This window comes from Centruroides vittatus, unplaced genomic scaffold (genome assembly GCF_030686945.1).
Source record: "Centruroides vittatus isolate TY-2023 unplaced genomic scaffold, ASM3068694v2 contig_401, whole genome shotgun sequence".
NCBI lineage: Eukaryota > Metazoa > Arthropoda > Arachnida > Scorpiones > Buthidae > Centruroides > Centruroides vittatus.
This window is the reverse complement of record NW_027122216.1, coordinates 456,170-1,566,714: the sequence shown is the minus strand read 5'-3', so window position 1 is coordinate 1,566,714 and position 1,110,545 is coordinate 456,170. Positions and strand designations below refer to the sequence as shown.

Here is a 1,110,545-nt window from a genome sequence, read left to right as displayed (position 1 = left end):
CAACGATGATAGGTAAAAAAAACAAAAAACTAAAATCTTTTCACATGTATAGAAGCATTATTATTTCATAAAACTTAGGATATAAACTGCGAAACTATGAGAACATGTGACTTTAACGTCATTTCCGTTGATCGAAATGTATCACGTGACAATTTATGGTCACAGGATTGTGCCTTTCCAAACTGCTTTTGTAAGGATCATTGAAATTCGATAACTGAGTTTGCGGAATTTATACATCTCGATTAATAATGAGTCGTATCCGATGCCGGGCTGCAATTATTAATTTATTTAATTTAAAAAAAAAATAATACATATAGTACAATCTAACATAGTGATGTCACTTTTTCTAACTTCTCTCATGTTTTGCTAATTTCTCACTAATTATTTTTTAATATTAGTTCTCCAAAAATAATACTTCGATATTAACACTACATAATCGCTTAACCATAGGTTTCTGATCATGTGTCGCCATCTAGCGAACAGAGAGACAAACAGACAGATAAATACAGTTTATATTGATTATAATATAATTTTGAGATCCTATGTATGTGTAAATCTTCTCCCAAATCAAGATTCAAAATATGAAGCTTAGTTAAAATAGTTCAGGCGTTTTCTCGTAATGCGGTAACAAAGATCCAAACTAACAGACTGATCGTTACGTTACAGTTTTAATTATATAGATTGAACGAGAGAACTTTGATTTCTATCTTCATAGACACTACAACTACAGTCAATATTTTAAAATTATTATTAGACTAGATAAAACGAGACAGCTTCAACTTCGTAGTAACAGATACATCTACGCTGAATTAATATCACACAAAAAATAAAACATTTTCTTGGAAGTTTCTAATCAAAACAAAACAATAAATTAAATAAAACATTCTTATCTGTTGAATCACAGACACTGTGGTCATAGAATAATATCGTCCTATAAGTAATAACTATGAGAATTATTACTATTAAAGTTACCTTATTAAATAATTATTAGTGTTGTTATTTTTCAGTGCAAATAGTATTAAAAAAATTAAAAAATTAAGCACAAGGTTACATATTTTAGACAAATTAAAGATCGGTTAGATTTAAAGCTGACACGTTGAGAACTTACCCAATACCAGGAACTTTCTTCTTTGTTTACGGTTTCATATGGAGATTATAGCCTTTGCGGATCTTTCTCCGATAAGCGTCACCTGTCTGTCTGAAGAAATTTATATATTACGGAAACCAAAACCGAAACCGGAAGCGGTCTCGTGTCCTCTATCGATCGTTTGTAAACACGCTACACGCTAATCGATTCGTGTGTACTTCGCAGTAACCTGACAGTCGATTTAAATTTAACTGTTTACGGGTTTACAATTTCGATTAATAAATTTACAGATATATTTTAACTATATGTCATTCGTTAATCAAATATCTAAATTCTTGTTCATTAAGATTATTTTATAATAGAATTATCATTTATATGTTAGGGACCGTCCATAAATTACGTTCCTCCCCCTCCTCCATTGTCCCCGTTTGTCCAAGTTTCCGTAACCCCCTCTCCTCTTCGGACGTCCAACAAAACTCGACTCCTCCTGAAAGTCTCTATCACTGTATAAATAATAAAATGTATAAACTACAAAATTTAATGAAATAAAACGATCGTCCACTGAAGTTCAACCCCTCCTCTCTCTCTGGTTCGATTATCCCGACTTGTCATTAATGTTGGGCACGATCGGTTTTAAAAACCGATTATTAAATTCCATACTTTAAGTTTTTAAATAAAAAGTTGTAATAAAAATTTATAATAATTTTTATACTTTCAAGGAACTGGCGATCTCGATCTCAGCCACCTCGTGTACTTGACATTTCGAGCTTTTATACCATTTTCTCCCGAAATCCCGATTTTTGGTTGGTTCGAAACGGTGGTCTCTCGTAACTCTATTGGTCCCCGGCCTGTTGCTAGAAGTGTGATTCGGACCGCGGGGTTATCCAACACTCCCGTCCGGATCGCTCTCCCCGGGGTAGGGCCACACTCCTTCCCGAGCGATCGTCCCGTAAATTACCAATAATGTGTTTTTTCCTGTCTCGGAGAAGATTCGTACGGTCCCAGCCGCCGCCCCCCTCTGAGAAAGCGTTCGCGTTTTTTGAACTCTGTGTAAGGTGACCGCCGAAATTTCTCCTGCTCTCTCTTGCCATCTACGACCAGGAATGTTGCAATTAAATTGCATCACACCCCGTTTCTGCGCGGTCCTGATTCTGTTTACGAAAATAAGTCACCCGTTTATTGATTCTGGTTCGACAACCCATCTCCAGAGGCCCCGGCCTCACATAATATTTAAAATTGTTAACCACTTCCCTCTCTTCCAGTGTAAACATAATTTATGGACCGCTCCCCTAAATTATTCAAAATACTGTATATCATTTTTAAAAGACAATATACTACGTAAGCCTGAGCCTGTCGTTTATATTTTTCCCAATTATCACAAAATTTGCGGGAGGACGACTGCAGTATTATTACAACATTCCTCTTACATTTATTGTATATCCGTGTCCTTCGTATTCCGACGTTATTTCGACAATTATTGATATTTTCTAATGTGTCAGTCTTCAGTTTTCAAAATGAAGATCGCGGATTGTCAGCTTGTAGCTTCCGCAATAAATAAAAACAATATTATAAACAGATATGACTGTCTAAAATAATTCCTGTGTATTTGTAAGTGGTTTAAAATTTTAAATTAGGAGAGAGGGATCAAAAAAGGACAAAATTTTGCTGATATCATAGTTGAATGGCCCCTAAAAGGTTGATATTTATGAAGAAACAATGTATTATTTTATATCATTACTCATTTTAAATTGTTTTTTCAGTTTCAATTTATTTATATAATTTTGTTAATTTCAGGAAACTAAGGTTATGCATTTCAAAAGACCACCAACATCCAACTACAGCTGTGAAATCTGTTTCCTGCTTTTTGATAATGCACATTATGCCACAGTGAAAAATATAAATCGAGTCTATTTTTATAAATTTGAATTATATTTATCCTTATTTTTATTCCACAGAGTAATTCCAAACTCCATATTTAGATAAAGGTTTACCTTACAGTAGTACGTAGTAACCTATTATATGCAAATAACTGTGCATGTATGAATTCTTCCCTCCCAGTCATCATAAATGCATGTTAAAGTGTCTGATATGCGTACATAAAAATTCTCCATACAAAATTAACTTATCATCTAAAAGGAGCACAAATGTGTGCCTCTTTTAGATGGTGAATTTTGTATGGAGAATTTTTAATTGACCTTGTGGTATAATTAGTGTGTTTAAGATCTTGGAAACTGTAACGCCAATAATATAGGGGCTTTTCGAATGAAATGATTTTTCAATTACGATTATACAGAGTAATTTATTACTTCAATGGAGGTCGAGCAAGGGCTTAATACGCCTGTGTATATTAATAGAAATATTGAGAAACGAAACCAAGCGAATATGTTGTACTCTCTGTTTCTGGATAAAATAATAACTCTCTCTCTAAAAATTAAAAGTTAAAATTAGCAATAATAATAATAGATTAAAACGAATATGTAATCGTATTTTTTTCAAATTATTTTCTTTCTGAATATTTATTTAAAAATGCTCATTACATATTAAAGCTCACTGTTTGCTTACAGATTAAAATCGTTATCGCATGCTCGTCACTTTTATTATCAATAAAAGATATAAAAAAATTAAAATAAAACTTTTAATCAGTGAATCATTTTAACATTTCGTACAGCATTATTAACAGAAAATGCTGATGCAATGAAATTATTAAGTAGATCTAAATAGTCTTTTAATTAGACATTTCTAATTACGACAGTTTTTATGAGTGAGTGAAAAATGGGTCGGAAATGCTCAAATCAAGGCATGCAATCCCCTGCCGTTTTTCGGAGAATGTTACTCAATTACCTTACAATTAGTTAGTTACCTAATTTTACGTAACTGAAGTCATGTGATATGCTTTATTATATTTACTTTTATTTTAAAGTAACAAAACTGTTTGGTGTGGTATGTAAATATTATGTATTATGTAAAAATAGAGACTGATGTGCTCATTTAGAAAACGAAACCGAAACTAGCTACGTTATTGGTGAATGTTAACTCGGAACTCTGTAGGTGCTATCAGCTGTTCAGCTAAGTAAACGAGAACGTTTTATTGGTCAACACTATACACCGGATTACTATATGCGCTACAGTAGGAACAGTTATAGGTTTGCGTTGCATGAAGTTACTGATATTTAAGCGTATTGGATTTTGTGATAAACAAAATCCAATACGCGAATATAGGATTTTTTTTGAGATATTAAAAACAAACAAAATACAAGAGTTTGTGAAATATTTCGCCAGAAATTTATTTGCAAACTGAATTTTTAATACATCTGTTCTTCAGATGACATAAGTACGTTGAAAGGTAAGTTGGTTGATATTACTATTTTTATTCAATTATTACTTTGTTTTGATTTATTATCAACATCTTTACTTAATATTTTCAAAAATACTGATGAAATTTTCTTAATTACCGATAATATCTGTAAACTTATATAATAGGCATATAATAGTCTACATAAATTATCTATTATATTAATTTAAATAATACAGGAACTTCTCGTTAATTCGAACTGGGATAGTTCGAAATCCCGGAAGTTTGTAACTGTACTTTTGTCCCGGACAGGGATAAATAAAATTTACATGTTAAGGAATTCGGTTAGTTAGAAATACGGCTACTTCGAAATTCGAAGTAAAAATTCTGTTTTAACTGTGATACGTGTATGTTAACTCGTTCGTTTAGATCGAAATGCACCCATGCTGTAATAGAACAATACATCAAGAACAACTCTAATTTGGTCAATATTGCTTTGCTTTTACAGTAACACATTTTCGGGTGTCACCTTATACACGGAATACTCAATTTTATCTTAATATAAATAACGTGTATGTGTGTATCATATTTTGTTTATTAGGGTATTATGAATGTTCAACAAGAAATAAAACTGTATAATAATTATATGTAATTAATTTTGTATCTGTAGCCTTATAAAATAAAATGTAATATTAATATTTGCAAACGACTTATTGTTCGTATCGTTATAGTTTGAGTGTGCGTTGCAATGAACGATTACATGAATACTCAAGTGCCAAAACTTGCCATAGTTATACAGTTTTGTTACTTTCAAAATACTGTTATTTTACTGATCAAACTGTGGCCGCCAGCGCCAGAGATCCCGAACACTGCCTGGCAACACTTGCCAACGAAGTTGGCTGGCAACGTGAAAAAGAGGCGCGAAAGTTCGCGGGTTTTTGCCTGGATGTTGGCCGAGGATGTCGGTGACAGTTCTCACCTTTTTAATAAAGTTTTTTTGTTACTGTTCGTGTTTGTCTGCTTAGTTCTAAAGATCAGTAGGATCGAATGACAAAGTGGTGACCCGAACGTGATCCGATTAACGAACTACCTGGACTTTCGACTGAATTGGATAGTGAACAACTCTGTGTCTATGAAGGAACATTTTTAACAGGACATGCAGGTATGATCAGTTTCTGAATCGTAAATTCAATAAGACGACTAAGAGTGCGTGACTCGGGCTAAGCCTAATCAAAGACTATCCCGCTTTCCTTGTACCCGCATAGTTAGGCGCCCGAAATGGCGGAACAGAACGAGTTGGAAATCGGACGTGTACAGGCAAAAATGCCTATCTTCACTAAAACCAACATCAAATTATTTTTTGTGCAGCTAGACGCAGCTTTTGCCATTAATCGGATTACAAGTGAGAACACTAAGTACAACTATTTAATCAATTCCCTGGACGCGGAGATTCTATCTAACGTCAGTGACTTAGTATTTGACCGTCCAGCCGAGGCTCCGTTTACTAAACTCAAAGATCGACTCCTCGAAATTTTTCAGAACTCCGCTGCTAAAGAGGCTAAAATTCTGCTTGAAGATCTGGCGTTAGGGGATCAGAAACCCAGCGTTTTACTCCGTAAAATGAGGGAGCTTTCAGCGGGCAAGATTACCGAAGAATTTCTTAGAAACTTGTGGCTCCAACGTCTCCCCAAAAATATTCAGACAGTTCTGGCTGTTAGCGGTGATGAACTAGACAAGCTAGCCATCCTTGCTGACAAGGTTGCTGAACTTACAGAACCAACCCAACTGGCCAGCATCAACTTAGAAGCCGACAATCCCGTAATCAAAAATCTCGAAATGCAGATTTTAGAACTCACAACGAAGGTTGCAGAACTTAATGTATCGCGTACTGCTCGTCCCCGTTATCGTAGTAGAGAGAGAAACCGACATGACCCGAATTCGAGGTATCGCATTAGTTCACGCCCTCGAGGAAGAAGCCTCAATCGTCAGGGATATTGTTACTACCATGATAAGTTTGGATCAGCCGCTAGGAAATGTCGTTCGCCGTGTTCCTTCGACCGAACTGCTGATCAGGGAAACGAGCGCAGCCAGCCGCAGTAACGGCCTGTGGGTCCAGCCTGGCTCCTAAATATAGCCGTCTGTTTGTGTATGACAACAAAACTGGCCTAAATTTCTTAATTGATTCTGGAGCAGATTTATCGATCATTCCCAATCGCACTAAGAATCAGCCTACAAAGGTTGAATTGTATGCTGCCAACGACTCTAAAATCTCGACGTATGGAACAAAGGTGCTAGAACTTGACCTCAACTTAAGACGTTCTTTCAGATGGGAATTTACCATAGCTGATGTGCAGAAGCCTATAATCGGTGCAGACTTTTTGGCCAACTTTGGACTCATTCTCGACATCAGAAACAGATTACTGGTCGACCCCCTGACTTCCCTTACTACACGAGGAAGATATTATACAGGACCACCTACTTCAGTCAAAACTATAATCAGCAATTCCCCAATGCAGGATATCCTCAAGGACTTTCCACATCTCACTCGTCCTCGACCGTTTTCAGATAAAGTCAGGCACAACACAATGCATTATATCGAGACACACGGTCCACCCGTATTTGCCAAACCCCGTAGATTGCATCCGGCTCAGCTGCAAGTAGCAAAGCAAGAATTCCAGCACATGATGGAGTTAGGTATATGCAGACCATCAAAGTCCAACTGGGCTTCTCCCCTCCATATGGTGCCGAAGGGTCGTAACGATTGGAGACCTACTGGAGACTATCGTGCCCTGAATAGGATAACTGTTCCCGATCACTATCCAGTGCCACACATCCACGATTTTGGTCAAAGTCTACACGGAGCCCGAATATTTTCCAAGATCGATTTGGTTAGAGCCTTCCATCATATACCAGTTAACCCAGATGATGTGCCAAAGACAGCCATTACAACGCCATTTGGGCTATTTGAATTCGTTTTCCTCCCTTTTGGTCTCTGCAACGCAGCCCAATCATTCCAACGATTCATGCACGAAGTTCTGAAAGGCTTAAACTTTTGTTTTTCATACCTAGATGACATCCTCATTGCTAGCACTTCGTGGGAGGAACATAAGATGCACATGCGGCAAGTGTTTCAACGCCTTGACAAGTACGGTCTGCAAATCAATGCATCCAAGTGTACTTTTGCTGCTCCACATGTATCATTCTTAGGATACATGGTGTCTCCCCACGGCGTTATGCCACTTCCAGAACGTGTATCTGCCATAACTCAACAGAAGCGACCACAGACCCTCAAACAACTGAGAAGGTTCTTAGGCATCTTGAACTTCTATCGTAGGTTCCTACCCCATGCGGCCCATCACCAAGCTCCTTTACACGACCTACTTAAAGGAGCAAAGAAAAACGACCAGCGCGAGATTAAATGGACTGACAATTCGATTCAGGCATTTGAGTCATGTAAGTCACAATTAGCAGATGCCACCTTACTACATCATCCTTCACCAAGTGCTACCCTTGCACTTCACGTCGATGCATCCGATTCTGCTGTGGGCGCTGCCCTTCATCAAGTTACAGCACAAGGTCTCCAGCCACTGGCGTTCTTTTCCCGCAAACTGAGTAACTCTCAGCGTCAGTATTCTGCATACGACCGAGAACTTCTGGCTGTGTATTTGGCTGTGAAACATTTCCGGTTTATGCTGGAAGCACGACAGTTCACCATTTACACAGACCATAAACCATTAACGTTTGCCTTCCAGCAACGACACGATAAGTGTACACCCCGTCAGTTGAGACATCTTGATTTTATAGGACAATTCTCAACAGACATCAGACACATAAAAGGGATCGATAACGTTCCAGCTGATGCTCTTTCCCGTATTGAATCAATTAGTAGCCCATCTATAGATTATAGCAAAATTGCAAAAGACCAACAGCAAGATCCTGAGCTCCAGTCTCTCCTGACTTCAAGTGACTCATCACTTGTACTTAAGAAGTTTAAACTTCCTGATAGTGATGTCGAAATTTACTGTGATGTATCGACAGGTCGCATTCGTCCATACATTCCGCCTAGTTATCGTCGCACTGCTTTCAACACTGTCCATAACCTGTCCCATCCAGGTGTAAGGAGCTCAACAAGATTGGTAAAAGCAAAATTTGTTTGGCCATCCATCAGTAAAGACTGCCAGACATGGTCTCGCACCTGCATTTCTTGTCAACGGTCGAAGATCCAGAGACATGTCGCTAGCCCTTTGGGAACCTTTCCTATTCCAGACGCTAGATTTTTAAATATTCATATTGACATTGTTGGTCCATTGCCACCTTCCAACGGCTCAACATATTGCCTCACAATCATCGATAGATTTTCTCGTTGGCCTGAAGCAATCCCGTTGCCAGATATAGCAGCTGAAACAGTAGCTTCAGCCCTGTACTCAGGCTGGATATCTCGCTTTGGAGTGCCTGCCCAAATAACATCTGACCAAGGACGGCAATTCGAATCTGGCTTATTTAAATCTCTCACTCAACTTCTTGGTACCCAAAGAGTTAGGACAACAGCATACCATCCAATTGCAAATGGCATTGTTGAACGCTTTCATCGTTCACTTAAAACTGCCATCAAGTGTCACTCTACTGAAAGATGGACGGAAGTGCTACCTACAGTCTTGTTAGGATTGCGAACTGCGCTCCGTGAAGACACCAATACTACCGCGGCTGAGATGCTCTATGGCACCAGCCTCCGACTGCCTGGAGAGTTTTTCGTCCCAGGTTCTCAGGACGTCAATCCATGTTCTTTCGTCGAAAAACTCAGGACGATGATGGCAAACTTAAAACCAGTGCCTGTGGTGCACCACTCCTACCGCAACCCATTTATCCACAAAGAACTGCAGTCATGTTCCCACGTATTTCTTCGCAATGATGCTGTACGGAAGCCCTTGCAGCCTCCATACGATGGACCCTACGAAGTCGTGTCACGTGGTAGCAAGACATTCACTCTATGCATAAAGGAAAAGAAACTGTAGTTTCTATTGATCGACTGAAACCGGCTTTTATTCTCGCAGCGAGTGAGTCGGACCAGTTACCCCCAACGTCTCCAATGCCAAGACCAGCGCCAACTAAACGTACCACAGACAATCCAGCCCCAACGCGACAAACTACCACACGCTCTGGCCGACATGTATCCTTTCCCGCTCGTTTCGTGTCGCAGACACTGGTGGGGGAGTAGCTGTGGCCGCCAGCGCCAGAGATCCCGAACACTGCCTGGCAACACTTGCCAACGAAGTTGGCTGGCAACGTGAAAAAGAGGCGCGAAAGTTCGCGGGTCTTTGCCTGGATGTTGGCCGAGGATGTCGGTGACAGTTCTCACCTTTTTAATAAAGTTTTTTTGTTACTGTTCGTGTTTGTCTGCTTAGTTCTAAAGATCAGTAGGATCGAATGACAAAAAACATCTTCCATCAGTAGTTTCCAGTGTGTCAGTTGATAGTCATACACCAGATATAGACTATAATTTTTCTGGCACTATTGTATTTATATCATATCAAGAAAAAGCATTTACGCTGCATTTTGAAGGTGTAGGCTGTTATAAATTCTAACTAGACGCGTATTTCATCATACACTGTTTGAGAAGAACGATGAATGATGCAATATGAGAATGTCGCTATATGCAAGTGGTGTAATACTAAGTACTAACATTTATTCGGTAGTTATTATTCTGTTACACATCCTATTTACCTATCTAAGAGGATATTTTTCTGTATTCAATATTTTTAATTTTTCATAGAAAAGTAAAACACGAACTATTTGACAAGCGGGGTGAAAGTGTAAAGCTGATTAGCAGTGACGTTATTGCATTATGATGAAACGTGTTGATATCTTGAGCCAGTGGCGGGGCAAGACCTAATTTTGATGTGGGCAAGGTAGGGTGCGTTTTTTATGCAGCGCTCGAGTAGCGCTTTATAGCTAATCCTCTGAAATGTTTTTGAGATTCACGAATTAGCCTTTTGTTTTCTTGGTCTATTGTTTTTCCCTGATTTATTCCTTTCTCTAATGTTATCCATTGGAACATTAAGGTCATATGTTCTTTGGAATGCCTTGAAGACAAAAATATACAAAAACCTTATTTGTCAAGTGATAAAACTTGGAATACTTCTATAAACAAACCTAGTAAGAGAGAATTTGAACAGTTTTGGAACAAAATTTCTGTTCATAATCCAACTACTGAAATTTTGTCAGTGATGCCAGATTATGCTAATTCTTTTACAAACCTTGTCAATTCATCTTTTCATAAGAACTCACTTACAACTCTATTTGATGCCAAAAAGTTGCCTTACCCTAGGATCAGCTGTTAAATCACTGCAGGACAGTGTTTGAAAGTTTTCATCTGACAGATGAAGAAATTGATTTTATTAAAGAAACACAGAAGCACAGAGTAGAAGCAAGCTGTGGTTTGTGGTAGAATAACTGCTTCTGTGATCAGATAGAATAACTGCTTCTGTTATGAAAAGTGTGTATAGAGCAGATATAGAGACTCCACCAGTTTCATTAATTAAAAAAATTTGTTACCTTAAAGAATTCTCTTTTAGGAGTGCAGCAACTGCATGGGGTTGTGAACATGAACAAATGGCTTCTGATGAGTATAAAAGATTACAATGCAAAAAACATGAACATTTTAGTATGAAAGCTTGTGGACTTCACTTAAATTTGTCTTGGTCTTACATTGGTGCAACACTGAATGGAATTGTAAATTGCAATTGCTGTGGAGCAGGTTTGATGGAAATTAAGTGCCCATGGTGTAAAAGAGATGAAAATATAGAAGAAAACCCTCCAAATTTTCTAAATAAAGTGAGTAAATTCATACTAAGGAAAGATCATGTGTACTGTTATCAAATTCAAACTCAGCTGTTTATTTGCAATGCCAGTTACTATGATTTTGTTGTTTGGACAAAAAAAGTCAACTTACTTGAACACATTACATGTGATGAATTGTTGTGGGCAAGCATTGTGCAACAAAGTAAGGCCTTTTTTGTGCACTGTATTTTACCAGAGCTAATTGTAAAAAAAATTTTCTTCCCAGCCAGCTCTACTCCCACGAAAAGATTCAGAAACCATCCTCCTTTAGGGAGACAGTCCTTTTGTAAGTTCTGTCCTCCCCCGAAAAGTGTCCTCCTTTTAGATATTCGAAGAGCAATCTGTAAATCTCCATATTCGATTGATGCCGAGCCAATCCGTTGCCTGTGATGTGATGTGTTTGTATTTGACATGATGGTTCGTCAAGGCTTGGTACAGTGCAGCAAAACACAATTATGAAATGCATGTGCTCTGCACAGGAGACCTTGAGAGAGTGTGCTGCATACAAGTAGCTTTGTTTACTTCTTACTGAAACATAACACTGCACATATGCATGCAGTAGAAATTATTATAGTGTATTATTGTTGCAATGAATAAAATGTTTCTTTTATTTACAATATTTTTTCCTTCAATTTATTTGTGTCTTTCTTTTCATTGTAAAAAAGTTGGTCACCTTAGGAAAATGTATAAATTTTATAGAATAAAATACTTTACAGCAAATTGTTTTGTTTGATGTAAAAATTGCCACTTTTAAGCAAAAGAATAAAAACCCAGAATGTATTACAATATTGAACAAATATTGTAATTCATTTGACTAATAATCAAAATTTATTTATTTTACATATTGAAACTGTCAGTTGACAAAAGATTTCCACTCCCGAATAACAAATTAAAATTATTGATCAAATGGAACTACACTGTTTGATAAGTTTATTAGAGCACAATAAATTGTGACAATTTTTTCAATTGTTGTTACAGAATCTTTAGTTCTAACTGTAAGCAGTTTAATTGGTAATGTAGACTGCGAGATTCTGTATTGATTTCGGATGTGGCCAATTACTCCTTCTACATGTATCCTCAGATGTGAAAGTTTTCTGCTCTGAATCACATATGTAGCTGAAAGTTGTTTCTTTCCTCTTGTGTATGCTGGAAGTAGAAGCTTTGCACAATAGAAACCTACACTGTCAGCTATATTAAACCCTCTGTCAGCTAAAATAACATTGCCAGGATTGAGATAATTTAAAAAGCCAGATTGCTCAGTTAAATATTGGTCACTAACTCTACTTCCCCATGGTTCCGAAATAAATTATACTGTTCCTTGAGGTGCTCCTATTAAAAATTTTATGGTGTTGTGATGTTTATATTGTGACTAAGTCTGAGCTCTTGAGATTAATGATGAAGGTCTATCGATAAAAATTTCAATGTTTTTAAATACACTAGGCATTGTTTGCTGTGAAATGTTCCTATCTGGCCAGTGATTTAAATCAGACAAACAAACATACAAAACATTTGTCCATTTTTCCAGGATTCTTGAAACTTGATCGTGAAACATGAAACCTGTAAGCAAGATCCCGAAGACGTAAAGTCATTCTGAATCTCATCAAACACATCAAAAATTCCTGAAACTGCGATAATTTGCTTTGTTCTGAATGTTGAACAGCAGCAGAACATAAGTCAAATACAGCCAGAAGGACATTGAAGTTTACCACTCCTGTAAAAAAATCTTGTTTTTTATCATTTCCTTGAAATGACTGAAGTGAATAATAATCATTTATGGTGGCTGTTGCTTTTAATGTTGCCAGTTCTCTCCGAAGTGCATCACATTCCTGTTCCAAATTAGGGCAAGATTCTAGGACCGAATGACGCGGTGGAGGGGGGGGCAAATTGTCGACCCCCCTGGGGAGCAAAAAAGTCAGAGGAACCATACCTGTATATGTGCGCGTTCGCGAGATATAGCCCTCGAAAGTTGCGCCTACGTTATGCGGGTTCGCGAGCAAAAAAGCCGGGTCACGTGACCCAATATTTTTTTACGATTTTACAGGAGTCCCGTCGCTTGCCGTTAAAATTGCCTTTAGTAGACGTTTTCCCCATTTTTTTTTACTTTGTTCAAGAACTACCGTGAATCGATCACTAGTTTAGCACATGGCGGCTTGTGGTGGCGCCCGTACGAGAGGTCAGTCGGGCCGCCATGTTCGCTGCCATATAGTCATTTTGGGGGGCCTGTATCTCGCGAAGGCGCGCTCGTACACCCATGGTTCATTAGACTTTTTTTGTTCCTATCAGTATGTTATACAGTTCTGTTAAAGTCCCAACCGCGTCATTCGGACCTAGAATTGTGCCCATTAGGGTTCTATTTAACTAATTTTTTTCTTCTGTAACTTGGCTTTAAAACATTAAGTCCAGGTATGAAAGAGATATCAAGGTGTGATGATTCGTGACGAGGTGTAACGGTTTCCGCGAACAGACCGACACAAAATAATAATCGAAACACGTTACTTTTAACAAAGGTACGATTTTATTCTCGCCAGAAAGAACAGAAGCAGGTTCTTTATGGATCCCAACTTTACAAAGAAAGGCTTTTTTACAGTCTAAAAAGCGCGCTCAAAACGGAACCCGACAAATTATACACGTGCAGATCTTATAACTAAAGGGAACAAATATATACATGTAGATAAAAATAGTCGAAGATTGAAATACTTTGGTGGGATACCACTCTTGAGTCCTGTTTGATTATTTTATAGGCTTCCCGTGTTCTCGGTGAATCTCTCACTCCCCCGTCGTATCCTTTCCTTTTCTTCTGCTGCTCACTTATCCGCCTCGGTCGAGAGCTTCCTTTTCACACCTTCACTCTCCACAGTCCAGTCGAAAAGTGATTCACTTTCCATTCCTCGAGACCCACGGCGCCGTCCCTTCTATTGCTCTATACGTTGTCTCTTTCTTAGAAACGATAATCCCACCCAAAGGGTAAAAAGGAGTGGTGGGGAAAGTAAAGGAGGATAGATAATACAAAAGAAACAAAGGAATTGCTAACACTAACTTATATTACATATTAAAAACATATAAAATACGCGAATAACATGGCCGACGGCCACAAAGGAAAGAAATTTATCTTTTCATTGCACCTTTTACTTCAGTTTGTTTAAATATTAAGTAAAATCCTACATTTTATTTGTAACCTTTAAATTAGAAGTTAATTGTGTGTCACCATATTCATTCTGAAGGGAACAGAGGATTTAATGACCACGAAAAATTTTCTCAAAATTGGTTGGTCATAATATTTTACTGTCCCACCAATGTTTTCTACAGGGCATCCATTATTTTTCCCAGGATTAAAATAATCGTGAAACAACCGTTTAGTAGGATTAAAGCATGAATTAAGAAAAGCACTTCACAGTTTCCTACTCTCCCCTATACGAATTACAAGGTAACGCAATCTCAATTTATAAAAAACAAGACCAATCATGTACATCTACCTGAAATGAAATGTTTATTGCAAACACGTTTATTATCCGTCACAAAGGAATCTGTAAAGTTCTGCCTGTTAATTCTGGCAAGCCATTCCGTTCGCCTTTGCCTGGAAAGATCGTAAGTTTTTTTATCTTGATGGTGAATTACCGTCGGAATTCGGTAAAACGACCGATCTTTATGCTTTCCGCGGTTGGAATCGCAACCAAATACTACGCAATGAACCATAATAAATTAAAATTAAACTTTAAAAAATATGATTTAGATGGCGATTTCAATAGTTGACAACCAAACCAACAGCAACCAATATGGCGCGCGCTTCTTTGCGCAGTCTCTGTATACGTGAGTGGAGTCGTGTGACGTCACGTGACCCTCTCTATTACGTAGAACAGAAAGTTTTTGAATATTTTAAATAGCATAACATAAATACTTAACTTTGTGATTTGATTATAATAGTTGTGAAGTTTAACACATTATTGCTAATATGAGATTATATTCTTTGTTTAGAAACTTATTTAAACTTTTTACTTAACATTCTGTTTGAATAAAATCAACTTAAAATGTCTTCGGATAAAAAGAATATCAGGCAAATATGCGTTTTGAGTTTCTGAAAGGATACAACATTACCATCCTCTCTACTACTTATACAATGTGTATGAGGAAGATGCTCCTAAACTTCGAACATATGAAATATGGTTTATGAAAGTTCCGTCGGAAAATTTTGAAGTGAAGGATAGGCAACCCGTTACATAGGCAAAACATACGGGGCACCCAAAAGCTGTGAACAAAGAAGACTTACAGGAAGAAATTGTTAAAAATCAGCGGATACCCTATATATAACCAAACACCAAAAAGTGAAAAAAGCACTGAAAACAAGCGAGAGATGATGTGAAGCTTCGGAAGTGGGTCTACTAATTGTGCAAATAAGAAAAATTTTTTTTCTAATTTTTGTATAGAAGAAAATAATAATAATAATTATTATTATTATAAATTAATGTTGTATAAAGAAACCGTCAAACAAGAAAAAAATAGTGAAAACGAAAAATGAATATTACATGTCCATAAAAAGACATGTCTGTAGAAATTTCCGAGAAAGTCAGACTTCTCAGATTGAAACAATGGATGAATTTGAGTGCTTAAGTCGAACATCTTCGATAGGAATCGAATTGTCCGTCGATGTTGCTCATCCAACGACCTGGGTTCCGATCTCGTTACAATTCGTAACGAAGGGGGGGACCAATTGGAGAGAGGGAGTCAGTCGACATCGACCTATCGGAATGTTCGATCTGGGACTCAAAGAAAAGTTATAAAAACCGTCAAAAAGGGAAGTGACGCTCTCGGTTCTTGGTTCTCGGAGCTTTGGCTCGCGATCTCACGACTGTTTTTTTCGTGATCTTCGGCAGTTGGATTACATCTCTTTTGGAATGTCACCGCTCTTTTGGATTTGTAACCTGTAATCTGAATCGTCCCAGCTTCCGAAACTCTCCCCGAAGAAACGGAACAGTGCTCCCGGGGTCACCATATTCCTGCGAAAACATCTGAGAACTTTTCTTGTGGACATTTGATTTCGAGAAGGGGCCCAGAAGACTTGAACGCCGCCGTTGATAAAAGTGTATCGTAGTTTAAGCACCTTTTGCTATATAAACGGGTTACAAATGAAAACCTGTCTCTGAGAGTTTCTTTCACTCCCACACGTGGATCGTGACCGCGCGACATTCTGACTAACTCAGTCGTTCGGCAAACCTCACAATGACTTCGGCAGACTACAGATTACGTTTACGCACGCTTTTAGCGCATCTTTTCAGTTCGAACTTTGCGGCATCGTTTGAATTCGGAAGCAACTTTTGTTCAGTTTTGCTTTAAATACGAGGAACTGCTGTAAATGTTAGCACTTAGTATTTAACGACTTGCATATGTTGAAGGTATGTTAATGTAATGTTGAAAGTAAAGAAGGAAGGTACAATGTGTGGTTACCTACTCTTTGTTCTCTTAAAATCAATAAATGATTGCTTTTTCAATACAAAGAAATAGTCTTAGTTCCTTTGTGCAAAATACTTTTAACAGCATATAGTAATGTTTTCCTGACGGCCGGATGGCCGAGCGGTAAAGGTGGCAGCCTACCGCTCTGGGGGACCCGGGATCGAATCCGAACGGGTCGAATAATCCCCAGGAATTTTCGGGGGGGTGGTCCGTTCGGATATGTTGGGCCCCGTCCCTCACCACCCGGCCGCCCCATTGTGGGCCTGGCCGAACCCATAATGGGCCTACTAAAAGAGGCCCTCTTAGTGCCCACAGGGCGGAAAGAGTTACAAGGAAAACATTGCTTTTTTTTTTTTTTTTTTTTTTTTTTTAAGTATTGTCGATAGCATTTAAACGCGTTAGTTTTATATTATATCAGGATTAAAAACAATATGGCAGTACGTGCAATTAATAGCGAGGTTGTGGCCGTTTACATTTTCATCGTGAAAACGTGAACGAACGTCGGACGTTCAGCGCCGCCATCCTGTAAGCCTAAACTTTAACAAAGGCGTTTGGAACGTCGAACATGATCCGTCAGTGGAATCATTCCACTGACGTTCCAAACGCCATTGTCAAGCTTCTAGGCTTACAGGAAAGCGGCGCTGAACGTCCGACGTACACGTTTTCGCGTTTAAAACTTCGGCCTCAACTTCTCTAATATCATAAAAGAAAAGTCTTACTGTTGTTTTGAATGTAGATGGGTTAAAGCTTTTCGTTCCTAAAAGAAATCATTTCTGATCCAGAAAATGAAAATTCAGCATCTAAAGTGGATAGGAACATGTGAAATACTTTGAAGATTAATGGAATTAAATTATTTTTCAGTGAGTTAAAATTCAACCTTCATTATTCAGATCACCAGTAGTTTATGGGAAAAGATTATCCCAATTTTTTTATCCACAGTAAAATGCTTCAAAATCAAATCAAAATGGTCAGTCATTCATTTAGTACTAGAAAATCGTGTGATATTAGCGTGGCAATATGTTAGCAATTATCAAATTAACGGTGTCACATTATTCGTTTGGATGACTCGGTTTGACTATACGAACATCCGAAAGTAGATCGGTACGAGAAACTCAGAAATCAATTTACGGATTTCGATGGATTTTTGCATGGTTATTCCGAGGCACCAAAAAGTATCCCCTGTAAAGTCCTAGCTTTCACTTTTACGTTTTATTCGAGAAAATCACGAGTTTAGAACGATTACTGATCGCTTTTGGACTTAAGAAATCGGTAGATATTAAAATAACAAGTAACTTTCTTTCATCTGTATAAACTTCATTACGAAAATTAGCATTTTTTTCGACCGAAATCCGGAATCTCGAACGTTAATAGTCACCAGGCTGTAGTTGTAGTTGCGGGAGATATAGCCACAGATTCTATACTCGTCTGTTTGCGCTCACCGAAAGTTTTTGTGTTCTTTTTTTAATTTTGTTATTTTTTATTTCTCACCATAAACTACGATGATTTTTGACCTATATCATTTTTAGCCGAATAATTTTACCGCAAAGAAGGAATATAATTTTGCAAACTGTTGCCCTGTAGTAGATTCATAAAATGGCCAGATCTGAGAGGTACGACTTTACTGTCGTGGATGCTAATTAGACTATAGACCTAATTGGATTGTAAAAGTGTCTTCCAAGTGTCACCACTGTGTCAACTGGAGTTTCTCTGCGAAATTGAAAAATTTCGCAGCGAAACTCCAGAACAATCGGACAGCGCCGGATCCAATAGGTGGGAGGCCCGATTGAATACTTTTTTTGCGGGGCCCCTCAAACTTTATATAACAAAATTAATTAACTGTTAATTTACATATTGAAATATGTTGTTTTATTTTTAATAATAATATACCTAGATATTTATTTTTGTAACATGTACTGTTTTTAAATATATAAATTTTGACGTGATGCGGGGCCCCTTTAAGCGCGGGGCCCGATTGGCATCAATCGCTCCAATCGCCTAAAATCCGGCCCTGCAATCGGATGCCTTTCCAAGAAAATTGAGAGCTCCGCTATAAAAATTTATGCACTTTTTTTAAAAACTCTTTCCGTCCTGTGTCAGTAAGTGGCCTCTTTTTAGCAAGCTCATTATGGGTTCGGCCAGGCCCATAATGGGGCGGCCGGTGGTGAAATATGGGGGTCGAAATATTCGGACGGACCACCCCCCGAAAAATTTCTTGGGATTTTTCAACCCGCCCGAATTCGATTCCAGGTCCCCCCCCCAGAGCGGTAGGCCATCCGGCTGTCGAAATTCATGCACTGGTACACAATCAGTTATCGGATCAGTTAAAGATAGATATCAGTTATCAGATACCTATCTTTAACGATATGCAGCCATGTACCTAGTACCCCCTCACAATTAAAAACAAAAAAAAGCATTTTTCTAAATGTTAATGATGTGTGTTTAAATGGTATTTTAAACGAACAGCAAATGGAGTTGTCATGATTCCTACGTTTATTCGTTGCGCATGGTGTAGAAAGAATATTCTTCGCATGCTTTTATAACAGCTACCTCCATCAGTATGTGTAAAATTTTGCCAGAGAGCGTTGTGAAAAAGAATTATATATAGTAAAATAATTTACTACATTCCTAATTATATTCCTCGTTGCAAGCAAATTATTCGGCTGAAAGTAGTAGCTCCAATCGAAATCATCTTAATTTGTGATGAGAAATAAAAAGATCTGATTTTGGAATCTTTCGCCGGACACAGATGTAATTCTACACGGGTGTATAGTGATTTGGATATTTCGACACATTCAACGTAACGTTGAATGTGTCGAATTAGGCCTACATGATATTCATATCATGTAGGCCTAATTCGACACATTCAACGTTATCCTTTCGTTACATGTGTTTATCCCGTACTGTGTGAAAATAGCGGTCCCTCCAACTTGCTACCCGAATCGCCGTGAGACCGAATGTATTGAAAATATTTGTTTTTCCAATAATCTTCGAAAACTCGTGTTGTAGCAATTTTATATCTTGTACTTTTTAATTTTTTATTTATATATATATTTTTTAACTCTCCTCCTTGTGGGCACTAAGAGGGCCTCTTAGTTAGCAAGTCCATTATGGGTTCGCAACAGGTAGTGAGGGACGGGGCCTGACATTTCCTGATGGATCACCCTCAGAAAAATTCCTAAGGATTTATCGACCCGTCCAGATTCCTCCAGAGCGGTACGCCACCTTACCGCTCGGCCATCCTGCCGTCTTATATCTTGTACTGAACAAGTTAATGAAAGGAATTGCTTTGAATCATTAGAATGCTACAAAACATAAACATGCCAAATTTTCAGTAATTATAAAGTTTTCGCCAATTATGTAACTGTAGCGCGGAAATTCAGACGAAAAATAAGCGAGCAGAAGTACTGTATTTTAAACAAGTGATGATAACTAATATACAGTATATATGTTTTGTAAACTGGACTTCAGTTTTTAAAATTACCGGTAATTGCAATTTCGCAATAAAATACGATCATACTTAATTCCTAAATGGTAAATCTTAGATGTTATACATAAACCTAAGGTGACCAACCGTCCTCCTTTTGTAAGTTCTATCCTCCCTCGTAAAGTGTCCTCCTACATGTCCTCCTTTTTGATATTTGAAGACTAATCTGTAAATCTCCATATTCGATTGATGCCGAGCCGATCCGTTGCATGTAATATGATGTGATGTGTTTGTATTTGACATGACGGTTCATCAAGGCTCGGTACAGTGCAGCAAGACGCGATTATGAAACGCATGTGGTCTGCACAGGAGACCTTGAGAGAGTGCGCTGCATGCAAGTAGCTTTGTTTACTTCTTAACGAAATATAACACGGCACATACGCATGCAGCAGCGTCGTAACTAGTCTTTTATGCGCCCGGTGCGAGCTTCTGTAACTACGCCCCAAAACTATGATATAAAACTTGGTCTAGGTCATTTCTACGTTCCCCCAGGGTCTGCGCCCTATGTCTGGGCACCGCTGGCACCGCCCCTAGTTACGGCACTGGCATGCAGTAGAGATTATTATAGTGTATTATTGTTGCAATGAATAAAATGTTTCTTTTATTTACAATATTTTTTTCCTTCAATGTATTTGTGTCCTCCTTTTCATTGTAAAAAAGGTGGTCACCTTATTAAACCGGACATCGTCTACTTTATTCCAGTGGATCTCTGCGGTATTGTTGATGTGTTGATCAACAGCACGGCAAGAATATTCTATAAACATTTTTTTTTGCTATATTAATTGATCCCGTCGAGGAAATTTATATTAATTGTAATTAAAAACATTTTAAATATATGGACAACATAATAATTTCAGACAAACCAAAACCAGCGTAAAAAATTTCCTCGTACCACATTATAAAATATTCTTTTATAGTATTTAATACACTACCGTAGCACATAGTGATAATTATTTTCTTGAATATACAGTATTAAAACGAATGGAAAACTTTTAAATTTGATTTATTATATATATTTGTTATTTTTTTCTTACAGTACACACAATGAAATTAATTACATTAGGGAAGCGTGACGTCTTATCGTTATATTCGGATATGACGAAATCTTGACGAACACAAAATGAAATAGATTCTGTGTATAACACTAATAGAATTTATAGTAAAATCGGACAGTAACGTTAGATAAGTGGTTATCTTACATTTGGTAAGTATAAATTATGATATGGGAGTTAATTTCGTTTTCGGTTTTGTTATTGGAAATTAAAACTTTCATGTGTAACGTTGAATATATAACTGTATTGTTATATATTATATTAAATACTGGTGGTTAGGCCTAAGTATGGTCGTGTTATCACTTTGTTGTGTAAGTTAATTTAAGACAGACATCTTTTATATTGCGAAACTCTAAATATTCGTTGCTTTGTTTAGTCGTAACATTTACTTAAGTTCGAAATTATATATTTTTCCTGATGTTATGTAGTTAATATGATTATAACTATATATTTATTATTTATAGTTTATATACCAATCTCAACATTATTATTTATAGTTTGAATACATTTAATATTTATAATATAAATATTTTAGTTTTAAATTAATTAAGTGGTAAAAGGGTTAATGTAACCCTTGGTGCCAAGGTGGCGGCTCATCTCTGATTCCAGCAAGGAAACAGTGGGACGCACGTTCTAACCTAACCTAACCTATTCTAATAATTTGGTTGCTAATAATATACTCTCTTTGAGTGGTAAAGGGCCTTAAACCACAAATAAAAAAAAAAAAAAAAAAAAAAATAATTTGGTTGCTAATAATTATGGTAATTTATTAGAATAGGTTAGGTTGGGTTAAAACGTGCATCCCACTGTTTCCTTGCTGAAATCAGAGATGAGCCGCCATCTTGGCACCAAGGGTTACATTAACTGGTAAGGGTTTGAGTTTTTGTTTATAGCTCTTATTATAAGCATCACCCCCAAAAATTTCTATCTGTTTAGGACACATCTACTAGCAAGGTGTCTTAAGAAAGCAAAATTAGGAAAAAACATGCCACATATGGAAATTAAACTTTTACTAATTACCTAATTATTTATTGTTTTAAAAACACTTTTCAAAATAATGTTTATAAACTATAAAAATATTTGTTATAAAGTAGATACTTTCCTCCATATGTTGTCACATAATTCAATGCTTAATTTTTTCACACTACAATTGATAGGAATTTAACGGTTTGCTACAAAATGTAGAATTTATATTATTTATTTAATAAAGTAATTGTCGGATTTTATTGAGTACGATTGATTCTAATTATAATCGTTAACGTTTGTGAGCCGTGATGGTAGAATTGCACTTAGGTGGCCTCGTGATGCCGAGGTCGGTTTTTAACATGTATCGGTCTACCGCCTATTCTACGTGTTCTGCATGTAGATGTGCGCCTAAGTGGGGTGAGCTCCCCAAAACTATATAACACAGAGTACTCCGGATGGGTCGAGTGGGCTTCTCGAAGCCGGCATAGTCGGGTGGGCTAAGTAATTAAATGCCATAGTCTTTGAAGTACCGCCGTTGGGGCTACCTAGATACACTTTTACCGCCGTGATGAATAAACTAGTATAATTATATCATAATTTGAAAATAAATTTTGTTTATATATTATCTGCCAGTGAGTGTACTAATTTTTCTTTCCATAGGGAAAGAAAAATTAGCATACTCACTGGCTTTCTTTCCTTACAGAAAGAAAAATTAGCATGGTCTTTCTAATAATGTAATTATTATAACTAATATTTTTGGGATCAAACATTCCATCATCAGATCTTACAGATTTGGAACTAGAATGCTGAATTAGGTGTTTGAAAGCTTTTGAGTGTTTGGTAGATTTAAATAACATATTTAAATGAGTGGATACATAGCTGAAAATGAAAGAAAAATAAAAGATATAGCAGTATATAGTATAAACATAAAGTAGAATAAAAGAAAAAAATTAAAGTAATGATATATTACTATTCTGTTTTATTTTATCTTATTGTACTTTATTTTATGTTGTTTGTTTCTGCCTTCTTTTAATTTTTGTTTTTGTTTCATTTTCAGTTACATGTTTAAACATTTGAATAAGTTATTCAAGTTTTCAGAAAACAAAAGTACCTAATATTAGTTCTTTTTGTGTTTCTATTGGGAATTGTTGTAATTAACAACAGCATACACAGGAACTAAATTTTTTTTTAAATAATATCACATTAAACAGCTAAAATCCTCAATTATCTGTAAGTTGGAATAAGAATGCACAAATTGTATGTGTGATAGTGTTGTTGCTTCACATTGACATCATGTCAATTTGAGATTGTTTGACATATCAGTACCGTCTGTATTGTGACTCTAAGTACATGTTCTGTATTTTTAGGATTGCCAACCATTCTTTTATTGAGGACAGTCAGTTAATATAGTATTTATTTTCTTGTCCTTTATTGACTTTAGAAATAAATTTTGCCCTTTATTTTGAAATTTAAAATACAATCAATACAAGATTGATTTAAAAATGATAAAATATAAATTATCCACACTGTTTGAAACGGTATCACTTGATTGTAACTGCAGATTCTATGATGCAAATTAAGTAATAAAAAGTTTTATGAATCCCAGAGCAAATGCACTGTTATGGAGACACTAGAGATTGAAATGACTGCATATTTCTATGTTCACAGTATGAAAAACAAAAAAAAAAATTTGCAAGAACCTTTGTTTTATTTTTTACAGAAAATACAAACCAAAATAGTTTTTTTTAGTAAAAAACACAAACCAAAAACTACAAAAGGTGTTAAAAGTGGCACCTTCCTGCAATGCATGCCTTGCTTCTCAATAATTGACTGATGGACCCTTAAAAAAGTATTTAAGCATTTTGATGTAACTTTTGTGCTTATTTTGGCAATTAACTTATCTTGGGTATAGTTTCCATCAAATAATGAACAATTATTTATTGTGACATCATCACACTGCCATTTAATCATATTTTTAATTTAAAATATATGCTCTCCACCTCAAATTAGTACTATAGTGTCTTGCCACTGTACATCATACTTTTCCGTTAACAATAGAGTTGTGCCGATCATCTAATTCCTTTCAGGGGAAAATTTTTAATAGTGAAATAACATGACTTCTGGTTTGCATCAGAAGTTCATATATAGTTAACCAGGGCCTCCTTTCCCTAAGCTTTCCATATCTGATTTTGAATTTCATTTGTCTAACACCATTCTCAAGATTAAGGAAAGACAGATGGATGACTGGGAATTTACAGGTCTACAATTTTTTCAAATTTCAGCCCAGTCAACAGAGGGGAAAAAATCTCCAATATTTCTGAATTGGTGCATTTGTATTCCAGTAGTAATGAAGCATTTTTCTACATAATTTGCAACATAGAACTGACAGTTATTTTTCTAATAGCCTTTCCAAACACCTTATATTTTTCAATATATTTAGTTTTCAGAAAATATATAATAAAATGTAATAAACAATATAAGAAAATTTTAAAAGGTATACCTAGACACCAATAACCAGCAAAAAGGAATATAATTATTTTAAACAACCAATTTTCTTTAAAATATATTCATTTTTGATGGTTATTGGTGTCCAGGTTTACTCATTACTATTATATCAGTATTGTGGTAGTGACTGTAAGAAAATGTTTTTTAAATTCATCATATTTGTAAAAATAGAAATTTTTGCTGCTTTTACAGGTAGTTAAATATTTTATTATGTATAGAAGAATTTCTGTAACTGAAACTGGTCTAAAAGGCTGAATTGTTTTTATATGCAATAAAACTTTTCACTCCTTTAATAAATAGTGTGAATTTCTATTTTTATCAAAAAAGTTAGTACTTATTTGAAAGTTGATTCCTGCTGCATCAAAATAATAAAAGTATTTACTATTAAACATCTAATTTCAAGGATTCTGTCTTGGATTCAGCTAAGGGATATTATAGCAATTTCCTAAATCATTTTATCTTTGTGGTAGATGGTAGACATATTTTTTGATAACCACTCATAGGCCTTTGTTTCATGGAAAATGTTTAACAATGAACATTTTTACATTACTATTTAATTACATATGCTATTTATATGACTTTTTAAAAGTAGGCAGAATAGCTCTTCTACATCATTTTATAAGATAAAAACACTGTATCTAGATTATATTTTATTTAATTTAAAGTAATGCATTTATGATTGTTATATGATATATCATATAATTTGTAGTAGTGTTATAATTCATTATTTAAAAATTTGTCAAGTTGATTTATTAGGCTAAGAATCAAATCTTCCCTGAGCAATGTTTTTTAAATTAATACAAATGAATCAACTCTCTTAAATCACTTTGCTTGAAACTTGTTGTCAATTAGGTTAGATAATTCTATTGTAGATTGAGTTAAATTATTTTATGTTAGCTTTAATAATTCAATGTAACTGAATCCAAAGTATAATAACTTAATATGTCTGTTTAGATTAATAAAAGAACTCTCTTATCAATTTGACACTAATTTTTTCTGGCATAATTTCAGTTTTTCTGTTTTGCCATACCAATCTGCTGCTACTATTTTGGGATACTCAGTTGCCAGATGTATGGTAATTTGACAAGAATTTTCATTTAAAGTTTTTTTCTTCTTTATTAATCAACTTGTACTGATTTACAGGATACTTTAAAGCAGAGATGGGCAACCTGCGGCCCTCGGGCCGCCTGCGGCCCGCATTCATATATTTTGCGGCCCGCGACGCATAAAATGTGAATAAATATATCAATTTCCCAGCTTAAGGAAGTATGCAACAAAAATTCAAACGTTATTTTCTACAACTTATATATGGGAATAGTTTTTCCCACAAAGAATTTATTAAAAATTAAAACAAGAAACCAGCTAACAGACACATCGAAACTAATTTAAAACTAGCAGTGACGAATATTTAACCAAATATGTCCAATATATTACGTTTACATCAGTTCCAGAAGCTAAATTAAGTATACTTATGCTAGTTTATAATTATATATGAATAAATAATTCTGATTTACCAACATTTTATTTCTCTTTCTTTTGTATGCGGCCCGCATCAGTTCAAAAGTCTTAAAATGCAGCCCTTACATAGAAAAAGGTTGCCCATCCCTGCTTTAAAGGAAGGTTGAGATGATTAACTGTTAGATTAAGTGTATTCTAACCTAACCATCAGTAATCAGGCAATCACTTATCCAACACCCTATACATACTTGCCAACCTTTAGAATGGGAATAGCAGGGGTTAGTGTTGCCACCCATCTGGTTTAATCCATTGTCTGGGTTAACTATCAATTTTGTCCAGAATTTTGTAGAAATTGTGAAATTATGATGAAACAAAGTACTAACAAATATTTCAAATATTTTTATAAATTTACTTTATTCTAACAGCGAAAGATTTCACACTGACCAAAACCTAATCTGCCACCTTACGCCGACATATTCGCAACCTGTGGAATTTTTTTTTTTTTGCTTCTCAGCTCTTAAAGCTACATTACTTCATTTCTTAATTTAAGTTGCTCATACACATGTTCCTAACTGGTTTACAACTGGCACATTATTCTTCGTATGGTAAAATAACATTGCTCATGCATCAGAGACTTCTGTTCGAACAAACCTGACCTGCTGTCTGGGTCAGCAATTTTGGATAGGTGGCAACACTAGCTGAGACCTTGATAGAGAAATGCTGATTTTTGAATAAAAATGCTGACAGCATAAAAAGCAAAAAAAATTCTTTCTATAAAATTGATATTGCACAATGCTTATATTAAATAACATTAAATTTTGTTCATTAAAAGGTATCTGTGCATATGGTATCTTATAAAGCTATTGTCATAAACACTGTCAAGAGTATGGCAATAGTTTTATACTCTTTAACGTCACAATTTAAAAGTCAAGTATTTTATGGGATGAATCATAAATCTAGGTGTAGATTTATGATATGTCCATCTTGATGTCTCATAAACCTTGATATTTTGTGTTGAGTGCCTCCTGTTATATGCCTTTGTATGATGTTTTGCTTTGTTAATAATTGACAGACAATTTGCTCAAGACAGTTGCTATCAGTCAGTTTATTGACTTTCACTGCAATTATTAAGGACAGTAATTTTTCTGGTTATTTATTTCCTATCTCTGTCTTTTTCTTACCATACTGAATATCTTTTCCTTTTGCCATGCAGCAATGTAGGGAAGACCATGCAATGCTTTGTGATAAAACCATCATCAGCCTTACTATTTTACAAAGATTTAAAATTGTAAGGCTGATGATGAAAATCCCACAAATTTCAAAGAACCATCTAGTTTCTTTTCATGATAGAGTTTATACCATACAGCCTGTATATTCATAAACATCTGATTCATCACAGAATCAGATTTTTTTTTTTTTTTTTTTTTTTTTAGAGAAACTGTAATGCTGCTCAATAATTTGGTATAACTGTAAAAGCGACTCATTTTCGTCTGCTGATGAGTTGGCCATAATTGATTTAACTGCCAACAAGATTTTACTGCCATCTTGGCAGTAAAGTTGCCAGACTTGAAGATGCAATTTATCTTATCTACCATTTAAAATTATCACATTTGAGCTAAAATTCTCATATACAGGGTGGGCCAACGAAAACGAAACGGCAGAGTGTTCGTATTCATCCAAGCAAATCGCTTGGACAGGTCGATTTTATTCTCGAGGGACATCTTATGCAATAAAGTTTTTGCGAATCTGAATATTAACTAAACAAACATTTTTTTTCAAAATAAATGTTTGTTTAGTTAATACAAAATAAATGAGTTTTTAAAATTTTTTGTTGTCTGTTGTATTCAGAATCGCAAAAACTTTATTGCAAAAGATGTCCCCTTGAGAATAAAATCGACCTGTCCGAGCGATTTGCTTGGATGAACACGAACACTCTGCCATTTTGTTTTCGTTGGCCCACCCTGTATACATCAACATAATAAATAAAAATATTAATCTTGGTTCTTTCTCAATTGAAGGAATCTGAGAATGTTGTTCTTGTTTGCTTCAGTCATTTATAATAAAATACCATATTACTTGCATATAAGATGATCTCACACGAGGTGTGACTTTCTTTTCTAATTTTCTTTATTTTGATCTTTAAGATCAAAATAAAGAAAATTAGGTTTAGATTTATTAATACAATTCCAATTTTATTTTTAATCAGAAATAAAATATTATCAAATGCACTTATTAAGGCAAACAACCATGCTTTCTTGATGCTATCACCTTTTGTCTACTCGGACTCTCCCTCTGAAGCTTCATTACAACTCTCGTCTTTTTTTCACTCTCACTCCACAAAGTATTATCCTCTGATCCATTGAGTGAATTTGAAATGCAGCATTTTCTGAATGACTTTGCTATTAGCTCTTGAGGAATGTTCTTCCATGCAACCTATATCCACATAGCAGTCTGTGAAGCTTTAGCCCATTTAATGTGGCTAGTTGCTGTCACTTCGTGAGCTTTGGAGGTAAACCAGTCAGTGTACAGTTTCCTCATGTAATCTTTAAATGGCTTGTTGATGCATATGTCCAAGGGATGTAATTGTGATGTCATTCCCCAGATATTGTCAGTAGAGTGCTCTTGTTTTCCCCTAGAAGATTTTTAACGTCATCTGTGAGGTGTTCTTTGAATGCATCTATCACCAAAATTGACGGTAGTTTTAGCAATGCTCCTGGTCAACGTAGCCATACTGTTTTTAACCAGTCAGTCATAAGCTCATTGTTCATCCAGCCTTTTTCTTGACATCGAATAACATCATCTCTTGGAAAAGTTTCATCTTTAGGAATTATTTTTCTCTTCAGTGTGATGTATGGTGGCAACTTATGACTGTCTGTTGTCCATGCCAGCATGACCATGATTCTTTGCTTTTCATTCCTCCCTGACCTAATCAATACTTGCTCTTTTCCTTTTTGATGGACAGTTGTATTGCTTGGCATATCAAAGTAAATTGGCATTTCATATGCATTCCCAATTTGGCTTATTAGGAATTTAGTGTGTTTTTTGAAATTGATAACATGCCTCTGAAACTGGACCAACTTGGCTTTGTAATTGGCAGGTAATTTTTGAATAATGGAGGTCTGATGTCTTATGGAGAATCCTGCTCTTTTCATGAAGTGAGATGCCCAACTACACTTGCTTTAATTCTTGCCATGGAATTCCACATTCTCTTGCAAGACCTCTGGCTTTTGCTGAGAATTTCCACATCATGGGCATAAACCTATTGTGTGTGTTTTTCACAAAATTTTGAGTTGTTCTAACTTTGCATATTCACCAATTTTCGGTCCACAAAATGATTTTCTTGTACTTTCACAATTAAACAGTGAATCTTGCTGATTATGCCACTTCTGCACACACTCTTCTGATACACTGAACTCACGGCCTGTAGCACAGTTATTGCTCTTTTCTGCATACAAAGTTACTTTTCTCTTAAAAGAAGCTGTGTACTGTGTTCTCCATATTTTTTCCATTGTCAAAAACCAACATTATCTTTCCACTACACAACCTAACAGTAAAATACCATAACAATGAAGAGTGATCTGTCACTAGACCAGTATTTGACAAGTCAGAAATAGCAACCAATCATTCTTCTCCTCAAAGCTATTTTCAGACTGACTCTTTGAAAGTGACATTCACCTTTGATAGCACCCTGCTATAATGGCAGCATGAACTATACACAGTTCACAAAAATTATTGCAAAAATGCAAAGAACCCTTTACTCACATGTATAGGATGACCTAGGTTTTTGAAGCAGTGAAAAATGAAAAAAATCCTCATCTTATACATGAGTAGATACGGTACATACAATGTCTTTGCATATATATTGGTGTTAGACTTTTAAATGAAGTGTTTATGTGATAATATCAAATTCTTTAAAAACACTGACAAAAGGGAAAAGTGGCCTGTCCACTGATGGAATATACAAAATGCTGCTAGTCAATGCCAAACACTGATGGTTGGCAACTATGCCTGCATGTCCCAGTGATGCCAGATTTGTGTCAACCTGTGTTATTTATTCAAGTTTCATTAAATTGGCATCCTTACTTGTTACTCTATTATAATACTTCTATTATACATTGATTAAATAGCTGGCTAAAGATTGTAAATTAGTATTGAATTATGGATAACCTACCATAAAAATTATAATTTTTATGATATCTATAATCTATAATTACACGAATTACACATCAATTAAATATTTGGATATACAGTCAAGTTCGATTTAGCAGTACTATTTGTTTGCAAGTTGTTCTGTATGTGGTGCCAAATGGAAGTACAGTATCTCAAATAATACAAATATATATAATAATGAACATGAGTTTGAGAATTTGAAAATTGCATGATTTGGTAATGATAGTGCTGGTTTATTATTGCAGCAATTAAATAAAACAAATTATATAATAATTAGTCATTATTATTTTAGTTTTGTTATGTTATAGGCCTACTAGTGCAAATTTCTGTGATTGATTACGAAAAAAGTTTTATCTCATATTTAGAGTAAGTTTATTTTCAAGTAGCAGATCACAAATATCAGTATTAATAGCAAAAGGTTTTCTCAGTTAAAGATTTAAATTCTTTCCAGAAATCAGATAGCCTATATTTTTAAAAGTTTTTCATTAATCTTCATGAAATCTTAAATTTTTGCTGTATGCATTATGTTCATTTATTATTGAAAGTTCATTTTCTAGGATGTGATAATTGTACTAAAGATCTGAGTGACTGGTTAGATTTATTTTCCAAAACTAAGATTGGCTTTATCCCTTTATACTTCTATTTTTCTGTCTGATTACCATTGCATTAAGAATTGTTCTGATTTTTAATCCCATTGACCTTAGATTGTCCTATTAAAAATTGTACTTTGCCACTTTTGTGTAAAATCTTTATAATTTATGCAGATATCTCTAACAAATGATTAAACATGAAAAGCATACTTATTTTTTTCACTCAATCTCATAGAAGTGTAAAGTGTAATCCATCATGTTCAGGGCCTTTGTACAGGCAATATAAAGCAAAAGAAAAGTGGTAAGACCCATGGTTTTCCATGACTGACAAGGTGGAAAATCATGAGACATGGAAAAACAAAATATTTCTGTTTTGTCAATCAGAAACAGTGTCACTATACTTTTTGTTGTTTAAATACTATGAAGTGTAATTAATCGACTACTAGGCATCCTTTCATCCTTTTATTTTTTTATTTAGTTGAACAGAATAGCATAGTGATGGCAAGTCCATCACTATGCTATTCTGTTCAACTAAATAAAAAAATAAAAGGATGAAAGGATGCCTAGTAGTCGATTAATTACACTTCATAGTATTTAAACAACAAAAAATATTCCTATTGAGTTCTGGCATTTGCAAGTTTTGCTGTAGTATATATAATGCTATGTTTAATATAAAAATTTTATATGTACTAAGTTATGAAAGAACTTTTGTCATTCATATATGCAAGTTCAATGAATGCTGGTATCTCCAAGAACCTATCCTTAGTGTAAAATAAGGGTACTGTATATACAAATATTAAATTTCTTTCTATGATAAATTTATGTAGTTTTTTTTTTAAATAAAATATTTGTGATATTTTTCTTTGATTTTATTTATATTTATAGAAGCATTAGTTCATTCTAGAAGTTTAAATTATTGTTAAATTTAATCTGATTTTTAGTAACTTTAACATAATTGTTAATATTTTGTAATGTTTTGTTAATATTAACTGTACTACTTACCTATAACAGGATGAGTAGTACAGTTAATAAAGATTTGAATTGAATTATTATCATTAAATTATGTCTTATAATTAGCATTTTAAAATGTTTTTATGTAAAATTTTTCAGATATCCTAAATAATACGATATGAGTGATGATGTTTTAAAGTGTGACTTATGCAAGAAGTCATTTAGTGGTGTAGTACCATATTCTCAACATTTGAAAAGTGCAAAGCACTTGAAGAAGAAAAATCAAATTGAATTAGAAGCAACTATAAAATTACCAGTAACAGAAGAGGGAAAATTATTTTGCACTTTATGTAATATGAAATTTAGTGGTGTAATTCCTTTTCAACAACACATGAATGGTTCAACTCATATGAAAAATGTTCGACGACAAGATGTAATGAAAGACATATGTTATAATTTAAATCCAAATCCAAAACAAACTGGATTTAAACCATTGAAAGATAAAAAGAAAATGTTCGACGAGGGTTATTTTAGTTCTGTCAGTAGTAGTAGTAGTAGTAGTGGAAGTACATATAGTAGTATGAATTCTGGTAGATTCAGTTCTAGTAATTCCTTTAATTCTGCAAATTTACCAAACCAAAGCCAAAATGTAAGTTTAGATCCTGGTATTGAATTACAGAAACTGTATGAATTTAAAATGAAAGGATATGATGATGAACAATCTGGTTTATTTCAAAAACATAGTTTATTGAAAGAATTGGTACCAACTTCATCAAATAGTCATTTATGGGATAGTGGTTTTTATAATTCAGATTCATCAGTATCAAGGATGAGGATGATTCCAGAAGTGGAACCAAAATTGCAGGGCTGTGAAATCTGTAACATACCTTTCTTTAGCAATCAGGAAGAAATTATTAAACATCTTCAAAGTGATGAGCACTTTATACAAAAATTGAGGACTTTGAAATTAACAAGTTAAAAATTATTTTTATTTTTCACTAGGAAATAAATTTATGCTTGTAAATTCTTACAAGATATAATTATTATCATCAACATTTATTTTAAAATTGTTATGTTACTGTAAATTGTAATAGCAATGTCAAATTAAATTTTAAAATAGAAATCAAACTATGTTGTTTTTACTTTTAATGCAAATTGTAATTGTTCATAATTTAAATTAATATTCTTCATTAATTCTGAATTGTGCATAAAATGAATAATTATAATAAGCAATTAAAAGACGTAAGACATTATACGTTAAAAATAACAATAGATTTGTTTTCTAATTTTAAAATATTAAATTGACATTGCTAAAATATTAAGTGGCATTATTGAAATAGATTCAATCATATTTCTGTTATATGTCAGATAACAGAATGTTGATTAAAAACATTCTTTTAATTAAATACTTAAAATAAAACAATACTTTCGAGTAAAAGTGCTATATTGTCATTATTAACAAGTAATAATATCCTTAATTGTTTTATTGAAAAATAAAAATGTATTTATTATTATTATTGTTTATCTTTCCATTAAACATTTAGTCCAAGAGATCTTTACTTTTGACAGAACTAAATATCTCTTGGGCTACATGTTTAATGGAAAAAATAATGATTGTAGAAAATACTTTTATCTATGATATAATAATTACTGTATTGGTATAAAAGATTAGTTATATACATAAACATGATTTCACAAATTATATAGAAATGTATCTATATGATATCTGTGTAACTTTGAAATCATGTATTTGTATACAATCAGTTTTATGCTGCTGTTTTGTATGTAATACTGAGTGTAAAGTATTTATAGAAATTAAATGAAATATTTAGATATTGTTAACTCATTTAAGAAATAATTTACACATAAATGAAATATAAAATTATTTTTATAAAACATCTTTGCTTCAAATTATTTATTTAATTATCCATATTCCATGTGAAAAAAAATTATAGTCTCTTAAAGCCCAAATGATTGCCAAATTATATCAGGCTATATTACTTCTAGAATTATTAATTAAACATCAAGTAATTTGGTACTAGAGGCAGGTATTAGGTGCCATCTCTTTCTAAATTTAACAATTATAATTAAAATTAATATTTTAATAATTTAGAAGATTCTGAAAGAAAGAAACTGACCTAAAGCAGGATTCAAACCTGCAACTTTTGCTTCGGATCGATTCCTTTCTTCCAGAACCTCCTAAATTAATTATTAAAATTAAAATTTAATGAATATAATTAGGCATCATCCTTTGTTAAACTTAATAATGTCTGTCTCTAGTTCCAAATTACTTAGCATTTAATTAATAATACTAGTAGTTATTTAGCTTGATATAATTTGATAATCGTTTGGCTTTATAACTATTGGGTTTGGATATTTGTATTTATAAATTCTCTGTACCAAGAGGTGGAAATTTGAATTGTTTTGGATTTTAGAATCAAAAACTAATAAGAAAAGATTAAATAATTGTTTTGTTTGAATCACTTTTCACGGAAATAAGATTGCTGTTTCTTAAGTTCAACTATTTTACAATCGAGCTTGCTTGTAAAATTTTTAACTCTCCCAGAAGTGATAATCACTCATTAAAGGTGAGGCTAGGTACTCGGATGCTTTAAACTTTTAACTGTACTCCATAGATCTTATATTTTATTTTAACTTGCAAATAATAAAATTATCTTTCTAAATAATCTGATATTTCTAATAATTTGCATTAGGGTGTGCAAGATATTTCTAATCATTTAGAGTGATATACATAAATACGATATCTAAACATGCATATTTTATTTCAAAACATAAAATAATACATTTGGGATATAAATGATCATTAACTTATCTTTTATACACTAGATTTACTTCAGTATATTATATTATTTTACTTAAAACTGAAAATTATTAAACTTTAAGATTCAAATGACTTACTTTTTGAATCTTAAGTTCTTTAATATAATATTGCTTGACTTTCATTTTATCAGTGTCTATGGTAAAATTATTACCATATTCTTACAGTATTTTCAAATCATCATCAAATCATAAACTGTAATGGAAGGCAGATAGATGATGAAATTAATATTGTTCACTTTTGATGAGTGATAAGATAATGTTAGCCATGATAATATTGTATGATTGTTGGCTGTGGCTGGCAACCAAGTAGGTAAAATCATTAAGGGAGTTCTATGATACATTTAAATTTAATTGAGTACATGTAAAGTTACAAAATTGACAAGATGGACGAATAGTTGCTCTAAGTTGTGTGGGCACTGTAGGAGCCTTGTCAAGTCGAGCACTTCCAAGAGTAGTGTTACCACCCATCTGGGTTAACTATTAATTTTGTCCGGGATTTCGTAGAAATTGCGATATTATGATGAAACAAATTACTAGGCAAATATTTTTAGAAATTTCCTTCATTCAACAGTGAAATGCTTCACACTCATGGAAGGTTAATGGTTAATTTGCTGCCATCTGTATAACTCAAAAGATGTAATTTTGTTACTTTTGAAGCAAGGATGCAATATAAGTATGTATTTTCACAATGTGATACATATTGTGAAAATCAAAATGTATGGGACAAGTAATTTTTACTCCAAAATAAGGATGTCTGTAAATGAGGACAAGTAACCAACCCTGTATGTGAAGAGAGATCAAAGAATGAAGCAGTAATTTTTTTTGCAAATTTAATAACTGTAAAATATGAAATATGCACAAAGAAGTTACATGTCTTAGCTATTTTTCATCATAAGAATCAAGTCCCTTAAGACATTTCTATCATGGCAGCAATTTTAGTATATCTTGTTTACCTTACTATATCTTTATTGTATACTCCAGAACTATATCTTAGTAAAATTATAAATCATATGTTAAACATTTATACAGCGATACTATATGATATATAGTAACTAATATATGCAGGGTATCTGGAAAATCATCACTTTTATTTTTTTTATTCATATTACATGTCAAAACATACTGATGTTCTGGACAAGAATAAGGTATGAGTGCCATCTTGAATCATGGCAGAATCTGAAACAGAGCACCAAGATGCCCACAAAGCATCTTGGTGCTTTGTGGGCATCTTTCATTCTTTTTTTGGTCATGTGAATAAGCACCACAAATGCTTATTCACGTGACCAAAAAAAGAATAGTCCAAAACACATCAGATAGTTATGAAGAAATTCTCTGAAAGTGAATCTGTTCTTTGCTGTTAGAGGCAGAAGTAGCAAACACCATAATCTTCTAATGCAGCAATACTCCCACTCATTTTATGGTATCTTCTGGTGTTTAGGACAAACTTTTCCTAAACAAATGAAATTGTCTATGGATTTGAAGTATTCCAGCACCTCTCCCATGGTCACAAAGAGTTCATGGTCTTACAATGCAAGATAATGCCTTGTGGGACTTCATCAAGAAGAAAGTTGATCAAAACTATCAGACAACAGAAGAGTTGGAGATTGCAATGATAGGAGTATTTTCTCTTCTTACACAAGATTAGCTCTGCGAAACATCTTGGCAAACAAGGTGCCTATCAGATTGCTGTGATCACAATGGAGTTCATACTGAATATAAGCCTATTTTTTACTTGTCCAGATGTTCTTGTGTTTTGGTATCTGTATAAGAACAAAAACACAGTGAAAGCAACTTCCTGGAAGTTGCATTCACTGTGCTTCCTGTAGTATGTGTTAGTACATTACTGACATAAAATTACAAAATTGTTAAAATTAAACATAATTTTATGTCTATAATTATATATGGTATATATATATATTATCGTATAAGTTTGACAATGCTATTGTAAATGGAAAGAGAACAACTTTCCATTATTTCAATTTTCAATTTGCTACCTCTCAATAAGGATTCAAAAATGAAAATTACAAAATGCAATTTTTCAGCTTTAATTTTAAATAAATTTTTTTAAGTAAAAAAAATATTTAAATATATAATTACTGTATTTTAAGATTTAAAATAATAATATAGGATTTAAAAAGAATTTCCTATTTTTCATTTTTATTAAAACTTATATATATATATAAAACATATTTAACCAACGTATTTTATTTTGGTCTGCCCACGGTTATTCATTAATGAAAATATCCTCTGTTGGTGCATTTGATCTAGATAAGTTTAAAAAGAATTCTACTACTTGAGAAAGGTTTTCAAATGGAACATCCTTTTGAAATGTGTAAATATTACTACCCTTGTACTGTCAGCCTCAATTCTATTTACATTTCATTCTTTAACTTTTACTGATGTCAGAAAATTCCAGAATGGTGACTCATTGAGACGATGATAGATACAGTAGTGCCAAATATTCTGATGCAAAGTGTTGCTAGATCTTTAATAATTGCATAAATGCTAGATGCCTGGTTAGCCTATTTATAGCAGAAAACTAATATAGTATAACAAATTACTTTTAAAAAATGTATTGTAACAAAATAAAAAAAAAAGTTCATTTTTTGCAATAAATTATAACAATTTATACTGTTAAAATTTTTTTCTAAATATATAATAAAAAAAATTTATCTTTGTAGTATAGACAATCAAACAAAATTGTAAATACTTTAAATATAAAACTGATGGTAAATGTTTCCCTACACAAAATAATTCATGTTCATAATTTTGATAGAATATAAATGTGATAAAAATATAAAATTTATAATCTATGTTAATCATTTGTTATTATTTCAAAAGAATAGCCTTATTATGAGTTATTACTCTGTAATATGTTAATTTGAGTGAAAATTTTCATGTAAGTCCAAAATTTTTATTTTTTGATAAAATATTAAAATGAACAAAGTAAATTTTAGTACAGATAACATATAAAAATGTTACAAGCAATTACCTTGCTAAAACTGGATGAGGAATAAGAATACACTACCACAGTATCTTTATCTAGTATAGCACCAGGTTATACTTCTCTGAAAACACTGTTTTCAATGTTCTAAGACCATCTTCAGTCTAAAGAACAAGGTGTACTTCAAATTTGAAACTGATCTGATATGTGTATAGATGGTGTACATAATTAAATCAAAAATATTTATCAAAATGCAATTGCCAAGCATGAGAGATGCATTTTTCTTCTGAATAAATAATGCAGTATCCATGTTGGTCAGCTTTAAAGTTCTTGAGGGCATCAGTTCTTTAATTTGTTCAGTAGAGATAGCACATCTTATCATAGATGCCTTATCTAAGTTTGCTGTAATACCATTGTCTGATGCATATGTGGATAGGGCTGTGGATCTCTTCTTGTGAGCTGTGTCATATCTGTGTTCTGTCGTCCGTTTTTCAGTCATCTTGTAGATCTAGAACCTTTTATCCCATATTGGGATCATATATATACCACTCTCTCAATGTTCATTGGGTTTTTTCCATTATGTAATAGTTTATAGATGCTTTGATTGCACCTGTAGGCTACATGTGTGCCCTTATATCTTTCTATTTTCTTATATAATATATGCATATTGTGCTCAAAATTGTTACTTCCAGAGAAATAACACGATGCTGGACTAGATCAAGGTACTGTGTAGTGTATTCAAAAATGTTACATGATTCAAAAATTATTTTCATATAATCAGCAATACCCAAATTTAAAATGTTTAATTAAACACTTTCTCTTGTTACACTCAAGCTTCTTTAGAATATGTACAAAAAACAACAGGATTTGATTAGGCCTACATAGACTTTAAATTTCAAATTTAAAAACTGTTCTATGTAATCTAATTCCATAATTTGAAAATGCATTTAATTAGACATTTTATTTTGAATTTGGGTATGTTGGTTATGTGAAAATAATTTATAAAACATTTATTCCTGATGAGTGTCAACAGATTTTTTAAATTCAAGTTAATAGGAAAAAATTTAATGAATTTTTATATGAATGATTTCTGTATTAAAAGAACATAATCCATTTTTCTGAATGTGTAAAATTCAATTCTCGATAATTAAAACACTCAAATATTTTTAATAATGATTTATTAAATTTGCTTTCTAATATTAAAATAGAAATAATAGTCAGATTTACTTTATTCATATGATATACAGTAGAGCGTCGATAAGTGGAACGTCGGTAAGTGAAATGGCCGGAAAGTGGAACGATTTTCAGTCGGACTGTGTCGTGCTGAATCGAATGTTTTTGATACTAAATTTACTTCTAAAGTATAATTTTCATGTTTTTTATATTCTTTAATATATTTATTTTGTTTGTACAAAATGCAGAAATAATTTTTAACGATACGATAGCCTCGATGATTATTATAAAAATTTTCGTTAGGCTTAAAATCGACGAAAATTCAACACGAAGCGACACGCAACGGAGAAAAATTCAACAGGAAGCGATATGCAACGGAGAAAAATTTGAACATCGGACAGGTTAATGTATTTTTTCGTCAAAGTCGGAGTCTGAAACTCGGAAACTGGAACAAATCATTAACTGGAAGGACCCCAGTCCCCAATTGGTTCCACTTATCGACGCTCTACTGTACTGTATTTGAAACATTCAAAAGTAAAATAATGAAAAGTAGACCTGTATCTCTTATGTTGAAATGAAGAAAAAATGCCTAATTTTTAATTAGGGATTATTTTCTTCATTTTTTATACTTCTACGCATCGGTTCTGCAAATAAAGGCAGTTATGTAAAAAGAATTATTATTCTTTAGTTGCATAAACATAAATTTATTAGATAGTTTTCTTAAATCTTCAATTCTAAAAGATAAAGAAATATTCTTCATTATTGGAACAAACAAAATTTTTAAAAATTAGATCAATAAAATAGAATATTTATTGTGTAAATATATTTTCCATTACTTAAATATTTTAGATTAATGGCATCAATTAGTTCATGTAGATGAGAAATATTTCATATTAGTGAATGAAATATAAAATATCAAAAGGTGAAGTTTTTTTTTTTTTTTTTAATTTTTACAAAATGTTTAGAGATTTCTGTTTCTCATTAAAAAGTTTTCTCATGTTTGAAGTTATTTATTTTCAATGGTTGTCTTTATATATAAATAAATGCATCATTGAATTGAAAGATAACAAGATGAGAAATTTGAGTAAGACTGATGAAAAATCTGAATATCAATGTCAAATAGATTGCATTTTATTTTTCAATTGATCATTTAAATATGCAGCATGTAACATTCCTTCCTTATGTAGCCTGGGGTCCCTAATGGGAAAGACATCACACAAAAGTAAGTAGGGGTCGGTCATTAGTTAGCACCTGAATCGAATGCGAGACGACTGTGGTCGTGTCGTGAAAACAGGTAGTGTCTGGTGCCAAAAGATTTGGATTGATATGATGGAGAATCTAAACAAAAGCACAAGTTAGGTTTAACAACTCAAAACCACTTACATTCAGTAGTACTAATATACAAAACAAACTTGTACACAAGCAGTCCCCAAGACTCTGGTAATGGAATATCAGCTATCTCCACAACAGACAGACAAATTAATCATCTTACAAACAAAACCACCAGTACTGATCCTTTTCTGTCACTGGTCACTGCCAGTTGTAGCATCACCTCTCTGATGCTAGCTTTTACAGGGTTTATATCTCTCCTGGTGATGGCATCATTGTAGTCCCTCACTTCTAGTTTATTTACCTTTTGCAGTGCATCTTGTGTACATGTTTTGCTTGCAGTGAGTTGCAATGAGTGACAAACTTTAAGTTCCTTACAAACAAAATGATCATTTAGTTGAAATTATCTTAAATAATAAAGTTTAGTTAAAGATAAATGTTTACTTTTCATTATTATTCATTTTTTGAAATGCATAAATTAGTATATCATTTGATAAAAATGAAGTTGGTCATTATTTCTTTTATTTTCTAAATGGAAATTTTTAATGAAATCACATTTATTAGATTCAAAATAAAATACTAAACCATAAAACATTTATAATAAAACTATTTTCATAAACTGCTATCACATTTATTTCTTTAGTAACTGACTTTTATTTGCTTACCGCTATAGATACATTATTATTAGTGAAATTTTATATTTATGTAAATGGAATATTCTTTATAGGTATTAAAGATTTAAGAAAAACAAATATGAATATTTTTAGATAATGCTTTTTATGTTCTCATACTGATTGTTATTTTATGTTCAGTTAAGAAGGAATTAAGAATTTGATAAATTAATCAGGCAGAAACAGGCTCTAATGCATATTCTTGTTTTTAGTTTAATAAATGTAATGATATAATTTTTATTAACCAATGTTGTTATATTTGTTTTATTTTTAAAATTAATAAAATTATTTTCCTTAACATATTGTAGAGTTTTTATTATTTTGTGACATAATTTATAATATATGCTTTATTATTGTTATATACTGTACAGTACATACTAGTAATATAGAAAAGAGAGATATTATTTTATAAATTGAGTATGCTTCTAGTTAATCTTGTACTCAGTAACATTATACAAGACTACAATCTGTTTCAAGTTAATTTTTGTTCAGTAATATAATCATTACAAATAACCAAATATTAACAAATGATCTCTAGGAGTAACTTTATTTGATTAAATTTAAAATTATGAATCCAAAAGTTTTCTGCAGGACAACATACATTTCTGTATTTCAAAAAATGCATTTTGATTACAATTTATAAAATATATACTATTCTTTAGTCAATCTACAAAAACATACAGTACAACAGTACTCTTTTCTTTGTTTTTTGCTTTATATATAAAGTTTTTATGAAATTGTAATATACAAACATCACCAAATTGTAATGCAAAAAGTATTACAACTTCATAAAAACTTAAATCCATCCACAAACAACAAAAAAAGTTTATAAATATATAAAATTTTTAACAAATTATTTCACATTTCTATCATATAAAAAAGTGATTTTCTATTTTAACTCCCTCCTGTCTTGACTCTTTACGGTGGAGATATCTCTGGATCTGTTGTGTATATTCCCCAGTTTTTAGTAATTCTATTTAAATTCATTTTTCTGTTACCAGTAGTTTTTTAATAATAAGTACATAACAATAAACAAAACAAATAAAAAACATAGAGATATTTTTTGTTTATAAAAATAAAAATGTCTTATTTGTTTTTGTAATAATTTTGAGTTTTCTCTTATTGTTTTGCAACCACAGTTGTATTTGGCTATTATTGAGTTTCATTATTATGTAACATTGATAGTGTTTTTTTTTTAAATTTTCTTCCATTTTCTTAATGTAATACCACAGGAAGTTGCAACTGCATTGTAATTTATCAAATGTGTTGCTTTCTTCCATTTCAATATTTTAATCTTTTTATTTTTTATTGTTTCTGAATTGTAGTATTTTTTAATCTCATTATTTAATTTTGCAATCGTTAAAATATTATTTTTTATAAATATCTTTTTATAATATATTTGTAAAAAAGCCTGTGATATATGCTATGCTTACATATTTTATTTCATGTTTGTTTTGTTTTTTTTATAATTTTTAAACTATTTTTCTAATAGCTTAGGCAAAATAAGAAGGATAAAGTTATTCAGAAAAATAAAATTATTTTTATTTCTCTATATTGATGAATTGTAGGTGTATGTATTATATTATCTAAATACATTTTGAAAATATCTTGTTTTATACCTGTTGGCACGTTAGAATTATAGTTTAATATTTTATGAACATTACATATTTTTAAACCATTATTCCACCATTTTCATTTACTACAGTAAAATTAAATTTCCCCCCTTTTATAATTTGAATTTTATATTCTTAAGATATTATTTACTATCTTTAAAAATTGTTGCTCCTTGGTTATGCTTTGTATATGTAGTGAAACATACTGACCAGGAGTATAACTTTTATATACCTGGAAAAACATTTCATAAAGTACAAGAATGTGTAAGAAGCAGCTCTGTCCTGTGGTAAATGTTAGAATTGGAATATTTTGTCCATAATTTAAAATTTAACCAAATATTACTTTGCTTTTAGGGTTTTAAAAAATATTTTTGTTTCTTTAATTATGATTTATATTTCAAAACAATACTTGTAATTTTTAATTTTTTTACACACGAATTGGCAATATTGTTAAGCAGTTGATTGAATTATATTACTAAAACATACAATAAGTGCTAAATAAATTAATCTGATAATTTAGAATAAATCGTAATATTAAAACTTTGAATTTTTTTAGTTTCATAACTTGTTTTTCAGCTAAGTTATATACAGTATTTAAACTCTTCTACATCAGTTATTTTGAATAAGTGCTTGTAAGTCAAATTTGCTTGGTTTGCAACAAATAAGATTGATTTCCCCCCATTTTTCTATGATTTCAATTCAAATATATTGTTTCATTATCATCGTGTTATAGTGGTATTGTACCAATTGTAAAGACTTGTATGATATAAAATTAATTATTATTGTTTCAATGCAAAATTACATTTTTCACACAGAGAGGAGAAATAATCATTCTGTTAATAAACTAAGATCTGACAAAAAGCTAAGAAACTTTTTCTTGAAAAAGCATGCATAAAGTTACACTTAGTGACTTTTTAATTAAGTGGATTAATATTGATATAATTTTTGTTTTAAATAATTTTTTTATATGTTTATAGTCAATAACATTTTATCTAATAATTTAATTATTTGAGAGAATACAAAATAAATCTTTTAATAATTAACTTTTCCAGCCTCTTAAGATATCTCAAATAAATGACTAAGTTTGTGATGTGTATTGTTTAAAAGTGAATAAATAAAGCTATATGGATCACAGTTTGAATAAATTTAATATATGTGTATTTTTGATTTGACATAGTAAATGATGTCAAATTATATCAAAATGTTTCAAAATACTATTTGAAATAGTCTTTGTTTATACAATAAATATAAAATAATTCAAGTGTATTATACTAATACTGGTAATTTATTGTTATAAGTGTTGTTATAGTCTATTGATATTGAATTCTTTTTAAAAAGCATTGACATTGTAAGTTAAAATCTTTTTAAAAAGACAACAAAAAATTAAATATCAATATTATATAAATTCATATTGGAGTATGCATAAAAAAATTAAATCTTAAATTCCATAAACTTTTCTTATTTGAAATTATCTTAATTAGAAAAATATACTATAACAGCCTTCTTTTCTGTAATGAATATGATGATAATTGATGGATTATCACTTTGGTTATAGCTATTTTGATGATTGTCAAAATATATCAACAATTATACCTTTTTACGATTAGAATTTAAATGAAAAATATCCTTTTTTAACGAATTTATAATAAATATTTGTTTTAGCTTTCATTTTTATCAATATATATATATAAAAAAAAAACAATAAAAAATCTGTTAATAAAGTTTTATTTTCGTATTTATTGACTACAGTATTTTATAATAATTTCAAACACGTCACTTGAATAGTTTAAAGTTTCTAAAATATAAGATATATTCAGTATATAAAGCTAAATCTTATTTATTTTAGAAACAAAAGTAATCATTACATATATATACAAATAACAATAAGTGAATTTAAGTGTTACAGAGCATATAAAATTGAACTGTTTCTTATTGTCAAGCTATTGGGACCATTCAAGTCGAGAGGTGAAGAGGTAGATCGGATTCGTTTATATTTGACGATTACTGATGATGGAGGGAGGGTGTGTCTTTGTTGACGTAAGATTACACCCGTGTTTATTTTTCTCCCCACTCACCACAAAATTGTATTTATTTGCGAATGGTCTAAAATACTCGAATGGCCCGATTTAAGAAATTTAAATTTATTAGCCTTACACTTTAAGATATATCTTGGTATTTGTTCTTAGATCATTGTATCTGTTCAAAAACAAAATTTCTTAAAATTAAATAAACAAAAAGAATTAATTAAAACTATTACCATAAAAGTTAAAGAACTCCACGTGAAAGGTGCCTTTCATTTTCTTTCATAATTTCTTCATTTAATTCACACAATTGCCTTAAGAAACCACCATTGGGAATAATGTTTCTGTTTTCTTTAATTTTTCGTATTGCATCTTGTACTGACATCCTATGTTTTATCATTAAATAAGCAATTACAAGAGCTGCGGATCTGCTTATTCCTGCTCTGCAATGAACATAAACTTTTCCTGCAAAGGATTTTAAAATACTCAGTTTCAATTTTACCTGTGTAAACTTTTATTAAAGATATACAAATTGTTAAAATTAATTTTTGTGTAATCTTTAGTAATAATTAATGTACGAGTGTATTTTTCTTATCTTTACCTCCGGAGGAAAGAGCATTCTCAATGAAATTTGCAGCATCTTGAAAATATACATTCAGCCGAAATGAAATTGTGTCGAAAGCTTCGATTCCAAAATAATTGATTCCGCTATCACGATAGAATTCTTCTGATGTGTTAACCAAGCAAAGATCACGATTTTTACCTTGTGCTGCATTCAAAACGTGCGTTATTCCCAGTCTTCGTAACAATGAAGTGCACATCGCAGTTGCACTACAAAATAGTCGAAATTACTTTTTAATCAGTTCTTTAATTAAAAAAAAATATAACATTTTTTCCCCTCTTCAAAGACCATTAAAAAAATCGTTTAAAACTTTTTAAAAATTAATTTGGCGAGAAAATTAGTTCTTGTTGACAGAATCATTGTTTACATTCCATTCCGTTCCATCAACCTTAAAATAAAGCTTTAGTTTCTATTCGATTTTAGTTATAAAAATATGTGCTACGTATAATAAACATTGAAAGGTCTTTAAAAATAGATAATACTTACCCGTCTCCTATATAAATATTTGGAAAAACTTCGTTGTAAGGATCTGTAGGAAGTTCGAAATAACCTCTAGGCTCTACTATGATCTTTAATAAATCTAAACGCGAGCACGAAAGGTAATTTTCTTTCATCCATTTTGGAATTATTCTTGATTCCGGTATTGTACGATACAAAATATTAACTTTATTCTCCGTAGGTTTTCGTAAAGTTTTGTATAAAGCCTATAAAAGATAGCGATGTACTAATTCACATTTTTCTCATAAAATAATAAAAATTTGAATAATAATAATAATAATAAGAAAACTACTTACATCGTTGTGTACTCTTCTTCTATACATTTTGTAATTAAGAAAGCTACACGACACCCCAAATATAACTTTCTACCCTTGAATCACCAAGGTTTTGGCAAGTAGAAAACGTAGATTGCATAAGCTTTATCTTTCATTGGATAATGCTTTCTTGTTTTGTTTTTTTCTAGGCGCGAATGCGTAATTAGTTTCAAAACACATTCATTTACTAATTCGTCCTTTTTCTAATTTTAATTTTTTAAATGTCTCTTATGTAAATATTCGTATTTTCTTTATTCTATAATATATCTTTTAACGTGGTTTCGATTCTATATCGACTGTTAAACAGTTGATGTAGTAATTGTTTTTAATTTCAAAATGGACGTTAGATACGACTTTATCCTTCAAAATCAAAATATACTAAAAAATTATATGACTTAAAGATATTAATTTTGTTAAATTTTGATATAAAAGGAGTGTTTGAAAACAACAGACTCTTCTAGAATTCATTCTATGTTCTATAAGTGTTGATAGATAAACAAAACTAATAAATATATAATACCTGTCGAAAATTCTCGTATTTCTAGTTAAATCGCCACATGTTTAACTTAAAAAGTTTGTTTTCATATCATTATCAATCGCTATGTAATAATATTCTTGTGTTATTAAAACACACGAATGTTATTACATAGAAAATATATTTAGGCCATATAAACACTGAAAAAAGAGGCAAAAATTTATTTTTTTTTGTACTTGACCTTGTTCTTTATATAAATAGACGCATAGTTTAGAAAATGAATAACTAAAATCTTAAAATAAATTTTTAATTTTATTCTGTTTGAAAAAGCAAGGTTAATGCATAAAACGAAATATCGAATTATCAATAAATTCGTATAAAATTCGCATACAAAAATTGAAAATAAGTTATATTATTCTGCGACATTCGCATTTTTTCCTTTTAATGCTATTGTACTTAAAATGATACCAATTTCATTAATGGGCTGCAATTTGAAAAAAATTGTAGACCTATAAATTTCATTGTCGTCTGTGTGTCTGTTCTTAATCTCGAGAACGGTTAGATGAAAGTCGAGAGCAGATATGGAAAGCTTAAGAGTAAGAAATCCGATTAACTATGCCCGAACTTCCAGGCTAAGCCAGATTTCAATTCAAAAATTTTTCCCAGAATGGAGTTACATAGATGACCAGCATCATTCTGTTGTTATCAGGAAAAGTATGATGTACAGGGGCAAGACACTACTAATTTGAGATCGAGAAAGTATATTTTAAATAAGTTAAAAAATATGATTAAAAATTGCAGCCCGGCATTGTGAAGATGTCATTAATTATTAAAAATATTATTTATTATTTTTTCTTATAAAGGTTAAATTTACGGAAATTTTGAAAGTGGTAACAACCATATTCTGATGTTATCCCTACTTTCAAAGATTCATTTCATGATGAATCCGAGTTAATTTGACAGAATTAACTATACGACTTGTTTGCAAAATTAATTTATTCCGAAAGGTGGTTTTTGTCAGTTGATAACCGTCCTTGGTATCGTCCTTGTTTAGAAGGAAAGTTAACATAATATAAACAAACAGACGTGTACTGTAACGTGTCGTCAAAAGAAACGCGGCAAAAATCAAAGGCGAAAATGATTTAGTAACGTAATAGAAAATTAGCCACTAATTTTTCCACAATCAACACTCCGGACAGTGCTTCCCATTAAGTAACTTACATGATTACTCCATAAGACAAATAGCTTATAACTAAGGTTCGGATTTTTGGGTGCATTTTTAGAATGGATTGGGTGCTTTTTTCTCCGTTTTGGGTGCTAGTTTGGGTGCTTTTAAATGCTGTATTATTAAGACAAAATTAACAAGAAGTATTATATTTACAAACTACATAGTCGTTTATTGCAATTTACACACAAAGATGAGCATTGTAATTTACAACAGTAATCATTTCAATGTTCTTAAAAGTGAATATTTTTCGTTTGGAAGATAGAATGTCTTTATGTAAGGAAAAAAATGTTTTTACGTCGACCGAGACTAAGGGGACATGTTTCATTTTTACCCGGAATTCTTGTTCAGTGTAATCCAAAATATTGTTTAAATCGGGATTTTTTGATAAACTAGATCTGAGTTTGTCCAGGACAAAACCGTCCAGTATATCAAACGCCTGACTTCAACATTTCACTGATCCCGCATTTCAGTTTCATATCTTTCCAGCTCCGTGATTGTATCCACCAAAAACTTGTGCGAATGCACGGAGTAGAGCTCTGTCGTCACTACTGGATCAGCGACCAGTTTCTTGACACTGTCGACGGTAGCAGAAACGCTAGGAGGAAGTTTGAGAAAATCAATGCTTTTCAGCAGTCCTCGCAGTAGAATGAATACCACACTGTTTATTCAAGACTCCCAATGGGTGACCACTGGACTGGGTGGTAATGGCAGTCCAGTTACGTCTTGGTACAAGCGTTCCTGACTAGGGCACTTGAGAAGAACCATTTTCATTTCGAAATGAAGTCGTTGGCCTTGCTATATTTTACACGAATACGTTCACATACTCGGTGTAAGACAAGTCGCAAGCTTTAGGTTGTTGTAGATGCACTTCAAATTTGAGAATGCTGAAAACAAGTAAGATGCTTGATCTGTAACGACAAGCCAAACCTTTTCGTCCTGGATATCATTTAGCCACAACTTGACGTAAACATCATTGAAAGTTTGGGACACTGAGGTTGAGTTCGTATTTTCAAGTTGGTACATTTTGAACAACATCAGAATCTGGTCAGTGGTCCCGACATTTATGTAAATGGAATATTCTTTATAGGTATTAAAGATTTAAGAAAAACAAATATGAATATTTTTAGATAATGCTTTTTATGTTCTCATACTGATCGTTATTTTATGTCTAATCTGACTAATCTAATGGGCTTATTCTAAACGGTTCGTTATAGTAGATTAATTTAATATCGAACGTATACAATTGTGTGGTCTTACTTACCATAGTCAAGATAGCCCGTTTTATTACGTTAATATAGCACCAGCCGAGATTTTCGTCGTTTATAATCGTACCAGTCGTCAAAATATTTTTGCGTATAAATAAAACACAACTTTAATTATCGATATCAGTAGTTTAGTAGTTTTTTTACATTGTAGTAATTGTTTTAAAAAGCAACAAAAATTAAATTAGAGCACAAATTGAGTCGGAGCCTTGTTTTGTAATAGCCAATGTCAGGCTCTTTTATCTCGCTTTGTCTCTTAATGTGAGATAATTATGCACTACTGGCGTAATTTTTAGAATCATCTCGAGGCTAATTTTATTGTACTTTTTTGGTTTTTTTGTGAATTTTTGGCATTTTTGCAAATCTTCTTAATTCAAACTATCGTAAATTGGGCTTCTTGTATAAATCTATTAAATTGAGGGACAAGAATCCCAATTTATGATAGGAAATTACACGTAATTAAGAACCTCAATTGCCCGTAACTTCTTTATAATTCTGTGAAGTCGAAATATCAGCATTTTCGCTGCTGTTTAGTACATATTACAGAAAACGCAGTTAATATACAATTCCTAGAAGGAATAATTATACAATCAACAAACACAGGCCTATCCTTTAATGATTTTATTACTCTAAGTGTTTAGTTTAGAAACAAAGTAATTGGAGTTTGTAATGTTTAATTGGCAGGTATGGATTATTGCAGCGTTTTATTGTATTATCATTTGAGGAAATTTGTATCAATTTGAAAACGACTCGAATACCGCGTACTTTTCGCATTAGAAATAATGGAAAAAATTTCTCGGTATTCGAATCGTTTTCGGCAATGCATTATTCAGAATTATTCAGCAATTGTGGTTAACCAGATGTGGCTATATTTCGTTTTAATTAAAGCTGAATTTCCTTTAATAATAATAAAAATTCCTTTTTTAGTGTCTTAGAGCTGGATGAATCACTTCTTCAGGTTCTTGAAGATATTTATGTATTTATTTTTCCATAGCATTTTTTAAAGCTATGACTTGATTTTCTTCTATGCCACTTTTTCATCATTGCAGCCATCTTCCATACAATAATTTGGATATAATCTCGATAATATTTGTCCAGATAACTTAATGATATCAGATTTTGCAATTAGTGGCAAAAAAATACGCTAGACGACTTTATCCAAACGTTCTATGGCTTTTGTAAATAAAGGAGAAGTGTTACTAATCCCGTTTGTCTTCTCTCTTGAATTCGTACCTCTACAGCATGTAACTAACAACTTAGAATTAATTTTAGTTTTCAAATTTCTCAATTCACGTAACAGAAATTCAAATACGCCTTCACTCGTTAATAAATAGGACGACAAGATTTGCATCTTGTCGTTCTAAGGCATCAGCTGCTAAAAGTATTGGTCTTAAAACTTAAGGAGCTGTACAATTTTACAATACTCTGCTTCATTCCACGTCTCATTCAAAGCGAAAACAACACATTCTTTTAAGTGTACAAAACTTTCTATTGTTTTTCCGTTGTTGCAAGATTTCTCCCTATTGTAAGGAGAATTGGACGTTTTTTTAGGGGTAGGGAAATTTTTTAGTTAGTTTTATGAAACTTAGTATTTAACGATATTCCCGTTTTATGCCAGAGACGATTTTGTGTCAAAATGTTGATGTTTTTAATCAAATAATTAATGAATTTTTAAGTCAAGGCTCAAAAACAGGTCAATCGTCTTAATACGTCAACAGAGCGCAAGAGAGATTTTCATGTTTATAATTTTTATTTATTTCGAAGTAAAATCTTTTATGAAGCTTTTTAAACAGTTTCAATAGTCGTAAATTAATAAGTGGAAAAAATTAAGCGTATAAACTTACAGCAAAAACTTTGTTGCTTTAATTAAATACTTTTTCTTTCAAAGAATCTACATTTCTCATTTTCTTGGCTGAATATACAAATCAAATCATTTCACACTAATAAGCTTATTAAAATTTATCATTTAAATAAATATTTAAAACAACTCTTTAAAATAATATAAAATAATAAACGTTTTCCAACTTTTTTGCCTTGAAATTAAATGTTTTAATAAAATATTGTAAAATGAAGCTTTTTAAAATTTTAATCTTCATTAATAAATAATTAAACTGCGCAGCAGTTTACAATTTAAATGATAATAAATAAATGAATAATTAAACATTCCAATTTTTAAAAATTTTCAGAGTTTTGAATAGAGGATTGTCCAATATTATTTACAGATTAATGTAGAATACTGAATACTTTTTAAAAAATAATATTAAAGCTCGAAATGTATTTTCAATGAAATCTATAAAAGTTTAAAATTTTTTAAGCTTTTATTTCAGGGTATTCCACGCGAGGATCTGAAATTATTTCTTTCCATAGATAATTTTTCATTTAAGTCACAGATCTGTCTTAAAAATCCATCATTGGGAATTATCTTTCTGTGAGCTCTTACCCTTCTAACGGCTTCTTGAGCTGGCATGTTACGTTTTATCATCAAAAATGCTATGACTAAAGCCGCGGATCTACTTATTCCGGCTCTGCAATGAACGTATACCTTCCCTATAATTTATAAAATTTTAAAAATGAAATCATTGAAATATATAAAAAAATAATATTTAAAATGTTTATACTACCTCCGGATCCCAATGCTTCCTCTATAAAATCAGCTGCTCGTTGGAAATAGAGGTAGAGAGGAAAACTTGCACTGTCCATAGCTTCTACACCAAGAAACTTTATTCCAGAATCATAATAATAAGAGGAAGACGTATTGACGAAATATAAATTTCGATTCTTTCCTTGTGCCGCATTTAATACGTGAGTGACACCGAGTCTTCGTAATGTCGGTATAGACATGGCAGTTTGCCTAAGAATATATAAAGTATTCTCTATATGTTTTAGTTTTACAGAAATAAATAAATAAATAGGGACAATTTTAAAAAGTTTAAAAAGTAAATGTATTATTTGATAAATATTTTCTCTATTCGCGAACAAACTAAACGTTTACTCGCGAGAAGTAGAGGAGGAATCAGTGGCACGTTATAGCTTCATAGGGCCCAGACGAATTTGAATTAGGCAGTCCCGTATTGTCTGACTGATTAGTCACATGACATTAACTCCCAATTGTAATGCTACTTCATTATTCATATTTAAATTAAATGTTGCGATACTTAGAAATGCCTTCATTACAGAACAGAGCTTATTCATAATATAAACTGATATAAAAAAGAAAAATGACCGAAAATAAGACGAAGGTTTATGTCAAAGTATCTAGAATCATCTATATTTATGTCTGCAAAATGTTTTTGTTTTAAAACTTTTTAATAAACTGCGATCCACGGAGTCTGTGTCGTAACCAAAAGTTATGACTAAAGGCGAGTTCCAGGAAATCTTTGTTTGTTTTGGGACAATTAATAAAAGTTAGTATGTTTAATGAATGATTTTGTTCTCCTTTTCTTTCCTACTAGCAATCGCCACATAGTAATATACGGATTTATGCAGCAAAACAGATCATGTCACAAAGTTACCCCTAGTAACGGGGTAAAACTGTGAGAAATACTTTCCACAATATGGGTTAAAACAATAAATTAACAATAGAATTCTGTGTGTAAAGAAAGGAGAAAAACTCCTAAATTGACAACTAACGACACGTTTCGTCCAATAATTCAGTAATTGGGCTGCAATTTGAAAAAAATTATAATTTTTAGAAATTTTCTTCGAGTTGCATGTATTTTTTATGACAGAAATCGTTTGTAATCTCAAATCTTCCATAGAATTTCGAAATCTTTATATAACGTAGTTTATAAAATACAGTATACAACATAGAATATTATTCAAGCAATTGTAAGATATGAAAAACAATAAAATTTGTATATAGGCCTATTCCTAACTGATAATTGAAACAAAAGTAAAATAATAACTAAATAGATTAGCTTACTATTGTTGTTATTGATTAAAACATATTTGAAACTGTTAAATTTGATATAAAATAAATTACGATTAAAATTAGCCCATTATAAATTAAATTATTTCATATTTATATAATTAATCGAATTTAATATCGATGTGATCATTATTTGAGAAACTGGAGTGAATGTAAATAATTGTATTTTCTACGTACTTGGAAAAATTTCAAAAAGACCAAACAAAAAGAAAGATGTCTGGTTTCTCAATCTAGTAAAATTACATCATTTAACAAGAATAAGTACTTAGACTTAACTTCGATAACAGGAAAAGACAATGTTAAAGCTCCAAGGAGAAAATAAGGTAAGTATAGATTGTCTATATTTACATTAGTTTCTCTTTATTTCTATCTACACATTGAGGTCTCGGTCTCTCTGTTTTTAAATAATTAACCATAGCTAATTAACTTGTATTTATTTACCTTATTAGTAATAATTGAAAAACAATGGTAGAAGATTTTGAGAAATTTTTTCTCGATTTGATTCCTTTACTTTTTTTATTACTCTCATATATACAGTTTTTAAAATTTATGTAGGTGAATTATAATTTGAATTAGCTAAAATAATTCAGAATCCAACTTTGAAACTTGGCCATTACTCTTAGGAAAAGTTTGCAAAAAAGCCCAATCTAATTTAATTGTTTAAATTAGTTTTTAACTTATCTATTGATATAACAAAAATTTGTTTTCCGAATTTTAAACTTCTCATTTATAACTGTCAATGAGAATTTTAAAAATGCTTTATACCTGTTTTCATTACTTCGTATAAAGTAAAAATCCGAGTATTATTAGTAAATACGTTAATTAATTGTAATAACATCGGAAACATTAATGAGAGTAGATTTATTTTAATCAAACTCGGGAAATGTAAGCGTTGATGCAAACAGTGAGAAGTATAGGCTAATTACAATACTGTAACTTTGAATGATGCAGTTTTTATATTATTTTCTTTGTATATTATTGCATTTTTACATAAACATTTACAAATAGTAGTGATTCGATACACTTTGGGAAATTTTTTGTTTTTGTTATAATATTTTAAGATATTGAATTTTTTTGACCCGATTTTCACTAGCTCACAAGGGCTGAAAATCATTGGCTAACAATATTTATCATACAATAAAACAAAAATACTAATAAAATTTCGTGATTTTGCATAATTCGGGTATAGAAGAAACGAGAAATTGAAATCTCATTAATGATAACATTTGTTATTTCAAGGGGCAATATGAATTAAAACTGCAAAAGATAATAACATTTTATTTGAATGACAAAATTGATAATACAGAATATGAAAGATAAAAGTAAAAAATTTGGATTATTATTATTATTCCAATAGTATATGATTTTACTTAATCCACGAAAAACAGTCGAAAATTAATTAGTATTTGCTAAATTTGAGATTGGATTTTACTTTCTTATTGATTTGTGTTCTCCTTAAGGTTTTTAAAGTAATTTTTTAAAACTGTTTTTTCGAAATTTTGGAAATATCTAATAAGGATTAATTAGTTCAGAACAGTGCATGCCTTGTTTCACACCTTTATTTCACAAACTGTTGTTTAAATAACTTTTTAATACACAATTGAAAAATAATCTACCAGTGCATATATTTCATTTATTACCATTACTTAATAATTTATTTATAAACATATAATTTTATTACCATAATTTCCCCCCAAACATTTTATTACTTGTTTAAATTTTACTACTACTTTTAGGGACTTAAAGCTAAATGACATTACCCTCAATCGCTTCAACACTCGATTAGTCAGTAAAATTCTCTTTAACCTTTCATATTGTATGAACTAAAATCGCTCATAACTGAGTAATGAAAGAAATAGATCAGAAATTTACTTCACGACCTTGGAGTGATTTTAATGCTTTTCTTCTATGGTGCATCGTATTAAAATTTTTATCGGTTGTTGTATTCGTGTCACTACAATATGATAATATTGGCACTTTAAGTAACATTATTTTTTATCGACTTTATTATTGTTATGATTAAAGGTTAAAGACGGAAAAAAAGATTAGCTAAATTTGTGAAATTTTTGGAATGCCTCCAAGTTAAATTTTTGAAGAACTTGGCACAATTCTATCGATGTTGCAGTTCAGAATAACAACAATAACAAAAAAAAGTAGTAAAACACCTCATAAAATAGTTATTCACAGTGGGTCAGCTATAATTAGCTTTGAGTCAGACTATTGAAAATATCCGAGACCTTATTAACGGTCGTATTCTAAATTATCGAAAAATCCTAAATATACTCACTCGTCGCCCAAGATTATATTGGGATATACTTCATCGTAAGATGTATTTGGCATCTCGTAATGGCCACCCGAAGGTGCCACTAGGATCCTAGTTAATTCATCGGGAGTGCAGGACGGAGGCAAAGGATCACCTATCCATCTAGAAGATTTCAATGGCGATAAGGATCTAGGTGGTAGGAACGGAAAGTCGTCACAGATAGGAACTATTAATGGAGACAAATTTCTACGAGGCGCCTAGAAATAACATTTAAAAAAATTAGATCTTTTAAACATACATAATTTAAAATTTTATTGATGATAAATGGCATAAAATTGTATATCCCGAAAGTGTCCACATAAATGAGGTTTTATTGTATAATATTTTAAATAAATTTTAAGTTTATATTTGAATGATTTTACAATAAGAAATGTTGTATTTGATTTTAATTGTTAATATGATAAATTTAAAAACTTTTTAAGGATATTTATCGAAGCTCCGTATTGTGTCAATAGAACAGGCTATATTATTTGTTCTTTTCATTTAATTAGTATTGGAGAGTAATCTCTTAATATTTATCGCTAATCAATAGTTTTTCCCAATTTTATTTATTTATTTTTGACCACCGAGATTGATTATTAAGATTGTTAATTAGAGAAGGGTGGCTTTTAAACTTAAATGGCATTTAAGTATGATTTTGTTCATCCACTTTCAAGCTTAATAATGCTTGTGTGTTTTGTCGAAAGTTTCTGAAATTTGTCAAGGAGATTTGTGTATTAGGGGGATTGATACTATTAAATTTTCATGGTTAAAGGTCGAGGGAATGTAGAGACGAGGCCATGTGTCATATCTCGAGTAAGACCGGATTTAATGAAGATTCGTTAAATGCATGTACAATTTTTATAAAACTCATCTCTACCTTTAAGGGTAGAGGTTTAAGAGGTAGAGGTTAAAATTAGGCTTTTTGCAAATTTATAATAATTAATAAATATGATACTTTAAAAGACTTTTTATAACAGATGGCGCTACAAGTAATTTTAAGTGTTTTGTCAGGAAAGTTACACAACTCTGCTGGATTAAAAAATCCAGCAACGAGTTGCGTAACTTAGTAATGTACTTGTGTATAGTAATATTTTATTCTGTACATGTAAACAGTACGTTAGAATAATATATAAAAAGAACTTCAACGATTCACCACAGAAAAACAATCTTATAACAACACCCAAACAGCATTTCAATGCTAGAATTTTCCCCTGAAAGGTGTTAAATAGATGACCGACACGACTCTATTGCTTGCAGGAAAGTATGATGTATAGGGGCAAGCTACTAATTTGAGGTGGAGAGCATATGTTTTAAATTAAATAAATTAAAAATGTGATTAAAATTGCAGCCCGGCATTGTGACCGGGCTGCAATTTTCGGGCCGCAAACCCGAAAATTGCATATACAATAATCCTTTGTGACCGGGCATATACAATAATCCTTTAGATGTTTAACACTTTTCAGGTGTTAAACATCTAAAGGATTCTTGTATATATAAATTCACCGACCAATTGCATTTGTCACTCACTCAGATAAGAAAAATGCCTCCCGAAGAAGGTATTCTGAAAGAAACACTGGCAATAATTGATGTTATAATTCTTTTCTCATCCTCATATAGGCCCTACTATTAGATAAATGATTGTTATCGGCTATAATAAGACCAATATCCGACGCAAACTAATACAAAAAAAAAAAAAAAAAAAAATGAGCTTTGATATAAAATATTATTACATTGGTATTATACAAATAAATTACATAAAATATTGTATTTTTTTTTAAATTTGGCCCTAATGAAGTTAAAGTTCGAAGAAATGAATTTATCAATAGAAAATTAAACATAATAAATGTATAATAGAGATATAAGATTTCAGATTGGTAGTGTATGTAGATTATTACGGATATAAGCTTTGTTGCCATTCTTAAAGATAGTGCTTTTTTATATTTTATGAACACAGTGGAACCTTGTTAATTGGATTCAACTTGTAGAATAATTAATATAAATATTTAAAAAATAGTATTTGAAATACTTAAGTGTATCTTTCTAAGTGCTTTAATTAAAAATAGGTTAAAATTAATTTTAAATGCATAGGAAAAATTCATAATTATTCACCAATGTTTGCCAAATTAATGTAGAAATGAAAAAAAAAACTTAATAAAAATACAAAAATGCCAGAAAAAAAAACTGTTAAATCTGATATCCGCTCATTAAGATCCGGAAAATCGAGGGCATATTATTATATTTATTTAAAGCAACTATTAATGTTTAAGTATAAATGAAGAAACAGTTATCGTCGATTAATTCGTCCACCATCCGTGAATAATATTAATTTATTATAAGTCTATAATAAATCTTTAGTTACTTTATTATAATTCAAATGATATCATTACAGATTAACCTAATTTGTTTCGTGAAAAATGCTAAGTACGCTCGACTGTCGAGACAGTATATATCTTTACGTCAACTAAACGTCAATTTTTTAGGTCATTCGCTGTAAAAATTGAAATGACGTCAATCTATTCCAACCATTGCAGGCTTGCCGTTTTAGTAATATGATGATACACATACTTTAAAACCTGACGGAACTAGTTAAAAATATATAAAACTATTTACGGGACTGTATTAATTTTGCCATCCTCTCGCTTATTTCCAGAAAGAGCTTTGACCCGTGTTACGTTTGCCCTCCGTATTGTTGTTTCTATTGTAGTAATTTACAGTAAAAAAGTTAAATCGATACAATAAAGGCGTTTAATATACCGCTCTTCTATAGGATCACTATATTTATGCAATAGAGATTATTTTAATTTAAAAAAGTATTATTTTCTGGCGTGTCGTAACTATATAATGACGACAAAAATACAAAATAGCTGAACTAATCGAGAAAGTAAGTACGCGTACAAAATACACTACACTACATGAGTCATCGTATCTAATTCGTGTATAATTACCAATATAAAGTTAAAAAATAATTTATTACTTCAAACGTATAAGTTATTTCGAAATAAAAGATATAAACTAAAAGTGAAATATTAGAATTTCAAACATTAAAATATTCGTATCTTTACTCTTTTAGGTGATGTTTAGTTTTCGAAGTTCATACGTAAATAAACACAGAAAGTAAAAATAGAATTCGTTTTAAAAACTCAGGAATTACAAGTCAATATTAATTAATTAATTAATTAATAAGAAAATACGGTTAATAACTTACATATTTATTCGTTAATTATACTCACTATATTTATATGTTTATTCCTTATTATTAAGAGATAAAGTTAATAAGTTGTATATCATAAACTTTATTAAAGTATAAAATTAAAATTTTCATTTTAAGTAATAATTCAATCAACTTTTGGCAGGGATCCTTCGCTTAATCTAAGCTAAACGAGTTTCCTGACTATTAATTTATTATTATATAAATATTAATCAGTCTTTAATATAGAATTAAGATGAAAGAGACGTTATTAAATGCGTACAGATGGAAAATAAAGCATAAAAATGAAATATATTGAAAAACTCACACCACGGAAAGGCCTTCTTCTGAACATGTCTGCACTTTTCCTGGATTTGAATGCAGAAGGCGTTTGTCACAAATATAGCTTACCCTTGAACGGTTAGGATGCTGGCATACCAAAATGACGTTTCCTAAAAGCTGAGTGGAGTTACGTAATATCTACCTTTCTGACGCACGAAATATCTAAGCGCTATTATACCGTGAATGTAAATCTTTGTATCGCTACCCACCCGTTCTATCTATAAAAAAAAAGTCACAGTCTAAAAAAAGACGTCATAAATTATATCACAACTAAACGAGTAGGTTAAATGTTGTGTCTCGATACATTGAGCAATTCAAAATAATCGATCTACCATCCAAAATACTATCCAAAATAATCGATCTACAAAGTTTTAGTCAGTGTAATATCACGCAATTCGACAAGTTAGGAAGAAATTTAGCGTACAAAATTTCCATATAAAGTAAAATATATAAATATTTAATTAAAATATATAGTCTATATTTTATAGTTAAGCATTAGATTTTTTTTCTTTTTTTTGTAAAAGTTAGAAATAAGTAATTTAAAAGTGAAATTGTTCGTATATGAAGTGTGAAATAATAGTGTAAATAGGTCATTCAATAAGATTCGCATGATACCTGCTAAAGATAGAAAAACTTCCGTATTTCACGCATTAATAATTGTTATTAGACTATTTGTCTGTATCTGTCTACGAACCAATGGAAATTTTAACAAATATTTAATATATTATGATTCGAAGATAACCGCTGTTATTAAATAAATTTACATTATTAAATAATATTTATATTGTAAAATCACGTTTTAACTCTATTGAAATTCATATGTTTACTTTAAAAATCTGTATAAATTCTATATTGATTTATATATATATATATATAAATGTAGCTATGGGAATCGTGAAATTACGGCATCAATGCTGTAGTGCATCTGTTTATTTGTCTGGAAAAAGTTCAATTATTTGAATTTAATGAAGCTTATAATTAAGAAATGTTAATGAAAATTATAGATGTATTTTTTATTTGTTTATATCTATTAGAGCAGACTCAAATTTTCACGATGTAATTAGAAAAATAGTGGTAAAGAGAAGCCATATTTCTCTTAAGCTCAGTATAATAAATTATGATCATGTTCTAGAAAATAATAAAATATTAAGTACCAATAAAATATGAAAAATTAATTATTGCTGTAACAGTGTAAAGTTTTAAACTGTGTACTGTAAACGATCGTAAAGCGGGTTTACTGAAATTAATACTGCAAAATTCAAAATAAATCTCGGAAGAGTAAATTTATTAGCTGCTATTTATTTTAATGTTAAAAAGTATTTTAAACCTAATATACTATTAGATTAAGCAATTTCTTATTTAATATTTATATATATTAGTGTGAGAAAAGTTTAAATGATAAACTGTAAATAGGCTAAATATCGGAAATATAAATACTGTATTCGATTAAAAGTGTTTACGTGAACTATCTCAATTCGAAAATGGAGATTGACAGCTTCTAATTCTAATATATCTGTTAGGAAATTGATTTTTAATTATAATTTTATAAAATTTATAAGATAAAATTAAATATTTCTAATTAGAATTTGATTCCGTTTCTTACTGCTTTTGAATGAAACGCGAGTAGCTTCTTCCTGTACATTTTTTTTAACATCGTTATAAATATATTTAAGAGATGCTCTGGCTGTCCCTTTGAAAATTTTGTAGATCCGCTTCTGGATAGATGCCACGAATTATAAAGTTACGAAAAGAAATTTCATTTCAGAAAAATATGCGTACAGTAATCTATTACAATCAGCTGTGTACAGAACTTTTATTGAACTTTAGTAGGTTATAAGGCCGAATTTATTAATACAGAATAAACTTCTGTAAAAAATGATCTCAAAAAATTTTAAGACGGTACAATATACATCAATGTACAGTCTTTAGTGACGTACCGACTACAACAATATAGGCCTAATGCGCGGTATCGCGAAAACTTCCGGATTTCGAAAATACTCGTTAATTATAATTCAATTATAATTGTAATTTTTCTATTATCAAGAAAATTTAAATTACTCTACAATTTTTCGAAAGAATTTGTCCGAGTTATGGGAAATCTCACTTGTGAGTTAAAGATTTCCAGTTAGCTCAGGTTTACTGTACTTAGGTTTTTCAATAAAAACAACACTTCCATTTACCTAAAACACTAACAAGAAATGATTTCAAATCATAAATATGTCAAATTTTTCGATTTTCGTGTAGACCAGCGATTCCGAACTCGGGGTACGCGATAGGTTGTTTATGGGTACAGAAAAAAGTTAGTTATTACGGCAGGAAAAATAATATATTACGTATCACAAATTAATAGTATTAAAAAATTATTAGGTAAAAAACGTTCCTTGTAACAATCACAAACTTTATTATACATTTTAAAATGCAAAAATAAAAATAAAAACTTATACTGCCGATTGTACAATGCGACAGGTCAATAAATTTTGCGCAGTCGGTCAATGGTAGTGGGGATACCACTATGTGTGATTAGTGATTATGCTACGGACTTTTGACGGTGGGTGTGTTACCGTTATTATTATTATCTCTCAACAATATTCCCACTGAAAAAAGTATTATTTATCGTTAGGAAGGAAAAGGACATAGCTAGTTTCTCCAGATTTTCTCTACAAGAGGTAATTTTTTCATTGTTTATTCAGTATTTTTATTAATTTTTTATTGACAAGACTATGTCTTGTTTATAAAATCGTACTGTCTGCTATGTTACCAGCTTAGAGATATGAAGGAGTACGTGTCAGAAGTTGCAATTTGGCAAACAGTATTAGGTGCCCAAATCATGCGCGCATAAAAAAAACACTTGTAGGTACTCGGGAGACCGAGAACCGAGTCAAAATAAAATTCAAAATGGCGACACTCTCTACGAACGGGCAGTGCGAGATTTGCGCATGCGTTGCTCGTTGGGAAGTTGGAAATGCCACGGAGGTACGCTAATGAAACAAGGTTGGAAACCGCTGATGTAGACTAATTACTGTCATTTTATTTTAATAGCTGAAAATTACCGAGCTTCATTTTTCAGTTCACGCCAATTTTATAGTAATCATTAAAAAATCCAATTTATTTTATGGTATATGAAAATATATCAGTGGAATTTACAGTATAAGAAAAACATCTTTCTCTTAGACTGTTCCTTCAAAAAGGGCCTTGGCACGTGGGTGGCCACAGACAGTTAATATTGTAAAATTTTGACTAATAAGAAAAATAATCAAACAGAATATAGATGTAAAAGTGAACACTGCATTTCAAATTGTTAATTAAATAATATTAAATAATTAATGGCGGAGATATTGATTTTGTAGGTGAGTGGCCCCACGAAGACTGTATTTTAATTGTACAAATTAAATTTATGCCATTTTATGAAGTAGGAAAAAACAATATTGTGTAGAATTTTTTTTTATCTTTGTCATATCAAAGAATGACAATTTTTTTTTTTTTGAGATAAAATAAAATAGTTTTTAATTGTACAAGACAAAGCATCGTTAAGTCTTTAGATCAATTTTCACGATTATTTAAATTGGATCTCATTGATACAGAAAAACAAATCTATATTTTGCACAATTAAACTATTTACTCGATTATAATGTTAATTAATAATACAATTTACATAATTGTTGAAAATTTATTTGTTGATTCGACTTCGCTGCGAATATTTACAATGAAGAATTTCTTCGTTTTTATTATTTTATTCGCATTTTTTCATATTGGAGTTTCAAAAAGTCCTAGAAAACACCCTTTAATTAAAGATATTCAATCGAAAGATGATAAAATGGATATTTACAAGAAATTTTTAAATCGTCCACGGAAATTAGACTCGCCACAGGACGCCGCAAGAAGAAATAAACAGAAAGCAACGAATGAAAAACGTGTTAATGGCGATTTTCTTGTAATGAATAGTACTAAGAATTCAGAATCGAATAAGCCCCAAGACCAGTCCCAATTACAGGACTGGGGAAAGACCTATCTTCGCGTATTATTCTACGTCATTGCAATCGAGGGAGTGATTTTAACAACGTGCGCTCTCGTCTACGTAATAACAAAATGTATTGGATCCTGCCAACGGCGTCTGGAGACGTGGGTGCGCGACGTTACATCGGCACACATCAATCGAGAAAAATTGAAGAGGTTACAATCTGAAAATATCGACGTATACAAACTTCTGTCGATGAATGAAGACAAATTTCCCATTCACGATAAAGATGAAGCTCGAGTAATTTACTTAACACAACCAATGTTATCGCAAGACTACGAGACGAAAGAAAAATTGGAGAAACAAGTGGATACGAAAGATACTCCCACTTCGGACTATCCTATCAACTCAAACGTTTATTCAGATAATAGGAAGAAAGAGGAAGGAGCCAAATCGAAAATGCTCAATTTACTATCCTCTTTAAAGAAACTATCGATACCGGATTTGAAACAACAATCTGAACGTTTGTCTTTGTTCAAAAACAAGAAGAAATATGAACGTATTCCAACTTGTGATTACGAGAAGAACGAGTCCACAGATGAGTTACCATCCTCTTTCACCGATTACTTCGAAGAGAATCTTGTGGACAAGTCGAATATGACGGACTATTACCGGAATATGATGAAGATGAAGCAGTCGAGAAGAGCATGTGCTAAAGACTGCACGTCCTACATGAATGAACTTTACAAAGTTTTATCCGAGAAGAGCGTAGTAGGAATGCGTGTGGATGAAACTTTAGGGAACTCGAAGAGTAACAAAATTGACAAAAGTTCTGATAAAGTTAGACTGGATACATTTCGAATTCCCGTGCGTAGGTGTTTTCTTAAAGAGGAAGACGAAGCAATTGAATCATTGCTGAAATCAATCTCGGAAGATTCTGCAAAGCTAATCGATGAAGATGCATCTTCTGCCGAAGAAAATCTTTTATAAACGTTAATTTCTTCTGTATGAAATATTGTTTAAAAATAAACATTTAGATTTGAAATAAATTGTTTGGAGTAATTGTGTGATTTTGTTTTTTTTTTAATTCTCACACATACTATTAAAATATGCGCACTTATTTACATTAAAAATTTTTTAGTCACTGAATATATTCTATTATTGTTGTTGTTATTATTGTATCAATAGGAAAACATTGAAAATTAACAACATTCAGAAGGATAATAAATACAAATGCTTCATTACTTTTTTACTGTTTTACTTCTTGATTTAAGATTTTAGGATTTCCCGGATTTTTTTGGGCTTTAATTTCAAAAAATTGTAGACCTATAAATTCCCACTGTTCATCTGTCGTTTGTCTGCCCGCCTGTATTTTCTTAATACAGTAATACCTCGACTTACGCGATTTTCAAATCTCGTCGATTCGTCTTTTGTTTGAGCGCCACGCAACTCTTGATTACTCACTCCCCCCTCTATTGTCCAGCTTACATGTTCGGACACGTCGCGTGGAATCGACGCATAGCTACAATTTATTTTGCGTTCTTTATTTCTGTGTCTGTTATATCTACGGAGACTTGAGAGACTGTACTATGTCATGCAAACGAAGTAGAACCGATTCTTCTGCATCAAACAAGAAAAGAAACGCTTTATCTTTGGAATGTAAAGTTAACATTATTAAAGACTTCGATACAAAAATGAAAAGGGGTTACAAATTTTAGAAAATATAGACGCCAAAGAAGAGCGCATTTCTTCTACAAATGAGAAATAGAAAAATTATTAGTACGCTACGAAGAAATTTTGCGGGAGAAAAAAACAATCTTTCGTCAGACGAATTTGTTAGATTTTTATGAAGCCTTCTACATCAAAATAACTTCGGTATACGATTTTAATAATATAATTTGTTATACGTATGCAGGGCCGGATCATTGCATAGACAAATGAGACAAATGTCTAGGGCCCGGTATTTTGAAGGGCCCTGTCAAAATGTCTATTGTGAAAAGACTTGTAAATAAGACAGTTTACATTTCTGTTGGACAACTGTATATAATAAACAAATAAACAAAAATATATTGCTTTTTACATGGTTATTGTGAATTCTAAAATCTATAGAAAATGTGTTCTTATATTTCTTCTTGTGGGAGAGAGAGGGGCCCGGTAAGAAGAAAATGTCTTGGGTCCCAAAGTGGGTTAATCCGGCCCTGGTAAATATATATTACAATTTATATTTTTGCTGCATTTCAGCTGAAATGCAGCATCCACATTTAGCTAAAGAAATAAGTGCCAATAAAATAAACTTCAATGTATTTTAAATGTAAAATGCAGCTGAACAATGCTGAAATCATTAAACATTGGTTTGCCATTGGTCGCAGGTTTGCACTTCAACAACAGAATAACCACGGGATTTCAGAATAACACGGATTTCAGAAAACCACGGGAATTTTCCGGGATTTCAGTGTCTCACATCTAAATAGAGGCCAATTTCTCATAGAAGTCTTCCTGGGAGGCATTCCCCCAATAGATTCTTCATGTATTGAGTTTATTCCATCAATCCTTCCAACATACAGTTGGAAGTGAAACTACCAACATACAGTTGGTAGTTTCAAACTAGATTAAACCACTTTTAGGGAGAGACTGTTTTATTAGTTGTAAATTGCAGACCTGGAGCATTGAATACTCCATCCCAATAAATGGTTTAAAAATGGTTTAGTCTGGCTTGACAACTGCCAACTTATCTTGGAAAAACTACAATTTCCACTGCATAATGCTAGAATGCATTGTCGTCATTGAATCATATCGAATAAAATATCAACCTTTCACTTGTTTTATGATGGAAAATGCATTGAAGTTTATTTTATTGGCACTTATTTCTTTTGCCAAAAGTCTTGTGCTTCTTAACGTTAACATCGCGCTTTTTCTATAATAAAGACGGCCGGTTAAGGTGGCACACTACCTCTGAGGAACCCGGGATCGAAAAATCCCGGGAATGTATTGAAGTTGGTCACTCACCACATTGTGAGTCTGGCCGAATCCACGAGGGACTTCATAGAAAAGGCGCTGTTACTGCTCACAGGGCGGAAAGAAACTAAAATATCGCGTGATACGTCCTTTACATTGCATACATCCAGACGTATTTAATAATGGCCTCGCACATTCTAACACCTGTATCGTGCAGATTATTTGAAAAATGAGTAATTGTATACAGGTTTAATCGTATTTAAATTTACTTTTAATTTTTAAATGCAAAATTCGTGACAATTTCTTATGATTTTGAAATGATTTGATGCAAAATCGAATAAAAAAAAGTCTTTATTAATTAAAAGACCAAAATTTGTTTACAGAGATAATTCATTTGTTCTGATGATTCTTTGAAAATCATGTTATTCACTAAATTGTTTTTCACAAAGAATTTCAGAATAATTCTTCTTGTCTTTTCTCCTTTAACTCTTCTTTGTCTTTTCGTGTTCATCAAATATTCAATGGACTTGGATAACGTTGTAGATTTGATGTTGCTTATTATTGAGAAATTCACTTAGATGCAATTTTCAGCCGAATTCGACACGAATTGAGTGTAAACGTTGATCAACAATGGACAAAATCGGTGAATAATCGAGGATACGGGTTGGCGAAGAATGGACACGATTGGGAAGAGTCTAACTTCGAGAAGACACAATTGGAAGTAAAAAATTGTACGGTCACAATTGAGAAGTCAATTCGAGGAGTCACAATTAGGAAAAAAAGTCGAATTTGGAGAAGTCGCAAATAGGAAAAAACGTCCAGTTCGGTAGAGTCACAATTAGGAGAAATGTCCAATTCGGTATAGTCACAATTAGGAAAAATGTCCAATTTTGAGGAGTCGCAATCAGTAAAATTAGTCAAACTTGAACAAGTCACAATTGAGAAGTCAAAAAAAAAAAAAATCAATAAGGGAAATAGATATTTAAAAAAAACTCTTTGTACAGAGATGAAAATCTCAAACTTTCTTCAAAAATCTGCAAAAATAAAATGAAAATAATCAAGATTTTTATCCAAAATATTCAATTGCTTAAATAATTTTTAAATCAGTAAGTTTATTTTCTTCCAAAAACAATTGCACACGAATAAAACGGAAATTATTCAGTGCATAATTATTAATTCGATACTTCTGTGTCATTTATTATTGTTAATTTGATTACTTCAGAAATTTTCGTCTACTCATATTGATATAAATTTACTGAATATTTTAACTTCTATTTTAATATTTGCTAAAACACAGGGAACTGTGTTACGAGATTAGTACACCTCCAGAATATATTCTTGTCCATACTTGGACAAGGATATATATATATATATATATGAGAGCCTGATGTCCTAAAAGCCTATGCTGTCTGTATGTAAAATTTCAATCACACGAAGAACATAATGTATTTCCAGACTAATACATAGACGTTTTCTGCTCTGTTACCTGGCCACTAATATTCTGTTGGCGGTACATCGGGGAATAGAAATTGTGTTTAATTTCTAAACTGAGAGTGCAAAATCTCCTAAGTGTTGATACAAACTAAAAAAAAATGTTACGATAAACACTTACCCGATACGAACTCGGATTAAATCAAGCAAATCGATCTTATACTCGATTCAAAAATGCAAGAAAACGGAGCCTTATTCAAGCCGGAGATACTCTGTTTCATCACTTTTAACACCTTTCCACACTTTCTTAACGGATCTGAATGTAGAAAAAACAGTATAAGTACTTATTACAATTCTATCAAAACATATTGAAAGCGCTTTATCGAGATTCAGCTGTATAAAAATACAGCTGAACCTCGCTAATACGATATAGCACCACACTCGATTTAGTGAGAATTTTACAGGCAAACGAATGATGAACTAAATCAATTACCTCTTGACTGGTTTCCATACAGCCTTGAAGAACGATCCGACTGTTTTGAATGCCTTTGTATCTCCACGTGGATTTTCCACGCAATCCTCATACTCCGCGAGCCCTTTACTCACTTTGATGTTTGTTGGAGGGACCGTAATGTCATTATTAAGTTCGTGATCCTCCTTGTCTTCGACCAATCGCTCGCTAAACGTGGTAAAAAAGAATTTACAATACAATACATATACAATTTTGAAACCGAATATATGAAACTTCATCGATAAACATTTATAAAAGTTAAAGAAAAATTATAATACTTGAAAAACATGTTATTAAAGTTATTACTATTTAATAAAAATGTAGGACCTCCCCTAATTCTAACTCAAAGTTGTTTGTAGAACACATTACAATATGTAATTCTTATCGCCGAGATTCTTCGGTATAGTGCCAACTCGATTTAGTACCAATATCGAGCTTTGATTGTATATAATGATAGAATATGCCATACAAATAGATATAAACAGTAATATAGTTTACCTGTTAAAACGATGGCGCGAGTTCTCGTAAAATGGCCGAATCTTCTTCAAAGTCCGTTTATAAGCAGGATTAATACGATGTTCGAAGATGGACTTTCCAAATCCACTTTGTACGGGTTCCTCCTGCTCCAAGAAGCCTTTCTTCTTGCCACGAAATCTAAAATGATCCAAATTGTTTGGATTCACCAACCCCGTACATCCATCCACCCGCGCCCTGAATATGCAAAGAGAAAATTCATAAAACAATAAATATTTAATTAATTCCGAAACATTTCTCCTGATTTTAAAATGAAATGTACAAAAATATATCAATGAATATTTTCATAAGCTTTTATAAAATTATTATATAATCCCTGACAAAATTTCCTATCTAACTGTAAGCTAAACAAACCACCCCTTAGAGCCTCGTGCTTTTAAATTTATTTGAGAGAAGAAAAAGGCCTTTACAAATCACATCCTAAGCCCTCAAAAAGCCTTGGGATGTGATTTGTAAAGGCATTCGGGGAAAAACATTTGAATTGAAATAACGTGAATTCCGGTTTATACCGAAAGTTCGTATATAATTCGGGCCTCCTGCTCCTAAGCATTTTACTTGCGGGCTCGACTCTCCAGAAATATCGAAGATTCGAAATCTTTACATTAAATTGAATTAATTATAATTTGCAACGAGAAATTTCTCTTTAAATCCATTAATTTTTCGAATGAATCTCTTATTTGAATAAATGTCAATAAAATGTAAAATTTCTTACCCAAAAGGTTGAGGCAAGGGTTGATAATCACCAGAATTAAAGAACATTTTGCAATAACTCTCGAAAAATCGCACTCTAACAATAGAAAGAGCAACACCAACAACGATCAATTGTTGAGATTGTTTGTTACGCGTTAATCGGAGAGGATAGAATATTTTAATATTTTATTTTTAGTCTAATTTTTCTATGTGTATGTGGATATGTTTGGGAGGGCACTATTTTGTTCACCCTGTTTGAAGCTTAATAATTCCTGTCCTTTTCGGAAAATTTATGAAATTTTGTTCATTACGAGGCTTTTTTTCTAAACTCTTTCCGCCCTGTGGGCACTAAGAGGGCATCTTTTAGCAAGTCCATTATGGGTTCGTCAAGGCACACAATGGGGCGACCAAGTGGTGAGGGACGGGGCCCGACATGTCCAGATGGTAAAGGTGTCATTTTATCTGTCTGGGAGACAGAACTTGCAGGAGTATCTGACGCCTCGAGAAAATTTAGACGCCTTTATACATTATATACATGTTATCAGACTCACACTAGCACAAACGTTACACCCATACACGTGAATATCTAATTAATTAAGTTAATAGTGCGTGCGAACGGAATATGGGGAAACGGATGCGTCGGATCGTTGTTTGAACCATGTGTATTAGTGTGAAGAGTGTTGCATTTCGGTGATTGGATGTAAAGTGTTAGTATAACAAGGGGGAAAAATAAAACACCCCTTGCCATCTTATATCTAAGTTAGTAATAAATAAAATAAAGAAACCAATCGTCACCTCCTCCTCCCCTCCACAGTCGGTGGCATCGATACAAATTCCTAAACCACTAAAGAATAATAATACGCTAGTTACTTTCCAGTTACTATTACCATGAGCATCCGAAGGAAATTTTCCAGGGGGATAAGCTTGGAGACATAATTACATCAATACATTTTTATTTATTTAATTTTTGGGGTTTCTCACAGGTAGATTATAGAATAAAATATTACATCAATACAAAGTATCCTGCAGTTGAGGGTGTAAGATTGCAAGGCTCAATCACTTTTAGGATTATAATTTGTAGAATCTGATCCCAGAGAAGGTCAGTTGCCCCATTTGTTCCCTCTGCAGAGGTTATATGCAGGGTCGGATCATCGCATAGACAAATGAGACAAATGTCTAGGGTCCGGTTTTTTGAAGGGCCTTGTCAAACTGTCTATTTTGAAAAGACTTGTAAATAAGACAGTTTACTTTTCTGTTGGACAACTGTATATAATAAACAAATAAACAAAAATATATTCCTTTTTACATGGTTATTGTGAATTCTAAAATCTAAAGAAAATGTGTTCTTATATTTCTTCTTGTGGGAGAGAGAAAAGCCCGGTAAGAAGAAAATGTCTTTGGTCCCAAAGTGGGTTAATCCGGCCCTGTACGTATGTATTATCTATGATTTTATTAAACATTTTTTTCTAAATTATTGGTTTCTTTGGTCTCCGGCTCCAATTAAAAATAATTTGTATGTATTTATATGCGAAATTATACCCCGACGACAGGAATGTAAACTGTCTTATTTACAAGTCTTTTCACAATAGACATTTTGACAGGGCCCTTCAAAATACCGGGCCCTAGACATTTGTCTCATTTGTCTATGCAATGATCCGGCCCTGCATACGTATAACAAATTATATTATTAAAATCGTATACCGAAGTTATTTTGATGTAGAAGGCTTCATAAAAATCTAACAAATTCGTCTGACGAAAGATTGTTTTTTTCTCCCGCAAAATTTCTTCGTAGCGTACTAATAATTTTTCTATTTCTCATTTGTAGAAGAAATGCGCTCTTCTTTGGCGTCTATATTTTCTAAAATTTGTAACCCCTTTTCATTTTTGTATCGAAGTCTTTAATAATGTTAACTTTACATTCCAAAGATAAAGCGTTTCTTTTCTTGTTTGATGCAGAAGAATCGGTTCTACTTCGTTTGCATGACATAGTACAGTCTCTCAAGTCTCCGTAGATATAACAGACACAGAAATAAAGAACGCAAAATAAATTGTAGCTATGCGTCGATTCCACGCGACGTGTCCGAACATGTAAACTGGACAATAGAGGGGGGAGTGAGTAATCAAGAGTTGCGTGGCGCTCAAACAAAAGACGAATCGACGAGATTTGAAAATCGCGTAAGTCGAGGTATTACTGTATTAAGAAAATACAGGCGGGCAGACAAACGACAGATGAACAGTGGGAATTTATAGGTCTACAATTTTTTGAAATTAAAGCCCAAAAAAATCCGGGAAATCCTAAAATCTTAAATCAAGAAGTAAAACAGTAAAAAAGTAATGAAGCATTTGTATTTATTATCCTTCTGAATGTTGTTAATTTTCAATGTTTTCCTATTGATACAATAATAACAACAACAATAATAGAATATATTCAGTGACTAAAAAATTTTTAATGTAAATAAGTGCGCATATTTTAATAGTATGTGTGAGAATTAAAAAAAAAACAAAATCACACAATTACTCCAAACAATTTATTTCAAATCTAAATGTTTATTTTTAAACAATATTTCATACAGAAGAAATTAACGTTTATAAAAGATTTTCTTCGGCAGAAGATGCATCTTCATCGATTAGCTTTGCAGAATCTTCCGAGATTGATTTCAGCAATGATTCAATTGCTTCGTCTTCCTCTTTAAGAAAACACCTACGCACGGGAATTCGAAATGTATCCAGTCTAACTTTATCAGAACTTTTGTCAATTTTGTTACTCTTCGAGTTCCCTAAAGTTTCATCCACACGCATTCCTACTACGCTCTTCTCGGATAAAACTTTGTAAAGTTCATTCATGTAGGACGTGCAGTCTTTAGCACATGCTCTTCTCGACTGCTTCATCTTCATCATATTCCGGTAATAGTCCGTCATATTCGACTTGTCCACAAGATTCTCTTCGAAGTAATCGGTGAAAGAGGATGGTAACTCATCTGTGGACTCGTTCTTCTCGTAATCACAAGTTGGAATACGTTCATATTTCTTCTTGTTTTTGAACAAAGACAAACGTTCAGATTGTTGTTTCAAATCCGGTATCGATAGTTTCTTTAAAGAGGATAGTAAATTGAGCATTTTCGATTTGGCTCCTTCCTCTTTCTTCCTATTATCTGAATAAACGTTTGAGTTGATAGGATAGTCCGAAGTGGGAGTATCTTTCGTATCCACTTGTTTCTCCAATTTTTCTTTCGTCTCGTAGTCTTGCGATAACATTGGTTGTGTTAAGTAAATTACTCGAGCTTCATCTTTATCGTGAATGGGAAATTTGTCTTCATTCATCGACAGAAGTTTGTATACGTCGATATTTTCAGATTGTAACCTCTTCAATTTTTCTCGATTGATGTGTGCCGATGTAACGTCGCGCACCCACGTCTCCAGACGCCGTTGGCAGGATCCAATACATTTTGTTATTACGTAGACGAGAGCGCACGTTGTTAAAATCACTCCCTCGATTGCAATGACGTAGAATAATACGCGAAGATAGGTCTTTCCCCAGTCCTGTAATTGGGACTGGTCTTGGGGCTTATTCGATTCTGAATTCTTAGTACTATTCATTACAAGAAAATCGCCATTAACACGTTTTTCATTCGTTGCTTTCTGTTTATTTCTTCTTGCGGCGTCCTGTGGCGAGTCTAATTTCCGTGGACGATTTAAAAATTTCTTGTAAATATCCATTTTATCATCTTTCGATTGAATATCTTTAATTAAAGGGTGTTTTCTAGGACTTTTTGAAACTCCAATATGAAAAAATGCGAATAAAATAATAAAAACGAAGAAATTCTTCATTGTAAATATTCGCAGCGAAGTCGAATCAACAAATAAATTTTCAACAATTATGTAAATTGTATTATTAATTAACATTATAATCGAGTAAATAGTTTAATTGTGCAAAATATAGATTTGTTTTTCTGTATCAATGAGATCCAATTTAAATAATCGTGAAAATTGATCTAAAGACTTAACGATGCTTTGTCTTGTACAATTAAAAACTATTTTATTTTATCTCAAAAAAAAAAAAATTGTCATTCTTTGATATGACAAAGATAAAAAAAAATTCTACACAATATTGTTTTTTCCTACTTCATAAAATGGCATAAATTTAATTTGTACAATTAAAATACAGTCTTCGTGGGGCCACTCACCTACAAAATCAATATCTCCGCCATTAATTATTTAATATTATTTAATTAACAATTTGAAATGCAGTGTTCACTTTTACATCTATATTCTGTTTGATTATTTTTCTTATTAGTCAAAATTTTACAATATTAACTGTCTGTGGCCACCCACGTGCCAAGGCCCTTTTTGAAGGAACAGTCTAAGAGAAAGATGTTTTTCTTATACTGTAAATTCCACTGATATATTTTCATATACCATAAAATAAATTGGATTTTTTAATGATTACTATAAAATTGGCGTGAACTGAAAAATGAAGCTCGGTAATTTTCAGCTATTAAAATAAAATGACAGTAATTAGTCTACATCAGCGGTTTCCAACCTTGTTTCATTAGCGTACCTCCGTGGCATTTCCAACTTCCCAACGAGCAACGCATGCGCAAATCTCGCACTGCCCGTTCGTAGAGAGTGTCGCCATTTTGAATTTTATTTTGACTCGGTTCTCGGTCTCCCGAGTACCTACAAGTGTTTTTTTTATGCGCGCATGATTTGGGCACCTAATACTGTTTGCCAAATTGCAACTTCTGACACGTACTCCTTCATATCTCTAAGCTGGTAACATAGCAGACAGTACGATTTTATAAACAAGACATAGTCTTGTCAATAAAAAATTAATAAAAATACTGAATAAACAATGAAAAAATTACCTCTTGTAGAGAAAATCTGGAGAAACTAGCTATGTCCTTTTCCTTCCTAACGATAAATAATACTTTTTTCAGTGGGAATATTGTTGAGAGATAATAATAATAACGGTAACACACCCACCGTCAAAAGTCCATAGCATAATCACTAATCACACATAGTGGTATCCCCACTACCATTGACCGACTGCGCAAAATTTATTGACCTGTCGCATTGTACAATCGGCAGTATAAGTTTTTATTTTTATTTTTGCATTTTAAAATGTATAATAAAGTTTGTGATTGTTACAAGGAACGTTTTTTACCTAATAATTTTTTAATACTATTAATTTGTGATACGTAATATATTATTTTTCCTGCCGTAATAACTAACTTTTTTCTGTACCCATAAACAACCTATCGCGTACCCCGGGTTCGGAATCGCTGGTCTACACGAAAATCGAAAAATTTGACATATTTATGATTTGAAATCATTTCTTGTTAGTGTTTTAGGTAAATGGAAGTGTTGTTTTTATTGAAAAACCTAAGTACAGTAAACCTGAGCTAACTGGAAATCTTTAACTCACAAGTGAGATTTCCCATAACTCGGACAAATTCTTTCGAAAAATTGTAGAGTAATTTAAATTTTCTTGATAATAGAAAAATTACAATTATAATTGAATTATAATTAACGAGTATTTTCGAAATCCGGAAGTTTTCGCGATACCGCGCATTAGGCCTATATTGTTGTAGTCGGTACGTCACTAAAGACTGTACATTGATGTATATTGTACCGTCTTAAAATTTTTTGAGATCATTTTTTACAGAAGTTTATTCTGTATTAATAAATTCGGCCTTATAACCTACTAAAGTTCAATAAAAGTTCTGTACACAGCTGATTGTAATAGATTACTGTACGCATATTTTTCTGAAATGAAATTTCTTTTCGTAACTTTATAATTCGTGGCATCTATCCAGAAGCGGATCTACAAAATTTTCAAAGGGACAGCCAGAGCATCTCTTAAATATATTTATAACGATGTTAAAAAAAAATGTACAGGAAGAAGCTACTCGCGTTTCATTCAAAAGCAGTAAGAAACGGAATCAAATTGTAATCAGAAATATTTAATTTCGTTTTGTTTTTACGTTTTTACTTTTTAAAACTTTCTTTTACTTTTATGTTATTTTTATATTGAGATGATGTCAAAATCTCACTTTTACGTGTTTTTTGTGAGCGTGTAACAAGGTGCTTTTCAGGCGCATCAAATTGAGATGACAACTGTTTGAACAAATCAGTTGCGCTAGTTGAAGACAGCTAGTTCAGAAATTAGCTGCGTGACATGGCTGATTGATATTACTTTCCATCAAAGCTAGATCATGCTCAATATCGGTCATGAAAGCTGATAAAATGGCTAAATCTCCAAAAATCTTAAATCGAAAAATTTATCTAAATTAGAAGGATAAATTCCTGTGCACTTAAATCGGTTTTGGGCAATTTCTAGCATAGCTGTTTCGGCCAAGTGCCGCAATGTCAGAATCAATAATCCTAGCTCGAGAATTTCGTGTCATCCATACTGCACTTGCCGAAGCAAACGCGGATTTAAAAGGCTTCCCGTCGACAGGTTGCAGCTTCTGTGTAGTGTGTAGCGGTAACTCGGTATACGAATGTGATCCTAAGTGCATATTCTATTCCTGCCAACTCTTTGTGTCTAGCGTGCCCATCTAAGATTAAGGAAACGGGATTTTCGTTTTCAGAATGCTGATGCTGTTAGAAATGGCGTAGCCACTGCAAAAATATGTTATCATTCACCTATCCACTGTCAGGTTCTGGTTCGAGAGAGGAAACTTGACTCCTTTCATTTGAGTTTTCATTTTCCGAAAGCTTCTCGAATCGCTTGATTTTTCAATATAAATGAAATTCTATTTAAATAATAGTGAAATTTGATATAAAGACTAAACGAGACTTCATCTTGTACAATTGATACAGCAAAGATAAAAAATTCAGCGATATCATTTCTTCCTACTTCAGAAAATGGCTAAATTGCAGTAAAATGATAATAAACTTTATTGACTTAGCTTTCGTCTTTACAAGGAATAAGAAATGGAACATTAGAAGAAGTTTAAATAGGGTCTAAAGCATTTAAATTTATTATTATTATTATTTAAGAGGTAAAAAAAGCCTCGTATATTTGGGACTGTGTGCTTTCCGTGATGTATTAACAAGTCTAACTTTCTGTTAACTTAATATTTATCATGGTAAGCGACATTCTCCGTAATATAGACAATTTAAAAGAGTAAATTTAATAAAAATTTTATACATTTCGATAATTTGATCATACGAAATAAAATCGTTACTGTTTAAAAAGGATTTAAAAAAAACTAAGGGGACCGGAAGGAAGTCCGATAATTTTCAATTATACTTGGATATAAAATTTAAATAATAATAAAAGCTTAAAATGAGAAATATTCTTAGATTAAGATTAATTTCTTTATTTTTTTGAAAAAAAGTTTTAAAATATGTGTGGCTCCATCTGTTGCGAGATATTATATAAAAATAATTTTTATTTTATTAATTATTATAAAAATACAAAAGTTTTTATTTGGAGTGTAGGGGTGATTTTTAAAAGAAATTTAAATACTAATAACGAGTAAAATTTTCGTTAAGTGTGACCCCATTCGAGATATGACACCGCCCTGCATATCTTTCGCCTTTAACTTATAACCTTCAAAATAAAACTGTTATGTAGAGAATATATAGAAATAACTGTTTATCCTACCAAGTTTAAAAAGAGGAGGGTCAAAATTTGACCGATTATCATATTTTCCCTAAGTCTATGTTTCCCGAAAAATCCCCAGGAATTTTTCGGGGGTAGTCGGTCCGGATATGTCGGGCCCTATCCCTAAACACCCGGCCGTCCCATTGTGGGCTTGGTCGAACTTATAATAGGCTTGCTAAAATGAAGCCCTCTTAGTGCCCACAGGACGAAAAAGAGTTTTAAAAAAACCCCTTAAGTTCGGCCGCGTTACTTTATGCAGCCGGAGTTGTAGCGAAAATGCGTCACGAGCAGTTATGGCTAAATCAGCGAAATCTATCCTTTAATATAAATCGACTGACTTTTATCAGAGACAAGAACCAAGGAAACTCAGAAAAATATTCTTTTCATTTTTCAAAGCAAGCGAAACAAAAAGAATATAAAAGATGGTCGGAAGTAACAAACCGACAATTTTTAAGGTTTTAGTTCTTATTGTTTTTAAAAACTATTTCTGCCCCATTGTATATATTTTTAAAATTAATTATTAGTATTTATTATTCTGGGCGAAAAGAGGATTGCGCTGGCTACAGTTCATACACTTGCAAAATGTAAGAAAAACAAAGAACATCCGCAATATTCTTTAATGAAAAAGGTAATTATTGAAACGTCTAGTGCTGTATATCGAGAGTTTTGGAATAACAGTGCAGGTTTCTCATTGCATAGGAACAATCGAGTTTAGGACCGCTGTTTCGAATGATTTGTAAAAAATTACCGTGTTCTGTCATCACTTTATAGGGGTTTTTTTTTTTCATATTTTTCACGAAAATGGAGAGGCAGCTTTCGTTATGACGCTCCTCAAATGCACTTTTAATCTTCTGAGTGGTATTTATTTCGTCCACCAGTGACTGAGTGGATGAAACCGGTTGGTCGTGGGTTCGCGCCTGGCCAACAGGCTGGCCGCGTGGAGTTTTCCTGGTTTTCTTCGCATTTTGTAATACCTACAGTAAATGGAAGCCTATTTCTGTTAGAAAGTCCTCCCCTCGGCACATCGCCCGCGAGTTACGTTGCTGTATACAAACACAAAACTCGATGATATCTGCAATTCAGATCATAATTTGTTACAAAATAATTGGCGTTTTCAATTCAAATTCTAGTTATTAGTCAAAGAAGAGATTTTTTTTACTAAAAAATCTTTTGTTGTTGACATTATGAAATTTCATAATTAGAAACATTCTTCCAACAAATAAGTTTAACGTACTACCGACGATGCCAGTATCTACTCAATTTCCGTGTTGGCAAGAATTGCCGTTATCTGTTTATAGAAAGTTTAACTGCTTTTGGATGTACGAGTTCCGTGAATATTTTAAAATGATTACTTCAAGCGTGCGTATTTTGAAACGACCCTCCATTCGGATGTAGAGTAGCTCGATATATACAGTGGGGGCCATGCTACGTACAGTACTGCGGATTTCTGTCAATGACGTTGTAATGGAGTTTTTTTCGATTTTCAAAGTCAAAAATCGAATTCTTGTAACTATAAATCGCTATTAAATTTTGGTAGATAAAAGTCGAAGGAGTGGGGAGATAAAGGAGTCGTATGTCGTATCTCGAGTAGGGTCGGACTTAATTAATGACGACTTTACTCGTTATTAGCATTTACAATATATATATATATATATATATATATATATTATAAAACCCATCTCTATCCTCGAAATTAAGCTTTTTGCCATTTTAAAAATATAAAAAATTTTTAATATAAAAATATTGTAACAGATGGTGTCACACACGCAATTTTAAATGTTGCCGGGAAAGTTAAGCAACTCGTTGTTGGATTTTTTCACAGTAGTTAAATTTAAATAATTTACACCCATACAATTATATACGCTTCGTGCATTTCGAATGTCTGAAACCCGTAGGAATACCGCGTAACATGTATATATTACAGAATTAAGAAATACGCGTGGGACCACCGACGAACAGTTTTTGTTGTTTATATTTGGCCACCTTATTCTTTTAAAAAGTTTGATGCTTTTACAGAATACATACTATAAGAGTTGTCGTAACACTATAATCCTGTTAAATCTGTTTTTAGCAATAATTATGTTATTATAACCAACTGAAACGGGCCTTACGATCGAAATGCTTACTAGTAGTGGTATGTTTTTTTTTTTAACTCTTTCCGCCCTGTGGGCACTAAGAGGGTCTCCTATAGCAAGCCCATTATGGGTTCGGCCAGGCCCACAATGGGGCGGCCGGGTGGTGAGGGACGGGGACCGACATATCCGGATACACCACCCCCCGAAAAATCCCCAGGAATTTTTCGGCTCGTCCGGATTCGATCCCGGGTCCCCCAGGGCGGCAAGCTGCTAACCTTGACCGCTCGGGCATCCGGCCTAGTAGTGGTATGTGTCAGTAAATTAGTAACCAAAGTGCGATTGATCTGTTTTTATGGCTCTCGTAACCTGAGTATTAGTGTAATCAGAATACGAACAAGAAAGCTAAATATTATTATTATTATTATTAATCCCATTTAGAATTTTCCTAATTTATAAATAAAGAATACACTTTCCAAGATAAATTAAATTGCAGTTTCAATTACTGTTATTAATGCACAAAATGAGTTAGTGAGTGAATAATTTTCAACACACACAAGCGGGTAACAATACGAAAGTGAAAGGAATATGGCGTAGCCAACCAGAAACGGGGTAAGTCATGGCCACACTGTATACATCTAGCCATGTAGACAATAGGAAATACCGCGTTTTCCCAAACTCGGCGTTTTTAAAGCACTTTAATCAAATATTCCAAAAGCCAAGATATCGACGAAACTTTTGTCTTTATACAGGATTCGTGGCTATTAGTAGTGTAAAGGCCAGCCGATGGGAGAGAAAGAAAGTTACGGCGGTCGAGCGGTCAGACTGACTTGTGGGAATGGACTGACATCACTGAGACAGGTTACCATCTAAAACCGTTTAATAAACATAAAAATGGAGCTTACAAAAATGCTTTTAATTCGGCGTAACACCAATCCAACGGGCGGATCAGTCCGTGTAACAGTTCAATAGTCCCGTCGATCGTTTAAACTTCCGATGAAGGTGAGGAGGGTGGTGTCGGCCCCGGGGCACACTGCACGACTTGTTGTGACGCTTTCGGCGGCGGGATGTACCTGGTCGCAACTCGTCGGGAGCGGAGGTCGGAGACCAGGTCGAAGCGACGATCCAGACTTCGTTGTTAAACTTTATCCGGAACCCAGTAGCGGAGCACCCTGCACCGAAGACCAAGAACCCCGAATGTCCTTGAAACGACGATTTTATAATCTTTCTCCCCCAAATCGCCTCTTCATTGGTCTCTCATTGTCACCTGGTGACAATTCGAAACCCGATGGAGGGCGCGGGAGAGGTCATCGTCGCGACAGAACTTGATTCCTCTCTCGTCGCGTGTTTCTCGAATTCGTTCTTTTCCTTTGTTTTAAATACACAGAAAAAAAACTTCCATTAAACAATGGAAAGCTCCAATTTCGTCCCTTTTTAGTCGAACCCCGTTCGGGTCCTCACAGGGCACCCCCCTTTCGTTTAAAATGTCGCCACCGGATGCGACATTTTAACCACTGGCTTTTGGCCTCGCGAGCGGATACCGTTTTGAACTTCACTGGGCATCCGACATTGAACTGATAGCTCTCGCGTGGCTATCGAGTTGTAGGAGGTGTCGCGTAACATTGAATAAAAGTTCGGTTTCCTATTGAAACAGCATTTTTTTTTCTAACCGGAACTCCCGATTTTTTTTTAATTGTTTTTAAACATTTCTGTTTTTCTCTGTAGATTGAGCGATTTATATAAATCTTAAAATCCGATTCTAAATCTCCTAAAAAGCCAAAAAGAGGCAAATACCGACTGCATTCGTGTTCCTGTCCAATTCTGCCGTTTAAGACCACGAACAGTGATTCAATAGATGATTTGTCTCATCTGTCACAACAAGAAGCTGAGCGCAAAAGCTGTTACCTGTGCTTCCGGTATGCTTTCGTACCGGCGTACGTGCAAACCATGTTCGGAAGTCACAAACATCTCTCTGCAGCTACGTCTCTAGCTCCCCCTTTTTTTTATGTCCGTCTTCTGATTTCGGCGACATTGTCCTGTCATCGACTTTTTTTCGATGCAGAACATCACAATTCCAAATCACCGTCAGAGACAATTGTATTTTTCGTTGTTTCTGTCTAAAGGAGCTTCTGTAGATAACTATGAAGCAATGACGACAATTTCGGTTTTCCTCCTATTATCGTTCATCATCTCCCCTCGTTGTTTTCTGTGCGTCAGAATTTTTTTCTGTGGCAGATGTGATCATCAAGCACATGCATTTTGGGGGAAATTTTTTTTTCTTTAAATTGGATTATATGAACCACTCAATCTTTGACAAATTCATCAGTGTTCCGTTCGTGACAATTTTTTTTTTTTTTTTTTTTTTTTGACAATTCTTGGTTTTCCGACAATTTGGAATTTGAAAAACGCGTTTCGTCATTGAACTTTCAGGATCTACAATGAGTATTTTACACAGATGTAAATTCGTTCGCGACAATTCTGTTCACCAGGGCGATTGTTTTTCACATTTTTTTTTTTTTTGTTTTTGGTATGGTGGCCTCTTCCCTACGGAGAGCTCACCATTTACATCGCGTAAATAGGCCGATAGGCGTAGGCGGCGGCAGGCGCTCGCGACCCTGAATTTGTGACGTTGACGCGCCCCCTTCTCCTTCGCTTCTGCGGAGAGGTTCCACCGTTTGCCCGTGCCTATGGGTTCGTGGCAACACCCAAAGATACTCGTCCGCGGGTCCTTGACTCCGCAAAGCGTATCGGTGTGTCGGTTGTGCCACGGTGGTTGGCTGACTACTCTCTATCGCTGCCGCGGGCTCTGCCTGATCTGGCTGTATTGACGTTAGGATAAATTCATCCCAGGGGTCTACTGTTTCGGAAGCTTGTGGTTCCGAAGCCGAAGTCTCGCCTTGAATCGTTTCTGACCTTTGTTCGCTGGTGCATAAAGACGCAAATTCCATTCTCGCGATAGCAGGTTTCAGACGATTTGCGTGAACGTGTAACTTCTTACCCGTTTGGATATGTTGGACAACAAAGTCCACAGGACTAGTCTCCGCTATAATCCTATACGGTCCCTGCCATCTAGGTGCCAGTTTCTTTTTCAACCCAGTAGGGACTACTACTTCCGTCACAAAGACTCGGTCTCCAACTAAAAACTTATGGGGTTTATTTTTGCGCTGCTGGTATTCCTTCCTGTCCAGCGCGGCCTTTTCCGCGTGCTCTTGAGCTAATTGGTGAGCCAAAGCCAACCTCAACCTTAGCTCGCTCGCATAGTTCTCACTAACATCATAGCTTGGTCTGCTAGGTTCAGTGACCACGTCGAACGGATAAACCGGATCTCTCCCATATACTAAATAGAATGGGGTTTCATTCGTGCTGGAATGCACGGCGGTGTTGTATGCGAAAAGCGCAAACGGGACCATCTCGTCCCAGTTGCGTTGGTCTGTATCGGTGTAGTGTGTCAATATATCTACTAACGTTTTATTCAAACGCTCTACCATTCCATTGCATTGGGGGTGGTAGGCGGTAGTAAGCAATCTTTCTATTCGCAAAAGCTCACAAACCTCGCGCATCATTCTCGAGGTGAAATTTGCGCCTCTATCGGTTAGTAGCTGTTTCGGAACCGAATGTCTTAGGATTATGTGCGTAACAAACGCCTTAGCGACTGTCCTGGCTGTGACGTCGGGCAACGGCACTGCCTCGGCCCAACGTGAGAAATGATCCACGAAAACCAGTAGATATCTATTGCCGTTATGGGTAGTGGGAAAGGGACCTTGAATATCAAGAGCCGTCCTCTCGAATACCTTAGTAATACGGGGAAAAATTTGCAAGGGTGCCTGATGCCCGTGCTGCGGTCTCTTTCGCATACTACATTCCTGACATGATTGACAATAGTGAGCTATGTCCTTGTTCATGTCGGTCCAGTAGAATTGAGTGTGCAATTTTTTCTTTAGTTTCTTCGCCCCCAGGTGTCCTGAACTAGGGATGTCGTGGAACATCTTCAAGACATATTCGACCATGTTCCTGGGTATAACCAATCTGTCCCATATTTCATTTCTGTCAGGGTTAGACTTCCTATGATACAACGTCTGTTCCGTATCTAAGTAGAACTCACTACTCTCGGGACTCGGACTCTGTTCTGGTGACGTGGAAAGGTCGGTTAATTTCCGTCTAATCTCTATGCAAAAGGGATCTTTTTGCTGTTGTTCTCTGATCTGGGCCTTGCTGAATATTGGGAGTAACTCGTCAATGGAGGAAATCGGCACCCTACTCAATGCATCGGCATTGGTGTGCGCCTTTCCTGGACGATGAACTATTTCAAACTGGTACTCCTGCAGAGCCAGATTCCATCTGCTCAACCTTGAGCTCTCATCCTTCACGTTGATAAGCCATTTTAGAGGCCGGTGATCGGTTATAATTTTAAACTTCCGACCATACAAATATGGCCTAAAATACTTTATGGCCCAGATGACGGCTAGACATTCCTTCTCCGTCGTGCTGTAGTTTCGCTCGGCTTTCTTGAGCAAGCGGCTCGCGTAAGCCACTGGTAGGTCGCCGCTTTCGTCCTCCTGCGACAACACAGCGCCTATTGCTACATTGGATGCGTCTGTTGCTATAATGAAGGGTCGACTAAAGTCAGGCGATCGCAGAAGCGGAGCAGAGGTCAACGCTTTCTTCAATCTCTCAAAAGCTGACTCCTGTTCCTCTTGCCATTGGAATTTCGTTTCTTTCTTCAAAAGCTCGGAGAGAGGCCTTGACATTTTCGCGTATTGGGCTATATGTCTTCGATAGTATCCAGTCAATCCCAAAAATGCCCGGACATCTCGCTCATTTCTCGGCCGTGGGAAGTCTCGAACAGATTCTATTTTTCCCGAATCCGGTCGGATTCCCGCTTCGGAGACCTCATGTCCCAAAAATTTTATCTGTCTCTTTAAAAAGTGACATTTCCTAGGCTTAAGTTTTAATCCCGCTACGGCTAATCTTTGGAAGACTAGTTCTAACCTCTCTAGATGAGAGTGGAAGTCGGGACTAAACACAAGGATGTCATCCATATATACTAAGCATATTTTGTTCTTCAGCCCACTTAATATCAAATCGGCGCACCTTTGGAATGTGGCCGCTGCGTTGCATAAACCCATCGCGAGGCGATTAAAGTGGTAATGCCCCGATGGAGTACTGAACCCCGTTTTCTCTTTTGAATCCGGGCTCAGCGGCAGTTGCCAATAGCCACTCAACGTGTCCATAGTAGAATAATATTTGGTCTTGCCCAATAAGCTCAATGATTCCTGAATCAATGGCAAGGGGTATGGATCTACCTTCGTCACTTTATTTAATTGCCTATAATCTACCACAAATCGATAGCTCGAATCAGCTTTCTTGACTAATAAAGCTGGCGATGACCATGGGGAGCTGGAGGGTTCAACTACCCCACTCTCCATCATGTCTTCAATTAATTTGTCCATAACTTCTCGCTGCGCATAGGGAATGCGATATGGAGCCCGATAGAGTGGAGGACTATCGCCCGTATCTATCTTATGCTCGGCAAAATTGCAATAGCCCAAGTCAAAATCATCCCTCGCAAATACCTGTCTGTATTTATACAATAGGTCCAGCAGAGGGGTCAGTTTGTCCTTCCCTATTTCGCTTAAATCGAATAAATTTGCTACTTGAGCTCTAGTTAACTCCTTTCCCTTAGGACGTAATGCATTATTTCGTTCGCCCATTTCCTTTGTTTCTTCCTCCGCCTTAAAAAAGGTGCCTACTTTACTTCCTCTATTTAATTTAATAGGTTGAGTTGCAACATTCATAATTCTAATCGGTATTTTACCGCGGTGTTGTGTTTTCACTAAGATCCCTGCTATAAACGTTTCTTCTCGGTCTAAGGTGCAAGGTTCTACTACTCCTACCTGGTTAACGACTTCTCCTCTCACATTTCCTTCCACAATGACTTCCGATCGCGGAGGAATTACGCAATCGTTTAACAACACGACGTCTTTCGGAGCGTCATCTTCCCTTTTGTTTTTTCTAACCGCTGAACTTTGGTTTAGAGTTTCTAAATTGTTTCTCTGTTTGCTTATCCGCACGCGGCTACCTTTTCTTTGTCTTTTATATTTGTTACATTTATTAAACTTGTTCCTAACTTCGCCAACATAGTCTAATCGTGTCACATTTTCCTCGACCCTAACATGTGGCTTCTTCTCTTTCTGTCTATTATCCCTTGTTTCTAATCTTCGCGGATTACTAACTTTGTTGTGAAAACTCGCTAATCCCCAAAAGGTTATCTCATCTCCCGTTGGGAATATTAGCTTCGCATTTTTAATGGATATGGTTATATCATATTTCTCAATTATATCCCTTCCTAAAATTCCCTCATTTGGCTCGGTTATTTTAGGGTCTACCACGTAACAGTCGTGCGAAAACGCTAGGTTGCCAATTTTAAATTTTATGTTATATTTTCCCATTGTTTCTATTTCATGCCCTGTTACGCTTATTAACTCTACCGCGCTCGTTTCCGCTTTCTGCACTTTGCTCAAATCAGGAAAGAGAGTTTTAGATACTAATGTAACGGCTGCGCCCGTATCTATCGTTAGTCGCGTTCTTTTACTTTCTATTTCGCAGACCAAGGTACACGGCGGTAATTCCAGCGGAGAATCCTCACTCTTTGATCTCCCGACTCCCGCTAATGGGATTGTATTGCGCGCTTCCTCCTGTAACCGTTCCCAGTCGCGTGGTTGATCTCTAACTTTAACCGTGATAACTCTATCGCCGCGATTCCCTTTTGAACTATCTCGCCTTCCTTCCCTCTGATAATCGGCTTGTTCGCCGCTTCCTTCTGAACTTGGCAAGGCTAGGCATTTGCTGGCGGTCGCCCCAAACGGTGTTCGCGGCGTCGCGTAACTCCCTTCCGGCCAATCCTGATCGTACCGCGCCGGAAAATAAGGCGTTTGTTCCCAATTTTGCCCTTCATTTTGCCCAAACTGCCTATAATGGGCCTGATAAAAAGGAGCACGACCCGTATATTGTAAATACAATGGGTTTGGAAAGGGTGCTATCGGGGTTTGTTTCCTAGACACCGACTGATCGCACTGGTTAAATTCCGGCCATACCTGATATGAATGGACAAAAGGCAAGGGTTTTTCCCGGTCTACTTGTCCCGTTAGTGGAAAAGGGTTCGGTCCGCGGTATTGCCACAACGGCCTTGGATAGAAATTCGCGGGAGAGGGCCTAAATGATCGCCCACCCGGGGGTCTAGAAAAGTTCGGAGGCCGTGGTTGGCGTTGCCCGCTCGAATAATTCTGCGCTTTTCCCCTTCCAAAATTGGGTGTAGTAGCGGATTGGGGTGTTTGCCTAAATTGCGTGTACGCCTCCTTACGAGGATTATTTATTGGTTCTTTTGAAATGCGCTTCTCAAATTTTTTTCCTAAATCTTCGAGTTGCCTCGAAATTTGCTCGATTTTCGCATCCAGCGCGGGTTCTTGGGTTACGTTTTTGTTCTCCCTTTCTAGTGCGTGATCGTCCTGCGTTTCCTCTACGCCCGCAACCAAATTCCTATTTTTCCCCGTTAGCTGTTCGATCGTTTCCTCCCTAATCGCTATCCTTAATGCTTCTGCGAATGTGGGAGGGTCTTGTGCCATAACATTTCTTTTATGCTTCTCGTTTAGTCCGTACAAAAATTGGACGCGAAGCTTTTCATCTAGCTCCCGCTGCAGACATTGTCTTATGGTGGCGCGCTCCTGCTCTGTCGTTCCCGCGTGTTGGATGGTCGTCGCGCTGGCTAGAGTTTGCAACCTAACCGCAAATTCTTGCACCTTTTCTTCCCGTCTCTGGACGCAAGCGTGAAATTTTTGCACGCGAATCGAATACGGTTCTTGGTCAAACCTCTGCACCATTAATCGTCGAAACTCGTCGTACGCGATAACGCTTTTCATCTGCATGTCCCTCCATGCAAAATCTCTGGCTACGCCCGCTAGTTTGCATTTCGCGATACCTAATTTCTGTCTCGCGGTCCATCCCGCTAAGCTGGCTACCTCGTCCAACGTATCAAAAAAGTCGGAGATGCGCCCGCTTTCCCCGGAAAAGGTTGGGATCATCCCACCAAACGCCGCGATTGAGCCTCCGCCTACTTCCCGCGTTTGCGATGGGGCAGATGGAACACCTGTCTCAGTAGCCATGTTCTGACCCACGTTTCTCTCTCACCCCGAAAATTTTGTGTCGGCTTCCTCGGGATTCTGGCGGACGGTACTGCTACCTTTCCCCACCAGCGTGACTTGGGCCGAAAGATCCCACTTTACTGACACCAGTGTAAAGGCCAGCCGATGGGAGAGAAAGAAAGTTACGGCGGTCGAGCGGTCAGACTGACTTGTGGGAATGGACTGACATCACTGAGACAGGTTACCATCTTTTTTTTTTTTTTTTTTTTTTTTTTTTTTTTTTTTTTTTTTTTTTTTTTTTTTTAACTCTTTCCGCCCTGTGGGCACTAAGAGGGCCTCTTTTAGTAGGCCCATTATGGGTTCGGCCAGGCCCACAATGGGGCGACCGGGTGGTGAGGGACGGGGCCCGACATATCCGAACGGACCACCCCCCGAAAAATTCCTGGGATTATTCGACCCGTTCGGATTCGATCCCGGGTCCCCCAGAGCGGTAGGCTACCACCTTTACCGCTCGGCCATCCGGCCGTCACCTAAAACCGTTTAATAAACATAAAAATGGAGCTTACAAAAATGCTTTTAATTCGGCGTAACACCAATCCAACGGGTGGATCAGTCCGTGTAACAGTTCAATAGTCCCGTCGATCGTTTAAACTTCCGATGAAGGTGAGGAGGGTGGTGTCGGCCCCGGGACACACTGCACGACTTGTTGTGACGCTTTCGGCGGCGGGATGTACCTGGTCGCAACTCGTCGGGAGCGGAGGTCGGAGACCAGGTCGAAGCGACGATCCAGACTTCGTTGTTAAACTTTATCCGGAACCCAGTAGCGGAGCACCCTGCACCGAGGACCAAGAACCCCGAATGTCCTTGAAACGACGATTTTATAATCTTTCTCCCCCAAATCGCCTCTTCATTGGTCTCTCATTGTCACCTGGTGACAATTCGAAACCCGATGGAGGGCGCGGGAGAGGTCATCGTCGCGACAGAACTTGATTCCTCTCTCGTCGCGTGTTTCTCGAATTCGTTCTTTTCCTTTGTTTTAAATACACAGAAAAAAAACTTCCATAAAACAATGGAAAGCTCCAATTTCGTCCCTTTTTAGTCGAACCCCGTTCGGGTCCTCACAGTAGCGAGGATGAGGACGAAGTTTTAAACGCGAAAACGTGTACGTCGGACGTTCGGCGCCGCTTTCCTGTAAGCCTAGAAGTTTGACAATGGCGTTTGAAGTCAGTGGAATCATGCTCGACATTCCAAACGCCATTGTCAAGGAGGATGCACACATGCGGCGCGGCAAGGAAAAGCGGTGACGCAAACGCGTCTTCGCCGCGCGGCAGCACGACCACACAAGCGGCAATCCGTTTACATTTCGGCGCATGCGTTCAGTATTCAAGATGGCGAACGATATCGACACTCCGCTATCCACGTGTTTACAAATTTTGTTTTGTACGGCTCGTTTTATTTAGCTAGAAGATTTCGTCGAAGATTCGAATGAATATTTTGGATTAGAGATATCGTATTGGCAAGAATCTTGCCGAGATATTTTGTTGGATCGATAAAGAACTGATGTACAAAATAGGCTTATTCTTCGATTAAGATCTCTCGATAAAGAATACTATTTCGAGTAAGATTCGGTTGTTTTGTTCTTTGAATTAAATAATATATGATTACTGTATCTGTGTAGAATTTGTGTTAAATTTATTATTCTTTCCTCTTTATTCTGATGTTAGTTATCTCGGTTAACCACGTCGAACTTTCCGCTATTAAAACACCACGTGATTGTATTTTCTCACGTGACTGCCAGACGAAATGTTATTGGCTGATAGAAACGCGTCTTGGCGGCGGCCGCCGCGAAAGATAGAATTCGACCAACTTTCGCGGCATGAGAAAAGCGGCACGAAATAGACCTCTGCGGCGAGAAAAAGTGACGTCATTCTGCCGCTTTTCCTTGCCGCGCCGCATGTGTGCATCCGGCTTCAAACTTCTAGGCTTACAGGAAAGCGGCGCCGAACGTCCGACGTACACGTTTTCGTATTTAAAATTTCGGCCTCAACCTCGCTAGTATTTGCCAGCGACATACTGGTGACGTAACTGATGATTTGGACAGATATAAATACATTTACATTGCAAAAATTAGTGTGTAATTGTCATTAATTAATAATATAATATGCGTGTTTGTGAATTTCGTCTAACTCCAGTTTATTGCCCTATTCAAGTGAAATTGTGGTTATATTCTGGTTCGGATGGAAAGTATAGGCTACTTATATTTTTTATATATATTTCTATAATATATATTCGGTGCAACCAGAGTTGGCCCTCGGATCGGTTTATTTTTGCGTCTGTAAGGGGTGATAGAATCGTTTATGAATGCGCGTAAACTTCCTCGGGCTTCACTTTGTCTCGAAAAGCGCGTGGTTAATTTAGTTATTGTGATTAATTATATCGGCATTATCATCTATTAAATATTTATATTTATTACAAATTAACAAAAAGACGTATCGTCCAATCTCCCCTACAGTATATTAAAATGAGCCAACTCTACTTACGCTGACTATATACAGTATAATTTATAGAAATATTAGCTACTCTTTTCAATCTCTTTTTTTTTCATAGTGGTCCGTCAATTTCGAGTTATAACAACAGCAATGAATAGCCTACAGGATAATTTTTGCGGAATTTGAGTCAATTTTCGGAGGCTTTAATTCGTTGAATGTAACATTCAAGTATATAGAAGTCGTCTATGTCGAGGTTTCGACTCATAATCAATCATTCTTAAAACTTAACAATGAAGCTTATTTCGTTTAATGCACTTTACATGCATGGCGTGCCTTCCCAATATTCCTTACACAGCAGCCAAACGCGAAAAAAGATAATATAGTCAAGCCCAATTTAAAGGTTTGTTATAAAACATCAGTGTTTTTGTAATTTTCATTACTGGTGACATTTTATAATATTGTTACTATTCATTCTATTTTGCTCCGTATCTAAATAAACTTCAATAGCATCGTTTAGAACAGCGCTGTCCAACTTATCATAGCCCGCGGGCCATATTTTCTTCACCAAACATTTCGGGGGCCAAGAAGGTTGATAAATGAAAAGTCAGTTTATGTTAATTAAAAAAATATTTTATTTATACTAAAAAGAAAACTTTAAAATATTCGTAATATATTAATGAGAACATTGTGGCCGTAATTTTCACATAGTAAAATAATTTTAATATTAATAATAATAATTTAGTAACATAAATTTATTCATAGTAAAATGTACTCGCGGGCCGTAAAAATAATTTGGCGGGCCGTATACGGCCCGCGGGCCGCCAGTTGGACAGCCCTGGTTTAGAATCTAATAAATTTAATTAGAAAGACATTGTTTCAGCATTGTTATGTTTTAAATACTAAACATTCTACTTATGTCCAGTCCTAATGTACACTGGAATAACCTTTCTTACGATATTCATCGACAGCAAATAATGTATATTATGCTTACGATGCAAGATCCGTCATATTCTATTTATATAATTATAAAATTTATTAGAGTAATAATATTAGAATTTATTTTTCTTTAAACAAACGTAAAATTTTACAAAATACGATTGAAAATTTTGTGTCAAACCGATGAGATAATTCGCAAGTTCTTAAAAAAGATCAAATTAATGAATCAACGAAACTTTATCGTAAAAGAGTTACACTGCTATCCACGTCATCGGCCGTGTTAAAAAGGAACTCCAGTACATATTAATTATTTCGTCTGGTAAAACAATGCGCTTCAATACAAGACTAGTGTTGATTATTGCTTTTCCTCATTGAATTTATCTTACCACAGGACACTACTACTGTAATACGTTTCGTTAAAACGACTTTAAAACTGTCTTTAGGACTTGTGTCTTTAGTATTATCAAGATTTTCTCCTCCGGATGGTCTGATCATGTTCACTCTTGAAACAATCGACTTCCATTAGGATTCGGTAATACGGGCTGTCGGTAAATTACGTCAGCATTTTTCTTGAAATTTTTACTCCCCCTCTCGTCTTGTTTCCGTAACCCCTTCTCTCTTCGGACATCCGATAAAACTCAGCTCCTTTAAAACCTTTATCACCTTATGAATGATAGATACCATAAGTAGAAACGAAACATACAAGAATTTTGAAATACTGTATAAAATTTAATGACATAAACGAACGTCCACTGAAGCTCGACTCCCCTTGTCCGGGTGGTCGTAACTCTATTCCCCTTACAGGATGGACGTCATTTATGGAAAGCTCCTTGTAGGGAATTCGCTACATTCGTAAAATTGAATAATATATTGCCATCTATTGACTGATTATTTTTTATTTTATACGAATTGATGTAATTAATTTAATGGTTTGGTAACTAATTCTTGGCTATAATCCTTTCATGTTTTTGAATATTGTTGATTGGGAGTGGCTATTATTTACATCTAACTTTTCAAAAAATTATAATTATTTTTGAGTAGTTAATATTTACATTATTTTACATTTGAAGGATTTTAAATTTATGAAGCAAGAATTAATTAAGATCAACCACTGACGTTAAAGTTATTTACATTTTTATTGGTTTTTAAAAATTATTTGAGACATTTGATATATTCTGGTTTTATGAATAAAAAGAGGAAAATTTAGCCCGTTCTCGAAACAACAAATCTGCCGGAAAACTTATTTAAAAAGTAAATTTATAATTCCTCGACAAAACGATTGGTGATGACTAAACTTTAAAAAATCATTGTCTATTAATCAATAATTTACCTACTCAATTTCTCTTTACGCCCAATGCAGATTAACACTCGCATGCTAAAAGATAACCAATTAACTAAACCTTTCTTAAAATTTAAAAATTTTGATAAGAAAAGTAAATAAAAACGACGATTAACCTTTCGAATGAAGCATTTTTCGGAGAAGTGTATCGGCCCGGAAGGAATAAATCGATTCGCGTTCGATCTTACAAGTTAGTTTAGCGTTCTTCAAACCGCAAAACATCCCTATATGCGAAAAATAAAACATTCTGTAGTTATATATACACCGCTTCCCTAGTATTACGAAATCAATGATTTCAACTACGCGGGGAGATCTCTCCGAACGTCACACCTAACCTTGACCTAACATACAGCTAACCTTGAAGTTCAGGTACCTTCGTCTTTAATTAGATGCGTTAAAAATTGATTTTCTTCTGCTTATGTATATTTAAACGCACACATTAACTACAGGGTCGAATGAGCTTACGTAACCTATTATTAACTATTAATACGGAGCTAGATCACCCCCGATACAAAAATGGACGAGCACCTGGTGGATAGTCGTGTTGCATGACTGTGGAAATGTAACATTCAAGGGCAGTGGAAGGTCAAATCGGTGGAATATGGAACATTGGATGTGGGACAAGGTCTGTTGACAGTGGGAAGTAGAGCTAGATAGCTCCGATTCTAGGGGGTGAAGGTTGTTTCAACCTTGAAGCCGTGAATTGCACAAACGTCATTTATTGATACTGACACGCTTTTATTTTCATGTATTTACCGTTACAGCTTTTAACTATTAATTTATTTATTTACTTATCTCTCCATATTAAAAAAATTATTTCTTTATTTTGACTGATAAGACTTACACTCTACATTTTAATTAAAAAAATATACACTTTGGTTTATAATAATATCGCGATATTCGTTTGTGTAAAAGATTTAATAAGGTTAAATTATTATTTAACCTTTCAGCAATTGTAATTACTATTTTCTTAAGGCACAAGATAATAGGTCTTTTAAAAAAATTTTTTTAAGAATATTTAAAATTCTTATCATTTTAGTGCGTATGTCAGTCAAACCTCTATCTGCGCTACTATTTAGAATCTATCTAAATCACAGTTGTAAAACAGTAATGTGTCTCACAAGCCTGCTTGGCTTCAGTCTGGCCATATGTCAGAAAAAATACAGCAAAAATTATTGTTGAAGACGACTATACAATTCCAAAGAATCATAATTTGATCAATTAAAAAACAAAGGCGTTTGACTAATCTGTACATAATTCATGTCTCTTCAGATGCTGCTTCAAAAACCTAAACATATTTCGTAATTAATTTTATTTTACATAAGATTTTTGTTGTGAACAACATTCTACTTACGTTCATTAAATTTCTAGGTCCAATACTAAAATTTAAAACTTCTTCCTCGTCATTAAAAGAACTGTTCTCTCTGATTTTTTTTGCAGATCTTTCCATCATCTTTCTATAACTAGGACTAGTTAGAGAAAATTCATTCATTTTGTTCCTATATTTAAGAAGAATTATATATGTATTATATATATATATATATATAACATCTGCTTATTTTTCTATAGATATATCTATAAACTAACCTCCATTTATTGGGCGAAGGGGAAAAAGGAGTAGACACGTTACGAGCTGGCCTTTTAATCATGGCTGGAGTTGAATTTACAAGTCTGCCATGAAAACTAAAAATATATTTAAATCACAGAAAAATTTAATTTGACAATCTTTAAATACCTTCCATTAATTACAAAAAAATCAGATATGAATCACTGCCAATACACAATTGTATTTTTTATAATTTATTTTCCTGGTGTTAAGGCAATACAATATGACATTATTGTAAATATGAAACAAAATTATTTTATATCATTTTTGGCATAAATTATTATTCAAACCATTTTCTGTACCTTTTAAAAATCATGGTCACTGAGTCATTAACACTTGTACCCTTATTTAATCAAAGAACTTGTCAATAATTTTCTGAACAAAGCCAATTTTATAACATTGCATTATGAATATAGTATGAGTAAAACTTAATTCATTTTGTTATTTCTAACTATAACAATAATGGAAGAACTGTATATTATTTTTCAAATTTATTATAATATTCTTAAAGTATAATAATTCAACTTTAATTACATCTTTGCTTTTAATTAAATTATAATAAGGGACTTAAGTATTTTTTTAAAAAAGTAGGAAAATTGCATTTACTAACTATTACTTCACAATATCACATAAATCACATTATACTAAACACACGTCAGTGAAGAAATTCTGAAACAATGTATGTTTCAGAATTTCTTCACTGACATGTGTTTAGTATAATGTGATTTATGTGATATTGTGAAACACTAATGGCCCATGACTTGTGTAATGTAAGCATACATAACATGAATAGATATGGTGCCATTACCATTTCATATTCTCATGCCCAATTTTGACACCTTTTTTTTTTTTATAAACTTAGTTGTTGATTGATTATTATTTGCCCATCTGATCAATAGTTGCACTAACTTTATAAGATAAAATCTCAGCAGCAGTTAATTTAAAAATCATAAGTCATCTTTCTTATACAGATTCATGCAGAGTAGAAGTGAGATTAGATTTTCAGATTTTATGTATAAAATAATAGATGATGAAAGTAACAGTGTAAGTATTTTAACAGATTACTTGCACCATAAAATATTTTAATTCAAGTTCCTCCAAGAATTACTCATATCTTGTTTGATTTTATAAGTAAATAACTTCTTTTTTTATATTTTGTAAAATAATCTATAAAAACAAATTAACGAGAACACAAAAACTTTATGGTGTCAATCATTTTTAGGACTATTCTATTACTTTAAAAGTGTTCCAATGTTAAGAAATCCCTATGTGCAAACAGGAGTTTCTGCCATGAAGTTGACTTAAAACACTAACCACATTCAGATCTTGAATTTTTATTTTATGATTTTACTCCCAGTGCAAAAAGTTAGTATAAATACAAGTGCCCATTATAAATTTTTAATAACAAGTATTATAGTTGTTGTACTTTTATTGCATTCTGTCATATTACTATATAATATTTATATTATTCTAAGCTTTATAATTTTATTTGAATATATAATTTATGAATTTATTAGCATTCTATATAGGATAAGATTAAATAAGAGTATGCAACATCAGAGTACAAATTTTAATTTTTTTACTTGTAGCAATATTGTTTCATTTTATAAAGAATTTGTGAAAAAATATTGAGTTTTTGTAAACTCAATGTCCCTTCACTCAATTTTAAAATTGAATCTTGTGATTTTAATAGCTAAGTGAAATTTTCAACCTTCTGAAATATTTTACACTTTGTTATCTGGAATTACAATAAACTCCTTTATAAATTACACAATCAAATTTTATAGAAATTTTATTAAAAATGTGCTTGAGAATATTTCAACCTGAAACATGTTTGACTTTATGCCAGATAACTCTACAAACTAGAATTTCAAGCTATTTCATTACCATTTGTTTCCATATTAGTTCATCTCAAAAATTTTTTTTTAATGTACAGTGGTACCATGACTTGTGAGTGTCCCAGCTTAAGAGTTTTTCAAGATACGAGCTGTCTCTTGGCCAATTTTTTGCTTTGAGTTGAGAGTTAAAATTCGGGTTATGAGTCAGCTTCGGATACACTGTACCAACTAGTGGTGGAGTATGCCACAGTGAATCATAGATTAAGAAAAAGATGGAAAACTGCCAAAATTTTGCATTTTTGTTACTCTTCCAATGCATAACAGGCTAGCTTATAGATTGAACTGCAGCCTACTGTAGACCTGTTCCAAGACATACTGCCTAGAAACATCAGACATCTTCTGTCCACTCTCTACCTTTGCTATTATACTCTCACCTTTCAAAAATAAAAACCAATGCAGAACTTAATGAGTACCTGCCAGACAGTCTCGCGAATTCTATAAAAGAATTGTTTCTGTCAGAAAAATAAAAGGCTGGAAGAGTTTCAAAGTTCGGAGGAATACTATTCAATCAGTATATACCAGGTGGAGCGTCGAGTCGAAATCTCTTACGCTCTGAAAAGTTTCAAATTGTTGCCTGAAGACAAGGGAAGACCGATTGGTCTTCCCTTGTCTTCAGGCATTCATTATTTTATGTTGCTTCTTGTGTTTTGTTCTGTGAGGTGTTCGTTGTCCGAACATGAAAATCTTTCGCAAAAGTGTTCATTATCCAATCACCCACTATACTCAATAGTCTGATGAAGACTTAAGCTGAAACATTTAATGGATTTTGAATAAGTGTTTCTGATTCTGTTGTGATTAATAGAGACCCTATACAATATGGACCAATCATATGCTTTCTTATATACTATAAAATACTTCATGCATAACAAAATATACCAACATATAGAACAACACAACATTCTCACAGAGTAACAAAAAAGGCTGTCATAGAAATCACATGGTATGTGTAGAACAATTACTCATAAATTTAATCATATTATAACATGTCCAAAGTGTTATTGTGAAATGTAAAAGGCTTAAGTAAATATTTCCTGTGGTCAGTTCAAAGCATTTTTGGGTTAATGTATTGGTATTAATTATTATTCATTCTTTATGTATTAGTGTTAATAAAATTTTGTGTTATGTATTTGCATATACAGTAGAGCATCGATTATCCGACTCAATTGGGGACTGGGATTGGTCGGATAACCGAAAAGTATGAAAAAATACATTATTAGTATAGTGTATTAGGCCTGGTTTAAATACTAGCCTCCCTTTCATGGTCAAGCCAGTGCTGCCAGCTAAAACATGCAAAAATTTAACAAAAATAATATTAAAGTAGCCAAGACATAACCAAATATTGTAGCGCCACATCACTAGCGGACATTTGAATTTGCCGACTAGAATGCAGTCGGTTAACCGATAAGTCGGTTAATCGGGGGTCAGATAATCGATGCTCTACTGTATTTGTATTTAAATGTATGGTTACAGCAATACAAGTTATGGAAGAGGAGTCTTAAAATGAAAGTTGGCTCAAAATGCATTTAATAATCTATGCAACCAAAGTTATAATTCTATTTTGGATCATTGAATTGCAAGTGTATTTTCATATACATGCAAATATAAGATTGCAGAGTTTAAAGAATTATTTAATATGAGGTTTAAGTTCTAATAAAAGTGAAGTTTTACATAAGTTATTACAGTTTCTCCTACAAAAAATACTGGAACTGCCCCTAGCGATCCCAAAATCTGGAGTGAGATCCTGAGACCCAGAAGGCCAGATTCCTTGAGATACAATCAGCAGTCTTCTAAAAGCTGTAGTCCAAAACCAGAACATCTGATCAAGTAGTAACACCATCTACTGAAAAGCGGAGACATGGGACATACAACTTACAGGCCTTGTATGCAATGCTAAACATCTAAATTCACTGTTATTACAAATTTCTCATTGCACAGTATCTTTTCACAGACCCTGTACAATAAGCACATAAATCTACTCATAGCATAATTGATCACAGGAATGCATTTTACAGCATCTACATATTATTGCATACACTCCACCTACACAAAATACATCCAGCACTCATTAAGTTTCTAGAAAACATAGTGAAATACTAGAAAACACTAAACATGCACTAAACAAACCAAATACAGATAATGAGTCTGTTTAGCTGCTAGGTACCTAGCCTTAAGTCCACTTTGGGGTAAAATGTGCAATGGTAAGAATCTCTAGATACATACCATTATGCATTTTTAAATTTTTTTTCCAAAACACAGAATTTTTTGTTGCTGACCCATATAAAAAGTATCGTAAAGAAAAAATCCATAGGACTACTTACCAAGAGTAAACATACTACTATGTATGCAGTTGTAATAATTTTTGGTAGTTCAGAATCAATTAAACATGATTGCCAACATTTTTATCATGTTTTGTTTAACTGACAATATATTAACAGAAATATTTTGTCGAGAAATATTTTCTTATTTTTGCAGTATTATTTTTTTCTGTGCATCACACTTGCAAGATCATTTACAATCAATGGAGGGGTTTTGAAAAAACATGTTTAAAAGAAAATTTAAAATTTTTTGCTTTTAACCAAAATCTAAATTTAAAAAATACCATGTTCCATTTAAAAGTTCAACTTAGGTCTGCATAGCCCACTTCTGGCCAGTTTGGAAAATTGAATATCACCATTTGACAGTATACCTGATTTACTTATCAAAATTTTTAAATTTTTGATGAAACTCACTTATGTTTAAAATGGTGTTTATGGGTAGTCTGGATCACACTATGTATATGTAAGAGAGTCAATGGAAAAAGTTTTCTTAAAGGAATACATGAAAAATGGGACCATCTGGTCTAGAGACCAATGTTCCCAACATTTTTCAAATGCAAAACACTTAATAGAATAAAAAGGAATCCAGAAGAAAGGTTAAGTATTACCTCATGGGTTCCGGTTCCATATTATCATCTGTGTTAAATGTTTATTTCAAGTAAACTGTTTAAATATACCAAAAAGGAATATTTTTGTCCTATTTTAGGAAAGTTTCAGCTTCCTAACAAATCTAACTAGTCACTGTTCAAACCAAATTTGTAAAAACCAATTCCACATATGTGGAGTATTAACCTTGCTTCCAGATCAGCTAAAAATGTTAATTTTTCACTCTTTTCTCATATCAAATTTCCTCCTTCATTCTTTTGTCCTGTAAACAATTAATTAAATTCCCAATTTCTTGTTCCCAGTACTCCCATCTGGTGTCCAGTTCTATCAAGTCCTGTGCATTAATGATGTTTATATGCTTTTTTAATATTTAAATGAAACATTGCTCCAGAATTCTTATCTTCTTTGTGTTATACCAGCTAAGTATTATTTGTGGTTTCCAACAAACTTCTTTATCTAGGACCCCTTGATTAAAATTGTGCCGTTTGTGGGTCTCGGATAATGAATTTGAAATGCTCCGACCATGAGATTAACAGATCTGTAAATGTATCCTATGTAGAAAAATTTGTTACTCCCTTTACTTAATCTAATTGCATAGATTCCCAGATTTTTAACTTTTTCCACCACCTCTAACTATTCTAATTATCTGTAAAATTGAGGGTAATCTTTTAATCAATACTTGGATATTAATTTTTTACTAACAGTGTTATCATCCTGCTGTAGTTTTGCCCAACACCATGCAATGCTTTTTAACTTCTTTATTTTTTTATTTCACTCATAGATAGCCTTTTTGTCTATCTGTTTGATTTAGACAAGCTTTAACCAATCTCTATCGGTTTTTACAGGACCCATGCATGTACTGCATCAATTATCAACCTGATTTCTTGTTTGTGTACCCAGGATATGTTGTGTGTGTGACTGTTCTTTTCAGTAGTGCCCTATAACTGCCAGTTTGAGCCATCTAAACCTTTGGAGCAAGGGCATTGCCAGGGGGAGCAGAGGGGCAGTTGCCCTTCCCTACAAAATCAAAAAATTATTTAAATGCTAAGTTTAATTAAAATAATCTTCTTAGGCTTCTTGTAAGTTAAAAAAAAATGTTTTAATTAAGATATTTCTTTTCCGGTACATAGTAAATGCTTAAAACTTTATGAATCGTTTTTATTTTACCTACATACAATTCATATCCTCTATCAATTTACATCATCTTGCTCCCCTGGCCCTTTGGCTGGCATTGTCCTTGCCTTGGAGTACCAGTGACTATATGAACCAATGCTCTCTGACTTTCCATATACTTTTTGTAGCAAAAAGCAATATTGTATTAAACTGTTATGTCCAAAAAGTTTGTCTGATAAACTTCTTTGATCCATTTTGAGAATAGTGCCCACTTTATGGCTGTTAATTGTCTTTAAATGTCCTCTACTGAGCAATTGTTGTTCCAAATTGTGATCAAATTATCAATGTATGTAAAAATTAGCTTATTATTATTATTTATTTCTTTACCACTTGTGCTTTCACCCAATTTACCACTATTTCTGCTAGGTTGCCTGATACTGGTGATCCCATTGGCACTTCCACTTCTTGTTTATAAAACTGTTTATTCTGGGCTAACTTTTGGATAAAAACAATTAAAGATTAGAAAATAAATTTGGCTCTTGAGGATGGCGTTAGGTGCCATCTCTTATTAAAATTAATAATTATAATAATTAATATTATCGGGTTTAATATTAATATTAAACCCGATAACATTAAGCCAATATATCGCCATTTTAATAATTATTAATTATTATAATGGCGATATATTGGCTTAATGTTATCGGGTTTAGTACGATGTTTATTTGTATATTGTTTAATCCAACTAAAATATGAGTTGGATATTATAATGCCCAAGAAATCTGCCACTATTAAATTTATCAATGCATAGGTTTTTTTTAAATATCACCTCTCTAGTTAAAGCCACAGCTGCTTCTGTTTTAATGGATGAGAAAAGATCATCATAATCCTTGACTGTGATAGCATCTTACTGCTCTATTTCAATATGCAAGTGCTGAAATGAACAATATCTGACTTTTTATGGTATAATAGTGTGTATTTTACTTTCTATAGTAACAGTTGGTGCCTGCTTTTTCTTTGATATAGTTCTGAACAGCCAACATGGTTTGTGTACTTTCACTCTTCCATATAGTCTGGGTGATATGCCCTGTAAGTGGGTTTAAAGGTCAAGCTGGGAAGTTTGTCAAGGAAGCCAATACTAACACAGCTGAAAGCAAAACACATTTAAAGCTATCAATATATCATCCAGTACTGAAGTATTAATTTGGAGTTATAGATTGAATATATATAGAACTAGAATAATTCCAAATGAAAGCACAAACATTAACAAAATACAAATACCGCCCTAAGTCATCCAAAGAAAGAAGACTGACTTTTCCATGTAAAGAAGGCAAGGGATGAAGCCTCTCATATTTTAAACCTGCAGTACAAACACACAGACACTGCAAGAGTTTTTCTACAGAAAACATCTTTGTGTAATTAAATTGTGTGTAGAAAACAAGAAACGTCACAATTACAAAAAGCTGATCTCTTGCAGACAAACTACACCATTAAACTTAGACAAAATAACCTGGATCTAATACAATATACAAATGCTATCAGGCAGTCTTGGACTTCGAATTCCACAGTAAGTATCATAAAGATTTCAGCCAAGATCATATTAACAGAATTGTATCACACTGCTGGCTGATTCCTGGGTGCATCTTTAGAGATACACAGACAACACACACAATATACTATGACAAAGTCATAATCACAGACAAAACAACACAACATGACTAGACATCACACACATTAAACAAATTAGTACACTCAAAACTTTCCCATGAATTAAAGCACCTGTGGAGAATGGATAAAATACTTATTGTGAAAATAATCTTTCCTTTCTTGCACAAGCATTATACCATATGTATTAATCTTAAAACATAGAGCTTCACAAAAGCACCTACATTATACTACAGACTACCAGACCAAAGAAATCCTTAAACGTATACTATACTAATACTGTTTGTATCTCTCGATCTCCACATCAGAAATATCTAATCCCTACAGTGAACTATCTCTCCACATTAATTTTTTTAAATAAAAATAAAATATGCTTGCTGATTTCCCATTCAATGATATTTTAGATGAGATAGCTCATCAGTTTTGCTTGATTTGATGTATTTTTTTTATCAAAACTTTTTTGTATAAACAACATTTTAGGGAAAAAAATTAAGAAATTAAACAAAAAGTAAAGTCTAATGTGGAAACAATCTACTGTAGAGATTAGATTTTTCTCATGTTGAGACATACTTCACTAATAAACACACAAAAACAGCACATAAACAAAACTTTTTTCTGTAGTTATGACTTGATTTTAATCCAGCATAAGACTTGTTTCCTACTTGGCACCAGTATATATGCCATATAGGAAACACTCCAACAATAATAATAATCATACCAAAATATACTAGATTACTCTTATTGTAAATCATCTTGAAATTTGCAAATACTGATGATGCTAGCATACTTGATGATATCAGTTAGTTAAATATAGAAGGTTACAATTAAAAATTTGTTTTTATTGATTCTGATATTAAAAGAACATGCTAAATACAAAACAATTAATAAATCATCAAATAATACATTACAATCATTACTAGAAATATAGTAATTCAAACAGTCTTGTTTGTCTGTTGTTTTTTCTGCAACAGTTCATTAATAAAAAGCTCATATTCATAATGTTTGTGAAATTCAGTAGCTCTGTGTTGCACACCACGACGAAGTACTCGAAGAGCTGCTCGCATTTGAGCGTTTGTTGGAGGGTCCTCCACACTATCTTCTTGCCGAACAGTTTCGTTTTCGTCAGCTAATCCTTCAGAGTCTTTAGTAACAGCTTGGCATATTCCTGACGTTATCATTTGAATTTCCTCATCAATAGCCAACCAATATTCAAATTCTTCTTTCGACATACCCTGCAGAGGTTTATCTATGATTTCTTCTTCAACAGACTCTTCTTTTGATGCACGTTTTGGGAGTTTATCTACAATTTCTTGAGCAAAATCAGTTTTGTTTGCAGATGTTTCTGTACCCATTTTAAAAAATATAACCTTTTCAAAACATTTTTCAATGGTTTGCTTAGATACTTGCTTCCAAGACATCGCCAGAAGATGTAGGGCATCAAGAAAGGAAATTCTTTTAGCAATATCATTTACATTCATTTTACTTTCGGTATCATCTAATTCTTCTAAAATTCTCGTATGTAGTTCTCTTCTGTAGTAAGCCTTTAGATTACTTATAATTCCTTGACCACATGGCTGAATCAGCGATGCCGTGTTTGCAGGAAAGAAGATTATTTTAATGTTTTTTAGGGATGCATTTACAGACCTATGTGCTGTATAGTTATCTACTAACAAAACAATTTTTCGTTTCAGACACATATCCCATTTTACTAACCAGTTGTTAAAAATAGTAGTAGTCATCCAAGCATTTGCACTAGAGCGATAATCTACTGGCAAATGTTTTATACTCTTAAAACACAGAGATTTCGTTTTTTTTCCAATCACCAAAAGCCTTCGTTTCTGACCCCGCATATTAGTACAGCAGAGAACTGTAACGTGTTCCTTCAGCGAGTCCAATTCTCTGTCGTTTTCACGTTTAATCATGTAATCATAATCGGGCATTGCACGAAAATAAAGTAGCGTCTCGTCCGCATTGTAAATATTCTCTGGCGCGTATTTAACAATAATTTTCGGCCACTCCATCTTACTCCACGTCTCGGCAGCCTCGAAATCGGCGCTCTTTCTTCTGCCGGGAACGTGTCCGTACACAATATTCTCCCGTTTCTTCCACCGGCTGAACCAACCATCCGTGGCGACAAAATCGTCCTTTCCCATTTCCTTAGCTAGCTCTTCCGCCTTCTGACGCATCAGAGGCCCATTAATGGGCACGTCTTTTTCGCGAATGTTACTGAACCAATTCTTTAAAGCAGACTCGACCTGCCTATCTTTTCCGGTTCGATTTCTCTTACGAATTACATTTTCATTTTTCTGTGCCAACATTTCGATACTTGCTCTGTTTTTCAAAATCTTGCATAAAAGTGGCTGCGAGATTTGTAACTGTCCGGCAGCCTTTCGTTGACTCATTTCTGGCAACTTGTCGTAACGTTGTAAAATTTCCTGTTTTTCTTTGACAGACAAATCTTTGCGTTTGACAACTTGTTTAGCCATTATGCCGACGGACGTAGTACGTTTTAAACACTGATTATCGTCAACAATTTGAACAACGGCGAATAACTGAAGCAAAACAATTCCAAAAATTTGAACTGAACTAATGTTCAGCGAACAAATAGCGATTAGAATTCGAGGCAAGTCCGATAGCACTAATTGATAACTGATGAATTTGCGCATGCTGAGGCTGATAACACGAAGAGATACTTAAATGCCTATTTACCTGAAGATAAATCAGAATTCTGAATGAAGTCATTTTTATAGAATATACTAGTTTAGTCCCGATTGCCTTCGCTAGTTTAATCTAGTACCTCGGCGACTATTCACGTCCAAGTTGCGTTTTTATTACAATTTTCTACATAAACAATATTTCGTCCATATATATAAAAATAGTAATCGACGGTAAGTCGAAAAAAAATTAAACTTTCTTGCAAAATTGATAGTTATGTTTTTAAATAAAATAGAGATGGCGCTTGAATCGACTTCTCCCACGTTGCCAGATGTTTCTAGCTTCTGTAGCCAAAACGTTTATAAAAAGTAGCCCAAAGTAGCCAACTCAAAAAAATTTAATAATCTGAGATTTGACGATAAAATAATGAAACACATTTCGTACTTTTCCAGCAATAATTTAAATCACAGAACTAACGTTTTCTGCCCAATTTACAGGCATACAAATTGATCTGAACATAAGAATCGCAAGACTCAAAATACATGCATGCAATTCACTGCTATGTCTAGAACATAGTCATATGCAAAAAATGCAACAAACAATCTCGCCAAAATGGACTATAGAAATTAATTTTCCTATTTACTTTCTTAATATTCTTAATAGCTTCTAATTTTTTGCTATTCCATAGAACTTATCAAACCACAGTTATTTAATCTGAACGTTGACAAAGATTTCTTTATTAAACCAATATCTATAATATAATATAATTTCGAGTACAGTACATCAATACCCTTCATCAGTTTGTTTTGATTCTAAGAAAGAAAAAACAAACCAAGTGTTTTATCATCCAAAATACCGTATACAAGAACGGGTCGCTAAAATCATCCGTTGTTCCGAGAATCTGTAATATCGCAAACAATGGATTTTCTGCATAACCAGGACAATATCCGTGATTAAAAAATTTTAAGTTTTTTATTTTTAACTCTTCATATGTAAGAAGTACCAGTATTTTAAATTATTCAGTCTCTATCTTTATTCTATAGAAACACTTATGTTACAAGGTCTTATATTACGCCATACGTGTGGCACGACGAAGCTGACGGAAACTATATACTGTAAGCACAAAAAGAGGCAAATTACGTATGCACATTAGCACTTGCTTGATTTTACTAGTTTTTTAAAAAACTCGTCTATATTCGTTTTTTTACGCCGCTTTTCTGACTATTGAATACGACCGCCTGATATTCGCAATGTCAAGTACTGTACAGCATAGCCTATTCGTTTATGCTGAAATTCGTCAGGAAAGCCTTCACAAGAAAAACCCGATGGCCTCGCTAAATTTCGGCACCACACTTGGGCCAGCGTCAGAATGTACATTAGGTGACTCCTCCTCAATCGTATAGCCCGCTATCTATCTTCGTTCAATTCTTCGATTGTACCTATACGTAACGAGTGCATCGTCGAACTCTACAAATTCCCGAAAACACCCAAATATTAACTAAACGTTAAAAAAGCGCGAAGTTTACAATAAATGGGTTTAGAAACAAATCCGGTATTTCGAGAAATCGTGGTTCCGCGATCCGTTAAAGAGAGATTCTGCTGGTACTGCTTTTAATATTTTAATTTGTTCTAATCTACTTTGTACTGGGGTGTTTAGGCAATCTTATTCCTTATTTATTGTTATTATGTTTGTTTCTTGTCCCGTTTTATTATATAATATTGATAATGGCTACTAATTTGTTACTATTATAAAAGGACTTATCAAACCACAACTATTTAAGTTGAAAGTTGACTAAGAATTTCTTTATATCCGAGAATACTTTGCCCATTTCTAATAATAATAAATAAACTATGAAACTGTGAAAAATGTGACACCAGTAAATTTGCCGTTCTAGGATGAAATAAACGATGAAATAATTTAAGTAGCCAAAAAATAGCCAATGCGCCAATTTTTTGCGCCAAATTATAAAAACATAATATAGTAATAACCATATAAAATAACATGTTAATAAAACATTTGTATTTTTGAATCAAATAAATCCAAATTTAAATACATGAACATAACTAAAATTATATTAAATGAGAAATACAGCTGTTTTTCCTTTCAGGGCATTTTAATTATTAACAGAATAGTTTCCCCAGTCTTGTAATTCATAATAGATAACAGTATTAAAATAAATGGACATAATAATATTTTTTTAAATTTTATTTCCATTTTTTATTTTATATAATTATCTTATATATTTAATGCCAGAAATAATCTCTTTCCTTCATAAAATTTTATTATAATTTAAAATAATTATCTTACCTTTATCAAACTATATTAAAAAAAAATTTCAAAGTAATATGATTATAAAATAAAAGATTTTAAAACTACAATTACAATGTTCTTTAAACTTTAATTTTACAGAAAAAATTCAGACAGTTCTAATATATTTATATTGTTCAAATTATAGTAGAATCCACTCATTGTAATTTTAATATCATCAAAATTAACACACACCAAAACAAGTTAAAATATACTTATAGAACTTAATTTATCATCATCAGAATTTGGTTATAAATTTTTTTTTTCAAGTAAACAGACAAAAAGCCTATCAGCCTCAATGTGTGGTAGGGCAATGATAACCCAATACCAACTGTGCATTATCAATCTTTAATAGTGTATTAATTTGAGAATATTAATCATTTTAATCACTACTTGCCTACAATACAAAAGTTTAAATTTCTGGCATTTCAGTTATATAGTAGTGTTAAAAATCGTATTGGAAAACCAGCATGAAAACATTGGATAATTAATTAATTAATTAATTAATAATAATAATAATTATTATTAATTTATCAAGTCATACATTTTGTAATTATTTTTACATATCCCTTAGAAGTAATTGTCAATATGGAATAAACTATAATTATATTATTATTGGAATTATAATAATATTGGAATAAAACTATAATTAATGGGAATTTTGTTGACCAACAAAATTCCCATTAATTATAGAATTTTGTTGGTCAACAAAATTCCCATTAATTATAGTTTTATTTACTTACCCACTTAATGTTATTGTTATCAGTATAGACAAGAATAAAAATGAGTTCTATAATTGGCTTCTTGTCTAGTCTTGGATTAAATTTATAAGCTATATGTCGGCTTTTCTTTTCCGCTAGACTTAATACACCATTAGTGACATAGAGCTTATAAATTTAATTTAAGTATAAAAATGATTATAATATTTAATATAGTAGAATTTGCTTAAAGTCAAGTTTACTTAACATAACATTGAATAAAAAAGCTGTTCACTTAAAAGAGCACTTTTCCAATTTTTTCCATGTTTCACATGTAGTGCGACCTGTTAACAGAGCAGCTATGTCCAATTTAAGTGAGTACCATATTGGCAGCATTTTTAGAGCAGAAGTCCACATAAGGGAGCACTATTCTACAAAACATTTATATTTTTAATCTTAGTTTTCTATACTACAGTATTTCTTGAGATCTGTTGAAATATGCAATATGGTAAAAACAGGGCTCCCCAAAGTGGTTGATATGACATTGAGAGGGGGCAATCTGAACAAGTTAATTAAAAATCCCTAATATACAGTAATTAATAGCTAAATATAGTCCATATGTCATAATTGTGACCATTGATGCAAATGCGCATATGTTAACTGAATGAATCTAGTGGCAAAATAGGAGTAACAGATGTAAATATCCCCCCTAGCTTTTCAAGTTATGGGCAGTTTTTGAATCAGCTTAAAGCATTTAAAAATTTCAGCAAGGCAGATAATGTTTTGCATTAAAAAGAAATTAATATGCATTATACTTATAAAATATTTACAACATTGTATATAACATAACTTAAATTAATACATTATTATAAATGTATTTGATAGTACTATATAAATAATGTATAAATGATAATTGTATTATATTATTATTATTTTTAGTTATCGTCAAAAAAGAAATCAACAGAAACAAAGTAAACAGATTTTCAGCTTGCTCATCTTTCTATTTTCTTTCCCTTTCACATTTGGATTTGTCTTCAGCAGTCACACACAGCAACTTTCACAGCTGAACAATATCTAATATAGGCAAGTGAAGAATTGATCACTGCTGTGACTGAACTATTTAGTTTAGTCATTCAGTTTGATTATTCATTCATAAACTACATATCTCTGTGTTGAAGTGTTGAACACAGCTGTTCAGTTTTGTATATCATATAGGTATATAGAAATACATGAGTATATTATTGAGACATTACTTTGTACTTATTAACTTCAATTTTAATTATTTTGTTATGGCCCCAGTAACCACAATGGCAGCATCAGATTCTAAAAAGAAATGCATACAATATTCATTGGAATATATGAACCTTGGCTTTATTCCTTCATTAACAAACCAAACAAGGCCTATGTGTCTTCTCTGAAAAAACTTTTAGTATGGATGCAATGAAACCAGCAAAATGAAAGACCATCTTCCACAAGTCCATCCTGATAAGAAGGGCAAAGATCTGGACTTTTTTAAAGAACTGAAAGAAAAATGCACACAAAGACCAAATATAAAATCAATTATGAAAGAACCTGGCAAAGGATAAGGATTAACAGCCTTGTACAATGTTTCTCTTAATACATAAAAAAAGGGAAAAACCATATAAAATTGCAGAGAACATCGTTATTCCTGCAATTAAAGTAGTAATTGAAACTATAATGAAAAAAAAGCTCTGGTCCTGTTTTAAAATGCTTACCATTGAGTGTAAATACCATGAAAAGGCATATTGATGAAATGACTAAAGATGTAGACAAAATGTAGTATCAGAGCTCAGACAAATTAAGTTTTCCATCCAACTTGATTAGTCCACTTTTGGAAGTTCTTCCGTTCTTATAGCTTATATAAGATATTTTAGTAAAATCAAACATCAAATTATTGATGAACTTTTATTTGCAAAATATCTTGAAAATGATATAACAAGGTTGACAATTTTCAAGCGATTGGAGGAATATTTAAATAAGTACAATATTTCATTTACTAATATTACAGTAGCAGCAACAAATGGCACACCTGCAATGGTGGTTCATTACCTTTCTTAAAGAAAAAGTTTCCAGTATACGTACTATTCACTACGTGTTGCACGAAAACCATCTGTGACAAATATTCTCAGTGACAAGCTGCACGATACTCTAAAGATGTGTATTAAATCTATTAATCAAATTAGAACCCATCCTCTTAAATCACAATTGTTTGCCAAACTTTGTGAAAAAAAGCAATGACTTATCAAACAATTTCTCTTACATACTGAAGTAAGATGGTTGTCTACAGGTGAAAGTTTACAAAGACTTGTTCAGTTGTTTGACTCAACTGTAGAGTTTCTTACAGTTGTTAATTTGTTTTTGAGTGATGAACTGAAGAGAAATAAGGAGCCATATTTTCTACTTGGTGGACTTATTCTTGCAAGATTTAATGATACTCAGACTTGTTTACAAGGTAAAGGTGTCATGATTATTCAAGTTCAGACAATACTTTCATGCCTCCAAGTCAAATTAGGCTTGTTTAGATCTTTATTGTTACAAAGAGATTTTCAGTACTTTTTTGAATCTATAGCAATTGAAAATAAAAGATGATTTGGAAATATATGCAAAACATCTTCAAAAATTGAGCAATGATTTTAAATTGAGGATTTAGAAAACATGCACATCCCAGATTGGGTTATTGTCCCATTTTCTGCAAAGTTGAAAACATCAAATGTAACTTACAAGACGAACTAATTGAATTGTCAGTTGATCTTGAAACTATTGGGTTGTTCAGAAAGTAATTTGGTCTTTTCCATAGAAAAATAAATGCAATATTCTTATAATAAATAAATATTTTATTGAATTATATATTGACCATTTTGGTCAAATACCTGTTGTCATTGTTTCTGGTAGTAGAATGATTTCATTCATAAAAATTTTGATCATTGTTTACAAAAACTGATCCAAGTGATTTTTGACATTGCCATTTCAAGTAAATGTCTTACAGTTAAAAAAAATTTGTATAGACAGAAACAAGTAATAATCGGAGTGTCCCTGATCTGGCGAATATGGTTGGTATGATAACACATCCCGTCTAAGCTATAACAGTTTCTGATGAGTTACCAAACTTGTGTGAAATTTGGCATTATCATGGTAAAACACTACACTTTGTTGATCAATCCTGGCCTTTTCTGTTTGATGATATTACTCAATTTGTTTACTCGATGGCAGTACACTTTCAAATCAATTGTTAAATTGTCTGGTAAAAGCTCAAAAAAAAATTTCTTTAAAATCCAACCATAGAGAGCATCTCTCGTTAATAACATGTGGAACCCATATATCGAGCTTTGAAACGAAACCAATTCGTTTTAAGTACTAATAAATGGTTCAATTTAACAGATTTAATCTCTTAGTGATTTCACATGTTGTTATACGGCAGATTGCTTCAATCAGTACCTTTATTTTGTTTTCATTGGCTTCAAATGGCCATCCAGAATGTGGTGTATCTTTGATATTAAAATTACCAGAACGCAATTTTGTAAACCAGTTTTGGCACTGTCTTTCTCTCAAAACATCTTCTCTAAACATCTTTTTCTTGTTTGAACAACATTTTGATTTTTTAGTTATAAAAAAGCAATATAAAATACATCTAATTCCGCTAGCAATAAAAAAACGAAATTACTTTCTGAACAACCCAATAAAATGCTTTTTAAAAATGTGACTAAGTTACTTCTGGATGAATACAAATGTACAAAAATATCCCAAACTTTCTGAAGTGGTACTTCCCTTTTTTCTTGCATTTCCAAGCTCGCATATAATTAAAACTCATTTCAGCCATAACAATTCCATCTTAACAAAACAGAAAAACAGGTTAGATAGAAAATTTTGTGGAGATTTAAAGTTGAATCTTGAACCCAATATTGCCAAGTCATCAGGTACACCAGTCACATTGACAATGTCAGTTAATTTTACTAACTTAATAAAAGTCTTATTATAATGCATCTGATGAGATATATGTAATACAAATAATAAACACTGTAAAATAATTTTAAAAATCACAAAAGTGTCTTTTTGCTTGTCCTATTATAATTATGTAACAGTAAAGTAGAAAGTGTAGATAAAAAGTTGAGAAATTCTTGAAGGGGTTGACTGTCAAAAATCTTTGGGAACCTCTGGGTTAAAATAAAGCAAGTGGAGGAAGATTCAGAGGTTGAACAAGATTAAGACAAAATGGAAACTGTTCGTGAATCAACAAAACCCGCTTCTCATAAATGTGCACCATTTCACCCAAGCAGAGCAAGAAAATATTTATAAGAAAATTTTACTGACTAACACATTTTACAAAATTGAGGAAATGAGTAAAAAGAAAGCTGAGTAATTGTATCCAAAATAACATTATAGATTTCTTTATGTAAATTTGTTTAGGTTTTTTATTATATGAATAATTATGATATACAGAAGTGAACTATATGTACCATGTAAATTATCATGATAGGATTTAATAGAAAATAACTTTAGTCTTGCAGTATTGTACTTATTTATTTTATATTAAACATAAATTTCTTAATGCTCTCCTAATAGAGAACATTAAGAAATTTTGGAGCAAGTTTGTCATATCTTTTCAGTTAGGCTTCCTATTGTATTTCTGGGAAGACATAACAGAATGATTGGTAAATATCAATATTTACTGAATTTCTGAATTTTCAATAAAACGATAGAAATGATGAAATATAGTGTGTGATATATATATCCAAGTGTGATATATAGAGTTCATAACACACGAAGAAATGAAGAGATTTAACATTACGAATACCTCTCTAGGTGATGCCATTTTGGATAAGGAAGCATCACACTGTAATCTTAAGGATCCAGGAAGATTTAAAAACTAGTAGAAAATTATGCTTGATGAAGAAACATTTGCAAAAATTATCATAAAAGAATATTAAGAAAAATGAAGACTAAAAAAAACAACAAGAAACTACTGAAGAAACAAATATAATGAAAACAAAAATAATAAGAGTAAACTCTTTCCTTCCACTTATCATGTAAGTAAAAGAAAAATATGTAAATATTGTAAATATATGCAATGTCTTCACACACTTACTTGTGTGTGAATAAATTTTAAGGATTTTATTACTGTCCTGATATTAGTACTTTCATTTCCAAAGCCATTTCCATGGTATAAGTAATTTATTAGCATGAAAATAATTCTCAAATAAAGTTTTATAAATATTTTGGTATGAATCAATGTTTTTATAAATACAGTAGAGTCCTGCAAACTTGACTTAATGTAGACTGAGATGATGATGAGTTGCCAGAAATGATGAATTTTACAAACCCCAGAGGTAAATTATTCACAGTTCATAATACATTGCTACAAATTAATCGATTAAAAATTTTTTAACACAGTCAGAACGAAAGAAAAATCTATTGTAGATTTTCTTTTGCTTTTATATATATAGTATAATATATTTACTGTATTACAAAAAAGATATAAAAGTTTACCTCCAGACAATGTCTTACTATTACTACAAGATATTATATATGCAAATTATCAAGTCATTGAGAGTTGAGTTTCCAGAGTTCTACAGTATGAGTATTTATATCTTGAAAGCAATAAATAATTTATTATAATAAAACTAATTCCATTTAACTATATATTTACCTTGAATTTAAAAAGCTACCATTTTTACCATCACTAGATGAATCTGATAGAGGAATTGCCATAGAGTTTTGAGAAGCATTCATTATTTCTTCTTCAAATACTTCATCTATAAATTTAAAAATTACAACTGTAGATACTGTATAAAATTTCAGATAATTTAATGAAAACATTTTCATTTAAATTTTAAAATTATATTTACCATCAGAAAAGCTATGATCCCATTCCAAGGGATGAGGATTTCTATCGAATGGAGGAGTGGAGAACTTACGTTTCTTATGTAGAAGTTTTTTGAATGGATACATCATTACTGACAAGAATGACAACAGCAGTAGAAATAACCATTGAAATATTTTTGTAAAACTGCACAACTGAAAATTTATTCAATCAGACTAATAAAATTTCAAGTTTTTAAAATTACTTCATTAGAATACATACAATTTCCATTCCTTTTATATACATATGTCTCCTCCTCAAAACCTAAAAAATTTATGGTGTTTTATTTAAAGATTTTTTAAATAATCATTATTTTAGATATTGTAGTTATGTATTTTTGCGAATACTTTTCCTACCTTTTGAATAACTGGCATTGCTAAAATGTCATCAGCTGTCGGTCTCCTTTTGTAATCGGGCATCATCATTAAACAAATGATTTTTCTTAATTCTGGACTAAGATCTTTAAAAATTATATTAGATTAATATATTCTATAGAATATTTAAAGTGGGTAGTTTTCAACTAAATAATTCTTACAATTTAAAAAATCATTTGGTATATTTCCTTGTCTTAACTGATGCCATCCTGGTCCACCTTGAGGTAAATCCAAATCACAAGCTAGCTCTAAAATTGTTATTCCAAGACTATTAAATATAAAATTATTTAATTAAAAAACTAAATAATTTATTAAGAATCATTGAAAATGAGTCAACCAACCTGAAGATATCTGCTGCTTTTGAAAATTTTCCTTCCATTAATTCTAAGGCCAGATATTTAGGATCACCTTCTTGAGCTTCAGATAAATCATTCTAAAAAAAAATTTGAATAAAATATGCAAAATTATAATAAATAATAATAACAATAATAAAATTTAGTTTAATATGTTTGTTCTGACATTCTTCTTATTTTTGACTAAGTCAAACATAAAAATTATTGTTGGAAGAATGACAAGGAAAATTAATTTTTTTTTTATTTAAACTCTTATAAAAATTAATACTGAACGAAATTATTTAATTTCATAAACTGACACACTTTCTAAAACAATAAGTATTATTTCATGATTTCAATAACTGACTTTACGATCATCATTTCATCACAAAGCTCAAGATAAAATGAGTGCCATGTCTCATCTTAAATGTAAAACAATGACACTTTAAATAAAGCTGTAAATTTTTTTTCTTACATGTGTTTCTAGTTAAATAACAAAGTATAAAATTTTTTGTTACAGCATAATTATCTTATGAAACTACAGTATTTCAAAATTGTTATAAAATTACATTGCAGCACAAAGTACATATATACCAAAAAATTTTTTACTCGGTAGCATTTGCCATCTCTTTACAGATATTTATTTTAAATAATTATTAATTGATAAAGAATTTTTGGAAACAAATAAGTTACTTAAATCAATAGGACACACTGTAATTAAGCAAAATTAAATCTGTAATGAGAATAAAATAAATAAATATAGCAAAAAATTTATTAAGTAAACACATCTCTAATTAAAAACTGGTTTCAACCTTTATAAATAATGTTCAACTCCAAAGATTCCCATAATTTCCTGTATATAGCATGCAGTGGCATATATTCTGCACAAAATTGCTAAATTGATAATGTTACATAGCCTGTATTGCCATATATACCTCCAAAGTTGCAATTGAAAGTGTACAGTTTAACTATGTGCAATTTAGAAGACAATCTCAGACATAGAAATGAGAGGAAATAAAATACATTCATTTTATTTCCATTAACAATTCATTGTACATGTAATTTATAAAATAAAAACAGAAAAAATGGAATATTTGAGACAAAACCACCTAAAATGCATTAAATTTCAAAAATAACACAGTAAATCCTCACTAACTCAAGACTTTAAAGAATTTTTTTTCAAACTAATTTAAAATTTCTTTTCTTGACAATAGAAAAATTATAATTAACAAGTATTTTCAATGTCTTCAAGTCTTTGCAATGCCATGAAATACTTTACTGTAGTAAGTAAATTACTGATGACTGTACATTGTTGTATATTGTATTGTCATGAAATTTTCTGAGCTCACATCCTGTAAATAAATATAGTAGTACTCCCAGTTCACTAAAACTCGTATAGAGATGATCATAATAAATTACTGTATTGTATACTGTATATCCATGTCATCAGAGAAAACATCCCACTAACTGACTTTCACAAACTCAGACAACCTTCACCCTCTATTAGACTGAATTAGCTAGGATTTACTGTAATAATTATAGCAAAAATAAGCTTCTTATAAATAAAGACCTGATGGATTGTAATCATCAGACCATCAAAACAGAATATTGAAATTGTTTCATTTATCCTATTATTGTTTTGAAAACATTATGCAATAATTTATCATACAATTACACAAATATAATATTTTAAATTATAAACAAATGAGTTTAAATTTATCATTTTTATATATCAATCAATTTATAGAGCTTGAACATGTTTCTTTTTTGTTTAAACATAAAAATATCCTACAATGTAATCAGACTGAATTCTGTGCCATTAACTTATGTCATTCAACTTAAATTCTTGTAAAATAGTTTCAGCACTCCAGCTACATGCAAACTTATTAAGCACAAAAATTAAAAGAGTTACAAATAAGAAAATTGAATAAATGTTTATTTTATTATACCAAGTAATTTTATTTATTAAATGTTTATTTTATAAAACAATTACCAAGTAACTGATTTTTCAATAAAATAATTATTACAGAAACACAAACCTTTTTTAAATTCAATACTAGCCCAAAATCACCTAATTTACAAATGTTATCTTTTGAAATGAATATATTAGCTGGTTTAATATCTAGATGAATTAAATCATGATCATGAAGATGCTTCACTGCCTAAAAAAACAAATGAATATAAAAATACATTAATGTTATGAACTTTTAACAATAATTTTAAGAGTTTTAATAGAGTTCTTATTTTCAAACAATTGTATTATTTCTATATTAATCACATTTTAATACATACTTGAATGAGATCAACTAAATAATTCCACACTTCTGATTCAGGAATGTCATGATTCTGTTCAGTATAATTGCTGAGACTGTAACATAAATTTACTATTAACTGTAGCAAACTGATAATAAGTTTGACCATATTTTATATTAATTTAATTTGATATTAGTGAAATCTTTTTTAGTTTCATAATTTATTTTGATATCAAGATTTAAATAAATTTTCAAAAACTAATAAACATATTAGTATATATATATATATACACTAATATATATATTACTAATATGTTTATATGTTTAGAGAAATATATATATATTTCTCTAATTTTACAACTAAAATGAAATTATATAAATACAAATATTTTCCAGCTTGATTATAAAAAACTGAATGTTTAATTTATACTATTTTATTAAAAGTAATTTTTACACAAGTGTAAATTGTGTAAGAATTACTTTTAATAAAGAAGTAAGAATGAGTGTAATTTTAAAGTGAACTTTCAAAAATACTTTAAATTACAGTAAACTCTGAATTTCCAAATGAATGGGATAAATGAGACAGGTAAAACAAATACAGTAGAGTCTCTATAGACTGTCATTCGTCAGTCTAACATATCCAGTAATGCTACACTCTGCAGGGCAAAGCACATCAAATTTTGTAGTTTATATGGGTAATTTTTTTAACACTTGACAGTACCCTATATGGTGTGGTTAATACCACTTAACAAAACTACACAGAATGATTTGTTCTTGTATGCACTATAGTTCTATTTTTAAAATTCAAAATCCAGTAATCCAACACCACCAGTCTGACGCTATATGTTGAATTACAGACTCCACTGTATATATAATATTCAGATATTATGCAAAACATTAGTTGAATAAAAAATAATTTAAAAAAAACACATTTTAAAAGGAAAAAATAGCTTAATTTAAATATTAAAAAAAGTTTTTCTTTGTCTTTTGTTTTTGGTAAAACATGGCATTGAAATTATAATCATTCATTATAAACTTTAGCATTAATCTGTTTTCAATTTTGTTTACTATTTAAAAGTTTTTGTTCAATGGAAAGAACTAGTCTCTAGGGCTAGAACTAGTCTATATTAAATTTTAAAAGAAATGTAGAAATCACGTATACCATCAGATACCAAATGTTTTTTACACTGTGTGAAGTGACAGGAACTTACTTGCTAGGTTTGCTTAGGAAACCTGAAACTTTCTCACCAAAGCTATGCAATTTGAAAAAGATTGTTCCATTTTCTTGCAGTGAAGGAATGAGATGATTATCTAAACTAGAAGATATGATCTATAAACCTGATGTGTCAATTTTCTGCTGAAGCAACTTGGTTATTCATCTTTACACATAAACATGAAAAATGTGATATTGTATGATATGAGTGAGCCAAAATAGTAGTATGTACTAGGCCCCAAACCAATCTTTTATAAACTCATTACTGTAGTAAGACTATCAAAATTTAAATTTAGAGCCATATCTGAGGACAGTTTGCATCACACTGGCAAACTAGTTTGCCAGTGTGATGCAAACTGTCCTCAGATACGGCTCTACAAACTTTGCTGACTCCAACAAAGACCTTGTTTCTCGAATATTTTTTTTCTAACGCATAGGGCCTAGTTTTGTTTATTTTACCCTTAAATATCATTCTTAAAATACAGTTTGTTTTGCTCTACAATGACAATTATAAACAGAAGCAATTTTACTTATTTTTCAGCAAGTAGAATCTTAAATTTTTCACTTTATTCAGGTTAAATTACATTCTTTGTATATGTGTACAATTTGAAACAATAAAGAAAACAATCAATGCAAAAGTAAATGCATAAGCTTTGTGCAGTGATAAAATCCATAAATAGCAAGGAAAAATTATTTTAAAAATTGTATCTTCATAAATAATCATTAAAACACATAATTATTAAAAAACAAACTTTTAGTTTTTAATTTTATTGTTTGTAATTTAATAGATAAATTTGAGTCAACAATTTAATCTCTTTAATCTAAAAATATATTCTTCAAAACAATCTTATTTTAACAAAACATTCAAAAAAATATATATATAAACACAGCTAATAATAAATTATTTAAAATATGAACTTTATTTATTTATAATTATTATAGAGTGGAGCACCATTTATTTATCTACTCATCTTTCAAGAGACTGACCCAAAGAAGCATACAACCGAAAAAGATGTAGAATTGAAAATTAAGTCAAGATATAACCAAAGATTAGAGAACTAAGTTTTTGTTTACTTATAGTAAATTTATAGTATTATGACTTTTAACATATATTTTATCTTTTACTTTATGTTTTTATTATTAGAAACTGTAATACATTTTAATTGTGCATTTTCTTTTTGAAAAATCAGTGTCACATAGGAGTAGACATAATTATTGTTGCTAATTGTTTATAAAAAATTTCAAAAATATTTTTATCTACTCAAGACTTAAATGCCATTGCCAACAAATAAATATACCACTCTCTAAAGAATTTTTTTTTATAATTTTAAAATTTCCTTTAAGAAAACTATATGAAAATCATTAAGAATTATAACTGATAAAGTTTCTGAAATAAACTTGTTTATTTAATGGAACATAATTCATAACAATCTTTCTGTTAGAAGCTATTTACTATGAACATGTAAATTTCTCCTATATAATGATAGATTCCTGGCTAATGGGTGTGAAGCAATTTCTGATCCTTCTCTCAGAAACAATACATTTATTGGGATAAATTGCACACATTTAATTCCAGAAATGTGAAGAGGGGCTTCACCTTGAATAGAATAGAACAAAAAATATTATCTAGAAATTCTGAACATATTTTCTAAAAGAATATTGCAATATCCATTATCTTTACGAGAAAGGGAATGATGTACAAATAAAATATTGTATTTTAGACTGAAAAGAATAGGGATGTTATGGGACCAGCAAAAAAAATGATTTACAAATGTAAAATATATGAATGGTGCTCCACTGTATATATTTTAACAGGTGTCTAGAAAAACTCTGCACAAGTTTGTGTAAGATAGTTTTTACCTTGGTAAAAAATAGAAATCTCTATGAACTAAATAGTCATTTGAAAAGGTGATGAAAAACTATATATTATCATCTTTTATTTTTATAATTCTACAAGTCCATGTTGTTGAATATGGTTGATCCAACTTCAAGTGTGCAGTGCAAGTTATCTATAAGATTGATTTAAATTTTTCACACAGTACTTTACACAACTGATCAATTAATCCATGTTTATTTCCCTTCTATTCTTTTTGTAAACAGCTGCCTTGGGAATTGCCCAAAACTCCTCAATTGGCCTAATTTATGGCATATTTTTAGGGTTGTCCTCCTTGACACAATAATCAAGTATCGTTTTAGTTTATGGAAACTTGTTTGGTCTGGCCAGAAGACATTCTGCTTGAGAATAGTATAGTTTTTTCTTTATTTTAGGAATCAGATAACATCATATACAATCATTTAAATATCTCTGGGTACTGATAGCAAAACTTGATTTTCTGATTAGGGCTTGACTCAATCCTTTCAGTTCCATTGCAATCCAAACCAAAACTTTGCCCTCAGATTTCCTTTTCTTGGAAAACTAGATTGGCGGGTGTTAAGGAAATATCACTGGGATAAAATCCAATATTACCATTGAGTATAAAGTTGAAGAGAGCGGAAGATTCACATCCAAAATGAACTTTTCAGAGAACTTTTATAACAACCTTCCACAGTTCCTTTTTTCCAGTGATCATTGTGTCTCCATTCTATCCACAATTACCTGTTTCTTTAGATATTTAATGTGTATTTTTGTTTCCAAAGCCTCACGAAGCCAACTATTAATGTGTATGATTTAATTTCAAGGTTACAGATAAATTTAAAACTTTGTTGAAATCTTCAAAAGGGTTCTCTTCTATTTCCCAATTTGGCTTTTTGTTAGAATCTCTCTTTTCTACCAGATCCCTTTCTTCTCTATAGTAGTAATCCACTCTTGGAATAGTGGACAATGTTATTTATAACCCATTTTGAAATTCCCTCACTTGCAAAATGGTTTACAGTAAACTTTTCCTAATGTTTTATTTAACGTGTAACAGTTGTACACTCTTGGCAAAAAGGATCTTCTTTGATTACTATTTTGAAAGAAAAATTGAATGCAGAAAAAGATTCTAGAATGTTCTTCAGCATTCCATGCACTTCAAATTATAACATGTGCAACATATTTATAAATTATTGGCTATTAGTTAAAGCCTAAGATATTTTGTGCAGATTTTTTCTGGACACCCATTATATGTTAGTGGCTTTCATATTTTCAGCTTACCTTGTTTCACATAATTCAGTCTGAATATAAAGATGTTGTCTTTCTTCCCATGCTTTAATAAAATATATACAATTAGGATGCTTGGGAAGTTCTTCATGCTTTTTCACCTCTTCTAGCTTTCTTTGTCTTAAGTTATTTAATTTAATATTATAATTAAAGTATTTATAAGATTACATTAAAAAGTTATGATTTCATCCTAATATTTATTCAGATTAATTAAAAAAATATTCATTCTACATGAGATTTTGAAATGAATATATTATGAGTTCTTCATTTATTTTAGTTGTTTAAAAAAATTAGTCAAAATAGAAAAATTCTGTTATTTTTTTACATATTTATGAAATTGCAAAATAAATTTATTTCAATTTTTTTTAAAATTTATTTTTATTAAGCAAATTAAATTTTTATACGCTACAGAAAATTTATTAATAATTATGTTTGATTTTTACCTGTCAGATTCGCCTTTAAATCTTTCTCTTGATCTTTTTACTGCATAATATTTTCCATCATCTTTACTTCTGACTTTAAAAACCTAAATTTATAATATTATTTTATTTCATTAACCAATTGTCAATAAAACTAAGTATTAATTTCACAAAGTATTTAAGTAAAACATTTTTTTTAAATGTTTTTAATTAAATACATAACTACAATTGAATATATCATATTACAGTAAAAATTATTGATTATAATGTAATCATCACTAATTCAAGTACATTAAGAAAATAAGATAAGATATTATTTTCTTAAAGTACTTTCAAATACAAAGTCATTTAACAACACTCATAATTTCATTAAAATTATATCAAATAGTTAAATGCTTCATTCAAAAATTATAAAAGATTTATTACTCTGAGAGTTTTGAATATTAAAAATTGTTATATAATTATTGTTTAAATAATTAATATTACATATTTAAAGAAAAAACAACACTGTTCAGATCAAACAGAAAAAAAAAACACCAAAACTAAACTAAGACACTCACAAACACCAAGACCTGTTAAAATCCTCAGACTTTACTCATATGAATGTTTCCATTCATTTAAAACAAACATCACGTAAACTACATCAAATGCAGAACCAAACAAAACTTATTAAATAGATAATAAACAAATTTGATAAGTCTGTTTTTAAATGAATAAAAACAGTCATATGAGTAAAGCCTGTTGGAGATTTTAATTGGTCTTGGAATTTTGAGTGTCTTTATTACATATAACTAGTTAGTGAGATAGTGGATCTTAAAAACTAAAGCTTTTATTTTAAAAAATTGGATTTGAATTATTATACTTACTACACCAAAAGAACCAACTCCTAATTTACAAACTACTTCAAAACATTGATCAAAATATAATTCATTACTAGTTTCATTGTAATGTTTATTGGAAAGACCTTTTAGTAAAATTAAGGATTAATATATCATCAATATGAAATTAAATATTTAAAAAAAAAGAATCAAATTATAAGAATTTCGTAAGTATAACATTAAGAATTATCATGTCAGCAAAATTCTTCAAATTATTATTTCCAAATTGTTTGCAATTTAATTTTGCAAATCATTCTGGTACATTGATATCAAGACTGTAAATAAATTTCGGATTTACACAATATAGATTAGCTGCACCTTGCAATAAGACTTTAAAATGACTAATAAGTTGAACATTGTAATCTTTTAATAATATTTTTTGATGAAAATAATCTAAATTTTCTCATCTTTCATTCCACTTTTAGTTATTGTTCATTATCTTGAATTTTCATAGTTGACAAAAAGATCTCTTTTAGTAGAAAAATGTCATAATAAAATTTCAATTTAAAATATCAAATTTTATCACAAAGAAAAATATTTGTTATATGAAAATGTGTAAAATAAAAAGTGGAAAATAAGAAAAAAATGTTACACAAAAGAAAAAGCAAATTTTTTAGTTTACAGTTCAAAAATGAACATTCATGTTTATACAAATTGTTCTATTGGACTTGATATAAACATGAGTATTCATTTTTGATTCAATCATTAATATATAAAATTCATATTGATAGTCAAAATTTCATAGTTTAGTATAAATTTTCAAACTAATTATTATTCCAGATTTAAGTTTAAGTAATGAGTTTTTACATTAAAAAATTCCAAGATGTGACTTTTGCAAACTTTCTTTTTATATTATTTTAATGTAAATTAACATTAATTAAAATTTTGCAGAGTGCAGAGAGAAACAATTAAGCATAAGATGCTGTATGGAACAAATTTAAAACAACAGCAAGAAAAATAAATAGTAATATTTTAACTATGATTTTGAAAAGGGAAATAATTAAAACTTTGTTATTATTTATTTAAATTATTGTGATTCCACAATTAAACTACAGTAGAGCGTTGTTTATCTGAAAACCGGTTATCCGAAATGTTGGTTATCCGAAAGAGTTCCAGTCGGACTGTGTCATGCTGAATCGAACATTTTTGATACTAGATTAACTTCTAAAGTATAATTTTTTTGTTTTTATATTTTTTAATATATTTATTGTGTTTGTACAAAATAAAGAAATAATTTTTAACGACACAATAGCCTCGATTATTATTATAAAAATTTTCATTGGGCTTAAAATCAACAAAAATTCAACACGAAGCGACACACAACAGAGAAAAATTTCAACATCGGATAGGTTAATATATTTTTTCGTACATAATCGGTTATCCGAACAACCCCCAGTTCCCAATTGATTCGGATAAACGACGCTTTATTGTATGTAATTTGGAAACTATTTTTATTTCTTCTTATTAACAATAATTTGAAAAACTGCTTAATGATAAGTTTAATTTAACTATTGCATTATATAGATATATGTACTGCCTAAAGATAAATGGCTCTAGCTATAAAAAATTGAAAAATCAGGTTAGAAACTTATCATCATACCTAATTAGTATCCTGTCCCAAAGGATACTAATTAGGTATGATCATAAATTTGCAACTTGATTTTCAATTTTTTTTGGAGGTTTTGAGCACCACCCTTTGCATTTGGGTGGTGCTCATATCTTTGGAATTATAATTATTTTACTAACAATATTTATTAATTAAGAAAAAAGGATACATGAATCTGAACCCTTAAAGCTAACAGCATGTGCTCTCTGATCAAGATATTTATGAGGAAACACTCTACTTATTGGAGGAGCACTTTTTACAGGTGGACGTGGAGGTAACTGTTCTCTAGGTGTTGCTCTAGCCTGCAAAATTTGAAAGAAACAATATAGAATTAAAATACAAAATATTATAAATTAAATCACGATTACATTTGTGATCATTTTTTATATGATGATATATCTAAATATACACAAACATTACAAATTATGAAACTTTTAATATAATAATTAATTTTTAATTTTGAAAGTGATTTATATACATTAGAATTTAATTTGGATAATTATGATTACTATAAACTGTTATATATAAACACAATATTTTAAGGAAATAATATAATTGATTTTTTTAAAATTAATATTAAAAAATTTAATTTACTTAAGATTTAATCACTTTTTCTAATATTTCATAAATCATCATCATCATTCAATAGGAATTTACATTAAACATACAGTTCTTATTTACGTTCAATGTGTTTACATTACACATGACATCTTTAAATTAATTAAACTTATGTAAGTACATTGACTTACATATCTGATCAACATTTAAAAATTTGAATTATCTTAAAGTTCACACAAACTAGGGTTTCTCAACAGGATCCCTGGAAAATATCCTGGGAAATTCCACAAATTTCTTAAAAGTTTACTTTTTTCTTATTTTGTGTTAAGGTTGAGAAAATTTTGCAAATAGAAAGTATAATTAACTTATAAACTGTCAGAATTCATTTGTATTTATTGATTTTAAACCTACTTATTAGATTTTTAAATTTCTGCTCGTTATGTAATATCTGGAATAATTGTGCTTATGCTGTCTTAATTTTTAACCATGCCCAGTAGCTTCGATAACCGCATTATGCCGGGTTGTGCAAATTGGGCAAGGATACAAACGAGTACGAAGTATGCAAGTATGAAGTTTTTCTTCGTAAACCCGATTATTAAAGACAAATGAACTGCCAAATTATCAGGCTATAAGCTTGATGTTTCTATTAAAGCAGCCCAGGTAGACAAATCAAGAATACTAGAGAGCAAAAGAAGTATTACAATCCAGAAAACAAACTAGAAATCTTCCAGGCTACAGGTGAAAAAACAACACCTGTCTTCTCTTAAATGCATTAAAGACAGTTCCATGCACAAGAATTGAAATCGGATTCTTGGTAGCAGGCTTTTCATCAGTTAAATAAAAACCAGATTGAGCGATTGGAGTATTGACCATCTTTGCTTTTTAAAATCTTATTTTAAAAAATTTACAATAATATTTTGTATTATTTTTCATTTAAAAACGAAAATTACTTTTTATGTTAGAAGTTTGATCTAAGTTCATTGTTTTTAAATTTTCAACTCAATTCAAAGCATTTTTCTTTTGTTGTTGTTGTATGCAGTTTCCAGCAAACTTTAATAAATTTTTTCCATTTGTGAAAATTTCTATGTAATTCAAAGGTAATTTTTAATATATATCTTACACAGTATTATTAATATGATTTTGGATGTTGCAGAACGTATTAAATTACTTTAAAAAATGAAAAATAATTATATCATTTGATTTCAAGATATTTTGTATTTAAAAAGAATTAATTCTATCCTGGAAAACAGTTCACTTTTATCTCGGAATCCCGGGAAATGAGAAACACTAACACAAACAATTTAAACGAGAGATATTATTGGATAATTTTACACTTTTGTGGTTAATATTAATTTATGACAAAATTATATTAACTACATAAAATATATTAGAATTTGTAAATATATTAAATGCAAATATAATATATAATATTTACATTCCTATTTTAACAATTAAAATTCATCATAATTGCTAAATTTACTTTGAAAGTATAATGCTATTTGCTTTATAATTTTTATGATAACATTACTGATTTAGTAATTATTAAAAATTTATTCATCATGTTTAATCATTTATTAACTACTGAGAACTGTTGAGATAATTACAAAGAATCATGACCTCATAAAGAGAAGAAATTGACAAAATTTGTGAAATGCTTGAAAGAAACAAGGCCACACAGTGAATACATCAATACAAAGAATGCCGAACGCTGGATTAATTTCCAGCACATGGAAGTTTTCGTTAAAAAGGTACATGTCCTGCTTATTGCAGGACTTAAAGTGATGGACTCGGATGTTTGATTGGATGTTACTTTGTCAGTATAGCCATGCTGTCATGTATGGTTTTCTTATTTTTTTTTTTAAGTTCATTAGTTATGTTCTTATTTAAATTTATTTAATTACCTTGTATTAAACATTTCCTACACTGGCATTCCTTCACTGGATTTAAGTTTAAACCCAATGAAGAGCTAGAAACTAACTTGAAAATATTAGTTTGGCAAATATCTTATGCTGGATATTAAAAAGTTGTTTCATTCATTGATAATTACAAAACTAAACTTTCAACAGTTTTTTAAAAAAATCCAGCAACAAGTTGTGTAACTTTCCTGGCAAGAGTTAAAATTATATGTGGCACCATCTCATAGATTTTTATAACAAAATCTCATATGAAACTATGAGCTCTAAGTTTTGGCTCTATGGAGGACTGTGTGTAATAAGTCCTCCATAGAGCCAAATTTTCGAGCTCATAGTTTCATATTGTAATGTAAGGACAAAAAGCAATTCACCAAACAAAATCTCATATTATTAATTATTGTAAAATGGCAAAACATTTAATTTTAAGAGTAGAAATGAGTTTTATAAAAAAAATCGTAAATGTTAATAACGAGTAAAATCATTAAGTCCAACCCCACACAAGATATGACAAGTGATCCCACACCCTCAACTTGTAATCATTTGATTTAATAGCATCAATGCCCTAATACATAAATCTCCCTGAAAAATTTCAGAAATTTTCAACAAAAAGGAACAGGAGTTATTAAGCACAGAGTAAGTAAATAAAAAAATGCCCTCCCACACACACACACAAGAAAAAAATCTCCAAGATTTTTCGTATTTCTCAACAATTCAAGGTTGTAAGTCCAAAAATGTAAATTGAGTGATTTTACCTTGAGTAATTTTCTGGCCAATCACCATACTTTCCCTTTGTTATAAAGAAAAAAGCCAGGAAAGTAAAAACTCAAACTTTGCCAGAGTATAATATTTGCATTATTTATTAGAAAGCATTCCAAAACTTCATATCTGATAAATTTGATCATTTGTTTATCCTACAGATCAATATTCAGTCTTTATTTTTTATGTAATATATGCAATTTAAATTGGCAATTATTATTTATTAAAATACTCAAAGATTAAATTTTTTGGACTGAAATTTTGAGTAAAGTTTTTGAGGAGTAAGTTAATGGTTTATACACTTTCTTTTAAACTAAAATAACTCATAAGATCAATCCATTCATTTATTTGTAAAATTTATTGAATTCACTTTTTATAAAGTTTCTTTGAATTCTATAAACACTAAAATAATATAGATATTTCAATAATGATATCAACCATCAATTGCAATGAGTCAGATATACAAAAAATATTATACATATTACATACATACACATATTAATTAATTAACCATATATGAATTTCTGATGCAAACCGGAAGTCACATTGTTTCAATTAAAAAATTTTCCCCTGAAGAGAGTTAGCAATGGAGTCGTGCCAGTCATTTATCTAACAGAAAAGTATGATGTACAGGGGCACACAACTACTAATTTGAGATGGAGAGCATAAATATTAAATTAAAGATATTAAAAATTGCAGCCTAGCATTGTGATGATGTCACAATAAGTAATTGTTTGTTATTATTATTTATGGATTTTATTAAAATTTCCTTTACAAAATTTACTAGAAATATGTTTTAGAATAATAAATATAGATATTTGATCAATGACAAAGGAAAAACAATAATAATTGAAATAATTCTGTTTGAATGATATCTGCATATGCTTCTTTCTATAAAATTCTTCTTAGATAATTGATTTGAATCATATTTAGTCAGATAATCTGCACGTTATTTAAAAAAAATAATAATCAGCATTAAAAGTCAATTGCCACCAAAATTGTTTCAACAATTTTGATGGCAATCTGTGCAATCCATGAAATTCAACTTGTTTCCAGTTATCAGTTACTAAACATTTTGCTTATTTTGCTAGTGATAAATATAGTTGATAGTTACGAGCAATAATATTAAATGTTTATGTGCAGCTAATTTTGTGAAAATGAGGCTAAATAAAATAAATTAAATGTACACCTGAAACTGACAGTAAATAATCTTTACACCTATATCATCTCTTAGTTTAAGCTATTGCTGTATTAGCTATCAATCATCTTTAGTTCAAATTAATCATCATAAAGAAATCTTACTTTCATTAATTAATAAGTTAATTTATTATAAACTAACATTATCTGCAATTTGTAGTAATGCATCTTTATCTGATATATGAATAATATTTTTCTCTCTCAGTATTTTTATGTTTGAAATATAATTAAAAGCTGTCGTGTATTAAAACTGCTACATTCAATGATATAATATCAGTGACAATGACAATTTTATTTTCAGAAAGCATTCTTTTTTGTGTTTTTTTTATGTAGAATTACTTGGTTAACAAGTCCATGAGGTAATATACCTCATGGACTTGTTAACTGAGAGCCACAATATTGAATGCTACAAAACAGCAAGAGCAACCATGCTGTTGTATCATAACCATAAAATTATTTTTAGAAGTTTATTAAGGCAATTAAAACTTAAGAATGATTTAATTATTTACAACAATTTAATATATGCAACTGCATGAATATGATTTGTTAACTTACAGATAAAATCAATAAAGAAAAAAAAATTGATATGTTTCAGTTAACAGGAAGTCGGCCAATATGTACAGCAACAGGTAAGATTCAACCTCTAAATGGGGGTTTGACATCATCCTCAGAATTGTTAACCCTTTGTGAGATATTTGTCTCCAACAGTCAATTTTTAACACACATCAGTATATGCCTATTATAAATGCTTCAGATATAGACATGCGTTTTGGTGCTCACTATTGCTCACACCTTAGTACCCAAATGGGAGCATGCCCCCCACACTCCCTTAAAAAACTGTATAACATCCAAGTACTCCACAAACAGTCAAGTACGCTATTTGAAACTGGCACAGTCGCATAGGCTAAATTGGTAAATGCGATAGTCTTTTGCAATGGTCTTCTGACATCCCATTAACCAAAAAGTACCAAAAAATCTTAATTATGTACAGAGTTCACTTCCTCAATGCCATCATACAATGAAATTCAGGACTGAATGCCCATATTCAAATTTCACCAAAACTATCATTCTACATTAAAAAAACACAAAAAAAAATGCTTTCTGAAAATAAAATTGTCATTGTCACTGATATTATATCATTGAATGCAGCAGTTTTAATACACGACAGGTTTTAATTATATTTCAAACGAAAAAATAATTAAAAGTGAAAAATATAAATACATCTGGGGTATAGAATAAAATATTTGTTAAACTGGATGCTAAACATGTAAAACAAATCAAACATATAGACTAACAAGTAAACTAATTAATTTGAACTTGATATTTAAATATATTTATTATAATAGTGAAATAATGTATAGTTAATTTTTAGTTTGACAGTATTATTATATATTAAACTGTTTGAATTGTTTATGACTATTTCATATCATCATCCATGTTCTGTTTTGTAAAATGTGGAGAAGTACAGTTTTTGATATTTTCAATTCTGTTATTATACAAAAAACAATTTTCCAATAATTTTTAACAAATTCCGTAACAGCAGCAATATAAAAGAGGATAATAAAAGATATAAAAAAGAAATTTTCAACAGTGAAGCAACAATCAGAAAACAGATTATAGAGGTATCAACTGTAACAATCTACTTTGAATAAAATAATTATATCTGGTGTTTTCTCTTATACAAACCTCCTTTTGAAACTTACGAACTGTTTACTACAAACAATAACTTGTTTAAGAAATATTTGTGTTACATTTGGAAATAAATTTAAGAACATTCATTTTGATAATTTTCATTCACACGATAAGTCAGATTCCAGCAGACTGTCGAGCAATAAAATATTAATGTACACACACAAGAAAAATTTACAGCAAAAACCTTAAAAGTTGCAAGAAAGATTGCATCAATTAATCACACGATTTTTAAAATTGTTAGTGCGCCAGATATTCGGACACAGTACACGAATTGCCCGAAAAAATTTAACAGATTCACCGTAGAAATTTCATATTTTTAAGTAACAATATAACAGTTTATTTTGGAAGATAAATTATAGAAACTAGGAAAACCATGATATTTTGCCACTACAATTAAATTTTTGGGTTAATGTTATCCTAGGTATCGAGATGGAGGTTTGTCTCCAATCCAAGCAATCAGAAGAAAGAAAACAGTGGGGACGCACGTTCTAACCTAACCTAACCTAACCTATTCTAATAAATTACCATAATTATTAGACTAGGTTAGGTTAGGTTAAGTTAGAACATGCATCACCACTTTTCTTTCTTCTGATTGCTGGGATCAGAGATGAACCACCATCTCGATACCTAGGATAACATTAACCATTTTTTGTCATGTTTTCTTATTACGTCCAAATATCACAAAATAAAAAATATTACAATTATTAATTAATCATGATTCACCATTGTTAATAACTTGCAAATTTCAAAATTATGATTTAAATCATTTTAAAATTGTTTACAAATATTAATTTTCTAAAATTTAAAAAAAGTTTTATAAAGCTTAATAATCAAATCAAAGGGCAAAATATATGACTTTTCATCTAAAACACCAAAAATTAATAGAATAAAGTAACAAATCCTATTTGTCTTATTCTGTAATTGACACATTTTCTGAACACGTTTTCGTCAATTACAGACACAAATGAATAATTTAAATTTAAACGAAATAATTGTAAAAATGAATAATAATAAATTGACCTTTTTAGTTGAAAAAGTCTGGGGTTCGTTGAAAAAACGTGGAGTCGGTCGAGGAGACTTCAAAGTTGCCATTTGAAAAGAGATGTTTACTTGTCAATAACTAAAGGCTCTACCTGAAATTTTCATTTATATTTTATCCGATGCCGCATTTTAAAAGCGTTGACATTAAAAAAGATCAAGGTTTTTCGATTATATTACGTTCGAGAATTGTAGAGAACTTACCTTCGATCGTGGAAATTAATTGGTATAATTATAAAAACAATACCAACTTTCATTCGACTTCATAATTCGAATCAAAAGTTGACTTCGGCCGCCATTACGCTACATGTGACAGATCTTCTCATTGGTTCGAAAACTCGAAGCTCGTGTTACGTCATCGATATTTAATTTTAAATAAACACTTGCAAGTGTTACCGTATTATTTTGTCAAAATTTAAAGAATCTTCATTAATAATAATATTTCGAGTTTATATATTAACTTTGTTCAAAAAAATATTTTTATAAATTTGAATGGTCGAATCTAAACTATTCAAATTTACATTTATTTATAGATTGAGTGTCCGATTACTACTGTATTGTACCTGACATTCGAATTAGGTTAATAAATTAAACTCATATTAATAAATACTGTCATAATATAATAAATACACGAAAGAGGAACAATATACAACGAGGTATCGTTCTATTCGCGGAAGGCATTCGGATAACACTGAAAATAAAACCATTCTACGATAAAAGAAATTTTAAGTTAATCTTTGTGGATCTCGCTCTTTTTAATCGCCAAAAATAGTTTTATTAAATGAACTTCTATTTGCTTGCTGTGACAATTAAAATCACGACGGTATTGTAAGAGAAATGTTTAATTAACACATCAACGGCTGGATGTCTGCGACAGTATAGGCGCCACTCTGCTATTTTATTTAAAGATCCGGGTTCGAATCTCCACTTAAACGGTGAAAATCAGCCGGAATCGGCTTAAATTTCCACGATTCGTGTTGGTGACGGATTCCGTCATCCGGATGCTTCTAATTGCCTACTCAACTGAACTACGACAACACAGAAAAAGGCGAAAAGAGCAAGGTGTCTAAGATGGAATTTTAGAAGATATCGCAAAGCGTATTTCTATTTTCTGTATCTTGGGTATGCAATATTTTTAACTGTTAACTCCATTAAAACACATAGTAACAAATTAGAATTATAAAAATGAAAGTTTATTCAAATTAAATTTTTCTAAATAGATCTAATTTTGAAAGCGTATTGATTGTTTAAAGGTGAATTACACAGAAATACAGAATGGATAACGTTATAAAATTATAACACCAGATATGATTTGATGGAGAACTGCTATTTTTGATGTTAAAATAACGAAATTCGTTTCTTTCTTTTCTGTATCGGATATCGTTCTTATCTCTGTCTGATCTTATTTGGGCATATTTGTCTCCGTATTCGTATCCATCATTTTCGGAGTATTCCTCGGCCGAACCTGCGTCAATTTGATCAGTATCTGATGTATTATGAAAAAATGGTCTAATAAATTTGTTTTCGTATTTCATTTCTTGTGGTATTTCGTTTGTTTCAATATCAAAATCTTCCTTATCTAAATCTGAAAAAGTCACAGTACTTAAAGTTACTTTCTCATTAATCTTTACGCTGGTTGAAGATTTTATTTTTGTATTACCGTTTCTGTTAATTAATTTCAGGCAATTGTGTTTTACTAATTTTCCCGAAGGCCATGTTTTACCAATAATGTAAATATAATTTCTTTTAGTGGTGAACAGCAGTTCGGTTTCAGTTTGTTCTTTGGGACCAGGAATTGCAGAACAGTATGGAGGACACTGTTTATTTAATTTACTTATTTCTGATGGACCGTGCTCTGTCTTATTTTTGTATCTTGATGTCGTCACGTGTTCCATAGTTTTTTCATGAGGCCTTCTTGATTCAGTGAACGTAGTTTTTATGGTAGGAGTAGAAATGTAATATTAAATTGAGAACTTTTTGTATAAAATACGAATTATTTCAGTAGGAAGCTATATCAATCTATATCAACGGTTGCTTCGTCAAATCATTTTTACTTCATCAATTGCCATAGAAGACGATTTTTGGAAACTTTTTTCCCTCTTCAGTATGGCTCGTTGAAAAATGAGAAAAAAGTTCCCAAAACACGACTATGACAGTTGTTAAAATAAAGATAGTTTAATGTTGTGGACTTATGTTCTTCCTACAGAAATAATTCGTCACAATACAATGTGGCTCCAAAGCACGATAAAATGTAAATCTACCTTTTTGTGGTTGTTGGTATCAAAGTATTTCTGTAACCAATAGTACTAGATAAAGATTTTGTTGTTTCTGGTATTTTTTTCGTGACAAAATATTTCGAAGTTAATGCTTTAGTTGTAAAAAATTGCAATCGAGAGGATGTTTCTGTAGTAGGAATATATTTTTCTTTAGTTGCTTTACCCAATGGTGGTAAAGTACCTGAAAATATAATATAATTAAAATAATAATCTATAGCAATTTTAATGAGATAGATACTTTGTAACAAGAACAATGTATAGCATTTTCAGGCACTTTGCTACCGTTTACTAAAAATAGTAATAAAGTACCTGAAAATGCAATACATCGTTCTTGGTGCAGAGTCTTTAATTTTATTAAAAATAACAACACACGCATTATATATATGTATAACATTACCAGTGAATGGTCCTAAACCTCCTATGCCATCCGTTCCTTTATAACCTTCCATATTAATTTGATAATCTCGAAGATCATCTATAAATTAATTACAATAATTAAAATAATTTTTATCATTAATATCCTCAATTATATTTTATATTTTAACCACCCATTATTTCTGCTACAGTTTTCAAATGTTCGGGTAGAGGAGGATCTTCTTTATAATCAGGAGGAGCTGGTCTGTAAGCAGACTCTAATCCTTCATCGTACCAATATATACTGGCTAAATAATTTAAAAATTGTAATAATTTTAAATACTACATGTAATTCAATTTATTCAATTTTTGCAAGAATTTGATAATTAACACTTACTTTGCACGGGCTTCTTATAAAAATAACTATCACACAGACATATTAATGATGGTTTCTCTGCACACATCAACATACAATGAATTAACCAGCATTTTCTGTCAAAGGTATCACAATTTTTACCAGAAATATATTTAGGACACCTGCAAAACTGTGTTAAGATATTTATAGCAATAGTAAAATTAATTACGCCATATTGATTGAGAATGATAGAGAAATACCCCCATTATACTGCACACTCCTAACACACAGAACTTCCAAGAACGTTTATCAGTTGCGTTAAAATCAGGATAAACTTCGAAGTCAATGCAATTGTAAGCTGAAATGAAATGGTTAATCTATTACGTTTCATGCAAAATAGAAAGTATTATCCGCTACCCTTACCGTTTTGAATTCTTCTTAAAACAGCCACAGCTCTCATGAACATCAATGGAGAGAATGCTATCACTGGTTCAGTTAAATCATAACCGGCCTTACAGTCCATCACAATGCTAAGAGTATAAGCTAAATAATGTGACAATTCATCACTTTCGGATAAAGGTAAAAATATTGAAAAGAAGAGCAATGTATAACTCGTTATCAATGCCATGTATATCGTTTTTCACATTCAAAGCAAATGATCAACAATTGCGTTGTAACAATGAAGTATTAAATAATCACTAGGAAAACCAGCAGCAAGATAGCTGCTGGTTTTCCGTAAAATACATTGAATTTGCTGTTCTATTAGTTTTTTTAGATAAACGTGAGAGTTATTTTTATTGTCGGACCTACTATTAAAACTAGTTAAGTAACGCTGTATCAGCGTGTAGTCGGAACGACGCTGCTCGCACCTTTATTTTCTAGATTATGAGGGAAAAAAGAAACAAAGAATCATTCGTTCTCAACAATATATTTGGTTTCTATTAGATCATTTAAAGGTACAAATATAAGGTCAGAATAAGCCATTAATTAATTGCTATGCCAACGTCACGAAATTCTGTCTATCACTATGGGCCTTGAGCTTACAGATCGACTCGTAGCAATCTTCATTGTAACTCTTTCAAAATACTGAGTCAGTTATTATTTTCATTCGACTCAATGTAACATAGGTAAGACCGACAGATGTCTTTTTTTCCCCTATATCTATTTTAATTTTTGGAAGAATTAATCCCTGTGATTTACGTATAGTCATCGAGTATGCTAAGGTAACGGGAAACTACGAGATCGCAATATACTGCCATCGTTTGAAGAGCGTGTTATGGGGATTATTGGAAACAATTTACCATAGATGAAAGGTCCCCGATAGCTATCGAATTCCACTAAAATAAACAGAGGAAGAGCTGGAGGGCGAGCATTAGGAGCATATATAATGTAGCGTATAGTTCCTAATGAACTATTGACGAGACCTCCTTGCACCCATAAGTTGACTCTCGGCATGATTCTGGCATTAACTGAGAGATTCAAATACTTGGAGAGATCAAGAGCTGAGTCATCTTTGGACGAAAGCAGGGCAATATCTGGAGTGTTTTCAGATGCTATATAAGCAACAGGGTACCCAGTTGACTGCAAGTAGTCTTTGTTGCATTGTTTAACTTGCTCGTTTGTTGGATATAACCGTTTGCAACTGATCAAGCACATTTCTGGATAAATAGGCTTCATTTCTTGTCGTTAGAATGTTCAGATCTGTATCAGAGAAATCACCTGAAGCTAGATGTTGTAAGACATCTGTGAAGGAACTATCTGCGCTATTTTGTCTATGAGAATTACTAAGTTCAATGAACTTCTCAAAAGAATCAAATGCGAATGTAATGTAATGACCCAACAAGATAGGGACCTTGTTGGGACATTACGTTGTAAAAAACACTCGAGAAGAGAGGAGTATCTTTAACAGGAGGAAGCTGACGAAAATCATCAAACAAATAGACAAAGAATCCACCAAACGGCTCATCTTTCTCGAGGTATCTCCCTCAATCTTCTCTCGATCATGTAAAGCATTCTTGCACCAATCATTGACATTTCATCGATGATGATGAATTTGAGCGACTTCATCTCAGTCTGGAATCTCTGTGCAGCTTCTCCATTTAGAGATCGAAATTTCGTACTAACGATAGGAAGACGGAGAGAATGGATCGTAAGGCCATCAATATTGATCGCTGCTGCTCCACGTTTTAAAAAGAAAACTTTTTAAAACTTATTATTCTGTAAAGATTCTTTATATTTGTTGTTGTGTATCTAGTTGGCGATAACATTAACGTTTCAAAATTACTGTTTTAATGCTTGTCATATTTTCCGACCACTAGATGATACTTCTACACGTGTGTGCAGGAAGCGACTAACACTTGACTTCATGCATTCCTTGTGAACATTATAACTCTAGAATGAGTTGTCCGATCTTGATGAAATTTTCTAGGAGGACTCATCATCACTCAAGGATGAACTGATTAAAATTTCAACTCTCAAAAATGATCCATACTGAAAAAAAACGCTATCTCCAGTTCTACAAAAACGGATCATTTTTGAGAGTTGAAATTTTAATCATTTCATCCTTGAGTGACGATGAGTCGTCCTAGAAAATTTCATCAAGATCGGAAACTCATTCTAGAGTTATTTTGTTGACAAGGAATGCACGAAGTCAAGTATTAGTCGTCACTACGTTCCGACAATGAAGATATTTCTTTTCCAGTACATAGTAAATGATTAAAACTTTATAAATCGTTTTTATTTTACCTACATACAATTCATATCCTCCATCAATTTACATCATCTTGCCCCCGGGCCCATTGGCTGGCGATGCTCTTGTATACATGATATATTTGTGTTCAATGTGTTTTAAAAAGATTCGTGAGAATGAAAGTATCTCGGCGACGAATAAATTTCAGTATCTGCTCCACGTGGCCAGCACATTGATCGGGCAGGAACCCGCGATCCAAAAGCAACCCTCTGTTCGGTGGTTTTTCCTACTCGGCCGCAAATGACTCTCTTTAACTTGAACACTCATTTATAAAGTTGGTTTTGATGTTAGTATATGACTACTGAACATTTCCTTATCCGCAAAATCACTTAAGAAAGAAATAAATTCATTAAATTATTATAAATTATGATTGATTCGTACATAAACATGCAAACATTATGCCATCATACTGATATATTCAAATTTGAAAATTAATATTTCGATAATGAATTTCATCTTAAACTAATTAAATGAATTTAAGGAAATTTGTGATGATATAACTACGTATTATAAATGTTTCTGTAAAATAGATGCAAAATTGATATTCGAGTAATGCGGGTCGTAATGATTGCTTTCAATTTTTATATCAAAAGCAAGTGAATCTATAGGTATTTCGATCGATACATACTGTACAGTACATCTGTGGCAGTCTGCACGAGACAAGATGGAGGAAACTGCTTATATTGTCTTTTCAATCAGATATTTTCTTTGTCTTTATATTTTATGATATTGTCTTCGAAAGATGCGTATGCCGTCAACTGTCATCAGGCAAGAACCCTCGTCATCCAGCAAAATAAATTCGTATTTATTCATGCCAATTTTGTGCAATCAATGATAATAAACCATATTTTTACGCTTGCTATCGAATATTTTGGGACCGAAGATAACGTCATCCTCTGCAGCCCGATTATCAATACAGTAGAAAAAGATAATGCACATATTTTGACTGGAATCTTCTTTTGTATATCATTTGGTTCCTTCCTGATAATCCAAAACGGCAGAAAACAAAAATTGTCTCTTAATCTTAACCTATCCGAATACGAAGAACAGAAACAAAATCAAAGCTTCTATCGACGTTTCAGTCATTTCTTCATTGCGATCTTCTATTCCTTCGTGCTATTCTTGGTGACTTTCGTCACTTCTATTGTCATTTTGATGAGAGTAGAAATGGAATCAATTAATTTTACAGCTATCATTTTGTTCTGTCAATTCAAAATTAGCTCCATGTGTAAATCGACATTATTGATGTTGGTGGACCACAAACATATTTAGTATCCGTGTACTTCAGAGATTCAACGCTTTATCTGTACAACTACAACTACAAAATAAAATTCAAAATGGCGACACTCTCTACAAACAGGCAATGCGAGATTTGCGCATGCGTTGCTCGTTGGGAAGTTGGAAATGCCACGGGGGTACGCTAATGAAACAAGGTTGAAAACCGCTGATGTAGACTAATTACTGTCATTTTATTTTAATAGCTCAAAATTACCGAGCTTCATTTATCAGTTCACGCCTATTTTATAGTAATCATTAAAATATCCAATTTATTTTATGGTACATGAAAATATATCTGTGGAATTTACGGTATAAGAAGGTCATCTTTCTCTTAGAGTGTTCCTTCAAAAGGGGACTTGGCACGTGGGTGGCCACAGACTGTTAATATTGTAAAATTTTGACTAATAAGAAAAATAATCAAATAGAATATAGATGTAAAAGTAAACACTGCATTTCAAATTGTTAATTAAATAATATTAAATAATTAATGGCGGAGATATTGATTTTGTAGGTGAGTGGCACCACGAAGACTGTATTTTAATTGTACAAATTAAATTTATGCCATTTTATGAAGTAGGAAAAAACAACATTGTGTAGAATTTTTTATCTTTGTCATATCAAAGAATGACAATTTTTTTTTTAAATAAAATAAAATAGTTTTTAATTGTACAAGACAGAGCATCGTTAAGTCTTTAGATCAATTTTCACGATTATTTAAATTGGATCTCATTGATACAGAAAAACAAATCTATATTTTGCACAATTAAACTATTTACTCGATTATAATGTTAATTAATAATACAATTTACATAATTGTTGAGAATTTAATTGTTGATGCGATTTCGCTGCGAATAGTTACGATGAAGAATTTCTTCGTTTTTATTATTTTATTCGCATTTTTTCAAATTGGAGTTGATGCCAAAGGCATATTTTTAACCGGAAGAAGAAATAAACAGAAAGCAACGAATGAAAAACGTGTTAAAGGCGAGTTTCTTGTAATGAATAGTACTAAGAATTCAGAATCGAATAAGCCCCAAGACCAGTCCCAATTACAGGACTGGGGAAAGACCTATCTTCGCGTATTATACTACGTCATTGCAATCGAGGGAGTGATTTTAACAACGTGCGCTCTCGTCTACGTAATAACAAAATGTATTGGATCCTGCCAACGGCGTCTGGAGACGTGGGTGCGCGACGTTACATCGGCACACATCAATCGAGAAAAATTGAAGAGGTCACAATCTGAAAATATCGACGCATACAAACTTCTGTCGATGAATGAAGACAAATTTCCCATTCACGATAAAGATGACGCTCGAGTAATTTACTTAACACAACCAATGTTATCGCAAGATTACGAGACGAAAGAAAAATTGGAGAAACAAGTGGATACGAAAGATACTCCCACTTCGGACTATCCTATCAACTCAAACGTTTATTCAGATAATAGGAAGAAAGAGGAAGGAGCCAAATCGAAAATGCTCAATTTACTATCCTCTTTAAAGAAACTATCGATACCGGATTTGAAACAACAATCTGAACGTTTGTCTTTGTTCAGAAACAGGAAGAAATATGAACGTATTCCAACTTGTGATTACGAGAAGAACGAGTCCACAGATGAGTTACCATCGTCTTTCACGGATTACTTCGAAGAGAATCTTGTGGACAAGTCGAATATGTCGGACTATTACCGGAATATGATGAAGATGAAGCAGTCGAGAAGAGCATAGTGCTAAAGATTGCACGTCCTACATGAATGAACTTTACAAAGTTTTATCCGAGAAGAGCGTAGTAGGAATGCGTGTGGATGAAACTTTAGGGAACTCGAAGAGTAACAAAATTGACAAAAGTTCTGATAAAGTTAGACTGGATACACTTCGAATTCCCGTGCGTAGGTGTTTTCTTAAAGAGGAAGACGAAGCAATTGAATCATTTCTGAAATCAATCTCGGAAGATTCTGCAAAGCTAATTGATGAAGATGCTTCTTCTGCCGAAGAAAATATTTTATAAACGTTAATTTCTTCTGTATGAAATATCGTTTAAAAATAAACTATTTTAAAAGTTATCAAAAATTTTAGTATTTGCTTAATTCTGTTTTCCGTTAATAGGACTAATGCACATACACACTGCAGTAGGCTCCACGAAGAGGTCATGTCAAACCCCTACTATCAACGGTCTTAGGTCCGTTACTTCTTCTCTCGGTGGTGCGGTTGATCAGTCAGACGATCATAAAGTTTGATTCAAAATATATACATTTAATCTTCAAACACAATATATATGTTACCGGCAAAACCCGATTTTACGCCAAACTAGTTTAGAATTGTTATTCAAGTATATTAATGGTTAAAATAAAATTAAAAGGCAATGAATTAGATGAACAATATTTATTCAAACATAGTCTACTTAATGATTATAGTAATTTATTAGATAGGTTAGGTTAGGTTAGAACGCGCGTCCCCACTGTTTCCTGTCTTCCGATTGCTGGAATCGGAGACGAGCCGCCACCGGGGACGCACGTTCTAACCTAACCTATTCTAATAATTTGGTTGCTAATAATTATGGTAATTTATTACAATAGGTTTTTTTTAAAACTCTTTCCGCCCTGTGGGCACTAAGAGGGCCTCTTTTAGTAGGCCCATTATGTGTTCGGCCAGGCCCACGAATGGAGCTACCGGGTGGTGAGAGACGGGGCCCGACATATCCGAACGGACCCCCCCCAAAAATTCCTTGGGATTATTCGACCCGTTCGGATTCGATCCCGGGTCCCCCAGAGCGGTAGCCTCTGGGGGACCTTGACCGCTCGGCCATCCGGCTGTCTTGTATTACAATAGGTTAGGTTAGGTGAGAACGCACATCTCCACTGTTCCCTGTCCTCTGATTGCTGGAATAGGAGACGAGCCGCCAGTTTCGATACCTACGTAACATTAACCCCGTTTCTTTTATAATTATTTATTCAAACATAGTGTACTTATTGTTCTTCTAATTGATTGCCTTTTAATTTTATTTTAACCATTAATATACTTGAATATTAATTCTGAACTAGTTTGGCCTGACACGCTTACGCCAAACTAGTTTGGCGTAAAATCGGGTTTTGCCGGTAACATATACAACGGTACACAAAGAAATTTTCGCGACGTGTTGTAGATGCACGTGTTCACCAGGAGAATCAGTACAAAAAACACTTTCCCGCCAGAGTTCAGCGAATGTTGCCAGTCCTCGCGTTATTTCATTTATTTTATCGCTCAGTGTTCGCATTTTATCGCTTAGTATTGTCATGCTAACCACATCATAGGCAGGAGCACCTCCAATGGTGTGATCAATGACGGACCTGGATGCAGGAATGGCATCACATCGTCTTTTCAGACGAATCATGCTTCTGTTTAGAGCACCACGATGGCCGCGTCCATTTGGCGGCATCATGGAGAACGCACATTGCCAGCATGCATTCGACATCGTCATACTGACCCATCATCTGGAGTGATAGTATGGGGTGCCATTGGATACACCTCTCGATCACTTTTTGTTTGCATTCCCAGCACTTTGAACAGCAGCCGTTACATTTGTGACGTGGCTCTGACATTTCGAGGCCTCCGTAACGCTACGTTTCAGCAGGACAATGCACGACCACAGGCTGTGTTGTCTGTATTGTATTGTCTGCCTGTATTGTCCTGACCTTCCTTGATACTGAACACGTTCGACTGTTGCCCTGGCCAGCACGTTCTCCCGATCTCTCACCAATTGAAAACGTCTGGTCCATGACCTGTGGCATAGTGTTGAAGCTGCATGGACTGCTGTACCCGTACTTGCCATCCAATCTCTGTTCGACTCCATGCCCAGGCGGATAAGTGCTGTTATTGCTGCCAGAGGTGACTGCTCTGGTTATTTTCTCAAGATCTATACCTCCAAATTTCCTAAAAAAATTAATTACTTGTTCTTCCCACTGTAATGTACGTGTCTAATAAATATCATTCTGCTTTTTGCATTCCTTCCTGGTGTAGCAATTTTAATGGCCAGTAGTGTATATTATTTAATCCAATAAGTAAAATGTACAACTTTTAGATATGAGTATACAGTATACTCTATTTTGTTACCAATAGATGGGCAGTACTTAACAAATAATGTATTTAGTGTTTAATTACCGAACAGGCTGACAAGGCTATAGCCTAAGGCAGACCATTTTTTTTTATTTAACTTTTTTTTGTTGAAAAATATTTTGATGATAAAGTGTTGCAAAAACAACCTCTACAACTAATTCCACTAAAGTTGTGTAATTTCCCTTATTACAAAAATTACAATAGAAAAAAATTACATTAGGGCAATATTTTTGTAGATGGATGCACAAAAATGTCAGCAGCCAGCCTAACATTAAACGCTAAATTAGGCACTGAATGTAATTAAACTAATAGTTAACCACAATGTAGTTAATTAGCTAAACTAATAGTTAACTTTGTGCCAACATGTTTGTATGTTTATGCTACTATTCATTTTAATTTTTCGAAAATATTCAATAGTTGAGCTGAAGCGCAAACTTTTCGGCAATGTAATTTGAATGACAAGGATTGTCCAGATGTTTTTTCCCTTGCGGCGGGCACAAACTACTCATCCTTAGTGGGAAACTTAAAATACTTTTCAACATATTGCTCGTAAATGGTTCCTTTCACTTTTCTGGACTTGAAAATTTTGTTATTGAAAGTCACTGTAGAGGTTTCAGGGCATTTATTAACATTTTTGGTTTGCTTGTATACTGATATTTTGTTCTATTTATTCGTATTTTGATTAAAATTAAAAAGATTTTCTTAAAGAAATAAAAGTTAAATGATAAAGGTGAAGTGAAATCAAATCACTTCAGTTTAATACAAACTTATTTTAGCACCTATCATAAGAGAATATTCAATATATATTAAAAATTATGTATTTTTTTTTTACTTAAAAATGACAATTAGCAATATATTATGAAACAATTGTCAAAAGACAGTGACAGCTACATTATCCTTCTATATGTAGAACATATTCTACAATTATTGTCCTTATATTTCCACCCAGTGAAATGTTAAATTTCTTCATTTGAATTACTGGTCAAATCCAAATGATATAAATAATGAGCAAGGAAAAATTAAGATGTAGAGTTAATATACTTAAAGAAATTTATCGTTATTGTGAACAGAAATCTTAAATAATAAAGAATAAAATTATTTACATTAAATTCAAGACATTAATATATTCATACTGTTTTGCATTTTAAGTGTGACTGCTAGAAAAGTAGTTTCTTCCATGTATGATCTTGTCATGTCTTATGATTGAAATAATAAATTCTATCAGAAAATCTTATGGTTTACTATACCAATGAGAGAAACAAATGTTCTATAATTACAAATAGAATTGATGTTTTATATAAGAAATTCAGGAATGTTTCTATTATAGAAAAAAAATCTGTCATTGTTAATGTAAAATTGCAGTGATATAAATGACAGCAATTGCATTATTGAATCAACTCTTATCTAAACCAGTGGTTCTCAACCTTTCTGAAGCTGTGGAACATCATTTGTACGCTTTATTATGTGAAGCATTAGCATTGATATTCAAAAATTGATAAGCAATTCTATGTTTACTATTCCCAGGAAACAATGAAGTAATAAACTAATAAACTTTATTCTATAGAATGAATAAATTGGCAATAAAACTCAACCATTTTTTTGTGGAACACTCGAGGCAGCTTTGCAGATTACTAGTTAAGAACTGCCGATCTAAACATTAGAATTATGATGAAATATACTGTAGTCAATTTTTAGGAAGTCAGTTATGTTAAATTAAGAGTTATTTAGGCATGAAAAAAATAACCATATTCCTTCATAACTGTCCTAACAATGTTACATGGCAGAGTTATCTTTATTTAGAGGCTCTCTTCCGTCTCTACATGCAAACAGTGGTCTAAAAACCTCTCTGTTGTTGGTACAATTTAAAATTACATTTATTATAAATAAACCTGGATGATAAATTCTTACAAAATTAACATGGAAAAGAAACAAAGGTCTTCACAACTGCCTTTGTAATGTCAGAGGACTTTTTAGACATGTTTGGTAAGAAATGAGAGCTTCAAAGTGAAAGTCAACTCTAACATATAATATTATTGTTCCTGTGGTGTTAGAAAGATAATCGTGAAGATCCTCATGCTTTTTCCAAATTTGAATTTAATTGACATATTGCTTAAGCATAAAAAAAAAAAATATATCTCAATCTTGTTTCATTTCTTCCATGCTTAAGAATGGAAAAAGATTCTATAACAAATTATTTTAACAAGCAAGTCACACTTGTTTAACTATATCTCAAAAAAGCCCAATATTGAAGAATTTCCTTTTATTTCTTATCAAATTTGTAATCAGAAATATTGCAAGTTTTTTTAAAGTAAAAACATCAAGGTAATGCAAAAAGCATGTAGCTGAAATATCAGTCTATGTATGTATTTAATCATAATCAGAAAGTTTTAAAATACCTAGCATATTATCAAATCTTATTTTTACAAAGACTAATGCTGAAAAAGAGTACATGATTTTGTTGCCTTATTGATAGATCAACTTTCTACTATTAAATTCTCAGAAAATAAATTATTGCAATTTCTCAGCATATGAATTATAAGATGTAAAACTTGATAACATCATTTTTTATTAATTTCAAAAATATTTTGATTATAGGTAATAAAATGAGTATTCAGTCCTTACACAAGATCATCGTGTATTTTTTAATATTGAGTTGTAAAAATTTTTTAATTTTTTAACTTCTTGTACTGAAAATATGAAATTTATAAGAATATAACGACTGAAAATATAACATATTTTCTATTAATGCTATATTTTGCTTTTAAAAAGTATTAGTAATTAATTGCATTAATTTCAGGCTTTCTGTAAATTAAACTATTCTGAGGAAAAATATTAATACCAAATCATTTTATCATCATAAAAGAATTTACAGATTGTGTAATAGTTATGTTTATTATATAAAGTAAATTTTTTTTATAGTATGTAATTTCTCATTCTTTTTAAGTTTTATTTTCAAATTTTAGGTAAAATTATGATATTTTTCCCATAAGAAAATTTCTAACAAAGGTAAAATTTCAAAATTAATGTAATTATTCAAAGTAATTTAAATCCATATGAAGGGTCATATCACAATTTAGGTATCTGTATGAATAATAATAATATGGAATATTTTATGGAAGTTTTCTTGAAATTTTATAATTGATTTTATAAAAAACTATTTTCCATTTAAAAATTTTTTCATCTTTTAAAATTCACTTTATAAAATAATTTTTATTTAGAATATACTAAATTTTTGTTAAAGTCAATTTTTATTTATCTAGATAACTTTATAATGATGCTGCACAGCAGCACAAATAATTCTCATATTTACTAGCTACTGTTGCTAGCTGCCATATTCATATTCTAGTAATATGTATGCAAATTTTTCAAAATATGACAAACTGAATTTATTATTACTATTAAAGCTATTATTGACTGAGGTTCAAGAACTGTAAATAGTAAATACAAAACATCTTTTATAAATACAAGTAGATATTGCTGTGGCACATTTTGTATTAAATTTTCTAAAAAATTAAAATATTGTAATTCTAACAAATGTGACCAATATGGTTATTATATTATTTAAAACAACAAACTATATAGATGGTAGCCCAAATCTGTCACTGAGATAACTTATCAAATTTACAAAATTGTTGTTTCAAAAATTTGTTCTTTGCTGTTAAATGATGTGAATTTATATGTATGAGATTAGCAGTCAGCAAACATGAGAACTAAAATTTCACAACACTAGCATCTTGAAAAATGCAGAAATGACTTACTATTTTGAAAGAAAAAATATATAATAATATATATTTTCCCCCCTTAAGCTGTACACTCATACACACTTTTTGACACTGTACATTCTATGAGAAATTCACAATTTAACTTCAAAATATAAACTTGTAAAAGGAAGAAGCCATTCTGAGAGTTCATATATGCTCTTCTAAATAAGAAGAGTTTGCTATTTACATTCTTATGAGGCACACATTAATTAAATATCTCCACAACAAAGTTTTTATAGAGATACTGCACAAATGCCTTATTATATAATTCATTTGTTGGTGTTGGTGATTACCATGCTGTTGGCAAAAAATCTTGGAGTAAACTGCAGAAAAACCAACTGGAAAAGTTATGTGCCGACTACTTATTGGGTGGCCGCTTAATCGTTTTACTTATTTGTTCTTCTTCTACTAGTTGTTGTCTGAACGAAGTCACTTTTTCTACAATAATAATAATTATTATTGAAAAATCATTCTATAAATCAATAAATAAATTGAACTTACTTTCTACTAACCTTTAAATTTTGATAGTATTTCCAATTTTTCAGCTAAAACATCTTCCAGTTGTTGAGCATAAGCTTTAAAATTATTTTAAAAATTATAAAAACAATAATAATAATAATAGTAATAGTAAAATAGAAATAAATTAATATTTACCATCAACATCATAATCAACTTCATTAGACATTGCAAGAAGACTACTATCTATATCTAACCATTTCTGGGATGACTGAAACAGTAAAACAAATTTAAATTTAATCACAGTAGAAAATTTAATATGAACACAAAAAGAATTTATAGGTAACTGATAACTGAAAGTCATTAAATTATTTACATAATAAACCACCTAAAATAACATCAATAAATAATTTTTAATATTTCAAAATAAATTTATGTGAATAATTTCTATTCTCTTTTTATGCTAAAAACTTATTTTTTGCAGATAAGCCTGAAAATATTTGATCTATACAATGATAATCTTAAAAAATAATACAAATATGATGTGTTATGGTATGTTGACAAACCCTAAAAAAACAAATCAAACTTGAATAAAAATGGTTTGCATGTCATTTTTGTCTTTAGGATATAGAGCCAGAATTTCAATGTCATAAGAACAAGAGAAGATAAAACATTGTTCCAAAAACACCTGAAAGTAGTAAACATATGATCCTGTCCATCAAGTTCTAAATTTCATTTTAATAACTTTCGATGCATTATGCTTGCACCTTTCTTTTCTTTTTAATTATATTTCTGTATCTTGTTACTGTTCTCTAACTTGAAAAAAAATTACAGAAACACACATTAGATATTCTTAATTTAACATCAAATCATATGTATTATAAATCTTTCATTACTTTTGTAATTCATAGTAAATTAATCAAACCTGGAACAATTTATCATATACGAATTGATGAAATTAAACCTGTCTGGTGCCATGTTATGTGGTCCGGCACAGGGGGGGATGTCACATATGGTGTGATAAGCACACACCAGTGAACAAGCAGGGAAAAGTTCAGTCATCTCACATGTTTTATTTTTGGCATAGGGTAGTGAAAATATGGCCAGTTATTTGGAATCCGCCCAAGGTCAAAACATGGTGCCACCACTTTGAGCCGACCAGTAAACAAACGAGCATGCAATGGAAACATCCTGGCTCACCAACACAAAAAATTTTAAGTCACAGGCCTCTCTGCCTGTAAGGTTATGACGACTGCATTTTTTGACATTGCAGAGCCTTGGCTGGTATACTTTAAAGATCCTCACATGAGCATCAATGTCAACATTGGAAAGTTGCATAAAGCCATAAAGAATAAGTAACAAGACATACTATCACATAGTGTGATTTTGTTGCACAACAATGCTCAACCACATGTTGTAAACACTGATTTCTTGTTTGTGAACAAGTTGAATCATTTCAACTGTTTCTAATCCACTTTTCCCTAACAGAAAACAAAATTTTACAGCAGTGCATTGCTCTTTAAAAACTGACATCACATTTTCAACAAAAACAAAAAACAGTTCTCACAAAAAAATCACTGTAGGCCATAGGCCAACAAGTCTTCACATACCAATGCCGCTTTCCATACTGATTCTGGAGGATTCCGTCTACTGATATCTAGCAGCAGATATGCATACTACAAACCTCTTGCCCTCCACAAAATTATTCCCATTATTTTTGGGTTCCCCATGTATATGTCACAGGGATATGATAAAAGTGGGGATTTGGTCAAATCCCTAAGAACAATGATCAATTTACTGAAGATGTTAAAATGACAATTCTATAGTGTCATTTCCCTAAAAAAATAAGTGATTTGATCAAATACCTGTACTATTTTAGTGAAAAGATAAAATAAACATGCAATATGTGGAAATAATGTAAAAGAAGGATATGGATCGAAAATTTTATGCTACTTATGCCAAAAAGAAAAGAAAATTATAGATCAGAGGGAACATGCCACAAAATACCTAAAAATATCAGCTGAAAAAAATGGAAGATTTTTCATTGAAAAAATTTAAGGACATGTTAGTGAATTCCACAGTTTTTGGTTGATGTACCTAAGGTAGATAGAAGTCCATTAGATGGAAATAATATTACGGAGATAGTATTAGATAAAAAAATGGTTTATACCAAATTGGTAGTTCAGCTAGCATTATAAAAGATTGGCTTCCTAGGAACGCTCTTCAAATAGCTACAACCACATTTACCGAAACCGTCCCACCAATACAGCTAAGTTTGCGAGAAATTGCTAAAAAATTATCTTTATTCGGAGGTCAAGGGTTTAAGAAATGGTCTTGTGAAAAATCCAAGGTACAATGCAAAACAAATATATGTGCCTTTAAAAAAAATAACGTCCTCTGTAACTCCAGGTGCCACAAATCTACATCATGTTTCAATAAAAATAAATCTTGGCGTTATCTCTATCTTTTCATATAAGTACTTCTTACTTTGTTGATTCATTTTTTTGTCATTTCACGAAACCAGTTTAGAGATTTGATCAAATCACTTCATTTAATTAGGGAAATGTCAATATCAAACCTTTATTTTAACATCTTCAGTAAATTGATCATCTCCCTTAGGGATTTGACCAAATCCCCACTTGTATCATATCCCCGCAACATATACATACATAATTCAATTCATACAATTCCAATTGAATGTCATTTTGAAAAATCAGAAGAATGTAAAGGTATTTTGTCATTGAATGTATGCTTGAAATTAACATAAAAATTGTTTCATGCTAATTTCACTCACTTTCATGCAGTATTTGAAACAAATTTACTAGTTAACTAACTATAAAAACACTAGCTATTCCTGTTATGTGCAGAAAATTAAAAAATTTATTTAACTTAACAAAATGCAAGTTGATTTCTTTTACTGTATACTTTTAAAAATCTTATCGTTGATGTCAATTATAAATTAAAAGTTTAAAAAAATATATAAATGCTTCAATTATTGATTTATATGAAAAATTAATTTACCTCAATCACATTCTTATGCAAGTCTAAAAGTTCTTCTTCAACTTCCTGAAGGTGAGAAATTGCTTCATGGAATGTGTACATATCAGCAGATAATTCACCTTCCTAAAAGATATAAATTAATAATAATATATATTTAACTTTTAACCTAAATATTTTTAATAATAGCAGTAAAAAAAAACTATAAATTCTAATTCTAACAGTACTAATAAAAAATTACATTGGATGATCGCAGGAGAGCAAGATCGTCATTTTGAATATTCATGTCCTCTTCACCATTAGGAGAGGATTTCATTTCAGGATTCTCAGCACCAAGTTCTTTAACTCTAAAAAATTTAAAATTTATATCATTTAATATTTTATTATAGTGACTTAATTTAAAAAAAACCTAAAACCTCTTTTCAGTTATTGAGTTAAGATTTGATGTAACCTAGTAAATATGTTTGCATCTTGGAAATCACAATTTAATAAATACATTTCTAAATTAAATTACAAATGAGGTGACAAAGACTAATGTTTGACATTCCATTCTTCATTTAAAATTAATTTTGTTTAGTCAGTATCATTATTAAATTTTAAGACATATATGAAGAATATAGATTAATATGTAATTACAATGTAAGTTTCATGTCAGCACTAGAGCTAGGACATCTAGGCACTAGAAATCATCAATATACCGTATATATTTTTTTATAACTATTCATATGATTTTCAAATGCTAGATATCCTAGCTCTAGTAATCAAATGCTTCTCTCATCATATCAAGAATATAATTTACATCAAATCTTATAAATCTGTAGAACTGTAATGATTCTCTCAGTAGCAAAATTAAAAGAATTACATTTTTGATATCATCTTGTTAATGTTTCTGGCTAATTTTATACTTACACACACAGGAATCAATAAATAATATATCCTCAGTAGAAAAAATTATATTTAGTTGAAGTTATAAATTTTTCATTGCCTTTAAATTGACTAACATAGTATAATTCTAGGAATTTTTTAAAGCTACCTTGTATGTATATACATATATACATACAAGGTAGCTAAGCCTACCCTAAAATACAAGGTACAAGCCTAAAATATATATATATTTTAGGTTCAAAGATCAAAATTGCTCATTGAGCAGAAAAAACAACCACAATGTGTTGTGGCTAATTCAAAAACAGCTATGACACATTGTAATTGTTTTGAGTTAGCCACAAAATGAAATTCATGCCGTGGCTTTCATGATATTTGACCACGACGTGTTGTGGTGATTAAGAAAAGCCATGATGTGTTTAGCTGATGCAACCACGACAGAGGATCACGCACAGTGGTTTATAACTTTAAAATACGGATTCTAGCCTCAAAACATTTTTATTTACAATTTTTAAATGCCAAACAACATTAGTTCTATAAGTTTTCCTAGAAATTTAATTTTCATACTTAAAAAAATTTTTTTTAAAATGTATGGAGGAAAATAAATGTGTATTTTTTGCTAAAAAGTGCTAAAGGTTTAACTACTTGTAGGTGCTTGATATACTATACATGATAAAATAAAAATCAGCTGCTTAAAGTTAAAAACCACTGTGCGATGGATTTATTATGGTTAAAGCCACCACACGTTCTGGATGTTAACTAATAACGAGGTAATAAGAAAATAAAACTTCCTTTTTCATTATGATTTATTTATCTTCAATCATCTTATATAAGAAGGTAACAAAATTGTTCATCACACACAGAAATGTAACTTTGTGACTTTTCAACATTTAATCATTCAGGAAAATCTGTCGCGGTGCTTGACATATCAATGTTTTCTAAACTAATTTACTAAAGATAATTACTTTGTCAGGAACTTTTGTTAATAAATCAGTCATTTTTATGAGAACCGAGGATGTTGCCAATTTTTGCCAATTGTTTTCAAAGAGATTATTGACAAAAACTGAGGTATCACTGTACAGTGTACACCCATGTACCTAACATTAATCTGCATTATTTCTTTAACTTCTGTTGTCATATCCTAAAACCCTCCAGTTATAGGGAAAAACAAAATGGTTTCAGGCTAAAACTTTTTTCAGCAAAACTTGTGGTACAATGAGTAATAAGACCACAGAACACAGGGTAGTTTTACCCTAAATATAAGACTACTGAAACATTACTCTGAGAGGTTGAAATTACTCTAGAAAATGGTAATTACCCTAAAAACAGCACCATTGGTCAAGAATGAACACAATACAAACTCCGCAAGTGCTTGCAATGCACTCATTGACAAGTTACAACCTATCCTTTGTATCGTGGTGGCATCAGCTAACGTTCAGAATGCATTATGGCTTTTCTTAATCACCACAATGTGTCATGGTCAAATATCATAAAAGCCACGACATGAATTTTGCTTTGTGGTCGTTTTGAGTTAGCCACAACATGTTGTGGCCATTTTTACAAATGCTACGATGCGAAGTTCACTTTGTGGTTATTTTTACAGACAGCCACAAAGCAAAATTTGCGTCATGGCCGTTTTGAATTAACCATTAGCCACAATGCATTGTGGTCTTTTTTTCACTCAATGAGCAATTTCGGTCTTTGAGCCTAACACACACATATATAATATATATTACATAATTCTTACTTAAAAAAATTACCTGTCAGCATATCTTAAAGTATTCAAAGAATGTTCACAAGAGTTCATTCCAGGTGAAATCATAGCAATCTGAAAAATAATTTTAAAATAATGAATATCAATATTGTTTCAGATTAATTTCCATAAATTAAAAAATTATTTTTCAAATCTTTTTAATTTATGGAAAATAGTTATTAAGCATATATATTTTTATTAATAATATTTTTAGTAAATTCAGTTTTAAGTTATAAAATATAGTACAAGAATATTTGATTAATTAATAATCATTTTTAATAGATGTATGACAATATAATCAGACATCAATTAAAAACTTCCCTAACAAACTTACAATCTGATTTTTATTTCTAGTATGGGCATTGTAACTTCAATAGGAGTAGAACCATTATTTTCAAATTGCATTTTTGTCCTAATAAACAAAATTAATTTCTAAATAAAAAAGAAAGGTTAATTATTAACTAATTATATTTGAAACCATTCAAATTTTGCAGCAATACATTTTTCCTTAAGCCAATACAGAGATGAAATTAATCTTCTTAAAATATTGCAAAAGTTAGAAAGTTTTTAACTTTTTAAATTATAAAAATTTGCATATTATAATTTTAGGTAAGTATTCATAGGCAAAAAAAAGTTAAACTTCATAAGAAAAATCATATTAATAAAAGTTTGGTGCACTGTGAAAGTACTTCTTCACCTTTTATAAATTTTTCTTTCACACATTGCATCTTTCAAATGACCAAATTGAAATCAATCTGATAGTCAAACACCAATTTGTTCCTTGTTAAATTATAATCATTTTTATAATTAAAAATAATTTTTTACAAAAACCTAACTATTTGTATTACATGCAAATAAGATTGTAAATTTGGCTTTTCTCTTTTAGCACAGTGAAAGAAACAAAACAATTTGGATATAAATCTTTTTTCTTCAGATTCATATAAGGCCAAGCATTTGTGTGCAAGAATAATTTTCATGTGGTACAAGAACAAGTATCAATATGAAAAAATAAATTCAGCTTATTACGTATAGTGCAACCCAAATTTACAACCACATATTGTTACTAAAAACTTGTAAATAGCGATGAGCAGATCCATTATTTCTTATAGTCAAAATTTATGCCTTGTTGTTCTAGTATAATTCAATTATTCATCTTCCTCAAGTAGCATTAAAAATCATCTATTTACCAGTGGCGTGCCGTGACATTTGATGACAGGGAAGCTGTGTTTCTGTAAGAAGCCGACTTCCAGGGGCAATCAGTTAATTGCGCGTCAGTGATGGTCTAGGGCAGTGGTTCTTAACCTTTTTATACTTGCGGCTCACCAAATATTTCATAATTTTTTTGTGATCCCCATTTTTTAATAATAATTTATATTTGATAATTTGATAACTTATCTATAATAAATTGATTTTTTTATTATTGCTTTATTTTTTATATAATAAATGTAAATCATAAAACTCATTAATTTTTAACAGAAAATAAAATAAAAAACATGTCGATAAATCGATCCAATGTCGATGCTAAAACTAAACTAAAACTAAAACGCCCATTTGTCGTAAGGATTTTGCATATCTTTTGCAAAAATATTTAAATTTTCAAAGCCTACTATTTTTCCTAATTATTTTTAAAATTCCAAGCATTAATAGTTTCTTAAAATTGCTTTGGAATAAAAGAAGTAAATACTGCGGTGTAAGTAGCATATTTACATTTATTTCTTCTGTACTAACAAAGTTGTATGTAGGAAGAAATACAAAATAAATAAATAAAAACTAAATAGGAAAACTTTATCTTTCTTATTTCACTTTTCAATACGATATTCGGATTATACATCAATTTTCTTTTTATTATATTCTGAAGGAAATTTTGCATAATTTGGCGGCCCCCGGCAAACTTCTTATGGACCCCCAGGGGCCGCGGCCCCCTGTTAAGAATCACTGGTCTAGGGTCCATTCGTATTCATTTGTTCGATAAGCCAGTAAAAACTGTAGACTTCTCTAAATGTATTTTTAATATCACAATTACATTCTGAATCGCTAGCCACGATATAAAAGCTAAAATTAAAAATAAATTATAAAAACTTACTCGGTGAAATAAAATGTGCGGTGAATATACATACCTGGTACAATGTATTGTTTGATTGTATTAATATACTTTTAAAGAAAATTATAATTAAAATATAGCTTTGTAAAGAAATGTACATAAAAATAACATAAAATATTCTTTACTTTTTAAATTTTAAAACAATCCACTTAGTCAAATATCTTGATATGAGTAGCTAATGAATGGAACTAGTGACGGTCCAGGTAGGTGTGTAGTGAGTGTGTGCGTGCCGAATCCTGAGGGTGCCGATACCGGTCAATGTCAAATGCCTCTTTTGTCGCATCACTAGTATATCTCAAAGGACGCCACAGGGCTGTTGTAAATTTTAAACGTTTCTCACCGTAGCTGTAAAAATCTAACTATGTTAAACTTAATAGTCATTCGTTTTCTAACTAATTCGTTTTAATACCAGGTGTACACGGAAATCAGTTTCCCACTGTACTGAGCGAGTGATTGGTTCTGTTAAGCTTTTGTTGAAGTAAAATTCTGGCTCTTTCAACAGGGTTTTATTTATGTCCCCATTCCCTAATCTCTTAATTATTTAGTCACTTCTTAAGTAGAAATAAGTCGAAACCAGTTACTTTGTACCTGAATATCTGTAGTCTTGGGAAAACAGTGGAAAGACAAATTTTTATGACAATGGATATATAAATCGTAAATTTAAGGAAAATAAATTCTAGAGCTTTTTGTTTTGTACCATTGTATGTACTGTACATCTCATTCATTAAATTTGGTTGTAAATGATGCTGCCAAAGTAACAGTTAATTTTTAACACTGTACTAGAATTGTACACGTTTTTTCTGCATCTCCTTACAGATGGGACATACTAAATCGTAATATCACCGGTTTAACATTGAAATCCGTAAGTAATATAAGATGGGAGAGCGGAATAAATGCAGAATAAGTATATCAAATATTTTAATGGAATTTTTTTAAACTCCTGTCAACTATACAGAACTATCATAAAAACGTGCCAGTAAACTCCTATCGGTTGGGTTGTTATAAATCTAGTCTAGGATGGGCAACCCTTTTTATAACGTGGGCCAGAATAAATTTTACATTTTTTCCGCACCGTAGTAGTTAATTGACGCCTTCTTGTGACTCGTAATTTTTTTAGTCTGCAAATATGAAATAAATAAATAAAAAGTTAATTACTACATTTATTTCTCTTATCGTTTTCGAAAATTACAAAGAATTGGAAAAATAACTATTAATTAGTTATTTTTCCAATTTAATAATCTATTAAAGATCTTGCGGGCCAGATAGAAACTTTTCGCCAGCCGTAGCTGGCCCACGGATTGCCCGCCGTTGATCTAGTCTGCTCGTGATTCACATAATCGAGCGAGGGTGGCCGAATATCTAGCAGGCGGCTAACAGCCCACAACCGCTCCGGGATATAAAGTCGCGTACTCTTTACGCGTGTGTCGCTTCTACCAGCTAAACCGTGACGTTTGTGCTATGTAAAGCGCATGCGCCAATGCCTATAATCTGGCTGCTTGGAAGTTGACAGGCAGATGGCTAACAGCCCACAACCGCTCCGGGATATAAAGTCGCGTACTCTTTACGAGTGTGTCGCTTCTACCAGCTAAACCGGGTGAGGTTGGTGCACTGTAAACCGCATGTGCTAATGCCTATATAATCTGGCTGATTGGAGACTGACCCGGTTTCGACATTCCTTCCGCCACCGAATTATTCGAATATACAATAGCAATCTTATCGTTTTTTTTCACACGTAGTATAGAAATTTGTAAAAGATACATAATGCAGTTATAATAAAATATTAATTTTAATTAATTCAAAGTACGTTAAAATATGAAAATTTATATTTTATAAAATTCAAGGGAAGGTCATTGGAAGGTGGAATCGGCGCTTCCATCGCTTCCAATGACGGCACGCCACTGCTATTTACCTAATCACCTAATGAGTCTAAATGAAATAAAATAATAATAATAATAAAATGTTCATTAAATTATCCACTGAAATAAAAGGAACTAATACAAAATGAGAAAAGCAAATACATCTTATCACTTACTTGTTTACTTGATAATAAAAATCAAAAATTAAGACAATAAGAAGAAAACAAGTAAATTAGAATTAATAAAATTTTAGCTACTTAACTAAAAAGATATGTAATGTAGAGATAAGTTTACCACACTGCAAGCTACAAAGAATGAATGGCACAGGGCTTAAAGCAGTCATGGCAATAAAAAAAAGTGAGAAAAGAGAGTTCACACTGAAAAAAAGCTAAAAAAGCTAATAGTGTTAAAATGAACGAAAATAGGCGTTATTAAAAAACCACACAAACGCACACATATTTTGTATCAATAACATTGCATATGATATTAGATTGATTATTAAGTGGACTGATAAGATTAAATATGAAAATAGTTAGGCTGAATTTATACTCCAGAAAAGTGACCAGTAAGACTGCATTAAGCCAGAACAGGCCCGCATTAAGTTTTCATGTACCCCATACAGAATTCCCACCGTTGCACAGCAAAGCAAATGGAATAGTAACATAACTACAAGAATGTGTTTCCATATAACATGCCAAATTTCAAATGCCATTTATTTCAAGGTACATTTTTTGATTTCTTCATTAAAAAAATGTAATTAAAGAAAAAAAAAACAACTTCTGGCAGAATCAGTGGGTTGCATGTTCATTATATAGCAGGGGTGGGCAAGCAAAAGTTCAGTGGGAGCCAAAATGTAGGTTTTGCAAAATGCATGGGAGCCGCAGTTCTGTACTTTTTAATTCTGTACTGCAGTTCTGTACCTGGATTTTATTATATAATATAGAACAAGTATTGAATTTTTTTAATAAACATATTTTCACAAAATTGTGGAAATAAAACTGTAAAAATAATAATAAAAAGCAGAAATTAACACTTTCAGCAAGAGCCACATAAAATTCAAAAAGAGCCGCATGCGGCTCTCAGAGTCTCATTTGCCCATGTCTGTTATATAGCAATACCACTAGTAATTGTGACCAATCATTTATTTGGTAATTTTATCAATATTTTAAAAATAAAATTACAGAATTCATTACTGGTAATACTAGTCTCCAAATCTATTCCCCTGAATACAATAAAACAATTTGTTAGTCATTCGACCCACAACTGACAGAGAAGAGAGTTTATGAAAACAATGTAATTAAACATTTAGCAGTTTGTTGTCCTTCACAGTGGGGAACCGGCAGAGTCTATTACTTTCACGGGAGAAAATATACAAAGCTTTCTACTACCCTGAAGTTGAAAAATAATACAATCCCATGAAATTTAACAAATCTGATGTTAATAAGTAAATGATGAAATTATTTACAGAGAGTTGATATTTGATAAGTTTAGTTTTTTGCTCTTATAGATCAAATTACAAAAATTAAATAAAAATCTCATTTTTTAAAAATTAAAATCATAAAATTTCGCTTACAAAAGATCGAGATGGAATGCACGCTTTGTTTTATTAGACACAGATATTATTCCTATATAGATTTATTAATCATAATAAACATACATTATGTATAAAATTACATTAAAATAACACTGTAATTAACGTCTGAAATGAAAAAGTAATTGAATCAAGTCTCGCCTCCATATTAATTAACGTGCATTGGTGTAGCCAGTTTGTTATGGGGGGCCTAGTAGAAGCTGTAATTTTTTGGGAAGGGGCACCAAGTTAACTGCGTGGGGGCCAGGCTGTAATTTTCTGGGGAGGGGCACCAGGTTAACTGGGGGGCGTGCCCACCCATGCCCCTTCCTGGCTATGCCCATGTTAACACGCCACAGTAATTAATTGATCATGTTGCATCAAATTAAATAATTTATAAAAATTAAAATAATAAATACATTTATAAAATAATTGGCTGTATCTGTTTGCAATGATAATGTAAAACACACTGTACTTATAGTTTAGCATTTCCGATATTTAATTTATTTTTGAATTTTAAAATATAAGAAAAACAATTTTTTAAATAAAGTTTTACGCATTTATATCTGCAACTTTAGATAATACAAAGATATAAGAATCCATCCAAAAAGTTAATTAATAATAATTAAAATCGAGAAAAAATATAAGTTTCTTTCGAGGTAAGGAAACTTGTAAAAAGTCAGGTCCGCAATCACGTGACGCCCGTCTCCCCACTTTGCGTAACCAAATGGTTGAGGTTAAAATAAAACCCCAGCAGAAGTAAAAACGAACATCGGCGCATGTATAGGACAATAAACTTGAACGGGAGCAAAGATGAGACATGACACCATGTAATTTATGCTAATTACTTTCTAATATTAAAAAATTAAAATCTTCAATAAATTATAATTAAATTAATTTTTTGACTGAGTTTGACTAGAAGCATATCAAAAAGCTAGATTAAAGTGAAAATAGCAGTTTTTCGAAGCTAAATATTTACAAATTAATTTTTTAATTTGGTGCCGATTGACTGCAGCTGTTCGAATGCGCACGCGCGTGACGAGTTTTATAGTTTCTGTCAAAATGGAAAATAAAAGACACCGAATGCAGAAAACCATGGTGCATGCCAAATATATAAGCACCCACTTAAAACCAAACTTTTGTCTTTGTCTAAAGATTGTCTCTACAGAAGTTATTAATATTTAGGATATTAGTTTAAAATCTTGTATTTCCTGGCACGAGATTTGCTCGATCTTTAATTTTACAGAGTGCTAGAAAGATACAAGCTTTGAAACGAGTGCCCTACAACGTTTTATTTAATAATAACAGTAGAAATCAAATTTATTATCGCTCAACAATTATTATTTTCGGTTTTTCTACAGTAGTCAAAAACGAGTAATGTCATCGTTTAAGCTAAAAAATAGCAGGCGGTTGGGAAGAAGTTTGCTTAGCAACTTACTTCAGAAAGTATTGGGTTCTATACGATTTTCCGTTGTTAAAACAGGAGTTTCTACTGTTAGTATTAAATAAAATCTATTTCTTTCTTTTGTTCACTGCACTTAAATAAATACAAATGCTAAAAATAATGCTGTATAAAAATCACTCTTAACGCCGAACTAGAAGTGTACTTATGTCTTAATGCAGCGTGATTATATCGAAGTGCTGCGGAGATCGATATTTCACAAGGATACAAGCAAGGAGAACCCACGTGCAAATTCCTACAGCATGTGCAGAGTATCAAGCTTTGGGAAGCTCCTCGTTTTGTTCGTCTATATAAATGTAGTATACTACATGTGTGTATGACAGTGCCTTATCATGTCACGCACAGTCCATAAGGCATATGGGAACGTGCTGGTCACTATTTCGCTCCTGAGTGCATTTACGAAAAAAAAATTTCACGTGAGAAGTGAAAAGAGCTAAAAAAGTGCATTTTTCTCAGAAAAAGCTAAAAAAGAGAGGAGCTATGAAAAAAAGCTAAAAAAGAGAGTCACTTTAAGCCCTGATGGCATTACTCCTAGTAAACAAAAATATAACATGAATGAAACAAAGAAAAAGGAGACTGAACCACAATCCCAGAAATTTGCACACAATCTGCAGAAATTTGAAATCTTGTAGCACTCATGATTAGAATATTTTGTTCTCATAAATAAAGAAACTCAGTGAATTCTTGTATAGTAAGTATACAAAAAAAATATCTGAGATGTAAAAAGATTATGTCAAGTAAAAATTTATAACAATTTAGACAACAGTCAAAACATTTCTTAGCAATTTTTCTTTGGTAAAGATAAGCTTGGCACTTGGAGGCAAAATGTAGATAATAATACGGGTAAAAATTTTGTGGGTGGCACTTCCAAGCACCAAGCTGACAATTTAGATGATGGTCATCTTTACTTGGTGTAATTTTTTTATATCTCAGATGTTTTTGTTTGGATATCAATTGTTTTATTATGTCAAGACATAAGACAATGACATACAATTCAGTTGGCAGTTGGCATTTCAATACACTGTTTAGAAAAATTGTAATAAAAAGTTTTAATTCACATAAATTTGAGCTTTTATAATTCTGAGTAACACTGAATAAAATTCATTTGTTTCCAAAAAATTTTATGCTTATTAGCATAAAATTAAGCCATAAAACTGAATTAGCTCTATGGGAAACCCCCATAAACTTTGACCTATCGACCCAGAAATTTTGCAAGCACCTCATTGATAACAATAAAGGGTTAAGTTTAAAATTTGAAATTTTAAACTTAACCCTTTGTTGCAATTTCTCTACACAAGCATCTGCAGTGTCAGATGAAGAAAAAGGAGATGAAGATAACAGTTTTTATTTTTTTTTGAGATTTTTGCCCTTTTCAATTGCTTATATTTAGGCAGCCGCTCTATAGAAAATCTTGAAATTTTGCACACTAAGAAAACAATTTTCTTTCGAACAAGTTATTTGGAATTACTTCAGGTGTTTAGGAGGCAAAGAAATCAACCCCTGAAAACTGGCAACTCTGATTCCTGTGTGTGTGTGTCTATATATTTTAGGGTCATATGACAGATATCAATTCTTAGATCAGGTTTATATAGTTCTGGAAGATTCAAAGATTCATGTGCTACCAACTCAGTATTATTATACACTGCTTCACTAATATAAAAATATTTTTTAGATGGTATATCTTAACTACAGATTTTTTTCTATTATCAAAAATTCTAATCACAGATAACTGAAAACAATTATCTGTAATTGAAAATTGAATCACTGTTTTCACTCAGTGGATTGTTAAGAAATGCATAAAGCACAAATACTACTGAGCAGACTCATACATCATAGTGTGATAAAGAAACATGAGCAAGTATATGAAAATTAATTCTGATTGGAAAAATAAGCCTAAAATATAACCAAAATTGTATCTGACAAAAAAAAATATATCTAATGTATGTGTAAATGTTGATTAGTTTATACATTACAATTTAATTAAAAAACAATTAAAGTAAAGAAAGATAATTAAACAAAAGTTATTTCTTACCATACATGTTCTGGAATTTTCTCCAATAAAAGAATCCCTTAGCACTTGAGTTAATTTACTTGCACGAAATGGAAGATGTGCACCTTTGCGACCCAGAGCTCTTATACATTCCTTAAAAATAAAATAATTTATTGATGTACTTTATCTAGCACACTCAAACAGAATTTATATTTAAAGTTTATCAAAATAAAATTATTGTCTTAAATTTCAAAAAAATATAGCCAATTTTTTTAAAATATAAAAAAATTAAATATTTGTTATGGAGATATAAAAAGTAAAATAAATTTATTAATTACTAGAAACATTCCTACAGTTTCTCCATGATAAGTAACAGGAAAAAAAATTTACTGTGATTTTTTAATTATCTAAAAAGATATTTTTTCTTTAACATACAAACTTTTGCATGCTTTGTTATAAAATATACACACACAATGATAGAAAAAATATCAAAGTGAAAAAAGTTGCGCCAAAAAATTCCCCAAAATTTCTGTTGGTCGATAAAAACTCCCAATCTGGAAATGCTAGGCAGCATTGCACAAAACTACCTTTGGTTCTGAACATCACTGGTGGTTCCCCCAGAAAACATTTGAAATCCAAAACTAGTTATAAATAAACAAGGTGTCAAGTATCTAAAAAATGTCTGCAATGCCTCTAAAGCAAGTATATCAATCATAATTTGGAAAAATCACAATTTAATTTTGTATCTCTTTTATACATCTCTTAGATACTGTTAATAAATTACTGCACTAATTTCAAATAGTCTGCCTTTGTGAGTATGGTTTATAGTAACATTACCAAGTGAAAACATTGCTCCGTGTCAATTTCCTGCTTTTTTATCAATGTAATATTTAAAGTGGTGTAAAGTATCCTCCCCCTATGAGGATACTCTGTACCACATTTTTTGGTCTGAAAAAAAAGTAAAAAAGCTGCAATATTGAGATTTGGTTAGATGTTTCAAAGTACATGTGCAATAGAACACATTTATAACTCCAATATAAGAGAATACAAAAGTGTCTGAAAAATAGGTGCAAACATACTCCCACTTTATGGTATAAAACATCACACCCACACTATGTATGGCTCAATAGTCTGTAGAAACTAATTCAGTTGAATTATTGAATAATTCAAACTTGCTATCATTCCTCTTAAAATTTATATTTAAATTATTGCTACAAAAACAATCTATTCAAATTTTCATTTAGTATCATTATAGTGTTTAATAGCATACTATTAAGCAAACTTTTCAGGTTTATCTTACAGTAAAAACTACTTTCAATGAAATTTATTAATTACTAAGCTTCTTAATCTATAGCTAGTATCTCAAATTGCATAAAATTTGATAAAATTGATTTAAGCAAAGAAATAAAGGACAGTGGACCAACCTATTGTAATATATAATATAATCAGTTACTGTAGTAAGAAATACTTTAATATTAAGAATAATTAAATATCAAGATCACTTACTTTTAAAGCCAGAAGACTTTTATTAATTTCAGCACCTTCCATTCGTGTTTGACGATTGGCACTAGAAGTGTCTGCACCTCTTTCATTACCAGCTAAATCAATGAGGGAAAATTTGCCATGTAATCTTCCAGTAAGCCTAAAATTAAAATTGAAACAAATAAGTTTAAAATTTTATGATTTTAAAAATTCCGTTTAAGTCTTTTTAACCTTTTTTTCAAAATAATTTGAAAAACTGCATGGGATCTTGATGAATGCTGGTTTGCTGATGTTTGTCCCGAAGTCCTGAAAATCAAAATAATTATAATTTATATACATATATAATTTAATACATAATCTATTATCAAAAATATATTCAAAATTTTAAAGTACTGAAATTATATTGATAAAACCTATTGATAACATAAAACCTATTGATTCAGTCACCATAAACAATAAACTGAACAAGTAGTAAATTTTGTATTTATGTAATAATAGCACTTCAATGCACATTCATTTTGAATTTTAAAAATGAATCACTTACAATTTTTCAAAATCAAATTTACCACATATGGATATAATTGATTAGTAAAATAATACATTTCACTCTAAAAGTATAAAAGTTTGTCAAATTTTGATATACTATTTAGTTTGTAATTCAAATCTTAAATTAGTAATAATATAGTAAATAAACTGCTTATTTTAATTTAAAAATCTGTTTAAATATTTTTAAAAGTTTTTCAAAAATTATAAAATAATTAAAAATTGTAGAGTATGATCAATATAATTTTTGAAATATTTTTCTTCTATTACTTCAAGAGCTGCATTTACTTTAATAAATATCAGATCTGGTAATTAACATAATAAAGCTACATTTGCCTCACTGATAAAATATTTGAGTAGAAGCAGACTTCCTGTAGAAAAATGAAACAGTGCATTTGATAGGAAATATTGATTATATTATCAGAAAAATATGAAATCTCAAAAAGTCAAATATCTTATCTGAGCTGGATGTGACTCATGAACTGCATTTTGACACAACTGTTTTCTAACATTTATGTATTAACTACATCTCACAATAACAGTTTTTTGGTTCCAAGTACATGGACTTGTCAAGTTTCATTTATAATCAGACTTTATACTTCATCTAAAACTCAACAAGTCCAAGCCTAAAGTTTGTATATTTTAACAGTATTATATAGAAATAATTGGTTGTTGATTGCCATAGCCTTATTAGTAAAGATGTAAAAAAAAATCTTTACTAATTTGTAAAGATAAAATACAGCTAGCAGGTTCAATCTAAATACAACTAGATTAGTTTTGCTGTCATATCTACAATACCAACATTATAATAAAGCCAAATGATTAGGCAGATTATATCAAGCTGTATTATTTTAATAATTTAATTATAATTATTAAATTTAGCAAGAGATGGCACCTAACACCTATGTCTAGTGCCAAATTACTTAGCATTTAATTATTAATAATAGTTCAAAATATATAGATTTTTCATTGTTTGAAAGTATCATAGATACCAATGTTCAATAAATGAAAACCAATACATACTATTTAAATGTGGACTCTAAAACCTAGACTCGACTTTGTCTCAAAATAGTGTTGCTAAACCCTACACATAACACACACACACAAAATAGTTACAATAATTTACAAAGAAATTGGCTTTATTGCTAAACTCTGCCATGACCTTGGTGAAACATCACTTTGCAGTAATGATATTGCAAAATGATTTCCCAGCAAAGGCATATTAACCATGAAAGTTTCTTCTGTTTGTTTATCTATAATACAAAACAAATTCAAATTAAACACGATAATTACATTATTACAATATATAATTTAAATTAATTAATCAAATGCACTTTTCTAATTAGAAATAAAACAGGAAATAAAGTTCATTAAAAATTGCAAGAATATCCCATCCTATGCATAACAATATTAACACACTTGAACACACAAACAGTAATTTAAGAAATGAATAATTGGGGACAAGTATAATTGTGTTTCAATGATTTATATTCTTAAGTGAAAATAATTTATTTTTATAGAATTAAAAACCATGCTTCAGTAAGTTAAAATTTGTTTCCATATTTAAAAATATAATTCCATCATCTTCCCTACATATACCTAAAAAATAAGTTTCAATTTTAATCTTTTTGCATCAATTCTATATATATATATATTTATAACTTTACTATTTTTTTTAGAGGTTTCTGATCAATTAGAATTTTTTTACTTTATGGATAATTAGAAATCCTTGAAATTTCTAACAAATATAATTTACAAGTATTTATTATTTTTGAAATGCATTTATAGTTTTTTAAAAATTGCAATAAACAAATAAGATGACATTCATAAAAATATGCTGTAATTATTATATTTCAACATAGTTTGTTATTATTATGAGTGATTTTGTACATTACATTAATTCTAGGTATATTATATCATAAGTTGATAATCTTTTAAAACTGATTTTATGTATGTGAAAAATTGCTTAATTCCTATCAAGTGTATTTAATGATAAAACTATGTCTTACCTTACATTATTACCATGCTGAATAAGTTTCAAAACATCATCTACAGATTCTACAACTCTCTCTTGTAATCCAATCACTTGGACTTGCTGTTTTCCATCTTCCAAAACTCTTAATTTTGCTTTGTTATTTAACAGGTCAAATACCTTTTAATATAATATTAAGACAAGTTTATATGTAGTTAATCTTATTTATATATTAATTTAAATTAAAATTGAAACTAACTTTTCCACTATAAATCTCAAAGAAGCTGGATGTAATTATTAAATCTTCATTTCTATATTGAGGTGATTTTAGTAGCTTGAAGACATCTTTAGCTGTAAAATATTAAGATGGATTAAATATAATGATTCATCAAATGGTAAAATATTTTGATAATACTTACTTGCTAATGCATAAATTCCTTTACTGCAATCTTGAGATTTTCCCATAAAATCACCACCCATAGTCTAAAATCAAGTGTATAATTAATAAAAAACAATATAGTGTATTAGGTAAAACAAAATTATAAAAAGTTAGACATACATGGGTTTTACCACTTCCTGTTTGACCATATGCAAAGCATGTAGCCATACCTCCTTCAAATATTGTTTGCACTAATGGTTTTGCAGTAAATCTATTACAGAAATTGAGAGAGTTAAAAGTTTTTATAGTTTATTACATTAAGGTAAATTAGATTCTAAAAAATAATTTAGATTCTAATGTTATCATCATATCATATTTAATTTAATTAAAAATACAGAAGTTTATAGAAAATAAAGCTCAAATTGTAGTAATAAAATTATGGAGTTAGATTAACTATTATGTGAGAACATAGCTAATTTATTATACAGATGTTACATGCTTTGGACTAGAGCAGTATTTAAACTTTTTTCTCATTGCAGACCAGTGAAATTATTGGTCCACATAAAATTATCCATAATTTTACATGGACCAGTAATTATCTGTGACCATGAATTATACTTATTTATTATGTTTATAAATGTTTATCTAGAGTGACTAACAAAGTATATACAGTAACTTTAGATTACTATTTAAATGTTACCTGTTATCAACTGTGCCAGCATCAGTATAAATCAAATATTTTTCTGCAGACCAGTGGTTGAGAAACACTGGATAGAGATTTATAGTTATATCATAACTAAAATATTAATTAATTTAGACTATTCCAGAAGAAAAGATCAATTATAAATGGGACTCAAACCCACAAATTCTGCTTGTACAAACATCGTCAGAGTAAGAAGTAGGGAGTATGAATCTTGTTTCAGAAGACAATTTTTATCTTTTCTTCCAAAATAAATTTATTTTTAATTATTAAATTTAATACAATATGGAACATAACCACCTAGCTTTAATTGAAATGATGTAATATCCATGTAATTAATTAGCCATGCTCTAACCTGATAATTAATAATCAATTGCTAGAGAGAGCTGGATTAAAAACACTAACAGTACTTTTCAACAATAAATATGTGAAACCTCTTTCATAACAATTTATATAAAACAAACATTTTGTAACAAACTTTTTTAGTGCTTAAAAGCAATATTTTATAATCATCATTTTAAATATTAGAATAGTTAATACAGTAATTACAATTTCAAAACATAACTCAGCAGTATTTAAAAAAAATTTGAATTACTTTAAGGTTACCTTAACTGTACACAAAAGCACAAATATTTCTATTTGAGGAAAATAAATCATATAGGAGTAGTAATAAATCCTTAATAAAATACAAAAATTGTACATTTGAATAGCACAAAAGGAGGTAACACAAGACATTAATAAACTCTTCAGTTTGTTAGAATGCTGTGATGTCTAGTTTCATTGATAGTTGCCAGAACTGAAGATTGAAAAACATGAACAGAAAAGGCATTAACAGTTATACATACATACAGCTCAAGCTGATGTGCAGTTAAGAAGAGTATAAAATACAGTATATAGGGTAGATGTACCAGTTTTGGCCAGTGTAGTACCAGTTCTGGCCAGAAAACAAATTTAACTTAAAAATATAATCACAAATGAAAGTACAAAACAAAGTTTTGTACTTTCATTTGTGATTATATTTTTAACTGTGTGAACAGTTAACAACAAAACAAAGTTTTATTGTTAACTGTTCACACAGTTAACAATAAAACTTTGTTTCATTCGACAGATTTGAATATGTGGTGATTATATTTTTAAGTTAAATTTGTTTCCTGGCCAGAACTGGTACATTTACCCCTTGTATTTGTTAGCAAAACAAGACAAGTTTGAACACATCACAAAAAGATTAATGCCACAGCTTGATTATAACAATGATATCACCACTTAACAGTGCTATTAAATTCTGTCATATCTCATCTACAGTCATTGCAATCAGAAATTTGTCAAAATATTAGATTGGATATGTGGTGAAAATGGCAAGTGCTATATTGCTGGCCATTCCCAATCACCTGATCAATTATTCAAATTTTCTTATACAAATATGTCAATTCAGTCTTTGTACTATTCCTACCATAGGATCTGCCTAAAGTGAAAAGATGAATTATTGCTGCCATTTAAATTCATTTACAAAAATAATAAAATCAATCAACTAATAATTATAATTAAAGTTTAATTGAAATGATGCTAAGTGCTGTTGACAGGAATGAAAAATGAATAATCTTTTAAATGAAAATTTTGCAAGTTAAAAAGCATTGTGTTGCATTAATAAAAAAAATTTCCAATTATATATAGTAAATACTGAACCATTTAAATAATCTTGCATTTTATGGCTCTACAAATGAAATGTACTATACAACACACACACAAAAACTTTAAACTACATCAAAATGAATTATAAATATTCATTTTGATGTAGTTTAAAGTTTTTTGAACAAAATTTTTCCCCATAAATAATCAAATGAAATATTTCATTCATAAATCTAAAGAATTATTATTTATTGTAAATAAATAAATAAATAAATAAATAAAATAACTTACTTATATACTAATTCATTATCAGCATTATCATCAAATGCATAATCAAAACGAAATAACTGATTCTCTAAATATTTTGTTAGATCTACTTTTAATTTTGGTTCATGAACAATAATATGTTCTTTATTAGCAACTGTAATAACATCAACTTCTTTTCTTGTAAGCTCTAAAAAATAAAAATTTTATAAATCATAAAACATTTTTTATTTTAAAAATTTTCCACTTAGTTCTTAAATATATTTATAACTAATTGATATTACAATGCAATTAAAAACCTAACAGACCATGAACTTGATGGACTAAAAGATTTAAACATTAATTCAGCCAAAATTGGCTTAATCCATTCAAGACAAAATTGGCTGAAGGGAAAGTAGTTTGACTGGTTTTTCTATACAGATCCCCTTGCAGCCTGAGAAATAAAAACAATTTTGTCTCCAGGTATAGAGAAGAAAATATTTTCAGAGCTAAGAGTTAATGGAAGTTTTTAAATTATATACTGTATATCTATGTTTATGTTGTATGTACAATGTAATATATTACATAATACTGTACAATCTTTAATATAATACTGTATATCTACAATGTATAACATTCATTGAATATATATATATATACACACAACATATATCATTTAAAAAATGAACAAATAAAACAAGTTCACAAACATATCCAAGTTTAATTTTTAAAAAATAATCAGTAATTGATTTTTGTTTCAGTGCATTCATAGCCTTCACAGAATATTGCAAATTTTCCAAAAAGTTAACAGTTGTCTCTGCCTATTGCAGTTAAACCACTTGAAAAAGTTTGACAGTATAAATTTTGACTTCACTGTGAATTTGTATCTGATGTTAAATAAGAGTGAGAGGTGAAAAAAAGCATAAAAGATATAAGAAACAATGTACCATTTTAAACAAGAAAGTTCAGAGTTTATTTTATGACATGTTCAACACGACTACCACAGTTCTGTAAAATACTGAATGCAAATCAAAACATTGTTGTAAACCTTCTTGAGTACATGTTTGCAAAGCAGTCAGTGACATGATTTTGAACCTCTTCCATTATTCTGGGCACTTTTTAACATGTCCATGGTGTCAGTAGATAAACATTCAGGCAGCTGCTGGGCGTTATGAGTCATGGGTGACGTGTAGTCTATTTTAATACAGGGTGGCATGAGTCACCTGTGCTTTGTACTATTAAATTAATATATTTTATTGCATATAATAAAATAGTATCAATATATCAAGTATGATGTTTGTAGAATAATGTTATCAAAACATATGCGCTGCCCCACGGAAAAACAAGCAATTATATCTTCGGAATTATGGAAAAACAAGCAATTATGTCACGGAAAAACAAGCAAGGAAAAACAAGACATGTTCATACGAGTCACATGCAACGCCGTAAACATGTTAAACACATCTTGTTTAAGGTGGCCCCACCAGAAGAAGATATTACAAGGGCTTGTTGGTGACCAAAACACATCACAGTTTGGAGAGTACATTTGAAAATGATGTGCAAGAAACTGAAAATTTTAATTGTGAGGTCATGCACCATCATTGCAGTCACTCTGGAACTTGTTTCCTCTTTAGCATAGGAATGATTGGTTTTATTCATACATAGCAACATGATATATGTGCAATCTGCAAAGGGAAAATGTCTCTTAGGAGGACTTTTATGGGAAACTGGTCCTATTTAGGTATAACTAATGTGAAGAAAATCTGGAAAACACCAAGTGGCCAGCTCATTGGTGAGGTCTGAACCGACGACCAACTACCAATGTTCAGTGGTTTTATTCACTTTGCCACTGGTAGATACTTTAGTGTATGAATGAAGAATTCATGTAACATCTGATGTATGATACCTACCTGGATAATTCATATTACCAAATATGTTCCTATAATCCCACTTACATTGCTCACCACTATTGTTTACAAATAAAACCAGATCGAAACTTTTTGAATTCAATTCTGTCTGAATTATTCCATGAAGATTTTCTGTTGCCAAAAATCAAACATTTTGCTTTTTGATATCACAACTTAAATGAAGATAAACTTAATCCAAGTACCACAAGTTACCGTATTTACTCACATATAAGACGAGGTTTTTATTCATTTTTGATTGTTTCAAAAACCTAGGTTGTCTTATATGCACAAGCAAAGGATTCTTTGCGTTTTTGAAATAATTTTTGTAAACCGTGTGTTCGCATTTTTTACTGGATGCTCACCCTCTGGTGTTTAAAATCAAAAGTATTTTAGCTGGGTCGTTTCAATCGTTCTTGTGTATTGTCAGGAGAAAGTAATGTCGCAGTTCAGTTTCCATCCATCAAGTTCTATGGCACAGTGGTTAGCATCTCCACCTATGAATTGGAAGGTTACTGGTTCAAACATGTTCGATGGGGAAATTAGTTTTTTTATGTGTACGTTCAAAGGTTAGAGAACACATGTTAATTTACTATCGTTTACATATTTGGACAATGCCCCCGTACTATAAAACCACAAGCTCAGGTTAACCTGTCAGCTGCGCATTCGATAATCCGAAACAACACCGCTGTTGCGTACAGGTTTTGTGGTTTTTAAAGTGGTTTTTCAATTTGAAATATCTTGCTTAAAAATTGTAGTAGATATAATCTGTTTTCAGTTTTCTATCAGGTACATATTACACTTTACGATGGTTAACTTCAAAATATTACGTACGTTTAAAAAATTAATAAAATTTAAGATTTTACAATATTAAAAAAAATCGTTTTTTTATAAATATTCCATTAATTTGTTACATACGTTACTTAGACATGTCCATTTTCTGTCAAATAAAAAAACTGCAGCTTTCTAAATCAACGTAGAGAAATAATACAGCCTTTAGGTTATAATGCCAATCGGCGTGGGGGGTGGTGGTTTTTCTAAATCTAGGTTAATACACTTTTATTATTGATGATGTGTATTTGACTTTATTTATACGTTATTTAAACTATTGTACTAATAGTAGACTATAATAAGTGATTATTACTTTATTATATTAACGATTATACATGTATATCTTATGTATTATGGAAGTACCACAATAACCGGAAGTACTTTGTTTTTTGAAAGATTTATGGGTGAATGGTTTAAAAAACAAGCTTATTTGTTAAATAGGATAAATATACATAAAAATTTATTAAATTCATGCTAAAACTAGATAAGAATAACGATTTATAATTGTTTGTTTACGTTTGTAGCTGACAATGTAGCTCGAAGTTGGTATAACTTTTTCCAAGAAAGTTTCCACCCCACAAACCCAAGTCGATGCGTATTGGTCAAAGGATAGTCATTTAGCTATAATATACCAATTAGAACTTAACGGGCATGCTAACTAGGATTTTATTGTCAAATGAACAAAAGAAGGATCTCCCGTAGACTTAACATGGAATGGAGGAGTTTTGTGCCTAAATTTAAAAATATGGGGTGGTAACAAATATCTTATTCGTTGAAACAGACTTAGTCTATGTAGATAAAAGCCAATCAGTGCTTAAATCGCCACCAACTAGTTAATTACGAAAAAAATTGACACTTACTCCAACTGGAGTACTCCACAAAAGTTTAACAAAAACCGGTTACTCCAATAGCAGTACTCCGCAAACAACTGGTTAAGGAGAGTCGGTGTCTTGTACTGCAGGCTGCAGTGTGGGTGCTCTATGGGTGAATAAACATCCCTTTGTGGTTACTAAAGACTTGTTAATGCATTTCACCGTTCATCTACACGACAATAGGAATAGGAAAAACAAAGCTTTTGAATTGAGTTCCAATTTAAAATTCCCAAATCACACGGGAGCCCGATATAAGTTTTAATCCATTCCCAAATGAAAACAGATGATTATTCGGAAATCAGAATTCAGAGAAACTCTTAAGTGTAATCAATGAAGAGTGGTTTTGACTGTTAAGAACTGACAAAAAAGGTTCCCAATTGTCCAACTTTACATGAACAAATTATGTTGTCGATTTTACAAGATTTTTCTTAAAGCTTAAAATGCCAGTAATTTTTGCAGGACAATGTGTACATTTATGTGCATTTGACATTTTATTTGTGATTAAACAAAATAAAATTAAATTGTATAATAAATCTAATTTTCTTTATTTTGATCTTTAAAGTCACACCTCATCCTATATGTGAGATCGTCTTATAAGCGAGTAAATACAGTATTTAAGATCTCTGGTTATTCTTCAATGAGGTCAGAAATCATTACTGAATATAAATTTCAACTTTGTGATATGCATTAGTTTTGGCAAAATTTAAATTTTATAAAGAAATATATTTAAATCCTTTTGCAGTATTCTCCAATACAAGCTGTAAAAAATCCTGAACTCCATTAACAATTGCCAAACTGACTTTTTCTAAGGGCTTATGACAGTGTCATTTCAAACAGTATTTAGCATCTCAAAATGCACCATTGGTTATCATTTGCTTCTTGATCTATCTATAATATTGCTAATATCTTAAATTGCTGTGTTTAATGAACAATTTCCAATCAAGAGTACACTTGCACCTAAACTCCTTTTTAACCAGCATTGAATACTAGTACAGTGACATTCTGTTAACCTGGCATTGTTGGGACTGAAAAGGTGCTAAGTTATCAGATGGAAGTTTTTCTGGTTTTTTTGATCCCCTGGACACAATTTTGCACATCTTCATGTGTAAAACTGTACAAATCCACCTTTTATGATTGTTTAATATACCATTTCAATTCTTCCAGGCTATTCCTACACTTGGTTGGCTTGAAACAAGAACACTCTAAAGGTATCCCTTGATTAATACGATTAATTTTTGTCATCAATGAAAAAAGTTCTGTGATAAAAATGCGTAACTAATTTAAAAATGAAATTCAGTATCTAAAATGAAATTTTAGATACGGAATTTCATTTTTAAATAAACTGGATCAAGCATAAATAAACTATGATCCAGTTTGTGTTCTGTATGCATTGAGTGAAAAAAATTGTCATGTCAATGATAGAGATTTGTTGCAAGTTCACAAGTTGTTATTTTTCAATTTTAACAATTTCTTCCTGAAATTTCTTTTTGTCAACACCTTTTGGGCAGCCAGTGCATTTTGTATCCTTTAGTTAAAAATTTCCTGCACAAAATTTTCAAAATTACATTTGATACATCTGACATTTAGGAGCATCTTCCCCACACACATTGCAAGTATTTTTTCTGTTTTTACAGCATTATATCCTTTACAAAACTTAAATATATAGCATGCCCAATATGTATTTTATCTGCAGACATTCCAATTTGATTTGTAGTGCTTGATCACTAAATGTATTTTTTTTTTGTATTAGTGTCAATTATGTGATTGATTGTGTATTGTAGTTGGTGAAACAGAAATAAATTCCGTTCCGTTTATGTTGTTGCGTACCAACCCTTGACGGGTGAAGCTTGTAAGCGGTCATTGGTGTATTGACGGGTCACGTGGTACAGAAGTTCCCGGATGGCGGGAGCTTATAAAAACTGCGTGTGGAAACATTTGTTTTTACATTTTTTTTGGACATTGGTCTGGAGGCACCTCATCAGGGGCGATCGAGTGCGAAGGTCGTTTGCTAACGGATTGGAAGGCAAGAATCGGAGCGGTGAGACCGAGAAGAATAATCCAGATCCATCGGCGTGAGGAACCGGTATGTGCCTTTCGTAACAAGAGTAGCATGTAGCGAAGGAAGCGTTCATTCAGTCACCATAATTATTTCGTTGATACGAACTTTTTCCCAACACGTGTGGATGCCCCATTTTGGATCGACTGAAATCATCGTGACTCGAAACGTGTGTAATTATTGTCTGTAAAACTTTTCTTTTGTATCTTATTACGTTAAGTCCGCGTTTTTCCCACTCTTATTTTATATAGTTAATAAATTTCGTTATTGTGTAAAGTTATCCCTCGTCATTCTTACCGATCTTTATGTCTAGATCGTTTTGTTCATCTCAGACACTACAGATTGTAGGCAAACAAAATTATAAGTTTTAAAATAAGCTTCTAAAGGAAGAATACAATATCACATTAGCCATAATGTGTTAAATTTCACAACTATGTAATTAAACTAAATATTTATATTGGAAATCACTCTCTACACAAAAATAGCAAATTTACTAACACCTTATGTGCTGAGAGAAAGCATATCTAGGTTAAATAAAGACAGCTGTTAGAGCTAGATTAATTAAAACTCTGTCATGTTCATAAAGGAATTGTCGCAATTAATTTTGCACTTTAAGCAAGGGATAACTGTATTCTTATTTTATGCTTTGTACAATTTTATTGTGTATAAATACAGACATATTCTAATAATCAAAACACATGAATAGTAATACACTGTAACTGTTCCAGTGATAATTATTGATTCCAAGTATGCTAAATACAGTAGAGACTTGTGAATCGGAACCCCGGTAATCGGAATCGCCGATTTTCAGTCGGACTGTGTCGTGCTGAATCGAACGTTTTTGATACTAAATTTACTTCTAAAGTATAATTTTCATGTTTTTATATTCTTCAATATATTTATTTTGTTTGTACAAAATGCAAAAATAATTTTTAACGATACGATAGCCTCGATTATTATTATAAAAATTTTCATTAGGCTTAAAATCGACGAAAATTCAACACGAAGCAACACACAACAGAGAAAAATTTGAACATCGGACAGGTTAATATATTTATTCGTACATAATGGGTAATCGGAACAAATCCCTAATCTGAACAACCCCAGTCCCCAATTGATTCCGATTTTCGGTTCACTACTGTATTTCTGATTCTCATATCACACCTGTGCACAAATGTCTTTAGAAAAATTATGCACAAGCTAACTGGATTTACCTAGCACAGTATCATGTCACATTGGCATTTGTCATCTCTAAAGGAAAACCCATACCCCTTTCCAAGAACTGCATGTTTTGGACACTTACGTGAAAATCTTAACCGCATAACCAATAACGAACTTGACATGCTGGCTTATCAAATTTGTCAGCATACAAAGAGCCAGGTTAACAAAATTTCAGTGTAATTTTGTTTGAAAAAATTGAAAAACAACTTTTTTGTACAGTTGACAATTTATACTCTGCCATTTTTCTTGCCACATTGCACTAGATATGTGCAAATTTAATTTGTGCCAAGGTGGTAACAAAATTCTAAACTTTTCTCTACAAAATAAGTTACTGTTAATTATTACATCTTTTACTCTTTTAATAAATGAGACATTCAAAATCATGCAATTTACTTCAATAATGTGACAATTAACAATGAGAAATAGAAGATTTTACATAGATGTAATAATTAAAGTGTTATATATAATATATATTTAAAATATATAACTTTCAAATAGCAAATAAAGTTTTTTAAAGTTTCTTTTAAAAAGTTACAAAGTTTAACATCCTATCTATTTATTTATGATATTCATAATCATTAATATCAACAAAAATAAGTGTTATGCTTGAAAGTTTTACCATTATATTATGCATACATAATAATTTACCTTTTTTATTTAATGGTCTTTTTCTTACGGCTACACATATTTGCTGTACTTGAACTGGATCACTAAGAGTTAAAGGCCTGTGTTCAATCTGTGCACGATAATCTCTAAAATAGAAATACCATTATAGATTAAAAGAATTTATCAAATCATAAAACACATTATTTTGAAGTTAAATCTTTACAAAATTCTGACCTTATCATTCCAAGAAATTCCCAGTTTGGATTTCCAGGATCTAAATTCATTAATTCTAATTGTTCAGCCTTCTTTTCTGCTTGCCTTGCTCGTCTCTCTTCTCTCTGCTTCTTAATCCTATCAACCTCTTTAACTACATTGGAGCGTCTTCGAGCTAAAAATTTTATTACATTTACTAAAATTTATATCATACGCATAAAATTTACATTAAAATATTATTCATTTTGATTTTTTTTATAAAAGATTTTCACTCACAGTAAACATGTTAACAAGTGCATTTTAAATTATTATAATTACAAATTTGAAATTTAACATTTTTAAATTTAAATTTATTTTTGTTGTATATACATTTTTTACTGTTAGTAAAAATATTTGAGTGATATGAATATTTTGTGATTGACTTAATTTCAGAACAAAAATCAGTATTCAATTCATGAAATATTAAATATTAAACACTATTTCTTTGTGTACAACTCAAATAATTTCAATACTAATGCTATAACTGCTCTCTACTGGCAACCACTCCAGAAGTAGGAGTGGCAAAAATCAGTTTGCCTCAGGTGAAGTTACTGTCAAGCTGGCACTAGGCAGCTATATCATTTGTGCATAAATCTAATAGGATAGCATAGAGTGATTGCACGAGTGCTTCACACCTGTATCAAGGAATGAGGAAATCCTGCAAGGTACTAAAAGTTGCTTTAAATTGCATCATTGTTGAACAAGAAATCATCCCTTTACTAGGATAGTGTAATTATGATAATATTAATGTCATCATTATGTTTGCATTAATAAAGTTTCATTCAATTCTGTTTCCTTAAAGCATTACTTTTTGCTAATGAGTGTATTAATCAGATTTAAAACTTCAAGAACCTGTCTCTATTCAGTGTACTAAATTTTTATGTAGTAATACAAAAATTGAAAATAGCAGCATACTGTACACAACCAGCGGTATGTTTCATAAATTATTATTATTTCTATTAAGTTTTACATTAATTTCATTTTCTACTTAATATGCTAATTTATTTAATAAATTATTTAAAATATATAACAACATCCATACATGCAGGAACAGCAGTAAGCTTTTGAATTGGCTGTAATTGAGCAGGAGGGACTGGAGCTGGTGCTGGTGGTGGCACAGGTGGTGGCGGCATTGGTGCTTGATAATTATCAATATGGCCATTTTGAAGTTGTGAGCGAGCACATGTTTGACGTGAACGGACTGATCCTGTAAAAAACAAAAATATCAAATTTTAAGAATTTCTTATATTAAAAAAAATTCATATACAGAGTGATCCAGAAGTCTATTGTTGCAACCATTTGCAGAAAGCAGTCTACTTGAATTGATCACAAACTAATATCAACTTGACATCATCATCATCTAGGAATGCAATCTGGTATTCCTGAATTACTTCTTATATTTACTAAAAGATATATATCAGTGTATGCAATAGTTTATATGTGCAAAATTATATTAGATACGCAGTTTGAACATCTATTGTCACATGGATAAAACATTTACTAATATTACTATATGTTAAAAAAAAGAAAGCGTGTTTGCATTTAAATATTCTACAAAGTTAACTCATTTTTGTCTCAGGGAGTTTTTCATCCATTTTTTTAACAGCAAGAAAAACTATGATAACTGATTACTACTGCTTTCTTAATAAATTTCACAAAAATCACTATATCATCACTAATAAGTTCAAAAGAATTCTAAAGCTGGTAAGATTTGCTTTAATTCATCTAGTCACCTACAAGTGATTAGAGTAATTTCATTACCTTGGATTTGCTGTATTTTAAGTTATTGTGATGTTGATTAAGAGTTAATGCTCTGCTTTGTTCTTAATTAAATCTGATTAGAAGGAAAACTTGTAGACAAATTTTTTTCTTATGGACTTTTGTGCTTTGTACTTTTGACTTTTGTAAATTACATAATTCTATAATTCATAACTATAGAAACTCCAATAGTGGTAAACAGAAATAATTGGTTTTAACAAAAATGTTGCTTTTTTTATAAGCTATAGTGCAAGACTTCTCTTTTCTTTAATGTATAATCTAATGAAATCTTAAACCTTGTTAAAACTTAAAAATTTATAAACAATAATATGGCCAAACCTATGACAAATTACATTAATCACCTAAATAATTTTTAATTAAATTATTACTAGCATTAACTTAATATTTATTAATTTTTTTATTCTTAAAACTTGATAAGAGATGGTTTGTAAAATGATATACAGTAAAACCTCACTTATGTGGCTACCTTCAGGGTTTATAATTAATATAATTTATGAACACACAAATGTGAAGTGGTCACCTAGGTGGGGTTATAAAAATTGACATACAGAACTGTAATTAGAGTACTAAATCCTGTTAAAAGTTTAATACAAAAAAGTAAATAAATAATTCACAGAATACTTATACAGCAAATGTAAGCTGTTTACAATAAGGTTCATTCAAATGCTGCACAGTATAGTACTGAACAAATTGTTTAGAACCCATAGATGAAATCAATGTGTTTATGAAATGGTAATAAAGGTTATTTAAATACTGTATTTTAACAAGAAAATTCAGATAAAAATATTAAACAGAAGTTGCATGATGTGCAAAAGTTTTCAAGTATCTGAAAAAGTGTTAATAATAAACTGGCTTTTACATCAGGCTCATTGACTCAGGCTCATTTTTTTGCATTGTAATCAGTATCAGACCTATCATTATTTACAGTTATATTTTTACAAAACACGATCAAATTTTGTATAAAATTATTGAACAAACATATAATTGTCTTTCTTCTTACTAAGTTCTGGAAATAAATTTAATTTGTCCAGTGTAAATAAAGATTACTTTAACATCTGTGGGGAGGAAACTTGGCAAACTATTCTAAAACTGTAGCAACATGCTCAATTCCATTTACAGTGCCTTAGGTAATACATTGAGTTTAGAAACACTGATCTGCTGGCCACATAGATAAGGGTAGATACCACTTAAGTGACCAAGATAAGAGTGTCCTAAAGTGAGATGGCTAGATGAAGTTTGATTTATATTAAAAAAAACTTATCCAATTTTACAGAGGAATTTCAGGAGTAGCCATACAACTGAGATTTAACTGTAATTTAAAATGAAGCATCACTATATCAGAAGATTGTGGTCACTATAAAATCAGAGTTTGCAAGAACTATTTTTAAAATGCTAAAATCTGAAACTGCTTGAATATGAATATGTTAACTCTAAATATCTAAAAATTTCCATATATTTTTAACTTCTCTAATAAGTCATTTGTTTTAAAAAAGTTTTGAAAAACTTCTTTGTCTAAAAAAAAAATCTTGAATCTTGATTTTGTTACTTAGATATAAACTCAAAATGTGTATTAGAACAATGAATATGTTTTTTAAAGATTTTCATTAAACTTTTGCATAACCAGAAAAGTTACAAACATAAAAAAATTAATAGTAAAATAAGTGAACTGTACCTTTATTTGGAGCAGGAAGAGCTGATGGTCGATTTATTGCCTATCAAAAAAAATAGGAATTAAAATTGAAACAATACTTCAAAACTTTAATATTAAAATTACAATAAAATCATTATTATTGACTTTCTTAATAACTTATGTATTTTAAAACAATATCTATTTCAATTATGATATGTTTAGATTTTTATGAAGATAATTTAGTAAAGATCTCTTCAAAGAAACTCTGTACTGTTTCTATCAAAAACCAAGCATACTTAAATACATTTTTTCCTTTACTTAAATTCTTGATTCTCTTCATCAATGGCCTTTACTTCTTCATCCACCTGATCTAACAGCTGCTTCCTTTTGCTTTTCAATTCTTCAAGCTTTCTTGCTGTTTTTTCCTCTTATGAACTTCATCTTCCTCTCTTCTCTTACATGTTTCAACAGCTTTTTGTCAAAATGATGCATTCCTAGCTGCCAAAACCATTCTTTTAGTTACAAATATTTTTTCAACAGAACCTGCTTAGGCAAGTACTGAATGTACCAATTTCTGCACTACAAGAAAGTTGGTGCACATTCTCAACATGATATATTTTATTTATGGAGAATGCTCTTGCAGCATTTGTATGTGTTAGAATTTTTTTTACAAATTCCACTAGCACCATACTTGTTTGGGTTCTTTGAACATCTGCTTAACAAAGATTCTAAAACCAATCCATTTTTTCCATTGATTTCTGTCATTAACTTCTTCATAATGCTGGACTTGAAAAGTCTTGTCACTGCCAGAATTTTACTTTTCCAACAAGATCCTTCAAAGCACAATACATATATAATTTCATAATGTAGAACTTATCATAACTTTAAGAGGCAAGCAAAAATACCTTTCCTAATTTTCCCCGGACTGTGAACATTTTCCCTAATCTTTAAACAAAGTGTAATTGGAAACATTTTATATTATTTTCTTAACGGCAGGATTAGTGTTTTCTTCAATTCCTTGCAGGTGTGTCTAGCACCAAATCAATAGAAACATACTGAAACAGCATATGCAATCTACTGTCATTAATGTCAATGTTCAGCATATCATCCTGTCATCAATAACCTCTGTCCTGTCATTAATGTCAATGTTCAGTCATTAATGTCAATGTCCTGTCATTAATGTCAATGTTCAGCATATCAGCCTGTCATCAATAACATTTTTTCCTGATCACTTCCCTTGACCAACAAATAAGTTAATGTATGTTTCTTACTCATGACAACAAACTGGCATAGAAAATTGTCAGTTAATTTATGATTAGAAGCTTAAAATTATTTAAATTCATTAATTCCAACTAGTAGCTCTATATAATAAGACCTTTTTTTAGAGGCACAAATATGTAAAACAGTTTAAAATGTCTGCAGGTACAGTCCCAACACAATTAAAAATATTATATTTCTTAGAGAAATATATAATAAGAGTTTGGCATTCTCCAGTTTGGACACCAAGGAGGAAAAATCAAAAATTTCCAAAAAGAAGACTTGTGAAAATAATTTTTTAAAAGAAGCTATTTAGTCAGAAGTCATTTTCACAAAGTTTCTGAAAAAGGAGACTAATAGCTAAAATAGCTACTCACTCCAAGGCCTAATAATGTATACACTTCTAAGTGACAATTTTTCTTTTGTTGATTAGACTACAAAACATGTATCTAAGTATCTAACCCTTTAAGTATTTCTACTCAAAATTAAGTAATTTTTAAGTACATTCTAAGAATTTAAGAAATAAAAATATTTTAAGTATTGGTAGACATCCAGATATACATGTATGTCTATCTGTATGTCTATGTATAGTATATGTATGTATATGTATGTTAAGTTAATTCTATGAAAACTTCAATTGATGAGAAAAAATAATAATAATTATGATAACTTGAAATCATGTCGTGTTTCTATTGTTGTTTCTCACACACAATTCAGTGTAATTTAGCAATCACTTGGCTTCCCTTCATCTTTATTTTAGTTGGTACACGTATACATTTTGCATTTCGGGCCTAATACGCCTTTCTTCAGTCAACTTTTTTATCATGGCTTCCATAAACTGAGTTTCACATAATATGAGGTTTCACACATATGTAACTTACATATCTTGAATAATCCATTTTGTTGTCTTTCGGTTAAATCATAAAAAAGGGGGAGTATACTGTTTAGATGTATAATATGCAGTGCTAACAGTGTTAACAGTATACTCCCCCTTTTTTATGATTTAACCGAAAGACAACAAAATGGATTATTCAAAATATGCAAGCGTATGAATGTAAGTTACATACATGTTACATATGTGTGAAACCTCATACAGTTTATGGAATACATGATAAAAAAGTTGACTGAAGTATTAGGCCCGAAACGCGAAATGTATATGCATACCAACTAAAATAAAGATGAAGGGAAGCCAAGTGATCGCTAAATTACACTGCATTGTGTGTGAGAAACAATAATTATTATTATAGTTATACTGCAGAACAATTTTATTATTACGCTGAATTTAGTAGGCTATACTTGGTTGATACCAGTTGCTGTGTACTATGCTGGACCAGTCTAGGCATAACAACCAAAACAAGACAAAAATTCAATAAGTGTGTCAGTTTGTGTGTCTGTATTCAGTAATTTCCTAACAATATGACATGTATACAATATAGTGGCCTTCTGTAGTGTGATGTATGTGTTTCTATTCAATTGTAATGTGCCTAGACTTTTGTGCAGTGTGTGAGGTATAACAAATGTGGAGGAAAGGACAACAGGTACAATAAGCACCCTATCCATCCTCCACAGATGCCTTATTTCCTGGAGAATTCTGTGTACTTGCTGATTTTTTCAGTGCACGTGTTTTGTACATTGTGAGTGTTTGGAATGGATATGTCTATAATGTATGTGATTTTATTGTGTTTGTCAATGTGTGTGGTGTCTGGTCTGTTGTGGTAAATTTTTTTTATCTGATTATGGCTTTGTCGTAGTACATTTTGTGAACGTTGTTTTCCAATACTGTCTGCGGAATGTATTTGTAGTATGGTTTGTCTAATGGATGTCTAATAATTTGTTTCTCTTTGCAAGCTCTTGGTGTATTATATTTGGTACTTGATTATGTCTATGTAAATAATTGGTGTGTGCCAAGAGCTTGACTAGATGTGATGTGTTGCATAGTTTCTGGCATGATGTGACATTTGTGAGTGTTATATCTTTGAGTATGTATTTTTTATAGTTTTTAGTATTTATGACATGATCCTGTATGGCAATCATGAATCCTTCTATATCCCCAAAGAGGCATCTTCGAGCTAACTAGCTGTTTGAGACAGTTTTATCAACAAAATCCTGGGCCAGGTCGTAGGAATGCCTGCCACAGAGTGCCTTTTGAACCCACAATTGCTTAATGGTGTCTATGCTTTTTATATGTTGTAAGTGTAAATTTAATGGTGTGTTATTTGAGTCTGCTAGAGTTACTGCTTTATGTAACTGTGATGTTTCTTGTTTTTTGTAGAAAAACTCTCGCAATGTCCGTATTTGTTTGTAGCAAAGGTTTACTATGTCACTCAGGCCACATCTGCCATCTGATGTGGAAGGGTTAATCTTTCCATGTAGATTTAAGATGATGCTTAGTAAGTTTTGTTCTTGCTTTCCTTTAGAGTTGCTCAAGATCTGTGTGAGTCCAATGTATAACTCCAAAAGAATATGTGAATACTGGGATGACATATTTGTGTTTATTGCTTTAACTGTGTTCTAAGAACAGCATTTAGCTGTTTGGTATCAAACAAAACTTAAGCAATTGTATTTTATATAAATGTTTGTATTTACATAAAATACAATAAGCAATAGCATGTGAATCAGATAATATATTTTGTTTCAATTTCCAATTGAAGAGCCATCAATGCAAATAATATCAACATCTAATCAAAAAAAACTGCATTTATAAATACTATATTTATACAAATGAACAATTTTATTGATGTTATTCTAAATTAAAATGATCATCAGTTATGAATTTATGAAAAAATAATAATACAATTACAACTGAAAATATCACTTTTTGATTAAAATTGTATTTTACTTTTCTCAGATGTAAATACAATTCAACTCGTTTATAACGTCATCCATGGAACCGGCAATTTTTTGACGTTATAACCGAGTGTTGTTATCTGCGAAATCTAAATATCATAATAAATTTATTATCATATGTATAAAAATGCAAACTACATGATTAAATCAACTTTATTTACATTATTGTTTAAGTTTACATCGATGTAATTAAAAATTTCAAAAATTACTTTTTATAAGAAATTTCTATTTGTCATAAATTTCAATAATGGCGGAACTTCCAGTTTTGAGAATAATGTCAAATCAAAAGGCAAACAAAAGCTTAAACTAATGTATGCCAATTAAAAATAATTTAATTATTTCTTTATAAACTATTTAATGTAATATGTTATATTAAAAATAATAGAATATTTAACAATTTAGCATAAAATAATTTGAAAATGAGTACATAATAACGTCGTTAAAAGTGTAGCAAACCTCACCCCACCGAAGTCAGGTGGTGAGAGTACCACCCACAGTCGTTCTAGACCCTAGGACTAAACACATAGCATTTTCTTTGTGAAATAAAGTTTGTAATCTAATTTTGTAAATTTGGGAGTGCTTCAAATATGACGTTAAAACAGGGTTTTATGTCTTTACAAGCGGGTTTTTTAACATTATCTAGTATATTAAAGTCATGGGACGGATAAAAATTTGACGTTACATTAGGGTTGTCGTTACATCCGATGACGTTATAACCAAGTTAGACTGTATTATGCATTTTGTAATGCACCAAATTCCTAAAGAAAAATGAAACATATCATAATTCTTATTATATTTTTCAAATTTGGTCTCAATATACATCTTATTCATTCAAACTAAGTAATAAATCATAAAATATAATTATAAACATAAAATCTATTAATAATTCAAATTTTAAAAATACCTTTTTATTAGTATTTCGTGGCAAATCTGTTACTCCAGGATTTAAAGAAAAAATAGCATCAAATTCAATCTGAAAATAAAATATGTACAATAAGACATTAATTCATATTTTACATATTTATTCTTATGTGAAAAACAGAAAAATTATTTCTATCATATATAAACTAAAAGTTAATTATATATGTTTACATATTGTTAGGTGAGAACATCTCCCTTTTTGCATATTTTATATTAATACTATGCTGTTCTATTTTCTACCTTCATTTTCACTTATCTCTGCTATTTGAGAGAAGTCAAAACTTGTGTCAAAATGAAGACAAGCCATTATGGTGAACCAACATTAATCCACACACTGTTTTTGTAGAAAAGATCTACTTAAAGTGTGCAAATTTATATCCTGAATTGCCATATACATAATCCATTAGACTAATAATTTTTAATGAACCATTTTCAACTCTTCATAACCAACTCTTGGGTGAATATCAACCACTTTGAGGATCCCCTGCTTTAGGGCAACAATAAGTTGCCATATCTTATTATCATAATAGTTCCCTTAACTTTCAAACTTCATACATTCGACATTTCTAAAACCACCAGGGCTGTGGAGTCGGTAGATTTTTACACAACTCTGACTTTTTCTTATGATTCGACTCTGACCAGGGGTGGACATGTTAACAAAGTAAGCCCGAAAATTCTGATGTCATCACATGACCTCAGAATATTAGCATCAATAAATATAATTCTAATAAAGATAGAACGTTGAAACTTTTTTATTCCAAAGCTAAAATATTCCTCTATATTCCTCTAAGTAATGAGTCTATATGATAATTTTTACTTTTCTGGCTGTTATATATAACAGAGGAAAAGTCTAGCGATCGATCAAAAAATGATCCCACCCCAAATTTTTGCATTTTTGAACTCATGGTATCTCGAAATGACGAGATATGCAAAAGATTCAGGTTTTTTTTCTGTATGTACAAATGTTAGAATGTATGGGAGGCACAATTTTGAATCAAAATCGGATGGTTTAACACAGGACTTATTAAGCTTGAAATGGTTGAACTAAATCGGTTGGTACACATTCTAACATCCGTTTACACTTCTCTACATTTTCAGGCTTCCCGAGTCCAAAAGAGTAAAAATCTGAGAAAGTCATTTTTTGACTGATCGTCATTCTTTTCCTTTATTATAGGCCTATACTGTATAACAGCCGAGAAAGTAATAATGATGACAATTCTGATTATTTTTTTTTAAAAATACAAAATAAAACGATTTTAAAAATTTAATTTAAAAACATTAAAATTTGACACATCTACTGAATATATAAGTTCACATTTATTGACTTGTTTGATGATGGCATTGGTATTTGGTAAGTATGTATGAATAAAAATAGTAAATACATTTTTATACAAACAAATTAGTCTAATAAAAATGTTGTACAGTATATAATATACGAGTATATTGGATAACATATAAGTATACAGATACATTAAACTAAGTCAAGAATGAGAAATATAACATTTAGACTGGTAAGAAAAAGTTGCTTATTTTGCCATGTTGATTAATTTATTATTTTTCATCTTTGTTATAAACTGAATTACTCCTTACAAAAAAAAATCACTTCTATTAAGTCAACATTCACTGAAACTCTTAAATCATATTTAATAATTTTAAGAGTGGAAAATAAATGCTCGACTGAAACTTGGTTGATGGCAATGTTGTGACAATCAATGTTGTATTTTGGATAATGTCTGGATAGTGCAGTATTGCTGTTTTAACATCCAAACTTGAAGAGTGGCCAGAAATTTATTATTTACAGTGCATAGTAAACATCATCTTCAAATTTTGTAACATTTCCTTTTCTGTCTGTACTCATATTAGAACTCAAGCTTAATTTTGAGGGTAGAGACAAGTTTTATAAGAAAAACTAGCAAATGAGCCAGATATTGCTCACGCAAAAAGTAACGATAACGAAGATTAAGATATTTAGATTATAGCCGATTTTACCGATTTCGCTGAGTGCAAGAATTAGGTCCTCTCTCTTCCGAGACTAATTAGAGAATTTTTAAATGGGTCTAAAAGTATGTTCGATTTTTCATGAAAACGCAAAATACCCCATCTAAAATAGTATGGTAGAAACGAAGTTATTCGGGGTAATTCTTAACCCTCTCCCTCTCCCTCTTCCCCCCACGAGAAGAATTTCGAAAAATCCCTTCTTAGTGTACTGTACATTCTTATGATGTATCCTAACTGTGTACCAAATTTCAACTCAACCATTTGAACTCTGAGCTTATCATTATCATTATTACAGTATTATTACTATTAACCCATCTCAATTATATTATAAGATTGTGAATGCTAATAACGAGTAAAATATTCATTAAGTCTGGCCACACCGGAGATATGACACACGACCCCGTCTATGTCTCTACCCTGTCGACCTTTAATAAAGAACCAAAATTTAATAGCATTAATGCCCTTTACACACATTTTACTGTGTCAAATTTTGTTTCTTAAACTTTACTCATTCTGAGATATTTTTTAATAGGTCAGAACAGAATAAAGAAATTAAACAAATTAGTAAATGAGCACAAGTACTTGGTGAGTAGGAGTGTGGATAGCACTGTGCTGGCAGCGTTTGCCAAACAACAGGATGTCACCGTATTCTGGGACTGAGTGACAATTATTAGGGCAACGAGATCTATACAGGCAGTGAAACATCTCGAAAAAATAGATACACATAAGGCACATGTAACCACAGAATGCATCAATCACAGGGATGCGGATAATCCATCCGCATCCCTGTGATTGATGCATTCTGGAAGTCCTTTTATATTGATACAAGTTAATAGATGTACCTTGTGGACGGCACTATTGTTTATTATATTTATTTTCTTTTGTATTTATTTTTATAATTTTGATTAACCCATAAGTGCATTTCCGTTAATCTGTGCAACCACGGTTTGAATTTATTTTTGTTTTTCGTAAATTTGGAATGCTTTAGAATAACTGATGAAGACCGCTGAAATCGGTCGAAAACGTTCTTAATGAATTAAACATTTTGCTGGATTGTTAAAAAGGTGTTATTTATATCTTTTATAGTTTAAACAAATTAGATGCCAACATAGCACGTAGACATGTGAATTTTTCCCTTTATTTGACATTTCTTGGGTTTATAGAATCTCCAAACATGTAGATTTGCAAAAAACTTGGAGTCAAATGTGACATGATTCAAATACTTTTTCATTTTTTATATACATAAGTTGGAAAAGGAGTCAGAGTCAGGGAGATTTTTGACAACTTCAACTCTGACTAAAATACCAAAACTCCATGACTCTGACTCCACAGCCCTGAAAACCTCAATGAAATACTAAAGAACACTACACAAGACTTTACTACACATATATGAAAATGAAATACACATTAATGCAAGGCATGTTCCTTGGAGATTCTCCAAGTCTACTCTAGTTCTAACTGGCCTTAAATCCACTGTCCAATAGGTTAAATAACACTAAATATAGATATAAGTATTGTTTTATTGTGTTACTTGTTATCTCATCTCATATACATGCATGATATAAAACTATATACATCAACACAAGTACAGTTAAAATCATCTATTAGAAGTTACACATTTATTTCACTGATATTCAAATGCACTTTAGCCTATACAATTGCAAAACACTTCGTTCTTCAGGATTCATTTTTGCTGTGTAATGATTTTGTACTTGAAAATGGAGATTTCATTAGTCTGTGAATGCAGCCAAGATCTACAAATATTTAGGATTCCAACAAGCCAAACTCACAAAACATGCATGAATTAAAAAGACTACAACTGCAGATTAAACACAATACTAACAACATAATTGAATGCAACACATTTGGAATTATACATTGGACATACACACACAGCTGGAATAATTCTAAAAGAAAAACATGAACAACACTAATAGAACAATCATCATCCTAAGTCCTTTTCATAAAGGCTGACAATTCCTTGTAAAGAGAGAATACAAGGCCTCAGATATTGTAAATCTTCACTATAAACAAATGCAGACACTGCAAGAATTTTTCTACAGAAAACAAACATAAAAATTACATGGAGCTGCAATTCTTGCAGACAAAAAAGTACATCATTAAATTTATCTCAGCTCACTTAATACTTATTTACACCTTACTATACATCTCAGAAAATTACAGACAAACACAAAATACAGTATGACCAAGCTATTATCATAAACAAAACAATTCATCAACTGACCAGACATCACAGTCATTGACAGACAAAACAAAATCACATACATCATAGACACAGCTGTACCAAACATCCATAACATACAAAATACATGGACTGAAAAAAGTTAGTAAATACTCAGAACCTGACTCACCATGAAATAAACTGTAAAAAATGGATAGGATATTGTACCAGTAATCCTTTCTGCACAAGTGTCTTATCACATACAACAAGAGATTCTAGAAACATTAGGACATGATACAGAATAGTTGAGTAGTTTTCTGTGGGATGCATGTGAAACAAACACAAAATACAGTATGACCAAGCTATTATCATAAACAAAACAATTCATCACCTAGAAACATTAATGTCTCTAGGTGATGCTAATGTCCTACAGTTGCATGCTAATGTCTAGCAACACTATAAAACTATTCTGTATCAACAACACATGCATCCCACAGAAAACTATTATACTAAAAACATGTCATAGTCGGAAAACTTAAAAAACACATACCTACACAAATAACATGAAAATAAAATTTTTTATAGTTATGTTGGAGCAAAATCAAGACCTAACACTAAAAAACACTGATGTGTAAACCGAGGAAGATACCTTCCACCACCATATATTAATGATTATTTTTTAGGATCTAAATGTATACATTTATAATTTACTAATCACATACCTCTTTTCCTTTGGTTTCTCCTTTCTCAAACCATTCTACAGTTACACTTCTATTATCTGAATTAATACCACTAATGACAGCAGAATGAATTCGACCTAAAATGGAAACAAATATTTAAAACAATTAAATTTTTAACATTCAAATATTATAAAATAATCGTAACAAATTCAATATTACTTAGCATATTGAGATCAAGATTATACATTTAAATTTGATGCATGCTAAAATAAAACAGAAATCAATAAAGCAAATATCAATTTTAACATTGTCAAGTAGAAATAAATGATACAGAAAAAACAATCTTTATTTCATTAAACTAGATAAAATAGAATAGTTGTCATTCACTATAAAACACACACTAAATTCCAATTTCAAATGTTATTTTAAAATTATAAATTAAAAAATAAAAATGAGAATTATGCATTTGTATATATAAAGCAGTCTGTTGTTATTTTAAACATTAAGAAAATACAGTTTTCTAAAATAAAAAGTTATTACATCAAACACTTTACACAAACACAAAAGAAAATCACAAGTTGTAATTTTTGACTGTATTTTTACCTATAATTTTTTTTTATAATGACAATTCTTTAAGGATTTTTTTTATAACCAAACTTTTTTTAAAGAAATTAAACTGTCATAAAAAAAGAGTTTGCTATCTAAACATTATTTTTACAACTATACAAAAAGAAAAAATAAAAAAAAAAAACAATGTACGGTTTCTCATTTTCAAACATTATGTTCAGTTAATCATTATTTGTTTATGGTAGCATACTATTATTACAATAAATTGAAACAAGCAGAAATATTCTCAAAATTATTATGCCCATAAAAATAAACTATTTAAGCTTAATTATTTTTTTGCATTAATTTTCATTATTATTAAAAAAATATTTGGTTTAGCTTACTATAATAATAAATATTTATTTACAGTTTAAATGAATTTTCTTGGCTAATTAATCATCTGTATATTTAATTTAGTCATGTTAAAGCCTGATAATGAATCTGGCACTATCATTTGATTATTAATATAATTTGGGATTGGTTTTCAACATAATCATATTGATGTAAAAGAAAATCTTTTAGAGTCCATAAAAAATTAAAAGTTAAATTTGTTACAATTTTTTTAAAAAGATCAGACAAAATAATGCTAAAAAGTAAGCTAACAGAAAAAAATTCCAATACTCTAACAGTCACCTATTTAAATCAGGAACATAAATTTTACATGACAATAAACAACTTGAAATATTTCAGCAAGTTATAATTAAATTTAATAAATTAAACTAACTTTGGAAGAATTGATATTTAAAACTTTAATTTAATTTTCATCCAATAGTATTAGTTTGAAAACTAATCAATTTACATTAAAAATTTCTGTTTAATATAATATAAATAGATTTGGCAATAAAATTCAAAATTACTTATTAAAATAAATTAAGTGTAGGCTTATTTAATGAAGTCATTATAATAAATAATCCATTAATTTTTCTATTTTTTTAAATAATAAATAGATATTTTATCATTTGTTGTGGAACTACAATTATTAAAAGTTTAAATTCTAAATATACAGTATATTTGTAGAGAATTACTTGTATTATAATATGATTTTAAAAGTTTAATTTTTTTTTACATTTATGTACCAACTAATTTTCAAAACTTTGTGAACAGCTCTGTTGTAATTATAGAACTTTTTAATATAAAATATAAAAACAATCTTAAGAATATATTGACTCTTTCATTCAGACATATTTCAAATAAATCTATAATAACTATTGATTTTTATTCAAAATTGATTTAAAATCTGGGATATAAAAAAACTTCTCTATATTGAGTATAAAAAAAAATAGTCAAGACTTACATAAAGCTAATAATAATAATCAATTTTGAATTGGATGTTTAAAAATAAAACTATTTTACATACAATAAAAGTATATAAAAACAATGTTAAATACAATTAGAATTTTTAAATATCAAACTACTTTGTTCACAAATCAATTTCTTTATTTAAAAGTATAATCATCTCCATGAAGTAAAATAAATAATAATATTTTTTGTTCCAAGATGGTAGCAATAAGCTTATTTTTAAATGCTTTTCGTTTTTTTTTTCTGCTGTTTAGAATTTGAAAATCATGCGAACACTATATTCTCATTTATAAAAAGAAATTCTAAATTTGATAATTATAACAATATCAATTCCTAACTTGTAGCAATATTTTTATAATAGATGTCTTTCCAGTCACTAAACAATTCATTGAAAAATATTGAAAATTAAATTATTTTTGCACCTTTGAAATACAGATTGCATTATCATATACATCAAGATAATCTATCATTTAATTTATATTAAAATCTTTTTAAAAATACTTATATTATACACCAACAACTGCCGTAAATGATCGGGCTAAATTTTGAATAAATGATCCAAAATTTAGCCCGATCATTTACAGCAGTTGTTGATGTATTTACTAATGATATCAGGTTTCATTTGATGTATGTTTGTACTTATATTATACTTCAGAATCATAACATTTCAAAAAGAAATCAAGTCATATTAAGATTATATTTTGTAATACATTATTAAAACTTATTTATGCAATATTAATCAAAAATAATTTAAATAATTAGAAAATCCAGCCACTCAAGATCACTATAAAAATAAGCCATTATATATATACATTTCTAAAATCAACAAATCATATTGAGTATTTACAAATAAAATTTTCAATTAAGAATTTAAAATTACTGATAAAAAAATTATTATTGTTATTTTTCACTTATCATTTCCATTAAGACATTCTTAATAAAATTAAATAGTGTAAAAATTGATGTCAAGATGTCAATTCTTACTCTGTAAACATCCATACACTACACTATTATTTAAGATTTCAAGGAACAACATTAGATAGCATCCTTCAAAAGAAGATCCAAATAAAAAAAACTCCAGCAATGAGTTACTTAACTTTCCGGACAACATTTGGTGGCGCCATCTGTTATATTTTATAAAAAGTTTAAAAAATTTTTTTAACTATTATTAAATGGAAAAAAGCTTAAATTTGTGGGTAGGGTTGAGTTCTATAAAAAATTGTAAATGCTAATAACGAGTAAAATAATTATTAAATCTGACCATACAGGAGATGCACACGATCCCCTTTATCGCCCATCCCCTCACAACCTTTAATCACCAAAATTTAATATCATCAATCTCCATAATAAATAAACCTCCGTACAAAATTTCAGAAAAATTTTTGAAAGCACAGGAGTTATTAAGCTTCAAAAAGGGTAAACAAAATCGTGGCCCCCACACACACTAATAGCCATACATACAGAAAAAAAAATCTTCCGAATATTTTTGCATTTCTCAAACGTTTCAAAGTCCCGAGTCCAAAAATGTAAAAATCTGGGGAGGGGGACTCATTTTTGACAGATCGCCATACTTTCCTTCCGATATATATACAGTATATATATATATATATATATATATATATATATATATATATAAGAGAGCCGGGAAAGTAATTCAGTATTCATTGATTGTTACATAACACAAAAGGAAACTTTTTCACATTTGAAAATATGGAATGAAATGTATTATATCAATGATGTTATCACATTTTGAAATTCGAATTAATGAATGGTGATTAATATATAAATTATATATAGTCCGTAAATAATGCTTCAATTTTCTTTTAGAAAACTGATCTAGTAATAACGTTTACAGGAAGTGTAAAATGCTTCACTTGACTAATTAGTCTTAACTATAAAATAATATGGAAAAAAAGAAATCTAAATTGAAATAAATTTTCTAGTTTTTCGAATTGCTTATTTTATATTATATTATATTTATATTTTAAGTGTTGATGTATAAGTCAACATAATTGTTTAAATATGAAAAAATAATTTCATATCTTAATTTTTTCCTTCTATTTCATCGATTTTTCTATTCCTTCTGTGGGGACTTAAATGAATATTCACTATTTTAACTACATATCTAATAATACAGATGGGCATGTGAATCAGCCACATCTGGTGAAACCACCACAATAATGATCGTTCAGATTGTAATTAGCAATTCTAGAACGGAAATGCCTATTATTATGCTATTGGGGAACATTCGTCGGTTTCTTTTCAGCGATTTACAATTCATTCGTAATAAAATATCGGACACGTTTTGCAGCTGACAAATAGGAAGTGACGTCTAAAATGACGGTATTAGGCACCAATTTAAGTAACCCACGTGATAATTAATTTACTGAAATTGTGTAAACTGAAAATATTCATAATTAAATTCTAAAATATCGAAAAGAGTTTTAAAAATAATTTATTTGTTTTTGATCTTTTACCCATCAGAAATCTTTACTGAAACGAATGTTTAATCAGCACATGGTCATTTTTTCTTCTTTAATTCGATTAGCGTGATCTGAACTATTAATTAATTAAGCAATTATTCAAAATTAATGATGTTTGATAGCCACAACTGGATATTTATACTATCAGTTTTGCAATCATTGACTAAATAAATAAAAAACAGTTAAAAATTTCATTTCTCTTCAAAATATTTCGTACCTGGTATGTCTACAATTATTATTATTGTTGTTGTTATACAACATTGATGTGTTTAAAAAATGTTTTCTAAACAACATTAAAATGCGGAGTATAAATTTAACGATCAAATCATGCAAGAGTTGATTATTTGATTTAATATCTTTTACGTTAATAGTTAAACAGTGTCGCAAATTGACTAACATTCAGTTTAAGATTTCTATAAATTGACAACTAAAATATTTTCGTAAAATCTAGCATTAAATAATTAAAACTTATATAGTGATTTTTAATCAATAAATATCTAAATATTTTCAACGCTTCAAGAGCAAAATTTCCCAAACTGCTGCTATGTGCATTGCTGTTGGAAAAGTGTCAGTTGATGACTGACCACAGTTCACATGGTCGTTTGGGTGCACTGGAGGTTTACTGCCCAAATTACCGCTCTATCGCTTAAAAAGCGTATCGATTCATTATTAACCATTAAAGTGTAAAATTTTTATCTTTAAGATTTCAGTACACGTTCAAATTTGAAAATGTCTGGTTATCAATTACAAAAATTTTAAAATTGTGTGTAATCAAATTCAAAATACCAAATAAATTTATAATGCAAAACGAATTAGCGAAAGATTTGATTAATATCCCTTTTTGATCATTTTTTAACTTTTACACATAACAGTTGTATTTAGAAAAAATGGGATAAAATACAACCCGAAAGCATTGCATTTGAAAAAAAAATGACAATTTTCTACAAATACTATTACACAATTTCCAAATACATAATTCTCTTTTTATATCGTATATTTTCGGTCGATGGGACGACTACATTAAGTTCTCTTGCTATTAAAGATCGTCATGTGAATCGATTCTAATCTCGAGTTTCTTTATTAGTAATTGTAATTAGGACTTCGTGACAAAACAAACAATACAGCAATGAGCAAAACAAACATAACATAGAAGTAACAAATCAGTAAATGAAAGTCACAGACAAAATTTCAAATTCAAGTTATATATCTTTAAATGAGTACTCTCATTGAACATTTCTAAATAATTTAAAAATTATCAGTCTTCAAATTCATTTTGTTATCGTTGAATATTCGAAAGAGATTTTTTATGGTATGTTTTTGTTGTTAATTAATAACATTCGTCCTTAAATTCAACGAAATATCTATTGTCTACAAACGTGCCTCCCTCTTCACTTAGTTAACGATATTTTTGGATCGAATGATGTCATCCACATTAATGTTATCTGCAGTTTGGCAGAAAGCTCCATTGAATCAGAGAATTTGAACACAATTCAACTAATTTTTTCTAGTTATTTAAGTTTAGCTTGGTTAAAATTTATATATCCTTTAGTTTAGTTCTGCTTTTTCAATACGAATTTCAGGTGTATCCTCGTGCTTTGCTTATTCTTCATATAAATGTTAAAATCAGGCCAATCTGATTTATATTCATCTGTAACTACCACAGTTTCTATTATTCCTGTTGTAATTTTACTTCCCGATCAGTTTTATACAAAATCCTGTCAAAGTGAGATTTTTTGATCGATATATTTCTTATCAAATGAAATTATTACGTTTAAATTTTAATTTATTTCATTTGATTTATGAGTGCATTCAGAAATAGCAGTTAGATTAACATTATCTATCACAGTTAAATTACATACGTTCACAAAATGTATGGATCTGTATTGTATACTGTGTACGTGTTTAATCACGAAATATTTATATGTATTCCAAACAATTATTGTTTTCACTGTTTATGTGTAGAAAAAAACATACGAAATAATTTCAAACACAGGTATTTTGTTGGATTTATTCGTGGAATATGCGTACAGATGGTATACACAAGACAGAATTGCCGAATATGAAAATAAGTTATAGTTTAACAAGAACAAAAGATTAAAGTAATATATACACGACCACGGGTAGTTTCGTCTTGAAGGTACGCGATCTGCTAGCAACAAATTTATGGCTGTATGTTAGCCTATTGCTTGGCGAGAACCACTTATAGGGTAGGTACCAGTTTTGGCCAGTGTACCAGTTCTGGCCAGAAAACAAATTTAACTTAAAAATTTAATCACCACATATTCAAATCTGTCCAATGAAACAAACTTTTATTGTTAACTGTTCACACAGTTAACAATAAAGTTTGTTTCATTTGTGATTATATTTTTTAAGTTAAATTTGTTTTCTGCCAGAACTGGTACTACATTGGCCAAAACTGGTGCTGTACATCTACCCTACGTGCATAAAAAAAATATAGTATTTTTACAAGTAACGTATAAAATATTATATATAATCGAAAGTAAATCCCCTTCTAGCTTAATTATCTTTAAGGATAATTAAACTAATGCTAGATTTGTTCACTACACAATAAAGGATGATTATCCTTTATTACAGGAACAAATGATAATTATTTAAATTATTATTAATTTAAAATGTTGATAAAAATTATTTTGACAGTTTTTGGACATGGACAATTCCATATAAAAAAGTAATATCTAACATTTAATATTCATTTATATGAATATCACACGATGGCATTAACTGTTTAACATTGTATCAATATAAATACTGTACTACTATTGAGAATTTTTTTTTTTTTTTTGCGTGTATAGAAACACTACAATGTCTGGTATAAAACAACACACGATATACAATATATTGATTGAATCGATAATCATCGAACTTAAAGTATTCTTAACAATTACATTTAATTAAAAAACCTCTGTAAAAAACTTGCAAAATGTTTCCATAATATCTCCATACTTTAATAGATATTTTAAGTAATTTTTAAATATATTCTCTATTAAATATTCAAACTGATTAAAATAAATCTACTAGAAGTTTTTTAAGAATGTATATTTAAATAAAACAAGCACACAGACTAACACTGCGCTGAAACTGCAGAGGTCAATATTAACATTTCATGGTCCGTTTCTTCAATTTTGCTTTTTTATATATATAATAAATACTTGACCATCGTGAGAACGTAAACATCTGGTTCGAACATTTTTATTTTTTTAGCAGCCTCATATAAAAAGCATGTAGATTTATATGACCTGTAATGACCTTTTCGATCACAATTTAGAATACAGTACATGAATTTTCTTATAATGCGTACGTTGTTACTTAAAATACGTTATTAACTTATAAATTTTACACTTTGTATAATTTAAAAGTCTATATATAAAATTTCAACCTATAAGAGGGGGGAACTGTTCAGAATTTAAATTGCAAATATTACTAGATCAAGATTAAAATCTTAACCTCATGCAGTTTTTGCGCTTATACAATTGAAAACATAACACGAAAAATAATTCCGAAAATATCCTTAATACTTTAATTAGTTAAAAACGTTGGATTGGTGATATGCTTTTGATGTAAATAAAATGTGCGCTAAAACTATTACATTAACTACAAAATAATTTTGACTTAGTGACCTTATAGCTAACGATAAAAGGTTTAAGCTGATACCATAATTTATATTTATGAAAAGACATTAAAAATCGATCTATTTCGTGAGAAATGATTCTTAAATATAGGAGATTTTATTGATCTAAATCTAATTCAAGGTTACTCATTATTTAATGGAAATATACTCCAAAATTCATTCTATTTCACATCAGAAATTATATTAACAAATTTTTTGATAAACTGGAGAAAAATTTAATTAATTTATTTAGAAATTATAATTTCACCAAAAAACAAAGTAATTAAATATAAAAAAATACATATTAACAAGGCTAAAAAGGCCAACTCCACTCATCCCATCGCATATTTCCTAAAATGGATTGTCTAGACCTGATGTAACCTTAATAGGTGGAGTTAACTAAGAATGTGGGTGAACTGCAAAGGTGTAGAAAAATTAAGATGAAGCGGGTCAATGTCTGAATTTATCAACAAAGAGGAATAGTCTATTTTATCATCTATAATCACCAAACATTGGCAAAGGGAGAGTTGCCTGTAAAGTAACAAATCCAAACCTACAATATGACTCATGTGCTTGTCCTTGAGTGAAAACCTACAAACCTGAATTTTGATCCAGTTTGTTTAATGTTGAAAAACAACATCACAGGTATATTAAGAAATAAGAAAAACGAAAACGAATGAAACGTATATATTAATAAAAGGGAGTTATAAAAATTTCGGTCAAGTAACACGTGAATTTTAAAATTACATTCGACGTGTAATCGACAGTAATCTATTAAATTAAAATAAACCGATTAACTTCTGGAAACTGAATTTTTTTAATACAAACTAAAGAAATTTACTTATTTTTATTACGCACTTTTAATAATTAACCAATAAAGAAAAAACTATAACATTGAAGTTCATTAAATGTATACACATATTTAGCTCAATAGGTTAAAGATTTTACGCGATTCATTTTAATTAAAATTTTTAAAATATTTTAGTAAATTGCTTTTAATAATAAAATATTTTAATTCAGTAAATTAAAAAAAAAACACCATCATCATCATTAAAGCCAAAATTATTCTCTAAATTGAGAGATTAACTGCGCAGAAATTATTAACTCATTTTCTTACTCATACATTTTACAACAGATAAATTTATTAAACAATTAGTCATCAGATGTTAGTAAATTGATCAAATCTTGCCAATACAATAGAGTTCTTCCTATTCAATAGACAATGAAATTAGTGGATAATTCTTTTAATATAATTACATACAATTTGAAAAATGTAGTGTAGAATAACGCCCAGTATTTAATATTTAGTAACACACCTTACACTGCGATGAAATGAAGAATAAAAAAAATTCACGAAAAAATGGACTTTGATATTTAAAAAGAAGTTAATTATATTGTTTTGTATTTGTAACTACTGAAATTACTATATTTTTAGTTTTGTTTAACCAAATAATGCCAACAGCAAAATAAACGTATCAACTGGTTAAAAGTTCTGAAGTGTTTAAAACAATTGTTCGTAAATATTCCTACAGGAAATCTCAAAAACATAAATAAAATTTCTCATATAAAGAAAACCTGTTACTTTCTTAAACGGATAAAATTCAAGAAAGTTAAAGAGAAAAATATTCGTATTTTTAAATTAATATTGACATGATCTTGAAAAATTGTTCGAAAAACATTCGCAGGACGGCAATTAGTAACGATTTATCACAACTGTTATTTCTATGGCTATTAGAAATATTCATAAAAATTTCTGCTAATTAGTTACATTGCAAGTTTATTTTTGTTTTGTTAGCGAGATTCGGATATGAATGTAATTTGGATTCTCGAGTAGTTCATTTACTCATTACCACAGGCCTGACCTGCAGTATATAGAAAGATAAGGACAATTCATCCGTGATCTTTTATATATTGCAGATCAAACCAGTGTTAATGAATGGCATGAACCGATCATATAAATTATACACTAACGATTTGCAGAATCTAATCCATATTTGTTAAGTGAAATTAAATTATTTGTTATCAAAAAATATATTGTATTAGTAACAGAAATAACTTAAATATGAAATAATAAATAGCTCTAAAACGAAAAATAAGGGAAACATGGTATGCATGTAAAATGACAATTGTGATAACAATCGTGACACGTGATTAAAGTTTGCTGTACAGTTCAACAAAAACATTTTCTGATGAAAATAATATCAGAAATGTGAATACAGTAGTTCATTGTAAAATATGAAAAACAAAGTGGCAGTGATTCATGACAAACAATTCAATCGTTTTTGAAATGTAAGTTGGAAGATAATTTTTCTTACATAAAACATTCTCAATTTCGTAATGTAAAATAATAAGCAACTAAAATATAAATAAACTTGAATGTTATAATTAAAATGGACAATTTTTAATTTCTGACCAGCAACTACAAACTATTAAGCTTGTATTTTTTTAAAAATATTTTCTCTTTTTACTCTGAACGGAAGTTACTTCGAATCATGAATAAATTGCATAACATATGTACATTTTATTTTTTCATCTTTTATTCTATACTGGAATACATAACAAATGAAAGAATTTTCACATTATATACTCAAAGTTAGAATAATAGATCACATATAATCAGAAAAAATTATAATGTTATTTAAAATGTTAATATATTGAAATATCCTCAATAATGAAATTAACATTTAAAAAATATTCACAGATAGTAACACATATTATAAGTTTATAAAATATTATAAAAGTTATATTATAAAATTTATGATTACTCAGTAGACGACAAAATTCTCTAACAAGTTTATTTCTAATTAGAAAGTCCAATGTTAACAACATTCAGTAACAAGGTCAGTTATAATAACGAAAAAGATTATGTATGCAACATTGCAATATATTCTTTTGTTGTTAATATCGTATCTGTCAATTATACTTAAATTTGTGAAAAAAAATTTCATTCGTTAAAAATACATTTAGACTGCAAAGTAACACGCATATTTCTAAAACACTGACACTGGATTATTAAATTTAAACAGTGACGTTAACAGTTAATTGTTGTTAATTAAAAACAATTCATAGATGGACGTTTTAAATTATCTGACGATCGATAATATAAAAAAATATTTTAAAGTTCTTTTAAATCGATACTCTTACATCAGCGAAATACAAGTTTAACGATTAACTCCGGAAGAAATAAAATATCCTCAGAATATTTTATTTCAACTGACGACCTTAATCTGTTTTTTTGTTTGTGAAAAATATTCATTCTGATTCGATTATATTTTCTGTTTTGAAACCAAATAGTAAGAAAAGATGACATTTTTTCTTTGCAATGGAAGTACTATCTTTTAAATTATTAGTGGTAATGGTACGATTAATCGAAATTGGACATTTTCCGGGTATCTGAATCCGAATCGAGAAAAATCTCGTCACGATTTCAGATTCTTAAAAACGATTCTTTCACATCTTATAAGAAAATTATTTATTTATTTCAGTCGAAGCTTAAAAATTTTTAAATTACGATATTAACAATCAAATAGTTTATTGGAAACTTTAATGTCGACAAAGCAAAGAGTACGTGGCGAGGTGACGTCTGTGAGTCACAGTGGCCTTTCTTTCGTGTAGTCAGAGCGATGAGATTGCACAATATATATATATCTTAAAAGCAAAATGCTCCATCGCTGTACACAAATAACGTAAATTTAAAAATTAATTTTATTTACAATTTGAAAATTTCAAAACAAGTTTTAAACGGTTTTAAAAACACTGTTTTAATTTTAAATGGATTTAATTTTAATAATATTTATTTATTAATTTTGCATGCACTTTTTGAACTCTTAATTACGATTTTTTAAAAAATTAATTGCAACTGTTTTCTTTTGCGACATAACTACAGAAACTGTTAGTGTTGTTTTCCACAAAAGATAAATTTAAATTTATTTTTTAGTAATTTCATTAATTTTTGTTTCATAAACTTGTTTGCTTTTTAAAAATTTTAATTATGCATATCTACACATAAATGGAGAATTTTCGCGTTTCTTTTGAAAGATTAATTCTGGATTTCCCAATAATTTTCCATTTTTAAGCTTGATGTTTATTAATTAATGAATGTACAGTGCCCGTAATGTAAATTAGTTTAGTTTCGAAAAATTAATAAACTTTAGAAAGTATTCGAAAGAATCGGAAGTTTTCGGCAGAATCGGAATCGGGAGAAATTTTGGTATCGTCCCATCACTAATTATTAGAGTCGACAATCAAAAACAACAAATTTATACAATGATCTACAGAATTTAATTCCTTATACTCCGGTAAAAGAAATTAAATACGTAGTAGTTATATCCAAGCTAAAATTTGAAAAAAGGTATAAACAAAGATCTTAATTTAAGTATGATCTTAACATTCAATCCAGTTTCAGCTGCAAATTTACAAGGTGTTCTGAGTATGTTGTATTGACCAGTTTAAATATTTTTCAAATTATACTAACACTAATTTTATATTCGAACGTTCATAATTTTGTAAATTTTATATTTTATCAAGGCAAAACTACAAGTCTCAGAAATTATTAATGCTCGTAAAATTAAAATTCGTTTATCCGGTCATTTAAATGACAATAAAATAAATCACCTGATCCAGAGAAAAATTAAACAAAAACCTTATTTTTTCATTAAAAGTCTCTTAATAAAAGTTATTAAATTATCTTAAAACGTGATGGAATTCGAAATGAATTCTCCAAAAATAACGAACAATTAATTTTGCGTTACATACGAACAAGTTAAGATACAGTATTAAATGTGTTTATATTTATTGTACTCATTATCAAATTAGTTGCATTATTATAGTACTGTAACAACAACATTCATGAAAATTAAATATACTGTAAAGACTAGCAAATTATTAAAATAGTCGAGAGGATATTAATTAAAAACATCTCTCAAATGCTCTAAATATCATTAAAGAAATTAAATCGGAAAGATAAATTTATGCTGGTTTGGATGTTTTCACTTTTCGTGACAATGTATTCGTTATATACAGTGTGTTAGCTAGTATCAAAATCCATAATTTGCAAGTTATATTATGGTTTATCAGTTGTTAGTATACAAATTTTATCGTATATTCAATGTTAGGTGCGTGACTTAACATCATATAAAATGACAGAGAAACACATTTCGGGATGATTAAGGATTATGAAGTCCTTCCAATGACAAGCTTTTCAATGGTAATAAATATGTCGATTTGAACGATTTGGCCAATAAAGTAATGATGTATACAATAAATAATTATACAGTATAATTTGAGAATAAAACAAAATTTCGCTAATATGATATACAAAATTTTACTATATTTCTCAATTAGTACTACAATTAATTAAAAAAAAATAATAGATAATGATTCGTTTATCCGGTCCACATCCAATTTAATGCTCAATTTATGTAGCATTAGGACACTTGACATGATTTAGCTTTCATTCATATGTAATTTTGGACGATATTCTTTCGTTTGCGGTTCTAATCTATAGTGAGCGATTGATTAATCTGAATTACCGTCGGAATTAATTTCGATGGTCTTTTCCGTATTAGTTGAATATTTTATTCCCAACTAATACGGATGTGTAAGTAATATTTGGATTTGTCATTTTTTTTGGTAAGTGACGTAATTATTATTAAATATACAATAGAATCTCGATAAATAATTTGAAGTGGCAGAAAAATAAATAAATAAAAATCTGGCAAAATAGTTGGTAATTTTTTAAAATTTTCCAGAGCGACCCGTGTCCCTTTAACTTTAATAAAATGGCAAAGGCTTAAAAGTGATATATATGTCTTTTATACTCATAATATTTGATATATGTTGAAAAGACTTTGCTGTCTTATCTAAATTTTCAGTTATCTAAAGAAGAATCAGTACTTGGATGATCAGGGTTCTACTGTAAATACATACATAACATACTATATATGACTATTTTTACATATTTAGTAATGAAAATTTTAATTAAAGTAGTTAAAATATTTATAGCATGAAGGAAAAAAAAAAAATGCTAATTTAACTGACCCTTCAAAAATAATTTATACTAATCAAAAAGTTTGAAAATACACTCACTGCCATAAAAATTAACACACCAAGGAGGAGTTGTCATATTGCTGCATAAACTTGGCATGCAGATAAATCTCAAGCAGATATGGAAATGATTAGAGTAAAGTGTAATGGGTTTGCATAATGCCAGCAGAAAGCATTAAATTGCATCACCCTTGGCCTATAAAAAAATGTACATAGGCATCCTGTGTGTAGTTTACTTATTGCAGAGGGATGCTGTATCACTAGAGATATCTTTATGTTACAATCAAAGACCATATGAACAACTAACAGAATTTGAGAAGGGAGGATCATTGGGTTGAGAGAAGCTAGATGGTCATCTTGTCACCTACACTGTTCTGACAACATTGTGAAGACGTGATGGGACCAGTTGCACATATGGTGCCCAGGCCCAGAATGCCCTCAGCATACCACTAGCCAAGAGGACCATCTGGTTCTCCAACAAGCAGACACACACATAGCCAACCATATTGTTGTCTGCTATCCGTACACAGGTGGTGACATTGTTACAGGCTCCTAAGCCTGTCTGTCTACCATTTCAAGTTGCTTGGGTGAGGAACATTTGGTATCATGGCAGCCATTGACAACCATCTACCATCACCTCCATTTGGACTGCTGTTGCTTCTGACGGGTTTCGACTGCAACAGAATGGAACCAGGTTGGCTATAGTGACGAATCCAGATTCAATTTGAGCACTGATGACAGCTGTGTTCAAGTCTGGAGGCCCAATGGTAAATGCCTTAATCCTGCCTACACCTTTGAGTGACATACCACCCCCACATCTGGTATGATGTCTGGGTGCCATCACATATGACAGCTGGTCACCTCTAGTAGTGATCCAAGGGCCTGACAGCCTAGCATTATGTTAGTGACATCTTGCAGCCACATGTGTTACCTCTCATGGCAGAGTTCCCAAGAGCCATTTTCCAACAGGACAATGCTCGACCACACACAGCAAGGGTGTCACTGTCACAGGAATACCTCCACCACATTGCCACAGTTCCCTGGCCTGCCCTGTCCCTGATTTATCACTGATCGAACATGTCTGAGATCACCTGGTATACCAAGTTGGACAGCATAGGAGTTTGGCTGAACTAGAGGACTGCTTTCAGCAACTGTGTGGACTGAAATGCCACAGTTGGGAACCTGTACGCCTCCATGTGTATTTATGCTATATGTGGCCCAACAGAGTACTAGAACCTTCTTTCATTTGTAGTTTTTCCTGCAATAAATGATCTTTTTGCTTTCATTTCGTAATCACTTAATTACATCACTGTTACACTCACATGTGAACAATTTCATTTGATTTTGACAATGCCTTCTTGGCATGCTAATTTTTATGCAAATGAGTGCATTTCAATATTTCCCTATCACTTTTCTATAATCACAGTAGGTACTAAATATGTTTTTAAATTATTTTAGCAATTGGAATAATTGTCTAAATTCAAAAACTACTTTTGCTAATTGTACAATTTTAACTACAGAAAATAATTTTAATTTTATGTACATTGTATGTATATTATAGAATTTGTAGCCTAAATGTAGCTTTAAGGTAATTTCCATTACAAATGCACACAAAATAATCCTTAATGTATCATTATATACTGTATTACAAAAGAACTCCTTTCTTTGTAACAAATGGAAAAATCATTGATAAATTTTTTATATTCCCCAATTGTTTTAAACAATATATGACCAAATTCAAGTTTTTTTGGGCTATCTTAATGACATACTAAAATAACTTTGCTTTTTTTGACAATTCACCTTTCTGAATTAAAAGTTTTTATCATTACTTTTTAAATAAGTATTCATAAACTGTACTCAAATGCTTAGTAATATTATTTCATATGAATTCAATTCAATATTCAAAGTACAGTACATAAGAGAGCATAACAAATTGTTTTTAATATAACTAATATTAGTTATTAGTTATATTAAAAACAATAACTATATTTCAAGTTTAGTCTAAGGATTCAAACATCAAAGAGTTTGAATATTCAAAGTTTTAAATTTCATCCAAACTATTATGTTTTCCTGCAAACTTAACTTCATCACATCAAGTCATAAAGAAAATTATTCATTGTTTTTGCATCGGATGATCTCAATGGTGACATGACCTTAACCATTGCCTCAGCATTATTCCTTTTTTTCAACAAGGAACAAGGGCTTGAAATTCCAGTATTGACCAGTCAGTCAGTTGACTGAATGACTGTTCTGTATTGCAAACTTATGATTAAAAGAATGCAATCATGTAGTCCCAAAGTCTGATGATAAACCTAAACATTTTCTAGACAAAGGATATCACATTTTATTGATATCAATGACAATGTCTTCAAATGCCATCAAATAATGTAACAAAGTTTAAGCCTGAAGTTATCAGTTGCGTAAACTAACATATTCAGAAAAACATTGATATAATTTAAAATTATTGCATTAAATTGTTAATGCATCAAAGTGATAGCCTATAGCAACAATAAAGCTAAAAAAAATATGTGTTTGTAATTTAGTGCTATTTAAAACATATAATGACTTTTTGTTAATATTTGTTTATTTCAAAACACATGTTATTGAGAAATACCAAAAAGTTAAATAACAGATGTCTGGAAAAGAAATCTATGCAAAATATCACAGGTCCTAGCCAACAGCAAATAATTTATAATTATTCTGTACTTGCAACAATTTGAAAGCACATGAAATGCCATACAACATTTTAGAATCTTCTATATTAAATTTTCTACTTCTTTCAAAATGGCAATGAAAGAAAATACTTAATGCTTTATACCTAAAAGCATACATTTTTCATAATGTTTTATTATAATTTAATGTGCAAAAGTTTACCATAAACCTTTTTGCAAACAAAGGAATTTCAAAACAGACTATAGGGCCTATATTACATTATCCAACATTCCAACATAGTGGATTACACTACAGAAAAGAAAGGTCTCTGAAGAAAAAGAAAAATTCTAAAGCCAAGTTGAAAGAATTGAAGGAGACCTTTGAAGTTAGATAGACAAGGTTTCAAATTAATCTGTCACCCTATAACTGAAAAATTTTATATAATTGGCTCCATAAGGCTTTAAAAACAAGAACACACATTACATATCAAAAGAAGCATATAATTCCTGACAGAATGGACATACAAAGATCACTGAGCAAAGTATAGAAGATAATAGTGAAATTACTCTGAAAAGTTCATTGTTTTGAATGAAAAATCTTATTTTACTCTCTTGCAATCAAACAATCAATGGATATACCAGTGATATTTCATCCACACTTGCTAATGTATATTTTTCCAATAAAAAGAAATTTGAGGGCAAAGTTTTGATTTGGATTGCACTGGGAGAAATGACTGCTTCAAGCCCTAATCAGAAAATTAAGTTTAGCTATCAATGTCCAGCAATATTTAAATGAATGTATGATGTCACCTGATTCCTTACATTTGAAAAAACTATTCTACTCTCAAGCAGATATTTAAAAGAACTATTCTACTCTTGATCAGATGAAGCAAGTTCCATAATGCCAAAACTTTACTGCAATAAGAAATCATCATCATCATAAAGGACAACCCTTCAAAAGGTGCCAAAAATTGGATCGATTGAGGATTTTTTGGCAATTCTCAAGACATCTATTTACAAAAGGGGGGCATAAGGCAAAAACACATTAGCTGATCAATCACAAAATACTTCTGAAAACTAAACCAAAATCTTGTACTGAAACTTGGATTGCACACACAAAGTTGAATTGACAGTGTTGAATGACAGGGACTTACAGAACTACAAAAGTAAAAGCTAACCTACAGTTTTTCATCACCTTTCAAATGACTATTTCATTCATAGAGTCCTTTCTTCTAAGGTAAAAACAACATTATACAAACTTATACAGATACCTATTATTCTACACAATTTTTGAATCGGAATTAAACATTTCAGAAATTGAGCATTTAATTAGCAAGACAAGAACAATTTCATTACTATTTCAATCTATTCAGCTTCTAATTTATTTTATCTTGAATAATGTAGTATTAATACTATGAATTTTTACACAATTTTCTTTGATTTAAAAGATAATACAAACCTCAGGTTTCAAACTTAATTTGTTCCTAAAAGTGTTAATAAATATTAAATTAATTAATATAATATTATACATATTATAATACATTATATATATAAAGTTTTGTCATTTAATTTAACATAAGTATACTTAAACAAATTCTTGAATGCCATTTACATTACCTAAATGTCAATCAACACCATTTTTATTAATTAATTTAATTTAAATTCAACTCTGGCATGTACTGAAAAAAGAAAGTGCACATTGAAATTTAATTTAAATAGTATCATCATCAATGATTCGTATCATGACATGAGGTGATCTTGGTGCCACTAACTTCTGAATTCATAGTCCTGTCGTTAATTGGTCAGACTGTTGACTTTCTTTAACATAGATAGTATAGGATATTGACCATCTATGGCCGGCTGTACAAGTAGCCTGTTCGGCAACTGGGACAAAAATCAGTTCTAAATTTTGTTCATAAACCTGTTTGTAACAAAAAAAAAAAAAAAAAAAAAAAAGCACTTTTATTTCTCTAGGCACCTGTACACCCACCAAATTGTAACAAATACAGCTGAAGAGGGACAGACAACCTGTCCAAAATGCATACCATCATCATAATAAACCTGAGTCTACCTACTTCTGTGTGATTACTCTGACAACATCAATAGTGTATGTGGTAAGTCCTCCATAGAGCCAAAACTTAGTGCTCATAGTACCATAGTTTAAAATATATTTGAAGAATTCATTTAAATAAAACAAAAATTATTAATATCGCAGAGAAAAAGGAGGGCTATTCACAAACTGCAAAGTACACATTTAAAGAATATAAAATCTGAGTTTAATGTTGGGAAAATAAAATTATGTAGGTTATTTGATTATTTCCTGAATATTCAATTCTTTACATTTGACTACTAAAATATTCATTCCTGTTGGAGAAACTGCTGTTCAGGGATATTCAAACACTTGAGTGTTTATTTAGTGATTCATAAAAAGAATTGAATGCATTAAATTCTCCCACCACATCTGTAGACAAAATTATCTGCATAAATTAATCCTTCACATTAATTACTAGTTAGAATTAATAATACCACATTTACTAATTATTAATCCGCTTTTTATATTTTATAAATATTTTGTTTCCTTTATATTTGGTAAGAATTATCTGGGTATCAAAACTATCAAAGTGAGACAGGCTCCATAATTAAAATAAGTTGGAAACACAATGTACGTACACAAAAAATTTAAAATTTGTACGTAAAGTTATGTTTATTTAATACACAACGTTAGCTAATGTTCCAATGGCTGAAAATATAAAATATTTTTTTAACTGTGGTATTTCAATATAATTCAATAAATAATATTCAATAGTAGTTTGCTTTACAATTGGTATTTATTGTATTAAATACTTCTAAATTTTGAATATTTTACTACTTAGCTTAGTCTAATTATAATAAAAATTACTGAAATTACATGAAATACAATGCATCTAAAACATTAGATTTAACTTAGTTTAATTATAATTAGACTAAGCTAAGCTAAATTCAATGCTTAATCTAATTATAGTTAACTAAGTTAAGTAGTAAAATATTCAAAATTTAGAAGCATTTAATACATTAAATACCAATTGTAAAGCTAACTACTTTTAACTAACAAATTAAAATTGTTTAGAAAAAACAAAAAACAAAGTTTTGAATCAATAGAAGTGCATAATTACAAATTATAATCTTGTTAATTTCACAGAACACTATTTAATCTTGTGGACATCATTTTTATTTTTGTCAATTGAAACAAAGCATTGCATCTTTAATAGTCTCATTACAATAAGATTAATGGCAAAAGTTTAAAATAAACTTTACTATGCAATACTTGCTATTTCACATTATCTAATTTTCAATTACACAAATTAAATGAGCCAAAATTAAATAATTTATTAAAACGTAATTATAAATTAACATCGTATATCAATATGCGAGGGTTACTTTTTAAGTTGTAGAAACCAATTTTTTCAGACAAATGTAATACAGTGAAGAAATTTCAAAATATACATATATTAAAAAACTACTAAATAGCATTAGTCAAACCTTTCACATATAGTACCTTTCTCATATAAGGTAAGGAAAGCAAAAATTTCCCATATACTTCAAATGTATCTTTTTTTTTAATTCTTTCACCTTAATAGTAAAGTTGAACAAAGAATTTTACAAACACATTAAATCTAAAAGCCTTTTAAAGTATTCTCCAAGATTAATCAATTGATCACTCAGGACAATACTACAGCTTCACCATCTTTAAATCTTGCACCTCACTGCATTGAAATTGTTATTTCAAGTATAAAAGCATTTCCTCTTGTGATTATGATTTGATACCCAAAGTGCTTTCACTTTGGGTATCAAATCATAATCACAAGAGTGGTCCAGTGAATAGGGTGGCCCCACATCATAAAAAGGTTCTTGGCACTGTTTGCTATACAAATGGTAACTTTATCATGAGAAATGATGGCAGCGAAGCAGTTCAGAGCATTCCTAATCGCACAATATAGAGTACTCTGCAGTTAGACGTAAGTCTTGTAGTACACTGTAGTCAGTCTGACCAAGTGAACAACAAAACTCCAGCCATTAAATCAAAAATTACCATTACCAGAGGATGGGTTTTGTCAAAATTTGTGCTTTTATGGTAATTGTCAAATTCAAATTAAACAAGCAATTATTTATTGTGACATTGTCAAAATGCCAAGCTGCAATTTTTAATCATATTTTTAATTTATTTAAGTTAAAATATATGCTCTCCTCCTCAAATTAGCAGTAGCTTGCTTCTGTACATCATACTTTTCCTTTAACAATAAAGTTGTGCCAGTCATCTATTAATTGCTTTCAGGGGAAAAGTTTTGAATTGAAATAATGTGACCTCCAGTTTGCATCAGAAGTTTGTATAAAGTTAATTGGGACCTCCTGCCTCCAAGGTTTCCCTATTTGGTCTCAGATTTCATCTTCTTACTCCATTCTTGAGATTAAGGAAAGATAGATGAATGGCCAGACATATGGACAACAGTGTGTATTTATAGGTCTACAATTTTTTCAAATTGCAGCCCAATAACTTGACAAATAACAAATTTTCAAATTTTATTTTTTAATTTAAGGTAAGTTTTCATTCAAATTACCAAATTATTCAACTAGTCAAAAACTAAACTGTTAACTGGGGAGAAAAATAGTCCCATACTTATGTAAAGCCAAGTTATATGACTTCAGACTTAACCCAAAACAAAATTTAATGTAATTGTAAAAAAAAAATAACTTTGTAAATAATGAAATAATTTCTGATCTGATTAATGAGATTAATTTAGATCAGAAAACTAAAGAAATAAGCATGTATGAAGAAAATGATCAACCATTAACAATGTTTTTATATGCCACTCTGACTACTTCACTATCTCCAATAAAAATTCAAACGCTATGATATAGCCCAGGCATGGGCAAATGCGGCTTTTTCTGAGTTACATGCAGCTCTTGCTGAAAGTGTTAATTTCTGATTTTTATTATTATTTTTACAATTTTATTTTTATAATTTTGTGAAAATATGTTAATTAAAAAAATTCAATATTTGTTTTATATTATATTTATATCATGTAATAAAATCGCGCGCCTTACCATACTATCCACCACGACAGTACAGAACTGCAACTCCCATGCATTTTGCAAAACCTACATTTCGGCTCCCACTGAACTCTCGCTTGCCCACTCCTGATATAGCCTATAATTATTATATTCTTTCTTTTGAGGATATTGTGGTTTTGTAATTTTAGGCATATCAGATTTATCAGTCATTCTGAATTTGTGAAGTTCAACTTAAAACAGTAGTCCTGAAACATTTCTCTTGTATATGTTGGCGACAGTGTTTGAGAGTAATAAATGATCATGTAATCATACAATCTATTTCAACATTAATAACTTTACAAACATGTAAAATCAACTTTACTTAAACCAAATAACCGGAGCAAAAATGTTCTACTATTGCAAACATTTTCGACACCCCTTCGGGGCTCTTCTTCAGGCTTTATATTCACAAACATGTATTTGAAAATGAACAATATTGAATTACTTGAAATATATTTGTTTTATATCTTAGATTGTCTATAATCATATTATTCCAAATTTTAGATGAATAATAAAAAATATTTTACCTGTCAAAAAATTACAAAAATATTCAAAAAATATTAAAATATAAATGGTTTTATTTGAATCCAAACAAAATGAACAACACATTCTAAAAATCAAATTTTACAATATGAATTGCATAGAAAAATGTTTTTTTAATCCTCCATTTAATTTTATAACAGTAGCAAAATACAAGAAATCCTCATTAATCAAAATTCAAGTGACAAAATAATTGTCCTTAAATTATCATCAAGTTTCAAATTATCCAACATTTACATATTTCTGTACAATATTCCAAATGTCATGTAACTGATGTAGTTTATTTAGGCAAATGGAACACAGCTTTGTATACAGAATGCTACTTTATTTATATCATTACTAATAATAATAATTAAACTACAGGTAAACAGCACCTGTCCAGTGAGAACCTCACAGGTTGCCATATAGATTTTATAAAAATTTAAAAATAATTTTTGAGAATTCTGCTTTAAGTAGTCTGAAAAGTAGTAAGTCGCTCAAATCTAGTAACGTAAAGCCCTACATATATCTCAATCTTATACTTGTAGCCCAATTTTGCAATCCCAAGAACCAGCTGCGTTTTATGAAATAAGAGAAAATAAACCACCAACATTTAAAATTTTGGTGGCACCAACTGTTATAAAAAATTTTTTAATAAAATATATTTTTAATTATTATAAAATGGCAAAAAACTTAATTTTGAGAATAGGGATGAGTTATAAAAAATTGTAAATGCTAATAATGAGTAAAATCATCATTAAGTCTGACCCTACTAGAGATACACATGACCCCTATTATCTCTCCACCCCTCAACCTTTAAATCACTAAAATTTAATAGTATCAATCCCCCTAAACCTCCCTGCAAAATTTCAGAAATTTGACAAAAAGCACAGGAGTTATTAAGCTTCAAACAGAATGAAACAAAATCATGCCCTACACACACTAACATTCATATATGTAAAAAAATTTGGGGGTAATTTTTGTACTTCTTGACATTTCAAGGTGTCCTAAGTCTAAAAATGTAAAAATCTGGATCGTCGTTTTTTGCTGGATCACCATACTTTCCCTCTGTATAATAGCCAGAAAAGTAAAAAGGGTAGTCCATGGGTAAGGCAACACTTGAAAATGTGTTAGTATAAAAGCAAAGCTATGTTGAAGTTGTTTGTGATCTATTATTCTCTCATAGTATCCAGGCACATGAACTTTGATCTAAATATATGAGTTAATAAAGACATCACAATTTGGACAGACTTTTCACTTCAAATTTAAAAGTAACTGTATTCAGAATTTTTAACATGTCATGTTCCCAGCTGGAACAAACAGTACAGTTAAGTTACAAAGGCAGTGTGCATTTATTGTGACATCATCAAGATCAGGAAGGTGTTAATAAATGCTGTGATGGGGAGGGGGGTCATGTGAGTATTTGCAAATACAAAATATTTCATTTATTTTGAAACATTCTGTTGTTAATTGACATTTATTGTATTGTACATGATTACACAAATAGAGAGGGGAGATAGGAGTAAAAAATGAAGTAAAATCTGTCATTGCAATATGTGCATGCCACCAAACTAACAGGATTTTGATCTATATGAGTTTGAATTAACAAGGATTTCCTAATATGTTGTAACAACAAGAAATGCATATAATAAGGTCTACATAGAAGTTTGAGTTTGGAAGTTGGAAAGTCATGGAATTTAATGCTACCAATATCATTTGCAATGCAAAATTCATATATTTAGCAATTCATAACTACAGAAGAGTTTGCTATTTAATATAAAGAGAAAGATCCCCTCATGGGTATTCACTAACACTATAATAGTGGCTTTATTTAAGAAGACCTTGTATCAAGGGTTAACTATATATTAAAACATTCAATGATAAAAGGCATCTGTAAAATTAAGATAAAAATTACTTAAGATTTCATTATTATTTTTAGTCTAAGTAGGCAATTATTTATATTTTCATTGCAAATATTACTTCTGACAATTTTTTTAATTTATAAAATATTATTCCAATAATTATATTATAAAAAATTTGATTTCTATCCTGAAAGTATAACCAAATAAAATATTAAGCTATTTCAGTATATAATATTTAATATACAGATAAAATGATTTTCAAGTCTTATGTATTATTACTTGACTGAAGTGTCTTTATTCATACCACATTATTAGTTCATTTTGTTAAAATATGAATAAAATAATTCAATTTAAATTTAAAGTGCAGGCTATTCACATTTACAAGATAAAAATTAATTTTTATTACTGAAAAAAAGGGAAAAATTGAACAAAGCAATTATGATTTTGGCATTGATTTGGATAAACATGATATGATATACATAATATTAGATTATCATTAAGTATTAGCCTATTAGATATTATATTATTTCAAAAAAAATTCAATTGATTTTTATATATCATTGATTTATTTTCATTGAACAGTTGTCGTCACTTTTTTCTTATTCCATAATTATTTTATGAGAAGTATTAACTAAATTATCTTCTCTAAAATTTTTATATACATACAATCATCTGTTACTACAGTATATAACTGATATCTTAATAATAGAAAAATGATTATCACTTAATAAATTTTAATAAGTTAACTTTCAAAACTGATTTTTACCAACATTTTAAATGTAACATTAATTTTAAATTAATGAAAACTTTAAATTTTCACAAAATACCACAATAATATATAGTATATGGAAATCAAAACAAAACTAGGACATTGTGCAACTTTGCCATATTGTGATAGAACTGAAGTGGAGTCAGAAGGAAAGAAGTAATCACTACACCTGTTAGGCACAGAAGAGGCAATCCTTGTACAGTACCTGAAGGACATGGACAGGTAAACTTTGCACTTGTCACAAGAGGCTATCCTCATACCTGCAGGCCGCAAGAGACACAATCCTACACTGGCCAGACACAGAGTGGCAATTCACAAGTGCCATTAAGTGCACTCATTGCATCAGAGAGCATGGACATTGTCACTGTAATACTTTTGTATATCGAAAACAAAATCATAGACTCCTATTTTTACTTCCCTGGCTCTGTTATAGATAACAGAAGGAAAGTATGGTAATTGGTCAAAAAAATGACCCCCAAAAATTTTTACATTTTTGGACTAGGGACCTTGAAATGTCAAGAAATGAAAAAACATTCAGATTTTTTTTTCTGTATGTATATATGTTAATGTGTGTTTGTATGTATGGCACGATTTTGTTTACCCTCTTTGAAGCTTTCCTCCTGTGCTTTCAAAAATTTCTGAAATTTTGCAGGAAGGTTTGTGTATTAGAAAGATTCATACTATTAAATTTTGACAGTTTAAGGCCAACAGGGTAGGGAGATAAAGAATGATCATGTGCCATATTTCAAGTAGGGTCTGACTTAATGACAACTTTACTCATTATTAAAATTTACAAATTTTTATAAACCTTGTCCCTATTCTCAAAATTAAGCTTTTTGCCATTTTATAATAATTAGAAATATAAACAGTTTTTTAAAACGAAATATCGTAACAGATAGCACCACCAAAATTTTAAAATGTTGCCAGGAAAGTTAAGCAATTCATTGCTGGACTTTTTTCATTTAAATGGGCCCACATTATATTTCTGGATTCCTCATCTCAATTAATGGAAAGTGGCAAAGTTTTATTGAAATCGATCCATTAAATTTTGAGAACGAACTTGATTCTATATGCCCAAACAAGATGTGCTAGCAACCATGAAACATTGCACAATAAAGTTGTGTGAATCATGCGATATTGCTTTTTTGCATACATTCGTGAAATGTCCTTATATCTTGAAAATGAAGTCAAGGACCGCCATTTTTTATTGTATTTTTGGATTCCACATTACAATTAATGGAAAATGGCACAGTTTAATCAAAATCTATTGAACAGATTTTGAGAACAAACACAATTCTGTAAGCCTGAAAGAAGCTTTGCTAACACTCCACTTAAAATATTCTTAAAAGTATTAAAACTAGAAATATTTTTAGCAATTACATTTTTCTTGAAATAATAAAATATTGATTTTAGGCATTTCTTATTAACTTTTTTACTAAAGTAGAATGATTTTTGGAATGAAAACCAAAAATAGAAAACAAAGAAATATGAATTAAAACAATATTTTGCAAAATAAAAATAATCAAATTTAATTTTTCAAGAAAGATTTAAGTAAAAAATATTATACTGTATAACATATATAGTATGATTATATATATAGTTAACTTTAAAAGAATTAAAAACTTTGAAATTGTTTTTATTTATTTATTTTTGGATCTTTCTGCTAAGGACATTAAGAGAGCTTTTTCTCTCCATATCCCATTGTGGGTTCTGCCAGGCTCATAATGAAGTAGCCAACTGATAAGGGCAAAGACTGACATATCCAGGGCAGATTAACAAGGAAATATTCCTGGACATTACTTGTCCATATTTGATGAGTGTTGGGTAGATGCCTTAACTGCCTCAACCATCTACCAAAGTTTTCGAACCTTTGGTTCTTCTTCAGGTGAAACGAGAAGCTATTCGATGGCAAGAACTTTTTTAAAAAAACAAATTCCGAAAGTTCCACGTAACACGCGCAATCTTTGTCATACTGCGCGTGCGCAGTTGATGGAAGTATGGCTTTGCGTTATCCCGTATCATAGACCAGCGTTTGCCAGGCCACCGATAATGATACTTCTTCTTTGTTATTAATGCATTTTTTCCTCCTTTGCCATTTTATGTATCCATATCGCTTCCATCCATCTTAAATGGAGCGGCCACTGCATCGTTTGTATTATTTTCGCCTCGTTAAAAAATGGCTCTATCTCAGGATCCGTAGCGTACTGCGCTAAAGCGGTTGTGTATCTGTTATGCTCGATGTCCGCTTTATGCTCTTTAACCCTCACATTCAATGAACTTTTTGTGGCTCCTACGTATACCAGCTCCTTATCCCATCTATGATCTTTCATAGGGATTGCGTACACACCAGCCAATTTGCTCTGCTTCGGGGCATCTTTCCCGTTACTCAGCATGTTAAAAATAGTAGGACATCTTCTATACACGATAGTGACTTGCCTTCTTTTAGCGATCTCCTTGTATAAATTTTGTAAGTACGGATTGTAGGTAACTATTATCCTGTCCTTATCTACGCTATCCTGTTGCCTTTGCACCTCTGCTATCGTCACTCCTGGGGGGTGCACGGTTTTCTTGCATAACGCCGCCACCAGATTATACCCGTGTCGTTCAGCAATAGTATTAATCGTGTTGATCTCATTCGTAAGTGCCTGCGTTGTAGATGAGTGGGTGTACGCCCTTTTGACTAAACTATTAAATGCGGCTATCTTATAATTCGTTGGATCACATGACTGTGCCGGGATATACAATTGATCTACATGGGGTTTTCTATATACTTTGGTGCAGATGGCAGATCCTTTAACAGTGATGTTCACGTCGAGAAAATGGACCTGGGTGTAGCTCTCTTGTTCTAGACCCAGAGTTAAGCCATAAGAGTTATTATTAAACTGGGCCACAACAGTCAATATATCCGGTTTACATTTCCATAGTATGAGTATATCATCTACGTATCTCTTGTAGATAATGATGTTGTGGAGCTGGTCCGGAAGAACTTTTTGCTCAAGGAGTCTAACCATCATTTCACATAAATCTCCTGCTATAGGGCTCCCCATTGGTACACCTCTTCGTTGTTGGTATATGCACCCTTTAAACTGGAATAACGAGTTGTAACATAATAGATGTGCTAACTCCAATATTTGCTGATGATGGTTACTATCCTCTACTATTTTTAATAATAGATCTCTTAAAGCACAGAAGGTAGGTGGAAGGAGTACTGAAGGGTACATAGATTTAAAATCCAGCACTGTGAGGTATGCTGGTGTGGTGTGTATCTGTTTGAGGTTAGACATTAAGAATATTGTCTTGGACTCTCCAGACGCTTCTAGGCTATTTGGCTTCGCCAAAACACATAAGCAGGGCATACAAATTCGTCCAGTAGTAGATAAGACTCGCGCGCCAACCAGAAAACTGGAAGATGTTATGCACGCAGTAATAGCACCACATCTAGAAGATTGAGTTCAGTATATCTGACAGCTTAGAACTCATAGCTATCCTCAAACAGATACACACCACACCAGCGTACCTCACAGTGCTGGATTTTAAATCTATGTACCCTTCAGTACTCCTTCCACCTACCTTCTGTGCTTTAAGAGATCTATTATTAAAAATAGTAGAGGATAGTAACCATCATCAGCAAATATTGGAGTTAGCACATCTATTATGTTACAACTCGTTATTCCAGTTTAAAGGGTGCATATACCAACAACGAAGAGGTGTACCAATGGGGAGCCCTATAGCAGGAGATTTATGTGAAATGATGGTTAGACTCCTTGAGCAAAAAGTTCTTCCGGACCAGCTCCACAACATCATTATCTACAAGAGATACGTAGATGATATACTCATACTATGGAAATGTAAACCGGATATATTGACTGTTGTGGCCCAGTTTAATAATAACTCTTATGGCTTAACTCTGGGTCTAGAACAAGAGAGCTACACCCAGGTCCATTTTCTCGACGTGAACATCACTGTTAAAGGATCTGCCATCTGCACCAAAGTATATAGAAAACCCCATGTAGATCAATTGTATATCCCGGCACAGTCATGTGATCCAACGAATTATAAGATAGCCGCATTTAATAGTTTAGTCAAAAGGGCGTACACCCACTCATCTACAACGCAGGCACTTACGAATGAGATCAACACGATTAATACTATTGCTGAACGACACGGGTATAATCTGGTGGCGGCGTTATGCAAGAAAACCGTGCACCCCCCAGGAGTGACGATAGCAGAGGTGCAAAGGCAACAGGATAGCGTAGATAAGGACAGGATAATAGTTACCTACAATCCGTACTTACAAAATTTATACAAGGAGATCGCTAAAAGAAGGCAAGTCACTATCGTGTATAGAAGATGTCCTACTATTTTTAACATGCTGAGTAACGGGAAAGATGCCCCGAAGCAGGGCAAATTGGCTGGTGTGTACGCAATCCCTATGAAAGATCATAGATGGGATAAGGAGCTGGTATACGTAGGAGCCACAAAAAGTTCATTGAATGTGAGGGTTAAAGAGCATAAAGCGGACATCGAGCATAACAGATACACAACCGCTTTAGCGCAGTACGCTACGGATCCTGAGATAGAGCCATTTTTTAACGAGGCGAAAATAATACAAACGATGCAGTGGCCGCTCCATTTAAGATGGATGGAAGCGATATGGATACATAAAATGGCAAAGGAGGAAAAAATGCATTAATAACAAAGAAGAAGTATCATTATCGGTGGCCTGGCAAACGCTGGTCTATGATACGGGATAACGCAAAGCCATACTTCCATCAACTGCGCACGCGCAGTATGACAAAGATTGCGCGTGTTACGTGGAACTTTCGGAATTTGTTTTTTTAAAAAAGTTCTTGCCATCGAATAGCTTCTCGTTTCACCTGAAGAAGAACCAAAGGTTAGTGAGAAGGTTAGTGAGAAAGGTCGAAAATGTTAGTGAGGAGATTTTAAAGAAGAAATATTAGCATCTACCAAAGCTTTGAAATTTGTACTATTCTAAGTAATTGAAAGTTGTTGTTATATTATTTATAAATAACTTGTGAAAAATAAAGTTCAACTATTATAACAAACTAATTACTGAAATATCTTAAAGTTCACATAAAAGAATTAGGCAAAAAAGTTATTAACTGACAAATTATGTGATTCTCATAATTCTTTGAAAATAATTCTTCTATTTTATAAATTTTTAATTGGTTTCAGTAATTTTTGTTGGCAAAAAAAAAATATATATATATATATATATATATATATTATTCTTAATTAATTAATTACAAAATAGTTTAAAAACAGATAAGGAATAAATGGAATCATCATCAATTAGAACTCCTTGGAAAAAATTTGTAAATTATAAATCATTATTTATTAATATTAAACTCAATATTAAGTTTAAATTAAATGAAATTTAAATAAAGTCAATACTTTAAATTTTGAAATTAACAATTACTGAAGGAAACAAGTTATAAAATTAAGATAAAATATAAATATAGGAGACTAAATCTAAAAGTGAACAAACTGTCTTGATATAGTGATAAGATTATTTTTAGTACCTGCAAGAGTATTGAGTCAGCAAAAAAGTATGACAGCTTTTACAAGAAACTGACAGTACTATCTTATAAAGCAACAAACCTTTAACAATTATTAAAATATTCTATAAATTACAATAGTTTTAAAAAACAGCAAATTTTTGCATAATTTCAGATAATCATTTTAATGTTTTTAAAGATATTTTATACAAGATTTCGAGTCATATAGATAGACTAATTTGTTTCGTCGAATCTAGTCCTAAATATATCTATAATTTTTTTTAAATTTAATCTTTCAATGTACACATTTTTATAGCAATAATACAAAGTTAAGAAATTTTTTCCCAGAAAGAATGCTGTAACTACAAATTATTTTATTTGGAGGTTTAAACATAACATTTCTTAAATATTTGTGTTCATTATGGTCCATCTTTTATTCTTTAAATTCTAATTGAATTGTACAATATATGTTTACAAAAATTTCATTCAAATTTCTAATTACCACAAAACATTTTAAAATAATTTGCACTTTCAAACAGTACTGAAATAATACTTTAAAATATTCAATGCATCAGAAAAGTGAAAACAGTACCTTTAATTATTTTTATTATCTACATTTTATGATTTAAATCTTTAATCATCATAATGTAACAAATTAAAAATAACAAAATTAAATAATTTAGATTTTACTTAGAGATGTATTTATAAGAAATGTTGCAAAGATAATAGAACAAAAAAATTAATTGAATTTTAGCATAATCAATTACATTTCAAAATATTCATCAAGAAATTTGGACTGAAATAGTTTAAAACTTTATTTACAAATGATTGTTATAAAAATATTTTATAAAAGAAATATCAATGTTATCCAGAGGAGTTTTTTTTTTTTTTACTATTTTTCATTTAAATTACTGTTATCTGTTTAATATCCATTATTGAATTTCTATAACCTTCACATCATATTTTGAATTTATGAAATTTCAAAAGGATCAATGTAATTGGTAATTCTGAAAAAATATAATAATACAAGTCCAAATATGATAATTCAACTTTTTTTTTATTAAATTTCTGCATTTAGTTTTTCTGCAAGAGATACAAATACCGAAAATTTACCACTATACATACATATAGTGATAACTTCTGGTATATCTGAATAATGGATACTACTAAAAAATTGGTTTTTCTTCCATTTTAAAACAAGAATTTAATAAATATTGATTTAGAATATTTAGCATGTATATTACTCATAGAATAAACAAATGTCATGTATGACAAACTTTAATACTTTCTCTACTGCAATTAAGTAAAGTTTAATAAATAAAGAAAACTTTATTTTTCAATTCTGAATCATCTTTGTTTCAGCTTTAATAACTATTTTTAAAATTTGTTTAATAATAATAATTATTCTAATAATATCTAATAATTATTTTTATCTACTATATTTTATAAAGATAATAAAGACAAACATTTTCATTTTAAATGAAATATTTGCATCATCATAGCCACACACTACTGATTACTAATTTGTTAAAACTTGTCATTCCTGTTAATTTGAATTATATATCAATATAGTGAAAAATCCTAAATTATAGTTTAATCTTGATTACTATTAAGATGCCAATTAAATGTTGAACAATATTGTCCAAGAAATTATTTTAATTTTCTTTAATTGACAAAACAGAATACAAATAGAAAAATTAATATTTAAATAAAAAGTAAAATAAATAAATAAACATATATATACACAAATTGCAGTTTCAGTTTATTTATTTAAAAATTATATTTTCAAATATTTGTTGTATGATTTCAAATATATATTATAAAGATATTTAACTGAAGAACCAAATATATTAAAATATAAACTGATCTTAAAATTTCCAAAATTTGAATATAAATGTACAATTGCAGATAAATCCAATATTCATGTGACATTGAATTTACAAAACAGTATTAGGTTAGTGACATTTTTAAAACAGCTGGCAAAAAGTTGTAGTTTAACTAGAATGTCTAAACACGAAGAACTTTATCAGTATAGTAATCTTTGGTAATGTTTTTATTTAAAATTATATTGATAACTATATTACTATACAAAATGAAGGAAACTTCATTATGTATAGACTTTAAGCAAGTTGCTAATTAATTTTCATTGCACATAAATTATATGTACTTTTATTTAAAATAATTTTAAAATGAAGAAATTTTGGAATAATCTTGTATATAAGAAATATAGAGCATTCGTAACTCTCAAACATAAGAAATATAGGGCATTCATTTGAAGATCTGTAAGTAAACCATATAACATCAAAAGATCTACAAAAGAATAAAACTTAAATTTGATAATTTTTGACTAATAAATATCACAAATAACCTACCATTAATAACCTATCATAAAAATTTTATTTTTTTATATACTTATCAAATATTGATTATTAAAACATTTTATTTTAGGTTTGTTATGTTTTTGTAATAATAATAAAAATTATTTAAAAGTTTTGAAGTTTAGCTATTGTGTTATTAAATGCTTAAAATAGGCCCGTAACAAAAAAAAATATTCCTGGGAATAATAATCATTTAATAACATCATTAGTAGTCAATACTCCATAACTCATACAAAATTATATAAGAAGTTAGATATATATAACATGTTAAATATACACATTACTATAATAGAAAAAATTTATGTTTACAAAATGTTCTGTTTAAAATACATCAAAAGAAATACTAATTTATCATCATACGTAACATCATTCATCAAAGCATGCTTTCAATCTACTTTCGGAATATATATTTATATTAAACTCGAATTACATAAAATTCGGATTTATTTTGATAAGAAAATTTAAATATATGAAAAATTATGAATATTAAAAGTAAACACGCAAGATATTTATTACCAGAAAGGAGGCTTAAAGCTTACAACACTTTCTTATAAAAGAAATATTCTGAATGAAATATATTCACATTTAAACAATAAATGACAGTTTAAACCTAGTCTATATCTAAAACCATTGTTAAATTTTGAATTATGAAGTTTTTGTAAATATATATGCTATGCAAAATTGAACAGCTTGAAAAATACTTTTTAATTATAAAAATCTCAAATAATTTTACACTTTAAACTGAAAGATTTACCAGTTTAATCTATATTTAACGTTCCTTATACGTTTAACGGATTGTTCTCCTACACACAAATTTAAAATGCAATTATAATATGCAAAATAAATCTAAAATATTAACAGATCTAGACCTAGCTTAATTTGAATTTGAATTGGAAATGACTAACGTCGAGAACCGTTAGATTTCGTACATTGGCATATTCGAATCATAAAACGAATAAATTGAAGACAATTCGAAACATTTGATCAAAAGATGGGATAGAAATTTGAAAATGTTCATACATACCATCTGTCCTTTGTATATCAACATTTAAGCCTATTCGAAGACAACCGACATCCCCATCCATGTCGTTTTAAATTTTTATACTATATTAATCCGGCGACAATGCGAAATTCTTAGTCATAAACAAGTTCCAACTCCTTTTACAACCGTCGACCGCTTTTCAAATTTTGGTTTGTGGCAGTCGTTTGTGTTAGGAAGTGAACTAACTAGTCGATGAATTACGTCCTATCCAATTATATTAACTACGTGATAGAAACCTAAAAAAACTAACATTAATTAGTTTAGTAAAAATATTTTTAAATATACTTCTAAAATAAAGCTCCATCTAAAAATTATAATTACTTTTTATATATTACGGCAGATGGATTATATACGTCTAGTTCGGAACGGCGTTCATATCCATGAAACAAGATTGATAGAGATTTTCAAATATTTAGAATTTTAATATTTAAATATTTGAAAAATTTAATAATTATTATTAATTAATGCGTTATTTCATTAAATAATTTAAATTTAGTAAAATTAAAATTGAGTATTTCGTGTAAGTGACTATTAACATTTTTTTTTATACTGTGTAATTTAATGATCGAAATATCCTACTTTACTCAAGTACTTCCATCCAATTTTATTTGAATACTCTACAGTTTATTTAAAAATTGGATAAAATAATATGATCACTTTCATATTTTAGGAAAAAATAATTTTTTAAAATGTTTAAAGAAATATATTTATTTCGTGTAATATAGAAAATGAATTCTCACATTATCTAATGAATTCAAATACAAGATTGCCATAAGTTCAAAACTAAAAATCAAGACATTGTAAATGAAATCGTATTGTGATAAAATTTGATGGATATCCTTTATCTAATGTTGGGTTGGCCGAGCGGTCAAGGTGATAGCCAACCGCTTTTGAGGATCCAAGATCAAAATCCGGAGGACGGGTCAAAAAATCCCCAGGAATTTTTCGGGGTGGTCCGTCCGAATATCTCGGGCCCCGTCCCTCACCACCCGGACGTTTCATTGTGGGCCTGACCGAACCCATAATGGGCTTACTATAAGAAGGTCCCCTTAGTGCCCACAGAGCGGAAAGAGTTTTTAAAAAATCTAATGTTGATTATGTAGGCAGTACTCTCTAGAAAATAAATGAATTATTCTAATTAAATTAATCTTTGTTAAATTATCAATTATTGAACATTTTTTTCATTATTCGTTGAAGCAATCTTAAATGTTTGACTTATTTCAGTCAAGATTTTGTTAGAAAACTCGGTTGTTTCCGTTGTGGACATGCCAAATTCATGATAGATACGATTAAAAATAAAGATCCTCGTAGTGTTCACAGGGCGAAAACAGTAAAAATGATTAAATAAATAAAATTAAAGCTAGGCTATGGCCAGACGTAACCATACATTAATCCATCGTCGATGAGTGCTCAAAACTATCGATACTTTTTAAGTCACAGTGTATACAGAGCCAACAGAACACGACGTATGCGCCAGAGATCACCAAAGATACACGTGGGTGAGGACAGGTGATGCTTCCATGTACAGCACCTACAAACACATGCCGCCTCCATTTCTTATTCAATAGCTGATCCACAAATCTTTAGAGGGACGTACAGAAAGGAAAGAACATGATTTACAAAATTTTTCACTTGCTAAGGTATCTGGGTATCTGGTTTTACTTAGAAAAAATTCCCAGAAGAGGTAAAGTATTCCCAATGCACCCCCAAAATCCGGCCTTGTTTATATTTGACTATTTTTAATAAAAATCAGAATATTTTCGGGTAAAAATGGACAAATCAGAGAAATTTTCTGATCGAGACGAACCGTTTTAAATCGGACAAATCCTGAAAACTTGGGACCTATGGCAACCCTAGTCGGTAGCTGAAGAAAATAAAGAGCGTGTGGAGCCTAGAAGTGTCAAAATTTGAGTCTGGGTTCGGGTCGGTTGATTTGGATTGGATTAAAGGAATACGGTGGCACGATACTTGGGTGATCTGACAAGGTGGATACCTCTCAAGAGGACTTTCTATGGAAAACTGCACTTATTTACGAATTAGAGACGTGGAAAAATGCAGAAAACTCCAAGCGGCTAGACCGTTGGTCAAGCGCGAACCCACGACTAATTACTAGTTGTTCAATAATTTTATCTACTTGACCACTGATGGGCAAGTCCGGATCAGATCTTAAGAGATTTTTTATCTGAGTCTGACATATAAAATAGATCGATAATAGAGTTTAACCTATAATAGGCTTGCAATAAAGGTCGTCTATAGATTATACAAATTTTTATCATAAAGTTAATTAACTATCACCAAACTTTATAAACATTAAACTTCTTCTGGCACACGCTCATAAGCTTTAGTCGCATTATATTTCTTTTATATTCCAATCCAACAAATAGTCAGTCGAATAACCGAATTTGTAAAAAAGTGAGTTGCCGTTTTGAGGAACTCGTGTTTGAGGCCGGATCCGGTCAACATTCCTAGAAATTTTTTATGAGCGGTTTGTCCCGATATGTGTGACCCCGCTTTTCATCATCTGGCTTTTGAATTGGCGGCTTACTCGAACTCACAATGGACCTTTGACGACCGGAGGGCCGAGCGGTCAAGGTAACAGCCTACCACTCTGGAAACCCAAGATCGAATCCGGACGGTTCGGAAAAGCTCCAGAAATTTTCAGGTGGTGATCCGTCCCACACTACCCAGCCGGTCTATTGTGGGCCTGGTCAAACTCATAATAGGCTTGCTAAAAGAAGCTCTCTTAGTGTCCATAGGGAAGAAATAGTTTTAAAAAAGACCATAATAAACTTGGAAAAACAGCTTTCTTAAAGCTATAGAATGGAAAAACATTTTTTAAAAATTACAAATAAACTTTGCTATCAGAAAAATTATTCTTAAAGAATTCTTACATATTCACAATAACTGCTATTTGTTAAAAGAATAAAACACATTAAAAATTAATTTCATAATTTACGATTTTACGATTATATTATGTTTTGGGTTATATTATATGTAATATGTATAGTTATATGTTATATTTATAATAGTATGTATGTTATATGTATATGTATGTTATATGTTATATTATATGTATTTTATGTTTTGGGGTTTTACTTCAAAATGGAATAGTCCTAGTTATACTTTTTAAAATAATTTTAATATATAAAATAAATAATATTTCTGAAAATAATAATTTTAGGGTGGTAAAATACTGAAGTGAAACTTTATAAAAAATGAAAATACTTGTATATGCACTGTAATTATCAGTTTTACAGCGAGTAATTACCATTTTTTAATAGCGAGGTTGAAGCCGAAGTTTTAAACGTGAAAACGTGTACGTCGGACGTTCGCCGCCGCTTTCCTGTAAGCCTAGAAGTTTGACAATGGCGTTTGGAATGTCGAGCATGATTCCACTGACTTTCCAAATGCCATTGTCAAACTTCTAGGCTTACAGGAAAGCGGCGGCGAACGTCCGACGTACACGTTTTCACGTTTAAAACTTCGGCCTCAACCTCGCTAATGACAATTCCTATCGTATATATTGGAATTATTATATATTAGTGGGCCAAAATTCTTATTTTATTGTATTTTTTGTATCATTTGGATGTTGTTTTAGTCGCACTCAATGATAAATTTGTTTCTGCACTCTGCGCAAAAAAACTTGATTTAATTAATTTATAATCTTCCTTCAAAAATTTGTTAATTAATAAAAACTTGAATTTCGCTATTAATTTTTAATTAGTAATTACGGGCGATAACACTAGTAAGGCAAATATAAAATCACAGCTCAGAAACACACACTAATAAAAAGTGTTACACGTAATTAAATAAAAATCCTAAAATAAGAAAACAAAGCAAACATCCACGCATATTTAAATAAGATAAAAAGAATGATTTTTTGAATGCAAGTATTGGGCAAGAGCGGACATAATCACATAAATATTTTGCATGTTTTAGAGTCTGTTATCTTAAAATATGAAATTAGCTGAGATTCATAGCTGGTTGGCACTGGTGCCTTAAAAAGCGAAAAATGTGATAAAAAATTAAAAATAAACTTTCGTATATGAATTTAATGTAATATAAATACATATTTTTTATAAGATATGGGGGTTTTTCATACGGGAGTTTGTTTTTTTTATATTAACATATTAATTTACCTAGTTTCATAATAAAATACAACGCGGAACGAATACTCCACGTAAATTGAGGAATGAGAATATAATAATTATTCAATCACTTTTGCGTGAATTTAATTTTAAAATACCAAAGAAAGCGTTAATTGGAGACGACTCACGTCATCTTCAAAACATGAAAATTTCAATTCTCCGTTTGAGTTTATATTGTCTAATATAGTCAGAATTACAGTACTGTATAACTATTAGCTGTCTTTCAAAGAAAATATGTAAAAATATGTTTACTTGTAATCAGTGGTGATATTAACCGGGTTCGCACAGGTTCGGCCGAGCCCGTTGTTAAAATTTTCAGTTTTCCGAACCTTGTTAAACACACGGAACATTTCTCAGTTGTTTTGTTTCTTTAAAAAAATATATTAAAATATACGTATTATACTCTGTAATACTACTAAACTAGAGCCTTATACCCCGTTCGCCTCGAGCATTTCAATCTAGATTGTGAGCAAGGTCGGGGACTATATCTTGGTGTGATCTCTCTCGACCGTTTCAATCTCGACCGAAACGAGGTTTAATCGCGATCGATTCAAGAGAGTTCTCAGTGTTGCCGTTCCTAGTACATTTGTACTTTTCTGGTACATTTTGCGTTTTCGAGAGCATTGAAAGTACACTTAGATTTTTAGTACATTTTGAGTACATTATAATATTTTAGTACCATTTATGGTACAAAATAATATTTCATGCCTTAATTAACGAAAGAATCCGAAAAAATTAGTTCAATAAAGTCTCACTAGTGTCACTACTTGTTAATTTGAATTATCCAATCACAACATACACATGGCTTATGTCGGTGACGTCAACAACATAGATAGTGTCACGTGATCCAAACAATTCAAATCCGTCAAACAAAAATAATGGACAGGTAAGGAAATCAACGATTTTAAACTTTTGTCGTCAATAATATCAAAATAGCCGTTAAGTCAGAGTCGAATTATTATAGAAAATAGTTTTGAAATTGTACGAGTATAAATAATATAAATACTTTTATATTATTTTCTACCATTATAATTTAATTCTTAAATTATGAACTTCAGTTTTAGTAATTTTGGTAGAAGAAATAACGGTTAAATTTCAGATACGTATACTGTTATGGCTGCCCTTCCGGAATCTCGATAGTATTTGCGATTAGAAATGCAAATTTTTAATTTTCTCGGGCCCGAGGACCCACGTTCTAACCTAACCTAACCTATTCTAATAAATTACTAATAATTTGTTAATTTATTAGAATAGGTTAGGTTAGGTTTGAACGTAGGTCCCCACTGTGCGGCCATGACAGTATACATATCTGAAATTTAACCGAATTAACTTTTGTTAATTTGAATCTGTCCACGCATATTTAGTTTATAATTTTTTTATCCATCACTATTGTATTTTTAAAAAATTAGCTTTAATGCTTGTGTTAAAAAAACCATACAACATATTTTCATTAAAAAATTTTATGAAATATTTTATTTTATATTTAAATATTAGCCTTTTCAAGTCACACCTTGATTATATTTGTATTTCAATAACAGAGCATTTGATTTCGATCTCACGAAGATTTAAAGAATTTCGATCATTAAAAAACTGTTAAAAAAGCACTCATATTAATGCTTTTTAAATTTTTTTTAAAAATATTTGTGAGCAAATATATCGATTTGCTTTTTATTTATGTTTTCACGTACTGTACATTAAATAATTTCCGACTAAACATTATTACAATATAGTGCAATGTTTTGTCTAATTTCTAATTTAGATACATCAAGCGCAACCAAAAAATAGGCTACATTGGTGCAGCACAGAAGAACTTACATCCAATAACCGTTAAGCCTACTCAAATTCCCGTTAATCCTGCAGTGCTTTCTTCGAACAATGTTTCTGCAACTGCTGTTTCCGCCATTTCCACAAATATGAGGGATATAACTTCAGCTTCTAAAAGTACTAGTTCTCCAGTTAAGAAACGCAGGCACATTGAGAAATCAACATTATCTAAATCGTTAACTCAGGAAATGACTAATTTGTATTCTTCTGAATCGGAAGTTGAAGAAGCTGAATTAGACTCATCTTGTATTGAATCTGGTAGTGAAAACGAAGCAGGATCGAATGGTGGTGTTGTGAAAAAGGATGATAAATCTGAGAAGAAAGGAAAAAATTATCCTCAAAATTTTTGTGACAAGTGGCTACAAATGGGAGAATTTAAGACTTGGCTAAGACGATCTACAGTATACCCAAATAAAGCATTTTGTGCAGTATGCCAAAAAACCATATCTGGAAATGTTTGTCACCTTCGACGACATGCCACCAATACAAAACACAAACAAGCAATGAAGAGCCTTGAAACAGTAAAATCAGGAGGCCTACTAGAAGCTTTTCAAAGAAAATCAAACCAACAAGAAAAATTAGAAGCTGAGCTGAAATTAGCTATGTTTTGTGTAGAGCATAATCTTCCAATAAAGATTATGGATCACCTTCCTAAACTTATCCAGTCCGTATGCCATGATTCAAATATTGCCAAAGACCTAAAAGTAGCCCGAACGAAAACAACAGAACTCATTAAAGAAAAATTATCTGCGAAAAGCTGCGAAGAAATGACTTCAGTGTTACAAAATGTGAAATTTTCCTTAATTATTGATGAAACGACTGATATCTCCTCCACCAAATGCTTGGCAGTGATTGCTAGGTATTTTGATAACTCTTCTGGAAAAGCAAGGGATCGCTTTATGGGACTGTTGCAAGTTCAGCAAGCAACTGCTGAAGCTATCTATCATTCAATGATGGAACTTTTGATAAATTTAAATATTCCTGCACAAAATATGATTGGATTTGGTGCGGATAATGCCTCTGTGATGATGGGTGAATCTGGTGGTGTGAAAGCGTTAATTAAAAAGGACAATCCGAATATTTTTGTTCTTGGATGTGTATGCCATTCTTTTAGCTTATGTGTGTCGCAGGCTTGCAACAAACTTCCACGGACAATTGAAGACTTGGTTAGAAATATATATGCTTACTTTGCTCATAGCTCCAAGAGGATCAATGAACTTAGTGAATTTCAAAAATTTGTAGATGGCCAACCACATCGATTGTTACGTTTATCTCAGACAAGATGGCTATCCTGGCAGGCAGTAGTCAATAGAACCTTAGAACAATGGAATGCACTCACTCTTTATTTTACAGCAGCTGCTGTGGAAGATAACATACATACAGCACAGTTGTTACTGAAAGATTTACAGAATCCCTTTAATAAGTTGTATTTACATTTTTTATCTTACATTTTGGAACTCATCAACAAAATGAACCTTAATTTTCAAAGCGAGAGGCCACGTATTACATCACTTCTGCCAAACATATCTTCTCTGTTTAAAACAATTTTGCACAACTATCTGAAAAAAGATTATGTGGATTCAATACCGCTGAACAAGATAGACACTCAAAATTCACGACATTTTCAACGAATAGAAACAATATATCTTGGTGCAATGTGCGAAGTTCAGATTGCAAAGAATAAATTCCCTGAAAAAGACATGAAGCTATTTCTCTCAAGCATTCAGTCTTTCTATATTGTTTTAAGTGCAGAAATTAAAAAGAAATTTCCTTTTGATGATTTGATCTTGCAGGAAATAACAAAGTTGGAGCCAAAAATTGCTTTGTCTGGAAATGTTAGGTCAGTTGTAAACCTGGTAACACATTTTCCTAATATTGTGCCTGAACATGAGTATGAAGAGCTGAACACAGAATGGCAACTGCTGCCTGAAATTCGTGATAAGTTAACCAGTTGTGCAGTTGAAAACCTAGAAACTTTCTGGTATGAAGTAAATAAAATTAAAGATGACAATGGCGACGTGATGTTTCCAATACTTGGAAAGCTTTCAACAAGTTTGTTGAGTCTTCCCCACTCTAGTGCTTGTGTGGAAAGAGTCTTCTCACAACTTAATTTAATTAAGACAAAGATTCGCAATAGACTTCAGGTTGACACTTGTAATGCTTTTCTGCTATCAAAAGAGTTATTAAAAACCCAAAACCGAAAATGTTACGATTGGATCCCAGAACTTAAAGAAACTCACCCAATAGCTATCCACGATACCGAAACAGAAGAGAATGAAGATGTAGACGACATAATACATCTGTTCAACTTGTAAGATAAGATTTGCAATTTTTTATACTTGTAGAATTGATTTTGCTAATTTTATTAAAGAAAGTTTTGTCTTACTATTCTTTTATTTAATTTAATGAAGTGCCTATGTGGCAGATTGAAAGTATACATATATATATTTTTTCATGAATACTTTGTTTACGTGCCTATATATAACCTATATATATATATATATTCACTTAAAGTATTTATGAATATGAATTTGAAATAAGCACAAAAACTTAGTATGATGGTATATTAATATCAAAAGCAACCAACCATAGAAATAGTACATTTTGAAGGAAAATAGTACATTTTTTGAAGGAGATTCAGTACATTTTGAAATTTCAAAACGGCAACACTGAGAGTTCTTGAAACTAGATCCAGTCATAAGAGAGATCCCACAATCTCACGCGCGCGAGATAATACAAAATGGCTGTGGAACACGTGTCGGGCTATGGACAGCGAAATAAAAAGGATATTGTATTTCGAGAGATGATGGCATCTGTCTATTATCAGCAGCCATTCGGGGTAAAAAATTCCTCTGCCTAAAAAAAAAAAAAAAAAAAGGTCGACAGCACTAATATACTATTGTTACCTGGTCTTCGCCAGGGCTCGTTACGTCCCAAATACGCCACTGATTATTAGATATATCGCAAGAAAAGGTATTGTATTTATATCTAGTCAAAACTTCCATTTCGTTTGTCGGTGATTGTCAGGGAAAAATTTTCTGCTAGCGAACCCTTTGTTAAATATTTCGAATATCACCACTGCTTGTAATGATTCAAATTAAGCATAAAAATCCATATATAATTCATACAATTTCGTGAATAAATTGTAAATTCGTTGATTTAAATAAATGTATTTTTGAAATTGCGTAATCATTTATGAATTTACATGTATTTATTTATTTTTTATGTATGGTACATAATTTAATTATTTTTAATACTCTTATTAAAATTATTTTTAATAGTAATTTTAATAATAACAGAGATTCTTATAAATGAATAATTCATCCATAAAGTAAATAGTAATAATTACGCTGAAAGTTTAAGAAAATTTGTAGTAGTGTAAGTAAAAATTATTAATAAATAAATTTTCAATAAGCTTAATTAAAGTATTGTATAGCCTGTATACACGTAATTACACTAGTATACTTAGAAAATTTTGAATTTTTAACTACGATTCAGAACTGCTTCTTATAGTTATAAGGGGTTTAATATCATTATCAATGTTAATATTTACATATAAATCAGACTTAACTTCAAAATATTTTATTCCAAAAGTTAGATTTTATTCACAATTTATATTAGTACGTGAAACAAAAGCATTATTCGCAGCCCATAGCACTAGGTGTTGTACCTTGCCCAGTGAGCCCATACTGAATAGCTCTAAGAAGAGGATTCTTTACAGAACAACATGATGCGCTGAAATCATCCATACTGATATCCCAGATGATAATTCCTCCATATCCATTATCTTTAGCATATTTAGCTTTCTGAGCAATAGCCTCAACATCATCATATCCCACCCATTGGTTACCTTGATAAGCATACGGGCCTGCTTTGTCGTCTCGAACCTTGGTCCATCCACGCGATTTCACTCTTTCACAGATCTACATAAATAAATAAATAAATATTTAAAAAATTTAATTGTGCATTTGTATTTGTATTTTAAACCTCATTGAAATAATATCTATTATATTTATTATTATTTACCTCATAAAAAGCCATAAATCCTCCTTCATTTGTAAATTCGCCGGCATTGCCATTTCCAGTAGCAGGTTCATTTAGGCCGTTAGCAGAAGGATTGGATAAAGTAAAACTTCTACCATAAAAGGGCACACCCAAAATTAATTTTTCTTTGGGAGCACCTTTGCTTGCCCAGTGTTGCATAGCTACTTCCTAGTATTTTAAATAGATGAAAAATTTATTATTTTTGATTCTAGTTTTCGGGTAACCATATAACATATATAGGTATCACAATACAGGATACTTACGACATTATAAGCTGGATTAACATCACCGGTTCGGGGATACATTTGTGCGTGATGTCCTGTTCTTTTGTCATAACCTCCATGAAAGTCATACGTCATTACATTTATGTGATCTAAATATCTTTAAAAAAAATGGAAAAGAAATATTCAAATCAAGAAAAGTTCCCGATAATCTTGTAAAACAAAAATATAATCATTAAAATCATATTTACTGTCCAAGAACCGGAACATCATAAGCTTGGTCTATTTTATCTTTCGCAGCAACTACTGCAGCTGTTAAGAGCATTGGAGGATTTTCTTTGTTGAAAGCTGCTCTTAATTCCTACAAGTATTGATTCATATTAAAAATATTTGTATGGTAAATTTCATTAATCATGTTTAAAAATTCTAAATACGAGTTTTGAATAACTCTAGTTATCAAACTAAGATATAAAAATTCGAAGATTCCAGTGTGCATAGTTTTATCATTGACTTATTAATCTTCAATTTATGAAATAATAAAATCCTTATAAATCTTAATAATAATTTTATATTCTGTATGTGTAAAAACGATTGATTATTCGGGCGACGAAAAGCTGATTCCTACTTTACACTAGGAGAAACAGAATCTCCATAAAATTTAATATTGTTCCAATAGTTGTAAAATTTTCTAATTTTTTGATTTCTTTTGCGTAACAATTGAATGTTTTCCATTTATTTTGTTTTGTGAGTTTAGTCATAGTAAATTCTTTAAGAACAGAAAGTCTCCACCTATGCGAACTTGCTCGATTTAGATGATTCTGTATGAATATAATTGGGACATAGTTAGAAATTTTCCATTAGTTCATTGTTTTAAACATAATAGGATATATTGATGGGATAAGGCAACGCAACATATGAGCGATCTGCCAAGGAGAGATGCCTCCCGGGAGGACTTTCTATGAAAACTGTCCTCTATTCAGGTGTAGACACGTAAAGAAAACCCGGTATACTCCACCTGGCCAGTCCGTTGGTGAGCCCATGACCAACTCTCAAACTGAAAACTAGTGTTCACGGGCCCACTAGTGGTCAAGTGGATGTTCTATCCACTCGGCCATTAGTGGGCCTTTTTAATTAAAAATATAAAATAATGAATAGTTTCTATAATGAATTATATTGACCATCAAATGGCCGAGATATTAAAGATGTTAGCCTGAGACTCTGAGGATTCAGGTTCAAGTTCTGATCAGAAACCTGAGGAAATTTTTGTGAACAATTGTCCCGGGTGTGCGGTGTCCCTTCTCACTAATCAGCTCTCCTTTCCATTGTGGGCCTGTCCGAACTCGTAATGGGCGTGGGTGAAAAAGACTCATACTATCCAGAAAGTTTTTTAAAAAAGACTAGCTCTCGTCTGCATTCAAGTTACCCGTTTGCACATCAGGTCCAGTCATAATGGACATACAGAAAGTCTCCACCTATGCGAACTTGCTCGATTTAGATGATTCTGTATGAATGATGCACTATTCAAATTATTCATAAAAAATTATAAACATTCGGATTGAATTCAAACGCTGGTAGAGTTTTATCCGATAACTAAAACAAAATGCCAAAATTATATTCTTTTACAAGTCTTGGAAGATATACTTAAAGATGTTTAAATATATAATTCTTAGCTAACACGTTGACTGCCACGTGACTTTTTAGGATTCTGTTGTAAAACGCCAACTTAATTTAATTATATTATATTATTAAAAACTCTAATCAGAGTATATAGTAATAATCAAATAGCATATAGAATGTGTTTTTCTTAAAATAATGGTATTACGAATTATCTCGTAGTTGGCTTATTTAACAGAAAGCTCTTCGCTAAAGCCAAACTACGAGTTAATTCGTGCACAGACACGATTCGTCCTGTCACTTCGCTACAGCCAATCGGAGATGTGCGTCTAAATTCATTAGTAATAAATCGGATATAGAGGCGAGCACATCACATTTACGTCTTTTTTGAGAGTGTTATTTTTTATTTATTTTTATAATCAAATTATAAATATCCCAAAATGGATAAAAAAAGACCACTGACTAAAAAACAACTTGATTACTACACTAATCTAAGTGATTCAGAATCTGACAAAATTTTTGGTGAGGATGGGGGAGTTTATTTGGCAGCGAAATGGTCCTGTTACTGTATGTAAATGGAAAGACAAACGAGAAGTCCTTACCATTTCAAACATGCACGTTGTTGAAATGGTAGAGGTGTTCAATCGCAATGGAAAATGTTCGATGAAACCGAATATAATTCGAAATTATAATCATGGAATGTCTGGCATTGACGATCAGATCAAATGCTATCGTACTACACAGCTCTAAGAAAGACTATTAGATGGCCCAAAAAGGTTGCATTACATATTATAGAAATATATATACATAATGCGCACAAACTCTTTCAAAAAGCAACTTCTTCTAAAATAAAACTTATAAAGTTTAGAGAAGCATTCGTCAAAGCGTTGATTGGAGAAGAGATTCAACCAGTTTCAAAAAAAATTAAATTGCAGAAGCTTCACTATTTACAGAGTATCCCATCTACTCAGAAAAAACAACATCTGACAAAGCCATGTCAAATTTGTACCAAAGCTAAAAAACGCCGAGAAACGCGTTATTTCTGTCCAATCTGTCTTGAGAAGCCAGCCCTTTGCGTAGAAGATTGTTTTAAAAATTATCACAAACAATAAAAATATCGTTTTGCTTTTGATTTTGAATAAACATTTTATAATATTTTCTGTTCGTTTAAATTTATATTTCTGTTTTATAAATTATCACAAACAATAAAAATATTGTTTTGCTTTCGATTTTGAATAAACTTTTTATGATTATATTTTCTGTTCATTTATTAATAAATGTTCTGTTCATGTAAGCCAAACTTGATTTTTTGTTCTTGCCCCTGAAGCTATCTATTCATATTTACACTGATATACTACGAATTACATCGTAGCTGCACAAATATGGCAAGGAAACAAACTACGATATAACTCGTAGGTGGCGTCCTAGGCAGAAACGGTAACTACGAGTCATCTCGTAGATGGCAGTCAACGTGCTAAGGTTTAGAAATAGCGATAACTTAAAAATTTTTATGATAGAATCATAAGATCTACGAGCATAGAAATCAAACGATTGTCAAGACTTTTCCTGAAAAAATTAAAAAAAAAAAAAAAAAATTGATATACCTTAACCCAAGCAGAGAAATTGTCTACATCTTGTGGTGCACTTCCACACGCACCTTGCCAGCAGTTTGGATATTCCCAATCTAAATCTAATCCATCAAAACCATATTGTTTCAAAAATGGTACAATGTGATCGATAAATTTTTTCCTTTTCGCAGGATCCGAAACCATGACGGAATATTTGTTTCCGGCACTGTCTCCCCATCCTCCGATAGCTAATGCTACCTTTAATTTAGGGTTCTTCTTCTTCAAATCTACGATTTTCTAAAAATAATAATAAAAATATTCAAGTTCTATATAATTAAAATTATTTTTGAAAATTTTAATTAACCAAAATCCATGAGCTTATTCCTTACCTTATAGAAACTGTTGTCAATATCTGCCCAAGTATCATGCGGTTTTAAAGTATGAGTGTTTGCATCCAATACTGCGAAAGCATAATTAAGATGGGTGCATAATGTCGGATCTACATCTTCCGGAAGATATTTGCCCTTGTCTTTTCTATACCAAGCCCAGTTAATGAAGTAACATACTACTTTCTTATCTCCAGTGCTTACTAAATTGTAATGACATAAAAATTATTCTTATAACTTGCAATAAACTTGTAAATTGCAGTAATTTAAAACAAAGTAAACATACCAACTGGTGGAGGATCCGGATTGCCTGTATCACCACCATTTCCATCTCCTCCAGTACTTTCACAGTCAACGTTAGCAGGCCAATCACATTGCTTTGTCTTTTCGTTAAAGACTAATTCTCCACCACATTTATACTCATTAGCAACTCCGCTAATGCACCAATAATACTTGGAACAATCGTTAGGATCTCTAAAATAACCGTCTTGCTTACAAACAAACGCTAACGACAGATAAGGCAAAAGAGTAAGAAGGAGCAGTTGAATCGCCATTATGTATCCAAAGAATTATGGAACGTTTGGCTTATATAGCAAATGATATTATCGTAATAAATCGTATAATCGTGAGAAAATGAATGCTGTTTAAGCTGTTAAGATAAATAATATAAAAGATAATGTTAAACATAAGGTATTATTCTCAAAAAAATATTCTTGCGAAATAAGTTTTAAGCATTTAATTGAAATGAAAAATATATTAAAATTTAAGAACTCTGCGAACTCTATAAATATTTACGTAAACCATGAAATAAAAAGAAATTTTTATGTAATAACTTAGAATACACAATCATGGTCAGTGCGTAGGTTACATTCTTGAAGACGTGCGTGAACGAAGATACTGGCAATTATGATTAATTATTTGATAGAAATGTATAATATCTATCTAACTATCTTCTTCTCAGCACTGTTTAAATCAATTAATAAATAAACACACCTGTTTTATATTCGCTGAGCTTATTGTATTATTCCGAACGTTTTCAGCCTACTATAATAGGCCATCTTCAGGCTTTTCATTTTTTGTTCGAATTGGTAACATTCGAATTTATTTGAATTTGCATTTTAAGTTAACGGATTAACATACTCTCAAAACGCGTTGCAAACTAACCAAAAACTTAAAGTAAAAAATAAATAATAAGATACAAAATAACTGAATAATAACAAAAATAATAAAATACAATAACTGAATAATAACGATGAATTTTACATCTAGATTAATTAATTGTGAATACTAATTCCTATATAATCCAGCCCATATTTTTATGGATTATCAAATCCCATACTCTTTTCAATTTTGTACTTCCAAGCCGATGGTAATGTATTTGCATCTTTTGAGTTTAAGCATCTGTTCCTCATTTTACTTTTGTAAATTTCTATTTTTTCCATTTCCATTGCGATGGACGGTGAATGTCCTGTTTTAACTATCTTTGCCTCATTCCATTTGACTACCGCTCCATCCGCCTGCGCCATACTCGCCAAAATTGTGCTGTTTAGTCCCTTACTCACACTATATTTATGTTCCTTTACTCTTACTTTGAGGCTTCTTCTTGTCACTCCTATATATTCTTTATCAATTCCTAATTGTTGGTTCTCATATGGTATACTGTATACGCCCGCTTGTTCATCCTTTCCAATCGTGTCCTTATCATTTCTTAATAGTCTATAAATGTTGGGTGCTCGTTTGTAAACTATGTTTGTGTTTTTGTATTTTTTCAATTCCTTCACCACCTTCCTTGCTTGCTCATTGTATGTGAACTTGTTGAAAGTTGTGATGCTGTTATTCGTTGCCGTTGTACCTTTCTGTTTACTGTAACTCTTGATGAGGCCTTTGATTGTGGACATTTTGTATCCCAAATTTTTCGCTACCTTTTGGATTCTATTAATTTCTTTGTTCCGGTCTAGTACATCGGTGCAGTATAAGAAGGCCCTTTTGATGAGCGCCTTAAATGCAGATAGCTTATACTTAAACGGGTCTTTCGAACATGCCGGTATATATAACGGAGCGTGTGTTGGTTTCAAATATACTGTCGTTTGTATGTTTCCTAGCTTAAATTCCATGTTAATATCCAAGAAGTGGATGTTTCTTCTGCTTTTTTGTTCTAATTTTAGTTTCAAACCATGGAGTAATATATAAACAAAAGAAAGGAGTCCCCATGGGAAGTCCTATGTCTGGACTCCTATGTGAACTAGTAATAAGAACGTTGGAAAAGAACATCATCGAAGATTTCGTAGATAGCATCGTTATATACAAACGATATGTTAATGATGTTTTAATAATTTGGAAAGATGACCAACGCATTAACGATTTCTTGACTGCAATCAACGACAATGAACATGGTTTGAAACTAAAATTAGAACAAAAAAGCAGAAGAAACATCCACTTCTTGGATATTAACATGGAATTTAAGCTAGGAAACATACAAACGACAGTATATTTGAAACCAACACACGCTCCGTTATATATACCGGCATGTTCGAAAGACCCGTTTAAGTATAAGCTATCTGCATTTAAGGCGCTCATCAAAAGGGCCTTCTTATACTGCACCGATGTACTAGACCGGAACAAAGAAATTAATAGAATCCAAAAGGTAGCGAAAAATTTGGGATACAAAATGTCCACAATCAAAGGCCTCATCAAGAGTTACAGTAAACAGAAAGGTACAACGGCAACGAATAACAGCATCACAACTTTCAACAAGTTCACATACAATGAGCAAGCAAGGAAGGTGGTGAAGGAATTGAAAAAATACAAAAACACAAACATAGTTTACAAACGAGCACCCAACATTTATAGACTATTAAGAAATGATAAGGACACGATTGGAAAGGATGAACAAGCGGGCGTATACAGTATACCATATGAGAACCAACAATTAGGAATTGATAAAGAATATATAGGAGTGACAAGAAGAAGCCTCAAAGTAAGAGTAAAGGAACATAAATATAGTGTGAGTAAGGGACTAAACAGCACAATTTTGGCGAGTATGGCGCAGGCGGATGGAGCGGTAGTCAAATGGAATGAGGCAAAGATAGTTAAAACAGGACATTCACCGTCCATCGCAATGGAAATGGAAAAAATAGAAATTTACAAAAGTAAAATGAGGAACAGATGCTTAAACTCAAAAGATGCAAATACATTACCATCGGCTTGGAAGTACAAAATTGAAAAGAGTATGGGATTTGATAATCCATAAAAATATGGGCTGGATTATATAGGAATTAGTATTCACAATTAATTAATCTAGATGTAAAATTCATCGTTATTATTCAGTTATTGTATTTTATTATTTTTGTTATTATTCAGTTATTTTGTATCTTATTATTTATTTTTTACTTTAAGTTTTTGGTTAGTTTGCAACGCGTTTTGAGAGTATGTTAATCCGTTAACTTAAAATGCAAATTCAAATAAATTCGAATGTTACCATTTCGAACAAAAAATGAAAAGCCTGAAGATGGCCTATTACAGTAGGCTGAAAACGTTCGGAATAAAACAATAAGCTTAGCGAATATAAAACAGGTGTGTTTGTTTATTAATTGAAATGTATAATATTCGAAGTGGAGTTCTGCAAATGTGTAACGTGAGTCGGTAACAATTTTTTTGGTTCATTTTATATAAATAAAACCCAGAGAATTTTTAGCTAATTAATATAAATAAGGTAAAAATTAAATAAAAATTTCTTACGAAAATTTACACGTATGAAAAAAATTGCTGTTACACAATATATCTGATAAATAACCCCAGGATTTGTATGCAAGTGCATGTTCTATCGTTAAATAAGCTGTTGGAATTTCTATATAAACACAATTTGGGTCCAAATGCTTCAAATTAAGATTTCTCATGATGCATATTTTGTATGCATTTCAAAAAATATATAAAATACATGTTTATGATTTTTATTATAAATTTTCAGGAATGAATAAGTGTTTTATAAACTGTATAGATTGTTTACATGATTGAAACTACAAATGATCTATAGTCCGTTTCTGCTATCTACGCGGTAAATCGTGTTTACTCATGTACCGGTACATTTTTCGTAAGAAGTATCACTTCGCCATCCAATCATAGAAGAGTGCGCGAAATTCAAATGTTTTAAATTTGAACCGTTTAATTAAAGTTCTTTTAAACTCCCACAAAAGAAGACATTTTGCGTTTTCATGGAAACCTTTCATTTCTCAAATTTACAAAATGGGTTATAATAATTAAAATTGCTATATTTATAACATTTATAAAATTTAATAATATTAAATTTAAATGTTTCAAAAGTTGTGTAAATATAACGTTTAATTAAGTGTGAAAGATAATATACAAACATCTAGAGGAACGGCTTATCACTTCGGACCCACATTTGAAACTTTACCGATCGGTAAAGTTTCAAATGAAAATGTTTATTAATCACGTGACGTTATGTGAGAAGGAAAGGTATTGGGTAAAGGTATAAAGTCTTCAGGGTACTAAGAGGTGGCAGCAGAAATTGCTGACAATATGGCGGAATGTGCAGACAGTAAAATTTTTCGTTTTGTTCTCCGCGCGTGTTAAAATTTAGAAATTTCTTCCCTTATTCTAGCAGATATTTTATTGAGACGAAGTTTCCTAAGCAAAATTTAGAGATTGTCATAAAATTAATCTAGCGGTAATGTAAAATATTTAAATATTAATTAATCACAACAAACACCATATTAATCACTAAGCAGAGTTGAAGGCCAATTACTGCTAAGTAGCTAGAGAAAGTGTAATTAAATAAAATATAACTTAATTAAAATACGAAAAACAAAACAAGCACCTGATCATTCGCTGAGAGATATTTATTCTTAACACAAACGTTTTCAATCCAATCAATGGATCATCATCAGGCGAAATTCGAACATTACAAAAATAGAACAACAAGTTCAAAATACAAAAATATATAACGGCTAACCAAAACGTAACTAACAGCACAATATCATTTCTAAATATCAACAAATTAATAAAAATGCTGCTAAAATTAAAAATAAAATATTAATATATAACAAACAAAAAGTGTATACAAAATATTAATACCTCTGCCTTAAAAAACAGATAAATAACACTAAATAATACCACTGCTTAATAAGCTGTACAGAGTTTTTCATTAAACTGTACATATTAATAAAGCTACTGCTCTTATTAGAAGTTTATAACTGCATACTTCCATGCGGAAGGAAGCCCCTCGGCATCTCTTGCGTTGATGCAATTCCCTTTAAGCTTGCTTTTATAGATTTCTAATTTCTCGGCCGTTCTTGCCAAGGTCGGGGAGTGGATTTGTTTCAGTATATCTGCTTCATTCCATCTTACTACTGAGCCTTCCGCTTGTGCCATTTGTGACAATACTGTGGCATTAGAACCTTTTCTAACATCATATCTGTGCTCTTTTATCCTAACTCCTAGATTTCTGGTGGTAACCCCGACATAATCTTTACTTATTCCTAACATCTGATTCTCGTATGGAATTCTATAAACGCCGGACCTATCCTCTTTCTTAATTAACCCTTTATCATTTCTAAGAATACTGTACAGATTCGGAGCTCTTTTTAAGATAATCTTTGTATCCTTTATGTGTGCGATTTCTTTCATAATGCTTCCTAAGCGCTTGTTGTACGTAAATTTCGTGTATGAAGATGGACCACGCCCGCGACCAGGTGCTGCATCGGTACCGACTTCTAATTTATTGATAATCCCCTTTAAAACATTCCTCTTGTAGCCCAATGCTTCTGCTACCTGCGTGATTCTTTCTATTTCCGCATCCCTGTCTATAACATTTTCGCAGTATAAAAAAGCCCTCCTAATTAACGCTCTAAACGCTGCTAGTTTATACTTATAGGGATCGTTAGAGCCAGCTGGAATATAAAGCGGGCTATGAGTTGGTTTAATAAATACCCCGGTAGATATACGTCCCTCTCTAAAAATAACCTTAATGTCCAAAAAATGTATCATAACAGAGCTTTTTTGCTCTAGTTTTAAGCTTAGGCCATCTTCATTATCATTGATCTTGTCAATAAATCTAGCAATTAATCGATTGCTTTTCCAAATTATGAATATATCATCGACATACCTTTTGTAGTATACGATGCTGTTCTTGAAACTACGCAAAACTTTAACCTCAAGCCTACTGACAACAAGCTCACACAATAGCCCAGAAATTGGGCTTCCCATAGGGACCCCTCGGCATTGTTTATACGTTTGTCCTTCAAACGCAAAGAAAGACTCGCAGCAAACAAGATTAACCATCTCTACCAACGCATTCCTATGATGTGCTAAAGCAGGGTTTACTCTGGTCAGAAAATCCAAAAGTGCTTCTACGCAAGATTCAATCCTGATAGAAGGGAACAAATTTTCGTAATCCAGTACAGTCCCAACTTCGTCATCAACTAAGTAAACCTCTTGTAGTTCTTTGACCACCGTTACCGGATCCTTAGCCACCAATTCATTGCTTTCCATCTTGGAGGAGATATACTCATGCAACCTTTTTTCAAGGAGAAACGTAGGCGCTTTTCGTTTTTCCACAATAGGTCTGATATTTTTGCCCTTCTTATGAGTTCTTCAAATCCACTCCCCGACCTTGGCAAGAACGGCCGAGAAATTAGAAATCTATAAAAGCAAGCTTAAAGGGAATTGCATCAACGCAAGAGATGCCGAGGGGCTTCCTTCCGCATGGAAGTATGCAGTTATAAACTTCTAATAAGAGCAGTAGCTTTATTAATATGTACAGTTTAATGAAAAACTCTGTACAGCTTATTAAGCAGTGGTATTATTTAGTGTTATTTATCTGTTTTTTAAGGCAGAGGTATTAATATTTTGTATACACTTTTTGTTTGTTATATATTAATATTTTATTTTTAATTTTAGCAGCATTTTTATTAATTTGTTGATATTTAGAAATGATATTGTGCTGTTAGTTACGTTTTGGTTAGCCGTTATATATTTTTGTATTTTGAACTTGTTGTTCTATTTTTGTAATGTTCGAATTTCGCCTGATGATGATCCATTGATTGGATTGAAAACGTTTGTGTTAAGAATAAATATCTCTCAGCGAATGATCAGGTGCTTGTTTTGTTTTTCGTATTATTTTCTGCTGAGCACACTGTATGTTGTTTATATTAATTAAAATAATTATCTCTATAATTATATTAGAAAATATATATTAGAGAGAGAGAGAGAGAGAGAGAGAGAGAGAGAGAGAGAGAGAAAGTGGAAACTAATAAAGACAGTTTTTATTCTTACAACTACTTTTATGTAAAAATTATTCGTGTAGATACGTATTAAAAAATAATGCTTTTCATTGTTACAAAGTAGATCGAAGTGCTTTTGGGTTAGAAAGTTTATTCGCAATTCTAATATTTTATTTCTGTTGTAGTGTTTTTACTACTATTGCTTTACTTTTCGTCACTGCACTTTTTGTCGTTCGCCGCACTGTAATTCACTAATATTTCTGTTTTCAGATTCATAAATTTTTGTCATGTGACTTTCTTCTATAACATGTCAAATTTACCGTAAACAGAACTTGGAAACCTCTGTTGTAATTGGACGGTGTTATTTCGAAAGCCTTCTTCTTATTAGCAAATAGTAGAATACCATAGATTTAATAGAACGGTGTTTGTTAATTACGTCAAATATACCAGTTTAATTTTATACTTTTATGTGTACGAAATTAATTCTCCGTTACCGATACCTGCAAATAGTGATGTCAGATCCGCGAAGAGACAATAGATCAACTTGCAGGAAAAACGCGGAGTTTAGTTGCTAGTGTAGGCGATACCGTAGATAATTGTGACGCTCAGTCAGAGAAGGCTAATTCGCGGAGAAATTCGGCTCTCGACACAAAAATCGCGCAACTTTCGAAGCAATTATCGACATTAGGAAAAAAAATTAGACCAACAGCCAGCGCCAAAGCAAACAGACGCCTTCCGACGAGAAGAACCTTAGAGAACAAATCGAACCAAAGAAGATGAAAGGGCGAACAATAGGATGCGAAATCCGCGCTATCCCCCGAGCCCGCAGCGTCGTCCAGCGCAACAATTTTTCCCGCGATCACCGCCCGTCTTCCCGCAAAGACAACCCCCGCGCGCGATACCTTTTTTATAATTAATATCACGAGGCCCTAATTCCCCGTGGAGAGGGAACGGAGAACGATACTTACAAAATTTTACGCCGAAACTGAATCCGTGGGAGTATGTCTCATTACCGCCGGAATGGTACGGAGGAAACGTTCTTCCGCCGTATCAGGGAAGGTGGGGAGCGAAGCGTGACGCTCCCGAATGGGTAGTCCCCACACGAAACGAATACCCTTTTATCAGGCGCGATTTGGGCAATTCGAACCCGGAAGTAGCGGGCATTTTGCGCCCTTTCCCTTTTATCCGCCGCGTTATGGTCAGAATGTTACAGGAAGTGGCTTCGATACCGAACGAACGCCATCTAACGCGACCCCTTCTAGATTTTTAGCATTACTCGCCCCAGAACGTAGCTCATTAGAAAATAAGCAACCGCGAGAATTAGATAGAGTAATTTCCGTACAATTTCGAGAACCAAATCGCGATGTTGAACAACTACCAGAAGGCCCTGTTCGAACCCCATTAGCGGGAATAAATGAATCGAAAGGTAGAAACTTGCCTACCTGTACGATGATTTGCGAGATCGAGGATAGAGAGATACGGTTGACAACAGACACAGGTGCAGCTGTTACCCTAATATCTCGAACTCTTTTCCCCAACATAGAACAATTACCGCGAGCGAAAACGAGAACGTTAGAATTAATTAGCTTTACCGGTCACGTTATAGAAACGATCGGGAAGTTTAGATTAAAATTTAGAATCGGACGATTTGTCTTTCATCATGATTGTTAAGGCCCGAGTTATTTGGTAAGACCCGAAATCACCGAGCCGAACGACGGAATTTTTGGTAGAGACATCATCGAATTGTATGACGTTACGATTTCGGTTAGAAATGCAACACTTAGCTTCCCCTCGGGCGATATTGTGTCCTTTTGGGGTTTAGCAGAGATAAAGGAAACACCCAACCATCCTAGTTTAAGAGAATCTATCGGAAATAGTCAGAAGCACACTGACACAAACACGCGTATCGGTAAGAGACGATTTAGATTTAACCTTAATTGGCGAAAACGAGAATAAAATTAGAAAAATCGCGAAACTCAAAAACATAAACAAACGCGTGCGAAAGAATAAGCGAAAAATAAAACGGGAGAAGTTAAAACAATTGTTCATAGCTTAGAGCAGGGAAAAGACGACTTTCTTAGAGAAGCGACCCCGGCTGTGGAGTCGGAGTCGTGGAGTTTTGGTATCTTAGTCGGAGTCGTCAAAAATCCTCTCCCCGACTCCGACTCCTTTTTACTTTCCCAACTTGTTATGTATATAAAAAACGAAAAAGTATTTGAATCGTATTACATTTGACTCTCCGAGTATTTTTTTTTTTTTTTTTTTTTTTTACAAATCTATACGTTTGGAGATCTCTCGAATCCAAAAAAATGCCAAATAAAGAGAAAAATTCGCGCGTCCAAGCGCGTATGTTGGCGTCTAATTTGTTCAATTTCCTTATTCTGTTCTGAACTATCAAACAATATCTCAGTGTGAGTAAAATATAAGTTTAACTCGGGTATTGGAATTGGGAGATGAATTAATAATATTTTTCCAGGATAAACAAACGCCATTCTCATTGTTTTTACAGAATAATGAGTGCATGTTGTTGTTGGCTTACTTAGCTGATGTATTTTCGCATTTAAACAACTTGAATGTGAATTTACAAGGACGTGATAAAAACATTTTATTAATGACAGACAAAGTTCAAGCGTTCATTAAGAAGCTTGATATCTGGATTATTTCCTTCAAAGCAAAAATTTGGACATGTTTTCACTCACTTCGGATTATATTGAGAAAAATTTGAATGATTAAGACACATCTTCATGTAATCCAAACTGTGGTGAATAATAATTTACCACAGTTTGGATTGCATGAAGACGCATTTGCGTGAGCTAAAAACTCAGTTGACGGAGTATTTCCCGGAAGATAAAAATGATTTCTCGAAGAGATAGGTACTGAATCCGTTTAGTGAAAATGTTGTTGCCGCTGCTAAGTTACCAGTTGAGATTCACGACCAGCTCATCGAAATGTCTGCCGACAAAACGCTATAACTGCAATTTACATCTGAAGATTTAAATACGTTTTGGCTTGTTCGTCGACACAAATATGGAAATTTAGTCACAGAAGCATTGAAAATATTAATCCCTTTTGCCATGTCTTATCTCTGTGAAAAGGGTTTTTCGTCTATGGTTGCGCTAAAAACTAAATACAGGAATCGTCTTTTATTACTCGAAAACAATTTGCTTATGTGTGTTTCTAACGTACCGGTAGATTCACGTATGGAGAAAATTTTAAATGAAAAACAAATGCAACCATCACATTAATTTCTTTCTTTACATGTGTACTTATTGTAAGTAAAATGTTTATAAGTTTATAATAAATGATTTTTTCTCATAAGATGATTTCATTATTGTTTCGCGACTCTCAGGTTGAAAACGCTGCTATAGAGGGTACTGTGCAAAACTTTAGCAGGTGGAAGAAGTGGGTAGAGTATTAATCACCGATAGCGGAATCCTTTATCCACAATTTCCTTTATTCCACAAGTTCTCTTAAGAAAACAAGCTGATGTAATAAGACGCCGCTGAATTGTCACAAACAGGAAAAGACATTTTGTGGAATGATTTGAAGAAATCTGGTACAGACCTGGAGTTCCAGGTACTGCATAGAATTCAGGAAGAGAAGCCTTGCAAATGAAAACGAAGGGGCCGCTTATTCCAGGTAAGGACAGCAAAAAGTTTTCGTTATTACTGTACTATACTTCCAATATCCAACATTAAGTAAACGCTTTATACAGAGTACATTCAGAGTTATACCATTTAGGGGGCACTACGCAAGTAGTTCATTGCCAACTTTTAAATGCCGCAATAAATAAAAGCAATGTTATAAACTATAAACATAGGTGCCCAAACTTTTCGATTGACGACCCAAATTGTGCTTAAGTCAAGTAGGTACGGTATAAATATTTTGTATATTCCATATATACAGACAATAGGCCTAGGTATTCTTGTCAGATTATACTGTATATCACAAGCAATCTACACAACTCAGAAACCATACACTGCAAACTGTATACTTTGTCCAAAATCAGTTATTAAAGTTAATTAGTTTCTCTGTCTTACTTCATTATAAATCATTATCATTAACAGCATTACAATGATAATAAAACAAGGCGCAAAAATATCTCTCTATTCAAATTTTATACATTATTAATTTTAGTTCTAATTGTTAAACAAACGAACTGGTAATTATTTTCCCGCTTCACAACTTATATTTATAACACAAGTTCCATCCTTTTATTAACAATATTTTATTTTTAAAAAGATTAGAAATAGATTATTGTTTTAAACAGTATTTGTGAAACTTCTAAATTATATTATCAATTTATTTTATTCCTATCTACCTATGCAAAACTTAGAGAAACACACTTATCTTTAAGTTAACAGCATATTGTTAATGTATTAATTTTATCATTGTCGAATGTTAATTCCGTCATTATCACTGATGACAATATTCTTCGTATTTGCCACAGTCAAATACTAAAAAACTAACATAAATTTCACTTTTTAATTAAAATAACTTCTACTGTGTAAAACATTTAATACACTTCTTCATAAATATTTATATTCTTCTATTTTTTTGAGCAATACTGTGTTCTAAAACAGCTGCCTAATTCTTAATAATTTAATTAACACTTAATAAATCATTTTACGAAATTTTGAAAATAGCAAATCATGTTACATCATTTATTTTGATCTAAACTTCGTCTATTAAGTCGCACTTTTGATTTCTTTTGCATTTTAAATTCAGAATTACTGTACAGTATGTATTTGATATTTTTCAAATACATACTGTACAGTAATTCTGAATCTTTTTCTTATTTTACGAATGTATTTCGAATTCATTCTTTTACGAATGAATTCAGAATAGGCTAACATGCTTGCAATGGCCCTGATTGAATCCATATATACTTATGAATTCAATCAGGGCCATTACAAGCAGGTGTGCATGGTGTCCTTCGCTTGAGATGCCATCGTCAAAGTACCAAAAGACATTTTTAAGTCTGATTTAAATCATGAAATGGCAAAAACGGAACAAAACTTTACGTTGAAAAAGTAAAATTGCAAGCTTGAACGGTCTGTGTTAACGTTCGCATTATATATTTACAGGGATTTTGATTCTAAAATTATTTTTAATGAGTATATCGATAAAATAGTTAAACCGAATACTATAACGCTACAGGACATTTCTATACAGTCAAACCTGTTTTTGTGCGGGGGATAGGGACCGCATAAAAGAAAATGCATAAAAAAAAATCGCGCGAAACTTCACGAGTGGCTATAAAAAATAGTTTTCGCAACACAATTAAAAAAATATTTTTTAATGCGGTGAATAGGGACCGCATAAAAAAAGTCTCACGTAGAAAATAACTCGAAACCGTACGAAATAACTAGGAATTGCTTTTTTAACTCATTGGGCCTTTTTCTGCAACACCTAATGGGGAAAAAAATCCTCTCAGAATTTTAATTTTTATATTAATTAATTATTTCCACTTAAATACAAATCTAACATTAAAAAGTTAAAAATAATCGTTAAATAATGATTTTATTTGATAAATATAGCTACAGGAAATGTTATTTCATTTAACAAGACGTGAAATTTCACACCTGCAGTCTAAAGCTGGAGGGGAGCTAACTTACCGCATCTGTTCAAATATAACATAATATTTATGGTTTTTATGCTATTAAAATAAGAGGGGACCGAAATAAACGTATGAGAAAAAAATATTTCTGAATAAAAAATGAAAAAACCTGCTGATGTCATAGAAAACAACCAATAGAGTTTTTAAAAATTTTACAGGAGTCAATTATGTTCCAATTTGATTGAAATTTTCATATACCGCACAAAAAAAATCGCACAAAACAAATCGCACAAATAAAAATCGCACAGAAAAAGACCGCACAAAAACAGGTTTGACTGTATTTTATTATGACAAAAAAAGACTGATGTTTTAAGTAGCGCCATCTCTCGGAAAGAAATGACAAAAACCAAAATTAAATTTTAGACATTAATCTTCGAAGTTTATGTAAAAAAGAAAGGAAAAAAAATAAGTAGGATACGTGCCTGCCTGCAAATATGCTAATTTTTTTCAAAATATGTTAATCATATGCCCGTATACTTTTTCTAAGAAATAATTAATAAATAATCGCATTATTGAAATAATATAAGAAATGCGCAAATGATATGGAAACTAAAATTTTATTAATGCTTAGATTTCAAGATTACATTTACTTAACTTACATGCTGCAATGCATAACTTTGTTAATTGCTGGTATAGAGTGCTTAGTATCTGGAGAAAGAACGTTCAATGTCACAAGAGGTAAGAAACCTAAAACAAGAGCTTTCTTCATTTTTATAATTTTATTCCTATTTTTTCATACTGAAATTAATGCCTGAGGCATATTTAAGACCGGACATGAGTCTCACCGAGCAGACAAATCAAACAGTGGCAAAATTCCGATTCGATCCGAGAAACTTTTAGAAAACGAAAACTCGAATGAAAAAAATTCAAGTTTTCTCACCCAACCTAAGTCTAGAAACAGAACCTGACCGGTAGATGGAATTTTATCTAAACTTTACTTGAGAATGAAGGAAATCTTTCCTGAGCAAATAACGAACCAACAGAGCATGAAAATCTCGAATGATGAAGGCGTCAGAAAATGTTATTTGATTAAGTGTTGCAACGAATAGCATATTCGGCCTCAGGCCGAATATTCGGTATTCGGCTTGGAGCGTAGCCGAATAGCCGAATATTTGGCTAAACTATTCGGCTTGATTAACGCACGTACGAAAATTGGCGCGCAAACCGCATTATGGCAAGGACCCTGCTCTCTATTAGCCCGCTGTACTACGATTCGCCAATCGCGTTAATTCTTGACAGTTGTAGCGGACAGACAAGAGCGTGATGGCAGTATGTGATAAGTGATGATATCAAATGTGGATAACAATTAAATGACCTACACGTGTAAATAACGGAAAAAGAACAGAGAAAGACCGCGAAGTGAAAATGTGAAAATAAATATGAAATTGAGTCGATAACAAGTCGAGGCAGCTTATTGGCACGAAATTCACTGCCTTCAATACCAAATAATTGTTCTCATAGACTTCGGAAAGCTAAATGCTTGTAATGAAAGTCACTTAGCGTGCACGGGCGAAAGCCTGGGGCCGTTCGAGGCTACCAAGCTGTCTCGAATCTGTGAAATCATAACTGTGACTTATACCGACGTCCTATCTGTCTCTTTTCTCCGTTATCAGCAGGCTATGAGTCACGTAATTGTAAAATGGGAAACCTACGACGGAAAAGTGCGAATCGAAAGTATCGTGCGCGTACATTATGATGTATGCATAGGCACACGTGGACTAGAGCGATAGAGGAAAGCGAAAGGGAAGATCAAAGACGAGCGCTTAAAAAGAAGGATAGGCAGGATGTGTGACGATTCTCGAACAAATAGGTGTGTAGTACGTGTGCTGATCTTCGTAATTATAAATTGTGAATGTGACTAATATTATTTTGTTTTTTATTTTGTGCAGGTTATAAGTTATAAATGAACATAAACAACACTAACCCGATAACATTAAATCTAAATATCAAAATAATTAATTCACTGTGTTTTTGCTATTTCTTACTTCTGTTTTTAGGTATTCGGCCGAATAGTGATTAAATATTCGGTGTTCGGCCGAATAGCGAAAAATATGCCGAATAGGCCGAATACCGAATATTAACCAAATATTTGTTGCATCACTACATTAATTTAGCGTTCAATGTTAGGCGGGCTGCTAACATTTTGTGCATCCATTTACAAAAATATTTGCCCTAATGTAATTTTTTTCTGCTTTTGTAATAAGGAAAATTACAGAACTTTAGTGGAATTAGTTGTAAAGTGTTGCAAAAACAACCTCAATCATCAAAATATTTTTTAACAAAAAGCCTTGTCAGCCTGTTCGGTAATTAGACACTGATTACATTATTTGTTAACTACTGTCCATCTATTGGTAACAAAATAGAGTATACTGTATAGTCATATCTAAAAGTTGTACATTTTACTTATTGGATTAAATAATATACACTACTGGCAACTATGCAAGAAAACAGAACGATATTCATTAGACACATAAATTACAGTGGGAAAAACAAGTAATTAAATTTTTTAGGAAATTCGGAGGTATAGATCTTGAGAAATCAATAACCAGAGCAGTCACCTCTGGCAGCAATAACAGCACTTATCCGCCTGGGCATGGAGTCGAACAGAGATTGGATGGCATGTACGGGTACAACAGTCCATGCAGCTTCAACACTATGCCACAGGTCATCGACCGTAGTGACTGGCAACTGGTGGCGTGCCAGTTGCTCGGCGACCATGGACCAGACGTTTTCAATTGGTGAGAGATCAGGAGAACGTGCTGGCCAGGACAATACAGGAAACGTGTGGTCGTGCATTGTCCTGCTGAAATGTAGCGTTACGGAGGCCTCGAAATGGCAGAGCCACATCACAAATGTAACGGCTGCTGTTCAAAGTGCTGGAAATGCAAACAAAAAGTGATCGAGACGTGTATCCAATGGCATCCCGTACCATCACTCCAGATGATGGGTCAGTATGACGATGTCGAATGCATGCTGGCAATGTGCGTTCTCCATGATTCCGCCAAATGGATGCGGCCATCGTGGTGCTCTAAACAGAAGCATGATTCGTCTGAAAAGACGATGTGATGCCATTCCTGCATCCAGGTCCGTCATTGATCACACCATTGGAGGTGCTCCTGCCTATGATGTGGTTAGTATGACAATACTAAGCGATAAAATGCGAACACTGAGCGATAAAATAAATGAAATAACGCGAGGACTGGCAACATTCGCTGAACTCTGGCGGGAAAGTGTTTTTTGTACTGACTCTCCTGGTGAACGCGTGCATCTACAACACGTCGCGAAAATTTCTTTGTGTACCGTTGTATGTGTTACCGGCAAAACCCGATTTTACGCCAAACTAGTTTGGCGTAAGCGTGTCAGGCCAAACTAGTTTAGAATTAATATTCAAGTATATTAATGGTTAAAATAAAATTAAAAGGCAATCAATTAGATGAACAATATTTATTCAAACCTAGAGTACTTAATTATAAAAAACGAGGTTAATGTTACCCTAGGTATCGAAAGTGGCGGCTCGTCTCCTATTTCAGCAATCAGAAGACAGGGAACAGGTGCGTTCTCATCTAACCTAACCTATTGCAATAAATTACCATAATTATTAGCAACCAAATTATTAGAATAGGTTAGGTTAGGTTAGAACGTGCGTCCCCGGTGGCGGCTCGTCTCCGATTCCAGCAATCGAAAGACAGAAAACAGTGGGGACGCGCGTTCTAACCTAACCTATCTAATAAATTACTATAATCATTAAGTAGACTATGTATGAATAAATATTGTTCATCTAATTGATTGCCTTTTAATTTTATTTTAACCATTAATATACTTGAATAATAATTCTAAACTAGTTTGACCTAGGCAAAACTAGTTTGGTGTAAAATCGGGTTTTGCCGGTAACATATATACTGTGTTTGGAGACCCCTTTCTGTCCGCAATCGAACTCAGTTCGATCGGCTTACATAGCGTTACACCGAAATTGGGTTTTTAGACCCTCGGGAGAAAAAAAAATTTTTTTTTGATTTTTCGGATGTTTTTTCAATCCCCAAATTTTTTGAAAAATTTTTACTTGCGCGAAAAAATTTTATTGCGATTTTAATTAACCCTTAATGAGGGGCAATTAACACTTAATTGTTTTTTTATGGGATTTTTTTATGGAACTTTATTCATCCTTCTAAAGTTCTAGCGCGCCGATTTTACTTCGGTAAAGTTATTTAAAGCTATTTTCTGATGTAAAAAACAACATCCAATAGTTTTTTAATTTTTTTAATTAATAGATTTTTTTATAATTACGTGTAATTAAGTCGGGGGGGTCGGAAATTTCAATTAAAATCGTAATTAAAAAAAAAATTTTGAAATATCCCTCCATCTAGTATTCACCCTACTTTTTACCCTTCTCCACCCGAGAGTTTCATGAGAATGTCCCGCGAAACACGACACCAGCTGTTCTCAAGGTCATCCAGCTGTGTAAACAATGACTCATCAGTGTCAAGTTTCGCGCTAAGGCGAGAAAAAGGAAATTGTACTTCGAAGCTTTTTCTTCAAAATTAACACATTTCTTTCGTTTTTTTTCATTTTTATTATTTTTAATATAATTAATTATGTTTAATTACAAAATTTAAAAAAAAAGTAGGAAAAAAGGGGTTAAAGGTATATATTTTGAATCAAACTTTGTGATCGTCTGACTGATCAACCGCACCACCGAGAGAAGAAGTAACGGACCTAAGACCGTTGATAGTAGGGGTTTGACATGACCTCTTCGTGGAGCTTACTGCAGTGTGTATGTGCATTAGGCCTATTAACGGAAAACAGAATCAAGCAAATACTGCAATTTTTGATAACTTTTAAAATAGTTTATTTTTAAAACGATGTTTCATACAGAAGAAATTAACGTTTATAAAATATTTTCTTCAGCAGAAGAAGCATCTTCATCAATTAGCTTTGCAGAATCTTCCGAGATTGATTTCAGCAATGATTCAATTGCTTCGTCTTCCTCTTTAAGAAAACACCTACGCACGGGAATTCGAAGTGTATCCAGTCTAACTTTATCAGAACTTTTGTCAATTTTGTTACTCTTCGAGTTCCCTAAAGTTTCATCCACACGCATTCCTACTACGCTCTTCTCGGATAAAACTTTGTAAAGTTCATTCATGTAGGACGTGCAGTCTTTAGCACATGCTCTTCTCGACTGCTTCATCTTCATCATATTCCGGTAATAGTCCGTCATATTCGACTCGTCCACAAGATTCTCTTCGAAGTAATTGGTGAAAGACGATGGTAACTCATCTGTGGGCTCGTTCTTCTCGTAATCACAAGTTGGAATACGTTCATATTTTTTCTTGTTTCTGAACAAAGACAAACGTTTAGATTGTTGTTTCAAATCCGGTATCGATAGTTTCTTTAAAGAGGATAGTAAATTGAGCATTTTCGATTTGGCTCCTTCCTCTTTCTTCTTATTATCTGAATAAACGTTTGAGTTGATAGGATGGTCCGAAGTGGGAGTATCTTTCGTATACCCTTGTTTGTCCAATTTTTCTTTCGTCTCGTAATCTTGCGATAACATTGGTTGTGTTAAGTAAATTACTTGAGCGTCATCTTTATCGTGAATGGGAAATTTGTCTTCATTCATCGAGAGAAGTTTGTACGTGTCGATAATATTTTCAGGTTGTGACCTCTTCAATTTTTCTCGATTGATGAGTGCCAATGTAACGTCGCGCACCCACGTCTCCAGACGCCGTTAGCAGGATCCAATACATTTTGTCATTACGTAGACGAGAGCGCACGTTGTTAAAATTACTCCCTCGATTGCAATGACGTAGAATAATACGCGAAGATAGGTCTTTCCCCAGTCCTGTAATTGGGACTGGTCTTGGGGCTTATTCGATTCTGAATTCTTAGTACTATTCATTACAAGAAAATCGCCATTAACACGTTTTTCATTCGTTGCTTTCTTTTTATTTCTTCCTGCGGCGTCCTGTGGCGAGTGTAATTTCCGTGGACGATTTAAAAATTTCTTGTAAATATTATCGATTTTATCATCTTTCGATTGAATATTTTTAATTAAAGGGTGTTTTCTGGGACTTTTTTCATACGAAACTTTTACTTTCTGCCGCTTCTTAATTTCGTTTAGTCTTTTTGTTTTACCGAATGTTTTACTAATAAGATGCCATTCATTATTGTTGAGAGCATAGAGCTCAGGGAAGATTTCTTTTATTCTCAAGTAAAATTTGGATAAAATTTCATTTTTCCGACCACGTTCTATTTCTGGACTTGGTTGGGGAGAAAAAACTCGACTCCTTTTATTGGAATTTTCGTTTTCCGAACGCTTCTCGGATCGAATCGACATTTTGCCATCATCTGATTTGTCCACTGGGTATGATTTGTCATATCCGGTTAGAAATATGCCTTTGGCATCAACTCCAAATTGAAAAAATGCGAATAAAATAATAAAAACGAAGAAATTCTTCATCGTAACTATTCGCAGCGAAATCGCATCAACAATTAAATTCTCAACAATTATGTAAATTGTATTATTAACATTATAATTGAGCAAATAGTTTAATTGTACAAAATATGGATTTGTTTTTCTGTATTAATGAGATTCAATTTAAATAATCGTGAAAATTGATCTAAAGACTAAACGATGCTTTGTCCTGTACAATTAAAAATTATTTTATTTTCTTTCGAAGAAAATTTGTCATTCTTTGATATAGCAAAGATAAAAAAAAATTCTACACAATATTGTTTTTTCATACTTCATAAAATGGCATAAATTTAAATGTGCAATTAAAATACAATCTTCGTGGGGCCACTCACCTGCAAAATCAATATCTCCGCCATTAATTATTTAATATTATTTAATTAACAATTTGAAATGCAGTGTTTACTTTTACATCTATATTCTGTTTGATTATTTTTCTTATTAGTCAAAATTTTACAATATTAACAGTCTGTGGCCACCCACGTGCCAAGGCCCCTTTTGAAAAAACAGTCTAAGAGAAAGATGAACTTCTTATACCGTAAATTCCACAGATATATTTTCATATACCATAAAATAAATTGGATTTTTTAATGATTACTATAAAGTTGGCATGAATTGGAAAATTGGAACGAAGCTCGGTAATTTTCAGCTATAAAAATAAAATGACAGTAATTAGTCTACATCAGCGGATCCCAACCTTTTTTCATTAGCGTACCCCCGTGGCTATTTCCAACTTCCCAACGAGCAACGCATGCGCAAATCTCGCACTGCCTGTTTGTAGAGAGTGTCGCCATTTTGAATTTTATTTTGTAGTTGTAGTTGTACAGATAAAGCGTTGAATCTCTGAAGTACACGGATACTAAATATGTTTGTGGTCCACCAACATCAATAATGTCGATTTACACATGGAGCTAATTTTGAATTGACAGAACAAAATGAAAGCTGTAAAATTAATTGATTCCATTTCTACTCTCATCAAAATGACAATAGAAGTGACGAAAGTCACCAAGAATAGCACGAAGGAATAGAAGATCGCAATGAAGAAATGACTGAAACATTGATAGAAGCCTTGATTTTGTTTCTGTTCTTCGTATTCGGATAGGTTAAGATTAAGAGACAATTTTTGTTTTCTGCCGTTTTGGATTATCAGGAAGGAACCAAATGATATACAAAAGAAGATTCCAGTCAAAATATGTGCATTATCTTTTTCTACTGTATTGATAATCGGGCTGCAGAGGATGACGTTATCTTCGGTCCCAAAATATTCGATAGCAAGCGTAAAAATATGGTTTATTATCATTGATTGCACAAAATTGGCATGAATAAATACGAATTTATTTTGCTGGATGACGAGGGTTCTTGCCTGATGACAGTTGACGGCATACGCATCTTTCGAAGACAATATCATAAAATGTAAAGACAAAGAAAATATCTGATTGAAAAGACAATATAAGCAGTTTCCTCCATCTTGTCTCGTGCAGACTGCCACAGATGTACTGTGCAGTTATGTATCGATCGAAATACCTATAGATTCACTTGCTTTTGATATAAAAATTGAAAGCAATCATTACGACCCGCATTACTCGAATATCAATTTTGCATCTATTTTACAGAAACATTCATAATACGTAGTTATATCATCACAAATTTCCTTAAATTCATTTAATTAGTTTAAGATGAAATTCATTATCGAAATATTAATTTTCAAATTTGAATATATCAGTATGATGGCATAATGTTTGCATGTTTATGTACGAATCAATCATAATTTATAATAATTTAATGAATTGACGCGAAGTCGTACCTCCCTTTCCGGCAACTCACTTGTCAGGATGGTTAAAGTTTCGAGTTACGTTTCGCGAGTAGGGACTCTTTTTGTCGGGCGAGTGGATAGGGGTGAGATGGGGTCGACGATAAGGCGAAAGCGATATTCGAGACAAAGAGGAGACCAATGTAACAATAAAAACAAGGTTTATTAAAATTAACAAAGAACACAAATACAAAATCTAACTAAATTCCCTAATTCGCGTAGGGTTCGAGAGAGAGCTTACAGTTTCAGTTCATACCTCATCATTAGCTTCCTTATAGAGTTAGCACTTGGATATCCACGAAGGGTAGATAAGTATCCGAAAATGGCACAGTTTTATAAAGTCGCGACTGAGCGCGGAGACGTTAGGACAGTAGGTCCGAACGGTGACGACTTGCGATGGCGTTCGTCCGGCAGATGATAAGAGACTCCCCTGAGGAGGGAAAGGAGTGGCTTTTATACTTTTAGGCTGGGAAAATTGGTCACGTGATGGCGATTTGGGTCATAGGTGTTCCGGGGATTCAAAATATATGACGAATTCGGACGTTAACTATAAACTGAAGTTGCAAGATGATCCGTTTAAAGCTTAAGAACAATAGATAGTTGATAGTTATACGGCCAGGGACGCATATTTTCTTGTCCGGGACCGTTTTTATACAGGATGTTTATATCCAGGACCGTTTTTAGGCAGGATGTTTATAATAGAAAAAAATTTTTCAATATAATAAAGGGAACAATTATTAAAATTTTCGTTCAGGGAAATTTCCGGATCTCACACGAATCAATCATAATTTATAATAATTTAATGAATTCATTTCTTTCTTAAGTGATTTTGCGGATAAGGAAATGTTCAGTAGTAGTCCTATACTAACATCAAAACCAACTTTATAAATGAGTGTTCAAGTTAAAGAGAGTCATTTTCGGCCGAGTAGGAAAAACCACCGAACACAGGGTTCCTTTTGGATCGCGGGTTCCTGCCCGATCAATGTGCTGGCGACGTGGAGCAGATACTGAAATTTATTCGTCGCCGAGATACTTTCATTCTCACGAATCTTTTTAAAACACATTGAACACAAATATATCATGTATACAAGAGCATCGCCAGCCAATGGGCCGGGGGGGGGCAAGATGATGTAAATTGATAGAGGATATGAATTGTATGTAGGTAAAATAAAAACGATTCATAAAGTTTTAATCATTTACTATGTACTGGAAAAGAAATATTTTAATTAAAACATTTTTTTAACTTACAAGAAGCCTAAGATTATTTTAATTAAAACTTAGCATTTAAATAATTTTTTCGAATTTCTAGGGGGCAGCTGCGCCCTCCTGCCCCCTTGGCGACACCCTCGCAAACACATCAAAATGCATTATGTGAACAGTTTGATCATACAGGTCATGGATAATACAGTTATTACATATGTGAAATCTTTAATTTTGCATTTTTTGTTCTCAGAAAACTATCAGATAAATCATTATTTTTTGTAACATATGCTTTAATAAGGACTTTGAAATATTTATCTGCTAATAATTTAATACAATTGTCACAAACACCTTTAACATTTGCATTCTGTAAAGATATCCGATGGGATGATGATGAAATAGATAATCTTCACATAAATAGTTAAATACAGAAGTTTTAAATGAGAGACATATTACTTGCACCGTATTTATTTTACATATAAAACAATCTATCAAGGTTATAAGGGTTACTGTATTTTCAAGAATCAAACCCGACATAAAAAATTTTTCGAAAAGAAAGGTCTGGGAATCTGCTTCATTTTTATTGTATAAATGTCTATACATTATTTAAACAACTAAAATATGATCTGAGTAAATTAAATGTAGACAAACCATGGGAAGCGCAGTAGGGGAAGGCCGATCAAGTCTTGGTTGGAACAAGTGGATGAGTATCTGAAAGAGCGTGAGGTGTTGAGTCGGAAAGAGAATGTGAGGACGTATGTTAGAAGAGGCATGAATGTGTCTAAAGCAAAGGAGGTGTGGAGAAAGTTGCTGAATAGATAGTTTGTAAGGCTAATTTCCTTTTGCCTGCTGCTCACCCTTTTCGGTTTATGAGCGTGAGGATATGTATGTATGACAAACTATAACTTGGTACTCTAAAACCGAAGTAATACAACTAAGGATTGCAATTGCTGGATCCCTCATCCAGCAATCCAGCTGGATCCAGCGCATTCTTCGGCCTGCTGGATCCGCAAATACTCAATTAACTTTCTAAATAATTGATCAAAAGTCTACGCTGTCGCGTTGCCGCTTTGCTGAGTACTAGACTGCTACTAATTACTTACTAATTATTTACTCACTACTTTACTAACACTAACGTAATTAAAATTACCTATAAATTCAATCTATACCTTAATCAATCCAGGCAAAATTTAATAAAATAATAACGTATTCAATCGCTTTTAACGATCTTCCTCAGTTACAAAAAAATACAACATTAACTACTAGAACATAAAATGTGTTTTCGAAAATAAATATAAAAAATAGTTGCTTAATTAGGCTACATCCATTTTTTTAAACAAGATTACATAGATGTCACTGCCAGGTCTGATAATTTTCGTATTGTATACCGACGTAATCCCACTGTTTTTCAAACTTTTAAGAAACGATAAAAAGAAAGAGGATCGGAATTCAACAATGGGTATATATTCGGTGCCTTTACACAACCAACGTTTCAATTCCAAGCTTGTTTATGTGGGTGCAACGATGCGCAGTTTAAAACAAAGGCTCGAAGAGCACAAATATACAATCAGTAAGAACCTTGACAACACTGCGCTGACATCATACGCAAGACAGAAGGATGTTAAGCGTCCAATGGGACTCAAGGCGGCTATTATAATAAAGACGACGGACGAATAGGAAAACAGTCAAACCATCGTGAGAGATTGGAAATCTGCAAGGCGCACATGACACCTGGTTGTGTAAACCATAGAGAGATGCGGACTCATTGTCTTACCATGTGGAGATCCTTTTACATTAATAAACTGTCTATTAACGGATTCAATGCAGGTTTCGTATGTGTCAATTAAAAACTAATATACAGTACTAATATACCCCGAACTTACGCGATAGGTGGGACCGAGCGATAAGCGCGTAAGTCAGGGTCTGATTTCGCACATAAATGACATACAAATTATTTTTAATTGGGACTGGAGCCGACCGGTCCGACTCCTAGTCGTATTGCCATGGCAACAGCAGTCGGTCGACCGACTGGTCGTTCCAGTCGGACAGATTTAAAAAGTTAAATATTTGTAGTCGCGTCGGAGCAGTCGGTGAGCTACAGCCAATGAGAGCTTCGAAGCTATAACCAATCAGAGTTTAGATTTATCCGAAGTTAGAAAATGGCGGAAGGTAAAGTTTCTCGGAAGCTTTAATAAACGAAGTTAGAAAATATCCATGGCTTTATGATATTCGGCGAGCCGATTATAAAGGCGACATTGAAAAAAATAATTGGTTAGAGTAAAGCGAAAGGTATCCAGCTAAAAAAATAGTCTTAAACTTCATATTAACGAATAGACGTAGACATATCTAAATGTAATTTGATACGCTGAATCGATTGGTATTAAAAAAATATTACTTACGATCAACCGTTTAAAAGTTACGAACGATTTTTTATTTCCGTCTATTTGCTTCGTTTAAGAACAACTTTATTAAGAAATACGCAGGCACTCATCGATATTAACAAAACGAATTACTTTAATTCACCATAATACATTTCATTTACAAGAGAAAGCGACATTAAAAATGCTAAAATGGTGTCGTTAGCCCGCGAACACACGACAACCTTATAAAGACGGCCATGTTTTCTGTTTAAATTGAAAAACTTACCACGATTGGCTAGTGTTCTGATCTGTAAGACGCGTTCCGATTGGTCCTTACGAGTCGGCCACCGACATAATCGTACTCAGTGTGAATTCTTTTACTACTAGTCGGCCCGATTATAGGCTCGGGCGAGTCGGACCGGTCGGCCCAGTCGGTCATAGTGTGAAACAACCCTGTAAGTCGAATTCGCGTACAGTCGGGGTATAATTTCGCATATAAATACATACTAATTATTTTTAATTGGAGCCGGAGACTAAAGAAAACAACAATTTAGAAAAAAATGTTTAATAAAATCTTAGATAATACATATGTATAACAAATTATACTATTAAAATCGTAAATCGAAGTTATTTTGTTATAGAAGGCTTCCTGAAATCTAACAAATTTGTCTGACGGCTCAAAGATTTTTTCTCCCGCAAAATTTCCTCGTAGCATGCTAATAATTTTTTTTTTATTTTTCGTTTTGTAGAAGAAATGCGCTCTTCGTTGGAGTCTATATTTTCTAAAATTTGTAACCTCTTTTTAATTAAACTGAGGCCTTCTGTCAAGTTTCCAACCGTTATTCGATCATCTGATTGAACTGGGTCTAAAGGATCAAGTTTTACCAATTTACAAATTTTCATTTTTGTATCGAAGTCTTTGGAATGTAAAGTTAACATTATTAAAGATGGAGTTTTTTTTTTCTTGTTTGATGCAGAAGAATCAGTTCTACTTCGTTTGGATGACACAGTAGAGTCTCAAGTCTCCATAGATATAACACAGAAATAAATAAGTCAAAATAAATTGTAGCTATGCGTCGATTCCGCGCGACACGTCCGAACCTGTAAGCTGAACAATAGTTTGGGGGGAGTGAGTAATCAAGGGTTGCGTGGCGCTCAAACAAAAGACGAATCGTCGAGATTTGAAAATCGCGTAACTCCGGGTTCGCGTAAGTCGGGGTAGCGTAAGTCGAGGTATTACTGTACAGGGTATTTTTTTTAAACTGACGGTACTCAGAGACATCTGTAGAGCAATCTAACAGCCGGACTGTCGCCAAATTTAGGAGAGTGACTAAGGACGACATGGGAAAGAGATTCCGCGAAGAAAAAAGTAGTACCCAAATTTGCCGGTAGGGATGGATTTGGCGCTGTTGTAGCGAAACAGCTAAAAATCTGCATAAAATTCATCTGCAATTAACAAACACACGAATGAATAATCAGACAGAGGTTTCAGTGTAATAACGAAAGTTTAATTACTCAGCAAATAACCTCTCTTCTTGAATGTGATCACCGTCCTGCTGGACAACTCATTGCATCCTGAACACCGTGTTCTCTATGACCGAACGAAACATGTCCGCAGGAATGTTCATCACGGTTCGAGAAACGTTGTCCTTCAAAGTCATCAAGTTTGGGACACTACCAAGATAGACCTTGGACTTTAAGTAACCCCACAGGAAAAAGTAACATGGGGTTAGATCCGGGAAGCGAGGCGGCCATGCAAGTGGAAAAAAGCGACTGATGACCCTTTCTTCAGTGAAGTGCTGGTAACTTTTTCGCTACAACAGCGCCAAATCCTCCTCTACCGGCGAATTTAGGTATTACTTTTTTCTTCGCGGAATCTCTTTTCCATGTCGTCCTTAGTCACTCTCCCAAATTTGGCGACAGTCCGGCTGTTAGATTGCTCTACAGATGTTTCTGAGTACCGTCAGTTTAAAAAAAACACCCTGTATATATTTTTTCCGCTATTTATTTTGTTTATTTATCTATATTTTGTCCGTTTGGACGTTTTCCGTTAATTTTTATATTTATTCCGAACACATTTTATGTTCTATATTTAATGTTCTATTTTTTTTTGTAACTGAGGAAGATCGTTAAAAGCGATTGAAAACGTTATTATTTTATTAAATTTTGCTGGATTGATAAAGGTATAGTTTATTTAACTTATTCTACTTCCAGTACATAGTTTTATATACTTATAAATAACTACAGACTAATATGTAGAGCCTATATATAAAAACCGGTAAGACTGATAGCCACTTAGCCACTGATTATCCGTCCTTACATTATTATAATATATTAATATAAATTAATCAGTAGAATTACCTTTGCTATTATTTAACTTAAAGATTACGTTATAATTATAATCTAACTAAACATTTAAAGTTAATTATCTCTATCTCAAATGTTAAACCGAACCAAAGTTAAGTTTACTACCTAAATGTGTAAGAAGTTTTTACTGATTTATAGTGACCAGTCTAAATAATAAAAGCTTCTTAAGTATTTTTAAAAAATGTTTTATTTCATTAAAAAACATAAGGATATCCAAAAACTAAAAGTGTATAGGCCTACATGCTAGCATTTAAAGAGGAGGACTATATTATGTGAAAGAAAGGAGGGAGGAATCTAAATTCTCTCAAACAAATGTTGACATATAAAGAAGCCATGGAATCGAATGAGTCAGTCAGATAGTGAGCTGCCATGGAGGAAGAAATGGAATCCCTGAGAAAACATAAAGTATGGAACTTAGCAGAACTGCCAAAAGAGGCAACAACTATCAAATGCAAGTGTGTCTACAAAGTTAAGGAAAATAACACCACAGGGACAAAGAAATAAAAAGCACAATTAGTGACAAAGGGGTTTGCACAACAAAGATTCATAGATTATGACAGATAATACTATTGCACCAAAAATACATCCACGCTAGATCCGCGCTGGATCCAGCTGGAATGATTTCAATCCAGCAAAAATCCAGCTGGATTCAAAACACTGCTGGATTGCAATCCCTAAATACAACATCGAAAAATCTAAAATTTCTCTTAGTAGTTTAGGAGTGTGTGACTTATGTCAATGAATGTAAAAACTTTTGACAAAGAATTTAGATAGAATTGTCCTATTGTTAAATCTTTGCAAACAGGTATGCCTCAGACACGTACGTAAATATTTACAGTTGTGGTCCAACTACACGTCAAGTAATGCCAGAGTGCCTTAAAATTACTACTCCAGTATCGTAAATTCATTATCCTATAAAAAGGTTCTGTAAGTTGTACTGTATATTCAGTATCCTATAAAATGTGGTCAGAATTTTCCAGTCTACCGGTTGCTTTGAAACGTCGAGAAATGCAAAAAATTCGAGATTTTCTGTATTATGAATGTTAGTGTGTGTTTTTTGTCGAATATTTTTTAATTTTGATGGGAGGTTTGTGTATTAGGGAATTGATGCTATTAAATTGTTATTAGCATTTATAATTTTTTATAAAACCTATTTCTACCCTCAAAATTAAGCTTTTTGCCATTTTGTAATAGTTAAATTATAAACAGTTTTAAATGAAATATGATAACAAATGGCGCCACATGCAGTTTTAAATGTTGCTGGAAAAGGTGAGTAACTCGTTGCTATTTTCTTTTAGATAAGAAAATATTATGTTCGTATTTGAATTTACAATAAGAATATGTATATTAAAACATAAATTTAACTTTGAAAACACGAAAACTCATCTATCACTTCTTATAACAACTACAGCAATGAAATATGGTATATACTTCATAAAATTGTTGCATAATAATCATTATGCAAAAATTTAATATTTCAAATCCAAAAATCTTTATATTGCTTATTTTTACAAAAATGTTTTTGTTTGGATATCAATTCTTTTTTTTTTTTTTTTTGTTAATAACTGTATTATTACATCAAGACAACTCGGTCCGCGGTCTCCGAGCGCGCGGTTTAGAAAAATCTCTCAAAAAAGTTTTAATTTGCTGCAAATTAAAACTTTAACTAAAACGATGCAAATTATTTGCATAAATTTGCGCTTTTGTTATTGTGGATAACGTTTTGAATAAAATTAATGTTTCCATACAATTTTATCTTTAAAAGCACAAAATTAAGCAATAAAGGTGAAGTAACTCTATGGGACATTCCACGTGAACTTTGATACATCATTCTGAAGTTTCGCCGGCACCTCACTGATAATAAGAAATGCTTAAGTTTAAAATTTGAGCATTCTAAAACCAGTAGTCTTTTCTCTACGAGCGTCTGCAGTGCCGGATAAAGAAAAGAAGAAAATACAGCTTTTTTGGCGATTTTTGCAGTTTTTAATTGCTTATATTTCGGCAATCGCTTTATAGAAAATTTTTAAGTTTTGCACACTACTTAAGAAAATAATTATTTTTCGAACGAGATATTTAAAATTACTTCAGATGTTTGGGGCGGAGAAAGTGATCCCCTAAAATTGGCGATTCTGATTCTTACATAAACGGAGTGTTTTATTTAACTTGAGACTGAAATATCTCCAGAAACACGTATCGTACAAAATAAATAAATAAATAAATGCTTGAAACAAGTTCTCAGTATTATGCAGGGGACAAATCAACTTGGCAAAATTTAGCTCCCTCGCTGTCCTTGGTGGTAGGGCGGGGCAACTTTGTAAATTCAAATGAGAACTCCCATTTTTCATAGCAGATTCGGATTCTACGTGAAAAATTATGTAGAGTTTATCTGAAGCAATTTTTAAAATCGTGGTAGATGTCGCTGTAATCGGTGTAAATTAGTTCAGTCCTTTTTTTAAGGAAAATTCCACGTTTTATTGCATAATGATTTCGGACTGGAAAAAAATTAACTCTGACAGTCGAACATGATTTTTGAATCATCGTAGATGGTGCTGCAATCAGCGAAAGTGATGTGAGCTTTGTTTTTATTTTATTTTTTTCACGAGAAACCCCGAAGTTTTACAGGATAATGATTCTACGTTGAACAAAAGTGTCCCCTTGTCTCTGATTTTCGGAGTGCCGGTTGCAGCGTAAAACAATGTTTCAGATAAAATTTACATAATTTTTCTCTTATAATCCGAATCTGCTATGAAAAATGGGCGTTCTCATTTAAATTTACAAAGTTGCCCCACCCACTCCCAGAGGGCAGCGAAGGGGCTAAATTTTGCGGGATTGAACTGCACCTCAAAAATACTGAGGATTTGTTTCAAACATTTTTTTCTTACAATGCATATTTCTCGAGATATTTCACAGTCTCAAGTTAAATGAAACACCCCGTATAGTCAGTCTGTGACTTTTTTACTTGGCGGGGAGTCACTGCTGTGACTCTCGAACTATCATGGAATTAATAACACTTGCTCATATTAATGAAAACGTTTTAAACGACTGTATATAGAAGTATTGAAAAAATTGGAGATTTAATAACTTCAACAATGAATCTTAGCTACTGTATATAATGAGTGTATCATACATCACCATAATTTTTTTCTCTACTATTCTATTAATAACAAATACAATATTCACTATAAACAAGAATAACAAGGCCAAAATATTTTTATTCCAAGACTAGTTTTAAAAACAGTTTATATTAGTACGTGAAATGAAAGCCTTATTCGCAACCCAAAGCACTAGGTGGTGTACCTTGTCCAGTAAGCCCATACTGAATTGCTTTCATAAGAGGATGCTTTACAGAACAACATGATGCGGTGAAATCATCCATACTGATATCCCAGATGATAATTCCTCCATATCCATTATCTTTAGCATATTTAGCTTTCTGAGCAATAGCCTCAGCATCATCATATCCCACCCATTGGTTACCTTGATAAGCATACGGGCCTGCTTTGTCATCACGAGCTTTGGTCCACCCACGCGATTTTACTCTTTCACAGATCTACATACATAAATTAATAAATATTTTAAAAATTTAATCGTGCATTTGTATTTCAAATCTTATTCAAATAATACCTATTATACTTATTATCATTTACCTCATAAAAAGCCATAAATCCTCCTTCGTTTGTAAATTCGCCGGCATTGCCATTTCCAGTAGCAGGTTCATTTAGGCCGTTAGCAGAAGGATTGGATAAAGTAAAACTTCTACCATAAAAGGGCACGCCCAAAATTAATTTTTCTTTGGGAGCCCCTTTGCTTGCCCAGTGTTGCATAGCCGTCTCCTAATATTAATATATTAATTAATAAATAATAAATAATGGGTTTTTCTGATTTTAGTTTCATTTAATATATATAAATGTGACAATAAAGAACACTTACTACATTATACGCTGGATTATCATCTCCAGGTCGAGGATACATTTGTGCATGATGTCCTGTTTTTCTGTCATAACCGCCGTGGAAGTCGTATGTCATAATATTTATATGATCTAAATATCTGTGAAAAAATAAAAAAGAAAAATTCAAATTAAGAAAAGTTTCTAATAATTTTGCAAAACAAAAATATAATTATTAAAAACTACATATTTACTGTCCAAGAACTGGAATATCGTATGCTTGGTCTATTTTATCTTTTGCAGCAACTACTGCAGCTGTTAAGAGCAATGGAGGATTTTGCTTATTGAATGCTTCTCTTAATTCCTACAAAAAGTGATTTATATTAATATATAAATTTAAATAATTTTAATATAGTAAATTGCATTAGCAGATTTTGAAAATAAGAACGAGATGAAAATTTTATTGAGATATTTTTCAAATGAATAAAACTTTACATATTAAAATTAATACAAGAATGGTTGTTTTATTTCGCATGCTCTCACCATAAACACAGAAGCAAACTTATAGTTTAGTATATGCTAACAGAGTATGAATCTATTACGTAACCATTCATGGAGAAAAATTAAAATTAAAAATAAATGTAATGAGATAATTATCATAATATCTCGATTTTCTAAAAACCGTTGGAAAATAAAAATGTAACTCGATAAGTGAGAGATAAATCTATCATTAAATGTCCCGTTTTCTTAAAAGTTTCCAATTTTTTAATTAGCTGTAAAATCTAAACAAAATCTATATAAGTATTTAGTTTTCTGTTTTTTATGCACTATATTTAATATTGAATATAATTATCTCATTACTTTTATCTATCGAAATTAATGAATAGTTTGAATTTATTCACATTCTAAACGTTTGGTGTATACATAATAGAGAGGATGCGGCCGAAGTTTCAAACGTTACTTCTACACGTCAAGCAGAAGTACACGGTTTACGTTTTAACTCCAAGAAAAAATGGTTGCAGCGCACGTTTACAACATCACATGACTCAGTAAACGTCGCGCATTGACTCGCGGGAAATTTGTTGAAAAAATGGCGGATACACTTAACATCGAGGATTACCTGCGAAGGTAAATAAACAAATTAAATTAACTATTTTAAAGTATTTATAGGATGTTTAATAACACTAAATAATGGCCGGATGGCCGAGTGGTCAAGGTGGCAGAAAACCGCTCTGGGGAACCCGGGATCGAATAATCCCCAGGAATTTTTCGGGGGTGGTCCGTTCGGATATGTGGGGCCCTGTCCCACACCACCCGGTCGCCCTACTGTGGGCCTGGCCGAACTCATAATAAGCCTTCTAAAAAAGGCCTTTTTAGTGCGCACAGGGCGAGAAAAAACCACTAATTAATTATTTTTAACTAGCGTTGTGTCTCCTACCGTACGATCGGACAATAGGACTATTTCATACTTTTGTCGAGGGAAGTAGTGGTTTATATAAATTCGAAAGCAGCTCGGGAAATTATTTTTAGAAAATTTACAATCGTATTACGCTGTTGATCGTAGGAGGTGCCGTAGAAGAACAAACATACTTTAAGATAAGCTATTATGAAGACAAACATATGTAAATTCTACAGGCACTTCACATCACTTGCTAAAAAATTGAATAATTAAATAATTTCTGGATTAAAATCGTCTGTTTCTTTACAATATTATTCGTAAATGCTTAAATAATCATTATTTTAATAAAATAGGTCATAATTTTAACCACAAACAAAAAAAAATGAAAAAGTTTAAGCCGATCATCTACTCGCCATCTAGACGTAGTGAACGCCATTATCTAGAATTGCCAGATGGCGGCGCTCGGCCGTCCGCCGTTCACGTTTGGGTTTTGGGTAAAAATAATTATTTAGTGTTATTAAACATCCTATAAATACTTTTAAACAGTTTAATTTATTTACCTTTGCTGGTAACTCTCGATGTTAAATGTATCCGCTATTTTTTCAACAAATTTCCCGTGAGTCAGTGAGCGACGTTTACTAAGCCACGTGATGTGAATGAGCGCCGCAAGGTCTTTTACTTGGACTTAAAACGTCAAACGTGTATTTCTGCTTGCCGTACAAGTTTAACGTTTGTACTTGCGCCTCAACCTCTCTAATGTGTTTACGTGCTGTTCGTATATGTATTTGTATATTTAAGAATTTTCTCATTATATGATGTTTAGTATTGCAGTCTTCTGTAGTTCGATGTATATGCTGTGGTGAAGTCCTAATGTTTAGTGTATGTAGTATAACGTCTGTGTCGGAAAGGACTACTGGCACCCTGATGCAATGTGTTATATACTTGTGGAATTTTCTATGGATATTACAAGTGTTGTCTTTTACAAGTGCTTTTGTGGTTTTTGTATTTACGAGTCTGGTCTTCTGTGGTAATCGTGAACTCTTCTGTCTTTTCGAAGAGGGACAGGACCGGATTTTAGGCGATTGGTGCCAATCGGGCCCCGCGCTTGAAGGGGCCCCGCATCACGTCAAAATTTATATATTTAAAAATAGTACATGATACAAAAATAAATATCTAGGTATATTATTATTAAAAATAACACGACATATTTCAATATGTAAATTAACAGTTAATTAATTTTGTTATTTAAAGTTTGAGGGGCCCCGCAAAAAAAATTCAATCGGGCCTCGCACTTATTGGATCCGGCGCTGAAGAGGGATCTTTGAGTCATTCAGAAGTTTGACACAATTCTGTTACCGTTATCCTGGCTGAAATTATTAGACTGTGGTCTGAAGACCACGTGTTCTGTTGCCTAACCGGCTCGTAACCAACCCCTTGGGTGGTTCACGGTGTAAAGAAGGACTACTGGCGTAAGTAGCGTAGCGTAGTGGGGGCGGCAGGGGCGGCCCGCCCCGGGCGGCACTTTTAGGGGGCGGCAAAATTTCACAATAAATAATAATAATATCTTGTAAAAATTTGAACCGGTACAATACACAATAATGATGATTGTTCTTTAGAATTAGGCCAAGAACACACATGCGTAAAATTGTGTGACAGAAAACTGAATCAGAAATCAGCTTTCAGTTCAGTTTCTGTTTTACGCTTTTATGCCAGAACACACATACGTAAAAATTCTGGCCGAATAGGAAACACCACTGCCACTAACAGTGCTAATTTTATTAATTTTTTCCTCTCATATAGGCTATCTATCCCTTTGTACCTTCCATTTTTTTCTCCACTTCCTCTGCTATAATATAGAAAATTTAAATTAATAGACTTATATTCCGAATTCAAATAAAGAACGTGTGATCTAAATACTAGGCCTATATATCGATTTTACAAGACCTACCTGTTGTTTGAAATTTTGCACTTACAGCCATCCATAAACGTTGTTTAAATACAGTGTCTTTATGCATGACACTGATGTGGTCGAACGGATTCGATAAACCCCTGTATTTCATTTATTTTTTGTTTTTTCGAGACCGTCACAATTGTAGGGTTAACCCTCGTTGCCGCCATTGTTAGAATAAAAAGCACGTGTCTACTTTGACGTCACAGAAAAGACTTCTCTTTATTGGAGGAATTTTGGCGTAAAAATTTTACGGCGTAAAAAGTAGAGACACGCTCTACTCTATTTTCAGTTCTGTTTCAGCCAAAATTTCAGAAAAATTTTTACGCTTTCTGTTTTATACTAGATTTTACGCTGAATTTTACGCATGTGTGTTCCTGGCCTTATTGTATATTTTCGTCTTTTAAATTGAGATACCTAAATAAGGGGGCGGCGAAATTTTCTTTCGCCCCGGACGGCTGACATTCACGCTACGCCACTGGGGAGAGGCCCTCAAAGCGTAAAAGCTTCTTGTTGTAAAAGTTAATGGGAGGAGAAGAGATATGTGGTCCAAAGATCACGTGTTCTATTGCGTGATCCTTGGGTGGGCCGCAGGGTAAAGAAAGGATGGGCCGCGTTTTCGGAAGAAAAAAGAGAGAGAGAGAGAGAGAGGGAGAGGGAGATCGCGCATGCTCAACGGAAGAAGAGAGACTTTTTTTTAGAAGAAAAAATGGAGAGAGGACGTGTAGACGATAGAGTCGCGAGATTGTTTTTTTTGTGTGTGTTGTTTCTTTTGTTTTAGTGTCTGTTATAGCGAAGAGACAGAGTAGTGATTGGAAGGACTAAAATAAACTTTAAGTTTCTTGCATTGGAGTCATAGAGTGTGTGATTTATTTCTTTGAAGTTTCTTTTTGTTTTGTTCCTGCACGGGGAATACTCTAAAGATCGAGTACTTCCCCACAGAGTGCCTATCGTGGAACCGAGCCCAAAACTAACTAATGACGTCTGTACATTTTATGTGCTGTCAGATCTAGGTCAGTGTTGTGTAAGTTTAATGTTGTACTGTTTTAGTCTGCATGAATTGTAATACTGTATAATTTTGATGTTTCGTATTTTTGCAGAAAATCTGTCTCAGTATCTGTATTTGTTTGTAGTGAATATTTAATAAATCTGTGAGGCTTTGTCTTTTCCTTTTACCAGGAAAACTTAGTCTTTCTATGGACGACTTAGAACGTTTATGGACGCCAAGAAAATTAACAAAGCATAGTAAACACTAAGCTTTGTTAATTTTCTTGTTGTTTTTCTTCAAAGTTGTTCTAGTTCCATATGCCCAATGTATAAATCCAAATTAATACGTCAATATTGAAACAATATATGATTTTGTTGCTTTAAATGTGTCTATCGCATTCAACTGTGTTGTTAGTGTTGAGTTTCATCTAGTGCTGTATTCTTTTGCTAGTCGTTGTTATATTTGTACGTGTTCTGTGAGTTTGGCTTGTTGAAATGCTAAATTTTTGTAAGAATTAAAAATTGCTCTCATATATGGATTCGATGCGTTCTAAGCATTTAAAAATGTCTGGACATCTTTATGGACATCATTACAGAAGGTTTATAGATCTTTTAAGACAGAATCCTCAAAAGTGAAGTTTTATGATATTTAGAAATTTTACATACCTTAATCCAAGCAGAGAAATTGTTTACATCTTGTGGTGCACTTCCACATGCACCTTGCCAGCAGTTTGGATATTCCCAATCTAAGTCTAACCCATCGAAACCATATTGTTTTAAAAATGGTATCACATGATCGATAAACTTTTTTCTTTTCGCGGGATCCGAAACCATGACGGAATATTTGTTTCCAGCACTGTCTCCCCATCCACCGATAGCTAATGCCACCTTTACACTAGGATTCTTGCTCTTCAAATTTACTATTTTCTAAAAATAATAAAAGGAATACCAAAATTTTAAATATGCGACAGTAATTATTTTTTTAACTGAATATTCTTTATAGTATCTTTTATAAAAGATGATAATCAATCAAATGCTTTAAATTAGAAAATTTATCCTAACCTTATAGAAGTCATTATCAATATCTGCCCAAGTATCATGCGGTTTTATAGTGTGAGAAGTTGCATCTAATACTGCGAAAGCATAATTAATATGGGTACATAATGTTGGATCTACATTTTCCGGGAGATATTTGCCCTTGTCTTTTCTATACCAAGCCCAATTAATAAAGTAGCAAACCACTTTTTTATTTCCAAAATTTGCTAAATAACAACGATATAAAAATTATTTTCACTTGTTACAATAAATTAATCATAAATCGAATTTGAAAACTAAAGAAATCTTACCAGCCATTGGAGCATCCCGAACGACTTTCATTGTATTCTCGCAGTCGACATTTTCAGGCCACTCACATCGTTCTGTCTTTTCGTTAAAAACTAATTTTCCTCCACAGTTATACTCTTCGGCGATTCCTTTGACGCACCAGTAATACTTGGAACAATCGTCTGGATTTCTAAAATAGCCATCTTCTTCACAAATATATGCCGATGACAGGTAAGGCAAAAGAATAAGAAGAAGCAGTTGAATCTCCATTATGTATCCCAAATAATTATGGAACGTTTGACTTATATAGCAAATTTCATTATCATAAAAAACAGTATAATCATGGGAAACTGGCTCTTGTTTAAATTTTTATGATAATTAACTTTAAAGATAGTGTTAAATGCAAGGTGTTATTCTCACGATAGCTTTACAGATGTTGAAATATGCAATTAAAACGAAAAAAGTGAACTTATTAAAACTTAAAAATATAAACAATTTGAAAGTCAACTAAAGACTAACGAATAATTATTTATTGTGATATCGTCACAATGCCGGGTTGCAATTTTTAATCATATTTTTTATTTATTTAATTTAAAATATATGCTGTCCATCTCAAGTTAGTGGCTTGCCCCTATCCATCATACTTTTTCTTTAACAATAGAGTCGTGCCGGTCGTCTATCGGAATGTTCTTTTCACTTCCGAACCTGATTCGTTGTTTTGTAAAAAGTGCCAGAAAATTCGTGTCCCAAAAAAAATGTGCTATGTAAGTATGATCACTTCGAAACGTGCTATTTGAATAAAATACGTATAGATGATGGCCACAATAATTACCTTCAGTTCCTATTAATTAAATAATTGATAGTAATTATTAAATTGGCAATTTAAAAAAAAATATAATAGTGATAAAACTAGTCTCAAAGGTTTTAAAATATTTATTAGTTATTTTAGTAATTTGCAAAATTTTAATATTGTTTTATCAGGATTTCTTTGTTGAGAAGACATTTTTCCAATAAAAGATTTCCGCCGAAACGATAGTAAGTTAGTTGCATTACTCGTTGCTTTTGGCGAGATGGATGCTGAAGAAGGTCACTTGACAAATGAACATTTGCTAAAGAAAAGAACAGTAGGAAACGTTTATCGAACCCAGAAATCTGGAAGGTAAAAAATCTGGAGAAACGAAAAAACTATATTCAAAATCGTCAAAAGGGGCATGCACTGCAACCTAACACTCATATGGTAGAAGGAACCATACGTAATCCTTCTCTTTTATCCTTTTATATATGACTTTTTTTCCTAACTCTTCTTTTAATTAAAATTATGGAAATGTACTGAAACTATTAATTTAATACTATTATTTCAGAATTAGAAGTGAGTGTGGATTTATTTTTTCCCCTCTGAGCAATAAAAATAAAGAAAAACATTAAAATGTGAAAAAATAATTCATTTTTATTTAAGCGGAATATTAAATTACTTCAATCAAAACGTGCTAAGTGTAAATTATATTTGAATGAAAACGTGCTATGTATATGTATTGTATCTCGATCGATATGGGCTATGTAATGCATAAAACTCAAAATATCAAATAAAGATTTCTGAAATTTAGCATAACAAATTAGAATACAAGCACAGAAAAAATGGTAACTTCATTTATAAAAATTACATGACCGATTACAGACGTGGATAAAAATTGCGGATTTTTTTCAAAAATTACATAACGATCACATAGCACATTTTGAATGTCACTTTAACATTTATTGCTTTAATAAAAAGTTATAGATAATGTTTAAAAATAAGCTTCGTGTTTTATTCATTACTATTATATTTAAATATCATTTATTATTGAAAACAGTCTATTTATTTCGTTTATAAAAACTTGAAAATCAATACTGAGTTTCAACGGTTTTCCACTCTCGATTGCCTGTAACAAATTTCATGTAGGCCTATTAGCGTTGATTTAAAAAATTTTATCATAAGTTATTGATAATCACAATTATTATTACTTTTATATATTATTACGATATTCCTTAATTTTCTAACAGAATACTTTTTGAAATATTTGCTGCCAAGTTATAATTCCGTTAGATTTCTACAAAATGCTTATTAGTAGTAAATAAACAAATCAGTAAATCATATTTATAATTCGAATATATACAGGGTGCATAGGAAAGTCCCTTTAACCGAAAAATTCTTGCGAACGGAGAGAGCTACAGCTATGCAAGTGAGGTAACGATATAGTAAAGCGGCTACGCCCGACCTAATGCAAACGATAGCAGTGCCCCTGGCGGCGAAATTTGGAAGATAGGCAGTGCAAATCGAGAACGAAAACAGATAGAGTGAACTTTCCAATTAGAAAGTTTTGGAACATCAATTAATTAGTACGAAACGACATGTGGTTCACACGGATAAGATAAATTGTCGCCTGTAAACTCAAAAATGTCCGAAAGCGATGCACGCCATTTTGTGTAAACGTTTGAAAGAAATAGCCATAGGTGTGAAGAAATACGCACAATTTATTGCATAAAATACGTACAGTACGTCAATACAGTTTGATAACAATGGCGTGTATCGTGAGCAATGGCGAACTTTTCGAACGTACTCGACATTAACTTGTTATCACTGTGTGACAGTTTGCCTTTCCGTTGTTTTTTGTGTGATGTTAACATTTATTTTTTCGTTATTTATTGTAATTTATGCATGTATTTTCGCCATGCCGCCCCCCGAATTCAAGCGCCCTAGGCCATCGCCTAGTGGGAATCCCATATTTGTGCAGTAATTAATTGTCCGATTCTGGGATTTATAAGTATTTCTTTCCTCTGGTTACGTTAAAGTTAAAATATTTACCTAAATCATATAGTATATGGAAAAATCGGTATGTTAAAAAAGAACCTGTTCAAAACTGAAAAAATATTCGGTACTGTGAGATTCCGTTTATATAAATTTAACTGTATATTTTATTCGAAAAATAAAATCTTTAAAGATTGCTTTTTTATTAATAAAGAGACATTCTATGTATTTCTTTCGTTCAAACAAAAATGGGCAAAAGGATAAAAGGATAAGCTGTATCTCCCGGTTCCATACCAGCTCTCGAAGCCCCTGAATTTAGAATTAGGGTAATTTAATTGAAATGAATGGCATCAAGACGGTTTAGATAAGAAGACATTAATTGTTAATTCATCAATTTAAAATTTTTTAGGTTTCCCTACAGCATTTCGATACTTAAAAAAATCCAAAAGATTAAGTAATAAATCAAAAACTACATTAAAATAAAATATTTAAAAAATGTTTTATCATATTTATTATCATATGACATGCAACTATTCACTTAAACTGTATTTCATAATAGAGTGTTCCATCATTGTCATCAATAATTAAGCAAACTTTTAAAATTTAAAATCACATAAAATTCTAACATATAATTATAATAATAAAAACAATAAGATAAAATACCAATTTATAAATTTATTTTTGAGAAATAAAATTATAACATAATTGAATATTAATAAAGGCGTATAAATACTGTACTATTCAAGTTTAAGTAATTACATAGTGCACAATAAAATAAAGAAAAAAATTCGAAAAAATAATTTTTAATTTCAAGTTGTCCTATCATAACATGATTATTTATTATCTGCCTTCGATAATAACACTGTTATTATGTATGCACGTCAACCTTCATAAGCATATGACGTCAAGTGACGAAACTGAGCGGTTGCCTACAAATCTTAGTAACGTTACAGGGGTAGCAATTCTCATATTTAGCAATAGTATTCACTGGAAAAATAATGCCATAGCTTACAGATTACACAATCTACAAAATTGCAACTAATGTTATCTAATGCCATCGTCACAAATTCACCGGCCGTTAATATTTTTATGCAACCAGCAGGGCCATCTTAACAGCATTATGGGCCCCTGGGCAAATGGACTGGACCATGTCTACACAACCAGCAGACGATCGGAAAATTAGTGTTAAATTCTGGTCTGTGCATAAATTAGCGTGGGGCTCCTGGACAACTGCCCTGCATGCATATGCGTTAAGATCTCACTGGCAACCAGCCACGATCAGAAAACTTTATAATTATTGAAAATTTTACTGATATGTTCGACAATTAGTGCCTTCGTAAATAAATTAGTGTAACTGTTTTGCTCCATTGTGGTTAAGGTTATTATATATGAATAAAAATATATTTCATTATAAAAATAATTGTATGACTAGTTAAATAATAATTTAATAAATGAGCAAATTCGTTAATTAATAAAAATCACACTTTAGCACTTAAATTTTTTCATTTAGACAATCTTGGCCGTGACAATGACAATTACAAATTAGTTTTTAATGGATTTGTCTGTTCACGCGGTGTCACTCCAATCTATTCCTTTCTATAAGTACGATTTTAATTTATTTTCAATTAATAATAAAATTACGAGAATGCCTATGAATTTACGTATTTATTTATTTCGATTCTAAGTACAGCATTTAATGTTTAAAAGTATTAATAGAATTTATGGCGTTTTTTAGTTAGAATATTTTTAATCTGTATTGATGCATGACGTTAATGTTTTCAGTAGAAGCGAATAACAAGAATTAAAACCACAAACAACATTTGTTACGATCAGGTTTAAAATTACGGTAAATCAAAAAGATGACCTTGGCTAATGTTTCTTTTTTTTTTTCTTGAAGATTGGGAAGGGGGAAGAGAATTACTTTTATGTAAATGGAATTGGAAAGGTAAACTGGTCTATTTTATCTAAAATAAACAACTATTTCGTAATACTTTTATTACGAAAGAGATGTAATATATTTCCATATTATACAGTAATGTTTTTCTCACTATTTTCGTATAAATAGCTAAAAGTATTTAAGGAAACATATATTTCATACATACGAAACGTAAAAAATAATTAAAATTTAAGATAAAAATAATGTTTATATAACTACAATATTTTCAAAAATAACATACAAGAATGCATTTTAAAATGATTATAAAAAATTAAGATCCAAATGTCGCTGGTAAGTTTATAAAAAAAGATAAAGAATTATTATTATTATTATATATTATTATGTTATATTGCTTTACTAAAAGTCAGTCATAAATTTTAATTTGTTGACAATATACAGGAAGATGTAGGAAGGGAATAGATTTATAATGATGATATCGAATTGTTTATTAATGTAAAATATTCAAAAAATATTCTACATATTTAAGTAAATATGCATTTTGTAAAATCGTAAACAGCCTATATTTAGGGCGATTCTACTTAACTCAAGTAGGAATCTGTTCCGTACAAATTCAAAAATATAAGCACGCCCTTTATGATAGATCTTGTTATGAGGAAAAGGTGATAAATGCCTACTTTTTTCATTTCCGGAATAAAGAATATATATATTTACATTTCGAATATGAAAAATGCTAATTTTAATTTTTGAAATTTCACTGGTATACCTTATCTGCAAAAGAGAAAAAAAGCTAAAAAGAAAAATATGCAACGTATTTTGACATACCCTGTAGAACAAAAAGATATATGAAGATTACATGAATTTATATATATAATATTATATATTATATATAATAATATATATAATATATATATACAGTATAATAATACAGAATTTATTTTTAGTAGTGGAAAAAATAAATTGAATGCTTAGAATTTACTTAAAAATTTAGAATATCTATTATAATTTTTATATACATTTTACACATAATCTCTTATTTACTTTTATTTGTTTTTTTATTCTACTTGTCTATAAAATTATTTTGAATTTATGACTTTGATTTAAACATGTTTTATTTTTTCAGAAATGAAATAGTGTTTTATCCTTTCCCCATTGTTTGTCTTATTGAGAAAAGTTCATATTTTTATAATATTTCTATACGTTTTTAATTTTATCCTATTCAGAAATAGATTGGCTTCGTCGAGTATTATGTTTGCAGTGACACCGTGACTACTCTGACAATTATTTTTAATTAAACAAATTGTCAGAGAACAAGCAGGAAACGTTTCTCTACATTTCTCCAAGGTTTGTAACCGCATGTGCCATTTCGTATTGTTTAAAAACATTTTACTCTAAGAAAAATAAATACTCTTACTTTGATACGATTCGAATGTAAATAGTATTCAACATGTTTATCAATATTGAGGTGTAAGGACCAAATATTAATATGTAAAAATGTTATAAGCAAATTGGATTTTGTATATTCCGGTCATGCGACTTATGTTTTTGTACTAAATATAAATCGTGACAGAAAAAACAATAAAAAGCTGATGTTTCAAACAAAATCGACAGCTTCGTGACTTGATTGCTGATATAATACGAAAATCTGCATGATACCAACACTGGTATTTCCATCGTAAAATTTCAAGATTAGGTGTGCCGGGTTCAAGCATAAATTTGTGTCAAACAGTCTGAGATGTGGTAAATTATCGTCTTTAATATTGAAAAATTCTTGAAAATAGATAATTCTAATCAATATGATAAAATAACATCTGCATATCAGAGAAAAATTAAAATTATCTGTTTATTGCTTCACTTATTTTTTCTATTTATAAATTATTTTCTCAACTTCTAACTAAAATGTAACTTTAAAATTATTTTTAGTAAAAAGTATGAAATGATTTAATGTAAAAAATAATTTTATCCTTTTAATGTCAAGAATAAATATCATTTGTAATAATGAATTTGTTAATAATTCAGATAAAACATATAAATAATTAAATTCTCATTAATATGTATTTTTAATGACATTTTAATGAGTTAAATAACTTGAATACTAAATAGACTTATAATTTAAGGCGGATACAAATTACATGATTATATCACACGCATTTAAAAATTATAAAAGTAAAAATGGAATATTTTAAATTCAGTTTCCAATTTTTTAAATTTCTAATTGGGTTATTTAAATCTTAAAAAATCATTTTAGTTTTTAATTGTTGATTTAACTATTTTTTAAATAAACATTCGAACGAAACGAATCATGAGAAATATTCCATACTTTACAAGTAACCTTTGACTTATATAATCAAAGATTATTTTAAATATAGAATTATTTTGATGTTTTATATTCAAAGGAATTTTATAAAAATGTAAAATAGATAAAAGATAAACCAATCTAATATTTTTGTTAATTAAAATATAATTAATGCTGTGTTTATTCTAGAAATTCTAAAACCTTAAAATTCATGTGATAAATTCTTAAATATAATCTTAATAAAAAATTATAAATAATGTTTTATAAAATGATCAATGGAACAACGAAATTGTCAATTTTGTGTTAATTGTTAAATTTTTAATATCATTTTTAATAAATAATAGAAACAATGTTTTGATGATTTAAAATATGTATAGAATTTCTTCATATTAAATTAAAACTATCTTAATTAACAATTTCATTGCTATAAGAATATTTTATTAATTTTTATAAGGTAAAGTTGTTGATATTAATGGGTTATTATTATAATTACTCATTTAGATAGAATACCAAATTATATGTAAATCAGTGCTTACATTCAAATTACTAATGCTAACGAGCGAAAGACATTCATTTTAGAATTAATTAATCAACTTGTCACTCAAGGAAATTGTGAAAAGTTCAATGTCAACTTCATGCCAACTTTACAATAACTTATTATTAATAATATATTTTCTTTATCATAGCCGATAAAATGAATAGAATAAAATTGCTTGATCAAACTCAACAATTTTGTTCTAATCATTTTATCGGCTATGATATGATATATGAAGAATTTAATAATGAATAAGAATAAATAAATGAAAAATTAGCATTACCAGTTTGTGGCCAGAAGTTATCCGAAATAAAAAGTATTGTTTTAAAAAATTAGATATATTTTGTATAGTAAGAAATTAAATTTTTTTTAACACATTGGACATATTAATTTTTTTGAATTAAGATATAAAAATATCTTGTTAATAAATTATTACTCTATCAATGTAATATAATGTTTCAAAAAGAATTCAAAAAATTTTATACTTTATTATTTAATTTTCAGCAAATAATTTGTATTTTAGTAGCTGATTTTCTGGATGAGAATCTTCCAAAATATTCAACTGAAATATAAAGTATATTATCATTAAAAAGTCATTACTTAAATAAATAAAATTATATTAAGATAAATATATTTTAATCAATTGACATTCTTTACGATTTACAAAAACGAAAAATAAAATTTAATGATTTCCTAATTTGTAATCTGATCTCTCTTTAATTAATAGCGATATAGAAACGTACTTCTGTCAGATAAATCTCTAAAAATCTCACATAGAATAGTATTAACATAGCCTATATATCAGGGGTGGGCAAGCAAGAGTTCATTGGGAGCCGAAATGTAGGTTTTGCAAAATGTATGGGAGCCACAGTTCTGTACAGTCGTGGCGGATAGTATGGTAAGGCGCGCGATTTTATTATATAATATAAATACAATATAAAACAAATATAGAATTTTTTTAATAAACATGTTTTCACAAAATTATAAAAAATAAAATTGTAAAAATAATAAAAAACCGAAATTAACACTTTCAGAAAAAGCCGCATGTACCTCAAAAAGAGCCGCATTTGCCCATGTCTGCTATATATTTTCAAATATGTAAAAATGCATAGCTTATATATGCATATTTAGTGCCTCAGAGTGATAAGAAACTGTCAAATTTTCATCAGGTGATTGTAATTCAATTCAAAGGAAGAATTTATTCATTTTATTATTATAATTATCTTTATTTTAACTCTCTAGATAGTTTTTTTATAATCATAGAATAAAAAAAAACTAACAGCGAAAAAATTCTTGTCTATTTCTATCGTTATAATATATTCTTTATATTTTTGTGTCAAGATACAATCTTTATAATATTTAAGAAACTGGTCGATATATTATATTCTATGATTATGTATTATAACTTAAATGTAAATAATAAGTACGCCTATTCAAAGGAACAAATATAAGGTTTCATTTTTCTCGGAAAGACGTAAGTATAAAGAAATAAAAAAATCAATAAAACAAACAAAAATAGATTTATTTTTCTCACTTATCAAAAGTAACTTTAATTCACATTCCTCTCAAATAAGGACATAAAAGACTAAATTTTGGGAGCCTTTCTGTGTGTCAAATGGTCTTTATTGACCTTCTTTTATCTGGATTCTGTTTGTACTCTTATATCTGGACCCGAATGTCAATCTATAATACAAATATAAATGACGAATATCTATTTGGTTATTACAGAAATATTTCACTTGAAATATTACACAATAGAAATTATATAAAGCACCTAAATCAAATTTTTTTCCCCCTCGCTTCAGAGCCATTACAGAAAAAATTTCCATCAAGTTTCATTTCAAAATTTAAATTATAAACGATTACTAAAGTAATAGGCAAAATACTTGATAATAAAAATAAAAGTTAAAAGAAATATTATCTTTATGCACGTAATATTTTAGTTCAATATTTAAAAAATATATGATATTTTTGAAAATATTTATTATTTTCAGTTTTTTAATAATTCTATAATTTATATTAAATAAATAAAGATGACCGGATGACGACTTTATTCATAGCAAAATATCCGTGTATCGCTCTGATTGAATCGAATTAGAAACTGTTCTAGATACAACGCCGGATTTATATATAAACTAAATAAATTGCAACTTAGAGCTTTACGTTTTTAAACTTGTTACTACAGTATTTAACTAATTAAGAGATACTGAAGATGATTGTAACTTGGAATCAGAAGTCTAAATCCGACCCTCTCTACATTCTTATTTTTCACACCCATAGTGAGGGGAAAAAAAAACTTTTTATAAAATATTTCCTTCTGTAGGCATTAAAAAGACCTTTATCCATGCTCATCATGTATCTTCTAGTAGGCTACTACAATAAGGACGGCCGGGTATGAGGCCGACATATCCTAACCAATTCAACTCATGAAAATTTCAGAGTTGACACTAACTCGAAACCATCGGCTGATGCCGTTATCACTTTTACTATTTAGTGTTCGAAAAATAAACGTAATCTCTAATCGAGTCGTCTTTTTAACTTAATAAATTATTTATTGATTTCTATTGAAGATAAAGTCTACTAATAATACAAAATTGAAGCTGATCATGCAGAATAATTTACCTCCAGAAAAAGTCAAATGACGTACAGTATTCATAACATTCATTAAATTTGAATTAAGACCCTATTCGATAGTTTATTAAATAGTTTAAATAGTTTATTAAAATAACATAGTAATGCAAAATAATTCCTAAAATCTTGAAAAAAATTTTAAAATTTTAAGAAAAGGCGTTTCCTAAAATAATACAAAGAATTTTTGTATTATTTTAGAATGTATTTCTAAAATCACGCCATTACACAATAAACTATGACGTTAAGTGTAATACTTTCTTTTGCAACAACCTGCAATAAAAGCTGCTTAGAAATTAATGGAATTTTTTAAAGAAATGGTCATTATCATCATTTTAAAATATTATTTATTCTTATAATATAAATGACTTGAAAACTTACTAATTTATTTACTCTACTTTTCATTTTTTATCTACTTTCTTTTTTTAAATTTAAAAAAAAATCTATGAATGGTTTACACGGTACAGATTATTATTTGTTTTTTACTCTTTCAGCTCTGCCAGCACTAAGAGGGTCTTTTTTAGATATATCCATCTTGGTCCACAATGAGAGCGGCCAGGTGATAGTTATAGAATAATCTAAATCAACCCACTAACGAAAATTTTTGAGATGACTTGAATCTCAAATCCACATCCGCAGAACAGTGCCTTTTTTTGCTTTGTCCGTCTGGCTATTGTTATGCATAATTCGGCATGTCGATTAATTAACAGAGTTGGCCAAGAATGAAACGAATTAGATTTCAGTTCAAAACGTTTCAAAAATTGTCATCAAATGGTGAGGGACATTGCCCGGACAGACTATCATTAAAAATTCCTGTGGTAGTTCGCTAAGATAGATCCCGGGTCCATCAGAACTAGAGACCTTAATCGCGTCGGCCATTTCACCGTCCCTAATATATTTATTTTTATAAGTTGCTTCATGAAAAATATAGAAAGCCGTAAATTGGTATAGAGTTTACACATGTCTAATAGTTCTATATTGGATCAATGAGTTAGCCTATGTAAACAGTAAATACTGGATAATCGATGATTTTCATGGATGGTGTAATCTCTCTCTCTCTCTCTCTCTCTCTCTGAGTAAATTGTTATCTATTATTCTAAATAATAATACAAGTAGAATGTGTTTTAGATTCGTACTATTAAAACATGATAGTGCTATTGATAGAAAATTCGTTCCTTTTGTTAGTTTTTAATACGGTGGACTCGTAACTCGGCGTGGATCCAAAAAATCTCAAAAGGAGACTTACTCAAAAATTAAAAACATTTGAATAATTAATCAAAACCTTTTATTAGCATATGCACAACGATTGTATTGCATCCAACGAGCATATTTATTGTCATATTTTTAAAAGCAATATTTTGAAGTTCGAACGAAGAAATTTAATTTTTTTTTTTTTTTTTACCAATGGTTCGGCATGATGACTGGAAAGGGTTTTCTCCCGCTTTAGCCGAAATAAAATATTCCAGGAAAAATTTTATAAGCATCGACAACGAAGAATTATATATAAGTTATAAGCGATAAAGTGAGCTAGTTTATTTAGTTTCTTTAAATGTCTAGCCATTTACAGCTCGGAAAAATCCATTTACATATTTGGTTAAGAAATTGATTTCCTGCAAATGTATTACTGCAATAAATAGGCAACAAATTAATTTTTACAGTACAAAATAATGTTATTCTAACTTGAAAAAACAAGAATATTAACTTTCATTAAAATTTAATTGAAAGATTAAAGATTTAGAAAAGGATTGATGTTTAAATTTGAATAAATTAAACTACTAAATTAACTAGAAAATTATATTAAATTAATCGAGAATAAAAGTTTTCGTTTCACTAAATCCAAAAAATCGAATTTAAGAGTTTATATTTTCTAAAATTCAAACATTTCAAGAAAACCTTTTGATAAATAAAAATTAAAATTAAAAAAAAAGAAAAGAAAAAAAAGAACGTAATATAAAAAACATGATTTTTTATGTTATAGAAACACAAAAAAAGAATGCGTAATCTTGTTGTTCAATGTGTTGAGTATATTTTTGGACAGTGTTATAAGCCAAATAAGTATATTTCTGATTGCTTTCTTTAGTTTAGGTGATTATATATTTTTAAAATAATATAAAGATATATAAACTATTAAAAACTTATAAGTAAATTAACTGAAAACAAGTATAAAATGTGGACAAGAAAAAAGACGTCTTAATATTAATATGGAGTTGATATTAAATAGACAAATAAAAGCCATATTCAAATTATATAGGATTCATTGAATATATATCAAATACTAGTGTTTTTATTTATTACATAAATTAATATCTTTTTATTATCTCTTAGTAATATTTCTCTGATGCTCTAAAGACATTGTTTTAAAGAATAAAGATATGGGATATTTATTATCAAATAAATGTTATTATTTTAAAAATTATTTCATAAAAAATACAAAATTTTACTTACTTTTTAACTTTTACATTTCACATTATTAGGAAAGTCACAAACTTGTAATTTTTCACTAAACACAGTGCCTGGTCCACAAGTTAGCTGTGCAGCTTTACCATTGCCACAATTATAAAACTTTTGACAATCATCAGGATCTTGAAAATATCCATCCTTTTTACAGTCAAAAGCTTTAAAACGGAAAAAGAATTTAGATAAAACAATTATAACTGTTAAATTACAATATACTTACCAGAAGAAACAATAATATTCAACGCTAAAATCAGTGCAGTGTATATCATTCTTTTTATTGAAAGACGGGATGCTTTTACAATAAAATTTTCCTGCTATTTATGGCATTTTTCTGAAGAGAATTAGAATAAAAGGCATACATGCACCTGTTAAAGTGATATTTATTAATCATAATTCAAGTTTATTTTTCAATAAATACCAATAATACTTCTATAACTCTATTAATATTTTTATTATTATTATTCATTCTTATCTTTTATATGTAAAAATTGTATTTAAATAGAGTTTTATTTAATGTAATTAAAAAAATTATTGTATATGGCAATTGGCAAGATATTTTTATTTGATAATTAAAATTCGTATAAATAAAGTAATAAAAATACTTATATAATAATTTATATTTAATTATTAATCATAGATAAAAAAGAAACTTTTATAGAAAAAATAGAATGTAATTTAGGAAAACTGTATCCAGTATTTCTTTGATTAAGCTGTAATACTAAAAAAAATTTCATTTTAAAATTTGTATTTTAGCTTTTAAAATTAAAATTTCTCAAATAATGTAAATACTGTATATTATTAAAAATATTCTCTTAGTATTATATATATATTTAAAACTTTTAGAACTAGTTAGGAGCCAGAAATTAACTAAATTATCTAACATAAATATCCAGGGGCTGAAAACTGAAAAAATGGGATTGGTCCTGAACACTATCTCTCTCAGAAAACCACAAAAATATATGAATATAATTGATAAAACAAATAAAAACATTTTTTTTTCACTATTTAAAAAAAAACCTTAATCTATATTTCTTTCTTTTGAAATTTTTTAAATATAAAAATAATACATTATTCAATTAACATCATGCGATATTTGTGTATTGTCATTCATCGTATAACACAAAAAATCTGTCCAAAAACACAAATGACGTCACCAAGAATCTCTACAATAATTATTTATATATTCAATCGGCCAGTTTTTTGAATTTGTTATTAAAAAAATCAAAAATAAATAAATTGAATACTTTAAGAATAAACTATTATTGTATTAAATTCAAAAAATTAACTAAAAATATATTTTTTGTTTTATTTTGGAAATGTTTCTCTGATGAAGTCCCTATGAATTGTACTGTAATTTGAGCTTCAGAAAGACAAAATTTAATATGATAATTTCTTGAATATTTTTCAATAGGATAGAAAACTCCCGAATATAATTAAAATAAAACTAAACGAAAACGAACAGTTTCAATGTCAAAACCACGCATAGGCAATATAGCAAGATTAAAGGATATTTAAACATATTTCAATGTAATAAATATTATTAATAAAATAAATTTGAATTTAAATTGTAAATGTTATAATATAGTGTTCCAAATAAACAAACAATGAAAATATATATACGGTATACATAAACGGCAAATTTAAATTTAAAATATTTTCAATTTTGCAATATATATTTTAAATTTTCCCTATTAGAATTTTATTAATATCCTGTTTACTTAGATTTTCGACTAAATAAAGAAAACAGGAAAGTCGATCACGTGTTAGAATGAATGATGGCTCCATCTACTGTATTATTCCATTGCATTTGTTCGAGCGCAGTCGTTAGTATTATGCGCGCCGTCAACGGATTCTCGTAATTGTCGTCTGGCTCTACTTTTGTTTTGTTTTCTTTTTGAGTTTCGAGATTCATTTTCGTAAATAAATAACGTTTATAGCGTTAGTAATTTAAACTAGAATCATCAAAATGTAAGAAATTATAAAATAAATACTGGTTAAATATAATTTTAGAAAAAGAACTGTCCACATTCTTAGATTGTGCAAAAAATGATTTCTGGTCCATCGAAGTACAGAACGAACTTTTATGTTTTATGCAAGTTTTCCAAAATGAAAAGTGATATTTCTACCTAAACTGTGATTAAACAGTTGCGAATAAATGAAAGAATCTTTAAATTATTTATTGGAGTGGATGTTAACAGGTAATTATTATTTTTTTTATTTCTAAAATGTTTAAATATATGCTTATAATTATGTAATTCATAAATGCTTTGATTGTATATTTATTAGGACGATAACAAACTAACAGTTCGATAACAAACTAAAAACCTTTTTTATATCCCAGTACGAATAGCTACTGGGATATAAAAAATGTTTTTAGTGTGTTGATTTATCCTTCCCAGGGATTGTGCGAGAAGTTGGTTTTATTATGATAAAAGTTACAAGTATTAAAGATAAAATATTATGTTTTCATTTATCAAATATGCTGTGCATTTTCTACACTGTTCAATTTCATAAATTTCTTAAAGATAAATTTCATATACTTTGTGGCTATCAATTACTATGATATAACGTGCTACACTGACCCTAGACATCTAATATTGTATGTCGTCAAATTAGTATTACCACCCGTCTGGTTTTCTCCTGGACTGTCCGGATGAACTATTAATTTTGTTCGGGAATTTCGTAGAAATTGTGAAATTACGATGAAACAAAGTTCTTGAAAATATTGTTATAAATTTACACCATTTAAACAATGAAAGACCTCACACTCACTGAAACTCATCTTCCATTTTGCCATGTTACTCTGTTTATGCTGACGTGTGACGCCAACCTGCCTCTTGACTTTTTTTCTTTTTTTTTATTGCTTGTATGTTACTCCTACGCAAGTCCCTATCCCTAACTGTAACTGATTTAGAACCAGCATGCACGTTATTCTTCGCATTGTAAAATGACATTGCGCATGCATCAGGAACTTCTGTTCAAACAAACCTGACCTGCTGTCCAGGCCAGCGATTTTATAAAGGTAGCAACACTACGTCAAATGATGGCCGTGTTCGGCAGACTCTATGGTTGTAACTGAGCAAAGGTGTTTCAATTGGTAGCTTTTACGTATGCGTGAGTGAGATTGGAACAAAAAGCAGCCATTGTTGGTCGGTTTTGGGTAGCATAAATGGAAGATGCTACTAAATGCGATGTCAAGTTACCAAATGCATTCCAAAACGGTGTTACCATGAAGGGCATTTGGCAGAAAAGAACTCGACAGCACCGGAACCGTTGGGTCTGCTAAATGCGGCCAATTTTGTGTTGGTAATATGCTTCACAATATATAAAGTTTTTAGTCTCCTCTTGTACAGAAGAAAACTATAATCTTAGATTTTGTTTTAGGTTATTGTTCCAATTGTTTTTAAATTATCATCAGTTTCTGCCATTTGGCATGTAGGAAACAAACTTTAGAGGCTTGCTTCTGGACTTTATAATTCTTTTTGGTTTTATTATTATTATCATTATTATTTTCTTTCTAAAGAGAGGTCTACGGTTTATCGAGGTGCTAATAATACTTGACAGAAATAAAATCTTGCCAATTTTATTTATGAGACAAGTTGTAATTTAAGAAAATAGAAACTATGTTATAGAGATTGAATATTTTAAAAATTTTTGCCTGATGTAGTTTCTTTAATGGAATTATAAGTTAGTTTATAGGTATAATTTTTGCAGCTCTGTTTTTCTTTAAAATTCAATAAAATTAATGTAAACAGAAGACAAAATCATGTATTTCATTTGAATAGCATTTTAACTTTTACAATTTGTTCACATATATTGGGTTGTTCGGAAAGTTCGTAGCGATTTTTAAGAGAAATAAAAGAAATTGTTTTAATACTAAAAATATACTTTTATTCCACTATGTATGCGCCATTGTTTTTAATGACGTGTTGCCATCTATGGGGCAGCTTCATGATACCCTCTTCGTAGAACTTTCCAGTTTTTTCCGCGAAAAACTGATCCACGTGGTTTTTGCAAGCTTCCAAACTATCAAAGTTTTTATCATGAAGGGAATTTTGTAGAGAACGGAACAAATGGTAGTCCGACGGGGCAAGGTCGGGTGAGTAAGGGGGTGGGGTAAAACATCCCAGCCTAGTTCCAATAATTTTTGGCGTGTTCGTAAAGACGTGTGAGGTCTGGCATTATCTTGGTGAAACACAATGCCTTTTCTATTGGCCAGTTCCGGACGTTTTTCTTTAATTGCCATGTTCAGCTTATCCAATTGGGAACAATACTTATCAGAATCAATTGTTTGATTCTGTGGAAGCAGCTCATAGTACAGGATTCCTTTCCAATCCCACCAGACAGTGAGCATGACCTTCTTTGGATGAAGACCGGCCTTTGGAATTTTTAATGGTGATTCATTTTTCTTACCCCACGATCGTTTTCGGCTGATGTTATAAATGATCCACTTTTCATCACCTGTCACTAAACGCTTCAAAAAAGGGTCATTTTCATTTCGTTTTTCAAGAGAATCACAAATGGAGATGCGATCCAGTAAGTTTTTTTCCGTTAAGTCGTGAGGTATCCAAATGTCATAACGATTCACGTATCCGAGCTTCTTTAGATGTTGAAATACAGTACTGTTTGATGACTTCACTATGTCTGCAATCTCTCGAATTGTGTAATGAGGGTTTTCATCCAATAATGCTTTGATTTGGTCCTCTTCAATAACAGGAGGTCTTCCTGAGCGAGGAGCATCTTCAAGGCTGAAATTACCCGTTTTAAATTTTGCAAACCACTTTCGAACAGTTGATTCTGATACAGCACTCTCACCATAAACATCACATATCTTTTTTGCTGTTTGTACAGCATTTTTGCGTTTACGAAAAAAGAAAAGAAACAAGTGTCGATAATGCACGTTGTTCGCATCCATTTTTGCAATGAGCCAAATTAAACGCTATTTGAATAATCTTAACGGTTTTTTTGTAACGGACGCGTCTCAAGGTCATTTATCGTAATATTCATTGGTTTGTACAATTCTAATCATTTTCGCGTCAATCGGTGTCTCAACTGTCGGCTATCAAAAATCGCTACGAACTTTCCGAACAACCCAATAAAAATAAAATTAGCATTTCTTGGAAAAGTTTTAACTTCATTCTTGGAAATTTTCTAATTTTAAACAAGTTGAAAACTTGATAGTAAATTTTTCTTTTATATTTTGACCACCATCATTAGAAAAGAATTATTTACTAGAAAAGAGAATTTTGTAATTGAAATCATATAAACTCCTTATATACCATATAACTCTAAAATTATTTAATTTTAATGAAATATGTAGACCTACTTCCGTTCAAGTCCAAAGTATAGCTTGTTTATCTGATCAACAATAGTTAATAGTTGTTAGCTATTTGCCAAAAAAATGAGGAATTCTAAGTCATGACCCACACTAAATCTCATTTCTGTAATTGGTTCTATATATTTGTTTTCTGTTTAACATAATTATTTCATGGTATGTGTATGATATGTTTATTCTTCAGACATTTTCATTTGAATTTACTATTTATTATTTTTCCAGTTATCTTTATAAAAAAGAAAATAATTGGATTACTCATGTTTTATATGATTATGAACACAATTTAAAAAATATATATATACAAAATCATTCTTTATACTTTTTTGTGTGTCTCTTTTGTGTATACATTTTTGTGTTTTTGATTCCTGCATTAGATTTAGGAAACTAATGCAGGAATCAAAAACAAGTTTAAGATATATTAATGCAAATAATAGATCAACTTCATGTAGATATTTAAATAGATATTTTAGGTAACAAGTATGCTTTGACTGTGCTATAAGCAAGTTGGATTGGTTAGTTATTTAATATTCTTAGAAATAATCAATATACATAATAATTGATTTTATAAATTTATCTAATATAATTATTATTTAGATATCAAGTTAAAAAATTTATTTTTTATGAAGTATTTCTCTCATTAACTAAACTATGATAATTATATCAGAAAGACTAGTTAATTAAACAACTGTTGTGAAAAACTGATCCTTTCAGAATTTTTTTTTTTTTTATCATTTGTGGCTTTCTAAATATGGAATAGATAGGGATAGAACCAGATTGGGAAATTATTTAAATTGAAAAACCACATCCCATTTCAGAATCATGTCATGAGTCTAAATTACATAAATATCTGTGTTCAGAAAATATGCATAAAAAACATTCATGTATTCTGAAGGTAATTTTTTTAAGTTAATTTATCTGAAAAATCAAGAAAAACTAATGTTTAATAAGTTATGCCTATATTAGACTATTTTATATTTTATCAGACTGCACTAGAGACTACAAAAGGGCACAGGTTAAAAATGATTAAAAATTTTGAACATTAGTAGAATTGTTTTGATAAAACTTATATGTTAAACCATCAAATTCTATTAAAAAATAATGTAATAACATAAAAAAAAAATTTTTATCATGATGAGAAAACTTTTTACTTTAGGCATATATTTTCAAAATGTATGCCTAAAATAACAAACGTTCACATAAGAAATGTTTTATTGGAATTAGTCAACCTGAAATACCACAGAAATAAAATTTCTAATGTATTTTAGCAAATATATCTATCATCAGCTGTTTGACAACAAGATTTGATTAAATTAATAAGCCCTATAAAGATGTCCCTAATGAATATTCTTAGATCACAAGCAAGAAACGCTTTCATTAATTATAAAATAAAATGTTTTCTTGCATTTTCATGAAATTAGTTTACAAATAATTTTTATAATAATTTAAAAATGTTAACAAATCATATTTTGGTGGTAGTAACCAAACATATTCATATATTTATTCATGCATTACTATTCTGTGTGAAATTTTACTGAGAAATTTTAATTTTAGTCACATTTTATTTTTAGTATAGATTAGAGTCACAAGAATATATATAGAAAATAAAGACAAAAATACAACAGAAAAACCATTTTCCTAGTGAAAGATACAAAACTTTTCTTTTATCATCATCTTTTCTATTTTTTAATTACTGCTATATGTTCTAATTAGATGTTCATTAATTCTAATTAATAAACACACCAAAACAGTGAAATTAGTTTACTGCCAAACACTTTCAATCTGTTTAATAGATCAACAATGGGAATAGCATAGAACAATTTGAACTAAATGTTCGAGTAGCTAACTAAGGAATTGGGAACACAAAAATTCAAATTAAAATTTGAATACAAATGGATAAATAAATAACACAGGCATCTCAAATACTTATGCTAATAAACTCACTTGAAAAAATGTATACATGTTAATAAATATAGCCAAATAGAAAATAAATAAAAAATAAAATATTGCTGAACCTAACAAATAAGAGTATATAAATCTCATTACAGATTTATAAGCAGAAGTTAGGTGTTAGAAATTTGGTGTCTTTGGCAGTCATGTCTGACTGCCAAAGACACCAAATGCCTTCCAAACTCTTGGAATTTATATTAATTAATATGTTCACTGAAGCAAGATTTCACTTAATATGTGTATTTCAGCTTATATTTTATATTTGTTATATTCAGCTGTACCTGATTTGTATTTTATTATTAAATGCTTTCATTCTCTTTAATAAAGATTTGGCTGTTAATCTTGCTATTTTGTCGTGTCTGTTAATTGATTGGTGAATAAATGGTCAGTTTTGTAGGTCATTAATTCTGTCATATTTAGGCAGCTTTTTACTTAAATTCTATACATGGATTCATTTGATGATTCTTAACAAATAAAATATAATATACTATATAATTTTATGCTAAGTGACAATGAAGAAATGTTATTTAATATCAGAAACTATATAATAAATAAGATTTTTTTAATTTTTCTTATTAATTCTAACAAAAATTTTATTTTGATAGGAATTTTTTTGATCCATTTCAAATTGCTTTAGTATATGTATTATTATTATTATACAAAAATATAAAAATAAACAATAACAAGAATTCTAAAATAAATAAATAAACCAAAATTGATTTCAGGGATCAGCACACTTTTGATCCCACACTGCCAGAAGCTCATTGTCATTGGAAAATCATCTTCCTTTGAGACATTTTTTTGTTTTCTGGAAATAAGCCAAAGTCACAGGGAGCATGATCTGGACTGTATGGAGGGTGATCCAAAACAGTTAGTCCAGACTTGATCAAATAGGTGACTGTATCCTTTGACCTATGTGCTGGAGTGTTATCATGGTATAGGAACCATGTGGTTAAGCTGTGATCTGGTCAGATGTTCTTCAGTTGTTGAATGACTTTTGGCAAACATGTTTGGGTGTACCAGGAACTAGTGACTGTATGCTTTTTCCTAGTATGACCCTCTCCACAATACCACATTTTACAAAGAATGCAGCAACCATTCATTTCTTTGTTGAATGTGATTTTTTGATCTCTACTGGAGTTGCTTCTTGAAAGAGTCAAACTTTGCTCTGAGATTTTGTTGACACATCATAATAGTATAGCTTGGTCTTGTCACCCGTTATAATGCTGCTAAAATTCTTGGATGTCTCAGCATCAAACTGTTTAATCATTTTTTTACACCATTCTATTCTGTTATATTTCTGCACCTTTGTCAATGAATGGGGCATCCAAAGCAAACAATTCTTTCTTAATCCTAAGTGCTTGTGCAGAAAGTCATAAATAGATGATGCACTAATATTCAATAGTTCCTGAATCTGCCTATAGGTGATTCTCCTATCTTCACTGAGAAGTTTCTCTACAGCAGCTATATTTTCTGATGTCACTGCTTCTGCTGGCCTACCTGAGCATGGGTTGTCCTCCATATCAAAATTACCACTTTTAAACTGTTTATACCATTGTGTAATGGTTTTCAAGAAAGGACAATGTTCTCTGAAAACAGAAAAAGTTTCTGAAAAACATTCATCTTTACTGAGATTATGTAAAAAGTTGTAATGGATAATCATCCAATATTTGGTTTTCGTCTACACTGCCATTTTCTGGTATTTTCTCAATGCTTTCTGGGAAAGTACTGAAAACAGGAACTTGCTTTGGACTTTACCTATTTTTCATGCTGCTTTGATTGGAAAAAGGCTCATTTTGCTATGACCAATAGATGATGTGTAAGACAAAACTTTTGCACGACCTATGTGAAGGCAAAACTTAGGAGCAACCTATGTATAATAAGAACAATGCCACACCATAGTGGCTACAGTTCTCTTCCCAAATCAGGAATGCATCCATTTTTTCTTGTGTATCAGTTACAATCCTTATTAAAACTCATAAAAGTCAAAAACCTGTGGCTGCAATAGCATTCAAATTTGTGATCTATCAAATGAAGATCATTGTCATAAACTCATCTGTCAAATCAGCAAAGATATTTTTTAAATTTATTTTTTGATACTTTATAATTAACTTTTATATAATTTTAATAAAATATTCATTTGGATTATTAAAAAAACAATAGAAAATGAATTAGAATCAGAAAAAAATATAGTAGAGAAACCACTGTGCAAGAAGAGTAAGAAAATAAAAAGATTAAAGAATGTGGTCAAAAATAAATCTATTTTTTTATTCAACTGCATTCTTTAATCTCTTTCTTCACTACCAAGAAAAAAAAAAATATATATATATATATATTTAATAAATATAGAATTTAAATATTTTTAAATTTTGTTGAAAATTGAATGATTTAGCATTATTTATCTTTATTTTCACATTTAATTTTAATCTGTTATAATATAAATTAATTTTATATCTGTTATAATTAAAATTAGGTTTAATAGATGACTGAAAAATTTTTTTTATACTTCTATTAATACAATAATAATTATACATAGTTAAGCAAAAAAGTCATTCTTTGTGTATGAAATTAAAGTATGAAATTACTTTTTTTATAATTTTCATTATACTTGTTATGCAATTATATTTCATTGCATTTTATAGCAACTCAGCTTAGCTTTTGTTTTATTTTATCATTTTCTAAATTTAAATGTTTGCAAAACATCATAGTATGTGGTATTTTCAGTTAGAAGTCTCTATGAAAGTTTCAAAGAAATAATTATATAAACTATAGCCTTGTTGTTATCTTTAATGTTAATTGTATGTCATTGACCGGTAATCTAGGAATAGTTTTCGGACTGGTTTGTATTCTCTCATTTATTTGCATATGAAAGTAGTGTAAGGAATTATTATTATTATATTTCCATTGTTTTGTGATAAGTGTAGAAATAATTACTAATATTTTTTTTTATTTTGCCATTATCTTTTTATTAATTTTTTTTTATTTAATGAATCAAAATAATTTTATACATGAATAAAATAAAATAACTTTAACATTGATAAAATTAAATTATTCAAATTTACAAATTTTTTATTTTCTTATGTAATAATAAGGCAAACATTTCTTGAAATTTATTGATTTCAGTGAAGCAGATAAAATATTAATACAAACTTGAGATGTAAGACTTACACTATAAATATATTATGTAATGTAAGAAAAACAGTGACTGGGAAGTGACTTTCTCTTAGTAATGTTGTACCAGTCACCTAGGTGTACTACATTTGGTAAACAACAACCTGTTTTGCTGTCACCTGGTCTAGCAGACATCAGAATATTTAAATTTAAGGAAGCTATCTGTCTAGAAACATCCTGTTTTGTATTTATTAGACTGGAAAAATACAGAGAATTTTTTTTTATTGATAGACTTTACTGCATGGCAGTAAGCTAATTTTATAATAACTTCAAGTTTATTTTTTAATTTTTTTAAAAATAAAATTTACAATGATTTACAGTGATGCATCAAATATAAGTCTCTAAATAAATTAACATTAATGTAAAAAATTTACATACTCTTTATAAAAAGATAAATTTTGTTGTTTATTTATTTTAATGCATTAAAACTTTTTTAATAGGAATAATTCCTGTGCATATGACATGCCTTTCAGCCTTATAGAATATTTTCCAGATGTTGAAGGAGATGGTCTTAGAGTGACTTGGGCTCATGCAGTTAATAGTAAAGCAAAATTAGATGCTGCTCTCAGAGGTAACTTTTTATGCATATATAATTACAATCATATTTCTTGAAAGAACATGTTTACTTACTCAATTTATTTATGCATTTAAATGAAAAGTATATAAAGCTTTTTTATAATGGTATCATTATAATATTGAAACTGTTGCAAATAAATAATTATCAAATTACAATTGTAATAATTTTTGATTTGGTAAATTACAAATTTCAGTACTATGTAAATACAAAGTTGAATACCAAGTATGTTCGAATTCAACTTAGGGACTACATTGAAGTAAAAACATTTTTAAAATATTGAACAAAATATTTGCATTTAATTTAGTAATACTTTTGATTTTATTATTAATTCACATTCGAAGTAAAATTTTGACTATCAATATTTAAAAATATTGACATTCAAAATTGAATACTGATATTTAAAAGTATTAAGATACAAATTTCATATCATAATAAAAATCTTAAAAAAAACTTTCTAACTGATATTAATCTTTGTAGTAAAATTGTATAAAAACCAAAACAATTTACTTGTTTAATTTTTTATTACTATTTTTTCAAATTTATTAATACAAAGTAATGAATAAAATTAGTTAAATACATCTCAATTTATTAAATAGATAGGAAGAAAATTAACAAATATGTAATAAACAGAAAAAAAAAAAGTCAAACCTGTAATGAAAATGTGTTTTCTTTTATTCATTATGAATGCTTGAGAGAAAAAGAATAAGTCAACAAAAACTGGCATTAAAGGGCTTTATTTTAATTCTTTTGCTAGCGCTTTCGATATTAATATAAATATCGTCATCAGGCAACTGAAATGGAAGACTTTTTCCAAACAAATATGTTCTCAAAAAAATTTTATGTTTAAAGTTTGTATTCTATTCGATTAACATTGTTCAATTCTGTACTTCAAAAGTTTTGTTTGGAAAAAGTCTTCCATTTCAGTTGTCTGATGATGATATTTATATTAATATCAAAAGTGCTAGCAAAGGAATTAAAATAAAGCCCTATAACACTGTTTTTTGTTGACTTATTCTTTTTCTCTCAAGTGTGTTGTGTGAATTCCATACTATGTTTTTACATCATTATGAATGCTTTTTATATTTAAACTTTTTAAACTATTGGTGTTTTCAATATTACATAATTTTCATTCTTCACATTTTTGAAAACAAATTTATGAAACAGTTGTAAATAAGACAGATTTTGATTCTGTTTTGTTGTTATTAATAGGTAATTAGTACTGACTCCAGAAATCTGACATTCTCATCATCTCAAAATCTTTTTCAAAAGGAAATGAACATATAAATTGTTAATAAATATCAATATTTAATATATAAAATAAGCATCATATATTAAGATAAACTGTAATAATTTCCAATTTCTCTTCCTTGTAACAACATATGGAAAAAATATTTCTATATCATAATGTTCTTATATACATAGCATATTTAATGAAATTCTTACACCTACTAATTAAGGAAAACTGAAAAATTTGCTTTTATTTGAGAAGCAGTTTTGCCTTTGCACAAGTTATCATCAGCTCTAATACATTAAAAATTCTTCTTCTTATTCTGTTTGTTTAAAATTTGTATTTCTATATATTTTTAATGTTTTAGTGTAACAATGATTTGTACAAAGTCAAAAATGTTTTTCAAATAAAATTTTTTTGGTTTACTTTTTACAATTGTATGAATTTCATTATTTAAATAATTTCTTTCTTCTGATTATGTAATTACTTGTTTAAGTATTTTGGTATTTCTGTTGATATAAATATATGTGAATATGTGAAAGCATTGAAACTCATTTTTTTTTAATAATAAATTAATTGTGACTACTAGTGGCCAAGTGGATAAAACCACTTAACACTGATAGTTGATCATGGGTTTGTACCTCACAACAGGCTGATTCTGTGGCTCTGTGGGTTTTATTCATATTAGTAACACCTAAATAGGCACCAGTTTTCCTTAAAAGACCTCCTGGAGGGTCATTCCCCTTGACAGATTGCCCATGTACAGTACATAACCAAATAAATCTAAAAAACCTAAAAATTAATCATGTGTAATTTACGTATATTGTATTTAAATAATAATAAATTATTATTAATTTTTGTATTTCTATAATTTGTAAAAATTAATTTTTATTAATATTAAAACATAATTACATGCCATTATGAATTTTATAATTATAAGATATTTTTTCAATCTTATTCTGTCAAGAATTATTTTGATTAAAATATTACTTTAATTTTTTTTTAACTTTTCTATTAAACTGAAAAATGCTTAAATTATAATAAATTTATAATTAATCAATACTGTATATAGGGATGTAGCCAGAGATTTCTGAGGTGGGTTATCCACAATGGCTGACAGCTTGTGTGGATAAATAATGGCTTTTTATTAATATTCATTTTTAATATTAAATTAATATTCATCAACATCCTTTAATTTTTATTTTTCTATATCACAGCGGTTATAGGTTCTAAGAGTGCAGAATATTTATTTTATTCATAATTTAAATATAATGTTATCAAAAATATTTTTTGATAACGTTATATTTAAATTATGAATTGCATAAATGCTTTGAAATGCAATTCATGTACATGCATGTGAAGAAACTTGCAAACGTGCTTGAGAACATTTATATTCTTAAGATCCATCAAGTTTCTAGTCACTAACATTTCCGTTGTTTTTAATACTTAATATATTATCTATTTATGTTAACTTTCAAAAGGTTATAGAACAATATATTTAAAAAATAAATTTTAGTCAAGTATTTTTAAACTAAACACATTTTTCTCTTTGGGCTATATAGGGTTTTTATAAAGTCTTGTAATACTTTGAAAAATTTATTACACACAGACAACAAATGATATCATTTTCATATACATCTCATTGGGAAGAGAAAATCTCAAAGGTTGTTTTTTAGTTTTGTAGTTTCAACAATATGATGCTTTTTTAAACCACATTATTTTCAGTGACAAAATGAAATTTCACACAAATGGAAATATCAACAAACAACTATCATATTTGGGATACCCAGAAACCTGAAGAAATTATTGAACATTAGTGTTGGAACCATATGTGATATCTACCATATTACATATGGTTTCCATGTTGAATTTCTATAATACAGTTGACTCCACATAAGTTGTCACCCGGATAACTTGACACCATTGGTTAAGTAGTCAGTTTTCTGTGGTTTTGGCCGACTTACACAGGCATTAATGTTAAAAAACTCCAGTTTACTCGATACCGTTTAACTCATCACCACTGGATAAGTCGACATACTTTTGCTGTCCCACACTCCGATAAGTTGTCACCCCCTCCTGAAAAAATGAATTCACTCTGCACATGTGGTGCGAACTCATTTTTCAGGAGGGGAGTCTATTTATTTATAAATATATAATTTATATATTAATAAAATGCCTTAACATTTTATGTATTCCAGAAAATTCTTTATGTGAGTACTTAAAAACATCTGAATTCTCTATACAGCTTGACGAGGCAACTTTGCCAGGAAACGAAGCATTACCTTTATGTAAGATTTGTAACAGATGAGAATATTTCCCAAGAATTGTTATTAGCCAAATGTTTGGAAACTGATACAAAAGGTGAAACAATATTTAATGAATTAAAAATATTTTTCGATGCAAAAGATGTACCCTTGAGTAATAACCTCTCTGTTGCTACTGACAGTGCTCTGGCAATGGTAGGATGACACCAAGGCTTTCTGGCATACTTGAAACAAGCTAAACTGAATATATTATCTGTACATTGTGTCATTCACCGACACCATTCAGCTGCCAAAAACCTTAGTTGAACGCTTGCATGGCTCACTAGATACATTCGGGCAGTTAATAAAATCAAAAGGAATGCCTTAAATGAGAGATTATTTGCTCAACTTTGTTTAGAAAATGATGAAAATGAAATTATAATTGTTTACTACTTAACACGGAAGTTTGTTGGTTATCTAAACGTGCATGTTTGAATTGATTTTATGCACGCTTTGATTCAGTGTTGGAATTCTTGGACAGCAAAGACAATGATTTGCGGCTCAATTTAATTAATTCAAAAAATGACATAGCATATATGGCTGACTTATTTGCCAGATTTAATGAAACCAATTTGAAGTTACAAGGTGATCAATTAAATTTAATCTAAACTAAAAATATAATATCTGCGTTTGTTGCAAAACTTTTTTTATAAAAACAAAACTTGGGGAGAGGAGAATACTCTGTTTCCAAATCTTTCAAGATTGCAAAAACGAGATGATGATTTGCTAGTTTATTGTCAACACTTAACGGCTCTTCATTCTGACCTCAGCCAAAGATTTGAAGATAATCTTTACTTGGGCATCCCTGATTGGATGTTTGACCCTTTTGCAAGTAGACCCACAAACTCAGATGAAGCAATACTAATACAGGAGGAACTTATTGAATTATCCACAAATGAGGAACTGAAACCAATGTTTGAACAAGGATACCACAAATTCTGGTTACAAAAACAGATACCAATTTTATATCCTGCATTATGGGCCACTGTACAGGAGCTGCTGATTGCTTTCTCGTCTTTCTGTTTAGTAGAATGTGGATTTAGTGCAGTTATGAACCTCATCATGAAAAAAAGAAATTGACTGGAAATTAGTCCTCATGGAGACTTACGAATGTTACTCACAAACATTGAGTCAAACATAAATAATCTCATATCATTCCATTAGATTCACTCACCTCATTAAAAAATAATGTGCTTTTTTATTTTAAAACAAAAATTTATAATTTGAATAAATACTACTTTAAATATAAAAATGTTTTATTTATATTTTATTTTTATGTCACCATTTACCATTCAAGACATCAAAGTTAAATTTGAAATTTTGCTATAATGCAGTTGTATAGAGTTATTTCACTTGGGGTTCATGGGGTTTTTGCTATGAGAAGGGAGTCTGTGGGAACCACTGTGAATCTATTCTTACATAGAGACAGAAGAGAAACAATGATAATTTAAATATTATTAAATTTTGGAATATGTTTTTGTTATGGCATATGATTTTGTTGCTCTCTCGTATAAGACAAGTTCTGAAAGGTGTTTGAATGTCAAAAAAACTTAACTCTTGCAATGAAGATGAAAAATGTTGACACACCCCAATAATTAAGAAAGATGAGGAAAACTGTCTTTAGGTGTTGCTCAATACTTTATGAAATGTAATTTTACAAATTTGAATATTAAGGAAAAGAATAAATAAGTCTTATTTATATTATTTAAATTTGTACTGTGATTCAAATATATTTGAATTACAATATATTCTATTTGGTACTGGAAGCATTTTATCTCAAAAAAATATAATTTTTTTTCCTTAAAATAAAACTTTATTTATTTAAGAAAGACGAAACAAATATTTTAACATTTTTTGTTACTAATTACTAACCTGAATTTATATATATATATATATATAGCATTTACTACAATTAGAGCAAATGTAATATGTTTTATATATATTACAGTAAATGTTTGAAATCTAAGAGTCCATTGCATTTCTATATTCTAAATATTTAGGAAATTTACATTATGAAATTAATTTTCTGCAGTATGGAACTTGTTTTGATTTTTAAGAATTAGCTTTTAAGCAGTTTTCCTGAGATTTAATTTTTAAAGTAACAAAAATTTTTTATTATAGTGAAATTCTTTGAATTCTTTTCATCAACTTTAAAACTTCATAAGAGGATTTTGTTTGCTAATATTCATAAAATAAAAATACCAATTTTGTTTTAACACACACACAAAATTAATATTTTTATTTTCAAATTTTGTTGATATTATTTTGAAACTTTGAAATTATTTTATGTACACTAAAGTAATGAGAAAATTTTTATATAAATTCAATTAGATCTTATTTATAGAATAAATGATTTTTATCGTATGCAAAGCAAAAGTAATTATTGCACTGTAAGTCATTTATAAAATCAATTTTGAAATGAAATTTTAAATTTACAAATGATTTCAGATAGTGTGTATGGAAGAAAATAATGTTTCTGTAAAGGATCGCTTTTAACAGAGTAGGGACAAAAGTGACATGACTTTGTTAATTGGTCCCACCTGGTGTTGTATTTGTAAACAGTCTGGGAAACAAAGGGAGTACTGTCTTTGTTTATTGGACTTACGTGTGGATGGCAATGTGTTTGTCACATGTTAGCTTACTAGAAAAAAATGTAAACAAGTGACGGACGTTACGGTGAGCTGTTTCGTCGGGAGAAGAGCCAACATTTTGGAAAGCTTCCAATGAAAAGAAGAATCCTGATTAGTCAGAAGTTGTCATCCAAAAACTCTTTAAATAGTAAGACGAGCGAGAGAAAAGGTGAGAAGGGCAAGAGACTGATAATACGGTAGTCTCAGGCAATTGGACAGCCCACTGAACGTAGAGAGAGTGTTCTCCTCTGATAACGATCTCAGGGATGGGTAAGTACGGAGACGGGCTGTATAGTTGAGCCAACTCCACAAATAGACTGAGTTTTTCCCAGAGTATAATACTGTAATTCCCGGTAAGACACCACCTGTTGTTATCTAGTAAATATTATGTTTTCAAGCTTGTATATTCTGCCTATTGTAAATAAACTATAAATAGTGTACAATTTGAGTGTGGAAGCGTACTTTTATTGAACCGGAATTAACTATCGGCCAACAAAACGGAGTTCGGGAGATATCATCACGGGATCTTCACTGTTTCTTAATATTTTATTCACTTAAAATTTTATTCCAGAAGTAAAAATTTAAAATGATAAGAAAACTTTCTGCTAATAATATAATTTGAATAAACAAAAATTTTAAAAGTAATGTCAATTATTTAGGAGCTAGAATGGCTCAAGAGGTACAAAGTACACTGTGAATTCACGTGTAGACAACTGTAGTCAAATTTTTCTTCAGTTTGAAATAATATGATTTAGCTTAAATACATTTACTTTTAGAATCATATATGATAACAATAATCTATTTTAAACAATGTTTTTGAGTGTTATTTATGAGATAACACTAAGAATAATTAATATCATTCCAATTTAATAAGAATTGTGTGAGAAATATTAGTTATCCTGTTAACCTGTTTAATTTAAATTTTTTACTTTTTTCTATTTGTTTAACTTTTATTTTATTAGGAAAATAATAAATAATTTTAATAACTATAATAATAATAATTTAAGTGCATGAATATTTGAAGGCCCTGCCATGATGTTGGAAGCTGATGTAAGTATGGCATGCAACAGTCCATATCCTCTTCCAGTAATGGCTCAACCACCAGATAGTGCTAGTGATATGACCCTTGAAGAGTGGCTTTATACAGCAGTTTGCCATAATAATAAAGGTATTAAATTGGATTTTAAATGTACAGAAGTTGTGGAGCCTGCATGCAGAATACTTGACAAAATAGCAGCTAAGGTAAAATTTAAAATAATAATTAGTTTTTAAATTAATTTTATGATATAAAATATGTTAAATGATTAACTAAAAGTTAAATATATCAAGATATTGTCATAATCTTTAATTAATGAGATGAAAACTAATCTCCAATTTTCAAAATTTAGTTATAGTCTGCTCTATTGGAGAGCTCAAAACAGTAATAAAAATATAGAGTTTCAAGTACTTTCAAATCTTCTAGCTCTCTGTCAGATGCATACATCCATAAAATAAACCTTTAAAATCAATATTAAGTTTTGTTGTTCAAATGACTAATTTCAAGTATTTCTTTTGTGGATTACAATGATTTGCAAGGTTTGAAAGTACAGTATACTCTTGCTAATCTGAATCAATTATAGTACAGCATCATGTGGAGATTAGTGGGATTATATATTATATATAAAGAAGAAGTAAAGAAAAGGACTATAGGCATACATATATATATATATATATATATATATACATACACACACAAGCACAATACATATGTATATAAGATATATGTATTGTGTTTGTGTGTATAACTTGCAGGTTATCTGTGTTTGTATCTATTGTTTTTTGTTTTTATTATTTTTAATCTTCAGTCTAATTGTCTATTTTATTGATACCTATTTTCAAATAATTTATCTTCAGATACCTCTTAACAGATGTTATTAAAAAAATAAATAAACTTTAATTGTATTTAACTAAAATTGTATTTATTTTTTATTTATATAGGCTATGTCACTCTGTTTTCATAACAAACTTTTTTTTTTATCCATGCACATTAACATCAGAAGCTTATTTGCTCCTGGTGACACAGTAATGTATATGTATATTTAATTAAACTTCCAACTTTTTGCATTCACTTCAATTTATTTTATATGCTTTAAATGTGAAGAATAATAACAGTAATAATAATGCTAATCATACAGTAAAATAATTATGTACATAAAAAACTAAAATTTAGTCTCAAACCTACATTGTGTTGCTCCAGTGCCTAATGTCTTGTCCATTTGGCTATCACCACTATCAGAAAACAACAAGCTTCCGAAGCCTTATAAGCTAAACACTCAATTTTCAATGGTGCAATTTTTGTAATGCTTGAGAAGTGAGTCTTATTATTTGGACAAGGAGCTCCCTGTATTAAGGACTACACATTTACCAAGTTTTATTAGAATCTGATCCAAATGTTTGACTCCACAGTGATTCAATAATTAATAAAGTTTATATACATATTTTAATTTAAAGTAATTTGTTAAAGATGATGCTTACTTTAAATTTAAATAAATAATTTTAAAACAGAAAAGTATTAGTAAATACACAGATTAAATAAAAATTGATTTTTTATTTAACCTGCAATATTTTATCATCTTTCAAATTATTAAATATAACAAATGTTTTTCAAGTGTATGTTATATTTACTCTATGAAACCAATTGTACAGCTATGAAAGCAGAACAAAAGCTGAAAGTTGAATTTACATTTATGATGTAGTCATCTCCACTGAAACAATGGTTAAAACATAATAAAGATCACATGTTTAGTAAGAATGTTTCAAAGCAGATAAAGATATATTAGTTTAAGCATATTGATAAAATTTGATTCATTTTTATAAAATTCTGTAAGAATGATTTGTAAAAGATCTTTTTTCATGTTCACTTCAGTTATACATAGAAGAAACTATCTACATTTTGTTTTATTACTTGTTTTACAAATTGTTGAAAGTAAAAATTTCTGAATATTATATTAAATGTTCATTAATTTGAGTTTGGATATTTTGAAGTTAATAGATTGTACTGTAGATATTAATATTATATTACATGCATTCATTTTAAGATCTTTTTGGATAACTTGAATAAAAATAAATTACCCTCTACATTAGAAATTTGTTTATTACATAAATATAAGGACAATGCCTTTATCAAATGACTTGGTTGACCTTCCTAGTCACATCTTAATGTATATCTCCTTTTTAATCTGTAATGGATTTTCCCAAATTTTTGTCATTGTCCTAAAATTCTATTATTATTTTATAATGTTTTCACTCCATTTTAATAAACTTGTAACCAAGTTTAATTTTGAAATTTTATGATGGTTTTGTGTTTAATTATAATGATAAAAAAAATACATCTGATTTATTGAATCTTTGTAATTGTAAAAAAGTTGTATTTCCTAGATTTTTACTACTTTGTTAGACATTAATTTAAACTCCTTTTTTTATGTTTATAATACCTTTGAGATGACATTATGATTCTGCATCAGAAGAAAAGCTATTGCATATGTAGAAGAGCATGGAAATAGAGCTGCTGGACATTATCTGTTTTGTGACATTTGTATTGTTTTTCTAGCTTGTTATTTAACAAAACTTAATAAAAATTGATAATTATTTTATAATTTTCTTTTCATAAAAATCTTAAAATTTAATTTTGAAGTCATGGTGCATATAGGATTGAGGAAGTACAGTATTTATAGACAAGAAATGAAATATTATTTTAATTTTAAAATGTAAAGATGATTGTTGATGATAAATTATATTCAACAAATAAGAAACTATTAACTTATTATTGAATAAATATCAATAATTTGATTCAATAATGAATAAATACAACTTTACATTAAGGTTCAGTATTAAAAATCATTGCATATATATCATGTGCTGTGAATTATATACTGTAGAATGGTTCTATTATAATCCTATTTGTCAGATGTTAAATTAAATATAATAGAAATCAAAGTCCGAATTTTTCACAATAAACTAAATTATGACATATTTTATGAAGCAAGTTAATAAATTAAATTTTTAAACTTCAAAATGGAAAGAGAAATCCAGTGAGGGAGTTATAAACTTTCAGTTTCTGCAAGTTAAATTTCAAATTAATTTCTAATATCAATATTTATGTATGGCAGTAGTATTTACTTCTCTTTATATCAAATTTGTATAATAATTTAATCAAAAAAATAGTCTAAAAAACTTTAATTTAATACCAAAAGTCGACTTAAACAATTTCAGCTGAAAATAAGATTTTTATTATATAGTTTACAAGTACACAATTTAATCAAACACATTTTGATAAGAACTGCTCTTTGACATTGATAATTAGCATATCATATTATTTAATAAATATGTAATGTGATTAGGTTCTTTTTGAGTCAGGTGTCTTTGATATTTCACTGTTTCTTTCAGTTTTTTGTATATTCATTGGAACAAAGTAAACTTATTATCTTTTTTCTTCTCATTCACTAATTTGTATAATTCAGTATAAAACTTTTCTTCCATTTTTCACTACTATAATCTAAACTTTAAAGAACCTAACAAGAATAAAAATAAAAACACAAAATGAAGTTATATTACTTGAAGTGTAATGACTGCCATGACAGCAGTTCTGGACATTACTATTTTAGTGCATTGCCAATATTACCTGCTAGAGCAGTGATTGACATTCATGTCTCTATGGCTATATTCATGTGATCATCCAACACAAATGTTGGATGATCACATGAATATCAACCCAATGTGCAAATGTTGTGAATGACCAGCTATTCACTGATTTCGTATGCTCACTCATTGTAGCTATTCACATGATTTTCTGTGCTTGTGTCATTGACCCTAACATATATATTAAATACTACTTAGAATTAAGTAAATTAATATAAAAATAACTGATGAAATTCAAATTAGAACAGCCAGATGGCTGAGACAGTTAGCATCAGCATACAACTCTGCAGGACTGGTGTAGTGTTCAGTACAATGAGAATAAGAAACAGCTATAACATACTGTATAAAGTAAAGTTTTGTTCTTTATGAACACAAAAAAAGATCAGGTCTCAACTCTGGTGTGTTGTTAATGAATACTTTTATACAACAGTATAGTACAATCAAGATTGTTACACAAAAGGATCTTCTCAACCACTTTTCGGGATCCACACACATGGGATTCAAATCACAAAAGTATACACAAAGATCAGCTACGCTTAAAACTACCTTACAAACTATGTTTTTACTCTAATTAATGCTAAAAGAGGGTAGAGATGTTAGATAGGGAGAAAGTCTTAAAAAAGTGGTACCCGTCACTTCACAAATCATGATGAAACGGTTCAAATATATCTTTGCAGTTCTCCTGAATCTCACTGGTATATGTATTTTCTTTCTTAGTTGTCACTAGTTCATTTTTCTTTTGGTCTTTCAAACAATATTTCCCATTTTGACTCTTGGGACTCACTGGCACTTTCTGTACCAACTGTATCTTAGTGGTTGTACCCTGTTGCTTCAGATGCCACTCAAAGCCTGGAGCTCATCCTCTGCACGTCTGCCTTCCTTGGGAAATTGACTAAAAAGTGCTGATTGCACTGATGTTTGCCCTCAGAGCCTTCTCCACTCTATTGTCTAATGCTCACACCCACGGAAGTAGGGCAAGGGTGGAAAGTTCTCACACTCGGGAAACAAAGGAAAATCAAGAACAAAAGGGAAATTGATAAGCTAGGAAAGGGAAGTGATAGAAAATGAAAATAACTTAACTTAAAAATTATAATCTCTGCACACAAAGCTAGAACTAATTTAAAATCGTAGGCACAAAAAACCTTACGCATGCTGTTTCTAGCAATCAAATTAATAAGCACAAACGTTTTCGGCTGTTTTGAAAGGCCTTCTTCAGGTGCACTGAGGTTTCTTTTTCCGCTTTTCACAATTCGCATATCTTCGACAATCAGTTCACGCAGCTTGGCTAATCTTAAAGTATTTTCCAAGGTCAGTTTTGTTTAAACCTTCTTTGCTGTGACGTCTCTTGTTAGAGGAAACCCCTCATAAACAATGACGTCACGTAAACATTTGCTATCCGACTTTCCAACCGACCTCAGTGCACCTGAAGAAGGCCTTTCAAAACGGCCGAAAACGTTTGTGCTTATTAATTTGATTGCTAGAAACAGCGTGTGTAAGGTTTTTTGTGCCTACGATTAAAAATTATACCTGAATAAATGGCATCATGCCAGACTGGAATCAAATCTAGGTAAACACCAGAAATTTTTCTGTGCAATAAGTCCTGGATAAATCAGTCATTTTATTCTTTGTTTCTTTAAGGTTTCTAATCATAAGAGAAACTTTTGAAATATGAAATTTGGTTCAGTAATAAAAAATTGGAAATAGACACATTAATATAAAAGTTTGAACTAATTTTAATCATATTTCTTATTTTAGTTTAATGGACCTATTATTCTAAATGCTGATATCCTACCAGGACCTGGCAATCCATCTCATGTACCTATTGATTTATGGACATTCCTTATCTTGTGTCGAGCCAGGTTTCCTAATTCAATTTTGTCCATTGGATGGACTGCAGAAGTCATTCCAGGAAGTACACAGAAAATAGGGTAAGAGCAAAATATAATTTTTCTAAAAAATAAAAGTAATTTAAAATTCTAGATAAAATAGTTATAACAATTACATTGTTTTTCATACATTTTTTAATGTGGAATCTGTTAAATTATATTTTTTGTCTACATGAAAACTAATATTTTTGTATTTTAACTTTATGTTAGCCCATTAAAATGGTAATACAAATTTTTATTAAAATGTTTGAGAACTACATCAGATGTTTTAATTTATGAAAAAGATCATTGATTTTTTTTTCTTTAAACTGGCAGACAAAACAACTAAAAACTAGTATAAAATCAGTTTTAATTTTTGTATTTTATGAGTTTATTATTATTATTATTATTTTTTGGATGGTACATTATTGTATATTTTAAATTTTCTTCATTTTAAAAAATTTATTTCTCAAACAATAAATACTTTCATAATAAAAAATACAATAATGGGCAAAGACACTAAAAAAATATCTGTGCATTTGCAATTTTTATTATCAAGTAATTCAAGCAAATAAATTTTTAATTGATTAATGCCCCAATATCGTACATTCTATAGAAAATATTATTACTAGTTTCAAAAACTTATAACTTTGTGATATCTCTTCATTTTAACATTCCATATTTAACTGATATTTAGGATATAAAGTGCTTCTGATGGATTTTATTCAGTCTATTTTCATACATAAGAGTAATAGTTTTGTTTACATCAGTTTTTTCAAATTTGATCTGTTGTGAGAATAATGTGAGATTTTTATTTTGAGTAAAAATTTAAAGTGAAAAATGATATATTTAAATCCAATGAACAAATTTGTTAAATTAATGGGGAAAACCAGAATACATTATGAATGCAGCAATAATAATTTCAAAACATTAAGATTGCACATATTTTATCAATCTGATAATTACTGACCTACATGAAACCTGTGTAAGATCAAAATTAGACATGTTAGTGTTTATTGTTAACACTAGAATTTTTGCTTTTGTTGTTGGAAATAAAATAATGTACAAGAATGAAATGATTGACTTTTGACAAATGTTATTGAAAATTTCAGAGATATTAGGATTATCTTATATCTTTTACTTAAATAGAACATATTCTTTAACTCTTCCCAAAAAATGTTTTAAAAGTTAATAAAATAACTTTAATTCTTTAATACAGTAGAGTGTCGTTTATCTGAAATCTGGTCAACTGAAAGCTTTCCAGTTGGACTTTGTCATGCTGAATCAAATGTTTTTGATACTAGATTAACTTCTAAAGTATAATTTTTTTGTTTTTATATCTTTCAATTTATTTATTTTGTTTGTACAAAATGAAGAAGTAATTTTTAACGATACAATAGTTTCGATTATTATTATAAAAATTTTCGTTAGGCTTAAAATCGACGAAAATTCAACATGAAGCGACACCCAATGGAGAAAAATTTCAACATCAGATAAGTTAATATATTTTTTGGTACATAATCGGTTATCTGAAAAATCAGTTATCCAAAGAACCCCAGTCCCCAATTGATTCAGATAAACGATGCTCTACTGTAATTCAATCTTTTGTCTTTCTTCATTCAATTACATTATTGTGAACCTATGTCATTCTGACATTCAATTTTTAAAAGCCATAGGATGGAATTAATAAAAAAAATTATGATGCAGCAAGTCATAATAGACTTAGTTTTCTTCTGTTGCTGTTTTCTATAATGATTTTTAAACAAACAATTATTAATAATTAATGCTTATATTCCATAATCATTATAATAAAATTTTGCATAAAAAATTAACTGAAAACTTGCTTCCAACTATATTTAATGTTTTTTGACTCCTAATTTGGAATGAAATAAACTAAAATTTTCCATAGTGTAACAATTTTAAAGTACTGACTAATTTGGACAAATAATAATAAGATTCATTTCAAACAGCTCTTGCAAAACTAGCTATTTTCAAGCCCATTAAGATCAGTGGGTGAAGTTGCTATAGCATACTAAAATTTCAGCCAATTTAACCAAGAACCAAAACCCATAAGGACATTATGCAGGGTCCTTTATATGAATCCTGAAGATAATTATATAATATAAAAACATTTAGTGTTAATATACAACTTTATAAATATTCTAATAATATATATCTAGGAAGATTTAATTTTTATTAATCCTATGATAAGCTTTTCATGTTTTGTACATGAAATGTGTATTTCAATTATAATCTATTTTAATTTTATTTCATTCTTTTTTTTGTTAATTTTTTGGTTACTTTAATATTAAAACATTATATTAAAATAAAGTATTTTTACTTAGTTTTATAAATAGAATCAACTATTATGAATGATCTGCTGGAAACAACAAAATTAAAGTAGAATTTTTCTTTAAGCATTGTTAACCATTTCTGACAGTAGAAAGTTGTTGGTACTAAATTTTAATTTGAATATTGTATGAATGTTAATGAAATCTTAATACCATTTCTCCATTTATTCTTTGCTCATTTGAGGCAAAAGTTTTTGCAAATTTCATTGAGGTCAAACTTATTTTCTATGTTTAGTAAGTCATTCCCAATAATAGCATACTTGATTTTTTTCATCATCTAATTTTTAACTCGTTGAAATGTATAACAAAAACAATTTTTAAAGGGGAATATGGATTACAATATTGATCTACCGGAGTTTGATTTGATTGTTGAAACTATAACTGACCAATGAAATAAAAAATTGTAGAGTTTGTGAAAGCATTGTAATATGTAAAATTATATTTGGAGCCTTTCTCAATCAAAAAGTATTTAAAAATGATTTTTGTTGGATTTCATGTGCAATTCATGCTTTTTACTTGAGAGTTAAGAAATGGTTTCCAATCTGTAATTAATTTTCTGAATTTATTCAAACTGCAATCTTCTTAACATTTAAACAACTATTGGACTTTTGGTTATGTTGAAGAAATCAATGTTTAATATTTAAAGCTTTTATTTAAAAAAAAAAATAATAATAATAATAAAACTTTAAATGGCTCAGGCCTAATACAATAAAATATTTGTGAAATGGCATCTCTATTGCATAATGAAGAGAAATTTATTAAGCCGTAAAGTTATTATATTAATTATATTCTATTATATTATTATATTGCCATTATATAAATTAGATTCTATGCTGTTTTTCCTAATAGTTTACTGAATAGAAAAACCATTGATTTCCAAGTTCTCCAGAATGATAGTGTTGTCAGCATGTCTCTAAATGAAAATAGAGTATGTAGATCCATTAATTAATAGAGAGACAGATTTTCGAAGAAAAGCAGAATTGTGACTTAATTGAAAATGGAGATGATGTCAAAATTACTAGACCATAAATATAATATATGTAGAACATGATGACTTCTGTGACACAGATAAAAAGTCACATCCAGGAATTTAGTAGTTTTTTTTTTATAAAGAAAAATAAGGAATTTCAAACAGTTTCGCCTTTGTATTATTTAATTTATTACTTTGATAGTGGTTTATATTTTTATTTGTGTATTTATCATTTTGAAATATGTTTGAGAACTTTTTGTTACACTTCTATAGAATTGCCTTTTTATTTATTTGTTTTTATTATTTATTTATTACATTTTTTGTTCAGTTCCTGAAGATTACATTAGCCCAAAAATGATTGAACTGTTGGTTTTATGTAATTAAATCTTACATTAACATAAACTTATAATATTTGTAAGATGTTAGTTTTAACATTCTGACTATTCAAAAATTACATTTATGAATGGTATTTTGAATATTATCTGCAAATGGTTTTGATGAATTAGAAACAAAAGTACTATAGTATCGTGTAATAAGATTAATTGATTTATAGCATGACATTTATCTTTATCAGTTCATAAATTCTTACATTTCATTGATTTGAAAGCAGCAGTTTTCAAATCAATTCCAAAAAACTAAATTGGCAAAATCATGATAGCAAGTATTACTAACAAATGACAAATGCACCATTAATAATTTTTATGTAAATTCAAAATAAGCAATATTTTGTTCATTATTGTGCATATAAAATGCAGAAGCAACTATGGTAATTTGTAACAATATTCAATAATTATATTTCATTGCAGATACAAGTACACTCACACACACACTTGATAGCATCATATTGACTTTGCTCTTTTTCTTAAAATGACTTCAGTAAATTAGTTATTTATATAATGTTTTACTTTTTTATTGATTTTAATGTATGCTAAGTAGTTAATTACATTTTTATTTTTACAAAATTAGGTAATTCTGATCCAAATACATTAAAATTTTTTACAGTTATTCAGAAGAGATGATAGATCGAATGATTGGCCTAGTTAAGGAATACAGACTTACCCAACCAGTAATGTTCCCTGTATGTGCTTCATATTTAAAATATTCAGTGCCTGAAATTGAAAGTTTATTATTTCAAGTTCCTAATGGTTCTTTAACCGTGTGGTCTGCTAAAGGACATCCAATTAACGTGGATGATCTCCTAGCCATCAGGAAAGCTTTTCACATTAGTTATGTTTTTTATGATCTTCCAAGTGAACTGCTTGATGAATTTCTTTGCATGGCCTATGATAAAAAATAATTATTTTGGATGTTACTATTTTGATACTAACTAGTTTTTGTATATATACATGCTCAATTTATTTTATATATGTATTTTTTTTTTTAATGAGATTTATTAGAATATGCCGGCAGCTAGTATTGTATTATATTGTAAAGTGAAGTATATTAAGAAAAGAATAATCATTTTAAAATGTTTCACATATATTTGTACTTATGTACTTGTAGTTATTTGTTTAACCTTGTAAAAATTTTGTAGAATGTTTTTTGTAATTGTATATTTTTTCAAAGTAGTCAGAGAAACTGCTTAATTTTTATATTATGAATAATTACTACATTATGATTATTCATACAAAGTGAGAATATCTGCGATAGTATGCCCCCTTTTTTTAATGATTGAATAAGGTTTTTTATACACAATCAGCAATTTGTTATTTCTTGAATTAGTTAAGGATTGATTATTTATTTTATAGTAAAGTAATTGATATATTAATTTATCAATTAGTTTTATAACCAGAAGTAATAAAAATTATCAGTAGTATAGAAATTAAACAATTTATGTATTTTTTAATAAGATTTTTTGCTTAAATCATAGTTTTTACAATGGAACAATGAGAAATATGTATTTTAAAAAATTGTTACATGTGATTTGACAAGATGGCAGAAGTCTGTGTTCTAATTCAAAGTATTGTAAAAATGCAAATATTTAAACAGTATGTTTCTGTGGTTTTGCATTAAGTTGATAAAATTTTACTTAATTTTTAACATGCAAAATTCCAAATATATAAAGCATTTCAAATAGCTGCTATAAAAGATGCCTTACATCTTTAGCTTGCCAGTCATGAAGTATGTCTTTGCAGGAGAGTAATAGTTTTGTTTTTTGCATGATCTGGTGATTTTAATAAGGTTACAGTATGTGTAAGTGAAGTTTGCTTTTGCTTTGGTCCGGCAAGTCCAAAACCAATCATTACACCCAGTGTGTTCATCTTTTTACTATAATGTTCTGTAAAGCTTGACTTAAACATCAAGTGGCATAAATATTACAGAAAACATATTTTGACTTCTCCAAAATATTTTTGAATTTGTTTATATTCAATTAACATAACAGAAATAAATACAACCCACTATTTTCTTAGAATGATAATGGATATGTTAAATTTCTACGTTTATACTAATATCATAATCATTCTCGTTTGAATAATTAGTAAATTATTGCATAGCTAATGCAAGACAAAAACTTTTTTATATTTGTATTCATTAAAATAAAACTGCAAATTAGAAAAGGACTATTGTATTTGAAAAGTTTTATTTGTAAAACATATGAAATTTTTATAAAACCCAAATAATAATAGATCACAGCAAGAAATTCTTATATCATATAGTTCAGTTTATTCTTAATCATTAAGAATGGATAGAAAACACCTTGTTGAACATTGCTTCATTGGATGCAATAACTGAAATGATTTTTGATTAGATACTTGTTGTAAATAAATATTCTTTACAATATCCAAATTGTAATGTCTTTGAATTTAAAGTATTAGGATGTAACTTTGTTTCTTTTAAAAGCATTGAAATGTTTGTTAGATAATCAAATATAAATTATAAACTGAATTAGTTATGTCTTTTTATACCAATATTAATTTTTGTTAAAAGTGCAATACAATGATTGAAATAGAAACAAAGTTATTAGTGATACTTGTAAATGTATAAATATTGTTTTTCTACTTGTAAATTATTCGTATTTAGCTTATAAATTAATTAGTCATATTTTCTTTGATGTAAGATAATTTTATAATCTAGTATTAGCAAGTGTTTAATATAACTTATGCAATAGCATGGGTTATGTGTTTTGAGGACACGGATGGTCGTTTGGGGTCAATCTATGATGACTGGCTTTTGATAAATCTGCCTTTATAGAGTTTTAAGCTGTTCAAACATAACAACTGTAAAAACCAGGTTGTTACTTTTATATCAGTTTGAATATTTCAAAAATTATCTTATGACTTTCCTACAGTATAAAATGGATATATTGTTCATGTGAACTATTTTATGCTGTAGTATAGTACATAGTAATATTGTACAGTATGCGGTATCGATATACATCTTATTGTATATCGAGTCGTACTTATGATCTATGGGAAATTTAATAAAAATTTAATCAGTAACAAGAATATAATTCATCATTAGTTAAATAATTATCCTGAATGTTTTGGCTTTATTGCAATCTATTTCAAATAAACTTCATATGCCATAATTCCAGTTGACTGTGTCTTTTGTTGATAAACTTTTAATGTTTTTTTTTTACAGCAAGTTATGGTTTTGATAAATCTACTTTATATATTTCAATTGAAAATCTAAAAAAATTATTTTATAAACTTTAATTAATTTTATCAGATAATACCTCAAATAATATAAACAATAAAAAAATCAGAATTTTTTTAAAAAATAATATTTCAGTATTTTTTTATATAGTTAAGAAATAAAATTAAACACAAGGAAAACTTTTTTATTCATTATCAATCATTTTTATCATTAGATTCTAAAGCAAACCAGAATTAGTTGTTACAATTCTTAATTAAGACATCTAGTTTATGGACTAATTAATGGGTATGAGTTTTTTAAATGTAACTTTTGTGTGCTTTTGCTTATTACTATTGGTAAATAGCATTGAAAAAAATACTGTTTACTCTAATAAAAAACAAAGAAGATAAAGACCAGAGCTTGAAGATAGTTTACATCATCTCTCTTATATAGAGAAAGTAATGTCTACATATGAAATTATGATACTATTTTCTATGCTGACGCTTCTCAAAGCTTATTTTAAACACAGTATATAAATAGTCACTATACAATTATTCAACAGAAACCAAAGAAATAAATTACCATAAGTTATTCACAATTAGCTCTAAAATCAAATGCCCTTAATCAAATCTACTGTATTCAAACATCATTTAGAATGTCTTGATTCAAATTTTATTGTGAAGCTCTGGAAATGAACCACACTGAAATTTAAAAATATCTAAATGTATTAATATTAAAATATAAATTTTTATGTCCATAAAAGGGAATATTAAATTTAATAGTGAAAAAAAAGCTTTTCTTGGAAATTAGACAAAGGAAAACTGGACAGTGAAAGTCCTCAGATTATCTCTAGTTGGAATCAAATTAAATGTCGATTTTGGCTCATCCTGCAATCTAAGTTCAGATCTTGTTACACTTAGTAATGAGTGATGACTAAGAAGAAAGTGGGATTAGGAAAAATAACCAATCAAAGTGATTGATCTGGGACCAAAACTGATAGACACAGAGAACTTCTGATGACTTTGTTGTGCAGCATCTTCCTTGGTTGGTCCTTCACTTCACCCTCAACTCAAACTGGGCTATCATCATCTCAACACTTTCTCCAACAACACCCTGGGATAGTCAGTTCCAAAGAGGACTCTGAAGGATTCTTCTCTTAGTGCTCTCTTACAATTGTCACCTGCAGATCCAAGAATATTATTGCTGTAAGCTTTATTTTGTGTTTAAATAAATCAGGACAATTTTTGTAACTAGAGTCTGACTCTGTGTCTATCACACCCACATAGGAAATGGCACCCTTCTTCCATTCCAGCTTTTAGCACAACTCTGCGACCTCACATTATCGATACTTTTTATGTATGCCCTCTATGTCAAAACAATATTTTTGTTGACATTTTTATTGCTACTCAGTCAGCTTACTGCTAGATTTGTCACAACAATTGACTTGACAGACGACAATATACATGTAATATCTTTTATTTGAAATTGATATGCATTTCAAACCTTTAGTCCCTTTTCAGCTGATTTTTTACAATTCTTTCCCTGACATTTTTATCATATATTTATAATAATTTAATATTTTCTGACTTGGTTTTTCTATAATGATGTTATTTTAAAACTTGTAGGTTCTTATACATTTGTACTTTTTGAAAAATTGCAATTTTCATTTGCAACAAAATTCAAAAATACATTTGAGTTTTCATAAACAACATAACTTTTCACATAAATGACAATACACAATCACTATAAATTTATGTACCAATTTTATGTTGATTTCAAATAAAAGATATATTGTTTAAAAGAATGTGAATTGCAATCTGTCAAGTCAACTGTTGTGACAAATTAATAGGAGGGGAGTGAGTATCCAAAAAGCGTATAAACAGATTTAACTAGATATGATGCGAACAGCAAAAGCAATTTTGTTATTGATATATTAAATTTCTGTCAGAGATTTTTTCCTTCCGTAATTTTCAGTGATAGGTTCATTTGAAATATCTTGAATGATTCACTCATGTCCACAGGTGGAGAGGACAAGAGCTTGCATTATTTGAGCTGTGTTCCCAGTTTTGTGTTCTAGTTTCTAGTTTCATGTTTAATTTCATTCAAGAACCTCATAATGTGGTGCTACATCATCTGGTGCAGTTGACAGGATTCTTGATGATATAAGTTATGGAAATTTAGATATGGTGTCTACGAAAGTGTAACAAAGAGGGGTTTGAATAAGCTTCATGAAAATGTTTGGTGAACTTATGGCTGTGATTGATAAAACTGTTGTAGATCTTTTGTGAGGTCGTCTCATCTACAATCACTGAGTTAGATCCACTGGTAGAGGGGGAGATTGGCCAGAATGAGAACACGACCAAGGACAATTTTTCATTGGAAGCTGATTCTGTTGCTGGCTATTGAAGGAAATATATGCTGATGGAGATCAGAGTGAAGATGCTAACCAAGGACATTGACATTGGAAGTGTCAGAGGTTTCACAGAAGAGTCATTAGCAGGTCAGAAGTCACAGTATCATTTGCCAAAGTTAGAATTGGTGAAGTTTGATGGTAACTCCAGAGGGTGGCTGAAGTTTTGGACTCAGTTTAAAGGGATTCGTGAGAATGAAAGTACAGTCAAACCTGTTTTTATGCGGTGGATAGGGACCGCATTAAAAAAAACGCATTAAAAAAAATCTCATGAAACTTCACGAGTGGCTATAAAAAATAGTTTTCGCAACACAATTAAAAAAATATTTTTTTTATGCGGTCAATAGGGACCACATAGAAAAAGTCTCACATAGAAAATAACTCAAAACCGTACGAAATAGAATTTATTGACAACAGATGTCAGCACTTGACTGTATCGTCTGTTTTACATATTTTTGTCCAGGTGGTGTTTTGTTGACTATAAAAAATAAATTATTTCATTTTTTCGCATATTCATGCAATAATATTACTATAATAAGTTCATTTATGCTGTAATAAGTTTATTTAGCTATAACAAGTCAACGTGAGACATGACAAATCGCACAAAAACCGCACAAATAAAAAAAATCGCATAAATAAAGAATCGCATAAAAAAAGACCGCATAAAAACAGGTTTGACTGTATCTCAGCGGAGGATAAATTCCAGTATCTGCTCCAGGCCAGTAAGGAGAAATCCAAGGCACGTGAGGTTGCAGACAGTTTTCAGCCAATGGCACAGAACTATCCCAAGTTGATAACATATAGTGATTTGGGAGTACTTTAATACAAGTTTATGTGCAAGATATTTTGAAACTTGTTGTGGACAATAAGAGAAAAAGTCACTGTGGCTGAATTGTATGATAGACTGGTGACTTGTCTAAGAGTATTAGTCACTGGGAGTAACTTCACAGAAGTAAGCCAACTGTTGTTTCCCATGGTGGAATCATCACTACTGCAGGTGACTCTGCAGAAGTGGAAACTAGTTTGAGTCATGAGTAACAATGAGCCTGAGGTTAGCACCTTGAGCCATTTGATGTCTTTCCTTAAGAGGGAGGTCAGAATACAGATGGCTGAATTTGGACTTACTGAGAAGAAGCAATTGACCAGGGTGAAGAGCCCTAAACCATCACATGAAACCACCCACAGCCAAAATCGATGAGGATGTATTTTCTGCAATCGATCATAAGACCCAAGATTGTCCTGATGTTGACAACATTAGGTTAAAAGATAGGAAGATGCTAGGTGTGCTTGGAAAGGTGTCATTTCTCTAGTGCAGGGCTTCTTAAAACATTTTTTTTATTCATGACCCCATTTATGATTGTGATTTTTTTCGTGACCCAAAAAATATAAAATAAAGATATATAAATATTTTGTGATGATTTATTGATTAGGTAACAATATATATACATATGAAAAAAATATAGTTTTAGAATTTGTTTAAAAATATACAAAAATATAAAATTAAAAATTGCACAAAAAGTTGTAAAACTGTATTTATTATAGTACAAAAATTATATACCCTGTTTTTCATCAAAACTGCATTTCTTGCAATAACATAAATAAAAGAGAATATTGGGCAAAATATATTGTTGCTGGTATATATTCGAGCCTGGGCATTTTGGCTGCCTTAGTTCGTTCAAATATATTCGAGCGCAGCCGTTAAATGGTTGAGTATACAAAAATTAAAGGAAAATTGTTTTTTAATGAGGCAGATGTGCTTGCTTTTTACTGCATAACAAACTAAATCTTGGTGCAATGTTTGACACTGCTGGACGTAAAATCTCTTCAACATTTTTTAGTGATGAATGATATTGGGATTTGATATGTGTTAAAGCTGAAAAAGTAATTTCACATAAATATGTGGTGTTGAATGGCAGAACAACATTTTCAAACTCTCACAAATTATTTTCAATATTTTGCATTAAAATCTTGCAACCCCAAGATTTCGCTAAGCAACCCCAAATGGGGTTGCAACCCATAGTTTAAGAAGCCCTGCTCTAGTGTGTTCAAATTGAAGAAGACTCGTGTGTGATCTGTGAACAGCCTCATCACCATGTCCTGTGTCCGGGAAAGGAAGAGGACAGCAGAGCCACTGATAGGAGTGGGAGAAGGGCGGCTATGTTGACTAATTAGTGCATGAGGAAGGTCTTTCTTCAAACCTTGCTGGTTCGAGTTTATGCGGACACAGTCATTGGAAATTTATGGGCCTTGATCAACACAGGATCACAATGTTTCTATTTGACTCAATAGGCAATGAAGCTCAAAGCTTAGGCCCTGTGGGGAGGTGAGAATGGTGCATTGTTTGGGGGCAAGAGACAGTCCAAAAGAAACACTGCATTTATGAGAATGATGTAGAAAGCTATGATCAGAAAGTCCAGATTAGAATGACTGTGTTGGATTAGTGATGGATCTGTGGGGTGCTGCCTCAAGTCAGGGATGGGCCATGGGTGAATGAGCTGACTCAAGCAGGGATCAACCTCTCTGACTGTGGGGAGCACTGAGATATTCATTTACTTATTGGAGCAGACGTACAGTAGTTGGGAGGCTCTTCATGTTTCCAACTGACTGGGCCAGTGGACCTAGAAACTAAGTTGGTTGGGTGCTTATGGGAGAATGTCCATCATTGAAATTGAAGAAAGACAGTGTGTTGGTGGCATCTGCATTAAATCTCAAGACTGTTGATATACAACATCTTTGGAGGTTAGATGTTCTTGGCATTACAGATCCAATAGAGAGTAAGGGTAGGGAGGTGTAAGTTGAGCAGCCCAAAAGCATTTCTTGGAGAAATGCTGTTGGGCAGCCTCAATGCATGTGTTAGTAAAAGCAGATGGAAAGTATGAGATTGCGTTACCCTGGCTGGAGGGTCATCTGCCACTACCCACAAATTTTGAAGTTGCCAAAAAGAGGCTCCAGGTAGTTATGAAAAAGCTAAGGAGTGACTAGAGATTGAAAGAGTATGGATAAGCATTTTGGGTGTGGGTGGAGATGGGAACTATTGAATGCATTTGGTTGGGTGTAGGGGTGCATAGGTGATGTACTTACCTCACCACCCTGTCTATAACCCTAAGAGTGAAACCACTCCCATCCAACTAGTGTTTGATGCTTCAGCAAAGAGGAAGGGAGAACCTTCAGTCAATGATTTCAAGACAATCGGACTGACCCTGATAGAATTGGTATCAAGTGTGTTGTGTTTCAGATTGAACCAAGTAGCAGTAATCTTTGACATCAAGAAAGCTTTCCTACAGATCAGTGTGCATCTGAAGATCATTATTTTCTATGCTTCCTGTGGTGGGAGCAGAGAACCAGTAACTGGTTGTGTATAGGCATTGCCATATGGTATTTGGAGTGTCTTCAAGCCCTTTCTTGCTGGCTACTATACTTAATTATCATCTGGAGAGGACACCTGAATATTTGAAGACTATACTTCAATAGCAAAGCTATTGAAGTTGAGTCTGTACATAGATAACTGTGTTGCAAGCCTGAACAACCCAGGAGAAGTGGCAAAATTCATATGCAGCTCGATGGAGCTCTTGGGGAGGGCTCAGTTTGAACTCTACAATTGGGTGTGGACAGGAGAGAACAGGTTGGGTTAATTGGTCATCACAGGAAAATACTTTAGTTCTTGATTTACAGGATACTGTGAATGATGAGAGTGAAATTGTAACCAAGAGGAAAATAATGTCAGCTACTCGTTGCATTTTTGATCTGCTGGGATTCAGTTGTCCAGTGACCCTGCTGTCCAAGCTGCTCCTCCAGAAGAGTTGGCTACTGAAACTTGGATGGAACACCCCAGTTCCAGAGAACATCAGGAGAAGGTTTCTATCCTGGCATCGACAGTTATGTATTTTTTCTATAACTCTTTTTGCCCTGTGGGCACTAAGAGGGGGCTCTTTTTGCAAGCCCATTATGGGTTTGGCCAGACCACAATGGGGCGGCTGGGTGGTAAGGGACAGAGCCTGACACATCTGATCACCCCCTGAAAAATTCCTGGGGATTTTTCAACCTGTCCAGATTTGATCTCAGGTCCCCTAGAGTGGTAGGCTGCCACCTTGACTGCTCGGCCATCTGGCTGTCCGGCATCGACGGTTAGGTAAACTGAAGGCTTTGTGAGTTTCTCATTGGATTCCAGGAAGGAATAGTGGTGTGGCTTCCCTTCACACATTTGCTGATGCAAGTGAGTATGCTTATGGAGCTTGTGTATTCTTCCACTGGCAGAGTAGGAAGGAAGTGAAAGTCCATCTTCTGACTGCCAAGTCGCGAGTGGCAGGAATGAGAGGAATAACTATTTCTAGATTGGAGCTTTTGGGTTGTTTAATCGGTGCTTGGCTTTCCAAAAGTGTGAGGGAACCTATGGGAGCTCTGGAGGTTTTTGTGCTACTTCTGAACTGATTTGAGTAATTGCATTACACTGGATTTGGAAGCAGGCAAATTGGGCGACCTTTGTGTACAACTGAGTGAAGGAAATCCATGCATTTATTGATCCCTCTGACTGGCTTCTCATACTTGGAAAAAGGAATCTGGCAGATTTAGCATCTCAGGACTGTAGTGCAAAACAGCTACGGTCAGTCACTGATAGGAGGGTTTCGATTGGTTGTATAAGAGTCCTGATCTCTGGCATGCCTCACCCGTACAAGTAGACTTGAATGTGGAGAACCAGAGAGAAAGAAGAGTTGCCTCACAGGTGAATGTAACCGAGATCTGACGGGAGATAATGACAAAATTGAGTTTATTGTCTTCTCGCGTATATGGTACATGTCTCGACGACACGGCTAACAAAGAACAACTAATGGTCAATGCGAGTTTGAACTTGTTCCAGGAAGTGATGACAAATAGTCTATTACGACAATAGTGGAAACTTCTGCTGAAAACCGGCGACAAGCTTCTGCTGCCATCTAGTGGTTCGAGGTGATAACTACACTTCATTCCGTTTGTATCGTATGTATAAGGAGATGTTTTTGGGTATTAATATAAAGTTTTGAACATTTTTATATCTCACAATAATTAGAATGGCAGGAGGAGAGGTTATTTGCACTATGTATGGCTGCTTTAATTTTAAGATACAAAGTGATCGCAAGTCCTTTTACAAATTCCCTAAAAACAAACAAGTGTAAGTAAATTAATAAGCAATTCGATTGTTTTCATTTATACCAACATTCCTCCTTTAAAATATTGTTATCATTCAATGTATGTGTTTATGTTGATTTTCAGATGCATTCAGTGGGTTATTAAGAGCAGAAGGTTTTGAAGACGAAAGGGCCAGAATATTTAAATAGAAATTGTCATGTGTTCCAACCATTTTACTGAAAAAAATTATCTTCAGAAATATCAGCAATATTAATATATTTTTGCCCCACATATCATGATGAGCATTGAAGTTGCCGCAGATGATAGAGGGGGCCTGGGGAGTGTGTAAATATGTTGTCAAGATGGGAGTTTAAGTTGCTTGTAGCAGTCTAAGGAGGGAAATAGGCATTTATGAGCTAGATGGGGAAAGGAGTGAAGACAGTTAAAATGATCCACTCGGGGTCGCTGGGAAGATGGGACTGTTTAAGAGATTTAAGTTATACATAGATTTAATCTTGTGTGTTACTTCTAGCATCAAAATGACATCATTTTGCTGCATGCAAGAAATTAAATTCAGTTTTACATTTCCTCATCTTAGTGAAATTTTTTGTTGAAGTGGATGGCATTACCAATTTCATTACCACCAATTTCTGCTTTGTGCATCTGAAGAATATGAACCCATATTTCATCACAATTGTGCATTTTGCAGAACGTTTGGAATTTGATAAAGTTATAACGTCACCATCATGGTTATATGAGAGTTTATCATTTGACACGTGTAGACTTGCTTACCCAGCATGACGGATTGATCCATATGGGCCAAATTACAACTCGTGATTTGGTCTGGCTCGTTTGAGCTAAACTCTGATTGGATGTCCCAAACTTCAATCTCGAATGGGATGACCAAGCTCCCAGTGACTGGATCGAATTGGTTTTCAACTCTGAACTCACCCTAAATTTAACCAGAGTCTATTCTCAAAAGGAGCAAATTGTCCTTAGCTCCGAAAAAAGTAGGAATCTTTATACAATGTTTTTTATTTACTTCATTACGTTAAGATGATAATTTAATTTGCGGTTAATGTTACCTTAGGTTCCAAGATGGTGGCGGTTCTGCTAATCTCAATTCAGAGCATTTGGTGAAAACATCGACAGAGGGAGCTCTCTAATAACATGTGTGACAAAATATGCAAAATTGTTGAAAGTGCCGTGAAATGTGGTCGTGCATAAATATGCAAATTAATAAATATGACGTCGTAGATGACTGTTTCTTGTGGAAATATGCAAAATAATAGGTTGTGCGACATTTGTGAAGGTTTGTCATTGCATGCTGTGTGTACTATACAATAGTTTTCTGTACGATTTTTTTACAACCAAGTTATTTAGGTGAAATTTATTCCTAAATTTCTGTTGATTATTATGATAATTGTTATTACTTTTTAATTTTGGTGGCGTTCTAATGTTCGTGCTCCTGACAGACCTACCGGAGATTAGTGATTCATCCTTTACTGTTCATTAGCTAGGTGATGTTATATAGTATTTCGAGGCCGTGCGACTCCTTGGTGAGCACCGCAGGTGCCACCTGCGAGGAGTTGCTGCCTCTCGCAGCCAAAGTGGCAAGTGAAGCGAGCTGCGAGGCTGCAGTTCTCCATAGGCTTAAACTTATATGTACAGTACACTCCAAGCAAATCCTGTTCGAACCACTGATGTATTCAATCTCGTAATTCACTACATCCAGTTATCAATGGATTTCAGGTAGTATGATGATTTTTTTCTTTTTTGTCTTTGTCGAAAAGAAGGAAATGAAACCAAAAGCACGGGAAAAAGTAAGTAGCATATTTATGTTTTAAAAATGTTTAAGTTTAAGAATAGTTTAAATATAGGCACGTTTAGGTTATTGTCGACGGTCGCCATCTTGTTTGCTCATGTGCATGAGAAAACAAGATGGCAACCGGAAGCTCCGTCATCTTGGATCCTAGGGTAACATTAACCTAATTTGCTTTATGGCGCCACTATGTATTTTGCACTAGGACCCTGTTACTTTCTGTGCGGCTCTGCGTATTCACCCAGTAAACTCATTAATTCAATCAGTAAACTGAACTACTCGACAACAATTTTTTTAGTTCAGTTTTTGCTTTTCAATCGATTTATTTCATTATTTTTGGCTGGATTTTTAAAATCTCTATAATAAGTATTGGGATTTCTAAAGAGCCAGATTCTTTTATCATTTAAAATGTAATTGCACCTGATCTTGCTAACATCACTTTCACATTTCTTGTTTTGCTTTTATAACTTCTTTCCATTTATGCCTGTTTTACAATCGTCTTTTGCAATATGGAAAACGGGCAGATGCAGTTTCTCATCGCAATTGCAAGTTTTCTGCTTTGACAATTATTTTGCAATTGTGTAAAATCGTATGGATCAATTTCTGAAACTGTTTGTAGGCAGACTTTCTACTCCCAAGCAGTGCTTGAAATCTAGTGGATCTGCAAAAATTCCAGTCAAATGGAGAATGTGAAATCTGTTAAGATGCTTCCAATAACAAACGTGGTTTTATTGTCGATTTTAACCAATCGATCACCACATTTTAATCAATAGAAACTTTAAGGAATCTGCTTAGGGGTCATCTATTAATTACCTATATAATAGTTCTTGGATCCCAAAATTAAAGAAATGATTAAAAAGTTCTGCAGATATTTTCTGATAGTTTATTCGACACGACTTGGGTCAGGCCTTGCAGGTGAGAATTTTCCAGAAAAGTCCTAACAACCCCTTCATTTGTTACTTTTGTAAGATAATTTTTGTGTTTGAATTGTGATAAAATATTTGATACATTTCAAAACTTTCCACATGTAGAATTGTAACTTATAAATTTTCACTGTCGTCCTGTGTCTGTCCTTCCTTAATCTTGAGAATGGGTATTAGACAAATGAAAGTAAAGACCATATGGAAAGTTTAGGGGCCATTTTTTAAAAATTAATAAAGCCACCTTTTGTTATTTTGTGCTTAATGTTTTGACACATGGCATTAATGCTTTATATACAGGGCATTTTGGTGTCAATCATAATTTTCGTCGAAATTAGATGAAAGATCTTTATATGTTGAAGAGGTGGGGAGTGTGACATTTTTAAATATTTAAATAATTCCATTTTAATACATAAAAATTTTATGTAAATCTGAAAACTTAAATATAATGATTGCAATTATTAGGGATGAAAATAAATAGAGAATTCCGGGAAAGTGCAGCAACAATACTTTTTATGTGATGAAAGAATTGAGAGAGCTTAGCCACCTTACAGCCACTTCTGTAGCTATGGTTCTAGCAGAGTAAAAAATGAAAAATAAAAATAAAAAGCTATCATTAAATTAATTGTGAGTCCTGGGGGCAATTAATTAGTTAAATTAATTGTAACATGTAATAATGAAGTGAAAAAACCCAGATCTCCACCTGGCATTTCCGTTGCTCCCTGATCAGAAAAACAAGATGATCGAATGTCTTCAAAAAAGCAACAAACCTGCATGTATTTAGAGAAAGTTGTAAGATAAATCCAAACATCTAATTATCGATAAGGAAGAATGTCAAAATTGGTTAAATTATGAGGTAAGACAAGTCAGAACACCTGGTAAAGTATCAACGATCCGGCCGAGATGTCAATTGTTGACGGCCCTACTGGCCAAACCAATGACATATGTCGACCTTAGACCACATTAAATCAAAATCATCTGATTCTACTCCCATGCTCAGGGAAGATAAAAGGGGGACGCTCGAAGAGCAGACCCCCAAAGCTCTCATCTCCATCTAAAGCAACCTCCAAAGATCCACGACCATCTTCCCGACCATCGAATAAACTGAATCCGAAGACAGCTAGTTATCCAAACGAGGTATTTTACTTAGAGATTCATTCAAAACTTTATTCAACAGTGGCAAAACTTGTTCATGAGCCACATGTAGCTTTTTTAGACCCTTATTGAGGTTCCCATATACTTATACAATTTCTTTTTATAAACTTGGTGCATACTGGTTACACATATAATGTTTTGTAAGTTTTCTATTACAATCTCAGTGTGTATATTACACTATGTAAGTGTAACTCTCAATTAAACCTCAAACAGGCAACTGAAAGCTTAGGGCACATTCATAAAGTCAAAGGAGTTAAATGATTGTTTACCTAATCATAAAGTACCAGTAAAGTATGAGTGATATTTACTATAGAACTATAGTGATAACTATAAAATGTAGTTAAAATACTATAGATGAGATGGCTCTTCAATAGAGGATGTAGCTCTTGTTTATTTCTGTTAGGCAATGTATGGTTCCTATTGGACAGGTTTGGCCACCCTTGTTTTATGTATTGTTGCTGTTTTAAAAAATTTTCAGAAAAATGAATGAATTTATTAAATAAATATACTGTGCATAGTTTATAGTGCTGCAAAAATCATTTTATTTGAGCAAAACGAAAAAATAAGCAAAACAGTAACATAACTTATGACAGACACCATACAAATTAGTGAGTGCATTGCACCTGCTAGAACGTCCAGTTTGCTAATCCCAGTTTACAGTATTCCATGATCTCTCATTTCACAAAAGTTGAAATTTTGGTGCATAAATTTCTGATCACGAATGATCAAATTCCTGAACATTGATGTCCACGAACATCAAGGTATAGTGTATTTTAATTACAATCACTCTGTGTTTATAACTTTTAATTATTAAAGTTCTTATTTTCGTTTTGATCAATTTTAAGTTAAAGGAAAAGCTTTAAACTTGTTATATGATTAATATAATAAATGAAACACAGAATAATATTTATTAAAAAGTAGTTTATTGGAATTTCAATCCAACACTTAAAAGTATGTTTGTTTATATATATATATAGGTTAGTATGTACATACATATATTATGTTTATGTATATATATGTATATAAAATTTGTGTATGTATGTATATATATATGTGTTTGTGTATTTACATATATATATATAATACAACATGAAATAAATTTATAGGCCTATATATATATACACATTATATACAGTGAATAATAATAACAATAGAACTGCTTCAGCATTAAAGCAGATTACAATAAAAGTGCATTTATCTAATTGAACACTATCTTTTGAGAATGAGTGTTTGCTTATTATGAAGCATTCATAACCATCTTGAGCATACTTTGTAGGAGCTCAGTCATTATGAAAGAAATGTGAGATGCACACCAGAAAAAGACTATCTATAATACATTAAAACTGATTCCAGCTATTTGAGAAGTTGCTGTGAAAATACTAATAGTCTAGAAGCAATTTACAAATTTCTATAATATTGATTGTTGCTGCATAATCTTTTATGATTCAAATCAAATCTTGTTTAATATATTTACATATTAAATTTCTTTTTATATAAACACTTTTTAACAGTCCATTGCATAGGTATCCATCTGATAGATGCAACCTGGAGAGAATGGTCCATCTTGTATAATATTTAGTATTTCCATAACTGATTTATGTACATATATAAATCACAGGCATTTTAACTACCAATTATTGGACCAGATCAGGCTGCATCTGCCACGTTAAGAAAATGAAATTTTTTAGTTATTTGATGTTTTAGCATAAATATATGTAAACATCAATACATATTTACTTTGTATAGTTATCATCTTTGTGATTAAGAAGACCGGTAGAATTTAGCAATTGTAATCTATATACTAAGTTAAAAAGTAAAAATTGCAGTTAAGCTTTAGCATACATAATTATGCAACAAAAAAAGTTGGAGAAAAATAATAAACAAGCAATCTCAATATCTAATAATTTTATATAAAACTGTTAAAATCTTATAAATAATTTTAAGTCATTTCAAATCTTCTTAAAAAAATTTCTTAAAAAATTCTGGAAGAGTTAAGATGATGATCTCACAAACAAATACAGATGGTTGAAATATTAGTTTATGGTTACATTTATAATTCAATCATTAAAATAACATGCACACAACTTATTGCATACTTGACAATATTTCTGTTATGTGTAGGAAATACAACATTGTATTTTAATATAAATATTTTTGATTTCAAATAGAGAGTTTTTAGATCTATTTTTAACAAGATAAATGTAGGTACAGTACTTAAATTACTATGAATAAACAAAATTACCGATATGTTAAAATGTTTTTAGCAAATATAAATTGCTAAGATAATACATCCCTGATATGAATTCCATAAAACTTAAAACATACTTTACTTACTTTAATTATAATTAATACATTTTAAAAATATAAAACTGATAAGTACATTAATAGATTCTTATTTGAAGACATAAAAAAATGGTAATGATATTTTTTGTAGATGAACTGTCTTCATATATACATATATTGATAATTTTATATAGCACACCATATTTTATTCCTTTTTTTTATATATATATGTATATATATATATTACATTTTTACATATTTTTGACAATTTCGATATATCTTAAAATCATACTATTTTGAAAGCAACAGTCACTTTATTAACACTGTACTTAAATTATTTGCAGAAACATTTCATAAAATTCTTTTCACTTTTTAATTGGCTAGATTTTTTTTTACCAATTTACCTTTTATATATATATATGTTTCTGTCATCAATGAATGAACTACCTGGACAAAGTGTACAATAAAGAACCATGTGAATCTTCTCTTTGAGCCATTGCATCTCCATAAAATTTCCTAAACTGGATATATGCAATTCATTTCTTTTTTTATAAAGTTCATATTTAAAAAATATAGTGTCTCCTAGTAGAAGATTCTTGTTCAAGTTTTCTTAGTGATATATTTTGGAGTGCTTCACTTGACTTACTTTCATTCACTTTTCTACTGCAATAGTAATTTTTGTATGTTTATAAAATTATCACAAGAAATCATCAAAGTGAAATAGAAAAAAATAAGTAGCAATGGACAAATTTATACTAATTTATCTTTTAAACAAAAATTAATTTTTTTTAATGCAATCTAAAGCAAAATATCTAATTCTATTGTTTCTATCAGCGTGATATTTTTAAAAAGTTTGAAGCGGGAATGCAAGCTTTTAGTATGCCTTTGTTTGTCATTTGATATCCAAAATCTTTTACCTACCTAATTTACTTTCTCTTTCTATAGGCAGCCAGTAAAAAAGAAAGGAATTTTCAGCTAAGATAATTATTTGGAAAATTAAAAAAAATTGTATTTTCTTTTAAGTATTGTGAAATTTAATAATGTGTTTATTTCAATGATTACATAGGTAACAAAAGTATGCAATTCATTAAATTAATAATTTTTTAATAAAAAATACCATAATTGTTTTTTAATTCTGAACAGGAAAAATTATAAGTACTGAGTGTCAAATTAGTATTGTATGGTTAATTAACATAAATACTAAATAATAATATAAATAATAACATTTATAACAAAATAAAAATAATTGTTTGATTTATTATCATAATAAATTTTAGAAAATATGAATTCTTTTCACAATAATTGAAATCTTTTAAATTTGAATTTTAGAATTACCTATATTTTGTATATCAATATAAATTATGCTTTATAACTTCATTATCATCAAAGAAAATTCAGAACAGATGGGACCTGTGCTTTAGCTGGACAATCTTCAGGCCTTTACAACTTACAGTTCTTTTTTACAGTTAAAGGTTAGTTATGTCTTAATTGTTATAAATAATACATTAGCTAAGAGATGAATACAAAAGGAAACAGATTTCAAATTTGATTTTTGAAATTTTCATTTTTTTTCAAATATTCAGAAGTAAAAAGAGCCTCTTACACAATATATCTAAACTATACTTGATTAATTGGAAGAGAATTTATTTGCAAAGAAGATATTGGAAAAGAATATGGGATATCAAGTAGACTCAATGAGGCTTACAATTTAAAAGAAAAATTACATTGTCTCAATAAATATTCTAAAGACCAAAGAAAGTGAAAATGCTAGATCATTTGCAGGGGAAAAAAAATCAGTATCTATGGTTGTTCATACTTTTGTTGTAAATGATTCTGCTATAAAGTACAGTACATTGAGAAAAAAAGATAAAGATTAGAAATTCTGAATTTCTTTCATCCAAGATGGTCAGAAATTTAACATGTTGACTGCTACAATGTATTATTTTTTTATTCCCTGTAGGCCAATATTCCCCAACAAATCGTATCTATCAATACAAAATACAATATTTTACTGAAGAGAAAAATTATAATATATACTAAATAATACTGTGACATGCTGACAGTACACTTGACAAACAATGGCAAATTTTAAAATTTAAATAGCGGTACATGTCAATTTATACTATTAGAGAAAGATAACATATGCCACTGTCTGTCGGTGTTACGTAAAAATATTTATTTTGTGAGTACTTTCAAAAGTATATAACTGTCCTCTTCAGGCAGAATTGTTCGTAGAGAACAAAACATTTGAATTCAAAAATAGAACTGAAATAGGAACCAATGTTTTTATAAATCATTGTGCACGGCATTGAAATTACATAATTTTGTAAGTTGTATATATGTATTATTACAAAACTACAATTATATATAAAAGAAAAACATTAAAAATAAAACTGGATTAATATAATAATAAAATAAGCAGTAAATAAACAAAACTAAATGTATAGCAGTGCCAATGTGCTGAGTTCTTTTTATCACAAACCATAAGATTTACAGCTTTATGAGGTTAAATAGTGCTGTCCACAGTTCTGGTATATCTAGCATGGGGAGTTACATTGTGACATTGTTGAGATGTAAAGGGATTCCAATATGAATAATGTTTTTCAATCACCACAGTGTTTTAGAAAGACAGTTTGTGACCAAAGCAGCTTGAATTTACTCTCTATTGCTTCTTTTTTTAGCTAATTCTGTTGTGCATTTGTTATGTACTGTACATCATCATCATGATGTTCTGCAAGACTGAGTTGGAGCATTCTGGTAGTGGCTCCAATATATAATAGCTTCGACCCAGTTAGCGGATTTTGTAAGGGTGTAGTATATACCCCAGAGTTTTCATGGAGTGTAATTTTGTCTCTATCATTACAAAGTATCCTATGCAATGTGGGTTAGGGTGCTAGTGGCAAAATATAGCCAAATTTCTTGAAAACGCGTCAAATACATAACGAAGAGGGACCCAGATATGGAATGGCTGATGTTGCAAAAATCAACTCCTTCTTATGATACAAAGTGGATGGTGGAAATAACATGCTTTTGACCTGGTTGACTAGGGTATTTGAACTTGGCCAAAGAATACCCAGCACTGCAAACTGCTGATTTAAGAAGGGAAAGTTTGTCATCTACAAACAATTGAGTGGAACGTCCTGCATATCAGCACTATAATAGCAGAGTTTCTGTACCTGGAGGGTTGAAAAGCCATATAAGGCATGTTGAAAGGAGGTTCATCAAATTTATGATATACAGAAAATAAGATGCCATTGGGAAAGCTATGTATGAGCAGATCCAAAAAGATCTTTGAATCTTTTTCCTCCTCTGTAGTAAACAAAATAGCTGACAGTGATTGTATAAAATGCAGTAACTTTATTAGCATGGGAAGGCCCCAATAAAAAGTGCCATCAATATACCTCAAATATAGAAGAGGATAACATATGGTGAGAGGGGATCTAAAAATTTTGACCTCCATGGTTCTCATGACTAACTCAGCCAAAAGAGCCAATAGAAGCAAACCCATAGACACTCCCTACTTTTGTAAGTAAATGTTTCCATTGAAACAGAAATAATTGTTTTCAGTAATTAGTAACAACCCTAGTATCTGTGGTATGTAACAACCATTCTCAATTAATAAGGTGTTTTCAAGCATGACTGACTTCTTCAAAATGGGAAACAGATGGATTAAAGTGACCACATCTATTTTAAAAAGTTGTGATGTGGTCACTTTATATCCATCTGTAAGCTGCACTGGTTGCAAACTTCCCTTCTAAAATCTGTGGTGATAGAAAAACATTATTCATATGGGAATTCCTTTACATCTCAATAATGTCATGATGTAACTCCCCCATGCTAGATATACCAGAACTGTGGAAGGCACTATTTAACCTAATAAAGCTGTAAATCTCATGGTTTGTGATAAAACAACTCACAGCATCATTGGCACTGCTATACATTTAGTTTTGTTTATTTATTGCTTATTTTATTATTAATTATGTTAATCTGATTTTATTTTTAATGCTTTTCTTTTATATATAATTGTGGTTTTGTAATAATATATAATTTTATAAACTGTATATATATAATTTTAGATGCCATGTACTGTACATGCGAGACAAATGATTTATAAAAATACTAGTTCCTATTTGGGTTCTATTTTTGAATTCAAATGTTTTGTTCTGCCTGAAGAGGACAGTTATATACTTTTGAAAGTACTCGCAAAATAAATATTTTTACGTAACACTGAGAGACAGTGGTGTATGTTATCTTTCTCTGATATGGAAAGTTCAGTGTGACACACCAGGATGCCACGTGGCATTCAACATCTTAATCATCAGAAAAATGAAAAAGGTGTTAAGCATGTAGACTGAAAATCAGTCACAAAAGAATGCTCCTTTGATTGGCATCATTATCCATGAAAGATGTATTAAAATGGTCAAATAGATGCTTCATGAAGTAGTAGCTAAAATAAATTATATTTAAAGTCATTTGCTGCATTTGCAAAAAATGAATTTGAAGATTGTAAGAGAGTAATTAAAGAATGAATATTATGGAAACTGTTGTGCTACTTTAACAGAAAGCAGTTAAAGTATTTTAAAAAAATAAATAAGTATATGCATGCTATAATGATTATTTTTATCATTATACTTTTTGGTTCAAAATAAAAAAATTATTTTTGATTATTTTATTATTAAAATATGATTTTGTTTTCTCATCATATATATATTTTCAATCCCCTAGCCTTATATTGCCTTTTAATATTCATGGTAGTTTTGTAAATGCAACTTCTGCAGATATGAAGACAATTGTAATTTGTAAAATATGGGGTAGTTATAATTAAACAGGAAATGTTAAGAGTTTTGTGTAGAAAGAACTAATGGATCAAATGCTGTCTCATAGCTAGAAATAGATCATTGGGAGGATGCAGGGGCAAGCTGAAAATTCTGACTGCTATTTTTCTTTTCCAGCCAACACTAGGTCTATTAGCTACAATCCAAGGGAAAAACATTAAAATTAGCTTAAGTTTGCATGATGAAAATGAAAACGTACATTATAAATACTGTATGTGGAACTGATGACTGAGCTGAAGGGACTTAGTCATATCATATCCTCTTTGCAATCATGGTGGCATAATTTCCTGACTATGGAATTCTGATTTAACAAATAAAAAGTTAGTGCCAAATTTAACTCTATCTATGCAATTTATGTTAAATAAGTTGACAAAGAAATTCAGGCAATACAGAGGAACTGAGACAAAATACAATGATTTTGAGTAGCAACTCTCCATAGGCTAATAATATTACATATGGTAATTTTACACATGTGGATATGTTCAAATAACCAATAAATCAGACTAATTGTTCCACTCTAAATGTCCCCATCTCCCTGTTGTAAAGCATGCATTTGATGAACAACACACACCAGCAAAACTGACTTGGCTATCTCACATGTAGTGAAATACTGTCTTTTAAGACAACTAACAAAGAAAGCTAAATAAGTCAGGTAGTCATTTGATTGTCATTTGGTTTACTTTCCTTGCAAGTTGTTTATCAAGACAAGGTTCCTTGTCTTGATAAACAAGGCTCCAGTATGAGCAATACTCCATACTGCATAAAAATCGTTGTATGCAGTATGGAGTACTGCTCATATCAGTATCAATGTGCAAAGGTTATTATGTTAGCACTTCACAGATAAAACAGTGATTAACCAACCATTTTCACCAGCATGGTCGCATCATGATCATTAGACTTGGCCTTCTGATTTTATTGAAAAAATATATATATTTTTCACTAACAGTGATGTAAAAAATATATAGGTGATACAAAAGCTCACCTATATATATGTTTTCCTAAAGAGGTAACCATTATTGGACATGATTGTTATTGGAAATTAGACTGTGTTTGATGTGTTGTGTGCACGCATGTATGTATGAACAGTACATATATATTCATACATACCTATATGGTATTTGGAAAAACATGCACATTTATTATGAAGTATAAGCATATATATATATATGTGTGTGTATATATGTATGGTCTAATGATAAAAGATGACATGAACTTGCTCATACCACAGTGATTTTTAGTTAATGCAAAGGAATTTGTTGTATGGGTTTTCTCCAGACCAAATAGGGTAGCTGAGTGTTCACCACCCCATTTAAGTAAAAATGGGTTTTATCAGTCCATGGAAGTTTCCAGGATCATGAATTGTTAATCATTATTCAAGCTATGAATATTCAACATGTGAGACTACTGATGGAAAAGAGTTGGGAATACGACAAAGACTTGGTAATGGCTTTTGTAGATATTGAGAAAGTGTATGACTGTGTTCCAAGGCAAATGATGTGGAAGACCCCAGAGAGTAAGGGTGCCTAAGCAAAAATTATAAATCAGATACAAGCAATGCATTCGAGAAACAGGAAGTTACAGCAATGGGGAATGAAGATAAGCCAAGAGAAAAGCATCATGACTTGTTCAATGTGGATTGGTGATATACTTTGTTACCCTTTATAAACCCTAGAGTTGTTCCACAACTTACACAAAAAGTTATGGAACATTAGTTCCAAAATTTTCTGATAGGAGAAATTTAGCAATAAAAGTTATGAAATTGAAATTCCATGGTTAGGAAAGTATGCACATGAAATTTGATTACATTTAGTTTAATAATTCTTTCTACACAAAGTTGTAAACATCTGTTTAATTATAACCATTCTGCATATTATTGCTGTTATTAATAAGAATAATCTTTCCCATAAGAAAGTATATAATTTTGAAGAAAGGAATATGCATTACACTTTTTTACCATTTAGCCACAAACAAATTTAATGCAAAACAATATTCATAATTTTGCTGCATCTATTTACAGATAGGAAAAATTATAAGAAAAGTAGAGATGGGCAAATATTTGAATATTACATTGATAAAAAGTAAATCTGAATACTTTGAATATCTCCAATATTGCTCACACATACCAAAAATAATGAAAAAGGCTAACTCAAAAATTAAAAATATCCTCTATTAACACATGCATGACAAATGTATTGCAGATGGTCCAATAAACATATTTGCCACCATAAATATTTTTTAAAAACAAACATTTTGAAGTTTGACCAAATAAATTTTAAATTTCTTTTTGTGTCAATGATATCCCTCTTGTATCTACCACTGTGTACAGATAATATAAACATCAATTAATCTGAAGTTTGATTAAGGCCAAACAATCTGCAGATTATATCAGGCTAAATATGGCAACTATCATCTCCAGTTGGTGCTGTGAATAACCAGTATGGTTATATCTAAATTATTAATAGTTCTGCAGGTAAAAATTGCATGGAAGTTCAGGTAGCGTAACTGGCAATCAACCACTTGGTAAGCAAGAGTTGCAAGTTTGAGTCATGCTCTGGGCCAATTATTTTCTTCCAGAACTTTCTAAATTAAAAATAAATTATTAAATTTATCAAGACATGGCACCTAAAGCCTACCTATAGGAAAAATTACTTAATATTTAATTATTAATTAGTAGCCATATTATAGCCTGATCATTTGTATACAGATAATGACTCTTTAGCACTTCTGGTTTAATTTGTGACAAGAAACAGACTAGATGCTGAACATTTTTGAATTCTTGTTTTCTTAAATAAAAATCTGCATTAGGTGAAAAGGAGAATAAATATTATTTTAGTCTATTGTAGTTGGGAAGAGAGTATCTAACAAATGCTACTTTAAAACTCGAATTCCAAATTCAAAGTTTAAAATTTCATTTCTTAAAAGTTTGTAAATTGTTTTCAATTAATATTAATACAGGGTGTCCATAAAGTCCATGTGGGATTTAAAAAATTTACAACTTTATTAATATTTGTGATAGAGAAATTATATAGAATGTATTGGAAATAAGAAAATCTATATTTTTTTTGTATTTTATTAAGTTTCAACATGCCACCATCATTAGTAATACAAAGAGTAATATGATTTTGTAGTTCTATAAAAACATTTGCCAATTGATTTACAGTAATGCCTGAAATCACATTAGTTATTTTAGCTTTCAAGTCTTCTAAAGATTGAGGTTTGGTTGCATACACTATTGTTTTCACATATCCTCATAAAAGAAATCTAATGGAGTCAAGTCTGGCAAATGTGCAGGCCAAGAAAATGGTCCAACTCTTCCAATCCGTCATCCAATTTTACTTAAAACTACATACATAGCTTTCTAATACTTTTTACAGATTTTTTTCTATCACAAATACTAACAGTGTTACAAATTTTTTAAATTGCACATGGACTTTATGGACATCCTGTATATTGAAATAAATAAAACAAGTTTAACTAAATAAATTATATAATGTAATTATTTAATATTTATTATTTGAATGGTGAACTTAAATCAAAGTATTTGAGATCTGGTTAATATTTGAATTTGAAATTCAAATATCTGTTATCTAGAAAATGATATTTGCCCATCTCTTAAAAAGTAAGGAATTGATCTTGAAAGGTATCCTTATAAATTACTCTTCTGTTATATTTCATCAATGTATAAATTTTATAAAATGCAAAGTTTCTTCATATGTGGATGATTTGTTGAATAAATTTCTAATGAGTCTTAAACACAATAAGTTGAATTTTGAAACAGTCCTACAGAAGAGGGGCTATATGACAAAAATAACAATAAAAATAATTGAAAGTTTGATTTGAACTGTTGATTTATTATTGTAAGTGTAATTTTGTTATAGTCTATTTTCTAAAAGTTTTTCTCCCCTTAACTTTAACAACAGATACCATTCATCAAAAGAAAGTTTTACTTTATGCAATACTAGACTCTGTACCATTTATAATTTAATGTGCATATAATGAGATAATAGTAGACATAAAGATGTAAATTTTTGAAACCATTTAAAAAATAATTAAATGAAATTTCCTGATAAAGCAGAAACATTTTAAATCTTTAAATTCACTTGCTCTTATATTATAAAGAATTAAATAATAATAATAATTTTCCGAAAGCTGTAAATGTTAATGTCAATATTTTTATTATAAGTTTTTATTTGAAGAGTTTTCTTTTAAAATTTATAAGTTATTCAATAAACTTTTAATACATTGAAGAGTTGTTGGATCAATTCATCAGTAATAAGTAGAGTAATATTAACCAAAAATATATTGAAAATTGATTAAATTATTTTGATGATATTGATATTTCAAAGCTAGCTATATGTTTAAAAATACCTTGTATGCAATACAATTTTTGTTAAAATTTTGTTCTTTATATTACAGGCATTTTAAATTCCTGTTAATTATGTACTGATAATTTTACATAATTTGAGAGATTTTTATATTTTGCTTCAGGTCACACAGTAAAGATTAAGATAATTCCATGTTTTGGAATTCTCGTGGATTTTATTTATGTATTTTTTCATTGAAGAAATCTGTTATTACAATCTTATGACATCTATCATTATTAAAAATTAAATTAACTCTGTTAAACATAATTATACATTTCATCCCTCAATTTACTTAGTGCAAAATATATATCTATATCTGGTTGTACAGGTAAAATTTAAGCATTTTGAGAAAAAACTTTATTGACAACTAGCTGACCCAGCCATGCATTGCTGTGACTCAAAATGTATCTATTATAAATGTATAACACTTCCCCGTGGGGGGAATTTCAAAAAATCCCTTCTTAGTGTACGTACATTCTCTTGACATACCCTATTAAAACGCAATCAAACACGCATCTAAAATAGTATAATAAAAGCTGAGGCACTTCTTCACAGTAAGCCTTAATCCTGTCCATCTCCCCCAGTGGGGGGAATTTCAACATGTATATTATATAAAAAAACGTGTGTATTTGAATGCAATGTTCTGTCAAAATTTCAAAGGAATCAGTAGGAACAAACGAACGTTATATTTTATTTATATAGATAGATAGAAAATGATCTGCTTTAGTCCATTCTCACAGAAAAGCAAACTTAGGTCGTCAGAGTTAGCGCCATCTGTTGGACATAAAAGCCTTAATCCATATATGCCACAAACTTTTGCGGAAGTGTATTAAACAACTTCCCAAAGTTTCATGGCAATCGGATAAATGGTGTGGTAATGCATGAAGGACAAACAGACAGACAGACAGACATACATTTGTTTTTATATATATATAGAAGATGATTACAGTTCAGTCTTGTAGGTAATCACCATCAATATCAATGTGAGAGCTGGACTTGATGAAAATTTGGAGAGAAAATTCATTTTTTTTCTTTCGAAAGCTTTTTCAATTTTATTACCGGAGGATGATCACATCTCTCTCCCAGAGTCATTTCCTTTCCCAGGGAACTATCAAATGTGTCACTGGGAACTAATAACAAAAATTCACTATTGGTGAAGAATGATATTGGTATAAAGGAGAGACTCGAGGACAAGAGGTGGTCAAGAGTCCACGAGTGCATCAACCTAGTGCCCTGAAAAAATGAGAGGTATTATTGTCATCCAGGCTACCAAGAATTTCATACTCTGTGTTCCTTTAGGAACACCTTCAAGCTTCACCCACCGATACAGATTATTATATCATCTGGTTCTCCATTGTTTCAACCACCAACCAAGGCAAAGGAAAATTTAACGCCTCCCTAACTGCTCCTGGATTCCATCCTGACCAAACGACCAACCAACCAAAGTTCATCTATCAGGAAGTCTGCACAATTATAAGTGTATCAAAGGTATCTATACCAACTCGCAGTTTCTTGTAAACTCTCACTTTCGACCGTTATTCAATATATGAAGCTGTATTCTTTTTCATTGAATTGAATCGGTTATTTTAGTTGTTAACCTTGTATCCAAGGGATTCACTTCCAATCCACCGTCTCTCAACTCTCCTCCATCCCAAATGCAGTTTCCTGCACATGTGACCGCTTGTGCAAATTCTGAATTTGTGGCCATTAAGGTTTCTGTGTCTAGCCTAGAAGACACAGTGGTGTCAGTCCTGACGAGGCACTAAAGAGGTGCCGACTGTCTGGTCACATCAATCACATTTCACCACCTTTGCTTAAAACTTTCAGCTCTGTGAGCATTATATGCTTACAGAATTGAAAGTTTATTTTTCTGGAGTTTATCTTTGAAGAAAGTCTCGAGCATTGGGTATTTTCATTGAACTGTATATTGGCAATGCAGTTCTGCAAGGCACAAAAGAAAATGGTAATCAGTTGGCACCAAGTCTGGGCAGTAAGAACCTCCTAACCCAGATTGGACACCTTTTCTAAGGTCATCTTTGCTTTATGTGCTGGTACATTGTCATGTTGGTATAGACTTTGTCAATTTTTGGAGTTTATGGGAACACTCAAGTTGTCCTAATTCTCTGGTAGTCATGTATTATTGTCTATCAGTTTCAGGAGAATGTTGTCATCAATGGCTACCAGGATGGGAATCATCTTGAAATGAGAAATATCCATCCTTGAATTTCTTGAATCTTTATAGCAGTAAAACATCAAAAGTACATCTACCAAAGAGCCTTAATTTCCAGTAATATTTAATATGAAAAATTTGGACTAACATTTGGTGTTTTGAACTATAGTAATTGTAGAGTCTGCCTACTGACTGTGTCCTCACCAAATGCCTTGCAGATGAGATCCTGAGCTTTTGTTACATTGCATGAAATGATAGAGAAACAGTACGCAAATGTGTTTTTTTCAAAGATTTCATATTGTTATATTGTTGGAAATAGAATGTCTATGTGAAGAAATGTCCCTTGGTTACTCTACTTATATACCGACATCAAACATTCTAGAACATTTTTTCCAGTTGTTTTTAGAAAAAAAATCGAAATATCTAAATTTTACCTTTACAGCCTGATATATACAAACATACACAAATTCACAGTTTTCATTTATTATTGATGCACTAAATTTTATAATGTGTATTTATTAAACTTTTAATGTTACTATCTATTACATTTCTGGAGAAATTTATATTATTTCCTCTAGAAATGCAATAATATAAATTAAATATACTTTACATTATTATTCTAATGATGATGATGATGATGATGATGGAAACAAATAAGCATAACCAGTTGTCAACATTCAGCAATCATGAAGTTATTTTAACATATAAAACTTTTATGATTTTCTCAATAAAAATTGCCCTTGCTTTCAATCTGTACAAAATATTTTTATCACCTTTTCTCTGGAATATTTAATTATCCTTGATTTTCACCTGAATTTAGAAGTTTCTTCTCTATAATTTTTTCAATCTAAATATGATGTTATTAAAATATTAAAGATACATATTTATAAGCTATTTTTATGTATATTTTTAACTCTTTCCACTCTTTAAGCACTAAGAGAGCCTTTTTAACAAGCCTATTATATGTCATGCCCACAATAGGGTGGGACAGGGCCTGACATATCCAGATGAACTATTCCCAAAAAAATTCCTGAAATTTGATCCCTGGTTTCCCAGACTGTCAATCTGCTACCTTAACCATTCAGCCGTCTAGCTGTCATTTATGAGTTATTGCTGAGTAATAAGTGATGTAAAGCTCAATATTATGTAACAGTTTTCCTAAAATGTTCAACATGTTTAAAGGTTCATGCTAAATTCAATAAAATTATGTTGTTATCTAAGGATTATAAATAAAATTACATCTACTTACATATTTACAAATTTATTCAAGGATATTTTATTATATCATAAATAAATATTGAAAAATTTATACATAACTCATTTTATTAATTTATTTTTATTATTGATATCAAATTACTTAAATGTGTCATAATCATACTTAACAAAACTATACTATCTACTATGTAAATTGAGAGAGAAATGTATATTTACCACTAATTAAAATATATAATATATTTATTATTATTCAATAAATTATGCAAATTAATAAAAATAAAAACCTTAAAGAAAAATAATTTATAAATTTAAGGAACAAAATAATTGCAGAATTTTATAATTGAGATGAAAATATACTTGATGAAGATTATAACTAAAAGTAATAAAAAATGTATTAAAACAAGTACAGTTTAAAATAAAATATATAATAATTTGAATAAATTTTCAAAAATATAAAAAAAAATTATAGTAAAAATTTTATAAAAATAATTCAGTTGGTTTGGAATTAGTTGAGAAAGACTTACATGCCTAATGATTCAATTGAATCTGGGGTTCCTGGACTATTATGTCGAGAACTAGCTTTTAATCTTCCAATCTTCAAGCTAACTTTACCAATCACTGTCTGTCAAATGAGATTTGTTCTGATAAGTATTAATTCCTTAAATTTCAAACATCTTAATGTAATTTAGAAATGTTTTATTTTGTAATATAGTGTTAAAGTATTAAACCTAATCTGATAAGTCTAATCTTGTTTCTTATGAGATTTGCAATAGAAAAGTTTTTGAAAAATAAGACTAAAACTGTCTTAATTTGATTTTATTCATTTTATCAGTGTGTTTTGAATATTTCATAACTCTACAGTGTTACTGAATAAAGACATCTTATAACAACAACTTTCCAATACTGGGATAAATTAATTTAAACACAGATAAAAACACCTACACCAGCATTCCTCAAATTAATACATTTTTACTAATGTTTTCATCTGTTTATAACAGACATCTTAAGGTCTATATAACACTGAACAAATGGCCAAATTAATATCAAACAAACTTTTATGAACAAATTACAAATTCAGTTTCAACTTTGTTCATAAAAGCTTCTTCGATTTTAATTTGTCCATTTTGTTTGGCATTATATATACCTGAAGATGTCTGATATAAACAGATGCATTAGCAGAAATGTGTTAATTTGAGGTATGCTGGTGTGGATGTTTTTGTTTGTGTTTAGATGTCTTTATGAAAACTATTCAGTTGATTTAGAACAGTTGAAAATTTAGAGAATTGTTTAAGTTTTGGAGCTTTACAGAGTTATTTTAATGTTTAAAGTGAATGAACTTGAAAGTATTTGAATCTAAATGTTTGTTTTTGTAATATTCCAATAAGGCATAACTTTTATGAATCTTCAAAGTAAGTTTGGAGTTGTGAAACATTTCAAAATTTCAAGTATGACTTTAATGAAAATGCCTTTTTCTATTACATTATTTAGATGCATAATTATCAGAATTCATAATACAGTAATTTTTTTCCATGTTCAACTTCAATTGTGGGTATCGAAAAATATGTAGATGGACTGATGCCTTTCATATTAAACTAGGAGTGTGATTTTTCACTAATATGTACACTTTAACAGTTACTGTTGGTTTGATGTCCCTGAGATGAGTTGTAGGAACTCAAAAGCACTTAGAAAATAAAAATAGCATGTAATGTAGACTCCAAAAATGATTATCCTTTGGTATATATTACACGTTTTATATTATTATTATAAACTACACATACGACAAAGAATATAGACATTTCAATTTCTGATAAATTTTTGAATAATTTATAAGCAGAAAAAGTATTCAATTAATTGCCATAATTGCTGTAAAGTAAAAATGTCACAACTATATCTAGATTCAAATACACAGAAAAATATAATTTTAGTAGCTTTTATCATATGGTATTTTTATTATATATTTTGGAAATACAATTATAAAACAATCTTAATGTTTACCTTTAGAATAGCAGCTGCATGTTCTTGGCTGGAATTTTTTAAATCAATATTATTGACTTCTAATATTTGATCACCTTGCATAAGTCTTCCATCAGCTTCAGCAACTCCACCTTTAACCTGAAATAAAGTTTCATTAAAGATCTGAAAAAAGTAATCAACTTGTTAATATTAGCAATGTATAATAAAATATATATCTAAGAATTATTCTGAAATAGCTGATAAATCTGTTAACCCTTTCTTTGCTGGCGATCTACAGCAAATAATTGAGTGGAATTCGTCATGCGGCGCATTTTTTGCAGTTTTTGGATAATTTTTAAATCGCGATATTTCGCTTTAAAATCGTGCTATGTTTAATCTGGTTTTAGCGTTTGATTAAGAACATATTACAGTTTACGATTGTTTAATTTTTAGTTTAATAGAAATTTAAAATAATATTAAAATTTGAAGCTTACGAACAAAAGAAAAAAATAATTAATTTACAGAAAATCGCTAAACTTTGTATATTTGTTAGTTAGATACAACTGTATTCTTTTAAATAAAAGAAACCGCAGCTCTCTAGCTAGAGCGGGGGAGAAGTTATTGCCATTATTTACACTATGTTTCTAATTACTTGGCAGGGAGAGGGTCTATTTTACCAAAATATTTATGGCCCAGGGGTGGTCACAAAACACTTTTTGGCTTAAACAAAGTCAATCGACCTACAGAATAGCGAATCAAAGCTAAGATCGCTGGAAAATCGAATATAACGCAAAATAATCGAATTTTTTGATTAATTACGCCGAAAGGCGTATGCCGCATCACGAATTAACGGCAAGTCACGTGACATACGCCTAAAGGTGTATAACCGCATGGAAAGGGTTAAGAAATGGAATAAAGTAAAATAAAAAATTAAATTTAAATCTAAGCAAAATTTCATTCATTTAATTAAAATTTATTACAAATCATAAAGAAATTCCAATTCTTGTTACAAACTTTATTGATAAATTTTTTTTATCAGATTATCTATTCAAGCTTAGTTAAATTTAATATCACTGTCCATTTTATTTATAAAATAATGAAATTTCAATTATAATAATAAGATTATGCAAATATATATATATTTGCATAATCTTATTATGATATTTGAATATACGTATATATGTATATGTTAGGGTCAAAGAATGAAAACACTCATTGAGCAAAAAAAAAAAAACGTCCACAATGCATTATGGTCTCTTTAAATTATCCACAATGCAAAATTCATGTTGTGGCACTTGAAAAAACAGCCACAATGCATTGTGACCAACTCAAAAAGACCACAAAGAGAAATTTGCATTGTGGTTTTCATGATATTTGACCACTATGTATTGTGGTGATTAAGAAAAGCCATAACACGTTCTGAATGTTAGTTGATGCAACCATGATAGATGGTGATTTAACACACAGTGGTTTGTAACTTTTAAAATATGGTTTCTAGCCTTGAAACATGTTTATTTACAATTTTTAATGCTGAACATTAGTTCTACAAGTTTTCCTAGAAATTTAATTTTCATACTTAAAAAAAATTTCAACGAAATAAAATGAATGGAGAAAAATACACATTTAGCACTTTTAAGCAAAACAAATAAATCCAAAAGTCAAACTACATATACTAGTGGTGCTTGATATATTCTACATGTAGACATAAAAATCAGCTGCTAAAGTTAAAAACCACTGTGCAATAGATTTATTATGGTTAAAAGCCATCACAAGTTCTGGATGTTAAGTAATAACAAGGTGATGATAAGAAAATAAAACTTTCTTTTTCGTTATGATTTATCGTCAATCATCTTATATAAGTTGGTAACAAAATCATTCACCACATACAGAAATGTAACTTGGTTACTTCTCAACATTTAATCATTCGTGAAAATCTGTTGCAGTGCTTGAGATGCCAACATTTTCGAACAACCAATTTACTAAAAATAATTACTTTGTCAGGAACTTTTATTAATAAATCAGGCTTTTTTTATGAGAATCAAGAATGTTGCAGAGTTATTTATTTTTACAAGAAATATTACTGTGCCATTTTGAGTTGCATTTTATGTTCTTTGAGTGACATTTGCATTTTTTATTAATATATTATCTTTTACAGTGACACATCATAAACCCTTGCTTACTTCCAGATGTTAACATGGATGCTGAACAAAGTGTTAATGAAATTGAGGGTATGTCCTGAATGTTAATAAAGTTATGCTCAGAAATTGTAAATTCATTACCAAAAAGTCTATCAAGAAGACCTTCCTTGTTTCCTAACTGATAAAAACCTGATGGATTAATGCTCATAACAGCAGCTAAAACATTTCTGGGAGCTCACAACCTGTCCATCGTATTGTGGTTGCATCAGCTAACATTCAGAATGCATTATGGCTTTTCTTAATCACCATAATGCTTAGTGGTCAAATATCATGAAAGCCACGACACAAATTTCGCTTTGTGGTCTTTTTGAGTTTGCCACAACATAAATTTTGCATTGTGGACATTTTTTTCACTCAATAAGCATTTTTGTTCTTTGAGCCTAACATATATATATTTATATATACAGGGTGGGCCAGCGAAAACGAAACGGCAGAGTGTTCGTGTTCGTCCAAGCAAAGCGCTTGGACAGGTCGATTTTACTCTCGAGGGGACATCTTTTGCAATAAAGTTTTTGCCATTCTGAATATTAACTAAACAAACATTTTTTTGAAATAAATGCTTGTTTAGTTAATACAAAATAAATGAGTTTTTAAAATTTTTTGTTGTCTGTTGTATTCAGAATCGTATAAACTTTATTGCAAAAGATGTTCCCTCGAGAGTAAAATCGACCTGTCCGAGCGCTTTGCTTGGACGAACACGAACACTCTGCCGTTTCGTTTTCGCTGGCCCACCCTGTATATATGTTGCAGTATTACGAATATATAGATATATATAATATATATATATATATACAGTCGACTCCGCATAAGTCGACACTCCAAGGGGAAGTGGAAATGTGTCGAGTTATCCGATGTGTCGACTAAAGTGAAGTTGGAAAAAAATCCACAAAACTACAATTAATAAAATACAGTAGTGCTTTATACAGTAACATAGACTTACAAAACATTGTGTTCTCCATTTACAATTATTCTGTAGATGATAAACTGAAAAATTCATTTAGTGTTGTTTGTTTTGAGCACTTAACTATCTCGACTTTCTTTTTCAACGAACATGAATGCCTTGAAAACATCATCTTTGCAATTGTCACTTGTTGGCAAGTAACGTCTAAGGATTCTTAATGCCTCTGGCATGAGAAAATGCAAAATTGGATTCTGGTATGACATTGATGTAGATTGTATATTTTCTTTTTGTTTATCTGTTATTATTTTATACATAAAATGTTAAGGCATTTTTATTAATATGTATATATATTAATAATATTAATGTATTATTATATTATTAAATATATTAATTATATATTAATAAATAAATGGACTCCCCTCCTGAAAAAAATGAGTTTGCACCACACGTGTGGAGTGAATTCATTTTTTCAGGAGGGGGTATCGACCTATCGGAATGTGGGACAGCAAAAGTATCTTAACTTATCCAGTGGTGTTGAGTAAAACGATGTCGAGTAAACCGGAGTTTTTTAACATTAATGCCTATGTAAGTCGGCCGGAACCACAGAAAACTGACTACTTAACTGAGGGTGTCGACTTATCACGATTCGACTGTATATATATATTTTTTCGTAAAATATTATAAAATATCTCATTTGCTCATAACAAAGTTCATTATGTGAAAAGCTGTATAGCCCATGAATTAGTTATTAGCATATAGATCTGATGTTGCAGAAATGAGAAAAGTAAAAATGCTTTATAAAGAAATTGGTATTATGACTATGAATTATGTTCAATAAGAAGCAATTTCTTTAAGACTATTTTAAGTAACATTGTCATGAGAAATTTCCTCCTGTTATGTTTCAATACCATTTGAGTAGTTCTATCCATTGCAGCTAACAGGAGATTTTTAGCTCAGTTTGGCATTAGATCAACATCTTTGTATGGTTACTTGGATAGAGAAATTTATATGGATTAATCACTAGAATCTGAAGAAAGAACTAATTTTAAATGTAAACTCAAAAAATGTCTATATGAACTCAAGCAGATGTTGGAATCAATGCTTTTTTGATTTCTTACAAAAATGAAATATGAAACAAAGTTCTACAAATCTTTGCTTATTTTATTTTAATTATTATATAATTAAAAACTATAATTATAGTAATGGTTTAATTATATAATTAAACCAGTACTAGTAATTTAGGTAGATTGACTGGTAACAAGAACTTTTGAAAGTCAGATCTAAATAACTTTTAGGAAGAGGTCAGAAACCATTCCTAAAAGTTAGGTGATTTCAAAGTCAAATCTAAATAAGCACTAAGAGCCTGTTTGTGACTTTCTTGGTATCAAAATTATCCAACCTAAATTAAGAATCTTTATAAATCAAGAACTATGCAAGAAAAATATTAGAGATTTAATATGAAAAGAGCTACAGCTAACCATTAGGGTAGCAAAATAGATTAGCAATGAAGGAAACCAATTACAAATTGATGTTCTGTTCCATTCAGATTTGCTGTTGAAACTCTGGTATATTTAGCAATAGTATTTAGTCCTGACATAATGTTGCTATCAGTTTATTTTCTCAGGGACTAATGAAACCCACTGAAAAGTAATGGAAAACAGTTAAACAATAAATCTTCTGAACAGCTCTATGTAATTTGCTATAAATTTTAAGGACTTATTATACCACAGTTTACAATTTGGAATGCCAAAGAGATTTTATTAAACCTATATTTACATTTCACGCCATATACCCTTCCTCATTTGGTTATAATTCAAGTGTTTTCATATTTTCCAATTTGCATTTAACATTAAATTTTAATTCACTATTGGTATCTATCTCCTAATTTTACTGACATCTAAAGGTCTATTTGTTGTCAGCAAATTACATATAGCTATTCAGAAGATTTATTACAATATTGAACAAAAAGCAAATAATTATAAACAGTTAAATTATGAAATGTTAAAAGACACCTTAAATCTTAGTTAATTTACTATACCAAAATTTGAATCATATTTTACTAGAATGATATAATGATGCTGATTATGCATCATTATATTTTTGAAATAAATATTTAAAAATTTAAAAATATTTTTGAAATAAATAATTTTGTTGTTTCAAGACTTTCACTAGTGATTTGAAGTCCACTTCCATTGATACCTCAACCGGATGAAGTCTGCTTGTTTCTGACATAGCAATTCTGAGAATATGGGACAATGCAGTCAGTTAATCAGTATCTAGTCTTGGATTTCACAAGCTTCATGGCAGAAAAAGCTGTCTCACAAAGAAATATAATACCAAATATAGAGCATAATTTTAGGGCCCATTTTCTCAGATGTCAGTAAAGTTTCTTTAAAAGTAACTTCCATAAATCAGCTCCAAATGCATCTGTTGTGTTGAAGAATGGATCACATTAGAGTTCACAACTCTATAATTCTGCTAGCCAGCACTTCACTGTGCACTTAAATGGGTTATTAAAAAGTTCTATTTGTGGGCAAAATATCTCAAAACCTTGAAATCAAAAACAAAACTCAGAAATCAACAGTTCACTGTGATCTCTGTACTTCATGAAGTTAACACTCTTCCTCAGAAAGCTGTTTATGAAGAAAATGAAACCTGGCATTCTTTTGTAAAGATAGTTCAAGAAAAAGCCATCAACATAGTCAATTTTTCAAATGATTAGTTGTCTTTTTTCCTTGTAACTGCTAATTTAGTACATTCAAATACTGTTATATCTGTAAGAAATGTAAAGTCCTGAATGAAATTAACATCCTTGAGTTTCTTTTGAAGATTGAACATGGTAAGTTGTCTTACAGGAAACTAATAATTTCATTCTTCAGTTAAAAAGAAACTCACTAAACACTTTCCTTGACTAAGCCAACTCATTTCAGCATGAAGCCAGAGATCACCATAGGCAGAATCCATTTCCTCTTAAATAGCAAGGAACTTCTTCCAAGTGAGAGAGCTTTGTCCTCCTCTGATTAACTCGGTTATTTTTATCACAGTAGTCATAGTGTTATTTTGGATCATTGATTTTGCACAGATAACCTCTTTGTAAACTGTTCATTTTTAAACTATATTTACAATACATAATATATTGCATGTTGTAAATATGCAATATATTTGCTTCAAAAGCCCAACAAAATCAGTGTTAGTCCCAACCATAGCTCTGCCATCATTGGTACAACTGAGAAACTAAAATAACCAGAAGATTTTACTTCGTCAACAACAAGTGCATTGACCTTTTGTGCCATTAGTTGAATGAGTTCCTCACAGGTGGTTTGCAAAGGTAAGAAGGATTTCCTTTGCCAGAATTTCCATATTTCAAAATGTGGCCTACTAAAAATGAATCAAACTGGCTTATGAGGTCAAGCAGCCTTAAGAAATTCTCATTTTACAATGATCCAAACCTTTCTTCTGCTCCTCAAATAGCCAAGCCACATTCAGCTAACATATGAATAATAGCTGTGAAGATCGCGAATGTGGTACACAAAGAAACTGGTAAGACATGTTCCAGTAATCACACTCTTCCTGAATTTGTTTCTCCAACATTTGCCCCAACCTTGCGAGTTAAGTATGTTAACATAAAGTCTCAGTGAGTAGTGCTTTTTTCATGATTATCAATTACAATAGTATTTCAACAGTTACTGAACCCTTCTCTTATAACAAATTTCGAGAAATTTTTGGGAGCAAACAGTTTACAAACAAAACAATAAACTTATCCTATTGATGGTGAATACACTTTCACCATCAATAACCACTTTCTCTTGTATTTCTCACCATTGGCTTTTGTCCCAACAAAAAGTTTCTGTGAACAATATCTCACTGGTTTCCACTACTGAAATGCCAGTAAGACTTGTCAAATGGCCCATTATGGTGTTGACAGTCACTGGGTCCACAAGCAATCCAATAAGCCATATCATCAGCAGAGAAATCACACCATAACCCTGGATCCTTTGCAGACAGAATAATTTCATCACCATGGCACTACATACAAAAAATGCACATGGAGACATCACCAGCACTATGTAACAGACAATGAAATACAAACTCAATTATCACCACCAGTCCATCACGTGATAAATAAACAATAGAAAATACATGCATAGTCAAAAGCAGCACTATATACACCATTTGGCTATTTTCACAAGTTTCACGACATTTCATAAGCACTTCCACAAAGTTACGAAACATTAATTACATTATTTGTTGTCAGTGTCATAAAAAAAGGAATCAGCTTGCTTACAAAGTTACAATGTTAGCACGTGTATTGTTGCCTGTTGGCACACTGGACGCTGAGTGATAGGTGGAATTTATTTCCTTTGATTTCATGACCTTTGGCAGAGGTCTGCATTCTCTGAGCACTCTTGTTATTATTGTATAAATCTGTATGTAACTTTTTCATTTAAAATTCAACAATTACAAAATATATGAAATCTATATTTAAAAATTTATCAAGTATGTAAGAGATACTGTTCTGTTCATAAAGAATTGATTGTTCATTTTATTTAATTTTGTATTTAAATTCTGTACGTAAGAAATAATATATATTTACCACTTCTGATATAAAAACTCCAGGTCCATTCTTTCTGCCCACAATACTAAGTCCAAGTCCTCTACCAGATTTTTTATAAAGTTCAACTTGTAATGTATCATATTTTTTCCCATGATTAGAACCAGGTTCCCTGTAAACTGTTAATTGCACTATAGATGGTGACTTTTGTAAAGCTGTAATAGCATATTCATGACAAACATTCCTGAAGTTTTCACCATTTAACTGAAAAAGCAAAATTATGAATTGTAATAAAGAAATTCATTATAATATAAAAAGCTTTTGTTGAATATTTCAAACTTTAAGAAATAATAAAAACTAAAGAATAATAAGAAGAAAATGTCTCCATTAGAATTTTATTTAAAGATTGTTCAATAAATTACATATTTAAAATTGAATGATAATTCATTCAAATAGAAATTGTTAAAAAAAAATTAAGATAAAAGATAAAAATTATCAAAATGAAAAATAATTTTCTTAAATTATAATGAAAATATCCTGAAAAAAGGACTCAAGCACTTGCTGTTAACAAGATATTAATGACAAGTGGCTAGTAAATTATTAGCTTCATTCTAAATGCAATCAACATTTAATATCTCATTTTATTCACATAAATAAATTGACTAAAATATTACATCACTAACATAAGGAAATAGTATTTCTGTATAATTATGTACAATATTAAAGTAATACAAAGAATGTATTACTTTAATCATCACAATTTTTTTTTTTTTTTTTATATATATAAACCAGACAAGTTTAAACCTAAACAGTTATAAACCTATACTAAAGATGAGTAAGAATTTTCTGTGGCTAGTAGATTTAAGTTGGATTTTTGGAGCTCTGTTTATACACTGTATTCATATAATATTTTAAAAAAGATTGATGTTGAAACTATGTAAAATAAAATAAAATTTGCACAAAAGCTTTCATACAAATTTCTTAAAATTTATATATTACAATCAAATATTTCATACTGTAAAGCAAATATTTATATTGAAATGTTTGTATAAAATTTATTTACATAATTAATCTAATGTTGTACCAAAGGTTTGCAATTTAATATACTTTTCTAACTTTTATATTATAAATTATATTTCTTGGTAAATACTTCACTCAAAAACTTTAAATTATTTTCCAGTAACAATTAATTTGGAAAAGTTTTTTGACTAATGTTTTCGATCTTCATTTCGAGATCATCTCCAAGTCTTGATTCTATTATATATTGGTTGACGGAATTATATACTTTGTAATTTTATATATTTATTGTTACTTTTATTTCTATTTTATATATTCTGAGAATCTCTTTCATTTGAAAATTATCTTAAATTTTTCATAAAGCATCATTCTTTGATTTAAGCATTCCATCAATGAATATAGAATCAAGACCTGAAGATCTCCAATGGAAGATTGAAAACTTTAACCAAAAAAATTTTTTTGAATTAACTGTTACTGAAAAATAATTTAAGGCTTTTGAGTGAAGTATTTACTGTACCATTCCAGCCAATAAGTGGTGTTTTATCTCCTTTATATTTATTGATTTTTTTGCTGCTAAAAATAAAGGAAATACTCTATTGATATTTAAGACATTACTTTATAAAAATGAATAAATAAATTAGTTAGTTTATTCTTTTCTAAATTTAAATTTAAAATTAATCTGCAATTTTTCAAATTTCCTTTAATTATGCTTTATTTCTCCACCCTGGTACCTCTATCTTATTGTGATGGTTTGTATGTCTCAATGACCCTGAGGGCTTAACTGGTGGTAGCCATGGCCACTGGCAAGGTCACCCTTGCTGGAAAGGTTGCAGTTGAGAGGTCAGACGAAGGGAATACCCTGGTCTCCAGATTGGCAGTTGGGCAAGGGCTAACAACCTCTCTCCACAAAAAAAGCTCTTGTTAAAAATGGACAAAAGTGAAAAGAGGCTTCTATGCCTCATGTTAAAAGATGTGAACATGAGGTGAAATTCAGTGTATGGAATGTTCAGGGCCTGTCTGAGTTGAAAGAACAACAGCTGTTTAAACATAATGCATGAAGGGAAGGTGGATGTATTGTGTGCAAGTGTAAGGGCAAGTGCTTGGATGAATGGGAGGACTTTTTACAATAATCTCTTCTGGTGTTCCTACAGGAGAATTTAGCAAATGTGGAGAGAGCCTCTACACACAAAGATTGTGTTAAATCTTATGTGTGTGTTAACGATTGAGATTGTATGCTCAAGTTGGGTACAGTGTGATTGAAGCAAAAATTAAATTCTAGAGTATTCTGTTAGATATCTTGAATGACTGCAAGGCAAATAAAAGGATTGTGTTGTTATGCGATATGAATGTGCATGTAGGTGTATGTGATGGATGTTCATGGCCATATGTTGGTAGTATGGTTTTGACAGAGTGAATGACAATAGTAGTGCACCTGAAGAAGCAAAAATTACAGTATAGAGAGATTGTATCTGCCAAGCTAAATGAGCTGAGTGTGGATGTTAGACAAAACCCTGAGAATCTATGGGATGATGTAAAAAGGATGATACTGTGAAGATGAGCAAATGAGTGAGAGGCACTGCATGGTGGAATGAAGAGGTTGCTGAAATTGTAAAGGGATAAAAGAAGCCAGAGATGAGGGGGGAGTAAGGATGAGTAAAGAGAGTGTAACTGTGAATGCAATGAAATTGTAAAAAATAGTAAAGAATGTGTTAAAGATGAAAGAGCAGAGAAATTGGAAGTGACATTTAAGGATGACCAGGAAGCTTTCTGGTGGTAATGAGAAAGGTGAAAGGTAATTTGTAAATGAATTTTCCTGAAATGTTAAATGTCAATTTACAATATAATTTTACAACACTTAATTTTGTTTTAATAAATTTGGTAAAACAGGTCTAAATTTTAAATTTTATGACATGTTTTTCTTTTCTTTATTTGCAAAAAAATTGAATCACTTCCTAAATTTTTATTGCATATACTTTTTAAGACAATTCTAATAATCTGAAAATTGGATAATTTGAAACTTTTTCTGGATCCATAAGAATTTAAATTAACAATAATTCACTATTTTTATTATTTATTCAATATATTCATACTATTGTTATGTTTCATTAAATGTACCTCTACAATCTGATCTCCTGGTTGTAGACGACCATCAGTTGCCGCAGCTCCATCTGGATAAACTTCATGAATAATAATAGCATTCTAAATTATCAAATAAAATTATGTATTAAAATTATTAATATGTGTAATATTTTAAATTATAAGAAGAGGAAATTTGATTAACTAGTATAGTGAAATGATTTTAAAGCAAATTTTAAATTGACTCAAAGTAAAAATTTATTAAAATTAAAAATAGTCCATTCACCAATAGAACATTAAATATTTTATCACTATTGTAAATTGAGTGTTTTAGATATAATAGTCTAAGATTTTAATGATACAATATACCTTAAAAAGTAGTTTAAGTTATAAAGTATTTCAAATAATATGTTCTTAGAACAAGAAAAAAAATTACAAATTTAGATTTTAATATTTTATGTCTAAATAATTAGAATAACAAAGAAAACTTTTTACAATGAAAGTAATATTTTATTTAAATCTATTTGCAGGTAAAAATATCATTTCATTCTTTCTTTATCCAAAATATTTTCTTATTTAAATTTCAGTTATTTAGAATTCTGCATATTTTAATTCTGATACATATGTAAGAATAGATGTTTTACAGTAATTGTGCCTTAAAATAATCTAATAAAGAGGGTGTCTCAAAAGTGATTCTGTTATTTTGAAATTAGATGTATAAAAAAAATTTTATACTGGCATAATGGTTTTGAATAAATCAAAGGTTTATGACAGTTTTTTTAGAGGCTGTAGTTACATGAACTATGCACATTGACATGCTTGAACAATTCCTCTAGCTTCTATTTCTTTAAGTTGATATTCTTCACATGATAAACTTTTAACAGGATGGAAAACCATGCCGTTATGAAATGTCTGGTTTCCCAATTGTTGAATTGGTCTTAGTCTTGTATATATCCAAGAATTGTAATAGAAAAGGCAAAGTATAAACCTGAACATGGATGTAAGTCATGGTTGTACTTCCATCTACTCTGTCTATATTCAGATAGAAATATTTTATTTATTTAAAATTCTTAAGCATCTTCATCAGTAATGCATAACATCAGCCCATCAACTTCCTGGCTGTCTTTCTCCAAGACAAAGCAGTTAGTTAGTGTTTGGTCACTGTTTAAGTTAACATGTTTTAACAAATTAATTTTAAAAATTCATAATTTTAAATTACCTAAAAAAGAAAAAAGTTTCATTTAGTAGTGTTATGTAAATTTTTCTGTAAAAAGTCTTTAAAAATCAATTTTAAAAATCCATTCCATTTCGATGTAATTGTATTTGAAAAGTTTTAAGAATTTTGTGTTTAACCTACATTTCAAATATGATTTTATTTTCCAAATTCTTTTTAAATATGTTAAAAAAGCTTTTCAATTTGTGTGTGTTCTAGATGCACTCTATCTCACCAGATATTGACACTAATGCAATGTCAAAGTGCTTGTGAGTCTTGTTTCCTCTTCTTCTTTGCCTTTAATCCAATGAAGACTGGGTTGGCCATGGACCAAACACCTCCGTCTCTTTCTATTTTTCCACTACCCCTCTTCAAACACCATTGTTATTTTATCAGTCCTTTTTCTTAGGTCTTCAACAATCTTGCCCATCCACCTCTTCCTTGGTCTTCTCCTAGGTCTTTTTCCCTCCATCTTCTCCAATACCAACTTTGGTATTCTATTTTTGTCCGTTCTCTTGGTATTTCCAAACCATCTCAGTCTAATTTGTTCTATATTCTCCCCCAATATTCCATTCCTGTTCATTCCTTTATTTCTTCATTCCTTATCTTGTCTCTTTTGGTCTTATTCAGCATGTTCCTGAGGAATTTCATTTCTGTTGCCTGGATCTTTTTGTCTTGTCCCCATGATGTAGTCCATGCTGCAGCTCCATAAATTAATATTGGAACAAAGTATAATTTATAAAGGATCTCCTTACATTCGAGTGGCAGTTCCTTTTTCCAGATCAAGACTTATACTGTCATTCTCAGAATATGAGTCTTGTTTGTTATTAAAAAATTTTAAACACTGACAGGAAACTTGTTTTTGCTATTTATAGATAGCCACTTTTAAAATAACCTGTATTTAAACTAACAGTCCATGCTTACATTGTATTTTTTATTTTAACTATTTTAGTGCCACAAGTAAACTAAATATTTTCAATATACATTTATAGTCTTGTATATGTAAACTTAAACAAATTTAAGTCTCAAAACAAATTTCAATGTAAATAGATTAGTCATATTTTTCAGATTTCAAATATAATTACCATAACTGATATACCTGACTTCTAGTCTATTCGATATTATTTCATTCAGAAAATTTAGTAGGCCTAACATAAGAATAACTGACATCTTAATATATTTTAATATCAGTTTTATAATATTAATATTTCTTAGAAGGCATGTGCATTGCCAAGCTATGCATAAAGAATCAAGATTAAAGAAAAATACAAATAAAAATTATTTTCTTTTATTGCCACATGATTTGCCTAAACTCATTGTTTTATTTCTATTAGCTTTACTTGTATTACAGTAGACCTTCAATTTAATAGATAAAATTTTTTGTTTTAAAGGAAAAATTTAGAAACTATTTTTTATTTACAAATAGAGACTGCTAAAAGGTTGGATCAATGAATTAGTAAGGTCAATGAATATAAACTGCTCATGTACAGTACTGTACATTATAATAAACTGTTATCATGATTTATGGTTAAAATATTAACACATTAATGTCCAGTGTTATGTTAATAAGATAGCTACTTTTTCTTTTTTCCTGAACTTAGTATCCATCAGATGGCTTATATATATATATATATATCACTGATTCCAGACTACCTCATGATCACCATACTTGCAATGGTCATTGTAGTACACAAATGCTTGGTTTGTTATATTTGTGCTGAAACTTAGTGTCATATAAACAGGACACTGGTAGTGTTACCACTCGTCCTGTCTTCACCCAGACAGTCCAGGTAAACTATTAATTTTGTCCGGGAATTTCATAGAAATTGTGAAATTACGATGAAACAAAATTCTTGCAAATATTGTTATAAATTTACACCATTTGAACAACAAAAGACCTCACACTCACTGAAACTCATCTGCCATTCCACCGTGTTACTCTGTTTATGCTGACGTATGACGCACACCTGCTTGTCGATCTTTTTTTTTCTTTTGCATGCACGTTACTCCTATGCAAGTCTCTAGTCCCTAACTGTAACTAATTTAGAACCAGCGTGATGATGGTCTGTTAATCGGACTGAAAACATTTGTTTTTCAATTATATATTTTTCTCAGCAACAAATTAAGGCGTTTTAATTCTATGCACATTATTCTTCGCATTGTAAAATAACATTGCGCATGCATCAGAAACTTCTGTTCAAACAAACCTGACCCGCTGTCCAGGTCAGCGATTTTGTAAAGTTGGCAACAATAGAGACTGGGCTCTTCACTTACAACAATATCAGATTTAGGTTATCTTTCAATTTTGCAGAAATTGAATACATATTGTTCATAAACTTGGATGATGCTGTTGATTACTTCTTTTTTGAAGAATTAAAGACTGAACTAGCCACAATTCCCCAATGTTGAGGAACTTATTGAAGAAAATGAAGTTCACAATGAGGAAATTGATGTTCAGGATGTCCCTAGACATTCAAAATTATTGTGCCAGTTAATGATATATCTGAATGTGATCAGCCATGATTATTGTTCAATTACAACATGTTCATAGGGAAAGTGGATCTCTGTTACTTGTTCTTTGAAAAGCATTCAATACAAATAAGAGGAAAAAGTGATACAGAGATCTATCTACCCTTTTCAGAGTTACAGGAAAATAGAGAAGAGAGAATTAATCAAATTTATGGAGAGAGACTGCAATACCATATCCGAAATTGGAATATGGCAATAGAGTTTATCTGGAAGACCATCTTCTACATCCATAACATCAAGAACAAAATTATGTACTTCCAGGAGTAAGATTTAGTGGTAAAGGTCATTTTATGAGAAAGAGGAACACACAAAGGAGATACCAAAATGAAGATTGTAAAAGTAAACTCTCACATATTGTGAAAAATCTGATGTGATATTCTGTTTAAACTGTTTTGAGAATTATCATGGATAGCAAAGATAATTTTTACACAGAATGTGTAGTAAAAATCAAATAAACACAATTAAAGTTTGTGTTTACATTACTGCAAAATAAAATAAAAATTTAAAAACAAGAACATTAGCAGATTTGTGACAACATTTGAAATTCACCTGTAAATGTTGATATGATATTGTTTCTACCCAGTATCCTATTTACAGGATGGTTAATAACAGAGACGTTATGATATCCCGACTAGATTTCTTTGAGGTAGTTATTTTAAGAAGTAATTATAACCAAAAAAAAAAAAAAACTAAATTTACAATTACATTTAGGATGTGGCTCTATGTGTCCTCCATTTTCATGTTCTAAAAGTAATTTTTCTTAATTACATTGTTCTAACTTTATTTTAAAAATTCTTAAATTGAATTAAAACAATTTATGTTCTATGATAATTGTATTATCATACCACAATAAAAGGTCATCTTTTAGAAGCTTTAATGCATGTTCAAGAAGAACTTTTGTATGAAAATTTATTTTGTAATTGTTTTGCAATGTTGAAATAGTTAGTTCTTGATGTTTTCTAAGAAAAATTTATTTTTAAGTTTGCAGCCAAGTTTATTAACCACATAAAAGGCCAGTAGCTAAACTAGCCATCTAATCAATAACAACTAATTTTGTACAATATATTATTATTGGAATAATCTGCACATCATTTTGAGGACAGTAGCCATTGTTAAGAAGTTAAAAATAAGATTTTTAATGGACAAAGTCATTGTTTGGAGCTTATTTTGTATGCATTTTTTGTTCAAACAGAAACATTTCTGAAAATTTCTGTTGTTGGGAGGTGGCCATTATTGAAGATTTAACTATATATAACATTTTTCATATTTTCTGCCATTTTTTATAATGTTTAATATTTATAATTAAAATTGAATGATAATTTTGTGTTTTAACTTTAACCTCCCTGTATTCTGGTTGTTCCATATTGTGATTTTAGATATATGGCCATTCTGGTTTAGAGTTAAAAATTAATAATTGCTTATCCTTTGTCAATTCATTAAGATTATTATTAATGGATTCAGTATTCTCAATATATTTTATAGACGTACTTCATTTCTGAATTTATATTTCTTTCAATTTATTGGATCCAGAAGGACTTTTAGAAATACTATAACATATATAAATTCTTTTTAATAATTAATGATTTATTATTATTCAAATATACAATTGTTGCAAAAGAACTGAAACACCTTAAAGCCGGCTTGCATGTGAAATGTAATGAATTTTTATTTTTCACTACAACATTACAGCACAAGGATACATCATTAAACAACAACTTCATCATAAATGTTGCAATCAGAAAATGTTAATTCAAATCAAGTAATGTTAGGGATGGTTGAACAACTAATGTATAGCATTTGTGATGATACTACTCTTCAATGAAGTATCCTTGTGCTGTGATATTGTAATGAATTGTTTATTTTTTCACTACTATTCCATATGTAGAATTTGATTATTATTATTATTATTGCATGCTGGCTTTCAGATGCATTGATTATTTTGCAACAGAATGTATATCATTATTTAATAGACATTGTTAAATTTCTTTCCTGTCATTACCTGTGCGTGTAGCAATGATTTGTATTATGTAACCTTTGTATTATTTTTTCTTATATAAATAAATGGCCATGATGTGGCGCCTCTATGGAGCCCGCCACTGTTCGGTTTGGTATAACTTTGCAACGGACCAACGTATTCGTGTACGATTTTTTAAACTTATTTGTAAGGTATCCTGCTCACTATCTGCGAACACATAACTTGCAACAGTGATAAATTTAACAGACATAATTTTTGAGACCATTACATTTTTAATAACAAAAGTTTTAATGGAAAAATAAGCTATACTCAATGACAAAAAGTCATGCACCAAGAACTTGTGTGGGAATCCAATGAAACTTTATTAGTGTAAACATAATAATGGTGGTAATAAGTAATTACAATATCATTTGTAAAGAGATAATTTCCTACGGAAAAAATGTAAAATTTAAAGAAATCTTTAGTACCTTGTGTAACCTCGTCTTGTTTGGATACATGTAGCAATACAATTGGATATGGAGACATACAGGCATTATAAGCTATCTTACAACAGATTTCCCTACAGATGTTGCAACTGCTGTTCAATATCTCTCATATGTAGATGGCTAAAGATGATATCTCTCATCTGATCCTATAAATGTTCAAAGAGCAACAAATCTTCAGATATTATGGAGACATTTCTGTAAAGCCTTAGCTGTATGCAACTGAACATTATCTTGCTAAAAAATGGCTGCGTGTAACTTTCAATGAAAGGCAACAGAGAAAAGTGCAGAATTTCCCATATGTACTGCTTTGCCATCATTGTTCTTGTACCATTACAAGGAATGACTGATTCTCATACCAAATGGCAAAGATACTACAGTAGCTTGTATCAGACAGTCATCTATTCTGGTGGTTTGTCTGGGGCATCTGGAACCTGCTGCTAAATATTTGTACTCTCATAAATTCACAGCACTCAACACCTCAAAATCAGGTCAGATTAAGCAATCAAGCAGTTTGGCAAAATGGCCATCCTGCTTCCCCCAGCCCACCAATGTGACCTTTCTCAAACTTTGTCAGCTGTGTTTGACTGTGCCATATACAAATGATGGCATTTGAAAACCTCCAAGCACTAATTACCCTGAAAATTCTGAACACTGAGCCTCTGTGAGCCTTTTTATATGATACTGGAGTAGTGATTCTAAGGCAGTCTGATGTCATTACCTGATGTACAGTCAAACCACAACAGGTAATCATTTACAAACCTGTCTGAGATATACAGGGTGTCCCCAAAAAATATACTTACTCTTAATCAGTCCAATAGAAGAAATAGAAGATATCAGTTCAAGATGACTAATGTTTTCTATAATGCCATAAATTCTCTAATGTCAATATGTCAATAAACATATAAATCAAAACTTAATATATTAGTAATGATCAGTCAAAGAGTGAATACATTTTTTTGGGACACCCTGTAATTGTATGCCAAGTTTTGCAGTAATTTGATAATTTTTTTCTGAGTGCATAACTTTTATGCCAATGAGTGTATAATTAAATTTTAAAATAAAAGCAAAATATATTATTATAAATTATATTATATAGTTTAAAAATTATTAAATTTTATAAATATCTTAAATTCAAATAAAAAAGCAATGCATACTGTAAATTTTATACAAGCTGAAAGTAACATTCAAGCACAAGTTTTTTCAATTATTTCATGCATACAAACAAATACATAATTAATTTTAAAATAAATTAACAAAATCTAGCAGACATCCAAACATCATAAAAGCACAAACAAGCATATAATATATATATATATATATATATTTATATAAAATTATTAAATGTCTGCCTTTTTATTTTTAGTTGTACTAAATGTAAATTATTTAAATGAAAAAATTTGTTTGACTTTCAATATGTAGTTTTAAAATATTTAATTTTGAACTACTTATTGACTTATCTACATATAAAGTGATTAAAAATAATTAAACTAAATAATTTTAAAAGTTAATGCTTTTTTCGACACTTACAAGAGGAGTATCATTGCCACCCACAATATTAAGGCCCAATCCTGTCTTCTCTTTATTTATTTCTATTGTTGTTTCTTGGCCTGGTTTGATTTCACACGTCTTAGGATCAGCAGGAGGTTCAACAGGTTCTTCTGGTAATGTAGATGTGCCATCCAGGAGAGAAGAAGAAGGCAATGTTGGCAATTTAGGAAAATGGGATGTCCGTGATGAAGTGTAATGGGAAAAATGAGAAGACAATGAAAATGTGTGTGATTTTGTTCCACCAGATGTTCGAGTTCGGCAGTTTATAATTGATGATTTAACAGGAAAATGACCAAATTTGGATGTTGCATTCCCTATGCAACAGAAAAATAATCAACATATTTTTTCTCCTTCCACATATATATTTTATACCCAGATAGATATAAATAATAAACCATGCACATTGCAACATTTACAATACAAACTATATCTCACCACTGTAATGCTAACATATCATTATACACTAATATAAATAAACAAAAATTAATTATACAATTATAACACTGAAGGGACTAAATGAACGTGCTGGAGATAAGAGGAATGAAAAACAGATCATAGTATCAGGGCAAATTACAAATATTAAATGTACAAACATTTCATTCTAAGTTTAGGTAATTATTAAATAGACAGACAGAAAAACAGAAAAGAGTAAATATCATGAAAAGATTTAAACAAAAATATTTCAAAACTTCAAACACAACATATAATTCTAAGCATATAACATTAAAAGATATTGCATGATCAAGATTAAGATATTTATAATTACATAAAGATTTTTAAAATACAAATATAATAATTTATTAATATCTCTGTAAATTTTTAAAATTAAGTTAAAACATCAAAACTTATTCAAATTTTTTAATCTTTTCTGTTTATTGCAAGTTATATCCATCCAAAGTTTGAATTCAAATAAAAGTTGGAGATCAAGCAATGTCCACTTTATGAAATATTAAAATAATTATTTCATGATTTCTTAAACAATAATAGAATTGGATAATTTTCTGTTAGAAGACTTGAAAATTTATTTGCTTTTAAACATTTTTGGAGCTCTTTTTGCTTGTAGAAGATCTGAGGATGGCAAGATAAAGATTTGAAAATGTGAGTTTTAAGATACACATTAATTATATATAATGCTAAAGCCTTTACATACGATAAATTCTTAAATTTTACTGTAAATTATTGTAAAATCAAGTTAAAAATAGCAATTAAAAACACTAAACTTGTAAACCTATAAAGCAAATTTTTATAACAAGTGCAAATGTTTTTGCCCATGTTGAACGGACGTCATCAAGCAAACTAATCACCAAATGCTGAAACAAACAGGGATTGCCAAACATGTATGCAGAGGGAAAGTGACATAAGATGAGAGAAACAGGGAATAGTAAGATTTATTTCAAAGAAAGACTTCCATGCTGTGGAGAAGGAGTCAACATCGCAAAAATTAATAGTGGCTTTTTGCAGGTGGCTGATTTCCTCCCTCTTCCACAATGCTAAAGACTGTCTGAACATATAACTTCAACCAGGCATCTGCACTATCCCTATCATCAATCATAAATCCAGCTGCCACTTAGAATACATGGGTGCTACAACATGACCTTTAAACACCCACCTTAAGGATCATCAGACATCCATTACAAAAGGATTAGGGCTATCTATGCCTCCAATCTTGACATCAATGTGGAATTCCTCAAAGCACGCCTCTTACATAACTCTTCTAGGCAATCCTTTCTCAAACATCTCAACATGTGGAAATATATAAGAGCAACCACAAAAAAACCACTATTAATTTTTGTGATGTTAACTCCTTCACCACAGTGTTGAAGTCTTTCTTCAAACTATAAATCTTACTATCCTACCCTTCCCATTTCTCTCATCTTATGTCACCTCCCCTCTGCACACATGTTCGACAATCCTTTATTTTTATCAGCATTTGGTGATTAGTTTGCCTGATGATGCCTGTTCAACACGGGTGAAAATGTTTGCATTTGTTATAAAAATATGCTGGTTTGTAGGTTTAGTGTTTTTAATTCTAAGTTAAAAATATTACAATTATCTTTGCACGATATCATTTATCAATATTAAACAGTACTTAACCCAGTAATAAGATACAGTGGTGCCTCATATAATGTACTTAATCCGTTCCAGATGCACGTCCGTTAAGTGAAACGTCCGTTATACGAAACGCATTTTCCCATAGAAATACATGTTAAAACATCTAATTCGTTCCGCAGCATAAAATAACCTAGTGTCTCATAAAAAAATGAACATGGGGTGCCTTTTTTTATTCCTCTGCGTAACTCTGTGCGAGCGACATCCGTTTAAAAATTCCTGCTGAACGTGTTCCTAAATTCCGGTGGGAGTGGGCACTGTCGAACGGCAAAAACGGCCGCTTGTAGCAGTAGTTTACAGTGGAAAGCAACATGGCGTCCTCCATGGCTCAGATAGTTTCGTTTCCGGGTCCATTATGTGGTTTTATGAATGAAAATTTGGAAATTGTGAAAGTGTGAGTTAGCGCACGTGGTGATGTGTCTTTACGAATTTTTTTCGAATGGTAGCCGAATAATTCAAATTTTTTTCGTGGCTATTTTGAATGTTATTTCAACAAATGATCCATTTTATGGTTAAATTTTACAATTGGGACCCTTCTTTTGCCTTTAAAAAATCATATTTTAGAATTATAGATTCCTCCATCACATTACTATCGATAGTGCAGGCACTGCCATCTTTTTTTCTTTCCCCGTCATTCCTAAATGCCTACGAACAGCAGCGCACTCCCGTAGTAGCGGAGACGCAGAGTGACCGCTATTAAAGAACGCACCCATGGAGCAGTCACCAATTATGCCGGAAAGTCTGTTGTTCGCAGCCAGTCCGTTGCTCGAGTCATGTAACGGCCAAACAGAAAGTCCGTTGTTTGCAGCCGGTCCGTTGCTCGAGTCACGTAACGGTCAAACAGAAAGTCCGTTGTTCACAGCGTCCGTTATTCGAGGCGTACGTTATACGAGGTACCACTGTATATTAAGATGTTTTTAATCCTAAAAAACATTTTATTACAAGAACAAATATTTTTGGCAATTTCAGTTTTATTCACATTCTCTACTTTTCTAATATAAAAATAAATATGAAATGCTTTGAATTTGATTTATGTAAAACCTGAAGAAGGTAATTGAAATTGCTAAAAAAAATATTCTCAGGATAAAAAGAAATGAATTTACTTAATTATCTAAGAAAATATAACCCATTTATATCAAACCAGCACTGGTTTATAAATTAGGTTGAAATGTTAGATTATGCAAAAATGTATATTTATTTTTTTAATATTTAATAATCTCTTAATTCCTAACAAAAATAAATTTTGCTTAGTAATTCACAATAATTTATAACTGAGCCTTTTTATTAAGGATTCTCTATTCACCAAAAACTTCAATTGATTCAAATCTTTTCATTTTGCTAACACACAACTTTTCTATGTGAATTGCTGCAATATGACATCAATACTTATATCTAATAAAAGTACTGTTAATCAAACAAATTCTCTTACTGTTTCTAGTGAGATGCATTACTGCTGAGTAAACTATGAATTTGGAAACAATTATTCTAAAAATATCAAATATTAATATGAATAATGACGATACTAATATATATTAAATCATTTAAAATTTTTTTGGTAACAGTAAATGACAATTACCAAATTGGAATAAAAACCTAGACATGAGCTCCATCAGGCTAATAAAACAGTTTTGCTTTGCCTCTTATTATATTTACTTAACTTAATTACTGCCCAAGATTTGTTAGCTTTAGCTACAAGATAGTCACTGGTTTTAAACACCAATGATCTCTCCCTCCAATGTTATGTGAGGCATTCCCCTTGCGTAACATCACGCACCAGAGAAGGCAACAGGGAACTACTCTGGTTGTAACTTCCCCCAGGATACACTTTGACGCCTTAACAAACCACTTATTAACCTGCGCCAGGTGCTCACCGACGTCAGGATTTCTGATATGGCACGCAGAGAGAGAGAGAGAGAGAGATCTCTCCCTGCTTGTAAATGCATTGCTTACAAAGTTTAATCAATCCCCTTCAGTCTATTGCCTTTTTTTTACTTGTATCATATGGTTTCCAATGTGTGATGTCTGATGCCTTTGATACCCTTGCTCACATGTCATCATTCTTGTTTGTCCCTATGTGTTAAGAAATGTTTTACTTGCACTGTAAAGAATTCATACATTTTCCAAGATTTGTAAATTCGTGAATGTTTATGCAAATTTCAAGTTTTCTAAACTTGTAAGGAATTTATGTTTTTAAAGAATTTATATACATTAAAATTTAAAAAATTTTAATGTATATAAACTTTTTAAAATTTAAAAGAATGCAGATCTTAACCATTTACTATTTTTAGCAATCATTCAAAAATTGTTTGATGTGATTCTCTTCTCTAAAAGACATCATTCATTTTTTGAATTTTTTTCAGCTGAAGCTGTTCTCAAAGTAGAATGAAAATGTTTCTCAATAAAATGAATTTTTGGTAACCTGAAATAAGCATTTGTTTTCTTTATTGGTATGTTTATGTTTCTTTGTAAGAAATTTTTAATTAATTTTAATTTTAATGTTTCTTTTGTTTTATCAATGTCACAACCATCTTTATTTTCTGTTAGCTATCAACTTTCCATTTTTGTTTACATCAATAAAAGTAAAATAATTTTAGCTTTTTCAATTAGAAAATTTTTCTTGATTTTCTGAATATTTTATGCTACAGAAACAGAAAATATTTCTGATTTTCTTTTTTTTTCTGCATTATTTTTCCAGAAATGGAACTGGAGTTTTACAATTTAAAAGTAATATTATTTTGACATGTCAATTCATCAAATTAATTAGCCAGGCAAATCAGCTAGACAGAATGCCCTTCAAAATGGGCCTAGGTAGAACACCAAATTATGTCATATGCAAGTAACTGTAGGTAAATAAAAATATATAATTACATCCTAACAATTAACTTTTATAACATTAATGCACAATTATTATGTTATTATGTTTTTCTAAAATTTTTCAATTAATCATCATTATAGTCTACAGTATTATATGTCTTTATGCCAAGATATCTAATCACTGAAAAAATTTAAAATTTTATAAAAGCAGTATGTATGTAAATGATTTTAAATTTTTTAAAAATTTGATTATAAATTTTATACAAGTATTTTAAATCTTTTTAATTTATTTCTTACAAATACAAAATAATTTAATAGTTAAATCAGTAACACTATGTTCTGTTTTTCAATCTCACTAATATTAATATATTACTATGTATCAAATAAATGGTTATAATTATATTAATAAATACTCTACCATTATAAGTTTTAAAAAAATAGTATATATTTAAATATAACAATATAAAATTATTTAGTTACATTTATAAATAATGATCATTATAAAATTATAAAGTCTTAACTCATTTTTATTATTTTATAACTTAATTGTTTTTTATCAATAAAATTATCAAAAATAACAGTTTAATGCTTTCAGTTACTAATAATTTTAAATATACAGCATTGTTATTAATTGAAATATAAAAGTATTTTTTGTTAACTTTCAATATTACCAGTATTTTTGACCTTTATTTCTATTATTTAAATAAATAACTGTGGAAATTTAAAACTTAATAATAATAAGTTGTTATTGTTATTATCATTATCATTATTATTATAGATGCTCCTTTAACTTATGATGCTTCATCATACAATATTTTGCACATATGATAGCCAATGTGAGTGAAATGGAGCACAGAAAAATGGTTAGAATTTAAACACAAGCTGCATTAATGATCTTTCATGAGACATTTTATATACTATATATGCCATCTTATACCTTGTGTTTTACAGTATACCCATTATATCTGCAAAACACCCCACTGTGTCTCCTGCTAGTGGTAAGAAGAAGAGGAAGGCTATTACTCTCAATGAGAAACTTAAGATCATATCCAAGCATGACAGTTACGACAATTACTTGTAAGTTTAGGCTACTGTAATCAATGACAGCCCAAACCACATTATCTTGCATATAACCTATTTTTGATTTACTTATTTTTATTTTTGACTTAGGATGTGTTTTTTGAAATGTAATCCCATTGTAAGTCAAAAAGAGACTGTATTTAAACATGAAAAATGAAAAATGATAAAAACTGTAAATAAAACAAGTAAAGTGAATATAATGGAAATTAAATATTAAAATAGTTCGAATATATATTAGGTTTTATTAGAATTTTAATTAAACATATGTCTATTAATACCAAAATTTTTTTTAAGTTTATACTATTTATTTTTTTAATAATGGTAATGTTGGCTAGAAATATTTTCATATAGGATAAAATTTATTCAGAGTATTTTAAAATAGGATTTTTGTATGAATATATTAATAATCAATTTCTTCTAAGGTACCAAGACAGACTCAATTTTTCCAAGATAGCTTAAATTTACTTCTATAATTGAAAGAATTGCATTTAACAAATAAATTCAAAATAAATATTTTAAATTATTAACTATATGCAGATGTATGTGTATGAATGTACTGTACATAGATGTAAGCTACTTATAGAATATTATGTAAAACAAATATTTATTGTGACATTGTTGTAATGCCAAGCTGCAATTTTTAATCATATTTTTAATTTATTTAATTTAAAATATATGCTGTCCACCTTTAAATTAGGAGTGCCTTGCCCCTGTAAATCATATGTTTCCTTTAGCATTCAAGTCATGCTGGTCATATATCTAATTCCTTTCAAGTAAAATTTTTGAATTGAAATAATATGACTTCTAGTGTGCATTGGAAGTTTGCATATAGTTAATCAGGCCTCCAGCCCATAAGCTTTCCATATCTGGTCTTGGCTTTCATCTAGCTAACTCCATTCTCATGATTAAAGAAAGACAGATAATGGATGACAGTAGGAATTTATAGTCTACAATTTTTTCAAATTGCAGCCCAATTAGGGTATCGTTATATGAATGTATAGCGATATTCAAACTTAATACAATAAAAATTCTATTAAAAATCATGACACTTTAATATAGCAGCAGAATTTATGAATCAGTTGTTCCATACATTAATTGTTCCTAATTAACTACAGTGTAAAACTTTAATTGAGTATCTAAGATACAATACTATACTAATATAAAACTAAAACAACAAGTGCTTGAAAAATTACAGGATTTTACGTAAAAGTACATATGGTTAAAAAAAATGTTTTTCAAGATCTTTTGTCTCAGCTTCAGACTACTGTCTGCAAGTAAGAGTGAGCTGACCTGCCTTGCCCCTCACACATGATTAATATAACACTGCCCCCAAGTTTTACTCTACACCCATATATGACAACAATATGATGACCTTTCTCTATTCCAGAACAGACCAACAATTAACAAACTAAATAAGTGAACAACAATAATACATAAGAATTAAAATAGCTACAAAACAACAGTAAAGATACAAATTTAATCAAAGTTTAATAATATGGCAGAAAAACTTTAGATATTAAAGATAATTGCTATAAATTGCAAAGTTGCTATAACTAAGAAAGTATATGAAAATTAACAGATATTAATGAGTCATAAGATGATCAACTATTAAAAAACAAAAACCATTTTATAGCTATTATAATTCTTGTAAAATCCATTGTTCTTTTGTTTGCTTGTAGTCTGTTCTGAAGAGAAGCAGAACATTATAGTAATATCACAAGTGTTGAGTAAAAAATGGAAAATTGTTATTTCAAAGATGATGTGCTCATTCTTGTTTGCAGAAACCTTTTTGTCTCAACTTCAAACTACAGTTAAAAATCTGAAGCTGCATATAGCATATAGAATATTTTTGATCCCTATAATCTTTCAAATACTTGTTCATTTGGATTTATATTTATTTAAAATGGGATCCTTTACATCAGAATTGATTTTACAATTATGGTTAAAACATTCATTACAATATTATACATATAAGGTTTTCTCAGATAAATCATTATAATTATCTAGGACTCTAGGTAACATAACTTTTGATCTTAAAAACATAATCTTATACATAAAATTTGTTATTAGTTTTAGTTAGAGCAAGAGATAATTATGGAATGGAAATAAGATAAATACTGACTTTAAATATGTTCAATTTTTTCATTTCTATATATTAAACTGTGACATTTAAATTACAGATCTTAGTGAAATTGAGAAGAAATCAAAACACTTAATTATAATATTTGGTATGCCTTGCCATATTCTTAAGATTTGGACTGTCTGTTATCAATTCAAATGTATTAACTTAAAATACACAAAACATAAAGTTATATTTATATCTATAATTATTATATATATATAATATTGAAATATAAATTGATATATTGATTTATATATATATATATATAAATCTATTATATATCAAATATATATTTCAATGAAAATACTAATACATCTATTCAAGGCAAAGAATAAATAGAATTAACAGTTTACTAGATTCCATAACTTACATGGATTTTAGAATATACAATTTTGTAAATATAATTTTCTTTTTTATTGTGTGTTTTATATTAATTCAAGTACATTAACACCAAAAGGCAGTTATACAAGTAATTTCAAATATGAAATTATAGAATATTTTAAAATTATAATAATTGTTACAAGGCAACATTCACTGGTAGCAATGAAATAATAACAAATATTTTACATTACATTTTGAATACACTTTAGAATTGTAACTCAAAGATGATTCATTAATCAGATTGAAAATGTTTGTTTTAAATATAAGATTTTTCACTAAAAATTGTAGATTTTGTTTTAATGTTTTTATAAAATTATAATTATAATATTAACATAAATAAATAACGACTAACCCGTTACAAAGCTATACATCCACAAGAGCCGAATTATCGAGCTAGAGTTGGCTATAATAAATAAATAAATAAATTTATTTATTTATTATTGCCAACTCTAGCCTGATAATTCAGCTCTTGTGGATGTATATAATATTAACATTAAATATAATTAAAATTACTGGTATAATTATAAATTTCTAATAATGTATTGATAGAAGATATAAAGAAGGTGTGAGATTGATTATTGTTAAAATTATAACAGCAGAATTACAAAATATTTTATCCATTCTGTATGAATCACATAGCCTTATTCTCAATTTCTTCAAAGGTAGTAAAATGGATCTTTAATCACTCTATATTTAATTCATTCAATCCATATCTGTCTATTTTGATGTAACAATTCTGAAATCTTAAATCATTCTAATAGAATAAATATATATACTAGATATGAATTGTTTGCTATTTTGTGTTAGAATTATTTTTGTCCATTATTTAATGTACATTAAGTCAAATGTGTAACTAAAGCATATGTTATAATTTAAAGCCAAAATTTATCTTGTATTTACTTAGCTTGAAAAGTAATATATAGATCAATTCCATATTTTGACAACAAACAAACAAAAAGATACAACAAAAAAATTAAGATTCATTTAAAAACTTTAAACTTGTATGAAAAGGTCATGTGCAATTTTTTTATAATAGTATTCCATTTTGAGCAGCTACACATTAAATAGAATAATGACTTTTTTAAAAGCAATGAACTGAGGATGAAGCAAAGAAACTTCAAAAACATTTCCAATAGTTTAACTGACTCCTAAAAAATGAATTATTCTATGTATTTTTAGTTTTAGGATAAATTTCATAAATACTAAAACTAATATTAATTACTATTTATTGCAATAATTTAATTCATTCTTTTTACTTTTTAATGCTAATGAAATAGAAGCTATATTTTCACAAAATTAAGTACGTAATGAAAAAAATGTTATAAATAATTATAAAAAGAATTTTATCATTTTTTGTAAATGTGAACTAATTTTGCAGTGATGTATCCAGAATTTTGAGAATATGGATGCTACTCAAGGCATATTCAGGAAGTACCAATGCAAGTCCCATTTTTTAGAGGAATTACTTTACTTTCCTACTTTTTACATCATTCCCACCTTTTTTTAAATTTTTTTAGCTTTTTCAAATTGTTAAATGGAAGATAGAAAATTAGTAATTGATAATTTTGAATTGATAGATTGGTTGTAAATTATATAAACTGCAGTATGATTTATACTCAGTGTGATTCCAAAAGGGAAAGAGAAAAGGTATAAAATTATTATACTTCTTATTTTCACTAAAAATGATTGAAATTACAGTTATTTTTAATTAATATGTAATTACCTTTAGTCCTTGTTCTATATCTATTGAAAGTATTCCAAGAAATATCAGTTTAAATTTATCTGATTTTTTTCTGTATATGGTTACTTTCTGCTATTAAACTTATTCAATAGCATTATTACATTTATTTTAAAGTAACTGAACTAATTTCTTTGGTATTAAGGGGTGCTGCAACATCATAAGCACCACTCCTGGATATACTCCTATAATTTTGATTCTGTGAATGTTATAATTTATATTTTCTTAATATAAGAATCTTATTACACAAAAAAAAAATCAATATAGAATTTTATAACAATTCCATATATTATAATTAAATCTAATTACTTTAATATTTCAAACAACTGTAATATGTAAAACATAATTTGCCTACGAATAATGAACATAACTCCAATTTCTTAAACTAATGTGAACAAGTGCCAATAAAACAGACATTTGTTATTAATATAATATTCTATTTTAGTTTCTTAAAATCAACATTTTAAAATTTACAAATTCAAATAAACCTCTTTCTGTAATCTGTGTTCTAATGAATTTTATTTGAAGATAGTGTAATATCTTTTTGCCTGCTGCTGCCCCCTTTCTGGCACACAAGCATGAAGATATATATGTATATATGTTTAAAAAAAACTTTAGCTCTTAAAAATTACAGCGCTAAGATATATTTTCTTTAATAAATTTAAAGTTATTAAAACAATAAAAATGTGTAAGACTTTATACAATCATAAGTATAAATCAATATATATATTATTAAAGATGTAGATAAATTATTAACATACAGTATATTTATTTATTTATTTATTAAAAATGTTACAGGAAAAATTTACTTAAAATAATATAATATTTGTTTAATTTTGTGCAATTTAAATTTTGATTTGTTATTTTGTGGATAACATTATCTTATTTTAGTCAAATATCCTTTCTGATTAAGAGAAATTATTATATTAGAATCAAACATAGAATATTGAATCCAATCTGAAACCTTTCCTTCAGAAAAAGCAATTTCAGTTGGATTATGTTTGAGGAGTTTTCTTTAACAAGTTTACATGGAATGGCATCAGCTGAGATCAACTTTTAATCAAAAATTTAAGAATTTTACTTTTAAATTATAAATTGTATTTCATTTTTAACATTATATAAATCTATATGTGATAGAAATAAACATAATTATTATATAAAAATATAGCTATTAGAAACAAACTTTAAGGAAACTAAAAATTGTCTTGATACTTATTAGCTAGAATTATGAAGAAGCATAACAAAAGGTTAGCAAAAACTTTATATATTATTTATTAAAAACAACAATTTGCATATCATGAAAATAACAAGTTTGTTAGTTGTAAACACAGAAACAATTTAAATAATGTTGATGTTTTGTTTAAATAAATTATCTTCAAGTTTAATTTTTCAAACTAAAAGTTTTCATTGATTGATTAGTAAAGCAGCTTTTTTACTCTTTCTTTTTTATTTTATTCACTGATTGAAGCATTTTATAACAATTCATCCCATCACTATAATCAAAATTATACCATTTACTATGGATGATCAGATTTTAGTTATTGAAATGTAATTTTCTTTTTAAGTTGGATTTTAGAATTGGACCGGCATTCAATTAATTATCTTTTCCTTTTCCATTTGTTGAACTGTTTTAAATTTAAATGAACAGTTACTTTTGTGACATTATCACAATGCTGGGCTACAATTTTTAACCATATTGTAATTTAAAAATAAGCTTTCCATATCTGGTCTTAATTTTCATCTATCTATCTCCATTCTCAAGATTAACAAAGGATGGACAGAAGGATAACATTGGAAATGTATACAGCTGTAGTCTGCAATTTGAAAATTGCAGCCAAATTAAAGATGCAAGTTACTAAGCTTAAAGTACCATTCCTAATAAAATTATTTTCCAATGAAGATTTTGATCCACAAAACATAAAAACAAATAATAAAAAAAAGAATAGGTATGTAGTTTCTGATAAGTCAACCTATAATGTATTGCATTACAAATGTAAGATACAACAACTTAAGACAGCTGATGGAAAAGTGGCAAAAAAGAAAAAATGCAGAAAAGACCCAAATTAAGTACAATCAAATTGGTGGCCAAGAAAAGGTAATAAAGAAGAATATATATTGTATCAGAGAATGATTGCAAATAAGTTTAACACATCATAATCAATCATCAGTTGATGATCTTAGTTTGATAACAAGGCAAAAAGAGAAAGTTCATAAACTGATTGAAAGTCATGAGAAAAACTGAAAAACTAATTGAAGAAAGTTATATGAAAAACTATTGCAGCTGATAGGTGGCAATATCTCATCGAGATGAAGCATGACTGTATCTATATTATTGCAGTGGAAAAAGGAAGTTCTTTTTTATTTTAAGGCAGGAAACAACCATTTTAAAATTGATTGAGATAAAGTACTGAAAGTTGGTCTGTGAACTTTATGGTAATTAGAATTATATGGGTATTATAATTAAATTTATAAGCTCTGTGTCAGCTTTTCTTTTTTGCTAGACTTGTTACACCAATAATAAACCAACAAATGCCTAAATAATCAGGTTATTATAAGGCTATAATTAAATAATAAATACAAATGAATTTAGTATAGAGGTAAGCATTAGGTGCCATCTCTTATCTAAATTAATCTGTAATTAAAATCAACTTCCCTTCCCACAAGACCTTGTCTATAATTCTGACACTCATCTGTTTATTTACCCCCTCTGCACATCATCACGCATCCCATTGTAACCACGGATTCTTTTAAACTATTGGTCTGAGAGTCCAATAAAAGGGCCAATTTTCTCGCCTTCCGGGTGCAGTCCAGAGAAATAAGATTTGCCACAGAAGATGGTTGTCTGCCATAAGAATCTCTCATCATAATCTTTAACTTTGTGTGCCAAGAAATAAGAAGCTTGATTCCAGCTAATTCATTGTCCTCCAGCACTCCCAAGCTACAGAAGAAGACTATGCACCGACCAACAGTTGAGGTAGTATATATTTGAAATTTGTAAACTCTCTCTCTTGTGAATAAGTTAGAGTTTAATATCCTCTTGGTATATATTTGTATTTTATTGGTTTGTTTTTATTAAATCTTGTATGTTACTTAATAATGGTCTTGTTTCTGAATTCAACTCCCCATCAAAGTCGTCTTATCACTTACCTACGGTCCCTCCCTCTCGGAATTGTATATTAATTTACTCATTAGCATGCCTAATGCTTTATTTAGGCTGGTGTCAAGAAAAACAACTTATAGGGGCATTTTATGATCTCTCTGTAACCAAATTTTAAAATACTTAAATCCATCCTAAGACCCTGCAGGCAGATCTTACAGATCTGTAGCCGAGTAAGCGGTAGAGATTATAATTATCCACCCCCCAGTTCCTCACAGAACACAGAACATACTACACAACCAATTATGCATCTCTAACAACATTTTACATTTTGGTAATTGAGATCCAATGACTCTGTAGTAAATCAAGTTATCTTTTGTGAAATTATATTTTTATTTACAATTTCTGAATTTTAATTTCATTTAAGTTTTCTGATTCAATGGAAAAATAGTTAATTCAGACAAATACAATTTAACATATAATATCATGAATTTAATTTATAATGTATTTTACATGTTAAAGATGCTCCTCAAGTATAAATCCAATCCAAAATGCTTTTATTAACATAACTTATCAGAAAATTCAGGCACTTTAGGGATTACATATAAATTTTCAGAAGTCAACAATAGGAGTAAAAAGGAAGAGATGATAAATTAGAAATTTTTACACTGGAGTAATTTATAATACATGTACCTTTCTGCCTTTTACCAGTGTGCTCCTTCTAACTAAATAATAAAGTAGTTGCAAACGTTTTCGAAGAGCCGTAAATGGTTCAAAAACGTTTGCAACTACTTTATTATTTAGTTGGAAGGAGCACACCAGTAAAAGGCAGAGAGGTATGTGTATTAGGAAGAGATGATTACTTTTAGTAATAATAGTAGTAATGTGGATCTCTCAAGTTTTACTTCTATTTGTGATTCTTGATGAGTCCATCATCAAGAGATTGAGAATCTAAAAGTCCTTGAGTTTTTAAAAACATTTTTATTCCAAAAAATAGCATCTTGAATTGGGTTAATATTCTACTTATTCAAAAAAATATATCTATACATATATATATATATAATACTTACATTATTAGAATATGAAATAATTTAATCAGTAAATCTTATAAAAAACAGATGTAATTAGTTTTTGTCTTATTTCATCTGATACTAAACACATCTGATGCACTGATTATAACAATGTATTGTTACACAAAAATAAAAAAATAACATCACTACAATAAATTTAATCAAACATGCTTAAATATACAATCAACTATTTGGAAAACAATGGTACTCACAGGCAGAGTACATATCATGCAAATTCAGTCCATGCCAGGCCAGGAACATATGCAAAATAAATACAGATCATATGTGATTATTTTACCAATATATACATATATACGTGTCAATAACATACAAAATAAAATGGTTATTGTATATGAAAGTGAATTTTTAAATTATTTAAATTGTTTCAAAATTATTCAAAAGTAATATAAACTGAATATTAAACAGATATATAACAACTAAATATCGTATCTTATTATTTATATTCATATATCATCCAATTGTTTCAAACTCACTCTTTTCTCTCTTAGATACTCTTTTTGTTAATTTTTCACTTCCTTCAACTCCTTTATTTTCTTCTTTATTATCTGATGCTAATGACTTGTTTGGATTAGCAATAACGATGTTAATTGATCCATCTATTTGTTTCAAAACACCAGCAGCCTAAAAAATAAAATAAATAAAAGTATTAAAATATATTAATACATAGTATTATATAAATAAATCTGTTACTGCCTAATTGTGTATTATTAATTAAAATTAGAAATTTATTATAATATTTGATGCTGTTCTGTGAGTTAAAATATCAGGAAAGACTCTTTATATTTGTATAGGGCACAGTTTGTAAAACATAAATATTGTAAAGTATGTATAAAAGCAGTGTCTTTGCATATGAAATCACAAAATTTTCTATAATAATCTTGTTGCGTGAAAAAGCAAGAGATTTTCTACTATATCACTTGAGCTTAATTTACTATTAATTTTTTCTCTTTTTTTGGTGATATTTCTTTTTAATATTAAAATAATGCTGATATAATTTTCTAGTCTGTATTAAATGAAATTTGTTTTTAATGAAACTTTCACAATTATTTTTTTAAAAATCAGAGCATAAGTAAAACAATACAAAATTATCATGTATGGATTATACACCTAAGGTATGAAAACAAAAATCTGTGAAAATTAAGTCTAATTATTCTATTAAAATGTATTAATTAAAGTTCTAAAAAAATATTATCTATTAAATCATTAATATCATATTACAGTTTAAAAATATATAGCATATATTAAGAAAGAAATCTTAAATCAAAATATGAGTGCATATATAATCAATTAATCAATCTTTATTAGCAGAGAGAGAGAACCTTGTTGTACAGAGTGCATATATATTATATACATACATAAATGTTTTAGTTTAAAAATTTTTTTAAATCATTATACATAATTCTCAAACAACTTTTCTGTTTCTGTTAAGTGCAATGATTACAAATCTATTAGTATGCTATAATTACTTTGATTTCCACATGATTTACAATTATAATAAAAAGAAAAAAAAATTGCTATTGTCAATTATTTCTGCATGTTTTTAAACTTTTGATAGCACATTGTATCTAGTTCAATTGTTTTAATAAATATATTAAATGATAAAGTTGTTTCAATTAACTATAAAATAATGAGATTTAATAAAGCATAATAGTTTTGCCAAAAAGAAAAATACATTGTTTTCAATTATTTGAAATAATTTTATAAATTACAAATTTTGTTATATGAAGATAAACATATTTACAATAAAATCAACAAAGGAAAAGTAAAAAAGCTAAGAAATAAACCTAAAATTCATTTTCATTAAAATGAGATACTTACTGTATCATAATCTGCACCAATTAATTCTGTTTGATTAACAGCTAAAATCATATCGCCAACATTTAAGCCAGCCTATTTAAAAGCAGAATTAAAATAAATATGTTACATTCACTTATTGAAAATTAAGTTGTAAAAAATACTAAAAAACAAGCTAGTGTTCAATAAAATTTTAAATTATATTTTTAACCATAAAACTTTCCTTAAAACATTTTTGATATGCAAACAAAGAATTTTACATTAATAATATATTATTAATATTAATACATATACATAGATAATAATACTAAAGTTCATCAATAAATGATTATTTTGCAAACATTTCTGTTTACTTTTGTACACGTTTATTACAGGTGTTTTCAAGCTATAGAACAAATAAAAATCAAATGTGTCACAAGTCAAAAGCAGCAGTTTTCAAACATTTTGAAAAATGAATATTGTAAAATTAAAAATTGACCAAACAAACAAACTTAAAATAAAGTACATAACAAAGTCTGAACTAGAAATTAATATACTTTTTACGTACAGTTTATACTCTTATATCAGTTATATTAATGATGAATATTACACATTTTGGACAATATTGTACAAATATAAAACAAGAAATACTAAAAATATTATTCTAATATATTAGTTTTAAAATTTTTGATGCACAAAATTTTTATTTATGAACTGTAATAATAAAAATAAATTTGTAGTCATGAGATAATTTTTTTCACAAGTACATTTTTTTCACAGTAACATTTTGACAAATAATGAAAACTACATCTCTGAACTAAGATATCACTTTTTTTTAAATATCGTATTTTAATTTTTTTAAGATTTCACAATTTTTTATAATTCAAATGAAATAGTTATGTTACAATGACAAAGTATTATAATATTAAAAAGAAAATATTGATTTAAATATCTTTATTGCCTTGATCACGACAATAAAAATATCCAAATTTGCGATTCTGAGGGATCCAGGTTTGATTCTCAGAAATTTTCATAGATGATTTGACCTGTCCTTTACTATATGGCAACTATAGATCTAGCAAAATCCATGACAGGTATGAGGGGAAAAAGAATTGCAACGATACTGACAAATATTTCAATCCCCTTACTGATTACCAAGAAAACAATATATAGTTAGCATAGAGTGCATTTGGTCAACACTAACTGTGCCCATTTTAGGGGAGATAGAGTGACAGAATGGAATTATTCTGTGGTAATTTTGCAACACATGCAAGTACTTATACTGTATGAATTTTATCAGTTATAATATGTCATTTATCCTCAAAAAGAACATTTGTGTAATCAAAAGTGAACCCTTTTGTGGTCTTTTTTTCTGGAAGTTTCTAACTTCTCCTGGATTCTGTCTTCTTTAAAAGTCATTTCTTTATTTCACAAGTCATGTCTTGAAGAAATTGTGTCTGAAGCACAATAAAAAAAAATACGAAAAATTTTGGAAAACAGATGACATTGTGAATCGGATATTGGAGCAATCATCAGAAAGGAGAATACTTATTAGTCTGGATGATGACAGTTTTTCTGGTGAAGATCCTGCAAATGACGTTCAGACTGATATGAATATACTGTGGCTGTACACCTTTATTTATGTATAGTTTTGTGGCTGTACGCCTTTATTTATGTATAGTTTTTAGTTTAATTTATATTCTATTTCTATAAATCTATCCTTCTTTCCAATTTTTTTTGTCTCATTGTCTCGAACTTCCGAGAACTCGGACTTACCTGTAGCCCACCAGGAGGTAGGGGAAAACAAAAGACGGCGACGAACCTGGAGGGAAAAGGAACGTTCCACTGAACGTTCTTTGGCCGGACACGAACAAGGAAAGACATGTGGCTGCGAACCTTGAGAGTGAGAAATTGGCGAGCTCTGTGAAATAGGGCTAAAAGGAACAGATTGAGAAGAGAATCCGATCACTGGAAGAAGACTCTAAGAAACCGTCTTTGAATGAGAGAGCATACAAGCATTATAAGTCGAGACAAGGATCTGCGTCCAACAACAGCCGAGGAATTGGGTACCCATCTATCCTATAATCCTTCTTACTTCCCTTTCTTTCTTCTATCCCTTCCTATTAGTTTAAGTCCGATTAAAATTCACGCGTGTTAGTTAAGTAGTATTGTCGGGCGGCATTTGTAACGGGACTGTACTCGCGGATTTATGGTTATGATACGAACACCGAGGAACAGCAGGAATCCATAAAGAATTTGTACTATTTATTTCCAACGCAAAATTAAATTTATTTTAATTGATCAACACGTGTACGTGTTTTTCTTTCGCGTCGTACTTTTAACAATACCATTCAAATTCAGGATTAACAAGTCCAAATTTAAAACTTTTTGTACAGTTTTCTCTATGTTATCATTAAAAACAGCCTTTTTCAGAAATACATGGGTGCTGTAAAGAACAGGTCTAAATAATATTATTCTAACATTAAACAGACACAGTTTAATTTTGTTGTTGGTTATAATACAGTCACCTACTGCTGGCTAAAGTCCTCAAATCTCTCTCTCTTTCTCTCAAAGACTAAAAAAATTACTAACTAACTCATTTAATTTATTACTATATTATCATAGCCTATAAAATGTGAGCTATCATACCAAGAAACAGAACACCGAAAAAAAATTTCATAGAATATTGTAAAAAAAGTAAATGGGTGTCAATAAAATCTCAATGGCAGGAAGAAATTTCCAATAAAGATGTTGGAAATTGATAGTGTGAATGATAAGGTTCAAGTTTCAAGCAAGTTTAATGGAGCCTTGAAAAGACATTTAAAGAATATCAGCAAAGAAGATTTTGATGTAGAGAGTACTACCCCATCTTGTCACCCTATCTCGCCTAAAATAGGCAGCTAGTATTGATCAACTACAATCTCTCATCATGCCAACCATAGTATAAAAATACAACTACACATTTATATACTAATATTTTAAAATAGCATTTATCAAATACTTCTAATGATCTTATAATTGTATTTATTAAGTAATAAATGCACAAAATACTGGATAGTATACAAAACACTTATACAACCAAAAATCCAGCTCGTAAAACACAAAACAATGGAAAAAACAAACATTTTCAATTGTCGTTAGCAATCATCTTCAAGTTAAAAAACTTATTCAGAAATGGATATCAGAATAGAATGGTCAATGAAATGTAATAATTTAAAATATAGAACAAACAATGTCTGATCGGCAGTCAGTGGTCACATGTTCGTATCAGGATGTAAATATTGAGATGTAAAAGTAATATTAAATATCCAATAACATTTTCCAAGCTGGGAATAGCATGTTGTTGTCCTTATAGTTGATAGCCATTGTAAAGGTCCGCTTTTAGCGTAGCGGGTCAAAAAGCCATGAGATCGAGATAATTGGTCCCACCTGGCGTTGGGATTATAAACGGCCGGGAAGAACAAAGGAGTAGCGTCTCTGTTTAGGGGTCAATGTGTTTGCCACGTGTCGGGCGGCTTGGAAAAAAATGTAAACAAGGAACGGACGCGACTGTAAGCTACATCGTCGGGAGTAGGGTGGATGTCTTTGGAAGCTCCCAGAGGAAAAGAAGGACCCGACTGGTCGCAAGTTGTCGCCGTGGAACTCCTTAAATTGTAAGGGTGGCGAGAGGAACGGGGAGAAGGGCAAGAGACCGGATACGTGGTAGTCTCTGATACTTAGGAAGCCCGTGAGGTGTAGAGAGAGTGTTCTCCTCTTAAGAATTCCTCCGAGAAGGGTTAGTGTAGAGACCGGACGGCCACACGGTTGAGCCAACTCCGAAAACCGACCGGAGTTTCCCCAGAGTCTAATAGTCCCCAACAGACAAGCTGTTACGTGAGACACCACACCTTTGTTGCATCGTGTGTGTAATGTTGTCAAACTTGTATATCCTGTAAATATTTGTTTTGTAAATAAACTGTAAATATTCACTGGACTGAGTGTGGAGGTGTACTTTTCTATGAACCAACGTAAGAGCATTCTCGGGTCGTAAGAACTAACCCGAGACGGATCATCGTGAAGATCGTAGCGGATTACGTAAGGATCTTCACTGCCATATTGTTTCTACTGGCCTTGTAAATTTCTAGCATTTTCAGATATGGTACATAAATAGAGCAGGCTCTTGTGTATGGTGAATGAGACATGTATTATTGATGTTCACCTACACATCCTCATCCATATGTGACTAAAGCCATAGTAGCTTGCCTTTTATTAATTGAAATAAGATGTTCTTGCATCATTTTGTGTTTCATGAGCTGGGTTTTTGGTTGTGTAAGTGTTTTGAATTATATAATATTCAACTTAATCCAGTTTAAATGAGAAAATTTTAAAATATATTAAATTAATGAACATTTACATATACTTATTAGAATTATTTTTATAGTTTAAAATTAAAGTCAAATTTTATCTACAGTAATATTTGAAATTTACCTGTTTAGCTGGACTTCCTTCTTGAATATCAGAAATAAAAATACCTTGTCCAACTTCAGCATGCTTTCCTTCAATGATCATAATTCCTAAACCTTGAGGACCCTAAGATATTGAAAGAATAGTAATGCAATTGTATTTAAAAAATGCTATCATTATTAATCATTATAAATTTAACTCACTTTTCTCGTTGACACTTTTTTCACTGAACCATATCTTGCAAACCTTTCTTCTTGAGTCTAGTTACAAATTATTGGAATAATTTTTATTAAGTACATAAAATGTTTAATATCTTTCATATATTTTGATACCTTTACTTTAAATAAAAATTACCTCTTCTTGTAAATATAAAGGAAATTGTGTAATGGGTTTCACTGCCATTTCATCAAGAATGTCTTCTTTTCTAAATTAAAAAATTTAATAACTTGAAATAATGATTAAATAAATACAGTATTTGTAGATATCTGAAAATTTTTATTTTTCCTTTTTTTAAATATTGTTCAATTTCTCAAAAATTTTCCTTAAGCTAATTATGATAGCTTATGGAATGACTGAAGCTACCTGACTAATTAACTAACAAATTTAGCATTAAGTTACTTTTAAAATAATTTAGACAATTTATAACCAGTCAAGAGCACCAACACTAAAATCATTTTTGTCTTTCTTTTAAATTTTCTCTCTCTTCTTTTTTGCATTTTACATCCACTTTCCCTAAATATCTTATGTTCAAGAAAGCAGTTAGATCAAATATGAATTTGATCTAATTGCAAAAAGGAAGAAAAAGAGTTCTTCCTCTATGGAATTTGTTTTACTTTCAGTCTTCTGATATTACTAAACATAAAAGAGAACAAAAGTTTGTAGATAGAGTTGTTAGGCATAGTGCCAGGAACTAATATTTGGAAAATCATTTAGGCTTGAAATAATAGAATACAGAGATTTTATATCAAAGATGAATTTTAAATGAACAACTATTGTTGCAAGAAGGTAAGCAATTATTGCATTGCAAAAATTTCAGCCTGGCATTGTGACTCTGTGTTCATATTTTGTTCATTTGTTCGTTTATATTTCACAGATATTCATATTTCGTGTGTTTTCATATTTCATTCGCTAGGATTTATGATGATTATATTAACATTTACTGTAAATGTACATATTTTAATATGATTTTATTTGTTTTTAATGCTTTTCTGGTGATATTACGACTTCAATATTTGTGGTTGATAGACGTAAAATCGAATAAAATGACTTAAACTTGATTTTTATTTTTTCATATATTTTTTTGACAAATGACATATAATCGAGAATGACTTAACTCAAAACGAAGTAACCCGAGGTATGCCTATATAATGTATTTTATTTGTTTTTTCTTCTTTATGATTAGTTTTGATAAGAGATGAAAATTAACAACTCAGCTTTATAAGCTTGTATTTTGAGATATATCCTTATCCCATTTGTGAAAATTTCTCTAATACTACATGTATAGAATGAATAAAATTTTTAACAATTCTGTCATTATTTATTGTTTCTTCATGATCTAACCATCTTAAGTGGGTATCCACATAAGTGATTTTAATGTTTTTTGGCACTGCACATGCAGAACCTAAAGAAAGGACTAATTACTGATTTAAATATTTAAACTTCAGTTTTTATTGTGCAAATCAGGCACAGCCAATCAACAATGAATACATGTCATCATATGTTCAACATCATTTTCTATAAAATAGCCCAGTGGATGAATGCAACAATTAAGAAATTAATAGTAATGGTTCACAAGTTTCCTGAAATATTTTATGAAGAGTACAAAAATGAAATATGATAAAAATAATAATAAATCAATATTTTGTTTTCTTTTTCTTCTTTTCCACAAAGAACAGGTATGTCACTAAGATGATTGCATCATTGTCATCCATAATTGATTTATTCTCCTTTCTTTTCACCAGATAGCATACAAATGTAGTAGTGGATATCACCTGGTGATTTACATAGAAGTAAGTCAGGTTAAAGTTTACCTAGGGAACCCCAATGGCCGCGCTTCCGGTAATCTCGACGGCAGGTGATGTTAGAAATTCGGTGTAGGTGGCGCAATTTTTAAATAACGCTATCGTATGCAAATTTTTTGTTTTTCGTGACGGCTCGATTGCTGCAAGTGGTTTTTTTTCCCACCAGTTAAAAATTTTTGAAGAAAAAATGCTACTTTCTGCTATTTTTAATAGTAAATAGGTAAGTTTTTATTCCGTCTACTTTTCGTGATGCAACGTGCAGCAAATTTAATAATTCTATCGTATTCGTAATTGTTGTAAGACGTTTTTTTCTTTTTTTTGGCGACAAAATGGAAACTGCATACATTAATTCTGAAAATTTTTGGATTAATTGTACCTCCGGTCGTTTCTTTAGATTAATGTACTCTGGTTACGATGATTTGGCAATAGATAAGAAAATGCCTAGTGATGTGAAATTTGCAATATTCTCGAATTTGCAACATGTACAAGAGGTATGCGACAAATGTGGGAAACGTCGTAAATTAATGTATAGAGCAGATAAAAACTCTGTATCGATGCGATGTAATGTTTGCAAGACGAATTATTCAGCTTTCCAAGGAACCTTTAAACGGAAATGTGGTCGTTTGTCGTGGGAGAGTATTTTGTCATTTATCTGGCACCTACTGTGTTTAGAGTGTTCGCTAACTGTTGCTGCTGGAGCTTCGGGAATCTCCAAAAAAACACCAGTCGACTGGGCAAACTTTTTACGTTTTGTTATGATGGTTTCCATTAATAACCTATGTACTGTACTTTTAAGATTGGCGGGATAAATGAAGTTGTGGAAATAGACGAAACAGCAATTGCAAAGAGAAAATACGAGAAAGGTAGAAAATTGAAGGGGACGAGGTGGGTTGTAGGAGGTGTGTGCAGAGAAGGGTCCGGAATCGAGCCGAAATGAAAAGAACCGGAGTCCGTTCCAGCTGCTACACAAAGCGACGAGTGTAAGAAGGGGAAAAAAAGTAAGGCACATTCGTGTGGCGAAACTAAAAAACGTGTAAAAATATCAAGTAAAAAGAGAAACATCAGCGATAGGGATTGCAAATCAAGGAAAAGCGAGAAGAAACGGAAAGGAAATGTATGACAGCGCGTCAAACACGTGAGTAACAGTTTGTTTTATATTTCATAGCTAGCTGAACTTGCAAAATAATCTTAAAACATTTATTTTTTACTAATGTAATTATTATTTTTTCAAAAAATTATACATACTAACTAATTTGCATAATTTTTTGAACGTAGTACGCGTGCGTAGTACAGCAAACAAAATGGCGACCGGAAGTGCGGCCATTGGGGTTCCCTAGGTAAACTTTAACCGTAAGTCACTTGTTTATATACTGGCTTTTCACAATGAAATTGCTCATATAGATACCCAGCTTTAACTTACACTATCTAACTATATAAAATTTAAATATCAAAATCTAGTTGGAAAATGTTTAAAAAGCCACCATATAAAATACATTTAAAATATATTGAACAATTATTTATTGCGACATCGTTATAATGCCGGGCTGGAATTTTTTGTCCAATGCAATGCCCTGTACTGTACATCATACTTTTCCTGTTAACAGCAAAGTCATGCTGGTCATCAGGAGAAAATTTTTGAATTGAAATAACATGACTTCTGGCCAAAAGTGAAAGTTCATATATAGTTTATATTTGGTCTTAACTTTCTGTGGGGTTCAGGGCCATTACAATTTATATTACGCATGTTTTGGGTAGGGTCCTGCCACCAAGTGTGTTTTACCGGACACACCACTGATTGAGACGAAATAAATGATGAAAGCGCAAGGGTAAGAGTCACTCCGAAGTCCAGGAATGAGCCTCTCAGGAGGAAGAATGCAGAGTCAGATATAATCAATTAAAGGGAATTTATTAGTAAAAAAAAAAATGAAAGTTATCAAATCTGATTTTTGGAAATTTGCCTATCTTTATCTATACAATGGGGGGTACCTAACAGGGGGTATTCGAACTATGCGACTCACAACATACCAGGTAAACAAGATGTCTTTTCTCGTCTGATCAGACAGTCAGTCAGTCTCTTGATCCTGTTTCACTCTCTCTCTTTCCCTGTCTTTCTCTTACTGTCTCTCTGGTTCTCCTCTGTCCTGGTTCTGTCTGACCACCTCTGGTCTACTCTCTTGTCTGCCTTCTTGATCAGGCTGGAGCTCTCTTTTTAAACACTTCCAGCATGAGAATATTCATCTTCTGGCGATGATTTATTGGTAGTGACATCATCGGGTGATGATTTATTGGCAGTGTCATCATTATAGCTGAGATGATTGTTTTATTTTGTTATTTGGTAATGACATCAAACTTTTGTAGAATCATCATTGAGTTGGTGTGACTCATCTTTGTTTTGTGACAGTTCTCATCATTATTCATTGATTGCTTTGACTAAGTTCTTTGTTTAATGTGTAAACATTATAGAAGTCCAAGCCTCATCGTGACACTCGGTTCCATAAAAAGGGGGGTGAGTATGATGTTTCCCATTTTTATATTTTTAATCCTTTACAAATTAATTTAATTACTTAATTGCTTCTTCCACTTTTCCTTGGCATGTTGTGAGATTTCTGATAGTTGGATAATAAACCGTTTTATTCTAATTCATTTCTTTAAATTATTTTAAGTTGATATTAAAATTTGGTAAAGGGGGAGTCCCTAGATCAGTAAAATAGGCGAATTTCCTCTTACAACTTCGGTTGTTGTTTAAGATACAGTTAAAGTTCTAACAAAGTTCAAGCGAATACATAATTAGCAAAAAAGTTAAAATAAAGTGATTAAGCAAAAATTATTACAAATGTCGTAAATAACAGTTCACAAATGCTTACATTGAGGTATTTTTGGAGGGGGGAAATGGTGGTCTTCACATTTCATCTATCTAATATTTTTTTCAACATTAAGGAAGGACAGACAGCCAGTGGGAATTTATAGATCTACAATTTTTTTTCAAATTTCAGGCTAATAACTGAATTTAAAAGTAAAACTTAAGTAAGCATTATAATTTGTTTAATTTTTTAAATCAGTTTTTACCTTTTGAATTTGCACCTTTTAATTAATGTTTTCCAACTTTTGGATTGAAATATTGATCATGTTATAGTAATTAAATTATATATTAAATGTAATACAGTCAAACCTGTTTTTATGCGGTCTTTTTTTGTGCAGTTTTTTATTTGTGCGATTTTTGACGACCATCGACGGTCAATGCCGTTGATGGTCGTCATGTTAGCTTATATATACTGGAGGAGGCGATCGGACTGAAGGTCCGGGTAGCGTAACTGGTAACGTGTCTGCACGGATAGCAGAAGTTGCGGGTTCGAGTCCCACTTCGGGCCGATTTCTTTTCCTCCAGTTCCAAATTATTAAAATTATTTATTTAATTTAATTATAATTATTAAGTTTAGTAAGAGATGGCGCCTAACGCCAAGCTCTAGTGCCAAATTGTCTTATTAATTATTTATTTATTATAGCCAACTCTAGCCGGATAATTCGGCTCTTGTGGATGTATAGCTTTGTAACGGGTTAGTCGTTATTTATTTATAGAAATTAATGTAAAGTATGATAATGCGTTCCACGCCAAAAAAATACTCAAATGTTTTATGTGTAATGTTTATTCAAAAAAAACTGTACAATACACACTGTTAAGGAGCGTGAATCATCATCATTTTTTCTTCTAGCATGGAATGAACCATCCTGGAATGAGAATTTGATTTGCAGAAACAAAAACAAATCACAGCTAATATGTTTGATAAACACTCCAAACAATATGCCAAATTCTTGGGTTATGTAATGACTATAATTAAATATTAGAAATTAATTAATTTGACTAGAGGTAGGCAGTTATGTTTCCATCTCGTATTAAATTTAATAATTATAAATAGTTCATTTTTAATTCAGACATTTCTAAAATTTAATTTGGAATCGGTCATTAAATTTAATGACCCAAGAATTTGGCATATCATTTGGCGTGTTTATTATATAACGGGCTATGGTTGTTGATGTTTTAAGTAATATGTGTGAACACAAGTTTGGAAAAATATCACAAGCAATACTAAGATGCTAGAGGAACAAGTACTAAACACAAACTGATGGAGCATGCCGCATGTGCACAATTCAGGATGTCCCCTCACTTGTTATGCAAAACATTGCTTGTTAAGCGAGGCAAATTTTTACAATTTGTTTTGTGTTATGTGAAATACTCATTGTGCAAGGTGCTCATTAAGCGAGGTTCCACTGCATTTGCTTTTTAGTAGAGTATTATTGATTTATTTAAATATGTTAATTTTGTTTTTAATTATTAAGTATTTGGTTGAATTCTTTAAATAATTTAAAAACATAGCATATAAAAATCTTTATTATTTAAATTAGAGCAAAAATTTTTTTTTTTTACTTTTGTATAAGCAAGAATATTTTGTATTAATTGTATCATCAGAAAACATTTAGCACTTAAATACCATATAACATTTGAAATTTCTCACCTTATTAGAATCATTTTATACACAGAACCTGGCAATCCTTTAATCATTGCAGAGGCATTAAGATGACATCTTCCATACATTACTAAACCATTTACCTATATAAAAAAGCAAATATGATTTAACGAAATTTTATTATATTGAAATTAATGATAAAAATGCAATATAAAACAAATAAATTATCCTGTAAGATAAATATTAAAAAGTATAAAATATAACTACTAAAAAGTATTTCTTAGGTCTACAATTTTTTCCTTTTTTTGTTTTTTCTATCACTAGTCATAATGCATAATATTATGAAAATATATTTTTCATATTTTTTTCCTTTAGAATTCTTTTAAAATGTGAAAATATCTACATCTGAATTTTCTTAGATAATTAGGAGTTTTATGAAAGGTGAAATATTTTTAAATAACATAACTGAGAGAAAAAACTAATAACATTGTTTTTTAATTGTTCAAATAAAATTAGTACATCTGTCTGATTTTAAAAAATAAACAAAATTCAGTATTAAAAGTATAATTATTATTTGCATTAAAAAATAATGTTTAAAATCTGCATACAGCATGATTGATATTTAGAATATCTTCACATATCTTTATGTTAGTCATAACTGCACTTATATGCATACATATATATACTCTATATAAGTATAATATATTATCATAAATTACATGACCATATAAAATAGTAGTCTTGTGAGATTATATAAAGTATGAATAGGTCAACACGGAGAACTTTAGTGATTTCTTCGATGGGACAAATTGATAACAAACATGCTTGATAAGGGAATGCTTAGAAGGGAGAATCCATTTATCTCAGTAGGGACTAGACAAAGACAACTATCCAAATTAACAAGATAGCCCTTTAATTTTCCTTGGAACATACAATACAACCAGGGAAACATACAGGTATGTACGGAGCCTGACAATTCAATCTACCAAATAGTTTTAACACACAAATCTCCCGACAATAATATGCTACAGAATTCCCGAAACACACAAACATAAAACATACTGACAATGAGTTTAAAGTGTACCTCTTCTTTTACTTCTTATCAGACAGGAAATAGTTTGAAAACGAAATCTTCCTGCTGACCTGATTGCACAGTCTTTACTTTCTGGCTTCCCGACTATTTTTTTCATGCACTTTCACACACCACAACACTCTTCCCTACTCATTCTTCCTTCTCTCTCCACTTCCATTCTAACTTCTCCTCGAGACAACCTCAAATAAATCTCCCACCCTAAGTTACACACCCAGATTTACATGACTCTCCACCAAGTCGGACCCACCACATGGCGAAGGGGGGCAGGAAAAGACATAAGGCACAGTCTGAGATAATATAATGACTAAATACTGCTGATGCATACATTTTGTGCACTTAAAATTTTTTGTTTTATCTTTTAACTTTTTCCTCAATTTTTCAGTTATATTTTTATTAGAACATTAAATAAGAATAATAAGCAAAATTTATAATTCATTTTATACATATAAAAATACCAAAAACTGAAATGCATAATTGCATTAGATAAAAATAATTAAACATGATTGAACCAATAAATATAAAACTATTAAAAACAAAACTTGACAAAAGTGTGCCATGGTCATCATAAGGCTTTGTGTCATACACATAGAGGATATTCAAAAAAGGAATTCCATACTGCCAAAAGAGAATTAGTGTCCTTGAAATTGACAAAATACCCTAGACATGCTGCTTTGTAAATATGGAATGCTTCTGTGTATCATATATGTTGGTGATTCCCAACTTTTTGGATGATTCTAGCTTGGTCCCATTTAGCACTTGTAGATCCTTGATTAGAAATGGACAGGTTAGATTTCTTAATGTCATCGTGGCATTCTTTTAAATGCTGCTCCAATCTAGCAAAGGTCATACATGGTCCTCTGGTCCATTAATGGTATGATGCACCCCTGGGACCAGAGTCATGTCAGAAGGATACTTAGCCTTTCTTAACATTCTGTATACAGAGATGTTTCTCCTATGATGCTATGACTTGTGGTGCTGTTTATCTCCTTAAAGATGTTCCATAGGAGAAAAGAATAGCCAACAATTAAGCATTCAGACTATGAGAGATTTCTAGGATAGTCCTCTGTTTTAAGTTGAAATGTATCAACAAGGGTTTTAATGGTCCTATGTTTATAACCAAAAGCATATATCACTTTTAGTAATTTTAAGGTTGAGTAGGTGTGTTTATTACTTTGCACGGTAGCTGGGAATTAGTCAATGCAAATAATTATTTTGAATTGTTTGTCTTTCCAAAACTTTATGAATTGAAATACCATGTCATATTCTAGCATGATGGGTGCATTCTCTCATTGGAATTTGAATTTTCATGCCATGTTAAATGATGCTTTCCCAGACAGATGGATAGGTAAAAATAGGCATATTGTATAACCTTCATGTTCATTGAATATTCAGTTATTCCCTGCATATTCTAATCTAAAGGCAGCTTTATTAAAAAGGGCAAAAGTGCTTATTTAAATTTTAAAACTTCTCAGTCTTGTTTTTATTTTTGTATTATTAATAAGCATGTTTATCTCTTAATATTACTTGACATTACATCTCTAGAATTTTTTCTTGTAAGGTCACATTAAAGATCATGCCTACACAATTTTGTTCTGAAAATTATGTAGGAATGATCTTTAATGTGACTTTACAAGAAGTAAGTAGAGTCTCATAGTTGGGGTCTGGATCTCAGGTCTTTTCTCAAAACTCACCAGGTGACTGTCTTTGGTGGTTGCAAACTTTTTGACAGTAGCTTCAGGGTCAAGCAGAAAGTCTGCTGGTGCTGGCTTGCAGTCTGTGACTTCATAGCCTAGTAGTAAGTCAGTTAATGTTACCTTAGGTAGTCAAGATGGCGGCTTGTCTCTGATTCCAGCAAGGAAACAGTGGGACGCATGTTCTAACCTAACCTAACCTATTCTAATAAATTACCATAATTATTAGCAACCAAATTATTAGAATAGGTTAGGTTTATTAGAACATGCATCACACTGTTTCCTTGCTGAAATCAGAGACAAGCTGCCATCTTGGCTACCTAAGGTAACATTAACCAGTAAGTCTACTGCTTATGGATTATAGTTGGTGGCTTTAGAGTTTAGTACCAGGCCTGCTGGTGCAATCTCACAGCTGGCTGCCTCTGGAACTAATGGTAGGCCTGTTGCAGCTAGTTCAAAGCTGGTAGCTTCAGGGCCCAGTAGCAAGCCTGCTGTTGATGACTCACAGAGAGCTTCATCATAATATGTGGTACTCCCAGTAAGGAGATTATGATAAGGTTTATCCAAATTAATCTCCAACATTTCAAGATAACTTCTGAAGTATTGAACAACATGTAATGACAGAAGACATTTACATAACAGTTATGTATTGGCAACACCATTGCCTCAGAATGGCAACACTATTGCCTGGGGAAGGAGGATATAAAAAATGGCTAACAAAAGAACCCTCGTCCTTTGTCTGGCTAGCATCTTACATAAGGGAAGTGCAATAAAGACAATTGTACAAAGTCATGGACTTGTTCTTTTCATAGTTGTAAAGACATAATAATTACCTCAATATATAAACATATTGTTTTCAGAGGTCAGGTTAGGGCTTGTCTAGCTTATGCAGTAATCTTTATTACCATTCATCTGATATCTGATAAGGATCCACAAGCTTGCATTTATTCATACTGATTACTTATTACTAAAGCAAAATCTTCATTCAAAAGCATTTGCTTTTTGTTCATAAACATAATGTTTTGCTTCTTACAGCTAAAGGATTACCTTCAAATTTTACAAGAATAAGGTAATGCTTGTTTTTATTCATATGGCTCATTACATCCTTCCTTAATTGGCTTCTAGCTTTAAAACAAGTGGTGTTTCACATCCCAAAGAAGACTGCTTTGGCACTGTTTAAAGAGTTCCTGTCTTCCAGATTGAGTTATTTCTCATGCTGATTTGGTACCATGTCAGACATTGTGTTATTACACAAGATCAACAGTCAAGATCAACAACATTCTCAAATCCTAACCTATAAGTTGTCCAATTCAAGACAAACTTACTCATCATTTAATTCCTTGATGGAACAGGAAATTGAGCTGACTGAAGTCTTCAACTTGGAAGTTATTTAACTGAGCTAAGCATATTGGTGAGTGGGAGCTTTATCATAAAATTCTCACCCACTATAAAAGCTCTTCATGGCACAAAAAGAAAAGAGAACTTCATGGCAGAACTTTTGCTTGAACATTTCTAATGTATCTAACAGTTCCAGACTCATAAAGATTTTAACTAAAGAATCCTGTTCTGATTGGTTCCTTGATACTTCTAGTGCCAGCCTCCACTCAGGAAAGTATCATCTGTTTACTTGAGGCTTGTTTCCATACTCTAGTAGTCAATGATTCATGTGAATCTTTAGAGTTTTCTAGGTTCTCATCCAAACCAATAGGGAATCTAGAGATTGGCTAGATTGGTGTTTTCCACTGTTAACATCAAATAGGAAAATAAATCATTTCATTCATTTAAGTCATCTGGGCTGCTCACCTTTAATATGAAGCTGATATCTTAGTTCCATATTGCAAGTTCCATGTTCTGTCATATTTATCATGCATATTTATTAGGCTGTATGCCAGGCAGCCAGTTAATGTGATTTTCATTCCTAAGCTTAGCAAGAAATTTTATTCTGAAGCTAAGAGTTTCAGACCCATTAGCCTAATGTCTTATGTTAAAGACATTAGAGAAGCTTATTGATGGGCATTTGAGGGACCTTCATTGTAGTAGATTTCCTCTCTATTCCCTTTAGTTTACCTATCAACCTGGTAAGTCATATATAAGGTTGCCTTAACATAATTTGATCTTCCAAATTGAAATAGCCTCAGATGTTAAGCAGATTGCATTATCTGCATTTCTTGACATTGAGACTACTTTTAATAAAACCTCTTTTGGGGTGTTTTTTTATTTTTTTAAACAAATATGCTACACTTGAGCATGGAATCAGTCTTGCTTTCGTTTGCTAGATAGATGTTTAACTATGTCATTGCAGTGTGATGATTTTGCTTTTTGGAACCTCCTTGAGAACATTCATAGTGTGAGGCTGCCCTCAAAGTGATGACCTTTCACCCTTGTTGTGGATTGTCTCCTGAGGCATCTTAATAATTCTGGGCTGTATGCCCAAGTTTATGCAAATGATATTGTACTGGGAATTTCCCAGTACTTTGTCAAACCTTCTTCAAACAGGTCTGACCTGTATGGAGAGCTGGTACATGTGTAACAGCTTAAGCATCAGTCTTGACCAAACTGTTATTGTTTTCTTTATTAACTAGAGAGCTTTAAGAAGTTTCTCTGAACCTTGTCTCTGTGGAAAAGGGTGCAGCTTTCTTCCCCAGTCAAGTACTTTTGGATTTTACATGACTCTAACCTGTTATAAAACCTGTTATGGCCACCTTGAAATGGTACTAGGCAAGGCCAGACATATCATCTATTAATAGTTATGTAGAGGTACTGTTGGTAAAACTTGGGATCTACAACCATATTTCCTCTTGAATTTTTAGTATGGTGGCTTGATCTAAAATAGTTTATGCTGCCTTAGTTTGGTGCTCTAGGGGGCTTTGTAAGGATTGTCAGACTAAACTGCAAAATTTTCAGTATACCGTATGCCTCATTATTACTATACTTTTACTCCAGAGTGCCTAGTCTCAAGTTATGTGAGTAGTAGCATGATCATGTTGAGAATATCAGATGGTATCAACTTGTTCAGTAAGACCATTCACTAAATGAGTTGATCCTATGTGATATTCTCAATATGTTCATGTTGCAACTGACATAACTTGAGACTAGGCACCTGGAGAGTTCTGGAGTTTCTGTTGAGTCTTCTCTGCACCTATTCATTTAGACTGAGGTGAGGAGGGCTCTTTATAAGTTCAAGTGTACTAGTCAACTTATTTCTAGACCAAGTACTGTTGGACATATTGCTGTACTGAGAGACATGATGAAGGAAGACATCTTTTTGTTGGATTTCAAGAGAATGTTGCTTCAGATTATGTTTAACAGGCATTATCTGGTTTCCTTTCCCATTCACCTTCACTGGTATATGAGTAGAGTTCACAGGACATAGTCTGATTTACAGATAGATCAAAAACTGATAGCGGCATTTATACAGTATGATCAGGTAAGGGCTATTTTTGTCTCACTGGGTAGGTTTTCCACTGTGTTTCAAGCAGAGGAGCTAGCTATTACTGTATTTGATATGTTTGCATTATTTTATGTAGAAGTCTTTTTTAATAAGACTATCTACATTTTTCTGACAGTCAAGCTGTCTTAAATATACTTGACTCTCGGTGGATTACTCAAGCACTTGTTTTGAGAGTGCTGGCTACCCATAGCTGGTTTTTCTGTTGTGAGTGCTAGGACATGAGGCTTGCAACGTACTTGCTGATTTACATTAGCAAAACAGGATGCTTCTTATCTCTTTGCAGGGCTGGAACCAGTTTATGGCATTTCTTATACTTTCTTTAGAGTTGTTAAAGATTGGACCAATGTTTCTCAAACTTTTTGCTCATGTAACCCAATATATTTGTTTGTAATCAAATTGCAAATGTTTATAATATAAAATTTTAAAAAACATGGTAAACTGGAATCACTGAATATTATATGTGCTACTCACTTGCCAAATCGATTAACTCCATAAAACAAAAAGTGGAGAAAAGTGACAAAGTAATATATATTTTTTTTTATAATTTCTTTTAAAATATAAATTCAAATAAACATTGTAGAATGTATTATTGTAGATGTAGCTTTTATTTAATGACATATAAAATGTATAAGATAGCATAGATATTATATAATTGTTATTATTATTACAATTTTGGAGTGATTAAGGGAGTTAATTGATTTGGCAAGTGAAAATGTAGTAACATCAAATTCGGTTTTCACATAGATTTTTTATTATAGAGAAACTTCATTATCATATATTTTTTATTAAAGATTTTTTGCAAAAATGAATAATAACTGTTCTGTTACTGTTACAATGGTCATTATTATTATATTGTTTGAATTGATTATTCAGCAACATATATGATGTCTTCTTCATCTGCTGTATGTGAGATCCCATCATGTTTATCTGTTCTTAAATTTTTATAAGAATCATGTTTAATAGGAAAAATGAATAAAATTTTTTTTAGTTTCATCCATTTTCATATAACGGTGTAACTTTTTTCTAAAAACAATTGTCACCAAAATTAAAACAATCGCTCAATATTCCACAAGTACACTGTTGTAGAACGCACGTGGTGAAAAATAAGTCCGACGAGAGGATAAAGGAAATTTTAACAACTTTATTTTAATTTTCACCCGCGTTTGTTTAATTATACAGGATTCTCGATACACGTTTGTATTCCGACACTCCTTTTACAAAATCACTTAAAACTCGGCAGAATCGTAGTCGAAAAACTCGCGACAAAAGAATTGATGTACGCGACGCGTTACAGAAGGGGCGCGAAAAAGAAACTTATAACTAATTACTTAAAACTACTTATGCTAGAGAGGGAAAGAGAAGATGTAGAAAATAGGACAGAACAAGACAAGAACGGGTACCCAAACTTAGCTAGTGAACTCGTGATGGTGGCTACAACTCAGGCCTTCTTGGACGATACGAGATTCGACGATCGTAATGTTCGAATTTTCCACTTCGTGTTCTTCCGATAGACTTCCAGAAGAGCTTTTGTATCAGATTTCTAGAGTTTTTCTCTAGATCCATAACGTTCGGTCTGCTGCCTCCTTCGTGCTCCCGTTGGCGCGAAATTCCTGGAGACCTCACTAAACACGTCCTCACAGCTCGTCGTCTCGGCCCAAAAGTGTGTGGCCAGTCTCTCACTCTTTTAGCCCCTGCAGGCTATCCCTTTTTCTTTGTCTTATAACCAGTTCGTTGCCACCCACTGAGAGAAGTTTCCAGAAGAAAGAGAGCAGGGAACAAAGGGTAGAGAAATAAAGGGAAAGAGGAATATATACATATATATAAAAAATATACAAAAAAAATATGGCGTAAGACCACAACACTTACTTCTGCAGCAGTTGGTCTGTAACTAACTAATTTCTTTTACTTACTTTTTGTGATGAAATAACATTAAATACTTTACCATTGTTTACAAAGCATTGGTCAGTACATACTGCAATTGTAATGTTGCAGTGTGTGCTGGCGGATTTACATTACAGTGTGGAGTTAATTAGACTGGCTTCTGAAGTAAATAAAATTTCATCATTAAGTGGTCCTTATTATTACAGAAACTTATTATGAATTTAAAAAGTTACAAGTATATCAACTGCTTTGACACTAAAATTCAAAATGTGGATTTGGCTTGTGAATGGCTCAAATAATGAAATTATGCATTATTAATAATTGATATAACTTCTACATGTGAAAGGTACAGTACATTTGTATTACCACTAGTTCAGGCCAGCCAATTTCAACTTGTAAGAAATAACTTACTTCATTTTCAATTTTTAGTACTGAAATTTAACAATTAAAAAATGTAAGACTGATAATTGTAAATAAACAGACTGTTTCAAAATTATTCAGAAGTGTTTTTATTTTTAAAAATATTACAAGTTTTTTTACCTTAATTTACCTTTTTTAAAATGTACTTCAGATTGTAAGATTTTGTCAATTTCATTTTGTATAAAAAATAATTTATTTATAGATCCACTTGTGCTAAAATTCATCTTTTATTTATTTTTTATAATTTATTGTTATATGTGATGATAAACCTAAAAGTTTAAATAAACAAGGAAATATTTTCAAAACCATTGCAACTTAAATGGCTTTATGACAACTTCATATAAAATATCTATTTTGATGTTATTCAAAATACAAAATAAAAATCAATTTCATATACATACATTCTAAAATCTTAACTTTATTACAAAATGACAACAATAGTTATAAGAAAAAAGTGTTAAAAGTTTTCAGTACTTAACAAATACATCTATTGTTCTTAGATCTTAGAGAATATTTCAGTATTAAAAGTATTTCTGAGAAAGGTAGTGTTATTTCATGACCCATTAAAAATTTAACACAACCTAATATTACATCACGACCCTTAGTTTGAGAAATACTGGATTGGACCACCTCCAATCATTCTAAGCAGTGAAAGTTAATTCCAGGTTTAAAGCAGAGCAAGACTTTTCTGCCTAGCCTGCTCTCTGGGAGAACTTAAGATTTCTTGTCTTTTAACAGAAATCATGTTTGTTTTTTTAGTCAGTGTTGTGGCTGGTTTTGGTTACTTTTGTAAACAGCAGTGCCAACTGGAACTTTTCTTCTCAGATTCTTGCCACTTTTTTTGATCTGCTGAGATTTTGAATAGATTGGTTCATCTAGGTTCCACTTTGTTGAAATGTCTCAGCTTTCCTTCAGAGATCTTCAGTCTTGTGAGGTGCAGACTGAACTTTTAGGTTGAGATGCATTTGGTACACAGATCCCCACTTTTATAATAACAATAACATGGTGTGATATTGAATATCGATTGAATGTGTAGTGAACTATTAATGGGGCTTATGTAAAGATATATTGAAACCTGAATAAAAACTATTTAAGTTCTATTGCTGAAAACTGTGTCATCTTAGATCAGTTATTTTTTCTGTTATAGTGTTTCAAAATATATAAACGACTTTGATCTAAGATTAACTTTATTATAAATTTGAGATTAAAATGACAAAGTGAATTAATAATAAATTAAATAGATAAAAATTAACAAAATCAATTCCATATCAAGAGTGCAATATTCTCTCAGTATGATTTTTGATTCTTTTGAATGATTAAATATCCATGTTCAAAAAAATGAGAACTATGGTTAGACAACCTGGTGTTTTTTGCAAGTGTTCATTCATAAAATATCATAATTAAATTGAGCCTCTGTAAGAACTTTCTGAATACATCACTGGAACAAACTTTCTCCATATCAGCAGCAAAAAAGATGAGTCTTGTCATGTCATGTTATTGTGAGAACCTGGTTCTACTGTGAGAAAAGTATCACATTAGAAGCAAACAGTACATAGCTAACAGCTTGCAATCAAATAAAGCTGGCAAATAATAACTGTAAGAGAATCTAGCAAGTTCTAATTATCCGTCTCTCTCTCTCTCTCTCTCTCTGCAACCCAATAATGAAATAGCCACACATATGAAACAATATGAGTTTTAATAAATGGAGTTTTTCTTGTTAACCTATAAGCATAGTCTTTTCCATCTATATATCGTTAGAAGGTGTGATGAGAAAATTAATACAAGGTTTGCCACTCTAGCCAACCACTTGGACCAAAGGTTGCTTGATATTGTCATGAGACAACAGATACAGTAAAGGAAACCTCACATCATAAAGATTTTCAGTCTTCTTGCTAAAGGTATCAGAATTAGACATTATCTAAGTTAAAAGATTTTAAACGAAGTTCTAGGTCAATCTTTGTTTATAATATGTTTTAAATATTTATTGGAATGCCAACAAACAACAAATTATATACAGTGGCTTATAATCTGCACCACTGAAGTCACATAATCTGGATCACAGGCAGAAAAGTACAATATTATAAATTTTAAATTATGAAATTTGTACAATATTGAAAATTCTCAAATGTATTTTATCATACACACTGTCCTTTTAACATATTCATTTAATTATTTAATTACATATATTATTTATATATACTTCAATATATACAGTCAAACCTGTTTTTATGCAGTCTTTTTTTGTGTGATTTTTTATTTGTGCGGTATAGTTGGCAACTAGTCTCGTGCGATTTGTCATGTCTCACCTTGACTTATTATAGCTAAATAAACTTATTATAGCATAAATGAACTTATTATAGTAATATTATTGCATGAATATGCGAAAAATGAAATAATTTATTTTTTAAGTCAACAAACCACCACCTGGACAAAAATGTGTAAAACAGGCGATAGACGAGACGATGCAGTCAAGTGCTGACATCTGTTGTCAATAAATTCTATTTCGTACGGTTTTGAGTTATTTTCTATGTGAGACTTTTTTTTATGCGGTCCCTATTGACCACATAAAAAAAAATATTTTTTTAATTGTGTTGCAAAAACTATTTTTTATAGCCACTCGTGAGTTTCGTGCGATTTTTTTCATGCGGTCCCTATCCACCGCATAAAAACAGGTTTGTCTGTATATATAATAGTGATATTTTTTATGTCATTAGAATAACAACATAGCATTACCTCTAATAGTTCATCTCCAATTTTAATTCTTCCATCTTTTGCTGCATTTCCAGAAGGATGTACTCCACATACAAAAACACTCATTTTTGTCCTATCTTTATTTCCAGCCAAACTTAATCCAAGTCCATTAGGACCCTTTTGAAGTTCTACAACAATAAGTTCTCCATTCATATCACCATATTTCTTCTTTATCTTTTCTATTTAATAAAATAATATGTAGAAATTTAAAAAATTTTAAAATGATATTTTAGATGTAAATTTAAAAGTTAGAGTACTAATTTAAATCTAAATATTCATTTATTATACTGAAAATTATCAAAAATAGTTCAAAAAGTATTTATTAACTAGTAATTATTTAACAAATGGCTACACAATATACTATAATTATAAATGCATTCATACCATTGAATATTTGAGTTTATGATGAACAATTTCTAATAAAAATTTTAAATAAAAAAAAATTTATTATAATTTTAAAATGCTGGTGGTCATAAACACAAAAGTACAAGTAAAAATTTGTGGATCCGATCACCTGTGAAAATTCAACCATATTCAAACCCAATTAGAACAGTGTATTGATCACTGTACCATTAAGGCAATCTGTTTTTCTGGAGAATCTACACAAACAATGGAGTATTTTTGTTTACTGTTTTTAAGTATTAAAATATATTCTAATTTTGATTTATTACTTTACAAGTTGCTATTTGTAATTTTTGTGAGAGAAGAAAGAAATACATACACACACACATTTCTATATACACATCATACACAGTAGTCAAACTTCATTAATTCAAATTTTGAATAATTTGAATTATTTTGCATTCCCCTTGAATTTTAAATTAACCAAGTGTGACTGTATGAGAAACGTCATCAAGGACACGCCCATTCCCAGTTTATGTGGTGGTGTTATAAATAAAAGTGAAATAAATAAATATGATTTCGAATGTAACAGAAAATATTTAAAAGAAAAAAATAAAGAAATGAAAAAGTCAATAATAATACAGTTAAATAATATACCATTGGTTATTACTGTATTTTTATTTAAAAACAAAAGAATAATTAATATTAGCTTAAATATAATATACTCCATTAGTCTAAAATACAATACTAAGTATGGTCTGCAATAATTTCTTTTTTGTTTCCTCTCTTTATAATTAATTTTATGAGTAATATGATTATACAATCATAGAAACTACATAATATTTAACCACAGAAAAAACAAATACAAATGTTCAACATAGTCCAGCACCTGGATGTTATCTCATACAACAAAGGGATATTTTGGCTTCTGTGATCTCTTTGGTTCTTGGAAACGAAAAATCCACTTCATTTTGTCGTTGTAGTGTTTCTTCAGTCGTATATATATATAAATAAACTACTACTAGCCCGTTATAGATAACGATCAACTAATGCCGAATTATTGGGCTAGCAAATGGCTATAGTATCTTATCTATGACTATAGCAAATTATCTTAAATTATTAATATTACTATAGCCATTTGCTAGCCCGATAATTCGGCATTAGTTGATCGTTTCTTCAGTCTTTGCCTTAACCTATCCTGAATGTTGACAATCTTGGCATTTTCTATTCTCAACTTCTTAGGGTCTTCTTGGAACAAATCATTCTCTATTTGGATAAGTTTTGCCAATGTCTTCTCTGATCTCTTTGGCCAAATACAAATGAATATTACTTAAAATACCAATGTTAAATAGAAAATCAAATGTAGAACATAACATTGTAACATTATCATTTTTTTAAGAATATGATTGTTGCTTCTAATAAACAATAAATTGTCCACATATTTGGAATTTAGCCTTCTCCTTATTTTATAAATTACCACTAATGTTTCTTTCTGGGTGTACACTTGAAGCTGGTATTGCTACAATCTTTTTGGTAATCTGTGAAAGGGGAGAGAATTAGTATTTTATCCACACTGCAGATCAAAATCTTTATCTACTGAAATTCTAAGATTTTGATAATGCTCATGTCATCTTCATTAGTTATGTATTTTCCTCATCATCTTCCCAAGTTTCGATAATCTTATGTATACAGACAAAACATATTCATAATTCCTACACAAATGTTAAATGTTGAACTGATTGTAGTTGCAAAAGTATTAAAGTGCCATTATCAAAAAGCCAAAGACTGATTATTGTGCATGCAGGAGAAAAAGGCTTTCTTGATATCTCCCTTTTAATATTTAAATCCCAGCAGAAAACTGGTGATTATCAACATGATATAAACTGGAATAACTAACCACATATGCTGGTTAAATGAAAAACTCATTTCAAATATTCCAGTTATTTCTGTTTTAGTTATTGATAATGCTCTATATCAGGGTTTCCAATCTTTTTCATGTATTGATCCCTTTTAAGAAAATATTTTTTTTCATCAATCCCTTTATATATACTATATATTATGCAATATTATATTATATATAAATATATATGCAATAGCCTCCTATGTAATTTTTATGATATCGTCCTATATTTGTTTGAGAACAATAAAAGAAAAATGTGTAAAATTTGAATATTTTGAAATAAATTTTTTATATTTACAAACTTTTATTAACCTCTGAAGGGTCAATACTGATCCCATTGGAACTATATCATAACAGAATCAGAAGATTAAATAGTTAAATTTGAAAAGAACAATAAAAGTGAAACTAATAATTTAATACACTAATAAGAATATGAAAAATGTTAAAATGCAGTATAAGAATTAGATAATTTATTAAGATTAATTTTCATTACTTCTGAAGAGAAACAGTTTGAAGTTTTGTATTTAGTATACTGGATAATTGGGCTGCAATTTAAAAAAATTGTAGACCTATAAATTCGTACTGTTGTCCATCTACTGTCTGTCCTTTAATCTTGAGAATGGAGTTAGATGGATAAAAATTGAGACCAGATATGGAAAGCTTAGGGGCAGGTGGGCTCGATTAACTATATATGAACTTGTAGTTTGCACTGGAAGTCACATTACTTCAATTCAAAAATTTTCCCCAAGAAGAGTTAGATAGATGACTGGCATGACTACATTGCTAACAGGAAAAGTATGATATACAGGGGCATGACAGTACTAATTTGAGGTGGAGAGAATATATTTTAAATTAAATAAATTAAAAATATGATTAAAAATTGCAGTTCGGCATTGTGATGATATGACAAATAAGTATTGTATTTAAATTGTTATAATTTTGTCTTTAAGTTCTGAAAACATGATTACTTTTATTAAAATTACAACTTATCAATAAATATACTCATTTACATCAGACAGAAAAAATAGCTAAAGATGAGCAGGAAATTTATTCCAGCGTGAGATTCTTCCATTTTTATATGAATTTCGGCCAATTAAATTTTCTAAAATTGAAACAAATAATGTATTTTATCATTTTTTACCTGCATACTTACTATAAACACACTATATAATGTTTTAATGAAACTTTTCAACTTCAGTCTTTTCCTTCAACTTATTTGAATTTAGAGCATATTTGGGACTTCTCAGTTATATCTCTACTTTCAGCTCTTGTGTTTTTATAATTATTATGCTATTTATTTGAATTTTTGAAACTAAATTTTTTCTTCAAATAAAATTCCATTGCTTCACAGATATTCACGCAAAACGTCAAGACATTCTGACCAGTGTCTTATTTCAGACCATTGTGAAATCGGAACTTTAATCATAATCACTCTGTATTTATAATAAAATATCATTTTCAGATAATGTGGAGTCAGGGAAAACAGAAACTCGGGAACAGAACTGAAACAGAGTTTGCGTTTCGGTTACGTTTACGTTTTAACTTGACTCCACTAGCGCTAAAATGAATGTCGCGCGGAAATGCCCCATCTGTCCATCAGTTCAGTAATCCCTCTGCACTTTCCATTTCTGCTCTGCTTCGTTTGTCGTTTCCTATTTAAAACATTTTATAACCAAACGATTCCACTTTAGGATCACAGTGCAGTATATCAAACTATCCTGCCGAAATTCCAAATTTTTCACCAATCCCTGTCCATAGTGTTTTAATAATGTATCCTTAAATTCTTTATATATATATATATTTTTTTTTTGTCGTATAGACATCTATATCTTTTAACTTCTTCGATAAATAGTTCTAAATCTATTCTCATTCTCTTTGCTGTAATTTCCGCCATTATGACAATTCACTAATTATTGGCTCCAGTACGACCGAAAAGCGGAAAAGTTAAATAATTTTTAACTCTGAGTTCGCCGTGTTTCTGTCCAACTGAATATTCCAAAACTGAAAATTTCGTCAGTTTGGCTGTCAGTTTTATGATTCCGTTGTGGATTCAGGTAATGTGGAGTTAAGCTTTACACTTTCAAGTATAACAATTTTGAAAACAGACGTAAGGGTTGTCGTTTTTCATTTACAGTAACCTGGTCTAATTTTTTGTTGCTGTTTCTATTAGTATGGATTTATTGATATATAAGATGTTATTAGTCATCTTATGTTAATTTTCTGAAATATGAACGATATTTCAAGAAAGTAATCCATTCGAACTCAACTGTATTAATATTTAATATATATAAAAAAAATATATTAGTTTGTTCTTTATACATTTTGAAACGGTTTGAGTACAAATGCAATAAAATACAATGAAACTTTTCAAGGACCATTCTCTCAACTACCAGGAGATCAACGACTACTTTTAGTCGAATTGAGTTCAACTCCCCTGAACAGCCCTCATCTCCCCTTTCATCTGACCAGCTGGATGGTGACATTCAAATAGGAAAATTACTTAATACAAAGTTACCAGCGAGCGCAATATGTTTTTAGGGTTTCCAAGTTTAAATATTTGGTCCATTTTTCGCAAAATTTGATTGTTTGGCCGATTACCATTTCATTAGTTGTGAGTGGTACATTAGAGTAAACATTAGAAAATATTTGGATGTCTAATTATCTTCTGTTGAAAATATCAATTCCTGACTACCTGACCAACGAAATTGCTCCATTCCATACCATCCAAGAATCGTAAAACATGGCAACGATAGGCTAAAATTACCAAACTCTTAATATGGTTTTCATTTTAGTGTTTGTTGCTGTTAGTTTTTGCCAGGTATGACTGCTAGTATAATGTACAGTACAAGCTCTAAGTCATCAATATTTAAAAATGGTTTTTTTAGTATAAAATGAAGTTTTAAAAATTAAAAAACAATTATTTTTAATATTATGAACGCAAAAAATTCGTGGAAATTTTTTTCCAGAATGACCATGTTCCATCCAGATCCAGATAACTCACGAAATTTTAATAAAATCTGGGAAAACGTGTAGCGGAAGAGAATAAACAAGTTAATGATTTTCCAATATAAAAAAATTCTTCTAAAGTAAATTTTTATATTTTACAGATTTTAATTAACATAACATATTTCCATTTAATATTTAAGAAATAAATTTGATTTAATTAAAAATTCGTCTTGTAATTTACATATTATTACATTTTAAATTTTGCAGTAATATGGAGTAACAATTTAAGCTACAAAACAACTAAGCTGAACAGAAATTACAAATAGAAAAATATATAATTTATTCGTTTTTATGGTGTAAATTTACGGGCCTAATATTTCATCCTAATATTTGACGTTCATATAGCATAAAACAAAAAAATTTATTATTAATTTACATTAATTACATTAGAACAACCATTAAAAGTATTTCGTACATTGAATAATTTCTACCAATATTGAATAAATGATGATTCAGAAACAGATCATTCGTGTTAATTTCTTATCCTGATGAAAATAGTCTGCTGCAAGAGAAATATCGTAAAAGCCATTTTTATTTTATTTTAAACTTCGTTTTCGGGGCAAGTAATATACAGTACTCTTAAATAGGCCTATACCTGTGTCAAATCGAAAGAAGCTTTAGATGTTTCACGGGGAATACCAGCCAATCCTTGTCGAATTTAAAACTTTTCGAAATGTATTGATTCATTTCAATACCAATTAGTTATTGATCAAAACTGAACTTTAAAAACGCACAATATTCTCATCAGATTTCTCTGAAATATCGAGGCCCACCAGTGGCTAAGCGGTCTTCGTTCCCTAAACACTGGGAGTTCGGTCGTGGGTTCGCGCCTCGCTCGGACGGACTGGCCACGTGGAGTTTTCCGGGTTTTTTCCACGTCTGTAACGCCTGAATAGGGACAAGTTTCCCTTAAAAGACTTCCCGGTAGGCACCCCCCTATGCAGATCGCCCAAGTTTTGCATTTCCATAACTAAACAAACAAGCACTGAAATATCGAAAATAATTTATTTAAGCGTTTATCTTCAGCGTCATTATCATTTCTCTTCTACTGTGACAATAAGTTGATGAATTTTCTTTTATTTTATTTTGCTTATGTCATAAAAGAAAATGAATTGACCATCTTTAGGATTAAATTGATCATATTTTGGCCTGATTTAACGACTTGACTGACAGTGAGATCCAACAAATCATTTGTTTTTCTTTCTTTTCATTTTTAATTTTTTCCATCCTGTGATCATTATGAGGGCCTTTTTCCATACATGTCTAGAGTTCGGCCAAACCTGCAATGGGGGCAGCCGAGTGGTGAGAAATAGCGTCAGACATATCCTGGACAGACTACCTGCGAAACATTCCTGGGGATCTCAGATTCAAAACCTTTGCTTGTCCAGATTTGATCACGGGTTCCCCCGATCGTGTGTCCATAAATCATGACTGTGGAGTAGAAACCATATATTTGAATTGTTTAAATATCATTAAACAATTCAAATTTATGATTTAATAAAGTAAAAATTACATTACAGATACTAAACATATCTTCATTGCTATGTCCAATCACCAGGAACAACTATTCCTCACTGCAGAGATGGCCTTTCTTTGTAGGTTACTACTCTGCACAAATATGTAAAACAGATTTTTACAAAGAAATGTTATATTTTTAATTGTGTTGGGATTATCACCTGTGAACATTTTAGACTGTTTTACATATTTGTGCAGAGTAGTAGCCTACAAAAAAAGGTCATCTCTGCAGTGAAGAATAGTTGTTCCTGGTGATTGGACATGGAGAGCAATGAAGATATGTTTAGTATCTTAATGTAATTTTTACGTTATTAAATTGTAATTTCCGCCAGCCCTATTTTACAAATTCAAATTTATGGTTTCCATCAAATATCTAGAAAAAAATTAGTACATATAAAAATAATCCTCAGCCTATCAAAGTTCAGAAAGAATAATAGCCAATATAAATTTTGTATTGAAATAGCTTATCACTGAATTCTGATTCTAAAATATGATTTTGAAGAAATAAAATAATTTTCCTTCTTAACTGATATAATAAATGGTTTAGAACCAGCCAAATTTACATCAGGAAGCATTAACTCATACAAGAAGCGAGTACAGTAGAGAGTCGTTAATCGGAATCAATTGGGGTCTGGGGTTGTTCAGATTAGTGATTTGTTCCGATTACCGATTATGTACGAAAAAATATATTAACCTGTCCGATGTTCAAATTTTTCTCCGTTGCATGTCGTTTCGTATTGAATTTTTTCTCCGTTGCGTGTCGCTTCGTGTTGAATTTTTCGTCGATTTTAAGCCTAACGAAAATTTTTATAATAAAAATCGAGGCTATCGTATCGTTAAAAAATTATTTCTTCATTTTGTACAAACAAAATAAATATATTGAAGAATATAAAAACATGAAAATTATACTTTAGAAGTAAATCTAGTATCAAAAACGTTCGATTCAGCACGACACAGTCCGACTGAAAAATCGTTCCGGATTACCGGCGATTCTGATTACCGGGGTTCCGGATTAACGACTCTCTACTGTATATTTACAAATGACAAAACATGTGAAATGTTGCTCAAGCGTTATGATCAAATGTGTTATTCGGAATTATTCATTTAAAAAATTCTTCAAAAGTGATTCCTATTTCTAAGTGCTTAACATGTTTTTGCTTTTCAGACGCCAAACCGATAAGACTGCCAGCACCTGCATTAATTAGTAAGTAAAACTGGTGGCGATAAATAATTTGAAGTGGCGAAAAAATTAAAAACTGGCGAAATGGTTGGCGATTTTTTAAAATTTTCCAAAGCGACCACTGAAATGTGTTTCAAGCAAAAGGAAGATGTTACGAATAGACATCGCTCTTGGATTGTGTTGCATAATCCTATCAACCAACCAACCTTTCGAATTTCTTAATTTTCAATTGCATTATAAATGTTTATACTGGGAATACTACCTCCTCTCATTCACTATAACTTTCTGAGTCCACGATTTTGCTTGTACTTGTCAATTAGATCAGCACTTCTAAAACCTCTGATGTAACAGACTAGCAAGGTTTTTCCCAAACCGTTAGGACTGGTACTATATATATTCTTGCCATACTGCATGCGAGTGTTAAGAAGATACTGTAACGCAAACGTTCTATTTATCATTCACTTTTTCTCCAACTGTCATCGACATATTACTGCAAATATCACTCACCACGGAACCCCCTCTTATACTTTAACGACTACATTATCCAAAATCATAAAAATACGTATAGATTTAAAGTTTCGTTGCTGATTTCCAATTTATATCAGCTGTAACAGGTCTCATCACAAACACGTCTTACTTTTGTTAGACGCAGTTCAGTATAAATGTCCTGGCTAATTTTAATATAACACGAGGAATCCTTTTATTTTAAGTCGACTGAGTTTGTCATAATCCTTCTTCATTTCAATAAATATTAAATGAAAGTTATTTCTCTTTTTCTTCTGACTTCCTCATATGTTACAGAACAAAAAGAAGTTTGTCTCTATTTTTGACCTACTTGGCATAAAGCCAAAAAGGTTCTATATTTCTTTTTCTTTATTGTTACAGAACAAGAATAAAAATAAGAATTTTACTCACACTTCCCAATGAGTCATATTCTTTCATAATTAGAATAATCATGTTTGAATCTTTCCAATTTTCTAAATTAATAAATTGGAATAATAGAGAAATTTCTCTTCTTCATTACTGTAATATTTATAAAAAAAGAATCGTTTTTATGTCCGTGAATATATTCTTTTGTCTTTTTGTGAAGCAAACTTTAAAAAAAAATTTCAGATATTCACGGTCATACAACGACACTTTTTAAAATAGATTTTACAGGAACAAAGAAAAAAAAATTGGTCGGTCAAGAAGAGTAACTTATTGAACAGAAAAGCACTATATATTTTCTTCTTTTCTAATTTCTGCACGAAGAGATCATTGAGTAGCAATTATGAATTCAACCAAATTTACAATGATGTTGGATTGGATTGATGGTATTGGGCAACGGGATGGTCCGTGTGTTACACACGAACGATCTGTCAAGTAGATTCTCGGGAGGAATTTTAATAACATGTTTACTATCACTATTCATATTGCTAATTTAGGCATTATTGGAAATCAAAAATTGAGCAATTATTTCAAATTCGAAATAATTCATTAACTAGATGTTTATTCATATCGTTATAACAGTATCCCAAAATAATTTATTTTCAAATGACATCATTTATTTCCATAATGTTTAAAATTTGTGCAAATCACAATTTTCGGTACTCTAGATATGGGATACCCTAACATTACTCGAAATATTGGAAAATGGACAAGTATTCCAAAGCTGCCCCTTGATTAAACCGGATCCGTTTGTCACTCCACTTTGTATCATTACAAAAAATCCAGCAACGAGTCGTGTAACTTTCCAGGCTGTTAAGAGATTTTATTTTAAAAATAACTTTTATATTATTAATAACTTTTATATTATTTAATATTATTAATAGATTTTATATTATTAATAGGGTTTATAATATAAAAATTAATAATGTAAAATCCCATATTAATAATCTATATTATTATTATTATAAAATAGCAAAAAGCTTAATTTTGAGGATCGGGATGAGTTTTATAAAAAAAAAAAAAAAAAAAAAACTGTAAATGCTATAATAACGAGTAAAATTGTTTTAAGTCCGACTCTCGAGTTATAATACATGACCCCTCTATCTCTCTACTCCTTCAATCTTAATTAAATTTAACCATCAAAATTTAATAGCATTAATACCCCTTATATACAAGCTACCATGTCGAATTTCGTTTCTTAGTCTACCACATCTTGAGACATTAACCGAAATAGATGCCAACACACACAAGCGGCATTTTTTGCCTTTTTCTACTATTTTGGGTTCAGGTAAAACGTAAAAAATTACAATTTTGTTTTGTTTGTTTAGTTATGGCAACGCAACACTTGGGCGATCTGCCTAGGGGGTGCCTTCCGGGAGGTCTTTTTAAGGAAAACTGGCCCCTATTTAGGTGTTACAGACGTGGAGAAAACCCGGAAAACTTCACGTGGCCAGCCCGTCCGAGCGAGGCACGAACCAACGACCGAACTCCCAGTGTTCAGGGACGAAGACAGCTTGGCCACTAGTGGGCCGTGCAAATTTACAAACAACCGGAGGGTCAAATTTGACACGATTCCAATACTTTCCCTTGCTATATATGCATAACAGCGAGAAAGTAAAATGTAAAAATGACTGAAATACTTTAACATTTGTCTTAGATATCTCCTAAAATATTTAGGACTAAAAGATAAAGAATACGCATATATAGTATTGTCCTAATATCTGCCATCATAAAATCGATTGTTACACAAAATGGTTTATTTTAATCAATACACTGGAATAACTCGAAAAATGCTCATCATGCAAAAGAACTCATTAAATCAAAAACGTTAGACTTCGAGATTGCGTTATCGGTTTCATCACAGATGGTGCTACAATCGATAAAAATAGGATCAACTTCATTTTCTTATATGGGAACTCCCATTGTTTTATTGCATATTATAGTTCTACATAAAAACAAACTTTTATCTGAAATATTTTTTCCGAAAAATATATTTATCAATTGTTCTGAGTGTTTAAACTTTTACGCTGCCGCCACGACTTGTAGATTATTTTAACATACTTTAACGGCAGGTGGATTGGACGACGTGGACTAGCACAATGGCCCGCATAATCACCAGACTGTACTATAGCCGACTTTTATTTGTGATAATATTAAAAAATGCTATTTACGAACTGGAACCAACAAGTATAGAAGTTATGATCGGCTTGTACCACGGAACATGTTACTAATAACTAAGCGAATTTCCAACAGAGATTTATGCATTCAGAAGAATGAAAATGTCTTTGAACATCATTTGCAATAGGGAGAAAATTATGAAAGGCAATGGGACACCCTGCACGTTAATTAAGCACTCCTAAAAATTTAATTAACATGAAAAACGTATTGAAAAAATTTAAGATTATGTCAAGCACAGCTTAAGGACAGATTTTAATAATCAAACAAGGTCAACGTCATCTATTTATCATAAGCACGACGACTAACACGCTGTAGAACAAATTTTTGTAACAATTCATTATTTGAAGAAAAATAATTTTTGATTAAAATCCCACCAAGTAATAATTTTCCAATCTTTTTATTAACGTTTTTTCAATGAACTTCATATTTGCACTTTCAGTAGCAGCGTAAAAGTTCAAATGTTCATATGTGAGTGCATCTTTCAGAAAAAATGTTTCAGATAAAACTTTGTATTTTTTTAATGCAGAATCATAATAAGCAATAAACAACGGGAATTCCCATTTAAGAAAAGGAAGTTTACCTCCTATTCGCCAACCTTAGCGCTATCTATGATAAACTGTACACTAATAGCGCGTTAACATGTGGCCCCAATTTTAGTTTAATGAATAATAGCATTCATTCGGTTCTTTTCGAGTTACTGGTATATTACTCCAGTGGATTGATTAAAAGGAACATCACACACTATTTTAACAGTATCTCTCTCTTTCTCAAAGAATTTTTTTTTAAACTATACAACTAACTATTATTAAATATTAACTATTACTGAATATTGCTTGAAGACAAGTTTTCGTTTCATAAATAATAACTATTAGGCTAAACTGTTCGTGGCGTCGCTAAAAAGGTAAATAAATATAGCTTGTCTATATTTATTCAGTAAAGTGAGTATGATCGATTGGCGTAAAGTTTCAGCATGTAAGACAAAATAAAAATAATAAAGAAATTAGCTCTGTAAATTTATGCTGTATATCTAGGAAATAATTTTGTACAGATGGATATAATTCACAAACAATCTTTATAATTTCAAATGTAATTAAATGTCATCAGATTTTTTGTTGTGCATAAATACCTCGTATTTAAGACAAATTTCACGTCTACTTTCTACAGTAAAACTTGACCGAATCATTTGCATTGACATAATTTATACATAGTTATACACATGTCTCTAGTCTGTTTCCTGCTTTTAAATATCTCCAAATCAGGCATTTTAAAATAACGACGATAAACTTTAAACGGAATTTTTAGGAACCAGATTAAAATGCCGTAAAATGTTCGTCATATTTTCCTCATCAACTCACTGATTATCTACTTAAACCTACATGATGTGTTATGAAACATCCTTCATACTTACTAATAAAATAATTTATTATTCTGGAATGAAAATTCTAGAAGAGGGAGAAGTACAATATTTAATTTTTTAAGGTACGCCGATAATACTAGTATGTATATTTAATATTTATGTAAATATGTTCTTGTGTAAAATATGGCTAAACTTTGGCATCATTATAGAAAACATTTACTGTTACATAAAATAACAATTTTAAGCGACATTATTAGTCTTCTTTATTAGTTAAAATATGATTAATAGTTTAGCTTTTGCTTATGAAAATGCTACTAAAATGACAATAATAACAGTACAAAAATCAAACCTTCATCAAAGAATCAGCTTTATTTATGAAGACAAATTAGAACTAGAATTTGAAAGAATAGACGAAGTTGGTTGAAAAAGAAACTGGCTTATATAAAGACGGAAATGGATTATTGGTGATCTCTGTTCCAGAATTCATAGAGGATGTGAATGATAGGGTTGTTTCTGTTTATACACGACGAAGACTTAGTTTTATAAAGAGTCATATCAAGATGTTAAAGTGGTTATTGAAGAAGCAGTTCAGGTTTTCGAATGGTAAATTCAAGAAGGATGAAGTTGTAAAAAAATCTTTTGGTGCAGGAAGGACTGAGAATGTGGGTGATAAAAAATGTCATGATGTTTGGAGGCAAATTTGTACCGCCGAGGAAGATAGATACGACGACAATATTGGAAACAATTGAAAATTTCGTAAGGCGTGCGCCAGAGGACGATTTAGCTGAGCTAAGCCTGGTGTTAGCAAGGTATATGAAGGAGGATTTGGTGAGTTTTCAAGAGAAGAGTTGGGATGGTGAGGGAGAATCCGGAGAAGAAAAAGATGTATGAAGAGAAAAGGTCTGGTAGCGACCAGAAGTGAAAATTTGTGATCACGGTGCTGTTGTCTATAAACCATTACGAAGTTTGGAAGATCATGTATGACTATCAGGGTATTAACTAATGAGTCAAGGCCCTACAAAGCATATAAACCACACAGAGCTGAGTGCTGACGAGGACAGTCTGAAAAGACATGGGCGCCTATGATACATACATGTAGAAAAGTTCTTTCGCTATGGTTTCTAGGAAGGAAATAGCCAGAGCCCTTGTTACGTTAGGAATTTACAGAACTAGTTAGGTACAAGCTACTGTTAAGTTTATTCAGAGGGATATATACAGTAGATATAGCGAGTCATCATGTGGTCCCAATTTTAGTTTAATGAATAATAGCATTCATTCAGCACGATGCGTTCTTCTAGTGAATTGATTAGAAAAACATCACACATTATTTTGACCGTATCTCTCTCTCAAAGAATTGTTTTTAAAAATATTTAACTAACTATTATTGAATATTAACTATTATATATATATATACATACATGAAAGATAGCACAGTACACAAGGTGTTCAGCCAACAGAAAAGAGGGTAAGGGAAAGGAGGAAGAAGGGGGGAGGGGAGATAGACAGTAGAGAACGGTAGGATCCCTCTGAACGTCGTACAGTACGTATGGCTACAGTATCCTCTATGTTTGATGTCGGCGTGCAGTTTTTAGGCTGCAAGACCGTACTATTATATATATTGTAATGAATGGATTGAATGAAGAAATGTTTATTTGTTTGTTTTGATAAGTTATGGCAACACAAAACTTGAGTGATCTATCTAGGGCAGGGATCACCAAATTACGGCCTGCGAAGTCAGTTCATCCGGCCCACCGCCGCACTGTGCCACAAATGAACTAAAATATAATTATTTATATGGAAATATAGATTGTAGATAAATTTATTATGTAGAAAAAATTAAAATAAGTGTAAGTAAAAATGCCAAAATTGGTCCAATCTCATTTGTATCTGACAGTAATATAATATTTAGGAAAATCAGTGAAATAAAAAATTCGGCGACTTTGGATATCAGATCGTTTTTTGTATAAGTATTGTATCTGCAATGAAATTTCTAAGAAAAGTGATTACGAGCTTGCTGCAGCGATCGTGTTTGTGTATTGATAAACAAATATATTGGTTGTCTTTATGTTTTGTGTATTCAGTATACTGTATTGAACAAAACGGTTATGCGGCCCGTACTCGTCATTCTCTCTGTTATCTGGCTCGCTGTGAAAAAGTTTGATAACCCCTGGCCTAGGGGAATGCTTTCCGGGAGATCTTTTTAAGGGTAACTGGCTCCTTATTCAGGCGTTACAGACGTGGAGAAAACCCGAAAAACTCCGGGCTAGCCGCGAACCCACAACCAAACTTCCAGTGTTCAGAGAACGGAACTGCTTGGCCACTGGTGGGTCGAATGAAGAAATAAGTATGTTAATACAACAGTTTAGGATGTCGATGATTCCCAATGTGGTGATTGAAAAAGTCAATAATACAGTTGAAAGGATAATAGGGGACAGTGAAAAAAGCAAAAAGTGTGAGAGAGGATGGAGAAAGAATCTAGAAAAAAAGTCATTCCTATGATAGTTATAAGATGTTAAACAGGCTTGTATACGTGAGAATGGTGGTATTTATGAACCACAACACGGTTTTGGATATGTTGAAGAACGAAAAAGTAGGTTTGAGAGAGAGATTTATAAAGAAAATGCCATAATCAAATATGCCTAATATGTCAAAAATGGATAGGAATAATGTATGAAAATATTTTAAAAAATACTTTTAAAATAAGGATAAATTCATTTTATTAATCTTGAAAACTTCCGAACAACAATTCCATGTCATTAACATATAATAATAATAATACAAAAACCAGCATTATTAAATTTTATCCTCTGAGGCGTATTATATATATATTGTATATTCTAACTTGAAAGTAACTAGTTAAAAATAATGGAAACCAATCTAAATATTGAAATTCAATATCAAATTTATATGTTCTTTCTTACAGCACATTAAAATTAAAATTTGTTTATTTAATTAACTCCCTATTTAACAATAGTTTGTCAGTAGTAAGAAATGCAATAAAGCCATAAATTTATAACTAGCATTAATCAATAGTATTAAATGATTTTCAATAGTAATATATTAGGTCTACAGTCAATTTTTTGACAGGCCCACTACTGGACAAGCGGTCTTCGTTCCCTTCACGCGAATCCACGACCGAACTTCCAGTAAACACTGGGAGTTCGGTCGTGGATTCGCGCCTCGCTCGGACTGCTGGCCACATGGAGTTTTCCGGGTTTTCTCCACGTCTGTAACGCCTGAATAGGGGCCAATTTCCCTTAAAAAGACCTTTCGGAAGGCATTCCCCTAAGCAGATCGCCAAAGTGTTGCATTGCCATAACTTAACTAAACAAACAAACAACTAAATTAATAAATAAAAATTACTTATTAAAAAATTTAAGGATATTAACATTAATTTTACTACAAATCTCTTCTGGGGCGTAAATTTGCAAATTTCGCCAATATCAAAATTAAATTATCTACCTGAAACAAACAAAAAAGGGAACTATTATTCCTTATTATAAAATTAAAAAAACGCCTCTATTAACAGTTAAATATTAATTATTCATATCTTTCTTGATCAATTAGATGAATGACTGGTAGTAAATGTAAGGTTCATGTCAACAGATTTGAATATCACTTCAAAAAAGATTTCAAGTAATAAATGCATCACAACAATTTGTATCAATGCGAAGTCAAAAATACCCTGATAAAGTTGCCAAAAGATTAATATATCTATCACAACAATCACTGTTTTGTTTAATATAATAGTTGTACACCAAAGAAAGTTCATAGCTAGAAACTTTATCTAGAGTTTTCTTCACTCGTTATGACAATTTTTTATATAAAATGGCCCATATTTTGCGACCTCTTCAATCCTCTCTCTTAGAAGAGTTCGTTTAAACTGATGGAAATGCTATTATTTCGGTAGTTTACACAAATGAACTAATAGTCTTTTCACAGACAAGTTAAAATTCAGTTTACAGATTTCTCAAAATATTTTCAATTAGAGACAGATAGATAGAACAGGAAAAGAAATATTTTTAATGATATGGCAGTGATGGCAAACCCGTGATCCGCGCAACGATTTCAAGGTACCCGCATTGAAAGCATTAGTTATTATAACTTATATAAAAAAAAAGTATATTTAATACACTTCGAAACTTTGCATATGTAATGTGAAAGCAGGGTCATGAGAAGTCTTAAAGATAAATTCATAATTAGTAGTATGTATACTCAGAAAAATTATCATTAAATAAACAATAGCAGATTTCCCATTATATGAATTGTTTGTTACAATTAAACTGTTATTTTCTTTTCACTTATTTATAATAATAAATTTTACTTTATAATTAAGTTTAAGCCTTTTCTATTAGGTTTTTTAACTACTCAAATTAATATATGACCCGTGATTTGAACTTACTAAATTTCGAATTCAATTTTGACCCAACTTCAGAAAAAAGGTTTGCCATCGCTGATATAGAGTGTATCATGTTGAATGGAAATTTCCATTCACGTACAAAACTCTTCAATCCTATGTTAGACTTTTATAATAAAGGTTTGATGTTTTGGGTCAACCAGAAAGTCCTGCCAGCTTTATTACTACTAAAGCCAATTAATTTTTACGATTCAAATATAACATTTAAAATATAACGAGTTTTATTAACATAATCGTTACATAAATCTACTTTCCATCCTCGCTATAAATAAATTATCCAAGGAAATACTACTCGAGTTACGTTTTCAGTAATCTCAGCCACCCTCACAAGTGTCTTCTGATGCAGTAATGACTAAACTATTACTCACTGAGACTATTCTCGATCATCCTGTTCTTGGAAAAAGATAAAAATCTGTCCTTTTTTTAATATGAATGAAATCAATATTCACCAACTTTTCGTCAATTGTAAAATCTTATCCACTACTCTCTCAAAATTCAATCTCGACCTACTCAACATTGCTCCGGGGACAATTTTCGACTCGTCTTTCATAACATTTCGAATTATTCAGTTCTGAAAATACTGAACTTCGACAAACACTTCAAAAGAGGGTAAACCACGCTTCCATTTTCAGGATTCTATAGACCTAATTGTAACTGAATCCCCTCATATCTCATTTTATGTATGACTGGTCGATTGTGAAACTCTACATGTAATTGTTAAAACTTTATTGTTCTTCTATCAGTTTCTCTCGTGTAATTGTATTTTAACAATCCCAATGGTTTATACCTTTCAATGGTACTGTGTCTTTTGACCAACAATGTAATATTCCTCCTACAGGGCAGGATATCCCTTCCTAATCGTTTACTATTATAAAAATTATTTACAGCAGAGGTCGTCAACGCGACGCCCATGGCGCATTTCAGATGCGCCCTCACAAACCATAGTCAAGCAAGCGCAAATATATATATATATATATATATATATACATGTAATTTTATTTAATTTGATTTTGTGTTATTTTATGTACGTACTTTTAATTTTCATTTTTTAGTTATTACATGCATGCATGATCTTTCTTTTTATATAAATATACATATTTCAAGACATAATTTTGTTTATTTATTACAACATAGTTTACTTTTTGAAAAAAATCACAATGCGACCTCAACGGTTTTTTAAAATTTTGTTGTGCCCTTAGTAACAAAAAGGTTGCCGATCTTTTATTTACAGTATATAATTTTTCTTTGCTTTCTTGATTTAAATATAATTCGATTGTGATTGTTTAGTTAAGCAATAAATTATTAACAAATATTATTTAATGTACCAATATATTGATTAATTAGAGAAATGTTGGCGCAATATTAATGATTAAGTATCTAATATTGAATATTCAATACCATAATTATAAATCAAATTTATATTTTAAATTATTGATATATTGTAATCCTTTTTCTTTTAAAAATCTTGCATATTTTATATAACTATTGATTTTTTCTTAAATGAATAGTTATATAGTAAATTTTGCTAATTTATATTTTTAGCATCTCACTCTCGATTCTTCTCAATTTTTATCGTTCTAGTAATTGTGCTATTCTTATCCTGTCCTTTTACTTTACCGGCTGTTATATATAACAAAGGGAAAATATAGGCAATCGGTCAAAAAATGATCCCCTCCCCAAAGATTTATACATTTTTGGACTTAGAACACATTAAAATGCAAACGAATTCGGAAGTAATTTCTGTATGTATGGATGTTAGTGTGTGCGGAGGCACGATTTTGTTCACCCTCTGAAGCTTAATAACTCCTGTGCTATTTGTCAAAAATTTCTGAAATTTTGCAGGGCTATTTGTTTATTATGGGACTGATACTATTAAATTTTGGAGGTTAAAGGTTGAGCGATGGGGATATAATGGGGGGGTCGTATCTCTATAGAGTCGGACTTAATGACGATTTTACTCGTTATTAGTATTTACAATTTTTTTTATAAAATTCATCCCTACCCTCAAAATTAAGCTTTTTGCCATTTTATAATAGTTAAAAATATTTTTAAAAAGCTTTTTAATAAAATATGACAACAGATGGCGCCACGAAAATGTTAAATGTTGCCGGGAAAGTTGAGCAACTCGTTGCTGGTTTATTTTTTCAAATGCTTCAAATACAAATTTAGTTAACAAATCTTAATTCTTAGTGCTAAATTTCCCATAATTCTTTTAAATTATTAAAGACAATATCAACTTTATTATTTCACCAATACATTCTAAATTTTTTGAAAGAAGTTTTTTCCACAAAAAACTTTTTAAATTAAAAGTACTATATTTTTATCATTAAAAACTGTTAGTTTGTTATATATTGTTATGTTTAAAGTATCTCATTTCATCCTATAAAATTCATTCGTTTACTCAAGTTTCGAAGTTGATAGAACGCCGACTAAATCGATGTTTTATAAACTTCAGAGCTCGAGTAAACGAACGAATTTTTGCAAAGGTTAACTCTTACTGTGTATTGTAACAAGCCAAATACGACAAAATAAACTTTAACATAATTTAATTATATAAGATGTAATATTTTTGATGTCCTACATTTTACTATTTGAAGTACTTAAATGATACTGTTTTTGAAAAAGAAAAAGATTTATAAAGAAAGACATTATATAAATCTAATTTAAGAAATAAATCTAAACCCGGGAGGATTGTCTACGGGAAAACTGGTCCCTACTTAAGTATCAAACGCATGAAAAAAACCCGGAAAGCTCCACGCGGCCAGCTTTTGATGAGGTTCAAACCCACTAGTATTCAGATATTTTACTCCTTGATGGCCCTATAATTTAGATAGAAGATACAGTATATTGTTTATTTCCTCCTTTGAGTTGCTCTGTCATTTAAAATTTGAAGTGTCTGACATAGCTTAGTTTTATAATTTTTGTCCATATAAAAATTAAAGTGCCCTTTAATTAAAGTGTACGTAAAAATTATACTTTTGCTAAAATTACCCTTCGATTTCTTTCCTTTTCTCGACTCGACAAGCATGACACAAACAAAATTATTTATTCAAAAAACGATTCAAAACAGGAATTCTCATTTAATCTTTTGTTTTTAGCTCTTTTTAACTGCCAAATTTACGCATACATAGGTAGATGTCACCGTAAGATGTAAAAATTTATTTAATAATAGCTGAGATAACAGTTTATAATGCAACTATTACCTAAACACACTTTTATACTTTATGATACAAATATGTCAAGTCACGCAAAACTCGACATAAATTTAGAACTGGAAAGAGCATAAAATAAAAGTCGTTATGTACAGTACATTCCTGCTTTGAATGGAATTCTCTTGAATAAATAACTTTGTTCTCACTTGTGTAATCTTTATCCATATTAAATATTATAATTTTGAGTTGCCTTCTTTATACATTGATATTAGTCCATCTTGTTATAACGATAAGTGGAACAACAAGAATTACGTAATTAATTACTATTATTCACAAATTATGGCAGTTTGTAGTCATGGTAATATCATTTATTTATTTATTATTAATGGATCAGTCTTACTGCTTCAATTTCAGAAAGAAATGAATTCTATTTTCATCCAAATTGTTAAAGAAGAAAAATCTCTATACCTTTTCATACAAAATTCGTAATTGGCCAGTTATATTTTTAATTTAATTTACTAAACTCTATTTGGTAAATAAGGAAATGAATAAAACATTTGATTACGCCTTTTCGTGGAAACGATTAAATAAATTATTTCATGAAATCCAACAACTTCTTTAATACTTTTTATCAAATTAAGTCATTAATAATAATATTGAAAAAAATATATATTATTTATTAATTTCACGCATTTCTATTTAATAAAAATTGGATAACAACAATAAATACAGTATTTTAAGTATTTCTTCCGTTAAAGGAAGATTTTCAAATTATTTAATTTTATTTAAATTATTTAATACAGTATATCGTATACATATTAATTTCAGTAATCATTTACATTTAACTAGTGATGAGAGAGACTACTAATTTTTTTTTCAAGACAACACTCTGGAGATTACAGAAGTGATATTGGAACTGGGTCGCAAAGCATATTTTACCCACAGATGTATTTGTTCTCACACGTTAATTTTTACAATGAAATCATTGAAACAAGAGAATTTTATCTGTGTTATTTGCAATTTTTTCGTTAAAAATATATGGAATTCAAATTAAATTTTTTTCTTTTTAATTAAATATATAAATAATTTGAATTGCAAGAAAAGGAAATATCTAATAATTTTCGTGATTACGGCGTAAAAACAAGTGAAATAACTTAGCTCTACATGTACTTATACAGCATATCCAATTTGAATCGAAAAAAATATTTAAACAACGCGACAGGACCAACTCTACCTCATCCCTAAATGTACTGTCGATTAAAGAGTAAACAAAATGTATAAAACCATTCTATAAGTCTTTATAAATTTAAAATTTATTGAAATAAAACTAAACAATTACTTTTTATACCATTGATTTAAAACAAAAAGTAAAAATTAAAATGTTAGTTTTTACAAATTATCGTCTAATCTAATTTTTACGAATTATTTTACGAGTTATAAATTTTAAATTTACGACATTTAAATAACTTTTAATAGAAAATTTTTTAACAATAATTTATTTTTAGAAATATTTCATATAAAAAGTTTTGAGAATTTAAGAAAATTTAAAGTTTATATCTTATTAAAATAATAAACCATCGAAATTAAATTTTTTTTTTTAAAAAAAAACATTCATTCGTGATATTTTTAAAAAATTGAAATTAACAAAATTTGCAATTACAATTTTTTATCATATTAAAAACAAATCTTTTCGACCAAAATTATTTTTAAAATTCTCTTCAATGCTAATTATTTTAAATTTAAAATTTATTATTAATTAATAAATATGTATTTCTGATAAAATGAACTTCGCTGTAAAAATATTTAATATAATTATTTTTTTATTAATAATTCCTGCGTAAACAGCATAAAATTATTAAAATTAATAACAATCTACAATAGTTAATAAACTTAAACATTAATATAGTAAAAATATGAAAATTTATGCAGAAAAGTTCAATATCAGAATATTTTACTCGGTAATTTGATGTATCTCAATAAAATTTTGTAGAAAAAAATATAGTTACACAGTCCTTATTCTTTTAAAACGTACATTTTATCTTTATGGTAGAATAAATATTATCTGAAAATTTTTATTTTTTAACTCTTAAATTATATATCCCTACAGACAAATTTTACCATCATTTGTTTCAAATTTATTTCGGTAATGCTTTCATTGGTTACAAATTATAGATTCCCTGATGAGAAATCACATGAATTCAGGAGTAACTGAACAACTCAATCAACAAAATCGATGCACTAGCATTCAGATTAAACGTGATGAATAGTAAAATTTTTAATAATCTACTTAGTAAAATTGAATTTAAGTATATAAAGATTTGACTACTATTTAAGCATCAAGTGGCTTGGCAACGGTCCATACTATACAGTTTATACTATGGGTCGCTGTCCAAATTATAAAACAGATAACAAAATGCCTGTTTCTTCTTCAAATAAAGAAATTTATATTAAATTAGATAATTCTTTCATGAGAATTACATCAACATCGTTTAACACATTTAATAATTGTCTCCTCAAAATCATGTTACATTTTAGCAACTTATTATAAAATAAAGTTTAAAAATTATACTGAATGTATTTAAACGTTTATAATGTATAATTTAAGGATCAAGATATTTTTAAATGACCAATAATTCTTTTTTCTTTGTTTTTTTATGTTTGAATTTTGAAGTATTAAACTGTATTGTAAATATGAGAAATATCTGTAAATACATTCTGATATAAAAATATTTGTCCATTGTTATAGGTAAATTATGTATTTTATGACAATTAGGAAATCTCAGATATCTTACATCACAATCAAACAGCATCCGGGTACTTTATCATCTGCACCTGTCTTAATCAAAACACGTGCGATCAACCTCTACCCACAAATCAAATTTGACACCATCCTTTAATTAAATAGCCTTAAAAGTATTCCATTTTATCATATATGAAATCGTGAAAATCTTCTGCGGATTATAACTTCATTATCAATTTTCACATGAAAAAAAAAACTAAATAATAATAATAACCACTGACGAATGAATACCCGTAATTTTTTCTCGTAGTCACTCACCGAATTCTTCGTCCGTCTCTTGAGTCTCCATGGGACGTTTGTCTTAAATTGATGATATTGAGCCTCTTTCAGGCTCTTTCTTTGGCTGATAGCCAGTAGGGTCACGTCAAGCAACACGCCATACTTGCGCTTGGATGCAGGGAGACGGTACAGACCTATCGTGCTCTCAGTCATCGATCGATACATCTCGTTGTATGAGGCAGCTTTTGGCTGCACTCACCCGACGTCTTTGAAATCCAGACGCAACTAAACGATGAACTTTGGATGGTCAATATACCGGAAATTGTCAACGATTTTGCCTGGATATTTGATTTCGATTTAATGCTATATTGTATCTTTATAATCTCCAAATCATCAAATATTTGCCGGTATTTCAAGAGAGACATATAATGTAAACAAACTTAAACCCTCTGCGAATATCTGATTGTGAAGTTAAGAATGTAGTTATCTTTATCTAACTTTAGTATAAATTTGATCAAAATTTATTATTTTGTATTACATAACCTACAGCCTCATTAATTATACATCAGAAATATTCTAAACCTGAAACGGTTTTCTTCAAAATCAATAAATTTAGCTTGTTTTAAATAATTTCATTTTTTAAAAATTATATTGATAGATAAATTTAACATTAAACTACGAGTGAAATATTGTGGCAATATTTTACTGCCTAAATTCAACAGTTTCTGAAGTTTTTGTTTTTCTAATTTCCAAAAATTATCATTAAATAAATTTAATTAGGAAACTGTATGAAAATTAATCGAAATATTTTATTTATAATATATTTTTTTCCAATTAAATAATTACTTTTATCGATGAAATATTGAGTTTAATTTATCAATATTAAAATATTATATAAAATATAAAAATCAATACTCAATTAAAAACTACTGTATACCACACATTTCGTAAGTTGATACTATAAATATCAAACAAATTAATTCAAGAAAGAATAAAATTTAAAAAAATCTTATAATCTGAACAATATTAAAATTATTTAATAAGAAAGAAAATCAATATATAAGCGCAATAATATTAATTTAATGTTATATTTAGTCGAATGCTGGACGTTACTTATAAATTTATGTAAATATTTGTTTCTTCTTTCTAAACTAAAATCTTTATGCGTATAATCAAAAACGACGAGCTTAATTACAGATAATTCAGAAAATTAGATCATTTTATAATTTTTAATTTGTTTTCTTCTTCTATATTTAATACAGATTTTTTTTCCATCACTTGAGATAAATCTTTATCTAACCAAAATTTAACAATAAAAAAAAACCTCAAAGTGCCTACGATTCGCCGAACTATTCAGATCAATAAAATAATGGATATAAGAAATAACGAAATGTTCATTTCTGCTCCAGAACAGCATTCGTGAATTTAAAATGTGCAATCTACAAATCGATAAGGAAAAAGCGTTTTTTTAAAAAACCTAATTTATTTACGAGCATTAATATAATAGCAACTAAACAGATGGAAATCCACGACATTCTATGATAATATATTTATTATTGTGGAAATATGATAAATTACACATGTTAAAATTATGCTTTTAAGTAACTGCCGCAATTCAATTGTCAGTATGTATGAATCTTGCTGTTACTATTCCATTATTACTTTCAATATCCTTCAGTAAAAGTATTAATCAAAAAGGAATTATTTAATAATAAAATGCCAACAAAAATATTTCGAATAAGCTCTTTACTTCAGATAATTTATAAATGAATATCGCAGTTTCTACATTCAAACTACTACAAATCGCTACAAATTGATTCAGATAAATGCCTTCAGTTTACTTTAAAAATCATTGCATTATCTTAGTTACTAGAGATTTCGATCTTCGATTTTAAAACTATTTGAAATTCAATTGCAGTTTAAATATTTAACAAATCAAACTGAAATTTGATTTAAAAAAAACACAACTATTTGAAAAAAAATTATTTCATAAAAAACGAATGTAAGCTAATAACTCAGAATTTTTCCCACAATTCATATTTTAGTAGTTTTTATAACTCAAAGTCAATATTTTTCGCACTGATCAAGCTAATAATAGCAGATAATAAGTTTTTTTTCTTTACACAGGTTTTCATTGAAAACATTCTAGACTAAAAGGTACATTTTTTATTCTTCATTACTAAAACGATTTCAATTTCATAATATTTTATATCTGAAATGGAATAGGAGAGTCGAATTTTTCTGTAAACAAAACAGCAAATGATTTACAACTCAATTTTAATAAAATAGAGATCTTCCTGTAAAATCGTGATAAGGCAGATGTATTTCTTCCATCAATTTTTGTTTTCTATTTTATGTGATACGTTTATAGTAATACTTCTATAATAGTAAACAAAATAAATAACAAAAGACTTTCTAAGAGAACATTTTTCTTCTCGATTTATTTAATCTTGCCAAAAGATTTAACTATAAATTTCCACATTTTAATGTTAATACGCAGAAAATTTGTTAATGATTTATAGAACGTTTCAAGTTTATTTTTTTAAATTCTTATTCAGAATAAGTTGTTATATAAGTTACAGCATTATATCATTACCAACTGATTATCATTTTTATATTTTATTTGCTTTATCGCCGACAAGAATACAAGGATGAGGAAACTAAATAGAAATATATTGAAAGCAATGTAATGATATCTGACAATCGTTATTACTGTAATTACGAAAACAACAGAACTTCAATAGAAACTATGATTAACTAAATTTCTTGATCGAAAGAATTACCGTATTGCAAATAAAATTAATAGTTTTAATAATTCAGTGGGTAATGTATCATTTTTCATACGATTTTAACTAAATATTTATTTAGAGAACGTATTTCAAAAACTAAAATGTAAGTTATTATAATTTTCATCCGACTTCCATTTAACATCTCTCAATATTCAGCGGACGATCAATATTACAATTGCATATCACAATTATAATTTCATCATACAACTGTAATCCTGCATGGATTAAAAAAAATTCTTAAAAATTTTTTATTCCTGATGAATTTTTTAAAAGAATACATCAAATACCAATACGCTACAAAGATGAAGGGCAAGTTATCCGTGGCAGTCGTCCACAAAGTAGACTTCCGAAACTTACAACCAGCAGAGATGATAGAATATTAAGACGCTATAGTGAAAGAAAACAGTTTTTCTTCTACTGCCAGCCTTGCAAAACATGCTCCAAACAAATTGAAAAAATAAATAAATAAATCTCAAAAACAATTACTTGGCGTATAGTGACTAAATATGAATTCAGAGTACGCGTACAAGAACATGTAACAGCAATGCAATATCAAGAAAGAGTCGAATGAGTTAATGAACATCAGAACTGGACTAAGAAAGACTGGAAACGTATTGTTTGAAGTTACAAATCCATCTTTGCTCTTGAATTAGATCGAGGACCAGGAGTGCACTGTCAAAAAGTGGAAGTTTTCAACGCAGATTGTTTAAGGAATTTACAGATATAGTAATAATTTGAGTATGCATAACTGTTTTAGGTCCAGGTGAGTTAGTTATTCCTAAAACGAACACGAACGCAAATGCTTATCTAGATGTCTGGAAACATTTTTTATTTCAATACTGGAAAACTTGTTTAAGAACAAAAATTTCATATTTCAACAAGATAATACTTATGCTCAATAACAAAATGCGTTTAGCAATGGTTTCAATAAGTGCCTCTTCTGAAGTAGTCATTTAATTCGCCGAATTTAAATCCGATAGCAAATGTTTATAGAAATATGAAATGTACAGTACAAGAAAATCGACAACTTCCAAAACGTAAAAGAGTTAATTCAATGCCTGAAAGTTACCGTGATGTAGCTCGTGGCTATCCACAAAATATTAACGAGTCATCTAAACTCTGTAGGCTATTCTTCCGGTGTTTATTATATTATTTTTTTGTTTGTTTCCGGCATGTTTTTGAAAGTGTTTATAAATTTTTTATTTTTCAAAACATATTACTTTTTTTTTGTTTTCTAAATTTTGAATACATGTAAAACTATTCTGATTAATAATAAAGCATTGTAACATGAATAAATTTGCATTATTTATTAGAAAACTTTGCGACAACTCAAAATAATGATTGCTGTAGACTGGTTATGTTCGGTCCATAAAACGGTTGTTTCTAAACTTTTAAAATGAAGTTGTAATAGATAAATTTATATAATTCGCATTTTATTCTTTTCATTACTTTCTAATTGGATTGTAGGCTAATGTTATTGGTGCAAGTAAATATTTTATCAATTGTATTTTCAACGTTAATTTTAAACGATATGTAATATAAGTTAAAATTAACTATTATTAAATTTTAAAAACGATTAATTTCAAGATATTTTGGTAATTTATAGAAATAAAATCTGAAAAATTTACAAGAATGATAATGAAAAAATAGACGATAAACGATAAAGGTGTTAAAGATGACAGAAGTTCAAATAGCATGTATTATGCTATGTCAACATTTGCGATTACAATTATAATTCTGAACAAAGCTATGATAATAACAGATTATGGTAATTCCTCATACAAATTAGAAACGGACATTTTATTAATAAAAAGGCAGTAATGCAGAGATGCGAGAATTACATTTAAGCACTATAATACAAAAAATTATTCGCCTCTTAGAAAAACGTAAAATATTAAATGTTTAAAGTTATATTGATTAAGCCTTAACAATAAAATCTCAAAAATATAAAAATATGTAATTAAAAATTATAACCATGAACAAAACAAATATGTGAAATCTAAGTATTCTAAAAACTATTGCTATTTTCCAAGCTTTTACTCTGCTAGCATTTTGAAATCAGTTCAAAATAAAACTGTGGTAAGTTTTTTTTTACTTTTTCTGTCCTACAGGTACTAACAAATCATCTTCATGTTCATCATGGATTCTGCCACAATAAGAGTGGCAAGGTTGTGAGGGATCGATACAGCTGGTCAGCTACCCAAGAACATTAAATTACATGAATTACAGAATACAGAATTACTGATTCTGTAATTCTTTATGCTCGGTTCCAGGTTACCATAGCTATAGATTCGTGTCTTTACCATCTCAGCCATTCCTCTATCTCTAGATAGATACCGAGTTACGTGTAAATTAACTTTATATCATATGACTAGCTTTGATTTTTTTTTTTTTTTTTTGCATGGTCGTAATAATTAGGTCAGAGCGAAAAAATCAGGAAATGTATACAACAAATGTTTAAACATAAAATGCAATACAAAGGAGTCTTTTGAGCACCCAATCACGCATCATCGCGTAAATATAATAAAACAATTACTCTGAAAAGGTCCCTGCTTTGGGCTCCTGTGTTGTTGCACAATGCGACTGGGTTAGGTTATTTAACAGATGGAAAACAATAACAACGAACAGGGAAGAAAGTTTTAACAAAATTCTTATAGTAAAGTAAAAATTACAGAAATTCAATTGCTGCAAGAGTAAAGAAGTTATATTACTAAAGTAATTAGTCTACACTACTAATTGAGGCTAAGCGTTAGCGAAGCCTCTTCTATGTGGCTTCGCTAAATTGAGTTCAAGATTTAAGATCGAACCCAATTTTAATTAAACTTTGCCATTTTCCAATGAGCGATGAGTAATCCATAAATGCAATAAATAAAAAATGGACGTCCGTGACTTCGTTTTCGGGATATAAAGTCGTAGCACGAGTGCGCGACAGAAAAAATGTCGAGCGATATGCCAAGGTCGCAAGCACATCATCTACTGGTTATAGAATTGAGTTCGTTCTCGAAATTGATGAGCCCATTTTGATTAAATTTTGCCATTTTCCAATAATTGCGATGAATTCAAACACGTAATAAAGATCCATTTAAATGTAAAAAAAAAAATAAGTTTATGATTTTGTTTTCGATATAGGCCTACAGTGAGATGAAAGTGGTAATGACTGCTTCCTGATCCTAACAGAATTTAGGGTCAAAAATAAAACAAGCATTGCGTGCGCTTAAAGGAAAATAAGCGCGAAAACCGAACAAAATGCAAGAACAAAGCAATCGATGGCGATAGCTTTGTTCTTGGTTCGCCTCTCCGTGTCGGCAAGTGAAGGAATCGCCTCTCTCGTGGCCGGCAGGTAAGAGGTTCTCTTTTGTGGCGGAAAATGCAAAGTTCGTCAGCGCGCGATCGTTTCTTCTGTATCTAACAGGTGCAAGGATCGTTTCTTTCTTTCCAGCTCCACTTCAACTTCGTCGCAATATGACAAAGTCGCGCGATGTGCTAGTTAACTACTATATGTTTAGTTTCAACTAAACTCTTAATTACTATGTTGTTTTTTCCTTTTTAATTCACGGTACTTTTGCCATGGAGTATTCCATTGCAGGAGTCTCTAACCTTTTTCCGAAAAGGCCTATAACCTGTAAAATAAGTCTGAGGGCAGATACAAAAGATATAATCAAAAACTTTTTACTTCTGAATAACAACAGCCATAAATCAAAATGAAATTTACAACTGCTTTTTCAAAAGAATATCAACAAAATTGGGGATAAAGTTTGTCGTATCCAATATTAAAATTTTCTTTAGACAGTTGTTAGTAAGTGTTGTTCGACATTGATTTTATGTATTTCATTTTAAATCTAAAAGATTCATTATTCTTTTAAGTTTGCTATTGCAAGGTCTATTATAACAAGATTGCACTATATTAAATGGTATGTTAAACATACTTACTTTATTTATTTATTTATTTTGCTATTAGCATACCAGTTGTTAAAATTTTCCTTCTGCCACTCTTTAATTTCCTAAAGTGATAACAGAAGTGTCTGGTGATGAGACATGGACATCTGCAGAGAGGACATACGAGATGCTTGCCCTCCCCTGAGAGTGAATAAGAAATTCCACAAATTATAAATACAAAAGTGATTTAGATACGTAATCTTACATCCTCGACCATGGGACACTTTGTTTTTTGTATTGGTGCAATATTGTATTCTCTAATATACTTGTGAAAAAAGAATTAAATAAAAATTTATTTATTTGTCTCCAAGTCTCCAAGCTTTGACTCTGGAAAATTTTCTGTGAACACCCATGAATCAAGTGTGTTTCTCATAGTACAGGGTAGGAAAGAAAGTCACTTAACATTCCTGCTACAGGATATAGAATGTACCCAAAGTTAATTTGCTCTTGTCAGGAACACATTAGAACAAGGTGGAAATAGATTGATATGTGTTACACGCACGGCCGCCATCTTGGCCATATTAAATGTAATTCCAAAATAATAAATGGAAGGTGGTCACGTGACACCTCATTTAGAGTCAGAATTTCACAAAGAATTGATTGCTGAAAGATTTTATTGACCTACCTCAAGTGGTTACACAGTTATGCACGTTGCATGATGTGTTCAATGTACATTCTTCGAGTACATTCTGTATTTTGTAGCAGAGGTGTTACGTGATTTTCTTTCCTATCCTGTACAATACAAACATTATAATCATGTAAATTACATTTATAATTAATAAAAATTGACATAATATTGCCTTCATTAATATTACATAAAATAAAAACTGAAAAATATGTCTGTATAAATAGTCTTGTATATCAACCAATATTTTTAAAATAAATTAAACTGCAGCCAGTCAGTAAGTAATTAACTTTTACACTAATTTTAATTTACTTTAGTTAAACTGTTTCAGAACTGATAACAATTTGAAATTTTGAAAAGACTTTCAGAGTTACAGACATTTTGAGGCATATTCTAAGATCAATGTTAAATATTTTAATTATAATTCAAGGGTGTACTATAGACTACCACCTGTGCAATTTCGGGACTTTGAGTATATATTTGAACTCAGGGGACCGAGACGAGTTCAACGGTACCCTATTTTTGGACCGGAGACAAAAAATAAAAAAGTTATCATACTTTTTTAATGCTCTCATGAAAACGGCACCATAGTTGCTAGTACTGCCATCTTGCGGTAAAGTCTGCAAACCATGACGTCGGACTACGGTAATCTCCAGTAGGGTTAAACACGCGATACGAGAGCGGAGAGAGCGAATCGACTTCCGATCATCGCGCGATCGCCATTTCGGTTAATGTTACTTATGGCAGCGAATGTGGCGGCCGTTCCCACTGTTCGTGCTCCCGACTGACCTCCCGGAGGGGAGCCGCCAGCAGGCCGCCATGTGCTAAACGTCACTAGTTATTGATTCACGGTAGTTCTTGAACAAAGTAAAAAAAAGGGAGGCAACGTCTACTAAAGGCAATTTTAACGGCAAGCGACGCGACTCCCGATCGCGATAGCGAGGCCGACTTAGCGGAGAGAGCGACGCGACTCCCTATCATCGCGCGATCGCTGGAAAATAGTATAACAACTTTTTTTATTTTTCGTCTCCGGTCCAAAATTAGGGTATCGTTGAACTCGTCTCGGTCTCCTGAGTTCAGATATCTACCCAAAGACCCGAAATTCCATAGTGGTAATCTATAGTATACCCTAATTCAATATGCTTATGATTCAATCTCTAAAATAGCCTTATCTTAATAATAAAAACTTAAATTTTAAAAATAATGAACATTTTCAATAATAAAATAAAAATTCCACCAATTTTGTTGAAAAATTCACTCATTAAAAAAAAGTTGATTCAGAGTTCTTCTGGGATTAGGGAACCTGAAGCTTAAGCTTCATTAGTTTCATAATAAATCTATATACAATGGTAGATATACGGTACAAGAGATTTTCTACAAAATCTTTAATAAGAAGTAAAATTAGAAAAAAAAATAGCAAATCATTTATTTAAATTTTAAATAAAGTTTTAGTTATTATTAATATTAATACAGGCAATTATTTATTGTGACATCGTCACAATGCCAGGCTTCAATTTTTCAAGAGTTTTTAAATTTTTAAATAATCAAGAGTTTTTAAATTTATTTAATTTAAAATATATGCTCGCTATTTCAAATTAGTTGTGTCTTGCCCCTGTACATGATACTTTTCCTGTTAGCAACAGAGTCATGCTGGTCATCTAACTTCCTCCATGAAAAAATTTTGAATTTAAATAACATGACTTCTGGTTTGCATTGGATATTCGTATATAGTTAATTGGAGCCTCCTGCTCCTAATCTTTCCATATCTGGTCTCATCTTTCATCTATCTAACTCTGTTTTTGAGACTAAAAAAGGACAGAGAAAGAGAAGACAAATGGACAGTGGGAATTTATAGGTCTACAATTTTTTCAAATTGTAGCTCAATTAAGATTTGCTCATGGACTGGATTTGCGACAGGTAAAAGGTGGCCTTTCAAAAATTTGCAAGGGGCCTATAGTTTTCCATTACAACATTGATTTGTAGAATTCTATTGTAAAGAGAACTGTACCTTTAATGCAAAATTATGTCTGCATTCCTGGAAAATTTTTAAGGCTACATTTTACAAAGATATGTATAAAATATTTTGCAATGTAATGTATAAAATGTAAAAATACCTGTTAATATATAAAATAATAACTTGTATTATGTATATATTAATTATACGAGGGTGGATCAAATACAAACGGTAATTTTAGACATTTATTGATTAATAATATACACAAGTGAAAACTTTAGTTCTTCTCTACCTATCCTCCTGCAAACTCTACACACTTTTGCCAATGATTTAGAAACTTCAATATCCCTCTCTCATAAAAAGATTGAGGGCGAGTTATGAGCCAATTGTGCATGTGCTCCTCGACTTCTTCATTGCTTGCAAATCCTTTTCCTCCAAGTGATTCCTTCAAGAATGCAAACAAAAAATAGTCACAGGGGGACAAATCTGGACTATAAGGAGGGTGTTTGAGGATTTCCCAGCACATTTCTTCCAATTTATTCCTTGTCAAGAATGCAGTGTGAGACCAACAACCTCGGAACCCATCGGGGACTAATTTTTGTATAGAAAAAATGATCAGTGATAACGGATTGAACACTCCCATAGCTGATACCCACTTCTGATGAGATTTCTTGACAATTAACCGGCGATCACGTTCAATAAGCTCTTGAATGGCACGGATGTTGTCATCTGTAAGGCTTGTCTTTGGACATCGATCGTGACCTTCATTTTCAACATGTTCTCATCCACCCTTAAATTCTCTGGCCCATGTATACACACAATTCTGAGACAGTGTACTGTCCCCAAACTGTGCCTTCAATCGACAAAAAATTTCCGAGGGTTTAACGCCCTCATTAGTTAAAACTTTATGACGATGCGTTGTGCAACAGACGAATGTACCTTTTACTCGGTCATGGCTGTACAGAAGATGACAGAACCGAGCGAGCTTGTTAACCAAGCCAGTTCCCCGATTCTTCACAAACCAAACATCAACTAGTAAGAACTGCGTGTTAAATAGAATAGCAAATTACTGTTTATATTTGATCCACCCCTGTAAATTGATGCATCTAAGAATAATGCTAAACTTACATCACATGTTATTTGTGATCAAAAGATTATTTTTATTGTTTATATAAAATCTACATAAAATGATAGAAACAGATCAAAAATTAATTAACAAAATAAAATAGTTTGAACAATGTTGTGTCTTGAACAATTAAACTTAAAAATTAAATGTTTAAATGAGATTTTAGCCCTACATTCAGCAGGGCTAAAGTCTCACATAACTTATTACTGGGCTGCAATTTAAAAAAATTGAAGACCTATAAATTCCCACTGTCATCCATCTGTCTATCCTTAATCTCAAGAGTTAGATAGATGAAAGTCAAGACAGATGTCGAAAGCTTAGGGGCAGAGGTCCCTATTAACTATATGCGAACTTCCAATCCAAACTGGAAATCACATGATTTCAATTCAAAACTTCCCCCAGAATAGACTTACATAGATGACTGGCATGACTGTTGTAAGCAGGAAAAGTATGATGTACAGAAGCAAGACACTGCTCAATCTGAGATCGAGAGCATATATTTTAAATTAAATAAATTAAAAATATGATTAAAAATTGCAGCCCCACATTGTGATGATGTCACATTAATTTTTGCTTGTTTTGAATTAAATTCTAAAAAATTGATCTAAACTACTGAAAAAAAACCTAACTGATAGACTAGTGATAGACTAATCCTATAGACCAGTGATTGCCAATTTAAGTCTACAGACTGAATCTGACTTGCCAGGCCATTTCTTAATGCTCATGCTGCATCCCTCCAGTAACCCATACATTTTCACAATTATAAACAATCAAACAATATCTTATATCCAGTAATGGGAAAAATTCACATTACATGGACCCATAGCCATATAAGGAAACATTCAGCTGTGACCTGGTACAGGTACTACGAGTTAAAACACACAAAGAACTGCAAGTCAACAGTCAAACCTGTAGTTATATCCCTGTAATTACTCATATAAGGAATGTAAGACCAGTACACTGCAGTGCAGTAACTGTAGTAAGGCTAACAGAAGGTTCTAGCCTCCAGAAAATTACCATAATTCTGGGCAGATAACCCACAGGAAATTGCAAAAATATAAATAAAATCTTTGTATAACTCACCCTACTGTATACACCACACCTTCAGGAAGACTATTAAAAGCAAGATTATTATAGTATGTAGTTTAGAAGTTGCTACCTCAAGTATTAAAATATTGCTTTTCCTGTTTCATTTCTTGTAACAAATCATTGCAGATATAAATATACATATACAACAAAGCACAAATATTCTTTAACAATCACATTAATTTCCAGATTATTCAGACTAATAATCTGGAAATTAGTGTGATTATTTCAGATTCAGGGAATCTGAAAATCAATTAAAAGTTTGCATTGCTGAGATAACATCCATGTATCATGTAAGTCATCAATATAGTAAGACATCAATATCAATCCAGTAAAGCATCAATACTTACAATAGCTTGAATTGTAAAATAAAACCATACAGAAAACTTTTCAAAGATTCATTGCTTTCCAAATACAAAGGTTAATACTTTTGAGGGAGAGTATTAGTGAAACCCCTTCTATGTGGTTTGTTCTCAAAATTTGATGGGGGAGATTTTGATAAAACTTTGCCATTTTCCATTAATTTCAATGAGGAATCCAAAAATGTAATTAAAAAATGAGATAAACTCCCATTTTTTAATCACATTTTTGACATTTTATGACTTTGTTTTCAAGATACAATGGGGTCAATATGACAATGCCCATGCTCCCTGATGCAAACATGTGTGCCTAACAGAAAATGAGCATTGAAAACAAACATAACATAAGAATGCCAACTGCATTGTTCTTGGATCACCTCTTTCTGTCAGCAGGTGATAGGATCGCTTCTTTCATGGCCAACAAGTGTGAACACTTTCTTTCCAGTGAATGAGTTAAAGTACCTCAATGTTATCATCAACCAGACTCTGTTGGATGCCCCACCTGAGGTATGTTCGAGCCAGAGCAAATCCTGCGATAGCGGCGCTATTGAGACTTGCTAGACAAGACTACAGCATTAGTGGAGAGGCAATCCGAACATCTACAAGATGGCTTTGGAGCACATGATCTGCTATGCCTGTGGTATTTGGTGGAAGGAGTCTGCCAACATCAATCAAAGCAGAACACTGCTTACCATTCAGAAACTCATTGCCTTGTGGATTACCCTTGAATACTGTCTACAGAGGCAGCTTTGGTCCTCGCCAGGCTACTTCTGTTGCCCCTGGTAGTCAGCCAGGGAGCAGTCTTCTACAGGATAACAGTGAAATGTTTAGAGGTGAAACACTGTAATCAGAGGTACAGTACCTAGTCATTAAACTCGGATGTCAGGCAGACATACTGGGGGTCCATCCTGCCTGTAAGATAGGACTAGATTGGGATGTTAGTGAACCGACAAACTGCAGTGCTGAAATATACACCGACAGCTCGAAAGACAGAAGCCTAGTAGTGCTGCATACTGTGTCTTTTCTAATGGAGTTCAAGTGTACAGTTGGTCAAACTGAATGAGGAGGCATCCGTGTTCCAGGCAAAACTGGTGGCCCTGAAGAGGTGTTCTGATGGATCCTACGACATCTGGGTCCAGAGGTGGTCACAGTTTATTCTGACAGCTTCCTGAAGAAGTACTTCAAACACTATCAGCAAGTAAAGGAAACCTATTGAAAGTAAAGGAATTGATGCGAATTGTAACAGGTCTTTTTGACCTATAAGCCCAAGTGTAACACTGGGCTGGGTCCTCTTTCTGGAAAAGGGGACCCCACTGACCGTTTAAGATGACATCCCAACTGGATAGCCCCAATTGCATGTGTCAAGTCTTAAATGACTATGCATGAGTCAGCCTCTAAGGTAGAGGATTCAAAGTACAGAGCAAACTGCACCAAAACTGTATCTCAAGTTAAGATTGGGCTTGAGAGTGAGGAAGGCAAGGTCCCCATTGGGTTGTACTGCCAGAGCCCAAGCATTTTTCTCAGTGCGGTTTTATTGTTCAGACACTGCAGTTGTTACTCAGTGCCTGCTGCCGATTAAAATAAGTCTATTTGTACTCTGTAGTGCCACTTGGCAGAGCAGAGACTTCAACTCAGAGTTGTGATGTGAGGCAGGTGCTAGGATCACCTCTTCCATGACCAGCAAGTGTGAAGACTTTCTTTCCATATCTATCTCAATTCTGCTGTAATAAGACAAAGTTATGTGATATCCCTAGTTACTTGGTAAAATCATTATTCAATGAACTTCATAAATGTCTACAGGAACACATGCATGGTGTAGTGGCTTTGTAAAGGTTTAAATGCTCATAACTTTCTGATAAGTGAATCTTTTGAAAAATGTTTTATATAAAAGTTTATTTTGATGTAGAATCATAATATGCAATAAAAAATGGAAATTTCCATTTAAGAAAATAAAGTTGACCCTGTTTTTACTGATTGTAGTGCCAACTATGATGAAACCAATGCCCTATCTCAGGACTTCCTAAACTATGGGTCGCTTAGCAAAATCTTGGAGTCACGAGATTTTAATGCAAAATATTGAAAATAATTTGTGAGAGTTTGAAAATGGCATGCTTTGTGTCATAGGTTTCGTGAGTTGCACTTTGTGTCACTTCTGGTGTAGCAAGACAACGATTCAGCAACACTGATTGTAGTGTGAACTAGTGTAGTGTTGTTGCTTTTCAGTGTATTCAGTTGTCTCTGTTCCATTGTAACACAAGAGTGAACTGTGGTAGTACACCATTATTGTTTTCACAAATTTGTATATATCTTCAATATATATGTATATTTTCATTGTATTTCATATGTATATTGCAAAATATTTATATATCTTTATTTTATATTTGGGGGGGATCCGCGAAAAAAATCACAATCATAAATGGGGTCATGAATAAAAAGTTTAAGAAGCCCTGCACCTGTTTTCACAGAATGCAAGAATTAAGTCCCCCTGTTTCCAGAGACTAATTAGAGAATTTTTAGATGGGCCTAAAAATATGTTCAATTTCCTGCAAAAACGCATAAAACTGCATCTGCACCTGTAAATCTTGTATGTCGCTTTCTCTTAATGCTTCCATTGTTAACACTCCCATTCTTAACACATTTATTGTTAACACTTCCATTCTTAACACTTTCAACCCACATATCTCCCAGCTGTTATCTGCGACTTCGTTCGCGCAGATTTTGCAAGCAAACCCTATTTACATTCAATATTTCAACAACCATAGTAAATTGTTATATAACATCTACCGCTGAGAATGATGAGAATTGCTGAGAATCAAACGAATTGTTTTCAATTTGATTAATTTTCTGGAACGATTACAATCATTCTATAATCGAACCAACATAAAAAAACAAATTTGAATTTAAAACGATTCGAACATTTGGTTGAAAAATCGAAATATATAAAAATATTTATAACAATGTCTGAAATGTTATCAATTTAATACCCCTAAGTACTCAATGAAGACTAAACGTAGTTAAATACGAAAAATCGCATCTAAAATAGTACAGTAGAAGCCGTTCTTCCAGTTAAGACTTAATGCTTTCCCTCTCCTCCCACGGGGGAATTTCGAAAAATCCTTTCTTAGTGTGCGTTTTTATGGCATACCCTAACTGTGTACCAAATTTCACCTCTTTAGGTGGTTGCGTCAGTTAATTTGTTATCGGAAACGTCCAAAAGTCTTTCTGAAATAATATAGAATATTATGGAACATTTTTGAAAGATCTAAAAATTATTAAAGTAATCCAAAACTTACCAGAATATTTGTTGTTTGTTTTTATCATTTAATTTTTTTAATTATTTGATTATTAAAAAAATGTACTATGATGTAATATTAATTTAAAAAGAAATGAGAAGGGTAGGTTGTAGGGGTAAAGAATGAGAGTGATGACAGAGAATATGTGTGAGAATTCTACAATATTCCAAAAAATTCTGGAACTTTCTAGAAAAAACTGGAACATTCTCATTGAAGCATCACACATTTTCGAAGTCAACTACTTTCAACCCCAATATCTCCCACACCCTTACAGCTATCGAGACTCAACCACCATAGTGCACAATGGGAGACTTGGGGCTACTAATTAAAAAACGTAATTAAAAACAAAAAATTGCATCTAAAATAGTACAGTAGAAGCTGTTTTTCAGGTTAAGACTTAATCCTCTCCCTCTCCCCCCTCAGAGGAAATTTCGAAAAATCCCTTCTTAGTGTTCATTTTCATTGCGTACCCTACTGAAACGTAGCTAAATACAAAAATTCGCATCTAAAATAGTACAGTAGAAGCCGTTCTTCAGGTTAAGACTTCATGCTCTCCCTCTCTCCCCCTGCGTAGGAAATTTCGAAAAATCCCTTCTTAGTGTGCATTTTCATGACGTACCCTAACTGTGTATCAAATTTCACCTCTAGGTTCTTGAACTTTCTAGAAATAACTGGAATATTCTCATTGAAGCGTCATACATTTTTGTAGTCAACCAATTTCAACTCCCATATCTCCCACACCCTTATAGCTGTCGAGACGCAACCACCATAGTGCACGATGGGAGACTTGGTGCTACTACCACACACAAACACCATTCATATGCGATGTGTAGTTTTGGCTGCAGAGTGAGATATAGGCACACACATGTCCATTTTTATAGATATATATATATGTACTGTACTGTACATATAGATAAATATAACAATATGTATATCAGAGAAAGCTAATTGAAAAAATTTATGAACATTAACTCTCCATTACTAATTCCTTAAGGGGGCTTCCAAGCTTTTCTTGGCCCAGGGTCTTGCATGTACCACAGACAGACCTGACAATGATATAGTGCAGAAAAGATATGCTACTACACATTATTATGCCATTACTGAGGCAGGTAGCACATAACACATGCTCGTGTGGAGTGGAGTATTGTTTTGCACCTGTACATCATACTTTTCCTGTTAGCAATACAGTTGTGCTGGTTATGTATCTAACTCTGTTCAGTGGAAAATTTTTTAAATGAAATAACATGACTTCTAGATCAAACTGGAAGTTTGTATATAATTAATCTGGGCCTCCTGCTCTTAAACTTTCCATAACTGATATCGACTTTCATCTAGCTAACTCTGTTCTCAAGATTAAGGAAAGACAGTGGGAATTTATAGATCTACAATTTTTTCAAAATGTAGTCCAATAAGTACCTTCCAGTAACCGAGTAAATAAACCACCAAACACTGGTAGTCAATTGTGGGTTCATGCATTGCCAACAGACTGGCCACATGCAGTTTTCTGGGTTTTCTTCATGCTAGTAACACCTAAATAGGGGCAATATTACATAAGTCTTCCCGAAATGCATTCTCCTTGACAGATTGCTGATGTGTCGCATTGCCATAACCTAATAAACCAAACTAATTCCAATAGTTTTTCTATAAATGTGATATTTACAAAGACATACTTAACTATCATGAAACTTGGACACCCTGCCCCTCCCCAGATACAATCTCAATGGTCAGTGGTTAAAAATTAAATTGAGATCCTCCTGTAATCTCAATCACACTATTATAGTGTTTATATTAATTGTAATAAATATTAGTTCTTTATAACAAAATCTCATAACAGATGACACCAAATAAATTTTATTTATTATGATTAACAACATAAAAGTTGTGGTTTAAATAAAATCTCTTGACAGCTGAGAATGTTATGCAACTCACTGAATTGATTTGTAGGATTATATTTTTCAAGTTATTCCAGTGGATTGATTAAAATGGACCATCCTATATATATAGTAAAACCTATATAATATGAAACCTAAATAAAATGAAAACCTCTCTAAATGCAAAAAATTCTTTGGAACAAAATGATTTTGTATATTAAATTTTGCTATAAGCCAGAAACCTGTCCAATGCATGTACAGAAGAGGTTTCTGGTACAAAGATCATAACCAGGATAAAGTGGAAAATTAAAATTCCACTTGCAAACAAATTAATAAAATAGTCTACAGGTATAATGGTCATACAAAGCACAAAAAACTGTTCTGATAAGTTTCAAACCTTGTCAGAGAAATAAAAGTCACGTAACAAAGAATATGGATACAAGTCTTTGTTAAAATTAATCAGAGGCAGAATCAAATACTTTTAAGAATAAAAAACTTTGAAAAATCAAATGAGTTTCTGAGAAGTGAGTTCTTTAAAACAAGCAAGTAATGAAAGTAATGAACAACAATGAAAATAAAACAATAAATTACTGTCAATTTGACTTATAAAGAATAGTTACTAACTACTACCAAACATTCAAAACAACATGATTAACATGTTGATAACTACACAGATTGAACAATTAATTACAACATTAAAATTCCTCAAGAAGCTGGATCACAGAATAACTTGGTTTCTGTATTACTATAATGCAATTATAATTCATATATTCCAAAAATAGAAGCTTATAAAAACTGTTTTGGAATATGGGCAACTTTGCCCTTTCTGCAAAATTTTATAATTTATGTATTTTCCTGAAGATAGTCAATCAAAAAACCAAAAACATTAAATTAATAAATGTTAGTTACTGCATATTTAATGCTTACAGGTTTGTTATTGTGAGAGTGCAGTTATGAAAAGGATTAAGGATTGCATCTGAAAAGTATTTTAATACCTAACACAAAATGTTGTAGACAACAAGAATTTTTCTACAATAGAATAATTTTCAATTCTTGCTTAAGAGAATCAAAATTGAAAGAGCTTAAATCACAATATTGCTGGAAAAGTGCTCAAAGATGTGTTTTTTTTTTGTGTGACTCAATTCCTGCATTTGAATGCTCCAATTTTTAGTTGGAATCACTTTGGATTAAAAATGAATTACTAGTAATAAACTTTTTTATGTATTTTGTATTATGCATGTATTTAAATGATTTTACTATAAAAAATGCCAGATAGCTGAGTAGTTCAGATGTCAATCTACCACTAAAATAAATCTCGCCTTTATCTATCCAGCTGGATGGATAAACGTGGGATTTATTTTAGTTCTTCACGTTCCAGTAGATGTTTGTTTTTATTTTAGTCAGTCTACCACTCTGTGAGACCAGGAATGATCCAGACAGATAAAAAATTTTTGCAAGGTAACCCATTCCAGATATTTCAGATCTCATCCCTCATCACTCTACTATCCCACTGTGAGCCTGGCTGAACCCAAAATGAACTTGATAAAAAAGCTCTCTTAGTGTCCTCAAAGTGGAGTGAACAAAAAACTACAAAAATGAATGTAAACATGTGACATCTATCCGATGCAGTTTAAAGATGAAAAAACAAAAGAAAAAAATACTAAAAAATGTTCAAAATAATAACCTGCCAAAACAGAAAAAATAATTTGGTATCATGCCATTCTAATTACACAGGTTTACTGTATACAGTAGTGTGCCCAGAGGGGGGCCAGTGAGCCCAAACACTCCCAAAGCAAAAATAAAACAAAAACACTAGTAAGTTTTCCTAATATATTTTCCTAATTAAAATTTACTTTTTATTTATATTGTGTGTTGTCTTCCATTTCTACATTACTTTTAAGTAATGTAGAAATGGTCACAAAAGAGGTGACCAAAAGAGGTGAAAAAAAATACATATATTTTTTTTTAAATTTGTGTGACTCACAATTCATGCATTTGAATACTCCAAATTTTAGTTGGAATTACTTTATGATTCCAACTAAAAATGAAATACTGGATATTTTTTTCACTTAATGTTATGTACTAGATTTAATTTTGCTTTTTTATGCCATTTATTCAAAAACTCTTTATAGAAAAAGTTTAATCTACAGGGTATAATAAAAAAAATTAAGTAACACAGGTCTGCAAGTAAAAAAACTGCATAGGATTTTTATACATTTTCTTATAGATTTCAACTTGGTGAAAACAAAAACAAATACCAAAAAAATTCCATCTTGTCAATTTTTTTTGTTACACTCAAGTTTTTGTTTGTATTTAGCATAAAATTCTTAGTTAACTTAAAATTTAGTATTCTTTTTTTTTATTTAAAAAATGGCCTTAAAACAAAGACTTCTCACATTAATTCTATTAATTATAGCTGGACTCGGCAATAAATAAATAAATGAAAAAATGTTAATGGTTGAAGAGAGTAGTGGTAGGGGGAAGTGGGTTAAGTAGTTTTAGTGTTAGGAAGAAGGTCGCATGATTGTGTAGAAACAGGTTAAAAGTTGATAGTGAGTAATATTACTGGTGAGGTTGAGCATGTTTTGACATGTAATCTGGGATACTAGGAATAAATATAAACAACCTGCTGTTGGATTAAATCATGTTTCAACAAGCTAAATATGTGGCCATCTAATGCCACACTCAGTTTATATCCAGCATTCGAATGCTACTGTGCTTGTATTTTTATTTCTGGAATATGGCTTGCAGAGATTGTGTAATTTCTCCCAACAGCTTCTGTTATGTTTGTGGTGAATACACAGTGAAAAGTCAACAAAGAAACATAAGTGAGTTTGTGAAGAAAGTTTATTTTGCATATTTCAAACTGAAACTTGGAGATCAAGACAAAGCATGGGCTCTGCATAAGGTGTGCAGAAGATGCGAGGAAGATCTTCATTTATGGTTTAAGGGTAAGAAAAACTCATTTGTTTTGGCATTCCTATGATATGGCGTGGACAGAAAAATCACACAACCAACTGCTACTTCTGTTCGGTAGATGTTAAAGGATTTAATACAAAAAATTAAAAAATATTTTACCCTAACCTTGACTCAGCTATTCGTCCAGTGTCCCATGGTTCTGATATACCAGTTCCACAGCCACCTTCTAATTTAGATGACATCCTGAGTGAGTCAAAGGACTCATACACATTAGCTTCCCAGGACGAATCTAGCTCAGATTTTTCTGTTGACAAAGGACCTCAACTTTTTTCTCAGAGTGAGCTCAACAACCTAGTAAGGGACTTAGGTCTTCAAAAGATGCAGCCGAATTTCTAGGATCAAGGCTAAAAAACAAAAACCTGTTATCCTCTGGGACTTCATTTTCGTGATACAGGAATTTACTCAGTTTTTCTCCAAAGAGGGAAATCTGGTTTATTATAATGATGTCTTGGGCTCATGAAGTGCGTTGAAATAGAATATGATTCATCAGAATGGTACATATTCATTGATTCGTCTAAAACTAGCCTCAAAGCAGTCTTGCTGCATAATGGAAATGTATTTGCATCTCTTCCTATGAGATACTCGATTCATATGGGAGAAAACTATACTGACTTGGCTACGATTCTTGAGAAAATCAAATATCAAGAGCATCAATGGATGATTTGTGGAGATTTCAAAATACTAACCATGTTGTTGGGTCAGCAGGGAGGTTTTACAAAATATCCTTGCTTTCTTTGTTTATGGGATAGTAGAGCAAGACAGCTCAATCGAGAAACCAGAGAAGGAAATTGGAAACGAGTTTGGAGATGCATCAAAAAGAAGAAAAGGTTTCAGAAGAAAAAAGAGTAGACCTAAAATTGTGTATAAATATCAAACAATTTTTTGATTAGTTGTAAGAAAATATAATATATTTAGTTCATTGTAATAAATAAGAGTTTTTATCAAAAATTTGTTTTTATTTTGCAAAAAATCTATACGTGATGGAATGTTATGGAAGTCATTTTTAGAATCTCCAATCTTTAAAACATATAATTCAGCAAAAATATCCCATGCAGCTGGAATAAAAATTTTTTTGCAGACCTGTGTAATCATTAACATAAAATTAAAATATTGCCTATAAAATTTTTTAAAAGAAATGACAAAAAAATCAAATGTACAGACCATTAAACTTATCAATATATTGAACCATTTAACACTTAGTAAAGAATAAATAAAATTTATTAAAATTCTTTCAGCATCAATAGCCTATCTCAGCACTACATCTGTGTTATAGTTCTATATCATTACTTTTACCTTTTTTATAGTTTGATTAGAATTACTTTCAGATTATCAGAAGTTTTCTGTGTGTTTGATATACATTTACATATATCAGCTGTTTTTAAATATATTACATACACTTAATTTTTGTATTTAAATAACACATTAATTATTGTTTTGTTTTCAACAATTAATTCTTAATTCTTTACAAATAAGAATTTTGAATACAATACTGCAGTTTAAAAGATTTAAAGTTTAAATTATATTATTTTTATTTTTAATATTAGTAATAAAAAAAAACTATAATTTTACAAACACTCACTCATTGAATAGCCAAATTCATCTTCTTCTTCTGTTAAATCTTCTGAAGATAATTTAATGTGAGCAGCACTAGCTCGATCAATCTGTTAAATTAATTACATTTAATAAAACTTTAAAAACCTTACACATTAAATTTATGTATGATATATATACTATATCCATACTATAAACATTCAAAGTAAAATAGAGTTAAAGTTTATATTACATAAAATGATTCATCAAAATACAATTCAAATATAAACAAAGTAGCTGTATCAACTTCAATGCAATTGATTATATGTATAAGAAATCATAAAGTAAATATACTCTTTTAATTCTGAAGATTTTTCATCATTTATTTTACTTCATATTATTATAAACATTGAAAAATACAGCTTAAAAAGTCAGTTTTAATTTTTGTTTAAAAATATTGTAGAACTTTTAAATTTATATTTTGCATTAAAAACTATTCTTAAAAATTTCCTAGTAAAAATATAATTTCACCATTATCAACTTATATAAATCAACAGTAATATCATTTCTGAAGCAGTTTTTGGACAGTTTCAATTGATATGAGATGATTATACAAGGTAACAATTGATGAGTTAAATGTCACAACAGTATAATGATATGAGATGATATATTGTAAATGTACAGTGGACCCCTGATATAACGCACATGTCGGGTGGGAAACAACACCCGCGTTATAAGGTGAACCGCATTACACCGAGCGACACGCTGTAACGCAGTTCACCTCTTTACTTTAGCAATAATTCAAGCTTTTCTTTTACTCATCATGCATACAATAATTAAACACTATTCAAAATACATGCAGAAACTCAATACATACACAATTACTCAATACGCAGTAACAATAAAATGCACTACTCACTAATGCCGCACGGACCTGTATAAATGTATTTGAGCTTATCGTGTTGCGAACATCACCCGCGCTATGACTGAGTGCAGCGCTATAAGGAGGGTCCACTGTATATCATCTCATATCATTATACTGTTAGTATCAATTGATGAGATAAATGTCACTTGTATAATAATTTTTTTGGGGGACAATTTCATATGAAAATTGATATCAACTGTCAATTGACTAAACAGTTTCGAGTAATCAGTTAATATAAAATGACACATTAAAATTATTTTGTATATTGATTTGATACATTTGAAATTGTATTGTTTGATTTTTATATTAATTCACATCTATTATTGATGAACAGAATAGTTTCCAAATGATACTAGTTGATGTCACTTGCTAAATGACATCAATTAATATGCATTCAAAATTTTAAAATGCAAAAACATTACAAGATCATTTGATTACAAGTCATATTTAACATTTTATCTCTCTCCTCTTCTAAATTAGAACAAAATGACAGTTAGTTCATGGAATTTCAGAAAGAATTGAAATTTATAGTAAACTAGAAAATAATCAATTTTAGGAAGAATAATTTCAAAATCACTTTTTCCCTTAAAGTTGACTCCCTGTAAATATGCCTAAAAATAAAACTACTGGAGTGCAAGTTATGAAGAAGATAATGATCAATAATGTCAGTGATAGAAAAATATTAGGATAAAAATGGAAAAGACTGAACAAATACGAAACTTTAAAAGATATTTAGTACTATTGAATTTTGATTTGACAAAAAAAAAATGTATATAGATTATATATGCACAAAATTCTCTTTTATAAATCTTGAATTTTAATCTAGTTAGAGAAATATATTAATTTGTATGATTCCAGCTGTTTTTCTTTGTACACTCCACTAAAGTGACCAGATTTTAACAATGGTAAAGTATGACAAAATTGACAGGGGAGTGGTTGTCTTGTCGAAAAAATGTTCTAGAGCAGGGATGGCAAACCTTTTTGAGTCCGCGTGCCATATTGTAAGCGTACTTAGCTTTAAAGATGTTAATGCGTGCCAATGTCTTAGACTTCGAATAATGATATTTAAAGAAATTAAACGAATACGTTTTAATTCAAATAAATGTAAAAAATCTGATTGAAAAAAAAATGATCAGGTGATAAACAGAAAGGATGATTGAAAAAGACAAAAATCATATGATACATTACGTGCCAGATGATTTCTCTTACGTGCCACTTTGGGCACATGTGCCATAGGTTCGCCATCCCTGTTCTAGAGCAACAAAATTTTATCATCAAAGAATGCAAAAATTGTATTGTATTATATGTTTTTTTAATTTCAACATATGTAAAGTTTACAAATATAATAAATATACCTGTATATAGTATTATAAATCTTTAAAAACTATTCTTTCGCATATTTCTCAGTTGAGTGAATTTCTTTTAGTAGACTGCTGTCATTGTTTAAAATGTCATAAAATTTTTCACAAGAATTTGTTAAATTATATTTCACACATAATATGGCTTTTAAAGTCTCAACAGATTCCCACATTTTATTTACGATAGAAAAAAACGCATTCAGTCACAGCATTAGTTCTTGGTAAGGGCAGTGCGTATTCCACAATTTTTAATGCATTATTGTATGAAACACAGTTTGTTTCAAAATGATGAAATATTTCTAACCATTTGTTCTCAGTTGAGATTTTTGCTGATACCCAAAATTTAACCTTTTCCTTATCAATATGTTTTTTTTTTTTTAATAATGATACCTCATTAAAAAAGATCATTTTCGGAAATATTACTATCTGGAAACTGTTGACTAATATGATTGAAAATAAATTTGGCACTAGCGTTAAGCATTAGGTGTCATCTCTTATTAAAATTAATTAATTAAATATTATAATTATTAATTTTAATAAGAGATGGCACCTAATGCTTAACTCTAGTGCCAAATTTATTTCTAATCTATAATCATTTATCCAAAATTTAGCCAGATTATTTACGGCAGTTGTTGGTGTACTTGCTTATGATATCGGGTTTTGTTTGATGTATGTTTGTATAATGTGATTGAATGATTTTTGCATATCTTCCTAATTAAGTTTTTGTTTTAATATAACCTAATGAAAATATTCAATATCATTGTAATGTAACATCCACTCTTCTAAATAATCTAAGCAGTTACTATAGAACTTTTTGACATGATTCATGAAATCTGCATGATTTATTGCACCTTGTTCTTCTAACTGACTTATACTATTACAGATGGTTAACAGAAGAAAATTATTTTCTGACTGCTCTCAATACTGAAATTTTAACGCAACAGACGAGAGCTCTGTGCCGTGTAACATGCAACAAACAAAATGTTTGCTGATTTGGACAGTCTGTAAACACACGCAGCAGTGCCCCAAACCGTTTTCTGTTGGTCTTTGCCAAGGGTTTGTGGCACAAGCGTCTTTGCCAATCCTTGTGCCATAAACACCAAGGGTTTTGTTGGCACAGCATTCTTTATTTCCAATGCTCACACACACCTTGATACTGATACACGATATAAAACGATCTTTACGAATCTTAAACATAAAACACAAGTCTATGACATATAATTGAAAAAACCTTAATTTTCCCAAAACTTGGGATTCTTTTAAAATGCCACAGGATCTGAAACAAATTGTTAAAAATCGGGAATGTCCTGCCAAAAGCGGGATGTCTGGTCACCTTACCATATGTCATCTACGAGGTTCAGGGCCAGATTTTAGGCGATTGGAGCGATTGGTGCCAATCGGGCTCCGCGCTTGAAGTGATTTTGACGTGATGCGGGGCCCCCGCATCACATCAAAATTTATATATTTAAAAATAGTACATGTTACAAAAATAAATATCTAGGTATATTATTATTAAAAATAAAACAACATATTTCAATATGTAAATTAACAGTTAATTAATTTTGTTATTTAAAGTTTGAGGGGCCTTGCAAAAAAAATTCAATCGGGCCTCGCACCTATTGAATTCGGCACTGACGAGGTCCTTACAAGATGTGATGTGACATAAAGTTGGATTATATCAGTAGGCTGTGTTTACTATTATTTTTAGTAATGGATTCAAAGACAGGCTGAAGGATTTTTTTGGAGTACATGAACATGGAGGAAGAGGAAGCAGGCTTACATTTAGACATATTTTGGCACTCACCAAGCATAAAGTTTTTCTATGTATTAATTTAGCAATATGCATTTAAATGGGATTTTTTCATGTTTATTGGAGAAAGAAGTTTCTTGTTCTTAATACAATTTATTAATGTAAACAAACAAACAAACAAGCCAAGGTACTGTACTGTACTGTACATTTAACAGATTAATATTTAAGATAATGTTTACATTGATATTAAATTCTGTCACAATTATTCCGCATTCATTTCGTTTTTGGCAATAAACGAATCACCGTGATAGGGAAAATTGTATTTGTGATTAAAGTATGCCATTTTAAGTATATTTTGATATTAAATACGCTTAAGGCTACAAAAAGTCGAGGAAAAATAACAATGTCGGTAATAATACAATATCAGCTCAATCACTAAAAAAACGGCAGCGACCTCTACAGAAAATTCTTGCAAAATGTATCCTACATGAACCTAATTCTGAAAATTTTTTCTTATAAGAGTCTGAAAATCCTAAGAGTTTATGTTGACTAAATAGCAAATACTTCTTATTAAATATTAAAATTACATTTAAAACGTTATCATCATTTTAAAAAACGCACAGAATAATAATTACTAATTCTCACCATTAGATAAAACTCGTATATCGTGATAAAATTATATTTTAGAAGTCGATTCGCTGAAATTTTTACAATAAATACGGTACTGTTTCGTAACTTTTGTCATTGTAATAATTTTTTTCATTAATCACTTGAATATTGTATCATTCATTAACTATCATTGTCACAATTAAAAGCTTTCCCATAAATGTATTTCAGTGAAGAAATACTGGATTAAACGAATTTAAATCATAGCTATTTAATATCTTATAAATAAATTAAAAAAGGAAATCACCCCTCTTAATATAATACTGTATACACAGTATTTTAGAAAGGAAAGGAAAAACACGTTTATGAAAAGCAGTTAATCAGCTTAAGATCAACATTTAAATAATTTAGTAAATTTTACTGATTTGAATATGGAATTTGATAATTATGTTGTCGACTTAATAGAATTCTTCATAATTTTACAAGTTAAAAAAAAAGTCAAACATAATTTGAAATACGAGTACATAAAACGCTTTACTTCGCCATATTTCATACTATTATATTACATACATTTATACATTAAAATAGTGTTTGTTATTACCACAAATACAATTTTTAAAAGAAATATCTCAGTTTAGGTTCATATAGATTACATTAACTTCCACCAATTCCCGGAAGAGGTCGTGGTAGTAAATCTTACCGATTCCTGTAAGTTATCATAACACTTTAAAAGATCGGAATTTTCAATTTTTCACATTAAATTCAGCATGAAAATTTGTTTAAAATGATTGATATAACAACACATAATCACACGTGTAATTTTCTAAAAGTCAGCAATATACTGACTTAAACTAATTTTGCCTCCTTGTTTCTATTTCGAAAAAGCAAATCAATTAATAATTCATATTAATTTAAATGAAAGAAGATAAATATTTCAATAATATTTATGAATTGTGTCATAAAGACATAAAAAGGGAATTACGATTATTAACACAAATATTTCTGCCATTAATACCGTATTATAAATGATCATCGATATCAGTCTTAATTAATTAAAATATTTTTATAAAATTACTCTTATTCTACAAAGTTTAATCATTTTTGAGAAAAAATACGAAAACAAATTGCATAACACGACGTTCTTACCATGTTCAATTTTGTATTTATTTAAACATACGAACCAAACAAACCGGTTAAATTATGTTGACTAATACGCCATCTTGGAGTAAATACATTTCTACATAATACTGTACACTTTTTTACGTAATCATTTCGTCTATTATCGTACATGTAATTTAAAATATTCTGTAAGAAATAGCAGCTCTAAAGTACAATATATGCTTTGTCTATTATAAATAACGTATTAAATATAATCTTGCTTTCATATCACCAAAAAAAAAAATCTACATATGAATTGGTAAAATGGTTATTTCAATAATATTTTGGAAAAACTCACTATCAACTAAAGAAATTTATAGAACATAAATTCCCAATATTCTGATTTGATGAAATAATAACAGCTTTTATGATAAATAATGATAAGCTCGTTTTGTTTGTTTATATATAAACATAAACAAACCGATATGTATAAAGGAAGAAGCATCCATCATGTAAGTAACATGGTATGTCAGTACGAATTGATAAATTCGTCCAACTTGAGCATTGACGAAAGCAAACGAAGCAACGAATAATTAAAATGTCAAATAACTTTTTCAGAAAAGTCTTAAAAAACTGTCTGAATCTTTTAAAATTCCAGGTGAAGTTATCTTATGTTTAGTATGAACCAGAACGGAATTTAAATAGAAGCATTAACTCTCCCGTCTCTGGTTGTGTATAATATGGCTACAGCAAAAATCTAATTGCTAGGTTACCTAAAAACACAGAGAATAGCATTAATACGTAGCGGCTTAGTAATGATATGCAGTGTTGAGAGGCTTTACTTCGGAAATTTAAAGCGGTGGACTTTGACCTAAGGCTTACTTCTACATATAAAACATTTGCAAAACATGAGTTCTAGAATATAGGCGTAATCCAATTATATTTAAACTACTAGATAATGGTAAGGATTCTACAGGTCGAAACTTAGCTCCGGGAGTATACACGATACCAGTTTGGTAGAAGGTTAAGATACCGTACTGAAAGATTGTTAATTCAAAGACTCGAGGAACGTAACTGCGATGTTCGTGCAAAGTCTATTCACAGCGCTTGCCCAATTTGCTAGCGAGCCGGGGGTGTCGGCATGTTGGGACCAGGCTAAATTATTTTACTGCAAGTGTTTTTCTGAACTATAGCCACACCAGCCATACTTTATAAGAAGAAGCTGAGTTTCTTAATAGAGTGTAAGAAGAATAAGCTGTACCCAATGTCTATCCACAGGATTTCATTACCGAATGGTTGTAGCTCCTTCCTTTCTAAACTGTGTTTCGTCTGCCTTAGGAAGGCAATTAGCCCAGAAGAGCCATGTATAGCAGACTTGCCGACCTCGTTAGAGTAGAAGACGAAATATACGAAAAGGATCCTGACACGCTGGCGGATGTTAACCCGAAAATTATTCATCTTCGAGTACGAGTATCCTTGACACTACGGAAAATATATGGTGAGAAACTGCAATAGAAACATTAATTCGAAAAATTACATACGAAAAATGTTTAAAAAATTACAAATTCAAGAAAGAATAGTTAGTAATGTTAAAAGAAAATCAAATAAAAATGTTAATCGGTATACACTATACCACACGATAGAATATTTTATTGTGTGTGTGTGTGTGTGTGTGTATTCCTAATTTAAGGAGACACTGGATTTCATCTTGGCTGGAGAATTTAACATTGATTCCAATCTTTATGAATAGCTGAGACTACTAAAATATTGATTTAAAAATGCTCGTTTGTAAAAAATCTTGTTTGATAAATACATTGTCTCTGAAAAATAATTTAAATCCTCCTTTGTTTGAACTTCGCTCATATATAGGAAAGCATATACACTTTATTTATGCAATTTTTTTTTTTTATATTTTAGTTAAAATTATTTCAATATGGGCCTAATTTTAATACAGTATTAACTATTTTTTAAATAATTATGTTAAAATATTTAAGTTTGTAACAAACATGCAAATAACTAGTAATAAATTTTGATGTTTGACTTATTGTAATTTTATTCTGTTATAATTCTTTTTCTTAAATTTAGAAATGTATATTTTAAATTATGTAAGCACTTGATTAATGTATGATAAATTTTATGCATTATGTAGAATTATATTTATACATAGTAAAAAAATAAAAACTTTAAAATAATAACATTTCAGAAAATATAATCCTTATATTTTTTATACTTTATTACGCGTAAAATAAATATTTAATACTGTAAACTAAAAATCTGCACAATTTAAAAAACGATTAAGAACGTGCTAGCGTAGATTGTAGCTCGGATTTTGCAGATTTAAATTCATTTTATCATGGCAACAATATTCCAAGCGTAAATGAAACGGAGCAGATTAATGAAGATCAAAGAAGAATTGTATTGATAGTTGGCGAATTTTATAAACATGAGGAAATGGGGTGTAGCTTTGCAGTAAAACGTTTTATGAGTATGGGAGTGGCAAGGACAGTTTACTGCCTCATAGAAAGGCTGAAAAATGGAAAGAATTTGTTCAATTAGTATGTTTTACCATCATGTTGTCTTTGTAAACTTGTCCTTCTGAAGCGAAAATTAAAGAGAATTACGAGGGATGGGATAGTAGTTGAAAAGTATAAAACAGCGTAACGTAATTTAAGAACGATTCCATACACTAATTCATAAAGATATTTATAATTATTTAACTTTAACAAAAATAAACGTAATACATATTGAAACAAAAAAATTTAATACAGACTATAACGAGCAATTATTTATTGTGACATCGTCACAATGCCGGGCTGAAATGTTTAATCATATTTTTAATTTCAAATTAGTAGCGTCTTGCACCTGTACAAGGTACTTTTCCTGTTAGCAATAGAGTCATCTATCTAACTCCTTTCAGAGAAAAAGCGTTGAATTGAAATAACGTGACTTCCGGTGCAAACCGTAAGTTCGTATATAGTTAATCGGGGCCTCCTGTCCCTAAGCTTTCCACATCTGGTCTCGCATTCATCTAACTCCATTCTCGAGATTAAAAAAGGAGAGACAGACAGACATTTATAGGTCTGCAATTTTTTCAAATTGTAGCCCAACAAAGGAAACCTTCCAACCCTTACACGAATTAAATGATGTTTCAAGGGTTGTTGCAAGTATTTGTTTGAAGAGAGAAATGGCCCAAAATGGCCCTCCAAGTATCAAAAATGGCCCAAAATTCGCGACACACACGTATGACCGTCTTCCTCCTAACCAGCTTTTCCATTGACAAAATGGTAACAAGATCATACATTTTTCCCCTCTACCTCTAGTAACTGATTCTAATTTTATTTACATATAAACTTATATATAGGCCTATATATTTACATTCACTGACTTGTTTTCTGTGTATATTGGTGTGTTTCGAACAGCTTATGACAATTTTTGGTAGAGTTTCTCGACAAAAATGTTAGTCATCAAAACAATGGATTTTCATTAATATTCGGTTTAATTTTATGTAGTTGTTGATTCGAAAGTTTTTTTTTTTTTTTTTTTGCACTGATAGTTATATGCATTTTATATGAATTTTAAAATTGCTGAAAATTATAATATAGAAAAGCGTGAATAATGTAACCATCACCAAATTAAATAGAAACTTTATGACTATTTTATACCTTTTACGAAGGTATTGTTTCCACTGCAACAAATTTCTCCAAATCAAATAAAAAGAAAACTACTTAAATACTACGACATTTCAGAAAATATTAAAAGAATTTAATTTTTTCTAAATTGTGTTTTGAACCACAGATAATCCACAGATAAAAGAAATCACGATCGTTAGTATTTCACCACAAGTAGTGGCATACCATCCTCCTGCTACTGTAGCGGGAGGATGGTATGCACTACATGTAAAGGTATGCCGTTATTTTTGAGGTCTTTCTTCGAAGTTAAATCTTAATATGGTCTATAATCTAATTTTTACTTCTATATTATAAGTTCCTATGAAATCAAATAAGCTCCTTCATGAATATATAAATAAAGAACCATTGTTTTAATCAACTAAAACTATATTTAATATTTTTATATGTCAATTTCTTAAAAGAATTAATAATCAATTGATGGCTTGTTTAGAAAAACGTTACAGAAACGAATTTTTTTTTTATCTGTGAAAGTTGATAAGGATTAAATTTATTTCGCAAATCATCAATCACAATCATATGGCTAGTCTCATAAGACGGATCTGATTCATAAATGAACAAATGAAGAACAAAGTCCCAAGCTCCTAACTCGAGCAATCCACGAAAAATGCGAAAAGCTGCGGTTTTCGGTAAAATACAGGATTTTTCGTCAGAAACATGACGATTCATAAACAGATAGACTAACTCTAAATCATGCTAATGGCAGTGATAAAATTAATAATTATTCCCTTTCATTATACTTGTATAACTATAGGAAGTTTATGTTTTATTAGGATAAAACTCATATACAACAATATAGTTTTATATGAAGATGCTTTCTACCACGATATTTTCACCTAAACAAGAAAACCATTCTGTTAAGATACTTTACTAACTTTCTATTAACAAAAATTACGTTATCTTACAAAAATAAAAGTTTAAATTATGAGAAAATTACAGTTTCTAGCATCAAAAGAAACTAAATAGATGATACTACAAATACACAATCTTTCGAAAATATCGTTAAATTTTTTCAAAAACTGAAGACGCTTTATATGATATTTGTGGGGAATTCTCGTTAATTATAAATTTGTAGTATAAAAACAAATATTGTTTCGAAAATATCTTTACTTGAACTTCATTATTTTGAAACCCTTCTAACGTTTCGCCTTAAATTTACGTATTTCTATCATAGTCTTTGTGCAACTCTAATAGAGTTAATACTTTCGTGCAGAGCATGTACTATTGCAATAAAGCTGCCATTTCGTTACTTTCGATTAGTTTTATGTCCTCGTAAACTTAAAATGGATCAGTAAAATCGATCTTTTTCTTTTTTAATATTTTAGATTGCGTTATATCTTCAAAGTCTGAAATAAATCAAATTATATCGTCTTGTAATGATTCCGTGTAAGTATTTTTGATTACCGTGTTCGAAAATACAAGCCCTCACTTAAAGTCATCGATACGTTCTTGGAAAATGCGATGTTAAGCGAAACGATGTATAATTAAACCAATTTTACCACAGATTAATTGATATAAATAAAATATACTTCGGTTAACATTACTCTAATTGGAACGTGTTTGAACCATCAGTGTTTATTTCTTACTTCAGTATCAATTTTGCTGTTTATAACAAACATTCAATAACGATAATTATAAACGATTACAAATGTACTCGCATTTGTATCTCTCCTCGAAGACGTTAAAACTGAGTACTTGCTGTACTATAATATATCTTACAAACAGGGGCAGATCTACATAGGACTAATAGGACTTAAGCCCTGGCCCCAAGTGTCAAAGGCCCACAAAAATTGAATCATCATCATAAATTTTTAATATTCTATTTCTTGTATATATATATATATATAAGATATAAAGTTTGTCATTCGACACCATTTCATAAATAAATACATTTCAACTCTGATTTTGATGTTATTAAAAATAAATTTTAAACCCCAATTTATAGATTCTTAATCTAACAAAAAATGGGGCCCCATTGGACTTCAATAAGCCCTATGCCCCGAAAAACAGTGCCTACAAATTATTATTTTTCTCTTATTACAAAAAAGCAATTAACTTATGCAATGTTCCTAACAGACAAAGATTTTAAATCTTACATGAAAATACTTCTCCTCTAAGGAATTCTATAACTTATTTATCCCTGGAATTTTTTCCAAAATTTTAATTTTGAGGAAATAATAGGATTTATTATGTAATAAACAAAAATGCTAAATATATTTGTCTAAATTAAAACAAACAAACAAATTCATAAATTCTCATACCTTAGTGACTTAAACAATATATCTCATTTGAAATTAGACATGAGAAGAAGAATATTTCCCATTTAGTTGGCTCTATTAAAGGATTTTGCACAAAAAATAAAATCATTCGAAATATTTATGTATTTTTGTCCAAAAGTTAATATCATTGTTTTTTGTTGTTACAAAGAAAATAATTTACATATGAAATATGAAATGTGAGTGTTTTCATTATAAAGATACATATAACTTTATGAAGTTTTTTATGAAAGAAAACGTGGCAAATTCAAGATACAAAAATTGTTACATTCGTCAGTTTTGAGATGCAGTAAACAATTCAAACAATATCTTTATTAAGTACTAACCAGGAAATGTGTACTGTACATGTACTGTACAAGTCTATGCCACAGTTGCTACCTTGGTCTGCCTGTGTTGCACTCTGTACTGTTATTTGTATTTACCTTGGAGCCATAACTGGAGAGACACTGGCAGAAACACTTCCATTGAGAGCTTGAAGCCAATCATGGTCACGCCTCAATGTATTCCATCATGTTGTGGTAAAGAATTTGTTAGCAACCAAAGGGTAAAGATCCAAATAATCTTCCACTTTATGTTTGTCATACTTACTTAAAAATATTTTAGTTTTTGGCCAAATAAAATATGTTCTGTACTTTAAATATTTACATATTTTTGATGTATATTACAAGAAAAAATCATTAAAAATAAAATTTTAAATGCATTTTTTGATTCTTAAAGTGTCCTCAATTTCATCCCCATATGCTTTCTTGAGATGTAGATAAGAAATTAAAGAGAAAGATGGTATTTTTCATTGTATATGTATGTAGCCTTGTATATTTTAATCGCCAATTACAGAGCATTATTATTATTATCGGAATGGCTTAAAACATTTTATTACCCCCCTTTTCTCTCTTACAATTTTCATTATATCCACCATGGTTTGTTTAGCTTACTTAGCTATCTGAAACAAATATTAATAATAAAATAATAGATAGGCTAAACATCCGAATTTTTAAGATGTCTTCGAACCTTTCCCTACTTTCAGTAGGAAAAGGTTCGAAGACATCTTAAAAATTTTCCTACTGAACTTTCAACAACTTTCCCTAGTGAAAGTATTTCATTTTCAATATAGAAGAAAAAAGTACACCATGGCCTTAATTTTTTTTGTTTTTATGAATTTATTGCAGAGTAAATGTATAGGTTAGGTTGGGTATAGATACACTAGGTGGACGAAATTGTTCGAACAGTCTTGTAGAGAAAGAAAAGTACTACTTACATGCTGAATTTAGTGCATAGTCGTATCTTTGGCCTTAATGACTACTTAACCATCTGAGGCATGCTTTCTAACCAAGTTTCAGTAGGTGAAGCATGCAATGCTATAATGTTGTAAATGCCAAAAACAAACTTTTCAGGAGAGGTAAAAACACTTTTTCTAATAAATGAATTCATTTCAATTTTACAATAAAATAGTAAAAATTCACTATATTACAAGTTCTCTGGAATATCAAATCTATGTAAATACAAGCTGTAAAGCTTGTATTTACATAGATTTGATATTGACAATGTATTTACAAATATTTACATATATTTTATATTAGCATTGCATGTTTCAAGTATTGGTAGGAATATTTCTCTTCTTGCAAAGCGACTGCAAACATAGCTATTGAAGAAGACTGTATTTGACAAGATTTAATATGACATTACAGTTTGTCCCAATTAGGTTTTAGGTTGGGACTCAAAGCATCCAATCCATAAGTTGGACTTCCTACTCTTAAAACCATACCTGGATAGAGTGTAAAGTGTGGCATGACACTCAATTGTGCTAGAACACAGGGATCTGTACTGAAATACTGCCATATTGCATGCAATCCAGAATGCCTTGGTGAACATTGGTGTTCATGGTGGTAGGCACCAGAGCCAAAGGACTCAGTCCATGCCAACAAAAAGACCCCAAATCATCACTCATCCTCCTCCACATCATACTGTAAAAACAACACAGCCATGGCAGTCACAGTACATTTTCCAGACAAGTGCAAAACCCAAACTCGCCCATCCGGCTGGTAAAGTGTGTAGCGTGATTTGTCACTCCATATGATTTTCCTACAGTCATCTGTGGTCCAGGAACATGTTGTTTACACCATTGAGGCCACCAGCTTGCATTGGATTGAAGGAATTGGGGCTTGTCAGCAGCACATCTGTTGTGATAATCACAGCTGTGCAACTCTTGCCAGACAGTTTTGTCACTGATTGCTACAACTGTACTTGATGAAAGTTCTTGGAAATGTCGGCAGTAGCTGACATGTGCTTTTTTCTCACAATTCACACTAATGTTCTCCACCCATGGTCAGAAAGTTTCTGTGGCCATCCACTTCAGTGTACAGGTCCACTTGCTCCACTTTCTTTCCAATGGCATAAAACATCTGCTACAGTAAATTTTGGAAATTCTAGAAGCCTGAAAATGCTACATACAGACTGAATATTCAATGGCGTGCGGTGACATTTGATGATAGGAAAGCTGTGCCAGCCCTGGATAGAATCATTGGAAGCGTTATACAATATTTTGGTGTGTAGCGTCCACCAGCTAAACCTTGTGAGGTTGGTGCTCTGTAAAGTGCATGCGTGAATGCCTGTAATCTGGCTGCTTTACACTATTCAAATATTTTCTCCGTGGAAGCTGTCTTGTATTTCACAATACGGTGTATCCATTGGAAATGTGCATATGCAAATTCATATTTGAATATACAATAGCAATCTTATTATTTTTTCCACGTGTAATATATAAATTTGTAATAAGATACATAATGTGGTTATAATAAAATATTAATTTTAATTAATTCAAAGTTTGTTAAAATATGAAAATAATTGCACAATATGTATTTATATTTTAGAAAATACAAGGCAAGCGGCACTTCCACAGCTTCCATGGACAGCATGCCATTGTGAATATTGCAATGGCAACCAATAATCATATCACAATGAGAGTCAGTGAGCTCCTTTTCATATGACATTTCAACAAATATTAACCTTCAGAAGTGTGCAAAGTTATGCAAATGACCACAGCAGCCCCATCTAATCACAAAACAAGCAGAATGAAACTTTCTGCACTCTTTGTCAGGATATAAACAGCCCTTTTCCATTTTTATCAAAATGTCCAAATACTTTTGTCCACGTAGTGTAGATGTGAATATATTAGTTATAAACACAAAAGTTAGATTTATCTATGAACAGTTCCCTATACATTTCAAATAGATGAATGAGGCTAAATGGATGTTGTTACCTGTTTACCTGACCAATTATACTTGGTTGATAAATGCCAAAATAGTTATAACTTGTTCAATCTGTCTTATTAAGCATTAAAGTAAATATGGGTCATAAAGTTCTAACATAATAAATGTAACAAAAGAGAAAATACAAAGAAATTAAAGTATATTCAAAGTAAAAGTTGTATAATGTATATTACAGTAAGACCCCGCTTAACACTGCTCTGCTTAACGCTGTTTCAGTATTACGCGGTAGTATTGAAATTCCCCGAGATCGCACGCAGTGTTGGGATCAAGGCGTAATATCAAATTTTGAAGCTTATTATCTGCGGCGGACATTCCGATAACTAATTGATAAAACAGATGGAGCAGATAAACAATCCATTAGAGATTTTTGGAAAAACTAGAATATCATGAATGCTGTAGACAACATCAATCTTTCCTGGAATGAGGTGACCAAGAAATGTTTGAAAGGAGTATGGAAGAACTTTAACTATCTCTTGTCCCTTCGATCTGATCCCTTGTATATTCCATGTAGCAAAATTCATTGTCCATTTACCTTGCCTTAGTTATTTCCATATAATTCATCCGGTTTCATTTTTCTGGAGCTTTCTGTTGCGGTGTGATTTTTTTCTTTTTTTTATAGGAGATAGGGTGCAGTTTATTGTCCACATTATTAAAAAAAAATGGTTTCATATTCAAACCTTTTGTATTCAAACTTGATAACCTTACTTCTCTTGCAATACGAAATTCGTTTGTCTAATCCAGTGATTCTCAACCTTTCTTTCGTCACGGTACACTTTTAATAATTTAAAAATTTTACGGCACACACAGTTACTTCGGTAAGTACCACAGGACGTCATAACAATGGTTTTTAAATGTGATTGGTTCTTTAGGTCACATTGTCTAAACACTTTGGTAATTACCGGCAGTTACCAGTAACACCAGTTACAATTTTCAAAAGTGCCCTAGGAAGGTAGAACCTATTGAACTACTTGTCTGACGTTGCTTATGTATGGGTATTCGCAGTGGCGGCACATTTCAAAAATCTTGCAGCAAACTAAAGTGCCATGGCACAGTGGTTGAGAATCACTGTCTAATCTATTCGAATTTTCAAATTCGAATGGAACAACAAATGGTGCAATGAAGTAAAGTTAGCATGTAGTGAAAATGGGATTAAAGAGGAATGGTGTATGAATAGAGAGAGATGGAGAGAGTTCCTGGTGGTTGGAAGGCAACATCAGACGCCATAAACTGAATATAGAAAGTTAGATGAAGAAAAGAATAATAAAGATGAACTTTTTTTATTGAAAATAGAGAAAAATTGTTAAATTAACTTCCTACTGAAACTTATAGTGAACATAACCTGTTTTCTTATCAGATATTTCTTTGAACATCTATTTTGTTTTTTTATTTCTTTTTTTTGTTAGAAAATATTGGCCTACAAAAAACAAAAATAATAATACATGTAAAATAATAATGCAGTAATCAATGTGTTAAAAAATTCTCAGGTTCAAACTCCTGATCTATTTTCATTTTTCAAAGTTAGATGTTAATTTCTTTAGTTATTCTGAAAGTTTTGAACTTTTCACTCTGTGAATATTTAAGTTTTGTGAATCTAACCAAAAGTTCTCTAACCATTTATATTTCTGACATATTACTAAGGTTATACTCATAACATATATCTTTATTTTTTCAGAATTAAACAAAATTAATTTTTTATCAATTGTAATCAATAATATAGTACCATACCATGGAAAATATATTAGTAACTTTTAAATAATAATTAAAATGTTACAACATTAATTTTGTTTATGTTAAATTTTAAGTACTGTTAAGCTTTCTAATATAAGCCAGCAACTGTAAAAACAGACTGAACCACTTTTCAATCAGGAGAGGAGTAATGATAGTAAATAACTGGTGTTTATTATTAAATCCTAAAGCTGGAACTATCTTATAAACAAGAAAATGTACACCTTTCTCATAATTTCCAGAATTCACTGTTTAAAAAGTGAATGTTTTCAACCATATTCAGGGCCCTGAGTCAGGTTAAGCAGATTCCGTATTGAATGTCTATAGCAAGTTCAAAGTTTAAAATAATGCCATTTTTCTTTGACATAATTGTTTTTGAAATTAATATATTAAACACTATATTAATATTTATGTAAATATTAATATAGTTTTAACAAATTAAATGAATAATTACAAACAAAATTATTAAAAGGCCACCAATCTAAATATATAAAATTACTTTTCCTGGAAAGGATAAATCAACACACTAAAAACCTTTTTTATATCCCAGTATGAATAGCTTTTTTTAAACATGTTGTTCGAATTCCAGTTTCAAGTTTTATACTAGTCAATATCCTGACGAAGACTAAGTTTTCGGTCGAAAACGTTAGTTTTTATCTAAAGCTATTTGTACTGGGATATAAAAAAGGTTTTTAGTGTGTTGATTTATCTTTCCCAGGGATTGTGCAAGAAGTTGGTTTTACTTTTCCTGACTGACTGACTGACTGACTGACTGATTCATCATTGCCCAGGCAAACCGCTGAATCTAAAGAGATAAAATTTGGTACACAGTTAGGGTATGTCATAAAAATGCACACTAAAAAAGGATTTATCAAAATTTTTCTGCAGGGGAGAGGGACAGTATTAAGGCTTAACCTGAAGAACAGCTTCTACAGTAATATTTTAGATGTGATTTTTTGTTTTCAACTATGTTTAGTCTTCATTGAGTACTTAGATGTATTAAATTGATAACATTTCACACATTGTTATAAATATTTTTATATATTTTGATTTTTTAACCAAATGTTTGAACCACTTTAAATTCAAATTTGTTACTGCATATTGGTTCAATTATAGAATGATTTTAAACATTTCAGAAAATTAATCAAATTGAAAACAGTTCGTTTGATTCTCAGCAATTCTCATCATTCTCAGCAGTAGGTGTTATATAACAATTACTATGGCTGTTGAAATACTGAATACAAAGGCTATTTTTTAAATAAGGTCCGTTTTTTAATAAGAAGAAAAATACTGTAAATATCGTTAAAATATATTTTTTTCCATATTCTACATACTTTTATCTACTTTTCTAAATAATTTCCATTTTGTTTAAACATTTGTCATACTGCTCAACAATTTTTTGAATTCCGACTTCAAAGAAATCTGCCGCCTGTGAAGAAGCCCAATCCACGACTGCAGTTTTCACTTCTTCTTCGTCGTTGAAATGTTGACCACCAAGGAACTCCTTTAAGTATCGAAACAAGTGAAAATCACTGGGTGCAAGGTCTGGACTGTGTGGATGATCGTATCGAAACAAGTGAAAATCACTGGGTGCAAGGTCTGGACTGTGTGGATGATCGTATCGAATCAAAACGATAAAGCACTGTTTAATCTTTTTGTTTTGTGATCGTCAGAAAGCAGTTTTGGAACGCACCGAGAAAACAATTTTCGATAATTCAGTTTCTCCGAAACAATGGTATACAAAACTGATCTTGAAATCTGTGGAAATTCAATTGATAACGTTGAAATCGTGAATCGTCGGTCCTCTCGAATTTTGTTATCCACATCACGAATCAAATCTTCAGAAATCAGAGAAGGTCAGCCAGGGCGTGGCTCATCATGCACATTAACTCGCCCATCCTTGAACATTCTTACCCATTTTCGAACTTTACTGTCACTCATAGCATTATCACCGTAAACTTCACAAATCTGACAGTAAATTTCCGCTGCTGCCAAGTTTCTTGCATTCAAGAATCGAATAACAGATCGTATCTCACAGTCGGCAAGAGACTCAATTTTCTTAAACATTTTAAACTTCTACAGCTCAGCATACAGACAGACGATATGGCTGCAAATGGAGTCAAAACGCACGTCAAGCTTGCTCGGAGCAGAAGCGTATGCATACTGCTGTGATTGCGCATTATTCTCACTTTCATTCACAAACGGACCTTATTTAAAAAATAGCCCTCGTATAAATGGTGTTTGCTTGCAAAATCTGCACAGGCAAAGTCACAGATAACAGCTAGTAAATAATATAAACAAAAAAATTAAAATTATTTGGCAAAATGTAAATTTATATTTGTATATAAAAATTATTACAATATTTTGAAGCACTAAATCTTCATTTTGAAGAAAATCTTTGCCTTCTGTCCTTATATCTTCAGAAACAAACAGTTTCTACAAGCAGAGTCAACCTTTTTATTGAGGCTTCTCATCCCTCTCAGTATGTAAAAACTTTTAAAATACAGTTCCTAGGTAGCAGTCCAATCATAATAAATTATTTTAAAAAAATATATTACAATTAAGAAGAACAGAAGGCAAAATGTTTCTTCAAAATACAGATTTAGTGCTTCAAATTATTGTAATATTTTTTTATGTACATATAATTATTGTCCTGGTCTGTTTTAATACTTTGTATTAATTGTAATATAATTTTTTTAAATTTATATTATTGCTTGTATTATTGGTTGCTGCTATTTTTTAAGGGGTTATCTAATATAGTTTGCCATGCCTTGGATATAAAAATAGATTCTTTATTGTTAATGCAGCTTCCTTTAAGTGTTGTGGCAAATATTTCAAATGCCTCCTCGGTTCTTAGTTTATGGTTATCAAATGTGCATTTTAAAAGCTTTGTTTCTGCCCATTGTGAAGACACTCCTTGCTCATTTGCATATTGTGCTAGAGCTGTACTATATTTGTTTTTACTAATAGTGTATATAAAAGCCCAGTGTGCTCTTTGAGTCTTTGCATCAAGAATCTGTTTGTTGAGCCTATATATGTTAGATTTCTATCAAATCTGTTCTCATACAGTGGTATGGATTATATCTCAGGAGATTTGATATTTTCTATCTTATCCTTACTGTTGTTCAGTGGTTTGTATACAGCTGGGTTGCATTTATAAGCTAGACTGGCATTTAAATGTTTGGTTATGATCTTGTAAGTTATATTCAATCTGGGGTCATAGTCAAATACTGTGTGTTTACGATTTTGAATTTTTTTTCGCTGTAGAAGGGATTTATTCACTGTGCAAGCATAGAAGATATGTTGAAAAAGTTGAAACATTTACAAGACACTGCAATAGCTCATGGTTTTCAAAAAAACTTCACTAAACCTTTCTCCAACTATGCATTTCAGAGGAGCTCCAGCATAAGCCAAACAGAAATCTCCAACTCAGTGCAAGTAATTTTATAATATAACCATACCCTGTATGGCCTATACAAGGAAATAGCTGCCAACAGGGAAATAGAACTGACTTATGAACATATCCTGTGTATATAAAATGCTACACAATGGAAAGGACATGGCCAATTAACAAAAAGAACCTTGGGTATACAGAGTTCCAGTGAAGGATAATATATTAAGTACAGAACTGGAGTACATTGACTCCACCAAATGCTAATTATGTAAGAGGCTGTTAGAACATCAATCTGATATAAAAAACACAGTAAACACACCACTGCCCTGTCTGTATATACTTCTGAGAACAACATACTGGGTAAAGGTGAAGAATGCCACCCTAATCATAAGCCAGTGTGCTAACTGACTCAGAATATTGGAGATGTACAAAGCTGAAAGCAAGGGAGGGTGCATAAATTATAAAGAGGAAAAGAATCTTTTGTATACCTGGCAACAACTTTTACAATAAGCATCATCCAATGCTGCTAAATTTTATAGCATGTTCTTTGAAACATTCTATTTATAGAACATTAACAACCTGACGAAGATCAGTATTGATTGAAAACATTCTGACTAATGTTTTCAATTAATTAAATTTTTAAATTTAAATTAAATTTTTGTTCTAGATTTACTAAAGTTTAAGCTGTGTTTAAAACAGCACTAATTTTAATTTTAAATATACAACTTTTTAATTAATAATTTTTTGACAAGGGCCTCAAAAGCTGTGGGATCTGGGCTACAGCTCCAATTACCTCTATTATCATTAGCCATTACATATAAAATCTTAAGATTAAATTTATTTGTATATTTCATTAATACATTATTTTAAAAATCAATGATTATCATCTAAAATATATTTTGTTAAGATATTTTGAATCACCATACCTCCAATCCTTCTTTGCTATATATTTTTCCTTGGATCTGTCTTTCATCTAGCTCATCTTCCATTTCTTCTTCTTCGTCTGATTCCGCAATTGAAGTACTTAAAATCTCTATTCTATCACTCAGTCGTCTAGGTGCCAAAAACTCTGGATTTGGAATAATTGAATGGGATTCAATGAATGGTTCAATAATTGGTGATGTTTCTTTTTCTTCTTCAATATGAAGTTCAGGACTTTTTTTTATTGTTTCCTAAATTTGAATTTCACAAATTTTTATTTTAAAAACTAAAATGTTAATTAAAGAATTGTTTTAATGCTATTTAAAAGATATATTAAATTGAAATAACTTTTTAATTCTTATTCTTAAATATGGAAGTAATTCATTAATTAAGAATAGATGTACTGTACAAACTTCAAAGTAGTTCTAATCAATCATGAAAAATATATTTGAATATACATAAAGTAAATAGATTTGTTTTGTTCTGCTGTGTCAATTTTATGTATGGCCATTTCCATATGTTAGTTTTTCCATTTTTTGTTCTCCAATCATTTGTCTTCTCTTCCCAGTGGCGTAGCGAGAGGGGTATAAGGGGGTGTATCATGCACTGGGTGCCACTCGCAGAGGGGTGCCTAAATGGTCTCCAAGACAAACTATATGTGTTTCTGGAAGGGGGAGGGGGATGCCAATAAAGTGTCGTGCCCTGGGCGCCAGTTATGTTCGCTACGCCACTGTCTCTTCCTAATACTTTTCTTTATTACTGTAGTGTTCAGTGCGACAAGAATAAGAAACAGGTATAACATAAACAAAACTTTCATTTTTTAACAGTACAAACACAAAAAAAAAGATCAGGTCCCAACTCTGGTGCATTGTTAGTGAATACTTTTATACAACAGTATAGTACAATAAAGATCATTACACAAAAGGATTTTCTCAACCACTTTTCAGGATCCACACAGATGGGTTCAAATCACAAAAGTATACACAACTACCTTACTACTTAAACACTTACTACTACCTTAGCACTTAAACTACCTTACAAACTACATTTTTACTCTAATTAATGTTAAAAGAGGGAAGAGGTGTTAGATAGAGAGATAGATTTATGAAGAAAGAAGTCTTAGAAAAGGGGTATCCGTCACTTCACGTATCACGATGAAACCATCCAAATATACCTTTGCAGTTCTCCTGGATTTCACTGGTATATCCAGGCCCATTTTTAGGTGTGGGCCTACCAGACCTGGGCCCAGGGGCCTCCAGACATTGAGAACCTCCTAACATTCGAGACCTCAAAAATATGCAAAATTGAATAGAGCAACAAGTAATAAAATTATTATAAACAAATAAATCAAAAGATATGTTTGATAAATTTTATTAAACACAAATATAACAATATGTTTAGCAGAGAAAGCTAATTGAAAAAATTTATGAACATTAACCCTCCATTACAAATTTCATAAGGAGGCCTTCAAGCTTTTCTTGGCCTAGGGCCTTGCATGCACCAAAGATAGGCCTGGGTATATCTATTTTCTTTGTTAGTTGTCACTAGTTCGCTTTTCTTTTGGTCTTCCAAAAGAGGTTTCCCATTTTGACTCTCAGGACTCACCGACGCTTTCTGTACCGACCGTATATCTTAGCGGTCGTACCCTGTCACTTCTCATGCTACTCAAAGCCCAAACTTTGTAATCTGCATGTCTGCCTTCCTCGAAAACTTAACCAAAAGTGATGACTACACTGATGTTAGCCCTCAGGGCCTTCTCCAGTCTATTGTCTAATGCTCATAACCATGGAAGTAGGGCAATAGTGAAAAGTTCTCGAACTCAGAAACAAAGCAAAATCAAGAACAAAAGAGAAATTGATAGGCTAGGAGAGGGAAGTGATTGAAAATGAAAATAACATAACTTAAAAACTATACATGAATAAATGGTGACATGCCACATTACTTTGACCTGGGGTCAGACATTTGACTTATACAGATACAGTGGGGAGCAAGTAAAGAATTAGCAGAGCCACATAGATACTACAGATCCAATCAGCAGTGCCCAGAGACTATACACAAAGGGAGGCACAAGCTATGAAAGAGAGCATCATACATACATTATGCAAGAAGATACCTGTATATATACAGGTATCTTCTTGCATAATGTACAGTACATATAATATTCTTATATATATATAGGTATTCCAGATTAACACAGTTATTCCTTGATGCTCATATATCAAAATCATGTTAATCAAAAGCAGTGGTACCTCTGTAAGGTTGCTGAGGGGGGAAAATGTCAAGAGAGTCAAGGGGTTGCTAAGAGGGTATATGAGTGAGATGGTCACTGAGACAGACTCTATGGTCACAAGAAACCATTTATTTGACATGAAAGGAGCTTACAAGATTTCTGCAATCTTTGAAGTTCTAAGTCAGTAATTGCCTCTGGGTTTTCCTCTCCTTTCCAAGATAGTCCCAAATGAAGAAGCGTCCCTGACTCAAAATGGCAGTTCCCTCAACGTCTCCGGGATGATTCGGTTGACTTCTGATAATGGGAAGATGTTGATCCAAGAATGGGAGATGGAGATGGAGATGAAGAGGGACATGAGACACACACACAACAATTGGTTCGACACTTAAAACTTTCAGGAGAAGAAGCTATCACATCATTGAATTCCTGGGTTTTTACTAATTTCTCAATCGCCCATTCCAATTAGTCACTTTTCCTCATTCTCACTTTCCAAGAGGTTGATCAGTCATTACTAAGTGTAAGAAGCTATCAGCTTAGATTGTAGGAGAAGTCAAAATCAATGTATAATTTGATCCCCAACCAGAGATGGTCAATCTTAGGACTTACATTCTTCTATTGCATATAAGTTTGTGTCATGTTTCCATACAAAAAAATTATTTCTAGTTTCTATTTTTTTTCTTTAAAAAGTTATTTTAACATGAATTTCAATGAGGGTTCAGACTTGTCCAGAGCCTCACACCTACATACTCGACTGAACAATCAAAACCCATTAGAACAAGTTTTTACTTAATAACAAATATTTTTATTTTTATTTTGTCACCAGTAAAAAGTTTTCTGTAATAAAAATGAGTAACTAATTTAAAAATAAAATGAAACCTTAGAGCTCTCTTGGGGATTAAGAAAAGGGCAACCTGATGACAAAGGGAAAGCATATGCCCCAAGTGCCCCAATTTACAGGCACCTTGGGTCCAGTCATCATACAACTTTCCCATGTGCTTTCCCAGCTTGCAAAAAATATGGCATCAAGTACACTATAGAAGGCACTAGATTCAACTGCATACTTGTGTTGTAATTATACTACATTTTGGCAAAAAAAATAACAGGAAAAATAATTACATAGTTATGAAAATTATAGAAAGTTTAACATTTTTGAAACATGCAATTTTAGTTTTCTATTATAATTATCATCATCAATCAATGTAAATGATAGTTTTAAATATCTTATTTAAAAATTTTCTAAGTAATAAAATTATTTTAATAAAATATATGATTATATTAAGTTTCATCTATGAAAACTATATTGTATTATTCGTTGAAGTATGTTGATATTAGCTAATTTTGCTTTGATGTCTTTTAGTTTCCTCCAGTTCTTGTTGCTCTTATTTTTACTGCTACTCAACATGTTTGGTTAGCCCTTATCACTTATTAAAAAAAAAATTAATACTTTCTGAATTACCATGATTAGAAAACAAGCATGTTTCTGTCACAAAGTCTTTCAAATTTCTATTTCAATATAAATTATAACATAATCCATCTATTAATAATTAAAAAATATAGTGAAATCATTACAAGTAGACTCTTGAATAATTTGATTTATTTGCATTTATAATTATTTTGAGAAAACAGATCAAAAATTCAAAAATTCTTTGTCGATTTGATATACAGTAAGTCAAATGTCAACTGAAACTCTAAATTCACCTTTGAAAGGACAAGGATGACAATAGCATAGTACACATGAAAAGAATATAGAAATATATTTTGAGACTTACCATTTCAACAAGACTTTGTAGAAGAAATTTTACAGGATTAGTACTGTTTCTAATTAAGTCTATAACTTTTTCATACTCCATAGTGGTTATGTCAATATCATCTACCTAAAAAAATTTATAATAATCTAAGTAAATAAAATAACATATAAAATTGAATTTTACCTAATATTTAAACAACCATACACTAATGCCCAATGTTTGTGAATAATTGAAACTGAGTAACCATTCATGAACATCAAATTCTCAAACATTGAGTTCTATTTTCAATGTTAAATTTTTAATTCATTCCAAAACTTTATATTACTGCTTTTAAAAAACTTTCAGAAAAATGGTTTTATTAAATAAATATACTGTGCAATGGTTTATAATGCTGAAAAAGTCATTTTATTTAAGTCAAAAGAAAAAATAAACAAAACAGTAACATAACTTATGACAGATACCATATGAATGAGTGAGTGCAGTGATCTTTTAGCATTGTGCTGCTCAAACATCCAGTTCACACAGGTGCTAACTCCAATTTACAATAGTACATAATCTCCCATTTCCCAAAAAGTCAAAAACCTGTCATGAAAGTTAAAATTTTGGTACATAAATTTCCTATCACAAATGATCAAATTCCTAAACACTGGTGGTCCATGAACATCGAGGGTGTAGTATATTCACTTATTTCTAACAAATGTATAAAATTAATTTAAAATAAAACAAAAAAAATTATCATTTAAAGTCTTATGAAATTAAAAATGATGACAATGATTTCAAACTTATTAGTAATTATCATTTTCTGCTTTTCAAATCAGTATTACTATATTTAATTCTTTTAAATATGTTTTAAAATTTAAATTTGTTAATGCTGATGTAAGTAAAAAAGATTTAAAAAATAATAATAATTTTCAATTCAGTTAAAACAAATTTACCGTAGTAAAATAACTGTTCAGGAGTAGATTCATCTAATCAAGATATATTTACAATAATTTAATAGGCTGTATAGATGACCAAGACAGTAAAGACATCAGCCTACCACTGGTACCAGGACTGAACCCAGGCAAGCAACTCCAGGAGTTTTACATGGATAATCTGTCCTAAATATGTCAGGTCCTGTCCCTCACTACCTGGTTATCTCCATTGTGGACCTGGCCCAGAGTCACATGAAGCTTTTCATAGGCCCTAGGAACTTTTTAATTTTTTAAATATAATCTTTTTGTTTTGTATCTTTTTAAATTATTTCCAGATTGCAAAACAGTACAAGAATTATTGTTCCTGGAAAAGGAACAGAATTTAGTATCCAGCTTTCCCAATATGAATATTGCTCTTAGAATATATATGTCAATCTTAGATCAAATTCTGAAAAAACACCACTAAACCTCAAATTCTGAAAGAAAATTATCTTTTTCAGCATTAAATCACATTAAAAATCATTTAAGATCTAATTTGTTTCAAACAAAATCATCATATTTATATCTGTACTTTCTGTATTATAAACGACTCAACTGACCAGATAATATAATATGACTAACTCTTTATTAAGACAACTAAACACTTGTACATCCAACTGGTTTCCTTGAGCTACAACCTCACTGTCCATTTTTGCCACATCCTTCCCAACCCTTTCAACCCGTGTTGCCAGTTCAGCATCTACACAATTACATTTAATGTTTATTTAAATTATCAACATATATTACACTTTCCATAGAAGGCGAAATATTAAAATAGTTGCCAGATGAAGAAATTATTAAAGATTTTGCACGCAAAAGGTGTAGGAAAGTCTACATAAACTAAATTAACTGAGCAAAACTTTAATTTTTATTAGGTGGTAGTCTCTTTAATCCGAATAACGGTAGACTGTCTTACAGCTAAACAGGCTTAAAAACTCTTTTATTGGTTTTTTAACATATGCATTTCGGACCAGTTTTATGAGTCCTGATCCCTCATCAGTGCTTTTCAGTTCTTCGTATACTCCTTATTAACTATACAGTGCTCACTGGGTTCTGTTTTCATATTCGTTTTTACAATATTGTTTAATTCCTATTTACCCGTGTACTTACTAGTTTTTCCCGGATGTATTCCAAACATTTTCCAACAAATTTTGGTTCTATAAATACACCTCTAAGACTATTCGAAAAGCATTACGCTTTTTTACAATTCTAGAACGTTTTTCCTTAAACAATATTGTAAAAACAAATATGAAAACAGAACCCAGTGAGCACTGTATAGTTAATAAGGAGTATACGAAGAACTGAAAAGCACTGATGAGGGATCAGGACTCATAAAACTAATCCGAAATGCATATGTTAAAAAACCAATAAAAGAGTTTTTAAGCCTGTTTAGCTGTAAGACAGTCTACCGTTATTCGGATTAAAGAGACTACCACCTAATAAACATAAATACAGCTACTAAAAAAATTTTAACAAAACTTTAATGTTTTATTTTAATTCCCATAACTTGCATTTTCTTAATTTTTAACTTCATAGGCCCTTAATTTTTTATAGGCTCTAGGCACTGTGCCTAAAGTACCTAATGGATAAGACAGCACAGACCTGGCTAAACCCAAGATGGGTATAAAAAAAAACAAGCACTCTTAGAATCCACAAGGTAGTCAAAAATAAAAAAAAAGGACTTACTATATAATTATAAAGCATTTAAGGTGTATTATAGTAGTAATAAAGCCAAACTAGTCCACAAAATAAATTTAATGAAATAACCAATTGGTGACATAATTAGAAATTTTAGTCCCTTAACCAAAGTATGGTAAATGGTCCTCAAATGCTTAGGGCCCTCCAAATTCATTATAACACTTAACTTAAAAATATAAACAGCCACTCTCTTCAAAGTCAAAATTTCAAATGACTTATCATGTATATTCAAGGAAGTCTATACTTCAATTCCAAACAGGTCTCAACACACACTTTCCCTAAATAAATAAATAAAAAATACAAAGTACTGATAAATATTGATGTCCTGTACACAGCACAGTGGACATAAATGGATTATTATTTATCTTAAATTTAAGTCTCATCTGATGAATAGTTTTAAAATCACGATTTACATTTAAATATTTTTAATTGTTTAAATATTATCTGATGGTCTAATTTAAAAGAATTAAATGAAAGAAGCTTTTACTTTTGCTTAATAGTTTAATTTATATTTGATTACGATTTATTTGTAAAATATATGTTTTTTAAAAATTTAATATTTAATAATTAAATTTATATTGTTGTATATTAGATATAAATATTAGTTAATTTTCAATAAATAATTTTGAAACTGGAATTTCTGATCCAAATACTTTAACAATTATAATTTGCTAAACTTTGATAATAGAAATGATGATTAGGATGAAAAAAATTAGAAATTTATGATTAAAGAAATCGATTAAAATGATTAAAAAATTAAAAACCACTCTTTTATTTAAAAACAACTACCATATTTTTGAATGCATATCCACAGAAAATTGCTAGAACAACATGTTCCACCTTATACCTTGCACCTATGGAGCAACAGCTTCTCCATAACTGCCAGAGCATATCCAGGGGGGATGCTTACAGTGCTGCAGCACTCCCTTGATACCAAAACAATCAGCTTTGTTACTTTAAATAAAATTAAACACACACATCGTATGAGTTCAATTAGGTAAAATTAAGTAACTAAAGTAATTCTAAGATAATTGAGTAACATTCTCTGAAAAACAATATGGAAGACAAGCCTTGGTCTCCCTGTATTTGACTTGAGCAGTACCCTTATTCTCAAAATTGTAGAATACCATTGATAGGTACAAAGTTATATATAACCTGCCCCAATGCTTTCAAATTGTGTTTAACTTACAGATAATTTGCACAAAAATATAGTACTATTGATTTTGATTTTTCTTATATATAACTCCAAAACTTACCTCCAATATTTTATCTCCTTTTCGAATAGCACCAGTCTGACCAGCAGGACTGTCATCAAGGACGTTTTTAATAAAAATTCCTGAATGGGCTGTGTCAGAATTGTCATCATTCTGTTTTACACCTTTCACAATGCTTATTCCAATACCTGAATCTGATTCTCTCCAAATTTCTACCAATCTTTTTGGACCCCATTGTATAACAGTATTATTTATTTTTTCAAATAGAAGTGAATTTTTATATTCTGTGTCATCTGAAGAAACAAATGAGTCTACATCTTTTGAATCTTTAATCTCTTCACCTATTGTCCAAAGAAATAGTTCAATTATAATACAAAAATATAGCAATTCAGTAAATAATTAAAAATTATAAAAATTAATATATATATATATCAGGTTATAGAGAGGAAATTTATATATTTTGAATAAAATTTATTGAAAATTAACTCAACAACAATTGATTACAAATCAGTCTTGTACGTAACCACTATCAATATCACTCACATTTCACCACCTTTGCTGCAAACTTTCAATCTCATGAGCATAGAATGGGGTTTTTCTCTGAAGAATGTTTCAACCATTGTTCTCTCTTGGGTATTGTCATTGAACTGTATATTAGCAATATAGTTCTGCAGGGCACAAAACAGATGGTAGTCAGTTGGCCTCATTTTGGGCTGTAAAGTGGATGAAGCAGAATCTCCCTGCCCAGACTGGCCAGCATCTCTTAAGTCATCTTTGCTCTGTGTGCTAATACATTGTCAATACATCACAAACTGCCATAAATAATCAGGCTAACTTTTGGATATATACAATTAAAGATTAGAAATAAATTTGGCACTTGAGGTAGGCGTTAGGTGCCATCTCTTATTAAAATTAATAATTATAATAATTTAAATAATTTAGATTAAACTGGAAGAAATTAGTATAACTGGCAACGTAACCGCACAGTAAGCAAGAGTTGTGGGTTCAAGTCCCACTTCAAGCCAATTCTTTTCTTCCAGTTTAATATAAATAATTATAATTATTAATTTTAATAAGACATGGCACCTAACGCCTACCTCAAGTGCCAAATTTATTTCTAATCTTTAATCGTATATATCCAAAAGTTCGCCCGATTATTTACAGCAGTTGGTGATGTATTAGCTTAATGTTATTGGATTTAGTGTGATGTTTATTTGTATAATACATTGTCATGGTGGTATTTGACTTTGTCAATTTTTGGAGTGTATGGGAACACTCAAGTTGTTGTACTAACTCTCTGATGATGAAATATGGATTACTGTCTATCAATTTCAGGAGAACATAATCATTAAGCTTAGGAATCTGTGGTACTACACTACTTTTAATGCAGGTCTTATTTTTGGGAAACCAACCATCAGTAAATGATCTCCCAAACCATTTAAATCAAATTTTTAATCCCCATTTTCTACCCTTTTTTAGCACACACTTTCCCTTTTTCACTATTTCCCTCAATTAGCATCATTTTCTGCTTTTTTCAAGCTTTTGCATAAAATTACAAATGAAATTCATTCAGTTTGATCCCATTATTGACAGTTAAATTATTTCTAACTGACTTTCCTGCTCATTTAATGTTTGGAAATTAAAATTATGCTTTTGACTGGCTGAAATTTTCCAATCAGTCAAAAGCATAATTTCAAATAAATTCAATTAACTGGCCTTCAATGCACTCATAAATAGACCATACACACACTGCTCTCAATTGAAGGACAGATAAATGAATTTGGAACATATTAAGAACATTGCTTTAAAACAAGAATACAAGAATAGTCTGATTTCTGAATTTAGAAGAAAAAATGCTGCAGCAACCAAACCATAAAAAAGATTCTAGACAAGCCTATATTCTATTAGATTACAAACCCAAGCTCCATAACCTCTACACAAGAATAGTTATGAACTTAAAATGCAAAGTTGCCTATACATAGTGCGTAACAGTCTTTAAACTATTAACTAATGAGAAAGATAAAGTAAACATAAAAAGAGTGCCTAGAATATACAAAATAAAAGATTTATATTAATAAACAAATGATACCAAATGATATTATCTGGCAGTTTCAAACACAATCACTAAAATTATGAAAGTTTATTTAAGCATTATAGTGTAGTGTTCCGACACTTATCGGTTGTTGTTCAGTTTAGTATGTATATACATACTATCAGTAATGCATATTATATATCATTTGTACATAGCTTCGTGTTAGTTTTATTATGTTTATTATTGTATTGGGTTTTTCTTTTTTTTTTGTTCTGTTTTGTGGTTCGTGGTTGACATGTGACTTTCTCTTTCTGAACCACCCTTTTAGAGGTGTTTGTAAGGGGACTTGTAGATTGGTCGTCAAAAGGTCACGTGGGGACAGCAAGAAAGAGGTATAACTAGAAGATCCAGGTGTAAAAAGGTGCTTTTTTTCGTTCGTTTGTCTTGGTTGGTGCTATCGTTAGGATATCAAGAAGACGTGTGTAAGGAAGAAGAAAACCGTCCAGAACATCGAAAAAAGGTGAAGGACTATAATCCAATTCCCTCCGAGGTGATTGAAAGAATAACAAAGTAAAGGGAATTGGAAAAGAAGTAGAAATGTCTGAGGTATCATCCTGAGCAATTATTTTGTCTTCATGCACAGTAACTGTCAGTTAGACATCCCTGTTCAAGTACAGAATTACTGTCAGTTCATAATTCTCATTGAACCTTCCTTGCTAATTAAAGTTTTGAGTAAACTTTGTTACATGTTAACATAGGAGGATGGAGAGTGAAGGTACGCATGCTATTTGTACTCAGAACACGTGAGAGAAAAGGAGCTTCGCAGAGGAGGTCATGCGAGTCCACTGAGCAATTGTTAGTTCTAAATAAATCCATTTCTGTAAGCCAACTTGTTATTATTTGTAAACTAGTGGACCTAGGTCCAGCTCAAGAGTCACAACAATAGAATCAATTGAACAAAATGAAACTGCCAGATAATATCCGTTGGTATCATTTGTTTATTAATATAAATATACAGTGTAGTAATCACAGGAGATATTACAAGAATATTGAAAAATGAAATAGAATAGGAAAAAATGAAATTGTTAAATAATCTGTATTAACTAAATGTTTCAAAAGAAAACAAATATTTTCAAAATTACACTTTGATGAGTTTAGGAAAAAACTGAAATTACTTAATATTTTGTATTAATTTTAAATAAGTTAATACATTTTTAAGAAGTTCATTTGTTATAAGTTAATACATATTAACATTGACTATTTATTATAAATTTAATAAATTTTAATTAATTAAAACTTGATCTTAATTTAAAATAATTTAATATTAGATAAGTCCAATTTATTTTATGAAATAAAAGAGCTAAAATTTAAACATGCTAACGTTAGACTAGCAACTGCAGTTAACTTAATAAAGCAAGTAATACACTTTTAACACTGGTAAACAGTGATTAAACTCTAAACCATTAATAAAAATGTATTGTTTGCTTTATTAAAATAAGTTAATATATTTTTACATAACATGTTTATTTGAAATTAGAATCTAAAAATAATTTTTCCCTAAAATTTTTAATGATAAATTAATTTATTTATTTTAGGAAGTAACTATTAAGTTATCTAATAATATACAGAATATCCCAAATTCTTTTTAAACTTACTCTAGAACATTTTTCTTCTAATTTAACATATTATTTCATATTGAATTTTGTACCATCTAATTAACATGTAAAGAGATATCCATTTTGGAATTTGAATTCTCTAAAAAAAAATCTTATTTAGTTCCAAAAGAATTTTGGTAACTTCTGCATATTTTCCATAAATAAACAACTATTATTGTTATATAAAAAGAAATGATAATTACTGTTTTCTAGTGATTGTACAGATGATGATGTAGTTGTTGGTTTCAAAGGCACAAATGGTTTACAAGGAGCACTTTTAGCTAAAAACACAGCTCTGATTTCAGCAAAAGAAGGTGATATGGTTCTCTCTGTTGTTTTTTCTTCAGTCTCTTCACTTACTTGCTCTTGTGATAAATCATTCTGTGATTCTTCATCCATCATAAAATCTTTTCTTTCATCGTCTTCTGATTGACTTGTATCTTCTAATCTTTTAAGCTCAGAAAAATCTGTAGAAAAGGAAGAAGGTGTTGGAATAGTTGATAAACCTTCACTAGTAGGAGCACAGGGTGAAAGCATTTGGCTAAGATTATCTTCGTGACTGTCAAGTGGAAGTGACCTCACAATACTTTCTTCACTTAATTCACCATTATTGATATCTTCTGGAAGTCTTGAATGGAAGATTGGTGACCTATTAATAATAAATGATAAAACAAATGAATATAAAAATATAATAATGATTTTTTTAATTATATTTATAATATATACTTATTATAATATTTTATAAATCAGATTAATATATGTATACTTATTACTTTCATATTAATAATATTATTATTTATGCATTTATTTATTTAGTATCAAAATAATGAAAATAAATTTTAAACAAAGCACTTAAATAAAAATTTTATTATGAAACAATTGAATTTTCTAATTAAATATAACTCTGTTTAATTTAAAATTACTCTTTAAAAATTTTTAAACACTATTTTAACAAAATTGCTTTTATATATATTTTAAATACTATATTATGAGAATGTAAATTATTAATTTTAAAATTTATCAGAAAGTAGAAAAATATAATAAAAATATTAAAAGGTTTTTCCTACCGATAATATTTTGGAAATATCCTATATGGCAGACAGAAAGAAAAAGAAAATGTCTGTTAAAAATTGTAATATAGTACTTTCAAAGAAGTCTTACAGAGTGCAACAGAATATCTTTAATTATTGCAAAGTAAGAGTCATATATTCTACATTGAATCCTATTTGCAATTGATCTAATTATATTAAATATCAGCAGTTTGTTGGTTCAATTCTATCTTTATAAGGATTCACAGGTAATGCTTAGTAAGTAATGGTATGTGGATATACAGGTAAAGAAAACTTTAAAAAATATACAAGAAAATGTTTTGCATTTGTCTATTTTATATTTTATTTTTCATCTATTAAAATACAAAGATATAAAATTAAATAAATGATAGATATTTTTTTAGCTATACAGAAATAATGTACAAGTAATTTTGATTATACCCTATTTAAATTGCAAAAAATATTAATATGTAATATTTATTTAATTAAATAAAATTAATTTTAAAAATTTGATTAAGACTTCACTTCAATAATAAACTTCATGACATTAAAAATTCAAATAGATTATAATTAAAAAATTAATTATATCATATATTTCTCAAATAAAGAAAACTTTAATTTTAAAAAATATATAATAAACATCTACTTTATTAGAGCTCACTTGCATTGAATAACAGTTTCTCTAGTACTATCAGGTAACGAAGCTCATCATTAGGAGATACACAAGTCATCAGCAGTAGATATACAAATGTATTTCCTGACTTGCTGACAATAAGTTTGTTGCTCAAAAGTATTAACAAGTAGAAAAACTTTTATTCTACATAAATGAGCTCTAATAAAGCAGTTTATTGTCATAATTTCTCAAAGTTTTGTCAATAGAATATATTTTATAAATTAAAAATGTATTTTAAAAAAGTGAATTTTACAGTTGCTATAACAATTTTGATATCCAAAGCATTCACATCTTCTAAATGCCTAAAATTAATCACAATGAGTTAAAATCTCATAGCAGAAATTTGTTTTATTGGAGCTCACTTGTATTAAGTAACAATTTCTCTAATACTTACTTATTAAGTAACAATTTCTCTAATACTTTCAGGCAATAAAGCCCATCATCAAGAGATACGAAAATGAACTAGATCTGATAGTTAAGTAGAGTTGCCAGATGATTTCTAAATTCAATCCTTTATTTTAGCTAAACTATCCTTGTCTTTTATTAAAATGAGAAAGGATGCAATTTGTCCTTTATTTCCATTTTCAATGCCTGTGTTTCATAATGGTAGTGGTGGATTTTTGCCTAGTCATTTTATGTTTGATATTAGAAAATAGGTAACCTGAAGATGACTGTTAAAAACAGTTGAAAACATTTGTTTGTTGATTAAATATTTTCTTTTGCTAGATTTTTGACAGTATCAGTATTTTTGGCAGTTTTTAATATTCCTATCCTTATATATCAATCCATATTCTTTCCCATAAAAAGCTATGGTTTGTCATTAAATATTTTAAATTCTAAATTAGACTAAAATTTGCAAATATTTATAGTCAATTTGACAATTTGGAATTTTAATTTCAAAATTATAAAACATAAAACAGAATGTTGTTATTAAGTAAAAAAACACTCAATTTTGTTTTTTTGGAATGGAACAGGGTAGAGCGAAAGTTGGATAGTAGTAGCATTAATCACTTTTAAGTTTGTCTTTTAATCTAGTTGCAGAAATCTGGCAGTTAAGTCATCTAAATCTGTTCTGAAAGTATTAAAATCATTGTTACTTAATTTAAGTGAGCTTCAATAAAACAGATTTTTTTTTTATTATTTTAAGAAACTGTGTTTATTATTCATTGTTTAATTATACTATATATATAGTTACTCCAAGCATATTTATTTTATTAAAATTAATCTTACTTAAAAAATTAGATATATTTAAAAATTTTATATTTAATAACAGTTATATTAAACTACACTTTTTTTATAGGCAAGATCTTATAAGTATGTCTTTCAAACATATTTAAAATAAATTAATCTAAATCATTTATATTATACATAAGCTTATCCAATTTGAATATAATACATCAGTGAACTTATTACATTAAATAATGTCTACATAGATAGTGTAAAGTATTGTGGAAATATTTTTGATACTTTTTTGAAAATTAAATTCTTCAGTTTCTAGTAAATTTATAAAAATATATTTTTTAACACTACATAGAAATAAAACTGTATTATAGAAATGGTAGAACAAAGAATGTAAGTATAAATTTATTTATTATCTGATGTATAAAAATAAAACTTAAATGATCTTTTACTTTCATTGAGTATAATTCCTTGTATAACTCTATTTAATTATTTTTTTTAAAATATTAAGAGAATGCCAATAGAATACAGCAGTATTTAGAACAAAAAGCTTAAAATAGACAAGAATTAGTAACAATTTTACTGAAGCATTCTATTGATAAGAATATCTTGTGGCATGACATCATAATTTGTATATAGTTTATAGGTTTATATTATAATTGTTTTTTCTTTCTTTACTCAATTTTTTTAATACCTATCAACTTTCTATTCTTCTCTAATTTCTTTGTTCTCCAAAATTTGAGAATTTTCTACCCACATCCAAATCCCAAAGGTACGGAAGATGAACAATGGGTAGAAGAAGGCCCTGAGGTGATCTGAAGGAAACAGAGCCACTTTTTGGATAGACACCAGAGAGACTGGATGGATCAAGGAGAGACTCTCAGTCATTTTGTTTGTAGAAGACAAGAATACGGAAGTGTGGTGTTAAAGCCAGGAATAGGATAAGGAGACGATATAATAGGAGTCTTTGAGGTGTTTTGCAGAAAGAACATCTAAAAAGAAAATTTGAGGCAAGGTGCTGAGACTGCCCAAAAGTGGAGTAATGATCTGGTGAGACAAAGGAAGTTAAGTCCACCTGAACCACCGAGGGAATATTCAAAACAATTGAGTACCCGTATCCTATCTCTCTACCTCCTTCATCTATATATGTCTGTCTTCTATCATTTTTAAGTAAGTAAATTTAAAGAAAATGCAGCCCACACTCACATAATTCAATTGGATAACACAGGGCATCTAAAGGATTGTAACGAAGATTTTTATTATGAATTTTGTATATATTTGTGTCGTAAAAAACTTTTTTTTTTTTTGCGACTAACCTCAGAGTTGGAACCTGTATCATTCTAAAAAATCTTATGTTCATACTCAATAATAAAGTTTTGTTCTTTGTATTATATCCAGTCGTTGTTCAAGTAACCCCAAACATCACAATCCAACTGACTTGAGTCATAAAAAGTGAAAAGGGCACAAAACATTATTCTGAATCAATACATTCAAGTATGATTATAATTAAATCAAAAATATTATTTGCTACAGTGTATAATAAAGACAAAATGAATAAATAATGAAAATAATAAACAAAGGAACTCAACAACTTTTGTAATTTCCAATAGATCATCATCATATAATGAATATTTAAGAGGCAAATAAATTTATTTTTATTGATATGATAGTAAGCATTTTTACGTAAAAATAGATATTTCATTAAAAGAATTATAAAATCTGTCAATCTACAGACAAATAATTTATCATTTATTACAAAGTAACTGAGATTATTTTATTTTTTACTCTTTCTCCTCTGAAGGCACAGAGGACTTTTCAATCATACCTATTAACATTATGGATTTGACCAAGCTCACAATGAAGACAGTCAAGTGGTAAAGGATAAGGTCTAACATAGCCAGAACAAACCAACCATGAAGAGCCTGAGTTCCTCAAAGTGGCAGGCTGAAACCTTTACTATGTCAACCATTTGGATATCAAATTATGCCACTGCATGTTTACTTTATGTCTTCATAAAAATTTACTTTTAATAAAACAAACTAACAAATGTTTAAATTTAAATTATTTGGTTTAAATTAATTAATTAATCCTATTAACTAAGAATTATTTTATCAAAATATTATATTCTCTTATAAAATAAGAGAATCTTTTTACATTTAAATATGAAAAATAAATAATCTAAAATGAAAAAATAAAAAAAATACATAAAACAGGATCATTTTTGAAAACTTTAATATTAATTTAAATTTTAATTAATTTTTAAACTTTTATCTAAAATCTTCTTATATAGATGATAAAAACAATCTGTCTAATTATTGACCCATAGCTCTTCTCTCTATACTTCATAAACTATTTACTCTGATTCGTCTACAAATATACTATATACTACAAACTCTGATTCGTCTCTCCTCTTCAATAATGTCTTGAACTCCTCAAATGTTTTTGCTTGCGATGCTGGTCTGAGGACAGCAATCTTGTTTCTGATTTTCCACTCATGTCTGTCCTTCCTTGAACTTTATGCCAAGCAAACACACGAGTCCTTGACAGTGTTTGATCCCCAAACTGTGCAGTCAATCTGCGAAAATTTCTGTCGCATTGACTCCTTCATGAGCAAGAAATTGTATGATTATGTGTTGTGCAACAGAGGGGTGTACCTGTTGCTCCAACATCGTGAGCACTACTGACAAATTGGTTGAAAGTATGAAACAGCCTGCGTTCCCCACTCTTAATGACCCTACCCAATCAGACTAGATGTGCAGGCCCTGTACTGCCAACCTTAGTTGCTCAGGAACAAAAATCCTGTTTATATTTGATCCACCCTTGTAAAATCAATTTTAAAAATTGAAATATTGCTTTGAAAAATTTAAAAATTTAGAATAAAATATCTTTAATGTACATAAAATCTTCATAAATAAATTCTAACAAGATATATCTATTAAAATTGCGATTGTCTATCAAAAATTTATCAAGTGTTATTATGTTACAGATAAATGTACTGTACATCTTCACTAAAAGTAATCAGTGAATCTGTACTACAGTTCACAAAATCTCAATTTTTGGTTTGCCCCAAAACATTGATCACTAAATGTAAAGCTCCTCAGACAAAACTATTATTTTAGAGATGACTGTACAGGACAAGTCTTTTCTAAATGTTCTTGCACTTTGAAATGCTAGAATATGAAGTGTAAATGCAAGAATAGCACTTTATGCACTTCTAAACGGTATAACTAATTGACTTACTGTACTAAATAAAAAGTTAAAAAGTTGTTTTTTTTTGTTTTTTTTTTAATTTACTTTTCTCAACTTCAGTGCATGAAGGTTAACAAACAACCACACTAGAGAAAGTATACAATCACTAGTAAATGTGGATTTATTTTAAAATGAACAATTTGTTCCACACTCACTTTAGTGAAAGTTTACATTATGATATAGCCTAGTATTTCTAAAAAAAATTTTCAAATAATTATTAGTTCAGCACTGTTCTGCAATGATGCAAAGTCTAAAATTACTTTAGTAAATAGATGAAGAACTAAGTTAAAAAATATTATCTGAAGTAAAAAATAATAATAAGAACAGTTGTAGACAGTCATAAAAATAAAGAATTTATTATACATGTATTTTAAAGTGATAATTAAAATAACAAATGCTGTTAAGTACTATTAATATTTTTGAAATTAACAATGTATCAATGATAATAGTAATTACATAATAAATTATAAATATTCTTTATAATTCATTATTCAATATTTGATATTCTATTCTTTGCTATTTGTTCATCTATTGATTTATTATTTGGTATTTAAGCTATAAAAAAAAAATTTTTGTAACAAAAATTTAATCAAAATTTATAATTGAATATATTCCAATAAGAAGTAAAAGAAAAGAGAATAAAAAATTCTAAGTGGAGTATATGAAAGATAGAAAGAAATCAATCTTCTTAAAACAAAAAGATTAATTTTTCATTTTAAGGAAAATTTGATTATATTTTTTTAATATATTTCTTAGCAATAATTCACTGCTTATGATTGAAGATCTCAAAATTTTAAATAGATTTGAAATATAAAAAAATATTTATTTACCTTGGAGATAATTGGCGAGGAAGAATTATTGAAGGTGATTCCCTATCATGTTGTAAAGCCATCAATGCTGACTGATGATAGACTGCTGCATCTGGACCAGGAACATATTTTATACTAAAATGATAAACATGTTATTAATAATAATCACAATGATACTGCAAATAGTATTTGAATTTAATTTCTTGGAATTATTTCTGTTTAAGCTTTTAATATTAATTGATATTCCAAGCTTAATATATTTAACTTCTAGCAACAGTTTTAATCATGCTGTAGTATAAAAAAATTTCTTACATGATATCTGTACTTAATAATTCTGCTCTTTTTAAGATTGCTCTAGCTTGAGACTTTGTTATTTTTTTCATACTTTCATTATTTACAGATAGAACATAATCTCCAATAGCCAAGTTCCCGTCTTTTTCAATTGCACTATTCTGTGCAATAGATTTAACTAGCATACCATTAATTCCTTTTTCTACTAATTCTACACTCAAACCTTTTAGAAAAAAGAATATAAATATAATTTAAATAAATACAATTTAATTTAATATTCTAATAGTAAAGTTGATATTTAAAAATAAGTTCTGATTACATTTAGTATTTTTTTAAATTACCAAAATATGAACATGATTACAATAATCATAATAGAAAGGACTTTGCATCTTTCTTATGCAAAGTATGTTTAGGTAAAACTGACTGAAAATAAAATATATTGTAGTTTATGAGATCCTGATCAAAACTCCCAATGAGTAGACAGTTCAGAAATGTATAGTTTTTTTGCTAAATGCTCTCAAAGTATATGATTCATAAGATTTACCAATCAGGGAAAGAAATTAAGAGTTGATAAAATGAGAAGATAATGAACCATACATTATATACTGTCATTTATACCTTAATATATACACAAAAATACAAACATCCTAAAAGTGAGAGGCAAGGGAATTCGCATCAAACAAGCAGCCCAAAATGATTAGACTTCTGCCACATCCACATCCTTAATCTTGAATGATGCTAAGAACAGATTCCAAATAATTCATAAATTTAACTAAATTAAGTATGCTTCTAGCCCACAGTTAAATACATATTAAATGAATAGCCTTTCAGATCATGGCTAAATGAAAAGGACTTATCACACCAAGACAAGAAGGAACCAGACTCAATTATTCAAATATAACTTTTATTAATATGGGAATGCATTTCAGGTGCACAGACCCTCACCAGCTCATTTAAAGATTAGGCATATGGTAGTGAACACAATATCTACCTAAAATATTGTTACAAAACACAGTTTACAGACTGATATTATAAATAACACAGTGCACTGTGTATACAATTACATAAAATACTAAATTAAAACTAATTAAAATTGTACAATACAATAATAAAAACAATTGATGATTATAATTAGTCTGGAACTGGCAGATTAAACTGTGTCTTCATAAAACATAATATTGGTTCTATCAATAATAATTCTATGTGCTGTAAGCTAGAACTTTTAGTTAATAATAATAAAAACACCTTTCTCACTTTTTCTAGTAAGTTTTAATAAAATGAAGTAACATTTTCCTTAGTTCATTTTAATTCAAGAAAACATTAGTTCATCTTATTAGAATTGCTAGAAAAAGTGACAAAGGTGTTTTTATTATTACTATCAATAATAAATTATTAGTTACATTTATGACTTAATTTTAATAAATTAAAAAAAATTTAAAAATTTGGATAATTTAAATGTGCTGAGCATTTTTTATGAAAAAACCAGTTATACATCAATTTATCATTTAAGGTACATTAATCTGCTGTTTCCATAGTAACAGTCAAAATCATGTGAATCTTACACTTTGAGAGCCTGTGGCAAAAAAAAAAACTGTCCATTTTTGAGCTATTTAATCATTGGGACTTTTGATTAGGACCTCACAAACTACAGCATAATGACAAGGAAGTAAATTATATTGTAAGAACCATGCATTGTTGGGTAGAAAAAATCGTATTTTATGGATAACCTTTTAAGGTTATACAATGTATACCTATGTTTAAAATTAGTAGAAAGGAAAAAAGAAATATTTTAAAAAACCTGTATGTATATATTTTTTTAAATAAAAAAAACCTTTTTTTATGTAAAAAAACTTTTACAAAAGTTTTTTTATTATTATTAAATAACTTTAAAATATTACTAAAAATTACAATTTATGATTTTTTATAGTGGAGTTGTGAAAATTTTTTAATGTAATACGATATACACCCTTGGGTTTTTAAAATTATGCAAATATTGTTAATGGGAACTAGAAGTACCATATGAGTGTGACAAACCAGAGAAAAATTTGTGAAGATCTTTGTGGTATGATGAGATGGTTTTTTAGTGTTAGTTAATATTATCTACACGCGTTATATTGTCAATTTAATGATTGTGTTTAAAATTTTTTTTAGCACTGAGGAGGGGCTTGAGAATTAAACAAGCCCGAAATGCATATGGAAAAACAATAAATGAGTTTTTTTAACCTGAATGACTGTGGGATAGTCTACCGAAGTAATTCTTTTTGGATTAAAGAGACAAGTATTTACAGAATAATAATATATCATACACATGGCAATATATGTATCAGAAAGATCCACAACAAAATTGACATTTTATTCATAGAATTTTGGGATAAAATATTAGTATGCAGACAGTGAATTTATATAATGGAGTAGAACATAAATAGCCAAATTAAATTACACCAAATAATTCAAACGCTTGAATTAATTGGCACTTAATTTTTGAACTCTGGGCATTCCATTGGTAGAATATTATCAAACCTGAAGCAGATCTCAATAGAGATACAAAAACATTTGTTCATGCAAGTAAATATTATTATATTTTACTGGAAATAAAAAGGTTTTGAAAGGGCAAAAAGGATATTAATTGTTACTGACTATTTTGAAGTACCTTGCTGTTCCAGTAAGTGAAGTATTACCTGGACAGCAAAATAATGTATAATCTTAATTGCTTGAAGTAATGGTGAGAGAAAAATGAATTTACAAGTAATGAATAAAGTTCAGAAGAATAGTGTAATATAAACTTAAAAATAAAATTACTTGCATTGGAAGTATTTATCTTTTCCTGTACATTAAATAGATGTAAGTCACAGGTTTTGATGAAGAACAATTGAAAAAGAGTTCTAGTATTTGAAAGGTTTTGTTATTGAAAATTGCTTAAATTAGGATAGATAGGAAAGATTAAAAATGAAGAATTTTATAGAAGAATTGTTCTAAGAAAAAAAATCTCCTTTATTAAATAATTAATAAAAAGTTATAGCTTTTTAGTCACATTTATAGGATGAATAATCAATGCATCATTTATCCTGCATCATATTAAAGACTAGTAATCATCCAACCATCAGCAATATTTGTAGCATAATTTCTGCCTGGTTAATTTAACCAGGCAGAAATTATGCTACAAATATTAATTAAAAATTACATGATTAGAACAACTAGAGATAGGCATTAGGCACCATCTCTTGATGAAAGTAGTAACTATAATTTAATTTTAAATTTAGAATAGTCTGAAAAAAAATAATTGACCCAGAGCAGGAGTCAAACCCACACTGTGAAATGTGCTGATCAGTTACACTACCACTCAGCAACTTTGCCCTTTCAGACACATTTAAACTTTAGATATAAAAACATCCAATGGTTACCCACAGCTGTACTCAATTCACACTAGCCTACTCCAACATAGCACTTATTTGGCTATCACTTTACCTGGCATGGTATATATATATATATATATAAACATCCCAAGAACTCTATGTATTAATAATCAACCAACCATCCAAACTATTTAAATTATAGTTACTACTTTCATTAAGAGATGGAGTCTAACATCTACCTCTAGCTGTTCTAATCACATAATTTCTGATTAATATTTGTAGCATAATTTCTGCTTGATTAATTTGGCTGATGGTTGGATGATTATTAATATATCGGATTTTTAGGATGTTTATATATATTAAAGACTAATGTCTTTGTTATGATTCATGGCATAAATAAAAGAAAAAAATATTATTATAAAATTAATTGGCAGTTAAAGAATGGACTGATGATACTAAAGAATGGGGTTAAGCCTGTTTGCAAGGATTAAGCCATCTAGCTTTGAATAGAGAAATGGAAGAAAATGGTTGAAAAGGCATCAAAGGCATCAAACACTATTAGCATTGAGCCACCAATGAAAGGATTATTTTAAAATATTAAATAAAAAATAAAATTAATAAATAAATTTAAATTTTCTGTGGATACAATTAAATGAATAACTGGGGGAAAGTCCTCAATAACAAAGGCATCATGATTTAGTTTAGAAATATTTTCAACCTCTATCCTATTTGTATTTATATGTAAATAACAGAAACATTTACTTTTAAATTAAATTTTTAACTGTATGTAACAATGTTCAATCAACTTTCACAAAATATTTCCACAAAGTTCTATAAATTTTAGAAAATATAATATAATATATAACAACCTAGACTATCAGTTCCTTTTTTAATCCTGACAATTCTTTCCAATGCACTTGGAAGTGGTGGTATATCGATATCCCATCTTGAACTCGGAGAAAAGGCAGGACTACTTAAAGGTGTCGACTTGCTTGAAGTAAAACCTCCTGATAAAAGTGAAGATGGTGTGAGAGAGGTTTGGCGGAGTGGAAAATTAGAAATTCTTCGTAACTGATCGTCATATTTCTGTTGAAAAGTAAAAAATAGTTTTAAACTTAATCCAACAGTTATTCTAAATATTAATTTTGATTTATTATATCATTCCAAGTTTTTAACAACTAAAAATTATATTTTTTCAAAAGCTGCAAATTATTTATCATCTTTTAGCAAAGTGTATATAAATAATAAATATCTAATTTCTTATTTATTACTTATACCAATTTATATTAATAACACTCTAATAGAAAACCAACAAAAAAAATAATTGATGTAAAAATGAGATAAAAATATAAAAATGAAAAATATCAGAGTTGATTATGATTTCATATTTAACAATTTTATTATATACAGTAGAGCGTCATTTATCCAAATCAATTGGGGACTGGGGTTGTTCGAATAACTTATTATTTATGAAAAAATATATTAACCTCTCCCATGTTGAAATTTTTCTCCATTGTGTGTCACTTCACGTTGAATTTTTGTCGATTTTAAGCCTAACAAAAATTTTTATAATAATAATCATGGCTATTGTATTGTTAAAAATTATTCCTTTATTTTGTACAAACAAAATAAATACATTGAAAAATATAAAAACAAAAAAATTATACTTTAGTAGTACTTTAGAAGTTAATCTAGTATCAAAAACATTCAATTCAGCATGACACAGTCCGACTGGAAAGCTTTCAGTTAACCGACAATTTGATTGATCGGCTTTCGGATAAACGCCGCTTTACTGTACTATATTTTAATATTATATTAAAAATAAAATAATAAAGTATAATCACAGATTAACCATTCAGTATAAAACCAGTGAAAAGATATATGTAAAAAAAAATCTCATAATTCAATGAAAACAAAAAATGATAATATATTTACACCAATTAATATAAAACATTTCATTAAAAAAATTGAATGTTTCTTTTGTGATCTCTGCCATTATTATACAGTATTTTTCAAAAGTAATGTTCCATAGGAGATTGTGTGGAGAAGCATCAGGAGATTGTAGGTAAAGCATCAGAGGGCAGGCATATAGTGTACTGTATCATTTCAGGTCTGCATTACTGCCAAACAGAAATTAATTGCACAAAATTCATATGCACAGTCAAATTACTTTCAACTAATGTAGCTCAGCTGCACAGTTCTGTAACTCGCAACTAGGTATGTTGTTAGGATTCAATTAACTTATTCTATTTAATATGTGAAATATTACTGGTTTTTTGTTATTGTTATGATTAATTTTATTTAAATACAATTAAAAATAATAATAAAAAACCAGTAATGTGTTGTATTCTTGCTATCATCCGCATGTTGATTATTTTTAAAAAAAAGTCAATTCTCACAACATACATATGTAACAGTTAGTACAATTAATTTCTGTTTGACAGTAATGCAGACCTGAAATGATGCCTCATATAACCAGTACACTATATATCTGTCCTCTGATGCTTTATCTACAATCTCCTGATGCTTCTCTCCACACAATCTCCTATGAAACATTACTTTTGAAAAACTTTTCATATGTATATTTTATTTTACTTTGTTTTTGTTTGTGTATGTATGCATACAGTTTGCATGTATATATTACTTTGTTTCCCATTAACCCTTTCTCTTCTTTAATCAGTCTATATTATCATTGCTGAGAGGTTGGTGGAAATACCCAGCATGATGCCAAGAAGATAGATATATAAATAAGGAAACAAAGAATATCATTAGTGCAGAGAGGGGCCAGAAGGAACTAAAGGTGTTGAGAAAAATATTAAATTTTGAATGTCTAGAAAAAAGTGACAAGTTGAACTTGGTTACCTCCCTGACAAAGTACTGGAAGAAAAAGAATAAATATAGGCTTTAACATGGGCATCTGTAGAATTTCCTATGGGGGCAAATCTTGGAGACAAATAATTACATCAAGAAATTTTTATTTAATTAGTTAATTTTTTGGAATTTTTTTCAAAAGTAGAAGAATGTCCTTTGCTTTTCTCATCAGCTTTTCATGGTAATCATTTTCCCTTGATATCTACTTGCCATATTTGCCAAAAGCTTATTGAAGAGATATTCTGCTAATACCATGCTTATTCACTATTTTCCACAGGAAGTGCAATTCCTATGAAAAGTAGAGTTCAGATATTCCCAATTAGAACACAAATCCAAAGCTCTTTTAATCAGAGCCTTAAATGCAGCAGTTTTTTTTATGAGCTGCATTGTTTGAGTGAAGTGGAATGTAAATAGACTGGTAGGTATGTGCCTTTTCTGTAGATTTTAATTTCAGTACAAAATTTGTTACTAATCCTAGTGATTCACAAGAAGTCTTTCTTGTGAATCACCAGGGTCTTTTTTCTTGGTCTTTCAGAAAAAACCCACACCTTATATCACTTCAGAAAGTAAAATTTAGTGAGCAAAAGCATTTTTGATCCAATTTAATGAATCTTCTTCAATTGTCAAACACAAAAATAAAACAGAACCCACAAAAGTATTTTTATACCTATTTTTGAACATTTCATTTCTGTATTCTGACAACTGAAGAAGATCCACTAAACTGGATCTAAAATGCTTTTGCTCACTAAATTTTATTTTCTGGAGTGATATAAGATGTGGTTTTGTTTCTAACTTTCTTTCTCCAGTTTCTGCTGATGTTTATTATCTTGATCTTTCTTTAAACACAAACTTAGCTGGTTGTCAGAAAACTGCTTGATGAAATTGTGCCCTCTACATTCTTCCTCCACATTAATGTAATCAATATACCTAGCATAAAACTTAAAACTTGTTCTGTATTTGTTGATTATTTCCTCAACTTTTCTGACTACTAATTCAGCTAAAACTCTACTAATTGGCAACTCTACAAGAATTCCTATATTCTGATTGAAGAATTTACCATTAAAGCAGAAATATGAATCATGTACTATAGTTGTAGCTGGAGAAAACAGTTCTCTGGAAGTCACTGTTTGAAAGACTTCATTTTCCATTGACAACTCTTTTAGGAGATGGACAGGGTCCTCTTTAATGATAGAGTATAGTGATTCAAAACCATGTCTGTACATTAGATCATTCTCACTTCTTTTTATAACTTCTAACTTGGTCTTTAAAACACAAACTGTTCTTAACAGCCCATCATAGTCCTATATTTTTATGTTGATCCATTTTGCTGCAACTTTTTCTAATTAATAAGTGGATGAGTCTCTCTTGTTAATACTCAATCTAATTGCCCAAAGGTCCAATTAACATTTTGAAATTTGAAATTTTTTTAAAAAATATTTTGAAAAATTATTAACAGATGTTATATAAATGCTCAATTTTAAAGATTTTACTAAATAATTAAATCCAAACATTTAAGAGTTTATGGATTAAGAAATTAAAATTCTCTAAAATTTACCTCTACAGTGGTCAAAGTATTTCCAAGGAAGGAATATTTGCAAAAATTATTAAATGTACAATGGAAAACATTTAAGGAGGTAGAAGAAATAATGAAAGAACAGAAGGGAGAGACAGAGCGAGATGATATAACACACAGAAGTGGAGACTATGTTAAAGAAAATGAAGATGGGCAAAGTTACAGGAATTGATGAAGTCACAGAGGATATGATCTGTACATCAAGTCACCTGGGGATATGTTGACTAACATTGGTTATGAAGGCAAAATAGAGAGAGGAGAAAGTACCATCTGAATGAGGAAAAGATATTATAGTCCCAATATTCAAGAAAGGATACAGAAAGAAATGCAAAAATTACATAGGAATCACATTGTTACCCCATGCTGCCAAGATTTTTGAAAGAGTTTGGAGTGCAGGATCAGAAAAGTGGTGGAATGCCAACTAGAAGAGGAACAAAAATGGGTTCAGAAGGAACCAATCTACCACAGATATGATATTCAACATGTGAGACTATTGATGGAAAAGAGTTGAGAATACAACAAAGACTTGGTAATGGCTTTTGTAGATATTGAGAAAGTGTATGATTGTCCCAAGACAGATGTTGTGGAAGGCCCCAGAAAATAAGAGCATCTTGGCAAAAATTACTTGACATTACATCTAAAAATTTACTTGACAAAAAGTCAGATACAAGTAATGTATTCCACAAGCCTAAGTTGTGTCAAAACAGGAGTTGGGAAAACAGAGTGGTTTGAAGTAAATATAGGACTTTGAAAAGGAAGTATTTTGTCATCACTTCTGTTTATAATCACAATGGATGAAATCCATAAGAATGATGAAGGCTTGCCTATTTGCAAATGACGTAATACTGATGGGAGACACAGAAGTCCAACATCAACTGGATATGTGGAACAGGGAGCTACAGGAATGCAGAATGAAGATAAGCAAAAAAAATACAAGACAGTGGTGATGTCTAGGAGAACTCAGGAGGGGAGAGGAAAAATCAAACTGAATGGAGAATTATTAGAGGATGTTGACAGCTTTAGATACCTGGGAACAGAAATATCAAATGATGGAATTAAGCAAAAAAATAAGTAGAAGAATACAGCAAGCTTATGGCTTCTGCCAGAGTATGAGAACTTTGATCTGAAAAAAGGAAGTGCCACTCAAATGTAAGCAGGCCCTTTATCAATTATACTTTATCCCAATATTGACTTATGGAGCTGCAGCATGAAGAGAAGACAAAAAGATCTAGGCAACAAAACTGAAATTCTTATTGAGTATGCTGAGTAAGACCAGAAGAGACAGGATAAGGAATGAAGAAATAAGGGAAAGAACAAAAATGAAAAATTTGAGGAAAAAGAAAGAACAAATTAGACTGAGATAATTTGGACTTACCAAGAGAAAGGTCAAAAATAGAATATTAAAGTTGGTATTAGAGAAAATAGAGGGGAGAAGACTAACAGAAGACCAGGAGGAAGTGAATGGACAAGAAAGCTGAAGACCCAAGAAAAAGGACTGATGATGTAACATTGGTGTTTGCAGAGGGGTGATGGAAAGATAAAAAGAGATGGAGGTCTTTGGTCCATGACCCAACCCAGGCTTCATTGGATTAAGGACAAAGAAGAAAAAGAAGAATTATCAAAATCTTCATTTTCTGCTTTATTGGAGAACTTTAACACATTAACTGCCACCTGTAATATGATATTTTGCATTTTATCAGGCTAACTGTAATATGATATTTTCCGTTTTTTCAGGCCACAATGAGAAAATTTCATATTTAATATTTTATTATGATATAAATAGAAGGGTCATTATATAACAGTCGGTAGAGTACAATCGGTAGGTAACTGGCCATCGTATGGCCTGAAACCAGAGACTGTAAGACCACAAAATATTTAATATTTAATATTAATTACTTTATATGTAACAAAAGAGAATAATTAAACTAGTTTTCGATATTTTTTCCTTGTTTTAACTGTTCACTATTAAAAAAAACACTATCAGATGAAGTGGTTCGACTGCCGACCGTCGAACTTTTTCATGAACCTCATGGGGTGGTTCAACAGTCAGCAATCAGAAACGAACTTCATAGATGTCCATGAGAGGCCACCACCAGGATGTAAAACAACGTCTTACGAAGCCAGGATAATTTAACCTTGAGTGAAACTATGTTGGTTATATGATGACAGGCAGTCAGATGGCTCTTGTGCAGCCCTAATTAGTACAATGGCCAGCGCGTCGGATGGCTCTGTGCAGCCCTAATTAGTACGTCGGCCTGCGCGTCGGATGGCAGTTAACATATTAAAATGTTTCCTTTAATTTTCAAATACCTTTCAGATCATCAGGAATAGAAATTATAAAAGAAACTTTTTAAAACTCAATTCAAATGCTATAAATCTTCAACTCAAACTCAAATGGGAAAAAGTGGAATAATTATAATTAAAAATTAAGAAATATCTTCAAAACTTCTTTGGTTTATAATTTTAACCTTCTTTGTAAATATACATATTTGAACGATCATAATCTTACAACTTGACTACAGTTAAAATAACTGTACTACACTAAAATAAAATGAAATAAAACAAATAAAATTATACACATATAATTATGAAAATTTATCATAAAATTCAAAATAAATAAAAATAGCAAAGATACACAAAAATACACAAAAATACCTGATCAAATTCAAAACCTGATGACATATACACTGATTTTGTAATATTTTCTGAAAGTAATTCTCCAGTAGATGATTCATTAAGTGGAATCTGAAAAATTAAATTAATTTTAAACTTTGCAAGTAATATTATAAAGTAATTATAGATAACTGATTTTTTTGTTTTCTTCTTTACTAATTATTATTCAGTTAAATGTAACTACAACTTTTAGATTAATATAGCAATTGATTTACATATTTGCTTACGTCCAAAATAGTTATACTATAAAACCTGTGTTACTGATTGTCCTTTAAGTATAACCATGTAGTTATTGGGTATAAAGAAATATATTTATTTGATTTAAGTTAATGCTTTTTCTATATTCCTTAACAAAATTAATTTAAAATCAACACAATTTGAAATATATGGTTAATTAATAATTATTCATCAAGGAAACATGACAAAAAATTACTAATTTTAATTAACTTTTTATAATATTAAAAGTAGAAAAGAAATTATATTAAAAATATTTATTTCATATAATTTGAATAATTAAATATATAACACTTTAAACCATTAACCCAGCAACAAAATGTGAATGTTACCATTAGAATTAAAGAGAATGACATCATAAAACAAAGCCTTGTACACAATTGCTCTTGCAGCTTCTGCCTCTGACAACAATGTCAATGTATCACTCAATAGGGCCCATCTTCTACATTGCACATCTATCCTAGCAAACCTCAGGAATTTGAAAAGGCTTGAAATGTATGAAGCTACAAAGAGAGGCACCATCATTAATTTTAAGAACATAGAAACCATATTTCATGCTTGAAAAGCTATATTTGAAATTTTATGATCCTCAAATCTCCAGTTTTTGTTATATATTTATTTTTACTTATTTATTTGTGTTTAGGGTACCACGCCTCTGCACATGTGCCTGCTTTGCCAGCACATTCTTACCAAGTTCCATTAATTTTGAACTTATATCTTACATTCTGCAATCGATCTTCTATTATGTAATCTGACAATGATCATTGAAAATGATCAAAAATATTCATTTAAGTGTTAAAGTTCACTTTTTGTTGCTGGATTATTGGTTTAAAGCATTATATATTGTATTTGCATCCAGCTTATGTTGGTATTTATTGAATAATTAAATATTACAACTTTCCAATGCATTAAAAGCACCTAAACTAAATAATAATTACTTCTGAATTTTGGTTACTTTCTGGACATGGAAGTGGTTTAGCAATTCCTATTCTTACTAAACCTTTTGGAGCCCCCTGCAATGCATGAACTGCTGTTTCCAAACTGGCATTTTCTAAGTTAATATTATTAACAAAGAGTAAACGATCTCCTGGAATTAGCCTTCCATCCTGTTGGGCAGCACCTCCAGGTACAAGACTTCGAACAACAATCACTGTCTCATTGAGATTCATTGGATCCTGAAACAAATAGTTTAAAATAACATATATTAATAATTTCATAAATTCAATTAAATTTCTAAAATGGCATTATTCACCAAGAATAATTTTAAGTTTTAGATCTTTTACATTCATTGCAAAGGAAACATTTATAATATTTTTGATCTTGTCATCAACTAAAGCCATAAAAAAGCATTGTTTTTTATTTTCAAATATTTCAATAGTCATCTGTCTTCCTACAACGTTTCTATTTAAATATTTGTTACTTAATATTACACATAACTAAAAGTGTCTAATTTCTTAACACTTTTAGTTGTATGAAGAGAAGTGGCATTTAATTTCATTTTTGAAAATCAATGAAAATTTTCAAAAGTGAAATTAAATGCCTTTTCTCTTCATATAGTTGTATGGATATCATTACAAATAACTATATGATAAGAAACTGCATCTAAAGAAGTTACATAAAAATATGTAATCTAATTTCTTTGTAAACAAATGTTTCATTATTATTTATTGATACTTTAATTATTTAATTTTAGTATATAATTTATTGAGATACTATTTTTATATGTTATAATAAAAGTTTCATTTGCATTTTTACCAGTGCCATATTGCACTTGAAGCTGGAAAGCTGTTTACATGCTAAATATCAATCAAGTTTCCAATTGATGTCAATTTACATTTTTCTTTACAACAAATTTTTATTTTAGATTTAGATCAGTCTTAAACTTTTTTTTTTTTTTTTTTGCAAAGTTTTAGTTTTCTACACTGCAAAACTGTTTTACCTTCTTAGAAAATATCTAGATATACTACCTAAAGTAAAAATTTGTTGTGGAGATCAATGTATGATAAATTGACATCAATTGGAAACTTGATTGGCATGTAGCATGCAACCAGCTTATAACTGGCAATCAGTCCATAGACTTTACATTGAGAAATATGACCTGGAATATCTCAACCCGTAGATCATATTTCAAAATTCTGGCTTCATCATATTGACCAAGCTGAGTTATATGTATTTGCAAAAATTCATGTTTAATGATTATGCTGTTGCTTCAATCACAGTGTGTAGGATCCTTTGCAATAACAGACAAGGTTGAACCTTTGAAAAATCTAGAGTATATGCTATACACTTACAAAATCTGCTAACTGGGTCCAATCCTGTAAATCACAAAGCTAGACAGATTTTGCCACTTTGCACCTTACTGAAATTCTATTTGGCACTGTCATTTAAAAACATTGCTCATCTCTGATTCAGACCATAAATGGGGAGTTTTATCCAAAAGTGATTTATAAATGTAGTTCTCATATATTACTTTATCATCTTTAATTATTTTAAACTTTAATTTAGTTTTCCTCAAAATTTTATGAATTAAAACGTTTTCATCATGAAAATAGTTTAAAACTTTTAATTATTTTATAAGAACTTTATTCTATAAATATTCTACGAAAAATTAAAATAAATTAATGATTTGAATGATTTATAGATGAAGATTTATACAGAAAACAAACTTAGCAGCAAACTAATTTTATGTATAATGAATTTTTTTAATGAAAATTTTGATATCAATAATGATAACATTTACTTTATTTTTATTGTTAAACTAGCTGACCCGGCTACGCGTTGTTGTGGCTCAAAATGTAACTATTATAAATGTATAACACTTCCCCCATAGGGGAATTTCAAAAAATCCCTTCTTAGTGTACATTCTCTTGACGTACCCTATTAAAACGCAATCAAAAATGCATCTAAAATAGTATAATAAAAGCCGAGTTCTTCACAGTAAGCCTTAATCCTGTCCCTCTCCCCTGCAAAAAAATATCAAAAAATCCCTTTTTAGTGTATATTCTGTTGACGTAACCTATTAAAACGCAATTAAAAACGCAAAAAACCGCATGTAAAATAGTATAAATAGAAGCCGAGTTCTTCACAGTAAGCCTTAATCCTGTCCCTCTCCCCAGTGGGGGGAATTTCGACATGTATATTATATAAAAGCACGTACGTATTCAAATGCAACGTTGTGTCAAAATTTCAAAGAAATCGGTAGGAACAAACAAACGTTATATTTTATTTATATAGATAGATAGAAAATGATCTGCTTTAGTCCATTCTCACAGAAAAGCATAATGCCTCACAGAAAAGAAAACTTAGGTCGTCAGAGTTAGCGCCATCTGTTGGACATAAAAGCCTTAATCCATATATAAAGATATTTTTGGAAGGGGGAAAATGGTGGTCTTCACATATGCCACAAACCTTCACGGGAGTGTATTAAACAACTTCCCAAAGTTTCATGGCAATCGGATAAATGGTGTAGTAATGCATGAAGGACAAACAGACAGGCAGACATACATTCGTTTTTATATATATAGATTTAATAATAAAAAGTAAATCAAATTTAATCTAGAAATTTAGAAGAAACCTTACCTGATAATCAAGAATACTGAAACCAAGCCCCCTGTCTCCTTTTATAAGTTCAACAATATGAGGCTCACTACTCCATGTCGCAAGACTAGCAAGAGGTTCTAAAGATCTTGACCTTAATTTAGATAAAGTAGTATGTATTGAAGAAACAAGTGACAATCCCATTGCAAGATAACCATCAGATTTAGCTTTCACTAAACGTGTCGATATTGTTTTCCTTCTAGAAATTTCAGCACAATGACCACAAGTTTTTTTTGGTGTTGAATGATATAGTGGAGACATATGAAAATCTTTAGTAGGTGGATGGGGATGACGAGCACAAACTAAATACACTAATTTTGGTAATTCTTTCAATATTTGCACAACTTCTCTATGGTTCAATCCTAACAATCTTTTGCCATTCACCTAAAATAAAAATAATTCTGATTAAATGTTTAGATATTAGGTTATTAAAAAAAAAAGCATTCAGCAATTATATGGTAGATAGTAGACACCATACTGTGTAAAAAATACCTTAGTAAATATACTAAACTCAACCATTTCTGAGGTATTAACAATTTTGTATGTTAGCATCGTGGTTGACTTATTAGCTTCTTCATGTAATATGCAACATAAAAAGAGAGAATAATCTTGCTAAATCTTTATCTTGAAATCTACAGAAAGTCTTCTATATGTCTTCCTTCCATTTCTTTACACACCTGGCATCTTCTCATACAGTTGTAAACTCTCTTAAAATTCCAAATCTTTGACAGATTATCTCAGAAGTAATTGAAATGAGGGCCCTAAAGGTGGCCAGCTTGAATGTGTATGGATAATGCAGTTTCTTCACATGAGGCAATTAAGTTTTCACCCCATGCTTACTAAGATTTTTTACTCAGTATGACATGCACTACAGTGGCATGCAGTCCATGGAAGCTGTGGAAGCGCTGCTTCCCTTGTATTTTCTAACATACAGTATAAGTACATATTGTGGAATTATTTTCATAAACAAGTTCCCATATCTTTGTTTCATGTCAATGTATCTATTTAAAATTAAAATAAACAAACTGTTTATTTTTGTCATTTCCAGTATTTGTTTTTAATTTTTATGGAAGCACAGCTTCCCTATCATCAAAACTGTTTTGATTTCAATTTTACCAGCCAATGTTGGTAAATGTTAGGCTTGACAAAAGCTTTGTGGTATAAGTTAACATAGGTTTATTACACAACAGACAAGTTTAAAAGTAAAAAAAAAATCAAACTATGTTATTTTTACTTATTATTTACTTATACAAAAGTTAATTAACTGTATAATATTGAAGAAAAAAATCAGAAACCAGTGTGAAATATATAACTTTTTCTCACAAAAAAACTTATAAAAATCAATTTCTATGCTAAACTTGACAGGATATTTGTATCTTTGTGAAATAATTAAAAATAAAATGTTTCCATATTTTACATGATAAAAAATTTAAAATTATTGAATCATTTTTAATAGTTTTAATATTTCTGATTGAATAATATATACACTTACATACACTTCATATTGCTAGAATTTGCACCTAACTAATTATTACAATATGCCAAACTCTCATGACATTTCAAAGTAGCAAAATGCATCTTTGATCTAAGCAAATACCTTTCTGATTCACATTTTTTTTCTGGCAGTTGACTTCATAAATCCTTGCTCTACAGTAAAAAATATTTCTCTGATTACTTCACAAACACTCACTTCATCTTTTTCAAAGTCAGTTTTATGAAGTTCTTTCAGACTGTAAATTGGTTTCTGCTAAAAACTACTTCAATTTATCTGCCAGTGTTCCAAGTTCATAGAATTCCTTGTCTTTGATATCTGTAACCAATGCAATTACATACTTAGAATCAGTCTTAGATCTGTCAATTTCAGGAATTTTTTACTCTCACATTTTGGCTAACCTTACTAACCAAACATAACATGTCTGAACAACAACAACAACAGATAAAAGTAATTGAAGTGTTATAACAAGACAAAAAAATAATGAGTAAAGAATACATTCAGATATGCACAGATGTATGTTTAGATGGCTAATCTTCTAGCTATCTCAACTTTTATAACTATATACAAACTTCTTTTCAAAATGTCTAAATTTTATTTTTATAACCTGACATTTGTTATATAACATTTTTTTGTTTAATTTTAAAGGTTTAAAAGTCTTTTAGATTTTTTATTTTACATAAAATTTTATATTCCAGTATAACATTCTTATTTTACAATTCAGATTCTACATAATTTTTATGCCGTAAAATATGCAATTTTAATTTAATAGTCAGATGTCACAATCAAACTAGCAAAATATTCATCTGACCAGTTAAAAATATATTTTATTTTAATTAATTTATTTATTTTTAAAAATAACCAGACTATGGACTAGCATGTAATTGAGTGATAGTGATTCTCAACCTAGAAAACCCAAACATTTCTCAATAACTTTTTTATTCTTTTATGGTTCTTTGAGGCCATTTTCAACATTGCTTTAGGAAAACTTTGTTTTGCAAGATACAAGGTAAGTCATGTAAATTTCCACAGGAAACTAAAATTTTATCTTACTGCTATTTATTGCTTTTTTATCATTGATAATTTTTTAAAACATATTATCAATATTAAAACTTAACAATATAATTAGTTCTCAAAACAATTTTCATACCAAAATTTTAAATTTCAAAGTAGATATAATTTATTTCCAGACTTGCTTGCTCCTTTTTGCTTGAAACAATTGCTTTTCTCCATCCACAAATCCTTCTTCATTTTTAATGTACAGTGGGTGATTGGTTAACGAACAGTTCAGATTGCGAACAAATCAGATAATGAACACTTTTGCAAAACATTTTTGTTTGGACAACAAACACTTCACAAAACAAACAGAAAAAGAAGTGACATAAAATAGTGAATACCAATTGGTCTTTCATTGTTTCCAGGTGACAATTCAAAACCTTTCGGAGCTCTGAAGACATCAACATCGATGCTCAACCAGATACCGATCGGATAGTATTCCTCCAAATTTTGAAACTCTCCCTTGTAATTCCAGCTTTTTGTTTATCTTTCTGACAAAAACTAATTTTTTTTATAGTCTTCATAAGATTGTCGGGTGGTTACTCATTAAGTTTTCAATCAGTTTTATTTATGAAAGGCGAGAGTTTAACTGTGCCATCGGATATTCGTTAACATTTTAATAGCAAATTTCAAATTTCATCTGGGCCTTGCATTTAAATAATTTTTTGTGCACTAGTTGATTTTTATTCTCTGAATTTTTGTAAGTGCTTTTCTAAACTTTTTATTTAAAAAAGAAACTGATAATATTATGGAGCCTAAAAAGAGTGGAGTGTCAGGAACTGTGCTCACTGTAGAAACCAAGCAAGAGATAATAGACAAGGTAGAGAGTGGGAGAAGATATCTGATATTGCTAGGCAGTATGGCTTGAACAGGTCTATAGTAGGCCACAGTTCAGTCTTATCTAAGAAAGGTACAGTATAATCAAGAAGACTCAAGCAGCTTAAGGAATTAACGAAATGAAAACAAAACACCGTGGTATTTCCAGCAAACAAGTAAAATTTAATAAAATAAAAACGTTTTCGACTATTTTTAATAGTCCTCTTCAGTTACTCTTTAAATTGAAAATGGAACATAAAATAGAATGCTTCTTTAAACAGAATTAGAACAAAAATAGAATGCCAGCAATAACATCATTTAAATTTAAAAAATAAAATAAAAATAACATGAAATAAAAGTAACATAAAAATAGTACAAATTAAACAGTAAAATAAAACAAAGTATTAATATAATTAATTGTAGTAAAAAGATTTCCATGCACTAGAAAGACTATCAGCATCTCTATGGTTGATGCAACCTTTGGTATTATGCGCCTTGTAAATCTTGAGTTTTTCAATGTATTTAATAAAATGTTTGTCAGTGGCAGTCTTAATTATGGAAGCTTTATCCCAATAAATATTGATATCTTATTCTTTTGCAAAGGCCGCCAGTACAGTACTGTCCAAGTGTTTAGTAATTGAATATTTATGCTCCTGCAACCTCTGTTTTAAAGACCTCATGGTAGCACCAACATAAACTAACTCTGAATTAAAATGGCAGTCAGTTAATGGGATTGAATATACTCCTGATGTGTTGTTTCGATTTAGTTTCAACTTATCGTTCCGTAGAATTCTGTAAATCGTAGGATTACGTCGATAGATTATTTTAACATTGTTCTTGCGAGCTATTTTCTTAAAGATGGAATGTAGGAAAGGAATATAGTTGAGAACTACCTTTCGGTCTTGGCTGGTGGTAGTAGGATGTTTATTTGTTGGATTACAAAATTTATCAATAAGAGCGTTAATCTCCCGTAAATGATATCCTTGTTGTACTAACGATTTACAGAATTCTACGGAACGATAAGTTGAAACTAAATCGAAACAACACATCAGGAGTATATTCAATCCCATTAACTGACTGCCATTTTAATTCAGAGTTAGTTTATGTTGGTGCTACCATGAGGTCTTTAAAACAGAGGTTGCAGGAGCATAAATATTCAATTACTAAACACTTGGACAGTACTGTACTGGCGGCCTTTGCAAAAGAATAAGATATCAATATTTATTGGGATAAAGCTTCCATAATTAAGACTGCCACTGACAAACATTTTATTAAATACATTGAAAAACTCAAGATTTACAAGGCGCATAATACCAAAGGTTGCATCAACCATAGAGATGCTGATAGTCTTTCTAGTGCATGGAAATCTTTTTACTACAATTAATTATATTAATACTTTGTTTTATTTTACTGTTTAATTTGTACTATTTTTATGTTACTTTTATTTCATGTTATTTTTATTTTATTTTTTAAATTTAAATGATGTTATTGCTGGCATTCTATTTTTGTTCTAATTCTGTTTAAAGAAGCATTCTATTTTATGTTCCATTTTCAATTTAAAGAGTAACTGAAGAGGACTATTAAAAATAGTCGAAAACGTTTTTATTTTATTAAATTTTACTTGTTTGCTGGAAATACCAAGGTGTTTTGTTTTCATTCTGTTTATATTCCAGTAAGTGTTTTATTTTATTATTAAGGAGTAACAAAAATCACATCTGAGAAATAAAGAACATTGAAGAGCTCATAATGAAACCCGAAACTGATCTGATGACAGAAGAACTCCAAGAACTCTTAAATGAAAAACACCAAGAAATGTAGCAAGATGTGTTTTTTTTTTTTTTTGAAAAAGAGGAAGACAAAAGAGGACCAATGCCAATGTCTGCTATTAAAGATCTTTTGAAGAAGTGGGAGGATGTCAGAACAATAGTCATCCAAATGGCATCCAAACCAGAATGAGGTTAATAGGCTTGGAGATCTCTACAATTACAATGCTATTAATTACTTCTGAAAAATCCTGAAGAAGAGAGAAAAGCAATCGACATTTGACAGGTTCTTTAACCCCCACAAATGAAAAAAACATGACTAATAAAAATGAAGATTGTGTATATATGTATTTTAATATTACAAATAAATAAACACAGTAAAAAAGTATATATTTTTTATTTTTTGGAGTCTCCAGAACAAATTAATCAGATTCCCATAAAAACCTACGGTAAATTGATAATCGGTTAACGAACATTCAGATAGCAAACAAAGTCTTGGAACAGATTATATTCGTTAACTGATCACCCACTGTACATCAGAATTAATCAGTTACCTTTGCCTGTTTGCTATTTGAATCTAGTTGTTAGCCTTCTTTGTAATATATTTTTATAAAACAATTAATGTATGCAAAACATTATTACTGGGTTGCAATTTGAAAAAATTGTAGACCTATAAATTCCCACTGTCCATTCTTCCTTAATCCCAAGAATGGAGTTAAATACATGAAAGTCAAGACCAGATATAGAAAGCTTAGAAGCAGGAGGCCCCAATTAACTATATACAAACTTCTGATATAGACCAGAAGTCATATGATTTCAATTCAAAAATTTTCCCCAGAAAGGAGTTACATTGATGACAGGCATGACTCTGTTATTGTCAGGAAAAATATGATGTACAGGGGCAAGACACTACTAATTTGAGATCAGAAGCATATATTTTAAATTAAATAAATTAAAAATGTGATTAAGAATTGCAGCCTGGCATTGTGACAATGTCACAATAAATAATTGCTCATTTATATTTTATTTTTCATTTATAAAAAGTAAACTTTTATACTTAAATATGTACATATCACTTCTGTAATTTTAATTATTTTACTGCTTACACTAATTTTTAAGAATTCTTCATCCCTATGTAGATAATAACTTACCTCTAAAAGTTCATCGCCTACACAAAGTTTACCATTTCTCCCAACAGGACCATTAGAAAGAATTGAGCCAATGTAATGATGAGGACGTACTTCTTTGCCATCTTCAACATCAACAGTACCCTCTAAACTAATTCCTAAACCACCACCTTCTTTAAACTTTGTTATCTGTGCTACCTATAAATTTAAATATATTTTAATGATAATGAATATCAACTTAAAATTTCAAATAATTACAACTTTAAATTCTATATCAATGCAGACTTTATATACTGATAGAAAATATATATATATATAAAGAACATATAAAATAATAGTTAAAATAACAATCACTTCAATAAAAAAGTCAATATTTTTATTGCCAGAAACATTGCAAATCATCCAATTTCATCATCAGCTAACTGCTTTCAAATTTAAACAAATTATATTTAAATGTGTTTTTATAAAGTTCCAAATCTGTACATAATTCAGGTTAAAACACTTTAGGCTGACATTCTTGGAAGTTGACAAGAGCCAGGCTGCAAAAGTCATCCACTGTTTTATAACAAATTCTTAACCTAATGACCTATGTATAATCTAGCAATTAACTGTATTTATAATATATAAATATAAATGTAAATATTAAATAACTTACTTAATTATTTTATATAAATAAATGTAAAGTATGTAATAAATATTTAAAAAAAATAATACAGCATTGTTTTCTTAAAATATTCTTAAACATTTTTTGAATTGTCTGTTTTAAGAATTTCTTAATTTTTTTGTCCTGATTTTTTGTCTGCAATTTTTTATTAAACAATACAGTATATTAAATATATTTAGAATCATAGAAATAAATTACAACTGTAAAAGTAAAAAACTGCATGAGAATATGTTTGCAATATTCATTTCAAACACTAAAAGCATAAGCAAAATATTTTCATTTCAAGAAAAGAGATTTCAATTAAATTAATTTTTAACTTAGTCACTCTTTGTGAGCACATTCATACAAATGAAACTAAAATGATAATATAACATTGAAAATATCTTCAGTTACATTGTTACTTTAACTTCATTTTTGTAAAAGCAATATACAAATGAAAACTTTAATTCATTCATACAATAATCTCTCAACACGCTACTAAAAAGCATTACAAAAACCTGCCTTTGACTGATCAGCAAACCAGCAAGTACTTTCATATCTTGATCATTAACATAATAATAATCTATTTTAAAGGAAGTATAACATTCCTATCCCAATTTTAAATAAGAAACGTTAGATTCATAATGAGTTAGATCTGGGGGTGTAACTCTTGACATTGGTCAATCATCATAAGAAGTCTCGGGTTAACAAACATAATTTGAACATTAATCAGTAGTATCATTAATTTGTGTTAATTATGATTAGCAATTTATTTTTATTTTATGTATGGTATTGCTATTTAGTTAACATTTTATTAAGTACTATTTTATTAATCTTATTAGTTTGTTACAAATAAAACTGTTTTAAATGAAATAAAGTTTAAAAATGAAACGTCATCACACTCATTTAAAAAGCTTTTTGGAACGTTACTTCTCTGTGAGAGAAATTAACAGAATTGCAAATGAAGATTTTTCCAAAAATATTTTAGATGTAATAAACATACTATTATAATGTTTTAATGATAGTAGTATTCTTTTTAAGTATAATACAAGACTTTTGTATCTAAAAACCGTTCTTATAGTACTTTTATATAGTGATAATATTTAAATAATACTTACAATGATTTTATGATCTGGACTCAATAACCTTCTCCACAAATTCTGAATATCTGCTTCCTTTTTACTATCCAAAATTAAAGCTAATTTAAAAAATGTTATTATTATTTTGATGTAATGCATAAATTGATTTTAATATATTTTTATTTAATGTTTTGTGAAATGAAAATTATTGTCCCAGATTTTTCTTTTTCAATTAGAAATAATAATTATAATTTTAATAATGAAAATTTAATCGTGGAATTAATTTTATAGAATTTAAGCAAAAAATTAAATTTTGGTATTTATAAATTACATTTAATTAATTAATCTTCATATGAAATAAAGATATTTATCATTAAAAATAACTCAGTTTAATAATTATAAAACTCTACAAGATTGTTTGCAAAACAAAGTTATTTAATTTTATAAATATAATTTTTAAGTTTTTTTATGTTTAATTAACAATTAAATAAAATTATGTAATTCTTTAAAATTTTATAAAAAATATTTCTATAAAAATTTCAAGAAACAATGAAAGATTCCATTTCATATCATTAATATATATTTTTTTGTCTTAAGATGAAATGTTTTATTGGTCACATCACATTTTTCAGATCATTTTTTTGCCAAAAAATATTCTTCATAGTATAAGATGCATTTTGCCTTATAAGACACATTCCATTTCTAGCATGCATCCTAATTTTCAGAAAAAGTTTAGGTACAAAAAAATGTTTATTATAAGATAAAAAATATGGTATGTCAATAAAATTAAATTATCTAACAAAATTTTTCCTTCTTATGTTTTTAAAAGTTATATTTATAATCCCTGAATAACATAAGTCAACAAAATATTTTATCTCAAAATTGATTCTCAGAAAAAATATAATTGATTATAATCAATATATTAAAATGTAAATATCTCAAAATTGATTATAATGAATTATATTTTTCGGAGACAATCAATTTTGAGACACTATATTTTATGCAGGGTATAAAAATAAGCCAGCCTCAAAGTGCTTTATCAGACTTTCAACCATCTGTCTACTATACCCCTGCTGAGATACCACATTCTTAATATATCTCAGCTCTTTTATTGTGTCCACTTGATTGAAACAATATGTAAATGCATAACTTATTAATACATTAAAAGTAAAACCCTTATATAGAAATGGGTCATGCAATGCCACTGGAATATAAAATGGATGGAACTAAGGCTTCCTGTATTTATCAGTTTTCATCTCTCTTTCTCTGAGTGAAATCAGTAAGTTTAGAAAATGCACAGATTGTCTGCTTTCCTGCTCCACAATTGCAAAGTGAGTCCATATGGATTCTCATTGATCCTGGCCAAGAATACATCCAGATTTGAAGAGGAGGCATGCTATTGAAAGGAACACTGAGGCAAGCTTGCAACAAGAAAAGAGGGAGAGAAATACAAAAGAATGATTGAGGATGGCCAGATATAATACACTATTGCAAGATACATTATAAAATAGCAGTGATGTCTGGAAACAGTAACTTAATACATTCTATTAACTGAATAATATTACAGTAAATCACACTTTAAAAAACCTTTGTAAATCTAGCACTAAAATTCAATTTAACATGAAAATATTCTGACAAATATTTTTGATCAATACTGATCTTCAGATCATTTATATTCTAAAATTAGAATGTGTTGAAGAATATGTTACACAATTTAAAATTAAACAAATAGTATGTTTAAAATTTAAAATTAATGAGCAATTATTTATTATGATATTGTCACAATGCCAGGCTGCAATTTTTCATCACAATGTTCTCAATTTTTTTAGTAGTGCCTTTGCCCCTCTACATCATACTTTTCCTGTTAGCAATAGAGTCATGCCATTCATCTAACTAACTTTGTTCAGGGGAAATTTTGAATTGAAATAATGTAACTTCCAGTTCAAACCAGAAATTCTATTATCTAATCTCCTGCCCCTAATCTTTTCCTATCTGGTCTTGACTTTCATTTATCTAAATCTGTTCTCAAGATTAAGGAAGGACAGATAGACAAAGGATAATGGAAATTTATATCTACAATTTTTTCAAATTGCAGCTTAGTATATAACATTATATAATCTTAAAAGAGTTTCATAGTAGAATATTTACTACATAATAAATGCATTAATTAATCAAACAGTATCAGTGCACTGACCACTTCAGAATGCTAGAAGTGTTGGAAATTTACAAAGCTGAAATTAGGGGCAGGTATATAAAATACAAAGAAAAACCTTTCATACACCTGACAATACTTTTACAATAAGCCAAAGTCATCCAATATAAAGTAATGATGATTTTATGCAATTCAATTTTTTAATCGAGTATTCATAATTTTTATTAATTCTTTAATTATTGCATTTATTATGTAGTAAATATTCTGTTAACAAAATTTTCCAAAATTGTATAATATTTTACTGTATTTTTCACACTGTATAACATCATACATTCATTTTAAATTTTATAGCAACATGTACTACAATGCATTCCAATTTTAGAAAGTAAATGATCTGAAGAAGATCAGTATTGATCAAAAACACCTAACCCTCGAAAAACCTTTTAATATGCAGCTGTTTTTTATTTTCTATTCAAATGCTTTTGGTCATTTTTAATGACCTTCTTCAAGAACAAAAATTGAATGCTTCTGATTTGTATACAACAAACTTTGTTTTGGAATGTTTTTTAAATTTTAACTTTCTAGTGCGTAATCTCATAAATATAAAATTACAATATATACGTGACAATACCATGTACAAACATACAAATAAAGTAGATACAAATATAATAAATGAATAAATAAATATAAATAAATAAATAAATATGTAAATAAAGTAACATAACTGAAAACATAAAAAGGCCACAATTGCGCCTATTTCTTTAAACTGTCCCTTTTGCCTACTAATATATTTATATTATGTCTGCTCTCCATATTATAGATTTTTTTTTTTTTTTAAGTTTAGTTGTCGCTACAAAGTGCAGTTAGAGAAGAGTGTAAAGATTGATCAAAAACATTTGTCAGCATATTTTCATTGTTAAATTAAATTTTAGTACTGAATTTACAAATATTATTTAAAGTTTTATTTACAGGAAACAGCAATCATTATAAAGGAATGTTCCAAATGTTGAGAAACAATAAGGATTGTTGCCTAGTACAGGTATAAAGTGTGAGTCCCACACAGATGCCTAGTATGGATATAAAGTGTGAGTCCCACACAGATGCCTAGTACGGGTATAAAGCGCTGTTAAAGGACAAAAGATTTGGGAAACAAAGGGAGTATCCTTTATATGTTAAGAACTTTAGATGTTAAAATTAAAGGGCACAGATAGAGTGAAAAAAGCTATGAAATCTATATTGTTGGCAGTTTTTGCATTAGAGCCCAGAATAGATGTGAAGTGGGAAGATGCTAAAATTATTTGTCCAATCCATGATATCATAGATCTACAAGTCTGGGAAAAGTTGGACATATAGATCATCTAAAACAGGAAAAAAATATCAATTCTAAGTATGCCAAAGACCTATATAATGCTTGGAAGTTACATTATAAGGTTTGTTTATGTTTAGGAGTGACTCTAACCAGAAATGGATATGGTCAAACATATTTGTATAGTGCTGTAGTTATGTTAAGTGTTTTGATATGTTGTAATAGCTGCTTTCATTCATGTTTAGTTTAGGAGTGATTCAGTTGTTATTAACAGATTCAAAATCATATAATATTTTTTGGTTTTCAAATAAATCTATATGGTTCAATTCTATGGAATGTATATTTTAAAACCTAAGTAATGTTCCATTTCTGATTATTCAATGTTCCATGATAAAATTCTTACCAACACCAAAACCAGTTAAAATCCCAACAGATCTTACTCATACAAATGTTTTCATCTGTTTAAAAATAGATATAATCAGGTCTTTATTATGTTTAACCAGTTAGTGGAGTAGTGAATCCAATGTTCTATGATTTGAATTTTGTGATATGTCACATTTAAACTTTTAGAATGAACATTCTTTTTGGAATATTGAGTTATGTTATTCTATATATGGTTGCATGGTGATGGGATTAAAGACATCCAAAAACAGTGTGGAAACAACAGATTTGCTGGAATGTGGTGTGAAGTGTTTTAGTTTAACAAAATCCAATTGAAATCTGTTGGTAGTTTTTGCATTAGAGCCCAATATAGATATGACTATCAAACTGATTATTAAATAATTGGGTTAAATTTCTTTTACACTCTTTTTCACTTAAACTAAACAAAACTATCAATAGAAAGTCACTTGAAATCTGCAGAAATTTATGTATAAAAATATCCTTTCAAAATTATTATTGGGTCAAAAATATGTAGGAACAATAGTAATATCAGTCTTTTGATCATATCGAAATTTTGACCCTGTCTGGCTTTTAAATTTGTTGAGATTTTGAATGACATGCCATTTACGGGAGGAATAAATTGTCACAAATGGGTATATGTTTTTAAAATCTCTTTTAGAAAGTTATAAGTGCAATCATTCAAATAAAAATATACAAGTGTATATTCTAATAAAATTATTCCAAATATATGTCCTTTAAACTATAATCCATTAAAACTATAAGGCAGTTTTAAACACGTTGAATTTTTTAAGCATTTTGTATATGGATGGTATCAAGCATTATCTGCTATGACTCATTGACTGATGCATGCATAGCCTGGCAGTATTTGAACAGCAATTTGACAACCAGCTTGATTCATAATTTGATATTGAATATTAATGATGCTGCAATTTTGAAATTTAATGATTTTGTTATTTCAATAAAAATAATAGATTTTTCGAATTATTTTTAAGTGCTAAGATAGTATTTTTAAAAGTGAAAATATTGGGTATTTATTATATTTTCAGACCCTTTCCTCATCAGTTATGGCTGCTAAAAAAAGGTGTAGAGGAGTATAGCTTTGTAGATCAAAAACAACTTATAAAATATTTTTTAAAAAACAACCAAATAAAATGAAAAAATCCATTGCTTATTTTGAAAACTTTAAAAAAATTTTAACCAATGAAATACAATCTCATCTTTTATCAAAAGAAGTTCAGAAACAAATAACAGTGGATTGATTGCATCTGATGAAATAGTGCAAATAATTGCAAAACTTGGAAGTGTACATACAGTTGCTGAAAATGTTATATAGCCTTTCTTTGAAATTCTCATGAAAACACTGTTGCATTGAGATTCAGTGAATGTTTTAAAAGCATCAATAATTCATTCAGAGAAAAATTGATGGAATGTCATCTGATGTGGAAAACCAGCTAGTTTAAAAATTAGAAAATATTACATTCTCAATTCAAATTAAAAAATATATAATAAGTGATAAAAGAACTATTCGTATGGCATACTTCTATTTCATAGATGATGACTGCAAACTTTGTGAAGAGTTGTCATTTGTAAAACTTTTAGAAACTGACACTACAGGATTATCTATTTTTGAAGCTGTAAAATCTTGGTTTGATGAAAAAAAAAAACAAGTAGCTTATCATTTGAAAATTTGCTATCTTATGCAGTGAATAGTGCTCCATCCATGATAGGTAAGCTTAGAGGATTTATTGATCATTGGATTATTCAATTCTTACAGTGCATTGTATGCAACTCCATCATCATTCGATTGCCAAAAATATCAATCCTGATCTTCATGTATCATTAACAATAGTTATTAAAAATGGTAAATAAAATTAAATCTCACAGAAAAAATGACCTTTTTCAAAAGTTTTGCATTGATAGCAAAGAGCAGTATGTAAGACATGGAAGTCTGAGAATTTCAATGTCCAAGTTAATAGAAATAATTAGACATCTCTCAGACCAAACTAATAAAATATACACAGAATATTTATTGAAATTAAAATAAAATGTAAGTAACCAATTTTCAGATTTATTTTCATTTGAAGTTCAGCTATGGATAATGAATCCTTTTGGCTATGATACAAAATTTGTCAATGAAAATATCCAACTACTTATTAAACTAAAATGCAATTAAAAATGCAAGTACAAATTTGAAAAAGATGGAATAACTAAATTATGGCTATGAAATACAGCTAAACAGCTGTATCTGAACATGTCTGAAATGGATATAATTCTGTTATGCTTTACAACTTCATATTTGGTTGAATATGGATTTAGTGCAGTCAATAAAGTTATGAGAAAAGAAAGTAGAATTGATGTATGTATTTAAGGACATGTAAGACTAAAACTTACAAATTTAAATCCAAATAATAAAATCTTACAGCAGAGTATCAACCACCAGAATCACATTAATGAACAATGTAAGTATATTATCCTTTCAATTTAATATTTTTACAAGTGAGCACAGTACAGGGCAATTGAAAAACAGCAGAAAAGGGCAATAGTAGGAAAAAGGTTGAAAAAGCCTGATTTAGAAGTATAGTTAAAAATGTCTATTATTTATACATTATGCATTGCATGGCACATTCATAATGACTTCTGATTTTTGCTTTGGACTGTGAATTTTAACATGTCATCAATTCTAAGATGCATTTCTGTTTCAGACAATAAAAATAGACAAAAAAGTGCATCTTAGAATTAAGAAAATACAGTATATAATATTTTGTTTATAAAATTTCTAATAGAAAATAAATTTAATCATTTCTAATGTTAAAAATTTTAACATAATAATGTTTTCATTCATTATTTAAATAAAATCATATTCATTTTATTTAAAACTAATATTAGTATGAAATATTGAAAAATATTTAGTATTTATGAATGATCCAAATCCCACCAAGGTGGCTAAAAAAGAAACCAAATGTTAGACATGAACCTGAACAAAAATTTAAAGTAAAATTATTATACAATGATAGTATCAAATGGTTATATACTAGAAGAATTGAACAACATATGAAGAGAATTCCAGAAGACAGAGATATAGAAAATGAATGGGAAAATATCAAAACAATAATAAAGACAGCAGCCGATGAGTCTCTGGGTGCAGTAAAAGTCAATTTCTGTGGAAGAAGGAAAGTGAAAATATGGGACAATGAAATCAAACAACTAATATTACAGAAAAACACAGCATATGGAAAATTTTTAAGTAGTAAAAAAAATGAAGATGGAATAGAATACAAATGCTGCAGAGCAATTGCGAAAAGAGAAATAAGGAAAAGACAATGACAATCATGGACAAAATTTATTTCACAACTAGAATCAGATCTCTACAAAATAAGAGCAAATGCCTTCAAAATATTAAAATTTATGAATCAAGAAATTAAAGAACCCATTAAGATTAATTGTGGTGTGACAAACAACCAGTTTCTTAATTATTATCAAATACTTTGGACAGATCGTACATATACTAACAAGATTTTTGAAAGCAACAATCAAAATAGGAATGAATTATCAAAGGAAGAACTGTTTGAAAGTTTAACCAAAACAAAAAATGGAAAAGCAACAGGAGATGATGGCATAAATGGAAAGTTATACAAATATGCTGGTGATAAATTCCACAAGAGATTATTAACATTCTTCAATAATATATATGAACAAGCCTGTATACTGCTTGAATGGAAGAAGAGTATTGTACTGACTATTCATAAAAAAAGGAGGTAAACGAAAATTAGATAACTACAGAGGCATTAGCCTGTTAAATACCTGTTATAAAATCTATGCTAGAATTCTAAATGAACGATTAAAACAAGAAGGTAAAAAATTTCTATTGGAATATCAAAATGGATTCCGAAAAGGCAGATTTTGTATAGACTCAGCTTTCTCCATTAAATTATTACTTGAGAAACAAAGAGAATTTAATCTGAATACACATGAAGCTTTCATAGATTATACTAAAGCTTTTGACATGATAAAAACACCCAAACTTTTTGACATCCTACAAAACAGATACATACAGGGCCGGATTAACCAATAGACAAATTAGACAAATGTCTAGGGCCCGTAATTTGGAGGGGCCGGCTTCAGTGCAAAATCTTTCTCTATTTTAAAACGAGTTAAAAATTATTTAAGAAATTCGATAGGACAGGAAAGGCTGTCTTTAACAATGCTTACTAAAGAAAGACACTCTCTGAAACGGCTAGATTAATCAATTTTCTGAAATGAAAATCCAAAAACGAAAAATTTAAACATTCAAAAGACTGATTAATGGGCTAAAATTATATACAGTAAGACCCCGCTTAATGCTGATTCAATATAATGCGGTCTGCTTGACGCCTAAAAAACGATCAAAATTTATTCTGATTCAAATTAACGCGGTACTTCATTGATTCATATATAATACAATTATTCCCAAACACGAACCAATCAGCAAAAAGTAACAATTCGTCGTAGCACTGTACTTCCCTTAAATCTATGTTTGTTTTGTTCAATTTTGGAAAAAATATAACATCATGGATGCCATAGGAAATACGGACTTCGCTTGGCAAGAATTAACTGATAAATGCATGAACGAAGTGTGGAAGAAGTTATGGCTGGAGATATCCAAGAATTTTCATCGAGAAGAGTCTATCGCTGTGTCGTTAGGTTGACAAAATTGTCAACTTAATCGATACAGATGTAGACGAGCAGGATATTGGGGAGTTACTGCAGGTTTCTGGTAAAAGCCTTACCAACGACGACGTCAAGAACTGGCAGAACAAGGAATTCGTGTAGAACTGGAAAATAGAGATTCTGAAGACAAAGAAGCAAAGAACTTGCTACAGATTTCCTTAGGGAAAGTTTGTTAACGATAACCGAAATCGTTGATCAAATTGTAGCAAATGATCCAAATTTTGTTAGGAGTGCCAAAGCAAAACGAGGCATTTTTGATGCAATCTTCTGCTACCAACATTTGTTCAGGAAAGAAAAAGAATGAGACAAATGACACTAGACGACTTTATCGCAAAAAACAAGAATTTCAGAAGAGCCAGAACCTTCGTCACAAAAAATGAACTTTACATTTCTGTGTGCATATGTTTATGTGTTATTTAACATAAATGATTATGCAAAAATTTATATAAAAATTACTTAAAATTATAGTAAAATTGCGTATTTTTTGGTCGCGTGTTCCCCTATCCCTATTTACTCTATGTTAAAATGGTCTCGTTTAACGCTGTTTCATTTAGCGCTTTGTCGTCTAGGAAGCATCCCCCGCGTTAAGCGGGGGGATGCGTTCCTAGACAACAAAGCGCTGTACATTTCTCATTGTACCAGAAATTTTTGTTGTACAATTATTATTGTATTAGTGTTTATATTCTTTATTATTAATAAAAATATTAAGTGACATTATTTAAGATTTGTTTACAAGCGACTTATTTATATGGGGCCCCAATTTAAATTTTGTCTAGGGCCCGCTAGAGGCTTAATCCGGCGCTGGATACATACCAAATACGTTACTTCAAAATATATGTAATATTTATGAAAATAATACCATACAATTCATCCAACAAAACCTATCAGGCTATCGTTGTAAGAAATACACCAACGTGTGAAATGGAACATGCAAATGAGGAAGACCCAGATTGGGATGAAAACGTTTGATGATCTATAAACATAGTTAACTGGAGTATTTAAGGTTTTGTTGGATGAATTATATGTTCCTCCAGTATCTGATTGGATGTTTGTTTGGAAATATCATACAACATAAGTTCAACAATGCCACTTCAGAATATAGAAGAATAAATCAAGAAGTAAGACAAGGATGTCCATTGTCACCAACACTTTTTAACATCTATATAGATGACATAATACATCAATGGAAGGAAGAACATACATTAGGAATTCAGCTTCCAAACAACATAAAATTCAATACAATGCTATTTGCCAATGATCAGGTGGTAAATGCTAACTCTGAAGATAATTTACAAAATGGTTTATTTACCTTGAATAAAATTTCAAAAGAATATGGCATGAAAATTTCAACTGCTAAAACCAAAGCAATGGCATTTAGAGGCACAGAGCCAATACACAGCAAGATTGTAATTGATAATACAATTTTAGAGCACGTTAATAATTTTCTTTATCTAGGATGCAATATTTCTTATGAAGCTGAGAATGACATAAATAACATGCTCACAAAATTTTTACAAATATTAGGAATAATAAATAACACTTTAAAACCATATCTTGTACAAAAACATTCCAGACTAAAATTATATAAAACTCTGGCTCTTCTGACTCTCCTGTATGGAAGTGAAATCTGGGTCCTAAAGAAGAAAGATATCAAAAGATTACAGGCAGCCGAAATGAGGTTTATGCACCAGACTGCTAGATATATGCTCCTGGATCATCGTCTAAATGAGGATATTTTGGAGGAACTCCACATGCGACCATTAATTGAAAAACTCTCTACATATAGGGCTTCAACATGTATCTCAAATGTCACTGGGTAGGATACCTCATGCAGTTTTACAGTTTCAACCAAGAGGACGACGACGACCTGGACGTCCACAAAAACGATTACTAGACCCTATCTAGCTAAAACCAAAACGGGTCAACATGGCCTAAATTCGTGAATGGTGTATGATGATGATGATGTTTTCATTCAATATTTAAATAAAAACATATTCATTTTATTAAAAACTATTATTAGTATGAAATATTGAAAAATATTTAGTATTTATAAATGAAAATATAACTTCTGACAAACTGATATTATTTCCAATTTTCAATAGTATCATAGTATCATATTCAATAGTAAGAATCAAATCTACTTACAATCCTTTTCATCTGTTAACTGTTCTTTCTGAATTGTTTCCTTTAAGTTTCCCAAATGAGATAAAGTGTTCACTTTTGGTTCATGAACTTGTGCTTGTGTTGTTGCTGGAACACAATATTCTCCTGTAACTATATAGAAAATAAAATCAATAAAATATTTATGTATATTTCATTTTTTTTTAATTAATTTTAAATTATTTTTATTTTATTTTAATCCTGAAACAAAAATTTGTTTAGAACAATAATGGTCAACACAGCCCACAGCTGGATCTGACCCATCAGACCATTTATTATGGACTGTACATTATACTTCCAGTAACCATGTAATTACTCTATGAGAAACAGCTACTACATATGCCAGCATATAAGTTGATTCTTTAAGCCTAAAAAAAACCTAAAAGAAATGAATATAGCAATTATGAGCAGTTATTTATTGTGATATTGTCACAATGCTAGGCTGCAATTTTTATCATACTTTTATCATACAAAACATATGCTCGCCAATTAGTAGTGTCTTGCCCCTGTACACCATACTTTTCCTGTTAGCAACACAGTCATGTCAGTCATCTGTCTAATTCCTCTTTCAGGGGAAAATTTTTGAATTGAAATAACATAACTTCCAGTTTGCATCAGAAGTTCTTATATAGTTAATTGAGGCCTCTAAGGTTTCCATATCTGGTCTTGTCTTTCATCTAACTCCATTCTCGAGATTAAGGAAAGACAGACAGATGACAGTGGGAATTTATAGATGTACAATTTTTTCAAATTGCAGACCAACAAAATGCAAACTTTTACTGCAACTTTTAAGGTAAATAAGTGGAAAATACCTGGTACAAAAAAGTACAAAAACATTCCAGACTAAAATTATATAAAACTCCGGCTCTTTTGACTCTCCTGTATGGAAGTGAAATCTGGGTGGATTGGTAATAACAATCACTTATCTTTGGTGAACTTATTACATTATTCTACATGTTAAAGAGTAAAAATATAAATGAATCTATTTTTGTCATAAATTCAAAATCAGAAATAAGGATATTGTAAGAAAGGTATTATTGTGATAAAATCTGATGGATACTCAGCATTAGATAAGCAGTAACTATTCAAGAAAATAAGTGAGTAATTCTAATTAAACTATTTTATTAAATTAGCAATTTATGAATTTGCAAGTTACCCAAAGCAACATACAAGCCATGATATGCTTTATTCCAATGATATTGAGATTTCAGTTAAATGCACACATCTAGCAGTCATTATTGGTTAAATTACTGATAAATTTAAATATACTGGCAAGGATGACATATATGACATCGTGCTGTACATATCCAGTTATGCATGCTAAAAAAGTCAAAAGTGTCTTCAAGCTAAAAGCAATAATTTCAGTTTCATCTGTTATGTAGTAGGGTAGATGTACCAGTTTTGGCCAGTGTAGTACTAGTTCTGGCCAGAAAACAAATTTAACTATATAATATAATCACAAATGAAACAAACTTTTATTGTTAACTGTTCACACAGTTAACAATAAAAGTTTGTTTCATTGGACAGATTTGAATATGTGGTGATTATATTTTTAAGTTAAATTTGTTTTCTGGCCAGAACTGGTACACTGGCCAAAACTGGTACATCTACCCTACTGATTGAGAATTGAAACCTTCTCCAGCTTTTGCAATTTTGCCTTTAGATAAAATTGGAATAAAAAGTCTACTCATCAGCCTTGAGGATGATATCATAAGACTTTCTTCTTCTGACATTATTACTCTTTGGTTCTGAGTCATCTAGTTTTGAGAGATAACGACATTAATATTAATAACATAAATTGATAATAAACCTGGCTTTACAAATTTATTAGGTTTCATTATGTTGATAAAGTATCATCACAAAAATCAAAAACCAGCAGAAATTTTAAAAATCTCACATTAGTGAACATTTTCCTCCAAATTAAATGGATATCTTCAGGCTCTTAACATTCTAAATCCAAACCATATGTGATGAAACACTTCAATTCAAAATACGCACATTCATTGATTGGTGGACTTGGCACCTCAACAATTCTTAGACTGTGTGATTATGAAGAGAAGCCAGTCTTCCAAGCTAATGGAAACTAATCTGCATCCTTGAAATTAATGGCTGCATTTCTTGCAATGGCTTTATATATTTCTAACTTTTGGTTTTTGTGGCAGTAGTTTATTTAAAGTAAACCAGTTTTTAGTAGTAGTCATTTGTAAATTGATGATATTTTTAAATTATTTTGTTTTTATGCTTACTACAAAATAATAATTAAATTTTGAATGTAACAATTTCAGAATCATTTTCTTTTATTCCCATTCCTAATGCAATCATTTTGAGCTTACAAAATTAAAAATTCTGGCTCTCCAATAATACATTTATTTTATCATCCTCAACCATTCTAAGGTTGACTTCTACTAGTTTAAAATAGAAATCATTAGACTCATATTCAGTCTTAAGCTGGTTTTGCTTTACATCAATATTTTAATACACTGAAAAATTTTAAATTATTTTTAATAGTTAATCGAAATTCTATAACTGTTAGTCTAAACAAATTATTTGTATCATCTATTAATAATAGTAAAATAATATCTGAATTAAATATATAAGATTTTTCAAGTTAATAAAATATTTTTTTTATATAAATTTTGCCTTAAATAATGTTTTTAAAAGAATTTTTAACAAATCACCAAACGATCGCCTAAATATCAGTCTACAATATGGCTACTTAAATGATCATTTAAGTAGCCATATTGTAGCCCGATATTTAGGCAATCGTTTGGTGATTTATTATATACTCATCAGACTTTGAGTTGTTATTATTTGTAAATTTAACACATAATTATAAAATTAGGATAAACGTAGCCATTATGATGAATAATTTACTTTTAAATTTGTCTAGCCAAACTGCTTGTTTTTCACATTTAAAATTATTTCACTTTTGCTTTTACACTAAAAAAATAAAAATTTTTGAAAATCATTCTGGAACAAAATTACAGATACGGAAACATAATTTTTCCCTTTGATATTTACCATATTGATCAATTTATATTTGATTAAAAGGTTCTCAAATGCTAATAAGAAATTTCTTTTGCTGTTTACTCTATATTTGTTTGCATCTACAGCATTAAGATATGTTATATTAGCATTATCGCGATGTTTTCCTTGGGAAATTTTTTGAGGACTGACTACAAAATGAATGTGTTTATTTTACTATGAAGCAATTTCTTATATAGAGATTTCATAGTGTGCATGAAAAATCAAACAGAATAATGCATTTTATTTTGTTCTGTAGTTTTGTGCAAAAACAGAAACAGATTTTTCTAAATTATCAGTATTTTATAATAGAACCACAGAATCAAAATAATATGCATTTTTCTGCTCAATTTTTATCATGCACACTATGAAATCTCTCTATTTATTAATTAGAATGAATAGTAATAGTAATAGTAATAATAATAATAATAATCATGATTAGACTTAAATATTTACATATAGCTTGTTTTAATTGTTCATATTTAACTCCTCTGAGGTAACGAGCAAGCCTTAATTTAACAACTTTTCCTGTATTACGCAATACTTCTACAGCTTGATGATTAGTGTAACCTTGTAGAGTTCTTCCATCAACCTTTTAAAAAAAGAGAATATACAAAATATTAATTCAAATGAAAAACATACATTATGTCATGTTATAGTTATTTAATAATTCTCTTAGACTACTAATTATATTTTATTCTTTATTTTATCAAAAACATAACATGGTTCTCTATTAATCTTCTAGCCACAGAGAAAATAAAAACATCTTTAGGATTTAATTACAATTCTTTGTGTTATCCAGTTAATTTTATTTTTCTTTAAGCAAAGTTTGAAACTTTAATTATTATTTTAAAAAATGTAATTTATTTCTTCAACAATGCTTTTAAAATCTCTAAATAGAATATCAATCAAATAAAACTGGAATGTAAAATGGTAACACTGAATAAAATAATGAGTAAACATTTGATATTAACTTATATATGTAAATATATTTTCTATTTGATTAAAATTAAATTTTATATAAATTCAAATAACTAAACAATTTAATAAGTACTACTGAAGTTGTATAATTGTACTACTAATAAATTAACATTTATAAATACCATATTAATGTAAAATAATTTTTTCTCGTTAAATCCAAAATCTATTAATTAAACGACAATATATTAAATCAAAGAGAGAGATCTTTGATTTAATTTATTGTCATTTGACATAATGACATAAATCAATGCACTTATGTCAGTGAATGTTCACTGACAACAATGCATTGATTTACTTTCCTTAACAATAGTTTCTGCAACAGTTCGTAATGATATGATGACCAGCTGAATCAAGATAACATAAATTCAGAGCTAAAGTTCTATGGTAACATGGGGCAACCAAGTAGTAAGAGATGGGACCTAACACATCCAACAGACCACCCCAAAAAATTCCTGGAGATTTTTCAACCTGTCCAGATTCAACCCCAGGTCCCCCAGAACAGTAGGCTGCCACATTGACCACTTTCATCGACGTGACAAGGTTGGCAAAACAAAATAAAAAACAAAACAGACTCATTTTTCATCAGTGTAGTGTTGGAAAGAGCCCTCAGAGAGTACATGCTAAGTTTGCAGTGTAAGGAATGCACAATGAGTATTTACCTAACTGAAGTCAGTCACAAATTTGTGTATTTGAAGATACAGTACTGAACAAATAAAAGATTGTTTATTTTTTGTTGAACAAAAAAATATTGTAGTGGAACCCCTCTTTAAGGAAACAGCTCCAAATTTAGGGAGTCCTGATCACAAAATGCTTAATATTTTTAATTAAAAATAATATAATTTTGTCATTGGTTATCATAAAAATATAGAAACCCACAAGCAATAAAACAAAAGGAAATATTTAGCATGGTCCAATCCTGTGTTTTAATATTTTCTTATCTCAAATAAGTAAAGGGAACCTGATTTCTTCTTGTACCTTGGCCCAAGTACTTTTTGCATGGTCCTAATATTTATCATTGTAATTTTTTACATAGCAAACTTCATTTTTTGTGTTTTAACTTAATTCTAGCTTTAATATTTACTGTGCCCATGCTGATGCCTCTTGTGCTTGTACATAAGCTCTTAATATGGTTAGCAATTACAAGCAGGTATGAGATGTAAAGAGGTCAGTTAGTATAAATGAGGAATGATATTCTAATTTGTATTATCCATAAATTATACATAAAATCTTTGGAAAATATGTTGACAGCTATAAATATTATATCTTATAATACCTTATATACAAAAGTTCATATTAAATACATAATTTTTAAAATATTCACACAGTGTTAATAGCTATATAAACAAAACTGTTTAGCACATTTAAATGCCAACATTTATACCTACATCTTTTAATAAATTTAAATTGTAATTAAAACTTGTATATAAAAAATAAGTTTGCAAATTTTTGTCCCATAATTTGAAGATGTTTACATGAAATTATGAACAGAAACTAGAGAAATACCATAAGTGTTAGAAGTAACACCATTAATTTCTCTAATACTGTGTAGCACCTATAAAATTTACAAATAATGAAAACTCTTAAAATATTTTAAATAAAGACAACACTCTACCTGCAAGAAGTGCACTTTACATTAATAAACAATAACTAAACTCTTGCAAGGAGAATATAAAATGTCACAAGTATGGAAGAATGTCAAGTATTTTTTTTGTATGGTAGGGTAAAGATGAAATGTCAATTGTCTAAAGCTGTGTTCAGACAGGTTCATGTAATATAATGTAAGCAATGTAATGTAACATTGTTATATGCTAGAAACCACTTTAAAAGATGCAATTATGTTACATGGACCCATCTTCAGGAGAGAGACAAACAAATCAGCTTAACAACAAAGTCAGCTAAATTTGTTTACATAACATCTGGATATTGTACAATCTAAAGCTACATTCAGACAGGCACTTCTTATGTTACATCAAGGTAACATCCTTCCATTACATTCATATGGACATGTTAACTTTTATGGTTAGCCTATTAAGTATCTTCTAACAACTCACTAAATTGTCAAAGAAAGTGTAAACCAGCATTGATTTTTGGCATAATAGAATCAACTGTTCATCCATTTGCAGCAGAAAAGGCACCAAAAACAACAGTGGTGAGTAAATTTGACAGAAGGAATCTTATATTAAGCCTGTAGCACTAGTTTATAAATAATTACCAAGTTCCTTACTGAGGAGGCAATGATTTATCTTATGATATAATACCAGGCTACAGATTTAATAATTTAACCTTTAATTTGTTAGGTTACATGAGCTATGATGCAATAGTACTGGGTGAACACAGAATCAACATGTGTGTACACGTAATGCGGTTCAAACCAAAAGTGAAGTTTGAGTCAGGTTGCCAGGTTGCCAGTTCTTGGCATTCCTTCTTGTGACAACTTTTGGATTTATGACCAATGGTGTTGCTACAAAGCCAATCAAAATTGTCCCAGCATTCTGTGCACACACAGGAATGATAGGAAGAAAAAAGTGGCATTACCAGTGGTCAATATTCTATAACAAAGAAATTAAGTTATTAGTTATTAGATATTTTCTAGGAAAAGGAAACCGAGATCTGTGGCATAAATTTTTCTGTTTCAGCTTCATAAGAAAACATAAATGTGATGATTTGCTTCTAACATTCTGTCTAGAGAAGTTTAAAACTCACAAGTACAAAGGGGACAAGCATATCCATTATTATAACAGACAAAAATATAAAGAAACATTTATTACACACACGTATAGCCAGTAGCCTACCAACTGCAGCAGCCAGTTAAAACATGTTGGTTGTAGTATGTTTTGAAAATTTCATCACATCACAAATGTTAAATGCCCATCTTAAAGATCAAAATAAAAAGGTCGTAGAGATCAGTGTAAATTGACAGTAATTATAAACTCAATTGATATGTAGCAAATTTAGCAATCCAGGTCACAACCGGAAATCAGCTCATAAAATTTTTACGTGGAGAAATATGAGGTCAAATTTTGCAAGTTTTGCACTACTAATGGAGACCTTGCAGTAAAATAGTGAACTTTGTAGCTACAAACAACAGAATCATGACTGAGTTAACATGGTAAATTCAGTGAATTTTTTATCTGGAATAAAGAAATGAAATATTTGTAGCATGGTAGGATGTAATAATTCTTATAGTAATATCACAGGAGTAGATTTTTATTTTTTATGAATGAAAAAAGTTCCAGTTAGAAAAAAAGGCATGGATTAATGCTGTAAGGCCTTACTTTCATTTATCCATCTTCATTAATTATAAAAGCATTCCTAAGTTTTAATGGACATTTTATTTCCAATAAACAATAACGTCTGTCATTGTCTGTGATCAGCATAGCTATGGCATTTCTGGGCAATGCACTCTTCATTAAGCAGATATCTAAAGAGTTTTCTATCAGTATACTATATTTGGATCAGCTGGAGATATGTGTTGGTTTATTTTCCTATCTTTTTCTTGTTCTAAAAACGTGGATAAGCCTTGTTGCTTGTTTGTACTCCTTTTTAAAGTTGCTGGTTTATTCCAAGCTTGTGGTAAACTTTTTCTTGATTCTATTGTTCTTTTTTATTAATAAAAAAGTAAGATGTGCTCATGCTTGCATATACCAAGAAGTCTTGCCCTGTATGAGCAGAAGACATTAGTCATTTTCCATTGGTCATTAAGCTGAAAAAATAATATACTGCCATTAAGTAATATGTTTATGTTGAATTTTTTATCAGTTCTCTTATGTCCTATATTGTTGACAGCAAATCTTGTATGTACTTTTTTCTTTTGCAAAAAATACTAATTTTAAAAATTTTTGCATTAATATTTTTATTTTTAAAATAAAACACACATTTTTTATAAAAATGTATCAGCACAAACACATTTTTATAAAATTAAATTTTAATTACATTTTAAAAAATGATCAAAAGAGATGTAATATATATGATAACTCTCCTTTGGACAACTTACTTGCAATAGAATTTATTGGCTAGATTTATGTGCATTGTGGAATACATTTAGGGTCTGTCCATAAATTACATCCACATTTTTCTTGAAATTTTTACTCCCTCCCTTGTTCCTGTTTGTTCAAATTTCCTTAACCACCTTCCCTATGGACGTCCAACAAAACTCAACATCCATTAAAACCTTTTACTATATCTCTTTATAAATGATAAATATCATACATAGAAACAAAACAAAAAGAAATTTTATAACAAATATAGTAAAATGCATAATGAAATAAACGGCATCCACTGAAACTCAACCTTCTCCTCCTTCAGTATGGACGTCATTTATGGACAGTCCCTTACCAAAAGCTGTATATTTTTACTTGTAACATTATGAAAATGGACTGTTAATTTTAAATTTTTCCCTGTTCTGATGAATTTTCTACAAAAAAATATCCTCAAAACTGACAAGAAATAAAACTATTTCTTAAAACTATGCTCATTGCACCTATTTAAATACACGTGTTTTGTAGATACGTCTTTCAAATTTCCACCGCAAGAAGGCGCTTCACCGTAGCGAAATATATGCTGGGCTGTGTTCAGTAACGCAGAACACCTATGTTAGAATTCTGAGTGGCTTAGTGGGCGGAGCTAAGAATAGATAAAGGAAGCTAGTGGTGGGAGGAGTCAAGCAGTAGTTAGAAACGAGTTCAACATTACAGCATAACTAGACTTAGCAAGAATTCTGCGTTACTGAACACGGCCCTGATTGTAGGCACAAAGCGTACGGAAGAAATTTCAAAATTCCGGCTTCGTCACGATATCGGCCTTGTTTAGTTGTGCATATTTCCAAAAAATCGTGTTTAATGGTCGTACGGTTGCTATAAATTTCGATCACAGACAAAACACTTTCTGACTTATGAAAAATTCTGCTTAAAAATATAAATTTAAATGTAATTGCCGTGTTAAGTATTCAGCTTTGCTCATCTTAGTGGGATGTTTAATCCGAGATGATTGCTTTTCTCTTGTTAGTATCTTTTTTATTGCTATGGTACAGTACGTCTGCAACTGAACCTGTGGTCATTAGCTTCGAATGGCAATCCTTGATCGTTTCCGGATAGATTGTGGCACGATGTCCCTTTGTCGAACGCCACCCTATCTGCACAACAAAACACTGATTTCCATACCTCATAGCGTGCAGCAATCAGTGATTGCTTCTGAGCAGACAAGCAGTCGGCCCTCTTTTTTGTCACTGCCTTTACGGCCTCTCTTGGTCACTATCCACACCATGAATGCGGGAATTATAAATGATTGATTACATGCATACAGAAATTTTTTTACGATTGCATTATTATTACAAAAATTATAGCGATTTCTCAATGTCTAGTTACTTTCCACCCATCCTATAGATTCAGTAGTGTGAAATTTTATAGTACATTGTTATACCTCAAATCATTTTAGTACATTAATAATTTCGTACTCAAAATAACACATTGACGCTTAAAAATTGTTACAAAGGGTAATAGCTAAGATTCCCAGAGTGGCTACTGCTATCTGTGATGAGTTCCTAAAGTCAACGTTGTCCAATCGGAAACCCACCAGATCGAATTCTGTCATTCCTTAACGTTACGATAGCGGTATGTGCTTACTTGCGTTCCTAAAATCAGCGTTTTAGTCAAAGCTACAGAACAATTCTTCGAGACGTTCCGTAGTCTTCGACGTCTCACATCATAATGTATAATACGGTGATCAACGTGATTTAGCATATACGGGTTTTTAAAAACAAAGTAATTTCTCATACCAATTCTAACTTTCTTGTAAATATCGTATCGATGGCGTAGAGACTTATCGAAACATTGCATTTAGAAATTCAGCATTGGTGACAACCTAATGGAAGTAGAAACATTGTTTCGATTAGTGGCCAGCAAGCTGTTGATAACACTGCAAACAACCAAAGAAGCAAGCAAGCATTAGCACAAGCCTGCTGTACGCAATAGCAGATTTTTTCGCTCTGCGCAATGTTCTGTGGGAGATCCCTGTCAATAATAGGCAATCGCGTTTGTTTTCTGGTTATACTGTAATAGACAAAACAGATACAGATAAGAAATAATGAATTATAGGTGAATATGAACATTTACTCTATGCTTCACAATTCACTCCTCTACTGTCATTTCTGGAAAAATAGGCTACATTTAATTGCACATTTTTCAACAGCAAATGTACATCACAATAAAAGTAGTGTTAAATAAAATTTTATAACTGATGTTTGTTACAAGAGTATATTACTGTTTTATAATTGTATGTATTTTTGCCCGTATACGTTCTTTTAAAAATGTTTATTCTGGTATCATCACCAAAAATAACTCATTAATTCTAATTTACCGTAAATCTCATAGTAATGAGGAATGAAGTGAATATTAGGGTTTCTCAAACGGGATCCCGGTTGTTTTTTTAACCCGGGAAATCCCGCAAATTTCTTAAAAATTCACTTTTTTCTTATTTTGTGTTAAAGTTGAGGAAATTTTGCAAATAGAAAGTATAATTAACTCATAAACTGTCAGAATACATTTGTATTTATTAATTTTAAACCTACTTTTTAGTTTTTAAATTTTTGCTCGTTATGGCATGTCACAAATGCTAAATAATCAATACTTAGCTTATTTTTGGCAGGACTGAAAATTCTTTACTTGTCAGAACCTGTATTATCTGGAATAATTGTGCTTATGCTGTCTTAATTTTTAACCATGCCCAGTAACTTCAATAACTGTGTAACGCCAGGTTGAGCAAATTGGGCAAGGATACAAACTAGTACGAAGTCTGCAAGTATGAAGTTTTTCTTCATAAACCTAATCATTAAAGACACATGAACTGCCGAATTATTGGGCTAAAAACTTGATGTTTCAATTAAAGTAGCCGAGGTAGACAAATCAAGAATACTAGAGAGAAAAGAAGTACTACAATCTGGAAAATGAACTAGAATCTTCCAGGCTACAGGTGAAAAACACAACACTTGTCTTCTCTTAAATGCATTAAAAACGATTCCATCCACATGAATTAAATCGGAAAGGGCATTTTCGGTAGCAGGGCTTTTCATTACTAAAATAAGAACCAGATTGAGTGATGGGAGAATCGACCATCTTTGCTTTTTAAAATCTTATTATAAAAATTTACAATAATATTTTGTATTGTGTTTCATTCAAATAACGAAAATTATCTTTTAAGTTAGAAGTTTGATCTAAGTTCAATTTTTTTTTTTTTTTTTTTAAATTTTCAACTCAATTTAAAGCATTTTTGTTGTTGTTGTGTGCAGTTTCCAGCAAACTTTAATAATTTTTTTTTCTATTTGTGAAAATTTCTACGTAATTCAAAGAATTTTTAATATATATCTTACACAGCGTTATTAGTATGATTTTGGAGGTTGCAAACGTATTAAATTACTTTAAAAAATGAAAAATAATTATATCATTTTATTTCAAGATATTTTGTATATCTTAAAAATAATTAATTCTAACCCGGGATCCCGGGAAACAGTTCAGTTTTATCCCGGAATCCCGGGACAAGCAAAACACCGGGAAATGAGAAACCCTAGTGAATATGCACTGTTATGTTTAAAAATTAAAATTCCCACTTAGTAAAACAGTGCTAAATCTAGTACAATTTTAAAATAGAAGGTAGTACTATCTAGTAAACTTCAATCGAATCTCTGCTTCAGACACTTATTCATGTGAACTGCAATAAAGCAGATATTGTCATTATATAATTTACAGTTGTTAAAATCCAATTCAGTTGTATATTATATTTTATAATTATAGAGTAAAACCTTTCTAATTCGAAATTTATGATAATTCGGACTACTATTTTGCATTGTATATTTTTTAAAATAATAAATGATAAAATTTTTATAATTTTAAATAATAATAAAATTTATGTCTATTCTTATCCGAGTTTTAACAAGATGTATCAAGGAATACTTAGAAAAGGAAGCAAAAACATTGTTTTTTTAAGCCCAAATTAGTAAATGTTGGCAGCAGAGTCGTATTTAGCTTTTCATTACCCTGCGAAAAATTTTATTTTTCGGTTCCTCTCTTTTGTAAAAAAATAAAATAAAAAACAAATGCGACAGTAATGGTCGATTAATTTTTAACTTTAACTATTGATTAAAACGTTATGGAATTGGTCCCAAGACAGAAAAATTACTGGTCGCGTTTTGATACCCCCACTTCATGGTTCTTTTTGTCTTTTGTGCTCTGTCTCTCTTGCGCCGCAACTACATTGATACAAGACCGGTACTACTATTAATTTTGCATTTTAAAAGTTTATTAAATCATTGTACAGGGTGGTTATAATTAAAGTTGCCCTACTCAGACCCGTCTAGAGTCCGTTCTCGTAGACGTATTTTGATGAAACTTGGTATATATGTTATATGGACCATGGGGAAAAGGAAAATGCAAAAAAATATTTAGTTCGAAATTTTACCACTATGTGAAAATGGCGCATGAAAAACAAGAAACGCAAAATGGAAACACGCAAAAAGTTTTATTCACAGCATTTGTTCAATGTGCAATTCATTTGTACCAATTACATGTTCAAAACGCCTTACAATGCAATCCATTTGCATCAGTCACGTGTTCAAAACGCCTTACAGCATTGTAAGGCGTTTTGAACATGTAATTGATGCAAATGGATTGCACATTAAACAAATGTTGTGAATAAAAACCTTTTGCGTGTTTCCATTTTGTTTCATCAAAATACGTCTACAAGAATGGGCTCTAGACAGCTCTGTGTAGGGCAACATTAATTATAACCACCCTGTATTTGCTCACTTAAAGTGCACAATAAAATTTGACTTTAAAAATAAAGAATACTTTTCGGACCATACAATACTCATTTGAGTAAAAATCTTGTTAATTAGAACTAGGCTTTTCCAATTTGTCCGAATTAGTGATGTTCTAGTGTACTGTACTTTCTATCAAATAATTCGAAAATAAAATATAAAAGTGTAGTTGATTTTCAATGTTCCAGCTAATTATAATCTTTGAAATAGCGTCACATAAAAATCTAAAATTATAAAACGCTTATATTATTATAAACTAATATTTCAGTTAAAATAATTTACCTCAATTATTTGATCATTAAGTCGCAACTTTCCACACATATCAGCTGCACTGCCTTTACTAATACTTTTTACAAATATACCAGTTATTTCATCTGGAAGTAAATATAACATTAATAACTCGAATAAAAATTAATAAAATGTAAATATCTTTCTAAAAACCAGAATCATATTTACAATTCTCAAGGCCCAATGCGCTAAATTCTTGCAGGGCCTCCGTCTAAAGATACCAGAGTCCAATAAGCAACTTGCATTTACAAATATAATCAGGAAAAAAAATAATCATTTTTACCGATCTATTTAGATACAAACTTTTTTTAATACAGCAAAATATAGGAATGAATTGGATTGGATGGGATTGATGAGATAGAGCATGAAACATAAGATTTATCTTCCAAGAGGGTGTATCTCAGGAGGATTTCCCATGGAAACTAATCCCTATTTATATGTTAAACACGCTACGAAAACCTGGAAAATCCCAAGCAGCAAGCCGTTGGTCAGGCGCGAGTCCAGAACCAACCACCAGTGTTCAGTGATTTCATCCACATGGCCACTAGTAGGCCTGAGAAACAAAGTATAATACTGAAATAAATTCCTGTACTGTGTGCAATAGTACATGAGATGTAATGATTAGCCATATGGCTTTGGTCCTAAATCAATAAGGCACCGATTGATAAAGCAGAAAACGTTTAGTACAGTCAAACCTCAGTTTTCTAACATAACTCTAAAAGTTGTTCAAAAACTGATTTGTTCTAAACCGAAATAAATTTTCCCATGTGAAACAATATAAAAGGAAAAAAAAAATCCGTTCTTTATTCCCAAAATAAATCTTTTTTAAACCTTTTTAGCTGTATTTCATGCATAAAAATGCCTACAAATGCAATATAATAATGTTAATAAATATTAAATATTAATATTAGGCCTATAATATATATTATATTAACAAATTTTTGTTATTTAATTTAACTTAAGCACCTATAAACACGAATTCTTGGATGCCATTATTACGTAAATGTAAACTAACACGGTTTTTATTAATTAATTTCATTTAAATTCAACTGCGGCACGTACCGAAAAACAGTAGTAGTATTTTTTCCGCATACGCATCGAATATGATTAAAAAGGCCTCCAGTGCCCACAGAGCAGAAAGCAGTGTCACAACTAGGAGATAGGCAAAGTAAGTGAAAAAATTTCCCAGAAAAAAAAGAAACAGGAAAGAAAAAATCAAAAAATTGTCAAATTTCAAAAAAAATGAAAAAGCAGTAACGTGAGAATAGAACATTGGAAATAGCATTATTAAAAAGTAATTTATTTTATTATAAATTTTATATTAAAAAAACGGCAAAAATTTTTGTCTCAGTTTGTAGTTTCTGGTTGCGCCAGTAGTAGAGATAGTCCAAAAAAAGAAAAAAACCAATCATATATCTGTTTCATTCGAAGCTATAAAGCAATAAATTGTTTCAAATACATTCATTTGTGAAAAACTTATTTTGATAACAATTCATTGTTTATTTGAATACGATATGAGCGACATCTTTTTTCTATGGTAATAAACTTATTATTCGTTATAGTAATTCTAATCTAAACAAGAATTTGTTTAAAGCGTTCGTTTTTAGGAAAATAATTTAATTTTGGTACTGATTCATAATGTGCATATATTTATTAAAAAATATATAGTTATTTTTATTCAAATTAAATTTAAATATGAGAGAGACATTTTCATCAATAATCAAGTTTTTAATCAATTAGGATTGCAATCGATGATATAATCAACACCTCAAAATAAATACAGAAGCATATTTTCTATTAGTTTTTACTAAATTTATACTAATACTTGGTCATTCGCTACTTGATTGAGGAGAATGAACATGTTAACTCACTTTCTTTGTTGAGCATTGTTGAATTTCTACAAAACACGATAGACTATTTTATGAGAAATTATTCATCTGGAACTTATCTATCATTAATCACATATGATCTGTCTTAAATAAAGAGAAAATTTGGAACTTTGGGGCGACTTCCCAGAAACGTGAAAAAATGAGTTATGTTATTCCCCAAGGTCTTCAATTAAAATTTTGTAATAATGCTAATCAACATTTAAAAATCGTGATTACTTTCAAATACAAATAATATCAATAATCAAACAAATGTGTTTATAGTAAAAGACTACTGTATTTTGATACATCTTTTATTACGGCACAAAAAAAAATTGTGGTTAGATTAATTAAATAATGTTAAATTCATCGTTAAAAGAAAATTGAAAATTTACATTTATAGTTACCAAATTGTCATCTAATCTAATGTAAGACAGTACAGTATAGTAGATAATATTATATAACTTACGTAACAACGAGTTTAATTTACTTTTCGATACTGGATTAATCTATTATATCTGAATGGACTAGATGAGAGAATAGGAATAATCTTGGGCCCCCATTCAATCCAGATCTATATGAGCTACAAATAGAGTTCCAACTCCCGATTCGCCTGGAGATTTCCGAAATTTGGCAAAAACTTTGAAACTCTTCGACTTCCAAATTGAACCTTATTCCTTGCATTTTTTTCCTAACAACTTAGTCTTTGTAATATATAATTCGTAAGTTAGTCGTCTAAGAATAGGTGCAGTCCCGTAGCAGGAATAAATTATTGGGGCTAGAGGGGAAAGCTGAAAAAATTCGGACAATATCTTTCTCTCTTCCAGCCAGCACTTGGCCTATTATCTACAGCCCAAGTGTAAAAAAATGCAGCAACGAGTAGTGTAACTTTTCCGGTTGTTATGAGATTTTATTAAAAATACAATTTTTATATTATTAATTATAATAAATAAAATTGTGTGGCGCCATCTGTTACGAGATTTTATTATAAAAACACTTTTTGTATTATTAATTATAACAAAAAACAAAAGGCTTAATTTTGAATGTAGAGAATGAGTTTCTAAAAATATTGTAAATGTCAATAACTATTAAAATTTTCATTAAGTCCGACCCCAATCGAGAATGGCTCGTGACCCCCCTCTATCTCCCATCCCCTCGACCTTTAATCATCAAAGTTTAACATCAATGCTCCTTATATACAAGTTATCATGCCAAATGTTACGTTACTTAATTCTTAACCCATCCTGCAATATTAAACGAAATAGACGCCAACACAGACACATTTCGAGTATTAGTTATTTTAATTTTTTTGATCCTGAGGTGCCAAAACGTTACGATTTCAAAAACCTGGAGTCAAAAATGGCATAATTACCATATTATGTTAAAACAGCCAGGAAAGTAACAAGAAAGTAAAAATTTGAGATGATTACAATACAATACTTTCTCGTGTCATAACAGCCGGAGAAGTAAAACGTAACAGTAGCTTAAGTTTGCGCGATGAAAGAGAAAGCATAAACTGTATTATATATACTGCATTTGAGCATTATCGAGTAAGATAAGGGGACATAGCTACCTCACAGCCCTCCGTAGCTATAGTTTTGTTAAGAATTCAAAAACGTCTAACCTTTCAAAATTTTTACTCCTAAAATGGAGAACTTCTGAAATAAATTCTTCAGGCGCAGGGACCTATTTACTGTACAAGTGAAAGATCAAATAAACCTAAATCCGAATCGATTTAAAAATCTCACGGGGGAAATACACAGTAGACCTAAGTAATTTGAACAATCGAGATTATGGAGAAAATTGTTAGACCATAGCCTATACCTCGTAAATATATATAATTAATATCTTAATTATTAATTGTACTATTTACATATTCGTTAAACATAATTGTTATGAACGTATGAACTGATAGATATTCTAACAATTTGCTTACCTTTTTCACAAACATATCCTGCCACGGTAATACCTAAACCAAGTTGATCTTTAGTTAACTGAACATCAATAGTTTCCATTTCAGGTAATTCCTCCGCTTCTTCTGGCACTTCTTGTAGTTTTTGACGATATTGACGAGGATTTCTGTCGGGAGATGTAGATTGAGATGACTGCTCCTATAAGAAATACATAGTCCTATAGCCGATTAACAGATCATTCTAATGCTGAATCATACTATAGTTAAATCTATAAATAAGTGTGTATAATTAAATATAAGTAAATGTAAGAGAAATAAGGCTTATTCATACGCACGAAAATCAGTTTCATTCTGCATTCATTCACGAAAATCAGTTTCATAATGCAAATATCTAAATATTTGTATTAGTATCGTCTCTTTAAAAAAGCGAATTACAAACACGTACAGTATTCATAAATATACATATAATAATAACGTATATATAGACCCCGCTTTTATGACTTAATGTATTCAAATAAAAATGCCATCGTTTAACATCATCCGTTGTAAATCAAATTGTGATTTTTCATAAATTGACTTTCTGTTCTTGAAAATACAAATTATTTAATACAACAACTAATACAATCAATAAAAGATTGCATTTTTAAATACAGATTTCATAGATTATAATAGAAATTGTTTTACCAGTCGTAAAACTGGAGATCTAACTAAGGTATATATAGCCTATACCAGAGATGGCCAAACCTATATAGGAGACTTACCGAGATTTCTATAGTATACCGCTTATCAGAAATACACGAGAGCAGCATAAGTTATTTTTATTACGTATAGTTAAAATACTACTGTAATTATCACAGTTCTTTATTACTTAGAAAAAGAGCACTTAAGCCTTTTTACTCATTCTTTATTTCGTTAAACATTATTTGATTACAGTACTGCAAAAATAAAACTAAGACATGATGTTTGTTGATGTCAAAGATTTGAAAACCATGGGGCTTAGCCTATTCCGTAATAGGCATGATAGCAAACATTTTTCCCATCCACAAGCGGAAATAATTATGTGTTTATTGTAATAAAAGCAAGCCTTGTTACAGGAGAGAGACTTGCCTCCTTTTTATAGTTGAATACAAATATTGTTTTATAATTTTAAGTATTAACAACATATTTTAGTATACACATATTTATAATTTTACATATTCTCAAAAAGACTACCGATGTATTTTAAATAAATTAAATTGAAAATTTTATAAATAACTTATTAATTGCATCTATTACGAGTATTTATATATTAATCAACCAATTAGAAATCCATGCTTTAGATCAATCGTTTGCAATTAGCGGTAAAATCAAAGCAACATACGATAGTAATAAAAGATGTGAATGACTAGATAATTATTGCATTTTCTTTAATAATAAATAAGGATATTAAAAAATTAACTTAGACACCTTTATTAAATAAATTTTTTAATTCCAAATTAAAATAATTTGTTATAATTTTTTAAAAATAAGCCTATATACATAAAGAAAGTTTGTAACTAAAAATGAATTTCAATGTAAATGTGAATAAATAATTTAGAATGTGAACCACCTTCATATTAAAAACATAAATAAATGTATTTTTGTAGCAGTATAAATATATATAGCCTATATACAGTAGATATAGTAGGGCTAACAATTGCATTAACATCTTTTGAATTAGCGTGTGGTCTTTAATTTTCTCCACAATAACAAATTACTTTAAAACATACCAAGTTGTGTCTTTTAGTATTATGATTTTGAAAATAGTTTGAAGAAAATTTATAGTTCAAATTCAAATTGCGAATCACATCTTATGACTAAATATATTTTTTTATCTTAAGGATAACAATGAAACAATCGTAATAGAAACAATCGTTTTAAAAAATATAATAAATAAAGAAAATAATCTTAAAACGTATTTTCCTTAATAAAAATATTAGAAGAAGAACAGTTTTTTCAGCCTTACTAGTTTTACTATACACGTAGTCGAGTAAATCAAAGTATAAGAAACATTAGATTATATTAGAAAGAAAACAATTTCCCTGAATTAGTGTATAAATTTTTAAAGAAAAATAAAATATATAAATTGTTTTTCAATTAAATTAATGTTTGATTAGCATTTGCGTTGTATGATTTCACAAAATGTTCACATTTTTTTATTTGAGGAAATTAAAAAGAGAAAATTCTGTTTCATACTTAAGTTCTGATGATAAATTTAATAATTAAACATAATTGAAAAGTTTCTATAGAACATTTTGTGAAGCACTGATAAAGTTAAATACATCGTGTTTTATTTCCTATTTAATTAATCTCAGAAAACGGATATAAACCGAATTTTGACATTAACTTGTAAATTTAATTTGGCCCTAATATCTAGCGTTTATTTATGATTAAAATTTGTTATTAAAAGCTAAAGTTCGACTATAACATTATCATCAAATTTAGTATATCATTACTCTCTTTCTTCAAATTTTTTTCTAATTAATTCTTAATACGATTTATAACACTACTCTTTAGTTCAAATAATATACAGTATATATACTTTACAAATTAAAACCTCATAAAAACAATAGTGTACATAGAAATTAAAAAATTAAACAGAAATTTACCCTGAAAATTAAAATGAATTTTGCTTCTAAATTTAACGATGCATGTTAATCAAGAATAATTCGCAAAAACTACATTAATATACAACATTAACTCTATTTAACAAACCGCTCATTTATCTCAATGACATCTAAAAATTTAATCGATTTTGGATTTAATGGACTAATTCTTCCGAACCAATCGTTTACTTTGCCAATCCTATAAAGCTTAAGCAGTTGAGTAAACAATTCTTACTTGGAAAAAATATAAGCGGTTGTTTTCATAACATTTCCTAATAAAAAAAAAATTTTGCGTGAAGCAATTCAATAAAATAAACTGATTATATACATAAAAAAAATTCAATTCAGATAAAATCATTTCTAAAATCTACAAAATTCATAAAATATAATGCAGTGCGACGAGGTATAAATAACAAAGTTAAAATAGTGCTTTCTGCTTACCTATTTGTTTTTAAAGTGGCTGAAATTAAAACACGTTTATTCTATTTTAACGAATTAAATTAATAAATATATATATAATCAATTTTCTTATTAATTTTCTTATTTCATATGTTTATTATAACACATACTGTATATATATATATATATATATACAGTAAGTATAAAAATACAGTAAGTATATATATATACAGTGTAGCTATACACAGAGGGTGCAAAAGTAGGTATACATTTGAGAATCTGAGAAATACAAATGTTTTGTGTTCATTATATTATTTTATCATCTTTTATTAATTCGTATTCGTATTTTAATTTTTATATAAAAATAAATGTTTTTTTCTTCCTATTTTCTCTCTGTATGTTTTTTTTTCCATAATAACAACTAGATACCTACTTTTGCACCCCCCCTGTATATATAGGGAGAAAGAGAGATGAGAATACATAGCCTATTACGAGTAGATTTTAAAATACATTTACGCATATAATATATACTCGGTTTTAAGAAATATCCTTTCCTATTAATAGTCTCAAATCGAAAGTTTACTGTATATTCAGTGTATATTCAATGCAAAAGTACTGCAGTTAAAAAACAGTGTATTTTTAAAAATCTACTTAAATACAATTATTCTCTCCCATTTGTATCATCGTAGACACATTTGGGGTAAATAACGCGCAATTCAGATTTTTACTTTCAAAATGATAATAGTAAGACCCCGCTTAACGCTGCCTCGCTTAACGCTGCAGCGTTAAGGAGGATGCACACATGCGGCGCGGCAAGGAAAAGCGGTGACGCAAACGCGTCTTCGCCGCGCGGCAGCACGACCACACAAGCGGCAATCCGTTTACATTTCGGCGCACGCGTTCAGTATTCAAGACGGCGAGTGGCGTGCCGTGACATTTGATGATAGGGAAGCTGTGTTTCTGTAAGAAGCCGACTTCCAGGGGCAATCAGTTAATTGCGCGTCAGTGATGGCCTAGGGTCCATTCGTACGTGCGTGGTGGCGAAAGAGACGTATCTGACAAAAACCGACAAAGAAGAAACATAAAATAAACATATATTATGTACAAGATCGTTTGCTTTAAAACAATCAGCCGTTCGGACATCCCGGGCGTCAATGTGGTTCTTCGATGGTCGATCGAAGGTGGCCCCGGGACAGTGGCGTTGACAAGTCTGTAGGGCACGGGGAGACTTCCTCTGTTGGCGTCGGGACCACGGTTTAAGTCCGAAGTGGCACGGGTTACAGGTTGGCACAATAGACGAGAACTTTTTTTTTTTTTTTTTTTTGCGCGCGTTGACACACGGCGTTTTGGTTATTCGGAACGTTAACCGAGTGCCAGGTGTCCTCGATTGTCGGGGATTATATCGATCTCCGTTCTTTCTTTCGTGCATTTGATTAGTCGTTCTCCCTCAATCACGCTTCCCGAGTGGTTGGTCCCTGGTTACTAAACGTAACGAGACTCTTACCTGGAGCGCGAGAAAAGTCAAAATCGAAGATGAATTCGATCTTCCACCGATGACAGAACGACTTCCGTCCGCGATTTATGGTTTCTGCTTGGCAGTTTGATATAAACAATGAGTGTCCGACTACAAACGACTTTTACTTATGTTTTTTTAAACTAATCAATTTTTCTCTAAATTAACCGTTTTTCGCGTCTTTTGTGACGGGTCAGACCTGTCCGGTACATGACATTTCCATAAAAGTTTTAAACAAATACTGGAAATGACAAAAATAAACAATTTACGTATTTTACAGTAGTTCTAAAATACAAATAATACATACATAATACAAATTGACATGATACAAACAATAATAGAAAAACTTGTTTTTTTTATAAACTAACTCTATTCGGCGATTTTTTTCGACAAAGTCGTTAATTACTTTATCATAAAAGTCGCTGGTCGTCGACTTTGTCAACGTATTTATAAGCACTTTTTCTATCGAAATCTTTTTCTTTCACTTTTTCTATTCGCACTTTTTCATCGCTAGCGACGACAATCTTCCTCCGACTGAGTGTTCTGGCCAATGTATGAATTTGCTTCGTGGTCGAAAAACTGCGCTCAGCAGACCCACTGGTAGATGGTCTCGTAAAAATTAACGATATTAAATCATATAATTCTTTTAGTACGTCTTTGTTCGGATCGACATTAATTATAATACTTTTTATGTCTAAGAGTTATTTGTCAATATAGTCCGGACACGAATATAAATATTGCGATTCGCTACGTAATTTAGATAAATCAAAAAAATTTCCCATAAAATTTACTTAATTTAAAGAATTAAAACACGCTTGGAAAAATTGTTTTTCATATTAAAATTATTAACATTTAAAAGTGATAAAAATTCTAAAGATTTTCTGACAATATAATTACAGTATAATTAAAAAAAAATTATAATTAAGTATAACTTTGCGAAGAAACGTACATAAAAATAACAATGAATACTCTTCACTTTTTAAATCTTAAACAATTCACTTAGTCACATAGCTCCCTACCAGTGGCTAAGGGATAGAATCGTTGAAAGCGTTATGGTGTGTAGCATCCACCGGCTAAACCGGCTGACGCTGGTGCTCTGTAAAGCGCATGCGCCAATGCCTTTTGGCTGCTTTACACCATTCAGTTATTCTCGCCGTGAAAGCTGTCTCGTAAGCGCTTCCATTCCGCCACTGATTATTCGAATATACAATAGCAATCTTATCATTTTTTTTCACATGTAGTATAGAAATTTGTAATAAGATACATAATGCGGATATAATAAAATATTAATTTTAATTTATTCAAAGTACGTTGAAAATTTATATATTAGAAAATACAAGGGAAGGTTATTGGAAGGTGGAAGCGGCGCTTCCACCGCTTCCAATGACGGCACGCCACTGCAAGACGGCGAACGATATCGACACTCCGCTATCCACGTGTTTACAAATTTTGTTTTGTACGGCTCGTTTTATTTAGCTAGAAGATTTCGTCGAAGATTCGAATGAATATTTTGGATTAGAGATATCGTACTGACAAGAATCTTGCCGAGATATTTTGTTGGATCGATAAAGAACTGATGTACAAAATAGGCTTATTCTTCGATTAAGATCTCTCGATAAAGAATACTATTTCGAGTAAGATTCGGTTGTTTTGTTCTTTGAATTAAATAATATATGATTACTATATCTGTGTAGAATTTGTGTTAAATTTATTATTCTTTCCTCTTTATTCTGATGTTAGTTATCTCGGTTAACCGCGTCGAACTTTCCGCCATTAAAACACCACGTGATTGTATTTTCTCACGTGACTGCCAGACGAAAAATGTTATTGGCTGATAGAAACGCGTCTTGGCGGCGGCCGCCGCGAAAGATAGAATTCGACCAACTTTCGCGGCACGAAATAGACCTCTGCGGCGAGAAAAAGTGACGTCATTCTGCCGCTTTTCCTTGCCGCGCCGCATGTGGCAAATGTCACGGCACGCCACTGTAATTTAGTATAAATATAAGTAAATGTAACAGAAATAAGGCTTATTCATACGCACGAAAATCAGTTTCATTCTGCATTCATTCACGAAAATCAGTTTCATAATGCAAATATCTAAATATTTGTATTAGTATCGTCTCTTTAAAAAAGCGAATTACAAACACGTACAGTATTCATAAATATACATATAATAATAACGTATATATAGACCCCGCTTTTATGACTTAATGTATTCAAATAAAAATGCCATCGTTTAACCACATCCCCGGTCTGGAATCAGCATTTCACAATTTTATTGTGAAATGCTGATTTCGATATAACGCGGTCTGCTCGAATCCTGAAAAAGGCTCAAAATTTACGCTGATTTTAATTTTCGCGGCATTTCATTGATTCGTACATAATACGATTATTTACGAACACGAACCAATCAGCAAAAGGTGGCAAAAAGGTGTAGAACTGGAAAATAGAGATTCTGAAAACGAAGAACCCAAAGAATTTCTTTACAGATTTCCTTAGTAAAGCTTTGGTAACGATAACCGAAATCGTTGATCAAATTGTAGCGAATGATCCAGATTTTCAAAGGAGTGCAAAAGAAAAACCAGGCGTTTTGGATGTGATCTTAAGAATTTCAGAAGAGCCAGGACCTTCATCACAAAAAATGAACTTTACATTTCTGTGTGCATATGTTAATGTGTTATTTAACCTATATTATCATGAAAATTAATATAAAAATAACCTAAAATTAAAGTAAAATCAGTTTACTTTTGGTCGCGTGTTCCCCTATCCCTATTTACTCTATGTTAAAATGACCTCGTTTAACGCTGTTTCGCTTAACGCTTCGTCGTCTAGGACAAGAGTGGCGAACCTATGGCACGTAAGAGAAAACATCTGACACGTAATGTATCATATGACTAGGGATTGCAATTGCTTGATCCCTCATCCAGCAATCCAGCTGAATCCAACGCAATCTTCGGCCTGCTGGATCCAGCACCAGTGCTGGATCCAGCGCTGCGGATCCGCGATACTCTATTAACTTTCTAAATAATGGCGCAAAAGTCTACGTTGTCGGCGTTGCCGCTTCGCTACGTGCGCTATCGCTCGGCGGCGAGAGTGACGTTGCCGTTCAATGCGGCACGTGCTACACCCCTCTCTACACCTCACTGTCTGCCCTTTTGCCTCTGCTGATGTAATTGCTAGTTGACTTTCCGCTCTCGCTAAATAAAGTGTCTTCGCGCTAAATAAAATAAGTAACTCCTCTCCTAGTCCTGGTGCATAATTCTAATTTACGGTCAGTTGTGACGTCAATGAATCACGTGACGGAACGATTTGTGATTATTTGATGAATCCGAAACCAACTAACGTAGAGGCAGAAAGGGCCTTCTCCGCAGCGGGATATATATACAGTTCATTGAGAAGTAGGTTGGGAGACAACAACATCAATACCATTTGTTTTTTGAAATTTTACTTTCAGATAGTTTTAAAAAATAACAAAAGTGATTGATTTTATTTTATTTAATCCTTTAAAATACTTTATTCAAGACAAGACGAATGTTTTATAACTTCCACACTAATTCTATTAAATTCGAGTTTTTAACTTTTATTCTATAAGTGGTTAGTGGGCTAGACTAGGCAATTTTATTGTGAAAATTAGTGAGAAACTGAGACTACCTAGTTAGTTAAATAAAAAATTAATGAGTATCAGCATCTTAGATATATGATGATATGAATGTATGTGATTCATGATTGTGATAATAATAGCTAACTACTAGACTACTACTAATTACTTACTCACTACTTTACTAACACGAATAATTAAATTAGTTATAAATAACAACAAACTGATATGTAGAGCCTATATAAGAAAACTGGTAAGACTGATAGCCACTTAGCCACTGATTATCCGTCCGTACATTACTATAATATATTAATATAAATTAATTAGTAGAATTACCTTTGCTATTATTTAACTTAAATATTACATTATAATTATAATCTAACTAAACATTTAATTATCTCTATCTCAAGTGTTAAACCGAACCAAAGTTAAGTTTACTACCTAAATGTGTAAGAAGTTTTACTGATTTATAGTGACCAATCTAAATAGTAAAAGTTTCTTAAGAATTTTTTAAAAAATGTTTTATTTTCTTTAAAAAAACCATAAATTGCTGGATAGATAGATAGATAACACTTTATTGCACCAAAAATACATCTGCGCTGGATCCGCGCTGGATCCAGCTGGAATGATGTTGGTCCAGCAAAAATCCAGCTGGATTGAAAACACTGCTGGATTGCAATCCCTACATATGGCAAGGGTGGGCAAGCAAGAGTACAGTGGGAGCCGAAATGTAGGTTTTGCAAAATGCGTGGGAGCCGCAGTTCTGTACTGTCATGGCGGATAGTATGGTAAGGCGCGCGATTTTATTATATGATATAAATATAATATAAAACAAATACTTAATTTTTTTTAACAAACATATTTTCACAGAATTATAAAAATAAAATTGTAAAAACAATAATAAAAAACAGAAATTAACACTTTCAGCAAGAGCCGCATGTCACTCAAAAAGAGCCGCATTTGCCCATGTCTGTCATATGATTTCTGTCCTTTTCAATCATCCTTTCTGTTTATCACCTGATCATCCTTTTTTCAATTAGATTTTTTACATTTATTCGAATTAAAGCGTATTCGTTTAATTTCTTTAAATATCATTATTCGAAGTCCAAGACTTTGGCACGCATTAACATCTTTAAAGCTAAGTATGCTTACAATATGGCACGCGGACTCAAAAAGGTTCGTCATCCCTGGTCTAGGAACGCATCCCCCCGCGTTAAGCGGGGTCTTACTGTATTCCCACTGTACATGTAAAAAAAAAATTAAAAAAAGAATAATGAAACACTATCTGTCAATCGCTCAAAATATCAATGGTTAAAAAAAAAGAATATTAATAAAATAGTAATTTAAATATATTCCGATCAATATTATTTCAATCAAGATTTTCTAACTATATTATTATTATGTTTATTATTATATGTATCTATGTTTTTTTCATTAAATAATATAGTAAATTATGAATATATCTTCAAAATATTTTCTATAAATAAAAGTTTAAAAGAATCCATTTTAAAGTTCTTTTAAAGATTAAAATGAATTTTTTGATTAATGTTTTCGAAAGATCCGTATCATAACGTTACATTTCTATAAACTTTTCAATCTTCTGAAGTAATTTAAATAATCTATATAAATAATTCTTTTAATCAGTTAAAATAGATATATATGTATATTACTTGCCTTTACTGTATATGTTTTAAATTGCATTTCTATTTTTAATATGTGATTATTAACTTATTTACAAAATATAAAAATTATATAGAAGTAGTCACTTTTCAATTCAAATCTTAGAATATATATTATGTTTATGTCTATTAATAAATTTTCAATTTTATTTTTAATTTAGTACTGGGAAAAACTTTTTTTTATTAAATTATTCCTTAATATTATTATCGAATAAGTTAATTCTTTTACAAAAAATTAAATCAGAAATTATATATGTACAAATTAATATTAATTGTCAACGTATTTAAAATTCATAATAAATCATCGTTAATAAAATTTGGTATTGTGTTCAAAGTGCTTGTCAAGTTAATTCTTAGACTTATTTATCATTATTAGATGTCTCTCTTGTAAATTAGATGTATCTTGTAAATGAGACATCTAATAATAATAAATAAGTCTACGAATCAGCTTGGCAAGCACTTTGAATACACATTAACCAAATTTATTAAATTAACAATGATTTAATCGACATGTAGTGTATATGGCATATGATTCATATGCCATATACACTGGGTGTCAATTAATTTACATTGTTACCATTGTTAACATTGCACCATGCAGAACAGTTTGATCATCTAATCAATCAAACAAACATAAACATATTAGCTTGCGTTTTCAATGTATGTCAAACATATTTCTAGAATATAACTTGATTTATACGTAAGTTTTTATATTTTTAACTATTAAAAAATGGCAAAAAAAACTTAATTTTGTGGGTAGGGGTGGGTTTAATAAAAAATTGTAAATGCTAATAACGAGTAAAATCGTCATTAAGTCAGATCCTACTAGAGATATGACACGACACCCTTTATCTCCCCATTCCGTCGACCTTTAAACACCAAAATTTAATAACAACAATTCCTCTAATACAACAAACTTCCCTGCAAAATTTCCGAAAATTTCAACAAAAAGCACAAGTTATCAAGCTTGAAAGAGGGTGAACAAAATCGTATCACACACGTACACACACTAACATCCATACATACAGAAAAAATCTCTGAACGTTTTTGCATTTCTCGACGTTTCAACCTCCCCAGAGTACAAAAATGTAAAAATCTCGAGGGTCATTTCTTGACCAATCGCCATACTTTCCTTGTTATGTATAACATCCGGAAAAGTAAAATTGAACTTACAAGTTAGTGCGTCTGCTAGCCAATCAGAAAATTACCTTCTTTGCCTAAATTTTTTCTCTTACAAATCATACATGACTCCCTGATTTTTATCAGTTTTTCAATATTTTGAATAAAATAAATTGAAAAAAAACTATCTTTTATATACAATTATATAAATGGGCCCAAAAACTAATTAACTGAGAACATCAAAAAACGGACTGAAGTAACTTTAGCATATTTCGATCGCAAAAAAGTTTTACTCCAGATAACTTATAGAAATATATTAGAACGACACAAACTGCGTATTAAACACGAGAATCTCATCTTCAGAAATTTTTCTAAGCTTTATTCAGACCGTTTTAAAATAAAAAGCTTTAGCTTACGGTCCGAATAAAGATTAGAAACGTTTTAAAACGGTTGATTTACTTTTGAGCTACTAATGGGATAACAATTATTATAGGCAAATTACCATATCCCTATAAACGTTTTATATAATATTAATTATCGCCAAATCTTTGTTTAAGAAGAATTCTTCTATTGATTTTAATCAGTGAATGTTTTACATTAACTTGCAACTTAGCGCTTGTAACTGTAACTTGTAACTTTGAAGTATGAGTACAATCGCAAATGTAGCTTTTCTGAAAAGTGAACACTTTTTGAAAAAGTTATGCAGTACACTTTGTATTAGCAATTATTAAATTAAATACTTAATGATCCTTATAAATATACTTTTAAATTATATCTTTTTAAAAAATAAATTTAATAATACAGTAGAGAGTCGTTAATCCGAACCCCGGTTATCAGAATCGCCGGTTATCTGAACGATTTTCAGTCGGACTGTGCCGTGCTGGATCGAACGGTTTGGATACTAGATTTACTTCTAAAGTATAATTTTCATGTTTTTATATTCTTCAATATATTTATTTTGTTTGTACAAAATAAAGAAATAATTTTTAACAATTCAATAGACTCAATTATTATTATAATAATTTTCATTAGGCTTACAATGGAAGTGTTAAGTAACAATGGAGAACAAGAGAAAGCGACGTGCAAGATTTACGGGCGCTAATGGAAAAAAAAGAAAAGAGAATAATATGTTAGAACATATTCGATTTTCAAATTTAAACAGATTAGTTCGGTTTTTCTCGACCGTTCTTTAGAACATTCGATGAAAACCGAACGATATAATCAGAACACGTCGTGAAAATCGAACAATCTTAAAACATTCGATTTTTAAATTCGACCTTTCTTTAGAAATATTTAGTTTGTTGATGAAATTACTCTTTTTCTTTTGTGACTATAAAGTAATAATTTTAATCTTCGCTATCGTTACTTTTGCCCGAGCAACGCCGGGCCTACCTGCTAGTTTTTATATAATTCTGTTTAAAATATAAATTATTAGAGTAAAATTACGAGTCTAAAAATTTTCATATGGGAATCGTTCTTGATCTAAAGTTTTTATACTAGATATTTATTTCTATTTACTGAATACATACCATGTGCAATTCTAACTGAACGGGATCCAAACCTTCGGGTAATTGGTTCAGCAAGTGGAAGTCGTGACTATTATATTGAGGAGTAAAAGAAAATCCGTTTTGAACAGCTTGCTGAAACATACTGAGATTCCTTTCGACTTCTTCGGGATCCGATAATAAACGGGTAGGTACAACAGGCGCAGTAGTATTTAATGTATGATAACTAGGTGAGCTAGGTTCCACAGGACGAGCAACGATCAGACGTACATGACTTCCAGACTGACGAAGTACCATAGCGACTTGTTCTGATCCCATACCTCGTAAGTTCACTTCTCCTATATGAAGAATGTGATCTCCACTTTGTAATCTACCATCCTATAACAATATAAATAAATATCAGTCAAATAAAAATTAGAGAAATAAATTATTTTGAAAAGTCTTTTATAATAATCAATAAATTTTATAATATTTATGACTCATATTGTCGAAAAAATTATTCATATCTGTAAACGTCAGGAATATGTTTTAATATCGATTGAGATTAAAATTTTTTTTAATTACTTGATTTCATAAATGTTCGCCTTATTACTTTCATTCGTTCATATATAAACATTATTTAAATGACATAAATGATTTAAATGTCTCCTTGTTTAAACATATTGGAAATAAAATGCCAACTTAACAAAATAAGTTTTTCGACATAAGTTTTTTTTTTTTGTCGAAAATCTTAGGCACAATGTTGTTACCCCATATTCTATAATATATATCGGGTGTTCTGAAATCTTCCAGAATGCTCTACAGACTTCTGGACATTTTTAAATCTTTCGGAACGTTCTACAAACTTCTGGAACATTCTAATGTAGCAATTCTTGTTGTGAGATTCAATATGAAGTCATGGTTTGAAGCTCCACTTTTATGGTATGCTTCAAAACATGACCTCATATTGTACAGTACAAGCCTAAACTATAAGTTACATTTGTCAACGTTGAATTTATATTTGTTTCTTTTCGCTTATATTATAACAATTTGTCCACTTATGTTGTAACGTTTACGTGATTTTTGAAAGTCACATGAAACTAAATCAGTTTTACTCCGCATAAGTTATATATTATGTCCTAATTGTATTTACTTGAATCCAGAAAATGTTTTTAAGCTAATTAAATGCTAGTCTTTAATTTTGTCAGTGAAACTTTTAAAAAGTTACAATACTAATCTTGAAAATGATTTTCAAAGTCAACAAAAAAAATCCCATCCCATTCTCCTTACATTGCTTCCTATGTAACTTCTTAAACAAAATTAATATATCTTCAGTATTTTTGAAATTAAAACGGTGCGAGAGACTTTTGACTCACCCTAATGGATCGCTCGGACCGCCGAAAATCATCCGTTATAAAATGAACAATGAATTTCCCGCACACCCAGGAAAATATGTGAAAACATTTCCGTTTTTTTAACATCTATATATAAGAAATATCAGTACTTGAAATTATTCAGTCTCTCCAGATCTCTATTCTTTATCCTATAGAAACACGTATGTTTGTAACGTAGGCTACGTGTAAATTATGCCTTATATGATTGTATATTATGCCATACGTGTGTACGACAAAGCTGGCGAAAACTGTACATACTGTAAGCATAAAAAGAGGCAAATCACATATGCTCATTAGCACTTTGCTTGTCTTCACGATTTGTTAAAAAAACTCGTTCATCTTGGTTCCTTTTCGATGCCGCTTTTCTGTCTATTGAATACAACTATAAATATTACACCGCTTGATATTAGCAATGTCATGTACCGTACAGTACAGCCTGTTCGTTTATGCTAAAACTCGTCAGGAAGGTTTTCACAACTCGGAAATACTCGATGTTAAATTTTCGGCACTACACTTGGACCAGCGATTGAGTGTTCACTAGGTGATTCCTTCTCAACCGTATCAGCCAGCTGACTCTCTTCGTACAACTCTTCAATTGTACAGTACATATCCCAAATGGAACAAGTGCATCATCAAACTCTACAAATTTCCAGAAATAAATATCCCAAATATTAACTAAACGTTGAAAAAACACGAAGTTTACAATAGATTTGGGGTAGAAAAAATCCGTTAGTCTGAGAAATTCGTTGCTTTGCGATCCGTTAAAACGAGTAGAATATAAGATAAAAAATTAAAATTAAATGAACAGTAATTAATATGATATTACTATATAATACAGCAAAACTGCTGAACTCGTAAAACTGTTTTAGGATGTATTACAATATTCGAAATACTGTGCATGATAAGTTAGCAGATAAGATAACAAATAAAAACTTTTTTATAGCTAAACAAACTTTTTGATAAATAAAATTTTTTATAGCTTAGGAAATTTGGAGAATCGATTTTTTAAGCGAGTTTAACGCAAGCAATGAAAGTACATTTTATCATTGAATAGGAAATGACAAGAATCATTTCCTAGTCGCTTCCAAAAATTATATAAAGTATCGCCATGAAACCTCTGCAAATTTGAATAATTGAAACTTTCTAATCGGGCCATATAGCCTAATATTATCAAATGCACGTTAAATAGCACATTAAGTAAATAATTTATTTCAGTAATTTTTTGTGTGAGTTTGTGTACTTGTTTGTTTATATTGCTATTTATGGTCATTGTTGGTAATTAAGCAATTCAAAATCCCAAAACTGAAAATAATAATATTTCAGAAAGCGTGGTTCAATGAACCACGCTGAAAGTTAGATTTGCAAACTCATAATAGTAACTCATTAATCGATTGCATCGCATTATTGTCAATGATATTTCGTAAAAAATACAATCCTTTTCTGAATGTTCATTCTTGCAAAAAGAACACGTATTAATAAGTAGACTAATTGTATTTTCAAAATGCCATCAACCTATTCTACCCATGATTAATGATTTGGATGATAAAATCAAAGGTAAAAATATTCGATAGATGCGGTATTCGATACCATATATACAACAAACAGTTGGTATATGATGTAGTCTTATATCATCGATTTTAATTGCTGATATACGAATGGAAACCAATATATAAATTACAGTAATATTATGTGATAATGAATTTTAACGTTTCCAAGTGTGTTATAAGTTACATAGAGCTCTTAAGATATGGAAAAGTGAAGAAAATCGAATACCATTAACAGCCCTTTGGATGATCACGTTACTTTAGATAAGGGATCCCCAGGGATCATTTTATTGTTCTCCTTAGTGATTATAATGATAAAGGGATGAATCAGTTCTTATAATAACAAAAAAGAAACTTTTTTTCTGAAATGAACAATGAATTAAATGAAAAAGCAAATCTAATTGAATATTGTGCAAGAATAATAAAGATAGCTTATCTTGTTGGAAAATAATTCGAACAGGCTGAGAGAAATGCATAATATGCTGCAAAATTATCTCGAGAGTGCTTATATGCCAGTTGATTTTTAAGATTTAAAAACATTTTTTTCTTTAATTCTTTTTATCTCTAATGTCCTTACTTTTATAAATTTCTGTGTGTATCCTTGTCTACTTGGACCTTGTTTATTAACAGGGCTTATTACACTGGTGTAGTTTCTGATTAGCAAATAGAGGAGATCTTAGTCAAAAAGTCAAAACAAAATATCTTTATTTTCACCAGGTGAAAATAAAGATATATTAGCAAAATATAATCAAAATAGAGATATTTTGACTATATTTTGCTAATATATCTTTATTTTCACCTGGTGAAAATAAAGATATTTTGTTTTGACTTTTTGACTAAGATCTCCTCTATTTGCTAATCAGAAACTACACCAGTGTAATAAGCCCTGTTAATAAACAAGATCCAAGTAGACAAGGATACAAACACAAATGTTTTTCTTGTAATATTATTCATTCAAGAATTAACGATAAATACATTAACATAACAGTAACATATTTAAAGTATAGTATATCGCAATGTAGCTACTAACATGTGACGTAATTATGATTACTTCTCATATATTTGCTTTTATTAAAAAAAAATAAAAAGAAATAGTACTATATATTTTTATAGTTAAGAAGTTATTAACTGTAATTACGTAGATATTTATTAAATGAAAATAAATATTTTAATACTAGGTAAAGTATTTTGAGCTTACAATATATTAAATAATTAAACATTATTTAATATATTGGAAGCACAATATATAAAAGCCTATAGACATTAAATAACCATTATTATATCATTGTCAACATATTAATAGATATTATCAACTGGATTTTTGAACGTAAACCTACTATAATGTCACATGACCACATCAAATACGTCCTAGTACTAGTTACAAATTGTGTAATTTAAAACATTCTTATTGAGTAATTGAACCTTCTCCTTATTACACTAAAGCCATAGTATCATTTCATCGAAAATGTATTGATTAATTAGTAATTTTTTGGCGACATTAAAGTTAACTAGAGTAAACTCGTCATTTTTAATTTTAAAATAATTATATTCAAATGAGATAATGATCACCATTTTCATTTACGAGCAGAATTAATATTTAAAAAGGACAAACGCAAATAGACATTTCATGACACTCAATATAAATTTAAAAACTTAGTAATGGACGATATTATTTTCAGATCCAGATTCAGATAAATAATCGAATGGATTTATTTTGCAAGTTGGCATCATAGTTAGGAGCTATAAAAAAATCCTAATCTCTCACTGCGAATTAGGCTATATGGACAATAGATCATTAAATTCGTAGCCTACATACTAAATCAAACCCAAGTTTCAAAGTTCTGTTATGAATTTTAATGATCAATTTTCCAATTTCATTGGATTTAGACTCAATTCGTTATAAAATTTTTCACCTTTAACTTATCTATTTACGAATAGGACTTGGTCAGTAAGATTGAAACGTAATAAATCCAAATTTTTATTATGTGGCCATGACCATCTTAGCAATCAAATAGACTACTTTCGTAAACTGCCGAATTGCAGAGATTTTTATGGCAATTCAAAGTAGAGTACAGTACTTTATTGTTTATTGAATGCCAATCAGACTTTCCAATATACATAATGATGTATATTGGAAAGTCCGTGATATATATCATACCTCGCGGCAACAAATTTAACCTAATGAGGAATTCGGCTGGCTGCTCTAATGAGCAGCAGGAGTAGAATAATGTCATCATCACTCCAAAGAGAATAATAAACTAATCACAGTAGATGAATGATCCAAACAATTGCTCTATGCTATCCAATCAAACAGAAAGAAGCAAGAAAAACACACTGATAGTACTCTAGAGCAGCCGCTAAATTCGACATAACTAAACAAGATCTGATTAACAATGCGGTCAGCAAAATTTAAAAAAAAAATATTTCCGGCAAAATTATATGAAAAACATGTAGATCTAAATCAAACTCAAATTCATATCTTAAACTTATCTTTGTCTACTAGTACTTTATCAATTAACAGGACTTATTATACCGGATTTATGGATACAGCAATTAGGTCTTACAGATCAGAAATAATACTGTTTATTTAAATCACCTGTGATTTAAATGATTGATAAAGTACTAGTAGACAAAGATAAGTTTAAATTAAGTTAAGGACACAGAGGCATATTAATCAAATTCATATCCTTTAGGCTGCAGTAGATATTAATGACGACAATACGGTCTGTACTATTTTCTTTATCGGTAAATCATTATATATACAAGCAATGGCAGATACAAAGGAAGGTTATAGGTACTTAAAGTCCACTTCATTAACCAAAAAAAAAAAACTTTAAATTTTTTTGTTCGATTGTTTTTAAAACTATTCATGATAACAAATATGGTTTATCGTATTATCCGCAATACAATCGTTTTGCACATATTAATAAAAATTACTTATTAAGTATTCAAATATTTTTAATTTTTGGCCTAGGCCCCTTTGAGTACTTCTGGATACTCTTCAAGATTCAATTACAAATTTATTAATTCGTATTACCTGTATATATATTTTATTAAAATAGAAAACTTGTGATTATGCTTATAAACTAAACAGTAAATGCTGTATATACCTGTATACATTACTATCTTTTTAAAAAGATATACAGTAGTAGAATTATTGTATATTGATTAAATTTATGTTGTATTGTATATCGATAATTCTCATTTGTAACTTCGATTAACTCCCCATTATAAAAATCCAGCAACGAGTTGCTTAACTTTCCCGGCAACATTTAGTGGCGCCATATGTTATCATATTTTATTTTTAAAAAAACTTTTTATGTTTTTAACTATTAATAAAATGACAAAAAGTTTAATTTTGAAGGTATGGATGAGTTTTATAAAAAAACTGTAAATGCTAATAACGAGTAAAATCGTCATTAACTCTGACCCTACTCCAGATACACACGACTCCCTTTATCTCCCCACCCCCTCGACCTTTAATCGCCAAAATTTAATAGCATCAATCTGCCTAATAAACAAACCTCCATGCGAAATTTCAGAAATTTACGACAAAAAGCACAAAAGTTATTAAGCTTCAAACAGGGTGAACAAAATCGTATCACACAAACACACACCACATACATACCGGAAAAAACCCGAATTCGTTTGCATTTCTCGACATTTCAAAGTGTCTTAAGTCCAAAAATGTAGAAATCATGCGAGATCATTTTTGACCGATTGCCATACTCTGCTTCTGTTATATATAACAGCCGGAAAAGTAAAAATTACAGGAAATTATAAAATTAAATTAATAAAATTTTCTTATTAAAAATTATTTCTAAAAATAATTTAATAATAATTTTAAAAAACTACATTAAAAATCTAAAGCATTCGTTTAATGCGAGTGAAAATAAAATTCAAAAAATCGTTAAATGTTATGATCATTATAATTATTGGAAATGCAATCTAATTAAAACATTTATTATATAATTCAAATTTTTAAAAAAATTTTATAAATCTTTATATATTGAAGAGACGTTGACGTCCTTAATGATTACCTCCAAATATAACAGAAAATTTTCAAAATCGAACATCATCTTTATATAATTATTATTGTATTTCAAAATTATGTGATATAATAAATTAATTTTTAATGCATTTAAAAAATAAAAAATATAGTTTGCCTAGGAGCAGAAAATATTCTGGTCAAACATTATAATAAATACTATTATTAAATGTCTTTATTAAATAAAACGTGTGTCAATAGCACATTCAATTCAAAATTTAATATTAATATAACCCAAACCCATAAAAATCCATCATAATTTTAGTTAGCAAACATTTATGTTTAATATTTGTAAAATTATAATATTCTAATAAAATACTGTATTAATAATATATAAATATTCATTTGTTTTATTTTTCTATACAGCCTGAATTTTATATTTACATTCACAAAAATATAAACAGAAATTTCGTATAAATCCTATTCTAGCCCTAAAAAATTTAATCTTTATTTAAATATATATATATATATATATATTATATATATATATATATATATATATTTAAATAAAGATTAAATTATGTTATATAAAATCTGTTATATATATATATATATATATATAACAGATTTGTTCAAGTAACGATGAAAATCTAGTTTTTTATTAAATAAAAATAAAAGAATTTCAGTCTATAATTTGAAAATAATAAATCGATATCGAATCGTATTCTCATACGATAAAAATTAAATTTTTTTCTCTTATAAAAATTTATTGCATCGAATTATTTAATGCAAATATTATTTTTAAACATGTTTTTATTTAAATCTAATGACTCCAAGACTGATAATTTTATCCTCATTCATTTCTTCGCTTTATGCTTAATCCACGTTTAATTGTCCACCTCCTTTTTCGATAGGAGAATTATTCTTATGCATTTACATCAATAAAGTCAGTGCCGTAACTAGGCAGGGGCAATAGGTGCACCCGCACAGGGCCCACTTGAAAGGGGGGCCCAAAATGCATGTATTTGTTTTATTTTTTTCCCAAATCTAATTAATTAAGGGACCTAAATGTAAGTTCTTGCACAGGGCACAGGAATGACTAGTTACGGCACTGAGTAAAGTTTTTAAAGTTTTTCCCAGAATCTAGCTTGTAATTCTTGCAAATTAAAATAATAATAATAATAATAATAATTTGGAAATATTACAGATCAATCTCAATTAATTAGGTACTCTATATACAACATTAAAATTCTAATTTCTAGACAGAAAATCCAATGAAAATGAAACATTTATAAATATCAGGAGCTATATTATTATCTCGAATGATAATAAACTATGTCCGTTTATAAATCTTCATTTCATCTATATCATTTCGGAGGGGAACAAACTAGACTGTGAAGAGAAGACAAATTAATGATATTCTCCATACATAATGTAATTCAAAATTCTAGATAGAAAATCCAACTTAAATATTTATAAGTCATCATTCAATCTATATTATCTGGGAAGAGAACAAACTAGATTATATATAAATTTGATCCACACAAACGGAATTAAATTTGTTCAGAACAGAGAGAAAAAAATCTTAAAAAAAATATATATATATATATATTCTAACTTTCTCTTCTCCAAACATTAATAATTTATTATTATTATTATTTTTAAATCAAATGTTTATTATATTTTGAATTACTTAAAAATATATACGCCATTAATATAGATTTTTTATAGCATTAAAGAAGGCAGCATTTTTTAAAATAAATATTTGATTATATTGATGTTCCCTCCTTTATGTAGTAAACAGGTGATGGAAAAATTAATAAAGAGCACACATCCTAAAATCGAAACGATCTCTGACATTTAAAATTGAGGAAAATTAAAATATAATAGAAATCAATAACGCAGAATAAAATAAAATATAATTAGGTTATGTAAAAATATAACACCAATTCATCAATTAACATTCAAATTTAATTGCTAATTAAATAACTATTGTGAAATTAAATATTTAACCTTACCAATATTGGTTAAAACGATTTAAAAAAGCAAAATATTAATAATGTTTATATGCAAATTGAATTTTAAGATCGTAAAAACATTCAACGCTAACTGTTGAGTAATCGTTAATATTTATAACTATATAAAAATCAAACAGCTGATTTCGACCTATCTGCTAATATTGATAAGGATTTATATTATTTACTTACCGCATTTTGGGTAATTTAATAAGTGAATAATTCGAAAAAGAAAAAAAAAATGATACATGTATGAATTTAATTAAAGTACTAGCTTTAAATTCAAGACCATTCCTTATAACCTTGTTCTTAAGGATAACCTACAAAGATGCTACGATCCTGCCATCTGGTGAAATTAAATATAGTTAAAGGGAAATTATATACGCTATTCATAATTTTAATTATATTTTTTAAATGTATTTATAAGAAATTATTTATTGTTGCTAATTAATAGAACTATAAAAAATAAAGAATAAAAACTTATTTATTATTATTATTATTTATAAATAAAAAATTGTAAGTTTCAACGATATTGATTTTAATAATAAAATTACATCTGTATGTTTCTTAGATATTTACAAAGTTTTTTAGAATTTTTAAATATAAAAAAAAACAATTTGCTGCTGAATTAAAACAGAAAAAAATTATAAACCAAAAAAACTTGGAACTTGTTTTTTATTTTAACGAAAAATATTTTTGAATATTTAATTTAATTCTTGAAAATCTAGACATATATTTGAGTAGTTATTAGTTTGAGATTATTATTTAAAAAGGGATTAAAATATAAAAATTATAATTATAAATCAGAAAAAAAATGTGTTAAAAAAAAAACATTGAAATATGTATTTTTAAAAGGCACAGAATGATAAACGACAGCTTCCAAAACAAATCGTAGAATCTGGAAAAATAATTGAAGGAATAGACCTAAAAATAATTGGATAGATAATGTAAAATCCAATGAGGAAAAAAGCTCTGCTAAAAGATAACTGGCTAGTTAAAAAGAAATGGAAAATAAAAATTAAAAACTAATGTTCATATTAGCCTATTTATTTAATTAAGGATAATCGTCGTAAGAATGGGAAATATCCTAAGAATAAAATATTCCGTTTATAAAGGAAGAAAAAATTTAAATTTCAACATAAAAAATATTTTTTTTTTTAAAACTGTACAATTTTGCTACTTTCAAAATCCATAATTTATAGAAAATATATTTTTATGATAAGTTTTTGTTTTTACTTAAATTTACATAAATAATTTAACCTCTGATTTCCAAACTTATATATATATATATATATATATATATATATATATATATAATGCGAATTTTTTAAATTTAAATTTTAATTTTAAATATTAATAGCACATAAGAATGTCCAGTTTCATATATTTTATAAGAAATTAGGAAGTTTTGTAAGAAGGAAGAAAAACTGCAGTAGAAAAAACTAATTTCAAATGACTATTATTAAACATTGAATATCTATTTGATACATTTTTTTTAACATATTAAAATGGCTGTGGAAAGGACTCAAGTATAATTATGTAAATTTCTTAAATCTACATAATTACACTCCAGGTTTTATAGATGTCTTATTAAATTTTCTTGATATAAAGTCATGTAGAAAAAAAATTAATATTAATGCTAATTTGTTTTTTTTTTGAAAAAAACACATCAAAAATAAGAATTTAACAAATTTTATTCACTCAAAAAAATCGTAAGACTCACTGAGTTATTATTTTAAAATATTTAAACCACAATGGATTTCTTAGTTTTTACAGTTTTATATTATTTACATTAAATATTTATTTCGAATTTATCATAAATTGTCTCAATATAAATAAAATCAAATATTTTTAAATTATTTGATGTTATTTATGCGAGTACAAACTGTATATTTACAGATAGGCCTATATTTTTGTGAAGTAGTAGTTTATATACAAAGAATTTGTGCAAATAAATTTTTCTTTTGTAGATTATATTTCTATCAATACATTCAGGAAAAGATTCGGATTAAACATAAGCGTATAAAGTTTCTATTTTCTTCAATTTTACTGATATTTTTTTTGCTGGATAAGCTCGTTTTTATCAGATTTCTGTTCAAATCGTATTAAGAAATCACTCAAATATGATGACACCAATTTTTAAGTCCTTTTTGATTACCTACTTCATCCTAGTCATATTTTGTCACCAAATTTTAGACTCCTCCTTGCTGATGTCTCCTTTGATCTGCTATCACGGTATTAAAATTGAGAATTTCTGTAAAACAGATGTACAGTACATTAATTTATTCATATTTTCTGCCAAGACGAAGCTAATTTTAAAATCTGGCAATTAAAAAAAAAAAAAAAAAAAAAAAATTCACCGATTTACCACAGAAGAGTAATCTAATGACATTATACTAAGTAATTCCTAGAACCGAAGATGTTATATATCGGTATATCTCTCAGTGATATCTTTATATGTAATCTGTATCCGTAAAGGTTGAATTGCTGCAATTATCCTTTCATATTAAAGGTTCAATTAGAACTCTTCCAACAGAGCAAATTTAGCGTGGCGCTTTAACTAAAGTGTAATTATTTAAATAAGTAAGAACTTGCTATGTGATCATTGATCAAAATACTTCTGCATAATGGTTTTGGTTAAAAAATTATTTCAAATAGGAAAATTTTTGAGAATCTTTAGGACGTCACTTTTCTATCCCACCCCCTCCACAATCTGTTACGAGATTTGTACTGTACAATATCACAAGATACAATGCACTGCGGTAAATTCGAATTCCAAGGGAGCCGAAATTTTTGAATTGTCATAAATGTCTAACGAAGTATTATAGAAACTTAGAAAGTAATGCAACATTTCAGAAATAAGATAAAGAAAAATACATTGTATTTGTTGAATTATAAAAATTAGACCTGAAAACAACAACATATAATTTCAAATTTAAACTTAAATGATAATTAAGCTCTGAGACAATGATAATTAATATTCCAAGAACACTATATTACAAATAAAATATAAGAATATATGTAGTAAAATGTACGATCAAGAACAATTACGTCATTTAGTAAAACCATATAACTCGTATTTACATAATAAACATCCTTCCTAACGCGTAGAAATTTTATTTTTGTTCCAATTATCTGGAAGGTGTTAAAATTCTAATTAAAAACTACGGGAAATCCAAATTAAATATTTCTACCATTAGTGAAATTGAATCAAACTCGTGTGCACGGTTTCCAGATCATGGAGGAGAGATTTTGGCAATAAAAAGAAATAAATCAGATATATATTGATAGAGGAAATATAACGCTGGGAGCGGGAAAAGATGCGCAGAGTGCAAAGAAAAGCACAGTGAATTGGACCAGTGTATGAGTGGAAAAAATGATTCATACTCAACGGTATGCAAAGTTTAAGCGATGGATTTATTGCGTTAATTTCATACATTAATACGATACATAAAAGTAATTAAGTATCACTCGCTAATAGAGGCTTCAAGGATGATAAGTGTGTGATCTACCAGATTAGATGACTTACGGCTTATGCGCTACATAAATTTCGCTATTTTTTCCAATCGAATATGTTAAAAACATAATTTTTCAAAACGTTTCACAGATGAATCTTAAATAACGTTTACTTCAAAAAGTTTATCAAAATTTCAATAATCATCATATTCAATAACAGTGCAGTTTCTATACATATGAATAATAGCGAAGATGAGGCCGAAGTTTTAATTAAACGCGAAAACGTGTACTGTACGTCGGACGTTCAGCGCCGCTTTCCTGTAAGCCTAAAAGTTTGACAATGGCGTTTGGAAAGTCACTGGAATCATGCTCGACATTGCAAACGCCATTGTTAAACTTCTAGGCTTATAGGAAAGCGGCGCTGAACGTCCGACGTACAGTACACGTTTTCGCGTTTAAAACTTCGGCCTCAACCTCGCTATTATTTCTAATTTTATGATAGCACGAGAATTACCAATAAATGAAGTATTTTCTCTAATTTTTCCACAACAACTTTCTATTTTCTTATCAGAATATTTCACATATATGGCTTGGAAAATAGGATGATATCGTTTGTATTCCTTGCTATATCCGTTGATTATTTCTGAGTCAACAATATTAAAACCGTTACAATAAAATTATTTTCATAATTAAAAACAAAATTATTTGTTAACGGTGGCATATCCACGAATTAGCATGTCAAAAAAAAACTAGAAATAGATTTGTGCATAAAATTCTCTTTATACGTAAATCTAAACAGATTTATACTCGTATAAATAATGTTTGATTTATTTATCTTTACTCAACTATGGGAAAAATCACACAAGTAAATAATGATTTATTTTAAATTTTTGGGTAAGAATCGACTGCCTCTACCCCTTCTCTCCGAATACGTCTATGCTCGAAACGACGATTTTAATACATTAAATTTTCACGTAAATTCCGAGGAAGAAAAAAGCAACGTTAATTTTTCACGCTTTATTAAATTTTGCGTCGATCAAAGGATCCTTCGATTTTCTATTTCCTTTCGTTTTTCGAGTGATGACGAATCCACTTTTCTTTTAAAAGTCATTCGTTGTATTAATATTTCGAAATTAACAAATAAGACTTAAACTGTTATAAACCGCAATGGCAAATGTGGGTATAATGTTAATAATTCCAACAAATCTAAAAAGTATTACGGAAAAAGACAATAAAACGAACATTTAAAGATCGCACACCAGTGACATCGACTGCAGCGTTTAGATGAAAACCCGAAAGCAGAAAGGGGCGATTAGCTTTGCGCAGAGGCGGTATCGTTACCAATGAGGTTTACCCGAGGTGCGATTATTGCTATTTGAAAACTTTAACCAATATCCCGCCCTGAGGTCTTTCTAAGACCGCTGAGGCAATTTTTGTGGCCTTTACGAAGGCCTTCATAATAAATCTAAAATCAGAAAATTCATGACGAAAATAGTTAAATTTCTTTTCTTTGTGTATCGGTATACGAAAAAGAAGTAGGTAAATAGTTAATTAATGTTTTTCCATATTTCTTTTCTATCGAGAACTCCTTTTTCGTATCCAACCGAAAGACGCACGTGTTTTCCCGAAGCAGTTTTCTTTGCCTGCGTAAAAGGTGGCGCTCAACTCAGTTCCACTAGCTGGAGTACTCGATAGAAAAGAAATATGGAAAGACATTAATTAACTAACTATCTACTCATTTTTGTGTGTACCGTCCTTGTAATCCAATAATGATACTGGTAGACGATCATACAGCAATGGTTAGGGAAAAATATTCGTTTATTTATTCAAATGCATTTCGGGTTGGTTTATCTTCCAACCCCTCTTCAGTGCTGTTAAGGAATACAAAATATGTTAAGGTTTCCGACAATATCAAAAAACACATAAATTGGAATAAAACGAACATAAAAACTTACATATTATATGTTGGTACATTTTTTTACAATTACTTTTCTATATTTTAACATAAAGGTGTATTACATTCTCTATAACATAAAAAATTTTTGTGATTTAATACAATTTGTAAAAAAAAATATATATATATATATTTTTTTTGTATACTGTATATACTTATATACTGTATATACTGTATATACTTACATACTTATATACTGTATATATATACAGTAATTCAATTTAGATTAATTATATAAAAACTTACATTCGCAGTGAAAGTGCTATGTTTCTAATGAGGGTGAGTAAAGACTAAAAAGGCAGGTGTTTATCCGGTCGTGACTGTGTTACAGCTTACTGACATGTGTTGTAAAGTTATCCAATACACTTGGCAATCCGAAACAGTGGGGTGTGCTTTAAACGATGTTTAACATATGGAGGTGTCCTTTATTAGTTTGTACCATTGGGAGTTTATTGTCATACCCTCGGAAATATTAATAAGATGCTCTTTAGAGTGTTTTTTAATTTCAATGTGTTCTTTAAATTTCCGTTTATATGGATTTTTCTCAGAATGTAAAATTCTGATATTGTTTTTATTAATTTGACAATTATTTTCAATGGTGTGGGTGTACCAAGGAGAAGTGTTATGTTTAAGGCGAATAGCAGCTGCATGTTCTTTAATTCTAGTTTCTAATATTCGGCCAGTTTCACCAATATAAATTTTCGGGTTTGACAGTTGCATTCTAGTTTGTAAACTGTTCCAATACTTTTAAGGATGTCTGTTCTGTTGCTGTATTGTTTATTAACGTTATGATGGATAGAGATGGTTATTTTGTTGGTCAAAGATAGAGCCAAACTGATGATGTCTTTTTTAAGGATTTTATTGCAGTTTACAAAGATGTTTTTTATATATGGGAAGGGCTTATATAATTTGTCTGGTTTGTGTTTTGTATTATATCGTTGTTTCCAGTATTGTTTTTGCCATGTGTTTAGTTTCGATTTGGGATAGTCGTCAAGTAAAAATTTAGGTACACACAAAATTAGTATATACAGCAACCATACTTACTACGTTAAGTAACTATCTACTTCTTTTTCGTATACCGATACACAAAGAAAAGAAATGTAACTATTTTCGTCATGAATTTTCTGATTTTAGATTTATTATGAAGGCCTTCGTAAAGGCCACAAAAATTGCCTCAGCGGTCTTAGAAAGACCTCAGGGCGGGATATTGGTTAAAGTTTTCAAATAGCAATAATCGCACCTCGGGTAAACCTCATTGGTAACGATACCGCCTCTGCGCAAAGCTAATCGCCCCTTTCTGCTTTCGGGTTTTCATCTAAACGCTGCAGTCGATGTCACTGGTGTGTGATCTTTAAATGTTCGTTTTATTGTCTTTTTCCGTAATACTTTTTAGATTTGTTGGAATTATTAACATTATACCCACATTTGCCATTGCGGTTTATAACAGTTTAAGTCTTATTTGTTAATTTCGAAATATTAATACAACGAATGACTTTTAAAAGAAAAGTGGATTCGTCATCACTCGAAAAACGAAAGGAAATAGAAAATCGAAGGATCCTTTGATCGACGCAAAATTTAATAAAGCGTGAAAAATTAACGTTGCTTTTTTTCTTCCTCGGAATTTACGTGAAAATTTAATGTATTAAAATCGTCGTTTCGAGCATAGACGTATTCGGAGAGAAGGGGTAGAGTCAGGGCCGGCCATCGGGGGGGTGCGGCGGATGCTACGCACCGGGACCCCGCGATTGAGGGGGCCCCAACATTATCAAGAATGCACACGAAAACTTGACAATATTCCTATCGTTATCAGTATGACGAAAAGTACATTTTATCGTAAACATTATTATTGTAGATCTCTGAATTTCGACAATCTTTAAACTAATTCTCGATGATGCGAATGTTTAGTTTTTGTTATTTGATTCGGGGAACTCCCGAGGATCCCCACCTAAATTCGACTTTTTAAAAAAAATTTCAAAACCATATAGCCCGCGTTAAGAAATGAAAATAATACTGTGGCCGTCGGCCATATAAAATTATACGATTTATGTATTCGTTTGTCATAAAAATTTGTCTTTCCACTTTTTTCCCGATACTACAAATATTCGAGTAGAAAGTAACCGGTTTCGACTTATTTCTACTTAAGAAGTAGTTAAATAATTAAGCGATTAGGGAATTGGGGACATAAACAAAACCCCGATGAAAGAGCCGGAATATTACTTAAACAAAAGCTTAACCGAACCAATATACAGCCGAGTATAGTGGGGACTGATTTCTTCGAAATATTGTATTAGATGTAATAAAGACAAATTTTTCCAATTCGACGAGAGTGACCGAAAAGTTGTAAATTTTGGAAATTTCCGTGGACAACACCTGGTCCTAAAACGAATTAGTTAGAAAACAAATGACTTTTAAGTTTAACATATTTAGATTTTTACGGCTATGGTGAGAAACGTTTAAAATTTACAACAGCCCTGTCGCGTCCTTTGAGATATACTAGTGATGCGACAAAAGAGGTATTTGACATTGACCGGTATCAGCACCCTGGGGATTTGGCAGTCCTCTGCAACCGTCTTCGATTCCATCCATTAGCCACTGGTAGGGAGCTATTTGACTAAGTACATTGTTTTAAAATTTTAAAAGTAAAGAATATTTTATATCTTTATGTACTGTACGTTTCTTTGCAAAGCTATATTTAATTATAATTTTCTTTAAAAGTATATTCATATAATTGAAGAATATTTTGTATGTACCAGTACATCCACCACATATTTTATTTCACCGAGTAAGTTTTTATTATTTTACTTTTAATTGTAGCCCTTATATCGTGGCTAGCGATTCGGAATGTAATCGTGATATTAAAAATGCATTTAGAGAAGTCTACGGTTTTTACTGGCTTATCGAATAAACGATACGAATGGAGCCTAGACCATCACTGACGCGCAATTGACTGATTGCCCCTGGATGTCGGCTTCTTACAGAAACACAGCTTCCCTATCATCAAATGTCACGGCACGCCCCTGGTATATAATCGTAGTTTTAATGTTTCTTTTATAATTTCTTCTATCTTTTTTTGTCTGTCTTATTTCTGGAACTTTCGGTCTGACTACAGCCTACAGGTGGGTCCTATTGACAAAGCCGGCGCTTCCTTTGTTTTCCCTCTGTAAGGTGTTGACCTTACAAGTGGTATTACCCGACCGCACGTGGGTCCAATTGACAAGGTCGCGCTTCTTTTGTTCCCACTCTGCTAAAAGATCAATACTTTACAAGGAGCCTCCGAGAAGTTGTGAGAGTTCGAGTTCAGCACGAGAAAGAAAGACGTGTCATACTACAAAACGTTTAATTATTGTTACATCTAATCATGTCCATGCCAAGGAAATATCCCTCTGGGTGTCAAAAAAGAAAATTAGCAGAAAAGAAAAAAGTAGAAAAGCTAAATTTCAAGAAATCACAAGTAGATCTGTTTTCTTGGCTACGAAGTAATTCCAGCAATGAAATTGTTTCGACTTCAGAAGTTACAGTTCAAGCTTCAACTGGAGAAGAAAGTTCCGCACAAACTACACAGTCTTGCAATGAAAATGTTGAAACTGTGAAATTCGTTGAAGAACCGCATGTTTATACAAATATGATCGAATCAGAAAATAACGTCGAAAATGACAATAACGAATATGATCAAATGAACATAAGTGATCCAGATTTATGGCCAAGTATTATAACTGATAAGTTTCGAATGTTTTGTGTTAAAACCGGACCTGTACAACACAAAGGAGTTTTTGCTAAGAATGATGAAGGTAGGTCATTTTCCACTACGTACTACTTTAAAAAAATGCCAAATGGTGAAACCCAGCTTCGCAGCTGGTTAATTTATTCAAAAACGCAAGACTCGGTATTTTGTTTTTGTTGTATACTATTTTCTAAAAGAAGAGGAAATGAACAATCTACACGGTTTATAGGTGGCTATAGTAACTGGAGAAAGCTGTCAACTGTAATTCAAGATCATGAGCGTTCTATTTGTCACTTTAATTCGTTTATTGCTTGGAAAGAATTACTAAAACGACTAAATTTATGTTCGACTATTGATGAAACTAATCAAGTTAATATAAATAAGGAAACGGAACGACTTAAATTACTATTTCAAAGAATTGTAGATGTGATTCTATTTTTAGCATGTAATAATCTTCCACTTCGAGGAACCCATGAAATAATAGGAACGCCTAATAATGGAAATTTTTTAAGTTTAATCGAATTTTTAAGTAAATACGACTCTGTGTTAATGGATCATATAAACAGAATAAAAAATTCGAAAAATAGAATTGTGCATCATTTAGCACATAGATCACAAGAACAAATTATTTCTGCGTTAGGAGATGAAGTCCTTAACAAAATTAAAAACGATATAAAAGCAGCCACATACTATAGTGTCCAAATGGATTGTACTCCTGATATTTCCCATAAGGAACAAACTTCAGTTATTATTAGGTATGTAAATTTTGAAGAGAAAAGATTAATTATAAATGAGTCATTTATAAGGTTTATTGAAGCAACTGATGTGACTGGAGAAGGACTAGCAAAAACTCTATTGAAAACATTAAGTGAGCTTGATTTAGATATTATGAATTGCAGAGGGCAGGGATACGACAACGGTAGCAACATGAAAGGGAAATATAAAGGTGTACAATCTAGAATAATTGCTCTAAACCCTCATGCAATATATGTGCCTTGCCTATCACACTCTTTTAATTTATTAATTTGTGATGCCGCTTCCAGCAGTATATATTGTAAAAATTTTTTTGGGATATTGCAACGTTTATATTGCTTATTTTCTGCATCTACAAAGAGATGGGAAATTCTACAAAAACATTTAAACATTACTCTTAAACCATTATGTGACACTCGTTGGGAAGCCAAAATAGATTCGGTTAAAGCAGTGTATACACAGTTTGAACAAACTTGTAATGCCCTAGAAGAATTTATTTATGTAAGTAACGATAATACAGCGGTATCCGAAGCTAAAAGTCTATTGGATTCAATACAAGAAATGCCATTTATTTTATGTTTAGTAGTATGGTTTGCAATGTTGTCTAAAATCAACGCAATCAATATACTATTTCAAGCAAAAACAATTATTCTTGAGTCGGCTTTTAATTTAGTCAATAAAATTAAAACTGAAATCCAAAATTTAAGAACAAAATTTAACACATTTTTAGACGAAGCAAAAGTGCTAGCACGTAATTTAAATATTTCAGAACATTTTCCTGAAAAACGAATACGAAAAAGAAAAAGGTTATATTCCGAAATAGCAGAAGATGAAGTTATAGAAAACCCGGTAGAGGAATTTAGATGTTATTTTTTTTAACACTCTAATTGATACGGTTATTGTACAAATAGAAGATAGATTTAAAAGTATACCAAATATTATTTCTGATTTCAAATTAATCACTGATATGAAAACCTTAGAAAAACATGAATTAGAAAAATGTTCCAAAAACTTTGTAAATTTTTATAACAAAGATGTAGATGAAAACCTAATCCAGGAAATTGGTTTGCTACGGGATTTGATTTTGAATGAAAGGGATGTAAATAACGCACAAGATATATTGCAATACATACTAAATAATAATTATAATGAGTTATTTCTAAATGTATTAACTGTATTAAAACTTTTCTTTACGTTGCCAGTTACTATAGCAAGTGCTGAGCGCTCTTTCAGCAAATTAAAATTAATAAAGAATTATCTTCGATCCAGCATGTGTGCAGAACGCTTAAATGCACTTGCTATATTAAGCATCGAAAAAGAAATTGCAAAAAATTGTAATTTTTCTGAAGTAATTAATGTATTAGCAAGAACAAAATCACGCTTTAAATAAACATGCATTAATATATGTTCGTGTTTGTAAATTTTTTTATTTTAGAAAAACATTTGGGCCCAAATAGTTTCTTGCACCCGGGCCCCTTTATCGAGAAGGCCGGCCCTGGGTAGAGGCAGTCGATTCTTACCCAAAAATTTAAAATAAATCATTATTTACTTGTGTGATTTTTCCCATAGTTGAGTAAAGATAAATAAATCAAACATTATTTATACGAGTATAAGTCTGTTTAGATTTACGTATAAAGAGAATTTTATGCACAAATCTATTTCTAATGCTCTTCATATACTACTGTCAAAAATATATTCAGTACAGTACAGTCAATTCTGTTTAATAAGTATTATAGTGAATGATAGTGAAACAGAATGTAGTGGGGATAGTCATTGGCGTAGCCAGGATTTTGTTATGAGAGGGGCCTAGTAGAGGTTGTAATTTTCTGGGAGGGGCACCAAGTTAACTGGGGGAGCCGTGCCCGCCCATGCCCCTTCCTGGCTACGCCCATGGGGATAGTTCAAAAATTAATATTAAACTCAGCATCCAATTTTTTTTATCTATCGTCACTGGAAAAAAGTATGAAAAATATGAAAGTTGAAGAAATGAATGAGATATATGCAAACTTTCCATGATAAATATGTACTGTAAATATTCTCTTCTTTCCAAAAGTATAATTAATTTTTAAAGTGACTTGTTATGCCGAGATAACAAATAGACACAATTCTTTTTCTAGAATATCGAAATTATATAGCTCTAAAGAAGTCTAAAGTCTGCATGTAAATAGGCCTAATCTTCGATTTTATACACTTAGTTTGTTACAAAAACGATTCATCATAAATTAGCGATACTGAATCTTAGTTATCAACTCACCCGGAGACTGAATTTGGCAAAAATTTTTTAATTCTCGGAATGCTAAATTGAGTCATTCATCCCGTCTTTACTTGCTATGATGATGAACTTTTGGATTATGTATTTAAAAAGGATAAATAATAGGCGACAATGTTTGCGATTTTGCTGAAAGTAAAAAACGTCAAATATCCTGAAACTTTTATTGCTGATACAGAAAACTTCCGGAATCAAATCTTTCTAGAATTGGCATGCTTAATACATCTTCATTTATGCGAAAGCATCCTCATTTTGGAAGGAGAAATTACCTATTCGCACACATTTTTGTCGATTCCTACATAAACGTGAAACAGACATTTTGCGTATTTGTGATTTTTGTGACATATTTGTATGTTTGTGATTGTGGTTTTCTTGAAGTTGTGTTTTGTCTGCATTTCCAACGATTGGACGTTTTTCTTCACTCTGTCATCACTCCACATCAGAAATGGGATTTTTCCTCTATTAGTAACAACACAACGATTAGAATTTAGAATTCAGACGACTACCCGACCAATTACGTCGGCAATTGGATAGCGTTTCCACTTCCCACGTTACATTTTAAGTATTTGTTTTTCGCTCCACGTCCCGGTTTCGATTCCGATTTAAAATGTAGAAAATAAATTATATTTATTTGTATGTACAGTACATTCCACAATTAACATTTTATTTGCAAATAATTATGTAAACACATACAGTATATAACGGGGTATTTGGATGAGGGGAGAAAAAAACTATTTTAAACCTCCAATTATCTAGGTGGCCCGAAATCCCAATTAATTGGGATAATTTGAGTTTTACTGTAGTCATTGTGGTGTCACTCCTCTAGTGTTACGGTGTGCACGCCACTGAATCTACAATTTTTCCATTTAAATTCTTTGAAACAATTGCTTACTAAAGACACAATAGTAAAGTGTTTAAAAAATTAAATCGAATGACATATAATGTATACAAAGACTTAATAATGATTAAAATATGTGGATGACCTTTCTTTTCTGTAAGCCGGGTTGCTAACTGTTCGGAATTTTCCTAACTACGAGATTTCAGTTAGTTTTTAAAAGTTCGAAAACGAAAACTACTGTATTAGGAAATGTTGTGAAAAATGAATTGGTTGTAGTTGTGAGTTTTTCTAGATGGTTGCTTTTTCCACATAAAAAGTTGACGACATCCCTCATTGCAATTTAGAGTATTTCCATTTCCACTAGTTAGCGTTTTATTTTCTTCCTCATGTTTGTTTCTTTTCGCCATGTAGGCATTAAAATAGTTTTTTAAAGTCCATTTGCGCCTGAACGAAACCGCAATGGGGGCAGGATAGAGGAGCGGATGCCCTACTTGTTCGGAACGAGCGCGGATTTGACTCCAGTCTCAGAAGTAGCCTCAACCGCCTGGGCCATCTAAAGCCTAGTACTCGCATGCGGCAACGGACAACGGAAACCGTCGACAAACGGCAAAACGACGTCACTTTTGCCGTTGAAGCCGACGGAATACGAAGTTGAAAACTTTCAACTTTGCCGTCGCGAAAAGTGGAACGACAAAAATTAGACCAATAGGAAGGCCGTTTAGCAATGTCGTCATAAAGATCACGTGGGACAATAGCATTCGAACTATGCCGGTCAAGCTAAAAAGCTTTAATTGTACACTAATACGCTATATTACTGTCCGATTTAAATATTAATGTCAAATATACGTACAGTACTTACTGAGTAAAGTATTGGGAATGGTGTAATCGTAATTCGGTGACGAAAGTATTCGATATTCCTATCTTTCGACGATTTAGAATATTTCTCCTATCCAAATTATTCGTTTTTGAGGTTTTTATTTACGATAAGATCGATGGCAAACTTTAAAAAGTTTAATTGATACAACAAAGCAATCCCGGGTAAACGCCATTTCCGACTACTGGCACGTGGCCTACCTACTATAGTAGCTTGTTTATACTCGTATTTAGGACTGGCAGATGGTGCATTTCAATTGTAGAGTAATTTCCGCATGTGAGTACACGCTCCATCAAGTCCAAACGCCCAGGAATGATGACGGACAGCATCATTCTGTTGCAGGATAATGCCCACCCACATGTTGCCAAGGTTGTTTCCACTAAGCTGAGAAGTTTCGCTGGGAAGTCCTCTTACACATCCTCCATACAGTCCCGATCTCTCCCCATGCGATTTCCATATTTTTGGAGTCCCAAAGAAAGACATTCATGGTTGTTGATTTGCTTCGGATGAAGAGGTGCAATCTTGGTTCTGTAGGCAACTGCAAACATTTTTCCATGAAGGCATTGACCGTCTTGTCTCACAGTGGGATAAATGTATTAACTGCTTCTGACATAAAATAATTAACGATGCTACAGTGCATTGTTTTAAAACATTTCCTTTTCCAAAGTTGGAAATAACTCATAATGCATAGTTCTTTTTTTTAACCTTTTTCTGCAATGGCATGCACTGAAACCTGGCCAAGAAAAAGTCTCAGAAAAGAGAAAAGACATAACAAAAATGAGAATGGATGCTTGAAGTGACAAGATTAGATAAGATCAGAAAGGAAAGAAACATTTAGTGATAGAAACATCAAAGATTCAGAACTACAGTTGCAATGGTATGGTCACAGTGTGAGCAGTGATAACAAGTATGTAAGTAAGAGGATGCTGCAGGCAGGAGATGAAATGAGAAAAATAGAGATAGGCCAAGAAGAATGTGGAAAGTACTGCTGATCTGAAGGAAAATGGATTGACTAGAGAGAAAACAAATAAAAGAAAAGATGGGAGATGACTGATAAGAAATAGTGACCTAATTGGACAAGGTAAATGCTACAGACAAAGTTATGTTTTATTTATTTATTTTTAAATTTTGGTTAGTTGTATGTCTCCCTCTACCCTTGCCTAAATATGCTTATGATCTTCAAATAATCTCTTGAGATGCAATTTTTGAAGCCAACAAAAAAATAAAAGAATAAGCCTACATTAATAAATTACATCAAAGACTCTATTCCATAAAACTCACATATACTACTGCTATCTTCAGTCTAAAACATTTAAGCTCATACAAAATTATATGCTACATAATTTTTTAGACAGTTCTATAATACATACCTGTAGGTATTTAAAAAATTAATGTGCCAACTAAAATTCTATCATAATGATACTAACAAATCATTATTACATGTCAAAAGAAACAAAAATTCTAACTTACTATGGGATCAGATGGTGGTATGAGGTGACTAGGTGATGGCCTCACCTCACTTCATTTTTCCTAATAAACTCTTCTTAAAAGTACATTATATTCTTAAAATATTTTATCATAAAAATAAAAACATGTAAGACTGCAAAGGTGCAAAAATATGTTTTTATTCCTTTAATTTCATGTACTGTACAGTACAACGGGATATTTGCAAAGCTTGCCTCACTTTATTATTTTTCACCATCCAATGCTGTATATTATGTTACAAATTTCTATCTTATTTACAGATATAGTTTGTGATAATGTAGCATTTCCCTATACAGATCTGTTAAATAGTAAGATTTTTTGTATTGTATAAAAACTATTGTATTGAAATTTTCAAGTTCAAATCCAAAAAGCTTTATTTACAAGATAATTACAGACCATCAAAGAGGACTGGGGATTTTTTCCAGGGGCCCATAGTGGTTCCTATCCCTATAAAATTACTTATTTTTACTAACAGAAAAAAAATTTTTAAGACTGTTTTTTATTAATAAAGAAACATTTCACATAAATCATTTCTTCAAAAAAGAAGCCAAACACTGCATGTTTTATCAGAGCCCCATTATATGTGGATTCATATTTTACACTTTCAGTGTCACTGAACCTGACCCTTAAGTCAACAAACTATGCTTCTCCAGCTTCTCACATTCCAAATACAGAGAACTATAAAATGCTACTCACTAGTGAATACCATGGTTTATTTTTTCTCAAATAGTGTAGACCTACTTGATACAATATATTAAAATTTTGTGCTATATATTCAGAAACATTTTAACTATGTAAAAACATAATTAAAATGTTTTAAACAGATTATAAACATAACATTTTTCTGTTAATTGTGTGGCTTTATTAAACCTTATTTATTTTCTTTTCTTTACTTTCCTTATACTATCTTCCTGTAGTAACAATTTTACTTCCGTTTTCTATTTACTTAACCACGCGGTAGTTAGTCGACACATGTGGCCTGGACGGTAATAAAAACAAAAAGGGTGTGACACCGAGGGGTCGAGGGGTTACGTCAGAGGAGATAGGAGGGCAGGAGGGAGAGGAAGGAAGATTTTTCGGAGGAGAGAGAAAAACGGGACGAACAGAAACAAAGAAAGTTATTAAGGAACGGATCCGAGGTTTTTTTTTTCTTATTTATTACCGCCAGTCACCCCTTCGAACCAATTTTCAGTCTTATCATCTCTGTTTAATTCTCTTCCACCTTATCTTTCTCTAGGGCCCTGTACTTAGTTAAGCTAGATATAAGTTAGAATAAGTTCTTTGTCTTGTCGGCACGCGGGGACTAATTGATGACATTGTTACGCGCAGTCCCAAATGTATTTGTATTAGTAATTAGTAAGTGTGTGTAATCGTTTCTTTGTAAATTATTTATGTTCGCTGAAATTAATAAACCTTTTTTTTTATTCTATCAAAGCCGAGCGACTCTCAGGGTCTTGTTATTTCATATACTCGGCTAACAATTGTAAATGGTTGTATAAGTATTTAGGCAATCATCTGAGACTACTTTTTATATTGTTAGTTATAAGTTACAATTTAACAAATTGCCATGAGAATAACCTTAATAAAAGTTACACAAAAGCATGTTGTTCCATTCCAAACAGCACTGAACTAAATTATCATGGGTTGGACACACATGCCACCTCATTCATTCAACATAATAAATATCATAAATCATTTGTAACCTCTGACTACCTTCAGAACTCTCATGCACACACACACACACACACACACTCTCTCTCTCTCTGAGAAATACATGGTCAATACATTGCTGCACAGAACACACAACTTAAGAAAAATGCTTATAATTCTTTGGGGTAAATAAAAATCATGTCTTGGACTAGAAATTTGTAGGTCAGTCTCCTGTCTCCTCCTTTCTCTAATGGTAATATAATTGCCCACAGCAAAAAGGTTAAAAATACCACATATGTGGCTTAAGTTGTCAGGTCTCATAAAAAAAAACTGACTGGTGTCACTCATCATAACATTATACAATGGTTATTTATCCAACAAGGTAAATTGAAAGACTCCACATAATAGTTGCTTATTTCCTGAATGAGAAACCCATACAAACCATTTCATTCTAGAACAGATTTTCTAAAGACTTTTAATCTGAACTGTTTTCAACATTCTTTTTTTGTTTTGTAAGTGTATCTTTTAACACTTAAATTAATTCAACAGTAACATATTGTGGCACAATCTGGATACTTTATTGTTGCAATGGAAAAAAACTCCAAAAACTGGACATCTTAACTGAAATTAATACCAAAAACCTTAAATGCCATAAAAATAGACTGCCTTGGTGGCCTGTGACAGTGATGTAAATGTTTTGTTTGGTAGAGCAAGACTATTACATCACACTTTGACTACAACAAAACTCAAATATTTGTAAACTCAGAATTTATAAGGGTAGTGAGAAAGGGACCACAATTAACTTTAAAGATTCTGCATGTTTGAAAAGTGCATTATTTGAAGTTTTATACTGTAGTTATGTTTTTTTACCATTTACTATATTTGTGTTTTTACTCACAATATTTGTATATATTGTTGTATTTATTTAATATTTTTCTTGTTGATTATTTATTCCTATTTCCTTTCTTTTATTTAATATATTTTATGCTGTTGTGCATAAGACTCGCTATGTAAATTTGTAATTTTGAAAGTTTTTAATTTCAAATGTGCTTCCTGTTCTATTCATTAATACCATTCAAGAACCCAAAGATGGTCATTATACTTGGTTGAAAATGTTCATTCCATTAATGAATGTGGTTATTATTGGATTTATGGTTTCCTGAAATTGACTTTATTGTTATATTGAGAAGTTTTGTAATCACCCTGTATAGACTTTTCATTTAAAATTTACAATATATAAATTTATTTTTTTCACATATAAATACATTAGTGAAATTTATTCATACACAGATCAATTAATATTTTATCATATCTTACAGCATCAAGTTATATTTCTTAAAGAGACAATTATGATTATAATTCCCAACATTAAGTTATTCCCGATCAAATTCTTTCCTAAGAAATTTGTTGTGTATTTATGTTTATACGAAAAAAGTTTAAAAGATTTATTTCAAAGATTTATACAAGTCTTATTTTTCAGGTTAAAATAAAGACAACTGGAACTTCTTCACTCTTAATAACTGTCAATTAAGGTACTAGGTGAGAAGTTTATAGTGTATTCATTAATTTCAACTAAAGAAACAAGGTTTAGAAAATTATATATATATATATCTTTTAATATTGTCAACTTAAACAACTAATTAAAAGTTTCTAACTGGAAAAAAGTAAAATAGTTTAGTTTTAAACATTTTTAAATTAGAAATGCACATATATTTTAAATGAAATACTATATATTACATATATTATATATAAATTAGTTACCAAGAATTCTTTTTCAGTAATTCTTATGTAAAATATATAATTAGTTCACAAGACAAAAATGCATACAATATCTTTAGGGAGATTTGTAATGTATTTTTGTCCTACAATCTGCACTCTAAAGGGTGTAGAACTTTTACCTAGTTTAAGAAACATTGCATGAAATATGAATCCAAGCTTGTATTAATGAATGGAAAAGTACTGTACATAGAGAATAATCTAATTTTTACTTCTAATTCCCACTTTAACTGAATTTGGATTTTAAAAATTTTTTAAGATATGAAGTTTATAAAGAAAACAATTAGATATTTTACAAAATAAGAAGTCTTACTGAGAGAGATTTATTTATATTTTTAATGCTTTTTAAGATATCAGATATATTTATAGAGATTTCACAAAATAAGAAAATTAATAAATTTCTCCTATATAATAGATTACTTTGAGTCTTACACATGATCAATAGTGATAAATTTGGTGAATTTCTTTGAAAAATGTACTGTATTCAGTAATACAGATGAAAAAATTATAGCTTGAACTGTATTAATCATTATTGTATTTTTGAACATATAATCCACAATTTATCTGTTTAAAAAAGATAATTTGAAAGAGTGCTGGTTATACAATTGGGTGGGTTATAAGCTGATTTTAAATTGCAATTATGCACTCACACCTAGGAATAACAATTTTCTTTGAGCACAAGTATATGGTGGGGTGGGTTATGTGAAGGTTTTGTTTTCATTCTAGCAATTTTATACAAGTTATGTGCTGTCACAGATTATATGCACAAAATTCAGTATTCAGAACAAAAAATAATTAATCATTATACATTGTTAATAAGATACAACCAACATATTGATTTGTAATTCTATTTATCATCATTATTATGTAATTTGATTGAAAACTTTCAGCAAAATTCATTGCCAAATAACAAAAAGATTTAAAACTTTTTTGTAGACAGAAAACATTGTCATTGTATTGCCTTTACTACTATTCTAAAATTTTTTTATATTAATTTCTTCAATAAATTTTTGAAAAATTTTTCTGAAAACTGATATGCTTAAATCACATTTTTAAATATTAAAACTTACTCTATCTGCCACACTTCCAGGAAGGATTGTTTTAACAACAACTCCAGTACTTCTGCCACCAATTATTCCAAATCCTAAACCAGATCCATCATTTGTTAATTCAATTGCTTCCACCTGAGCCCACTCTGTAGTCAACTAAAACAAAATAAAAATATTTAAATGTTAAAATGATAACAAACATTGTGTATTAATTTTTTATTTTTAGCACATTTGTTGTTATTTCAATAATAATTCTCATTACTCTGTTCATAAATTGGATTTAAGATCTACAAGAATCATATTTTTAACGTAACATTTTTACTAATTATACAACTGCTTAATTTTGTTTAGATCTGAATGTGTTTTTTAAAAAATTATTAAACAGTTCAAGTGAACAATTTTAAAAAGGCTTAAATTTCCACCAAAGCAAAAATTATAAGTTCAAACTAACACAAATTCAATATATAAACAAAATTTAATCAACATAAATAGTAAACAAATAAAAAATTGCTTAAAAAAATAAAAAAACAAGTTATATAATTTTGCAAAATACATTACAATAGACACAATAATTATTTAACAATTCAATAAAATACCCAAAAACCTCGTCATCCGTATGGCCCTATTTAGGCACGTTTGCCTGCCCTTACCAAGTAAGGCCTCGCTGCCCTGCGGAAGTCGTATACAAAAAAAGGACATAGGCATAATCCCAAAAACCTTTAAAATGCAGTTTAATTTTCTTGATTACCAAACATTTTCGGTCAGATTAACTGACCTTTGTCAGGATTGAACAAAAATTTGCCAAAAATTCTAGAACGTTTTTTAAAAACGTTCTAGAATTTTTAGTCGGTCAGATTAACTGACAAAGGTCAGTTAATCTGACCGACTATTTTTGGTCAGTTAATCTGACCAAAAATGTTTGGTAATCAACAAAATTAAACTGCATTTTAAAGGTTTTTGGGTATTTTATTGTATTACTGTTAGTGCAGTTAGAGATATAGTATTTAACAATTCTATTCAATAAGCTATTTCCAAACAGATTGTAATGAATCTCCTAATAAAAATGTCATTGACATTGTTTAATACATTGGTAAGAGATGACAATGCAAAATGGTAGGAATAGATATGAAATGGGCTTGTCAATAGAACATTTGAACATTTATTCTTACATCTTCCAAACTAGCAAAACCATTTCTTGGTTACAATATTTGAAATAATTGCTGTTTTCATAGTTAACCCAATTCAGCATCTTATAATTTGGTTATTAAGTTGTCATTCACATCTGCTTCAATTTCATTGTAAGAATCAAGATCTTGACTACCATCTTCTGTTTAAAGCTTTGATTCCAACTTACCATCTCTTTTGGAAAGAGATGGTAAGTTGGAATCAGTTTACCTTTCAGCTGATAAGCTCTTGATTTATAAATTCAATCATAACTTTCCCATATTCAATATTCAACAATATTTATAAATTTATTTCAAAAAGTGCTTCTGTAAATCTTGGAATAGAAAATGCTGTCCAACTCTAGATAATCTGAAGAGGTAGAATTTTAGTTTAATTCCTTGTGTACTTTAAACTACAGTAATATACAGTGCAGTACTTCAACATGTTTTCCATGCTTTTCAACCCAAGGTTTATTTGAAGACCAGGGTTTAAGCAAGGAAGTACAGTGTATATTGTTTCATCCATATTAACATTTTTCTTAAACTTCAACAATAAATTTTATTGAAATTATAACATGCATAAACAATCAAACGTTATTCATATAAAGAAAACTTTTTCATGAGTAAAGTTTGATATTGATTGTTTATGGATAAAACTACTTTCCCAAATTAATTGATTATAAAATAAAATGCAAAATTGTTCAGGAAAACTATTTATTAATATAGCAAAATTTTAAATTTCTCCATGCATGTTTTATCATTAAAATCAACATAACTAACTATTCAACGAATTAAAACATTTTGATGAAAATTTGATTTCAGAAATGGTAATTTTATTATAGAAACTTATATTCCTCTCATTAAAATTTACTGGTTACTTACTTGATACAAATTTCTTTTCATCTAATAATAATCTTTTAACTGATTTGTCTGAAAATATTATATTGTTTGTTTATATTGCAAAAAGAGCTTTTTGGAAAATTGTTTTTTAACTAAAATACTGAACCTGTTACCGGTGTAATTTGCGTGAAAAAACTAAGGAACAGCCTGAGGTCACCAAGCTAAGAAATAAATTTAGACGCACGAGCGAGTGGATGCAACGTAATGGGATCGTTCTCACTAGGGCAGATAAATCTAAAGCGATAGTCCTCATGAGACGCAGCACCTACCGCCAAGGCTTAAAAGAGTACATCAATATCACCCAATGCGAGAAGGAGAATGAGAACGTGGTGGACAAAATACAAAATAAAGTTAAGAGATTTGCAAACTCCAAATTGGCAAAATGCCTTGCATTGGGCAACGTAATAGTCGATTCACCGGATACACCAAGACTTTTTGCATTTGCCAAAACGCACAAAACGGGCCAACAATTACGTCCAATAGTCAATAAAATCAGAGCTCCCACAAGAAAATTGGAGAAAGCCATTCACACCCTACTTTCTCCCCACCTCAAGGACTACCCGTATACTATCGATAATCCAGTTGAGCTCATCCAACTCCTTCGGGTTGTATCTTCGCCGCAATATATTACCATACTAGACTTTAAATCTATGTATCCATCGGTGGAACTCCCTCCAGTTTTTTGCTCCCTTAGGGACTTTTTGCTTAATTTGACTCAGGAACAAGCATTACACCAGCAAGTCATTGAATTGGCCCATCTGATCTGTTATAATTCTATCTTTGCGTTCGACGGAGAAGTCTACAAACAAAAAAGAGGAGTCCCCATGGGTAGCCCGGTATCCGGGGACCTATGCGAAATGGTCGTTAGACAACTTGAACTAAAAATACTTCCACTGTTCCTCCCGAACATCTTACTCTATAGGAGGTATGTAGACGACATCCTCATCATGTGGAAGACAATACCTGACATCTCAAATTTCGTGAAAACTGTTAACGATAATCCCTATGGCCTAACGCTGGAAATAGATCAATCTAGCAATACTGAGGTCCATTTCTTGGATATAAATATTAAAGTAGAAGGATCCGCCATCGTCACGTCGGTATACCGTAAACCTTATGCCGCCTCTATATACATACCGGTGGGTTCATCTGACCCATTCACCTACAAAGCTGCAGCATTTAGTACTTTGATTAAAAGGGCATTTTCCCACTCGTCCACCACGCAAGCCCTCAACACCGAATTGAATTATATCAAGAGGCTAGCAGTCAAGCACGGTTACCATGGTCTAACACACCGTCTAATTGAGCGACATCAATGCTCACAATACACACCCACTGCGCACACGAAGACCAACACTGACCAGGATGAACGTACACGCCTCCCGGTCACCTTTAACCCATATGTTAAAGCGATATACGCTGAGATCGCTGGAAAACAACGATTACAAATAGCCTATAGAAGATGCCTGACAATCTACGACATCCTCAGAAATGCAAAAGGCAGTCCGGTTCGTGGCAGGCTTCCGGGCGTGTACTCTATCCCGCTGAAAGATAACAGATGTAACGAGAGCCTTGTATATATCGGCTCAACCAAGCAATCCTTAAATACCAGAGGGCAAGAGCATCAAGCAGACCTTCGGCATGGGCGGTACACCACGGCCCTAACCACCTTTGCATCTGATCCCGATATAGAACCGGAGTTCGACAAAGCTGACATCATCGACACTACGCCCCACCTGGAGCAACTAAAATGGCGGGAAGCTATATCCATCTGTAAGGCTAACCACCGGACCACATGTATAAATCGGAAGGATGAGATTAATCTTTCTACAGCGTGGCAGGCCCTCATAAACAACGATCTATAAATAGCAACATCAGCGCACGAATGCGCATGACCACCGTAATGATCGTTTGATATGCGAGTTTCATATTTTTTATTTAAACATCTGCGTTCCATTTTTAGATTCGGTTTTTTATTTAAATATCTACGTTCCATTTTTCGAAGCATTTCGTCGGAATTTTTCTCTACCTGAAGAAGAGCTGTTTAGAAAGCTCGAAAACGTTTGTGAAAAGAAGATTTTTTCACGCAAATTACACCGGTAACAGGTTCAGTATTTTAGTATTTCATCCCCAGTGTCAGAGTGAAGTTTAATTTTGTTTTTTAACTAATAGTACAAAATGAAATGCTGAAATAGAATTTTTAATATTTAATATTTCATATAATTAATTATATAATTATTGCTTATCTGCATTACAAATTATTTTGATTATCTGATGCATTATGGGATATGACAAAAAAATTAATAAAAAATATGGCTGACCTACTAAGTCCATACAACACAGAGTTGCTACATTTAATAAACTATTCTTTCATATCTGATGGCTCAACACTGATTTTCCTTTTTATTTTTTTTTAATAAACTCAGTTCTCATTCTGGTAGAAATTCTCCTAAAAAATCACACACACAAACAAAAGACCAGGAATGGCAAACCTTTTTGAGTGCACATGCCATATAATAAGCATACTTACCTTTAAAAATGTTTAAGCATGCTTTTTAGACTTTGAATAACAATATTTTAAAAAATTAAATGAATGTGCTTTAATTTGAATAAATGTAAAAAAGCTGATTGTAAAAAGGATGATTAGGTGAGAAACCAAAAGGATGATTGAAAAAGACAGATGATAAATCAAAATCACATGATACATTACATACCAGATGATTTCCCCTTACCTAGGTCACTTTGACAGGCAAGTCATAAGTTTTCCACCCTCTGGAAAAGACAAATATAAGTTTCTCCATGACACTGTCTACTCTTTCTGTCCTTTTTTTCCATCCCCAATATAAGTAAAATTATAAAACAAAGCCTCTGTAGTGTTCAGCATGACGAGAATAAGAAACTACAGGTATAACATGAAGAACAAAACTATTTTATATCATATAAACACAAAAAAAAAAAAATTGGGTCCCAACTCTGGTGCGTTGTTAATGAATACTATTATACAACAGTATAGTATAAAGATCGTTACACAAAAGGATCTTCTCAACCACTTTTCATGATCCACACATGTGGGGTTCAAACCACAAAAGTATACACAAAGATCAGCCGTGCTTAAAACTACCTTACAAACTATGTTTTTACTCTGATTAATGAATGCTAAAAGAGGGTAGTGATGTTAGATAGAGAGAGATCGATTTACGATAAAAGAAGTCTTAGAAAAGGGGGTACCCATTGCTTCATGTATCACGATGAAACCATCCAAATATACATTTGCAGTTCTCCTGGATTTCACTGGTATATCTATTTTCCATCTTAGTTGTCACTAGTTCTCTTTTCTTTTGGTCTTCCAAAAGAGATTTTCCGTTTCGACTCTCAGGACTCACTGACACTTTCTGTATTGACTGTATATCTTAGTGGTCATACCCCATTACATCTCGCGCTACTCAAAGCCCAGAGCTCATCTTCTGCATGTCTGCCTTCCTTGGGAACTTGACCAAAAAATGCTGACTTTACTGATGTTTGTCCTCAGGGCCTTCTCCACTATATTGTCTAATGCACACACACATGGAAGTAGGGCAAGAGTGAAAAGTTCTCAAACTCAGAAACAAAGGAAAATCAAGAACAAAAGAGAAATTAATAGGCTAGGAAAGGGAAGTGATAGAAAATTATAACAACATAACTTAAAAACTATACATGAATAAATGGTGTCATGCCACACCTTCATTCCCATGGAAAATGTGGTAGACACATGTATAGTAAAAAATGAAATGACTTTGATAGTTTTTTGTATCCATAAATGATCTCTTATATTTTTAGCCAAATTTGTTAAAATATGTATGTTATATCTCATTGTAAGTGCAACAGATTTATTCTATTAATTTCAGAAAAATACGAAAAAATACATTTTAATATCTACTGTATAACTTTTATAAAAACATAAATACAATGGTTTAAAAGTATATGTACAACTTTATGTATTGAAGTATGTTTTATACTTCAATACATAAAGTTGTACTATGCTAGAACTATGCAGTAAATAGTATTTGAGAACCTAATTTTTGAAGCTTTTTACATAATTAGTTCTACATTGTTGGTAAAATTATTTATTTTATTTACAAATCTCAATAGTGATTTAAAATGGTGACAATCAAACAAAAAATAAACTGTGTGCTATGGCTTGTAGAATTAAAGTCAATAAGAATTGTTAGAAGGAAGTATGCTATTCATTATACTAAACATGCTATACTTCCTTCTAACGGATGTTATTGACTTTAATTCTGAAGACTAAAGCATGCGTTTTACTTTCTCTTCAACTGTCATTTTTTCGAGTCACTAATGGGATCTGTAATTAGAATAAATTAGTTCTACATTGGTAAATTTATTATTTACGAAAGTTTAAAAGTTAGATTCAAATATTTACTACACACTTTAAAATTTCTACATCTTTAGTTACTGAAGTATAAAACTGCACATGGACTTACAGATTATCCTATATATTTTTTCAACTTTTCCCATTATTTTCAAACAACAGAATCAAATTTAACAATTTAAACAATTTAAGACATGCCAAAAACTTTCAAATATTATCCAAATTCATTTCTTAATATAGAAAATGACTATATCATAATCAAATTTTATGAAGTTTCTTTATTCTTTCATAACACAGGTAGGCAAGTGAAAAAAATTGCATAGGATTTTTATACATTTTCTTATAGATTTAAACTTGGTAAAAACAAAAAAAAATACCAAAAAAATTCCATCTTGTCAAATTTTTTTGTTACACTCAAGTTTTTGTTTGTATTTAGCGTAAAATTTAGGTTGTGTAATTTCTCCCAACAGCTTCTGTTATGTTTGTGGTGAATACACAGTGAAAAGTCAACAAAGAAACATAAGTGAGTTTGTGAAGAAAGTTTATTTTTCATATTTCAAATTGAAACTTGGAGATCAAGACAAAGCATGGGCTCCGCATAAGGTGTGCAGAAGATGCGAGGAAGATCTTCATTTGTGGTTTAAGGGTAAGAAAAACTCATTTTGTTTTGGCATTCCTATGATATGGCATGAACAGAAAAATCACACAACCTACTGCTACTTCTGTTTGGTAGATGTTAAAGGATTTAATACAAAAAATTAAAAAATATTTTACCCTAACCTTGACTCAGCTATTCGTCCAGTGTCTCATGGTTCTGAAATACCAGTTCCACAGCCACCTTCTAATTTAGATGACATCCTGAGTGAGTCAAAGGACTCAGACACATTAGCTTCCCAGGACAAATCTGGCTCAGATTTTTCTGTTGACGAAGGACCTCAACTTTTTTCTCAGAGTGAGCTCAACGACCTAGTAAGAGACTTAGGTCTTTCAAAAGATGCAGCCAAATTGCTAGGATCAAGGCTAAAAAACAAACCTGCTATCATCTGGGACCTCATTTTCGTGATACAGGAATTTACTCAGTTTTTCTCCAAAGAGGGAAATCTGGTTTATTATAATGATGTCATGGGCTCATGAAGTGCGTTGAAATAGAATATGATTCATCAGAATGGCACATATTCATTGATATGTCTAAAACTAGCCTCAAAGCAGTCTTGCTGCATAATGGAAATGTATTTGCATCTCTTCCTATGGGACACTCGATTCATATGGGAGAAAACTATACTGACTTGGCTACGATTCTTGAGAAAATTAAATATCAAGAGCATCAATGGATGGTTTGGGGAGATTTCAAAATACTAACCATGTTGTTGGGTCAGCAGGGAGGTTTTACAAAATATCCTTGCTTTCTTTGTTTATGGGATAGTAGAGCAAGACAGCTCAATCGAGAAACCAGAGAAGGAAATCGGAAACGAGTTCAGAGAAGCATCAAAGAGAAGAAAAGTTTTCATAAGAAAAAAGAGTAGACCTAAAATTGTGTATAAATATCAGAAACAATTTTTTGATTAGTTGTAAGAAAATATAATATATTTAGTTCATTGTAATAAATAAGAGTTTTTATCAAAAATTTGTTTTTATTTTGCAAAAAACCTATACATGATGGGATGTTACAGAAGTCATTTTTAGAATCTCTGATCTAAAACACATATAATGCAGCAAAAATATCCCATGCAACTGAAAAAAAATTTTTTTGCAGACCTGTGTAATTAGATCCAGTGGAAAAGTCAATTGTTATGAAATGGGTAGGCTGAAATGTTAAACAATGTGGATCATTGGTAAAAACATTCTTGTGAGATTGCTGTATATAATGTAGATAAAACATTAAAAAATTATATTTATGCATACGATGGTTATGTCTCAAATTAAAAATATTTATATATATTTTACATTTTTTTTCTTTTTTTTTTGGGACTCTTTCAACACTGTGGGCACTAGGAGAGTCTTTATATCAAGCCCATCATGAGTGTGCCAGATCCACAATGGAGTAGCTGGATGGTGAGGAATAGAACCCAGAAATTTTTCAGGAGTGGTTTGACCCAACATATCTGAAAAATTTCTGAAGTTTGTTGACTGAAAAGTTTATTTTTGAAGTTGGCTTGATCAAATTCATTCCCAGATTCCCCAGATTGATAGAAACCCATTAACTGTTTGGCCAGCCTGTACATAACAGTGTTGTGTACAGTACTTTTCCAGTCATATCAAGTGTGCTGGGTTTATTTTTTTAAGGGCAAAAATATAGTCAATTTAATAATTCCCCATAAATGGGAATAGGAATGGATTTCATATAATTTGTTAAACAGTAGACACAAACATTTGCTATTCCAAATATTGTATTTTGAAACATACTGTTTCCTATATTAAATTCAGAATTAAATTAAAACATAACTTACAGTGAAATTTTTTCTGTAAATAAGTTCCACACATCTATTTTTTTAATTACTTATTTCACTGTTTTATTAAGACAATAAAATATAAATGTTCACAAAACCCTTTCAGTTCAGTTCATCAGGAAAAATTTTAGAATATTACATTGAAGTGCTGTCCATGGAAGTTGTGGAAGTGCTGCTTCCCTTGTATTTGCTAAAATATAAATACATGTTGTGTGATTATTTTCATATTTCAACCTATTTTGAATTAATTAAAATTAACATTTTATTATAACCGCATTATGTATCTTATAACAAATTTCTATACTACATGTGAAAAAAATGACAAGATTGCTATTGTATATTCGAATATAAATTTGTATATGCATATTCCCAATGGAAGCACCGTATTGTTGAATACTGGACAGCTTCCATGGCAAAAATATTTGAATAGTGTAAAGCAGCTACATTATATGCATTTGCCCATGCGCTTTACAGAGCACCAACTTCACACGATTTAGCTGGTGGATGCTACACATTAAAATATTGTATAATGCTTCCAATGATTCTATCCAGGGCTGGCACAGCTTCCCTATCACCAAAGGTCACCACACATCACTGGAATATTAATTTCATGAAAACTTGCCCTAGTATTGTAAATGCTTCTTTTGAGATTTTCTTGGTGACAAATTAAAACATTTGCAAGTAATTGGGATTTTTAATAAAAGTTTGGTATTTGGGAATATTTTATCTTTTAATGTCATCCAATAAAGCAGTGAAATAAGGTATTTTGAAGATTTGATGATTATTTTGACATTTTGAATATTTATTCATGAAATTTGCTTGAAATATAGGTAAAATCAAAAATATGATGGATATGACCCTTCATGAAAAATTTACAGTAAATAAAACAAATATTATTTTTATAATGTCCAGTACTGAGACAAGTATTTCATTAAGCAAATAATAATTAATTAACAAGTTATAATGACTAAAATAAATAAATAGAGGGAGAAACTAATTCTAGTTTTTCCCATTGTTTATTTTTACACTTTCATCGGTACTTTTCGGTTAACATCATATGTACAGCAACAGGTAAGATTCAAACTCTGAATGAAGAGTTTCACACCACTCCAGAATTGTTGACCCTTTGTGAGATATTCATTTCCAAAGATCAGTTTTTAACACGTATCAGTATACTGCACCTTGTTGCTCACTATTGCTTGCATATCAGCGCCTGGGTGGTGCAAACTCCCATACCCCCTAAAACAATATAACATCAAGTACTCCATGAACAGTTAAGTGGGCTACTTGAAGCTGGCAAGGTCACATGAGCTAAATTGTTAAACGCGATAGTCTTCTGGCATCCCATTAACTGGAAAGTACCCTTTCATAAAACTTAATAACTGTAATTAACCGGACATCAATATTTCAATTACTATTTAGTAATCAAAATATTGATGTCCAATACTAAATAATAATTAAACCTAAAAAAATAATAAATGGAACTTTTACACATTTTATTAGTAAATGGAAAAATTTGCACATTCTTCTAAACAAACCTTTGTTTATTAAAAATATTTATAAACCTGAATTAAATGTATCTGCAAATAATTTTGATATCTTATCCTTCTTATTTATTAATTTTTGATATTAAAATATCACACAAATGTTCTATCATTTCATTGGAAATATTGTAACATGCCCCAATTATACAAACATATAGAATTTCATTTATAGATGAAGCTAACCTCATTACTATTGAATGCTGTTCATTATGCCCCCTTTTTCCATTAGTCAGGTATGTGAAATCTGCATACAAGACATGAGGCTATTGAAGATTAGTCTCAGATTTCACACATATGCCATTTGTTGATCAGAAAAGTACGAAAACCATGATTTGCAAGTTTTCTTGGTGTATCCAATATGCTCAATTAATGATAAAGTTTAACATTTAGGAAGGGTAGACCTCATAAAAGCTTCACCACTGGTTAGATTCCAAAACTTTAAAACAAAAACACAGGAATTGTAATTATATTTTAATACTTGAATTTACATATTCAAATAAAGATGACTATTTTCTAATTATTTTTATCAACAATTAAATAAACTGATTGTTCAGAATTAGAAAAATAATCTCAAAAAGTCTTTAATACAATAGAGATATATGAAAATTTTTTAATATGAAAACATATCAAATTAGTATACTTATTGTTACTTGGGTGAGAATTTTCATTATAACTTTACAAATTAATTAATTACAATTTAAAATACAGAATTTTCCTATTATGAAAAAGTTATTTTAAATATTTCCTGATCTTTAATACGAACATTTATATTTTCATAGATAACTCAGTTTGAAACTATTATCATGAATTTAAGAAAATAGTCAAGAATTTGGATTATTTAAGAGTAAAAGAATAATTGTTATTAACTTTAGTACAATGTAAATGAATATTGTAATGCTTGTGTTTTGTCTTTGAAAAAAGAAAAATTATGAGAAATGATGAATAAAACACATGCAATAAACAAAAAATAGAAGCGATAGCCAATTTAAAGAGCAAATAAGAGAAAAGGATTGAAAATAAGTTCAAGAAAGTCATTGAGGTCCAACATTGGATTCCAATAAGCTGGAGAAAACTTGATCTTTCTCTTAGTAGAAATAACTTCATTCTGAATCTGGAACATCATTTGAAACTGCCATGTTTCATGCTTTTAAACACCAAGAACATGCAACTTTGGAAAATGGTACTCACTCTATCTGCCTTTGTTAGGCCACCTTCTTGATCAGCCTTGAAATAAAGAGACCTGGAATTGACTTCATTGGTTTGCCAATACTTTCAACATGTGTTATGTCCCAGGCCACTACTAGGAAGAAAAATTATTAGGACAGTGACAATAAAGGATAGTTATTAGATAAGAGAATAAATTATAGAATAATGATGTGAAAAGCAAGAAAAACAATGAATAAAAACAGAAAAAAGTGTATTATGAAAACAAGCAAATCAGAATGATTGATAAGAAAGAAGTGTCTTGTGCAAGAAAAAAGAAAGAAAGAAATATGTCTAGTGTTATCCTTAAAACTTTTTATTTTGAAAGTTGTGTAATCAGAGTAAATATTTATTGATTACAAATATGTAACTTCAAGCTTCACAAATTATAAAAGTAATATTATAAGTTAACTAAAAATATATTAAAAATCATAACAACAATGGTTATAATATACTATATAATTACAAAAATGTTGGAATATGTTGGTACTACAATGTTGGTTTCTTAATTTCTTTATATTAATTATGAAAACTGTTCAATTAATATAACTAAAAATAATTGTTTTATACAAGAACAGTAACAGTGCTAAAAGTATATTCATTCATGTTTTATGATTCCAGCTCTTTAAGACTAGTAAAGATTTCTTTTTTACTAACATTATGTAAACCATAAATATTTTTCTCTTTAAAACAGTAAAAATTCAAAAGAATAACAGATTTTTTATTTGAATGCATTTAAAAGCATTCAAATAAAATTAAATTTGATTAACTTTTCTCTTTGAAATGAATGACCAGATTATAAATTTAAAACATTTTCAAAATAAGTAGTAAGTTCAATTCAAGGATGTTTTAAGCATTTTTAATGTCAGATTTCTATGGAAACATTATATATACAGATATGGAACAAAAATATTAGTAATAAACAGCAAGATGAGACCCCTGACCACAAATAGGTATGCTTATGCATTAATGCAGCACTTGCTCAATTATTAAAGAGAAACAAATTCTGACCTATTACTATATTTTTGTGCATATAATCCATGGGTTATCTATATTTAAATGACAACTTGAAAAGGGATGTAGGTTATGTGCCAATTTTAAATTGCAACTATAAACTTGTACATACAGAGCAATGGCTGCTTCTATAGGCATTGAGTGTACAATGGAACAGGTTATGCAAATCTTTTTGTTCTATCAATTTTTTGCAGGCTATTCACATGAAAATGATATATAATTTATTATTAGTTAGTGCATTATATGGTATATTATTATTATTAATCATGCATATTTTTCAGAAATAGTAATCACACAAATATCCAAAATTCAACTGCAAAAAGTATCATGAAAAGTATACATGAAAACAGTGAAAATACATTTCAGTTTTTTCACTGAATATATTGTCATTTTAACTTATCATAATACACTGAATGTCCGACGTACACGTTTTTGCGTTTAAAACTTCAGCCCCAACCTCGCTATTGTCTCTACCTCCAAATCCCGTTAAATTCATTATTTGAAAAAACAAGAGGTTCAATACAGTGTTCCAGCTAATAAATGTGGGCTTATTGGGAAAGTTATTGGCAGTGAGCAAATGACAAAAAATCAAATAAAATACTTTTAAACAGTAACAAGTTTTTTCCACGAATCTTTTCAATTAAAAATTTTCAAGTGGCAAGTCAAGTCCCTGTATCAATGCATTCAAATTAAATCATTTTGGTGACTTAATTCCACTTGAATTCAAGTCAACACACTATAGTACAGACAAAATTCAAAGGAAAATTGTCATTGAATATTTGAACAGGCAAAAAAGTAGTTTGTACATATTAAAACATGTTACATTCATTTTTTCTATGATTTAGTTTAAGAATATTTCAACAAAATCTTAAAAAAAAAGACCTGTTTACAGTTGATAAACACAATGTGTTTTTTTATTTTCAATTATAAGGATATTTAAAATTCCTGTAAGTGATCTTGTTTTATTATTTTTAAAAAACATTTAGAATATTCTTTTTAATATGATAACCTTTGATAAAGTTTCATCTTTACAAATTATTCTTCATTGTAATATACTGTATAATAATAATAAATCTATTTCATAGAATTTTATTAATATGTACTTTTTAAAAGTTGAATAAATTACTAGTAGTAATCATTTAAAATCTGTTGTAACATTTTAGTATTTATTGTTATAAAAAATATAGAATATTCAAAAAATCTATAACTTTATAGAAAATTTTTACATGAATAATTACAATAATTATAATCATAATATGTTAATTTAATAAAATATATAATAGAATAATAAACATTTAACTTTGTAAACAATAAATGGCAGTAATTTTCAATTTTATGTTCAGTTCCTAGACTTTACAAAAATTTCTTTTAGTATTCATAATATTCTTTACAATATTTTTCAAACAAAGATTATTTAAAAATATCCTGCATTTTTTGTCTTCCAACAGTACTTGAGAATCCACTTACATCACTAAAATGTAGGTATAAATGATTACATTTCATTTTATACTAGATAATTTTATCTAAAAAAAACACAATAGTACACATTTTTCAAATACTATTAAAAGAAAATACTGTATTTTCTCATAATTTTGGTTGTTTTGTAACAAAACAACCAAACATTATGATGTTTACAAAACAACAAAACAAATGATGATGTTTTATGTAAACAAAACATCATCATTTTTCTAATTTCAGTTTTATTTTATTTTTTAAAAACTTTCAATTCAGAAATTTTTTAAATAACAACTTATTGTTTAATATCTAAATTTAAATTCTTAGGAAAAGTACCATTTTTAAGGTTCTTATTATTAAAAAAACTTTTAAATTTATTTTATAAAGGACCACTAACAGTGAGATTTTAGAAGGATGCTAATGCTTTCTACCCAGCATCTTCAGGCATCAGAAGTCAAAAGTGGAGTGCTAGTGTTGGGCAGTCTGGGAAGGATCAAGGGATAGATTTGAATAAAGTAAACAAATGAGGAACTGGGTTATAATGGTGGTGGTTGATGTGACAGAGTGAGGAGATAGTGCCATGCAAGTGGAAGATAGTCCTTGTCACAGATGTTTATGCACAAATTGGTAACAGACCACTTATAAATTTCATACCTCTCTATAATGTCATGGAAGGGGTGAAAGACAGTTCTGATGATTTTGGCTGCCTCCCAACTATCTCTAGTAGACTGGCAAGCAGCCAAAGTGTTTATCATGAATTGGTTAACATCATCAACTACCCCTATTTGTTAACTATCTGAATCTATAGCTTTGTCCTTCCTTCCAGCACTAGCACCCCAGTTTTGCCTTTCAGTGCCCAAAGATCACTCATTAACAGGCTGTAAACATTGGCATTTTTCCAAAATCCCACTGTTAAAGGTGTAGCAACTAGGCCAGCTAAATTATCACAGTGACTAGTATATCATTTTTATTTTATAAAATTAGCTGAAACAAAGCCATTCTAGTATTCACCTACAATTTCATTTTTTGATATACTGTGTTAATAAGTCATATAAAGTTTTAATAATTGCATAAGTAATGTTTTAATAACTTTTTATATGCACTCTAAACCTGAACATATTTATTTTCATTTTTTTTTATGAATTGAAATCACATGAAAATCTATATTTAGCTTATACTAAATACATATATATTTTAGAATGGATTCTCAATAAGGATGATCTATATCTTTATTGGCAGCTTCAGTAAATTGATAACAAAATTTTCTTACTGATACATCTATAGAAAAAATAGTGTATAGTGTTATGTATGTTATTGGTAAGTATATAATTGGTAACCTTAAAATAATCTTGACATTTGACCTAGACCATAAGATCAAAGGTATATCCGGTTGTGAATTTCCTGCTCTTTCTATTGCTGGGGTCAAAAATATGTGTTCCCATTGAAAAAAGCAGACTTGACCCACAAATGACCTTGAAGGTCAAGGTCAAGGTCACATCCAAGGTCACCAATTGATTGGTCCATCGAAACCCTACAACTTTTGTCTATACCTTTTTCCCAAAATAATGAGATCCAATTAAGTTATTTCATTGTCTTGAGATAAAAAACTCATACTGTATAAATAATGAATTGAAAGCACTCTTCTGGCAATATTTAGCCTAGTATACATAGATAGTTCAAACTGTAATCATTTGCATACCTGTCTGAGACAGCCATATGCTGACTTTTGTAGTAATCAGACAATTCTATCTGGGTGTGCCAATTTTTTTTTATCAGAGTGTATATCAGACTCATTCATACATATATGTCAACCTTATATATATATATGAAATAAAAATAATGTATTTATATATATATATATATATATATATATATGGCACTGATCTGAATTAACAAACAGTTATTTTTTATAAAATGAAATCTTAAATAGTTTAATGTTTGATTTAAGTTTTACAAAAACATTACATAATCACATGTATCATCTGTTGATATTATGTATCACCATTCCATTTGTTTGCTCACATTTAATATTACTAAGTTATATAAGACATGGTCAGAGACATACAGATGATAACTCATTAATAACAAGCAATTATTTATTATAATGCAGCCTGGCATTGTAATGTCTGGCTGAAATTTTTTAGATTTCAATGCCTAATGCTCTTCACTTTAGTAGTGTCTTACTCCTGTACAGTACATCATACTTTTCCTGTTAACAAGAGTCATGCTGGTCATCTATCTAACTGTAAATCAAATCCTGATGTTGATTATTTATTACAGATTAGTATTCAGAGTATTGAATGAAAAATATATTCAGGATTATTATCGCATTAAATCTTTATTGCTGGATCGTTAAAGGTGTTGTTTATTTTATATTCAGGATGCCTAACAACAGTTTAAATGCACTAGAACAATTATCAGCCTAAAAGTATGTAACAGTTTGTTTTATTGATATGTAAATTGGGCACAAAATTTCGACAAAAATTAATGGGGAGCAGAATATTGTTTTATAAAGTAATAGGAATATCAGTATATATACATTATAAAACAATGGAATATGTGCCATACACTAAGAAATTGGTTAGAGTACATATAAAAAGATTATAAACATTTTAATATAATAAATAAAAATAATTTTCATTAAAAGTATTAAAACAACTCACCACCATTCCAACAGGATAAATATAAATATGGATTTTTATCCAGTTGAAACAGATATGCTTCCAATGAAATTTCTTCTTGATAATTTCAAATAGCATCCATTTATTATTTTTATTCATTAATTATTTCTGCAAAAAAGTACATAAATAGCAAAATTAATAAAAAATAAGAGCATAATTAATAAGTACAAGTAAGTTTTTCATTAAATTTCAAATAAGATAAAAAAAATGTTTGACGTTCTAGTGTTTTATATTCTGACAGAGATTCTTTTTTTTTAAACCTGCTTACATTTATATACAAAGCATTCATTCTATTATAATAATATATTATCGTTAACAGAAAGCATAATTCATTATAAAATTTCAAGAATTTATTTCAGATTACAAGATAAAGAAACAAATTTTCCATAAAAGAAAATTTATTATACTGTATTCATATACTATGAAAACACACACAATTGCAATGTAATTAAGTTTTATCAGAAAATATTCAATTTAAATCCTTTTTAATATCTCTTAATTTCATATTTTAAAATATATACATATATTTTAAACAAAATTATTACATTTGAGGCAGAGCGTTAGGGAAGCTGCTTCTGGTGTGGCTTACAGAATATGTTTATTTTCAAAATCTGTTCGATCGATATTGATTAAATTTTGTCATTTTCCATTAATTGCGATGAGAAATCCAAAAATGTAAAAAAAAATGGAGATCCATGATTCTCTTTTTTAGATATAAGGTCGTAATACGAGCGCGCGCGACTTCCACGGTCGCTAACACGTCTTCTATGGGCTTATAGAATTGAGTTCTCAAAATTTAATGGGTCAATTTTGATAAAACTTTGCCATTTTCCATTAATCGTGACGAGGAATTAAAAATTGTAATGGTGGTCCATTTAAATGTAAAAAATAGGAGTCCCTGACTTCTTTATCGAAAAAGAAAGTTGAGTTTTAAAGTGAAAGTGCCCGTGCTCTCTGACGCCTAACGGCAAATAGCGCGAAAAACAAACAAAACACAAGGGGTGCATATACTTTTGGAATCAAACTGATCCAAGATCACTTCGATCGTTCAAATCGTGTATACAAAGGAACTACTGCGATCCGATCAATCTCTATTTGCGTATACAAACGCCATCTAGAATCAACTGGATCGCGATCAAACTAATCCGAGCGGAGGGTAGAATCGTTTGGATCGGATAAAAGAGATTAAAGAGGCCGGCTTCCATGGTTGAAGTTAAGCTTACAATAAATAACGAAGAAACACGTTTAATTGTTGACAAGTAAAAACATCATTATTAAAATATCCGATAAACTGAGATGAAAAAATAAGTATTTAGAAACAATTTTGCTAGATTGTACAGCAAGAATGTATGGTGTGCACTTTCACCTTTTCTGCAAGTTTTATTTTTAATTTTGTAAAATTTTTATTTAAATTTTATTTTGTGGAAAACAATTTTATTCACAGAGTAATACGATTTAAAAATTCGTATGGATGAGCACAAACAATTTTGTCAAATAAACGATAATTCATAACAGCGTATGTCGTTTAGTACTAACTACTGTTTTAATATCGAGGGATAAAATGGATTATTTTAATTTAATTAATTGATCCTTGTTACTTAACATATACAGAATTTCAAAGATATTATACGTATAATATTTTAAAAATTCAGTATATGTTAATTAACAAGCAGAGACTATTATTAACTAACAAATGTTTGTCGCCATCTTCGATCCTACTTGTATATTTTCTGCTATGACAGAAGCTATCTGTATCACGTGACAAGGGCTGATCCGATTTACAGATCGATCCATACAAAACGAAAAGTATATGCACCCAAGAACAAAACAATCGCCATCGGTTGTTTTGTTCTTGGATCGACTCTCCATGTCGACCAGTACAAGGATCGTGTCTTTTGTACAGTACCTAACAAGTACAGGGATATTTGCTTTCTTTCCGGTTCCGCCTCAATCCTATCTCGATACGACAAATTCGCGCGATGTCATAGTTGAAAAAAAGATATTTCATGTAATTTGGTGATAAACAAGTAAAATATATAAATAAAATATATTATTTTTATTTATAAATTAAGTGAAAAATCGACAAAATTGTTGACCTCGCCACAATGCCAGGCTGCAATTTTTAATCATTTTAATTTATTTAATTTAAAATATACATGTACGCTCTCGAGTTTAGTAGCTCTTTCCCTTATAGCCAGGGGTTCCCAATTTTTTTTATACTGCGACTCCCTTTACAGGCTGTAAATTTTTTGCGACGCCCTTCTAAAAGAAGGTACTTACATGTAGCTCTAGCAGACATTAAAATTACTTTATTATTCAAAGAAAACTCCAAAGAATATAGAATCTTAATAATTATTATTTATTAGAAAATATAACAGTACAATTAATGAGAAGGATGAGCTTGCTTTCCTCAGCATAACTTCTCAAATTGGGGCTGAAGTTTTGAAATGGCTACTCTTCTTTGTACTCTTTCCTGAGTCTTCGACACGTTTTCTATTTATTTGAATAAAGTTATCCATTTTATGATGCATAAATTAAATACAACACACTTGAAATCAAAACACTGATTTATCAACGCTTATAATGGACGAAAACAAAAGACTGAACGAAAGAACAAGAAAATTGAAGAGCGGGGTGATGAGACGCATGCGCGCGCACTGACTCATTACGTCGCGTGCAGGCGACCTGTGGGTATCGTCTCGCACTCCCCTAGGATAGCGCCGCGACGCCCTTGGGCGTCGCGATGCACAGTTTGGGAAGCCCTGCCTTATACATCATATTTTTCCTGATTACAATCGAGTCATGCCCGTCATCTAACTCCATTGTGGAGAACATTTTGAATTGAAATCACGTGACTTCCGCTCCAACACTGGAAGTTCGTATATAGTTAATCAGGACTTATTCCAGTCCCCAAGCTTTCATATCTGGCCTCGACTTTCATCTAACTCTAACTCATTCAAGCTTCTAACTCTGTTCTTGAAATTAACGAAAGACAGACAACAGACGGATTCCTGTGGGAATTTGGTCTGCAATTTGAAAATTGCAGCCCAAAAAGCCAAAATACTTTCAGTACTTTAACATTAAACATGGGGAATCAATATGAAGTTTTAAAAATGAAAACAATCAAACTTAATAGTTTTCCTAGCAAAATTAAATAAGAATTGTGTAATTTTTTCAATTGCAAAAGTGTTGATATTACCAATATTACGGTTAATAAATTATTTTCTTAATAAAACAATTCTACCGTATATTTTTTCCAGTCAGCTTGATGGTAGGTAAGCTGCTTCTCTTACTATATTACACGTGTAGTGTGGCATCCGTTCCGGATCCTCGTGATTTTTATGAGGAGTTCGAACCGAAATTTTATTTTATTTTTCTTATACATGGCCGACCCCATTTCAGACATGAACACCCATAAAAGCACAAAAGTAAGATGCCCAAGTATTTAAATCTGTGTAGGATCGCACGACAAATCAAATCTATTTTCCTTACTAGTTTTATATATTAAGCTTTATATATATAAAGTTTAATTTTGTTTTTATGGGGTTCATGTATCCATTTCTTTTGTAGTTAAATATATATTGTCAGAGCTCTCAATCTGTAATTTTGATAAAAGCTGATAGCCAAAATTTTAACTAAAATTGGTGGTTTTGATCCTCTAGGGCAAAGCATACAGAAATGATAAAATAAATTGTTAAATATGATATAAGATTACTTTGTCACATCCGTTTTGCACTTTTGACCATTTTGCCCTCGTTATTCTAAGACAATAATATGAAACAGCGATTCCCAAATATAAAGTCGTGACCGCAAGTGATGTCACCAATTCTTATGTGGTCGCGTATAGGCCTACATTTTCCATAAACACTATTTTTATGCTTACAGAACCTTTAAAAATATAGACAACCTAACAAAGAAAACTAAATAAATATGTGGGTCTAGCTTGTTAACGTTTATGTTTCTAATTTACATTTTAATTTTCTTTGATGTTTAGCAGAGGAAAAAGTAGTAGGTATGTCCTATTCAGCTCCCGGTTACGGAGTCCCCTGTTACGTAACGTTTTTACGATTTTTATTATCTTCCCATCATTCGTAACTCTCTATAATACTATTCACTAGACCTCTAAAATTGCGTAACGCTGTAAGGACAACTCCCTACTGTTGCTAGAGTAGAAAGACTTGACCATAAACAGAGTACAGTTTCTTAGTAATACTATACCTTATAAACTAATTTCCTATACGAATTCCATTTTCTTCACATGTCTCAAAATTTAAAAAAAAGCAATGAATTGCATAACTTTCCCGGAGAAAAATATTTATGTTTAAGAAACACTAAGATACATTAACACAAAGTTAAAATTATGTGTGGTGCCTTTCTGTTATGAGATGTTATTAAAACAATTTTTATATTATTACTTATTACAAAACTTTTAAAAATTTGTGAATACCAATAACGAGTAACGTTTTCATTAAGTCCGACCCCACTTGAGATATGACACATGACCCCCTATATCACCCCACCTCCTCGACTTTTAACCTCCAAAATTTAATAGCATCAACGCCCCTTACATAGAAGTTACCATGCCAAATTTAATATTTATTTCACCCCTAAGATATTTAACGAAACTAACAAACATGAAATTTTCCTACTTTTTGGGGTATCCGATGGGTCTCAAAACGTCGAGATTTGCATAAAACCCGGAGGGTCAAATTTAACGGATTCCAACATTTTCACGTGTTATATACATAATAGCCGGAAAAGTAGAAATAAAACTCGAATTATACACACACGTTTTTATTCAATAGTGAAGATCGAGTTGTAGCATTCCTCTGGTGAAGAAAAGGATTTTAATTGGCTATTTTCGTACAACATTAAAATATGTGCATTTGAGTAACGCATTTCAGTTAGCTAGGTAATTTACAATTCTCAGAGAGAAAAAAATTCGAACTAATTATCTGCATGTCACCGCTTACGAATAGGCAAGCTAATTTACTTGAATTTTTGTGATTACCTGGAAAATAGAAAGTTCTTTACTTTCTTACAAGAAAGAATCTAAACTTAGACATTGTAAAAAGACGTAATTCTATATAACGCTGTGTAAAGAACACCTCATCTCGTGTAACGCTCCCTAACGCAGGTATAGATGTCCACTCCTCTCTGTAGCGTTTCATAATTTATAGAAGCTTCCCTTCGGTCAAACGTAACCATCGATCAATCACCGATGATTACACGAATATTGATTCATCAACCACTGAAATCATTTCATTTTTTCTAGTTATTTTAAAATAACAATAACTTGTTACCGTTATTTATAAAAAAACTACTTTGCCCATCACTATTTTGAAGCAATCACAAAACTAGTAACAGTTGTTATTTTCGCCTGTTGTTTTTGGGTTACTTTAAAATAAGAATAGTAAACATTCTGTGTATACCACAACCGGACGATAGTATAATTTTTAAGTAAGACGGGAAGTAATTCTAGTTTAAATCCGAGGAATATTAAAAGGAAGTATAATAATGGAAATTATTAAAAACACTCGAAAGTTATGAGGGCGAACAGAAGAGGGAAAGGCGAATTGTATGCCCAAAAGGAGAACGTTTGACAGGTATGCTATTGTCATAACTTCGTAAGAACTGAAATAAAATTTCATACAAAATATAAACATCAATCATCATCGCAAATTATCGTACCTCCACTGGACATAGCTTGCGGTGCCAGACGTGAAAGTTGTCGAATCAAGTCGTCGTGACGACGACTTGATTCGACAAACTTTCACGACTATTTAATCACGACTGAATCACAACTATTTAATATTCAATACTGTCTTCGATACAGGTAAGTCGACGACTACCTGTATTATTATTGGCTACAATTTGAAAAAATTGTAGACCTATACGTTCCCACTGACGTCCGTCTGTCTTTCTTTAATTCCGAGAATAGAATTAGATAGATGAGCCGAGACCAAATATGAAAAGATTAAGGGCAGGAAGCACCGATTAACTGTATACGAACTCGTTTTGAACCGGAAGTCGTGTTATTTCAATTCAAACATTTTACCCTGAAAGGAGTTAGATAGTTGACCGGCATAACTCTATTGCTAACAGAAAAGTATGATGTACGGGGACAAGACACTACTAATTTCAGGTGGTTAGTATATATATTAAATTAAAAAATTATTAAAAATTGCAGCCCGGCATTATGACGATGTCACAATAAATAATTGCTCGTTTACAAATAACTATTTTGCCTTGTTTGATATAGCCCACGATTATGTTGCGTGATAAACGCTATAAATGAAGGATGCTAATTATACGCAAGAACTTAAATCCGGCTGAAGAGGCATTATAGCGTTATATCATATCATATCATAAGAGACATCATAACGTAATATCTTCCTATATCAGAAAGCCTATATACGCTTTACTAGCAATGCGCCCAATGTTAAAGAGTGTGCTGAAATTTATTCCTTGTTTTTTATTATAAATTTTTATCTGCATTTTTAAAACAAATTTCTTTATTATTGTATAAGCTATTATTTGCCGTACTGTATCGTAAACTTAATGTTGGCAGTAGCTGTTACAGTTACAGTATACAAAGCAGCTGTTTGTTAACTATTATGATCATAAGCTTTGTGATCATAAAGAGATGTATTAAACAATTTATATTTTAATATGATAGTTTGTAACTTATATATAGATGTTGCATTGAGTTTAGTTACGTTTTCGGAAACTAGTTGGGAGTTTTGGGTTGACATTTCTTATTTAAATTATTGGTAAACAGGCTCTGGAATAACCTTTCTCAGCAGACTCCTGATTTTCAGGAATGAATTACTGTGCTGACTTTAAGTAGAGATTATATAAATACAGTTCAAGACTAATACGTTCCAAGACCCTCGCGTGAACAGAAATTCGGGTAAAATAGCGAACCCCATTAAATATTAAGTATTTCATATAATAGCATACCTTGATACCTGTTGTATTTATTGTGTTTTCTGTGAAATTTTCTAGCTTTATACAGTACATTACTCCATATATTTTATGAGAATTATTGTTATTTTTTTTTAACAGAAATTAAATTTTAATTGTCAAAGTTCAGTTTTTATTAAGCAAATTAAATTAAGTAAATTTTTTACTGAGAATTTGGCTTTGAAATTTTCAATGTCAAGATTTTATATGAAAAATGAAAGAAATGATTTAATGTAATAATTTTGAAAGAAATTAAAATAGACATTGACACACTAATTACTATCATTATTAATTAAGGTATAAATAATTTATCTGAATACACAATACTCTGTAATACTGAATCACGACTATTTAATATTCAATACTGTCTTCGAATGGCAGCGAATAAAGCTCCTAACAAAAGTCAGGTTCGAATCTAACGATTTTAGTGTTTTTTTTAATATAATTCAATATAAAACTTTATTCCTCGTTTCTTTTCGGCTAGCTGATCCATTGTAAATCAACGTGTAGCTTTACCTGTAATAAAATTAAAGTCTGTCGTATTATAATTAGAATTAATTTTTCAAAAGTATGTATAATGTCCTCCATTTGTTCTTAAAATTATTTGATATCTTAGTTTATTGCAGTTTATTTAAAAAAAATAATTAACCTCTAAAACCTAACTACACCTGTAAAGCCTATCAATGAAATTATACATTATCCAATTACATTAATATAAGAATTGTAATTGTATAATAACAAACAGATAAATTATGCATAAAATAATTAACCTTTATTACAATTTTCAATGATTTATTTGACCATTTAATTTTGCACAATAATTTTAGTGTATTTCATTTTTCGATCATCGATATATAAAATTATTTTATTCCATATAAAAAATTTGATAAGATAACAAATATGTAAGAAAATTTTTAAAATTCAATTGCTGTTTGAGTTTAGGCTTTGATAAGGCCTAATTAACAACTTTATCATTTTATCATTATCTCTATAATTCAGAATGATTTATGTTGTTTCATCTTAATCTACATTTATAACTAGTCCAGTTTTATTATTGATTTTCTTATATTGTTAATGTTCTTCTATTTGAAGATAAAAATTTACGACACTTATTTCGTGACTTATATAAAAGTAGAAATATTGGATGTATCGAATTCATCAAGAACAAAACAAATTTCTCAGTTGCAAGATTAAATTTGAAAATTGGCTTCCTGAAAATAAAAATTTTGTTATTGTAACGTTCGTTTCTCTCAAAAAAATCACGTCCTTCTTATGAATTAATTTAATACTTTAATCTTACAAACATTGCATTTTTCATAAGTATGTAAATGTTTCATTTACTCAAATTACCAGATTCTTAACTGAGAGATAGTTATTATCCATATAATATATGGATAATAGCATGCTTAAAATGCACAAGTTCTCTATTTTGGTGAAATTATAGTACTAAAAAATGTACCATCATTAAATAAATAAATTATTTCTCAAGTCTTACGTTGGTCATTGGAGCACAAAAAGTATTTTACGATTTTTCAACAGAAAGCACATATTAAGAAACACAACATAATTCCGGACGGAAGTAGCCTATATTTATGTCATAAATCTAATTTGTCAAATTTACAATATAATAAAATATCCATTTGTAGTGTCATCTTTCTATATAATTATTCATTTTGCGTGATCTTCCTCTATAATCCTTACTATCATTACATTGTTTTCATAACTTTTAATTTTATCACTATCATCTAATGAAATTCATCTGCACTTACTTTTTAGTCGAATTTGTGCAGTGTTGTATAAATAGCACAGGAAAAAAACTAAAGAAAACATTTATTTTGCTATATGTATAATATTTATTAAAAATATGAAATTATAGAAAGTTTATATCAGCATTACACGTTTTTTAAAGAAAAAAAAGAGAAGCCAGTGATATGTTGGAAACAGATAAATCCTGGGTTGGCTTCATTGTAATATGCTTTCTCGGTGGGAAAGCTTTATCTCATTTAATCTTAGAGATTTTTAAATTATATAAAAATCACAAAAAGCTTTGCCTAAAATTTACATTAAATCATCAGAATTTTTAGAATAAACAGTTAACGCGAATAAATCTATCATTGAAAAGGTATAATTTTTAGGCTAATTTAAAAACGATTATCACCCAAAACAAAATAAATATTACTTTACATTTCAACTTATCAAAACAATAGTACAGCTTGTAATTTAGCATAACAATCATCAAAATATTTTAAAGACAAATCTGAAGAAATGCAGATTTCGATATATTTATTTCAGTCCTCTAAATACAAATTAATTAGATTATATTTTCACCGAATTCTTTTCACTGTATCGTTATTTTTTAAACTGTCCGTTTAACACGATTAAATCCTTTTAATTTTATTTTTCTTTTCGTTTTTATAAAAAACAAATTTGTACACCTTTTTAATTTATTAAATTAGACATCAAAAAAGATTTCGCGTGTTAGTAAATTAAAAAATAAAATAAAACAATATAATTTTTAAGTATATTAAGAGCATACATTTATAATAAATTGTATACAAAATGGCATAAAAATTTTTAAAAGTAATTGAAATATTTAAATCAAAAATAAATATATACGGGCAATTATTTATTGTGAGATCGTCTTAATGTCGGACTGTAATTTTTAATCATATTTTTCTAATTTATTTAATTTAAAATATATTCTTTCCGCTTGAAATTAGTAGTGTCTTGCCCCTGTACATCATACTTTTCCTGTTAACAAGTGAGTCATGTCGATCTATCTAACTCCATTCATGGGAAAATTTTTTCGTATATTGTTAGTTAATTGGGGCTTCTGCCCCTAAGCTTTTCATATGTGGTCTCGATTTTCATCTAACTTACTTCTTTCTCCATATTAACTAAGGACAGGCAGCCCACAGACGTAATTTATGTCTTCAATAAGCATAATTAGATAACAAAACGCCGTTTACGACTTTGTCACATAGATATGAGCATAGCTTTAGGCCTAGTTTACACGTGCATGGATTTGCTGGCACCAGTTCTCTCGCCAGTAAAACTTTAGTACTAGTTACTGTTTATATACAACTGTTAAACTTTTTTCGTCAGCTTCATTTTTCAAGTGCTCGTGCATCGGAACGTTCAAATTTTGTTGCTGCAATTACAAAATGTTTCGTAAACTTAGCTGTAGTGCATGACGAATTTCTACTATATTTCATGTGCGTTCTCACGCATTTCTCGCCTTTTATAAACATCAGACATAATATCTCAAAACAAATATTCGTCGTATGCTTCTAACAATTTTATGATCGTTCTTGAAGTCCACTTTCTGTTCATTTTTTCATTCAATGTTTAATTATCAATCACATTGTATTTTCTTACGTAATAATAACGATACATACCTGGTAATAATAATTAATAACATAAACATATCTTTCAGCAGCAAAATCTTTACTCGAACAAATGGACTGGCAGTTCGTGTTCACACGTGCAACTTTTATCGGCACGATAAAAGTTGCACCGATATGTGATTCATCGTTGGCGTGCTAAAAAGTTGGAAGTTTCCAACTGTTTACATCTTTGCATGCAGTGATACTATGGAGGGATAAAGTCATTGGCTCCAGCAAACCCACGCACGTGTAAACCCGACCTTAGAAGATTGAGTAGTTAGATAACGAAAGGGACACCAGACAGTTCAAAAAGGATGTCTGGAAAGAAAATGGAAAAAGTGTAGATTTAAGGTAATTTACAAGTAACAGAAAAGCTTGAAAGAAACGAAAGAACAGCAGAACAATACTCCGGTGTGAAAATTGGAAGTTCTAAAAACAGCGAAGATTAAAAGTGAAACAAGATAAAAATATGAATATTAGAAATATACTAATAATAAGGTTTAGGTAAAGTATGGAATTGATTAGAAATTACATAGCTTAACTAGTCATTCCATGGAATAACTAGGTATTCTATGAACTAACTAACCAGTGTTAGTTAGAATATGAAATAGAAGTAATAAAATAAATGCATGTTAAACTTGTCAAATTATTATATTTAATATAATAAATAAATACTGTAAAACTATAATAATTTCTATTTATTAGGTGCTGGAGTAGCATTTGGTATTGCAGAGAACATTATTTTTTAGACAAGCACATCTTTTGTTGTCACACTGTTTTTACGTAAGCATTTTTTGAAGCCCTGACCTGTACCAACACTTTAGACCAGTGTTTCCCAACCTTTTTTGTGCTATGCCCCACCTAAACCTTTCTAAAGTTCTTATGCCCCCCCCCAGCATATACGTTGAACTCTTTTGGAAGGTCTCTCGTTGTCGTGTTCGTTGAAGTTTTTCTTGCACTTAATTGCCACACTGTTTTATTGTCACCATAATAAAACCCAATCCTTTCATCAGTCTTTTGCACTTTCCAGTCATCGCCAAACGTGACCTGGAGCACCACAACTCACGTCTGCCCACCTCGAGGTCTGGGCAAAGAATGTTCTTTCTCCTCTTTCACCGGCCTCAGGGCTTTGTTCATCTATTTGTTCTCAGTGGTTCCCAGAATTGTTAATCCCACCCCAAGGGAAAAGGGTTATAACGGGAAGTTCTAGAAGGAAAGGGAAACAAAGAACAAATAAAATTGAAACTAACTTAAATCAATATTTACAATAAATATGGCATACAGACAGCTATACAGTTAACTTAAACTCTAGATGAGTCCATTTTCGAATTGCCCCCTTAACAATCAAATTGCCCCTCTATGGGGCATGGGCCCCACATTGGGAAAGACTGCTTTAGACTGTAGCGACAGACCGGAGTGGTATCTCAATGTCCGGTATTTCGTCAATTGATATTAAGTTTTGTTTACAGACACTAAATTGATTCTTGCAATATATATTCTTGCTGTTTGATGCGCCCATTTCTTGTTCCCAATCGATAAAATCCTTGACTAGTTTCTTCCATAACCACAACAAGAATGGATTTGGCATTTCGTCCTCTGTCAACATCAGGCACCGGGCTACGAACCGTCATTCCTACAGATACCTCAGAATGTGATTTTTCTGACAGTATTTTCATTTTCTTTGCTTGTATTTCCAAACATTCTTTGATCTCTCTCTTTCTTTCTGGACATTCAGTTTATTTAAACATAACCTGCAGATCTTCTGTTCAACATCATCTGCTGAAATGTAGCTTTTTAGGTGATCCTCAGAATCCCTTGAGCAAATGTCACATAATGTAGATGTGGCTTCTTCAACCAAAGCGCCTTTATTTCTAGTTGCAGACAGAGCAACTTGCAAATCATTTTCATTATTGAATGAATAAAATGCTTCCCTTGGAATGAGTATCGTTGAAAATCCCACCTTTGCTGCACACCCGAACATAGCTTCGTATGGATATCTCTTTATATTAGAGTGGAAAGTTCTATTTTTCATAAACTGAATACATTTTAGATCATTACTCCACGAAATAGATTAATTATCTTGCATCCAAGTTGTCAGAATATTTCCTATGTCTTGGTTGGCCCTCCCTACGCTTTCTCGAATCTGACTGTGCCTTGGTTTCCCGTATACAATTTTAAGTTCTGGCCAAGTTATTTACTCTATGAACTTATTGCAAAATTCGCGGCCATTATCAGACTGGAGGATGTAGGGTGCACCGAGAAGCAGAAATATATCAAGTAAGTGTGTACCAACTTCTTAGGCCCTCTTTGTTTAGAGGGGCCTTAAAATAACAAACTTAGTCAAATGATCTTGGTACACTAAAATAAACTTGTAGTTTCCATCAGGTTGAGACTGAAAATTTATCAGATCTACCTGACATCTCGAATTCATATGTGAAAATACTATTGGCTTTACAACAACACCTTTCTTTCACGCGTTTCTTTTTTATTGGCAAGACTCACAAACACTCAAAAACAACTTGATATCTTTTTGAGTAATATTTTTGTAACGACGATTCAATTCTTTTATCAACCGATCTCTGCCACCATGTTCAGTAGAAATATGTTTTTCGTACAGAATATCAAACAGATCATTACTTGAACAATAAAATATTACTTCTGCTTCTGTACCTTTAAGTGAAACTATTAGCTTCTCTATTCCTTGAACTTCCAGAATCATAATGTTGAAGTAACCAATAATCTCGAGGTTTTTTTTTTCTTGTCAGTCACTCTAGTTGTTTTCACTTCGCGTATAAATCGTAATAACTTTTCACGAGTTAGCAAAGAACTATTGTCTTTTTCATCACACTCACTTAGAAGGGATTCGAATCTGGCTTTCATCGCCTCATTCTTATCCATTTCACAAAAAAGTTATACAAAAAATAATTTAAAAAATGTAAGTACAAAAATTTTACAATTATCTGAGCACTGGGCAAGACTAGAAAGAAAAACGGTAAACAACTGAGTATTCTTCTGTGTATCGGGCTTCGGAGTGTTTAGTAAATAAACACTCCGAAGCCCGATACACAGAAGAAATGTTTCTTCCAGAATGTTTTAAATTATTTAATAAATTATTATAATTATTAATTTAGATAAGAGATGGCGCCTAACGTCTACCTCTAATACTAAATTACTTAGTATCTAATCATTAATAATAACAGATTTATAGCTCAATTATTTAAGGCCATCGTTTGGTTGAACTGATAACTTGAATGGACTACAGCAACACTTGTTGGGATGGCTCCAACTCGTTATCTTCATCATTGAATCATTTCCTGATCTTTATAAACAAAAACAATTTTTATTCCATACTTTAACGAAGCAGTGATCGTTATTCTACGTAATACCTAGTTAAAGTATAGAATGTTAGAACATTACATACTTTGACGGGCCTGTTTAGGTATTCTATGAAATAACTAGATACAGTATACTATAGAATAACGGATTATAGACTTTAACGGTAACATATGCTTATATAGTATATATATAATAGTTAGCTTAAAATCGATAAGAACGTTTTTCCCACCAGGAAAAAAGAAAAAGAAAAGAAAAAAATAGAAACAGAGCGCCGAGAATGGATGAATCGTCAAGAAATTTTCGTTTTGGATAGTGTATATTGGGAATAAGAGGTCAAAACCCTTAGGGCTAGAGAGTGAAGCGAGCGGAGGGCGAAGCCTCCCTAGTATAATATAATTGTATTATTATTATTATTGAAGTTTTAGGAATTTAATTTCATTTTATTACATAATATTTTTTGGTCTATTATTAAAAAGTATAATATATCTTACAGTAATACTTTTATAATACTGGAACGAAGAAATGTTATCTAATAAAACAAAGTTAAACGTTTAAAACTTCTGTAATAACGTAACAATTATTTAACGTCTTTTTAATTTTTCTATGCACTGGTGATTAAAATTCATTGTTATATCTAATTTCTCTTCAATGTCAATAATATCCATGAAAAAATTGATTTTTATATATATATTTTTTAGATTAAAAAGTTGTTTTCATAATTCATACAAAACTTTTTCATATTCTAAAAATATTGATATATTCATAATACTAAATAAAAATCTATCTACCATATGCATGAATGAATAAAATTTATAAACAATTTTTATAAATTATATTTACTTATATTGAAATAGGATTGCTAATTCGTTTTTGCTTTATTGATAATATTTCATTGTAAGATTTACCATCATTAACAGAAGTAAGGAACACAAGAAAGTACAGTACATTTACAAAATTTTAGATAACTTTTAGTTCTATGATAGTGAATTAAATCACTATCATAGAACTAAAGATTAAAATGTTGGATGGCTTTAAGTCACACTCACATTTTCATTTAGAATTGTTTCGATTAGTATCGAAGTGTTTACTATAAATTAGTTTCTAAAAATAATTCTAATTAAATTTTTATTACAAAATAAATTATTACTCTTACTACAAAAATATAAATTACTAAAATACAATTAAACGTTTTAATATTTTTAGTATTTAGGTCATCTTCTTGAAAGTAATAAAATTTCGAATTTTTACTGATTCTAAATACAATAAAAGTAATTTGTCTGTTTTTATAGATTTCATGAATATCTTTAAAATTATTTGATGGAGACTTGATATTTTCTGGATAACCTTAAGATCCACACACACTCTCGTCAAACAATGATGGATTTATAGGTCCATGAGTCTTAAAAGAAACATTTAGTCACACGTATGCTAAAAATGATCTTTATGATAATGAAAACATTTTTCCTCGATTATTGGAAAATGAGTACTTTATTTTAATTTTATAATAATAATAATAATAATATAATGTAATACATATTTGATTACATTATTAGTAAGCTCATTGACTGATTATAATACTACTAAAATTTATATTATCTATTAATTTAAAAAGATAAACTTCTGATCCTCCTATATTTTATAGCCTACATAAAAAGCAGAAAGCCAAATAACTTATATTTTTATTTACTAATTACAGTTACTTATTAATAATTACAAACTTTTAGAAAAACAAATAGTTATTCAGTCACAGAATAATTTGGGAGTAACTCCATTAATTCTTGCTCTAAAAGGTCGCTTAGTTCTGTTAGCTTTGTTTTTATTTTAGATCTGATTCATTGGTTGACTTATAATCGAGAGTACCAGTACATTAACGATATACCATTAATATATAGACTAATATGTAACATAAGCAGATCCTCTCTCCTTAATATATAAAGGGTAAAGGATAGGTTACTTATTCGTACTATTCATGATAAATTATAGGGGTCCGTACTAAATTCGAGTCTAGTTCTCCACTGCTTTAGACTGATACCTTACTGCAAATGGCCTCACATGCAGACTGACATCTTGACCGATAAATTAGATCAGGATCAGATATCTCGGATCTGATTAAAATTTTGAATATCAATTTTAAATATATTTTCAAATTAATAAATTAAACCTAAATAAACCTAAATAAAATAATTACATCGTGGTGAAGATAGTATTTTTAAAAAATTGGGGTTAAGTAGTTTTTTAAATACTGTGGCTATAAAAAACAAAATATTGTATTTAGAATTGAAATTATTCCAAGCAATTTGGTTGCACTGAATTGTTTCAAGTAATATTAACGTTCTTTCTAAAATCATAAAATATCAAGATAATTGCCTTAACTATTCACTTTTAATACATACTTAAAGTAAAATTCCATAAAATTAATGTATTTATGTTGTTTAAGAAATAAATGCACTACTCTCTATACAAGACTTTACTAATTATCTGGTAAGCATATATTATAGATTACATTAAAATGTTTTATTAATAATTTCATAGAATTAATTCTACAAAATAAAATTCTTGTTAAATTATTTCAAAAAATTAAATATTTATACATAAAAAGTGTTTAAAATATATACCAGATATGAATATATATCATTCATTTTTGTCATGACATTAACCATTTAAAAATTAATAACAATCTTATTTTGACGATTTTATTACTTATAAAATGACTTCTAGTAATTCAACAAATATTACGAATCTTATTCGTATAAATAAATAACGAATTAAAAATTGCCAACAGAGAAAACTTTAAGCTTAACCGAATAACTATTATTACAATGTGATTTATGGCAGGATTAACATACAAAGGAAAAAAATCTAAGCAAATATTATAATTCAAACGGAAAAATATAATAAAAAGTAAAATGCAAAACTTATAATTTATTCCGACTGATGTGAAAACCTAATGCCTTTTTTTTATTATTATATCAATATTTTGTGTTTTAAAACGCTGCATCTATTTCGTTACCGTTGGAGTTTTACCAATACGGATGTATCATTCTAAAGTCAATAGTAAAGAATTTTATATACCTTCTTACATAGTTATCGAATGTTTATTTTTGCAGATACAACTACAATATGTAATTATTTTTATCTAAATTTTATGTAGATTACTTCCATGCATTAAGCACCTTTGGAACATTAATCCGAAATTTCATAAAATATCCAACAAAACATTTTAGTTCGAATCCTAAAAGTTATAAATATAGAACTTTTTTGTTTATTTTTAATAGCAAATGTATTTTTTCATGGTTAAAGATATTAAACTTAAAAATATTTCCTTCTAAGATATCAAATTCAAAATAATCAGCAGTAATCAAAATAATTAGAAGTTCTCTTATTAATTTATGATGATATAAAATTTAACATATCCTGTGATATAATACATGAGGTATCCTGTTTTAAGAAAAACATAAAACGCAAAATCTTCTGAAGGAAGTGACTCAAATTCAAACGAAAAAGACAATATAATATATAATATATATATATATCTTGGATTTTAGTCTCTTTCTTTGGCTGGACATATCTAATAGAATTTGCAATTTAATTGTTATTTGCTTATATATAATTCAGTCACTCAATTATTCTCTAGGCAATTATCAAAACATATAAAATTTTACAACGAAAAAAAAAATTAATATACACGAACACATTTTTTTATAATAATCTGTTTCCTTGTTATATATTTCTTTGCATAAATTAAGCTATATGTTTTTATATAATATACATGAAGAAATATAAAAACTTAAGTAAACTTATATAATAGTTACCTAATCTATATATATAATCGAGACGAGTTAATAATAATAATAATAATAATAATAATAATCAGCGCAGAGCCCAAACGGTTAGGAGTTGAAAGTTGAAATTTGGTACACAGTTAGAGTACGTCACGAGAACGCACACGAAGAAGGAATTTTTTGAAATTCCTCCCCACGGGGCGAGGGACGAGATTAAGTCTTAACACTTCCATCAACAATGGAAATGTTAAGTAACAATGGAAGTGTTAAGTAACAATGGAAATGTTAAGAGCACAAACGGTTAGGAGTTGAAAGTTGAAATTTGGTACATAGTTAGGGTACATCACGAGAACGCACACTAAGAAGGGATTTTTTGAAATTCCTCCCCACGGGGAAGAGGGACAGAATTAAGTCTTAACACTTCAATCAACGATGGAAGTGTTAAGAGAAAGCGACGTACAAGACGCAGATGCGGTTTTTTTTTTTTTTTTTTCGTTTTTGTGGGAAATCGAACATATTTTTAGACCTATGTAAAAATTCTGTAATTAGTCTGGAAACAGGGAGGACCCAATTCTTGCATTCTGTGAAAACGGGTAAGGTTGACTATAACGTAATAATCTTAATATTCGCTAAAACGGTTAGGAGTTGAAAGTTGAAATTTGGTACACAGTTAAATTTAAGTACCAAAGTGTTAAGTAACAATGGAGAACGAGAGAAAGCGACGTGCAAGATTTACGGGCGCTTGAAAGAAAAAAGAAAAAGAGTAATATGTTGGAACATATTCGATTTTCAAATTTAAACAGATTAGTTCGGTTTCTCTCGACCTTTCTTCTTTATGATATTCGATGAAAATCGAAGGGTATAATCAGAACACGTGAAAATCGAACAATATTAGAACATTCGATTTTCAAATTCGACCTTTCTTTAGAAAAACTTAGTTCGTTGATGAAATTACTCTTTTTTTGTAACTATAATGTAATAATCTTAATCTTCGCTATCGTTACTTTTGCCCGAGCAACGCCGGGCCTACCTGCTAGTATATACATAATATATAAATTACATATTCATGCATTAAATATAATATAAAAAAGTAAATTTTTAAAATAATGTTACACTATTAAAAATATATTCGTATTTAATTAATTCAAGATGTTATATCCTGAAATAGAAGAAATTTACACAAGATAAAATATTAATAGTATAACTTGTTATTTGCTTCAGAAAAATATCCTATTGCATTATTTAATGAAGTAAAGTAAATAATATAAATTCTTAATTAAATGTTTTATGTTGATTACAATTTTACGAACAGATTCAAATCCAGAATTATTATAAATTACAAAAGCATATTTCAGAAAAAAAAAGCCAAGAAAAAAATTACAAAAGATAGTTTCAAAATAAAAGTTCAGAGAATTAACCACATTGCGTTAATAGCTAAAAGTTTTCAACAATTAATTTACTTGTTGCAGAATATAACGTTTTATTCTAATTACCTGAAAAAAGATTTAGAAAATTAATGAATCTATTAAATACATTAAGGGATGTGTTGTACGAATTATATATATAAAGCTTTAAAAAATGACAAATGAAAATAAAACAAAACGTTTAAAATTTTTATAACAAGAATAAAAAGACATCACAAATAATCTTTTTATTTATAATACGTTACACTTCAGCATTTCTGTTGAAAATCTCGATTAAGAAATGAATTTGATAAATGGACTTTTATATTGTGGTAAAAATGTTTAATTTTTCGAAATGAAATAATAATATAATAATATATCAATATTAAGAGATAAATATACCATAAATTAAACCGACTGTATGAGAATTATCTATGTTTATTACTTAAAAAAAGAAATTTAAATATTAATCAATTGGGTAACGTTTCAATTTATTTGCTATTTATTTGTCTAGAGTACTTCACGTTATTTACTCAGAGTTCTATTTAAACACGTGGGAATTCATATAAATAATGAGGAAAAAAATATATTTATATAAGCAAACATTGCCTGCATGGACTGAAAGCAAAAAATAAACGTTTAATGTATTTCATAAAATTAAGTTTAGCCTTTTCTGCAAATACATTTTAATTAATTCATTGATTATACTTGGTTGTAAGGCATAAAAACTTAGATTTAAAACTATTTTGGCACTTTATTTAAATAACATAAATCAGAAAATGTGTTTCGGTTTCTTCAGTTTGAATACAAAAATTCCATATAAAGCTACAAAAAATCTGCATATTGTTATTTCTTTAGTGCCGTTAAGGTTAATATTACTTCAATATTCATATTAAGCAGGGTTCTATGAGGGTGTAAATAACACAATATTATAAATAAGTCGATTTATAGCAGTTACTAATGCTTTTATCTACATGCATATCGTTTTAGAAATAGTTTCCAGATAAAAGTTTTTTACTGGTGTCACGTTTGCCTCAATTCTAAGGTTTTCTTCTTTATAGCTCATATATCCAACCATTTCTAGCTTATTTTCAAAAGGCGAGAAAAATTTTTAATTTGTCTCTAATTTAAAAAACACTTTTTTAAATTAAAAAAGTATACGATATACAGAAATATTTTACAATTGACTTCTATGGTTTCACAATTCAACAGTAAAAATTTAATATTGTAGATGAAAATATGTGTCCATTTTTGCTATTTTGTTTTCTGAATAGAGAATATGCCATTCTGTGGTCGAAATAAATGCAGTTATTGCTCCATTCACTCTTTCTACACCAGCTTCTCCTTATATCATGCAATGTAAAAAAACGCACCGAATTTTTTGACATTAGAATTTTGTTTCGTATAAAATTTATATATTAAATCGTCATTTTACATTAAAAACAAACAAAAAGACAGTTAAAATGTGATATTTAAACTTTTATACATGTACTGTATATTTATTTATTCTTGTTTATTTTACATTCATGTCAATAAAACGATTAATTTGCACTGCCAAATAAACTTGTACCTTGAATTAAAATAAAATAATTAGTAATATAATGAATTCTAGATGAATAACTTCTTTTATTTGTATATAGAATTTTCCAAAATATTCCTCTGTTTCTTTAGTTACTTAAAAAAGGGTCAATTTTTATTAAAATGAATAATAAAAAATATAAAATACTCTTAAAAATTCTTTCATTTACAATGAAACTAAAGTGAAACGTTAATGACATTTTTGAAACAGTCGGATATTCAAATTTTGTTTACATTTAAACACGAAAACAATGTAACAATATTTTGGAATTTGCATTCTGATTTTAATTATTTTTTAAACAAATATCTCAAACTCTTTGCCACAAAAAGGACGAACAATCTTCAAGAAAGAAAATTTTAGAATAGATAAAAAAACAATCCATATCTCAAGGGATTCGCATCGTATGATTGATCCAAAGTTGAAGAAACAAAGGGAAATATAGATAAACAGAAAGAAAGATGGAATGAAGATAATTGTATTCAGAAATTATTAGAAATGTCGGACAGAAAAAAGACATTAGATGAATTTAACGATCCTAATGATATAGTCTCAAAAAAGCTCTAAACTTTAGGAAATAAATGTATAGACCAATTTCGTGGATGCAAATGGAAAAGCATTGGTAATAACCAATGCTTTTCATTTGCATCCACGAGATTGTCCAAAAAATACATCTTTGCAAGCTAACTCGGAAAACATATTAGACGATTTTGTTTCCTATTACACAGGTGAAAATAAACAAAAATGTTTCTTATATTCGTCTCTAATGTCTATAATTTATGAATGTCTGAATATATAAAAGACTACATATAAACTATAAATCAAATTTCTTATAAATCAAACATATGGAAACACAATAAAGTATTATTTAGCAAAACTAACTTTAATAAACCAGCAACGAGTTACTCAACTTTCCCGGCAACATTGAAAATTTTAGTGGCGTCATCTGTTATCATATTTTATTTAAAAACTTTTTATATTTTTAACTATTATAAAACGGAAAAAAGTTTAATTTTAAGAGCAGGGATGAGTTTTATATTTAAAAAAAAAAATTGTAAATGCTAACAACGAGTAAAATCGTCATGACGTCCGACCCTACTGGAAATACACACGACCCCCATTATCTCCCTATTCCCTCGACCTTTAACCACCAAAATTCAATAGCATCAAATCTCCCTAATAAACAAACCTCCCTGCAAAATTTTAGAAATTTTCGACAAGAAGCCCAGAAGTTATTAAACTTCAAAGAGGGTGAACAAAATCGAGTCTCCCACGCAAATTCACACACACACAGAAATTACTCCCCCCCATTTTTTTGCATTTCTCGCCGTTTCAAGGTGTCTTGAGTCAAAAAATGTAAAAATCTTTGCGGGTCATTTTTTGACCGATTGTCATACTTTCCCTCTGTTAGGCTATATATAACAGCTGAAAAAGTAAAAATTACGGAATATTGTCAAGCGAGATCATTATAAATCGATTCATCAGTTAATTCACTTTCTTAGAACTTTAACTCACATTTTCAAGAATAGCAAATGAGTCAATATACATTACAAACCTCAAAATGTCTACTTATAATCTGTAAAAATACGAACATGGCTTTATATATTTCAACTAATAAAAATTATTCTCGTTAAAAAACGACTTTTTTAGAAATAAAAATCGTTATAGTTTTTCTACTCGAATTTTAATAATGAATTTTTAATCACTCAAAACATACATGTTTTAAGATTGAAAATTAGCTATGTTTATACATTATTTATAGAATATATACCTCTAGTAATTGATTCTCAATTACTATATATTCTGCAAATAATTGAATTTTTTTAAAAAATATTAATTTTCAACAGTGAATATTATAAAAATTTTATATAAATAATTTAGTTTATATATATATAAATTAATAAATATTATATTAATAAAATATGACATTACAAATCATTTATATACAGTAGAACCTCGCTAATCCGAACTAATTAAGAACCGGATTAGTGAGTGTTTCGGATTATCGAAATTCTTTTTCCTGTGTATTTGTTATATTAATATGGGGTTTCACAATATAATATAGTTGAATGAGCCCGTTGTAATTTGTCGAGATTATATCAGTAACAACAAACTCGGTTCAGATATAAGAGAGTTTTCAACCTCTTTCCATAAGTGCATGACCGTCAGAGAATGAGAAAACATGAGACTAGCCTTCGTTTCCTATTCTGATAACAAATTTTTAATTGTTTTAAGAGTTTGTACGCAGGATCGCGAGATAAGATCGACAGCAGCAGCGTAATTATTATTAAGCGCTGTTAAGCGACGCTCAAGAGTCCACCAGACTCTGGACACTATTTCTACGGAATAAATGTAAGAACTTTTTTAATTATGGAAAAAATATTAATATTTTTTATGTTTATTCTGACTAGAAACAAAGATAGGAACTAATTTTAAATAAATATTTACTACAGTAGAATCTTGATTATCCGAAGTAATCTAGACCGATGCTACCTCGGATAAAACTGACGGACATGGCCATTTCGGATTTAAAATTATGAATATAAAATATTTATATGGTATCACTTTTAAACCTCTTTTTATGCCTTAGTAAATTTAATCATATATAAGAAAAGCAATTTTTATATCATTTACTACACAGCTAATGTACAGACAATAGCTTTGAGAATTAATATGTATTATTCTACTCATGTTTTAATGGGAATTAAATAATAAAAGGTAACAGAAACAAGTCATTTTTTACTATACGTTATCGTTTTAAAGTTTCTTTTTTGAGTTACAATATACGAAAAGTGGTGTATTTATTTACAGGTCGCCCCGGATAATGCGGAATCTCAGTTAATCGGAATTCTACTATATTTATTTTAGACAGTTTTTACAGTTTATTTTTCCGATTACATTTATCCTTTTGCAATGGCGCAAAATTACAACACTTTACACTATTATAGCAGTCTATATACAAATAAAATAATAACCAAAAAATACCAAAATACGGCAATTTTTGTAATTCCTTTGTGATTTTTGTAATTTTTTAATTTTTATTACTTTGTTGTTACAAATAGTAATTTTTAATTGTTTATAAATCTTTTTGTAGATTACTTTTGGAATGTTTTAATTTCCTATTTTATTCAATTAAATTTATTGATTTGTTGTCGATTTTAACAAAGAAAATTTTTAATATATCTACCTATAATTTTTCTAACAATTTAAAGATTTTGTTTAAATTCCTATACCATCATGAAAATGGAAGGGATAGGCCCTAAGTATTGGAAAGTTATTTACCGTATTTTGCTTAAGGGACTAAAATTTCTAGTTACACAACTAAGCAACTGCAACATATTTTGTTTCAGAAGATAGAGATGCAGATTTTTGGGCCGTTCGGATTAACCAGAATTTCGGACTACAGGGGTTCTATTTAGCGTGGTCCTACTGTATATGTATATAAATGTTTTATTAATAAAATTTTTGATGATTTTTACTGTTGAAAATTGATATTTAAAAAAATTCAACTATATATAATATTGTTAAATTTATTTGTATAATATGTAACAAATATTGAAACATTTTAGCGAATAAATGTAATTTATTAATTTTTCTCATTTTCCAGATTATTTTTAACTATTATCAAAAGTTTTCTTCGACATTAATTCTCAGCATTTATAGTCAGCTACGGCACAGCTCACGTTATTATTACGGTTACTAACTTTTTTAATTATTAAAATGAATATCCGTTCAACTTTCTCCGGTCATACATACGCATCGTCATTAAATAAGCGATAAATAAAATACTCTAATGATAATTTACTAATTATATTTTATCTAATTTCAATAAAAATGTATGCAATTCTCAATAAAATAATTTCTGCATTGTTTTATTTGCTAGAATGCTAAAATTAGTTTAGTTGAAATGCAGTATGATCGATTGCTTCATATCCATTATATCTATAATGTCAAATATATATATATTGACTGTTTTTCTGTTAAGTTAAATCTAATACTTGAATATCCTGATAACTGGTTTATAATTAAAATATAATTTTATAAAATTTAGTTTATATAAGTATAATGAATGTTATATATATATTAAATTTTTGATACTTTAAACTATATATAAGTTACATAAACAAATAAACAAACATTAAATTACTATAATCATTTTAACTCGTTTTTTATCTAATAACTTGTAACAGAAATTAAGATACATATATTTAGTCATATATTTGTTTTAATTTCTGTTAACAAGTTTTATTTTTTAAATAATAAATATTACATAAATAATAATCAAATTTATATTTAAATTGGATATAAAGATGATTCTAAACAAAACATTTACAGCATTGTATAAGTAATACTTTACTGAAAAGTGATACTTTAATGTATTACTTCACAAGGGTGAATTTATGCTTTTTCATTTATTATAAAGGTAACGGGTTTAACAAATCGATATTTCAATATTCTATACTGAAAGAGTATTTGAAAAATATATTAAGTTAATTATTCTTCCACTTAAATTTTTCAGATAAAATAAAGTTAGAAAATTTTCTACTCTATAATACATTACATCTCAAATATTATATGTTTTCTAATATTCCCAAGCTTTCAATACAATTAAAACATTAAACACTTCTGTTCAAACTTATTTATAGAATTTAAAATAATAAAGATGGAAAAAAAACTTCTTTAAGTTCATGTGGGCTTTTTCACTAGGTTTACAAATTTAATAATTTTTAAAAGTTTTAATAAAGTTTTTAAAGTAATAGTGGTAAATATGAAATATACTGTACATGCCAACAATAATATCATTTTAATTAAATAATAGAGGAAAAACATCTAGAATTGTATTTGGATAAACTGAAACAAAAATTTTAAATAAACATTAAATAGATAATATTGATAGATCTTGTATATATTTTATCGATTGAAAATGAGAACAAAAATATTTTTCCTATATCAGTAGTCTAACGATTTCAAACAGACAAGTTTATGTTTATGAAATCTATATTTATTTTAACAAGTAATAGCAATTTCGGTTTAAATAACAGTTAAATTGCATTACCAAAAACTTAATTATATAACTAAATGATGGATGTAAAACGTTTTAAATAATTATTTCACTTTAAAAATATAAAAATCTATCATAAACTTAAGGTTGTAATATAAATATATATTATTTAATTTAAATTAGAGATGAAAACGTTAAAAATCCTAGAATCTGGCTATTAATAGGTCATTTCTAAAAGAAATAATAAATTATATTCCTATACTATAACATAATCAATATAATTGTTATATGAAAACAAAAAAGTGGAGAAAAACCGAATTGTGAAAGAAATTTTCGAATTTTCCCTGAGTATATTCTTTCCATCACAACAAACACGTTTGCGAGAGAACACCCATTTACAGAACCCAAGTCCGGATTATTAGCGAGCTGTGTAAGGCGTGTAACTTACCAATTATATAAATATTTACCATTTAAAAATCACTTATAATTAATAGATAAATAAAATTTACCTCCAGCGCCAACTCGGAACTTATCCATATCCATAATGCACTTATTAATATAGGAAAAAAAATGGGTCGGAAACTTAGTCTAGTTTATTCAGTCGAACGATAATAATTGTCACACAGATTGAATGGCCGCCTTCCCATCATTCACAGCGCAACTACACGAGTTATTGTTGTTAGGTTTAAGTAACACGTTGATCAGTCATTGTAACACGATCTTCGAATGCCGTTCCGATGCCAACGTGCTTCAAACCACTTCTTATTTGGAGATAAACTTACACCAGTTATAATACAATTATCGATAATCGCTTTCACTTACGATCCAAATATTCCAATCATATACTATCAATATGATAAGTAGAACGTTCCTTAAATAAATTATCGGGCATATTTAAAGTCATAAGCGCAATTTTCTTCACGGAATCAAACAAAATTATCGGCACCCGAATCTCACATCCCAGACAGGGTGCGGTTTATGACTGACGTGACGATGACCAATGAAGAAAGGTGGCGCTTCCATCTAATCGTTTTCCTGTATAAAAACTAGTCGATCAATGGAATCGAAGCGCATGTTATCAACCAGAAGAATCACATTGAAAGAGGAAAGGAAACTTTTTACTCACTTCACTGCCTTAAACGTGTTAAGTTAACGATGTGTTAATAATTATTCTCTCTAAGGATTATTTTAATTTACATATATCATTTTTTTATTTTATTTTGAAAATATTTATTATTGATTTTCAAAATCGTCCAGAAACAATGACTTGTTGTAAAATTATAATTAATTTGCTTTTAATTCGGTATTATAGTATAGTTAATTATAATATTATATTAATTGGAAAATTGATTAAGATTAAAGAATTAGTATGGAATAGAAAAAGAAGCTATAATTTTATAATTATAAAATATTATATGATTTTTCTTTAATGTGTACTTAGTTTAATATGTTTAATTTTTCGATAAATAGACCTATATCTATAATACATCTGTTTGACTTATAAAAAATAATAATTTTGTCTGTAATTTTATCCAATTTGTTATCATCAAGCATGTTTAATTTCGCTTAAATACAATTTATGCAATTTATAATATGTATTTATAAACAAAATTTATGTCAGGCACTTTTATTGCCGTCTTCAGAGATATTTTAGACCATTTAAACTATAGCAAAAATTTTATGCTGGATTCTAAACAAAGTTAAATATAAAATCAGTTATTATTATTTTTTTTATTTTTAAATTTTATTGAGAGTATACAGTTTATATTGTTGATTTTAAATATATAATCCAAGTAAAAAATTGAATGTATTTTTCAATATTTAAATATGTTTAGTAATGCCAATTAGAAAGTATATTATTTTGTTTTTTTCAATTGTAATGACTAAATGTATCAGATTATATTTTAAATTCTTATTTAATTAATAAACTTTTAAATATATATATATATAAACTAAGATATTTGTTTGATGTAATTTTTCTCTATATTGTAATTTTTCCCCTTAAATTTATTTAGTATATTTTAATTTATTATAATATGTATTTTATTCTGAAATTATATTTTGAAAGCTTTTTGATTCGATTCTATTAATCTGTTTTTTATCTGTATAACTATGTTCACGTTTTTTTAGTTATAACCGTACTGAATTACCAAAAATTACATTACGTACAAAAAGGCTACTTTGTGGTTAAATAATTGAACTGTGATTGAGATTAATTCTGAGTTTTAGTTTCATGTAGACTGAAGACTTTACAAAAACTTTCAAAAACATCTTCGCTTTAAATACCTTTAATTGTAAGGTGTCAACAAACTGTAATAAAATAAAGAAATGTGTATAATAATTTAATATATTTAATTTAATTTGTTGATGACATTTATAACATTTTCCTATAATGAACATAATGCTCTACAATTAGCGTAATAATAAACGTAAATTCAAATTATATTTAGTGCAATATAATAATATCTAACGAGAAGATTCCTGCTGGATTTTATTTATCAGAAAACAGAAAATAAAATATAAGCTTATTATTTTTTCTACAGTTAAATTAACTCTTAGCTAAGAGTTTGAACGGTAGTTAAATGAAATATACTTTGTCTTATTTTATTTAATTATGTAGAAGTTTTTAACAAATTTGCGTGTTTATTTTGAAAAATGCTTTTAAAAGGAAGATCGACTCCATTGTATGATTTTATGTTTTAAGTAAAGAAGTGTCTCTAATTTGTTATACATATTGATCTGTTTGGTTTTGTTGATTTTTAAATAATGTAAACATATTTTTCACTTTTTAAATTTAATACAATACATAAATTTTATACGGCCTATTTCTTAGAAAGCTCCATCCATTTCAAATTTACAAATAATTCAAAAATGTTCTAAACTATAACAATCAATTGTCTTTTGTTTTGTAAAAATAAACGTATAGGTCTAATAACCTACATATTTTGAAAATCCACTTTAAAGATTATATTTAAAGTAGGAATTTTTAAAATATTATTCCTTTTTTCGCAAAGCATCGATTTCAAATCTTCTTTACAGTGTTATTTAGAATTTAATGCGATAATGGAAAAAATATATCAAACATTAGTTTGTAACATTATAATTTAAACTAAACTTTCGAAACATGACAGAATGATGGACGTCGCTTTATGTTTAGACCTATAAACTACTCATATTGATATTTTATATAACTTACTTATATTATGTAAAATACACGGAAAAAATTTATAGATGCATATTCAGAGATAATGCGATCGTTTATGATTTTCATTATTATGCATTGAAATTCGATATTTTTAGAGTTAAGATTGCTTTTATCAAAAATATCAAATAGAATTTGAATGTCAAGATCAATAAGTAGTTTTAAAAATATTATTGATTCTGTAATTATATATTATTTCAATTCATTCTGTTAAAAAATATTATGTAAATTTGTCTTGAAAGATTGATAATATCGTGAAATAATGTTTCGTTAAATTTTTAATAAAAATAAATATATTTTTTATATTAGCAATTTCAAGTTTAATTAAATTAAATATTTATTAGCAGGAAACCGTCGAAGTCGACGGCATTATTAAATTAAAATACAATGAGCCCATTTAAAATTTGTCGTTTTACACAAAAATCATCAATATAGCAAGTATTCTTCGAGCCAGATTGTGGGTGATTGGTGTCTACCTGTTCTCTAGTACCATGAGACTTCTTTCAATTTTACATTCGGGTCCCAGGGTAACAATTTATCATTTTTAAGGCCGACCGACTTGGACTGACGGGGCTTCCGATTAACGAGGACGGTATTGGTGGCCCCCCAATACCGTCATCACCTTATCCTGGGCTTCTTAATATATAAGAATAAAACTCTTAGACGTACCAACAGTCGGATGTTGAAGTTTCTTCTCTTTTTGTTGATAGGTTTGTCGAAAAATTCTTTAAGCGTGTTTGTCCCGTAGACTTAACTTTCTACCTTTGCCCCTCCAACATGTCCGAACGGTTGTGAATTTTTTATTTCTGATTGCAATGGACTCATCTACGAGGCAAGAGCTTTATTGTGATACCTGAACTATGTTTGTAACCTCAGCCGTTCTCTTAAACGAAGCTATTTGAGGTTTACCAAATTAATATATAGATTTTTTGGTGTATTTACTAACAAACAATAATTCTTGATTTATAAAATTTAAATCTAGATTGTAGGTCTTTGAATGTATAATTAGAAGGCTTTACAACATATCAAGAATCAATAGGACGTGCATAAGATTTAAAATATACTAAATAATTTCATTAAAAAATATTCTTTAAAAAATAAGATATCAAATGTAGTGCTTTATTTCCTTTCTAAATACTGAGATCGAATTGTCATTAAAGAGATTTCATTAATATGTAGGTTATTCTGTACGTTTTACGAAAAAAACTTGTAAAATTTTTCATAACAGTAAAAACACGTAATCAGATACTAAAAATATCTTCTTTACTCGCCATGTCCAATCACCAGGGACAAACTATTCTCCACAGCAGAGACGACCTTTCTTTAAAGGTTACGCCTCTGCCAAAGTCTAATGTCCACAGGTGACAATCTCATCACAATTAAAAATATTGTTACCCTCGATAATGGAACTTTATGTAAATATGACAATAGTTGATAATGGTTTTTAATATTTATTTTTCTGGTACATATATTCAATATAATCCACTATTATCAGGAAAACAAGCTGATCTAAGACAATAATTTTCGCTTCTTAACGGATGAAAATCTATTAATAAATACACTTATTGCTGAGAACATATATTTATTACGTATAACTAACGTTTTCGGCCCACTTTATGGGCCATCCTCAGGTTACAGTTGTTCGACTCTAATACAAAATCGAACACGTTCAAAATTAAACTAAATTAGAACATACATTTTAAATTTAAACAAATAGAACGAGTATAACACCAAATAATAAATAAAAAAATCCAAATAAAACACAAATGTAAATGCAAATAAAATACGGTGACTGGCCGTAAACATTAAGGAAAAATTCCTTAATGTTTATGGCTTCTACAGAGGCTTCTACAGAGGCTCAGTAGATATATGCGTTAAAGGATAAGGAATTTTTCCTTAATGTTTACGGCCAGTCACCGTATTTTATTTGCATTTACATTTGTGTTTTATTTGGATTTTCTTATTTATTATTTGGTGTTATACTCGTTCTATTTGTTTAAATTTAAAATGTATGTTCTAATTTAGTTTAATTTTGAACGTGTTCGATTTTGTATTAGAGTCGAACAACTGTAACCTGAGGATGGCCCATAAAGTGGGCCGAAAACGTTAGTTATACGTAATAAATATATGTTCTCAGCAATAAGGTGTATTGGATGTATCTAGTATAATCCACTATTATCAGGAAAACAAGCTGATCTAAGACAATAATTTTCGCTTCTTAACGGATGAAAATCTATTAATAAATAACTGCGTAGATCTATTGTATCATCCTTATAGGCAATCATAAAATAAGAATAATTTTGTGGAAAAGCTTGTCGAACTAAACACATTATTTGACTTTCATCTCTTTTATTTTTAAGTATAATCAAGCAGCGCGTATTTAATGTTATATCTCTCATTATTTTATTTTGAGGAAATAAATTTTGTATTATTAAAATTACATTTACATTATAATGATGAGATCCAACTGTAAATAATTTACTAATTTTATTATACTGTATAATGAATTCATTAAATCGTCAATTACTACTAAATATACATTTTCAAATTTCTCTGGAAATCCTTGAATAAACTCAAAATTCTTTTCTTCTGAAAACCATGGATAGAAAACAAAATAACAAAAGGTGTGTTTCTTTATAGGTTGTCGTAAGCATTTCTATTAATCATTTCTTTAACTAATATAGTTTTTCCAGATTGACTTGACCCTGCAACTATACAGGTAGAAGGCGATTTTAAGAACATTTCTGAAATATTCTTTAAAATTCTTTACTAGTTAGCTGCACACCTAAAAATATCAGCTTTCAATTGGTTATGTTGCTTTTTTAAAAAATCTTATATCAAATACCATAAACTTATCTTTTTTCACAAATGTGAAAATAGTATGATCTGCCAACATGTTTCGAATACTTATAAGTTGTGTTACTCAAATCAATGTATGATTCAGGCAAACTTTTCTTTCCAAAAAAATAGTGACATAAGTAACAGAAACATAAAAATAATACAACGAAAGACAAAATTATATTAAAATATTTTCGTGACATTATAAATGAATGTTCACGCTGATTGCAAAACTACAACTTACGTATGTATACAAATAACCGTAACACTATTTATACATCGCGAATCGAAAAATTTAATCCAGAGTGGTCGAAAGTTAAAATATCGAGTCACAGATTTAATCCAAAATCTCGCATATATATACTACTTACGTAAACATCACATTCAATCTTTTTTGTTTCGGTGAACAGAGTTCTAGTGTGGATTTAGAGTGCTACGAGTAAGATCAAAATTTAAAGTATACAGTACATTCTAAACTTTGACCCACAATAGCCATTCTATTGACAGTAAAGTATGTAAGATATTTAATCCTACATGCAATAGTCATTCTATTTACAGTAATTCATTTTCCTTACACCAAATTAAACTTGTAAATTGCTTAATGAGCAATTTCTTCAGTATAATCAGCTTTCTTTTCATTACTTTTCAAGTTAAAAAATTTATTGTCAAAATCATTGAGTGAAAGTTCTGGCATCGTTGATCGGGTGAATCGTTGGGCCAATATTGAGTGCGGAAAGCTGTAGTTGGCTACCGTTACCTCATTTTCTACATCCGAGAAGAATAAAAGCAAGATAAGAACGAAGTTTTTGTTGTGAAATGTTTCTAGAATCATTTTAAAACTAAAAGTTAAAATAGAATTTATTAAAAATTGCGTAAAACAATTAATGTGTAATGTAGTTAAGGTTTTAAAGTTTCCATTGTGAGCTACCGCCGATCCCGATCGGACATGCTAGAACACGTGACTCCACTAGCCATCTTACCCTGACAAATAGGAAAGATGCCACATTTTTCTTGGGGTAACATGCCTATTTTTTGTTAATTGAATTCCAATATGCCTATTTTAAATAAATTTTTGTTTTCTCGTTTTATTGAAGAATATGCATAGAAATTATATAAAGACTTCTCAAAAAGGTTTTTGGACTGAAAAAAGCTTCCAGCTAGCTATAGAGCACGTTAGAACCGGCGAAAACTTAACAATACTTATACTGTGCTGTTATACTTATTATGAAGTACAGTACTTTGTACTACATATGCAATAAATTAAATTTGGTTAAGATATTCGAAAATTAATTTTATGCAATTATATTTGTTATCTTACCCTAATGTCATTTGGCATCTCACCCGGATACTTGGGGTGAGCTGCCTAAAATCCCAGACAATAAAAAAGTCGTCATTGCAAACACAATATGCAATTATTTTTCATATACTCCAAAGTTTTATTTAAAAAACATGTTCAAGAATATGATATTTTCGTTAGAGGCCTCCAAAACCAAAATTATCGCTATAATTTCCTTCATAAGCAAAATGTTAGGCATCTTCCCCCGAATTACTTTATTAACTTTATTTATTTCCCCCAAACATATTTATGTAGCTAAAATTAGTTTTAAATTATGTTAAAAGTTAAAACTAGTTTTATGTAAAATTAAAACATGTACAGCAGTAAATTAACTAGACAAACGGGTTTTGTCTAGTTAAAACTGGAATTTACTGCTAGTCAAAAATGAATTTGAGTTAAAACTAGTTTTAACTAGACAAAACGGGTTTTAACAAAGACAACAAAGAACTAGTTTTTACTAAAAACGGGTTTTTACTGTAACACATACACGATAATTTTCTACACTCTTAAAAAGTGTATTCGGATCATCAGCCAAAATGTCACAAGATAATTTATTTGTTGCATTCCTGTTAGAATTTTTTTAAAATTTTGATTACAGCATGAATGTGCTTACACATGTTTAAACTCACTTCTTAATCCGGACATGTAGATGAATAGACATGCACGCACACATTGCATTTGTTACATAACAACTTGCATCGAGTATGGTCTTCAATGTTCTCATTTTTTTTCTCCACCACTTATATAGAATTTGTTATGCTTTGTGATTTTTCTTGCCATTGTATACTGTCAATAACTTTGGTAATATCACAAAATGCTATTGCTTCACTTTCTTTGTGACTTTTATGTATTTTTGCTAACCCGTGTGAAATAGTCCCCTGCACATCTTTATGATGCATTCAAACAATTTGTCACGAGTCATCTTTAACAACACATCAAATACAATGGTCCACCCTCTTGTTCACTTTACCTTCCAAATAACAATGTTTTAAAACTCTATGCATGGCCTCCAAATACATGTTTGTGTTTATGCCAAGACCCTTTCTATAACAGTATGCTCACACTTTAGGTCGAGAAGCATAAGTATGAACAAAATACTTTTGAAATTCTTCAGTTTCTTTTTGGTTTAATGATTGGATGAATTCCTTTATCAGATTTTCAAATTTTTCTGGATTTGGTTCTTCAAGAAGAACTCGTAGCATCTTGTATATCAGAGCTTTTGTAACCTTATCAGAGAAAGATGAGAGAACTTTTTTACGCCAGGCCCTATCTACATGCCATGTGCACAATAACTGATGTGAAGTAGGACCCATAATATCTTTCCATGAATCGCAGAGGCATCATCAGACATAAAAACAGTGGTTTCCAGTTTTCCAAGCTTTTCTCTGACGGCAGCAGTAAACAAAGAATATGAAGTTGTGTCTATTCAATTGCTTAAGCAGTATGCACATGGTAGACCACTTCCAAACTCATCAACTGTTAATATAGTACTAAGATAAAAATCATATGCAGTAGTGCCATGAGTGGAGTCCACACAGATCATCTGCTGTCCTAGCATCTTTAATAATTCTTGTTGAATAGGTAACATGATTATCAATATAAAATCTTCATTACCAAGTTTCTGTTGAGCATCAACAGCTTGCTGTTTAAAATATAAAACTGGAGACTGTTCTAATGATTTCATTTTATCCACCCATAGCTGCACACTGATCTTATCTTCAGGATGATATTTCTTTTTTTCCTGAATGTTGTATGCACACTTGATGTTTTGCAAATCTTTTCTTGTCACAAGATGAATGCGAAAAAGTTCATTACTTGCAGAATCTCGAATATCATCTAAGATTCTCTGCAGGGTGACTCCATTAGCAAGTTTTCCTAAAAAGTAAAGTATTGATAATTAATCATTTATTACTTTTTGCAAATCAACCAGTAAAATACACTTTACCTGCAATAACTGCTTTTTCACTATCAGATAAATGGATGTGTGTAAGACTGAGATCATGTCCACAGTGGTTTTTATGGTATTTAACTATTATTGAATTTGATGTGGTGAAAACCTCAATAGAAGCAAGACATATCTTGCCACTTTTGCAAGATCCCTGTGATTTTATTTGACGTTTCCCACATCCTTTTGGAACATAATTTCCTGATCGATGACATGTATAGATTTTTTTTAATTCTGCCATCGGAAAGTGTTTGTAATGGATGGAATCGCCCAGGTGAGCGATTCCCGCTGTTTGTAACATAACGGAAACTTTTGTAATTCAAAAGTCATAGCCGTTACGGAAGAACCGTTAGAAAAGATCCGTTGGGAAAGCCGTTGTGGTTTGAATCGACGATCGACGGACGATTGGCTGTCGGAGAATGGCCGTTGGCCGGACTTTATGAAGACATCGAAGCTGATCGGCTGCTATATAAGGAGCAGTTTTGGGCGGGAAAGGAGTTTTTCTAGGTGCTAGGTTCTAAGTTCTATATCGCTCGCTATCTCTCTTTTGGGACCTTGTTGAGACCTGGTGTGAGTGGACTCCCGTTGGACTATCACGAACTTTTCTTGACTCAGAGGTGTTGCGAGTACTGTCTGTTAGCGGAAGTCGTAAGGTGTTTTTCCTTCCGAACTTGTACGGAACATAGTCGGTTGTAACAGAGGGCCTCTTTTAGTAGGCCCATTATGGGTTCGGCCAGGCCCACAATGGGGCGACCGGGTGGTGAGGGACGGGGCCCGACATATCCGAACGGACCACCCCCCGAAAAATTCCTGGGGATTATTCGACCCGTCCGGATTCGATCCCGGGTCCCCCAGAGCGGTAGGCTGCCACCTTTACCGCTCGGCCATCCGGCCGTCTTTGACTCAGAGGTGTTGCGAGTACTGTCTGTTAGCGGAAGTCGTAAGGTGTTTTTCCTTCCGAACTTGTACGGAACATAGTCGGTTGTAACAGATTAGTGTATTGTGGATACCTAGTTGTAAACGTTATTTTGTATGTTTGTCTCATCAATATAAACGTTTTGTTTTGTCAATCCGACTGGTGTTATTTTGAACATTACTGGCGCAGACTCGACAGGATACTTTGGATTACGTCGGATTATCCTGGATTACACTCCGAAGAATTGGAAGAACTGAGCTACGACAGAGAAGCAGACGTACGTACAGAGCATCGCCAGCAATTAGACCCAGGTAAATTATTCGTTTCTCGCTAGCACACAGAGATGCCTAGATGCACGAAATCGCGGCAGCTAGAGACTAGGGACTGGAAAGATGACGAGCCGGGGACGGCGCGTAGGACAAGCAGGTCGAGTCATGAACTCGAAGCACGTAGGTTACGGGCCGAGCTCGCGAAAATCAAATCTGAGACGAGAAGAGTCAAGTCCGAGACCGAGGCGAAGAAAGCAGAGTTCGAGACGGAAAGAGAAAAAATAAAATTAGAACGGCTTACGTTACGTCGGGCCATCAGAGAAAATTCAGACGACCCGAGGCAGAAGGAATGGCAGACGCAGGAGGGCTAGGGCAACCAGACCCTCAAGAGCAGAGTAAACGCGTCTAAAAACGAATCGCTAGAACTCGAAAAGGCAAGGCTTCGTTCGGAACTCGCGAAAATCAAGTCTGAGGCCGAGGTGAGGATAGCAAAAGCCAAGGCGAGAAGAGCGGAAATCGAGTCCGAGACGAAGAGAGCAGAGATAGAATTAGAACAGCTTAAGTTACAGCTGGGGATCACCGGAAAAGTAGACGATACGACGCGGCAGGAACAGCAAACACGACCCAAAGGACTTAAAGTCGAGGGGAACAGAGACTTCGGGGATAGAACAAGCTCGTCGGGAAACAAGCCGCGGGTGGAATTGGATAGGCCAAGGGAAACTGACCGGCAGAAAAGAGGGTGTCCGGAGGCGGGTAGACGACGAGGCCGGACGCATGCGACCCAAGGCAGCGGACCGCGTGGTGGTGAGAGCATCCAAACTCTCTGGGCCACCGGGTGGAAAAAAGTAAAATTCTTTTACCTCCTCTTCACATCAAGCTCGGTTTGATAAAAACTTTGTGAAAGATATGGACAGAGAAGGACAAGGCTTTGCTTACCTGAAGCAAGCTTTCTCATCTGAGCGATGGGAAAGTAAAGGAGGAAATTTTTGGGTCCCGACGTAATATAGCTTTTGAAGGATCCTAGTTTCAAGGATCTTAGTTTCAGAAAAGAGGTTCCTCATTTTGATTTTAAAATTTCGAATATTCGATAATTTTAAAATCATTCACGTGATGAGATATTCGAAATTTTTAAAATTAAATTTCCAAACGACTTTAAAAATAGTTAAAATGGGGATCATTTTTTCCGTAAGCTATGAAGAAAAACATGAAGAAAATCATAAAAGTCAAGCCTTAATTACAGAAACTAAAGAGGAAAATAAAACGGAAGAAATGAAAGAAAGAACAGAACAAGAAGAACAAGAAAATAACACGGAAAATGTACAAGAAAATAACACGGGAAATGTACAAGAAAATAACACGGGAAATGTAATGATGAAGGAAAAGGAAGAAGAAAATAAAAGTAAAACAGTAATGTTGAAACAAAGTAAGGATAGTATTGATACTCCAATAACCACCACCTTATAAGTTTCTGAGGGAATTTTTAATTAAGAAAACTAACGTTTTCGATCTATTCCATAGATCATCCTCAGGTTTGAACTGACGAACAAAAACATTCCAAAGAATGGAACACAAAATATTTAAATTCAAAAAAACCGACAACGGAGCAACTAATTAAAATTAGAATTAAAGCGCAAAAAATACATAAATGTAAACTAACAAACACATAACAATACCAAGGTTATTAGTACACGCTAATATCATTTAACAAATAATAAAATATTAAAGTTCTCCAAATACGAAACACATCGCAAATCATGAGCCATTTGTAAGTCTCTTATTTGCAAACTTCCAAGCTTAATTGCAAACTTCCAGCTTGGAAGTTTGCAATTAAGAGACTTACAAATGGCTCATGATTTGCGATGTGTTTCGTATTTGGAGAACTTTAATATTTTATTATTTTTTAAATGATGTTAGCGTGTACTAATAACCTTGGTATTGTTATGTGTTTGTTAGTTTACATTTATGTATTTTTTGCGCTTTAATTCTAATTTTAATTAGTTGCTCCGTTGTCGGTTTTTTTGAATTTAAATATTTTGTGTTCCATTCTTTGGAATGTTTTTGTTCGTCAGTTCAAACCTGAGGATGATCTATGGAATAGATCGAAAACGTTAGTTTTCTTAATTAAAAATTCCCTCAGCAACTTATAAGGTAGTGGTTACTGGAGTATATATATTTTTGCTGAGTACGTTTATGTTCGATAGTATTGATATACAGCTTAAAATTCCGAAAAAAAGAAAGTTTAAGATAAGCTTTAACATCGATGAGAAAAGTCAGCCTAGATTGAAAAGACGGAAAAAGAACAAAAATTAATTAAATTATTTTTATTAATTTTAATTAATTTTATTTTATTAATTTAAATTATTTTATTAATTATTAAATTAAATTAATTAAATACAAAAATCATTTTCTTCAAATTAACAAAATTAAAAATAAAAAGTTTTGATGAAATCAAAGCTACAAAAGGCTCTTTTCAGAGCCAGTTTATCATCTAAAGAGGAGTCAGATCGTAACAAATATTAAGTACTGTAGTCTACGTCTACCCAACCAAAACGTAAATACAGTGGTACCTTGGTACTCGAACATAATCCGTTCCAGAAAGAGGTTCGAGTACCAATATGTTCGAACTCCAAATCATTTTTTCCCATTACAAATAATGTAAAATAGATTAATGCGTTCCAATCCCCAGTTGATTCGCTAGTATGTTTTTTATTGTTTCTTTATTCTTTAAAATAGTCGATATCGTCGACTTAGCCATAGAATATTTGACAGCAAGATCCGAAACACGCACTCCATTTTCGTGTTTAGCAATGATTTCTTTTTTCAGTTCGATTGTTGTTCTCACTGTTTTCCTTTTCACTTGACCACTTTCACTTTTATTCTTCTTGGGACCCATGTTTAAGGGCTAATAAATCAAAAGAAAAGGATGCTAATTCAAAAAATATAGCACAGCGTAAGTTAATGTGCATGCCAAACAATGACTGTCTCGTAAAGACCAACAACTGCCGTATTATCGGGCTAGCAAATGGCTATAGTAATATTAATAATTTAAGATAATTTGGTACTAGAGTTAGGCGTTAAGCGCCATCTCTTGCTAAATTTAATAATTGGAATTTTAATTAAATAATTTAAATAAATTTAGGCCTAACTGGACTGTCTCGTAACTGACGCCGCCGCCGTGGCGTCGGCGTCGGCGTCGACTTGGCGGGCTTTCCCGTTCGAGTACCAAAATTTTGTTCGGGAACAGGGGCATTTTTTTTTTCGAAATTTTTGGTCGAGTACCGATTTGTTCGGACTCCGAAACGTTCGAGTACCGAGGTATGACTGTAAATTTGTAGGGCTTTCGTGTTGGACAGGAGTTACTAGGCATGGTGCTTCGTGACAAGTTTTTCGATGAACATATTATGTAATGTGGTTACTAGTTATATGTTTTTTGTTTTATAAGCGAGAAAACAGACCTTCCGGAAGGTTTTTCCGAAAGTAACTGGCCTCTATTTGAGCGTTACAGACGCGAAAAAAACCTGGAAAATTCCACGTGTCCAGTCCGTCCTGGCGATGCGCAAACCCTGGAGCGAACTCCCAGTTGTTGAGGGTTCGGACCAGTTAACTACTGGTGAGCCTTCAAACAAAATGTTACATCGGTGAAACGCATCTCCTCCTGGAGAAAATAGTAATGGAAGAACGTAGTATGACGAACGATTGGGTGAAAAGTAAACCCTGGCTAGGGCCTTCTACCTGCATATCGGCAGCATTGGCCATCGTCAGTGGATTCGGAATAATGGGTTTTGCTGGTGTTACTTATGTAGACTTTAATATTGCACTCCGTTACGTAATTTTAGGTAAGTTTATATAATGCAAAATACTTAAAAGCTTACTTTTTGAGCAAAATTATGTAATGTAATACTATTGTACGTACGGAAATTGATGACTCCTTCGTACTAATAGCCGCGTGGAGGATAAGTGATTCTAGGAGTGTTTGTATATGTCTGGGCGAAACGTATTCTGAAGCTGGTGTTATCTATCACATCTCTTAGCAATTTCATTGCTTTAGTATCGGAATAAGTTCATTCACATGATGAGATATTCGAAATTAAAAAAATTAAATTTTCAAACATTATCGGCTTTAAAAATCGTTACAGTGAAAATGGGAAACGTATTACAGTTTGGAAGCTCTGAAGAAAATCAAGAAGAAATTAATGAAAACCAAGAACAAATTAATGAAAATCAAGAAGATAAGAAAAATGAAAAAATAGTAGTTAATGAAAACGATCACCGTGATACCACCAACATGGAATTTAAGTTTCCCAAAAAGAAAAAATTTGTAGGCTTCGGTCGCTTGTTACTACAATCCTCTGTCTAGTCGGAAGTAGCTGAGCTCTTGTCGAACACACCTGAACTGTCTCGTGGCAGGTCGAAAAAGGCGCGGAGATCTGACGAAATCTGACGTCATCCTCACCAGGCTCACTGGTGGCGACTGTAAGCGTTAGCGCCTCAAATTTAACCACATCGGTTTAAACCTGAATGAACAACGTCCTCGTCGTCGTCGTGTGTGCAAGTGCACCCACCGCGACGACGAAGAACTTCAATCTAAATTTAAAAGAAGAAAAAAGAAGTAAAAATTAATTAAATTTAACAGTTAAACATACATTAGTTTTATATTTATATTATGGTACAGTTTTTTTTTTTTTAACTCTTTCCGCCCTGTGGGCACTAAGAGGGCCTCTTTTAGTAGGCCCATTATGGGTTCGGCCAGGCCCACAATGGGGCGACCGGGTGGTGAGGGACGGGGCCCGACATATCCGAACGGACCACCCCCCGAAAAATTCCTGGGGATTATTCGACCCTTATGGTACAGTTTATAAAAATATATCAATTTGTACAAATACGTGTAAGTAGATATTTATATAAATAATTATTTTTCAGACGTGTTGCTTCATTATTTTTATTTAATTTTAATGAATTTAATAAACGTGAAGTACCAAAAAGAAAGTGCCGACAGTATTCCCAAGAAGGCCGGATGGCCGAGCGGTCAAGGTTAGCAGCCTACCGCCCTGGAGGACCCGGGATCGAATCCGGACGGGTCGAGAAATCCCCAGGAATTTTTCGGGGGGTGGTCCGTCCGGATATGTCGGTCCCCGTCGCTCACCACCCGGCCGCCCCATTGTGGGCCTGGCCGAACCCATAATGGGCTTGCTATAAGAGGCCCTCTTAGTGCCCACTGGGCGGAAAGAGTTACAAAAAAAAAAAAAAAAAGTATTCCCAAGAATGTTGTGAAATATCCTTGGGAATCCTTAAGCTTAGGGTTTATTCTTACTCTAGGAAATAATACAATGCCTTTATATTTCATCTATGAAAAAATCATTTACTAACGATGCTATGAAGCCATCCACGATAATAGAGCATATTGAAAGACTGCATCCTAATAGAAAAGAAAGTAATTTAGAGTATTTTAAAAATTTAAAAGAAAAATTTGTTTAAATCGAGACTTAAGTCATTTTTTTAAACCATTCACTTCTAAAAATGTTGAAGGGGAATTGGAAGAATCTTACAATATATCACTTTTATTTCAAAAGGAGGATATCCTCATACTATAGGGGCTTTTTTTTAAAACTCTTTCTGCCATCTGGGCATTAAGAGGGCCTCTTTTAGCATGCCCACAATGGGGTGGCCGGGTGGTGAGGGACGGAGCCCGACATATCCGGACGGACCACCCCAAAAAATTCCTAGAAATAAAAAATATATATATATATATAAAATAAATGAAACTTATTTAAACGCTGTTAATTAATTAATTTTTTCCTTTTTATACACTATAGGGGTCGCTAGTTGTGTTCAAAATGGCGGATTTGTTTGGTTTTATTAAGAGCGGAGAAGTATAAATTTATTGTGTAATTTTGTGTATTTCAAGCTACCAAATTAAGTAATGATGTTTATGAATATCGATATTGACTATGGGATTGATTGCAGAAAACGAATTTCTAAAAATTTGGAATTATGAATTAAGATACACTGTATTGTTGCTATTTTTTGTTATGAGAAGTGTTTCGAGTTATGATATAAACTGTAGCGAGATTCTGATGGGACAGTATCCTTTTACGTTATTGGATGCCGTTACAATATTTGACAAGCAGTTTTACCTATCATTAATTAATTGAAAGCATCTGACAAGTAGCAAATGTAATTTGTATTTAATCACAATTTATACAGTATGTAAGGTTCTGATTGCAAATCCTTATTATGGTTTTCAGATGTCTGTTTCACTCACTTATCCCAACAATTCATTAAATAATATAAACCAGTGGTAGGTGTTCATTAGGTAACTCTAATGGCAGTATCGTGTTTAACAACTTAGCTCATGCGACTGTGCCAGCTTCGAGTAGCCCACTTGACTGTTCGTGAAATACTTGATGTTATATAGTTTTAGGAGGATGTGGGGCTCGTCTCCATTCGGGTGCTAAGGTGTGAGTGATAGCGAGCACCGAGCATGCAATTATGTGCGAAGCATGGAGGATAGTGGGTAGACTGATACGTGTTAAAAACTGATCTTCGGAGACAAATATTGTGCGAAAGGTCGACAGTTGTGGGGGTGGTGTGATTTATGTAAAACATACAAAATAAAACATTGATTTGCTAAAAGGGTAGTGAAAACAATCATTGCTCTGATAATGGAGATGCCGCCATTGGGGCTACCTAGGCGAATGTTTACCAAACTATCTTGCACAGAATAATTTTTCAGGTTTGTTGTTTCCATAGTTTTTTCCTCACATTAAGCAACTCTCTTGTCAGTTGTTGATGCACAAGTATATTATTTAACACTGTTTTATGAGATATTTCTTTGATATAAAATTTCACCATATTATGACTGGCCAGAATTTTTTCTGTTATCACTGGGCATGAGTATCATTTAACCATCCACTTTAGTTAGATGGTTAAATGATACTCTGTCTATGGTGGTAGGGTGTGACTATGCAGATGTGAATCTAGTGGCAAGCAAGAGGCTGAGTGATATAATTCTTGCAAAGCAAAACCATAAACAAATGAGAAATGAGAAATATTGCTGGCAAGAGCAAATATCTGGCAGACTTTGATGTTTATCGCAGCTCGTCTCTTCCCACTGAATACTACACATGCACCTTGGCATGATTAGATGGCTTCTGTCTATAGGAAATCCTCATTAATTCGAAATCCCATTAGTTTGTAACTATACTATCTTTTCTGGCCACAGTTATAGGGATTTACATTCGTTAAGGAATTTGGTTAGTTCAAAATACGATACTTCAAAATTCAAAGTGATAATTCTGTCCAAACTGATAAGTGTATGTTAACTCATACATTTAAATCAAAGTGCCTCTGTAATATATGAGAATAATAGACCAAGAACAACTCTAATCTGGTCAATATGGCTTTGCTATTACAGTAACACATTTTTCTGTTAGCTATGACTTACCTTAACCATTGACTACTTTTTTCCAATCTCTTAAAATTTGGCTGGCTTTCAGGGTTGCAAGATTGGGCTATTGAGCAGATTGAGATATTTGTAGGGCTCTATGCCATTAGATTTAGGTGAATTACTACTTTTTTGGACTACTACAAAAATAATTTGGGCTACATTTTGAGAATTTTGATTTATTTTTTAAAAGCTTATTTTAAGTTTTTTAAAATTTTATAAAGCTTATCTGGTAACTTTGAGGTTCTCACTAGATATGTGTTGTTTACCTTCAGTGTTAGTACAGTATATGATATCATTTTGCTAAAACTAGCTGATATCCATAATAAAAGTTTCACTATATCCCTAAACCAATAAACCAGCAAAAGAACCACTCACTTTGGAAAGCAAATGTTTTCATCCATTTTCAAAAGGACATCTTCAGGCTGGTGTTCTAAATTTTGCTGGTTTATTGATTTAGAGATATAGTGAAACTTTTATTATTAATATTAACCAGTAATTGGTTGTTGTTTTTTATAGCTGATATTCATCAACCAAAAAGTACATAACAAGTGGGCAGAAAGTGAACATTTTTTATTTGTCAAAGTAATTTTTGTGAAGATGGCATCAGGAAAAAGCTCTAAGAGATGCTATAATGAAATCTCGATTGCAAAAAAATTGGAAATTCTCCAGGAGGTAGACAAGAATGAACATTCAAAAAGTGAGATTGCAAGAGCTTTCAATATTCCTTTTTTGACTCTATCAACATGGCTAAAAAAACCGTGACAAACTTAAACAATCAGCCAAATCTGGTGCTTAAATTGGCAAACAAAAACATCTGCAGACTACCAAATATGAGGAATAGAAGAGGCTCTTTTTGATTGGTTTTGTGATCTACGTGCAAAACATATCCCCCCGTCAGGACCCCTGATCAAAGAAAAGGCAGTTATATTACTGTCATGCATGGGAATTGATAACTTCAAGTGTTCCAATGGATGGTTGTGCCAATTTCAAGCTTGTCACAATATACAGTCAAACCTGTTTTTATGCGCTCTTTTTATGTGCGATTTTTATTTGTGCGATTTTTTTAATGCGAATTTTTTATTTGTGCGGTATAGTTGGCGAGTAGTCTCGTGCGATTCGTCATGTCTCACGTTGACTTATTATAGCTAAATAAACTTATTATAGCATAAATGCACTTAGTATAGTAATATTATTGCATGAATATGCGAAAAATGAAATAATTTACTTTTTAAGTCAACAAAACACCACCTGGACAAAAATATGTAAAACAGACGATAGACCAGACGATGCAGTCGAGTGCTGACATCTGTTGTCAATAAATTCTATTTCGTACGGTTTAGAGTTATTTTCTATGTGAGACTTTTTTTATGCGGTCCCTGTTGACCGCATAAAAAAATTATTTTTTTAATTGTGTTGCGAAAACTATTATTTACAGCCATTCGTGAAGTTTCGTGAGATTTTTTTTAATGCGTTGGATTTATAATGCAGTGTCCAATGATGCCCGTGCCAATTAAACAGGTTGTGACAATATATCTCTGAATGCCTGTGGTAAATCATCAGTAAACACTAACACTGCTGAATTATGGCTAGAAACTGTTTATCCAGTACTGCAAGAATATGCTGAACATGACGTCTTCAACTTAGATGAAACAGGTATGTTCTACAATTTGATGCCATAGAAGATTTTAATTTGTTGCAATGCAGATGGAACAGAGAAATTTCTACCATCGTTGGGAAATTTGCCAACCATCTTTGCATGAGGACAGTTGCAGTTACCTTGCCCATATGAGTCAAATAAAAATGCTTGGATGACTGCAAAGATATTTCAAGATTGGCTGTTAAGCTTTCAAAACAAAATGGCAACACAAAAAAGAAAGGTCCTGTTGTTGATGGATTGAGTATCATCCCACAACATTGAAGGCATACACCCTTCCCAATGTGCATGTGCTATTTTTACCAGTAAACACCACCAGCATTATCCAGCCCTTAGATCAAGGCATAATTTTGCAACTAAAAGCTGGGTACAGGAAAAATTTGGTGTAGTACATGATTGGAGAGATTTCTCAAAGTGTACCTGCTGAAAAAAATCAGAAAATGGAACGTCTTGGATGCCCTGCAGAATGTTGTGACCTCTTGGCAAGAAATTCCTGCCAAAAGCATCAGAAACTGTTTTGTGAAATCAGGTTTTGTTCAACAGCATGCAGATGCTGATGACATTGAAAATAGCCACCTAATGGAAATCCACCAAAGAAATTGAAGTGCCACCTAAATGGGAAGTCTTAATGGAAAACATCAGTTACATTGTGAACTTCCCAGATTATGTGAATGTGAATAATGATATTGCAACAACCTAGGCCATTGACTTTGATGAAACAATACCAAATTCAGATGCAGCTACAATATCAGCACAAATGCTAGAAGTTCACAGCAGTGATGACAAAGATGATGAGGCACCACCTTGAAATTCTGTCAATCGCAAGGAAATTTTTGCAGCCTTGTCTACAATTAACATGATGCTTGAAGATAATGCTGTGAGTGCTAGTGAGGATATTTGTCTTGTCCTTGAGGAGCTGTATGCCTTTGCACATAAATAATACAAATAAACAGTGAAGCAGTCCATACTTGTGGATGCTTCACTGTCAATATCATAATCTTTTAATTCTACATTGTATATTACATAATTATATAAATTAAGTGTTGGCAAGAGTATTATGGCACTTTCTTAGGGACATTCCAATTTTCAACACTAGTGTTGAGTGCTGAAACCAACAATTTGATGTCATCAACGATGTTCCAACTTCGAGTACAAAGTGCTTTTTTCCCATAATTCCAATCTCAGAAAGATGGATTTCATTCAAAGGTTGCACCAGTTACCCATAATTCATTGGAAAGTAGCGGTCAACATATCTGTTGAGTCAGCATTGACAACAGCACCACTTTAACATTGAAAAAAGGATTGTCTTTTAATGAATGTTGAGATCAGCGCTTAGTCAATGTTGAAAATTGGAATGTCCCATATGTGGACCCTTTTGCTTTTGTACCTCTACTGTGTGTATTTTACAGTACATTAAACTGTATTCCAACTGAGCAGTTCCTTTCTTTATGTGAAGTTTGATTGTAATATCACTGTTGATATCCTGGATACTGCTATTGAGATTTATTCATGTTTTGAAAATTGTTAGATATTTTATTAATAACTTTAATTTATTATTGTATAATTTATTTATGATTATTTTATTATTTAATTTGTAATGTTTCTTTTATCATATCCTAAGCTATTAATCATATTATAGAAATTTCTACACTTTATATTCTTATTCTTTCATTACAGATAATTCTAATTCTTCTAGATTTTTTTTTTCAATTTATTGAATGCTTATTGTAAAAACTATATATTATTGTAATTTATTGTAAAACTAGCTGAAATAACTGATGATAGTTTTATAAAGTAATAAGATTTTATCTAAATATCAGTATTTTAATTATTATTTCAATTCCCTGTAATTAAATATTTTAGAATTTAGAATACCAGACAGTTAGCTATTTGATTAAAAAAAATCTTCAATAACCTTCTACATGTAGTGATGAAGAAATAACTTTAATTTGTGTTTGTTGATAAGAAAAATATAATAATGGTGATAAAAAATGTTTGTTGATAAGGAAAGTATAATAATAATGATTGCTAATTGATCATATAAATACTGGTTTAGAATTTCAAATTTGATTATAGAATAAAAATGAGAACAGAACTTCAACAGAATAACTGAAAAAATTAAAAACTTCTAGAGATCAGTTTGAATATTTTGATGAATGTTTTTAGATAATTTCTATATCTACCTTCAGATCAAACAAAAGTAATATGATGAAGTGTTTTAATTTTTTCAATTATAAAAAATTAAGTTATGCTTGCAGTGACTAAATTTCAACAGAATAACATTTCTAATGACAAATACTCAATAACCAAAGTAATAAACTAACAGTTTTGTGATACTAAGTTGTTGAAAGGATTGATTTTTTTTAATTATAAATGGAATTACAAATAAGGGTGTTTATCTTCTTAAAAGATTTATAGAGAAACCAATTAGTTTATTGCTATTGTATTTAATTGCAGATATTGTTAATATATTCACAAATAAAACATTATATACAATTAAAATATAAAATTGTATTAGAAATCTTTTGATATAATTATATATATATATTTATTTTATATAAATATATAATTTGGTTTATTATTGACAAAGGAATGTAAAAAAGAAAAAAAACCTTTCCAAATATGCAAAAAATGAAAACTTGTAGGCTTTTTTGTGCATGGTGGACAGCATTCTTGCTTCCTCAGGTACTTCTATTGTGCATTTTTTACTGGATACGATATATTTGGTAAACTTGGAAGCAAAACAAGTTATCGTTATTAAAAACAACTGTAAAATTAAAAAAATAGAAATATAGTAATTTAAAACATCAAAATTTTTATCATTTATTATGTTGAAGTAAATTTTGTAATATAATTATTTGCTACTAAACATTATCAAGTTTTTTTTTGAACTAAATTGATTTATAATTAGAATTTAATTTACTTTAGATTTACATTATCTAGAAACAAACAAGTGCACTGACCAAAAAGTTCAGTACAGTTATTCTATGTTTACAGATTTATTAATGATACATCTATAAATATCTTTTAATGTATATGTTATATTTTTTTGTTAGCAAATACCTTAATATAATTATCAGATATGTTTGTGCTTTGCCAGTTATTGATCCAGAAACACAGCAACCACAAGGATGTACAAAAGAAAATATTGCCAAAGGTAATTATGGTTGATTTTGAATTTTTGTACCAGAAAGGCATAAATGCAATAGCTTTATTTATAAATGGTTACAAAAGTAGTATACCACATACAAGTAGTATATGTGCTTGTTTAGAAAAATCAATAGGCAATTCTTATAATAATCCCAATGATCGCCAAAATATTTGGGTTATAATATGGCTATAATCAAATAATTAATACAAATAAATTTGGTACTAGAAGTAAGCATTAGGTGCCATCTCTTATCTAAATTATTTAAATTATTAAGATTATAATTATTAATTTAGATAAGAGATGGCACCTAATGCTTACCTCTAGTACCAAATTTATTTGTATTAATTATTTGATTATAGCCATATTATAGCTCGAATATTTAGGTGATCTTTGGATTATTATATTAACTCATTGGGCTTTGAGATGTGTTTTATATGTATGTGTGTATGTATGTATATATATATATATATATATATATATACACACACACACACACACCTTACCAGGGACAGCAATAGCTGGCTGAGTGCCGCAGAGAAGATGTTCATTGGCCGTTGATGTAGGGTTGTCTCCAGCCAGCGCCATTAGTAACCATGAAATGTTATATCGAAATTTAAATTATCTCTGGAAGCAAGGGCTGGCTTGGGGTCCGGGTGGTGCAATTGGTAGCGCACCACACGGCAAGCGAAGGCTGCGAGTTCAATCCCCACCCGGGTCAGTTATTTTCTTCCAGAAGGTTCTAAATTATTTATTAAATTATTAAAATTATAATTATTAATTTAGATAAGAGATGGTGCCTAAAACTTAACTCTAGGACCAAATTTATTTGTATTAATTATATGATTATAGCCCAAATATTTAGGCAATTGTTGGATTATTATATTAACTCATCAGGCTTTGAGATGTGTTTTATAGGCAATTCTTGGAAAACATAACTCTGTTAAGTACTTGACATGTTAAATAATTTGTAAAATTATAATAATAATTAAAAATAAATGTGTAAAATTGACTTTTATCAAGATACTTAATTTTTATGAAATTGAAATTTCTAGGTAGTGTCTTACTCTTCTTTGAAAAGAGAACTGAATTGTTCACTTTGACCATTAAGAAACAAACTTCCTCATACATTTTTTCTTGCTCCTTCTGCAACATTAACGTATTTTTATTTATTTATTTTTAAAAATAATTTTTTTAAGAAGAAAAATAATGATTTTAAAAATTTAGTATATGATTTATCTCATGAAGGAAATTATTTTAGAAATATACAAATTTTTCACAAAAATAATTTTTTTATATATTTTTATTTTACTAATTTTCAAATAATGTAGGTGTTTGTATAAATTAATTTGATGTCATATGTCATATCATGTATTATAATTGAAAGTGATATAATAAAAGAAAACAGTTCTAAGCCCATTATGATCATATGCATGTTGATTATGTTATGATAATTAATTGGAAAAATATTATACTTCAATATAGAAAATGGAAATTGTCTACAGCTTTTATAAGTTTTTTCATTTGAATCTACTTTACAGTAATTCATTTTATATTATTTCTGCATTTATAGTAGAGTATATGATTATATTGCATCCACTATATTCTGTTGTCATGCATTCAGAATTGTTACAAAGAAATTGTATGATAGTTATACCTAAATTTTTTTTAAATGATAAAAACAATACTAAATTTAAAATAAAAAACTGAAAATACTAAACTGCCACTATGTAGACACTTTCATTTTCAAATCTTCAAGCCACTAGAAGATCCAGAAATCTTTACAGGGGGTATAGAAAGGAAACAATATATCTTACAAAATTTTTTACTATCAGAGGTATAGTACTTGACTTTACTCAGAATTTAGAGGGTGCAGGGCTCACACCCCCTAAATTCACCCTTACTTCACCCTATCTTCTTTTATACTTTAATTCAAAAGTATGCTGTATTTTTTATAAGTGTATAAAAATGTATTCTCTCTCAATAATTAAATTAAGTTAACATCATTTTTACTAAATATATTAACTCTCTTGAAAGTTTACAAAAAACTTGGAATTATTATGGATAATAATTAGTTAAGGATGACTTAAGTGAAGGTTGAAAACATTTCTGATTAAATATTTTTTGATAACCAGAACTTTAGCAGTTTGTTTTATCATCATACTTACTCATTATGTAACTCACATTTTTCCTCCATATTGTATGTTTGTTCTCTCTTTCATTTTTGTATTTCGCAGTCACTTCAATAAATTTTAAAGATAGCTTTCTAGGAAAAGCATATTTATCTTTCAACAATTCAGGTATGAGAGAGAAAAAAAGAAGCTATTTTGTTATGACAAATTATTTTATATATGTAAAACTAAGCTTGAATTATGCAAATGTTAACACATAACATTATTAAAACTTTAAATTATCTCAAAGGCCAGAAAATGGTAACGAACCATGGTAAAGAAATCAAATTGTTATTTTATTTGAAGTTAATGATAACTTTACCATCAGTTCTATCAAAGGAATTACTTAATTTCACATTTTTCATTTTTTCCAACAACTTCTAATAGTTGATGCATGTTAATTTCCATTAGTCATTCTTCTAGAAAACATGTAACTTATGTACCATAAAATGTGTTATTCTTTTTACTATAAGAATTTAGTACATGTCAGATAGAATATTTCTGATTTATTTCTCAATTATAGAACTTTACATTCTTTTACAGTTAACTGTACAACAAGTGCAGGGATTATATGCAAACCAGGTACTGGATTAAATTCCACTGTCTTTCAAAAAGATATACCTTGTCTATATACGTAAGTAATTTTATTTCATATAATTATTTAAATACATTTTATGTACATAATCAACTAGCACTAATTTTTCAAAATCTTAAGACTTTAATATACATTTTTAAGATTTTATAAAAAGTATTTCTCAGATTTTTTATTTCATCTCTTTATGGAGATGAAATAAAAAAATGAGTATTCACTGGCAACAAAATGAAAGTATGTATTTTGAGGAATATAGGCTATATCAAAACTATATATTTGTCTGGCAAATAACACTGCAAAAATTCAATAAAAATATGAATGTTAAATGAGTAAATTTTTCATGAGTGGATAAAGGAGAAAATCTAACAAAGTGCAGTTATTGACATTCAAAAAGAACTGATTATAAAAACAATTAAATTTTTATAGACTTTATAATTGAGATATCTGAAAAACAAAGATGCAGCAAAATTCAAAGTTATACTATTGAATATTATACAGTAAAAATGTTCATGTAGTATTTTCAGTTTATATTCATAATATTTCTTACTTGACAACATTAGCCAGATACTTATTGTACTTAAAAGCTATTTTGTTTGAAATAGAGAAGAATTAATCAAGAACTTATTTTAATGATAGTATGCACATGTATATTGCACAACTAATAATAATCTCTGAATCATATTAATGGGAGGTTCTTAATCATTTATTTTATTGGCTTTGTAGCATTTTCTGTTGCTAATCTATTCTTCAGTTTAAAAATGCTTTTTAGGGACTACATTTCATATCAGATATAAGCTTCTTTTTTTAGATTTGATAATAGTGAGGTTGAGGCTGAAGTTTTAAATGCAAAAATGTGTACATCGGACGTTCAGTGCCTCTTTCCTGTAAGCCTAGAAGTTTGACAATGGCGTTTGGAATGTCAAGCATGATTCCACTGACTTTCCAAATGCCATTGTCAAACTTCTAGGCTTACAGGAAAGTGGCGCTGAACGTCTGACATACATGTTTTCACGTTGAAAACTTTGGCCTCAACCTCACTAATGTTTATAGCAGGGGTCTCCAACCCTATACCCGCTGGATGCCATCGCGCTCGCCAATCATTTTACGTGTGCCCGCCACTGTGCGACCATGATAAAAATTAAAATATTTCAGTTTTCAATAAAATGCTATGTAAAAGTTTTCTCATTTTTAATGATTAACCACACAAAAGTAGTAATCGCATCCAACACAGATAAAAGCACAATGCGAAATGCGACCGATCTCTTTTTCCCCTCGCGCCAAATCTTCGCCAACCAAATTTCCCATAGCTAAAATGAAATGAATCGGTCCGTTTCTATGGTTACCGTGACAACGCAGACATTTGTCTGGAGCTCATCCAGCATTGCCATATTTGGCCACTTTGTGCCAACTTTGGCTACCCTTTTTTTTAGTTTGGCGTAAAAAATATCATTTGGCGCATTTTTGGGCAACATAAATTTGACGTGGCTACATTTTTGGCTACATATTATTTATAAATATATTATTTGAATAAAAATGCACTTTAAAATGGTGTTTTGTCGTTTTTAATTAACTACAGACCCAAATCTAGACATGTTAATCCTTAAATGATAAAAGTAGAACAAAAATAATAATAATTTTCCTATTCCAAAGAACTTCTCAAACCACAGTTGTTTAATTTGAAAGTTGACTGACATTTCTTTATTAAACTAATATGTGCATTTTGCATATATCATGACCCTTCGTCAATTTGGTTTTAGGTTTTTCTGTTTTAAAAGATATTTTAAGCAATTTTAACTATTTCTTTTTTAAACTTTTTCCGCCCTGTGTGGCACTAAGGCCTTTTTAAGCAAGCCCATTATGGGTTCGGCCACCATACAATTGGGCAGCAAGGTGATGAGGGACGGGGCCCGACATATCCACTTGGACTATCCCGAAAAATTCCTGGGAAGTTTTCGATCCGATCGGATTCGATCCCGGGTCTCTCCAGAGGGGTAGGCTGGAGGGGTAGAGATAGAAATTTTGGATCTTCAGAACGACATTATCCTAAAATCCATTGTATCAGATGAGAATTTCTGGAATATAGTTGAAAGAAACAAATTTCCATTCTTGAAAAAAGCAGCATATAATATAAAATCGTTTTTCGGTACCACATACTTGTGTGAATCATTGTTTTCGACAATGAACATCATAAAATCAAAGTACAGATCACGACTTACAGATGAACACCTTGACGATTGCTTACGAGCAGGAATAACATCATACTCTTCTAATTACGAAGCAATGGCCAATGAAATGCATTGTTTAGTAATTACTTGTTTTATAAAAATTATTGTTAATATTCTTGTGTATGTTAAATTACATTTTTGGGATTAAATGATTTTTGTACATTATGTGTATGTATTATTAACTATGTCCAACTCTAAATTCACCTTGAAAAAATAAATGGTGCCCGCCGTCCGACTGGTAATCTAGAATGTGCTCTTAGGTACAGAAAGGTTGGGGACCCCTGGTCTATAGCAATAGAACTTAATAAGAGTAAACAAATTTCTGGGAACTGATAATCTGGCACCACCTCTAATCCAGACAAAATTATTCGAGGAAACTTGAAATTATCACAGCCAACAGACTACTTCATTAGGCAACCACAGATTATGTTTGTGTATAGACCATGCTTATTTACATTATTTACACTTGGTGGTGATGCTACAATTCTGTGATATTCTTAGTTTATTTTGTTTATATTTAACCTTAGCTATGGCTTCTAAGATAGATGAGAATTTCAATGGTAGTATTTATGACATCATCACTGAAACTAAAAGTTATATAGGTATTAAAATACTACTTTTTAGGACACTTTAAAAATAGCGATTAAAATATTAAAATTTCTCAAGAAATCGAATCACAAGTATTTTTTTCTCTAAATTACTATAATACAATTGGAATATCTGACAATTGAGCAAGCCACTAGTTCTTGATATTTGAATTGGCTTGTTTGCTGTCATAAGGATTGCATCAGAGAAGTATTCAAATATCTAGCTCAAATTCTCAGGAACAACAATACATTTTTAGTTGGAGACAGCTGAATGACTGAACAGTTAAGGTGTCAGCCTACTGCTCTGTAGAGGGGCAGTAGTTAACCTCACTATTTTTAAAATGGCTCAAAACGTAGCAAGTCACCCAAATCTAGCCTAGAGCCCTACAAATATTTCATCTGCTACTTGTAGCTCAGTCATGCAATCCTGAAAACCAGCCATGTTTTATGAAATATGAGGAAAAAAAGGTAGACCATGGATAAGGTGGCATCCAAAAATGTGTTACTGTAAAAGCAAATCCATATTGACCAGATTAGAGTCTATTGTTCTCTTACAGCATGGAGGCACTTCAATCTAAATGAACGAGTTAACATGCACGTATCACAGTTTGGACAGAACTCTTACTTTGAATTTCAAAGTAGCCGTATTTCGAACTTACCAAATTCCTTAACGTGTAAATCTTTATATTCCCAGTCGGGACAAAAGTGGTTATGAACTAACAGGATTTCAAATTATCCAAGTTCAAATTAAGAAGGATTTCCTGTATCATGATTTTTATGTAGATCAATTCAATTTTTGTCAAAGTCAGCAAGTTTGGTTCAACTCTTTTTCTTTTTTTAAGCAATTGTAATATTTGAAGTTTTTATATTGCCAGTTGATAAAAGTTGAAATGAAACAAAAACAACCAATCATATTTCACTATGCTTCTTCCTTACACATGTGTAAGAAAATACATGGCTTGTTATGTAAATAAATTTTTATTGTATTTTGTACTTTTATCAAGTTATTATATATTACTCCACTCCATAAATTAAAATATTTGACATGAAATTTAGAAAACAATAATGCTTGTTTGAATGTGTTACACAACTATTATCATGTAAAGAATGCATTTTTAAAATACAGTGCTACTCTTGCCAATAGTGCTGCAGTGGAATGTCTCTCTTCTTTATCAGGAAAAATTTTAACACCTAGATAATGCAGAATGTCAGATGATAAATTTGAGAAACTTAGACATTAATTTAAAAAAGATATAAAAGTGTTAAATAATAAAAATGAAATGAAAACAGAACTGTTATTTTAATCCAGTCTAATGTTTTATTTTTATGTTTGTGAGTAGTGTAAATGTAGTTAGTTAACTAGTAGTTTCAACTACCTTTATAAAAATCTGCATGAATTGATGAAAAATCCTCAGGAATTTTTCTGAAGTGGTCCATCCTGAATATGTCAGGCCCATCCCTCACTACCTGGCCACTTCATTGTTGACCTGGCAAAACCTGCAATGGGTTTGATAAAAAACAAAAATGCCTTGTTATTACCTACAGGATGAAGTAAAAAATTCTGTAGTCAGAATCACTTTGGATTAAAACTAATAATAAAATTTTTTTGCCTATGTACAAGTGATTTTACTATAAAAATTAATGTACAATAACCATGTGACATATATCTGGTATAGTCTAAAGATAACAAGCAATTACTTATTGTGACATCATTACAATTTCAGGCTGGAGTTTTCAATTGTATTTTAATTTAAAAATAAGCTTTCCTTATCCTGGTCTCAATTTTCATGTATCTAACTCCATTCATGAGAAACTTTTGAATTGAAATCACATGACTTCTGGTTCACACTAGAAGTTCATATATAGTTAATTGGGGCCTCATAATATTATCTCAAGATTAATGGACAGATGACAGTGGAATGTATACGTCTGCAATTTGAAAATTGCAGTCCACAAGTATTATAATTTGTTCAAAACAAAAACTTGCCAAAAAGAGTAAGAAATTTGATACTGTATGATTCTGATTTACACAGGTTTTTCAGTATTTAGCAAGAATATCACAATTTTGGTCTTTGCAGGCCTAGGAGTGCTATTTCCCCTTTGAAAAAGTGAGAAAAGTGAGTTGAAATACAGAAAAAGTGAATAAAAAGTGAGTGCAATAGTGACAAAACAAAGTGAAAACACAGAAGGAAAACTCAGCAAAACAGCAGTAAAAATTGTTATTTCTTTTTATTCTGTTATGGTTAAACACATTTTAAAAATTTCTGTATATACTGTAATATAGTAGCCACTCGTTATATCGCGTTTTTTTGGTCCCCTAAATTTTAAAAGCATTTGAGTCAATTAATTTTAAATTACCAATTACCACTGAATTTCTATTTGCAACGAAATACGAGAAAGAGCTAAATATGCAGAACAGGTGGATAGATCGATTGTCATTTGTTTCCTTTTGATATAAAAGTTGTTTATTTATTAGTTTTAAGTACAGTCTCCTCATTTACAAGTTTCTGTGAATTCGAAATTTCATACATTTATGTGAATTAACGGTATTGCGTCAATTCACATAAAGGTGTGAAATTTCGAATTCACCGCATAACGTGTAAGGAAAAGATCTCTCTAATTCTGAACGAAAACTTCTAAAATTTTTATACAGTAGTAACTTCATTTTGCTTTTTAGAGAATTTTTACTCTGTAATTTTATAAGTTTTGATGTTCTATTATATATTCAATATTCATTTTTTTTAAATTTTCAATTACAGCATTTATAATTTTTATTGAAAAATATAAACTACACGAATTTCTAATAAGCGATTTATATAGTACTGTATAATAAAATCGCAATTGATGTTTTGTTTTTATATCGACAGTATTTGTCTTTCAATGTCATTGTTAAAGAAACAATGCTAAATGGGCGTTCATGGTTTCGATGTTTACGTAAACGTCAATTAATTCGATATAACCTACGAATAAAATTCAGGATTGAAAAACTAAGCTTATTTTATATCAGAAACACTTGCTGATGAAAGAACAGAGATTCCATAGCATGTATAATCTGTTTAGTAAAAGCCCAGAATTTTTATTACTCGGTTATATCGCGTTTTTTTTTCTGTTTCCCGATAACCAGTGGCTTCTGTATTTCCAGTAAACCATGAATACTTGAAATGTCTTTGGCTTCTGTAAATAATCAGTCATGAAAGATGATGTTCTTTTATTAAGATTATTCTGCATGTTATCAACTTCCTTCTATTTCGCTTCCTCTTGCTTTTGAACACTTAACACTAATAAGCATCACACGTGCTGCTTGTACTTCATTCATGTTCTTGCTGTTAATAGCCTTCTCCAGTTTTTTTGTTTGCTGCTTCTAACAAAACTTAGACTGTCGCATGTATTTCATTTTCTTCTACATTTTTCTGGTTTAAACTCAGTTGCCGTTCCATAATCTTCATGTTACGAACAGCTTTCTTTTGTTGTTCTTCAAAACATTTCTGTGCTCTTTTTTCCGTTTCTCTTATTCTTTTAACTTCTTTTCATTTTCCAATCGTTCTTGATAATTTCTATGCACCGAGGAAGCTAATTTCAGTCGTCCTTTGCAATAGGTACAAGGTGTGGGCTTTGGTCATACATGTTTAGTCCCTCCTTAACAATCAAAAGTGAATTAAGCATTCTTTCCAACACTGATGCTCTATCAGGAGAAAGTGCCCGGCATAAAATTGATCCTCTCATTCATGGGAACGGGATTTTCGATGCTGATTTCACTAATTTGGCTATTCTCGGATATTTATCATTATCAGAAACTGTTTATTTTTTAATGCTTCGAGATGTGTAAATATTGATTTCCAAATAAAATAATAAATCTGAAATAAATATACTCCAAATAATATAAGTAAAATAATATTTTATTAATGATTTCATAAATAACAAAAAACTTTTTCCTGCAGATGAATAAAAACCAACATCGTTGCAAAGTTGTTAACCTTTGGGAAGCCTGTGAAAATCTTTCTCACAAGCAATTACGTGTTGTACTTTTTACAACACTTCGAATATTTTAATTTATTTGGTAAATTTTATATGTAAATATGAATTTACATTTTCGTTTACTTTTTTAGTCTCTCAATTAATGCACAATTATAATCGGCATAAGAGAAGATTAAAAAATGGATATTTCACAAGCAAAGTAATCACACATTTTATGAAAATAACACTTACTATATGGAATAATTATACTTGTAGTCAATTTAAACATACATTTATGGGAAGATGTAGATGTGATTTAACGTTAACAATATGCTATGAAATCATTAAAGTAATTTTATTAAACTCAAGTTTATGAAATTATTTAAAGATAAATCAAGTAAAAAAATATTTTTGTAAACGACAACTCCATAACCCGATTGTTAATTAAAACCAAATAATCTGCCAAATTATTGGGCTATAACCAGGATAACTAAATGGTCAGAAACGAAATCTTTTTTAGTGGTAGGAGGTTACGCTACTATCTCGTGTTAATTTTAATAATTATATATTTTGAATTTAAAAGCGGCAGCAGTGTTGTCAGCTTGAGAGATTAATCCCTCTGCGTAATGTGCTTTCCCCTGCAAAAGGACTTTAGTGATTTTCTTAGAAAACAGCCAAAACTGCAGGGATGCTTAGAATACTTATTTTTAAACTCTGTAGAAGGAAATGCAATTCGGATAAGGTAGATTTTGGCGAATAATGAAAATATGGCATGAGTACATAACTTTACTCAACACTGGCTTCTGAATTTGTAATGAGAGGGATTTTTTAAGTGCATAAAAGATTTTTTTAAATACGTTAAATAAATTTTTGTTTTCTATAACCTAACGACACTGAGCGGGCAGTTGCAATTTTGAGTCTGCTCAGGGCCGCGTATTTTCTTCTAAAAAATTCTATTCTGATAGTCCGATAATTCGGCAATTCGTTTGGCTTTAAAATTATTTTTGGTTTGCCCCACATCTTAATTAAGCACGTGAAAATGACCAAAAAAGTGAGAAAAGTGAGAAAATGACCTGAAAAGTGAGAAAAGTGAGGATACTTCAGAAAAGTGAGTACAAGTGAGAAAAGTGAGCGACTCCGAGGCCTGTCTTTGTTATCTTGATAACGTTTTTCTGATTTCTATTGTATTTTATCAGAATATGTTTAAACAGAAATAATCTATTTTCTCTTATGTATATGACAGTCACAGAAATAACTTTCTAATAATATAAACTATCTAAAATTTCCTGATCTATTTGCTAAATCATTTTTTATTTTTTTTTAATTTTGCAGAATGATTACAAATAACATTTTTGGCAAATGAATATTTTTGTCATTTTACCTTTTACTTTTTGTGTTCAATTGCTAGTCATTATGTTTTGTTCAGGTTATGAAATTAGTACACGAAACTGAAGACTTTGACACTAGTAACTCAATTTTTAAATCTATGGCTTTCATCAAAGCTAATATGATGCCATTTATCATTTTAAATACTGTATATAAGGTATTTAATCGACAAAAGTAATTTGATAATTTATGATTATCATCAGATTACTTCTTAAATTTATGACTTACATTTAAATAAAAACCTATAGTTGATATCAAGATTGGAATTGGCACGTATTTATTGACTGCAACGTCATAGCCCTGGTTTTATTTATAAAACAATGCTAAAACAATTAAATTAATTGTAATTTTATGATTCTTTTCTTATATTTATACAATAATAATGAAATTATATGTATAAATATAAATTGTTTTTAGAATCCTTCAAAAATTTTTATTAATGACAAAATTAAGTAAAAACTATTTTTTTTATTTTGACATTTCATTGGACTTTTATTTGTGCCACTCACTTGCCAAATCGATTAACTCCATAAAACAAAAAGTGGAGAAAAGTAACAAAATAATATACATTATTTTTTTAAATTCCTTTTAAAATATAAATTTAAATATACATTGTAGAATGTATTATTTAATGGCATATAAAATGTATAAGATAGCATAGATATGCTATAATTGTTGTTATTATTATGATGTTGGTGTGATTGAGGGAGTTAATCAATTTGGCAAGTGAAAAAAGTAATAACATCAAATTCAGTCTTCACATAGTTTTTTATTATAGAGAAACTTCATTATTGTACATTTTTTATTAAAAATTTTTTGCAAAAGTGAATAATAACTGTTCTGTTACAATGGTTGTTGTTATTTTGTTTAAATTGATTATTCAGCAACATAAATGATGTCTTCTTCATCAACTGTATTTGAGATCCCATCGTGTCGATTTGTTCTTAAATTTTTATAAGAATCATGTTCAATAGGAGGAATGAAACAAATCATTTTTAGTTTTATCCATCTTGATGTAACAGTATAACTTTTCTTTTTTCTAAAAACAATTGCCACCAAAATGAAAAATTGTACAATAATCTACAATGTGCACTGGCAGATTTGCATTACAGTATGGAATTAATTAGATTGGCTTCTGAAATAAATAAATTTTTTTTCAATGGCCATTAAAATTTTGTCATTAAGTGGCATTAATCCTTATTATTGGGGAAACTTCTTATGAATATAAAAAGGTATGAGTATATTAAGTGCTTTGACACTAAAATTTAAAAAAATTGGAAATGTGGTGGGAATTAATCGATTTGGCTTGTGAATGGCTTGTTTCTCAGTGAGTCTGTGCTTAATTTTAAGCAAGAAATACTTTTAAATACTATTTTATTAATTGTTCAGCAACTTTGTTTTTCTATAAATATTGCATTGCATATTATATTTTCATATTTCAATCTCTAGTTGGAGTTAGAGTGAAGCTTTCTCCTTTAAATTATATTTTATTCTTTTAACTAAATTCTACTTTGGAATAATAATAATGGATTGACCACCTTGCACTATTCTCCTAAATATATTAGTCATATTCTGGTAAAATCACATCATAATCTTTCAAAATATGATATGCTATTTTGTATTATGTGTATTTCTCTGAAAGCTTTCAAATATATTCCCTTTCATCTTTCTAATTTGTTCCAGTCTGAACATCTATTAATCTTATGAGAAATTAAGACACTAATTTATAGAAATTCATAATACAGTGGGTGATTGGTTAACGAACATAGTCCGTTCCAAGACCGTGTTTGCTATCCGAATTGTTTGTTAACTGATTGATTTACCATAGATTTTTGTAGGAATTTGATTAATTCATTCTGGAGACCCCAAAAAATAAATTAAAAAATTATATACTATGCTTTTAGTTTGTTGTTACATGTAAATAAACAATCTCCCCATTTTTTCATGGATGACATATCTTTGTTTCTCAAATGAAATTTTCATCATTTCTTTATTTGCTTGAGTCTTTTTGGTTATATCTTTCTTATCTAAGATTGTATCTACTGTAGACCTGTTGAAGTCATCTGCCTACTCTCTACGTTGGCCATTATCTCTTGCTTAGTTTCTATAGTGAACACAGTTCTTGACACTACTCTTTTTAGATCCTATAATATTATCAGTTTTTTTTTTTTTAATAAAAAGTTCAGAAAAGCACTTACAAAAATTCAGAGAACAGAAATTAACTAGTGCAAAAAAGGTTATGTATACAACTGTGAAAGTCTTGTTCCATAAACCATGTATAGATGCCATTAAAATATAGTTTTATAAATCTTAAACACAGTGTTGCTTCTTGTGTTTGTTCTGTCAGGTGTTTGTTATCCGAACATGTTTGTTGTCTGAACATAAAAATCTTTTGCGAAAGTGTTCATTGTCCGAACTGTTCGTTAACCGATCACCCACTGTATAAACATCCCAAAACTATCAGCCAATTGTTTTTCTTAACTCCAGAAAATATGCATATTGTATTTTATTAAATCTTTTATATAATGAAAAAAAACATAAATATACCCAAAACTAGTAAAATTATTTAATGACATGAACATTTTTGCCTGTTTCATAATGATATAGCTTTTATGTAAAATTGAAAATACAGGTTTGAATATTAAATGTTATTCATAAACCCATCTTTAAGGATAGAAAATTTTCAAGAAATTGATATAAATGTAAAGATAGAATTAATAACATTAATAGTAGTTTGGAGTATCTTATTGTTATGACATCTTCCTGCACCTAAATCTTATTCGGTTGCATAATTTATTTTAATTTTTACATGAATTGAAATAGAAATAAAACAATTTAATACATGATGTACCTTTATGTACATCACGTTTTGTTTTATTGAAAAATTTGATTCATACTTTTATGTTACATACATTATGTTTGAAGTTTGTTGGATCTGAAGGTAACAACAGAAATAGTCTAAACAGAAAGCATTCCTATAACTTCCATAACATTTTTTTTATTTCATATTGCATTCAATGCTACAAAATTTCTTAGTTTTTATCAGTCAGATTTGCCTTAAAAAAAAAAAAATAGATATAGTCAAAGGAAACCCATTCAAACTCTATAGCCTTGTCAAAATATTTTTTAATACTTAACTACTAAAATTATTTTGGCAAGTTTTATCACTGCTTTACCATCCTGTAGATAGATACCACTATGAAAAAATAATTTAGCTGTGCCTACAGCCAATTTGAAAGTATTCCATGTGTCTCATCACCTGATCATAGTTTCTTTCCTTCAGGAATTTTTAATTTTTTCATAAGTCTAAAAAAATGAAATGAAAAAAAATTCACTTGTAGCTGCAGCAGTATGAGGTCTTTGCACTGTCATGCAGAAGGATAACCCCATTGTTAAGCAACCTGGGCACTTGGATTTACTTGCACCTTGTTAGTGTTTCAAGGTCTTGCAATATTGAGCAGCACTGATCATGTTCGAGAAAATTGATGAGGAAAAACTTGGCACGGTCTTTCCGGCTGTAATTTGCATTTTTTTGGAGGTGGTGATGACGTGTGCTTCCACCACATGCTCTGTATCTTGTTTTGGCTGAAAATGATAGCATCATAATGCCATATTCATTGCCAATTTCTCACCATATTCATTTATGAAATTATGATGCATAAATATTATATAAATAAGCATGGAATCTTTATGAATTCCAAGTTGTAAATTAGTCAGTTAAGAATCATTGTAATGCAATTATGTTTATGTTTCAATGTTACAGTTAACAGTTCCTGTTTTGATCAGAAACTGTTAACCATATGAAATGTTGAAATTTATGTATTGTTTACATGTTTTTCATAATATGAATGTAATTCATTATCTGCAACCAAAATAAAGTTACTTAAATGATTTTATAAGAGAAATTAATCAAACAGCAAAATTACAAAGTATCAAAGTGATGATTCCATTATTATAGTCATTAATATAAATAATCTTTGATAGGAGATTATCTCTAAATAAAGGAATTCAAAATTAATGCATTTTATTGCCATGAGACACCTCTGGAACCTCAATCTTTGTAGCTAGTCTACCTATCATAAGCAAAAATGTTCCATGTGCTGGAGACAAACAATGCAAAGAATTATAAATCTGATATTGAAAATATTGCAACTGAAGCAGTTTAATACCATTATATTAGATGATAACTATCAATAAAACTTCAAATTTTACTCTTTAGCTGACAAAATAAGATTTGATTGACTAATATTAATAATAATATGAATTTATTTTACAGAAATGGATATTCATTTGAGAGAGCATTACTTTTATCTATATTCTTGGGAATGTTTGGAGTCGACAGGTTTTATTTAGGATATCCAGCAATAGGTTTAATGAAATTATGTACACTCGGTTTTATGTTTTTGGGACATCTTATCGATGTCATCCTAATTGCCTTACAGGTAAGTAAGTTTAAAATTTTTAATGATAATTCTCTTTTACGATAACTCATAATAATTTATTGCAGGTTGTTGGTCCTGCAGATGGTTCCAATTACATGATTAGTTATTTTGGACCAAAGTTAACATTTTTAGAAATGGATAATTTTACACACATTGTGCCACAAGATGATTGGTAACATATATTCCCTCATTTGATCTAGAACTAAATTCAGAGAATATATATATATATATCCAGTCAGTTTTTTATTTAAAAGTCTATAAAATATTACTAATTTCATACTGCTCTTATTGTATTCCATTAAATATTACAAATCCTGTTTTCAAAATTTAAAAAAAAACCTGAATCTTATGTAAATATTGATCAATAAATTTATGATTTTTTTCCTTTTTATTAATCTTTTAACATCTCTCACAACAGGATTTGCAAAATAAAATACAAATTGTCTTTTCCACACAGTGATACAGAAATTAAGTTTTAAAATATACAAATATTTATAAAAATGACAAATATATAATAACAGAACAAAGATGTAATAAATGTCAGTTGAGCTTCATTACATGTCTTTTTTTATGTATATATATAGATACAATAAATGTGGCACTTTCGGTTACAAGAATACTTAAAATATATATATCATGGAATACTGGCACTAATTCTTGAATTTACATTTATATGAACATTGTTTCTGTACATTCCTTAAATGAATTCTTATTTAAACATGACTATATTCCTGTCTTAAATAGGAAAAATGAAAAGTCAACGTGCAGTAATTAAAAACAAAATTAACTGAACGGTACAAGTAAGTATTATTATATATTTAAATTCCATTTTATTTGGTTTGGATTTCTGCACGACTCAAGGCTAACGCCAGTTCGAGGTCGGCCTGTTCTTTCTCGGCGGCCCTGCGCTGCCGATTCCTCTCGAGTCGGATACTCTCTTCGGCCGCCCACGCAAACTGCTCTTCCTCCGACATCGGATGAGGTGGCGGATCGTCTGCGACGGGAGACTGACTAACAAACTATGAGAAAATTAATTTCAAGTATTAGTATTATATCATCATTTTCAGTTAGGAGAAATCATCGATACATTTTAATTTATAAAAATTATTTCCTATAGTAAACAACTTAACATTTTGTCCCCAATTGATATATCACTATTCCATGATACGATGTTAGTCCAGACTTTTATTTATGAAAACGTTTCAGATCTATAATTTTAATGCTTATTAGCTTATTCTATCAATTGACCATTTTTGTAAGAAATTTAGGGAAAATCAATAGTTTTCTGAATTGATTAACTGAGATTTCAAGCAGTTCTGACAAAGAAGTTTTTTTCTGAAATTTTAAGAACTGAAGACTTGTTTTCAATTCTTAAAATCACTCAGAATAACTTAATGATGATACAATGCAATTAAAAAAAACAAGTTTAATTATAGATATCTGTTATTGTTAAAAATAGTGTTCAAAATATACTAACCACATACTAATGTACTATATTGTCTGTTTTTACAAAACTTGAATGAATAATTAGCCAAAATATATTCACGAACAATAAAATTATAGACTTCATTATTTCAAATGTTTTGCAATAAAAATCTGGACTCCAGTTGAACTTTGTCTTATTTAAAATCTGAATTTTGATTAAAAAAAGTAATACCACAATTCAGACTTTCTAATTGACGATATGTTTCCATTCTCTATTTACACTTGCATGGTCATCATCGCGATAAGCACTGCCAAACTGTAGCCCCAAAGAAAAAAATCATAAATAATTTCTGAATTTTATAAATTATTTTAATGATTAAAACAAATGTGCTTGTCATCCTTCTGTTGTGGCAGGAATAGTAAGGTCAGAATGGAAGTTCCGAGTACTCCATGACCTGTAAATGTTAATATGAAGACAAAATAAATTAAGATTTGAAATTTTTAATTTACAAAATATATATGTAAACATTAAACTGTACAGTGGAAATTCAATTATCTGAACTTGATGGGACCAGGGTCTTTCAAATAATCCAAAAATCATTTGTTTTTATGTTTAAGCATACTGTATCTAAAATTTTCAAAAATAATAAATACTGTAATGCAATTACTCTATGTCAGAATTTGAGTAAATAATAATGTTAACATATTATTTCTTGCAGCTACAATTGACAGATGACATAATGTCCAGTTACTACACAATGATCAAATTCTCCATGTATATACTGTACAATACTACAGATTTTAGTTTTTTTTTTTTTTTTTTAAATCATTTTGTATAATCTAGTTTACCAACTAGTACTTTACATAACAAACTACAATGGACTCAGTACCTCATATGAGCAGACACATCATTATAAATTTGCTCTAAAGTAAGATAAATTCTAAACTAAAATAACTTTAGGAATGTCGTGAATAAAATTCAGAAATCTAATTATGTAGTGCATCAATTTTAGTAAACTTCCAATATCAAAATAAGAACTTGAATGATGTTCTATGTAAAAACTCGTTTTCTTTAAAATTTTGATTTGAATTAAATGAAAATTTTAAAAATGATTTTCTCTGCTTTTTCAAATATATTTGTAATAAAAGCAACACATCATACTGAAATGGTTTTTTACAAGCATAAATTGGTGGTAGATCCAATTGCAATGCATTCACAAGTAATTTGATATAAAGGGTTTATTTCTCATAGATTAAAAACTCGATTATGGCAGAAATATACTTTTAATTTAATAGTTCAATTAAAATTCTAGAACGGTGAATATGTGACAAATGATATATATCATATTGGGGCTCAGAATGTTAATATAAAAATTCTCGGGCCTATTGTATAAAATAAAAATTATATTTCTACAACGTGCCGACAACAATCTTTATAAAAAAAAAGTAATTAACAAAAATTAAATAATCCAAATTAAATTATTAATGAAGGAAGAGTGCAGCCAGGATAATTTATTTGGCTAATTACTCACCTGAATTGTTAAAAGGAATTCTGTCAAACACAGATGGAGGCATAGCAGTTAGCAATACAATAAGAGAAGGAAAATAGATTTGGAAATTTTGGTTTTAAAATTATTTGATTTTTGAATGTAACTTAAAATTTTTATATCTGAAGCATATTTATATAATGAATGTTAGGAAATTGAAAATAAAGCTATTAGCTATAAGTTTTAAATAAAAGTTATAACATGCATACATGGTACAAATCATGCAAGGATTGCTAAGCTTGCTTTTGGCTGCAAAAAAATTATTTGCTTAATTAAGACTGTTGCATTATATATGGATTTACAAATGATATATGATGTTACTTTATAACTGAAACTATTTCATTGTATAAATTACTTTTGAAATAATTCAATTACTTAAATAACTATTTAATGCATTCTATTTAAAAATTAGGAAAGAAACTTGCTTTTGTACTCAAATGTCTTTCGTTAGTTAATAATAAATAAGTAAATTACAATAATGAAACTCACAGTTAAGTTTGATTATGGCTATATTTTTTTTGGCTGTCATGCACAGGCCATAATTAAGTACACTTTTTAGTTACATCTCTCATGGGTATATACAGAAAAAATCTCTCCAATGCAGACCAGAAATTACTTAATGTTACAAAACATTGTCTTAGGAAAATGGAAAAAAGCAATAATTAAGAACAAAGATTTTTGTTTTTTGTTTTTTTTTTTTGTTTTTTTTTACATTCACGTTCGAGAGGGTGAATGTCGTAATACTTTGCCGCGGCAAAATTCTTTTACCGGATCCGAGAGCTCGGAGTTTTAAACAGAGAACACACAAATTATATCCTCGATAACTGTTACTTAAAACATTGGTCTGTTATTGCTAAATCTACTGACAGACAGCATTAGCATGACAGTCGATCATGCATTAAACATTCATCTATGACATTCATCTCTATTCGTCTTTTTCTGACTTTAACACATCAATTAATATATTTGAATTCTGAAAGATATGTTTTGGGCATTTATATTTTACAAAATAATTTAATGATAGTTTTATTTTCTATTTTCTACTTTAGAGAATAACAAATTACTATATATAAATTGGAAATTTTTCGTTTTGATCCAACAAAAAAAATTTTTTTGAATATTATTCTCGGTTCATTTTTGTTTACATTTATATTTATACAGAGAAACTAGCTAGCTATAAAATTAAAGTATACATTAGTTATTGAAATTTTGGTTTCTTAAGGGCCCTTTTCATTTTGTAATTAATAAATTTGATAGAGAATTCTCTCTTATTTTAATTTTGATGCTTTCATTCATTTTAACATACACAAACTACCATTTTATGACAACGTTTAACAGACTCTCACATGCTTGGATGCATGTTAAATTAACACGTAAGCATGCTAATTTGTGCATGTTTATATTTGATTGTATTAGTGTAATAAGTCAATATTCATGAGATTTTTCTTTCTGACTGGCAGCTGACACACATTTAAATTTTAAGATTTATTGGCGATAAATTAAGTCGTCCAAGGATCTGCACTAGACACCATATACGTGATTGTAAAACGTTTATTTAAAATGATAGAATGTTATTGTAAATACACGTGATATTTGAACATCATTCATTATTGACAAATTGTAATTGAATAGAAATGTATAAAACAATTCATTCCATTAATAATAATCTTCATCTTTGAAAAATAAAAATTACCGAATTGGAAAGGAGACACTTTTCCTACATACAAATAAACTATTATATTAAAATTCATACCAAATTTTTTTTTGCCACTGGAATTAACTGAAAATTATAAAATCAGGTTAACGAAAGCATTTTCATTTTAAAATAAATAAGCTAATTTGAAGGCAAATTGGTTTGAAAGAAATCGTAATTTGAACGTATTTAATCCGAGCGATTATTTTCATGCATACAGCTTGCCAGAAAAGAAAAAAAAATCCATTTCACAAAGTTAAAAATATATATTTGGTTTTGAAGATGTTTTTATATAAGTAATAATTGCTAAAAAAGTATTTGGAAGTTCTTCAGTAACATCATAGTCATTAACTGTAAAGAATGCAAACACAAAATTTCAAGTTAGCCATTTCAACATGCTCTACAACAAGATGATTTACATAAAAGATTTAGTTGATAACAATTCTATACAATAAATTTTTATTGTTATTTTCATTCTTAAGAATGAAGTTTGCAACAGTCTCAGAAAACACAATTCCTAAATGAAATAGAATGCTTTGTAAATTAATTATGAGTATATGCATCATTGAGATTTCCAATCTTATATAAATCTTCACCATGTTGAAGAAGGTCAGTTGAAGATTAGTTTACCTTCTCAAAGTCTGCAAAGTTGGCAAAAGATTCGGTGGCACTAGTCCCGTCGGAGCTGGCAAACGGATCCTGTTCCGACTTGAGGCCAAAAGGATCGAAGGGGTCTTGCACGCCCGACTGAATTGCAGAGGTGTTCGATTCTCCCAAAGAACTAAACGGATCCTGAAAAAGATGCTGATTCCTGAGAAGCTTGAACAGACTGATTTCCCAAACCGAATGTAGAAAGAGCCGTAGTGGAAGTCGTATTCATAAAAGGATCGTGAGAGGGTGGGGGAGGAGGTGCGGGAGCCGCTCGTGTGGGCCCCGTCTTCACGTTTCCCGATGCGTGCTTTGGAGGTGCGGGCCTGGGAGGAGGGGCCTTGCCCTTCTTGGGAGGAAGTGCGGGAGTCGGGCTTTCGGGGCGAGGCGGAGCAACAGGAGCTACAGGGGCAAACGGATCTGCACCAAAGGGATCTGCACCATCTGTCAACTAAAATTAAAGGGAGAAAATCCGAGTAAAAATTAATGTTAGACAACCACAAAATGCAATGTTAAACATGCAACCATTGTATTTACCCACCATTTACACAGACTTTAATATTTTTAATAGAAACATTAAGTACTTTACTTAATGACCAAAAATTTTTTTATCTGTTAATAATAAACTAATTTCACATTTACACAAATATTGCCTGCATATTTTGTATTTAGGTAATTTATGTTACATGAATTATTCAAGAATATCATTATTGAAAAGAAATCTATTATTGTATTTTATCATCATGAATTACTCAATGAACAAGTAATACATTTTTTAATAAATGTACTATTATTATTCTCAAGTGAAACAAATCCCTTTCAGTTTTACGTTTCAATTTTGAAAAATATACATATAAGATAGCCAAAAGGGCAGTTAACAAAGATTATTTCCAGAACAGTTAAAATTGGTTTGAAACTGCTGTATATTGTTATTCGTGATTCAGTCATTTTATTACATGCACAAACAATTTTTAAGAATGGTTAAAACCAATTAGAGACTGACCAAAAATTAATTAGATTAAAACCATTCTTAAAAATAATTTTGGTTAACAGGTTTTTTGACAGTTATGTATTAACTAGGGTTTCTCAAACAGGATCCCGGTCGATTTTTTAACCTGGGAAATTCTTCTCGTCCCGGGAAATCCCGCAAATTTCTAAAAAAATTGACTTTTTTCTTATTTTGCGTTAAGGTTGAGGAAAGTATAATTATCTCATAAACTGTCAGAATACATTTGTATTTATTAATTTTAATGCTACTTATTAGTTTTTTAAATTTTTGTTCATTATGGCATGTCACAAATGATCAATAATCAATACATAGCTTATTTGTGGCAGGACTCTCAAAATTCTTTACTTATCAGAACCTGTAATATCTGGAATAATTGTGCTTATGCTGTCTTAATTTTTAGCTTTGCCCAGTATCTTCAATAACTGCGTAACGCGAGGTTGTGCAAATTAGGCAAGGATACAAACGAGTATGAAGTTTTCCTTCATAAACCCGATTATTAAAGACAAACAAATTGCCGAATTATTGGGCTATAAGCTTGATGTTTCTATTAAAGCAGTGAAGGTAGACAAATCAAGAATACTAGAGAGCAAAAGAAGTACTACAAGCTCGAAAACAAACTAGAAATCTTCCAGGCTATAGGTGAAAAAACACATAACATTTGTCTTCTCTTAAATGCATTAAAGACAATTCCACCCACACGAATTAAATCGGAAAGGGCATTCTCGGTGGCGGGACTTTTCATTACTAAAATAAGAACCAGATCGAGTGATTGGAGTATTGACCATCTTTGCCTTTTAAAATCTTATTATAAAAATTTACAATAATATTTTGTATTGTTTTATTTAAAAAATGAAAATTGCCTTTTAAGTTAGAAGTTTGATTTAAGTTCATTTTTTTAAAATTTTCAACTAAATTCAAAGTATTTTTGTTGTTATTGTTGTTGTATGCATTTTCCAGCAAACTTTAATAAATTTTTTCTATTTGTAAAAATTTCTATGTAATTCAAAGGTAATTTTTAATATATATCATACACAGCATTATTAATATGTTTTTGGAGGTTGCAGAACGTATTAATTACTTTAAAAAATGAAAAATAATTAATTTTATCCTGGGATCCCGGGACAAGCAAAAGACTGGAAAATGAGAAACCCTAGTATTAACAATCTAATAATTCAATTTTAACATCAGGAAAAATTACAATTTTACGATACAAACACAGGTGCACTAAGACTGAATTTACATTAAATTAATAATTCTAAGGTTCATTATTATTTTATGACTGGTTATGCAATTCTTAGTTATCATCTAGAGTAAAAAAATAATTAATTAATTGTATTCTACCAGAATTATCAGTAGTAATTTTTATGATACCTTTAAAATAATATATACACAAAACCTTCAATTTACACAGTAGATTGGCACCATGTAAATCGAAAAAGGATACAAGTGCCTAACTTGCAAAAAAATCTATGAAATTAATAGCTCATTCTGTATCTAATAGCTCCTATCATTGTTAAGGGAAGATAAATCTTATTCTTTTTCCATACATAAAAATTTTCATTATTGCTGTTAACTTCCTGAATTTCAGATTTTCTTTTGAATTCTGACATTGTCAAAAATGTTTTACTAATTTTACTCAATTCTTTACAAATTTTTCTGAATTGATAACTGAAATTTCCTTTTCTTGCATACATAAAAAATAATTATTTAATTAAAAAGCCAAGAAATGAGGAAAAATACCATAAAAGTTATTACAAAACACAATTGATTCTTTTACTTTATACAAGTAAAAACTTTTCTAACCTGAATTTAGGAAATTTATTTTAATATAAACACTCAGAACAGATAAATTTCTTTAAACTAAAATCTACTATCATTTAACATAAAATTTTGTTGCACTTTTCTGATGAACTGTTCATGAGTTTGTAAAATCTCACTCACAAGCAATTCCAAATGTTATGCAAAGTAAAGTTTGTGTATGCACTACTTTCTAATTTTATTAATATGAATTTTTCTCTTGGTATCACAATTACATAATTTGTAAGAGAGTATTTTGTAACAACTGCATAATAATTTGACAAAAATTCACATATTGCTGTCTTTTTTTTATAAACTTTCCCATCAAATTAATTAATTTTTCTATTTTACTCACAAAATAATGAAAACTAATTGTGATACTACATTTATTAATGATTATGATTTAAAATTTCATCTCCAGTAAACTTCATTAGATACTCAGAACTTTTTAAGAAACAATAATTCAAACAAGTCAAATTGAAATTATTTATGAAGGAAGATTGAAAAATTACTGATGCCTCCCAAAACATATATACGAGGCATTGTTTTGGATAAAACATAAATATGTATTAAGAGCTAATGAGGAATTTTATTTCAAGACCTTCAAAAACATTAAATAGTTATTTATCCATGCAGTGGGTGATCGAATAACGAATAGTTCGGACAGTGAACAAATTGGATAACGAACACTTCACATAATAAACACAAAAAAAAAGACATAAAATAATGAATACCAATTGGTTTTACAATTGTCTCCAGGTAACAATTCAAAACCTTTTGGAGCAACTTTGAAACTCTCCATTGTAATTCCAGCTTTTTGTTTACCCTTCTAACAAATAATTTTTTAATAGTCTTTGCAAGACTGTTGGGCACTCGTTAAGTTTGGCGTCAGTTTTTATTTTCTAAAAGTGAGAGTTTAACTGTCCTATTGGATATTTGTTAGCAGTTTAACACCAAAATTTCGACTTTCATTCGGGCCTCATATTTACATAATTCTTTTGTGCGCTGGTTGATTTCTGTTATCTGAATTTTTGTGAGTGCTTTTCTGAACTTTTTATTTCAAAAAGAAATTGATAAGGATATGGAGCCTAAAAAGAGGAGTGTCGAGAACTGTGCTCACCATAGAAACCAAACAAGAGATAACAGCCAAGGTAGAGAGTGAGCAGAAGAAGTCTGATGTTGCTAAGCAGTATGGCTTGAACAGGTCTACGATAGGCACAATATTAGGTAAGAAAGATATAATCAAGACTCAAGCAGCTAAAGGAGGAACGAAAATCACATCTGAGAAACAAAGATGCCATCCATGAAAAAATGGAAAGATTGCTTTTAGTTTGTTATTACAGGTAAATAAACATAATAAGAAAGTATATAATTTTTATTTTTTTATTTTTTAGGATTTCCAGAACAAATTAATCAAATTTCCACAAAAATCTATGGTAAATCGATAATAGGTTAATGAACAATTCGGATAGAGAACAAGGTCTTGGAACGGATTATGTTCATTAACCAATCACCCACTGTACTTTATTTCTCATGCACATTAGGGATTATATATTTTCTGTTTTAACTCTGTTCTCAAGATTAAGAAGGGCAGACAGCCACTAGTCAGAATTTATAGGTTTGCAATTTGAAAATTGCAGCCCAAAATATCAGGTAAAATGATTAAGCAATTTTTGGTATTTACATTTTTATTTAAAATAATCCAATGTTAAAAAATTTCATTCTTTTGAACAAATGTATACTTTATTAACACCAGCACTCCTCACAGTTGGATTTGAAACGCCGTTACTCGAGGGCGAGTGCTGTGCTCACCTTACATATTTTCATGTTCTTAATGATTTGTCTTGAAAAATTTTACTTAGATCAGGAAGTTTTGTTATGAATAATACACATTTTAATGTTCCCCTTACTTCAGTTAAAATACATTAGGGATGACTGTTATTTCTGATTCCAGTATCTTGAAGAGGATACTCGGGAAGGAAGGTATATGAGAGTTTGGCTACAAAACTACTAAGAAGCCTTTATAAGTGTTTTAATATAAAAGATGAATCCAGTGCTCACCCTTGAGTAACAGTTGGTTAGGCAAAGAGGCATGGTGTAGCTCAATAAAAATGTAACAACTATATTTTATAATGATAAATCCCAACTGACCATCTTAAAATCAGAAATTTGAAAGAATGTAATATGAAAAGACAAAATGGTGAATGATGACAACAAAGATGAATGAAAGGACACCTGCAGAAATAAATTAAAAGTGATCCAAACATACATTCAAAAATATGAAAGAATTATACTAATATGAAAATAAAATAACTTACAAAATTATTCAATAGCTAAAAACAATTTTAAAATGCACGTTCGTAAAAATTTTGTTAATAAATTTTCTGTGTTTAATCTCGGAAATTGTTTTGTTATACATATACAGTAGAGCATTGATTATCCAACCCCCGATTAATCGACTTATCGGTTAACCGACCGCGTTCTAGTCGGCAAATTCAAATGTCCGCTAGTGATGTGGCGCTACAATATTTGGTTATGTCTTGGCTACTTTAATATTATTTTTGTTAAATTTTTGCATGTTTTAGCTGGCAGCATTGGCTCGACCATGAAAGGGAGGATAGTATTTAAACCAGGCCTAATACACTATACTAATAATGTATTTTTTCATAGTTTTTGGTTATCCGACTTTTCAGTTATCCGACCAACCCCAGTCCCCAATTAAGTTAGATAATCGATGCTCTACTGTATTTTAATTATTTTTACTTCTTCATTACAAAGAATAAAGACTACTTATACAGTAGACTCTTGATAAGTCAAACTTCCTCAACTCAAATTTTATTTTTGTCTTAACTTCCATAAACTCAGTGCAGTCTATTTATGTAAGTCAAAGTAGTTTTAAGATAAAATTTTTCCAATTTGCACCATTTCTAATTTCCAAACTGCACAAAATTAGACATGAAATATGGTTTCATGTCTAATTTTATGAGCTTTCTTTTGCATTTTCATGATGGGGATTATCATTAAACTTGAAGATTAATATTGCAAAAAATTACACCTCTGATTGCACTATATTAAATTTGAATGATCTTATTCTTAAACACAAATTGGCCAATCAAATCTTAGTGCTTTAAAATAATTATTTCATACATTCTTAGATTTTGAAAATTTAAAAATGTAACAATTTCAAAATATAATGAACACATCTGTAATTTGGCAACTTACTGAATTATTTGCTAATCAAATTTTTGAGTTTACATATATGTATCTCAGGCTTTTAAAGGGATTTCTAGAAATTATATCATTCATAAAACCAGATGCTTTTGAGATAATTATAGTCAACCACGTCAAAAATGTTATTGAGCAAAAAGCAATCAAATGCTGATATCAAACTCATGTAACAGACTTTCCTTACTAAGTCTTAACATTTTATTAATTTGTACATATACTTAAATACATTATATTTTATTATTTTTTTAGATAAGTCTAATAATATTGTTTGTGTTGTGGTATTTACAATTTCATTAATATAGTAGTAGTTTCTGTAATTCGAAAGTTTTCTCCGTCCCTTCCACGTTATCAAGAGTTACTGTATAGTGAAATAGGAGTGTAAGATAGAATAAGTAATTTTTCTTTCACAATAATAATATCTAATGATGAAAGTAAATAAAACATCACCCATAATATTACAGTGTGTAAAAGCAACAAACAAAAACAATTTTTTCTAAACTAACTAGACTTTTTCAGTAAAAATTTAGGACATAATAAAGAATACACTCCAGTAAAACAGTTTAAATTTCCAAATTTTTGAACTTACTCTTATGGTTCCAAGAAATTTCTTCTATTTAACACTGCAGATCACCTTTTATTAGTTTATAGCAATATATATATATATATCTATAGCTTATAGTGTCAGATATATCTATAATTTTACTTCAATAATGATAAAAGAGTAATAATTATACCAAATTCATCTTTCAGTCATTGGTTACATACTTTTGCATTTCTTAAAAACAGTTTATATTCTTTGATATATTATTTAATGTTTATGACACACATCAATATAATTCATACACAATATGTTGGCAATATTTGCAGAAATACAATATTGAAATAAAATTCAGTAACTTTTTTGAAAATATAAATTTCAAAGTAATAATGATTATCTAAAACATTTAATCAAATGATGCAATTGAGTAAATACAATATTAGCATGCAATTTTAATTAATAAATTTCATAATGCTCAATTAAATTTAATAAATTAGTGTTAAAAAAATTCTATTAAATTAGCAATAAAATGTAGCAAAAATTTTAATTACACAACACAATATTAATAATTCCAGCAGTAATTATACTCAAAATATACATTCATAATAAACATATATAAATTTAAAATAATTTGATTTTTTTAAATGAATAAAATTATTAATTGTTAGTGTAAAAAATGATTTAATATATTAAATTTAAGTAATTAAATCTGTAAAACTGTGAAAACATTCAAGCTTTCTTTAAGTACACAACTAATAACACCACCATACCATTTTCAGTCAGGATATCAAGGATTGCACAATTTAATGTCACCATCAGGCATTATTTACAGGAACAGCAACAAAAAAATAATTTTATAACTTAAATAAAATAAAATTTAAAATATAATTTTATTCTATATATTTAAATTTGATAATTCGGTTTGTTTACACGATGCTTCATTCCGTTCACATTTAAAAATATATAAATAGCAAATGTTATTAATCAAATATTCTTTTCATGTAACACTACCGTGTATTTATTGCTAGTGGATATTGTAAATATCAAGTATTGTGAAATTTTGATTTGCTAAAAAAAAAACTCAAGTTCTAGCATAGAAATAAACATTGTTTATCGAAAGAAGAATAAAACAAACCATTTGACAAGAATGAGAAATCTGGACATTCTGAAATGTCTTAGAATTAAGTAAATAGTTTTCAATTCAATTAGAAAAATTTGTTGCATTTAAAAAGTTAATTATTTGATATACTTTTTTTATATTATTATTGGATACTAAACATTCTTTTTTGATAGTATAGTTGTGATTTTTATAGCTGTCTTTTATTTTCTATTTTAACAAAACTCATTTTCATTTCTTTTCTTTTACTTATTGATTATTACTTGATTAATGTTATTGATGCATTCTTTCTTTATATCAGATCATTCTGTAAATGATGTCTGATTTTAGGTTAACAAAAAAGAAAAAGGTTAGAGACATTTTAAATGTTATTTAATCAACAATATATAATAGTTTCCATTATCATCAGTAACTTCTTGCCAGGGATTCACAAATTTATTTTATTTCTATAAAATTCCTTTGATTTTGGAGGAAAAAATGAAGAGAGGATAGTTCTAATGTTTTCATGTGTTTAAATCTCTTTTTTCATGACTCTGCAGACTTCTGAAAAAATGATAATCCAAAGAAGCAATATTTGGTAAATAGAAAAAATGTAGAATTTTTTCCAACCAAGCCCTTCATTCTTTGAAGCAGGGGAGAAGATTGTTGTAATGAAAGACGACACCTTTATAATTGATAAAAGCAAGCCTTTTTCTTTCAGTGAAACATTCAAATGCTTTAATAGTTGACAATAAACCTGATGTTAAGATTTTGCTGATGACAGCAGCTCAAAGTAGATTATATCTTCAATATCCCACCAAATATTTAAAAAGATTTGTCTGGAGTGTAAGTTCATTCTTGACCATGATTTAGCTGATTCTCTTGAATTGAACCAATGTCTCTGATGCTTAATAATTTAATATCATTGTATTTTTTTATTATTTGCATTTAATTAAATATTAATTGAAAATTATTACATAAGAACTTGTGTGTAAAATACAAAATTTAAATTTTTATAAATATCACAAATTCTTGAAATATATTAATCATCATTTATTTAATTCTAGAATTCAATTTGAAAGATTTTAGAATGATAAGTCACTTATTCTTGCTAAATGATTTGTTTTGTTCTTTGGATTAGAATAGTTTACTTTCTATAAAACTCATTCAAGGTATAAGTTTTTTGAACTGTAATTTAAAAAATTAATATATAAAATTACTAAAACAATTTCATTAATTATTTGCATTTAGCAATTAATAAGAATTGATTTGGCCTAATCAAGAATGTCCTGTATTTAAAATCTATGAAATTATTGTCCAATGTAATATTTCCATTCATTTTATACATTTTAATAATATTCTGAATCATATAAATAAATATAATAATGATTTGACAACAATTTATATTTTATACTTTTATATCTTTATTGTTATATTTATTCCATCAGATATTTCTAATTAATGAATAAAATATATTATTTTAATGGCTTTAATCTGGAATTATGAATCAAAATATTATATTGAATTATAATATAATTTTCTGAAATTACTATATAAATTCTAATTTACATTTATATTATTGTATTTCTTCAATTCTAAAATGCACTTTTTTACCCATTTTTACCATACAAAAACAAAAATAGTTTGGCATGGATCAGCTGATTTTATGATGGAGGCACATGCAAGTAATGTGGCTTTGTTCATCATTCTATGAAAAGTATAATAATACATAAAATATTACTAGTACTTTACAAAAAAATGTAGAATCTGTAGGTCATGTAAATTTTCTCAATCTGATTTCTTTATTCGTGAAAGTTAATTTTTTGATTTGTTTTAAGTTTTTTGTCCTTACATAACTATTCTTCTTTAAGCTTCCTTCTTGCTTAAATATTTAGGATTTGTCTTACACCAATGATAATAACACTACAATTTAAAAGCCTTAACTATTTTATTAACAAAATATAACACAATTTCATAATATTTCAAGATGCATTTTGGGAGAGACATCAAAAGGGGAGTGAACTGATGTCTCTCCTGAAATATGAAATTGTAGAAATTATTTTTTGTTAGTAAAATAATTAATAATACAATTTAAAAACCTTATTATTGGTGTACAATAAGTCCTAAATATTTAAGCAAGAAGATGAGCTTAAAGAGAAGTTAATTTTTGTTTAGAAACATATGTCCAATAAAATTACATTTGTACAATAAAGTTAATGATACAGATATTATATTTATTCTATTTTAAGTATTCTTTATTTGCTCTATATTTATATTTTCTTAAATATAAAATACATGTTTAACTTTATCTGATTATTGGCTATGAAATGAGTAAATTAAAACTTTGAGCTCTTTTATTATTGGAAATCTTACATATAAACTTAAGATAGTAATATGTAAAGTTATACATTACTATCTTACATATATATTATTCATGAAAAATAATATGTAATTTATTATGTAATAAATTTTGCAAACCTTTTGTGGATTTGTTACTTTGGATTCAGATGAATCTCCAAATGGATCGAATGGATCTTTCGTACCTATTAAATTACAAAAAATTTGTTATAGCAATTCTACTCATAAAAATATTCTGATTATAGGAAAATACCAACTAAACATAAAAATTTATCAGAAAATTGTAAGAATTGATTTATTGAAATCAAAGAAAATTTTTAAAAATTGTGGAAATAAAATGAAATTATATTAGCACTTTTGTTCATTTAGAATTTCTGTAATAACTAATGAATAAAAAAAATTATCATTTCCCATGATATTTATTTTTGTATTGGCTAACTACATTTATTAAATCAAATTCATTTCGTTTTATAAAGCTATTACACTGATTTAAGTCAAATCTTTTCAGAAAAATAACATAACAAAGAAGTGACACCTAAGAAGATGAAAAAATATTTCAAGAGAGTGACAAATCAAAGAAATGACAGTTAAAAATGATTATGAATGACTCAGACTTACTTATATTATTATTTCATTATTAAAATCATCTCTAAATTTACAGTTAATAATAACTATTGTTTCAAAATAATGAAAAGTATTTTTAATAATTTTAACATTGAATATGAAGAGTTTATAAAATAAAATTTATAAAAACACATCTGTGTTAAGATTAAGTATAGATAGGTTATGAAAAGTAAATTTAAATACACTAAACTCATTTGCAATACCATCTCTCACTGCTTCTCCAAACAAGTTTAAAAGTAAATGAAAAGCATATTTAAAAAAACAATGTCACAAGCAGTTAACCACTGGATTAAACAGAAAACAGACCAATACTAATACTGGAAAAACTTTGTATTTTTTTATTTATTTAAAAAACACCATGTTCACTAATAACGTTAATTTTATGTTATGCTTCATATAATTGTTTTTACTAAAGACCAAGACTACAAAATCAACTTTTTTATAAACATTTAATGCTATGCATTTCAGTTGCTACACATCCCTCTTAAAGACAAGTCAAATACTTTTAGAAATCACTAATACTAGGTCTGTAGCCTAGTATTTGAGTTTGATGTTGGTCTGTCAGCCTAAGCATTGTCATGTGTATCACTGATTTGCATATGACATGCAAGGAGCTGCCATATTGGTATGGTAGCTCCTTGCACAATAATATGTTCCTAATGTTCTTAGACTTTCTCATTTTTATGGTAACCTACCTACCAATGCCATCACACACAAGTCTATGCAAACCATCAGCAATTCAGATGACAATACTCAGAAATGTCTGGTTACATTCCCAATTGTATATAATTTATATTTATTTTGTACCTGTTCAGTTCCTTCTAAGTCTACCATATGTTACTCTATATATCTATATTGCAAAAATTAATAAACTATATCACAAGAAAACTCCTTTTTTTTAAAATCCTTTGTAAAAATCTTGTGCACAAGCCTGATAGTTGATGTTCCAAATTACCTTGTTTTGATAAAGGCATAAACTATACAGCAGCATTTATCATTCACCAGAACAAACAAGAATTTTATTTCTATTCATCTTACAATCAAGAGCTCAGGAGTCAGAACATAAAAACTTTCACTTCTCAGTTTATGATACCTCTGAATCCAACTCTTTATTTATGTATCAATATAGGAACTAAATAAAAAATACACTAATTATATACTTTTTATATTCATTGAAAGCATGCAACATGCAAGGTATTTCACCACTGTAATATAATCAACAGACCACTATTTAGAACCATAATCTTTTAAAATTTGAGTCTAAAATCTTTATAAATAAAAGTCCAATTTTTATTTTATTTATTAAAAAAATTATAAACATCTAGTAACCTTAAAGCTTAAAGTAAAGGCAAAACTTAGGAAAAAAACAACAAAGGTATATTTATGTTAAAACACTATGAAGTACAAAGTAATAGGATATGACAAAAAGAAACTATAAAAGAAAATCAGGAACATCTTTCTCTACCAGTTCTCATCCTTTTCAAGATTAAAATATTGTTTGAATATAAAATATGAGCTGAAAAAATAGTTTAATCAAATTATCATCTGTGAGATAATAAATTTTAACATGCATTATTTATATTACAATTTAAATTTATTAGAAGTTGAAGTCAGTAAAATGGACAAACTTCCAACTTTGACTCCAGTAACTCAAGATTTACTTTTGACTCCAACTACACAGCGTTACAATTCGTACATTTTGCTTCTCTTCGACACACTCATTTTGCACATGTGAGCCCATGGATTTTTAAGTGGATATTAAAATTAATGTTAATCGGGTTTTTCGAAATGTAAACATCCCCGATAGAAAAAAAAAACAGAGAATCAGATCGGAGTTTACCAATTGTATCAACAAGTCAGTGGGAAAGTTGACACTTAGCTGTTAAGAATGCCTTGACATCATCAACAAACGACGATCACGTGACCCCTTTCTCACGACAACTGTATAAAAGAGATGAACACTGGAACTCAGGAAGATCATTCCTGGAAGTTATATATGTCTTAGTGCCAATTAGACCTCCATGAAATGGAACCCTCCAGTCCATGGAGAAGACCTCAGCTTGAATGCATGTAATGGCCCTGGAACTTCCATACAGTAATCTCCACACACAGCATTCCAGCAACAGGTTATTATAGCAGACAGAGAACGCCCTCCCTCTCTCAATGAAAATAGCTGGTAGATTAGCCCTTTTGTAAAATATTAGACTATATAATCGCATTTAGCCGTACATAACCTGTATTTGTATATAACTCTGGGTAGCCTCTTGTAACTTAGTAGTAAAGAGATAAAATAAACCTTTTATTTAGTTATTTGTTAAACCTGTCTCCTGTCTATCTGGCACACGAACAACTATCACTGTGCGCATGACCTCCCCCATTCGATTTTGCCCTCCTTAGCCGTTCGACAACATCAAGATCAGGTTAAACAACCCATGCAGTGTAAGTGGTCATTTGGGATCGTCCCAGTGGCCCCCTGCTTATCTCACACACATAACTGAAATTGTTTAGGGCACACAAGACATTTGTTAAAATAACAACAAAGAGCTTATTCCATTAACTTTTGTTTCTTGTTTAGTATCTGCATATGCTCTTTTCAGTGTGATATAGTCAAAAACAAAGACAATCACTTGTTATCTTGTGCTAAGAACCCATAGTGGTAGTTAAAGGATTTTATGGTGAAAAATATGGAAATTACAAATGTTTTTCTTATTTTAACAGGCCATCATAATCAACCAAAAATGATGCCATAATTGACTTGTTTGACATAACTGATCAATTATTAAAGTTTGCATATATATTTTTTATAACATTAAAGATAATCTAAAACACATGTTTGTTGCTCAAACACTACTAGGTGTAACAAATTTAAACACTTGGCGTTTTTTCATCTTTATTTAGTTGATACACGTATTATAGTACATGTTTTGGGCTCATTCTTCAGGTAAAACACATGTAATTATTATAACCATTAGCAATTTCATTTATTCATTTATTTTAACATATAAATAAAATATTTTACAATAAATGAATAAATGAAATTGCTAATGGTATTCTTAGTTAAATAAAAACTAAGAATACTTTTTCAATGGCAGTAATTCATGTAATGCTAATTTTAAAATATACCTGAACAATATAATGAAGACTATTTTACACTTTTAATTCTGAAATTAATGCTTATAAGAAATCAGCTGACTTATTGAAATGGATCCATCAATGAATCATGAGCTATAAAACAGTCTTCAAGTCTTGTCCATCATGGACAGCTCTGACTCATAGTATTTCAGTTAGTATGATAGAAAGATATGCTAACTCTCATTAGTCATAAAATTTATGAAAATCTAAATTTAATTTAAACCAAATATCTTGAAATGGCAAACTAATAAATTATTGTGTGGCTATCTAACCATCCTTTTTCTAATTTTAAATTTTTTAGATCAGTGAAGTATAGATCCTTGTTGTTATAAATAATTTAGTTTAAAATAAAAACTTCAAGATTCTGAATTAATAAAAATAAATACTTACTATTAACTCCAGAACCTATAGAAAAATTACTGAATGGATCAGATCCTTTAAATGGATCATCCTAACAAAATAAAATTATTATTATTATTATTATTAAAAATATTAATATTATAATAATTAGTAAAATAATAATTAATAATAATACATTAATTTGTTCTCATAACAGTATTATTTAAATATATATGAAGTAAAAAAAACTAATCAGAAATATGAGAGTTGATAATATTAAATGATTGAATGAAAACAATACTTTAGAGATATATAAATTAAATAAAAATCTAAATAACTACAAAAATTTATCTTTATAAAAAACATTTTATACATATTAATATTGAGCTGAAGTTTGAGATCATATCAGTGAATATTCAAATATACTTTTAATTTTTCTGCTTCTAAATACAGGTATATCTCGGGTTATGTCGTTTCAAGTTAAGTCATTCTTGATTATACATCTTTTGTCAAAAAAATATATATGAAAAAATAAAAATCAAGTTTAAGTCATTTTATTTGACTTTACCTATGTCCGTCACAAATACTGAAGTCGTAATATCACTAGAAAAGCGTTAAAAGCACATAAAATCATGTTACTGTACAATAAATAAGAATAAAAGTATATAAAATCACATTAAAATACTTAGAATCAGAATCAAAATATCAGAATCAGCTGTTGATGCTGACGATCCACAGCCATCTATATCTGTGATGTAAATAAACAAATTGAATGTAAATATCGGTAAATTTAACATAAATTAGTTTTTTCTACTATTGCAAAATATTTTAATAACTGTATTTGTTATTTAACATTACAAAATCATTTTATTTTATAATGTCTTAGAGAAAACCACATTCACAAATAAAGAGTCCATGATGTACTGTAAACATCACCAAATTGTAAACATGTACTGTACATGTATTCATAAATTTAGATTACTTTTCTTCTGTACTGTATTAAAACAAAAATTTATTTGTTTGTAAGCTTAAAATAAGATTCTTATTAACCATATATTATTAAAAATGTATTTATAAATAAAATACAGAACTGGGAATGGTTATTTGTAGTTTAGCTTAGTGACAAGTGAATTTGACTTAAGTCACCTCTCCTGGAACCAATTACCAATGTAAAGTGAGGTATACCTGTATTTATTATAAATACATTATATATATATATATATATGTGCTATGGTCATTATGAGAGTATACAAAATCACATAAATAGCTTTTCACATAAATCACATTCATGACATTTGCACATTATGCTGGGCAATGATGTGAATAGACCAGGCAGAGAAATCAATCACTTCTGCAGCAAGCACTATTCGCAATGCATTAAAACAATGTTCCTAGTGCTGCTTGAGTAATTGTCATGGAGGTTGTCAAAACGGACTAAATCATTTTTTGCCAAATTGAAAGGAATGATTTACAGAAAAGAAAACATAACAGTTAATTTTTTAGCTGTGAAATAGAATTGGTAAAAGCACAGTAGTTTCTTTAAAAAATTTCATATAAGTTTCATATTTCATATCATATATTACTGTGATACAGATACAACTGAATCAAATTCACTATCATCTGAATGATATTAGATTATAACAGAAAATCAAATCAGCTAAAGATTAATGCATTTTAAATCATAATTTAAATGTGTATATTAGTGATTTTGTGTATGGTATTTTTTGTTATAAAATGCTTTGTTATAACCTTATAAACAGTTGGTGCTTATAAGTATTACTGAAGTCTCCTGTTAAAAGCTTACATTATAAAATAACATTGTAATGGTAGCCAATCGTAATAACCCTTTGCTTATAACAAGACCAATAAGATGTAGCAAAATATTTAATCATTTTTTTCAAATATAGTGAGCAAAAAGATGTCACAATTTTGTTAAGCTTAAGACTGAAAGGCTTAAAGAGATCCAAAAATATTAAATGATGTTTATTATTATTATATTATTTTAAAAAATAAAAATGAATTATGGTAGAACATTCATTTCATGTTATGTTGAGATATTCCAAGATAAGAAACACATACTAAATTATGGATAGAAGTTGATACATATTCATAATTTTAGATTCAAACTTTTTAGTCTGCAACTGGTTAAGAGCATATGCTAGATCAAGTGAAGAACTATAACTCTCTCAAGGCCACAGAATGTGGTCTAGAACAGGGATGGCGGAACCTTTTTGAGTCCGCATGCCACATTGTAAGCATACTTAGCTTTAAAGATGTTAATGCGTGCCAAACTCTTAGACTTCTAATAATGATATTTAAAGAAATTAAGTGAATATGCTTTAATTCGAATAAATGTAAAAAATCTGATTGAAAAAAAAGATGATCAGGTGATCAACAGAAAAAATGATTGAAGAAGACAGAAATCATATGATACATCATGTGCCAGATGATTTCTCTTACGTGCCACTTTGGGCACGCGTGCCATAGGTTCGCCATCCCTGGTCTAGAACAACTTAATATTGAATGGATACAAAAATGCAAGACCTCATGATTGTGAGACCAAATTATGAAAAATTGGTAATTTATATACTAAATAATTTGCCAATTCTTCTGGATCAAAGATTTCCACAGTTTGGATGGCATTCATATTTGATCATTATAATATTGCTTACTTATTGGTAAACAATTTTGTTTAATTTCATTACTTATTTCCTGTGACATTACGGTCATTTTCTATCAATAATCTTGTTTTCAAAATGTAATATTACAAGTATAACAAGTTTGATATAATTTATTTTTCTTAAGAATGATATTTCGGATATAAATATGTAAGCAAAACCACAACCAAAAATAGATTACTGGTATTAAAGTTATTAACTTTACACTATTTATAGTAAACAAATCTATATTTAATACAAATTTTCATGTGTGCCAAATAAATGTAAATAATACTCAAATTTAAATGCTCATATACCTTAATTTCTGTATCTGCTGTACTGCTAAAAGCATCTTTAAAAGGATCAGCACCAAATGGATCAGCTGCATCTGTTGAAGTATCATCATCACCTTTGAATGGATCTAAAATAATAAATTTTATATAGTTCTAACATAAAATAAATTAAAAATCTTAATATAATTAAGACTATAATCATATAAATTTTTCTCTAAAATAAAAATTTACAATTTTATATTTTCTTATCAAAGTTACTACTGTATTGATAGGTAAATCAGTCTTTATACAAAACAATTTAATTAAAAACATAATTAAAAATAGCATTATTTTAAGAAATCAATAATACAAATAATCCATTTAAAATATGACATTTCAGATATGATTCATTGTGCCACCAAAGACGTTTTGCAACATTTCCAACATTTTTGTAGCAGTAATTCTGTTATGAAAACAAAATTTAATGCATGTTCTTTGCTCAATTACACTTGACATTTTGAAAAATTGCCAGTGCAAAAATTCTTTACATATGGATTGCTGCTAGATGTTGATGAAAGTTGTACCAAACAACAGAAAAATGACACCCTCTTGCATGTGAAAAGTTTAAATGAACCATTCCTGATACTTTTTGATCACAAGAATATATTAATATTGCTAAAAGTAACAAAAAAATTGGATAATGAGAATGACTGAATTTAAAATTGATTTTCTTCCTTGCATTCTGCTACTTCTTTCTGTAATGTAACAATACAAGTATGAAACATAATTGGAATGCAAAATACACAATGACACATGCAATGGTCAAAAGCTTTTCACCATTACATGTTCCATTAAGATAAATTTTAAGTGATTTATTTATTTTTCTATATTTGTTTTCATTTTGTTCTTAAACAACTGATGCAGATTCATCAATTTGGATCAAAAATGTTTTTGTTTTCATTAAAAATACTGCTGAAGTTTAGTAAGGTATTTGTTTTTTTAATTACTTAGTTCTCCCATTTTATTTTTATTTGTTATTAAATCCAATAATATAATTAGTAGTTTCCTAAAATAATACCAGAGTATGGGCCATTCATTTTCAATTGCAAATAGTGTTATTACTGAACTTGGAAAAATTACAAAATATTTCGGATGGATGGATGGATGAACTAAAAGTGTCCTTCTTCTTTTTGAGTCCCTTCATACACCAGTAGAAAATAACAATTTTATGGTAGAGAAAACCTTTATTTGGAGGCTTCTCCCCTGCCTCAGCATGCAAAACATTACAATGTACTCTCTGGTGGCAGCACAAACACTTATAAAAATTATACATTTAATAAAAAACAATAAGAGGACATTTTTAAAGTTCGTCTATAGAAAATATTTTGTAATTTTCCCAAGTTCATACTTATTGTCCCAGCAATAAATTTTTAGTGTTAATACTGTTTAATTATCCAAAATGGTAATCTTGACTTCATCTAATATTGTGAAAATACAAATTAAATTGTATTTTAATATGCAATCAACATGACACAAAGTCTGTGCCATTTTCTAATAATATAAAAAGATGTGTCAGATAGCATATTTGAATATAGCAGAAGATTTTGTGTAAAAACTTTTGATTACATATATAGTCTCCTCTGTCTTTTAGGATTCCAAAAGCTGAGGCTACTTTTGGCATAAGCCATTTGTTCAAAATAGTGCTGACAATAAACTTTTAATTACAAATGTAAATATTACTAAATGGTTGAGACATTAATAGCAAACCTGACACTCAAGAAAGTTAACTGTTACAGCTAATCTGAGGCTGTAACAGTTAATCTGAATTAATTACAGCAGGACTAAAAGTTCTCCTTACTGCCCACAGGGCAGACAGAATTAAAAAATGAAGAAAATTACAAATAAATTGTTGATGTGTGATTTCTCACAATTTTAAAAGTGTGAAATTTTCTCTAATTAACAGTATTAGAAAAACTGATTTTAAAGATTCCGTTCTCTCAAAGTTTAAGTTTTTCATTTTTTAATATTTTTTCAATATTCTGTCATTTTGACTAAATTTCAGCATAACCAAATTTCATTCTAACATATGCATTTTGACAATACCACAGTTTCATGATACTGACATTTTATTGTATTAAGTAAGAAAAGATGAAAGTAAAATTATTAAACTTTTGGTCTGGAAAATTACTAATAATAAATATAGTAAAAGTAAAACATTTATTCTAACTTCAGATTTAGACTTAGACAGACCTTTAAGAGAAGAAAATAATTATAACATTGAACAATGTCATAAACTACTCTTAAACACTTATAATTTAAACTTATAATCTAAAACTTTTAAGTTAATTGAACTGATATAATTAGTATTTATATTTTATAAACATTAAAAAAACTTTTGACTGAAGTAAAAACAAATACAATTCATATAGTCTTGCTAACAAGTGTTTCATTATATTAAAATTGTTTAAAACAAAATAATTAAATATTTGTTACTTATTTCAAAAATCTGATACAAATCTAAATGTGTTCACTGAATAAAACATACTTTTATCTCTTAAAACAGCCTAATTGTTGTTGTGTTATGTATAAAAGAAGACATGATAGTTCTAAATTTAAATAATTAAATTATCAAACTTCATTGACAATATTAAGAATTCTTTAACATTATACCTGATTTAAATGGATCTTCTCCACCAAACGGGTCAGTTGTAAAACCATTAACTCCACTAAATGGATCTTTACTTTTAAATGGATCATCCTGAAAAATTTATATTTTATAAAAATTTAAATAAAAAAATTTATTACAAAAAAATATTTATTAACGTGGTTATAATAATAATTCTATTTTATCGCAATTCAATTATCAATTTATTATTGATCGTTGCATATAATGGCATGAAAAATGCCATTATTTCAAATATAGTAATTTTTAAATGTCACTCTTCCAAAAGTTTCCTATATGATTATATCATCATTTATTTCATATCATATTGGTTTTAGTTCAGTAATCATTACTTTTATATTTATTTTGTAAAGTTTATGCAAAACAGATTTAATTATATAATCTATGAACAATCACTATGAAAAAATTTTTAATATAAACTCTTAAATGATGGCTTTTATTTCAAAAAGTATAATCTTAAATTCAAACAGTAATGTGCATTTCGAATGCACATTACTGTTTGAATAATTTTTTAAATATGAACTTTAGAAATCTCTAATTTTCTTTCATTATTCTGATCATTAATCCTAAATGATTCTGAATATAAGAATTATTATTATTGTGGTTATAACAACATTGAATATTTAATAAGGAAACCTAAGATTTACAAATAATTTAATATCAAAATACACATAATACTTACTTCAGTTACTTTAAATTCATCAATTCCTTCCGTGACACTAAATGCTCCAACACTACTAACAGGACTACTACCTGCCTATAATAAATATAATACTATATTAATCTAAAACATATAGTAAAATGTTATTTCCAAATTTTTTTATATAAATTTAGATAGCATTTTTATATTCATTAAAAATGTTTAATCTAAAATAAGAATGTTTTTATAATATAGAGTGTACAGTACATTGATCACAACAATGGATATGAATTTACCAACTCCAAGTTTAAACCTTTTATAATGGTTAATCCAATTAACTTCTGCCAATTAATCTAAATATTATTGATTATTAGAGATACTAAGTCTTAATCAAAAGGCATCAAACATTTACAATTAAATTTTATATACATTTCCCTTGATCATCAGACCTGTTTTCTCAATCAAAACTGTCCAAGATGTTTGGGGGTCAATCAAGCTTCATATTTTCTGCTTAAACTCAATAGGAGAAGGTTTTAGAAAGAAATATAATCTTCTGGAGTCAAACAATAAAAACTGATCAGGCTTTCTATAAATTCCTCAATTCCACTATTTCCATCATAATATGCAAACTATAACTACAGACTCTTCTTCAACTCACATTAAACTACAGATCTTTAACCATATGTCCTCTTATACATGTAACTTCTTCTTGTGTTATATAAGCTATAGGCTATTATGTAAGCATATTTATAAATAAAAATTTTGAATATTAATTTATATATATTTTATGGTATTTAAAAAGTTATATCTATATATAAATATTTTTGAAGTTGAAAGAATATTAATAGCGAGGTTGAGGCCAAAGTTTTAAACGCGAAAATGTGTACGTCGGACGTTCAGCGCCGCTTTCCTGTAAGCCTAGAAGTTTGGCAATGATGTTTGGAAAGTCAGTGGAATCATGCTCGACATTCCAAAAGCCATTGTCAAACTTCTAGGTTTACAGGAAAGCGATGCTGAACATCTGACGTACACATTTTTGCATTTAAAACTTTGGCCTCAACCTCACTAATAAGAGTTTTACAACTCAGGACATATATAGATTACAATGTAATTATATATTCATGAATGGTGTTTTGAAATAGCATTTGTAACAAATATGTTTATTTAAAAACAAAATGCCAAATAATTTTTTTTAAAATTTATATGAAATACAGACCTTTTTATAAAATTTTCTTAGATTAAAAAGTTTGAACTTTAAAATTTTGTTTTTAAACTCTTGAAAAAGAGTTTTCAAAAGAAATGTGATTTTTAAATTCCTAACTAGCAATTATTTATTGTGACATCGTCACAATTCTGGACTGCAATTTTTAATAATATTCTTAACCATAGGTTAATTAGTCAGTTTTCTGTGGTCCCGGCCGACTTACATAGGCATTAATGTTATTAATGTTAAAAACCTCGGTTTACTCGACATTGTTTAACTCGTCAGCACTGGATAAATCAACATGCTTTTTCTGTTTCACACTTTTTAGACGTCTGATAAGTCGATTCCCCTCCTGAAAAAATGAGTTCACACCGTACAATAAGCTGTGTGGTGTGAACTCATTTTTCAGGGGGGAGTCGACTTATCAGAATTCTAAAAAGTGTGAAACAGAAAAAGTATGTTGATTTATCCAGTGGTAACAAGTTAAACAATGTCAAGTAAACTGAGGTTTTTAACATTAATAACATTAATGCCTATGTAAGTCGGCCGGAACCACAAAAAACTGACCACATAACCAACGAGTGTCGAGTTATCCGAATGACGACTAATGCGATTGACTATATAAGAACTCGTCAAAACAATTACAGTAATTCTAGTTGTTAGATATAAATGCAAACAATGCACATAAAAGTAAATTTTATTTTATTTTATCAAAATTTTGAAGCTGTTATCACATTATAAGTAAATTCATTTTATAAAATTAAAATATAAATAAATTACAGTGTAATAAAAACTTATCATTTTAACTAATGATTAACAAGCACATTCATTAAATTGGATAAAGAAATTTCACATTTCACATTCAAATTTATTCAACCAAAACTATTTATTTATCTTCTATTATTTAATTTTGATTATTATGCACTTTGGTTATTGGATCTGATATTTATAAACTAAATATTTTATACACAAAAGTTCAATGTATTTTCTCATATTGAAAAATAATAAATTAAATAAATATTATAACAATCTTTTAATTTATTAACACTTACTGTGTTAGAAAGTCTTTGATATTCAGGTTCTGATAATGGAGGTGTTATTGTGCATATCACTGCCAATGAATCATTGACATTACTAAAATCTCCACTTTTAATAGCAGTATCATAAAGTTGGAGTGCATCTGTCATTTGCTGATGCTGTTCTTGAAGTTGTGAAATTTTTAATCTTGTCTGAAAAGACCAATTTAAATTATTAAAACTACAAAAATAATGATATAGTTTATTTTAATAAATTTTAATTAAATAAAACCAATAATAAATGATATAAATATTTTCAAATAAATACTAAAAATTTTTGTTACAGTATAAGCATTCCTGTCCTATGTAATTATGTTTTCTTTGAAAATAATTCAAACTATAGTAAATAGTATTGAAAAATAATGGGACAAAACAGCATGTTTTGATATAGTAAAATCAATGAGAACCAGGTTGCATCACCATGGATTGAACAAGTACACAGTAATAAAGTTCATTACCTTCATATAAATATCCATCTAGAAAAAAGAAAAGGAGGTTTTATTATGTCAGTATACAATAAACCAACAACTCAGCCAACATATATACATTTATCAATAGTCTCTGATTAAAACTGGCAACAATTGGATCACTATTCAGGACAATTCAATATAACATAAGAAAGTAAGGTCTAGAGAAGGAAGCTGAGTACATTGAAAAGTTTAGGTTGAAATATGGATACTGAAACAACATCTCCAAAATTGGGTTGATGTAGATGTTTCTGGAATTTTCTAGACATATCTAGAATATTCAAAATTGTTCTCAAACAAATGACATCTAGAAGTTTTTAGTGGAGTATATAATTGAAGGGTGTTAAAGTGCAGAATCATATGTGAAAAGATATTGTATGGGACAATACTAACTTTTCAAATATATCAAGTTTGCCAATGCCAAATTCACACACATTTTATTATCAATTTGGTATAAAAGCAGCTGAATCTTATTGCTGTATGGTACAATTAGTTGGTAAGAATGTCTTCTCCAAGTCTGCAATGTACAATTGGTTCAGTACACTTAAAGCTGGGCAATATGAAGTTGAAGATAAGCCTTACTCAGAAAAGCCTTACATCTTATTGGATGACTAGCTGAGGCAGCTGGTGGAAGCTAACCATGCCTGACCATGCAAGAAGTAAGTAGGACATGTGGTTTAGACCAGTCCACCAAAGTTTTCCACACTAAGCATTGTGTGCTTTCTCCATGACAATGCAAAATCCCATGTCAAGGTTGACCTGTCACTAGTTGTGATGTCAGAAGTGCATGCATTCATTTTTAGATTCAAGCTTGAGTCATTTTTTGACAGCTTTAGCACAACCAAGCAATTCAGTTGTGCACAGGAACAATTTTTAGATAGATCCTTCATTAGCTGCATGCAAACTAAAAGCACTCATTGTCTGTACTGTTTTTGGTATGAATGCACTGTTTGGTTTGAGATTTGACATACTGACAATTCTATGCACTAAGTAACAGCTACACATGATGCATTAGTAACTTATTTGAAAGTATATAAGAATGTTCTTTATTTTTAGAAGATTATCCATAATCTATAATTTCCATATGACTTCTGTAGAAACTACAGAAAATCTGTAGTGATCATCATCAAAAATCCATACTTGCACCTCTGATATATTGAAAAACATTTAAAAATATTAAAAACTTTAAAAACTCTGCATATGAATAATACTGTTCTATTCTTCTTATAAAAAAGATATTACATGAAAGTTTGAAATGGAATACCATATATTCCGGCATATAAGACGACCCCCAACTTTTACAGATAAAATATAGAGTTTGGGATATACTCGCCATATAAGACTACACCTCTTCCAACACACACCAAATAAAAGTAAAAAAAAAATCAGATTTGATTTCGATATGGTAATTTTAATTTAAATGCTTATGACATGCAGGTACTTAGCAGGTAAACTGTCACTTATAAACATAAGGCTGTTTGTCATCAAACAGGAAAAATTTGGCAGAAAAAACACACTCACAATAATTGCTATTGTCGATCACGAGCATCTTTTTCACTATCAATTCTTTTCACCCAATAGTTTCTTTTTATTTTAAGAAAAAGATCAATTCTAGCCCGATTTTGAAGCGAGATGTTGCAACATACCAGCCCGCCCTTGTATCCTATTACCGTACCTCCTTCTCTGCCTCTCAGATCTCACACATGTGCACCTCAGCCACTTCACTGCAGTCCTCAGGAGCGAGATCTGAGAGGCAGAGAAAGAGGTACCGTACTAGGATACATACAAGGGCGAGCTGGATGAGTGAAGATGTGTGTTTTTCTGGGCACAGCGCCACTCTATCTCTATCCATACCCCGGGCGTCCCAGCCAACTGCAGCACTCACCCTATAAGAAGACCCCCGACTTTTGAGAAGATTTTCCTGGGTTAAAAAGTCGTCTTATTCGCCAGAATATACGGTAAGTTATTATGCTCCATTGAGTTTTATATCTGAATCTAAACTGAGAAATATTGAAAAACATTTATAATATTTAAATAAAAAACATATACAAAAAAATAGTGGCTAGTAAGTTATGCAATAACAATTCTTACATTAGAAATGTTCTTTAATTTTAAATTTAAAAAATTTTAAAAACCTACCTGATTTATTTGTAATTGTGTGTCCTGTAAGGATTTTGAATAATTATCTAAACTAGTTCTACTACTATTAATCTGTTGTTCAAGTTTTGTTTCCTCTTGTCTCAATTCTGTTAATTCTTGTCTTTTGGTATTTAATTCTGATTCTTGATTCTATATATAGAAAACACAAAATTGTTTAAGATTTATTAAACTTAAGAATTATAGTATAAATTTGAGATATAAATTCATTAATATATAAATATTACCTCTAAAGTGCTTTGTTGTTCTTCTAATTGTTTTTTCATATTTTCTACCTAAATTAATATAACAATAACAATAAAAATACTGTAGTCAAAAAATATCAGATGCATTAACAGAAATAAATTGCAAAACTCAGGAACAAGTAGAAATCAATATAAAATTTTTCTTAATCTTTATAATAACTTTTTCAAATGCTTTTAGCATGTATGTATAAATAAAACAAATACACTGCATGCCAAAATTCCATCATTGTTTTTGAGTATTAAAATACAATTATTGTATAATTAAACAAACAGTACAAAATTTAATCAAATACTTTCATTATTTATAATATATTAAAAAATATCAGGCATCATCATTTTTTCTAAGACCAAGAAAAGGATAAACTTACATTCAAGTACAGTCAAGTCATGTTAACACAAAATTGAAGGAACTTACAAATTGTCATTCTGTATTAATGTGGTTTGTATTAAGAAAACTTTACAAATTAAAAAAAGGCAAAATCCAAGTTTTCTTCCAGTTATTTCATTGTTTTCTCTTAGATATGTTTAAAAATAAACTTATATGTTTCTCCAAACTCATTTTATTGAGATATAGTAACTTGTAAAAAGAATCACTGCTCGTTTTTCAACTTCAGTTAGAGTTAACAGAACCCCAATTAAAGCTACTGAACATAACAGGCTAATTTATCTGCCAAATTGAATCCAAAAGCTAAATATGGATAAAACTGTACAAATTTTAAAATAACTTATTGTTTGGATTTCAATGGCAATAGTTTGTTTTAAATTTTAAAATTACAAACTAATTACAGTATTTAATATTGTAACTCAGTTGTTTAATTAAAAGTAAAAACTATTTTGTAAAACTATTAACTCTCAGTTTCCAATACACATGTCAACTGTATTAATTAATTATTCAACATTATCACAGTATATGATAATTAAAATATATACCGTATTTTACGGACTATAAGACGCACTTTTTTCTTCAAAAAATTGCCTCCAAAATTCAGGTGCGTCTTATAGTCCGTAAAATACGGTATATATTTTTTAATTTTATTTTATTTTCTTGTTATTTAACAGATATTTTCTTAACTTTAATAATATATATATGTTACTGTGAATGTCCGAAATCTGGAGAATGTTGACTTTCTCCAGTGAATGTCAGCATTCACACAGTCACTTCGTGTATGTACGAAATATTTGCTAAATATTTCTCATTTACACTGACATTCAGCACGGTCTTTCATATGTGTCGACATTCACCGAAGAATCTAGACATTCTCTATTTTCGGTCTTTCACAGTAACATATATATATTTTACTGTTTAAGTTAAGAAAATATCTGTTTTGCCTATCATATTATCACCATGTCTTCAAATTATGAATATGACAATTTATAGTTAATACATTTTTTGTTTTACTTTTATTAATCTTATTACATATTGTTTGTTTGTTAAGTTATGGCAATGCAACACTTGGGTAATCTGCCTAGGAGGATGTTCCGGGAGGTCTTTTAAGAGAAACTGGCCCCTATTTAGGCGTTACAGACGTGGAGAAAACCCAGAAAATTCCACATGGCCAGCACATCCGAGCATGGCGTGAACCCACAACTGAACTCCCAGTGTTTAGGGTACAAAGACCACTTGGCCACTGGTGGGCCTTATTACATATTGAAAAGTCTTATTTTTTTAGTGTATTTTTGCCTCATTTTCAGTTTTTATTTTTGTCTGCAGAAACAAATGTTATGTTTTCAGATGACTATTGCTTGAGCTCTATATTCAATAATATGAGCATAACAGTTAAAAATTGTTACATCTTAATGGAATGTAGGATTCTTCCTTTTTTTTATATATAGGAATTGTAATATATTCTACAGAATAGAAAATATTGTGTTTTTATGTTGTATTAACTATTGATGATTTTTTAGAGCTTCTTTCTGATCGTCCTGATTAACTAATTCTCATATTAATAAGATAACTTACAACAGAAATGCATCTATTTTTATACTAAATATTATTTACTACTGAAATAATTTTGTTTTATTTTATATTTATTAACTCTGTTTGAATCATTTATTATAAATAAAAGTAGAAGCAAATAAATTAATAAAAGCTTCTACTGCATAAAAAACAATAATTATTGCTTTTTAAAAATGTAATTTTTTAAAATTCTAAATATTTAAAACCTTTTCAAATACTTGTATATAAATATATTGTTATCAATAAACAAAAATAATTTAAAATATTATAATTAATAATTAATGCATAAATTATTTTCATTCCAAAATGTTCAAGTTTATACAAGGGTGCTGAAAAGTTTGCAATTTTGCCCAAATACAAGACAGCAAAAAGTGTGATACAAGTTGAGCAGAAAGAAATCATTCTTAGAGCACATGCACCATAAGAATCCATTACAATCATTAATATTCTTACTTTGACAATTTGAATTCATAGTGACTGCTCCAAGACCAAAATTCAGCAACATTGAGAAACATATGGTCATGAAGTTCTTATTCCTACAAGGGATAAGACAACAGGAAATTTACTCTGAGAGGCTAATGACAGGATTGCTCTTCCCTCACAATAGTAAAGAAATGTATGGCACACTTCCAAATGACCATTTCAGCAACAGATGAAAATGCAAATGAAATTCATGATCTGATGAATTGTAAGAGGTTTTGAAAGAAAAGTGGCAGGGGAAAACTGAGTCAAGGCATGATCTTTCTACAATACATTCTTGCTCCAAACCATATTTAAAAAAATCCAAAGATTTGGAGTTTGAATAGTTGGACCAGCAGCCTATTTACCAGATCTCACCACTCAGATTATCAACTCTTCCCAGCTTTAACACGTTAACTGCCACCTGTAATATGATATTTTGCGTTTTATCAGGCTAACTGTAATATGATATTTTCCATTTTTTCAGGCCACAATGAGAAAATTTGATATTTAATATTTTATTACAATATAAATAAAAGGGTCATTATATAACAGTCGGTAGAGTGAAGATAAAAAAAATATATCAGGGTACAACAGATGACTGGCCATCGTATGGCCTGAAACCGGAGACTATAAGACCATGAAATATTTAATATTAATTACTTTATTATGTAACAAAAGAGAATAATTAAACTAGTTTTCGATATTTTTTTCCTTTTAACTATTCACTATTAGATATAAAATAGCTTTTTATTAAAAAAACTACGACAGCCGGCCGTCGGACCACTTCTGAGGCCATACGACGGCCGGCAGTCGGAAACAAACTTCATAGACATCCGCGAGAGGCCACCACTAGGATGTAAAACAACGTCTTACGAAGCCAGGATAATTTAACCTTGAGTGAAACTACATTGGTTATAGCGACGACGGGCGGTCAGATGGCTCTGTACGGCCCTAACTAGTACGACCGCCGGCGCATCGGATGGCTCTGTACGGCCCTAATTAGTACGACCGTTGGCGTGTCGTATGGCAGTTAACGTGTTAAATAAATGCCTGAAGAGGTTGAAAATTGTTTCCCATTAGGAGGTCATTGGAGCTGCAGAGGTTAAAAAAAAAAGAAACATTGTAATTAGTGCGTAGAGTTGAGATATAATTATGTTGAATAAAATATATTCACTTTATCAAATTTCTCTTTTCTTCTAAGAAAAGTCAGAAATTTTTCAGCATCCTGTCATACAGTGAAACCCATTATTATGTTATCAATTTATGTTAAGTGGATTTTTGGTTGCATGGATGAAGATAGGCATTTTAATGGTAATGAGTTCAGTTAATATGTAATATAAAATTTGTCATGGTCCCATGAATTCAACAACAGTTATATTATGTCAATTAATATAAAGTTATATTAAATGACATCAGAAAATCAGAGAAAGTTCCAAATATTATGAAATTGATAAATAATAATAAATGTTGTATTTTAAAAATTGAGAAAATAACAAAACAGTATTCCATATCAAAAGTGGTTTAAATTTCTTTTTATTTTCTGTTTTTATATTTATTAAAATTAGTAACACTAAAACAATAGAATGATGATTAGCATTCAATGCAGGAAATAACAACTGAATAAAATAATGAATGTAAAAAGATAGGTACAGAAAATGAACAATTATATTATCATCATCATTGATAAATCATATAAACCAATTCATTTTTATAATTTCTCCAACAAATTTATCATCATAAATAAATAATATCAAAGAATATCATCATTCAAAATGATTAATTCTCAATAATATGAATTCTAACAGAATTAAAACAATAATTAATACAATAAAAAATAACAAACTCTTAAACTGCATATTTATAATAATATAAAAGCACATTGATAAATATATGACAAAAATTGAAAAAGATAATTTTTTATTATATAGCAGATATTGTTGGGTTAATTATAATTTTCTGATTTATCCACAGTGAAAAATAATTTACAACAACAAACAATTATAACAATTTCTATGATTTGTAGCGCGTTTAATATTAACATATTATACAAATACATATATTAATGTTACCATATTAAACACATTACAAAATATAGAAATGGATGAATAATTAAATTATTTTACTGAACTATTAACTTTTATGAACATTTACGAAAATTCTTGAATGAGTTTTATTCTTTCATTAATCCACATGAGAAATTTATCGTACATGCAAAATTCATGCCTTTATATTGAAAAACGGTTTCTGATAATTTCATGTATATTTAGTATTATTATATCAGTGTTTATATCTAGTTACAAATAAATAAAATTGTATATTATGAAAATATTGCTTTTATGAATATTAAACAATACAATTTTTAATATTAAAAATTTTTTATTGAATGTATTTTAAATAATTCCAAAAACTTTCTGAAAAATAAAATTAAATTTTATATTGATTTAAATTTCCTGAATTTTTAATTATTCTGATTATTATAATTCACAATAATCTTATGAAATATTTTTATTTATTTATAATAGAATATACAAGACAAGTTTTAATATTCAATGTTAATGCATCTGGCAAATTATTCAAAAAATAAATTAATAATTTTAAATTATTGCATATTTGTGATTTAAATAAAATTTAAAAAAAATTAAAAATAATAAAAGAATAAAATGATTTAACATGCACACACAACAATTCACTACCTGTCTCATTTCTTCTTCTATTCTTTCTTTCATTTCAGATAAACTTTTTTCTAAGGAACTTTTCTACAAACAAGTATAATTAAAATTTGCAAATTCAGCTAAAAAAATAAACTATATAAATGCAGATAAAAAAAAATCATATTTATAAACATAAAAATCAAAAAAAGCTTTAAAAAATTGAAAAATAAATTTTAAATGTAATAAAATTGCTTTCATTCAGACAAATCAAACCATGCAATTTATATAAATTAAGCGAGCTAAAAAAGTAACATAAATACATACCTAATAATTTTATTTAACTATTTGAATAAGTTAATAAGTAAGTTCTATACTTAATCAATAACTATAAATGCCAATACAAAATTTCACTTCAAATTCCTATCTTAAAAACATACCTATTTACATTTTTACAAAAGAGTTTTAAGCTGTTTAAAAATACTTCTAATTTTGATAAAGTTTGATGATATATTGTTTACATTTAAATAAAAGAAAGTCATTATATTAACAAATATTTAGTAAAATATATTAATTATTTTTTATTTTAAAAAGTGTTTTTAAATATATGTAATTTTTAAAAAAGCCATTTTTTTAATTTCTGTATTAAATATTATAATTTTTTTAATCAACAAAACCAATAGAAATTTAATCAGAATTATAAAAACAAATAAGAGTATTGCAATTTATTGCAATCATTAGATATTTAAATAAATTTATGAATTTATTTAAATAAATATTTATCATCATAAACTATAAATAAATTATAACAAAAAATTTAAGCAGCAATTTTTTCTAATGTTCAATTCATTTATAAACAGTAAATTATAAATTAACAGTTTTAAAAGTAATTTATAAATTTCAGTATTTTAATTAAAAAACCCTGAAATTTAATTTAAACCCTGAAACATTAGAAAAAACATTAGAGGTTTTTATTCATTTTTCATTGCTTCAAAAACCTAGGTCAGCCTATTCATGCGAGCAAAGAATTCTTTGCATTCGTTTTTGCAATAATTTTTGTGAACCGTGTATTTGCATTTTTTACTGGATGTTCACCCTCTGGTGTTTAAAAACAAAAGTATTTATCTGGTCATTTCAATCATTCTTGTGTATTGTCAGGAGTAAAGATGAATAGGAAAAGGAAAAGCAAAGCTTTTGAATTGAATTCCAATTAGAAATTCCAAAATCACACAGGAGCCTGACATAAGTTTTTATCCATTCCCATGTGAAAACAGATGATTATTCGGAAATCAGAATTCAGAGAAACTCTTAAGTGTAATCGACAGAGAGTGGATTCGAATTGAATTGTTAAGAATTGACAAAAAAGGTTCCTGATTGCCCAACTTTACGTGAACAAATTATGTTGTTGATTTTACAAGATTTTTCCTTAAAGTTTAAAACGCCAGTAATTTTTGTGGGACAATGTGTGCATTTATGTGCATTTGACATTTTATTTGTGATTAAATGAAATAAAATTAAATTGTATTAATAAACTAATTTCCTTTATTGACAAGACTATGTCTTGTTTATAAAATCGTACTGCTGTTTATGTTACTAGCTTAGAGATATGAAGGAGTACATGTCAAGAGTTGATATTTGGCACAGAGTATTAGGTGCCCAAATCATTTGCACATAAAAAAATCCAGACTTACCGAAAACCGAGTCAAAATAAAATACAAAATGGCGACCCTCTTCTACAAACAGGCAAACCAGGTACCTCACCCCACCGAAATCAGGTGGGGAGAGTACCACCCATAGTCATTCTAAGAAGTGAACTCTGACCTTAGGACTGAAACATGTAGTATCCTCTATGTTAAATAAAATTTGTAATCTAATTTTGTAAATTTGGGAGTGCTTCAAATATGACGTTAAAACAGTTTTATGTCGCTACAAGTGGGTTTTTTTAACATTATCTAGTATAGTAAAATCGTGGGACCAATAAAAATTTGTAGGGCAGAGGGCGCCACTGCGTGACCTTTGCCCTTTGATCTCACTTTGCTCTTAAACTCTAATGAGGAGAGATATCTTTTTACTTCATTTAGTTAACCTTTCGATTCAACAGCTGTGCCAATCTTGGATTTATATTATATCTCGACACTATTGTAAATATTGCATAGCTGATACAAATTAAGTAAATTATCAGTTTCTCAGTTAATTTTTACTGGCAGAACAAAAGATGCAGAACACATGGTCGAGGTCAACGTAGACATCACGAACAAGGTAGGACGTGCCACATACAGATTTTAGCCATGCCACTAAAGACATTATATTAGGGTTGTTGTTACATCCAATGATGTTATAATCGGGTTAAACTGTATATTGTTTGTGCAAAATTTAAAAAAATAATTTCGGATGATTACAATAAACAGGAAATTTTCGTTACGCATCGACAAAAATTCAACCCTGGCCGTCATGCAACGAAAAGAAATTTCGACATTGGATAGGGTATACCTGGATAGGTTAATTTCACCGAAAATGCATCGTGGATGACCTCGTGGTTGTGGTTGGCGAAGTTTGAATGATCACACTCAAAACCAGCGATACCAAAGAAGATTGGAGAATGAGAACCAGACCTGCTTGAGCGTCAAAGTGAAGATTCCGCTTAGTAGTGAGTCTCCAAGACATAGTCTTGTCCCAAATACAGTTTTGCCGTTTTACTTGTTTTGATTTTTAAAGTCATACCTCGTCCTATATGCGAGATCATCTTATAAGCAAGTAAATACAGTATATATATTCCTAGGATAGATTCATCAAATTTATTTTACACCACCGAATATAAAAAAAATAAATTCAAAACAATTATCAACATTTAGTCATTAATTAGTAATTAAAAACAATATTACTACTATTATTCAAACATATTTCTTTAAAATATCAATAAACCTTGAGTAAAAGTATAATAAGTAATTAGTCAATTGAATATACTATATTATAAATAAGATCATGTATTACAAACATCATAAGCAAAAACAGAAAAATATGACTTTATATTATTAAATGTATATAAGAAAATAGATAATACAAAAAATTCCTTTAAAAACAAAAAACCTAAATATAGAACAGAAATAAAATCTACAAAACAAACTAACTTTTTTAATACAGAAAAACATGTGATTATAACAATTAATACTGAACGAAAAATGCATCTTTAAGGAATATGACATGTATAAAAGTTAAATAAGAAATATATTAAATTTCAAGAGTTGGGTAACTAAAAATTTAATTTTAATCATTTGTATATGACTAAATAATGAAGTAGGTATTGGATTTATTTAATACGATTTTGATTCATTCATGTCAGAGTAAGATGGCTAGAAATGTAAATTTTTTGTTAAATGATAGAAAGTCATTTTCATAGATGAGAGATTCTAATCATGTTATAATTCAAATGAAAACATTAATGCAATGTGAAATTAATGTAGAAACATATAAAAAGAAAATAAATTAAAACTTCATTAACATGATATGCTTAAATTAATTTTAAATTTTATACTAAATGATTTAAAAATTATTATTATTATTTATTATATAATTAAAATTAAATTTTTTATACCTGATTATCTAAATCATCTAAACGTTTCTGTGCTTCTCCTTTTTGTATTTCAAGCTGTCTTAGCATAGCTGTTAAAGCATCTTTTTCATTCTGTAAATTTTTTAATTCTCCATTTTTTATTTTAAGATCAGCTTCTTTTTGAGCTATATCTTGCTCCAATGTCATTTTCTCTCTATAATGATAATATTCAATTTAAAATTATTTTTTATCAAAATTATTTTAATTAACTTTACATAATTTAATGCAAGTAAAATAAATGTAAAAAATTAGATGATTCCATTATAGTTGAATACAATTTGTTTTGTTTTGAAGTTTCAATTTACGAAACAAAACAAAAATTTAATTTTAAGAGATTTCAAAAATGTTTTGACAAAATATTTGTAAATTTATGAAAAAACATATATATGTAATAAAAAGGAAATAAATTCATTAATTTCAAAAGTAAAATAATATTTATTTTAATATATACAAGGAAATGTCTTGTATTCAAAGGATTTCCTCCCTGAATAACAATGAAAAACCCAAAACATAACACAAATTTAAGAAAAATACAAAATGTATTTACAATGACATTTAATATAATATTGTGACTGTTCTAAATGTAATAATATAATAAAAATGTATCAAAGAACCATATCAGACACACTAACAGTTAAAATGTATTGTGCAAAATGTTGTTAAGTTTATTTGAAATCTTATAATTAAGAAGAATAAACTGATATTAATTTTTTTGCACGTCATTAGATGGTTGCGATAAATCGAGGCTAGCATAAACAAGACTCTCCTTTCAATTCGGAGCTTCTTTATTTTTTTCGTCCTGAGCTCCTTTCTCCGTTTATAAGTTTGCATACAAAGCATCGGGAGGGATTGCCCCAGCGTTCGTTGTTCTTCCATTCTTAACGGAGTGACCGAGTTCACTATCACTTTCTGGAGCAAATTCACGATGACGATTAAAACACCATTTTTCTGCCCTCAAGAGGTAGATGACTACTACTATTATGATGATAAATAAGGCGATAGATCCTACAACAATGCCTATAACTACAGACAGCAAAACTGGTTCTCGAACTTTTAATGCTACAGCATGAGATTCTCGACCCTTTTCATTTTCAATATTTAATGTATATTTTCTTGAATCACTTCCGTCTACCTTCTGTACAATCAACTTTGCTTGATAACAATCTTGTTGTATCTCATCTGGAACTAATGGTTCTGCAATATATTTCTCGTGAGTTTTGCCTGTATCTAACTTCTGACTTCCCCACTCCCAAAAGGTTCTCTGAGGGCTTGGATCAGAACAAAAGAAAATAATGATGAAAGCATCTTCATCTTTCTCTGTGACTACTTTCTCTTGAGTTTTGGCTACGTCTCTCAAAATCTGGGGTGCTCCTGTAACGTCCAAGATAACTTCATTCGAGTCAACTTTTTCTTCTAAATTATTAATGATATTCGATGCCACGCACTTATAGATACCTTGATAAGCATAAGTCACGTTGTGTATATATAAAGTTGAATTATGGCCTCTTTCTTGCCACATCACTGGATCAGAAGAAACTTTCTGAAGCCAAATATACCGAGGTGGTGGATTTCCTTCAGCGTGACACTCGAGACATGTAGCGTTGTACAGAGCCACTGTTGTTTCAGGGCCAGGAGTTACTTGCAAAATCTTTGGCTTATACTTTACATCGATCTTGACAGTCAATTTCTCGCTTTCTCCAATTTCGTTTTTAGCTGAACAAGTATAGTCTGCTGAATCTGCTCGACTGATAGAATTAAACTCTATTTGATCTTTTATTTCGTAGATTTCTGAATTTCCAGACTTCAACCAAATGATACTTGCTTCAGGATTGGCATCTGCTATGCATTTCAATGATACAGATGAACCTTCCACTATGTCATTTATGGGTGTGCCTTCTAAACGTATCTCTGGTAAATATAAAATTTGTAAATTGATTTCGATTTCCTTTGAACCCGATTCGTAGGCAGCGTGAAGAGCTTCACATTTCAATTTATTTTTATTATGTCCTTTATTAAACACATAATCCAAAACACTTGTTGCCTGCCACGTTTTTTCCTTATCGACATCTTTAATACTTGTTTGGTTGGACATAGACGTTATATCTTCATCTTCTATAAACCATTTAAGTAAGGCAGATGGATTTCCTCTTCTGGATACGCAATGCAATCTTTTACTCTCTCCTGCACGAATTTTTAATAAATCTCCTGGATGGATCTGTATAGTATTATCTTCGATGAGGGGAGGTAATGGAGCTTCTCTCACTGTTAATCTAACTTCACCGGACGTCAGAGTGGGATCATGTAGAGATCCTTGGGTCACCTGGCACTGCCACATTCCGTCGTCGTCTTCGAGTTTACTGTTAAGAACATCAATACTGCAATCTCCATCAGCTGGCTCTCTTTGAAACCTGTATTTCTCGTTAATTCTGCCAACTACTACTCCATCTTTCAACCAGGCACATTCACCTCCTCTGTTCCTCACTGTGCAGATCAAACGCGATGTTTCACCAGGATTCACTTCTACGTCGTTAGGACTATAATAAAACTTACAAGTTAAATTGTAAATATCACTTACTTTGTACAAGTAGAAGACATAATATCCACTTTAAAAGTTTGTATTCCACTTCCATGACGGCCAAGAAGTGATTTCACGTAAAGTCCAAACTCTAATACACGAACACACTGCAACCAGCACTGAAGCCGTACGCCATTTGACTCACCACCTCTTCTCTCGACAGACGGCGTTAGCGCACTCTGGTGGACAAAGTAGGAAAGCAGGAGCCAAATGTCCATAAACTGATATTAATTGTAATATTCAAAATCTGTAATTTACGGTCATTTTAAGTTCAAGCTTAATCTTTAAATTGAATAGATTAATATTTACAGAATTCTTATTCAAAATAATTATTTCCTTAACTTTTATCTAAATTTAAATTTATAGAATAGTTATTGTGAAATAATCTAAACTTCCTTTATTGTGTAACAAATAACACTAATATTTCTTCCTTAATTAATATATTGATACATAAAGTATAATAATCAATAAATTATATTAACATTTATTTCTGAAATATTTCAATAAAATTTTTAAAAATCATGTCATGCAATAAAATAGAATTTACTTACTTTTGCAATTCTTTTATCTCATTATTAATAATATCTATTTCTTTGTTTCCAGAACTATCAGATACTTCTTGTATTGAACCATTATCCTAAAATAAGTATTAATAATAATAATTAACTGTTAGATTTAATAAATCATAACAGTATTAAATGTATATAAATGCATAATATGAAATAAAAATGCATGTAAAAATAAAAAACTTCTGCAACAGTACTATATGAATATAAAAAATAAATATATTAATGAAGTAATATAAATACATGAATAAATATAGCTATAAAAAGTTAACACTCTAATCAGATAATCTTTTTTACTCCAATTAAAAATGATAATGTAAGAAAGATAAGTTCATTTCAATAAACCAGATTTTTTAAAAGGAAATTCCTTTTTTCAAGGAATTTCCAAGGAAAAAAAAAACGAAACATTCTTTGTTCCTTCTTTTTCTTTTTAAAGTAATTATCATTTTCATTAAAATAATATAGCTTTATTTTTGAGAAGTTTTAGTTTAATTTACTTATTTCACTTTATCTTCATTAAATTTTTTTTTCTTAAAAGATTAATAAAAGACCTCTAAAATTTAAAACACATTTAACCTATAGCCTTAACAATATTATTTTTTCATTTTTGATCAATTCTGATAAAATCTATTCCATTTAATAAATGTCTTTTTGTTTCTATTGTCTATTTTTAGTAAATAATGTTGCTGACTAAATGTTTATTTTAAGTCAAAATTCTATCAACACAAAAGTCAAAATATAATAATGGTATCAAATTTTACAGTTGATTATTATTGAAGTTTGAAATTGTTATTCAATCAAAATGCTTTATATAAGCACTATAAGATGAAAAAGTTCAACTAAGTGATAATAAAAAGAGGGATGGAGCACACAAAAAACTGAAAAATACCAGAATTATTATGATACTGAACATTTTGTGATTATATCAGTTGATCAAATGATGAATCTTAAATTTCGAATCAGTTTAAAAAACAGATTAAATGCTTGATATTAAAAAATACAGTAACATTTAAATATGACTATTATTATTAAAACTACCATTAAATATGAAGAAAGTTAAAATGGAAAATTTTTCTATTTTATTTCTCAAGATATAGTTGGAAGTTATACAGAAAGTGCCAGAAGGATATCAATATTCTCTATTTATCTATATATTCGTTCCTTTTGAGACATTTTTATCATAATAATAAGATCAATATCTCAACAATAAGTCTTAATTCTGATATTACAGTTAATGCTGGAACTCCAATTGTATGACATTAGTCCAAAACATCACCACAATCTCAAGAACCAAAAATTATGAAAGTGTTAGATTTGATTATAAAGAATATACTAGGTATTTTCTAGAACAAAACTGCGCTCCACAGCATAGAAAACTAAAACTGTGCAAAAAAAAAAAGGATTAAAACTGATCTAAATCTAAAATAAAAATTGTCATGGAGATCAGTGTAAATTTACAGTAATCAGAAACTCAACTGATTTGTAGTGCATGACCAGCTTACAACCAGCAATGGCCCACAGACTACATAGTGAACTTTGACCTCAAATATCTCAGCTCATAGATCAAATTTCAAAATTATTGCTTTATCTTGACATTGGCCTTGCCAAGTTGTATATATTTACAAAAAATCATGTTCAATGATTGTGTGGTTGCTTTAAACTTAGATCACAGACAAAACACTTTCTGACTTATGCAGAGTTCTACTCAATAAAGATCTCCCAACAATAGGAAGCAATAAAAAATTGCATGTAATAGACATACATGATTACACATCGTTGTGGAAGAACAGCATCCATGGTAATGAAGACTAAAAATATATCCCCCCCAAAAAAGTATTTCTAAAACTCAGATGCTTGTAGAAAATGTTTCTTCAATATGATCAAATATGCTTTGTTAACTGATGCTATGCTATGACTCAAATTGACCATCCATTGTCATCACAATTAGCACCATTTGATTTTCTCTTAAAAGTTCTTGTAAATACCTTAGATATTTTGAAGAATGACAGGACATATATTTTGGGATGTCATCTTTTACCGTATAGTCCAGATTTCCTTTCAACTGCATAGAAGACAGATTTGAGTATGCTGCTGCTGTGTATGTTTATTTTAGAACATCAGACAGCTTTTTTGTAACTCATGTACAATATTTCACATCATGATACACATAAATGATATATTTTTTCAACAATCACAGTTTCATTCATCAACTTTCATAAAGCATATCATCACTAATGAGCATAAAGTCAATGCAGAAGACTTTATACTCATTGTTTGTAATCCAGTAAACTTGTTCAATTAGTTGAAATAAATAAAACTACAGTAGAGAGTCATTTATCCGAATCAATTGGGGACTGGGGTTGTTCGGATAACCGATTATGTACGAAAAAATATATTAACCCGTCCGATGTTGAAATTTTTCTACATTGCGTGTCGCTTCGTGTTGAATTTTCATCAATTTTAAGCCTAATGAAAATTTTTATAATAATAATCGAGGCTATTGTATCGTTAAAAATTATTTCTTTATTTTGTACAAACAGAATAAATATATTGAAAAATAAAAAAACATAAAAATTATATTCAATTATTATGCCTTTGTGTCCTTTATCATAGCTTAAATTTATCTTTGTATACTAGTACATTTATCAATTAACAGGACTTATTATACTGGAAAATTATGGATGCAGAAATTTAGTCTTACTGATCAGAAATAATATTTTTTTAGGTGAACAGGTGAACTAAATAAAAAATATTATTTCTGATCAGTAAGACTAAATATCTGCATCCATAATTTTCCAGTATAATAAGTCCTGTTAATTGATAAATGTACTAGTATACAAAGATAAATTTAAACATAAAAATTATACTTTAGAAGTAAATCTAGTATCAAAAAAGTTTGATTCAGAACGACACAGTCCGACTGGAAAGCATTCGAATAACCAACGTTTCGGATAACCGATGTTCGGATAAACGACACTCTACTGTATTTTTGAATAGCGGTAAATCTTCTTTAAACATTTTATGTTGCTTATCTATAGAAAATTACATTATCCAAACCTTTCTCCTTCTAGCTACTCTTGAACAATTATTACCATGTTCAACTACTGCAAATGACAGAAAATAAATTATTCTGAAGATACTATAAATTTCTGAACTAGGTAGGGCCTATAAGAATAGTATCATACGTACCAAAAATTTATCATACATTCTGAATAATTTATTTTCAGCTTCAACTCTATTGCATAGTCAACTACCGTATTTACTCGTATATAAGACGACCTCGCATACCTCACTTTCACTCGCGCATATAGAACGACCTAGGAATTTGAAGCTGTGATAAATGAATAAAAACCTTGTCTTATATGTGAGTAAATACAGTACTTTTCAAAAATTTCCAATTATTACTTATAGAAAAATACATGTAAGAATATGTTCTTGATTGAGAGACAACTCAATCATGTACCATTTCTTTCATTTCTTGATTCATGCTTGAGCAGATAGGCAAAATAGTCAATAGTCCAAAGAGAAAAGATGTGGATCATACAAAGAATTCTCTAATACCTAACACTTAGTTCCTAGAAGAGTTAAAAAGTGGGATTAGCAGCATGAAATTAAAGTTGTCTTGTAACAACACAATGCTTTTTAATAGTAACTTTGATATTTATTTTGAATTGCAGTCTTTAGCTTGTCACATGGCATGTTACTGTAACAATTACTGCTTATTGTTACAAAAAATGCTACTGCCCATCATGAACAAATTCAAAACTTAATCCTCAGTAAAAAAATAAAATTTTTGGGTTTGTAAGAATGAATTACTAGTAGTTTGTCAAGAGTGAGACTCAACAAAAACAAAAAATAAAGAATACAATGCTTCAGTGATATAGCACTCAACCAAAAACATTTTTTTTCTGAGTACATAAAAAAAGCTTGTACAACAATAGATCAGGTACTGTACATTGAAAACCTGGCAATGCTGAAAATAATGTTCCTGTAATACCTCTATTTTTGCTGTAATAAGCCTTAAAAATGCATTGCAGATAATTATGGACTCAACCTCATAGTTCTAATGTGAAAATATATACAATAAAACCTCCATTAACAGACACTTCCAAATGGCAGACACCTCTACTTAACAGACATTTTTACAATCCCCACACCTTTCAAATAAGACACCTATTATAGTTACCTCTAAATAGCGTATACCATCATCCATAACGTACCTTACAAAAACACAAAGTCCTGCCTTCAATATTCTAAAAGAATTAATTATGTACAAAATATTTTAAAATGAAAACAAAGAATCAGTTCAAATACTCTTTTAGAGGATGAATTTTTACAGTATATGTTGAATAAAAACTGGCTTAAAATAGGAATAGGGAAGAAGAGCAGGTTGTAAAAAGCCAAACAATATTCCTTATCTATTAGAGAAGACTAATCTGGTTAAGTTGTCAATCACCATACGTATTAATGTTATTAAAACTTCTGTCTTATTGTTGGAATTAAGCTTACAGTACCAAGAAACCATGAACTTTTCCAAACTTATTCATTCATTTGACAAGAACCACAGTATAATGAAAAAAGATATAGTTTTAAGATTAAGACAACAGCATTTATTTGGTGAAAGTTCAAAGATCATGTTATGAAGGCGATTTGCCATCCACTTTAAAGTGTGGGAAGATGTTCAGTTTTCCCACATTTATGATGTCATTTATGATCTTAACAGCTTTGTGGTGGGTTAAGTATAATTTTTTATAAATCAATTATTGAAAAAAGCAAAAATGTTCAAAAAATTATACCTACTCAATAACTACAAAGTAGACAAATCACTATATCGATTTTTATTAGTTGCTTAGACAATAAATGATGTTATAAATGCAAGAATATCAAATACATTTCTTACCCCTTGAAGTGACTAGCAAATTGCCTTCCTAACTTGATATTCGAACTCTCATCACCAAAACCGACTTTTATCCACCCTTCTGCATGTAATAACAGTTTCACTTTTCTTTCTCATTATTTCTGCTCAGGTAGTTTTTGATGAATTAATAATTAATCAATGTTTTCATAATCCATCATATTCTTCACTTTATAATGACAAGGTTAAAATACAATATGGCCACCAGCATGTACGGTACCTCTGAATAGCAGACACTTCTAAATAGCAGACAAACTTCTCAGTATCTGCTATTTAGAGATTATACTGTATTTATTTTAATTCCTTATTACTTTTAATATTTCAAAAATTATTTACTTAATAAAAATAAATAAATAGCTCTAACATTTTATAATTCTTCAAATCTCTTTTCAAATTTATGCTAGAATGATTTAATATAACAGATTAATCTGCTACAAATATGCTAAATACAAAAATTACATTCATTCAAATCAAACATTCTTTATGTTCTTAATATTTATTGATTTTTCAAAATTTAAAATAATCAACAGAAAAACAGATAAAGTTGCTTAAGAATTACAGTAGAGCATCGTTTATCTGAAAGCCGATCACACTGAAAGCATTCCAGTCAGACTGTGTTGTGCAGAATCGAATGTTTTTAATACTAGATTAACTTCTAAAATATAATTTTTTTGTTTTTATATTTTTCAATATATTTATTTTGTTTGTACAAAATAAAGATATAATTTTTAATGATACAATAGCCATGATTATTATTTAAAAAAATTTACATTAGGCTTAACAGACAAAAATTCAACATGAAGCAACATGCAACAGAGAAAAATTTCAACATGAGATAGGTTAATATAATTTTTCGTACATAATCAGTTATCCGAACAACTCCAGTTCCCAATTGATTCAGATAAACAATGCTCTACTATACTACTATTATGTAGGCTGTCTTTTTTTTCAAGCTCTGATGGTTCATAAAACAAAGACAGGTGTAAATAACAAAATGAATTTATTACCAAAAGTTAGGTACAAACATGGTTACTTTTCAACATAATCACCATGAAGATTGAGGCATTTGTCATATCCGTGGACGAGCTTTTCCATCCCTTTGTCATAGAATGTTGCCACCAATGACTTGAGATGGGCCCTAACATTTTTTTGAAGATCATCATTAGTCTCGAACCTCTGCCCTCCTAGCCACTTTTTCTGTTCAGGAAAGAGGTGGAATCGCTTGGCACTAAATCAGAGCTATATGCTGGGTGTTTAAAGGTGGTGAAGACTTCCACCTCTTTCCTGAACTGAAAACATGGCAAGCAGCCATGTTTCAGTTCAGGCAGAGGTTTGAGACTAATGATGATCTTTAAAACAACGTTAGGACCCATCTCAAGTCATTGGCGGCAATATTCTATGACAAGGGAATGGAAAAGCTCGTCCATGGATATGACAAATGCCTCAATCTTCACGGAGATTATGTTGAAAAGTAAACATGTTTGTACCTAACTTTTGGTAATAAATTCATTTTGTTATTTACACCTGTCTTTGTTTTATGAACCATCAGAGCTTGAAAAACATGCCCTCATATTATTATTATTATTACAATTGAATCAAAATACAAAAATTTAAATAAAATCAATAGAAAAAATAAACAGATTAACAGAAAATATTTCTTGAAATTAACAGAATCTTAAAATATATAACTATAAGTTTATTTTTTTTAAATTGAAACTCAAAATTAAAGTACAAAATATATATTAAAATAATTTAAAATAAATTAATAAAAAATAATTAATTACCAACAATATGGAAAATAATAAAAAAATTAGCAAAAAACAAGAGACTTCAGCATGCTCATTTTTCACCCATATAAATGTTCTTGATGAAAAATCTATTTTCTTAGATCCAAATATACATAAAATACCACCAACACTATGAAGAATGATTAAAACATTTATATTCTAATTTTAAATGTATTTATAATATTTTATTACAAAGAAAATAGGTTATTATTATCTGTTAATAAAGTTGATTACTTTTATTTTATAAATGAGTAAGAAACATTATATTGCATTTTTCTTCCTCTATCAGAAACTAAATATTTTATTAATAAATATATTCTGTTGATATGCTGATTAATCATGATTAAAATTAGTTTTAACTATTACAATAATTTTTTTTCAGAGTTTAAATTTTTAACCAATTAGATATGGAGAACAAATAATTGTTTAGTAATATATTAAAATTTTACTTTAACTTGTTAATTTTATTTATGAACTTTTTTTACTTACATGTATTGCATCAGAACCAGGTTTTGGTCTAAGAGTTGGAGGAATCATATCTGATGTAAGGCTAGTAGGAATTTCTCCACCTTGTAACTTTTTATTAACTAAATACATTGCTAAAGCAAACTGTTCTGTATTCAATTTACCATTCTGCTTTACATCACATAAATTCCTATAAAAAATAATTAAATATAAATAAACTCACTGATACAAATAGTATTAAAAAAACAGTATAAATTACTACAAATTGTTGTAAAAATAATAACATCTATAGTAAAATACTATTGTAACAAACACCAGTATAACAAAACCATTAGTATAATGAATTTATATTAAGTACTTGTCAATTTATTATGTATATTGATGTAAAAATGTTTCAGTTTAACATCATAAAATTCCATCCCTATATGTAACAAAGTTATCATTATAACAAAATTCATAAAAATATAAATTAATCATCTTTCATTGTCAACAGACACCATTTCAATATTTATCTGCAAAACAAATTTTAATCATTATTGTCAATTTAGTTTGCAGTGTAGAGTCATTACCTGGCACTGATACAAGGGTGGGCAAGGTGGGCAGCTGCCCAGGGAGACAGATTGCTAGGGGGAGCAAAATTGACTGAAGAAAATAACAATAATCATATTTTTCCTGTCAGCAAAGGAGTCATGCTAGTCATCTATCTAACATCTTTCAGGGAAAAAGTTTTGAATTAAAATAACGACTTCCAGTGCAAACCAGAAGTTCGTATAATCAGGGTCTCCTGCCCTAGGTTTCCATATCTGGTCTTCTGTTTCATCTATCTAACTCCATTCTCAAGGTTAAGGAAAGACAGCCAGACAGACAAACAGAAAGATAACAGTGGGAATTTATAGGTCTACAATTTTTTTCAAATTGCAGCCCAACAATAAAACATCTTAATTTCTGATAATCAATTATTTTAATTTTAGAAAATAATTAAGTAATTAAATATGAGAGGTCTGAGCCTTCACTCATTATTTTATAAATAATATTAATATTCTATCTTTCTTTGTTTGAAAAAGGGCATAAAAACCAAAACAATAAACATGTTTGTAAGCTGAAAACAAGAGAAGGAAATCTAAACTAATTTCAACTTGCCCTAAACACATGAACTGAACCAGGTATTTTATGTTTTACACTATGCCTATATTTAAAAGAGGTGGCAAATAACTAGCTGTCCAGGGCAACATAATTGCTAGGTCAGCTCCTGGTCATTATTGACCACAATCATCCAAAACAGTAATCTTGACTTTATGTAATACTTTAAAAACAAAGTCAAGATTACAATTTTTTGTATGCAATTAACATGACACAAAGTCTGCATCATTTTCTTAATAAAAATAAAAAGATGTGCCAAATAGCATATTGAAATGTTGTAATATAGTTCAGAAGTTTTTAAAAAAATAATATTTGATTACACATTTAGTACAATAAAAAAATTACAGACTTCTTTCAACAAAAACCAATAGCTATTCTCAAGACAAAGTCAAGACAGTGCTGAAAATAAGTTTTTAATTACAAACATACCATATTTGTGTTTAGGGGAAACGGTATCATTCACCTAGAGTGAAGCTTAATAACTCTTGTGGCTATTGTCAAAATTTCTGAAATTTTGCAGGGAGATTTGTGTATTAGGAGCATTGGTGCTATTAAATTTTGGCAGTTAAAACTCGATGAAGACAGAGAGGGACACGTGTCATATCTCAGATGGAGACAGACTTAATGAATATTTTATTCAATATTAGCATTTACATTTTTTTTTTATAAAACTCATCTCAACCCTCGAAATTAACTTTCCTCAACCCTCAAAATTAACAAACTTTGACATTTTATAATAATTTTAATAATATTGATACAAAAAGTTTTCAAAATCTCATAACAGATGGCGCACAGAATTTTAACTTTGTTCTAATGTATTTTTGTGTTTATTAAACAAATATTTTTCTGTAGTAATAAGTATCTCAAAGATGAATAAAAAAGAGATAAGGCATTGATTCTGAAATAAAAGGTAAAACTTGAAAAATCAAGTTGCATACTTATTTTTACTCATAAATTTTTACTTTATCAAAAGAATAAATGTATTTATTCTGAAAATTATCCGCAGTTCCATCATTAACATCTTTTGATGTTTTTTATAACTTTTGACAGAATAAAACAATTGCGTTCTAATTTTTTTTCATATTGTAAAATATGTATATATTAACAAAATAATTTTTAAAAAGTAATATTTTCCCAATCTCCAACTCCAGGTCAAGTAAAAATATTTTAAAAATATTTTAATGAAATTTTTTGAGATAAATATGTTTTTGTGTTGTTAATCATAATTTTCATCAAAATAAGACAAAGACCTTTATATTTTGAAGAGGCAGAGGGAGAGTAATATTTTTAAAATAGTTAAATGACTCTCATTTTACAAGTAATCATTTGTATTAATAATTTTATGTACATTGGAAGACTTAAAGGTAATGGTAGTAATTATTAGGGATGAAAAGAAAAACAAAATGTTGAGAATGTCCAGCAATAACATTGCCAGCTTTTTTAATCTATAGTTTAAGTCAAGTTCAATATATCATGCTTCGACATACATAATCTGCTTACTAATATTTTAACATAAAAAAATGAATATAACAAACTATGTTAAAATATTACATATCATATATAACTTGCAAATTCATTAAAACAACACTGATTTATAAATTTAAAATTATATATCATAATATTAGATAAGCAAAATATAAATAAATATATGTAAATATATATGAAAATAAATAATTATTTTTACATTAAATTATATCATTAATTAATTAAGTTTCTAGCAAAAATAATTCAGCAATATTAATTTAACTCTTAAATCTATTCATTGAAAATCAAGTACTGTACAACAAAACACAATCAGTAATTTATTATTGTGATAAAAAAAAATTGTTATTGTTATTACTAATAAAAAGCGTCATTTAAGATGGAAGAAGATCACAAAAAAGTGAAAATATATGTATTCAAGATTCGTGTTTGAATGAATTCCTCATTTTCCTGACCACCGACGATGAGAGAACAACATATAGCAATATTAAACGACTTATTTTGAACAACAATTTTTATTCAAAAACTGTAAAGTCAGATTTGTTGTAAAAAAGTATACTACAGATGAAATAATAAATATACATGAAAATAAAATAAAATTAAGATTATTAGATATTTAAATAGAATTTGAGTAAATCAAATTTAATTAGTTGGAAATTAATAGTAATGATCAAACTGATAAATTTTTTATTTCCTGAGTACCACTTTGCGAAAAAGTCGCACCTTGTAATTCTAATATAAATTAATTTTTTTAATTTGATAATATTTATATAATAATTTGGCTCAATTTTCATATTACTACCCATTGCTTTTTATTCTTATAAATCATTATATTGAATATATTTTATATATTCAATATTTTAACATATTCATTACATTATAATAATAATAATAATAACTAAACAATGACTAACCCGTTATACATAAAGTAAGACACCAACCAATGCCAAATTATCGGGCTAGAAACGGCTATAGCAATATTAATAATTTTAAGATAATTTGGTACTAGAGTTAGGCATTAGGTGCCATCTCTTGCTAAATTTAATAATTAGAATTTTAATTAAATAAAGTACCAAATTATCTTAAAATTATTAATATATAGCCATATATAGCTATAGCTGTTTCTAGCCCGATAATTCGGCATTGGTTGGTGTCTTACTTTACGTATAACGAGTTAGCTGTTGTTTATATATATATATACATCTTGCTTGCCAGTTGAGTGCCTTGGGAGGATGTGGGCGCTTAATGTGTCCCCAGCTGGCATTGTAATGGCCGTCGATGGTCGTAATGTAAGCTTATATATACTAGAAGGGGAGATTGGACCAGAGGTCCGGGTAGCGTAATTGGCAACACATCTGCATGGTGAGCAGAAGTTGCGGGTTCGAGTCCCACTTCAGGCCAATTTTTTTCTTCCAGTTAGGCCTAAATTTATTTAAAATTATTTAATTAAAATTCTAATTATTAAATTTAGCAAGAAATGGCACCTAACGCCTAACTCTAGTACCAAATTATCTTAAAATTATTAATATTGCTATAGCCATTTCTAGCCCGATAATTCAGCATTGGTTGGTGTCTTACTTTAATAATAACAACTTTATTGTATTAAGGAAACCTTGTTGCAGGGGGATTAGATAAGACAATAAATAAATAATTGACATGTAATTACATTAATGAACAATACAATCTTACATAACATATTCATTACATTATCATCATAAAATTCTTATAAAAAAATTTTAAAATATTACAATTTTATTAAATAATACAAATTTGTGGAATATTACCATAAATGTGCCAGAACAGTTTGAGGAAGACCAGATTGCAATAGAACATCTTTAATGTCCACACCAGTAACAAAACCATCACAGTCTTTGTCTAATGTATGGAATATTTCATCATATTTTGCTTTATCAGCAGCTGTAACTACCCATGTTGCAGCTGGTTTATTCATAGCCTGAGAAAAATAAATGTCAATGTAATTATAATTTTCAAATTGTAATGATTTAAGTAATTTATTATTAATGTATATATTTATTTATTTGATTGATTTATTATTATTTGCAACAACAGATTATTATGTTTAAATTATTTTTTCACAAATAATTCATAACAACATGTGCAATTATGGTTCAATTCTTTCTGAATTACAATTATGTATGTAATTGAGAAAGATGTATGTATGTAAAAAAATATATCATTTTTGATATTATTCACATATTATATTTTTTTATAATATATTCTTTTTAGCAGACTTTTTTTTTTTTTTGCTCCTTCTTCAGCTTTTTTATAAATAATTTGAAGTGTAGAAAAGTAGCAATAGATCTTACTAAATGGGGTCTGTATTCAGTTAAAATTTCTTTTATGAAGGCATAATCAAAAATTTTATATTACTACTTCCTACATAAAACAAGTTCCAGATCAACAGAAGGGCAAGTTATAATCACTGCTCCGACTACAAACAAAATATGTAGAGTGAAAATATTATACAGAATAATTATATATTAATTTATAAAATTAAAAATTTTAAATATGCAATATTGATATGACAATGATGCTTATAGATGTAATGATATTTCTTTTACAATTTCTATTAATAATTAATTTCTAAAATATAAAAATTCAATTCTCAAACAAAGTTCATTGTTCATTTTTAGTAGCTTTTAAATTAATTTTTCATTCATACTTTCAAATTAATTTTTCAAATAAAATTTCTATCAACATGAAGCTAAAATATCAATGGAAGTCTCAAAAAAAAATGTAAGGAATATCAAATTTTGAATATAACTTTCATATTACAGGATACTAATTAATCATATTTAATGTAAACTTACATTTTTAATAGCTACATCAACACCTGGAGTACTAGATCGCCTATTTGTTCCAGTAATCGTCCCATCCACTCCTGGTAAGAGATCAGGTAAAACTGGAACTCCTCCTACTAATGATTTCTTTCGTTTTGCAGTAGGATATAATTCAGGAGGTAATATAGAAGGAACAGGCACATTTTCCAAGGCTTTATATACTAAATGCATAGCCTATTTAAAAAAAGTAATGTAATATGTTAGAAGTTAAAATATATTTAAATATAAACATCATTAAATATTAATTTTTAAGATATATATTAAAATAAATATCAGCAATATTAAATTTTTTATATAGCTATTAGGTAATATCCATATTATTAATAGATTATTTTCTTAGAATTATATTTTTTAAAATAATGCAATTATCAGAAATTTACTTTAAAAGTTTTACTTAAAGAAAATAAATAATTATAAATTTCCAAAAAGTATGATCAGTTGCAATAAAAATACTAAAGTCATATTACAATATTAATTATAATTAATAAAACTATAATTCTATCAATTTAATTTTTTATTAACACATTCTAACACATTTATCTAAGGAAAGTAATTACCTTCTAAATGGAATCCAATTAAGCATTTAATTATTAACAGCAAGTTAATTATTAGGTGAAAAAATTACTATTTCCAGCTGAATGATTTGAAATTACTGAAGGAATCAGAGTAAACTGAAATAACTAATAGCTAAATATTTTAGAGTTCAAATTTTGATTGGAATAACAACACATTTTTTACTAACATCTGATTCATTATTTTGAGCAAAAAAAAAAATACTAGACAAATATAAATAAAAGAAATTCAACTGTTCTAAAAAAATAAGAAGAAAACATAAGATAAATAAATAAAAATTATCTTCTAATGAAAAATATCCAATAGAAACTCAGACACAGTATATGAATCAGTTAATCGATTAAGTAGGTTTTTTTTATAAATAATGAAACCAGTCTGAAATAGTTCACTATACTGAAATGAATGTATCTCATTAGTTAAGTTAATGATAACAAGTTCATATTAATTTTAAATTGATGACAAACACACTACAGTATATTTTAACTGATGACAAAAATAATGCTATAATAGAATACACAATAATACATAAATTTAAAAATAAATAAAACTTATTAATTATAAACTGAGTTTGAATATATGAATTTAATAAATTTAGTTATACAGAAATAACTGAAGAAAAACATTTGAGTTTTTCTTAAATGACGACAGGTTTTGTTTATATATTATAAATAAATCTATAAATATATATTAGTATATATATATATATATATAATAATATATATATATATATATATATGTGTGTGTGTGTGTGTGTGTGTGTGTGTATGTATACACATACACATACACAAAGGAATTGAGTCCTTTTAAAAGCTATATATATATATATAAAAACTCAAAAAGACTCAATTTCCTTTGTATTAATTTTTATATCTCTAAAGATAAAAAACTTAATATAACAAATAAAAATAATTATAATGCGTGTATTTAATTACAAAATATAAAAGTAACATACCAGAATAAATTCATCTTTATCAAGGAAACCATCCTGATCAATGTCACTAAGATCCCAAATCTATATAAAACAAATATATATGAATTTTGTTTTAATTATCATCATTTCATATTATACTTAAATTTTAATAAGTAATTTAATATATCTATTTAATATTTTTAACTCGATGTTTACCAAACTGGAATGATTTCATATGGTCTGCAAAATGTTCAGAAGATATCAAATAACACATATTTTCCTAAACACATACCAATAGAATCAGAATAAGTTTTGTAATTAATTTCCATTATTCCTCAATGTGTGGAAAAGAGTATTAGTATAAGGTAGCAAGAGAGATTTTTATTTATAGTTACTTTTAGTTAGTTAAATTATTTATTTTCCATTTTATCTTGGGAGTTGAGTTGTTAAATCTCAACTGCTATCACAATACTTCCCAGTTAGTACTTCATTTGCATAATTTCCATTCCCATACATTTCCTTTGCATAATGAATGGTATTACATCCCACTAATTTAGGGTTTAAATATGATTAAAATATTAAATAATATTGTGATATATTTTGTAATCTGATATTATTAGAAACATTAGGTAAAAAACATTTTTTAAGCATATTCAATATGCAAATCACAATGTATAAAAGACCATTGTCAAACTAATACAGCAAGCTAGACTATTGGTCAATGTAAAGCAGTGGAATTGTAACTATCGTGGAAATAGTGGAATTAATTAAATATTAATTAATTAGCTATGATTTTTGGTGAATTTTTAAAATAATATTGCCTGACTGACCTATATTGCCTTAGGAGGGATCACAAAATAAATGTAAACAAGATGTCGGGGGAAAAGGGTTAAAGCGATACAAAATTCATCATACACTGTAGGAATGTGTTAGCTGAATGACCTTGGTCCAAACGGTTTTTACTAAGCCATTTTGTTAAAACCCGTTTTGTCTAGTTAAAACTAGTTTTAACTCAAATTCATTTTTGACTAGCAGTAAATTCTAGTTTTAACAATGACATCCAGTAAAAACTAGTTTCAACTAGTTAAAATGCATTTTCACTAAAAACGGATTTTTACTGTAACATATATATATATCATATTAAAAAAATTACAAAAAATTTTTATTCAATTTTCATAAAATTATTATTATTATGATCTTAGTGGAGTGTATCTTACTTGGTTTATAAACTAGTACCCTAGTTCTATGCCAGACTAAAGTCAAGACATAAATATAAAACAAGCTATTTTTATATTTATGTGCTGTTCATGTATGTATCTGTATTTAAGAATTTCCCATGTAATATGTTTATTATAACAGCCTTCTCTAGTCTGATGTATATGCTATTGTAAAGCCCTATGTTTTTAGACTTTTGTGTAGTATACATGGTATAACACAATATAACACCTGAGCAAGAAAGGCTTATAGAATAAGTATGTTATCCATTCTCCAAAGACACTTTATTTCATGGACAATTTCTAAGTGTTTACTAATTTTTTCAGTGTATGCATTTTGTATGTTGTGGGATTTAGTACAGCTATGTCTATGATGTATATCACTTTTGTTTTGTTTGTAAATGAATATGCTATCCATCTGTTGTGATGGATTCTTTTGACTGTGATTACGACATGGTTATATTATACTTTTTGCATGTTGTTTTCTATGACAGTATCATGTAAGTTTAATGGTGTAATGTTTGTGTCTGCAAGAATTATATCTTTGCATAATTGTGATGTTTCTTGTTTTCAGTTGAAGAACTCTCACAGTGTTTGTATTTGTCTGCAGTGAAGATTTATTATATCTGCAAGGTCACTTCCTCCCTCTTATGAGAAGGAATTAGCCTTCCTATAGAGGACATAGGATAGTGTTTGTTATATTTTGTTAATGTTCTTTCCATTTTCATTTGGAGCTGTTCTAATTCTGTGTGTGTCAAATGTATAAAGGTCTGTGTTGATTGTTTTAAAATGTGTTTTTTCATTCAGCTGTGTTGTCAGTACTGAATTTAATCTGCTGGGTATTCTTTTGTTTAGTCTTTGTTTTATTTGTGCATGTTCTTTAAATTTGGCATGTTGGAATGATAAATATTTGTAAACTTTGTTCTCATTCATAGATTCAATGGCTTCTCTACATCTGAATCCTTTCAGAATTATTTTTTATATGTGAAGTGTTCTGCATTTGTCAAGGCTATGCTACTCATCTAAGATTAATGTAATTTATCCCTCATCTTTGACAGACCAATATACTAACTTGTAATAAAATAATTATTATTGTTATGAATATGAAAAACATTCTAATTTTTATTCTGAATTTTAAATGATTTTTGTGTTTTTTGATTATTGTTGCTAGTAATATAATGGAAAAACACAAACATTTAAATAAATCTATTAAACAAATAATTATATAAGTTAGTATTAAATTTAATCCATAATTCTTACATTAAACATCACATAAATTATGAAACAAATAAAATACCAATTGTTTTCTAATACTTACTTTTCCAAGAGTTTCTAATGGAAGTTTAGAATTCAACATGACCTAAAAAATAAAATTATATTTATAAGATTATATGTAAATCCAACTATTTCTTACATAATGCAAAGCAAAAACCTGTGATTATGCAAGATATTGTTATGAAACCTATATTCTGCCAATGTAATGGTTTATTTCATGATACAAAACAACTTTTAGTTGAGATAATTTTGTAAAATATTCTATGGCTAAACTGATACTTATGTAAGATTAGATAAAAATAAACTGAAAAATTTTAAAAGTTTTTAAAATAAATAAGAACATGTTTTTTAAATATGTTTGCCTATTTTATTGTGAAAATTTATAAACAGCAGCAGCATCATTAAAAACAGAATGCTATTTAAACAATTTGTTTTGACTTTTTCCATACAAAAAATATAGTAATAATAATAATAATATATATATATATGTATGTATATGTATAAACATGAAAATTGCACACATTAAAATAAATCCATAATATACTATATATTCTAATAAATTTAAGAAAAGTAATATACAAAATAAATAATTTACAAATAGTGTCTGCAATAAAAATTTTAACAAAAAAAAAAAAATTCATCTAAATCAGTGTTTTCCAACCCATGTGCCACAACATGCCTAAGGCACTCTCACAAGTGAGTTACAAAAGTGTCTCAGGCATGTTGCAGAAATATTAAATATTCTTTAGAATTTTGAATAAGCTGTTAAAAAATTTCATTTGTCTTTCATCTTTTTACCATCAGCCAACCAAAGAGAGAAAGAAATTCTTAACTTAATTTATAAAGGATTGGGGATGAGGATTGATGAATTGAAACTTGTCTACCCAGGTAGTGTGAAGCACTGCCTATTAGGATCAAGTCTGCAGATCTCCCTGGCCAATCCATCCTACAAGTATTCACTAAAATGCTGATCATTGCAAAATTTGTAGCATTAACATATCTCCCTCACAAAAGCTGCATGTGTCTATGAGCATACCTGCATAAAATTCTTTGGAGCTTCTATAAATGTAGAATACTAGCTTAAAACTGATATTAGCTCCATATACATTGATTCAAATAGTCTTTTTATTTTTATAGTACAGTCAAACCTGTTTTTATGCGGGGAATAGGGACCGCATTAAAAAAAACGCATAAAAAAAATCGCACGAAACTTCACGAGTGGCTATAAAAAATAGTTTTCGCAACACAATTAAAAAAATATTTTTTTTATGCGGTCAATAGGGACCGCATAAAAGAAGTCTCACATAGAAAATAACTCGAAACCGTACGAAATAGAATTTATTGACAACAGATGTCAGCACTTGACTGCATCGTCTGGTCTATCGTCTGTTTTACATATTTTTGTCCAGGTGGTGTTTTGTTGACTTTAAAAGTAAATTATTTCATTTTTCGCATATTCATGCAATAATGTTACTGTAATAAGTGCATTTATGCTATAATAAGTTTATTTAGCTATAATAAGTCAACGTGAGACATGACGAATCGCACGAGACTAGTCGCCAACTATACCGCACAAATTAAAAATTCGCATTAAAAAAATTGCACAAATAAAAATCGCACATAAAAAGAGCACATAAAAACAGGTTTCACTGTATATTTTTAAACTGTGAGTTTGTTTTGGTAACTTTAACTTTCATATTATCAGAAATTTTTAAATCAACTAATTTACTTTAAATTTTAAACATTTCTATTTTAAAAATTATGATGTGTTGCAAGGATCTTATTAAATTCAAAGTGTGTCACTAATCCAGAAAGGTTGGGAAACACTAATTCAAATTAAAATTATAATTAGTACAAAAGATGCTGAAAATAGTCTATCTTTACAGAAGATTAAAAGTCTCTTTACCATGTATAATGTCATCTTACAAAGCATCAGAGAGGATTATTTAATAATCCATGCACACTGGATTACCCCAATAAAAAATAATTTGTACAAACTTATTCTTTGGTGTGCATGAATCACTGTGTATTGAACTTTGAATATATTGATTGGTCCATTGCATTAGTGATGTGTCTGGTCTTGCAGTGTAATTTTTCCAATCTTGAATATCTCAGACTAATCAGAACATCCAAAGTTTTAAAACTCCATTGTAAATGATGTTCTACAGTTTGAAATTTAAAATATTCCAACACAAGTATTGTTCTACATTAGAAAGACTGAATAACCAGAAGATAGTGGCTTAAGACCACAGAAAATGTTTGCTTTTTATTTTAATTAACTCATTTTATGTTAATCTCATCCAAATACAAATAATTTAATTAATTTATTATATAAAATGAAAAATATAACGTTAATGGAAAAAATATTCAGAAATCAAATGCAACAAAAAGTTCAAAGATAAATCTAAAAAACTAATGAATTAATTAAAACTCACAGGTTTAACTTTAGTTCCTGGCAATCGGTCTCCTACAGGGCCCAATGAATTGAACATTTCTTCATATTTTTTTTGTTCAGTTGGCTGTATAAATTTAGAAACATTTTGTATGAAATAAAAATCTTCAATAATAATCTTTATCTTTTTAAATATATAAAATATATATTGACAAACCTTAATAGACCAATCAATAATAGCTGATGCCCTTCTGGATAAGTCTCCCTAAAAAATTAAAATTTTTTAAAATAATCTTATTATTATTAGTTTTGGATATTAAAAAAAATATATATATCATTTAACATGAGAAAATTTCATTCCTATACAGAAGATAAACAGAAACATATTGGAGCACAGTTTAAATTTAAATTTATATATTATGATATACTGGTCACAAAACATTCCTTTTACTTTCAATGGTAAAATATTTCATTATAGGTCCATTTCATTATGGAGTTTCATTGAAACATTATTTTCTTTCTAAAAAAAAATAAATATCACACTATTCTTCTATAAAACATAATCAAAACTTCAAAAACACATTTTTGTTTACTCTATTCTCAAATCCCTCTCTTCATATTTCTAAAATTAAATATTTAAAATTAACTTTATAATTTGTATTGTTTCTCATAGAATAAAATTAGTTGTAGATTATTGCAATATGATGGATGTTAATCAATTACAACATAGAGGAAGTTTACATGGTTGCAGCAAGTTATCCTGTGACAGCAAAGTATAGGGCAGTATATCAAGATGACATTTCAGTTTTGAATAGACAAAAATCACTTTGGAATTTATTACTGTCCATTAGATACATTATTTATATCTATTTGACCATTGCCACAGCAGCTTCAGAACAATATGAGCAATAAAAAGTATTACTGTTCTTTTATAATAAAAACAAAAAATATTGTCATAAAAACAACTATTTCTGCCATATTTTGGTGCATCTTCACTACATTTTCATTATTTTACACATCTTTCTGGTTATATGTTGTTTTGGTCCTTGAGAAAGAAAGACAAACAGTGCTCCACTGTATTAGTTTAACAGAACATTTTATTCAAATAATTATTATTATTTAATGCATATATTACAATTGTATAAATAAAAGTTCACAAGTTGTTGAATAGATTCTAGATAATTTCAAGAGGTACAACTTTAGTTAAATTCCTTATCTGCAACTCTGAACTACATCATCCTATAGAGTGCAATGCTTCAACATGTTTCCCATGATTTTCAAACCTGGAATTTATTTTTAATAGCACATTTATTCCCCAAATATTTATTCAAAGACTGTAATGGATCCACTAAAAGGAGGTAAAATTACATTGATTTGGCAGAACCTGGGGAAAAAAATCCGTTATTCCAAGAAATCTGTTGTTTTGCAATCTGTTAAAACAAGATTCTATTGTAGTTTGATTGGGACAATACTTTCTGTTAACTGTCTACACTTATAACATTTGATATCTCAAATTTAAAATATACTTTTAAATTGTGATATTTAAAAATGAGTTAAATTCAACTGTAATGTTTGTTAGCCATATAATTAAATATACTTTATACATTTTGGATGTACAATACATTATACATATATGTATGTATATAAAACTATTTATTGATACATATATAGAATAGTCAACTTCAAGTTGGAAACAATTTAAAAATGACTGTTTAAGATAATTTTAAAAAATTTATTTTTTAAACAAATCTGTTGATTTAAGGGTTTATTTCCTTACAATTATTAATTTTATCAGTTTTTTTCATTCATGTTCAAATTTATATATAAAAGTCTTACCATCTGAGGTGCTGCAATCTGAACAGATATATTTGCCATTATTATTTCTTTTCCACTTTGTGCAAGAGCAATAAGTTTAAGAGCAACAAAAAATCCTCTTTTATCCAAAAAGCCATTTCCATTAGGATCAGATAAATCCCAAATCTGAAAAAAAAGTAAATTAAAACATATAATGATAAAAAGATGCTTTACATCTTTTAATAATTGATTGAGTCAGTGATGAACAGCATTTGGATATTTACAAATGCAAACAAATTTTTAGATAAAATTACCTTGAGTACCTTTCAGTCTCATGTTCAACTCTCTTTAAACAAAAATTTATCTCTAAAAGCTGTTTATCACTAGATCAATCAGTTAACTTTAAAGTTATAAAGATGTCAGAGTTCCTTCCAATAATAAATAACAATTATCAAATACAATAATATATCATCGTTTACCAGACTTTATTATTTTTAATTTAAAATTAACAAATTACAAAATAAATTCTTAATAAGTTCTTAATCTAATATAGAAAATTTCTTATATAGGCCTATATATATAATACATTTATTTATATTTATTGCCAAATCCCTATACCTATTATTTACACATAAGAAATATAAATTCTTACATATTTTTATTTCTTACATGTAAGTAATAAATTTATACATAAATATCTTCTAAATGCATTTTATGATATTTAAAATAATTTAATTTAATTAAGTAAATTAAATTTTAATTAAGCATTATCTTATTAATCATATTAAATACATTAAAAAATAATAACAAATTCCAAAGTATCCACATTATTTCAACTAAAACATGTTTGCAAAGATCATAATAGCATTTTTTATAACAGAAGTACAAATATAATTTTCTTCTTAACTTTGCTCAAAATCAATGTAATCAATAAAGAAAATCTAATTTACTAGAATTCAATTTGAACAAAGAATATAATTTTGTAATTACATTTTAGAAGTGAGGTTAAATTTGTTAAGAATTCATTACATTAAAATCTTGTAATGTAACAATTCTTGTTTATATTTTATATTGACTGTTCAAGTCTTTAGATTCAAGAACTAGAGAATTTACATTAAATAAGAGTATGTTTGTTATTTAAATTTTTTTATTTAATTTCTACATCTTAATATTCAATAAAGAGAAAAAACTATTAATATAAAATAATGGATTATAATAATAGTCACTGAATAGTAAATTTCAAAAGAGTAAATAAATAAATAAAAATTTTGAATATAACAAATGTCATTCAATTTGTTAAACACATTCAGTCTTGATATTTTTTCATTAACAAAAAACTAATTTAAAATATTTATATGCTTCACTTGACCAATTTTATTGTATTCATTCACTCATTCGTTACAATATTTTAAAATTAATATATATTAATTAAAACATTAAAAATAGTATATTTATAAAACTACATACATTTTGTGTAGTGTTATAAATACTGTGTAGTTAAATTTTCATATATACATATTTATCAATAATATAGATAATATTTATATTTCTATTATAATTAATAAACCATATTCATATTTCTTTGATGAATTTTTAACATTGCATAAGTAAAGAAATAAAAATTTTTTTTTTTAAGTTTGTAAAAAAATCTATTAAGATTAATAGTACAAAATTTTAAACTTTAACCTTGCTCAAAATAGCATCAGATAAACCAGATCTTTTCAAAAATGCAGCAGCTTCCATAGCACTAACACAACCTGTACCTGCAGGATCAACCTATTTCATAAAAAATAACAACTTAATACATTATAAAGTACAATTCAAAAATAATTCAGATTAAAAATATATTTCAAATAATAAAGTATTAAACTTTATATAAAGTAATAAATATACATTTTATAATTAAAAAGATTTTAAATTACAGTGTGCAATCAAAACATATAGGTAGATGTACCAGTTTTGGCCAGTGTACCAGTTCTGGCCAGAAAACAAATTTAACTTAAAAATATAATCACCACATATTCAAATCTGTCCAATGAAACAAACTTTTATTGTTAACTGTGTGAACAGTTAACAATAAAAGTTTGTTTCATTTGTGATTATATTTTTAAGTTAAATTTGTTTTCTGGCCAGAACTGGTACTACACTAGCCAAAACTGGTACATCTACCTTACTTATTACACACTATGCTAATGTGTCATTTAATAACTGCACAATGAATATTAGAATATAACTAAGTTATATTAGTAGATCCCAAACAGTGTGCTCTGAAGCTGTTCTAAGTTTGCTGCAACATAACTTAAATATGATAACTTTTAAATTTTAACAACATAACAGAATATACTTCTATGCATTATCAATTATACTTTAGAAATTTATACTACCAGCTGACATAAAAACATATTATATGAGGAGTGTTCGAAAAGTATCGATTATTTGGCTGGGAAAAAATGATTGATAGAGATCAGAAACCTAATCCCTTTCAAAGTAATCTCTTTGGGCATGCATGCACTTTTTCCAGCAGTACCTCCATTGTTGGAAGCATGTCAGGAAGGCCTCTTTGGGAATGTTATTGCATTCTGCATAATGTCTTCTCACAACTCAAATCATGTTCCTTTCACAGCAGTATCTTCAGCTTGCAGAACAGCCAAAAATCACAAGCTAGATTGGTAAAGTAAGGAGCCTGATATAGTAGAGGAAATATTACATTTGGCCAAAAAGTCTGAATCAAATTCAAAGAATGGGTAGGTACATTATCATGATGGAGCTGTCAAGTTCCCACTACAAGTCTACCAAATGATTTCAACTTTTGTTTCACCAAGTTTCTGGCAAAATTTGATAAAATAGCACTGCTTAAGTCATTTCACCATTTCATGGCAAATAAAAATGCAACAGGCATTCACTACAAGCACTCAATCATATACTGACTGCCAGTCAGTATATGATTGAGTGCTTGACACTTTCTGTCAGAAGGAAAAAATTCATGTATGTTCATGAAGGTTACCTATACCTCCCAACCAGCAGACATGTCCTGATCTTTATTCGTTTCTGTGGGAAAAATTAATTATCAATACTTTTCAACCATATTACAAATACACACCACAGACAATTATAGAAAATAACAGATACAAAATATAATATGACAATATCCCATAATCAAAGACAAAATAATCCATCACATACATTGACAAACAAAGCAATATCACACATCATAGACATAGATGTACCAAATACTCAAGACATACAAAACATACACAGAAAAATTAGTAAATACTCAGAACTTTCCCATGAAATAAAGCTCTTGTGGAGAATGGATAAGATACTTATTGTGCCAGTAGTCCTTTCTTGCACAAGCATCATAACACATACACTACACACAAGTCTAGATACATTAGGGCTTCATTATAGCACATACCCATCACATACAAAAACTAAACGCTTTTTTTTGTCAGTTGTCACGTAGTCAGGAAATTCTTCAACATGGATGCATATATAAACAGCACAAAAACATAATAATAGTTTGCTATGTAGTTATGCCTTGATCCTGGACCAACATAGTGCTAAGTATCAATAGGTATGCTATACAGGATACATTCTACAACACCACCATAAAAGTAATAACTCTCTCATTAGTTATCACCTTGACAAGGTAGAAAAGCTTAGTAGTTTCAATAAATCACAGAGCAATGCAACAGAAGCAGATGTTTCCAGTAAGACCACCCACGCAAGTAAAGTCTATGGGAAGAAATGAAGTAAAAAATAAACAGCATTTGTTTCCCACATCAGAGATGGCTAATTTATAAACACCTAATTTTAAGTAAATAAGCATATGTGCACTTAAGCACTTATGTAGAGAAAACGAAAATGGTTGTGATACATTCTCAGCTTAGTTATTGTTCAGTTTAATAAGATCTGCATTCATGGGTTAGACAGACTCACATTCAAAAAAATCTGCTACAGTCACCAGCAACAAATGCAGCACTAACACTTTAAGAAGTGAAAAATGATGTTAGAGGAATTTAATCTGCGATAAAATATCTCCAGGTGTTAAGTCCAAAAGACATTCATATGGATAGGGAACATACAGTGGGAAAGGATGTCCCTTCCTACAACAAGTCAAGAAATAGGCAGTTAAATTTAAATGTGAAAGACAGAGCATTGAGCATGAGCCTGTCCTGGCTGTTCTGTTGAAGTCATAATCAAAGAAAATGTGGACAAAATCTACAATCTAATTAAGCAGGCCCAACAAATTTCCACCCAAAAAAACAGCAGAGAAACTAGACTTATTGCCTATAACAATTAAACAGATCACACATGAACACTTGGAGATGACAAGGATTTCAGCATATTGGGCAGTCAAAACTTTTGATTCCAGAACAAAAGCTTGTTTGTTGAGACCTATCTTGCAAAAATCTAACTGTACAAAAGAGATCCAGTAAACTTTCTGCTGTGGTTTGTGACTGTGAATAAAACTAGGCTCACCATTACACTTCTAAGACCAACAACAATCTTGGCAATGGAAGCACAACTCCTCACTGCCACCAAAAAAGACAACCTCAGTCTTATCTACTAAAAAATTGATGGTCACAGTTTTCTGGGATAGCTGCCACTGGATTTCTTGTCACATGATCAATCAATCACCAGAGCTTATAATGCAGATTTACTGCATAAGTTAATAAAGGCTGTAAAGAAAAAATGCTAGGGAAACTCAGCAAAATTGTCCTCTTCTACCAAGATAACACTTCCTGTCACAGGTAGTGATTTGTGACTCAAAATGTTATCTTGGTAGTTCAGCACTTCCCTTTATTCACCAGACCCAGCAACATCAGACTATCACATTTTCCCAAACCTAAAAAGTCACCTTTCTGGTTTTCATTTTCAAGATGATAGGGCACTGAGGCCTGATCAGTTGAACCCACTATTTTGACACCCTCAACAAAGACTTCTATATCAGGAAATCTTGCACTGCAGCACCATTGAAAGTGTGTAGGCCTATTGGAGGACTATATTGAATAGTAACTCTAATTTATTTCTCTGATATCACTCTTTCTGGGTTAGGAGAGGAACTTTTGGACCAACTGTAATATTACCAAAACAAATTCAATCAGAATTAACGCTTACAAATGTACATTAGTCTATTCTGGTTCAATTACTATAGTTACATACTATGGCCTTAAACTATAATTACAAAAACACACTTTCAAAACATAGACAAACAATAAGCTTTCCTAGGAAAGTTGTCTAGAAACACAAATAAATAACATTAGATAACAACTAGATAGACTGACACAATACACTAAAAACAAAATTATACCAAACTTAATAAAGGAAATTAGAAAAATATTCAAGAAAATTACAATAAACAAACACAATATGCAAATTTCAAGAACACATCTTCAGTATTGCATGCTTGGAAGGCTATGAATATTTATAATCTTATTGGGATACAATTTGAAAAAATCATAGGCCTATAAATTTCCACTGTCATCCATCCATCTTTCCTTGATCTTGAGAATGGAGTTAGATAGATGAAATCAGAGACCAAATGAAACCATAAGGGCAGGAGGCCCTAATTAACTATATACAAACTCTGATGCAAACCAGAAGTCATATTATTTCAATTCAAAACTTCCCCTGAAAGTAGTTAATAGATGACTGGCACAACTCTATTGTTAAAGGAAAAGAATGATGTACAGGGACAAGACACTACTAATAATTTGAAGTGGAGACCATATATTTTAAATTAAATTAATTAAAAATTGCAGCTCAGCATTGTGATGATGTCACAATAAATAATTGCTCATTTATAGTTTTAGCTATTTTTATATTTGTGTTTTTATTTGTACTTATACCTTATATATGTACTGTACTTTATTTAATCCCTGTTATATTGTTTTGTATCTTATTTTGATTTCATTTTATCTTTCTTCAACATTCTTTTATGCAAGCAACCACCAGCACAAATTTAACAAGTTCTATTTTACTTAAATTTTGTTTTTTGAATTTTATTCTATGTAGCATTCCATAATCTGAAGATGGCTGTTAAAGACAGTTGAAAATGTTTGTTCTTATAATAAATTGGTTTACTTTAACTGGATTTCAAGCATTAGTTGATGCTTTTAATGTATCTCATCTAGTTTTTCAGTACCTTTTAACTAACAAAAAATGGACAATTTAAATATCAATTGACTCCAGAAGTGAATGTTTTAAACTCATTCAAACAATTTATTGACATCTTAATCATTTTTAATTATAATTATTTTCTAATTTTACAATTGAATTTATAATTACATTTACAAATTCTATATATAAAATTATATTAAAACATTAAATGCAGACAGATTAAATAATAGCTTCATTATAGAGATTATTATAGTGTCAACCCTTTCCATTGCATAGGGGAAATGGCAGACGACCAGATGAGAGTATTGTTTAAGTTGTAACTTGGGCAGCTAGATGGTCAAAGTGGTTAAGGCATCAGTCTATTGCTCCGGGGAGTCATTTTAAGCAAACAAAACACTCCAGAAATTTTTTATTTAATTATAGTCTATTTACTTACCTCTCTTAATGTTATCAATTTATTATCATCATCAGTATAAATGTTTCAAAATTATTATAATATGCAGATTCTACTGTATTTTATAAATGTGTAATATTTGAATGTCAGATAATTTTTGATCTTATTTATATTATGTTTTAAGTATAAGAAGTTTATTGATTTTTCCAAGTTAATTTTAATACCTATTAAATATTTCATACATTAATTTAATATACTTATGTTAAAGAATTTGCAGTTGAATATACTTATATTAAAGAATAAAATATATACACTATGTTGATATTTCAGAAAGATTATTTATAGATATTAATTAAAAGATAATGCAAGATATATCTTTATAAATCAAAAATTTTTTGATGAAAATAATAATTGTTATTTTTAGTTTTTTTTAGTGGTATTATTTTATCAAATATAAGACTAGTCCTATATCAAAGATAAAGCAACAGGATATTTGAAACTTTTATGATAATCTAATAATGAATAAGTAAATGCACAAATGAAAGTTTGATGGTAGAATGTTGAATAAATACATTTAAAATATAATAAATTAAAATTTTTTATACCTGTTGATACAGTGCTTCATATAGGGGTGCATGACTCCCAGCTATCTAAATTCAAAATAATGTTATACATTAGAATATAAAAATCTTAATAAAATTTAAAACAGTAGCATGAATATAGAAATTAAGTTAATTTATATTATATAAATTAAACCTGAAAACAAAATAATAATTATTGTATTTCAAAAATTAATCTATTAAATTATATATAATTTATAATCAATTTTATACTTAAGAAACCATAACAATTTATTTGAATAACTTTAATTTAATTATTTACTTATTTTTAAGTTTTTTTCACTATATCAGAAATGAGAAATACTTCAGATGAGAAGAGCAGGAATGTATAAAATCTCATTAACTGCTGAAAAAAGAAAAACCTACTAGATATTACATAGGTAGAACTGCTAAACCACTGAGCACAAGATTGAAGGAGCATAAGATGCTCCATTTTGACAACCCTAGTGCAAGTGACTAGAAATGAAGTCCAAATATGTTAAAATAATGCATAGATAGTATCACCCAACTCAGACTTTCTATTGTTAAAAATAATAGTAGAATTAATAATAGTATTAAATAATGATAAAGTGATCAACACCAAGAAAGAGGGCAGTGAGCTTGATCTTTGGACATGGGCATTGTCAAAGCAACAGATGAAGTGGCACTGCAACAAAGCAGACTATCTAAGCCAGTGATTCTCAACCTTTTTTTCATCATGGTACACTTTTAATAATTTAAAAATTTGGCGGCGCACACAGTTATTTTGGTAAGTACCACAGGACAACCAGAGACATCATAACAGTGATTTTTAAATGCAGATGGTTATTTAGGTCACATTTTCTAAATGTCTTAGTAACTACTGGCAGTTACTGGTAACACCATTTACAATTTCTAAACGAACCCTAGGAAAATAGAACCAATTAAACCCTAACACCAAAATCCAACAAGGATAAAGATCTATCTGTTTAACACCAATAGACAATAGTCATTTCTTCTTTTAATGGATAATATTTTGATGTGATGATCTAATCATTTTTATATGTATTATTTTCCTTGCTCTATCCAGCAAGGAAAATAATACGTATAAAAATTGTTTGGTGTTAGATTATTTATTTAGAAAAGTTCTGAAAACAATGATTTATCAAATTAAACAGTTATTCTGGCTTCTTATTGGTATGAGTGTCTTTTTGAACTGTAATATTTTAACTTATTCAAATCAATATCACATTAAGAATTTCATTATTTACATGAAATGTGGTGAAGTAACATATTCAATGGGGTGAAATATGATGGAGACAGTTCATTCTCATTGCCATTACACTAGTCAAAAAGGCTCATTAGGAATCTCAAAAATAATGGTCAAAGTTAGACAGAAGGCAAGTTTTTGGAATCTTTAAGTAGCATCCTCATCACCAAACTATATTGAGGATTGGTACTCATCTTGACTGGCTGGCTTTTATCTACTCAAAACCCTCAGAGTGCATCAAACCAGTCAGTCTCTTTGGATGATGGCTCAAGGCCTGGAGAAAGAATGGCTCTGGTGAGAATGCCAATACCATAATTCACAACAATAATTTATTAAAATTAGAAGAGGAAGATGAAGATAATTTTATATCTTCAATACACATATCTTTTGTATTTTATTATAAATATCATTGACCAACTTTTACTTTTAATAAAAATTATATTGAATAATTTCTTAATTATGGTAGCAAATTGCAACCCTTTACATTAATAATGTCCCTTTACATTAATAATAATTAATAATTAACCAAACTTTCTCCAAACAGTACATAAATTATAATGTTATAGGCCTCTTAAAAATTTCAAAATATATATTTCTTTAGTAAAAACACACATATATATATTAATGTTGTGTTTGTGTGTGTGTGTGCACATGTGTGCAAGTACACATGCATATTTTGAAATTTTTGAAAAATGAAAGTATGTTGTTACTCAGTTTATAATGTCAAAAAAACATGATAGTTCTGTAATTAAGACAGCTTATTGTGAAAAAGAAATAATATACACATAAAACAAATACTTATTTTTTATTTCTTTTTCATAACAAGCTGTCCTAATTACAGAAATATCACGTTTTATTGACATTATAAACTGAGTAACAACATAATTTCATTCTTCATAAAATTATGTAAACAAATCTATATTGATAACCTTCATCGTTTACATAATGATGCTTATCAATAAAGTGTTATTATAGCATTCTTAAACTGTTTCACATAAACAACTATTTCAAATAATATTTTCTAATTGAACTTTTATTAAAATTACAAAAATCTTTAAGACTCCATTCGAATTATCTTTTAGTATAGGCCTAGTCATCTATAAATTATACAAATCCCTTGTTCATGGAATTATCAAAAACATAAAACCAATGTTCTTTAACTCTTTCCTACAAACAAAACAAATTTAGGTCTCCTCTTTATAGCATTTTTAATTTTAAAAATTTTCATTGATGTTAAATTATGCGATAATATTTTTTCTTAACTAGTATTTCATAGCTTTGCTTTTCGATCATTTACATTTTCTAGATATCTTGCATTATTTGCTTACTTTTAGTTATAATTTAATCTAATTTTTTGAATAATCATGTTTCATAAAATAGTTTTGTTAATGGAGTTGTTTTGAACTTGTATGTTTTTATAGTAAGAAGTATAGTATATCTTCTTTTAAAAGATTTCGATTTAAATATGTATTGAAAAATTCTTCTAACAAGTTTAAAAATTAATAGTTTTCCTAAGCATGTCTAACTACAAAATAAAGTATTATATCTGATATTTCAAGTAATAAAATAACATAACTTTTCTTTAAAGTTTTAGATATTTCAATTATTTATACTTTATGTTCAGAATTTCATAATCCCTAAAAACAAGCATTTATTGAAAACTATTCTTTCAAAACAAAAAAAATCTTTAAAAAACTTTATGCATTAAGTTAAATATGCATTTTGCAAATGTTTGTTCTAAAAATTTATATACTCGTGTGCAACATCAAATAAAGGTTACAGAGAAAATACAATCTTTCTAGACAGTATATTTCTTCTGTAATGTTTGTTCTGATATGTCTGTTATTTGCAGGAATAATATTACCATTTTAAGGAGATGGTTAAATTAAGTACTATGTGTGGTCTACAACTGAACAACTAAAATTTCTGGTTCACTAAGTGAACCAGAAATTTCTGAGAACATTTTTAACATTAATTCTTATTTTTGAGTCCAGAATTTGTTTATTTTAATCTAATGAATAAATATAGCATTACAAAAACATTAAATCACATAATCAAAGCATTAAATGCCAGATTATTTCAGGCTATATTAAATCTTCATTTTATAAAAGCTTAAATTATGAATCAATCTGTTGAAATTAACTCCTATGAAACAAAAAATATAGCTTACTTCAAAAAGAAAAAATACTTTGTTGTGTAATGCTTTATAGTATGGTGAAACAGTATAGTCAACTCCTGATTTAGTAAAGATGGAGTTACTGGGTTGCAGATTTACCATGGTCAGTGACTGCAAGAATGCATGTGCATTGTATTGTCCTCAATAGTATGTGTCTAGTTGTTAAATTTAGTAAAGTCTTTAGTAAAGTCTTTGAGAATATTTTTAAAGGCTTTGTAGAAACAAAAATAAAAATTTAATTGTAAATTTTTTTATATATTTGGACTTGTGCTCTCAGCTGAAGTATCTGTTTATGCAAAAATATCTGATGCACAGTGTCTACAGGATACTACTCCATCCGAAAAAGAGAAAAGAGTTGTCGGACAGTTCTTAAACTCTTTGAATCTGAGACTTTTAGTCTTGGACAAAGATAAGAAGTTTGTTCTGTGCAGAAACAATGACTTTTTGCATAGGGCCAAAGATTTCCTCTTACAATTGGGATCTGTGTTAATGAAATAAGACCCAACCCCTTAGATGCTGAGAAAAGTAAAAAAACTTGTTGCTTTACTGAGTGTAACATCAGCATTATCTTGGTCTCCAGAGTCTAGACTCACTGGCCAATGTTGTATGTCTTAGACTATTCTTTGAGGTAAAAATGCATAAGTCTTCTTAGCCACTCCATCCCTTAGTGAATAAATATTCCTACCCAATGTATTTCCTATAAAAATCCCTTGCTACAAAATTGCTGCTCTCGTGCTAATTCCAACCTGATTGTATTTTCTTCTCTGGAAGCAAAGTCCCTTATAATTAGTAGTGTTGATTATACCTCCAATTTCACATCGTTTCTTCAAAACAGATGTGGTCTCTTTATACCTATCTGTGCCCCATTTTGAAGCAGTCATGCTTGCAAATACATTACTAATTGAAAATGGTTGTTGCATTCCACAAATACTGGGATTGAAAGAGGCACTTTTATTAATTACTGAGAACAACTATTTCTGTTTCAATGGTAATATTTACTTGCAAAGCAGGAAGTACAGTACCTATAGGCTCACCTCTATCGGCCATCTTGACAGAATTAGTCATGAGCCATAGAATTTAAAGTTTTTAGATCCCACTTACCATACATTGTCTTTGTGATTGATTATAAGCTATAATTTTCATATTTTATTGTGCATTTTACTTTCTTTAGTTTCCTTATGGCATATTGAAACATAGTAGAGTAAGTTCCAAGTAATTTGCAAATTTACCATGGAATTTAAAATACTTTGGTCTATGAACCTGCTAAATCAAGAATTAACTGTAGTTGATGATAATAAATATATTAAGTGTAATTTAATTATATTATCTTTTATAAAAGCGATATATAATTACATATAAGCCAAGCCCAACATATAGCAATAAACAAATGATACTACTAGATTTTAACTATGCTATAAGTTAATTTGGTTAATCAATTATAGGGATATGTAATTTGGATTAACGATAGTTGTTTAAGTTGCCATCTTGTGTTAAATTTAATAATTAAAAATAAATTAATTAATTTAAATAGTCTAGAAGAAAAGATCAATCCAGGATGGAATCAAACTTGCAACTTCTGCTTACTGTGCAGATGTGCTGTCATTTTACACCACCTGTATGATCTTTGCTTCCGGATCAATTAATTGATCAACCAGTTAAAAAACTGATTATTTTTCTTCCAGAATGTTCTGAATTTATTTATTTCTAATTATTAAATTCAATACAGAATGGCAGATTAACTGCTACATTTAGTCCAAATTACTTAATACTTTATTAAGTTAAATATCCATATTATAGCCTAATTAAAATCCTGCATCATTATTTGTTTAAAACAATACTTACATCATTCTTTTATATTATTTGCATCAAACATTTTTCTATCAAAATGCACACTTATTCCAAACTGTTAAAATTATTCTATAAGACAGCTGTTATGATTTGAAATAAATGTGTTATTTTTGCATATATTTTATATCAAACCATAGAACTTATGCAGCAACACTGCTTAATGAAAAGTAAAAGACAAATATATTTTACAAAAGCCAATAAATAAGCTACTTTTTGTATCTTGTCTTAATTGATGAATAATGTTTAGGTTTCTCTTCTCAAATTCTAAAGTTTATTGAATGTAAAATGTATAATGAATGAAATATATGTAGAATGTTGAAATATACTTTCAAAATTAAAACATACATTATTATTAAATTAAATTAATAAATATGACAACATATAATGCAGTTACACTTAAAATATTTTTGTTTATACATTTTTTTTTTTTATATTAAAGAATGCTAAGTTTTCATTGTTGTTAAAGTAAAATAGTTTTTTAATAAAAAGTAATAAACATTACAGATGGATACTGGTCCAATCTTCTCTGCTTGCCATGGACATGGCAAGCAGATCATGCTTTGTAAGCAGCTTCATGCTTACAAATAAAATAGTTTTATTTTAACCTAAAAGAAATATTTTGTATAATGTATAATTAAACAACATTATCATATAAGCCAACAAAATGATGAAGACAAAGCGATTTTGTCTTTGCTTGGGAGGTTCTGTTTTTCCAGAGGGGGTCAGCTTAGTGTGACACATCACCACCAGAATGGTCAGCCATCCTACTGAGACAGACCTGGATGTTAGCTACTGACCCAGCTCTGGATTGGAGCATTGTTGGACAAACTAATTCCCTTAAAATGAAAGGATGAGGACCAAATGGGAAATTCTACAGTATTTCCCTGAGAGTTTGGATTGACCAGTTTTCACAGAAAAGTTTTAGAGATTTCCTTGGAATGTTCCAAGTTCATGTTTATGTCTGGCTCCAAATGCAAGCATCAACCAGGCATCAAACAAAAAGTTTTTCTTGGGACAATGAAATGGTAGTGGTAGAACTGTACAGACTCATCTGTCAAAGTGATTCAGTTACCAATAAAGAACTGTACATCAACTCAGGCCATAAAGTGTCTTTCTAGCAAATCCTGACACATTCCTTAAATGAAAGAAAAGAGCGTGCAATCGTGACTTCAACCAAACGGGTTTATTTGTAGAACTTTCACTAACAAATTTAAAGTATTATCAAAGTATTATTTAGAAAAATTACAATAAATATTTAAAACTGTTGTTCTTGTTGCAATTATCAACAAACAGAGTTAAACTATCCAATGCTAAAAATTTTTTTTGATTTTTTACTTTTTGTTCTTAAATACTGCCATCATTATTTGTAACAGTATATAACAATTATCTTCTTAATTTAAAATAATAATACACACTGTAATATTACTGAAAATTAATTAATGCTTTAGTTATATAATACTGGTTTACTTTTTTTTAAATAGTATTTCATTATTCATTTTTGTACATCCTAATAATGAAATTATTAAATAAAATTTGTGATGAAATTTATGTCTGATATACATACTACTGTGACCAAAAAGTATCAGGAATGGTTCATTTAAACTGCATGCATGCAAGAGGGTGCTGTTGTCATTTTATTCATTATTTGGTACAATTTCCATTAACATCTAGCAGCAATCCATGTCATTGTTTTCATTTGCACTTGTTTTGTGTGTAAATAATTTTAGCATTGGTGATTTTTCAAAATGTCGAGTATAATTGAGCAAACAACATGCATTAAATTTTGTTTTCACAATGGAATTACTGCTATAAAAATGTTTGAAATGTTGCAATAAGCCTTTGGTGATGATAGTCTATCAAAAACAAAAGTTTTTAAGTGATACAATATGTTCAAGGAAGGCAGAGAATGTGTAGAAGATGAACCATGCTCTAGTAGACCATCCATTTCAACTGATGAACATTGTCGATCTTTAATGGACTGTATAAATATGAAAGAAAACACTTGCAATTTGATAAAAGTTTAATGCAGATTGCAGGTCGTTGAACAAGAAGAAAAAACAAAAATGGCTGATAAACTTGGCCGTTACGAAAAACTCTCGTCTCCAAAGAGATTTTTAAATCATCATATTTTTTCTCACAAAAAATACGATGGCACTCGAGGCGGCAACAAACATCATATCACTCATCAGAGATTTGATGCTCAATAATCAGTATTTAACAATTAGGGACATTATTGAACACATTCCAATATCATTTGGATCTTGTCAAGTAATTTTAAAAGATTTTAAAATTTGGGCTTGTAACACATTGCTTCTAAAGTTGTCCTGAAAACATTCAATTTTTTCCAAAAACATCATCATGTTCAAAAGACCGAGGAAATGCTTTCTCAAGCAAATCATTTGTAAAACACATCATTATGGGTGATGAAACCTGGATCTACACTTTTGACATCAAAACAGCTTGCTCAACAGTGGAGTGAATGACACTCAAAAGGTGAAGCAAGACTGAAAAGACCTTGTCAGTCTGTCAAAAATCAAGATCATTTGAATGAATGAATGAATGAACATATTACAGCCGTCTCCCAAAACAAATCTATTACTGAGCTTGTGAGATTAGCATTCCAAGAACACTATACATCACTTTGGGATGACATACAATGCTACTTTCCCACAGAGACAGTATCACAACCGTCTACTTGGAATTCTTCTTTGACTGTTTTCTTAAACTGTTATGGTGTTATGCATTATGAATTCCAACTGGCCAAACTGTCAACAAAGATTATTATTTGAGCATTTCACATCATTTGCATGAATCAATTCATACAAAATGACCTGATTTTTGGTGAGAAAACTCATGGATTTTGCATCATAATAATGCCCCTGCTCACAATGCTCTTGTTTATGAATTTTTAACCAAAAATTCGACATATATGGTTTTGCAAGCACCATATTCACCTGATATGGCACCATGTGACTTTTTCCTCTTTCTTCAACTAAAATTTCCACTTTACAGTCACCATTTTTAGTTGAGTGATACCATAAAATAAAATTCATTGCAAGTTCTGAAGGGGTTTACAAAACCGACTTTAAAGCATGTTTGGAGAATCAAAAAAAACATTGGCACAAGTACATTGCAGAAGGAGGAGATTACTTTGAAGGGGATGAAATAAAGTTTGGTAAATAAATTCAAATCTTGCATTTTATTGAACTATTCCCAATACTTTTTGATCACAGGGTACAATTATATTTTTGTGATTACATTAGAAAATTTCTATCATTTCTCAATAACAGTTAATTTTAAAAAACTGGAATTCATTAATTATTTTATTCCAAAAGTTTCTTATTAAATAAATTACTGTTAATTTCAGGAAGTCAAATTGTAACTATTAGGAATATCAATTTTGAATTTCTTCTAATGTATATATTCTATGCTATATTATTCTATACTGTTAAATCTAAGATTTTAATTGATAAAAAATTGGCTTCTTAAAATTAACAGCATTCTACTTATTTATTTATTTACAAATATGTTGCCAAGTTTTATAATGTTTCTTGAAGTCAAAAGATAGAATATACCATACAATCAGAAAAAGATAACAGGGCAATAAAACAGATATTATAAAACAACTTTTTAAGATAGTGAGGGCCCACCAGTGGCCAAGCGGTCCTTGTACCCTGAACACTGGGAGTTCGGTCTTGGGTTTGGACAGGCTGGCCACGTGGAGTTTTCTGGGTTTTCTCCACGTCTGTAATGCCTAAATAGGGGCCAGTTTCCCTTAAAAGACCTCTCGGAAGGCATCCCCCTAGGCAGATTGTCCAAGTGTTGCATTGCTATAACTTAACAAACAAACAAACATCAAGACAGTGAGATGGTTTACTACATAGGAACCATGATTAGGAAGCTTGAAATCTATCTGAAGGAACACAACACAGTCATCTTCCAAAGTGAATCTGTCACTGAGCTTGAAAGGTTGGCATCCTAGAAACACTACACACTGCTTTGGGATGATGCATGAGGTTTGTGCATTGTGGTCTTTTGCTCACTTTTCCCACCATCTCCATCCACTCAAGGTTAAGAAAGAAAAATTTTCCACAGTATCCATACCTTTCCAAGGAAAGGTACAGATACTGTATGGTTTACTACATGGGGCATGGACTAGGAAGCTTGAAATCCATCTGAATGAACATATTACAGCCATCTCCAAAAACAAATCTATTACTAAGCTTGTGAGATTAGCATTTCAAGAACTCTATAGACCACTTTGGGTTGACATACAATGTCTTTTTTCAATTCTATGCATAGTAAACTAGAACTTATTACACAAAGTTTCCCAACACTTGAGAATTCCAGGGAAAATTTATAAAGACATGTATGTTTTATGTGATGTTTATTTTTTGAGTGAGAATTAAAGTTATTTATATCTTGAAAAGTTGTTTAATAACACCCATTTTATTGCCCTGTCATTGCTTTTATAATGTTTATTATTAAAGTTTTTCTGCCTTTCTAATATTGGATACTAATATTTTCTTTTAAAATTTTCATGCATGTTTATTAGTATAACATTTATATTAGTATATTTGAATAATTTAAATCAGCTTTTCATTTCATTTAAAAGTAACATTAATACATGTTAAATATTTTATGCTAGTTTTCTTTCACTTTGGTTAATTTGTATGCGGAATCAATATTTTTTTTTATATATTAAATAAATCAACTTTTTAGCATTGCATATTTATATTCAACAAAAACTACAATTGTCTATAAAGAAATGTATGAGACTATATTTGACATGCTTAATAATAGTATTTTATCATGTTATAAACTTTATAGTTTTAGAACAATTAAGAAAATTGAAAACTATTTAATCTTTTTAATTGCAAAGCATCCCTTATGCAATATTAATAAATAATGAAAATGATAATTTACAATTGTTTATACCAAGTTATCTGAAACATATTCTAACTAGGGTTTCTGGTATGGAAGTTCCCAGAACCCATTCCTGGGAATCCTGGTAAATTTTCTAAAAGCAAATTCAGAGAAAAAATGAACTTTTGTACTGGGAATTTTTTTAAGTTTTAAAAACTTGACAATATTTTATGCATGTTTGCAACTAACAGCTATTTTTATTCATGGTGAACAAAAATTCTCAAGTAAGCTTCTGCAAATGCAAAAACAATCACAAGAAATTTTTGTGATGCTTTGACTGCAGGGGCACCCATACATTGGAGCACTTGATGTGCCCCTCGTTTGTCATCTGGTTGCCCTTTTCTTAATCTCAAAATGAGCTCTAAGGTTTCATTTTATTTTTAAATTAGTTACTCATTTTTATCACAGAAAACTTTTTACTGATGACAATATTAAATAAAAACAAAATCTTTAAATACCAGTAACAGAACAGGTATTTAAAGGTTAAAGGTTTTGTTTTTATTTGATTGCTCCAGTAATTTGAAAAGGAGATAGTTATGACAAAATTGAAATAAAAATATATGTTATCAACAAAAATTTGTTCTAGAAGGTCATAATTGTTCAGTTGTGTAACAAGGTATCACTGTATTCGATTAATGCACTTTTAATATTTGCAGTAGCATCGAGGGATTAACTGCATTAATCAAGGGATATCTGTATATATACTGTATATTTTATATAATGTACTGTACATATGATGCCCTTTTTTATAGCTTTTGCTCCTGTTTTTTTATAGTCTGCGGGCAGTCCTGTTTGACTGTGATGTTTTTTCACACAATATTCTTAACATATCTATATAAAAGTTTAGTATTTTGTTTATAATATACTTTTCTACAGCTTTTGTATTTTTCTGAAATACAATATTGCCAAAATATCTTTCAGATACAAGTAAATTTCAAAAACATTTCAAAATTTTACAGTTCATGATTTTTAAAAATGTAATAACTTTGTTATTTTTTAGAGAATCATAATATGTTAATTGTGTTTTTTATTCCATAAATTGTAAAATTATGGAAGCTGGTTATTTACTCACTATACATCTTTCATACACTTTTCATATTATAATGCCTATAATAATAGGCAAAAACCATTTTATAATCTTTTTTCTTCATTTATGTTAAAAATTTTCTCATACTGATTCATAACTTTAAAAAGTAAAAATATTCTGATAATTTTTGCTGAATTGTACTGACAGGCATTAATGTTATTCAAACAAAAATGAACATAGTGGCTAGACACATGGAACTATTGTAGTAGTTGTTTTTGTTATTCATTTTAAAACTCACTTTTATCTTCAAAAGATATTTAATCAGATTTAATTTTTTTGCAATAATTTTGAAAATTATTAACAGAATATGATTTTATATTCATGGTTCACACTTGTCCAAAAATTTTATTGATTTCTGGTCCTGCAAATTTTTTTTTGTGACAGAAAATGTTACTGACGATTTTAGGCTAAGTATTTTGTATATATAGAGTAGATATTTCAGTTTAGATGCTTTTAAAAATAAAACTAAAACAATTCCCAAATCCCTGTATTTCCTGGGCATTTTATGTTCCCAAGAAGTCCAAAATCAGGCCATTTCAGACACTAATTCTGATAAGATAACAAGCACAGGATTCAATTTAAATACATTAACTTAAATACCAAAATTGTTGAAATGGCTGCTTATTGGATATAAGATCTAGCCTATATTCAGAGAAAAGGTACAATACTATCAAATCATTATGTCTAATGCAGATATTTCAAGAAAGTAGTATACCAAGTTTACTGTTGAGACTTTTTGATATGAATAAACTAAACAAATGAGATTTATGGGATATTATTATGATGAAATTCAATTAATTTTTATTGATATATATATATATTAGAAGCATAATATAGGTAACCATTTGCATTCATTTATGCATACCATGTTTTTAACAACATAATAATACATTTTATTAACAAAAACAATATGTTCTTGAAACCGTGTTTTTACTGTATACCGAAGCTGAGCATTGAACACAAGACCGTGTTATTTATCAAACCTTTATTTATCAAACTAATAAAGGTGGAAAAAGCCAGGTGTTTGATAAATAACACGGTCTTGTGTTCAATGCTCAAAAAACAATATGGTTAAATATACTGATAATTTTAAGTCCTGTCTTGACTCTCAAATAGGTTACATTTAAATTCTCTTGAACATCTCTGAAGTTAACTAAAATGATCTATTAGGTATTAGATGTCTTAATCCACTGTCCACTATCAGTGATATTTTATGAAGTATTGCACAGTCTATACAGCTGGATATTTCCCCACTCTATTTACAACATCACATAGTTGTTATAAAAAATATTTCTGCAATTCTGTATGCCAAGATAAGCTCTTTAGATATTGTTAGATAGTAGCTAATATTTTTTTAGATATGTGCATTTAGTAATTTATGATTTAATTCTCTATAAAAAATTTGAACAAATTATGAATTCAGTATTAAATTCATTTTATTCTTTTCTAATTTAATCATATTATTTATTAAATATCTTATCATATAATTTTATCAAATCTATAAAAAAAATTGATAATTATTTATTTATTTATTTTTTTATTTGCTTGGCAATTTGATAAAGACAATCTGACTAACAGCAAATATTAGTCTGAGTAATAAATTTTTTTCAGATACACATGACTTTATCAACTTTCATTATACTTAAAATTAGCTCATACTATTAAAAAAAAACCTACTGAAACTTAATATATCTAAAACTATCAAAACAAGATGTGAAACTAAAACATTTTTTAAACATTTTTAAACCATTTGCTATTTCATCTGGTACATTTTTCCAGATTAAAAAAATATTAGAATACTTTAATGATAGAAATTAATGCACAATAAACTGATATGCAATTAAGCTTCCATAATGGAAATATTACCTAAACCTAAAATATTTTAATTTGCTTTTATTTTCAATTTTATTTTTACTCTATTTATAATAATTTATAATATGATAATTCCACATATCACCATTTTTATTTGAAACTTCTACCATAAAGCATTTTTGAGGGTAAAATAAACATATTCCAAAAATATTTTCAATAAAAGTATATTTGTTCCTCAGAGTTATATAAATAAATTATTATAGTTAATCTTGTGATATTAAATGTTTAATAATTATGCATTTAGTAATAACTACTGTTAATCAATAACAGGTCTATAAGAAATAATATGTGATACACTAAATGATCAGTAGGGGGCCTATATTATTTTTTACATCTAGATTTATACATGTTTAATTTTCCTTATTTATAGACTATATACATACAACATATATAAATGATTGGCTGTAATATATCAGCAATATTTGTAATGATTTGTATAATACTGAAATAATAAAATGAAAGTAAAATAATAATTAGGTCATTTTATGTAATATGTAACTATAACTCTCTATCATTCATTGATTGTAAAAATAATAAAAATATCATTTTTTTTATTTGACAATAATAAATATACAAATATTAGTAAATTTTTTAGTTTTTATATATTTTTATTTCATAATCATATTTGCTAGAAAAATTTACTTCTAGAATAAACTGAATTAATATTGTTACAACTAATTAGGAAATATTAATTTTATTGCTTAAACATATTCATATTTGTCAGATTTATTGGTTTATAATAATAGAATTAGGATCCAAGGATCCAAACAAATTTGGCTTGTATTTAGGTTTAGGTTGGGTGCTATTGTGTGTGTGTGTGTGTGTGTGTGTGTGTCTGTACATAAGTCTAGTTTTTTAGTTATGTAAACATAATACAATTAAGTTCATGAAAGTATTTAATTTATTCAATTTCAGTACGAATCTTTAAATATACCAAAAAATAAATAAATATAAGAAACTGAACTCAATCTTTTATCAATATATACAAATATGTATTTCAGATTTTGCTTGTAAAGACCTCCATACATCTTTAAAATTAGAAAAGGCAGTAAACATAAACAAACAGAATATCAGCAAAAGTAAAAATACATACTTTAAAATATAGAAATTAATGCATACACAAACCATAAATTTTGTATTCCAATACTGGTTTTATATTCATGTAGTTGTTAATAAAATAACTTTACAAGTATTCTGCATATACAGAAAGATGTACAGAAATATTGAAGAAAACTTCACTATAAATAGTTTTATTTACTCTCATCATAATCAACCATATATATTATATTAGTCAGAGAATTATAAATTCTATCTCATCTAAACTAATTAAATATAATAGTAGTAACAACTGCCTGATTAGTACAGTTAGATTAATTCAATTCCCATAATAAAAAGAGAAAACAAGCTGTATCTCTCACCAGAAAAAATTTTCCTTCTATATTTTAAAATTAGGTGTAGTAGTCGGTCAAGCTAGACTAATTCCTAACAACAGTCCCAATGTAAACTTTTTTAAGCTTCGTCAACTCGCCTACTTTTATAGAATGTTTAACAGCATTCAAAATATATATTTGCAGATTTTTAATAAAATCAATGTTGGTTTTTAATACAGACTGACTTTTTTCTAGAATGATTAAATGTATACATATGTATATATATATATATATAACAATTTGTACATATTATTTTCAATAAAATAGAGAATTTATTACTTAATCCTAGACTATATTTAGATCAATTTGAACCATCTTAAAATAAAAAAAAATGAGAAAAATAGCAATTTTTTTTCAAAATATGTAAGAGATTTATTTAATCTTTAATCACATTTCTTTACAGCTGCATACTTGCCTATTTTATGACAGGAAAATATTTATTTGATAAATTTAAATTTTATTAAATTCCTATAATTACATCATTTAAATATTCGAAAAAAAATCGACACAAACATTCTTTTTTTTTTTTTACTTTAATTATTTAAATTTCTTCGGCCAATTTATTTACAAAATGATTAAATATCGAAATAAATTATTCTTCACGTATTAATAAATTTCTAATTGAAATTAGCATGGAAATTAATGGTTTTATCCTTTTCTTTAGAAATATTTACTTAAAAATCAGTCTTAAACGTATCTTTTAGTGAATTTTATTTTAAACCGTACTATAATAAAATGAATTAACTTTGACGTTAAATATCAGATCTTAAGAGCTGATAAGTGCATAATTTTTATGTATTACATTTGATGGTTTAATTATATTAGTAATACGATTTGATGATTAAATAATAAATTTCAAATTTTATAAAAATTATACGATAGAGTTGTGACATTAAACAAGCTAAATAAAACCATACCTGAGTCGGCGATGGGAAACCCGCCATCTTGGCCGTTTTTAATCCAGCGGTCTCTAGCGGTAAACAGTTGAATTAATATTAGGAGGGGAAATTCAAATATCGTTTCGATGCATTGTAGTAGAATTTAGATATAAATTCGTGATGAGAAGAAGTTTTGCGCCTAGTCAGTTAGAAAAACGAAAATTGGACGATGAAGATTCGATAATACAGAAGAAAACCAAATCTTCGACCTATTTATCACTTCACGAACAATTGATAAGGAAAATATTAGCACGACCTTTCAAAATACCGATACCTAATTATTCTGGTGTGCCTTTAAGCCATAGGACTTTAGGACTTAAAAGGAATGGAACGAGAAGAGCTCTACACGATCCTTACGAAGAAGGAGCTTTGGTTTTGTTCGAACCTCCTCCTATGCCTCTTCATGAACAATTAAAATGTGAAATGAATCAGCAGCCTGTTCATGTCGTCGTAGACCCTGTATTGTCGAAAGTTTTACGTCCTCATCAACGGGAAGGAGTAAAATTTATGTGGGATTGTGTTACGGGGAAACAGATAGAAAATAACTACGGTTGTATCATGGCCGACGAAATGGGATTAGGTAAAACACTTCAGTGTATTACATTACTATGGACATTATTAAGACAAGGACCAGATGCTAAACCTATTATTGATAAAGCAATCATTGTTTCTCCAAGTAGTTTGGTGAAAAATTGGCAAAATGAAATCACGAAATGGTTGAAAAATAGAATTAATGTTATGGCTATTGACTCTGGATCGAAAGAGAAAATTGATAAGGATCTTCAATATTTTATGAATACGAATGGTCGTCGTGTTGTGTGTCCCGTTTTGATTATATCGTACGAAACTTTTCGACTACATGCTGCCGTGCTTCATAAAGGAGAAGTTGGGTTTGTTATTTGTGACGAAGGCCATCGATTAAAAAATTCTGATAATCAAACGTATAATGCACTTAATAAACTACGGGCTAAACGTAGAATTTTAATTTCTGGAACGCCTATTCAAAATGATTTGCTTGAGTATTTTAGCTTAGTTCATTTTGTGAATGAAGGGATACTTGGAACTGCCCAGGAATTTAAACGTAAATTTGAAACACCTATTATAAGAAGTCGTGATGCTCACGCATCTGATGCCGAACAAAAAAAGGGTAATGAACGATTAGAAGAATTATTGTCAATTGTAAATAAATGCATGATTAGACGAACGTCAGCACTTTTATCAAAATATATTCCGGTAAAAATAGAATTGGTGGTTTGTTGTACGATGACACCATTACAAAATGATATATATGTAAATTTTGTAAAATCTTTGGATATATTAAAGTTAAATAATGCCAAAGAAAAGGGAAACAAAGTAAATGTCTCTCTGTCTGCAATTACTTCTCTCAAGAAATTGTGTAACCATCCAGATTTAATATATGAAAAATGTCAAGAAAGCCCTAATGAATATCTAAAGTATTTTCCAGAAAATTATAACCCCAAAAATCTTTTACCAGAATTATCTGGTAAAATGAAGGTTTTAGACTGTCTCTTGGCAGTTATTAAAAGTACTACTAAAGATAAAGTAGTATTAGTTTCTAATTATACCCAAACTCTTGATTTATTTGAAAAACTTAGTAGATTAAGAAACTATAAATATGTTCGTCTTGATGGTACAATGTCTATTAAAAAGAGAGCTAAAGTAGTTGAGACATTTAATAATCCTGATAATGATGAATTTATTTTTATGCTTAGTAGTAAAGCTGGTGGATGCGGTTTAAACTTGATTGGTGCAAATCGATTAGTAATGTTTGATCCTGATTGGAATCCAGCTAATGATGGACAGGCAATGGCTAGAGTTTGGAGAGATGGTCAAAAGAAACAGTGCTATATATATCGTCTTTTGACTACTGGAACAATTGAAGAGAAAATTTTTCAAAGACAAACACACAAAAGAGCTTTAAGTAGTTGTGTGGTGGACAACACAGAAAATGTTGAACGACATTTTAGTTTGGCTGAATTAAGGGAATTATTTCGCTTGGAAGTTGGAACTTTGAGTGATACACATGATAAAATTAATTGTAAAAGATGTGTGAATAATATTGAAGTTAAACCTCCGTGTAATCAAGCAGACTGTAATAGTGATTTATCTGATTGGTGTCATTGTGCTGATAAAAGAAAATTACCTGATATTATTTTAAAAACAATTTGGGATTCAGGCATTTCTTTTGTTTTTCATCAGAAATCTCATGATCAAAAAACTGTTCCATAGTTTAATATATGTAAACACAAATTTAGTATATCATTTTATACTTGATTATTTCTGTAACTTAATTTATATTGAATCTTAGCAATATTATCTCTATACCTGTAAAGAAAATACAAAAAGTGTAATTAAGTGAAAATGTGTTTTATCTTACTTTTAGAGCATTGTAAAAAACTATCATATATTTGTAATAAATTATAAATTCTTTCCATAAATTAACAAATTTAGTAAATTCAAGTGCTGATAAACAGACTATAGTAAACATTATTTATTTCCTATTGATATATGTTATATATTGTATGTAATTTCAGGTTATAACTTGCCTTTTCTTGGTCTAAATCAGTGTTAACATCTACAGAACACTTGTGCCTTTTTGTTTTTTTGTTTTTTTGCAAAACCTTAAGCAGTAAAATTAAAAAAAGAATATATGAAAGACTGATACTGTTTCATTTTCTGAGTAATAAAATTCTTGTGATTAGATAATGTAGTTTAGAAATTTTTATTTCTCAAAACCAGTACACTTACTGACATTAGCAATGAATTTGGAAGTTGACATTTATAGAAGTAACCTTTTGAGCAAATGTATGAACTATAAAGATGCCACAGTATTACCCATAGCATGGAATTTTTATTTTTAACCAGTTATATTTTTCCTGATAAAAGTCAATATTGAAATTTTAAAATTTAAACAATTTATAATTTAATATAACGACAAATTTCTTAACTGTTACATAATTTTCTACATATAATAGCCTGTTATGAAATATTCATATTATGTATACTATTTATTAATTTTGAATAGAGTAAAATCCCAATTTCAGATTATTTTGTAAACTTCAAATTATCTTAATGTAAATTTGATTTTTTTATGATAAAATTATTTTTGCATTACATATAAATATTTTAACAACTGGTTGAGAATAGCAAAAAATAACACTGCAATAACCTAACAAACCAGCAACAATATTTTAAACAAAGTGCAAATGTTTTCACCCATGTTGAACGGGTATCATCAGGCAACAAACTGTAGAGAAAACATAGGGGATTGCCAAACACATGCATAGTGGGAATGGAGTATGACATAAGATGAGGGGAAGGGGAGAGTTTATAATTCATAGAAAGATTTCCATACAGTGGGGAAATAGTCAATGTCATGATAAGTTATGGCAGGTGGCCTTGTAAATTTCCACTTGTGCCAGATGTTTAAGGACAAATTGTTTAGATGTGTTATGTAAGAGGTGTGTCTCATTTAAATTACCTGGATGCCTGGGTTGGAAATGCTAGCTTCCTTCCTCAGAAAAAATAATAGGAGTCACGAACAGAAACCTTAGTAAACATCTTAAAGAACACAAGTATAACATTGAGAAAGGACAGTATTGTAAGGCTTTGTCTAGAATGGTACAAAGTGAAGGATTAGTGGTAGAATGGAAGGAAGCTAACATTATAAAACCAGTACACTTACTGACATTAGCAATGAATTTGGAAGTTGACATTTATAGAAGTAACCTTTTGAGCAAATATATAAACTATAAAGATGCCACAGTATTACCCATAGCATGGAAATATACAGTTGAAAAGAGAATAGTACTGTACATAATGTCCATACAATCAACAACAGATGTCAAGAATTAATTTTTCTTTTCATCTGATTATATTTTAGTTTGTTAAATTCTGTATATATAAATATTTTATTATTTTAAATTATATATGTACAGTAGAGCATCGATTATCTGAACCCCGGTTAACCGACCGCATTCTAGTCGGCAAATTCAAATGTCCACTAGTGATGTGGCACTACAATATTTGGTTATGTCTTGGCTACTTTAATATTATTTTTGTTAAATTTTTGCATGTTTTAGCTGGCAGCACTGACTCAACCATGAAAGGAAGGCTAGTATTTAAACCAGGCCTAATACACTATACTAATAATGTATTTTTTCATACTTTTCGGTTATCCGACTTTTCAGTTATCCGACCAACCCAGTCCCCAATTAAGTCGGATAATCGATGCTCTACTGTATTACTATATTTTGTTATTTGGATTCAATTTGCTCATTATTCCAAAGATTTTCATATTTTAAATGTGTTCTAAACTGTTACATTTGAAAAGAACAGTTATCAATGTTCCATAGATTTTTAAAAACCTGAAGATGGCCTGTAGAACAGGTTGAGAACATTTATTAAAGTTAATAAATAAATCTCAGTGAGATAAGGTGTTCTTGTGGAAATTAAGAAGCATCTAGCTGGGTATCAATTAAGTATAATTCATCCAAAATACTATTACTAAAAAAAGCTCATTTAAATTCTATGTGAAAATCCTTCAACAGCATTAAATGAATTTTAGTTTGATAAATTAATTTGCTATTTTTTATTGCATTATTTTGTTCTTATAAACAACGAAGGATTAATAAAGTTCTGTACAATGTTTTTAATTTTATATATATATATATATATAAAATTAAAAACATTGTTAAACATATCTTAAAAAATAATAGGTCTTTTGTGAAATTTGATAATATATATATATATTATCAAATTTCACAAAAGACCTGTTATTTTTTAAGATATAAAAGGTTTTAAAAATTTTTTTGTAAAACAAAGAATTTCAATGAAATTTGAATGTCATTCAAACATTCAAGTTACTCAGTAGCACTAATAAACTATGTTCTGTGAGAATTAATTTTTTTAAATTAACAACAAATCCACATATTACGGACAAGTAATATTAATAAGAGTATCAGATCAATAATCAGTAGGCTACACAATACATTTTCAGAGTGAAGATATATCTTCCAGATCTTCAATGGCATTATGTGACTGGAAACTATGTAATACATACAATTCATCACCATTACCAAAATTCTGGACAGAAGTTGAATCACCTTTATATGTTAAAAAAAAAAAATATGCAATAAACAATATATAGTTAACATCAGTGGTGTGCCATCCATGGAAGCTGTGGAAGCACCACTTCCCTTGTATTTTCTAAAATATAAATACCGTATTTTACGGACTATAAGACGCACTTTTTTCTTCGAAAAAGTGTCTCCAAAATTCAGGTGCATCTTATACTCCGTAGCGTCTTATAGGTATTTTTTAAAAAAAAATTGCTTAAAAATTAAAGTGCGTCTTATAGTCTGTAGCGTCTTATAGTCCGTAAAATACGGTACATATTGTGCAATTATTTTCCTAATTTAACGTACTTTGAATTACTTAAAATTAGTATTTTATTATAACCACATTATGTATCTATTTACAAATTTCTACACTACATGTGAAAAAAATGACAAGATTGCTATTGTATATTTAAATATAAATTTGTATATGCATATTCCCAATGGAAGTGCTGTATTGTCAAATATGGGATAGCTTCCATGTTGAAAATATTTGAATGCTGTAAAGCAGCCAGATTACAGGCATTCACACATGCACTTTACAGAGCACCAACCTCAAGGTTTAGCTGGTGATGCTACACACCAAAATATCGTATAACTCTTCCAATGATTCTATCCAGGGCCTGCACAGCTTCCATGTCATCAAATGTCACCACACACCACTGGTTAACCCCTTTGAGTATAATAGCACTCAATCATTTGACCAACTTGACTGTAAAGTCAACAGATATTTTTCCACCTTTTTTGTAACACTGATTTTAAATCATCTGTTTGAAATGTGGTAACATCTTTTCTTCTTACAATAATCCGTGTTCAATAGAGTTGATGTCAAGACATTGTGGTGGTGTTTCAAAATAATGGGGATGTTATACAATATCCACATTCACATATTCCAAGACATAAGCTTTGGATCATTGCCCTACATGAAGATGTAATCCTTAGAAAGTCCCATCTTATGATCACTAATGGGCAAGTTTATGCCATGAATGAAGTGTAAAGAATCCACTCAAACAACCCCAAACAAACAAACAAACGCAGATCCTCCACCATGTTTCACTTTGGAAGAAATGTTTTCTTTATTCAATTCTATATTTGGTTTATGCCACATTAGACACCTTCCATCCAACTGAAACATGTTGAACTTACTTTCATTGGTGAATATGACTTTATTCCAAAAGGTCTAGGATGAGTTGTGATATTCTCTGGCACAATAATTTCCCTATTGTGCTATATGGAATTCCTACTAGTAAAATTAGTTTTTGAGTGTTAATTAACAGTTTAAAATATGTATGAAAAATTTATTTAAATAAAATTTAAAAAATGATTAATATTTCATAGGATAAGGGGACCTGTGCACAGACCATATGGCTCACATCTGTGGTAAATAAAAGTTCATTGAATCTAATGATGGAAAATTTAAGTCATTGACTCTTACCTATATTTTCAATTCTATGTATTCAAAAGCTAGTATTTATTCCTATCAGAGAAACTGCTGCCCAGAGGGTACTAGTAACATCAAATACTTGTGTGTTCAGTTAGTAATTTGCAAGAAAAAGTGAATGCTCTCTCTAGTTGAGTTCCCACCACATATGCTGACAAAATCATCTGCAAAAATTAATCCTGCAAATTAATTACTGTACCGGTTTGAATTAATATTATTATTTGTTCATTAATCTGTTTTTTTAATATAAAATAAATTATTTTTGATTTGTTGTTTATTTAATATTTATTTATCATCTAATTTAGGGCACCCAGTGAAAAAAAAGTGGATCATTAATGAAGCCTCCCATTCAATTCCCACTCTTGCCAGTGTTCCAACAATTTTACCAAAACACATCTTTTAGACTGATACAGGAGGCTCCATATTTAAACCCTCTTGTTCCTTTTCCAGCAGGTTGATGTCCAATATCTGACATGTGCTCCATTAAAAGAACCCCCTCCATCACATTCCAGTCAGATTGTATGAGGATGCATCTTACATAAACAAACTAAGGATCTAAAGGGTTTATTTACTTCCACAGATTCTCCAGCACTTGACCTGAAATTTGGCTGTCTACATGTAAAATAATTAAAATTTTGATTTTAATTTTTTATAAAATAATTTTTTGGAGATATGCTGTCTCTGAAAATCTGCCACTCCAAGCATAAGCTTGCTTTGCTAGTATCTAGAGCAGGGATGGCCAACCTTTTTGGGAAGAGTGCCACTATCTGAAAGAAAATTATTATGCGTGCCACTTCAACTTTTCCAACATACTAAAAAATATATAAAGGTGAAAAAGTATTATGTATAGGCTGATTATGAGATTTTTATGCGAATAGCGCATGTTTTTTTTCATTAAATCTTAGTGGAGATTTAAAAAATAATATAATAAATAAAACAAAAGTACAAACTTAGGTTTTATTATTATTGGTTAAGTAATAAACATTTTTAAAGGTTCAGTCAGTTAGGTTATGTTTACAATAAAAATGAATAACTTGAAACATTTAATTCAAAATATTTCAAGTTATTCAGTTAAATTTAATTTAACAGTGAAAGACCACACTCTCACCAAAACTTAATTTGCTATCTTAGGCTGACATGTCGCAACCTGTTGACCTTTTATTTTATTTATATTTTTGCTTCTCAGCTTTTTACAGCTAAGTTATTTCATTTCTTAATTTAAGTTGCTCCTACACAAGTCCCTAACTGGCTTTAGAACTGGCTTGCACATTATTCTTCGCATGATAAAATAATATTCACATGTGTCAGAGACTTCTGTTTGAACAAATCTGATCTGCTGTCTGGGTCAGCAATTTTGAAAAGGTGGCAATATTATAAACAACTGAGCAAGACAGCCAGAGTGTCGCACTCGCTCTCATTTGAAAACAGACAACTGTAGCAAGACACAACGGCACCAAAGCAAGGCAACTCAAACCATTGGGCTCGTTCCATGATCACACTGTCTTACCACATCATTGTACTGGCGTCAAACAGTGCCGCTTTCCGGCGCTGTTGTATTCAGTAGTGTATGAGTAGGGTTTCTGGAATTTGACAAAGTTCCTGAAGGCGATATTATTATTTTTTCAAATTTTTAAATTTTTCAATAAGTCTTTGCATGCTGCAGGTTGGCCATCCCTGATCTAGAGTCAACCCTATCTACATACATACTGAATTGTACTGTCTAATTTACAACATCTGAAGCTTATCAGTACTAAGATGCTTTGTCACTCACACACTTGACAGTGATCTGTCATAAGACCAGTGACTGAGGTTGAACCATTAATCTCATATGAGTGTAAAAAGAAAAAAAATTTATTTTATTATGTTACTAAAAATTTGAAAACTATCAGTTCTATTATTTAAATTTATACTTACACAGTGACTGACTTTAGTTTACTTTTATATTTATATATTAAACAAGTTTCAATTGTCAAAAGTGGATATTATTAATGTTTCATTGCAATATGAAATAAATGGGCAGATGAGAAAGAACATATTGAAAAAGCTCAATTAGAATGAATATAGAATGAAGAAACTATGATCTAAATTATAAAATATAAGGTTTCAAATCGTATTTAAATCTGGATCTCTCATCATGTCTTTATCACTATGTTCCACATTTCTTTATTGCATAATCACTTAACCAACCATTCAGTAATTGAATAATCCTATTAAATATAATTCAAACACAATTAATCATATATAACATTAAAAAAACATTTGCAATAAATTGTGAAATTTCCAAAGTATATGGTAGTTGTGGTACTTACTGTACATTATGAATCTGCAATTTAAAATTTTGTTTAATAAGACATGAAAAAAATTACAACATAAAAATAACTCCTATCCTGCACTTATGTTAAACAAGTATTCAATAAATCAAATAACAATTAACTAATTTATTATTCATTCATTCATTTTTCTACAATAACAGAAAATGTAATGTCGTGAATGGAATAAGTATAATTTTACTGTTTATAACATTTAATTTAAACAAAGATTTTTTTAATGATAAATGATATCAAAAAACTTGTTCTGATAACTTAAAAAATTTATTATTTATAAAATCATGAAAATTAATATTAAATATTTTTTCAAGTTAATTGCTGCTTTTGATTTAAAAAAATAATAATCAGAATACCAAATAACTTCTAAGGATCTAAGAAAATGTATTTTCTTCTTAAGCATTTCAAGCATTATATCAAAATTCAAGTACATCAAAAAATTTTAAAAAGCAAAGTCATAGAACTGAAACATTTAAGTAATACACATTCATAATACATTATTTAATAGAATAGCAGTTAGAATTTCTAAACATTTATGTATAGGTTTAAAACTTCTAAATTTGCTATTCTACCAATTTTATTAAAATATTTAAAAACAAACGGCTTAGAAAACATTTTTTCCAAAGTTTTGTTTGAATATCAAATTATTACTTATCAATGTTTTAAATGACTTCATACAAATAGCTAGGAACAATCTTCTCAAATTAACATCTTGAAGATAATAATTAAATTCATAATATTTTTCTTAGTCATTTAAATTTTGTCATTCATTATGAATTTTTACACTTTCATTTCCTATTCTGAGTAAGTCATTTATTTAATTAATCAATTATTCATATTCCTTACATTATATAAATTACATACAGTTGAAAATTTTATTTGAACTAAAAATGTGAAGATTTCCACGAAATCAATTTTAAATGTGCTACCACATATTATCTAGGATTACCATGTCTTTATAAATGTAAATGTTTTGTACTGGTGGATTTTTATACATAAGAACAGAAAAACAAGATGAAAATACAATATATTTTTTTCTTTGTTATAAAACAGAACTTAATAATTTTCTGTAATCCTTCTGGTTGCAAGTTTAGCATTAATTAATAATGAACAAACTAAATTTGTTTTCAATCGCAGATATAAATTTAGGAAGGATATTTATCTCATCATCCGCTAATGTTTCTACACTTGGCCATGATTTATTATTAATAGAGTGAAACGAGAAGATATTAAAAATTCATGAAATTAAAATCATAATAAATGAAAACGAAGTAAAAGCATCAATTTAATGAAATTTGATTCGAACACGTGTCACAAAGTTCTCAATTACAGTACATGTTGAAATCAATCCTTTCTGAACTATTAAGAATTAAGCATGTTGTTTAAATAATAATAATTTTAAAAAATGGCATATGTGCCCGTCTGCAATTATTTTTACTAAAAACTAAAAATATAATTAAACATCACATGTCAGTTCCAAATTTACTGGTTCGTATTAGTGTTGCCAGATTTAAGTTCATTTATTGTTGTTCTCGTAGAAAATATTTTAATAATTTATATTTAACCATGTAAAAATATTTAAATATTTTATTTTTACCTATTATTAAAGTGATTTTAAATTATTAAAAAATACTGTTAAACTTCGATCCATCGTTTTGTCATGAGACTTGGGGACACGGTTGCCACGTCTACCGGTTTTTCGATTTTGGGTCCGGTCTGCCGATCTACCGATTGAAACACCAAATCTACCGAAAACTTAACGATAATTCAAAAAAGAAATTTTTATTTTCAATGTATCTAAAAATTATCAATAAAACAATTCTTTGTATCTTCATTTCTTATATATTGTAAAAGACTTTATTGCAATACAAAGCAAATTTATTTCTGCTGGTCTGTTTAGCGCCCTCTATTATGTAGTAACATAATCACTGGTTAGCTTATAACAGAAATCGCCAGAAATGTACTCTTTTAAGCGGGCAATAATTAAAAGAAGATTTTTTTAATGAACCAGACAAAACTCTGTAAATCTCCAAAAAATTTCAGCACCCGAGGCTATAAATAGCAGCAGTACAGATTATTTTGTGTGGTGATTTCTTGTAACCGTGAACGAATCAAAAGGCGAGATAAGATTAATTAATCCCTTCCTAAATCACGTAGCGTCACAGACGCATTTTTTCCGAAATTTTTCAAAAAATCAAGTTCTCTAATTATAATTTCTTATCTTCTTATTCAGGGGAAATACGCCTTTCAGTATTCGTAACAGAGCACAATCTGCTTTTCTTGGTCATGGAGCATCTGCCGAATTTAATTATGAACATTTCATCCGACTCAAAAATTGCTCAAGGATTCGCATGCAGCAGAACCAAAACAACAGCCATTGTGAAGTACGTTACTGTTTTTTTTTAACTCTTTCCGCCCTGTGGACACTAAGAGGGCCTCTTATAGACGGCCCATTATGGCTTCGGCCAGGCCCACAATGAAGCGACCGGGTGGTGAGGGATGGGGCCCGACATATCCGAACGGACCACCGCCCGAAAAATTCCTGGGAATTATTCGACCCGTTCGGATTCGATCCAGGGTCCCCCAGAGCGGTAGGCTACCACCTTGACCGCTCGGCCATCCGGCCGTAAGTACGTTACTGGTAATGAGGGTTTTATTCAGGTTTGTGAAGATTTACGAAATAAGAAATTTTCCCTTATCGTGGATGAATCAACGGATCGGAGCACAATAAAACACTTATGCTTAGTTGTAAGGTATTTAAAAGATGACGTTATTCAAGATAGTTTTTTTGGTCTTGTTAAATTAAGCGCTTCTGACGCAACTACCTTATATAATCACATTGCTGAAATGTTTAACCACAATAATATTTCCTACAAAAACAATTTCATGGGGTTTGCATCCGATGGAGCTAATGTTATGATGGGAAGTCACCATTCTTTCATGACACTATTAAAAAATGATGTACCTAATTTATATATTATAAAATGTATATGCCATTCATTTCACTTGTGCGCATCATATGCCTGTCACAAATTACCTAGGTATGTCGAAGATCTCTGCCGCGATATTTACAATTATTTTAATTCTAGTCCAAAAAGAGTTTGTGAATTCAGCCAATTTCAGCAATTTTGCAATATTAACTCACAAAATTCTACATCCATCGCAAACCAGATAGCTTTCAGTTCATGGTGTAGTAATTCGAATCTTAGAACAGTGTGCTGCTCTAAAACTATATTTTACTGATGCTGTCAACAGTAATGATGTCCTTGCTGCAAATAATATATCGCAAAAATTGAATAATCCGGTTTCAAAATGATTTCTAGAATTTTTGGATTATGTGTTGCCTCTATTCAATAATTTAAATGTAGAAATGCAATCTGAGTCTCCAAAATTGCATGTTTTGTATGTTAATGTTTGCCTCATTTTGACAACAATTTATGATTGTTTCCTTTAAAGAAATTATATAACAATCACTCCAATCGAAAATATTGATTTTAAAAATCCAAGAAATTATTTAGCTATAGAAAACGTATTTAGGAGCAAAAGTCATCGCTTCAATGACGCAACTGAACCTTACAGATGAACAGATTAAATTTTTTCGACAACGTTGTTTGGATTTATATATTGAAGGCTGCACCCAAATTACTGTTAGATTTCCTCTTAAAAACAACTCTATAAAAAAATTTAGTTTTTTGAACCCAACGTTGTTAAAAGTGGGACTATACATACTGTACAATTACAGACGTTGCTTTGTTATTTCCTAATCTCATAACTGATCGCGAGCTTCAAAGTTTAGATTCCGAATGGAGACTATTAAGAAATAATCAAGAAATACAGTCGTTTAGCAATGATGTTCAAGTTTTCTGGCGAAATATTAAAACTATTACTCTGGGCGATGAAACTCTTGTTTTTCCAGTGTTGTCTCGTTTTGTTAAGAATATCTTGTGTCTGCCTCATTCTTCAGCTAATGTGGAAAGAAAATTTTCGTCAATAAATCTGTTAAAAAACAAAACAAAGAAATAAACTGAGCTCTAAAACAATCACCGGCTTACTTCTCACTAAACAATTAGTTGGAAAAAATTACTGTTACGATTTTCCTGTGAAAGATAATTTAATTTCAAAAATAACAGTGTGTTAAACAACATAGAAACGGAAGATATCGAATAATAATAATTATTATTATTATTATTAATATCCGAAAAATAAAAAGTAATTTTTTGTTAGAAAAATAAGACAAAATGTACCTACTTAATTAGTAAATTATTTTCTGTGTCAGATGTGGTAGTTGTATGTACTGTACATTCACATTACGTACGTAATGTGAATGTACGTCTCTTTAATCCGAATGAATAAATCCGGTAGACTTCCTTACAGCTATCAGGTTAGGTACTAAAGGAGTACCATTTGTAATTTCCTTTATTGGAAATTACAAATGCATTTCGGGCCTATGTAGCGTTTAAGCCCCTCCTCAGTGTAATGCTACAGAAATATTAAAAATAAAAATAACAAAAAACTTAGTTAATTTACAAAAAACGCGCGTGTAGATAAACGCTACATAGGCCCGAAATGCATTTGTAATTTCCAATAAAGGAGTACCTAACCTGATAGCTGTAAGGAAGTCTACCGGATTTATTCATTCGGATTAAAGAGACATACATTCACATTAGTAAATTATTATTTTTTTACGTAAGTGTTCTGTGTTAGGTTTTTGCTTTTTATAGTTTTATAGTTTATAATAGAATAAATGGAAAAAAAACACGTTATTGTTTATGTGCAACCCTTTTTCTGCCACAGAAAGTCGACCTACCGAAAATTGCCTAAGGAATCTACCGATCGCAAACTAATCGGCGTGGCAACAGTGGCCTCTAGTCGAATTTTGAAATTATATAGGTTGTATGAAAATTCGTTGTTGCAAGAAATAGAGAAGGATTTATTCATTTTAAATGAATTTATTTTCGTAAATTTTCCGGAGGATACCACATGGGCAGCAGCGCCGCTAGCTGTTTGAGCGCCAGTGTGCAATACCGATTATGTCGCCCCTGTTTAACTACGACTACCTACGCTGAGCTTGCCAGCAATACCAATTTGCCGCCCCCTGGACGTGCCGCCCGCGCGCGGTTTACGCCTTGAACGCCCACTTACAGCGGGCCTTCACATGGGCACATAGCAAACCACTTACGTGAATTTAGCATGCCATAATAATGCATTGGTATCGCCAATACAGTTGGCGTTTAATTTTGTTTTTATCAAAACCAAAAATCTAATTTATTCCAAAACAATTTTATTACTTAATAAATTGTAAGACATTGACTTCTGTCAGTTCTCTGGCCTATTCTGACAGGCCAATTCTTTCTTCTTCCTTTCTTTCGTTTCTCTATGGAGATTCTGGCCGGATCGCCGTTTCTCCGATGCGCTCCGTTCCGCGGTTAGGCGGAGTGTGTTCGATATATAAAGCGTTCGAGTGCCTCCACGTGTGACAGGCCGGATGGCCGAGATGATTTAAGAAGAAACGCGTGGAGATTATTCTAATCATAAACACCAGAAATCAGTGACAAGTCTCCAAAGATTTGACAGGCTGCATTTAGACTTCGCCCGCAGCAATTTGGAGAATTTCCTGCGGAAAACGGAAATTTGAATACGAAAGAAAAATTATTTTATATTGATTTTATTTTAGATACATTTCAAATATTCAAGTCTCAAAATCTATTATTTATTACAAAAAATATTATGTGTTTCTTCGAATTTAAATTTCGGCAGTTGGTCGACAGGAAGGAGTTGAAAATGTTTCCCTAAGCCTACAACAAAATAATATAATTGTTCTTCGGGCGGATAAAGCAGAATAACTTAGTTTAGTTGCTAACGAATGGGAAAGAATGAAGATTTTATAGAGCTAGAAGAGTATTCTACAACTGAAATTCTATCAAAGAGTAGAACGCCTATATTAAAAATTATATTCAAAACTCATAAATCCGGAGGAAAATGTAGACCGTTAGTATATTTTCGCAATTCTACTTAGAAGAATATCTTGAAAAGAAATTACACGGTGGCCCGTACTCGGATTACAGAAAAACACGGGCAGATGAGTTAATTAATTAACGGAATATTAAGTGCAGAGAGAACACCGGTAATCCAATCGAATTTAAATTAAAAAAATATCCAATCACCTTGGTTTATACATTGCGGTAAAAATAGTATTAAAATTTTATTTCTACAACGCCATGTGTGAGGTTTGCCGAACGACTGCGTTAGTCAGAATGTCGCGCGGTCACGATCCACGTGTGGGAGTGAAAGAAACTCTCAAGAGACAGGTTTTCATTCGTAACCCGTTTATATAACAAAAGGTGCTTACAACTACAATATACTTTTATCAGCGGCGGCGTTCGAGTCTTCTGGGCCTTCTCTCGGAATCGAAAGTCCACAAGAAAAGTCCTCCGATGTTTCGCAGGAGTATGATGGTCCCGGGGCGCACTGTTCAGTTTCTCGAGGGAGAGTTCCGGAAGCAGGGACGATTCAAATTACAGGTGACAAATCCAAGGGAGTGGGTGACCTTCCAAAAGAGATGTAATCCAACTGCCGAAGATCACGGGAAAAAAACCCCGTCGTAAAATCGCGAGACAAAGCTCTAAGAGCCAAGAACCGAGAGAACTAATGACCGAGAGAACGTCACATCCCTTTTTCTCAGGGTTTTTATAACTTTCTTTTGAGTCCCAGATCGAACATTCCGATAGGTCGATGTCGATTTGCCTCCGCTCTCTAATTGGTCCCCCCCTCGTTACGCATTGTAACGAGATCGGAATCCCGGTCGTCGGATGAGTCAACATCGACTGACAATTCGATTCCTACCGAAGATGTTCGATCTAAGTACTCAAATTCATCTATTGTTTCAACCTGAGAAGAATGACTTTCTCAGAAATTTCTACAGACATGTCCTTTTATGGACATGTAATATTCACTTTTCGTTTAACTATTTTTTTTCTTGTCTGACGGTTTCTTTTTACAACGTTAATTTATAATAACAACAATTATTATTATTTGCTTCTATACAAAAATTACAAAAAAAAATTTTCTTATTTGCACAAATAATAGGCCCACTTCCGAAGCTTCACACATGCATTACATATCTACGGAAATTTGCAGAACATGTAGCGATTAAAAATAATTATATCTTAGTTTGAATAGCGGAATGTTAATAAATGACGTATGCAACGACGACGTCACAATAAAAATGAAAGAACAATGTTACGCGATCGCGATTGATGTCGGACAGGCCGAAATATCGGTGTAAACTCTGTGGCAGACTGTACCTTTGTAAGTTATTTTCATATTTTACATCTTTGTTAAAAAAATTTATTAACTGTATGCTACAAAACAATTTTATTGTTTTATAGACTGAAGAGAGATCGGCGAAAACTGTAAACCGCAATTTTTAATTATATTTTTAATTTAAAATATGTGCTCTCCGCCTGAAATTACCAGTGGCTTGTCCCTGTACATCATACTTTTCCTTTAACATCTATCTAACACCTTTGAGTGAAAACGTTTTGAATTAAAATAACGTGACTTCCGGTTTTCATCGGAAGTTCGTATATATTTAATCGGAGCCTCCTGGCCCTAGAGTTTCCACATCTGGTCTCATCTTTTCTCTAAGTCCGTTCCGGAGATTAATGGAAGACGGCGGCGACAGTGGAAATTCATTACTCTTGTAGGTGTACAGTACAATTTTTTTCAAATGCAGCCCGATGATACCAGAGATTTCGTCAGCATGCAGATATGATAAGTGGAAGAAGAGCAAAGAAGAAAGTAACGCGGTGTTCACAGATACAGAAAATTTTAAATAAAAAAATTGTCGTTTAAAAACTAATTTTTTAATATTAATAGAAATTTGAATGCTAACAGTCGTTACTGGATGGCGAGATAACGACGAAATGCAACTTCGGAAGGGAATTTAAGACGATTTATGGAAGAAACGATACACTTTTAAGAAATTCGTACGAGGAAGACGTTTCAGATGGAATTTCAAATAAAACTTTTAAAATTTGAGAAGCTGTTTTGTAAATAAATGGTTTAGACTTGTGAAACACCAGCAATAAACGCGAAGAATTGTTTGGCTTTTATTAAATTAACAATTCCGCGCGTCAACAATAGACTCATTATTGCCAGTTGCTTACAATCTGTAAAGCAACAGGCATCCGAGCTCATTTGCTCGGCCGGGAGGGTTCCCCGGGACAACTGCCTGCTTGTTGGCGGATCCGGCGCCCTGCGCTGAACTCGCAGTTGGTCGATTACATCCGGATTAAGATACGGATTCCGGTTCCGCCCTGCAGGCCCCTTTTTGTAGCTGGGCCGCCCTCCGCGATTTTCGCTTTATCGGCGGCCCTGGGGCCCACTGTCCCGTTGGAAGAACCCCCTTGGACCACCAAAAAACCAAAAATAGAAATAATATAAATATGAACGATGCACCGGACCGTGTTCCAGTCCGTTTCACGCGCGTCCATTCATTTATTTTTACACACACACACAATCGCACACTTCCTGCACTTCCCAATCAATTTTTCTGCTCCACAACTATGTAATCCCTTTCCAACCCCCCTGAAATCCCCATTTTTATTGTAAAATTCGTCATTTAGCCTTCAACAATGCAAACGACAAGGTATTTCGTAACAATGATAACAATTGCTTAACGACAATAAAAAAAAGTATTAAATTTTCCATTCGGCATAAATGTGTCTATTTTTTCTTTTTACGTGGCCAAATTATGCAATAATTATTAGCGTCCACTTAATTCTCTCAAACCTTACTCTATTCGTTACATCTAACAAGTAAGTACTAAAATCTTATATAAATTCCTTTATATAGCAGTGTAGACTCAAAATTCGTATACTGTATACATTTTTCGCATAACACACAAAGCATTTCTAATTCAATTATCATTTACACCGAAATATTACAAGACATTTTTCATTAACATGCTACCATTAAAGAAAATAGAAAGTTTAAGGCATCAGCCTCTGCTCTGGAATATCAGAGCAAATCCGAACAAGCAACAAACCAAGAATAATTCGTGAGTGATCTGTCCGGGTTACGTCCCTCTCCATTAGACTGTCCCATTGAGAGTCGGGCTGAGCTTGTGATGTGTATGATTAATTCTATGGCAGAAAAAAAACAGTAAATCACTGTCTTATGACGGAGGGCACTACAACATATATTTTATAAAATCGGGTTTTATTGTTATAAATAGAAGAAACTGCACGAAGAAAATTTAACAGACAAAAGTGAAAGATGTGTGTTATATCAAATAATTTTTCATTGTCGTCATTTAATTTTACAGTACGCAAGTTTAAAGACTAAAATAACAATTTTTATATTTTATTGCACATTCTGGAAGTCCTAGAAGGATAATTACTCGTAATCCCATTTGTATTAACAATACAATGATGATAGTCTCTAACTCCTTTAATAATTGGCCAGATGATTAAATTGCTTAAAGGAATAATTTAAAACATTTTTTCCTCCATAGTTTTTTAGGACAATCTAAAAGTATAGAAAACTCTGATCTTAATATCTAGCATGGAATTTTGAAAGTAAAAAAATAGTTTAAGTTTAAAGTTACATTCTAATTTCTAATTTAAGTTTTTAAATTTGATATTGAAATGTCTACAAAAGTTGTGGTTAAAACATTTTAGCAGTTATTTATTTTTATAGTTTTATTGGGATGTAAACTGAAGAGAATGAAATAAAACTTACTTTCTAACTTGAAGTGAATTAAATAGTAACTATAAAAACTTTTACAAAATTACTTTTGTTAAATTTAGCCACACAATTACAATGTATTGTTTCATTGTTAAATTTTATTATGTGTATTAAAATCAATATTAATGTTATCTATGTAAAAAAAATGAAAAAATGAATGAGAAAAGTAACACTAATTTTTTTTACAAAATTTATAACTTTATTTCAAAAGTAATAAAAAATAATTTATATATAAAATATAAAAAAAAATCTACTATAAAAAATATATAGCATTTTTATGTAAGAATTGTGTAATTTTTTAATAAATATATGTTATCTGAAACAGAATATTTTAAAAGATTTTTTTTTTCATAATTGAATAATGCATTCTGTTTACAAGTTGTAAAAATTTAAGATTCAAATAACTATTGAATAATTAAAAGAAATGATGTGGGGGATTTGAGGTTGATCATAAGTAAATGGGAAAGGATAGAATGACAAGAAATAATTTTAAAATATTATGTAAATGCTTAGTAATTAGTTGTTATATTACATAATTACTATTCACTTACAGATAATACTGTATATACATAATAAAATGAGCTGTACTGTATTATGAAATGATTATTTGAAACATTTAAAATATCGATAACTTATTTAAATAAATTTTTTGTTGCTACGAATATTAAAAATCTGACTTTAAATGTATTGTAGATGCATTCTTATTAACTTTTAAAATTTCATGCAGTAATTCTTAATCTTAGAATGATGGTAAAATTTTTTACAACTTTCATTTACTAATAATTTCCCCTAAAAATCTGTTATTTTTCCATAATGTTGCTATTTATTTCATGAACTGACTTTAATTTTTCAGTTTTTGATTCAATTCTTAGTTAAAATTAGAACCAAAAATTCAATCAAAAATTGAAAAATTAAAGTCAATGTTTATACTGTGAAATATTTAATGATTAAATGTAAGATCAAACTAATGCAAAATAAGATAAAGTATTCTATATAATAGTATTCACATACAAATTAACGTATTGCTGATGGATGTTAAAATCTTGGATCCATAATATCATGCATGGTCCATTATATTGAATGTAACATCTCATTTTAATTTCTATAGGAAGAAAAATTTTGTTACATAATCCTATTAATATTAAAAAAAGAAAGTGATAATATTTCATCATTAGAAAAGCACCAATGATATTATATTTTTGTTAGTTCTTTGATACATAAAATGACAATAAATTAAGCATTTAGATATATATATATATATTTTTTTTTTAATTAAAATTTTGGATGGTTATTACTGTATATATGTATAGCAATATAATATACATAATTTGATGAAATTTATCACTACTTTTAAAGAATATATAACTATACAAACTGGCATTAATATATGAAAACATATGATTGTGCCAAATTTTCTTCTTGCATAACTGAATATGAATCAAAACAGTTCTTCAGATTATTATATCAATATTAGAAACACAGAATCCATCTTACTCTACTGAGAAGAGTTGAGTTTGGCAAAAAACTCATCTTGTAATTGTGAAAGCATTTAAAACTGAACCACACTTTCAGGAACCTCTTGCTGGTGTTGGACACAAAACGAAAAATTGTCGTTAACGTTTTCGAACTTGGTAGTTCTTCTTCAGACGGTTAAAAAAGGTTCTTTGTTCCATTATTCGATCTGCGTTCCTAGTTTTTAAACCGTCTGAAGAAGAGACTACCAAGTTTGAAAACGTTAACGACGATTTTTCGTTTTGTGTCCAACACCGGCAAGAGTTTCCCGAAAGTGTGGTTTACATCCCCGGTGTTCCATGATTGTATGTAGATACTTATTTAAAACTGAAGTTGTTATTCTATGAATAAATCTGTATATAAATCATCTCATATCTTGGCCAGGCAATTTGATATTTGGTGAGACTGGAAGTTTTAAAAACTTCAAGAGCCTTTTATTGGTAATGCACAGTGACTTCATCAAAGATTTGTCAATAATTCATTCCCTTCACTAGTCTGTAAATAAATACTGCTCCTGCTACAGTGTATTTTACAGCCCACCCACCCAAGATTCATTAAATGAGCTGCATAAACATTAATGTTTAGTGGGAGTGTGAAATCTCTTATATTGATGGTGCCTATTGTTTAACAATACCAAAACAGATTTTTGATGAATCTAGTTCAAACATTTGGATTTAATTAAAAACTGGAGAATGAAAATTGCCATTTCCTAGTTTTTAATTCTTGATTAATAATCACTCATATAAATAATTCAAATACATTTTGATTTAGTTAAAATATCAATTTTTATGAAACATTTTTATTCTATGATCTCTCTCTTCAATAAACACATTTCTTCTTTAAGATGTACAATTATATATTAATTAATTTATTTATTGATACATGCTTTAACTCAAATGTTTTTATAAAACATGAATGGTATATGAATGAATCTTTTACATAAATAAAGTAAAAGACTCTTGATGTTATATAATTTTATTCAAAGCAATAAAATAGAAAAAAAATTCGCAAAAATTACAAAGTATATAGATATTTTCAAATACTTAATGTTATCATCATAAGGTAAAATTCAAATAGAAAATTACCAATATGTTAAATTCAAAAAGATAACTTGAAATGCTCTATTAAAATTTTATCTGATGATAAAGTGTTAAGCTATTGAAAATATTCTTATAGTTTATAATTTCTATGATTTTGTTTTTTAACACTTCAAACGAAATCATTTAACATCAAAAGACAATCTTTCTGCTTTATTTACTAAATATGAATATAGAGACATTATGTGTCATTTTCATATTTTAATGAATTTTTAAGAATAATTTTTGTAAACAAATTCTTTCATAAAAAGAATTAAAATCAGTTATGATAAATCTTATAATTTGTTAATAATAATTATAATTAAAATCTTTGTAGAAGATATCTTTCTGCAAATGATGCACTAAAGTAAAAAGTGAGCATTATGAATTTTGTGCACATGAAATGAAAAAAAAAACAAATAAAACATAACCTACAATACTGTTACTAAAATTTTAATTCAAATTCTTAAATTAAGCTCCTAATAAAAAATATACATAAAATAATGTGTTAACATTAACTAATAAACTGATATTGAGAAAGGTTTTGGTAATTGTGGCTGATGACAATTTTCTTTTAGTTTAACATCAGGATCATTTTATTAAAAATGTATTGTGGCCCCATGATATATAAAAAAAATCTTGCATCTAATAAATTGCTTTTGTGTTTTCATTGTTATACAAATTGCACTCAAATTGAATTGAGACAATATCTGAAAACATTCTATACATATTTAAATTGACACAAAAACAATCTTTTAGATTTAGTTAACTAGATCAACATACAAAATATGTGGAAAAATAATTTGTTGTTTTTATATTGAGCTCTATGATAAAAGTCAAGTGCTCCAAGTATTATAAAAATTGAGCTTAAATAGCACAAAAAAAATATGTAAATAATTGTTTCGTAAGAGTAAAGTCTATAAATGTTTAACTCAAAGAAGAAAACTCAGTTTTTTTGGTGTTAAATAAACAGTTTTTAAATGAAATGCTTTTGATATTTCAAAAATATCTTCAGAAAAACAAATGTACCATAAAATGTTATTTAAGATGAGCATAAAGTTGCATTTTCTGATGAGAATATGACTTGATTTCATTTTATTGATAATTTTATTAGAAATATGAAAATGAAGAAACTCAAAAAATTGTTTAAATTTCTTAATAACCAGTGAAAAAGAAATATAGAGAACAATAAGATTAGTCTTGATTATCCAAAACTTTATGAAATGACCTTCTTGAAACAAAGTTTCATATTTTAAAAGTAAAAAGTTATATTCCAAAGTAAAACTTTTCAATAATTTATGATATATAAATATATTTTCAAGTTACTTATTTTATACAATCAAGAAAATAAATTATGATAATTTTGTCTCTCTTCTTTCATACTATACTTTTTTAGTTACATTTTGGATAATTCAGACTATTGCATTTGAGAATATTTTTTAATAAAACACAGAACATGCACAGAAAGAAAGTTATTTAATACCATAGTAAATACATAGAAAAAGTTAATGACAAAGTTAATACAGAAAGAAACTAAAGATATCTGAAAACACTCTTGAAGACATTAGAAGTAGTTACTGTATATTAATGGAACCCAAAGCCAGCAAAATTCTTTTTTTTTTTTTTTTTTTTAAGAAAGCTTGGCAATTTTATACACTTTGATCGTATTTAACAAAGAGGAAACTTTTAAATTCATTAATAAGTTCTCTAATTTATCGTAACAATTTAAGAATCATTTTAAATTATCTTCCATTCAAAAATATGTCTGAAATTTGTATATACAGTATATATCTATATAATTTTAATTTGTGCCTGAAAAATGACAGCCTCCATTGAAGCTCCGATATGTTAGACCATTTGTTCAATTTTTTGTATGATTACAAACATATACATACATACATACACACACACACCACAATATCATTTTTACGGCAGGAGAATTTTAAAATAAAAAATTTTATTCTGCCTTCACCCTCAGATCCCAAATACATGAGGGTAATGACAAAAAAAATTTCAAATTCAATATGGTCTGATGTGCTTCCAAAAAAGCACCTTTTGAAAGGCACTACTATAGTTTGCATCTCTTGATCATTTTTTTTTTTTTTACATTATATGATGATCTGTTACAGTCGTAAATGAAATACGTATTTTTTTTTCTTTTAATTTTAGTCAAAATGTTTTAGGCAGTACGTTTGTGTCTCTTACGGCAGTGTTATACAATGCAGTAGGCACACTTACCATTTAATGAATTTTTCCTCTTAAAAGTGCTAGACTGTCTTGTGCTGTACCATAATTTCATACAAAAGTGATACAAAGTTTAAAGAAGGCACAGATAATTGGCTGTGACACCCAAATGGTTAGTTTGATATGGTTTCGAATCAAATCTCAACTACCTGGCTTTAAGAGAAATTCATTGATATATCACCTTAAATGAACAACATAGAAAAATAAATATAAAAAACGTTAATTTAAGATTAGCAAGTGATAATAAACATTAAAAAAGTTTAATACTAGACCCATTGGAATGTACGTAGCAAGACTACTACACAGATTAATTTTATCCTTTAGGTCATTATTTCATCTTGCATATTCTTTTTTGATAGTTAAAAATTGAAAACAAAATTAAAATTAATTTCTGCTGATGCAATTACACTCTTCTGGCAGATAAATGAAAGAAAAAGTTCATTTTAATAATAATAATAATAATAGTAATAGTAATTATAAAAACTATGACGACGAATCAAAAGTTCCTGGTCTGGATGCCTGACATGTAATAAGCAAGTAAATTATTGTGTATGTGTATATACTGTATATATAACCCTATCCCTGTAATATGAAGAATTTGAAAAGAAATAATATAATTACTACTGACTAAACTATACTGCCATCTAGTTTCAAACATCAAAAGACTACAAATATGCCAATTAAAAAAGTCCCACGACATGCAAAAATAGATTACAAGGATGAAATTTAGACATCTCCATCACAAGACCATAATTCTGCAAAAATATGGATTACTTTCATGTATAAAAAGAGAATAGGTTATACGATATAATACCCAAAAATTTGAGTCTGTGATACAAAGCAAGTTGTCCACTAAAACAAGGTAGGAATACAGACTTAGGCAGAATAAGAGTGTGAAATATAGTAGATGAGTGATAGCAAATTTGTTGTAGTGGTACAGCACAAATTTTCTAAAATATTCTTATATATGGACTATCATTTAACAATATGATAAAAAAATTTATCAACAACATTTTGCACCGATGACATTAAAAAACTACACTTTTAAATTAACAAATGCATCACATTAAACAATAAATGAAAATTTTAAAATTCTTCATGTATCTATAGTTTGTTCCGCTGTATTAAAAAAATCAAATATTTATTTATACTTGAACCCATGTCTTATATCGATTTCTGCCTAAGTGCACTTGGTATTCCCATGCAAACTCTCATCCACATGCTAGTCAATCCAGCAGAAGCATCTCTGGTGGTGGATGATCACTTCTCTGTATCACAGAGTGGGTTGACAATTGTTCTTGATTGGTCATTTTGACCTGGTTATTGGCAATATATTTTTGTAAAACCAGTGATTTTCAGATTGTTGATTTGGAGAAAGACACTCTTAAATGACTTGAATCACTCAACTGGTAATTGTGCATTTTCTGTAAAAGAGAAAAGATAATGCTTTAAGCAAGTATAAATTGTCAAATTCTTAGGTTAAGTGCAAACTTATTGGCATTGCAGCATTTTGTTTTACTATATGATATCATAAGAAAACAAGATTAACACAACAATAACGACACTTATCTTTTCAATGTCATGTGAATCATTGTTTCAATAAAGAATTTACTGAATCTGGCATATTTTATTTCCATTTTCATATACAGTAGAATTTTATTAATTCCAAGGAACAGAAAAAACTAAGTAAACTAATTCGAGTTAGAGAACAAGAGTGAAAAATGCCAATTTTGAATAGATTTGTATTTTTCTCTCTCTTGAATTATATAATTCAAAAGAGAGAGCCCCTGTAATGCCTTTCAGTAAAATGTTCAATGTAGCTAATGGAATCAGTTTTACAAGTGCATCTTATTGAGATAAAATGAGAGGTCCTCTTGCTTTGGACTAGAATGTTGTCTGCAAATGGGTGTTGGACAGTAGATACAACTAACTGTCTGAAAATTTCATGGAAATCTAATAATTAGGATCACTTTGGATAGAGTAAATATTAAACTTTGAGTAAGGGACATTGTAAGTAGCATAAATCAGTGTCAAGTGACCATGAAAACTTTTGATTGGGAGAGAATTTGAGTTAAGGGAATTCAAGTGAAAGATGTTAAATACATATGCTATTCCAGTGAGACATACTGAGTAAATCATATTCTTCGAGTTAAAAAAATATTTGATTTACAGACATTTGAATTTGGTAAGTTTTACTGTATTTCATTTAACCAATACGCATATTTGAGAAGGTTTAACCATAATTATTTGAAGGAAAGAATATTCCTTGTTTTGATTATAGTACTATAAATGCTTTCATAAAGTCAGTGAGTCAGAGCATTAATAATCCATAATAATAAAATATTTAGTCACAAAATTAAATAAATCTTGCTTGTCATACCAAAGCAATGCCATTAAGTAGTTTGCACTTGACATACTTGAAATTATAAAATTACACAATTATTGTTGAAGTACTAAATAAATTACTCTCAAGACTAATGCTAATTATAATTTATTTTCTAATAATAATTTACATATATTTATATAAATTATTATTAGAAAATACTGAAAAAGTATTTCTAATAAAAAATGAAAAAGGTTTCCATCAGGTACTGACATTTGACAAATGTTGATAAGATGATATATTTAACTCTATAATTGTTACTTAGACATAGACACACACACAGAGAGAACAGACTGCCTTTAGGAACTTATCAAAAATGGATATATGGAATGATGATATCATTGAATTCTCTTAATATTTTTCAATTTTGGTAGAAAAATGCTGATAATTGTATACCATTTTTTGTCTATTTAAGCAAAATACTCCAACTTAAACAATCCTTAAACATTTTTATTATAAAAACTAATTTAAAAATAATTAAAAAAGTAAAAAAATGTCACTATGTAAGTTTGTTTTTAATAATTAAATGACAGTTGAAAGAGAAAAACAAAAAAATTCAAACAAATAAAATGACTGTTAGTTGATATGACTGCACTGTACTTTATTATTGTTGGAATCTATCATAGTGTCTTGGAAGAAATCTTAAGGTTTTTTTTAATATTTACATATAATTTTTTTAATTCATTACTAAAATTATAATTTATTTATACAGATTTTTATGTACAATAAATATAATTTTGATTTAAAAATCTTAAAATATTGACAAATATCATTACCTAAGAGCAGGTTGTTTTTTCTTCTATATTTGCAAATTCAATATTTGAAAGGTCACTAATGAGATTCTGACATTTATAGGGTAATTATATTGATAGTATGACAGTTATGCTTATAGGAGAATGGCTGGGATTTTATTTATTGATATTACAGCTTAGTGAGTAACTAAATCAAGAGTTGCTATAAAGCAAATCCACCATCAATTAATCTAAAAAAAGGGAAACTATAAATCTGACATTTGCCAAATTTCTGCTAATTGAATTATACATATAATTTTATATATAATAATAATTATGTTAATAATTAGTACATTAAATGTGAATTTAATTTAAATTTTGATTTGATTTGAAAATTTGTCTGGATATACATATAACATTACATAGTTATCTAACAATGTTAACTTTTAAACAGAAACTTAAAATACTAATAATTATGTTAAGCAATTATGATTAAATATCTAGATTATTATATTATAAAACTGAAAATATACTTACTATTAAGGCTGTAATTGCCTCTTCTATACTGCCAAGTTGTATTAAAGCCATCTTTTTGTCCTTTCTAAAAATTAATTATTATATTAATTTTTTTTAAAAATTAATTTATCAAATAGGAATATTTAACATACGGAAAGAATTTGAAAGCAATCACTGTTACACCAGTTTTAACAAAGGCATCTTTGATCTGGTCTTCAGACACATTTGGTCTGTAAATAAGAATTTTACATTTTAATTTATATTATTATTTATAATATCTTCAAAGACAATGAAAGAATTTGTGGAACAAAATCAAATCTGTAATACTACTTATGCATGTATCTGCATTAATATAAACACAAATTTTCAATCTTAACTGCTCAAGTAAAATTTATATAAATTCTATATAAAATATATATAAGTCTAATGAATTCTGTATTAAATATATAAGCCTAAACAGACTTATATATTTAATACAGAATTCATTAGAACAATATATATAGAAAACACAATGGAATTAAATAAATTCATAAATTCATTAAACTCTAAATCATTTAAGATTATTTTAAAGTATTAAAATATGCCAAATACTATAAATATATCATTTCAGAATATGTATCAATTAAACAAGAAACTGCAATTCTTAACATATAATAATCAAATAAGCAAGGAATATCTTTATATTACACTCAAAACAGATTGACCTAAGAAATCAATAAATTAAACTAATCAATTTATGCAATCATACACAACACAGTTTTCTACTTACGGAATGTTGGACAAATGAAGAGTTGCTGAAGGAGGATAAATATTTTGATAATTTTTCGAACCAGGCTTCTTAAATCTGTGAAGTGGTGAATTACTGTAATCTTTAGTCAAACCAGCATCCTATAAAAATGATTGAAAAACATTTACTAATATTAAATAATTTTGTACATTGCTTATTAGAAATATAAATTAATATATGTAAAGTTCAAAATATGAGTAAAAAATAATATTTAAAAAAAATTGGTATAAATATAACCTTAATAATTATATTGTTTTAAGTTATTTTGAATTTAGAGAAATTTATATATACAGTAAAACCTATCTATGGCGACCACCCATGATTCATTCAAAACGTGATCTTTTAGACAGGTGGTCATCCAATACAGGTGGTCCTGTAATACCGTATTTCCGTACATATTTTGCGCACTTTTTTATTAAGTACACATTTCTACTAAGCAAAACTCAAGGTAAGCAAAAATAAGTGAATTTTTTCAACAATAGAGCTATATTGGTATTGTATTTTATTCTTATCAGATAACTCGATTGACAGGAGTCGTCGTGATTTCATAAGACAGATTTAATACCAATATTTTAAAGATTAATACAATACTTGCATTTTCTCAATTATAATATACACTTTCTTTTTTCCGACTTAATTAATTCAACTTGGTTCTTATCGTTCGCTCCTCGGTTATGTGTATTACATCTTCGATATACAAGCGCGTTGTATCTCTCCATCACTTTGGTTTTGGTGTTTGTTAGTTTGATCTTATTTTAACTTTAAAAATACTGTATTTTTTTAATATTTAATATTTTTTTAAGTACAATAAAAAAATTATTAATTAATAATAAAACGATTTTATTATTTTTTCTCATAAAATGATTTCATTACTTTCTGCAATTGTCCAATGACAATGGTGGAATCAAAAAAGAAAAAATTGCCTGTAAAACTGATTTTTGTGTTAATGCATTTATTGTTTTTTGAATATTTTGCATGCGAAAATTACTTGGATATTATTTTTCTAAAAATATTGTGGAAATAAGGTAGGTTGATACAGAAACTATTTATCGCACATGTACTGTATATAAGCATCAAAAAAATAAATAAAATAAATTTATCAAACGATGAGATCAGCCAATTAATTGTATTGTGTACAATATTTTATACCCCTAAGGAAAATACTGTAGGTCTACAGTAAAATAAATTTTGTTTTTCCACAGTTAAACTTCGCTGCTAATTGCCATTGTGATAAACTAATTTCACTTTTTCTGATAACTTTAACATGATCTTCTAACAACAGCACTTTGCATTTTTTTTCGTTTTTGGACAATTTCAAACAAACTGAAATGAATTTTCTTTGTTGCTAGATTAATTCATTAACACCTGTACCTAATTTCACGGGTGAGAGAAGTGTCCAAGGTTCAAACAAGAGTTTAGACTGATACATTATATTAGGAGGGGGAAATGTTGTTTAGATGGGTTTGAACAATAGCTTAGACTAGATATATTTGCAGAAGTGGTTGCTTATTACAGTTGTTGTATGTTGTTTCAGACCAAAAATCGATGCCTGCGGTCGTGTTACACAGGTGGTCATTTAATACGGGCAATTTATACAAAGACTCTATGTATAAACTATTCCGTGCCAGACATTTTTGCCCATTTTGAAAGGTGCCCATCGAATGCAGGTGGTCGCCTAAGCAGTTTTCACTACATACATATGTAAAAATTATAAGTTATAAATGTAGACAAATATTAAAAGTTCATATTAAATAATTTAATATACACTGATCCTTTCTAGTCCTTTCTTTTCACTACAGTGCAAGACTATAAAAATTATTGTGCAAAGAGATCTTAATAATCAATAGAAAAAATTACAATTGTTCCATGATCTTTAAAAAAATTTATCAAATCTAAATTATATCCATCTTCATTTCTATCATTATCATCACTTTTCATTTCTTTGCTGAACTTTCATTTTTGTTGGCCAATTCAGTCTTTTGATTATCTATTTTTGTAAAAGTCACGTGGCTTTATCACTGAGACACAAAGTGTTAAAGTTGATGCAAATAATAAAGAAAACTGTTATATATCATGAGATGCTTATTCTAATATTTAATAGTCACTTGTTTACAACTGAAACTTGAATATTTAACTTGAATAAATGAACTACACAAAGTACAATGAATTGAAAATAACTAATCATTTGAGCAGTTTACTGGCAAGAAAGTTCATTATTCAGTGTAATGTATTGGCAAAGGAGATAGGAGCAGTTTATTGTGCAAATACGGATGAACAATGGATGGTCTGACTTCTGTTTATTATACTCTCTTGATTTCTCTGGCATAAAGTCAGTTAAATAACAAACAACAGGGTATGAGAAGATTTATTTTATTATGGTTTTAACAGCTTTCAGTAATAGAGCGAAGTTATTGGTAAAAAAAATGTACCAGAAGAAAAATCTCCAAAAAAGTGGGAAGTTTTTCAAGATGATTTTCATGATAAGGAATTTAATATAGGTTGGATTAAAAATGTTTGGCGCAGAAGAACAAATCATATCTTTTGAATGAGCGCATTACTTGACTATGACATGATATTTTAGTAACTGATGATCTTAAAGAAAAGCAATACATCTGTTGACTATATTCCATCAGGAATGACCAGCCTCTTGCAACAATATGATGTATCATACAGTTCTGAAAGCAGCAGTTTAAAAAGATGGAGAGTGGTTGCAATTCAGCAAAAAAGGAGTTTATCAAATCAGGAAGGCAAAAGCATGCTAGCCAAAGCAGCTAAATGGGTCTGTGAGGAATGGGAAAATTTTTCTAAAGAAAATTCAAAAAATCATTTGTATGCTGTGGAATTACAAATACATGTATTGATGGATGATTCTATGGACATATGAGATTTTCATTTGAATTTATAAAAGCTGTAAGAATGGGGAAAAAGATGAAAATTAGTTAATGAGACTGATGACAGCAATGATAAAAGCATTGAAAAGGGAAGTGATAGCAAAACTGAAGTTACTAATGATGAATCTAATTAAAATATACAGAGATGATGTAAAAAGATATTGTAAGCAACAATGTATTTAATGATTTTTGAATTTTCTCTGTAAAAGAAAAATTTTTCATTTAATTGTCCTTGGATATTTAAACAAGAAATAGGCAATTAAATGTGATTATTGACATAGGCAATTATGTGAGGATTTACAGCAATATACTAAGAATAAGATTTATTACAGGTACTCCTCACTTTACGACTGAGTTCCATTCCGACGACTACGTCGTTAAGCGAATTGGTCGATAAGTGAGGAGCTTGCACTGTGAATATAGGATCGTTCTAAAATTATCCAAATTATGCAACAAACTTCAAATTTATTCATAAAAAGACTATTATAGTACTATAAGACTACTATAGTATGCGCAAGCCTATTATAGTACGCTTAGTGCACATGTCACCATTCGCCACTGACCGACACTCAAGCTGAGAAAGAAGATTCCCCTAATTGCAGGTTGAAACTCGATTGGTCATAAGTGCGAGTGGTCGTTAAGCAGATAGGTCGTAAAGTGAGGAGTACCTGTATTGCTTTTATATAATTTTTTTTATTAAAAAATATAGTCTTTAGTTAAAATTTTATATAAGAAATGATAAATTTGTTTATATTTAATACAAACTAATTTTAAACTTACCGGTTGACCTTCTTTTGGCATTTGAACCATTTGATGTTTGGAAGGAGTTACTCTGATTTGTTTCCCTAATACTTTCACTTTGTCCAAGTGTGTCATTGCTAAAAATATTAACAATAAGATTAAAATTAATTCATGTTGATAAAACTAAACAATATAAAAAAAAAATTGTCTCCTTTATTTTATATTATTACTTTTATGAAAAGATACGGTAAATTAATATGTTTCTTGGCAAAAATTTTTTATCGTATTCCAGAACATCACAGAAAAAAATTATTATAGAAAACTTTAAAATATTTCATTGATTGTCAAATCATTATCAAAAATTTGACATGTTGATCTTTATCTATAAAAAATGATTTTATATAATTAATATAACTATAATTACAAAATATTTTAAATTTAAAACATAGTATATCAAAACATCAATGAAAAATGTAATTAACAATCTACATTGTTAAGCTATTTTATTACAGCATAAAACAATATTTATAAACTCAAATAATCTCATTAAAAATTTCACTAAAAATGTGCTTTCTTTATGACTTTACTCAGGACCTTTTTATAAGAATTATCAACTGCAGAAGGTGTGTTCAGACCCAAAATTCCTTTAAAAAAAAAAAAAAAGGACGACAATTCAAAGTGATTAATTTTACTATTCTAAGACATTTTCCTGTTTGATAAGTCCAATATTTATTAACTTAGCAAACTTAACAAGGACAAAATCGAAAAAAGGACAAGAAGCTCTGAACATAAAGATTTTTAACTTTTTATGTTTGTTATCTCTGAAGATGATAATAGAAATCCCAACACATTGACTGTTAGCGAATACTGTTTTATGCTCCAATAAAGCAGCTTATCAATTTAAAAATCTTATTCTTTGAGCTTCCATTTTCTATTAGCTAATAATCAATGATATAAAATAAAAATAAGCTAGCTATTATGTAGATATAAAAAATATTTCATTACAACTGAAAATAATTTTTAAATAGGACACTGAGATAAAAGTACTCACAACTGTTTGATGTCATTTATAAGATATCATACATGTTTGTCAATCAATTACTTAAAGATCTGTTGTTATAACAGTGTTATGATTTCTAAATAATTTTTTCAATTTTACAATAAAAACAGTGGTTACTAAGGAACTTAAATAAACAAAATTTAACTACAGTTAAATAGTGATTGGGTGAAATTATTTAAATAGATAATATTTTTTTAAAAATAGATGACTGCATACAAAATGAAATATACTATAGTAAAATTACACTTGTAAGTATTGTAGTAAGGTGTATAGTAAGTATTGATATAGATATCAAGAAGTATATATTATACATTGTAATATTTCTTTTTGTTTATTTTATTCTGTATTTGAGAAATGATATTTAAAAACTAGATTTTCTATAGGATCATTACATTTGAAAATAGCTAAAAATATTCTATTTAATAAAATTTAATTACACATGAAAACCATACCTAACTGTGCTTGTTGTGGTTCAGCAAGTTGAACTAAAGCGTTATCCTTTTTGTTAAATAAAATCTTTACTCTTATTACATCACCATAAACACCTAAAACATAGAAATATAATTAATTAGAATAACCAGTTGTTATTAAGAATCTATAATTTATGTATGAAATCATTCTTTAATTTACATGTAAAAATTTCAATCATGATAATTTTTTTTTATAACATTGATTTTATGAAAAGATATTTAGTAAATTATGTCTCATGATGAATTTTTATTGTATTCCACTTAGCTCTCAGAAATCAAATGATACTTGTTAAAAAAAACTGTAGGAAACTTCTGTAAAATTTCATTGACTGTCAAATCAGTAACAAAAATTGCTAGAACAAAAAAAAATCTCTCTGCTAACCCATCTCACCATATATCCTAACAGTGACATAACCAGAAATTTCAAATAGAGAAAATTTTTTTTTTTTTAATTTCTCTTTTGGGAGCACTTGCCACTTTGCTCATCTCAATTGCACCACTGTATCCTATGTCCATGGGAATAACCATTGCTCCACAGATGCAACTTCATAATTGCAATTTAAAATTCATATATAACTTGTCTCATTGCACCACCTTCAAATTGTCTTTTAAACACAGATGACCTACAAATTATATATACAAAAATATTTATTGTAAAATCTAATAATGTATTACTATGACACACACATACTATACAATAAAAAGATCCAATTGACCTTCAACTGAAGAATATATATTTGCAAATCAATATTAGACTTAAACAAGATAGTGGTTATTTACATATGAAAATGATAAAATCCATAATACTTGCAAAGTAATTTTGGTGTGTTTCATTTTATAAAAATGTTAGAAAATTGCTATAAAATAAACATATGTATTATAACACAAGTTTTCTGTTTATAAAATATAAGTATTTTGTAATAAGAATTAAAAAGTTTTGTTTCTGAAAAGTTTTTAAATTGATAAACTTTGGATAAACTTGATTGCAATCTTGATTGAATGAATTGCTGCATTACTTTAACATGCTATATATTATATAGTTTTATATGATAGAATATTCTGTTAAAATTCTATAATGATGAAAATATTTCTCTATATAGTTATTTTATTTGATATTAGGGTAGTATTCATGAATTTCCCATATGAAATGCAATAGTTTATTTCTTTCTTAGGGACTTATTTTGATATTTTATATAGGAATATCTGTTTCTTGAATATATTAAATTATTGAACACAGCCAAAAATTTTTTTAGAAATAAAGATAATATGTTGTATTTAATAAACATAAAGTAACACATCAGCATTTATTATCTGGCTCAGATTCAGAGTGCCAAGGAATATTATTCTTAATAATTGATAATTGTGCTGCAATTTGAAAAAAGTGTAGACCTATAAATTCCCACTGTCATCCGTCCATCTTATTGTTATGTTTTCTTTTCCTATTAATAGAAAAAAAGAACAAATAATTTCTTACAGACATTTTTACTTCTGTTTTGTGTGATTAATCTTACGAGTTAAAATTTGTAGTCAATGAATGTGATGTCTACTCTATATGTATAAAATACTTAGCTTATAATTGTCATAATACTTTTTCCATCATAAAAAAAAATGAAATGGAAGCACTGAAAATCTACGAACCATCATGGAATTTTTGAACAAGTGAGCAAAGCCCATGGGGCAAGTGAACAAGAAGGTAAAGCCCCATAATTTGAAAATAACTATAAAATATATTTAATATAATATAAATATAGTATTATTCTTTGCCTAAAAACTGTTACTTCCTTTTATTTAATTATAATGTCAACACACTAATTACTCTTAGAGTACTATCTAGCCTTGGTTTCCTCTTCCAATGTAAATATAAATATATAAATACAGGAGCTCCTCTACTTATGAACATTCAACTTATAAACTTTCAGACTTACACACAATTTAACTGTACATCTAAAATTTAAATTTTGTGCAGATTCCGAAGTTCTCTTGCCCGTCACGGAAGTCAGTCTTTAGCCAGTAACAAATAACTAATGTAGATTTCTTTCAATTGCATATCACCATTTTTCATTTTCATGCAAATACTGAGGGTCCATTGCCGCACGAGGTGGTGTCAAAGTCGGTAACATTGGAGTAATGTCATTTTCACTACTGTTTGAAATTTTTATAAACTTTTACGATTAGTGTTTCAAAACTGTATCCAAAATGTAATAGTAAATCTAACAATGGAGATAAACACAAAAAATGTGGTTCTGTTACCATGGAAATTAAAATTGACATTATAAAAGTAAGTGCATTAAAGTGAAAAAACCATATTTGAAACATCTGCTATTAAGCAGTAGTGAGTGGGTAAACAAGCATAATGTATTCTATTTAGTACATCGAAAAATCAAACATTAACAATGCATGGTTATTCTGTGTACAAATGTACTTTCGAGGTTAGACTTTGAATAGCGAATATTTCAACTTATGACAAAACCTCGGGAACCTAACCTATTTCATAAGTAGGGGAGCCCCTATGTATAATATATATGTAATATGTATAAAGTTTGGAAACCACCAAGCTACTTGCCTTGAGGAAATAAAGAAATAATAATAATATTCTCTAATAAATTCAACATTCTAAATTTATTAAATAAGTTAGTATTCAAACAGATTTTCAATGCTGATTTATTAGACAAAATAAAAATATTTAAATCTTCAATAGCTTAAATTATCATTTTTATTTTTTCATTTCATAATGAAAGTGTTATGAAGCCAGATACTGAAAATTCATTTTATGTTAAAACTGTAGTCATTTAATTATCATACAGGGTGGGCCAACAAAAACAAAACGGCAGAGTGTTCGTATTCGTCCAAGCTAATCGCTCGGACAGGTCGATTTTATTCTCGAGAGGACATCTTTTGCAATAAAGTTTTTGAGATTCTGAATACAACAGACAACAAAAAATTTTAAAAACTCATTTATTTTGTATTAACTAAACAAACATTTATTTCAGAACAAATGTTTGTTTAGTTAATATTCAGATTCGCAAAACTTTATTGCATAAGATGTTCCCTCGAGAATAAAATCGACATGTCCAAGCGATTTGCTTGGACGAACACGAACACTCTGCCGTTTCGTTTTCGTTGGCCCACCCTGTATATACTGTATAATTAAGTAATTGTATTTAACAGTTAATTTGTATCTAGGAAAAAAAAATTTTAATTATTAAATAAATATACAAAATTTCTAAAATTTTAATTACATTGGATGTAATTAAAATTTTAGAAATTTTAAATATAAAAATATTTAAAACTAAAAATACATTTCTCAAATATTAAAGAATAAAAATAAATTATAAATAACAAAATAAAAATTAATTTGTTAACTGTTGCACATTTCAAAAATTTATAACATATTAAATTATTAAATAAAGTTATATATATATAAAATATCATTTGAATTTGATAAACAGAATTGTGCAACACATTTGAAATTGGTTAAAAATAGATAAAGAAGAAAAAATAAATAAATGAAGGAGTGCTTTATAAACATACCAAAAAGGGTAAAGAGAGCATCGGGCGTGACCATCTACAGTTCAGAACAGGTGTGGGTCAGAGCAGCAGAGCAGAAGGATGGAAGGAATCAGTGACCCGAGCAAATCGATTAAAGAAGTCCACATTGGGAGAAACACCAGCAGGCGAAGTAGGGAAAATTTTAAAAAAATAATAATAAAAAAGATAATTATTAAATGAGTGAAATATTTTCCACTAATTTAATACATGAACATTTTAAAATATTGCATATCATTCAGTTATATAACAAACATAGATTAAAATGCCACATGAAAATGACAATATCATTTACCACACTAACACACAAAATGCAATTAAGTTAAAAGCTAACATTGCTGAAACAGAAAAAAAGCAATGAAATAGAGCAAAGAACTATCCCAAAGTTCTAATGAAGCAAACACAAAATATATTTTTTTAAATAATACAGATTTCTTCAAAATAAATATACTAATCAGGAAAAACTTAAAAATACAAATTTCAATACGTTATTAAACAGTAAACAATAAATTTAAAATTTTTAAAAATTTATGTTTTGAAATAATTCAACAAAGCATTCATTGAAAATTCATTTTTTTTTTTAGATCAAGAACATATAAAGGATTTCTTGCAAAAAATACACTTTTTATGAAAACAGAATAATGTACATAAATTTTAATAAAATTCTAATTATTTGACATTTAAATCACAAGCTTAGATGAATTTTTGAGGATCCAAATGAAAAAAAATTTGCCAAATTTCCAAATGAAAAAAAAATTAGCCGAAAATTATAAACTTTTTCTTTTCATTCTCAAAAATTTAGAAAATCAAGTATTATCTTATTTTTGCATTGATATCTTCTGATTTTCAATTATCAAAAGAACTATCAACTTTTCCCATTTATTAGACTTTAATAATACTGTATTTCATACTTTAAAATTCTAACAATTTTAATAAATAAATTATAATATTCTAAAATAAGTCATAATTTTGCTTCACATTTTTAACATTTCAAAATTCAGTTATTTAGCAACCAACTACACGTATTATTTTTTAAGTTTATATAAAATTCAAATTACATATTTTGATCCATTTGATTAAGCATGCATCATATTTATTCTAGAACTTTTATAGCCATATTGCAATATTTTTTATAATGCAGTAGTATTAATATATAATTTAATAAATTATTATTAGAATAATAATAAAAAAAGTTTTATCTAAAACAGTTTAAAATTAATGTACATTGAAAGTTTATAGATAGATTATATATTTTATCATTTGCTATGGAATTTTAATTATATTTTAATAAATTCAATTAGGTATAAAAAAGAAAATACAATAAAGTATTAAAAATCCAGATTTGGCCATCAAAAAATTGATATTAACTCCTTTCAATAACTTCATTGTTGATGTTCTAACATTCATTCAGAATTTGTAATTACATTTCTTTAAAATACTGACTTGAACTTCAAACATCTGAACTTGATTTACAGTGTATTTGTTGTTTACTGTGCTTAAATTCTAATTTACATGTATATTTGGGAAAATCTGGATAGGGTCTGGCCCCAGTTAGTCTGGATTTTTGACACTTCACTATATTTTGTATTCCATGATATTTCTGTTTCATTTTTTAATTATTATTTCAAATAGGGATTACACTGTATAGTGTTTCATAGTAATTTGTTTTACACACTAGATTATTCTCTATGCTTACATAAGACTGTAATTACAATATACCTCAAATTTTTCTTCTTGAAATACTGTATTGAAAGGAGTAAACTTATTAAAGTACATTCTCTAGCATAGAAAAATCAAATCAAAAGTTTTTATATAACTTTCATCTTTCTCATTACATTGTATAATGATACAGATCAGATTGTATCAAATTATCAGAGAACAAATACCTTTATCTCAATGACTTAATAGCTTTGTCAGCTATACATGCATATCTATATTTTTAGTAACTCAACTATCATTCATCCAGATCTAAAGTTTTTCCATTCTTTTAACTTTAACTTGTTTGTACTCAAATTTTTTTCATTTTGGGTCCATAATTTTATTGCTTTTTGTATATTTAAAATATTAAAAATATATGTAAAACAAAAAAGATAAATAAATATTTGTTTCTTTTCTTTTATATTAAATATTTTTCTCTCTCTCTCCTTACTTATTTTAAATGTATCTTACATTCTTTCAAATTATATATATATATATATATAAATTATAATTATATATATATTTTATTTTTTTATTTTCACAAATTCATTTTCAAATTTTCTCTGTCCATTTACTTAAATTCTTCAATTAATTATATGTTATGTATGTTTTCTTAATTTATATTCTTCCTGGGACATGTTTCTATTTGTCTTTTCAAATTTATACTATATAGTTGAACCGGTCTATTGCAAACATGTTTATTTCGAAAAACCTCTATCTCAAAATTAATTTTTTCCCCTGCATTTTAAGCCTAAATTCAATATATCTTTCATGTTTACCTCAAATAATTTTCTCCCAAAACCTCTATATCTCAAATTATGGACTGAAGTGTCAATTACAAATTCAAAGCTCGGCAACTACATTTTGAATAGCATAAATTGTTGTTGAGATACATCTCTTGCAATACAGTGCATATTGTAGTTGCAATTAATGCTGCTTTTTTTCTGATTGGCTACAAGTTTGGCTTGCATATTAGTTGAAGAAAGTCAGGCATCAGAAACTGTTGACAAACTATTTCTGTTAAGATATGTCAAAAATGTTTTATACCTAAAACAGGTATGTATAGTACTGTACTTGCTATTATATTAATAAAATATCAAACCTATTACGGTTTACTATGTAAGAACCTCTCTCTCTCAACCATGTCAAAATCTGTCCATCTCAATTTTTTTTGTTCCTGTGAGATTCAAGATATAGTTTCAACTGTATATATAAAAATGAACTTCAATCCATTATACAACAGCTCTCCTAATTTCCATTTTAATAATATCATAGTGTCTTTTTGGATGCATTCAAACATTTTAGACTAAGTTTCATGTATTTCACATCAGTTGTATTTTCCTTATTTATTCCTAAATTCTTGTTTAATATTCACATAGTCAACATTCTTACTTAAATGTGGAATGTATAAAAATTTAAGTTGTTATCATCACTAATTCTTTTCCATCTGCTAATCATGCACTTCCACACAATCAGAAACGACTGATTCAGATATAATCTGCATTTTTAAACTACTAGTTTACATTTTATGAATAATATGAACAATGTCATTTGATATGCCACTGCTATTTTTGCCTTTGAGAAAAATTAAAAAAAGCACAAAAGAGAAAAATGTTAAATTTCTGAACAGATCAACTAAGTGCTTTCATTAGCATTTATTATTTACAACATTTTTCAGCTAAATCTCTGCTGATTTCTTTTGTGTATTCACACATTGCTTATTATTATTATTTTTTTCATTACAATAGCAACAAGTATCCCAGTACTATTTTTTTGATCCATCTTAGAACTGCACATTTCCTATCACTTGATATATGAAGCGTGCAATGCCATAATGTTGTAAATGCCAAAAAACAAACTTTTCAGGAGAGAGAAAAAACACTTTTTCTAATGAACAAACTTTAATCAAATGCTATAAAAATTATTTTAACAATTTACACTTTGGAATAAAACATTGGGTTTAATTTCAAACACCTAAGTATGATGATAAGGAAACGAAAAAATGTTTAAAAACAGGGTTAGAGCCATAACGTTGTAAATGCCAAAATTGTGCAAGTGCATAAAGTTGTAAATGCCAAAAACAATTACAATCATATAATTAATGTTTCTACAGCTGAAAAACAGTTTTGAATACCAAAAACTTACATTTAAATTATTAAACACAATTTACAAATTCAATATCAATTTTAACATTAAAAACTGGCAATAATCTATTAGTGACTGCTTCCTGGCTTCAACAATGTTGGGTCCACAGTTTTGGTACTTGAACTGGGCTGTAATCTTTATCAATTGTAATATAATTATGATAAATAAAGGAAAATATAAACAATAAGGTATTAATTTAGTGTAATAAAAGTTAAAATGTATTTAAAAACTTCAAATTTGAAAGATTAATGGAAGTCCGAATATCATTTTGAAATATCAAATAATAAGGTGATACAGGTTAACTATTAATAAACTGGGATTCAGTTATCCGGTTCTGCATAAAAAACTCACTGCGTTACAAATTGGAATAACAAAATGATGTAAATGTAAACCGTAACATTTTACGCACCAAAAGTCACGTGGCTTGCACTTTGGCACTTAAAACGTCATGACTTGCACATAAATTCATCTTCAAAACATAGCCACTTAGAGTGCCACTATCGCCACAATATTTTTTTGTTGGGAAAAAAAATTGCATTTAAAATTCATTTCTTCAATAAAACGTATTTTGAGAAAAATGGCATTTACAACCTTATGGCATTGCACGCTTCATATATGAAATATATTGTATCTGTTCAAAAGAAAAATTCAAACACACTCACCATTTTATTTTTAAATTCACTCATTTTGCAATACATTTATTATCAATTTATCCCAAATATAAATTTAATTCAACCATTCATAAAAATACTCTTACATTCCTGTTTATTCTCATTTTAATGAATTCCCAAAACTTCAAAGAAGTAAATGAGTTCAAGTTTCACAGTCATACCAATATTTACATTCATTTAATTTAATCCACATTTTATTTTCTCTCTTAAACTTTTCATATTTCTAACTTGTACAAAGTTTCACAAGCATCTAGAATCATGTTTTTATTGTCTATTTTTATAATCAAACTTGTTCCATGTCATAATAATATGGTTTAGATGATTTCTATATATCATTTATAATTTGAAAATTATTTTAAGGGAGAAAATGTTAGCTTCTTGCACGATCCTTAAACTATAGGAGTTATAGAATCTATCTCAATTAAAACAACAAAAATACAATAAAATTAATGATATCTGTTCAAAGTCTACTATTTACTATGATAATTTCACTACAATTATATATTTATATATATAATTTAAATTTCTTTATTATACATATAGAATATTTATTCAGTTAGAAAAATGTAATGTAATAATTACCTCTGAAGACTATCAGAATAACTTTATATTTGAATAAGTTATTAAAATTTGGTTAAGAACAATTTTAAGTCAAATATATAATACAAAAATCTGCAGAAATATCATGGAATTATACTAATTTCTATTTGTTTTTGTTATCTGAAATGGAAGTATTAATGAGAATTAATTATGCATTATGTTTCTGTCTTAAATTTTTATAAAATTAAATTATACATTAGTTAATATTCTGGTATTTGTATGTATAATTACACTTACCTCTTCATTCAAATTACTGACTAACAATACACTTCCAATGGCAAGATGGCCTGGGAATCTTATACCTGCTACACCTAATGCTGCAGCTGTTGTTGCTGCTGTAGGTGCAGGAAGAGCAAAACCTCCAAGAGATATTGCTAATAAAAAAATAATAATAAAATACTTAAGTAACATGTAATTACATTATTTTTAAATAAGAAAGTACAAAATATTTGAAGATATAAACCTCTATAATATAAGTATAGTTCACAAACTTAATTCAATTAAGACAACAAATTTATCATCAGTTAAATTAAAGATGCTATCAACCCATACAGATATACTCATTATGAGAAAAAATAAACAAACTGTTTTCAGTATTAGCAACCAAAGTTGACTCAAAAGTCAAACTTTAATTGCAACTACTTTTATTAATTGTCATAATATGTTCCATGTTGCCTAACAATGATAATATGATAATTATCAAAAGTAATTGCAATTAAAGTGTGACTTTGAGTCAATTTTGATTGTTAACAGTAAAGACAGTTTATTTTTCTCATAAATCAATTAAATTATTAATCATCAATTAAAAAATAATTGAGTATGACTAAATGATTTTATGCAAAAATTTATACAGAAATATTTTATATTATCAACATCCTCTCTTATATCTACAAATTTTTTACAATCAATTTTTTCGTAAAAATCAATGAAATCAGTTTTCTGATTACATTTCAAAATATTACTTTGAGATATTTTTGCATTTGAATTGAAAACTATTAAAGAGAGGGATAATCTTTGTCATAAAACAGTATTGTATTGTGTTACATAATAACTCACAGACAGACACTTTCTGTACTTATTCCAGCAGGTATGTTTATTGAAAAAAAAACAAGCATTTTCAATCACTTTCAGAGACTTTCATCAAATTTCTGTACATTTCCATAAATTGAATGCAATTAATCAAGAAATTTTAAAAACGGAACATTGTATACAAAACACAACTATGTTGAAATTCAAATATAATAAAAACTATAATTTATGTAAAAAAAATAATAGTAATAATAAAATGTAACGTAGATAATGACAAAATATAACATAATAAAAAAATTGTCATATTTCTATGAGTTATTATATTATTTTCTAGATTTTGGCAGTTTTAATTGTGTTACATTTTAAATAAAAATGTAACAGCCTAAAAATTTCAGTAATAATCATAACTTTAACTCTAATTTGAAAAATGCAGATCTGTTTCATTTTGTACAATATAAGTAGATTTAATATACAGGATTGTTCAAAGAAACACACCAGGAGATACTTCCATTCATAGTACATATATACTTTATAAAGAAACTAAACACATTAAATTTAGTTGATGGAAAAGTATATAATCAAACATTTTTGGCCTGATTGATAAGCCTTTGTTTACCTGATGAAGGCTTATCAATCAGGTTGAAAATGTTTGTTTTGATTATTTTAATTGCTGGAAAAACATGTAAAGTGTGTTTACTGTCTTCATATACTGTGAAGTTCCAGCTTAGACTATTATTGATATACAGGTATACATCACGTTACGTCAGTAATTGGTTCCAGGAGAGGCGACTTAAGTCAAAAAATAACTTAAGTTGAATTTACTTGTCACTAGGCTAAACCACAAATAACCATTCTCAGTTCTGTATTTTATTTATAAATGCATTTTTAATAATATATGGTTAATAAGAATCTATTTTAAGCTTACAAACATATTACTTTTTTTCTGTACTATATTAAAAACTAAAATTTATCTAAATTTACGAATAGATGTACAGTACGAACATACATGTAAATGTACATGTTTACAATTTGGCAATGTTTATAGTACATTGCAAACTCTTTATTTGTTAATGTGATTTTCTCTAAGACATTATAAAATAAAATGATTTTGTTAGGTTAAATAACAAATACAGTTATTAAAATTATTTTGCGATAGTAGAAAGCAAACTAATTTATGTTAAATTTACCAATAAAGACCACTAAATAAGATGACAACACAGTCACAGATATTTTCATATTTCGGACTCTAGGATTTATGATGCACAATATTAACATTTACTGTAAATGTACGTATTTTAATATAATTTTATATACTTTTATTCTTATTTATTGTATAGTAACATGATTTTGTGCACTTCTAACACTTTTCTAGTGATATTACGACTTCAATATTTGTGGCGAACAGACGTAAAGTCAAATAAAATGACTTAAACTTGATTTTTATTTTTTCATATATCTCTTTTGACAAATGACATATAATCGAGAACGACTTAACTCGAAACAACGTAACCTAAGGCATACCTGTACATACTATTAGGGCCACTATCAGGAATGTGTAATTTACTGTGTAAATCATTGTGAAATATAATCATCAAAGTATATCATAGAGTTAATTATTTTAACAGAAAACTATAATATTTCACCATTTTATTCCTATACAACACTAATCTTGGGTAAATGAGAATTAAATTATTTTGCATCTACATAATAACAACAACAACAACAACAACAACTACAACTATTGAAAATATATATAATGTATTTTATTGCACATGTAATGCTTTAATACTGTACAAGACACTACTCGATATCATGATGATTAAACCATAAACAACATGTTCCCCTTAGAGTGCCCATATGATACATACATGTTATGTGTGGAAGCATCATCTAATGCATTGGTTGGCACCAACATACATTGGAGTGCCACATAATTATCTTTTTCAAGTATTAGGCACTCTGTCACTGAAATCAAACTAGTAAAAATATGTTAAGAAAAATATATTTGACTATAATAATATACACAATAATAAATTACTGTAATAAAAACATCACTAAAAAAATTACAATATTTAAATATTAGTGACTTCCTTGGCATTCAAATTATGAAGCTTACAGTTCAATATCTGACAAATTAGTTTAGTCTGTTCTGACAAATTAATATAGGCTTCATAAGCAAACATCATGAAACCCAATAAATTTGTAAAGCCAAACAACCATCAGATTACATCAGGTGAAAAAGTAGCCCGATATAATCTGGTGATTGTTCGGTTTTATAAGCTTCTAAATTTTCTCTGGGACCAGGGAAAAAAAACACCAGTTCTACCCCCTCTGATAGCCCTTGTCACATATCTTGTTTTTCTGACAATTTTCCAGTTGTTGAGATTTTATTTAAAAAATAACTTTTATATTATTAATCATAATAAAGATAATATTGTGATGCCATCTGTTATGAGATTTTGTTACAAAAACTTTTATATTATTAACTAGTCTAACTTGGTTATAACGTCATCGGATGTAACGACAACCCTAATGTAACGTCAAATTTTTATCGGTTCCACGACTTTACAAACTAGATAATGTTAAAAAACCCACTTGTAACGACATAAAACCCTGTTTTAACATCATATTTGAAGCACTCCCAAATTTACAAAATTTTATTTCACAAAGAAAATACTACATGTTTAATCCTAGGTCAGAGTCCACTTCCTAGAACGACTGTGGGTGGTACTCTCACCACTTGACTTCGGTGGGGTGAGGTTTGCTACACTTTTAATGACGTGACGATCGGTTATTATGTACTCATTTTTAAATTACTTTATGCTAAATTGTTAAATATTCTATTATTTTTAATATAACATATTACATTAAATAGTTTATAAAGAAATAATTGAATTATTTTTAATTGGCATATATTAGTTTAACCTTTTGTTGCCTTTTGATTCGACATTATTCTGAAAACCGGAAGTTCCGCCACTATTGAAACTTATGACAAATCGAAATCTTATAAAAGGTAATTTTTGAAATTTTTAATTACATTGATGTAAACTTAGACATAATAATGTAAATAAAGTTGATTTAAACATGTAGTTTGCATTTTTATAGATATGATAATAAATTTATTATGATAATAATAAACTTCGCAGATAACGACACTCGGGTTTTAACGTCAAAAAATTGCCAGTCCCATGGATGACGTTATAAACGAGTTAGGTAAAAAATTGCCGGTCCCATGGATAACTGTATTACAAAATGGCAAAAAGCTGAATTTTGAGTACAACGCCTCTTGAGATGTGACATTTGACACCCTTCTATCTTCCCATCCCCTCAAACTTTACCTATCAAAATTTAATTGTAGCACTGTCCCTTATACATAAGTTATCATGCCAAATTTCATTTTTTAATCTTAAATCCATTCTGAGATATTAAACAAAATAGATGCCATCACATACACATGAAATCTTTTTTCATTTTTTGACTTTTTTGATTCCAGGGTATCAAAATAGAGATTTGCAAAAACTCAGAGGGTCAACTTTGACATGATTGCAATACTTTCTCTTGTTATGATCTTATTTCTGTTAGGCAGGTTTCTGGCTTGTAGTAGAATTTATCTAGAAAATCACTCTGTACTGATGAATTTTTTCCATTTAGGCAAATTTTCATTTTATACAGGTTCCATTTTTGACAAATTTTACTGTATTTTCTTTGAGTAACTGTATTTTTTTTTATAAAAAAAAAATATTTCATTTGTCTTCAAAACGTTTTAATATTCAATTACATGGGTTGTTCAAAAAGTTCCCAAACTTTTTGAATAGTGTGCCTCCAGTTGGTTATTTTTTAATCTGCTTGATGGTGTTGTGTCTGCGGAAACCTCTTGAGTAACCTCCTTCAATCCATTTGTTAATATCTTGTTTTGGTGATTAGTTATGGCCATTTATGTGAAGGGATGTTTGTGGAGTTTGGCAAAAAATTGGATCTGCGGAAATGAGCTCTTTGAAAGAGCAGCGTTGTTCTGTGAAATTCTGTGTGAAACTCGGAAATCCTTCACAGAAACTTTTGAGTTGATTACCAAGGCTTATGGTGAGGGTGGGTGAAACATCCCCGCCCCAAAAAAGTTTGACAAGTTCACTCAAATGTTAAGGTGATGTTAACTGTTTTTTTCAATGCAAAGAGGGTTGTGCATCATGAATACCTACCTGTGGGCCAGACAGTCAACACGGCGTACTTCCTGGGGGTTATGAAATGCCTAAGAAACAGAATCAGGCAAAAACGGCCTGAACTTTAGAGGAGTGATGAGTGGTTTTTTCACCACGACAACACACCAGCTCATTCGTCCCTCAGAACTCATGACTTTTTGGCCAAAAATAAGACCACTATGCTTCCCCACCCACCCTACTCACCTGACCTGGCCCCATGTGACTTTTTCCTGTTCCCCAAACTAAAAAACATGCTCAAAGAAAAGAGATTTGCCACCATTCCAGAGATAGAAAAAAAAACGACGGAGGAGCTTATAAGCATTCCAGGACAGTTTCAAAAAGTGGAAACACCATTGGGATAAGTGTGTATGTTGGGAAGGAGACTACTTTGAAGGGGACCCTGACAAATAAATTGTAAGTGAAGTATTTTTTTTGTAATAAATAAAATTTGGAAACTTTTTGAACAACCCTTGTATTTATACAATTACATCAATTATTTAACTCCTTCAGATTTAAATTATCTTTATATATTGATATAATATCACTGCTTGATGTATCATGAATTATCTGTAGTTGCTGCCTGTTGAAACCAAAAACATTTTGCACATGTGCTACACTAGCATTGCCAACTTTCCTGTACAAAAAGGACATTTAAAACAAAGTAGTTTGTTCTAAGTATTTGTTGACTGACTAAATTATAAAACATTAAGTCGACAGTAAATGGGGTTTAAACTCAATGTTAGAATTATTACCAACTGTTGCACAATGCCACCCTAATTGATTCCCTAAATTTTATTTGCTTGTCTAAGTTTGATTAATGGCAGTTCTTCCTTTTTCTATTACTCTAGTGAGTGAAAGATGTAACTAGAATAAGAAAATAAAATATTCAAACATTGTCTGCCAATAATATTTCAGAGAAAACAAGTAAAATTAAATGAAAACACACTGTACTCAAGATGGCATTATTGATAAAAGAAGGATGGGCAGGCAATACAGTTAAATGGAGACCATTGGCAACCTTAACTAGCTGCACATGAATGGAATGTGTCATTAAATCACCATAAATACATTTATTGGTTTCTCTTATTCATATTTTTAAAAATATTTTAATGGATATTCATCAGTACCAGCAATTATTTCATTAATTCTTGACTTTTGGAGTATTAGAGTCATCACTATTGTTATATTACAAAATATCACCAACTCTTTGCCATAATCATGGAAATGCTATTGTTTTAATTTGAGGAATTTTCTGATATACTTGAGAAATATAATTTTAAAATTATTTCAAATATATTTAACTTTAATTTATTTTATTTGTTTATGCAAAAATAAACATTATAAATACAGACTACTTTTTATGACCTGGATAGTGAGAATATATTAAAGTGGTAATGTAGAAAATCCTGCAAAAGTTCAGAATGTTTTTTGTTTCAAGACAGCAGGTGGAAACTATAGTTATAATTTTAACTCTTCTTATCTCTGTATTCATTAATTACTAAATTCTTTTAAGTATGAATTACTATTATATTACTTAACTGTAATTATATTACTAACGTGTATTAGGTGTAAAGTTATAAGTCACTCAAGAAAAGTCCAAGCAACATTCAGATTTCAGATTAAGAGTTTGAAGAACCATTTTTTAAAAATCTGAATACGATATAGAGATGATGATATAAAACTGAAACTTGTTAAAAATATAATTCTGCAAGTAAATAATAAATAAAACTTGGTCAAATTACAAGACAAGAAAACATTTAAACTATAACAACAGTCTGTTGTATAATGCTCTATGAGATGATCTAAAATTTTACATAGATATTTTATTTTAGTAAACTTTGCTAAATAAAAATTTGCTTTTATTGATAAAATCAAGAATTGACAATATAACTAAAGCATTTACAAGTCAAAAATACTATGGTCAAGTGTTATTTTCAACATTCATTTAATTCAATGTTGAAAATTTTGTTTTATTAAACAAGCTTTGTTTCATAAAAAATAAAAATATATATCAAATAGACAAATATAACTACATTACTACAATCGTACTTATTTATAAAAATGTGCTAAATACATTCAGACTGTTAATGATCTTTCTAAAAATATTTATTCTATGTCAACTGTATGAGCAATTAAACTTTTCAATTTAAAATTATAGAGTGGATACACTTTTATAATTTTTCTTGAAATTCAACTATTTTGGCAAAAATCTCTTAACACAATATGTGACTTCTTAATTTATGTATGGGTTACATTCCAGAATGTCTTGTGCCATTTAAATCCATTCATAATGTAAATAACAATCACCAACTTTAATAATTGTATTTGTTTTGGAGGTTTACATGATTTAAACAGGGGATAACATACTTTCTTAAGATATCTGAATATGATACCTACTAATAAAAACAGTGTATACTTTTTCATTATGTTATTTAGAAATGTTTAGTCTGATATGATGTGCAGAAAAATAAAAGTTTATCTACTGGTATATGAATTAAAACAATATCACACAATTTAATATTTATGATGTTTGTTTGTTAAAGATGAAAATTATATTATATTTCAATCAAAATTAAATAATTTTTACTGACTAATACTAAAAATATAATGTTATACTGATTACATTTTAAAAGAATCATTTTCAAATTTATCTAAATAAATAAAAATAAGTCAAAAAATCCATCTTAACAGTGATATATTTATTTATTTAGTTATACAAGATAATTATTATAAATTTAATAATTAAATATAATAAAAACTAGGTAATAAAACTGTATTTGCTAACATTTTTTTGAAAATTATATAAATACTTAAAATATTTTTTTAATAAAGTTTTTCATACAAACTTTTATAAATTTTAGTTTGTTGAACTATACTTTTTTAATTAATAGAATATTTATATTAAATTTTCAATTGGAGAAATTTTTTAAAGATAGTTACAAATGAAAATAAAATGCATTAAAAGCAAACATGCAATCCATAATTAGTAAAATATAATATGAAAATAAAAATAATATCTAACAATTACCATCACCATTATATTAACTTTCTACAGTTGTGCATTATTTGTTATTTAAAGGATAAGTAGTGAATCTTAAGCATTAAATAGCAAGCATAAATGAGCAGAAAAGGAATACCACACCTCCAGCAGCTGTAGCAGCATATGCAGCTGTTAGTGGTGTTCCTAGTCCTGGGGCAGCAGCAAATGGGGAAGCCAGAACCCCCATGGAGCCTTGGTAATAAGGTAAAAATATAGCAGTCACTTTCTAAGTATTATAAATATAATTATATAGAATTTAGACTAAATTTCAATTAAAAACGTTAGCTTCCCAAAATTATTATTATTATTTAAATTACATAACTTTTTTAATTACATAGTAATGTTATTTTTTTATAAATCAAGCTAATTAACATGCATTAATGACAGAACATTCTTAGTATATTGTGAGTGAAGAAAAAACAAATTCTAAGTGCATTAATTAGTAAATTACTTGTTTTTAATTACTTAACTATAATATATAATTTTAACAAAAATTATAATATTTATTATATGTCTTATAATTTGTATCAGATTAACTTATACATTGGATGAAGATTTATAATCTGAAAAATAATTGGAGAAAAGAAAATAAAACGTTAAGTATTTGGAATATATATATATATAAATTTAAGAGAATGCTATCCTAAAGGTTAATTGTAAGAATTTTCTGTTTAAATAAATCTTAATCTTAGAATATGTTCATATAGTTTCTTCAAATTATGTATCAACAATATATATATATTAAATGCTAGAAAAAAAAAATAATTTTTATAAATCTATTATTAAAAAATTGATAGTTTCTGTAGTCAAATAGAAATATAAAAGTTATTCATGTTCTTTCAAAACAATTAATTCAAGTATTTTTGTATAACATATAATGTTATTTTGTAATAACTATCTTTTTCCAACCATTACTCAATGTATAAAACAATTAAACATATTTATGTATATTTTTAAAAATGTTTCTTCAAATGTAGTAACTAAGATTTTTGAACTAGAAATCAAATGTTACAAATTTTACTGTATCAATTATTATATTTTTTTTATTGCCAAATAGTTTTTGAATGTAAAAATTTATAAAATTTGACCTGAACTTAAAATAGTTTAAAGAGCTACTAAAAATAAAAAAAAATAAAAAAAAATCTTCAAATATTTATTAAATTTAAAATGTCCAACTTCTAAAAAGAGTACAAAACCTATTTTAGTTATTGGTGATTGCTATATTTTTAACATAAGATAATTTATAATTTGTTCTAGATACATGAAATATAGCAATGTTTTAATAATGAAATGTTCAACAATCTTAAATTTAAAAATATTTTTAAATTTGTAAGATTTAAAATATTTCAATTTTTACAAGTTACATTCTTTCTTGCAGTAAAGTATAAAATTTGTTATAAACTATGTTATTGAATTTTTTTCACAACCAAATAAACACTTTCAATTATAATACATTAATCACTTTCCATTAAAAAATTTATAAAAATTATTTCCTTTTTTTTTATAACAATGAAATTTATAAAATAAGTAATATCCTGTACTAAAACAAAGTTAAAAAATAATCTTAATTTTCATGTTCCATTTTTCAAGAATAAAACTTATTACCAGTAATATTAAACTATTTAAGAGAAGTTTTTGATTTTCAAATCATCACAAAATTTTGCTTAAATTATATGTTTTATTTCAAAGTAAGATAGGTTATGTCTATAAAAAAAATTAAATATTCAAATCTACAATATGAAAAATTGTAATATTTTAAATTGATAACTGTAATGTATATATATAACTATATATCAATTAAATGAGATTATTTTTAACTTAAACCTATATACAGGTTTAAGTTACGAATATGTATATATAGTTTTTTTGGTTTAAGTTTTTTAAAGTAAGACAAATATCTAAATCAAAATAAACCCTATAATTACATTCATGAATCTAAAACAAACTATTCATTGTATTATGTTGAAAAACTGCAAGCACCAATATGCAAAAAATTATATATATATATTATCAATACTCTTTACAGAAATGATAAAAACTATTCCTCATTCAAAATATTTTTTTTCTAATCTTACAATAAAATGTATTTTTTTGATAGCCTCTGGATTTATTTGTAATAAGAATAGTCATCATTAAATATTTGTACTAGAAGTTTATCAATCTGAAAAATTCTGTAAGAAACTTTCTTTACAGAATAATAACTTATAATAAATGCAATATGACCATACATGTGAGAAGATATTCAGCTAATCATCCTCAAACAAATATCTTGCATGATTGGAATGCATTTACTATTCATTTTTATTGTAGTAGAAATTAACTATAGTAATTTTGGTTTCAGAAAAAGGATTTTAAAATAATTTCTGAGAAATTTTGAAAAATTTCAGTGAAAACTTTTTGATGAATTTTTCTAATAAATATCATTATCGTACTTGTTTAATTTAATTATATAAAGATAACATCTAATTGTAACAATGATCATTAAATATTCTGATATTATAATAAAAACACATTTATTATAGATACAAAAAATAGATTAACTGTTAAATATGAATCCACATTTTAACTATCATTAAAATCCTTACATGGTTTTTAAATTTTGTTCAATGTTTTTAATTTATTCTATACCAAGGAGATTAATGATTATAATTTAAAATATTCTATTTGTGTTTAACTTTTACATTTTCTAACATTATAGATGCAAATCTTTACTAATACATTGCACCTTAACAATCCATCAGAATAATAATTAATAATGTGCACATTTAAATTTGACATTTGAATTAACATTAGTTTTTATGAATAAAAACTTTGAATACTTATTCTAATTTTGAATATTTTTTAGTGATGTAACGAATAGTATATTTGACCTCAGCCGAATACCGAATATTCAGCTAGGAGAGTGGCCGAATACCGAATATTCGGCCAGGAGCGTGGCCGAATGGCCGAATATTCGGCCAAAGTATTCGGCTTGATTAACGCACGTACAAAAATTGGCGCGCAAAAATTATGGCAAGGATCGCGCACCCTGCTCTCTATTGGCCCGCTGTCACTACGATTTTTTCTTCCAGTAGGTCTAAATTATTAAAATTAATTAATTAAATTATAATTATTAAAGTTAATATGAGATAGAGCCTAACGTCTACCGCTAGTGCCAAATTGGTTTATAATTTATGTAATAGCCATAAATAGCCTGATACGATTCGGCAGTTGTTGGTATTTAGATGAAAGTTATAACTTATAAGTTATTTTATTTGCAATTGATTTTTTTAACTCTTTAATTAAGCACTAAAATTTTGTTTTTACTACGTATTTGTAGACTGAATAGTACCCTAAGGATATACTTTAGTGGGGACTTATGGTCTAGTTTCTCTCCAGTTGTGGAACAGTTCAAATATATTATTGGGGGATTTTTATTTGTGAAGTTTTGTGATATTTTGTTGCTATTGTTTTTGTCAATATTTTTAAAATTAACATGATTTCAAATGTTTCTTTTGCATATAATGAGAAATGCTCATTCTTTGCTTTATATATAAAATAAATTATATATTAGTTACTCATCTTCTAGAAATAGATAAATAATTCTTTCATTAAATACGATAAGTTTCAATAAAACGTTTCATAAATCATTTTAAAATATTGTAAAAAATATTTAAATATACACAAATACGAATATAACATAGTTAACTAAACAATAACATTAATGCCTGATACATTCTAACCTACACACCATCAATGCCATAAGATATCGGGCTAGATAAAGGGTATAATATTATTTAATTACGAAATAATTTAATACTAGAGTTAGATGCTATTTCTTATTAACTTTAATAATTATAATTTAATTTTCAGCATTAATAAAAGTTACCAAAATGATTAATTTACTGTGTTTTTATTTCTTACTCCTGTTTTTAGGTATTTGGTTTCGGCCGAATAGTGACTAAATATTCGGTATTCGGCCGAATAGTGATTTAAATATTCGGTATTCGGCCGAATAGTGAAAAATAGGCCGAATAGGCCGAATACCGGGTAGTAACCGAATATTCGTTACATCACTAATATTTTTATATTAGTATTATTAGTTGTTACTCTATGGATTGTTCTATAGATAAATATTTTCAAGTCTTTCTATCCATCATATAAAAACAATTTATTCCTGTTCAGCAACTGTTCAGTTGTTTACCTGAACAATTGCTTTATTAAATTTAGCATTAATGTAAGTAGCTGTAGTCTACAATTTATTATGATCTTGTGCCAATAGTTAAAATGCTAATATAGACTATTACAATAGTTTGGAGAATATAACAGATGGTCTTTATGTAATATTTTAAAACAAATTATAATGCTAACTAACTCAAACTTATTTACTCAATATATCAGTAATTACTATTTCTTTTACACTGTTTATATATAAAATTCTCTCTGATATAACCATAAAAAACTCATTATAAAATCTTGTATAGATTAATTAATAAATATTCCTTCTTTGGCATCTTTTACTAAATGTAAAAACTGTTTTTAATATTAAGCTCACATATTTATCGTGTGTTAGTTTCTCTATTAAATGTTTTCAATTATTATTAATTAAATTTAAATTATAAAACCGAAAAATATAATTTAAAAATCTCAACAATATCTAAATTATATAGCTAATACAGTAATATCTACATTTTAAATTTAACTCTGTTAATTCCAAATTTTTAAAAGATAGAAAAAATTAATCTCAAGATGCTAGATGACAATGAATTTTAAAGGTTACTATTGCTTTAATGAAAAAATTCATTAATGACTAGAACAATTTGGAATTATAAGCAATATTAATAGTTTAAAAGTTCAATTTAAGTCCAGGAAAAATATATTTAGAAAAATTTGAGCCTATCCAAATATTGTAATCTGCCACAAACTATTATTTTTGCCACTCTTTCTGAATGCAATAATTTAATATCTTGCCATTCTAATGCATAATCAATAAATCCTTTATTACTATTTTGATTGGAGACATTTCATTATGTCATAAACTCTAAAATGAAATTTAATAAGATATGATAAACATATGAATAGAAATAACTAGTCAATCTTCATCAATAACTAACCAATTATTCTAAATCATTAATAAACATTATACCAATCAATAACGACCTGGTAAATTTAGGATTTAATGTTTAATTTAATATTATTCGGGTATCTAATAATTCTCATTCATTTCATCCAATTATCATTAAAATAAACATCAATAATGTATCAAATTACACCAGATTACTATTAAATGACTTGTTTGGATGAAATAAATATTATTATCTCTTGATTACAGGCGTGTAAGGATTGTACATTCAAATTCTTTAAGCTATTCTTTTTCCAATCTTTACTATATTTAATCAATATTAACATATATAAATTTAGTGACAAACTATATCAATATTAACATATATAAATTTAGTGACAAACTATACCATCAATGTGACAAACCTTAATTATGCAGGATAAGCCTCACTACACTTATTGGAATAACAGCTATCCATTAATCTCCACTGACATTCAAAGCCAGCTATAACTTATTTATCCTGGTATAATGCATATATGTATGTATGCAAATACACATGTAAGACAAGAAGCCAATTTAATTCCAAACTAATAAATTAAAAATACCAAAACAAACTCAAAAATTCTAAAAAAACTAATGAGTCTAGCTGTTTTATTAAAGTTATCAAACTAATTCTAACTCCAACAAAGCAGCTGGATTTTTTGAACTGTTGAATTCTATATTGAATTTTAATTAGGCAACACATGAAAACAATTAAGAAAATGGCACTAATAAATTTCAATTAATCAATACGTAAATTAATTTAACAATTTACAACTGTCTAGAAAAAAGACAGTATGTCTAACAAAGTTTCACTTAGATCATTTGATGATAATAACTGATAATATAAACACTGACAAGCTATCTGAAATTTAATTCAGACATATTTTTCCATACTTTGTAAACAGAGGCAAATTAGAAAATTAAAATTAAAAACATACAACAGAATTTGCAATAAATGAGAACATGTTTAACTTCATTTTTTTATAATATTGGTTAAAAATGTTCTCATTTTCTGAAACTTCTAAAATTATAAAACAAGAATATGCATGGAACATACCTGTTAATCCTAAACTATCCAAGGCAAGATCTCCAGTAGGCAGATTTGGATTTGTAAAATCTCTACTTTTCTCATTATTGTACTTAACATTTAAATTGTTTAATTTTGAATATTCTATTCTAAGTGTACAACATGCATTATAAATGTTTAAACCATCCAGAGACTGAAATCATAATAAACATCAAATTATATTATTAGAAAATGAAATGATGTAAATTATAAATTAAATACAATACCAATTTGGCAGCCTGAGCAGTTATTATATCAGGAAACTGGATCAATGCTTGGAATGTGTCTAAAATCATAATTTTGAAATAATTATAATACAATATATCTATTTAAAAACAAAAATTTGTGTAAGATATAGCATATATAAATCTCTTAAGTATAAAATAAAGTTTATTGTAGTTACTAACAAAAAAAATTGTTTTATTTTGAGTAATTATTTCTATACATATTTTATATATAGAAATAATTACTCAAAATTTAAACCTACTGTTATAAAATATATCAGTTATAATTATATAATTAAATAAAAAAATTGTAACGTAACCATAATAAAGTCTGATAATCAAGTAATTTAAACATTTCTCAAAACTACAAAAATAAATTTTTTTACATAAAAGTCTGTAATGGCTGAAACAGATAAATTAAACATTACATATCATGGATACAATCTTCCAGCAAATAATATGTATGATATGCAGTGTTTAAAATTTTTTATCACAAATCTTTTAATCTTTGAAATATTTTTAAAGAAAATTATCAAAAGTAGCATTGAGTTTTTTAATTAAACTAAGAAACTGTAACATAAAATTCAGTAAGTAAAAGATTAAAAGTATATATAATACCAGATAGAGAAAATAAAGAGCAACAACATGCTCATAGCAAAAAATAACAGTATATTAGAAATTATTATACTATAGTGAACTAAAAAGAAACAGCAATGTTATAATTAATATTATAAAAATAATAATAAGAAATGTTACTCAAATATAGTTACTAAAGAAGGGAAATTTATTGATACTGTAATTAAAAGTTTATTACTAAAAAAAACGAGTTTAATCTCTGATATTACAATCAAAAACCATTTGTAGGCAAGATTTTTAAAATTATTTTGGTTAGGAAAAATGCAGTCTTTATTAGACAAATTAGATATACTTATAATATCAAATCTGCAAAGTTGTATAAAATCAACAAAAAAACTGAATACATCAAATCAATATTCAGTATTTTATATAATTTAAAAATAGTTTATACAAACAGCTGTAAGCATCTGCTTTAATTAAACACTTGTTGGAATACTAAAGACTTTTTAAATATAAATTATAATATAAAATAATAATTTGAAATTGAAATTAATATCAGAAAATTTAAATTAGTGGAATTTTGAGCTAGTTGGTTACATAAAGTTTTTAACTACATATTAAAAATTTTAAAAGTTATATACAAAAATGACTGCACATTTAGATTATATTTCAGAATTTTCTACATTCGATAAATCTGTTCTTTGCTGTTTTATGTTAAAGAAACACTGTTAGCTATTTTACATCCTTCTGAATATGAAATAGAATTTTAAAAATATTTGATATTAAAAAGTGTAACTCTTTGATTATAATCAATTTATTTATATTAACAGCAAAAATAATAATAAACACTCACAATATAATTTTACAAACTATTTAAAAATGTGTATGTATGTATATATATAATCATGTCCAAAAGAAAGCAGTGTACTCATCCAATCTATAGATAGAACAAAAAATATAAACAAAATGAACAGTGAAAAATTTATTTGAGCATTTTCAGACAAAAAAAATATCCAGAATGTAGTTGAATGTTCCCTTAAAAAGCTCAAGTTTACAAAAAATATGCAGACTAAATAAATACAATGGTAGTGTTGCAGCTTATTCAGTAAAGTTTGTTACTGTTTTACTGCATGATACAGACAGTGACAATGACATAAATGCCAACACATAATTTTATGAAAGGAAGAATTATTATTAGAAGACTAGAAGCAAACCAGTCACAGACAGATGTGTCCAGGACTCGAAATGTGCCACAGAGCATCACATTCAGCTTTGGACCAGATTTCAGAGAATGGAAGATGTTAGATGTCAACCAGGAAAGTCACATATTCTAACTGGAATTTCTTAGAGGGTGGGAAAAACTACTTTTGAACTTTTTTTACACTAGCAGTTTATTATATATAAAATTCCAAAGATTTTTAAATGTAATGTCCAAACTGACAACCACAAATTTTAAAAAGGAACACATTCAAAAGTTTAAAATAAATAAATCATGCTACCGACAACTTCAGAAAAATTAAAACAAAAAAAAAATTTTATCTTGAGGAAACCGTGTTTTATGTTTTCTTTCTTGCAAAGACACAATGCAGTGACAGTAGATTTAAAACACTGGGCAAATTTTCATCCTTTATTAGTTTAAAAAAATGCATCTAAACTTTATAACTTCAGGAAACTGGATAACAAGTATACACACACAACAAAATCCAAAAATCAGCATAAAAACTTAAAAGATTTAAGTTATGTTGGATTTTGTTTTGTCATGTATGTATACATTTAAACGTTCTACTTTTGATAAGAAAATATTATATAATTTTTACAATGTCAACAGCCATTGTAGCCAATTAAAAACCTTACAAGTATACACTGGTATTATCATATATATGAAGATATTCAACACCAAAGTTATAGCATAGATAAATCCCATAGTTCTAGCATTAATACTATAAAAAGATTGTATTTCCGATTCTACAGGAAATACAGCCTCTTTTCTCATTTCCATTTAATTTTTTCTTCTTGATCTTGGGAAGATCAACAGGCACTTCTGAAGAAATCAAATGGAAATGAGAAAGAAGTCTGTATTTGTACAAACCAATTAAAAGCCAGAAAAAAGAAATCATCAAAGGAAGAAAAGATGAATGAAGTCAAAACACTTCTGCAGTTGCAGGCCTAAGAGGAGGAAGAATTCTAGAAAAGTTTTCATTATAAGAATATAAAAAGAATCAAATACTTACTGTTCTTTGTAAATGTTATGATTTTCAGCACTTTACCCACTCTTGAAAATATCTACATTAAAAAATAATTATGTATGTACAATTTATATAAATAATATATGTTTTATTTTAATCAGTTTCTAATCAATTTAACTTATTACATTAGAAATTTTTTACTACTTTAGACCTATTTATTTTAATGTACTGTATTAGATAGAGGAAATTAATTTTATTTATGAAATTATTATTACAAATTAAAATCAAAATCGTAGAATTTAAAATAGATACTATCTGAAAACTATAGCAACTAATGCCTATCAAGTCTATATGCTGAAACATTTTTCAAATTGAGTAAACTATTCATTTCCAGTCTTGAACACATTTACACAATTGTAAATAATCCATTTTGTCTACATGTTTGAACAAGACTTAAGCTTAAAAACTTATTTAGAATTTTCAGATAAATATAGAATTTTAAGATATTTTTAGAAATTGCTTAATTTTATTATATTTCTGATTGAATAAAATTTCAAATGAAATGAATAGCCTTTGAAAATTTATATTAAGAGTTTATATTTTATATTATATTATTTATATTTTATATTAAATTAATTAAAAATTGCAGCCTAGCATCATGATGATGTCACAATAAGTAATTGTTCATTATAAATAGATTTTATTTTTTGCAATAAAGAACATTGAATAAAAGTACAGATTATTACAAATTATTTTAAGTAAATAATATGAGTTAGAATAAAATAACATTTGTTTATAATGAATATACACATCTTATAGTTTTCACTGTTTCACAAGTGAAAAAAAAATGTTTAAATACCTGATAAAGAATATCCAAGTTTACAGGATAAATCATATTATCCACAATTACCCTAAGCACCGTATTTGGTCCTCCTTGAGTTTCTGCCTGAGTTATTAATGCTTGAGCAGCTTGAAGAGCTGCTTGGGTTGTAGAGTGCTAAAAAGAAATTTAGATTTATTTACAAAGAAGTTTTAAGTTTCCAGAAAAACTACTAATCTATTATTATTATTATTTTGTTGGTAAAATTTATCCTATTTGGTTTACTAGCACTAGGCATCAGCATAGATAGCCTAGTGCTATGCCAGCCAAGGTAAAGACATAGCCACAGCAAATATTATTGCTTTGTTTACATGTTGTTTGTATATATCTGTATTTCAAAATTTCCTAACAATGTGACGTTATTTAGTGTGATGTGTACTTAGTATGACATTCTTTCTGTCATGTGATGTGTGTTGTTATGATGCCCTGATGTTTGTAGACTTTTGTATAGTGTATGTGGTATGACACCTGTGCAAGAAAAGACTATATTATTCATTCTCCATAGGCACTTAATTTTGTGGGCAAGTTCTGAGTACTATGTCTATAAAACATGTAATTTTGTTTTGTTTCTCAATGAATAAGATGAATTGTTTTGTCAGTAATTAAACTACAGTCATAGTAAATTTTGAGTGTGTTGCTCTGTATAACTGTCTGAGGTGTGTATTTGTAGTACAGTTGCTTAGTGTGTAGCAGTGTGTGTTTGTTGACAAGCTTTTGATGTATTATATTTGCTATTTGGTTATATAGATGTTTGTACTAAAATCTTGAAATCTGATATGATGTATAGTCTTGTGTGGCATTTCTTACAAATGTGTGTACATGTTTTGTCTTTCTAAAGTTTTTTTGTAAATGTAAAGTATAGATTAAATGATTTATTGTTTTCATCTTCAAGAGTTGCAGCTTTATATAATTGTGGTGTTTCTTGTTTTCTATAGAACACTCAGTGTCTGAATTTATTTATGATGAAGATTTGCTATATCTGTAAGGCTGTGATCACCCTCTTTATGAAAAGAGTCAGCCTTTCTATAGAGGACTTAGATAATGTTTCTTATGTTTTGTTAATGTTCATGTTTTTCTAGTTCTATGAGCATCCAATGTATAACTCCAAAATGTCAGCACTGAGATAGCATTTATATTGATTGCTTTAAGTATGTGTTCTGTATTTATTATTATTATTGTCCTCATAGCGTATATCCTATTCAGCTTAAATACCATTGCTCGGTGCTATGCTGGACCAGGTTAAAGTCATAACCACAGAACAAGCTATTATTATGTTTATATACTGTTCATGTATGTTTTTGTATTTAGGAATTTCCTGACTATGTGACATGTGGTTAGTATGGCAGTCTTTTGTAGTGTGGCATATGTGCTGTTATGAAACCCTATTGCTTCAAGACTTGTTTAGTAAACAATAAGTTCTTTATCCATTCTCTACAGACACTATTATTTCATGAATAAGTTTTGAGTATTTACTAATTTTTTTTGGTGTATATATTTTGTATGTTGTGAGTGTTTGGTACTATGTCAATGATATGTGTGATTTTGTTGTTTATCAATGAATGTGATGTCTGGTCTGTTGTGATTGATTGTTTTATCTATAATTATTATTATTATCCAGTAATAATTTTACAAATGTTTATTCTTTATTCTATATATTAATTTTATTTCAAAATTCAACTATCTTCTAAAAAAAAAATAACTTACTGCATTAGAATGTGTACTGTCAGTTTTTAATTCCTTATGATTTGAAAACTGGACATACACACTTCGTCCTCGAATCAAGGGAGCTCCAGAATTATTAAAATAATTAACCATTGTTGTTGCAGCTACTTCATCAATCATTTCAAGAAAAGCCTATAATAAAATAATAAAATTTTACAAATTTAAATTTGCCTTATTTATGTAGAATAATTTTTATATAGGAAAAAAATTAAAAATTACACATAGTTTTTACATCTTGAACTAGATATAAAATTTATATTTTATTAAAATATTAAATTTATCATTCATTTATATTTGTAATTTTTTTATTGTGTATTATGATAGACTTTTTTGGAAACAAAGAATATTTTGCCATTTATCTCCATAGATAAAAAGAAAATATGATGATAAGTTTCATATTCTTTTGCTATTACTAACTCTTCTGCTATTTGTGTAGAAAGATTCTTTTTCCCCAGGTACTAAAATTTTAGCTTCCATAATGGTTTTCTGTCTTAATTTGCATAAATATGTTCTGTTAGCACAGTAGTAAGCTCTCCCTTTTTGACTAACTCTATGTTCTCTGTTCTAGAATTCTAAAGCTGCTTCCTATGTATGTTACATTTCTAATTTCATTTGATGTTATTGGTATTTCATATACTCTGCTTTTTTCGATTTTCTGTCCTACTACCTTTATTGTTTTAACACAGTCAAAGATGGTTCTATTCCTTAGTAATATTTGTTTAATTGTACTACTTTCCTTTGAGGTGTGTTTTAGGAAGTTTACTGGGTTCATGTAATTGTAATTTTTTTAGCATTCATTCCAATTTACTTTTCTTTGTTATTCATTTTTTATAATTTTTTCAAAACATAGTTCTGGATATCTATACTTTAACTCAAGCTTCTCAATGTATTTAACTTTCTTCTCTAGATCTTCTGTTTTTGGACTATACTGAATAGCTCTTCTGAATAGTGATCTAAATCCACTAACTTGTATTTAACACTACTGTTTAATTAGTAACGTATACATGTCAGCTGGTTTTCTGTATACTGATGCGATCAAATTCTTTCCTTGTAGACTGATGTTTATATCCAGATAATGAACTTTATTGCTGTGCACATTTCCAATTTTTTGGTGACTCCAACAATGTTCTCATTGATTTTACTAATAAAACTTCTGTATTATGCTTGTTTTCTTCCACAATATCAGGAAATCATCCATGTAACAAAAAAATGGTCATGTCCTTGTATTATACCTAATGTCTCTAACAATCCCATGCACTTTAAAACAGCAGCTTTTAGGGTGTTGATACAAAGAACTTATACATATTGTATTCGTATTGGTGATAAGAAAAGGAAATTTAATACTTAACTGAGATGAGTATAAATCCCTAAATGGTTACACCCCTAACATATCGCAACTATGATAGTAAAAAATTGTGTAAAAGATATCAAAGTTGCAATATCAACTACCATAGTACCAAGAAAGATGTGAAATATAAGATTGTCAATTACAATGCTCATATCTACAGCTGGTCTACAGGAAAATGCATGGTCTACAGACAAAAATATTTTATAATCTCTATAATCTCTTTATATCTCATTTACAAAATTATTAGAAATGACTAGGATAAGGTGGATCTGAAGAGAATACTGGGAGTATATATGGTCCCACTCACTGATGCCATAGACAATCAAGAATCTGAATCCATTTGTGCAACCACACACCCATTAAGTAAGCTTAAAGAGCATCATTACACCATCCAGAAAAGAATTTCTTCCACAGCTTTGGCATTATACATTATGGATGTTACAATTTCTTAAGATGGAAAAATATGAGAATAATCAAATCAATAGCTTGAAATATCTGGAGGCTTTAGAAATTTACATGAAGAACAAGAAGACAAGAAGGTTGGTGAACTTCAAGGATAAAGACAGAATGTTCAGGACATGGACATTCAGGACCTTATATAAAATCCTTATGCAAGTCTAAATTAAGACTGTGGGGTTTGGCTAGATTTATATAAATTTATTCTGAACATAATTTATAAAAACAATACTTTTGCTTATTTCTGTGATAGTTGTTCATGATAAAAACATTTTAAACAATCACAATGTTGAATGCAAAACGTATTATTAAATTTATATCACATTCAAAAATCTGTTTAGTTTGAAAACTGTTCTAATTATATTTAATAAGCTTGTTCTTTAGTCATATGTAACTAAGTAGGTTTTGTAATGTTCTAATTATATTTATTTCTTATTTAATATTCTATTAGTTTAAAAATATTATTTATTTGTGTTGATTTAAATTAAAGTATTTTGATATGCTGATTCAAAAGAAGGGTCTGGAGTGAGTTATTATGCTATGTTAAAATATTTTTAAAATATAAATATCATAAATATTTGTTATTAAATCAAATAAAGTTTCAATATCATTTAATTAAACTTATAATGAAAATATATTTCTAAATACTGTATTTTCAATCTCATTAAATTTTTTCTAAATTCTAGGGAAAAAAATGTTCTAGCATTGCAAAACTTAGTTTAATTCAGTAATCCAGTTATAACTAATGCCATTCCAAATTCAAAGTGTTCAAAAACTATTCATCATGTTTCTAAACTTCAGTTATCTATGCCAGATACTAATGAAGATAAATCTACTAACTGCATTGTGACAGATTTGAAAATTTTGAATATGCATAAATAACATGAAAATCTCAACACCATCCTTGTATTTCTATGCATAAATATGAAATGAAAGGAAAATGATAAGAATAATGTTCTTAGTCATTTGAATTAAAAGTAGTGACAGTTTATACAGCTGACAGAAATACAAATCTATTGACTAATTATAATAGTACTTTTCTTTCTTCACTGAGAAGTATAATCTTTTAAAATCATTTCAACAAAAATTATATTCTCATTGAAATGATTTTAAAAGATTATATTTATCAGTGATGATAATGCACAGTTGGATTGTACAAGTATAACAATGATATTTCATAAGTAAAACAATCACAAGTGATTATCCACAATGTGGATGATCATATTTAGTATTTAGTCTACATAACAAACTGAAATTTCAGAAAGAATTCATACATAATGGATATCAACATAACTGAGAGAAAAGTAAAAAAGTAGATAATCACTTTCATGTATATTATTATTAAACTGAAGGTGATAGCTGTCACTTATTTTACTAAAAATGAGATTTGGATTCACTACAATAAATTAAAAATATAAACTGTGATAAAAATAAAAGCATCCAATACTGTAAAAAATGATCAAATATATTTATTGATAAACAATTTAGTGCTCACCATTTTTGAGATACAACAGTTTCAGATAATCAAGTAATTCCCTATTTAAATATCTGGAACAACTTAATTTAAACTGCTACGAGACACACTGTTACAACATATAATTACATAATTTTTAGGCTGCAATTTAAAAAAACTGTAGACCTATAAATTCCCACTGTCATCCATCTGTCCGTCTTTCCTTAATCTCGAGAACAGAGTTAGATAGATTAAAAATGAGACCAGATATGGAAAGCTTAGGGGCAGGAGACCCTGATTAACTATCTGATATAAATCATAACTCATGTTATTTCAATTCAAAATTTTCCCCTGAAAGCAGTTAATAAATGACTGGCATGACTCCATTGCTAACAGAAAAGTATGATGTACAGGGGCAAGACACTACAGTACTAATTTGAGGTGGCAAGCATATATTTTAAATGAAATAAAATTAAAAATATGATTAAAAATTGCAGCATGGCATTGTGTTGATGTCACAATAAATAATTGCTCATTTCTCTTAGAAACTGTTTCTCTTGTCAACAACATGGCAGATGTCTCTGAAGTATGTTGCTTTAGCTGCTGAAAAAGTACAGGCTGGATGTAGCAGCTGCCCATTGTGGTCATATTCAATTCATGTCCATGTAAACAACTTCTTTTTCATTAGATTTTATAAGGAGAGTTTCTTTTTCCTTCCTTCCAACAAACCAAACAATCAAATAATGCTACATATTCAACTTATATTAACAGTAATCATGGAAGGCTTACCATGCTTAAGCAAAGAAGTTTTGGACAAATATAAATGTTTTCTTTAAAACAACCTGAAAAATATTGACTAATCTTTAATTTTTTTGATAGATTGGTTGCTCTTCCTACATTTAATGTTAACTTTTCCTTCATTTCAACAAAAGTAGCATGAAATAAAATGTAATTATTTAAATTTTTTTTTATACGCCTTGCTTTTTTCCACAGTTAAGGCAACATACTTCAGATACATCTGCCATATTATCAACAAGAGAAACAATTCCTAACAGAAAAAGAAAATTCCCTGAGGCACTAATGCACAAGAGTCAAAACTTTTCCACATAAAAAATGACAGAAAGTTCTGTATTTCATGCTTTGTTAGACAGCATTCCTGTCAGGTGCTCCTATGATACATTTTTACTAAATATCCAGTAGTACTCTAAAAGCTATCCAAAAAATACATTTTATTGACAGAGAATAAAAGCAATATATGTGTAGTTCTGTCTGTATTAAAAATAGGCATTTTATATTTGGGTATTGGAAAAAAACAAAAATGTTGATCTATAAGGGGATAATGTTGACAACTAAATAATACAAATTTATTATCATAATGCATTTAAAATGTGGGTATAGTAGAAAGAACTTAATTGCTTGGAAGCTTATACAATTAATACAAAAAGAAGCTTCACTGATTAATTTTATAATTAAGACAAAACCTGTATTATAAAAAACAATGTTCAGAGAGAAGTAATTTGCATAATTTTAAAATTTAATTTACTGAGAAAATTTACAAAAATATAGTCAAGCTCTTCAGAAATCAAGTTACATTATAATTCTGTTAAGAATTACACTTTAAACTTAATTGATATGTACTGCTTAAATATGTAGATGTAACACTACAGTATTTAAGTAGTCAATATAAAGTATAACAGAAGTTTTAATTAAGTTTACAGTTGAAATTTGGGATGAATCAAATATTTTTTTAAATTTGCAATATATAGTGTTTACTTGTAACATTACTTAACTATTACTTTAACAGTTGAAAATTTTATATTTCAAATAAATGAATTTAACTAATACAACTAGTAAAGTTGTATTAATTAAAATGAATCTTTTATAATATTTTAAAATAATAACCTATTCTGTATTTATTCTGTTTCTTAAAAATAGTGTAAATATTTATACAATAGATATAAAATAGTAAAAATGTGTGTTAGTAGGATAATGAGAAAGACCAATGAACATTACATATAATATTTTTAAAAAGAACAAGAAAACTTACAGTATTTTTAGATAAAGCTTTCAATAAACACATCAAACTTTAAAAATACATGGAAATAAATATGTAAAATTTTATAGTAAAATACAAAGTTAATAAGATGAAGTGTAAAGGAAAAAAGAGCTTTCTATAACAAGTCCTCAGACAGGATGACAGGATCATTTACATTTGCATCTTGAAGACATAAAAACAAATAAAAGACTGTTTTATTTAAAATCATAATTCTATAGATTTTATGCAGAATTGGCAATAGACAGTTGTCTGTTATAATATAAGAATAAACAAAGATATTTAAACATGTTAGATGAAAACAATTCAAGAAGCATGATAACACTTAGGCTAAATACATACTGAGGCAAAATATGGATGAACAAAGTAAATAGCTGCACCTGCTCTACATCTACAAGATTTTTATCCATACTGAAAATCTTGCCAAAAATTCTATGCATAAAAGTCAATATCTTTTTATATAATAGGCTTTATTATAAATGAATTAATAAATACATTACTTCATTTGTAATTAAATAATTTCAAAACAAGTCTAATTTATAAAGTAATTTAATTTTATAGATTTATTTATTTTATAACATAAAAAGATATATATAAAATAATGCAATTATTTCTAATGTCTTTTCATACTGCTTAATAAAGATGCCAGTTTTGTCTATCTTATATCAAATATATTTTTTAAATTATTAATCATCATAACACTAATTTATCTAAAAAAATTTTTTAATGAAAATTTTCTGAAATATATCTCTGTATTTTTCATCATAATGTGTATATTTATTAATATAAATTTATAATTTAATAAATTTTTAGATTAGAAAATACTTTATGACAGCAAATTTGTAGTGGATAATTATCAGTTTTTCCTGAATTTGTTTTTCTAATATTTGTTGTGTACAATTATATTTAAATAATAAATGTTTTTAATATTACTGTATATTAAAAATGAAGAAGTTTACTGAGTTCCATCCTCAATTAGTTTTTGTGTTCAATAATTTTTATCCATAGTAATAAATTTTCCAATTAAAATTTTATTTGTATTTCAGATTTTTAAATATAGAACTGTAGGAGAAATAGATAACTGTTGATTTTATGTTGCAAACTATTGATAGATTATGAAATTTTATAAACACATTAGTTTCTTCTTGATTAAAAACAACAATTGGAAGATCAAGAGCTATGTAAATTTAATCTAAATGCAAGTTTCAGAATATGTCAATTCCATGCAATATCAGGAGAAATACAAAGATTTAAGATTATAGGAGTCAAAGCTTTTGTTTTCAGGATTTCTTTGCCCATCATCAGACTCAAATAGTTCAGTCTATATACTTAATTGAGAAATAGACAATTACCAAACATCAATTTTCAATAGAAATTAAATTTTATAAATGTTCTATGCTTAATTCTTTTACAATTTTTTACATGTTATTTTAAGAGCCTAGCTAACATAATAATTTTTAAAGACAAATCAATATTCAGTAATTTAAAATAATCTATTAAAGATCAATGTCTTTTGCTTTAAAGGAAAGAAAAACCTGATAAAGTATTTATTCATATAACAAATAAAAACAATAGAAAATAACTTTATATTTAATATCAGCTGTTATCAAAAAAATATATTCATAACTATAATTCAAGACGAAGACATAAATGTAAAAAGCACTTTTAATCAATACACACCTTAAATAATTCATATTGATTAAGGTCAAGTTTAAAGTAATGCATAGTTAAGGTAATACAATCTATCAAAATATAAATTCTTTACTCAAGTATGATTAAATAATAAAAATTATTCATCCAAATTGATCAAGAAATGTAAATAGATTTTAACTGAACATTGAAAATAGAAGAAAACTATATAGATACACTTCTGCTAGTATAATTTATCACTATGGATTATATATTAACTGAAACAAAAGAAAAATGAAAAGAAAAAACCCAATATCTTGCAAAGATTGTTCATAGCATTGGTCTATAAAGGCAGACTAAAAAAATTGTTTCAATATCCATAAACTGTTCCTTGGAATACCATACTAAACAGGTATAAAATATAACTCAAACAACTATAAATGACCATAAATTTTAATTAACAGAGCACAGAAAATTCTTGAAGTCTGACATCATACAACCCACACTTTCCAACAAATAAATATCATTATCTCTTCAGAAGTTAATTGATACTTAGTCTCTGCCCTCGGTGCATCATTCCAAGGATATTTCTGTGTAGAGGAAAACTTTTTATACCATTTATAAAAGTTAAAATATTGATACTTATTTGATTTTGTTGTTATATCATTTTTATATACAGTGTATCTCATTTGTCTTTCTTGCCAAATTCAACTCTATAAATTGTATTATCATTAAACTTTTTATCCAAAATATAATTAAAAAATTTAATAAGATAATGAACTGAAAAACTATATGCAAAGATGATTTCAAAGTAACAGTATATAATTATATATCACTGAGCAGAATGTTGGAACAGTAATTTTAAAAATAAAGATAACTTTTCTTTCTAGCATAATATTTAATTAAATATTCATAAAAATTTAAAATTATGCTAATGAAAAAGTTGTTTTGTTTTTAAACAAATATAATTAATTCATTCAGCCTATAAAAATTCCTATATAAACTTAATAAGTTTTTTGTATATTAATTTTAAAAGTTTGTTTTTTATATATAAAACTCTATTATTAAATATTTGCTATAAATTTATTATAAATTATCATTACAAATCTTAATTTTGTTTTCTTATAAACAATATTGGCTTTGTAATAATTTGAAAAGAAAAAAAGTTATCCTTATTATGGTTAAGTCTTTCAAAATAAATTTACAAAATAAAACTAAGGAAGAATTATAAAAGCAGCAGTTTATTATAATTAGTTGAAACCAATCTTCAAAAAAAAAATCTATTTACAACTAATTGAAACTGTAAATAATAAATATTTAAGTCTAAAAACTTTATATCTCATAAGTTTTAATTAAATTATAATCACTCATTTTTAAAAAATGAACACTTAAATTTTAACAATTAAGACTGAAATGTATTTTAAAGATAAAGAAATGTTTATGACATAACATCTATTCATTATATAGAATTATTACATTCATCAACATGAGATGGAAAAACATTAGATATACTTTAAGATAAATTAATGAATATATTATGTCTAATAATTTTTATGGCTCATCGTAACAACACATCCCAGAAATTGCTCTTCCAGATACAATAGAATGGTTTCCATAGGCAGAGCATTGTCTGTAATTCCTGTCTAACAAAAACCTGTCTGCCAGGGAAAAAGGTGAGTCACCAGTTCAAGGTCAACCAAAGGAGAAATAATGATAGTACAACATGTTTAAATGCATTACAGTCAGAGAGATTTAACATTGCAGAAATAATTCTGAAATTATTCAAGCTTAGATCCTATCATTAAATATATTTATTTAATATTGTCTGTTTAATTACCCATGGATGCAAAAATTATTAACCAAAAATTCATTTTTCAAAAACTTTATATTTATGTCAAAACAAATACTAGTAAATGAGTTTTATGATATTCTATTAATATCAAACTTTAATATTTTCCTGAATTTATATTGAATGAATGCTTATTAAGTTTTAGTTAATTACATGAATACTCAAGAATAGCAATTAATTAATGATAGTTTAAGCAAAATATAAAAGTATGGTATTTACACACTTCAGTATTTCATTGAACAACTATTCACTAAAAAAGCTGTTTAAAGTTAATGTAACTGTTTTTTTCTTACAGAAAATTTTGTTCAAAATCTTTTATTCTTATAGTTGATCTCTTGTATGAGTAAAAATTACTTAGAAAACATTTCAAAAGAAAAAGTATTCAATTTCTATAATTAATCCTAAAAATATTAATATACATTTCATTTTATTCTTGTTGATATAATAATTATTAAATTAATGAAAAGTACATATAATTATATTCATTAATTAGTATGTTTCATTAATTAATATGTTTAGTAATTTTCATTTTAGTATGTTTTAAAAGTATGTCTTAATTGAGTTATAATAAAAGATTTATAATATGATTATAAACAGGATTATAAATTTTGTTCTTATATAAATATTTGGAATCAACATATAAAATAAAGCATTTAAAAAAGCATTATTTGAAATACATTTCTAGTACTGATTTTATTTTCTTATAATATAAATGGTTTCTTTTCTGATGTTAATTAATACACAATAAATACTGATGATTATTGTTATTATTAACAAATTTAAATTTTAGTATATAATATTCCAATTATATTTCTTTTGTGAGAAAAAAAATATAATTTCTATAAGAAATAAATTTATCATATTTGTCTTTTCTTAAGAAACAGATAATGAAAAATGTAGTTTTACATTTTGTCAAATACATTTCGTTGTTGATAAGTAATTGTTTTGAATATTTACAATAATTTATTATAAATATTAGCATTTATTAAAATGTTTAATAAGTTTTAATTACCGTATTTTACGGACTATAAGACACTACAGACTATAAGACGCACCTTAATTTTTAAGCAATTTTTTAAAAAAATACCTATAAGACGCTACGGACTATAAGATGCACCTGAATTTTGGAGGCAATTTTTCGAAGAAAAAAGTGCATCTTATAGTCCGTAAAATACGGTATTTAATTTTGAAAAAATTATTATATTAGTATAAAAGGAACATACCTGACTTTTTCCTTTAAGCAACAAAACATTTGTTACTCGTCCAAATGGCATTCCCAAATGAATAAGATCAGTTTCTGTAGCATTATTTGGAATGTTTCGTATATGAACTACTCTTGAAGGTTTACCATTCTGTGTTTTATCCAGTTTTGCCTATAAAATTTAATTGTTATTATTATTCTCATACAATTTGAAAATTTTTTCATTTCTAATATTGAAAACAGAGTTATCATTTAGATAAAAGAAGCAATATTTGTCATCTGAACAATTTTTACATATTATATATTTAGAATTTAAAACATGTTACAAAATAAAATTTGATGTTTTTAATGACTTTACTATATTTTACAACCTTTCTTTACTTTAATTTTTCTAATAAAAAAAATTTAAATTATATAAATATAATTTTATAAATTTTAAATATCCAACAGCATAAATTTATCTATCATATGTTTTGTTAAGATCTTTAAAAACTTTTTATTGCATAAACATATAGAATATAACCTATTATTTTTATATTCCCTTTAGATTTCTGTTAATCTTATGCAAAAAGTTTGAAATATTCTAAATTTAAACTACTTTTAATACAGCAAATTTAATTCAGTAAATTATAAAAGAAGTTTCACAAAACTGATTCTAAAATTTTTTCATCTACAACATACTAGCGAGGTTGAGGCTGAAGTTTTAAACACGAAAACGTGTATGTCGGACGTTCGGCGCCGCTTTCCCGTAAGCCTAGAAGTTTGACAATGACGTTTGGAATGTTGAGCATGATTCTACTGACTTTCCAAACACCATTGTCAAACTTCTAGGCTTACGGGAAAGCGGCGCCGAACGTCCGACGTACACGTTTTCATGTTTAAAACTTCGGCCTCAACTTTGCAATTTGATAAATTCATGACAAATTTTAAATAAATAACTAACTATAAAAAATGCTCATAGAAATATTATTTTTCAAATATTAAACTCAAAATTTATGAAAAAAGTTATTTAGATGTAATATTTTATTGAAAAAAAACAATCATTTAATACCTCAGCAATACAGTTACATGATCTTTTTAAAATGAAATTTAAATATAACTAATAAGTTGAAAGTATTATTTATAACTTATAAGCATTACCAACATAAAAGAAAACTATAAAAAATTAATAAAATATTAAATTATTAGCATGTAAAATGTTACTACTAAAAAACTTTTACTAATTTTAGATTTAATTTATGAAATAATTTTGATTTAATGTTATAACCAATCATTGTTTTTAATATATAATAGATTTATATTGTATATGCAAGTAGATTTGATAATTAATTAGACGTAAAATATAGTTGGGGTAATCAATGAAAACATTTTTATTGTTTAATAATCATAATGTCTATTAAATATGGATTATTTATCTTAAGATACGTTATATATAGGATAATAATGTATCTTAGGATAAATAGTTGGAATTTACTGTAAATACAAGTCAAGAAAAGGTGAATAAATCAATCTGTCGATCTCATTTATACGATTAAAATTTAAAGTCAGTATAATTTCAGAAATTAAATATAGGCCTATATATTTTCTGTTATAACAAAGAAACTTTTGAGTAAGTTTTTCATAGCAATAATTTAAATAAAAATGTATAGGCTGTATATTTATATATATATAAATTAAGAAATTACCTTTTTGGCATCATTATTGTTTTCTGTATGATTTGGTTGAGGACTCATTACAGTACCATTACTTACTGCACCAGTTTGAGAGAGTAATTCGTCTGATCCACGCTAAAAATGATTAAAATACAGTATAAATTTAGCAATTCGGTTTAAATAAATATGAGATGTTCATGAACATGTTACGTCTAGATAATCATGATGACATTAATTATATATAGTTTTTATTTTATCATCAAATAAATATGCTGAGAGTTTATTTGGAAGTTTAAAACAGAATATATTTTTCTTTTTTAATGAAAAAATATAATTAAAAATTAACGCGTTTAGAAATAAACATTATGTATTATAAATGACTGTCTGAAAACAATGTTAACTTTTCAATATTTTATTCATCCAGTCGCTTAATTAATTTTTATCGTTTTAAATAATATTAGTGATAATGATAATAAACTATATTTTAGAATATTTATTATTATTTAAAAATTAAAGAAAGTTTTATTTAAAAAGGGGATGAAAAATTGAAAAACTTTCTTCGAAGTGCCGTTAAAGAGTTGTTTTTATAAACTGTCAAAATGTTTCCAACACGTGGTTTGCGTGGTAAAGTAACAAGATTTATTCGGAAAAAAAAAAAAAAGAAAAGGTAAAAAGTACACGTGGCTTTCTCTTTGAGTGAAGAACAGACAAAGGAAAAAAGAGAGTGGAAAAGCAACCTACGTGCAAACCATTTCGGAACGACGGACGAACTCCGACGAACTTATGATGTGGGACTTTTGTCCAGCAATACATTAAAGGTACTACAGAATTGTTAAAAGTTGGATTAAAACGTTTAGAACGCGAAGTCTTATCGTTCAATCTATCTTTGGGTACTTTCATATTTCGAGAAACGAGCAGAACTGACGCGTCACTTCGAACAAAGGACTCGTTCCAATCGTTCCGTCTACCCCTCGCACTCCCGCCAAAAATGACGACGCATTTACACCAGACTCTACTAATCGCTAAACCGGATGTGGTAAGCTACTTTGCACACGTGCCCCTTAAAAATAAAAAAAAACTCTACTGTTTCCTTTCGCAGTATTTCCACTGCTGAATAAATATTTGTAACCTAGTTTTAAAGCGTAAATGTCTTAAACTTCTATAATATAACACAAAAGAAAAATTAATAATGTAATCATTTTGCAATGTTTTGTAGAACCAGTATCTATCAGATAAAATTTTATTATTATATAGAATCATTAATAAATTAATATTTGTTTCCTTTTTTAAATATTAATGATAAGAATATGCAAAAATTTATATATATATGTATATATAAAAAGAAGGAAAATGAAAGAGAAAAGAAGGCCTCGTTTCTTATTGAATATTTTAAAAATTTAGATTTAATTAGGTACAAATTTACGCCCTTTAAACTAGGCCCGTGAAGCCCACACTACAGACTAAACAATCTCTTATTTTAACATTTCATGTTTGTTAATGTTAAGTTACATTTCGCATACGATATAATAACTAATTTTAATTGCACTTTATCTACACTTAACACGTGTTTGAGTTAAAATATTCGCCGTTGATAAATTTTCAAGAATTAAAAAAAAGAACTTCATTAAAAATATATATAATATTCAAGTTTCTCTTCTTAGAAAAATTCAAGATTAATTGAGCCGATGTTTTGATTATATAAACATTTAAAGAAATTCAGAGATAGAAATCTATGGGTAATAATAATAAATAAATTTAGTATAACAAAAGCTGTATTCGAACATTATTATTATCATTAAATAAAAATAGAAATTAACTTCAGTAAAATTAGGAATTAGAACCATTCATGGATGCGAAATTTTAATTATATACATATGAGGTGTCAATCGAGGTCAGAAAATTTTCCTCCTACACGAATCTCATTTACCACCCGGATAGAAAATTTAAAAACTTGAATACACCCTTTTTTTACAGTTATCTTTTATAAGTCGTAATAACCTACTTATTATACTCATTTGTCGTGTAAATATTCTAACTTTTACTTCTAGGATGAAACATTTTGTGTGTTTTCAACAGCATACATGTTGCATGCATTAATGTTTACAAAATGTCAGAATCATATCCCTTCAAATTTATGAAATATTTTTCAATCAATAGTTATACTTTGTTTTTAAATCAGAGTAAAAAAGTAAGACTTGAATAAACTGTATGTCTTTTTTTAATTAAGATTTTAAAATAATTGATTCTTTTCAATGGTCATAGTTCTAGAGATTTTTTAAAGCCAACTACAGTTTTTTTTGAATTAATTTTTAAAAGATTTTAACAATACTAATTATAGGTCTACAGTATCACTCTTCAAAAGTTGTTACGGATTGTTACAAGACTATTACAAATAAAATTCGATTTTTTTTAATTATTTTTTAAATATTTTTATCGACTTAATAGAAACAACAAATAGATCTATGTCCAGAACAAAGCCGTATATACGGGAGTTTGGGGTCTTAACCCCAATTTGGGAAGAAAATAATTCTAGAAAACCCATATTGTAAACATTAATAAACTACATCGCCACCCTTTTAAAAATCCTGCGCACGGCCTGGTTTATAAAATATACTAAAAATTATTTATTTATTGTTAAATATGAATTTTTATTATAAACTGAGAATGTTCGAAGAATAAACAATAGAAAATACATAATTTATTAATATTATATAGAATTAAAGATTATTATTAACAATATATTTATGTCTGTGTGTATATGTACTGTACAACGTACGTAGAGTATACGTGTGTATATATAGTTAGAGATCATATATCATTCAAACTATTTCATGAATTTACCATGAAATATATTAATATCAGACAATGAAATCAATAAATATATAATCAAGCTACAAATATATTTCCATAATTTAATTGAAATATACAATGATCAGTATAACAGATAATTTTAAATATTCTTAATAAGATAAACATCAAAATCTCAACAGGATGACAAACTACAAAAAGTAGTTAGAAATTTAATAAGGTTAAACCATAAAAAAAAAACTATACTTTTAATTACTGAATGCAACTGGCTGAAAATCTAAACGAGCTTACTTGATTAAAATAGGCTCATTTAGATCTATATAGCCTATATATTGATTGTTTAATTATAAAATAAATTAATATTTTATAAATTGCTCGATATATTAATTGATCAAAATAAATAGTATAAAGTACAATCTGTTTTACTCACAGAAATTTATTTTTCTTACTGAGTATTATTCCATTCTCATATGCTATAGGCCTAAACTGTGATTAAACCCTAATCTTATTTTAGATCTATAAGATATGACGAATGTTGCTTACTGTCATCGATTTCTTCTAGGACATTCATTCTATCAGTGGTTGCTTATTGGGATGAATCCAAGTAGGCATCCATTGATAGACTGTGGGATAGATCCACAATTTCATCTATTTGCTTATTAGCTTAAAATTCTAAGCACTGGAGGAGAAAACCATAGTAAATCAGTAAAAAATAAGAAAGATTAAGCGTTAATCTGTATAAAATATATATATATATATATATATATATATATATATATAATTAGGCATTTTAAAACATTGTAAATAAAATTTTCTAGTTTAAAATTTGACCTATATCCGTAAATCTTCATAGCACCACAGTTAACGACTCCTCTTTCCTCTATGCTCAGTTAATTATTGTGAAATCAACTACATTGTAAAGTCAATTACATGCGAAATTTAAATAATGACTGCGCAGTAACTAGGCGTTTATTTGGCTTGCTATACACAGATCATGATTCCACAGGAAAAAATTCTATATATATAAAAAGTCCCACAGCTGCACAGTTTAGAAAATGTAATATATAAGAAAAATTCTCTTATTCTTAACGCATTAATTTTATGCTCGACATTTTATATAAAGAATGTATTAATTATTTTTACAGTTTATTTATTTATTTTAACAGATACGCCGCAAAATTTTGCATATATTTTAAATAAAATATTTCAATTTTGTGTTATACATATTACTATATAAATAATTACTTTCTAAAATTAATGTACGAGTAAATCTCTAAATTCCTATTCAAATTTAGCACGCTGCATACTATTTTTTAGTGTTTTTTACTATTAGGATACTTAAAAATGTGGAAAATTTCGAAAAATATTCTTCATTAAAAATATAAATATAAGAATAATATTACAAAACAAATAAAAAAATATTACTTTGTATAAAAGTGTTACAAAATAACATTACAAAAAACATTATTTAGTACGGATGTTGAATTACAATTATTAATTCCTTTAAGAGGGAAAAATACTGAATAACATTTAATAATATTTTTGTTGAAATTTAATAAAAGTTTAAACTAATTAATAAATAATGAGAAGTAATTTAAGATGTTAAGTAATTAGAATACTCATAAAGTCGTCCATAAAACATCAGCTATTAACATTAAATGAATCTATAGACAAAATATTACTTTCAGTGAAATATCCTGGTTTGCATTTAATTAATATTAGTTTCATTTTATAATAATCCAGAAATTAAAGAAATTTACTATAATTTTTCATCATTTATTAATTTAAATATTACTTATAAACCAAATTTCTTCAATAATATAGTTTTCGCTCTATAGAATATTCTTGTAAAGAATCAAATATAAGATAAAAGTGACTATAATTCAATGTTTTTCTAATATATTAAGGTCCGTACTTTCTAAATATTATTAAAATATTCCTTAATATTAAAATAACCATAGCTTTCACGACAAATTAATGATATCAAATAATAAAAACCCTGACTGTAAATTAACTTTCTAATAAATGTTTCAAAGCGTGTGGATATATTGCAAATTTAATTTGGTGTATAAAAATCATCATCAGAAGCAAAAATAGGCGATTACTTTTAAGAATTAGACCGAAACTTTTAGTTAATTTACGATTTTGAAAGTAATATTTTTCATATTTGTTGGAGGAAGAAGAAGAAGAAGAAGAAAATCGATTTATTTTCATGAATCTATTTAGTTAGAAATTTAATTTAATTGAAGTGTACATTTTTCCTTTCTAATGTGATAATAATAATAATCAGCTTTCGTTGAAATTTAAGTAAACCAACAGTTTAATATACAAGAAAATCAAAGTTTTAATACCTAAAACTTTCGGAAAAATAAAATATCGTTGACAAAGAAGGAAGAGGATATTAAATACTTTAATTTCGTGCATTTTTTGGAGTAATTTCAAGCGAAAAATAGATTTTTCTTTTAATTATATGAGCAAATCTATCGAAGAAAATATATTTAAAATTATATAAAGTTTCGTAAATAAAAGTTTAAGTTATAATTGATGTTCGTGCACTTATTATAACGTGTAGAAAATTGAGCCAAATTAGAATTATTCAAGCAAATTGCAATTTGACAAAATTACATTATTTTATTTTATTTTAATCAAACAAAATATTCAGATTTTATTAAAATTTAATTATCTAATGTACTTACTAATATTAAGAAAAATTAACTAATACCATAATTTTGAAATCTTTTTTCAACATATCAAATATTCATTTCGATATTTAAAATATATATTATATATATATATATATATATAATCGAAGAATTTAAACAATGCTATGTATTTAAACATGTCATATAAATGGAATGGAATGAATTCTAAGAGTATATACAGTATTACTTAAAAGATTACTCTAGCATAACAGAGATTAGTTACCTTTAATTAATAAAATTGGAGATCATTAGCCTAGTGAGCTGTCCTCTGTTATAAAACTATGCATAAAAAGGATTGATAAACAAGAAATTTCAACTCTCTGATAAAATTTCATTAAAGGAAAATATGAGAATTTGAAACAGAATGTACCTTGATACAATCTCACACACAGCTGTATAAGGAAAAATGTAATTTTAATAAAATTTCGAAAAAACGAAATAAAACTTATAAAAATAATTTTTTATCACAAAAAACGCAACTTAAAATAAAATATTGCAATTTTTCCCTAATAGAAAATATACAAAAAAAGGTAATTTACAGAAGATTTCAGTGATAAAAGAAAACTGATAAATATACAAGTATAGCTATTAGGTAATTGTATGCAATGAAAATTTATACTATAAAATTATCACTGAATTTTTATAGCTTTTTTAAAATATAGTTTATTATTAAACTAAGGATATGTGGTTAGAAATATAAAGCACTTTTCATCTACCAATAGTTGCATCCTGATTTTATCGTGTTAACTGCTGGCATTTTGGTAATTACTATTAATCCTGCTGCAGCGTTCATATCCTGTATGAACATCCAGCTTTATCCCTTCTAACGTAGTTTCTTCTAATATTAGTTTAATAAATCACCTTCAGTTACTATTTTAGTTAGAGTGTAATCATACTCTTCGAAATGAACTTTGTGAAAATAAATCTCGCTGTAAAATTTAAGAAATTCTTATCAAGAAACAATATTATAAATTATTATTATTTAATTTTAAAAGTCTCTTCGAGCAATAAAGCAGTTTTTATCAACGGAAGGAATGAGATAACACTCATATTTTGCAGGATAATTATCAATGTAAATTGCAAATAATGACGCATTCTTTATAAAATTACGAAAAAATATTTTATAGTTTAGTAAGTATATGTTTTGCATAATAATCTATTGACACGATCTTCGGGATGTTTTTGCAACATAATTTTAAATTTTAATTTGTAAAGTATATAAAGAAACAAATTTTAAACAAGATTTGTTCGATGGGATAAAAAATATATTTTGCTCATTAATTAAAAATTTAAATAAGAGAAAGAGAAAAGTATGATACCTGAATAGAATAAATAAAAATATTTTGATTAAAATCGATTTTTTAATGGATACGAAACGAAAGTTTTTAAGATTATAAAGCTTTTATTTAGAAAATCTGATATTTTAATAAGTAATTCTTATGATATTGATAAAGCTTAAAATCAAATTCAGTATATTTTAGGTCATAACATATCTTATTACTCTCATGTGAATCATAGAGTGAAATCAATATTTCTGTCTAAACAAATCATCACTTAACACGCTACCTGTTATGGAAAATAATCATAAATTGACATTAACTTTCAATACTTTTCAAATAAATATAGTATATGTTTGTATTTACTACATACACAGAAACAGATGGAAAATATACGTAATAAAAACAAATATTATTTTTAAAAAACTATGCGAAATGATTACAATATTCATGTGTACGAATTCTAGACTTTTATACTTTTCATAAAATATTATTTCTGTTACTGTTCCTGGATTCTTATACACATATCCATATAATAAAGTTCAAGGACACAAAATGGCTCTGCCTCAACAACTTTTTTTTAGTATCCAACTCTCTCGACCGCAGACAGAGGCCATCTTTGTTGCAGGTTAATGAATATAAAAAGTAAAAAATAAACTGGATATTTAACAGGTGTATTTGATAAATCAACGTACTATTTTAGTAATAATAAAATATTACACACATCAAAAATATTCGATATATATTTGTAAGATCTAGAAAATGTTAATGTAAACAGCTTATAAGCCTTCCTTATTCCTCACTTTTTATTCTATCTTTACCTTTACAAGCTTGTTTAACAAATAATATTTATTCATTAATTTTTCTTTTATTTAGAAATAGCTCTATAAGTAAACATAGAGTAGATTAGTAAATAAACTATTCAGTAATATACTTTATACTTTCAATGAGAACAAAATTATTAGTCTATTAAAAGTTACTAATATGTTAAACTGTTGAATAAGGAAGAAGATAACTTAAAGAATATTTTATGTATGTTGTTGTTAATGTGATTTGTACTTTAAAGAATGTTGTTGTTCTTTTTTCTTAACTTTTTCTTCGAAATAGGACTGTAAATGAAACTATAATATATATGCATAGAAACACTTGTAGACGTAATAAGATCCGGTAGCTAGTCAAGGAGAAAAAGAAAGAAAAGGGCTGGTCAAATTCCTAAAACCTAAGCTGTTTTGATTTGAGTTTATATTATTACGTTTTTGTTTCAGTCCAATTGAAAGTGGTTAACTATAAACAATGGAGAGAACTGAAACGAACACAAAAAGAAAATTGTAGAAAATCACGTAGCCTATAACTAACGAAGGAAAATCTAGTTTTATTTTAATTTTGAACTAAAGATACTAAGGAAACTATAATTTGACAATGAGTCTAGTTGAAACGAGACTAGAAAATTCCATTCATTCAAAAAGCATTGTTTGCTTCTCCACCTGGCTGACAGAGTGGGCCCCGTATGGGAGGGAGACAGAGACGCCAGAGAATAGGGAATGGCGAACAAGAGACATTTCCTCGCAGTCCCTCTTTGCTAATGTTGTATTGAGGTACTTCTAATATAATATAAAGTATACAAGTCTAGGGCAAATAATATCGAGGCCAAACAGATCGGTTTTGCATTCACAAGTAGATCGAGTTGCAAACAGCAATGAACAAAACAGTTGGGAAAATGGTTTTTGGTAGTTTCCCGAAGGCTATAAAAACAATTTAGAACGGTGTAGGTTTTGGCAAGCAAGTTGAAATTCCAAAGACGTTCCTGTCACGCATGCCCTGCCCTCCATTTCGCATCACGAGCGCAACAGGTAGGGCCTACTCATCTTGTCCAGATGAGCGAAGACAAACGAGAACACCCACGTGCATTCTTAAAGCTAAGAGAAATAAAGTCCTTTGATATGAAATTTCAATGAAGGACAAGTTGGTCTGTCTATTTTTAATTTTTTTTAACCATAAAAGTATTGGAAAATATCACTTCGTCATGCTAGCGAGCTGTTTAATATTTCATTGAAACGAATAACTTGGACAAGGATGGGCGCGCAGTTTCTGTATAGTGTTATCCGAACGCAAACAACTACATATCATGCTATTTCGAATTACCGGAGTCGTTTAACTGAATAATTCACTGAAGAATCGCTCTCCATTGCATTAGTTTGTTTCGTTAATGGGAGATGTGTCTGGCATTGCAGACTATCCACGGAAAGGTTCATTCATGATTATTAAAAAAACAAACAAACAAATAAAAAGTTTGCAAAACCACATCAGAATTATATTCATCCTTCTTTAATTTCATTTTTATTATGTGCTACGCAGTCCATCTGACTATTAAAATACCATCACTCAACGATCAAGAATGTTAATTTTCTAGTTCCGGGTATAAGTAAAAAAACAGTCTTAGCGTCCAATTGCGAGAACCTTTACTCCTACACGCTATGCCACGTGATCAAGCGACCTGTCATCTCTCCCAAACCATATGGTCAATCGCTTATACACTTTAATTTCCTATCGAGCAACGGCGAATATATACTTCTCCAGCGCATAAGTTTCTTTTAGAATTGCGCATGCTAAAATCATTCCATCCTCCGGGGTAATTGGTGTTATGGTATGACAAACCATGTCTACTAACCCACATCGAAAAGGCGACTGGCAACAAAGCCCTCTAAGTTAATTCCACAATATGCCATATTGTAATTTTCTGCATATAATAAAAATTATCAACTCACCATTTGAAAGTACAGTCCCGGCTTGTTACTGAAGCAAAAAAAAAGAAAATATCGGCTTATAGATAGGAGATCAAGGGTGAAGTGACAGTTCAGGGGAAGTAGGCACCACCTCAGCCAAGAGAGAAAAAAGCTAACCGCTCAGTAGACTGGTGTTCAGCTGTTGCTGAATACTCTCCTAGCCAGGCTCCTAGATCGCTGTTGGCTGATAGCAGCAACTACCTCTACACTGTTGATTTTCAACCAACCGGGTGAGACCAGTGGAGCACTTTCGCTCGCTGCAACTTTTACGTACGCGTTTAGTGCTTACGTAACGTTACTTCCTGTCATTGTGACGCCCTGATGACTCACAATATAATATAGGAGGGAAAAAAATAATAATGAAACAACGATAGAGTTTAAAACTATGTAACTATAAATGGAATTTAAGTAGCATTAGCGGTCTGCGATGACCGATCTACTACCGCCGTTGATCAATAATTGTCTTCGCCACAGCAGAGCAACTGTTGTGCTCTGTTACGTGCATTGTGGAAATTTTAAGTCACTCAGGTAAACACAGGTGTCGCCGACCACCTGTTTGATCCATCAAAAAGCGTTTTCCTAGCAGAAAAACACATAAAATTTCGAACTATAACCTGTAAATATAGAATATTAATATTTTTACGTTACTAGCCGCATTTTTCTCATAATCCATTTACACTTATGAAAACACCGCGTGAATTAATTAATTAATTTTCTGCTATGAATTCATTAATTAAGACTTCCGTAGAAATAAACATTCTTCAATTTAATTTGTCGAGAATAAAGTGACAGAAACAGCAAATCTGATAACACTCTATAAAAGATTCTACAATGACATGGGTTGATTATTTATAGAGGAAATACCAGTGAAGGAAGTACTGAAGGAATTATTGGAAGGTTCAGTCAATTCCAAAAACATCAATTAACATTATAAATAAAAATATTTCCGTGCAAAAACAAGAGAAGGAAAAAAACGAAAAAATAGTCTATAAGAACTGTCTTAAAAATAAAATTATTTTGCGCAGAATACTTTAAAATACAATTCTTTTTTTTATTTTTAAATTTGAAGTATAAATCGAATACATTTTAGAAAATTATATTTGCTAAACGTGTTTTATTTAATTATTTATATTGTGTTGTTTTGAACAGGAATATAGGACGTATTTGTAATCAAGTTTAGTCGTTGTAACGACGTCCTGACGTCACTAGAATACAAGAGGTCCCTGCAGGGTGAAGGACGACCAAACTTTTGACTTTGTCAAATAAAAATGATTAAAAATATACCGTTATCGTTAACATATAAATATGATTTTTACGATAATTTACGATTACTTCATCCGATCATTAAAAAAACTGAATTCTTATCGAGTAAAATAAAGTGAACTTATCATTTTGTTTGACTAAACTAACTTAATATAAAATAACCTTTAAAAATACTTTTCCTCTGTATTAGTTAGTTAAACAATGAGCAAATATTTCACAAATAGCATAGACGTCGCATAAACATAAAAACTAAATCTATGTTAAAAAAACTATTCACTACTAAAAATAAAAATCATTTTTTTATGGGAATCGGATGACCTCCATCCTCTTCACACCTGTTGATTACAGATAATGGAGTTTAAATACCTGATAATTATTTAATCTGTGCTGTAGTTTAGCATTAAATTTAAGCGTAATCAAAAAATCCGTCCGTATAAAATTTCGACGCAAAATTAAAGTGATTCGTAATACTTTTTTCCCTGTGAATCACATTTCGATACCTTTATATGCATCGAAAAACTTATTTAAAGCAATACCTTTATATATATATATATAACTTATGCAAAAATTTGAGGATTGAAAATGAACGAGAAAGTTAAATGAAGTAGTCGCGTGCTCTAGATGTATAAACACACGATTGCTTTCCGAAGCTTCTGCTATTGCGAATTAACCAAGCGAAACGAGTTCTCTCTCGTTTAGCTCATCCTACATATTATTATTCATAAATACGTAGATAAAAAGTGTTCATGCTCTGAATCGAAACTGTAGCTTAAGTTGTTTTTTTTCTACACATTAAAACCAGAACGTAACAGTCAATAATCATCAGTTCTGATAATTACAAGTTTAAACTGCTTAATTCACTTTAGGCCTTTATAATGACCGAGTTCGATTTAATTAAAATTAGGAAATTAGTTTATACACGTGTGATAAAACAAATTGTAATCATAACTTTAAAAATCTTCTAGAACAAACAGAGTAATTAAGAATAAGCATCGGGAAATCTTACAAATTTTGTAATATATATATATACTTTTTTAAAAATGATGAAAATCTGAATTATAGAGACAAAAGACTTCTACCTAAACGACTCTATGCACGTCATGTTGCAATTCCTGGAACTAGAAAAATAAACATTACTGTAGTCTTGCTGGACTCTGCTTGCCATCACTGGAGTGTTGCTATTTCTGGGCATTCCTTAGTAGTTTCGATATAGTCCTACCGTTTGAGAAAGTATCAGAAACTATTCAGTTTACACGCTTAAAGATAAATAACAACGGCGAAATTATTAATAAATATATATATTGATTATTGATAGGAAAATTCGAAAGAATATTTTCTGTAATAAGAATTACAGTTTTTCTAACGCGTTGCGATGGGAATGATAGCTGATTCGTATGACATATAATCGATTCGGAGTTCACCATCAAAGACTGTTGATCGAATTGATTTAAGGAGTAACTGCACTCGATAATCAGCGGCATTCAATGGAGAAAATCACGTCTTTCTCAAAATCATTTCAAGGTCGCTTCTAAAATCATTATTTACAAAAATAAAAATGAATATGCACTGTATACAAGTTAAAATTAAACTACAGTATAAACGTTTAAGAGTAAAAATTCATATAAACGTATTAAGAATTCGACTTGCTAAATATATATAATATATATATATATATATATATATATATATATTAGATGATAAATTTAAATATATTTCTGCTGTTATTTAATATGTTTTTATAGAAAAGTTACTATATTTATAATATTATGTTTTCTTTCAATGCGAGGTACGCGGTTGAATGCGTTGTTTGTATAGCACAGAAGTTTCTTTTCAGGATTTTGGTCACACCCTCTGCTAACCGACCGGATATGACTTGGGTAGGTCTTTCACCCAAATTCTTCTTTGAAAAAGGATCTCTTTCCGTGACAGTCACCTAAACCTGGACACTCTCTGATCGTTCTTTTGTTCACAACCATTGTCCTTAACATATATAAAACACGCAATTTCAGAATGGTGTTCTGATCGTGATGATTGCGGTTTTCCGCTTAAATTGAGGAAAATCAGGCTAGTTCTTATCATGTTTATTAAACAGGATTCGTTTGGAATGAAATACTCAAATAATGACAGCAAAATTCCATTAATTTATAATTAGAAATGATTCAAATGTCGAATATAAAACTTTAGGAAAAAGAGTGATATTATAAAAGTATGGAAGTTCAATTTAAGGCCAATTTAAAAAATTCTGTAGCTAGGTAGTATTTAAATCTTTAATTTGAAATATTTAGATATTTAAATATCAATTAATTACAAAATTCTAAAGCTTTAAAATGTTAAATTTAATTAATTTTTTTTGCCAAAAAAAACGAAGTGGAAAGTAATAAATAAGATATATTTTCAAACAACTATAATTAAATGCTAAAAATGAACAATGAATTGCTGTTTAACTTTATAGAAAAGAAGACTAAATTCAATTTAAGGTTATTCCAAAACATTTACAAAATAAATAGTGATCCATTAGTACTCGAAATTATATATTTTGATTTATTCTTCACTCATTGTTTGAACTATTATCTCAAGCAAATATACATATTTCTAAATAAATATATATGAAATAAATGAATAGAATAATTATCGAAAACATTTCCAAAAATTCGTGAATTCTTCATAAACTTGTAGACCTCATTATTATATAAATCCTTTATAAAAATAATTGTATCAAATAGTCAGAAATTTAATTTCTGTTTATTTGTTATCTATCTTCATCTTTTCCAACATTTTTCTTCTTGTTTTTGTTCTTGTCTCATCTCTTATAATCATAAACTTTTCGGATCAATGATTTTATTTAACTTCTCTCAGATACTATCCTTTTTTATTTTAAAAGAAACTTATCTTTGTTTTTCTTTTACAAGTTTTACAGTCTTGTAAACCTTAATGCTTTTAACTGTGCTTACTTTATTCATTTAGCTCTATGATTAAATTGCATTTCCATCAATTTAGCACCAGATAATTTTGATTGGATTTTCGATATTTTCTGATTTTCTACTTAACTTTATTTCAGAAACGAAGCTATAATTTCAACAAGATTTTCTCTTTTTTATTCATCCACTTAAAAAAAAAATACGCAGGAAGAAAATTTCAAATAATTTATTTTAAAAAATCATTTTAATTATTTAATTATATTACTTCAAATATTTTTCTTAAATAAAATATTAAGAATTTTTATAATATAATTTTACAAATATAAATTTTTGTCTCAGGTTACTATTTAAGTTCTTAAATTCTAGCATATTTATGAAAGAAATTAAAGAATAAATCTTAAATATAATTAGACTAAAATATGATTTTTATCATATTTATGTAACAATTTTATTATTATAAACTAAGAATAATTTATATGATAAGTTAATTTATAGTACAATAGTTATTGTTCTTATTTTTTTTTTAAACAATTTTCAAAAGTGTAAAAATAGATTTATACTGAGTCTGATAAATTAATAATTTGCAATATTATAAATGTAAACTATAAAATTGAATAAAATTTTTTCTTTTTTCATTACTGATGCAAATTAAGTACATGTTTACAATATACAAATTTTATTTTATAGTAATGTTACACGAACATATTATTGATGAAAGTAGTTCTGTCGGTAACTGATACAGTTGTTAAATCATCAATAACTAAATTTAAAATGTAGTAAACTTGAATAATTTTAAATTACTTTGAAAAACATGTATTATAAATCAATAAATAACTTTTTATTAATTTATTATATTAAAACAAGCTAATACCTACCGTACTAAGCACAAGCAATTCGGGATACCATTTAAAGAAAACGTCAGCCGAGTGAATCATAAAAAATTAAAGTTATCTTCTACATTTTTAAACTTAAGTAATTGCCGATATTAATAATTTAATAAAATGTAATAATATTGTCATTTGATATTCTAATGCATTTTTCTATTACAAATTTATTTAATAACTTACTCTATATCATAGACAAAAGAACGACTAATTAAATTTATTTTAATTGAGTAATGCATAAAATTACTGTAATTTTATTCAACAAGGAAACAACGAGTAAAACAGAAATGGAAGCGGAAGAAAAAATATATATACAATTTTAAATTATTTCATTTTTTTTCTCATTACTAAGATATAATAATGAAATTTAAGTTTTATGTTTTTATATTAAACTTAATATATTTACTTATACAAATTTTTTAAAGAATGTTTATACTAATTTACATTATTAGCAAATGTGATTAAATTCCAGTTTGTAATTTCTTCTAGTAGAATTCTTAAGATTATATAGTTTAAGTAGACAACACTTTTAATAAAAGAAAAACATCTAACCATTTTCAACTTAGAATAAATCATTTAACAGATTAGAATGGTGTAGAACTGTATACTGTATATTCTACATCATTCCAATCTGTCAAATGAGTTGTTTTAAGAGTGATATAGATGATGATGACTAGAATGACGTATAACATATACAGTTATACATCATTCTAACCTGTTAAATGAATTGTTGTAAGCTGATAGATGTTTGATCGAAAACTTTCTTTTATTAAAAGTGTTGTCTACCTGAACTAAACAGCTGTTTTATTTCTTTATTATAACTTACATTAAAACAATATTTAAGTAAATAATATAAATAATTCCTAAGAGCTTTCTATAAATTAATAACTTTAACATTAGAGAATTAACTAATGATGATTTTTAAAATATGTTGCTATACGAAGGATCCATTTTTAAATATAAAATGTATAAAATCTTTTAATGCGGAACGATTGTATTATAAATGGGTCAATAGACTTTTCATGTATTTTACATTGTTTTTAAACGTTAAATGTTTTTTAAACGTAATTTTTAAATTAAAATAAAATAATTATAATTATCCAAATATATCTTTGGCTATATATAGCCTATATATATATTGACAGTACCAGAAATAAACATTGGATTAATAGGTTAAATATATAAAAGAATATTTTTTGTGTGTTTCTGTGTGTTTTGCTATAATGACAATCGAGCAAGTGTAAACGATTGAGTAATCGATATTAAATATAATTATTTTACCAATGTCAGACAAAAATTTTAGTAAATAATATATAATATTTTTTAACGCTTAATTTATTTTTGGATATTGTGAAATATACTTTAAGCACCGATTCGTAGCATTGGATATTCTAGATTATAACCTGAAGGCACCCAGTCGAACAGGCCATAAAAGTAAGGATTTTATTTTTCTAAATGATATTATAAATTATACGTTTCATATTTTTAAACTCGAAGAAAAAAAAATCCAAAATATATTTAGGCAGTTTTTATTTTGTATCACATTAATTAAAATTTATCATTTAATCCCTTGCTTGAATATAAATAGCACATAAATGATATATAAAGTTATCGTTTAACCTCGTATTATACATTGCATATATAAATAGCATATCGCGATATATGATGCTTAAACAGAATATTTAGTTTTAATAAAAATTCAGATATAAAATACATAAATGTCTTTAAGAAAATCTAAGAATAGAAATTTAATAATTTAATTATTATTTTTTTTATACGTTTATTTTTATTTATAGACATAAAAACGTTGATTTCTAAGATGAAAGATAGCAACTTGATCAGAAGAGGGTTCTCCGATTTAAAGATATTTTAGAATTAGTTTTTATATTAGTATCGGGAAGTAATACATCAATATCCTTCGTATAGATTGTCATCGCAGATGTTAAGTAATGACGAGAGAAAAAAATAAACAAGAAGACAAACTTATCAGGTGATGATTAATTGATATCTATTTGATACTTTAGCTAGAGATATATGAAAAGTATTTTAATCTATATATATAACAGTATTTTATCTGCGCCTATAATCTGATGTCAACAAACAAAAGAAAATCCATTTAAAGAATTTTTCATAACTAAGGATCTGTGATAATAAAGAAGGAGCAAGACGAATCAGTAGGAGGCGACGTTAGAGTAATCCTTTGCTGATATCGAACTGGAAACCTGTGGATTCAGTTATATTTTGTCACGTCACGTTCTGTCGCATTGTGCGAAATGTTATTTCTGATAAATTTTTAGTTAATTGAAAGGAATAACTTTGTTAATGATAAATTTCATTAAAATAATGATAAAGAAAAACTCATTAAAATTAGAATACATTTTAATTAAGATTAAAAATTCTTATTAAAATAAAATGTATAACAATAAAACTACTCTAGTTATAGGACGTAATTCGTTTCCATTTATTTTTATAATTCTTATCTGCTTCCTTGACAGATAAAAACATTTTAAAATTCGAATAAAATTTTATTTGTTAGAAATATAATTTTTTTAAAAATATCGATATTAAAAATCAGATTGTAGACAAAATTCAGATATAATCAAAATTCTAATTTTATAAAATTCGAAATATATATATATATATATATATATATATATATATATATTAAATACAATAATAAAAACTTCAATTAAATCCAGCATTTTCACGAGAGGTCTTCAATTTCATTTGTTCTTTTCTACTTAAGTACCACTATTCCAATAACCAACATACTGTATCTCTATCCAAATAATGGAAAGGGATGATTAAAATATCTTAGAAATCATGTGCAACATCTCGTTGCTAAGCGACTTAAATACATTAGGTAAACGAATTTAGATTCTTAAGAACTAGGAACAATACAAGTCACGTCTTTCGTTACCATTACAATTAATGGTGTATTTCTCTCGACAGAGAGCAGCACTGCCTAGTTAATATTAAAGCAATATTTTCGTGCTTAAAAGATATTTTAAACATTCACCTGTTGTCCAGCGTGTAATGTGTTTGCTAACGTTTTATGTACACAATTGGTACCTAGAATATACAGGACGGGTTTTGAATTCAGCGACTAGATACGACAATTGTTAGATATTATGGGATGTTAATTATGATAGGTTATTGACGTATTGTAGATGTTGCATACTTGAAGGTCATATAAGATATTATTCTACTGAATATTTCAACACCATTCTTTCAAGTTTTATTCTTTTATTATTTTCTTCTTATTTATGTCATTCTTTAATCAAAAAATCAGTTTGCTTCGAAACAACTAATAAACAAAATGTCCAGCAAATTAGTATAATAAATTCTTATAATTCAAAATAAATAAATAAAAACGTATAATCGTAAAATATAAATTTAAAGAAAGAAATCTATCTTATGAGAATAATATAATAGATAATTTATTCGGATAAAATTTATTGCGGAAATGTATATATACTTTTGTTTGTTTGGGTGATAATATTATATAATAATTATAATTATATAATATTGGGTGACAATATTATAGTGATAGTTAAAAATTTTATTTATAAACAAAATAAAAAATTTTTAATGTACAACTTGCAGGGAAAAAAAATCAATTTTATAGCAAAACCTGTGAGATTTTCAGTAATGGAATCATAATTAGATCCTGCAATAATTAATATAATAAATTACCCTAATTAATTCACAATCGTGTTATCATAAAAAAGAAAACTAATTTATAAAAGAAAGTAATAATAAAACATATGCTATACTATATTTGTCTACTTTTTATAAATAAATTTTTCCTAATATAATTCTAAATTTAAATTGAACATGTTTACTCAGTGGAATTTTCTGAATGTCATAAGTTATTGTTTGTGGCTGATCAGTCATATACTTGGAAATACAGGTATAGCGCGCACTATAACTAAAAAGCTTTCATATAGATTTGAAATTGCATTATATTACATATAGAATGATTCATAAAATTTATTTTCTTTTAAGGAAAATCAAACTTTATATTAAATATTCTAAATCTAATAACTCCACACAATACAATTAAATACATTCTACATTCAAAGAATATAGTATACATATTATATGCATTGTGTTATTATGTTTATATATATAATTGTATATTAATTAAATTATCTATGTGTTATATACTATAAAAAATTATTTTAATTTTGTCTATATGTTATACTAAGAAGAGTCATAGCAGAATTAAAATCACAGTGTTTGGATATAAAACAGAATCTCATAAAAAATTTTCATGTAAATTTTTCAAAGTTATTCAATATTTCACAGTTATTAATAAACTTAGGTACGTAACTAATTATGAATAAATTAAACAGAATTTTACAAGTTATAATGAATGATAAATTATTTTAACTAATTAATAATATAAATTAAGCTAAAAACTTGATAAACAAGAAAACAGAAAACAGGATTTAATGGTTTCTTCGTATCTTTCAGAAGCCATATTTTAATGAACTGTAAATATATACATATCTATCCAAGAAAAACATTAAGTTTATTAAAATTCTAAATATTTATATTTTGAACTTAAGCATATTCTGTTTCTCGATGCAGTTCTAAATACAGTTCGACACAGTTCTAAATTACTCTTTATAATAACAAACGGCCTATATCCAACCTACGCTACGTAATATGCAAAGGAAAGCTTTTTTTTTTAAATCACAACTACGTACAACATAAAAGTAATTCGAAAGCTAAAAATTATAATAAATTATTTATATCTTTAATATAAAAAAGATTTAGCATTAAATATAAATTATATAAGAAAATCTATAAATGACCGATTGAAGTAAATAAGAGTTATTGCGATAATAACTTGAAGTTTAAGGCGTTTAGAATCGAATAATACAAATAAATTAACTAAAACAATCTATTAACCTTCGTCGTAGCTTAGTAAGCGAAAATGAATACAGAATACTTTATCAATCTTTATTTATGTAAGTTCGTATTTCTCATTAACTCTTGCACAATGCAATAAATCATTTTGTTTCAAAGAATTTTATTATTTTAAAATATCAATAGGTGTTCCAGAAAGTATCACAGGGCTTTATTATTGATTTTATAATAATTATTTGGAGCGCCTATTTATATTTTATACAGAGGCTAAATTCTCACATTCGCTTTTTATAAATTACAGTATAAATCATGTCATAAATGTTCTATTTGTTGCATTTTAAATATTTATATTATATCAGAATAATATAGTTTAATTGTAAGAGTTTTATTGATGTTTACCAACTTCACTTTTTAAGCTTAGATATCATTATAGTTCTGTATTAAAAATTAAATTCATAATAATTCTCAAAGCTTTCAGATATTTATTAACAAAATTTTACAGTGTTTTATCTTTTAAATGTAAACGTAATATTGTTTAAAATGCTTATAAAAATAAGATAAAGCCTCATAAATTATAAATCATATAGTCTTCAAGGGATTAATGTTTATAAAAAGGCTGTTTAAAAAATTATGTTATGTGCTAAAATTATCTAAATGCATTAAAAATAATTATAAATTATTATCTATTACCTGTTATAAAATTTATAAATACATTATTTATAATACAATATTATAAAATAGTATATTATAAAAATTATATATATATATTAAAAATATGTATATATAATTTTTATAATATACAATTTTATAATATTGTATTATAAAAATTAACTAAAACAGCATAAATTATAAATCAAGTAGTCTTCAAGAGATTAATATTTATTAATAAAGTTTATTTTTAATTGCATTCATAAATGAATTGTATCAGATAAATTTAGAAATGCACTTGAAAAGTGATATTTTTTTTAAAAGTTATACTTTATTACAGTAAAAATCATTAAAATTATCTATTGTTTGAGTAATCCAAAAATGTAATGAAAGTATTCTATAATGATACTTGTATTGTAAGGCTATAAATAATTTATTAATGATTTTATGAAAGGAAGTTTGAATTTTAGTAACCGTCATAAAGAATTGATTCTGGTAATATTTTTGTAAACAACACTACAGGACCATAATACGGATTAAGGATTCTTAAACTGTTGTAGTAAACTAATTAACCTACTTTCTACTGTTAGTTGTTTATATTTCGAAAATTATATTTTCTCTTCGTAACAATTTATGATTTATTTTAAAATAAATCAAAATAATTAGCTGCAAATTTCAAAGATCATTAACAATAGAAAATATTTATAAAATTATTATTATTATATGTGGTTTGTATGTCTCGTATTTTTCTAAGTATCGTAGTATAAACAGAACCAAGAGAGTTCCGAGCTACTTATCTTTTTGGGGCTTCCAGTATCTTCAAAAAACAGCGTTAAAAATTAATTTTAAAATAAAATCTGATAAAAAGTTTAGAAACGGATCTAGAGAAGAGACAATAGGACATCATTACTTTAAATTTTGTTACATTTAGCCTACATTTAGTTCATGTAATTTATTTTAAGCAATTATTATATTAAAGCAACAGTATTGTTTATTACATTATGCGAATTAAAACGTTCTTTTAAGACTTGCTCCTGAATCCTCTTTTGCAAAAACTCAAGGATTTTTTTCTAGACAAGAAATGCAATGGAATGAATAGTTTGTAACAAATGTTTTTAAGGCTTTGGTACATGTGTGGCCAAGACCAAATGACCTTACTGGTTTCCCCGTGAAAGGTCAGATCGTAAATACCAGTTTCGAGTTCGAAAATATCAATTTTTGTAAAATAATGGTAAAAAAAGTGTTCTGAATTCTTCACATTCTAATGAATATAAGTAATAGAGTAAGATGACGTTGTGAATTCGAATATGCTATGAATCATATCTTTTAGTGAAAAATATATCCATTTAGTAATTAAATATAAAACAGATGTTTTCATATTTCTGATATATTTGTTACATTGTAATGTCATATAATTTATTATAATACATATTTCATTATAAGCAGAAAATAAAAATAGAAATAGGCTACTAATACATTCAAGGTGCCGTAAGAGAAATATATTGGAAAGAATCGAACCCACGTGTTTCGGAACGATACCATATGCATTAATTACGTTATCATTATCAATAGAAATTCCGGTTTATGTAGAATCATTCATATTTTATCCTAGAAATAATTAATAATCATGATGCTACGTGTTTAATAATGAGAAATTAATAAAACATAAATGTAATAATTAAAAATAATGAAATAAATGAAATTTTAAAGATAGTAAAGAAAATAAACAAAGAAGACAATTTTTCAGTTCCATTATTATGATTGTTTTTTCTTTGCTATTAATAAATATTATAAGACAAAAAACATTTTAAATTATATATATATAGCCTATACATATATATATATATATAATTCTATGGAAATAAAAAAATCATTGTTTTATTATGAAAAACGAAGTAATTTATGATGTATTTTGACAATAATTATATCTAAAAATATCTAAAAGATAATTATTATTCAAATCCATTCATAACATTTGGATTTATATACTGTATGAATCTAAAAAACTGAAGTAATCCTAAATTGTTTCATTAGTGTTATGAAATATTTCTTAATTAGAATTATTATTATTTTTTAACATGTTTTAACATAAAAGAAAATTTTTTATTAAACTTCAAATACTAGATCTAAACACCTAATTCTTTTGTTTAGAATTTTTATAGACATTCGAAACAAAATTCTACTGCATAAAGAATATAAAATTGTTTATGAATGATGGTTTCTTCAATGTTCGTTATAAAATTTATATTTCTATTACGATAATAAATCTATTCCTTAGTAAATATTTTTGTTAATATTTATTATCATATCAACATGTAGTTCTAAATTTCAGGATTCCATTTGAAAGATTTTTAAAAAAAAATCACATAAGCATATAAATGAACATATAAAAGAACGTATAAAATGAATTAATAAAGCAATTTTATCATTTTTAATTATTAAGACAATTAACATAATTATTAGAAATACATTACATAATTAAACATAATTAGAAATTGATTATGTAACTGAAAATAAAACAGTTAGATTACTTTCTTCTAATTCAATAACTTATTACAAATATATATATAGGTTAATATTAATATTAAACAAATTTTATGGTACAGTATTGTAATATCTATATCAATATTGTATAACTTGTAGCTAGAGTCTAAACAGAGTCTAAACAATATACACGAATTAACAAAAAATTCAATGTCAAATCATAATTTTCGGTTAATAAGTTAGACATTTGTTTTAAATACTTGCAAAATATATAAAATAAACGGAATTTTGAAAATATCCATTTTAAAGTTGATTAAAGCAGTAAAATATAAGTAAAAATAAGTAAAATTCCTTAAGCCGGCCTTGACTACTATACCCCTAAGTACTGTACATCACTGAAACAGGTATTGTTACTGAATCTATGTCTAAATAATATTTTGTAAAATAAAAGATTTGCTTCAGTTTTTAATTTAGCTTCTTATTTCGAAAATTACATTTTCTCAATTCTAATCACCTGATTTTTAAAAAATTTTCTAATAGTTTTGTTAATATTATATTTATTTCAAAATTTAATCAGTAATGTTATGAAATAGCTTATGAATATAGAATTGCTTAAACACATAAACGGAAAACAAATTAAATATATACAAAAGCTTTAAATGTTAGCAATCCAAGAAGTCTCTAAGTACACATTACATTTAATTTAAAGACATTCTAATTCAGACGTATGTGCAAAGAGAATCATCCGTAAGCAGAAGCTCTTCAAATAATTTAAAACCGTAAAATGCTGGAAAAATAAGTTACTAAACTTCTTTTCAGTCGTTTCAAATTTAGTTTTAAGATATACGAATTCTAATAGTAAACAAATTAATTCTTTTAATTTAATTTATCCCTCCAAGAAATGATTTAGAAATTATCCAAATAAATTTAAAAGTGATCCTCTTTATAAACAGATAAATCTAAGAAATTTAAAATTCCAATTAAACAATGTTTTTGTAATATATCATTACTGTAATAGGGAAAAAGAAATGACTTTTCTGTAATCATTAAGATTTTATTTTTCTTCGCCGTACATTAAAAAGCTATTGAAATTAATAATAAATTTAAAATAACCTATCAAAATTCTAAATTATAGTGATCCTATTGAACCTAAGTAAACCTATTGAAATTCTAGTGATTAGACCTATATGTACTGTACAGTTTTAGATATGGACATTTTTAAGAATTATGAACTTTCTAACAAATTTTCCGCAATTGAAATTTGATTAGTCTGCATTAGTACCTTTCAATGTTCCCTCAGCACCCTCTCTACGAGGAGCCCTCACTATGGGCTCCTGAGATCAAGGACCCCCAACACGTGTCCTTCCTTCTCCTCGTGGGTGTCATAACGGTACAAAACGAAAAGAGTAAAATATCTGAAAAATCCAAAGCTAAGATATAATAAATAATACAAAGTTATCAAAATTAAATACTGTAATTATATCGAGATATACCGAATATAATTTAGATGATATCTTCTTTACTTAGTTTAATTAATTATAATTCGACCTTTTTCATTTGCATTTTTAAAAAATTCTTTTAGATTTTATTACGTAACATGAATAATGTATTACGCTAACTATTTAAAACGTTAATACATATTCATTAAAGAGCTGAAAAGTAAATTAAAAATTCCAAATAGTGAATAAATAAAAAAGATAAAATTTTATTATTATTTTGACACAGTTATTTATACATTTTAATTTTCTGATCTCGTATAGAATAAAGTTAAACTATATTTGCATAAAGAAGGACAACATTATAGGGGGGAAAACTTTTAATTCAGTTGACTTTCATAAACAAGTAGCATTCAAATTAACTTATGTAAGGTTAAAATCAAGGAATCCTAACCTGTGGTTCGTGCACCCTCAAAGATTCACAATACTATACGAAAGAGTCTACAAAAGATTAAGATTTGTTTTGATAATTGTTCTTATTTCAATTAATGTAATGGCGATTTTAATAAAATTACACTGAAAATGTAGTACAATAGATACACGTTTATTCGTATTGCATGCATAAGCTTTACACGATAAAATACAGGTAAAATATTTAAATAATACTTCGAGAATTCTAATTTATGACTGTCGTTTGAAAAAATGTCTCTTCTATCTTAGGTTTGACAATTGTTTTTAACTTCAAATGTCATAAGTCAATTTAAAAAGATTGAAAATCGCTTGTGTAAACCGTAAGCCAAAGAAAGAATAAAACACGAAGAAGAATGTTTCGTTTAAAATGGAAATCGAACCCCATCCTTTAGTAAAATGCCGAATATTCTCTTTTATTTAAGCTACTAAACTATTCTTTCTTTTACTGATGGAAATGATGGAAACTATACTTTCTCATTTTTACAACAATTATTTTTCAGATATCTACAGTAGTTTACACTTTGACATTTATTTATTAAAAAATTAGCTATTTAGTTAATTATTTCATAAATATACGACGGTTTAATATAAATTTAAAATAATATATAAAATTCTAAAGTTAAGAGTTTTTAATTTGATTAAATTAAATTTACGTGTTACATATATTTATAAAAATCCGTAAATATTTGAATTAACTAAATCGTTATTGATTAGAGGAGGTTTCGTACCTGGGAATCAGCTTATCTTCAACATTATCCTTTGAAGCTCATGCGCAATATGTATGGAACAAAGCACACAAATTAATTAATAACCTTATTTACTTATTAACTAAAATAAGAATAAACTCTATACAGAAACAAATGCAGCTATTTTCAACAATAGTCATAAACTCAATATGTTATGGCTTTCCGATATGGGGCATGGACTGGATATCCCGACTGGAAAAAATTCAATTATTATATATAAGGAAAATATATGGCTTAGACAGAGCTGTACCCGGATATGCGATCCGACATGATACAAATCGCTTACAACTGGAGTCTTATCTGGTATTAAGAATACTAAAATTCTATAAAAGATTGACTAATAGTCATAATATTTGGATAGACATTATATTAAAAAAACTTAAGAGTCTAACTGAGACAAAGAAAAATTACGTAAATAATTGGTATAATAAATTTTGTCAAATGCTGGCAAAATATGGAATATCACCTACACTATTTAATAATACGGAAGCAGATTGGAATTTTGGGTACTCCATTCTAATAGAAAACATGTATAACAACTCAATCCATCAAGAAATGGATAAACTACAGAGCTCTAAATTTCATCCCTGGTATATTGATAATCTTAATTTCCCTCCTTCGACTGTTTATTTGCATTTTCCCATTCCATTCGCGATGAAAAGATTTTACATGCAACTCCGATTGAATAGTTTTTATGTAATAGTCAATCAGAATTATCTGAATATCAAGAACAATTTGTGTAACTTATGTAAAGAACAAAATTCGATTTATCATATAATTTGTGTATGTAAGGAATGTACAGAGATCAGATATCAATTTGGTATTACTGCCCTGTCTAACAGTAAATCAACCACGAAATTCTATATCAACTTATTTCAAATAAGTGCAACAGTGTTAATTAGGTTATATAACTTTTTCAATAAATATATTAAAATGTCTGAGAATGTAAGTAAAAACATAGAAAGCGAATCATAGAGTTAACTGATATAAATTGTAATTTAGAAATAATACAGAATTGTACAACCTTATTTATTATTGCTGCGCTTTTCTATGATTTCCCCCCTTGTAACGGGAATTTCCCATAAATATACGACGGTTAATATAAATTTAAAATAATATATAAAATTCTAAAGTTAAGAGTTTTTAATTTGATTAAATTAAATTTACGTGTTACATATATTTATAAAAATCCGTAAATATTTGAATTAACTAAATCGTTATTGATTAGAATATTATATGATCTTTTTATTTCTTCTAAATAACAAATTTAAGAGTTATGTATGTTTGTCTGTCCGAGTATCATCGTTAAGAAACGGCAAAACAAATTCTTGCTAAATCTTAAATTGTCGTAAGAATTTTATCGGATTCTATTGATAGATGCATTAAATAAATCTTACATTTTTCTAGAATCTTCATTATTCAAGAATAAATTTTGATAATCCCATGATTTTGGCTTCCTTTAGTTTTACATATTCAAAACTTTGAAAGAAATATTAAAATTATTGCAATTATCCTAAGCTATTTCCTCGCGAATGCTTTTTGTAAATATTTACATTAAATATAATTTTTAACTGTATTTTTTCGTCTCTCTATAACGTATTACAGAGATTATTTATAATTCTTTTTTTCCTTAGAGATTTTTTCTTATCCTTTCATAATTTCTTTCCTCACGAAAATTGATCATTTTGTAATATATCAAGATTTACGTAAAACTTAAATTTTATTCGAAATTTTAATTTACTTTGTTGTTGTGTTAGAGATGACACTGTCATTGGTGAATTTAAATAAATTTAAATTTAAAACAGATCTATCCACAATAATCTGTAATTGTTTGATAAATGAAGAATTGCATAACAGTTCTAGATAAACAAGTACATGAATTGCTATGTAATTCGTGATATATTCATTATTTGTACTACTTAATCGTTTAAAAAAACATTTTAAAATGTTTGAAGTTTTATTTAATTTTAGTTAAATGAAAAAATTAATTAGAAAATTTTATAAGCTCTTCATTGTGTTTCATAATGATAAAGTAAATAATTTACTCAATACAACAAAGAATAATTTTACAGATTTATCTTTAAAAAATATGTTTAATTTGTTAAAAGCGCTTCCAATTAAAAGAAATTCGGAAAAAATATTTTGATTTGCCACCGACGTTACGTGAAAGTACTTTCAAATATTTCATTCATTCATCGATCAAATTCTAGATGATCATCACTCTGAATTGCCTCTGCACCTTTTTCTGATGCACACATATAATAATTTCTCTTCTTTTTCTTTTATACTCACCCAAATTCTTCGATTTACGCCAAAATAAAAGTGAGATGACGCCATTTTGTTTTTTGACAACGAAAGGAAACCGTTTTATAATGCATCGATAAACTACATAGACTAAAAATTTTCATTCAAGTCGATTCAAAATTGTAGTATTCAGAATAATATAGATGAATGTGATGTTCAACAATTCAAAATAAATTTCTGACTGAATTAAAAAACCGAAAAGGTCGCCATTGTCAGAAAATAAAAAGTTAAGTTCCTGATTCCAATAGAATCAAAGACAAAATATCCATACAGAACCATTGATAAAAAAAAAAAAATGAAAATAGTAAATGACTTTTTAAAAGTTTAAAAGCAATAAAAGAAGACTGAGATAAACAACTATACAAAAGAGAAAACAAAAATCTTGGTGTAAAGAAAGCAAAGGATGCACGGAAATGGGTCAGAAAATAGTAAATAAAAATAATGGTTGAAAGTGCAAAACCAAAAAATTAAATTAAATTAAAAAGAAGAGATGACACTATTAATCATTTTAGCGAATCAGACTTTATTACTGTTAATAATGATGATGATAATGATGATGATGATGATGAGGACACCTGTACTTTCCCTTTGTATGATTTATTTTCTAACATAAGTTAGAAGAGAGTTGCTAAAAATACGATAATTTTGATAAATTAGTGTATGAAGATTTGACATTAAAGAAACACGTTTTATAACATAGGTTATGTAATTTTATAGTTTATATATTTATAAAATAGTTTTATAAACACATCTGAATTATTTTTATTATTTTGTTACATAAAGCCAATTTTATGAAGTCACTATTTGTTTAAAATTATATCCTACTTAATATGCTCTTTTAACAAATCTATTTTATCTTACTAGTTATATAAAAATAATTTTAAATGAAAATAAAACAGAATACTTTTCATTAATTGTATATATATATATATATATATATTTGTATAAACAAACTTAAATATCTATTAGAGAATTCATAGTTTATATTTTAAAAATAATTATTAAGTTAAAATTAAGTTAAGACGTATTTACATTACTTTATCTATATTATTCAACTCTTATTTCATTGTACTGTAGATGTAAATTATATTTCTGCTTTTAGAAAACAGATTTTTAACTATTAAGTTCTAATATTCTTTCCAAAGGCCCCTTATCAATGTCATTGTAAGTTCTACTGTTATCAATATAACACGAGATAATTTGACAAGTGTTATATGACAAATTTTTCATAAGTGCTTATTTCGTTGAGCAATTTGCAACCAAAACATTTAAATAATTATTCAAAAATTATGCGAATTTATATTAAAAGCTGGAACTTATATTTTTAACATTCATAATTTCCATTCCTAAAGAAAATTCACAAAGAAAAAACCTATCGAAAAGTATGTAAATTAACTCAAATAATATTTTAAACGATGACAATTCATATAAGCTTAAATTTTTCTTTATTCTAATCTCTCTCGTTAATTTTCATTATCTTTATCTACATAGATAACATGAAATTAATGAATTTACAAGATTAATATAATTACAGATAACAATAAGAAACGTGGAATACTTCGAAAATATTTATAACGAAACTGTAAAAAATTAACTAAATATTTTAATACATTCTCTAAATTTTTAAATATACATATAAATTAATTATTAGTAGAATAAGACACTACTTAATTTTCAGTTTATGTAAAGTATAAACGCTCAAATGCTTCACGGTGGATGAGGCAAAGAACATATTGACATGTTCCGAAGACATTAATTTTACTGCCCTGAAAGAAAGGTGTTTTTGACAATATTTACACTTAAATAAGATCAATGGTTAGTCGATTTAGGTCTTACAAAAAGAATAAAAATAAAAATAATCATTTTTTTTTATTTATATTTATATCTATTTTTCCTAATACTTCACTGTAATTTCGTATCGTTATTATTGTTATTAACCACTTTCTTCTTATAAACTAGAGATGCAATTTTTAAAAAATCCTAATAAAATTACAATTAGAACAAATAAATAAATTTAAATCGGTTTTACATTGTAAAAAAAAAAATTAATATTTAGTGTGAATTCTAATGACAAAACCGGTATTTTATATTACTTTTTATTTCAAAAGGTATAAGAATTATCAATGTAAGAATAAAAATAATAATTTCAACTTTTTCTGTGAATGAAGACTAATATATTGACATATAGATATCAATTTTAATGTAATAAATATTTACTTAAAGCACATGAGACTAGGAGCTTTAATTCACAGATTATTTGTCATCATCAATACAACAAAAAGCAAAGAAAAGAAGTGAAATATTTACACTAACCACACAAATTATCTGTTTTCATTTGTAAAATGAAACCAAATAAACCAGAAATTATCAAATTTTATAATTCAATCAAATGAAACATCTTAGCAATAAATATTGGTAAATGCAGAAAACATGTTGACCATTAAAGAATTATTTTTAGTACGCTATTCAGAACTATATAATGCATTAATGGAATTTATTATATAAATATCATTTTATATAAATAAATATTTCCGTCTTCTTAAAGCTTTTCAATCAGTAATTCTTTAGATATAATCAATATTTTATAAAATTGAAAAACAGGCTTATCATAAATGATCATTATGATGTATTGAAAATCATTTTCCGATGCAATCTTTTGATATTTTAGCATTTATACTTTAATAAATCATTTTTGAATTATAAATAATATATTATAAACATAAAGGAGTTTTGAGTAAATGAGAAATTAATCTTAAATTCCCTTTTAAACATAAATTTATGCACTAAATAATGTCTTTTGAGTAATTTAAGTAAACTGAAACTAGTTATTACGACTAATAATTAGTTTCATCTTATCTAAATTCTCAAATCATCAGAATTTAGAAATTAAATATGAAATTCTCAAAATCTATAATCAAAATCTACATATTATATTATTTATTTATAATTAAAAATATTTTTATTCTCAAATGAAAGTGGACTGAATGCAACAAAGTATATAAAAATAATTTATTAAGTTCCACATAATACATTAAATGAGTAATAAACTAGTTAAAATATTAAAATTATTGATGCAATTTGAAATTTAAAGTCTCATAATATATAAATATCTTTAATTAATATAGCAATAATCAAAACATTAAACTTATATGTAATATCAATATATTGCAATATACTAATGACTCATACTAATATATAAATTTAAAAATATTTTGTTGATTAAAGGAAAGGATATTTATTTAAAAAATAAATAAAAAAAAACAAATATGCAAATTATTCATAATAATCAACAGTTTCAAAATGTAATGTTAACCAAATATTTTAACTGACATTGCTTCTTTGCTTTGTAATAATTATCTATAAAACAGGATATGATTCTTTACATATTTACAGTACGTGATAAATAAAATTATACAAAAATATGAACGTTTAAATTCCTCTTTTTATATAATTTCTAGAAAATTTTAGATATTTAAACTAAAAATTTCTTTAAAATATTTCTAATTAATTAACTATCCAACATAGAATTTAGAAACCACAAAAATCTGTCTAATTACAACAAAGTTGGCAAAACTAAAGGATAATAAGGATATAAGGATATATATCTAGAACATTTTATTATAAATAAAACGTTCTAGATGTAGCATATCCGTGTTTATAAATACTACAAACATTAAAAAATTCACGATAAATTACTTCAGTTACCTTTTCTACCTTTAAAACATTAATAATAAAAGTTATTTAATTCATATGTGAGTTATATTTCGTATTGTATATTATCCGCATTTTAATAAAAACAAATAAAATATGAAGAAAATTATAATGTTTACATTCGTCGTACTAATTACCATATTCATAGCTGATAAGATTTATTTCCATATTATAATTTTCAGCATGAATTTAGAATGAATTAATTTCGTAAAAGCCGTCGCTTCCATCATATAAGAAAATTGTCTAATGCATTACTTTAAATTATTTATTATTATTATTTTTTTTTAATTTATAGATATTTAATTATAACATAAGTTTAAGTTTTAATTTTTAAAACTACTTTATTATTGATTAATTATTGGGGTTTTAGCTTTAAATATTGCGATTCTAAACTTAAGATAACTACAAAATTTCGTGATTAATAAACGAATTGAAATTTCAAATCTCAACTATATCATCAACACTAGAATATTTTTCAATAGTGTTTTTAGAATATCTGATTTTCATATAAACTATTTTCAATTGAACGGAATGAAAGAATAAATATAAAATAACTTTCTAAATAAAAAAAAAAGATGCCTTTATATAATATCTAATTCACTGTATCACTAGTGAATCATTTTATAGATAGATCATTATAAAACTCATTGAAATTTGAAGAATAAAACTCTCTACGGATGATTTCCGTCTTTTCTTTGGAGAGTTAGAAAAGTTTTAGTGTAGTAGTCCCTATGAAAATTCAAAATTTAAAAACAACCGTAGATGTAATCTTCTTTTATTTTATTTTTGGATAGGATTTCTTTAGACTCTTATTATAGAATAAAAGAATTAAATTATAACAGGATAAAGCAATACATAAGAATAGGATTAGAATAAAATATCTCCAAAAGTTTTCAAAATGGAATTAAATTATTATAAAAAAATGATTAGCAAGTAAAATTTCATAATTATATATGTGTATTATAATATTAAAAATATTATATAGAGACCCATAAATATATAGATATAAAAACCATATTCACATCGATCTCGATAATCGTATATTCGAATCGTTTATTTATATCATTTATCAATATTATTTTATTCTTTAGATATGATGCCAATTTTTTCAATTCTAATATCAAATAACTGTAATTTGATTCCATTTAAACTGATTCGAAATTTCGAAATTGAATAATTCTTAGTATGAAAAATAATAATAATAATAATAAATTATAAAAATATATTGTTTTTAATAATCATAATTATAAGAGAATTTAATAAATTCATTATTAAAATTGGACAGTTCAGAATACATAATATAATAAACATAAAATTATGCTTTTCTAACATATAATTTTTTCATATTAGAGAATGTTAACTATAACAATAATAATTGAAATATTTTATACTACTTTAAAAATATTATATAAAAGTCTAATAATTAATTATTATAAATTATATTTTACAATATTTTAGACATATTATATATAAATTTAAATATTTCATTATATAAAGCTAAAGATGAAACCCCCCCTTTTTTTATTAATGATTAATAACTTTAATATGATATGGTAACTAAATATTTTAATCGTTTGATATAAAAATTGCTTTATTTTTATATATTTTTTAATAATTATCTGTGAAACGGGATATCACTCTTTGAGTATTTACGTGAACTCATAGTTAAATTACTTTAAAATGTGTAATTAAAAACCAAAATTATAATAAAAGATTATCTTGATTTATTAACTTTTTAATACAGGAAATAATAAAAATTTATAATTATAAAATATTATTAGAGATAATGAAATTTTACAATTTACAATTAGATTCTACTGTATAATTTTTTCCAATTGTAAAATTAAATTATTATTATTATTTGTTTATTTTATTTTTTTAAATATTTCTAAAGTTTTCATAAGAATACACTTTCTAATGACGAAATAAAAACTAATTAAAATAACTAAATTTTGATTTTAAAGTAAACTAGATTATTTAAATTTTAAAAGAACTCTAGTCATATAAGTATAGAAATAATAAGATTTTATAATCAAAAAGTGAGGGATTGTACAGAATTAAAACTTATGGCCATGTTTATTTATCATTAAACCTGTATATATTAAATATAAAGCGAAAGAGGAAATCGTCAAATGATTTGATTAATAAATGTAAAAAGACGAAAGTTTCTTCACAGAAAATATAAACCGAGCTAAGATCAGTCGAGCTAAATTTGTTTTTTTTATGTACAAAATAAAAATAGTAGTACAAAAAATATTTTATAAATTTTATGGATCATAAAATGTTTTTATTATAAATCATTGAAGTGATTAGAAGGTCCTCCTACAAGGAAAATGAATAACGATATTTTCCTATTACTTAGGTGATGCTGAAATGTTTATTCGCTCAAATTTCATATTTAATAAACCCAATATATATTAAAAAGCATCACTAGTCTGAAAAGAGGAGTATTTACATTAATGAGAAAGTAAGAAAACATTAATGAATAGGCGTAATAATTGGAAAAATTAAAATATAGTTTAGTTACTATTCTTCCCTCCATATAGCGATTAAATTGCATTAATTAGAGGAATTATAATTGCATAGAAATGCAATTATAATTTGATGTTGATATGCTTTAATTTGATGATAATTAATGTTGATTAGTGCTAAATCTGAATCCGATGTAGGCCCTACATATATATATTAAGGTAAGGAAATAATATTATGCAAATTAAGATTGGGAAAACATTGAAAAATATTGGTTTAAAAATTAAATAAACATTTTCCTATAACAAACAAAATCTGCTAAAATTTCCTTATTCGTATATTTCTTGTTTTAGTTGAAATACTGAAATATACTTTATATATATATTCTTAATTAAATTCTAAAATAAAGGAAAAATCACAGATATTTTATACTGTAGCCTATAGCCTATATCCAAATTAAAAGTTTGTCAGTTTACATTATTTTAAATGTAGTTTTTGCTGAGACTAGTTTTTAAATTATTAAAACATTATCATTTTTACAATAAATTTATAATAATGTTTCTGACTAGTGGATGACTTTTAGGTAAACGATCTTTCTGTATCTCTGAGTGATCAGAATTTTATCTGATCTGGACATCTTCAATTTTTGTGAATAATTTGGCTCGGGCTTCATACACACTGATCCATTCCACTGCAGGTCAAACTTGTCCGTAATCATCAAAATTGAAGACGGCCATATGGCCCGTAATGCGCTAGTCTCCAGACGGAATCCATTCCTATCAACCTACATCAGTATTTCCCAATCAATGGGTCACGTTTCTCACGGAAATTGCAAATTGAATTCCTGGATAAGTTGATTCTGAATTCCTAGATAAGTTAATAAACATTGTTCTAACATTTTAAAAGATCAGTAATTAATATGTTCGAATGTTTTGATTTATAAGTAGAATACTATATAGTTTTTACTGAAAAGACTTTAAAATTAAATATATAAGCAAAAATCTAAATATAATTATTCAAATATATTAACAACCATAAACTGTAGTTAATTCACACAGACAACAACACATATTATATTGATAAATTACAAATTAATCTATATAAAATAGAGTTAAAATCTATATATATATAATTATATTAAATTGATTTTAATATAATAATAAGGTTGTTAAAATTAGAAATTTAATTTAATTAAAGATCAAAATGATCAAAATGTTGGATAATACACTTAAATTCTTAAATCAGGCGTAGAGAAAACGAAATTAAAATTTTCACTCTAAAGCACCGCAAGATTTAGCATGCAGCTCCTGAAGAATGTAATGAAAATTTATCTCATCCAGCCTTGAGGCATTACAACGGTGTCATAAATCTTCTAAACTGAGTCACTTCACAGTTTAATCAATGTTATCTATATTTATTAACTTCAACTATTTCAACTGAATATCTAAATCAGGTTTACAATTATTTTATGATGAAGAAAAAATCGTGGTCATCATATATTCAGTTAGTAATTAAATTAATAATATGATCAGTTAGTTGATTTCATTACACGAGACGTTATTAGTATACAAGACTTCTCAGCCAGTCTCAATTAGATCCACTATGAGTCTGATCCATAATAGGATCGGCCATCATGGATAAGATAGAGAACGACGCCCGAATCCAAATAACTCAAGAAAAATTATGAAAATCTACATTAAGATTCTTTACGGTAATAAGATGATATCATTGATAATGCGAACAATATTTTTACACTCTTTAAGGGATTTTTCTCGTACTGTCTTATGATAATTTTATATTAATTAATTCAGATATAAATAAATTCTTGAAGTCTTTCTAACTTTTAGACAAAATTGCATCCTACAAATGAATTTAGCTTTCGTGCAATTAGTAACATAATTAAGTTCTAGAAAAGGATTAAGGATAAAAACATTCTATATTAGGATATAAAATATTTAGACAAATATATTGATTTATAGGACTTGAAAAATATTTGATGTGATTTAATACTCTGCGTTAATGAAACGTCTGTAATAATGAATTGCAAATGAAAAGTTATTAGTATAATTAATTAGTATAATCTGTATTAATACGGATTAATCTCAATATAGTTTAACATAGTAAGTATGGTTGCTGTGTATACTAATTCTGTGTGTACCGTCCTTGTAATCCAAATAATGATTCTGGTAGACGATCATACAGCAATGGTTAGGAAAATTTTCGTTTATTTAATCAAATGCATTTCGGGTTGGTTTATCTCCCAACCCCTCTTCAGTGCTGTTAAAGAATACAAAATATGGTAAGGTTTCCGACAATATTAAAATCATAAATTGTCGGAAACCTTACCATATTTTGTATTCTTTAACAGCACTGAAGAGGGGTTGGGAGATAAACCAACCCGAAATGCATTTGATTAAATAAACGAAAATTTTCCTAACCATTGCTGTATGATCGTCTACCAGAATCATTATTTGGATTACAAGGACGGTACACACAGAAATAGTTTAACATACTTTAACATAATTCAAAAAATAGAGAAATAATTTGAAATGTTATACACACCATAAGCCATACATTTGCAGCCTTCAATTTATTCTCAAACATGTAAATGAATTAATTATATGTAAATTGATAGTTCTGGATGTATTTCTATGTACTAGTTGATGTATCTTTTAAAGAAAAATCAAATTATGAACATATTCAAATATTTAGAAAACTGATAGTTAAAGGAGAGAAAAAAAATGACATAAAAATAGAATTCTGATAGAAGATATATAAAGCTTTAAAAAATATTATATAAGAGAAATTTAAATTTTAAAATTAGATTTAAAAAAATGAATTATTATATCTAATAATAAATCTCAACATAATTAAACATTTTTATAATACATTGTTGAGATTTAGCTATTTAGATTTTATTAAGTATTTGAAGATGAGTCTAGGAAGATGCTGGAAATTAGTGGGATATGAAGAAAGAGATACTTATGGTAAACACCATAAAGTTGTTCGTAATAATTATGAAAAAATCTTACTTTTATGTCGTATACTAAACTATGATAAATACTTTATTCCCGAGTTATAACAGAAGGAAGCAACGACAGAAAAGAGATGTCGACGGAAAAGAACCTCTAAATTTATAGTATAGGATAAACTGATCGTAAAATGCATTAATTATGATTGTAAATGAAAAATATGCATTTTTCAAGATACTCGTTCCCCTCTACAAGAAAATAATAATTCAATAAGATATTTATTATTTATAAATTTTATAAGTCACAGAAAATTAATAGTATTTTATCTTTTGAGTGGATTTCATTATTTATTCATTCAAAAAAAACGCTATCTTGAGCAGATAGATTTATATTATTCATTTTATTTATTTTTTAAACATGAAATATTTCTATTTATAACCAACATTGGAATTTGTAAACAGGCTTATATTTAAAACATATCCTGATGAGAACGTGTTTTAGGTATAAAGGCTATTGTGCTCAATGAATTGAGAATAATAGTCAGTTACAATAACATATTAAGACATAAATAAAAAAAACTTTTATTACTTGAAATTAAATTAATGTTACATATAATTATAATTAACGTATGTAATTATATATGTAAGTTATGTATCAAATTATACGAAGTTTCTTAAGAAAACCTTTTTACAAATAATTATCACTTCTCCTTATATTATGGGTATTTCAGTTTATTATCATAAATTCATATTTAATCATAATTTTAATTTATAAATTAGCAAATTTAACTTAATTACTAATAAATAAAATAGCAATAAAAGAAGAAATATTTTTATTCGCTTCTTTCGTTAAGAGAAACGCTCATTATGATGTTTACTCTGCAAAATAGAAGAAGCAGTCTGCTTCTTCTTCTTTTTGCAGAGTAAACATCATCATGAGCGTTTCTCTAAGCAATAAAAAAAGAGACAAGATCCCGATCATCTCACATGAGAGGTAAATATTTCAGAAATAAAGTCTTCTATACCAGAGTATGGATCATAATATAAAAGTAAATTTTAATACTGTATTATAAAAAAATATTTATAAATATATTTACTTCACTTGTTTTATATTATATATATATATATATTTTATTTCTTCGAGTGTAGAAAAAACATTCTATATCATTTTTTCCGATATTCAATAGTAATGGTCCCTATCATTAGTTTTATTCTATCTGTTCTTAAATATAGTATTAATAAAAGTTTTAAAATAGAAACTTTTTCAATTGACGATTTACTTGAATTCGTTTAACAGAATGCTATTTTCTTTAATCCGTAACCAATTTGTTAACGTTTCTTCAGTCAGTTCAGAATGAAAACATCGAATGAAAGTTTTAAATTTGTTCTTTCAACTTTTTAAAATCTATATATAACTCATCTTTCTACAGTTACTTCTGGTAATATCTGTTGATAGTAGTTAGATCCTTGTAACTTTTTTTGACTCGGAACATTTTCTCTCTCACAAGCAGGAATAATTTTCAACTTTTTATTATTATGTAAAGTTATAAATAACTTATATTTAACATTTAAAAGATATTTTTCGTTAATATAACCATATTTTTCTCATGAATGTTTGGATATTTAAGAAGTTATATATTGGATTTAACATAGACTATACAGAACTTTTCCTTGATTGAAAATACATCATATTCACATTACTGTATTAAGTATACGAGTTAAATATTTATTATATAATATTTTAAAATGTTTTAATCTAAATTTTTAATGTAAAAAATTATTTTTAAAAAACATTTAATGTATATAAAAATAGAAATTTTGTTGTTTTATTGTACAAATTATTCAATTAAAATTAAATGATTATCATTTTATTTTAATTAAATCAGTCAAATACATTTTATAATACTCTCGTATAACATATTACGTGATAAATAAATAAATAAATAAAAACTTTATTAAATTAAGTTTAAGAAATAAAACAAACATTTTTTAAAGGAAGAAAGTGGTATATGGAAATAAAATTCTACGGGATATTTAGCGCTGAATCATATGAAATTTCTACACTTCGTGGATTTTGAGACACACAGACGGACGAAATTCTGATAAATAAAGAACAGCAAACGATATTTTTTCAAAATAGCAAATTATATTAGAAAAATATTTGAAAATTATATATTAAACTATACGAAAAACTAATTTAATTCAACGTTGACAATTTATAATCTTCAAAGGTATTACGATTCTATTAAAATCTTATATTATGATGTAAAATTTTATTTTGTTACTAATTATTTGAGAATTAAAATGTCTTTTTACTACATTTATTAAGCAAAGATATTTTTCATTTATAAATTGTCGAAATTAAATTAAATTAATACTTCAATTAATATTTTAATTATGAAAAATAATTATTTCTATTTAATAAATAATTACATTTAATTTAATTCGAAAATTTTATCAAGAAATATTCCAGTGTAATGATAATTAAAGATTAAAGAAAATTCTTTTAAAATATTCATTTTGTTTTTAAAAATGAAATTGTAATAAAATAAAATTGTCAATAATAAGAATTTTATTTACTTTTTTGGCCTTGAAGAAGCAACCATACTAGCTGTATATAAAATATTTAAATTAGCTATTAAAATAATTTTTTTCATATCATTAAATAAATTTTAAAAATAATTAATATAATGTATAATAAAAATAGGCAATAAAAATATATTTAAAAAATTATGTAATTCATATAATACATCATAAAAAATATTAAAATAAATTTTTAATAGGCTAAAACATCTAACAATAACTTTAATTTAATGTGTATGCGTTTTTTATTAACTTTTAAAGGTTTTTTTTTCTTTATTAGCATTAAATTTGAAAAAAATTCGATCCAAAGTTTTTAATTAAATATAATATTTAAATATTTCAAATTTAATTTTAATTAAATTAACTTATTTAAACAGAAATTTAAAATGATTATTTATTAATAATTTAATTAAATTTTAGTAAAAATTAACAATTTTATCTTAATAACGATAAAACTCAAATCAATTATAATATTTTAGAAGTTGTTTCTAAATTTATAATTATATATTTATAATATATACATATATATATAACAAAAATTCTATTGATATTTTTAAGACATGCATTATAAGAAAACTCTTTTTCCAATTATAATTTTAAAATAAATCATTAGATATTCTTAATAATTAATTTAAATTGTAATGTTTTACAAAATAAAATATAGAGACAAAATAACAATTACGTAATGCCTTTCGAAGGTAAAGCATCTTGTGAGTTTTAAAATGTCTAACATAATGGAATATCATTCAAATTCTTGACAAAAAAGAAAAATGACATTGAACAATTCCGATGTTACAATGTTGAAATAAATCTCTGTTTCAACAGATCGTTCTTTATATTCGTATATACTTACGCCGACTCTCTTCAAGAGATTTATAGTCAATCGCTGCATTGTTCATCTTCAACAAAATCAGATTCTAAGAGGCAAATCTCGAAAAGACAGATGAGGACAAGATCTATTTTCTACATACGCCAACGTAAGTTATTTGTTTTGTGCTTTTTACACATCTAAAGCAGGTTTTTACTCACTAGAAGTGTTTATACTGGCTAAAAGCATAGGTCTAATAACTTACTGTATTTTAAAAAGTGATGAAAGGAAAACAAATAATTACTCTTCGGTTTATTGTTTCCTTTTCTCTGTGAATTATAAACAACAATTTTTTTCAACTCTAAAATTAAAATTAAAGTAAATCCAGATGAATTCTTCTTCAGTTAAATTAATATGCTACGTGGAAACATTGATTGATAGTATTTATTTCATTTATATAGTTCTGAAAGTTATTTTCCAAAACTTAAAAAAAAAAAAAATATGTAAATAAACATTATCAAATAAAACTTTAGTTCAGTTTTGAAGTAAAAATAACTAATAATAAGTTTTCAAGTAAATATAACTGATCTATCAATTTTACTTATATACTTTTACTTATTATATATCATTACTTATATATTCAATTTTATAAAGTATTTTTATAAATATATATAATTTAATCTATAAATTAAAGACTAAAAATATTTATTATAAATTTCTTTACAAAAAGAAAAAAAGAATTAAAATAAACACATACACAAAACAGTTGCTGTATTCTAAATAAATTTAAAAATTCACCTAACTCTAACATAAAATTATATACATAAATTAGGCTGAAAAAAATTACAATATATACATACGTACTCTACTTAAACTAATAATAAAAAAAAGTAAGTTAATAATTCATAAAATTTTGCAAAAATTTCTCTTAGATATTCAGGAAAGATGTTTTAGATTTTGCATTTATTTTAAGCAGGATTACATATATTTTAAGAACTCCGTGAAAGCAAATATAATCAGAAGATGTATCAGTCTTTGGAGTATGATACTAAGCGTGTCATAAAAATAGTAGTCATTCCCAGAACGTGTTAAACGCACATTGTAATCTCATAGGAGTATTATTATGTATTAAGCTTATAATCTTTGAATGTTTAATATTTTCTAACAAGAAAATTAATTATTAAAAATGAATAACTTGCATATAATTTATTTACGTTATCATTTATATTTTCAAACATTTTATTTAAAAAAATAATTATAGTAATAATTCTGAATCTAAAAAAACTTTCAATACAGATAATATTACTGTTCTGAGTTATGTTCCGCATTATAATTAGCTAAATTAATTAATCTAATTATTTAATTTTCTCAAACTTTCATTTCATCTAATGGAATAATTTACGTATTATTCATTTACCAACAAAAATCTTGTTGACAATCAACGAAAACGTTTAAATTTTAAGAGTATTAAAAGATATAATTATTAAATATTAGTAATTTGAGGTGAAGCAAATTAAATTAAAAAAAAAATTGTTTTAAATATTAGTTTTGTTATATTTTCTTCCTATTATTTACAAATAAACATTAAACGGTATATGCCATTAGATTAATAATATAACTGAATCATTAGAGTAATATAATTTTTTTACTAAAGAATCAATAATATTACACGTTAAAAAATCATTATTTTAAATTCCTACAATTATTTTAACACCCATAATTAATTTTTAACTTGAAAAATAAATAATAATATACTGTATATATATATATATAGGCCTATATATATATTGAAAATTTTAATTTGGCGTTGCTAAATATTTAATTAAAACTTAAAATCTTTATTATAATTAAACGTTTTAAACTTAATTATAATTATAATAATAAATAAATTATTACTATTATATTAAAACTTAAAAGATAATCAAATTCAGTAAATAATTATAATTAAGTTTAAAACGTTTAATTATAATAAAGATTTTAAGTTTTAATTAAATATTTTTATCAGCAGCGCCAAATTAAATTTTTCAATATTTCTACTATAAAACAATTTTATTAAAAACTGATATCAAGAGAAATTTTATAATTTAACGGAATAAATAAATAAATATATTTTAGTTTTTTGTTAATAGAATGAGTTTCACTTTCCGGCTTTTCGGATAGTTATATTAAAATGAGAAAGAAGCAATTACATCACGGATCAATTTTTGAACATCAGCGATGATAGTTATTTTACGTTATCAACCAACACCCAACAATAAAAATATCAATATTTAATACACCCGCCGAGAAAAATATTATTTTTTCAATAATAATATATAAATATTACACACTTGGCGGCATACTTTATATGATTTTTACTTGAGCTATATGATGAAACTTTATCCACGTTTTTTAATAATAACACTATTAATACTCCAAAATAAATAATTAGTAGTGTATTATTATGGTAATATTAATTAGTGAGATTTACTGTATACAACGTGTGTACCGTGTTATTACATCACACGAAGTACAGTTAACGTCACAAAGAGCATTATATGAGACACTAGTTAACGTCACAATGTGCCATATACAAAATATAAGTATTTCTATCGTAATAATAATATAAATTTACAATTTTTTTTTCCTTTTAAATAATGTGTAATTAGATGTTTAAAGATTTTTTTCTCTATATTATTTTAATGGCGTTACCTACATCTTACCTGTCAATCGCTAAGCCATTTACATCCTGTATCAACATCAAACAGAAGTTAAAGGTTGTTTCTACTTCACGGCATCTTAAAAATACCCACCCACTGACGTAACAACTTCACCTATCACCATAGCAACAGGTAGTTAGACGATTAGAGAAAAACAAGAATATTTTTCCTTCAAATATAAAAAAAAAAGAAAAATTATTCATTTTTCGGTCTAGACATTTGACTTTCTTTATAAGTCTAGACTATGAAAAACGTTTTTCTCCCAATTTAAAATAACACAGAAGATAAATACTTTAAATTGTTAAAATTTTCCTTGAAAATCCTTAAATAATTTTTACTGAAAGAACAGTAAATTCAATTAAACGAGAATTAAATGTATACAGATTTTTTCTCCTTTATTCTCTAATGGATTTTTGACTTATTCTCAGTTGATTGAAAGGAAAAATAAAAAAAGAAAATAAAAAGAAAATTCCGTAATAGAATTTTCGGTAAGCTAGTGAAAATAATTGCTCAATCTGAACCTCTTGAAATTAGTTTAAACAACTGACATCAACAGTGCCGGATAATTGATCCAGAAAGAATTAATTGTTCTACACTTTGCGCATATATTGCGTTTGCATGACGACATTCGAATGTCGTTGACTCATATAATATCAGCGCCCTCTGGTTATTATAATTGCAATTTTTTTATCGTCTACTCGCTAAATATTATTCAATACATTATATAATTTCGTCCATTAATTTTGCGGTAAATTTAATATTATAATTATTAATATATCGATTATTACTTTAAATACTGCACTTTTTGTTTATTAAAAATATACTGTATTTTGGTATCATAATTAAAAACTAGAATTTTTTAAAAAATAATTAATTATTCGCTTTAATACTTATTAAAATCGATAATTAAATCACTAATTTTAAAAAAAATTAATAAAGATAATAAAGATTCATAGATATTTCTTAAAAATTTCTTATTTGTAGACAACCGCTCGTTCAAAAATTAATAAAAGCCAATTAAAGAAATCGCAATTTTACTTTAATTTTTAGTAAATTGTGCATATAATTTGAATTCCTTCTGTAACTAAATAATTTTCCTCATCACTTATTACGTATAATTCAATAAATGCGCGTAATATTCTAAATATTCTAATAAGTTTATGCTATACAGATTGTGAGGTTGCAACCATTTACTCAAATTACAAACGACTAATCTTCGTAAGCCGAAGTAATTACTTAAATATAAGTAGCCCAAATCAAATAATGAAAACAATACACATTGGCACAGTTATTCACGATGTCCGAATTATATTACCTTGATTAATCGAATTTGAGATGAGTATCTGCCGGTTGCGTGTTCAAATTATAATAAGAACTCAAGTCACATCTAGGTCTATATAATTGATTGGAACAATGTAAGTTTATACAAGTTTATATTTAGCATATTATATTATACTAATTTATTGTTATATTAATGTTTCTTAATCTTTAAACGTATTGTAAGGTAGTATTATCTTGACATTATCCAGGAGTACCGTTAAAGAATCGCTATTTACTCTTTGAGAAATGCTGTTATACGAATATAAACATTGTTATAAGCAAGGAAAATATATACATTTATAATTTGATATATGATCAAGACAAGAGAGAATTAAGTCGAAATAAGGCCTGGGAAAGTCACAAATGTCGTGCCGTAATCTATCTGAAAGCCATAAAAATATATAACTAAAAGCAGTAAAATAAATTAATGTAGAGTTTTTGTCGCTTTTAAAAAGAAACGTTTAAGTTATAACATTATTTTCACACAAAGGATTAAAATTTTGATTCTTTATGTTTAGGGACCAAACAAATAGCTGGTTACCCCCCCTCTATCTGGCTATGACGGTCATTTATATCGTGTATTATTAAGTTAATATATGTTGTCGGATGAAATATTGTATACCGATTATAAATTAGAAACAAAAAGAATGAAATGAATATTTAAACCAGCGATAGAGAACCCGTCACCTGCGGGTCATTGTGTAATCCGCGGGCGATTTCGAGATACAGTACAGTACAGTACCTGCATTCAACGTTTAGAAGTTGTTAGGTTTTTATAAATTATAAAAAAAATATTTGAGAGATTTCAAAACTTTGCATATGTGGTTTGAAAGCAAGCCCTAAAGCTGTCGTGAGAAGTCTTAAAAGCCACTAATTACGAATCCCAAAGAAAAATTATCATCAAATAGGCTAAACAATAGTAGATTTTCCATTAAATAAAACATTTGTTTCAGTTACAATTAAATTACGGTATTGTTTTCTTTTCACTTATATAAGAAACGTTTAATTTATGACATTTTTATTGTTTATTTTTATTTTTCTGATATAGATTAGAAAGTTAAATAAAGTAAAATTTGTACTCATTTTTTTTGTTATTATTATTTTTTAATTACTCAAATTAAATATTCGACCCACGATTTGGAGTTGCTAAATTTCGAATTTAACTTTGACTAACCTTTATAAAAAGGTTTGCCATCACTGATTTAAACAAAGAGAATCAAGTGAAAATTTAAACAAAGTTGAATCTAACAATCTGTAGGTCTAATTGCCGGAATAGTAGTTACATGCCTGAAAGAAAATGTCATTCTTTGAATTCTTAAGTAACTGTGACGTTTACGCTAGTTGCATTTTGAAGATATTGTGTACAATAATAATGAATACGCCTCTAACTATCTATTGTGGTTTCTCTCTCATCCAATTTAGGTCATCGCTTAAATGCTTAAAAGACGTGATCTTGCGACAATATGCAATTTCTCTATGTGTTATATTGACCTAGTTTTACTTAATAAAAATGAATCTTTACCGATAGCTTCTGAGTTAACTTTATATAGAAGTAATTATCAACATTTTAAATATCACGAAATAGTGGTTCGCAAACTTAAGTTCACCATCTCCTAAATCAGCGGTGCCCTCGGGCCAAATCCGGCCCGTAAATATATTTGACACTATGACACATCACTTATAAATGATAGAAATAGGCGATTTTTGGTATAATAAAGTATATAGAATATAAAAAATATTTATGGCTCGTCTATTTATGACTTTACGCAAATTGGCCTGCCAATCGAAAAATTTGGACACCACTGTTCTAAATGGTCACTAGAAAATATTTGGGGAGATAGCTGAAATATTAGTGTTAAAGAAGTACTGTATTTTATTTCTGTATAATAAATTCGGGTTAAGAAAACGTGTTTATATACATAAATATTCCGTATAAACAAATGTATTTTATGTTAAACATAGTTAACTAACAAGTAAGTTAGAAATGTAATGATTTTTCGTTATTTATTCAAAACAAAAAAAGATTTTTATCATTATAAACACAATAAAAATTCTTGTATATCTTAAACTGAATTATTAATTTTAAATTTTAAAATTTTATTTTTGACGAATTTAAGTTCAGAACAGATATAAATCTAGAGATCAGAGACAGAGACGAATCTATAGGGGCGATTAGTCTTTCTATTGCTACAGGAGTTTCATTATTTGTTTAAAATAATGTGTTTGTTTTACTATTTTTATCATTACTTTTTAATTTTTATAAATGTTTTTATATTGTTTAAGTAGTTATTAAAGCAATAAACCTTTTATATATCTTTTATTTCATTTTACAGATTAAAAATCGACCTGGATTCTATTTTGAGCAGAAGTACTGTACAAAAACTATACAGAATATTGAAAGGTTGAGAAGTTACAGAAATACGTTCCCAAAAATAAAAACTGTGGTTTGTACCGTACCACCGGTCTAAAATATAAAAGTAAACTTGACTATTGATATATCTGTTAAGTCTAGTTTAATTCTGATGTTTTATTGATGAATTTAAGTTATTAAATTCGTTCTAGAAAATTAGACTTAAACTCGAATTCATAATTAGGTAATTTTGTTAAAATTTCCTAATTAAATTCAACGTAATCAACAATTTTTAACATTAAAAAAATACATTTGTTAAGTCTATTCTTATTCAACTCAGCACAGGAAAGCTGAAAAATAAAATTTAAGAAGTTTAGAATCAATAATTAAATTTACGCTAGACAATAGTTATGAAACCCATTGACATAACCCAACTTTAGATTTATATTACATTATAGATAAGAAGAAATTTATCAGACTTGCTTCATTTTTGAAGTAGATCTATTTTCTTTTAACGATGTACTGGTTGTAAAAACAAAACGACAGTAAATAAAGTTTATTTGAAGATATAAATGATTTATTTATGAAACAACCCTTTGGCATTTTATAAGTTTACCTTTCTGAAGCGAATGAAAAATGATTCTAAAATTTTAAACAGATAAATTATAAAGATAAGATTTCTTCAAATTTAAAAATAGTTATATAATTTTATAATAGTTATAATTTAGATTACTATTTTTTTACATAAGTCTATTTGATTTTTGAAGAAGGCTATCAAATGTTTTTTCTACAAAGTATATGTAAATTATAGAATTATACGTATAATTCTAGTTCTGTATACAGGTTTATGATAAAATTTAGTTAATATAATTCGCAAACAAGCTAAATAAGCTAAAGCTTAGGGCCTCACAGAAAGAAGGGCTTCTCCATCTTCGAAAACATTAATATAAATTGTCTATTAACTCAAAAGACTACATAATTATGTGTGTGTCGTTTCCTTACTATTTAACGAAAATTATTAAAATCTTGTGTTTAGTAGAAGAAGCACCTCTTATATGATATTATAGGATTACAACATGTATAAATTCGACTTATATAAGGCTACATAGTTACAGCTATACAGCATGAAGATAACTAAAATAATACGTGACAGAGATCACAAAAGAAATCATATATAATATATTATTCCACTGTGATTTCTCACATGTTATTTAGATGTCTTCACGTTCTAATAGGCAACTTTTCCTTTCTAGTCGAACAATCCATTACGTAAATAAAGATTATAGGTTACACAATGTTTCATTATATCAACAATCACGCATCCGACATGGAAGTAACGCATTGTCCGTACAGATTATAGTAAAATGTCAATTATATGAATCAAGAATACACGGATAACAGGTAAATCGATTCGTTGATTAATCATCAGCGATTTCGTCACATCAATCATCATTTTAAATTTAAAATATTTTTATTTATATTATAATTATTCTGTGTTTCTATGTGTTCTATGTTTAACAAACAAAACTATCAACTAAAACTAAGCTTTATAGGCTACATGTAAATTAATAAATTAACTTAAAAAATTTATAAATAATTAATTTTTATAAAATTATATATAGATTATTTTAAATTTGATACTACTGTCAGAAAAAATTATCAAATAATCGCATTTTCTATTTTTTTATTTTATGTATTCGAGATAGCAGATGTTTCTCAAATGTCAATCTCTTTGTTATTGTGCTTAGAGTCATACTTTGTTAGATTGCATCAGAAAACTTCCAAGCAAAAGTCTGCTCTATGAAGAGTCACGGACGTCGAACTTTGAATTGACTGAGATTGATTTAAAAGATTGGACTGCAAACTATTCATGCAGCTGAATGTTTGCAGCATTCCTCTAACAATCATGGCAGGCGGAAAATCTTTATTAGATCTCCACTGTTGATATAAAGATTATATGGAAAGACTGAAATAAATGATTTTTCTACCATAAGGAAGAAAATTCCAACCAGTGATTTATTTTTGAAAACTGATTCTTATTCATAAGGTATATTTAAGTCTTGTGTGTTAAAAAAATAATAATAAAATAAGAAGATAGAAATACTAGAATTTATTTGTAACATTAGTCAACAACTCACGTTTTAATACAAGTTCGGTGGATTCGTAATGATATTTTTGTTAACAATTTAACTTTTTATAATTAAAAAAATGTATACGTTTGTTTAAACATGAAAGTATATGTTTATATTAGAAATATAATGCTTATTTATTCATTAATTTAACATAAGAACACATTAAATTATCTCGAAATAAAAACTTTGTTACTATTTTCTATAACATTGTTTGGCTTGTACTTCCAACACCGACATACATATATATCTTAATTATTTTTAGTTTACAAATTACCTCCACGTTTTATTGCTATTTATTATTGCGATTTATTCGAATTTTTTTTTTATTTTACATTTTACTCATTAATTTTATATGAAGGATATAAATAATTTGGTAATTATTTCCGGAATAATTTTTGAAGTTAAGAACCAGTATCCTAGTAGATTAGCGACAGAAGTGAAGCATTTTATAGAGTAGAAACAGATGGTCAGACTATTTTTGTTTCGTATTTTGATAAAAAGTTATAATTTTAACGAGGTCGATCATCCATTGATACTTGTCTTTGAATAAACCGGATGTGCTGTTGCATTTGTCCATTTGGTCAGTGTAGCGTAGAATACACAATGAACAGGGAAACAATTGATGGAAACAATAGAAGTACCCAGCATACGAGAAAAAGGGAATGTTAGAATGGCATACGAAAAAGAAATAAGGAACCATTTTCTCTTCTGTTTACCATTTGTTTTCATTAAACTACAACCTTCGTGTAGAGCGCGCTTGAGATAAAACTGGATACGAACTTACCCTTTTCCTTAGAGAACATAAAACTAGTCATACTTAGAGATAATAATATAAAAACACTGAAAAATACATTTCTATATAATACGAAAGTGAGGTAAATTTTAAAACCTTATTTTAAGAATTTACAATAATAGAAAATATATATAGACTATACATTTTCTTATATTTAAAGTTATTTATAGCTCTAAAGAAAAAAAAAATACGTTATTTAAATATGATAAAAATTGATAAGATGACTAAAGTGCAGTTTAGAGAATAAAGATGATGATAAAAATTTACAGAATATGTGAATCGTATTATTTATTATAATTGTTAATGCAGTTTATATAATAAATAATTTAAAAATTAGCGTTATGATTACGAAATTATATTACTCTAAAAAAATAAATATGTCAAATATTTCCATTGCACATACAGCTGTTTTCATTGTTCAACATGATAAACTTAAGTTTATCTAATGCTGCTGTGGAATATAACAGGTGATCAACAGCATAGTACAGGAATATAATATAATTTTTATGTAAAAGAAAAATGAAGAATGGTATCATTACTGAAAAAAAATGAAGAAAACAAGCCCGAAGCTTTATAATTAAAGAAACTGGAAAGTTTCTGAAAATAAATCATGAAAAATATTTTGAGAACGTCATTTGATGATTTTATTATTTTTATTTTTTAAATAAAAAGAATTTAAATAATTTAAAAAATGAAAACTGCCAGAAAATTTTTACAACTGTTATATAACAAGTGCTTATCTCTTACAAGGAAATTTATCAAAATCAAATAAAAGAATTTTTTTCTGGCTAATCAGTAGTGTGGAGTGTCTTTATTGATTTAAATAACATGAATTATTTATTAAAAATTCTAAGAAGATATAAGACTTCTACAAAAAAAGCTGTACAACATGGTAATTTAGAAAAGTCACAAAACGGATTTACAAGCCATTTCTTTCGACATTAAAAACGATTTTCCGAGAATACTATAACAACAATAATAAAACGGATAAGAAACAACAAGCACTGTAGAAGTATTGAAAGAATTATGGAGTGTATGTAGGATGATGTGTATATGTGAAACATATTTCGCTCTCTGTGCATATGTCAGCCTTTAATAAAGCTTCACCTTGTTTTCCTGATATATTTATAGATGTTAAAACAATAATCATACAAAAATAGATAACGGAATTTATATTCTACAGGTTATGTCTTCATTACTCTTTCACAAAGTGAATTTATTATACATAAATAATCTTTGTATATACAGGAAAAGACTGCGCAATGTTGAGTTTATAATTTAACAATTTTAAATTTCAAAATAACATATAATATTTCCAAGATTTTAAAAGAATTAATTGAATTTTAATAAATGAAAGAGAGATTCAAGTCAGATCATTCATTAAAATAATTATTGATCTAAGCTTATATTACACAAAAAAATATTTTATTCATAATATCTGGAATGTTAAATATAAATTTTTTAAACGTTGATACTGCGGGGAGAAAACTGTTGCGTGAATTTAAGCAACAGGTTGAACGGTAGATGTGTAATCCCCTGTACACACCCAACTCTATTAAGCGTGTCTGATCGTCGTAAGATCTACTAGATGCGGGTAGATAATCTTACCTTGGTCATAGCCAGGTGTGAAGTGGAGGACGGTCAGTCAGTCGCATCCCATACTGCAAGCGAATGGCTAGAGATTGCACACAGTTACACAGTCACCCCTCAAACGAATGGGAGAAGCCCTGTAATTGGCTGCGGTCGACACCACTTAATATTTTATAGGGAAGAGGTAGGGCTGAAGATGATTTTTGCTTTCTTTTAACCGACTGTCGTTTATTGCACTACGTGGAGTGGATGACCAGAGAGTAATGCTCAGTGCCGACGACGGTTACGCATTTTTGACGCAAATAACTGCATGAACTCAGACGAGAGATACGTCTAGATAAATGGCGCTTGTAATAAAACTGAGTAACTTCTATTGACGAGAAAGAGGATGTTGATATTGGCGATAGTCTATCGTTCTTTTTCTTCAACTCACTGTGACAACGAGTTGTCTACTATGATAAACATTGCTCTCTTTTTTTTGGCAAAATGACAGAAGAAATAAAGTTTTGTTCCACTAAATTCGTTTTATATGGTGCGCTCTTGTTGTAAATGCTAAGATTGTATTCAAACATAAAAAAAAAATTGTCCTAAGTACGTTAAGCTTTAAGATTAAGGTTATGGGTAGATTTTACGAGAAGAAGATATTGCGGAGTTGCTAGTTAGAAATAACGACCGTTTCCTCATCATACTAGTTCAGTGTCATCTTCCATTTCCTACGTCTTTAAGTTTGGAAATGTCCTTGATAATAATCAGTTTATATATTAGTTGTTAAGTGTCCTTTTATTTTTAAAACTATGTTTATATCAATAAACATTCCAAAGGCTAATTTGTACTTTATTTTTGGAAAAAATAATACAGCATTTATATTCATAGAATACTTTATTATCAGGATTTTAAAGATTTAAATCCTAAAAGTTTTATTAAATATGCATTAGAAATAAGATTTTTAAAATTAACTTTCCTTATTATTAGATAAAATTAATCTCCAAACAATAAAATTTACAGAAATCTTAACTAGTTGATTCTGTTAATGATTTAATATAAAATATCTTTATACATTAAAATATATTTTATTTAGAAGACAAAATATACTTTATGTATATTAAATATTCATATCTCTTCAAATAAAATAAATAATTTATACAGCGAGCTACTAGTGACAAAGAGCGCACTTAAAATGGCTGTCACCGTAAATACAAAAATATACAGTAATTGAAACTCTTGAAATTTTTTAATTTACAACTTACTCTTTCCAAGATACATAGAAAAATTTCCAAAAAGTAATGTTTATAGTTTCATATTTTAAATCCCTCATATAAAACTCTAACTATTAACTCATAAAAATATATTATTAATATATAAGCTATATATATGTGTAGAATTGTAAAAAAAAAAATAATAATAAAGTTTTTAATCTTAAAATTAATCAAAATAAGTAAATTTTCTTTAAATTTTTTATGTATTTACTATCAAAAACAATTTTTTGACATTTTAAAGTTATATTTTAAAAAAGTATTTTAATTTTTTGACAAAACATAATAAGCTTATAATGTAATTTACTTATAAACAAATATATTTAATCTTTATCATTTTAATTAAGCCTAACATCATTAAATATTCAATATCTTTATCCCTTTCTGATAAGTGTAGATCACTTGTCTAGAAGCAGGAAATGCCATTTGACGATTAATAATCATAAACTTCCTTCCTATTTAATAGATAATCAAAAGGTTAACTTAAAGAAATATTTTCTAACTTATTGACATAAAATAATTCATAAAAGAAAATTTATATATTTAGAATCTTTTTTAATATTTAAGCTAACATTTTTGTTTTTAACAAAACAGGAATGAATATTAAAAAATAAAATAAAATAAAATAAAACTAATTTTAAAAGCAGTCACGTTTTATTTTCTTAATATAGAATTTTGATATTTAGCACATTGCTATTCCTTTTCGGAAGAATTCCAATAATTCTAATTATGCGATAGATAAAAACTTTAAAAATTAATTGTTTTATTATTAAAAAAAATTATATAATAAAAAGATTAGTTTATTGTCTTGTTTTAGGAATAGAATTCGAGTTTTTTTTTCTTTTTAAAACTTAATGATTTGTCGGTTTATTTTAGAACATTAACGAGATATTTTTTTTTAACTTTAAAATGTGATTCTAAATCGGGAAATTTCTTGTAAAGCAATTTTAAATTGTTCGCATATCTCTCTTAAAATCTAATTTGTAACAAACACTTAAAAAAACTTTAGAATTCTAAGTACGTTATAGATATTTGAATTAATTATCTGAATACCTTAATTGAATTTTCGGAACAGAAAAAATTCTACAAAATTATATTATTATAATTTAATTTTCTTGTATTTTCATTACATTTTTTTTTTTAAATTAACAAATTCAATTTGTATAATGATAATTTATTCGAATTAATAGCTTATCTCCCTGTAATTTATTATATGTATTTTTAGTACGTTTCAATTATCAATATTTTAAAAAAAATTATAAAAATTTTTTAAATTATATTATAATATAAACGTTCTTTATATTATAATTTAGTTTTAATAAATTTTTTAGGCCAAAAATATCGAAAATGATAACAATAATTTTCTAAATTTGGAAATTTTATTCTACATTTTAGATATCACAAAACAAAATAATTTATACAATTTATATAATTTAATTCTAAGAAATTTTATAATATTTATATTAATAAAAAGTCATACGAAGTGGTTATACAATGTTAAATAATGGTTAATACAATTGACAATTTATTCTTCTTGAATTCTAGAGCAATGTCTAACAAGATTTATTCTAAGAATCAAAGATGTACAATTTCCTTTTAAATACGAATTCATTAAATAACTAATTCTCAACATCAATCACATTTACAGTTAATGTTTATTTTATTCTCTCAAGGATTCTGGACTATTTCCAAAAGGCAAACTTTTAAAATTGTTTTACTCTCCTTAGAGAATATCAATTGATCTCACAAACAATTTAAAATATAATTAATTCAATTCAAAGTTGATGAAGTTTGAAAAAATATATGCTTGAATATATTTTAAGTCAATATTTTTTATTGTAAACAGTTTAAAAATAATTGTAAAGAAAGTTTTTATATAGCATCATTAGCTTTTTATGGATGATATTAAGGAATTAATTTTTAAAAATATATATAGGCTATATATAAATTAAATTAAATTTAAAACAAATTATTAAGTAAAATATTATAAAACAATTTTTTCAAATCATAAAAGTTTTAGAATAAAATTAATTAAGCAGTTTTAAAGCAATAAAACTGAAGGTCAATTTTATAGTATTAATCTTAATTATACTGATATAATTAAATTATTTATAATATTAAAATTATATATAATTTTAATTATGCTGTTTATATCATAATATATAATTTAATTTTTATTTTTAAAATATTTATTAAATTATATATTTCCATTATAAAATATTTAAAGTACAGTAATTTAAGAAAGTTAAGATATTTAATATTTATTATTGTTATTATTATTACGAATATATAATTAAAAATAGCAGAAAAAGGATTTATAGTTATATTGAATTTATATATATTTTTTTCTTTTTAAATTTAATTTGCTTATTTTATTACTAGGAAATTTTATCTTTGCTGTAAACGCGATATTAGTTATATACTAGAGATTAAATCATTAAAATTGAAAAGTTATATAAGAAATAAAAAAATTAAAAAAATAATTAACGTCGTTTTATATTACCGAAGTAATTAATTCCAACGAATGAAACGTATTTCATTCTGCTTATTTAAATAAAATGAAGCGACATTAAAGATTTTCATTACCTAATATTATTAATTCTTTACTTTAATTCATTTTAAAATTAAAAAAAGTATAATAATTATATAAACTCTTACATAATTCTATTGATTTAGAATTGATATATTTTAAAAAAAATCTTTCTTTTTAATAATAAATAAATATATTTATTTATTATTAAAGAGGATAAATAAATATCGAGGTGGAAGCACATTTTGGAATGTACATGTTGTAATATTATAAATATTAATGTTGTATATTAATATTTTCTCGAGTAAGCATTAAGAAAACGACTTTACCTTGTAAACCGCAACATATTTAATTTAAATTAATATCGAGTGATTTTTACCCCCTTTCATTTGCAGAAATCTCCCTTGAATACATACAGAAACTTAAATCTATCCAGTCTTAACTAAAAATTTATTACTACTTTACTTTTTAATATGATTATTAGAAGCAATATTAGAGGAATTTTAATTAATTTTTTCCTCCAATTTCAATTTCTTGGCTTTGTGAGAATTAATTCACTTGACCTAAATTTCTTTTTATGTTTTTCCTCTCACTTATAATACTTTGTTTACCGAATTCATACTTCTATCATCTTTCAACGTAAATAACCATTATTTAGCAAATGAAATATAAATAATTAAAGATTTTTTAAATCTAAAATTCGAATATAAACTGTACTTTTGTGTACTTAAGAAATGATTTTCGTGCAACATTATAGAAAAAACATTTTATACAATAGAATATATTATAGAATATTTGACTCTGCTCATTTGGATGGGCCTAATACAATCACAAATAAAGTTTCCACAGCTGCTCCTAATATAGACTAATAAGTTGCATAGTATACGTCCAGTACTTTTGTACTTTCTGATAGTAAATATGATATTAATGGAGTAAATAAATTACTGATAAAACAGATTATGTACAGTAGATTTAAACGAGTTATCGAGTTCTGCAATAATCAATTTACGAGTATAATCTATACAATGCGATGTATACGAGAAAATATTTGTTTGAACCTATTCAAAGTATGAGAATATCGATAAACATTTATTTGTTTGATTGGGTTAAAGTTCCTTTTATGCAGGTTTATATACCTAAGCTCATACTAATGTAGATATTGTACTGCATTCTGAGTATTGAACCAAGATCGAATATCGACAACATATAATTTATATCAGTGGCGAGGGCGCATCTTTACAATTTGTTAAAAATTAAATTATTTCATTACTCAATTTCAAATAAATTTTTTTTTGAAAAAAGGAGTCTCGGCCGCCCCATTAATGGGCCTGACCGAACCCATAATGGGATTGCCTAAAACGGTCATCTTAGTGCCCACATAGCGGAAATATTTACAAAAAAAAAGTGTTTTACCGGTTACGTGCTTCCCCTAATTTCGAACCCACTGATTTATACGTCTATTTCTTGTATTTTTTGTAATTCAGGAAAATATCTCATTTACTGTTTAATTGTATAGTAGTCAAAACTAAACTTAAAAATGAGTCTTAGCAATTTGTTGATAATAATAATGTTGATATAAGAATGTTATTCTGCAATGGAGTTCTATGAGACACAATTATTAAGTATTATCTAATAATACCCGTCTTGTAACATGCAATAATTGATAATTAAATAAATTTTAAAAAATTTATTACTTTTTATGAATACTTTATATGTATGAAGTATCTTAGGGCGCGAAACCCTAGTAAACACAAATGTTTACTCTTATAAATTAATAAATTAAAATATTTCGACTCTCTTAAATAAGAATTATAATTTCTTTGCATGATCGTATTAACATATTATTGATCTGATTATTATAGGATGTATTAATACTAAAAATATGTAAGCAATACAAGATTGTTGAAGGAAAATATTGACTTGACGAGTTTTCTATAAGCGATCGAAATATAATACAGTACATATTTAGAAATACATGATTATATATTCTGCAAAATATTCAATACATTTTAATAAAACATATAATGCATATATTTATTTTAAACAAAACATTTTCTGTTCTAAATTTACTTTGCTAACCTTCTATTGAGAATAAAAGAATTTTTTGTTTTTAATAAAAATGGCTTTATATATTTCGAATAGACCATTGATAGAATTTTTAACATCTATAGAACTCTTCATGTTTGAGTATTGTTTTTGTTAGACACCAAGCAATAAAGTTTAACGAAATAAAGAACAAGTTAAAATATTTTAATGCTGTTTTTACTTTTTAACTAATAAAGCTTTTTATAGTTACTTAAGGCACAATCATTATTATTTTTTAAATATATTTTAATGAAAATAACTTCTTATAACATCTTTGCGGAACCTTTAACGGATGTTTGCGAAAACCTAGAGTTTCGTATAACAGTTTGAATATTATTGTAATAGACCAAGTGTTCATTTCATTAGAAAATCAGTCCAAAAGATTTGCTGCTATCACAATAGAATGTGTTTTTTAACCTCTGAATAAAGTCTTAAAACTGACATACGTGTATAGTTTCTCATATGTAATCTGCAATACTGATGTTTCATGACGTTTCATGACCTACACACCGTCGGAAATAATAATTATTCACTTCACAATAAACAATAACTCAATAGTTTATGAAGCAAGTGTGAATTTTAATTTATGTATTTATTCTTTTATGCATTATTAGGACTAATGGAACAATTATTAATTATGCTTTTGTTATACAGTTTTGTAATAGATTTCCACACTGCATATAAAAGAATACCTGTTTTTCAGATAATATATTAACATTTTATAATTATGTTTTTCTATTGTTAATATTAAAATATATTTAACAGGGTAAGAAAAAAAAGAGGAATAAGTTTACTTTATAAAATCACACAAGGAAAGAAATACCCATAATTGTTTAGTAACTACTGATTTATAACAGTATATATATATCTAAATGTTTTAATTCAAGTATCTAATATTATATAGCATTAGCGAATGATTTAGCCATTAATGGGTTGTTAATCGCTTTGTACTCTCATACAATTTGTTTTACTCTCAATAATAATTAAACTATAATTATACCAAAAATATTAGTATGCATTAATCATTAATTATAATCTACCTATCTAACATTACTGTGTTATCTATTAAGTTTTATTGATTATAAAGACTTTCAAAACTTGAAAATTTCGACAAAGTTCCTTTTCTTTTATATTAAAACGGAATTTTTATATAAAATAAGTGAATAAACAACAAATATTTTATTATTTTTTCTGTATTTATAAATTATGAAATCGATATTTCATTTGTTTTGTGTACTGTAGATTAATGTGTAAATGTCTAAATATGAATAAACAACTCAAAAGGTAATGTTATGAGAAATACAAACATTCATTAACATTAATTTTTTGTGAGAAAAATGTGATGTTTCTTAATTTTAAAACTTTCTTTTCTTAGTTTTGTTTGATACTAACAATTTAGCTTCTTATAACTAACACACTTCGACCATTATAATTATAATTGCTTGATTCTTACATAATAAATAATGCTTCTTAGAAAATGTGTTAATGAATTGCTTCATTTAACATATTAAAGAAAAAAGAAATGATGAAATTACTAATTTAAAAGAAAAATTTAATTTCTTAACATCTCTGAAAATTTAACTTTAAGCAATTAATTAAATTTTTAATGATATATTAGTTTGATTAATATTTAGAAGTAACATTACGTTAACAATTTATCATATAAAATGATTTTTATACTTGACATTTTTTAATATTCAAAGTTTTCGAGAACGTAGTCATTTTTTTAAATGTAATAATATTGTATTGAAAATGAATATTTATATATATTTTTATCCCATTATTGAAATTAATGAAGTAAGTATCTTAATTAAATCTTTTATATAATTGCATTTAAAACTCTCTTTTTCTCACTTGCTTAAAAACAAGGGCTTAAAGTCCTTAAAGAGCGACCAGCAGAGTCATCCGTCCCGTTCTTTATATTTACGAGGCTTCAAAAATTACTCTATTGCATGTTTATTGTATATTAAGAAAAAATATTTCTTCTGGTCAAATTTTATTATTTATAAAATACAATACAATACTATTAACGCTTTACATACAGAGCCGTCGAGAAGGGGAGTTAGAAATTTTTCTGGTTCGGAGCGAGTTGCTAGATTGGTTCTTTTGACGATGTCTGGCCGAAGAAAATAAAAATAACAAAACAAAACATTTTAAATTTCAGATAATTGATTATTTTAACTTTAGAAAATAATTAAGTAATTAAATACGAGAGGTCCGAGCCTTCACTTAATATTTTATAAAATAATATTAATATTCTATCTTTCTTTGTTTGAAAAAGGGCGCGAAGAACGAAACAATAAACATGTTTGTAAGCTGAAAACGGGAGAGAAAAATCTAAACTAATTTCGACCACCCCTAAAGGCATAAATTGAACCAGATGTTTTGTTTTACACTATGCCTGCCTGTACTTAAAAGGGGCAGCAAATAGCTAGCTTGCCCAGGGTGGCATAATTGCTAGGTCGGCTCCTGTTCACACCCCTATTAATTAACGTTATTTTTACTAAAAAAAAGTCTTTAAGACAGCTCATTTTATTAATAAAGGAACATTCTACTTATTTTTTCGATAAAATAAATGCAAAAGAGGTCTGTCTGCTCTATTCTCTATCCTATCAACAAGCTCTCGGCGGTCTACTTACATATTATATGCTGGGATCCTCAAAAAGCATCTTTTAATATTAAAGAGGTCCTGCTTTAAATAACACAATTTAAAAACTGACATAAGAAATTTTCTTATTAAAAATTTCGACAGTTCCAAAGAGTCTTCATGAGTATCAAATATAAGATTCTGAATCAATGAACAAATGCATAATAATAAAATAAGTATTAGATCACAACTTTTAAAAAAATCTTTAAAAAATTGTGTATTTGAGGTATTTAAAGCTGAACAAAAATGATAAAATTTTATATATATTTAAGAAAATAACCCGAGGTAACACAAGGCACTTCGTATCTTCGTATTAAATTTCAAACTGAATACCAGTAATAAAACAACATTTTATGATTTATAAAATAAATCGAGGCATCCTATGGTATCTTCCCTCTATTAAGAAATCTCTAAACACGAGAATTTTCAGAACATAACGAATTAAAGAACTCAGAAAGTCATTCAATTTACTTCTTATATTTTAATCATAAACGATCTGATTATGTTAAGTTCTGAAAATCTTTACAAACTTTATGAAATATTAAGCTTGTTATTAGATTAGAAAATAAATAATAAAAAATAAATTATTATATTAAAATCTCTACTAAAAGGCTACCTGTAAGATCCCAAAGCTTTGCTGTTAAAATCCAAACTTTGGGATCTCACTGATGCATGTAACAAATTTGAATACATTTAAATAATTGACATTGTTTATAATAAGAAAATAATATATAGGTCTATACATAATTATAATGTATAATCGTTAATACACTTCGTTTATTTAACAGTATCTTTCAATGGAAAACTATAACTAAGTCTTATTAAGTAAATAATTTAATTTGTATTTAAATATAAATACTTTAGACAAATTTATTAAGTTAATTTTCATATTAAATGTGGCCTTCCATTATAAATAAACTTATTAAAATTTTAGTAAAATCATTGAAATACAAAAAATCAAATCATTAATAATGAAATATAAATTAATAAAATTAAATTTATTATAGGAAATATTCATTTAAAGCTGAAAGTTTTGAAATAATTTCATAAAACTTTTATTATTAATTGATAATATTACAAAAGTTTAATTGGAATTAAATTAAATTAACAATATTCTAGACTCTGTTATTACTTTATTAAGTTGCATTAAGTAATTAATATTACAATATAATATCTTCCTAAAATTAATCTAATTGCAATTTCAAAGATTATAGAATAATTAATTGATAGATTAAACAGAATTAAACTATGAATGAAATTGTCCTAACTAATGTAAATGTAATTTCGAATTTGTTCTCTTTATATTTTATGAATAATCATAAACACGTCTACAACCATAATAAATATACTCTTCCTTATAAAGGATATACATAATAACTTATCAGTTTATTAAAATTATAATTAAATCAAGCAAGTAACATACTAAACATATTAATATTTAATAAATTAAAGCTGATAAATATCAATATATATTCAAACAACTGTTCTTTTATACTGAACAAATCAATCACAGTTTAATTAATATTTATTTATTTATATATACATTTTATAAAAAATTTAAGTAAAAAGTAATTAAAACGATATAAGTAAAATGTTAAATATTAGTAATTTATAATCATATTACATGATAAAGTCGGGAAAATTGATTATTCCGGAACTTTCATTCTGTTATTTACTCTACTAATTTTTCTACACGTTAGAATTAAATGAATAATGGGTTATACAGGAGTAGAGGGTTATACTAAGAAGAACTAAAAGGGTACAAACAATATCTAAATTATATACAATATATTGTTTAATTTTAATTTTCTTTAATTGTTTAATTATTTCTAAATGGAAGGTATGAAATCCCAAGACCCTCCCGTGTACTCCACGCAGTCTTGACTCTACGAAACAAAATTTAAAAAAGAGAAATATCTGGCGTACTATATAATAAATAGAAATAAAGACATCAAAGTAGAAAGAAAACAAATTTGATAAATTCGAAAGTTTATCTTTTCCTTCCATTCTCTAAGGGCATACTTTAACATGTAATCACGTAGAGAGTTAATTTCAAAATTTTTACGAACTTTTTAAGGTAAGGAAGAACTAAGATAAAATAAAATCATTCGGTATGAAATCAGTTTTTTTTTTCTTTTTTTTAATCTCGGAATACATAAAAGTTATATTATTGTAAGAAGATTACAATACGAAACTGTATTCTATCAAGGGAAGGAAATAGGTTTCCTTGTAGAATTTAAATCAGTGCGCTCTGAAATGTCTGATAATTTAAACGTAAATTATTGAGGAAATGTTTAACAGTATTGTTTATTTTATTATATTATTTTTTAAAATTCTTTTTGCTCTGTGAGCACTTACAGGGTCTTTTAATCATATCCATCATGCGTTCGGACAGATCTCCAATTGGGGATGGCCGGATAATGAGGAACAAGGTTCGACGTATTTGGGACAGACCAATCTCGAAAAATTCCTTTTTTTTTCGGCCGCCAGAATCCGATCCTGTCACCCGAGAATTATTCTTTTAATCTTTAACATGAAATGACTAAAATGAAATATGTCTTCGATAATATAACTATATCTCAATGTAATAACCCGAAAGGCAAATGCTGGATGAATCGTACGGAATTTACTAAAAAAATATTTATTTTGTAATTTAATTAAAATTACATTTAATTAAATAATTTCCTAATGCTGATTACGTATTGATAAAATAAAACCCCGAATTATTTAATTTTTTTTTAAGTAAAGAAAATTATTGAATATTTACTAAAGATAGCTATTTTGCATTTATTCAGCTTATAAAACTAAATTAAGAATTAAATAACGGTTAATAACGGTAATAAACGTGTTTAACTTCTGATAATTTTAACAATGGTAATACAATAGACCTTTGGTTATTGCAAATAAATGAAAAGATGTCATTATGGTTACTAAAGATCCCGTACCGTTTAACTCCTATATCCAGTTAATAAAACCAGTAAATTTTGAAAATATGAAAAGAACAATGTATACGTTGTGTAACTTGTTCTGTATAAACATCTGTATTATATAAAGTTATATAATACAAAGGAAATTATTTTAATTATAAGTATGTTACTCCATATTCTTATTTATTTATTTATTATAAATTACACCAAAAATGTCTGTAGATTCTGAGATATAGGCTAAAGTGATAAAGCACAATCAGTGAATACTGTAAATAAATTTATTTTATAGCGTTTTGTTAATTATTAATTCAAAAATTCAATTATATAAACTTAAATTGTAAAGGAAGTGATTGTAAGAGCAATCGAAAAATGACTAAAGCTTTCAAATTTATGTCACTACTGTGGCTCTTTAAATATCGTATTTTAATTTTTAAACAAATTATATTTCTCCAAATTTTGAAAATTTGTTACAGCATGATAGCATTTGTGGCATTAAAGATACATTATGAAATGAATCATGGATACCTTTTTATGAAGAGAACTTTCTGGCTTTTACAGTAAACAAATAAATAATTTCCTTATTTTCCTGATAACGACATTAATGAAATGACTTCAGACGTTTTTTACTCTTTAGATAATAATTTTTTCATCAAATGTTTTAACATTAAAGTGACTGATATTTCTATATCAGACTGCCATTACCGCTCCACAGCGTTAGCGAAAGTCCTTGACCGCTTGTACAGTACAACTGATTTATACGTTTCTCTTGTGCTATCTCTCTCCATCTCTCTTTTTCTAAGCCTCCTATTTCAACGTCCTTCTTAACATCATCTTCTCATCTTAAAGGTTGTCTGTCAACTTTCCTCCTAATGACTAGCATTCCCGTTAGAATCTGCTTAACATATCTTTTTGCGAAAACTGCATATATTAATAATTGTGGGAAAGTATGGCAAAGGCAGTATAGTTCCTTACATAAATGTCGAACAGTACCTACTTGCCATATTTTTTCATTGTTTCTAAATTATAAAATTTTCTATGTTCTAATGTGATCTCATCTTCCTCTGGGACAAGGATTCTTCTCAGAACTTTATTTTCAAAGATTATGGTTTTGTTTTTACAGTGATTTGAGGAGTGATCGTGTTTCACAATCATAAATTATGATCTCGGTAGTATTATTATTCTGTTTATTTCCATCTTAAAGATTTCTAGATACCGTATTTGTTTTCTGTAAGACAAAGTATCCGGTATTGCCTCAATACAATCGTGATTAAATTACGTCTTTGATTGCATTCTATTCGTAGAGATTGCTTTTTAAGTACCAGGTAATTGTAAATTATTCCTATTCAACGATAGCTAGAAGGATATTTAGTAGTCTAAATGCAATCGAATTTTGTATGGTGACATTTCAGCACGTGCGGAAGAGATTTCCGCAAAAAGTTAGTACCAAACCTACAGCATTTTTGGCGCTACAAGTAACAAACATTTTGCTATGTTTCTAAAGATATTCATGCTGTACAGAGTCCTTAGTCATGCAGAGGATACTGCTCAATTTTGTCCTATTCGGAAAGTGTATGACCGTCGAGAGCTTTTATGAAGCCCGGAGTATAACCCTCTTTTTGCCATGTTTTTCATTGAACAAATGAATACTTGGAATGTTTCTTTATAAAAACGGAGTAGCAAAAATTTTATTTTTTGTTAGTAAAAATGACATTAATTTTTAGTTATAGGAACCACCACAGGCTCTTATTATTTTCCGGGAAAAGTTTCCTCAGCTTTCCCCTCTCGACGGCCCAGAGAAGGTGTAAGATCTAAAGGCGATAAACCGTGTTTTCGATGGCCAACAAAATGGCCTCTACGATGCTTCTCACATCCATAATACCGTCTTTCAAATTTGCAATATGTCCTTGATAAACCACACGTTTTAAGCATTCCCACAAATGAAACTTGCTTGTAGCACCAAAAGCACCATCTGAGGCAAAGAACAATCATTCTTCCTTGCAATGTTTCTGGTAAACACTGGGCGGCTTTCCGGTATAGTAACTTGATCCTAATACTGCTCTTCTAGGTAGATCATATATCATAATCCAAGTTTTTCCAGTTATTATAATTAAACGGACCGTTATAATAACAAACAATCTCGAATTCGTAATAAAAAACTAAAATTTACAACATTCCAAGTTCAAAGTCTTAGTCCTTTATTTCGAGGGTAGCCAATAGAAAATAAAAACTCTTAAAAACACTCCGAAAGAAATGCCAGATATAATCTTAACATAAGGAATTAAAATGGACTGAAATTGGTCATAAAAAAAGCCAGTTCCACATAATAGCGAGTTGAGGCCGAAGTTTTAAACGCGAAAACGTGTACGTCGGACGTTCGGCGCCGCTTTCCTGTAAGCCTAGAAGTTTGGCAATGGCGTTTGGAATGTCGAGCATGATTCCACTGACTATCCAAACGCCATTGTCAAACTTCTAGGCTTACAGGAAAGCGGCGCTGAACGTCCGACGTACACGTTTTCGCGTTTAGAACTTCGGCCTCAACCTCGCTAATGTTCTATAGGGAACAGAAAAACACGAACTTGATATTAAGAGAGAATATCTAGAATCGATAGGAAAGGTAAAATACGTATCAGGCAACTTTCATTCCTCCAGATAAAAGGGAAATTTTCAATATTTTCTTCATCAATGATAGGCTACACGCACCAAAACTTAAGTGCTAAAATGTAGCTTTTACTAACTTGTAAGATCAGGAAGAAATGTAATAAATTAACCAAATATGACTGCAAAATAATCTTAATACTACAATATGAAGATGTCTGGAAATCAACAATCGGAAAAGAGAAATTTAAATAAAAGTACTAATGATAATGGCGCCGAACTAATATGATAGTAGTCAGGCACCATTATCATTTTCAGCATACAAAAATAGATTATTAAAAGTACAAGTAATTTTTCTTTACAAACAAATGAATACGCAATCCTGTATATCTCAGATGAAAAAGCAAACCAGATCAATCATACTATAATAAACAAGAGAAGACGAACCATAATCACGGATATCAGATTGTACGAAAAGTAGGATCACTTCCCAGCTGAAAGCTGAGGACAATATCAACCAAACATCAAACGAAAGCATTCGAGAAACAGTACCGTACTGACAATCTCAAAACAGAAATTTATACTAAAGAATTAGAAGATGAAATAGATTCCAAACATAGGAACATAAAGATACTCGTAGTGTTTGAGAATATTTCAGGCTCAGGGAGTTCGAGTTCATTGAAGAAGTAACATTGAAAACATTGAAAATCTATCTATTCTCGTTCCAAACAGTAAGAGAAAATAAAATAAATAAAAGACAATGGAAGAGTTTAGAATGGCAAAAAAAATACCTAATGTAGAGAGCGAAACATTGCAAGCAGTACACAAAAGAAACCGAAAGAAACTAAAATAAAAAAAAAAACCCCGAAAGCAGTTATTTAAAAGAATAAAAAGGGAATCAAGAGAAAGATGAATTGGTATTCATCTTACTGTTGGTTTATTCTGTTATATAATATGGATTCGATCCATCTTATATACAGAGTCAATACAAGCAAATCCCACTTTCGGGCTTAATGCGTTCCTAAAAAATATGTACGAAAATCGAAAGCCCAAACATCGAAGAATGGAGTTGCACGTTATAAATGGAGTTTCGTTTCCAGAAAGCTTTAAAAAGTATATGAAATCTTTTATAAATGTAGAAAATGTTACTTTTTTACAATGAATATGTTACGATGCACAAAAATTATTTAAAAATTAAACACAACACGAACATAAACCTAATTTTCGCAAATCATTTTGATGCCGAAATGAAAGCTGGAAGAAAGCCCGAAATTTTTGTACAAATTTTGTGTACGAAATTTGAGTTAGAAGAGTTGTTATGAACGAAAGCGGGAGTTTTCTGAATGTCCAATGTCCTATAGTCGAGGACCGCCTGTATCATGAAGAATAAAGACCAAATTTACTTATATCGAATTAAGTAATAATCAATAGAATATAAGAGTATCTCACTGAACCGTTAAATTTCATTCGGAAAGGAGAGGAAAAACGATAGAAAGCATATACCAGCATATTTTATTTTGCTATTTTTGCTTTTACAATTTGTCCTTATCAAATGATATGTCTATGTATATAAAAATTTCCAAAATAAACCATGCATTCTGATCTGACCTTCAACCTATATAGAACAATCTCTAAAAAAAGAAAACAAAAAATAAATATGAATAACAACACGACTAAAGTATTAAACAAAGCTTATTAAAGGCAAAATGAAACAAAATAAGCATTGTTTATAATAATAAAGTATGAACAAATGAATGTATTATAACATGAAATGTCATATTTGACAGCGCACATGAAGATTCTTTCAAGGAAATGGGACAAAATGTAATAAATACCAAGAAATGTATGAAGAAATAAAGAATTTATTTAAAATATCTATTGGTATTATATATTCAAGATACCTCAGAATTTGTGTTACTTGTTTATTAGTTCTTGACATTAACTTATAAATTGAACCTATATTTATATTAAATACACTTTGAATAGTTAATAAAAGGAAATATAGGCCCTATATATAATACGGTTACTTATTCAATGTTGAAATTTCATAAATTAAATCGTATTTTATTTTATTTTTTTGAATAAACTTGCGCCATTTTTTTTTTTGATTATGGATATCGATCCTTATCTTACGAAAGTGTTCGTGTAAGGTGGATTTTTTCAGCGTGTTTTTCATCTTATAATTTAATTATACATTTCGTGATTAATAAATCCATGTCACTTAATACAATATAAGAAAATAATATGAAAATATAGGAATGTAAAGCATAGATCTGATTCCTTGACCTGAATTCCTTTATTTTGATATGCTTATTACTTCAAAGCACTATAGATTAAAAATGTATTATATGATCTTAATACATATATAAAATACTAAAAGTATTATATATAGACTTTTCTTCATTATTTTTCACGTTTGCTTTCGTTTCTTTGTTTCATATTATAGTTAAAATTTAAATTTTCTATTCTTTCAGGTTATATGCTATGTAATGTATGTTTTCTTTCAGGTATAATGCTATGTTTAACGTCTTTATCATTTGAACAAATGATAAAGATGTTAAACAAGAATTGTTATTGTTGGAAAGTCCAAGATGACATTGTTAAACAAGAAACAAATGTACATCCACAAGAGCCGAATTATCGGGCTAGAGTTGGCTATAATAAATAAATAATAAATAAGACAATTTGGCACTAGAGCTTGGCGTTAGGCGCCAAGCTCTAGTGCCAAATTGTCTTATTTATTATTTATTTATTATAGCCAACTCTAGCCCGATAATTCGGCTCTTGTGGATGTATAGCTTTCTAACGGTTAGTTGTTATTTAAGAAACAAATGTTCAACATATGTTGAACATTTGTCTCTTTTTCATTTGTTTAACATATGCTGAAATAAAAAAAAAAAAAAAAAACAAATGTTATATGTATATAATTATAAAAAGGAGGCCAACAGATTTTTTATAGGCCACAATTATCAGTTTTTCACAATTTATTCATTTTATAAATAATTCTTAGAATTTAAATTTTTATAAAAACTGTAAATAATATAAATTATTATTAATTTAATATATTTTCTATTATTACTTCTTCAGGTTTTATTTAAAATTCATTACATTTATTAACTTTCTAAATTCTATAGAAATTCATTTCAGAATACTTAATTTAATTCAGACGAAACTGTTTTAGAAATATCAATTAATAAATAATTATGCTGAGAAAGCTTACAACATCAAAACCCATTTTTCGAATGAAGAATTATAAAATTATTTAAATTACGATTTACAATTGGTTAATATTTGGAAATTTTGTAACTTTCTTCGACGAACAAAGTTAAATTAATTACTTCAAAACTTGCATTTTTATCTTATCATTGAATAATAAGGATGTGTACTAGGGTTTCTCAAACGGGATCACGGCTGTTTTTTTAACGGGAAATCTCGCAAATATCTTAAAAATTCACTTTTTTCTTATTTTACGTTAAGGTTGAGGAAATTTGCAAATAGAAAGTATCATTAACTCATAAACTGCCAGAATACATTTGTATTTATTAATATGATTTTGGAGATTGCAGAACGTATTAATTACTTTAAAAATAATTATATCATTTGATTTCAAGATATTTTGTATATCTTAAAAATAATTAATTTTTTTTTTACAAGCATAAGACTGGGAAATGAGAAACCCTAATGTGTACATTACTAGGAAAGATCTGCAATAGAGTTACACAGAATTTGTGGTAAAAATAACCAGCAAGATAAGAAATTTAATGCAATTGTTAAGCTAATTAACATAACATGATTTTTGTGAACGTTTCTATAAAAGTATTTTCTCTCTTTTTTTTATATTTCCTGTTCTTAAATTCTCTAATCCTTTATGAATTTATTCAAATCCATAAAGTATTACTGCATTGAGTAATTCTGTAAATCAGATAGTCTGAACAAGAATTCAAATATCTCTGATATAGTAAGGTCGATTCACTTCTCAGAAACTATAGAAAAGAATTTCTAAAAAAAGTATTACTATTTAAAACAGGAAAATTCCTAAAATCTCTCCCAGGATGAAATACTATGGTATAAGTTGAGAGAAAAATTGTAAACATCAAGACATCAAAAAGAGAAGCATAAATTGAAGATCATATTGAAAAATATCGTTACAAATTGATAACTATAGCATGGATATATATGAACAATACAAAACCTAATAAAATTTGGGATTTAGTAGCAGATTGATTCTTACTTTTACATAGTGATATATGAATTTTAACCATATTAAGGCTAATATTCCATTATAAATGTTGTTTTACATTTAAAAAAAAAAATGAAACTTTTGAAATTAAATTATTCACCACACAATTTTATTCGATATATTTTAAATGATGATTATCGGTGATGCCGATTCCATGAGTGATTCAGTGCTCCTACACACGTAAAAAATTTTTTATGAGTGCAAAGCCTTCCAACGATTTAGACTTATTATTATAATTATAGTTACGGATAATTTCGGATGTAGTAGACAATTCTGTATTTTGTACTGGTCACATTTATTATGCTTCACGCTCAAGTGATTTCTATGGAAAAATTTCTAAATAACATCAGCTTTGTGTACTGTTCCATGTTATACATTTTCTTTTCACAATTTATGAACTCGAGGATTGATTAGGTTTATTTATTTTAATAGTAATTTTTAAAAGTTTCAGAGATAAAAAAATAAAAATATGCAGAAATCATTTTTGCGGCAGGAATTTAACTTGTGTAATTCTTAGTTGAGTAACTTGGGTTCATAGAACCCATAATATATGCCTTCGGAAGTCCCCGTGCTACCAGGATAATTAAATTTTTTAAACCATGTATAATTTTATAAATATAAATACAGGCAGTCCTCTACTTACGAACATTCGACTTACGAACTTTCGAAGTTACGAACAAAGCCGACAGATGGCGGGTTAAAGTGCAGTTGGTTATTTTTTATGTATAGTCAAGTTTATTTTTGAAGTTTTACGTTAAAACATTTACAGTACATACATATGTACATTTGTAGTTGTTTTAAATGAGTAATTTTAATAATGTACTGTACATGTGATTGATTTGAATTTATACTTCCCTTTAACAATCTTAATTCAACATTATTCAAGTAGCCTAAACATTACATAATTGTAAAAACAACGTTGTATTTGAGTTTTTGCGCCAAACATCGTCTTTTCGAGTTACGAACTTTTCGACTTGCGAACGACCGCTACGAACGGATTAAGTTCGTAAGTAGAGGACTTACTGTATAATTAATCAAATAAAGGTAATCAAGTAAAGTTTGTTCGTAAAGCATAAAAAAAGACTATTGAAAAATTTATGATTTGTAGGGAACCCAAAAACATTTTACAGCGTAATCTCAAATAGTTATGCTACAAGTAATTTGTTTATGATTTGAACATCAAATACATTCGAAGCTCATTAAATACTAAATAATAAAAATTGGTGATTTATTTGCTCTGAAAATCTTAGAATATACACACGACTTTAAATGTTAATGGCAAACAAGAACTCACGACAAAAGACTAATTATATTAATCTCTTTTACCGTGAACCCACGATCTTAAAAATAGTAAAAAAAAGACTTTGAGATTATTAGCAAACATTTTAGTAATACTATATTATTATTAATGATAGCTGTGGTGAGTGCTTCGGGATTCCAACAATCATAAAGGCGATGTTTGATCATTGATTATTGTTACCAGTTTTGATGTATCAGAACGGTTTGTATTGCACTGTTTTGGCTTATTGTGAATTTTCTTTTATGGAAAATTTCCCAAATAAGAAATTTCATGTTATACTTTTACTTTTGATAATTTTTAGGCGAGAGGATTAACTTTTTCTTAACGACTTTCAAAGCTTATCGACATAAATTTCTATCTGTAAAACGAGCATTTCTGCCTTGTCTCGTTTCGGTAAAAATCGCTTCTCCAAATCTTATTTTTAAATTAATAATGGCTTCGAAAGGTGAAGCCGAAGTTTAAATTTATCACCATCTACTTCGTAAAAATGCTTCTAAAATTGATGTTAGTTGACATTAGACTTCTTAAATGCATAGTAATAGTGTATAAAAAGTGATTTGCAAATATCTTATAAGGTTTATTCTCAATACACAGTGGGTTACCGAATGCGAATTGAACAAAACCCGAGCAGGATCCACAAGAATTACGAAAAGTAGGCGCCACTGACAATGCCGTAATAGAAAACTGTAGGACATACGCAAAGTTTTTGAAGGGTTCATCTTTTCTGTTGCAGATCCATGAATTTAAAATCCATGATATTAAATTCAAATAAATCATTCACTGTTGTTTTTAAATTTCCTTTTTTATTAACGATTTTTCTGTTGGAAAAAAACTTATATAAATCTATATAGTCGAATTATGTTAATTTATTGGAACTTAGATACCGTAAAAACTATGAGCTAGTATTTATTCTGACATCGTTACAATGCCGGGCTGCAATTTTTCGCCACAATGCTCATCATTTTAGTAGTGTCTTGCCCCTGTACATCATACTTTTCCTGTTAACAATAATCATTCCGGTCACCTCTGTTCAGAAGAAAATTTTTGAATTGAAATAATGTGACTTCGGTACAAACTAGAAGTTTCGTATATAGTTAATCGTGGTCTCTTGCCCCTAAGCTTTCTATATCTGGTCTCAAGATTAAGAAAGAACGCGATAGATTTACAATTTTTGAAAATTGCGGCCCAATAACGAGTAAAATCTTCATTAGGTCCGACCCTACTCAAGATATGACTCCATTTATCTTCCCACTTCCACGACCTTTGACCACCAAAATTTAATAGCATCAATCACCCTAATAAACAAACCTCCTTGCAAAATTTCAGAAATTTTCGACAAAAAGCACGGGAGTTAAGCTTCAAACTTTGAACCAACCAGATATTTCAGTTACAGATGCGTGCATTGTTTGTATTAATCGAATGGAAGATTTGAAATTAAACTAGAAATGGCTGTCACGTAACACAATCATCATCTACATTGAGAGATACAATGCTTATTTTTTTATAATAGTGTGCTTGAATTTAACCTTCACTTCTCGTGGAATTTTTTAAAATAATTATTTTATTTCAAAATCATAAGTTTCCTCTTCTCCTCTAATTCAAATAAATAAACATGCACAGTAAAATCTCATTAAGTCGAAATTTAGGGGGAAAAAATCCTAGATTTAACCAGTTTAGTCCCCGATTTTCTGCTTTCTGTGACTGTAAATTTCCCATTTATTATATGTAATACTAATGATCTCCGTAGTTATTCAAGCGTGACAAATGTATTATTATTGTAACGTTGTATTATTTTTGCATTGTCATCGACAGTCTCGGTCTATTGAAACCGCTATAATTTTTATATAATATAGCAATAAGACGCATACGTTATTACATTACGTGAATCATAAAAAGAACGTGATATACATAATATCTGGCAATTCTAATTAATTCGGTTAGCCTGTAATAGTGTCGCTAACGTCTACAAGATTTCCTTATATTTCTCCAGTTAACTATCTAGATATACTTATTCTAGATTTATGACGTTTTTTGAGTGCGTTGTCAAGGCACCTTGTGTCCCAATCTGAACTGGACAGTAAAAGGATGACGTTGAGAGGTTGTAATGCTGTGTTGTTTTTGGCATGGAGCCACAGTGTTTATCTTATCTGTGTGTTCACACAAAATACAAGGGAAAATGAAGATCACAGATCTATCAAAGAGTCTGTGATCTTCGTTTTCACTACAATGGGAAAATAGCTTCGAGTTACCCACATTATCGACTTAACAAGACCATATCATATGGCAAACCATATATTCTGTGCCCGATAAGGCTTGGAATTAACACAGTATTTGACTTAGAAAGATATAAGATAAAAATCTGGCTTTCTATCTGTTTGTGTGCATTTTCGAGAAATTACACTATTTCATTAATTTAAAAATAACATTTTAAAATAATTAAAGATGAAAAATCACTTAGTAATAATATTTAATAAAATATTTTTGTTTTTATTTACAAATGCTCATATAAAAAAATATTTACATTTTTTTCCTATTAAATTTATTTTTATATTTTTTTGGATTAATACCATAAGCTTTTAATCTGTTATCTGAGAACCCACAGTTATTATTAACTTGAAAATTCTTGCTTTTATATCTCTTCTTTTTATTTTTGTGAATGTTATATGTGTCATTCTGTTTTGTTTCAGGAGGATTATCTATCAGGTTTCTCTTCTTCCACTTCTTCTTATTATAACTATTATTAGATGATGTTTTATTATCAATAAAATCTGATACTTTTTGCTGATTTGATGTTCCTTCTCCACTTTTATCTAAAGATTTGAGTTTTTGAGTTTTTTCATTTTTTAAAACTGATGTTTGGGCATCATCCCTAATAAAAAGTAAATAAATTAAGAATTAAAGTTTTATAATTTTAAAATTCAACATAATTATTTTTATTAATAAAATATAGCTTTTGTTTCCTTAGAAACAACATAGCTACATGCTATATACAATGCTATATACTTATATACAAACAGTGCTATCTACATAGAAATATCAAACTCATGTCACACTATGAAAATCTAGGAGAGAATTATTGAAAAGCAATTAAAATGAGAGTCTAATGTTTCTGAAAACCAAATTGGTTTCATGCAGAAAAACTTAATTCAGTCATTTAGAATGCTCTTATTTTTGTAAAATTAATTAGAATTAAAACATTCTTAAATTTAGTATTTAAAAATGAATATCAAACTTAAAATTTCAGTATGACTTTTAAAAATTAGGTTAATGTTACCCTAGGTATACAAAATGGCACTCGTCTCTGACTCCAGCATACAGAAGCGAGGAAACAGTGGGGACGCCCCTTTTTCTAAACCTAACCTATTCTAATAATTTAGTTGTTAATAATTACGATAATTTATTAGAATAGGTTAGGTTTAGAAAACGTGCGTCCCACTGTTTCCTCGCTTCTGTATGCTGGAGTCAGAGACGAGCCGCCATTTTGTATACCTAAGGTAACGTTAACCAAAAATTATTGTAAGGCATAGTTAATAAAATGTACTCTGTTGGAAAAAAATTAATGCATCTTAAAGCCAGCATGCAGTAGTAATCAAATTCTACACATGGTTTGGTATTGAAAAAAATAAAAAATTCATTACAAAATCATGGCATAAGGACACATCATCACAAATGTTATATCAGAAAATGGCTAACTCAGTCTGGCAATTAATGAAAGTTGATCTCTGTTGGAGATGGCTTTACAACTTTACTAATATGCAACAATTGAAATGAAACTGTTTTTCAATGGTGTATCCTTGTGCTGTGATGTAATGAAGTTTTTATTTTTTCACTATCATTCCATGTGCAAATTTAATTATTGTATCATGGCTTCAAGGCACATTGATATAAAAGACTAATAGAAAACAAATTCACTAATCGAAACTGGATCAAAATTCTTCATTTTATTATTTTTTTTAAAGATGAAATATGCTTGGCATTTAAATCAATGATTATTATGCTAATGATAAATTGAGACTTATTAGTAATTAAATTAATCTACCATATTGGCTGAATTCTAAGATAAACATTTTTTGACATTTTACTATCTCTTAAATTTAATACCTCATACAACTAATAGCATCTTATATTCAATGCCAAAAAACTAATCAGTTTGACAGAACAAGTTGCGACATAGTTGTCATCATTTGCTTGTGAATGGATTTCATTACATTGGCAATATAACGTATTAACTTCAAGTAAACTTTGGACTTATTTGCTAGGTAAAATGTCTTCAAAAAATTACAAAATTACATTATGAAAAACTGAAACAAAAATATATTATACATTCAAAAGAGTTCTAAAATAATGCTGCAGATCATTAAAAGATATGTTCTGTTAGTTTATTTTAATGTTTTTTTCCAAACTAAAAAGTTTCAAGTGACTTTATGAATAGATTTATATATTAATGTCAATGTAGATTAATAAAAACTTTAATGTACTTTCAATTTTCAATTTCAATAACAAACAACAGAGTAATTATTAATCAACAGTTCATACAGGTATCCTTTGAATAACCAATAGTTATGTTCCAAAAAAGTGTTGTATTATATGAATTCGTGCTATTTGAAACAAAAGCTAGTGCAAAACATAGGTTAGGTTCCAAAAGTTAACAAAAGAATACTATTCTTTTCATTACTAGCAGAAATGTGTTTATTAAAACAATCAATAATTAGCTAACAATCACAATTAAAAGTACTGTATTATGCATTAATATTAATTTTAGTTAAATTAGGGCATTTTCATTTTACAAAGTATTGTCATCTCAGATGATGATGATACTGTGTAAAAACAAGCTTTTTTGTTGATCTTGATCAGAAATATCAGCAACATTTTCATTGTTTTGAATTTTTATCATAAAAATTATTTTATGGATGACAAAATAAAAATAAAAATATGTTGTTAATCAAAAATTTGTTCTAGAAGGTCATGTTTGTTCAGTCAAGTACTGAGCAATTTTTTCCAGAATTTGTGTTCAATTACTGAAGTGTCTGAGTTGGGAACAGTTCAAGTACTAAAATACAGTATAATCAAAGGTAAGTAATCATTTGTTATTTTTACAAATGATTCTTACCTATGATTAAAAACAGTTTAATAACACCTAAAAATGTCTAAATAAATGTTACTAACTACAAAGATTAATCTATAAAAACAAAAAACTTGACAGTCTTAAATGCCTAAATCTGAAAGCAACAACAATGACACCTAGTTGGTAGGAAAGCTAGGCCAAGGAAGAAAAAATTATTAATATATTATCAGTTTTCATTAAAGTAAATCTGACAAAAGGCACAAAGCAAATTGAAAATTTCAATATTCTAAAATCCATGAGCAAACTTGAGACATAAAATGCTTACTCATAAAAAAAATTTTTGAATAATGAAGTTTTCTCTTAAAAATTGTGAAATTTTATATGGAGGATTTCTGAAATTCTCAAACTATGTTGTATGGAGGCAGGCCTGCCATAAGCGGGTGTGCAAGGCGTGCACTGCACGCGGGCAGCACGTCCAGGGGCAGCAAATTGGTATTGCTGGCAAGCTCAGTGTCGGTAGTCGTAGTTAAACAGGGGCAGCATAATCGGTATTGCACACAGGCACTCAAACAGCTAGTGGTGCTGCTGTATGGAGGGATATCCCCAATTTTCAAACTGTGTTAGAGTGAAACCATGTTGTAGAAATGATGTTATACAAGGGACATCTGTATATCAAAAATATTTTTAATAATTTATAAATAGACAAATTATAAGTTACTTACTTGTCCAGATAACTATGCAATAAAATTTTCTTCTTTGCATTTAGATTCTGAGATTTCTTTTGAAAAGCTTTTACATCATATATTTCTTCTTCTTTTGTTCTGAAATAAAATTCGTTTGCATAAAACTAAATATAGAAAAATGTATTAAATGAATTAATACATTATTTACCTATATTGGCAAGTTTTCTTTAATGAACACCATCGATTTAACTCCTTATCATCAGCTGTCAAAATCTAAAATTTTAAATACATTTTACAAATTTCAATATATAAATTTTTTATAATTATTTTTTTAAATATATATTTTTTCTAATAGAGAGAAGGATAAGGTAATGCAACATAAGAGCAATCTGCAAATAGAAGGGTACCTCCCAGAAAAACTTTCTATTCAGGTGTTAGACTTGTAAAGAAAGCCCAAAGAACTCCACATGATCATGTGAAAATCTAAGGCCAAGTATTAGTGTTTAGTGTTTTTATCCACTCCACCACTGATGGGCTTAGAAAAGATAAGATCCAAACAAAAACATCTGAGATATAAAAAACTGCACCAAGTAAAAATTATGACAGTTCAAACTTTTTTCTTTAAGTTTTTCTTTGATAAAGATAATACGATGCTTTGAAATGGTACTCACAAGATTTTTATTATTGTTTCTACATTTTACTTTGAAGTGCCAAACTTATCTTTACCAAAGAAAAAAATTTGTCTTCTAATTGTCATAATATAGCATACCAAAAGATGGTGTTTTAACTGGCTCAAAAATTTATTCAAAGCAGAAGTTATGCACAGAATTTAAAATTTTGTAAAGTAATTTTTGGTAATTTTTAGTCACAATATAAAATTGTATGGAGTTACAGTTTATACAGAACTTCAGTAATAATTTAACTAAAAATTTAAGATAAAATTTTTCATAAATAGAATTTATACTTTAATTATTTATTTAACTAATTAGTTACCTCATCAACTGTAAGTCCAAAATCATTTGGAACAACTTTTCGATATGAAAAACGTACTGGCATGTCATCAATAATATCTTCATAATCTAATTTATAATATTCATCAAGGTAACTTTCAAAGTTTCTAATTTCTGGAATTTAGAAAAATATTTAATATCAAAATAAATAAATATGTACATATAAAATAAATCATTCTTTTTATAAATATTGGCAAATCAATATATTATTATTTAATTTAAATCTTCCATATTCATACATTTCATAAATGGCTATTAAAACATAATGTGTTATATACTATATATATATAAAGATACTGTAAAACAGGTTGAGATTCATAAAAAGCACCAACTAACACCTGTAATCCAGTGAAAATGAACCAATTTATTATAAGAATAGACATTTTCAACAGTCTTTTAACAGCCATCTTCAGGTTATGGAGTGCAACATAGAACAAAATTTAAATAAAATAGAACTCATTAAATTTTTACTGGTAGTCACATGCATGAAAGAATGTTAAAGAAAAATAAAACAAAATTAATATTTGGTTTTTTGAATTTGATATGAAGATATATTTTTTTAAATTTTTACAAATTCAAAAGTCAAAATATATTTTTTGATTATAAAAAGGAAAATAAATATATTTCTTTATGTAATTGTAAAATTTTACAAATAGTTTTTTAAATAAATTCAATGTTTTCCCATTTTTAATTTAGACCATTTTCATAATCACTGGCACAATTATTATATATTAATATATAATATTGTAAAGTATTGATAATTCAACATCTATACATTTTCAGATATTACATTATTAGAGATTTATTTAACTCTTTTACTATAATTCAAATAATTTCAAGTACAAGTATTATTTAAAACTTTAACACCACACTGTAAACTATAAGAAATATAACTTGTTTATTCTAGTAGCTGAAACTTTATTTAAGCAAGAAATGTTTTAGACATGCTTTAGATCAGCATTAGCTTGACAATGGTTAAAGCTAGCCAAAAACATTTCTTGTTTAAAATAAAGTTTGCTTACCAGAATAAGAAAGTATTTTTTATGGTTGAACAATAGTTTGTAATTTAAAAATTAATATTGGAAATAGAATAAGAACAAAATTTCTGCAGTCTTCATAATAAATAATTATAATGTATTTACTATAATTTTTATTTTTTAAACATTAATTCAAACTATTTTACCAGGATCAAATTCTGGTCTTTTGTCAGAAATCATTTCAGAAAATTTCGATTTTCTCTTTCCTTTTCTGCGTTTTGTTGATTCTATAAGTTTCCTTTGAAAATCTTTTTGAGGATCGTAATCTGCATCCATCTATATTCATAATAAATATATTTGATCAATACACATACATAAATTCAAATAAATTATGAATTTAACCTTTTCACATAACTTAATACCAAAATAAATTTTACTTTAACATAATAAGGAAAAAATTTAGCAAATGTAATAAGTCTAATATTTTTAAAAAGAATTATAAATAAATTCAAGATTTATAGCAGTAAACAGAAATAATTTTAAAATATTTGTCCTTGAATCTGATTTAGATGCTTAAAATAGAAACAGAAATTCAAAATTTAATTAAAAACTAAAATAAAATTTATGATTTTTCAATTATTATATTTTGAAAATTGGAAAATTAAAATTTTTTAATTAAAAACTTCTAAGTAAGTTAATTAAACTGGATTATTTTTATTCACACTGTTATTACTAGTCAACCGTTCTCATGTAGGATGAGAAGGATTAGACATTATTGGAACTTTTACAAAATTTATCACCAATAAATTAATAGTTTAATATATTAATATTTTAAATATTAGTAATATTAATATATTTTTTAAATATTTATATAAAACTTTATAAATTAAAAATTTTCTTTAAAATTTATAATAATCACAATAAAATCTGGATCTTCACAATGTGGTTCATAATATTCATCATCTTGATTTTCATAATTTTCTCTAGTCCAATTGTCCCAATTCTCAGCTAAAATATGTATATTTCATAATTAAAAAACTTTAATTAGAAATAAAAAAATTTATGATTGAGTATAAACCTAATTTACTTAATGCTTTAAAAGTTAAATAGTACTCTTTTTTCTTAAAAAAAAATTTCCTAAATCTTTTATTTAAAGTTAAGAAGTGTATATTTTAACTCTTGAGATTACATTTTCATTACTAACATTCTGCTGCTAATTTGTATAAACTCAGCAAGCATGTACTACTTTTTATAACACCAGTGTATATACAGTGGCATATTATCCTATAAGCCTGGAAAAATTTTTGAGGGAAATATTTTCTTATAAAAGATGGGTTTGAGACCCCACCAACAAGAGGTCTCAAACCAATCTTTTATAAGAAAACATTTCCCTCAAAGTAAAATGTCTAAAAGTCAACACCGTACATGGAGCCCCTAATTCAAATTTGACTGGACCCTATAAAGTCCATTTTATCCGTTAAATTCAAAGTCCATTAAATCGAAATTTTACTATAATTATGATATGATTTCTCACACAAAGATAAAAATCTTTAAGTCTAATTGAAGTATAATTCTAAAAAATGTTTAATTATGTATTAATTTAGTTTTAATAAAAAAAAATCTTTATTTAAAAAGATTATTTACTTAATAATGTTAAATTTTGAACTGTAAAATTCCTTTCTCATTTATGAATATTTTTTTACAATTTATTGAAAGTAACAACCTTGACCATTCTCTTAACTCTACTAATTATAAAAAAAAGCAATAAATTTTAGTTTTGACACAAATCTTATATAATTTCTTAAATTTCAAAAAAATTTAAAAAATTTTTAACAAAAACAAAATAAATTTATTTTCTATTTAAAAAACATTTAGTAAATTACTGTTTTATCAGTTTTAGTAATTAAAAACTTTAATTATTTTTTTCTAGAATATAAAAAAATATTAATGAAGCAAATCTTTTATATATTCAGTAATATAAATATTTTTTTTTCCTGCATACATAAACAAGATAAATTTTAAAATTTAAATAACTATTCTTAAAAAAATAAAATTAAATACATATTTTCTTGTAAAAAAATTAATAGTAATTATTAAATTCTACAGCTATAAAGATTTAAATTTCTAAAGAACTTACCATCAATTTCCTCATCTGATGGAAAGACTGGTTTTTGAATTTCTTCTTCTTCTTTATAATATTCATCATTAAATATTTTCTATTTAGATAAATTAGTTAATCAATAATTGCTTCACTATTAAATTAAAATTTAAAAATAGAAAAATGCTTAATATTTTAAAATTTAGAAATCCATAATTTGAAAGATATCTAGAACATTTATTAATATTTTTTAGATTATTACATTACATACTGTTACAAGTAATTAGTAAAAAAAACTGTTATATTGCTGCTTAAGTTAATTTAAATACTGAGAAAATGAATAAACTTTTAAGTTAAGGAGATTAAAACATAAAGTTGAGGCTAATATATTTTTTATAAACAACTAAACTGTTATGTATTTCATGCAATGATGTTACAGATTTTTCTCACAATCAATATTAGTTTCAATGTGATGTTGTATGTTTTATTTGTGCGTTTAGATAAATGTCATTCTACTGATTTATACCTTTTAATTAACAGATCAAGAGTGCAATATCATTTTGATATTTATTCCATAAAATCTATTTAAAAGTTCACTAAAAGTTTTTTTTTATTAGTTTTACATTTTTATTTGTCAATTACTATATATGTAATTTATAAGAATATATATATAATCACATTTTTTTAAATTTAAACATTTTATACACACTCAATCCTACTATTTAAACATTAGTTACATAAACCTAGATTTATCTGTAGATGTACAGATTTATCTGTACAAAAATTAGTAACCCTTCCATTTGTAATGTTCAATAAAACTAATTCACTTGGTCTTCTAATAAGACCAAAAACACTTGTTATTAAATAGTTTTGCTGCTTAAATGAACCATTTAAATTACATTAAAATAAAAAAATATAGTAAAATCAATTTATTTCTTTTATTAACATTTTCCACTTCTTTTAAATCTCGTCATCAATTACAAAATCTTAATTATTACATATTTTACAACTAAATTATATATACAATATAATCTCTGAATAGCAAACACCGTCTGGTCTGAAAAGTTTGTCCACTATTTAGAGGTGTCCATTATTTGGAGATATATGCTGGCAGCTATACTGTATAACTGTACACTCAAAACTGTTTTTGTGCGATTTTTTATATGTGCAATGTGTTTTGTGCAATTATTTTTGTGCAGTATATCAATTTGACTGAAATTCATATACCGCACACAAAAAATCACACAAATAAAAAATTGCACAAAAAAAAAGACCGCACAAAAACAGGTTTGAGTGTATATACTTGTCATCATATAGTGAATACAATAGATTATGAAAACATTAAATTTGCATTAGGAATGTGAATATACCAAAAAGTATACATATAATAAAATAATATAATAAAAAGTATATATATAATTAAAATATATATACAATATATTACTTATTTTTTCAGCTGTAAAAATCTTGTTTTAATTGAATCTTGTTTGAATGTCAAGTGCCACCATCTTGTAATCCTAAAGTTTGACAATGGCATTTGGAATGTTGAGAATGGCGAGAAGTTCAACTGAAATGTCTACATTTTTCTGTGTTTTGGGTTAAAATTATGATGTATTTTATTAAAATAATGATTATTTAAGCATCTGCGAATAACATTGTAAAGAAACAGACAATTTTAACACAGCAATTATTTAATTATTCAATTTTTTGCAAGTGATGTGAAGTGCTTAAAGAATTTTTATATATTTGTGTTCATAATAGCTTAACATAATTCTGTAGAAGTAGATTTGTTCTTTCACAGCATTATCTACTATCAACAGTGTAATATGTTTGTAGATTTCTAAAAATAATTTTCTGAGCTGCTTTTGGATTTATATAAGCCACTACTTCCCTCAACAAAAGTATGTAGTGAGAACAAGCAAAATGCATTGGAATTGTCCTACTATTATATCGTACGGTAGAAGACACGATGCTAATTAAAGTCAAAAATAATTATTTGGTGTTATTAAACATCCTCTAAATATTTTAAAATGGTTTAATTTGTTTATTTACTTATGCTGGTAATCTTCATCGTTCTTAAATGTTTCCGCCATTTTTCAACTATATCCCATGAATCAGTGTGCGACATGAACATGTGGCACATGTTTTACTTGGAGTTCAGATATCAAATGTGTACTTCTGCTGTCGTACAAGTTTAAAGTTTGAACTTTGGCCACAACCTCTCTACTAAGGTGATTTGCTGTCCACTTCAAGGGGTGGTAAATATATTTGGAATTTTTACATTTATAATGTCATTTATGATATAAGCAACTAATAAAAATCAATATAGGGTTATCAAGTATGTGTAACTTTTTGAACAATTTTGCTTTTTTCAGTAACTGATTTATTAAAAATTACATTTTAGCCACATAAAGCTGTTAAAACAGTTACGACAACAGAGTTTGTTTGGTGAAAGTTCAAAGGTCATGTTATGAAATCAATTTGCTGACCACTTTAAAGTGTGGGAAGATATTCAGTATTCTTGCAGTTATGATATCATTTATGATCTTAAGTTTCTTTTTCATTACTACTATACTATGGTTCTTGTTGAATGAATGAATAATTTCAAAAAAGTTTATAGTTTTTTGGTATCATAAGCTTAATTACAACAAGAAGATAGAAGTATAATAATATTAATATGTATAATAATAAATGATGATTGACAATTTAACCGAACTAAACTTCTCTAACAGATAAAGAATATTGTTCCACTTCTCATAACCTGCCCTCCTCCCCTATTCCAATTTTAAGCCAGTCTTCATTTGATGCCTATGGGCAAAATTTGTTATCTGAAAGAGTATTTGAACCAATTCTTTGTTTTTGTTTTAAAATATTTTGTATGTAATTAAGTCTTTTGGAATATTGAAGGCAGGACATTGCATTTCACAAAATTGGTTATGGATGATAGAGAACGTTATTTAGAGGTAAATATAATAGATATCCTATTTGAAGGGCTGGGGATTGTAAAAACGTCTGTTAATAGAGGTGTCTGCTATTTGGGAGTGCCAATTAATGAAGGTTTTACTGTATTTATTTATTTCAAAATAAAATAAAATTAATAAAGCTTCAAGAAATGTAGTAATATTTTGTATTATCATAATTACAAAAATAACAATTTAATGAAATAAATTTAATAATGATCAGAAGTAATCGTAACTGCAAAAATAAACTATAAGTAGAAATTATTACAGGTTAATATTTTTTATATTCTTAGTATGAAAAATTCTTGAAGATTAAGATATCTGAAAGATTGAAAATAAAAAGAAAAATTTTCAAATATTTATTAACCTGCATGTTTTCATCATGTTTATCAGGATCAAAATCTGAATCAAAGTCCAAATCTTCAAAAGCCATTTTTGTGTTTCCAGTAATCTCTTTTAATTTCTCTAATTTTTCTTCAATTTCTTTACGTTTAAGAGCTTTCAAACGCATTAATTCTTCTTTTTTCTTAAGTTTTTCCTAAAATTTATTTAAATTTGTTATTAATTTAATTCCCAGTTAACTGAAAATAATTTTAATTTTAAATGAATGAAAAATTCAAAAATATGAAAAGAAAAATATTCTATAAATATTGTATATAAATATATTTACATAAATTACGTTTAGAAATATTAATAGAACATTGTAAATTATTATTTTTTAAAAATAATTGTTTACATCAATAGAAGTTGTAAATATATATTATATTATAAAATAACCTTTGGATATGTACTGTACAATATATTTACATTAGTGAGTTTACATAACAATTTTAGAAAATTATCTTTTAGTTTCAATAATTAATAAATTAACATTTCTATGACATTAACATAAATTTGAATTCTGAAAGATCAAAAGAGAAATTAATAAAATTTTTAGTCTTTGTTTTAAAAATAATTTCATTTTGAGAAGTAAACACTATATATTAGAAAAACAGGTAATTTTGCAGCATTTCCATTTCAAATTCCAATTTTAGAATTTTGTAAATTAAACAAAGATTATATAACAATTTTCCAAAGATTTAGATATTCCAATTAAATCAAAGTTGTGTTTATATATACAGGGTGGGGCATAATGGAGTCCCACATTTATGAGGTGAATTAAAAAAAAAAGTACAATAATTTGGAAAAAACTTTTTATTTATTCAAAGTACATGTAAGAAGGTTTATTTTGGTTAGGTTTGAAAAAAGATGTCGTCCAAATGTTGGTCTTCATGGATGATGCACATTTGGAGCCGTTCCTTAACGTTTTCTTCAACTCTCACCAGCACATCTGGAGGAATTTTGGCGATTTCCTCATGAATGGCCTCACTGAGTTCTTTTAGGGTTCTCTGCCTTGAGATACCTCCATAAAAAAAGTCACAGGAGCTGAAATCAGGGGCGCAAGGGGGCCATTCAACAGCTTCTCATAAAGATTAGTTGACCGGGGAACAACTCTGTCAAAATGGTGCAAGAACAACAGTTCATATGAGCTGTGGCACCATCCTGTTGAAACCAAAAATCACTTGTATCATATTCTTTCCTTTTGGGATGCAAACAATTCTCCAGCATGTTGCAGTAATGGTTGGAAGTCACAGTAACAGTGATGCCATCCTCTTCAAAAAAAAAAAAAAAGCTCCATGATGCCTACACAGAACAAAGCACACCAAACGATGACTTTTGAGCTTTTGAAGAGGCTTTTGAAGAGGTCATTGTGGAGTTCTCAGGGGTTTCCAGCAGTCCAATAACAAAAATTCTGCTTGTTCACTGTGCCAGACAGATGAAAATGTGCTTCATTGCTACTCTACACAATACCTCTAGGAGGCACAGCTGTAAAGATTTAACAACATCATTTTAAAACCTAACCAAAAAAAACTTTCTTACATGTACTTTGAATAAATAGTTTTTTCCATATTATTGTACTGTTTTTTTTTTAATTCACCTCGTAAATATGGGACTCCATTATGCCCCACCCTGTACAATACAAATGGATTATTGAAAAAGAAATCCTAAACTCAAATTCTTTGATACTAACAATAAGAAAAACTGAAATTCTTTAATATTCTCTTCAAAATAAAAAAGTTGTATTGTAACTCTAATATACAATGCTCATATATTAATATGTTGGCTGTCATTTGCAGCATTGATTGTCAAATCAATACTTTGTCTAGGTGCTTTAGGACCATCCATGAGCTAAAATTTAACTTCAAGACAAGTCACGAAATATAAACTTTACTAAGGCCAAGAGAAAATGTTTCTTATGAAGTGGCTGGCACTGGACAAAAATTAAAGGCTGTTTTATCCTGCTACATTTGGTTGCCATACTAGACTACTCCTATATGTTTCTTTTCTATGCAATTATTGTAATTTTGCAATTGTTTCTAAAACTTTTTTAAAAATTCATAAATATTTTGCATAAAATAAAACTTTTATTTTAAATTAATTTTTTCAAAGAGCATAAGTACAAGTTCTGAAAAGGATACTAAAACATTTACATATTGAAAGTTTAGAAACTGAACCTGAAACTTTTATACATACAACAAACTACACATATTGTTGCACCAAAATATGCATGGAAAACTATAGTAGTTTTAAAATCGTTTTTGAGTCAGATACTCATGATACAAATGGCACAGAAAGAAACCATTTTGATTACAGTGCCATTTAACCCACCTGTGACAATGAAATTTGCAGAGAAAAATTTAAAAGGTCAACAACCCAAATATGTTTATCAACAAAAACAAAATTTTTGTTTTTCATTTTCAATTACTACAAATCAAAGTTGAAGTTTTGGCACCATGGAGCATCAACTATCAAAGCATACTGCCAGCTATGTTAAATACACTAAAACTTCTCCAACTCAAATGTCTGTAACTTGAATATTCCTTTAACTCAAATAAAACGAAACACTTGATAGATCTCAATGGAACAGCATAGAGATTTAGTGTCTCCAACTTGAAGCTTTTCATGGTCCCCTGACACTGATTTATGTTACTTTAAACTTCCACGACTTAAATTTTAATATATATTCTATCCAAAATGATTCTAATTATTGGATTTCCATGAAATTTTCACACTAGTTAGTAGTATTTATTCTCCAACACCAATTTTCAGACAATGTTCCAGTCCAAAGTGAAACTTCCTCTCGTTTTATCTTAACAAGATGTATAGTACCTGCAAAACTGTTTGATTCCATTAGTTACATTAAACATTTTGCTGAAAGGCATTCCATGGGCTGTTTAAAACAAAAAAACTATTGAAGATTCTTTATATAATATCACAGGTTATATTATATTTTTTGTACAGAGTTTGTAAGTTTCACTTACAAACTCTGGATTAGAGAACAATAGAGTAAAAAATACTTATTCTGAATAGATTCGTATCTTTTACTCTATTGTTCTCTAACTTGAATTGTCTGTAATTCAAAGTTTTTCCTGCCCCTTGGAGCTTCAAGTTAGAGAAGTTTTACTGTATTTCAAGAAACTGCAATACTTTCACTGGTTGCTACATCTTTGATAGTAGTAAGAAAGCACATAATAATAATTTTTTATTTTTATATATTTGTTTATATTTGATAATGTATAATTTCCTAAAGTTAAAGTTTGTTGTTTACTAAAATATTTGAGCATCTATTAAAAGTACAAGCATATCTTTCTTCAGTAAAATTTATTTCAATAAAGTAATATTTTTTGTTTCAATCTATAATCATCTTCAAGGCTATAAATATAGAAACAAAGCCTAAAAATGGCTAAATTTCACCAAAAACATTATTTTTGTGCAACAGTTCTAAAGTGTGTTTGTAATTTCAGTTTTTAAACAAGAATGTTTTCCTTGATTAGTCAAAATTTTGAAACTAATGACATTAGTAATTAGACTCACATTTTGAATGCATTTAATTTAGAGTTAAATTGCTGAAAATACAGTACAAAAACACACTTATGTAAGAACCAGATAACCGGAGTGGTTGATATTAGGGTCGCTAACGTTTTCGTAGCCCCGTCTGGGCTCTTCTTCAGGTTTTGTAGTAATAAATATAAACCATATGTTGAATTTCGAATATGTTTCGAAATTCAACATATATATAACGGTTATGGTTATAACAGTTATATTTATTACAACATAACGGTTTATATATTTATTACTACAAAACCTGAAGAAGAGCCCAGACGGGGCTACAAAAACGTTAGCGACCCTAATATCAACCACTCCAGTTATCTGGTTCTTACGTAAGTGTGTTTTTGTATTGAATCCAGGTGTGTAAAGAAGATTGTTGAAAATACAGTATTAAAAACAATAAAATTTACTGTTTTAATAACACAGTAATATCATTTCAATGCAAAAATTTATTAGTTTAAAGTATAATCTTAATATAAAAAATAAATTTTTTTTTAGTTTTAATTTATATTTTTTCTCTTGTAAAATACCAATTCTTCTGCTATAACTCTGAAGTTTTAGATGGGCAAATATACATACAACTAATGCATATTTTTATGTTACATTATATATTTCTTTCATTATTTTCAGTAAAATCAATATTTTTAATTTTGTGAATGTTATCTTTTTATACACAATATTAACTTAATAAGTCTTCTCATTTTAAATTTATTTTCTTAATCAAATATTTGTTAAGATATTAAAAAAATAAAATGAAAAATCTGTTAAGATTAATACAATTTCTATACCTCCTTTTTTCTCTCTCTAATTTCATCTCGTTTCACTTTTCTTTTGTCATCTTTTCTTCTTAAACTATCCTTCAAAGTTCTTGGATACCTTTTAATCTAAGAAATAAAAATTCATTTGCTTATTTTTTAATTTGAAAATAATAAATTATATAAACAACAATCTTAAGCAATCTTACTATTCAATTGTTTAGTACTATATAGCAATATTGATAATTTATTATTAAATATTAAAATTTTAAATAACATTGTTTAGGAATGTTCAAATTTCTTCTGAAAATGATTTAATTATACACGCACACGCACATGCACACGCACACACGCACAATTTGTATTTTTTACATGTAATAATTGAAGAAATAAAATATAATACAGTACAAAATTCCATTTCACAACTTTAATATATTTTGATTTCAAAGCATGACAAAAATTATAAATCAATCATTTTTTAATACATGTAGGCTAATATAAAATTTCATTGTAGTAATAAATAATTGCAATTTTCTACGCCATCAAGTTACAAAATTGAAAATATTTCAAAATTATAACAGAGTAAAATTAAAATACCAATGATTTCTAAAATTAAAGAACTATGTTTTTTTTTTTTTGTGTTAATTTTCCAAAATTAACTTAAAATGTATACAAAATATACAAATTAAAGATATATCTGCAAGTATTTTTGATAGAATTACTGCTTCATCTTCCTCGGGAAAAGAGAACAAATTGTCAGAAGATAAAGTTCTAATGTTAATGATAGATAGCACTATATTACTTTCATCCTTTTCAATTTATAATAATTTAATGATCAAAATAACCCAAATTTTGTCTTAAATATTAAATTATATATTCAAATATCATGATGGATGCTATATTCACCTGTAAATATTAGATTTATTTTAAGATTCTCTATTAGTAAAACAACAGGAGTATTTTATTTTTTTATAGACTAGTATTTGTAAGTGAAAAACCTTATGAATAGTTAAATTTAATTAATAAAAAAAAAACTATTATATTTTAAACTTACAAACTCTGGATCAGGTTCTTCAAATCTAAAATTAAACTTATGTTCAAATGTTTCTTGTTGATCAAGTATTTTTTCATCTTCGCTAAGATTTTCTTCATCTTCCATATTAGGATCATCAATTAATGATGTTTTTAAGTCATCTTTATCCATATATTTTTTATTTAATAAAAAGTCTTTCAAAAATACTTCATCTGGATTTAAATCAGGATTATTCCAATAATTATGAAGAAATTTCTGTGAAATAAAAAATAATATTATAATAAATTTAAAATTTGATTGAATTAAAATGCATTAAAAATGCTTTCTAAACTGTTTTAACCTTCATACACTAAACATTCTTCATTACTAAATCATTACTCTTCATTAATAAATCTCATTTAATATACAGAAATAACTATTATATTTTATAAATAAAATAATAATTTTAAAATAGTAGTTTTGAGCATTTTCAACCAAAACAATGATGTTCCAATTTGTTTCACTGTTTTATTATTGTGCATAACTCAAGTTTTTCATATTGATTTATAAATACAATGTTATAAACATGCAAATAATAAAATATATTTTAAAGTGTTATTATTTTTTTTAACTTCCAACTCAGGTACTAAGATGTTGTCATAACAGAGCAGTTCTTTATTGAAAATAATTTAATTTAATTCATAAGTTTTACAAAAGAAATAATTTAAATATATGCTAATAAATTTGTTATGCTAGAAACAATGCTAACAAATTTTTTATGCTAGAAAAAACCTGCAGCTTTTAAAGATGCATGTGAAGTAATGCTTAGCATGGGCAAAGTAATATCAAAACTTCATTGTGAATGACTGAAAACGAGTTTTGTGTTCAAATAAGATCAAAGTGAATCTTTTCTTAAACCAGATAAAATTTTCAGAGTTTGGAAGCACATGGAAGAAGTCTTGAAAAATCATGTCAAAATTATTAAAAATGGTGGGAGTAGCAAAATGATTTGGGGCTGTATGTCTTGGAGAAGTGTAGGAATTCTTTAATTTATCAATAGTATCATAAAGAAAGAACTCTGCCATGAGATCCTGGAGAAGCATATTCCTCCAATTCATAAACTGCATCCTGGAAAGAAATATATTTTTAACAAGAGAGTAATCACAAGCACTCACTAAGATTATTACATCTGGCTCAAAAGAAAGAAGATCAAAAAACTAGACTGGTCTCCACAATCTTCAGACTTAAACCCAAAATATTAAATATTAACCCAATATTAAAAACAAATGTTTCAAAACATTATACTTATACAAGATTCAAATCTTATACAACTTGAACAAATGGTAAAAAAGAATGGTCCAAAATTTATAACAATGTAACTGCAAGACTTATGGAATACATGCCAATAAGTGTTAATGCAGTTCTTAAAGCCAAAGAGATTACATAAAATAGATATTGATCTGTAGTATTTTGTTTCAAACTCTGAAACAAGAGAAAAACATTAGGGAGTGATTCGTTTTTTAGATATAATTTTTTGTTTATTATTAAAAAGCTTAGCCTAATTCAAATCACAAAGTGTTAGAAAACTATATATCAGTGTAATTTATTACTATTTTTAATCTTTAAATTTTGCTTATAAACATCTAAAGCATTGCAGGAAACCTGAAAAATGGTTTTGTTTCTGTGGTTTCCTTGATTTTACACTACTATAACAATGTTCAATAAAATTTATTTATTTATTGTTTAGAATTAAAAAAATTCAAGGGTTTTAAAACAGAAACATTGCAAGAGCAAGAAATATTTTTTGACATACTGTAGAAGAAAATAATGTAAGAATTTTAAGTTGTAACTTAAAATTCTTACATTATTTTCTTTTCAAAAGGTAATCATTGCAAGAATTTTAAGAAATTTTATATCCAAAACAAAAATAATTTAAATAAAAATACCCATGTTCAGTATAAAAATATGGAATAATTTCTTTTATTTATTATGTAAATTAAAAGTTAGTATGATATGCATAGTGTAACATCATAATAATTCTTGAATAATACTGAATTATTGTTGAAAATGTTTATGATGACATGGAAACATACCATAAGTATAGTTTTTTACAAAAATCCCAAATTTATTAACAGCATACCGAAATATTCATTGAACTATTCAAATTAAACCTTAAAGTAAATAATTTCTACATATAAAAAAGGAAAAAGGTTTTGATGGAAAATTGGGTATTTAATTCTATGATGATAAGAATTTTCTGATAGATGAATTTATGATGGTAGTGTTTTGTCTGTTTTATATTCCATGTGATCTTTAACTTTACAACTTTTGTTAAAAATTAATTAAATTATTATAGATTTATTCCACAATTTTGGTTTCATATAACCAGTATGCAAAGTCGGTACAGGTAATTTAATTCTCTGACCAATTATGACATAGCAGGTCATTGTCGATGGTGTTTTTCAAAAACCCGATTTTAACTCTATGGCAATATTTTGTTATACTTGTGAAATTCCACAGGCCATTTGAATATGGAAATTTGCAATTAGAGAAGACATATAGATCATCAATCTGTCAAAATTGACAGGATTATCTCCATATACTGTATGTGGCCAGCAGCAAAGAATACAACAAATAAAAACACAAATTTTTTGAGGTCCACCACACAGTTCAAAATGTCCTGTACACAATAATGTTAAGCCAACTGACAGTTCTTTGCCTCCCCACAGCATCAACCGACTGCAATGAGTTAACCAAATATAACATAAGTCAAAAAAATTTGAGGGTTGTGTACAGGGCATAATTACAATTATTTAAGGCATAAATCTGTCTGTGTTATTAGAGGAAGAATAAGATTTAAATGAACAACATCTTGCTGGTTATCACATTCCAAGTCAATATCTATCAGTTTGGGTGGCACCACACTTAAAATGTTTGCATCAAAGTTGATGAACTCAATTTTCTTGCACTCTATATGATCTGCATCATTCAGCATTAGTCATTTTGCACTTTTCTGATTCCTTTTAAATTTTTCTTTCCAATGATTTGAACAGAAATGTAAGAAATGTATATTTCCTTTGAAATTCTTTGACATTATGAAAATTTTCTTTGACTTGCATAGTTATTGGCTTATAACTTTACAAATTCTATTTTATTAGTAACTAACTGACCCGGCCATGCGTTGTTGTCGCTCGAAATGTATCTATTACAAATGTATAACACTTCCCCCGTGGGGGAATTTCAAAAAATCCCTTCTTAGTATACATTCTCTTGACATACCCTATTAAAACGCAATCAAAAACACATCTAAAATAGTATAATAAAAGCAGAGTTCTTCACAGTAAGCCTTAATCCTGTCCCTCTCCCTGCTGGGGAATATTGAAAAATCCCTTTTTAGTATATATTCTGTTGATGTAACCTATTAAAACGCAATCAAAAATGCAAAAAAACCGCATGTAAAATAGTATAATAGAAGCCGAGTACTTCACGGTAAGCCTTAATCCCATCCATCTCCCCCCCAGTAGGAGGACTTTCGACATGTATATTATATAAAAACACGTGCGTATTCAAATGCAACGTTGTGTCAAAATTTCAAAGGAATCGGTAGGAACAAACAAACGTTATATTTTATTTATATAGATAGATAGAAAATGATCTGCTTTAGTCCATTCTCACAGAAAAGCAAACTTTAGGTCGTCGAAAGTTAGCTGCCATCTGTTGGACATAAAAGCCTTAATCCATATATAAATATATTTTTGAAAGGGGGGAAACGGTGGTCTTCGCATATGCCAGAAACCTTTCGCTGGAGTGTATTAAACAACTTCCCGAAGTTTCATGGCAATTGGATAAATGGTGTGGTAATGCATGAAGGACAAACAGACAGACATACATTCATTTTTATATATATAGATTTTTGTTAAATAATATTGTAGATCTTGTCATTCTGTACAAACCAATTTCAAAATCCTATCTCTTCGTCATCCAAAATTTCACTGCCAAACACCGCACTGCCACTTTCAGTGTTCACACGCAACTACTACCTCTCCCTATTCTCCATCATTTTAAATACGAACATAAACCTATTCAACAAAATTTCATTTGTTAGATTATTATTTATAGTTTATGAGATAAATGGCAAGATTTATTTCGCTTATGTAATTTAAAGACATGTTTGAATCAAAAACGATAGAGAGAAACAAACAGATTCCATATTTGCGGATTCTCTGACTTTTTCCTTTAAAAATCTTATTTTCCGACTTTTCCTGATTCTCCCTGACTTTCTGGATCTGTACAGACCCTGAATATGTAAATACCTATAAACACCTAAATTTTCTGAAGACAAATCACAATATGAATACATAAATTTGTTAATGTTTTTATTTAGGGTTTTAGAAAAATTTTAGAATGTAATTCTATCATGTATTTCATAGGCACTAAATACACAAGCTACTAATGATAGACATTCTGTACAAAATGCATATTGCAGAGAAAGTGCCTTAAATTATAATCTCTTTTGTAAAACTTATGAATTAAATTAAATTATTTTCAATAAAGAACTGCTCTTTAAAAAGTCTTAGAATAATTTTAACTAATAATATTGTCCTATTGGTTCAACATTTTTAATGTTTTCTTTTAACTTTCAAAAGAAAACATTAAAAATGTTGAACCAATAGGACATTATTATTAGTTAAAATTAATTAATAAGAATATAAACATACATTACTTATAAATTTATATAATAAATTCTTAAAAAAATAATACTTACCAAATCTTTCGTATCTTCTTTGACTTTCTGTTTCTCACCTTTCAGCCATTCTAAATATTCAGCGTCCTCAGCTTCCTATAGTAATCAAATAATGCAAATAAAAGTCATATTCTGAAATTTTAAATTTTCTTTTTAATATATATACAAAAATTCAAAATTTTGATTCAATTTAAAGTAATCAATTTCAATATTTAATCATATAAATCCTGATTTAGAAAATTATGTGTTATAAAGAGCTATCTCTTAAGCATAAGGAATTTATCATATATTGCAATATTACATTCTCATTATCTTGCAAGATTCAAACTTAACTAAAAAGACAAAAACCTCACACCAGAGTTCATTAAAACCAAATTTTATTAAACTAGAAGTGCTAGTAATGAATTTTCTGACTAAAACAACAAAAGTATTACAACTAAAAAAAATGTTATAATGCTATTAGCACACACAACGTCCCATTTTTCACATCTAAATCCCTTTGTATATTGACTTACTATAATCCTGATTAATATAATGATTACGTCCATAATTTTTTAAAGTTTTCTATTCTATATATACACTGTTATTGTACCAAAATTTTAACTGTAGTCTTTTAAAATCAATGCATGCATATGCATGTAAATTATGTTTACATGTATATTCCTAATATCTTACACTAGAGTTGAATATTTACATAAAACTCACACTAACATGCAGCTTGTTCATATCCCTAAATTATATTTGAACACAATTTTTTAAACTTTTTTTTGCTATAATAAATCTGACTACAGATATATTATAGAAAACAATATATAAATATTGCTGAAATATAGACATGAATAATTACAAGAATGCTTCATAAACTGTGCATATAGATGTTGCAACAATATTTATTGTATTTAGAATTGATAGAAAAATATCATATAATAAGTGGTTAATAAAATGATAGTAGTATAAATAGTACAAAAAAGTAATTTAGAGAAAAAAAGCAAAGTTTCATATAATAATGTTTAGATAGTGGATAGAAATGTGTTTTGTGGCAATGGTAGTGAGTTTCATGTAGAGAGATTAAATTGTAAGATACCTGATGGAATAAATTAAAAATTCATTTTTCTTATATGCTATTTTTATTTCTTTGGATTAATTTTAGCATTTTAAATTTCAATAAGTTAATTTATAACTTTATTACTTACTTTTTCTTTTGAATTAAGTATTTTCTCTTTTAAAAATTCATCATCACTTTCACAATCAGATGAAATTTCAAAACTAGGGAAAAATTTTAAATAATAATTAATTTTTTAATTAAAATTGCATGCAAAAAGTAAGCAAACAATTAAATATGCAATACTTTCTTATTATACAGATTTTATATTTTATACACAAACCGATATGAATTAAACATTTAATAGTATATTATGCAATTAGTTTATAATATAGGCAATTATGACATGAATGGAAGTTTGGCACACAAGTGGAGCGAGTGGGCCAATTTCCATGAATGCCGTAATCACTAATTATAAACAAATTGTCATACAGTATTTTGTGATTAGACTACACTTATAACACTATATTTATGGAAATCAAAATTATGTATAAACACAGTGTTTGTGTCAACTGTGCCATAAACACTGTGTTTATACATGATTTTGAGTTCCATAAGTATAATGTTATAAGGTGTATTCAACCACAAACCATTTTAAATATCTGATGAATTTTGTTTTATATTATTGAAAAAAATTAGACAATAAGTGAAAATTGTATTTGTTTTTAATACTAAAGACTGAAAAGATTATCTAAAAATCACTGGCTATACAATATAATGAAAAATTAATAGTGTAATCTTAGTACACTTATTTTACATAGTTTTTAAATGATAGATACAAGTGATAATTCTTATTGTATGTAACTATTTAAGGAACTATTATTAAGAAACTATTTTAAATGTGGGCAGTTGTGTAGCCTAAAAAGGAAGGTCCAGCTGTCTATAATTTTGTTCTAGAACACAAAAATGGTGATCGTCTGAAATATTTTTAGAGCGACTTTGTCTTTAATTTCTACAAAAATCTTATTGTATGCATAAAAATTAAATAATGTGCTCAACTTTATTCTAGGTAAAAAATACAAAATTGATTGTTAACTAAAGAAATTGTAGGAATGATATTTATTTAAGGTTATCTGTATATTTTTTAAATCAATCTTCACAGAAATTACAACAATATTATACTTTACAGACATACTGCAATGAACTTTTTAGGAAAACTTTTTCTTAAATAGTATATGTAAATTTTTATTAAAAATTTCATTTAATTTTAAAATTTTACCTGTAAAATTAGCTTATTCAAGTTCAAACTTATCTTATTCAGGTGACTGCATTTACAGAATTACCTCTGAATTTTAACATTTTTCTACATAATATTTAATTAGTCTTCAGTTGTGTAAATCACAAACTAATTCCTAAAAATGTAATCTCTGCATAAATTGTGATCAAATTCTATAAAAAGTTTGTACAGAGAAACAGAATTCACTAAGCCCTCTAAGCTCTTTAAGCTAAGCCCTAATTTATTATTTCCATGTTTCTATCAATTTCTTAATTGTGGTTCACAATTTCAGCAAATATTCATTTTTCAAATTTTTTTAGTTTTGTTTTAATTTAGTATAATGCTATACTACATATTAATGTGACTAAAATATACTTTTTCCATATAACAATCCATTTTAAATTCCAACAAATATAGATATCAATGCTTAAAGTAAGATTAAAATCTACGATCAGATGAAGTAAGAGCAGTAACTGAACAATCTGCAGTCAAATCAATAGAGTTTGCTCATAAGTCATACAAATAATATTATTGAGTATAAAACTAAAATTTTTGAAAATAATTTTTAATATTAAAAACTTCAATATTGAAGTTTACTTTTACTGAAAAAAGTTTTATAGATTGCAAAACAGAAATAATAAAGAAATTTGTTTTGTCTTTATTATCACTATATAAGCATTCACTACATTTTTTAAGCAGATAATTTGTTAGAACAATGGTGAGGCAGTCCTTTAACTTAGAATTAAACTATTCTAATCTAAGGCTCTACATGCACTTGTTCACTCATCCATAACTTGGCGGGCAACTGAACGACAGGTCTCTTCTCATTTCGAGAGGTCTTGCATGGATATTGCCAGTTCACAGATAGTTTGATATATTGACATTTTCTTTAGTTTAGTATTTCCTAACATAATTAGTTTTTCTTCATTTTTTATGTTTGGTTTCTTTGAAATGTGACGATTACATTTTAGATGAGAAATAAATGTGAATTAACCATTAAACTTATTAAATTGAGAAAATAATGTAATTGTAAATTATTACACACACAACATAATTATTCTCTGATTGTTAATTGTGTGCTTTAAGACAGATTAAAATTTAATTACTTAAGAAAATTTTTTTATTAAAATACATTACAGTAATTCTATTTGATATCACTGAGTTAATAACATACCTTTTTTTAAGTTGTTTCCTTTCTTCTTTGTATTGTTTTGAATTCAGCAAATAACCAGCAGGTAGTTTCTCAGTTTCATCATCTGAAAATACTCTAAATAAAAATACATTTTCATTTAGAAAAATTATCATCAAAATAATTTTATTCTAAATATTTATTATAAAAAAATGTAAATATTTTTTTTTATTTCTAAACAGAAAAATTACATAAATAAACTATAATTGTATTCAATTGTAAAATCTGAAAATATTTATTACTAAAACACAGTATTTGTTGATCTTTGAAAAATAACTTTTGTATATTTTTTATTCCAAAATTATTTAATTTAAAATGTTCTTTGAGAATAATATAAAAATTTAAGTAAGTGAATTTTTACTTATAATTTGAAGCTATGGAAATTATTTTATATTTAAAAAACGACTTTTATTTTTTAATTCTTATACATTAATAATTTTGTTTTTAGTTATTTTTTCTTATTAGAACAAAAATAATTAATATCATTGATAAGTCAAATGTGCAAGATTTTTTTTATTTAATGCTGTTTCTTACTTTTAATTTTTGCAAATCATATAAATTATAATTAAAAAGAATAATCAATTAACTATTTTAGACTTACCCATCTTTTTCAAGCAAAACTTGTCTTTCCTGGTCTTTCCAATACATTGGTTTTTCTTTCTTCTTCTTCTTAACTTTGTTGTCATTTTCTTCTGTTAAAATAAATTAGCATTAATTCAAAAATTTAACATGAAATTAAATATTAAGTTGAACAACCTATAACAACATTTAATGAAAAAAAGACTATATGAGCAGTTTCCTTTTTCTAAATTAAATTATTTATTATGCATTTTAAATAATTTTTTTTTAAACAATCAATTAAATAACGTATTAATGGTTCTACATGCATTTTAGATATTTATTATATTTATAAAACAATTATTAAAATATCAATAACAATAGCGAGGTTGAGGCCGAAGTTTTAAATGCAAAAGGTGTACGTCGGACATTCGGCGCCGCTTTCCTGTAAGCCTAGAAGTTTGACAATGGTGTTTGGAAAGTCAGGGGAATCATGCTCGATATTCCAAATGCCATTATCAAACTTCTAGACTTACAGGAAAGCGGCGCGGAATGTCCGACGTACACGTTTTCGCATTTAAAACTTCAGCCTCAACCTCGCTAATAACATAACTTATAAAACGTCAATCATAAACTTAACATTTAATTTGATGCAATGTTTCTGAGCAATATCCTATTAATTTTTTAATATAATTTATGTGAGATGTATTTAAGTTTGTTTCTGGTATGTATGCTTGTTTTCCACAATAATAAAGATTTTTCAAAATTATTGGGTTTAGTAAAATAGATGTAAACATTATCCTTTGCAATCTTTTATGTCATCATTGGAAAAAATGGATTGAGCACAAAACTAACTACCACAAATTCGATAAACAAAAGATAAAGGTGTTGCACACAAAAATACTGCCATTATTTGGTTCAGAAATTTCAATAATGATAACACTAGCTTGACAGATAAGCTCCAACCAAGACAGTTATCTAAACTAGAAATGACACCTACGCACTGCAGTAAGAGAAGATTGTACATGCCAGCACATATGAACTGTTAAGGAATCTGTGGGTTTTTATAATACTATCAGGCACCATTTGCACCAACTTGTGTTTAGATCAAGTTGAATTTATGAACAAAAATGTTTTATAATTTGATAATAAGCAGAATTTAAATACTGATAATATAAAGACTAAAATAACTAAAATAATAAATAACAATTTTTTCTCTATATCTCTGGTAATTGTGTATTCAAGTAAATAAATTGTTTTAAAATAACTCACAACCTTTATAAAAATAAATAAAACATTAAAATTACCTTTATCTGAAAAGAAGTAAGTATTTTTATCATATATTCTAGGATCTTTGCTCTTTAGCAAACTAATAGCTTTCAAGAAATCTTTTTCAATAGCATTATTCAATTCCTGTAAGAAAAAAAAAAATGTTAATTTTAATTAAGATTAAAATTAATGATAATATTAAAACATATAAAAATATTATTTTCAAAATTTTGCAATATAGTCTAAATTAGAGTGGTGCTTAAAATAGAAAAAAAATAAATCATTTACTTTTTTGTGGTCCTACCCTCCAGAACTATTCCAATTGGTCTCAAATTAAGACAGAAGAAATTTGAACTTGATATATTAATATTTAGAGGTAACTCAATGACCACAAAGTTTATAAAAAGAGCGATTTATGACAAATGAAAATATAAAAGACCTGTTTTGGTAAACCAGACTTGTTTCACTTTTTTGGACAATTTCAGACAAATTAAATAGTCATGTAGACTACAATTATCAATTACCCAATATTCAAAAACTTGATGGATACAAACCAAAATGCAACGAAAAGATTTTTAAACATCACAATTCACAAAATTTGAAATTTTCAGTACTATGTTCATTGTAACTTTATCAGTTTATTTTGGTAGAGGCAAAGAGTGTCTCTTTCTTCCTGTCTGGATAATCTGCTTCCAACTGCTCCCTCACTAGTTACTCTGCCTCCTTTACAGCTTGCATCTTCTTCTTCAGTATCTGTGCTGCTGCTTGAAGATATTAGTTCTGCTATTTCTTCACCCCTTCTCTTCAAGTTTCCCATTCTATGTTTTCTGTTAAGCATCTGTTCCTGTCTTTGTGCTGATTGTTTCTCCTTCGCAGCTAATTTTGTATCCACACCTACCATTGACCCTTTACGTCCCTTTTCATGCTAAGCTAACAAGAACTCGTGATCCTCGGGAATTTTTATCATTTTGACTGCTCTAAGATGAGAAATGTCAAAAGTTTATCTAGTTTACTAACAAATTTAGCCTCATTTGTTTGGTGTGTTACAGATTGTCACCCCTTGTTTTTCTTTAACAAAAGCCATTCTTCAAATGTTTGTTCTAGTTTAGTTATGCAGTTTCTTGGATCCATCATTGGAATCCTTGCCATTTCATAAAATATTATCAGCTTTTTGACTGTAACAGCTGATGACTATCTGATAGTTTGTTTCAGTTGAAGTAAAAACAAACCAAGAGCCTGACGTAAGGATAGCAACTTATTGCCAGCTAATTCAGTTACTGTTGAACCAAGGAGGTACACTTCAGTTTTAGGTCTAGTTGCTGCTGCCGCCAAAATTATTATTTAATAACTTTGCCAAAATGAACAAAAATGTATTATGTGATTTGCTTGAGCAGTTTCTGGATTATATAGTCTATGCATCTGATGATATCAGGTGTCCTTCAGTGACGTGGCTGAACTTGTCCATACAAACCAAATAGCCAATAGGTGCTGATGAGTCACTGAGTCAGTCTCAACCAGAAACAGGGAAAAACATTTGCAGCAAGACTTGATGATGTCAGCAAAATAAAGATCACGAGTCATGACAAATTAATTCTGTGGGAATGTCATGTAACTAATGTGTGATTAATTTAATGGTTTATTTATTAAGATGACTAACTACGGAGATTTGAGGACACCTTCGGCGACGCCAGCAGAAAGATACAAAAAGCTATCCCGAGAAAACATAGAGAAAACAGGATAACTCGAATACAGGGAGCATCTAAGAAAAGATCGAAAGCCGGAAAGGCCAAGAGAAGATGATCGAAATGACTAACTACAGTTTTACAAACTGTTGTACTAAAATGGATACGTTGTGGTTGAAGCTTGTGATTGCCATATACTCATCCTTACTATTTGGAACCTATAAAACTTCTATGACATTGAGCTACCAGTAAATATTCACCAATGGAGTAGATTTTTGGCATGAATGTTTTCTATATATATTGGAATGGAAATGGAGGGTAGAAGGTTCACATTTACAAACTGTGAAAATAAGCTCCACCCTAGTCTAAATAGACACTTACTTATTGTACTAATTGTATAGCATAGACATTTTAGTTGTAATCAAACTTGAAAGATTTATTAATTATAATTATTAATTAATACATAATTCAGCCAGTATTGTTTCTCTGCTATCAATTTTATAACATTACTTTTTACATATTAATATTAAATAGTAAAGAAACGATATTACTGTAGCTACCAAAAAATCATTGTAAGCCCCTACCATTGTCCTAATCAACCATACAGGAACTAGACAGGTGACTGGACTCTGTACCTGTACATAAAATAAGTATAAAAGTGATGTAGAATACTGTCATGTGGATACCACATGACAGTATTCTAAGCTTACAAAATTTGAGAAAGACATTATCAACAGCCACCTTAGTGGGTGCTTCTTTTGAGACATAGTGACCAGCTAAATCAACAACAACAGCAACCATGCTTTCATTATATAGGATGGAAAACAGATGGTTTATTGTAAGAACAAAGAGAGAAGGCAGTTGTCTCACAAAAGTGACCAAGAGGAACAGAAGGGCTAAAAAAAGGAATCATCCAGAACCTCATCTAATCCATGAAAGCCATATCTACTCAGTTTTCTTTGCAGGGAAGTTAGCCCATAAGCCATTCATCATCAAGGATAACAAATATGCTCATCTCCTATTGGCAAAAGAAATGAACCCATCCATCAATCAATGCATCAGATGTGGGGAATCGATTGATGGAAAATGACTCTTTGAAGCAACAAATTACAATTAACTTTATATGGCTCTGAGGGACAAATCTGAACCTCACATTTGTCTAACAAACATTTTTTACCTGAATTGTTGTAACCTTGGTCAAGTTTGGTGTTGGAGACTTAATAGTTTGGGATTGTTTGTGCTGGTATGATGTGGGCTTGTTAATTGTGATCACTAGCAATCTGAATATTGAGAAACTCCTCAATGTTTAGTACAGTGAACTGGACAATGCAGTGTGCTTCCTACCTTCTGGAAGGTGTGAAATGGATAATGCTATGATTAAGGAGACCCTTCACAAATCATGTTTCAGCTTTCTTTAGACCAGTGATTTTCAGCTGGTGTGCCACAAAAATTTTTTAAGCCAAGCGATTGCCGTAATTAATTGAGCTATTATTATAGGGCTACTATAATTAATATTTAGAAATTAAGTAATTTGGAAGTAGAGGTATATGTTAGGTGTCATCTCTTGTATAAATTAATAATTATAATAATTTAATAATTATGGCAATTGTTTTGCTTTGTGTCAACACATTGGGCTTTGGGATGTTGATATGTATATTATACATAATACAGTGGAACCTCGGTATATGACCTTAATCCGTTCCTGATGATTGGACTTATACTGAATAGGACGTATACCAAACCAACCTTTCCCACAAGAAGTAATGTAAAAATGATTAATCCGTTCTCATGTTAAAAAAAATCCTCTTGATATGATATATTAATGGGGTTGTAAAATAATTTAAACACTGTTTGAGCACATGAATAAAAAAATAAATTTTATTATAGATTTTTAAAGTTATTACAGTATATTGTATTATATTATTTAAATCATTAAATCAAAGTCAAATCAAACCAAACTCTCCTTAATACTAATAATCTGTTTAGAAATTGATTAAACCCCTTTTGCAATGTTAGCAGATTTAATAATGTCTTTATTTTTTATGAATGTTGATGTTGTCGTTCTCGGAATACGGTATGCAACAGCTAAATCTCAAACACACATGCCTCCTTCATATTTCTCAACAATCTCTTTTTTCAGTTCCATTGTGATTCTAGTCATTTTTTTGTTTTCTGTTGCTTTTCATTTGCCTTTTTGCAATTCATGATTAATAAAAATAATAAAATTTTACTTACAAATTAAAATCAGAAGAAATTTAACAATTTAACAAAGGTATAGACCGTGGCATCGCAAACGTCTAGTCTGGTCTAGTACACTGATAGTGCTGCTTATTCATAGATGGCACGTATAATTGAATTAAGTCGTATACCGAGCAAAATTTGTTTCGTCCAAACAGGACGTATTTTGAATTGGACGTATACCGAGGTTCCACTGTATATTATGTTAAATAAGTGTATTGGATTCCACTGTATGTATATATTATGTTAAATATATATATATATATATATATATTTTTAAGGTTATTAAATAAATTAGTTTTGAAAGAAGCCCAAAGAACAATAAGTGCATATGTCAAAATTATGAATCTCTTTAAATTGATTATATGCATTTTTCATTCTTATAAATAAATAAACATATACATAATTAGTAAAAAATATATATTTGTAAGAAAAATTATATAAGCATAACACTGAGTTATTTCATTTAAAATAAAATTTTCTTTAAATCAAAAATTTATCTATAAATGTCCATATTTAGTTCAAATTATTTTAACTTATAAATAGCCAGACATTGGGCAGGTTTCTAAATGCAATTATCAAGCCACTTTTAAATTAAAGTCAAGACAATGTTAATTTCTTTTCTCATGTAAATGAAAATTATTAATTTAAATAACTATTGTTGTAACCTGCAGCTATTTTAATGAACAAAAATACTGTTTTATTTCATTTATAAAAAATATAGACAAAAAGAATTAGGTTAAATGGCAAGTAATATGGCAATAGAATGTTTACAAATACAACTTTAAATCATAAAATTTTTTTCGTAAAAACTTAATTATAGGTTCACTGTCTAAAACCAACACTTTGAACCAACACATTTGAACCAACACTGCTTTAGACAGTGACATTATAAAAACTGGCTTGCCTAGAGCATCAATCATAATCATAACCTAAATGAAAACCATTAGGATGAACTGGAGTACTAGATCAACGCCAGATCACAAAGTAGCTGAAAGAAGTATTGAAGACAGAATGTCAGAATACATACACCAATAAGAGTCCTGCAAAAACTGGAGGAAAGTATGTCTCAGAGGATCAACACCATTCTAAAAGTGAAAGGTGGACATACAGAGTATTAGAGTGCATACAGGGTAAACATTTCTAATGGAGATATTATCTACCAAAAAATCATTTTACACAATCAGTTTAATATTAACAAGCAATTATTATTTATTGTGATATCACCACAATGCCAGGCTGCAATTTTTAATCATCTTTCTAATTTATTTAATTTAAAATATATGCTCTCCACCTCAAATTAGTAGTGTCTTGCCTTATACATCATACTTTTCCTTTAACAACAGAACCATGCCAATCAACTGTCTAATTCCTTTCAGGAGAAAATTTTTGAACTGAACCACTCGTCTAAATCACTAGTCTGAAGATGAGCATAAGCTTGAAAGTACTTGCAAGTTTTTGAGATAACTAGAAATTACCCCATCAAGCACAACAGACTACTTTCTATGAGAAAGAAGAGATTGAAGAATTGATAAGAGTAGATATTTCAGGAAATTGAAGAAGAATAGCTAATATTTCTATAAATAAAGCAATTAAATAATTCTGTACTGTCTGTCAAACATAACGGATGCACAGTAACACATTTTAAATATCAGGCTTGTAAAATCATTACTTTTAATTAGATACAGTAATACCTTGGTTTTCATCGGTTTTGGTTTTCATAGATTTTTTTCGCAAAAAATTTGTCTTGGTTTTCGTCGACTGCCTCGGATTTTGTCAGCATGCTCAAATGACCTCACTGCTAATTTTATGAAAACAAGGGGCAACCCACACATTTTCTGACACAGTGTGACATTATTTCTTGTTGTGTGAACATTACTCCACGATGGCCCACCAATGGCCAAAGGTTCCGTTCCCTGAACACTGGGTGTTTGGACATGGGTTCATGCTTTGCCAGGGCAGGCTGGCCACGTGAAGTTTTCTGGGTTTTCTCCATGTCTGTAATGCCCAAATAGGGGCCAGTTATCCTTAAACGAATTTCCCAGAAGGCATTATTCCCCTCGATTCAACCATCATGAACTCATACAACTACTATTACATGACAATTACGTCACACTTTACCACGGGGCAATATAGGCTAGAAGCTCATGTCCAACTAGCTTCTACAAGATAAGACATTACCCCACACGTCTAGCCGAACAATTCCATTGCTTTCATCTTAATGCTAATTGTCTTATCTTTAATCTTAATGCTTTTATCTTTATGCTAATTAGTCTTTTATGTTAATTTCTTATTGCTTTTAGTATTTAACGCCATATTAATTCTCTATAAAATGTGTTTTTGGTATGTATTTTGGAGTGTCTAGAATAAATTAATAGGATTTACATTGATTCATATGGAAATAATTGTCTCAGTTTTCGTCGGTTTCGGATTTCGCCAATTGTTTTCGAATGGATTATCAACAAAAACCAAGGTATCACTGTAATCGAATGTCCATCACTATAGGAAGTATTTTAAAAATTTGTTGAAGAAGGGACATGATGCAGCTATTTTCTTAAAATTTAACATTTAATTTAATTTAATTTTAATTTTAAATTATACCACTTGCCAAAATATTTAAAAATGCAACTTAAGGTAAATGATGTCACTAAGCTGAAATTGATAAAACCTTTTTTTCAGAGCTAATAACTAATATTTCCATAAATTAAGTATTTACTTTCCATTGGAACATAAAAAGAACATAAACTTAATCAAAGTTTCACAAGATTAGACAAAAATAGCAGGAGTTAGGGTGCAACTGCACCCTAACTCCTGCTATTTTGATGCAGATGCAAGCAAGTGAAAATATGTGGCGACGTGCGATAAATATCAAACCCTGTCAGATATGTGCGAGAACCAAAAGTTCACTCTCACCAGAGAGATTTCTTGCTTCTCACTTGTACATGGCTTTCTTTTGTGAGAACTTTATCATTCACAACCTCTCGCTCACTTGTAATTCACATCTGCATAGTCGCACCATTATAGGGAATTCACACACAAACAATGGGTTTTATATTAGGTGTACTATAGATTGCTCCCTGTGGAATTTCAGGACTTTGAGTATATATTTGAAATCAGGGACCGAGACAAGTTCAACGATACCCTACTTTTGGACCAGAGATCAAAAATAAAAAGAGAGTTATGATATTTACGATTTCTTGCCTTCACAATGCATTCTACGCTATTTTAGAGTTAGTTTTCCACTAGGTAGCATTCGACTGTTCATGCTCTCGACAGATTCCTTCCGGAGGGGAGCAGCCGGCAGGCCACCCAGTGTTTAACATCACTAGTTATTGATTCACGGTAGTTTTTGAACAAAAGAAAAAAAAAAAAAAACGTATGCTGAACTACAAGCAGTGCCACCTAGTGGAAAACTCTAAAATGGTGTAGAATGCATTGTGAAAGGCAAGAAATCGTAAATATCATAACTTTCTTATTTTTGGTCTCTGGTCCAAAAGTAGGGTATCATTGAAATCGTCTCAGTCCCGAGTTCAAATATATATTCAAAGTCCCAAAATTTCACAGGGAGCAATCTATAGTATCCCCTTTATATTATTAATATTCATTCCAATAAAGCATTTTCTGTCTTTTTTAATTATATTACATTTTATGATTACTTTTCATATTCAATTTTTTAGTTTTAGGATGTAAATAATATACACCACACTAATGATCATAAACATATAACTATTAAATATGTTTAATTACAATATTTATGCTGATAATTTATTTCTATTTGAAGTTAAGTAATGTTAATTTTTAATGGAAACAGATTATGTCGGAATGAGTTTGTTTTATGTATTTATAGCAAAACCACAATAAACAGGTTAATGTCACCTATGGTTCCAAATGGTGGCTCATCTCTGATTCCAGCAAATAGAAGAAAGGAAACAGTGGGGACGCACGTTCTAACCTATTCTAATAATTTTGTTGGTAATAATTATAGTAATTTATTAGAATAGGTTAAGTTAGGTTAGGTTAGGTTAGAACGTGCGTCCCCACTGTTTCCTTCCTTCTATTTGCTGGAATCAGAGACGAGCCGCCATTTTGGAACCATAGGTAACATTAACCCAAATGATTAATACAGTATTCGTTTGCTTTTAGAGATATAGCAAGCAAATAATATATAAGCATACCTCTTCTTCTTCAGATGATGATGATGATGATTCTGAGGAAGAATCTCGTAAACCGTCTTCGCCATATCGATCTTTAACTAAAATTAAGCCAAATTTAAACTATTAAAAGATGAATTAAAACAATGTGAATATACATTAGATGGGAACTAACGTTTTTGTAATTCTTCTTTTTCTCTCCATTTGGTATATTTTTTAGCATATTCTTCGTTAATACTCAATTCTTGCTCACATTCCGAAGAGTCGTCTCCAATTAATGCGTCCATATTTACCAAATATTTCACATGTTCATATTCACATAAACAACGTGATAGTGTTGCCAGATAAATTTGATATAAAAAAAATTTAATTGTAAATATATTTTTTTTCATCTTGTTTAAAAATTATAAATATGAGATTTACTTAAATTTTATGTATATTGTAAGTAATGATATAATTATAATTATATTAACTCGGCCAGGTCCACAATGGGACGGCCGGGTGGTGAGGGACGGGGATCGACATATCCGGATAGACCACCCCCGAAAAATTCCTGGGAATTTGTCGACTCGTCCTGATTCGATCCTGGGCCCTCAGAGCGGTATGCTGCCACCTTAACCGCTCGGCTATCCAGTCATCCTTTTAAGCTATGTTAGCATACCAGTGGGGACGGCCGGATGGCCGAGCGGTAAAGGTGGCAGCCTACCGCTCTGGGGGACCCGGGATCGAATCCGAACGGGTCGAATAATCCCCAGGAATTTTTCGGGGGGTGGTCCGTTCGGATATGTCGGGCCCCGTCCCTCACCACCCGGTCGCCCCATTGTGGGCCTGGCCGAACCCATAATGGACCTTCTAAAAGAGGCCCTCTTAGTGCCCACAGGGTGGAAAGAGTTAAAAAAAAAAAAAAAAGCATACCAGTGGCGTGCCGTCATTGGAAGCGGTGGAAGCGCCACTTCCACCTTCCAATGACCTTCCCTTGTATTTTCTAAAATATAAATTTTCATATTTTAACGTACTTTGAATTAATTAAAATTAATATTTTATTATAACCGCATTATGTATCTTATTACAAATTTCTATACTACATGTGAAAAAAACGATAAGATTGCTATTGTATATTCGAATATCAGTGGCAGGAGGAATATCGAAACCGGGTCAGCTTCTAAGTAGCCGGATTATAAGCATTGGCTCATGCGCTTTACAGAGCACAAACCGAACGGTTTAGCTGGTGGAAGCTATATACGTATAAAGCTTCCAATTTTATATTCCGGACCGGTTGTGGGCTATTAGCCGCCTGCCTGCTAGATATTCGGCCGCCCTCGCCCGATTATGTGAATCATGAGTAAACTAGATTTATAACTTAACCCGACCGATAGGAGTTTACTGGCATGTTTTTATGATAGTTCTGTATAGTTTACAGGAGTTAAAAATAATCTATTAAAATATTTGATATATTTATTCTGCGTTTATTCTGCTCTCCCATCTTATATTACTTACGGATTTAAATGTTAAACCGGTGATATTACGATTTAGTATGTCCCATCTAAACGGACAATCTACTTAGTATTAGGTTTAACATATTTAGATTTTTACAGCTATGGTGAGAAATGTTTAAAATTTACGACAACCCTGTCGCGTCTTTGAGATATACTAGTGATGCGAGAAAAGAGGCATTTGACATTAACCGGTATCGGCACCCTTGGGATTTGGCATGCAAACACTGCACACCTACCTGGACCGTCTCTGATTCCATCCATTAGCCACTCGTATCGAGCTATTTGACTAAGTGGATTGTTTTAAAAAGTAAAGAATATTTTATGTTATTTTTATGTACGTTTTTTTACAAAGCTACATTTAATTATAATTTTCTTTAAAAGTATATTAATACAATTAAACAATATATTGTACCAGGTATGTATATCCACGGTCGGATGGCCGAGCGGTCAAGGTGGCAGCCTACCGCTCTGGGGGACCCGGGATCGAATCCGAACGGGTCGAAAATCCGCAGGAATTTTTCGGGGGGTGGTCCGTTCGGATATGTCGGGCCCCGTCCCTCACCACCCGGTCGCCCCATTGTGGGCCTGGCCGAACCCATAATGGGCCTTCTAAAAGAGGCCCTCTTAGTGCCCACAGGGCGGAAAGAGTTAATAAAAAAAAAAAAAAAAAGGTATGTATATCCAGCACACATTTTATTTCACCGAGTAAGTTTTTATAATTTATTTTTAATTTTAGCTCTTATATCGTGGCTAGCGATTCGGAATATAATTGTGATATTAAAAATACATTTAAAGAAGTCTACAGTTTTTATTCGCTTATCGAACAAATGAATACGAATAGACCCTAGACCAGGGGTGGCCAACAAGTCGATCACGAACCCAATTTTGGTCGATCGCTCGCGATCTTTTCACTTAATGTGTTACACTTGTAATCGCACGCAACACGTGAACGTAACGCGCAAACTCAACAGTATGCATGCAGTTATGACTCGACTCAGAAAAGCATAGCTTGAATATTTGGTACCTTCATGCAGTAGCTTTTTTTCTTGAAAAAGGAAATTGTGGAATTTATAACTTTTCCTTTTAACAAAGATTTGTGTGAAACGTATTAGCCAAAAAATTTAGACATATTTCATATGGAGCAAAAGGCATTAGAAAATGAAATTATAATTTTACAAACTGATTTAATCTTACAAGCCAGAAAATTTGAAGAAGATTTTTGGAAATACATCAACCGAGAAAAATAGCCCAGTATCACCGAATGTAGCGAATATATTTATACTTGTTTCAGATCTACATACCTGTGTGAATCAACATTTTCATTCTTAAAGTTAACGAAGACTAAACATCATTCTGTCCTGACTGATTCCCATATTGAAGACTCATTATTATTATCTTCGTCAGGATATACACCTAATTATGACTCCTTGGTTAGAGACGTGCAAACTCAGTCCTTCCATTAATGTTAAGATAATAAAATAAATTCTAAATCTGTCTTTATCTGCAGCTAATTTGAATTAATAAATATTGTTAATAATTACTCATGATGTTTTAATTCCACTAGACGTGAGTTTTTTGAACCGTTAAATAATTATGTTGATTTTTACGTAGGTAGATATACAGGGTGTTTTAGTACGAGGTGCACTCCCACCAACTATTGATAGATTAGCAAAAAATAAGTCTGAACCTTTATATCATTTTTCCATGATAAATTTTCCTGGCCCCCCAAAAAATCGCTAAAGTGAAATCTTAAAATCAAATTATCAGCCATACTGTGCATTTTTATAACAACTTTTTCATATTTACGGACAAATAGTACCACAAATTTTACATTGCAATTAATAACAAAATTAAATTACATTTTAAGTTAATAAAATCTTGAAAAAGTGTCGAAAAATCGAATTTTTTTAGGTACCGCCTGTTCGGAAAGAACTCGTAGCTGCAAATATCAAAAGTTAGGTCTATAAATTTATTTTCTTTATGAGCCTATACCTAGAAAAATTAATAAGTGATTTAAAAAATAAAAAAATAGTTTTGAACATATATTTTGCTTATCTACCCATAGCACGCAGGAGTGCACCTCGTACTGAAACACAGTGTATAAACATAGTATGTATTTCACACCTTCCCTCCCCATTTAGACTATGCCTATGACAACAAGTCGATCGCGACATATTTTTAAGATAAAAAGTAGATCTCAAGTACACAAAAGTTGGCCACCCCTGGTCTATTAGACTTGGTTGAAAACGCTTGCTAAATGAAAGCGAATCCCAGTAACCAAAAAGGTGTTCATAGACTGATTTTGATTATTTTGCTCAGATTGGTTTAGTTTATTGAATTCCTTTTCTATTTACAAATGAATCCTCGTTATATTTAACAGCTGGAAACGCCTTCATTGAAATATGAGTGCAATCAATACCTCTTGCAATACGTAAAGAATAGCGTTTGGAGAGACGCGATGATCTCTCGAGACGTAAACAAATTATTATAATTATGAATAATAAGTAAACTTTTGGTATAAAATAGTTTTCGCAAGGTGTCCAGCATTTATCTAATCGCGTGCCGCGTAGTTTTCCAATGATATATTAACTGCTGTAACACTACGTTACGGGTTCTCGACCGAAACTAGACACGTCGAAATCAAAGTAACGTTTGTTTAAATTGAAAATACAGTCAGATAAAAGCATAGTATGAGTTGCCAGAGTCTTTCCGCCAAAAAACCCGAAAACGTTTTCTCCTATCCTCCCACTACGAGCATTCCAACCAAAATGCCAGCTTCTATTTTCCCTACAAAAGGCGCCCTAATATTCACAATAACTCTTAACAATACAATTTTGACAATCGTAGAAACGAGTTGTTTATTCGAAGCGATTCTTGTCGGATGCAAGTTTTTGAAAAGCGAATTAATTTTGTGATAAAGAGTTGTATAAGTAAGTTAAATTATCTTATTTTGTATTTAATTACATTAGTTGTGTTTATGGCAAGTCCTTAATTGAAATCAAAACAATGCTTGAATGCTGATTTTCGTGGCATAATTTAAGAAATTGAAGCTTGCCATTTATGACACTTATTTGTAAAAAATTACTCTACTAATCAAATCCCCGATGCCTTTAATTGATAAAGATACGTTATTTTTAATTATTGTAATTATTTTTACTTTTCCGCTGTTATATATAATGGAGGGAAAGTACAGTGAGCGATGGAAAACGACTTTCCTCAACATTTTTACACTTTTTGAATTGGAGGAACTGTAAAACGTATAGAAATGCGAAAAAAAACTTAAATCTTCAAAAGTATTAATTCTGGTCAGAGTTTTACTAGGAACTTAGGCGTAAGACTAAAGGAGCATAGATATAACGAAAGAAAAGGGTGCTAATGCTACAATTTTGTCACAAATGGCGCAAGCCCAAGGTTCTGAACTGAAGTGGGACGAGGCAACATTTATCAAACCTTTGTCTTCTCCAACTTTATCAATGACGGCGAAGAAGATTGAAATATATAGAAATAGGCTACAAGAAGGCTGTTTAAATGCAAGAGATGCCGAGAGCCTGCCGTCAGCATGGAAGTTGATGGTTAAAAAATTTTCTAAAAACTCTGACTTTTGAAGATTTATGTTATTTTATTTTGTTTAATTTTATACGTTCCGTTTAGTTTTATACTTCCGTTTTCTCTTGTAAACATTTTTAAAATTTTTGTTTAAATTTTTGTATTCTATTCATGGAACGTATCTGTTTCATTTTCGTTTTTGACCTGAAGATGGCCTGTTAATCGAGCTGAAAACGTTTGTTTTTTCAATTATATATATTTCTCGGCAACAAATAAGGTGTTTTATTTCTGTTTATTTATTATGCTGAGTACTTTTGATACTCAAGTATATTAGTATTCACATATCTGCATATACAGTCACGTAACTTCCGACAAGATCATTGACACAGAGGATAGATACACTGTGTATTATTGAAACCTATGCTCGGGCCTTTATCCACAGCAGAGCCATAATCTGTGTAATAAAATTGTTTCCGCTGTCTCTCTGATAAAGTCTAGAAAAATCTATCCAAATAATTAAAAGCAAATTTCAAAAAATATAGTAAATCAAAGCACTGTTTAAAAATTGTAGGGTCTTCGATCAATCATCCTGTCTTCGGTTGCTAATATATCTATCATTGACCCTGCAGTCAGATCTTTGATTTCGTTTCTTATTTAATTAAAATACTAAAATATCCATAGAATTAATCTTTCAATTCGACTATCAAGAGACTATTTATACTCGAAATGTTTTAATTTTTTTCAATATTTTAACATTAGTAGTCAGTGACCAATGTCATACTGTAAGTCTTGATACCTAACAACATTTACCCTCATGGTTATACATAGTTACGCACAATGCATAATTATATAGAAATAATAAGGTAATGAATGTATTCAATAGCAACAAACTCTTTCAAATATTTGACTACTTATTTACTGAATTTATTCACGTTATTTCTGCCTTTTTGATGTTATACAAAACTAGGTTTTGATTTCAAGCTTAATAATGATTAAACTACTAATTTTGATTTAAGAGGTTGTTACAGACTGAAACACAGATTGCGTTTTTATTATATAAAACTTTATAATAAAGATATGTAATTTTTATTGTAAATTTTCATATTTTAGTGGCTGAATCAAACGTTGAAAAAATAATAAAAGTAAAGTATCAAGGATTGAACTGAGACGAATGTCTAAAATTTATAAGAAGTCAGTAACAGAAAGAATATTTATGTAAAGTAAAGAATATTTTATGTTATTTTTATGTACAGTACGTTTCTTCACAAACTATATTTAATTATAATTTTCTTTAATTGAATATTTTGTACCAGGTATGTATATTTGTATATCCATCACACATTTTATTTTAACAAGTAAGTTTTTATAATTTATTTTTAATTTTAGCCCTTATATCGTGGCTAGCGATTTAGAATGTAATTGTGATATTGAAAATTTATTTTAAAAAAGTTTTGGCTTGAGACCATATAATGAAAAAGGGAACATTATTAAAAGAGAAAGACCAATGCCTAAATTAAATATAAATACGTCAACAAAAAAATTTGTTCGACGTTTTCACGATAAAATTTATGAAGACATAAAATGACTTTGTGGATGCATAAAAATGCAAACATTGTTTTGTTGGCCTTGCGTACTATTTTCAAATAAAATTAGTGTGGAATAAGAATGGCTTTGACGATTTAAATAAATTGAGTAAAGCTGACAAAAGACACGAATTGTAAATGTTACATCGATTCTTTCGTAAAATTGAAGCAATTTGGAAATTAAAATAGAATAGAATTTAACATTAGTAAACAATATAAAATAAATATTGAAAATTATTACAAAGTTACGGCTAATAGATATATTATATCTAAATTAGTAGATGTTATCGAAGCAAGAATTGGCATTTAGAGGGCATAGGGAATCTATTGAATCTAATATAACAGAGGTAATTATATTAAATTTGCTTATCTATTAAGTGGTTAGATAATCTATTAATTAAAAATACATTTAGAGAAGTCTACGGTTTTTACTGGCTTATCGAACAAACGAATACGAATGGACCTTAGACCATCACTGACTTATTGCCCCTGGAAGTCGGCTTCTTACAGAAACACGGCTTCCCTATCATCAAATGTCACGGCACGCCACTATAGCATACAATAGCGTGCATTAATATTTTTTACTTTAAATTTGTATATACGACTATTACGACTATAAGTTAAAATTATCACATACTGTAGTTTAGTTTTTTTCTCTATTTTATTTTCTAGGTTCTGGAAATGCTTTGTGTAGATAACGAATGCAAATATTTTTTTCTCTAGAAAGTGAAATAAAATTGTTAATAGGTAATTGTTAATAGTCATCAATATTCATAAAATTTAATATTTGTTGATAAATTAAAATCAATTTTTATTATAATTAATAAAGATTTTCATTGAAAATTATGGATCTAACACTATAATCCAGAACGGCAGACTGACACCTTAATCGCTCAACCATACGGTCGTCCATTAAGCTAACCATATAGATGGTGATCCATCTATATGGTTAGCATCCCGACATCCCGGAAAGACGTTTATGTAAAATTGGGCTCAATTGAAGTGTTACTGACGGGAAGAAAATCCATAAAACTGCACTTGTCCAGTCCGTTGGCCATGCGCGAATCCACGACCGACTAACGAAACGATGTTCGGTGGTTTTATCCACAATTCCGGCAAAACTTTTTTGTCCATTTAAATTTCTTTTTTTTTGTTTTTTTGTTTTTTTAAAAAAACAAAAAAGGCGTTTTGCCTAAGAGGTCTCTTTTTAGCAAGTCCATTATGGCTTCGGCCAGGCCCACAGTGCGGCGGCCGGGTGGTGAGGGACGGGCCCAACATATCTAGACGAACCACCCCCGAAAAATTCCTGTGGATTTTTCGACCTGCCCCTCTCGATTTTTCGCTCTGTGGGACCCGGGATCAAATCCGGAATCCTATGAGAGGTACGCTGCTACCTTGACAGCTCGGCCATCCGGCCGGCCAAATTTCTGATTGCATCGTTTCTCCTATGTATGAAAAATCTGAGCTGACTGTTTATTTTACGTCAAATTTATTTTTGAAAATTTAAGCAAATTACAATCATAATACAAATAGTTATACCTGTATATGTATATGAAACTTGCCAAGCTGATATTGTTTTTATTCTTTTGAATGGTTACGTAAATGGTATTTAATTTGAAAAAGGATAGTTTTAATGAAAGCATATTTATTAATTTAAATATTTTATTAAATAATAAAAATATAAATAAAAAGTGATATATTTCTATATATTTGTAAACAGTATTTTGATTCCTATTTCAAACATACGGGGGCGCAATTTTCAAAATAGAAAATTTTTCCCTCGTGTAAACTCGAAGTCGGAACTACAATGGGAAAAAAGAGGAAAAATTTATCTACGGAGGAAAAAGAAGAACCTGAACTACCTCCAGCTGTACGAAGTTCGGACGAACCACCAGTTAAAAAGGTAACAAAAGAATAAAAACCGAATCAGTCGATATAAACACGTTATAAACCATTAAATGCATTTAAGAAATTGCCACGTGTTTTTGTAGTACTTGAATTATTCACATTGACTAGTCATTTTCTATCGTATATACTTTATAAGACAAAATTGATATACTAACGTTTTTATTTTAATTGAATATGATCTCGAATATATTTTAATAAAGTAAAATATAAAATTAAACATATTTTACATTTTATGTATGATTGTTAAATATGAGAAAGAATTAGAGTAACTGGTTAAGAATCTCTAAATGGCGCGTTTTTTCTAAATTCTTTTTAAAGAGGGTAATTATGCAGTTTAAGGGAATATGAATTTTTTAAATTATGTTATATTAAAAAGAATGTATATTTAATAGTTATTCGGAAAACACAACATTTTTCTGGGCGACCCGTATATAAAGTGCTATAAACAAAAAATCATAAGACTACTTACCAATTGTGACCTGTTCGAAACGGATTAGTTAAGCTTGCTGCCGTCATGGAGGTACATGCTGGACGGTGGATGCACACAAACCATGTCACGTGACTCAATTTCAATGTCACTCTGTCATGTGACTAGGTTTCTGATGTGTTTCCGTGGCGCTTTTCTTCTGGCGGAAGAATCCGTTCTTTTTGCACTAATCATGTGATAGAGCAAATGACATCTTATTATTAACACGTGATTAACTCTTGTCACTTCGATCAGCTCGCAAATTACAGTTTGACAACTTCACCTAGTTACGCTTCCGTAACATCGTAACATTCTATATCCAAATCCCAGTTAATATTTGACGACGATATATTTTTCGATGTTAACTCTGTAAAAACAGAACAAATGAAATAATAAATAATTGAATTACTTTAAAATTCAGATTAAATGTTATATAACTAAATTTAATATCTAAATTTACAAACATTTATGTTTTATATAACTAATCTCTCTAATTTTAAAATCTAAAGTTATATGACAGTAATATATAAATTACTGTATGTAAGAAGTGTGACAACACTACATAGAGATTTAAAATATAATATTTTATTCCCAAACAATGTCCAGTCGTGTATTATTTAATAACGTACTTGGTTGAGAAAAACTGTTTTTAGATTAACTGAAATAAAGCAGATATATTTTTTTGTGTTGACATTAGTTATAATCGCCATTCTTGAATTGTTACGAAGATTTTAATGTTTTGAAATCTGAAGTGATGAAAAGGTTATCCACAAAAATTATCAAAAAGAGGTAGCATGTTATTTATAAATTAACTTCATTGTTTTCTCGATATAGAATTATCAAGGTTCAATCATTAAACTGTTTCAGATGTTTCCTCTTGACACAAAGGAGAAAAATCAGAAGGTGGGAAGGAGTAATAGTTGTAAGAGTAGTCTATATGGCTAAGGAAAGTTGCTTAACGTAACACGATTGGTTGATATCCTTGTAGATAATAGGCAGACACAGAATCATAATACATAATAGCGTAAATTATTCAATAGTATTTATTTATACTGCTTGTATCTTGTAATTAGGAGCGCATTCCCAAATAACCATTCCGAATGTAATTTTTAGGTTTAATACAGACCTTATAAGTTATTGTTTTGCTATATTTTTAAAATAATTACACACAATTTCTTAGATGAACCAATAAATCTGGTCATGTCGGAAGTGTTTAATGTAAACATTCCAGTTTAAATTTATCATCGAGCATCATTATTTATTGTCAGTTACTTCTTTGATATTATTATTGATTCTAAATTGCCCATTACAGCTATGTGCTGTATTATCTCTATTCTTAAACAGTATATACCACATATTTCATTTTATCTTCATTATTAATTTATTGTTTATGATGCTTAATATGACGTTATGTGATATATATATATATAATATATATATATATATGAAAATGGCAATAAAAGTTTTTAGATTTAAGGATGAGAAATAACCAGCCAAAAGCAATATGATGGTTTCTCAGCTGTTTATTTATTTATTGATTCACTGTTGTATCAATTTACTGTATTTACTAAATAAATTTTATTAAAACAATTTTTATAAATGTTTGAATAACTTTTATTAGTTATTTAATTAATAAGACAATTGTAATGCAAAAGGTAAGGCAAAATGTAATGTGAAGTTTGAAGATAAAGAATGCATTTCTAAAAAATATATAACAAAACCTTTGTAGATCTCCAGCACATAATTTTTACTAAGTAAACGTTTTTGTTAAATTTGAACATTAAGAATCTGAGTAGATATCTAAAAAGGTTTTATTCACTCTTTAAATACATTTCACAGGAAACTGTTGAAGTGTCTTTTAATAAATATTAATAAAATTTAGTTAATAATTATGCTAAAAGTATACAAACTCCATATTAAATTTGTAATATTTGCTAAAACTATTAATCAGGGTTAATAGCAATCAAATGTCATACTATTTTATATTAGTTTAACATAAAAAAGAAAATTTTTAGTAGTGAAAGGGTCGTAAAGGAAGATAATGATATTACATTTAAAATAAATTCTGGAATTTTTGAAAATCAGAGAAGACTTAAATGTAAATACAGTATTCAAAATATTATAGCAGGATTTAAACATTTGTGTGATAATTTCTGGTCCACAGAAGAGATTTATAGGCCTTTTATTTTGGACATTGATAAACAGGTAGCTAAAATGCTTTTAATGCATTTAGCGATATTTTGAGTAATTATGTAAGTAGAGATGATGAAGAATTTTGTCGGATGAAAGACAATAATTTGATTAAAGATATTTCAGATGGAAAAAAAAACACTTGTCTTCTTCAAGAAAAAGAAGTTGATAATGCAAACACCAACTGTAAATCAGGATATTCAAATGATTATGAAAAAGCTGATAAGAATATAATTAAGTTTACAGCTAGTGATTCCTGGGATATAACAGAGGAAGAGTAATTCCAGGCCAGTGGATTTTTGGAGGTATTGAGCGGGAGTCTAAACGTGCCTTCCTTGTCCCTGTGAAATCTTGAGACAGTGAGACATTACTCAATGTGTTGAAGGAATGGGTACTTCCGGGGACAACAGTTACCAGTGACTGTTGGAGGGCCTACAATTGCCTCCAAAATGAAGGCTTTGCCATCTGTCAACCACACATATAACTTCGTTAATCCCCAGAGAAGCACCCATACCAACACAATTGAAAGATTGTGGCACACGGTCCGGTCGAACATTCCCATCAGTAGTCGACGAGAAGACCATATGATCGTATATTTAGATTTAAAAAGATGTTCTGCTAAATATCCTAACTTAAATGAGTGTTTCCACCATCTGTTGCTTGCCACTGCAAAGCTTTATCCGCCGGACCATTAGTTCCATGGAAGTTGCGAGCAACTATTTACAAACTTCCTTTTCGAAAGGATAGCCCTTTTCAGGGCTAACCTTTCGAAAAGGAAACTCATTATTTTGTTTTCGTAATTTCCAAATGTTCAAATGATTTTTTTTTTTTTTTTCTATCCTGAGTATTTTGTATTATTTTAAATTATTGTATATTGAACTATGTAACATAATAAATGGTTTGCTTTCCTTAATGCTGTGTTTGTATTCTATTCTTAAATGTTTAAACTGTAACTGTTATACAGATTTTTTATTTCTTCCCTAAAGAAATAAGTAAAAATTTTTTAAAGAATTGAACAAAGGAAAATATTTTTAAATTTTTATGTATTATAAACATTAATTATTAATGGCTCAATCAGAATGATGAATTTGTGTCATTTGCGTACTGATTCAAAAATTCCATTTCACTATATAGTAGACTCATTAATTTTTTATGTACGGGGCGCAATAGCCGAATAGCTCGCGTTCAACAAAAAAGCAGAAACAAACTTTTTTTTATTCTAATGAATGCACTACTGTGCCTTTTGTTTTATATTTCTCATTAATTTAACATTATAACCGAATTACATTAAAATTCAGATTAAATGCTTATAGTTATAAATGTATTATCTAAATTTACAAACATGTATGTTTCATCTCTAATTTTAAAATGTAAAGTTATTTAACAATAATATATAAGTTACTGTATGTAAAATGTGCGACCAATACTAATTATTGTCATATAACTTTAGATTTTAAAATTAGAGAGATTAGTTACATAAATGTTTGTAAATTTAGATATTAAATTTAGTTATATAACATTTAATCTGAATTTTAAAGTAATTCAATTATTTATTATTTCATTTGTTCTGTTTTTACGGAATTAACTCAAAAAATAAATCATTGTCATCAAATATTAACTGGGATTTGGATATAGAACGTTATGATGTTACGGAAGTGTAACTAGGCGAAGTTGTCAAACTGTAATTTGCGAGCTAATTAAAGTGATAAGAGTTAATCATGTGTTAATAATAAGACGTCATTTGCTCTATCATGTAATTAGTGCAAAAAGAACAGATTCTTTCGCCAGAAGAAAAGTGCCACGGAAACGCGTCAGAGACCTAGTCACGTGACACGGTTTGTGTGCATCTGCCGTCTAGCGTGTACCTCCACGACAATGGCAAGCTTAAGTAATGGCATCTCGAACAGGGCACAATCGGTAAGTAGTCCTATGACTTTTTGTTTATAGCACTTTATATACGGGTCGCCTGGAAAAATGTTATGCGTTTTCCGAATGACTATTAAATATACATTCTTTTTAATATAACATAATTAAAAAAAATTCATATTTCCTTAAACTGTATAATTACCTTAAAGAGTCGTATTTGATAGACATTTCCAAAATGTATAGAATTTTTTGGAGTGACCCATATAAAAAAATGTTGTAAAGAAAAAATCATGGGACTGGCAGATTGAACAGTGCAGTTGGTATGTTGAAACAATTTTTTCTTTATAGCAGTTTTCATATGGGTTTCCCCTTGTGTTTTGGAAATATCTTCAAGTATATATCTTTTAAAAAAATCCACAAAACAAATGTCATGTAGATGTGTCATGTTATAGCTTCACAAATAAACTTCCACTAAACCTGATATCATATACGATAAATACACACTCAAATGCTGTTATAGCTTCATGGGGGCCCAGGCAAATTTGAAATAGGGGGTAATTATACAGTTTCTTACTATTATGCATTTGTTTTTCAAAAGACACAAGTTTAACTAAAATGCTCTACCTGACACAAGTTTGATAGACATTTCCAAATCCCAGAATTTGTTGGTGCTTATCCAGATAGTTTTTGTTTATAGTTTTTACAGTTAGTTTTTACAGTTTTTACATTACAGTTTTTGTTTATAGTGTTTTTTTATCCAGATAAAAAAACACTATAAACAAAAACTGTAAAAACTATAATTATCCCATTCCTTTAATAAAACAAACAGCATCAGGTGTTAACAAATACAATTTGGACATTTAAACTGATAGTTATGTATTTATCTATTTTCAATAGTTTTGTATTTAATTTATATTTTATTTTACAATATTTATTTGGGAATACTACAGATTGCACCCTATGGAATTTCGGGACTTTGAGTATATATTTGAACTTGGGACCTAGATGAGTTCAACGTTACCCTACTTTTCGACTGGAGGCGAGAAATAGGAAAGTTATCATACTTTTTTCCGGTGATTGTGCGATGATCAGGAGTTGCGTCACTTTCTCCGCTAAGCCTGTTGCGTGTTTAACAGGCAGTCCGGCAGGTCGGTTCATATACTCCTTCAACAGAGGCAGATGTTGATCCACAAGCACACTGGTCATCTGCAGTTGGAGTTAAGTCCTTTTCGCACACCCTCACACTTTTCGACCTCAGGGCATACGGTCCCTCGGCCGCCAACACGCTCGCTATCGCTTGCGATCGGCTAGTACTACACGCTACTATCACGGCTTGTCCAACGAACCTAACCTATCCCTCCAGAAGATGACTGTAGTCCAACGTCATTTCCCAGAGGGATAGGTTAGGTTTTCTTCTATTTTTTTACAGTGGATTCAATATTCAAGGTTGTAAGTCCTCAAAATCTTGGATTAAGTTTTTGGCTATTGCGATTGGGAGTCATGTCGCTTGCTATTACAATGCACTTTATGCCATTATCTCATCATCTTTATTGATGATAAAACTTTAACAACTTACACATCTACAGAGGATATTGTTGCTTAGTGTTCTCAATCAACTTGAGGAAGGGGTCCACATTCTATTGCTGTGCATCACGGAGCCACAGATATTTGCACAGATGCAAAACTAGATTATCATCTCTTATTCCTCCATAGTCAAGTCGCCTTCGCAGTGGTCGCCAGTTAGACTCTACAGTTTGTGTATTGGCACTGTCTTTGGGATTTATTTTCACTACTTCTAATGCTAGCTTAAGGAAGTTCATTTTCAAAATTGCTACGTAGAAAATAGAAAATTAAGCAGACAACACCATAATTGGAAGCAATGCCACCTAGTGGTGAAAATGTGCAAACCAAACTAGTTAAATAAATAAATAACTTAGGTTAAGTTAGTAAACTAAGATAACTAACTTAAATAACCTAACTTAAATAAATAAAATTAAATAAAAATAAAGAACTAACCTAAATAGAAAAGAAAATTAAGCAGATGACACCATAGTTGCTAGTACCGCCACCTTGCGGAACACCATCTAGTGGAAAACTAAAATGGCATAGAATGCATTGTGAAAGGCAAGAAATTGTAAATATGATAACTTTCTTATTTTTCATCTCCGGTCAAAAAATAGGGTACCGTTGAACTCGTCTCGGTCCCGAGTTCAAATATATACTCAAAGCCCCAAAATTCCATAGGGTGCAATCTATAGTACAGCCATTTATTTATTTAAAAATGTTATATTTATTTTCTTATATCATCTATCCCAATTTTAAGAAATGTAAATTTGTTTGATTTTGGAATTTCACATTTCAAATACAAAAAATCCATTGGAATGCTGTTAGAATTATCAATTTAAATGTTCAAACTATGATGCTGGCCCTTAAATATGGCTGAAAACTTTGTTTTAATAAAGGAGTAGTACTGAAAAAGATGTGAACCTTTTTAATAATATGTAAAAATTAATTTTCTTTTTAAATATTTATATTAGATATTTATCAGTTCTCAATAAAATTTTAGGGCAAATGGACAAACAAGCAAAGGGTTTTGGTTTTTTCTTCAAGAGGAATTACATATCGAGATAGACATCTTATGCAAAATTTAAGAACTCTCTTACCACATTCCAAACCAGGTTTGTTAAATATTAATGCTTATTATAAATAAATACCATTTTTTATAAATAATCTTTAATTTTAAGATATCTATTTTTCAATGATTTTGCTAATTAATAAATTAAAAACAGTATTCTTGTATGTAAAGGAATTGGGATATTTTTAAATGTGTTTGAAAATTTTCTGTCTTATATATATTAGGGTGTCCCTTATTTTTTGAATATTTTTTTTTTCTAACGCATAGGGCCTAGTTTTGTTTATTTTACCCTTAAATACTCCCACGATAAATTTCAGCTCATTTTGATCACTAGAACCCGTGCCGACTTGCATCGAATCATTTCCATACATATGGTGCTAGAGAAGTGGCACATATTTGCTTTGTTTGCCATTCTAACACAATTTGTCGGGCTATTAATACGTATAGTTTTTTCCGAAGATGTCAGTGGAATTACGAAGCACTAAAAAACATATTTTCTTAGTCGGAGAGATAAACCACCAAATCACGGGTGCAAAATTGCCGTCAAATCGGCAAGTACTCGCAGTTTTGTTTTTTAACATCCGCGAAGTTAAACTAACTGTCAGTGAAAGTGTAAATCTTTTAATACACGAGTGTATCATATTTTGGTAAAAAGCTAGAATACCTAAAAAATCTATACCTAACTGTGTCAAGAAATTGGTGGATATTTATCAGGTATGGAGACTCTCCATGAGTATTTAAGGTAAAATAAACAAAACTAGGTCCTATGCGTTAGAAAAAAAATATTCGAAAAGTAAGGGACACCCTAATATATATAAATCACAAAGATAGAACAATTTTAACTGTTAGAGGTTCTAAAAATGAATAATTAAATATATATTTTTCAATTGTAGCTTTTTCAAGTTTTATACTTCATCTTTAGAAGAAAAAGCATTTGTGGGAACGCCGGGGGGAGACGAAGTCGTACCCCTTTTTTTTCTCGGCTTTAGGTCGGCAAGACCCACCCCACTGTCAAGGATGGCTAAATTTATCGTAATATCCCGTTTTATCGGGATCGGTAATTAATTGTCAGGTCGAGTGGAGGAAGTGTGGGGTCGTCGATAAGAAAAAGGCAATATCCTTAGTAACAGGACAACACAGATAAGATTTATTAGAATAGAGAATCGCTTACATCGGAGCGACGCATTCCGTCCCTAATCGCGGGAGAGAGAGAGCTCACAATTGTTAGGGGATTCATACCTCTCGGTTATCGCTTATGATCGAGAATGTTCTTCGGTTCAGGCTGAAGGTTCTTCGGGCGTCCTTCCTGGCAGTGGGCGGCAGGATCGGCTTCGAGGCGGAGGCTCCAGCGTCTGGAATGGCCTTCGTACAGGACTCGGGTCAGCGAGTCGTTCCCCGTCCTCCAACCTCTTTCTTAGATCTCTTCCCCCTTTATATACCCTCGGTCCCTTTTGTAACGACCACCAATCGCGATGGAGGGTGGTGACTTGATTTCCATGACTCAGGTGGGATCCGGAGAAGGAGGGAAGCGGTTTTGACGGCGGAAGACTGTACATCCTTCGAAGCTTGATCGTTATCGCGAATCTCGATTGTTATCTCCCGAGTGGATTTGAAATAATGAAAATTTAAACTCGGACCGGCTCAATTCGGTCCTCACACATTAAATTCCAGTAAAATAAAGATTTAAAATTCAAAAAAATAATAAATAAAAATTTTTAAATATCTTTAATCATTACATTAGTAGAGTAGGCCAATTGTCTGAAAAGATGTACAGTACAGTAATAATAGCAGTTTATGCTTATTCCTCATTATTTTGTTCCTTATATTTTTTTATTTTCATCCCTTATAAACAATGAAGAAATAAAATATGTCATAACCACAGATGAGTGTGGAAGTAAAGGAAACAAAGAAGTTGACACCAAATGCAAAGTCATAATTCATCATGATGAAATTATACAGTTAAAATGCATTGAACAGTTTGAAATTCAGGAAGAAGCAGAGGCAATGCATGTGCTCCTTTTCCATAAATTTACAACATTGCTTTTGTGACATGTAGTTAGACAATTGCTAGAAATATAATTAAAAACAAATTAATGATTTTTTTTAAACTTCTGCCAATTATCACTGAGTTCAGCATTAACACAAAACTTTCCTTTATATCGCAAGTACTTTCGACGAAATTAAGCTTGTCGTCTTCAGGCGAAAAAAGAACAACAAATTTGAAGAAATGACACGTGCAGAGTGTTCCAAATGGAAAATGGAAGAATTTCCGTTTGGAGCTTCCAATTAAGAGCTTCTGAACCGGCGGAGTTACCGAGTGTTAAAAAGTTCTTTTTAAAAATTGCCAAAGAAATTCTTCCGTTTTCCATTTGGAACACTCTGTACGTGTCATTTCTTCAAATTTGTTGTTCTTTTTTCGCCTGAAGACGACAAGCTTAATTTCGTCGAAAGTACTTGCGATATAAAGGAAAGTTTTGTGTTAACACTGAACTCAGTGATAATTAGCAGAAGTCTATACAATTTTTTTAAAGAATTAAGCTTAAGTTTTTGTTTTTATTGTTCATACCTATGTTGGAGATACATATATTAATTTGTCTTAATGTTGTATAAATAAATTTAGAAAACCTCCGTTAATCAAAATTAATTTACATATATCCAATATGACAAGCTTGTCATAATATCAATTGTCATAATAATCAATTGCCATTGTCTATTCAAGGACAATAAAAACAAATTGGAGACAATAAAAATGCTTTATTTAACAATATTCTTTTTTATAAATTATCAAATGCATTTTAGCTTTATTAACTTTAAGCCTTCTTTAGTTCTGAAATAAAATTTACAAATTATTTTAGTACAGTTTAAATGACATTTTAAACAAAGTACAAAACATACCCACAAGAAGTTTACAGCAATAGTCTTAGAGAAACAACACTTCTCTATTACAACAATACCAGTACACCCGATATATATATATAGTAGAAGGATTGCTACCAATAATTTACAAAAATTATTTACAATAAAATTACAAATGTACTTTAAATGGTTTTTTAGAATTTTGTTTCTTAAGATTATCCTCCTTTACTAAACTTTGACAAAAAAAAATTACACTTTGATGTAGATTCTACATATTTATTGCAGGTTGACATAGGTATGATGTTTCTCCAACAGTCATCTAATTTACATTCTGTGTTTTGATTAACTAAATTTTTATTTTTTACAAGCTTATACTGTTCTTTAATTTTTCTTTTAATAATGTTTTTTCTCTATACAATATTACATTTTACATACATCTATACAATATTACATAAACTATACAACTTTTTCTTTATACAATTTAATAATAAAATAATTTGAAAAAATAAAATTTGCATTTTTGATGATAAGTTATTAATATTTCTATATATTTCTTTTTTAGAATGTAAGATGGAAAAGAAAGATTCATTAACTATAATCAATGAGGTAATTATTTACATAATTTATAAATTGAAATTAAACTTATGATCATAAACAATTTTTAAAAATAGTGATTTTGTTATATACAGGTTGTTCAGGAAATTGCATCGCCTGTTTTTTTTTGTTTTTGTGAAGGAGATATTGAGTTGTATTATATGTTAGAACATACATTATACTTGTTCAGAACATCAGTATGATCTCCATTGTGATCACTATAGAATCTCATATGGCATCAAGTTTATTGAAATGTTTTGCAGAGATAATCTGGTGTGAGAAGAGAAAATTGCATTCTTCCACTCACTCTTCTGTTGTTTGGTACTGCTGTTGATTGACTTTCTTCTTGAACTCCACAAGGTAGTGATGTCAATACTATCAGACAACTACCAAACAAGAATTGAAGAATGCTGTGATAGGTGCATTTTCTCTTTTAAAACCAGACTATTTCCACAAAACATCTTGCAAATTTGGTGCCATATCAGACTCTGCAGTGATCATGACATAGTGATGTTCTGGATAAGTATAAGGTATGTTCTGATATATAATGTTTTGGTATTGCCTTTAAAAGAACGAAAAACAAAAAAAGGGATGTTATGGATTTCTGAACATTTTGTATTAGGGTATAAGACTAGATATCCCATGCTGGAAACAGGATATCTAACCATAATAATAAAACAATAGCCAACTTTTTGTAAGTCATAATTTTCCTGTACATAATGCTTTCAGATTGATTTTAATGCTTCCAACTTCCAAGCTGAAAGTATTTATTTCAATGTAGAAATGAATTCTATACTTAGAATTATTTCAATGTTGTTCTAATGTTTATTTCAATATAACAATGAATCATAGAAGCTTTCAGCTTGAAAGAATTAAAGTTTATTTCAATTTAGCTTTGTGCTTTTTCTTCTGATAATGACTGAATGCCAACTTTAATTTAAATTCCTTTCAAAAATGACCATGGACCATTTAACATGATATTCAACAAATGGCTTATGCTTTTAACATCCAGTCTGTTACAAATATCAATTTTGGTGAAATTAATTGCACTGAACTTATGTATGTTCACAAACAACTGTATTTACAGGTACACAAAAAGCAAATTCAGGTATCACAATCTTGTTTGATAATTACAAGTGAGATCATGTATTATAACAGTCTTGTAGATTTTTCCTAATGATACGCCTTTGCACCTAACCTTTAAAAATCTTTTGAACAAGCCCCATTCTAGTATAACCTCATTTTTTACACTTAAATGGGAAAAAAAACGTCTGTCATTTCATTGTTTCCATAATCAAGAAATCTGTCATATCAATTTATCAGATAAAATAAACAAGTAAAACAGCAAAGCCGTATTTGGGACAAGACTATGTCTCGGAGACTCACTATTAAGCGGAATCACCTTGACGCTCAAACGGGTCTTGTTGTCATTCTCCAATCTTCTTTGGTATCACTGGTTTTGAGTGCAATCTTTCAAACTTTGCTGGCCACGACCACGAGATTGTCCACGTTGCATTTTCGGTGAAATTAACCTATCCAGGTATACCCTATCCAATGTCGAAATTTCTTTTTGTTGCGTGACAACCAGGGTTGAATTTTTGTCGATGCGTAATGAAAATTTCTCATTTTTGAAAAAAATAATCGTGGCTATTGTATCGTCCAAAATTATTTTTTATTTTGCACAAACAATATACAGTTTAATATATATTATAACGTCATTGGATGTAACAACAACCCTAATATAACGTCTTTAGTGGCATGGCTAAAATCTTAACATGGCACGTCCTACCTTGTTCTTGATGTCCACGTTGAGCTTGACCACGTGTTCTGCGTCTTTTATTCTGCTGGTAAAAATTAACTAAGAAATGACCCAGGCAAATAATTCACTTAATTTGTATCGGCTACGCAATATTTACAATAGTGGTGAGATATAATATAAATCCAAGATTGGCACGGCTGTTGAATCGAAAGGTTAACTAAGTGAAGTAAAAAGATGTCTCTCCGTTAGAGTTTAGGAATAAAGTGAGGTCAAAGGGCGAAGGCCACGCAGTGGCGCCCTCTGCCCTACACGTCAAATTTATGTCGGTCCCACGATTTTACTATACTAGATAATGTTTAAAAAACCCACTAATAACAACATAAAACTGTTTTAACGTCATATTTGAAGCACTCCCAAATTTACAAAATTAGATTACAAATTTTATTTAACATAGAAGATACTACGTGTTCAGTCCTAAGGTCAGAGTATACTTCTTAGAATGACTGTGGGTGGTACTCTCCCCACCTGACTTTGGTGGGGTGAAGTGCCTGTTTTGCCTGTTTGTAGAAGAGGGTTGCCATTTTGTATTTTATTTTGACTCAGTTCTCAGTCCCTGACTACCTACAAGTCTGGATTTTTTTATGTGCAAATGATTTGGGCACCTAATACTCTGTGCCAAATATCAACTCTTGACATGTACTCCTTCATATCTCTAAGCTAGTAACATAAACAGCAGTACGATTATATAAACAAGACATAGTCTTGTCTATAATTTTAGTTAGAATGCAACATAATCAGATTTCCTAAAACAATTACTATATGTTAAAACTTTTTATAACTTTCCATCAAAGAAACATTCTTCCAATACAGCATTACTCCACCTTATGAGGTTGTAAAATTAGCAATATTGAGGAATTTGCATATGGCAGGTAACCTTGACTGACTGAGCAAACAAGATTCAGATATTTATATAAAAAAGGGGAAAAATGATGAAACTGTGCAACATATGGTTTCACAGTTTGATGTAACCATGATATACACAGGGATATAACTGGTAATATCTGAGTGTTGTTACCTATGTCACTAATTACTTGCTTGGACTTACAAGGAGAGGGTCAGATGTTTGGGTCTGATTCAATTGAAACTTGGTAAGTATGTATCCATAAACACAAGCAACTCTTTGACCAAATAATAGGACCCACTTCTCAAACATTTTTGAAAAACAGGCCTCTGAAAATTGAGTGTTTAAGCAGCCCTTAGTGAGAATAATGGGTATTTCAGTTCAAAAAATGAAAATGTCAAAAAATTATTGAGGGTGAAAAACAAATGTTAGGGAATTCCTATAATGCAACTTGCAGCTTAAAATAACATTTACTAAATAATTCAATTGTCAGTTTGTGACAGATACTGAAAATATGAGAAATAAGTTTGTAACTTAAGTAATGTAATCTCACCAGAACTATACAGGATGCTAAAAGTGTAGACATCAACAATCTTGATTCAATCTTCTGAAGCAGATCTTAGGAGATCAAAAACATTCATTTTTGATGAATTTTAAGTTATTACAGGACTGAATCAAGATTGTTAGTGTTTACACCAGTGCAGTGGTTCTTAACCGGTGTTCCTTGGAACACTAGTGTTTCATGAGCTTTTTACAAATGTTCAGCTAATTTATGAAAGTGGCAGTTTAACTGAAACTATGATTGGACAAACTTTAGCCTAAGTTTGCAATTTACAATGCAGACAAGATGTAACTTTCATTTTGCAGTGAACTTCACTTGTTACCCTTGCAATGACAAGAAACTCAAATATTACATCTAAACAATGTTTTTTTGCATAGAGAATCTCTAGTTTTGAAAACATTGCCAGCAACATTAAAACTTTTACTAGACCAAGTCATACAAATGGTAACTTACATCAAGTCAAGATCATTTAATATGCTTTTTTAAAAATATGCTTTTGACAAAATTTCTTTTAGACATCTATTATATGTAGTTTGAAATAAAATAACAGAAGTTTCAATTGTTATGCAACTAGCTGCATATGCCCAGACTTTTGAGGGGATGGGGGATTGGTGAGGTTGAGTTGGAAGGGATGATAAAAACAATGGTCTTAGTAAATAAAATGTACATTTATTGATCTCAGCATTTACAATAATGAAACTGCAAAACACAAAAAAGTTGCTCAGGCTAAATGGGACCCCGGTTAATGAGGGTGGGATTCGACATGTTTGTCTCATAGACTTAACATTGCTGTTGTATCTTTTAGCTACTTCACCGTGCCTGAACTGTTGCATCTTTCTCAAATCTCTCTTCAGTAGCATAATCTACAGAATAAAAGCTTTAATTTGATACCTTAACCATATTTTTAGCCCCAGTTGTTTACTCAAACTAAGTTGGACAAATTGAAACCCTCTTTCATTTAATATACAGGGTGGGCCAACGAAAACGAAACGGCAGAGTGTTCGTGTTCGTCCAAGCAAATCGCTCGGACAGGTCGATTTATTCTCGAGGGGACATCTTATGCAATAAAGTTTTTGCGAATCTGAATATTAACTAAACAAACATTTTTTTTCGAAATAAATATTTGTTTAGTTAATACAAAATAAATGAGTTTTTAAAATTTTTTGTTGTCTGTTGTATTCAGAATCTCAAAAACTTTATTGCAAAAGATGTCCTCTCGAGAATAAAATCGACCTGTCCGAGCGATTAGCTTGGACGAACACGAACACTCTGCCGTTTCGTTTTCGTTGGCCCACCCTGTATAGATGCTTTAATTCAAAATTTATATTAGACTTTTTTTATTTGTATTAACCATTCAACTTTTATATGTAAAAAAAATTTTAAATAATTTTTACGTTATAGATATGTGAAATGAAGAATTGTTCAAAATGCATTTATTTTGAAAATAAGAAGAGGAAAGATTTATATATGTGGTAAGAATTTTTTTTTTTAACTCTTTCTGCCCTGTGGGCACTAAGAGGGCTTCTTTTTGCAAACCATTATGGGTTCGGCCAGGCCCACAATAGGGCGACTGGGTGGTGAGAGACGGGGCCCGACATATCCGGACGGACCACCCCCCAAAAAATTCCTGGGGATTTTTTGGCCTGTGGGGATTCAAACTCAGGTCCCCCAGAGCGGTAGGCTGCCACCTTGACCGCTCGGCCATCCGGCCTGTGGTAAGGACATTAGTAATCTTATCTTATTAAAGTTTTAAAATTTATTTATAGTAATGTCTTTATTTTATTTTATTTTTATTGCTATTAATATTTTTTAGATAGATATTTAACTAGAAAATTTTAAATTGTATTTAGCTTGCTTGAAATAATTATTTTAATAGACTGTTTTTTTTTTTTTTTTTTTTTACTTATACATTCCAAAAAGAAGAATGAGAAAGCAGAAAATTTAGCATTTAACATGTAGAATAGAAAATAAAATATTTGAAATATTGAAGAAATATTATATTACTGAAAACATGACTAATTTTATTTAATTATTGAAAACAACATTGTAAAATAATTGAAAGTATTTTCATTGTAAAAGTATAAGTTTGTACTTATTTAAATTTTCTATTATCATTTTTGATGAATCTTAAAACTGGCTTCACTTCTATATTGTTTAACTTTGTATTATTTGAAATGTTATCATTATACTACTATTTTTTTATATTCAGTTTTACAAAAATATAATTTTTTAATGAAGATTATTTATACGTAAACAATTAAGATGATATTACTAATTTAATACTGTCGACATAAATCAGGTATTCATTTCACTTCCTATTTCCTTTGCTGTTTTCTAATAAGTATAATAAGTACAGGTGTGAATCCTGCAGACACTTATATATAGTTATGCACTATTTGACTAATAAAACTCATTTATTAAATTACTTTTCAATACAATTTAATAAATGAGTTTTATTGATGGAATAGTGCATCATTATTTATAAGTGTGTGCTGGATCTGCCTGCATCTGTACTTATTAGAAAATGGCAAAGAAAATAGGAACTGAAATGGATACCTGATTAATACTGTCAGTATTAAATTAGTGGTATTTTAATTAGCTGTCCAAACTTTACAAAAGCTGTACAAAAGAACTATTATTCCATTTCCTGGAATAATAGTTCTTTTTTGTATAGTTGTTTAAGATGATATTCTCAAAACAAAATCAGTAATTGATAGTTGTCATATAGAGAGATTTTTTTTTAGAATGACTTCTATCTTTTATAGTATCATAGAGTTTATAATATTATAATTAGGGATTGCAATCCAGCAGTGTTTTCAATCCAGCTGGATTTTTGCTGGACCAACATCATTCTAGCTGGATCCAGTGCGGATCCAGCGCAGATGTATTTTTGGTGCAATAAAGTGTTATCTATCTATCTATCTGTCTATCTAGCAATTTATGGTTTTTTTTAAAGAAAATAAAACATTTTTTAAAAATACTTAAGAAACTTTTATTATTTAGACTGGTCACTATAAATCAGTAAAACTTCTTACACATTTAGGTAGTAAACTTAACTTTGGTTTGGTTTAACACTTTAGATAGAGATAATTAAATGTTTAGTTAGATTATAATTATAATGTAATATTTAAGTTAAATAATAGCAAAGGTAATTCTACTAATTAATTTATATTAATATATTATAATAATGTATGGACGGATAATCAGTGGCTAAGTGGCTATTAGTCTTACCAGTTTTCTTGTATAGGCTCTACATATCAGTTTGTTGTTATTTATAACTAATTTAATTATTCATGTTAGTAAAGTAGTGAGTAAGTAATTAGTAGTAGTCTAGTAGTTAGCTATTATTATCACAATCATGAATCACATACATTCATATCATCATATATCTAAGATGCTGATACTCATTAATTTAATTAACTATTTAACTAACTAGGTAGTCTCAGTTTCTCACTAATTTTCACAATAAAATTGCCTAGTCTAGCCCACTAATAGAATAAAAGTTATAAATTCTAACTTAATAGAATTAGAGTAGAAGTTATAAAATATTAGTCTTGTCTTGAATAAAATATTTTAAAGGATTAAATAAAATTAAATCAATCACTTCTGTTATTTTTTTGACTTTTCTGGAAGTAGGATCTTAAGAAACAAATGGTATTGATGGTGTTGTCTCCCAACCTACTTCTTAATGAACTGTATATATATCCCACTGTGGAGAAGGCCCTTTCTGCCTCTACGTTAGTTGGTTTCAGGGTCATCAAATAATCATAAATCGTTCCGTCACGTGATTCATTGACGTCACAACTGACCGTAAATTAGAATTATGCACCAGGACTAGGAGAGGAGTTACTTATTTTATTTAGCGAGAGCGGAAAGTCAACTAGCAATTAGATCAGCAGAGGCAAAAAGGCGGACAGCGCAGTGTAGAGAGGGGTGTAGCACGTGCCGCATTGAACGGCAACGTCACTCTCGCCGCCGAGCGATAGCGCACGTAGCAAAGCGGCAACGCCGATAACGTAGACTTTTGCGCCATTATTTAGAAAGTTAATTGAGTATTGCGGATACGTAGCAGCTGGATCCAGCAGGCCGAAGAATGCGTTGGATCCAGCTGGATTGCTGGATGAGGGATCCATCAATTGCAATTCCTAATTATAATGTCAATATATCATCAATAATTTAAAAATAGTTTTATTGATATTTTTTTTTTACTATTGCTTATATAAAATTATTTTATATTACAAATAAATAAATACAATTTATAAATATAAAAATTTTCATGATATTGATATTTAAAATTTTCAGGATATCAAATATCCCATCTGGTCCATCAGCTAAATTTTTAGTTGAAAACAGTAAGTAAAATATTTATTTTAGTTACTATTCCTAAAACTTTATTGAATCTTGCAAAGAGTTCATCGATTCAAGATTTACATAGAGTTTAAACAGTCATAAATGACACTACTAGAGGAGGGGAGGTTAAAATCCATCTTGAGAAATGAAGCAATAATAAATATAAGTATTCCAATAACTTTAAAGGTTAGGTGAATCAATATAATTGCATCTTAAAAACTTTTAGTTGACACAATCCATATTCAAATTTTATTCAAGTCTTCAACTAACTTATTATCCTATCATCAAGACTAATCAACAAGACTAATTTGTGTTCTCTTATTTTATTTACCATGTCCTAAGCTTAAATAAGTGTGTTCTCAACCTGTGTGCTGTGGCTCACTTCTGTGTTGTGCTTCAGGTGTTTCGTGGAAGTTTTAAATATTTTTTATAATTTTGAATACGCTCTTTTTAAAAATTTCATTAATCTTTCATCTTTTTACTGCTAACTGACCCAGGGGGGAGGAGGTATTTACTAAAATGCCAATTGTTGCAAAATTTGCAGCATTTGTATATCTCCTTCACAAAAGTTTCATGTTCCTTTGCATATGCTAGTGTACCAACTCTTTGGAGCTTCTATAAACATTGCTTACCAGCTTAAAGACTAACACTAGCTCTTTACATATTGATTCAAATAGTCTTTTTATTTTTTTAATATATTTGTAAATTTGTGATTCTGTTTTGGTAAGTTTAACAACCTTATTATCAAAGTTTTTTAAAATCAACAATAATTTATTTAAAAAATTATGGTGTGTCACAAGAATCTTATTAAATTCAATGTGTGTTGCTAATCCAAAAAGATTGGGAAACACTGGCTTAGGTCAAATTGCTTTGTTTATTACAAAGCTCTTGGGTGAAACTTCTTCACTTCTTGAGTGCTCCAAACTTGTGTTTGGAGTTAGTGAGATATATACTTTACTCTCAATCATGGAACACTTTGTCTATTTTAAAAATAATCTCAAAAGGGTAAATAATTAGATGAAAATTTATTGATGTAATTATTTTTCTCAAGCTTTGCTACCCCTGGAAAATTTTTTGCAGATGCCTATGAACACGATGTGTATATTTTTAATTCCAACTTTTTGCATTCACTTTAATTTTTTTTATAAGCTTTAAACATGAGGAATAATAATGGTAATAATAATAATAGTGATAAAGTAAAATAAATAATTATGTTACATATTAAAAAAAAACAACTAAAGTTTTTTGTTTTGAAGTTTTGAACACACATTATGTCACTCCACTGCCCAGCATTTTGTCCATATGGCTATCACTGCTTTGAGGAAACATGAAACTTCTAAGGCCTTATAAACTAAACACTCAATTTTCAGAGGCCCATTTTTTCGAAATGCTTGAGCATTGGGTCCTATTATTTGCATAAGGAGCTATTTGTATTAATGGCTACATGCTCACCAAGTTCCATTTGAATCTGACCTTTTACTTGTTGCTGGACAAGGCCTGCAGAAAACTTACATGTGATGCTTGTATGTGTCTTTGTGTTTAAAACTTTCCTAACTATGTGACTTGTTTTATTATTATTATTTTTTTTTTTTAAGTATAAATAACAGTGTTCAATTTTGTTATTTTCAGCTCATACTATGGAAGAATTAAAATTAACAGGAAACTGTTTAAAGGGCTCCAGACCAATTGTTTCTTTTGATAAAGTAAGTTATTTTATTTCTTTATTTTTCTGCTTAGGTTATTTTCATACATAATAATAAGTGTTAAGAACATCTGCTTATACTTATAGAAGCCAAAAAACTTTATTGCTGATTAAATGTTTTTTTGGAATTGTTCTACACCATCTCTATAGAGATGTCTTCAAACTATGGGACCATGAAACCTCATTCAGGAGATTATGAAACATTTAAATTTAAATATATTTTTTAACAATTTTCAGTTTAATTAAAAAAGTTATATTACACTCTGTAAATTTGTGGTTTAATAAATTGTTTTTGGTTTGACAGGACATGTTAGACTTTCTTTGTGTTTAAACATTCTAAATATTTAAAAGTGTTTTAGAATTCTGTTTGCAAAATAGCTGCTAGGCAGCTACTGGCTGAAATTATTTGAATATGTGCCATAGTAGAAAGAATGTTGAGCAAGAACATGAGTTAAAATTTTTTCAATTTATAGAGTTTAGTGGTAGCAGAATATTATGTTATTTGTTGCTGTTTAAGAAATTTATACATTTGAAGATGAACAACAAGTTTGAAAGTTCTAGCATTTTGTTTTATGAGTAAGGAATGCATTAATAAAACAGAATAATTTGTTTTTTGCAGTAGGAAATGTAGTAGTTAAAACTTTTTGAATATTTAATATTTTAAGTTGAGAATGTGGAAATTTTAAACTAATTTATGATTATCTATCACATCATTTTTAATCCAATAATGTATGTTTAATGTAATCATTTTATAATTAATTAAATATAAAATTAAAATATATTTAAACCTAGAAATTACAGTATTAAAATTATATAAAATTTACATTTTATATAATAACTTATATTTTTTGTATATTATTTAATTGATATAAATAATATATACTAATTTTTTTAACATGAAATATTTACAGAATTTTAAATCACAACCACATTTGAATCTTTTACAAGAATTATTTAAACAGGTAAGATTTATGTAGACTAAAAAAAAATTATTTCTAGAGTCATTTATAAAAACTTTCTAAATATAAGGAAAATTTATTACTGACTTTTTTTCAGTTTTTCTGACTTTTGTTTTCTTATGAATATTAATAAGATACATTTATTTAAATCAGAATAATTTTTACCATATATCTTTTTAATACATGAAATTACATTAATTTCCTAACAAGAAAATTTAAAAGTTTTTTTTGTAAAATTTTCTAATGGTAGCTATATTATTTGTTTAGTGAATGGTTGTCTCTTCAATCCGAAAAAGAATTCCTTTGGTAGACTATCTCACAGCTATTCAGGTTAAAAATTCCTTTATTGTTTTTTCACAAATGCATTTCAGGGGACTAGAGCGGGGGTCGGCAGTTTGTCAAGCGAGAAGAGCCAAATTGTCATGGAAACAAGATACCAAAAGTACCAGAGAGCCGCATCGAGACTTAACTGCTTGGCTGATCGCCGACCAACTGTGTTGAAGGACGCCCCCTAGTGTGCGTTACAGGCATTCTGTGACAGTAATAAATTCCTATTACAAATATACGGAATTATTTATATTGTTATTGGCTATTGGCCAAATGAATAATAACAATTTATACTGTTAATGTAAATAATAATTTATATAGCTAATTTAAATGTGTGAAATACAACAGGGGTGCCTCTAGTGGCCGTTTTCGGCATAACATTACACGGACGGACGGACATGCGTTCAATAGGTTATATATATAGATATGCTTTAAATGCTACCACTTGCATGCGATTCATATTGATCAACGCGAGTGGTCATGTGCGGACAGGCTAAAGAATAGTAGAGAGTATGCCATACAAGTTGAAGTTTGTTCGGCGGCTCTATCTCATAAACTCATAAGTTATAAGGCTGCTTGAGATGAGGTGAGATTGGAGTTTATGTCCAAAGAGCCACAAACATCTATGCAAAGAGCCGCATGCGGCTTGTGAGCTGCACTTTTCGATCCCTGGACTAGAGCATTAAACTAGCCCAAAATGCATTTGTGAAAAAACAATAAAGGAGTTTTTAAGCTGAATAGCTGTGAGATAGTCTACCGAAGGAATTCTTTTTCGGATTGAAGAGACAACCATTCATTTTTATTTTTTAATCCATTCATTTTTTTTATTTTGTTTTATTAAACCAAATGTCTAAACACAACATTTCAGCATTTATCTATATTAAATATGATAATAATGTTTAAAATGATGTAAATTTCTGATTAAAATGTAAATTGTTTAATAAATTCATACAATTCCATTTTCACTTAATCTTAAAATACTTGATTCTATTTTAGAAGTCAGGATACAATTTATTTTGAATGAATGGTTTCAAAATCATAAATTCTAGCTTTATATCCAATGATTTAAAAATATCAGTTGTTGTTAAGTGTTTAATTTATTTATATGACTCTGACTACTTCATAAGATCTGTAGTAAAGATTTAATTGGTTTTTCTCTTAAACTCTCTACTAGCTATATTATTTAAATTTATTTATTTATCTAAACAATGTCACATTAACAGTGCCAGATGTAAACTGTGGTATAGATCTGGAAGATGTTTCAACAGGGTGGCACCATCTGTTACACTGCCCATGAAACAGTTGTTGTTGGGAGACAGATTTTCGGATCATCTTTTTGCACAATGCTGACTATAACTGGCCATTAAGGTCATGCAATTTGATATCCTATAATTTTTTTGATGAGGGTTTGTCAAATCTCATGTTTATGCCAACAACCCATGAACAATTCCTGACCTCAAGACAGATTCAGTGTGTTACTGGCTGAATGAAACCAGAATTATGCAACAGTATCATAAGCAATTTTGTGAAAAGTGTGCTTTTGTGCAACCAGAGTTGTGGGGAACATTTGGAAGACACTGTCTTTCACATGTAAAAATGATTTAGCACTGAAATGGGTTTTAATGTTACTTTTTACTGAAATAAAAATATCAGCAGTAATTTAGTAAATAGATAATTATTATATTTATTAAAGTTATAGTAAAGTAAGTTATGTATCAAAATTGGAAACCTTTTTACTTGCTATATTAGATTCTTGGATCACTATTATTTGGAAAATTATCAATTTTTTTTCTTGACTTTTTATTTGAAATTTTTTCAAGAAATTTTAAGAAAATTAATAACTAAAAATAAGTTTAATATTTTGGCTATAGCCAGTATTTGTACTAGCTAACTGCATGAATTTTTTTTTTAAATTAAACTTATTTGAATTCTATTGATTAATCCAGAAAACACAAAAGACCGAGTTCAGAAAATTGTTCATTAAAACACAAGTTGCTGAATATTGATCCATTAAAACTATGAAACAGTATACAGTATTTAATGTGTAAAGAACTAATATTTCACTGTATAATTAAAGATAAATCAATTGATTTATTTTTAATTATACAGTAATGTTAGTCCTTTATACTTTAAATATTTAGTGATTTATACAGTTATTACAATTATATATTATAATGATAATGATAGATATCATACTTAGTAATACATAACATATTTAGTAATACAGAGTGATATATTAGTTCTTTTGATTCAGATTATGTTTCTTAATAAATACAATACTATATGCATCCAATTGAATTTAAGTTTTGAACATTCTAAAGATTATAAATCTACATTGTTGGGTTTTATAGCCATATTTGTGCTAATTTTTAATTAATTAAATTACAGCCTAAAGGTAAGCAGTTGTAGCACCATTTTGTATTTAATATTAATGATTAGAAATTAATTTTGAATTTACTTTTTAATTTTAATGCAAGATGGCAAAGGCTTTATGTTTAGGCAAAGTCAACAATTTAATTAATTCATAGTTAGTGTAAATGCAAATTGGAATCTCATTAACTTATACAATACAATTCCAGTGTAAAAAATATCTTCAGTGTCTTATACAAAATGAAATATACTAAACAATTTGGATCTTAAAATTAGTAATATTCTAAAACAAAATTGTTATTTTATAGTTGGCATAAATGCATTTTTGTTTGCCTTTGTCAAAATTACTTTATTAATGTCTATTGTCTTTACAAACATTGAAATCATAATTAAACTCAAAGTTCATGTTGTTAATCAAAGCTGATTGCAATAATGAATTGAGCTATTTTTCATCTACTATTAATAATTAAATTCTATGTAATTTGGTACTAGATGATGATAGGTGCCATCTCCTATTAAATTTAATAAGAGATGACACCTAACATCTAGTATCAAATTACATAGAATTTAATTATTAATAGCAGCCAAAAATAGCTCAATTTATTATAGTAATTGTTTGGCTTTAAACATTGAAATCTTTTTACTTCTGAATTGTTGTATACTCACCAAGCACCTCATTTACATCCGTAACATAAAATTTGCATGATCATAAACCATTACCTCAAAAAGTACTTTAAGGTGGCAACTATCAAACTATAACTAGATTTGGTCTATCAGCGATATTCAGATTCTGAAAAGGATTAAACTATATGAATATAAATATTTAATTTCAAACCATTAATTTGTATGTGGTAAAGGACCTTAAAAATCAGCAAATTTGGTATATTAAATCTGACAGGTTTTCTTTATAATTAAAAATTTTTTTTCCAGTTACTGCAATTTTTATTATAGTTTTTCATTACACGAAATTAAAAAATTGACAGTAAATAAATAACTGAAAATAATAGATTTTTAATTTAGATTAAAATTTTTAGTATATTTAAAGTTATTGTTAATATTACATAATATTACGAATTTAGTCTGTAATCCAAAAAACTTTTGGTAGACTAATCTCATAGCAATATTGTTGGCAAATTGATTTTATTTAGAACTACATCATATGCATTTCGAGTTGGTGTAATTTGTTCCAACCCCTCTTCAGTGCTAGAACAAATAAACAAAAATTTTTTTAAAACATGACATCGATGTATGACAATAACTAGTTTGAAAAAGGGGGGACTTACAATATACAATGGTGTAAATTACAACATTATATTTAGATGGGTGGGAGGGCAAACCTTCCTCACCTTGATTGGTATCCTAAAATTACAATTTTTGTATATATCATAATGTATGGCTAATTTTAAATAAATATTGCAAACAACACTTATAGTCACAAAGTAAAAAATATTTTCTCCACAGATGTATAATAAACACTCTAAAAACAACAAATCGTTAAAGCTGACAAACAAATGTATAGGTATAATGCATTCACAATGCATAAAATATTTTAACAAACTTCACAAAATTGTTAAAAAAATAATGACACTATTAGTTCACTTATACTGGGTTGAATTTCATTACAATAATAATCACGTGATGATTACCTATTACTTATTAACTTATTTTGGCGCCATCTATTAAATTGTACCAGCGGTAATTAATTTCCATACCTTTCAAGTTATCAATTAAATTATTATTTTTTTGATTTCTTGTTTCTATGTTTTTTGAATTTTCTTTTATACATATCTTTTTCAACATGCAAAATTTTTATATTATGTCGGTTAATGTTACAATTATTATTATTAGTGTGATTAAACCACGGGGAATTACTGTACTTGAGTCGGATGACAGCTTCATGTTCCTTAACTCTTACTTCTAACACACGCCCAATTTCACCAATATACACACACGGATTTTGACAATTACATTCAAGTTTATATACAACACCAGCTTTTTTTAAACAATCTAACTTATTACTACTTTTACTAATATATTTACAAATATTCTGTGAAAATTTATTGGTCAAAGATAGGGCCAAACAAATGTTATGATTTTTAATACTATCGTTACAATGCTCAAAGATATTTTTAACATACAGAAACCTTTTATACGTTTTATCAGCTCTAAACTTAGTATTATACCTATTCTTTAAATAATATGTTTTCCATTTTGTAAGAATAAATTTCAGGTAATCGTTCATTATAAATTTTGTTTCTAATTCTTTGAGTTGAATATCTGATGATTATAACATAAATATATATACAATAATATTTTTGATGTACAATTCTTTTTGATGTAATCAGAGATATATGAATGATAATTAATAGTTTTGTTAACGTTGCATGATTTTTTGTAAGTTATAAAATCAAACTTTTTAGGGTTGTTAACTATAGTAATGTCTAAATAATTAATTTTCTTATTCACTTCCTCTTCAATATCAAACTGTATATCCTTGTCTATATTATTTATAGAATTATATATTGTTTCCTTATTAGTCAAGTTTCTATTATATACTATCAGATAATCATCCACGTACCTCATTATTAACTTTATGCCCTGTATTTCACTAATCTGTTTATCGATATCAATCATAACCAATTCAGTTAATTTTGGCCCCATCTTTGATCCCATACTGATACCATCTTTCTGCCTATAAAACATGCCATCAACCTCAAAATAACTATTTTTGTAAGCAAATTGTATTAAATTTATCAAATTCTTATGAATACCAAGTTCTTTTAAACTGTTTTCTATCAAAATCCAATTTATACTAGGGTACATATTTTTTATGTCTAAACTCATTAAACAATCTGAATTATTCTTTTTTAATTTACATAATCTATTAATAATGGTATCCACATTTTTAATACTGTAGACTGAATTATCAATATGTTTTAATTGCTGTTTTATGTGTTGTTCTAGATTGTAATATTCTAAATTGTAAGATTCTAAATTCGTAATATTATCTACTGTACAGCAACATTTATATTAACGAATTGAAGTTATAGATTTTGTTCAATAATTTCAATATAGATATGCCTAAATTAAAAATGTAAGTAATGAGAGAGATATTGACACTTTGCAAGATGTATAAAAAAATTAATTATTCAATAATTGATTGAAACTTGAGCTGATTTATTTTAATAATTTACTAGAATAAATATTTCATAAAATGTGATACCTAGTATTTCAATATATCGTATTTTACGGACTATAAGACGCACCTTAATTTTTAAGCAATTTTTTTTAAAAATACCTATAAGACGCATCTGAATTTTGGAGGCAATTTTTCGAAGAAAAAAGTGCGTCTTATAGTCCGTAAAATACAGTATATCTTTTAATAAAAAATGAATATAGATTTTTACATTTTATTTATTTCAGGTATTTTCTACACCTAATCATCATCCTAAAAGTCAACCATTTATTGATCATGTATATACATTTAGTATATTGGATAAGAAAATTTGGTTTCGAAATTATCAAATAGTTGAAGAAGATGGATCTTTAGCAGAAATTGGTAAATTTTATTTTTTTAAAAAATGTTTTTAAATTTTAGTGTTAAAATTTATCTTTTAAATATATTTAAACAGTTATGTGTTTAATAAAGTAAGAAGTAATATTAAAACGTTTAATTTGGTTTAGTATTTATTTTTATTCTTATATTTTTAATTTAATCCAACTTGGAAATTAATCATTAAGATTATTTACTTAGCTCATTATAAAATAAATTTTTATTTTAATAGAAATTTAGCATAATTATTGATTTGTGTGAAATATTTTCTTGGCAAATTAATGTCTTACAAATAATGCCAAATGATATTGTAATGCATCTGACTATTTTTTGGCTACATTATTAATTAATTTTAAGTAATTTGTTACTTATTACAAATATTTTTGACTGTTTGGAAAAAATATGGTTCAATTAAATGACCTAAAGAAAATTTCTGTTATGATCAAGGTTATTGAGAACTTGTATGGGACCTATTTACTCATTATTTTCTTAAACAAATGAAATACATAGAATTTTAGTTTATTAATAAAGAGCAGACTTAAAGATTTTATTTTCTGTTTTATAGGAATACAAACTACTGGGGGCCTTAAGTTTTCTCTGGACAGAAAAATTCCGGCTCTCTCTGACTGCCCTGATTATGTATAGGGCAGGAGTTGCTAACCTTAGGCACACCACTTGAGGCATACAAAGATATTTTGCTTGATACAAGAAAAAATTAACTTGAATATTTTATCACTTTTTAACATGTTAGATAAGATTTATAGTCACAGTAAACATTAAGCAACAGATTTCTTTGACATGAAAATCTTTTAAAACTTGGCACCATATTTAACAAAAAATAAAAATACAGCTAAATTAAGGCAACAAAAAGCTTTTTAATAGACACAAGATGTTTTTGAAGTATTTTGCAGTTCATCTTTAGTTCAAGTTGGAATCGAATTTTGGAGTTTTGTTGCATTGTAGAGTGAGATTAAATTTAAAAATCGTTCCAAAAAATAAAGGAACAAAATAAGAATAAGATGAAACTGTTATAGGAATTTTTTAATGTTTGTGATGACAAAAGTTTGTTACCTATTGTAAAGTAGGTAACAAACTTTTGTTAAATTTTCATGAATCTTATTATCTGAAAATAAACAATTTATTTATGAGAGTTATACATTGACACTTGTTTGCTCCTTTTTTGGGTGACACAGTCATTGATTTTCTTGACTGAATATATAAATGTCAATAATTTTTCAAAAATATGGAAGCATATGGTAAAAAGTACTAAGACTTACAGAATTATTGTTTTCTCTCTATTATAATTTATATTTTCAGATGAAATGTGAGATAAGAAATTAAATTCACAAATACTGTATTTACTCGCATATAGGATGAGATGTGATGTTACAGATCAAAATAAAGAAAAATAAATTTATTAATACAATTCTAATTTTATTTTGTTTAATCACAAATAAAATATTATCAAGGGCACATATTAAGGCAAACATTGTTGTTTGCCTTAATATGTGATGAATGGAAAACAAAACCAAAACATTATAATGTGCATAACCAGAAAAAGTTTATTTTTAATGATTCAGAATGTGCTAATATTCATTAAAAATAACAATTTACCTAATATGAAATAACTATATTTATAATCATTGCTAAGTGACCTGTATTTCATTAATGATTTTATAAATAATGAAGAACTATTTTTTGCGGATGAATGAAATGCAATGCAGTTTTTATTGATGGATGTGGGATTAAACCAATAAACAAAGGAGTGTGTGTCTTAAATTGTTTACAGTAGGTGCCAACTTACAATAAATAGACTATAGACCTGTAATGATAGCATGAACTATACATGGTTCCCAGAAATTATTGCAAAAATGCTTTGGGTTTTAGACCAAATAATCACAGATCTTAAAAAAATAAAATAATTTTATTTGGAACTGGGGTACAAGAACTGGCTCCAGTACAATGCATGTGGTAAGAATGAACTTGAGACAGAGACAAAGACTATGTAGGGGTCACATTGAAGTGTTGCTAGGTTGGCCACAATGCAAATGCAATAAATTCTTAAATGTTATTATAGAAAACTTTGTTATATAAGACTTGAAGGAAAATTTGTTATAGATGAATTTGCTTTTATGCTTACTATGTTGTCAGTTAATTGTATTTATATTCAATAGAAATTGCTTGTGACTGTGCTTGGTTCTGTAATTCTTTCAATTTGTATTATTATAATACTAAACTGTTTCATTCTTTGGCAGTTTACTTTAAAATTAGCAATAAAAAAATAAATTTATTTATTATAGCTGAATATTATTTGATATTATAGTGTGACAATAGTGAAGGAAAAATATTTAGGTTACAGGTTGTTTCATAATAAAATAACTTGCACTTCTCACTCTTTTCCAGCAGATAGTTTCTAAGAAAAAGCTAACATTTTCAGCTGTTTTAGTGGCCTTCTTCATATAAAAGAACATAAAAGTTCAGTTGAGTTTCCAGATGTTCAAAAATGTGAATCAGTTAAAAACTAATAAAATTTTATTTAGCTTGAAAACATTCCAAAATTTAAATGCAGTTCAACAGAATCACACCAATTATAAAATGCAAATTAATAAATTAAATTATGAAAGTTAATCATCCCTTCAGTTTATTCAAGTTTATTCAAGCTTGTGGCAGATTTAGCCTGTGTTTATTACTAATACATTCTCTATTATGCTCTTGCTTGTAGATTTTAATAGTTTCTGAAATTTGATTTATCAAACATTATTTTTAAGAGCTTAGTGTCAGCCAAACATGTCACTCCAGGCTCAAATGCATTGGACCAGAGCAACTGTGCAATTCTTTTTCTCAATGTCAAAAGCCTGCTCCTTAATTCTAGATGCAAGTGATATCACATTTGGTATTAATTACAGATATTTTATATATTCCTGGTGCTTGCTGTCTATTAACTGCATCATTCCCATTAGTAAGAAGCTTGAATACCATGAGTCATCAAGTATATGCAGATCTGCAGTTTATGTCCTTGGCTATCTGTACTTAAATACAGGTTCTGCAATTTGGGGTTGTAATCTAAAACAATGCTGGCTAGCTTATTTTTGGAAATGGATATCAATAGAATGGATGTTGGAATGTAATAAATTAAAATAGCTGAAATTAAAATTTTAGCCTATTTTTGTTATGATTAATTTGTTGTGGTTTTCATTCCCTGGCTTAACCCTTAGCCTGCCGTTTGCCATGCCCCCTTATTTTGTAAAACGGCCAAGGTCAAAATAGGTGAATCAGGCAATATTATTTTAAAAATTCACTAAAAATTAAATTATTATTTTATTCATATGAAAAAAATCATATATATTTATCAATATAGTTAGTTTTAAATACGACATATTTTGATAAAGTTTGTTTGAAAAATTTATGAGGAAAAAAAAAAATATATATATATATATATATGATAACTGACATTCAGACTTGAAAATTTGTTACTATTTGTCAAAATTAACATTGCCTGGTTACTTCATTTTTATTGTCACTGAGCCAATACCACGTACAATATTGTTCTGTACAATTTGATATAACATTTATGCATGTACGTTTATTCGTTGTGAAATTATCGCACATTATATCAAACATTTGTTTAAAATCTAAACTTTATTCTGCTTTCAACTAATATAATGAACTAATATACTTTATTCATTTTATATCAAACAAGATTATTTATTTTCGTAATAAACATATGATTACCAGTAGCAATAGATGTAACATTTGCTGATATTTTAGATTTAAAAAATAATTAAAAATTAAAAATTAAAAAAATATATAAAATATCAGAACTGAAGGTCATAACTTGAATATTTATGATGCATTAACATATTATAGCTGAATAAACTTATTATAGCATTAATGAACTTATTATAGTAATATTATTGCATAAATATGCTAAAAATGAAATAAAAAATAATCAGAAAATGAAAAATTAAGGAAAAAACATCGATAATTAAAATTTTTTACATCGACAAAACACCATCTGGACAAAAATATGTGAAACAGACAATAAACAAGACGATACCGTCAAGTGCTGACATCTGTTGTCGATAAATTTTATAAAAATCGATTTTTAACAGGGTAACGATGAATCGGTACCCTGGCCGTTTTGCGAAACACTTAGGGTAACGATAGATCGGTACCCTTGCCAGGAAAGGGTTAAGATAATTTAGAAATCATAGTAGCATTATATTCATCTTTACAGCAATCTCTTTAATATAATTTAATTCTAAATTGTGTATCCTTAGAATGGGAGCAATGGATATATGCTCTGCTGCATTTTGTATTTTTTTTTTCAGAGTTGCAGTAACAAAAGCTCACTGTAAGATAAGTACTGAAGTTGCCTCAATGAAACTAACACTGGACAGAGTAGAAACTCAAATTTTTTTAACACTTACAAATGTTCAATATGGGTGACATGGTATACACTCTATTGATATGAAAATCCAGTTCTTGCCACACTTTTGCAATCATGGGCTTATCGATAATGGACACTGCTATGGCAATATGTTCTTTTAGTTCTGTGGTATCATGCGACAACAGTGGGAGGAACACTTTGTTTTACAAAAAGAAATCATACAGTGTGAGGTCCAGTGATCTTGGAAGCTACAGCATCAGGTGTTGGTTATTTTGAGATGCATGTCCTATCGAATGCCTTGGCAGCTGTATCTAGGGAGAGATGGACTTCATTATGAGAGTGAATGAACAGCCATCATGTTAAAAAAAATGAAATGCAGGTTATCAAGCAACAAGGGTATAAGCCACAACTGTAATATATCCAGATATGTCAATTCTGTTACAGCTTCTTTAGTGGAAAAAATGGCCCATACACAGAACATTTGTAAGTGTTTGAGTAAAAAAAAATTCTTTGAGTTCCTGCCCTTTCAATGTTGGATTTGTTGAGGTAAGTTCAGTACTTCTCTTGTAGTGACTTTTTGTAACTCCAAAAAACATTATGGAACACTGTATATAACATGATTGTTCTGAAGTCCTTCATTGTGAATAACTGAAAAATTCAATTAAGTTGTTTAATAAATGAAAATACTGTATAATCTTATGCTAACTCTTTTATGATTTATTTTTTAGGACCTCGATTTGTATTGAATCCAATTAAAATATTTGAAGGAAGTTTTGGTGGTCAGGTTCTTTATACAAATCCAAATTATGTTGCACCTAGCACAGTAAGTAATGAAGTTTTCATGTATTATTTATGTATATATGTATGTAACTCATTTATTGAATAAAAAAATTGAAAAAATAGACCTATTTAACAAATGGTACAAATTAACATTTGCTATTATCATTAATAATAAACTTTGATGTATTTACTAACTAATACTGATAGCATTACTTGATATTGAAGACTTTTTTTATAGCTAACTAATTTTTGTTAATGGTATAGATCAAGTTTGAAGCATGTTTCAAATTATAAATTTGAAACATGCTTTAAAGTATTTTTATATATAATTTCTTTTTTAATTTTACATTTTTATAAATTAAACCTTAATCAACTGATACTATGACCTGAAGGATTTATTGTAGTAGAGTAGAATTATCATATTTACTATATTCATTGATGAAAAAGTTCTGCAGTAAAAAGGCTTTGAAATCAAATAAAACTAGATGGTGATCAATGGTAATAAGTGATTAAAATAGCATAGCAAAAGGACAATATCCTGTGGAACAGCCCCACAAATTTAAAGAATCTGTAGTATATTATAGGATCTCATCTTGTCTGGATGTATGTGACAGTACAGTTGGCATGGAGGCATATTTAATGTTTTAACTACCATTTCAGATCCCTCACATTCATAGATGCCACATGAAATTGGCATCCCATATGATTTTACAAATACTTAATGGGTGACAGATCTAGGACTGGGAAAGTCAAGGAAGTGTGGTAATACGATGGAGACTTTTGTGGAAAACCCAACCTATGGTCAAGCACTATCTTGCTGGAAAATGCTGTTTGTCATCTTGTCATGGAAGACAATGCATGAGGGTACAGGATTTTCTGAACCTTCTCTTTGTCATTAAATTTGCACTAATCCAGTAGTAAGGGGCAACCCTATCATATTGAGAGGGTTTCCAAACTTGCATGCCAATGAGAATAATGTGCTGCTCAACAATAAAGGTGGAATTGAATCACTCACCAGTTTTTCCTCTACATTCTAACACAGTGGTTATCTATTCTCAAACAGAACCAGGATTTGTTGCTAAAGATGATATGCTGCCAGTTTCTAGAAGTCCATGCATATCTTTCACAGCACCACTGCAAACAAAGCTAACAATGTTGGGTGCTAATAGTGGACAGTGATGATTGCTGTATTTGCAAATTTGCTTCTGCTAGTCACTTGCAAAGCAAAGCTTTCTTCTTTCTCTGGATGGTGGACAGACACTGTTGCATCTGTTCATGCTTGCATCCCAATTGGACCATTGTTTCTGCTGCTGATCCTGTGACCTGGCAATGATTTCAAGGTACCCACATTGAAAGCTTAGAAAGTATTCAGTTCTCATAAATTATAGAGAAAATATTTGATAGATTTCAAAACTTTGCATATATAGTGTGAAAGCAGGGTCCTAAAACTGTTGTGAAAAATCTGAAAGGCTACTGATTATGAATCTCAGAAAAATTATCCTCAAACAACAGAATATTTTCAAACAAAATACTTATTTCCATTATAATGACATTATAATTTTCTTTTTGCTTATATAGAGTTCATTTAACTTTTAAATCCAAAATCAGAAAAATAAAGTAAAAATTGTAAGCAGTTTTTGTTATTTTTTTTTTTTGATTATTCAAATTAAATATTTGACTTATGATTTGGAGTAACTAAATTTTGAGTCAACTCAATCGTGAGTCAAATATTCACTCACAACCATAGCTGGTTTAGGGCATCCAGAGCCTGCTCACTTTGTACATGCACCCTGATGTGTTCACTGTCCCCAACACCTGCTCACAGTCAGGTCAGAATATCAGACAAGAGAATATCTGAGCTTTGACATCCTGAATTTTGCTAAAATTTTGATATATTTTAGTACATTCTGTCATTGGCAAGAGTTATGGTAATGTAGCTTTTGCCAATGAGCAATAGTTTATAAGAAATTACTGTTTAAACTTTTTCACATATGTTATATATTGAATTCTATAAATAAATTGTGATGAGTAGGTATAGACCAGTGAGTAAATCACCAGGTGAAAAGCCATGTTATAGGTTTGTCCTCCTTTTTTCAACTTTTTTTCAGAATATTTTCTGAAATGGCAATCTTGTGAATTATTAGAAAATATATTTGGCCCAAAATACTATTTTGTAATTATTAAAATCATTCTCATATGCTTAAATAACTGTAGACAAAGTATTAATTTGTTATTTACACTTGTTAGTTTAAAAATATGCAAATTATTTTAATAATTACAAAACAGTGCTTTTGGACCAAATATATATTCTAATAATTTAGTGAATTGCACACCTCAGAAAAAATTGTGGAAAAAAAAGTTGGAAAAAACAGGATGAACCCATGACATCAAGCTTCTCAACTTGGTACTGTACTTTACTCACTGGTCCACACTTTCTTGTTAAAAATTAAGGTTTAAACATAATTTATCATAAACTCACTTGCTGCTTGTTGGCATGAGTTACATTACTGTGCATTAGTGGAAGGGGTATACTAAAATGTATTAACATTTCAACAAAATGACCATCTTGCTTTCCTTAGCCTGATGATCTGGCCTTTCTAAACATGTTGGTTGTGCTTAATGTCTTTGACTGTGTTGTATAGGCATGCCTGGCACTTGAAGATTCCCAACATTGAAAATTATGAAAATAGTGAGCTTTTCTATAGGCTACTATGATAGTGATTTTGAGGCACTCTGGTGGCATTAGCTAGTATGCAACCATACTATAACTGTAATCATTTACATACCTGTCTGAGACATAACTGTATGCTGAGTTTTGTAGTAATTGGACAATTCTATCTCTCTTTTGTAAATGAGGGTATATGTATAGTACTTTTGTATTTCTAGTATCTGTGTCTATTTTCATGCATTCTTATGAATGAAGTCTTTATTGAAATCCTGTAGATATTCATAGAGTTATTCTTTGCTAATATATTAGTATCTATTCATGAAAAATAGCAGCTTTACTATAGATATTTGATTCTGGATTCCCAAAGCATGATGTTTAGTCACCATAATTATTCAGAATTAATAAGAACGTCTTGATACACTTTTAAATTTTTGAAATACAAATTAATTTCAACATTTTAATTTAAGAAAATGACATAATAATTAAAATTTCTCTTTTTCTAATAGTATCGAAAAGCTCTCCAGTTGAAAGCTTCATATGAATATAAGAACAGAGTAGAAGCAAAGAAATCATTGGAGATGAGGCGTCCAGAAGTATCATATAATTTGGATCCTTTAAATGAAATATTCCAAACGATTCCTGCTGAAGAAGCTAAAGGAAAAGAGAAGCATACTTTTTACCGAAGTAAAGATTAATATTTTAAATTGTAAATGTAAATTCGTTATCATAAAACATTTGAAATTAATATATAGTAAGTGGTCTTTGTTGTTTGTTTATTTTTATTACACCATTCAGAAAATGATTTTTTTAATATTTTTCTATAATTCTTCTATTTCTCACTTGTAAAAAAATTCCAAATGCTTGGAAAAAATTCATTAAACCATTTTTAAATATTCTTAATCTTTCTTTGTGAAAGTTTCTTATTTAGTTTTACATCTGAATTGATAAGGGGTTGGTTTTATTTTGAATAAGTATAATTGTATAAATTATTACAAAAAACACTATTTGAATTTAAATTAAATTATATAATTTAAAGCTCATTGTGATAAGGAGACTTAATACAGTTTTCTTTTCTGTGTTTTTATTATCATAATTCCTCTTGGTTTAATATTTATGTTTTTTGAAACATATATAAATTATTTTAAAGTATTTTTCTGACTAGAGGGAAAAAGTTAAAGTAGAACTTTAATTGGAATTTTTGTTTTTTGTTATTAAAACAAAAGAATAAAAATGAGAGAATCAATTCCATTTCTTGATTACAATGAAATTTAAAGATACAAAAGGCAATTTTGTGATATAAATAGAAGTTTAATAAAAAGGTTATTATATAATAGAGCTTTTATCATCATTTTCTCTAATCTTAAAATTAAAAAGTTTATTTTTATAAGTATTGAGATTGTTTTCACATAAAAGGCTCCCATTTCCTTTTTATGTTAATCTGGATTAAAATTTGCACATTATTATTTGAATTGAATTAAGCAAAAATGATTTACCGAAACATTTATTTAACATTTTTTTATGGTAATGATGATTCACCGTACTCATTTGAGAACGACAAAGAATATTCACATGGAGAATTATAAGGAATAAGTTCAATATTTACCTAAACTTTTAGCTTGGAAGGAAAATATCTGCAAATAACAACTAGATACTATTTAAATTTGATTTGATCAGATTCACTATCTACAAGTGAAGATAAAATTCTGTACAAAAATTTCAGCAGTATTTTCAGATTTTCTCTGACTAATTTTTTACTGTTTCATGAAGATTATAAGGCAGTACTTGTGACAGAGATTTGTTTTGGAAAGATGAGCTATAATTTTGAAAATTCTACTGTATTATTATACTGCATAAGAAATTTTCGAATTGTGTTTTATTGTGAAATGTTTTTTATTAATGTGCACTTTGAAATAGCTATGGTAAAAAAACACTAATGATTTATAACAAAAGAGAGAGAGATTATCACTTTATATAGATGGATAAAAAATAGAAGTGATTGATATTTAAACTACCTAGAATGATGGGAGTGACAAAGTTGAAGAAAATAAAAGATTTGTACTTGTAAAATATATCTTTTAGAAATTCAAAGAATTTCTTAGAAGAAACCTAAGCAATTAAGAAACAGGCTCCTAAAATATTATGTATGGCTAGTCCCAATGAGATATATGAGACATAGATGTGGAATAAAGAAATTCAAAGGAGAATAAACACATTTGGCATCTGGTGTTATGGATTCTTACTAAATATTAAATTTACTAAAAGTTACTGATAGGCTAAAAGAAAAGGTGTCAACCCAAAAAAATGAGGATAGATGATTTTGGGAGCTGGAGTGTACACTGAAAAAAAAATCTTAAAGTTGTGTGGATGGCACTCCATGTGATTGCCAATCTTTGTCTTGGAGATGGCACTTATTGATTAATTGAAATAATTTTAACAAATTACAAGGTAATCAAAAGGTGTTTGCACTATAGAGAGAAGAGTTTGAAGGAAGTTATTAAATAGAATTATTTTCACAATCAGAAAAATATGTGACAGTGATAAATATATTGAAAAAAACGGTGAAATATTTTATATTGATTGTATTCATATTTCATAAAATTAATTATTTTTTATTTATAAATTTGCTTTGTCAATTGAGACTCAAACAAAAAATGCATTTTTTTACAACTAGAAAACAATTTATATATTGCATAAAAACTTGCTTTATCAGTTATTAGCAATTGTATCACGAAATTCTTGTCTACTGTTCATTATAAGCATCACAGACAATCTTTACAAAGCACTTTTTTTGTATAAACAAGCAGAATTCTGACATTGTAAAAAAGCTATAACTTAATGTTTAATACGAAGTATGAGGAAATTATTAAACTCTGATTAATAACTAAGAAAACTGTCATTTACTTAATAATTATTATTAACAATTAATATATGAAATAGTTGCAATTGAAAGTAATTTATTATACTTATATCCGAAAAAATGAAAAATATTTCTGCAAGAAATACTTTCCATCATAGGGGATCTGGATTCTGACCCAGTCTAGACACTCATAATTTATTATGAGCAGTAGGGGGTCATGCCATTGTTTCTCATTCCATGCTCATACTGAACGACTTTATAGTGGCCCAGACAGTGCTGTAACTAGGCAGGTGCACAGGGCCCCCCACCTTTGAAATGGTACATCAAAAAATGATCAATATTATATTTTCATTTTTAAATTTAAAATTTTGCTGACATGGAGAACGATTTTGTAACGTTTGGTTAAAGTTTTAACTTTAACCAAACGTTACAAAACGTTACAATTAACCAAATATATTTCTATCTTATTGGTTCTTTTTTTTTATTTTTTCCAAAAACAGGGAGATCCAAAAATAAAATCTTTCACGGGGAACATGAAAACCTAGTTACTGAGGCCAGGTCTCTCTCTTAATGGGTTTAATTATGAAAGACATATAATCTATAATTTGGTAATGCCCTGCATGGCAACAATAAAGAAATTCAAGACCTGTTTAAAGTGATATTTATGCTTTACCATAATGAATTGCAAATATGTGTTAATTTCCATTTGGAGACTTGTTTCTATCTGTGAAGAGATCAAAATTGATACAGAATAATCGAAGGAAAATGCGGAGAATAAGGATTATCGTAGGCAACACGAAAGCGGTATTATTAAAGATAATCTGTGCCAATAGTTCTGCTGCACCGATGACCATAATATAGATCATCAATGAAAGTGATAATCTGTGAAGTGTCCATAAACGGTCGTGGAATTTAAACATACATAAAGTTCTATAAACCATCACAATACTATATGATTCTGTGATGAAAAGGATCCTTACACATATCAACGTGTTTTTATCCGAAAAAACGGCGTTTTATATAATTTACAACTAATATGAAGTTATTTAAATTTACCCAAGATGTAACTTTGAATAATAAATTCTATTTTTCATTTTAATATATTAAACTAATTTCCTTCTGTGTTTTTAAACATTAATAAATTGTCTGCTTTTATATTTATAGAAATACGTAATTCAAAAATAATTTCTTCTGTATGGAAAGATCTATAAGATGAATTTGATTTATTAAATTTCTTTTTTTTTTCCAAGCAACCAAATTCCTTCTTTAGTTAATTAAATCCCGTAAGGAATTGTCAGAAATTTGTGCTTATTGGTCAGTATCGTAGCGACAATAATAAAGTGCTGAATCTTAGCCAATACGAAGGACGAGCAATAACGTAGAAAAATGCATCGATAAATGGCAGACAGATGCCTACAAGTAACGAAAAATGAAAATTTTTCCCGTTACTTGGATGTAAGAACTTAGGAAAAATTAAGCGAAAGGCGGGAAAATCGTATAATTTCAAAATTTGCACTTGTTTCAGTGAAAATTATTTAATAAAGAACAGTTTATAGCTTATCTTCAATTATAATTTACAGATTTGAAGTCAAGAAGTATAGGATTTAAATATAAATAATTGAAAAATCTAAAGATTAAGCTTATATAAAATTAAATTCTAAGATAAAAGAATAGTCCCCGCTTTTACGACGGGTATAAATTCTCTGTTACGATTGTATGAAATGACGTATTTTTATTGCCCATCTGTGTGTTGTTAAATCTTTATTTCCAAGAACGTATTTTCAATTTGACACAGCTTTTCGGTAATAGAGCGGCTCGTCTTACGACGATTTTCCGGGACGTAACTGTGTCGTAAAGCGAAGTCTTATAATAGTGTTGTTTGTGCTTTTGCTAATTATTGCGCTAAGCAAATGATGAGAGAATTTTAGAAATTTTGAATAATTTTAGATTATTTTATATATAAATAATAATGGTTTTTCGTATGGAGAGAGAATTTTTCTGTTAATGGATTCATATTGAAAACGTATGGGATGATGTCTTCTTATTACTTCGTTGTTGTTCTTGTATAACATTCTGATCATAACAATATAAAAATAAATATTATTTCGTAAGCTCTTTATATTAAATTAATCTGTTTCTTGATATTTTAATTAAAAGTCGGGGGAAAAAACGATTTTGTTATTCCTTAAAGACTTCTTTATAAAAAATTGCGCTCTGACAAAAGCGCAATTAAGAATAGAATTAGAAAGCGATATTAATTTCGTCATCTGAAAAATTCCGAATTTTACTCATGAATGGAACTAGAAAATGCAAATTATGAAATAATTAAATAAGAGCGTAAATTTGGTGGGAGACGAAGCGATATGGCATGAGACTGGAGCCGACGTTCGTCCAATATGATATTTTCCATCGATATATCTATAGTATAATTTAATTATAAGTAAATATTTGGACTTTAACAGAAACAGAGAGCTATTCCTGCTTAGATACAATGAGCTTATGGTTTTCATCATGCCAAAAATAATTTTTCTTTATCATAGTTTAAGCGAGGTGTCGCCAGATGGCGCCACATTGATTCCAGCTGACTGAAATTACGGACGAAATCATCGACATTTTTCTAAATCCCTGCTTCAATAAATGATGGAAAGACCTTTCTTTACGTTATATTACGTTCGAATTATTTCTGTTTCGATAAATAACGATCCTAATTGATAATATAATATTCGTTTTCGATCATTTCATCGAAAGAGTTAAAATAAATCAAAAATTAATAAAAATGTTTAAGTCTTCGTAATTTTAATAGCCGTTAGGGGCCTCTGTTAATATATAATTATATATATAAAATGTCCCCCTAACGTCATTATATATAAACTTCCAAATTCTCGTTTCAGACGAGAATTTTCGTAAAATATTTTGTATATCGAAAAATAGAAATATTCAATCTTTAACTTTTTTGCAAAGTGTTATAAATGGCACTTTCTGCCTTTGTTTGTCATACGTCGTAAATTTCGCAGAATATGATTTCCAAATGCAGAAGTCGTAAAAGAGATCCGAGCCGGTTCCGACATTTTCCCATAGAAAACGGTCATTTACATAAGAATATATAGTCGTAAATACGAGGGGAATTCGATATTTCAAAAAAACATATTCGGATATTTCCGCCTTTTTTCCTGTTTTTGAATAAAATCTGGAACTTTTTTTTGTTGTTAATATTTTTCTTTTTTATGTGTAACGATTGCCGGTATTCCCGACATTTTTTTTTTTCTTTTCTAGAATAGAAACGTTTTACTGATACTTCCATTTTTCTTCTGTTTTATCATGAATCAAAATAAATCGCTGCGATTTTTTATTCAGAATTTTCAGAATTTATTTGGATATACAAAAATATCTACAATACTTTTTATTTTTATATATATTATTATCGCGTAGATGATGCAGATCGGAAGTTCTTAAGTAGCATCGGCGTAAAGTATGAAAACATATCCGCCATGTTTTTTTTTTTTTTTTAAGTGAAAGTTAAGGAATCGAATAATTAGAGAAAAAGTTATAGCCACTATCTGCAGCTCCTTTCGAACGATGCATTTGCTTAACATTCGCCTGGGGCAGTCGTTTTTATCGTCATTCCCGACCTCGTTTACTTAACGTTAATTTACCTTAGAGGCCATTCGTTACATCGCACTTCGAATCTTCCGATCGGATCCTCGTCCCACCCTTAATCTCTCCACCACATAAATTTGTTAATCGTGTGATTATTATGCATTGAAATTCTATGAGTTTAACGTGTTGGTACCTAATTCTTGGAAAGGAAATCGATAGAACAACGGAAACATTCCGGGACAAAAACTTCGTTTCGGTTACTCGTGGCGATAAAATTAAATCTACTTTCCTTCGTAATGTGTAGATGTATCGTGTATCAAAAATAATTATGGAGGAGTGACGGTTGTTACACGCTTTCCTAACTTTCTAACTGTAGAGTAATGTGATGATCTCTCTAAGTTATTTTCTTGTACTTGGACAGGAAAAATGATGCCGTACTCCAAAGAAATTCGATAACGATTAGAGTAATAAAATCGAAATTAATTAAAACTAATTAAGTTATATACAAAATAATAAAACTCTAAATTAAAAATCGAATAAAGAATTTTTGAAGTAGGAATTTTTTCATTAAACGAGTTCCGGACAGAATGGGATAAGTCGATAGTTTCCTTTATTGATTTCCTGCATTTTTCTGTCTTATCATGGATTTTTACTTATCCTCCTTCCAACTTTAATCGTCTCTCGAGCAATTTATTCGTTTCCAAATTTACAAATTGAGTGCTCCAGTTAAGAAATTCATAAAGTTTTGCATAAATACTAAGCGGGGGAAAATATGAAGATCCTCACTCATACTAATTAACATAGAAAGAAATGGATCTTTTAGAGCACTCGAGATGCGGATCTTTTAATGGCGTCGATTTTTTTTTGGAGGGAAGAAAAGGACGGATGGACAATATCGAATATTTGTAATTGGTAGCTTTGTCCGAAGAGGTCGGAATGGCTATCTTTTCTTGCGATAATAAATGATTGTGAAGTGCGTTTTGTTCGGCAGATGGCCTCTGGAAAGTGATGATTATGAACGATCTGTACGAAATCAAGAAGGATAGAGTAGCGGTGTGACCAATCACTATAACCCAATTCTAAATGACATCACATAATTCATACGACTACCTTCCATTCCATTTCTTTCGTTTATAACTTTCCGGATATAAGATTTACGTTAAAATAGCGGGGAAGAAACGAGATGTTTAAATTTAGATTTGGTTGTATCGCCACTTTACATCCCGCGCTTCACCGATTTGCAATAATGTATCCCCGTTAATGGCAATATCCAGTTTCTGCACAAGTATTTACACAGTCATTGTTTCGACGAAAAGTTTTGTGCAGTCGACGTCCAACGTATGGTGAATCACATCTCAATCGATACATCAATTGGGTGGGCAGCGCGAGAAATACGCGTGGCGCATATCCGATGCAACGAACTAACCCGCGACTTTAAGCGCCCCGCATCGATTACCTTCGACTTCTATTTAACTCTTACGACAATAACAATATTGCAAGATTGTTTTTTAATCAAACGTGATTCAAATTACTCTTCGAAGAATCGCTTATCGAGCGGCACGCGAAAGATTCTCGCCTCTACAGAGAAGTCGATAAACTCGTTTTATACACTTATAGAAGCTATTTCAATCGGAATCGTTCAGATTTTGACCTTTAGATAGGTTCGTAGATAAACAAACGGACTCATTGATCATTTTTGTGTCGATTGCAACGTGTACGTGCGGATTTTACTCTGATTCTGCCACGATAATGGTCTGCTAGAACCAACTATACCAACAATCGCGATCTTTGTGAAGAGCGTGATCGGCGATATCACGCCATAAAATTGCTCCAATTTTTGTGTTATTTACTCGTGATTAAAAGAAATAAGCATCGAAAATGGCGGAGTTCTTCGCCTGTTTTATTAATATACACAATATATTTTGTGTAATAAAATTTCTTGTTGTGTAATCAACCGATGAATCAAACTTAACCGGGCGAGTAGCAAATCGCCGAACTGTACAATCGACTAGATTATTAAATCACATTGTGCGCCGGTCCTAAATATGAAGTGACGTTTATTTGGTTCGAATAAACTTATCCTATTGGCCGCTTGCCTTTCTTATTATTGAAAATGCATTATTGTGATATAATTCGCTCTCCTTCCCTCCGAGACTACCGAGGAGACTTAATTAAAAATGAATGACGTAACTGACGTATATGGCTTCCAAGGATAATCTCGGAAATGACGTCGTTATTCTAGATTCTCACGCATTAACTAGATTTTAAAATAAAGTCGAGGAAATCTCCATTATCCGTAACGAATAATTCGGTTAATCGGCAAATCTGGTAATACCATAGAAATTGTACCGAGATTTTATAGCTGTTAGGTTATTCTTATCTCGTTTATTCTCGTGATGTAAGCCTTATTAATTATTTTATTTTTCATTACTTTAAAAGTTAATCTGGATATTTATCGTGATGAATGGCTTCTCATCCGGAAACACATTAATATATATTTAATGACAATATTTCGATTTTTCTATAGGATCGTGGACTAAACTAGACTACTATAATGTGATTTTTTATAATATCAATTCATTAAAATCGAGTAATTGTGTACTAAAAATTCAATTATAATTAAAGACATTTCCACCAATTTTTAATCTAAAATTGACGATTTTTATGTCGTTTTTTTAATTCAAATGAATGATTTCCTTCGTTTGATGATATTTTCTATGATTAAAATGTGAAAATTTATAAATATTTTGTTTTCATTTGAATCAATTTTTAAATATAATTTGTTTAAAAACGGAAAAGATAAAATGAAAGAGACTTATTACAACAAATGCGGAGTGTTTATCTTGATAAATTTATTTACTTTTGATGAAATTTAGGCTCTCGTAACGTTCATTTTTACGACCCATTCGATAGAAAGTGCAGAAATTAGTTAATTTTTTTTCAAAAATTCCAATGAAATTATTGTCTGGCACAGCTAAGTACATTAATAATGTCATTAGAGGGCGATTGTCATCTTTCCGTTGCGACCACGTGGTTCTGACGCCACGAGTGGGAAGAAGCGGAAGCAAACTATCAGGACCAACGACAGATGTAGTAGTAATGGCTGCCCGACATAACCCGATAACGTCTATATAACAGAATATAAGATAGGAACCTTTAGAGATCAATCGTCCGAAAACGATATTTTTCGACTTGTTTTAAAGAATAATAATAATAAAATACAGACTTTCGACCCGGAATCGTTCGATCGAATCGACGAAAACGTCATAAATCGGAAGTGACGTTTTTTAAATTTCAAAATTGACAACGACTAACAGACTTTTGAAGAGGGGAGGAGCAAGAAAATAGTTCTTATTTTAAGGTCGTTGCCTTATCCTCCAGTCATTCAGGATGGGATAAAAACGTAAAAATATCATTATAGAAAATACAATAAGATGGAATAAAAAACAAAAAATAGATGAAGGTGGGGGGTTGTAAACGTAAGTCGAGTGGTCGCGTTGCACGGCAACCGGTGTCAACATGTTCGGAGACACTTCATGATTCTTTCATGGGTTCGGCCCGTGTCGGGAATAAAGTATATGTGCTCCGAGAATGTCGCATTCTCGCTTATTGAATAATTAAATCCGGAATATGCTCCAGATGAATAATTGAATGCGTTTCTTCTTCTTTGTTCTTCATTTATAATTCTACTTTTTACTCCGGTTTGAAAAATTCCCCACAAAATGGATTGGAGAATTTGGGCATCTTCGTGCGCCAGCCATTTTTATATAATAATTAAGGTTCGTTTCCACTGGTGATGGTGGCCATTTTGACAAGCGCCATTCGGGGGTAGGGATCGCTGTTTACAATTTTCTGCAAGTTATCGATCCCTTTTGTTGTCCCAAATGCCTTCCCCTTTACCGGTTCTGGATAATGATGCAAAAATCCAACAATTGAATGATTTTCTTTTTTTGCTTATTTTGTCTTGTAACATATTGCTCCTTCGTATACTAAATTGCTAAATTTTCCTTCAGAATAGTTTATAGTAAATGCACCCAACTAGTACTTGGCGATCCCCTTCTGACATTAAAAATATATCCAGATGGAGAGAGGTTGGAGATGTCCATTTACAGTATAAAACTTTATAATTAAGCAGCGCTTAAAGTTATCAACAAATTATAAGTAAGAAATTAAAATATAAATTAATTTAGAAAAAATATATTAAAGAAAAGAAGCAATTCATTGAAAATAAATTCCAAAAATAGATATTTAACAATAAATTCAAGCACATCTTCCTCCTCCACAAACGTGTTTTGGTCGAATTAAAAACTTTTGTTGTTAACAAAAACTTTCTTCCAATCGAAAACTATTTTTTTTTCCTTTCACTCTTATATACAAAAAGAAAAATAAAAAATAAAAACTTATTTTGTCCTCAGTTTTGCCCTTTTGACAACCGACCAATTTCTTTCAATTTAATATGAGGCAAGTTTATAGTTGAACATTTTTTTTTCCTCTTTCAAACTAACTTCTATACAACTTTATATATATATATATATTTAACAAAAGAATTTTAACATTCAAATAAAATAATTCATAGACAAAATTTTATATCTTATAGAATTATGCCCATTAAAATTCCACTTTTCTATGTACCATATTTGTAATTAATGGTATTTCTTCTTGTATAAAAATAAATGATAAACAGTAATTTTTAGATGACTTTATGTATACAAAAGTATGTTTTTTATACATAAATAGTCCATCTTTCTCGAAAAATATAGCTTAAAGCAGAGAATGAGAGATGAGGCCCAACGCTTTTTTTTTTCTTTATAAACAAGGCTTCCCTTGGAGACAATACTAAATGGTTCCCTTTCTATGCGAGCCCACTTATCGGTAATAAAATTTCACTATTACAAGTGAATTTTACGAGCGTGAATGACTTAAAGTTGAATCTAATTCAGTCACGTCGATCGAAAGTAACAAATTATATACTATTTGTTTAATTAATAAATAAATCACTGACATAAGAACGAATCATTTATTTATTATTTGTTATTTATATACTCCAACCCCTTTCATGCTCGTTGGCTCTTATATAAATAATTACACTCGTACACGGAATGGAAAAAAAGAAGGGAGAAGTTATACAGGAGATCAATTTATTTACGCAGAGATACGAATAAATCTTATATCGGAATTTATAAAAATAAAAAAAGAAGGCAGATCGGGTGATGATTGTTCGAAGTAGTTCTAGATCAAAGAGTGTTTGATGTAATATAGAAGAAACGAGCGGAATACGAACAACAGATATGCGGAGTTTGATGAAATTTTTTTCCTATTTATGACAGAAACACAAAAGGAGGAGAAACAGGAAGTCAATATCCCACACGATGATACGATTGAGTGGCCAACCTCCTTTTTTCATCGAGATCAACACTATGATCAATATTACATCGAGTCTAGCTGTGGTAATAATAATCATCGTCGTCTACATTCTTCGTAGCCAAATTTTCGGCGCAGAATATCTTATATTTCTATCGTCGTTGCCATTTTAATTAACGATATAAACAATAAACGGGGGCGGTGGTTGAAGAGTTTCCGCCATATCGACAAAAGGATATGAGAAGGCAACGTTAGAGGATGTTTACTGTCGGATATACACCGATCAATACCGCGAACGTTTGGAAAATTGATATGATGTATTCCTGGTAGAGCGGTAACTATTGTAAAGCTCAGATTAGACTCACTGTTGACACGAGGGGTGGTCGCTCGCACGAGCTTCTACGTCACGGGACCCGACTTATACAAACGTTCCTGCCCTAACTTTATTTCTTTTCTTATTGCTTTAATCGCATCCCTAAACATTCGATTCGTCATTTCCTCTTTTAATATTCCCGTTCTTTATTCGAAATTCCGTAAATCCCCGAATTATTTATATTTTTCTTTTTAACAGTCTGATCGTGTACAAAATGAATTACACGTTTCTGTTTAATTGTCGATATTTCCACCCCGTCAATAACCTTAACGGAGTTCTTTGAACTTGAAGCATTGATGGCTGCAATAACGGTTCGACGTTCCTAAACATTAATGTATAAATGGATCAGGTTGCATTAAATTATGTAGAATAAGCTTTAAATTTCCAAAATATATTCCGTTATTATTAATCATTTGTATATAATTAAATTTATCATACTTACAGTAGAACTCTCAAATGAAAAAAAAGGAATAAATAAAGTAGAAGAGGAATAGGCCTACAGCTTACAATAGAAGAAACTTAAGTATTTTAATAGGAGAAAAGTGTTTTTGATCAAAGTTTAGATGAACATCAAATTTTCTAATTATATTTGGTAATTTAATATTTGTGTAAAATTAATTTAATTTGATTCTAAGTGAATATTGCTCTGAAGTTGAATCAAAAACACTTTTCTTATTAAAATATTAATTTCCTATACTTTAAGCTCATCTTCCTAATATGGAACCAATTCTTCTTGACTTTATATATTTGCAATGTAAGCAAAGCTACAGATTAAGATTTTACAAAGAATTAAAAAATTGGAGGGAGGAAAAAGTTCATTTTTGATTGAAATGAGATAAGAATTTAAAATAAACTCACCTGAACACATTCAGCTTTCCTCCATATCATAAAATGGATGAAGTGATGAGGATGCTGCATTTGATGAAGTTAAACTCTTTTCTTTTTTTTTTATTTTGAACAAGTTACAAAATTAAAATATTTATACCGAATTAATAAAGTGGTTAATTTATAATTCTATTATTAAAATAAGAAAAATAAAATTACGTTTAGCGAAATATCGATTTTTCTGATTATTAATTTTAATTCTCCGAGCGTAAAAACCGAACATTTATCAAAGGGAGAATCGATCGAATCATTTAATCGCATTTAAATTACACTCGTTTTGTAAATATCGAATACATAATAAATATTAAAACTTGATCGATTAATATTTTTTAAATTACACGCCATCTGAGCACGTAAAACAATTGTTCTAATTATTTTTATATAAGTACGAGTAACTTCCAATCGTGTTCGAAAAATTGTTTGTCGTTAAAATGAACTCGTGTATAATTTATACACCCGAAGTCAACGTTCCAATATGTCACTCCAACCGTAATTATGATGAAAAAAGTTACGGTGTCGGTTATTGACGAGCAGTAAACATGAAGGTTAGTATAGTGACACGTGATCTATAAATGTTACGTCTACTTCACTGCACCGACAACGGACATTGAGGATGCGAATCAATGACTTTTATCTTGTAAAAATGTGATAATTAAATCGGTTTTTATATCATTAAGGCTCTAAAAATATTCCCTTTTGAGTAATATTTTGCTTGAAAATATATACTGTACGTATACATTAACTTAAGAGAGAAAAAATTAATTATTCTTTAAATAGGTTCTTCCTCCATTTTTTTTTTCTTTTCAAAAAAGTTCTTCCATCTGGAAAATTTACACGCCATTACATCGATTAAACGTAACACGTCAGATAATGTGTATCAATAGAGATAAATAAATCGATTATTTCTTAATTATCATCGATTAATGATCCGAAACAGTGGGGGAAATATAATTATATGAATCATTGGTATAGATACAGTTTAGGTAACATTAAAAATGTTTGTTATTAGACGAGAGATCACGGAAGGAATGTTTTTCGGGTGATCATATTAGAAGAAGAAGAATAGAGCAGAATTCATTATTTTAATTAAAAAAAAAGGAGGATGCGGAGGAGGAAAGTTGATCCCTTTGGTCAATATCACGAAGAACGGTAAACACTGATTATCATAGACGTTAGAAACAATTTTTTTAGTGTCTCGTTATTTTAATACTATAAATTAGCAAACAGGTAATCCGTTTTAAGTAATGTGCACGCGTTTTCAAAAAATTGAAACTAAAAAAACTTTTTTTTTCACATTTTATTCGTTCAATCACAAAGCAATTACTACAACAGAGTCTGCACACAAAATGGAAAAAAGGTTTCATCTTTTTTTTCGCCTGTTAATATATTTTTTAAATGATTTTTCACCCGCTACAAACTTTTTTCATCACACTGGGCATATGTCGAATCAAGTAAAATCTTTTTATTTATTTATTATTATATTAACATCAGTTATGCAAGATATATTACAATCACCTGGGCCGACACAATCTTTTTGTCAAAGACAATCACTTTTTTAAATTTTTATAATATTTTTTATTTTTTTATATATATTTAAAACAAACATTTTCTCGAAAAGAATCTGCAAAAAAGAAGGCTACGAGATGATTACAAGATGAATGCCACATATCAAGTTCTCTAGTCAGACGAGAGATCATCGAAAGAGGCCCTGTTGGCAGGCCATGGCACTTCCGTTGCCTCGCACAGAGGTTGATTTCTATATACACTTGGAGGCCTAACCAACAGGTAGCTAAGGCTGCTCTGGAAGTGACAACTTGTTCTCACTAACAGAGGCTCGGGCATTCACAATGTGGCAATGAGGTAGGCAATTATGTGCTCGTTTAGATATTCAACTAGTAAAAAATGTCAAAATAGATCACACTGTCAGCACAACAATCTCGTCTGTGTACAAAATTACTTCCTCCACAAGACTGTACAGCATGGCATTGTGGTATACACAGTATACAAAAAAACAACCCTCCCGCTCACGCGGACCTCGACCGCCATCCGTCTCACGAAACGGACGAGACGGATGCGGTGGGTGTGAACCATCTAAGGAGGGGTTACCAAACACGCGGGCAACGTCCGAGTCGCCGTAAGAATCGTCACAGTATAAAAATAGCTCCAAAAAAGGCGACCTACAGACGTTGCCGACGAGTATTTAATGGGTTATAAAGAGAAATTTCTTTCCTAAACGGGTTAAAAGGAGAGGAGGGATGATGAGACAAAGTCCGCGTGAGTAACAGAGGGTTGCTGGATGAACGGGGACTCCTACCCCCGCTCATCGCAGCAGGAATAGGTAAAAAGGATGAACCAAACGAAAAAACTAAGTTTTATGTATGCAAAAAGTATCCACCCTCCCCAGCAGGTGGTTTGTAAGTGAAGGTCTCCGTATCCGTCGAACGGTTCGGCACCGCACTCTGTACAATATTTACACACGTGGGGGTCGTGGGGTGCCGAGTCGTTGAAGGGACACCGACCAGTTCGTAAAGGACTGCTTTGTCGGCATATCTGACTTAGAGAACTTGACCACTCTGCTGGCGGAGGACACACGACACACGAGACGGACAGAAACGACGACTGGCTTTTAAAGATTATTTTTTTCATTTAATCCACCGAAATTTTTTTAAATCCTTTTGTTCCTCATCGTCCGACGATGTCGTGTCCTTACGCAACGGCCACTATCACCCGTAGGAATTCGTGAACTCATTCCTCAAATGTGGCCGTCATTGCCAAAGGACAGGACAGAATATTACTCCCCTACCCCATATCCCAAACTACATCTACGTACACTGGGCTAGGCTACACTTTGATAAAACACTACCAATTTGTTTTTTTTGTTTTTTTCTTCTACGAACAATGCACGGACACCACGGTACAACTAATGAGAGAAGGATTTGAAGGCAAATCCGGCAGACTCTACGAGATAAAACTATAGAAAATCAAACAAGAACCCCTGAGATGTCGACATACGGTACAAAATAGAATCGTAGGTACTCTGAGGTAGTTGAGTTATATATATATTTATATATATATATTTATTTATATATATAATTTATTTATTTATATATTACGTCGCCGGCTACCATTGATGCCACGAGGTAGCTATACGGTTTCGGTCCCCCATCCTCCCAACCGTTATCGTGTCTCCAATGGTGTGGGAGGGGTTGTAAACGACAGACTGTTGTCATGGCAACATTCACCTCCGAATGAGAGGTGGAAAGGATCGGCGGGATGGCCGAACGCGATCCGTAAAAAGCGATGCGACTCGAAGTTGTCGAGAAAGATGGACGGCCACTGGACATAAGTTGAGTGCCTCTACCAGACTTGGTTTTAATCCGAGACCGGTAAGTCGTTAATCCCTTGGCTGTCGGAGATCAGATTACGGAGGAACCCTCCTCCCCTTCTGGCAAACAGAAATTTATTCCTAATTAAAAGAGAGAGGGGGAATGACGTGGAGCCTACTCAACTCAGCATCTAAGGAAAGAACGGTGGGATTTAATAGCAAAAAAAAAAAACAAATGTCATTTATCTTCCGATTAAGTAGAAGACGCCCGCAAACCCTAGTCAATTTTATCGATTTTTCTAAATACTCGATTTCTTTCCTATAGCAATCGACCATTCCGGTGTGGTGCATACGCGTGGGTCAACGGTGATTTACGAACACGCATAAGAGGTGTGACGCACCCCTCGATGATTCTGTCTTGTATTATCGATTCTTTGCATGGGACGATTCGAGTCGACATATTTTTTGAAAGGTTACGACCGGAATCGTCTGTCGCGACTTGCACGTGTTGTTAATGATGTGACAACCAGTTGTTCCCTATCTACCGCTTCACCAGCTGTCGCTAGCAAAAGGCAATAACAAGCGTACCTCAATCCGGGGCGTAGCAACGAAGGACGTGGCAGGCAATATTTCATCATTCAGCATGGGGCAAAAATTTCTAACCGCGCTTCGTCTACTCCATAATAAATATTGGACGTGATAAATGGTCTCTGCGGAGAGAAAACATCAGTTCCCAGATTGAATTACACTCAGCCGAATGGACAGGAGACTTTAAACGGGGCGATATATCTTGATAATTTTGACAGGATCAGATTGGCTCGTAATTGTTAAGTTTAGGAGAATGGAGCACTTTTGGTCGCGTTGTTTATCCAGTTCCTTTCTCTATTCTTTGTTTTCTTTTTTCCTGTTGGGTGTGACTTTTTCTAATGGCAATTCTTGCCCAACGAAAACTCGTGTAAGTAAGCCGACCGGACGAAAGGGGAGGAGCGAGAAGGGGCAAAAAGACGATAACCTTAAAGCTTTCCACTTCTGATATTGGTTTCTAAGGTATAACCTTTATGACACCTCCGTCAGAACACAGCTTGTCAGCTAGTACCTTCCATACAGGGGAGGCATTTATGTTGCCATGACAACACTTCTACTAGGCCTTCTGCCAGTTGTTTGATTCTGTCGATAGCTTTCAACTCTTTGCTCAATATCATTAGATGGGCACTCACCTGTCTACAGCAGAAACTAACCAATAAGCAACTAAAGGAATGAAAGCTGTGACACGACACTAACATAGAAACGGATTGACGATAAAGACGACGAATGCTAAGCAGCGGGTGGGAGGGGGACGAAACTCAATCGAACCGCTCGATGGCATCTTGATTGGAAGATATCCCCGACTTCTTTTAATATATTATATTACTTTTTAATGATAATAATCAACTAATGAGGTAGATGTTGTTATTATTTGTTTTTTTAAAAAGCAGTAATCGAATTAGGAAGCCGATTCCTTCTGAGCATATTACAAATTCGAATAAAAAGAAAATGGAATGCTGCAGACACGAATGTGAGAACAACGATAGATGATGTCGAAAAACCACTGGTGATAACTAGAAAAAGATTACACGGACAAACAACGTAAAAAGTGTGCATTGCATGCCGAAGAAAATGCTCTATTTTTCGACGATACGTAGAAATATTTTAAACATCATAGTAATGGTTGACTACAACATTTTTCACAACACTTGACAGGGTATCCAACTTACATATTCTATAATGATTTCCAAATCAGAACAGATCTCTTAATAATTAATTATAATAACCAACAAAATAAAATCATTTTCGGAGAAATTTAATAATGCATGCCATGCTATATCTTATATATATATATATATATATATTTTTTTTCCACAGTAAAAAAAGTAAATTAAATTAAAATAAAATAAAAATATAACATAAATATTGTTCTATTTCAATATAAAAAAATTTTTAAAATCATTTATATAAAATGCATCATATATAATATTCTTTTTAAGAAAGTAAAAGTCTGGACTTAAATTTTATACATTTTTTTTAAATTAAAAAAAATAAAAACAACAGTTAATTGATAAATCATTACTGAATAATCTTTACCAATCTTTCAATTATTGTGTATTTATAGCAATCAAATTATATTCTATTTGCTATTTTTACACTAAAAAAATATATAATACAAATAATAAAAATTATATAATAAAAACAAAATAATAAATTATTTACAATTTATATATATATATATGTGTGTGTGTTTGTGTGTATGTGTATAAAAAAAAGATTTTTAACTCATGATTCGTATTAATCTAAGGTCGATAACGAACCGGATAATATAGCAGATATTCAATTATTTAATACCGGAATACGACCGGTGTGTGGGTATTAAGAAACTTTACGATTGATATTAGACAACATGAAAGGCATCATAATGATATTGGTAACATGCAAGGCATCATCTCACTGTAAGTGGCATGCAACATAACGTTATCACTGACTACAGTGAATCATCTAACAAGCAGTACAACCATTACCCGTTCAGCGTGTGCATTTGGGGTACGACAGACCCCGGTTTGATTTTTGCCATTTATTCGACTAATCTGGATACCACAACATGAACATTTTGATTACGACTGTGGTCCCAGAATTAACAATTCAATGACTTCAGAAGACTGGACTTTTTTTAAATATGTTCTTTTGACTAAATTAGAAGGTATTAAAAACAAATGACTAGAAAGACTAGTTTACTTGGAGCTTATTAGAGCTCGCTTATTAATACATCACAGATGCAAGGTTAAACATTTTGATCAATTTTGATTTTTGTCATATTTTATATTTTGAAAGTTTGCTTCTGTGACCTCGTTGTGCAAAACACCATATATATATATATAGAATTTAAGGCAAAATAATCATTTTTAGTAACTATCTATAAAATCCTTCCATGGTTACTTTAGTTGTAAAAATGCAAACTTGCCGATTAAATTGCCATGATTCTAAAACTTGCTAAAATGCCAAAAAGACAAATACACAGCAGTTTATTTTTTTACTAATCGATCCATATTCCCTATCTTCCTTTCAGAAATAAATAATGACTAATCTCTCTCTAAATATATCTTTTATACTATGCTGATAAACAACTTCATAAATTTATAAGCAGAATAAGGAAATACAATCGATCATTAATAGGACCATCCCGAATGCAAAATTACATTCGAAATGTTCTTTTGATTAGTGAATGACAAGCCTTATGGGTGCAAATATGTAACATTTGAAACAAATTACAAAATGAGGCTCGGATCAACATTTACTCCCATGTGAGAACAGTTAAAAATGTTGCTGCCATTTATCGTTTTTTTTTAAATATTTGTTCTAAGATATTGCATTAAAAGTCATTTTTTTTATTCCTAGAAATAAACAAGGAGTATCATCTTCCTGTCCTCACCAATGGGAACTTCCAATTTGATTGTGCTATAACAGGTCCCTGAGTTCAACGAGGACAGATGATGGAAGTCCCAACATATCAAATTTGTCTTCATGGCACAAAATGGATTAATGAAGACAAAATACAAAATTTTTTTTATCACCTTTTCAACATCCTCGTTTTTATGCAAAGGACAACATAATGCCAATTAAATTTAATATAATGTCTAAATTTCTACCTCCCATAGTGACAACAGTTGTTGCATTAATATTACACTAATGTGAGAAACATATATAATCTCTAATGAATTACTAACAATATGAAAATGCACCATTGCTTGTCAATAAAGATTGCAGTTTAAAAGATTCAAATTGTTTCAAAAATTTCAATTCAATGCAGATTATTATTATTATTTTTTTAAAATAAGATTATAACAAATGTGCTTATAAAAAGGAATTATCTGATAGTCAATTAAGTAATGTTTTTCAAATTTGAATCAACCATCCAAAAATTTAATTCATTTTTTTAATGTTAATAAATTTTCTTTCAAATTATATTAGATTTTATGACCGTAAGTGAACAATTTATTAAATTTCATTTAATAATAACTGATTTTTTAAAATATTTTTTTGAACGATTGAATAAATTTGAAAAGTACTTAATTGTCCGAATTCAAATAATGTCCCCATAATAAATTTTTTAAAAAATAAAGTATAAAAAATGCTGTAAATGCATTAATATAATTGTTTAGATTATTACTGTTTTTGTATAAAATAATTCTAACATGATTAAAAAATTAAACTGATCCTAAACAATTTTTACTTTAAAAGTCCACATATATAATGTATATATACATATGGTATATATAAGTAATATATATTATGGTAGACATTATTGGAAAACTTGATATTCCTTTTCTTTTGCACAAACTAATTATTAACAGTTAGTGCAACATTTCAACATCAGATGATAAAAAGGTATCTGACTATGTAATGATTCAGCCATTCATAATTTATAACAGTGTATTGTTGGAATAATTATTTTGTGATATATGCTCATTTAAATATTCCAACAATATTTTTGTGCATAAAAAATGCCAAATTCAATATTACTTTCAAGCAGGAGTCAAAGTAAGTGGTACCGTTAAAGGTTGCAATACTTTCTGGCACACTGGGAGGTAGACTAGCGAGGGTACAAAAGCATTACCCTTGGAATTTCCATCCTTTTCTGGCTGAGCAAGAAGAAATGGTTGCATGATGTACGAGCCCGACTGAGGAGGATTCTGAGGCATAGCATAAGTCATAGGAAGGTGTGTTGAGAGTAAACCTCCAGTTGCTGAAGTACCCACTGAGGTAGGATATTCCAACATGGCATTGGTTGGGAGTTCAGTTATTTCCTCGTTATCGTTAACTTCCTGAGGATGATGTTTTCTGATATGTATTTTTAAAATATTCCAAGCTCTTGTTACAAAATTACATACATGGCATCGGAATGATTTAATAAATTTCTGTTGAGTAATGTCTAATCTTCTCCCCTTGTGTGTACTATGGATGTGGGTCAGACACATCTCTCTAGTAAGGAACTTTTTGTTGCATTTACTGCAACGATATCTTTTGATTTTCAGTTGATCTTGAGTTTCTGGTATATCGTTTGGAATGTTTTCTTTGGTATTTGAAAGCAAAGAAAGTGTTGAATTTGGTATCTGTTGGGGTGAACATGTTGACAGTGATGATTTTAAAGAAAGGCCGACTGATTTGTGACTCAACATGTGTCTCTGCAATGAATGATTATATCGATATGCTCGATAACAAATTCTACATACAAACTTCTTTTCTCCTTCAATATTGATTCCTGTGTGTCTTTTCTCATGAGCATACAAATTAGACAGCCAACGAGTGGAATATACACAATAAGAGCAGTGGTAAATTCTTGTACTACTCCCACCTAACCGCTTATTGTGCAATTGAGGATCATTGAGGAGGGAATTATTTGCTGCTGTTAAAGTTCCATTCATGTCTGGTAAATCAGGCATTACTACACTCGAGGAAGTGGGTTGTAATTTTGTCCCTGAGTTATTTAAAATACCCAAATCTTCGGGTGTGGTATGATGATCTTTGATTAAATGAATCTGAAGGGCAATTTTGTCAGCAAATATTTGGTTGCAGATAAAACAAAAAAGATTACTGCTAGGATTAAAATTTTCTATTTGAAGACAGAGCTTCTCTTTTATGATTTCACCATGATCATTTATCATGTGAGTTTTTAACCATTTGATGCTTTTAAAACGACGATCACAGATAGGACAGACTTCTGTATAGTAACTAAAATAACGACTACTGAAATCACTTTCTTCACTTTTTGCCAAGGATTCCTTATCTGATTGATTGGAATAACTTGTAGACTCTTTACAGGTAACAGATGGTTCCTCAGCAATACCATGAGTATTTTGTTTATGAACTTTTAGGAAATATTTACTGCATAATTCTTTTTGGCAAATATCACATGTAACTCCACCTATGCTGCTGTTAAGTGCTGCTTCATTTGCCTGTGTTTCGACATCAATTCCATGCATCTTTAGCATATGGGTCTTCATAAAATATTTATTACAGAGTTCTTTATTACAGATGTTACAGTAATTTCTTCCAGTTATTATTGGTGATTTAGAAGTAGATGAATTAACAGAATTTCCTTCACTTTTAGTTATATTTAGATCTTCAGGCATGGAAAGCAATGGTTTCGAAACTGAATTATTATCTGGACATATCCCATGAATATTTAATTTGTGGCTTTTTAGAAAATACATACTACAAAATTCTTTTTGACATATTTCACAACGAACTCTAGAATTTATGTCTGAGATTGCTGTAGAGTTACTAGATCGTGGTATTTCACTATTTCCAGAACAAATTATTCCAGTAGGATTTATTTCCCTGTTAACAGAATGTACATTCCCATCTTCATTTGTTAAAACTCCATGTTCATTCATTACATGAGCTCTTAAAAAATATTTGTTATCAAACTCTAGATGGCATAAATTACAACATACTTTATTACTTTCAAGAACTGTAGAAGCATTTAACTCTTTAATCATACTTTGTAATTTTTGAAGATCTTGACTAACTGTATCATCAGGAATTAAATTATTTTCTTGAAAAGGTGGTGGTTGAAGAGGTTCGTTATTCCTATTTTGATGATTTTCTTGTTCTTCAGACGAGGAATACGATTGATTTTCTTCTTTATTAAATGGAATATTGTGTGTGTAAAATTTATGCATTTTTAACAAATAAGGACTTGCAAATGGTCGATTGCATATATTACATGAAAGTTCTCCTGACGTTCCAGTAGTGGTCATTAAATTTTCACCTTGAGATTCAATAATTCTATACTCATTTTCTTTATCATTATTCAATGCATCATATTTATCTGTTGTAGTAAGCTGAAGAGGCTGCATCTGAGGTTGAGACAGTGGATTTTGATTTTTATTTGGAGATTCTGGTGTTCCAATTCCATGCATATTTAATTTATGAGTGCGAAGAAAATACTTGTTACAAAATTCTTTGCAGCATATTTCACAAAATGCTTCTAAATTTATCACTCCCATTTCTCGAAGTTTATCTTTAGTGAAAGCAGATTTATTTTCATTTGTGCTTGAATCTTGAGAATTTTGTTTATCATCACTGCTAGGTGGTAATGGAAAATAAGTTAAGCGATTTGCAACTTGAGAAATTGGTATTTGAATTCTTTGGCTTTCTTGTCCATTATGATTCTCAGTTCTAACATGGTCATTTAACAGGTCTTGAACAGATTTAACTGACTTATCTGCAGATGCAATAAAGGATGGAGAATTTGATGAAGATGTAAATGTTACATTTTTAACATCATTAGTTATTGGAGAAGGATTTTGACTTAAATCAACTATACCATGAATTTTTTGCTTATGTTTTCTAAGGAAATATTTATTACAGAATTCTTTTTGACAAATTTCACAATATGAATCAAGATTAGGAGTGAGATTGGGTGTCAGATTTGGAGTTAGATTTGTACTCAAATTTGGTGTTAAACTGGATGAAATATTGGGAGTTGAACTTGATGTAATAATAGGTGTCAGACTTGTTGAAATATTAGGAGTCAGGCTTGTTGAAATATTAGGAGTCAGGCTTGTTGGAATATTAGGAGTCAGGCTTGTTGGAATATTAGGAGTCAGGCTTGTTGGAATATTAGGAGTCAGGCTTGTTGGAATATTAGGAGTCAGGCTTGTTGGAATATTAGAAGTTAAAGTTGTTGAGATATTAGGTGCCAAACTGGTAGTAATATTAGATGTTAAACTAGTAGTAATATTAGAAGTCAAGTTGGCAGTTAAATTGGTTGTCAAACCAGCAGTCATATTTGTAGTATGTACTGTTGAAGGAAATTCTGTTGGTAGAAACTGAGATATAGGCAAATTTTTAGATCCATTGGTATTAAAAGCTCTTGAGCAGGATGAACTGGTTATGGAATCCAAAGAATAAATGCCATGTTTATTCGCTTTATGAGTTTTTAAAAAATATTTGTTACAAAATTCTTTATTACACAGTTCACAATAAGCTTCTGGATTAAATATTCGAAGACCTGTGCTTGTATTGGAATTTCCATTTGCTAAAGATGAATTTTGGGCGTGAGGTGAAACAGGAAAAAATAATGGTGTCATAGAATTATGAAACATGGGTAAAGGCAGTGAGATATTTCTTGACTGATTTTCTACTCCTTCAGATACAGCAACAAGAGGTGGAATATTTGGTAATGAAAATGGAGTGCTTTTATCTTCCTGAGAATTATTGTTAGAAATATTACCATATAACCACTTTTCATTAGAAAACTGTAATGGACAATCATTAGGAGAAGAATTATCCTTTGCAAGATCAAAATTATTTTCTTGTTCATTTATTGAAGCAGATTTATTGAAAGCTTGTTTATGTAGTTGTTTTTCCAATAACTTCGATACATGTTCTTCTTCAAGATGAACTCTGAGAATATCTGATGTCGAAAATGTTCTTAAACAATGCTGACACTGAAAATTACCCACATGATCTAACTGCTCTTTCTCGCTACATTTTTCTTCTAATGTTACAGTATCTTCGGAATTATTGTTAACCAAATAATCTTCCTGATCATCATCAAAATTTGATAACAGAGTTGTCTGATACCTCAGTGGATTGCTCTGTTTGCGTCTCTTTTTTGCTCTTGGTTCGTTTAGATACCCTGTTTCACAGGAAGATGTACTTTTATTTTGGAATTCATTAATATTTGCTTCATCAAATAATTCCTGACTTTCCAAAAGTGGGAATGTGTTATGAGGTAGATTGTTTTGTTTGTAAGGTGAAATACTCTCTGTAATTTTGTAATTCCCATCCTCTTCTCTTTGATTTACTTCCATTTCAGAATTAAAAGGGGAAGTCAAATAAATTTTTTCTAGTGATCTAGATGTTATTCATGAGGACTGTTTTAAATGATGAAGTTTCATAGTACCTAAGAAACAAAAATAATAATTGAAGATATAATTATAAGTTAATAAAAACCATTTTTGAAATAATTTATCAATGTAATTTCACATCAAGTATAAATATGCTAGAGATTCATTCCAAAATAAATTAAATCTAAAACATAAATCTCATTTTAAGAAAATTTTATTAAAACTAATTCATATTTTTGAACTTGATAATATTCTTGTCAAAAAACTTTATAAAATAGTTCATTAATTTCATAAACTAATAAAAGTAACATTCAAAATTATCATTTAATGCTAAATTTTTAAAATAATCTAATAGAATTTAGTTTATTTCAGTCTGATGCATGAGTCATTACTAAACAGATTTATCTTTTATTTAAAATTCTAAATAAAATATTTTAAATTACAATAATATATTAATCAAGATATTGATTTATAAAAGTTATTTTATTAATGTAAAACTAATTGCACCACTAAAAGTAATTTAGAAAAAATTTTACAAAATTCACTACACAACATAAAACCTTGATATATAATTTTATAATTTAAATTTATAAACTTGACAAATGTTTTTGATCTTAACCAGAGTTAAAATGAAGGTTTTTTGTTGTGCAGTGAGTTATGTTTATCCAGTTGAGTAAAGAAGTTGTTTTGAAATATAAAAAATTTAAATTTAGTTTAAATGTGAATATAGTATATTAGTAAGTCACAATAAATAAATTCATACATAATAAAAAAAATAAAAGAATATAAGTCAAATGGTAATTGCACTTCAATAATAATATATACAATGCATATGTTCATATATATAAATCAAGGACAAATAATTTTAATGTTAAAGAGAATGATTAAGTTTCTACTGGGACATACTACGATTTTTATTGATAAACAATAAATAAACTTTCAAGGATTGGGAACACCACTGGAGCAAATGTATCTGTGCAGAGAGAAGATACTTTTAGGCTGACTAGATCAGTACAAAATATTGCCAAGTTATATAAACATTTATTATATTATATATGTAGGAATAGTGATAGAAATAGAGATAAAAATAACAATAATATTCCAGTGTTCGTAACCATCTTCAAATTATGGATAGAACCATAATATTCTAGCATCCGTAACCGTCGTTAGTCCTCTTTGCACCTTCTTCAACTGTCATCTCCCCTCTGGGTAAAATTCCTAAGCTGTCTAGAAAATAAACGAGGGGTTGCAGAGGAGACAAGGGAGAACGGGAGGGGAGGTCAGTTGGAGAAGGTGCAAAGAGGACTTAAAGATGGTTATGGATGCTAGAACATTATCATTCTATCCAAACTTAGTGTGTGTGTGTATGTATGTATGGATGTATATATATACACACACACTAATTTGGTCAAATATCTGGTCTATTCATCTATAACAGAAGTTATAGATGTATAGACCATGATAGATGACCACCTGTTATGGATGAATGGACCAGATATTTGGCAAAATTATATAATGAGTGCACACTTGCCAGCAGATACATACATATTGGATTTCTTAAGGCTCAGAAATTTTCATAATGTTTTAACATTATGAAATATCCATATGTATGAACAAAGCATCTGCCTTATTGAAGCTTTTAATAAAATAAACACAAATTTTATCTTCTTTTGAGACAGGAACATTAAATTCTAATACAGTAAAGATTCAAACTTCAAAATATATTTTAAAGAATAAAATTTAGAAATAACATCTTTAAATAAAGTTTAACACAAATGATTACATATGGAACCTGCTAGCAATCTAAATATAAATTTATAAAATTTTAATGTGTCTATTTAATCTCAGAAAATTTTCCTGAGAAATCTAGTTTCTTCAGACAATTTTCTGATCTTCCTAGTCTTAAAATAACCTATATTTTTTTTTATATACCATTAATTATTAAGTATTTAGATCTGCAATTTTAATCAATATTTTAATTGTTAAATATGAAAAATTAAAAACAAAGACATATAAATTAGTTTTTATTTACAGCCCCTTTGGAATATAATTATAAAAAATATTTGAAACAATTTTACTTGAAATCTTGAAAAACAAATAAAATTTTCCACTAAGAACATTCTTCACAATCCCTATTATCAGTGGCGTGCAGTGACATTTGATGATAGGGAAGCTGTGCCACCCTGGATAGAGTCATTGGAAGCATTATACGATAATTTGGTGTATATAATCCAGGAGTTAAACCGTGTGAGGTTGGTGCTTTGTAAAGCACATGCACGAATGCCTGTAATCTGGCTACTTTACAGCATTCAAATATTTTTGCCATGGAAGCTATCTCGTATTTGACAATACAGCACTTCCATTGGGAATGTACATATACAAATTTATATTCAAATATACAATAGCGATTTTATCATTGTTTTTCACATGTAGTATAGAAATTTGTATGATTATAATAAAATATTAATTTTAAGTAATTCAAAATACGTTAAAATATGAAAATAATCACACAATATCTATTTATATTTTAGAAAATACAAGGGAAGCGGTGCTTCCACAGCTTCCATGGATGGCATGCCACTACCTATTCTGTTTATATTATTTTAAAATATATTTTTCAATTTGAAATTTGTAAAGAACAAATGCAGCTTTTTCTGAATTACTAATAAAGTAAAGAACACACTTTTAATAGTGAATAAGGTTGGAGAAATACTAAAAATTATACACTTAGTTAAAGGGCTATCTTCAGGTGGAGACAAAAAAGTAAAACGCCCTATTTCACTTTTATCTGTGTATGGCTGAAAATGGTCCATTAACTGGACTGAAAATGTTTCATTTTTTTTCCAACCTTATCCACTGTTAAAGTATAGTAAAGTATAGTTGCTTACTTCATTAGATTAATTACAGTGATTAATCAACTTTGCATATAACTATACATTCTCTCTCTCTCTGTGTGCCATATCAGAAATCCTGATGTCGGTGAGCACCTGGTGCAGGTTAATAAGTGGTCAGTAAGGCGCCAAGGTGTATCCTGGGGGAAGTTACAACCAGAGTGGTTCCCCGTTGCCTTCTATGGTGTGCAATGTTACGCAAGGAGAAATGCCTTCCGGGAGGTCTTGTAAGGAAAACTGGCCCCTATTCAGGTGTTACAAACGTGGAGAAAACCTGGAAAACTCCACATGGCCAGCCTGTCCAAGCACCGCGCGAACCTGCGACCAAACTCCCAGTGTTTAGTGACAGAACCGCTCAGCCACTGGTGGACATACTATACATTACTATACTAAAAAAATGTTTTCTTTATCTTGCCAAAGGAGTCCAAAACTCAAATAAGTTTAGGTGGTAATACTGCATAACACATTTACAAATAATACATTGATTTTTGTTTTCATGAATGTTAACATAAACATAATTTATCATTTTTTTTACAATGAATATATAATTTAAGAAAATAAGCTCTATATATACATAAATAAAATCTAGAGTAATTTATAGTAATATAAATCTAATTTATTAGTGTATCAATATAATATAGTACATAATCTTTTAAAATCACAACAGGATATTACATAGTAAATCCCAAATGTAATTTAATGTTATTAAAACCTTTTAAAAACACTGAAAATATGTTGTAATTTATTTATTTTATATAATAATATATCTACAAATATTTCTAATCTCTAAAGATATGTTATTCTAAAATAAACAATACTTAAGTAAAAATTGCAATTGCACCATTATTAAAATAAACTGTTTCAGTTACATATATGTATTACGTATAGTTGAGAATAAACATAGATTACATTACATAATAATATCATACATAAAGCAGTAATATATTGTTTATAGACATATTTAAAGGAAAAAGACATTCAATTGATAAATTTTTGGAAAATAAATTTATATTCTCTTTATATTTAAAATATTTTAAATAAAATAATTTTATTCCTTTAATCCTGGAAAAAATACCTATTTAAATATGAAATGAATATGCATTTATAATGTAATATATTATATTAGTACTTACTCATAAAACATTATAAATAAATTTTTCTTGTATATATACTTAGATTTCATTAAGTGCTAAAAATTTAATGTTTATATATTAAGGAACATACAATAGTTTATTTATTTCATATACATTTACATTATAGCATGTGCAATTAATGTTTAATATATAATAAAAATATATTTTAAATGATAATAATAACCACTTTAAATGTAATGAATAACAATGAGATTTTAACACAGTACAGCATTCAGGTTTCATTATAATTGAAAAATATACAACGTAATATTTTGGAAATATTGTAATCAATAAAATATTGATTAGAACATATGCTAATAATTTTAAATATTTACATTTAAAATATATTATTTCTGGAAATGATTTTTTGATAGAATTTAAGAAAAATATGACAGTCTTAATAATTTGATTAAAAAAAACAACTTTTTAAAATCATAATATTTTCTCTTATTTATGCATACGGGCATATCTCAATTAACAAAGACGATATGTTCCATGAAATTACAGTGTTAAGCAAATTTCATTCTCAGAGTAAAAATACTATGGCCTCAACATAAGGTGACCAGACGTCCCGCTTTTGGCGGGACAGTCTCGATTTTTAACAATTTGTCTCGCATCCAATGGTGTTTTAAAAAAATCCTGAGTTTTTGGAAAGATTAAGTTTTTGTCAATTATGTGTCATAAACTTATGTCTTATGTTTAAAATTTGTAAAGATCATTTTATATCCCACTTATCAGTACCAAGATGAGTGTGAGCATCGGAAATAAAGAATGCTGCGCCGACAAAACCCTTTGTGTTCATAGCAAAGGCCAACAGAAAATGGTTTGGGGAGCAGCGTGTGATCACAGGCTGTCCAAACAAGCGAACATTTTGTTTGTTGCATGTTACATGGCGCAGAGCTCTTGTCTGTTGCCGCCTTAGAAAGCTAGTGACTAGCAAGAGTAACCACGTCAGTTTGTATTGTTCTATTGCTAGTGTGGGGCTGGGGTTCATTTTGGTTACAACAGTATTATATAATAAAAAAAAATTACAATAATAAAGTGACACTCAGAGGAAAAGTAATACAAGTTAGTATTATTATTATTATTTAGTAAGAAATACAGAAGGATTAAAATGATTGTTAAAATATAGTTTGTTGTAGATACAATACCATATTTTACGGACTATAAGACGCACTTTTTTCTTCGAAAAATTGCCTCCAAAATTCAGGTGTGTCTTATAGTCCGTAGCGTCTTATAGGTATTTTTTTTTTTTAAATTGCTTAAAAATTAAGGTGCGTCTTATAGTCTGTAAAATACAGTACTTGTCATAGGTAGCAAAAATCTCAACACAGAATAAATGGTTAGAAATATGAAACAAACTATGTTCCATATAATAATGCATTAAAAATTGTAGAATACGCGCTCTCCTTACCAGGAACTAATGCTGTGACTAAATGTGTTTTTTCTACCTTAAATAAAGTGTGGATATCTGGTAAATCACAATTAAGTGTTGAGACTTTGAAAGCCATATTATGGTGAAATATAATTTAACAAATTCTTGCAAAAAATTTCATGACATTTTGAACGACAGCAATCTACTAAAAAAATTCACTCAACTAAGAAATAAGCTAAAGAATAAATGGTTTTTAAAGATTTATAATAGTATATATATTTATTATATTTGTAAATTTTACATATGTTGAAATTTAAAAAAATATAATATAATATGTGGCTGTACGCCATATTTTTGTACATGTATTTTAGATTTAATTAGTTTTAATAATTTTCTCTCCTTCTTAACCCTTCTTTCTAACTTCCTTTGTCCATTGTTCTGGCTTCTGGGAACGCGGGCTTCCCACTCCCCACCCACCAAGGGGTCGTGTGGAACAAAGAGTTCGAGTGGAGGACGAGTAAAATCTGGGTCACGAAGGGTCACTTTTTCCCCGGCCGGACAAGAAGAAGCACGGACGAGAACGGCGAGCTCGTGAGACGGAATTCTACGAGGGCCGAATGGAGAGCCGTGAGGTGAGGATCTGGATTTTCGAATCAAAGACCCCGAAAGGAAATTATAGTAGAGATATTTGAAACGTTGACGAACCCAGAGACACGGAGAATAAACCACCAGCCGTCATCGGAGTTCAGCGAGAACAAGGGTACCCCACTGTCCTATCAATTCTTCTCACTTCCTACTTTTATACTTTTCTATCCTTTTAGGTTTAAGTTAGTTAAGAATCGCGCGGGTTTTATTAGTATTGTAGGGCAAGTAGTTGCCAAGAAGGTAAGCTACTTGGGTTATTGTTACAATCGAACAATAAGAGAAATTGGACTGAGGGAATCCAAAAAGAACTTATTTGTATATATTATTAATCGCGAAATTAAATTCGTTTTAATTGAATCCACGTGTCTGTGTATTCCTATCGCGCTTCACACTTTACAATACAATTTTGCATTTTTTGATGATAAAATTTTGTTGCTCTAGAACAATTTTTTTCAACAAGACAGCTACTCCCCCCCATCAATTTTGTCCCACTTCATCAATGTTAAAATCTGATCGATCACCTTACCTTAACAGTGATAAGTTTGTACGTGAAGAAAATGAAAGACTTTTTGAAAAATGAACAGCTTCAGTAAATAAAAAGTCAATATTACATGCAATCACTTAATATGATCATTTAACAATAGCACTTCTTAAATCAGGATTGTTTTCACTGAAAAAATTTAAAACATTTTCAATGTCATTCAAGCACCTTTTTAAATCTTTGGTTGCTAACACTTATTTGGTAGAACTTCTTTAATTTCATCTTTGGCTTCATTACTAACAAGTTTTTCTAAATCTTCCATTGAAAAACCATTTTCATTTGCATTTACTAAATTTCTTATATCCTCTTTGTTGATGTTTTTGAAACCTATTGATTCAGCCATATGGATAACTTCATTTCTAATCTCTTGAATGTCATTTTCTTCTTCTAGTACAATTTCTTATTTTCTTCATACCTCACTTATTGCAGTGCACCACACTGAAATACACATTACAAAGTGTAAGCAATGACATGCAAAACTGTTAAAACAGATACACTTAAAGCTTGGAAGTAAGTGACGAATTGCTGTCGTTAGCCAATTAGATGACTTCCAGTGATACAAAAATTAAAGGGTTTTAATAGATAAAGTAAAATTAAAGGTCAGTAGTAAGAATGTTTTCAGACATTACTGTATAAGGAATCTGAAAAATATGTTAATTGAAAAAATAGTAGAATAATAAATAAAACTGAATAAGCCTTGAAAAAATAAAAAGTCATTTACCACAAGGACCTAGATAGAATATGAAGGTATTAAAAATAAAGTTTTATGTCTTGAAATTACTCTGATTAATGGAAAATATCAGAAACTTGAAGGAAAAATAAGACAATTTCTGCTATAAGAATATGCTACACACTGTTCTCAACTATTGAAAGTATAGTGCTATTAATTAAACTAGTTGATAACTTAAACTATGAGAGTTTAGCAAAAGGTTATGATCAAAAGTTTAGGAAAGAAATGAGTATTACATACAAGAATTTAACGATGGGGAAACTGCAGCCTTTAAGATGATTTTCTGTGGTCTCCCATCAATTATAAAATATTATTATTATTGACCACAATTGAAAAAAATTGACTTAATTTCTTTAAATCCATTTCTTGCATTATTTATGAACCAAAATTTTATGTAATATGTGTAATATTTACAGATAAAATGAACAGAGAGTTATATGAAATTATAATAAATTATCAGTTTTTATGGGAGTATCTTTTTTTATTCATTTTGAATTCAAGCAATTTTATTAAATTAATGTCAATAGTGAAGAGAAAATAACTTTTCCTTAAAGCTAACAAATGTAAAATTTTTTAACTTCTCAATAACTACAGTAATTTTATTGATCAATTTAAGTTCTAAATTAACAAAAATATTTCTTTTTTATAGTCATAAATTTAAATATATATTATATATCAGGAATGATCAGAAAATAAGAATACAAAGCTTATTCTTATTTTCTTCTTGCAGCTATACTGCAGCTATAATTCAATGGATGACCATTGTTGTGGTTTGCACCCTGTAATAGATCTGTGTTGCAGTCATTGAACCGGATGATGTATATAAAGATGATGACCTGGCTTGATGATGAGCTGGACATGTGAAAAAGTGCAATTTGTTATTTGTTTTCTGTGGGTGAAGCATGTGCCACCATCAGAAATCCATCGTGAATTGATTGCTGTATATGAGGAAACAATAATGAATTGCAATAATGTGGCAAAATAGTGTGGCTGTATGCCACATTAATGTATATACATGTATATAGTAATTTAAGTATAGTTTTATTTCTTTCCTTTGTTCTTTGTTTCTTCCTCCTTCCAGAACTTTCTTTTCTAATACTTTATCTAACGCTTTTCCCTTGGGCAGAATAACCGATTTTGTGAACATCCTAACCACCCCCAACTTCCGCAGGTATGGGGAATGAAACAATCGAAGCAAGAGGACCTCGGGGCATGTTCCCGATAAGTGAGACACTTTTTGGCAGAGACAGCTAAGAGAAAAGACGTGCGATCGGTGAGCTCTGAGTTGTGAACACAGCATCGAGAACAAAGAAGGTTGGTGATCATTGGTATGTGTGGTTGGTACGTTGGAATAATGGTAGGCCAAGAGAGAAAAAACAGAGAATGCTTGAAGAAAGCTAAGTAAGAGAAATTTTTGGTGAAGAAAAAAATGGATTATTTCAAAATCTCAAATGTTCCTCAATCCCTTTCGTTGTCATCGAGAAACGTGTGGAGCTACGGGTACCCCTTTCCTAAAAAAACTTATTCCTTCCTAAGATCTCCTTATTCTCTAATCTTTTTCTATCTTAATATTAAATAGGTTAAGAATATAGGATTAAGTTAGTTGTTAAGCGCGATTGAAAAATTGTGAAATTACGTGACGTGAACATTGCATATGTGAGTTCGTGTAGAAATTGAGCAGGCTCATTTTCAGTGTAATTGTCGCCATATTTTGTTTCTGTACTCGCGATAAGGAGACACAGTAGAGTTGGGACCTGTAAATTTATGTATCTTGTGTTCGCTTGAAAATAAAATCTTGTTCTTTACATTACATCGTTGTTATTCAAGTCGTACAGAACACCACAATAGTACTGACTGTTCACAGGTTACATCCTGGTGGGTTTCAAGTGAAATATGTTGCAATATCCAGCCTACAGCCTGGATCTCATTTCAAGTGATTGCTATCTCTTTGCTCCTCTGAAAAAACATCTTAGGGGATGCCAGTTTCACTCAGATAAAGATGTGCATAATGAAGTATGGACTTGACTTTGACAACAGGACCCCAGTTTCTATAAGACAGGCATCATGAATCTTGTAAGAACTGGGATAAATGTCAGAACTGAATGGAAAACTATATTCATTATATAAATTTGGCAAAGATCAAAGAGGTAATATAGGGGTTGTCTTCATTTTTTGTTTTTTTCTTCAATGTCTGGATCAGAGCATTTTTTAGATTCTTTTTTATTATTTTCCTCAAGTGAATTTTTTACAGGTTCTTCTTTTCATTATTTTCAATTTTTATACTGTGTTTTCTTTGTTTCCAAGGAACATATCCATAATTTTGTTTCAAGATTATTTAACTGTTCATCAATGTCTTCAATACTTGTTTCTAAATCTTTTTTAAAATTAGTTCTTATATTTTAAAGTTCTTGTATATCATCATCTACTTTTGTTGTTCCTTGCTTAAGTAATTTTAAATCATCAAGCATATGTGTTATATATATTATCGATGAATCTTCTGGTAATTCAGATTTTGGCATCAATAGTTTATGATGTAATTCATTTAAATCATTCTGCAGAATTTTTTGATACATTTTTTAACTTTGAGAAAAATGATTCTTATTTACTATCCATTTTGAAATATTTAAATACTTAGAATAAGCTTTAATATAATATTGAAAACTCCTCAAATTTGTTTGTTTATTATAAAAATTGTTTTACATTCTAACTGTACTGTTAATTCCTCTGGGATTGATTTATTATCAATTTTTATATTTGTGTTTTTGTGGCATTAGATTTGTCCTTTTAAACAAATTTACTGGGAAAAATGTATTCAAATGTAGCCTTTCTCTTTGTATTTGGTTGGTATTTACAGTTGGTACTGTTGGTATTTACCTACTAAATACCAACTGGAATTGACATGACTTTTTATTCTTATTTTATGATCATCCCTTGTACACACACACATATATATATATATATATGTAGAACAGGAAATGCTGATAGGCAAACCATTTGTTTCACCCCAGGTCAAAAGTGTCAAAAAACAAAAGGGTCATCCTCATTGGGAAATTATCCATGAACAATGAAAGCTCTTGTCCATGCACAAAGAATAGGTAGACCATTTTTGGTCTGGGAACCAAAGGAGACAAATGGATGGCCAGGCTCAAAGAAGAAAGTGAATGAAGAATTTATAAGTTGACAGGATCTAAACTGAAATTGACCATGGGGAAAAAAACAGAAGCAAACTGAATCAATAGAGGGTTTACCATAAATATATACAAGGATTGCAAATGATTCAGAACAGTTTGGAGCAAAAAGAAAATAGAAAGGACCTAGCCACAAGATCAGAGTAAGCCCAAATTGCAACATTTTACAGAAAAGGAAGATAAGGTACATAAAGAATTTTATAAAATGGCTTGAGATAATAGCTAAATTTTATGACTGGGATAAAAAAGACAAATTACTTATGTTGAGGAATTATCTGGAAGATGAATCCTTACACTGGTACATGGAGAATTGTGATGAAGGAAAGGGTTAAAAGTGAATGTGATCAATCAATTTAAGTTAGATATGACTGAATCTGTTGCTGAATTCTTTAATTAATCTGAGATATAACACTGGACTGGATATGAAAACTTATTCTGTGAATAAAAGAAAGCAAAAGTAGCAAAACTAACTGAAGAATAAATTTACCCACAATAGTACATGTACTACCCTTGAGTTTATCTGATGTAATTAAACTCATTTCCTATTCACAATTTTATCAAATCATGAAATTGGCAGAAGATAATCTTAAATGTAGGCAAAGGTATAGATGTAACCCCAACCAACATTGATAGCTCAAACTTCTAAACTCAAGAAAACCTCAAAATCTCTGCCATATTTGTGAGATAATGGAGTATAAAGGTGAAAATCATTGAAGTTCCAAATGCAGAAATGAAAAGCATATACACAATAAATCAATAAACACTGTAAATGCAACTGAAAGGGAAGATTACCTCAATATGGAGGTGTGTGAAGAAATTAAAAATATTGCTTTAAACTAGAAAATCAACCCAGGTACATCTCACTTATTAAATTTAATTGTCTTATGAATAGTTTAATAGTGCAAGGAATCTACAATAGTGGACACCTTATGAGTCGAATAATATGTAAACAATTTTAAATTAAAATATAAAAATAAAAGTAACAACAATCTTTTTACTATTTTATTTATTTAAAGTACCAGATTACATATCAGAAAATGTAGAATCTTATTACTCAACAATTTCTGGTATGTAATCTGAGAACATATACTGTCCCCAATGAAAAATCTGTGGTATCCCCAGTTTTTTCAAAATTTGTAATTTGGATATTTCACTTTCCTCTATTTCAAATATAAATATTCATTAACCCAATTTTTAGATTAATGCCAAATGATTATCAGATTACATTTAGTTATAATAATGCTACTATTTACTAATTAAATGTTGAGAGCCTATAAGCCAAATTACTTGACATTTAATTAGTACATAGTAGCATTATTGTAGCCCAATGTAATTTTGCAATAATTTGGCATTTGTCTATTTCTTGGGGAAAGAAAAAATAGGTTTGTTTTGTATTTTTCTTCTTTCTCAGGGATCAATTTGGCATCAGATCTTGCTGCTGAAGTGACTTGACCCCCAAAGATAAGATTTTGGCAATTAGTTTCAAATTTAAAAAGAACAAACTCACCATATAAAAGTGTCAAGTCTTGGACATTTTTATCTCCTTCATTTACATCATAGTCAACTCTATTCTAAACTGATGATTCAGCACTATCCAAATGTATATCATCACAGTACTGTTATCAGACTGTACAGTTTCATGAATGGTGGTAGAACCATAACTTTACTCAGGCTCCAGCTGTATTTTTTGTTATGTGTTTTTCTCATTTGCTTTTTGGTATTGGTAGATATTGCTGGTGAATTGTTGCAGTAGCTGTTTGAAAGCTTGATTCCAAAATCTTGATGCAGGATTAATGCCCTTGTTGACTTCAGAAGGGATGTTTGTGGAAGTGTACTGAGAGCATGTTCCCTGTCCAATAGAATAATGCCTGCTTTTTGAAAGCCAGAGTGCACGCTATATTCAAGAGATTTGCCAACAGTTTCCAATACCATCTTTGGCGTCATTAGAAATTCTGTTTTTGGCAAATACCTCAATGTTCATCTTTCCAAGACTATAAATGCTTTCTCTGGGTACACTTCAACAGTTGGAAAATCAGCATTTGTCAGTATAGTTTAAAAGTAGCACATAAATCTAATGTTCAATTTACAAAACTTCTGGATGATATTCATGAAGATATGGCTTGGCAAGTTGTCAAGATCTTAGGACCTCCCCAACAAGTTCAAAAATGATATACATATCTTGAAAAGCCAATCTTCAAAGACTGGCATATCAAATGAACTACTCTTATTTCTGTTGTACTTGGTCCTTGACACACCATCATCTACCCAACTCTCATACAAATGCATGCTTTTATAAACAATATTTAGAGGCAATAAAATTTCCCTGCCACTGACTGCCATCTTGATTTGGAAGAATCTCATATTACATGAGGATGTTTCTCACCTCTTCTTACCACTATCTCTTCTTTTCCTGAGTCATCAGAAAAATTAGTCTTGTTACAGTTGATAATATTCTGCAAAGGAACATCCTCCAAGGACAGGTCCAAATTATCAAAATATCTTTTGATAATCTCCCTGATAACAGATGCTGTGGATACCTTCAAATTTTCAGCAAGATGTTTTGTGAGTTCTGGATGTCTCATCAAAAGCTCTTAAACAAACTCAATCCTAGGATAATTGGTTTTGAACTTTCTTACAGCTTTTCCTTTCACATTTAAAGAACTTTCCACTGACATCTGGATATCAGAGACATGTATAAGAACAACCCATTCATCACATTTCTGTAACCTGGAAGAAAGTGCAACTTCTGTGCAACACTGTCTGACTACTTACACTTAAAGAAAAACATCAATTAAATACATCATTTACAGTGGTGAACTAGTGTGGAAATACGCCGTATTAATGTATATATTAGATATAAGTTTAGTTTTAAATTTTCTTTCTTCTTTGTTCTTCCTTTTGTTTTTGCAAATTTTCTATTAACATTCCTTCCTGTGAGTGGGATAACCCTTTCCACGAACCATGTTAACAATGGAAAGTGAAGTCCCTGAGGCTACTAGAACAATAAGAAGGTTCATTCTTGGGTCAGATTCTTGGTGAAGGTAGACATGTGAAACTTACGCTCCTGTTCGACGTCTAGAAGGACAAAGGGAGACGAAGGTGGCCTACAGAAAGAGAAAGGACCCCGCTAACGTAAAGAGAGAGACAACGTCCCTTGTATAAGGAGAATCTTCGAAGAAATCCAAAAAAGATCAGCGAGAAACAATTTAGAGTCCCCCACCAGAAGAGTGTCAATACCAAATAGAGAAACTGGGTATTCCTTATAACCTCCTCTATCATATCAAAATTTTTTGCTATTCTTCTTTTCCTTTTTAGTTTATATTTAGTGTAAGTTAGTCGTAAGATTACAAGTCTGTCTTTTCTTATTTGTCACGAGCACATTCTTTTGTTCTGTATTTGCTCGATTCCTCGCCCCAGTTTTGGATATTGTATAATATTAAGAGTTAGAATCCGAAAGAATCCTGTATATTGCTAATCATGTGAAAAAAAAAATAAATTATTGTTATTATTTTTTGTGTATTGCCTTTCGTGGACTATTGTACACTCACGTGACTATGACACTAGCCCATTGGAAAATTTCCCAATGGGCAATTTGCTCATTGGGAAATTTTTGGTATTAAAATATCATAAACAACTGGAGAAACTGACACTCATACTCAAAAATTCACACCTTTAAACTCCAGAAATAAGTTTGATGAAATAAAAATGTTTTTGACCAAATTAAATTGGCCTTCTTCAGTAAAACTATTGTTTTACTGAAAAAGGCCCATTTACATTTGAACTTTGTATTCAATAGTAAAAGACAGAACCATAACTAGGGTATGGCCAACGTGGCTCCTGCCATAGGTGCCGATTTAATAAAGGCACCAACGAGAAGGTTTCGGAATAATATGTATTCAAAATTAATAACACAAAAAAACTTCTATAAATATATATATAGTATTTATTATCTGTAATTTCTATGAACATATATTTCAGAAATAAACATTTTATTTATTAAAGGCGCCTTTTTAATTTTTATTTAATAACAAAAATTAAAAAGGTGCCATTTTATTCTTGGTCCTAGGCGTCCAAAATCCTAGTTATGGCACTGGTAAAAAAACATAAATTTAAACATTAAATCAAATATACAAAATTTAGAACAAAAGTGATATATAAAATACAAAGGTAAATAAAATGAATATGAAAGTAAAAACACTAATAACTATGAAATGTATTATAACATTAAAATAACAAAATTTTATCAAGTTAGAGTTCATATAATGCATGCCATCAGGGAGAGGAGTTTAAATTACAGTAATTGACTCATGTGAGTTTCTTGTGAGCCTTATAAATTTCCAATCTCTCTGAATATTCTTAAGAGAATTGGCATTCTTTGTATTTCTGATGATTTCTGATTGCCCCAATTCACCTGAATGTTGTGCTATGTGTAAGATCCAGACTGAGTTCAAACCTGTCTTTAATCACTCTATAAAATATATTTTAAAATTAAAAAAAAAAATTGTATTAAATGAATGAGGCAAATTTATGCATGATATAATGGTTACAGATTCAATCAAGAATGGCAACTCTAGGACAGGTAGTCCAGCAGTAACAATGAACCTGATCATCGGCAAAAATATTATACAGCTATAATGGTCATGACACACCAGAACAAAATGACAATAATCGATCTATGAACCAGAATAATAATTAACAAAATATATATATATATATATTTCTTAAAACTAATTAAATACTAAACTTAAATGAAACGAGAAAATGATAGAGGACGAGAAGTAGCAAAGGTGAACAGGACAGAATGAAGGGATCCAGGTCTTATGGATGTCTTTCTCTCGTTGTGAGGTGGCACATTGAACTCCTTGCACCAAATTAACAGTTCCATCTTCTCTTTGGTTCTCAAGGGCTTGTAGTCCTATCAAATTCAACAGTCACTCGTTCTAAATTCCAATCTGATTGAACTGGCTGCCGACTCCAATACACTTACTTCAGTCTGGGAATTCCAAGGTTCCCGCTTGAAGTATAATGAATTCATCTGACTGCTTGGGCACTGGACAAAATCATCTAGCTGTTGTCTCGTCATTCTCACTCTTCAAGCGCCAGCTCAAAAGTGACTCTTTCACTCCCTATGCCTTCAGGTAGTCTTTTTTTTCTGCATGCAATAGAATTCTAGGAAGTTGCCCTCACTTCCAAGAAAAAGACTTAAGAGGATTAGAAGGTTCTAGAAGGTGAAAGGAACAAGGAACAGAAAGGATTTAAAGAATAACAAAAGAACAAAGAGCCATAAAATGGCATACAGCAACATGTTCTCTTATAGAAGGGAGGCACTTTGATCTAAATGAACAAGTTAACATATGCATATCACAGTTTGGATAGAATTTTCCCTTTGAATTTTGAAGTACAGGTAACTCCCATATAACACGGTACTTCTATAGCACGGATTCACTCTAACACGGTTCGAGAATTGGGTAAAACCCTCGTACAACATAAAATGTAATAAAAACTATTAAAAGTGAACTTTATCTAATTTGAAATTAGGGAAATCCCTGTACAACAGTTCAATAAACATGATAAAGTTTTTAAGTGCAAAAGATACCTCATTTGACATTTTTCATTCGAGCGCATACGTACTATCATAATTTTCGTGAACTATTAGTACTTAAGTACAGTATGTAAATTGTTTTTTTTCCGCTTTCTGTCGATATGTGTGGTCCTTCTTGAAACTTATTTCAGTGTTGTCAGATCTCGATGCTTCTGCTTTTGGTATTGTTTAATTTATATTAATATGTATCACTTCTTAAAAAAATGTTAATAAAGATATTTATCTTAATTATGAAAATATAATAGCATGTTTTTTAATTTTTGGAACCTAACCCCCCTTTTTGTACTAGTTCTTTGTTTTGTGTAACACGGATTTGCATAACACAGCAATTTTTTGGAACATAACTCCCGTATTATATGGAGGTCACCTGTAGTTGTATTTCAAACTAACCAAATTCCTTAACATGTAAATCTCTAAATTTCCGGCTGGAACAAATAGTACAGTTATGTACTAACAAGATTTCAAACTATCCAAGTTTGAATTAAGTGTATAGTAAAAAATGTGAATAGAAATATAAAATTTTCAGCTCAATAAAAAACTTCTCTCTTATCATGGATCTCTGTATGCAGTTGGCTACTGCAACATTCAATAAAAAAACGCATAAAAAACTAATGGCAAATCTTCATGTCTGAAGCCACCCCAGATGATGTTAATCATCAGTAAAACAAAAAAAAATTTTTTTGCATTACAAAAGCAGAAGGTGCTATTGCTGCTTTTGAATGAAGTTTTTCTTAACCAATGGATGAGGCAATAAACACTGATATGCACAAAATAACATCATTGTTAATTATTCCAGCAATGTTTATTCTGAATTACAAATGTTTTCAGCCACATTTAGAGGCTTTCTTCAAGTAAAAAGCCATTCCATTTATCAAACATTCAAAAAACAGACAGATGTTCTACAAATATTATGGATTTGATTTTAAAAAATTTACATTCTAAATTAAATGACATGGATTAATTCAAAATTGTAAAATAAAATAGAAAATTAATATTAAAAATAATATGGTAAAATAAATATTAAAATAAAAAATAATACGATAAAATATGATGCACTTTCATACGCTTCGAAAATTACATAACCTAGATATTAGAAAACATTCTTAATTTTACAGATTACAAATAACATAGTGTGAAATATAACATGAAAAGTAAAGACAAAATTATTGACAATATTGTAGGAAGAAATGAATTAGCTTATGAATTATGGATATATAGCCAGTATTGCCAGGCTTGGGCTAAGGAGATGTAATCATTGTTGATGCAACTTCCATTTAGTTTAGCTTTATGTATTTCTATAGCATCAATTATTCATAATTTTTCTCTGTCAAAAATCAAATGTATTAGCCCTCATTCCAAATAAGAAAGGTATTATTTTGTGCATCTCAGTGTTAATTGAAAAGTTCCAGTTTATTAATTAACTTGATGAGGCAATATAAACCAATTCAGTTTCCACTCTGCTTCTAACAATCATTTTGAACCTTTTCTTGTGGGGTTATGTGAAGAACCTCATTTATCAAACATCTGTCAGATATTGAAACAGTAAATGTCACATAAATGCAGTCAGAAATGTCAATCAACACATGTCACAAAACACCTGAAGAAAGATTGCAAAAATGCACAGTGCACAAACCAAGTGGCTGTAACTATTTTCTTAAAATAAATGAGTTTCTGTAATCCATCATTTCTTTTTTTGGACATCTTGTATAATTGTAACTTAAAATATAAATAAAACATATTTAATCTAAATAAGATACTTTAAGAAAGAGTTATAACAAACATTAAATGCAAAAATAAGAAAAAAAAAGAAATACAATGTTTCAGATATTGAAAAATGCTGGTATTCTGAGTGTCAAAATTTGTTTAGAGACTTGGTGCACTAAAGACTCTGGGTGAAAATACAGTATATGTCTGGAAAATAACTATTATATTTATATGAATCATTGTGAGTGTTGATTTAGTGCAGCAGTGGCCAATCTTTTTGGAAGCAAGGGCGCAATTAAAAATTTTCACGAACGTTGCAGGTGCAACAATATGTAATGACATTGTGGCCAACCTGGCAACATCTTACCGTGCCCCTAGATTTTTCCCTATGTCTCCCGGTCAGCCATTCTGACCACGTGCATGGTACTGCTGACACACACTGTACTAGAGCTCCAAATAAATTTGTTTTACCTGTTAAATTCTGTGTTTATTTCATCTAGAACCCAAAACATCATATATGTTTATTGTTAAAGTTATTTTTAATTTTTTTAATTCTTAATTATACTTTCTTAAATTTTTTTTTCATTTAATTTTTGTCATTTTTAATTTTGATTCTTTTTGATTTTATTTTATAGGTTAAAATAATAATAAAAATGTGTAATAACAATTTTATTGAACGACATTTATTACATAATACATGAAAAATTAATGAGAAGGTTGAGACTGTATTTCGTGACATAATTTTTCAATATCAGGAGAGTAATTTGATACTGCTACTCTTAAACTATCATTCAAATTTTCATCCATATAGAGTTATTTAATATCTCAATAAATAATTACTTGAAAATTTCAATTAATAAATAAGTAATAAGTAATTTCAAGAAAATTCTGCTTAAAAGCTGGATCATGAAATTGATTGGAAATAAAAAATTATTTTAATTTATTGAAAATCGTGTCATGGGCGCATAATAAATTGCTTGCGGGTGCACTTGCGCCCACGGGCGCGGGGTTGGCCACCCCTGATTTAGTGCAATTACATGTTAATTAATATTTTTTGAAAGTTTTTCAAATAATGTTAGAACAGTACAGTCATGCATTATATCATCTTCAGATTGAATGAGTTAACAAATTGAAACATACAGTAGTATGCACTGATACAAAATGTAATTTTCAAAGTTTGCAATATAAATTTTGCCCTTTATCATTGTATTTGAAACAATAATAAAGAGCTTAAAATATCTTGTATACAATAAAATCTGTCTAAAATGAAACTGAATAAATTTGAAACCTGCCTAAACAAAACAATTTTTCAGAACAGAGCTATTTTCTTCATTAAATTTTACTATAAGCCAAAAACATTTCCAAGATAAAAATGGAAAATTCTTCCGGTTCCATGTTGGACCATGAACATTTTGAAACATTTGATTCTATTTACATTTCTTCTAATCTGAACATGCCCATTTAAAAATGGAGAAAATGCTTGTTTTGTTTAAAATATATCCATTTTTGCTGGTTATTGGTGTCTAGGAGGCTGCCATAAATGACATCCACACTGGAAGAGAGTAAGGGAGTTATTACATGTCGGACAAAGTTGGACAAGGGGTGATTGAACTTCAATGGACGTCTGTTTTATTTCATTAAATTTTATGCAATTTATGCATTTTATTATTCATAAATTAATAAAGATTTTATGGATGTTGAGTTTTGTTGAAGATCTGAAGAGTGGAGAGAGTTATGGAAACTTGGACAAACTGGGACAATGGGAAAGGAAAAATAAAAATTTCAAGCAAAATGCAAGCATAATTTATGGAGAGTTCCTAGGTGTACTTATTGAAACATTAATTTTTGGGTATGAAGAATGTAACTTGAATAAAGCAGAAAATTAAGATTTCAAATATAAGTAAAATCATCTCTAGGTATAACAATCACTATACAGCATGACAGACTATCTTCAGAAAACAATTTGAATCTTTTCAGAGAAATGAAGGTCATACAATGAGAGGCTGAGGACACAGGGTGTTTGTTAGAATTAACCACAGCAAAAATTGAATAATCTTAAGAATAGAGAACTTTCAAGAATCAGAATGGGTTTCCAAGAATCAACTTCTCACAAATAAACAATAAATGTAATTTGTGAAATAATAAAATAAAGTAATATATTAATAGTACTGCCAATTGCTTTGTATGCAGCAATTAGTAACTAAGCAGTACAAAGTATTCAAGAATAAGTTTATAAATATGTTGATAATTACATAGACTGAAATAAACGATTAATCAGAAAATTAAAATTTCTTGAGAAGTGAATCACAGAATAACTCTCTGTATTAGCCTACTGTAGCATGATTCAAATTTTCAACGGCAAAGTGAGACACTAATTCTTAGTACTTGAACTGGCTATTTGCTTTTGTGTAAACTGAGAAAGATCACATCAGAGGTGTATTTGAATACCTGGCACAAATTTTCAGGAAAAATGAGGACTTTTTGCAATCAAATAGTTCTCAATTATTGCATTCAAATACTTTCATTTTTAGTTGGAATCACATTAGATTAATTTGGATTAAGCCTAGTAATAAAATCTTTTTATTTATATCAAAATGACTTTACTATAAAAAACCAAACATAACTGTGTGACATTTATCTGGGCATAAAGATTAAAAAAGAAAGAAAAACTAAAAACCTGTTCAAAATGAAATCCTGCCAAATTGGAAAAAACAATTCAGTACTGTGTTATTCCAGTTTTTATAGGTTTTATAGTATTAAAATATAATAAGATAGTGAAAGTTTTTCTACAAAATAACAAAGCTATATAATACATTTAATTATTTAATACATAAATAATAACTAATAACTATTTAAGAAAACCAAATTTAAGTAAAGGAGAAATATTTTCAAACTTTTATTCAGACCAAGTTCAGCTCACAATATCATTAAAATGCAGGATGTTCCTGAAACATATGAAATTTAAACTTTAATTTACATGTAACATTATATATGACAAGGTCCAGAAATGTTTCTCCTTTATTTTGGTTTTCTTAAATAACTATTTCTTTTTCTGAAGCATAAAATGGTACCAAGTCTTATAGAAATTTGTGAAAATTGTATAATAAATTGCCATAAATTCAAAGATTTTCAACTTTAATAAAACAATAAACTTTAATCTATAAAATAAAACAATTTCAAATATTCTTGTTCATAGCATTATCAAGAAAATAAATAAAAAAAATTACAGTAAATGCAATCTATCAATAACTTTTAAAAATCTCAAACCTGCTGTATTTATTTTTATAACCCATGGTGGGATATAATTCTCAATAATATCTATGCTAATAATATGCTTCACTAACTGATACTGTATTTGATATTTCATTAAACTATTCATAAACTTTTACCAGCAAAATTATTTATTAAAGGGAGTTATGTGTATCTCCAGTAGGGTCAGACTTAATGACAATTTTACTCATTATTAAGTCTGACCCTGAAACTCGAATACATTTGCATAAAGTAAAACATGATTTGAATAGTCGTCATTTGCTCGAGTTACATAATATAGCAAAATCTTTAGGTATAAGATACATTAAAAGATACAATAAGGTAGAATTAATAAACGAGATTATTAATGCTGAAAAGCTTAAAAATAAAAAAGAAAACAAGAGGATCTTGGAAATATTTCCATTTAATGACGACTTATTTGTTAAATTGAAAAAATAAAGAGTAAAAAAGATCAAAAATTTGATGAATGTGGAAGATATATTAAGGAAAGTCGAATGCAGTTGCATAAAGCAAGACATAATCCAGAGCCTGATTTTATTTTAGTTCAGGTTGCTTTTAAGGGAACATTATTAACCTATCAGTGTAATAATCTAGAAGACGGTATAGATATAGAAACATACATGAATATGATAAAAGAAACGGTAATTAAAATAATTACAAATGCTCTAAATCTCCATAATAATATTAAAAATCAATTTAGAGATGGATGTGAATTTATGAAGCTGGAAAATGAAGACCTCACAATGGTAAATAAATTTCAGTTGCCAAATGTTATATTAAGAAAAAATGATAATCTGGAAGAATACTGGGATGAACAAAATAATTTCTTTATATCAAGATGTGCTGAACTACAAGGAAAGGGATCTAGATGGATTCTGAAAAATATAAATTGTACAAGAATTAATATAAACAAATATACTTTAAGTGAAAATTCATATGTAGAATTACCCAAGTAGATCAAAAATAAAAAAGCTTGAATTAATGTTAAAAACAATGATAATAAATGCTTTATGTACAGTGTAATATCCTGTTTACATCAAGCAAAAGAACCTTTAGATAGACTGAATCATTATAATAAGCTGGAATAGATCCCGAGTGTAAGTTACTTGCATGCTGCCCTGGTGGCATATATTTATATGACACATAGGAGTAAAATCAAAAAGGTTTCTTCTCCATATGAACCCTTACCAAAGAAAGGGTTTCTTGGTACAGAAATTTAAGTAAATGATAAGTTGAAATTGAAAATTTTTACAAATTTTAAATGTTTTAATAAAATATACAATTAAAAAACAGAACTTTTATTAACTGGAGTGTAATTTTTCTTTTTTAGTCAATAATGCCTGGTATAATTTTAACATGTGATTTTCAATCAGTCCATACTAACAACTTTTTCCACCTTTGAGATGCAAGAAAGGAATTTTACTTGCAAAGGCTAAGCATATAGCTGCAATTAAGGAAATTAAAAACAATGGAGGAAGTACAGTTACAGCTACTTGCCTACCCCCAAATGAAAATTAATGAGAAATCATATTAAATTTGTATTAAGGTATTTTTTTTACATTTAAATTGCTAATTTGACCCTTTTAAATAACTTTAGATGTCAGCATAACATCTCTGCAATAAACAAACAGGATGATTTGCATGACAATAAAACAAAATTTTATATCGTTGCTTTTATTAAGCTATATACTGTTGAATTTTTCTTTAATAAAAATATTTCATACCATGTTTTGTGAATTATTTTTAATACAAATTAATTTTCAGTTATAAGCAGATAGAAAAATAGTTACTGCAAGGGAGATATCCATGGTCAGTGCAAACATGTAGCAGCAACGATTTTTGCATTAAATAATTATAAAGACGAAAGTGTTACCAGTGGAAAACAACAATGGGGAATTCCACAACTTAAGATATACACATCAAGTGGATGTTACTTTAGTAATTGTGTAATTCCAAAAAAGATAAAAATACCAGCATTGTTAACACCAAATGCACCAACATTTTCATTATATCAAAGAGTAAAACACATTAATTGTGCTCTTTCTTCAATGTTACAAGCTGAATTCGATGAATATGCACAATGTCAAGTGCTGCTATCTGATTTAATCAACACAGTTCATGAACAATGTGAGGAATTATATCTAAAATCTTTAATCAGACCATTATTTGAAAGTAAACATATGAATAATTGTTATAAAATTGTTGAAAAACTACCTACAAAGATAAAACTAAAAAAACTTAATCCATTGAAAAACGTTATCATTTCAGAAAAATTGTTAAAATTTTATAATGATAATGTGATTATCATACTTCCAAAAATTATTCGAATAGCATTTCTCCAAGAAAATAAAGCACGTGTCCAGACTGGTTCATTTACAAATGATACAGATTAAGCAGCTCTATGGCTCATTCTATAAAAACAAGAAAAAGCAATTTTGAAAAATTGGCTTTTAGATTTTTAAATAATACATTCAAAGGAACAATTACAACTGATTATGGAATTAAATTGGAGAAAATTGCAAAAAGTTCATTTTCGCTTTAAAAAATATTAGAATAATTGATGCAGAAATTATTTGTAATGAAGCTTCCTAGATTTGTGCAAGCCCTGATGGTATATGCAAAAAAAAAAAAGAGAGATACAATAAGCTTACTCGAAATTAAATGCCTTTACACATGTAAAGATAAAAAATTGTTGGTTTCATGACAAATGAGGTATTTGTAAAATATTTAGAGTTTAAAAATTCTAAACTTTATTTAAAAGAGAATAGTATGTATTATACACAAATCCAATTAGCTTTATATGTAACAAATATTCGATTTTCTTATTTATTTATCTATAGTGATACACAAAATGTAATACTTAGAGTGGAAAAAGATGAGACATTCATTTGTTCACTATTAGAGAAGATGCAAATGTTCTACTTTAATGTTACATCCTCTATGTTTGAGCATAGAATTGATTTACAACTGATTAAATGAGCAATCGCATTTTTGCATAACATTTTTACAACAAAAACTTTTTCCTTTGAAACATTCCCTGAACAATAACAAATTTGTTTGTTTGTTACGTTTGCGTAACATCACTTGATTTTTGTCTAGGTACAGATTTCTTTAAGAACATATTTTTTAATTTTTGTAGACTGAGTAAGTCATACCAATCTCAAAAGATTTTGATTTTTCTCCGAACGAACCAAGTTAAATTTAGACCCCTTTAGGCTTTTCAGTCTGTCATTCACGAGATTACCACTCCCTGTCTTATTTTCTTTCGAGTTTTCCGACAGAATCTGGGGTGGAGAATGAAATAATGTCTGCATGGACGGTAGACGTAACAAATTCAATGACCTCCCTTTATCTCCAGAGAATAGAATTCCTTCGGGTGAAAAAGTAGAAAAACTTCTTTGTCATTTCTATGATAAGAAAAATTATTACAAAACATTAAAACTTTACAAAAGTTTAGGCATGAGAATAACAAAGGTTCACAGAAGTATAAAATTTACCCAGTCAAATTTCATAGCATCATATGTAAAATTTAATACGGAACAAAGACAAAAAGCAAAAAATGATTTTGAAAAAGATTTCAGGAAATTAATGATTAATGCTCCATATAATAAGTCCATGCAGTCTGTTAGAAACCAACAAAATATTAAATTATGTTGTGATGAAGAAAAGTTACAAAAAGTAATAAACAAATCTAGTTTTAAACATAGAACTATATTTAGCAAACACTTGATAGCAGTTCATAGTTATAAAACCAGAGTATTGTTTAATAAACCAATTTATATTGGGCAAGCTGTATTAGAATTATTGAAATTGACAATGTATGACTTCCATCTTCCATTACACTGTAATTAAAGAATTTAATGAAAAAGTAAAACTTTGTGAGGTTCAGGGCCATCAAGATGTTTTATTACGTACGTTTTTGATAGGGTCCTGCCACCAGGTGTGTTTTACCGGACACACCACCGATTGGGTTGAAGTAAATGACTAAGGCGCAAGGGTAAGAGTCACTCTGAAGTCCAGGAATGAGCCTCTCAGGAGGAAGAATATAGAGTCAGATATAAACAATTAAAAGGAATTTATTAGCAAAAAAAAACTGAAAGTTCAGAACAGAGTTATCAAATCTGATCTCTGGAAATCTGCCTATCTTTATCTATACAACGAGGGGGGTACCTAATGGGGGGTATTCAAAACTACGCGACTCACAACATACCATTTAAACAAGATGTCTTCTTTCATCTATTTCAACAGTTGGTCAATCTCTTGATCCTGTTTCACTCTCGCTCTTTCTTGCTTGTACTGTTCTGGTACTGTCTGGACTGGACTGCACTCTCTGGCTGCTTAAGTCCTGTGTCTGTCTGACTGCCTCTGGTCTATTCTTTCTTGTTTGTTGTCCTGAGTTTGCTCTCACTTACTGCCTGTCTTCAGTATGAGAATTATACTGGTGAGAATCTCTGTCTCTCTGAGTATGAGAATGATACTCTCCTTTGTTGGGCTGGAGCTCTCCTTTTTAAATATTTCCAGCATGAAAAGGTTTATCATCCGGTAATGATCCATTTGTGGTGTCATCATTGGGTGACGATTTATTTGTGGTGTTGTCATCGCAGCTGAGATGATTGTTTTCTGTTGTTTTTATTTGGCAATGACATCTAGTTTTTGTAGAGTCATCATTGAGTCGATGTAACTCATCTTGTTTTTGGGGCAGTTCTCATCATTACTCATTGATTGCTTTGTCATTTTTCCCTTGGCATGTTGTGAGATTTGGATAATAAACTGTTTTATTCTAATCGTTGTAAGTTAATATTAAAATTTATAAGAGGGGAGTCCCTAGATTGGTAAAATAGGCAAATTTCCTCTTACAACTTCGGTTGTTGTTTAAAATACAATCAAAGTTCACGCGAATACATAATTATAAAAAAAAAATAAAAATAAGTGATTAAGTAAATATTATTATATTACAAATGTTGTAAACAGTAGTTTACAAAATGTTAACATCGAGGTATTTTTGGAGGGGGGGAAATGGTGGTCCTCACAACTTCTTTATGGAGGTACAGATAGTTTCATATATGAAATTAAATAGGCTAATTTCTATGAATTTATGAAAAACAATTGAAAAATACAGATTACACTGCAAACTAAGCTTTTGATAAGAAAAAAATCATTATTATTAAAGTTAACAAATTTTTGAAAATAATAAAAATTTTTTTACTGAAAGCATTAATCATGGAGGATTTTAGTCTGGTTTTTGTTGTTAAGTCTTCATGTATAAATGTTAAAACAGACAAGAATTCGTAAAATGGTTACGTATGAACACTGGTAGAACTGAAGATGCAAATGGAAGGTTTGTCGGAAATGTAATCTTCACAGCAATACTAAACTTATTGAAAACTGAAGATGATACTCTTTTAGGGTTTTCTAAAATAATTATTACATCCATAACACACATTTATGTCAGACTAACAACTTGGTTCAAATTTGGATAGTATATCTTTTATTGTTTCTCAAAGTTTTTCTGGATAATTTTAGTCTGTCCATTAGAAAAATTATGTTCATTAATTTATTTCAGTTTTTTTCTGTTGCAAATATTAATTAAGTTTTTTTCCATAATATGTTCATTCTAGTTGACAAGTCTTAATTATTTGTATTTTTACATATGTTACAGATTATGACTGAACCAAATAGCAAAAAATGTAAAATGAAAGAGGGGAGTTTCAGTTTTGCAAATGATTCTGGTATAAGTAAAGAAATACATATATTTAATACAAGTTCAATCAGGTTTATTATAGTGGAATTCAATCATCATTTTAAAACTCAAGTATTAGGAATTAACTGTGGCTATAATTATTAGTAAAAATAAGTAATTTTCAAAAAATTTTTTAATTTGAAAACCACTATAATAACCTATAATAAATTTTCCAAGGTATACAAACAAAAAGTTTGAGTCCTTTTTTTTTTTTTTTTTTTGTATACCTTGGAAAATTTATTATTGAATTTAAACTTCAATTCCTGAGTTCTGTACAAATACGTAAATTTTTGTGTGATTACTCGAATCCGCCAGAGGGCCCGCAGCTAAAAGCGATTATATAACACGGGTGCTATTGTGGAAGATTAACAGTTTTTAATGTTTTGTAAGCGCCGTAGCCTACAGAAACAGGTCGGCGCCGAAGATCATTTTTAATTGTGTTGTGAATCGTCTAATGGTATTTTGTTCGTTATTTTAGAAGTTTTTTTGACTTCATGTCGCCAGCTGCAAAGTGGTTCCTGACCGGAATAAAGGAAGAAAATAGAAAAAAGGACTCAAACTTTTTGTTTGTATACCTTGGAAAATTTATTATTGAATTTAAACTTCAATTCCTGAGTTCTGTACAAATATAATAATCCTAATTACTTCATGCACATGTATGAATGGCCCCTTCATAGCGTTCAACTAAAATACCATGATGGATTGGTCTGTCAATCAAATTTAAATGAATGAGAATATAAATTGTTATTTTATAAAGTTTGTAAATAAATGTCATTGCCAGAAAGATATACATATGCAATAAGTGTACAGAAAAAGTTTTACAGTTTTTACAGATAAATTTCTGTTTGATCTATTTGGTACTCACTTTTTGGGAATTTAAAATGAGTTTGAGACAAGTTTAAGCAATTTCACACACCCCACCACAAAACACAATTTTCAATCATCAACATCAAAAACTCATCACTGTATTTCTCACGTTTTGTCACTGCAAGTGCTGCACGCAGTCACGTGTTTAGCTCCACCTTTGTGCATGAAGCAAATACTAATAGTATATTATTTTATAAGGAGCTTAAGTGAAGCTTTTTTCTTCAAATGTATAAAATGAATTAAAAAAAAGAAAATAATTTTGACAAAATGAATTTCTGTGGTTTGATCATGAACTTCAATAAAACTCACCTTCAATGGTGTTTAAATACTTTATCTGCCACTACAAGCATTCAATAATGAATTATATCAAAAAAGTCAGACTTAAACATTGTCAACTGAGTTTTAAAATGTTATGTTTTTCTGACATTTGAAGAAAAACCTTGTTTATAATTGCGTTGAGGAATTTATTAACAAGGGTCAATTTTTGTTTGTAGGAATCAGAATGTTCACTTGCAAACTGACAAGTCATGATTTTGCAACAATCAAAGAGACACATACCTTTGTGGAAAAGTCTAGCCCTTTCAAAACCTTTTTATTTCCAGTAAAATATAATAATATTTACTTGCACAAATGAACGTTTTCATATCTCTATCGAGATCTGCTTCAGGTTCAATAATATTCCCAATGGAATGCCCAAAGTTCAAAAATTAACTGCCAATTAATTCAAGTGTTCGAATTATTTGGTGCAAATTAATTTGGCTATTTATATTCTATTCCATTATATACATTCACTGTCTGCATACTAATATTTTATCCCAAAATTCTATGGATAAGATGTCAATTTTGTTGTGGATCTTTCTGATATGTATATTGCCATGCGTATGATATAGTATTGTTGTCTTTATAATTTATACAGTTCCCTGCTCTGCTAACTTTGTATATTTCCAATTCTCTTATATGGTCCATTTGGAATGATTTCTTTATATGGGTAGCATTCCCTAGGTCAGCATGTATATCCAGGTCTGATGCATATGTTGCCAATGCTGTGGTATTCTTACTTTTGTCTATACCATATTTATGTTCTTTTAATTTTTTTTGTAGTGACCTTTTTGTTGATCCTATGCAGGATCCCTGGTCCCTTTTTGTTTTTCTTGATCTGCATTACACTGTGTGTTACAAAATATCTGGAATTATGTGCAAAAGTATACAAAACATTTTGAAATTCATTTTCATTATTGATCATCTTTCTTGATGCTGGAAATAGTGCAACCACAGCTTTTGTGAGATCAACAAACATCCTCTCATTTGTATTTTCTAATACTGACTGCAGAGCATCTACATATGTTTTAATATCACTAAATTTCAGATTGTATTTATTTCTAATATTAATTGCTTCGTTATAACAAACATCTAGAAGATGCTTCCTAATTTCAAAATTTTGTACTTTCAAAATACAATATTTCGAGTCTTCCTCTATATATTCATCTCTGCTTTCTGTTTCAGTTTCATTATCATTCTCAACAACTTGCTGTTTCAGCTTATCAACCTGTAATATATTAAAGTAACCACTATCAGCCAAGAATTGTAAAAATAAATCCACAGTTTCCTCTGATAATTCAACAAACTAAAGAAATCAGTTCATTTAAACTCCTTATGTTCTCAAGAATCACTGTTGTAATCGTTCTTATCTTCACTTTACCATCAAGAGTATTAATTTCCTCCATCTTCTCTCGAATATAAGGGTCTGTGAACGGCAACTTGATGTTTTTCACACAACCTGTGTCAATCCAGTAGGATGAAAATTTGGGCTTTCTGGAATTGATACTTTCTTGCAAGTGATTTAAGACTCACCAGCTACTGTATATTTTCAAAGTACTATCACCAGACACAATATATCCATTGTACTATTGGTGAATTGTTTTGAGGTTACCGCAAATATTTTTAACTTGTGATCTCTGAAGTAGCTCCTCTCCTGTAAATCCTAAGTACAGTGCATATCAAGATTCACTTAGGAATAGATAATGTTTTATAATTCTGTCTGCAAAAGGCCCTGACCAACTGAACACAAGCAAATATCAATGACTGTTCTATGAAATCATAGAATTTCAGGGTCTTAGCCATGAAATTTCTTAGTAAAGCATGTATTAAGGCAATGTCATCCTTATTTGAACAGTTCTCAAATACCGTGTTCACTGCAGCAGCATCATACTCATCGATGAGTATGAAAACATTTTTTGCATAATGTGTATGCAAAATGTTGGATAAAAAGGATAAGCTAATTATCAAATCTCTTTCTACACTTGGTTGGATCAAAATATATCTCAAACAATCCCACATAAATGTCCAGAGCATTGTTGCTTGCCCAAACCAATGCACCACTATCAGTCTTCTCCATCAGGTATTTACGTTCTCAGAATGCATTATTCACAGCCATTGTCAGGCTCATCTTAACTTCAGCAAAATGGCTACCACAAATACTCCCAAGATCAATATGTATCACAGGATGAGGTTTGCAGTGCTCCAATAAAGTTTGTTCAATATAGATCTTCAGGTCCATAAATAGTTTTTTTTCCCGAGCAGGAATTGTTTCAACATATTCATAAGGGTACTTTTTTCAAAAGCTCTTTGTACTGTTAGTAATACTACTTTAGAACGATCATGTAAGGCAGATTTTATGAACAGACTTGTCCACTTTTCACAAATAATATCCTATATCTAGGAAATCCATATAAAGTGAATATAAAAGATTATCGATCTCTGTTTTGTTAGCACATTCATGCCTTTCACTACATTAGCTTCTTTTATTGCTTCCTTTTTCCCATCACCATCCACAATGGAACTTATCGTGGATGGAGACTTCCCATACATGAGGATGTTTTCAGCAATCTTAATGCCACGCTTGTATTTTTCAATGATTTCCTTCTTCAACTCCATCATGTTTCTGACCTTCTTCTTCAAAGGGCTGGCTGACTCTTTATTTGGTTCCATGATGGAGCTAAAAGAAAAGGAAAGCAATGGAATTGTTTGGCGCTCACACGAGAAACAATGTCACAGTGAGCAGGAAAACACATGGGTCACCCTTTGTTTTCACAAAATTAGCAGCAAGGTCACATGGGCATGCTGACAAAATCTGAGGCAACCAACAAAAACCGAGACAAATTCTTGAAAAAATCAATGAAAATCGAAACCAACAATAACCAAAGTCAACAAAAACTGAGGTATTACTGTATCTTAAATTTTCAGATATTGAGTAAAAAAAACAATGTGAGATTTAACATATTGGTCTTGTGACTTTTAAAGAATATGCCACTTTGATTAATAAATGTAGAGAAGTAGGTCATAAGGGTACTAAAAATACAGTTACCAAAAATTTCAACTCTTTTTGAACAGTTTATTGTAAAAAGTTAGAGTTATCAAAAATAAAACATGCCAAATGACTTCTAGATTAAATCGGGCTACTTTACTGCTACAATATTTAATTAATTATATCAGATTATAAGCCTGATATAATCCAGTATTCATTTGGCATATTACTAAAATATTGGATTTTGGGATGTTTATATATATAATAAGCAATTATTTATTGTGACATTGTTACAATTCCAGGTTGTAAGTTTTAATCATATTCTTAATTTATTTTCAATTTAAAATGCATGTTCTCCATCTCAAATTGGTAGTAGCTTGCCCCTGTATATCATACTTTTCCTGCTAACAACTGAGTCATGCCAGTCATCTATGTAACTCCATTCAGGGGAAAACTTTTGAATTGAATTTACATGACTTCTGGTCTAGAACAGAAGTTTGAATACAGTTAATAGCCTCTAAGCTTTCCATAACTGGTCTTGACTTTCATCTATCTAACACCATTCTCGAGATTAAGGAAAGAAGGAAAGACAAACAGTAAAAATTTTTCAAATTGCAGCCCAATAAGGTCAATGTGTTATAATTGCAATAATTCTCTCATATTTTCTGGTTCCTGTCATGTGTGTTGTAAATTTATATGAGAGAACCTTCCCTCGAGTGATGTGAAAGTTTTTTTTTTCAATTTCACCACAAATAATGAAATAATTGTTAACAAGCAATTATTTATTGAGACATTAAAAATTGCAGTCCAGTATTATGATGATCATATTTTTAATTTATTTAATTTAAAATATATGCTCTCTACTCCAAATTAATAGTGTCTTGCCCCTGTACATCATACTTGTTACAATAGAGTTGTGTTGGTCATCTATCTAAATCCTTTCAGGGAAAAATTTTTGAATTGAAATAACATGACTTATGGTCTAGAATGGAAGTTTGTATATAGTTGGGACCTCATGCCTCTAAGCTTTTGATACCTGGTCCTGACTTTTATCTAACTCTATTCTCGAGATTAAGGAAGGATAGACAAACAAACAGACAACTGACACTGGAATTTATAGGTCTACAATTTTTTTCAAATTGCAGCCCAATAACAATTCTTGATCCATGGTATCTCTGAATAAAGTTAAACATATGAAATGCAGAGCATTCTACACCTTGGTGTTGTAATATAAATTAAAATAAGAATTTTAAAATATTTCCAAAAATTTCCAAAATTTAAACATATTTCCAAAAATTAAACATTAAAAACGTTAAAATCAAACAATTAAAACATATTGCAAAAATTAAAGATTATAACATTCAATCTAAAATTATCACTGCTTGCCATGCTTGTAGCAGGTTTAATTTGTCTTTATTATTACACATCCCCCTTTTTGCACCTGCTTACAAATAACAATGGCCTCTGCTGTTCTGAGTTTTTGTGCATCATAAACTCTTTGTATTATTTTTGTCTCTCCCCATTGGGGGACACCCTGGGTTCACTCACAAATTGAGCCCATGCTGTTACATATCTAACAATGTTATGTATATATTTGTTTTCTTTCATTTTTTCTAATGTTTATTAAATATCAGTGCTGGAAGTAGTGCATAAAAACATTTAATGTGTTCATTGAACTGTTCCAGCTTTTGGAAGTTATATTGTGACATGAAATTAATTAATAAAATAATCAGTCATAAAATTTATGAAGCTATGTGTTCCTATATTAATGACTTATGCTTTATGATCTATGGTTAAATCAAGAAGGCTCTTTGCCATTAATACCAGTATATTAACACATTTTATGCTAGTAAAGACAAACTGCTGGACATATTTACTTAGACAAATTAGAATTAACATTAAGTAACTCTGCAAATTACCATCCAATTGCCTTGCTTGTTACCTCTTAGAAAATTTTTGCTCACATGTTAAAAATAGGATATTGTTTTCAAAATTTAGAAAATTTTAAAAAATTCAGTAAAGTAGACAATACATAATTTTCCTCGTGTGCATGCAAAGGGCAACAAGAAGACACTTATTATACAATTTTAAGAATTAATACGTAAGGACACAAAGACTTATTATTTAAACGTCTACTAGGACAGATCGTATTATTAGAACTTATTATACTGGTGTCCAAGCAGCGTCGTAACTAGTCTTTTATGCGCCCGGTGCGAGCTTCTGTAACTACGCCCCAAAACTATGATATAAAAGTTGGTCCAGGTCATTTATACACCCCCCCAGGGTCTGTGCCCTGTGCCTGAGCACCGCTGGCACCGCCCTAGTTACGGCACTGTGTCCAAGTCCTGCAAATTGAGGAAGCGTATCCAGAAAAAAAGAAAAACAGGCAAACAATAAAGATTTTTCCTTTTTTCCGGATACGTTTCCTCAATTTGCAGGACTTGGACACCAGTATAATAAGTCCTAATAATACAATCTTCCCTGGTAGACATTTAAATAATAAAAACACTTATGTATTGTCTATTTTACTGAATTTTAAAAATATATTTGTCCCGGCAATTTTTATCAAACAGGATATTGTGTTGATTGAAACAGAAAAATCTTATTACTTTTCAACAATTTGATTTTAATAGAGTTAGTGAAACAATGGATGGTATATTTATACTAAATAGCTTAATTCAATTAATGTTTCAAAAAAGGAATTAGGTTTTACTGATTTTTTTGGCTGATTTATCTAAAACTTTTGATTTGGTTCCAGTTAGTAAGTTAATTCTTACATTGATAATACAAGGTTGTCTGCAAAATCTGTACATTTGTTATGGTCTTTGTTCTTTCAATTTAACATAATTATCCATTAAAATGACAACCTATTGGATTTCTTTATCCTACCAGAATGACAATCCTTTGAGTCCATACCATTTCATTCTTTACATTTCATACTAACAATAACTGTATATTTAATAATAATAATAATATTCAAATAGATCATTACAATATTAATCATTTAGACTAATATTTTAATGATAGTTGTCAACAATAATATGTTGTGCAGAAAATATGGTAAACAGTACAGTTATTGGCCACTTAAGAAAATTTTTATTTAAAAAATCTATGATATAACAGAAAAATTAAATTGGGAAATATTTTACTTACTGATGAATTTGTTCTTTTTACTGCCAACATACAGAAATTACAAATGCTAACTGTTTAATAAAAATGTGCATTGTTTTGTGAAAATGGTAAATTGTATAGCTATTGACCATACTCAATGACAGAAAAACCAGTGGGATATTTTGATCTCTATTAACAGCAGAAACTTGTATTAATATTGCCATGCAATATTTCCAGAATAGCTTTTATAGAACTCTTATTAAAAAAGTTTAAATTTGAAATGAAAAATTACTGTCTGGTCCTATGGCTATTTTGTTAACAAGTAAAATAAATTTTCATTGTAAAATTAATTTGTTTGACAAATATTGTTTGGATGAAGGGTTAAAAATTAATTCAAATAAATCTAATATTGTTATACTCACGAAAAGTGATTTGTTGCATAAAAATGATACGGTAAATGGTTCGTAGGTACAACAATCAAAAAGTTGTAGTTGTCAATAAATATTAATACCTTGGAATTAAATGATTTTTATATTTGATTATTTAACAGACACTTTGTGTCAACTATAAAAAAATCTACCCAATTAATAAAGTGGTTAATTTATTGTTTTACTAACCTAAAGTTAAATAAATACCAGTTATTTTTTAAATTATTTAAGTCTTTATTAAGTTCAATTTTATATGCTTCTCCAATATAGAAAATAAGTTTTCTAGACAAAGTTAAAAGAACTCATGTACACTTTATCTGCTACTTATTTAAATTGATTGTTCCATTTCAAGCTATGCTGCTAGGCTTTAATTAGGTAGATCTCTGCTTTCTCTCAATATTACAGGTTGTTTATTCAAATTTATCATAAAGTTGTTAAAATAAAAGCTTGACACACTAGAATTTACTTGTTATAATCATTTAATATTTGGGAAAGATGTTCACGTATTTAAATCCTGGTTGAACCATTTAAAAAAGCTTATTATTTCTATGGGTCTTGGTCCCTTATTAACAGTGCCATAGCTAGACAGATGCAATAGGTGTACAGGCACAGGGCCCATGACAAAAGAGGGCTCTGAAATCAGAGTATCAAAAAATAATCAATATTATATTTTCATTTTCAAACTTTAAATCTTGCCAACACAGGGACCAATTTTCGTAATGTATTTTTGTTAAAGTTAAAAATTAGCTGATCATTTCTATCATATTTGTTTTTTATTTTTTCTAAAAAGGGAAGCCAAAAATATAATCTTGCATAGAGCACATGAAAAGCTAATTACAGCACTGCTCTTTAGTGTTAGAATCTGCTGATACTGTTCTACTTTATTTTTAGTTTTATATTGATAAAAAAAACTACTGGGTGTGTTAAACTTACACAATTTATCCTTAGCACAAGACCAGCTTGTTACATAGTGTTTTTTTTTTTTTTTCATTATAATTTAAGTTATGAAGCTATTTCAATAATTTTGCCCTTAATTACAGACATCATATTCTAATGTTTAACGTAAGTAACTTTGTATCTTGTAATCAAAATAATTTTTCAATAGTACATTTGATTAATGATATCAAGTTTTAATGTAAATAGATTTGTTTTTTTGGGTTCAAAAAGTCAGTTTCCATCATTCAAAATGATATCAACTAATATTGTCAAAAATTAACTGCATATTCTTGCATAAAATTGATAAAGGAAGTTTTTGATTTTTGTAACCCTATGATTTGTTAACTTTTCTGTATCCAAAGTAAATGTAACCAACTGCCAAATGAAAGAATAATCATTGACTGTGCTAATGAAGTTGAAGTAGAGCTGGTTCTGATAGGTGTGCAGGGTGTGCATGCATGCAGGTGGCCAAACTCCTAGGGCAGCCAATAGTGCATTTTAAAAAATAAAATTCAAATATAATTTAATATTATTTTAATATGTAGTCAGAAATGAAACACATTGATGATGACTGATGATAAAAAGTTAGTATAATTATGCAGTTTATGAATATAAATAACACCAAAGCATGTGTTTTGCATCAGAAAACTTAAAAATGCAAGCAACAGGTGATGGGAGATTTATCTGTTGAACCAGAGAAAAATTCATCAGTTGGAATTCCATAACCAGTACGATTGTTTCTTGTTTTAAATCACATAAAAAGCATAAAAACTTTGAGTTTGTAAACTTTGAGCTTGGAGTTTGCAAATTAAATCATAAGACTAAGTTAGTCATATGATTAAGTTTAAGATTGCACTTACATAACTCATTGTAAATGGCTGCATTAAATAACATAGGTACAAGGTTTTATGTTTATACTTAATTTTCATGTTGAATGGACTTTTATTCCCATACCATTAATCTTAAAGCATTACTTATACCAGTGTTTTTCAACCGGGGTGCTGCGGCACCTTAGGGTGCCACAGCGCCACGATTGGGGTGTCGCAAAGTTTAGGACCTTTAGGAATTTTCTTGAAAAATTACTTAAGTGTAGTTCAAGATAACTCATTGACAAAATTCAATGGACTTAAATTTTGATTTTGAACACATAGAAACACTATTTTTGTGTTAAAATGCTACTTCAAACTGTCAATTTTTAAAATTCTTTTTCCCGGGGAGGGGACTCTCTCCCCGGACCCCACTCCAGCATTGCACATAATATTCGTTTTTGCAAAAAAATTCATCTGCTTCCCTGTTGAGCCCCCCTTACTCAGATTCTAGATCTGCTGCCGGTCAAGGGTGCCACGATTTTTTATTTTTCAAATCAAGATTCAACTCAATGAAAAGTTGAAAAACACTGACTTATACCATTGTTTTAATTGTTGATGGAACCAGAAGGAAATTTAAATAAAGAAAGAGATGCACACAAACATTATTAATTTAAATATTCATATTTAAATTAATTTTTATATACACATATTTAGTATATAAATACAATATACAAGCAAGAAACATCTCTTTAAATTAATTTCATTTTAATTTGCAAATGAAAAATTCTATTTTATTTTCTAATTTCTTAATTTATGTGATGTTAATATATAACTTTGAACAAAGGTACCTGTTATCTATGAGGCAGCTTGATTTGAGTAAGATTAAAATAAATATATACCAAATATTTTTAAACAGTTTTTTATCACTATCAACTATATAAAACTGTCTTAAAACATATTAGTAGGTTATTAGGTTATGAATTTATTTGCAATCAGCATTGTTAAGGACTGCCAAATATCTGTAACACACAGGCAGCTAACAATTCAAAACCAGCCCTGAGTTAAAGTTCAATATTAGTTATATGCAAACAAATTCCTGTATTTAAAATTAACTTGTAAAATATATTTCAATTTTTTTAATATATTATAAAGATCAAAGATAAAAGATAAAAATAAGAAGTCTTTTTACTACAATTCAACTTTACTGTATGATTAATGTTCTGAAATTATACACATTATTAATTAAAATATTTTTCCTAATGATTTTGATTAAGTTGCAGATATGTATACAGTACTTTATATCTTTCTAATGCCATATATCTTGTGCTTTTTTCATAAATTATAAAGAAAAAACATTGAAAAAAACTATACCTTATGTTGAATTTATGGCTACAGCACTGAATATAACTCATTCATTTGAATAATATTACTTCACAGTAATATTACATATTTGAATTAATAGAATTATTAATAGAACATAGTTTGTTGCAAGAAATTTACAAAATTAAATAACGGATTTTTCTCTCAATCCTCCTCTAATTAATTCTAAAACTCCATAAATACATAAATAGAAGTTAAAAATTTTGCATTTTACATAATTTTTTGAAACAATTTTCATTCAATAATTCATCTACAATATAAAGTAAATTACATATATATTTACAAAGAAAAAATAAAGATAAAACACTATAAACTAGTTAAAGTAGCTTGGCAATCAGTATAAATATTGAGAATGAATGGAATAGACAAGATAATGAGGAAATAGTCAATTAGATGTCTTACAGCTATTGTTTCAGTTATTCCATCCCAATTTTCTCTGTAAACAAAGAAAATTTATATAATAAATTTTTATCAGTTGTAAAATATTTCTTTTTTATCTAGCAATTACTTTTAATAATAATCAAGAAAAATAATTGAATACAATAAAATTATTCATTTTTTTAGTTATATATGTGAATAAAATTAAACTGAACATTAAAAAGTTAATAACAGAAAGCATGGTTCTAATATTAATATCATCATTAATTGAAAGTATTAATTACAAAGAAAACTTGAACAAACTTAATTCTATTAAAATTTTTAATTTTAATAAAATTAAAAAGTGATATTTTTGTAAAGAGAGAGAGAGAGAGAAATTATCAAAAACACACTCAAATTTTTGCAAATTTCAGATATACCGTATTTTACGAACTATAAGACGCTACGGACTATAAGACACACCTTAATTTTTAAGCAATTTTTTAAAAAAATACCTATAAGACGCTACGGACTATAAGACGCACCTGAATTTTGGAGGCAATTTTTCGAAGAAAAAAGTGTGTCTTATAGTCCGTAAAATATGGTATATAAATATAAGATAAAAATGAAAACATATCTAAATCAATATATTTTATAAAATGAAAACTTCATAAGTTATTTACTGAAACAGCATTATGGTAGTTTATACAAATTAAAAACATTTTCTTTAAGTATTTAAAACTGAATTATTTTAATACAGATATAGAATTATCTTTCTAATAATAATAATAATAATAATAATAAACATTTAATTTAATTAATTTCATTTATATATAATTTATAGTTCTTGCTCTATTTTTTGTTTTAAAAAATAAATTTTTAACAACTTTGCATAACATTTATTTCTTAAATTAAGAAATGTACAGTATTCAGAATTAGTTTATTTAGAAAGAAAATTGTAGAAGTTTCAAAACATTCTATTAAATTATTAACAAGATATATTTGGAAAACAACTTTATGTTAGATTAAAAGAATTAGAAGATTTACTACTATAAAAGTTCGAGTTTTCATGTTCTGCTTTGATTTAATTGTGAAAAAATATTTTTTTAATATATTAACATCTATGCCATAAACAAACAATTCAGAATTTGTTTAATATATAAATTTTTAAACTTTATACAAAAACATTTTAAAATATAACTACACTCTAAAATTTATATACAGATTATCAATTATATGTTTAACAATTTACACGAAATAATACAATACATATGCTTCAATGTAGAAACAATACCCTTCGACAAAAAATTATTTACAAGTTTCCTTTTTCTCTCTTTGAATTGTCATCATATGTCGATGATATATCAATTCAATCAAATCAATGCAATTAAAAAAGAAAACCGTATCAGATCAACTGAGTGTTTATTTTGATGGCTTTTAATTAGCGATAGAGACATGATTCCACTGCAAAATAGGGAAAGAACTTATCAGATCCTTCTAAAATTACTGGTTGGTAATTTATTCTGTATATTATCAAAAAGCCAGCTGCAAATCTGACCTTTGAAATATTAATATGAAATGTTTAGAGGTTCAAATTTAATATAATTAATTTTAAAAATTTCTTCTACAAAGATATTAACTTTATGAAACAAAACCAAAATAACTGTATGAATTAGTTTTCAATTTAATTTTAGGCAGAAAGATAACTGAATCAAAGAAAAAAGGCATCTGAATATACTATTATCATCAAATTGTAAGTGTGAAATTTGATAATTCAAAGAAATACTTAAAAACTAAATGTGAAATTAGAGTATTTAATATTTATTAAGAATTCATTCTATAATTACAAATTTAAAATATTCAGTTACTCAATAACAATATAAAATGTTTTTTTAAAACAACTGCCAATAAAATTCATTTCCAAATTTCTGAATTTATGTATTTGGAGGAACTCAGAAATAATTAAAATAAAATTTTCAAATGCGTAACAAGGTTCAGACACTCCACACCCAATTCTCTAGGCTTTAACTGTCTAGGTTTCGTCAAGCACATTAAAAATTTAGTTTTAATTTTTTTTATAAATTAACCCATAACGTCTATAGATATAAATACATAAATGGTTAGAAAGAAATTTTTGAATATAATTTTTTTCTAAAAATCAAATATAACAAGCAATTATTTATTATAACATTGTCACAATGCTGAGCTGCAATTTTTAATCTATTTAATTTAAAATATATGCTCTCCACCTCAAATTATTAGTAGTAGTATCTTGCCCTTGTACTGTACATCATACTTTTCCTTTAACCAAAGAGTTGTGCTGGTCTTTTATTAACTGCTTTCAGGGGAAAGTTTTGAATTAAAATAACATGACTTTCAGTTTGCATCGCAAGTTCATATACAGTTAATCAGGGTCTCCTGTCTCTAAGCTTTTCATATATGGTCTCAGCTTTCATCTATGTAACTCAATTCTTGAGATTAAGGAAAGATGGACGGATGACAGTGGAAATTTATAGGTCTACAATTTTTTCAAATTGCAGCCCAACAAAACAAATCATTTTCAAGACAGAGCACACATATGTAAATGTACTAGAGACGGGTGAATATCACTTTTCTCCAATTCAAATATTAACCACGTCTTCTATACTTGAATAATTAGTGAACTTAATTACCTTATAAAATTTATTTAGTTTAATAATAAATATTAAATGAAATTATTAACTTGATTTATTTATTTCTAGATATTAATAAATTGAATAAAGTAAAAAGAAAAGCAATTTACTAAATTCTAAGAAATGAAACTTCACACTTTTTATTTTGACTTTTATAATGCCTTTTTTTTTTTAGAAACTTATCTCAACTATAATAGATTAATCAATAATTGTTCTCATTTTCACTAACAACAGACTTTTATTTATAAAAAGAAGCATTCAAACACTTTCAGGATCTTCTCTGCTTCTGTTATCTGTACATATGGCATGATGTTGGAGGTATTTGTGGTATTCGAATTTATTTTTGCAACGTCATATTCAAAATCTCAAATACTTGAATACTTTCTAGTATTCAAGTACTTGTGGGTGGTATTTGTCCATCTCTAAAATTTACAAATGCCTAAACACAAATAATAATGTAGTAATATAAAATTGTAAATATCTTCAAGAATTAATTAATTATAATTAACGCCATCGGACGAAGATTTACAAATATAAAATTGGTTGTTTCTATTTGTACATTTACAGAATATATTTCAAAAGTAACTTTTAAATTTTAAAGCTTTAAATATCATATAGCCAACATCGTTACATAACATACTAAATTATAAAATACTGAATATAACAGAAAGTATTGAATGAAAATAATTTAAAATAGTGCTTGTTTTTTTTATTTATTTAAGTTAATAAATAAATAGTTAGTATTTTATAATTTATATATAAACAATATTACTTAATAAATATTATACTTAGTATCAGATTTAATATATTCAATTTTGTTTTTTACAGATCAGATACATTTGTGAAAAATCCACATAAAAAAATGTATTAAAAAGATATTGTTTGTATATAAAAATGGAAGACTTGTTGTAGACCTTGAAAACCAGTAAAAATAATAGGGGAAAAAATCAATTAATATAATAGAATTTGCTTAAATAAAATATTTCAATTTTAGTTAAAAAATTAGAGCATCCTTATTGACAAAGTTGAACAAATTTATATTATTTGTGCAAATTTTATTTTATTTTTTATTTGACATTTTCAATTAAACACCAAAATACCTTTAGCTTTTAATACCAAATGGCTTACAAATACTATTGAAAGAAATTGGAAGAAACACAATCATACAAACAAATCATCAAACTACCAATTAGGTAAATGTTTTCAGACTGCTTCAATTGCAGGATAAAGTCAGAATTAAAGACTGATTGTCACTACACCCACATGAAATAAATTGTAAAAAACAGCAAAATCTTAATTGATGGCTAGGCGGTAGAGGCAGTTAAGGCGTCAACCTAATGATCTGAGGGACCTGGAATAGAATCTGAATGGTGAAAAACCCTAGGAATTTTTTAAATGGTCTGTCTTTAATATATTGAGTCCCAGCCTTCACTATCTGGTCATCCCATAGTGGACCTGGCCAAACCCATAATGAGTAAAATTAAAAGGTCCTCTCACTGCCTGGAAAAGTAGAAAGTCAAAAATTGACGAAAAAAAGCCAAACCTTAAAATTTACTTAACTGTGTAGCAGCCTTAAATGCCTTACATAATAATAATAATAATAACAATAATAATAATAATAGATATAAAATATTTAAAATTTTGGGAGTAGTTTTGAAGATATAAAGTTACAGAGATAATGAACTTTATGCCATTATTCGTATTTATGAATTTGTATATGTATTCACTACTTTCTAGACAACAAACTTTTAAAACTGCTTTGTTCTGCTAGACTATAATTTTTAATTTAAAATAATATTTACTGCTCAATTTTAATAGTTAGTTTCAGAAACAGAACTGATATAATCATCCAGAAGATGATTCGGAAGAAATGTAAATAATATATTTAAATAAAAAATTAAATTCAAAAGATAGGGATAAAAGTAAGAATTTCAAATTGAGGAAATCTCCAATAATAGTTAATTTGTGCTTAAAAATTATAAAATGATATAATGTTAATATCTCAATCTATCATTAACATGTAATGGTTTTGATACCTTAACAGAATTATAAAAACATCAAATATGATAAGCCATATTCCCTAAATAAACAATAATTACTATATATTGCAAAAATTTTTAACAAATATATAAAATTTTTAAAAAGTTTTATTGTTTACTAGTAATAAATACAAAAAATGTTGAATTCAATAGAAAATTCTTAACCAAATTAATTGTATTACAATATTTTATGAAGTCAACAAACTACATCATCGTTTTTATTGATTATCGTATGTAACCTTACAAACTTTTTCAAAGTTTTAGATTTTTAAAGTGAAACTTCCAAAAAAGTGTTCGTTATTTAAAATTTATTTACTGTTTTAATGTCATTTTCACAAGAAGAATATTATACCAGTATTATATTGTAGATAAGTTTCTTTTGTTTTTATTATTATTATTATGGTATTTTTTGTGAAAATTTTGTTTCATGCATAATTCTAAGCTAGAAACAATAGTTCCAAATATTTAAATGTTAACATACTTAAAATAAAAGAATTCTATTTTAATTTGGAATATATTTGTTCATCCTTACAAATGCTTTTGAATTTTTGAAACCTATCTTCAAGGGACTTCTACATAATATGTCACAATAATTCAATAATGTAAAATATTTTACAGATGAATATTAAAGACAGATTTAAAGGATTTTAAAAACTTTTAATGCAAAATAAAAAACTGTATCCTTGAAAAAACAAATTATTTAAGCTATTTTCGTAATGTAAATATAATAAATAGTAATATAGTGAGCAATCCATGGTTTTATTATTTGGAGAAAAGTGTAGCTTTTTGCAAAAGCAAAACAAAATCTTAAGAATTGTGCCATTTTTTCACTCTTCTGCTGCATATCTACAGTTTTAAAATGTAAAAAGCATAGAATGGATACCATAAAAAATATTTCCCATAACAATAATACAAAGTTGTTAATAAAAATGATAAATTTTAGAAGACCGATGCTGATAAGTAACAACACAAGATATTTGTAAAAATATATTCCTTTGTAATATTATATATGAAGATAATGTATTCATCACACTTAAAAAAAATCATATAATTTTAGAATATTATACTCTAATAATGATTTTAATATTGTATACTAGAATCAGTGGCATATCCACAATTTTGAGAATATGGATGCTGCTCAAAGCAGATTCAGAGATATCAAGGCATGTGCCCCTTGTTTTTCAGAGAACGTTACTCAATTACCTTAGAATTACCTCAATTACCTAACTTTTTACATCAGTTTTTTTTCATTAGCTTTTTAAAATTGTTGAACGGAAAATGGTTAATTGATAACTTTGAATTAATAAGAAAACAACTCTTCTAATAAGTTCTTTAGAAATAAATAAATAAAAAAAAAAATGAAAAACAACCAAGTCTATCATCAGATGTACAAAATATTGTTTTTTTATTTTTATTAATTTTTAATTGGTAGATAAATTATATGACTTACAGTTGATTTATACTCAGTTTGATTCCAAAAGGAGGAACAGAAAAGATATAAAATCATTACATTTCTTATTTTCACTAGAAATTGTCAACATTACAGTTATTTTGAATTCATACGTAATTATCTTTATTCTGTACTTCATATTTTTAGACATTTATCAGAGAAATATCAGTTTAAATTTTTCTGCTTTTCTCTGTTTATATAAAATTGCTTTCTGCCATCCAAGTCATTTGATATGTATTATATTTACAGTATTTTTAATTTAAAATAACAAAACTATTGTTTTCATGTCAAAGGATGCTTATGACACTACAGCATCTCTCTGAATGTGTCTCCGATTAGATTATTATTAGGTATGTTATAAAATTTACAGAATTATTATATTTGATGATAAAACTTTATGTCATGTAAATGTAAACAATCATACTTTATCTATTTTATGGAAAATCATTTGTCTTGTCTAATAATTCAATTTATACAAATTTAGAAAAAGAATGGTTTAGAGTAGGATTTAAATTTATTTTTCTTATAAATCGGTTATACAATTGCTATAAAATTAAATTACTTGCTAAATCATTTTTTGTTTAGGTCATTCTTAAATATATTTATTAATATCAAATTATTAAATCATTAAGTATATAATTATTTAAGTTTTATTATACTAGAATGGTAACAGCAGGAAAAAATTTATAGAAAATCAATTTATTACCCTATAAATGTACAAAAATCAACTAAAATGAATGGATTAAAAGCATAGTCTTTCAATTAATTAAAATAAATTTATCTATTCTTGATACCAAATGTCAGAAATTTATTATTAAATTTATTTAATAACATATAGCTTTATTATGGAAACAATAATATACATTAAAGAGATAGTGCTTATGATTACCATAAAACAACTATTATTATTAAATAAATAAAAATTTTAAAATTATTATTAATAAAAATATATAAAATGTCATTATAACAATAATTTACAATAATTCAAAACACATAAAATTAAGAATTTCATAATTTTCACAGTTACAGTTTTATATTTTCTTGGACCAGATACATTAAACTTCAGGTATTTCGAAATCAAAATATTAGAAAAACTGGTAAATTAATTTCTATAAGGTATAGAAATTGTATCTTAACAATATTATATATTATTTTTATTAATTATAAAAAAATATCAAAAATAAAAATATTTAATTACTAATCTGTTATGTTTTACTTCAGAAATGAGCCCTTCAGAAAGATCATATTTCATTATTTATTATTTCATTACTGCTAAAATATTCATTTTAACTTGTTTCTCAATAAAAAATTATTCAAATGGAAAACTATCTAAAAATTTTAACCTCAATTAATTCAGTAAAAAATTTGATGATAATTTCTTTTCTAAATAAGAACATCTTAATGATTAAACAATTTATTAATGTTAATAAATTTTATTTACATTTTAATAAGTTAATCTGTTTTTTTTCACCTATTGAAAACAGAATAAAATTAAATTAAAAAGAACTTTTAAATAGCACAACTCTTAATTTAACACATTACATAAATATGTTTAGTTTTACACTTCATTCTCAAACATATCGTTTGAAATTTGAATAAAAAGTCTTTGTTTTGTTTCATTTGAACAAAGAATGATGCATTTGAAGACAAAGTTTATTTATTTAATTTTAAATTAAGCCTTTTAATTAGAAATGTTTTTTACTCATTTTTGAAATTTATATATCTTAAGGAGGCAAAATATATCAGTCTTCATTCAAAATTAAATAAATTTTTTTTTAAATATTTATTTTTCTATGAATATTTTAATAATACTAATAAATAGCTAATGCTAAAATAATAATTGTTGTACCTATTGATATAAAAAAAAATATAATAAATATATTTTAACTATAATGTATTGTAATTGATTGCAATAACTACTAAAGAAATATTGCCATTAATTAATAAAAGCAATAATAAACATTTATTTAATGTTTAATTTAGCTTAATTTACGCTATTATTTAATGATTGGAAGAATATGATGCTAACGTAGGTGAATTACTATCTATTAACAATTTTAATAATTAAATAATTAGCATTAATTAATTAGTGAAAAACATGGCCCAAAATGAAATTTGGACTTGCAATTTTCAAGTATGTTAGCACTTTACCAAGTATAATAAATGCATACTCCTATTTTATTATTTCAAAGCATACATATATACTGTATTTATAAGTAAAGCACAGTTTTGTTATATTAAAAAAAAAAATTATTATTTCAATTATAACTTGGATTTAATAATACTGCCACTCTAAACCATTATATCATATAAAGTAATATATTAAAGACCTTCTCATATAGTTTGACAAATTAAATAATCCTACTCTGCATTTGCTATTCATTGAAAAATTCTGTTTTTAAAAGATGTTGACTCTTCAATTCTTATTTCAATAATAACTAATATTATAATAAAATGCTAGATAATATATAAAATATAGTAAATGTACTGTACCTATAAATGCAAGCATAACTTTTTATAATAATTGTTAAAAAAGCATTGCTAATAATTATTTATTTAACATCAACTTTTTATAAATTATTTGATCTATTTTTGAAAACATTTAATATTTTAATGATAAAGATAAAAATAAAAAAATAATATATAAATTATTTACTGTCATTAATCGAATAGTTATATTTATTATCTATAAAAATTAAGATGTAAGACCGAAAAATATTTATTAAGAATTTAGAAACTGACTTTTATAAATTGAATATAAAGAATTAATTTGAAATCATTTTATTGAACTAGTTTTACACTTTTTATTTTTAAAAAGTCATATTAATCATATAGAGCAGTGGTTCTTAACCTTTTTAGTGGTCAGCACCCCCTTGAATCTGAAAATAAGTTCTTGCACCCCCCTTAAAAAATGTGTATATTTTTTATTTAAGAAAAAACATTTGTTGCATAAACAAATGCCATGTTTATTTATTATACAATATATATTACTATATAACATTAAAAAAAATTTTAAATTTTAATGGCTAGGTGGTTGTTGTTTATTCATAATAATTCTATTAAAATGAGGCTCTTTTTTGAAAGAGCCATGCATAAGTCATCAGATGCATTTAAGCAATTTCTGGCTTTTGTTTTGCTGTGCAAAACTGCTGAAAATCCCTTTTCACAATAGTAGGTGGTGGCAAATGGTAAAAGTGTCTCTAGTGCTGCTTTTGCCAGTTGTGGATAATCTTCTAACTGTTTACACCAGAACTGTTCTAAAGCTAGTTTTTCAAATTCCATTTCCATACGCACATTAGCTATTTTCTTTTTAAATTTTTGAAATTTCTCTCGCACCTCTAGAAATGCTCTCTTGCACTCCTGAGGGTGCACGCACCCCAGGTTAAAAACCACTGATATAGAGTCATGCCTAAGAAATGTACATACATTGGGAACATAGGGAGGACCAAAAGCAAGTTAACCATATTTTGTTTCATGTGTTTTCAAGAGGTGTAGAGATAGAAATGTTCTCCAGACCCAGGGGCCCATAGTGGTTCCTGCCCAAATAAATTAATGTTATTTTTACTAACAAAAAATAAGATCCTTAAGGCTGTATTTTTATTAATAGAAGAAACATTCTACATATTTCATTTGTTCCAAAACTATGGAAAAAAGGGCCTTTTCTCTACTCTCAGGCCCCATAGAAGTTCTCAGCAGTCCTGATTTCAAGTATATTCTCTGAATATAAATAAAAAGTTGCATTTAAAACAATGTGTATTTCTTTTATAAAACTGGTGAAAACAATAAAAAATTTTAAATGATTGATAAAGATTTGAACAAGATGGTTAACTGTTGTAAAGACTAAATTGCTGACTTTTGAGTTATTTACATATTTTAAAAATATGGGTAAAAATTTGAATAAAACATTCCTAAAATTTTTCATATTATAAAAAATATAAAATAAATAATTACAATAAATTCAGACATAAAAATTAATTATTTATGACAGAATAATACAGGTATTTTTATAGAAATTAACATCATTTAAAACAAAATAATAAAAAATATATGTATAAATTCAGAAGTATTCTACATTAAAAAATTTTTTTAATAATTATACATAATAAGCTCAAAAGAAATAAAGAGTAAAATCTTTGTTTTCATCTAATTGTTTTATACATAAATAAATATTTTGGTACTGCTTTCTGCAACTTTTAATATTATAATTATTATAAATTTTTCCCTATATTTTCCATTATATTGAGTTGAAAAAAAAAATAATAAATAAAATTTAGAATATAAATCAATAAATTTACATTTTTTGATAGATTCTTAAGCTATTATTCTTTAATTAATTAAAGTTAATTTTTTATTATTACGAATAAAATAAGTTCAGAACTAACAACACACTGTAAAAAATATATTTTTAAAATTTAATATATTTTTATTATATCCAAAATAAAAAAAAAGAAGGAATTATAAAGTATAAAATAGGACGATTTAGATTTTTAAAAAAATTAATCGAACAAGTTAAATTTTCAATTGTAATAAATTATAGAAAAAATTGAATATTTTCTTTTTCTTTAATTAATTTAAAATTTTTATATTTAAATAAGATAAAATTATTTCCTTTAGGGAAAAATCATTTTCATTTTAAAAGAACAATATACAAATATTATAAAAAGTTTATTTTATTTTTAAAACACTGAAAAAAGGAAAATGAATTTTAAAAAGTACATATAGAAGAGCTTAATTTACACAAGACTCATTAATTACAGAAAAATAACAATAAAATATCTCTTAATAATAAAAATAAATATTCAAAAAAGCATTTTAAAATTATAGGCAAAATAATAATAATTTGAAACCTTTTTTAAAACAATCAGTATTAATTTACTAAAATTAATACTTTAAACTTGAATATTATAAATAAATCAATTTAATTAATTAAATTTTAAGAAGAAATTTCATTTAAAAAATTCGTAGTCCCAAAGAAATATTGATTATATTAACTTAATATTATTATTATTTTTAAAAAAGTATCTATATATGAAATATATTGAAATATTCGCACTTGTTTTGAGGGAAAATTGTAAAAAGGAGAAAAGTCATTTATCAAAAAAGCACGTTTTTCGCTAGAGTAAAACAAACGGAGTGAAATTGACGAAAATATAAAACAAAACATTGTATGGGTTGAAAGAGGCAAATACGTTTCTCGGAGGCAATAAACTACAATCAAAAGACGAAGATCGTCCCCTTCCTCTCACTCCTCATCCATAATCCACTTTCCAGTTCTGATCCGGTTGGGGGTAAGGTTGTCAACCAATTTTCTAAACTCAATCTACACGATAAGAAATCGGCCTAACGCGAAATAATCGCGAAAAACTTCATTTCATCTTACGTAATTATAAATGTAATAATTAAACTGTCGATGAATGCAACAAAGACGATAATTTACTCACCCACATCGTTACTGCACTCTCCCTTGGTCGGCCATGTTGGTTAGTGATCGTCGTTACCCATCATCCTTCGCGCCTGTCCTTGTTGGAAGAGGATGCACGAGGAAGATCGCGCTTCTCCAACATCATTTTATCCAATTTAAAATTTAAACGAGTTTTATATATATTATTATTTTATTTTTATTTTTTCAATAATTGGATGAATATTTTAACTTTTTTTCTCAAAAAAATATAATATATATATTAAGCTAAAGCTCCTAATATCAAGCTTTAATTTATATAAAATGTATTTAAGTAGACATTTTAAAATTAATTAAGTTAATTATCACATAAGTTATCCGTTAAAGTTAATGGAAAATCCATACATATATTTTAATTAAAAATGAAATAATTAATTATATTATTTTCGTTTATATTTATATAATAATTTTGAATAATTTTTTTCTTTATCTTCTCTTTAAAATTTAAAAATAATTTAATTTTTAATTATGTATATATAAATATTTATAAATGTAAATATAGATATGCAGACGAAAATTTCATAAAAATAAATACGGTTTAGACAAATAAGGAATAAATAGAAATAGGACATTGCATAATGAATTACAATATTTTGTGTAAGAGTCGACTAATTTGCTCGCAACGAGAAGTGGTTTGCCATTCTCCATACACTCACACTGCATGTATTGCCTTAATGGTTATTGGACATTGTGGCTATTTACACTTGTTGGTCAGTTCTTCTAGTTATTGTCGTTGTTAGCAATCAGTATGTTTATGTACAATGAATCGACCCTCCATTAAAAAAGTACATTCATAAATAAACAATGCGGTTTGAGAATTTCGTCTAATGAGAGCTAGCAAAATGCATAACAAAACTACTCATTTTCTCAATGCAAATAGCGAATGCTTCAAATTAACTTAGATCAATAATATAACGAATTCTGCAACTATAAATATAATAATGATATTTACCAATAATTTCGTTTTATGTTGATATTAAACTTTATTGCTCTTGACAAATGCATTAATAATCGAAATAATATCGATAAAATTCTATGTTGTTGTGCAATTATAATTGATGTATGAAAAACTATTATATTAAGCTAATGTATATATATATGACGTTTGCTATGATGCGATATTTTATCCATACATAACTGATTAAACGTAAGACGGTGCAAAAATAAAACAGGAAAAAAAAAAGGCTCGAGACGTGCCCTATTTGTTTTCCGTAGCTATCTAATTTCTGTGTTTGCCGAAGTCCGTTGCTGTTGTAGGGTACAGCGTTGTTAATCCTGATGGCACAAATCTGGAGTTTCCTAGCTGATCAATAGCACAGAGAGACGAAAAAGAGAAAGAAGAAAGAAAAAAAAAACGACGTTTCCTTCTTTCTGCTTGAGTGTTTTTTTTTCTTCAACTGAAACTTGCCGATAAGATAAAGTTAATTATATATAGTGCACAATATAAGGAAAAGACGTGAGACAGAGTTTTGTCGTTCGAAGTCAACTGAAGATAAAAAAAAAAAAAAAAAAGAAATCATTCTTGTTAATGAAACGAAAAATAGCCATTTTCATTCAACTTCCTTGTATAACGTTAATTATGCTTTATTAAAATTATTTCCTTTATATTAAACTATCTCATTTGACATTTTATAGTGACGTTTCGTTACGAATTAATCACAAAGTTTAATTTTATAAATACCTGTAAAGTTGGTTTTACCACAAAATCATAAGTTAAGCAGTGAAGCCGACCTTCTCTATCACTTCTTCTCATTAAATAAATAAATAAATAATAATAATAATAATTGTATTTTTCAACAATTTTAATGAGACTCGTTAATAATAACAATAATAATAATATAACTGTAAAATAAAAACGATTTAATACATAAATTTTTTAAATAAAATGAACTTATCAAATTAAAATCTTAATAGATGTTCTATGAAAAAGATTGAACATGAAGATAAGTTCTTATATCTTGGATCAATATTTGCAAGTGATGATAGGATATATCTTAACATTAGTCTCAGAATACAGCGAAGCCATTGTTTGTTCAGAGGTTATGATTGTCTTTACAAACAATAAAAGATTAGAAAAGTAAAATTATTATCAGATTCTTTTGAAAAAAAAAACCTTACTAATAAATGATATTAATAAATTAATAAATATTATCTGTGGGATTTAAAATTAAATTGAACATGTAGGAATTTCTTGTTTTAGGAAAGATTATAAGATGAGCAGATAAACCTTTCAGTTAGTGGGTTTTGTCATGATCCTAGATTGAACGACAGCAGATTAAAGATAGAAGGATTAAAGGAAGAATCTACTGCATTATAGAGAAAATATTGAATTGTTGGAAGGCTTTTTTATTTTATTTCTGAACAAATGAAAAGCAGAAATAAATTATTAAATGTAGAATTTAAAATTTTAGTAACAAAATATTTTATTTGAAAACATTTTATTAATTTTGACAAATAAAATTAAATTTTATAAAATTAAAAGCTAAAATAGCAAAAATTAATATATTAAATCATTATATTATAATTTAATATATTAATTTTAATTATTACTTTTACATTTAAATAAATAAATAATGTAATTTTGGTAATTTATTTAAGTTAAATAGCTGATTTTTCTCATTAACTTAAATATAACTTAATTATAAAATTTATTATTATTTTATTAAGTTACTCTAGATGTTAACAATGCCTATTAATTATTATAATGTGGCGCCATCCATCGACGAATTAAGAAACTATAAAAATTATCTTTTTTGTATACCTTGTATACTTATCATTGATAAAAACAAAAATCTGTAAATAAAATTAAGTATAAAATTGTTTACTGATAAAATTTACAACTATAAAAAATTCAATTTAATTAAAGAAATATATACCTTATAAAATAAAAGATCTGTAGCAAGTAAAAAATGAATTTAATTTTTTCTATTTTATAAAATTATAATACATTAATTTTCATAAAAATTGTAAAAAAAAACTAACTACTTGAATAATTACCTTAAATTTTTTTTATAATAAGAAAGTTAATTATTGAAGGTTATATGTTAAATGAAAATAAACAAATTTTTTATTAAATTTCTCATTAAATATTCAACAGGCAATCTGATTATAAATATATAAATTTTTAATATTCAAAAATATTCAAAATCCTAAAAAATCAATTAATTTATTCATATATATATATATATATATAACTATTTGTCAAAAATAACTCTATAATAACCATAAATACAATTTTAAGATAGCAAATAAATATTAATAAGGCTAAAAAAAACTAACTCAAACAATTTTATCTCTACTTCATCCTTCAACTAGCAATATATTTAATATTCTATCCAGTTTTACATATTTTTATTATTACTTTCTCCTACTCAGATAGATGCAGTAAGGTACAGTTAAGAGAGGCATTTCTATGCATCATATGTCTGAGATACTCAGTTTTACCTCAACGACTTTGCCAAATGTCTTCTCTGATCTATAGCACTATGGAGAGAGATAAGATCTTTCGCTTGCCGGTAAATGTATTACGCTTAAAAAAAAATTAAAAAAAAAAAGAAAGAAATCTAGAAGTCCTTTTTCAAGTAAACTTTACTAGAAAAACGAAACTGTAATCAAAAGACGTCTAAGTCTGCAAGATTCATTGGAAATTTTAATGCGAGAACCTACCTCTCCTGGAGTTTAAAGAAAATTAATGGTCAATGATAACTGGTGTTATAAATCACAAATTTTACTTAAGTTTAAATAGTTTTATATATATAAATATACATACATATATAGGTATCTGGATGAAGATGAAGATTAAGTTTGACAACTATAAAATTATAATTTTATTTAAAAATTAGAAAGTATAATATATTTAATTTAAACATGAACTCTGAACATTTAAAAAATAAATTTGAGTGTTAAAATGAAAAATAAAAGAAAAATTATTGTGAATATTTTATATTTTATGAAATTAAAGTTTTGAATTATGCATTTCTCGCTCTTTTAACTTAATTTTATAAATTATTTTGAAGTATTTAAATTTTTCCTTTATCGCATTATCATCTTTAATTTTTTTTTTTTAAATGGTTCATATTTTTACATTAAAAAGAAATGAATAAAATATAATTATTAAGTAGATTTAACATTTAACATTATTTTATTTTTTATTTATAAATTTATTTTTATTATATTAATTTATATGAGATAAATAATAAAATAAGTAGAGTTTAATTTTAGTTATACTCGACAGATGTCGCCACTAATGAACATTTTAATTATTATTGTTATTATTATTATTTATTATTTATTTTTATTGAGAGGATGATAAACGAATCGATAAAAATTTTATTTGTATATTTTAGAATATTTAAATAAATAAATAAAAATTAAGGAATATATGCCATGAATAATATAAAAAAGGAAAATTCGGAATAGAGAAGCTGCCGATTGTCAGAACATCGCAGACTTATTAAATAGGAATTCCTGACTTAAAGTCATCTTGGATCCAAAATGAATTCCAGGAGTGTCGTTGGCAGCTGTTCTTTTACAAGCAAACCTGTCTGTAGAAAAACCTTCTCATTTGATGAACTGAATGGTTGTAGAGAGGGGGGACTATAGCTTCAAAATTGACGAGAGGATTATAAAAAATACCAATTATTTCGATAATTATTTATTTCAGAAAAAAACCTCTTTAAAAAAAGTAATAAATAAATTTACATAATTTAAAAATTAAAAAAAAGTAATGAAATTATGAATGAAATGTTGTAATTATGACGTCAGAAGAATTTCTATTTTTGAATGAATGCACGAGACTTGAATGAACGAGTCGCTAGCGCGCGACTCATTCATTCATTCGAAAAGTTAAAATACTATAACGCATTAAAATAGGAATTTTAATTAAATTAAACGGGGTATTAATTTTAATTTTAGAAATTTAGAGATTTTTTTTAATACTTTGTTTTTATGAAAGAAACGAGGGGGGAAAAGTCGATAAAAACAAGCAATCTATTCTTGCATAGAAGGATTGCCATAGTTGTAGATAACAGCTGGAGTTGGTTGTTTAGTTACATTTCCTGTCGCTTAAGAACTTTGCTTTTCTCCTTTAATTTATGCCGAAACTTTTCCCCTGTTGACTGAGAGACCCACACCGTTGAATGAATAAAACACAACGACTTGATTTGAAATTAAAATTAATGACACTACAAGGCGACTAGCAAGTGGATAGCGTAATTTTAACGACCTTATACTGCGCAGAGAAGATGAGTATTTTACAGTTTAAAATATTTTAAAGGGGTTAATGGGTGTTGTGTTGGACCATGCGTGAAGTTAGCAGAAATCCGACATTTCCAACATTAAGGGATTAACTGGGAGAGTTACCGAGGGAAGGTCATTAAAATGTCACATTGTGATTATATGTAAAAACACAAAGCATTGACCTTCCTCTACCAGGAAATACGTTCACTAAATATTACCTACTTCTAACAAGTCTAATTATCTCATTCTCATATCGATGCTATTGATGACCCTTATACCTCGAGCAATTACGTCAACCACACTTAACGACTACGACGTCACGCCAGCAACATTTTTACACATTCCTCCCCGAAATGATCCATTTATTAATTTTGACATTGCTCGTAGTTTAAAGGAAATTAAACTTTTAATAATATTGTTTTATTTTTATTTAATTAAACCTGTCTTTCTTACAATCGTTACACACGAGTTCTTGACCGAATATCTTGCTTCGTGACCTATTTTTATTGTTTATAAAGGTTTCTTAGTGTGTTATAAAATTGTTAATGAGTTATTTATCCTCAGATCTGTACGTTAAACTTAAAAAAAAATTCTTTAGTTAGATAAATATTGAACGAAAATAAGGAACTCTTCTCTTTCGCATGAGATATTTCCTTAAGTTAATCATTTTCAATTATCAGTTCGCTTCGGTGTGTGAATTTGCGGTGCAATTAGAATGTTTACTTTAATTACATATTCACGGTTTTAAAATATGGATGTAAGAACTTTTAAACGCCATCTTGGAAAAGAATAAAATTAAAGGGTTATGATAATAAATCAGTTGTAAATGATGATGGTGATGTAAATGAGCATTGATGTCTAATGATTAGAGTGAATCTACGGATTTGACGGTTGTTGTAACGTATCCAAGGGGAGCTAAGGGGGCTAAAGTCTTTCAAAAAAAGAATAATTTTAATTAAAAAAAAGTTAAAATTAATGGTTTTCTGCTCATTATATTTAAATGCTATACTGATACAATTTTTTGTTGTTGTTTTTAAAATCTTTTCTCTTAGTAAAATTTAAGAATATTTGGGACTTTTGTAATTTAAGTTTGTTTTCCAGCCTTTAGTAAATGTAATTCTTGGCCAAGTTGCTGAAATTATCGTTTATTGAATGCTCGCAACTGGAATATCTTACTTTAAGGGGAAAAAAATCTTTTCGATAACAGCTCTAAGATAAAAATGTAATTGATTTTGTTGCCAAATTGTACAACAAAAGAAATTAAACTTTTAATCAGTTGAAATCCTTGTATTGCATCATATTGTATATATATTTAGAATGTAAAATAAATTTTAATTTTCATATAATTAGACAGATGTGCATTATATTCATTAAGAGTTACAGTTTAATTTCATTAATTTTCATTTATGCAATTGTGCTGCAAACTTTATTCCGTTTGCCATGATTTTTTTCTTAAATTACTGCTTATAATAATAAGCAAATAAATATATAAATAAAAATCCCAAATGATACAAGACAGGTGTAAACTTTATGAACTTAAAACAATTGGAAGAAGAAAAACTACTAAAAAATTAAATTATGTAAATTATTTTACGTCATTTATATATATATTTTAAATTATTTATTTTAGGTAATATAATTAATTAAATCATTATATTTATATATATTTTTAAAAATAATAATTTAGTTTTTTGTTCACAGATGGCACTAACATCCTTTCAATTGAAGAAAATGAAATTATCTATATACGGCTAGCAAAGTATATTAATGGAGGAAAAAAGTATATTTATCTTTATTCTAACTTATGTAGAATCTAGTAATAGCTATCAGATATATCTTGTATCATAATTCTATACGAGAACCTATCTAGTAGTACTGTACATATATAGTTTAATGTAAAATTATTAACTTAATAAACTCTATAAAGTCAATGATAATATTACATATAATTACCTTAAATACTGTATAATAATAGATTACAACCAGTCTACTTAATCAAGTAATGGTTATCAATTATTATATAAAATTATAGATAAAATACATTTATAATATATTGATAAATTAGTTTATGAGGCTCATAAAAGAAGGAAAACTTAAGAAAAATGTGATTAGAATTAATAAAATTGATTAAATTTTAAATAATGGAAACTAAAAAAATGTTTAAATATAATATTTCTAATTTAATATAAATATTAAATCATTAAATTATTATTTTTATAATTACTTTAACTCAAGATCATATACTTAAAACATATATTTCTTAAATTAAAACTTTTATTTCAAATTTTTTATAAATAAAAATATAAAAAAATTATTGAAATTTATTAATTAATACATATATTAATTAGTTATGTTAATTAAGAAGTGGATATTTATGATTATTTTCCTTCTTAGCTATGAAGAAAAGAGTAAGAATTATTATGAGAAAGGATTGAAGACTTTAAAAAAATAAAAAATAAAAATAGAGTAAAAGAAATTATATAAGAGTAGTGATAGAGTATCAAATAAAATTGTTCAGCTAACGATCAGTTTCTAAATCTATTTTGTTCTCTGAAAGGGAAGAGCAGGATGATAATGGTTGGAAGATTTATTCTGAATCTAAATTTGATTGTAATGTATGTTTAATCCAGTTAGGTATCCAGATTTTTAACCTCTTATAAATCCATTTTGATTGTTCCACTTATTTGTATATTTGTTCCACCTTTTATTTTAATAAATTACAATATATATATATATAGATTTATAACTTCCTTTATTTATTTAATTTCTGCTGTTCCTTTTTCTTATTCTTAATATTTATACTGGAAACAATAAATTAATTAATTATAAAGTTATATATTTATATATTAACTTTATAATTAATTAATTACAATTAACTATTTAAAATTCTATTAAATTATTTTTTGTAAATAAAATATATATTAAAGAAATTTTAATTAATTAAAAATTTAAATTTAATATAGTGTAATGTTTTAACACAAATAATAAAAGATAATTTTATTTTTAATACAAAAATTAAAATTATTAATTTAGTTATATTATTAAAATTTTATAAAGTGTTAATCTTTGCATCCCTTAATCCAAAATTGATAGAGCATCGTTTTATAATGAAACTTTAGTGGATTAGAATAATTCTAATCGTAATGAACTTACTGATATTTCTATAATCAATGATGTATGTTGAATAACAGCAACTAACTCGACATATTAGCTTGTGCATGATTAATTTATATATAACAATAAATGATTTTAGATAAGGATAACATAAGCCAATTTCCAGAGATAACTTATAAGCAACTCTGATAACTGAAACAAAGATGCTATTAAATTTTATTTATCGCTCAAACTTGTTAAATTTAATTTATTTAAATAATTTCTACTATTTTGATCAATATATATATATTAAATTTATATTCTTAAAAGAAAACTTCCATAAAAATATTTTCTCTTTAATGTATAAACAAATACTTAATGTGAAGAATACATTTATATATTTGTTGTATTTTTATTTATAATTTTTATAAATCATTTATTGATTTATATAATAATAATAATAATAATGTTTATTATACTTAAGGATTAAATCTTGTTACAGAGAAGTGATATATATTATCTAGCATTATTTATCATAAGATAGAAATAAAAATATAAATTTATTTCAATTAATTACAACTAACTAATTGAAATAAATTTATATTTCAATTAATTATTAGACATAAAAAAATTATAAAATTAATATCAATAATTATTTTAAATTTATGTACAACACCATATTAGTGTGTTTGGAGCACCTCTCCAAGTAACAATCCCATTAAAATCTAACAGTCATAAATATCTGGACAATAACAATAACAAATGTTGTTGTTAATAGTAAATTACTACTATTTTATCCCCTCAACTTGTAGGTTGGTGGACAATATATTACTTTCCTAACATTTTTATTTACATAGCCAGCATGTTACTTTCCTACAATGTTTCAGCTTCTTAGTCAGTAATTAACTAATTATTGTAATTGTTTAATGTTATATTTTCTAGTAAATATTTTTTCTTATATCTATTATACAAAACTTTTGATATTTAATTCATTTATTCATTTCATATTAAATTTACCTTTATAAGGAAATTTTCCTATTATTAAAGTGCGTACAGCATATCAAATAATTATTCAAACAATTAATTAAATTAAATGTTTCTTTCGTTTGTATATGTGAAATATTATAAAAAGTAAATTAATCAGTAAAGGTTTTGATTAATATATATGTATATATATATAGTTTTTCATCAGAATTTAATCTAAAAATAATAGATTCAGACGTTTGCTAATAATACAATTCCTTTTCCAAACGTTTTTACATTGACTTATTTAAATCAGAACATAAATATTTTATAAGAAGTCAGCCTTAAGTTTCATTCAAACAAGGAAAATCCATTTACTTTAGATTACAAAAAATATTAATAAAAAAAAAAGAGTTAAGTTCACTGAAAAGTATCGTGAGAATATATGTCTTATATAAAAAAATATTCTTTTTAACCAAATGAATTTTCACAAAAAAGCAAAAATATTATTAGAAACTGGAATATTTTTCTTTTAATATTCACCAGAATATTAAATCTTAAATAATATTATCGTATTATTTGAAATTGTTCTCATTACAGAGTAGCCCCTGTAAATGATACTTCACTGTAAATTTCCTAGATCAAAAGGTTGAAACAAACTACTCATTATCAGATAATGAAACTACTCTCATTTATTTTATTTGAATTTTCACGTTTTAAAAAAAGTTAAAGTGTTCTAGAAAAGTAAACTATTGTGCAAACTGCTTTAGATGACCTCTCAGGAGAAAAGTGTCAGTAGGGAAAACAAATGGTGTAGACATTTGATGGATAACAGGATAGATCTAAGTTTGGGAGTTACAACATCTGGAAATGGGTCTTCTTTAAAGATTTGAGAGACCGTCATAGAGGAGTGGAAATATCAACTGACTCGATATCATAAAAATAAATATCGCTAATAACAAATATTTGGATCATTAATGGTTGATGATCTTAAGGACTTGGCACGTGACTTTTTCGATTTCTACTATCTGTTCTGAGTTCAGGAATTTTTTATATGAAGGAGCAATCATTTTTATCTTTATCTACTTCTTACAAAATTCGTCCTTACTTTGAGTAGTTACTCATAGATCATCTCAAACAAATGTCCGTAATAAAGCTTGTGTACTTTAGTTTTCTCTCCTACTATATTTCTATAATGTCATTTCAATGTAGGAGGAAAGTTACTATATAAACAATGGATTAAGTAGCGTTTCCTTTATCATTTCCCTCGAAGAAGAATCAGCTTAAAACACCTCCAAGATAAGAGGAAGAAATATAAATAAAAGCTTTCCAAGAAAAAAAAGTATAATGATAACCGTAAATCAAATCAGTAATATTCCATTTGAATTCTAAAGTAAGATTTCCAAGCGCTTCCTCCCCAAATCTGAAGTTATAAACAATGTAAAGAACGTATTTACAATTTAAATTTTTACATTATTTACTATATTAAAGATAATCAAAGCAAATTACATAATTATCTAACGTAATAATTTAATTTTTTCACATAAACCGATATAGGGAAAATGGGATAAAAGACGTTATTTGCGTATAAGTTTTTAATTAAATTCGAAATTTCTTCGAATGTAATTTGTAGAAGCGATGTAAAATAAACCGAAGCAAAGATAAAACCCGCAACTCGATAAATCAATATGTAAACACTATCATTTCCGATAACAAAAGCAGATAAAAGTGTTAGAGACCACGCTTCATAACAATTGAATATCCAACAACTAAAATAATTTATAAGATCGTTAGTTTAAACTTTGCTACAATAGAATTGTGTCGTTCTTCAGAACGATAAAGGCAAAACCAACAAAGAAGAGTCGGCGGAGACGTGCAAGTATGCTAAAAGACGAACTAATGTTGGTTGACAATTAACGAGAAGGTTTATTCAAGCATCGGAGAATGTGAACCGTTCGTGCTCAGGAATGTGAATGTGAGTGACGATGACTGTAACTGTGTAGTTTAGAGCACAAGGTGCAGAGAGGAAGAGATAAGAGGAAATGATAGATGAACAATCCAACGAGCATGACGCAGAGGAATATAGTAGAATCCGGACTAGGGAAGTGAATTTTATAGCACGGCGACGACTAATGATCCTGGTCTATCACGGGGCAGTGGCTAGTCTCACTTAATTGACCCATTACCAGCTGAATAGGTGGTAGGTAATGGTATAATCCATCTTGCCCTCGTATTCTGTTCGGCATCATACTACAAGCTTTTGGATGTTTTAATTTACAGTGGCCTGACAGTAAGACAAGTGAAGATAGATATTTCATAATGATCTCATTATGTTGCGGCTACACTCCAGTAACAGTTAAATGTGACTCACCTGTTAGTTATATTGATTATTATACCGTAACTTACTCACTCCGATGGTTATGTTATGTTTATATTCACAATATAATTTAAAGGATGAGTATTTAATATATAATCGATTCATTCTATTATTACTAAAGATGCGCTTAAGGAGGTTAACTGAATAATAATTAAAACTAGATGCGACTGCGAATGTTAATAACTATCCTCTCTCTTCTCTCTGTGTATATAGATATGTATAAATCTCTCTCCTTTGATTACATTATTAATGAAACAATTTCTAAATTACAATAACCAAACATAATTTAATTATATTTAAAAGTTTAATGGTTTTTGCTAATACTTTCGACACTTAAAAGAAGAATTTATCTGTTTCGAGTGGGATGTTTAAACAATAATTCTTTCTAATTATATCTTTATTATACTTTGTAAGCATCCGAATCTTTCGCTGGTCTTATCGTTACTGGATCAATTGTCTGCGTGAATAGCTTTCTCGTTTTAAAGAATTAACGTCACGTATGTCACGTGATATCGATAAGTCTTATAGATAAAATAGGAAACATAATAGTGATTTTATGAGTAGCTTCCAGCCTTGGAGACTCGCTGACTTTGTAACGATCCATGGTGGTTACGCCTTACCATTAGTTCGTGTGGTTTTATAGGCCATTATGTCGTCATAACCTTAGCTATTCTAAAGTGTTGGTGTCCAGAAAAGTATTGGATACCTTACTAAATACAAGAAAACGAGAGATAGTTCGTTTTTACCCTCGGGTTGCCTTGTAGTCATTACTCCACTCTTCTTAAGTTTGACCTGATCAAATATTTTTAAATATTTAATATTTATCAACCTACGGAATAAAGGTTTCTGATTTTTCCTCGGGCATCTAGACATTTTTTTTATTACATTTTATTAAATTTAAATGTATTCTAAGCATTATTAAAATTATATTACAATTGTTTTCAATTATTTATTTGTTTACTTAAAGTTTTATTTGGCTATTCTATGTTAATTTATAATTTAAAACGAAAATTAAACTATATAAATTATAAATTAGTCTTTTCCTCACGATGTATGTATACTGCAGTGAAGTATTATTTACAGGCGCACTCCGTTTTGGCTTACAAAACATTTGAAGGTTATGATGTTTCCAATGGTAACAAATCGAAGATTTTCATTTGTTTTCGTGTAAAAATAAATATTTAACGTCTTAAACAACTATCAAATTATAACATTTCCTATATTTTGATTAGTAACTTAACAGTTTAGAACGTTTGTTTTTAAAAACAAAACTATGAGCAGATTAAAGTTTTTTCTTTATTATTATTTCTTTTTTTTTTTATAAAATATAAAAATTTTATTTTCCTTTGATATTTTCTTTCAAACTATGGAAATAATATTGGTGGTTTTTTCCACGTGGGAACAAGTCGTAGGTTTAAGTTTGTAGGGAATGTCAGATCCAAGATTGAAATATTGTCTAGTGTTTGCTCTTGCGGAAGCAAAACAACTATGAAGGGAAGTCTGTCCAAAGACTTGTTGGAGCGAAAAAGTGTTTCTAAGAGATGGATTGCAGTTCTTAGCAGGAGTTCAGGAAATTACTCTGGATCCAGACTATTTGCAATTCATCTCTCCTGCTTGAATCTGAAGAAATGGACCAGAAGATAAAATGTAGAAAAATCTCTTTTCCTATTAAAGAAAGAATATATATATATACAAACATACATACATACATACATACATATATGCAGAAATATCGAAGATATTTATTTTAAAATTTTATTATATATTTTAATACTTAAATTGTAAAGAAAATTATATTAATAAAATAACGAGGAAAGTAGAATTATCAGTATCGAAAAAAAGCTTTTTTTTTATTTATTTAAGTTATGAAAGAATTTCTTCTCCTCGGACATTAAAGCAATAGTTCAATAGCATCTTTTCTTAAAGTCGTTAGAAAAAAAACAACGGAAAAAATTCGAACCTATTTCTATTACCGTAGAGAATTCAACTCAAATCCTCAAATTTCGATGTTATTTTCTATACTTGTCAGCGCAGTTACGCTTTGGGAACATCAAAACTGAGGTAAATGAAAGTGCCTCTTTTTTCTCCCTTTTTTTATACCTATTCATTTTTTTTACATTGAGCTTTTACTTCCTTTAGGAATACGATTTTGATCCCACGTTCATTGTGGTTTGGTCGACAACTTGATCTGTGAGAATCTTTCTGACTAAATCTCTTTCAAACAAAGTAGAACCGAACTTCAGAATCGACGGTTGTCATTCTTTTGCTCTTTCTCTACTCTTATTGGTTAGACAAAGTCCGAGTTGATTTAACTTGTCAGGATTGGGATGTTTTAAAGAATGTTGATTTTTCCTTTGATTTTTTTCCCCTAGATCGAAATTGTGATAAATAGACGTTCATCATAACGAATCCGACTCTATTTAATCTTATACTAAAGGATGTAAAAAAGAACGAGAACATAAATGAGGAAGAAACCGTTAAAAATAATATAAATCCAAGCAAACATTATTGAATATCGAAAAAAGTTAGAGATATTCAGAATAACTCCTTAAAATTCATGAAAAAACTAAAGAAAATTTTCGGTTAGAACTATTTTCGTGATGTAAACATGCGATTTTGAAGAGTAAAGCGTATAAAGAAGTAGTTATGCAAAATCTTATCGCGTGTTTATGTAAAGAGGAATCATTTTTAAAACATGGATTGTGAGAAAAATCTGGTAAAGGAAAAAAAAATACTTTTCAAGGAATAAAAAATATGTACAAAATGTGAAATTCAAAAATATAAATTATTCGTTTAAAAATAAAAAAGAAATGTATATATATATATATATATATATAACATTTATGTTAAAAATTATGTCTACGTACATATACATATATATTTTTATTACACCATTTACGATATTATTTTCTCGGATTTTATTGCAATTTAGAAAACCTGTTATCCATTTATTTAACGCGAGTGTCCATTAACGAAACGATTTAATTCATAAAAAATCAAACGTGAAATGACAGATAAATATTCTAATTTTAATCTTTTGATAAAAGCACCGAAAATGTTTTAACAATAATTTTTCTAGCGAATAAAATTTATATATATATATATATATATATATACATATACATATACATGCATTTGGACATTAAATCTAGAGATTTTAATAATGTTTATGGTTACGTAAAAAAGATTTCCATGTTTAACGCTCTTTTTTTAAATTTATCTTTAAATTTAGATATTAAATTTTAAAATTAATTAATAAACTTTATAACAAGTAAAATAATTTATTTATATTGAAATTGTAGTATTTATATCATCGGAAATGTTCATTTAAGGTTTAGTTTAATAAATTTTAACTGTCTCGTAAAGCAATTTTTCTAAAAGTTAAACAAATAAAGAAGAATTCTGCAAGATCAAACCAATACTTAAATGCAAATCATGCTTTAACGTACCCAAGTTTATCCAGGAACTTTCTTCTCCTCTACCAAAGCTCCCAAATTAATTAAAGTAATGACTTCACACAAACCTTTTCACTTAAATCTCTTGGTAATTTATAAATTAAGCGGAAAATAAAATTTGTAATAAAACATAAAAGACGTATCTACTATATACATACACGTATGTGTGTATATATATATATATATACATACATATATGTAACATTTCTTAACTGAAGAGAGAGAGTGTGAGAGAGGAGAGAGATAGATAGAAAATAGTAATTTCCTGACTGTATTCATGAATGGAGAATTTAAATAGATTTATTAAGATAGTATCGTCTTGTCTGAACTAGTTTGATATTTAAATGTGTTTTCTCTTTAATCCTGTAGTGCACATCTGCTTCGTTACAGATAAACTGATACATATATGAGACGGAAGCAATTAAATTTGAATCAAACAGTCTGTTCCAATGTAGAGACAGATTGAGTTTCTGGGATGTCATTACCGAACACATCTGTTGTTATCCCTCTTCCCTCTACATTAATATCTTAATCCTGGCTATAAATGGTCCCCTTAGAATATTGTAATCTTCGAGGGACACGACCACATTAGTAGTAAGATACACTTTACATGTTTCGCCGTGTGTTTCCACATTAAAACTTGACCCAAGATACGTTTAATCAATTATGGCAAGTTCTCTTTTACTTGAAATTTTTACTTTTACCATTTTCTGAATATTTAATTTACATCGAAACGTGTAAATATAAAAAATAGGAAGCGAGAGAGGAGAGAGGAGAGAGAGAGAGAGAGAGAGATTTTTCTACTAGTTTTCTAACTTATACACATTTCGTTTTGTAAATTAATTTATCAATATTCATCTAGTTTAATTATAATTTTAACTAATTTATCTTCATTTTATTTAATTGAAGTTTTAAAATTAGAAACGATCGAGAATTATCATTTCTTAAGCTTCAGCGTATAAAATTGTTATAATTTAGTCACGTTAGCGTAATTAATAATTCTCATTTTAATCGATTTTTTTTATTTTAAAAAAATGTATAAATATTTAATTTATATAAAGTAGTTTTAGTTTTATTTAAATTAATCTTTTATACATATTTTTTAATTATTTTTATTTATTTTCTAATGCAATAAATTAAAAATTTTATAACTAAAATTTCTGAATATTCTAAGAAAAACATTGTTTTTTTTTTAATTTTAAAAATCGAAATAAAACATATTTAAATTTTATAAATTAAAAATTTAAGTGTATAATTTTATATTTTATAGATTTATTCTGTATAATTCTATACCTTAGTTTAATATTATCTTTAAAAAAATCGAGTGAGAAACTTGAGGAATATTAAAAGAATAAAATATTGAGAGAATATTTAATTAAATAATGATATAAATTTAATATTTTAAACATTTTTAAGCGCTTAAACAATCGAAGAAACAATTAAACAGGCTTGGATTGTAAACGCCTAACTCGCTTCTTCTCTTTGAGTTATTCTAAACGTTCTTTAAATAATTAAAACGTGCTTTAGAATAATTTAAAAATAAAGAAATTTAAATATTTTTGAAGACTAAGGCGTATTTTTAATGTTTTTTTTTAAATCCAAAGGCGTAGAAACGTTTATTATTTAATAACTTTTTATCATTTTTGGAACGTGTTCAATTCTCATGCAATCATCCCATACGATATTTTTAAACTTAATAACATATCTGCAAGGTCATTCCATCTAAAAATTAAAAAATAATAATAATAAATTATTAAATAATTCTTAAATTCTCTGATTTTTCCACAAAGAATGATAAAAGAAACCCATCAAGATAAAAGTATTAGAATATTAATGTTTATATATATATATATAAGATTTTTGTGTAGCAATTTAAAGATTAAATTATAGAATAGATTTCTGGAGAATTTTACAAATTATCGTATATCTAAATTTATATATATATATATATTTTAAGGTTTGAAGATATTATCTTGATGATAAAAGATGCGTATCTTCAAGATAAATGTTAAAACAAATTTATGTATATATTAGATATAGAGAATGCATACATATCTATTCTAGTTTCTTGTTTAAATATATATATTATGCATACATAGACTTATATACATATATATATGCTTGCATATATGTATATATGTCTATATCTATGCATATCTGTATGCAATTCCTGATGTATAGAGAGAATTACTGTTATATATAAAAGAATTTCTAAAAATTACATTCAAAGCAGATATTAGAATACATACATTTATATATATTCTCTCTCTATAAATAGATTACAATCTATAAATTATATATATAATTTATAGAGTTATATATATGAATACACGTACTGTACATACATATTTCTACACATATCTTTATTAAATATATGTATAAAAGAATATTTAATATTTAGAATATGAAACTAAATTCACCAGAAATATATTTTTGAAAAAATAATAAATAAATAATAACCAAGGAACTTTTTATTATAAAATTTATAATCTAATATTTAATAAAATTTGAAAATGAAAAAGTTTTATTTTCCAATAATAGCATCAGAAAAATTCAATATTCATAAACATGTAATTTAATCCAATCTTCTATCCACTTCTCTTTTATTTATACAAATATAGCAATAATTATAATACTTGATATTGTTGACGAAACTCTAAAACATAAAAATAATAATAAAGATTTAAAAAATTATTTTTCCCTTAATTTTCTTATATAAAATTACAATAAATATTAATTATAATAACATATAATATAAATTCTAACTATTCAAACAATTCTAAATATTCAAAATTTTTTTTTCTAATAATTTAATGATTTATAAGTTTGCAATATTTTCATTTTCTCTGCTGTTTTATTAATTTTTAATGAATTTTATTATAGTTTTTTAATGTAAAATATTAAATAAAATATTTCTGAAATATATTATTTGATTTATTCATCATTATTTCTTAAAAATTTTAACTACTTGATCATTTTTGCAAATTATATTTAAGTTAAATATTGATATAAATATACATATATGTGAGAGAAGAGAGTTGCAAATTGATAGTTTAAAAGTACATTTTAAGGTTTTTCTGCACGTATAAAATTTTATTTAATTTCTTTTCCTCATTACTAACTCAAAAATAATTTAACAGCTTTATTATTTTAAAGTTATTAATCAAAATTAAGCAGGATAAGTAATGGCTTTTACAGATTCGATACACGTTACGTTGTATAAAATTTCATTTTTTAACCATCTTATCATAAAAATAAAACAATATAATATAAAGAATAAGCTGTAAAATTGGATCAATAAAAAGATAACTCTTGAATTTTCTTAATAAAAAAAAAAGGGTGGAAAGTTTACAAGTAAGAAATTCAGAAAAATCTAATAAAAAAAGCGAATGCTACAAAGTTCACATTGATTTTTTTTCTCGATATAATCAAAGCATTTGTATCAAATACGGAACATGGAGTTAAATTTGGTATACAAAACACTCTCAACTCCACGTTATCATTGCTGAGAATGGAAGCGCAATAACCAGAAATGTATCTCGTCTACTTATACCAAAAAATGGTTTCATCTACGATGCAACCATTCTGTTTTGGCTCTGACAATAACATTCCATCATCCGACTCGATCATCGGCACAGAAATACCTGGTTATTCTCCGACCTCGACAGATCTTTCGTCTGTATACATTCCGTTTCTCTCATAAACGGCTTTCTCTTCCGCATCCCTAAAAGCGCATCTCGCATTCCACATTTGATGCGACGAACAGTAACGCCGAAAATTTGACAATGTAATGAAACGTTACCAGACCCACAGACCGAAAGATCTCCTTACATCAAATCTACCGTTCCATTTAGCTTGTACAGATACTATATTTACATTCCGACTGACTCGAAATGCCACGCTTCCTTTTGTTCCCGACAATTCCTTCTCCCTCATCGCATCTTACATACAAATCTGCTATTTAAGCTCTCAAAAAATAACTGTGCATACCAATGCTCTTTCCTCCCTTTTTTACATTATAAAATATTCTAAAATCTCACTATTTATGAATGGATATTGTAAGGATAATATCCTTTACATAAATAAAAAAAAATATACATGTTTTTACCCATTTAGAATTTTGAATTATTTATTTATTTTTTCACAAAATTTAAATAGTGTTGTCAAGTATTAAACTCCAAAATACATTTATTATTATTATTTTTTTTTAAATTTTAACTCGTGTCTGATAGTAAATTAACCATAAATCTGTGTGCTCTCTAGCATCCTTATTTGCCGCATCGATAACCTTAATTTGAAGTAGTGTTTAATAATCACAAGTTACATTAATATAATTTATGTCCCAGTACTCAGAATAAATTATAATGAAGAGCGTCACGTAAAATCTAATTACTGAAAACTATCCTTTAAACTTATATATATATATATATATATATATTTATAAGGAAAATTGGAGAGAAAAATGTCGTTAAAATTCTGTAGAGTGTTACAGTTCTCAATTTCTTGTATTGTTTCTGTTGTGGATGTCGAGTTGAGAACGATGGTATTTCGTTTCTGTTCACATAAAAGGGAGCGAGCGGGTTGTATAAGAGACGATTGTATAAGCAAATATTTTCTCTTAACATCAGGAGTGTGCAATGTTCCATTTGTATGCAGAAAAGTGAACTAGTATTGTAAGTGATATGTAAATAGTGCTTGTCTGCAGTAGGAGCAGTCGCCTTCTACTCTTTAGTATTCTCATTGTGTAATTGAAGGGAATGGAAGTTGGGTCAATTCGTCTGATGTACAACAGAAGCCAGCACCTTGTTATTTTGTTGACGTTGCCAATAATTGTTCTCACCGTCCAATTGTGTTTCATATCAATTAGATTTATATAATTGCTCTTACACCGTATGACACTGCATTAACTCTTATTTATAACGTCATAAATACCTACTAATTGTGCGAAGAAGAATAATGGCACGATTTTGTAATGACATCCGGGAGTCTTTCTCTTCTATGACACGTGATACGGGTACCGTTACGTCGTGTCACTCGAGATGACATCCAGATCCAGTTAGATTCAATTTTTTTGTCAAACACATGATAAAGGCCTCCGATCTCCCAGATTATCCTCGCGTGTTCTAGTCGCAATCGGTTTAAATATTTAAATTTTGTGTGTTTGTGCAAGCTTTTATAAACTGATGAATTATTTATGCAGATTATAAAGGGATCGGCGTCATTTACTCACATATTTTCTATATTATAAGCTACATTTAAAGCTTAAATCCTTATGTTTATACGCTTAAAAGTAATTGCTCATATATATGTATTTATGAAAACGGATTAATTTATAAATTAAGATGCTTGAATTAATAAATTTCTAGTTTAAATTATTTATATATTTTACAACTTAACTGCGTGTTCACGCTACACCATACATAATTAGTGAATTTTAAGTAGTTTATTTGTGAATATTCCAGTCAAAATTGTTATAATTTAAGAAGAAATTCCGCAAATCTTAAGGTTGATAACGTAAATTAATATACAGAAAACGTAAGAAACAACTTTAATATATTTTAAGTGATAACGTGACTCCGAATGATTAATTTATAAAGGTGTAAAAATGAAGAGAAAAAGTTAGAAAAGATATTAAATCACCGGGACGATAACGAATTTAATCCGTGTGTAATTATCAATTTGTATTGCAAGTGGGTGATTGCAGCATCGTAAATTGTTTCATAAAAATAATCTTAGGAGAAACGTTTAAAGTGACCAATTCAATGGCCGCTTCATTGTTCTTAAATGTCGTTTCGAGTATTCGTGCTTCTTCTGCTTACAAGGAACCAATAGAACAATGATGGCTTTTAGGATACTTAGCCGGAAAATTCTCTAGGTTATTATGGGATGGCGTAAAGGAGGAAAGAGAGTTTATGTAGCAAGGTAAACGAAATCTTACTACAGAAGACTCTATAGGAGAAATGTAGCGTTAAGCAACAACGACATTCTTGTTTGAGTCAAGTGTAAAATATATTTGATGCTGGCATTGAATGAATGGTGGGACAGGAAACGTCTTTAAATGGCTTTTTCTCCACTTCTATCACAAATATCTATCAGTAAGCATTTTTTTCTACTTTTATTACCGATTCCAGAAGATATAAAACAAAAATCTATGTCGATTTTGCACTTTTTTAAAATATTTTCTGCCTGATTATATTATTTTACAGTAATAGGAATTATTATTATTATTAACGTTACATAAGATTTGCTTCGACAGTTTTCATATTATTTTTATTGCTGTCTTAAAAAAAAATGGGTATTGAAGGTAATATTTCTTATCTACGATACTTAAATATGTGTAGAACTTGTGTTTCTGAGCGTATCTCGTTGAATAATGCTCTTGTCTGAGGGATAAAAAATTGTGGATAGTTGGATAAGAATTGTTACTATAAAATCTGATTCTGTTCAATTGTTTAGTCAACGATCGAATCATTTTTCTTGTTATATCGATCATCTATATAGCCTCATAAAATCAAAAAAATTAATATATATATATATAAATTAAAATATCACTATAAATATTAACTATTTATCTTTATATATCTAGCTGTATATCTTCAATATATATATAATCTATCTTCGATATAACGCTCTCCGTGATATCACAGTCGACCAAACAGAATAAAAATATTATAAATATATACATGAATATGTGTACTTTATATTAGAACCCACATATTTTAGCAAGACCTCGATATAACGAACATTCGCTACTCTCGGATTATAGTACGAGTACCACTCCACTTATATAGTTCGTTATATCGAGGATGATCTGTATATATATATTATTTATTTATATTGAATATTTATCTTATTATCAAACATTAAACCTCCCTTAATTTTAATTTTTATATAAACTTTGCTATAGTTTTATTTGGGATAAGTTACATTATTTTATTAGACCTGTATATATAAAAATGCTGTTTATGTTTCTGTAACTTATATACATAATTAGAATATAAAGTTTACAAAATAAAATTAAAATTAAACGGTTTATGAGATGATAAGGTGGCAAATAATGTGAAACGTTTGAGTATATTCACGTTTAATTAAGCATTTATCATATAGACTGAAGAGTAAGTTCATAAAAATTAACATTTTTAGCATTTTAGAAGGGTCTTATAATGTATCTAACGCAGAAAATAATTTGTTCTCCTATAGGCCTTAACATATTCGTTGAAATTAAATATTTATGATAAAAATTAGAAGAATAGTTTATAAAAATTAAAATATTCAATAATCTAGATGTTTAGAAGGTCTTAAATAGAGAAAACACTTTTTCTCTATATAATTAGAATCAGGGTGGTGGACCACTTGTATGGGTGGGGGTAAAAGGGCCCAGTTTGCCATTTTTTAAACAAATAAAATACGTAGAATGTTTCCTTATTAAGAAAATGTAGTTTTACAGTTTTTTCTGTTATTTTACTAACATTAATTTTATAGGGTAGGAACCACTATGGATACCTAGGGTTTTTCCAGGTCCAGGGAAATTCCCCTTTCAACGACTCTGATTAAAGTATAGTTTTATGAGATATTTTGGTTAAAATATAGCTATTTGTGATAAAACAAAAAAAAAATTATACTAACTAGAAATGTCAAAGAAGTTAATTTATGATTTTATTAACTTTATCAAAGAAATATTTACATGTTATGATAAAGTGTAATCTATTGTACTTCATTTTTCTTATAATTATTAATTTTCACTCCCTCCAGAGAAAGGGGAATCACTAATTATCTAATAAAATAGAATTGAATTACATAGTTTTATAAAATAAATCAAAATTAAAGTATTTATAAGATGACAATCAAGATAAAAAGTATTAAATTCTATTAAATTTTAGATAAATTTAAATTAATTTACAGTTCAGGCATTAGTTTATCTATGGTCCTCCTGCATTCACAACATGGAGTAAGTTAAAAATTTAAATTACTTTACTTTTATATTCTACAAATAGTGTCAATTCACTAGTTTTAGCCACTTAATTTTTAATCTGCTTATATTCAGATACCATTAGGAAATATTTAAAAAAATAATAATAATAATACTAAATGCTGCTATTTTTTCATTCATTATTTATTATGGCCAAAAATGGTCTCTGTACGGCCATTACATGGCTATAACAGGTCAAAATGGGCATTTGTGGATGTTTTCTTTAATATTTATCTCAAAATGACTATTATGTTGTAACCACTGTTTCATGCTACACAATATAAACTCTGTCTAAAGTATTTACAGTGGAAGGAGCATTTAGAATTAATGAGACAAAAATCTGTTAAAAGTGATCAAAATTGGTGGCTTGACCCTTAAAATACTTTGCATTATATTCAGATAATGATAACCAAATCAGTTTAGATAATGTTAAACTTACGAAGCAAATATAATAAAGCAGTCGAATATTAAATTTTTTATTTATGTTATAATAAATATACATATATTTATAAAAATTAAGAATTAAAATTTAAAGATATTATTCAAAATTATTTTATTTTATTCATAATTTATAGGAAAAACTCGTTATATTAATAAATACATAAAAAATTGAAAAATATTTTGTATAATTTGTTCGGTTTGTTACATAAAATATTATTATATTTTTTTTAAATTTTAATTATGTTTTAATTAATAAAAATAAAATTTAAATACGTGTTACATGACAAAATTAAAATTAATTCATCTGATATTAATTTTATTTAATTATTATTATTTTTTTTTTACCGAATGCAAACACCTTTATTCCTTTATTCCCCCTTCCTTAATTTTATTTAATTATTATAATAATTCAGTTAAATTTTTTATTCAAAAGAAGGACATAAAACATTTCCGTAAAATAAAATTTAATTAGGAAAAAAACTTAACTTTAAACTTTAATTTTAATAATTAAGTTTATTTCATTTAAATAAATTAGTTATATAATAAAATTAAATACAATTTTTTATTTATATTTTAATTATTATTTTATAAAAATAAAGAAAAATTATTTTATCAAGAAAATTAAAACACGAAAATCAAAATTTTTATAATTTATTCAGATTTCTTTCAACTCTCATAAAAAGCTAATTAAATTTATTAATATGTAATAAAAATTTTTTAAAAATTTATAATTATATATAGGCTATATAATTTAAAACTTAATATATAAATTCTAATTTTTAAATTTGATTTAATTTTAAAACATGCAATTTAATTTTTAAAAAAATTAATTAATATTTTATTTTTTATTTTATTTATTTTAAAAATTAATATATATATAATTATAAATAGCTTCATAAATTTTTATAAGATATTTTTTTATATATATGGTAGAATGTGGATTACCTGAACCCAATTAACCGGTTTCCTATTACCTTTTATCATTTAAATTAAATGTGAGACAAATTATAATTATTAAAATGTAACTAAAATAAAACATATTTTAATTCTTAAATTGTTTTAACATATATTATCTGTATAAAATATCATATAAAAATTGTTCTTTTATACATGATTAAATTCATTAAGGTATAAAAAGAGCATAAAAGTGCTACTGTATAAATCTTTTATATTTGTAATTTTTTAAACTGAAAAGGTTGTGGCCTCCATATTATCTGAGGTACCATTGGGCAACATTATTTTAGATAATTGGAGTTCTGTAGTTACTTATTTTAAAACTGTTATAAAGAAAAAAAATAGTTTTGAATATGAAAAATACTTGATTTAGAAAATAATTTTTTTTTTTATATTAAAATAGTTTTTCCTTTATAACAAAATTGAAACAAGTAAATATTTATTTTTAAAATGTCATTTTGTTAATATATGGATTGACTGATTTACAGCTCTCGGTTTCCTACTGAAGCTGCATCTACTCAGTACCCTATTGAATCCTTCTCTCCTTCTTCTTATCCTCTTTCTCGAACTCTCATCCACTTCATTTCTTCATCTTAAACTTTTGAATAGGTTCTACCTCTAATATACAATAATAATATATCAATTTGTATTTTACATAAAATTTTTTAAAAATAAATTTTAAAATATTGCAATAATATATATATATATATATATATATACTGAATTATTTTAAACTTAAGACATGCTTTTTCATATACAGTATTTATTAAACTTAAAGTTAAGATGTGTTCTAAATTCAGTTTTCTTTGTCATTTTTCAAATCTATATGCAGTAAAATTTTTATAATATTTTACTTTATTTTAATTATATTAATTAATAAAATTATTAAAACTAAAGTTACTTTCTTTTTTCAAAAAAACAAGAAATTTTTTTTTTAAAGTGAAAATTCATTTTAAATTTCAAGTGATAACATCATTAATTTCTAACAAATGTTAAATTATTTTTCAATTTAATAATTTAAAAATTAATTTAAAACCATTTTTTAAAATCAAATAATTAACAATTATAATTAGAAAAAATTTAATTTAATATTAAAGATCAGACCAATTTTTTGTTTAAAAATATTGAATGAATTTATAAGCAATAATATAAAATTTTAAAAATTTAATTTTAGTTTTTAAAAATTTTCTTTGTTATTTTTTTAAAAAAATGTTTTAAGTTTTATAATAAATTTCTAACTAAAATGTTACAGAATTTTATTTTATTTGAATAAATCTTCAAGAATTTAAATAAACTGATATTTTTTTATTGTTTTGATTTAATTTTTTATATATAAAGGTTATAGAATTTTATTTATTTTGTATTTAAAAATAAGTATTTACTTGAATAAGTACTTTTTTAAATTCTAAAATATATATTCATTTTTTATTTTTTATTTTACAATTATAAATTATTTAAAAATTCCACTTTACATGTTATAGAATTGATTTAAAATTTTATTAAATAAAAGTTTATTTTCATCTGGTATAATAATGCATTTAATTACAATATATTTTATAATAGTTTTATTATAATTTATAAGAAATTTTATTGATTAAAGCTGCTTATTTTAATTAATAATAAAAGAATATTATTGAATTTAAATATAAAAATTTAACAAGCAATTATTTATTATGACATCGTCACAATGCCAATTTTTTATTATATTTTTTAATTTATTTAATTTAAAATATTTTCTCTCCACCTCAAATAAGTAGTGTCTTGCCCCTGTATATCACACTTTTCCTGCTAGCAATAGGGTCGTGCAGGTCATCTATCTAACGTCTTTCAGAGGAAAATTTTTGAATTGGAATAACGTTGACTTCTGTTTTATATCGGATGTTCTTATATATTGTTAATCTGGGCTCCTTCCCTAAGCTTTCCATATATGGTCTCGATTTTTATCTATCTAATTCCATTCTCAAGATTAAGGAAGAAAGACAGACAGAATGAACGACAGTGGGAATTTATAGGTCTACAATTTTTTTCAAATCGTAGCCCAAAAAATGTATTTTATAATTTTGAGTTAAATTGTCAGATTTTTTATATGTAATTTATAATAAAAGCCAAATCTCGATATATAGCGCACCTCTAAATAGCTCCACTCTCGTAAAGCGCAAATGAATACTTGTAAATACCTCACAAATATTAAATAGGAACCATTCAGCAACTGCGAATTACTTACTAAATGTACGTTTTTGTACGGCAAACAACGTTGTTACCACCAAGTCACATAACTTTCAAACTGTCAAACTCAAACTTGTGAGTGGACCTCATTATTAAATGTATTGTATATATACAGTAGAAACTCTATTATCAGTCAGGGGTCGGGACAGAGGCCGTGACGGAATATAAAGTTCCCCTTGCCAACTAAGAAAAATTCATTTACAATATACGATTAATACCCGACCCTAAACGTACAGTGCTGTATAATCAACCAACTGTTTACTTACTGTACAGTGCAGTATTTCTATGCAATGCAGTAATTTTGCTAGCATACGGTACAGAAATATAGGCTTACATACAGTAAAATTTAGTAAAATACTATACGGTATGGCAAAAGAAAAGAAAGAAAAACTGTAGTAACTCTTCTCTCCAAAACTAAATTTAGCACTCTGACGGTTAATAGAAACTGACAGATAAAAGAGCGACGGATAATCGAATTTTTACTGATAATTCTTATTGCTTCGGGTATTTAGGTTTAACACTACATTCCATCAGTGCCAATTTTAGAGGCTTGGAAACGGTGGTGCTAAATCAAAGTTTGATTATTTATACATATACATATATAAATAATACACACGCACAAACTAAACATACATATATTATATATACTTCTGTACTGCGCGCACACAAACTACAATAAACACACACTACTGTACTGTACATGCTACAATACTAAGTATACATCTACACATATAAACACAAATACAGGCTCGAGAAGGAAGCTAGAGATTTTTTCTCGAACCCAGAGTCCATAATGGTTTCTATCCTTATAAATTAATGTAATTTTTATTAATAAAAAATAAAACTTTTAAGACCGATTTATTAATAAAGAAACATTCTCTATGAATTTCATTTATTCAAAAAAAAAAAAAAAAAAGGCCTGCTCTATCCTCAGGCCCATTCGTACCAAGCTTTTGACGCCCTGCACACGTATATATTAAAAAATATCAGAAATATTTTAAATTTTTATATATATTTTTTTAAAATATAAAAACAGGATTAACATATTAATTTTTTTCTTAATTTAATTTCGGAATTTAAAAATAATTTTATAAAATATTAGAAATGATTCTTTTAAAATTATTAAAGAAAGATTAAAATTCATTTATATTTATAACATTTAAAGAATTTATTTACATTCAATATCGTTTTAATCAGGCAGAAATCTTTCCAAAAATTGAATATCATTTAATTCTCATCAACTAAATAATAATGATCTTATCTAAGATTTAAATTTTAAATAAATTCTTTAATTCGACATTCATTCAGTAAATTCACTTACATAATAATAGAAGTTACTTAATAAGACTTTAGTTAAATTGAGAATTTAATAATTTAGTAGATCTGATAATTATCATAACTTTGAAGATAAGAGTTAAGCGACATAATAAATGTTTCAATTAAAATAACTTGATGTTTATATTATAAGATTTTATATCTTTATCCATGTTAAAACTTTACTTTTAACCATTTTTTTTGTATATAAATTTTATATAAAATATTAAAAATAAATTTTGAATTTTATTTTTTATTTTAATGTTTAAATTTTTTAAATTTTAAATTTTATTTTGAATTTTTTGAATTCGGAATCATATGGATATAAAATATCTCATATACATAAATATTATTTAAACATTTTAAATTTATTAAAGAAACATTATTAAAATTTAATTTATATTTATATGTTTTAGAATTTATTCACGTTTCATATTGTTTTAATTTTATATATAAATATAGAAATATATAATTATTTTATTTAAGAATTTATAAGAAGCTTAATATTTCAGATTCTTATGTTAAAAGATTTCTAAATTAATTATTATTTTATCATATAAAATATAGAGCTATATTAAGGCAAAACAAAGCTATAATATTTAGTTTATTATACGTAAGCTATAAAGAAAGAAGTGAGGAGGAGGATAAACAGAAACTGGCCAGTGTCCAAGATGTCACTTAAATTGAAAATGTCCGCATTCATCACCGGAAAGTCTAGCAATTTGTATCTATCTCACAGTTTCACCTGATGTTCTTTCCTCTATTGTTTATAGAGCCGTTTCTCTCCCTACCAACGTTTCTTAACCAAGCTATCAAGATGACATCATAAATTTCGAAGGCGAAGAGAAAAACACTCAATTCTAAACAATTTCTTTTCTCTTCTATTCTGTAATACAATCTTCCAAAATATATACTTTTTTTTTGAAATCGTGATACATTTTTATTCGCATCAATTCTATCATTTTGTCTTAAGTTTCATTTCTATGATAGACATTTTGATGATAAGTGTGAAAATTGATTCGATGGATTTTGTTTTATTTTTGACTTTTTTCCTAAGTAATTTACATTTATATTTTGAACAAGGTCAACTAAAAGTAAAAGTTTAATTCCTAAGAGAGTAGTTACAAAATAAATTTTGTGGTCGTAATCAGTCTCGAGTGCGCAAACACCTTGAGGCGTTCATCTCATCAAGATATTTCATGTTAATTATGCACTCGTATGAGTCACATTCGTATATGTACTACGTTTATAATACTTAAAGACAGTCCCCTTCAAACAACAACATCTAGCGAGTATTAACTCTAGCACAGTCGTTGATGACTCGGGGCTGTGGAGAAAGTCAACTTTATCCCCAAAATGTGTCCCTAGAGCCCCACCTCTATCTCTCGACCATCCTCTCTCCAATTAAGTAGACGCAGACCCATCATACAACCTTCTGTCTTCATCACCGCCATTGGACTGGCACCTCGGACTGTTTGGCGATTACATGGTCTTGGACGTGATTCGCCTTCCAATTCCTTTGTGCTTCACATACTCAACCAAGTTTGTAATAAAGCCAAACTCTAGAAAATGCCATCTGTTCGTGTCTTAAAGTTTGGTCTCGAAAAGCTGAGTAACGTTAGTTTTACTACTCTCACCTTTCTAAACTGCCTTCGAACGTTTTGCATTCGTTATATATTTATGAAAATGCGAAGAAGGATTAAAATTTTAATAATTCCTCCTGAAAGACCTTCGTGTTGCATTCGACTTTATTAAGCGATAAGAGTTTACTTTTCATTAATAATAATAATAATAAAATGAATAAATTTCGAGTAAATTAATTATTAATAGATTTTTATCTAAATAAAAGTTAATGAGATGCATCAATGATCATTGATAATAAATTGATGGCACGACATAATTATTAAGCAGTTTCAATCGTCGTAACTCCTCCTTGTAATTGATTACACGTCAAAAGTTATGGCGATAAGATCTTGGAGTCATTGGGAGCAGAATTATATTCTTAGGAATTCTCTTTTAGATTGCCAATTATGTGATTGTCATTCCGTTAGTCATTTGGTCATTTCCAGACGTTACCACAACTAATGGATACACTCGAAAGACATTTCCACGCCTGATATGTCCCATGCTTTCGTGAGAGCACATTTTATGGGAATCACCGGTAATGGTAAATATACATAATAAATCAGAAGAGGGATGAAGCTTTTAATATCCATCCCAACCCTCTGTTTGTTTGTGTGTTTATACAATAGAGCCAATAGCAAGTAATTATATATATATATAAAAAAATAAATAAATAAGAAGAACGGGTGTAAAAGAGTTAATTGAATAGCACGTATTGCAATGAACATAAATCGGCTCTTTTCCATCGTCTCCACTTAATTTCGCCGTGAAAAGGGGTCTATAAATTGAATGCGAACAGATGCAGCACAACGGGTTTCCTGAGCTTGAGGCAATTCACTCAGTTTATATTCGGAAGTGATTTTTCAATAAGGTGCATTTAATAGGGAAAAAAAGGGCTGTCTTTTAACATAAAAAAAATCCTCTAGAGATGGAGAGAGAAAGAGATGTCTTCTCTCACTTTTCTGTTTAGTCGTAGCCAGGGGTAGTTTAGGTACAGATTATCATTGCGTCCCAAGCAAGACTTTCTAGTTGTATAAGAACAATGGAGCCCCAGGACACCAATCAGGACACCATGACGGATCGACATTGTCGACGAACAGTGCGGGGAGACTCGGTTGCAGTAGGAATAAATGGAATTGCGGGCATTTTCGGACAAGACAGATCCAGGATTAAGGTGACAGTTCTAGTAGCTGTGATTGCTTCTGTCAATCAGGATTTATGTACATGGAGATATCAATTTAATTTTCTTTTCTATCATCTGACACATTTGTTGCCATTTTAAAATAAGCTTATATAGATTTAAAGTGTTTATGATCGCCGAATACGGGCCCACTTTATAGCCGAAAAATCTCGGGGATATCTCTAATTTGATTGATTTTTAGGGATGATAAAATTCAAGAGGTTATTAACATTGTATATAAAATGGGTGACACGTCGAAGGTATATTTTAAAGTATTTTTATTTTAAATAAAATTAATATATAACATTTTAAATAATTAGGAATTATATTTTAATTTTTTAAATTAATAAATAAATTAATTGTATTAATTACATTTTTTTCGAAATATATTTTTAAAAATTTATCGTCAAAATTAAGAAAAACTTTATAAATTGATTAAAATATTGCATAGATTGGGAATTAATTTATAGAATTTTAAATATAAATATTTTAAAAAATTATATATAAGAATTTTATTTTTATTTTTCGAACTTCTCTCGAAATAAATAAATAAATAAATAAATTTTCATTAAAGTTAAATTATTAATTATCAATTTTAACATGGAATTGGATAATTTGGAAGAGTGTTCGGAGAAGATGACAAATTACAGAGTTAATGCATCATAAATAAATCAATAGAATTAGAAACCAGTAATACTAATAATGTAAACAAAGGTTGTCGTATGTTAACTAAAGCTTATCTTTCCGGAATTACAGTTATTTGCTATTAGTAAAATCTATTTCCTACGATCCAAACCATTTTCCACATCCTATCTTTGCCCGCTCTTGCTATTGTAACGATTTTCTGACATTTTCCTTTGCTAGAAGTCTCGAATTTATTTTTCTATTTTGAAAACATTCTTTCTTGAACATGTTCTAACACTTTTGTTACTTATAGAGGTATTTGATGCCATTTTTCTTTATAAGAAGGTTCTAATACTTTTTTAACAATTTACCTTGTGTCTTAAAGGTATTCTAACGCTTCTCTTTTCGTTAGAACGTTAGAAAATGTTATAGCACTTTTCTAATTATTTTCTACTTACATTGGAAGATTTCTAACGCTAATTTTAATTATTGAAAGAATATTCTATTTCCCGTTTTTTGTTAGAAATATTCTAAATGATTCCTTTTTTTCTAGAATTATTCTAGTGCTCTTCTTTTATTAGAAGTGTTCTTCTAAGCTATAAGAGTTCTAACATTCTTCTAATAACTTCTTTCGTTGGAAAAGTTTTGATGCTGCTATTATTTGTAACAATTGTTCTAACACTTATCAAATGTTTTACTTCTTTTATTGAAAAAGTACTAACACTGTTTCTCTGTTCAAATACTCTTTATCATTTGTCGCCAGTGTATTAGGCTTCTGTTTTTATTAGAAGCATTCCAAATTATTCTTCTTTTCTAGAAGTAACGTGTGGCTTTCTCGTTGCTTTTCTCCTTTTGTTACAAGTGTTCTTAGCTATTCATCTTTGCTATAAGTGTTCTAATATCCTTCTGATGACTTTCTTCTTTTGTTGGAAGTGTTTTAATCTTATTTTTCTTTGTAATAAGTGTTCTAATGCTTTAACTCTTCCGCTAGAAGTGCTATAATCTTTGCATGTTCTAACGCTGTTCTTTCGCCGTTGGAAGTGTTCTAATTTATTTTAACAGTTTTCTTATTTTGTTCAAAGTACTGAAATATTAAATTTACAAAAAAATAAAATTTATAACTTCTAAATATCGTGTTAGATCCCCTTTATCACAGCGAGGATAAAGAGTATTGGTTTTATGTCCAGACAACAAAAATTGTTTATGTATAGAGAGTTCATTCTTTCATTGAAAATTATTAATGGACCATACCGCTTTTAAAATATATAAAAATAATAATAACTGAATTATAATTTATGACGTTAATTGTCAAAGATTAAGCAATAAAAAGACTATTCATTATGTAAATATAATAAGTGTTCTTTATTGACCATCGTTTTATGAACCTGTTAGTAACTCTTTTATAAATATTTTATTATGAGAAAAGTTTATAAACTAGGATAACATAATTTAATTATTTTGTTTTAAATTACTTTTAATATACAGTTTAAGTATACAATGAATATATTTCAGTAGCTTCTTCAGAGATCTGACTGATATTAATTTAAATAATACTTTTATAGTGGATTATGCACCATTTACAGAGAAAAAATGTCAAGAAAAACTACTATTCTAAAAGGTTTTTTAAATTATTTTTTGAGTTTATTTCTAGGAAATTTACGGTTGTAAAAATTATCAGCAGAACAATCAAGAAAAAACGTTTGTTTATCCGGATCACAAACTAAATAGCATCGCAATGTGATAAAGGATAAGTTGGAAACTGCAACTTCTCTCTCTCTGCTCCTATCTTATATACTTTAATATTGAATGAAAAAACTTGTTTTGTTGACATTGAGAATCAAAATAACATACAGCTCTTATCACTATAACATTCTATCACAATATTCTCGCAATAATGTTTTACGTAGTAACCAATAGGATAGCAATAAGACTTTCCTGTGGGCAAACAACAAAACGTTTTTGAAGTTTTTCTTTTACCGAACGAAACCAATATCCTTTCAACAACGGACTTACACCGAGCTGACATCAGCAGTTTGACATGTATTCGTTTTCAAAGTAAAAAAATAAAAAAAATAAAAAAATACGCTTCTTGGATATACCCTATAGCACCGTGCCTTAGGAGTCTCATAGGTACAAATAGCGGAACTAAGTTGTGAGAAAAAAATAATAAAAAATAAAAAGAAAGAAGACATGATTCAGTATGATTGCTCGGAGTGAAACTTTTCCTTATTTTTACTGCTGTACAGTGATAAGAAATTGTTATTTACATCAGTGGGTAGGGGAGATTGGTTTGTGGCAGATAGCAGGACAACATTGAAGTTTATAGCCGAAAATAAAATTCGTGATAGAAAACAACGAGAGAAGGTCTCCATTTCACTCTATGAAGTTAATGGAAGATACAAGAGACGGTACTATTAGTGAGCCGTTTCTTACATCTCGTCTTCTTAAACTGACCGGTCCTTTCTTTCTCTACCCATTGTTTGTTTCTCTTACTTCTTTCTGGACGTTTTCCTCCAACATTCCTAATACCATGACTGATGCGGTCACCATAGCAACACTCTTGTGCTACAGAACACCCTAGACCATGGTTCTACCGATGAAATTCCTTTTTCCTCTCCATTGATTTTGATTTTGTGTAAGTAGCTAGATGGGAAGGGAAGAAAAAGTCATATCTTTCATCAGCTTCCAGCTTTCCAGCCTTGACTAGTGTACCTGTTATCGATGTGTGGGATCTACCATAAGTCCATCTTTAGGGTGGGAATATTTCTCGGTGGATTACTAGCTGCCATTAAGTGCCATTAAACGTAAGGCATCTTTTCGTACTCTTCTCTCTTGACCTTCTAGTAATGGCGATCCTCTAATGACTTCTGCTTAAGAAATCTGCTTTTCTACTTTCTTGAAATTACTTTTTTGTCCAAACATCTTCTACTAAAGTAGATATGCAATTGTTATTTCAGTTCTTTAGACGTTTCGGCTCGTCTTTTGCCAGTCTGTTTAAAAGAATCTGCTTGAATTCCCTCAAGGTTTTTAAAGGCTTTAGAGAAATATCTTTTTCAGTTTTTTTTTCTTTCTTATACTTCCTTTTTCGATTCACCATCGATCGACCGAGTCCATAAGAAGAAAGATTAATTCGTTGTCGGCAGAATGCAATTTTGACTTTACAAAAGAACAACACATAATTTTATTAATGGAACTTGTTTAATTTCGACTTTTTGTATCTCATAGAATAATTTATTAGCCATTGGAAAAAATCTTTTCTCGGTTTTTGACGTAATAAAAATTCATAATTAATACGAATTTTGTGGATCAATTAAGTTACTATTTATTCTATTTTAACTGTAGTTTACAATTAAAGTAATTTAGAACCTTATAAATAACTTAGAGATGAACTCCTTCCTCGAGATTAGTGATGAAGTCGGAGAATCGATCTTCTTGATTTGCTCTCGTTCATAGCGTAAAAAGTGCTTCATTTTCGATCAATTAAGTCAAGAAATTTTTGCAATTTGTAATTTTTGTGAATAATTTGCAATACTAAAAATAACCTTCTTACAATTATTTTAGGAAAACGGTTATAACTACCATCATTGTCCATCTGTCATCAAAATGTGACATTCTAGCTTATCTTGTCTGTGCAGCTCCGCTATCCTGACTATTAACATCGCCGCTCAGGACATATATGCAGAAGTTTGTATGTATAATAATTCTTATCTGTTAGATTTGTCATATTCTTCCCCACTTTTCCGTTCCAGAACAATTTACATCACTGGAAACTTTATTAAGTCAAGGATAATAAAACGGGGAATACAATAACGAATGCTTTATTTTATTTTCGTCTTACGTTTCCTTATTATATTTCCCGCTTCCGTTAAGCGTATATTTATAAAATTAACTCGAAAAATATTTTATTTTTAACGAGAAAAATGAAGAAATATATATTTTATAAGTGAAGTTTTAATGTTTCTCTTCTTAAAGGTCGCACTTGTCGATTGTTAAAAGCGTTTGCTTACTCTCAACGGTGCTCTTTCTTATCCCGTAGGAACCAAACCATGGTGGAAATACAAAGACCAGCATTTCTCTTACCGACCATTTAAGAGTAGATGCTTGTATCAAAAAACAATTCAAAGACGTTCCCAAATCAGATTTACTCCATGCTCACTTTTTGCCATTACAAAGACAAGGATTTACTAGATAAGTACAGTCTATTACTCTGATTGAGGAACATCAACAAAATACCGATCTTCTTCACTCTTTTAATAAATTTAATTCGCTACTTAACCTTTTTTTCTTTAATTAAATATTTATTTATTTATTTATTGTCATTTTCTCTATCGGAGCGATAAAAATTCCAGTGAATTTCTTATTCATTTATTTATACTACGATTAGTATAAATAAATGAATAAGATTAGTTGTGATAAAGATACCTGATAAAGATAAGATTCTGCTTTTTTTATTGTCTTAATATATTTTAAATTTATATGTAATTTATATGGTCTTAACTCTATAATCTATAGAAACAAATTGCATAGAAACTATCAAAATTTGGTAATTATTCCTTAAAAAATTTTAGGATTTAACTTCTAAAATAAGTCAAAAGTAGATGATACAGTTTATCTTCAGAATCTCTTCTTGTATTGCTCCCTCGTGGCATGGTTCATCCTCGAGAAATTTCTTATACAGTTCTTACTCGATGGTATATCTTTAAAAAAAATTCAGATTCTTCAAAAAATTTTAAAATAAATTTCTAAAACAAGTTTAAAATAGATAATATGGCTTGTCCTCAAAAATTTTCTGCTTGTAGAGTCCTTAATACAATCGTTCATGCTCAAAACATTTTCTTGTATACTTTGCTCTTGATGATACAATTTATCCTGAAAAATCTCTCCTTGTAGTCTGTCCACAATGATAGAATCTCATGAAAAAGTTTTTCCTTATACACTCTGACGTTGTAGATACAGTTTATCTTTTTAAAAAATATCAGTTTTCCTTCGAAAATTTTGAATTCAACTCTTAAAACAGTTTAAAATTAGAGAAGTGGAAGATAAAATTCAAAAGCCATTTTCCATTCAATGTAAATTCTAATCATTCTAAATATCCAATTTCCTCTAAACTTTGTATTAGATTAAAAAATAAAGAGGAGAAAATGTTTTTATAAATTTTTGGCGACTTAATTATCCAATTTCTGTCTAAACTTTGCCAGAAACTTCCTCTTAAAAGACGATAGATTTTAATTTTCCCGTTTAGAAGAAGAATAGGTTAATAAATGATAAAATGAACTTTATTAGAAATTGAAAATAGCATATTTTTCTTATATTTACACTTTACTGAACGATGTATTGAGTGTTAATATAATATGCAAAAATAGTGAGAGAATAAGGGAGCTTATTATGGAAGCGGGGTGTCGAGGAGTGTAACGAGGTGACTCAAAAGTGAGACGATCCATTGACAGATGGATGAGCATCTCCAGATGGATAACTTCTTACGCGTGCCAAGTCTTCATTACAAATGTTTAATGTGCCATATGCTGGAACAATCATTCGAAAGAATTCATATTACTATCGAAAGAAGTAGAAAATTTTCTATATGGTTACGCATTAGATAGTCTCTGAATTCATTTACGTCATGTGATTCTTCTTCTTTTTTTCTGTTCATCCTTCTTATCTTTTTTTCTTTTATAACTCGTAAATACGGGATTTTACGACCTTTGCTATTTCTCATCTAATGAGTTCAGAGAATCTCAACTTTATTTGACTGTAGGAGTGGAAAAATTAGTAAACTGCACCCAATGTAAAATAGTTTTTTTTTTCTTTTCACCTCGTTAGTGGAGTGTCCTCAGGATCTTCTTGTTTTTTTTCCTTCTCCTCCTCTGCCTCCTCTTCTCTCTTCTCCTGTTTTGTTTGTTTTAACTCGTCTCCTTTAAATTAGTCTCATAGCTTAAGGTTATTTAACAGTTTCTAGAAAATAACTTATTTCTTAATCGAGTGTTATATTTTTTATTAAAAAGTCCTTTATAATCAGACTAAGAAGACTCAATTCGTTTTGCTGTTTATCTACTTCTAAGTTAATTTATGACTAGAGTTATAAAGCTGAATATCAATTTCGATTTATAAATTATTTTCCAAGAAGAAAATAAGATATTTATATTTATTTTATTTTATTTTTAAATAATAAATTTTAAATAAAGTTTCCATTAAAAAATCGAGGCTTTACAACGAATATAATTAAAGAAAATTCAATTGTCTTTCTAGATATTATCAGTTGAAGGATCGTCGTTTTCTGTCAAGATTTATTTGAATAAAAACTTAATTTTTTAAGCATTAACGGATATTAATGGAATATAAAGAACCTTTAATCTTAAATTTAAATCCTTTCTTTTCAGTAAACTTAATTAAGTCGAGTGTCTTTCGTTTCTTTTCCATTTTAAAAATGTGCGAATCACACTTTGTAATTTAAGATTTTTCCTTTTTTCCTCTCATTTTTTTTGTAATTTTATACATTAAAAATATTTATTTTAAAATTAAATTCGTTAATTTATACTTTTATTCTTATTTATTGCTAATTTATATTTATTTTAAATAAAATTATCTAGAAATGATGCGGAAATTTTCCTCTTCTCGCGAAGAAAGGGGGGGGAAAGTATTTTTAACTTAGTAATAATTAATTAACTTAAAAATATTAATTTAACAAGATGAATTTTATCTTCATTAATATTTTAACAATTATTCTTACAATTATTCCCTATAAATAACTGGAACATAAATAATTTTGATCCACTCATTTCCAATGAAATGAAATAGCAAATGAAATGTTGGAAATTATGTCATTAATAATAAATTTTGTTAAAGTTATGATTATCGTAAGTTTTTCCAATGGAATTTATCATTTAGCTACATGATAATTACCAAGTTTAAGTTTAAAATATCTAAATTGGAAAGCGTGAGAAGCGGAAGAAGTTCACGTATCATTAAGCTCGGTTACAACAGTTTTCCAAGAGCATTAAATAGATTTTTAACTCATATACTTAAATTAAAATCTGTATTATAGATAAAATATAGATTTTTCTTTAATAATATTTATTTAATTTTAATCATTTTAATATTTATTGCTAGTTAATCCACGTTGTATTATGATAACTCTTCTACATAATTTATCTCATATTTTTCTAATTTAATCATATATTTAAACGCCATTTGAGTAATATTAATGCATATAAACTGTTTAAACATTTACAAACTATAATAAGTGTGTTCAATAGATTAAATTTAGGTCAAATCATAATCTAATGTCGATTAATATTAACCAGATACACTTCTCCAATATATAATTTAATATGTATAAATGGGATTTATACATTTTAATTGAATATTTAAGTAAATAAATGTATATATTATAACATTTTTCCACTATATATTTGACGAAGATATGAATAGAAAGACACTCAATTAACTGGGAGAATTGTATTATTTAGAGTGAGAGTGAATTGATTTTAGAAATGGTTAATTGTTATTAAACACGCGTGCGTTGAGATTTTACACTTCATGGTTCCGTAGCCAAATGCAAGGACGTAGAGAAGCCATTGTTACAATTGGATAAAATAATTTTCTCTATCTCTAAAAGCGCCATCACTAAACGCCGATAGACTTTGCTCTGAAGTGTGATGCAGACTGGAGTATACGTCGGTTTGTTAGTTTAAGAGATTCTGATATTATAATATTTACTTTACAAATTGGAACGAATCTTTTAGAGAAGATAATCCTTCGTTTATAATTTATCCACACGAATATTTCATATAAATATGTGTACATGTTTTTTTTTAACGAAGGAGAAGCACCTTCCATCTTCGATAGGCGAGGAGACGAGTGCTGATGTAAAGAGAAGTTTTGCATCTTATACGGTCGAATGAGAGTTACAACGAGTGTTGACGTATACTTTCCTTGACAATAATCGGATTGGAGGGAGAAGACAACATTTACAAATCAGTCAGAATACAAAGGATCCGACAAAAGTAGTCTTTTGTCATTCCTTCACCACTCCCAGTTCCAAGGCTAATTAAATAACAAACCTTGTGTTCTGTCAACAGTCTTAGAACAGGGTTGCTGTTGGAGGTCTGGTAATTAAAATGTACATACACGAAACGGTCGCAGCTGCTGTTGTTCTCACAGTCCGCCCTAAACTGTCCCATTGCCAAAAGCTCGCCAGAGACGGGTTTTTGTTCCGATCTCTTCTAATGGACACGAAGTGGATGCGGATCGAAACTTTCTTCCCATTGTAAATTAAGTAGGGGGATTTTTATTCTTAATGGCTAAGACATAAAGAGAGTTGTTACTCTCTTCTATACGCTCCTAAGTCTAAAAATGACTCCTCCTTATAATTTTCTTAGCAAAAGCCTTCTTTAATATACAAAAATTCTTCTTTTATACTGTTTTTTTAATCGAAGATAATAAAATTATTCATTTAAAAAGCTCGAAAAATTAATTATGCACGTGATCATTTAGAAAGTTTTAAGCATTTCGTAATAATTAAAATTATATTTTGGAATTTTATCCTAGTAAAAAATTGCCAATAAATTAAATTAATGCAAACTTTATTTAATAAACCGATATATAAGTTAATATAGAAGTATATTTTAAATTTAATGTCTTGTAAATTAATTATTATAATATAAGAAAGCGCTATTAAAGTGTTAACTGAGAGGATAAGAAATGAATCAAAGCAGAAGAAAAACGTAAAAAAGGAAGGTTGAATAATTCTTCCACACATCAAAATTTGAATTTGCTTTAATCCCTGAGAGTGATTATACATTTTCTCTGTTTAATTTGCCGCCGTTGATAATACTGATGGATAGCTTTTATTGTATCTAATTACTTAATGAGTAAATACGTTAGATCACGTTTCGCATCAGAATCTTGCTCATAAATTTACATAATTTCTGCATTAACGTTTAGCATCTTATCATTTTTTATGTATATGTGAATATATATATATATAATAAATAACATTTAAAAATCAGAAGAGGAGAAGGAAGTAGAAGAGAAGGAAGAGGAGGAGAAAGAGAAAAGAGAAAAGTCTTTTGTATTACAGCAGCATCTCTATCGATTAATCTGTATTAGGATTGATTTATATCTTCATTCTATGATACAATAAGATAGTTATAACTACATGTTTATATTGCTTTGGAAGATGAGAGGGATCAAAGAGGCAGTTGAGGATGTAATGAAAGATGAGGGATTTCTTTTCCTTCGATTATTATTGTTATCATCATTTTAATCTTATACAAGAAGAAAATACATACGTATTTATTTATTTTAACTTTAACGATATTAATTTTATGTAATTTTACACATTTATATTCACAGTTTAATGTTAACGACTATTAAATATGAGAATATAAACACGTGCATTATAGCTATCGACTGGTAATTGCTGTTGAATAAATGTTAAAATTAAGTTAAATTTTCATCTTTAGAATAATAGTTTTACGTAATAAACAAATGATAATAGAATTAAATAAAATTAGAAATCGTAAGAATAGCTATTATATTTAATAATTACAGTTTGCAACAGTTTGTTTTATTAATTATATTTATTGTAATTGCGTGTAAAATTATTTATATAATTATGAGAAAATTAAGAATTGTTTAGCGAATTTAAATGCCCCCTCCACTCTAAAATCAATTTAAAAGTAGAGAAAAAAAGGAGGAGGATTCTCAAGTTGCTTAGAGATACACTTGGATACATTTCATCACCGGAGTATGACAAAAGGCAAAAGAAGATGCCTGTAGAGAATACCAACAAACCTTTACCCTATTTAAAAAATGTTACATATAGTTCTAGTTAAGTCTAGGATAAGCTGACTCCTCTAGAAAACTTTTAATTCCTGAATCTAGTGCAAGGAACGACTTTCAGATCACGTACTTCTCCATCGAAATGGATGAAGCAAACCAAATATTCTTTTCCTCTCCCCTACTCGGAAATTATATAGTAATTTCGTTATCTCTTCTAGTGGACGGTCACGTGACGGTTAAAATATTAAATGAGTTGCATCCCCAACATCCGATCTAGAAAAGTGGATGTGTGTAATAAGAAAGAGTTGTTTATTGTTTGGTATCGCAGACGCCAGTTAATCTAGACTTATGTAAGATGAAAAATGCTTCTAACCGATAAGAGACTTTTATTGTTGAAGAAAATTATTGGAAAAACTGACCTTAAGATAACTTTACTACATTCGTTTCGTTTAAGATGTGTGTCGAAGGGAGGAAAGGATTGTATGCCTTATACATTTTTTCCCTTTTCAGGGTTTGACTATTCTATCAGGTGAATCTTTCTGTAAGTCGAATTTGCTTCACCCAGAGGCTAACAATAACATTCTAACTAATGCTTAGCTATAAACTCCTACTGACTCAGGCTATATATCAGCAGAGTTGTTTGTCCAGCAACACAGCTCTGTTGCTAGCTGATTTTATGTTGGACCGTCCTATTGATTCCAGCGCCGTTTCTACTTCACGCCCCATAAATTTACATCGGATCCACTAGTGGATGGATCGTAAAGCGTCCTGTACTGAAACCTCGTTAGATTGAACTAGTTTTTACACCGTTTCTTAGTAAAGGGTTGCTGCAGCAATCAGCTACGCCATTCGAAATTGGGTTAAACTAGTTAGCAATGGCATCTCTCTTCGTCTTCGCCAATCTTTTGCTCTAGTAAACAACAAAACAAGTTGCCACCAATTTGTGAATTTGCTTCGTTTGAATTGTTAAGTATGAAAAGAAAAACAAGAAAAGAAAAAAAAACAACAGGGAGATCGATAATATGAAATTCTGATTCTCTTCTTTCTAAATACGTGAATATCATTATCTCCGGACGGAGATGATACGGGCTGAAAATTGAATATTAATTAATTATATTATCACGTGATTGTCGTAAATCGGATTAAAATCATTCGTGATTTGTTTGTTAATTAAACTTACGATTTCTTGGGATTAAAAGTTAAATAAACGTATATAAGTATCGTCTTAATTGCTTATTCTTAGTAGAAAAACGTGATAAACGTTGCTCTCTCTGTCTCAATAAATTGCATTCTTTCGAAAATTATAGAAAATTTTGATTAATTTTAACGTTTAAAAAACAAAAAAATACTACTTTCTAAGCAAATATTTGCATAATAAAGAAGAAAATTAATCTTTTTTCCCCTCTCAGAAGCCCATTTTGAAGGGAAAGATCCAACAAAGTGTAAGTTAGGAATAAGTATCGCATCTTTATCGGCATTATTATTATTAAAATAACAGTTTTTATCAATTGTTAATAAAAATATTTTGCAAAGGAGTAGAAAGTAAATGAAATTTATGACTAAGTTTATTAAATTTAATCTTTTGAGATGGATAATACAGGATTAAATCTATGCTTAAAGATTGGAGAAAAGGGAACTGCTCAATTACAATGTCATTTTGGGTATCGTTAAGTGGTAAATCCATCGTAAAATTTATTTGATAGTCAAGTAACATAAAAACAGTAAGTAATTGCTTGTCGCCATCTTCCCACTAAATTGGTCTTAGATATATCAAACAGTAATTTAATTTTTCAAGCTAAAACACAGCAGAGAGTTGGAAAAGTTAGGAATTAATCGAATAAATCTTTTATAAATTTTAAAAATTAAGCTTTATTTCTAATATCTAGGATTAATTCTGAGTAATTTAATTATATAGAGAATATATGTAATTTTTTCTTATTTATAGTTTAAAAATTCAAATTATTTCCATTGGTTGGAGGGGAAAAACTTTGCTACAAATATACCAAAAATTATGGCTTGTATTTCTATATTAATATAAATGTATTCGCTAGATTTATTTGATATAATTTAGTAGTTTTAAGGAATAAAGCAGTAAAATAATTTAATAAAATAAATACATTTAAACCAGAATAGTCTGCTTCTAAAGTTTATATCCTAAGAGAGTTTTTAATGTTTAATTGTTTATGATTTGTACTTTATATCTGTTTTTCTTATGGAGTAAGAGTCGAGTCATTTCTACTCTTTGCTTGAATAAACGATGTTTTTTTCAAAAAAAAAATAAAGTAACTTGGCTCCGTTTGTTCCTTTTGATAAGTTACATTGATCTTTCCTTAGCGAAAATTTATTTTTCCCCCTTTTTAATCTAGAAAAAAGGAGCTTACCAAACAGATGATGTTTTTATGCGCTTATCTCCTCTAAGAATATCATAAATAAATAATGAGAGAGGCAAGATTTCTTTCGACCATAAACGGATGACCATAACAAAATCCCCAAGTTACTTACTGCATTTCTTTTTTACTTCTTGGGATATAAACACGAAATTATCTTCTTGTAAATTGTGGATTTGGAAATAAGTGTGTAGAGTCGATATTGCTGGTCGGAAAAGTCCATTTCGCTTGGCTGGATACAAGAATATAGATTGGAAAGCACGCGAAAATGTGCAGACGGTACGACATTAATGGGGGTGTATTCGATCACGTGATAGAAATGTAACACACGATTCCAGATAAGTTTATCAGATACGGTTTTGCACGAATCGTCATCGTTTTCTCCCTTTTAATATTCCCTTAACTACGTTTTAAAAAGCGTTTGCAGCAGAAAAAAACAAGGAATTTATAAGAAGTACGAAGATATTTACCACGTCGTCTTGGAATTTTGAAACTAAATAAGAGAATTTGACTATATTAATTAAATTATCGTAGATGAAATTAGTTAAATTTCCCAGTATGGCATCAAACCGAGCGTGTGTCGTATTCAAAAATCCCTAACCACCGACCTACTAAGCAGGAGGAGTGAGGGAAGAGAAAGAGGGAGGATGACGAATGTAAAAAGCATCATTACTATCGTCAGCGCAACGACTTATTAATTTTCTCGCCAGCATATTGAATTTTACAACCCTTTGAACTAGTCGATAAGAAACACTCCGTTTATAAGAGGTAGAAGGACAATTGGGAGTGATTTTCAAAGTAGAAAAGAAACAAAAAAAGAAAGGAATCGGATAATAGCATTTCATTTTATCGTTGGAAAAATTCACTTAAAGGCAGAATGGAGAACAATTTACAGGGTTGCTATTTGCAGCAGTTTCAATGCTCGACTTGAGCAGTCGATCGCTGAAAAGAAACACGCGGAATTCCAGAAATCGTTGTAGGAATGTTATAGTACTAATGCATCCGTATCAGATTAAATTCTCTCTGCCTTTATTGAACAAGCTTCAATCGAACCATCAAATCAGTTAAAGAAATTTTCCTATCTCTTCTTCTTCCTCCTGCTTATCCGTTTGCCTTAAACTCGTTTATAAATACGAGAAAAGGAGGGGAAAAAATCTCCATAGATTGTTTTCTAGCTTTTTCAATTTTTAACAATTTCCCTTCCGTCGTTAAACGTATATCTTTTCTATTGTTCTTTGATCTGTAACTATTGTAATATATATTAGCTATTGAATCTTTGCTGTACTGAAGACTCTAGAGACTGTAGAAACTACTTCCTTTCGCCCTAATTTATATGAAATATTAAATAATTATTATATATATCATCTAGAATATAATTTTACAGAGTAGACTTTTTAAGTGATGCTGAATGGAATGATGTTCCTCTTGGGCATCCTTAAAAAATATTTGTTATAAATGGAGAGGAGGTTAGAGAAAGTGTAGAAATACGAAAAAAACAGAGATAAACGCAAGTGTTTTATAGATATTCTGCTTATTTAACTTCTTTATTGGTGCGACAAAATCGTTAGAGTGGAGTGTATTGAATAGCAGGAGCAATGCAAACGAGCGAGAGAGAGAGAGATGCTACTAAAGATATAACTGCCATTGATGGCAAAATTGAAGAAAAGCAATGTCGTTAGCCAACTTTAGAGATGACTAATAGTTTAAACGAATTAATGACTAAGACAATGGAGATAATTCGGTTGGTGAAGCAACCACACTGCTGCACCACTTCTAATTAACGCTTTGAAAAGAACGAAAAATTCAATTAAATCAAATTTTTTCTTCAAATATAAACAAAAAGACCAACTTAAAATCGCTCTAAACGTTTTCCTCTGTTCGTTAAATTTAAAAAAGAATCTAATTTGATTTTTTAAAACTCCGCATATCTGATCTTGCCTATTCTTAAACACTCCTCATCTTGAAACTATTCTGGTAATTTAAAGAGGTTACATTTATTTTGTTTTTAATTTATAACCTTAATATCTACTTAATAAAGTAAATTATATTAAAATTTATCAACTTTTTTTTGTATCCAGCATCCAGATTGTATGATAGATTTGCTTGTAGACAGCCTTTTCGTAGAAGATAATTTATTAGCATTGGAGAAAGTGTTACTATTGGACAAACTTTCTTCATGTTGACGTTTTCTTATAAGAAAACTAGTCGATATATGGATTTGCTTTCATAGCCAGAAATGATTATTATTCTCACTCTTTCATATGCTTATATATGCATATAAAAATCAGTACGCGTGTAATCTATTTTATAAGGGTCAACTTTCATGATTTTCCGACTTAATCGCAAGATTTTCGCCTGATTTTTGAATATAAAAAGAAAGAAATTAACTTTATAAAGGTGACATTTTGCATTTAGTGTGTTTTTTGTGTAATTTAAACACATTTTTAGGCAAGAAATCCGCAAAAAGTCTATCCACTTAACCCATTTTTACCATAAGAAACCACTAAAGAAGCGTCAAGACTTGAGGATTTTTGACATCCAAACAGCAGAGAAGAATCAATTTAAGTGCGTGTGATAAAGTTTATATTAAGATGGGGCCAAAATATATAATCCTATTTGAACTGCCGCAAATTACTCATACCATATAATGTTACAACTTCGGATGTCGAAGAACTACAAGCAGGAGCTGCTGCTGCAGCAGCGGCAGCAATTGCGATATACCTAGATTGATTAATCGTAGGGGAGCACAAAGAATCGATTTTAATCCGGTGAAGGCAAACCGTTCGTCGATAACGACTGCCATTGTGGAAGGAGGGACGGAAGGGGGCATCGACTGTTGCAGGTGTTAACCGTGCTTCACCGTCTAAAAATTATAAAATCAATGTGTTAACGTGTCCTAGTTAGTAACCAGGTGGCTAAAAATGGAACCACGTCCTTCCATTATCGTATTGGGGGACGTAACCAACATTCATCACAGGAATCTTCGAAGAGTAATCCATTTTTCGAGCTGGTTTTGAATAACTTTTCACTTTTATTCTTCAAACTTTTGCACCCATCAATTTCTTCTTCCACGTTGAAAAATCCCTATAAATCTCGAGTTGAATATGATGCAGCGACGTCCAAATTCTCTCGTACACATCGTCGAACATTTTGAGTAGAAATTACTCAAAAAATATCTTTACGAATTAAAATAAACGCCAATTCATGTAACGAATAAGTTAAAAATCTCGATTTTACGCGCGTTAATCCCGAAATAAAATCTAAAACAGACACGTGACGCGATCACGAATTTTCCGCGCCGTTGATTGGATAAAAATATTTTAAAAAACCGTTTTTTCAAATTTTAAATTTCGAATGTAGTTCGATCCGCGTCCGGTAGATGTCGCCGTAGTCTACGGTTTAGCGCCTATTGAAAGGAAAAGGGTAACGAGGCGATCGATGCCAGCTGTCAACCAGCTGAGTGCAGTTGTGACGTAACGACTTGGGTGATCGGACAATGAACTACGGATGACGGTTAGGGGAAACACTATTGTAACGGGCACGTGACCCCTACTACTTCAATAACCATTGTTGAGCACGAGGTACCGTTGGTAGGGTCATGGCCGGCTACCCTCCCAAAATAAAGAACAGCTGACTCGAAAGCAAAATGCGACAGCTGGAAAAGAAAATGTATCAATTTATTCCAATTTAAAAAATGTTTCACATGAAAAAAACACTCGGCTTTTTCTTTATATATATTTTACATTTTTAAAATCAGGGATTGGTGTGTATGTTCAAGCTACATTCTCTAGCGTTACTCTTAATCTCTCTCTCTCTGAGTTCGACGCTAGAGATTGAGCTCTTTCCGTTCTTAAAAAAACTTTTTTTAAAGTGAATAGACAACACTGGCTCCAAGATATTGGAAATTTATTAAGTGTCAACATGGAAAAGTACAAATTACAATACAGTCAAAACTACGTCTGGAAACGTACAACAGCCATCCTCACAAGTTGGGGAGGGAGGAGAGAAGAGACTCCCTCCCCACCTGTTCGTCTCACCACTTTCCCCGACACAGGAATAAATTCAAATTCGCGAATTGCAACAATGCAAAAACTTCATAAACCGTTATAGTTAAGCAGCGAAAATTCCACGTCCAGAGAAAAAAACAGGCCATTCCAGTTAGGGCCGTCTAATTTGAACAGAACCAACCAGAGACCTCGGTGGTTCTCCCCTCCACCCGCTTCTGCCCCCCACGTTTGGCCCTAAATTAGGGGATACGAAGGGAAATTCGGGGGCAGGAAGGGGAGATACACAAGTGAGAAGATAAAACTTAGTTCGACGGGCACATGGAGTTTTCTTTGTTTTAATTTTTTTTAAAGCACATCAATCGACACCGACCAAAGAGACAAAGTGAAATAGCTTCGTAAAGTAGAATTTTAAAGCGTATTCAATATTAAAAAGAACTTACATGCACAAAAAGGCAATGCAACAACTTACAAGCTGCTTGCCATCGAGAACACTAGGATAAACTACTACTCAACTTGCACATCACGAAACTGAACAAACATCAAAAACTGCAAAACAATTCCTGCTGCACAAACTATTCTAGGTACGATTCAAAAACTTGGAATAAGCTACTTAAGTAGTGAAATAGAGGCTACCTTTTTATATTCTCGATATAATTCCTGAAGCCACTTTTGAATCAACAACACCCCCCTCCCGTTGGAATGGTTCGAGTGGCTTCATTTTAGGGGGTTGCCGACAATAACTAGAATGGCCAACCGTGATCAAATACCATAAAAAGTTTGCAAATACGGAGGGAGGAAGGAAAAAGGGTAGAATATAATTCTTAAAACAGACTAAGAATTGTACAAAGAGGAAGTGAATAAACATTTTCTTTTTTTACTCATTTGTTTCTTTATTAAATAGTTATATAATATGACGAGGGGGTTGGATAGAGAGTTGTTTTATTTGAAATAAAATTTGACCTATCCAATCAAGCCTCTAAATATCCAGACCTTATCAAACTGAGGCTTTGAACAGGACAGAACCATGCTACACGTTCGGTAAATGGTGATAGTTGAAAGTGGTTCCAAAATGCACTGTCAAAACTTGAGTGAGTAGCCCTTATTGCATCGATAGAGGTTATCACAAAATGGAATGTGTGTGACCTTTAGACCTGGTCTCGTCACCTAAGATTGGTCTAAATTTGAGGGAATGTAGATTTGGCTAGCGAATTTCTTCGTAATAATTAAATAATCAAAAAATAAATTAATTAATATATCCCTTAGACACTACAAGGATTTTTCTCCCCTCCAGCTTTTAAAGCTTATAAAGACATTTAAGTATAAAATTCCTTTCAAATGACAGTTTTATCGTGGGAGAAGGGATTAAAGGACACGGGAGTAAAAGATAAATCGAAGTTTGCATACGATATTGCCGAGCACCTGTGACAACTTGGAAAATGTCTTTGCCCCACTCGAGTCGGCAAAAGCACAAACAGCACCCAACAGTTTAAGAATAAGAACTCCTAAAAACCGGGAACTAGTGGGTTATTATTACATATGTCACCAGCAAAAAAGAATGATCTGAGAGAAACTTCTACTTCAAAATAGTTTTTTTTTCTTCTTTTTTTGATGTTTGCTTGTAGTGTCTATGTCGGAATGTATTTTTTAATAATATTTCTTCCGGTTTAAACTGTTCTATAACTAGAGATTTCTTCAAATGCCGTCTCAAATCCTGTAGCAAAAAGTAACGTTTTTTTTTCTTGCTACAAATCGGGCATTAATTATTATTATTATTAATTATTATTATTATTTTTTTATCAAAAATGTCCCCAAACAGTCCACAATATATATACAATAAAACTTGTGACCTTTCAGATCATTGCTTTTACAATTATATTCCGTAAACACCGTTCTCAAAAAATCACTTTGGTACCTTGTATATCAAAGCACACATCAAGGGTAAAGCCTCGATTATTCTGTATAGTAGTCTGTCCTTTTTTATGTTTAAACTTTTTTTTTTACTGGAAGAACAAGGTGGTAGAACAGTTCACACAACCTTGTATATGGTACAGAGAAGTCCTGGGTATTATTATTATTTTTTAATTATTATTTTTTGCGTAAAATTGCCCTACCAACAGCTTCTTCTCGATCTTTTACAAAAATAGACATTTTTCCTGGAAGTTTGAAGAGATTGTGGCTGAAAGAATTGGCTCACTTTATTTAAAAGTATCCCTTGAAATCGATCAATCGATGATGTGTGACGTGACTGTAGTGGGGCTTTTGTTTGCACTTTTAATCTTTTGTGCATGTTCCCCATTTATCATACATCAACATGCATACCATTTTTCCGTATTCCCCATTATGCCAATAATGATAACGTTAATTTAAACAAATATAATAAATAAATAAATAAATAAATAATAATTAACATGCATGTGTTAATTCATGATTATTATTTTTTAAATAATGCAAACAAACAAAAAAAACGAAAAAAATAAAACCAAAATCGTGAAAAATGTGACCTTTTTAATATATTTTTTTAAACAAAAAAATTCATACAAAAAGAGAGAAACGTCTCAAAAGGAGAGAGATGAAAAGCGTAGAAATTAATTTAAATTAATTAATTATAATAATAATATAATATATATATTAAAACAAAAAATAATAATAATAAAACAAGAACGAAACTCGGTTCGTGCAAAACTCAAAAGAAAACACACAAAAATAAAATAAAGATTAAACTAAGGATGAGGGGGAGAGGTCTATCTACTATCAACTGTTATCAATGAAAATACAAGTAAACACTTCTTGCGTTACATTATATATATATATAATAATTATAATAATAATATATATATGTATATATTACAACTATATAGGTTAGCAAATATATAAGTTAAAATATTCTTAATTGACTAAAAGGTAGAACTTATCCAGGTACGACAGGTCAAAATTTGTGACTAGAAAAACTTGCAGGAGGTCGGAATAAATGGGATTCTAACAATAAGTAAAAAGACTAACCCCTGCGGAGTATTATCATCATTTTTTAACTGACTCTTTTCGTTAACAATTCCTGGCGTACCGGACCATCTACCTGGTTTTTAAAAAGATAAATTAGCTAACAAAAAATAAATAAAGAAAATAATAATAATGACTTTTTAGCAGATATTTCTGCTGGAGGAACAGCACAAGAGATCTATATGCTCAAAAACACTAGAGAGATGTGTCCTCCCGACCTTGGTATCATTTGTTTTTTTTTGTTTTTTTTTTAATTTCGTGGAACGTCACCCATCCGACAATATTCGGTGAGGCAGACAGTTTTCGGAGGCGACTGAGGTGGTCGGGAAGAGGGGATTCGGATGTTTAATTATTCTTCATTTATTATTATTTTTCTTTAAAGATCTCGCGGCGGCTTCGTAGAAATCAAAAATCACGCTCCCTCTTCCTGCACACCTCAGCTTCGCAGTCCCGGGGGTTAAAGAGGTAGGTTGCACTTAGGACTTGGACTTGTTAGTCTTGAAGGAGACCTGCAAGACCCTGCTGCCCAGCGTGTAACCGTTCAAACTCTGTATAGCAACCACTGCTTCGTCGTAGTTGGTCATTGTCACAAATCCGAATCCTTTGCACTTGTTGGTCTGCAGATCTCTAATCACTTTGACACTCTGAACAGCTCCGAATGGTCCAAACAATTGCCACAACAGGTTCTCCTCCGTGTCCGGTGCTAAGTTGTATACAAATATACACCAACCGGATCCGTTGATGGCCGTTCCTGTAAGCAGTGGACTTGCCAGCAGATCACCTGCCAGAGGCGAGTACCTGCATCAACAGAGGAAAAAAAAAGAGAAAAAAAAGAAAAGAGAACTTGTTTATCCGTGAAGGCGACTTTTTCGTGATATTTTAAATAAGAGAATACGCGCACTTAAATTAACTTTTACCTGCTGTATCTCGTTTGTTGAATTGTTTAATTTGACACGATTAATCTTTAGAGAGGTTGTTCTATTATCAGCCAAACGAGATGCAGATTTTGATTAATTTATGATCAGGTACCATCAAGTACTTTACTCTGTCTCCATGTTCCAGGTAATTCGTCCATATTCCTTCTCCTTCCCGAGTTCACATTACAATTACATTATATATATGTATATATATATTGTTTTCAACAATTTAAATCATTAAACACTCTTAAAATTCACTAAATTTATATAATTTTTTTTCTTTTCTATTTTCATAATTATTTTATATATATAAATATTATATATGTATATATATATTATGCATGTATATAAAGTATATATATAATATCATTTATTTATATATATAGAGAGAGACTTAATATTAAAAAAATGGTTAAATAAAGGCTTTTATATCATTCTGGAATTAGGCAAAGAAATGAAACTAACTCAACTTTCTGCAAGCAAATATAAAGGCAAAAATCTAGATAATAACTCTGTTAGGTAACCAAAAAAATACCAAAAAATTATATTCTGCATAAGAATGAACGTAATAATATATTAAAATCAACGTTCGCATCCCGAAGAATGCGAAAGAACTTCCACATGCTTTATATAACAAAACAAAATCATCGATGCTGGTTGCTTGGCCTCGGCACCGAGAAAAAAACAGAGCAAGAAGGAACGTAAACAACAGAAGAGGACGAATATGCAGAAATATGGAGACGGGTTGTACTCGTACCTGGAGACTGGTGACAGAGGAATATACCTGAACCGGTTTGCAGGATGGTGAATGGGACCAGGAAAACGGCGTTGGGGAGGCAGATAGGCAGCCAGTGGTGCTATGGCTTTGGTGTTGTTGCTGGGATTATTGGCAAACTTCACTGTGATAGGTTCGGTGGCACCTTCGGGAATGGTGTTATGTAGATGTTTAATGGCCCTCTCGGCTTCGATCCGCTGGTCGAAACGAACAAACCCAACGCCTTTGGAAAGACCTGGGGGAGAAGAAAGAACGTCAACCTCTTGAAAAGGCAGGCGTTGCAAGAAGGAAAGAAAAAAAAAGAAGCATCCAATCAGTTCTCGCTTAGCCGCTAGGATTTATCCAATGCTTTTTGATGATGTCTTACCTGTAATGTTGTCGCAGAGGATGCGCGAAGTGATGATGCGACCGAAAGGTAGAAACAATCCCTCCAGATCTTGTTGGGTCATCGACTTTGGAAGTCCACTGACGTAAAGGTTAGCTCCCTTGATGGCTTCGCTGCTCGGTCGAGCGTACGATACCTGAAACATTACGAGTTACGTTTTACTAATGGTCCAACGTTTTCTACAAATTTATCATCACCACGAGCAAGATTTTAATGTTTCGTCGCAATTTATCGATTTTAGGCGCGCTAATCTACATAAATGTAATGAATTTAAGCGTATATTTTTCGTCTCTGCCTTTATAAAACACAGTATCGGGCGCGAAACGGGAGAAAATATTCATCGCTCCAGCATCACTCGAGGGGAGATGATAAATCGCGATTTTAATTAAACGTTTAATTGTTCCAATTAGCAAAAAAGCGAAGCAGGAAAAAGATTTTAAATCCCGTAAGAGTTACGTTAATTATTTTAATCCGAAAACACGAATATAATTTTTTTTCCTCCCTCGTTTCGTCCTCGCGTCACTCCAGCATGACAGGTGAGGAGTCGTCTTTGTTTGCATTTTTTCCGCGTGGAAGGGAGGAAACATACGTCAATGTCTCATTTGCTGCATACCAGTGGCGTAACGTGACTGTGACTGGTGGAGTTGGCAGACTAACAATCGTATACTGCGGGCTATTTAACCAGAATTCTCGAACGGAGCGGCGGAGGAAAGGGGGCAGAAAGCCAAGACTGTTTTCGCTGTCACACTTTTTATCGTTCGTTACTCTAAACCTCGTCGGGAATTCCATCGAGCTCAGCTTTATGAACGAAACTTCTCTTGCTAAAAGTAGAACCCGAACTGCCAGCCTACGTCATCGCCTTTCACCCCCTTCCTACGTTGCGCGCTGCTATTTTAAACGACGCTCCGGAGTCAAGAGGCAGTTCTACGACTGGCTGAGGTAGATGTAGTGGCAAATCGATTCTTGGCAGATGCGACTAAGCAAGGTCGGCTCCGTCTCCATGACAACGGCGTCTGCTTCTCCCCAGCTTCGGGAGGGGAACGAAGATGACGGCAGAAGGACAATATGCATGTTTCGCCGGAATCTGAGAGGACGTTGGCCTTTACCTACTCTTCGTGGTCTCTCCCGAAATCGAGTGACGTACCAACAACGGAACGGACAATCGGACCGCCGTAACTCGGTAACGCAGACACGGCACTTTCGGCTCCTTACCTTGATGGTTTTGTTCTGCAATCTCAAACCATTAAGTGTATTTATGGCTTTCTCCGCATCTTCGGACCGAACATAGTTAACGAATCCGTAACCTAGACTCTGACCTGTAACAGAAACAATTACACAATTAAAATTTCATGCCGAGTTTACTTTCCTTTTTAATTTTCGTATCTTTGCACCTGCATTTTTACGCGCTGACGAGAGTTTTCCGCTTTCGTCCTAACTCGATTTTTACCACCTTCCCTTACGTAACGAATTTTACTACCGATCTTCGCTCGCAACCAATCCGTTGTTACCACACTAGTCAGTAGTTAGACACTCGTTCTTCCTCCGTTCGACTCCCGCCTCCGAACGTTTAAATTTTTCCAAATTTAATTTATACGCGATACACATCGGAAAAGGAAAACCAATTTTCATTTCTCCCCCTCCAAAAATAAAAAAAAACTCCGCTGGGAGCAAAGCGTAACTCCGTGGGATAAGAGGGAAAAACTACACCCGTTTCGGCTGGTGGCGCAAGCGCGAGACACCCTAAACCATCGCTTGGAGGGGGAGGGGGAAGAGGGTGGCCACTTGCAAGGTTTCCGAAGCCCTTCTCCGGCCACGGCAGACGTCACGTGCAGTTCGGCAACGCAGCTGCCAGTTCACTTAACCCTATCGCTGGGATCGGGGAGGCTTTTTGTTTAAACCGGGGAACCCGAAAAGGAGGAGGAGGAAGAGGATAGGAAAAAAACGCGGGAGCCCTCGTAGACCACCGGTTGGGGAGACGCCCCGTCGTCGGTTGCAATTAGGGAGCCCCGAAAGGACAAAAGGCCGGCACCACCTGGAGGTGACGGCTCTCGTGTCACGTGATTCAACATATGTTCCCTTCCGGCCACGTGTACTACACAATAGACGGCTGATCCCTTCTCCATCTGTATAGTAGATCCCCTCTCCTTGTCGCGTGTGCAGATAAGCCCTTCGAATGAATATGTTGACTCAAACTTGTACTTAATGTTACACAATCGTTGCGGGACAAGGATTTGATTGATCTGCGGGATGTACTTCCGTTAACGGACGGACGGACGGGAAACCGTTTTTTTTATTAAAAAAAGCAAACAGTCGCCGTCGTCGAGGAACGAATTTTCTCGTCTCCGAAGCAGTAAAAAGCTTCGCTAACCTCGACATAAATTTTAAAGTGGTGTCGAATGAGGATCATTTAGAGAACAAGTTTGGATAATTTTGGAAACAATGACAGAGCCAGATAGGCTCTTCCCAAAGTGCAAACTCGGCGTTTTACACAAAAACGTTTTTATTATTATTAAATTTGGAAATAAATCGCCTCCTCCCGACGCTCGAGATGTGCTAAGGTCACGGAGATCCGTAAATAGAAACACTGTTTATTGGCCGCGTTGGATGTTATTACAGCGATGTTTTTGTAGTGAAAAGGATTATGTTATTATCTCCAATCTCCAACGATACGAATTTACTCCGAAATTTCTATTTTAGACCTCATCTAGACGATATTAAGCGCCTACTGATGACAATTTCGTCTATTCTAAGCCAACGTCTATCGTCTTCGGAGGGCAAAGATCTCTTAGAAATCTTACTTTTGATTATTTAAGTGTGGCACTCAGCCTAAACTTCGCTTGTGCTTTGCCTTTCTTGGGTAAATATTCTTGAAATAACCGTTTTAAACGTACGTCCTGACGCGAGAGTACGAAGGACCGAAGAATAAGTCGATTCAGTTACGTACCTGTTCCTTTGTCTCTGATCAATTTACACGATTCCACCTCGCCGATGCTCGAGAATAAACTACGAATCTCTTCCTGCGACATTGCCTGCGGTAAATAGTTAACTATCAAATTGGTCTTGCTATCCTCCGGTGACGAACCTTGTACGGAATTGTGAAGCGTGCCGTTCTGTTGTAATTGGACCCCTGGATTCCCGTCCATTCCATTCATGTTTGTACCTGTCGAAAGGAAAAGAAAGCAGGAAAAAATGCACCTCAACATCGTTTGAAAACAAACAAACACGCGCACGCGCTTCCTACTCCTACGAATCGCGTTAATTCGGGGGGGGGAGAAGTGGCATACCGCGTGTCGGAGACAATGACCATTTACAAACTAAATATGGTCACGTGGACGGCCATAAAGCGATTTTCCACGGTAAACAATGGCAGCTGCGCCATAAGACACGTTCCAGGTGGTCCCGTTCTAAACACCGCAAACGTCATCAATCTGCACGCGCGAGCAGTCGTCCCTTTTAAGCTTTAATCAAAGCGCGATTGTCATCGGCGGAGCGCTTTAAATCCCCGTTTAAAACGGCACCGAGAGGTTCCTCTCGTTGGCCAAACGTGCATTCCTCGGCACTCCCCTCGGGTTTTCTCGTAGTACGAACGTACGCGTACGTTGGCGGCGATCATGCGCAGACAGGAAGCGACATAAACTCCAGGATCGTTCGCATTTTGTTGAGTGAATAACCCGCTAGCTGTGTGACCGGTGTCAACACGAACGTTGCCTATAGCAACCAGCCAAACATTCGACATCAACATTGATCTATGTCCATCAACAAAATATCGCAAAACACGTCCCCGCAAGGACGAGGCTTTTGGCTAATTTCCACCCCCATTTTAACCATCTCCGGACGAGTAAATCATGTGTTAGACGTTAGTCCTTCTGTTCGATACACGGCCCGATACCCGGCATTACATCCTTGTGCTGCTGGGAAGCCGTCATTGCTCCGATTACAAACCTCGGGTTCTTCCCATTCTCCCGATAGAGGGGAGCGTGCGGAGAGGATAGAGGAGCCGTTATTTATATAGAATTATTGCCATACACAGTGCTTCGATTACATCTAGTATCGACTAACTTTAACTAGTTCAAACTTCTCCAAGTGGGTTGCTCCCATTATCCGGCTCGAGGGAAGGAGTAACCAATCGGTATAACAACACTTAAAATACGGCTCTTTCCCTCGCACCTTTTAAAGATAACGGGACGAGAGGACGGTGTAGGAAACACGCGTTAACGGTGTAAAAATTCGTAACGTCACACGACAGACCGGCATCGAGTGTGGATGTGTAGTATATAGACCAGACTAAGAAACGCTTTAATGATCCTGCACGACAATACAACATGGCGGACCATGTGCTGTCGGGGCTTTTCTGTTAAAAGATATCGAACTGCCTCTCCTCGCTCCAACAACGATACGATATTTCCGCACTCGTCTTTAACCAATCGAGGAAAAAAGGCCAGAGACGATGGCCTTTTCTAATTTTATTTACGTGTTTTTCAACGGGGATGACTTCCGGCCGCGGTCATCCTTAAACGGTTCCTAATTTAAATTCGGTAGCGGCCGGCCAATTACACATATAGGTGCGGAGAAGGAGACGGAAGAAAATTGGATTGTTAGCGTACTTAAATCTACCACCTGCCATATTGGGATACTAACCTTGAAGTGGCGTTCTTGGTTCTCGTTATGTCCAGCTATCGGTTCTCCTCCAAGACTTTTCTCACTGCTACAGACGATGTCGAACAAGAAACAGAAAACCGATTACAAAACAGAAGAAAACACAACGTAAAGTGTGGTCGACGTCTATCCCAAACACAACCTCTCCAACCTCACAGTCTAACAAAATGCGCCAAGTCGTAGAGCCACTCGGCGATAAAATCACCGACCGACACACACCGTCTCCCTCCGCGTCGTCTCTCTAGTTCCGTACCGTGTTATTCGACTAGCACCTGGCGCTAAGGCACCACGTCGACGTCACACCCGACCCCCCGCTTCACCCCTCCTCTTCCTATACCCTAGTTTAATACAACGTTGATGACCGTTGGATCCCCCTTAAGCGAACTATTTCGGCGGAAGAGGACTCCACGAGGTGTGCGATGGGTCGGGTGTCACGCATCACAAATGCAAATGTCGTAGTGAGTGCGCGCTTGGGTGGCGTTATGCAAAAATCGTCGTTTCGCTCGAGTTAAGAAGCGGCAACGTGGACTGGCTCCTACGCTTCTCCCCTGCTCCACTTTTTTTACTCTCTTTCTACCTTAACCCGGTGTTGGTAAACGTCAATGAGAAAAGAGCAGCTTTTAATGATAAGATGGATGACTCCACCAACAGATATTCTTCGCTTTTATTTAAGACTACAAGCTGCTAAAATCTCTTATAAGTATGTAGATACGTAAATGAATGTTACGAGCTAACAGCCGATAAAAACATTCGTAGCAGTTTGTGAATTTAACTCTCTCCTTGGGAGGAAGAGAAAGGGAAAAAAAAGGGTTCAGCCTAGTCACGTGATTGATTTGCATTTCTCTTTAGGAATGCGACAAAATGGTGAGAGAAAGCATCGTTAAATAGGACAAATTATCAGCAAAATTAAATTCCGCATTTCTTTTGTTTATACTTTCGACAAGTTCGACTTCTCTGCTAGATAATTTGCATACTTGAGCATCCGATAAATAAAGAAAGAAGAGTGATCGTGATTTGGACTTGTACAATTCGGTTACTTCTCTTCCATGTTGTAATCACGAAATATATTTTACTACAATATAAATAAAGGAATTTTTGAAAAAAAAGAATCCTTTGTTCCTTCCGATGCAATGATAGCAGTAGTGAAATCACGTATGTCTCCGGATATAAAACCGAACCAATAAAATGTACAGCAAACGACTTGTTGGACAATTTGACCAGTGATATCTGGAGTATATAACAACCTTTTTATGTGGTATCCGACACTACCGTTCTGTAAATTCTATTTAGTCCCACAGACTGGATAAGGTACCGCAACATCCCAACTTAAACTTTACTATCCACCATATCCAATTATACAATCGTCCCACCTATTTATAACTCGAAATCTAGTAAAAAACAATGGATCTGGTAACTTTTTCTCTCCTCTACCACCTTACTTATATCGTAAACTATAAGATTACGTTACGGGTTGGGCTACGTCGGTGCATTTTTAAACTTTAAACGACTCTAAACTTATCCACTCTTATACCATTATTATTATCCATTCTAAAAATATCTCTTAAGTTTTATTGTTAGAAATACGTTTTATTCGATAGCTGAAAGCATTTTCTATATAAATAATTTTACTACTCACCCATTTTTAGTGCGTAATTAGCATAATTTATAACCATTCGCCGCCGCAACCGGATTTTTCTGAGTTAATTGTGTCGACCGACTACTCGTTACGACCCTATACTGTAAACTTGGGTTAAGTGCTGCCCTCTGGCGAGTTAGTGGCGAACTATGGGAAAGGATGTTAACATTTTTTTCGACAGAAATCTTTTGTACAGATTCGAATTTAACGTACAAACGTAGCTAATTATTGATGAAGTGTATCGTTTAGTCATCATTAAGTCGGATGAATCAGAATCCATTCTACCTGGATTTTACCGAGACTCACGTTGACTCATGCTCTCGTGACTCATTTTTCGATTTTCTCAGATGGATATCCTTCTACTAACAGAGAACCGCATCACATTTAGAAAACAAACATTGATGATGAATATTTTAATCTGGTTTCTGATTCCGACTTCTATTGACAAGAAGGGGTTACGCGTAGAGAGAGGGAGGGAGATAAATCTTGATCAAAAAGTCTCTAATATTTGAAGTATAATCATGTTTAGATGATGATGCGGGGGTAAGTTTTCTAGGGGGTGTGAATTGCGTAACGTATAGCTTAGACGATCCCCGATTTAACTCTAATTGTCTAACGTTCATGAGTAGAGAGAAATCCTCTTTACTGGCGGTTTTTTCCTCGAAAAAACTCAATATATTCCTCTGTTATATTGATCACGTCGCTCTCTGGAGCCGATCGAACGAGGCTTTTCTAAATTGGGTCTTTCCGCTTGCATTGCTCTTCGTCTATTCGGCAAAGTTATCGCCAGTCATTTCTTTAAGCAACGGAATCTGTTCCTATTTTTGTGATTCAAACACGTTAGAGAAAGGCTAGCAGCTGCCAGGGGGTAAGACATAAATTAATGTTGTTCCTTGAATAAGTAATCCTATCAGAAACGAAATGAACTTTTCTTTTGTTACTCTTTAAAATTCTTAAATATCTCGCAAAATTTTATACTTCTAGACGTAAAAAATAAGTATTTTAACTCCAACTCTTTTAGTCGAAGTTTATTTTCTTTGACAAATTATAAATGTCCTTTAATAAGAATTACTTTAACGTTTATTTATTAAATCCTAAACTCATCGAATTTTCATTTAACAATAAAATATATCACTGTTTCCTCGACATAAAATTGAAAATAAAAAAATTTTAGGGCAAAATTTCCTCTTTAACTCTTCACTGTTTAGCACATCGGTTTAGAGGAGAAGAGACTTTTACAGAGGCCGAGTCGAATCGTGCTTAAACTTATTTAACGAGCCTCGAGCGACAGTTAAATTTCACGGGACCATTGTAACATTTGTCTTTTGTTGAAGAACAAACTGAAATTACCAAGTCTCGAAAATTCAATCGATTTAAATGTAGTTTTAAGGGAGAAACGTAAATAAACTTTGGAACAATTACATCAATTTTTATGTTTCGATCTAATAAATGGAATTGTTCCATTAGAAATCCTCGCAAGAAGGCTTTCGCTTACAAGTTTGAAGCATTTAATCCCCGTATGTGGTTACAAGGTCGCACTACAGGGTATCACCAGGCGAGAAAGACGGTCCCATGTGGCTCCAACTTAACCACAGGTGAGAGTTATTGAGTATGAGTCATTCTGACAAATATCAAAGTTACGATTGTATTATTAATCCAGAAATTTTGCTATAAATAATTCTCCATACGTCACATTGTAAATAATATATTTTGATATGTCTGTTGTCTCTAAAGAGAAGCCAATTAATTAATAATTTCTTGTCAAATCGTAGCGAAAATTATAAAGTGAACAATTTGACTTATAATCTCGATTAACGAATTTAATGCGACGTTTCGAATGTTTTTAAGAATTTTTTCCACTTAATTTTTCGACTTCGATCGTAAATATAATAAATAATTCAGTGTAAAGCCTTAATTCTTAGTTATATTTACTCAAGCTAGATGCAAAAACGACTACTGCTTATCACTCCTGCTCATCTATTTTCAAACTACGCTTAATTCTGTTTATGATTTTTATAAAAATATTATATTATTTAATATTAAATATATTTAAAAAAGCAATTTTCGTTAAAGGAATGTAGCACGAAAGCAAAACAAAACAGTAATTCAATTATAAAAATGATACTTTTATTTATCAAGCCGGAACAGATGTTACGCATATTAGAACATGTAGAGCGATACAAGAAAAAAAGAATTGGGTTATGAAAATGAAGCAAAAACGGATTGACTTATCATGTAATACATTTAATAAATAATTTTAGGAGAGTGATAATATGGATTCTTGAAGTTTAAACAGGACGGAGAAGAGTGCGTCAGAGTAAACATCAATACAAACATTGGTCCTAATAAGAGTAGTAGCAAGACAACAATGACGTAGGCTCGCCTCAGGACTTAGCAGCAATCCTGTACATCTGCCCTGCTAATAAGAAAGAAGCGGGCGATGTTATTAACGTTGGAATCAATGGAGAGAGTCGGACCATACCAATTGCCAGAGTTTGCATCCCCGGATGAAGTATGTGGCAGAGGCAGACGTCGTTGTAAAAGTACGATTTCAATTTAGATTTCGTTGTACATATTGCATGCTGAGGTGAAACGGTTACCGTTATTTATAGGTGTAGTCTGACGTTATTACGATGGCAAGCTGGCGGCAAACTTTCATATCTGTTGGACTAGCGATAACGGAGCCTGCAAAAGCGTTATTTTCGCATAGTTTTGCTGATTGTCTTGCGAATCTTCCACCCACTCCATAATGCGAAAAGTTTGGCGAAACACTAGAATTTAAATTAATCTAACGAGTGATTTTTCTTTCCATTTCTGGCAATTGTAATCTTTTTTCTTCATTTTATTTTCCTTCCTCGACAAAGAGGTAAAGAATCTTTTACCTACTTTCTGATGCCAAGGATGACTGAGATGCGTGTTTTCTGACTGCAGTCGGGAGAGTTGTGTCGCAAACACGTGTCTCCGAAACCATAAATAATGTCCAATGTCGCTGACAACATCTCATCCCCACCTGAAATATGGTTGAAGATGGTGTTGGTTTCTAGCAGAGACGATAAAATTGCTAGGGTTTTGTAAAATTCTATCGAGACTTGTGACTTTTGCCTGAAGCGTAATGCCGTTAGAGAGATGAAGAATTATTTATATACTTCTACCAACACTCCACTTTATATAGCTGTAAAAATTTTACATGAACACTAACGTAATTATTTCAAAAAAATTCGTCTTTACGCGTTAATAAATGAATTTTTATCTAAAGAGAATGGGCGATTCATAAATTTATAAGAGACTTTAGTGAATAAAGCTGGAACTTTTCTTTACCAGTTCTTATAAAACTCTCTTAATAATAGAGAAAGAGTGATTTTATAAAAGATTCAGTCGATAAATCTTCATCAGTTGAGTAAATACGAAAAGCCCATCCATGATAATACGCCAACGATGACAGGATTATGTTAATTAATCGTAGATAAGTGTCGTTTCTATCGACAAACATTCCCTTTCCACTAGATATAAACAGAGATAAAAATATTAAACAATCTTAAAAAATTATTCGAACTTTCTAACTAGAATATTAAGATTAGAAAGGTGATTCATCATACTTTCTCTTAATCTTCTTATTAAGATATATTAATTGTGCAGTAAATGGCTTTAATGGCAGAAGAAGGTTGTAGGGACTGGGCAATTTTTAGGAAATTTAAAATATTTTTCCAGTACAAACATAATATGAGAAGAAGCGTGATGCGCACTCTACTCGTTCTTAAGTCTCTTGCATTCATATTACTCCACTTCTATTGTAAGAAGGCGTTGCTATGACGACGACCGGGAATGGAAGAGAACAATTTGCGGAACTCCAAAGATGATATTTCGATGGTTCAACTCGAACGCAAAACGTCATTAAGAGTCGAAGTGGTAATACGAAGCCGAATGTATTAAGTAAGCATACGACTCGTTGGGGTAAGTTTTGTTTTTCTTGCAGGAATTGTCAGTCGAGCCTTTATTCAGCCCTAAATTCTCCATTTTTAAAAACTATTTAACCAGAATTTGCCCCAGGATGAACCAAAAGTTGATTATCACATCAGATATCTTTCCTCTCTCTTTCCTTCTTCGTCATCACGCTACTCGCAGCCCATTTAATTTTCTCAATATTCATTTTTTCCTCTGCCACTCCTACTCTTCTCCCTTTATTTTTTTAAGTCTTCTACCTCATCAAAATTTCAAGCAGATGTTACACCAGAGTGTTTGTTATCATCTGATGAGAAATTCAAGCGTTTTCTTTGAGTTATAACCCTGACTCAATACAGAACACGTCCGATAACGTACGATTTTCTTACAAATTTAAAGAAGCATCATCACTTTTTTTACTGTAAAGAATCAAGGTAATAAAGTCATTTCAATGATGACTATACATTTCACAGGTTGACATATTTTTTATATGATTTGTAACTAAGAAAACTGCGTGTTGTAATATCCAGAGACAATCTTAAATGTGTTCCAATGGGTGTAATCAATCTGAGATGAAGAGCTGCTGTTTATTAAAAGCAATGAGAGTCATCCTGATTTTATTACTCTAGTCAATCATGACATCGTCATCACTAAGAGGAAAGTTAAAAAAAAATTACATTTTGACCATTCAAATAAGTAAATTATTGCAACTTTGAAACTAATAATTCCTCTTTTTTTGCTCTTCTTCATTTTATGTAATGATCATTTCTTTATAAATCAATAAATTATGATGAAATTATCAATGATGCGACATGGTTATATATCAATACTATATATATCATCGATTTTTAAAGTAAAAATATGTTTTTAAATCAAAAATTATTGATTAATTGTTAAGAAAATTAATGAATAACTTCATTTTTACAGTTTTTTACAGGTTTTTATTTATAATATTTTAAAATATAATTAAAGTTTTTAATGGAGGAAACTCAGTTCTTTCAGCGAAATTTATCCGATTTTATATTCTTCTATACGTTAAATTTAATTAAATTTGCGAAGAAAAGTTATATTAAACGAGTATAAAAACAGTTTAAAAGCCAATAAATTTATATATTTGAATTTTTATATGAGATAAAATCCTTCTAAGTTAGAGAAGATAATTTTAAAAGGATTATCCTACTGCTCCTCTAATTTATATATAGGCCATATACCTTTATATATAGAGTGGTTTTCCTGCCACTTTGAACTATTTTTAAGCAGAATTTATATATATTCAGGTTTAAAAAACTACTTGGAAGTGGCAGGAGAACCTCTATTACTTCAACAAACAAGGATTTTACTTTTGATAACTAAGAAAAAAAAAAATGTTGGAAAAGTTAATATATCAAATTATCCTATTTGTTTAATTAAAGCTTCTCCGAGAAGTAATTTTTCCATCCTCATCTTAATTAGAATAAGAAGAAAAAAAATGATGATTTAATTAATGAGTGATAACACATAAAAGCCTTGAAACTATTTATGTATAAGGAAAAAGGATTTATATGATGAAAACTTGATAATTCTATTGCAGAATAATTACATGTTAAATTATTATTTTGTGATAATCATCTTGAAAACAATTGAGCTACAATTCATAATAACGAGTATTTTTGATATCCTCAAATCAACGCAATGCCTCCAAAGTTACTCTTCCTCGTGTTCTTTTGCAGAAAGAGAGAGAGGAGAAGGAGAAAATATTGCAAATCTCTTACAATTTTTAGAAAATATATTTGAAATTTTCGAAAAAATACATTAAATTTTTATTTTTATAAACGGAATTCTCTCTTTTTTTAACAATAAAGTTTTTAAGGTAAAAAAAAAATTATAGAATTGTATAGCGATCGGTCTTCATAGAGAAGAAGGGAGAATTTTAGATATATTTCTCTAGAAAAATCTAAAGTTATCTTTATAAAATTCACGCTCGAATAAAGTAAAAACATTTTTTAGTTTTTTTATAAATGATAAATAAGCATTATTTTTAAATTTAGAATATAAAAAAATATTATTTTTCTCCTTAGTTTTAAAGCAAATTCCAACTTTTAAAACAGAACTTTTTTTACTAATTTCAAGTATAAAACATTTAAATATTTGTTTTATTTTAAAACTCTTAAGCAAAAACAAAATGTAAATATTAATATAAGATTTTTCGATATTTTTTTAAAAAAATTAATTAATAAATGCGAAGAATTTCAAAATTTATAGATGATGCGTAAATGAAAATTTGTATGGGAAAAGAATCTTTTTTCTTAAAATTTTTAGAAAATGTATTAAAATTAAAGAGAAAATAAAATAAAAACTTGATAAATTGTTGGCCTAAGTCTATGTTGATTTAAGAGAATGGCCAAACATCTATATTTTAACATTACTGCAACCCTTTTTACAACTGGCCATTTATCTACATTGGCTGGAAATTCATGGAACTACAAATGTCCAACTCTCAAAAGTTTTAATGTATTTTATCTCGCATGCAAGTTTTATACGTCATTAAATCTTTAAAATATATAAAAATTAATTAAAAAATAATAAGTTTTAATTAATTTTTTTAATACTTAACACGAGAGAAAATGTTAGAAAAGTGGAAACTTTTTAAAGGAAAAAAAAAAGAGTAAAAACTCAATTATATTTCTATTAAATTGTGTCTAGTTTATTGATAATACGAAAATATAGTAAATGAGCTTAAACGTCTAGTGAAAACAGAATTAGTTTTGGTTTTTACGAGAAGGAACATGCAGAGAATATTCATTTCACTTCAATTCCAGCAGGGAAATGAGACAATATATTTGTAACATGGCAATTTTTCGGCTTAAGAAACATAATTTGCTTAGGGTAGAAGCAGAGTAATGTGCCATCTTTGACTAGGTGGTGGCCGTTCTTTAGATCGAGTCTACGTTCACAAAATCCCATTTCTGGAAAGTAGCGAAGTTATCTTAGCCAGAATGTGATTACAACGGGTCTTTCCTATTACAAAATCGATTGTATTTTCATGTCCCAGAGGCCTTTAGGGACCAGTTTCCTTTATTGTCTTTGCTTAGTGGCACTGACAATTGCAGAAAGGTCCGCGCAGCACAGAACTAATCACTCTGACTCACTGAGAACGTGTCCTGTCACAGATACAACGGAATTTATATCCCGTGTTCGTGACGTGTATGGTTTTGCTACGAAATGGCTAAGAGGACATAGAACATCCCTATGCTTCCATTTCTGCCTCTTCCCTATTGCAAAATGCGAATGAAAGAAGCAGATATATTCGCCCATTTAACACTAAACTTGAATTATTGTTTGCTGGAATTAGATTAGTGCTTGAAATATGTTTTGCTTTCTCAGGATAAATAAATAAATGTCTATCGCTTTTACCTTTATTGTTTCTCTTTATTCTTTTTTCTTGATTTTTCATGTTAAAAATGATTTGAAGTCGAATAATAAATTCTCATCTCTTTTTTTTATATTAATACTTCTATATATTTTCCTCCGTAAAAAATTATTTTAGCACTTTCTTCAGTTTAAAGTCATTAAAACAGCACAAAATTTAAAAAAATTATTCGATTGATGCAGTTTTCTCCCTTTAAAATCATTAAAAACAGCGTAAAAAATTTAAAAAATTCTCCAACTTTTCAAGGTTGAAATTCTAATTTTTATTATTAAAAAAATTTCTCATGTAAAAAACGATTAAACAATTTATAAATTTAACCTTTTATTAACAAAATAATAAATTAAGCTTTACATTTTTTTAAAGGAGAATTTTTCTGTAATTTTTTTTTAAATTACAGAAAAAAAATATAATAATGTTTATAATTTTTTAAAAATTCTCAAAGGTATAAATAATTATTTCTAAACTTTTATTACAGATAAAAACATCTAATATAAGTGGAAAAATTCGGTTTTTAATCTTATAGTGCAGCTTCATCTGATGGAATTGGCCGAATTTCAAGCCTCAATGGTTAACTGTTATTTTTATTGGAAACAAACTCTTAAAAGGAAAACTTTTAAAATTTATCCTTTGAGAATGTTACAATATGTCACAAGTCGTTTATGTCACACACTGAATGATGCTATATTAAAATCAGATCAATTTTTATTTATTATTCCATATTCTAAAGTCTATTAAAGCAAATAATAAAATAAATTGATTAAAGATATTATCCTGGAATACATTTTTATATATTTTTTCTTCGTATTTATTCTGTACAATTATTTAAATATTAAATTTAGTAACATAACTATAAAAAAAAATTGAGATAAAATTGGTTTTATCCTTATTTATTTATTTTTTCATTAATGTTAAACGAATTAAAATATAATCTACAAAAAATAAACATTGTAAAATTGTGTTTAATAATTAATTAGTATTCTTTCTTCGTAATTTAATTCAGTTAATCCGATTAGTTTCTAGATGATTATTTTCTTTATCCCAAGCCCAATAGGCCAGCGGTCGCATTTATATGCATAAAATGCAAAATTTAAAGTTTACTTTTATTTCTAATTATTTAATTTATAAAGTATTTTAAAGTAAAATATCCACGCATTAATTAAAATTCGTTCAAATAGCCCTTAAGGCAATTGAAAAATACATTACGCCTAAATGTCGTCTTCGCCGTTTAACTGAAGAATCAAACAGTGAAAGTACATTTACAGGCGCTAATTTTTAAATGATTTTAAGTTTTTATAAGGATTATATTAAGTGTTATTTAAAAATTAAATAATATTTTAAAGTAATTTTCGAATTATTTAAATTTTAAATACAGGAATTACAAGTTAAAAAAACAACTACATAAAACAGAGTATTGCTTTATACGTTTTATATTTTTTTTAAATTCTGGAGAAATAAATTTTATTTGTAAGTTGCATTTAAGTAAAATTATTTAAAACAATTATATATATTAAATTTTTAATTAAATTCCTTTTAAAATTTAAATATATAATAAATATTTTAAAAAGTAATATAGAATTATCAATTTTCTTCCTAAGTTTTTTGTAAAATATGAGAGGAAGACTCAAAGGAGAAGCTTTAGACAAAGAGTTATCTAATGTTGTTGGAGATAGGTAGAGCTTTTAGACTTAATAGATCACTCTAGGAAAGAAATGAAGATGGAATATCCGGTAACACATACAGTGCAGAAAATCTACCTCGGAACAATTACGATTTACAACTGGAAATACGAGCAATTCTTCAGCAAACTGACTGATTGAGCCTGACTCTATACGTTTTTTGGTCTGATTTGTCGGTTCGAAGCTTTATTTTCATCTTTTTTCTTTTATTTTAATCCTGTACTATATCTAAAGGGGCAATCTTATATTAGTTTTCTTAAAGTAATATTACTGTGGAAGTAAAAAAAGAGATATTGTTCAAATGTCATCTGCTGAATACAAACGACTGGCGTTTTGTGTCCAGATGAAACAATATATATTTGAGTATTAGAGATGAAGCTTATGCGAGGCCCAACAATCGGAGAGGTGACGTGCTGGGGGTAAGAATGGTGCAAGACGTCTGATGTGGCGTGAAATAGGCTATTTCTGCAGATGGCAGGGTCCACTGGACTGGTAAGATTGATGGTAGGTGCCTCCATTATTCCAGAACAGTGTCCCCGCACTCCAGGCATCCCAATGTGCTCCCTTCTCTTTCTTAGTGACCAGGTTTCCCCCGTAGGACCCCTGAAAGTAAATTGTTCCGGTGATACTGGGCTAGTGTAGTTAATGGGCTCTGATCACTGTTTTTGATGAAATGTGGGAGTTGGTCATGTCTGTTTGGTATTCATAACATCAAAGATATTACAAAGAGTCATTTGACTTGGAAAGGATCTTTTCCTCCACCGAAACTTCTCCCAAATTGATGATCATTATGTTTCTTCTCCTGGGCTTTTTTTCTGAATTTTAATTTTTCCACCGTCGAATACGTTTACTATAATCTTTTACTCGTTTTATTTTTACTAATTAGTTTATAAAATTATAAATTAAAACGAATTTAATAATTAAACTTTCTATTTTTATTAAATATCAAGCGTAGAAATCGATAAGATATTAAAAATATTCAATCCTTTTTCAAGAAAAAGACACTCAAAAATGAAAGCAGTATATCAAAAGAAGAAGAAGAAGAAGAAGGGGAAAAAAGATTTACTAAATGTTTAAAAATTGAAAAATTATGTACAGTATTTTTATTGCTAACATTCTTTTATATACAACAGAAGGTTGGTTGAAAGTTGCCTTCTGTAAGATGTCTGACGTGACTTATTGAGTTTGGCATCAACTCAGGTCCAACATCGACGCATGTAAATACATTTTGCTGGAAACTGGCCAAAAATATTTTCCATTCAATACAAAAGTATTCATAATAAAACATTTTACGTATCAGAACAAAATTAGTTTTTATTTTTTAAATAAGAAAATCAAGAGAAATTGTTTGGACTATTCCAATCTAATGATTAGAGTAAACTTTTGACTATCAATTTTACTCGAATTATTATTATTATTGTTTCTTTTTTTATTTTGGGAAGAAGAGAAAAGTCGATATTATGTACCCTATAATGTCTGATCATGCTTGGGGCTACAATGAGAGAAAGAAAAGTACGCAACGTCATAGACATGAATTCATTAACTCTGTAATGATTGTTGTACATACGATAATATCACTCGAGGGAAATTCGCTTGGAATGAGAACCGGAATAAGATGATTGTATCCACTTTCGCCAAAAACCTAATTACATCATAGTCGAGAAAAGATAAAAAAAAGGAAAAACGAATTAGGTCATTTCACCTAAAAATTTAAAACTTCAGATTAACATTTTCTCTTCGAATTCATCTTA

At 29.5% G+C, this 1,110,545-nt stretch overlaps 22 protein-coding genes, 3 long non-coding RNA genes, 2 other non-coding genes and 1 pseudogene across 40 annotated transcripts; 9 read left to right on the top strand and 19 right to left on the bottom strand.

Annotated features, from left to right (window-relative positions):
• Nucleotides 1-21,228: 21,228 nt before the first annotated feature.
• Nucleotides 21,229-33,670, top strand: LOC136976537 (zinc finger RNA-binding protein-like). Its single transcript, XM_067271846.1, has 2 exons — nucleotides 21,229-21,349; nucleotides 31,997-33,670. The coding sequence occupies exon 2, from the start codon at nucleotides 32,016-32,018 to the stop codon at nucleotides 32,814-32,816; it is 801 nt and encodes a 266-aa protein (XP_067127947.1). The 5' UTR covers nucleotides 21,229-21,349; nucleotides 31,997-32,015; the 3' UTR covers nucleotides 32,817-33,670.
• Nucleotides 33,671-44,117: 10,447 nt separating this feature from the next.
• LOC136976556 (dual specificity protein phosphatase 3-like) lies at nucleotides 44,118-45,985 on the bottom strand. The gene is made up of 5 exons (XM_067271890.1): nucleotides 45,846-45,985; nucleotides 45,538-45,755; nucleotides 45,031-45,260; nucleotides 44,666-44,894; nucleotides 44,118-44,604 (listed from the first exon to the last, which is right to left on the bottom strand). Exons 1-4 carry the CDS (start codon nucleotides 45,870-45,872, stop codon nucleotides 44,674-44,676), a joined length of 696 nt encoding a protein of 231 aa, XP_067127991.1. The 5' UTR covers nucleotides 45,873-45,985; the 3' UTR covers nucleotides 44,118-44,604; nucleotides 44,666-44,673.
• A 4,683-nt stretch (nucleotides 45,986-50,668) lies between these two features.
• Nucleotides 50,669-58,730, bottom strand: LOC136976555 (dual specificity protein phosphatase 3-like). The gene is made up of 4 exons (XM_067271889.1): nucleotides 58,577-58,730; nucleotides 55,044-55,276; nucleotides 51,450-51,679; nucleotides 50,669-51,375 (listed from the first exon to the last, which is right to left on the bottom strand). The coding sequence occupies exons 1-4, from the start codon at nucleotides 58,601-58,603 to the stop codon at nucleotides 51,152-51,154; spliced, it is 714 nt and encodes a 237-aa protein (XP_067127990.1). The 5' UTR covers nucleotides 58,604-58,730; the 3' UTR covers nucleotides 50,669-51,151.
• An 8,483-nt stretch (nucleotides 58,731-67,213) lies between these two features.
• On the bottom strand, nucleotides 67,214-68,120 carry LOC136976578 (uncharacterized). Its single transcript, XR_010880953.1, has 3 exons — nucleotides 67,941-68,120; nucleotides 67,425-67,610; nucleotides 67,214-67,247 (listed from the first exon to the last, which is right to left on the bottom strand). It is a non-coding gene; the product is annotated as an uncharacterized lncRNA (long non-coding RNA).
• Nucleotides 68,121-92,059: 23,939 nt separating this feature from the next.
• Nucleotides 92,060-129,810, bottom strand: LOC136976548 (membrane-associated tyrosine- and threonine-specific cdc2-inhibitory kinase-like). Its single transcript, XM_067271881.1, has 17 exons — nucleotides 129,566-129,810; nucleotides 129,344-129,456; nucleotides 122,377-122,509; nucleotides 120,590-120,687; nucleotides 119,748-119,830; nucleotides 119,299-119,424; nucleotides 114,993-115,068; nucleotides 114,740-114,862; nucleotides 112,710-112,801; nucleotides 112,530-112,636; nucleotides 112,351-112,454; nucleotides 112,217-112,258; nucleotides 111,981-112,149; nucleotides 111,782-111,887; nucleotides 92,843-92,938; nucleotides 92,610-92,754; nucleotides 92,060-92,543 (listed from the first exon to the last, which is right to left on the bottom strand). The coding sequence occupies exons 2-17, from the start codon at nucleotides 129,413-129,415 to the stop codon at nucleotides 92,514-92,516; spliced, it is 1,602 nt and encodes a 533-aa protein (XP_067127982.1). The 5' UTR covers nucleotides 129,416-129,456; nucleotides 129,566-129,810; the 3' UTR covers nucleotides 92,060-92,513.
• Nucleotides 101,274-103,499, bottom strand: LOC136976536 (tigger transposable element-derived protein 4-like). Its single transcript, XM_067271845.1, has one exon. It carries the CDS (start codon nucleotides 103,119-103,121, stop codon nucleotides 101,388-101,390), a length of 1,734 nt encoding a protein of 577 aa, XP_067127946.1. The 5' UTR covers nucleotides 103,122-103,499; the 3' UTR covers nucleotides 101,274-101,387.
• A 728-nt stretch (nucleotides 129,811-130,538) lies between the features above and the next one.
• LOC136976577 (uncharacterized) lies at nucleotides 130,539-133,011 on the bottom strand. Of its 2 annotated transcripts, XM_067271909.1 has the most exons (8): nucleotides 132,770-133,011; nucleotides 132,607-132,704; nucleotides 132,389-132,536; nucleotides 132,186-132,299; nucleotides 132,035-132,112; nucleotides 131,623-131,818; nucleotides 131,022-131,308; nucleotides 130,539-130,946 (listed from the first exon to the last, which is right to left on the bottom strand). In XM_067271909.1, exons 1-8 carry the CDS (start codon nucleotides 132,972-132,974, stop codon nucleotides 130,609-130,611), a joined length of 1,464 nt encoding a protein of 487 aa, XP_067128010.1. In that variant the 5' UTR covers nucleotides 132,975-133,011; the 3' UTR covers nucleotides 130,539-130,608. The 2 variants fall into 2 exon arrangements, with proteins under 2 accessions (XP_067128010.1, XP_067128008.1); XM_067271907.1 differs by having other exon boundaries at nucleotides 130,539-131,308.
• Nucleotides 133,012-143,696: 10,685 nt separating this feature from the next.
• Klp10A (kinesin-like protein 10A) lies at nucleotides 143,697-221,562 on the bottom strand. The gene is made up of 22 exons (XM_067271844.1): nucleotides 221,487-221,562; nucleotides 221,148-221,401; nucleotides 187,319-187,413; nucleotides 182,400-182,468; nucleotides 177,434-177,473; nucleotides 175,025-175,189; nucleotides 173,965-174,118; nucleotides 173,773-173,876; nucleotides 166,289-166,451; nucleotides 163,852-163,942; nucleotides 163,712-163,775; nucleotides 163,552-163,643; nucleotides 163,330-163,472; nucleotides 161,009-161,083; nucleotides 160,802-160,937; nucleotides 159,338-159,448; nucleotides 150,324-150,391; nucleotides 147,923-148,028; nucleotides 147,706-147,807; nucleotides 144,883-144,955; nucleotides 144,741-144,803; nucleotides 143,697-144,666 (listed from the first exon to the last, which is right to left on the bottom strand). The coding sequence occupies exons 2-22, from the start codon at nucleotides 221,206-221,208 to the stop codon at nucleotides 144,587-144,589; spliced, it is 2,055 nt and encodes a 684-aa protein (XP_067127945.1). The 5' UTR covers nucleotides 221,209-221,401; nucleotides 221,487-221,562; the 3' UTR covers nucleotides 143,697-144,586.
• A 4,629-nt stretch (nucleotides 221,563-226,191) lies between these two features.
• Nucleotides 226,192-229,452, top strand: LOC136976575 (zinc finger protein 862-like). The gene is made up of 2 exons (XM_067271906.1): nucleotides 226,192-226,199; nucleotides 227,073-229,452. The coding sequence occupies exons 1-2, from the start codon at nucleotides 226,192-226,194 to the stop codon at nucleotides 229,450-229,452; spliced, it is 2,388 nt and encodes a 795-aa protein (XP_067128007.1).
• A 1,265-nt stretch (nucleotides 229,453-230,717) lies between these two features.
• On the bottom strand, nucleotides 230,718-271,878 carry LOC136976573 (probable chitinase 10). The gene is made up of 16 exons (XM_067271905.1): nucleotides 271,608-271,878; nucleotides 271,324-271,523; nucleotides 270,928-271,188; nucleotides 266,182-266,291; nucleotides 265,971-266,088; nucleotides 265,688-265,873; nucleotides 265,308-265,590; nucleotides 252,836-253,372; nucleotides 240,192-240,879; nucleotides 235,257-235,540; nucleotides 234,974-235,173; nucleotides 234,621-234,881; nucleotides 231,654-231,763; nucleotides 231,445-231,562; nucleotides 231,164-231,349; nucleotides 230,718-231,060 (listed from the first exon to the last, which is right to left on the bottom strand). The coding sequence occupies exons 1-16, from the start codon at nucleotides 271,852-271,854 to the stop codon at nucleotides 230,776-230,778; spliced, it is 4,074 nt and encodes a 1,357-aa protein (XP_067128006.1). The 5' UTR covers nucleotides 271,855-271,878; the 3' UTR covers nucleotides 230,718-230,775.
• Nucleotides 271,879-285,963: 14,085 nt separating this feature from the next.
• On the top strand, nucleotides 285,964-314,762 carry LOC136976553 (protein FAM151B-like). The gene is made up of 5 exons (XM_067271885.1): nucleotides 285,964-286,377; nucleotides 295,073-295,203; nucleotides 302,395-302,612; nucleotides 307,803-307,975; nucleotides 312,236-314,762. The coding sequence occupies exons 2-5, from the start codon at nucleotides 295,095-295,097 to the stop codon at nucleotides 312,528-312,530; spliced, it is 795 nt and encodes a 264-aa protein (XP_067127986.1). The 5' UTR covers nucleotides 285,964-286,377; nucleotides 295,073-295,094; the 3' UTR covers nucleotides 312,531-314,762.
• Nucleotides 314,763-328,728: 13,966 nt separating this feature from the next.
• On the bottom strand, nucleotides 328,729-618,546 carry LOC136976540 (multiple PDZ domain protein-like). 4 transcript variants are annotated; one of them, XM_067271850.1, is made up of 35 exons: nucleotides 618,077-618,546; nucleotides 592,099-592,224; nucleotides 575,362-575,496; nucleotides 546,620-546,973; nucleotides 534,183-534,357; nucleotides 530,376-530,467; nucleotides 520,763-520,898; nucleotides 517,268-517,396; nucleotides 506,595-506,674; nucleotides 504,858-505,031; nucleotides 498,562-498,963; nucleotides 495,921-496,157; nucleotides 494,731-494,820; nucleotides 488,501-488,717; nucleotides 484,300-484,501; nucleotides 484,009-484,122; nucleotides 478,096-478,116; nucleotides 477,232-477,677; nucleotides 473,384-473,682; nucleotides 469,498-469,602; nucleotides 465,504-465,749; nucleotides 444,543-444,624; nucleotides 399,935-400,131; nucleotides 388,714-388,808; nucleotides 382,536-382,605; nucleotides 382,385-382,441; nucleotides 382,206-382,307; nucleotides 377,784-377,855; nucleotides 376,439-376,586; nucleotides 361,513-361,847; nucleotides 353,823-353,906; nucleotides 350,733-350,954; nucleotides 343,082-343,198; nucleotides 341,611-341,708; nucleotides 328,729-329,165 (listed from the first exon to the last, which is right to left on the bottom strand). In XM_067271850.1, exons 2-35 carry the CDS (start codon nucleotides 592,213-592,215, stop codon nucleotides 329,066-329,068), a joined length of 5,550 nt encoding a protein of 1,849 aa, XP_067127951.1. In that variant the 5' UTR covers nucleotides 592,216-592,224; nucleotides 618,077-618,546; the 3' UTR covers nucleotides 328,729-329,065. The 4 variants fall into 4 exon arrangements, with proteins under 4 accessions (XP_067127951.1, XP_067127953.1, XP_067127954.1 ...); XM_067271852.1 differs by lacking the exons at nucleotides 592,099-592,224; nucleotides 618,077-618,546 and adding an exon at nucleotides 586,952-587,121; XM_067271853.1 differs by lacking the exons at nucleotides 575,362-575,496; nucleotides 592,099-592,224; nucleotides 618,077-618,546 and adding an exon at nucleotides 555,708-555,846.
• LOC136976582 (U4 spliceosomal RNA) lies at nucleotides 560,286-560,422 on the top strand. The gene has a single exon (XR_010880957.1). It is a non-coding gene; the product is annotated as a U4 spliceosomal RNA (small nuclear RNA).
• On the bottom strand, nucleotides 562,074-562,210 carry LOC136976581 (U4 spliceosomal RNA). Its single transcript, XR_010880956.1, has one exon. It is a non-coding gene; the product is annotated as a U4 spliceosomal RNA (small nuclear RNA).
• LOC136976560 (uncharacterized) lies at nucleotides 562,671-563,963 on the top strand. Its single transcript, XR_010880946.1, has 2 exons — nucleotides 562,671-563,564; nucleotides 563,641-563,963. It is a non-coding gene; the product is annotated as an uncharacterized lncRNA (long non-coding RNA).
• A 4,979-nt stretch (nucleotides 618,547-623,525) lies between the features above and the next one.
• LOC136976572 (uncharacterized) lies at nucleotides 623,526-626,096 on the bottom strand. Its single transcript, XM_067271904.1, has 3 exons — nucleotides 625,887-626,096; nucleotides 625,540-625,571; nucleotides 623,526-623,567 (listed from the first exon to the last, which is right to left on the bottom strand). The coding sequence occupies exons 1-3, from the start codon at nucleotides 625,960-625,962 to the stop codon at nucleotides 623,526-623,528; spliced, it is 150 nt and encodes a 49-aa protein (XP_067128005.1). The 5' UTR covers nucleotides 625,963-626,096.
• Nucleotides 626,002-626,585, bottom strand: LOC136976571 (uncharacterized; the record flags this gene model as incomplete). The annotated part of the gene is made up of 2 exons (XM_067271903.1): nucleotides 626,002-626,261; nucleotides 626,378-626,585. Coding segments are annotated over 2 exons (468 nt in total), but the record flags the coding sequence as incomplete, so codon positions are not given.
• A 7,306-nt stretch (nucleotides 626,586-633,891) lies between these two features.
• bisc (biscotti) lies at nucleotides 633,892-656,443 on the top strand. The gene is made up of 5 exons (XM_067271891.1): nucleotides 633,892-634,155; nucleotides 640,255-640,331; nucleotides 643,037-643,127; nucleotides 655,514-655,679; nucleotides 655,745-656,443. The coding sequence occupies exons 1-5, from the start codon at nucleotides 634,022-634,024 to the stop codon at nucleotides 655,853-655,855; spliced, it is 579 nt and encodes a 192-aa protein (XP_067127992.1). The 5' UTR covers nucleotides 633,892-634,021; the 3' UTR covers nucleotides 655,856-656,443.
• Nucleotides 656,049-741,898, bottom strand: Eps-15 (Epidermal growth factor receptor pathway substrate clone 15). Its single transcript, XM_067271872.1, is given in 25 exon segments — nucleotides 656,049-656,698; nucleotides 660,975-661,194; nucleotides 661,196-661,443; nucleotides 671,139-671,203; nucleotides 675,165-675,225; nucleotides 678,088-678,191; nucleotides 680,713-680,800; nucleotides 681,408-681,482; nucleotides 683,622-683,798; nucleotides 686,252-686,401; nucleotides 686,497-686,544; nucleotides 691,627-691,689; nucleotides 695,174-695,345; nucleotides 698,318-698,403; nucleotides 705,524-705,689; nucleotides 709,906-710,075; nucleotides 710,953-711,156; nucleotides 712,508-712,567; nucleotides 714,998-715,039; nucleotides 717,390-717,473; nucleotides 717,564-717,611; nucleotides 719,183-719,326; nucleotides 720,827-720,916; nucleotides 726,263-726,307; nucleotides 741,762-741,898. Coding segments are annotated over 25 exon segments (2,826 nt in total). The 5' UTR covers nucleotides 741,789-741,898; the 3' UTR covers nucleotides 656,049-656,509.
• Nucleotides 695,907-697,984, bottom strand: LOC136976567 (irregular chiasm C-roughest protein-like). The gene is made up of 2 exons (XM_067271900.1): nucleotides 697,767-697,984; nucleotides 695,907-697,725 (listed from the first exon to the last, which is right to left on the bottom strand). Exons 1-2 carry the CDS (start codon nucleotides 697,982-697,984, stop codon nucleotides 696,009-696,011), a joined length of 1,935 nt encoding a protein of 644 aa, XP_067128001.1. The 3' UTR covers nucleotides 695,907-696,008.
• On the top strand, nucleotides 741,674-744,075 carry okr (DNA repair and recombination protein RAD54-like okr). The gene has a single exon (XM_067271873.1). It carries the CDS (start codon nucleotides 741,903-741,905, stop codon nucleotides 744,030-744,032), a length of 2,130 nt encoding a protein of 709 aa, XP_067127974.1. The 5' UTR covers nucleotides 741,674-741,902; the 3' UTR covers nucleotides 744,033-744,075.
• Nucleotides 744,076-763,460: 19,385 nt separating this feature from the next.
• LOC136976547 (polypyrimidine tract-binding protein 1-like) lies at nucleotides 763,461-866,360 on the bottom strand. Of its 4 annotated transcripts, none has more exons than XM_067271879.1 (17): nucleotides 866,196-866,360; nucleotides 815,183-815,284; nucleotides 813,520-813,669; nucleotides 803,491-803,640; nucleotides 801,766-801,903; nucleotides 800,952-801,003; nucleotides 798,148-798,206; nucleotides 797,912-798,074; nucleotides 791,874-791,963; nucleotides 783,744-783,880; nucleotides 778,378-778,411; nucleotides 774,829-774,921; nucleotides 773,356-773,453; nucleotides 769,667-769,785; nucleotides 769,050-769,127; nucleotides 768,919-768,982; nucleotides 763,461-766,691 (listed from the first exon to the last, which is right to left on the bottom strand). In XM_067271879.1, the coding sequence occupies exons 1-17, from the start codon at nucleotides 866,202-866,204 to the stop codon at nucleotides 766,623-766,625; spliced, it is 1,605 nt and encodes a 534-aa protein (XP_067127980.1). In that variant the 5' UTR covers nucleotides 866,205-866,360; the 3' UTR covers nucleotides 763,461-766,622. The 4 variants fall into 4 exon arrangements, with proteins under 4 accessions (XP_067127980.1, XP_067127981.1, XP_067127978.1 ...); XM_067271880.1 differs by lacking the exon at nucleotides 866,196-866,360 and adding an exon at nucleotides 824,702-824,886; XM_067271877.1 differs by lacking the exon at nucleotides 866,196-866,360 and adding an exon at nucleotides 815,891-816,260.
• A 21,851-nt stretch (nucleotides 866,361-888,211) lies between these two features.
• Nucleotides 888,212-922,690, bottom strand: LOC136976545 (protein KRI1 homolog). Its single transcript, XM_067271874.1, has 17 exons — nucleotides 922,569-922,690; nucleotides 922,418-922,494; nucleotides 914,361-914,466; nucleotides 913,097-913,187; nucleotides 912,481-912,573; nucleotides 910,182-910,254; nucleotides 909,010-909,084; nucleotides 904,287-904,520; nucleotides 903,266-903,361; nucleotides 898,915-899,085; nucleotides 895,627-895,705; nucleotides 894,409-894,497; nucleotides 893,696-893,825; nucleotides 892,496-892,626; nucleotides 891,711-891,775; nucleotides 891,542-891,640; nucleotides 888,212-888,623 (listed from the first exon to the last, which is right to left on the bottom strand). The coding sequence occupies exons 1-17, from the start codon at nucleotides 922,678-922,680 to the stop codon at nucleotides 888,272-888,274; spliced, it is 2,073 nt and encodes a 690-aa protein (XP_067127975.1). The 5' UTR covers nucleotides 922,681-922,690; the 3' UTR covers nucleotides 888,212-888,271.
• An 8,086-nt stretch (nucleotides 922,691-930,776) lies between these two features.
• LOC136976552 (ribosome biogenesis protein BRX1 homolog) lies at nucleotides 930,777-966,601 on the top strand. Its single transcript, XM_067271884.1, has 10 exons — nucleotides 930,777-930,921; nucleotides 938,015-938,126; nucleotides 941,502-941,545; nucleotides 946,157-946,227; nucleotides 949,058-949,107; nucleotides 950,735-950,808; nucleotides 951,719-951,769; nucleotides 957,887-958,022; nucleotides 963,135-963,229; nucleotides 966,361-966,601. The coding sequence occupies exons 1-10, from the start codon at nucleotides 930,826-930,828 to the stop codon at nucleotides 966,547-966,549; spliced, it is 918 nt and encodes a 305-aa protein (XP_067127985.1). The 5' UTR covers nucleotides 930,777-930,825; the 3' UTR covers nucleotides 966,550-966,601.
• A 19,788-nt stretch (nucleotides 966,602-986,389) lies between these two features.
• On the bottom strand, nucleotides 986,390-1,040,915 carry LOC136976534 (uncharacterized). The gene is made up of 2 exons (XM_067271841.1): nucleotides 1,040,754-1,040,915; nucleotides 986,390-991,196 (listed from the first exon to the last, which is right to left on the bottom strand). Exon 2 carries the CDS (start codon nucleotides 991,102-991,104, stop codon nucleotides 986,806-986,808), a length of 4,299 nt encoding a protein of 1,432 aa, XP_067127942.1. The 5' UTR covers nucleotides 991,105-991,196; nucleotides 1,040,754-1,040,915; the 3' UTR covers nucleotides 986,390-986,805.
• On the bottom strand, nucleotides 1,019,902-1,021,814 carry LOC136976570 (uncharacterized; annotated as a pseudogene).
• A 13,454-nt stretch (nucleotides 1,040,916-1,054,369) lies between the features above and the next one.
• Nucleotides 1,054,370-1,055,145, top strand: LOC136976576 (uncharacterized). The gene is made up of 3 exons (XR_010880952.1): nucleotides 1,054,370-1,054,502; nucleotides 1,054,581-1,054,727; nucleotides 1,054,814-1,055,145. It is a non-coding gene; the product is annotated as an uncharacterized lncRNA (long non-coding RNA).
• A 33,141-nt stretch (nucleotides 1,055,146-1,088,286) lies between these two features.
• Nucleotides 1,088,287-1,099,873, bottom strand: LOC136976532 (ELAV-like protein 1). Of its 7 annotated transcripts, XR_010880943.1 has the most exons (7): nucleotides 1,099,771-1,099,873; nucleotides 1,096,423-1,096,638; nucleotides 1,094,691-1,094,794; nucleotides 1,093,461-1,093,614; nucleotides 1,093,076-1,093,355; nucleotides 1,092,319-1,092,486; nucleotides 1,092,066-1,092,199 (listed from the first exon to the last, which is right to left on the bottom strand). XR_010880943.1 is itself a non-coding variant. In XM_067271835.1 (6 exons), exons 1-6 carry the CDS (start codon nucleotides 1,099,805-1,099,807, stop codon nucleotides 1,091,878-1,091,880), a joined length of 1,113 nt encoding a protein of 370 aa, XP_067127936.1. In that variant the 5' UTR covers nucleotides 1,099,808-1,099,873; the 3' UTR covers nucleotides 1,088,287-1,091,877. The 7 variants fall into 7 exon arrangements, 6 of the variants coding, with proteins under 6 accessions (XP_067127936.1, XP_067127937.1, XP_067127938.1 ...); XM_067271835.1 differs by lacking the exon at nucleotides 1,092,319-1,092,486 and having other exon boundaries at nucleotides 1,088,287-1,092,199; XM_067271836.1 differs by lacking the exon at nucleotides 1,092,319-1,092,486 and having other exon boundaries at nucleotides 1,088,287-1,092,199; nucleotides 1,093,103-1,093,355.
• Between the last annotated feature and the right edge of the window lie 10,672 nt (nucleotides 1,099,874-1,110,545).

Coding starts and splice junctions, on each gene's coding strand:
- LOC136976536 (XM_067271845.1), bottom strand. CDS start 103,121: ATGCGCAAATTCATCAGTTATCAATTAGTGCTATCGGACTTGCCTCGA.
- LOC136976537 (XM_067271846.1), top strand. CDS start 32,016: ATGAGTGATGATGTTTTAAAGTGTGACTTATGCAAGAAGTCATTTAGT.
- bisc (XM_067271891.1), top strand. CDS start 634,022: ATGGGATTGATTGCAGAAAACGAATTTCTAAAAATTTGGAATTATGAA. Junction 634,156..640,254: donor AGCGAGATTCTGATGGGACA/GTATCCTTTTAC, acceptor TATAATTATCAG/ATATGTTTGTGCTTTGCCAG. Junction 643,128..655,513: donor GATATACCTTGTCTATATAC/GTAAGTAATTTT, acceptor TTTATTTTACAG/AAATGGATATTCATTTGAGA.
- LOC136976552 (XM_067271884.1), top strand. CDS start 930,826: ATGGGAAAAAAGAGGAAAAATTTATCTACGGAGGAAAAAGAAGAACCT. Junction 930,922..938,014: donor ACGAACCACCAGTTAAAAAG/GTAACAAAAGAA, acceptor ATAAAATTTTAG/GGCAAATGGACAAACAAGCA. Junction 958,023..963,134: donor TGGATCTTTAGCAGAAATTG/GTAAATTTTATT, acceptor TTTATTTTTTAG/GACCTCGATTTGTATTGAAT.
- LOC136976556 (XM_067271890.1), bottom strand. CDS start 45,872: ATGTATAGAAGAAGAGTACACAACGAT. Junction 45,756..45,845: donor GAAGAAGAGTACACAACGAT/GTAAGTAGTTTT, acceptor TATCTTTTATAG/GCTTTATACAAAACTTTACG. Junction 44,895..45,030: donor GAATGCTCTTTCCTCCGGAG/GTAAAGATAAGA, acceptor AATCCTTTGCAG/GAAAAGTTTATGTTCATTGC.
- okr (XM_067271873.1), top strand. CDS start 741,903: ATGAGAAGAAGTTTTGCGCCTAGTCAGTTAGAAAAACGAAAATTGGAC.
- LOC136976540 (XM_067271850.1), bottom strand. CDS start 592,215: ATGAATAAAAATAATAAATGGATGCTATTTGAAATTATCAAGAAGAAA. Junction 376,587..377,783: donor TTGGTGCAGATTATGATACA/GTAAGTATCTCA, acceptor TTTATTTTTTAG/GCTGCTGGTGTTTTGAAACA. Junction 341,709..343,081: donor ATGCAGCTGCTATTCTAAAG/GTAAACATTAAG, acceptor CTCATTTGACAG/ACAGTGATTGGTAAAGTTAG.
- Klp10A (XM_067271844.1), bottom strand. CDS start 221,208: ATGGATGGGGATGTCGGTTGTCTTCGAATAGGCTTAAATGTTGATATA. Junction 177,474..182,399: donor CACGAAATACTAATAAAAAG/GTATTTTTAAAA, acceptor TTTTTTTGATAG/GCAATAAATCGACCATCAGC. Junction 163,776..163,851: donor CAGGAAGTGGTAAAACCCAT/GTATGTCTAACT, acceptor ACTTGATTTTAG/ACTATGGGTGGTGATTTTAT.
- LOC136976548 (XM_067271881.1), bottom strand. CDS start 129,415: ATGGCAACTTTGAAGTCTCCTCGACCGACTCCACGTTTTTTCAACGAA. Junction 119,831..120,589: donor GAGTTGGTTCTTTTGGTGTA/GTAAGTATAATA, acceptor TTATAAATTTAG/GTTTTTAAAGTCAGAAGTAA. Junction 92,544..92,609: donor GACCTAGAAATTTAATGAAC/GTAAGTAGAATG, acceptor AAATATGTTTAG/GTTTTTGAAGCAGCATCTGA.
- LOC136976572 (XM_067271904.1), bottom strand. CDS start 625,962: ATGTATTTGGAGGCCATGCATAGAGTTTTAAAACATTGTTATTTGGAA. Junction 625,572..625,886: donor GAACAAGAGGGTGGACCATT/GTATTTGATGTG, acceptor CGGATTAAGAAG/TGAGTTTAAACATGTGTAAG. Junction 623,568..625,539: donor TGTGTAAGCACATTCATGCT/GTAATCAAAATT, acceptor ACCAATTGAAAG/CTGATATTTTTAGGTGTGCA.
- LOC136976573 (XM_067271905.1), bottom strand. CDS start 271,854: ATGGAGATTCAACTGCTTCTTCTTATTCTTTTGCCTTACCTGTCATCG. Junction 266,089..266,181: donor GATATTCCAGTTCTTGGACA/GTAAATATGTAG, acceptor ATTTTTTCACAG/ATATTTAGATCATATAAATA. Junction 231,563..231,653: donor GATGTTCCGGTTCTTGGACA/GTAAATATGATT, acceptor TTTTTTTTAAAG/ATATTTAGATCACATAAATG.
- LOC136976567 (XM_067271900.1), bottom strand. CDS start 697,984: ATGGACATTTGGCTCCTGCTTTCCTACTTTGTCCACCAGAGTGCGCTA. Junction 697,726..697,766: donor ATGTCTTCTACTTGTACAAA/GTAAGTGATATT, acceptor GTTTTATTATAG/TCCTAACGACGTAGAAGTGA.
- LOC136976532 (XM_067271835.1), bottom strand. CDS start 1,099,807: ATGGTTATAAATTATGCTAATTACGCACTAAAAATGG. Junction 1,096,639..1,099,770: donor TAATTACGCACTAAAAATGG/GTGAGTAGTAAA, acceptor TCCTTTCGACAG/GTACAAACATGAATGGAATG. Junction 1,093,615..1,094,690: donor TGCAGAACAAAACCATCAAG/GTAAGGAGCCGA, acceptor GTAATGTTTCAG/GTATCGTACGCTCGACCGAG.
- LOC136976547 (XM_067271877.1), bottom strand. CDS start 816,049: ATGAAAGTACCCAAAGATAGATTGAACGATAAGACTTCGCGTTCTAAA. Junction 813,670..815,182: donor ACAATAATGATGCCAAAAAG/GTAATTTCTTAA, acceptor TAAATTTTATAG/GCAAAACTGGATAAAACACA. Junction 773,454..774,828: donor ACCACAACAAGCACAGTTAG/GTATGGTTTTCA, acceptor TAATATTTTTAG/CAATGACACACTTGGACAAA.
- LOC136976555 (XM_067271889.1), bottom strand. CDS start 58,603: ATGTTCAGAAGAAGGCCTTTCCGTGGT. Junction 51,680..55,043: donor AATATAATCTTGGGCGACGA/GTGAGTATATTT, acceptor ATATATTCTTAG/GCAAACTGCCATGTCTATAC. Junction 51,376..51,449: donor GGAAGCATTGGGATCCGGAG/GTAGTATAAACA, acceptor TATAAATTATAG/GGAAGGTATACGTTCATTGC.
- LOC136976545 (XM_067271874.1), bottom strand. CDS start 922,680: ATGGACGCATTAATTGGAGACGACTCTTCGGAATGTGAGCAAGAATTG. Junction 893,826..894,408: donor GTGAAGATCCAGATTTTATT/GTGATTATTATA, acceptor TTATGAATATAG/ATGGATGCAGATTACGATCC. Junction 891,641..891,710: donor AAGAAAACTTGCCAATATAG/GTAAATAATGTA, acceptor ATTTTATTTCAG/AACAAAAGAAGAAGAAATAT.
- LOC136976534 (XM_067271841.1), bottom strand. CDS start 991,104: ATGGAAGTAAATCAAAGAGAAGAGGATGGGAATTACAAAATTACAGAG.
- LOC136976577 (XM_067271907.1), bottom strand. CDS start 132,974: ATGGCATTGATAACGAGTTATACATTGCTCTTCTTTTCAATATTTTTA. Junction 132,537..132,606: donor GAGTGTGCAGTATAATGGGG/GTATTTCTCTAT, acceptor ATCTTAACACAG/TTTTGCAGGTGTCCTAAATA. Junction 131,309..131,622: donor ATACCAACAACCACAAAAAG/GTAGATTTACAT, acceptor TTACATTTCTAC/TCCTACCATAAAAACTACGT.
- LOC136976553 (XM_067271885.1), top strand. CDS start 295,095: ATGCCTTTCAGCCTTATAGAATATTTTCCAGATGTTGAAGGAGATGGT. Junction 295,204..302,394: donor ATTAGATGCTGCTCTCAGAG/GTAACTTTTTAT, acceptor GAATATTTGAAG/GCCCTGCCATGATGTTGGAA. Junction 302,613..307,802: donor TTGACAAAATAGCAGCTAAG/GTAAAATTTAAA, acceptor TTCTTATTTTAG/TTTAATGGACCTATTATTCT.